Source organism: Halichoerus grypus, chromosome 8 (assembly GCF_964656455.1).
Source record: "Halichoerus grypus chromosome 8, mHalGry1.hap1.1, whole genome shotgun sequence".
Taxonomy (NCBI): Eukaryota; Metazoa; Chordata; class Mammalia; order Carnivora; family Phocidae; genus Halichoerus; species Halichoerus grypus.
Window position 1 is genome coordinate 101,547,808 of NC_135719.1, and position 1,153,433 is coordinate 102,701,240.

General features: G+C 35.4%; 1 protein-coding gene, 2 long non-coding RNA genes and 2 pseudogenes across 5 annotated transcripts; 4 read left to right on the top strand and 1 right to left on the bottom strand.

The window, feature by feature from the left end:
- Positions 1 to 4,168: 4,168 nt before the first annotated feature.
- MDGA2 (MAM domain containing glycosylphosphatidylinositol anchor 2) lies at positions 4,169 to 801,205 on the bottom strand. Of its 3 annotated transcripts, XM_078053640.1 has the most exons (17): positions 799,779 to 801,205; positions 457,856 to 457,995; positions 370,820 to 370,994; positions 309,146 to 309,342; positions 284,922 to 285,054; positions 265,080 to 265,349; positions 223,726 to 224,055; positions 197,561 to 197,854; positions 126,574 to 126,843; positions 95,117 to 95,265; positions 50,407 to 50,584; positions 46,356 to 46,376; positions 37,828 to 37,983; positions 37,197 to 37,355; positions 20,550 to 20,680; positions 8,759 to 8,864; positions 4,169 to 6,111 (listed from the first exon to the last, which is right to left on the bottom strand). In XM_078053640.1, the coding sequence occupies exons 1-17, from the start codon at positions 800,056 to 800,058 to the stop codon at positions 6,023 to 6,025; spliced, it is 3,078 nt and encodes a 1,025-aa protein (XP_077909766.1). In that variant the 5' UTR covers positions 800,059 to 801,205; the 3' UTR covers positions 4,169 to 6,022. The 3 variants fall into 3 exon arrangements, with proteins under 3 accessions (XP_077909766.1, XP_077909767.1, XP_077909768.1); XM_078053641.1 differs by lacking the exon at positions 197,561 to 197,854; XM_078053642.1 differs by lacking the exons at positions 370,820 to 370,994; positions 799,779 to 801,205 and having other exon boundaries at positions 457,856 to 457,971.
- On the top strand, positions 426,341 to 426,811 carry LOC118522209 (large ribosomal subunit protein uL24 pseudogene; annotated as a pseudogene).
- Positions 450,129 to 451,778, top strand: LOC118522208 (elongation factor 1-alpha 1 pseudogene; annotated as a pseudogene).
- Positions 801,206 to 801,253: 48 nt separating the features above from the next.
- On the top strand, positions 801,254 to 833,562 carry LOC144378845 (uncharacterized). The gene is made up of 3 exons (XR_013440672.1): positions 801,254 to 801,602; positions 813,746 to 813,841; positions 833,301 to 833,562. It is a non-coding gene; the product is annotated as an uncharacterized LOC144378845 (long non-coding RNA).
- A 64-nt stretch (positions 833,563 to 833,626) lies between these two features.
- Positions 833,627 to 870,966, top strand: LOC118525744 (uncharacterized). Its single transcript, XR_013440673.1, has 5 exons — positions 833,627 to 834,011; positions 837,759 to 837,838; positions 844,914 to 845,096; positions 869,325 to 869,513; positions 869,631 to 870,966. It is a non-coding gene; the product is annotated as an uncharacterized LOC118525744 (long non-coding RNA).
- The last annotated feature ends 282,467 nt before the right edge of the window (positions 870,967 to 1,153,433 follow it).

The window sequence follows — 1,153,433 nt, forward strand, 5'->3', positions numbered from 1 at the left end:
TTAACGATAATTGTATTCACTTTTCTAAAATTTCACGGATATACTTAGAAATATAATACCAGGGAGAGAGAGAGGAAATTAAGCTATGCAAGTTAATTGTTAGGATTCCATTTATACTTTGGTTCACTCGAATCATTGTCAAGCACTATTATTTGTTTCCCTCAGAAGACCCACATGTAGCCGACAGTGCCCCCATGAAATATGTGACTGAAACTATCTTCCTGGAGAACATTAGTGCTGTAATCTTCAGTTGATATTTCACATATCGTGCAGAAGCCCAGAGTTACTAAATTGAGCCATAATTCTTAAATCACAGTTCATTCAGGAAGATTTTTTAGTGCCTACTTGTTTAACACAATCTTATAAATGATCCCTCACAAAGGATGTAAAAATCAACACGTATCTTTAATGGGCTAATTGTGCTTCACTGCAGTGTTGAGTCTATAAAAGCTTTTTAATAGTGAAAGAAATGATGGCATTTTCATCTTAATTTGCAAATATAATTGCCATTCTAAATAGCTTTTTGTTTCTAACTTAAGTGCTTATTGACAGCAGAAATTTCCCCAAAACACTAATAGAGTATTTAACATAATTGCATTTATTGAAAGAAAATCCAAGGGAAAATAACATACAGCTATCTGAAACTATTTAGCAGAAGTAAAATATCAAAATGAAAAGTAAGTTAAATCTAAACTTTGAGATCTAAAATGTAACTAATATTTAATATAAATTCAACACAATGTATATTTGATTAAACTTATACATTTAAATATACTGATGAGATTCAAGAAATAAAAATGATATCCTGGAAATCCAGGACAACAATTAAGAGCCATATGAAAACAAACTGAAACTAACAAGCTAATCCCTATTTCATAGAATTTCCCATCATTTTTATTGAAAAATAAGAATTTTTAAGCTCAACTCATGGAAAATTAGAACAATTGAAATTAAATTCAATCAGTTGTAAATATTCCCTTGAGAAAACTATTTCATTTCTATCTAGAGTTTAACCCCTATCCTGCTCAGAATTTTGAATACCAATCCCTTAATTTCAATGTACTCAATATGGGTTCAGGGTAGTGAAATCACTACCCATATTTTATTAAGTTTTATTCTAATAATGTCAATAAAGAAGTCCATATGGAAATATATGGAGTAGTTATCTCTCCCTAACTTTCAGTTGTTTCTAAGCAGACATGAACATGTGATGGATTGATTCTGAATTGACATATTGCCCATTAAAATTTCAAATCTTTGAGTCCTACTTTTTCTATGTAATAACATATATTTATAAATACTATGGATACTCAGCAAAGAGCTTTTTAATATCAGATTTGAAAAAAGTTGTTCGTTCGTGGTAGCTTTTCTCCTAAGTCGAAGTAAAAAAATGTCAGACTGCTTTTTAAAAATAAGCACTAAGAAAACTAATTAAACTGGTTAGACACAAAAGGAACGTTGTAGGAAAGAAAATAGCATGGGATTGAACCCTATGATTTTATTGTTTTCACAGAAAATGCAATAACTCCTCATTGATATCAACTACCCAGTTGCAAGAAGAGTATATACCTTCTGCTTTGTTGAGCCACAGGCAAAGCAATTTGTAAGAAGTAGCCATCAACCAAAAAGGAAATGAATTTGAAGTGAAATTTTTTCTGGTTTAAATACTGTTGTGAGGCCCTGATCTTTGAAAGGCACATAAAAAAAAAAAAAAAAAGTTTGTTTGTTTTGTTGTTGTTAAAGAAACGGCATTCAAAAGAATCCTTTGAAAATCACATTAGTCTGTCACCATCTTTCAAATCACTAATCAAAACAAAAAAAATAGGTCATGAAAAATACCACAGCCAGTTTCATACAGTCTTAAGTATAGACCTGAATTAATTAATTGTTCTTCAAATTATGCACTTTGACAGATAAGTTTATTATGAAGTCTTAAAGTAAAAATGCATGTTTGGTGAAAAGTTAGTACAGTTGTCATTCATATTTTGTCATATTTTAAAATATAAAAGAGTGGGATTATTTTTATTATTTGTAGCATGATGTAACTGACTAGCTGCTTTGTAATTCTGATTATTGTAATTATCATAATTCATTGCCATGCCGACGTCAATTCTGTGACATATGTGAAATGAAGTACTGTTAGTTTAGCCCTATCGTATGACATTGTAGTGTATGTCCCATGCATCTTTCAGATCTCTTAAAGAAAATTTAATGGTAGGCCAAACTTCTAACTTACTAAGTACTATGAATCACACAAAACAAGAAAACATTTCAAACCAGGGATACATAGCATATTGTACTTCATGATGGAATGAAAATATAGGTAGCAAGAAGAAAAAAATAGACAGCAGGGCCAGGTATGTATATAATGTCTGTAAGAGAAGATTCAGATTTTTTAAAAGCACAAAATAAAAAGTTATGTTATTTTTAAATAATGCATAGGCAATGAGTATTTAATATAAATCCTACAAATATGATAGGGCATCCTTTTCTCACTTTTGAGATTGTTGAAAAGGAATGATATTGGGCATGATTTGGCTCTTCTGGAGACTTTAGTGAATTTGGTGAATTTCAACATATCTAAGATGCCATCAGTTTTAATATGCACTTTTATTTTATGTATCACTACACAGAAATGCTACCAATTATAATTAAAATAGGCCCAGTTGCAGAGATGTTAAAATGTGGAGGAACAAGCATCTTTGAACTAATGAAACAGAGTAAGCTCCTAATTAATCGGATCAGTTACTGACACTAGGAGATTACATGGTATAATCTTTCTCCCAGAGAATTAAAAGCCTGATGCCTTCCTATAAAGAACAACAACAAAAATGGCATCAATTACACTTAAAATGTTATCAAAAAGGAAAAAGGGAAATATGTTGGTGAGTTCAACTCATAATAAATACAAAAATATTAGGAAAAGAAAAGCAGTTGATAAACAGGTAAGTGCTTTAAAGTCATCATTATTATAACTAATGTTAAACAGATTACTTAGCACAGTTTACATTTCACTTATCCCAACCTTTTAAAATTTCCTGCATTTTGATTCATTTTCTTTCAATTAAAGCAACTGAACATTTGATCTGGAGTGAAAAACATTCTACAATTCTAAGATTGTTGGTTTATATAAATGATCCAGAACCCACTTGAGATATATACTCTAATTTATTACCATATCAATAAATCTGATTGTTTTTGCAATTCTTCTGATTGCCCTTTGTTCTTGGCACTCATTTGCAATTTCTCAAAAATTTAATCAAAATTAATTTTTGAAGTACCAGCCAGTTCTCATGACTTCTGAAGCGTGTGTATTCTTAATGTGTGAAAGGTTATAGAAAGACTTTAGTATTTTATGAGTGGTTTGTAGAAGGATTGAAGCTTTCACTTATAACAATTTCTTTATGCAGCATTAATAAGGAGAAAAGGAGACTTGCTTGTTTTCCTGGAAAGGACAAATGTATATCCAAATATTCTGAGTATAGATTTTTTTTTAGTTCTTTGTGAAAGTCTCACTCAAATTCAAGATAAGGGAAGAAGGTGGCAATGAGCTAAGCCTCTCTTTAGATGAAAACAGTTTTATTAATATTATCAGCAGTGAGTGTGCAGAAAATCAATTAGGAAGGATGATCCACTAATATGGGATAGTGGAGGGAAGTGGTTAGTTGCCACATAAAATGGAAGTCAAGGTGAAGGAGAGTTAGTAAATACTAAGCTAAGTGCCCCCAAGTATTGTTTAATCTCTTTGGTTTGATAAAACAGATGGTTGACTGTAATTCTGAAAATTTTCAACATGCCTAATGTGTTCAAATAAGTTATAAAGCTTATTAGTTAATTTTGTTTAATTTAAAGGAATCGGTTTAGCTCGATTTTATCACTACCTAGATATTCCAGCTGGTCCCCTCTTTAACTATGAAAATATGCATTAAATTCCAAATTCACATTTGTTTCATATTTTACTTTCACAGGTTTGACTTTTTTTTTTTTTACATGTATGAAAAATATGGAAGAGTGCTTCAGGAGTTCCTATTAAATTCTTTCCTGCAGACATTAAGGTGTATGAAGCCCTGAAGGTTTATCCCATGGTAACATAACCAATAAATTGTATAACTAGTCTCATTTTGGTGACAAGTAAACATTGCTCAACAAACACACATACCGCTTTGCATACCTTACCTGGAAAGAGGCTTTATTGAACATAGCTGTAAAATTATCTTTTAAGTTGAATTACTGAATTTGCACAAACATTTCTACAGAATTTTTTTTCTTTTAAAAATCAAGCTTTGTCATTTTCCACTACATTTTGTTGTGCTTTTTATATTAATATTTGCAAATGTTATAATTTAATACTTATATCCCAATTACTTGCATAATCAGTTTTTTTTTAATCCTGGGGTATTGAAAGAACATATAATAATAATAATATTCTTCTTTAGACAAAAGTCTTTTTAAATGAAGTTAAAAGCTGAGATAATTTAAGGAAAAAGATCTTCAAATTTTCATAACCAACAGGTTTAAGTGAAATTTACAATGCATTGGAAAACTGGCTGGTTAAAGGTATGATTTGTCCTCAGGTAGCTCAAAATCATTTTTACAGGTTTTTGTTTTTTTGTAAAAGTGTTTTTAATCTCGGTAAAATAATAAAATAATATTTCACAATTTGCACAGAGTCTGACTAAAGGGCAGAGGCATATTACCCTCAGTGTTTAGAATAAAGCCAGATTTTTCAGGCCCAGTTCCGCTGTAGAGTTTGTATGCACTGCAATCACAAACATTTTCTTGCTCCCTCTAAAGCTAGGGCCAATTTCATTTCAAATGGAGGTTAGAGTAAAAAAAAATCACTCTTGTGTTTTACCACCTTCTGCGCTAAGTATTATCTTAACAACCTTTTGCTCTGGTTGACCCATTTAATAACCTGGAAGAAAAAAGTGTTGCTCCCATGTCTGGTCTCAATGGAAGTTATTTTCTAATGGACAATAAGCCGAAAGGCCATGGCTGTCTAGGAGGTCAAACAACAAATAGCTCGTCTGCATGGGCTTACTCAGCAGCTCCGGTCCTTTCTTCTTCAGAAGCGGCTTTTGTTGTCTTGCCTGTAATTTGCACACTTAGGCTCTGTAGTTTGTTTATAAAATAGTTTTACACAAACCACTCTTAGCAGTGCAAGCTTCTGAGTTGAAAATTATTCAGGCTTGTTTCATTGAAGGCACTTGGTTTCCATGGCAATTTATAAAAGATGGTGGTTTGGTTTCTTCATTGGAACAGATGACTTAGTTTGGGTGTTCAAGTGGCCGCAAGCAAACTCCGATAAGCCTGTGTAATATGTAAGCCCAGGTTTACCATCCTGGATAGTAATGCATGCAAAAAGAGACAGCATACAGTTATCTAGCTTAGCCATGGGAGGAAAAAAAAAATAATAACAATAAAGGTGGGATGGGGACAGGTGGGGAGGAGCATGAATGCTTTAAATAATTCTGAGTTCGGGTTATTTTCAAGGAAGGGTAACAACCAAAGGTAAATGGGCCTACATTTATTTAATTCTCTATGTAAAACCTTCTTGAAAGGAAAATAAATGCCAGCTCTTCACGTACCCTGTTTACAGTGAGGTTTTTGTTGGCAGGCCATTAGGTTTCCATGGTAACAAGCAAACTATTCATTTGAAACAAAACCAGCCATGACTTTGTGCTTTGACAAGGATTTCTATAGCTTTTTTTTTTTTTTTTTTTTTTTCCAGAGTTCAACCAGATGACCAGATGATGCTGAAATCTTTTTAGCCACAAAAGCACCTGAAGGTCTCTTCTCTACTCAGGTCAAGATTATCTTTTATATGTAGTTTGGAATAAGTTATACTTCCATGATGTCTTTTTATCCCCAGTGCTTTAAAAAATTCGTTTTTATTATTTTATTTTTGAGTCAGTAGTCAGTGGAGGAATCTTTGGTAGTTTGTTTTTCAATGTCCATTTACAAAGACTCTTTCTTCATGCCGGTGTCTGGTGAATCTTTTATAGCCTCTGCCAGGATAAGGTCACCTTCGAGGACTTAAGATAGAGATGAGTACGATGACCGGAAAAAGCCATAGATGTACTAAAATTCCAACAGCACCATCAACAGAATCTAAAGACAAGGAAAATAAATGCCAAGAAACAAACAAAAAAAGAGAATAAATATTCCATGTAGCTACCAATACAACTTTGGTGAACTAATAAAACAATAGAGTATATGGAAAACATTTTTTGAAAATACCTTTTTTTTTGGTTTGTTTTAATTATCAGTCTATTTCCAAGACACATGAAAAGGAAAATAACTTAAATGTGTGGTTAGAAAAATAGAAATATTTTAAGTTGATATGATATGCTATGAGAACTTGTCTGGAAGGTATTTGTGTGAGTTTGTGGCTGAGTTCAACCTCAGAGTTCTACTAGCCACATGGAAGTATGTACACACAGAAAATTCTTGTTAATCCTAAGAGGTCAGTTTTTTCCCAAAGCTTCCAGAAATGATTAAGATTAAAGGATGAGAGAAAAACTACTTTTTATGAAAACTAAGAAGGGATTGTAATGGGTAGAAAATCAGCTACCGCAAACAGTGCTTAGATCAGTCCAGTATCTATACACTGAATAAATAATTATCTATTCAGTGTGAGTTTTAGAAGCATTATGAAGTCCATTTTAACTAAAAAATCTGTCCCACTATTCTGCCTTAAGATTCCTACCATAATTGGTGTTTCAAGTAGAGCTTCATGTCCAAGTGATACTAGAATGTATGCCTTGCACAGAAGGGCTAACATGGGCAAGCTGGGAAATTCATTCACCTGGCGTAAGTTACAAAATGGCTCTCACCTAGGAGAGAGCTGGGTTTTGGAGACAACAGACAACCTCAGCTTTTGATAGTATGGGCCATAGTACCATTTACTGCCTGAGAAGGGTTGGGAACCCGAGCAGTTAGGAGGAGGCTTTTGGCTGCCAAGCTAGTTTGTACTTAGAAATTAACATTAATTTAATATTCACCAAACACTGTCAAAATGAGCTTAGTAAATGCTAGTTAAATAGATACAGATGTAACAGAATACTTTCTCATACCAAAGAAAATGTTTTTGTTCAATAGGGCTGTTTCCTCTGATTTACAGAGGCTGAATAAAAATACCTCCAATATGTACAGATATATCTTATTTAAAACAGCCACACATTTCTCTGACTTTAGAAGAGAAGAAACCTGATTTTGAAAGTGTTCTATTATGTAACAATAAAGTCCTTTGGGGTTTTCATCATCATTTCCCTGTTGCTACTCTTTCACCACTTCTGTTTTCTCCATGAGGGAGAATGTTCTCTCTTGCTTTCCTCATTTGGAAAGTTTAAATCAATTTTTTGAATTTAATTTGTAATAGTTTTCAGTGATCAAATTATCTAAATGTAAGATTTCTATGTAAGATGGTAACTACCTTAAGTTACTAGAATGTTACTGTGACTGATTTATGTTAGGAAATTCGAAAGAAATCCCATTCTCCTCCTCTAAGGAGAATGCATGCTTTTCTGCACATTTGACAAATCTACTTCATTTCGATACTGCTACTGGTTTTTTTAAAGCAAAATTAGCCAGACACAGGGAGAAATTTTTACTAAATTTGTCACTTGAAAGTCTAAGTATAATGACAAGAAGGTGAAAACTATGAGCAAAGTGGCTCATTGTTATACACAATCTTAGTTTTTGTCTTTTTACAATGCTTAAAAATGGAGTCAGCTCAGTTTCTATGCGCAATCACCAGGTAGTTGCAGAAATTTAACTTTCAACATCTAGACTAATATAATTTCTCACTAAATATACTCAGTCAACAAAGACTCTCATTTGCTCTAGACTTAACAAAATGGATTTTCATGTTCCTTTTATATGTACTAAATAATTGATGAGTTTTTTGTGTAAATTTAGCTTGATCGATACCCCTTTATATAACCACAAAATTAAAGACTCCAGAAGGGCCCATGAAAATACCTGAAGTGGAGGAATTTTTAAAAGACGTGATTTTAGTTTTCTCAACTTCACATAGATAATATGGAGATGAAGATTTTAAGAAGCAGCTCAACACATAATTCTGATGTTTTTTGCATTATTTATAATTTTTAATTTATATCTCTTATTCAAAACATTTTTGTGGTGACAAAATAAAATTTGAAGATATCATTAAACTATAATACTCAAACCAGAGTAAAAAATGAAACCAAATTACTAAACAAGATTGTGATGCACATAGATGAATTATACTAGAATACAAATGGGCTGATTTATTACTTATTGAACATAGTTAGGCTCTTCACAATAGTGAATCTATTAAAATGGCTTGCAAAAGTTAGACCTAGAAAACATATTCATAAATGGGGGAGAAGGGGATAAAAACAGCTATGGTTATCTAAAAATGTGCTGAGTATATAAGTCAGCCAAATATTTTAATAAAAGTAAAAAAAAAATCCCCTGAAATTAATAATATAAATTAAATACTTTTAAAAATCTTAATTAAAAATCAAAGTGGGCTTGCCTTACATAGAACTAAACCAAAATTACTTTAGTCTTATCTTAGGTCAAATATGCATACCATCAAATTTAATACTTTGTTTTAAAAATATCTTCAAGATTTTAGGGTCTCACATATAAGGAATTTCTAAATTTACAAACTAAAAATAACTGAGTTTAAAAAATTAGACCATTTTGGTTTAATAGTTATTATGTTACTTTAACATCACATCAAATCAATCCAAGAATAGACACTTACTCTTAGTCGTTAGGTCTTGTTTTGCACATTCTCCTTCTGCAATCGATACATCATCAATGGCAATGTCACCTTCTATGCCAGGACCTCGAATACCTTCAAAAATGAGCTACAAATATGAATGAAACAAACCTAAATGTAGACCTTTGATTTGTAGATGGATTCTTTTTTTTTTTTTTTTAAGATTTTATTTATTTGACAGAGAGAGACACAGTGAGAGAGGGAACACAAGCAGGGGCAGAGGGAGAGGGAGAACAGGCTTCCCACGGAGCAGGGAGCCCGATGCGGGGCCCCATCCCAGGACCCTGGGATCATGACCTGAGCCGAAGGCAGACGCTTAACGACTGAGCCACCCAGGCGCCCCTGTAGATGGATTCTTATTGAGAAATTGAGATGCCAAGCCCAAAATTGACAGCAGTTCTGACATCTATCATCAACAGTCTTCAAAATTGTTACTTACAAAAAAACATAAAAGTTCTTAAAACCAGTAACAGGATCTTCCTTGCTTACTATTAGTTTTTCACATCAAAAGCTCTGTGTTGATTTTAATATAAAACTAAACTTAACTGATTAATACGATAAAAACTACTACTACTACAAACCCTTGCACTTTCTATTTTCAGGGGTAAGGAAAAATTTTTATTTAAACAGTACTTCTCTGAAATAGATGCCCTCCAATTTTATCCAAATATGTAACACTGGTTTTCTAGAAATATTTTCTGGAATGAATCAGTTCTGTGTTCTTTATAACTATATTATGTTTATTGAAGCCCAGAATGAGGGATTACCATCTCTATGAAATTTATTTTCTCTCTTGCAAAAATGTGAATAAGTTTCTCATATTCCCATACGTTATGATATACCTCCATGATTTCACTTTTGACATTCTATTTTTAAAAACCAGAAGATATTTATGGGTTTACTTATGTTGAGTGTTTAATGGCAGACCTTTGAATTTCAACAGTGATTAACACTGAGGTTTAATACATGGAAGTTGAAAGAACAGATGAATGAAATCAGTCTCCTTTTATTACTAAATTCTGAGTACAATGACAATATAAGGACAATTAGCAAATTTTTATTATTTCATTTTTACAGAAATAAGGCTGTTTTAAAATTTTCTCTATAACCCCACAATTGTTTCCAACAAAACCTTTTAATCCTTTTAATATGAAAAGGCACCCTATGCCTTTAGTGATTATATTCACAAACATTTCTACATGCCAAAATGAAATATCTAGTTTGGTCTTTCCAAGGAAAAATATGCTTAATGAAGAGGTGTTTCAACATCAAGTTGATGTGTGCATTTTTATACAATTTCTAGCCTTATTTCATTGCAACAAATTAGAGGGAAAGTCTATTTTTATCAATGCCAAAATTTTTGGTTTTGTTTTTTGTCTTTGAAAGTATCTTGATATGGCTCATTTTTAAAGGCAATTTTGCGATGATTTTCAGAAAACTTAGGCTACCTTTGAGAAGTTTATCTGTTGTTATCTGTTTTACTATCATAATTTTATCAATTGGAATCTCTAAGTGATAAGCAGAAGCATTAGTTATAAGCTTTTGTATTGAGTCCCTTTTCTCCACATGAATATAGTTCATACAAGTAAGAATAATTTTCATGATTTGATAGGAGAAAAAGGTTTGGAGAAATTTTTATTATTATATTTAACTTGTGTTGAAAGGGTTTCCTGCTTATCTATGTTGAGATAAATAAGTTAATAAAGATTGTCCAAAGCTATTTCTTTGAAAAAACATCCAAAATGTCATGTATCACTGAAGCCAAAACAAAATGGCAGACCAGAATTAAAATATGGTATAGAATCAAGTTGGTGGTATATGGATTCTCAGTCCTCAGACAGAATCAGCAGTGAAACACTACTTTGGCTGCCTGGAAATAATGACTTGCATTTAACTTAAGGTGGTGTTTTGAAAGTTATCTGGAAAGTGGCTAAAAAATCCTCAGAGGACTTTTTAAATCACAAGGTCCTCAAAGTGAGAATTAAAAAACCTCAAATCAATGGTATAAAAATCCAAGAGCACTGAAATCAGAAAAGCGGAAGTCATTTTAATGACTGAGGAATATTCCACGTTAAGGATATCACATAATTTATTTAACCAGTGCCCTATTGATATTGTTAGACATTAAAATTGTTTTTGGCTATTCTGAACAAGGCTGAGATGAATGCATTTTATTTTTTTATTTTATTATTTTTAAGTAGGCTCCTTGCCCAATGGGGAGTCCAACACGGGGCTTAAACTCACGACCCTGAGATCAAGACCTGAGCTGAGATCAAGTCAGACACTTAACCAACTGAGCCACCCAGGTGTCCCAAGATGAATTCATTTTAAAACATTAATATACACACTTTTTAAGAACACATGGCTCTTTAAGGTCATCATAAATTGCCCCTATCAGCACTATTGCCTTTTTCCTAACCATGGGTTTTTTAAGTCATTGGGTATGTTTTCTTGTTTTGATATGTGCTGCTTACCTGATTGAGAATCAATGTTAGAGTAAATCAATGGTTATTCCCACCCCCTTCTTAGTTTCAGTCATGTGATGCTGAGTCTTCTCTCCTGAAGATAACAACATGAATGGAGTGTTATCTTGGAGAAAGTCAGAACTCACAGATTCATGATGACATGAGTCTTATTCCATAAAATCCAACATGCTCCACTTTGGCCCCATGGCTAATACTTAGTTGAATAAAAGTGGAGTGCTGTCATCTCAGTTCTTTCTTTTTTGTGGGTATTATAAAGCTTCAAATGGAATAAAGTATAGATTTCTGCCTCCCAGTCAGGTTTTAATTCTGGACTGAAGCAGGAATTGGAATGTATTAGGAAAATTTGGTTTCGTAAAGAGAAAACCTCCTCAGTCACCAAGAGTTTTAATTTTAAAAGATGGTGTGGGAAGGGAAAGGTTGTAAGCCTTGCTTGTAGACTGCAGTAAGGGGTGTGCAATGCAGCCACGGCAAAGAAAGGGACTTTGTGTGGAAAGTGAGGTGTTGGTGAGAAGACTGATAAGGGTAGATTAGAATGTTCTGCACCTGCTTACACTTGAAATTCAAACAGATGAAGCTGAAGTCATAATCTTTTCATAGGGAAGGATGCTGGAGAAATAGGTTTAGGAGTACATGGATTTTCCATCTGAGGTATGTAGAGGTGAATAGGTGATAAAATTATCCACCCAAGTATTTTTTTCTTAATTAAAGCACACAATTATTCTCACTTAGCAAGTTCTAGTCACCTGGAGGTAGGTATCAATATAAAAAAGATGGGACTATTTTAAAAAAGAAAACTAAAATGTATAAATCCTCAATGAATCATGGAACACTACATAAAAACTAATGATGTAATGTATGGTGATTAACATAACATAATAAAAAAATAAAATGTATAAATCCTCAAAATCATTTCTTTTTTTAAATTTTATTTTATTATGTTATGTTAAGCACCATATATTACATCATTAGTTTTTGATGTAGTGTTCCATGATTCATTGTTTGCGTGTATCATTTCTGAACTTTTCGAAGCTGCTTGTCCTGGAATGATGCTGTCATTGCTCAAAGCACTTCAGAATTTCTTTCACTGACTTTAAAGTATTAATTACTTCTACTTTTCCCATTAACTTCCTTTATCCTCCCTTCCTTCTGCCTCCCAGTGCAGGTACATAGGCTTGTGCTTAAACCCAAGGTCGGACCTGGGTCGGTGCTAAAGACAGAGTCCTGAAGCAGAGAGGTTGTGAAGGATGCTGCCACACTTCTTTTGTGGTGGGACTGGGAGCCTTCTGTGGTAAGTGTCAGAGTAGACTGATTGATGCAATTTAATGTGAGTGCTGCCTCCCTGCAATATGTTGACTCTAAGTGTGTAGCTGGCGGAACAACAAAAATACAAATCAACGGAAGTCAAATTTTCAGGTGTCCAGAGGACTGCCTAAATCTAGAATGTTCTCTTATATAAATACTTATATAAATATACTTATATAAATACTTCATCCCTTGTGGATCCTGAATGAGTTAAAGCAACTGAATTACTTTCTGTATAAGCATAGCAGGTGTTTTATATATCGTGTGTGGAAATAAATCAGGATTATAGTAGTTACTAGTAGGATAATAAAAATAATTGCTGACAATTAGTCTCTTGGGACAGTTGTGTAATTAGTGTTTTTAATATTTATTTGTAATTTTGTGATGATAGGGAATCCAATCCAATAAGCCAGAGAAATATCGTAGTCCTCCTCAGGGTCCTGTTTGGACAGGAAGAAAAAAGATCCTGTGTAGGATGTTTGTTTCCTTTTAATTTCCATAGCAGTTTTGCTCTTAGGAAGATACAGATTTTTTTTAACTCCTACTGACTCTCACAAAGAGATATTTATTGCATTGTTCTTTTTATGTTCTGAACTCCAACTCCCACTATATCTTTGAATTATTATAACAGCATTTTATAGATTCTAATACTCTCATAAGTGGCTTCTAGACTAAGACCTAGAGGGATACTTTTTCCTTTGTATTTTTTTGATTGTGAAGTAGATAATAGAAATAAAATGCATACATATTCAATTTAAACAGTGTACCTTGGCCAAACTTTCAAGTGTTTATAAAAATAAATTCTTGGTGACAAACATCTTTTTCTCAGTCATCAAAAGGAGAAACTATAACAGTTCATTATGATGTATCTCAACTTGGAAGCTGTAGTCTGTATGCAATGAAAAAAAAATCTGAATTTTATTCACTTAGAAAAGAAATGCTCTCTAGTTTAATAGGTTAAATTTTGTCATATTTTTATGAAATACCATCATGATTCTGATTACTGTTACATTAAGTGATAAAACTATGTTCCTTTCCTCTTTAGTACTTCTGAAATGCATCTGGTTTAATTGCCATGAAGAAGAAATTAATGGCATCTAGATACTTGAGGAGAAAATGTTAAAGTTTAGATTTCCTAAAAGGGGGGGGGCTCAGTTTATGCAAAACCTGTTCTTTACACACGATCACACTGGTATTATTTAAAATGGTTTCCCTTAACTGAAATGACAAATTTAAAATTGTATATGTTTTCACAGCGTGGTCATGCAATTCAGCAAACTTAATATGCAGGAAATACAGCATGATCAGAAAATGAACTCTTCGTGGGTATATTTAAATGGGAAGTTAATAAAATGTATGTGCACTTGTGTTATTACAATGACACTACAGAAAATTAGTTTAATCCATTGATTGACAATTTCTTATATATATGATAGGGCTTTAAAGCTTATAGATATAGATGTCAATTTAGAGATAGAGCTATAGATGATGCTATTAAAGCCTGTGTTCCAATATAATTTCTCAGGAAGGAAGAGCTCCATGCAACACTAATGAGTAAAAGTAGATGGGGGTGTCAAAGAATACAATGCACTTCGATGACGTGACTTCGATGTTAATGAGGCCTTCTGCAAATGTTCACAGCATGTTTTCTTCAAGACAAGAGATATATCGCTTCTGATTATTACTGCTAAGGCAAGCACAAAGTCTAAGGATGCGGTTTGAAAACTGACAGAGTACCTCACTTGGAAAAAACTCAGGATACAAATAAGGTTGAAAATAGCTATTAACATTGGAAAATGTTTCCAATGGCTACTTCAGGAGCCACTGCCATGTCTATATAATGGCCTTGGAATTTGGCTTAGAATGCCAGATATATATCTACATGATCATGTGATATCTAGTAAGGAGGACAATATATTCCAGATTATTATTAGAGAGATAAGCATGAGGGCAGCATGATGTAATAAGAGAATTAAAATCTTTCCAATCCCTATTTAATGTTCAGGATTTATGTGATTTAAGATAAACCATTTCAAAATCATTTTGAAATCTTTAAATGAGGACCTAAGTGTAGAAGATTTCCAGAATTCCTTTCACCTATAACAAAGAAAACACAAAGACTGTATTTTATGTCTCAGAATGCCTCTATATTTTCCCCCGGAAAGCATTTGGAATATACTACAAAAAGAAAGAAAGCGGGGCGCCTGGGTGGTTCAGTCGTTTAAGTGTCTACCTTCGGCTCAGGTCATGGTCCCAGGGTCCTGGGATCAAGCCCCACATCAGGCTCCCTGCTCAAAGGGGAGTCTGCTTCTCCCTCACCCTCTCCCTCTGCCTCTGCCCACAACTCATGCTCTCTCTCAAATAAATAAATAAAATCTTAAAAAAAAAAAAAGAAAAGTTAAAGAGGATGGTTAAATATTTTTCTTGGTGTAAGATATAAATTATAAGTGACATTCTAAGATAACACTATATCAATTTTACTTTTTTGGAAATTTTGCTGTAATCCTTCCAAATCCCGCAAAATATATTTTCATCACAGGCACTGATCATGCTAAATTAATTCTTGACAAAGAGACCCAAAGGGAATTTCAGTAGGATAAAACTTCTATTTACCCTGAGAAGTACTACCCAATTTTATTTTCAGCTAAGCAAACTAATTGGACACACTCAAACAAAGGACTTTGCAAGTGGTTGTGTTTTAAAGGGTTTATAAATCAAAATAATTTAAATGCATGCAACTCCAAACAAATAAAACGACCTAAATGTCCATGCAGCAGAGGCTCAAAATCACTTATATCTCATTTAAAATTCCAAGAGGTAGGAGATATCCTTTCCACTTGAATTAAAGACATTCTATGATGCCACAAAGCTACATTTGAGTAATATTAAAACTTCTCAGAACCTAATTTATATGCTAATATATTCTGTACAGTTTTTACTATGCTTTCCTTGTAGGCATCACATACCAAAGCAAGTATTTTTGAAAAACTCGACAGTTTACAAATGATTTTTGAGTAAAAAATGCTTTGTCAGAAAAAAGTTCAAAACAACAAAAATCTCAAAACCAAAACAAAATAAAAGCAAAATATGGGATAGGCTGATGTAGTTGTGCTTCATGTTTCCTTCAAAAATCAAGACTTAGAGAATAATAGAGTCTTTAGCCAACAGACCTAGAAATATGTCAAAGAATAAAAGAACGTAGAAATCCAAAGTAAAAATATGATTCTATTTATCTTATTTTTGACTGGTAATTTAAATAGCTTAGCAATGCTTCATTAAAAACTGCTACTCTTTAAAAAACCAACACAAAACTGCTACTCTTCGATTTGCTTCCAGCCAAGATAGATTGAACAGTAAGCAGATCTATTCTCCCATCTGAAACAACAAATAACTGGACAAAATATATGAAACAATAAACATCAGGTAATGAAGAACAATGATTAATGAGTGATAAGAATCAGACAAAGTGAATCCTATGACTGTCCTATACAGAACTGATAGACTATGGTGCAAGCAGAAGAAAGATAGAGCCTGGTAGAAAATCTCAGTTGAGGAGATGGAGTGGAGTAGAGTCTAAGGACTCCAAAGCAGCTGGAGTGTGCAGTGTAGAATACAAGCGAGGACAGAGTTGCAGAGATCTGCAGAGAGTCTCCCTAGTGTATTTCGCAATGCACTAATCAGGACATGAATGTACAGTAGTTACTGCACAAGAATTGGGAAAGAACCAGAGAGATGAACTGAAGGTCACAGTACCCAGATCACACAAGACTTGGAAAACCTCATAATTCATGGAGCATTGGATAGAGTACTCAGAAGACTCTTGCCTTGGAAGTGAGAAATAATTAGCCCTATATGAAACACTGCTTCGGTCTCTCCGTTAAGCTTAAAAGCAAGACCAAAAAACGGCTAAACTCTCTCCAAATAACTACATCCCAAACAAGCTCAAGAATATTTATAGAAATATAAAAATATCCAACAAATTTTGTATTTTGTAAAACTCTAAGAATTTTAGCTATCAAAGTAAAATTCCAAATGTCTGACACCCAATCAGATTACCAGACATAGAGAGAAGCAGAAAAATGACGTGTAATGAGGAGAAAAAAATCAGTCAAAACCAACCAAGAACTGACATAGATGTTAGCATTAGCAGACAATGACATTAAAACACCTATTATAAATGGGTTTCATATATTCAAAACATTAACTAGAGATGTGGAAAATATTTTTTCAAAGACTCAAGTTGAACTTACAGAGATGAAAAGTACAATGGTTGAGATACAAATTACACTGAATATGACTGAAGGCAGATTAGACATTGCGGAAGAAATGATTAGTGAATGTGAAGACAGAATAGAAACTATTACAAAATGAAACACAAATAAAAATAAATAAAAAACTCTAAAAAAGCATCAATCAGCTGTGTAACACCTTATATATATGCACATAAATAAGGAGTCTTATATACATACATAAGGTGTTGGACTGGAGTCTTTAAAGGAGAGCAGGAGAAACGAAAATATTTGAAGAAACATTAGCCAGACAATGCTTAAATTTTATAGAAACTATAAACTCACAGATCCAAGATCAATGAACCACAAGCACATGAAAAATGAAGAAAACGACATAAAAGCATGTCACAATTAAATTGCTCAAAACCAGTGACAAAGAGAAAATCTTAAAAGCAACAGTTCACATTACATATAGAAGGATAAATAGGAGTTTCAGCAGATTTATCCTTAGAAACAATGCAAACAAAAGGACAGCAGAACATCTTTAAAGTTCCTAAAGGAAAAACTAGAATACTACACTTGGAAGAAATAGCTTTCAAAAAATGAAGGTGAAATAGACTTTTTCAGAAGTACAAAAGGTGAAAAGAATTCATGTTTAGCAGACCCACACTACAATAAATGTTAAAAGAAGTCCTTCAGGCAAAATAAAATTGATACCAGATGGAAATATGCATCTACAAAAAGGAACAAAAAGCACTAGAAATGATAACTGCTTTGAGCACCAACTATGCAAACCCAGTCTGATTTCTCAGTTGGAATGAGGGGAGGATTATAGTGAAGAGAGTTCTCCAAGGTTTGGACTGTTGTGAAAAAAGCTTTATTCATTTAAACACCATTGAACATCTGCTTTAAACATTCTTATAAATCTCTTTTTTTGTGAATTTAATATGTAAGTCTCTGAGGCTACAGAAAATTTGTTGTCATTTGTAGTTGTAAATATGTTCTACTCTGAATTTACACTGACCACATCCTTCCTGGTAGTAAAAGACTAATTCATGTCCCGAAATCCCTTCTTTAAATCAACAGTTTTGGTAACAAGACACAATGGAGTAAGATGGGCCAAATCACAGAGAAAAGCAATTCCTTTCTATAAGATTGCAATCTCAAACTTGGAGCTGACCCTCTGTGCATCTCATTTCTTTCCTCTATGAAACCCCCTCATTGCTTATATCTAGGGGCACATTCCCTTCTGGATTCTCTCTGCTGTGACATCCTGAATGAAGAAACATTCCCTTGCAAGGACAAAAAACAAACAAAATAAAACAAAATTCATATATTTGCTAATGTGAAAAATTATAGAATAAAAACTATTTGCATAAATATAACAATTTAATATCTGCTTATAGGTCATTCTATTAATTCTGAGTAGTGAATAATTTTTTTAAGATTTTATTATTTATTTGAGAGAGTGCAAGAGAGAGAGAAAGAGCATGAGCAGTGGGAGAGGGGCAGAGGGAGAAGTAGACTCACGGCTGAACAGGGAGCATGAGCTGGGGCTTGATCCCAGGACTCTGGGATCATGACCTGAACTGAAGGCAGATGCTTAACCTACTGAGCCACCCAGGTGCGGTGTAGTGAATAATTTTAGTTCAGATGCTGATTTTCCTAATTTCCTTACTACCTTATGCAAATTTCTCAAGAGTGGACGTTCTCTGTAATGACCAGCCCACTGGACTCAACTTGCTTTCCTATTTGAGTATCACTGTCTTTAAATTCTGTGGGCACCAAACTTTCCTGAATCTCCTTCCTTTTAACTCTAAAACATATTAAAAAATACTACTTAGGATTGAGCTCTTTTCCCACAGTTCATATTATTGGTTAGTGTTCTGCATGATTCCATCATTTAATCACTGTTTACATATGTACACTTTCCCTTGGAAATATCAACCACTCCCACATTTCTAGGTAGGACATACAATCTGATGACTCATGAATGTGCATGTCCCCAAAGTTTCAGACCAACATATACAACAACCTGCACATTTTAAAAAGGATACTCCATAGGCATTTTATTAACATGTCCAAAATAGAAGTAACCATATTCATCCCTGAAGCTTGTCTCTTTTCCTCTTTTTGTTATTTAAGGTAATGTGTAGCACAAGCATTACCCAAGACTCCCTAGTTAGAAACTTGTTAGTCATTTATGGATGCTTCCCAAATTCCCAACATAAAAAAAAATGTTCTGCTAGCTTTCACACCTAAGTATATCTTAAAATCATCCTTTTTTCTTTATACCACTTCCCTAGTTTGTCCCTTCAACATCTTTTATGTGAACTTTACGAGCCCTAACTGGTTTGCCAATCCAGGTTTACCTCTTTGAGCCAGCAACATGACCGCTGTACCGCATCATCCCCAGAGCAAAACCTTCCAGTGACCCCCCTGTTACCCAAGCACCATATGTTCCTTAACCTTAGTTCACACCAGTCTGATTTCTCTTTATGTACCAAATTGTAGATAAAAGTTTTTCTGTTTCTCAGGCAAATCCTATGGTATATGATGTCGATGTCTTTGTTCACTCTAAACTCTGCTTCAATATTAATGTTAGCTCTTTCTCTACTTTGCAATCCCTCTCCTTGGTTCAGGTTTCACCTCATACAATAAGTTTTTCTTGACTTTGTTCCATACTCTTCTAGTTGGTTGGGCGTTATCACAGAACCTTGTGCATACCTCTATTACTGCAATTATTACAGTATGCGATGTGTTTACATGTGTATTTCTACCAAGATGAGGTAGACAATCATTTTTAGATCTTCAACCTAACAATGTTTCTGGCACACAAGAGTAGCTCAAAAATATTTAGTGAACTGTTACTATGATAATAAGTGATTGTCTTGAAAGTGCTCAATTATTAAATTGATGTCTATGGCAATAAAGGAGTATCCTAAAGAAAACAGTAATGTAACTATTCTTTTAAGTACCTAGTGTATATATATTTGATTTAATAATTTTGTGTCGGTGAGGCAGTCACATAGGAAGCAAAAATATATCTTGAAGTACATTGAAGAAATCACCAGTAGAAAAAAAATACCCAACCTGAGTACATAAAATACACATACTTCACTAAAACTACATTATTTTCTCCACTGAAATAGTTTCGTGAAATATTGTCTCAAGCCATAGTAGCCATTTTTATAGTCATTAAAATTTCTGTTATATATTTGCAGCTTTCTTAATTCAATTTAGCCTTACTCTTTTATATCAAAACAAAGAAAAATAGCTTCTTCAAAATTCTCTTTGCTCATCAAAGTGATGTTATTAAAATGACATTACCGCAAAGAGACACATTTTGCTAAAGCACGTAAAATTCCATCAAGTAAAATTTGAACAGATTAATTGAGAATCGACTATCCAGTTTCCATTATTATAAGAACCTATGTTATTTATCTTCAGGAAACAAAATATACACATGTGATTTTATAGAAATAGATTACATTTTCTCCTAGCAAATCATTTGGATTTTGAAAGACTATTACTCAAACATATTATTTGATAAGTATTAATTAATAAAGAAAAGGGACATTTTCTCTTTATAAAACAGCTTTGGAACTAAAGAAAAACAATACTGTCGTTTTTGTGATGCTCATATATATCATAGAATTTCTGAACCTTCATATTCCTATGTTTGCTCAAGGTCTGCCTTTAACTTTATGCTCATGTGCTGCAATCTCTTCACAGAAATGATTGTTCTTTTCTTACCTGGAATGAAGTGATTGGATATATATTAACATGAGCCTCATTCCACCGCTGTCCTTTATTCCCACTTGAAGACCACAGTGGATTCTCTATCGTTGTCTGCCCTTTCAAACGCAGATAAACATTTAGAACACCTAAAAATAACAATGACATTTTATTTTGTATATTTGTTTTTGTTTCACATTTGTTTCTCCTTCACCTAACACTTGTAAACTGTTAAAAATAAAATTTCTCAGGACACTAGTGTCTCCTTCTTTCTTCCCCTCTCATTTCTAATCTTGCTTTTATGACATTTGGCAGGCCTCCAAAGACGATTGTCCTAATCCCTAGAATCTGTGAGTGTTATTTTACATGATAAAAGCGGCTTTGCAGATGTGACCAAATTAAGGATCTTGAGATGGGGGCGGATTATTCTAGATTATTTTGGTGGGTCTTAAACGTAACCTCATGTATCTTTATAAAATGGAGGCAGGAGATTTGATACAGGAGAGAAGGAGGTCATGTGAAAGAAAAGGAAGATACTATGTGGCTGGTTTTGAAGATGGAGAAAGAAGCCACAAGCCAAATATAGGCAGCCTCTAGAAGCTAGGAATGTGTTCTCCCCTAGAGCCTTCAGAAGGAACTAGCTCTGCTGACATCTTGATTTTTAGCCCCATGATACTCCTTTTGGATTTGTCTTCTAGAACTGTAAGATAATGCATTTGTGTTGTTTTAAGCCACACAGCTTGTGGTAACTTACTTGTTACAACACTGACAGGAAACTAATATAGCCTGTGTGTGTATTGAGTGGCTTGTGCAAAGTCTGACTCTAAATGCCTTGTCTTATATTACCAATTAGCATCTCTTTTTCAATTTACTTTTTATCCAAGTCTCATTTCTCTTCTAAAAGAATTATTTGAAGATAAAATGAGAATAAGTTTGTCTCATGATTTGATATATCTCAAAAGTTTCATGTTCTGAACACAGTAAAAATAGTAGTGATGCTGATGATATTAATACAACATAATATATGTTGAACACGTACTCCAGATAAGGAATTAATCTTCTCAGCAATCCTATGAAGTACTATTATAGAGAAAACTTCGAGTGGTTAAGTAATTTGCCCAGTTCATACAGTAAGTAAATATCAGAGGCAAAATTTGAACGCACAGAGTTTCAAAGTCGGCTATATTGATCACTAAGCAATCAGTATTTTGATTCACTTAAAAAAAAACAATTTTATTGAGATATAACTTACATGCAATAAAATTCTCTCATTTTAAACATACAGGTCAATAAACTTTTAATTGATATATACTGCAGTGTAAGCACTATGCAATCAAGATACAGAACATGTCCATCTTCCCAGAAAGCTCCCTCACTTTCCTTTGCAGTTAATCTTCAGAGCACCTGAGCCCTTGTTCCTGTGCCAAGCAACTACTGATAAGACTTTCTTGACTAACTGATGATTTTTGCCTTTTCTAGAATTTCCTATTAATGAGATTATGCAGTAAATATTTTTTGTGTGTCCAGCTACTTTTCCTCAGCATAATTTCTGTTATATTCATCAATGTTACTGTGTTCATCTTTTTAATTTTAGTATTTAGTTCATTTATAGTTACTGTAGTTTTTGATATGTTTGGAATTAAGTATACCATCCTATTTGTTCTCTACTTGTCCCTCTGTTTTTTATTCCTTTGTGGTTCCTTCCCCTCTTTCTTTTCATTTGATTTTTTTTTTTTTTTTAGGTTTCAGTTTATTTCTTGTACTGATTTTTAAATCTCTCTTTTTAATTGTGTTTTAGTGGTTGTTCCAGGACTAACAAGAGGCACTCATAACTTTTCACAGTCTAATTATAGTCAATATTTTATTCTTCATGCTCACAATTCATACAGCATACATGTTTTAGGATGACCTCCCTCTTTTCATTTCAAAGCTGATACTTTACATTCTATATCTTACTTCACACATGTAATAATCTTACAACAGTATAATTAATTTACCTGTCCTCTATCTATTTTTAATAGTAATTGTATCGTTTTACCTTTGCCTAAAATGTAAACCTCACTTTACAGTGAATAGTCAGATGTATTTTATACAAATTATAAGAAGAACATACAGTTTTTAAATTTTCCACTTATGTACCATTTCTGATGGTCTTCATTTCTACCTGTTGGTCTGAGTTATAATCTAGCACCATTTCCCTTTGGCCTTAAGCACATCCTTTAGTACTTTTTGTAGGGGTGATCTGCTGGAGACAAAGTTTCTCAGATTTGTTTATATAAAAATAACTTCATTTCACTCTCATGTTTTTGTAAGATCTAAAATTCTGCCAGTTTTTCCCCCAAGCACTTTAAAGTTGTTCTATTTTCTTCTCTATAGCATGGTTTCTAATGTGAAGTCAGCCATCATTTTATCTTTATTCCCTTGTATATGTTTTTCTTTCTCCCTCAGGCTGCTTTTGAGAATTTTCCCTTATCTTTGGTTTGCAGTAGTTTGATTATAATGTGCCTAAATAATCTTGATGTAGAGTTTGCTGAACTTCTTTTAGCTTTCCCTTTATTTCTGCCTCATCTCTTTCCTCTACTTTTCAGACTCCAATTATATATATGTTATGCAATTTGAAATTCTACCAGTCACTGAAGCTGTGTTCATTTTCCTCAATCTTTCTCCTTCATTTCTCAGGTTGGAAAATTTTGTCTGTTTTCAGCTATATAACTAATATATATAACAGCTAATAAACTTTTTTTTTTTTTTTTTTTTGCCTTCTGCAGTATGTTTTTTAAGCTCCTGCAGTGAATTCTTCATGTCTTGTCTACTACTTTCTGGTACAATTCTTATTTGGCTCTTGTATAATTTCTCTTTCTCTGCTAGACTTCTCCAATCATTAAGACTTTATGTCCTATGATTCTTTTAATATATTTACTCTAATGTCATTGAACATATTTATAATGCCTTTTTAAAAGTTTTTATCTGGGCTGCCTGGGTAGCACAGTGGGTTGAGCATCCATCTCTTGGTTTGGGCTCAGGTCATGATCTCAGGGTTGTGAGATCAAGCCCCATATGGGGCTCTGCCCTCAGCACAGAGTCTGCTTGAGACTCTCTTGTATTCTCTTTCTGCCCCTCCCCCCCACACACTTGTTTTTTTTTTTTTTTTTTTTTTTTAAAGATTTTATTTATTTATTTGAGAGAGAGAATGAGAGACAGAGAGCATGAGAGGGAGGAGGGTCAGAGGGAGAAGCAGACTCCCTGCCGAGCAGGGAGCCCGATGCGGGACTCGATCCCGGGACTCCAGGATCATGACCTGAGCCGAAGGCAGTCGCTTAACCAACTGAGCCACCCAGGCGCCCGCCCCCCACACACTTGTGCGTGTGCTCTCTCTCTCTCTCTCTCTCAAATAAATAAATTAAAAAAAAATAAAAGTTTTTATCTGCTAAGTCTAATGTTTGGTCCTCTTCAGTTTATTTCTATGGGTTGATTTTTACTTTTTCATTGACTGTGGATCACATTTTCTGTTTCTTTGTATATCTAGTGATTTTCATTGAATAATGGGCACTGTGGACATTACACTGTGGAGACAGATTTATAATCATTCTCAGAAAGCAGTTTTGTTTCAGCAGACTATTCAATTGCTGACTCGTCATGTTAAACTTGTACAGATAGGCTTGGTTTTATGGTAGCAGTGCAGATCTGTGAAAAGCCCAAACTGTCATCCTAAACTCCTTAACTTTGTGGGAATCAACCTCCAAATCTGTCTCCACCATGGATCTTAGTGGGGCTTAGATTTAGGCTTTTAAAGGAAAGGTCTAGAGAGGTCAGTTCTTCAGGGCATCATCCTAACTACTAAGGGAGAGCCTGGCTATTTTTTTTTCATGTTGTCAGAGGCTGTTAGGGTATCTCTTCGTTCAAAAATGGCTTAAACTTCAATATTCCCTACGGCTCTTCTCCCAGGACTCTTTGACCTTCCCATCTCTGTTCTGTTGTCAAGTCCAAAAAAGCTGCTATGTTGCCATATTGTAAACCTTGGGTTTTTTGAATCTTATGAGACAGCCTAGTCTTCAGGCGAAGACTCATGTGGAACCCCATAGAAACTTCTAAAGCCAACTCTGCACACCTCCTTTCTTTTACCCCGATTCACAGATTCCAACTAGTTCAGCTGCCCAGTACTCTTCTCTCTGCCTCCTGAACTCAGTGGCACCTCCATGTTCTGCTTGAATTCCAGAGCTCTATGTTAGGGCCAGGAAATTGTTCTCAGGCAGAGAATGACTCCTGTAGAGATTACCTCATTAGTATCCTTTTTTCTCCCCACAGATCTGTCTTGCCTTGCCTCTTTCATTTTCTGAAAACCATTACTTTATTTTACCCATTTCATAGTTGTTTATGGCAGTAGGATTTATCTGGAGGCAGTTACTATATGGCTTCAAGACATTCTCATTTTGATAACTTTTATAGATAATCATGTCACTATTAAAATCTATATCTATCTTCTATATAATATATACATTGGTTTATGTGAATATTGCACATAAACACTGCAAAGCAAGAAAGACAATATAGAAATCATGATTAAACTGATCTCTCAGAGGCAGCCTCCTTAATATTTTGGTGTATGTTGCTTCAGGTTTTTTTTTAATATATATCTATATATGTACAATTATATGGTATAGAGTAGTTTATCCTTCAGATTTTTAGAGCAATTTTGTCTAATTCTCTATACATAAGCACACATGTTCATATTATGCACAAATGCATAAATATGAATACCCGCTTTTTAAACAACAACAAACCCCCCCTGCATTCCTTACATCACAGCTGCCACTAGCTGGCTGACTTTGGCTTAGTCTCTTAATCTCTCTGCTTCAATTTCCTCATCATGTAAGTGATGATGATAATAATAACCAGCATAAGGTTTTAGTGAGAATTAAAATGAGTTAAAGTATGTAAACTGTACATTATGTTTCATACATAGTCTTCACTATGTTTACTATTATTTATCAAGATAGTCAATATTTCTCTCTCTATTGATGCAGTAGATTGTATTAGTATACTTCTTAATGTTCAACTCTGACTATATTACAGGAATCAATTTTATTGGTAATGGACTATTACCCTTTTATTATGGTTGATTCCTTTTGCTAGTATTATATTTAGGAATAATGCATGCATATGTATACATAATGTTCTCCCCCTTTCTTTTTTTTTTTAATGCAACAAGCATGTTCACTTTTGCTTCAGAATCTACTATCTTCTGTTTTTTCCCCTTCAATGTAAGAAAGAATCTCAGGCTTGTCCTCCATAGTACTGATTTTAATTTCCATAGTTTGGATTCTGTTCTTTTGTTTCTAATGTCATCTTCGTTTGGCTATTATATTATTTATGATGTTACATTCCTTTCTGATCTCACAAAGCTCCCACTTATTTCAAGTCTTTTATTCAGTTCCTTTTTTTAAATTCATCCACTGTTGTATCATTCTTATTTTTTATTGTTTAATAAAGTTCATATTCTTATGCATTTATTGAAAGTTATAAAGCATATACAGAATAAATTTTACTTTCACCTGAATTATAAGTCTTTTTCAACAATATGTGTTTCCTTTATTATGTGCGTGTTAGCTTTGTTTTTTTCTGTGGAATCTTCACTGGAGCCTTATTTTCTCAATCTCTATTTCTCTTATTTTAATCCTCTTTATTCATCCTTAAATAATGCTAAGTAATCTTGTGACAATTCCCTCCAAAACAATTTATGGGGCTTCTTTTATATCCACAGGATAGGAGTGGATTTTGTTAGCTTCTCCTGTAAGATCTAAGGCTGCAGAACAGGTTAATGTGAGAGTCACTACTATACCAAGATTCAGCAACCTGAGAATAGTGGGAAAGCATTCATGTCTTTGAGCCATTTAAGAGTTGAATTTTCTGGGACTTTCCTACCGTGCTCAGTGATCCATTGTGGTAAGAAGTAGCTTTCTGAATCCATCTTTCTATTTTCCTTTTTAGATAGTCAATGTGGCTCAACTTTTCTTGCTCCATGACCTAAGTGCAAGCAATCTTGCACATTAGAAAGGCAACCTTGTGCCAAAAGGAAAAGCCACTGCAGGACATATTTCTGTGTGATGTAACTGCATTCTATTTTTGAACATAAATCCACAACAGGGAAGGATTTCGAGGAAATCAAGCCCCAATAAATAATAAATTGTGTTAAACATTAAATAAAGTTATAATACTTTTTGAGTCCCTTAGTTGTCATTGGACTTACAAAGTGGTATGTAGCATGCACCTTTCTGAAATTATTTGAAGAAATGGTCTGTATGTGCATGAGATAGAAAATAGGCTCCTCATCTATTCCATGGCTTGTTTCTGCCACAGCCAATGGCTGTATTAGTGGTAACTGATGGGGTTGAGCTGTGATAGTCTCTACTGGTTTCTTATCTAACTGAACTGCTTTTACAGAAAGGAAAATATCAGTTTTTTTTTTTAATTTCTTAAATGTAAGACCTAGCTTCTTTTTCTAATAGAAGTCCTTCAATATCTTGCTTGAAAAGAATGAATGATGCTTTCTCTAAGCTATTAAGGGAGTTCAAGTTTTTCCATGCTTTAAAAGTTACCAGTAGATGTAAGGTAAATGTAACTGTGAGGTGCTAATGTAAATAGATGGCAGTGAATGAATTACCATTTTATGTGAAAGTCATTTCTCTTGGGTAGCATGACCAATTATTTTAATTGAAGTGACAGGAATCAATCCTATCATTGAATCAATACATGGAAATTTGTGTCAGATGTTAATAAAAATGACACTCTTTTTAGATTTATTAGTTGTAATTAGGCCAAAAAAGTAGTATATACTATGTTTTTCAGAATTTACTTAAAGTAGGAAATATGTACTTTAATAAAATACACATTTATATCTATATCTATCTGTATGACTTGCCATTATTATATTAATAATTATAAGTTATTATATCAGGATCAAATATATTTTTTCTCAGGGAATATGTTTTCCCTGTGATCATGTTGATATTTTTAATTAATGTTTTATTTTTACATATGTAATAAAAATTCAAACTTGAATTATTTCAATTTATGTTTGTTGAATATATACTATGTGAAAAATATTTGTCCTAGACCTAAAGAAGCCAGGTCTGATTATCCCAGATTTGAATTTGTTTTTGAATAGATTATATGAGCTATAGTCAGTTGTGGCCAGATTTTATTTTAAAAGGCAAGCATTACTTATTTAAAAAGATACTAAATGTATAACTGACTGAAATAAATTCTTTAAAATATATTATAATTTAAACATCTTACTCTTATGCATATAGGATTAATTATACTCCATTATCCATGAATCCAAACTATTGATGCACTGGTCTATTTTATGACAAAAGCAATATTAACAGACAAATGATTTTAGAACTTTTTAAAAGCAAGTTTCCAGTTTTTTAAGTTTATAAGAGAGAATTCAATGACAACAGTTATATAAACTTATGTTCAGGTCATTTAGGTCAACAAAATTAGAACTTGTGAAACAGAATAAAGCAATTGAAGAGAAGTTAGATTCAGCAAAGCTGATTCAGCACATTATTATAGTATTATAGTAAGAAAATTCCAAAGTGAGTATGATGGATTGTGTTAATACCTTTAAAAGTTATTTTAAGTCCTTAGAGGCACTGTGTTTATGCTTGAGTAGGCACCAGGTATCAACAGGTAAGAATTTAATCATCCCCAAGGATTTTCAAATACTATATAGTTCCATGATACAAGTTTGAGGTTGCTAAGCAAAACTTAACTGTCTTTTTCTTCTCTTTGGTTTCCTAATTCTCATCTTTTGATCACCACCCCTTCAAGAGTCAGGTGCAAGAGCTCGAAAGAACTGACCTCATGTTAGGGACCATGGTCAGAAAGGCTAACTGACCTAAGTGCTGTATTTATTATCTCATGAGCAGTGACCAAGGTTTTGGAGTTACTTATGGCATTGCAAAATCACATGATTTCATAGAAATTACTGTATAAATATAATTTGCATCAATATTATTTATAATTATTATTACCTAGTTCTCTTCTTTCACTAAGTCATTAATATAATTTTACTTTTAACTAGTTACTATAAATATATATTTTATATAAATAACTGAAATATATGTCCTAAAATATGTATACATATTTCCTACGGATACTTGAAATTACCAAGTTCATAGAAATTAATTTGTAATTTGGTTTACTCTAAGGCCTAGGGATCACTTGCCCATAAATCACATTTTTATTCTAATCAGTAATACAGAGATTTTGTGTTTCACATTTCATGCAAGATGAGGATGTGCCCAAATTATCTAGCTTCAGGCAAGAGCTATGTAGACTGATAGGTAATTGTTAGCATCATTTGTTTTGTACACACACACAAAAATGGGAAATTATAAAATCATTATTTTCTGATTGAATAGAAATGGCTGCATGTATCCACTGTTACTATTTTTTCAATATATAATTGCAATGATATCTTAAATAAAAAATGTCAGTTCATTTTCTCTAGTCATTACCATGCCTTCTTGTATCCAGTTGAATCTCCACATTAGTGTCCAATGAATTTTCCTAAAACATAGCCTTCATCAGGCTTTCTATTTCTCTGATATATGTCAGATCCCTTATGTAGACCCCGACACTCTTTGGCTCTACCACTTCCCTTTCTCTGCTGTAAGAGCACTATTCTCCATTCTAACATGTGGCTCTTTTTCTCACATTCTGTAACCTTTGCTTTCTGCTTAATACTTACTTGTTTGGATGGTTTACATTTTTTCTCTTCCACAGAAACTTTATTTTAACTTTGCTGTTTTCAGGTTCCCTCCCTTGTTCACCCATAGCACAGGCTTGTCATGCATTTTGATGAATATTACTTTCTGATTTTTATTTTATTCAGTGATTTATTATCCCAAGTATGATGACAAACTATTTGATGGATAGGACCTTTTACTACAATTCTTTCTTATTTTCTATAGAACCCTATATACCACTAGGCACATAGCATGTGCATTTCATTCTGTTGAACGAAAATGAGTGAATTCAAGACCTAAGGGTAAAAATACTCATCACAATAAATCTATACTTTCAGTGAAGTTAGCTTAAAAAGTTTGGTACATTGGGTGAGAAACAAAAGCAAGTCAATACATTTGCTTACCATTAATTCAACTGATGAAATATTTTTTATTTATTACACTAAGAATTAGACTTGTATATTTTGAAATACCAGCCTTTCTCAGTCATATCATTAATTTTATTTAAATATCTCAGCTTCTACTATACATTGTTTGAGTAATAAATAAATAGGAGTAGAATAAATTTAGGGATTGTTGGTGGTTCAAAACACAGACTTAAAATGTAAGTGCACTAGGGATGCCGGGGTGGCTCAGTCAGTTAAGCGACTGCCTTCAGCTCAGGTCATGATCCTGGCGTCCGAGGATGAGTTCCGCATCAGGCTCCCTGCTTAGTGGGGAGTCTGCTTCTCCCTCTGACACTCCCCTCTCTCATGCTCTCTCTCTCTCTCACTCTCTCACCCTCAAATAAGTTTCTCAGCAAATGCAAGTGGGCTTTTTTTGTTGTTGTTCAACCCATGCTTTCTAATTACTGATTTGAATGGTTCTGTAGATTAAAAATAAAGTTCTTGAGTAAAAAAAAGTAATAAAAAATAAAATCTAAAAGGTAAGTGCACTAGATATTGCATATGGTCTTATTAGAGGGTCTGTGACAGGTGTTGTAATAACAGATTTCAGTAAGTGGTTATAAATCATGACTAGGTTCTATCCACCCCCCCCTTGAAAAAAAAATACATCTTAATTCAACAAAGCAGGTTCCTCAATGAATGTCTTCCACCTACAGCATTATTTTCACACTGATTGACATTGGCTTTATCAGTATTAAATACAAACAGGACTTTACTGAAAACAAGCTCAAACTGTCTTTCCTATAATGTCTAACTCCAAGGGAAAAAAATGTGAGCAGATTTCCTACTTGAGGAATATACTTGAGATACAAGCAAGAATCTTTAATTTTTTTACTCAAACAGAAGAGAAATACGGTCTTTAACCAAACTGAGAATAAAAATCAGACCATAGAACCATGCAAAATGTTGTCACCATTGCCTTCTCTATATCTTGTATAAAACCACTGAAGTCTCCATTTTAAAAATTTTGAATGCCAGCACTGAGAAAGTTTTAATCCACTCTTGCTAAAAGGTAATGTGAGATACCTTATTAAGAGAAATTTAATTAGAGGTTAATTCCAGATTCGTTAAATTCTATTTCTGTATTCCATTAGTCAATCATAAAGTGACATATCTGGACCATGATACGACAGCTCAAAACATGAACTGCAATATATTATGGTCTCTCAGTATATAAAATTTTTATTTGAACAAGTTTTACATCTTTCTGAAAGTACCAAGTGAAAATATTTCCCATTATACTACTAAGGGTACTTTTATAAACATAAATTTCTCTTTGAATTAGTCCTTAAGAAATATGTGACCCTTTTGCTTTCCTCTATGCTTTAGTTGCCAGAGCACTTAGACTCATATTCAAGTTAAGTCAATGATTAACTTTCCATTTTTTCCCCAACATATTCTATAAAGTCTTGGTGAAATGACCTTCTGTTTCCAATCTACACCAATACTTTTAACTCACTTGCTTTGTTTTCACTCAGAAGCTTAAATATCTAGTTTACATTGTTATTTTTTAAAATCTATTGAGCCTTTGTGGTTTCAGAGGATCAAACAGAAAGCAATCATGATTGCTGCTCTCAAGGAGCTTACAGTCTAGCAGAGGTCAGGGTGACAGATACTATGATAGGGATGTGCACCAGGTGTTATGGGAAAAAAAGGAACAAGAGGATGGGGAAAAATTTCAGCAGATGCCCTTGAGTTAGCTTCTGAAAGTAGAATATGAGTTACTTAGATGATTTAAGAAGGGAAAAAGTACTTATTCTGTCATGTGATTTTAAAAAATATTTATTTGCTTAATAAGTATTTATATAGTGGGCAAATAAATATTTACATTTGCAGGGCAACATGTGATGGGGAGAGACCTTGTTTCATGTAGTTCAGCAGAACAAAGATGGAGCCTCGAAAAAGGCCCCAGATACAAGACAGCTCAATTTGGGGAACTTCATGTGTGGCAGGTATAGACTAGGCAGCTGCCTTAAGGAGAAGCCAGAGAGGCATATGTCCTTGAGGTCCTTATGTTACTGGTTTTAGAGAATGATCTTTACCCCAGAAACTACGGGCCCGAGAGACAGCAAGGAAGTCAGTAAGCAGGGGAATTCAGCAATATACCCAAGAAGTGATTGGCACTGAAACTGAGCATTATATCCTAAAACACATTTCAAGACACTGAGGACTGATATACTGATCTCCACCTGCTTCAACTCCCTCTGCATCACTGATCAGTCTCTGCTTCCATTTACCACTCTCCTGAAACCATCTACTCTTTGAACACGCAAGAGCTGCATTTATTTTACAGAAAAAAAAATAGATACTGTCAAGAAGGCAACTTCCAAGTCTGCTTGCTATTCTTGCATCTAGGAATGTATCAAAAGCCATGTTTCTACTTAATTCTTTTCTTCCCACCTCAGTGGAAGTGACATTAATTCCCCTCTTCAAGGCTAATTCTCCTACTAGAACTCTCAATTTCCATCTCTTCAAGAAACTTGCTTCGCTTTGGCTTTTGTATCTAAAAACTTACCTTTCTATTAATTTTTTCCTCTTAAAATAGGTACATCTATAACCCACGTCTCTCTACTTGATCACTTCTTCCCCACCTTCAAGATTCATGAGAGAACAGATCCTATTAATGGACTCCTTTTCTTTGCTTCCCATTTGTTCCACAGTGAAATTAGCTTTCTAGAGCCACGACTTTACTGAACCATACTTATCAAGTTCAATGAATGTATTCATAAGTGCCTTTTGTATTTTTATCTTTAATTTCCTAGTATGATATGATGATGCTTATATCTCATTCTTTCTAGAAATAAATGAAGTACATTTTTTACTGAATTTAATAAGCTTTTGTCATATCAAATGACCTCAAGTGAAGTTCAATTCCTCTCAAGAACATTAGAAATCCAGCTGATTAATCATGAATCAAAACGCCTACTAGTAGCTATAGGATTGCTGAAATAATCTTATACTATTATCAATAGCTAGACATTATATCATGTACATATAAATCAACAGTTTAAAGGTGACATATTGTAGTTTTCATTTATTTTTTCTTAAATCAATTTTTTAAAAATGTTTTATTTATTTATTCATGAGAGTCAGAGAGAGAGAGAGAAAGAGAGAGGCAGAGGCAGAGGGAGAAGCAGGCTCCCCGCCTAGCAGGGAGCCCGATGTGGGACTCGATCCCAGGACCCTGGGATCATGACCTGAGCCGAAGGCAGACGCTTAACCATCTGAACCACCCAGGCGCCCCTCTTAAATCAATTTTGATGAAACATTTAACTAACAAAAAATGGTACCAATGTGGCAAATAAACGCTAAGATGCCTCCCAACGATTTCCACCTCTTAGCATTAACACTCTTGTGTAATTTCCTCCCATTAAGTGTGGGTTGGAATTATCGGCTCCGTTATAAGAAATAGAATAAGGCAGAAGTTAAAAGCCTTGGGCATTTATCTGCTCTCTCTCATGCATTGCTTGCTTTGGAGGAAGCCTGCTGCCATGCCATGAGACAGTCCCAGAGAGGTGTCCATATGCCAAGGAACTTGAGAGAGCTGAGAGGAATTCAACAGCCAGCAAGAAATCAATGTCCTCAGTCCAACACTATGACGGAGTGAGGCCTGCCAGAAACCAAGTGAGCAGGCTTAAAAGTATATCGTCCCTAAGTCGAGTCTTCAAATTTGAGGGCAGTCATGCTTGACAGCTTGCAACCTCATGGGAGACCTTGAGCTACAGACACTCAGCTAAGCCACACCCATATTCCCGACCCACAGACACTGAGAGGTAAATGTTTGTTGTTTCAAACCACACAATTTTGGGGAAACTTTTTACATAGCAATCTATAAGTAATACAACGTATTTGACTTTATTTCAAAGAGGAATCTCTTTTCTAAGTAATGCATAACCGAATGCCCATTTTTGTATTAAAAAATCAGGACTCTTCTCAATAATATATTGAGCATTAGTCATAGTTTAAACAGCAGAGATTATGTATGGTTACTCAAGAAGGAATAACTGCAATTAGGCTATTAGAAATTCACAACAAATCATTTTTGAATCTGGATTTCCAAGAGAATGAATCAAACTGAGAATGTTATTTGTAAAACTAGTAACTATAAATGCCCCCAGGTTTCCAGATGAATGAGTGTCTTAGAATAACATCTGCGAAGAGGGAAGCTTTCAGCTATAGGCAGCCTCTCCCTAATGAGGTCATTCATCTGGTCCTCATTGATGAGTCAATGTCTGGAACAGTCATTTTTGCCTAGATTTTAGTAAGCAGCATGATCATGCCCTGCCGAGAGGGACTCAAGTGACAGATCTGATACCTGCAAACTTCCACCATCCGATGAAACAGAGAAATGGCACAGGCCAAAGTGGCAAATGTATGAGAACATGGAAGAAGTGGAGAACTGTCTTCTTCCTGAAACAATCCGAATAAAGCTGGCGGAGGTCGGCGGGACATTCATCGACAATAAAGAGGATAAGAATAACGTGTGAAGTTAAAAGTATATTAAAATTGGGGCGCCTGGGTGGCTCAGTCGGTTGGGCATCTGCCTTTGGCTCAGGTCATGATCCCAGGGTCCTGGGATCGAGCCCCGCATCGGGCTCCCTGCTCGGCAGGAAGCCTGCTTCTCCCTCTCCCACTCCCCCTGCTTGTGTTCCCTCTCTCGCTGTGTCTCTCTCTGTCAAATAAATAAATTAAAAAAAAAAAAAGTATATTAAAATTATCTTGGATCTCAACATAAATATGCAGAAGTTTTGAGAAGGGGCTAGCCTCATAAAAACAGAACCTGCATATTTTATTCATTAAAGTAATTCAAAATATTGATCTTGGAATTATTTATTTAAAAGCCAATTTAAAATAAACCTGTTCCAAGGTAAACTGGAAGGAGGGAAAGGAAGTCTAAGAAGTATATTTGAAATAAAGAATAAGTAAAACATACATCATCAGCTAATGGGAAAAATTAGAGTTGAGCCAATCCTACCTTTGTAATAAGATCGTAATCTCACAATATGTAAGATGGTTTGGCATCGGTGTGGAGATTTCTTTTCATAGGTTAGGCCCTAATGAACCTAGACTAGTGTCATAATTTTCTGTCTGCTTTTCCAGTCTATATTCTGATTCTCAGTGATTTTACCCACTCCTAGAAGATTTATTTTCCCAAATCAAAAATCTCATCATGCACGTTATCTGCACAAAATCTGTACTGTCTCCCCCTACCACTAAATGAGCTAAACTTTCAAAACACTCCAGTAAGTCTCCCTGCAGGGTGGAGAAGCAGACAAACCCTGTGTCCGCTTCCCAGATTGTTATTATGACTTCGCAATTTATCAGCTGTGACATTACGGCAAGTAAAGTGAAGTAAAATTCTCTGTATCAGTTTCCTTATCTATGAAACAGGATAATGATTTTAAGGAGCCACAAATGTTTATTGTGAAAATTAAAGGAAATAATCCATGACGTGTTAGGAATAGTGACCTGGTCCATCAATATTAGCTATTACTTTACTGTTGCTATTATTGCTGCTATTTGAGATTCAAAGTAGCCTAAGATTATGAGCGTCTACCATCTGATAGGAGATTTTATATATGTTACCTTATTTCACTTGCACTGCAAATTTCTGAAAGAGGAATGATTAGTCCCATTCTACAGGCGAGGAGGCCACGATACAGACATTTTAAATGAATTCTCTAAATTCCTACAGTGACTGAGGGCTAACAGCCGCGATCCTGCCCAGGTTTCCCGACTTCACGTGAAGGGTACTTTTGACTGCACAAGTTTGTCCTTCCAGATTTGTCACCTAGTGCTCCACTGTGAAAAACACTGGTTAATAGTGCTGGCAATGAGTTTACACCCCAGCATAACCAGTTACTTGCACTTCATACACACTCTCTGAGGTTGTGTTCTCTACTGTAAAAGATGAATGGGGGATGCCATCTTTATGAACTGATTAAGGGGATTACTTCACTTAAATAGTGCGGTAGCTGGAATAGATCATGTGCACAATTTTATTAGTTTATATAATTATATATTTATATTTTTGGTTTTATTCATTTATATCAAAACACTTAATGTCCTCCTAACATCCCACATTTTACTTCCTCATTATCAGTGCCTTAATCTTCCCTGTGTTTATCTCTGTTTATTGAAAATGTACCCTTCTTTCATAGAGAAACATTTTCCATTGTCCCTAAGCATTTCCTTATTCTTCAGCTAGATGCAGATCCACAATCCCTGGTCCAAATTCTGTGAGCATAGATGCTTCACCATTCAGAATTTTGCCTTATTTTAGAAAGGTAAAGGAATATATATCTTGGATATTACGTGACAGTCTCTGGAAGGATCTGGAACAGAATCTCATAATTAAACACAGTAATGTTTTTGCCGCAAATAGTATAAATGCTCACACTTATTTGGATAGATAAAGACTATAAATAAGTTCATATTAGCCCAGGTCATATATTCTAAGGCACGGAGATTAGGCTGGCATGCATCGCCAAATTTAATTAAGTTAAAAAATTTTGTGTTCAGTTTTTTTGATTTTAGAATTGTGCATAAAGAATTGTAGACCCATATGATCTCTCCCCACCTCCTGCAGGAGTTTTAATAGGTTCTTTCTTTTTTAAAAAAAATATTTTATTTATTTGAGAGAGAGAGAGCACACGAGAGAGAAAGAGAGAGAGAGTGAGCGAGAGCATGAGCATGGGGAGGGGCAGAGGCAGAGGGAGCAGCAGACTCCCTGCTGAGCAGGGAGCCCTAGGTGGGGCTGCTTCCAGGACCCTTGGATCACGACCTGAGCTGGAAGCAGATGCTTAATCGGCTGAGCCACCCAGGCACCCCTGCTAGGTTCTTTATAAAGATTGTGCGGTATTCTATCCAGCATGATTATGTATTCACTCATCTTGGCCTCCATTACTGTACATGGGTCTCTAAGGGCAAGGAATGTATCTTCATCTTTGCGTGCTCTTCAGGACCCAGGATGTTCTTAAATCTTACTAAGTGTGTTAGGCATACTTTATAAACAAGAAAATATCATACCAGTATTCCAAATGTGTAGACAGTGCTAAAAGTATTTGTCTTGCAAAGATGGCAACACTCCTTTTCGTGGTCATTAATACACGGTGAGTCATTATTCACACAAATTTCTTTGAAAAGAAGCAGCCTAAGTTATACTGGTATTAATTTCACAATAAGATCATAAAGAATTTAACCCATTGATGATTTGCCTCAATGCGGATTCTAGAAGGGGTAGGTAATGCTCCAAAAGTTCAAATTCTAATATAAAATTTGGAAATTAGGACATGATAGGGGAACATTCTTAGCATCTTATTTTGCAATTTGAAGGTAAGTCATTTAAAAGTCAGTGATGATATTCTTTGACTAAAATTGATTTCATGCTGTGTGTTTGTGAACCTTTTTCTTCTTAGTTATGATTTACTCTAGAATGAACATAATAATTCTTGCCGTCTCACCTATATGTTGTCCATACATGTGATAAAAGAAGCTGAAACAATATGCAGTGTTCGTGGGGCCATAAGGGTTTTTAGGAGCTATGCTGAAAACAGGGCTGAGAAGTCTGGCCTTTTCGCCTTCCAATCTGGGTCGAGATGTCTCAATGTACATATAAAAACCTTTAAAAAGACAATATAAAATGTTTAAGCACATTATTAGGTGACATGAAATTTGAAATCATTAAGAAGTTTGAGTTTTTATATGAAGTAAATTATAGATTCACAGGAGAATTTTGATCTCATTTATGAACAATTTATATATAATATAAAGAATAAATAAATGATCTACATAAAGATAAAATTGCTTAAATGTATAAAAACTTTAGACAAAACTGGAATTTTACACTTGAATTATTAAAAAATTCCAATCTCTCAGCTATATGTATCAGTGAGTTCTGAGAGAAGATTCATGTCTACAGACTTGGAAATTTCTGAATTATTGGTACTGTACATTAAAAATTTAATGTTTTATCCCATAATCTTCAACTCTATAGCTAAACGTTCTGTTGCATGTCATATTAATGGCATTGATTTCTGAAAGTCCAAGGCTGGAGTATGATTGTTATAAACACAACATTTCATACCCTCATACCTTCTTTGGAGCCACTACGATCAGCATTAGGTCCTGTGTTTGGAGTATATTTTGTATTTCTTGTTGCAGTACTTTGCTTTGTCCAGTCAAAATTATCTGTATCATCTTGGGTGAACAAACAAATGTTCCCATCTTCAAATCCACAGTGAAATTCTCCTGTTAATGAATTTTCATTAAAGTAATTAATATTAATTAAATTAATATAAACACTGCAATATTCTTATAAAAATTTTTAAAACATTATACAGCAATAATAATGCAAGACTGTGATAGTGAAACGAGAGCCATGATAGCACACAAGATTATGACTAAACCTAAAACTAGTTCAATTTTAACAAAAAAGAAAAATAATCTTGATATATAAATCAGTCTCTTGGTTTAATAACTTAAACCCGAACCATTTTCTTCTGAAATATCCAAATACTTGAAATTAAAGAATATAATTCACACTTGAATTATGGCTGATGACTTTTCCCAACTTTCATTTTTCAAGTCTAGAAATAATCCAAACAAAACTGTCAATTACAAAATAAGCTTTATTAATTTACGTGACAACACGTTAAGGCCGTATACCTTGAGGATATAATTTTTCACACCATGTCTGGAGATGCTTTCATGCATACCCACGTGCAGAAATGGAAGTTTACTTAGGGGAAGATAATGGCAAAATATTTTAAAAAGTAGTTATCCTTAAATTTTTTTGAATGTGGATTTGGCAGCAGGTTAAAATTCACTAGACATAAAGTAATGAAAAGCCTTTATGAAGACTGTGGAAGGACTGGGATTTCTTGTATGCCTGCCACATGCTGAGTTCAGACCCAGCAAAAAGTTCAGAGAGAACTTTTTCAATGAGGGTAGGAATAATGTTTCTAGGTATCAAAGGGTTTTTTTACTGGGATGTACCCTGCTTGAAATATAGGCGTAAATAAAGAAGATAATGTCAACTAGACACAAAGAAGACATGAACAGACATTTCTCCAGAGACATCCAAATGGCCAACAGACACACAAAAAGATGTTCAACATCACTGATCATCAGGGAAATGCAAATCAAAACCACAATGAGATATCACACAATGAGATGGCATTAAATAAAAAAAAAAGCATTGCCAAGCATGTGGAAAAATTGGAACCCTTATACACTGTCATGGGAATGTAAAATGGTACAGCCAGTAAGGAAAACAGTATGGAGTTCCTAAAAAATTACAAACAGAACTACTGGGGGCACCTGGGTGGTTCAGTTGGTTAAGTGTCCAACTCTCGATCTCAGGGTCGTGAGTTCAAGCCCTGCATTTTTTTTTTACTTAAAAAAAAAATAGAACTGTGTAATCCAGCAATCTTATTTCTGGTATATATCCAAAAAATTGAAACCATTATCTCACAAGGAGAAGGATGCACTCCTATATTCATTGCAGCATCTGTTGTGATAGCCAAAATATGGAATCAACCTAAGTGCCCATCAGTGGATGAATGGATAAAGAAGATATGCATACAATGGAATATTATTCACCTTAGAGAAGAAGAAAATCTTGCCAATATGTGACGACACTGATGAACCTGGAGGACATTCTACTAAGGACATTATATTAAGCCATGTATTTATTCTTAGAAGAATTATGCTGCAAGATTACACTTATGAGGTATCTAAAATATCCAAATACATAGAAGCAGAAAGTAGAATGGTGGTTTTCAGGGGCAGGAGGAAGATGGAAATGGAGAGACATTGGTCGAAAGGTATAAACTTTCAGTTCAGCAAGAGATCTGCTGTAGAACATTATTCTGGGATAACTGCTGTATTGTATACTTAAACGTTATTAAGAAGGTAGATCTCATATTAAATTTTTTAATTTTTAAAATTTTTTTAAAAATTAAAAAATTTAAATAATTTTTAAATTTAAAATTTTTTTTAAATCACAATTTAATTAAAGAAGAGGGAAGGAAGGAAGGAAGGAAGGAAAGTAGGAAGAAAACCATTGACATATACACATAAAAATAAAACAGAAGGCTTTCCCTTTGAATTTAAGTTTTTGTTTTGTTTTGTTTTTGTTTTCAGATTAAAGACTTGCTGTACCTCTTTGTGTTTATTTATATTCTATATTATGAATAGGAATATTTACAGGGAATATAAGCATTTAGTGAATTCTAAATCAGTAAATTTCTGGATAAACAATATTCCATATAAAATATTTTTCAGCATATATTTATGTCATGGATCTTGTACTAAAGAAGACAGGACTGCTTGATACTATCAACTGAGATCTAATGTTGGTGACAGCAGTGTAGCTATATGCATGGATACATTTCTTTAAATATCTTTTAGGCACAATAAGAGATTCCTTTAGCTGCTACTTTGGAGTCAGGATAAAGCAATGCTTGATTTTAAATGTTTTCAGTTGTTTAATTACATATTGTATTCACACAAAGAAAATATCAAAAAACAAATGTAAAAATTTAGGATTTGTTTATAAATCTGCTGCCAAATCCTACTTTTTATGTCATTTAAAAGCATATATGATGAATTTTTATAAGACCACTTAAACATATCTTCTGTGTAATTTAGCCTTGTTTGAAAAAAAATTGCCTACAAAAAATAAGAGTTTTCAAAACCTGAAAATTGAAGTCTTTCATAGTAAAATTAAGCAACAATACAGTTTATGAGAAGACGTGTCCATAATTTTAGATATACCTAAAATTTTTCATAAATTGGTTATTTTACAGAAGACATAAGTTTACAATAAATTTGAAGGAGACTTAAGACTCCAGTAATTCCCATTGCACAAAGATAAATAAGTCATCCCCATAGTTCTTCATTACTTCTGTAGACATCTTTACAGTGAAGAAACCTATTACTGGAAAGATTTTATAAAAAGTAGAAAGATAAAAGTGGGAAAAACTCACTATTTTGGACCATAATAATCTTATGATTATCCTGTCATTATATGTGGGGTAATTATGCAAAAGGCTATTCATTAAAAAGTTTATTGAAATAAGGAATATCTTGATAGTGAAAATGCATCAGTCTGTAAAAACTTATCAAAAGTCTATGTAATATTAAATATTCAAAGATCTCATAAAATAAGAAAGTAATATAGTCCAGGATTTTCACAAAGATACGCAACTGAAGACACTTGATATTGATTTTTTCAGTGGTTTTCTAACTATATTACCATCTTGGTAGTTTCAAGAGCTACTTGGAAATAAAGAAATATATTTGAAATATTTTGTATTACATGGTCTTCAGAATTATGCTTTATTTACCCCAATTCTTCTCACTACAGTGAAGAAAGACTAAAACTTGGGGAAAAGCAGCCTGATGCCCAATAGTCCTCTAGCCCAATGACTCCCTCTTGTACCCACCTATCCTGTTTCTTTATTTTTTACTTTATGTTTTTAGCTTTACTGAAATATAATCAACAAACAAAAGTTATATATATTTAAGTTATATACAATTTGATGTTTTGATATATATTTTGAAATAATCATAATGAAGCAAATTAATACATTCATCACTTCACATATCACATAGTTACCATTATTTTCCTTCCTTCCTTCCTCCCTTCCTTCCTTCCTTCCTTCCTCCCTCCCTCCTTCCCTTCCTCCTTTCCTTCCTTTCTTTTTTTTGGGAAGTGAGAACCCTAAAGATCTACCCTCTTAGCAAATTTCAAATATACAATACAGTAGTGTTAAGCATAGTCACCATACTGCACAATAGATCTCCAGAACTCACTCATCTAACATAACTCAAAGTGTATACCCTTTGACCAACATCTTCCCATTTCCCCCTCCCTCTTGCTCCTGGCAGCCACCATTCTACACTCTGCTTCTGAGTTTGACTATTTTAGATGCCATGGAAATGAGATTATGCAGCCTCTGTCCTTCTGTGTCTGGCTTATTTCACTTAGCATAATAAACCAAATTCACCCATGTTGTCTCAAATGGCAGGACAGCCTTTTTAAAAGCTGACTAATATTCTGCATTTTCTTTATCCATGAATCCACTGATGGATGTTTAGATTATTCCATATCTTGGCTATTGTGAATAATGCTGCAATGAACTTGGCATTGCAGGTATTTCATCAGTTGAGCTTTATTTCTTTTGGATATTTACCCAGAAGTGAGACTGCTGCATCATTTGGTAATTCTCTCTTTAATTTTTGAAGAACCTCCATACTGTTTTCTATAATGGCTGCAGCAATTTACATCCCCACTGACAATGTGCAATGGTTGATTAAAGAGACTGTCCTTTCCCTACTGTGTGTTTTTGGCACTTGCCGAAAATCAGTTGACTGTAAATTCATGGATTTATTTGTGAGCTTCCTATTCCGTTCTATCAGTCTAAATTACAGTTTTTATGCTACTACCACACTCCTTTGATTAACTGTAGATTTGTGATATATTTTAAAATCAGGAAGTGTGATGCCTCCAGCTTTATTTATATATTACATGAGCTATTTGGGCTCTTTCATGGTTCTATATGAATTTTAAGATTGTTTTCTCTATTTATGTAAGGAATGTCACTGGCATTTTGATAGGGATTGCACTGAATTAGATCATTTGGGGAAGTATGGATATTCTAACAATATTAATTCTTCTAATCCATGAACACAGGGTGTCTTTCCATTTACCTGTCTTCTCTAATTTCCTTCAACAATGTGTTACAATTTTTAGTATAGAAGTCTTTCACTTCTTTAGTTAAGTTTATTCCTATGTATTCTATTCTTTTTGTTGTTATTTTGAATGGGACTGTTTTCTTAATTTCCTTTTCAGATAGTTCATTGTGAATGTAGAGAAATGTCACTGTTTTTTGTACTTTGATTTTGTGTCACCTCACTTTAATTTGTTTATTATCTCTAACTTTGGAATGACATTTTAGAGTGTGCTACTATGGTAAACTTTCTTTTCAGTTTTAAGTTGTTTCCTAGAGATAGTGAGACTGTCACACATATATATTATTTATATTATTAAATTATACATATTAATATTTATATTATATATATGTGTATTTCATATATGTATAAACCATCTTGTACTTAATATAGACCATAAGAAGTCCAAAATTTTTTTCCAGAAGTTCTGAATTTTAACAATTTGGACTTCAGAACCTAAAGCAGACCAAATACACTTTTCAAAAATTTTAAAACCTCTTTACAGAAAATTTCAACTCCGTTGCTGAGATACTTGCGAGACCTCAGAATTCATTTCAATCTTATTTCAATATTTTTGTTTTCATTTCAATTAACACAGTCCAATCACAGACTAAACTTCAGGTTTGGTCCAAAGGTACCCTTCCTGAGGAAATCAGCAGTGTAAGAAAGACGCTGCCCATGCTTAATGGAGCCTGTAGGATATGGTTTTCTTGACAACTAATCATCCTTCTTTTCAGTTCAAAATTTCAATCAAAAGAGTCTTTAAAAAGCTATAAACAAAAGGCCTTCCTCTTTTAAATTTAAAAAGTAATTATTTTGAGTCTAATGAAGAATCATACTATGACAAAATTTCATGGACTTACTCTATATAGATATATTGGAAGTAGATACTTAGGATAAGTCAATTCACTTAAAAACTATATAAGTTGTTAAAATGCAAAAGAGGAGTTAAAATTAGTTTTATTTGCTGCCAATATGTGTCTCCTTTCACATGTATTATATTAAATATAATATATATTCCAATATATTCCTACAATCATTTTTTCTATAAAAAGATGTTTCAGATAAACCATAATTTATAATTAAGCCAACATATAGTCAAAAGATTTTTAAACTTTATTATCCAGACAATAATCTCTTATGGAAGAAATATTACTAAATGGTATTATAAGAATTCATTACACATAATTATAAATAACCTAAGAAGTAAGATTTGGTAGCATTTTCTTCATTTTAAGAAATCACTTACAATCCTATCAGAAGTACTTAATGTTTCTAATTTCATTTTTTCCTCATTGACTTTTTTTTCCTGAACTGCTTAATTTTCACTTTCTCTTCAGCTTCATTAATATCATTACCGGGAAAATACATTTTAATGAAATGTGGAGAATAAATAGTAAGCATATTGTAACTAATGGAACAATTATAGCAAAATTATAGAAACAAAAATCAAGTTTGCCTGAGGTTGGGATGCATACAGGTTTAACTACAAGGCAGCAATACAAAAACTTTATAGAGATGATGGAACTTGTGGTGATGGTTACGTAACTGTATGAATTGGGCAGCACTCCTTACAGAAGTATACACACAAAAAAATGTTAATTTTACCATATGTAAATTATGATTGAAAAGCAATGACAAAATTTAAGACATTATACCAATTAAGAAGATCTCAGGTAGAAGTAGTCTAACTGAGGGAAAGAAAAATTAACTTTCCATAGCAAAATATAAAAGAAAACATGACCTTCTACATGTTGGCCTATTTTCCTCTTACTGAATAATGTCTGGCTAATTTATTAGGAGTTTGAATGTATAATGAATGTGTTTGCTTGATAAAACATTTTTCTTTCATGTCTTTGGGACCTGGAGAGTTCTTTAACAGGGTTAAAGAAATCAATTAATAAGGGAGAAATGTATGTGACTGTCAATAACATAAAAATAATTACTTTTGATAACTTAGAAAAATCATTGTGCGATGTTTCCTAAAAAGTCTTTATTCTAAACAATTCTAATCTTTTACCATATTGAACACTTAGTAAAAAATAAAAAAAGTACAGTCAATAGAAATCTTTAGTATAGAGAGTTATAATGGAAATTATTTTAAAAGTAGAAAATCCAATTCATTGTTTGACTAACAACACCAACAACAACAAAAATGCTTGTTGGAGAAGAACTGGGTAGCTATGACCTAAAGGATACGAGCTTTTAAAAGAAGCACTCAAATTCCAATTTAATGTTGTTCATCTCAAGGGCACATTTCTGGCTTCTGTAATGTTTGAATATATACTCTAGACACACTGAGCTTTGCTCAGTTATTATGGGAACATGACCTTCCTTTCCTCACCTTCTTCACCTAAGGAACCTCTACTCAACTTTCAGGACCCAATTCAAATAGCATGTCTTTTATAAAACTTCACCTGCCATAAACTTAATGGTACTTTTTATATTGCATGGAAGTCATCTGTTAGCAAACAATATCTCTACTATTTCTTTACATATGCATTTTTTCCCAGTAAATTGAAGCTACTAAAAAATTTTTCCTTGAATTGAAATATTTATCAACTTTTTCCTGTATCAAGTTTTAATCTTCCCATGATGACTCTTTTTAAACATATCTACTGAAATTATAGTCAGAGAATTTACCTTCAAAAGAATTATAATCAATATAGTAACTAAATAGCAATAGTACCCTGGGGAGAAGCCAGGGAGAACCTGATTTGGGCAATTAATTCATCTTGAAACTGTTGTGTATTTGTTCTTTTAACAAATGATCATTGAACACCTGCTAAGTATAAGATGCTGTGATACACCAAAAGACAGTGAGATATAGAGAGAAATTAGAAACATATTTAGCTCTTAAGTATTTTATGACAAAATAAAAAATAGCTTATAACATAGATGAAGACAAATTGTTTTTGGAAATCAAATGGAGAGAATACTCAATGAAGAAGGAAGCATTTGTGCTAAACTTTATAAATTGAATCTCAAAGGGTTGAGAATATCCACATTAAAGGGTCATTGGTGAGAACAAAATGAACTGTGCATGAAAGCAATATGAAAACAGGAAAGATCCATGAACGTATTCAGTATTATAATCTGGATATGCAGAAATGGAGTAGAGGAGAACCTTGAGCAGAAAATAAGGTAGCAACAGGTTATGTAGTTTGGTCTTGGGTTATATAATCAGTGAAAGGCCATTATAAGGAAGGAAACATAATAAAATGAGAAAAAAGACCTGCACAGTTTCTTCACTGAATATAAGTAATGGAGAATATTGGATGGATGGGAGTAAGAGTGCAAAGGTGGCTCTCCATTCTTTTATTAGCCAAGAACAATATATTCATAGGCACAAAATGTAAGACAAAAATCAATCTTTACTCTAATGTGAACTATTCAAGAGGATGGTAACAGACTATCTTCTTCATGAACAATGGGGATATAGACTAGTGATGTATGAAAAATCTTGATTAAACCATTCAAATGCCAACTTTGTAACTATAGTCTTTCATAACTGGAATATAGAAATTAAAAAAAGAAAATTAAAGAAACACATAATAGTAATATAAATGATATGCATTGCCACAAAAGAAAAACATAATCCTATAGTTAAACAAATAGCAAATGTTAAGTTGGAGGAAATGGGTCCATATTTAGGAAAACTTATAAAAATCAATGACCAATATTAAATAGTTTGTCTTTATAATCATATCCATCAAAATTTAAAATTCACAATTCATATTTAATGGTAGTTTTACTGTTTCTATGCCATTCCATTTTAAACCAAATATGAACAGTTGCTAAATAATCTTTATATGCCTATGAGTTTTCTACATTTTTATTAACTGTGAAATGCTGCACCATTATTAAAATAAACATATACTTACTCAAATGAGGATTAACAGGAGCTACAAGAAAAGCAAAAAAAAATGTTAGCATGGCTTGAATGTCTTTTATAAATAAAAGTCTAATCAGTGTCTCCTAGTTCCTTATCAAAACTTAATGATCTTCCCCACTGTGACCATGGAGAATTATGTCTGCAATCCATTTTGTTCTAGAGGATTGAATAGAATCTACTTTGGAGCTCAGCAATAACAGTCTCAAAGTACCCAAAAGATCAATGCTAAATAGCATGTGGGATTTGTTCATTTTCCAAGGAACAGAGTTGCTGATTTTTTATATCTTAACCAGTGCAAAAACCCCCAGAAATCAAACTCAGCCTGACAGTAGGCCAACCTATAATCTAGATGTTTTAACAATGAAAGCAATTATCCAACAGAGATTACACTTTAGTTTTTTTGCTGTTATCTACTTCTGGTGAAAAGAACATGGTGTATATGAAAATAAAGCAAATCTTATATGTTTTTACATGCACCCCAAAACAAATAGCTACACCAGTGCTGCTTTGTTTGATTACATGAACACACACACACACACAGATGGTTTTCAAATAACAAGCAATACAGTTGTGTTTTTGTGCACTAGAAGACATATTTATCTCAAAAAACTGTGTTTACAATACAAGTGACGATTTCTACATGAAGAGGAAAGAATACTTTACATTTTACTAAAACAACAACAAAAATGTATCTAATCTAACAGACAAAATGGTATCTGTGTATATTGGTTCTTTATTTATCACTTTGAAGGAAAATTTCATTCTGGATGAAGTAAAGCATTGTTGTGGTCTCCCAAGATTACAATAGGCAGTTAATCTAACTTGCAGAAGTTTGTCTGCTCTGTTGTTAATTCCTAGTGTTTTCCATTAACCATTTTTTTTAAACTTGGACTTTACAAATGAAGTATGATAGATAGTAAAAAATGCATACCCGTGCACAAAGCATGTTCATAGTAATTGTTACATTAGTACATTGAGATCGACTTTAACAAAGCGAGTTTCTCAAATATTTTTACTATTTCTTACAGAAGATAGACAATTTCTATTACTTTGTTTTTCTGATTCTGTTTCCCCATTGCCAATTATGAAATAAGTAGAGAGGGGACTGTATATCTACTAGTTCCACTGAAGTGGAGAAAAAAGTACTAACTTTTTCTTGCAAAATATCAATATATTATAATTTGAAAATTAATTAGTAAAAATGAAAATCATTTCATAATTGATATGGAAGTTTAAAATTGTCTATGTATTATCTCACAAAGAAGTAAGCATCTTTGAATTCTAATTTGATTCTAAAATATATGTCACACCTACAGTTAACCTCTGACCACACTGAGTTTTAATTGAGTCTTCTGCTACAATATTACTAGTCATCAAATTCACTGTAAGTAGCTGATTTAACCATGTGAAAACTTCCGTTCTAAATTCTAAATATTTCAGTGAGCTCATTTTTTTTCTTTTTACAGTTGAACTTTCGTGTGTAATTTTTCATAAATGTCTAGATACCATTTAAGTAAACTTTACCCAAGGCTATATTAAAGTAATTTTAATTAAAATGTTTAAGATTTTAATAAGTATGCCTAAGAATGTAAAGATAATTAAAGCCTTTGAAACTACCATAATATCTATTTTCCAGATTTATTTTTCATTTTACTCTGTTGCCTCAGAGTTTTCAGTAAAACTCCTGAGCTTATAAAGATTTTTTTCTCTAGTTCTCTTTAAGAAAAGTCACATAATTTTTAAACATAGCAAAGCAACAAGGGTCTTCTGCCATGAAAGGGTCAACTAGCCCTAGTTCTATTCAGAGTTTGTCATTTCATACTTGTTTAATTCTGCAGGACACTGAAACTTTCAAGGTCCTAATATCTTCTTTTTTTTTAAAGGAATGGATATTAGTGCATTGTTTCTAATGCCCCTTCATATTGAGTTGTCTACAGTTTTATAACTCAAGGGCAGGGAGCATGAAACTTAGATAAGAGGAGATAATAATTCATATTTTATAAAATATAAAATTAAACTTTAGAAAAAATATACTGAGGTGCTATCTAATTGTGTGCCCAGTGGAGGTAATTATAGAATAACAATTGTTATTGTCATTAAATTTTATTTATGGCTATCAAATACTAATATTTATATTATTAACAAAAAAGGTATATTTTAAAGGAACCACATTCAAGAAAAGATGTGCAGTGATTCTAATGCTTTTACAAATGTTTATTTTTAAAGGACCATATTCAAGAAAAAGATAGTTATTCTAATGCTTTTACATCCATGATCTTCTATTAATATCCTACTCTACATTGTATATCATCTTTTTTAATGAAAATTGAATATATCTAATTGATAAGAAGAGAGTGAAAATAAGTGATTTCATGTGAAAAACAACTCTAATGCGATTTTAATAATTTCACTGTATTTTTTACTTTTGATAGTATTCAGTTTACCTCTTAGGTAGGAAAAACATGCTTAATGCTAAGCTGAATGGAGAACTCCAACCGCAAAAAACACATTCTATTATTTTTTAAAATCAAGCCCAGTAATCAATGATAAAGAGAATAATATTTCACTAAAGTAATGAAATAAATATGAAATATTTTGCCAATGATTCATTCAACCTGAAAAACATATTGACAATTCTAGAGGTAGTCACTGAATATCATAAATTTCAACTGAAAAAATTCACATAAATTTCAATTGATAAAATATTAAACTGTTTCACTAACACGCACACAAACACACCCACCTACATTTAGATATTTTTAACATTAGCAATCTAAAAGAAAAGATGACTAAAAAAAAAACCTAGGATGTACTTCAACAAGCTGCAAAACATCTATACAATGGAATATTAAAGAATAAAAAGAAATGCACTATCAAGCCCCAGATATGGAAAAACCTTAAAGGCATATTGCTAAATTAGTTAGTTTGAAAAAACTATATGCTCCATTATTCCAACTATACGACATTCTAGAAAAAGCAAAATGATAGACAATAAAAAATTAGTGGTTGTCAGGTTTGGAGGGGACAGGGATGGATGAGTAAGTGGAGCAGGGGATTTTTAGGGCAGTGAAACGATTCTGTATGATACTGTAATGGTGAATAAATAATATCAACTTATCAATTCATATAACTGTACAACATAATAAACACTAATGTAAACTACTTGCTTTAATAACAATATGTCAATATTCTTTATCTTCTAGTAGTTTAGTAGTTTTATGTTTTACATGTAGATCTGTGATCCATTTTCAGTTAAATGTCATGAAAAATATAAAGTTCTGTATTTAGATTCAATATTTTGTATGAAATTTTGCTAAAGAAATATGTTAATAATATGGGAAACTGTGTTGGGGGAAAGGAAATATACAGAAGCTCTCTCTACACCCTGCTTGATTTTTTGTAAATCTAAAGATGCTTTAAGACATCAAGTCTATCAATTAAAAAACAAGCTTTGATAACATTTGCTAACTTCTTGATGTAAATTTTAAAGACATCAAGAATTTGAAAAAAATGCGAATAATTATATCATAACATGGGATAGAGGATAAAGGGACATTGTTGACATTATCACATTGATTCAATGTTAACTAAAACATTACTCTACATTTCTACATTTTTCTTAAAAGATTTTATTTATATATTTGACAGAGAGAGATATAGCGAGAGGAACACAAGCAGGGGGCATGTGAAAGGGAGAAGCAGGCTTTCCGCCCACCAGGGAGCCCTAGGTGGGGCTCAATTGATCCCAGGACCCTGGGATCAATTAAGGCAGACACTTAACAACTGAGCCACCCAGGTGCCCCTACATTTCTACATTTAAATCAAATATTACAACTTATAATGATTAAGTTTTCTGGGTTTGTTTGTCTGCTGGGGTTTTTTGTTTGTTTGTTTGTTTGTTTTTTGGTCACTTGGCTGATGATCCAGAAGATCAATATGCTAAATTTTAGTTTTTTTCTAAATTTAATAGATAGTTGTAATGTACATATTCCAGACAGTTTAATATGCAAATAAATACTTTTAAATAAAAGACTACTTACCACTATATTTGATGACACGAATTGTTGAATCTCCTTCGCCAAATTTGGTGAGAGGAGTTAGTCGGACTTCATAAGCCTCTGGTTTAATTAGCTCAGTCAAGTTATATGTAATTAGTTCTCCTTTTTGAATATTTCCATTTATTTTAATCTCCTGTTCCCACCAACGCTGCTGTCCAGCCTGAAATCAAAAGAATTATGTAATAATATTCCCAGTATTTTCTTCAGAGATACTGTGTTCTAACAAAATGGGCAAAAAAGCATTCTGAAACTTTATTAAATAAGAAAATACATTATATGATTACATTTTATTAAAGTTCAAGTTTCTATAATAAGCAACAAATTCTGTAGATGTTTCCATGCAGATGTTTGCAGATAATTACCAAATTATCACAGAGTAGTTTGGCTGATTAAACAGGTTTAATATACCATTTTATTAAAAGTCAGAGGATAAAACAATAGTTTTGACTGCAGTCTCAATCCGGAGGTTTGAAGAGATATAAGTTTAACTACTTTTTTTATTCTTTTTTTAAGTTTTTATTTAAATTCCAGTTAACATAAAATGTAATATTAGTTTCAGGTGTACAATACAGTGATTCAGGGCTTCCATACATCACCTGGTGCTCATCATGACAAGTGCACTCCTTAATCCCCATCACCTATTCAAACCATCCTCCCACCCATCTCCCCCATGGTAACCATCAGTTTGTTCTCCATAGTTAAGAGTCTGTTTCCTGGTTTGCCTCTCTCTTTTTCCCCTTTGCTCATTTGTTTTGACTCTTAAATTCCACATATGAGTGAAATCATATGGTATTTGTCTTTCTCTGATTGACTTATTTCACTTAGCATAATGCTCTCTAGCTCCATCCATGTCATTGCAAATGGCAAGATTTCACTCTTTTTTATGGCTGAGTTAATATTTCATTGTATATATACCACATCTTCTTTATAGTCAACTGATCTTTGACAAATGAGCAAAGATAATACAGTGGAGCAAAAACAGTCTTTTCAGCAAACTGCAATGGAACACTGGGCGTCCACATGCAAAATATTGAATCTAAATCCAAACTTTATACTTCTCATGACATTTAACTGGAAATGATCACAGACTGACATGTAAAACATAAAACTACAAAATTCCTAGAAGATAACATAGGAGAAAAACTAGATGACTGTGGGCTTGGCAACAACTTTTTAGATACAATACCAAAAGTACAATCCATGAAAGAAATAGTTGATAAGCTGGACTTCTTTGAATTAAAAATTTCTACCCTACAAAAGATAGTATCAAGACAATTGGAAGAGAAGCACAGACTGGGAGAATATATGTGCAAAAGACACATCCAAAATACATAAACATCTCTCAAAATTCAACAATAAGAAAACAAATATCCCAGTTAAAAAATGGACCATGGATCTTAACAGAAAAGATGCTCCACATTGTATGTCATCATAGAAATACAAATTAAAACAATGAGATGCCACTGCATACCTATTAAAATAGTCAAAATCCAGAACACTGGCAACAACAAATGTTGATGGGGCTGTGGAGCAAAAGTAACTTTCATTCATCGATAATGGGAATGCAAAATGGTATAGTCAATTTGGAGGACAGTTTGGGTTTTGTTTTGTTTTTATTTACAAAACTAAACATACCTTTACCATATAACCAAGCAATTGTGTCCCTTAGTATTACATAAGGGAGCTGAAAACTTATGTCTGCACAAAAATCTGCCCATGAATGGATGTCTATAGCAGCTTTATTCATAATGGGCAAAACCTGGAAGCTACCAAGCTGTCCTTTAGTAGATGAATAGACAAAAAAACAGTGCCACAACCAGACGATGGCCTATTACATGTGCCAAAAAGAAATGAGTTATTAAGACATGAAAAGACAGAGCAAACTTAAATGCGTATACTAAGTGAAAGAAACCAATCTGAAAAGGCTATATAATGTATGATTCCAACTGCATGACATTCTGAAAAAGGTAAAACTATAGAGATAGTAAAAAGATCAGTGGTTGCCAGGACTTGGGGGGAGGGAGGGATATATAAGCTGAACACAGAGAATTTTAGGGACAGTGAAACTACTCTGTATGATGATACCATGGTGGATACATGTAATTATAAACCCACAGAACATACAACACCAAGAATGAACGCTAATGTAAATTATGGACTTTGGCTGATAATAATGGATCAGTGTAGGTTCATCAATTGTAACAAATGTACCACTCTGTTGGGGGATATTGTTACTGGTAGAGGCTATGTATGTGCTGGAGCAGGGGGTGTATGGGAAATCGTTGTACTTTCTGCTCAATATTACTATAAGCCTACAACTACTCTAAAAAAATGAAGTTTTAAAAAAAATCTATTGTGCCACTTCATCATTTTCTTTTATTTGCATACATTTTCAGTTTTCTTTTATTCATATAAGTAGTGTAAGTATAGTTGCCTTATAATATTTTTATATCTGAAGTCTATAGTATCCTTGTTCTTGGCACTTTTCTCTGTTTTATTTTGTTTATTTTTAAATGTGTGTTGATCATGTAACTAAAAATACTATGACTGGGGGTTCTTTGCTGCCTAGGACACAGTTAGAGATATACCTTTGTTTCTGACATCCTCCTAAGTGCATCAACAATATGGTTCACTTGTACTTTCGTTTTAAACCCTTTGGTGTCGGGGCGCCTGGGTGGCTCAGTCCTTTAGCGTCTGCCTTCGGCTCAGGTCATGATCCCAGGGTCCTGGGATCTAGCCCCGCGTTGGGCTCCCTGCTCAGCGGGAAGCCTGCTTCTCCCTCTCCCACTCCCCCTGCTTGTGTTCCCTCTCTCGCGGTGTCTCTCTCTGTCAAATAAATAAATATATATAAAAAAAAAATCTAAACCCTTTGGTGTCACGGATTAAAGTGGAGATGATCCCTTGCTTTAGGCAGACCTTGGGTTTTGATTCCTGTTTGATCACTACTACCAAACTATAAGACTCAAAGTTCAGGTTTGTCTGGGTTGGTGAGCAGCTGAAGGCAAAAGCAATTTGGGAGGGATATTCCAATTAAAATACTTTGTGTTTCCAGGGGCGCCTGGGTGGCTCAGTCGTTAAGCATCTGCCTTCGGCTCAGGTCATGATCCCAGCGTCCTGGGATCGAGCCCCACATCGGGCTCTCTGCTCTGCGGGAAGCCTGCTTCTCCTTCTCCCACTCCCCCTGCTTGTGTTCCCTCTCTCGCTGTGTCTCTCTCTGTCAAATAAATAAATAAAATAAAATAAAAAAAATACTTTGTGTTTCCATTTTTCCTTACATTTTTACCTGGTGATAGATATACACATACCTACTATATAATTAAATGTGCATATATATTTTTTCATATATTTACATATTTGCTTATTTTCTGAGGCTGAGTTAGTCTTAATTATATAGCCTAATCTGTTATATTTCTGGATATGTAAATCTCAAATACATGCAATTAACACAGGATAGAAAAATGACAAATAAAATTATGGAATAAAACAGAAAGCCCATGTCTATATTTGTGGGGTTGTTCACATAGAAGACAGAAAAGATTTATCATCCAACCGGTTATGTATATGGAAAAAACATGAATTTGATGTCTAGCTCACATCTTATACAGAAAAAGTCTCAGGAAGGGGAGCTTGGGTGGCTCAGTCCGTTAAGCATCTGCCTTCAGCTCAGGTCATGATCCCAGGGTCCTGGGATCGAGCCCCACATCGGGCTCCCTGCTCAACTGGGAGTCTGCTTCTCCCTCTCCCTCTGCCCCTTTGCCCCGCTTGTGTGCACATGCTCTCTCTCTCAAATGAATGAATAAAATCTTTTAAAAAAAAAAGAAAAAAGAGAAAAAGTCTCATGAAGGTCAAATGAGACTTAAATTTAAAAAGCAGAAGTTAAACTACTTAGAAAAAATACAGAAGAATGGCATCATGACTTCAAGTAAGATAGTGCTTTCCTAAACAGAATAGAAAAACACAATTAGTAAAGGAAAAGATTGATAAATTAGCCAATTTTAAATTTGAGATAAATATTAAATTTAAAATTTTGCTATAAAAAGTTCTCATCGGTGTTCCCCACTAAACAGCAAAAATAAAGGCAGATGTTTGAAGAAGATATTTAGAACATGTACAGCTAACTAGATTATATTAATACTTTTCTAACTCAGTAAGAAAAATAATTCAAGAGCAAAATCAGACTAATAGGAACAGGTATTTCATAGATGCAGAAACCCAAATAACTAATTAAAGTCTCAGCCTCACCATGTACCAAGAAAATGGAAATTAAAATCATAATACCATTTCCCATCATCAGATAAACAAAAACTTTTAAAATAACAATATTTGGGGCGCCTGGGTGGCTCAGTTGGTTAAGCGACTGCCTTCGGCTCAGGTCATGATCCTGGAGTCCCGGGATCGAGTCCCACATCGGGCTCCCTGCTCAGCAGGGAGTCTGCTTCTCCCTCTGACCCTCCTCCCTCTCATGCTCTCTGTCTCTCATTCTCTCTCTCTCAAATAAATAAATAAAATCTTAAAAAAAAAAAAACAATATTGAAGCTTGATGTAGATATAAAACAATGAGAATTTTTATGTGTCAAGAATAGGGAGGGTAAGTGGGAGGATGGGTAAGGCTTGACTCCACTTAACAAGTAAGGAGTTAGCTTGCAACAGTGTTACAGATAATTGGCAGAAGACTAGAGACAATTAGGTCAAAGGAACGGACTCAGGACACAGCGTACAGCAGAATCTTTACATTCACACTGGTTCCCCTTGTCTCCTAAATCCCACAGGGGGGATGCACAAGTGCCCACATGGATTTTGCTCGTGCCTTGGGTTCGTATCACAGCTGGGGGATGCTGAGCTTAAAAAAGCTTAGTATCTCTTTCTCTTTTTCCCCCTTTGCTCATTCATTTTGTTTCTTAAATTCTACCTATGAGAGATACGAGAAATATCATGGGGTATTTGTCTTTCTCTGACTGACTTATTTCGCTTAGCATAATACTCTCTAGCTTCAAACCAAGAAACAGACTCCTAACACTAGAGAACAAACTGATGGTTACCAGAGGGGAGAAGAGTGGGGGGGACAGGTTAACAAGGTGATGGGGATTAAGGAGGCACTTGCTGTGATGAGCACTGGGGGCTGTATGGAAGTGTTGAATCACTGTATTGTACACCTGAAACTAATATGTCTGTAATGTTAACTAACTAGAATTTAAATAAAAACTTTAAAAAAGAAACCTTAATATTTTATGACTGACAGTAACAAAACCTGCTCAAGCATTACTGAAGAGGGAAACGTTATATTTATTATACTGGACGTTAAACAGACTTTCCTCTGCTCTAAAGGGAGACAATATCTCTGTTTGCTAAGGATGCTTGCTCTACAAAGGACCTTGAAAAGATAGGCTGGAATAAAAAGACAGTTAGTGCTTCTGCATACATGATATGCAAAAAAGCAAGACATCCGTGGGAAATTGTCTTCTAAAAATATAGCCTTGATGACTACGAAAACTGAAGAGCAATTTGGCAATAAAAACAATATTACAATGAGAACAGATAAACTCTTGCATTTGTACACATGCAAACAGAAATAGTCATGGCATAGAAAACACAGAAAATGATCTAAACCTCAATAAGAGATAAAATAATAAAATTGTAGACTCCTCATAAAATGTAATACAAAATTTAGTATGAAAAATGAACCTAAGCTATATGCATCATCATGGACCAATTTCACAAAAGTAATATTGAGCTAAACTTAATTTTGAAACAGGCATATTATAAAAATCAAATTCAGAGTATATATTTTGAAGAGGGATGCATAGATATGTATTGGGTATAAAGAAATGCAAAACCTAGTAAATACTAAGTTCAAAATACTGGTCAGGTGGGTTAGGAGAGCACCAAAAGAAGATGCAATTGTGAGGGGTAAACAAAGGAGTTCACTCTATTTGGTGATTTTTTTGTTTCTTTAGATTGGTAATAGATATACAAATTATGATGATATTATTTTTGTGCATGCTTGAAATATTTCTCTTTGTTTTTCAAAGAAAGGACTGTAAAATAAAAGTTAGAGATAGGCAATAGTGTTGTCCCGTGTTGTTTCCTACATCTGCATCTGTGGCTACTCCTTCTCCCTTTCTTGCTGGGCTGCTTTGCCTTTTCCCGAGTTCTGAATGTTGATGGTCTCTAGAGCTTTCTATGCTGTGTTTTTTGATACTCTCTATCAGTGGTTCTCACATTTAAGCATGCAGGAGAATGATGGGACAATCTTTTTAAACAAGTCTTAAGTACCAGTGTTTCTGTTTTAATAAGGTCTAGTTCAAAATATAATTTTTCAATGAGTTTAGAAATATAATTTTTAAAAACCACCTCTTCCTTTATAAGACAATTTATTATTTAATTAATTTTTTAAGATTTATTTATTTATAATTTTTATTTATTTTTAAAAAGATTTTAGTTATTTATTTGAGAGAGAGAGAGAGCACGAGTGGGGGGAGGGGCAAAGGGAGAGGGAGAAGCACACTCCCCGCTGAGCAGGGAGCCCACTGCGGGGCTCGATCCCAGGACGCTGGGATCATGACCTGAGCCAAAGGCAGATGCTTAACTGACTGAGCCATCCAGGTGCCCCTAAGATTGATTGGTTGATTGATTTTTGGGGGTGGGGGAGAATGTGAGTAGGGGAGGGGCAGAGGGAGAAGGAGAGAGAATCTCCTGCAGACTCCCCTGCTGAGAATGGAGCTTCACGTAGGACTTGATCTCAGAACCCTGGGATCATGGCCTAAGCTGAAACCAAGAGTCAATGCTTAACCCACCAAGCCACCCAGGTGCCCCAGGCAATTTATTTTGTATTTTTACATTTTTTTAGAGAGGGAGAGAGGGATGTGTAGGGACAGAGGTAGAGGGAAAGAGAGAATCTTAAGCAGGTTCCCCTCCTAGCATGGAGCCCCATGCTCCTGAGCCAAAATCAAGAATCAGATTTGATTTATTTATTTATAATTTTTATTTATTTTTAAAAAGATTTTAGTTATTTATTTGAGAGAGAGAGAGAGAGAGAGAGCACGAGTGGGGGGAGGGGCAGAGGGAGAGGGAGAAGCACACTCCCCGCTGAACCAAATCAAGAGCCACCCAGGTGCCCCTACAAGGCAATTTAGATGCCGATGGTCCTGGAGCTACGTTTGGTGAGGCACAGCTCAGTGTTGCCAGACCACCTCTTTGACACCAGTAGCTTCTTCTAACAGCTCTACATTGATTAGTGCCTAACTTGCATCTTTAAGTCCAGTTAAAAACAAAAATAATAAAAACAAAAACCAAAAACCACTATATCTATTAGTCCTCATATGTACCAAGCACTACGTTAACTGTATTATACTTACTATATTTAATCTAGCACAACCCCTAGTAAGTAGAAACTAATACTAGCCTTGTTTTACAAATAAGGAAACTGAGGCAGAGAGAAGTTAATATAACTCTTCTAAGGTCATGTTGCCAGAGAGTAGCAGCTGCAAAATTTGGCTACACCCAAAATGACTCTTTCACTCACCACTTTTTCCTTGCTTCCCCAGAATTTATTGTTCCTTTACTTTTTTTTTTTTTTACCAGAGCCTTTATTTATTTAGGTGCAATACACTTATAGTACTTTTTTTGCAAATAGATTATAAGCCAGAAACAATTTCTTAATAATTTTTATACCTGCAGTATCTGGTCATTAACTTGATAAAGATGTGATCAGATTAAATTCTAGCATGTAGTGTATATTTAACTGGCCTCCAAGAGATGCAGCAGGAAATCCAACTTACCGATAACCACATACAATCACTGAATTTACATACATGGGTAAAAATGGACATAAAACTTAATTGCACAGAAAAGTACTTTACTCATGCATAGTTGATACTAGACACCACAAAGGTCCTATTAGTTCTGGAGGCCAAGTATTCTATAAAATAATAGAATGTAAATGACAATTTCTTTCATTGCTTTTAGATTTTTAACTAAAAGCAAAGTACTATTATATCAGAAGATAGATAAAAGTACTTTAAAAATACAAAAATATATACAGACTGATTTGATATTTAACTATTGTCTAAGGACAAGAAAGTTTAAGCAAGGTGTACTTTTCTGGATGTTAATATAAGTTCAAAACCGCTCAATATTTGTCGTATATCCCAAGGGAGGATTGTAGGTATTCTGTTGTTATAATGAGATGCTCTCCTCAAGTAATTTTAGTTGGCAGATACAATGATGTTGTTACTTATTACAAATTCTAGAGTACATAACTTCATATGTGTATTAAAAAAGCAATAACTTTGATTCCAAGTCTTTAATTTTAAAGCTGTAATGAAAGTATATACTTCAGCAGTTGAGGAATAAGCAATTAAGTATTTCATACTGTATCTCAGTGAGCTGTGCAAAACGTAAAAATGTGAAATTAAATCCAGTGTTTGCCCATACACAAAAGAAAATGCAACATTAGTCCACTGTTTGGAGGTAATACCACAAAACCCTCAGAGAACGTGGCACCCCAACCGTGAGTGTACCCCATACGCATGTTCATATGAAAGCAATGTGTTAAAAAATTCTTACCATTTCAAGTTTTTAAAACAATTTCCATTTAACTTTTACTTTTCCTAAGGGATACACTCCTTTCAAATGATTTAGGGAATGGCCTCAAAACCTAGAAATCCCCTACAATGAAGCATTTTATTAAAGGCTGTGATTTACTGTTTTTACCACAGAAGATAGCTAAAAAGTTATTGTTGAAAAGGTTTCAGAAGGAAAAAAACATATTAATTTTTTTTAAAGATTTTATTTATTTATTTGACAGAGAGACACAGCGAGAGAGGGAACACAAGCAGAGGGAGTGGGAGAGGGAGAAGCAGGCTTCCCGCGGAGCAGGGAGCCCGATGCTGGGCTCGAACCCAGGACCCTGGGATCATGACCTTAGCTGAAGGCAGATGCCTAATGACTGAGCCACCCAGGCCCCTTTTTTTAGTTTTAAAAGGAACAAAATTAGCTCCTTTAAGTAGAAGTCTGCAATGAATTCTGAAATGTGGCTGAGGAGGGGGAAGCTGCTGTCTTGTCCTTTTGGACATAAATCTCTTTCAGCATGATAATGAACTCCAATGAAAGATACTGTGTAAGTGAGAACCTAAAGGAGAAGAGAGAGTACACCAATTGAATATAAGACATATACATGGTTTATACCATTTATTTTGATGTAACCTATAAGAAAGATACTGCTAGGGGCCCCTGGGTGGCTCAGTCCATTAAGTATCTGCCCTTGGCTCAGGTTGTGATCTCAGGGTCCTGGGATGGAGCCAGTCATCGGGGCTCCCTGCTCAGCAGGGAGTCTCCCTCTCCCTCTGCCTCTCCCCCTTTCTCGTGCTCTCTCTCTCAAATAAATAAATTAAAAATCTTAAAAAAAAAAGATACTGATACATCCATTTAATTGGAAACTTCCATTCATGTTTACCAGCTACACTGCTAGTAAAAATAACAGCTGATGTTAAAAACCCAGGTATTACATACCCTAAATCACATACTCTTATGATTATCCCACAGAGTCTAAACTAGCTAAGATAACATTTTGATGAGTTAAAAGCCAGATGCCTTATAGCCTCAAATAAAGGTGACATGGGCTTTAAGATGCACTATTATTTTAGTAACACCTTAGGGAATGAAGGGTTAACAAATAACGTGGCATTAAATGTACCTTATTTCTATTTTCTACTAATTATAGTATATATTTATCCTTTAATTACATACTCTTTCTTCCTTCATTTGTACAAATTTGAGTCTTATTCTTTTCAGACTCAGTATGAAATCTTTTGAATTAGGGACACTTTTTCAACACCCTTGAAATATTTGGTTTTTCAGACTTTGCTCAAGAATATTAATGCCTTTGGAAGTGACAGTACATTCTTTTAGATATACAGATGTTTAATAGTTCTTGTCTGCCATTCCTCTTCGGAAGCTAGCATGATTTTTCTTAATTGAATCATGTTTAGTGAAAGTTACATAGCTTTGTTTGAAAGCTAGGCTGAAGCTTTCAGCAGACTGGTTTGTAACTAGTCCTTCAACAAATTGCATCAGGATCTACTGACTGAAGATACTGTGTTGTCTTCTGAGGTATGTGGGCAGCACCTACTGCTTTTCATTGCATTTCCATTGTTACAAATGGGATAGGTCATTGCCAAGTACATAGTAGTTTTTGTCTCTTGGTATATATCACACTGCAATAGTAAAGGCTTTTTAGAAAGTATGTAGGGATCCGTGTTTAAATCAGAATTCAAAGAATGCCAATAATGCAACTGTGGTAACAATCAGATTGACAGGAATCTATACAGAGCAAAGTCTGTATCTGGATAGACTATACCGTCTTCTAAATTACTTCCTCTATTGCCTAAATGCTGGCAAGTTCATTTTAATAACTACCATATAATGGATTCCAAATATGGAACATTAGGAAGGTGGAGTGGGGAGACAATTGAGGAATTATAGCAGTACTATCTTTCAATACAGATGGCCTTGTATTTCATTGTAATCTTATTTGGTAAAAATTGAGAACAGCCATAATGGCACTAAAATCTTTTGACTTGAAAATATATTCTCATAATTTAACATAAGTAATGCATGTATTTATGTATATTTTAATTTCAGATTTATTCATAAACAAAATAACAGATGCTACTTAATAGTGACCTCAGTTAATAATTGGTTAATAACTTATTTTAGGAACGTGATTTAAGTAATTATTGTTTACCGATATGATGAACGTAATAATTTTGAAGACGATGGAGAAACATGGGAAATGTCTAAGATCATGTAGCAGAGTGCAAAATGTAAACAATATGACTGTGGTTGTATAAAATACATAAACCTAATGAAAGGTTATGCAAAATAAGAACAGCTGTTTTAGGTAGTGAGATTCTGCATGATTAAAAATTCTTTTGATATTATATTAACTGGTAGTAGGGACAACTAACACTATATGATATCTGGGAAATCTGATTCCAAAGGGTGGGGTTCAGAATAATGTAACAGCATATAATTGAGGAGTAGTAGATAGCTACATTCACTAGCAATTAGAGAAAGTGTAGATTTCATAATTTGTTCTAGAAATTGACTATTATTTATATTTCAATTAAAAGAATTTTGCTTTACCTCATTCCGATGATGAAAAACTAATTCTTTTTTTTTCTTGAAAAACGGATTCTTGACATTCAAGTTAAATTCAATATGTTTAAGATTTGAACTTGATAACTCAGATTTTAAGCCCAATCACTTGGAGTACCGAGTACTACCTGGGGGAGGTAATTAAACCCATTCCCTAGTTGAAGTGCTTCTGGCATGAGTAGTGAAGAGGATGCCTCTTGTTTAGATTATCCTGTTTCCTATTGATCTGCTCTCAGACTTAGTCAATTTCACTTGGTCTTCCTTGTCCTCTACTAGCATCTTTTGCTTATATCCCGAAACTGCCTTGGCCTCTGGGTCAGCATTTCTATTCAGCCTGCATCTTTGGCAAAGCACAGGTTCTTTGGGTCTAAGCACTATCTCTGCCCTTTCTCAGAGGTTTGGTAAATCTTGACTGCTTCCCCAGCGCCACAATGAAGCAAAAGACTAGCCAGGCCCTGGGACCTGAAAATCGGACTCAGTCTGGGCTATTGTGCTACTCCAGGGCTCACCCTGCCAGAACCCAGGGCTTCCAGACCATTCTTTTTGGGCTACACACTGGGAGGCGAGCATAGCCTTACTGACCCACGTAGGTTATAGGTGCCTTTCTCAGGGAATGTTTAGGACTTATTCTATTGCTCTTCTCTTACTTATTCTATAATAGTCCTCGTGCCTGGGGATTCTGTGTATTTGCATTGGAATTTCTTCCAGTGTTTTTATTCCCGACATAAAAGCTTTGGAACTCAACACTTTTTTCCCTCAACTACCTCCTGCCCACTTCACTACCACAACTTCCATCTGATTTAAAGCTTAGGCTTTCAAGGCCACTGTTTTTGCTTAGATTTTATAAAATCTATTCAAAGCTCATTTGCCATCTTTTTAATTTTTGGCTAGTGGGTCTGTCTTCACGTTCTTGGAAAGTGTCTTCACATTCATGGACCATAACTTCAGGATTCTCTGTTGTAACTTTAAATAATAATGGAGCAATTGATTAAAAAAAAAGGATTACAAAAATTTTAAAAATTTTAAAATATTTCAAATTCCCAACTGTCCTTTTGCAATCAAAGTTTTTAACTTACATGATAAACTAATGTCAAGGAGTATTAGAAAGACACTGCATTTAGCTTTGAGTGTCTTGAAAGTTATTCCCTACAGGTTTTCTGATTTAAATTCCTTACCATAATAGCTACCTGATTACAAAACAAAGAAAAGACCAAAACAACTCTCAGGTAAAGAAAACATTGAATGGGTCCACAGCTTCAGTGAATTTTAGTCTTTCATGCAGTTTGCTAAGTTTTCTTTCCTTGTCTACCTAATGAGCCACTCACTGCTCTTGTAGGGATGTGAGCTGGAGATTTGGCAGTCTCTGGAAAATATCATTGTTATATAAATGAAAGACCTTGTAAATATATTTCAAGGATGATTAAAAAAATGAGAACTAAACATTAGGCACATAGAACAAAGACTTCAGTGACAACCAAATGAAACATTCTTGCTCAATGACCTTAGAAATGGAAGAAATAGTAGAAGAAAAATAGAGTCCCAAACTTTCTAAATATATTAAGAGTTTTATGACTTAAAGTTAAAAATGTAGTTCCAGAAAAAATAAGACAAATATTAGAATAGAACTTTGAATAAAAGGAGGCCTTTTAGCTCCCTGAAAAAAATGTAGTTTCTGTGATAGCTAAACACTGAGTGAAGGGGTTGAAACAAAGACTAGCATTTTATACAGTCTTAACTATTTAGTGTATATCTTTTATGTGACTTAACTTTACATTCCCAATGTAACCTTTTAAAATATATTAGAAGGGGTGCCTGGGTGGCTCAGTCATTAAGCGTCTGCCTTCAGCTCAGGTCATGATCCCAGGGTCCTGGGATCGAGCCCAGCATCGGGCTCCCTGATCCACAGGAAGCCTGCTTCTCCCTCTCCCACTCCCCCTGCTTGTGTTCCCTCTCTCGCTGTGTCTCCCTCTGTCAAATAAATAAAGTCTTTAGAAAAAATAAATAAAATATATTAGAAGAATTACATGAGAATATTATTAAATAGCTAATATTTATTGAGTGACTACAATCTGTTCTAAACATTGTAGTTATTAATTTAATCCCAAGTAATTCAATGAGGTAGTTAAATAATTACCATTCAATTTTAATTAACTTTAAATCCATGTTACTCTATTTTCACCTATTCTAGTACCATGTGTAGAATTACTGTTTCTAAAAATAAAAGCTCAAAAAGTAAAATAATGAGGGGCGCCTGGGTGGCTCAGATGGTTAAGCGTCTGCCTTCGGCTCAGGTCATGATCCCAGGGTCCTGGGATCGAGTCCCACATCGGGCTCCCGGCTCAGCAGGGAGCCTGCTTCTCCCTCTGACCCTCTCCCCTCTCATGCTGTTTCTCTCTCGCTCGCTATCTAAAAAATAAATAAATAAAATCTTTAAAAAAAAAAAAAAGTAAAATAATGAAAGAGGAGAGAAAAAGAATAAATATGGTATCTCAGAAGACATACAGAACAGACTAAATGTTCAAATGAATCTTGCCCACTTTCTTTTCCCACCACTGGCAGGAACATTTTGGAGCCTTTGTAACATACAAGGCATTTGAAAGGTAATTGCTAACATTTAGCTTAGGGAATGCTCAAGGAAACATTTTTGTTTTTTTAACTTTGCAGAACGCATTTATCTTAGGTTATATGAATAATGTTTTTTCTCTGAACCCCAAACAGAAATAGACCCATATACAGAGAACAAGCTGGTGGTTGCCAGAAGGGAGGGGGCTGGGCAAAATAGGTACAAGGGAGTGGGAGGCAGAGGCATCCAGTTAGGGAATGAATGTCACCGGAAGGAAAGGCACAGCATAGGGAATATAGTCAATGGTGCTATAATAGCACTGAATGGTGACAGATGGGAGCCACAATTGTGGTGAGTATAGCATAATATATAGAGTTTTGCAAACACTATGTTGAACACCTGAAACTAATGTAACATTGTATGTCAACTAGACTTCAATAAGAAAGAAAGAAAAGGGCAGGGGAGGGAAGGGGAGGGGAGAGGGGAGGGGGAAGGGGAGGGGAGAGGGGAGGGGGGAGGGGAGAGGGGAGAGGGAGGGGAGGGGAAGGGGAGAGGGGAGGGAGAGGAAGGGGAGGGGAGGGGAAGGGGAGAGGGGAGGGAGAGGAAGGGGAGGGGAGGGGAAGGGGAGAGGGGAGGGAGAGGAAGGGGAGCGGGAGGGGAGAGGGAAGGGAGAGAAAGGGAAGGGGGAAGGGAGGGAAGGAAAGGGAAGGAAAAGAAAAGAAAGAAAGAAAGTATTATTTTATGTTTTCTGGAGTTACTTAGTAATAACTTTAATGATGAATTATAATCATGATTGTGTAAATATTAATAACACAGTTTAGACTCGTGATTTGGTAGACTTTAAAAGATTTGATGTATAAGGGGCGCCTGGGTGGCTCAGTCATTAAGCGTCAGGTCATGATCCCAGGGTCCCGGGATCGAACCCCGCATCAGGCTCCCTGCTCAGCGGGAAGCCTGCTTCTCCCTCTCCCACTCCCCCTGCTTGTGTTCCTTCTCTCGCTGTGTATCTCTCTGTCAGATAAATAAATAAAATCTTAAAAAAAAAAAAGATTTGATGTACAATGGATAGAGCATATGAGGGTCAAGATTAGATAAATCTTGATGTGATAATTAAATGATCTTTCTTCAGTTTATAAAAAATAAGTTATTTTGGTTTAACTAATAGAACTTATGCATAATTCCAATAACTACCATTTCATCAAAATAGTTGCACCCAAAGCTTTCCCTGATTATTGGACATTTTTTGATAATGAGACTTCTTCTCTTTATAGTATAATTATAATAAAATTTTTAAGGCAAAAATGGAACAAAATTTGAATGTTTGATAAAGTTCTTATGTAGACTTAAACAAGCACATGTGTTATTGTGTAGCAGAACTGAATATAGGTGGTTCTGACTCAAAAAAATTGTCAGTTTGGTCACAGTCAGGCTAACATATCTTTACCTGAGGGAAAATGCCCCATTATTAGAAACATGAATTTTCAAGACACAAGCAGTGACTTCGTTAAAAATGGAGTATAAACTTCATTTAAGGAACATGAAATAATATTCATTTTTAAATATAAAAATGTAGTTACAGTCATTCATATTTCAACAGTATAATTAAATTTCTAGGAAGAAATCTGACAACTACAGTGTTCTTTATGTAGAAATTAAGAAACTAATTGCAAATATAAGGTTATTTAAAGATTCTCATCTGTATTTTTTGTACAAATCATTCTAAAATAGGCTCCCTCCCATTCATTGTGACCCCGGCTAGTGGGGTGCCTACACGGTAACTTCTGTGTAGTATATCCCTTAATTCCACCACCAGACACCAGGAAAGCTGATACTTCCAAAGTACATTTGATTAATCTTCCACAGTTTATGGAATTACAGTTTGGGAGAGCGGTTGAGAATACTCAAAGTATTTTTGTCTACTAAGAAAAGTAAAAAAACAATAGCTACCAAATTTTGAGGACTTTTTGAGGACTCACTATTTCCAGGTATTGCACTGAATATTCTACATGTTATTTTTAATTTGATTTTTATAAAAATCCAATGAGATTAGTATTCTTATCCTTATTTCCTTAGTCAAGGAAACTTAAAGAACTGATAAACTTTCCCAGGACACATAGCTAGTAAGTAAGTAGCAAGAGAGGAAAAAGAAACCCAATATTGTCCAATTTCAAGGCTACTTTCCTAATCTTAATCACTAATCTCCACTTCCTATTATTATATAATTATATTATACATTATATTAAATGTGTTGCTTTCACAAGTTTTTCTGACCAATGTGCATTTTATTCACATTCCCTTAGAACAGGGATAAAGGACTTTTACACTAGGGAGGGCCTAATTACGTTGAACTGAATTACACAGCAATGCCGTGACAGATTTGAGATAACAAATCTATCTTCAGGAGAAGGGTTAGTTATACAAAAAGCTTTTGATTTTGTGAGTCCTGACAGTTTAAGACAATGCAGATTCTGCCTCTGAATTTTATTTCAGGACTCCAGTGAATGTGTGCTCTGGCTGGGCTGAGTTCTGTGATCATAACTGTTATATAAATCATTAAGTGACGGGGTATTTCATATGGCCTTGGGAAAGAATTTGCGTGTATTTCTGGCATATCCCCTCCACCATGAATTTATTACTTTCATGTGTTAAAACAAAACATCAACATTGAGAACCACCCAAAAGACCATGTATAACAGTAAAAATAATCATTCTTTAGCAGGTAATGATAGATTACTATGGAAGAAAAACTGGTTTCCTATCAAGTTTGGAAATAACACAGTCTAATTATTTTCTTGCCATGCTTGGATCAGCAGGTGAAAGGACACCTCAGCCTAAAGATTAATTCATTATAGATTTCAACCTTAATAAATTAGAATTAAGCAGCTTAGCATCTTTCTTCATAAGTTACTGTTTCTAGAATGTACAAATAGATCAGTATTTAGGGTTTTGATTCTGGCATTTCATTTTGGCATTTCTTTGATATAAAGAGATCATAATCACTTCCTTCAGTTACTTTTGTGGATAACCTGGTGTTGCTGCTTTACATCTGTAAGATATTTTACTTCTGCTATGTTCTGGGTTTATTACTAATAGTTTTATATTTTGATCCTATAAATGTTACCTGACTTTCCATATCTCATCAACAATTTCTTCTTTTAACTGAATTCCTTGCTTCTAGTAAATTCTGATTCCTACCCATCCTACCTATTGCCACCAAAGTAATTTAATTTTATTTTCCTGCTTAAATAGGCTGAGTGATTACTCTTTTGTAATATTGTTTAAAATAATAGCTAACATTATTGAGCACACAGTATGTACTTTGACAAATTATTCAATTTAACTTGGTTGAAATCTATAATGTCCCTATGAATATATTCTAAGTTTTCTTAGACTATTTTAGCTTCATACAACTTAAATAGATACCCACTTGGGCGATCAATTTGACACTCCAGGAGAAGCCTCAGGTTAATATGTTTTCATAAACTTTATATAATAGAAAATAATGATATAAAAATTTAAATGTATTGGTGTATTATAGCCTTAATTCAATTATTGACAATGATAAAAAGTCTTAATCATCAAAATGTTCTCAAATTAAAGGCTTAGAAGAAAAAACAGTAAAACAAGCAATGCTTACACAGATGTATAAATAGAGATTAGCATATCTTACTGTATTTTGGATTTAAAAAATGTCAGTAATATTCTCTTTTCACCGGGAAACATTACACAACTTCATTGACTGATACATTTATTTATTCATTCAAACTCACCTAACCAGGTTGGCACAAAAAAAAACAGTAACAATGAGGAACCAAGCGGAGTAATTTCTTTTTATATTGTATCAGTGTTAAATTGAGACTGGAAGGGTGAGTGGACAACAATATCGAAGTGTTATATAAAATATAAATAAATATATAAATATATATTTATAAATATATATATAAATATAAATAAAAAACAGTTTAAATATAATTTCAAACTGTGCAGTTTTTTTCTGAGCCTTAGAAAATTTAGATTTGAAATTTTCTTACATATGAAGTCTTATTTTCTAGTGATTTTATGGCCAATGAGATACAACACTTTTCTTTTTTTTTTTTTTTTTTTTTTTTAATTTTATTTATTTATTTGAGAGAGAGAATGAGATAGAGATAGAGAGAGAGCATGAGACGGGGGAGGGTCAGAGGGAGAAGCAGACTCCCTGCCGAGCAGGGAGCCCGATGCGGGACTCGATCCTGGGACTCCAGGATCATGACCTGAGCCGAAGGCAGTCGCTTAACCAACTGAGCCACCCAGGCGCCCTTTACAACACTTTTCTTAGTGAAAAAAATAGAGCCGTGTCACTGGAACTGCTACTTTCTACCATTTCCAGTCCCCTGGCTCTTTAGCAAGAGAAGCCAGCTTTTAGGACTGCTAAGTTTCTGGCCTCCCTTTAAACAAGATGTGGTCGTGTGACCTAATCCTGGCCAATGAGATCGAGGTAGGAATGCTGGTTGGTGCTTCTGGGAAGGCTAGTGAAGACAGCTTAATCAACTAGGAAGGGCTTTTATTCATTTGTTGTTTTTAAAGGATTTTATTTTATTTTTTTATCTTTGTCTTTACTTGACTATGGTATGTGATTCAGCTGTGATGTCTCAAATTATAGCAGCTACCTTAGATCATTGGGTAGCCTCAAGCGTGAAGGTCATGTCCTCTGATAGTGAAAAAGAAAGCGATAACCTTGGTCTCCAATGATACTGTGGAGCAGGCATCAACACTGGACTGCCCATGTTCGAACTGATTCTTTGTGAGAGGGAAATAAGCATATATCTCATTTAGGCTCCTATTTATTTTGGTCTTTTTAGTTGTATACAGCTAAACATAATCTTAATTACTAGAGATACCAACAATTTGTTTCTTTTTCTATATATCTTAAGGAAAAAAAACCAGACTGTTGAGTTTACTCAATGTAAAACTGTAACATAAAATTTTCTGGACATTTTTTTTAAATTTTATTTTATTATGTTATGTTAATCACCATACATTACATCATTAGTTTTTGATGTAGTGTTCCATGGTTCATTGTTTGTGTATATAATACCCAGTCCTCCATGCAGAACGTGCCCTCCTTAATACCCATCACCAGGCTAACCAATTCCCCCACCCCCCTCCCCTCTAGAACCCTCGGTTTGTTTCTCAGAGTCCATAGTCTCTCATGGTTCGTCTCCCCCTCCGATTCCCCCCCTTCATTTTTCCCTTCCTACTATCTTTTTTTTTTAAACATATAATGTATTATTTGTTTCAGAGGTACAGGTCTGTGGATATTTTTAATAAATTAGAGTATGGCTTTGTTAGCACTACTTTCTATCAAAGATTCACTTTGCAGAATTGCAATTTAAGTTATATCAATATATCAATATCAAGGTAAAAAAAGTAAAAGTATGTTTGTTTCATCTAGTTATTGCACAACAATGCTGTTTAACAAATAACCAGAAATTCTTAATGTCATAAAACAATAAGCATTTATTCCTTGCTTGTACATCTATAGGTTGGTTGGGTTTTAGATTATTTAAGCTTGGCCTAACTGGGCTTGCTTCCAGGCATGGGTTGAATTCAGGTCAGCCCCACATGTCTCTTACCCTTCTTGGATCACCAAACTACCTAAGGCAGGTTTTCTCATTGATGAAGTCAGATGGTTTTGGAGGGTGAGTAGAATTTTGCAAGGTCTTTTAATGACTGTGCTTAGAACTAGTCTCTATCATTTTTTACATATATTCCACCATGACAAAGGTAAATCACATAACCAAGTTCCACATCTGTGAGTATAGGATATACTCTTTCCAAAGACTAGGACTGGGGAGAAATAAACTTTCAATGAACAATAATCTAATATACTACAATGTTGTATTAGAACTTTGAATGTGTCACACAGTTCCAGTGACAAAGTTTTCTTATTAAAGGTAAAGTATCAAAATATGTAAGTTCTTAGAAGTTAAACTAAAGATGTGTCATATTGCCATATAATCACATCTTTATACTTCTTTTTACATATCACACTTAAAAGGAGCATTTTTAGAAGCCAAGATGTACCTCATTCTAAAAGAAATGCCACCAACTATAGATAGTTAGCTAGATATATGTGTTTTCTATAACACAAAAACTGATTCCAATTTTAAAGATTTTTTTTTTTTTTTTAAGATTTCATTTATTTGTCAGAGAAAGAGAGAGAGAGAGCAGCACATCCAGTGGGAGCTTCAGGCAGATGGAGAAGCAGGCTCCCTGTTGAGCAGGGGACCCCATGTGGGTCTTGATCCCAGGACCCTAGGATCATGACCTGAGCCGAAGGCAGACGCTTAACCAATGAGCTACCCAGGCATCCCTGATTCCAATTTTAGAAAAAAGACAATTACTGAAATTATTCTATAGCTGTCCTTAGTAAATATTGACAGTTTATCAGCAATCTTTTGTTTAAAGAAATGCTACTTAAGTGACCCCCAAAATGACACAAAATAAATTGATAATTAAAGCAATCAATGTCTTATTACATAATAAGTATATTTAAATGATTTTCCAGAAAACTCTTAATATCTCTATTTATCCATAGGTGGAATCCATATTTCAATTATTACTCCTTATTAATATATTTTATTTGTATCTATTAAGCATAAAATCTAATATCAATGTCTACTGAAGAATGCCTATTCTTAAATATTATTTACACTTGATATCATCCTCACATCTATGCCCTGCATTCCTGTCAATTTCCAGAAAGATGTCTTAATCATCAAAATGTTCTTAAAATATTACTTTTGAAAACAGTCAAGCAATATGTTATGCAAAGGTGTATACTGAGGCCATCTGACATTTTGAAACTGCATTTTCTTTCTTTTTTTTAAGATTTTCTTTATTTGTCAGAGAGAGATAAAAAGAGAGAGCACAAGCAGGGGGAGCGGCAGGCAGAGGGAGAAGCCAGCTCCCTGCTGAGAAAGGAGCCCCATGCAGGACTGGATCCCAGGACCCCGGGATCATGACCTGACCTGAAGGCAGATGGTTAACCAACTGAAGTCACCCAGGCAACCCAAAACTGCATTTTCAATCACAAATATCAATTATATTTTATTTTAATGGAAAATGTTGCATAATATCATTGATTGATTAATTCTCATTCAAAGCCATCTATCGAGAGCCTATTACTCAAACAAATGAGACAGAATCCTTGTTCTTCAGAGAGCTTAAAATCGAAACTAGTAACTGGCTTATTGAGATGTTGGGGGATTATAAGTGTTAAGTGTTAATAGATGTAAAGCACTCAAAACAATGTTTAACACAAAGTAAACATTACATATGTGTTAGCTAATACAATAATAATTACATCTGCTGGTCCTCCTACGAGTGTTACTGAGAGGCAAGTGGTATGTATGTGGAAAGGATACAGTGAGAGAGAGATTAATTTAATTATCACTGAAAAATGTGTAATTATAAGTTGGGGATGCATAACATGATTAACATCGGGATCTGGCCTATTTTGGAGACTGTAATCATCTTTATCCATTTTCTTTAATAGGAAAATTTACCTACCTAAATTACAGCTAGAGCTTAATTTTATTTATTTTTCTTTTTTGTTTGCTTCAAGTTTTTATTTGAATTCCAGTTAGTTAACAGTGTAGTATTAGTTTCAAGTGTAGAATTTAGTGATTTATCACTTACATCCAACACCCAGTGCTCATCACAAGTGCCCTCCATTTAGCCCATCCTCCCCACCCACGTCCCTCCAGCAACACTCAGTTTGTTCTCTATAGTTAAGAGTCTCTTTTATGGTTTGCCTCTCTCTTTTATTATTTTTCCCCTATATTCATCTGTTTTGTTTCTTAATTTGCAATGATGTGGATGGAACTAGAGAGTATTCTGCTAAGTGAAATAAGTCAGTCAGAGAAAGACAAATACCATATGATTTCACTCATATGTGGAATTTAGATCCTAATTTTAAAGCAAAAAATGAAACCATAAAACTATTAGAGGTAAACATTTTAGATTTTGTTTAGCTCCTTGAGTTGTGCTAGGCTTTTCCAAGAACACTTCAAATTCAGAAACCGTAAGATGGAAAAATTCAGTTGTATAAAAATTTTAAAAATATGCACCATAAAAACAACATTTAAATGAGAAGATAATTACATGGAAGAATATTTCCAAAATATATGACAGAGTTCTTAATATATTTGGAAGACTTTGGATAATCAAAAAGAAAAATATTAGCAATTAAAAATGTATGGTTAATTATGGAAAACAACTTGGAGGAGGCAAGAGTTTATTCAGTAAGAGGCTCTGGTAATTTCTCTGGCAAGAAATTGGACTTGGTGATTATGGAAGAGTTGTATAAAGGTAAAAGGATTTGAGGGATATTCAAGAGATAAAATTGATGGAAACTGGATGACCTGGATAGGGGAAATGAAATATAGGTAAGAGTCAAGAATTATTCCCAGTTTCTCTCTGGCTTGAGCAATGGGATGGATGATGAAACTATTCAGTGTAATGGGGACACTAGAGGAAGACCAGGCTTCAGACAGAAGGTCAGGATTTAGACATGTTATGGTTGAGAGGCAAATGAGGCATGCGAGTGTAGATTTATCAAATGAGTAGGTCTAAAGAGGTAAAACCAAAACTCCAGGAACATTATTCATTGACATGTTCTTTGGTACTTGATAAATAATGTAAAGTAATGGCAATCACATATGGTATAGTGGCTCTTCTAAAGAAAATACATGGAGGTTGGGAAAGAAAGATTAAAAGCAAATATTTTAGAGTAAGATCGTAAGACTGAATGGGGAGATAGAGGTTTGGCAGGAAAAAGAAATGTTACATAAAGGTCACCCAAGTAATTCATACAAAGAATGTCAATCATTTTAATTAGTCAGATAGCATCAACAAAAATATTAGAACATGGTATAAATTTTAGGCCAAATTAAGCAAAGGTAGCATTTAGTAGTCAATAATGCTGTTCTCCATAGAAAGGAAATTTAACAGGATTCTTGCCTCTCTCCAAACCCAACCCTGGAAACACCATGAAAGTAAGAGATTGATTAATGGACCTGAGTGGAAACTACAGACCCTAATGGAAAAAGGGTCATGTCACAAAGAAGAGATAGCTTAGCACATAATTTGTTTTCTCTCCTGTCCCTCATCATTGTTATGGATTGAACGCTATTCAGGCTTTTTCTGCTGAGAAGCCAAAAATTAATCACACCAGGTATAACAGGTTGGGAATGGATAACAACAGTTGCAGGCAGATTGGTAACCTGAGTATTTTCTTTCTTCCCTATTCTTTCTCTAAGATAATAATTATATATGACAAAGCATTTCCAGAATAAGAGTGAAAAAGTTTTCACTGAGAGGCAAATGAGTGGCTGCATAACTGGTGAATTCTCATTAAACTCCATGGACTGTACCAATGTCAATTTCTTGGTTTTGACAATATATTCTATTTGTGTGAGACTATGGCTTGGCGGTGGGCTGGAGGAGTGGTTCACGGAACTTCCCTATATGTTTCTGTGTAACTTCTCATGAATCTATAATTATTTCAAAATAAAAGTTTTTCCTTTTAAATTTTAAATGACTTCATATTGAAAAGACTTTGAAACTACTGAAGGTATACATAAGGGTGTGAAAAAGACACGCACACAAACACACTTTAACTTGTTATAGTAAAACTTAAAAATACCAAAGAAAAAGAAAACGTTGGAAGCCTCTAGCAAGCAGGGGATATTCAACGATAAAAGATGGAAAATCACATTAGCATCATGCTCCTCAATAGCACCAGTGCATACAAAAGACAATGAAGCAATATTTTTAAACTGTAAGGAAAGGAAAAAAAAAAACCCCTAGAATTAATGTCCAGCTAAATTATTGCACAATGAATCAATCCGTGTGCAATAACTTAGTACTGTACCACAACTATGTGCCCTAATTCTAGGCACTGGGGATAACACAATGAATAAAATAGACCAAGATCTCTTATTCCATACTTTACCATTTTAAATGCTATTTCAACAATCTGTAATTGTCTCTAGCTTTCCCAAACACTTCAGAAAGCCATGCTTACACCTTCCCTTTCCTTTAATGACCAGGCTCGCTGCTAGAGCTTAAAAATGGAGAACTGAGCCTGTGGCCAAGGCTGGAGCTTTCCTGGGCCATCTTGGATGGCAATCTTTTTTTTTTTTTTTTTAATTTTATTTTATTATGTTAATCACCATACATTACATCATTAGTTTTTGATGTAGTGTTCCATGATTCATTGTTTGCATATAACACCCAGTGCTCCATGAAATACGTGCCCTCTTTAATACCCATAATTGAAGAACTATGGCTAAGCCTGGAAGTAAACTTAAAGAGAGGTAACTGTGGCTTGTGCAATGATCTTAATCATTCATCACCACGAACAATGTTGCTTGGGATTCTGTAGTTTTCAGCAACAACTTCATAAGGCATACAATTGCTACTGTGGTCCAAATCCAGAGTCATTGATGAGTTTATTCTTTCATTCCCCCTTCTCATGGGATATATAAGGATGACTTAACTATTTTTTTCTCTTTCCCATTGCTTTACAAGAAAGGGTTTTATGTAAACCATATGCAAATGTAGAAGTAGTACAATGTCTTCATATAAAGAGACATTACTATTTTTAAATTAGCTTTAGTTCATTTTTTAAACAGTGTCACCCAGATCTTGATTTTCAAAAAGTTAATATTTGAATTATTAGTTTTTGCTTTTTACTTCTCAATATCCACATAAGTGATAAACAGTGGAATTTTTTTTTTAAAGATTTTATTTATTTATTTGACAGAGAGAGAGACAGCGAGAGAGGAACACAAGCAGGGGGAGGGGAAGAGGGAGAAGCAGGCTGCTGAGCAGGGAGCCCGATGCGGGGCTCGATCCCAGGACCCTGGGATCATGACCTGAGCCTAAGGCAGAGGCTTAAACGACTGAGCCACCCAGGTGCCCCTAAACAGTGGAATTTTTATCATGTGCCATCATTAATTTACTAAAGAAAAATTATTGAATGCATACTATGTGTCAGGAACTTAACTAGACTGAGATATATAGTATCCCTTATTTAGACACCAGGAATGACCAATTAAAAAAATTAACAATAACAACAACAGGAATAAGAATAAAAGAAAAATTCCCAGTTTTCACAAAGCTAACATTTTGGCTGTGGGAAACAATACTAAATGATAATGAAATAATAATATATCGGAAAGTAGTAAGTGTGATAAGACAAATAACTCAGGAAAGTTGAATAATGAACAAGGAATCTCATGAAAATTACAGTAAAAGAAAAATTCTACATTATTTAGAATACAGTTCATTAGCGCATCAGCATTACAACAGTATACCCATGACCCCACATGAACCTCTTAGACTTGGGGGAAACATGAAGTGCTTTTTTATAGTTTTTCTTCTATTTCAAGTAGAACTTTTTGTTGCATTTGTTCTTTTATATAGTTATTTTAAAATGATAGTTTTTGAAGCTCTCTCTAGCTCACACATATTACTAGAATTTTATCATAAAAACCGAAGGGCATTACTTGACAAGATTTGTTCATCAGAAATTTAGGAGAGAAAAGGCATCCAATGGAGTTGAATGTCTTAAACGTGAAAGGCTCCAGGATGGTTACGGATTGAATACTTAAATCTGGTTACTTGGTTTCTGTTTCTATTTTCATAGCTATTAGTTATTTGTATTTGGACACAATGAAGAAATTGAGGGCTGCAGCTTTCTCCGCAGTATTTGAACACTGTGGAATATCTAATTCTGTACATGGGATGCACTATTAACACTATATCATAATCCGCTATTAGCTTTTCCCTTCTATTAATCATTGAGCTGGCTGAACATTTGCTGCAAGTTCATGAAAGTCATTAATTAGACTGTGTGACAACAAAACCAAACATCTGAACCACAGAAGCATTTAAATTTGAAAACAGTTTTAAAGCTATGAAAAATGCTATATTGCCAAAACTACACAGAATATATAAAAAATTACCCACATAATTACTGATAAGATGAACTTAATGTTTTATCATAGTTTGCTCAGATCTCTTTTAAAAGAGATGAAACTTTACAGATTTATGGAACTCGACCTTCTACCTCTTTCCAGATACATTTCCTTCCTCCCTCAATCTACATGGAAAAACTATATACAGGATGTACTTTTTTATCTTATTCCCAAATATGCTTTTACCTTTTTCCAACATATGTTTGAATACATAGAAATTATACTGGTTGGGGGGAAAAACTATCTTCCAAAATACTAGCATTTTTGCTATGCTAAAATGAATTTTTCTACAAGTGAGCCTTGTTTTGTTTTGTTTTCAAAACAACTGCATTGTGTTGATATAGAAAATATATAATAGAAGAGTTACAACAAGGGGCGCCTGGGTGGCTCAGTCTTTAAGCGTCTGCCTTCGGCTCAGGTCATGATCTCAGGGTCCTGGGATCGAGCCCCGCGTCGGGCTCCCTGCTCTGTGGGAGGCCTGCTTCTCCCTCTCCCACTCCCCCTGCTTGTGTTCCCTCTCTCACTGTGTCTCTCTCTGTCAAAAAATAAAATCTTAAAAAAAAAAAAAAAAAAAAGAAGAGTTACAACAAGGGTTTCTTCTCACTCTTTGTCTGTCTTTATTGCTTCATATATGGCCATAATATCCTCATACTATCAACTAATAATGACTAAGTATCTGCTTTATGTTCAAGGTAATGTTATCTTGTCTTTTATAGGAGAGAAAATATGCATTTTCTTAAGATTTACACTACTTTGTACAGTAATACCTCATTTGCTGCAATCTATAAGGCACTGAGAATCCACAGACCTACTTAAATATACAGATTAATCAGTGTTTCTCTTTTTGCTTTTACAACCTTATTTCCCCTTTGTAATAGATTTTACCAGAAAATGAAAATTATAGTTTTTTTTTTTTTAAAGATTTTTATTTATTTATTTGAGAGAGAGAGAATGAGAGAGAGCACATGAGAGCGGGGAGGGTCAGAGAGAGAAGCAGACTCCCTGCCGAGCAGGGAGCCTGATGTGGGACTCGATCTAGGGACTCCAGGATCATGACCTGAGCCGAAGGCAGTCGCTTAACCAACTGAGCCACCCAGGCGCCCGAAAATTATAGTTTTTTAATGTTGAGAAATACGTTCTTAATTTTAGTGTTAGGGCAGAGTTAGCCTAGTGTAGCTTTTATAGATAAAATTGATAGCTGGTTATATTCCTTGACTTGTTACTACTCCAAAACAATAAATTTTATTTGCATACTTCAAAAGTTTTATTTTCTAATCTTGACCAAAATGTCCAGTTTTATACTTGACCTCAGGAATCTTATAATCTTATTTCTGTTTCCAATCAAAGAAAGTACTTCTTTTCTTCACCTCCATTATAGAGCCACTGTGTAAGACAGCCAATATAATTTACTTATTTTCCAACAAAACCTAGTTGAACTTATTGTTAGCCTAATGTGCCTATTACATTACTTGTATTATACGTCATATTGGAGTGCTCTTCTCACTCTACCACAGAGAAATCCTACTCTATCTGGGGTTGTGGCTTTGCTCATTAACTTAACAGTACTTGGTCATTTATTACGATGACCTGGTTTTCAAGCAACGGTTTTTTGAAGTTGAAATTATATTAAATACCTCTGTATATAGCAATCTCTTGACTACTATTTTTTGTGTTCATCTAATTAGAATTGTCAAATATAGACCACATTATAAAATAACTTTATATTAACTTGTAAGGAATTTTATGTTAACTTAAAAAGAAGAATAAGATTTTTAACAATGTTGAGTCAATTAGAATCACTTTATAAACAAGAGTGGTTTCAAAATATACATTTGTTAAAAAACAGGGAAATTTATAAAAACTACAAAATTTTCTTTGAAATATTTTATTTAAAATCTCAGCATTGCTATTATTATTGACACTGGCATTATTACTAAAACTGTTAATTAAAAAACTTGGGTCTAATCTATAAAAGAATTTTATAGACATCCAGAGTGTAAGTGAAGCAGATTAAGTACTTTTCTGAGCCTAATACAATTCTCAGATGAGCAATCCAAAATGGAAGTATTCATGAGTTTTCAAACACATTAAGAATATTTGAGAAAATTAATATTTGAGCCATTTAATTTCATCAAATCTTTTTGATGTCTCTAATACACAAGCTAACATGTTTTAGTGTTCACATCAGCATGTTTTCTTTTAAAGAAATAGGGGCACATGAATAAAGAATAGCATATATAGTTCTTAAAAAATTCTTAAACTCACAACATGAAATGACTAGAAACTTTGGATTCAAGTAAGTTCTCCTTCAATACATCTAACTTCAGAGTCTCCGTATTCTTGCTTCTTAAAAATTTCACACTTGCACCTTTGGAAGACTATGTCCTAGTCTTTGAAGTGGTATTACTAGGGTAATCTATGTGGGACCACTGGAAATAAATGTGGATCTCTGCAGCTATGGGAAGGCATAAAGAGGTTCATGGCTTTGATAAAACAATATTAATGAAACATGCAGGGAAAGCTTTATGCAAAACAATCAGACACATTTTTAATCTCTTAGAAGACTCTACACCTAGATGATTATCCTTCACCTCATTTCATTTTCATAAGACCATTTCCTATTTCATTATTACAAGTTGCTAAGTCTTTAACTTAGATGAAAAGTCCAAAATTTCACCTTCTCTGGAGGACTGACTCACTTTATACAAAAAACTAATAATGACAGAAAAGATTTCAGATATTCAAAGCAATTCCCAGTGGTGCAATCTCAAGATTGAGAAAGTTGTTTTTGAGCAGGTGGGATGTCTAAAATTCCATGTCAAAATACTTAGTACTAATATTTGCATAAACACAAATAAAACCATGTTTTATATTTTTACTTGGCAAATATATTCATGTTTCTAAATTCCATTTTACACTTTTATTTATATTCTTTGTTGATAGTTCCTTTTAACAATATAACTGATCAGCCAGTGACAAAAAAAAAAATGAAACATTCATAAGCATGCAGTTCAATTCATCATGACAACAAGAAAAAAAAACAAAACATGTTTGTTGAATTCTTTGAAAATCAGATAACTAGAACAAAACAAAACAAAGCCCCCTCTTTAGCCAGGAACCATAGTTAAACTTAGTAATTATAGAAATAACTGAAGTAGATGTAAATCCTTGACAGTCAACAGTTAGATAATGGGCACTGAAAGTATGCATAGATACATAAATAAAATTGCTAAAAGGGTAAAAAGCATTATGTTACATTAATATAATTCATGAAACTTTTCTTATTTTTAAACAATGACACATTAAGGCCATTCTATAAAAGGGGCATAAGTCATTGATTAGTATTGGGCATTTAGTACAGGCCACCCTGAGCTAGATATTGCACTACAGAATAGCAGGTGGAAGGAGAAATGTAGTTCAGAAAAGAACATTTTTCTTGCCTTTGAGAAAATCTCATTCATTTTATCTGCAGGACAATTTGTTCCCCCAAAATGAGTGCTTAAATTCAGTTATCTTAAAATGAGATGAATATTTCTTTAAAATAATAAGAACTAATATTTACTGAGTGCTTACTATGTGCCCCTAAATTTATAATCCTCTGGATATTTCAAAAAAGAAGTAATAATTGGGACCAAAGTTACTCTTCCATTTTGTGAGAGATAAAGCAAAAGTTTCATATATGCTAAATCAATCTGGATATTGATAGAAAAGTTGGGCCTTGCTGTTGCTGTTTTGTAAAATAAAACCTATCATGGCCCTTTTTTAGTAAAACAATGAAAAAGATTATTACGTTGTGAATACATGTTCTGTTTAGGATCAGGAAGATTTCACTATTCTAGGTTGATGTGAGTTATAGTATATATTTACTTGCTATTTGTTAGCTAGAACTCATTGCTCTTTGCAACTGTCTGACAATGGGTTAATTTATTCTTTATAATGCAACTCCACGAAGGGAAGGGATTTTCTTTTTTTGAGACACTGTAATATTCTCACAGTCCAGACTAGTATTTATTGAATTCATTATTGATTTGGTTACTCAGTGGGAAGATATGTCTTACTTCCTGGATCAGAAGGAAGGCATTTTGCCCATCCTGACAAAATGTTGTGTCATTACTTAGATTTACTGACAGATAGCTAATAAAAACTCAAGCCCAATACCTAGATTAATTACCAACTGTCTCTCATTGAGCAATCTCAATTACAAACAAAGTTTCGTTCTTTGCTTGTCCTAGTTTCTAGCAAATCCACTGTGGGCTCTGCACTGTCCTGTCCCACATAACCAGTGTCTTATCAGTTCCCTTATTCTTACAATATGAAAACATCTGCTAATCACACTTCTAATTAGCAAAATGCCCAATTCTTTCCTATTGGCCTTTGCATTATTATAATGATCAGATTCACATTAAAAATTTTTAGTTTGGATCTCCACTATTTCTTGTAATGGAGTACTCTATTTGTCAAATAGACATTGGAAGATCTGGTGCCCACAAAACTAAATGTAATATAACTATATATATATATATATATATATATATAATTTCCTTTGATATACTTATGAGGTGCTTTAATCTCTTAGCTTAATTATTTTGTGGCTCCTATCTCTTGACTTCATTTATGTCTGTACTGAAATGCCAACTCCTAAGAAAGGGGTTCCCCGACCACACTATTTCTTACAGCACAAGGATCACTGTTTACTCCATGGTCTCACTGCATTCCACCACTCTTCCTGATTTTTTTCTACCTGAAATCATAATAGCTGTTTATTTGTGTACAGGATTTCTCTCTAAAGAAAAGGAAAGTTTCACAAGGTAAGGAACTTTTCCTGAGTATGTTGTTAGGGCTGTCTCTTGACTTCTCGTTAGCTCAGGGAGGGAAGCACATCCTTTCCTCAGCCATAAGGTATTGAATACCAATATAAAGGGAACAGGAAGAGTTCCAGGCAACATCATGTTACCCTAACGTCTTACAAACAACCCCCGCAATCATCATACCACTCTTAGCAATAAAACAACATATGAAATAAAGCCACATATTACATCTATCCTTTTATTAGCAATAAAGTCAGAATGATCCTTAACATTCCCATTCCTGGTGCTTATTTAAAAATATGGGCTAGAAATTCAGAGTACTAAAAAACATTATCCAGAATTTCAGAAACAAAAGGCTAAAAAAAAAAAAAAAAGGCGTTTTGCAATATAGAGCAGTCTGGAAGGGGCAAAGAGCTAAGGCTTTAGTTCTTGATTTCTTAGTGGTAAGCATGCTGCCCTGGGCAACTCCTTCCTTCCCAGTTTTATTTTTGGTCACCTATCTCTTATCAACTTGACCCTCTAGTCAGCTTTTTGGAGCTACTTAGGAACATTCTATCCCAATTTAAAAATTGTGACTATTGGAATACAAAATTCAAAATATTTTTTTTTTTTTTTTCTTTTAGAGAGAGAGACAGCATGCACGAGAAGGAGGGGCTGTAGGGGAGGGGCAGAGAGAATCTTCAGCAGGCTCCATGCCCAGCACAGAGCCTGACCAGGGCTCCACCTCCTGATCCTGAGATTGTGACCTGAGCTGAAATCAAGAGTCTGATGCTTAACTGACTGAGCCACCCAGGTGTCCCATAAAATACATATTTAAATAAGTAAGCAAATGCAGTTACAATTGAAACATTAGGAGCATCAATGCCTTTGGAAGCAGGATTTCCTGTCCTTACGATCATGCCTCCTAGAACCTCGTATATTCCTCTTAGTTGGCAATTTGTTCTTATGCAAGTGACTTATCTTGCAAATTGTCAACGGGCTTTTACAGACTGACCAGTCACTATATGTCCTCAAAATATATAGATTTAAACTATATTCCAACTCAGATTTATTTCATATCCCTGAATATAATTAAGAGTTATGAATGTAACCACTGAGTTTTTGGGTCATTTACCTTACCTCATTTAGTTTTTAAGAAAAACTTAAATAACAAATGAATGCAGAAATTATTATTGTTTCATTTTAGCTAGTGTACTTGATTATTCAAATTTAGATTCCTTCTTTCCTCCAGGTTGAACTATAAGTCCCCTTCCTATGAACATGATTTGAAAATTGTCTCAAAATGATGTCATGTGGGAAAAGTAAAGACAAGACTTTTGCTCCCTTCTCAGATTTTCATCAGATTCTCTGAATACAGAATGAATTTTAATGATACCAGTTTTTCTTCTATCTCTGCTTTATTTGTTGCATAGCATTAATCACTTTCTGAAATTATTCTATCTATTCATTTATATATATTTTTTGTCTGCTCTCTATCAGAATATGAGCTTCATGAGTTCATGGATATTTTCTGTCTCATTCTCTTCTTATTCCATGTATATATAACAGTATGTAACCTCTAATTACAAAAGAATAATCAAGGAATATTAAGGCCTTGATGAATTATATACAGGAGCATGTTTCAGATTTTAATGTTCTTTTACACAGATCATATGTACACAGGGGCATTTATTTCAACATTTATTTATTGACTCAGTCACTCAAAAGACATTTATTGAGCCCCTTTGAATTCTTTACACTTTCATTATTTTGAACTAAATGGTACAACTTCGTAATAATAAAATCTGTACTCACTCTTTTAATATTTTAGAAGTAAACTTAAGCAGATCTCTCTGAGGTTATAGTTTCATCAGAAAATCAAATGGTATTATTAATATATTCAATCAAATACTGCTGACTAGAAAGGCAAATCTGGGTAGTAATTCATGCTTTTCACAAATATTTTCTTTTATCTTTGCAAGTACATAGGATAGCACTTATTTGCCCTGTTGACTTCAGATCAAGTCATAGGGTTTTCTTTGGTCAAGGAAAAATGAGCAGAAGTGATATATGTCTCTTTCAAGAGTAAGATTTAGGAGCTGGTACATACTTCAACATGCTCCCTTCAAAAAATGATTGATACTATAAAAATCATTTTGTGTTAATATATAGAAGCACTTAACCTAGTACACCAATATCTGTGGGGCACTAAGATACTTTCTAAAGAAAGGATAATATAAAATTATAGAGGAGACAGTATAAAGTAAAAGAAAATATATGTTTTAAGTGTGACTATTCAAATTTTTTTCTTTTTTGAAGACCTATTATTGCAACACCTTATACCATGAGCATAAGCATACGTATGTTCAAAATTAGCTTCCCAAAGCAGAGGAGCTGCTTATTAAATATAAGAAAACTTCCCATGAATTTTTTATTGTGTCATTTTGCTAAGACAGGAGTCTCTGAGAATAAATTTTAGAACATTAAAAAAAAAGAGTTGCAGGGATACATTAAAGTTATTTTACATTATAACATGAAACTTCCTTCAGATTTTGTTTTTAAATTTTACCATTTTACATTTCCTTGAAAACATTACATTAAATATATGCTCAACATTCATCTCAATAGCAGTTCATTTAAGAATATTTTCTTAACATATTGAAATGAGAAACAAATATTCATGTTTTGACATAAGATTTTCAAAAGACAACAAGCACATAAGAAGTGAACATCTTCTTCATCTCTGCCTTTTTGCTTCCTTCTTTCCCCCAACCTACATTTAATCATCAAATCCTCCTGATGTTGCCACATCTATTTCTCTCCAATCACCAAAGCGGCAGCACTGATGTGGGTAGTTATATATCATTTGAAATAAAACAACAGCTTTTATTCTCTGCTGTCCCTTCTGAATTTTGTACCACAGTAGTGATCATTTGACTCCTCTATTTTGGCTCTTTTGGTGTCTCCCCACTTCTCTCAAGGTAAATCTAACTTCTTTGGACCAGTTCATATGGCCCTTCATGTCCTTGGTCCCTCATATGTCCGGCTTGATCTTTTCCTTCTCTTTTGCATTATGGTCCAGATATATTGCTTTATTTTCAGTTCTCTAAATTTACTATGCTGGCTTTTATCCAGGCATGTGTTAATTCCCTCCATATCCCTTGATCTGGGTAACTTCTATTCACCCTTCCCATGTAAGTTTACTGTTATTTCTGCCAGCATTCCTCACCTCCGAAAGTTATCTTAGATTCCCCTCCAGTGTTTTCCCACAATACTTCATATCCACACCTATTATCATACCTATAAAACTGTATTGTAATTGACTGCTTGGTTATCTATCACCTGAGGACAAGAACTATCCTCCCACCTACCCATCCTCACCCCTTTGGCAACTCAAATGCTTGGCAGAGTCCTTCATGTGTAATCTCAGTTTAAGTACACACTTTGTTGATTACATGAAAGAATGCTTCTTCCTTATGAGTGACTATAAATTGACATGAGATATAGACTGTAGATTTAAGCATTCATTTGCAATAAAGCCTAACCCTATTTTGTCTAGTCTCATTATTTAAGGCATAGCAAACATGCTATTCTTGTATTGGTATTTTAATTTATAAATTTATAAATATTGTATTTGTGTGTAGAAGGAGCAGTAAGAGGTGAGCAGACATTGATAGCTTTTCATGATAGAGCTCTGGGCTGCCTATCCAATCTCCTTTCCAACCAAATCCCATCACTTTCCATTCTAATGATTCATAGATGCACACAGAGTTTCACAGCAGAGAAGTATAGAAGTTAAGAAAAGAGTTTTCAGAATTAGACAAACAAGGCTAATATTCCAGTTCCCCAAGGACCTCTCTCTCTGCAGAACATGGGTATATAGCTTAACATGTGTAAGATTATTTCTGCACCTAAACGAGGGATACTAATTTCACAGGAATTTTTGGTATTTAGTATTACATTGGCATATTTTTCTAATTTATATTTTATTTATTCTGAAACCAATTGTTTTATTTCTTCCTCATTTATCATTAAAAAAGCAAAAGCAGGTATTCATATCATGCCATAATTGAATAAATTATAAAATAACAAATCGAGGAAGAGATTTCCAAAGTCAGAAAGGTTTGTATAAAATATAGACACTGTAAGTGGAAAAGCAGATGTATCCTCAAATATGGAAAAGATTAAAGGAATAAAAATATAATATTCAATTATGTAGGCATAGAAATATAAATACAGAAGTATATAATTTAAATTAAAATATGAATAACAACTAAAGTTAATAAAAAAGAGGTATTAAATTTCAATAAGAAATTATTACAAGAGAAGTTAGAAAACAAGGTGAAAGTCTACCATTAAAAAATGAAGAAGAAGGAGAAGGGAGAGGAAAGAAGAAACAGAAGAAAAAGAAAGAAAAAGACACAAGGCTCAGGTAATATTCAGCTGAATTACACTTGTCAGGCTCCAAGCCAGACAGCTTGGGTTCAAATCCCAGTTTCGCCTTTGATTTAACTCTGAGATCTTGGGTGAGTTACTTAACCCCATCCTTTCTTCATCCTTAACATAGAATAACAGTTATATCTACCTCATTGTGGTCGATTAAAGAATTAAATATGGCAGTATATATAGGGCACCTAGAATAGTATCAGGCTGTATGGTATACATACTTTAAGAACAGCTGGTGAGAGTAGGAAATGATCATGCTACTCAAACTATTGTCTGCAGATTCTTACTCAACATCATTCTCTATCTCTTCAAAAATGGTTTCCAGAATTTGGAGTCCCCTAAAGCAACCTAAACACGTTATGATATTTTGCATTTCTTGTTTGAACTTTTTGAAACCGAGGACAGAAACTTGGAAAACCAGGCAATCTATTATCAAGCAATGGTAGAGCAGTAGATATTATGTAATTTTTTTGAAATCTGTCATGTTCAGCATTTATTATTCAAAGGTAAATATTGTTCCAGCCACTTTAGTTAAAATATTTTAACTGTTGAAAAGTAATCAGGTTTTTGTTATGAAAATAGTATAAAAATATGTATGACTCCACATTTTCAGACAACCTAAAACTAAAATAAACTGAAAATGGTGGTAATTTATAATTAAAAATGAAAAGAAGTAATAGAAAATGGTTATCAATTCAAGACAACTCTGACAATCATTCATTCTTGAAATTTGAGGGAATGATCACTTAGGAATTGTAATAGTGTTTCAAAGTGGTCATAATCCTTGGTGAAGCACTGAGTTAGTCACTAGGAAACTACCAAATGTAAATTTTAGTTTACATATACCATAATTAAGTAACTTTTAATACCTCATTGGATAGGTTTCTTGTAAAAAATCCTTGGAAATATACACAAATATAAGCCTAAGAAATGTGTGTATATCTTGCGCAGAAGAAATAAACATTTGCATCTGAGTTCTCTGTATACCAGGTAAAACTACAAGATCAACTGTGGACTGAGAACAATATTTTAATAATCACTGGTCTTAGAAATGCATCAATCCAAGCATAAGAAGAGGATACATCCCTGGTTGGAACTCACTGTACCCATTATAAAATGTAAATTTCAAATTCATTCTGCAAATGGTGTTGAAGAGCATATGCCAAGCACTGTGCCTGAAAGAGCATTTATCCATTCTTTTTATATTGAGATCATATAGGAATGTTAATAAGAAAATGTCAAAAGATGAAAATGGAATCTGATCTTAGTCTCTTCAATATAGAATGACAATATAAAACAGTGGTTCTCAAAGTACAGCCCTGAAACAGCTTTATCAAGATCACACAGGAAGTTGTTAAAAATACAAATATGTGGGCCATACCCCAGATCCACTAAATCAGAAACTGTGGAGGTGAGGCCCAGCAACTGTTTTCCCAAGCACTATAGGTGATTCTGATGCACACTCAAATTTGAAAATAACTGCTATAACACAAAGAAAACAGTGTGTTCAGTTTATTAACAGACATAGTACAGAAAGTACAAATATAGAGTATAAATCCATATATAAATCTGAATTCAAACAAACACCTTGCATAGTGTTGAAGCATGAAAAAAAGAAAATGAAGCCCAAGTGTCTATCGATAGATGAATGGATAAAGAAGAGGTGGTATATGTATATATAGATAGATATAGATATAGATATGCACAATGGAATATTACTCAGCCATAACAAAGAATGAAATCTTGCCTTTGCAATGACATGGATGGAGCTAGACAGTATAATGCTAAGTGAAGTAAGTCAGTCAGAGAAAGACAAATACCCACATGATTTCACTCATATGTGGAATTTAAGAAACAACACAAATGAGCAAAGGAAAAAAAGAGAGAGAGAGAGAGAGAAATAAGAAACAGACTCTTAATTATAGAGAATAAACTAATGGTTACCAGAGGGGTAAAATTGGTGAATGGGGATTAAGGAGTGCACTTGTGATGAGTACTGGGTGTTGTATGGAAGTGTTGAATCACTACATTGTACGCCAGAAACTAACATAACACTGTATATTAACTACACTATAATTAAAATAAAAAGCTTAATTAAAAAAGACTCTTAATCCAAACTCCATTCTCCATTTCAAGTTTTGGTATTTTTTTCCCTTAAAAGTAGGTGAAGGGGTGCCTCAGTGGCTCAGTCAGTTAAGCATCTGACTCTTGATTTCAACTTTGGTCATGATCTCAGGGTCATGAAATAGAGCCCCATATCAGGCTCTACTGCTTGAAATTCTCTCTCCCTCTGCCCCTCCCCTCCCCGTGTTCTTGCTCTAAAATAAATAAATCAATCTTAAAAAAAAAAAGTAGTTGAATGAATGCATGCTTTCCACTGAACTTTATAATCCTAGTCATTTAAGACTCTGAATTTATATAATATATATAATAGCACATACTATATTACATATATACTATACATATATATGTCTATTGGATAGTTTCTTTGATTTGGAGCAAATTCTTGGAATCCATAATAACCATGTATTTACAGACTGTAAGAGATACAATTTAGACATTTAAGAAGTGTTCTTTTATCCAAAGAAATATATCAATCGGTCTTCTCTTATTAATAAAATACTGATTCAAATGGACAGCCTGGATAGGCTCTGGGCAATTTAATTTGACTTGTAATCAGTTGACCTTGGAATAATATTAAACCTATCTACATTTTTTTTCATCACCCTCTTAACTTAATTACCTTAAAAAAGCAACACTGGTTTGTCAGTATTTTTTAACTTCCGGCCTTTTTAAACTTTTAAAATGTGTTTGAAAGTACAAATACCACCCCTCCCACCACACACACATTCACATATTCTTCCCTTAGTTTCCATGACACAGCAGATTTTTCTGCCTCATAGTTATTTCTTTTTCACTGGAACTTCTATCCTTCCTGTGTTCATGCAGTAAATTTATGTCTCGACATTTTTGCTACCTTCAGTTCTTGTGTCTAATGCTTCTGACCTGTGAGCTTACATATTCGAAGGGAAGTATTCACTCAAATTCCTAACCAGGCTCCCTTTATTTGGTTTATGTTCACTATCATTCAAATTTAACAAGTCCAATTTAAAAATCTGAGCATTCTTGCAAACTTTGATTCAATATCTTACTTTTGTCAATAATTTAACACTCTTTCACTCCAAAAGTCTCTTTGAGGTTGCTCATTTTCCACTACATTCAGGGTCAAGAAAAAGGAAAATATTAATTTTCCTGAGCAGTATTACTACACAAAATGAAATCTGTACAAAGGGCCACAGACTCAGAAAAGTCTTCAGAAAGTAGTTGGAATTCTCCAAGAAAGAGTACTCCTATTTCACAAAGCCTTTCAACATCAAAGGCCCATGGCTCATCAGGGTCTCTCAAATTTATTGTATTTATTCCTCCTAGTAAATACATTGTGAAGTTAGTATTTATGGGAATGAATGAAGAGTATATGTGCGGTGTCTTTGATTTGGAAGATGGAGATAACCACTTTTTATGAACTGGCTTATGGCTTATTTCTTTTCCACAGCGAAAGAGACCATTAACAAAATGGCTTCTCTACCTTTCTCTCTCTTGCCTGTTCTCTTCTTCATCTATATATTTGATGATTTCCAGAACATTCACTAAAGAGATTGAAGTAAATGGTAGAGAACAAAGGTCACTGTACTTTCAAAAATCATTTCTCAAAAATTAAATCAATATTTAAGTTCTGCCCATTTCAACATTTTCTTAATTCAATTTTTCTTTCTTTCCCCCTTCATGACTCTAATCTAAATCTTACTCAACCTTCCTTCAAAAGTGCCTAATTTTTTCTCTGCCTCTACTGTAATATCATTTAATATGCTATATATGATATGATCAGATTAATCTACAAAAGATGTCATTTTATTCATGATTTAAGACTATACAATAAATCCAGATTATCCATCAATTCTCCACAGATTTCCCTGGGCTGGCATTAAATGCCCTATGTCAAATGGTTCCTCCAAACATCTCTCTCAACGAAATCTATCCAACCGGCTTCATTCAATCATGTACATTACTCTAATCTCACTTACTTCAGCATCTGCAGACTGCCAGTACTTTCCTTATACAAGTTGCTAAAGCATAAAAAGTCATCCCCCAGGACTAACCAATCATACTGCCTGTTCCTTAAAATTTTCTGCTTCTACAAACACATTAAATTAGTACTTAACAATATTAATAACCACAATGTCACACATATGGTCATTTGTGTATGTAATACATTTCTAAATTTTTAATTATTATCATCTACTATAACATGAAACCTTTACTAAAAAAAATAACAAATTACTTAATAAAATAACAAAAAATGTTTTAAATGGAAGGAAAAATAAACTATGGCTGAGTCACTATAGTCATATGTACGAAGACCAAACCAAAATTGATAACAAAAAGTATATTTGCAATTAGTGATTTCTGATTAGTCATTATTAATGATTACTATTCATGAAAAAAATTGAGTATAAACCTATAAAAACTAACAAACCAGTCTCTACCTTGGTGATCACGTCTCTTAACCCCACTACCCTGCAGTACTAACCACTCCTATACTTGTTTTTGTGGCATTTTGTACATATTCTTATGACAGCACTTGCTTTAACAAGACTCTAAGGGCAATGCTTCCTTCTTGAACTCCTGGTAATTACTGTAGGATTAATTTACTTAAAGTTTTATTGACTGACTGTGTGATCAAATGAATATGATAATTCCAGCATTTTAATATGTCATAACTCAAAAGGACAGGAACATTGGCAATTTTATTTTATTCAATAAAACTTCCTACTTTCTAAAGGGGGCAGTCAAAAAGCCACATTCATTGTGCATCTCTATGGCAGAGTATAAAAAAGAAACTATATAAAACTCAAATTCTTTATTATTAGAAACTATAGTTGTGTATGTTTCAAATGTAGCCAAATAATGTTTATGTTGTTTATGGTATATTCAGATGAGTCAGAAACAGTTTTGCTTGTTTCTTAATTCCTTAGATACCAAGGAAAACACACATTCAAATAACCTTTTCTCTTTCCTGTTAAGCAACAAATGAAGCAAATAATTGGAGGCTAGTAGCTGTCTAAGGAGATTAAACAATTGCTTAGCTGAGCCTAAAAATTATAAATTAAGGACATTAAGATTTTGAGAAAGCTTTTTTCCCACACATTAATATTTTTGATTTCACATGATATATTTGTTCTCTTTTTAAGTCTTTTAAAACAGTGCCTCCAGAATGTCGGTCCTTTTTTTTAAATATACTACAACAACTTCTAAGAACAGTATATAAGCCAATACTCAAATATGAAGAGAACTTTCCTCATCATATTTAAATATAGACCAAATAGCTGAATTGAAGTAATCAACCAACTTTACCAGAAAGCTGGAGAAATGCTGGGTTCGGTCTACCAACTCCATCCAGCTGGGGGTTTAATAACACAGCAGTGATTTTATCACCTTAATTTAAGAATAGATAACAAGGTTTCTAACAGTTTCTGGCTTAAAAACGAAATAGGGCTTTCTAGAACTGAATTTGCCATTAATTTTAAAAAATCAAATTCGTTTTTCAGACTTCATCTAATACAGAAATGTACTGCCTAATTAAATCCATGTTCAATATAAAAGGGAGAGGTGCGCTGCACTAGATAACCTACATATTTTGTGGATAGAAGAAATTATTTAGATATATAGGCTCAAGATAAAAATATAGGCTAAAGTAATAAGTCTTTAAAAATAGGAAATATGTGACATAAATTATTAATAATCCCTTGAAGAAAAGTTGGTCTCATAATCAAAGGCATAAATATTAATTATTAGGGAAGAACATCCATTTTTTAAACTTATTGCTGAGGGTACATTCCTAACACTGTTTATTTAAATATCATCCGAGTTACAGTGATTATATTCAAAAGCTCTTGATTCAAGATTCTGAGATAGCTTGGGAGATGAAAAAAGCCATTTGTATGTAATATAAAATCCTCATTACAGTGATCATCAGATCAGAATTCAAGAGTGATTTTTTTAAATGCTGGTATCTGATTGTATCTTTAAAAATTTGATATCTAAACGTACATGCCTGAGAAAGAAGAAATCTAAATTTTCTAAGATAATATAGAAGAAATAACTTTATTTTACACTAACACTTTTGTTTCCTATTACTAAGCAGGGGGAATACTCTTTTTTTTTTTTTTTTTTTAAGATTTTATTTATTTATTTGACAGAGAGACAGCAAGAGAGTGAGCACAAGCAGGGGGAGTGAGAGAGGGAGAAGCAGGCTTCCCGCTGAGCGGGGAGCCCGATGCGGGGCTCGATCCCAGGACCCTGGGATCATGACCTGAGCCGAAGGCAGACGTTTAACGACTGAGCCACCCAGGTGCCCCAGCAGGGGGAATACTCTTAAAAGAACTCTATCACTTTCATTGTATCTAGGATGCTTTTGCCCTATCATCCTAAGCTTTGGTGTATAAGGAGATTTTTCAAAAGAAATGTTGTCTTTGAGGCTATTTTGCATGTAAAGATTTTTCGTGTAAGGTTTAAGTGTAAAGAACATGGTAGTGGTGCAAAGACAAGTGGATATACACACTCTTTCTGTTCTACAAACGCCGCCTTCCTATTTACATTGGCAGAACCGCACGAGGCCATTATTCTTTATTGAGATCTCCCCAAAGTATATAGCAAATCTTCTCTCCCACGGCAAGACACAGTATCTGAGTAAAATTACCAATTAAAATAGAACATTATAAAAAAGCACCCTAGGAAAAAATAACACTTATTTCTAAATATAAAAGAAAATCCTAAGAATAAAGAAACCCAGAAGGAATGCTTGGCAAGGAATGAGTTAGCTTCAAAAATTGTGTGAGAGACAGGAATTGTTTTCCTGACCATGGCTTATAACAACCAGAAGTATGTTTTCTTCTAGTGGATGGCATGAATCTCACAAACTTGGAAAGAATGGTATTAGCAGCAAACCTTATTGATCTGATCAAGAAGGCTTTAAACTAAGACTCAAGGTGGAACAGAAAAATGTGAATCCGTAAAATGGATATTACGGAGGACAACAGGTTTGAAATGAAAATAAAACACAGGGACAAAAATGTCCGGAAATTATTCTGTGAAAATCATGGCTTGGAATAATACTTAGGCCTAGGATATATGGCTATACCGAATAAAACTAAAGAACAGTAGATGTGTTAAGGTCTCAAAATGCACTTTTTTTTTTTTTTTTTTTTAAGTCCTCACACAACTCTGGTGAATGAGTGTAAGAATTGCCACAGATGTTCATGTAAGGAGTGCCCTGAACGGGGGAAGCTGGCCTGTGGGGCAAGTGTGGAATATATTCCACCCCACATGCAATTGGCCAAGAGGTATCATTATCTTCAATTTACAGGGTAGGAACCTAGGCTTGGGTATGTTCAGAAACCAGCTCAAGGGTATCTAGCTAAAAAAATTATGAGGCTAGACTGGCGAGAATTGGAAGCCAAGTATGTCTGGAATTCATGCTTTTAGAAAAACATAGGGAAAATTATACACACATAGGCACACATATATAATTTATTCTAAAGTAGCAAAGTAGGGGGAAATTATCTAATTTGTTCACAAGGAACAACACAGCGACTGGGAAATGTGTGTCATTGCATATCAGGGAGTTATATACTAGTTTTATGATCCAGAAACATAAAGATAGGAATTTATAGGAGATGCTAATGTAGGAGAGGAAAAATCTAGAAAGAAGAAACTGCCATTGGAAAATAGTGTAGTGATCGTAGCGAAACATAACACAGAAAGTATTAGTAATGAGTACAAGATGTGGATGACAAGGAAGGGCTTCAATTAGCTGGATCCCTCTTAGGAGGAAGTCTAATTCTACTAAAAATGTATTTGGGGGGAAGACTCTACTGGTAACTACTTTTCTGCTAAATTTGCCTTAGAGAGAAGGTGGAGACATTGGGAATGAAAGTTTTGAGGAACGTGAGAGCAAAAAAAGGGAACGATGAGCAGAGGTGGGAAAATTCTGCAGACCAAAAAACAGGCAGCTCTTCAGTTTACAGGGAGCAATGGGCCATTACCCAGATACTCTAAGAAAATATACCAGAAGAAGAAAGTGAGAAACCAAAGATGAAATCCTGACTCTATCATTGCAAATAAAGCTATAACCAGAAAAAAGGAAAAGACACATGATGAAAATAATTTAATTTTATAAATAACAATTTGGTATTCAGTTCTTAGGTATTTCAAAATATAGATAATACAAGATGAATGTGAATGACTAAATCAAGTGGTAAGGACTTAGAAAATGAGTTGATGTGTCTAAAGTCAAGAATGCTCTAAGAAGCTCCAAATATGAAAGATCTAAAAATGTTAGCTGTGTTCAGTTAAAAAAAAAAAAAAAAAAAGATAAGTCCACCAGCTGAGGGAGAAAGAACTGCTAATCTTTCTTGTTTATATTTTCTCTATCAGAGAAAATGATCATCAAATTAGAACAAATAGAACAAACAATTTTGATATGGATTTAGGATTTACTCAGATTTCCTTAGGAACTGAAGTAAAAGAGGGATAAAAAGAAAGTTTCTCAATGACCCACTGCTGTCTGCTGTATCAGCAACCTGTGGATACTTAGATAAGAAAGTAGTGATTATCAAATACCAGGATGTATTCACTAGAAAGGAGTTTTGTTTTGTTTTTTTGTTTTGTTTTGTTTTGTTTTTTTGCTTATTAGGCAAGGACAAGAATATTGGACCAACAATGTATCTTAATTTGAATGATGTATCTTACATAGCCTTTTATTATAACTTCTTGAACATGGTAGAAAAAGACTAGTTTTATGATAATACAACAGAGTGGATTACTGATGGTTGATCAATCTTTCTCCAAGCAAATTTTGTCCTTTTTACTGTGGAAACTCAAAATGCTATTCTGTGATTTCACTAAGGAAGTGGAAAACACACTTTACAAATCTGTGGATAATACGAAGTTTTGAGGGAATCAAATAACTCTTCGAAAATGTTTTGTTATGTAGAAACAGTCACCCCAGATAATATACTATGTATTAGGAAACAATGTAAAGACCTACATTTAAATTTCAAAAATATCATTTGCACCAACAAAGGATAGCAGGGCTTAACGATGGTTCATTTGAAAAGATCTATTTTCACAAAACCCATAATCTTCAGCTACCTTAGGAAAACATTGTTGATTGTTTCTGCTCATTTACTAAAATATTTCTATTCTTCAGATATATTAAATTCACTCTTAAAACATCCTCTCTCTATACTTTGAAACCCTTCGATTAAAAATAAGTAAGACTTCTAGCTCCTTAGGAAACAAGACAAAGAATTATGTAGCACAGGTAAGTGTGAGCACATCTTAAATAAGTTTCTTTCATAACAAGAATACAATGTAATTTCTATGGCACATCTTTTGGTGAAAGATTTCAGAAGACTCAAAGGATAGCACTTTAAAAGGTCTCCTGTCCCAGTAGAAAACGCAAAAGTTAATTCCAAACATTTGTGAATAGTTCGGAACAATTCTATGTAGAGCACAATTATCTTTCACATGGGAAAATATAATCTGGAATTTATGCAAAATGATTAAAAATTTATAGCAACATATCATAATAACAAGGTCTTCACAGGAACCACAAAAATAAAAAAAAAGGCACCAATTAAATTTCTCACCTGCCTAATACCCAACCGGTATGCAACAATCCGATCTACTGCATCAGGATTCATTTGTGTCCACTGTAGACTGTAAGAATAAACACGATGTCTGTTCTGCCACACAGGATTGTAGGTATCGTAATAGAATTCTGGAGCATAGGCTTTTCCTAAAAATAGAAAGAGTGCTTAAATTTGAATGATGACATATGACAGTCAAACATGCTTATTCTTTTTTGGCCCTTTTACCACATTCTACCATGTGTCCCATGAGTAACTCTTCTATTTGAAAAGTCATTATTAAAATCTAATCAATTTTCTGGAGAATTTTGAGAATAGATGTAAGAAGATTTCCTGGTTGATTAGATGAACAGTGTGAGAGGAAGAGAAGAATCAAGCTCGACTACAAGTGTTTTGGTCTAAGGAACTGAAAGAATGGACTTTCCATCAACTGAGATGAAAAACTAGGGGAGGGTCAAATTTTGGGGGAGAACTTCAGAAAGTTATTTTTTAACAGTCTGAATGATCTAAACGGAGACATCAACTGGGATATACTAGCCTAGAATTCCAGAGAGGCCAGAATTAAAGCTATAATCTTGTTAACCATAAGCATATAGATAGATTTTAAGTTTAAAGCCATGAGACTGAAGAGATCACCAAGGGACTGTGAGTAGATAGAGAAGAGTAAGGCCTGTGGCACCTGGGTGGCTCAGTCAGTTAAGCGTCTGCCTTCGGCTCAGGTCATGATCTCAGGGTCCTGGGATCAAGCCCTGAGGTGGGCTCCCTGCCCAGTGGGGAGTCTGCTTCTCCCTCTCCCTCTGACCCTCCTCCTGCTCTTGCTCTCTCTCTCTTATTTGAGAGGGAGAGAATGAGAGAGAGAGCATTAGAAGGGGGAGGGTCAGAGGGAGAAGCAGACTCCCCGATGAGCAGGGAGCCCAATGCAGGACTCGATCCTGGGATTCCAGGATCATGACCTGAGCCGAAGGCAGTTGCTTAACCAACTGAGCCATCCAGGCGCCCAAATAAATAAAATCTTAAAAAAAAAAAAAAATGCTAAAGCTTGACCACTGGGGCAATCCAGGGTTAAGAGAGATGAGAGCAGATAACAACCCCAACAAAGCCTGAGATGAAACAAACCAGTGAATGGGAGGAAAATAAAAATTGTGGCATCCTAGAAGTCAAAAGTAGTGTATCAGCAAGTGAATGATCAACTCTGTCAAAAAACCAAAATCAACGAAAATGAAAATTTGTATTTATATTGTATTTGGCCAATACATTTGAAATTACCCAAACAAAAACTTAACGATGACATGAGAACTTGGGCCAATAACAAAGAAGTCTTTGTTTAGATTTCAAGGATATGTGAAGAACATGTAGTGTATACAACATATACAAACCATCTGGTGTTTTTTTTTTTTTTTTCAGTTACCAAATTGAAAGTGCACAGACCATTTGGAATTATAGATCCAACTTCCTGATATTCTGAAATATAGGTATTTTTACACCTTCCATTTTTTTTACCTATAATGTATTTATTTATTAAATCAACAATATCTAAGGAGAGCCTATTAAATGCCATGTAGTATGCTAGGCAGTGGGGATATAATGAATGAAGTACAGCCTCTGTCCTCATAGAAATTGCTAACATTTCTTAGATTTTTCAAATAGCTTTGCAATTCTTACTGAATGATGAGTTAATAGTTGTACATTTATCATCCCTCATTCAACATCTTTTCTGTTTTTTCTTTTATAAAATTAGGTTAAATATTAAATGTCCTCCTGGGTTTTTCCTCATGGGTTTCTGTTTGCAGGAACATCTCTTACCTGGCTTTTCCTATTTCTTCATTAGTCATCTATCATCTAATGATTGCAGAAGAGCTGGCTCATAAAAATTTCTAACAGACAGTTAAAGCATGGATTTTGCCCACTAAGGATAGAAGTGATAGTCTCTATTATCCCAGAGAAGTTCACCAGGAACAAAATAATATCAGATGAATTGAATTTGAATTTGATTTTTGGTAAGGTTTATTAGTGAAATTAAATACATGGAATTTAATATCTGAATTTTAGTAACATTCGAAAAATTCTCCCATATCAACATTGTATGCATTAAAATAAATGGTCTACGGATATTCATTCAGTTAAATTGAAAATGGATTAAAAGGAGATCTCCCGCATAGAAGAAGATCTCTAGAAAAGAGCCATCACATTCACTTTATTGCTTCTTTTATCTTTTTATGGTATTTTTCCTATTACTAAGTGATAGCACAAATTCATGTTCATAACACTTAAGAGCAAAATCTAGGTAAGAGGAAAATAATATTCTGAATAAAGAAATCAATACCCAAAATGTTACTGACAACTTGTATTTGAGACCAAATGTTATTGAGAATGTGCATTTAGTAGTAGCCTAGATAAAGAGCTGGGGGTTTTGATTAAAAATAAGCATCCAGGGGCACCTAGGTGACTCAGTCGGTTAAGCCTCTGACTCGATTTCAGCTCAGGTCATGATGTCAGGTCCTGAGATTGAGTCCTGCATCGACTCCACCTTCAGCTGGGAGTCTGCTTGGGATTCTCTCTCTCCCTCTGCCTTTGCCCCTCTCCCCACTTGTATGCGTGCATGCACTCGCACGCTGTCTCTCTCTGTCAAAATAAATAAATAAAATCTTAAAAAAAAAAAAAAAAAGCATCCAAAACCCATAAATGAAGTAATGAGCAGCTTATGTGAGTAACGTAAACCTGGGATGTGTTTTCACTAGAGACTAGTGTCTACATTGAATTAAGGGAATAGTGCTTTTGTTTTTTAACCAAGGGGGATATAGAGAGGTATTCAATTTAGTTCTAAGCATCACTTTGTTCATAAAATGAGTGATGCATTCAAATGGAATGAGTAGAGAGAGCAGAGTCACAACCTGCGGCTTGTTTAGCATTCAAAAGAACAAAAAAGTCTCTCAAAAATAGGCAGATGCAGTTTTCTAAGACTTGAAATTCTATCACAAAAAGAAAATCAGACAAATTTTAAACGATCTATGAAAAAGAGGACTACCAGTGGGTGGATATTAAAAGGAAACATTTTGGTGTTGAAATGTTCTACCAGTCCTTTCTGACTATTCATTCAATGACCTACCTCAGGAGACTGTGATTTTCTCTTCACTAGAGGCTTTTTGGCAAATACCTACCGGTCATTTAGCAGGGCTGAGATGGGTGACTTTCCATGAGGTGGCCATTAAAGCACTGCTGAGTCTCAAATCTATAGGGTGCTATGAAACATATGCCTACTGTTTATTGTACTACTTTAATTGTACTAAGCATACTAATTTATAAATTCCATTTTATATTTCTATTACCTGTAGTCTAATCCTATTTTTTTTGTTGACTGCCAGGAGAGTAACTGGCTGCCTGTCATAAATGCAAATTTCCGTAATTCTAGAAGTGATTGTTTATCTAAATAAATACTTTTAAGGTTATTGAAGCAGTTTAACCTTGAAGTTAAAAAATCCTCATGACTCTGTGAATAATATGAATTTGCTTATCAAGATTCTTTTCAAGGTCATCTAACCCTTATTTAAGTATTCCAAATAGATCAAATTTCAGTGTTAAATTCCATCATCTTTACATTTAATTGCAGACTATTATGAAGGCTTTCCAGTATGTTTTTTTCCAGTATATTCTTAAAATATTTTATCTGAATTGGATATATCTGTATTACTGTGAGTAACATAATATGTAATAATCTTTTATGGAATATCAGTATAGAAAATAATTTAGAGATCTGTTCCAAATCTCACATGATAGATAAAGAAATTTAGGAACAAAATAGAAAAGGTGATGATATACAAGAATTGATATTAATAAATAATCAAATAAAACAGGCCCAATTACAAATTTTAACTTTGACTCATTTTTATTTTAGTTGAAGAATTTATTTTATTTTAATTGAATTGCAACACCTTAGAGTTAAAGGTAAAAAGTTTTTAGATGGTGTGTAAGTAATACTGATTAGTAATAAATAATTACTGATAAAATAATTTTGAGGCCCTAGGTGGCTCAGTCAGTTAAGTGTCTAACTCTTGATTTTGGCTCAGGTCATGATTTTAGGGTCATGAGATGAAGCCTGGCATTGGGTTCCACTCTCAGCATGAAGTCTGCTTCTCCCTCTCCCTATGCTCCTCCCCCTGCTTGCTCGAGCATGCTCTCTCTCAAATAAATAAATAAATAAATAAAATCTTAAAATAATAATCTTGACCAGTTACAGTTAAATATAGATATTATTGCTTATATCTCAGAACATATTTTTTACTAAATCTCTCTTGGATTAACTACCAAAGAAAAGTGCTTTCTAATTTTATTTAAGAAATAATTTTTAAAAGTCAAAAAAACCCAAAAAACCCCACACATACACAGATTTTTCTGTGATTTCAGAACCAATCATATTTAATATTTATACAACCATTGTGTAAGAAGCACACCATAATACTAAGGAAACACCCTTACAATAATCTTAGGCTTTGACAACCAAACATGACATCTGCTGGTTGAACACAGAAAGAATTCATAATATATTTTTTTCTTTTTTATCCTCTGGGCACTTTTTTCTCCTTCCAGCAAGCATGCCAAGAAAATTTTTTCTCTTTTATATTCTAGTTTCATTTTTATGCAACATTGTCCCAGTTTAAATCTTTTTAGACTAAATGACCCAGAACTACATTCATTATCTAAACTAGCAGATAATTTTTAGACACATTATGTATATGGATCTTGGATTTTAAAATATTTTAAAAATATACATAGAAAAATTATTTAATTGTCCAAAATTTTAAATAGAATTTATATAAAAATATATTTACTCTATTTTGCAAATAACTTTTGAAAAGTGATTAAATTGAGATTTTAAAATATGATTTTATGCATAAGCTAAAAGTTCAAGATATAGTAAGAAGCTATGACATGTCACTTTCCTAGTCTAAGAATGTTAAAGTGTAACAAATTTTTCTTAGATGCTTCTCTAAGATTGCAAGCAAGAAGGAATTATTCCTTGAGGGTCAAAAAGCACAGAACTGAAAACCCAACACTGAATAAGAGTATAGGGAAGAAAGGAGTGTTGTTGGTCATTGTACCCTTAGGAGTACAATTTTAGGTCCATAGGAGATGAGGTTAATGGGCCAGTGCAAGATGAGAAGGTGGAAATGAGGCCACCACATATGATCAACATCAGTAAAAATAGCTATCTCAGACATAGAGTCTACTAGAAAAAAAAATTTCCCCTTACCAGCCTAAGAAGATGACAAAAATATTTACATTAACAAAAATCATCCTTGGCCAATAACACCACTGGAGCACTTGAGTAAATCCAATATCAAGTTATTTTTGAAAGACATGCTCTCAATTTAGACTACAGAGAATTTCTCTTAATTAAACATCAAAGAGTCTGAATTCAGAATACAACATGACTAACACACAAGTAAATATTCAACTATGAGTGACTAAGAAAGCCAATGAATAGCTGGATTAGCCTATAGCTGACAGAAACATAAAATAGAATTTATAAATAAGTATGCCCAAGGCCATTGAAGAAATACAATAGAGAATGATAAATACTATAGTACCTTCTTTGAAAGAATAATTAATACTCTCTACTGGGATCAAAGGTAGGCTTCACAGGGGACGTATGTGACATCTTTATAGATCTTAAAGAAGAAATTGCTCAGACAGACAAGGATGGCTTATGGAGGGATAAAGAAGAGAAGAAATAAAGCATGGCCTTTGGTGGAGAAAAATGAATATATTATAGATAATATTTTAGAACTCCCACAGGACCTGGTATAACTGTAGCATGCAGTGCCCATCTTTCCTACCAAACTCTGCACTTTCGAAGAACAGGGATGGTCTCAGCAGCTGTTACATAACTGCTAACACGCTCATGTGCTTGAATAAGACAGGAAGAATAGGTCAGTGCTAACTTATGACGTGTCTTGCTATGATAAAATGTTTGCTACTTACCATATAGTTCAATTATTCTCCAATTATCTTAACCAGTACTCACTTAAATAGGAGAAAATATTTTATAGTGTTATCTACAGATTTTCACTTCCCAGAGTGAACTCAGGGAAATCAACAAATTGAATGAGAACTAAATTAATAATCAAAATGTTAATAATCAAGGAATTAAATAAAAACACACTAGCAAAGTATCAAAAATAATAAAACAATTTAAAACTTTTCAAATGTGTATTTATTATCACAAGAAGAGTAGCCACAGAGATCCATGGGAACCTTAAAACACTGATGAAGCACTGATTTAAAAAAAAAAAAAAGACTTTTAAAAATCAAAAGAATCACAGCTCTGCACCTGTATGCATTTTTAGTAGAAGCTAACAAACATAGTCAAGTCACATTGTGTTCAGTCAGACTCATAGGCCAGCTAAGGCAGTAGATTACTCATTATGATCTATGAGACGTAATATACAGCAAAAATCTATGCAGCTCTGTCACTCCTTCATAGGACAGAAGAAAGAACATGCAATCATTGGAACCATAAATATTTTCTCTTCAAATTAATGAATCTTGAGTCATATTAAAAAGAAAAGAAAAGATGGGGTGCTTGGGTGACTCAGTCAGTTAAGCATCCCTCATGATTTTTGACTCAGGTCATGATCTCAGGGTTTTGGGATCAAGCCCGGCTCTGCATTCAGCAGGGAGTCTGCTGGAGATTTTCTCTTTCTCTCCCTCTGCCCCTCCCCCCTCTCTCAAATAAATAAATCTTTAAAAAAGAAAAGAAATGCTTCTATGGAAATGAGGATTTTTCTAAGTTTTTAATCAGGAATATGATATAAATCCATTTTATAGTTTTTAACTCTAACTGGTGGGAAAGAAGAGAGTGGACTGGATGAGTGAGAAGCCCTGGGCAGGAAACCAGTAAGAAAATACTGTTAAAACAAAACAAAACAACAACAACAAAAAGCATGATTTGGGAAACAAAGAAAGGCTGATTAATTCAAAAATCATTGCAGATAAGCATCCAATTAGCACTTGTCCTGAGTGGATACTGTGGGTAAACTCCTAAATTTTCAATCTTCAGACACTCAAATGGACACTAGAGTTTCTAACTGAGATGGAGAATGACTGTATGCATCTCATCCTGGATGAGTGAAGAATTATATTACCTCTTGGTATCCTATTCTTCTGAAAGCTTAGTGTCTTGATTTGAAACTATGTAAAGGCTAGTATCCTGAAAGTGGAGGCATAAGAAGTATTCAGAGGACCAAAAAGGTTTAATTCTGTGAAGTCAAAGGAAACATTTTTAAAAAGAATCAGTACACTCACCTGTGTTTCCTATATTTAAAATTTAATATTAGGCCGTATCTCATTAAAAGGAACTAATAAAGGAATTACTACTGAATTGACGGATTCTGCCTATTCTCATTTGACTAGAAAGGTGGTAAATGAATATAAAGAAGGAATGCAAAAATGGAAAATATCTAAGTAATATTGACAAAAGAAACTATTGTATCTGATAAAGAACAATTTATCTTAGAATTAAAGTGAATGTTACAGCAGCAATAACTGAATGTGAAGAGTTTTTTCAACAGTGATAACTTGTCAATATGTGTGCGGGGGGAAACAAAAACGTAACAACTAAATTATACAGCTGTGAAATCAATGACAACATCTCTCAGTTAATGATTTGTTTAGAGTTTGTAAAAAAAAAAAATGGCAAGACATGTAACAATTTATAACCCAACCAAATCATTTAAGTGAAATGCCTTTATACTTGAGACAGAGAAATGTTTATCCATACTTTGTCTTCCTATTTAGACATAATCAATACATTTTCAAATGATCAGTCATTGTAATGACATTATTTTTTTCAGTAATATTTTTTAGACTTTAATTAATGAGTAGTCTTTTATTGAAGTGCAGTTGACACACAATGTTACATTAGTTTCAAGTGTACAATGTAGCAATCACACGAGTGTATACATTATGCTATTCTCACCAAAGTGCAGCAACCATCCGTCACCATACAACCCTATTACAATACTGTTGACTGTATTCCCTATGCTGTTCCTTGTGTCCTTGTGACTTATTCATTCCATAACTGGAAGCCTGCATCTGACACTCCCTATCGCTTATTTTGCCCATCCCCCACCAGATAGTAGGATTCTCATGATATGCTCAATAAATAACGTCATACAATTCATATCCTTTATTAAAATGTGTTAGCATAAAGTACAATAGTAATTAAGTAATTAAAATTATGTAGATTCCGATGTTCTTTTCTTAATTAAAAAAAGGCAGTGAAAGAAAATACTTCGACTTATGTGCAAACTTTTAACTTAGTTTTTTTTTTTTTAAGATTCTATTTATTTATTTGTCAGAGAGAAAGAGAGAGAGAGAAAGAGAGAGAGCACAAGCAGGGGGAGTGGCAGGCAGAGGGAGAAGCAGGCTCCCTGCTGAGCAAGGAGCCCGATGCGGAACTCGATTCCAGGCCCTGGGATCATGACCTGAGCTGAAGGCAGACACTTAACTGATTGAGCCACCTAGGCATCCCTTAACTTAGTTTTTTAATAGTTTGCTAAAATAATGTAAGTTCATTTGAATATAACATCCTACCATATAATTCAATTTTTCTTTACAGATAGTTTTTAAATGATTACATATCTAGAGGAAGTTTGTTTATAGAAATACCTACTTGGAAAATTATTTAACTATAATGAGTTCAAATTGTCTAAATATTTTTACTTCAATATCTGAAATGTGGAATGAACAAAAGACCCAATTTTATAAATTATTCTAAAATCATCTTCAAGTATTAATAATTTAGCCTTCTTCTTAATCTCTAGGAAGGCAGAGGCCATTAAAATGATGGTCCAAGAAAATGGCTTCCAGGCCTATTAGCTAAATGAAAATGATGATCAGACACAAAGATGACAATTTACCAAGAATCCTGTGATTGGTTGTTAGGAAAGAAATCACTCATACTGTAATAGGCAACCAGGTAGGGTTTTCAGAAGTAATATGGTTGAATAATTACTTCTTGCAAAAAAAAGGATAAGTTTTACCAAACCACTAAATGCTCAAGCCACACATATCCACATCAGTAGGTAATGGGATATGTTTTCCATTGTAAAAATCCTCCCCCAATTTAAGACACTACTCGGAGGAGTTCATAATTTCATTTGAGCAGGGATCTGCCATACAAAGTCAAAATTCTTTATTAATACAATAAAAAATTAATAAACATGGTGTAATCAACAAATATTACTAATAATAGATCCATTTAGTTACTGCCAAGGACTCTTTCAATTAGGTTTTTTGGTTTTTAAAAACAGCAATTATTTTATGAAGTTAGCTGGGTTAGAAAGCTATCTCTGGAGATTCAAGTAGATCTGCATATGCAATTTATTCTATTTATATTTTTTGATATAGTCTGTATAAAATACTTATCATAACACTGGGGAAATAGATTTAAATAAATATTAATTTCTTACTGTATCCCCTCCCACAAGAAAGAAAGGAAAGGAAAAAACTCTCTAGGAAGAGTTCCATACTTGGTTTCATTGTAATGGTAGAAGCACAGGAAATTGACGTAATTTTAAAACTCAACTGGACAAATTTAAATGAATGCCCATTTATTTTCTTTAGACTTTAATGAAGCAATATTTCAACACAATTGAATCACCTCTGACCTAGAAAACAAAATATTTATACAAAGTAGTTATTGGCTTGCACACCAAATATATATATTGTCTTGGGTAATATAAAATAAATATATGTATTTACCAGATAACATTTCAACTTAAATGAATAACACCTTTAACTCTAAAACTCTGAGTGTACTTTGTCAGAAATGATGCAAAATATGAATAATATGATTTCTTTTTTTCCAAGCAGGTTTAGATTAGGATCTGGTCCAAAAATTTTAAAAGATGACTCGGATTTGATGAAACTATTACCTTTCACATTTGGCATGTAAATAGGAAAGAAATTGCTAAGGGTTTAGAGAAAGTTTAGAAATGAAACTTACAAATCCACTGATATTTTACAAGGAAATATCTAAGTAATTGTTATGTGTATAAAAACCACATGTTCAGGCACCTGGGTGGCTCAGCTGGTTAAGAGTCTGCCTTTGGCTCAGGTTGTGATCCCCGGGTGCTGGGATCAAGTCCCGCGTGGGGTTCCCTGCTCAGCGGGGAGCCTGCTTCTCTCTCTCCCTCTGCCCCTCCCCCAGCTCGTGCTCTCTCCCTCTCTCTCTCTCTCTCTCAAATAAATAAAAACAAAACAAAACAAAACAAAACAAACCACATGTTCTAAAGAAAAATAATGTGGAGAGGTCCTCCCAAAATAAAGATGGCTGATTGTTGGTAGAGGAGAGACGTGTATGAACAGAAAGGAGAAAAGGCTCTGTACTTTAATTACTCCCTTTGTATACCATAGAGCTTGCCCACCACCCTGTCCAGTATTTGAGACACATATGAAAATTATACATCTGGGGCTGATGTTTAAAAGTTATTCTACTATAATTTACCACTACAACCAAGGACTCTTGGAGAAAGAAAAATCTTAAGGGACAAAAACTGTATCTCAAATTTATATAGGAATTTGCAGTTTACAAAGTACTTTCACAAATATTAACTTATTTTAGTCTTCACAGAGTTTGAGAAGGGCAAATATGCAAAAGGATATTACTTGGCTTGAGCTGCAAATCTTGAGAGTTAATATGAACATCATAATTACTTAACTAATGCAGACTATTTTCCTTGCCTGGTTTGCAAGATCATCCCTTAAAAAGATCTGAATGAACATTTTGTGAGAAGGAAGAGGGGTTACACCATTCACCTAAATATACAAAGAAAGCTGGTGTTCAAACACAGCATCTGATTGCTACCTTCCTCAATGTATATTATTTCAAGAATGGTAGGATAAAATGAAATTATTAGAAATCTCTCTCTTTAGAAACATTGCAGGAAATACTCCCAAGGCAGAGAGAATATAAAGCTATTTTGCTTTGTTTTATATTTAAAAATTTTCATGTATACATAGTACATGTCAATTGTCAGTGGGTGAGAGAAGCACAAGGTCAAGGTAGCTATCTGGAGCGCTACATTTGGCCCTGCCACAATGATGGATGCAGGGTGATTCTGTGCTTCTCTTTTGTTGGTAGGTGAAGGTCTCTAGGATATCCCTTCAAGACTTATACCACTTCTTTCATATATTACAATGATGCCTATCAATGAGCTAACTCTAGAATAGGTATGTATGTATGGTGGCATAGGGAACAGAGACAAAATTGAGACTGCAGGAGAAATTACATAGATATCATTAAATTTCACAACACAAAAGCAGATTTAGAAATAGAAAATGATTCAGTGTGTATGGTGTCCAGTCCCTGGGATAAACACAAACTTCCTATTTTGTACCTTGTTTGCTGACCAACAAGTGTACCTTGTTTGCTGACCAATTTTATTTCCCTGGTTCATCCTATACATCCTACACCTAAGAAATACTGCTGGAGAATCAAATCAGTGAAATATCTAGCAACCATTTATTTAGGAAGCCAACTGCTAATTCTCATATGGTCCAGAAAGGAAACAGAAATACTATCTACATTCCCCTTCAATATGCAAGGAGAGTATTTATGAGCCAATATATGGAATAACCAAAAATCTCTGTTTATATACTATACCCATATTTTTATAAGCTTCCAGACTTTTCGCTTGCTTTTTCTGGAAACCCCTAAAAGACTTCTCACATGTAACCCAAAAGCCAATCACTTCAGGCCTTCCTGTCCTTCCTTTCTTATTCCAGCTTCCATCAAAGAAACAGTCAGTTCCCTTAAGGTGGTGTACAGTGTGAGGAAATTTTATGCAAATCGGAATTATGTAACTGAAACCGTGTGTGAAACAAATACCAATGTACAAAATTTGCAATGGAGTGTGTCTAAAAGGGAAAAAATCCCACTGATGATGTAATTGTAGAGATTCAATTTATTTTTGTTCAGTCTTGTAATTTCAGACACCGAGGGATTTTTTTATTCTCTTCATATACCACAAATACATCTGGATAAATGACTTCTCATGAAGACCCCACTGGGGTCTTCCTATTCATAATTTTGTAAACCTGCTTCTAGTGTTCTTCTACCTGGTCACAGAAAATATTCCAATCGTGGCTTCTAAAGTGTTAGAAGAAAGCTTAGTTTAGGGAATAAAACCGTTCTTTCTTGGAGTAAGGAAAAATTAATGCTTGATCTCTCCTAGACAAAAGTAAGAGTTTTCAAGGCACTTCTGTTGCTAGGTTTCACTGTTTGTCAGTCACTATGTGAATCAACTTGCACACATTATGTTTTGTTTTGTTTTTTAAAATGCACAATCCCCTGCAGGATGAGAATCTTATCATTTTCTTCTTACAAAAGATAGAGATCTTAAACAGCTTGCCCTGTAGTAAGCAACCATCCAGTAACAGAGCTACATTCTGAATTCATGCGATCCAAAGCCCCTTTTTTGTCCTAACATCCAACATCCCTGGAAATGGTCGCTCACAACCAAGTGTGTCTGGCTGACGGGGTCAGTGGGGCTAATATTCAGGCTCTATTCCTCCTGCAACTGCTTCTGTGGTGACATAGGAGTCACATCTGTTCACGAAAGAGGACTTGTCCCCTAATTCACACACAAATATTGTACAGGCTGGTGGGTTTCCTGATGTCACTTCCACTAATCTAAGAAGTATCCCTGCTTTCCTCCTCCATCCACTGAGTACAGAAACTGAAACCACAATTTACCCCTGGTACTCAACCAGATTTGTCATGCTATATTGCAATCTGAGAATATTATCAACTCAGGACCTCATAAAGATAAGGACTGACAAAATCTCTAGAATGAGAGTTATCTGTATTTTGTGAAATATTTAGCTCTGGAATAATGAATATACAGTAAGCTGCAAATAAATGTGCTCATTTTTTCCTAAAGTTATACATTCCCTAAAAACTTTACAGTGCCAAATATCTTAAAGCCTTGTGTTCGCTTAAAGGACCATTGGCTGGGGCGTGCGCACGGAGGGGGCACAGATGGATGAACTGACCCAGTGGCTCTCAGGCTGAGACAGCTGAATGTTCAATGGTGTACTTATAGACCACATTAACTTCTTGGCAAGTGCTGTTGCTGCACATGTGGGTGGTCCATTGCTGAATATGAATGTGCTGAATATCATTTAGGCAGGGAGCAAGAGGTGTTCAAGTGAGTTGGAGAGGAGCCCGGAAGGTACGCTGTTTATCTTCTAGGAACACTTACTTTCTCCAAAACATATAACTTGAATTAATAAAGTGGATTTAGATGTGAATAAAGGAAACTAGTTATTGAAACTGAATCACCGTGCCTCTCTAAGAATAACTAAAAGATCTGTGAATATGACTCCTAGCACAGGAAAAAGATTAGAGCACAAATAACTGTTCTTATCATATTGCTAAGAAGCACTGGTCTGGATCTGACCGCAAGGCGGGTATCTGCCTGCAGTCAGATCCTGAGGCTTCTAATCATAACTGTCATATTAGAGTTCTTCTGAAATAGACAAAGTTCATTAGAATGATGAAAGAAGGGGATTTTTTAAGTTATGCTTACTTAAGTAATGTAAAATTGTAAGACTTTGGTTTTATCCTCTGGTCTAAAACCTGAAAAGAATTTATAAAAAGAAAACCTCTATTGACTTTTTCGATTTAAGGCTCTGTCACAAAATCTCTCTTGAGAAAAGACGATGGATAAGGTTGTGAGCCATCATCTGTGGAATCTCTCTCCTAACCACTTTGAGTCTGGTTTTTGGCATGCCTTTGCAACAAGTTTTGCACTGTTCTCATCCATTAATCATCCCTTCAGGGTGACAAACAGAGGCAAGGTGCTTAAACAGACACTTGGAAGTTTGGGAGTTGGCTTTGATTCCACTGAACTAAAAAGCCCTTTGATTCTTTCAAAGATTGGTTTTATTACCACCCAATATCTCACGAAAAATCCAACTGTACTAAATACTAAACAGATCCTTTCTTAAGAGCCTATTATTTTCTTAGTGATAGAAATACTAAATATATAACATTCATACACATATGTGTCATTTCTACATTTGGGTTTCTCTGTTTTATTCTTCTCTGGTTGTCATTGAAATATTATGAGAACTCTTTTCTCTCAGGGGAAACTATTTGTGATTTCAGACTGTTTCTTATCCTCTGCAAACTGGATCTAATGCCTGCCCGAAATAACATCAGGAAACTGTGAGAAATAGTTTTGGAATCCGACAGGCTAACCTTGTTAGGTTATCTCTGTCCTCCCTTCACTCTACCCAGCAGTCACAGTCTTGCTTATAAAATGGTAACCCCACAAGAACCTCAAAACCTGATTCATACCTCTTCATTTAACTTGTATGTATGACCTTTGTAACCAACATATTAGGTTGTTCTATATTCTTAATGTAACAGCTGCTATCTCTTAAACTAAGGGACATAATTGAAAAACGATGATAGTGGTTATCATGGGAAGGGGAAATCTGTGAAGATAATCAGTTTAGTGTCTCCATCTAAAGGAGAGTAATTTAGAGGTTAGTGAAGGAAAAAGGAACAAAGAATTTTTGAAGAACAATCAATTTTTAAAATTACCTTAAATATATTAACATGATATGGATTAGGAAAATTATATCCATGATAACATTAAAAAGAACAAGCACCTTCATATTATAAAATACCTCCTTATTCTCAACCCTACCTTAGTTGGCAAATATCATTCATTTATTTGGTAATACTTAACTGAGGTATAATGTACATACAATAAAATGCACACATTTTAAGTGCAGATTTTGATGAGTTTGGAAAAATATGTATTATTAGGTAATCACCATCCTAATCAAGATATAGGAGATTTCCATCACAATGCCCCTTTGTAATCAATCAATTCCACTCAGTCTCAGCCAAACAGAATCTAGTTTCTCTTACTAAAGGTTAGTTTTGCCTATTCAGGAATATTGTATAAATGGAATCATAAGTAATGCACTTTTTATGTCAGGTTCTGATAGAAAACATACTGAGTGAGTTTTTGAAATCCATCCATCCATATATTGTGTTTACCAGTAATTTTTTCCTTTTTTTCCATTTTTATGACTGAGTATAATTCCATTTCATGAGTACATCGTAAGTTGTCTATCCATTCACTTGTAGATGGATATTTGGATTGTTTCTAGTTGGAGGCTATTACAAATAAAGCTGCTATTAAAGTTTGTGCATAGGGGAGCCTGGGTGGCTCAGTTGGTTAAGCGTCTGCCTTCTGCTCAGGTGTGGTCCCAGGGTCGTGGGATCAAGCTCCGGGTCAGGCTCCCTGCTCAGTGGGGAGTCTGTTTCTCCCTCTCCCTCTGCCCATTCCCCCACTCATGCTCTTTCTCTCTCTCTAATAAATAAATAAATGAAATCTTTAAAATAATTAAAAAATAAAGTTTGTGCATAATATTTATATAGGCATCTGCCTTCATTTCTGTTGAGTAATCATCTAGGAATTGAATTGCCACATTGCTTGGTAAATGCATATTTAAATTTGAGAGGCAGATGAGCTATTTTCAAAAAAAGTAATCTCATTTGACATTCCCAGGAGCAGTGTGTGATAATTTCAGTTATTCTACAACCTCACCAACACTTGGTATTGTCAGTCTTTTTTTAACTTTAGCCATTATAATGTGTGTGTAGTGTTATCTCATTGTGGTTTAAATTTCATTTCCCTGGTAACTAATGATAGCAACCAGTTTTTACACAATTATTGGTCAACTATATGCTCTTTTGTGCAGTGTCCATTCAAGTTTTTTGTTAATTTTTTAATTGGACTATTTGTCTTATTATTGGGTTTTAAGAATTACTTATATACCCTGGATACAAACCTCTTGTCACATATTTTCTTCTACCCTTGTCTTGCCTTTTTATGTCTTAATGATGTCTTTTGAAGAGCAGAAAGTTTTAATGACCTCTGATGTATTATTCTTTAATAACTGGTGCTTTTATTTGTTCACTTTCTAAGAAATCTTTGCCTATTCCAAATTTGCATAGATTTTCTTCTATGTTCTATTCTAGAATTTTACAGTTTTAGTTTCCTATATTTACATCTACAGTCTATCTTTAAGTTAATCTTGTGGACAGTGTAAGGTATTGTTTATGACTTATTTTTTCCAATATGGATATCCAGTTCTAGCACAATTTATCCAGAAAACTATCATTTCTGCAATGGATTATGCCAGTGACTTTGAAAAACTCAGTTGACCTTACATGTATCATATATGCAACCATAGAGGTCTATTTCTTCATTCTTTATCTTGTCTGATTGATCCTTCCTTGTGTTTATAAAAAACCCACACTATCTTGATTATTGTGGTTTTACAGTAAGCCTTGAAATCAGGTAGTATGAGACCTCCAACTTTATTCTTTTTCCCCAATAGAGATCTAACTATTGGTGGAACTCAGTTTTCCAAATAAAAAGTAGAGTAAGATTTTCAATTTCCATCAAAAAAAGAAAAAAGAAAAAAAAAACACTGGTAATTTTGTTGAGATTGCATTGAATCTATAGATTAATTTGGAGAATAAGTATCAAAATGATATTGATTCTTCCATTCCATGAATTTGGTATATTTCTCCATTTACTTAGGTCTTGTTTCAGTTCCCTGAGCAATTTTTTTTTATTATTTTTCAAGTGTATATCTTGTGCATATTTTATTAAAATTATTCGTATTTTGATGTCATCAGAAATGGTGTTTTTTACATTTCAATTTCAAACATTTATAGCTATTATAAATTATTGATTTTATGTATTGTATTTTTATACAGAAATGATTGATTTTGTATCCTATGCTATTGCTAAATCATCTTATTAATTCAAGTAAGATTGTCCACAAAAATAACCATATGATTTGAGAATAGAATTATTTTTACTTCTTCCTTTCTGGTCTTTACTTCTCTTGTGTAGTGATAAAGACCTGCAGTATAATATTTGTGGAGGATAAGAATTTTTTAGTTTTTTTTTTAAGATTTTGTTTATTTATTTGAGAGAGAGAAAGAGAGAGAGCAAGCACAAGGTGGGGGGGTAGGAGCAGAGGGAGAGGGAGAAGCAGACTCCCCACTGAGCAGGGAGCCCAACATGGGGCTCAATCCCAGGACCTGGGGATCATGACCTGAGCTGAAGGCAGATGCTTAACCAACTGAGCCACCCAGGCGCCCCAAGAGTGAGTATTTTTGTCTTATTCCTAACCTTATAAGGAAAATGTTTGGTCAGCATATTATATAGCTTAGTGAACATTCCTTGTGCACAAAGTTTACAACTTTGGGTATAATGATCTATAAATGTCAATTAGTTTAATTTGTTTGATAATATAGCTCAGATCTTCTAAAACATCAGTGATTTTCTGGGTACATATTCTATCAATTATTCATAGATAGATGTTAAAATCTTCAGCCATAATTATGGAATAGTCTATTTCTCCTGGCACTTTTGTATTTATGAACTTTGCACAGCTCTATTATTAGAAACACACACATATTTGTAACTATTATGTCTTTCTATAAATTCCTCTTTTATGATTTTTAAATGTCCCTTTTTAATTCACAACTTTTCTATGTCTTTAAGTTTATTTTGTCTGATAATAATACAACCATGTTAGTTTTCCTGTCTGCTGTTTGCATGTTGTGTTCCTCCATTCTTTTCCTTCCCACTTCTTTGTGTCTTTGTATGTAATATGTGTTTCTTATAGACAGCAGGGTGCATCTTGTAAAGAACTTGCTTTTCTTTTTTTTAATCCAGTACCATGATTTCTGATAACTAACTGGAGTGTTAAATTCATTTACATTTAATGTAATTATTGGCATAATTGGGTTAAAGCTTACTATCCTACTCTTTATTTTCTTTGTCCCTTCAATGTTTTTATTGTTCACATATTGCTCTTTTCCTATGATATTTTGAGTAAATTCATGTACATTTTAATTCCTTTGATGTACCACTTTTTAAAAAACTTCTTAGAAGTTTCTGTATGACTAAAACTATGCAAATTTAACTTACTGATTCTGTTTAAAGTCAATATTACATCACTTTATATATCATACTTCACATTTCATGATTTTCTGAGGTCCCTATTCACTTCTCACTGCACAAATGTTATAAATTTATAACTATATAATTCAAATTAATCCCATCATTTATGCTACTGTTGTGATATTTTAGTTCTAAATATGTTATAAACCTTAATAATTTTTTTTGTTTGTTTGTTTTGCTTCAAACCAAGGATTGACAGACTTTTCCTTAGAGGGCTAGAGTGTAAATACTTTAGGCTTATGAGCTATAGGATTGTTGTTACAACCACTCACTCACTTCTCCTGTTGTAGCATGAAAGTAGCCATAGACAATACATAAACAAGTGGGGAAGGCTATGTTCCAATTAATCTTTATTTACAAAAATCAGTTGGCTGGTCTCCAAGCTGTAGTTTGCTGATCACTCTTTGTATGGCTGTTTATTATGGAAATTAGAAGGAAAAAGAAACATAGTCTTTTATCTTTACCTACTTATTTCCTGGATCTGATCCTCTTCATTTCATTTTTCCACAGCTTTATTGAGATATAATTGGTATACAAAAAACTGCACATAATTAATATATACAGTTTGTTAATTTTGGACATACGTATACCTTGTGTTACCAACACCACAACCCAGGTAATACACACCCATCACTTTCAAAAGTTTCTTTGTATGAGTGTGTTTGCATGAGTGTGTGTATGTGTATGTGAGTGTATGTGTTAAGAGTCCAGAAATGAACTCACTCATGTAAGTCATCTGATCTTTGTCAAGGGTGCCAAGAATACATTTTGAGAAGATAGTCTCTTCAATAAATGGTATTGAAAAAACTGGATATCCACATCCCAAAGAATGAAATTGAACCCCTGTCTTTCACCATACATAAAAATGAACTCAAAATGGATTAAAGATTTAAATGTAAGGTCTGAAACTATAAAATTCCTAGAGGAAACATAGGAGGAAAGACTCTATTTATTTTTATAGATTCTGGTTTCCACTGATAACCTTTCCCTTTAGTAGGAAGAGTATCCTTTGGCATATTTTATGGTACAGTTTTGCTGACTACTAATTCTCTAGCTTTCATTGTTCAGAAAAATAGAGTTGATGCTATTTTTTTTAAAGTATGTTTTCACTGGATATATATTTTAAAGAATTTTGAAGATTTAAAGATGTTGTTCCATTGTCTTCCAGCCCACATTGTTTCTAATGAGAAGGTAACTGCTATGTGTATCATCAGAATGTCATTTTTTATTCTGGCTGCTTTTTGAAGAATTTTTTTTTGTCCCATTCTCATTCTCTTCTTTTAGAACTTCAATGACATCCATTTTAGACCATTTTATATTATCCCCCAGGTTCTTAAGTCTCTTTTCTTTAGTCTTCATTTCTTTTTCTACCAGATTGTATCAGCTCTTTCAATTTGTCTTCAATTTCACTGACCCTTCAGCTCTTAAGCCCATCCAGGTAATTTTCCATTTCAGTTATTGTAGAGTTTTAGTTGCAGAATTTGCATTTGGTTCTTTATTAGAGGGTTTTTTTCCCCCCTCTTATCCATTTGCTCACAAATACTTCATTTATCTTTAAATCTTAGAACATATTTTCCTTGAATACTTTGAAATTATTAATAATAGCTAGTTTTTGCTGTACCCAACATTTGGGCTATCTCAGGACTCCTTTTTAATAGACCATTGTTATTCTTAACTAAGAGTAACATTTTCCTATTTTCTTTATGTGTCAATAATTTTTATTGTTTATTGAGCATTATAGTAATAAATTATAATTGTTATTACTACATTATTAGTAATAAATATAACATTACATATGATATAACATTAAATATTACAGATAACTGAACATGCTCTTTTCCTCTGAGGAGTGTTGTGTTTATTCTACTGGGTAATTCAGTTACCTGATGACCACCTGATACTTTTGTATGCTAGCTTTTTACATTTTATGGGTGAGATCAGTGGAGAACATCGGGTGTTTCCCAAGCTCTTCTAACTTGGTGGGATTCGACTTCTAAATTCTGCCTGCCCAGGAATCTTATCAGGGCTTGATGTTAGCCTTTGTCAGGGAGTATCTAGACTAAACCCTTCCTCTCAAACATGACCCTTATTTCCTAAGGCTTAATCATTCTGATATCCCACCAGGATGTCTGGAATTTTAAGGAGGTATATATTATTTTGCTGAAATCCTAGCTTCCTCCAGCACTGCTTGAATTCTACTATCACTTTTCGACTCTGAACCCAAATAGCAGAAAATGCTAAGCCTCATATAGTTTCACCTTGTCTGTGTAGCCCAATCCTCAGGTAAAGACTAATATGGAATCCACACAAACTCCCATTACCTTTCCTCTACATAGCCCTATCTGCTCCCGTGCTCTACCCTGTAGATAGTCCCTTGTGCTGCCCCAAACTTTAATATATATTTCCCCAGGCCTGCCAGAAATCTGTGCTCTGTTTGGACTCCAGCTCAGGATGCTCATATATGGCATACGTCCCTAGACAGAGAGCTAGACTGATAATAGGGCTCACCTCATGAGTTTGCCATCTTACAGGAATTATGTCCCTAGACAGAGAGCTAGACTGATAATAGGGCTCACTTCATGAGTTTCCCATCTTACAGGAATTACCCCTTTTCCTCCTAAAAACTGTCACCTCATAGAATTTGTCTAATTGTATGGTTGTACATAGTATACAGGCTGGTCCTATAGAAGATAGTAAAAAGGCTGGTCCTACTCATTTTTACCAGGTAACTTTCAAGAGTTTAGCAAAGCTAAATTATAATGTTCAATGGTTTTTAAAAGAAGATGTCATATATATATATATATATGACATCAGTATCATTCAGCTATAAAACAGAATAAAATGTCACCTTTGCAACAACATGGATGGACCTAGAGGGCATAGTGCTAAGTGAAATAAGTCAGTCCAAGAAAGACAAATACCATATGATTTCACTCATATGTAGAATTTAAGAAACAAAACAAACAAAAAAAGGGACAAACAAAAAAACGGACTCTTAAATACAGAGAACAAACTGGTGGTTGCCAGAGAAGAGGTGGGCAGGGGGATGAGTGAAATAGGTAAGAGTGCACTTATCATGATGAACAATGAGAAATGTACAGAATTGTTGAAACAATTGTACACCTGAAACTAATATAACACTGTATACTAATTAGCCTTCAATTTAAAAAAGTAGGAATTTTTAAAGACATGGGTTGTATAGTGTGTGTATTTTAAAGACATGGTCAACATATGGTTAAGTATATGATACTGCTTAAATTAGAAATGAAAGAAAATTAGTATAAAGAAAAAAACTGACAAATATTCTGTAACATATAAACAGAGTCAAAAAGTGGCCCCAAATTTTAAAGTATAATTAGTATAATTTAAGCAATGTGTTTAATTTAACCCGGATGAAAATTCACATATGAAATTTAAACTTAAAAATTTTTTCTTCTCTTCTTATGGCTTCATTCACTCATTCATTCATTCATTCATTCAACAAGTGTTCATTAATAGTATTCACTGTGCCAGGAACTCCTCCAGGTCCTGGGGGGAGGACTTCTATTTATACTTTTGCTTCTCTTCTCCCCATCTCTTAAAATTTCACATTATATTCGTATTCTCTATTGCTGCTTTTTGGGAAGGTTTCTAAACCAGATATTCCAGCTAACCTACTCATTCTTTGGCTGTGTCTATTCTGTATATTTACACTAGTCACTTACTTATTTATTTTAGCAATTACATTTTTTTATATCCGTTATCACCAAGTGATTTTTCTTCATTGCTAGTTTTCTTCCTTCTATTTCTTATATCATCCCTGCTTTCTCTGAAGATGTTGTTTTGTGGTAATTATAATAGTATTGTTTCTTATTACTCCCATCTATTGTGAAATGGATTATTTTGTTTTCTTTATTTCATAATAATTTTGTTTTTGATTGTGCATATTTTTTTCCTAAAAGACCCCTAACTACCTTGTCTGATATTGTCTATAAGGGTGAAATAGCCTAGTTGCTTGTTTGTGCTCCTCTGGGAAAGGGGAAGAGTGCTTCAGGTCAGAGAGATTCTGGTTTCAGCATCAGTCCCATGATTCTCTATCTTCCCATCCTGGTCCTCCTCAGGGATTTTCTCCCTCCAGTATCCCCAGTTTCCAATACCTCAATTCCAGGTACTGTCTCTGGGGAGTTGTCTGTTGAAAAGGTCAGGGGAGGGGGACAGGGGAAAGAAAAGAAGAAATGCAGGAGCCGGCCATCTTGGCTGACCTCACCACTCTACACTGTCTACCCTCCGCCAGGCTCTAGTTCTCTTTCTCAATTCTCCCTCTAGTGTTTCAAGTCAGAGTCTGCTTTCTTGCCCTATGGTAATGTCAGGTAATAATCCATCTAAAATAATATACAAAGGAAGAAAAAAAACCACCTCACCTATAATACAAAGTCCTCTCTCAAATTAGCTCCAAAATGTCACTAGCTTCTACTCCAGCTTGATTGTCTCATCACACATCTGTCTCTTGACCAGAGCTCAGGTGTATATTGATTACTGACAATATTTCTGCAATCAGTTATCCTTCCTCCCCCACTTTTTATGGTGGTATTTTCATTGTTATATTACCAGGATAGAAAGCAGAAAGTTTGCTTACCTATGGCTAAATCTGAAAATCCGTCCATCTTAAATTTATATGATTGTACTATTTTGCTGCTGTCACACTGATTAGCTTACTTGGTACTCCTAAAATTACGTTTTATGGGAAGCATGTCTTCCGTTCTACAGATAAAGATGCCATGGCCACAAAGCATTCAATGGCCTACACAAGGCTGAACTGTTAGACATTTTTAACATCTTTCAGTCAATGAAGAACTATCTTTATATTTAGTTACCAAGAAGGAAAGACAGCCACATTCACAATACATTATCCAGAAAGTTCCACGCAGACCATGAGAGTTTGTTTTCTTTGCTCCTTGCTATAATTTGATACTGTGATTTCTGACATGGTATGGCATTTATGATTGTGACAGGCTGTATTAGTCTGCATGCACTGCCATAACAAAATACCATCAGCTAGATAGCTTAAACAACCAGACATTTATTTTCTCACTGTTCTGGAGGGTGGAAGTCCAAGATCAGGGTGCCAGCATAGCCAATTTCTGGGGACTGCTCTCTTCCGAACTTGCAATGGCTGTCTTCTCAATGTGTTTTCACATGACATGAAACAGCAAGGGAGCAAGGTCTCTGGCATCTCTTCTAATGGGGGTACTAATACCATTAGGAGAACTCCACTCTCATGACCTCATCTAAACCTACTGATTGATCTCCCAAAGTCCTCATCTCTAGACAATAGACTCTGAAAAACAAACTGAGGGTTCTAGAGGGGAGGGGGTGAGAGGATGGGTTGGCCTGGTGATGGCTATTAAAGAGGGCATGTTCTGCATGGAGCACTGGGTGTTATACACAAACAATGAATCATGGAACACTACATCAAAAACTAATGATGTAATGTATGGTGATTAACATAACAATAAAAAATTAAGAAAAAAAAAGTCCTCATCTCTAAATATTATCACATTGGGGCACTGTATGTATCTGGGGGAGGGAGAGCTGCAACATATGGATTTTTGAGGGAAGCAACTCAGTCTATAGCACAAGCCATCCCTAGTTTGAGTCTTATATCCTGCTTTTAGTTGCATGTATACGTTTACCTCTTTCTTTTTCTGGTTCCAAGATGTGGTCAACTTACTCTATGTAGGTCAGTCTCTCAGCTATGCTTCCCTCCCTCGACCCAGGGCCAAATTTTCTGACTTTGATGTTTAACTCTTTCAAATCTACTTTAATTTTACTAAATTCAGTTAATTTCCATCCTTATCAAATTCTTTACCCCCTGTGGGGGGACTTAACTTGAACTTTATCTCTGGTCAATTAGACCAGATAGTGTGTTATAGTGAATAACAGTGTGTGTCATTCAGAAATTAGTGTATCAGATGAGAATCATGACTTTCTTAGTTTGTCTACATTTTAAACTACCTGTGAATAATGAAATATAAGTGCATGAAATTATCTGGAATTGCTCTTTTATTTTGCAATGTTTTATTTTGGGTCCAACAATAGGCTTTTGATGACCACACTGCTTTAAATCTTTCATTGGAGGAATTGCATGATTTTATAATGAAGAAAATGAGTAATGAGAGAATTTAAGGAAGAATCAAACTTCTACATCAAACTAAATACAATAAAAATTTTAATTGAAGTTTTTCCTTAGGTATAGTGTGAAATATAGATTATTCATGAAATGTTTACTAGAGGAAAAAAATAAAATTTGTCTAAAATATTGTGTAAATTAGATCCTAGACTAAAGTAAATATTTTGGTATAATTTTTGCTTAGTGATAGTGTTGACTTCCTTTATTAGTATTCACATTTTTATTTCTGCTTTTTCAGATTCAGCTTGGACTCACCTACATTTTATCTAGCTTAATTATTAAAAAATTCCCTTAGCACCACTAATAAAAGAGTCACTGAGGTGTGTCAAAAAGAGCTTGAATTTACAATCGAAGGCACACATTTTATTTTTGGCTTCCTGAGCCTTTGTCAGCCGAATCTGTCAAAGGAGGGTGACACCACCTCTTCCACACAATTCACAGGATTGTTTGAGATGAAAAAGATATAAGTGGAATCAATTTACACACTATAGAATGTTACACATTAAGAGTTGTTAGCACATATGATGCATTTTCTCTTTAAAAAATAGCTATAACTCATAATCTGGCTGAAACATTGGGATCTACTAGTTTATCTATTATAATAAATAAAATTCTAATAAATGTAATAAAATTCTGCCCTGAAAAATATTTGATTTTACATGCAAGTTTCTTACCTTTTAGAGTTATTATAGGAATTAAAAAAATTTATTTATTTATTTAAGAGAGAAAGGGGGGGGAGAGAGAGAGAGAGAGAGAGTGAGCCCACACGGGCGGAGGGGGAGGGGCAGTGGGGGGAAGGAGGAGAGAAATCTCAAGCAGACTAGCACCAAGGAGCCAGAGGTGGGGCTCCATCTCATGACCCTGAGATCATGACCTGAGCCAAAACCAAGAGTCTGACACTTAACCAACAGAGTCCCCCAGGCGCCCCAACTTATCACAGGAAATTGTACTAGATATTTTTCCAATTTCATTTGCTCTTACTTCTGATAGTTGTTCATGATTTATCCATAATCTTATGTTGCTCATTTTTATATATTCATAAGAAATTAAGTATCTGGCTGAATAGAACAAACATATGCATTGCCAGGGAATAAAATATATTTTCTATCTGGACAGTATATAATTCAATCTGACATTAGAAAAAAAGAATAAAATATTTTGATATTTTGATTTGGAGTCAAATCTGATTTGGTTGTTATTTCTTCCTCTTCATTCTTCAAAACTAAGCAATGCTAGAGTCCTCCAACAATATTTTCTCCTGTCTTGGGCAATATTATAGCTCCCAATCAACCTGAATTTCTTTGTATTCACTGAGTGATAACATGTACTCCCTTTCATAAAACTTTCTCATCTTTGCCTTATTTGTTCTCTAGAATCTAATTTTAGTTCTGTGTCTGATCTGCTGTTGCTGAACATGGAGAAAATAGTAGTTCTAATATGTAAATCTGAATATTGTAATATACCAAAAGGAAAACTGTGCACAATCCTAGCACAAATATTTCCAAACTAGAGGTGAAATTAACAATCACAGGCAAATTTTTGCTTGGTAAAACCCTATTTGCCATATTTATTTATTTATTTTTGTTTATTTTATTTTATTTTATTTTATTTTATTTTATTTTATTTAAAGATTTTATTTATTTGACAGAGAGAGACACAGCGAGAGAGGGAACATAAGCAGGGAGAATGGGAGGGGGAGAAGCCGGCTTCCTGCAGAGTGGGGAGCCCGATGTGGGGCTCGATCCCAGGACCCTGGGATCAAGACATGAGCCAAAGGCAGATGCTTAAAGACTGAGCCACCCAGGCGTCCCTATTTACCATGTTTATTGAAAGATATTAAATTGAAGGATTTCTTTAAATATTGCCATAGATAAAGCAGTTAGTTACCTTTATATGTAGGTTGTATTTAAAAAAAGATACTCCTTGTGGCAGAAAATGCTGGTATTTGTGGCAGAGAGACCCTATATTGACTTCCAGTGATTCTTATCTCTGGTTTCATGTTTTTCTGTGTAATTCTTTCCTACTGAAAGAGGGAAGAAACTGATGGATGTCACTTCAGTAATTATGTTATAATATAAAAATTTCATCCTAGCTGACCAGAGCACTAGAGGTTCTTCTTGCTGGCCTGATGAAGTAGACATCCATGTTGGGAAGCCCACATGACAAAGAATTACAGGTGGTCTCTAGGACATGCAGGTATCTTCTAGGACATGAAAGTGGCCTCAGCCAGCAATGAATAAAACACTTGGGTCCTCTACATACAACCATAAGGAAATTAATTCTTTCAATAACCTTAATAAGTTTGGACATGATTCAACTTCCTGTCTGAAGGTGAGCCTCCAGATAAGAACATTCCAGCCAACACTTTGATTGCAGCCTTGTGAGACCCAGAACAGAGGATCTAGCTAAGCCATGCCTGGACTTCTGACACACAGAAGTTGTGAGATTATAAATGCGTGCTCTTTCAAGATGCTCAGTTTTTAGTAATGGGTTAGGCAGCAATAAGTAACACAGTACCCTCAATTCCATTGCTCATCAATAGAATATATTATGAAGTCTCTGATTAAACATATTCTTGTCTTTTCAAATTATTCTAAGACCTCAATTGCCACGGTTCCTGAAAAGTTGCCTGTCAGTAATGGCGTTAAGTATTCCAGGGATAAAACCTAGATTTTCCTTGAAAATCTCCATTTAATTCCATTGCAATATTTTCAATTAAGGCAATTTAAAATATATATGAGCAAGTGTGATATAATCTTAGAATAAAATCTATACTCCATAGCTTTTATTGCAGATACACCAATAGGATTATCTCCAATGAGATGCAAGTAGAAAGGGTATCTAAAACTACTCCTTTTTTTTTTTTTTTAAGATTTTATTTATTTATTTGACAGAGACAGCGAGAGCAGGAACACAAGCAGGGGGAGTGGGAGAGGGAGAAGTAGGCTTCCCGCTGAGCAGGGAGCCTGATGTGGGACTCGATCCCAAGACTCTGGGATCATGACCTGAGCCGAAGGCAGCCGCTTAACGACTGAGCCACCCAGGCGCCAAAAACTACTCCTTTTTAAGGAAGTTTCCTTAAAAAGAGGTAATTCACTGAAATGTAGAAGTAATTAGCTGGGACTTCAGTAGCCATTAGTGCTATAAGAAGTGCCATCTACTGATGATGATTGAACAATACGATGGAAGAGACCCGAATCCCTGAAGACTTTGTGGAAGAGCCATTATGTTAGTTTCTGAAATGATACTTCAAGGCTCAACCTGAGTGTAATAATTTTCTATCTTGTTCAAATCACGGTTACTTGGAGTTTTACTGATACCTTCAGATACTTGAAAAATAATAACATACATAATTAATTTGTGAATTATAAAATAATATAGTATTACAACCTACACATCTCTAGTTGGCTGAGGAGCAAGAACCAAAATGACCCTAGTAAAGGCATACACAAGGGTCACTATAATCTAGTAGTGGAATACACAAAGGGCTAGTATTTAAGAATAAAGTAATATGTGAACAAAGGCAGAGAGTCTTGAAAATGTGTAATGATTTGGTGGCAGGCGGCATGATCTAATTTGACTAGAGTTGGCGTAACTGGTAGGATTGAAGGACAGATGATTTTATATATTCTATTTGGGATATTAATGAGTGATTTGAAAATTCATGACAATTAATTTATATATCACCTACAGGCCATGAAGATCATCAACATTTTCCAGTAAGAGTAAGACACATTTTCTAGGAAAATAAAGTCCCACAGTATAAAAAATGGACTGAAAGGGAAAGAGGCTGAATATTCAGATATCAGATAAAAGTCTACTGTAATATCCCAGATAAGAGAATATAAGGCTATACAAGTGCAATAGGGATAAAAATAAAATGATAGATTCAAAATACCAAACAAATATACAACTGATAAAACTTAGAAACTGACATGATGGTGAAAGATTTCTGGGAGAAAGTATTTATTATTCTATTTCTGGTGTCTACCCTAGTACCCAGCAATTAGTAGTTACACAGTAAATAATTGTTAAATATTTTCCAGATTGCAAAACTTTCATCAGAAAGGAGACAATACATATAGGTTGTTTCATGTGTAATTATACTTTGTAGTTATGCAATAAAAATTCTTATAGAGTATATATTCACTGTTACCCGTTAAAGAAAACACTATTCCTTTAATATGTTTCATTGAAAAGAATCTAAAATTGTCTCCATTGATCAAATTTCTAAATGGTTTATAAGTCTAAATTTTATATAACTGTGTATATATACTTCCTGGAACTTGTAAAAATTCTCCATAGAAAAACATGATAAATGGTGTTTAGGTTCCTACCATTGTTCACAAAGCTTACTTAAACCATAAAACAAACAAATAAAACTATGCTTATCTTTACCATAATGATATTAGTAAATAAAAGAAATGCAAATACACTGTATTTTGTGGTATTATAGTTAATATTTTCTAACATGGACAGTGCGCTACAAGCCAGGCTGTTCACTGTTCCCAAAATATCTTTGCTTACCTTCTTCTTTTCCTTTGCAGGAAAATATTCTCACACCCTGACCTCTCAGTAAACACAACCCCACTCACCTACTCCATATACTCCCACACAACACACACACATGATATAACTGGGAAAAGGAGGTGTGAATTTTTTAACTTTCCTGGGAGCGAAAGTAAATATAAATCTGAGGGCTGCCATTGCCTTTTAGTTCAATTCTGTACATTTTGATGCATAGTGAGATCAAGTTCACTTTTGAGTGACTGTAAAAACTTCATGACTAGTGGAAGAGGGATCTTGAATTTGATAAAATAGCTATAATAATTAAAAAATTAAAATTTTCTTAATTTGGCTGTCAGGAAATAAATAGAATTGTCTTCAAAGATCTGTTTTGTGGGTAAAGAATATATGCATAAAGAATATATGTCTTCTTGTATATATCCTATTCCTTAGTTCCCTCAGTATAGCTTCAAAGGGTTTTGAATTGTGGGAAATTCATAAGGATTACTAACTGTGATGTATTTTAATAGAAGAAATAAATGTCTTTTTGAAGTTTCTTTGAGACCTCTGATCATTGATTTCTTTATACAACTGACCCTTGAACAACAGAGATTTGAACTACATGTGTCTACTTACACATGGAGGTTTCTGGTTTTGTTTTTGTTTTTGTTTGTTTGTTTGTTTTTACAGCACAGTACTATAAATGTATTTTCTCTTTCTCATGATTTTCTTAATAACATTTTCTTTTCTCTAGCTTACTTTATTGTAAAAATAAGGTATATAATACATGTAACATACAAAATATGTGTTACAAGACTATATCATCAGTAAGGCTTCTGGTCAACAGTAGGTTATTAGTAAAGTTTTGGGGGAGTTAAAAACTATATGAAAATTTTTGACTATATGGGGAGTTGGTGCTCCAAACTCCTGTGTTATTCAAGGGTCAAATGTTTATTTTCCCAGATTATACAATACTTGGAACTTAAATATTTCTGTTTTTCTTCAAAAATATATTAGATTGTATGTGGAAATATTGAAACAATGAGGCTGACATGAAGATAGAAAAATGCGCACAGTAGACAAATCAATTCTTGGGTCTATTTCCTCTCCTTTTGTGGGGCAACCCCTAACAGGTTTATTCCTTTCTGGAGCTATCAAAATCTACTTACTACACCCCATGGATCTTGAATGGGAAAATGGTGTCTTCTGGGAAAACTGTTTCTTCTGGTCTTATCTTCTAGTTCAGAAAATAGGATTTGGGTCACATAATAGAGAACAAATGAAAATCTTACAGAGGTAGCATGATCTAAACTAGCCTAAAGTTAGAAAACAATGTCAACAACAACAAAAAAATTAGAATGTATATAAGTCCCAAAAGTTTGAAGAAAGGGATGTAGTTAATTTTATGGAGTGTTTTTGTTTTGTGGGTTAATGAAAAAAAGGTGACCTATTTCTACCAATAAGTAGAAAACAACTACCTTTGAAAGATTCTTATTGTTTTGGGACAATAATAGGTAATTAAACAATGAAGTACATCATGCCATTTAAATTACTCTATAGAATAATACACTACATTTTCTTTCCCTTGTAAATATTCCTAGGATAAAAATTAGCAGTGAGGTCACCATGTAAGTAGTATTGTCCTAGGGACTTCTGGTTTTGTTTGAATAGTTCATTTTAAGAATCAAAGTAGAAATCTTTAATTTCAACTGAATGTTGATAAAAGGGATTGCAAAATCAAGAGGTGGTAAGGATCCAGCAAAGGGGACATCTTCATATTCTTTGGTTAGTCCATTACATTTTACCTATCTAATATCACATTTCAGGAAGCAAAAATATCTCAAGGTGATTCATGTTTAGAAAATTTTCTTATAAGAACTTATGAATAAAAATTTATATTACCCATGAACAAGTTTTAATTAAGTCTGAAACACTTTAATCATAATATTTACAACTGCTTTTCAGATAATACACAATGTCCAGTTTCTTCTTTTACTAGCATGAATACTCCAACTATTAAAACTAACTTTACCAGAACAAAATAATCCTGAAAAGGAATAAAAGGAATATATCCTTTCAATGTATGTCTAAACCCTAGCTCAAAAATCACACAAATTTACCTTAGTATATAGATTATAAAATAATTTACATAATTACCTAAGATTTAATACAGACTTAATATTTCTTTTAATATACTGTAAGATAATGACATCAAAAAGTATTTATTGATACTTCTTTTCTAATTTATTATATGCCAGATACAACTTTATTGCTTTCTGTCTGAATATTTGGTAAGCCAAGGACAAAATTGAGTTTCACCACATAGAGGTAGTAAATAAATAAGAAGAAAAAACACTCTTTCTACTATTAAGAAAACCAAAGCAGGTGTTGGTTAACAAGCAATTTTAGACTTGCAAAAGAAAATATGTATTAATATTTGCAATTTGATAAAAAAAGCTAGTTAAGATTTGTCACTTTATTACTTAAACACTCAAAATAAGCAACCTCTTCACCAAATCTTCTTAAATTCACATAAACTTCTAATTTTATAGGCACATAAACTGCTACTACTACAATAAATTTGCCTTGAAAAGAAATGAGTAACTCTAGCTATAGCAGACAAGCTACTCATAGTATGTTCCATGGATTTGCAAAACACTTTCTTATATTGAAGATCCCTTGATCATATGGTGAAATACTTAGAATCTTACCTGTAACAAGAAAGCTGCATCTCCCAGCTCCAGCTTCATTTATGATGCTGCAATTATAAACCCCATAGTTTTCATTGGAAAGACTCTTCACCGGGTATTCTGTGTACTCTTGAGAGTCAAACTGACCAGTCCGTAATAATTTATTGCCCAAGCGCCACTCATAGGTCAGCACCCGTATTGGATAGGCTCTCAGGACCCGGCAGCTCATAGTAACACTTCGGTCTTGTCCTTGCCGGATCTCCAGAAATGCTGGTTCCACAGCAGGAGGATCTGTAGAAGACATGTTAAAAACAGATGAAACACATGGTTTTCAATAAGCCAAGGGCTATTCTTATTGTGAGAAGCTATTTTTTTTTAAAGATTTTATTTATTTATTTGACAGAGAGACACAGCGAGAGAGGGAACACAAGCAGGGGGAGTGGGAGAGAGAGAAGCAGGCTTCCCACAGAGCAGGGAACCCGATGCGGGGCTCGATCCCAGGACTCTGGGACCATGACCTGAGCCAAAGGCAGATGCTTAACGACTGAGCCACCCAGGTGCCCTGAGAGAAACTATTTTTTTTTTTTTAAGATTTTTAAGATTAAGATTAATTAATTAATTAATTAATTTGACAGAGAGATAGAGAGCGAGCACAAGTAGGCAGAAGGCAGAGGGAGAGGAAGAAGCAGGCTCTCCGCTGAGCAGGGAGTCCAACATGGGGCTCGATACCAGGACCCTGGGATCATGACCTGAGCCGCAGGCAGCCGCTTGATCAACTGAGCCACCCAGGCGCCCTGAGAAGCTATTTTTAAGAACACATCTAGCAACAGGGAAGAGTCAGAGGTGGGTGGAGAACAAACCAGGAATTTCAGCTTGGGATGGGAAATGGGAAACATCATTTACTGACTGTGGGCAGTGAATGAGATTCATTGCTTTAAAAAAGCATTTGCAGGTGAAAGTAGCAGAGTTCATTTTTTTTCTTTCTAGCTACTTCCCAGAACAAAATATCAGGACTATGTTTGGTTTATACTGTCAACAACCAAATGATGTTCTAGGTGGAAAATGCAGAATCTCCAAAGTAGCATAAGACTTTGAAACAGATAAAGCCATTGGTTCATGTCAGTGAATTCTTTTTTTTTTTTTTTTTAAGATTTAATGTATTTATTTGAGAGAGAGAGAATGAGAGAGAGAGAAAGCATGCATGAGAGGGGTGAGGGTCAGAGGGAGAAGCAGACTCCCCATTGAGCAGGGAGCCTGATGCAATGCAGAACTCGATCCCAGGACTCCAGGATCATGACCTGAGCCGAAGGCAGTCGCTTAACCAACTGAGCCACCCGGGCGCCCTCAAGTCAGTCAATTCTAATTATTCCCAGTTTGGCTTCTGAGTATCCCTTATTTAATAGAATAGGTAACTCAAGTATATAATTCATTTTCTAAATTATTTGGTCTGAACTTATTTGACTAAAAGTCATAATATTCATGTGTAAACCGTAAGCAAACTTTACAAATTATACCACAGGTGGACATTCACTGCAATGACTAACTTACCTGTTTTAAATGTTATTTTTTTCTATATTATTAAAATTTGCTATATTAGGTACCTAACCTTTTTGTTCTTGGTGGAAAGATTTCTAAAAAGTGTTACATACTTCTCTCATTATGTAGAATATGCAAAATATAATCCTTTTCTTAATGACTCCTAGTAGTTATATTAAATAACAATTACTTCCTGGGCACTAACGATGGGATTCATTTAATCAAATAAACCATGTGACCACTCAGGACTGCACTGCACAACACTATTGCATCCTTGACTAGATGTGTATGACACCCTCTTGAGTTGTGCAGTATAAAACCCGTACAACTCTACTTGGCATCTCTTCCAACAAGATGCTAAAAGGTTTTAGAAATGCCACACCAAATTTGCCCTCCACTATTCTTTTCATGTTATTCCATCTACGTGTTATACTATCCCTGTCCCTTCTCATTGCCAATCTGTTGACTGACCCTTGCTTCTTTCAACAAATATGTTTAAACTATCTTACTAACTCTAATTTTATTCATAAATTCAATTTTTGAGCTCTTCCTATATAACTGCTAAGAATTTTAAAAAAATGAATGAGAAAAAATTCCTGTCTGCATGTAATTTATGATCTAACACAATAGGCAGATATTTAAATAGCTGATTTACAAAACTGAGGACAAAAACAATTCTCGGGTAGAAAGTAAAGAAGTGAATAACACTATGAAGATTGACCAGGCAAGGCATCTCAAGGAATGTGATACTTGAGCTTTGTCTTCCAGGATATATAGGAAATGGTCAGGTGGGGAAACAATAAGAGAGGATATCCTATGTAGGGAGATTAATATATACAAAGGTAAAGAGAAGATAGAAAGGAGGGGATGTTCAGAGAAGTATAAATGAGTTAGCATAGCTGGTGCACAAAAGGTGCATGAGAACTTGGGAGAAAATAAAGATGGAAAGAAAGACAGGGACTCTATTCAAGGATTCTTGAATGTCATGTTATGGAATTTAGGGTTTATTCTTTTGGTATTGAGGGTCATTAATTTTTTTCTATTGTACCTCATAATCCCCTTCATTTATTTCATCCATCCCCCCCCATGCCCCTATGCCTTTAAATGACATCAAAATGTGGTTGAAAAAGAAGCCCCTACGTCAATTACCAGATTGTTTTCTGCATCTATGAGAAGTCTGTTTCTGTTTTGTTTGTTTCATTTGTCAGATTCCACATGTAAGTGAAATCATATGGTATTCGTCTTTGTTTGACTTACTGCACTTAGCATAATACCCTGTAGGTCCGTCTAAATTTTTTTTAAATGAAGGCTTTATTGACTAAACCGATCTTTTAGAAAGACTATTGTGGCAGATAGGAGGAACATAGACCTCAAAGGGAAGAGTCTGGTTACAGAGAAAATGAGAACATCATTGCTGAAAGCCTGAACTAAGGCAATGTCAGCGAAACCACAAATGATGCTTTAGATAATGAGATGGATAACGGTGTCAGTGACAAAGATGGGGAAAGAAGGAGGGGTAATTTAGGGTACAGTGGACATGTTGGACATGTTGAACTTGTGCACCTGCTAGTCACACAGCAGGGATACCTAGTAGGCAGGTGTTTCTTCATTTCCAAATATATAGGTTATTTTTTTATTGTCTCTTTGTTCTGATTGTTTGCTTAATTGAGTCATGGTTAGAGAAAATAGTCCATATGATTTCAGTTTTCTGAAATTTGTTGAAACCTGATTTATAGCCCAATATATAATTGATTTTTGTTCTATGTATGCTTGCAAAGAAGGAATAGTTTGCAGTTTAGGGATGTGATGTGGTATTGGATCAAGTCTGGCAAATGAGTTGTCCAAATCATCTACATAGTTGTTGGGTTTGTACCGTACTAATTCTACTTGGATTAATTTAGAAGAGTGGTTAAACTCATCCAAAAGGGTAGTAGTTTAAAAACAATTATTATAGTTCTGTCTCCTTTTTGCTTTACATATTTTGAGGTTATGCTACTAGGTACATACAAATTTGAATTGCTTTATTTTATTGATAAATTGAAGCTTTTCTCATTTTGCAATAACCTCCTTCATCTCTATTAAAGTTTTATTATATAAAACTCTATTTTGTCTCAATTAATGAATATAGTTACTCTGACGTTCACTTAGTTAGTAGTTGCATGTTATGACTTTTCCATTCTTTTAAAGTTCCATTATCCTTATATTTTACAAGCATCTCTTTTAAACAGCATGTGGTTATATTCTATTTTTTTAAGAAAGTCTGGAAAACTTTTTATTTTACCCAGAGCACTTAACACTTTATTTACGTTTACTATGACTACTGATATATTTGAGTACAAATGTACCTTCCTGTTTTGTACTTTCTATTAATTTTTGTGATCTTTTTTCTTTGTCTTTTGTCAGATTTAATGGATTACATGATTATTCCAACCCTTCTCCTGCCACTAATTTTAATTCTCTTTTCTTCTCTTAAAACCTTTTGGACATTATTATAATGTTATACCTGCACTATTTTTTAGAATTGTCCAGATATACACTGACTCATTTGCCTTTAATTCCTTCTTTCACTACAGACCTTACAAATCTGTGATCACTTTCCAAATTTTATCTAAAGTACATCATTTAGATTTATCTTTAGTGACCTTTCTGATCTCGATTTTCTGAAAATATATTTTTAACCTATTCTTAAAAGATGTTTTCCTTGTACATAGGATTAGAGATTGGCAGTTATTTTCTTTCAGCATATTAGATACAGTTCTACTGTCTTCAGATGACCATTACTGCTGTAGAGAAGTAAGCTCAAAGTTTCACACTTTGAAGTCACTGTGCTTTTTTTCTACAGCTACTCTTTCAAATGTTTTTACCTTTGATGTTCTACAGGTTCAATATAATGTTTTTAGGTAGAGATTTCTTTGTACTTAACAGTTTGTGATTTGCTGGGCTTTTAAAATCTGTTGATTTAAGTTTGATGTCTTTCATCTAAGAAATTTCTGGAAAATCTCATCATTAGCTCTTAGAATACCTGTGCTTTTTTCTTTCTATCCTCATTTGAGTGTCTTTTGCATTCTGTATTCCATGTCCCGTATACTCTCTTCCAAGTTTTCCATTTCTTGCTTTTCCTGCATTGCATTATGAATAAATTCTTCTGAGCATTAATTCTTTCTTCAGCTCTACTTAATCTGCTAAACCCATCCATTGTGTTTTTAATTACAATAATATAGCTTTCAGTGTTCTGAGTAGTTCTTTTGTATACCTGTTATGCCATTACTTTTATACTTTCTCATTATCCGCCAACATAGTAAGGTTTGTCTCTTATTTCTTTAAACAAAGTAATTGTTTTATACTGTCAGATGTTTCCAGTTATGGTTTTAAGGATGTTTTTCTGTTGATCTTCTCTCAGGGTAACTTGTTTCTGTGTATTCTTGGTTAATTTTGAGTATGTGCTATTCATTGTTCTTTAAAAATATTTATGGGAATTCTTTAATGCCTAAGATGATGTTTCCTTTCTCTAGAGAGATTTGTGTCTACAGACAGCTACTGACCTCAATGTCTAGGATCACATTAATCTAAGTTCATGGATTAAGGTTTTACTTTAATCATCCAGGTGATATGAATTTGAGTTAAAAATCCAGATAAGAGGCAATTTGTGATTGTAACATAAAGTATGTGCTCCCACATCACCCCTACCTTGCTCACTTCAAAGGCAAGTTTCTTAGAAGTAGGAATGTGTAGACTGGGTTTACTTCTACTTTACTGTTACCCTATGGATACAGTCCTTTGAGTTCCAACTTCTGTGGGTAAAATTTTCCCCCAGGATATACTCTGGGTTTGGAGTTCTGCACCCCTTGGCCAGAAATGCCATCAACACTGAAGCTTAAATTTGCCCTTGTCAGCAAATGCCCTCAGGGCAAAATCAGCCTCATTGTCTTGCTTTCTTATAAATTTGACATCGTATTTTTAAAATAAACATTTTAATGCTTTTAATAATATTTTTAGAAACTTCCTAGCATTTTGGTTGTTTGCATTGGAAGGAAGTTGAGGAATATTTTGTCTAATATATACCCAGAATCACACACATGTCTCTGATAACCAAGTGGAAATATGGATCTAAAGCTCAAAATGGAGGCCTGGCTGCAGGGTATGGTTTTGTTTTGTTAAGAGAGCTCAGAGAGGGCGCCTGGGTGGCTCAGTTGGTTGGGCGACTGCCTTCGGCTCAGGTCATGATCCTGGAGTCCCTGGATCGAGTCCCGCATCGGGCTCCCTGCTCGGCGGGGAGCCTGCTTCTCCCTCTGACCCTCCCCCCTCTCATGTGCTCTCTCTCTCTCATTCTGTCTCAAATAAAAAAAAAAAAAAATCTTTAAAAAAAAAAAAAGAGAGCTCAGAGAGAACATAAAGACAAATAAAATGACAAATTTGGATTTACTCCTGAATATAATCACTTATGGGGTTAGAGGAAAATAAAAGCTACTATAGGAGAATAAATATAAATAAGCAGAGAGATAAGTAGATCCAGAGAGCTGTATTACAAAAATTAAAAGATTTTAATGCATTATTTGAAGTAATAAAATGTGCCAAATATTAGCAATATACAACTTTAGATATATATATACATATATATATATAGCCTTATATATATATATATAAAGCAATATACAACTTTAGATATATATAGACAAGTTTAATATCATAAATGATTATAGCAAAAGTATTTTCTGTGGAGTATATGTGTGTTGAAGATTTTTGGCATGTGAAGGGATGGTTAAATAGTAGAGATCAGGAATGACACCTATTTGTTCAATAATATTGTCCACGATTAGAAAATATACTTATCTATTAATTCTACCTTCAAAATATATCAGGAATTTATATATTTCTCTCAATCTCCACTGCCACTATTAACTCTCACATGGACTACTTCAAATGTCCTGCAATAGCCTTCAAACAGGCCAGTGTGCTTCCTTTTTTGACCTTCTATGTCTCGGATATTGGTCAGATATTCTTTTACAAGAGAAATCACCTCTTGTTATTCTCCCATTTAAAACACTTTATTGACTCACCCCTGCTTTTTAACCAGTCCTACAAGGTCCTACAAGTTCTGGCTCTGGCCATGTTCTCAACCATTTTTATCTTAATTATATTTCAGAAACATACGTTTTCTTCCTATTTCTGCATGAGAAGCCCTTTCTGGATTCTTTCTTCCCCAGTTGTTCTTTCCTTCACTTTTTCCATGGCTGTCTGATTCTCATTGTTCATATTTTACCTCTTTAGAAAGCCCACTTGACTAACAATTAGTTAAGTATCTCTCCTACTATTAATAACAAAATGTTAGTAATAATTGTATTTATTTCCTGCATAGCAACACCATTTGTTCATATCTAGTTCATATGAGTTCCATTATAAAGGGACTTGAAACTCCCTGTCATTGCATCATCCTCCGTATCCTCTGTATCCCAGCATTAGAGCTAGTGCCAGATCATTACTGAATGAATGCATAAAAGAAGAATGAATGACTGAATGATATAAGAGGGTAAAGATGTCCGCAAGATCTTCAATATTCCTTCCATCAAGACCTGGGTTCTATGTCTACTCTGTGGATTCTGTGTTCAACCAATAGATCAAAAGTAATGTTCCATCATTTTCTAGGCCCAGGCCTAGACAGGAGACTGGGAGTTTTACTTTCTATCTCTTAAAATACTTATTCTGGGAGCGCTGACCCATGAAATAAGTCCAACTACCCTACTAAAGAAACCATCTCAAGAGGCCCTGAGATTATACTGAGAAGGAAAGGGCAGAGTTAAGGTCAGCCTTCCAGCCATCCCCACCAGGGTTCCAGACATGTGAGGCCATCTTCTACCTTCCAGACCAGACCAGCCATCGGCAAAATACCACCAAGTGACCCAGATAATACCACATGAAACAGAGGAATAGCCCAGGCAGGTTCTCTTCAAATTCTTGACTCGCTAGGGACTAGATAATTAGATAGCATAAAATGCGATTATTTTAAGCCCCTAGGTTTTAGAGTAGTTCACTACACTATAACAGATAACTGACACAAATGCCTCTGAGCCTTCAAAATTCATCAGTTTGATATTATGAGTGGAGACTTGATAGAGTCAAGCAAAAGGACAAACGGACAGGGCCATGGGGAGAACACAGTTTAAGCAACAGACCTTGGATCCAAGTTGGCTCCGGAAGCATATGAATTCAGAAGGAAACTAATGGGGGAAGACACTCAATGGATTGAATTACTAGGACAATTTAAAAACCTGCAAAGCAAGTACACTGAGGTCAACAGTGTTAGGAGGCCAGAAAGTTTTAGTCGATAAACTGAATTTGTTGGAATTTAATATTTCAGAGTGGGGAGGTTTGGAGTGATTATAGGATCAGAGGTATATTCACTGGAATGAAAAGCTGAAGTGGAGTAGAGATTAATGATACTAGAGTCAAATGCAAATATGTTAAGTGAATACACGTTTACTCTCATTATATTTGTTTTTGTCTAAGCGTTTGCAATTACTTATCTTCTTATAAATTTGTTTTTAAATGGCAAAGGTCAAAATATAATTAATTGTACTTACCATGGCAATATCCTAAAATACATATTTACTTTTTATATGAATGTTTTTCTATGGGAATTCTTTGAATGTATCTGACCTATTAGATCATTTCAAATAATGGATTTTTTAGACCCGCACTATATATGAATGTGTCATTCATCCAAACCTAGAAGATTCAGTCCACTAATTTATTAACAGCCTATAAAAACACTGGATAGTGTTGGGTTAAATCTCTTCAAACACAGTGTGTTTTCAAAAAGTTCAACAGAGTCTGGGTTGGAAAGCATCCCTAAATGAAAGTAATCATTACTGTTATTTAATAGAATGCCCAAACTACTTGGATTCCAGGGTGGTTCCTTAACCAAAATAAGCGAGAAAATGTGAAACTGAGCACACTCACTGTAATCCAGTCACATTTGTCTGTGGAAAACTTCCGTGATGTAAGGTGCACTTTAAGCAAACTGGGTATTAATGAGCTCAGCATTTCATTCCTTAGAATACCCAGTGAGAAGAGACCTACACAGTTAGGATTAAATGGTGTAGTGTGAAGACTTTAAATATGATGAAAAAAAGCTTCAAGTGTGAAAAAAGTTAGAGTTCACTATTCTGATAAAATAAGTGTTTCATGGTGTAAGAGTTATTCAGTATGCTTTATTATGAAGCATTTAATTTTAAGAAACTGTAAATAAAAAAATTATTGTGAGGAAAAAATCCACTTAGATAGGAAAGACTCCTTAGGAGAGATAAATAGCTAATTGTGTTCTGTTCAATTGAATAAATGATTCTAAATTTATACCATTATATTCTAAAAATATACCATTATATTATATTAAATCTATTCACTTACATTAGTAATCTCTGGTTCAAAATTTTTCTTGTTAAACCATCTCCCTACATATATACTGAAGGGAGATGGTAATAAAAATAATAATTATATATGTTGATATTGAATGTTTACCGAGTTCTAGGTACTGTGTTAATATATTCACATGATTTATCTTTTTATAATAGTAACTCATTTTATAGAAGACAGTGAGGCACAGAAATGTTAAGCAAAGTCACCAGGCTAAAAAGTAGCAGAAGGATTCAAACAAGTCAATTTGACTCCAGAGTAGGTTCTTAACTATAACCTATGCTTCATTCTTTCCAATTACAAATACTACCAATTTTTCATGATTAAGTGCTTTCCTACAATATTTCCTTTGAAAACATTGGTTATTAAGGTTATTAATTAAAATAGACATTGGTCTATTCACACTGTCATTTAGAATGTATAAACTTGCATAGGTCAAAAATGGAAAGCATAAAAGTATTGCAATAAAACTGCTAGGTTAAATAAAAAGTGTTGTTAATAATGGATTTCAAACCAGATTCAAAATGTAGTGTATATAACAAAGTACTTCATATAAATGAATTTCTGTATTATCCATATATTAATATATATAATGAGTGCATGTAGAAGATTAGCTATTAGGTAAAGGTGTAACATTTTAAAGTTATTAAGGATTTTGATTGGAATAAAATTATTAAGTAGAAAGTGCTCACAATTAATTTGGTTTTTAGTATTTATTATTCTTGTACCTGCTGGTTCCAGATGTCTGGCAAGTGTTCCAAGTAGGGTATGGTTCTAAATCTTTAAATCCATGTACAAATGTCTAACTTATTTGGAAAGAGTAACCCATGAAAACACCCCAACTATAGAGAAATGTGTACTAGTGTTTATTTCTTAATAAGGGGATCAGAGACAAGTTCACGATTTCTTCTAACACTGTATATGAATAAAACTTTACCTCTATTTCTTAAAAACAATTGCCAAGTTCTGATGAGTACCAGAACTGTAAACAAAACAATACTTTTGATTTACACAAATAATAAAAGACCTTTAAATATATAATAAAAAAGCTTTCAAGCTAATTTTTAAAAATGTTAATATAACCCATTTTTAGGTCTTTAAGGGAGTGTAAGACTATGGATGTTACCTATGCATAGGACCCTCTTCAGTTTACTTATAGTTAAAAGAAGAAAATAGTCACCTGTTTGGAGAACTTCAGTGTACGTATCATCCTAGTTATTTAACTCTTAAGAGAGGTCACTGCTAAACATGTACATATTAGGGTCATTTCTTCTCAAACCATTTCTGCTCAAGTCAAATACTTGTCCAATTAAACACTTGTCTGTTCTTTGCTGTTCTTTGTTTACAGAGATCTGGGGAAATTGTGCTCTTAATAATAATAATTTAAAATCCAATACTTAGGTGGGAAAATCCAGGAGTTTGAATGTTAGGTCAATGAATTAAATTCTTCTGTTGTCCAATAAAAATAGTGAAGTTGCTACTTTTAGTGTAGGACAACCTTTCTTTCTGTGTCTGTGTGTGTCTTCTCAAACCTCTTCATGGTCTTGCAATTATATCTATCTTAGTGGTAAGGACACTAAAATTCAGAGATGATTGGGAGTAACCCGTTTATGCACTGAAAAACACCAAGCATATATGAACCCAGGCCAATTTACCTTCAAAATATTAGCCATTTAGACTTTACCATGTGATTTCTCTAAGCATTATGTTACTATAAGGATATGGATTCAAAATATCCTTACTTTATTTGTATCAATCAAGCACATAAATAGAGAATTCTTAGATAATGCTGGGTACAAGATGATATATTAGGGGATTAAATGAAAATGAATAAAAAAATGGCTCCTGTTAACATACAATTTACAATCTTAGTATAAAGGTAATATCTTAGTAAGTGTAAGTAAGCACAATTTAATATGAACAAGCTATATGTGAGTTTTTATAAGGCAATAACTGATTAATTGCTGTAGTATAATGGGAAATATATATTTGATCTTTGTTCTTGATTCCTGGCACAGAGTTCCTAAAACTCTTGGAATTTCCTGAGTGATAAGAGCGCCCTTTGTTATTTATGACAAGCCCCTTTCAAGCACACAGAAACTTCTGCTAATGAGGTGAACCCTAACCAGACCCTAGCTAAGGATGTGGGATGTGGGCTGGTTTCCAAAAAGATCAAGCCATGATTAGAAGATTGGCACTTTCTGTCCCATCCCCTCACCTCCAGGAAGAGAAGAGAGGCTGGAGATTAGAGACTTAGTTCAAGTACTACTGGCCAATGATTTAATCAATTATGCCTACATAATGAAACCTCCATTAAAAATACCTCAACAATGGGGTTAGGGAGCTTCCAGGTTGGTAAACACTGAAGTGCTAGAAGAGTGGTGCCCTTGCAAAGAGCAAGGAATCTTTCCACTACCCCTCCCTGCCACCCTATACCTTACCCTAATGTATCTCTTTCACTTGGCTGTTTCTGAGCTACATCTTTTATAATAAACTGGCACATTTAAGGAAAGTGTTTTCTTGAGTTCTATGAAGTATTTAGCAAATTATCAAACTTGGAAGGGGAGGAGGTCTTGGGAACTCTCAAAATTATAGCTGGTTGATTAGAAGTATGGATGGCAATTGGCAATTGTATCTGGTGTCTGACATGCAGGTAATCTTGCAGGACTCAGCCCGTTAACTCGTGGGATCTACACTAACTCCAGGCAGTTAGTGTTGGCACTGAATTGAATTTTGGACTCCCAGAGGTTTCAAAGAATCAGATAATTGGTGTTGGGAAACACACTACTTATTTGGTGTCAGAAAGAATAAGAGAATTGCTAACCAAGCCTTAAAATAAGCCCAACTTATTCAGCAGAGAAAGATATGAATAAAGATGGACTTAGCCAAACCCTGCAAACTTCTCAATATCTTTTTCTAAGTGTATATTAAAAAATGGGGATTGAAACAACACTTTTAGGATTAATCTACTCTGTATGGCTGTGCAAGCACATTTCACGTACTTATGACCTCATTTAATCCTTACAACAATCTTATTTATTTATTTATTTATTTACTTACTTACTTACTTATAATTTTTTTAGAGAGAGAGTGAGAGCACATGAGCAGGAGGGGCAGAGGAAGAAGGAGAGAGAATCTTAAGCAGGCTCCCCACTGAGCACGGAGCCCGACTCAGGGCTTGATCTCAGGGCCTTGAGATTATGACCTGAGCCAAAATCAAGAGTCCAATACTCAACCGAGTGAGCCACTCAGGTGCACCCTCACGTCAATCTTTTAAAATTATATTATGATCTCCATTTTACATATAAGGAACCTAAATCTGGGAAGTTACATTCTTGAGCATCCCACACATTACAGGTAACAGACTTTAGATCCCAAACTGCTTGACTTCAAAGTCCGTGTTCTTTCCAACACAGCAACTTGAGGAAGCAGTATCAAAAGCAAATTATAAATTAGTCTTTAGTGTAATGTTAGTCTACCTCAGAAGTTGGCAATACAGGGGAATGTAGTTTTAAAAAAAAATTGTCTATAACATTTGTAAACAATTGGCAGGAAAACACCACCAAAGATTTGGCAATACACTTTACAAAATTAGTGTTCCCCTCTCTACACAAATATTTTGAGATTGTTGGTAACTATTACCTCACATCCTTAACAGTTTTCTCTGCAAGATAAAATTCTGGAATTACAGTGCAGAATTATTAAATTGTTATACTATTGAAAATATTTGTATATTTGTATTATCGATATAAGGCACATGATGGATAATATATAGAACCACCACAATTGCTTCCTCATAACAAAAGTGATAGATACTCAGTACTCCTGTTTTATGGAAGCTTTGTTTTATAAGATTAATAAATAGTATTTATTATTTAGCCATATTGTTTCTAGGTCTAAAAGAAAGTGAAGAATAAACCAACTCTGGATAATCCAAGGAGGTTTTTAATGATCCAATTGATTTAATTATTTGGATAGTTTCATTGATGAAATCAGCCCTAAAATCTACTCCGATTTTTCCTTTACAGACTTTTAGAGCTTAACTATGTGTCCATATAACTGAACAAGCTGGTTTCAAAGCTAAAATACTTCCATAAAAGCTGGAAACTTGACTCAGAGCAACAAAGTCAAATAATATTTGAGATGGAGTCCTTTGTGAAGAAGCAGAAGAAATGCAAGAAACTAAGTCCTCAAAACCTCGACCCTTTCTGTCCTTTGTATTCATTAATGCAAGGAATATTTCAAAACATAAGCAATAAGGATCATTTTAATAAAACTAGCCTTTTAATTAATTCTAAGTCAACCAGGAAGGCCAATTAAGCAGAACAACCTTCTCAGAAAATGAAATTGCAATATCCACAATTTGTGCTGATGTCTGATTTACAATGCATAGTATATGAAAAAAATAAGTGACTAGATTTGACAAGTTTTGGATCTGGACTGTAGACTATGATGTCATGTAACTATCCTTGTGTTTTAAAAATTGATATATGTTATAAAAGTTCAGTTTCACAATTAGTTCAGTTTAAAATAAAACTGAACATAAATAGAATCATTTCTTCCACTATCACCTCAGAATAAGTTTTAGGACTGAACAAACTGAGGAACCCATCGAATGTTCACTTTTATATAATAGGAGAAGAATCTGCATTCAGAAGCTGCAGTAGCTTACCAATGACCACAAAGCCAATTCTCAAAACTTTTGGACAAGAGCTTACATTTTATATTTAGTTTTAAGTTCAGGAGGTGAAATTCAGTTCATTCTTTTCCAAGAGGATGTACAGCTTCTGATGGAATTAAAGGGGAATGGAAAGATCTATAAAGCAGTGGTTCTGACATAGAAGATTAAACTTTGAATAAATTAAAATAAAAATCGTTGAATATTGTTGTGGTTCTGGTACGAAAATAAGACACAGGAATAAGAGATGTAGATTTATAGAGATGACTTGGGGACTCCTCTAGCACATGCACTGGGGATGTTTAGAAAAGAGAACATGACATTGGGAATAGGAAAGTAAAGTAAGTAGAAGGCAAGGTAAGAGGGCATGGTTTACGCAAACATATTTTGGCAAAAATAAAGGAAACAAAGGAAAAGTTAAGGTACTCAATACAGTAGAAGTCCTGCATTTTCAAGGAAAGTGCAATGGTTATTTGATAATAGCCCCAATTAAGTAAAGCATGAATGAGTTTGGTCTAACAAAAATATATTTAAAATGTTGCATTTTCTATCTGGAAGTCCATTATACATAGCCATTTCATATGCTGATTGCTCTTGTTAAATCATTGGATTTTACTTAAGAAAATAGATGCCTACTTTGACAAATGAAACATGAATTCATTCACCCTTTACAAATCAGATATATAGATAATATAGATCCTTACTACAATAGTGAACTTAGTATATAAGAAATTTTCAGAAATAACGAGGGGGACTCAACAAAGAATTATCCTTGAAAATCTTGATATGAAATAATGAAGCCTAACCTAGGCCAAAAGTGGATATGTGTTGCTTTAGACTTGGTAAAAAGGAGCTATTAAAAATGGTCTCCAACACCAAAAATGTTAGCGAGTAGAAGCTGCACAGTTTTCAGTTTTTGCTCTTAGCTTATGATATCCTTCGAACAGTGTTTTTATATTTAGTAGATACTTTAGTTATCTTACTTTCTTTGAAGGTTGAAGACAGTCTTCATGTAAATGTATTTATACATAAAATATTTTCAACAAAAACAACAAACAAATAAGAAAACAAGACCAAAATGATTATAATTCCAGTGGCTACAAAACTGTATCATCAAATATAGTTGTAGTTCCAATATGCAAATAAGATACACTGTTTTAATTTACTTGTCTGCCTTATAATAACAAAGATAAACATCCTCATGAAAAAGACTGTTAAGAACAATCGCTCATATCCAGAAAATACTTAAATTAATATATCATTCTAATTTGGGCATCAAAATGGCTTCTTCATTTACTATAATTTGATGAAAACATTTAGTATACAGTATGTCGCTCTTATCTGTGGTTTTCACTGTCCAGTTTCAGTTACCTGCAGTTAACCACCATCCTGAAGGATGTAAGACATAAGGTCAGACAGAAGGACAATAGAAGCCTAAGGCTACATCACAATGCCTGTGTCATCCACCTCACTTCATCTCATCATGGACATTTTATCATTTCACATCATCACAAGAAGAAGGGTGAGTACAGTATAATAAGATTTTTTTTTTGAGAGAGAAACAGAAAGAGAGAGGAACAGAGAAGAGAGAACTCACATTCACATAGCTTTTATTAACAGTTTATTGCTATCATTGTTTTATTTTATTATCAGTTGTTAATTTTTTTTTTTTTTACAATTTCTAAACTGAACTTTATTATAGGTATCTATGTATAGGAAAAAGCATCGTAATATAGGGTTTGGCACCATCCACGGTTTCAGGCATCCACCGGGGATCTTGGAATGTATCCCCTGTGGATAAAGAAAGACTATTGTAGAGGCTAATAGTCAAGAAGTACCTTAAATATCATTTATGTAGAAATAGGAGATATAGGTAGTGATTTAGACAGCCATGTGTTATGCTACTGACATTAATTACAGGGATCTCTAGTGAATGCTTTCAAGATACACTACATACTTCAAAACAGTTAATGACTACCTAAAAAACCCCTGTATTGTTTCACTATATTTCACGCAGTGGTGAAGACAGAAGAAGCAAAGCGCTTTTTAATACGCTGTAAATTCTTGTATATCAAGGTACTGTATATCTGAAGTTTCAGCTACTGGGATTATTGTTGGTAACAGAGGAAGAAATGCTTTCATTGCTTCTGCCAAGTCATAGTTGCTGCATTTGCAAACATTGGGAAATGTTATAGAAGCCCTATTAAGAAGTGCTAAATCTCTCCTAAAGAATGATTCAGAGATGTAAGACAGTATTTATATCTCCATTCACACATTTTTGGGATGTCTTTTGGTAATTGTGCATTTATATTAAATACCGAGTTTGCAAAATAGGTGCTTTCCTAGAGTTTCTGTATATAGATGCATTGACTGAAATGTAAACACATTTGGGTTAGTGTGTGACTTTGTAAAATGCCTATATTTCAGATTCTGAAAAGTTCTGACCATCTCTGATTTTAAAAGCCTTTGTTTTTCCTTGAAAAAAACCCCACATATTTATGTCAATGAATAAATATCTATTGAGAAAAGGAATTATGTGAAGCACCATGGCACCATGTAAGACCTTTTTTCTAACTTTTGAGAAACTTGGAGTCTGAACCAAAGATAAGAAATAGAAAATACAAGGTATGTATACCTTTTAATACTGTTATATGCAAATCAGTGTGTCAGGCACTGTGAGAAATAAAACAAGTCCCTATCCTCACAGAGCTTATGGTCTAGTTGGGGAAGACAAGGTATAAATAAATGAATATTTAAATAGTATAATGGATAAGTTTAATAGAGCTTGAGAAAGGTCAAGTGGTGGGTGTGAAATGAATGGTATAAAGATTTAATGCTTTAAGTTTTTCATGAGAGGAGAGCATCACTGGGGATGGAGTCATTTAAGTTTTCATAAGGTAGTTTTTAAACAACCTGTAGAGTACACAGGGACGAAGAAGCCACAAAAATTGCAGAAAAAGTAACATGGTGGAAAGATGCTGGGATGGTAAATCTGGACATTGTACCATCCTTGAACTTTCACTTAAAATAGCTGGGTCTCAGTTAACTCAAAGATTGGGACTGACCACACAGGTGAATGATTCTGTCAACAAAATCAGGTGGCAAACCAAAAAGCATGTTGACAACAGCGATGCGTAGGAAGGTATGATTTTCAGTGCAGCATGGTGTCAGAAGTTGAGTGATATCTAATAGGTATTGAACAAGATCCATACATTTGATAATTCAATCAAATATTAAATCTTCTTTTGGACACTGTATTCCAGAGGTAGGTCAGACACAAGACGCACTCTCAAGTCCCGCTTGCAGTTTTCCTCAGTAGATAAGACATTCTTATTAGTGACTATAATGGAAGACACAGTGTCATACAAGTGCTAGCAGGAAGACAAGTGGGAGAACCATGTACTCATGCAATTAGTCTCCCAAACCTTGGATAAGAGGTCCCTAAATTATCGAATTTACGTAAGTTTTGAAATATTTAATTATTGGCTTACAAATTTGTTTTAATATATTGATGGAAGAAAAAATTAGTTTCTTTAAAAACTAATAAAAAATATTTTTTAGAAGTATAGCACATATCCATATGCGTTCATGAAGAAATATTTAAAAATTATATTATAGGAATATTAAAATAAGCAGAATAATGATTTTGAGTATATAATGATGTACCTTATTTAATTTCTTCATTGAATATTTATGTCATTAATATTTATCTAATAAATGTATTTCTCCATAAGATCATATTATTTTGAATTTTTCCATAAAGTTTCCTATAATTCACTTCACAGTTGTTATTTTATGATTAATAAATTTGAATTAAGGTAATATTCAATTGACTTTTCTCTGTCAACCAGAATTACTATTAAGAAAATAGTCTCTTTAAATGTGTTTCCAGAGGGGCACCAGCAAAATATTCTTACCAAAAGCTGAGATATCCCAAAGTGCCAATGGAGATTTAAAAATTAAATGTCATACATTCGAGTGCTCATTTAATTTGTTCAATCTCCTCTTGCTCTGTAGGGATGAATTTCAATATTTTCCTGGTTGCAAGCCTTACTTTCACAGTAACATCCTTGTACTGGAAGTTTCAAAAGCTGAAATTTTTGGCACTCCACACATTGAAAAAAATTAGTTTCAGATGCATGGTATTTTTCACTAACATTATATTTGTTATTCATGCCATTCAAAATGGGGAAGAGATGATGCGAGTGTTGATTAATTCTCTTATTCATCCAGCAAAATGCTACCCTCCCAATACCCACTGAAGTGTTCAATAAAACTAGTTTGAATATTGATTTATTATTAATACAGAATTAATAGTATCACTAATATTAATAAGTATAAATATAAGGCTATAAATATATTAGTAACAATAGAAGTATATTATTGTAATAAAGACACATCAAAATATTTTTCATGATTCCACTGAACATCTCAAATCAGATCTCTGACTTCCAACTCTTAGAAGACTTCCTAACTAACCTCTACATCCTCAGCCTAGATTCTTTACTTATTTCTAGATTCTTTACTTATTCAAAAACAACAAACTATACCCAGTATTTAATTTTCCTGGTGTGAAAATAGGTATCTGACATGCATTTCTAATTCCTCAAACATGAATTCCAGTTCCTAGGGAAATAAAAATCAGGAACGATAATCTCTAGGGAAGTGTTAACCAGTCATATTTCCATTTTTAACTTATTTTTATGAATTTTTATAAATAATTTCACATGGTTTCCTCAAGGTTCCTTGCTCACCTTTAACCAACAATGATCCTCCAAAAATAACTTTGGCCCAGGTTTTGGATTACACTATAAGGAAAGGCCTCACTGAGGCTTGTCCATGCAATATGGAATATATCATCTGCTGATTTTGCTCCCTTTTTTTACATATGTGTTCTCTCCTTTAAGAATGTTGAGTGAAAAATGCTATTTGTCATACAAATATACAAAATATAATCAAATCACCCATAATATTTCCACACAGAAAAGAAATGATTCCTGCTCACATGTCCATAACCAACAAATCAATGCTATTATATCCAAATCAAGACAATGGTTTCCAGTGGATACTTGTACCCAATGATCCCCATCACATTCTTCAAGAATCTTTACATAGTCCATCAATTCGCCAGCTAAAATCTTACACAGCTGATTTATAACACTATAGTTTCTCCTTAAGTATTGAACTGGATCTGCTCTGGCAACCATATCAAAATACTGCAATAGATAAAGGGTTGTGATTGCCAACTTGCCAAAGAACTAAGAATTGTTTCTGTGTTCCAGTTTTCTGTGGACAAAAATACAACATTTATACATTAACTGAAGTTTCTATTCTGCTTTTTCATCCCAAATACCGAAGTCACTGGCAAAACTTTATCCGACTTAATAACAGTCATTTTAAATTACAGTTAATACTAAAATCTCTAAGTAGGTATTTGCTGAGCTTCCCTTCAAATTTTATTTTAAGTAGGAATTGTTCTTTAATACTCATTAGCGTATTTTTTTTTCTTTTCTCATTCATTTCCCCTTTGGGGCCTACTGAGGATAATTACAAAGGAATGAGGGAAGAATCGAGTAGAAATTGCTGCAGACAAGGAACTGGAAGTGTCTTCCTGTCGCTGAAGGTGATGGGTTAGGTGACTGGGACGAAGCCACAGACTTTACATCAGATTCGTTTTCCTAGGTTTTACTTTGTGAATTTTAAGGGCAGACCTTTCCTGTCTCTATTAATGAGTTCTCATGAACATTAAATGAATTAAGATGTGAAAGTGATTGAAAAGAAGTAACAAAAAATATAAAATAATACTACGGCAGGAAATAATTTCTCTATCAACATCATTTCTACTGATTGTTTGATTTGTTTGAGAAATCCCCCCAGTACTGTTCCTTGAATACAAGTGTTTCTCCTAGAAATTTGTTGAAAAGAACCGCACTGACCCTAGAGGGGTATATATTTCTATGTAATTATACATTTAAGTTTTAAGTTTTTAGATCCCATGGAATGCTAAATTGATAGATCAGTACCTTGCATTATCCTGTGTAAGTTCCTGCTAATGTTTTACTTTGTTTTAATCTTGGTAAGTATGTTACAGGGATTTATAGTATGGTTAGGCCAGATAATGTTTTGGAGAAAGGGCAGCTTTCTTGAGGGCACACTCATCCCCTCTCTGACTTAACAGGTACCCAAAATAACATGTGCTAGTAGCAAGGATACTATACACTTACAAAAAACAAACAAAAACTCCCCAAGATAGACCACAGTGAGTAAATCTGCTCTCAATGTTAAGCAAAAGAAACACGGCATCTCTCCTGACAACGGAGCAAACCTCTACTTGAATGGTTCACCCTTGAGCTAATAAAGAATTGGGCATCAGTAAATCTGCTTTCAATTTTTTGGGGGGTGGTAGCATATAGAGATCATAAAATAACACAGGATGAACTCAAGGAACACCTCCATGAACCTTACATAATTTCAATAATCAGGTATTCAAGTGAAACAGGAGACAGACGATGTAAGTATCACAGTTCTTATCAACTTATCCTACTGCATTAACACTGCAGTTTCTACCTTATCGAGTAACCATTAGCTATCTGCAACTGGGACATTTTTCTAGGAGAAAATAAAACTTCAAGCTTTCTTGGGTTTCACAGATTGTTCCATAGACAAAATTCGTCAAGAGATAACATTGTGAACACTATCTTTGCCTACTAAAAAGCATCACTATATTGTGATAGCTTTGACAGCCTGAGGAAGCTTGCTGGAATATCAGGTTCCAAGTGAGTATTAGCACACTGCAGCGCTCACAAACTATTGTTTTTACCTTATGGTGTTGACACTTGGCACAGACACAAAATAACAGATGGCACGGAGATATCAATTGTTTTCCATTCAAGAACAGTGTCACATACAGAACTCAATTATGCAAAAATGGATACAGAAGCCCTTGTACAAGAAGTTTTATCAGCTACCTCTACATCTGTGCCTTTATTATTTGTATCAGCAAAACCTCTTTAGGGATTCTCTCTGAGGTTAAGCTACTCCCTTTAATTATAAAGCACTGGGGTGCTTTGCTCAACACTAACGACCACATAAAATGGAAGAACAATGTTGAAGGCTGACAACCTGAGCATCTGCCAACACTGATCCCAGAATCTACCAACCACCTTCCCTGAAAATACTGATGTAAGATTTTCTTTCTGATTCTCATCTACAGGCTGATTAAATTCATGTTTAACTTTGCTAGATACTAGAAAGTCTTAAACAGAGTACTGAGGAAAGAAAATTAGAGTCAATGGACATCATCTACCCAAAGGACACAATGAGATGTTTAGCATGCTATCTTAGAAACACACTGGCAAATTGTTTGTCCTAAATCATCAGCAGTAAACTATAACTGATTGCCTAGGACCAATTTAATTATTGAAGTCAGTAGAACTGAGTAACTTATTTTATACTTCTTAGCATAACCTGTCAAGAATGTCTGATTTTCTATCAGAAAATTATTGGTTAAGAAAGCTTTCTGATTTCCCAGGAGCATTCTGGGAGAAGGACTTTATGACTCTTAAAGGCAGCTGCTCACATTTACTCAAAGTAGCCTTGGTTATTTCAAGCCATTGCAGTGATGCTCACAATTCTGTCCCTGTTTATCTATCTATCTGTAATCGTTCATGATGGTGAAATACTAAAATACCTGGCATAGCATATTCATTGACCTCAACTATTTTAAGAAAGGTATTCAGAGAAAGCTTATCTGAAGTATCATTCTCAAATGACAGTTCTCTCAAGGAATTGATTAAAGTATTACTATGCTCAAGGTGAATTTTTGGGAAAAAGCTGGCAAAGCAAACAAGGCTGGATTTCTCATTGCTAATCTCTAAGTCATGTAATGGGTCTTTCTCATTATTACTGGGGCAACGTCACAAACTATTTTTGTGATCTGTCCTGACAAAATGTAACTGAGAATTTGACATAAAAATGTCTAAGGTAGAGTCTTTTGGGTTTTCCACATAAAGTATCATATCATCTGCAAAGAGTGAGAGTTTGACTTCTTCTTTGCTGATTTGGATGCCTTTTATTTCTTTTTGTTGTTTGATTGCTGTGGCTAGAACTTCTAATACTATGTTGAATAGCAGTGGTGATAGTGGACATCCCTGCCGTGTTCCTGACCTTAGGGGGAAAGCTCTTAGTTTTTCCCCATTGAGAATGATATTCGCTGTGGGTTTTTCATAGATGGCTTTTATGATATTGAGGTATGTACCCTCTATCCCCACACTCTGAAGAGTATAGCAGCAATGTCCACAATAGCCAAACTATGGAAAGAGCCAAGATGTCCATCGACAGATTAATGGATAAAGAAGATGTGGTGTATATATATACAATGGAATATTATGCAGCCATCAAAAGGAATGAAATCTTGCCATTTGCAGCAACGTGGATGGAACTGGAGGGTATTATGCTGAGCAAAATAAGTCAATCAGAGAAAGACAGGTATCATATGACCTCACTGACATGAGGAATTCTTAATCTCAGGAAACAAACTGAGGGTTGCTGGAGTGGTGGGAGGGATGGCGTGGCTGGGTGATAGACATTGGGGAGGGCCTGTGCTGCGGTGAGCGCTGTGAATTGTGTAAGACTGTTGAATCACAGACCTGTACCTCTGAAACAAATAATACATTATATGTTAAAAAAAAAAAAAAAAAAGAGAAGATAGTAGGAAGGGAAAAATGAAGGGGGGGGAATCGGAGGGGGAGACGAACCATGGGAGACTATGGACTCTGAGAAACAAATTGAGGGTTCTAGAGGGGAGGTCGGTGGGGGGATGGGTTAGCTTGATGATGGGTATTAAAGAGGGCATGTTCTTCATGGAGCACTGGGTATTATACGCAAACAATGGGTCATGGAACACTACATCAAAAACTAATGATGTAATGTATGGTGATTAACATAACATAACAAAATTAAAAAAAAAATGTCTAAGGTAAAAAAGGTCATTATCCACCATGGAATCATGATATCTACAAGACCTATTCTTTATCAGGAACCATGGAACAGTTTAAGAGATTCCTCACCCTTGTGCACTGTTGGTGGGAATGAAAATTGGTGCAGCGATTGTGGAAAACAGTATTGAGATTCCTCAAAAAATTAAAAATAAAAATACCATGTGATCCAGTAATTCCACTACCGGCTATTTACCTAAATAAAACAAAAGCACTAATTTGAAAAGATATATGCACCCCTATGTTTATTGCAGTATTATTTACAATAGCCAAGATATGGAAGCAGTCCAAGTGTCAATGGAAAAATGAAAGGATAAAGAAGATGTGGTGTATATATACAACGGAATATTACTTGGCCATAAAAAAAGAATGAGACTTTGCCATTTGCAACAACATGGATGGATGTAGAGGGTATTATACTAAGTGAAATAAACCAGACAGAGAAAGATAAATACCAAATGGTTTCACTTATTTGTGGAATCTAAAAAAACAAAACAAAGAGCAAACAAACAGAAAGCAAAAACAGACCCATAAATCAATCTGATGGTTGCTGTAGGAAGTGGGTGGAGAGAGAGGCAAAATAGGTGAAGAGGAGTGGGAGGCATAGACTTCCAGTTATGAAATGAATAAATCATGGGGCTATAAGGTACAACATAAGGAATATAGTAATGGTATTATAACTGTGTTGTGTATTATAATACACTTGTGGTGAGCATTGCATAACATCTAGACTTGTTGAATCACTATGTTATATACCTGAAACTAATGTAACATTGTGTTTCAACTATACTTCAATAAAAAAGCACTGTGAATCAGTAATTACTGAGGAATTATTGAATTCTGTAAATTAAAGGAATAGAAAATCTTACAAGAAGAGAGAGAGAGATGCTCTCCTCTATGCAGCTGGGCATAAGACCTATTTTCTGAGCTTTCCAGAATAAAAATGCAGCAACATGACACTTGCCATACTGATAAACTGAGAATGAATTTACCAGAGTAGACAGAAACTAGAAAATTTTAACTGTGATATTACGTCGGAGCTGAGGGCAAGTCATGGAGATGGAGATGGATAGAGAAGAAGCCTGAGGGGAAAGACTCCACTTTAAAAGTACAAATCAGACTGAAACTGTTCAATAAGCCAACTACTGGATTTCTTGAAGAATCTCATAACATTCCAACCAACTAACTGGAAAAAAACCCTAAAAGTATACTTCATAGCCCTTTGGAAAAAATGCTGTCAACCCAGCAGTATGGCCAACAAAAAGGTAATTATCAAGAGTTTAAAACAGAGACGTAAAGGAAAAAGAAGTAAAGAATAACCACAAAAACAAGTGATATTTGTCAAAACAAACTTTGAAAAAAACCCAGATTATTAAAAGTTTCAAAATATGATTTCACTAATATGTAGAATCTAAAAAAATGAATAATCAAATTAAGAAAAAGGAGAATCAGACCTATAAATACAGAGAACAAACTGATGGCTGCCAGAGGGAGGGGGTATGGGGTATGGGCAAAATGGGTGAAGGAGAGTGGGAGATACAGGCTTCCAGTTATGAATGAATAAATCATGGGAATAAAAGGCACAGCAGAGGAAAACAGTCTATGGTATTATAGTAGCATCGTATGGAGAGTGATGGTAGCTACGCTTGTGGTGAGCATAACATAATGCATAAACTTATTAAATCATGTCATTGTACACCTGAAACTAATGTAACATTGTGTGTCAACTATACTCAAAAAAATTTTAGAGAAGAATTATAACATAAATTTGCATCAAAGGGATATCAAGCACTCAAGGGATGCAAGCTGAGAATCCCAATACTTCAAATCAATAAGGTCATTCATTTAAATACTCCCTGTCACCTGTCTTTGTCATCCCTTATTCTAAACACTTGTTCTCTCTTTCATCTCCCTTCCTCTGACCATAATCTTGAAAATAGAAGGACAGGGAGGTATATGAAAGAGGACAAACTAAAGAACTCACTCCCCAAAAGGCATTCTGCTCTCTAACCTGGCCACCATACCCTCCCCCATTCATGTCAATCTACACCCCTACATCTGTCCAACACCTTGAATTTCTTCATACCTACTCATCTCACTCTTATTTTCAATTGTTCCATGGATTTTTCTTTCCTTTACTCTTTTTTTTCCCTCACAACCCTCATGTCCCAATTTCTCAATGAAATTTGCAATTTCAGCATAAAGACAGTATTAGCATAAGAGGAAAAAGGAATGTGGAAGCACAGTTCCAAATAAGCATAAAAAGAGTAAATATAATTCTTGAAAATGCAATAAGCAAGTTGTTATTTCATTATAAAGTACATATATTGATTTACTGTAGCTCCAGTAAACTTTCCCTTCAAAAAAAGAGTACATTTCAAATTCTTATGACATAGTCTCACTATTGTCATAGTGGAAGGTGGCTTTTTAAGATGGTATTAGTTAGCAAAACCATCTAGCAGTGTGGGAGAAGGCTTGTCTTTGTCCTCTTTCTGTGGGCTTGATAAATGTGTCCTCACATTCATAGTGGCAGAGTTGTGTTGATTATTCCATAAATTATGAAAAATAGGAATGAGAAACTAAGGTCAAATAAAAAGAAGCAGAATAACTGAGGATTTAATATTTACCTTACAGGATAGGAAGAAGGAGTTGATGGAAAAAAATCAAGTAAAGTAGCATTATTCTAACTCCACAGTTCAGACAGCTGCTGTCATAGTCTAATTTGAACATGAGCACCTTAATGGAAAGTGAGACACGAGGAAGGCAAAGGTTTGATTCTGACGTGGTGGCTGATAGAAAGGCTGCTGAGGCTGTGTGTGGTGACAGCAGCGTTTCACCTTTCAGAAGATGCAGTGTAGAAGTTTGACACAGGATTAGGCATAGTATGGACAGGAAAAAGCTAATGAGTAGCAGAAGGACTCCTAGAAAACTGAACAACAGTGAAGACAATGGGCGGGAACCGCCTTCAGATGTCCTGGCAAGGATGTGACCTATACACTGGAAAGAGGGAAGGATGGAGCTGAGCTTTAAGAAGTCTAGGAGGATCTGATTTACCTATCTCTTCTCGGTTAAAACTGAAATTTGTGTTCCATAATAATTTTGCCAGTAGGAAGAACATCCATTTTAGAACAGATCCTTTTAGAAGAATGATTTCCAATTCCTTCTCCACCATGATACTTGGATAAAACCCTCATGCACAACAAAATCCCCTGTAGTATCAGCTTCAGGGTGAGAACTAGAAAATGCTACATAATATATGCAGTTCCTGGGCTGCTTTTCTTAACTCTACCCCTCAGCCTAAAGAAAGCATATCCAAGGCATAACCTCAAATTTGCTCTAACTTCTTTTAATTTACATTTACAAAGCAAACCCGAGTCATAAATTTCAGTGCCTTTTACTAACAGGAAATTACTCATCACATGCACCTGTAATTCTCCCCCTAGTTTTTACTTTTCTTTGCATCTGTCCATATAGCTCTCTGAATTCCAAGGTCATTACAAACCCTCTCTGTTCTGTGACTACATAGTTTGCCCTAATTCTACTAGCAGCTCTTAATGGCACACTTGTGAAGAAAACAGAATAGACATGCTTGGGGAAAATTATTTCTTACTGGAGAATGAACTAAAGGTAAATAAAAATACAACGTGGAAAGCCTATCTTTTTTAATCTTGGCAGTTGACAGTATGCGGCTAATCTTTTTTTTTCAACATGGCTAGAATTACATAATGTTAGTACTAATGGGAGAGACTAAATATAACATCAGCTTAAATAGTCTGTTGGCAGTAGCTACTCAAAACATATCCAGTTAACTCCCGAGTGGCTGTGCCAATGGGAGAGTGAAAAATGCAGATAATATGAATAAATGGGTTGCTTTTTCTTTCAAAGTAACTTCCACTTAGATACAGACATTTATCTTCCAATTAGATACAGACATTAAGTAGCTTCCACTTAGATACATACAGGCTCTACATGATTAGCTACCTAAGACCAAACAAGGTAGCAAAGACGACAAAATGTGACTCAGCAAGTGGACCATGAATATTTCAAAAACTCACAGAATTCTCAGAGTTGGTAGAAACATTAAAGATCAGCCGTTCAACAACAACTGCTCATCAAATGTCCCATTCCTGCTACTATGTCCTACTATTCAATGCATCCATATTATGAAACTAAAATTACAGCTCCAAATTTCATGTATATGATAAACATTTACCTTGTCATGTCTCAGGGAGGGCAGGCTATTATTAAGGATCAGTCCTTAACATAATACTGTGTAGTTGAAAGCTCCTAGGTTCAAATCCAGACTCTATCACTTGCTAGACATATGACCTTAAAATATGTGAACTTAACTTCTCTTGGGTTTCAGTTTTCATGCCTGTGAAATGAGGATGCTAACTTAACTCACAGGTCTGTCCTAAAAATTAAATGAGATAGCATACGTGTAGCACTTAATGTAGTCCCTTACCCCCTCTTTGCTAGTTATCATACAGGTTCTATAGAGCACTAGTCCTGAGAGACTAGTTTACTAGAACATAAACTCCACCAGAGTAGGACTTATTCAGGTTTATTTACTATGGTGATTCAAGCACTCATTAAATATTTCTTAAATAAATAAAAAGATATAAAAAAGTTTCATAGTAAACTTTGTTTGGAAAGTGCTGTAGTTTCTATTCTCTTGTTGGGAATCTATGATATGCTTTAACAAATAAAAGCTGTTGAGAAGTACTACAAACAGGTACAGATAACAAAACCTGTCTATTTTTGTTAAACACTTTCCAAAAATGTTAACCACTCCTTTTATTTTATTTTATTTTATTTTATTTTTTTGAGTTTCTGCTAATGTCTCGAGTTGCATGCAATGCACGCTGGAAAATGGTGTCTTTGAAATGCTATATACAAAAAAAGTAAGATCAAAGATTTAAAATAATTCTTAGTAAGGATACTAGATACAGATAGATAATTAAATACAAATTTTATTTGTAAAATACATCAAATTTTACTTTGTTATATAAGGTAATATGCTTAACAATTTAAGTGCTAGACAAGGCATAGAAAATCAAGATTCCAGTTATTGACTTGTCTTCATATATGGCCTCAAATATACATAAGAAGAGGCAGAAAATATAGGAGGAAAATGTAAAAGATTATGGGATTATGACTATAAGTATTACAGCGCACACACTGAATTCGGCTTTATGCTCAGTAACTTTTTCTGGCTACCATCTGGTCTTTCAATATGAAATAAGTAGTGTTAATATATTTAAACTTGTCTTATTGGGGTCATATAGCCAGACATTTTTTTTATTATAATGAATATGCTTCCTATTCTATCCTTTAACATGTCTATTTAAAGTTCTGTGGAAATGTAATATACTTCAATAGAAACTTCAGGATACAGAATAATAATAGGGAAGACATCCTCTTCTTTAGAAAGGTCATCTCCTGAGGATTATTTAAACCCTTAATGAAATGTAAAGAAGATCTTACAGTTTTCAGAAAGAAAAGAAGTGGTATTCTCATTTTGATACTTAAAAAACAATTATTTTTGTCAAGTGTTGATTTGTCTAGACTATTTATCAAACAGAACGAGGGGAAGAATGAAGGGGGGGGAAATCGGAGGGGTAGACGAACCATGAGAGACGATGGACTCTGAAAAACAAACTGAGGGTTCTAACCCTCAGTTAAACTGAGGGAGGGGGGGAGGATGGGTTAGCCTGGTGATGGGTATTAAAGAGGGCACGTTCTGCATGAAGCATTGGGTGTTATGCACAAACAATGAATCATGGAACACTACATCTAAAACCTATGGGGATTAACATAACAATAAAAAAATTTAAAAAAAATCAAACAGAACACCTGTTAAATGGCAACACCAGCCATCACTCAATCATTTAACCTTAATAATCCCTAATGCCTCCCTTTTTTTCATTTGTGTCTAAGATTTCAAGCAGCAAAGTTTAATAATTTATGGCTTTAATATTTAAATTATTTGGCAATTTTATATCTACTATATGGTACAAATGAAAACAGCAATAATATTTTTTCATGAAAAAATTTAACGATGTCTGTGAGGGCAATTCCAAACATATAGCTTACAATAATATCTGATCAATTTTTCTCCTCAGGCTTGAATTCTTCTAACAACAACAACAACTAAAGTGAACTTCCTTTATCCACTGAAACTAAAAGGCAGTTATTTTCCCTTATGACTGCAAGAACGAAATGGTTAATGTGACTCTGTTTTAGAATAAACTCTTAAAAGTAAATTTTCAAATATCTTTGTCCATTCAGTACACTAACTTTGCTAGATCACTATCTGTCATAACATAGGTATCAGACTCTCTTAAATCCCATCCAAAGGTTGAAATACAAAAATACCTTGTTATACATTGGCTTTTTGCCATGGACTCAAAAAAATGCATAATTGTATGATCTAAATAGGATAATTGCTTTCAACTCATGATTCCATGATGTGGTGAGAAAAGCTAGCCCTAAATATATTTGTTCTAACAAGTGAAACCAACAGTTGTGATCAGCAGTTGAGGTACACACTATGACAACAAAACTCTCCCAGTGACAATGATCTAAAAATTCTTAGACAGTTCAAATCCCTGGGATGAGCATGAGCAAAGAAAGAAATGGAGAATGATATTCCATGGCAAATTTAACTTAGAATTTCAGATTTGGAGGTGGCTGAAAGTTATTAAAATATCCACTGTGAAATTAAATCTCTATTTTTTATTTAAAAAGTAGATGGAAGACAGGTAAATTCTACCAAAATTGTGGGAACAAATTCATGACAATTTTCTACTTAAATAATTAGCCAAGGTTTTTAAACAAAAATTAAAAATCTCACAATTATTTTCTTCCTAGGAGAAGATAATTATCTATAGCTTCATGTTTGTTACAATAAAGTGCTACAGAAAAATTTACCAATAATTTGTATGCCATAGTAGCTGGTGGTAATAACTTATGCCTTGAATTTATTACACATTTACAGTAGTGCAGTATAGTAATTTTTATTTGTACAATGGTTTTCACTCTTGAAGAGAATATTCTGTCATATCATTCTGATCATTTATTGGTACATTTCTCATAGTAGCTAGATAGAGACTGGAGTTTTCCAGCAACCTTTTTTTTTTTTTTTTTTGAGAGGGAGAAAGGGAGAGAGGGAGGGGCAGAGGGACAGGAAGAGAGAGAGAGAATCTTAAGGAGGCTCCACACCCAGGGTGCAGCACAACGTGGGGCTCAATCTCACAACTCTGAGGTCATGACCTGAGCTGAAATCAAGAGCTGGACACTTAACCGACTCAGCCCCCCCACCTGGGCGCCCACCAGCAGTCTTATACTTATTTGTACTTCATTAAAAGCTACTAGGTAGTGAGCACAGCTGTGTCAATTGTGTCATTTTATAAGTCAGAAAAATTAAATTTTGAGCTCAGCTCTAAGAAATGAATTGCAAGACACAGATAGCTTCTAGAATTGTCCTGATGATTCCTGAGCCATGCATGAAGTTTATTAATGACACGGCAATATGATTTGACTAACCTAATCACTTATATATTTAGTACTGACAAGGGGAAATGAGTGATATGAAAATATTTTCAACCAAATATCCTGAAATTATATACCTCTTTCTCCAATAACTGAATTACTCAACCCCCAGTAATACACACACACACACACACACACACACACATATTTATATATATAAATTTATTCTCATACACTAGGAAAGTCCCCTCTGATGAAAAGGAGTTAACTGGTTATTAGGAAAAGAAAAACACTTTTCTCTGGTCATATGATGATGCAGTGTATTCTTTTAATAAAAGTGCACTGTTTATTAAGCATATTTTTCAATTTTATCCCAGTTATTCATAAATAAATCTAAATTATTCAAAAAACAACTGAAAACAAATTTACCCCCTCTATCAACATTTATTTGCAAAAGTTTCCTTCACTACCTAGTTAGGTTCTTATCCTCAAATACTTCATATTGAATAATCAATTCCAAATCCTGTGCACTTAAATCAATGTTAATGAATAGTATTTATAATGAATTTTATACAATTCTTACTTTTTTTCCTAAGTTGTTCTTATGTTAGGGTCCATGTTGATTATTTCTGATTCATCCAAGCTTTTTATCTTTCTGCTGTAAGAATCTATATAGTAAAAGTGAAGAATCTAGCTGTGCTCACAGAGAGGGCTGGATTCTCAGCCTCTGGAAGGTAAGCAATGCCATACCTGACAGAAATGTCTTTGTTCAGAGTGGGAGGGGGCCACACCAGACAGCACTGGGTTGGTCATACCGGAAAGACCGTGTGATTTAGAGTGAAGTCTTTGAGTCACACAGTATTGGTTGACCTGGAGACCGAGTTCAACCATGTGGCAATCACTCAATCAACCAATCCTGCTTAACCAGTGGAGCCTCAATAAAATCTCTAAACGCTGAAGCTTGGATAAGTTTCCCCGACTGGCAATACTCCACGCATATTGTCACACACCAATGCTGGGAGGGTAAAGCATACCGGTTCCTTGGGGAAGTCAATGGAAGCTTCACATTTGGCGCCCTGTGTGTCTCTTTCTCTGATTTTAATCTCTTTTCCCTTTAACAAACTGTAACGTTGAATACAGTAGCTTTCAATCAGTTCTATGAGTCCTTCTAGCAAATTGTCCAATTTAAGGATGGTTTTGGAGGCCTTTGAACCAACCATTGCAATTGGTGTCAAAAGTGAGGAGAGTCTGGACAGTCTGCAGAGGCCTGTGTCCCCAAATTTTGCAATTTGGCTAAATCCCAGGCAGAAGGGCTTAAATGATACATTAACTAAAAGGCAAACACACACACACACAGCACTCAAATACATAACACAGAAACTCAGTCCAAACATAAAAATGGACATCAACAGACCAAATTATAGATCAACAAATATATTTCAGTAACTTACTGTCCAGTGTCATGTGTGCTTCCTCTCATGTCTCTCGATAAAATAAGTGGATTTTAATAGTTAATTCAAGTGTTGGTACAAAACAACCTTAGACATTAGAGCACCAACGCCCTTAAATATAAAACCTCTAGAACTGAAAGTATTAAAGCATTAATTTCATGTCTTGATACAAAAGAAGTAACCACACGGCATAGTAGCAAAATGCAATTAAATATAACTCCCTGTAACCTTTCCATTCTTCTTTTTAAACACAAAGGGAGGTGAATGGGGGATGGGCTAAATGGGTGATGGGTATTAAGGAGGGCACTTGTTGTGATGAGCACTGGGTGTTACATGAAAGTGATGAATCACTACATTCTACTCCAGAAACCAATATTACACTATATGTTAACTACTAGAATTTAAATAAAAACTTGAAACAAACAAAAAACTTTAAAAAATAATAAAAATAAAATGTTAAAAAAAAACAACACAAGGGTAGTTCTTTTAATCAGTTCTCTTAAGACATCACTTTCAAACCTTGCCTCATTACACTATTATTCTTTTTTTTTTAGAATTGAAAATCATGTGGTTTATTAGATAATGAAATTGTTTTTGGTGAAGGAAATGCAAACGAATCCGTGACCAAGGATGATAACACTAATATCCTTCTCTGGAGGGACGGTGTAAAAATGAATGCTGGCAAACTGACACCCTTCTTTCCTCATTAATTGAACTTCTTCCTACGCTGGGGGCAAATATGTAATTTTCATGCCCAGATGATAATAGGAGGATTAGGTTAAAACCTATTCTGGAATGGAGGGGGGGAAAATGCACAATCTAACTATTTGGCTCAAGGCTGTTGTTTTACAGAAGTAGGAAGCTAATAAAGGAGGAAGGAGGGAAAAGCTTTTCTTTAGTGCACTCTTGGATCACATACGCCCTGAGATCTTGATGAGCCCAATATGTCTTCCCGCATTGTCCTTTCAAGGGCAATCGGTGGTGTGTAGAGTCGTTTCTTACCTCGGATGTGGGCCACCTGGGAAGGGGTGTGGCCTGGGGTGAGGCAACTATTAGGCCAGCTGCAGCTAAAGGCTCTCTGCAAACAGCGCTCGCAGCTCCTGGGGCATCAAGTCCTTCACCGAAGTGGGGTCTGAGCAGCGCATCAGTTCCACACAATCCCTGTGTATATAACCATAGTCCTGACCCGGTGGGCCTCATCCGTCTCAGCGCGGTGGAATTGAGTAGACCAGCACAGGGTGAGTGTTTCTAGTTCTTCCTGGAGGAGAACCTAGCCAAAGGTTCTTCCCTCAGCTTCGTGATCTGCTAAAAGTTTTCCTGGCCCCAGCGATGCTTCCTGGGTGTGCATCCACAGAGGGTACACCCTGGTCTCGGCAGAATGCCAGCTCAGAGTTTCCTCCAGCCCCCACGAGGTACACCCGTTCCTGTTGGTCCATTCAGGCCAAGATTTCCTCCCTAGCCTGCTTGCCAGGTGAGAGTTCTCTGCCTGGACCATGGTGCGCTCTCTGCGCAGGATTTCCTCCCCAGCCATGCCTGCCCTAGCGAAGAATTTCCTCCTGGCTGCAAAGGGTCTCGCCCTTAAGAGTTACAACCCTAGCCCTCTATAGGTCCAGTTAAGAGCCCTTTAAATATTGTAGTGATTGTGGACTTCCTTTGTGTGTGTGGGACGATAGCGATGAAGAATGTTTTGCATGTTTTCATGAGTGCTTATTGGCCCTTGGTACATAATCTTTGGTGGATTTTCTGATTCTTTTGTTCAGTTGCTGGGAATGTTTGTGTTCTTATTGACTCGTGTGGGATTTTTGACTTGACATGGGATATTATTCACTTGTCTGGGACTTTGTATATAATATATATGTATATACGAGGGAGATTTATTCCTGGACAAGCTTACTTTTTGAGTAAGATTACCAGCAGAGAAGCTAATTAGCTTGCTACTGTTTCTAGGCAAAATCTCCTTTTAGGTGACTTAAAGGGCACAGCTATTAATCATTTGACTGCAAACAACTCTGGTCTTTGGATGTGAAGCTTCTGACTAGAACCTACCAACGTAAGCACCACACACCCCACCCCCCCCATAATTTCAAAACCATGTAATTTTTTGAGTTGCTCTGTGCCGTTTGTCTGCATACATAGCTCTTCCCTCAAGTTAAACATTCACCACCAGACTGTTTGATACTCCAAGCTTAAGTGCACGTCTGAGAATTCAATTTAGAAAATGAGACCGCAACTCTAAACCCACACCCAAATGCATTGCCTGAAATCTTGATCTCTAATGAAAATACACTGTCACCGTTCTTGAAACAGCAATCATTCTTGATGAGGAAAGTGCAGGCAGAAGTTATAAATTGGGCGCTGCTTTAACACCAACCGGAGGATAAGCCCAGTTTTCGTGTGGAGAGATTTAAAGGTGCGAGAGGCAAAGAATGATGGGGACCAGTTCAATCGAACTGGAGTTCGTGTTGGTTCATTCAGTTGTTCTTTAACCTGTCCTGTATATGCTATCAAAGCCAAGCCTCTGGTTTTGCCTCTCTGCTACTGGGACCCGGGGAATGGACCGCTGTCCTGCAGGTGCATTCACATCCAGGAAGATGGGCTATGTTGGAGTTAGAGTTGAGTCATGATAGCCAAAGGAGACCAGGCTTGGAAGTTCTGTGATCCTTACCTCTCCCTTCATCAAAGGTGAAACCACATGGAGAGGAAAAGGAAACTTCCAAAAGTCAATTGAATTTGTTTCTGGTTTAGGTTACCAGGGGATTCGTCAGAGATTCTTTCCTCTATACTACTAATTTCAATTGTATCGTTTTGACAGCACAGTTTGGTTTGTGTGAGAAATGAGTTCTGAATCTCATCCCTAGGGCTGGCCTTCTAAAGTGAAGAAGGACATTGATGGTTTCTGATTGCCTTCCAAACCAGTTTCCTATTGCTTCTATTTCCTCTTCTAGTGCTGGTCTCATTTCCTGTTCTCTGGGGCCCGTTCTATTTAAAAAAAAAAAAAATTCTCTCCACTTAAGATTCTGTTGCTAATGCCTAGCACTGGACTATATATCCTTGAAGAGCGTTCCATTGTCACTTCAGAGAAATAAGCCTGCTAATGAAAGGTGTTTTACGGGCGCCTGGGTGGCTCAGTTGTTAAGCGTCTGCCTTCGGCTCAGGTCATGATCCCAGGGTCCTGGGATCGAGTCCCACATCAGGCTCCCTGCTCGGCGGGAAGCCTGCTTCTCCCTCTCCCACTCCCCCTGCTTGTGTTCCCTCTCTCGCTGTGTCTCTCTCCCCAGTGTCTTGTAGCATCTTTCCAGATGATTCAGCTGAATCCTCTGCTCAAGATCGCACAGGACTTCAATTGAGATTATCAGCTAGGGCTAGGGTCTGATCCAAGGCACTGAGTCCTCTTCCAGGCTCACATGGTTGTTGGCAGAATTTATTTCCTTGTAGCTACAGAGCTGCTAGAAACTCACTATCTCAAGGACAGCAAGAGCCTACAGTATTATTCTTGTGGGTGCATCCACATTCGTCAACACCAATATTAAAAGTATTTGGAATTCCTAATTCCAAATTTAGCTTATGTAGTGCAGAGCAAAACAATATTTCTTAAGTTCCATCAGAGTAGAATGATACTTCTCTGGTCAACAGAGATGGCAGACCATTATATAGCAAAGAAAATCATTTTATGAAAAGAATCTTGAGCTACATTAAATGATGAATTATAATTGATGAATTATAATTGAAATTTTAAAGTAAAATATTAAAAAATTCCATTTACTCTGCTTCCATTTATATTCTACTGCTTCATCATCTACTACAGTAACTGGTCAAGTAGTGTGCATTAGAACTAGAGGGAGTTTTTTGGTACCCAGATCCTAACCTAAAATAATCTGAATCCACAGATTGGGTAGGATTCTGGGTTTCTACATTTTAACAAGCTCCCTAAATGATTCTGTTGAATACCAAATTTGAAGAACTATTGATCAACTAAATTAAAAATTTCTTGAAGACTGGACCTATCACACTGCTTTGCAATAAATAAATGTGGAATTTAAATTAGTTGCATTCTAGGAATTAAAATTTTCAACACTATACTATTTGATTAACAAAGATAGTTTAATTAAATTTTGTGATTTTTGCCAGGTAATATATAGGTCTAAATTATTTCTGTGGCAATTGTTTTAACAGCATCTTTTGCTGAATTCATTATCAGACATGACGTCTTGCTAGTGGTTCTGAATGTTTCAATGTTTCATTTGGTAATATTTAAATCACTTTTTTTCAGCAGAAACGTCTTCAACATAATTTTATGAATATGAAAATTTAGTTCTTCACATATCTTAAAGTAAGGAAGCTGTCATAAAACATTTTAATGTAACAATAAACATTTATATTTGTTTCATTAATACAAAACTATCCCTTACATTATTTGTATGATAATGTAATAAGAATCTGGAATAAGAATGTGGGATTAGAGCAAGTTCCTTGAATTCTAACATGATTCTTATAAAAGTAAAACATTTGATTGAGTTGACTGGCAAAATGGGATACCATTTTCATTTTTTCACATTAAAAAAAAAAAAAAAAGGAAAACTGGTCTATGGCCAGCATCTTCTAAACCAGTGGGCAGTGTCTTAACTGTATGTGCCATTGGTCAAGGGGGTGGGAAAATAGCTTGTAAAGTCCTTAAGTGGTATCTTAAGGGTGATGAGACAGTAGTATTATTTTCATAAGTTTCAGTAAAAGCTTTTTATTCTCTAAGTTCTGCCATTACTTTCAAATTAACACCAAATTTCTGCTTATAGAAAAATATATTCCATTCTTGGATTATTGCTTTAAATCTCTGTGAGCTCAACACTACTCCTACTCAAAATGCAGAAGGAATTTAAAATGCTTGTTTTCCCTTCTTCCTCTGCCTTCCGCTCTGCCTGCTTAGGCGCATTCTCTCTCTCTCTGTCAAATAAATAAATTAAAAAAAAAGGGGGGGGGGCGCCTGGGTGGCTCAGTCAGTTAAGTATCTGCCTTCAGCTCAGGTCACGATCCCAGCGTCCTGGGATTGAGCCCTAAATCGGGCTCCCTGCTCAGCGGGGAGCCTGCTTCTCCTTCTCCCTCTGCCGCTCCCCCTGTTTGTGCATATTCTCTCTCTCTGTCTAATAAATAAAATTTAAAAATAAATAAAATGCTTGTTTTCACAAGTATTATTTGTGAAATTCCATGATAATGGAAAGAAAGTAGGGTGGATAACTTCTAGGTGTGACAAATATCAGTATCCTAAAAAATTAACCCTGCTGCGAACACTCCAAATTCAAAGGTCTATGAAAGTAAATATTTTGAGTATATCTCTTTTTTATCAGGAAAATAATGGTTTTGTTATTTGTAGATTGTGAATAATCCCCATTGAATATCGTGATAACAAAAATAAGAACCAAGAGTGAGAAATTTAGACAAAGAGAAATAGATGGCAGAGAAGGAAAAGAGAGTTGTTTTAAAAGAGCCCTCAAGGGGCGGCGGGGAAGGAAATGAAGTGAAATACATAAGGTTTAGAAAATCATTTCTCTGTGTATGAAGAGTAAGGAAAGGAAGCCACTTGTAAGAAGGGTGGAACTCATGAAGCTATCTTGGGAGACCTGGGGTTATATAAACATCCATATTAGAAAAAGGTTTAGAAATAGATTGCCCAACAAGTTTAATAAAGCTGAGTAGCTGAGTAACCTTAAATAAAGGTTACATAAACTCTATTCACTCTTTAAAACTGCAAGATCAAGCTCTTCTGCATTTCTGAACCCAATAAGAGAACCAGAAGGTGGAAACCAATAGCAGTGAATTAAAGTGAGAAAGGCTCGTAGAAGATCCAATTCTTATATAAAATTCCTTGTAGTATTCTCTGCAAAATAAGATAAATTCAAGCAGTCTTTCAAACTTCTAAGAGTCTGAAATTTATTTTATCAATTGTGAGTAGTAAGTGGACACTATCCACTAACCAGCATTACCAATTAAATATGTTTATAGTATTTCCATGATTTTATTTTTATTATTTTTTTATATTTCTATGGTATTAAACTAGGGGGTTGATTTTTATATTATTTTAATTTTTATAAAATGGTCAAGGGCTTAACACCTTCATTTGTAACCTTGATCTCCCTTGTCCTGTTTTTCCCATGCAATTTTAAATTTTTCTACTATAAATTGTTCTACCATGGGACATTCCAGGAACATAACCCTCCCAGTAGGAAATAGTCTACTGTTTACTAAATTACCTATCAATAAAATAATAAAGTGGAATAGAAGTGCATAATGGATGCAATGAATAAAAAAATACTATCTCAGGCATAAGCTAATTATCACTATTTTTATTCCCTAGCTCAAATAAAACTCTTGATTTTTTTTTGCCAAATTTAAAAAACAGCAACTTGAAATATGATTTAAGTATAAATTGCAGATCAGAGGGCCAAAATTCTGTCGTTATCACAGCAAGAAAAAAAAAAACGCTGCAATGCAGTCCACCTATTTTGCCTGATAGTGCTAATAAAGGTAATAGCCGATATCTTTAGTATAAATTTTTTTTTGGCAATTGAAATTATAAGCATTAATGGAACACCAGTACTTATAGGTAGCTACATAACAGGATGTTTGATTTTTTTTTAAAAACAATCATTATAATCAAGTATTTAAAGAGGGTTTTCAAAATTACAGATTTACCATTAATAGCCCAAACAAGCATAAAATTACCTAATTCTAAAGCTGGTGAAACATCTCAAAAAAAAATAGTATGTTTTTTGCAGTATAATTGGACTGTATAAAAACTTTTTTCCGTGCTATTCCACTTTGTAAACGATTGTTACATTTACAAGGATGTAGTCTCATAAAAATGACTTAATGTTATTAAATCCAACATTATTTAAATATTTAAAATATTGGCTATGGGAGAAGGGAGAGGACTTTGAAGGAAATAAAGAAAGTCCTGTCTTCCCTCTTCTGCCAGCCTGGAAACCACAAAAAAATGGCAACCTCCCCGCTCCATCCCACTCAGATTATTGGTGGATATCAAACCCCTCTTTTGAAATTTGAATCACCAGGACAATTTAAATTGATGAAGAGATTGCCTAGAAGGGCACACATATCTGAAGAAGTAGGACATGCTAAATCATCTATCTGCACACGTTTCTAAGTAGTTGGTCTTCATAAGAATGCTATATGCTCATTAGACATAATAAATAGGTTTAACATGAAATACCTGGATTGGAATCCCAGCTGTACAGATTTTACAAGTTATTTATCCTTTGTAACTTGTAGTTTTCCTGCCTAAAAGTAACAGCAATTATATGTATAAGAATAGCAAAATTATTATAGCTAAAATGTTACACTAATATTAATGACTGTCATTTATATGATACTTTATGTCAGACATATTTAGATCTCACAACAACACTGAGTTAGATATTATGACATCTATCTGATACAAAAGAAAGTTGAAGGGTGGAAAGCCTGACTTCAAGCACATAACTGCAATTAAGGATAATAATACTGTTTTTGCCTACACTCCAGACAGTTGTGAATATATAATAAAAAATTGTGCAGGATCTTTGCAAATTAAATTGCTAACTGTGAGATGTTAGCTATTATAGCCTGGAATTTAAATACAAGCTTTTCAAAGGAAGAGCAGTTATTCTAACCCCTAAATTCATGAAGAAATAGTATAGAATAACTACAGAGTTTTAGAGTCAGAAATAATACAAAAGTATTCAAGATCATCTCGGTCTCTGTATTGGATAAGTTCAAAAATAACACACAAAGTAGTTAAATGAATTGCCTGATACCATGCAATACGTAGTGGCAGATCATGAAAGAGAACTGAATTTCTTAGATTCCTAATTCCACATTTTCTTAGCATCCCAAAGTAAGCCAAGCTCTAAATATGTGACTTTTCATGGATAATCTTCTTTCAAGTATCAACAGGTGGAAAAAATAATAACAGTTAAATCCTAAATAATCCTTTGACAAATTAAATGAAGTCTAGTTTGGTTTTAAAATTAAGCACAGCCCATATTATTTCAAGGTGACATCTAAAGAAAATAGGTTAATTTTTCAGAGTATTTTCAGTGAGAACAAAATGCCATCTTATCAGCCCAGCTGTTCACAATGTGGACAGAACATTACTCAGGTTTCAAACACTAGCCTAGGGGAAGAGATTGTGTATATTTAGTCTGGAAGCCAATCACTCTATATCAGAACCAACAAATGGCTTATTCTAAACTACCAAATCAGGAACAAGATGGAAAAACTTTCAAGCCAACTACACAATTACATTAGGAGTACAAAGTACAGGCAAAAATTAAAACAGGAAATAAATGCAATGGGCAAATGTGGACAGGAAACTCAACTGAGTGGAAAAAAAAAAACATACTCTCAGGAACTGAAGAAAAAAATTATATGTGTTCTATAAAATAAGATAACTAACTAAGAAATTGAATTCTGTAAAATAAGTGTTCATAGACCACAAGGGAGGATGAAAAGGGAAATTGAACCCTATAGAAACAAAATAAGGAAGAAAGCAACCAATAATAAAATAAACAAATTAGAAACAAGAAGAAACAAAATACATGTGGTTGAAAGTTGAGTAACTAACATAGAGGAAAGACTTAATGTAACCAGGGTACATGTATACAGAAAAAGAAAGACTACAAATCAGAAAGGAACTAATAAGTGGGGAAGTCAAATACTATCCAATATAAAAAGAAAGCATTCTGGGAGAAGATATTTGCAAGTGACATATCCAATAAAAGTTAGTATCCAAAATATATAAAGAACTCAGACAACTCAACACCAAAAAAACAAATAATCCAATTAAAAAATGGGTAGACAACAACATGAACAGATAACTTCTCCAAAGTAGACATACTGATAGCCAACAGACACATGAAAAGATGCTCAAATCTCTCATCATCAGGGAAATGCAAATCAAAACCACAATGAGATATCACCTCACACCGGTGAGAATGGCTAAAATAAAAAAACTCAAGAAACAAGTTGATGATGATGTGGAGAAACAGGAACACTCATGCACTGTTGGTGGGAATGCAAACTGGTGCAGCCACTGTGGAAGACAGTATGGAGGTTCCTCAAAACATTAAAAGTAGAACTACCCTATGATTCAGTAATCACACTACTGTGTATTTACCCAAAGAATACAAAAATAGTAATTCAAAAGGATATATGAACTCTGTGGAAAACAAACTGAGCGTTTCTGGAGGGGAAGTGGGTGGGGGGATGGGTTAATGGGTGATGGGCATTAAGGAGGGCACTTGTGATGTGCACTGGGTGTTATATGTAGTGATGAATCACTAAATTCTCCTGAAACTAATATTATACTATATATTAACTAACTAGAATTTAAATTAAAAAATTGAAACATAAACAAAAAAATGAAAAGACAAGCCAACTATAACAAAACATTTGAAAATCTTATATTTGATAAAAGATGTATATCCAGAATATGTAAAGAATTTTCAAAACTCAATAATGAGAAAACAATAAAAAATTGGACAAGATATGAATAGGCATTTCACCAAAGAAGATGTATGGATGGTAAATAATCACATGATAAGAACTCAACATTATTACAAATAGCAAATTAATGATACATTTTGTGCTAATTTTTATATAGGGAGCACAGGGTGGATTGGAGTTTATTTTGTAGTGTATGGAAATCCAGTTTTGTAAAATTTGCTGAAAAGATTATCCTTTCTCCACTAAATTGCCTTTACACGTTTGCCAATAAGAAGGTGTCCTATCATATACATGTGGACTTGTCTATCTTCTTTTCCACCGATCTATTAGTCTATTTTTACATGAATACCCACCCTGTCTTTATGATAAACCTTAAGATCAGGTAGTGTTAGTCATCTAACTTGCCTCCTTTTCAAAGTTGTTCTGGTGATTGTGGTTACTTTGTATATCCACATAAATTTTAGAATCAGCTTGTTGATTTTTACCCAAAAAATTCTAGAATTTCAAATGAGCTTGTTTGAATCTATAGATCAAACTGGAAAAGTTAAAATCTCAACAATATTGAATTTCAGATCTATGAATACCATATGTCTTTCCATTTATTTAGGTTTTTAATTTCTCTCAGCAATATTTTATAGTGAAGGCCTTTCACATCTTTTGTCAAATTTTCCTCCGTACAATCATATAGTACCACATTTAAATGTTATTGTAAATAAGATTCATTTCTAATTTTATCTTTTGTTTGTTGATCATGTATAGAAGTACAATTAATTTTGTATATTGGCATTTTACTCTACAACCTTGCTAAACTCACTTGGTAGTTCTAGTATCTTTTGTAGATTCCATCAGATTCTTTACACAGATGATCACATCATCAGTGCAATAAAGACAGTTTGATTTCTTTCTTTCCAAAATAGATACCATTTACTTATTGTCCTAACCTTGCTGCCTTGTACTAGCTAGAATCTCCAGTATGATAATGAATAGACCTAGTAAGAAAGACATCCTTGTCATTTTCCTGTCTTAGAGAGAAATCATTCAGTGTTCTCCTTATAAGCATGATGCTAACTCTAGGTTTTTTGGGTAGGCAGTTTTATCAGGTTTGGGAAGTTCCCTTCCATTGCTAGTTTTCTAAGAGGTTTCTTGTTTGTTTTGGAAAACTGTTGGATTTCAACAAATGCTTTTTCTTTATTTATTGAAAGAAACATATGTTTTCTTCTTTGGTTTGTTAATGTGGTGAATTATATTGATTGATTTTTGACTGTTAAGCAGTGGTTCATTCTCAAGATAAACCACCCATTATCATAATGTATTATCATCTTTATATATTACTGGATTCAATTACTAAAATTTTGCTTATCATTTTTGTGTTCATGTTCATGAGGGCTATTAGTCTGTAGTGGATTTTTTTTTTTTTTTTGTATTGCTATAGCTTGCTTTTTTTGTATCAGAATAATGCTGGGAATGTAAAATGAGTTGGGAGTTATTCCCTCCTCTTAAGCTTTCTGGGAGAATGTGTATATAATATAATAATATAGTGTAACATAATATAACATAATATATAATTTTGAAAAAAATTTTTGTATACATACATTTATCTCTTTTTCATCTCTCAATATATATGCATATATGCCAATCTAATGATATTCATACTAATTGCTGGATATTAAGAATTAGGGTGATTTGTTTATATTTTTATATATTTCTGCATTGATTATATGTTTTATAAACAATATGTAGTATTTTTAAAACCTATAAAATTATATTCTGTAATTAAATAAATGGATGTTGTCGGCACTTAGGCTGATTGCTATAAGACCATGCTTTTCAAAATGTTTTCTGAGAACTGCTGGATTTTACAAAGTCCTATAAATTGTTCATCAGTAAATATGATTGTTTCTGGGAAATAACAGTAAGTCAAAATTTTTCACTTATGTTGATGAATTTGAAATGTAGGATTAATAACTCTTCAAAAAATAGTATTTTATTAATAATAATTACATCTTTAAGGGTTGAGCATGCATTAAGAGGACTATTCTGATCAGTAAATCTCAGGTATATTTCAGCAACCAGGATGCAATTCATTTCAGCCCAAATTATTTTCAGGATATTTGAGTATTAATGTTTACAATAGCTAAATTTGAAGTAAATCCCCAATCTCCATTTCACACACACACACAACCCAAACAGAACGATGGTGTAAAAGTGGCTCATTATGACATATAATAAAGATAAAAAATGATATAAGTGCTTACAAACATAGAATATCATTAATAACATTAAAAGTGAACATCAATCCAATATGAATACAAAATGTGAATTTCTGAGTATTCAGTCAAATGTTCTACCACATCAGAGAATTTAAATGATATAAGTATAGACAAGGAAAATAAAAATGTTTTAATTACTCCACTGTCAGGGAAGCTGATGATGTCTCATATTTAGCTCTTTCCCAGAAATGACCTGTTGGTAATTTTTCCTTTCCTTAAAAAAGGAATATGAAAACTCATCTTTAAGCAGAGTTCCTATGTCTGAAAAGAATCACCTGAGTGGCTCATTTTAGCTACGTAGATGTAAAGGAGGAAAGTATGCAGTATTCTGGGAGAATAGAATCATATACTATTATTTGGAGTGGAGCAGGCTGGAGACTTAGATAAATTTTTTTTGGGGGGGGCAATTTAGGCAATGTTCTTTCTTAATGCAACTACCTGTTTCCACAGATTTATACTGACACCAAGAAGTTTTTAGGAAGCAACATTTCCTTTACACAGTTCACCGTTTTGGATAAGTGATGGACTCAGGTAATATCCATTAAGGAAATGGACTGAAAGACCAGTGAGAACTTCTTACAGGATTTGTATCACAGGGGAGTGATGAATCTGGTCTTGTGAGTTAAATCCAAGTCTTAAATCAAGATTTTTATGGAAAGGATGGACTAATGCACAGAAGTGTCTTATGATAGAGAACAACATATGTTGATCAAGAGGAATTATAAACCTCTAACACAAATGCTTTGAGAAAAAAAGATCCAGTCAAAAATTATTGCTGGCCCTACCATTTTTCAGGTCAATCTTTAATTTATCGAAACTTGAGATTTTCATTATATTGTGTTTTCATTATATTATGATGTATTTGCTACAGGATTTGATAAGTGAAGGTGGCAAGAATGAATCTGGTGGTTGGAAAGTGCTTGCCATACATCTACACATAAAGGTTATTTCAGTCAACATTAAGATTACATGGTATCTTGTAACATGTGAGAACAATATGGATCACTTACTGGAGATACAGTGAACAGCACCTTGCTACTCTGAGAAGTAAAGCATAAAACTACATAGACAGTTCAGAATGTTACATGGATGGTTCAGAATGTTACCATCATGACTGCAGAAAGTCTATTTGTTTCTCCTCTAAGATTAGACAATGAAAGAAGAGAGGGAGAGAAATGGAATACAGAATAAAAGCACTGATACTTTTCAATGATTTCCACATCTTGCCAGTTGCTCCTCAATTATCTTGTTGATTGTGTTTAAACTTTAACTGATATAAATATATACCAGATTGTTTTGTCTATTGTGTAAGTGATGCTGATTTCAACACTGTGAGTTGTTTTCTCTGCTGGAATTATATCAAGTTTAGGTGAATCAAATTCTAAAAATATTCAATTATATTCATTTCCAATTATAATCTAAGGAAATAAAAAAAGCACAGGGTGAATTGTAACATGATGAGAATTATTTTGGAAAGCATCCAATTTTCAAATATGTTTGTTTTATTTGGGACCTTTATTTGTGTCTACAATTCAAATTTCAAGTTTACTTAGCATAAAATGGCAAATGTTAAACAACTGCTATATAATCATGCCTTGAATATCCCATAATGAATAAATGTATTGAGGTCTCATTCTAAACATACCTTATAAAGGACCTATGTTTTAGACACATGTATATTAGAGGAACAAAAACAATTCAGAGGCACTCTGGATATATATGAAGGACAGAATGATTATGAGACCTATTCATATACAAAAACATAGCGTAAATAAAAATTTTAAAGCTAAAGGTGGATCAGAAAACTCCTAACAGGTAGTGTTGGAGAAATTTGCCAATGTCTAATTGTTATTTTTTCTTGTATTTGACTCATGCAAGCAGCTAGATAATGATAACTCTCCTCTATACCCGGCATGTGAAAGTAAGTTTTTGACTTCAAATAGACCCTGCACCACCTTGCTAATCAGTCTCCAATTCCTAGAACTGATCTGAGTGTACTCATCCTATCCTATCCTTTGGGCTCTACAGTTAAAAAGCATGATGACTTTTACATTTATGCCCAGTACAGATTTACATATTTAAATCTTATACAGAATTTGGCAGCATGATGTAAAAAATGATACTGGACTAGAAATTCTGGCCCCAGTTCTGCCACTAATTAGGTGTGTGATTTAGTTTAGTCACTTAACCTCTCAAGCTACAATGTCATTATCTATAAAATATCTTCTCTGGAAGTAAGGATAAAATTAAATAATATACCTGAAGGAGTTTTTAAAAATTAAAACACTCATAACGATAATTGTACATCATTCTATCCGATCTCACAGTGCCCTCAATAAAGTGTCTTGATTCTTTTTTGCAATAATATTTATATTACTTAAAAATATCTAAGATACTAATTAAGTATTAATTCACAGGTTTATTTCTCCCTCAGCACATTTTAGCTCTTTAATCATTAAATCTTATTCAGCAAATTAAACTAGTATCTACATCTATTTTTTTTTAATTTTTTTATTGTTATGTTAATCCCCATACATTACATCATTAGTTTTAGATATAGTGTTCCATGATTCATTGTTTGTGCATAACACCCAGTGCTCCATGCAGAACGTGCCCTCCTCAATACCCATCACCAGGCTAACCCATCCTCCCAACCCCCTCCCCTCTAGAACCCTCAGTTTGTTTTTCAGCATCCATCGTCTCTCATGGTTCTTCTCCCCCTCCGATTTCCCCCCCTTCATTCTTCCCCTCCTGCTACATTCTTCTTCTTCTTTTTTTCTTTCTTAACATATATTGCATTATTTGTTTCAGAGGTACAGATCTGAGATTCAACAGTCTTGCACAATTCACAGCGCTTACCAGAACACATACCCTCCCCAGTGTCCATCACCCAGTCACCCTATCCCTCCCACCCCACCCCCCACTCCAGCAACCCTCAGTTTGTTTCCTGAGATTAAGAATTCCTCATATCAGTGAGGTCATATGATACATGTTTTTCTCTGTTTGACTTATTTCGCTCAGCATAATACCCTCCAGTTCCATCCACGTCGTTGCAAATGGCAAGATCTTATTCCTTTTAGTATCTACATCTATTTTTAATCTAATAACATGGAACTATAAGAAAATATTCCCATTACCCAACTCGTAACTCAAACTTCCTAGCAAATATCACCAGGTTAAGTTTATTTAATCAGGCAACGCAATTTAATGTAACATTCATTTAATAGATAAATAAAATAGAATATTATAGAACACAAATAGCCCTACAGATCAGTTTACATTAACATAAATAAATAGAGTTGCCACTTACAACCATTTTTTAACTTACGTATTAGATTATTCTCTTGAACAAGCATTGGAGCAATAACATATTATGGAAATGTTCAAATAAAATTAGATGTCCTAATAAAGTTGGTTATTTTAATATGCTGTGGTTTTTCTTAAGATCACTATTAGAAAAAACACAAATACAGTTGATCCCAGTTTGACCACTCTTACAACATGTGCCTTTCAGATCACATTACCTGAATCTTTTCTGCCTCCTTTGGTAATTATGGAATCTTTTGACTTGTTAACTGGCCTCCCTGGCCTGTTGCTTCCCAATCTTTAACATCTAATCAATATATACTTTTCTCCAGCTAAGTACATATGAGCAGACATTTTAAGTTCTATCAATATCATCAAGTTAAAGAAAAAAAAGACCTATGGTGACTAGGACTTCAGAATTGTTTTGCTATGATAAATGTGATACAAATGAATAGCATTATTTGTACAACATTAAATTGTGATTCTGTTTTTTCCTGGTAAGCTGTGCACTTAATTTTCCCTGTTGGACATACTTACTGAATTCGATCAGGTGTGGGTGAGCGTTCTGAATTCAGTCTCCCAGGGAGAGGACAGCAGTAGTAAGAGACAGTTAACCTTTTAGCTAAGCCACAAGAGGGAGCATACCATGACTTGATCCCTGCGTATCTCTCTAGCCACTGCTTGTGCCTCTTCTGTCTTCATTTTTCACTCTTGCAATACTGAGTCCGTCTCCTGTCGCTCATATACAACATGCTGTGTCTAGTTTTCTGAGCCTTGCTCATGCTGGTTTCTCTGCCCTTTCCACCCTTCCCAACCAACTAAGTCCTGGACATCCTTCTCAAAACTCACCTTAGACTTCACCTTAAGGAAGATTTCTGATTCCCTCCTTCTACTAGGCAAGACTGAATCTCTAATTAAAGTTCTCCATTAATGATCAAGTCCCTGTAGAATCCTTCCCCTTACAGACCAGCATGCAAATGATCCATGACTGTTTCCGACCACCCAGCCAGACTGGAAATTTTTAAGGACAGGAATTAGACTTTAATAACCTTTGTATTCTCAGCACTTAGTCCAATCGCTAGCATAGCAGATGCTCCAGATATGCTTTTTGAACAGTCTAAAGAAATAGGTTAATCAAATAAGCTTTTGAAATCTTCTTAGGAAGGAAATTAAATTAGATACGAAAAATAATATAAATTTCTAGACATTAAAGCTAACTGTATACAATCTGAGGTGGAATACTGAAGCACCTATTTGGTTAAAATAAGTGCAGAATTCGCCTCTCTGACATATTTCTGTAAACAAATCATTTTTTTTCTTTAAATCTGCAAATTGTGGAACTAATTACCTCAATTCATAACTACATCTTAATAATTTAGTTTTGCTGCCCACAGTACTTTGAAAATTAGGTGAGGATAAGTAGGGGTATATTCCTTATGGCATGAATATAATGCAAAATTTAAATTTTTCTAGTCATTGAATATAAAGAATTGTATAGAATTGTCTTTACTTAACTCACTCAATGCTTAGAATGCTTAACTTCCTTTTTTCCACCACCTAAATATTGTGTTAATTAAGCTTGGTGTTTTGAAATGAAGGTGTTTCATTATAATTAAATGAATATAAGTCATGGACATATGAATCAATTTGATCAGATTTATTTCTTACTAATGTCCATTTACACTAAGAAAGTTGAGTTTTATTTTATTAATTTATAATTTACATTTTGTTTATTTCAAGAGAGTATTTGAAGTTGGTGATTGGAAATTTATTTTGGAAGATAAAGGTAGTAGATAATTTTTTAGCATCATAAGGCAAAAAGGACTTTGGAGCTAGACAAAGGTAATCAGAAAGAAGATAGAAACATGCCAAAAAAAAAAAAAAAAAAAAAAAAAAGAAGAAGAAGAAGAAGAAGAAAAGCTTAAACTACTCCAGAATTGTTGCTCAGGGGAAAAAAAAAAAAAAAAAGCATTTACTTTCCACATAACATAAAGTTAGAACTATGACTTTGAAATAACATTGCCCTTGCTATGATACATGAACATTACATTTATCTGTAGACTGCCTGAAGAATGTCCATACCATTCATCATATTATTTGAGGACATATATTCTGAAATTTAAATATTGCCTTGTAAATGAACTTTTAGAGGGTAACTTAATAAATCCGTGTTCTGTTTTTATGTTGAGAAGGGAGTAGCAAGTTTTATTAGGTGGTTCTATTGAACCTACATATTATATCTGCCCCACAGACTATTCCATCAAAACGTTTCAAAGCAGTGTATTGGGAGATATAGAGAGGAATTTTTCCCAGTATCCACTAGCTACATATGTAGAGTCCATTAGTTCTGCACCAGCATAATTTTTAAAATTTCTTTAATGTCATGTTGACAATAATCATTGGTTTGAAAATGCATGATATTTAAAATACGTTGCCTCTGCTATATGCAAGTATGTTTTAACAGTGTATTTTTTTAAGATTTTTAAAAAATTCTATTTGAGAGAGAGCATGGGTGGGGTGGGGAGGGGTGGTGGTGGGAGGGTATGGGCAGAAGGAGAGGGAGAAGCAGACTCCTAACTGAGCAGGGAGCTAGACGTGGGGCTTGATCCCAAGATCCCAGGATCATGACCTGAGCCAAAGGCAGACACTTAACCGACTGAGCCACCCAGGTGCCCCAACAGTATATTTTTAATACTATATAACAATGATAAAAATCGACATTAGGGTTCTGAAAAAGAGTAAAGAATATCAACATCACATAACTGAATTCTGTTAAGATAATAATAACATTTACTAGTTTTAACAATGACAATTTAATCCTGGGGTAAATTGCAATTAATTATAATTTGATGCTTTTCTAAATGGGATATGTTTTGCAGATCATTTGAAAGTAGAAACAATGAAATAACATACAATTCTTCTCAGTTCCATCTTTGCCAATTTTCTCAGTTGATTATATGCTATTTTCTTTTATACACACACACACACACACACACACACACACACACAAGCACATATATTATTTATTTGTCAGAGAGAGGGAGAGGGTGCACAAGCAGGGGGAGTGGGAGAGGGAGAAGCAGGCTGCCCGCTGAGCAGGGAGCCTGACGCAGGACCTGGTCACAGGACCCTGGGATCATGACCTGAGCTGAAGGCAGACGCTTAACCATCTGAGCCACCCAGGAGTTCCTACTATATGCTATTTTCATCAGCACTTTCTTGAATTTTATTATCATTAGCTTTTTAGTCATTTGCACATTTGTTTGCTTTTAACATTAAAATACTGATGTTTTCTTCAATCTCCGTGTGTACATGACTGACTGTGTTAAATTAATTGTGTAGGATGATAAGGTCAGAGAAAAAAATATAAAAGTAAAGTTGCGAAAAATAAAAAATTCATTAAAAATCTCCTGAAAATCGCTTCTCAATAAGGTGAATATAGCTGTTTGTGAGAACAAGGAACTACATAAAATTAATTGACTTGTCATTAAAATGTTCAATTGAATCAACATTCGTGATGCAAATTATAAATCAGTTCAAACATACACTTCAGAGCCTGAATTCTCAGGGTGGGTATTGTACATTGATTTATTATAAAATTTAATCATTTTATATAATTTTTTCAAATACCAATTTAGTGCCTAACACTGAAATGTCTATAGCAGAAAGAACAAAGATGAATCAATCATGACTTTACCTTTAACAAGCTTTAATATGCTTACAGTTTCTAGGTTAGAAAAGGGACATAATGGGCTCAAACAAACACACAACCAAATATAAAAAATACATGATGTACAGTTGGACAGTGATTTAAAGACTAAGTCAAATAATGCAAAAATGTCATTTACTACAGTGCTTAGCATAAAGTGAGTATTCCACAAACGCTGGTTTCTATTATTACTGATGTTGTTTTCATTGTTAACTTGGGTTTAGAGTCAGGAGACTGTATTTCAGTGGGGAGGATTGGTACAGTATTTTGAAGGAGTTGGCATGTATTTTGTCAGGTATTCTAGTAGGTAAAAGAGCAAAGGAGAGATATAAATCAAACAAGGACTAACAAGAGAAATGGATGGAAGCATGAAAACAAGAGCCAAGAAAATGGAGTTGTCCATGATGAGAAGTATGTGTAGAAAAGTAATAGCTGAGAAGCTTGAGGCAAACAGCATAGGGCCTGAAACCCAGGTTAAAAGGTTTGTAATTAATTTATGAGGCAATGAGGAACGTGGGACCCCAAGATTTTGGAATCCCAGAAATTGAAAGCAGGACTAAAGCAAAGGTAGGCAAGAGGCAAGGAGGGTCTGAACTCAAGACGTGGGAAGTGAAAAAAAGAATATAGCGTATGCTTCAGGGATGAGGAATCTGAGAAGATACTCATAAAACAGGGAAAAGAATGAACTCTCAAAATGCAGAATTACAGAAACCTAAGAAGCCAGGATTTTTTTGAAAATTAAGTAGTGTGGAGATGAAAGATGACAAAGGAGAAAAAGAAGTCTCACAGACTAACCACTAACGTTGCACCGGTAAAACATTAAATGGCCCTGTGTGTTGGTTTGTTTTTTGGAGACACAACATTGCTAGTAGGATGTTGACAGAAATCCATTTAAAACTTTAAAAAATTTTCATAACTTTAATTATATATTTTAAAAGTATCTTGTCAGCATGGGATATAGTGGAAAGAGTCTGAAAAATGTCTTTTGGATTCCATCTCTTTCAATTGCTTACATTTGCCAATTCAGTTACAACATTTACTTTCTCTAGTTCTCAATTCCCTAGTCATTACAAAAAAATAAAAGTGAGGTGTGTGTTCCTCACAGGATTGCTCTGAAGAACAATAGAAAGTCTTTTTATAAACATACAGTCCAAATTATATTATTAATAATATCTCAAATATTTTCTTAAGTAATATAGAATCCATCATTATGTATCATCCTTAAATCTGTCAGATTTTCAGGGTGCACAAAGCACACTACATGAGTTAATTTCTCTATCATTCCAAGTTCATTCTTTACATTTCACTTTGTACAGTCAACATAGATTATCATTTGATTAAAAATTTTCTAAATATGAAATTAAAATGCACTAGAGAAGTTGTGATTGTATGCATTTCAGTGACTCACTCTGAATATCTTTTTTTTTTTAATTTTTTTATTGTTATGTTAATCCCCATACATTACATCATTAGTTTTAGATATAGTGTTCCATGATTCATTGTTTGTGCATAACACCCAGTGCTCCATGCAGAACGTGCCCTCCTCAATACCCATCACCAGGCTAACCCATCCTCCCAACCCCCTCCCCTCTAGAACCCTCAGTTTGTTTTTCAGAGTCCATCGTCTCTCATGGTTCTTCTCCCCCTCCGATTTCCCCCCCTTCATTCTTCCCCTCCTGCTACATTCTTCTTCTTCTTTTTTTCTTTCTTAACATATATTGCATTATTTGTTTCAGAGGTACAGATCTGAGATTCAACAGTCTTGCACAATTCACAGCGCTTACCAGAACACATACCCTCCCCAGTGTCCATCACCCAGTCACCCCATCCCTCCCACCCACCCCCCACTCCAGCAACCCTCAGTTTGTTTCCTGAGATTAAGAATTCCTCATATCAGTGAGGTCATATGATACATGTCTTTCTCTGTTTGACTTATTTCGCTCAGCATAATACCCTCCAGTTCCATCCACGTCGTTGCAAATTTCCATTGGAAAAAGAAGTAGAGCCTGAAACTCTCATTATTACTCTAGTAATTCGGAGTCTGCAATGATGCAACTTGAACTGGGCTTTTGGAGCTCTGAAAAATGTCTTACCACAAAAATTCTTAGAAACTATTGCCAGCATGAGTACTTTTTTTTCTTTTTTTAAAGATTTTATTTATTTATTCTGACAGAGAGAGACAGCGAGAGAGGGAACACAAGCAGGGGGAGTGGGAGAGGGAGAAGCAGGCTTCCCGCTGAGCAGGGAGCCCGATGTGGGACTCGATCCCAGGACCCTGGGATCATGACCTGAGCCAAAGGCAGACGCTTAACGACTGAGCCACCCAGGCGCCCCAGCATGAGTACTTTTTAAATGAAACTTTATCATAATTAATTTTCCTGTAATTATATGCTTCTAATTGAAAAATTAAAGAAACCAAAGTAAGAATCTAAACTTCTGACATCTTTGTTAATAGACCCAGGATAGGTTCAAAATTAAGAGACAATTATTGAAATTTTACATAACTCACAGATAAATGTCTCTGAAACGCTTGCTTAAAATACTGTTATCTTTCCCATTTGTATTAGTTATTATTTTTGTCCACATTCTATCCTTTTTTGTCTCTTTTTTAATGTTTTCATCTTGCAAAACACCTGCATTTTACATCTAACCGCCTTTCTTATTTAGGAGAAGTAGAAGAAACCACATATCTATTTATGTCTCTATTTCTCCTGTTTTCCATTTGTGTTTATCTAGTCTGATTCACTTTTATCAAGGTACTTTATCCTTGAAATTGACTTTTCAAGCTTATCAAAGGAAAACATTTCCTGGCTTCATGCTCTCTTGCTGCCCATAGAGACAGGTTTTATTTTAGATCTAGTTAGGGAAATCTACTTCCATTCAAGAACTCTACCCAAAGGGTCATAAAGAATTAATCTATGCTCACATAAAGAAAAGGAATAAAATTTAGATCCAGTTATATATAATGAAGTTATATGAATATTTTTTGCATTGTTTTTGAGTGAGAAATTTAAAATATTCCACTAATCAGTATTTTAAATCAAGGAGGAAAAATATATAATGGTAGTAAAATATCTTCTATATTCTGTCCAACTATGTATGAAAGAGATACCAACACAAAAAGAGAGAAAGTAAAGAAACCAGAGAAAAACATGACACAGAATTTAACCAGACCCTAAAATCAGAGCTTAAACATTTATATACATACATGCAATCTTCCACATTCAGGGAAAAAAGAAAAGACAAGATTGATGATTTCTTAAGAAAACGGTTTTAAAGTTCCACATAATGTTGAAAAATAAAACTTTAAAAATCTTTTGTTCTCACTTATTAGAGAGACAATCTGTGTCTACTTGTTCTGGAATGTGGGGTAGACGCTCTCAAGTTTAAGGGAAGGATTCTACATAAGTGAATTAGCATTACCATTTTGTGTTCCTTTAGATCTGAATATTGCTCTTAACGACCTTTAAAACATTGTGCGAAATAGGAACTACATGATGTCAAGCTGTTTAAGAGGCCACCCAAGAAAAATGTCGCCTTCGGTTTTGGTATTACCCTTTTTATCACTGTTGAATTTCAGACTCAATACTTGTGGCATTTACTATTCTCTGTTCTTTCCCGAATGTACTCTGCCTACTTTATCTTTGACATGCACTCCTGCAGACACACACACACACACAAATATATGCGGATGAACACACACCAGCACACACAAAAACAAGTATTTACACACCACACAGAGAAGGAAAGTAAAAAAAAAATGTAGTTTTGAAGGCTAGATTGATAGATCCTGGGAAACATCATATATTTTTGCTGGGATAATTGGCTTTCTTTTCCCTTTAAAAGAAACACTTTTACTAGTCTTTCCGATTGTGACAGGGCAGTCTAAATAAGAGATCATTACCATGAAAAGAAGTAAATTACTATACATCGTTAAGTATGACATATATCAGTTGTGTTTTCGTTCAGTGGCTCAGGGTTAGATCATGAAGATCTCACCAAAGGGGAATTAAGGAAAGATCTAAACCTATCAGACAGAAATGCTAATGATAGTTATCTGGAGACACTGACAGTTCATTCTCAGTATCTCCATCTCTAATCTACCCCCTTCCCCAGTTTCTGGAAATATTTAGTTATCTGTTCTGCCTCTCAGCCTCTCAGCCTTAGATTAATACTGGCTGCTTTGGGGAAATTATAAAAAGAGACTGTGTCCACTCAATGAAATTATATGTGGGGAAAATTAAAATTTGCTAAGGGAGGAATGACAGTGGAGTGGATATTGAGCACACAGGAAAAATTCAGAGTGAGAGATTCAAAGGAGAATCAAGGACCCCTCAGAAATATTAGGGAGACAGGCTACAAAGTTCTCATAGTTAATTGTAGGGCTCAAGCCATTTTATAAAGAAGTTTAAGTTGAGAGAATCAAAACGAAGTGAGAAGATTAGGGAAAATCTTTGTACACATTCACATCCATATCTGTCAATATTGCTGAACTCAAATGTAAAACTACGTACCAAACACACATACACTCTCAAGGCAAAGCATAATTAGATACCACCACCCTTTCTTCTATGCTCACGTAGTACGCGCTGGGTCACTCATGTTGAAAGTTTTTGTCTGGTTCCACATCATATCTAGCATACAGACTATTTTTCCTTCTTATTTTTAAAGATTTTATTTATTTATTTGACAGAGAGAGACACAGCGAGAGAGGGAACACAAGCGGGGCGGGGGGGGGGGAGCGTGGGAGAGGGAGAAGCAGGTTTCCCGATGAGCAGGGAGCCCGATGCAGGTCTCGATCCCGGGACCCTGGGATCATGACCTGAGCCAAAGGCAGACACTTAACAACTGAGCCACCCAGGCGTCCCCTATTTTTCTTTCTTATTTGAATTTCCCTTATGCTAGCACAAAAATTGGTAGACTATCAGTAAATATTTATTGACAGAATTAATTAAAGCTTTCCCATTTGAATAATGATTAGAGTGAAAATAAACAAGTAAATGTGGCACCCCACCGAGCAGCAGCAACAACAAAAAGCAATTGTTTAAGAAAAAAAGTTAGTTAACACTGTATCTTAACTAGAATTTAAATTAAAAATTGAAACAAAAAAGAGAAAAAGAAGAAAAAAAGTACTTGCAATGCATAAGCCCAGAAGGTCTTATTCAGTGTAGTTAAATTTCATGAACAGATCAGTATCTCATACATTATAACACTACACCAACTATTCAAGCTTTGTCTATGTCTTTTGGTTCAAAAAAGTATGCTATAATATACACACACATACTTTCAGCAATTTTATAGACTTAGTGATGCTGTACAAACTAAAATATACTGACACTTGAATATAATGCATTTCCAAAAAAAAAAAAAAGAGAGAGAGAGAAAAGAAAGGCTCTCTAGAACAACTGACCCTCAGTGGTAAAAAGTGGGAAGAAAGGACAAAGGCCCATCTAAACCACCATCACAAGGTTGGTAGCACAAATCACAGCAGTGCGAGGAGGTAGGTCAAACTACGGAGATCATTTGGAGCTATAGCTTAACAACCACGATGCTAATGCAGAAACTAGTGTCAAGCAAGGGAATGAAGTAAAGAAAGGAATGCAGAGAAATAAAAGACAGATTATAAACACTGTTTCCAGGTGGTATGGCCAGATTCACATGAGAGAGAGAGAGAGAGAGAGAGAGAGAGAGAGAGAAATAGTTTCATTACCTTGGAAAAGAATGAAGCATTTAGCAATAAATTAAACATAACTATGTCAAGAATCAAAGCAATGCCAATATTTTGAGTTTATAATGCAGGAAAAATAGTCATTATTTTGACCAAATTAGAAAAAAAATAAAGTATACAAAACAATCATGGTGAGGCATAAAAAATACACTACAAGTAGATGTTCTTTTGTAATTTGGCTTTACTTTTTAAGTCTGTTCACCGTATGTTGTTATGTTGTTAATGTTGTTTTAACAATATGGAAAGGCCAGGGCGCCTGGGTGGCTCAATCGTTAAGCGTCTGCCTTCGGCTCAGGTCATGATCCCAGGGTCCTGGGATCGAGCCCCACATCGGGCTCCCCCTCAGCGGGAAGCCTGCTTCTCCCTCTTCCACTCCCCCTGCTTGTGTTCCCTCTCTCGCTGTCTCTCTCTCTGTCAAATAAATAAATGAAATCTTTAAAAAAAAGATGTGGAAAGGCATTTGTAACAATCAACATTTTTATGGAAAAATGAAGTAAAGTTATTATTTACATGGTAAAAGAAATGAACACTTTAGAAAACCTGTATCATATCTAAACTGAATTTATGTAGCATTACTATTGCTAAAAGGGAAATAATATGCATTTCTGTTCCTATTAGTTTTAGTATAAACGAATGTAGAAACTTTATTTGAATTTTATGGACAGATTGAGCCCAAGATTTCAGGCCCCCACTCAACCCGAAACCTGAAATTTTAAGGCACTGTCTTGAGACTGAGTGTAAACAAAAGAATAGACATATACAGATGGCCAATTTTTTTTTCATTTATGGAAACCTCTCTAACAATCACAAAAATAAACACATTATTTGTAAGCAATTCTATAAATGAATTAATGAAATATAAATATATTAGATGAGCCTAGGGTTGGGGGTTAAGGTTAGATATGATTCTTAAGAAACATTTTTATTTAGACATCAATGTAAAAACCCAAGACTTATGGTTAAGCTGTAATTTGAGATCAAGTGTACTCCATAGCATGGGATGGCATGGTGTTCATCTTTAGCACTATGAAAAAGGGAAAAGATCAAGAATTTCTCATGTAGAATTCTAGAGAAAACCAATCTGATTGCTGAAAACAGATGAGTGACAAGGTGTGTTCCATTTTCAAAGAAGGAGTAAGAGACTCAAATTATAACTCCCTAAAATTATGTATGTATATATGTATGTATACAAAGGGAGGGAGAAGGTGAGAGGGAGAGAGGAAGAGAGATCTTCTGAAGGTAAGAATGTTCAAAAGCTGCCTCAGAAAATAATCATGTTTTCCTAAGACTTCTGAACGGAGCCAAAACACATACTGTAGGACTGTCACATCATTTATTAAATGCTACTTTTAATATTGTTCAAGGTCAAAGTGGCCATTTCAATTAAAATATTTTTCAACTCCAGATAAATACTAATGTGTATGCTGAACAAATTGAGTTTTCTAACCCAAATGAGCTGGTCTAATATATTCAAACACTGGAAGAAGAACTTTTTAACAGATTGCTCTGAAGAAAAAAGGCTCAGAAACTTTTTTGAAAAAGCTTCTTGCTAAAGCAAACAGGCGATCTCATTTTTAAATTAGGCATTTGAGATGAAATGGTGTTTGAGAGAAAAGTCTTAATTTCCAAGCTACCATATCTTTCCATTGCTTTGTAAAATTTATTTTCTTTACAGATAAGCTGCAAAGGATATCTACATAGAAACAGATATACAAACAAAAATAAAATAATTTAAGTTGTTTGAGCAAGTATTCTTATGATTTTTTTCCTAAAGAAGGAACCAAACAGCAGTATCCTTAATAAGATAGCAGATCCACAGCCTTTAAAAATAAGTAACTGGAAAATGACACATATCTGTATGCATGATATCTGGACCAGTATATGGATTCAGTATTGTACCTACTGATCATTGCTATTCTAAAGTGAAGTTAATCATAAACCAAGCAAAGGAAAGATTCACGTAAAATTCACAAGGACAATATGTTTAATAAACTTTAAAAATTTTAACTCACGGCACAAAACTCTTGTCATTACCTGTACTAAGAATGCTTTTTCCGTGATTTCAAATGTATTTTCTCTAGATGCAATGGGTGTAAAGCAGATATAATTAATGTGCTACTTGTCTTCAGGTTATCTTTTTTATTTTTTACTCATCTTTCACTTAGAACAGACATTTTAACACTGGGAACTTGTTGCTATGAAATATCATCGTGCATCTTTTTAATTCAAATAAGCAGTTTCTAGGAGATTCCTGAAATGGCTACTATGTGTTCTCTGTGATATATGCATTAATTATGAATTGGACACTTGTTACTTAGAGATCATCGTACTAAATTCTTCATATGCATAAGGAAATTGGTGGTAGAGACAGAGTTAGTCACACATTAAAAAGAGCTAGAATTAGATCCAGTGCAGAATCAGAATCTATCCTATAATTTATAGTCTATTTCTCCTCTAGAAGTGTAGCCATATTCATAGTTAGGGTAAAAACTGTGATGTAGTGTTATATCTTCATTAACAAAACAGCAGCTGAAAACATGACCAAAGCCAGAAGTACATATTTCAAATAATTCATTAGTTTATGCATTTACTGATCTAGGTCCTTTTGGAAGATGCAATTATGACTCATGATATGAAAAACTTACATTCTCTTATGAGGGGGAGAGAAAAAAAGAGAAAAGAAAATATATCTATATCTCTATATTTAGATAGATACAGATATATATAGATATCTCATATATATATAATTTAGGAGTAAATGCTGAAATTGCTAAGTCCAGAAAAAAGGTGTCAATTTAGAGGATAAAAAGATTAGACATAGTTGGAGTTTTCAGAGAGAAATTTTATGAGAGAAATGGCATTTAACTGTTGCCTTAAAAATGGTAAAGAATGGGTTCAGAAGAGGTGACTTTAAGCATATTCATGAGGGAAAAAAATAAAATTACAAAAAGTAGTAAATTCAAAAGTGCATTGGATAATGAAATGTTCACCTTGACTGGAATACGTTATATGATCTCAGAGAAGGGTGGAGGGTCCTGATTGCCAATCTAGGAGTCTGAACTTTGAATCATGGATAATGAGTAGTTATGCAGAATTTCTAAACAAAGAGGAAATAATGAATGCTTGCAGTCATGCCTTTGTTAAAGAGAATGGCTACCTAAGCCAAGTGAATCATATCCCACTGGAGTTAATCCTTGGATGAGAGGCAAAAATGAACACTTTTTTTTTTTTTCCAGGTGTACCTAGAAATAATGAGAACCACTAATATAAAGGAGACAAAGAGAAACTCAAGCTGATGGTTGAGAAGATGTTAATGTTTAAGTTCCTGGAATCTACTACAGTTTCTTGTCCATAATAATCAGATAAGAATTTTCTGTCACTTGCAACTGAAAGTGTTCCTGCTCATAAAGGAATGTTCATCTGACATCAGTGTTCTGAGGAGGAAAGGGAAGATCAGCAGTGGGAAAAATAGTAGGAATTTCTTGCAGGACATGAAAGGATCTGGCTTTGAAAATGACAGTGGGACTGGAGAGGCAGGAGTGGATTCTGAGAAGGTTGTGAAAACTAAGAGCTAATGATTAGGAAGTATTATCTATGTGTCAACACTAGACTAAACACTTTTTGGCATCATTGAATTCAGTTCTCAGAGATATGTGTAATATAATGGATGAAAATAAATCTCAATCATGGGAGATATGGAAAATAAACACTGAGAGAAATTATAGTTAAAGTAGCAAAGCTGGAATTTAAACCAGGTTTCTAATTTCAGAATCCAATATCCTGACTTTCAAATACATATTGGGAAAGAAAGAAGATAGAATGAGGACTCTGATAACAGAGAGGAGAGAGATTTCTTAAGAGGGGCAGGGAACTCAAGAGAAGAAAAAAATAATTAAGGAATCACTACACGTTTAATTTTGGTTACATTAGATTTTAGAATAAATCAGGAAACTAAGTTGAAGTTCACAGAAGCTGGATGAATGCCTCAGATACAAATGCAGGGAAGTCTGCACAGAGTCATAGTTTAAGTCCTTATATTGCCAAGCAATGGGGTGTATAGTAAGAGAACAATGGAACAATAGGAAAAAAACCTGATTCGGAGAAAGGAAGAATAAATAGAAATAAAGATATAAGTGGTGGAGCACCTGTGTGGCTCAGTCGGTTAAGCATTTGACTCTTGATTTGGCTCAGATCATGAACTCAGGGTTGTGAGATAAGAGTTGCGTGTTGGGCTCCATGCTGAGTGTAGAGCCTGCTTAAGATTCTCTCTCTCCCTCTCCTTCTGCTCTCCCCCCTGCTCGCGCACTCTCTCTAAAACAAACAAACAAAAAAGACACGAGTGGAAAGTAAAAACAGAGCTAGCACATATGGCATCATAAAAGGCAAAGAAGAAAAATGCATTAATAAGAATGAGTGTTCACTCAATAAACATGCAGTTTGCATGAAGCCAACACTGAGACAGACAGATGGATTGATGGATGGATGGATAGAAAGGTAGATACATAGGCAGACAGGCATGCATCATACACATTTATATCTCTCTAAATATTTGCATACATTTGTGCCTTATTCCTTAGGGTTTCAAATCAGTACTTACAGTGAAAACTTCACATACTCAGATTACTTAAATCTTTTAACTCAGCAATAAAGTATTATATTTATCATTCTATGTTGTACACAAAGCATTTAGCTTGTGCTTAAGAACCTTTATCTTCAAATACTAGAATCACTGGAAAAAATGTTGACACTGACAGACACAGTGAAACTAAGAATAACTGAAGGAACATCAGAATAATTCAGCTATCTCATTCTTTTTTAGATTTTTTTTTTAAAGATTTTATTTATTTATTTTGACAGAGAGAGACAGCGAGAGAGCGAATACAAGCAGGGGAGCGGGAGAGGGAGAAGCAGGCTTCCCGCTGAGCAGAGAGCCCGATGTGGGGCTCGATCCCAGGACCCTGGGATCATGACCTGAGCCGTAGGCTTAACGACTGAGCCACCCAGGCGCCCCCTCTTTTTTAGATTTATTTATTTGAGAAAGAGAGACAGAGACAGAGAGTGTGCCTGAGTGGTGGGCGGAGGGGCAGAAGAAGAGGGAGAGAAATCCTGACAGATAAGCAGACGCCCTGCTTCATGCAGAGCCCTAAGGGGGGACTCAGTCCCAGGACCCTGAGATCAAGACCTGAGCTGAAATCAAGTCCGCTGGCTGCTTAACAGAAGGAGCCACCCAGGCACCCCGGCCATTTCATGCATTTCAATGCAACTAGTTAAAATGCTAAGAAACTGCATCTCATTTTTCTTAAGTATTTTTCAATTCCTGCTTAATTTTTAATATTTCCACACTTGATTATTTTTTTTAAAGTTAAACTCTTCTTTAATTGAAAAAAAAATTACTCAAGCTACATAACAATCTTTCTCAAGGAAAACATTTTATTCCATTCATTGAAAAACAGTATTAAAGAACAAAATCCACATATTCACTAATTTTCAAGAAAAGTATTTGACTTCTTTCTCTTTGAAAATAGTTTGGAATTAAGAAGAAAGAGTAATTTCCCCATTTAAAACAAGTCTAATAAAGTGTGAAATAGAGAGAATTTCTTCCAATTTCTCAATGCACAGTCAGCTTAAGTCTCAAAGTTTCCTTTTGAACAACTTTTGCTTTTTCCTACTAGAATCTTTAAGGCTTCAAGGAAATCCTCATTTGCCAGAAGAAAGGAATTCATGAGATCAAATGATCTGATGGAACATCATGAAGTATAGCTACTCCTTCCCAAACCCAGATACAAAGCCAGAAACTTACAAAGAAAGAATATAGTCACAGCAGTCCACAGAAGAGGAGTCCAATAAAAAAAATTTTAAAAATATAAATAAATAAATAAATTAATTAATTAATTAAGGTATGTTGGAAATATACTTGCTCAATACACACAACTGTAATTATTATGGTCAAACAAAGAAAAGTACTAAAGCAAAAGAATTACTAAGAAAGTTTAACATGGCAGATGAAGAGGAGATGCATTTCAAAAGATGACAAAACCGTTTTCCCTTCTGCATGAGAATCTGACCTTCTTTTAAAGTTCTGCTGTGCTTCCCTGGTAACTTGACAAAAGAAGGAATGTCAACTATGGTTTTAGGCAACATTTCTGTATTAAATTGCTTCTGGATTGAGAGCAATAGGAACAGAGGAATCCTATCTAATAGGATGCCACAGCTTTGAGCTTAGTGCAGTGACTCTTTGTAACTTTAGGCACTGGAAGTTTTATCTATAGGTTTGTTACAAGAGACATTGGTTCTTGTGGGGCAGAGGATTCTGCCAGAGTTCCCATCCCCAAATTATACAGCTCTTCTCTCCTTATATATATGAACCATTATGTAGGTAGTAGGCCTTAACCTGGGGTAATTTTGCCCATCAGGGGACACTTGGCAATGTTTGAAGACATTTTTTGTTGTTGTTATGACATGAAAAGAGGTGTGCTAGTGGCGTGTCAAGATTAGAGGCCAGGAATGCCTCTAAAAACCCTAAAATTAATAGGATAATGCCCACATACAACAAATTATTACATTTTGGGCAGAATACTTCTCTGTTGGGAGTTTGTCCTATGCCTTGGGACATTTAGAAGCATCCCTGGCTTCCATGCACTAGATGCCAAGAGCATCTCACCTTCTCCAATCATGACAACCAAACATGCTTTCAGAATTTTCAAGTGTCCCCAGGAGCGGGGAGTGAGAGGACATGCTGACAAGCTGTGGTTCCAATCTTATATCTGTAAAGTGAATTCGATGCCATATGTGCCTATGGTAGTCCCGTGAGTTTGAATATAATTGAACCTAAGAAGACCCTCCAGTAGGTTATACAGTAGTTTACTACTAGGTTAAAAGCTATTAACATAATACAATAGAACCCCAAATAATATAATGCATGCCAAGACAAAAAAATCTGGGGTGGAATTAAATATCAAACTCTGATACTGGATCAAACAATTGATAACCACTAAAGATAAAAATTGTTAACAATACATAATCTAAACTTCTATATGAATTCCATTTGTTTGCAGGTGTATTAAATACTGCTTAAATGTGGGTCTTCTGATGAATGACAGGAAGTCACGCCTTTCTCTCATAATACTGGCCTATCCTTTCTCACTTCCTGATTGGTTTTATGTACAATGAATGAAATGCCTTTTGACATTCAACTTCTAACATTGTTATCTAGCTTCTGAAATGCTTATGCATTTTTTTCTTAACCAGAGACCCATGTCTTCTGCCTACTTTATATTTTCCTGTGCACTAAGCATTTTATTGGTGGTATATTATTTAAGATAAATTGATTAAGTCACAGGCATGTTCATGGGGTATATTATTGTAAACTTCTATGCATAATTTATTTTAATGGATTATTATTACCTTTTTGTTTTCATGGGAGAAGAGCATGGTATTTAGAAAATGTCTAAATTCTATATTTGGGAAGAATACACTTATTTTTGGATGAGAAGTAAATCCCCTTTTAACTAAGAAAGATAAAAGAGTCACAGAATTTTTATGGTCACACATATATGCTTATATATGTGTTTATGTTCACCTCTCTTAGATAATATACTTCCATAAAGTGAGAAAGGGAGGAGGTGAGGACAAGCTCCTGGGAAAAGAGACAGCATAAATTTTCTTCATTCAAAATCCATTTAATTTAATCACAGATCTAAAGATTTTTCAAGGAAAAATATCTTTTCAGTGTTATGGAAATGCTGTAATCATTCACTTGAATCTATTTCTACAGGGGTGGGCATAAGTACTTAACTGACAATATCAATTAACACAAGATTTGGCTGGGTTAAATTTGGACTACTTATAATCATTCTACTAAAACTGGCTGGTCCCCATCCCGCTTCTTTGTATAGACACTGAACACAAAACTTTTAATGGATAAATTTTTCTAAATATTAAACTATGTTTGTATCTACATCAAGAGAGAACCAGAGATGCAACAAGGAAAAAAAACCATGAATTTAGTTTCTTTACATGATTTATATACTGGATAAACCTATCCCCTTTCCAGATAATCTGTACTCCATTGCTCAATAAAGACATCACATCTGTGTTCTACACTGAGAAGCTATTTAGAAAGAGAGAATTTCAGTTTTCTCTGACAATTTCCTTAGATGGTTATCTACGCTGCTATCTTCTCTGGAAGAGTGAGAAAACAGGGAGCAAGCTGATTGCCTGGGAGGGCAGGAGCAGTTCAGCTAAAGTAAATTCATTCTAAAAAGGCTTTCTGCAGAATAACATACCCACTTGGGAAGTTCAATTTTCAAATATTCAGGAGTAATATAAAAATAAAATGTTAAAACAAATCCGTTTTCAGGGCAGCTCCATTATAATTCCTCATTAAATCCACTGGGAAATGAGGTAAGATATTTATAGGACATATTGACTTGAAGTAGAAATTCGACAGTTTAAATTGTACACCACCTTATAAAACTATTGTTTCTTCTTTCCAAAGAAGAGATCTTAACTACCTTAGGGAGGGGAAAGGTAGGATGGGAGAAAATAGCATCAATATTAATGTTTTCATAATATTAACATTACCTTAGGTTCAGTTGATTTATATTTCTAATAATTGCTGCAAACAACAAAAAAAGCATAGCCATTTAATTCAAATAAAAGAACACTGTATAATAAATGCCAAGTTTTATTCAATAATCATTAAGGTTAAAATATGAAAAATAAATGCTTAAATATTATATTCTTAGTAAACTTAAAAGCTTTTCCCAACCAGCATTCTAGTGGAGTATATTACAAATTTTTCCAGTGAGAAGATAATAATAAGAGTCAATAATTTCTTACCAAGTAGAGCTTTAGCGTTAAACTTTTCCCAAGTATAGAGACCCTAGAAATGGGTCAGTAATCAAGAATCTATCAATTTGACAAGTGAGTTTTGAGGAAGGCAATGATGAAATAATAACCAATGCTTTTGAAAACAGTATATCATCTAAAGTATATGTTCAAAGCAATGTTTTACTTTGAGTTCTAAATTGTCTTGAGCAGATTAAACACATGTCCAAAAGACTATCAAGGAGGGCCCTTCTCAAGTACCAAGAGACTTTCTAAAGAGGTGGGACATAGCCAGGACTTGAAGAGTGAAAGCAGTTGAGGAACTGGTGGGAACAGAAGAAGGGAGGAGTAGGAGCCTAGCTAAAGACTCACCACCGAATTATCTTGTCTATAAGGCTGAGAAAGGATAGACTGAATAAATATGGAAAATAGGAAATGCATCTGGGTAAGTAGGTTACTGAGCTGGAAGCCCTTTTGTTGTTCTGCTAATAAGTTAAAATTCTTGTCCATTCACTTATAAATTCCTTTGGATAGCCTTTAATATCTTCCCCTGTGAAGGCAAATTGCTCTCTTGTTTCTTTTTTTATCAGTAGTTACTTTGTCTCTTGTATTAGCTTTGATCTCTAGTCACACTTATTTTCAGAGCAATTTTGCTGTTTAAAAAAATCCAAAAAGTAGTTATAGTCACTCAATACAGTCATTCTATATATCTCAACACTACAGAAAATTACTCAGTAAGTTGTCTAACAATAATAAGCATAGATGTTCCAGTACATTCTGATCTATATTTAACTTTCTTTTTCTTTATAAGGTCCATGATCTTGTAGCTGCCAAGGGCAGACCACCCCAAGACGGGCCACTTTAGCATGAAGATTATTTTGAGTTAAAAAACAATCCAAACCTAGCAGATTCAGGAAAAACACTTTACCTCCCCCACAAAGAATTTAGATAGAGAACCTGCTCCAGGAAGAGAGCTATCACCAGAGATAACTACATTATGCTATAAACTAGGCTAGGATAGACAGGGAAGAACCTAGCAAGGCTTGTTTAAACGATCAAAGTCCTCTATGTCCTATTGTTTCCCAGTAACCTAACAAACATTTGCTTACCAAACATTTACTCTTTTTCATCTTCCTGTGATTGCATTCCTTCTCTTTGAAGTCCCAGAGCCCTACCCACTTTTTTTTTTTTTTTTTTTAAGATTTTATTTATTTATTTGACAGAGAGAGACACGGCGAGAGAGGGAACACAAGCAGGGGGAGTGGGAGAGGGAGAAGCAGGCTTCCCACTGAGCAGAGAGCCCGATGCGGGGCTCGATCCCAGGACCCTGGGATCGTGACCTGAGCCGAAGGCAGACGCTTAACGACTGAGCCACCCAGGCGCCCCCTACCCACTTCTTAATTCTGAATGACATAGGTACCTTATTTTGCCCGACTGTCTCTGGAATTTCCATGTCTATATGGATTCCCTGTATATATGAAATTACATTTGATTTTCTCCTATTAATCTGTATTGTAGGTACAACAAGTGTGCATATATATAATGAAGCTTTAATAATAAAAGTGACATTCAGTGCAGCATATATCTTCTCCAACTAATTTTCAAGAAAATGTATTTTAAAATATACTCATTTTACTAAAAGATATTACCAGTGCTTTGAGATGAAACCATTTAAAGGATAGCTTTTATTAAAATAAAATGTTCTAGTTTATGAAATTAATTTCATAGTACATAAAGTATACTTATATAATACAAATATAAGAAATACACCAATAAATCTTGTGTACTTTAAAAAAAAGAAAAACAATAATTTCCTTTAGGAAGACAATAGGCCTATCTTAGTTTCTTCTTTTAATATATATATTTGAATATATTCATCCAATGGCATTTTTATTTGATCAATATTCAAATGATCAGTACTCTAATGAGTAAGTTAAACATTATTTAATTTTTATTATTTTACTACTGTTACTTTGTTAGGAAATTGTTCTAGTTTTGTTCAATAAGCTCTGTACATACTATGATTTTTAAATGATATGGATCAATTGACATATATAATTATTTTATTTTCAAAGAATCCATTGTAATAGAATAAATCTGCTTCAAATAAAAATGAGCTGGAAAGTTAACAAAAGAATTATTACAGTTCCAAAAATATGGAGATGAAATTAAGTAATGGCTGAAAATTTGAAGGTCTGTTATTAAAACTTTACATTGCACTTTGTAGTTTCATCTAACAATTTTTAAAAAATTTTAAATTAATATTAAGTCACTATTTTTCAAACTTTTAGAATTATAGTTGCAACTACCTGTCCTGGCCCATATCATTTGGGATAACTGGCAATTGTCGAAGTTAAAAATATTATAATAAAAAATATATATATTCTTTTTGCTTTCCAGGAATGAGCAATATGCACAAGAACTTAATAATTTAAATTACTTCATTTTGATGATTTAGCTACTCTTAACAGGACATAGAATGGTGTAAAATACCTTGAGGCTTCTGTCACTTGTTAAATCATTCTTTATACCTTTTAAGAAGAAGCGAATTAACAGGATGATAGTAAATAATTCAATACATTTTAATAAAATGATTGCTTTATAATTTTAATTCAGCATTAGGTAACAATAAATCTCATTAGGCAATTTAGAACATTAAATAGAGTATTCCATTATTTATAGACTATGGAGACATATATGCTATTTATATTTAGGCACGTACAATCTCATCAAAGTCCTACATACAATTACTTCTGTGCTCCTTTAGTCTTTTTGACTGGTTATTGTTTAACTGGACACAGTAAAACTAAACGAGGAAAAAAAATGTGCCTTAGAGATACCAGTTTTTTGTTTATTTGCTATAAAGATCTTTTTTTCATTCTTTTACATTTCAAATCATAAAATTATATATAAATATGTGTGTATTATGTGTGCATGTGTGTGTAAAACAGACTGTCCCAGAATTTGCCAATCTAATAAATATTTTAAGAAAGGAAATCATAATAAACTACAGTATAGAGTTCAAGTCCTAAAAAAGGTATTTCATAAGTGTTAGAATAATTTGACATCTTCTTCATATACTTGAACACTTTCAGGTCTCACACTCTGTGCAACAAGTCCTCAGATACTCCTGAAACCTAAATAATAACAACCAGTCATGTAAGAAGCAAGGAGTATGCAATATATATATTCTTTTTTTTTTTTTTTAAAGGTTTTATTTATTTGACAGAGAGAGAGATAGCGAGAGCAGGAACACAAGCAGGGGGAGTGGGAGAGGGAGAAGCAGGCTTCCCGCCGAGCAGGGAGCCCGATGTGGGACTCGATCCCGGGACCCCGGGATCATGACCTGAGCCGAAGGCAGACGCTTAACGACTGAGCCACCCAGGTGCCCTGCAATATATATATTCTTATTCCATTTGTTACCATGACTTACATTTACTCCACAGAGTTAATGAATAGCTCTAATGCAAAACATATTATGCTGAGAATACAAAATAGATATTAAGGCAAAGTTTGTAGCTGCAGTGATGTAACTAATTGCTGAAGACAGTATAAACAGATGCACCTATATGTATGTAGATGTGTGTGCACACATGTATGAAATAACCTAGTATTTTATATTCATATGGATACTTCTCACATGTAGCATGACTGCAAATTAAGCACAAATCCCACATTATTTTCACGCTTTTAAGAAATCACTATAAAAGTTGGAATGCTTATCATTTTAAAAATATCAGAATTCCTGCATTATTAGTTTTGCAGGAACAAGCCTTAGTTAGGCATGCAGGTTGGACTTGGCTAGCAGGGATTACGTGCCTAGAAAATCAACGTTGGATTCACTCAGGAATAATCTGGAGTTGTTACTGGTTATTTGTACCTGGCAAATGCTCAGACACATAATCAGATTCTTCATGAGAATTGGGAATACATCAAAGGGAGCTTCTCGAAAGATGTAATGGCATCCTCACCTGAAACTGGCAAGGCTGCTGGAACCCAGCTGGCTTCCTCATAGGCCAGGGAAGCTTGCCTCTGAGAGGAAGTGCTGTTAGATTATATCCCCTGCTCTGTGAAGTCACCTTGGGATGACGATCTTTTTATTTACATTAAATGAACTAGACTTTGCCTATGTCTATTGGTGTCTTTTAGTTGATTACATCCTGTGACATTAGAGACAACCATGTCAGTATTTATTTTCATCCACTATTACAGGATTGAATTTTTAAATCTTGTGCTGAACTTAATGTTTCCTATGGGACTTATTAAGAAGCAAAAAGGAAGAAGAAAGAAAAAAATTCACGCACTCATAGAATTCTGAAAGTTTGCATATTCTATGCAGTTGGAGATCCTGGTTCTTAAAACTTTAATTCGAAATTCCCTAGAATCAATGGGCTCCCTAACTTTTATTTGTATCAGAGCGTCCCCAGAGAGGTGTGAGCAGAGTGATACTAGTAGCCCTAACAGTTTTAGGAACACCAAAGCTTTGTGCCTAATTCCAGAGGAAGCACAGAACTCTGTGATTACCAACAAGAACAAAGTATTCCAAACTGTATCAGTTTCCTCTACGGTCCCTGGAAAGTTTTTTTTTTTTTTTTTTTTTTTTTTGAGAATTGAGGAGAAGTTTCTCTTTTTTAATTCTTTTCTCTTTTTTCTGTCTGGAACCTGTTTTCACATGAACCTCCTACCCATGAGCTTGTCATGGGCACAAAGACCAGAGAGGAAAAAGCAATACTAAACTGCTGAATAAAACTTGCTATCTAAAAGCTGTGTTATTTGGAAACAACAAACAAACTCATAATCAATTGGAAATCAGCCAAGGTATTTGACAGATTATCAGTTTGCATATATATAGGGCAAATAGCAAACTAGAATCTGAGTTTCTAAAGAATGGGGACAGGGAATGGTTAAGCAGTGCCCAGAACCTTGTTCCTCTCCACGCCCCCCCCCCTCGCATAATTCAGTCACAAATGAACTTGGTATCAGTTCCAAACATAATCCTTCCATATCTCAATTATTCTTTCAAATTTAAAGTCAGTTAATCCAATTTGCCAACATCCTTAAATCTAATATAAAAAGAGACATTTTTGGATTAAATTCTATTTTCCATTTTCTGAGTTAGAGAGCCATAGAAAGGAAACAACATCATTGCTTATCAAAGTGTATAGTTTCATCTAATTCATTCATATTCTTAAAGACTTTGCCACCATGTATTTAACAAATTGTACATCAATTAAAACTTAGAGCAGCACTACTGGAGTTTGAAGAGATTGTGTTTAGTTTGCTGCTTCTCTTTTGGCACTATGTACCACCCACCATCCGAATTACCAGGGCATCCTCTAATAACCTAATGTCAAGCACAGCATTAAACTTTTTTTTTTACATTTAGAAATTTAAGTTCTTTTAATACTAAAAGCAAATTCATAGTACACAATGTCTACAATTTTTTTTTTTTTTTTTTTTGGTCAGAACTGTAACAGTGATTTCAATACAAATAATTGATCATATTTAACTCTCACAGTTAAACCATTTTCTGTTAAGAAAATCAAACAAAAATTCAGTACCTAATATTTGAATTATCTCAATATTACTAGATAATTATGTAATCTACTCTTACAACTTCAGATATGCAAACATAGCTTTTCAATGATTAGGTCTCCACAATTTAAGCAAAGGGATGCTTTGAAATAGGTGGATAATTTGGGCAAAGGGCATGCAAATGCCTAAAGTAGAAACAAGAACTGTGAAAATAAGAGAGTATGGTAATTGCAATTATTTCCCATCTCTACTTTGCCTCAGTGCACATGGCCAGTTTTTAACCATTAGATTTGTTGATTCTTTGGCATTAACCAACCATGTAATACCGTCATCATCATCACACACACACACACACACACACACACACACACTGATACTGTTCTTTTCTATGAGTATCAGCTCAAGCAAGAGGCAGATTTAGGGAAAACTACAGTTTCAATTGGCTAGTGACAAGGTTAGAAACATTTTATCTTAATCCAATTCCAAAATCCACATCATTTTGCTAGCTGAATAACCGTATCCTTTCTTCCCTTGTCCCCCAATGGAACACATGGAAAAAAAAAATATTACTTACACTGCACAATGAGCTGCACCAAAGCTTCTCTTGGTTTCACGTTAAATCCATTGTACTGGCTGGTCTGACATCTGTACGTTCCTGACATTTCTCTCGATACATTCACAATCCTCAGTGTTCCGTCATAACTCTCCATTTGCATTGAGCCATCAGGCATTGCAACTTCTTTATCCGCTCTAGACCAGAGGATGATGGGTTTAGGTTTTCCAGTTACTTGACACTGCAGTTCTATTGTGTCCCCTTCTCTGGTGACCAGAGGTGATTTTTCCTGTGGAACAGTCAGATTGGGTGGAACTTGAAATGGGAAAAAGAAAATTTTTCAAGGTTAGTATAAACTGGTAAAGCATATTCAAACACAGAAAATCATAAGGAAACAATTTCTGCTGGTTGAAGAAGTGTGACAATTCAGATGACAAAAATAATAGAGACCCTGGGAATCAGTGGCACATACTCTCACTTAAAAGAATTCTGAATTGTTTTCCTACAACTCTCACAAATGAGGTCTTCAAACATTAGCAAAATAAATAAAGCATTAAATTGGAACATGAATGGTCAACATAAGAACAATCTACTCAATGACATGTCATTATCAGCCATTAACTGGGTTTTTAATATCTGCATTTCACAGAAGAGTGATCCTGCTTGCTGAAGGTAGGATTCAGCTTTTCAGTCTTGTTTCCTATGCTGTCCTCTCTTACCCAAGGATGCTAAAAGAAAGGGATAAGAGACATTATCAACTTAGCTGGCACGGTATACACAAGTAATAGGAAAAAGAAAAAGAAGAACCTCTGATATAAAATCATAAGTTTTGACTCTGGTACAGAAACTGTTGCCAAACTGCTAAAGGTTAGGGTTTGTTTTCTCCTTAATGGAAATGGAATGGAACAATCGACTTACAATGCCACGCTCTGAGAATCCACTCACCATATTCTTCTCCTTGGACTTTTAATATTTTTTTAACATTTGGATTTCATGCAATTTCCTTTTAAGACCTTTTGAGGTCATTGTAAATAGTTTGTCATAATTTGCCTCTATTTCTGTAGAATTAATTCCAGGTGAACTTTCCAAAACATTTCAACGATGTAAGAATTGTAATTTTTTCAGGTAAAGCTAATTTCTGATTTTACTGAAGATATTTATGAGAGGTTCATTTTAATGGAAATTACTTTACTGAACTGGAGTATATTTATGTTAGGGTTTAGTGAAAAGCATGAACCACTAAGAGGCAAGTACTACCCGAAGTGTTTTATTACAAAGGGTATCACCTGTTCCCATTGAAGACTTTTATTTCTTATACAAATGTACATGAAATCCATTGTATTTGTGCAATAAAACATCTATCAAAAAAGTATGTATGGCTAACTTAGAACGCCAGAATAAGAATAACCAGAAATACTTGAATAATTCTATTCTTCTGATAAATGTCAGGTGCTCCGCTTGGAGGTAGTACTGCATATATGGATAAAAGGCAAAATTTTACTCTTACTTCTAGCATTACTGTGTTCCAGTGCCCAGGAACAAAAGCAAACATAATTTTTAAATTATTTTTCAACTTATGTTGAAATGTTATTGCTCTTATTACTCACAGAGAAAAATAAATTCAAGTCCAAAATGACAGGAGAGTTGATTATCTTGCTATTTAATTATCTTCGTGTCTATTTTTTCATTTAATTCCTTCATTTACTTCTTATTTTAAAAAACTAGTTATATAATGCATACATCTTAGAAATTAGAAATTATGAAACACCACCACCTTCTTGAAGTAGATACATACATTCCAGAATTTGACATTAAAATATATCTTTTAAAATGGTTACATTTCAAAAATCTACATAACTAATCTGATTAAATTATTAGCTTCTGTAAATATAAAAAAATAAATGATTTAGTTAAATAATTTGTTCTTTTTGAAATGAACCACAAGGGAATGATACAATTCTAAGCAGCGGGATGGGGAAGAAGCTGTAATATTGACTCACCCTCCATGAGAAAGCATAAAGAACGACAGCAGTAACCTCTGCATTTAACATTAATTATGCCCCTACTATGTGCCAGGCATAATTAGAGGTTTTACATTTTCATTCCCTTGATAATCCTAAGGATCAAATATTTAATATTAAAATTTAACAAATGAGAACACTGAGAATAAGAGAGGACAAATGCTTTGATTTGAACAAAATTCAAATTGAGGCTAATTTACAGCAGGTGGCCAATATTGCGACATGCTCCCTGCAGCAATCTCCAGTAAACTATGGTGTCTGGAATGAATAACTTGAGTTAGCACTGGACCTCCCTCCTCCTGATCATTACTGCTGTGCTCCCAGGGTCAAATTGGACCGATCTTCCCTGCCTATCTCTTGGTCACTCTATTAGGGACAATAAAAAAGAGCCAAGGTAGAAATGTGAAGGGGTAAATGACACATTCTTTGCAAATTATCTAATCTATTTTATATCTTATGTATCTTTATTTATCTTAAATACCTTTCTATCTATATTAGAATATTTCATATGTATGTTAAAATTGCTTATAAAATACCCCAGCCCAAATATATATCCAAATTCAGATAAATCTTTGTGAAAGAAATGAAAATAAATGATAAATTAAAAGATTATTTATTTAATGGAATGTTATTGTTTGAAATCTTTCTTCCTCATCTCTTCCAAAAACAAGCCACATGACCTTGAGGCCAACCTTAGTCCCTCTGAGCTTTAATTTCTTCATTTTTGAAACTAAGAATTTGTACTTTATGAGGTCCAAGGCTATTAATGTTCTGACTATAAAAACAAATAGTAGAATGTGAAGGACAGACATGGTGCTAAATGAAAGTGTTTATTTCCTGACTTAATAAGATGACTATTCAAAGACCTCAATACTTTAGGCAATTCTAATAAAAAAAAAAAGATGGTGGACTAGCTAAATAAATTTTTTGAGTTTAATCATGCTACGTAGTTTAAACAATTCCCTTTATACGTTTATTTGTGTTATTTATTTAGGTAAACTTTCCTCCCTACATAATCAAAATTACAGAAATATAAGCCTCAGTTTTAATCTAGATTAAAATAAAAATAGATTTTTAAAATTAAATTAGCCCAGTTTTTGCTAAACAGCAAAGCCCAACTAAAATATAGTTTATTTACCATCTCTTCCATGAGGCTTTTAAAATCTTGGAATCAGAGTTAATCTTTCTTTGCATCTTTCTTGGTGAAGAAGACCTTATAACTTCTCAAAGTTTTGGTAGTTTCTCCCTCTCTCTCCACATTAAATTTTTCATTCTCTAGAATTCTGCAGGCAACTCTCTTAAATATTACTATAAATTTCCCTGTTAGGAGCTCTCATTTTTTTTTTTTTCTCACGGATTTCTCTCTCCTATATGTTGGTAATACAAATTCTAACTTTATCCCGAGGCTCTTTCAGTCTATGATTGCAGCTTAATTCTAATCTTTCAAATACCCAAACCTAAGTGCTATTTTTTCTTGACTTAGTTTGGTAGTTAATTATCAACACACCTCATCTGCTAACTGAAACCCATAGAGTTTTCTTTGTTTTACCATCTCCTCTTGCCCACCACTTCCAATCAGCTGCATTGGTTCCTCATTAAAATGTCTCTCATAACTGCCTATTTCTTTTCATGGCTATCGGTAGATTGCTTAGTAGAATTCATCATTTTCTCTTCTTGCAACACTAATAAGTAGTCTCTGTCATCAGTCTAATTATTCCAGCCTTCCTGCTACCCTGTCAGCTGCTTTATCATCTTAAATACAGTTTTGTTCATGTCACTATGAAAACTACAGTCCTCATCGAGAGTGCTCATCATAATACTATTTTAATTAAAAAAAAAACCCTGAAAACAGCCTGACAGATCCATTAAATAAATCATGGTACAGTCACACGATAAAATATGATGCAGCCTTTTAGATGATGATGTTATAGACTTACATCTATTGATAAAGATGCTCATATTGTTAAGAAAAGCACTTAGTGAATAGTATGAATAGCTATAACCACTATGATTAAGTGAGTAAAAGATGTTACTGAGCAATCCAAACAGTAGGATCAAGTTTTTATATAAAAAAGGACATATGATGATGAATGTTAGCAAGGAGCTTCTTTAAGGGAAGAAAACATATACTTTATATTGTTAGTATCCAGCACTCTATTTCACATGTGATAGGAACTCAGTAAAACATGTTACATTGAATGTACAAATGAAGACAGGGAGGCAATTGTGCACCGATTCAGGGAAGAGCAAGAGGCATATATGGGAAAAATATAGAGGAAAGGAAAACCCAGAAGAAACTATACGAAAACACTAACAGTGGTTCTCTCAGAGTGTGGGATTATTGATGAATTTTACTTTCTTTGTATATTTCCCTTTCTCTTTCACTCTTCTACCACATGTGCAATGCATATGAGCACGTTACAGGTTCCAAGAAGCCTGGAGAAACCTAAAATGGTAATGCAATCTATTTTCCAAAGCTCATCTGATAAAAACTCCACTTTTTAATAACACAAATGTATCACCTGGGCATGGTAACCTGGATGACACAGTCTGAGAAATGCTCACTCCCAGAACATTCATTCTCTTGCAGTTTCACTGACTGGTGAATCTCTGTGCTCTCGAACAAGTGCTTCTTTCCTATGTCCAACATATCTGGCCCTTGCTGACTTCTAGGAGCTCCTGCCTGCCTCATGTGCTGAGATTCAGTTCAAATATTACCACTTTTGTGATAACTGCCTAACCCCTAGACTGGGTTTGTTGCTCACTCTTCCTGGCCAAGTATTACACCCTGTACTTGTTTGACCTGTACTTTTGGCTTTGCCCTCTCTTTTCTCCCACATCTATATCCCTGACCAGACAGCTCCTTGAAGGCACAGAGCGCCTTCTCCCTCAGAGTGCAGAGTCACTCTACCTCTAAAGTGCCCTGCTTTCCTGCTTGGCACGAACAAGGAAGTCAGGAAATAATTGAAGAAGGAAGGGAGGGAGAGAGGGTGAGAAGAGTAAGAAGGTGAGGTAAAAAGCTGTGTATATAATAGAAATAAATATAAGAGACATAAATCGTAAAGATTTTAAAACCAAAGCAATAAATAGTGAAATGTAGTCCTTCAATAATTAGTAGCCCACAGAAGTAGCAGAATCTTCTGCAAAATATGTTGTTAGTATAGATTTCAGATGTGGTATATCTTGAGATGTGTGTGGGTGTATGAGAAAGTTGAGTCAAACAGGGACTCTTCCAGTTTTTCTTTTCTTTCGCCTTTCATTTAAAAATCCAAATAGATACAACTGAACATAATAAAAAAATAAATAAAAAAGAAGATATGATTTCTAAGCCCTTCAAAAAAAAAAAAAAAACCCGAATTGATAAGCTGTAAATTAAAGGGAAAAAAAAGAAAGAACTAGCTTGAAGACATGCCATTTATCATTTGTCATGATGTTTTTACATCCTTTTTTTAAATCAATTAAATTATTTTTTCTTGAAATATTGTCTCCAGTGAAAGCATCAAACTAAGTAGAAAATTTTGAAATGTCTGCACCTTGTGAGATCCACATTTATCCATAGTGTACTCAGTAGAAAAAATTTCCTCCTGGTGAAAACACAAAGGTACATTTTATGACATATAGATTATACATACCCCGATTTTGATTTTTCTTATCTGAAATGCTACTTTAGAAGATGCTATAATCAGAGAAACTTGAAGAGCATGATATGACACCAAAGTTTCTCATTCCAAACATAAATACATAGACAAGTAATTTAAACTGGTTTTCTGTCAACATTTCCATTGTATCACAGACTGTGAAACAAAACAAATACAGAAAATTCAAATGTTTTTATTTCTTCATTGGGAAGGAAGCTGAGGAAATTTAATCTTTAGTCATTACTCAGAAAATGACTGGTCTATTTTCCTCACTCAAAAGAATGCAGGGGAAAGTTAGTTCATCTGAACTGTATGAGAAAATATCATGCTGTCTAAAACAAAGACATCACAATATGCTTATTATGGACTTCCTGGCTTGAAACACATAACTATTTATAGTGGACTTTAATAGTAGATGTTGAAACGAACGATATATTTCTTTTAACATAAAAATTATAATAAAGTAAGTAATAAGTAGAATTTTCTCCAGAAGGACAACCAGACTCCCATTTTTAAGGATCCTAAACTAAGTATGGCATTAATTTAATTATACTTGAATTTTAGGGAGAAACAGTTTGTAACACCTATGTATGTTTTAAATTAAAATGTATAATCTCTATTTAAAACATAAATAAAAGACTTCAAAAAAAAGTGTGTTTATAAAAATGACCCCTGGAGGTCAGAATCCAGGAATTCTCAAGCTGACCAGATGTATATAAAGAAATGTAAAAAAGTAAGACTCAAGTAAATACTGAATTTGTAGATATAACTAATTTAAATGAACCAAATCTATTTTTTTTGGTAATCTTCAAAAACAACATGTAAATTTTAAAAACTTTTACAGACTGGATGTGAGTTTCATCCTTGGTGATCCTTGAGACTCCTAGGTTGGTAACATCCTTATTTCAGACCACATATTTTTAAAGAAAAGATATTCTATGACACTCGAGAGCTTTCTCAGTGTCCACATCAACAGTCCTCAATCTCTTTTTTGCTACCTCATTACAGATTAGCTTTGTAAGCATGAGACAGGTGCAAGGATATACTCAAATTTCGAAGTTTTGAAAAATCACAAAATAATTTTACATGGATGTAAAGAACGAAATAGTTTGCAATTGCAACAGTTACTGACTATTGACTTCTCATAATGGATTATGGATAAGGAAAAGACATTAGTTAAGTGAATTTGTCAGCATGCTTACTGTAACTACTCATTTTTCTTCCATTCAAAAAAAGTATATGCAATATAAGTGAGAATAATATCATTACTCTAATCCATATTTTAAAATCTCCATACACTATTTTTGGAAATATTCTAATCTAATCTAAACCTCACAGCAGATACTAACACACAAGTAAGAGTGGGAATACTGCCTTGAGACATGAAACATAAGGATGTGATGTTCTGTGGCCACTGGGGAGTATTCATATGACTAAGGGAAATTCGAGAATTTCCTTCCACTTAAAAATAATTCCAATCCAAGCCAGCAAAACACTTTTAAAACTAATAAGCTTGACCCATCTTCTTAACTAATATGTGTCAATTAAGATATTTAGTAAGGTGTGCTTAAAAGATTTTCCAGTTGACAAAAGAAATCCAGCATGCTAAAGGTTTCTCACTTATGAATGAACCTGCCAATATTTGCTTCCTTTTAGGGACCATGACGGTAACATAAAATGTCTGATGAAAGACAGCAACACTCTATAGCTCATTTCTCATGAAAGGAATAGGAATCCCCAAATGGGTACTTATTGGAAACAATTCCTATTTTGTAAAATCACAGAGATAGATAATATGGTGAATTATGTGATATGTAGCACATAGAATGTTTTCATAGTTGTTTGAAAACATGCCAAACTTCTCTGAGCCAGAGGTTAATATGTAATGTAATATAAATATGCTGAATGCTTCCTTCTGGGTTATTTTTCCTCTTACAAATGAATTACTAAAATGTAATTGATTAATGTCTCCCCTCCTAAAAAGTTCTTCCCCTTTCTGCATTCATCTTTAGTAAAATCCTGTCATTCCACCATTCAGGTATCTTCAGTAGTTTTTGTGTTCTAGGATAGAGGTCTAAATCCCATTGCTTGTTTTCCTTCTTACCTGCCAAACTTTATTAAGCTACAGTGTTTCTGTGAAAAGTTCTCTATTGGATTTAGGCAGGTCTTTGGGTTCTCCTAACATTTTTGGCTCATTCCCTTCCTTCCTCCTTCTCTCCAGAAATTACTCTCATAATACCCTTCCAATCATTCCCCATTGTTTTAAGGCCCAATTTAACTTTCCAGTGTCCTTAAGTCTTCTTGAATTCTGTATCTTTTGATTATTCTCCACGTCTCTGATCACAGCATATCTAATTTATCCTACAGATGCCAGGACAAAATGCCCTCTCCCTTACAAATGTAGCTCAAATGTCCTGAGGTCAGCACCACGTTTTATCTATTTCCTTGGTACCTGCCACACCATGTGACATTTTAAAGTATCTCAGAGGTGCTTGATAAATTCTTGATGGATGGATGGAGCACTAATTCAGAAATGGGAAGAATTTAAGAAAACAAAGTGAGAAAACCATTGATGAAGAATCACCTCTTGATTATCCAAAGCTTAATTATAAAGTATATGAATTTCAGGATCTTTTTTTTTTCACACACGAACTCTATTTTTTAATTAGAAAAGCCACAAAAAAACCAATTGGTTTCTTTAAAGTTAGCAATTCGACTAGATTTTAATTTGGTCACAGTAATGATACAGGGAGTAAAATATCAGAAGCATTTAGTAGTATTGTGGAATTTATCCATACTATCTATGGCTTTCCTCTATTAGCAGTAAAGAAGAGGCTATTTGGCTCTATACAACAGAATGTCCACGGGGACCCATATTCTAAGACTTGCATTACTTATAGTCTTGTGGGTAAATGATATATGAAACAGGCACTTATTTTTAAACATTTCCTTACACCAGATGGTGAGCCTACTGTTTTTGTCCATGATATGAATACGCATAAATAGTTCTATCACACTGTAAATAAAAACTGCCCTTTTTTTTTAGTTTTGCACTAACACGCAATTTTTTCTTTTCCTGACTCACCTATAATAAGTCAGGAGATGCAAATAAAACAGAATTGACAATTATTTCACAAATCTGGCAATAAAACAGGAAGAAAGCACGTATTAAAAACCAGCTTGAGATTGAAATACCACAGCATTTGCATTTGGAAATTCTATGGGGGAATGTACATGCATCCAGACACACATATACACTGCTTATTTTTGAAAGACTTGTAAAAAATCTTATTACAATGGCTTTGTTAGTTATTTGAAACATATGGGGAGAGGCAGGATCTTGGAAGGTAGCAACTCTGGAGGGTTTAGTATTGGAAGATGGGGGACACGCAGTGCCTTTCAATCAGGAAAACAACTCTGGCAGGCAACAGTGTGGCTGTTCCAACTTCCCTCTCCCAGCAGGTGCTGCTATGGCACAAGAATAGTCTCTGAGGGATTCAACAGAACACAAAGTGTAAGATGAAAGAACAAAATAGAAAATCATTCTCTAAGTGGCATTCATATTTTCCCTGCTACATAAGCTACAAGGCCAGTTGCAAAGAAACACAGGTTCCATTCTTGCTGCCTCAGAAATACATAAGTGAATGGGAACTGAAGCGAAGGGCTGCTTATGTAGCATTTGGTTAAATGCAGTATTCAAGTATCTGGCATTGTTAGGATCTTCGTGTAATTTGCTTTTCCGACTTGAGCTTCGAAGAAAATATCTTCTAGAATCATTAAGATAAGTTTGTATCAAGAAGAGAATTTTCTACTTACCTCTTTGGAGAAAGACATGAAAGGATACCTTTTTTTTTTCTGTTTTTAATTTCCCTTCCCTGACTTACTGTATGTGTTTCTCAAGCACTGAAATATAGAAATAACTGGCCACTGATTAAGTATATAAAGTCTCTCATGTAGAAAACCTTTAAAAAAAACTAAATTAAGAAAAAACAGGAGCAAGATAGTTCTGCTTGCTAGTCACTCAAATTATGCTAAAATTTTAGCAAGGTAGGAGTCTGGACTAGCCTGAGAATGTTGGAAGAAATACGGGCTGCAAAAGAAGCACTTACTTTTTTTCTGTAATAAGAAAGGAGGTATTATAAGAGTTAAAACATCAAATAAAGTACTAAGATCTTTACTAAAATATGACTAGGTTATCTGATGAAGAGATAATCAATCTATAACCGTTTCTGGGAAGTAGGGGACTAATTCTTCAACTCAACTTTCTATTATTCAAATTCCCTTTCATTTTTGGTAGGTGTTTTTTTAAATAATGCAGAGTAAAGCTGGAAAACGACAGTTACTTGGGTATAAGCAATCGATTAAGAATTTCAACTTTAGAAGTTGAACACTGCATTCTAAACATTTGTTATAGAAACTAAAAATAACAAGCAGGAGAGAGTGCTATAAAATTAACTCAGAGATCATCAATTTCCTGTAATTCTTATATTCTGTAACATATTTGTGTCCTTGCCTACTTGCTCTTAAAATGGTTTATCCAAATACATTTATATGTGTGCACTATCCCTTAAATCAATAGCAAACATCCTGGGAATAACAAAAGCAGCACTGCATGTCTGAAAACTTATGTGTTATTTTAGAACTAACACCAGTTCATTTTAGCACACCTTTTAGAGCCCCTTCAATAGATAAATATCCTTAAGACTAAGGGCAAGAGAGATAAATTAGGCCATTCACTACCTTCAAAAAGTGCACTATGCATTATGGAAACAGATAAATAGGGAGGATTCTTTGTAACTGGTAATTGCTCATAATTATTTTGAAATCAGAAGCCCCCTTTTAGTGGACATGGAGAGTTTGAAAGAGTTCTAAGTGTACAAGATTAGAAATCTTACTGGGGCTAAACCCAGCTCACTTTCCAGCTGTGCAATTTTGGGTCATCTTAATCTGTTCTCTTAATCTGCATACAAGGCTGATGAAAAGATTTTAATGATAATTTAGGATACAATGGTATAATGCACATTAGAGTATCCCCTGAACTGTGAAGTACTTTGAATTGTGTAATACACTTGTAAAGAACAAGGTTCAGGTGGGCAGCCTAAATTCAGATCCTAGCTACCACCTAGTAGGTGCATGACCTTCAGAAAGCTCTCTAACCTATGTCTCTCAGTTTTCTCTAAATCAAGTGAGCATAATAATAGCAACTTTACATTTTTTAAGAGTAAACAGTATAATATACATAAAATATTGAGCACAAGGTCTAGCATATAGTAAATACTCAATATATGTTAATTATTATGTTTTTTTATCATTGCCTTTTATTGGTGAGATATCAATGATCTCACCAATAAAGGTCTTGCTTTATTTATACCCATAACATCTCAAGTATTGAACATGGGTACATCAGGGCCAAAGAAATATTTTGTTATGTTTATTATATTATATTATATTATATATGTATATATGTACATATACATACACACATATGTATAAATAAACCTTACATTGCCATTGTCAGTTGTGTGGGAGATATATATATATATATATATCTGCATTTCTTTTGTTCTTTTCCTGGAAAAGATCAAGACCATTGGATATATATTCATTTCAGATGAGAATAGTATTTGAAGAAGATAGCATTTTAGAAAGGACAGGAATGAACTTTAAAAAATCTGAATAGAGGTCTCCCCCACTGACATCCAAGGAAAGAAGGTCGCAAATTTCTTTCATCAGACACAATAATTTGATCTGTGTGTTTGGATATTATCCTAAAATGGCACATAATACAGATATCCCAGCTCTCAATCTGCTTCTATGAAGTAAAGAGGTTTAGACATTCCGAAATACATCTATTCCTCCCTTATGAGGATGACAAAATGTCAGTGCTGTCCATTTTCACAAAGGTCAGGGTGTTGCCATGAAAACCATGGACTGGTAAGTAAAAAGGAGCTGTCTGATCATGTTAATTATGTGATTGCTTTCCTGTGGATGAAGGAATTCTAAATTAAAAGGATGATAAGCTATAAATTATATATCAAATGCATTTTATGAAAGCATAGCAAAAGAAAGATGCTTTAAAGCAATCCACAATTTATTTTACTTTCTAGAGCAACTGTTGCTCACAGTGGTAAACTCTTCAATGCAGAATGGCTAGAAAAATCAATTTGCTTCTATAATAAAAAGGCCATTTGTCTACTTGTAGAATCCATGTGACATTGTTAGGCCCCTTATAAATGATCACTCTGGACAATGCTTGTGGTTTACAAATTCCCTAATTACACCACTGATTATGTATCACTGAATATGCCTTATCCTGTGGAAATAGACACTACTGCCATTTTAATAAACATTTTGACATAAAATGAAGCTGGCTCTTTCACGCTTTGTCAAGAGCAAAATGAAACAATCAGTGAACACAATGTTCCATCAACAGATCAAGGCCACATGTTCTTTAGGGCAAATGAGGTTTAATTAACAGATCTGTTAGTAGGTAACTAACTGGTCAATTAAAAAATAGGAAGAGGGTTTTTTTTATAACACATGAATACTTTATTAACAGATACTCTACCAATGCATGATTGCATTTTATGGTCCCTTCTGCCAGTCTGTAGAAGTACAGAATGATACAATAAAAATATGAGCCTAATTTTAAAAACACATAAAAACTCATATAATGCCATTGATTGGAATGATACATAACTCATTCTGAATGAATATGTGAGTGTGAATAGAGTTTAGTAGCATTTTATTAATATGGTTTTACATTGCATTTTATTCCCAAGCAAGGATATTTCTGCTTAAATGTCAACTAAATATATTTTGTTTACAAGTATTATTTAGACAGACTTGGTGAAAGTGGACTTATGTTTCCTTTATAGTGGACTGTAATTCATACTAAATGCATTTTAGATGCAGACATTTGAACTGCCTGTCATTTTATTATTTCTACTTCACGTATTTAAATTACCAGTATATTTCATGTTGTACATAGCACCTTTCTTTAAAGTGCAATGTTAAAAAAATAAAGAAGATAGCAGGAAGGGAAAAATGAAGGGGGGGAAATCGGAGGGGGAGATGAACCATGAGAGACTATGGACTCTGAGAAACAAACTGAGGGTTCTAGAGGGTAGGGGGCGGGAGGATGGGTTAGCCTGGTGATGGGTATTAAAGAGGGCACGTTCTGCGTGGAGCACTGGTGTTATATGCAAACAATGAATCATGGGACACTACATCAAAAACTAATGATGTAATGTATGGTGATTAACATAACAATAAAATAAAATTAAAAAAAATAAAGTGCAATGATATGCTTCACATTTCATGTCTTTTTAATCTAGTCATCACTCAGAGAACATCTCTAAAATTTGGGAAGTCCTGACGTATTTGCCTGTTAGGCACTTGAGGGCAGCCCAGTGTCCTTAGTTCTGTGGTGTCCCTACAAATACTGTCACGTCCCCTTTTTCTAATGCTTTCAGTCCTGATCCTAAGCTGCTGCTTAGGCTGACTTTCACCCATCAGGTCTTCTTAGGCCCTAATTGCTTAGTCAAAGATGTATTTGAAAGGCAGACACAATATGATTTGAGAATTGTGAGATGAATTCACTCATCAAAAATACCTTTCTCGCACTTTATCTCAGGAGCCTGAAATCTCATTATGCATGCTTCATTCCATTGAGAGGCTGTGTGTTTTCTATAAAGGACCTGGGTTCTACAGCCAGAAATGACCTATGTTCAACACCTTACTGCACTTCTTAGAAACTCTGAGGCCTACTACAGTTACTTATGCTTTCTAAAGTTCAAGTTTCTCATCTGTAAAATGAGTATATTCACAGTAGTACCTACTTCAAATGGTGTTCTGAGGATTCAGTGAAGTTCTCACTTTAAAGTGTTTAGCCCAGGGGCGCCTGGTGGCTCAGTCGGTTAAGCGTTTGACTTTGTCTCAGGTTATGATCTCAGGGTCCTGGCGTCGAGCCCAGAGAGGACCCCCACATCAAGCCCTGCATGGAGCTCCCCACTCAGGAGGGAGTCTGTTTGTCCCTCTCCCTCTGCCCCTGCCCCTGCTTGTGCTCTTTCTCTCTCTCTCAAATAAATAAAATCTTAAAAAAAAAAGTGTTTAGCCCAGCAACTGGAATATAAAAAGCACTCCAAACATCTTAGATTATTGTGTTTTTTTTTTTTTTGTAAGTAGGTATTCAATGTTATGTGCTCTATAATTTACTTTGAATCTTCAGCATACGGTAAAGCTTTGTTTCTTAAATTTTGTGTGGTTAGATAATGTGTTGTTACTTTTGAGGCTGCATGCTGACATTCATGCATTTCTCTGTGATTTTGTTATGCTGTAATAAAATTAAAAATAAATGCTTCACCATAAACAATGTGATCTATGTTTGTGTGCCGTAAGTTTTAATGTATATCCTAGGGTTACCATTAATATTTAAACTATGCCACTCAGCCCCCAGATGTGGTTAAGTAGTATTTTAAAGACCCAACCCCTGGGTCCACCCTTCTCAGGAAGATAGGATAAGTATAATTATGTTGAGCAGCATGAGAGGATTTTTAACCTAGCATAACATTGAAAGTGGTTTCTTTGGTGAAATGAATACTCTTCAAGCTATGTGCCTTGGTTGGAATAGGGTAAGGCCTCACTCCGCTTTTGTGCCTGGAATATAAGACTGGTAAATGGGACCTAACATCCTAACACTCTTTGGAGTGGTGTTCTCAGAGTAGGGGAGAATGTTGTGTTCTGTCATCCACAGAGGGCATGGTCACATGATCCAACTAGAATGTTACCTGAATCCCTCTGGAATATTTTAAGACCTGCCTTTAATGATTCTTTCATGCAAAACCCTTGTCAAAGAGTATAACTGAATTCAGAATCACTGAGAAATATCCATTTATGATATATAACATTGTACAGCATGCTGCAAGCTCTTATACTGGATTTTGAATCTGAGATTGTAAGCTTAAATCAGAATGTGCCTCTAGGAAATAAGCAAGTACTTTTGGGGCCCATTTCCCTCTCTATAAAATGAAAGGTATTAGGTAATCAAGAAGTGTCCTCAATATTTAAAAACTATGCCAGTAAATCAGACATTTAGAAATATTTTAAAAATGATTTACAAAGTAGGTGTCTGGGGACCTGCCCCAATAATCTTTTATTTTAAAAATAGATATTCATAATTCATAAATATCCCAAAATTACATCACCAAAATTCCAGTTGTAATGATTTTCTAAATTTATTTAATCTCTTTCCTAACTTCACTGATATGCCACAATGAAGGATGAGAAATTAAGACTATGAAAATTAATGAGGTCCTTTTACTAACAAAATATATTCATTTGTAAGCATATTCTTTAGGGAAAGTTCTTTGCATTAATGGTAATTCTAATTTCTATTTTGGAGCTCTTGAAAGAAATAGCTTTGATGTAAAACATTCTAAACTGTAAAATGAAACCCACATACTACAAACAAAATTAAATCACTAAAATAATTGTTCTAGCTGATGCCAAAAGATCTAGGATTCTAGAGCTTCTGTTCCACAAGAGCAAAATGGTGAGCAAACTATTAAGTCTATGGATCTAGTCTCCATGGCTATTTCTATTCATTTCTCTGTTCCTCAGTTGATAATGGTAAATTGGTAGTGTCATCTACAAACATAAAATTCTGAAGTGTGATCATAATTACATAAATAGTACATATAATGTTACTTCCCACAATTCTCTTCTCCTATAGGCAAAAGATCCAGAGTGAGTTTTGGTAGTATAGCTTTAAATAACATATCCTAATTTATATTCCACCCTTAAATAAAAATTTGATGGGAAACATTTATTGTTCTTCAGTTAATGACTATATTGTCATAAGATTTTCTTTAACTGTAGTAAATTATTGATAGTTATAGTTTTAAATGCAAATTATGAAACTAATTAATGGTGTTCAGTCCTCATTAGATTAGAGAAACTTATATTTAGTAATTTAAAATTCAAATAGTTCCAATGTCCCCATTGCTTGCATTTTAAAAGGATGAAGAGTATAGGAAGCATAAGTTGGGTATTCTTTCGTATTTCTCATTGACCTGTTCTTATCTTAATGTAATCCAGGAATTTCAAAAAGTGTTTAACTTTGCCAAATGAAGAAAATACTCAACACATAGAATAGTAATTATACAATAGCTAGTTGACTACTGTTAAACTATAACCTGTAAGGTAGAAACTTTGTTTTGACTTTTGGGGGAAAGAAGGGCATTTTAAGATGAATAATTGGAGGAAAACTATGAATCCAATGTTATTTCCATAATTACAGAGATTCAATTTTATGTGAGAAAATTCTAATTACAAACATGATTAATGTTTATTGAACTATTATAGAAAATAGGAAATTAATTAAATGCAGCAAATCTTTGCATTTATGTCCTCCCAAAAAAATAAATAGCAAAAACACTGATACAATTCATGCTTCTCAAAACAACTTATAACTTACTAATAAGGCCAACTAAAACCATTTCAAATATTCCTTATCACTCCTTTAAATTATCTTATTGCAAAGAGAATTAGTGTAAATGTTACTTTCTATAAATCTCTCTCTCTCTCTCCCCCTCCATTCCACCCTTCCTCTCTCCCTCCCTCAATCCACAATCCTTTCACTTGAAGGAAAATAAGAGTTGCTTCCATTATCAAAATCCATGCATCATTATTAAAGTATCTGGGACAAATATAATCTTTCACAAGCCTCTTCATGATGATGAAGAGGTATTAAATGCCCTAAAGATGCTGCAAATACATACGTTTTCCCCTGGATATTCCCTTGTTCCACACAAATTGAGGCGCTCTTTTCCCTTGATTTCCATTGACCACTCTTTTTCTCATTTTCTTCATGGTTTTTGCTTTTTTCCAACATTTCCTTGGATATCTTTTATCTTTGCTTTATAATCTCTCCTTGGGTAAGATCATCTACTTCTAATTAATGCAACTGCTTGTGAAATCATGTTTTACTCATGACCTTTCTCCTGGTCATCAAACTTGATTTTTTAATTGGTCACCAGAAACACAAGGATGTCTTACCAACCCCTCAGCTATAAATAGTCCCAAATCAATTTGTCCTCTTAAATCTCTCCCACAACCAAAAATCTTTTACTCAGAACATGGCATTACCATATTCTAAGAACTTGGGTATAACATTTTGGAATCACAGAAGCACAATATACTTTGGAAGGGATAGAAGAACTTATAGAAGCAAATAGTTTTCCACTATGTGTGTTTAATACCATTTGCACATATATGTGTGTGAATTTGGGTCAGAATCTTTGTCCTAATATAATCTTACATAGAAGTCCTAATATAAGAGAGATAAAGGCTTAGCTCTGAATGAAGTTGAAAAAAAAAGAAGTGGGGCGTAAATTCTCTCTGGTTATTTACTGTACCTCTGCAGTGCAGTAGCCCTTGAAAATATTTCTCCCAAATCCCTAGTTGTCATTAGAACACCATTTAAAAACCACTTACCCAGTTGATCCCTTTATTCTACTGATGAAAAATTTTGAGGTGCAGACAGACCTAAGGTCATAAAGCTATTAAGTGGTAAAAATGGGTCTGGCCCTAAGTCCATGGCCCTAAGTCCATGAGCTCTGGACATGCTCATAACATACACTGCCTGAGGTCAGTCAGGCTCTCTTACACTGACTGGAGACCATTGGCCACTGACTAAACTGCCCTTAACGGGAGAGGTTATGAGGGCTCCTCAGTGCCTCATCTGATTCCTATCAATCTCTTCAGCTGAATAAATAGTCCTCCCTTCACCCCTCCAATCTGTACTTTTTTTTTAAATGTTCCTTTTTTCCATTCTATTTCCTCAAACTCTTCCTTAAAAATATTCCAAAGCTATAATGGAGAGATAAGGAATCTAAGATGCAGAGGCTTACTGACTCCTCAGATGACATTCCTGAGTGAAGCTCCTTCTTTTTCTATTACCTAAGTCTTCTGTTATCTTTCCTTATCTCAGGACACATCCACAGAGGATTGCCTATCCCCATCCCCACTGCCTTATCACTTCCTAATAAAATTTTTCTGTGCTCTCACTCTCACATTATCTCTAAATGAAACTGTTTCATTTCTCCACCATTCCTTCTCTGTCTCTTTTTGGAACTCTGAAGATTCATCCAATGACTAGGCCCCCAAACACCAATCTGATCATACTGCCCCCTTGATAAAATCCTTCCATCATTCTTGATTGAGTGAATGAGATCTAATTATATTCATTTTCTTCTAAGATCTAGTGACATATAATCCTTATTTTTAATCTAGCTCAGATGCCACCTGCTCTATGAAACTCTTGCTGACCAGATTTCAATAATTTCATCCTACATGTTTCTATATTCCTCTGATCGTTTGTAAAGTAACACTAGACTTCATCTGTTATTAAAGTTTTTCAAGTGTATTTCCACTAGGATATCAAATCAATTGTGAATGAGATCCTATCCATTTTTATTTCTTCCTATATTTCCTTTCCTATAGTGGTTGTTGAATAAAACTTTTTTGGATTGAATGTGCACTATGTTTCATGAATTAATCCCAGACTTGCAGGTGACAGCTATACTTAATTTCTCTTTGCCCTATTAGGACACTTGGCTTTATTCCTGCTTGCCCTGTAGTTGACCTTGCCTCTCAAATTTAAATTTCCAAGCCTCCATCTTCCTCCACCCAGGGCAGTTTCTTTAGGCTAAGAAACTGTGAAATAAAGGTCAGATATACCAGATGGAAGGAAAAAATACTGATAATGAGCCATAAATACTGTGTACATTTCTTGTGGTGGTGTTCCTATTTCCATTAAGAAAAACTTCAGAAATTTCAGGAGGTTTCTGTAAAGGTCTTTGCCTTAATTTTGTGTAATTTAACAATTTCTCTCTTAGGTCATTCATCACATTTTAATATGGTACTTGGTAAGCCTTATGAAGGTACCTTTAACCTTAAAAATATTCAAGCATGGGTTTTTGACTATTTGAATGGTTGTTATCAAAGACAACACAGAATTAGACATAAATCCAAATGCTACAATCTCTATTAATGCTACCTGAAACTAAATGACAATAATAGTAAGAGGGAATGCAAGTAATAATATTTGATATGGACAACTGATATTTTGTTAAACTTACTAAAGAGTGAGTATAAACATCTTTAGAAAACTTTGCTATTTCTACTAATTTTATTATCTTAAACATACAATCTAAATAAAAGCCATAGTAGTTATATGAACACAGATTCCAGACAAGTTCCCTAGCTACTCCTAACACTTCTAGATTGTTCCATTTACATGTCTCCTTTGCAGAAAACCTGCATCAGCCACTGAACAGTGCAAGATTCACATAAGTGAGCAGAAGAAATAATTCCAAATTATTAAATAATTTTTAAAATGAAAACTTTTAATTTAAAGAGTAAAACTTACTTTCAAGTAAGCAATGTTAAGCATAAAATATTCTTCTTGGTAAAATTTACTATACCTAAATATGAATTCTATAGGCATGCCCACCATACAGGCTACCAGTAATACCATCCTTTACTGAAAGCACAGATGAAAGGAATTAGGTATCTCTATGAGTATGCATAACCCAATATTTCCTAAGGAACGTTCTGTGTATGAGGTGATTAAAAACAGTATGTTGCAGTTCAGTGTCTCTCTCAGAAATTCACAAAGTACAACAGCAATTTAAGGCTCTAAGTACCACAGTAAAGATATATGCTAGCCACATTTAGTTCCAGTCCCAACACTGTAAGAGAAGAGAACAGTCAATGAGAAGAAAGTGGGAAAGGCTGTAGAAGAGATAATTCACTGTTTTTTAAAGCAACAGTCTCCCTACTGACACACTGCTCAGAACGCAATGCTTCTTTCTGGCCCATATCAAGGACAGATATAATACCCCTTCCAATAAGCACCAGAGTCGACTGAGAGAGGAAGCTTCAGCACTGAGAGTAAATTTAGTCTGTAAGAACCAGTCCTGCCTGAGGCCAGTGTGAAAAGTGGCCAATCAGCCATTCAGAAAAAAGCAAACTGACCCCATAATCAGGAGACTCTGAAGTTCAGAGTGTGCCTCATTTTTTTAAAGTTGTGTTTTTTTCACTGTCTCCTCAGCCATTCAAAGAAAATTTTTTTAAAATGTAGACATGGATGGAGCTAGAGGGTATTATGCTGAGCAAAATAAGTCAATCAGAGAAAGACATGTATCATATGATCTCACTGATACGAGGAATTTTTAATCTCAGGAAACAAACTGAGGGTTGCTGGAGTGGTGGAGGGTTGGGAGGGATGGGGTGGCTGGGTGATAGACATTGGGGAGGTTATGTGCTATGGTGAGCACTGTGAATTGTGTAAAACTGTTGAATCACAGATCTGTACCTCTGAAGCAAATAATACATTATATGTTAAAAAAAAAAAAAAAGATAGTAGGAAGGGAAAAATGAAGGGGGGGAAATCGGAGGGGGAGACGAACCATGAGAGACGATGGACTCTAGAAACAAACTGAGGGTTTTAGAGGGGAGGGTCATGGGGGGATGGGTTAGGCTGGTGATGGGCATTAAGGAGGGCACGTATTGAATGGAGCACTGGGTGTTATACGCAAACAATGAATCATGGAACACTACATCAAAAACTAATGATGTAATGTATGGTGATTAACATAACATAAAAAAAAAAAGAACTGTATTGAAAATTAGTCGCCCAGCCCAGAGATGGAGGGGGGTGGGAGGGATGGGGTGGCTGGGTGACAGACATTGGGGAGGGTATATACTATGGTGAGCACTGTGTCTTGTGTAAGACTGATGAATCACAGACCTGTACCCCTGAAACAAATAATACATTATATGTTAATTAAAAAAATTTTTAAGAAATGTAGAAACAGATACAAGATAGGTGGAAGAGGTCACAAGCAGAATAGAATGGCAGCAGAAAATACTGTATGTTAGGAATGAGACTTGAGCAATTTCAAGTAATCTCAGGAGACCCTGATATATAATTCTAGAACTTGGACCACTCTAGCAGACAATGATCAGCTTAACAAGGGACTCAAGATATACAAATGAATGAGGAATAGAGAAAGATTGAGATTCTGCGTCAATCTATAGAAAATATATTAATGGTTGTATACACAAATAACAGTTATTTGTGGGTTTAACTGAGTTTCCTAATATGTCCACAGAGTTCAGTTTTGTTATTATTTTAATTCTTAATAGAGTTCCAAAATCTAGGTTAGAGATTAGCACACCATGGCCTGTAGACAAAATATGGCCCACCACCTAATTTTGTAAATAAAGTTTTATTGGAATACAACCATGCTCATTCATTTTATTGTCAGTGGCAGCTTTCCCACTGTAATAGCAGAGTAGAATAGTAGCAACAGAAACCACATAGCCTACAAAGCCGAAAATATTTACTATCTGGCCCTTTACAGAAAAAGATGGCTGGCCTCTGTTCTTCACCATTAATTTAGAGGTTATGGATTGAACTTCATAATTTTGGAGTCAAGGAAGAAAATGATTTTTTCTGGGTCCAGTAATTTAGGAAGCAATTATATAACTTCTGACTGCATGGAAGCTTCCTCTGATCAAAGCACTGTCAGATCTCACATGTGTGGGTTTTACTTACGGCTTCCTGTTACATAAAAGGATCTATCATTCACCTATAGTCATTCTACAGAACTTAGTTTTAATCAGCAGAATTTCATGAGTTGCTATTCTTCCTTAACTGGAAAAGGGCAAAGAAGCAAATCAGTGAATTGGACTTAATTATATTTTTCTTTTGCCTTCCAGCTCATTAACTATTCTTATTAGTTGTGTACCATCTTCCTACGTTATGAAGAACTTTTATTTCACTGATGTGAATACTTGTACAGACATTTGTTAATCATCACAATTATAGTAACCAGTCAGGTACTCAGCAGCAAAGCTAAAATTTCAAACTGATTTACTCAATTGGTCACCTCTGTGCACCTATGCTTATGTTGTTGCCTCTGCTTTAATTCCCTAAGTGTAGTTCAATTTTCTGCTATACAAAATGCTCCTGTATTCTAACAAGCGAGGAAAAAAATAATCAGATCTGTATTGAGTCTTCTGCTCTATTTGCCCACCAGATGTCTCACCTTGGGAATTCCGCCCAGTCTCACAGTTTATATTTTTGAGCATGATGTAGACGCTTCTGAGTTTCCTATAAACCTATAAGTTTGTCAGGTCATGCAGAGGAGAACATGCAAGCTAACGAGGACCTAAAGACTTTGCCACAAAACAACACTGGAGGAAGCAATGGAATATTTTTCAGCAAACCTTCTGAAAATTAAATATCTATAATAACAATTATATTGGTTCAAATGAATAACAATCAGGTGAAAATAATTTAAGGGTTGATTTTAAGCGTTGCTGAAATTTTAGGCTTAAATTCACATGCATTTTTCGGCGTGGAAGATTTTCATTTAACAAAATTGAATTATAACAATGAGAATTTCAGAAGATTTATTTTTAACTGATAAGTTACTATAAATAAATTAATTAATTCCATTAATATAACTTGCTTATATTAATATCAATTAATATTAATCCTATAGTAAAAGCAGAACATGAAGAATCACCTAATATCCCTGGGACTTTCTTCATCCTGTAGATTTTGCCAGCTGTCCCCTCCCTCCACTGTCTCTATCACAATGCTACTTCCATCAAGATTTAACTCAAATGTCATTTTCCTCTGAAACTTTCCTGGGCCAATATTGAAGAAAACATTCACAATTACTACAGAAGTCTGATCAAATTTAAGTACAGCTTCCTTCCCACTGTATACTGGGCCTAATTTCTATGTCATCTGATAACTTAGATAGTAAAGTCCTTATGAGCAAGGCCCATTTGTCCATCATCATATGACATGGAACCAGAAACAGAGCAATAATGCAGTAGAAGAATCTGCCAGAAACATGGATTTTGAATCAACAAAACAACAAATACTTACAATAAAATAATTTGAACGTTTACAGAGTTAGGACAAAAAAAAAGCTAACGTTGAATTAATGTGGAAATAAGATATAATCTATCATCACATATCATAGTTTGTACTATTCAACCAAATGTATGAGACAAACTCCAAAATACATGTAGCCTTTCTCTTCAGTTTTTCTAAAATCAAATCATTATGTTTTAAAAATATTAGTAATTCTGTAAACTAGGATTTACCTGGATTTACTCAGGATTACCTTCCTGAGATATTTTATATTTTAGTTTTAAAAGTCCTCAAAAGTATATCTAGAGATGTGGCTGTCATTTAAAAAAAAAAAAAGGTTTTCTAACTGTATTAGGCAGAAGTGCCTTATGCGGCCTCACTCTCATCTTAATAAATTTCTTATATGTCTCTTAAACATGGGAGCAACTAGGATTCAATGTAAGATTTTGTATGACAAACAAAAGGTTTAGGGTTTTTTTTTTTTTTAAGTTTAGGATGTCACCCTAAATAGCGTACATTTAACATACAGAAAATGTCTAACACATAACAAAATTACTGACCACTTGGTCAATCCCAAATTCCCTAAAATAGTAATAATAGAACTAGTAAAATCCAGAATCTAAGAGGTCCCCACATATTTACTTATATCTTAACAGTAGTTTCTTTCTCTTCGACTTTACTCGTCCAATCTGTGGGAATTTCCTCTGAATCCTCCTGTGTGGTTCACAGAATTAATGGAGTCCAAGATTTTCCTCCATGTTATAGTCTGTTCATTCTCACTGTTCAAACTCTACCCCCAGGAATATCTCCCGTATTTCATATTAAAGCACTGCTTTAAGTGTAGTCTTCTACTATGTGAAGATGAAAATAATTTTTTCGATACCAGTTGGATCACACAATCTCAGATCTATAAATCTTTATATTATAATCTGGTATTCCATTCTACTGTAATCAAAACAGAACATCAAAGCTAGATTTGGCATAAAGATAAAATATGTGATTGCCTTCAGTGACTCATCCTTTGGGTTAAACATCTTCTCCAGGCCTTTCTATCAGAATACAATCCCCTGCTCAGGCCACCAGCCCCATGACCATGCCACCTATGCAGACTCACTTGGAAGGGCCCTGCGCTTAAATTAATGCTTTGATGTTGCCATCGTGAAATTCTTAGCAAGTTCTGAACAAGAGGTCTGCTTCATATTTTCACTGGATACCACAAATGATGGAACCATTCCTGCCCGTAAGAGTGACAACATCTTAAATCACAGTATAAATTGGTATGCTGAACAACTTTTCTTAAAGTCAGTAGGGAATTACAAGAGCGGGAAGAGAGATGCCAAATGCCTATGTTTCAGAGGAAATAGGAGGAAAGAAAACCTAGAAAGGAAAGCTACGTGAATAAATTAGCTCATTTCTTTATTTAATCATTACCTTTGCATACCTTCAAAGTACCATGTATTGTTCCGATGCAGAAATTACAACAATGAGCAATACTGACAAAGACCCAGGCTTCAGGGAGCTTCCACTCCAAGGAGGAGACAGATAATAACCAGGTTTGTCTAAGATGGGTGGGGGACAGCAAAGGGGAGTGTTTTGAAAGAGGACTTCATATTATCTCTTTTATCTCTAGTGTTGCTACTTTTGGTAATCGGATAGAATAATCATCATTTAAGAAATTTTACTTATTACAAGTAAACTTTTATTACTAAGAGGCATTTCTCGAATATATTCTGCTTTTCTGATCATCTTTTGGCATTTTTCTTTTAAGATTTTTAGAAAGTTCACGAATCAATGCTAATTATCTTCTCTGCCATTTACAGTACAGAGTTTGAAGTGGGTAATGTGAGTCGTATATTAACTAATTTTGTAGATATTATATAATGCTCCTATCTTCTGCCCATTCTATGCTTCCTCTTTCGTCTAAGTTTAATGTTGTATGAACCGTGCTATCATCAGACAAGCCTGTTTCGAAAGCAGCCTGAATTCTTTGGATCTGGGTTTGTGTCACTGGTTCTGAAAACAACAGCAATGACAAGCAAACAAAAACATGCAAACAAGCAAACAAAAAAAGCAATGCTCATAATTCTGGAAAATCGTCCCTCATACATAAGGACAGATAATCCTGGATCTTACAAAATTGTTGTCATCCTGACAGGAAATACCATTGTGGGATATCACCTAGCACACTAACGTAGGCAATCAATGGATATCTGTGACTGAATGAAAAATTCAACGAATGATGACCAAGCACATCAAGAGCTTTCTATTAGATATCCTAAAATGAGTCCATCTCCTGGTGCTAGCACTGATTTGGAAATAAAGGTTAGATAACCGTTATTAGTCAAATAGTTATTATTATTATTAATTATTATTATTTTTCCTAGAAAGGGGTATCTGTCCAAACACAAGTAACTCTCATCACTCTAACCTCCTTTTACATTAATGATAGCTGATAAAAATGGACTCTCTCTTAGAAATAATACAGAATGTGAAAAGTAAGCACATTTGGTCAGCCTGAAGAATGGACCTATATCCCTTAAGGAGTAAAATCAATCCAGCATGCACTGCAACTTAGAATCATGAGAAGATACAAAATCACAGGTCAATCTGTTACTGGATGAAAGTCAAAATGCCATCTGACTGGAAAGGAAAAGCCGCTGAAATGTTCTCAAAACAGTATGTCTGCCGGCTACATGTGTGCTCTATGTTTTCAACACGTTATTATTCACCCTCAAATTATATAGAAATCCTAAATTGAAATTCAGTCTGGTAACAAGCTGGCAAAAGAAATAAAGTGTTGTCTGGATGCACACTGATTGTAGTTCACAGAATCACAGGGCTTTAAAACATCCTAAGAGGTAAGCTAGCATGTCCTCCCATGCCATAATCCTATAATTTACCTCATCTATACATTTAATTGAGAGAAAATGGATAACATTTTTCATTTCTAATTTTAAAAGAAGGAATTTCACTCCAATATATATTTTTTTATTTAATCATTCTCATTGTGAAGAGATTCTATCAAAACATTCTTCAGAAAATTATATCTGATTACAAGTTTAACACCTTTATTGTTGGTTTTCATTGGTGGAAAATACACTTCTTATAAATCTGTATTTTCTTCTTAGGATTAAATATTTTGTTTGCTTAACATTTCCAAAATTTGTCTTAGCTCTTTAGGCATTTGTTGTTTAACTTTATTAATTAATATAATTTTAGAGTCTATAGAGGTTTCCTAGTTAATTAAAAAAAACTGTTATTATTTAATCTGGAAGCCTATACCTGTCATAGCCAATGTTATTACTTTTATTTTCAGTATTTCTATAAAATCTCATGTAAATCTAAATCAAAATAGAAATAACAAAAATAGAAATTTCATGTAAATCTAAATCAAAATAAAAATATCACTTTTAACGTGATATTTATTGGGCATTCAGAATGTTAGATTTTGGTTTTAGGAAACTTAAAGAATAAGGAAACTTAGCATGGCTGAAGACTTTTGTTTGCTAAACATAAAGAAATTATTCTCAATGTGAACATCTTTTGTATCACAGATATGCTTCTTACCTGTGCTGCTGGATATATTAACATCAATACTGATATCAGATATTCCTCCTCCCTTCAGAGATGCTACACATGTGTATGTCCCAAAATCCGTGAATTTTAAATCAATGATGTCCAAGTTTGTCGTTCCCGGGGAGACATCCGGATCAGTCTGTGTAATAACCATCCGCTCAGAACTTCTTAATGGGCGACCATTTTTAAACCAACTAAATGTTAACTCCTCAGAAGGAACAGCTTCTACTTGGCAAGATATTTTCACCTCACGCCCAATCTGGATGTTGTCATCTTTGTGATAAGGATCTGGTGTGATCCAAAATCGTCCTTTTTTTAATGCTAAAACATAAAAATTCCATAAGTAGTTAGTGTTACTTCCACAATGTTAAAGATTCATTCACTTAGGTAATCATCTCTGAGCTGAAACAAAGTAAAACAAAATGAAATAAAATGTATATATGTTTCTTTGTTATTCCCAAGTAGGGTGCATGTCAATAAACCTCATTCAAATAATCTGGAAATATCTGAAGACCTAAGTCACTTAGAGACTCTAAGCAGTGATTTTTATAAATTGGGTAATATCTTCCAGTGACATAAAAGATGCTTTAAGTCTATATGTGATACTTAAACATTGTTGCCATTGAATTTTGAACAAATGATGCAACTTGTTTATATAACATCATTAAGTATTAGAGTTAAAAGTAATAATATGGATCATTAAGCCCAATTCGATATCTATGCCATCCCTTAATGAGGGCACAATTTCCCAGACAACTCAAATATTGCACAAATGTCAGATTAAAGAAAATTCTTCTACGATTTTATCTACATGCTGACCAAAGCTAGTTTGGTAAGAATTGAGTCAGTTCACATTCATAATGCATTTTCATAGATTGAAATAATCTGAATTGAAAAAGAAAACTGTTTTCAAAACATTTGCTGTGACTGTTCTATTCCACCATACATAGATGTTTCCAGTTGAAACTGTTTGCTGGCTCTCTCGCGCAGATGGCCAGAGGAACCTCTCGGCAGATGGTTTGGAAAACATGCTGTGTCTGTATCCTAACAGCAGTGCTTTCTGGGTGCAAGGTCAGTACTGTTCTCACAGCCTGGGTCAGCAGTGATGACTACCAGAGGCTTCTGGAGGAGCATCTACTGGTCTCCTAAGGCGCCAGTTCTGAACTTTGAATGATACTGTGGGATTCAATAAACAATAGGGTTTGTTTCTTTTCCTGGCAGTGATTCTTAGACACACATTCTTCTCTTTACTAACATCCTATCCATTTCCCTTTCCCTTCATATCACTTTATATCCCTATATGACAATATGTAGCATATGTGTGGCAACATAATTATTAGAATAAAATATTAACCATTCACTTTTACCATCAAACCATATATAAATGACACTGGCAAAAATGACGTGAATTTAGAAGACCCACAGATAGTGGAGGCCTTCTAACTGCATTCTGGGTAACCTTTGCTGAGTTTAACCTGATTTTCCTTAGTTCATTCCATTAAGGCCAGGAAATACCATGGAAATCTATAGAACTACGTAAGAATGCACTAGAGCTTAATACAGTTTTAATCTTAAACATTTTTCTTTTAATTTTTTTTACTCGTCAGCCCCAAATATTTTCATCTGCTTTTTTGTTTGCATTTTAGTGAGGAGAGATAAATGAATATCAAAAATGATGTTTATATCTTTCTTTTTATTCAAGAAAAATTTATAGGGCTCCTGTTCATGACTAGGTACTAGATAAGGCCCTTATTACACACGATGAACAAAGTAGACATAACCCTTACCCTCATATATTGGTACAGCAAATTGTGTACTCATCGATTACAGTCCAATTTATCCATCCAACCTTTATGATACTCATGTCTAGAAAAACCACACTCTACATAGTATATATTAGAAGTTTGAAGAAATTTGATTGTCAGAGAATCCTTTAAAATATTGTTTAGAAGGGGTGCCTGGCTGGCTCAGTTGGTGGAGCATGAGACTCTTGATCTCAGAGTTGTGAGTTCTAGCCCCACATTGCATGCAGAGATTACTTAAAAATCTTAAAAAATATATTGTTTAGAAAAGGTGCAAAGCTTCAAACTTAATGAAAACACCAAAAAACAAATATTTAAATCACATTCTCCTATTGTTATTCATTACATTTTTCCACAATAAAATGCAACTTATGAACCTTATTTATTCCTAACCCTATCTTTATCAGTACATGACTGTAAATAAAATTAGGAGAAATTATGTCATTCTATTATCCAGTGCCATACATTTATATTTTTATTGGCATTGAAATAAGACTTTGTATCTAGGAAGATAAATGTGCTGAAAATGCCTATATTTGGCTATTATATTTGGTATATAATATTGTGCACATATAATTCAAATGATTAAATTTCTGTAGCACATTGCGCACATGTAATTCAAATGTAATTCAAATGCAATTTTTTAAGATTTTATTTATTTACTTGAGAGAGAGAGAGCACGTGAGAGAGTGAGGACAAGCTGGGGGAGAGGCAGAGGGAGAGGGAGAATCAGACTCCCTGCTCAGCAGGGAGCCCGATGCGGGGCTCCATCCCAGGACCCTGAGATCATGACCTGAGCCAAAGGCAGATGCTTAACTGACTGAGCCACCCAGGCACCCCTGCAATTAAAATTCTATAACACAAAGTAAACCATATCATATAATATTTTTTCTTTTTTTTTAACAGTCCTAAAAAAATAGTATGTCAAGGAGCATTTACTTTTGTTAGCACCATAATATTCAAATGAGTTTCCTCTTACTTGGTAAGAATTTTCCTTTTTCTATTTCTATAGAAAAATGATATGCCTAAATAAAAATTTTAAACAGACAATTCTTAATTTTCGAAATTTAAATGTATATATTAATTTATTAATAGCTTTATATGGAGATACAGTTAGAATAAATTTCATTCCAAAATTATGTTGGTGGCCATATACAAACAAAAATTCTGATGTTTTAGTGACTACCATTTATTTACTAGGCAGTTACTATTGTCTAGCTCTGTTCCCTGCGTAGTGACATATTAAACTGATACTGCTATTGAGAGAACTGAAAACTCATTAGATTAGATAGACTTAACAAAAACAATCCAAAACCACGGATTTAAAAAAACAACATAAAATCACAATATATATTATGTGTTACAAACTGCTTTATTCATGGAAAATAACTTTTAAAATCCAAAGTAAAAAAAAATTAAAGATTATAAATCTAATGATTAATAAATAAAATTCAATATGATATACAACTATATTTTTTTATAAAAAGCAATATAATCAAGTGGGCTTTTAAAATGAACTCATTGCTACAAATATGTGTTTTTCTCAGTATCAGACCACTCTATAACTTGGCCAGTGTCAATAGCATTAGTCTTCCAAATGACAGATTCTAAAAAGGAAAAGAGGGACAAGTCAGTCTGGCAAGTGAGCTAAAGTTAAGGAACATCAGAATAAGTAGCATGGATCATTTGACTGGAGAGCCATCTCATTGAGTTTGTTTTATGTTACCCTATAACAGAACACCTACTTTCGCATACAGAACAGAAATGTTCTAAGGAAAAAGAAATCCTGCGTGTGTGTGCGTGCGCGCATGCGCGTGCGTGCACGTCACCATCTCTAGTAAGTGCAATTAAATTTATTTGATTTTCTAACTTCAGCTTTTCAGAAAACTAAAAGCATGGCTCTGTAAACTAAGCACAGGTACATTAAGATCATGAAACCTAATTCTAGTTTTTCATTTCTATGTGGTCCAATATAAGCAATTTAATTTTTATGGGTCAAGTGCATCATTTATAAAAATAGGAGGTGATAGTATTAGGCTCCCTCTGAGACCCACTGTGAGAAACAGCTTCTTAGCAATAGTGTAGAGCTTTGAAAATATAAAGTGTTTAATATAGTTAATCAACTGGGAAGCAGGTTTCTTCGTTTATAATTAAACACTCTTTTTCAGCGAATAATTTACAATAGTTCATGCAATGTTAATTTAAAGTCATTTGCTGCTAACCAGTTAAGATTTCAAATGCTTAAAATCAATCTGCGATTAGTACCAGAGTATAACAAGAATCCAATAGACATAACAAGACTCTATAGAACTAAAGAAATTCTACGTAAAAAGAAAGGAGAAATCCCTTTCCCCAAATGCAATTTCTTAGTCTGACTATTGAAAATCCCCTAACACCAGCCTGAGAGAACATTAGATTTAGCTTAATGTATCATAAATTGTGATGGATGAACCTCAAAAGGTACTTGTTTAGTCTGGCAGTTCACGTAAAGAATTGGCATCAAGCTGAGCCTCTGTTTTGGATAATCAGTTTAGAAACACTGCCATATAACCCATAGCCCCGTTTTTTTAATATTGTGAGAACTGAATACAAACTTGGCCCACATTCACTTTTGACAAGTTACTCGTGAGGATATTCTAGCTGCACTTAAAGGTGCTCTGCGAACAGAATGAAACCAGTGTATTAAAGCAAGGCCCCTGCAAAGATCTGGGTGGGGCTTGCTGCTGACCTTTCCCTAGAGGTAAAAGTGTGTTTTTGCAGATGAATGTCTACAGTTCTGAAGAAGACTTCCATTATTTAAAATTAGATTACTTCTTGAGTTTATCTTTGAAAGAGAGACTACTGGCTTTGGAGAAGTCTGTGCCTGTGGCTTCCAGGAATGTAAGCTCAATACAGATGAAGGCAAAGAGGAGGCTATGAGACTGTCTCCTGCCTGGAACTACAGACAAAATTATTAAATGCACTGGTGCTTGTCAAATGTTCTACAAGTATACAGCACACAGTAGTTCCAATAAAATATAATTTGTAGATAGAACAAAAAGTGATATTAAATTAAATGACATTAAACATGTTTTATATTTTTAACGAGGAAGCATCTCTTTGCAGATATGAAATATCAGATGTCAGCTTTTTAACCTCTGCTAAGAATCTCTTTTAGGAGAATGATGAGACACAGAGTGACCACTGTCCACTCTTCTAAGTAGTTAAATTAGTTAAAAATCTCCAAGTATACCAATTCTTATAATATCAGTAGGATTCTGGACAACACGAAAACTGGATCTAGAAATCATTAATCATGTCATCAGACAAATAAAAAAATTGATTTTCTACTTATTTTCTGTTTAAGACAATAAAATATTTAAGTGGAAAACGAGTATTTGCCAGTCCCACATGATGCCAATTGAATAAACAGTTGGAAATAAATTACATCGTCAAAGCAACTTAAGAAATAGCAAATGATAGTATATATAATGTCTTATTATAATTAGATGTCTGTCTTTCTTTTCAAGGAGACTGTGAACACCTAGGGAGTGGGGTCATGCCTTATTCTTCTTTATTGTTCCAAATTTTGAAGCTGGTTCCTTGGTAGAGTTGGTATTCAAGAGCTTTTGTCAAATTTAATTAAAGCTGACATTTCAAAGCATTAACTTTACAAATTCCAATCGTTTCTATTCAGTATGATATGTCCATGTTAACTCTTTGTTTGGTGGTCCTGTGTTCTGAGATGCCTTGGGGCAGGAGGAATAGGATAGAGGAAAGAGAACAGATTTGATGTCCTCTAAGGTTCAGGGCTTTTGTTGTGGGAGCAGAATGATACTTGATGAATAAACAGTATTAATATAGGGATGTATGTAAGGAAGGGGATTCTGTACAGAAAAACTAAGGAGACCTCATTCCATCATGGCCACTGACTAGCTAGTTATGTATCCTAGTCATATAATGTGTCGGGGACGTCAGCTATTGAATGTGATATCTGTTACTCATCCCTCTTTTGTAAGGAGCCTGAATTTCATGCAAAAGGGCTTATTTACATGCTTTAGAGTTCAGTTGATAATCATTTCTAAGGAAAGATGAAAGAATGAAGAAAATTGACATTTAAGTGCAGTTATATTATCTGAAATAGTATTGGCCAAAACATTTCAGAAAATGGTCAAGAGGGATCATGTTAAAAGAAAGCACAACAGATAAAGTTTGGGGGCTGACTGTGTGAATAAAAGTTTGCTTTCCTGCAGAACTTCTCAGAGCTTTGAACATGTTAACAAGCATACTGCAATACTCCTAGACAGGGTCTTAGTATGTATTTTTAAAAACCTTTATTTATGGAACATCTTTCAGGACCAGTATCTCACAGAATAAAGTAAGAGAATCTATAAATTGATGAGAATCACTGAAAAGACTCTAAAATCAGATTCCATTCTTAATGTTTCAGGAATTTCCATTATGAGCATCACAAAATAATTGACAAGATGTGGTTCTTTTGTGAAAATAAAATGACTGGAAAACTAAAGGAAAGGGAAATATCTTTAAGCTCAGATGTATCTAATGGCACAGTGAAGTTATAAAACATATTTCAGAGCCATGTCATAAACCTATCCGCACCAATAGCAGTGTGTCATCTCTTTCCTTTTCCAGCCAACCAGCATTTTAAAAAATTTAATATATCAGTTTGTTCCTATCTTGGAAATGCACATTTTGGAATATGCAAATAACATTAAAAAGGAATTAAGTGTACTAGCTTCTATACAATTTGCAATTATTGATATAAATTAGTAAGGCTTAATCTAGCTCAGTTGCTTGAGGAAATAACAATATTTACTTATTTACACCCTATGTTGTTATAAAAAAAGTACTTAAAATGTTATTATAAGAAGCAGTAAAGCTTCTAGAGGATGGATAGGAGTAGGGAGGCCTTTTCTTTGGTATATATTATTAGGAAAATTCGTATACTCACTTCCCTTTATCTAACAACTCCAATTGCCAATCTGTAGTCTGAATGAAAGTTCATTAATAATGCAAGAACAACAACAACAACAAAATCATTACACCCATTTCCTGAAAGTACTTTAAAATAGCACCCCTGATCATCTGAATGCAGAATTAGATGCAGGAAGTTGGGGTTTTATTTAATTATGAAGTAGCAAGGCTCTATTTATTTTATGAATTTACTCAAAGCTAATTACTATAGTTAATCATTCAAATTGTTTAAGCAAAGTATGGTTGAATTTTAATTGTCTTTTAAATGTCCTTGCTCAATAAAATAACTGCAGGTAAGTATTTTGGGTAGGAATTAAAAGTAAGAAAGGATCTTTTAGATAGGCACAAATTTTGCTTTTTGGTATAAATCCTACTTTGAGAAAAGGGAAAAGAAGTGGACTCAAATAATATCATTATCATTATGATTTTGCCATTCTTATCATTTCAGACCTAAATCATCAATCAATTACCAATGATCAATCAATTACTATACAATGTCCTAAATAAACACAAACATTTTCATACAATAGCTACAACATAAATGGTATTTGACAGCATGTCTTTGCACCAGTTATCTGAATAAGAGAATATTAAGCAGCACAACTTACCTCCCTATGATGTCACAAATTAGCAGGTAGTTCGAGTTCACCTTTCCTATCAAATTTAATAATACCCTTTCACTATGAGAAATAAGAATGTATCCAGGGTGAATTATATTTTTTGTTAGTTTTTAAAGACCCAGGACTACAAACAGTTATCAAATGAAGTACAGCTTTGAAAGGCCTGTGCTAAATATAGTTCTTTTGAAGTCGTTTTGAAAATAGTACATCCTTAATATTTACGGAATCGATCACCTAGCAGTAAAAACTGGATGAAAACAATGAGACTAACTGAAACTAAAAATCTTTCTTTACCTTTCTTGTTTTCCTTATTTTGTGTCTCAAAGCTGGGGCCTTTTCCCTTTCTAAACTCTTTCTGACCATCTGCCAACCTCTCTCACTAAACCCTGGTGCCCAGCATTCTTTTGGTTATCCACTTGCTTTTGAAATTTCAATATTTTCTGTTCCATATGCTATTTACTCTTAGAGTAGAAAATTATTTAGGTCACATCTAAACTTAGAAAAATTTTCTTAACCCTAATAGTCCTTCAAACTCTTTGTGGCATATTTCTTAAAAAAAACAGTGAAACACCAGTTACTCTCGCTGTTTCATCTTGCACTCATTCACCTGGCCAGTTCATACATGGGTTTTACTGGTGCTATTACAGCACTGAAGACTCAAAGGTTAGCAATAACCTCTTAACCAATTAACATAATGATTTTTTCCAGTTCTTTTCCATTTTTATGGATCACTTACATTTTGTACTTCCTATCACTTTACATTATTGACTCTTTCTTCCTTCTTGAAAATCTCTTTTTTACTGGTTTCTGTGACTGGCAAAATATGAGATAATATTTATGAAAATAAATCAGCTGGCTTTGCTCACCTGCATCACAATTGTCATAACATAATATCTAGTTCTTTTTAGCTCATTTGGATTTTATTATTCATTTATAGATGTAAAGCCAGTTTTTGTTGAGAAGGAAAGAATTTTTGTAACTTAGTTTGCCATAATTGGAGGCCACGGATGTTTTCCTTAATCTTCTACCTTCCATTCTGCTGCCCATGTTCGGTGACATGAGATCATTGTTTGTTTTGTTCGTTTTGTTTCTTGATACACAAAATATTATGACCAGATCCATGCACATTTCAATTTAAATTAAAATAATGGTTACATCATTTACATATATTCCTTCATTTTAACATTAAAGAGCAAGAAAAATAACCTGGGTATGTTAAATGACCAAGAAAAAAAATATTTGTATTCCCTAGAAATTTATATAAATTATCTATTTAAAAAAGATTTTATTTATTTATTTAAGAGAGAGAGAGCATGAGGGAGAGCACGAGCAGGGGGGAGGAGCAGAGGGAGAAGAAGAAGCAAGCTCCCCGCCGAGCAGGGAGCTGGACTCAGGGCTCGATCCCAGGACTTGGGATCATGACCCAAGCTGAAGGCAGATGCCCAATCGACTGAGTTACCCAGGCGCTCATAAATTATCTTAACTATCTTCTCTTGTCCTGTGAGAATTTGAAGAGTCAATACCATTGATGAGACCAACTAAATATTCCCCTCAGCATGACCAAATATTAGACAGGTTTCCTCCTAAATCTAGGCCCCTGACCTCCCTTTTCTTACAGCTAAATTTACTTTTAGAAAACATGCAACTGTAAATTCTTTCTCTGCCCCTTTGAGATGTAAATCTCCTACAAGCCAGAAAGAATATCTTAAGAAATGTCCTTCTCAAGCATCTGGGAGCCATCCCTTTAAAAAGTAATCCTTAAAGAAGATAGTGCATCTATCTCCTAGTACTCTACAGGAGGGTAGGAGCCTAACTTTGAAAAGTGAAAGGACCATTTTGACGCACAGATGACTTAATCCCATTGACTGTCCTCCCTCCTAATACCTTCTAGCACTTTTCCATTAGCTCACTCCAGCATTTAAAAATCCTTCCACCTTTCAGTGGAAACAGTAATCCTTCCACTGTTTCGGTGGAGTTGAGTTTAATCTATCTCCTCTATTCCAGTAGTCTTCACCCCTGTTTCAATAGTCTTGAATACAGTCTTCCTTGTTGTTTTATAACATGTCTGGTGCAATTTTTCTTTCACACCAATAGATGTAGTTGCAAGCATTATTGAAACAGATGAAAGTAGGATCATTCTAGAAAATTCACTGTGGCAAAGTTTCAAACACCAAGGAAATAATGCTTATGGTTACAACACACACACACACACACACACACACACACAGTATGTTGTTAAAAGATGAAATGTCACATGAGTACAAGTGCATTTGAGGGTCACAGAGGTTAATTTAATCCCTTTATGAAGGCATGCTTCCTCCAAAGTGGTAAACCCTGTTTAATCTATAATACCCTGGAGGTGTAGAGTTTCTGATACTAGACTCCAGGACAAGTATCTGGATTTGTGGGTTAACTAATAGATGACAGGACTGCTAAAATGGGGTAGAAGAGATGGGCTCTAAAACTAAGTAACTTTAATATATATGTTATAAAGAGAAATGCATAATAGTCACTTTCAAAATGTACCTCCTACTGGGTTTAGAAGTTTTTAAAGCAAATTTTAGAAATACATATTATAGTTTATTCTCTCTTTTTAATGAGAAAATTGTGGCATATTAGCAAGAGGCACACTGTCATTTTGATGGTGGCAGAGAAATGTTTTTACAGCCCATACAGTTGGTAGTTGGGCCATAAATTGGCTCTGATCTTTACAGGAACAAAAGCAAGGAAGGAAATACTAATTTCATATTTCATAGTTTCTGTGAGTTAAACATACTCCAACTTCTTAAACAAACAAAAAATGAAAAAAGAAAAGATTCCTGGTTCAAGATCTGAATGGAATCGATCTTCTGAACTTGTATAAACAAGACACACAATAAGCAACATTTTAAACCATACCTGTGGTGAACAGGACAATGTAATTCATAGGACTAGTTGTCAATCTGTCCCTCAAGGTAACTTAATTACAGCAATTTTACATATAGGAACCTAAAGAGTATGGTCCAGATGCTCAGATTAAAGTCAAAGATAAATCCAAAGATTTGTCTTGGTCACTATTCAGCAGGAGTGAATTTAAGCTTATATTCTATGAGAATGACCAGGGAAGTTGTCACTGATGGTTGTGGTTAGGGTGGTGTTATATGTTCAGGGTTATATGAAAATATATACTTTATGCGTTAAGTGACATAGAAATAAGATTCACATTATCTTAGAAATGAGAAAAGCTAAATGAGGAGCCAGGCTCTGTGAAGGTGGATAGAGGAATACCTGTGGACTAGGACAAGATGGGGAGGGCTATGTGCACTGGCATCCAGTGAAAATACTTTAAAGAAGTGAAACATGCTGACCATTTAAGAAAAAAAAAATGGTTTCACAATATATCCCCATGTTAAATTAACTGTTACATTGCTTACTGAGTTGTTGGATATAAACCAGTTCAGTGTTAGAACATATTTACTAGAAACAATGACTTTTGTGTAGAAAGAGATGATCTGAGCTCACTCTCAAAGGAAATGATGAGATGATAAGGCCAGTAATCCATGAAAGTTATTACTATATTGAGAATTGAAGCTATGACATCTGTAGTTTAGAACAGTAGTTTCCAAGTGTGGACCCTAGACCAGCAACAATAGCGTAACCTGAGAACCTGCTGGAAATGCAAGTTCTTGGGCACTACCTCACACTGAAGCTACACCCCCCGGGGTAGGGCCCACTTCACACTAAATCTACAATTATTGGGGTAGAACACAGCCACCTGCATTTTAACAAGTCCTTTGTGTGATTCTGATGTACGTTCAAGTTTAAGAACTACTGTCTTAGAAAACAGTTATCTTTCCACCTTCCAGAAATGCAGAGCCAGAAAAGAACAGGGCAGGTCATTAGCTCATCCAGAAGGACTGAGTTATTAAAGGACATGCTTAAAAGTGGCCACAGCAGATTTTTTTCTTTTCACTTTACAATACCCTCAAGAGAGTGTTTATCCTGATAATAACACCAGAAATATTATTAAGGAAGAGCTCCTGTAAGTATTAATTTAAAAAATTATCTAAATTGACCTCACACAATTTTGCATGTAACTATTTTTTTTCAACATAGCTAAAGCCTAAGGAAAGTTTCACAAAACCAGTGATTTACAGACGTCTTCACAAACTGATAAAGATATTAAGAGTGATCAATATTAAGTACCTTAAGGTCACCATTCTTTACCTAAGGAATTCTAACTCTCAAAGTATTATGAATCTAACCCTCATTACGGGAAAATCTGAAAGAATTAATATGTTCATAATTTGGGATTTAGAAATTCATAGCCCATCAACTTTCATCTGAGTGTCAATGACTTTTTGGAGAGTCAATAAAGGTAACAGTGGAGGGACGCCTGGGTCGTTCAGTTGGTTAAGAATCTGCCTTTGGCTCAGGTCATGATTCCAGGACCCTGGGATGGAGCCCCGCGTCAGGCTCCCTGCTCAGTGGGGAGCCTGTTCTCTATCTCCTGCTCCCCCTGCTTGTGTGCACACTTTCTCTCTCTCTGTCAAATAAATAAATAAAATCTTAAAAAAAAATAAAGATAACAGTGAAGACTAAGTATTCTGGGGTCAGTCTTCCTGTGGTCTAATATGACTTTATCCCTTATTAAATGTGATCTTGTGCAATTAACTCAGTCTCCCAAATCTGAAAAATGGAGATCATAAAATTGAACCATGAAGCTCTGGATATGTTGATGCCAACAACAGAATCAGCAAACAGTAGATGCTAGCCGCTTTCTATTCAATGTTTTCTGACTCACAATGTATCTATCGCAAGGCTTGCTGCCAAAGGTACAGAGATGAAGAGCCTAGTGGTGGAGAAAAGCATAGAGATAAATTTTATTTACAGTGCAATAAAGACAAGCATTTAGAGTACTAGCTATTACAGAAGGGAATATAAAACAAACACCACTAGTTACCATGGAGAAGGCAGGGAAAGCCTGAGAATTAGGGGAAAAAGAAGACAAGGTTTAAGATGCTGAAAAGTCATTTCAGAGAGTGGATTCCATCATGAGTATGTGGAACAGAGATTTTCACTGTACCAACAATTGTTTCTAATTCAGCTTTCACTAATTCTAGCAAATCGCCTCATGATTCCACAAAATGTACTTCTCCATGATTTCAACCATTCATTTCCATTCCCCTCCAGTCTCTCAGGCTGCAAGTCTGGTCCTCCTTCCAAGGTGAACATCTTAAATTGTGCTCCTGATCTCAGCTCCAGCTCTGCATGGAGTATCACACACCTTCCATTTTCTCCTCTGTTTTTCTCTTAAATTCTCTCTCACAACAAGGTCCTTCCCATGCATCTATGAACATGATCATAATCTCCTCATTAATTAAAACAAAGCAGCAACAACTAAATAATAGAGAGAGCCTTCCCTCAACTTTATATCCTGGAGCTACTTTTTATTTACTTTCTTTCCCTTTCTCCTTGTCAAAACATTAACATATAAACCACTCACCCTTAACCTCTTTCAAATTAGTTTTTTTAAAATTTTATTATGTTATGTTAATCACCATACATTACATCATTAGTTTTTGATGTAGTGTTCCATGATTCATTGTTTGCGTATAACACCCAGTGCTCCATGCAGTACGTGCCCTCCTTAATACCCATCACCAGGCTAACCCATCCCCCCACCCCCCTCCCCTCTAGAACCCTCAGTTTGTCTCTCAGAGTCTATAGTCTCTCATGGTTCGTCTCCCCTTCTGATTTCCCTCCCTTCATTCCTCCCTTCCTACTATCTTCTTCTTTTTTTTTTTTTTTAACATATAATATATTACTTGTTTCAGAGGTACAGGTCTGTGATTCGTCAATCTTACACAGTTCACAGCTCTCACCATAGCACATAACCTCCCCAATGTCTATCACCCAGCCACCCCATCCCTCCCAACCCCCACCACTCCAGCAACCCTCAGTCTGTTTCCTGAGATTAAGAATTCCTCACTGGAGGGTATTATGCTGAGCGAAATAAGTCAATCAGAGAAAGACATGTATCATATGATCTCACTGATATGAGGAATTCTTAATCTCAGGAAACAAATTAGTTTTGATTCCCACCAGTACCAGAATTTTAACAATTGCCGGTGAAGATATGTTCCAAAGAGCTGCAGTTCAGCCCACCCTCCCTGCAGGCCTTTGCTATGTATAACTTGTCCTGATCTTTTGTTTCTAGCTCCCAGACAGACTCTCTTCCTCCTTTCCTCTGTCCTGAAACTGGGCTCCTCTTTTCTCTTCCCCAACTACACTATCACTTCACAACTTGTCCTTACATCCATCGTTTCTGACTCAGAACAGATGTCACCTTTGTAAAACCCTCTGGCCCAACCTCTCTGAGTTACTGTTGTTTATTTCCAATCACCTGCTAGGTTTCTATGTGATGCAAGGCTTCAGAGCCTATGTGCCTTTGAAACTATTTGTATTACTGCCTTAAAGAATATCTGGATTCCACCCCCCTCCACCGCCATTAATGACACCTTCTTCTATAGAAACTATCTTTTCCCCTTTGTCCTTTGCTGCTTACAGGCTCCCACAATTTGCCATTGCTATTGCATTCACCTGGTATGGACATCTTTTCTATACTCTGTGTCGAAGTCCAACCCGTCACCTAAGCCCAGATCCAATGTTATCACTTTCATGATACTTTCCCCAACTCATGCAATCAGATAGAAGAATTGTCATAATTCTTTATCTGTCAGAAAACCCTCTTCCATATATTTGCATACTATTTTGTATTTTCTGGACTTAAAAGCTTCTGGAACACAGAGGTACATGATACCACTGTCTTCCACATGTCTTATACTTAGGTTGATGATAGGGAAGAACAAATCAAATAGACAAAGGTGGAACATTTTTCATTCTTTGGGGATATATCTGGAGCTCTTTCCAAGTAGTTACCATATTGATTGTTATCACCTAATACTGACCTACACAAATGCAGTTAATTTTGTCAATTATTTTTCTTACTTTAAGAAGTTGTTTGATAAATGAATTTAAAAAGCAACTGATTTATTATCATTTATAACCACAAATTTAAAATTGGTAGCCCCAGTGACAATAATGGAGTTTTTGCGTATAACACCCAGTGCTCCATGCAGTACGTGCCCTCTTTAATACCCATCACCAGGCTAACCCATCCCCCCACCCCCCTCCCCTCTAGAACCCTCAGTCTGTCTCTCAGAGTCTACAGTCTCTCATGGTTCGTCTCCCCCTCTGATTCCCCCCCTTAATTCCTCCCTTCCTACTATCTTCTTCTTCTTCTTTTTTTTTTTAACATATAATGTATTATTTGTTTCAGAGTTACAGGTCTGTGATTCATCAGTCTTACACAGTTCACAGCTCTCACCGTAGCACATAACCTCCCCAATGTCTATCACCCAGCCACCCCATCCCTCCCAACCCAATCATCTCTGGATGATTCTTCTCATATTAAACTAAACTGAATTATTATGACCCTTTGAAAATCATCAAAAATAGAAAAATCATTATCAAATATCAATATAAAATACAATAAATAATTAGCTAATAAAACTAGGTGAAGAAACCAACTTTTACTCAATAAAGTATTTGTTTAGCAAATAGATTAATCCTCCTTACACAAGTGAGTGTCAATTAGTAATGGCGCCTAATAACATGTCATTTGTGAACTGCTTCTCAAAATCTGATAGAAACTTGTTGCGGAATTTTGTTCTTAACTGAATTATAACAAATGATCTGTCATTCTGAAAAACAATAGGGGAAAGAAATAAAACTATTAATTCTCTGTATTGGTAATTCTCCAGATATTTTGGAAAAATTAAACAAAAATCTAAAAATGTGGGACCATCTGAAATATAACACATGCAACATTTTTACTGGTATCTGTAAGTCCTTGTGATTTGAAATTAAAATGACATTTTTTTTTCTTACATTTCCCACCCATATGTGGCCAAGTAAAACTCTTGAAATTTCAGGGCAGATGAAGATGTATAAATGGGGCTGCTGGAAATAGAGTGCCATGTTTTATCAAAGTAGAACATATTTCAATGTATGCACATATGTGTGTATGTGTACATATGTGTATGTGTGTATACATATTATAAATGTGCTACCCAATGAGCACTATTTTTAAAAACATCTTTAATTACTCTGATTCCCCCTTTTTCCCTCGTATTTTATCTGTAAATATAATCTAATAAGAGAAATACATATTTAAGAGCATACTATATGGACCAGGCACCTTTATTTGGGGGTCCACATGAAACAAATCAATGAGAATTTTATGAAGCTATTATTCCAAAGACTGTTTCAAAATTAATTCTCCTGAATCCATTCCTTAGACCTGAGTGATAGTGCAATACATGAGTCAAATATGTTTTGTTTCATTACATGGTAATGAATAGATTATTAATTCAAATTTAGCTAATCTGGAAAACATTTCCTTACCAGAACATCCTGTGCAATTCTATTTACTTTTAAAAAAAAAACATAAACATCTTTGCTTGCAGCAAAGTTAAAACTCACTCAGTTGGAAACTCAAGAGAAGACATTTTGGAATTATAAAAAGTTTTTTTTTTTTAATAACTTAAATCATTTCAGGGCCACAACTTTAAAAGATTAAACTATTTGAGTGTTTATTCTAAAATGTATTACATATGTCCCTGCTTTTTACATTTTTTTGAGTAGAGTTGACATGCAATGTTACATCAGTTTCAGGTGTATGCCATAGTTATTCAGTATCTCTATACATTTTGCTATGATCACAAGTGTCATCATCTATCATCATACAATGCTATTACAATATTGGTGACTACATTTATGTCCCTGCTTTTTTATGAAAAGTAATTGGAACATAGTTTTGCATTTTCTTGAAAATTTGAGAACCTATCACCACCAGTTTACTTTATTGAACTACATAGATAGGCAAGAGGTATCTTCTGATCATGACAAGAAGACTTTTTTCTTCATTAAATGGGTATATACAAGCATGTATTCTTAATTTGTGTCAGCTTCTTTTGGGTGTTACTACTTTCTTTGTTGATAATTGTCAGCTCTTATTCTCACTTTAGTCCTAGACTTAATGAAACAAGTTTACTCCTTTCCCAACTCTACCTCTTTTATCAAAGATGTACTACATGGGCTTTATCATTTACAGTAGCATTCTTTCTTTTCATAGTTATAATTTTTTATTTTTAAAATTTATTATTTGAGAGAGACAGAGAGAGAGAAAGAGAAGGAGAAGCAGGCTCCCCATTGAGCAGAGAGCCGTCCATGGGGCTCGATTCCAAGACCCTGATATCATGACCTGAGCTGAAGGCTTAACTGACTGAGCCACCCAGGTGCTCCAGTTTTGTTACTTTCTAACAAAAAAATCTTTTATCAAAAATGTACATGGGCTTTATCATGTATAGTTGTGTTCTCTCTTTTCATAGTTACTTTCTTGTTATTTTTTTCATTTTTTCTGGTTGTTTCTCATTTTTTAGTCATTTTTGGGGGGCTCTGTATGACTGCTATATATGTGTGATATCACTTTGTACTGTTTATGTAGTAGGACTTAACATAAGTCAGAAGCTGCTGCTCATTTATTTATATCCTGCCATATTCTAAGAAGGATGTAAGAACATTTGTTGTTAATATATTGCATCTTTCAGTAAAAACAACAATAACAACAACAACAACATGAACCAAAGAAGCCATGTCACAGTCAAGTTAGGAAAATAAGACAAAGCCAGAAGTGAAGCTGATAGGAAAAATAAGTACAATAAACTTCTATATATTTATTTGATAGAGGCAAGCCAGAGATTATATACTAAACATTTTAGCAGCCAAAAACAATGAGGAAAATTGGCCAGTTGTAAAACTGATAGTATCTGTAGGGTAAAAACAAAACAGCTGTAACAAAGGAAGTATAACCATTCCTCAGAATGGTCATCACAAAAAGGGTACAGGTTAGAGTAATGAACAGTATCTTTGAGCATTTTCTTGAAACAAACAGGGAACAATTTTGGAAGGCTATTTATTAAAAAATTGCTCAGTACAAACTTAAAACATCAGGCCAAGGGGAATTCAGGGAAGGGTTTTTGTTTTTTTTTTGTTTTTTTTTTTTTAAAACAGTCCTGGACTTTTATTTATTTATTTTTACTTTTGTTTTTTAATTTTTTTTATTATGTTATGTTAGTCACCATACATTACATCATTAGTTTTTGATGTAGTGTTCCATGATTCACTGTTTGCGTATAGCACCCAGTGCTCCATGCAGAATGTGCTCTCTTTAATACCCATCACCAGACTAACCCATCCCCCTACCCCTCTCCCCTCTAGAACCCTCAGTTTGTCTCTCAGAGTCCATAGTCTCTCATGGTTCGTCTCCCCCTCCGATTTCCCCCCCTTCATTTTTCCCTTCCTACTATCTTCTTCTTCTTCTTTTTTTTTTTAACATATAATGTATTACTTGTTCCAGAGGTTAATAGGTGAGAGATGAGGCAATATATGATACATCAATTTGGGGACAGATTTGAGTGCATTGAGGCCAGTGGCTCCTAATTGAAAGTAAACATCAGAGTCACAGTGTCTGAGCACATCCACCTGTGATTCCAAGTAAGTTACTTTAGGGTGCAGTTTGGGGATGCCCATTTTTAGGCTACAACAAAGATTCTGATTCATGAGAATCAGATGGATGAGGACTACTGACCTAAAGAAATAGTTGAAAAACATTCCCTACATGAACTCCCCCATATATTTGATATTCTGAATTAAGATTCCGAAAGGCATTGAGCAACAATAAATTTGAGATCATAATCCCTGACAAGTAACCACAAGGCAACTAATCTATACTGACAGAACTAGAGTCCTACGCTTCAACAGTCAGCCAAACCCAGAGAACGTCCCACAAAAACTACGTGGTTTAAAGTTCACTGCTAAGTAAAAGCTTACCCTAAGTTAGCTTAGAGTACTGAAGACACAAACTTCTTATAATGGCAACATATAAAAGAAAACATCCATATTAAATATTTAAAATACAAATTCAATTTAAATGTGAGTACAGTACAATCCACAACCTATATACCCATTAATTCCTTCTCAAATATGAGGGGAAATTATTAAAATAAAACCTTAGTTAACTTCAGTCACATATTTTTTCTGGGGTAATAAAATAATCTCTCAAAAGTAAATTTTTGAAAAAAAATTATGTTGATTACTCAGCAGGGCAGGTATGTGACATTTGCATTCCAACTTCTTAATCTATCTATGGCCATTGTCATACATTAATCCGAACCATCCTTCCTATCCAGTCTGGATAACACCTTCAAATCATTTAGGATATAGTTTTACAGGCAGTCACTAGTATTCGATCACCATTTGACATCCACGAATAGACCTTCCTGATAGTTACTTAATCTTCACTTGACATAAAACTTCCTTAATGAAGGACGCTCCATAATTTGTAGATTGGGAGATTCTTTTTTAGCCATTTAAAGAAGGTACAAATAAAGATAATAAATGATGGAAAAATTATGTTGATAAAGTGTCGTTAATAGGTTGAGAGATGAACAAGCTACTAATTTTCCAAAGAACTAAGTTTCTGTTTGCTAAATTGAGAAGAATCCAAGCATTGATGAAATTTCATTACTTCAACCTTTTAGATAGCAGAATATATCAACATGGAATTCTGTTTTTATTAAGTATATCTTCATTCCAAATATTACTTGAGATAGAAGCTGGCATAAAATAATACTGGAATGCAGGCAAATCATATATGAAAAATACAGAAAATTTCTTATAGCATTACTTTAATAATAAAGTTTCGTGACAAAGACAGCCAAGTTATTTGTCTCTCTGCACTGAGTTTTACTATGGAAAACATTTATTGAATCCAAATGTCCATAATAATGCAGATTGTAAGTAGTTTTAGGTTGTGTTGACAAAAAAAAAATGAATTGTCAAATGCTGTCAAAAATGTATCATTTGAGTCAGTTGTTTTTCTCATAATTTCTACTTGCTGTCCACCTGGAATTCAATAAAACAGAATAAAGGAACTATAGAAAGATGAAGGTTAACATTTTTTTGTCTATCAATTAAACAGATACTTACTGAGTATCATTTACATAATTTAGTTATTAGAGGGACCTGGTCCGTCATCATGTACAGAGACATGAGTTTAAAACAAAACTGAATCTGCTACAGACTAACAGTAGTAAAAATAGCTTGATTTGTACTGCACTTATGTTTAATTCAATGATTTTGGTTGAAGAGATGTCTGTTCTATTTATACAGCCACTAGTTTATTTGGGGACATGGGACCAGATTATTTTTTTTCCACAGAAACTTTAGAAGAGTTTTACTTCAATGAGAAAACCACTTGTGACTATCAATTTAAAAATATTTTTCTATAAAAGAAATCTTGAGGGAGATACAGCTTATTTTCATATTATTATTTATTTCTCCCAAGCCTTACTGAATACATATAATTGCAATTTGACTTGATTTTTTTGAAAGAAATAGGATTGGAACACATTACTTAAAAGATAGAGAGATTGTTCCATTTGGAACTGTGGTCACCAAGCACATCTTGTCATTAAATTGTAAGAATTACAATAATCAATATTTTGGTTAAATTCAATTAATCTAGAAAAACAGGTAGAATTAACAAGCACTGCCATGTTATAATGAATAATTAAGGGTTAGTTTTGAGTGATACTGTGATTGTTATTAATGAGCATTAATTAAGAACATGGCTATTTAAAATGCTACTATCTCTGTTGCTTAGCAATGCTTTATGCTCCCACTCTTTTCCATGCTCTTTTCCATGCTCCAAAATCTGTTATTATCCCCAAACTTCCACCTGAACCCATCTCCCAGTTTCAGCAAAAGCTATGGCCTCTTACTTTAATGAGAAAAAGAAATGCATTAGGTATAAATGCCCGAGATGCATTCCAAACCTAGACAAAACTTATCTAGGGCTCCACCTCTTCTTACCCTTTCCCTTCTGTGTCAGGATGATCCCTTCTAGGTTCTGCCCTTACTGTGCCTGGGTCTCGGCCTGGATCTCTCTTGCTCCAGTACTCCCTCTGTCCATTTTTCTCTTCAGTTTTCAACATCCCCCTTGCCACTGATTATCTTAGTCAACCTTTCACAAATGCTCATCTCTGTCATCTTAAAAAGAATCTTTCACTCATTCCTACTTCTCTTATTCACAAAATGTGTGGGACACAGTTAGTTCTATAGTTCCTTCAAACAGTCCATCTTCACAACCTTTCTTTCTCAGATCCCAGGTACTCCCATAATCTGCTGACATCTGGCTTTTGCTCCACCTCCTATGTGTCACAGTACAGCAGTGGTGTCATTGTCCAGTTTCCATCCTTGTTGACCTTCTAGCATACTGCACTTAGGCTGTTGACCATGCCATCGTTTGTGAGGTCTGTTTGTTGTTATTATTGTTGTTGCTGTTAATGTTGTTTTGCTTTTGGAACAATATTTGTTTCTGGTTCACATTTTACCTCAAAACTCAGTTCTTACAAATTGTTGTATCCCTCAAATGCTTATATTTCCAAGGTTTGTTTCTGGGTTGTGTATACTATATTGCTTTTATCTATAGATAATGAAACAGAAGGACAGAACAATTTACTGAAAAGATGTCTGTAAGCATTAAAATCATAAAAGTAATAATTTCAAGTCAAGTAATATTTTAAATATTATTTTGCAAAAATACTTAGAAAAGAATATATTATTCAAGCACTAATGCAATCTCTAAGCTTAATATCATTTGTGCACTTGGGTTTTTCCTGCAGGGTCAGGAAAATCAGATAGAGAATTTGGACACAAGTGCTTTTAGGAAAAAAAACAAAATAAAACCCAAAACACTAGGGTCTGTTTAGCACGGGACTATCATTATGAGCTCATTTCTGGAAATGAGGTGTTCCTGAAATAAAATGGTTAAATTACACATAATGCTATACCATTATAACTGGTAACTATGACCGGTTCCTAAATTATCACTGGAAAAATACATATCTATTAACATATTATTTTCAGTGCACAGTGTCTGCAATTAAGACATATCCAATTAGGAAAGAAAGAACTGTGAATTTATTGCTCAATTTAAATTTTTCATTATTTGCTGATTGAGCCATTTGTCAATTATTGTTTCTGTGCTGTTGATCATTATATTATAAAATTATGCTACTGTTAGCACCTTACCATGTAAATACATCAGATTGCAAATCTTAGTGTATTCTATTACATTTTTTGCTCCTTAAAAATAAAGAGGTGACAAAAGCTACCCTTAACAGTAGGAACTTAAAGAGCATCAACTTTATGGTGGAAAAATCTAAGCTACTTGGTTATTCTCTATTTTACTTGCCCGTGATGTTTGAGTTTTCTGTGTTCTATCATCATTATTCATCAAATACTCAAATACAAAGTTAGTCTGTATTACTATAAATACGTTACTGTTAAAAGTATATTGAATCAGGTTTCTGTTTCTGACTACTGGGGTCACTGGCAGATGACCACCACTCCCATAGGGAAAAATTAGAAAAGCCGGTAAGATTTCTTAAAAGTCCTTTTTGAAAGCATCAGATATCAGCTCCAGTAACCTGAACATGAAGGGTCAAAATCTCAGAGAAGGGAAAAACAAAAGGTGAGCTAACATACTATAGCCACTTTTCTTTCAAGTCATTTATCTGCAGCAGGAGGCTGAAGATGCAAGCAAAAAGCTCCAGTGAATATCTTAGAGTACTCAGTTGGAAATTCTAAAAATCCATGCCCTAGGAGTGGGGCAAATAGGGGACAGAACATTACCAACCCAGCCTTGAATCAGCTCAGCATCTGATTGAATTGAGGCATTAAAATTAAAAAAAAATTTAAAACAAGAAGAAATATTTCTGAAGAAACATAATCTTAAGCCAATTTTTAATATAGAATAATTGGCAACCAATAAGAAAATACGGCTTGTCAAGAGATAGGACAAAGTTAAAATAAAAAAAACAACAACATATCACAGGTGACTACTAGACAGCAAATCATCAGGGATACTGAAGAACTCCATCAACCAAGAAGATCAAACTGAAATTTATAGAACATTATATCAAATAGCAGAACTGGACATTTTTCTCAAATGCCCATGGAACATATCAAGGAAGACATATCCTACTTATAAAACAAATCTCAATATCTTGAAAAGAACTGAAGTCATCCAGAGTGAGTTCACAAACCACACAGAACCAAACTAGAAATCAATAACAGAGAGATAATAGGAAAATCTCCAAACTCCTGGAAACCGAACAACATACTTCTAAATAACTCATGGGTCAAGGAGGAAGTACCGAGGGAAATAAAAAGCACATTGAACTGAATGAAAATAAAAATAAAACATTTCAAAATGTCTGGGACACAGTTAGAAAAGTGCTGAGAGGTAAATTTATTCCACTGAAAGGCATAAAATAGAAAAGATGAAGTCTCAAGTAAATTATGTAAGCTCCCACCTCAGGAACGCAAAAAAAGAAGAAGAAGAAGAAGAAGAAGAAGAAGCAGCAGCAAAAATAATCCAACATGCTGAGTCATAAAATAAAAATGAAAGTAATTAAGAATATGAACTCTGATCATAATGAAATTAATCTAGAATCAATAATAAAAATATAATTTAAAAATCTCAGGTGTTCGGAATTTGAGCAATATAATTTTAAGTAACCACTGGATCAAAGAAAAAAAATCACACTGGAAATTAGAAAGTATTTCAATCTGAATGATAATAAAAATATTACATATCAAAGCTCATGGGATACAGGTAATACTTTAAAGGAAGATTTATAGCCTAAAACCCTATATCAGGAAAACAGAAAAGTTTAAATCAATAATCCAATCAATACTATAAGAAGTTGGAAACTAGCATTTTAAATCTAAAGATAAAGAAGGAAAGAAATAATCAAGGGCAGAAATTATTATAACAGAAAACGTCTGCACAACAGAGAAAACTAAAAAATAAAAAAGAAATTTAAAAAATTGAAAACTGGGGGGAGCCTGCGTGGCTCAGTCGGTTAAGCATCTGCCTTTGGCTCAGGTCATGATCCCAGTGTCTTGGGATCTAGCCCTGAGCAGGGAGTCTGCTTCTCCCTCTCCCTCTACCACTTCCCCAGCTTGTGTTCTCTCTCTCAAATAAATAAATAGAATCTTAAAAATAAAAATAAAAAAAATAGAAAATTGGTTTTTTAAAATAATTAATGACATTGAATGACCTTAAGCAAAACTTATAATAAGGAAAAACAAATGAAGAAGACATATATTACCAGTATCATGGTTTTATTACAGATTACAACAGTAGTATGTTGGAACTACCTCATACCTGCTCATGACAACAAACTGTGTGCATGTGTTCCCAAGTACACAACTTGAAATTGGCCATGGTCTGATTGTACACAACATGGAAACTGGTAAGTATTATAAATCAAACCATTTTTTCCCCCATAAAACTGGTTTACTAGCATGCCACTGAACCAAAAATAAATTAAAAAATAAAAAGATAATGACATTAATTAGAGCAATTTTATACCAAAAAACTTGACAATTTAAGAAACATACTCAGTTTCTTAGGGGGAAAAAAAAAAAGCTTGAAAAACAGATACTTTAATAGGACTGTATTTATAGAAGAAAATTTAATCTGTAATTGAAAATCTCTGTACAAAGCAATCTATAAGCCCTGAGGGCTTCTCCCGAGAATTCTTTTCTAAATAATGAAGTAGAAAGTAACACTGATTTTACATAAACTTAACATAGCGAAAAATAAAAAATATATTTGCTGACTTGGCTTTTTTTATTACCTTTTTTTGGTACTGAAGTATAATTTACACTTCTCATGTGCTTACTGTCCATTCATATATTAATATCTGTTCAAATCTCCCCCTATTTTTAAATATTAGTTTGTTGTTCTATTATTGAATTGCAGGAGTTATTTATATAATCAGGTTATAAGTTATTTGCATGCTTATGGGATGAGAGTAATTTCTCCCAATTTCTGGCTTACTTTCCTAATGGTGTTTTTTTAATAAATAGAAGTTTTTAAACTTCTTTATTTTATAAAACTCAATTTTTATGGTAAGTTTTGTTTATTATAGATTTATTAAGAATATGTCATCAGAGAATAATGACAGTTTCACTTCATTTATAATCCACTGGGTTTTATTTCTTTTTCTTGTCTTATTTCACTAGTGGAAACTGCAGAAGGTGTAATGTTGAATAGATGTAATGAAAATGGACATCATTCTCTTGTTGCCAGTCTTTGGAAAAGAAGTATTTTACCATTAGGTATTATCTTAGCTATAGGTTTTTGTCGTTCTGTTTAATTAGATTGACTATCCCCTTCTATTTCTAAAATTGATGTTAAATTTTACCAAAAGTTGTTCTGTATTAATTGAAATATTATTTTTCATTTTAATTTGTTAATGTAGTAATTGCATTAATTGCTATTTGATTGTTAAGCCAATATGCATTTCTTGGATACATTCCAAACCAATAGGTCCAGAAATAAAATTCTGTATTATCCTGTTTATATATTGGTGGAATTGATTTGCTAATACTTTGTTCAGATTTTTATGTCTATGATTATGAAGCCTACTAGCATTTAATTTTCATTTCTTGTAATATATTACTGCCTTCTTTTACTACCAGGGTTATGGTGACTTGTGATATGAGTTGGAAATTTTCTCCTTTTTGACTTTATGAATTTTGTTTGTGTGTGTACAGGGTTGGCTTTATTTATTCCTAAATGTTTAAAAGATTTCACTAGTGAAGTCAATAGGCTATGTTTTCTCTTTTAGATATTTTAAATGATAAATATTTAGAATATGAATGAAGAATATGAATTTTAAAAAATGTCTTCTTATGTTAGTTTTGATGAGTTGTGCTTTTCAATAAACCTATATTGGCAAAAAGTTGTTCATAAAATTCCCTCATTGTCTTTTTAAGTTTGTAAATTCTATAGTAATGCTACCTCTTTCATTCCTGATGTTAGTAACTTGTATTTTGTCTATTGTTTTCCTGATCAGTCCTTTTAAGAATTTATCAACTTTGTTAATGTTATCCAGGAACATATTTTTGGCTTTTTTAATTTTGTTTTTTTTTTTTTTAATTTCATTGACATATGCCCTTTTTAAATTCTTTTCTTTCTCCTCCTTTGGGTTTGATTTCTATGTCTCATATATTCTTTGTTTCCCCTATTTCTCTTGTGTTTATCAGCATGATTCAATTATTTGACAGTATTTAGCACTCATTAAAAATTCTTAGCTAATTATGAATAGAATAATATAATTAAAATGCCAGCAGTAAACATTGTATTTAATGGTGTACTACTTAAAACTTTCCCCTGGGGATTGGAAAAAAGAGAAGGATACATGATATTCTACTTCTTTTACACATGTAATTTGGACATCTTTGGCAATAAACCAAGTCAAGAAACAGATATAACATATGTAAGGATTAAAAGAAGAAATACATCCTTCATTATCTGAAGCCAACATGATTCTGTACATAGAAAATTCAAAAGAATCTAAGACAAATCATTATAATCAATAAGTGAATTTAGTAAGGTTGAGTAATACAAGGTCAATATACAAAATCATTTGCATTGCTATATACCAGCATAAAATAAATAGGAAGTGAAATTTTTAAAATGATACTATTTACATTACCAAGAACAAGAACAACAAAAGTATGAAATACTAAAAATAAATCTAACAGATGTTTAAGACCATTCCTCTGAAAATCACAAACTTTTTTGAAAGAAATTAAAGATGACAACCAAATGAAGGGATAGATAATGTTGACAGATTGGAATATTTGCACATTCAATTCAATCCAAATAAAATTTTCAGGGGCTTTTCTTTGGGGGGGGCAAAGTAAAAATTAATAAGCTGCTCAGAAAATGTATGTGGAAACACACAAGGCCAAGAATAGCCAAGGAATCTTGAAAAAGAAGAAAAAAAAAAGCCAGAATACTTGCACTACCAGATTTTAAAATTTAATATAATGTTATAGTAATTAAGATGCAGTAATATTAGTATAAGTATAAACAAAAACTAATAGAAACAAAATAGGTCCAGAAACAGAGCCACATGTATTGATACTTTTATGTATGACAAAGGTGATACTGTAGTGGAATGGGAAGGAATGGTCAATTCTATAGGTGGTGATGAATTAACTAGATATCGAAATTGAAAAAAATTACCTTATGCCTACCTCAAACCACATATAAAAATCAATTTGAAATGAATTAAGGGTTAAATGTTGTAGGTAACACAATGAAACTTTTAGCAGAAAACATATGATTATATCTTTATTACCTGGGGTTAGGAAAAGATTTCTTAAGTAGGATACAAAATGCACTAACTTTAAAATTTTTTTGATAGTTTAGACTGCATCACAATGAACACTTTTGTGCATTATAGGACAACATTAAGATTGTGAGAAGGCAAGCCATAAAGTAGGAGGAAATATTTTTCAATAAATATATTCAATAAATGACATTTCAAAATATACAAAGAACTCTACAAATAAAGAAGAAAAAATACAACTCAAAAGGATGCAGGGGTGCATGGGAAGGGAGATGGGCCAAAGACTTGAAAAAGTGATTGTCAAAAAGATAATCAAATGGTCAAAAACCATTTGAAGAGTTGCTCGACTCATCCATCATAAGACAAATGTAATTTAGAACCACAGTATGATTCCATAGTACCAACAGACTGGTTAAAATAAAAAATACAGACAATATCCAGTGTTGACAAAGATGTGGAACAAAAACAATGCTTGTAGAGATGTACATTGGAAGATTTGGTATTAGATATTAACTTTCTTTTACCCTATAATTCTTAAGTATATGTCCAATAGAAATGCATTCATATGTTCACCAAAAGATTGGTACAAAAATATTCTGAGTGTAACTATTCACATAAAGGTGTCAAACTGGAAATAAAAGTTCATAAGTAGTCAAATAAATTAATTTTATTATATGCATACAGGGGAACACTATATTATAATGAAAATAAAAAGGCTCTTGCTACACACAGCGGCATATGAATCTCACAAATATAGTACTGGGACAGAAATCTAGACACAAATTGCATTGTATAGTTCCTTTTATATAAAATTTAAAAGAACAAAACTAAGAAGTTCGAAGTCAGAATAGAGGTCACATTTCAGGGATGCTATGGAGGAAGGGCAGGAGGAAAGCTTCTTGACAGCTATGAATTCTTTGCTTCTCAATTTGGGTGCTGGTGACACAGATATGCTCACTCTTTGAAAATTTATTAAGCTATATACTTATAACGTCCACAATTTGTTATATTTTAATAATTTAAAATATCTTACACTGCATTTTTAAGATAGTGCTTTAATATACTTAGATTATATCATCAGCAAGCAGGGGGGCATTATATGATAATCAAGTATTAAAACTAGTAACGAAATCCTGGGGACACGGAGTCTAGACTTCTAATACTGTGAGAGGAAAAAATTACTGAACCAGAACCTTGCTATCCAAGTGAATATCATCATTTATGTCTCTGAAAACTCCCACTAAATAAACTTCTATATTAATAGACCAACGGCAATCTGTTACATGCCTCCCTTTTGAGTTTTTCTACTTCTTTAGAAGAAATTAATAGTCACTGTGAAAGGAAATGAAATGTGCTACACTAGAAACAATCCAAAAAACTTTCTGTAAAGAAAGTTAGCATTTAACTTGTACTATAAGAAGGAGCCATAATATGACATTTTACATCATCTTTAGATCAAATACACACACACACACACACACACACACACACACACACACACACCAGGATAATTAGGAGAAAATTTAGGAAGGAAATTGATAAAGGCAACATAAATATCCATTATTTCATTTTCCATTATGGTGGTTTGTCGTCTTGGATAATCTGACAGCATATCTTGTAGTGCTATGGGAAACATGAACATTTTACAGGAATCGGGACGGCCATAAATGACAATATTGTGTTCATTTGACTGTGTTCATTGACTCCATGGGGCTTAATGGATGACGCAAGGGAGGGAGCACATTTTGGAAGCCTAAAAAAGAGCTCTTACTATTAGAGTAAAAATTAGGTTTCAAAAATTAGAAAGCACATTGAAAAACTTTAACAAATGAGGTGAGAAATGTTAGCAAATGGAGTACAGAGCTTCAGAAGAGTTTTTTTTTTTTAAGATTTTATTTATTTGATGGGGGGGCTAGAGAGAGAGAGCACAAGCAGGGAGAGCACCAGGCAGAAGGAGAAGCAGACTCCCTGCTGAGCAAGGAGCCCGATGTGGGACTCGATCCCAGGAACCTGAGATCATGACCTGAGCCGAAGGCAGACGCTTAACCAACTGAGCCACCCAGGTGCCCCCAGAAGAGTCTTAAGACACAGGTTAGGTGAACAATTGAGACCGAGAGAGAGAGAGACATCATTATAACCCAGAAGATAGGAGCTGATGAAGATGGGCCACAGGGAAGAGGCCTGCTCTAAGTTCCCAGTAAGTGCTGTCCACGCAGGCCAGATGACAGCCTTCTCCCAAGATGACTCTCAGAGAGAGATGAGTGTCAGGTCAAGAATTACTGACATCTGAAACTCTAAGGTGTATGTCAAGAAGCATTACAATCTGACATTAATATTGCATCAAAATGTACAGTTTTTTTTGGAATTGTGTTTTTTCTTTGTTTTTATTTTGTTGTGTATGCCTGTGTATAGGATTATGCACCTTTTAAATTGGTTTTAAAGGAAATTTTTAGCTAAGCAGAGTTTGTGAACAGCAGCACGATTTTTGTTTTGTTTTTAGAGAGGGAGGGAGAGGAGAGAGAGAGAGAATCCCAAGCAGGCTCCACACCCACCTTGGAGCCCAACATGGGCCTCGATCCCATGACCCTGAGATCATGACCACAGCCAAAATCAAGAGTCAGACACCTAACCGAATGAGTCACCCAGGTGCCCCTGAAAGGAACACTATTGACATTTTGGATAAGATAATTATTTTTTTGTGGAGGCTGTCAGTGCTCAGCAGCATTCCTGGCTTCTACCTTTTAGATACCCACAGCACACCACCACCTCCAGTCATGACAATCAAGAATGTCTCAATAAACTGCCAAATATCCCTTAAAAGGAAAAATTGCCTCCAGTTGAGAACCACTGACCTAAGCAGATAAATAAAATGACACCTCTCTCTCCTTTTCTTTTTTTTTTTCTCCAATGGGTTCGCCTCATCCACTCTATCGTGGCTGAAACTCAAATGTGGATTGTATTATCTCTATGCATGTTAAGTATAGTAAAGTTATGTGGGGCATAAGTTATAGAAAGCATGGAAAGACTAATCCTAATGTTTATATGATTTAAACCTTCTCTAATTAAAAAATATTAAAAGTTTTTAAAGTATTTTCCCAACTTCATGATTTTGAAAATTAAATAGTTTTGGAACACATTTATTGACCTTCCATGGATAAATTTTCACTTACTAGTCATTAACACTTGAATCTTAACAGATGAATTCTGGTTAAGATGGACTTGAATTTTGGGGTTGATGATTTACATGCATGCATAGTTTTCAGATATTTGTTGAGGCAAAAAAGTAAAAAAAAAAAAAAAGAAGAAGAAGAGATTCTTTGAAAGCTAAAATGAAGATATCTTATGGAGTCTGGAGAGGAATAATTTAAGAACTAGGTTTGATTGATTCTATTTAGAAATTTCCTGAAGCATTTATTTATTTATTTATTTAAAAGATTTATTTATTTATTTGACAGAGAGAGACACAGCGAGAGAGGGAACACAAGCAGGGGGAGTTGGAGAGGGAGAAGCAGGCTTCCCACAGAGCAGGGAGCCTGATGTGGGGCTCAATCCCAGGACCCTAGGATCATGACCTGAGCCGAAGGCAGACACTTAACAACTGAGCCACCCAGGAACCTCTAGAAATTTCCTGAAGTGTTTAAAGAGAGCACTGGTTTTGGAAGTATTTAAGACAGAATTCAAAGGGAAACAAAAACAGAGCAAAGAGAAAATTTGGCAGGTTGACTAATTCAATTGAAAATTGTACATAAAATCTCATGCAAGTCAAGACTGCAAAAATTAAATTTTAAGCATCATTTTAAAATCATAAAATAAAATGTATAAATTAGTTTCTGAAAATGATGGAAGTTAAATATAGATTTTTCTTTAAAAGGTTATCAACAGTTTCTAACATTGCATGTATAAGAAAATAGAGTAAATTCAAAAAGCTAGTTAATGTCACCATTCTGGGCAGCAAAGAAAAGAGACACTTCATTTCTAAATATGTAAAGATTCTCATTTTTCAAAGACCAGTTCATATGTCACCTTCCTCTGTGGAATTTTCCTGTTTCTCCCGAATCAGAATTAATTGTTTCTTCATCTGAGCTCCCAACAATTCATGCCTATGCTTCTATTGTGGTTATGGTCTTCCTTAGGATGTATGCCTGATATTTTTCTCCCTGTAAGTGTAAGAATCCATGGTTTCAGGGACTGCACTCATTCCTCTTCTCATCCCTCATAGCAACTGACGCAGATACAGTCTGGAGTAGAAATTTTCTAAATACCTATTGAAAGCATCATTCACATTTATCTTCTTGGTTTAATATCCTGAGGTAAGTAACTAAAAAAATATAGAAAACAGAATTTTGTTTTAAAGTTTAATGTTCTTTAATACTTTTGTTAATATGTATAAAGCTGTAGAGCCATGTATTTGTACTCATGCATTTCCATGGGTAAGTTTGTAAACAGAAATAAAGAATGATTAAGACCAGAAATGGACATAGGTTAAGGTGCATTTTGACAATACTGAATCATAGGTGGTTAGAGCAAAAGTATCTTAGAGTTTATTTACTGAAATTTCTTAGTTGTAGAGAAAAGTAAGCAGAGGCCTATTTATATACTCATAATCTGATAGCTAATTTAAGGGAAGCCAGAACCATATTACAGATCTCTTTCCTTATACCTTAGTGCCTACAGACGATTTAACCCACACTAACTCAGTGTGGTGAGTCAGTGGGCTTGGAAAATAAGTCTTGTCATAACAATAGGACAAAACAAAAATGAACTATTGGGGTTTCATCAGGATAAAAAGCCTTTGCACAACAAAGGAAACAATCAACAAAACTAAAAGGCAACCTATGGAATGGGAGAAGACATTCACAAATGACATATCAGATAAAGGGCTAGTATCCAAAATCTATAGCGAACTTACCAAACTCAACACCCCAAAACAAAAAAAATCCATTCAAGAAATGGGCAGACGACATGAGAAGACATTTCTTCAGAGAAGACATACAAATGGCCAACAGACACATGAAAAGATGCTCAACATCACTCACATCAGGAAAATACAAATCAAACCACAATGAGATACCACCTCACACTGGTCAGAATGGCTAAAATTAGCAACTCAGGAAACAACAGATGTTGGTGAGGATGGAGAGAAAGGGAAACCCTCTTACAGTGTTGGTGGGAATGTAAACTGGTGCAGCCACTCCGGAAAACAGTATGGAGGTTCCTCAAAAAGTTAAAAATAGAGCTACTCTATGACCCAGCAACTGCACTTCTAGGTATTTATCCAAAGGTATTTATACAAAAATAGTGATTCAAAGGGGCACATGCACCCCAATGTTTATAGCAGCAATGTCCACAATAGCCAAACTATGGAAAGAGTCCAGATGTCCACTGACAGATGAATGGATGAAGAAGATGTGGAATATCACTTAGCCATCAAAAAGAATGAAATCTTCCCATTTGCAATGATGTGGATGGAACTAGAGGGTATTATGCTAAGGAAATAAGTCAGTCAGAGAAAGACAAACACCATATGATTTCACTCATATGTGGAATTTAAGAAACAAAACATGAACATAGGGGAAGGGAAGGAAAAATAAAATAAGATGAAAACAGAGAGGGAGGCAAACCATAAGAGACTCTTAATTATAGGAAACAAACAGAGCTACTGGAGAGGAGAGGGGTGGGGGAATGGGGTAATTGGGTGATGGGCATTAAGGAGGAAACTGTATGTAATGAGCACTGGGTGTTATATTGCAACTGATGAATCACTAAATTCTACCCCTGAAACCAATAATATAGTATATGTTAACTAAATTGAATTTAAATTAAAAATTTAATAAAACAAAAACAATAAGACAAAAAAATCTGAATTAGTAGTTCTCAAATTAATATCATTGTTTTGGCCCCATTTTACAACTATCGGGTATACAAAACAAAACCAAAAACCAAAAACTAAAAAAAAAAAAACAACAAAAAACCCAAAATATATAAAATGCCTTCAAAGAAACTGATTAAATAATTTAAAAAATAATCTTAGTTGAGTAAGATTCTTTTTTTCTGGATATTAGCAGGTATTGACTTTTAAAGCACTACTACCAGTTGGCATGTCTCTTTTTGACTAGAGTAAATTTGACTCCATCTACCAAGGTGGACAATACAAGCTTTAATAAAATAAACATATATAACTAAGCTGTCTGTATATCTTTATGTAAATATAACAATAAGAGTAGGAGGGGTGCCTGGGTGACTCAGTTAATTCATCTGACTTTGGCTCAGGTCATGATCTCAGGGTTTTAGGGATCCAGCCTGAGGCAGGCTCCACACTCAGCGGGGAGTCTGCTTGTCCCTCTGCCCCTCCCCCCACTCATGGAGCATGCTCTCTCTCTCTCAAATAAGTAAAATCTTTAAAAATAATAAGAGTAGGCAATATCTAGACAAATGTTTTTTACTTGAAATTATATATTTTATGATAATTCCTCATATGTTATTTCAATGAACAAAGGTAAGTTAGATACATCCTATTTATGAAAAGAAACTGAGCTATCTATATTCAGATGAGAACTACTGAATTTGATAATTTTCATATTTTGCATAGCCCAGATTAATTTTTAAAAAAATAATAAACCATTTCAGAACTATAAAACATAATATAATAAAATTCTCTCTGGTGTTTTGGGGAGAGGTAATTACTACAGAATATTAAATTGGGAAAACAGAAATAGAGCATTTAATCTACATGAATAATTGGGACACCTGCACACAGCTGACAGCTTTGCTTTTGGAGAATGTTAAAGATTGGTTTTCTACAATTTCAGCTATTATCATTATAGTTTTTATTAATGGCAGATCATGGAAGAAAACTGTTGATAAATTGAAATTTAATTTGACTAATCTAAATGCTTAGGAAGTGCAATGACCTTGTTATTGGAAATTCACAAATAACATACTTTTAGAAACACATTGAAAGCTAAATTTAATCAATTATTTCTGGAAAATTGTCAATTAATTCTGACTGACTTTCTGATCAATGGCTTGAGATAGATACCTTTTGGCAAAAACAATGAACATACTTTTTAAAATATAGGTTACTTGTTTTGTTCCGTGTTTATATATCATGCTTTATTCATGCAGTTATTTTGTATCTTTGTCTTCTGTGATTCAATTGGTCTCTTCTAAGTAATAGACATTCTTAAAATTCTTGTACAGTAATTTGTAAAATAGGCAGTAAAAGTAAAGGAGTCATGCTAAGTCCTTCACAATGCAATATTATTTAGAAAATCATAAACTATAAACACTCTGTTGGTTAGAACTTGAAGTATGCCCACCGTTACCACAGAAGAAAGTGCTGACTAACAAAAACAGAATTTCCTCCAATCAAAAACTATTATATATTTAAGAAAGAATCCCTAGTAAGTCTCTGGCAAGGCAAAAATACAGGAAATACTAAAGGACATTAGTCAGTTCAATTTGGGGGCTGGGGAGTGGATTATATATTTTTTAAAACTTGGCTAAATTTTGTAAGGCACTAGTACCTTGGTTAAGCCAGTGACCCTGGAACCATATTGTGTGGGTTTTGAATCTCAGCTTTGCTGCTTAGATAAGGCTTAACTGTTCCCTCTTCAGTTTTACTTTTCTTTAAAATGGGAATCATAATATTTTTTGCCTCATGAATATTTTGGAATGATTAAAAAGTTAATGTACACAGTGTGCCTGGTAGCTTGGTACATAGTAAGTGTTCAATCAGTATTAACCATTACTATTACCTAGGTGCAACTGACAGACTCAACTGTTCACATTTTTTTCTCATAAAATTTTAGAATTATACATTTTTTTTGTAATAAGCCTAAAGATCATTTAGTAATGTTAGGAGTGCTAATATTTGATATATTTCCATTAAGTGAATTCTGAACATTTAATATCATAATTCAGATTTTTAGAGAGAACTCGGTCATTTCACATGGATACACTAGAGTTAGTTAAATCAACACTTTTCAGTACAGAGGGTTATGATGTTCCTGGAGGTTACAGTATATTTCTGCACAGTTAGGGCAATGTAAATTCATGCCTCACTGAATACATATTGACTTCCACCATAAAGGTTAAATCTATTTCAATATTGACAACATTTTTTTCTCTCTCTTCATATTAGAAATCTGAGATGATAGCCAACAAAAATAGGCTGGAATATTTCTAAAATTAAAAAACTGTTTACAATGTCACTTAGCAGGGGACAGGGGTTCAAGATAGGGGCTGATGAAATTAAGGAGAAAATGGGAACAAAATAAGAGGCATAAGTGAGCTTGAAGCAGCATGGGATTTGACGTGAAGAATACGGTTTGTGGAGTACACCGCATGTTGTCATGCCTTTTTAAAAACATGTCTGTAGGTTAGTTGACACTTCTCCCTTTGATCCCGCCCAGGAAACATGCCAGCCTTTATCACTGCCTGGAATAGAATGCAGATATGACTCTGCATGACTTCAGAGCCCAGGTTAAAAGAACCCACACAGTTCTTGGGATCTTTGCCTGGGATCCAGTAGAAGTCTGGCTACCGTGAACCTGCCATGTGGAGAAAGAATGTAAAGAGACTTCTGAGAGTCACTGACAGAGACAGAGACAGAGACTGACCTGAAGAATTCAGCTGTTTAAACTTTTTAGTTTAACAACAGATATCTAAATGAAAAGCCTTGAACATGATTCTAGCCCTAGCCACTTTCTGAGTGCAATCATATAAGACCCTGAATTTTTTAGCTGAGCCTCTCAACCCCCAGATTTGTGAGCAAAACAAATGACAGCTACTGTTTTAAGCTATTGTTTGGGGGTGGCTTATTACACACCAGTAAATAATCAGAATAATGTGGCCTTTCAAATGAGCTAGTCACATCACACAGATGTTTAGTATGATTTAATATGTATATAAAGTTTCCTAATTTAGCTTAATATTCTTTAGTACATAATTAGGATATCAAAGGGAGATAGATGTCTGGAAGCAATGTTTACTATAAGCCAGTAAACTTATAAAGGAGATCCATTTACTCACCATATATTTATTGAGCATCTACTATATGCTGAGTAATTTTCTAAGTTCTAGGGATACATCACTGAATAAGACAATGGATAAATTCTTCGTCCCCAAAGTCCCCATGAAAGAGACAGACAATAAGTAAATAAATATGTATAAAATAACTCTAAGTAGTTACGTGATAAGAAGAAACAACAAATCATGCAAGGGGATTAGGGGTGGGTTTTTTCAGATAGGGTAGTCAAAGTCATTTCCCAGAAGATGGTATTTGAAAATTAACATTCTAGGCCAAAAGAACAGCAAATGTTTAAGTCCTAAGTTGTGGAAAAGAAAAAGAAGAATAATGAGTTTAAAGTATAGTGGGCAAAAAGGAGAGGGACATGAAATGATGATGAGGAATTTGAATTCCATTTTAGGTGAGATAGAAGCCATGGGAGGAGTTTTCTTCAGGAGGATGAGATAACTCCAATCACTCTGGCTCTTGGATGAATGTAATAGAGACGGCTAGCTGTTGACAAAAATCCATGCCCTCTTATTCCTGAGCACACAGTAAGAATACATTTCCCAGCCTTCACGTCATTGGGTGACTATGTGCCGAAGGTCGCCAATAGGATGTAAGTAGAACCAATGCCTATCTGACCCATAAAAGTTCTCCCATGTGTGCTCATTGAAGCTCTTTCCCACTGCCAGCTGACAGGGATGGAAGTAACACTCAGAGAAACCTTAGAAGCCACAGATTGAAGATGGCAGAGGCATCATCAACCTAGGTGTCTGAATGACTGCATGGAGCAGACTCTCCACCTCTACACACACACCAATCCCACACACAACACCATCACCAGCATTATGGACTAGGAAACACCTGAACTCTTCCATGAGAAAAATCTAAAGTGTTCTTGTTTCATGTAATTACACGTATGGGTCTGTTTGTTAACAGCCTAGTCTACCTTATCTCATACAGTGGATAAAAGAGGGGATTCTAAAAGTGGAGCCAGAGCAGAAAGGTTAATGAAAAGATTATTTTAATCAACTACAGGAGATATATTGATAGTTTACAGAAGGGTGGTAACAGTGCACCTGGCAAGATTTGAGCAGATACAGAGTATAGTTTGAAGAGAGAGCCAACGTGGACGAGGGTGGCAGAAGGGGAGCCTGTCTACTTCATCTCAATCCTACTGAGGAGCTTTTCATGGGACCAGTCGGAGCTCTGAAATATTTTCTCTGAAAAGGTACCTGATCTATCTGAGGAAGCCAAAACCCGTGTGACGACAGGACAGAGGTGGCCACACTGGAATGTGTGTGCTCTCACAGAGTTTCTGGTAAGCATTTCCGCTAAACAAATGAGAGTCACAGGGAAGGAGAGGCTTGTCATAAACTCTGTTTAGCTGGCTGCTTGGAGGAGAGAGAGAAGCCTTCAGCAGAAAGGGGGAAAGGACACTGCACGAGAGCTTGTGCTCAGAGAATGTGGCACTTCAAGGGGCTCTTGGGAGATTCCATCACTAGAACTCAATCCTTGATACACATGGATGTACGCTCTTCTAGAGAGAGGAATCTCCCAAGAGTCCAATAAGGTGTCACATAAGAAAGAAAAATGTTTTATATAGAGAAGACCTCTCTACTCTACCCCAAGCTGGGGTCGTCAGAACCTGGCGATCAGGTCAGGGGTGGAGTGGGTGGTCAGGAGGGTGGAGGATAGACAGACAAAGAGGAAGAAGCCAACCATACCACCAACTCTGCTTTCCCACTGCAGATCTCCAGCCCAGTGTGGACCCAAGCCAGGCAGGAGAGAAATTTTTGCATTAAATCAGGTTTGGAATTTTACTACTATGTTGGATCATGCAACCAAAAACATTGAACTAAATCTGTGCTTGTGATTTGAATGTACTGTCAGACTCTCTATTTCTAATAATGAGCATAAGGGTCATGGGATATGTCTGACTTTTCTTCTTGAAAGAGGGGAAGATTAAGCCACTGAATAAAATTTAGAGACCACAGGAAACTAAAATACAATAATGTCTTGATCATGTTATAAACCATGCTTGTTCAACACAGTGGTTCAATTCATGACAGAGGAGAAATGTGGAAATGACATACTGAACAGGAGTTCGGAAAGCACTGAGCCCAGGCCATGGTGCTTCTCTACTGACTTGGGAGAAACATGGCTCAATCATTACAATTTCTTAAAGAATCATAAGAAAAGGCACTACGGCTATGTTTATAAATATCTAACAAAATATTAAAACATATGAGATTCCTCTTCAGTTTTGAGCTTGCTTTCTACATGAAGTATTGTCTACATTATTTAAAGTTTTAGTTTCCTATTAAAAAATATCAAATGACAAATTCAGAAATGTTTCTAGAGTTTTATTCCTGTCTGCACCCTATATTCTTATTTCTTGTCCATGAATATTCTCAAGTGGTAATGGGAATTCTATGTACAAAATATCCCTGTGTTTGCCCAGAAAACCTGGTCTGTGGATTTCGATTTAATTACAGATAAGAACGGCAGAAAAATAAACCTAGAGCTCTATTTTTACTATACCCATAACACAGTTAATCTGAGACACTGGAGAGGTCTACGAATTCAGAAGACTTGAAAATAATTTCTTTGATATAATAAAAAGGGAACCATTTTCTTTAACTGAATTCCTTGGGCTTTGTGGCAGAAATCAGATGCCTCACATTACTGTAGCAGTTTCTCTCCCCACATGCAATCTAGGACCTATTAACCAAGGCTATTTCTATATTCAGTAACATTTTATACAAACTCGATTTTATGAATGATGTGGATGCCACTGCTGAGAGGTCCCACTGGTAATATAATACGGTGATGCAAATGCACACTTCAGATAAATTAAAGGCATAAAAATAAATTATAAATTGGGGAAATATGTTTTTAAGCTATATATTTTTTTTAGGTCATTCCTGTCAAAGTTGGAAACTATCCTTTCTAAGAACACGATGAAAACTGCTAGATGAAACAGGGGAGAGTAGATCGCTTCCTGAGCATGCATGTGCTGTGGCTTGTTAGTCCCTTATGGAGGGCACCTGAGCAACACAGACATTTTATGCTAGATATTCTCCCAGTTATATAGGAATTCAATGTAGTTGCAGATAATCCTCTGGTCAAACTATATTTAATGCATCATTTTTCTCTAGTGAGTTCCTACCGTTGATAGAATAATGGAATGAAAAGTTCTCCATTGCATCCATGAGTCTTAAAAATTGTTTGGCAATGCTTTAATTAATCTCACAATTTTTGTAGCAAGATTTGGTAGAAGTATTTCTATTTGAGAAAGCATGTGTTTAAAGATAAATAAAAAGCAGAAATAATAAACATGGGTAATTTGTACAGTTTTGTTCTTTCTTTCTTTTTTTTTCTTGAAAATTGGGATGGCCAAAGAACAAAATCTGGTTACTCACTGAGACAAGGCTTAGAGCAGTGTCATTTCACCAATACTGATATCAAAGTTAGGAAGGTTAAGATACTTCCATTCAGGGACCCTGTCTTTTTATTTATCACCATATATTATTCCCTTGTATTCTTTTTTTTTTTTTTTTAAGGATTTTATTTATTTGACAGAGAGAGATACAGTGAGAGACGGAACACAAGCACGGGGAGTGTGAGAGGGAGAAGCAGCCTTCCCACTGAACAGGGAGCCCGATGCAGGGCTCGATCCCAGGACACTGGGATCATGACCTGAGCGGAACACAGATGCTTAACGGCTGAGCCACCCAGGCGTCCTCCTTTGTATTCTTATCTTCCTTATGGATTTGTAAACCCCTTTGGGGGTAGGGATTTAGTCACTGATCTTTGTAGTTACCCCCATGTAGCCCTTACAAATTTGCTGAGTCACTAGAATATGGTAGTTGTCCAGTAGAAATTTCTAAAAATTAAACAACTGAAATAAAGATCACATTTCATTGGTTTTAAAATCCTTATTTATGTTCACATTCAAACATCTCCAAAATCAGAATGAACCTTACATTCAATACCCTTTTACGATTGCTATCAGCAGGGCACAGCAGTGGTGCTCTGGCTTGGAAGAAAATCAGAGACACTATTTCTCTATAATTCTGAATTATAAGTGTTCTTAATGACAAAGAAAGATGTTGGGTAGACAACCATAGTCATCAAGAACTGGGATTAAAAGAGTTGGGTTGGTTCTGAGTGTGAAATTTTAAGAATAATTTAAGCAATTTATTTTTCTTTATTTTCCTTTTTACATCTACTAATGGGTGATACATGGTTTAAAAGAAAACCTAAGTATAAACAGATCTGAAAGACTTCTTTCAGTAACATTCTATCTTGTAAGAAAACACTGTGGTAGCTTAATTGGCATGTTTTACTTTGTAGTGAGACATAAAATAATGGCATATCTTGCAATTACTAAATATTGTATGGCCTACGATTTTATAGCAGATAGTGCATTCTTCAGAGTGTCTTGATTTATATCTAACACCTTGCAATATTTTGAATATAGTATGCTTTTGGTTAAGTAGCATATTTCTAAGAGTTTGGATAATAACAGATAACAAAACCACCATAATTCATGTTCACAAAATCACAAATGTTAATCTCAATACACTCAATTATGTTTTGCTTCCATTATAATCCTCCATCATGAGAAATTTTCATTTGCTTGTGAGAAGAGTGGGGGATCTAAGTATCTATTTTAAATTTAGAGCCATTGGTGTCCAGCCTCCATCCCCAACACAGGACCATGCCAGGTGAAGTGAGACATGAAGAAACACAACCTCCTTGCACCATAACTTACATCCTCCAAACTGGGGGGATAACATCTCCTCTAAGATGTGGTACCAGCTCACCAGGTGGCAGCAGCCATACTAGAACATCAGTGCTACCACTGACCTAGTGACTCACCTTTTATGTCAATTCCTCAAATACACTTTGTCTTTTATGATCTCTGACTTTTCCACGTCTTTCCCTAATCTCAGTCTATTAAAACTCTACCCAGACTATAGAACCTGATGTAAATGTCACTAGATATTTCCTAATAACCTCAGCCAGAAGTTACTGTAATTTTTTATATGTCTATAGCTTTTGCTTATGCCTCCCAAACACTGTATCATAGGGCTATTAATTGAGATATTTTATTTTCACTGATAGTATAATCCATGAGTACAAGGTAATATTTTATAGATCTCTATATAATCCCACAATTTAGAGCTCTGCTTCTAATAGGGATTCAATAAATGTTTATTAAATATTAAATTGATACATTTGCTAAATTCCTAAACTAATACACAATCTGTATAATAATGTTTAATGCTCTATGCCATATTTGCATTTTAATGATTTTTTTTTTACTAAGAACATATAAAAACTATTCAATGGAACAGTTTCATAGTATCATTAAGAATATGTTACGAAAACTATCCAATGCAAATATAAAGCATGATTATTAAGATTCAGAAATCTTAGTTTCCATTTATAATTAGACATCATTCATCAATTATAAATAATTTTCTACGTATGTTAGACATGAATGCAATATTTGAGGAAATGTTTTTATATTCAAAATTGTTTTGCGATAGCCTGGTTAATCCCAGAAATCTATGTGGTAACATTCTCTAGGCCAACTTACCTCTCACAATTATGTTGGTGGACTTCTTTGCAGGGTTTCCCACATTATTATTGGCGATGCAGCTGTAAGTACCAGCATCTTCTGAGGTGATGGCAGGTATGGTCAACGTTCCTCCATTTAAAACAGTCTTTTCAGGCAGAGTCCCAAAGGACCTGACCCAGGTGAGAGTGGGTGCAGGCTCTCCTCCTGTCGTAACACATACTAATGTTATGGCCTCTCCAGGATTTACAACTATAGGGTCATCCACCAAGAGTTTAATTGACGGAGATGCTAAAAGACAAAAACAGAAAAAAAAACATGCACTATTTAGATCTGTTACAAGTGGAATTCCACAGCATGCTTTATATTTATTCAAACAATTAAAATGGCATATTCTTTTCCTTTGCCAAGATCTTATTGTATTAATCAAGTTTAAACCAAATATAATGGTTACATATATTAATTACATGGTATAAACCTGTAGAAGTGTATTAAGAATCTTACACATAGAGAGAGAGGAATCAAAATTTGTGTATTCTGAGATTATTGTTCCAAAATCAGAATGACAAGAAGGATTACAGTTTTTAAACAAAAATCCCTTTCTCTTTGAATGCTGACAATCACCATTTGTTTCTGTCCTTCCAGGTATAAATATTGCAGCTGTTTAGTCCTTGTATTTTCATGGTGGAGATTGTCAATTATTTAATTTTGGATCATTCGGAGGTGAAATGATACATTTTTGTACCTGAACACGACTGAGTAAGAGATAAAGGCATAGATCATTCCAGTCTTTTACCAAGCAGTGGGCCTGGTTTTTTATCTTGAAAGGAATAAAAAAATCATGTAATTCTAATGCAGTCTCCATACTTCATCTCTCACCTCTCCATTCACAAAAGGTCTAGACAGTGAGTTCTCATCACCACTGCTTTAAAACAAACAAACAAACAAATGAGAGCTCAAACATAGTCACCAAACTGTGCCTCCTACCACTCGAATGTTTAGTTTATAATAATCTCCCCAGTGAAAATAAGTCATTTGCAATCTTTCAGGTTAAAAAATACAAAGATAAAATATCCATTCAAAAAAAAATGCTGTGTTAGACTTTTCATCAAACACTCAAAATAGAAACAGCACAAAAATATGTATGTTCACATACAGCACTTCTTTTCTGCTTATATTGCAGTGCTGGCCTACAACAATGCATCCCTAAAGAAAAACAGGGGGGATGCAGTATGCTGGTGTTTGATCTCACATATTCAGAGATATTTTATGCCAAAGTCAAAACTGTATTGTATGAAATCAATCCATATTAGAAACACTTAACGTGTTCAATTGTACTGTGTGATTTTTTCACTATTAACTTCAGCTTAGACTTGGAGAGTGTTTTTCTCAGAATAAAAGGTAAATTCTTGTGTGGTCTAATATTTGTCTTCCTTGTTAAAACAAAACAAAACAAAACAGAGGAGAGCAAGAAAACAATTCCCTGTTATTATCATGGTTCTGTGGGATAGGCACAGTTTGCCTGGATGACATTTTTAAACATAATTTTTGCATGTTGGTTCTTCTAACATCATTTTAAGTAATATGGAAGTTTTCAAAGTATCTTAATAGCCCTTGTGAGGTGTTGACTTTAAATTATAAAGATTTATGACTAAAATTAGAAAATGTACATAGTGAAAAGAATATGCAAAAGGCACTCATTTAGTAGAAAAGAAAATTCTCTGAAGAGTTAAGGTTGTTAAGCTGACAAGAGATATTACTATTTAAACATTTCAAAAATAGATATTATATTTAATTATTGATATATTGCCATGAAGAAGTAAAAGAAATCCCTATAGCCCAACTGAGCCCAATTTATACTATAAATTGTATAATCTTACAAAGGTGTTTAGTTAAAATATAATTCTAGAGATTCCAACTTTTATATCATATTAACAAAGTTCATTTGTTTTACATCATATTGTAGTAAAATTAAAAGTCCCAAGGCTTAGGGGCCATTAATAGCATATGTTTGGACTATGGAAACATACAATGGTGACATTATCTCATGAAATATTTGCCTCTGAAATTGACTTGTACAAAGATGATTTGTTTTTCTATCAGAAAGACAAATTTAAAGAAAAAAAGCTCAAGAAAATTCCAAACTTCAAAAAACAATACATACATAACAAGACCATTGTTTTACCTGTAATGCACTATGCAGAACTGTATTCACAATCGTATTTTAAAAAATCCTCTCTTTTCCAAAACTGAATTGAAAAAAGAATATTGTCCAACCATGTTTTGTTGAAGATGGCATTCATTTTTCTAATTATCCCTGATATTAAAAATACCCCAGGAGCACCTGGGTGGCTTAGTAAGTTAAGTGCCTGACTTGATTTTCGTTCAGACTATGATCTCAGGGTAGTGAAATCGAGCCCTGCACTGGGCTCTGTGCTGGGTGTGGAGACTGCTTGAGATTCTCTCTCTCCCTTGCCTTCTGCCCCTCCCCTGCACCTGTTCTCTCTAATTCAACATTCTCATAGGGCTTTTCAAAGCTCATGAGCAAAAAAGTATTATACCTATTTCATCATCTACCTTGCAAATGTTATTTTTTCACTGTGTCCTTAAACTGTCCAACCATCCTGAATTTGCATTATAAGCTTCATCTTTAGCACTTATATGGGTGTACAGGAAATGAGAAAGAGAAATCTCATTACATTAAATCATGTAGGTAGCTGAATGTTCAGTAAATGCCTATAGCATGTGTTGGTCAGACTACCCCATCACTATATCAGTATAAACATGTAAGACCACACAGCTCATCAGTTTCCTTCTTATTATGAGAAAAACGCAGTGTCCTAAAACATACTGTAAGATCTAGACATCCATACATTCTTCACAGCAACATGTGAGAGAGATTATTATTTTACATTCATTGTTAAGTGATAAAAAAATTAAACATGAAGGTTGAAAAGGGGAATGATATCATTTTGAGGAATTCTGTTTAAAACAATGCTCCAGGATATGGCAGTATTTAAAACAATATTCATAAACAATCTCTAATTCAAGAGAGAGGCTTTGCTACAGATATTGAAACCAACATGCATTTTTCATTATGTTAATATTCACAGACTGGATATTTCTGGAAATGACTGAAAAGACAGAGTAAGTGTGCTTCTTCATGGAAATTTACAGAAAAGTCTCCTAGAAGAGACCTAGTTCATAATACCAGGGTTCAAAACCAGGTTGGCACAACATCTTTTGTTATTATCATTGTTGTTGTTGTTGCTGTTGTTAGGAAGGAATGTTTTTAAGTGTGTTGCTTATTTTCCCTAGCACAACAAATTTCAATACATTCGTTCATTCAGTAAGTATTTATTGACTACCTACTATGTATTTAGTCCCTGTGATAGGCACTTGAGGTCTACTGGTGAAAAAAACAGTCAATGAATCACTGCACTCAGAAGCTCACATCCTAGCAGGAAGAGAACTAGCCCTTTCCCTATGACTCTCATTGTCTTAAGTGACTTCATATATTTACATCACCTGCCTGTTCTCTGAAGTTATGTGCATTTATGATCCCTGATCAAGATGCTTATGCCACATGAGCAAAATTAGTAAGGAAATTTGCCAAAAGATATTCATTACAAAATGAAACTTTACAAAATAGAACAAGTGTCATTTACATTTGAATCTAATCATTGAACAAGATAAATGGAAAAATTAGAAATGGAACTTGTGTTCTAAGGTGAAAAAAGACAATAAAATCAAAAGCTCTATTTCAGTCAATACACTATGTCAATAGTTGGGATACTAATACTTAATGGCCTTAAATGTCTTCATAAACATTGGGAAACATGATGAAAAAAGAACTTTAAAACCACATATATCTCGCTCCTTTGGTTAACAAACCCTAACTATTCTTGCCAAAATGTGAAATCTTGGCAAAATTTGGTCTCATTCAAGTTTACAAGAATCAGAGCATTCATCTGCTGCTGCAGCCGAACCCTAGAGGGTCATCATTCATGGAGAGAAATCCAAGCTAAAAAACACTTCCAACTAAGGAAATTGTTGTCCATAGAATTTTGCTGTTCTTTATAGAAGATACCAGGGGCTTAAGAATAGTGCCAGTTTTAAGAGATGTCCTCTTCACAAGATCAGTGGAGCATGAATTCACTATACCTGCTGCCTGGAATTCTCTTCCAGTGCTTATCTACCTGGTAAACCAGTGGTCAGGTATTTTACCATGCTCAAATGTCAGTATCAATTCCTCACTGGATTCCTAGTTTTTTGCCTAAGCCAAATGAGTTACTTCCCTTTGTATGACCATAGCTGTTTATAGTAACCACCCTTCATGCCCCACTATGACAATTAGAGCTTTTACCCCTACCCTTTCACTGTTAGATATTTTGGAATATCAGGGTGAAAAGGGTGATGTTTTTCATGTTTGTACCAACAGCAACCAGAAAAGGATCTCACAAAGAATTAAGTGCTCAATAATGTCTCATTAAATAAAAGAATGTTGAATTTAATGATTAGAGAACAAGATGCTCAACATCACTAATTGTCAGGGAAATCCAAATCTAAACCACAAGAAAATATCATATCACACCTGTCACGAGGGCCAAAAAAAAGAGAAAAAGACAAGGAATAACAAGTGTTTTCGATGATCTGGAGGAAATGGAACTCTCATATTACTGTTGGTGGGATTAAAAATTGGTACAGCTCCTATGGAAAACAGTATGGATGTTCCTCAAAAAACTAAAAATAGAAATACCATATAATCCAATAATCCCACTATTAGGTATTTATCCAAAAAGAGTGAAAACACTAATTTACATATGCACCCCTATGTTGATTGCACCATTATTTACAACAGCCAAGATATGGAAGCTACCTGTGTCCATAACTAGACAAATGGATAAGGAAGGGGTAATATTAATGGAATATTACACAGTCATAAAAAGGATGAGACTGTGCCATTTGAAACAACATAGATGCATCTAGAGGGTATTATGCAAAGTGAAATAAGTCAGACTGAGAAAGACAAATACCACATGATTTCACTCCTATGTGGAATCTAAAAACAAAACAAAAACCAAATGAATAAAAAAACAAAAAAAGCAGAATCACACCCAAAATACAGAGACTAAACCAATGGTTGCCAGAAGAGAGGTGGGTGGAAGTATGGGCAAAATGGGTGACAGGAAGTAGAAGATATGGGCTTCCAGTTATGGAATGAATAAGTCACAGGAATAAGAGGCACAGAACAAGGAATATAGTCAGTGATATTATAATAGTGGTGTATGATAACAGATGGTAGCTACGTTTGTGGTAACATATAAATTTGTCAAATCATTATGTCGTACACCTGAAACTATGGTAACGTTGTATGTCAACTATAGTCAAATAAAAATAACAATAAAAAATAAAGATTAGAGAACAAAAACTTCACTTAAGCCCCAACTATTCATTATAAACTTAACCAAAAAAAAAAAAAAATATCATGAAAGAATGTGACATATGACTCAGGATTTCATGACTCATTCATTGAAAAATACTAGTTATAAAGACCTGCCTGTTCTTTCATTGTTCAATCCATCTAAACCGAACCGTGCTTTATATTACGAACAAGGTGATGACAAGGAATTTCTCTATCAAAATTTAGTATACCACTAATATAAAATGAATATAGCATATTATTTATACTTTTTTATATTTAACTCTTTGCTCAGTTATGACACATACATTACTATTAATAAACTATATGATTAATCTCAATTATATCCCTAAAACTAAAATAAAGGGAGCATGGCCTTTGTCATAAGAGGACAGTAGGTAGATAATTCAATATGGGCTTAAAAAAATCAGTCGGGATTAAGGCTTTTCTGTAAGAGTGATATAGTGTAGCAGCAGAAAAGATAAAGACATCACCTTCAACACCATCTGGTGTGGATCTCACAGCTATACTACTGAAGCCTCACCAGAGCAGGAAAGCAAACAACACAATAATTCTGTTCTGTCTACCATAGCTGCTGGAATGGGGGCAGCTGGTGTTTCTATAATCAGTAATATAACACAGAGGGATCCATGCAAAAAGGCACTCTCTTATTGGTTATTCTCTCACTGATCTGATAAAGATTAATTTTTTTTTCTTTTTATTACCCAGCCTGAGGACACTGTATTATAGTGCTCTATTTTGAATCCTTTTATGATTCTATAACTTTATTCTCTAGCCATTTTGGCTAAGATTGGCTTATAGCTAAACTTAAAGAATAATGCTGAATAGATTTAACTCTGCTAGGCCTCTGTTTGCCCCTCTAAACATCCAGAGAATTATCTTTTTTTTTTTTTTTTAAAGATTTTATTTATTTATTTATTTGATGGAGAGAGAGACAGCGAGAGAGGGAACACAAGCAGGGGGAGTGGTAGAGGGAGAAGCAGGCTCTCCGCCGAGCAGGGAGCCCGATGCGGGGCTCGATCCCAGGACGCTGGGATCATGACCTGAGCCGAAGGCAGCCGCTTAACGACTGAGCCACCCAGGCGCCTTCCATCCAGAGAATTATCTTAAATAATTCCTAAAGGACTGCCTAAACCAAATTTCTATCTTGATTAGGAAAACACCTGGGCATATAGTCTCCTAACCTTATGATACATCTTATTCGGGTTACTCAAATGACTAAATCGGCTCCAAGATACAGCAAAGATTAGATAGAGACAATTACAATCTTTAATATGTGCCAGACCCTCTTCAAAAACCTTTACATATATTGACTCATTTAATTGTATGAGGTAAGTATGATTATTATCCATTTTAGTTATTACCAATCTGGGAAATAGTTTAGATAACTTGCCCAAGATCACACAGGTAGTGAACGGTGGAGCTGGGATTCTAATTTAGGCAGTCTGGCTTGAGATGAATATAAATCATTGTAGATAAACTCCAGAGTGAAATAAATAAAGTTGATAATTTCTAAGTTCTAACTGAATTCTTGATGGTACTTATTCCAGAAGAAGACTTACTGCTGCCTCTCTAACAGAAAGAAGAGGTGATATTAGTATCATCCATTATTACATTATAAAAACATGGGCAGGGCAAAAACAAATGTGGTTTGCAGTCAAGACTTCCAGAAATTGTCTACCACTCAGGATATAGGGCAAAAAGGACTTGTGAACCACCTAAGTCATAATTAAAAAGCCTGAATTGTGAAATGTCTTTGGAAAAGGCTCTTAGGCCATTGCTCAGGGTGTGTTTACTCCTAACTTACACATAACCTAATGGAATCAGCTATTTAAATTCTCAGACTTCAGGAGGTTAGGAGGAGGAACTTAAACACAGGCTTCTTGAGACAGGAAAATGGAGAAAGACAGTGACAGTTGACAATCTGTCAGTAAGAAAAGAGAAAGAGAAACAAGTGCATTATGACATGGCATAGTAAGTGTGGTCACAAAGAAAAACCAAGCCTCCACTTATTACAACTATTGTTCCCAAAATGCCTGGAAAGGAAGGTATAATTTTAAAAAGCAAGAAAAGAAGTAATACATCCATATATTTAGATGTTAGTAATAAGGTGCAGAGAGAGAGAGAAATATTTTTGCTGATGCTTTTAAAGTTTGCTATGAAATACTACTTTGTGAAAGACAAATGTGGTCATATTTTGCTGAATATAGTAGACCAAAGGTCAATAAAAAAATCAAATCATGCAAATCATACATACATTCATACTTAACACACCTGAGCATTAAAACAGTTACTTACTTTGGATTCTAGAAGTGGTTTTACAAAATAGAATGTCATATCTTGAATGCCTGAATTGGGTCACAACCCAGATTAGTAGTCTCATGAGTTCCTCAGCCCTTTAGCACATATGTTTCCAACCTCACAGCTGGGATTTCTGCTCTAGCCTCCAATGGACACGTGTGCATTCGAAAATGCTGGAATTAGGCATCTAATTCTAGTAGGTGAGGGTGCCTTAATAAATTAAGACCTGCCCTGGGAAACCCTAGAATTGTGTAGATTTTGTTTTATAAAGGGCTAAATATGTTTTTAGGAGATGTTTCCTTTCAAGTGCAGATGTATTAAGTATTTTTCTTACTATTTTCTTACTATTATGTTTATATAAGTTTATATACTTATGTAAATATAAGTAAATATAAGTATTTTTCTTACTATTATGTTTAATTATAGTTAATTAAATAAAAAAGGAAAAAGGAAGGCTTAACAAGAATCAGAGCATAATCTGTTAAAAATAAATGTACTGAAATAGAGAAATTTGATTTCAAGTTTTGTGTGTGATTAGGAGCCATTTTACAGGACTGAATTACAAAGCCATACAACTGTGGTTTACACTGGAGAAAATGACGATTTTAAACTATAGACCTTGTAGGTGTCACTATGGTATCATGTTGACATGCTCTAAATAGTAACTGCTGTTTAACACTGTCATTACAGATCTAATTCCAATGAGAGTCAATTCAAGTCTAACCATTAAACTAGCTATACTTCTTATCTTGGGATTTCAGACACTCAGAATATTTAAATATATTGCTGCCATGTTCTAGGACAATGCTGCTACATGATAAGGGAGGTATTTATTTTTTGAATAAGATAATACTGTAATGTAGCATGTGTAGAAGAACTAAATAAGCTGCACAAAATGGAATGTTGCTTAAGGAAAGATTAAAAGCCAATAAAACCTTTTTAATACTATTTTAATATGAGAGATAAAACATTGACTGAATCACCTCTGAATTCAATTCCTCTCTACGCATAAGAAATGTACATATGAAATGTCCTGCCAATATTTTATTTCTCAAAGCTACTGAGCTTTTACATTTTAGTTCTGATATTTTCATTATAGATTTCAGTAAATCCACATTTTCCCATTTTACATGATTAATATGAGCTGCTGAAATTATCTTTGCAGAGAACACAAATACCATTTGTTTTCAATATCAAATGATTTTTTTGTTTTTCTTCAAGTTCTTAATATTGATATGTATTGATTTGCCTATTTAGTTCTTCAGCAACTTGAAAATTAAATCCATATTACATTGACTTTGGATCTGTATACCTATAATCATGCTTTCTAAACCTATATTCATATTTAACATTTTGCCTAAACACACAAAACAATGTTTAGCATGCAGACCACTGTATATTCAGTGAATTTTCAGGTTCCTTGAAAAATGGAATCATATTTTTGTATGGTCCACAGAGTCATAATACTATATGGATATCACACCAGATTGCTTTTTACTTACAGTTCCAAAATGAAAAAGACATGAATATTACAATTTTTATCTAGATTTGATCTAGAGGTAAAGTTGAAAGACAATATGCAATGAGGCAGGACTAGAGTTATTAAGTATTTCCGATCAACATCAAGAGAATTAGAAAGATATAGAGAATCAAAATTTATCCTCTTTTCCCCCTTTTTGTTCCCTTTGAGTAAGTGTCTTAGTAGATTTAATCCCAGAGAAATTTAACAAGAACCCTTATTACACTGCTCATTTTCCCAGTAGTTTTGTTCATTTATTTCCCGTTGTGCCTATTTTTTTCCTCATTGCTTTGGAAATATATTTTGAAATTTGCATTTAATATGGGACAATAATTTTGAAGGAATTTCTTACCTATTGTTACCTGTTGAGTCAAACTATCTAAAATTGCCTACATTTCACCATGTTAGAACTGAAGACTTCTCAGTAAAACAAAGCAAACTAGGGTTGCTGGATTTTACTAAAGAGACAGAACACTACTTAGTAGTGCTTTCCTTGGCTGACTTAAAATCCTGCCTCTTGCTTGGTTGAGCACCATGTTGCAGTGCCAAGCCAAAGTGAAAACTTAAAGAGTAGCTTCATACAACTGTCACATCTTTTTATGTCAAAAACTTTATATCTGGTTTCTTGATAACATCTATTCTTGCCAAATCAGGATATTAGGTGCCATTAATAAAACAAGAGGCCAAGGCCATCATCAATAAATTCCTATTATACAATGTGTCTATCAGAAATCAATACTGCTGACTCTACTACACATTCACTGGATTAGTGTGTGATTGAAAGATGCAGTCAATAAAATGCTCAAGTGGTACAATACAGCAACTAAAGCAGAGTGACTAAAAGGAGCTTCCAGAAAGAAATACTGTTCAAAACATAAACCAAAGCATATTATTAAACAATTGGACATACCTATTTTCTATGGGAATAGAACAGTAGCAAATAAATCAACAGAAGTATGTCACTATTAGAAAAAATAGTGGATCTTAAAATAGACGAAATTGACGGAACAGCTGAGATCTTTGTGATGCTTTGGAAATAACTGCCACAATAGCAAAAAAAAGTACATGTTATGTCTGGACTTACAATCAAAAGATTGATGTTAATGCATTTCTGATACTCAGCTTGTCTATTATTTCCCATTTACCAGTCTCCTCTCAGCTTGAGTCTCTGTAACAATACACTAGGGACCCTATTCCTGTATAAACTAATAGAGGGTCACTCTCTTTCTCTCTCGCTTTTTCAGGTTTAATTAAAAGTCTTAATAAACCAATGTGAACCTTTTAAATTATGGCTCGTCGTCGTTACTGTGACTCTATGATAGTAAAAGTGACCACAAGGCTACAATTTAGCCACAACACAGAGCCTTAAATCCTATGAGCAGGGGCGCCTGGGTGGCTCAAATGGTTAAAGCGTCTGCCTTCGGCTCAGGTCATGATCCCAGGGTACTGGGATCGAGTCCCACATCGGGCTCCCTGCTCGGCAGGAAGCCTGCTTCTCCCTCTCCCACTCCCCCTGCTTGTGTTCCTGCTCTCGCTATCTCTCTCTCTGTCAAATAAATAAATCTTTAAAAAAAAAAAAGTCCTATGAGTAATGTGGCTAATCTCATTTAAACTTCCCAAAATGTATAGCTAAGTAAAAATGAAATTGATACTTTTAAATGCCTTAGAGTTTGAAGGAGAACAGTAGCCAGGGATGCATCCTCTCTTGAGGGGCATTAAAGCCTCCCTGTCAGTGAATTTTTTAAATTTTGTACAAGCAATATTAAAAGCGCAATATTTGCAAAGATTCCCTCAAATAGGTGCATTAGGTTCAGAGATTATTTATTAGCTTCACTTTTTCCTGAATAGCAATGTAAACCCCATATATAAAAGGACAACAGCACAATGAGGTATTAATATTCTGAAGTTGTGTAAGCCTGAACCTTTCTTGCATGGACTTTGGGGCCCAAGAGTATCTCTGTGTGTAGAGGCTGCATCTACTTCTTTGCAGCTACATTTCATTTAAATTTTTACTGTTGTTGATATTATCTTGCTAAATAAAAATGGAATTTTAGAGTGAATGTTGTCTTCCCGTCAACCTGAAACCCACCTCAGAGCACATTACCAACATGACTGAGCAAAAAAGCAAGTGCAAAGAGTTGAAGGAATTGTTCAGAGTGCTGCAGAGTGGGGAGGGAGAGCCAGGATCCACACCTAGGTCTTCTCACTGAAGTTTCTCTATATAAAGTTGCTTAAAGCTGTATATGCTCCATCATTAACAACTGTCATGAAGACTAGTATCCTATACAGAGGTAGGCTGCATGTTGAATTACATCATTGGTTTTCCTGGGATTAAAGGATTTTTCAGGATTAGGACTTCAACTGAGTCTAGGACAAACAAGGATGGTTGGCAACCTTAAAGATGACTACTTGATATAATCAATTCTAGGATTAAGCTGAATAAATAATGGGATAAGGTACATGCACTAATGGAAATTATTATATCTTCATCATGACAGTCAATGACTTGTAAATTCAAAATTTTCAGTAAATGATCATGGAGGTATTCTGTATCATAAGCTATGAGTGTCAAACTCAAAAACCATGAGACAAGTCTAAAATGCATTTCTAGCAATTTAATTAGTATTTATAATAATGTTAATTTTAGGCAGTTTCACTAGAACAATAGAATCTTAAAAAGTACTAAGACATGGTCTACAAATCCATAATCTAGAAGCAATTTAAAATAAAAAATTAATTATTCTCAGGGATTTAAAAATCCTCTTACTTCATTTTAGCATATCTTCACTCAATTTGCTGAAAGAAATATTATAAAACACATGATTTGAACTTTTGTATTCTTATGAGTAATTTTTAAATTGTTCAAGTTAATTACAGTTTAAAAGCATATGAAGAATAGCAACTACTTAAAGTTAGAAAAATCTTACCAATGAATTATTCTAGATATTTCCTAAAACACAAACTATTTGATATGCTCCAAAGTATTTAAGTTGTGAGATAGCATATCAATAATTTACATGCCTTTCAATGAATATGATAGCATTTCCTTTCATTTGACTAAAAGTGTTTTTTTTATTCTTGTTCTATTTTTAGATATCTACTGTGTCTGGGTTATGATGCCTTCTGGGAGAGTTGCTAGTTTATGAGGAGTATTTTATATAAGAACTCATAGACCCAGGATAACTGGCTATAACTAACCTGAAAAATGCATCGCTAGGACAACAAAATACGCAGGTGTAGGGAGATCTCACCAACATGCAAACTTCCTGTTACTATGGTAATAGGATTTTGGAAAATCTGGGTCACCTTGTTGCTCTGGAAACAGTCTCAGGAAGACCAAAGTTGAAATCCCATAATGACCACTGCTTCTATCCCTGGATTCACTGCTTACTCATCACCTGTATTTTCACATTTCTGAAGATACATTAATGAGAATAGGGCATATATAAGTTTGATTACCTTAGGAAAAGATGAGCGCTCAGATTAAGAATCTGCTGCATATCAACCCTACTGCAAGCTTTTTCAATTTCCCTCACATACCATTATCAATTTCACAAAATAGTATTTTATTTCTGCTAAACATTTTTGCCAATAATAGTTTAGACAGAAATATACCAGAATATGTATTCATTTCTATAGATTTCTCTGAGAAATATTATTTCATTTATCCACCGATAAAAGTAATTTAGAAAAGATTATGAATTTATTTCAAGATTAGTCATCAATGGTTGAAGCTGTATGTAATATCCTAACAAAAAGTCTAAGATTCTTGTCACCATCTCACCATGATTACTGATGGTACCATTTTATTCCTTCTTTCTATTATCTAGGTTAACAATCCAATTCTAGCTACTGTATATTATATTTATTATGTGCCAGATACTTATTTTTAAAAGTTTTTCATTTTATAGCATTTATAGCCTACAAAACCAAATAAGGTTGGACTCTGTGTTATCCCCATTTTAGGGAGGGGAAAAATAAGTTTAGAGAAGCTAAGTAACATCTCCAAGTTCAGAAAACCAGAATTTGAATCTAAGGCTTTTGAATTTTGAAATTCATGCAAAAGAGTTATAGGAAACATCTCATTCTCTAATGATGACACATCAACAATATGTGTGTTCCTTTGGTGCATCTAGTAGTAAATACTATTTAGAAAATCTAAATTATCTAAGATAAAAAAATCTACTAAGGAATTCATGTTCTCAATATACATTTGTGCATGAAATGATGATTCTTGGATTTTTTCTGTTTTCTTCCTTTTGTTTTGTCTTCTGTTGCACATACTAACTTCTCCATCACAAAAATGGAATCAGAAAAAAAATGCATGGGTTCACTGATACATTATTTGTGATCCTATTTCAATATTTTGACCATGCTTTTAAAAATTCATGATAATACTATTACAAAAGTGATTTCTGTCCCTACCTAAAGTTTCACTTACCTTTTATTGTTGCTCCCTTACCATTTCTCCAAAGATAAAAATAATAGGTCCACAAAACACTCTCATTAGAGTTCCCTCTTTGAGATAACACTGAAGAAAGTCTTTTCTCTCTAAATGGTAGATTCATTTTCTTACTTGGATTTAACATATATTATAAACTTATACATGAAATTTTATTTTATTTATTTTTTTTAAAGATTTTACTTATCTATTTTGAGAGAGAGAATGAGCGAGGGGGAGCGGCGGAAGGAGAGGGAGAAGCAGGCTCCCCGCCGAGCAGGGAGCCCGATGTGGGACTCGATCCCAGGACCCCGGGATCAGGACCCGAGCCAAACACAGACACATAACTGACTGAGCCACCCAGGCACCCCAATACCTGAAATGTTAAAAGAAAAGGAATCCGAAATGTAAAGCCCACCTTTCAGTCATTTGAAGGAGGTATTATGGACTGAGATGTGTGCCCCTAAGATTCACATGTTCAAGCCCTAAACCCCAGTGTCACTGTATTTGGAGTTGGGGCCTTTAGGACATAATTAAGGTTAAATGAGGTCAAAGGCGGGACTGTAATCTTATAGGACTTGTGTCCTTATGGGAGGAGGAAGAGACACTAGAGCTCTTGCTCATTCATTCTCTCCCTCTGTGAACCACAGAGGAAAGTCTATAGGGGGAAGATGGCTGTCTACAAGCCAGAAAAGAGAGGCCTCACCAAAACTCTACTCTGACAGCACCCTACTCTTAGACTTCTAGCCTCTAGACTGTGAAAACATAAATTTCTGTTGTTTAAGCCACTCAGTCTGTTATTTTGTTATGGTAGCCCAAGCAAACTAGTCCAGGAAGTCATTGTACTTGCACTATGTATTTCTCACAAACTTAGTCTTTTTTTTTTTAAGTTATTACTTTTAGTGAAATACCATATCTAAGTTGTAATAAATGATGCTATTGATTGGGTAGATGCAGGGAGATCACCTAAAGGCAAGGCACTGCAATATCCATACAGCTAAGAAAAATGCATGAGGTTAGCACCTAGATGTATAGCAAAATGTCTACTGCCCCTTCCTTTGCACTTAGACTATCTATGACAATGGGCATGCCATTTTATAAGAGGAAGTTTTTATGTATTTTTATTTCATAGCTACAGCTATTCCTACAAAATTCCTATAAATGAAATATTATTTTATTTCTCACAACACCTACATACATTAGTTAAATTTCCATAAACATAGGAGGAAATTACCATAAATAGATCACCATTTTGCAAAAATGTTATATTGAGGTTTGTTGCAATTGCTGGGCATTGATATTACACTTTCCCTGTGGGTTATATAAAATAAGAAGAATAGACAACAGTTATCTAACATAAGAAACAGAGATGTCTCCTAATCCCTCTAACTTTTTTCATGATAATTTATTAACATAGATGAAAGGGTGAAAAAAAAGAAAAAGAAAAAGAAAGAGAGATAGAAGGGAGAAAGAGAGGAAGAGGAGAAAGGGGTATAGGTTTCCCCTATTTATTTGGCCAGTAACACTTTTGCAATGACTTGGTTCCTAAATGTGATGTGCATTTAAGGAAGACAACTTAATTAAATAATTTTTATAAATGTTAAGTGTGAACCCACTGAATCAAAGGACCTATATAATTAAGTCAAATTAGCCCCACCTGTCCCATTTCTTTATAGAACACATCATAACCCTCTCAAGCAGTTACAAAATATGTTTTTCATCCTAATATAAGTAACTTACTTAATTCTTATTTGCCTTTGAAATCATGAGACATCAACATATGTAAGTGTTTGAAATATATTAAAATAAATTAAATTTGTTTTATCATAATTTCTGTATGCCCTCACATTAGAAACACACATAATCTGAGAAATTTTAATATTTAATAGTTACCATAATTATGTTAATTTAAAATATATATCTATATTTATCAATATTGTAAATTTACAAATTTTAGCAGGTTTGTTTTAATGAACTAAGAAAAATATAGCTACATTGAGAATTTATCAATCAAGAGCTAACATTCTTTTTCTTCCAAATGGGAGTAAGAAAATAACCAAAACAACTTTGGACCCTGCTACAACCTAATGACAATAAAGAAATAAACCTAAAGCTTCATGTTTTATAAAATTGTTTAAATTGTCACGATAAGTTCTAAGACAGCTATATTAGGGATGATAAATAATGACATTTCTGTGACATGAGATTTTTCATAGCACACCAAGTAATCAACAGGGGCTAACAAATGATTGGACATGGTAGACATACAATTATAAGCTCTACTATAATGCCAACTCACAGTAGGAAAGTTAAGAAAACATGTTGTTCATAAATCTACAGATGATATTGCCTTTTAAAATGACACCTGAACATGGCTTCTTTAAGCAGTTGTAAAAAAATAGGCTTTTGTTTTAAAGATTGTATTTATTTATTTGAGAGAGTGAGAAAGAGAGAGAGCAGAAGTGGAGGGGAGAGGCAGAGGAAGAGGGAGAAGCAGATTTCCCGCTGAGCAGGGAGCCTGACGCAGGGCTGGATCTCCGGACCCTGGAATCATGACCTGAGCCTAAGGCAGTCACTTAACCAACTGAGCCACCCAGGCACCCCAAAGTAGACTTATTTTTAACGAAAGTTCCAATTCACAAAGAATGGGTTCATGGAAAACATTCTGATAATATAGACAGTATCTGTTTTCCAAAGTAATGATTTATGCTTGTTTAAGGTGTATACATTGTAGGTCATTCCCAGAAAGTCTAATTCAGCAGGTGCAGGAAGGGCCCAGAAAACTGTACTCCATGATGCAATTGTTCTGCTGCAAAAAATTTACAAAACTTTATCCACAGCAGACACTGTTTCCATCTTCATATGCTATGTTATTTGGGCACTGTGCAAATCGGGTCAATAAACTGACTGCATTTAAAATTTTTCATTGACTATAGAACTGTTAAAATAAAATTTTGCTTGTACCAAAAATACATCTGATAGTCAATTATCTCATCTCCATTACAAAAATTATTTCCAAAGTTACCCTCAACATATTAATTAACAGAGAAGAGTAATCAAACATATTACAATATTTATAATAGAATATTCTCCCCCTCAATACATTCAACATTTTCCTTGACATTTTCCAACCAAGAGTTAAAAACATGGGAATTTTATGTCCTTTAAAGATTCACAAGAATGAAACCATAAAGAGTACTTGTCCCTGGGGCACCTTGGTGGCTCAGTCGGTTAAGTGTCCACTTTGCGCTCAGGTCATGATCCTGGGGTCCTGGGTTTGAGCCCCATGTTGGGCTCCCTGCTCAGTGGAGAGACTGCTTCTCCCTCTCCCTCTGCCAACCACCCCCCCGCCTCATGTTCTCTCTCTAATAAATAAATAAAATCTTTAAAAAAAATACCTGTCTCTCACACTGATTATGCCAATGGTGACTCCTGATCTTCTTCCAGTGTTAGAAAGCAATGAACTAGCCTGTATGCACTTGTCAGTTTATAAGCCTGTTTGCATGAAGATGCTGAAAGCTTAATTTATTTCTGGTGTAATTTGAGAGCTACCTCAATGATTTCACCTATTTGAAATGCACCAACTCTTCCAATTTTGAGCACAACCAGATGGGAAAAATGCTGAAGCAAACCTGGTTTGAATATGTAAACCACATGACAGGTTTGATTATAGTTATTGAAGAGTCAAACAAGGTACTAGCTTATATTTTTTAACCCAATTATTTGCCATAACTCTAATGTTCATTTTCAGTGAACATCAATCTAAAATCTTTATGTGATAATTTATGAAAGAGAATAATAGGTTATTTTGTTAGTTTGGTCTAGATATACAATACTTTAGCCTGAAAAATAAAGAATGGGACAGAAAGCTGAAGAGTTAAACAAAACATTTATATGACAGAGTTCCTGTGCTCTCTCCATAGGACAGGGAGTCAAGTCTTTGTTTTCTGAGCTGGCAATTGTTAAAAATCACCTCAGAAATAAAGCCACCCAGCTGCTTTATAAGACCTCAGGAATTGGAAAGTCTATCACCTCTCACGGTAATCTCTTCCTTTCAGCTTTAGGTTAAAAAGTCCTTATTTATTCCTAGTAAAACTCTGGCCAAGATTTAGGTTCATTTTCTCTGGCTCCACAAAAATTTTGAATAGCTAGTCAGTCTCCTATTTAAAATAACTCTTCACACATTGGGATAAATTTTGTCCCCACTCATTAGTAGCTGTGGGACATTGGGAAATAATAAAGATACACATTCCTACAGCAGAAAAAATGTTAAATATGATTTCATTGTACCTCTTTGTCTTTAATGAATTTTGGTTTATGTTGATTTAGTTCATTCTCAAAACAATCTAATGTGGATACTTTAATCACCACGGGCTAGTGTGTTATGTATCAAATGATAGAGAAAGACGTGATAGAACAAACAAGAAAAACAAAAAAAATCTACCTGCCTACAGCTCAGTAGTTATAAAGATAAACTGAGATAATAAACATGAAATACTTTTACAAGTAATAAAGCACTGCTCAAGGGCAAGGTTGTAACATATGTAATAATATACCTACTCCTTGGTTGTTATTCTACTGCAATATGTTTATCCATCCTATACGACCTACTTCCATTTTATTTATAATTTTTCTCTCTGGATCATGGGTATTTTAAAAATATATTAAAGAAACTAAGAAAAACAAAATTAATTATAATAATTCACCAAGTATTTCATGCTAAGAATAACAACATAATCACACTCAGCTCTTATATGTTAATCTCTGATATTTATTTCTCAATATCCTATTTCTTCTTTTTTTTTAAGTGAAACGAGATTATTAACTTTTATAAGTCTTAGGTTCACTAAGATTTTATTTTTCTGCAATGTAGTTTCCCTCAAGTATTTCTCATCCTTCTTGATAAAGTTTACTTTCATGTCCCACATTCTCCTTTTACCTTCCACCAATGACTTTTACCCAGTGCTTAATAAAGCATTTCTCTAGTTTAAGGCAATTTACATCTTAGCCAATATTCCTATGCCTATCATTGCAGACCCATAATAGGAACCCAGTAAGTCTCTGGCAAATACATGAATGAATACATTTTAAAAATTATCTTTCAAGATTTTAACAAATCAACGGAACCTGTGTTGATGAATCAACACTTGAGCACCCATTTTTTTTCACCTTCCAATAAAGTCCCAGGTATAATCTTTTCATCAAATGTGCTGGATGCTGACTAGCTCTTTGTTGGAAAACGGACAAAGTGTGTTCCATGTGCTTTATGTATATTAACTCACTAATTCTTCCCTACAACGTTACGAATTTGTGAGGAAATTGAGCTAGAATGTGAAGCAATTTGTTCAACAAGATCCAAGAGCTAATAAGCAGCAGAATCAAAACGTACACCCAGGCACACCAAACCCACACTTTTTAAGGTTTTTGTTAATGAGAAAATTACTTTTAAAACTCTTTATTTTAATAGCGTTATTTGAAAGTAAAAATTTACATTAATTGCCACTGAAAGTTTCTCAAAACCAGTTCAAATTCTAATTTATTAATGTGATTGTTCGCACACAATCATGCAAAAGACAGTCCATTCCCACGCTTTCTCTTTGCTCTTTCATTTAGCAATTCCTCTTTAACATGCTTGCAGTTATTCTGAGGTCTCTATTACTAAACACAGGCTAACTTAAGTCGCAATCTTGCTAATGTTTTGACATTTTCTACAAAAATACTTTCCTAAAAACACCTACCTGAAATTACCAATTAACATTCTTGACTTGAAACAGAGTAAGAGAGAGATTCTTTTACTTAGCTTTGGAATCACAAAACACTTTTAACAATTTAGACCATAAATTTTTATATGAAGAATCTAATATTTCTCAGAATTTCTTTGAACAGGATATGGGCATGATTGTGACATTTATGAATATACTATTTTAAGGAACTATAATTTTGTATGCTATATAAACAAACATTACATGGCAACATATTGAAATTAAACTTTACAGTGTACATTTACCAATAACTTTTCAGATATCATAGACTTCTCTGTGGAAAAAAAAGATGCCTTGTTCCTACATATACTATAGAAATCATTTGGTCTATAAGAAACTTAACCTTTTTAAGCATTAGCTATGGATAACAGACATAACACATAAAACAGCTCCATACCTGTTTTATTGGAAAGTCTAAATGACACCATCTTATCAGGAATATTACATACATTCCTCACTGAAGCAATGCAGCTATAATTAGCATAGTCCTGAGGTCGAAGATTCTTTAGTTTTAAGATCTTGGTTTCACCCTAAAAATGTAGAAAAGGTCATTAGAAAAAGTCAATGGTAACCAAAATGAATGAATGAATGAATGAATGAATCATGGCATTACATTGTATAAATTATATTATTATCAAAATGTGTCAGGATGGGCGCCTGGGTGGCTCAGTTGGTTAAGCGACTGCCTTCGGCTCAGGTCATGATCCTGGAGTGCCTGGATCGAGTCCCGCATCAGGCTCCCTGCTCGGCAGGGAGTCTGCTTCTCCCTCTGACCCTCCCCCCTCTCATGTGCTTGCTCTCTCGCATTCTGTCTCTCTCAAATAAATAAATAAAAAATCTTTAAAAAAAAAAAATGTGTCAGGTTGTCTTTTTTTTTTTTAAGGAAAATGCCCTAAAAAAAACAAAAAAAACAAAAACAAAAAACCATGCATTTAAAAATAACACTGTGATGTACCTGGGGATAAAAGCTGAGACTGAAATGAAAATTCATAACGTTTTCTTTGCAAACTAGCTTCCTAGGGGGAGAAATCTATTTCTGGGGGTAGTTATGCAAATTATTGTGCAAAGATCAGAACAGTGTACTTAATAATGGAGTTTATTCAACAAATACTGCAATCTATGCAGACTTCACCATGAAATATTTTGAAAGGAATGGATTCTGAAGAAAAGCCAATAAATGAAACACTGTTGGTAGAACAAAGTTATTGAAGTCAATCTAATGACAGGCAATTAAATTTATATACATAAATATTTTGTGTATACATATCAATGACAGATGACAGATGTAAAATGCCTTAAAGAAGCATTCATGAATGTTTCTAAAGCATTATTGTGTTTGCAATTTTATTTTTCAGGAGCTCAAGGTCTAGATCTTCCAGGTAAATCTGCAAAACTGTAGATAGACTCAAATCAGGCAAGTAGACAGAAATATCTTACAAATTCTTGATGAGCCAAGAAAGACCACGTAAAACATTGAAATTGTTCAAAGGGTAAAAGAACAAACAAACAAACAAACAACAATAAAAATTAAAGAAAGAAAACCTGCTCAATTTAAAATAGGTTTTTTGAGATTTTGTTACTTTCTAAGGTCATTAATGCACCATCTCAAAATAGTTCCTCTCATAAGTAACTCAATTATGGAAATGGTAAACAGTATCCCAGTGAAATCATATTTGGTATAACAATTTTCAAAATGTTAATTTTTTTCCAAATAACATTTATATGTAACCATGTGTAACATCTCTCAAATCCTAAAAATTGCAGTACTTTCATACACTCTTCAGAAGGATCGGAATACTTAGTAACAAGACATAAAGGCACTGCTTGCTCATTTGCAAAAAAGCTTGCTCACACATAGGCGTGGACACCTAGTTTTTCAAATGTGTCAAATGAATCTCTCCTTCAGGATGCAAGGGCACTGTGGCCATAATTCCATTCATTCACTGTCAAAATTTGGTCTTAAGTCAGTTACTTTCCCCAGTGGACTAAGGAACAATCTCCTACCTTTCAATTTTTCTTTAGGAAAGATACTGTATTTTTTCTACATAAACAAAAGCAAATACATCCCACATGAATATACATAGTCAATGTGTGTGTTTCTAGAACTTATATTTAAAACACGCTCTCAGTGCATTACAGAGTTCTCATTTATATTTACTAAATACAATGCCTAGAAGTGTGTGCTTAGTTAGAAAGCATGGTTGAAAGAAAATATTATACTAGAACGAGTTGACTCAGATAATTTTTGAATGAGATGATATATCATACTCCTTCTACCTCGTGACTATTATTGCTTAGATTTCTTCACTTTTCTTTCTCTTCTCAACACTTAACTGTTGGTATCCCTGGAACTGTCTGTCTCACAATTAATTTTGAGTTATAAAATTTCCCTAGGTGATCTTGTCCTTGCTACCACAAGCCTTATCTTCCTGCCCCCCTCCTCAAGTCTACATCTCTATTCTCCCTTAAGTTTCATATACATAGACCAAATTTTTACCTCAATATGTCCATTTTGATGTCTCACAGACACCTAAAAATCAACTAACATATTCTAAACTGAACTTCAGATCTATTCCTCTAAATTTATTCTTCCTTCTTTAATAACAAGAATCTTAGACTTTCAATTACTTCTTATTCATATATTCAGTATCTCCCTCTCAGATCCTTTTATTAATTTTGAAATATGTTCATTCTTGACCATTCTTTTTATTTATTTTTTAATGTAATGCTCTACACCCTATAGTCTGCTAAGAAATTCCTGATTATGCTTAGTATAGTTTAAGAACACAAGCAAGCAGGGCGCCTGGTTGGCTCAGTTGGTTAAATGTCTGACTCTTTGTTTCAGCTCGGTCATGATCTCAGGGTCTAGAGATCAAGCCCTGCATGGGGTTCCACTGGGCATGGAGCCTACTTAAGATTCTCTCCCGCTCCCTCTGCCCCTCCTCCTCCCCCCCTCAAATAAATAAAATCTTTAAAAAAAAACACATGCAAGCATAATGACCTGCAACCAGAATTTTTTTTTTAATATGAAAATCTGATCATGACATTTCTCTGCTTAAATCACATTGATGACTTAACTATTGTTCTTAAAGTGAACACCATAGCTATTAACATGATGGTCAACCCTATATGGTCCATTCTCCTTTCCTCCCCAGTTTCATCTCATTCTCTTAGTGCCTTACATCCAGCTTCCTTCTATCACAGAAACTTAGCACATGCTTGGCTCTTCACCTCTCTATGCCTTATCAATTTCATCTCATTCTTAGATCCCAATGCTCCTTACTTCCACAGGTAAGCCTTGCCTCACCTTCTGGAAGAGGAGAAATCCCTTTTTGTGAAGTGTGCTTTTATTTCTTCATAATACATTCTCATTTTTCCATTTATTTCTGGAATGGATTTATTTTCTGCCAGACTCATCCCCTTGCCAGTAAGTACCTAGGGGGCAGTGATTACATCTGTCCTGCTCTCAGTGTTATGTTCCAAGCACCTAGCATAGGACTTAGCATAGGAGAGACACTTTGTAAATGAATATTTTTTCAATTAAAACTGCTACAACTACCTATATTTCACCATTCAAGGCTTTGTTTTGCACATATTTATTTCTCCAGGATTATTATCTGCTTGGCGCCCAATATGAATTCAATAGATGTTAATGTATGTATAGTCAATATTCTAAAAGCAATCATACAGTAATAATGATTCTCAAATACATACAAAGGAGAAACAGTGTCATTTAGATGTACATTTAGTGATAAAGTTTCTTATTCACAGAGTTAATTATATTCTGCCAGTACTTGTTTCTGTTTCCACTGACAAATTATTTTTAATCCATATTTTTAAAATATTTCAACACTCCACTGAAACTGTACCTATTAATGTCATTAATGATGCTCTTTTGTTACAATTCAATAAATCTTTCTTTTTTATGCTTCTATACTTCTCTGTTTATTTCTAACACTTTAGATTGCCTTTGCTACTTTGACAGCCCATATGTGTAGGTAATTATTATATCCTAAGTTAGTCACTTCTTGGTTGTTTTCCATTTCATTTTCTATCTATTGTGCAAATTTTAGTCTGCAATCTTCTACTAATATATTCCCAGTGGAATCTGATCCATTACCATAGTTTTAATTAACATCAATGTATAGGTTCCTGACAAATCTCTAAGCAAAACAACAGAAAAAACACACTTGAAAAAAATCACCAATAGTATTATAATTAATAAAATCGAACGTCTCCAATTTTTGCCTGTCCTTTTAACTGCAATATTTGTTAGCAATTATGATCTTGCACTTGTATTTTCCTCCACTCTGGATCTCTTAAGATAATCTATCCTGGTTTTCTAATTCTTTTTGATCGTTCTTTTTTATGTATTTATTTAGATCATTGACTTTTATTTTTCCTGCATTACCCACCCCCCTTCAGAAAGAAACCACCTCATACTATGCCAATGAACAAGTCAGACTTGCCTCTCCTATTTTTTTTTTTAAAGATTTTATTCATTTATTTGACAGACAGAGGGAGAGAGGTAGAAAGCGAGAGAGAGAGAGCACCAGCAGAGGGAGAGGCAGGCAGAGGGAGAGGGAGAAGCTTGCTCCCTGCTGAGCAGAGAGCCCAAAGCAGGGCTCCATCCCAGGACACTGGGACCATGACCTGAACAGAAGGCAGATGCTTAACTGACTGAGCCACCCAGGTGCCCCAACCTCTTCTATTTCTAGATTGTATTTTTTTCCTGTTGGATGTCCCTGGCCTCTCTGCACATGTCCTCTCCTCTCCCTATTACACCTCTGACTTCCTGCCTCATCTCACGTTCTTTGATAACTGCTTGACGGAGATTTTCATCAGTAGGGCATACAATGTCATATTAAACTCCGTGAGTTCACTATTACACTCCATTAGACTAGCTGCACTACCTATTTTCTCTTCTGATGTTCTTTTTAATGCAAACCATCATCATTTTCCCATAATCCAGACTCAGAAGTCATGGCATCATTCATTTTTTACCATTTCTCATTACCCCACATTCAATGACATCAAGAACTTTAGATTATTCTTTAATTTTCTTTTCATGAAATGACCTTTCCTTTCCAATCCTGTAGGCATAATATTTGTCTTAGACCCTTTTCACTGATTTAACAAACATTGCTTGCGTGCTCATTTTGGCTAAGGTGATGTACTGTCTACTACGGAGAACTGCAGCTCTCCTTTATTCTAATCATTCTGTAGCTGCCACCAGACATACCATCATCATGCCAGGTCCATGCTAGAAAACTCTACCCATCTCTCCTCTGAAACACCATTTCAAAAACTTCAGTTTGTCATTTGAGACCCTACGCAGTCTAAGCAAAATTACTTTTTCCTTAGTCCTCAAACTCCTTATTCCCATCCAATTAGTTTCATCACTATTTTGAACTATCTCTTTATAATATCCAATTCTGTCATCTTTAAAGAAAACACTCTGTCATCTTTAAAGAAAACACTCCCATCTTTAAAGAAAACACCCTGGGTGGCTCAGTTTGTTAAGCGTCTGACTCTTGATTTCGGCTCCATCAAGCCCTGTGTTGGGCTCTCTGCTCAGCTGGGAGTCGGCTTGAGATTCTCTCTCTCTCTCCCCCTCTGCCCCTCCCTCGTCTAAAATAAATAAATAAATCTTTAGGGGAAAAAAAAAACTACTCCTTACCCCCTAATATACGTCTTTTTCTGTTCCCAACTTAAGCGAGGTACAGTTCAAAAAAAAATAGTATATATTCTATAGTCTTTTCTGAGCTTATCAATTAGAAGTAAATTTTCACTTTCTTTGGAATTTTTATTGCATTTTTATACTAAGACATCTATTTATTTATTTATTTTTTATTTAAATTCTATTAGCCAACATATCACTAGTTTCAGATAGAGTGTTCAATAATTTATCAGTTGCGTGTAACACCCAGTGCTCATCACATCACATGCCATCTATTTATAAATCACTATTTAGTGTTTGCTTATGAGTTACCATTCAATGGTTGCCTTATGTTCTTTAACTGAATTGTAAGGCCCCTGTGATAGAGGCATCCTGTCTCTCACAATACATAGTAAGAAACTTTTCATATCTATTGCTTAATAAATATTTGTTGATTGACAGAATGCTCTTAAAATTTGGTCTTTTCCACCCATCATATCCTTCAAGAAGAAATGTAGTCATAATATATAATCATAATGACTTCTGAAATAAAAGGCAAAAATATAAAATCTATAAAAATCAAGACTTCATTCTTCTTCACTAAGCACTTGGTCCTTCGCTTATGTTGTTATATTTCTTGTATCATCCTCATTACTTTCTCATTTCTCTACCCTTTCTATAAAACTTGTCACACTAATAATCAGTTAGATACTGATTCTTTCTCTGTAATTTTTCTACATTTGAATATTTTCACATGGACTATTAGAATAGATACATGGCCAACTCTCCTGGTCCTCCCTGTTCTTGGTAAAAAAACAAAAATTATACGAGGAAAAGCCAATTCCTTTAAATGTTATGCTAGTCACAGCACTTCCTATCTGTCAAATATTAAGCAATAGCCAGTTTCTTGACTTAAAATTAACTACAACCGTAGAGGGAATGATGTGCTTGGAAATTCTGTTTCTTGATCTTATGCTGCTAAGAGAGAATGATCTTTGATAAACTCATCCTAAATTGAAAATATTGTAAGTGGAAAATGCACTTAATATACCTAATACACCAAACGTCACAGATTAGCCTAATCTACCTTAAACATGTCCAGAACTCTTAAATTAGCCTACAGTTGGGCAAAATCATCTGACACAAAGCCTATTTTATAATAAATTGTTGAATATCTCAGGTAATTTATTGACTATGATACTGAAAGTAAAAAACAGAATGGCTATACAGGTATCAGGTGTGATCAGTTGGGTATCGCCCTTGTGCTGTGGCTGACTGGGCGCTCTGGTTCACGGATGCTGCCCGGCATCACAAGGACAGTATCTAACTGCACATCACGAGCCCTGAAAAGATCAAAATTCAAAATTTGAAGTATGGTTTCTATTGAATATGTATCACTTTCACACCATTGTAAAGTCAAAAAAGCAGAAATTAAACCATCATAAATCGGGGACTGTCTGTGTATGTTTTCTGTCATTTGCTTTTTATATTTTTTTGCTTTTATTTTGCTGTTTTTTGAATTATATATTTGTATCGATCTGCCTTTTCCATTATATGAGATAACTTCACTTTAAGTTCCACCCTGTCATTTATGCAGTGCATGTTGTCAATTCAGTAAAGATTGCTGACTAGAAAAAAAAATAGAGCCAACTCATTGTCTTGCATATAAGCTTTCAGTAAACATTGTTTAACCATATTGACTCAAATAGTAATAGGAATAAAAAATTCTTAACATTAGGGGAGGCCGAAAGGTAGATTTATAAAGCTGAGTTAGGAGCCATCCACAGAATTATAGTCAGTTATGAATTAGAAAATGTAAATGGGAAGTAAGCCGCAAGGGAAGGAAATATATAAAACAATCGGATACATCTGAACCAACAACAGTGATGCTCTGGCCATTAAAATATAGAGGTCACTACTGTAGTGGATGTATTCCTGAAATGTTTTGCGTACCGGGGCGACTGGATGGCTCAGTTGGTTAAGCGTCTCCCTTCAGCTGGGGTCGTGATCCCAGGGTCCTGGGATCAAGCCCCGCATCGGGCTCCCTGCTCAGCGGGGAGTCTCTCTCTCTCCCTCTGCCCCTGCCTCTGCTCTCTTTGTCTCTCTCTCTCAAATAAATAAAATCTTAAAAAAAAAAAATGTTTTGTGTACCTACGTTTTTGTGTTCAGGAACGTGCCTCGTGTTTATGTTATTCAAAAGTAAGAATACATATTGGGAAGTAATATTGTTAAGGCTTAAAAAGAGAATTCATGTTACTCTTTGAGATGATTCCCACAGCAAGTATGGCCCAATAAATATAATGGTTTGCAGATGGCATATTCTAGTTAATTATTATGCAGAATGGAGCAGCAAAATGGGCACATGAAAAGAAAAGACAAAAAGAAAGAATAACTTTTACTGTGAACTCTAGATCCAGGATATCTGAACAATTCAGCTATCATGGGATTGGAGAATTATTCTGGGTGAGCTAAGATAATTTATATCTAGTAGTCAGAAAACAAGGTACCAAAATATGTGAACCTACTGGACAGCCATCTAGGCGAATATGTAAGATTATGCAGCATGCCAAAGAGTGAGAGGGGCTAATACAGACAAAACCTATTGAAGGAATATAGAAAGTAACATGCAGAGTTATGGGAGAATTTGAACCTTACCTATTTAATTAATTCACTACATTCAGGAAATGATGAAGGCATTCAGGATGACCCTATTCCCTTGAATAAACAGCTCCCAAAGTCCATAATATTAAAATATATATATGTAGCATAATGCATAACAAAACAGAAGATATCAATATATATTATATATGTTATCTATATATCAATTTGATATATATTGATATATAGATTATCAAATGGCATGTATGTATACATTTGAATATATATATTTATAATGATTTAGACTTTACTACTTATAACTGGTTTTATCACATAAAATTTTATTCTTTTGCTCATATACATTTAATATTCTGTGATGATAGAAGGCTTTTTGTATGTGAATTTCCATGATTTGTAAAAAGGAATTTTCAGTTGATTATTGTCTAATTGTATAATTAGTCTAATTAGCCTAATTACAACTAACTATGTAATTGATATAAATATGTTCAGTCTTGTAATTAGATGGTGTAATTACAATACACAAGATGATGTCATGAACATCTTTACGAAAGTTCTAGAAAAATAGCAAAAATGTGTGGTTTGTAAAATTTAAGTACATGTTTCTTTAACAATGACCAAATTATTTGCAACACCTATATTTAAGCTTTTAAAACTGCTTTTTGTAAATAAAATTAAAAAAGGAAGGCATTCTATATATTAGTCAGTGCCCTTACCACTGTTGCCATTGTGTAAAGAAGTATTACAATAGCACTATTTCTAATTTTCTTATAAAAGAAATTAGAACTTTTTAAAATATTTATTTTCAGATATCAGTAAAAAAATTAAAAACTTTAATTCACCATCATTTTTCTATCTCTAATGACTAACTTATTATTAACTTATAAATTGACACTCTATGTTAGCTTACATCTTCAGTACTGAGTGGAAGTATAAATGCATAATTATTCTTCTTAAATTTACTACATTATATTCTTATAAATTCTATCAGACTTAGGAACTCAGGCCAATTTCACCTCATTAACATGAGCTATATAAAAAAGTATAAATAATATTTTCTCACTCAATAGGATGGTGAAGTAAATATTTGATTCAAACTGATATAATTAATATGAATGGGGAAATCCTATTTAATAAAAACAAGACATTGTCATTGAAGAACGAAACATAATATTCTTAAACATTTATTTTCTAATGTTAAAAAATAAGCACACTATGATCTGTAATGTGAATTATTCTAATATAGTCCCAGCATACTGTCCTAGCTTTACAGTCCACTGTTCCCCACCCATACCAATTATTGTTCCAGCCAACCAGAGAGACACCAGCCAATCCTGGAGATACTGTCTTCCTTCTGTATTATTACAGGTACTATTGTTTTCCACCTTGAATGCTCTCTCCCTGGCATTACTGTGTGCCCCTATTTTGACAGTGATTTTTATTTTGTATCATAATCATTATTTACTTTAAGTTCTCCCCATACATATCAACAAAATTAGCAGAGGAGGGGCCATGCCTAGTAACTTCTATTTCTGTGGCAGAGAGTTCTTACACATAATAGATCTCAGTTATTTTAACTGGATCTTATTTACATTATGAAGCCATAAGGCCATAGGATCTGTGGAAATAATTTTAAAATATTACTGAAGTAATCCAATACAAATGATGTTAATATGGAAAGTTTTTCCATCACGAAGTATACATGGTAGTTGATGGGAAACAACCATCCAAGAAATCAATAACACCTAAGAATTTTATATATACATAAATACACACATAAAAACACTAGCACAATAAGCAATAGGAAAATTAAATACCATTCCTATCTCATTACAAATGCCAAAGCCATTATAGGAAGGCAAATATATCTTGGAAAATATTTCAAGGATACAACACAGAATTAATTTTAAATCTAGAGCAAATTTGATATGTATACTAAACAATTAATGCCTTTAATTCAATAACACAATTCTGGATAGTTACTTAGAAATGTGTGGGGTTTTTTTCCAATGTAGAGAAAAACAGCTAGGTATGATAACATTGTAAATTAGAACCTACATAAAAATTACATTTTATCATTGTCAAAATAAAGACCACAAGCTAAGTTCATATTGCTGCTCTCTACTGTTGGTCAACCATAATTCACAGTCCTTCCAAATTTCCAAGGTGGTTAGAAGCTACAAATGAGGATGTTGTTTGCCATCAAAGAGATTCATGGGCAAAAAAATGTGCCCTGCATCATGTTCATCTGTATTATAAAAATTCTAGCCCTAGAATTCTTGATCTATTAATTCTAATTTTGTCATTCAACAGAACTTTTGGAGAAACCCTGCCTATTCTGTAACTCTCTGTATTTGAAGTCATATAAAACTAGTAATATTATCATAAGTACCACTGCATCCCTCCTGAAGAAACTGTGGACATGAGTAGAGTTTCAAAAAGGCAGCCCAGAGGGCCAAACACAGAACTCTGGCAACAATAAGCAATGTATTGTTTTCTAAGATGTGGGCATGCACAGCAAACTTCACCAGTTCTTATTTTCATAATACCAGACAGATTTACATATATATGTTACCAGATTAGTCTCAGTGAACATTTGTATTTGTGCTTCCTGTACAAAAGTAAACTGACTATGCCCATTAAAAAAGAAACCCTGGAATTTCCAGGTGGCTATCTACACCTGTCTGCCTTGCCCCTGAGATGTAATTTCTTTATAAGAAACTCTCCAGAATTTCTTAAGTAAACAGCCAGGTTCCTATGCACTTATGATAAATATACATACACACAAAAAACTCAAAATCTGTATCTCAAAAGCTGATGACTCTAAATAAAATTGGCTGGAAAATTTTACATATGCCCTCAGATTGTTCATAAAGCAATATTACACATGATAAAGCACTAAAATCAAAATGAGGGGGATCAAGTTTTTCCTTGCTTGATTATAATACACCGCCAATATCAGCCATCCTTGGTTCCACAGCAATGTCCTCAAACTGACCTACAGATTCAACACAACTTTATTCAAAATCTTAACAGAATTTTGGTAGAAATTGGCAAAATGATCCTAAAATTTAAGTGGAAATACAAGGCCAAAACATCAAAACAAGTTTTGAAAAAGATGGATACAGTTGGAAGATTTATTTTTTCCGATTTCAAGACTTATTATAAAGCCACAGTAATTAAGACAGTGTGGTATTGGCATAAAGACAGACATATAAAACAATGGAACAGAATAAATAGTTCAGAAATAGACCCTAATGTACAGGGCCAATTGATTTTCAATTTAAGAGCCAAAGAAATTCAGTGGTGAATGATCTTTTTAATAAATGGTGCTACAACACATGTATATCTGTAAAAAATGAACCTCAACCATTCCCTCACACCATAAACAAAAGTTAACTCAAAATGGAAAAAAAAAGTTGCTAAATATAAGTGAATAATGATTGTTCCAAAGCACAAATAATGATATCTTGTTGATTTTAAAATAGAATTAAAATACTAGACAAAAATAACATAAAATACAAAAAGGGTAAATATTGTTAAAGTATTCTAAGTTTCTATCATTATTGAGGAAGTGATAAAGTAATAATCAAGGATGCAAGGTGTAATTTTTAAGGTAACTAATAAAAGATACTAAGATAATTTAAAACTCTTATATAGAGGAGTAAATGGAATAATTAAAAATATTTAATAATTCCAAAAGAAGGCAAGAAAAGAGACAAGTAAAATAAAATAGGTGGGTCATGTAGAAAAAAAAGAGGATCAAATATACTAAAAAAACTAAGATCTGTCCCACCAGATTAAAACAACAATAAAACCTATATACTGATTACAAGTGACATATTATAAAGACACATAAAGTTTGAAAGTGAAAGAAGTGAATATTTACTATTTCCCCTCCACCCCCAAAATAAACCAAATACTAACCAAAAGAGAGGCAAACCAAGAAACAGACTCTTAACTATAGAGAACAAACTGATGGTTACCACAGGGGAGGTGGGTTGGAGGGATGGGTGAAATAGGTGATGGGGATCAAGGACGGCACTTGGGATGAGCACAAGGCATTGTATAGAAGTGTTGGATCACTATATTGAACACCTGAAACTAATATTACATTGTATGTTAACTAACTGGAATTTAAATAAAACTTTAAAAAAACCTTGTGTAGTTAAATTAATGACAGACAAAACGGGCTTTAAGGCAAGAAGCATTTTTAGAGGTACAAACAGACATTCTTAATAATAATCTACCAGGAAGATATAATATCTCAGAAAATCTATCAGGAAGATAATATACTTAGGAAGATAATATACTTAGTTAATCTATCAGGAAGTTATAATAATTCTATATCTGTACATATTAATAATATACCTTCAAAATACATAAAGCAAAAATTGATAAAAATAGATGAGCCAAATCTATAGCCATATTAATAGACATTAACCTCTCTAAATAGTTTTTAAGACAGCAGACACAAAAATCAGAAAATACAAAGGAAATCTGAACAACGCAATTAACAAATGTGACCTATGTGGAACAAAAATGTGAAGTGCACATTCTTGAGGGTGCACATAGATCATTTATGAAAGTAGACCATAGGCTTAGCATAATGAAAGTCTCAACAAATTTCTAAAGATTAAAATTGTTCAGAGTATGCTTTCTGATATAGTGAAATTACACTAGATTCAATTAAAAACTAACTAGAAAATCACTGGCAGTTCGGAAATGAAATACATTAAGATGGATCCAATTATAACATCATTCTCATTCACATTTCACTAAGCCTTTTTTAGTGGGTAAGGAGAGATGGAATTACAGAGAGTGACTCAAGAGTTACTAGTAACTTGGACTCAGTTTTATTTGTACCATGGCTCAAAATCCAGACATCTCCGTGGAAAGGCTGGCTCAACATTTAACACATATTTGTTGAGAATCTTTCAAGTGTCAGGTGCTGTTTGAGGTGTTGAAAAGATAAAGTCTCTATAATTAGTGAGTTTATGTCCAAATACACAAATGAGATAATTTGATGGATTCAGTGCTATGGGAAAAATAAAATAAAACTGGGAATTGGAAAAGTGTAACTGTAGAAGGGAAGGGATATTACTTCAGAGAGATCTGTCAGGGAAGCCTTTCTGAGGTGGTAAGTCTTCAGTGCTAAGAAGGCCCCTGCCATATTACCTAAGCAAATATGAGGAAGAATTAATAACATGGAGACCCTAGGCACAGACAAGATTGGCTTCTAGGAATCATGTGACCAGAACAGTGAGTGAAGTATAGATTAAGAGAGAGCAAGGCAGAGCAAAGTCAAACATAATCTAGGTCGCAATACATTATTTGGATTTATTCTAAATATTTGAAAGCCACTCAAGGGATTAAAGCAGAAAAAAGATTTTGTTAGATTTACATTTTTTAAATTTTTTATTGTTATGTTAATCACCATACATTACATCATTAGTTTTTGATGTAGTGTTCCATGATTCATTGTTTGTGCATAACACCCAATGCTCCATGCAGAACGTGCCCTCTTTAATATCCATCACCAGGCTAAACCATCCTCCCACCCCCCTCCCCTCTAGAACCCCCAGTTTGTTTTTCAGAGTCCATCGTCTCTCATGGTTCGTCTCCCCCTCCGATTTCCCCCCCTTCATTCTTCCCCTCCTGGTATCTTCTTCTTTTTTTCTTTTTTCTTTTTTTTAACATATATTGCATTATTTGTTTCAGAGGTACAGGTCTGTGATTCAACACTCTTACACAATTCACAGCACTCACCATAGCACATACCCTCCCCAGTGTCTATCACCCAACCACCCCAACCCTCCCACCCCCCACCACTCCAGCAACTCTCAGTTTGTTTCCTAAGATTAAGAATTCCTCATATCAGTGAGGTCATATGATACATGTCTTTCTCTGTTTGACTTATTTCGCTCAGCATAATACCCTCCAGTTCCATCCATGTCGTTGCAAATGGCAAGATCTTATTCCTTTTGATGGCTGCATAATATTCCATTGTATATATATACCACCTCTTCTTTATCCATGCATCTGTCGATGGACATCTTGGCTCTTTCCACAGTTTGGCTATTGTGGACATTGCTGCTATAAACATCGGGGTGCACGTAGCCTTTCGGGTCCCTACTTTTGTATCTTTGGGGTAAATACCCAGTAGTGCAATTGCTGGATCATATGGTAGCTCTATTTTCAACTTTTTGAGGAACCTCCATACTGTTTTCCAGAGTGGCTGCACCAGCTTGTATTCCCACCAACAGTGTAGGAGGGTTCCCCTTTCTCCGCATCCCCCAACATCTGTCGTTTCCTGACTAGTTAATTTTAGCCATTCTGACTGGTGTGAGGTGATATCTCATTGAGGTTTTGATTTGGATTTCCCTGATGCCGAGCGATGTTGAGCACTTTTTCATGTGTCTGTTGGCCATTTGGATGTCTTCTTTGGAAAAATGTCTGGTCATGTCTTCTGCCCATTTCTTGATTGGATTATTTGTTCTTTGGGTGTTGAGTTTGATGATTTATAGATTTTGGATACTAGCCCTTTATCTGATATGTCATTTGCAAATATCTTCTCCCATTCTGTCGGTTGTCTTCTGGTTTTGTTGACTATTTCTTTTACTATGCAAAAGCTTTTTATCTTGATGAAGTCCCAATAGTTCATTTTTGCCCTTGCTTCCCTTGCCTTTGGCGATGTTTCTAGGAAGAAGTTGCTGCGGCTGAGGTTGAAGAGGTTGCTGCCTGTGTTCTCCTTTAGGATTTTGATGGACTCCTGTCTCACATTTAGGTCTTTCAAACATTTCGAGTCTATTTTTGTGTGTGGTGTAAGGAAATAGTCCAGTTTCATTCTTCTGCATGTAGCTGTCCAATTTTCCCAACACCATTTGTTGAAGAGACTGTCTTTTTTGCATTGGACATTCTTTCCTGCTTTGTCAAAGATTAGTTGACCATAGAGTTGAGGGTCCATTTCTGGGCTCTCTATTCTGTTCCATTGATCTATGTGTCTGTTTTTGTGCCAGTACCATACTGTCTTGATGATGACAGCTTTGTAATAGAGCTGGAAGTCCGGAATTGTGATGCCACCAGCTCTGCTTTTCTTTTTCAACATTCCTCTGGCTATTCGGGGTCTTTTCTGGTTCCATACAAATTTTAGGATGATTTGTTCCATTTCTTTGAAAAAAGTTGATGGTATTTTGATGGGGATTGCATTGAATGTGTAGATTGCTCTAGGTAGCATTGACATCTTCACAGTATTTGTTCTTCCAATCCATGAGCATGGAACGTTTTTCCATTTCTTTGTGTCTTCCTCAATTTCTTTCATGAGTATTTTATAGTTTTCTGAGTACAGATTCTTTGCCTCTTTGGTTAGATTTATTCCTAGGTATCTTATGGTTTTGGTGCAATTGTAAATGGGATCGACTCCTTAATTTCTCTTTCTTCTGTCTTGTTGTTGGTGTATAGGAATGCCACTGATTTCTGTGTATTGATTTTATATACTGCCACTGTACTGAATTCCTGTATGAGTTCTAGCAGTTTTGGGGTGGAGTCTTTTGGGTTTTCCACATAAAGTATCATATCATCTGCAAAGAGTGAGAGTTTGACTTCTTTGCCTATTTGGATGCCTTTTATTTCTTTTTGTTGTCTGATTGCTGTGGCTAGGACTTCTAATACTGTGTTTAATAGCAGTGGTGATAGTGGACATCCCTGCTGCGTTCCTGACCTTAGGGCGAAAGCTCTCAGTTTTTCCCCATTGAGAATGATATTCACTGTAGGTTTTTCATAGATGGCTTTTATGATATTGAGGTATGTACCCTCGATCCCTATACTCTGAAGAGTTTTGATCAAGAAAAGATGCTGTACTTTGTCAAATGCTTTTTCTGCATCTACTGAGAGGATCATATGATTCTTGTTCTTTCTTTTGTTAATGTATTGTATCACGTTGATTGATTTGCGGATGTTGAACCAACCTTGCAGCCCAGGGATAAATCCCACTTGGTCGTGGTGAATAATCCTTTTAATGTACTGTTGGATCCTATTGGCTAGTATTTTGGTGAGAATTTTTGCATCCACGTTCATCAAGGATATTGGTCTGTAATTCTCCTTTTGGATGGGGTCTTTGTCTGGTTTTGGGATCAAGGTAATGGTGGCCTCATAAAACGAGTTTGGAAGTTTTCCTTCCATTTCTATTTTTTGGAACAGTTTCAGAAGAATAGGTATTAATTCTTCTTTAAATGTTTGGTAGAATTCCCCTGGGAAGCCATCTGGCCCTGGGCTTTTGTTTGTTGGGAGATTTTTGATGACTGCTTCAATTTCCTTAGTGGTTATAGGTCTGTTCAGGTTTTCTATTTCTTCCTGGTTCAGTTTTGGTAGTTCATATGTCTCTAGGAATGCATCCATTTCTTCCAGGTTATCTAATTTGCTAGCATAGAGTTGCTCATAATATGTTCTTATAATTGTTTGTATTTCTTTGGTGTTTGTTGTGATCTCTCCTCTTTCATTCATGATTTTGTTGATTTGGGTCATTTCTCTTTTGTTTTTGATAAGTCTGGCCAGGGGTTTATCAATCTTGTTAATTCTTTCAAAGAACCAGCTCCTAGTTTCGTTGATCTGTTCTACTGTTCTTTTGGTTTCTATTTCATTGATTTCTGCTCTGATCTTTATTATTCCTCTTCTCCTGCTGGGTTTATGCTTTATTTGCTGTTTTTTCTCTAGCTCCTTTAGGTGTAGGGTTAGGTTGTGTACTTGAGACCTTTCTTGTTTCCTGAGAAAGGCTTGTATTGCTATATACTTTCCTCTTAGGACTGCCTTTGCTGTATCCCAAAGATTTTGAACCGTTGTGTTTTCATTTTCACTGGTTTCCCTGAATTTTTAAAATTCTTCTTTAATTTCCGGGTTGACCAATTCATTCTTTAGTAGGATGCTCTTTAGCCTCCATGTATTTGAGTTCTTTCCGACTTTCCTCTTGTGATTGAGTTCTAGTTTCAAAGCATTGTGGTCTGAAAATATGCAGGGAATAATCCTAATCTTTTGGTACCAGTTGAGACCTGATTTGTGACCTAGGATGTGATCTATTCTGGAGAATGTTCCATGGGCACTAGAGAAGCATGTGTACTCCATTGCTTTGGGATGGAATGTTCTGAATATGTCTGTGAAGTCCATTTGGTCCAGTGTGTCATTTAAAGTCTTTATTTCCTTGTTGATATTTTGCTTAGATGCTCTATCCATTTCAGTGAGGGGGGTGTTAAAGTCCCCCACTATTATTGTACTGTTGTCAATGTGTTTCTTTGCTTTTGTTATTAATTGCCTTGTATAACTGGCTGCTCCATGTTAGGGGCATAGATATTTACAATTGTTAGATCTTCTTGTTGGGTAGACCCTTTAAGTAGGATATAGTGTCCTTCCTCATCTCTTTTTACAGTCTTTGGTTTAAAATCTAATTTGTCTGATACAAGGATTGCCACCCCAGCTTTCTTTTGGTGTCCATTAGCATGGTAAATGGTTTTCCACCCCCTCCCTTTCAATCTGGGGGTGTCTTTGGGTCTAAAATGAGTCTCTTGCAGACAGCATATCGATGGGTCTTGTTTTTTAATCCAATCTGATAGCCTGTGTCTTTTGATTGGGGCATTGAGCCCATTTACATTCAGGGTAACTATTGAAAGATAGGAATTTAGTGCCATTGTATAGCCTGTAAGGTGACTGTTACTGTATCTTGTCTGTGTTCCTTTCTGGTCTATTTTGCTTTTAGGCTCTCTCTTTGCTTAGAGGACCACTTTCAATATTTCTTGTAGGGCTGGTTTTGTGTTGGCAAATTCCTTTAGTTTTTGTTTGTCCTGGAAGCTTTTTATCTCTCCTTCTATTTTCAATGACAGCTTAGCTGGATATAGTATTCTTGGCTGCATATTTTTCTCGTTTTGTGCTCTGGATATATCATGCCAGTCCTTTCTGGCCTGCCAGGTCTCTGTAGATAGGTCTGCTGCCAATCTAATGTTTCTACCATTGTAGTTTACATATTTCTTGTCCCAACCTGCTTTCAGGATTTTCTCTTTGTCTCTGAGACTCATAAGTTTTACTATTAGATGTTGGGGTGTTGACCTATTTTTGTTGATTTTGAGAGGGGTTCTCTGTGCCTCCTCGATTTTGATGCCTGTTTCCTTCCCCAAATTAGGGAAGTTCTCTGCTATAATTTGCTCCAATATACCTTCTGCTCCTCTCTCTCTTTCTTCTTCTTCTGGGATCCCAATTATTCTAATGTTGTTTCGTCGTATGGTATCGCTAATCTCTTGAATTCTGCGCTCGTGATCCAGTAGTTGTTTATCTCTCTTTTTCTCAACTTCTTTATATTCCATCATTTGGTCTTCTATATCACTGATTCTTTCTTCTGCCTCATTTATCCTAGCAGTTATCACCCCCATTTTTGATTGCACCTCATAAATACCCTTTTTTATTTAGACTTGGTTAGATTTTAGTTCTTTTATTTCTCCAGAAAGCGTTTCTCTAATAACTTCCATGCTTTTTTCAAGCCCAGCTAGTATCTTTAAAATCATGATTCTGAACTCTAGGTCCAACATCGTACTAATGTCTGTATTAGTAGGTCCCTGGCAGTTGGTACTACCTCTTGTTCTTTTTGTTGAGGTGATTTTTTCTGTCTTGTCATTTTGTCCAGAGGAGAACAGATGAATGAGAGAACAAAATGCTAACAGGGTAACAACGTCCCCAGAAAATATACTCTAAACAAATCAGAAAAGACCTGATACTGGGGGAAAAGAAAGGGAATGAAAGAAAAAAGAAAAAGAAAGAAAAAGAAAAAGATAAAAACAAACAAAAACAGAACAAAACAAAAAAACAGAATATGATCAAATATGATCAGGCTGGTGCATAGATCAGTGCCACACACTAGATTTTGGGTGTATTTTGGTCTGTTAGAAGAAAGTGCCTCCCAAAATTTTAAAGAAAGAAAGAAAAACTTATATATGTACGAAAATAAGGGTTGACATGATGAAGGGATGGAATATGACTGTAAAGATGAAAATTATAAACAATTTTATAAAAGGAATTGATAAGTTGTTTGAAAAAAGAAAGAAGAGGATTTAAAAAAAAGAAAGGAAAAAAAAAGGAAGAGAATGTGATCAGGCAGGAGACTAGAACAAAGCCATACACTAGAGATTTAGGGTATATTTTGATCTGTTAGAAGAAACTGTATCTCAAAATTTTAAAGAGAGAATAACTTATATATATATGCCAAAAATAAGGGTAACTACTATGAAGGGATAGAATATGACTCTAAAAATGAAAAATAATTTTTTTTTTAAAGGGATTGATAAGATGTTGGTTGAAAAAGGTAAAAAGAAAAATTCAAAAAAAAAAGACAGTTAAAAAAAAATTAACTTTGAAAGACTAAAGAATCATGGTAAAAAAGCAATGCATTCTATGTGCAGTATTCCCCTAGCTCTGGAGTTCTGCCGTTCTCATTGTTCGGTAAACTTGGTCTTGGTGGCTGTTCTTGCTGATCTTCTGGGGGAGGGGCCTGTTGCCGTGGTTCCCAAATGTCTTTGCCGGAGGTGGAATTGCCCCGCCCTTGCCTGGTCCGGGCTAAGTAATCTGCTCGGGTTTGCTCTTGGGAGCTTTTGTTCCCTGCAAGCTTTTGGTACAGCTTTGGAGGATGAGAGTGGAAATGGCGGCCTCCCAATCTCCACCCCAGAGGAGCCAAGAACTCAGGGCCCTGCTCCTCAGTGTGCCCCCAGAAAAAAGCAGTCAGTCACTCCCGTCTCCCCGGTCTCCGGCCGCACTCCGTGCTCACCCGGCCTGTGACCGAGCGTTTCTATCTCTGGCACACGATCCCGTGGGGAGTCTCCAAACCCAGCAGATGCCTGTGGTGTGCTCCTGCGCCGCTCCTCCCTGGGGAGGAAGGGGAGTCTCCCCGGATCTGCCGCTTGTTGAGTCCCTGCTGGAGGAGCAGGGGCCCGACTGTGCCGCGGATCATGGTTTATGGCAACCCCGAGCTGAGAGCCCGCGCCTCGGTTCCGTCTCTGCAGCCGGCTTCCCTGCTCTGATACCTGGGAGCTCTGCCACACTCAGGCATCCCTGGTCTTTCTGTGACCCTGAGGGTCCTCAGACCACACTGTCCCGCGAGGGTTCCACCCCCAGCTTAGCCACTGGAGTGACGTCCCTCAGCGGAGCTGACTTCTAAAAGTTCCGGTTTTGTGCTCCACGGCTCTATCACTTGCCAGAAGCGCCCCATGGAGGCCCCTCCCCCGCCGTCTATCCTCCCAAATATCGCCTGGGATTCACTTCTCCGCACGTCCTACCTTCCAGAAAGTGGTCGCTTTTCTGTTCAGAGAGTTGTTGCTATTCTTTTCTTCGATCTCCTGTTGAGTCCGTAGGTGTTCAGAATGGTTTGATCCCTATCCAGCTGAATTCCTGGGACCAGAGGAAATCCAGGTCTCCTACTCCTCCGCCATCTTGCTCCACCCCCTTCTTCTTCTTTTTTTTTTAATCCAAGTATTTGTCAATGGGTGAACTGAAGCGTCCATGGCCTTTTCGGTCTGGTCACTCTCCTCACCTCCCGGCAGAGACTAGATTTACATTTTTATTTATTTATTTATTTATTTTTTGAGAGAGAAAGAGAGAGAGCACACATGCGCGCTTATGTGAGGGTATGGGGGAGAGGCCAGAGGGAGAGGAGAGAGGGAGAGAGAGAATCCCAAGCAGGCTCCATGCCCAGTGGGGAGCCCAATGCAGGGCTTGACCTCATGACCCTGAGATCATGACCTGAGCTGAAATCAAGAATCAGAAGCTTAACCGACTGAGCCACCCAGGTGCCCCAGATTTTCATTTTTAAATGATCAGGCAGATGTTTGGGGTAATAAAGCATGGCAGACTGTTATTCCAATATTACAATATTCCATGGAGAGAGAATGAAAGTTTTGTGATCTAGTTGGACTTGTGTATATCAGGCCTGTGTGCAGTATATCACCTGTGGTATGACATAAAACCACTGATAAGATTTTATCTATGAAAAACCAACATTCTCTATGGCTGTAAGAACTAAATTGTCCATGTGCTGCTATTTGAGAGTTTCTATCAGTTTGGCCTACAAAATACATTTGATATTAACAAATTAAGTACGTTCATAATGTAGAATTACTGAAGCATTCCTTGTTGCAACATGAATTTTTAGGACAGATATAAATACAAAATAGCTATTTTAGGGGGAGAAATAAGCAACACAGTCAAGTAACCAAAGGCAGGAAGGAGATCTTTAAAAAGGAGCTAAACTGCATGTTATTTGGTCATTATCAACTACATCAGGTGAATCCAGAATACAGGATTTGCAAGAAAGTCTGTTTGTTTCTTAAATACTTTTTAAGAGAACTGATTCAGATGGTCTAAGCAGCAGAGTTATGAGCACAGCCACCACAGAGAAAGCCTGTCTTATATAGCACAGTAAAGGCTAATATTCATATACAAGGAAGTATCAGTACTGAAATGTTCAAATTAAAAAGTTGTTTCCTCATAAAAGAATGGAGGAAGAAAAAGAAGGAAGAGAAAATAAAAGTTACTTTTACAAAGCAGAATGTGATTAGCTATTAGTTTGAGAGCTCTCATAAGATGGTTTTTTAGAGAAGCTAACATAGAAACTAGAAACAGATTCAAAAGAATGAATGAAATGTTTCATTGTGCTTGTTTAATAAACAAATTCCTAATTATTTTTACAGTATAATTTTCCCCCCAAATTTGGACAGGTCCAATGTGTACATGTCTAAGAGATCAGACCCACCTATAGGTAAGAAATGGCTATACAGTGCTACCTCAGTATCTGTAGAAGTTATCATGTTTCACAAGATTCTAGAGAAAAAGATGTTTTCTAAATTTTAACAACATACACATTCTAGGCAACCTATGAAATAGGAGAAGATATTTGCAAATGACATACCTGATAAAGGGTTAGTATCCAAAATATATAAAGAATTTATAAAACTCAACACCCAAAAAACAAATAATCCAATTCAAAAATGGGCAGAAAACAGACATTTTTCCAAATAAGACATATAGATGGCCAACAGACACATGAAAAGATGCTCATCATCATTTATTATCAGGGAAATGTAAATCAAAACCACAATGTGATATCATCTCATATCCATCAGAATGCCTAAATTCAAAAACACAAGAAACAACAAGTGTTGGCGAGGATGTGGAGAAAAAGGAATACTCATGCACTGTTGGTGGGAATGCAAACTGGTACAGCCACGGTGTGAAACAATATGGAGGTTCCTTGGAAAGTTAAAAATAGAACTACTTTATGACCCAGCAATCAAACTACTGGCAATTTACCCAAAAATAAGAACACTAATACAAAATGATACCTGCACCCCTATGTTTATAGCAGCATTATTTATGATAACCAAGATATAGAAGCAGTCCAAGTATCCATCAACTGATGAATGGATGAAGAAGATGTGGTATATATACACAATGGAATACTACTCAGCTATAAAAAAGGATGAAATCTTGCCATTTACCAGGACATGAATAGAGCTACAGAGTATGCTAAGTGAAATGTCAGTCAGAAAAAGACAAATACTGTATGATTTCACTCATATGTGGAATTTAAGAAACAAAACAAATAATAGGAAAAAAACTAAGAGAAATCAACAGACTTTTCATTATAGAGAACAAACAGATGGTTACCAGAGGGAGGTAAGTGGGGGGATGGGTTAAAAAGGTAACGGTCATTAAGGAGGGCACTTGTTGTGATGAGCAACAGGTGATATATGGAAGTGTTGAATTACTATATTGTACACCTAAAACTAATATTATACTATATGTTAACTAACTGGAAGTAAAATAAAAACCTAAAAAAACAACATAACATATTCTAAAAAAACATTGACAATAGAAAAAAAATGGTAGCTGATCATTTATCTGATTTCTAAACCTTAGAGGCACCCAAGCAACTAAATACCGCTAACAAATATTTTGTTAATTTTCTAAATAAGAAAATAAATAATATTAGTAAAAACTGAAGGATGAATTATAGTATTGCAGAATGTATGGGAAAACTATGATCCTCTCTGTTAACAGAAAGCAGTTGATGCTGTAATGTTCTGAGTCAGGAGAGGGTCAGATCAAAACAGGCTGTCATGATAGTCTCAGTATGCAAGAATGATTTTCAGAGATTTATATCTTGGTAAGTCCCAGCTGTTCTATACCTTCAAATAGCAATATAAGTATATATGATGTGTTCAGATGTTTTTGTAAAATCATGCATTCTTCCATAGTTAATATCTAAACATTGGCAATTATATTAATAGAAAGAGGTGAGGACTCAGACATTACAAGTAAATGGTTTACTATAATATAAGGAAATATATTTAATGGTGAAAAATGAGATGCTGGGAAATTTACAGATTCAGGATGACCTTCTGGTATTACAGAGTTGAGATGTGAAACATACATTTATCTTTAATATTTTGAAGTAGAATATTCATAATATATAAAATTTAGTTGTAAATTGTCCTATTACAGTCACATGATATCTCAAAGGTACAGATAACATGGTCAAATCTCTATCTTATTATCTATATCTTTTTAAAATTGTTATTCATGGTCACAATTATTTTGAATATTTTCCATAGACATTTTTTTAATTAAAATTTTTTTCTTTGTTAATTAGGTTTGTATTCCTTTCTAGTCACCAGCAAAGCTTTATAGTATTGGCACACAAATATTCTTACAAATTTCAGTGTCTTCCTCAAGAATTACTAATTCTCCACTCTTGATATATATTATAGACGAATATTTCAGATCACATTCAACTCCATGTAAAATGACTCATTAGATATTTTAGTTTTTACATAATTAAGGCTCTATTATTAAGTCAAAACCCAAAATGAACAAAAGACATCAGAGACTTTTTCCTAAAACCAAAGCTAAATGGATTTCAAGTAGATTTCTTCATTCCTTTAAAATGTATTTGCCATTGCAAATAGGAAACTCAAAATCTCTCCCTTAAAGAAATATTTTCCACAAAAAACAAAGCAGTCAGCAAATGTAAAATTATGTACTTTATAGTGAATCCTAGGTAAACCTATGTATAAAGAAATACAAGTTAGGATACATTGATTTATTTTTTTTCAAATGCTAACATTTTAAATTTAACTACCACATAAAAAATTAACAAATTACCTTTTTCTATTTGAGTTATCTCATCTTTCAGTCAAGAACATACTGTTTTTTAAAAGGTCAGAGTTGGAGAGACTCTTTTCAAATAGACATAATATTGCATGCTACCTGAATTAGGAACATATTCTAGCAGAATGGGGTATAAATACTTTAATTCCTACCTGGGTAAAGAAGGGTTCATAAATCTCAACTCCTTTATCAGATCCTTGTAGTAATACCTCCTGACCACGTCTCCAGCTATACCGAACAGGTGGATTGGAATTGGCCACACACCGGAGGAACACTGTTCTCTCATAGTAAAATTGTTCTTTAGCTTCACCTATACTTTGATGAACAGTTACTACTGGGTCATCCAAATCTAAAAAATAAAAAATAAAAACAACCAAATGACACTGTTATGCATTACATGGCTTTTACAGGTATTACACATATAAAACCTAACCAAAGGTGCATTTTCATAATTGATTTTATTGCATATCACTAGATTCATTTTTTTAATTTAGTTTATTGAACTTGTTTAGAGAAAGTTCCAATGATAGGCAGTAAAGACAAATAACAGATGCTTCTTAAGATCTCTGCTAGTTGAGATAGTACAAATGACTGCATATTTCCAACAGAGCTCCATGAGAGAGATCAGAATCCAAGACCCTCCAATTCAAGAGATTAGCCGAAACAATGAAACATAGTGACAGGGAAATAAATACCAAGCAGCTCAACTGACTCCCTTAACATACTTCTTTTCCAAACATTTATAACTGATATAGTTAAAGCAATCAAAGGATTATGTTTACAAATTATTATCTTTATAGTAAGAAAATATGATCTTATACTGGGTTAAGTTTTTCCTTCATCTCAGATTTTATTTCCCAGATTATATTTGCTAATTTGAAATGTGCTAATAGAGGGTAGTGTTAAAAGGCATTAACGTTTCTACTACTGGATATGGGAACCATATTTTTGCCATCTTACATGCATTCTAAAGAAGGGATATATACCATAGTGTTTACTAAACATTTTCTGGAAAAAAAAATACATAAATATCTTGGGCTTTGTATGAACATGAGTTCATAGAGTCTTTCTCTCAACTACCTGATCCTACCACTGCAGTGTGAAAGCAGTCAAAGACAGTAAGTAAACGAATGGATGATGGATGTTGCTGAGTCCCAGTAAAACTATTCACAGATGCAGGAGCCTCAGCCAGACTTGCCTCATGGGCCATAGCCCGCCATAGATTGCCAATCCCTGATTTACCATATTCCAGGTTCTTTCATTAAGAGAAAAAGAAATTAAGAAGTGAACTTGCCTTAAAACAACTGTATTGTATATTTGAAAGTTGCTAAGAGAGTAGATCTTAAAAGTTGTCATCATGGGGAAAAAAAACAAACCATCGGTACCCATGCATGGTGATAGATGTTAACTGAACCTACTGTGGTGATCATTTTGCAATATGTACAAATATCGAATGATCATGTTGTACACCTGAAACTAATGTCAATTATAGCTCAACAAAAAAAAAATGGGAGAAAATAAAACAAAAACAACAAGCTCTTGGTTCCATGTGCTAATATAAACTTAGTATATAGTTATTAAGTGTGATTTAACATTTGCTGTATTTAAATATTAATTTCACCCAGCTTTGCCTCTTTTGGCTTTGTAACTGAAAGATTACTTAACCTTTGTGGTCTTTAATTTCCTTATCGATAAAATGGGAATAATAATGGTACCATACTATTAGGGCTGTTGGAGAATTAAATGAGCTAGTCCTTAAAGCCTTAGGCACATAGTAAATGCTCAATAAAAGTTAGCTATTATTATTATTACTATTATCATTACTGGGGTTTCATTTAGAATTCCATTAATTCTACATTGTTTTCTTACCTTTATCCTACCAATTCATAATGCACTCAGCTCTCATTTTAAGTAGATAAAAGTGTCATTTTGTCATTTGTTCAGGCTAGCTATTTTTTCTACATGACCAATATTTTCATGTGAACACTGAAGAGAAGCTACAATATTATATAAACATAAGAATAGTGGGATGTGTGAGCATATGCTATGCTAAATATTTAAAAGGCACTGTTCTTTAGAAAAGATTCTTTGTGATGCATTAAAATAATAAAATAATAGTGAAATAATAAATAAAATAAATAAAATAGTAAAAAGTGAAGTAATAGCTGCCCTAAGGAATCAAAGAACAGAATCCTAAATGTCCCCAGGTTTAAAAAAGGTTTTTTCCAAATGTGACAGCCCTACTTAAATTTCTAGTTTTGCAACATTGAGTTTTTTCTCCCAACATCAGAATCTTTTCACAGCTACCTCAAAGGCCTCTAATTATAGTAGTATAAATTTACAGAACAACTACCGCTTTGTTGGTAAAGTTTAAGGAAATTTCAGTTTCAATTCATTCTAGTAGCTGTGCAAGGATATGTGCTATCTGGTTTTAATCGTCAGTGTATTTAGGGATACCAGCATCATTATCATGAAACATTTAAAGGTCTTTAAAATCTATCAAATATTCGCTTACTTGATTAGTCCTTCACATACAAATCAAATCCTAAAGAAGATTGATCAGCTGAATTCAACCTTAGAGACTTGAAAAAACAGGTATTGCGAGTTGATGGTAAACTTTTTTTTTCTTATTCAAAACATAATTTCTTTTAGTCATAGTCTCATTTTTAGAAGATATGAGCTGTGTTCTGTTGTAAAAACAAAATTCTGAAGCCAGAAAGTTTAGAAACAAAACAGAATTGGATGGTGATCAGTGTAACAATGATGACTGTACTTGGATTCCAAATAGTTAATATTATTGTACTTTAAAACATCCATTTACTGATGTATACCTAGCTCTTTCCTTGTCGGGTGGTGGTGTCAATAGATTCAGTCAGGAATAGACCAAACCTGAACAAACATTTAAACATGCTCTTCTCTGATCTATGCAAGTTTTGGGTCACTGGCCTTCTGAGAATCCAATCCTGTGACAATGGCTTACTGAACATTGTATTGGCAGAATTATCTGTTGGATTCACCCATGTTTAGGAATTTCTACTTCACAAAGCTCCTAAATGATACCTTTTTTTGGATTTAAAAACAAACATGACAAAGACAAGATATCTTCTCGAAAAGTCAAATAATGGCATGCATAAAAAATATATTTTATGTGTGTGTGGATGTGTACACACACACATATACACTTATATAGTTTAATATACATACATATACATCACTTAAAACAGTATATATGTTTAATATAAATTCTATATAGTATTACTGAATATGTGTATTTACCATAGGTCAGTTTTCTTGGAAAAGAGACTCTAAGACAGAGTTATGTGTGCAGGAAGTGTATTGGGAAGTACCTTCTAGATCAACACTCCAAGTGAAAGACTGAGGATTGTTGAGGAGGATAGTTGAGCTACAGCGCAGTTGCAACAAAGGTCTCGGTAGCTTTAGAGAAGTCATGGAGCTGTAATATTTCCACAGAACTGTCCTGCCCTAAGGCAAGGGAACTAAGCCTTAGACACCACCCCCTCCCCCATCAACTGGTCCTTGCCTGTGTGCTATTCCTCCCTAGGGGGCATGACCTTGGGAGGGACAGCTCTGTTGGTTTAGGGTAATTTCTAAAGAAGGATTTAGCTGATAAGCCATTAGTTGCTCAGTAGCTAAAGGAATGAGTCCTGCAGTACCAAAGAAGGGATCTGGCTGGTGCTCTATAGCATCTGCTTAAATCCGCTTTCTAGGTAAGATAATTCACTCTATCTGGGAAAAGCTACTCCAGGATAGTTAATCACCTTTCCTGGGAAAACTGTCAAAAGAAACTGTGGTGAGATGATATTCATCATCTCTTTCTACTATTACCATTCTAAATTGCTCCCATCCTGGGCTAGTACATCTTTTGACATAAGTAGGTCACCTAGTGAAGTTACCAGACCTTTGTCACTGAGGATTTTGAGCCCCAGGTCACCAGGTTCTTCTTAAGCCATGACTGATGCACTTATCTGTTTACCACCAAAATTGGTCAGGAGACCACCAAGAAATGATACAGTGGATCATCATCACCATATTATATACTGTCTCACTCTGTAACAGTAGTCCTACCTCCAGCCGATCATATGGGCCAGTTAACTCCCTCCAGGCTGGTGATTCCTCTTATCTCCTATTTCCTAACACAGGAAGCCTCACATAAATGAGTAGCAGCCATGGCTTAAAGATTAATGGGGCTCTTGCTGTATCACTTAATAGAAGCTTTTTCCTCTTCTGAGAACTAGGACTTCTAAACTGGCAGAGCCCAGAGTTGCAGGAAGGGAACACAGATTCCCCAAGTGGGTCACTGAATGTGATGGTGGTAAGTAGGGTCACTCCTTGGTTTTGAACCTATGTATTCTACAGGAAAAAAAAAAAAAAAAAAAGCATTATATAATAATGTTCATTGATTTAGAATGCACACTGTATCTCGGAGCATAGCACTCCTTCCTTACCAGCTATTGTCCCACTGAAACTCAGTTGCCCCTTCCAAAGGCCATTCAATCACTCTAGTAAGTTGGCATTTTTTGGTGATAAAGAATATATGACCAGAGAATCCTCTGGCAATGTTCCCAATACTCTATCTTCACTGCTGCAAAGCGTGCTTCTCATTCCATGAGTGGTTAAGATGGGATCATGTGTTAAGAATAAACCATTCTCAAAGCCCTTGGATAGTGCTGCTGCTGACTCAGGTCAGCATAAACATCCATACCCAGAATATATGTCATATTCAGTTAAACTGATGCACTATCATTTTCAGGGGAAAAAAGGTCTAACTAATATAACCAACTTGCTACCAAGGGACTGGTTGGAATTTTGAAGGATAGTACTTTTACGGTGTCAAGTGTTGGTCTCTGTTGCTGCCAGGTTAGATAGTCAATGGTGGTGGTAGATACATCAACCTTCATGGGAGAGGACCCATGGTTCATGTTTATGCATAACCTCCATCCCTACCATTATGACAATTCTATTCATGAGCCTGTTGTGCTATTTATGATTAGCTAGCGACGAAGCTGGTTGTTATCAACTGCTTGCGCTACTCTGTCTACTTCATTGTTTTGTGCTTCTGTGGTGGGTATTTTTTGGTCCTCAATAATATGTACTCCCATAGGTCCATCAATATACTCGAACAGATCTCTTTTCACACGAAGTGGTTGACCAGGGACACCACCCAAACCAAAGTTCTGCCCTCTGGAAAGGTGTTCCCTCATTCCTCTCAGGGACATCCCAGAATGGGGCTCTAGTGAAGTAGCAGTCCAGTTTTTGGCTTGCATACATATACTGAGCTGAACCATCATAAAAGAAGCTTAGCCTTTTTTCTTCACCATCAACTTATAAGTGATCCACTCTGTGGCCGGAGATGACCTGAGAAAAAGGAACTGGTAAAACATTGATAGATGCCATGAGGATCTGGGCACCTCCTTGTACAGCTTTCTGAAGGGTGGGAATTGTGAGATAAAATAATTTGTGCTTTACTTTGGAGGGGATATCCGGGTAAGATACATACAACAGGATCTCTAAAATTTTACTAATACTGTGGACCCCGAATCTTCATAAGCTTATTCCAATCCTATGGATTATGCATGTCTTACCAAGATATCTAATGTACTTGCCAATTCCTGTTTATTTGGATGGATGAACATGATCTCATTGATACAGTGGACCAATAACAAGTTCAATAGAATGTTCAGATGGTCCATATGTCTTTGGACTATGCTATGAAAAGATGTGTGAGAGTTCATTTAGCTTTAGAGCAAGACTGCAAATATATACTATTGTCTGTCTCAAGTGAATGCAAATGATTTATGATCTTCTTTCCTATCAGAAATGAAAACAAACACATTAAGTATGTTACTGGGCACATAGTATGTATCTGAGGCCATGTTATTCTACTCTAGCAAAAATAGCTGATCTGGTATAAGCTGCAATGATGGCACTGCTTGGATGAGTTTGTGGTAGTCCATTATCTTCCTCTAGGATCTCTCTGGTTTCATCAGGAGACAACGTTGTCAATAAATGGAATACACGATATGGACTGCCACCAGAACATCTTTTAAGATTTTAAGGGTGACATTAATTTCTACTATTTCCCCTGGGATATAATACTGTATTCAATAAATCTCAGCTGAAAGTGGGGAAGTTCCAGAGGCTTCAACTTGGCCTTCTCACTAGGATAGCTCTTACCCCAAAAGCCAAGGAATCAATATGGAGGCTCTGACAACTAACAAATATGTCCATTCCAATTACACAATTGGAGACAAGCTAAATGACAACAGGGTGGATCTGTGGATTGGTAGACCCAATGTGAGCCAGCCATAGGCCACAATTCCATTTATTACCTGGCACCTATATGCCCAACTCTAATAATATAAGGGGGCATGATAATTTTGTAGAATCTTAGGTATCAAAGACAATTTAGATCCTTTGTACCACAGTCCTCAAAGTGTTTCACAAGTTTGCTTTTCCTAGAAAATGGTTATTTAAGTGGATATAGGTTCTTTAAACAAAGAATTTGGAGAATCATTACCATATACACTTGCTATGGTATTGCAGGGTTCTTTCTAGTGACTCAGTCTCCCCTTCAGTCAGAGTTCAAGGTATGAAAATTACCTTAAGTGCAGCAATTGGGAAAGGAATAATAATTTTTTTAAAAATTATGTGACGATATTCAGCTTCCTGATCATCCATCTGATTTCTTTAATAGTGTAGACTGGATAATACCCTTGTTGACTGTCCACTTATTTTGCCCTGTGGGATGCTATGTTTTATTGTCTATCTCCAGAGCTCTCTGTGAGTCTAGAGCCCTTGATGTATTTTAACTAGCTACTCATTAAGATAACTGTGCTCAACCTTGCTTGTGACAACTAAGCAATGCCACCTAGATTCTATTATGTTGAGATCTTGGCATTCCCATTCCTATCAGAGACCTCAATTCTGTATTAGCATCTCCTACCATCAACATTTGCCTACAGAGAACAGTCACCTCTGAGCTTCTCAATGATGCTTGATCTCAGTCATCAGCACATTCTTATTGCTTTAGAGGGTCCTCAAAACCTTTACACAGAAGAAAGTGAGTGACTTTTCTGGACTCTAACTGGTATATTCACTCTAGCATGTTCGCATATCTGAGTCTTTTGACACTCTTTCTACTGTAAGCACAGCAGCTCTGGAATTAATACTTCTTTTAGTGAAAATGCTTGCTTTCCTCAAGCTTCCAACAGCTATCTAGCAGCAGCAACTCTCTCCTGCTCTCCTTCCCAAGGTGTTAAATAACTTGGGAGAATACTATCATATCAATAAACTCTTATTCTCCATCCCAACTTGATATTATTCTCCATCCCCAATCTTATTCAATCTTATTCTCCATCCCACTTGATTCAGCAGCCTCAGGATCCAATTTCATACATACTCTCCCAACTCCTGCCAGTAGATATTGGCTAGGGTCTGCCGCTCATTTGAAGCATAGTCCCTTTCCAACCTTAGAGACACAGCATTTCTGTGGCTGTGTGATGTCATCTATTGACCCTATATATTGAGCTGGAGGCCAGGAATGGAAGTGAGAGTATATACTCAGAGGGGTATTACCATAAAAGGAAGAAGTTTCTGAATCATCTTTAAGCAAGATGGACATGATAGCCCTTAACTGGGAGGAAAAGACCACTTCTGCAGGCCCAGAAGGTTTATGGAGAACTAGGTTTCAAGGTATCTAAGATCACTAACCCAAATGTACTCTACCCCCCAAGTCAGAGTTCCATTTGTTCTCAACCAAGGTTCAGAAAGTGGCTTAGCTGATTTGTCAGGGCTAAAGATTCAAATTTCTGTAAAGCTCTGCTATGCTTTTAAATAAATCCTTATTATCAGCTTTTACGACCTCCGGCTAAAGAAGATGAGAGTCTCTTTATATCCTGTGAAAGAGACCTTCTTATTCTCACACATAACCTTCAACTCATGATTATTCACACTCAGCCTTTCATTCTTTTTCTCCATTGCATGAATAGAACCCAGCAGAAACTGATTCGATTGTCCTTATAATTATTGTTTTCCCCTGAATTCTTCAAAAGCCAAAGATACTGAACTCATAGTGCATTACTTTCTACTAGTACCTATCTTTGTTCACCATCAGTGAAGATTTTAACAATTTCACCACTACAGCATTCAAGAGATATCAGTGGTCCACCTACTACTAGAAATGTGGTCCTGTTTGTCAGCCAGTTAGTGGACTGATGGGTGATCTATTTGTAACATTCTGTCTTAGAGTCTACTTCTGAGACCATATAGAATGATTCCTTGAAAATGTGATTCTTTGGTGAAGACATGCATTCAGGAAACTTACTGAAGAGTGCCCTCAGGACCAATTCTTGTGGTGGTTTGAAAAAAAAAAAGTAGGAAAGATTAGGCAGTGAGAGGAGTTAAACTGTGATGCATCACTACAAAGTCTCCAGATGATCCAGAAGGAGCTCTAAGAGTTGGGATGGACTTCCAGAGTTGTTTTGCAGAGTTGTTCTATAAAGGACACTGATCAGTCACTAGGTTAGGGCTTCCCTGGTGAGAAGGCTTGACCTTGGGTAGCTCTTTCAAGCTGAGGATAATTTCATGAGAGGGATTCACTTGAAAGTCAACATCTTTCAACATGCCCAGGATTTAGACAGAGTACTTGCTATACAGTTTTATCCAAGGACCTTGAGGTTATCATTTCTAATTTTCTTCAGTCTTTATATATAGTTCAAGTAATATAAGATCTCTACATTTATTTAATATTCAGTTTTCACACTAAATAGCTTTGATAATATTACTGTACTACTTTCTGTTATTGTTGATATTTCATCTGCAATGATTTCTTCTCTTTAAAATAAATTTTTTTTAATTTTATAAGCTGAGTATGTGAACTTCAAACACATAGAGATGGTATTCATTGACAAATACAAAATATTCTTTTATGTTAAAAAGAATATGATTTTTATTATTTAAGAGAGGCCCAAACTCTTCACATTTAGTGGTTTATATAAACCACTGATATGATTTGATATATGAATATTTGCTTTGAATACATTTTAGTAACATAACATAGTTTTCCATAACATATATCTATGTGCACATAAGATCCATATCTTAATCATGTTTGTATTCCTACAACCTGACATAATGGACATAAGTACTCAATAATGATCTAATGTATTAATGTAAAGAAGATTGATCTGTAGCTAACATGATCAATGTCAATTTTCAGCAAGGCTACCCACACATACAATAAAGTTATCTAAGGAAAATTAGTTTCTTCCCATATATAGAATCACGACCCCTGTCTAACTGAAATAATTTTCTAGAAACTTTCTTTTTGGCTGATTAAACATGTCAGAAACTGCCAAATTAAAGTCATATATATATTTATGATGATATAAGCTACCTTTCTTAACCCTAGAAACTTACATGAACTGAATTGGGTGACTGATTAAATACAGGGCTGAGTGAAAGGAGGGAGTTTAGGAAGGACTTGGCTTGGGCAGGTGAGTAGACAGTGCATTAACAGAAATATGAAATGTAAAGTAAACCTGTTCCTGGCCAGAGGAGGCAGGGGAGATTATGAAAGTTGAAGAAGTTGTTTTTGCTTAAATCATACTAAATTTAAATCATGCTGAAGCACATATTGCTCTCCTAGTTACAAAGTACATAAGCTGTGTGCAGAATACGAAGTCTGGGCTACAGATACGGATTTCTGAGTCATCAATATGCTGTGTGAGGGATGAGACCTTTCACGGAGTGTGCAGAATGAAGAGACGGAAGGTCCAAGGAAAGAGCTCTGGGTAACACTAAGTGGAGGAAAAAAGAAGAGAAACGTTAGGGAAAAAACTGAAGAAAAAATGATGAGAAAAGTATAGACAAAACAAATCAATGGGAAACAAAATAAATGAAAAAGTAATTCCACTGCCATAGAGGAGTTGGAAACCAGAATAAATGGTGAAAAGAGATCAAGGTAAGAATAGAACTGAAAAGTGACTTTAAGTTTGGCAAGAAATAGGTCACTGGTGGCAATCACCATAGTTCTGTCAGAGGAGTAAAAGACTCAATAGTCATTTTCCTGTGCCCTAAGCAATGAAAGCCAGTGAAAATATGGAGAGATTCATAGATATAATCCTTTCAAGAAACTTGGCTTTGGCAAGAAAGAGTTAGAGAGGAGCTAGAGGATAGCATGTGATCATAAGAGTCCTGCTCTGTTTTCATTGTTTTGTTTTCCTCTAAGCTAAGAGATATATATTTAAGTCCAAATAAGGAAGAGCCAATAATTTATAAGGAGAAAAAAAATAAGACAATAGGGAACTTTATGAAAATGGTCAATATTTGAACCAGCTATTTTATATGTATAATTACATGGATTTTTAAAAAAGATTTTATTTATTTATTTGACAGGGAGAGAGAGAGAGAGAGAGAGCAAGCACGAGGTGGGGAAGGGGCAGAGGGAGAGGGAGAAGCAGACTCCCTACTGAGGAGGGAGCCCAATGCGGGTCTCGATCCCAGGACCCTGGGATCATGACCTAAGCTGAAGGCAGACACTTAACCAACTGAGCCACCCAGGCACCCCTAGTTACATGAATTCTTATAACTCAAATCATTTAAGACTTATCAGTAGTATATCTCTGTTTTTAGGAGGTGTTCACCCAAGCTTCCAATCTTTTAAATTAGAAAACTTGGAATTATTTTTGACCCCTCCTTATTTTTTTTATAAAGGCATAGATTTTCTACTTTAAAAAAATCCAAAAGTAGTGCTTAAATATTCGATAGTCCTGTTTGAGATAAGGTTCACTAAATCATGGGAGCATTTGTTTAGTTTACTCTCAAATTGGGATACTGTAGTGACATAAAAGAGTTAACTCATCTCCCAGCATGCATGGGCACAATTAATCTACGTGCTTATGGTTAATCAGTTATTAACTGCAACTGAAGTCATGGGGTGTACTTACAAGTTAAAGAATCAATTAATCTCAAAAATAATCACAGCAGAGGCATGTTTTCCACAGGGCTTTAGTCTACCATTTGGTCCAATTTTTCTGTCTTTAATCTTTGAATTAAACCGAATGAATCTGAAAACCCAGATGGCAAAGACACACTAAATACTGTACTGGATGTCATCTTCCCCTCTGGGAAGTTCTAGAAATCTTAAGAATCCTATACAAAAAAAAAAAAAAAAAAAAAAATCTCACTATGTTTTCTCAAGGAATATAACCACTCAATACTCTTGGAGGCACTAAAGCTAGTCAAGTATATTATTTCTCACTTTCTGGGTAAGAATTTATGTTACTATTATAACTATAGGATGAATGTACAGAACAATAAATAATGTTAACTAACCTGAATAAAATTAAGTTGCCTTGAAGCTATACAAAAAATAAACTTATTAAATAATATTATTTAATAATTAGACATATCAATAATCAAGCACAATGTACTTCATTATAAACAAAGTATTAATGTCAATGATTTGCAGCACTCTCTGCAGATATCAATACAAAGGCACTGTTTTCTTAGATAAATCTATAAGAAATTTTGTGCAAGTATTGATGACAAGAAAAGTTTCATATCTTTTCCTACATAGTGCTTTCTGTACAATGACTAATTTTATCTGATAACCCATAAAAGAAAACAGACAAAAAATGAGTACTTGACACCAAATTCTCAAAATGGGACATTTATAAGAGTGAAGCTATCTATAATATTTAGCCTCATTCTTGTCTGAAATTTTGTTCTTACAGATCTACTTACACAGATTATATTGCATCTTCTATAATTTTTAAATTTTATTAATTTTTTAATTTTAATTTCAGTATAGTTAACATACAGTGCTATATTAGTTTCAGGTATGCAATATAATGACTCAATAATTCTAGACATTGTTCAATGCTCATCATGATTAAGTGTACTCTTTAATTCCCTTAACCTATTTCATCCATATCCCCACTCACCTTCCCTTCAGTAATCACCAGTTTGTTCCCTACAGTTAAAAATCTGTCTCTTGGTTTGTCTCTTTCTCTTTTTTTCTTTGTTAATTTGTTTTGTTTCTTAAATTCCACGTATGAGTGAGATCATATGATATTTGTCTTTCTTTGACTGACTTATTTCGCTTAGCATTATATTCTCTAGCTCCATCCATGTTGTTGCAAATAGCACAATTTTATTCTTTTTTATGGCTAATATTCCTGTGTGTGTGTGTGTGTGTGTGTGTGTGTGTGTGTGTAAAACCTCTTCTTTATCCATTAATCTATTGATGGACACACGGGCTGCTTCCATAATTTGGCTATTGTAAATAATGCTGTAATAAACATAGGGGTGCATGTATCCTTTTGAATTAGTGTTTTTGTTTTCCTCTAAGCTAAGAGATATATATTTAAGTCCAAATAAGGAAGGGCCAAGAATTTATAAGGAGAAAAAGATAAGACAATAGGGAACTTTATGAAAATGATCAATATTTGAACTAGCTATTTTAATGGTATAATTACATGGATTTTAAAAAAAGAATTACTGTATTATGGATCACTTCCTTTATGTTTGTTATTAATTACTTGAAGTGTTTGGTTGCTCCCATGTTAGGTGCATAAATATTTATAATTGTTATATCTTCTTGTTCAATTGTGCCTTCATGATTATATAGCGCCTTCTTTGCCTCTTGTTACAGTCTTTCTTTTAAAGTCTACTTTGTCCCATATAAATATTGCTATCCTGGCTTTCTTTTCACATCCATTTGCATGATAAATGCTTTTCCAACCCTTCATTTTCAATCTGCATGTGTCTTTAAGTCTGAAATGTGTCTCTCGTAGGGAGTACATAGATGGGTCCTGTTATCTATTTTGTCATCCTATGTCTTTTGATTGGAGTGTTTAGTCCATTTACATTCAAAGTAATTATTGATAGGTATGGATTTATTGTCATTTTCTTACTTGTTTTATAGTTGTTTTTGGTTTCTCTATTCCCTTCTCCTCTTGCTCTCTTCTCTCACAACTAGTTGTCTTTCTTTAGTGATATATTGGATTCCTTTCTCATTATTTTCTGCATATCTATTACTGGTTTTTGGTTTGGAATTACCATGTGGTTTCTATGTAACATCTTCTGTATACAAGTCTATATGAAATTGATGGTCGCTTAAGTTTGAACCCATTTGTTACTCCTCTCCCCCCTACATTTTAGATATATGCTGTCATACTTTATATCCTTTTATTTTGTGAGTCTTTTCACTGATTTTAACAGATATACTTAGTTTTACTGCTTTTCTGCTTCCTACTTTCCCTACTCTTGCTTATGGTCTTTCCTTTCCACTCAGAGTCCTGTTTAACATTTCTTGCAGGGTTGGTTTAGTGGTTACGAATTCCTTTAATCTTATCTGGGAAACTATCTATCCTTCTATTCTGAATAACAGCCTTGCTGGACAGAATATTCTTAGTCACAGATTGTTTCATTTCAGCACTTTGCATTTATCATGCCACTTTCTTCTGGCCTGAAAAGTTTCTGATGAAAAATTAACTGATAGCCTTATGGGGTTTTCCTTGTATGTAAATGCTTTTTTTCTCTTGCTGCTTTTAAAATTCTCTAACACTACTTTTTGCCATCTTTTTTTTTTTTTTTTAAATATTTTATTTATTTATTTGAGAGAGACAGAGATAGTGAGAGAGAGCTCGAGCAGGAAGGAGGGGGAGAAGCAGGCTTCCCGTGGAGCAGGGAGCCCGATGCGGGGCTCGATCCCAGGACCCCGGGATCATGACCTGAGCCGAAGGCAGAGGCTTAACCATCTGAGCCACCCAGGCGCCCCTACTTTTTGCCATCTTAATTACTACTTAGACCTACTTGGATTAATTTTATTGGAGGATCTCTGTGCCCCCTGGATCTGGATTTGTTTCTTTCCCTGGATTGAGCAAGTTTTAAGCTGTTATTTCTTCAAATAAATTTTCCACCCCCTTGTCTTTCCAAATATTCTAGAACTTTTTTCCTAGTCCATATATATATATATATTTTAATATTTTATATTTTATAATTTATCTGCAAAATTATTTTTTTGTAAACTTAAAGTTTACATCAATAATTTTATTTTATTTTCTTAGACCATTTCCTAGAAATTGAAGACAATCTAAAGAAAATAGTTCAAACAAGCATCTATATCTAGATCCTAATTTTAGTTGAAATTATTTTAATTTTCTCTTTGTCATTTAGGCAAAATTTAAATTGAATATTCTTGATTTGAGCAGTTTCTTTTCTACTTCTGATTTAGAGATTTGTTTTAAAATTAGGAAGGGCTGTAAAAATGTATTAAATGTTTTTAAACATCTATTGGTAATGTGTTTATACATTTTTAGATAATGAGACACCTTTGTATTCCTTTAATAGATTTTTTTTGGGTAATATTTGTTGCACTTTTATTATACTGGTTAATTTATTTGTTAAATTTTATCTAAAATTTTTGCATTCACTGCCATAAAAATGTATCTATAATTCTCTCTTTCTTTTGTTCACTGGAACAAAAGAAATCTAGATTGGATAACTAATTTAATTTCACGATTATAAGAAAATATCTCTACTTAATGAATATGGTTTTGTATTCTCAGTACATTTTTCAATAAATTGTACTATCTATGCTAACAAAATCATTAATGCTAATATAAACCTAATGTCTATGGAAAACAAAATCCTAATATATAGTGTCATATAATTCTTTTGTTTTTCTCCATTATTTAGCTTTTCAAGAACTGAGTGTGAAAATGTACACTTTAATAATAAATTAAACTTTTAATTATAATTTAGTGAATTGTGCGGAAAATTTCATAAATATATTTTCCATATGACAATATATTTTGCATAAATTAACAAGATAAATAGGCCAGATAGCATTCTTGTCCCCAAAGATAGATATTTAGATATTTATAAACAATATTAATGAAGAAGTACCTCAATTCACCAAGCCTACATAAAGGGGACAGGTGTGTCCAAGTCAAAATTTTATACTCTTTTGGTAAAAAATATTTGCAAGTAATAATGAATATTGATGAAATATTATGAACTCTTCCCTTAAACACATTTTCCCCCTTAACAGCTATCTATCATACATAATAAAAACATAAGGAAAAGTACAAGAAATGAAGTAAAAATAAATCCATAAATAAATCCAGTCTTAGTTAATCTGGATATATTTCCTTCCAGTCCAAAAATCATATTGCATATAACTTATATCATGAGCATTTTCTTATGATATCATATATTTTTCATTCACTCTATCTCTCCCTCATTCATTCATTCAACTGCAATTTAATCAGCATCTAATATGTTCCAGGCACTACTCTAGGCACTGAGTTTTCAATAGAAGGAAAGAAAGGAAGGAAAGAGGGATGGAAGGAAGGAGAGAGAATAGAAAGGAGGGAAGGAGGTAAGGAAGAATTATATTCTAGTGAAATAAACAAACATTGGCCTAATATAGTTTGACTTTATTCTTTGTAATGAAAACAGAGGCTCTATAATGACAAATATGCAAATCCTAACAGGAAGACTGAGTTGGGGCTAACTAGGAAAGAAGAGGGCACAATTTTGAGGAGTCAAAGACCTCAGAAATTGGGTTTCTTTTTTTTTTTTTTTTTTTTAGAAATTGTGTTTCTTATATTATGGTTCTCAGATTTGGGATCTTTAAGTATCTGTAAAAACAGGTAAATTGTTAGGTCTCATCAATTATGGGGGCTAAAATTTAAACTTATATTTGGGGTATTTCCCACCTCCCACCAAAAAAAAAAAAAAAATTCAATCCTAGATACTTTCTCTCCCAACCTCTTTGTAGCCAGAGGGTAGGCATATGACACAGGCTCATCCAACTAGATGCATTCATCATAACCTCTGAATTGGGAGTTATTAATGCAAAGATTAGGAACCATGGAAGGTCCATTCCTGGGGCATGTGGTAGAGGTAGCAGCAACAATATTGAGTTTCCTGGACAGGAGTAAGTGTGCTAGTGACAGCATTCCGTGTTGAATGAGCAACAGCAGGACATGTTATGAAATTCAGTGTACACAGAAATGGCAGCCCTGGTTCATGGAGGGTTTGGGGGCTGGGCTCCTCCATGTTGTTTAGCCTTATTTGTCCCTGAGTGCTTTTTAAACTTCATTTTGGAGACTGAAAACAAACCTACAAAATTTAATTTTATTCATTCATTTAGTTAGTTAAAGTCAGCCAAAGTTGAACTCTTCTGCTTGTATGCAATGGTTTGTTGAAATAGCAGTGTGTAACAGGAAGCAGCTATAAATCAACTTTGTTCTTTCTTTCACTGGCCTACTTTGTTCTTTGCCTCCTCCCTTCTATGCTCATAGCCACAGGGGCTCATCTTTTCAGGGTTATAGACATGATGATGATTGAAGGAGAAGTGGTAAGAGAAAATGAAGCCCTGTCTTTTGTAGATGGAAAAAGTCTGTAGATCTTAGGGTAAAACTATTGAAGTCCTTCACTTGGCTGGAGGAAAGAAAGATGCCTAACCTTCTTATCCATCTGTAGGAACAACGAAGCACTAGCAATTAAAAAAAAAAAAATCCCTGACTTCCATCCCTAAGTTCCAATCTCAACTGCTTATACAACTGAGGTGGGGAGTGGTCTCCACTATCAGCATAGATGGTCTACCAATTCACTTTGCCAGAGGTACCTGGCAACTTCTAAGTTGATATCAGCCTTTAGGTCTCTGCCAAAACTGAATGCAAAGTAGCATTCTGTTACTTTTGCAACTATGAGCTCTCACACAGTGCTTTTTGACCTTCTAATAAACTTTTTTCCTAAACTGAGCCCCTTATTTACTAATAGGCACAATAAAAACACACATTTTTTTTTTAAAGATTTTATTTATTTATTTGACAGAGAGAGACACAGCGAGAGAGGGAACACAAGCAGGGGGAGTGGGAGAGGAGAAGCAGGCTTCCCGCGGAGCAGGGAGCCTGATGCAGGGCTCAATCCCAGAACCCTGGGATCATGACCTGAGCTGAAGGCAGCCGCTTAACGACTGAGCCACCCAGCTGCCCCCAAAACACACATTTTTATCCTATTTGATTTCATATCTAAGAACAGGGTTGGTGGCTAAATATCAAGACAGCTCCATTTTTATAAGTCAGTATACACCTTCTGATTTAAGTTTTGATTCCTTCAGTTTTATAAGCAGCCCTGTTTACTATTTTAATCTTTATCCTTAGAAACTTTTTAGAAAGATGTAATCCCAGTGATAACTAACACATATATAGTATACTTAGCTCATCATTCTAAAAATATGTATTTCTAGATATCTAATTATTCATTTATTTATCTTCTAATAGGAAATGCAATGTGCATTTTCATTTTTTTAACAACATTGGTTATTTCATCTGTAATACAAGCATTAGCATCTTCTGGTATTGGGCAAGATAGCCTTAGTAGCACATTGTAAAAAAAATGGGTCATTAGAATAGAAGAAAGATGCCTCAAAATGAGAAACAACTGAAAGGAACCTGTCCCTGTTCTAGATGACAAAGCCTGAAGGAACAACACTTGAAACAAATCATTATTTAAAAAAAAAAAAAAAGCAAAATTATGAACCAGCTTGAGAAAAACCTCACCTGAGATAAAGAATGTTTTAAACACAAGGCCACTTCTGACCTTATGGTTCTAAATAAATAAATAAATAAACAAACAAACAAAAAAAAACAGCTTTGTACCTCCCACTGATACCAAATGCTCCTCATTCTAATTGTTAATTTAAAAACTAATCAGCAGGGACTCCACACAGGCAGACAAGACAATTTGTGTCTAGAATATTATCAGCCAATCAAGCAAGTATCCAGCATATTGGATTTTGCTGATAGTTGTCCAATCATAACGGTCGGGACTTAGCTTTCCGAAAATTGGGAGAAATTAGCCATAGTCTCAAATATAGTCCCTGACCAGTCACTACTGGCATGCTCTACTTGTGAGAAGCCACCCACTATTATTTCTGAAGTTGATACCTACTTAAAAATAACTGGATGAAACCAATTCTAATTAAAGTTGAATAAGAATCAATTTAACTTGCTCGTTACAAAGAGAACTGGGTAATCACCCAGATCTCTGCTCTTGTCTTTACTAATAATATTATAATTTAAGGCAAGTTACTTAACCTTTCTCTGCACCCAAGTCTTCTTTTTATATGAGCTCTGCTGTGGGAAGCACCTTTCAGCCAGTTGATTGTGAAAAGCAGGAAGGACTTTTTGGCTGAGAAGAGAGGGAGCACTGGAGGTTTACCAGGAGGAGAAAATCCATAGCAGTGGACATTCTTCTCACAAGAGACAAAGTAGTAGAAACCCAAAAGGGGCAAGAATAGCAGCACTGAAGGATTTACAAGATATAGGCGGTGCTGTGATTAAGTCACACATCTCTGGAACATCAGATTAGAGGTGCTAAAACATTTTCTAACCACACATGTAAGCATCTCAGGGAGTTATTGGAAATATTTAGGAAGATGCATCCTAGAAAGAGATTTAGATTTCTTGCTTAACAAATGAGCGGTATATATGGACAAAATGGGAGTTTAGTCTAGATGCAATTGTTTTATTTATATTCAAAATCCAGTAAAACCTTATAATCTTGGTAGACCGGTTTTGGAACAATGGGTGACTGCTGCCTTTGTAATGTCCCAAGGGAAAAATTTAATTGTATTTCCAGTATGGTTGTATCTATTTTTATTGTGTATTTCAATTAGACGAAATGTACAACTCCAGTGCATTTAGCCACATGTGTTGTTTACAAATAAGTATCTCTATTTCTCTATTCTCAGCTGGCCATCCCAATATATTAGACATTTGTAAGACCTGTGCATCTGTAACTTGCCTAGATGCTATGGGATTAGCTATATGTTTCTTTAATTGACCATTTCTTCGCCATTTTGGTTTGCTTTTCCTTTTATGGGATTTCTAAGATAATTTTTTTTAAAGCCTAATAGCAACCCCTTGCCACTTAAATAAGAGAGATACAGTAATGTCCATCAAAATAATGGAAATTTCAGCAAGAATATCACAAATATCAGAGATGTAACCAGATTGAGTGTGACTTCACAATATCCATGTCCTGCTTCATGCCATCCCCCTTCTTTTATCTGCTGTGTAGTTGTCTATGGATCCACCATTCACATTTCCTAAAACATACAAGAAAAGGAAGGTATGTTCTCCTGTTGGAAATGATAAAAGAATCTAAGTTTGGTGATCATGAGGACTTGAATAATTAATTCTGGTCATATTGTTTGTGCCAAACCAGAGGCTGTCAATCAAAATGATTGATGGTCACTTATTTATGAATTAGTGAGAAGTAGTGGGATATCTCCATACTAGTTTACAAATAATTCCTAGCAAGGAAGTAACAAAGTTGGCTATTGGCAGGACTTAAGGCCACCGGAAAAAATCTGAAAATTAAAATTTTCACTTTCAACACTGAGTGGTATCATCAGATATAAAAGGGACAGTGTGAAGTTACCAAAAAATAGAGGGTTTTCGTCTTCATTTGTTTATCTACGGAAAACAATCACATTTCTTTTTTCCTCTTTTAAAGATATTTCACAATATTGCTTTGGACTAGAAATCAGGGCCATGATTTTGTTTTCAAAGGCAAGGGTCTGAGAATCAAACTGTCAGGCTTCTGTATGCATCCATGTGTGTGGGGGATGTTCCAGGTATGTGAAGAAAGTCTTATAGTCTATCCATTATTTATGTTAGAGAAAAATGCCATCATAAAAGCTTAACATCTTGACCATAATTAGGTTTCCATTTAATTTGCAATAACTTCTCTACTCCATATGATTTTTCATCCTTTCCTTATCATAATTGGGGTAAAATGCTACCAAATTAATACACAACTTTTTAGATCCTTTTAAGTTGAGTATGCCACTCAACTGGTATAAACTATGTTTTTCTTTTGCTTGACCTCCTTTCCCAAAACTACATGTATTCTCATTTGGTAATTAATAAAAAATTATTAATTAAAATTACTACTAAAAAGAATATTTAAAATAACATTATTTAATATAGTTCAGAATATATTGCAACTAAGTAGCATATACCGAATTCTAGAAAAGAATATAAGTTTAATAAATGTATGTGCTAAATTTTATAGTCTAATATTAAGCTATCAACCAAGTTCAATTTTAAGGAACTGCCTCAAACTCAAATTAATTCACCTTAAATTATATTTATACATTAAATTTAAGAGCTGGAATTTCACAGTGAAGTAATAAAATGCTAATAAAGCTAACGGAAGAAATTCTGCCTTCAAGACACTAATTCAATGAAAGTTACATGTACCTAAGAACAGTTTCCCTTTGACTGAGAACTGATTCGCCTAAAGTATTTCAGTCTATTAAACCTCAACAACATTAAGACCTAACTGATGTTTATGAGATAACATCTCATAATATATAATAACATGAGATTTAACATTAGTCTTTAACTGTCCTTTTAGTTATAAAATTAATTGGTCTGATTTTTGGCTTTAGAGGCATACAAAGGAGAGTTAAATAATTAATTTTATTTATTTATTTAGTCTGTCTATCCTGGGTATTAAAATTCTCCTTCCTAATGGGCATAGGATGACAGGAAACAACTTAAAAGCTAGTTTGCAAAATAAATAAATAAATAAATACATAAATAAATACATAAATAAATAAAAAAGCTAGTTTGCTTTATTTACATATTTCAAAATAGCCGTGTGGAGTATAATGAAACTCAGCTTACAAGTTCAACAATATGACCAAGAATAACTCATAACAACTTAAATTTAATGACTAGTTTCCTTTCAGAACATTTTCTTCCATTCTTTGCTCCTAAAACACCCACAGATATTTATATAGTTATAATCAAAGTGCATCTACAATTTTTAAAATTTATTCTGTTGCCTTCATTTGCCTATAAATATTAATAAAAAGATTCACATTCATTGATAACCAACAGTTTTTGCTAGGGATTTCCAAAGATTACCAATGTTGAGATAAACTATTACTTAGATACATGAACAAAAAGTTTATTACTAAGATGTGAACCTACAGATTTAATTAAGAAAAAAAATAAAAATAATATAATTTTAAGAACTAATATACCTTATATTTACTAACAAAACGAGTCTTTCTACTTAACAGGATGAAATGACAATAATTATAATAGATAAGATTTTCTAGTTACTGAATTGAAACATTTCTACAGCTTTGCCCCTCAACTTAAGTAGATTCTTTCTTGATTAAAGGACTTTTAAATGATGATTTTTCTATGAAATATTAATAATTATAAATCAAATATATTAAGTGATAAAGTCATCTAGAAATTAAAAGAAATAAATTATGTATATTACAGAACCACTCTCTCTTTTTCACAATGTTCCTGTCAGTCCAAGGCAATGCAGTGTATTATTAAATAAATATCAAAAGGTAGAGAAATATAATAATACTTCAATTATGCTGAGTTAATTTGTCTATACTGCTAACCATCAGAACAAACCCTAGTGTGCACGCATAAAGAGAAAGGGCATGTGACCAAACAGAAAGAAATGCATACTCTTTACTCCTAGGGTGCAACACCTTTACTTTGTCCTCCAACTCAACTCCAAGCTTTTAGATACAATCATAATTCTTTCTTGGCTTATTTGCTAAGTCCTCAGTTAACCAGAAGTAAATTAGAAGAGGAAAAATGCACAGCAATGGCAGTAAAAATGGTATTTAAAAAGACTAACAGTGAAGAAAGAAATCATAAACCGTAACAAATAATACTAAAATATTTGCTATCACTTATCAGAACCTACTACGTGCCAGGCACTGTACAGGCATTTGGCATTTCATCCAATTTTACAAGAGTACTTCAAGGGAGGCATAACCACCATTGCCAGTTTACAGTTGGGAAACTACCCACTTATAGTTTCTTAGAGATGTTGAGTGACTTGATCAGAACAATGACTCAAGAGCAAGTCTACTGAACTTAAAAGCTCTTTTTGCAAGAATGAAAAACTGGAGCACTATGGATACTTTATTTTTTTATTTTTTAAAAGATTTTATTTATTTATTTGACACAGAGAGAGACAGCAAGAGAGGGAACACAAGTGGGGGGAGTGGGAAAGGGAGAAGTAGGCTTCCCGCCGAGCAGGGAGCCCGATGCGGAGCTCAATCCCAGGACCCTGAGATCATGACCTGAGCCGAAGGCAGTCGCTCAACCAACTGGAGCCACCCAGGTGCCCCTGGATACTTTATTTGGAGGGAAAAACTCTAGATACTTTATACTTCATTAGGATTTCAATGCATTATTATGAATTTGTACAATATAACTGGATACAGTTATCACATTTGTTTAAGGTGGCAAATGGATAAAACAGTCTATTCAGTTTCTTATAAAAAATTCTGACAAGTCTATATAAGATACATATTTCTACAGATTAATTTCAAAATAAATTTTTGTTCTGTTGATTTTTATCCTTCTAGAAGAAAGGGGAATAAAAGGATGTGATTTTTAAACTGTAATGACTTTATAAGTGTTTTGCTTTGAGATTCTTCATGTATCTTTAAATTAAAATATCAAAAGATGTGATGGTTTGACACATCATATATTGGCTTAATATATGTAGCTTAATTTAAATCTTCATATAAGAATCTAAAGTCATATACTTTTCATCAGCCATTGGCTCACAACCCCTGCATAATTAAAGCAATTTCTTAGGAGATCATAACTTTTTATAAAAAATATGGCTTTCATAATCTTAAAAGTCATAATCTCTTAAGAGATTGTGAAAAAGTACTAGAGGCTTAAATATGAAATGTGCAATAAAAGAACTCTTAAGAATACAAAAATATTTTTTTCTTTACTTCAATAATACTATGGCCCAAAGCATAATGATGCTATAAGTCCTTTTAATTTCATACACTAGAGAAAATAAATGAAAATAATAAATTATATCAAATAACATCACATTGCTTTCATTGAAATAATTGAGGAAATTTTGGGTTTGACTGGAAAAAAAATTAAGTAGTTATCTTCTATTCTCGGCCTAAGGCAAAGGTCAGTTTACATGAAAAGTATTATTACTTCTCTAGAATTTTCTTCCAGGGTTCATTATTGACAAATGATACAGAACAAAGTAGGTGATTTCCTACCGTTCAAACGGATATAATTTCTTCAGTGACAATATTTATTGCAGATAGGTGCTGTAATTATTTCAGAATCTATTTTCCTTCAGAAATGTTATATCAACTTATGATATATGAATATATTTTTAAGACCCGCTTTACTAATTTTCTGTTTGGGAACTGTTTAGGAAGAAGAGTTAATAGAAATGCTTAGCAGATTGACTACAAAAGTACATACGAAAATTTTATCAGAACCAATTCTGCTCCATGGCTAACCGTGTCACGAAGACTCCCCTTGGAACGCATCTCAGAGATACATTGCTTAAGAAGCAGATTGAGGGGAGTGGGTGTTATAGACTCTGTAATCTAAAAACAGCCCTATGAATGGCTCCATTTTGACTGAAAGAAGCTTTAAAAAAAGATATTAAATAGTATTAAAATTCATTACAAAACCACTACAGTATTTTAAAGTAACTAACAGGCCAGTGTCATTTTCTGCTCTAACATAGGAAATGCACATTTGGCACCCATCAAATTTCGAGGCCTTCTTTAGAGCTATTATTTCCTTTCATAAATAAAGACCATTCAAAAGCATCTCTACTTGAGCGGGAGCCACCAGACTGACACCAAACTTTTTTCACTATTCATAGTGAATATTTAAGCCTGGGATGATGCCAATAAAGCTTTGACTATATTGTCTTCTATTTCTAACTTTGGGATCTTGGACAATATCTTCTCCCTATTCTCAAAGAAATTTTACAAAATGCATTGTTCAGTTAATTCATTTACTCTATAAAAGTGTTTCATGTCTATCATTTGTGTACCAGATATTGAGCTCGGTACAGAAATATAAAATAAGAAAACTTCTATCTTGGAAGGGCTCACAATTCAGTGAGGCAGAAAATATAGAAAAATAAACACTTCCATATGGCAAGTGTTATGGGAACTATCAGGAACAGTTATATTATAAATCTGTAATTACACAACCTATCCAAATTTATGCAGGGACCCAGGGAGAAATAACAACAAATCCTGCCTGAAGAGGGAATACAGAGAAGGAGCTTGAGCTGAGGTTAGAAAAGTGAATAGAAGCTAACCTGTTCCAGGCAGAGTAAACAGCCAGCACTTGGAGGTATAAGAGAACATGGTACATTCAGGAAAACTACAAGGATTTCAAAGTTGTTAAAATAACACATATGAGTGTTCGTCTTACAAGCAATGAAGATCCACCAAGGCCTTTGGTAAATGATGAATACATGTCTATATGTTATAATGTTAACTTGCTTTATAAGCAGTTTTAATTGAGCATCTACTGTGCCTGGCCTTTTGCGAGCCCATGGAGAAACAATTATGACCAAGCACAGTGACTATTCTCATGAGGAAGATGAATGTTAAACAAATAATTATAAGTAATTAATAATTACAGGTGTACAATGTTATGGGGGGTAGCCAAATCAACAGGAGGCATAAGGTTTTCATATCTAATTTAAAACATCAGTATTTTCACTTAGGGTTCATTTCATGGATTGCCATCACTTGAAATTTTTACTATTTTTCCTCTGTTTACATCTGCACTGTAGCTTAACAATATCTGAGGCCAACTATTTTCATTTTGTTTTCATAAAACTTTGTTTTTTTTTTTTAAATCTGCTTATTATTCCAAATAAACTATTGTCTATTTGTGAAGAGTGGACATCTCCATACTACTTAGATATCCACACCATGTTAATAATACATATTTATATTAATTCAAGTCCCATTTACATAACATTAAAGGTTTGGAGTTTTCTTTATAAAATCACATGTGTTTTTTATTTTATATTCTATCAGGCTACTACGGATATATAGCATCTTTAATTTAAAAAACAAAGTACAGCACTGTAAGTTCTATGGGAACACAAAGACAGGTGAAGAATTTTAAACTAACTGTTAAGAAAAAAAGTTTAATTGTCCAAAAATATTTTAAATATTTATTTAAATAAAAAACAAACTAGTCATCTCTCTTTATTTATGATATGATTATCTTATTCTATTCTTCATTCCTAAGACCTACTTCAACTTGGCTTTTTATTTAATCATAAATATATAAAGATCATCCTGACTTGTGGTTTTCATAAAAGGTAGCTTACTACTTCTCATTTCAGATTCATAAATAAAAATCCGTTTTAGTTGAAACTCAATTTAAATTTTTTTTCAACTATTTAATTTTCTTTCTTATTTATTAAGTGAATGTCACTTTCCTTTATCTTTTTTCTCTTTTCTCCCATTTTCTATTTTCATACTTTGCTTTGTAAATCATTATATATATTCTCATCATATATCATGAATAGGTGTGGGTGAAATAAAATTAGGATGACTAAGTTCCAGACCCATTTTTTTCTCTATTAAATAACTATGACATTGTAAAAGGCATCTAGCCTGTCTGAATTTTAATTTCAGCATATTTATAATAAAAATCTGCAACTATCTGATTTCTTAGTCTTATTATGTAAACCTCTCATTGTCTACATTCCTACATTTATTTTGGGGGGAACTGATCAATGTCCCACTTTTTCATTAAACATTCATTCAAAACAATAATTTAATACCTTAATCTATGCCAGGAATTATACCAAGTATATGTCATGGGGGAGAGGCACTTCTCATAACATTTTGATTCTTTTGTTTATCTGTGACATCAGCATAGTTCTTAAGTCTTTAGAGTTCTCTTAAAGGATAGATTATTTTCTTATGATTATTTTTTTTTGACTGAAGCCATGTTCATCATACAGCTTAGTCAAGTTTTCAAGTTATTTTGATACTGTAACTATTATGAACTGAATTGTGTTCCCCCAAAATTCATATGTTGAAGCCCTAATCTTCAATGTGACTGTAGTTGGATATAGGGCCTTTAAGGAAGTTAAATGAGGTCATAAGAGTGGGGCCCTAATCCAATAGGACTGTTGTCTTTGTAAGTAGAGGAAAGACTATTTGAGGACACAATGAGAAAGCAGTCATCTGCAGGCCAGGAAGAGAGACCCCACCAGAAACCAACCTTGCCAGCACCTTGAATCTTAGAATTCCAGCCTCCAAAACTCTGAGATAATAAAATTCTATTGTTTAAGTCACCTAGTCTGGTATTCTGTTATGACAACCCAGGTAGACTAAGATAGTTAACAAAAGATGTACACCTTAATGTAAAATTAAGAGAATGTTTTTAATCATAGAAGGTGTTTCCAATTAGTTTGAAAATGACACCAACACATTACAAGAACTAGAACTCATACAGGTTATATATTCCTCTTACTTAATTAAATTCAAAGAAAAGTCTGCACTTCTCAAAGAAGTTAGACTGCTTTTTTTGGACATTTTTGTGAGCTCTCTATTTCATCTGACATTTAAATGTGGGTGAATGTTCCTCAGGTATGTGCTCACCCTTTACAGTATTTCAATTCAATTTAACTCATTCCATGACTTTAATTTTAATCTAAATGCTGATAATTTCTAATTCTTTATCTTCAGCTGATGTATCTCCAGAACTGAAATCCAGTTCAGCAAAACACTTGCTAGATGTATACCTTTTGCTGTTCTCTGAGCATCTGTACCTATATATGTGCAAAATTGGACTCATCTTCCCCCTTCACATGAGCTAATCCTTCTGTGTTTATCATTCCTGGGAATAGAATCATTATATATCTAATTTATCACATTCAAGATATCTTCATCATCCTTGATTCACCTCTCTTCAACTGCTGAATTTAATAAATTTCTAAGCCCAGTAAGGCCTAAATGTATCTCAGTTTTTATCTTATCAATCTCTACTGCACCTACCATATTTAGGCCAACATTATCTCTAACTTATGTCACAAATATCTCTCCCTCCAGTTTCACTCCTCATGTCCCCACCTCCATTCATCGTATAGCAAGGGAGAGCTTTCTATATTCCAAATTGGACACTTACTTACAATAGTTCCCTTTTGCCCCAAAATAATGCTTAAATGTTTTTTTTTAAGATTTATTTATTTGAGAGAGAGAGAGAACAAGAGAGCACAAGCAGGGGTAGGGGCAGAGGGAGAGGCAGAAGCAGGCTCCCCGCTGAGCAGGGAGCCCTTTGAGGCTAGATCCCAGGACCCTGGGATCATGACCTGAGCCGAAAGCAGACGCTTAACTGACTGAGCCACTCAGGCGCCCCAATGTTTAAGTGTTTTGATGAGGTTTATAAAATGGGTCATAATCTGCCCCAGATTACCTCTTTCTCTTCTCCCAATTCTTACTGCTCTTTTTAGGCATGCTCAAGTTTGTTTAAATAATTCTATTGTCTTAATAATAATTCTAGTGTCTTAAATGGGCAACAGTAATTACTACAGAAAACTTTGTAATAATAATAACTCATAGCATACTTATTGATCACTTACTTTGGGCTAGTAATGCAACAAAAGCATACGTACACAAGCATATCAAATCTCCAAAACATAGTTTTGATATAGACAATATTATCATTGGAATTTACCAGAGTCTTCAAACTTAAATGAACTCTCCAAAGCAATTCAGCATTAGAATTCTAAGTCTACCAGACACTGAAGTATGAGGCAATACTGACTCCCATGCATTCCCCTGCCTCTATGCCTTGTATGGTTCCCTCTACTCACAAATCTCCACCCCCTTTTTGCATCCCTATCACTTGATTTTTTAAGGTCTCAGGCATCAATTCCATGAACAAACCTTCCAAGATAATGCCCCTCCCCAACAAATAATGATTTAAATCCCCTTTTTGATTTAGGGCAAAGACACTATATTTATTGTACATTCATTATACATACCCTATAGAAATAAATTTTTAATTATATGCATATATATACAGGCATGTATATATATAGACATGCATATATATTTATAAATGTGAAACCGAAACATTTATTAGTAGATTTTAGAATTGCTTACTGTTGAAATTTCACCCTGTTTTAACATTGTTTATTTTGTTATTTTAAATTCTTCTGCTTCAATATTCCTTAATTAAAATGTATTAGTGGTCAATATTTCCTTGAAAGCTAGTCAAGAAGTCTTTATTCATGCATAATTGCTTTGCAGATAATAGTAGGGAAAAACAATCAAACAGCTGCAAATTAGACCTCTATTGGGATATTTTAGAACATTTTTTGTCCATGTAGTTAATTAGAAATCAGCCCATATAATGGTATAAATTTGGGTTACTTTATTAAATAGTCGTGTGGTGCAGATGCAACTCTTTATTCATTCCCTCTCTCTTTCTCTCTTTCCCTCTGCCTCTGCTTCCTCCTGTTCCTCTCCTTCTGTCCCTTCTTCTTTCTCCTTCCCTCCCTCCCTCCTTCACAAGTTCCTGCAATTTTTCTACTATATAAGACTAGCAAAATTTGCATTTGCAAAGGAAGTTTAGTTAATTAATATCAATACGAGCTTTGCAGAACAAAGATCATTCTATGACAGTATCCTCCTACTTCTTTAAAAATACCATTAATTAGACCAGACTCAAGGTAAAAGACGTTTTATGAAAACTAGAGCATGACGTTCTCTGTTTAATTCTCAGTATTAACAACACTGTATAAAATTTAAAATTATATCAATGGACCTGTAGGACGTAGAAGATTGAACTGCAGAGTTCGAGATATCTAAAACCCATGCATTATGAAAAGAACAGAGATACGGATTAATGTTTAATGTAGAAGGTTAAATATGTAGTCCAAAAGTTAGGTTTAGCCATTAAAATATAAAAATAGAACTGTTTTTAAAATACATTAGAACAATCAAATATAAGATAGGAAAAAATAAAATGAAGCAAAGAAACTATAAAACAGAAATTAATGAATGATATGTTAGAAATATGTCAAATATAAGTTAATCATACTAATGTAACTTGACAATAAAAGACAAGTATATACCTTTCAAAATTACCTAATGATACACTCTTTACAGAAGAAATACATAAACATGTTAACATAATGTTACAAAGTATTTGAGTAAAAACGGTGAATGAGAAAAGATAAATATTAACCAGATTATGGCAGCACTATTAATATCAGTAAAATAAGGCAAAAACATTAACAAAGTGTGTCATTAGTTTACAATACAGAATAATTTTTTCAGGAAAACAATGAAGATTTATATGCTAGTTAGTGTTCTTAAGCACATTACATTTATAATCATAATCCACTAAAACATTCTATGATATGGGTATTATTAATATTCCCATTTTGCAGATAATGAAGCTGAAGGAGAGAAAAGTTAAACTATGATTACATACCACTGAGTGATGGAGATTCTCTCTCTCTCAATATTTACCCAAAAACATTGAAATCAGGATTTCAAAAAGATGTTAGCACTTCAATGTTTGGTGCAACATTATTCATAATAGCCAAGATATGGATACAACTTAAATTCCATCAACAGATGAATAGATAAAGAAAATATGGTACATACATATAATTGAATATCATTCAGCCTTAAAAAAAGAAGAAAATCTTGCCATATGGGACAACATGGATGAACAGTGAAGACATATGCTAATTGAAACAAGCCAGTCACAGAAGGACAAATACTGAAGAATTTCACTTATGTGGGGTTTGTAAGATAATCAAATCATAGTATCAGAGAGTAGAATGGCAGTTGCCGCGGCCTAAGGGTAGGGGTAAGAGGAAATCGTAGTTGCCAATCAAAGGGTATAAAGTCTCAGGGCGCCTGGGTGGCTCAGTCACTTAAGGATCTGACTTTTTTTTTTTTTTTTAAGATTTTATGTATTTATTTGAGAGAGAGAGACAGAGAGACAGAGAGAGCACAAGCAGAGGGAGCTGCAGGCAGACGGAGAAGCAGGCTCCCCGCTGAGCAAGGAGCCCAATGCTGGACTCAATCCCAGGACCCTGGGATCATGACCTGAGCCGGAGGCAGACACTTAACAGACTGAGTCACCCAGGTGTCCCAAGCATCCAACTCTTGATCTCAGCTCAAGTCTTGATCTCAGGGTTGAGAGAGTTCAAGCCCCGCATTAAAAAAAAGGGGGGGGGCTGCATAAAGTCTCAGAGATATGCTATACAACATTGTCCTTACAGTTAACAATACTGTATTATACACTTAAAAATTAAGAGGCTAGATCTCATGTGAAGTGCTCTTACCACAATAAACTAAAATAAAAATAAAGCCTGTAATTCTCCTTGAAGCACTATGTATGAGCTTGTTCATGTTGTTCAGGATTATGTAAAGTGATGATTTTCATCTGGTTTAACTGATCACACAACTTGACTAAGATACCATGCACATATCTTGGTTGGTTCATAATCTGAAGAAAAGTACATCTTACGCAACCAAGGAACTACCTTGGGGGGATGCACTTGAATGTTTTTCATCTCTTTATGGTAGGCTGTGCATGCTTTATCCTATTGTGTCATATTTTCTACAATTATTAAAACATTGTAGAAACTTGTGAGTCGCTTTAATTATGTGACCCTAAACAATCACTACAAAATTTCACCTGACATCATACAAAATATATTTAATACTAAAGCCCTAAAAATAAAAACCAAAATTTTAAAACTTTCAGAAAATATACAGAATAATATTTTATGAGGTCAGGGTAGAGAAAAATATCTTTTAAGTGAGTATAAAATTCACAAACTCTAAAAAAAGATTGGTCAAGTTAACTTTATGAAAAATATTTTAAATCTATAAATCTAAAGACAAAAAAGTAAAGGTCACAGACTGAGAAAAGATACTTGTATGGTATATAAAAATGAGTAATGTCAAGAGAATATTAGGTGCTTCTTGAACAACACAAACAGACTAAAAAAATAATTGGGAAATTGTAGGGAAGGCAGATTTACAGAAAAAGGAGGCCTGAATGTTAATAAATATGAAAAATACGTGTCCTTATAGTAATTAAAAATATCAAAAATTATAAGATGCCATTTTGGGTTCTTTGATCTTTTGATTGGCAAAAAGAAGAAAATTGGCAAAAAAAAATTAGATCTTTCTGACCGGCAAAAATACCAACTGTTGATAAAGACATGGGAAACAAAAACTCTAATAGACTTCTCATCAGAGTAAAATTCGACACAACCACTTTGAAGAGCATTTTGGCAGTATTGAATAAAGCTGAAGAAGGAATTCAAGAGTGAATCCAAGTAATTCTGCTCCCAAATGAAGACACTAAGAAAAATATTACAGATGTACACACAGACATGTACATATAGATTCCATTATTTCCTGGTAGAAAATTAGGTAAAAAGTTTTAGCATCATTATTCATTTGCTAGACTATTAGATTGCTGTTCAATGAATGAGCTAAATCTTCATGTATTAATTTGGACAACTCCAAAAAGTTTATGTGGAATAAAAAAAATAAATAAAGTTGCAAAAGGATATATATAGTTTCATAATATTTCTCTAACTATTAAAATACAAAAATACCATATATGATTGTGCACACAAAAACATGTAACACATCCATCAAAACACGGATAACAAAAACAAAAATATAGTCTCACTGATAGTCTGTCAAATGCCATTTGACCAATGCAATAATTTTTAATAAAATTGTTTAATTATAATTATTAATTAGAAATTTAATTCTAATATCACTAGGTATTATAGATACATAGGTATTGATATCCAAGAGGGGTGGAGAATGGATTTTTACAGAAGTATAACTATTTGCTTTAAAACCAATAAATAAACTACTTTCAAATAATTGGAAAATCACACATTCTTGACTTCTAACTAATAATAAAAGCTAACATTTATAGGATGCTTACTATAGGCTAATTACTTTTCTACAAGCTTTATAAATACTAACTCACTTAATACTGAGACAAATACTATGAGGCACATGAGGATTATAAGTGAGGGAACAGACCTGGCACATTTAGGAAATTTCTCCAGGTTGCATAACTATTAAGTGACTGAGCTGATTTTCAAATCCAGACAGTCTAGCTCATGCTATTAACCATATACTCTACTGAATCTCAATGTGCCTTAAACACAAGCTGACTTTTAATTGTCATTGGGACCTCTAGTCACTCAATAACTCAGAATTCGTAATTCGACAAATGGATATCAATCTTCTCAAAAAGCAATGTATCTACTGGATAGCTTTGATTTTCTCAGATTATTATGTGTTGTTGATTATCATTATTACTGCCTTCTTTGGTTAATTTGTTCTCTTGTTTTGCTATGAGTTTATAATCATTTGTTTTATCTCACTCTGGATGTGGCTCTGTTTCTCTGATGAGGCAGGGCCAATATCCCCACTTATTTCTGCTGCCAATAACGAAGAGTTAGAAAGATCCTATTTACGCGTGTTATTATTTTCAATGTAAATAGTTAGCCACAGCTGCTGCAATTTTCCCAATTGTAAGACAGAAAAATGAGGCAGGGAGAGGAGGGTACGAATACATCTACCAACTCTCTAGGCATTCAAAATAAAATACAAAAAAAAAAAGACCAAGTAAGAATAATTTGCTTCTAGGGCACCAAACTTCAAATTGAATGGACCTATATAAATCCCATCAATACCTAACATATACAATAAGCATAATCATAAGACAGGCTTGTAATTAGTAATTTTTAAAAGCTTACCCTTGCAGGCGATTTTTTAGAAATGTTCTGTTTAATCACCCCACATAACCAGTTGGTAGACTAAAGAACAATAAGGTATCAGATAACATAATTTCTTCAGTCAACTAATAAAAAACTTCTTTATACACATTTTAAACAAGTAACTTAGAATAATCCTGCATGACTTAAATATCAGTTGAGTGAAAATATGTATGATTAAAAATGCTGTTCTCCAACTTAAGACTTGTGAGATGAATGCATGGTAATGTATGACTTTTGTTCATCCATTTTCACTGTGTATAATATTTAATTTTATGAATATATCACAATTTCTATGTCCTTTCTATTATTAATGGGTACATAGGTGCTTCCTTTTTTTTCTCATTTTGCTGTTATGAATAATGCTCTTTCCAACAACTTTTAACATATATTCTTAGGGGGAGCATATGAATATGCAGAATAGAGGTGCCATTCATATGAGGTTTTAAATCAAGCAAAATGATAATATATTATTAAAAATGCATATCGATATATAGTAAAAATATAAATAAGTATATTGAAAATTAAAACACCAAAGTCAAAATAAAATAAAATAATAAAACACCAAAGTCAGGGCAGCAATTATCCCTAGGGAAGAAAGGGTTCAGAGGGGGATTTGAACTATGCTGGTCTTGTTTTGTTAGTAAAGCAGGATATAGATAAGTGTGTGCTTGTTCTCCTATATCTCTGCATTTTTTATATTCCCAAATACTCCATCAAATTACAAAAAGTTGATCCTTAGGTGAAAATTTAAAGGTAAAAATAATCTGAAGGACAAAATTGTTTTCCCACTTGAGATTTTATAAAAATGACTTAGTAAACTGTCAGTTCTTTTTTCACTAAAGCTGTTGGTTATATGTCACCCTTTGTGGTAAATAGCTTCTAAAAATGACCCCCAGGGTTCCCTCCTTCTGGTATGCATGTCTTCATGTAAACTTCTCCCTTTGAGTTTGGGCTAGACCTAATGACTCACTTCTAACAAACTTATAGCATAAGTAATAGGATTTCACCTCCAAAATTATGTTACAAGGATTCTGTGGTTTTCTTCTTGGGTGCTCACTCTCGTTCTCTTGCTTGCTTGCTCTAAGGGAAGCTGGTTATCATGTTGTGAGCTGTCATGTGGCAAGGGACTTTTGTCTCTAGGGACTAGCCAGTGCGGATGTGAAGCTTGCCAGTAATCATGACTCAGCCTCGAAGAGAATCTTCCCCCAGTCACACCTGGAGATGACTGCAGTCCTGGCTGACTACTTGGTGATAGCCAGAGACCCTGAGCATGATGACCTAGCTGAGCCATGATGGGATTCCTGACAAGCATAAACTGTGAAACAATAAATGTTATTTTAAGCCTCTAGGTTTGGGGGTAATTTATTATTCAGTAATAAACAACATCTTATTCTTAGGAAAAGAACATAAACTGGACTATGAAATTTAAAAATATTTCTATCAGTACAGTTAAAAAGAATAAAAATGAAATATTCTTGATATATTAAAAAAGATGATTAGCAGAGATAATTTCTAGCATGATGGAGCAAGGAGATCAACAAGTCCTCAAATCCTCTCCCCAGAAGGCAACCAACATTCCAAAACTCCAATTCCATAACGGATCTAGGCTATACCACAAACTGAGAAACATTTATTCACAAAAATTACTGAAGTTCAGATAAGAATAGCATAAATCTGTGGTGTTGATATTTGTGGGAACTCCCCTACCCCAACCAGGCTCTATCTTCACGGAAGTCTAAGTAAGCCTCAGAAACACATTGTGCAGCTGTTGCTAAAGACAGCGCACTTGACTGACATGTTTTCACTTAAAGGCAAGTACACGGGAGGGCCCGCAGCTCTGAGTTTGCACCCCTGATCTTACTCTGTCCTCCTGTGGCACACATTCTCTGTCTCTCTGTCTCCTTCTCCCTCTGTCTCTGTCTCTGTCTCTCTCTCACACACACACGCACATACACAAACACACACTCACAAGTACACATTAAAATTTATCAACAGTTGATTATCAGTTGCTGCTACTGATAACCCCTCAAGGAACAGGGGCAATTTAAAGCCATCATACTGCTCCTTTGCAAAAATATCCTCCCCCCCCCCCACACACACTGAGAATAACTGACAAGAAAGTATTAGGCAATACCGCCCCCAGAGTCATGGAATATAACTGGCTCAACTACCTCTCCTATGGCTGTCCAGAATCACAAGAATAGGCAAAAATATTATTTCTGGCAACCACAGCTGCCGACATTGAGCCAGCTGTCATTTCTATTCTTCCTAGTATAACATAAAGAGAGTCTGAATCCATCCACTTTTCCTCCTCCCAATCACCTCTTTAACAAAAATGCCATCACTGATTTGCAGGTTTAATCATGACTGAAAACATGCCTGTGCCATTGGGCAAACAAGCATCATTTAATGTTAAGCCTAGAATGATTTCCTAAATCATAAAAACAGCTACTGCATTTCAATTTATATTTAAACCCTTAATGTGAGAGGCAGAGCTCTGACACATGGTTCTTGAAGAGTTACAGACTTAAGCTTTTCATCACCATGTCAGGTAGGAGATGGACTTAGTATGTCCGGAATAATTTCTGGTGGTCGTTCTCACTGATAGGGTGATAATTAACACCTACAACCCACCTCAGTGTAGCAAAGCAAAGAAATGATAAGGCTGTTCTCTAATACCCTAGTAAAATGTCACTCTTTTGATTACTTCTCCAGGATTTCACTTGTCTGCCAGCTCCCATTGTTCCTCTCATTTATCTGTTGCTTTTGCTGTAGGGTAGTGGCGACATCTCACAGTACTGCTCGGGTTTCTGGCTTCCGTATTTACTAGGGCCCTGATAAAGTCAAATCAGTTTGACCTATCACAACATCCAAAATGAGGCTAGAGGTGATTCAGTGCAAATTGAAATGCACAGCATCTTCTTTTTGTTTCCATGTAATGTCTGGAAATGACCACTTTGCTGATCTAGGAGTCAGAACCTAATGACTCTTTGCAACGCTGCTGTGGCAAAATAGCATGAATGTGTAATGAGTCTCACTGACAGCAATATACATAGCCTCCCAGGACAACGAGCCAGGTCCAAATCAATTACATGGGTGGGAAGGCCTGCCTGTCCCTCTGGGCTGAAATATTAGGCAGTCGAGACATGTCGTACTGTATTAACACATCTGTTTTCAAGGCGTGTGTTCTTTGGAATTTTTCTCATACTCTCCAGTGGAAAAACATAAATATCAGCAAATTCAATAAATTGCTTTACAGATCAACTTGAATGTAAGGTCAAAGTTCTCAGAAATGACACAATCCTTAAAATATTATCTTTGGTTATATAAAAAAAATGAATGCATCTCTACGCGATAACCATATCTGTGTGACATTATGTAACATTTAGTCTTGTAATGTTCAGAAGATCATGATGGCATATAAACTGTTCAGGATTCTTCTTTCCTCCCGCCCCTTAACGAAAAGAATTTTATCAACAGAAATCTTTCTAGTGGCGGGGGGGTGTGGCTGAGTACAGAACTCTCTAAACCAATTTTCTCTCCACAGTCACAGTACAAATACAGCTATGACTCGCTGGAGTAATATACTGGAAAGTCTGATGTAGGAGACTTGTATGTATACTGGAGTTTTAAATCTTATTAGACTACCTTGTTTGAAACAATATAGTTAGGGGGTCAGTGAGTATAGTAGTTTTTTCCCCTTTACAACTTCAGCTTTTCAGGAGGTCCTCATTCACATAACTGTTTTAAAATGCATCAGGTTGACACTTGTCCTAAAAGCTGTAGTATTAGATTTAGGGAAGGTGGATCGTTTTCCACTGAAATGTTAAAAAAAATTTTTTTAAGTTTAAAATTATTTATAGTATCTGCACCTGAATTATTTGTAGAATCTGGATTTAGCTAATGTATTTAGCTAATTTAACTATCTATTTGTGCATATGTGTGTGTGTGTGTACATGTTTCCCCCCAGGACTTGAATTTTACGTATATTTGCACTTCATAAATTTGAAAATAATATGAAGACCCTAAAAACCTACCATAATGTTCCTTCTTATATTTCTTTTATGAAAGTATTTTAATTAATTTATTTTTTAACATTTTTAAAAATATTTTATTTATTTGAGAGAGCGCATGCTCTAGCACAAGTGCGGTGTTTGGGGTGTGTGTGTGTGGAGGGGGAAGGATGTGCCGGGGTAAGGGGCAGAGGGAGAGGGAGAAGCAGACCCCCCTGCTGAGAAGGGAGCCCACCGCATGGGTCTTGATCCCAGGACTCTGAGATCATGACCTGAGCCAAAGGCAGACACTTAACCAAGTCACCCAGGTGCCCCTTTTATGAAAGTATTTTAAAGTATCCTTTACAGATCTCTCAAAAGATAAACTAGGACCATTTATTTCATTTCAAGAGAACAAGAAATGCTTTCTATATACATAAAATCATTAGTTTCTGAATCTTAAAAAAATTTTTTTTGAGAAAATGCTAGAAACTTTATCCACTAATTCTAATTACAGTATCCATTATTAGAAAAGGCTATCTTTGGGCCATCTTTATCTTTTCAGAAGTTTTGGGTGTCATATCTGTAATTTAGCATCTTCATTTGATTAAGGTGTCTACTAACTGCTTCTATTTCATCCAAAACTCTCACTAGATGATGACTCTATGCCCACAAAAACAAGAGATTACCAAACTAAGAATAATCATGTTTTCTGAATTTTCTCACTAATGAGGAGTTGCTACTTCTCTACTTGTTTTCTCATCTTCTGGTCAACTTTTGTAATTAATGAATACACCTTGGGTAAATGGTAAATCTGACGTACCGCCAGAAATATTTAGGAATGTCACACATGCAGTTAGCTTTTCTTCTCAAAGCCAGAACATAGTAGAAAACCTACCTGCAGTGCACATGGTGAGTGAACAGGAGAGCAGGAAAACCTAGATTCTAATCAAAGGTGCAGAATACTAGAGTTCAGGGAAATGAAAATGTACACTCTAGATAATGAGTAACTGACTGCCTGCATCTTACTGAGCAGCTCAGAGAAAGCAACCGCTGTAGCTCTGCAATAAATGAGGGGTCTTCATCTAAAATTTAAACTGCACAAATGCAGATATTGAGAACTTTTTAAAAATAGTAGTTAATAATAATAAGGCAAGGCAATGGCAATGCCAGCACAGATAAGTATAAGATGGACGAAGAGAAATTTGGGTCAGAACAGAAGAGAAACACTTACTTGGCTAATTCTTTGGGAAAAGGTATAAAAATTAATATTAGTAGATCTCCAGTATATATTGTTCAGAGTTCACTGTATAAAACTATGCTTATCCTAGCTTTTACAACCACGTGTATACTAATTATTTCAAAAGATATATTCAATTATTTTCAGTTAGCTATTAACCGTTTCAGTTAAAGAATCCAACTATGTATTATTGACTTTAAGCAATGGTGTCCTCCAACTAGCCACCTACAAAAACAGATTGATAATCACTGCTGCAGACAAACACTTTCCCCTGGACTCACCAGCAGGCCTGTGGGTTCAAACATAGGTGCCATCAATATTTATTTACACTTAAATCTCCTGTTAGGTCTATCTGAAGCCTATCATCACGTTGCTTAAAAATCCCAACTTTAAGGGGGCACCTGGGTAGCTCAGTCGGTTAAATGTCTGACTCTTGGTTTCGGCTCAGGACATAATCTCAGGCTCACGGGATCAAGCCCTGCATCGGGCTCCGCACTCGGCTTGGAATCTGCTTGGGATTTTCTCTCCCGTTCTCCTTCAGCTCTTCCCCCTGTCCTCTGGTGCTCTTTCTCTCTCTTTCTCTCTCTTAAATAAATAAATAAAATCTTTAAAAAAATCCCAACTTCAGGGACTGTTATGATTCTTAAATTATTTGGTGACATTCTTAATCATACTTCAAGCCTTAGCTCAAGCATTATCCTTCTTAGAAAGGTCCCCAGGCATCTCTGACAGAGTTAAATTTCAGCACTAATGTACCCTTGCTTATATTCTGTTATAACCAGAATGATAGCAGTAGCCATTAGAGTAGCAACAGCTAAAACAGATAATATTATTGGACACTTAATATAACTTCTTATATTATCATACTGATTCTAACTTGTAACCACTCTGTTGGTAAGTACCATACCACTAACAACTATTTTAATAACTGGAATTTTAATTATTGTCCTATAGCTGGTGAGGGTGAAATTAAAACTTGGACCCATCTGTCTAGAGTCAGAGATCTTACCCATGTGATTGCATATACTTCCTCATTATTCTGAACCTTTTTCAGCATCCCATCAGCTTTTTGAGAGTGGAGAATATGTCTCCCTGCTCATCTTTGATCTCTCAATGTGTAAGGTAAAACGAAAAAGTGGTAGTTATCATGGTACCTTCTTCATAGGGAACTGTATTAAATGAGATGATGCACGTGAAGGGCTTACTTAGGATATTAGATCTCCAATATAAGCATATGGAAAGCTACTGGTAAGTGCCATGAAACAATGAATAAGAGAATGATTTAATGCGTCCAGTGTTCACAGCATATCTAGAGCTCAGGGAATGATAAAACTGCATACCTTTCTTTTGGTGCATCTTGGTGGCTCCTTCAGAGAGCCCCTGAAAATGACATTTTAATACTGTGTCACATTTTTTTTATAAAATTACTTTAAATATACTATAAAAATAGGAGACTACAGTAAGGAGATAGTCTAAATAGTAGACTTCCATTAATTTAGTCTTGGGGTGTCTTTATCTTGGGGTGTATTTATCAAATGGTCATTTTAGGTGCAATACTTTGCTCATTAGCCACTGACATAAAGATCAGAAAAACTTAAGTTTCTTGAGAATAAGTAACTCAACAATTGCTTGCCCAGCACTGTACCTCACTGGAATGTACACGAAATTTTTCTAGATAATTATCATATTTGTGTTTGCATTTTACTACATGGTATCCTGGAAAACAAAATTATATTTTGGTAATAGAGCCAAAATTTAACTGAAAGAGAATCTCTAGACACAATGCTTTTAAATATTTTGAGGTGTAAATAAACACCGATTTAATAAAATAACAGATTCAGAAGGTCCAGCTTCAGGTTCATTCAGGAGAATGTGGATTATTAATTTTCCATTTTTCTTTGGCTGAATAACCAGAAATAAAGGATCTTACAAAAAGTGTTTTCAAATTAGCTTTCCTTTATATGTATATATTGCATATATAAAATGTATTCAGTTGTTTTTTGATGAGGAATTTCAGTTAATTTATCTGATTTGTTTTTGTTTTTGTTTTTGTTTTGCCTTTTTACAGTATTCAGGCATGAAAGTTTCTGTGCCTTTTAAAAATACTTATCTTGGGATCACCCCTTTTGTCTAAGAGGGAGTACTAAAGAGTTCTCATTGGACTAGGTTAACTAGCCCCTTAAAGCCTTCTCTGGGAAGCAGTTTCAAAATAAGCAGTTGGGTATGATGAAATAAAGCAATTAGCTCATAGTAAAACCAAGAAACCACACACACACACACACACACACACACACACACACACACCCTATGGTATTGAACTGAAGATTCAGATAAAGGGACAACACATAGATAAAGATGGTTTTAAGTTGCACTTGGATTGCAATTAGGTAATTAGATGGATCTCTGTCTCTCTTTGTCTCTCTTTGCAACAACTGTGCAAGGTTATAACCATTATTCTTTTTTTAGCAATAAAAAAGCCAAGTTTAAAGACACTTTCCCATAGCCATTTAGCTATTAAACATTGAGACAGGACCATTGAATGCATTGCTTGTGTTTTCTGTTATAACATATCACATTCTTACTTATTTTATGTATTCTGGAATGATTGTTATATGAATGTGTTCGATAGAAGACACCAGCTCTCACTTTTTCTCTCCTGTGCATTAAAGTACAATTCCTACATTTCAGCACAGACTTCAGTATATTGGTTAAACAAAGATAGTACGCATTCTATTTAAAACCAGTAGGGTGAAAATTTTCATTCTTTCAACTTCAAAGTGCACTCTTTTCATGCACACATTACTTATAATTTGAGTTTCAATGATTGTATTTAATTCTTCAAATTTCCATCAATGTTGGCAGTAGTTTTTACATTTATTGAACTACCTTGAAAAGCATCCTCTTTCAACAAAATTATGGCCTAAGAGTCCAAAGATAATAACATTACCATTTAACTAGGGAATAGAGGAAATATTCTTATGTCCCCCTAGGAACGTATTTAAAAGTTTTTAATTAATTTAAAATTTCAGTCTTTGCAAATACCTAGTACCGAAATGTGAAGACATTAAGGCCCAGAATCTATATTACATCTCACTGCAGGGTGTGTTTGATAAGCTGTTTATCATGCCACGTGAAAATGATTAACAGGAACTTATATCTACAAAGTTTAACTATCCTCATATTAAGGCATCATTTAATATTCAGATGAGGAAAAAACTGATGATTTAAAAAATTAAAAATATTTAAGAATGAGAAGTTCTAACAGTTCATTGACTTTGGTTATATATCTCAGGAATTTAAAATGCTATTGCAACAAGGATTCAAAGCTTGATTTAGTCTGTAACTGACAACTGGGAGTAAAGAAGACAGCTAAGGAACTTTTAAATAAATTGTATATTCTCTTCAATCTGTGGATGACATCTTAAATGCATGAGACCTACAGAAAATAGCTATAGGTAGTCATCTAAAAATCATGCCTACCAAAGGAAAATAATAAATTAAAAACTGCATTTAAAATAAAGTTAAAACCTATACAAACAGAAAAATCAGCAAATTATGGATTATTGAGCATTCTATATCAAGACTAATATTAATTTAATGACAGTTTCTTCTTATATATCATATTTGGGGGACAGTCCAGACATTCAGACTTTATAACTATAACTAGTTTATATATCATTTTATATTTATAGTTATATAATGATACATGTGACACAAGTTAAATATTATGCTTATAAAGAAGAATTTTAAAAATAAGATCTTTATATAATGATTTTGTGAACCATTTAATTTCTAAGACTATTGTATTCATAAAAAGAAAATACGTTTTCTGCTTTTCATTAATCCTTTTCAGGGAAGGATTACTAAACTAATTTTCCCTTGAGTTTAGAAATTTATGTAAAACACTAAGCGCGTCATGTGAAACATTCACTGTTCATTAAGTATATTACAAGAAACATGTAATAAGTAGTTGTAGCAGTAATAGTATAATAGTAGTATAAGCAGAAACAGCAATAAGAGCTTTTTTTTTTTTAATCTACTCAACCCAGAGAGAGATAACCCTATCTTAATACTATAGCATAGCATTAACTGATCACCTACTATATCTTAACACATCAGGTCAAGATTTGATTTGCATTTTGTTATTTAATCCTCACAAGAAACTTGAGATACAGAATTCATTATTTCCATTTATTATGTAAGAGAACTGGTGTTCAGAGGGCTATATAAGAACAGTTTCTCCCCTCACTGCATTCTCAACTTGCTGATAATGTTTCGGATCCATTTGCTAAGAATAGAGAGATGAATTTGTTATTCAGAAGCTTTAGAAGACCAAAATGTATAACAAATTAATTTGTCATTGCAAAATCTGGATTATCAATAATAAAAAGCGTTCTTCAATAAATGTAAAATATAAAACCATACCATGGACCTCAGTAGTATAAAAATGCAAATAATATTTATAATATTAAAACTAGCTCTAATATGTAGACCAAGAAAAGTGAAGGGTAAAGGAGAGAGGAAATTAGGAAATTAAAAAAATAAACAAAAAAAGAATGAGAGCAGATACTATGAAAAGTGGAGAAATAAAACAGAGAACAGATGTTTAGTATATCTCTATAATATAATATATAACATGATATATTATATTATTAATATATTTACTTAATTATAAAATATAAAAATTATTAAAATATTTCCTTATATGTTACATATGTGTGTAGATATATATACATATTTCTATATAGAATATGTATAGAATATGTACAGGCAAGGAATGAAAAGGAAGAAGAAAGAATATGAATGGTAGAGAGTCCCTTAGCCCAAAAATATCACCAATTGTCACCACATAGGTATTTTAAATTTATTTTTTTCTAAAGTAAAAAAAAATCAATTACAAAAATTAATACAGCAAAACATAATTAGAAATACTTGTTGAAGATATAAAAGCACACCTAATTAAACAATTGAAAAGGATATTGTATTTCTATAACTTATAGATTTGGTTTATTGGAAGTACTAAAGTAATAATTTAATAGCATAATTCATGTACCAGATTGGTTTTTAATTTCTCATATATGCAGTCTCTCCTCTCTTCCTATTCTTGCTACATCATCTGCTAACCTGTCCACTCCATCAACTTCTCCAGGAACTTTTTTGCACCTAGTTTACAGCCTCACCTTACACCATGACTCCTGCCATCCAGGTCAATGCTTTCAATATCCACATCAATACTGTATCCATCTTCACTAGCTCGATATTCCCCAAGTACCCTTACTGAAAGCACGATAACTTTCACTCCAGCTCAGCCACCCTCTCACCAGATTATTACCTAGATCGTCAAATCCCACAGAGGCATTCAACTCTCATTGTAAACGCGGATGTTTCCTTTATACATGGGCTTCCTATTCTTTTCTCTCCCCATTGCCTGTGCACCTGCAGGTTAAACTAACTCAGCCTTTCGTGCTGCTTCACAAGCCTCTCCTCCAGATAAATGAAATTTCCCGTTCCTCACAACTGCTCCGAATATGCAGAATTTTCTTCAGACCTCTAACCCAGCCTCTGCCCACATTCTCAGCAAATGTTACCTTACATTTTAGTCGACCCAAATGGTCAACAGATACGCACTCCTTCAGCTTCCCAGCCTCTGCCAGCCTACTTTATCTGTATCTTTTTCTATCTCCTTCTTGCCTGTCTTGGGACTACAAAGCAAGAAAGTTAGTTTTTCCTCAAATTATCTGAGCTTTTGATTTTATCCCCTCAGAATCTCAATTCCAACAAATACCCCTGCTGTTTTGCATCATTTGTCTTTCCTTGTATTCAGTTTCCGTGTCTGTGAGATGGAACATGTACACAGGTAATGAATGTGAAGTACTTGACATAGTGTACGGTATATACAAAGTGCTATGAAATGTTATATTTTATTATTGTTAGTTAAGTAGTTGTATTAATAGTAATACAATTATTTTTATATGCCTGGTGCAGTCTTTTTACCTACACATAAATAAAAGCAATAGGATACATCCCACCACCTCTTCTTCTCCTTCCCACATCTCTCTTCTAGACATCCTTTATTGAGTTCTTAACATGTTAATCACCATTCTAAACCTTTATAGCTGTAAGAATTAAGTAACAAATCCTTACCATGGCTTAACACTGTGCCAAGTGAATAGTAGACAGTTGATTAATGTTAAGAAATGTAGTTATGATCATTAGATAATGACAGCACCTATAAGGATTAGATATTTGTTAGATATCACCATTAGTCCTTTAGAAAGGAGCTAAGCAATTTGCCCAGGGCCATAAAGCTAGTAATGGTGGAGATGGACCCTTGTGATTAGATTAACTCATTGACTCTATTTCACTTAATTCCTACCCTTGGAGGAAGTATGCTAACTTCCTGATTTTTTTTTTTTTAATTATCTCATTTCAGGCTTCCAACCCTATAAAATTTACAATTCTGACAATGATGACCATCATTTTTGAAACTACTCCATATTCTCCCATATCCCTAGCATACCACCTGTCAGTAGCAGTCAGGAGATGACCTTCCTGAACTCTGACTTGTGTCAGCCATTGACCCAGAAACTTTACGTGCTTCAACTAATCTTATCCTTACAATTTCAACTAATCTTATCACTGTGTAATTCCGGTATTATTATCATCTCCATTTTTTTAAATGAGCAAAATTAGTTGTGTGAGGTTCAGAGAGTAAAAATGTATGGATTATATGGTTACAGAAATTATAGAATTGACCAGGTGTGGATCCAGGATTGGAACCCAGTAGCTTGGCTCACTGTGTGTACGCATAAGGATGACACCTTGTTGACCTTACTGTCCAGATTAGTGGCACATAACTGATGCCCAATACATGGTGGTTGAACAAATGCTTGTGCCAAAATTACTATAACAACAAATAACTAAAAACAGAGGGGGGGGGTGCGCCTGAGTTGTTCAATCGGTTAAGTGTCTGCTTTTGGCTCATGTCATGATCTTAGGGTCCTGGGATTGAGTCCTAAATTGGGTTCCCTGCTCAGCAGGGAGTCTGCTTGTCTCTTTCCCTCTGCCTCTCCCCTTCGCTCGTTCTCGCACTGTCTCAAATAAATAAATAAAATCTTAAAAAAAAGTTAAATCTTTGAAATACTGGAAAACAACTTTTCTTTCTAGTTCTGGTATGTTAAATACCTGAAAAGAGTTCTCAGTTGTCATGTGTGATCTAAAGCTGAAGCTTTGCCTTTATAGTCTTAATATATACCTATACCTATTTAAAAAAGGTGTAAGCAAACAGACTCAATCATGGATCCTGCCTAGGCACTGTGTAGTTCCAGAGATCCACATATTTGTTATGTAACTTTAAAGAGGTAGAGATATTTTATTAATCTAATATCTGAGAACAGTTCCCCCAAGAAGACTGAACACATTTGTAAGTGTTCAAGGGAAGGTGAAACTGGAAGGGCCAGAGGGGGTTCCTATTAAGCTTCAGAGGATGGTGATGTTATTTTTCATGATAGAGGACTTGGTGGCACATGGGAGAGACACTGTTGTACTGTTCCTGAAAGGAAGAAGGAGAGGGAGGAATGTAGAGAAGGCACCAGAAAGATACAGAACGTCTGGGTGCCCCGAGGGGGCACAAGAAACTAAGATCAGTAATTCCACTGGGTCCAGGTAAGGCTGTTTGTATTGCTGGATCAAATCAGCCTTCGTCACATCTGGACAAGTTTCAATAAGGTCTACTGTGCTCATGGAGTGTTGGTGATTGCAGAGTTTTGCATGAAATCAATGGACCACTATTCCTAATTAGGCAAAACAGGATTGCACAGTGACAGAGACAGAAAAGGAGAAGCCCAGGGAGCAGAGAGCTTTATAAACCAAAGCAATTTTCAAAAATTCTGAGGGAGAGCTTTGGATGTTAAGGGAGTATGAAAATGGCATGATCCGTTGAGGCATATGCCTCATTTTCAATCAGGAGCAATGTCTTAGACTTGGACCAAGGACCTGTAATTTTTTAAGTGTCCACAAGAGATGACAATATATAACCACAGATAAGAACCGCGCTGTGGCTTTAGGGCTGCGAGAAAGAAGGGTCTGCAACACTTTCTGAGGACACAATCTGGTTGCAAAGGAGCAGATAAATATATTGGGGGCTTTTAAGCAAGGTTACAGAGAGGATGAGTCCTGAGAGGTGTCAACAGGAAAAATTAGAGTTGGCACAGTCCATCATATAGAAAAGAAAAGTATGGGGATATTTTAAAAAAAGAGAGAACTAAAAATGAGTAAATACATGGTAAACATCTTCAAAGGACTATACAATCTTTATTGAAAAGCTTACTAATTAATAACTTTTTATGCATATTGAGTGTGGTCATTCTGCCTCACTTTTTCTAGCAATTGTAGTCAGAATTACCAATTACAGTGATTCATTCCTGTTTTAGCACAACACCTCATGCTTACCTTGCAAGAAGAAAGTGTATAGAAGACAAAGCTAAATGGTTATGAGTGAGGAATGAGAAAATTCAGCAGCAACAATGGATTAAAATTGACCTTCATTAAAAAGTTATACAAAGGATGTGTGGTGTGTGTCCACATGGTCTTCAAATAAAAGTTGGAAAGGAAATCATGAAACAGAAAAAGAAAACAACTAAACTAGATCTTCTCATGTACTCATTGACATACCATGTAATAATGTTACTTCATTTCACGTAGGTTTAGCATTCTCTTCCAAACTGCACTGAACACTATATTTGTGTTCTTTCAAATATACTCTCTTGTTCTTCTTTCCAATTCCTGTTAGTTGCAACACCCTCTCCATATTTCGTATTGTTCTATAAGGAGTAGAACAAGCTTATTGACAATAGTTCAAACAGCTCAGGCCCACTGTGTTTTGCTGAGTTTGTGAAAAATAACATGCTAATGAAGAAAACTTCCCATTTTCTTTACTACCAACATTATTTGACTCCAAGACAATTTCATTGTGATACCATGGGCACATAGTTAAAAGATCTCATTTCTAATTCCTACTATGCCACCAATATACTGTGAAGATAAATAAGTTATTTAAAATAGGAGTGACCCAAGTCACAAGGATTAAAAAAAAAAAAAAGAAGCTTCTGTCTTAATGCTTTCTCTCTTCATTGTTCACATTTCTACCAGACTTTTTTTTTCACATAATAAAGTGCATATATATATATATATATATATATATCCTTGTTTAGCAATTCTACCACACTCCTCATTTTCCACACAATGATATACAAACTATTTACCTTGGCATTCCAGGACACTGCCTAAATATTCAGAGAACATTTGCCCTGTAACCCTTACCAAAATTAGTCTCTCCTGGCAACGAACTAGAATCACGCTCCCCTAAGAATATCATACATAATTCCGTACCCACACCTAACCCGTCCCACTCTCCCAAACAGAAATATTCTCCCTCTCTCATCTTGACTGGTCTGAGTCTACTCTTTCTTTATAGCTTCAAGCCATTCTTCCAATCATGCCAATCTTTAGAGATTCTTTATTCCCCTTAACTTCTATAATACACTTTGGTATTTATGGTTTTACATCTATTCTTACTTCCAAAAAGAGGCTATAACTTATTAATGGGCGGATAATATGCTTTATATATTTTAAATATTCCCAAGCCAACGAGGTGCTCAGAAAATGTTTACTGATAGATCATATAATTTTTCAGACCAGTTCTTAGAAAAAGAAAGTAAATATTTGTGTATTAGAGGTTTTAATTTTTTCTCTTCCAGGCCCCAGCACACACTCAAAATCTTCACTCTAGATGTGATTTTGTTTAAAGCATCCTTTCAATAAAAAAGAAATTCAGAATCAAAGAACCTAAAAATTTTTATAAAGCATGCTTTAGTTCAATCTATTCATTTAGAAAGAGAAAAGAAAAAAAAAAAAACGTTGAGACACAGAAATGTCTCTTTACTGAAGTCATAATTTAGCAAGTCTCAGGGCTAGCATAAGAAGAAATAGAACCACGATTCCTCAATCTTAGCTCAGAATTTCAGCTACTACAGCAAGTATCTTAACTCTGCTTCTCTGGATCACGCTCTCTCTGATGATATGAACTGTGTTGGTTTTGTTTTAACACTCTGTTCTCAACACTGAGTCACACAGAATCTGCCACACAGAAGTCATTTGAGAATTGTTTGTTGAATGAATACTGAATGGTTCACTATATACAACATCATATGAAGTAGAATTTCACTCCCACAGAGGGCACTATTCAAAAGGCTTGTTTTCCAGATGTCAGCTTCTCATTGCAAACATTGCTCCATGCTCACAGAGAGAAAAAAAGGAAAGAAATAGTAAATTTCTAACTCAGAGTTTTCCAACTACAGTATTCTGCGCTCTCAGTGAATTGCTGTTAAGAAACTAGTCATTTCTCTTTTTCTCAGTAGAAATATGGCCACATGCCATCATTTCTTTGCCTGGAACTTTGCTTTGAGGAAATGTAAAGGCTATTTCTAAGAATGCAGAAGTCATAAAAGAGAGACCACAAGTGTAGGAAGGATGAATTCAGATACACTTTCTGAAAGAATTAAGATCAAGTGGTTTGATTCTACCTCCAGGTGCCCTTAAGTAATTAATCTATCCCTCTACAAACACCTGTTTCCTATCCCCTACCATAAGTTTGGCACAGAGCTGGTCATTTGGACAGGACTATATTAAATAATGACATAAAGTGAGCCCTGCTTTCCAGGAGTTTACAAGACCTTGAGAAAAACAAAATTTACAGGCATGAATCATTATATAATACCTGTCAACATACACAAGAACTATTAATAAAGGTATACAGTGCCTTATATGCAATTCCACAATTTCATCTACATCATTCTGAAGTCCATAAAGCTTTCAATAAGGGAAGTTTTTCTGTAAGCCATTTGAAAGCAAAAGCTGACATGACCTGAGCTCTTTGGATGACAAACGCTGCCTTCAAATGATTTGAGGCTATTTATAAAGTTCATTTATCCCACCTCATGATTGGCATGACTCAGGATATAGAAAGAACTACAGAATATTAATGTTTTCATCATGAAGTGCCCCATATCTCACTGGTGATGTTACAAAAAAATACTGTATGTTCACAATAAACGTTCTAAAATCTGAAAAACTCTGGGTCTTAAAGTGGCCCCGAGGCTTCACAAAATATGTTGTGGACATGTGAAATAAAGAGGCAAGTAATCATACTACATTTTTGAGGCATAAAATTAAAAAAAAAGTTATAATTCCCAGGAGAGGAGATGAAGAAAGAGCTTAAGCAGTCCGCAAGGAACCTTGAAGGAGAGGCAAGATAGGGTTATTGGACACAACAGAGAAGTTGAGGATGTGGTAGAAGACGCGAAAGGACAGGGTGGAGGCAGAAGGAAGCCAGGCTCTTAAGAAAGCGGGAGAGTGCTAAGGCAGCTAAAGTATGGGGGGCAGGAGGAGGAGGGGAGAAGGCGTAAAGAAAACATTGGTTTGGGAGGTCAGGGATTCAGTTTCAACAAAATAGGAAAAACAAGCACAGGGAATTGGATTTTAATTAGTAAAAAAGTACACAACAAATGTGGAATTTTCAGTGACAAGTACTAAGATGAGCCCTGAATTTAAGAGACTGACCTGGTAATGATATGCAGAATAAATTCCAGGAGAGTACTATTACTGTAGGAGAGGTCGGCTGGGAGGTTCTTTGCAGGAACCAGGTGTGAGGTGACGAGGGACTGGAATAACAGAGTGGAAGGTGGGCTTACAAAATGGCATCTGTTATTTTCTCTAATTTAGCTCATTCTGAAAGTTAGAAAGGATTTCTAAAAGCCTCTCTTTACATGTTCATTCCACATTTTGAATATAACTCTTAGGGATGGACACCTGAAAATGTTTGAAAATGAACAAACCCTTCATTTACTTTATTCACAGCCATCTGGATGTCCTGAATGCATGTCATAGTTATGTCATGACACATGGATTTTTATATTCCAAGCCTAAAGACAGACTCAAGTGGCCATGAACAAAAAAACTTTGAAAATAAATAAACAAAAACAACAACAAAAACATTGCACTGTTCTCTACTGGAGTTTAGATGTTTTCACTTCACTTTCAACCCAAGAACTTGAAAGTTGGCTACTTTTAGATAATTCAATATTTGGTATTTGGTCATATAAATACAGTTCAGATGCTAAAAAATGTTAATTAAATTTTTCTCTCTCTATTAAAAGAACAGAACTAAGATTTTGAAAATATAAAGTACCAAGACAAGGCCAGATGTCTTCTCTAATATCCTTGGCCACACTGACAAGAACCATTTCCTTCAGTTGTCAAGGGGAAAAAATAATAAACTATTGCTGAAAGTTGGAGGTAGAAATCATTATAAATTTGAAGAGCTTCTTATCTTGTATAAATCTAATGGCTTTCTTTACTCTCTGTGAGAATCTTTCCACACTGTCCTTATAAAGCTAGTCAAGAATTGATATTTCAAATTATTTCATCTGACTCATGGTATAGACAGAACTGCAGAAACAAAGTTTACTAGGTTTTCTTGGACCTGTTATAAATTTAAATTAGATAGTATAATATATTCTGAATACATTCAGAGAAAGTATGAGTCACATAATGGCCTCAAGTGCTAAATATATGTGAGCAATAATTTACTATTCAAACTTTTACTTTATCCTTTCAGTGAGACTCAGAATTTGCTAGATTTAACAACATGTGAAATCAATCTAATTAAACATCTTCTTACATATTTTTCAGATCCAAATCATTTTATTAACTCACTGTATTTGTAAAAATTTTATCAGTTCTCCTAACTTTTTCTTTCTTTTTTTTTTAATGAAATATGTATGTAATACAGAGTTGACAGTAGCAGACTTTGCCCTCAGGGAAAAACCTAGATTGAGACACTTCATGAACTGACTAGAAATCACAACACTGAATGCCAACACCAATTCTCTGGCTGACTCAGCAGGAGCATCTGCCTGCCATTAAACTTTGACTCAAGAATCTCACATAGCCAATGGTCTGTTTCTTTAAGGGCTTTTTGCTTGGTTTAATCAATGGATTTACCACTTTAATATGACAGATAAAAGTTATAAGTAATTTTATTTTTTTAAGATTTTATTTATTGGGGCGCCTGGGTGGCTCAGTTGGTTAAGCGACTGCCTTCAGCTCAGGTCATAATCTCAGGGTCCTGGGATCGAGTCCTGCATTGGGCTCCCTGCTCGGCGGGAAGCCTGCTTCTCCCTTTCCCACTCCCCCCTGCTTGTGTTCCCTCTCTTGCTGTCTCTCTCTCTCTCTGTCAAATAAATAAATAAAATCTTTAAAAAAAAAGATTTTATTTATTTACTTATTTGAGAGAGAGAGAGCATGCATGAGCAGGGGGGAGGGGCAGTGGGAGAGGGAGAAGCAGGCTTCCTGTGGAGGAGGGAGCCCAATGCGGGGCTCGATCCCAGGGCCCTGGGACCATGACCTGAGCTGAAGGCAGACGCTTAATGACTGAGTCACCCAGGGGCCCCTATGTCTATTTTTTAAAATCTCCAACTAATTATAAGCTCCTTTAGGGCAAAGGCATTGTAATTTTATTTCTCAGCATAGTTTCTAGTAGAATGTTTTGCAATAGTGAGTCCTCAATTAACATTGCAAACTGACAGACTCTAATTGGAAATGGCCTTCTGGGACCTCCAATCCAGAAGGCTAAGAGAACATTTGGGATTTTCAGAATCAGGTTGAATAAGCACAACAACCTAAAGGCAGTAGGAACAGGTGCAGAGCCACTGAGAGAAAGCTGCTGGAAGCTCTTCTGATTGTGTGCCCATGGAATGAGGGAAGGATTCCAGTAGGTCCTCCATGAATATTTCTTAAAAGGATATGTTCGATCAGTAGTGAATAGATAATAAGCAGCTTGATAAAGATAGGACTACATTGATTTAAAAGCAACTCTTCCATTATGTTCTCTGAATAAGAATCAGTGACCAGGTATGAAATAGGTAATGTTTATGGGGAACTAAGAAAAGCTAAGTCTTCTACAGAACCAAGGACATGCTACAGAATCTGTTCCACTAAATTTGATGACTGTACATGAAACTCACTGTTAGAAGAGAATAAAAAATGAATTCAAGACTTGCTCTTCTCCAGAGATGAAATTAAAAAAATTACCTTGAAATTTCTGTTGAAATTGTTTAAAAGATGTTTAATGATTATATAGAAAATTATATTGCAAATTAGATAAGTCAAAATATGTGGTAATCAATATTTTAATACTTACTCTGTGCAAAGTAACTTCTGATAAAGGTTATAAAAATACAAATAAAGTCAGATGTGGTCCTTGCTCTTAAAGCTAAAATCCACCTGTTAACATTCTGGAATAAGGTATCATTATTACAAGTTAAACACCCTTTCTTTATTGATGTGCCTTCTGAGTTTCCCCAAAGGCAAACTCTGAGACAAACACTCAAGCGCAAGCAGTGCATTTGAAAGTGTTCCCAGAAACACCAGTAGGTTATTGGAAAAGTGAGGGAAATAAACATAAAGAGTGCATTATTAAGCTAGTGACAACCGTGAGGAATTAGAATTTAATTTTCCTGAGGAATTCTGGGACAGTGAAACAGCCTCTCTGTTTTCTTTTTTTCTTTTAAAGAGAGAGAGTGTGCAACCATGCGAGCGCGGGGTGGGGGTTGGGGGGGGAGGAGGCGGGAAGCAGAAAGAAAGGGAGAGAGAGAATCCCCAGCAGACTTCCTGCTAAAAAATGCAGAGCCCCTTGCGGGGCTCAATCTCACGACCCTGAGATCATGACCTGAGCCGAAACCAAGGGCTGGACTCAACTGACTGATCCACTCAGGCACCCCTAAACTGGCTTTCTTAAGTAAACAATAACTACTTCTTTAGACTTCAGTTGTAGCAACTTTAGACAAATAAAAATTGGATACCTTTTTTTAGGACAGAATTTGAGCAAGATATTATAAACACTGAGAATTCATCACAGAATGAAATTGGCATACTGGTGTTATATTCTTCCACTGAGACTACGCCTTGTTTCACAAAAGAAGGGGAGAACTGAGAAACTAGAAAATGGATCAGCTTCAGAATTCATTAACATAGAGTTCTGAGGGGGAGAGGTCTCAGACCAGGAGTATCTCCTAGACTGGGGGTACAGATAGTAAAATTAAAATCTGAGAAATCAGTAATTTTCCTATTCCTAAATTTCCATATTTCCAATATGCTCATTTTGTGCATATATTCAATAAATGGATTTCTTCTTTCTTACAAGTTTGTTTTTGTTAAAGTGTACTTACTTCTAAACCACTCGATGTGCTGAGAAAAACAAATTGACCCATACATTTTTCAAGATACTCTGTAATTTTATGAATACATTGTAGAAATGGAGAATAGATAGAAATAGTAACAAAGAAGACAACAATTAGGACAAGTATAACAGATACCCTTAAAACCTCAGTGGTTTAACACAAAACAAAACAATTTCCTCTCATGAAAATTCCAATTCAATTGTTCCTATACTAACTGGTCTCCTGGGTAGCTGTCCTCTAAATGGTGACCCTGAGATTCAACATTCTTCCATCATGTGCCTACAAAAAAACCACAGGATCTTCAGACACTTTACTGGAGCTTCTGTATGCAAAGATACATAAATCAAGACAATGTGTGAAGAATTACATGAGATGTTTCAGGCACTCAGCCGGAATGTGGCATACATCACTTCTTCTCTTACGCCACTGACCAAAATTAGTGTCATGACCACAACTAGATGAACCAAGACTGAGAAATAGAATTTATCTGTGTATTAAGGAAATAAACATTGGAAGAAAGAGTCTACTACAGGTCATGATTAATAGCCTGAAATTTAAGGATGTATTTGTAGCATATTAAAGTGGTCTGAGCTTGGTGTTGCCCCCAGGGAATATGTTTAGCAATGAATTAGATGAAATATAAGAAGCAATAATATTTTTAAGTAAAACAGAAAAATACCAAAAAAATGAAATGAATAATAGGAAATGAAATTCTATAATAAATATATTTTAAAATCTTAAAATATTTATGCATGGGTAAAAGTAAAATGAAATTAAATAGGAATAAATATATGATTCTGCCTTTAGTTTTACAATATGATCAGTTGTACAAATAATGTTAACAGAATGTCAATTTTCAAATATCTGTTTAAAAAAGATTTGACCACAAGATATAGTCAAAAGAGTAAAATATTATTGTTTTAAATTTTTTAAGAAACCAAAGCAAACAATTTTATTAGTAAGAATTCACATTTGGGATGTGATTGGTCATGTGCTCCATGAACAAATAACTCTGATAAGCAAGTATTCTTCATCTGCATCATATATAATATTGCAAAATTCTGTCTTGAAATTTATTAATAGGGTAATTTTCATGACAGTAACCCGTTTTTAATAAGCATTGTAATTACCACATCAAACACTATTAAGACCTTCCAAACCCAAGGCTGAGGTTTGGGGAGGAGGGGTGGTGAATAAGAAAATCATGCTTAATGAGATTGACTTCAGGCATTAGTTTTCTTGCAGGGCTTGCTTTCATACCAGAATTCCCATTTGTCATTCTAGCCCTTTTTCTAAACTTTGTTATCCAGAAGTCATGTTGATGGGTCCAATAAAAGTAAACCGAAACAACTCATTGTCAATAATTTTTAACTCTATAGTTTATAATTCTTCTTTCTAACACAGGTAAATTGTATTTGGGGAATAAATCGGTAACATGTCATCCTAATTTCCCACTAATTTATCAGGTAAAAATGTAATAAATAAATCTAACAGACAAGGATAAAAAAAATCACTGCTTGGTCTGAATGTAATGAAATGCAGCAATCTACCTAAGTGAAATTAAAGTGGGGAATATGTTTCAGAAATAAGAAGGCTTATAAAATGTTTAATGGATATTGAAAAAGATTTGTCTCATGTGTGAACAGTGTTTGCACACATGAAAACTTATTAAGCTAATGCCTCTGAATCTAATTTCTTTTTGAATTAAAAATCATCTTTAATCAAACCCTAACCTTTAAAGTTGTATGACCTCTATTACCCTGTGAGCAATATAGTCATGGCTAAGAATAAGTAAAAGAATTAGGGGAGCACATTCTCAGAAAATTGTTTAAATGCCCTCAAGAATCTCAAGGTAACAAAGATATTTCAGTATGAAAACTTCGAACTTCCGTGAGCCTGCTTTATATATATTTATATATATAAATTTATATATTTATATTCGTATATGTCAAATAATTTATATAATTTCTGGAGGAGGAGTGTAATAATTTATATAAGTTGTGTATATTGTATATACATTATTATATATATTATATATAGTGTATATATATTTATATATACATATAAAATTCTATAAAAATAAATTATTATACTCCTTCTCCAAAAATGAATCTTGGGGCTCTCAACGAGTGGTCGTTGCTTCTTAGGACAAATGAAGCAGTGTTGGTATTAGGAGAATGCTGACTCTCATCAGTAATTCTGAAGTCCTAAAATTATAATTTCTTTAAATCTTAGCATACATGGCAGAGAATCATTCATTTGGTCTGAAAACACTGGCAGTAAGATTTCAACACAATCTGGTAGCCCATCCTTTAAATTAAGCTCTTATTCCTCCTCTAATCCCCCTATTTTAGTCAGTATCCTCCCCCCCCCCCGCCCCGTTCTAAATACAGTTCACTTAATCCTCTTCTATGCCTTTAATCAAAATGCTCACTCACTATGGATTATCTCTGGCCTTCCCCTCTACTTGTTTAAACTCTGTGTCAAGACTCTTAAGAATCTGGTACTTTCCCTATTTTGCTGGCTAACATGTTAGCCTGTCACCGTTTCATGGATGCTCACCAAAGAAATGAGACTTCTGAGTCAGAGACAAAGGACTTTATTACTCATGCCTCCAATGGATATATGAGCCTCATGTTTTCATAGGTTCTCTCCCTCTCTCAATTTCCAGGGGGGCGATCTGGGGGCAGCCCAGATGAATGCTGCACATGCAGTTTGTGACACAGCTAAGGAATCCTGAGCCTAGGAAACTTCCAATCTTGAAAGCTCCTGCTAGCAAACCTGCCCAATCTTTGCTCCTGAGATAGACATTACCTTTATTATCCTGGTGAGGAAACAAATTGCCATCTGCCCTGGAGACAGACACCATCTCTAATATCAGAGGCTGTTCGCTACATAAACATCCTTGAAAAGAGAGTTCAGAACAAAAACTGCCAAAAGACACGTAGAAATGTCATGAGGAATTTTCTCTAAAATCTCATCCTTCAAACTACAATGTAAACCCTACTTCTTTTACGGTAAGAGTCCACAGGACCCTCTCACTCCCAGCACTACATTTTCTGTGCCATTTGACACACCATTCATGTTGTGTAGTATAATTTATGTTATTTATCCTATTGCTTAACATTTGTATTCCATTTAAATGAATTATATATTTCATGTTGTCTCCTTAAGCAGTTTAAACTCAATGAAGGTACAAATTATGTGATAATTCCTTTGTAGCCTCACAAAATTTAAGGGAATCATATTTTGAATAGCCACTTAAATATTTGTTGAATGACTGAAGAGTCAAAACTTACTAAGTTTCATCCTAAACAACGTGCAAATAAATGGTAGGGGAGATTAACCTGAGTTTAATCCTATCAAGTTCTGGGGTAAAATTAGTTAGAATGTGGCACTAATGTCCCTTGTTACTGCCTATCTTTTACTTGTAAGAGATATCTTTTCAGCCAATTTTATTTGATGTCAAATATCAAGGAATATCAATTTTTATGAAGAATTCAAGAAAAATGTGAATATAAATCTAATCTTAAGTTTTAGAAGACAATAATCTTCTGATACAATTTGGAATGAAATCAGTTTTGACTTGTAAGGGCTTAATAACAAGGACCTCCAAGGCAAAATCTTCAAATCTATATTTTATGAATTAAAAAATAAATTATACATGCACATAGTTTAGAAAGCCAAATAATTATATAAAACACAACCTCAAGTATTTCTAATACCCAGAGGCAACCTTTTCTAATTCAGGTCTTAACCTGTCTTGGTTTTGCCTTCATATTTCTAAATGTTTAATGGCAACTTACAGACTGTTTTTCTTTTAATTTTCATATTGTCTTATTGATTTTTTCCTGTTCAAGATAAGCCTTTACAAACTATACTAACCTTTCTATACTAACCCTCTCCCATCTTCCTTATATCATACTTTTGGTTAAGTCAAGTGCTGTTGCTATTGATGACTATGCAAGTATTCTTTACAGTTGAACCTTGTAATATATTTCAATTACATTTCATTTCATACAACTTTTTCTTTGTCTTGTGTTAATAACGCCTGTATTTTGTTTTCTCAATTGTGTATGCATCTATCATCACCACATTATTAAGCTTTCCATGAAAAGCATAAAGTTCTTCTCTAAAACCAGGCAACCCACCAGCTGCATCTGCTTCATGAAAACATCCTTCACGGAGCCTCTTCCAGCTTCAGTCTGTCTTGGTTGACCTTGAGACACAATGCACAGCTATCATCACGGTATCTTGCTTCATCATCATCCTGGGATTCCCTTCTATATTCTCCTATACAAATCTCCTTTTTTATTGTTGTTATTATTACATCTCTTCCTCTTTTTTGATTTAATTTCTAGTTTTGGTGCAACATATATAAAAGTAGTGTCCTGAGAGAGGGAACAAGGCAAAAAAAAATTGGAAATTTTATAGGTCTAAAAATGTCTTCTTCTAAAAAGGATCTTCTTTGATATTTGAAAAAAAGAAAAACACAATAACTGGCTGTGTGAAAAATTCTAGTTTGGAAATAACTTTCCTTCCAAATTTCAAAAGCTTTACTCAGTTGTTTTCTAGTTTCCTGATTCCTATTGAGAAGACCTGTGCCAAAATTAATTCCTAATTCATTACATGTGACCATTGTGGAAAAAAAGAAAAACTCTTTGGAAACTTTTAAGATCACTTTTCTCCTAGTGTTCTGAGTTGCGTATTGATGTGTTTTGGTGTGGATCTTGTTTATTGCATTGTACTAGACACATAGTAATTGAAAACACATGTCCAACTATGATGGCAAATTTTCTTAATTTTTTAAAAAATAATTTCTTCACCTCTATTTTCTCTGTTTGGAATTTTTATTCAAATGTTAGATCAGCTGGACTAATTCTTTCATTTTCTTATCTTCTCTTTCTTGTTCTACCCATTTGATTATTAAATTTTGTTTTACTCTCTGTAAGATTTCAAAGTTATCTTTCATACCTTCTGTTGATTTTTATGCTATCATTTTTAATATTCCAAGAGTTCTTTGATTTTTTCTAAAAATTCTTTGTTTTTAGTTTTCCTGTTCTTGTTACATACACGCAATATTTTCTTTTTTTTTTCTGAGAATACCAATTAAAATAATCAATGAATTGTATTTTATTTTGTATTTTGGCCCCCTGAATTATCCTTGTTTCCTGAATTCTTTTTCCTATTTCTTTTTCTTGGTTTATTTCTTTTTGTTAGAAGAGTGTCTCAAATTTGGGGGTATATGGTATAGTCCTGTTAAAGAGTCAATTATGAAAGAGCATATTGGTAGTTCTGTTGATCAATAGTAGGCTTTATTTTAAGTGTATTAGCTGGACTATTGTCACCAAGTCCCATACTTGTCAGGATCTGTAGCCTTTCCTTTAGAGTTTATCGGTTTTCCTGGACACGAATTCTCCAGTATTCTTCCAGGAAGGCATTTTCAGAACCAAATGTGAGAAGGGACCATGTTTAATATGTAAACTTGAATACGTTAAACCTGATTTAACTACAGTATATTGCCTCTCATTTTTGATGATTCCAAGTTTCTTAGTTCAACGTCTTTCCAGTTCAACATCTCATATTAAAAAAAAAAAAAATTCTAGTCTTCTATAGGGATTGACTGGGAAGCTGGCAGGGAAAAGGAGGTGGTTAGGCATAGAATTGTGTGAAATCTGGGTCCTGGCTGCTTGGAAGGTGACCTGAGTCTTAAAAGACTAACAGGGCTTTGGAGCACTGAAGGGAGTTGTGCTATCATTTCTACCAAAGCGTGCACTGTAACTAAAACAGTGAGGCGCAACTGAGTCTGGACAGCAAGAGACATGAACAGATAGAAAAGGGTGGGTATAATGCAGAATAGTACTGAAATGGCTTTGTAGGAAGAGGAGGAGAAAAAAAGTATTGCTTTAAGTCCTTAAAAAATGTAATTTCCTCCTTTGTATTTGATTTTTAACCCAGTAATATGTTTAATTATTATTAAATTATGTATATAAATTATTATCAAACCTCTTGTGGTGGCAGTGGAAATCACAATCTCTTATTCAAAACTTTGGGGAGTGTTTTTCAGAATACTTCGATTTTCAGAAGATAATACAGTAGATATACCACGTGTTACCCAACATACTCAGCAGGCTCTGTGGCAACGCTGTATAATAGATACGTTATTTCCTGAGCAAAACATGATTATTCAAACAAAGTAAAGAAAGAGCATAAAGTCTTTTCTATTTTTTTTTTAAAGATTTTATTTATTTATTTTGACAGAGAGAGAGACAGCGAGAGAGGGAACACAAGCAGGGGGAGTGGGAGAGGGAGAAGCAGGCTCCCCGCCGAGCAGGGAGCCCGATGTGGGGCTCGATCCCAGGACCCTGGGATCATGACCTGAGCCGAAGGCAGACGCTTAATGACTGAGCCACCCAGGCGCCCCTTTTCTATTTTTCTATTTGAGTAATTTTAAATCAGATGTTGCCACCAAACTAGTTCACATCCGGTTCTGCTGAAAAAATTTACCAATAAAACCCAACAAAGCAAGCAGCAAATACACTCATTCAATTTTCAGAACGTTTTAGATTTTAAAATTCATGACCAAGGAGCGCCTGGGTGGCTCAGTCGGTGAAGCATCTGCCTTCGGCTCAGATCATGATCCTGGGGTCCTGGGATTGAGTCCCACAATCAGTGGGGAGTCTGCTTCTCATTCTCCCTCTGACCCTCCCCACTGTTTGTGTGCTCTCTCTCAAATGAATTAATTAAAAAAATCTTTAAAACTTCATGACCAAATCTATAATAACAACAAAAAAAAAGCACAGGTATGTTTTCTAGAAAGTTATATCATAGAAGTGTGTAATTCATTTAAATTAAATTTACTTTAGTTAAAAATTATATATGAACAGCCATACTGTTTCCCAGAGTGGCTGTTCATATATAATTTTTAATGAAATCTTGCCATTTGCAATGACATGGATAGAACTAGAGAGTATTATGCTAGCGAAATAAGTCAGAGAAAGACAAATACCGTATGTAGAATTTAAGAAACAAAACAAATGAGCAAAGGGAAAAAGAGAGAGAGAGGCAAACCAAGAAACAGGCTCTCAACTATAGAGAACAAACTGATAGTTACAGTTTGGGAGGCACGTGGGGATTAAATCGGCGATGGGGATTAAGGAGGGCACTTGTGATGAGCACCGGGTGTTATATGGAAGTATTGAATCACTATGTCGTACACCTGAAACTAATATAACACTGTATGTTAACTGGAATTTAAATAAAAACCTTAAAAAATTATATATGAACAAAACTAGTAAAAATAGTGTTGTTGTTGTTGTTAAGTATACATAACTGGAACTATTTGATCAGGACAAGGGCCAGAGGCTATACTGTGGTAGGGCAGTGTATGGGTAAGGCCAACCTGTGTGCCCTGAGAGTAGCATGTGGGATGCAGGTGCCTGAGTTATAATACCAAGGGATGCCTAAGGGGCTAGAAGATGCTACAATGATTGGGACAGGCCTTCTCTCTCATCCTTTCCAGGAAGGGAACAAGCATCCGAGTGCAAGATAAATCATAAATGTAGCCCTGCCACCCACTTCCCAGTCACCTGAATAACTGAATGAGATTCAACAAACAGTGCAATAAATAGATGTTTAATTCCAGTCACCTTCCTAACTATGCAACACTTGTCCCACATTGCAAAACAAAGGAAAGGGACACAATAAGAGATAGGTAGAAAAACAGGAACTCCTCACTTGTTACTTATGTCTGAATTACTTTGAGGAGAGCAAAAAAAAAAAAAAATCTTTTTATTCTAACAGTAGAGAGTTAAAAAAATGAAAGTTCTCATAAAAAGATAGTGGAATGATGGGTTAAACCTGTGCAAAAGAACAAACTGAATGTAGGTCCTTGATTTGCTTTGGTGGGGAAGAAGGTAAGGAGACCAAGAAAATTTTAAGTATATTTGCTAACAGCAAAAAGTGGAAAAACAAGACTAAGAACCAAAATAAATCAACAAACACTTCCCAGGTGGCACAGCATTGCCCAAGATACTGATTACTTTTCAACACAGGTGGATCAAAACCAGGCTCTACCTAGAGATTTTCGTCATTCACAAGCCAATTCAAATAGTACCGCGTACATGGTGTTCCTTTACAAAAACAAGAACAGCTGAATTCACCCAGAGGTAAAGTTAACAAAGCAAGTTACAGTATGTATCGCATAATATTTTCCTTATGCTGTTATAAAAATGCATTTATATACTTCTATATAAAGATAGGAAGTATATACATTCAAACCCTAACGATCATTGGTGGGATTATCAGTAATATTTATTGCCTTTTTGTTACTCTGGTTCTTTAATGTTCTATGATGAAAATGTATTACTTTCTCATAAAAATTATGAAAATTCCTAATGGAGACTCTTTCTTCAGTAAGTATAGTAAATGAGCTATAGTTATCTTACATACTTTTTATCCTCAACTAAACAGAATGCTATGTTTTGGAACAAATCATAGTTTTTCTCAATGGACAAAAAAATAGATCTCAAGCTGTAGGACAGAAAGCCATAGGAGACTTAACCATAGTTTTCTGGGACAGTTACTTACAGTACACATCCACTCTGATTGACTTTATCGCTGGGGACCCCAAGCCATTCTCTGCTTTACAGTAATACCGGCCTCCTTGGTGTCGCTGAATGTTTGTAATCCTCAAAGTCTCATTGAAGACACTTGAGTCTTGGAATCTGTCAGAGGCACTTCCTGCTGTTTTGGTCCACCTGATCTGAGCAAGCATCAACAAAGATGGTTACTTTAGGTTGGTTTTCTCAAAGAAAAATCAAATAGCCATTACTCATTTGAAGAGTTTGCTTTTGGAGATGCTATATGCCATTCCTAGCAAGTTATCAGAAAAAAAATTAAATTTATATGCACAATTGAATTATAAAAATTTGAATGCAATGTCATTATTAGATAGTGTATGTAATTCTAATTCAATTGTATATAATTCATGAAGAGCTTAATCAGTGTGGGGGGGCAATATAAAGACAAAATAAAGGGAATTAGAGTTAAATATATGTAATATGTTGGAAATATGGATTAGTTTCTCTTTTTGTTGAGAATTTAAATTTTTCTTTCATATTTTTCAAACCCTCCTAAGGTACTCTTTATTTATTTAGTACAGGTAGACTCTTAATGTCTTTTCAGACATGTTTTCGTTATTTTAAATTTCCTATTTGATTTGGATAATTTAAGCAGGTTAGTCTAATGGCTTATTGAGATTATGTGTGATTATATATACCTGGCTGTTACAAGCGTTTTCTTTTTTTTATGGCTTTACTCTAATAAGTCTACAAATGGCTTGTCTGTTTTGATAATTAGAATTCACTTTATATCAATAATTATTTTCAAAAAATGTGCAAACTTTTCCAAAGAGAGCATTTCTATTTAACTGCCAAAACACTTTGAATAACTAAAACATTTCATTATAAACAATAACATTCTCTTAAACACAGCTGTGTACAACAGACTTAGTTTTGGCTAGCAATAAAGACTGGCATTCAACTCCAATTTTGTGTATCTTAGTTTATAAAACCTGAACAAAAGCTAAATAATGGTACTGTAAAGTGATACAAAGTAGGAAATCAAGAGGATTTGGTTTTACTTCTCTCCTTGTCCCTGCTGGATAGAATATTTATTTTTGTTTGTTTTTATTTTTAGGTTGAGAAATGGTTGATAGAAATCCTTGGTCAAACATAGAAGAAGAAATATGGAAAAATGCAACCAAAGACTGAGTCTTCAAAGCTGAAATCCTATAATACTGCCATTATCTATGCTATTTTCATATAATGTTAATTAAAATTTATAATCTAATGACATTAAAAGAATCTTTTAAAAGTCCTCCAATCATTAAACTATCGGTATGAATATAATCATGTCTGTCCTTAATTATGAATGAAATGAAAATGTTACTTAGAGATTTATAAAAACTGAGTAATTCACAAAATAAATATCAAATATTTATTCAACATCTTCTATGTGTATGGAATACACACAAAAGTAAATGGCAAGACTCATGACTTCAAGCAGTTTACAAGCTGGTTCCTAATATGCTCATAAAAAGACAATGTATAACAAGGGCACTGATTTTCTGTTCTTGTATAGACAGATGATAATTCTATGATAATCATTATTGCTAGGATATAATCTGAGATAAATAAGACACAATTCCAATTAAGATACCAAGGTTTTTTTTTTATTATCATAATATAAAATTATATGGTATAAAATTGATTTTGTTTTTTTTTTAAGATTTTATTTATTTATTTGACAGAGAGAGAGACAGCACAAGTAGGCAGAGCGGCAGGCAGAGGGGGAGGGAGAAACAGACTCCCCGCTGAGCAGGGAACCTGACGTGGGGCTCGATCCCAGGACCCTGGGATCATGACCTGAGCTGAAGGCAGCCGCTTAACCGACTGAGCCACCCAGGTGCCCCTACTTTTTAAAGATTTTATTTATTTATTTGACAGAGAGAGACACAGCGAGAGAGGGAACACAAGCACGGGGAGCGGGAGAGGGAGAAGCAGGCTTCCCATAGAGCAGGGAGCCTGATGTGGGGCTCGATCCCAGGACCCTGGGATCATGACCTGAGCCGAAGGCAGCCGCTTAACCAACTGAGCCACCTAGGCACCCACTATAATATAAAATTGTTTTGAATAATATATATTTCAGATAATAAAAAGGAAGTTCAAGATAAAAACAATTTTGGAAATGACCTAACCCTTTCAGATATTAAAAATGTTATTAAGGTACAATGATTAATTTGGGCTATACTGGTACAGTATTAGAAATCATTCAGGAATAGGGGATAGAGAAAGCAAGAGTGTGTGAGAGAGAAACAGAGTGTGTGTGTGTGAGTGTGTGTGTGTGTGTGAGTGTGTGACAGAAGCACAGAGAGGAAGACAAAGGCAGAAACAGAAAAGAGAGAAAAACAGGGAGTGGAAAAACTACGATGCAAACCAGCAGTTATCAACCTTTTGGTTTTAAAATGCCTTTATACTCTTAAAAGTTACAAGGGACCCCAAATAACTTTTATTTAGATTGATTGTATCTATTCATAATTATTGTATTAGAAATTAAAACTGAGGCAATGTTAAACTATGTATTATTAACTCATTTAAAATTATATTAATAAATTGATAACACAAAGAACATTTTTAGTCAGTTTAGTCAGAAAACTATTTTCCAAAACAAAATATAATTGAGTAAAAAAATGTTATGCAGATCTTCCAAATATTCACACATTTCATTACGTAATACCAAAAAAAGAGCAAATTTATGAATCTCACTGCTAATCTCTTCAGAAGAGTCTTTACGTGTTGGGAAACCATCACGCTTATGTGGGAAGATTTTCCAAAATTCTCATTTTTCTCTTAAAACTGAATTATATCATTAGTAACAAATATGGGTAAGGCGTTTTCTTTGGAAATGCAGGTTCACTTCACTGATTTTTAAGAAAATGTTTGCCAAATACCCAAGTCTGAATAACCATAGTTTGTAGACCAGTCATCCTTTTATGTTCTATGAAAAAAAGTGGCAAGTTCAGTACAAAACTCAATCACACAAGTCCTTTACCTTGAGACAAACTCTACACTTTAGGAAGTAAGCAGCAATGCTTTACAGGACTTCTTTATCTTGTCCCACAGAGTATTAAAAATAGAGCACTCAAGTTTGAAGATGTTCAAATGTGATCATTTGTACTGATTTACTGAAGATATTCTTAGTGACATTGTTTTTGTTTGTTTTTCACTGTGAGTGCATGTGAGTGAAGAAAGTGACGAAGAATACAGGCTGATAGTATAATCCGGTGCCACAGCGTTGTTTTGTGCTAAGCTGCTGCCTGTTTTATCCACCAGTGCTTTGCACCATCACCACAAATACAACAGTGAAAAAAATAACATTGTCTTCGTAAGCTTCCTGTAAAGATCACAAGGTCCCCATAGATACTAGCAGCCACACTTCCAGAAACACTGATTAAGAATACAGAAACAGCCCTATCTATGTCTGTATCTATCTCTAGCCATTCATTGTTTAATCAAGGGTGTTGGGACCACTGACTGTATCCATAATAGTAATAAAAAAATAGCTGACTCTCCAACCCACCCTTCACACCGAAATAAAGTCTTGATTCAACAGGCACAAATACTGATAATATCTTTATATTGTTAAGGTTTCATAGGCAGGACTGGAAGGATAAATTGGTAGAAGCTTCCTTTCTGAAAGAAAACTTTGTCAAAAAAATGGAAGCACATTCACACTTTGACTTAGCAATTATCTGGTTAAAGTTTACCTTACTATCATTTGCATAAGAATGCAGAAAATGTATGTGTAATAGTGCAACACCGAGAACAATATAAATATCAAATGATAGGGAAGTGGTTGTAAATTCACTGATTTTAAAATTAAATCGAATGTAGTAATTAAAAGAACTAAAATACAAAGTATATTATTAAATGAAAAAAGGAACAGAAGAAAATATTCTCATCTGTGTAAAAAGTATGTGTGTGTATATGTGCGTGCATGTATATACTATGTTAGAATTACACAAAGAAACACAAAATTTAACATCGATTAACTATGAGTAGGACTGTAAAAAAGAAGATAGTGAAAATGTATGCTTTTACAAAATTTTTATTTAAAATTCTTACTTACACAATTTATTTTACCATGAACAAATACTGTGTTTATTATAAGTTTTAAAAAGAGAAATATAATTCTATAGTGAAATATAGGAAATAAGATAAACTAAAAAACAGAGAAAAATGAAAACAATCACTTAGGAAAAAAATTTCCTTTTTCTCTCCTTTGGAAAACTAAATACTAACTAAAAGGAAATATTACTAAGCCACAGAAAGACATGTCTACTTCTTGAGAGGGCTTACCAAGTTACATGCCTCACTGATGAGAAAAGAAAACTTCAGATACACTATCATTAAAGTTGTGACTTCAAAGTCTACAAAGAAAATTGTATAGGCTTCCAGGTAGAAGGAACAAACTGTTATAATTTGTCAGAGCCTGCTCACTTCCTAATGCTGACTCTCTCCTTCTTCCATAGTAATTGAACCCCAAATTATTAATCAGGCACTTGGCTGCCCAGGACAAAGACATTTCCCACCTATCTATTCATTTATATTCTTCCCAGTGTGTTTTGAGCAGAAATATCCTCCTAGGGAAGTGGCACTCAACATTTTGCTCATTTCTGCACATTCCACTGGCTCCTATCTTGGACTATGAGCTGATTTGGAATGAAAGTGCAGCACAGAGAAGCAATAAAATGGAAGAAATCTGAATCTCTAACATCATGGAGTTGCACCTACCCGCCCTAAACTATTTATAGCCCTGGGCTTCTACATGGGAGAGAAATAAAATTCTAACTTGTTTACATCATTCTTTTGGGGGGATTTTCTGGAACTAACAGCCAAAATTAGCTCTGATAAGCCTGGGGTGGTACAGAAGGTCAGCTTGTCCTCAGGAATCTCATTTCCAAAGCTGATGGTTTGAAAACAGTGGAATAGCGTCAGAATTTACGGAAAAAAGGTGGTGGGAGGGTTTCTATCTCCATATCAAACAATCAAGATCTCATTCATCTACTGTGAATGAAAAATATTCAGTGATAGGAAAACATGCAGTAACCTCAGGGTTCTAATAATCCCACCTGACAAAAATACTTGAGACAATACTCTAATCACCCAATGAATAAACTGAATCTGAGGGTTTGGTTTTGGGGAAGATAGAGAAAAGCATCTGGTGGTGAGTGGTTAATACATGTCCATTTAATAGGTAAGTATAGTTTTTCTGGGTAATAAACAATTTAAGTATTAAATAAAGTTTCTCAAAACTTAAAAAACATAGAATAAGGGGATTTGTAATATCTTAGCAAAATCTTGGAGTTTGAGGTGGGTATAGGACACAAAGGGGAGAGGTAAAACTTAATGACTTGTGGAGATGGAAGGAAAGGGGAGGAGAAAAGTAAATTATACTAAAGTCTTAAACTTTAGGAGAGCTGGAAGGGTAAAGAGCCTGCCTTTATGGAAGAAACCATAGGTATTTTGTTTACAAATAATAATAGAATCATAAGTGTCTGATTAAAATAACAGAAAAATATATAACTCCATTAATGGTAGGGCAAATGAAAAAAAGGGGAATGAGTGGGAGAATAGAAATTTGATAACACGAGCAAAAAGAGAGCAAAAGGAAAAGAGAAATATATAATTCTAAATAAATAAAAAACAGAGAGTAAGATGGAAACAATTGCATCAGTCATAGACTAAATATGAACAGATTGAATTTACCCATTAAAAGAGTCTGTTAGACTGGATTTAAAGGTAACAAGTTTATATGCTATATAAAAATACATATTTTGATATATAGCATAATTAATATATATTTTATATATATATATATATATGATGTGTGTGTGTGTGTGTGTGTGTGTATACACACAGATAAAGTGACCCTAAAAGATTGGTAACCGAAACCAGGACTGGAAAAGAAGGACATGGTCATGAACAAAGTGGTAACAAGAATATGTAAAATCAATTAATCAATCAGTCAAGAGTGATAATATATACAGTAAGATTAAATTAATAAGAACAAATTAACACTTTAAAACACTAACTGGAAAAGAAAGTCATTACTTTCTATAATATAAAAGTTGTAACTGAGAGCAAAAATATATTGTCATGGGGCACCTGGGTGGATCCATTGGTTAAATGTCTGCCTTCAGCTCAGGCCATGATCCTGGGGTCCTGGGATCAAGCACCACATCAGGCTCCTTGCTTGGTGGGGAGTCTGCTTCTCCCTCTCCTGCTGCCCATTCCACCCCCCCCATCATTTCGGTTGTCTTTCTCACTCTCTCTCTCAAATGAATAAATAAAATCTTTAGGGCGCCTGGGTGCCTCAGTTGGTTGTGTCTGCCTTTGGCTCAGGTCATGATCCCAGTGTGCTGGGATTGAGTCCTGCATCAGGCTCCCTGCTCAGCGGGGAGCCTGCTTCTCCCTCTCCATCTGCCCTTTCCCCCCGTTCATACGCTCTCTCTCTCTCTCAAATAAATAAATATTTTTTTAAAAAAACCCCTAAAATATTTAAAAAATATATTTGTCATTAGCTGGTATTGCAGTAAAGTACAGAGCAGCTAAAGACATAACACAAACAAAATTAGAAATGGAATTTGAGAAACATGCAGTTGCAGTGGGAAATTCCAATACATCTCTCTGAAAACTAGGCAATTCTAGATAATACAATTTTTTCTATTAACTAAAAAATAACAAAGACAAGGAGGAACTGAAAAATATAATCAACATGTATGATATGACTAATAAATCTTTCATACATAGAATGAATTTTTTTCTTATGTCCATTACACATTTACAAAAATTGATCATGTAGTTGGAAGCAGAAAAAAAATCTTAATTAAAAAAGCAGACACAGTACAGGTGATGTTATCTAGTCTTAATTAAATACAGTTATAAATAAGTTATCAAAAGATGACTTCTACATGGAAATTTACTTATTGTCAAGAGAAAATTAAAAGGAAAATTGCTAGTGATCTAGAAGGCAATGAATAGAAATCATCTCACACTAAAATCTGTGAATGCAGTGAATGGAGTACATAGAGGAAAATATAAACTGTATATTTTCTTCTATATTAAGGAATGAATGAATAAATGAATAAATAAATAATAAATATAATAAGTACTCATCTAATTTATTTTAATTTAATGTAGGTTCCTGGGCTCTACTCTAATTTACTGCTTGTTAAGCCATACAAGTAGAACCAATTCATCTTCATTTTTAGCTTCTTCTCCCAGAGATTCTTGTGAGCTAGCCTGGCTCAGATGTACAGAAAGTCATTGGGGAAACAATAAAATAGGAGTACCACAGGAAGACTTTCTGGATCATTCAACTCTGCATCCCCAGCAATTAGTTCAGTAGAAATCTATATAGATTAGTACTAGTTTTACTAGTACTACTACTAATACACATATGTTGAATGAAAATACGGGACTTGAGTTGGGACTTGAGAGGTTGATGGATATAATGGTGAGGATTAGGTTCAGCCATAAGATAGACAAATTAACAGTGATTTATACATGATGGAAGTTAAATTTTCTCATGTAAAAGAAATCTGGAGTGAGGCAGGCCAGTGCAGATTTAATGGCTCTATCAGGGACTCAGACTCTTTAGAAGCCCTCCCTACCATGTGTTGCTTGAGCTCAAGGTCCAAAATAGTAGCTACAGATCTAGTTTTCACATCCCATTTCCAGCAGAAGGAAGGAGGAAAGGACAAAAAGCGCCTGCTAGTTGTCTTTTACAAAAGTTTCTAGGATGCTGCCTCATGACACTTCTGCTAACATCGTATTCCATCCCTGGCTACAGGAAAGGCTGGGAAATGTATACTCTACCCCATATAGCATCTCCCTCCCATCCCTCTGCTAAAATCTGATGGCTCAATAATTCTGGAAAAGAGGAGGGAGAATATTTGAGACCACTGCTTCTCCCATAGTGGGAATAAAACATGTCCAATTTTCAGATATGCTGCATTATTAAATATGACTATGTTTAAATCCTGTTACAATGACATTAAACAATCATTTCCATAAAATAACATGAACAGAAAAAGAAAGATACTACAATTTAGGAAATACTTTCTTTGTAACTCTCTACCTAATCTGAACAAACAACATGGAGATCCTCTTAGGTTGCAGAACATAACACATAGCTTAGGGTTATCTAACTCCCAACAAAGAACTGTCTACTTTGTTTTTCCATAGAATGATATTTCTGAAACATCCTTGCTTTTATGTAGCCTTAAATAAAATCAGTGTGAACTGAGATAACTCAAGAAAATGTTAAGAACCTGAAGCACAGGTTGAAGATAGACCTGGATAAACCTAAAAAAGTATATTACATACATGTTATGAACCCAATAAGGGCTTAGATCTTGACAATGCTAAGATTTGTAGGTTCCTCCCCCCTTTAATTAATGTCTAGTGAATGAGGATTTGTGAATTGAAGCTACTGTCTATCATTGTCAAGGAGTTAGGGCATATATATACTCAGGTCAATCTGTAAGAGAGAAATCTGAGCTTTGTCCCAGCCTTATTTGTACTCTGAAAGATGATCCCTCATCAATAAAAGAAAGCCAGAGAAAAAGTAAGATAAAGATCATCTGGGGGCACCTGGGTGGCTCAGTTTGTTAAGCGTCTGCTGTCAGCTCAGATCATGATCTCAGGCTTGTCCTGGGATCAAGCCCCATGTTGGGCTCTCTGCTTAGCGGGGAGTCTGTTTCTCCCTCTGCCTCTCTCTCAAATAAATAAATAAATCACACCTCTAAAAAAAAGATCATCTGATCTGCTATAATTATTGGTGACTTGCCACCAAGGCTTTGGGAGCTAAACAAAGCTAGTTACAGGGTATCAACCTGAAAAAGCATAAAGGGATATCTATGGTAGGTGAGTATGAGCAGACAGTGTTCATTACAGTTTTGAAAATAAAGGTTATCCTCTTATCATGCATTAATATCAGGGGAAATTACAGAGGAAATAGTTCTCTTTGAATTACTAAATACAATAAATAGAATTCTGAGGCACAGACTCCAGATCATACAGGTTCAATTTTTAGTAAGTCATATCCATCTACCATAAATTATAGCAAAATGTCACACTTGCTTCTAAATTCGATTTTATAGAAAGAACCACAATTGTCTGACAAAGCAACAAAAATATAACCTGAAAACTTCCATACTCTATGCATAAAACATTGTACTTTTCTAGTATGCTCAGAATATTGGAGATCACTACTACTACCAACATTACTACTACTACTATTACTAATAACAACATAATAGACACCTTTACAAGATTTCTATATGTTAGATTACTGATATCTGTCCAGAGTGAGATAAGAAAGAATTTCTCAGTGTACGTACTGCAAATATGCTCAGAGAAGCAATAAGGAAAGGTGAGTCTGAACATCAATGATGAATCTTCTCACCCACCAGAGACTAGGAGGGCGGGGAGGGGATCATCATGGTAAATGCATTGGGAATGGAAGGAAAATCGTGGGATGAAGACATGGGTATTTCTGAACACTAGATATGCCTTAAAGCAGAGAAGACTTAGATATTCTGATACTCTTTTTGGCTGTGGCTTTTCTTTGGACTTACACTTTCAAAAACTTACTCTTATATGACTAAACTGTGACTTATGTGACTAAAACTGAATAAATGCAGTGCTTACCCTTGACAATGCCAGGTTTCCTAAACGTATATAGAATGCCACAATAAGGCCAGTAAGCATCATTTCAAGCCAAAGGTGATAGGGTCTTGGTGCAAATAAATACATGCTCATAAATACAAATAGTTGGGGATTAATGTAGACTGCTTCATGGAAGGGTTTTATTTTGTAGCATAACCAAGACATTAACCATGGACTCCAAACAACCAAGTAAAATTTTGTTACTGCAGAGGAACTCTGGAGGGCAAAATATGCTTCTGAATCTATCCTAACTGGAGGTGGGTATGCTGGGCTTTCATATCAAAATTTTACTTCTTTAAAATTTACAGGGGCGCCTACCTGGCTCAGTTGGTAGAGCAGGCGACTCTTGATCTTGGGGTCATGAGTTTGAGCCCTATGCTGGGTGTAGACATTACTTAAAAAATAAAAATTACAAAAATTACAAAATGTTTTTATATCCTGTCATCTGATTTTAATCCCATGACAGATTCTAAAAGGCAGGGAAATGTTTTCTCCCTGTTTCGCAGCTCTAGCTCTTCTAGGGACCATGTGACTCTGTGCCTTTGTACCTGGGCTCCTTTTGACCTGAGAGTTATCTCATTAACTCCCTCTGATCACCCAGAAATTATTTTATTAGAAAGCCTTCCCTGTCCCATAAAGCTCTATTATATCTGTCCTCTCTGTGGCCATAGCACCTTGCAATCCCCTCTACGAGAGTACCCATCACATGCTACAGAAATTAGATATTTATATGTGGTCACACATAACTGGTTCTGCCTGATTCTCTCAGAGCCCCTTTATGCTCCCATCTGTGCCTCCCTAGGATTCTCTGTTTTTTAATGCAATAAGGTCCTTGGGCTATGGAGCCACTCTGGTCTCAGAGGCAGAGTCTTGGGGAAATGCTTCAGAGTTTACCTTCACCCTGTGGCTCTAAGCAATGAAACATTAGAGTGGATATGAAAGCCCAGCATACCCACCTCCAGTTAGGATAGATTCAGAAGCATATTTTGCCCTCCAGAGTTCCTCTGCAGGATCCAGCTGAGCCTAATCTAAAATCACACCCCTGCCCTCCTTCTTCCTTTTACCCTTTGGCTTTCTTGCCCCATTAGCAGTTTCTCCTACAAGCATTTCCTTAATAAATCACTTGCACGTGAATGCTTATCTCAAGCTCTACTTTCAAAGAACCAGACCTAAGACACAATTCTTTTGCCTTTAACAAACTGTAAACCATTGTTCTTGAACTTGATATCTCCCGACTAAAGCACAGAGCCTGGGACATAATAGTCATTAACAAAATCGCTGTTGCTTAAATGAATTCCTAAGCACTCTAATTCTGCTGACAAGGCAAACTTAAATTAGACAAAATCCCACTCCACAAAACACATGCAACATAGTAAGTTTCAGGTGTTGATCTTTTACTATATACTTCAAATCTAAGTTGAGTCTACTCATCCACTTTCATTTTGAAATATCCACAAAAGGAATTTTATTTAAATTTTATAATTTTAATGAATTTATATCAATTCATCTAAATATTTTTGCTCATTACTCTTTGTAAGCATAGGAATTTCTTTTGAACATAGGTGGTTGAAGTTAGAGGAAAATATTAAATACCTCTTTAGTGTCAAATTAGTGTTTGAACTGTTATTGAATTAGCAATTAGTGATATTAAACAGGACAAAAATCAACTATGAGACATGAAAAAAAGAATTTATAAAGATAAATTCATTCAAGAGAACCAGCAATATTGGAGGAAAAACAATATAAAAATTAAACAAAAAATAGATGACATGAATCATGAAATAGTTTATCATAAAACCACCCCCAAGTTTTAGAATAGACACAAACTACTAAGTGAACCAGCAATACAATACAGCTGGTATAATATTAAACACTTTGCTAAATATATTCAAATATGATTGAAATGTAAAGTTTTGACTTCATTTTTTACCGTCATCCAAATGTTTAAAGATTATGACATTTCATACAAGCTGTAGAAAAATAGGAAAGAATGTGTAAGATATTCTCCAAGTTCTCCACAAGGTGGATGGAAAGAGATTTGTTTAGCTGCTTCTTCCCTGGCCACTCCTTAGGCTTTTTAAGCAGTTCCTACTCATGTTCCTGACCTCTGAATTGTTGAGTGCCTTAAAACATGGTCTTTTCTATTTATAGTCACTTCTGGGCCATCTCCTCCAATACTTTAAATATCATTTACATGATGCTAACTCCTTAGTTGGTGTGGGTAGTTCAGGCCAGTCTCCTGGCACCACCATCTGCCCACCATCTCCACTGTAATATATTGAAAATGAGCTCTTGCTCTACCCTCCAAACCAGCTCCCCCAGTCTTTTCCACCTCAGTTAATAGCGACTTCCTTCTTCCAGTCATTCAAACCCAAACTTTGTAGTTACCTTGACGAAAAGAGAATGTGAATAAAAATGCAAAATCATATTATTAATTTTAGTTCAAAAAATCATACCAAATCTGTGATAGACTTCAAAATTTCGTTTATACCTGGAGAAATTGTAAAACAATCATTTACTGAATTTTCCCATTTTGTCTGGGGTCCCCAAGACCACACTGAGCCGTGATGATTCACAGGGGACTTATAAGACTCGTTTCATAGCCATAGTCATGACTATGATATATTGCAGTAAAAGGATACATAACAAAATGAACAAAAGGGAAGGGCGGATGGGGAGAAGTTTAGAGAAAAACAGGCACAAACTTCTAAGAGTCCTCTCTCCATGGAGTCACACAGGAGGCACTTAATCCCCCCCCAGGATTAAATTATGACAACACATGTGAAATGTCTACCACAGAAGTTCATTAGAGCCTCAGTTTTTACTGAAGTTCACACAGGCACCTCTGCCTAGCATATACCAAAATGTAGACTCTCAAAAGTAAAGCAGGTGTTGAGCATTCATCATACTGTTTGGATAACAAGTTAGGCACAGTAAGTCACTCTAATCAAAGAACGTGCACCCTTCCTGAAATCCTAGTTCCCAGATGCCAAGCAAGGGCCAGCCTTGCAAGCAGGCCTTTCTGAGGATGGTTTCCTCAGGCCTGCTAGGTTAAGTACTTCCGTACACATATATACCTTGTGGCTGAAGTGTTGTGTGGCCTTCTGAAGAAGCTCCTTAAAAGAGAAGGGCATGGGGGCGCCTGGGTGGCTCAGTTGGTTAAGCGACTGCCTTCGGCTCAGGTCATGATCCTGGAGTCCCGGGATCGAGTCCCACATCGGGCTCCCTGCTCAGCAGGGAGTCTGCTTCTCCCTCTGACCCTCCTCCCTCTCATTCTCTCTCTCGCAAATAAATAAAAATCTTAAAAAAAAAAAAAAAAAAAGAGAAGGGCATGGGCCAATTATCTTTTTTCCTTTTCTTCCATGTTTCCCCAGGCTCAAATGTGGTAGCTGGGGCCCCAGGATCCATCTTAGATTGTGGGCCACCTCCCAGGTAGAAGTCATGGATGAAGGATGGGTCCCTATGACACCATGATGCCATCATACCATCTCAGTATTCTCGATGTCCAGATTTATTTTCTAGACAGAATTGATGCTTATCTTGTTTAAGCTATTATTTCTGCATTCAGAAATTAGCAGCTAAAGACATTCTATCATGAAAAAATTAAATTAAGCAAAATATAAGAAATCCATTTGTAACATCTGCAGACTCTATAAATAAAAGATCTCTGTCTTTCAAATGTGAAATAATGAAAGTAATACCCTTCAAGAAACAACTAGAAGTACTCAAAGAAATAAACTGCATGCATTGGAAATGCCATATTTAAAGCATCTAAAAGACTTGAGTGCCAACTCATGAGAGAAAAAGTAGACTATTGGTTAAAAAATAAGAAAATCATTAAACTGGGCCTTTACAACTTAATCATCCACACATCATTTTTATGAAGGGGGAGATGCTGTAATGACATACAGTATATTCCAAATACATTTGCTTTTTGTAATCTGAGTGAATAAATAGAGGAGGGTAGTTAAGTTTCTTTATGTTTCTTCTAGGACTTTAAAAGAGCTCCCTGATTTAAATTTAGCACATTTGTACTTAATAATCAATATTTATTTTACCACAAATTTTACTATTGAGGATTATTTTAAATTGTTGCCACTGAATAGCTTCCCATCTTCTTCCTTATGGGTTTCTTATGGGAATTTTTTTCACCATCATCCTCAGTCTTGTTGAAAGTGAAGCAATAATTTCCTTAATGATTTTTTATAATAAAATATAATCTAAATTAACAGTATTGCAGACACTGCAGAGTATTAGAAATGCAATAAAAAAATAAATTGCTCTGTTCTACTCATGCCAAGATAGTGCTCTACTGAAGCTGTAGCTAAATTTATTCATAAGATAACCAAGTGAACTTTGCCATTTAAGGCATTAAAAAAACACCCACACACTTACAGAAAAATTAAAATGCCTTTTGGCATATAGACTTGACAGGATGTTTGTAATTACAGTATTCTAGATTCTCCTAACAGATAAATTCAGCCAGATGTGCCAAATAAATAATTCAGTGCAATTCTATCTCATGTTTTCTAATAATTCATCTAAAATACCCAATAAAAGTTATATTTAATTGGCCCAAGAAAATATTTTAGAGTGAATTATCTGTCCCTCTGCATTTTTCTAGGCACCTGGAACTGGAAAGAGAAATTGACACCTCCAATTCCTACGAGTACATTTTCAATTTTATGGAAAAATTTTATCTCACACTTTTTCCCCAAAATATTTGAGTAACTTTTAGAAAACACAAGAACAAGAACAATAACACTTTTTACGGACACCTTGCAACATTCAGAGGTACAAATGACCTTTACTCATAGTGGCAAATTTGGAACTTAAACTCAATCAACAGCCAGGTAGTTGAAAGTTATCAACAAAAAGGCATGCAAAACTAAACTGAGGCATCAAAAATAATACCTATGAGAAAGGACTATTGTAAATGTTCATGCAAGGGCCCAATTTCAGGACCCACAAGTCAGTTAATCTTGTACACATCTGAAACATTTCAGCCCACTAGATTAGTGCTGGGGTTAAATATTGCAAGAATTTAAATTTAACTTGTTTCAATTTTGAATAAAGATTAGAAGGTAAAAAATGGAAAGTAATATTGCCTAGGATTCCGTAAGTAGGCACTTCTGCATTATTGTCTTTCTAACAACCTTACAAGTAAATATAGTTATCCTCAATTTGCAGATAACTAAACTGAGATTCAAAAAGGTTAACTAACTTTCCTAAGACTATACAATTAGTAAACAGTAGTCCCAGGATTTTAGCAAGCATCTGTATGATTCTTTATTTCCACTAAAAATAGCCAATATCTGTTGAGGGCTTACTCTGCCAAATGCTTTATTAAGGTATCTCATTTAATCCTCCCAACTATCATATCAATTAGGTACTATGTCTCCATTTTACAGATGAGAAAACTTATGCTGAACACAGTAAAATGATCTGCCCAAGATCCCACAGCCAATTTATGGGAGGAGCTATGATAGGGGTCCCCCTCTTTCTGAAGTCAGTCTGTTTTTGGTCTCACTCTGATGTATTAATAGAAAACAACTCTGGTAGCTTTAATTCAAGTCAGATTGAGAACCTTTCTCCAAGAGCAAGTGAAACTAGACAGTTGCTCTAATTCTTAGCAAAGAGAGCACACATTATTTGATTTTACCGACCCACTGTAACATTTCCTGCACAAATTTATATTTCTACCAGAATATGTTTCCTAATTGAAATGGAGATGAAGAACAAAGCAGAAAATCACCCTGCATAATATTACCTGGGATTTTTGGGACTGAATGTTCCTGGGACAGGAAAAGAGATAAGAAAGGGAACTTGAATTCATATGCTGGGCAAAGAAGGGGAAAGATTAAGAATTTTAAAGTTAAAAGAGAAAGTTCTACAGAGAAATTTGTCTAAAAGAGAGTGGTTTCCACAAATAACAGGGAATTGATAGGATATAATCTTCAACATTTTAATAGCTTCAAGATAGGTCTTCAATAGTAAGTTAGATATTTTTACTTCTGTCCAAATATAGTAAAAATCAAATGGGTTATGGGAATAGGTGGGTGTGAAACTGCCACATATGACTGTCCCATATGACCATGGGATAGAGTTCATTGGTCACCTACCACCTCTTCCAACTTTTGACTTGGATGTCTTCTTACAATTCAGAGGCCAGAAAGCTAAACACATTTACCAGATTCTCTGCACTTGTGGACAGAATTTGGATTTTATCAATAAAAATTCTGAAAACCAAATTAAGTGGGAAGAGAGGTATTTTGTAAGAATTTTTGTAGGTGTGAGTCAAAGTAGACATCGTTATGAAAACAGTCAACAGTTCTGGAGTAGATGTCTCAATCCCTTGATCATAACTAAGGTATGTGTCTCTTGAAGCTAATGGCTGGGAGAGCTACCCTGTGATTCCCACAGAGGAAGCAGGCTGTTGGTGAGCAGGCGCTATAACGTTATTCTAGGAATGATTCCTACAGGTCCAGCTTAATGGCCTTCACCTGCAGCCCTTATAATTAGTTTTATAAGGAATTAATTGTCTAGATTAATTCATTTATGCTTAAACTAGCTAGAACAGATTCTGTTATTTGCAAGTGAACCCTGGCTGATGCACCCCTTTTCTCCTCACTGTCACCTGCCCTCAATCAGGTTCACCTTCAAAGTCAGGCCTAGCAGAGTAAAAATATAATGGCAGCACTACGTCTTCTCAGGGGCCTTGATCCTCCAGACAATGCTCTTCTCCTTAGAATTACCTGGGTAACATCTGCTAGAGACTCCAACATTTCACAGATATAATAAGCACCATAAAATCTAACTACCCAGTGGAATTAATATTATCATTTTATACAATATACAACATAATATTATCATTTAATACAATTAAGTATTATCATTTTGCAAGTTTAAATGATGTCTTCCAATCCTCTAGTTTTAATGAGTGAAAGGGGAATGAAGGAGAATAGGTGGGCATTGGTAACTGAAAAGGAAAGTGGCATCTGCAACAGAGTATAAGCAGTCAGAAGTCATATTCTGCTAAATAGAAACAGTCCTGGGGGCTGCATGAAATATACAAAAGCTACTCTGCATGATTCATAAAGACTTTGGTGTGTCTTCAACGGAAATTAAACACTATTATAAAAGAGCTCCATAATCATTATTTATTTACATTTCCATAAATTATTTTATGAAGTTTAAAAATAAGTGTTTGCTGTTTGATAGTAAATCATGTTACAAGTTCATCTACCCATATAAAGTTAACACCAGTATCTACACAAAAACCCAGGAATATTTAGTTTCATCCTGACACAAGTGAAGATTTATTTCTCAATATTTGGAATCAACTGCACATGAAAAACTAAACTATATTTCAGGTAAAATGGAAATAAAATACTTATGACAAAGTTAATATAGCACCATGTAGGTCAAAAACACAATGCCTACAATGAAGATTTGTTCATCCCTCCTCCCAACAAACTTAGTTTTCAAGCCAGCAAATGGGAGGAAATATATTTAATTCCCATCAGTGTATTGTCCTTAATTTTAAAGAAATAAAGGCAGCCTTTGCACTTTCAGGCCTCACTCGCCACTCCGTTAAGTCTATGTTAGAGTTTGAGTATTATCCACGTGATATGTGATAGGAGCACATGTGGATGTAGGGTGTGAGGGGAGACATTACAGAATCATGGCAGGTGAAGAAAACACACGAAGGATCGAAGGATCGCTGGTCATAGAAACAAGAAGCTGCTCTAGAAAATGTGATACAAAGTACAGGAAAACTCTATTTCTTTAAAGCTTATTAAGGAAAGAATGTTCCTAAACTAAAAGACAGAATACTAACCTAACAGCATACATGACTTTTAATTCTGGCTCAACATTGAGAAATTTCTGAGAACATTTCACATCCACCCTCAGGGTTGGAGAGAACTTGAACCTTCCTGAAATCATGAAGTAGAGCCCCTGCTTCCACAGAATGTCACCTGTAGCCCATACTTTGAATTCAGGTCCTTCAGGAAAATAGGTAACACAGATGAGACTAGTTCAGCCTATTGCCTCCTGAGCTATTAAGGGTAACCCCTAAAATGTTTTCTTTTTTCCTACCTTGCTAGTTTAAATTAAAACCAGCACATATGGCACTATAACATATCTTACTTAAATATATTTTTCTTTTTATTAACTTCATTTTATACATTTGTTTTTTTATTCATTTTATACATTTAGATAACAAAACTAAAGTCACAAAGTAAGTGAAAGATAAAATAACCAGCCTCCCCATAATTAATGAATATTGCTGCAATAATATGTGTATAAACATGTATTCAATATAAAAATATACATTTATATTTTTATATAAATACACACATGTGTAGGCATACCTACGTGCATACATATAAAATTACAATCATAGATCCTCTAGTATAATAGTGAAAACATACAAAATAAGAGATCAATTACAGACACTATTTCTCAACTATCAATTAAGGTTTGAATACATCTGAAACTTTAATTTTATCATCAGTGGTTTTCATATATTGTATTAAGTAAAGAAAATTAGAAATACCTAAGATCTCGTTATTGAAAGGTACAAATGTACATCTACCAATGTTACTTTTCTGCCTGATGCCATGATGTCAATAGGAATAGAATATTGCTATTCTGGCAATAAGACATGTTGAGGATACAAAACCAAAAGGAGATAAATGTATGCTGAACTTATCCAGTAACAGAAAATGTCATACATTCCAAGACGCTACCATGACATCTCATGAAAAAGATTTTTGTTCTAATAAATTTACACATTCACAATTTCAGTTATGGTGCAATCTCGTTACAAGTCTAACTGCAAAATGAATATAATTCACATCAAACTTCTAATAAGTAGAAAGAGTCCACTGAAAGGTATTTTCAATAACTACATATTTTTATTTTTCCTTAACATTCTTTTGATGGAAATATTTATTTGATTTTATCACTTTACTCAATTACTGTATATTTACATAGTTAGCTTAATTGTCTTTAATTAAGAAATCAGTGTTCGTATGTGCAATCATTCAAACATGTAACTATAATATCTAATTATATAATTATAGTGTATATTGAAATGATCAAAATCTTCATCTTACTGATTTTAAGGGTGCATGCTTTTTATTAAATACCTGAAAGAGAAAAGGTTCAAGAATCACTTACAATACTGTCTTTCAAACTGCTTACTTTCCAAAGTTAACTTAAGATTTAAGAGGGAAATAAAAAAAGGTAATGATATAAATCTTATGTATGTATAATAGCCATAAAATAAGTTTTGCGTTATTACATACTATGACATGCCAAAATGCCTATTAGTGAAATCTCACCATTACTTGATTTTACTCACTCAGTGCATTCACTTATGATACATTTATTATTTGTATTATAAGTTTGCCTAGGGAAAAATTTAAAAAAATTCCCACAATCGGGGGTGGGGGGAAGGTTTCTATGCCTTCTGAAAGAGAAATTTTTGTTGTTTGTATTACGAACTGATTACAGAAAGAATAGTGTGAACAACTGACAGCAACTCAGAGTATAAGCAGAAGGGGATTTTATAATCCTTTCTCTTCTCCACAATCTTTGCTAAATGTAGATGAATAATACCATCTATCTTAGCCTGGAATTTCAAAGATCAGAGCCTTAGGCACGGATTTCAGTGTTGACAGTTTCTTTGGGAGGTTCAAGTCCAGTGAAATGAAGATGAGGGGGAAAAGAGGGAGAGGGGTAACTGAGGCAAGGAGAGATAGGAAGTAATGCAAAGGATATGCTGCCCATGATGTGCCATTTTTCTGCACGTAGGATGATCTGGAAGATTTGCAAAGAGGAAACGTACTTTCACTGCAGTTCTCTAAGGGGAGAAACGAAGAGAAATTTAATCTATTTTATTAGCTCCTGTGTTGTGCTTCCTATTTGTCTAGATTCATGCCAAGAAGAACTAATGAGTCTGAGCTTCATCACTTGGCCCCAGTGGCTCTCAGGAAGCCAGATCTAAAGACCTAGAAATGGCCTTGGGAATCAAGGACTTGGTCACTGCCAATGCCTGGGCCCAAGAGTCAAGAAAAAACAGTGGAGAATCAATGGTGTAGCCAGAGAAAATAGGGTTACAAGAGAAGACTCCATTGTGGGGAGGCAATGGTTTTATTATGAGAAAGGTGGTTCAAAGAACAAAGCTGAAGGATACAATTAACTTTAGTAGGAAACCTTTAGAAGCAGTTAGTGTTTGAGGAAAATCATCCAAGTGGATAATACTGATGGAGATTGAGAGTGGCATGCTATTTCTGGGATAGAAGAATGCTAAGTAGTCAGGATGCTTTTTCCCACAGATTTGTAAAAACACAGTGAATACTGACTTTGGTAATGATGTCTTCCCAAATACCTCCCTAGTTGTTCGGTAAGGATTGATGATGCAATGACTGCTGGCATCTTATAGCACCCTTCAGTGATGATAAAACTGAATGAATGGCCTCTTCAATGACTTCATGGAGGGGATAAAAGGATATGGTGACTTTTTCCACATTAGTGGAATCTATTTGTTTAAAAAATAGTTAATACAAGTTAACATGTAATACTGAAAGGAAGGAAGGAGGGATGGGAGGGAGGGAGGGAAGAGGGAGGAAGGAAGGAGGTAGGAAGGGAGAGAGAGAGGGAGGGAGGGAGGAAAAGCTAGTATTTCAAGAAACTTTTTCCTGAGCCAGGCCATAAAATATAAATGAGAGACTCCATGAAAATGTACTCTTTAACTTTGCTTGCAAAATAAGCCAAGCTGTTAGAAAAACTTACATGGCACCAATTTAATATTTCTCTCTGACCCAGTTCTTAGAAATTTGTTATCAACTTACCTATTAATATAACTTACTAGTGCAAACACCCTAAATATGCAGTACTTAACAATATTCAGGTTCTAGCTATTGCCTGCCCTAGAGTAAGGCAAGCTTTTCCTTACCCACAACCTAAGTCTAATTTAGACATGCTTATTATTAATTCAGAATGCCAGACAGTCTGGCGCATAAAAAGGAGAGCTTTGCAAAGAAAGAAGTCACTTACTCCGTGGGTCTGATCCAATAAAGTAAGATCCTGATACCTAAAACACCTTAGTTCCCTGATAAAAAATTAAAGTCACATTAAGCAAATTTAAGAAACCTAATTTCTGACATAATCAACGGATTTGCAACACCTACTATGTACATTTCACAGCCAGGTCTCCCAGGCTTTACTTTTAATGCAAGCTGTTCTTTATACCTCTAAACTCACCTGAGACAACATAGTAGAAATGATTCTGAATGAAGAGTAGGTCTCGTAAACCTGATTTTATAGGTAAAAATTATCTATTTCTCCTTAGTCATTAAACTTGAGGTGAAATGGGGGGGCGCATGGGGGCCGCAGTTGGTTAAGCTTCTGACTCTTGGTTTCGGCTCAGGTCCTGACCTCAGGGTCCTGAGATGGAGCCCTGTATTGGGCTCTGAGCTCAGGGGGAGTCTGCTTGTCCCTCTCACTCTGCCTCTCCTCCTGCTTGTGGTCGCTCCTGTGCACTTGCTCTCTCTCTCTCTCTAAAATAAATAACAAAGTCTTAAAAAAAAAAAAAAAAACTTGGGGTGAAATGGAAACAAAAGACAAAATAATCTTTCTGGAACGATTATTACGTTACAGTGCAGATTATTACTTTATAGCACAGAAGTATTAGAAAACAAAAATTTGTTATGCAAGTATCTCTGTTGATAATGGATGTAGATGCCCTTGAAGTTTACTGTCAACAAATTAGTAAATCAAAACTCCTTATCTTTATGTCTGGCACTTACAATTCAGACTAAAATTCTTGAATCATCCTTGACTACTCTCCTCTCACTCTCATATCCAATTCTCCACAAAACCTCTCAAAATATATTTGATCTACTACTCTCTGTCACCACCTCCAACATGAACCCCATTGCTAATGTCACCATCATTTCTCTCTGAACAGAGCACCCAGCTTCCACTCTCAATCCCTCTAATCTATTCCCCAAGTTGCTGCCAAATTGACCCTGTTAAAACATAAGTCACAAGGTATTAGCTTCTGCTTAAACCCTTCTTCGGCTTCCCAAATTGGGTGCAAGTAGGATGGCACCCAATTCTTTTTCATCAGGCCCTATATCCTTCTTCATCTCTAATGACCCCACAGTCACTGCTGGACAGTCATTCTGAACTCCCTCCTCAGACACATCAATATTGCTCTTGTTTAAGGGCTTTTGCGTTTGTTACCCTCTTTCCTCTTTACTCAATACTGCTTAAACGCCATTTCTTCACTGTAGCCTTCCCTGACCACCCTATATAAAATAGTGGCTTGTTATTCTCAGTCATCTTATCTAGTTTAATCTTCTTCGGGATATTAATCAGTACCAGAGATCAGAATATATGTATATCTGTTTATTGCCCATTTCCCCCTAGAAACTATAACCTCCATGAAGGCTAGGATTGGTAGGTTTTGTTCATTGCTATATCCCCAAACTAAAATAATACCTCACACTTAGTAGATGCTCAATGCTCATCTCCTTCCATATGGCATCCAGCTGCCTTTCTTTACAACTCCCTGGGTAAGCATTAAAAAGTATAAATGACCTCATTAATGCCTCATGTAATTCTGAGAGGATTGTGCACTCTATTTAAGAAACTCAACTTTGTAAAGGCTCGCAAGAAAAAGGGGTTACCCATTCAGCAATAATAAAAGCATCACCATTATTAATTAAAATGTTTGTGGTTCAAGTTACCCTACAGACCTCTCCAAATAAATGTAGAAACACCGAGTTCCCAGAGGGCATTTTATTCACAGAAGAAGTTTTATGAAAAGACTTTAAAGCTCAGCAGTTTTAGGAAGAAAATAAAGTGAAAGTTCAGGAACAAAAAAGAAATGTATTCCAGTAACTTCTCCACAACTAATGAGGTAAAAACAAAATAAAACTGAACAAAACCAAAACAGCAACAACAAGTTTTTTAGCCAATATGACCAATCCAGCGGACCCTAAATAATACAGAATAATTTAAAGGAATAGTTTTATATTAATTAAAAGATGAGCTAAGTGGTAGAAAGTCCAAAATTGGTAAGAATATCTATGATTTTTTATGTAAATTAATTTGACCAGCTCTGCAATTAACTGTTTATTCTTTACCAAACATTCCATTATGAGCATTTATGCAGCAGAGTTGGGCTATTCTCAGAATGCTACCAAAGAATTAGCTGCCACAAATTTGAGTGTTATTAACTACTGCCATCCCTCAAAGTTTTACTGAAGACCTAATATGAGCGTCACACTGGCTTGGGGAAACAAGCATCCTCTGTGATCCTAAAGACCATAAACAATAAGAAAGCCCAAATTTATGAGGAAATGGCTCTGAAAAGTGCTCAATTAAATTATGGACAAGCTGTGTCATACAGCATTAATTTCTTGGACTAGTAATCTTGAGTTAAGGAAAAGTATCATTATTTTAATCATAAATATTTCAGAATAGACTTCTACCTTAACTTGTCTAATGTGAATCACTTTCATTATATAAAAGGATTTATAAACTGTAGTATAGATGAGAAAATCAGCCTTCTCAAAAAGATGTGTTTGCTTAGAAAAAGGCAGGCAATATGCTTTGATCAATTTGATGTGAAACATAAAAGGCTTCTTTCATATTAAACAGGTACCAGGCATACAAATTTAATTGAGGACAATTTTTGTTAATTTTTAACATTTCAAGGGAATGCGTACCAAAAAGCTGTAATAAGTCAAATGGTTATTTTATTACTGCCTTTGCAATAAATTGAAAAATGTATCTTCCTCAGGGAAAATAGGCTTCAATTCTTGACAAATCAGATCACTCTAAATTAAATTATCTGCCTAAAAAGTCACTATTTTAATAAACATTCTTTAGGGTTTTTTTTTTCTCCACATACACAATTGCTACTGCATCCTCACTTTTTGAAACAGTGGACTTTATATCAAAATTTTATATCACCTTTTTTTTTTTTGGTGTACATTTTATTTTCTGAAGTATAGCAGCAATCTTTTTCTCTAAGTATTTCAGTCCTTGAAACATTTTGGGCACATTCAGATGTTCTAACCTTGTCATTCAAATATCAGATAAAACACAAAGTGATCTCACCAAAAATAATGAAAGCATGGACACTATTCTGTTTTTTATTTTATTTTATTTTATTTTATTTTATTTTATTTTATTTTATTTTATTATGTTATGTTAATCACCATACATTACATCATTAGTTTTTGATGTAGTGTTCCATGATTCATTGTTTGCGTATAACACCCAGTGCTCCATTCAGTACATGCCCTCCTTAATACCCATCACCAGGCTGACCCATCCTCCCACCCCCCTCCCCTCTAGAACCCTCAGTTTGTTTCTCAGAGTCCACAGTCTCTCATGGTTGGTTCTCCTTCCGATTCCCCTCCTTCATTTTTCCCTTCCTTCTCCTAATAGCATGGACACTATTCTTAATAAGAAACGTTTTTCAAGAGGAATAATGTGCTGACAATGTTCCGTTTCTCAAATCAGGTGGTTGGAGTGCGTTCAGTTAGTGGACATTCAATAAAATAATCATCACAATAATAAAGAGTCACTAGATAATTAGAAGAATTTAAGAAGCATAGTGCATTGACAATTTTAGGAAAGAAACATCAAATGTGCCTGCCTCTGTGGATATCCCATGTGGAAGAACGTACAAATTGAAAACGAGAAGGAGCACAGTATGGTAATGGAGAAAAAAGGAAATATTTGAAAAGAAATCATGGAAATCGCAGACAGAAATGAATGAACTATTACTGTTATGGAGGTAGTACATGTTTCAGATGATGTACAGCTGAGCTGTTTTAGAGAAAAGCACACCTACCTGGAAAGGACGGTGTAGAGCAGAAGTAGCCAGCTAAATTACGGTTGCTCTCTCCTGATTCACCAATTAGTGAACACTTAGCCAAACCTCTTGAAAGCAAATGCCGCTAAGGAGGTTGGTGTCAGTTAATTATTCAGACTTCACTGGCAATTGCTTTAATGAGATATTTTCTTCAGAACAGTCACTCAATCAGCTGACTTTAGGTAATTTTATACATACAGAGAGTGTGAAAAGGTGTGTGTGTGTGTATGTGTGTGTGTGATTTTGGAAAATGGATTATTTGGAGGAAGCTTGACCTAGCTACATTTGTCGAAATCATTGAGGGTTTTCAAATTCTACTCACCTAAGGCTTATGACTGGATGCCCAATCCAGGAGATGGCATTCAGAGTCATCCGATGTTACAAGATTAAGCATTTAAAATGCTACTTTAGTGGCGCCTGGGTGGCTCAGTCATTAAGCGTCTGCCTTCAGCTCAGGTCATGATCCCAGGGTCCTGGGATCAAGCCCTCCATCGGGCTCCCTGCTCCGCGGGAAGCCTGCTTCTCCCTCTCCCACTCCCCCTGCTTGTATTCCCTCTCTCGCCGTGTCTCTGTCAAATAAATAAATAAAATCTTTAAAAATAAAATAATACTACTTTAACACATCCTTAAAAACAGGTGTAACTCGACTGTTAGGACCCTTACTGTGTCTTGGTGGTAGTACATTAACTATAACAAAAACCAAGTGTGTTGGGCTTACTTACAACAGGCAAAATAGTAAAGATACTGCCCACATTCAGCCTCCTATCTCTTTTTTTGATACACACCAAACATCTTCATACTGTCTCAGGCTTTCTTCTCAGGGGCATTCCCCCTAGCTTCAGAAAAATCTTATCTTCTCCATTAAAATGTCAATTTCTTCTGAGGTCAAAAGGAAAAAATGATTTTTTTCAAGTATTAATTTTTGTTAATGATGGAGAAGGTTTTAGTTGCTTGTCTTTAGCAAGGGTGTTTCCTTTCATTGAAGATCAGTTCTTGATCAGTCCTTGAACTGAAACTAGGTCTCCTGTGAATTATTTGTGGCCCAAGGTATTTGTATGAATTCCTACAGGGAGGGAATATAAATATTTCTCCAAACCTTACATCCTCCAACCTCCTTTTCTCTAATTGTCCTGCTTTCCAGAATATTTCATTGTATCATAACACCCTAGAGCATGCATCCTAAGACTTTTCCACTGGGGTCACAATGGGTAGTATCCAAATCAACAAAGTTATGTTTACCTACAAATGTTTTTTAGGCAGGGGAACAAGCAAAACAAAATAAAACATTGCTAATATTGTAACATGCTACATTGAAATCCCTTGTCTATCATGAAATTGCTTGTGATCCTGGGAAAGTTACTCTTTTTTTCAGAATTTCACATTCCACACCAGTAAAATGGAGACAATTATATCTGACTCATAGGGCTACTGTGAAGAAAAAAGTGAAATAGGGTATGGGAAATGAGAATAAGGAATATTTTTATTCACTTTATTATCTTCACTGCTTCCCTGGCACTTAGTAAAACCCATGCTTTCTTCTAATCATCTATTACTGCTAACATTTCATTTAGAATAATTATTCATTCCAACTGTAACCCCTTGCCACACATACTTGCCATTGTTTCAATAATTATGTAATTATCAAATGGCTTGATAAAATATTGCCTTGCATAGAGGATATTAAACTCTTGTGGAGCCAAACATTCCAACCGTTCCAAGTGGTGACTAGAGACCACATCACAGTGGTATCAAACATGCATGTGATGTTTTGCTTCTGTCTGTAGCTATACTTTCTTTGGGTTTCATTTTACTGGTCTGTAAAAAACTAGATGACCACAGCAGCTCTTTATAATTCTATAATTCTATAGACTAATTCTATAATCTTTATAATTCTAAAATTTAAGGTCCATAAAGAATCCATTCCCATCCTGATGACTTTCCCTTAATGGCATTTACCACAGTCTGATAATTGCTTCTTTATTTGTGTCTTCCTTGTGATTCTGCCTTTGCAGGAAGAAACTTAACCTTCTCCTTAATTATATTTTATCCTTAGCAGCTAGCAGACTGTCTGACACATAGTAGTCTCTTAAAAACTACCTATGGAAACATAATGAAATAGTTTAATAAATGAACAAACATCCAACATATTAAAGAAGACAATACAAGTCTACTAATTTCAATGTTGCTATTTCTTCTACTTGCCCTAATGCAATGTATTTTCAGTAGAAGTCATGTACCTCCTGGAATAAAATAAATAAGACTATGTATGTGATTTTATACTCCTGTAATTTATATATCAATCTTTTCTACTAGACTTTCTTAGCTCTTTGAAGGCCCGTCTCTGGCCTCCAGTGTCTACCATAATTTTTGGCCACATATAATAATAAATGTTCAACAAAAAATCTTACTTACATCTTTACAAATATAATAGTTCCTTAAAATCATTTTCCTTCTTTGGATTTGATTCTTGTATCTATGTCAACGCTGATTTTCAAAGCTGCTATAAAACAGGGTCAAGTCTTTGTGGCAAAAGTGTCGTCTAGTTTGCAGCACACAGACCAACCCGCATTCTTCAATGACATGACATCTTTATTAAAGGTGTAGAAGATGCTATCTTGTGAAAAAGCAATTGAAAATGTGGGCTCTGTGTCTGTATATTTTGATATACACTTCCCAAACCGTCTTTGGTTCCCTTGGTCTCTTAAAAATAATACTGTAGAATAATAAAAACAGACTAAGCACAAATGGTTTCTTCATCATCAAGTTGAAAAATGGGGGAACAGAGGACAAATGACTATAGGACGTGAATCACTATTTTGTAAGTAAATTTTATAGAGACTTACCATTGGCAGTCTCAGATTTAAACATATGTTGGCAGGTAAACTAGTACCACAATTGATGCCAGGCTTCTCCTATGCATTATAAAAATATATTTGAGTTTCTCACCATCACTTCCTAAAGAAATTAGTTCTGGGACCAAGAGTGGTAAAGATGATGATACAGAATTCTTCTAAACTTTTCTTGTGGTATTTTCCTCAAATTCCTGAATAGGACAGCATAAAATGAAGGCCCTTTTTTAGAAGTGAAAACAATTTTTGAAGGATCCCCCCCAATACTTTATTCTTACAATCTAGTTATGAGAAATCTGCAAGTATTATAATGTTGAAGAAAGCCAACCACTATCTCCCTATAATTTTGTTTTTCAAAATTATATATATAATTTAACATCAAATGATTTTTACAATATTTGTTTTTAAAATTGAAATGCCATCCAAAACCCTGTAAACTCATTTCCTGCTTACCAGAGGGAGTAACTTCGAATTCTTTTAGCATATTTTTATGATATTTACTTCCATAAATCTAAATAACCTATTCATATTGCTTCTTCTATGTTTTTCTGTTTGGAACATTCTGTGTTGGCTTTCCATTATGGACTATGGGGACTTAGTTAGCTCTCCTGCCCAGCCTCACCCACCTCTACCACAAAGACATACAGATGCACAAACACATAACACACTTCTTATCCCCCTATGTTCCCAAATGTAGTTATACCATAGTTTTAATCACTACTCAGAATATGTAGTATTATGACTGGGTGATGCTATTCACTGCTGAGCCATATACTATACTATGAAATATTTCCTTTCTTGTACCACTTCTGGTTTTCCTTGAAGTAAATGTGATTTTGTTTGTCTGATCCCTTTTTTAAATAGTTATCATTAATTCACTCTCAACTCTCATCAGAGCATTTATCTGTCTCAGTATATACAAATACATTAAGTATTTCATTCATTTCTTTTTGTGAAATAATTTCCTGTCAAGAGATTCTATGTCTCTGATCTGGACAGGTTGCTTTCTGAAACTTCTTAGCAACTGTAATCTCAGATATTCCTTCACCATTATCATTTTCAACTTGCTTCTCTCCTATGTTCTCTCCTTATGTTCTGGGAAGGTCTCTTGCCTTTTTTTTATATTAACTTCTTCTCCATTTTTGCTCTTTACTTCTTTTTCTGAGACTCATGTTATTCAAATGATATGGACCTCTTAGAAAAATTTTGTTGGTTTTTTTGTCTCCTAATTTCCATTTCATTATCTGCTCTACTTTCTGAGAGATTTCTTTAATTTCCAGACCTCCTGGTGAGACTTCCCTCACAACTATTTGATCTTTAATTGCCAAGAATTCTTTTATGTTTGATAACTATTTTTAATAGCAAACTATTCTTGTTTTCATGGATACGATAGTATATTTTAACACTCTAAGATTACTAATGAAAAAGTTTTGAGGATATCTTCACTCCTTGTTTAGCATCTTTTTTTCCCACATGATTTTCCAGGTTTTGGGTGGGGGTTGTGGATTTTGGCTTCCACTTCTCATCTCAGATGTCTTCCATAAATATGTAGTGATCCATAGTTTTCTGCTCATATTAAGAGCAGAACACCAAAAAGCTGATTGGATATTTCTGCCCATGAGTGAGACTTATTAACTATGGTCTTCATTATATGATGATCTCCTGGGCCACTTGCTTGGAGATCTCTGACATCAGTCAGTATATTTAGGATTCTCTCCCCACCCACCCCAGACTCCCTGTAAAAGTATCTTCCACTTTCATACCTGGAGGATGTATACGATGTTTCCAGCATCCTGGGTGTGAAGTGGCAGAAGATCAGGACAGGGTAATGGGTATCTCAACTTCATCACCTCAATGATCACTTACTCTCCCTGTTTTAATTTAGTGTCCCCTCGCATTTACCTAGAAAGAGATCTTCTCTTTTACCCTTTCCAGAATAGAAGACCTTCATCTTCTGTCAGAGCATGAGAGGAGTAATCATTCAAATATGCAGAGTCAAGAGTCCAACTGCTTTTCAAAGACATTTTTGGCCAGTTCTCCCAGTTTTGTAGCCTTGCCATCTCCTCCACATCCACAAGTACCTGGTGCTGCAAGTTCATAAGCTTTTGATTGTATGAAGGAGGGATGTTGTGATGTAAGTCACATTTCTTCTCTATTCTAACATTCCTGGCTCAGAATTCAGCTCTATTTTCCCCCTTCCTGCTGACAAGTTGCTGCTTATATTCCAATGGTTTGTTTGCTGAAATCTCCCTCTCCATCCTGATTGTCATTTTTACAACCTTATAATGCAAGTCTTAATGCACGTGTTCAATCCATTATTTTTAACTGGGTTTTAAAAGATTATATTGCTCCACATTAACTTTTGCCACTGCTCTGTGTGCAATATTTCAGGTGATTACACAGGCTTTGGCTTGATCTGCTACAAAGAACTCAGGGTATTATTAATAACAACAGCTATTTTCTCTTCTTTGGGAGGGGCTGGGGAGTCACTCTAAACAACAACAAAGAACCAAATGCTGACTGTGGCTCATTGAATAGAATTGCCAACTGCATATTGCAGTACAAAATCTGAGAAATTGTAATTCCTTCAAGAAGTACAATCAATCGGGATACAGGGAGAGAAGGGTAAAATAAATTATCTCAAAGTTCCTTCCTAACTCTAAACTACTATGAAAGCAGAGACAATTTTATATGTCCTGACATGGAAAAATGTCAAAGATATATTTTAAGTGAAAAAAAAAAACAAGTTGTAAAACTGTAGGTACAGAGGGGTCATATTTTTGGTAAATGTATAGGATTTTAAGTTTATCCTTACTTCCCATATAAAAGATAATGCTTCTGTGAAACATTAAAATAGCTCATCACCTAGTCAACAGTTCCATCAAATATTATAATGCCCTGCCCTTATTTGCAACCATTTCCTTAAAGAGAGTAATAATGGCAATCACTTATAAAGCTTTAACTCCATGACAGTGTTTTTTAAGGAGCCTTATAATATTAACTCATTTAATACTCGGAAAAACACTGTGGAGTAGTTGTCATTATGACCTCTATTTTGCAGGTGACGAAACTGAGGTAAGGGGACATGAAGTATCTTGTTCAAGGTCACATGGATCTCCACTGAGTGGAGATGGGCTTTAACCAGAGGCAATTTGGCTCTGAGGCCAGGGTTCTCCAAGCTCACCCACTGCACTATATTGCTATACAGTCTCTACTCTACAGCCCATTCAGAACATGAACTTGATGCTTAGGCTGACTGGCAATTTGATTTTATGTTAACGTTATGCCCATTTATTTTACAAATATACACTGAGCACTTTCCATGAGAACACATTATTATGTACAAAGCATTGCCTGACAGTCTCTGCTTCCAGTAATGATGAGCCCAGTTTTTCAGCTTGCTCACCTTAAGAGCTGGAGAAGTGATTACAAAAAAGAAAAAAAAAAAAAAAAAGGCCAAAAAGAACATTACATTTAAAAAGATATATGACAAATCCCTAATGTCTTGTGGAAGTTATATAGTTTTATAGTAACAAAATGAGTCTAGTGGCTGGAAAACAAAATAGTTTGCTTAAGAGCAACACAATATCAGACTTATCAAAAAAAATCTTGTTTTTATTTCTCAAATAGCTAGTAAATAATTTTAACTACCACTGTTAGAATGACCACAATTAACACTACTACAAGAACTTAGAAAAATTAGAAAAAAAAATAGTATATTTGATGTTAATACCATTGTCTGAAACTCAAGTTAAATTTATGTTTCAATTAATCTTTTCTACCAGAATTCTTATGGTCACTCTACTTTCTTCAGAGTTTGTTGTTAAGACAAGAAAGGGATAAATCATAGGCTATTTTTATTCGTTTATTTTTTAAGAGAAACAGATTCAGATATTCCTGTAAAAAGTAGCACAGGAATGAGCTCAAGGGCTGAGGAGTAAGACATTCACTTATTGAAAAAATTTTTTTTAAAAAACTGATCTTTATATTTCCCTTTGTGTAGCAGATCCTGTTCCTGGAGAATTGCTAAGTAGACAAGGTACTGCAAGACACTCACCTATAACCTGGCACTTCTCTAGCAGGGAAACAGACTTTCACACGGTGACAGCTGGTAAGAGAACACTCACAGTCTTTATGGTCATATCAGAAGGGCCTAAGAAATGTCTTTAAACTCCTCAGGAAGATGTGTCAGAGATACAGGGCTATGAAGGGAGATTCTGAGGAGAGGGGAGTGTTTCAGTTACTGTGAACTGTATCTGCATCCGTAACATCCCAATGTTTTATATTATATTAGACAGCTACCTAGAACGTAGCAAGGAATGCAAAACTTGTATGGACTTTTCCAAGAGAACACATTATTGCTGAAGCTTGAACAAGTCTCCAGACTTTTAGGGAGCAGAATACTAAACATCTGTCGCAGATAACATGGGGCAGGCCATGCAGGATTCAGGGAGCAGGACTTCTATTGGTGAATTCTGGATGGCACTGTATTATTTATCATTTATTTACCTACTTATCTACTTTTAATGAATTAACATACCCTCCCAAACACATATATGTATATTATAAAAAAATAGGATTTAAGATGTTGTGACAATTGTATAACATTGTCACAAATTCCTGGGCCTTCCTCCCATTGAAAGATGCGGGCTACATCCTCACCATTTGAATGTGGGCAGACTCGTGATTGCTTTGAATAACAGCAGAAGGGCAAAAGTGATGCCAAGATACATCCAAAGGTAGGCTATAAAAGATGATTTAACTTCCACCTTGTCCTCTGAAATACACAGTCTTAGAGCCCTGGGCCACCTTGCAAGGTGTACAACTACCCCGTGGTCATCATGCTATAGAGTCCACGTCATAAGGATTGGGGCTATCTTTCCCAGCGTGCTCAGCCTTTCAGCCGTTTCTGACAAGGCAACACACAAGTGAATGAAGCCTTACTGGACCACCTAGAACAGCCTAACTGCTAATAAGTACCACCAAGAGACTTCCATCACAAGCACAGAAACAAGAGAAGCACTCAACTAAGCCCTAACAAAATTCCTGACCCACCAAATCATGAGCTACAACAAAATGATACCTTTTTTATTTTTTTAAAGATCTTATTTATCTTTTTGACAGGGAGAGACACAGAGAGAGAGGGAACACAAGCAGGGGGAGTGGGAGAGGGAGAAGCAGGCTTCCCGCGGAGCAGGGAGCCCGATGCGGGGCTCGATCCCAGGACCCTGGGATCATGACCTGAGCCGAAGGCAGATGCTTAACGACTGAGCCACCCAGGCGCCCCAAAATGATTACTTTAACCCACTAAGTTTGGGGCTGGTTTGTTATACCATGATAAACAATAGGAATACATAAAAGATACATAAAATATGGATACATAAAATATTGTAGGATAAAATAATATAAATTAGAAGCAAGACAGAAAAGAAAAGTAAATGGTACGGGATAGGTCATGCTAAACCTCTTATGTTCCTCTTTTATATCATGCCTTCTCTCTACTCTACATTGTTCCACAAGCTCTTCCTTCTGTCTTGAACCACTACTCTCACCAAGACCCTTTCATTCTTAGGCTCCCCATCCTTGATGTCTCAGCTTTAATATCATCTCCCAAGAGTGTCTTTCCTGAACCTAGGTCTCCCCTACTCTATTTACTCTCTTTTGTAGCGCAAACTCTTCAGTATTATTAACGGATATTAAGATCCATGTAGGGGCTACGATTTTACCCTACTTGCAAGCTGACAAGCTAAACTAGGCTGCCCCATTTTAAAAAATGCTGGCAGAAGACAAGGCCTCCTGGATAAGAGACAAAAGACTTTATTACTCTTGGGTGAGAGACAAAGACTTTCGTTACCCAATATTGCTATTATGGCATTAGCTGTCATCAGGGCGTGTGCATTTGCTCTGGTTCCCTGAGTCTCTATCCCCACAGGGCAACAGCACGAGGAGGTCCAGATTAGGGAACCCAGACTTTTTGGGGGTTTTTTGTTCTTTTTTTTTCCTCCCAGTTCAGAACACAATGCTTTTTATTTTCTGTGCTGAGACAGTTATCCAACTGGCACAGTGAGACAAACTACTGGTTTATCCATCAGTTTATCCAGTGCTTCAGGGGCCTGTTAGGAGTCCCATAGAGAGGACAGTTGGTGGAGTGGCCGCTGGTGAAGAGGATGCCTCTCTGAGCACTTGTGGACTGGACACACATAAATGTTCTCATGCAGAAACATCACATTTTCCCCAGGTTTCACCCAAATGGTGAGCAACAGGCCACCGAGAATTTGGGGGAGAGATTCCCTGATTTGCATCATTTTCCTGTCCCAGGGATCCCAGATTTTTTATACTAGATAGTAAGCATGCCTGCCTTGTTGTTTCAGACAGACACTATGTCTAATTTTCAAGGATATTTGATATATAAAAACCTTTGAAAAGATAGTCTGGAACAAAGGGGATCAGTGCCTCTGCTTTTTTGTTTTTAAGATTTATTTATTTATTTGGGAGAGATTGAGAGAATGACAGCACATAGCAGGGGATAGGGAGCAGGGCAGAGAGAGAGAATTCTTAACCAGACTCCCTGCTGAGCACAGAGCCTGACTCAGGGCTGGATCCTAGGACCCTGAGATCATGACCTGAGCCGACATCAAGAGTTGGCTACTTAACCGACTGAGCCACCCAGGCATCCCCCTCTGTTTTTAATACATGCAGGAACATGAGAGACCCATGTAGAAATATCTCCAAACAATGGTCTTATTCTTATATTCCTTGATCGACTCCAAGCTCCTTGAGAGTCCTAGTCATGTCCAACTTATTTGCTACTATATCCTCAACATTCAGTACAATGTCTCCACATAATACCTATTTAATATATACTTTTTGACAGAATGAATGTATTGGCCGAAGACAAGTAAGTCCTTAAAAATGGCTTTAAAAAGTTTTCTTGGGGCGCCTGGGTGACTCAGTCACTTAAGTGTCCGACTCTTGATTTTGGCTCAAGTCATGATCTCAGGTCATGAGATGGAGCCCTGTGTGGGACCCCATGCTTAGCATGGAGTCTGCATGAGTTTCTCCCTCTCCCTCTGCTTCTGCCCCTAACCCCGCTCACATGCTCTCTCTCCCCTCTCAAAAATAAATAAATAAAATCTTTTCTTTTAAAGATTTTTTTTTTATTTTTGAAAGGGAGAGAGAGAGAGAGAGAGAGAGTGCACAGGAGTGGTGGGAAGCAGGAGAGGGAGAAGCAGGGAGCCAGGTGTGGGACTTGCTCCCAGGACCCTGGGATCATGACCTGAGCCAAAGGCAGACGCTCAACCAACTGAGCCACCCAGGTGCCCATAAATAAATAAAATCTTTTTAAAAAAAGTTTTCTCATGCAGCTTTCGATAAATATATTGGATGGTGACAATGAGCAGTGACCTCAATTTTATTCCCTGCCAAAGGTCCAGTATACACCTATTTAACATTGCAAACTAAATATGATCCTATATGGTTTAATGTATATCCTTCAACATCTAACAGAAGCCAACAGATTGTTTGACATTCTTTAAGGAAAATTATGGAGTATAGCAAGGTCTCAAGAAAGAGCGAACCACCTCTACCAGAAAGTGAACAAGAGAAATCTATGGACAGGGGCAAGATTCACCTTCTGAATTTACTTTAATGCCCAAATGAATGAGTGATTAAAACCCCAAAGTTCTACTCCACTGATAAGATGATAAATTATTTTGAGGATCACTGGTATGATATTCATGCATGACCATCAGGATCAAAAAGGATTTATATCTCAACAAGAGTTCTCTGATTGGCCTTAGTTGGATATAATTCTGTTTTCTGATTGGGCTCTGGATCCAAAAGAATGCACAGAAAGTAAATTAGTTCATGTTATAATTCTCAAATATTCTGACCATTTTTATTATTTTCTTTCAAAGTCTATGTGGATTAAAAATGATAATGAATTTTGATTAAGATGCTTATTGACTGCCCACTGTGCAGTTTATCACTGCATTGCTCTACCATGCAAGATCATACCAGTAACAATAATGATAATATTAACGACAATACAATTCTTAACATTTAATGTGTGGCATATGGAGAGGGCTGCATGTACATGAAAAATGTATTGAGCACCAAATATATACTGTGAACTGTATATATTTTCACATATATTAGTTCATTTCATCATTATTACAATTCTGTGTAAAATTAGTTCCCTCACTTTGTACTTGGGGAAACTAATATTAAAAAATAGTTAAATGAGGGGTAGCTGGCTGGCTCAGTAGGTAGAGCACACGACTCTTGAGTTCAAGCCCCACATGGGGTGAAGGGAGTTAAATGACTTTTTCAGGGTCACAATAACCTAAGTAGTAATGGCTAGGTTGAAAACTAAGCTCTTCCAAAAAGTGCCCAGCCTTGCTGGCTATTTTATTTAATGGGTCAAATATCCACTTAAGTACAAAATCATGGGACTCATTTTGGCGCTCTTCTTGAATCTCTCAGCAATCCCTGTTCATTCAGCCTCCAAAACATATCCCAATCTCACCATTTTGCAACATCTCAGTTGATATCACCACAATCTAAGCCATTATTATCATCTTATCTGAAATTTTCAACTGCCTGTCAGCAGGCTGCATTGCTTTAATTCTTTGGTCCTGTGTTCCATTTTTCACACAACAAGAAAGAAAAATAACAATGTTTAAACACACATCAAGATGTATTGATCACACTCTTCATTACTCCTACCTGTTATGGAGCTTTAAAGTGCTTAGAGCACCCTTTGTTTTCATACATATTTGCTTTTCTGTTCCTAGAATTCTTCATGCTGGTCCCTGCTCCAGGGCCTTTCTGCCTACTAGCTCATCTACCTGGGAAGTCTCCCTTCAACCTCTTGCCTTATATACCCCACCAAGATCTTCACATGGCTCAGCAATTTCTCATCATTTAGATCTCAGCAAGGTATCACTATCTCTGAAAGCCTTCTCTGGCCATCCTATCTGGAGTAGTACCACTGTCTGCTACCCAGTCTCTCTCTCTACCTCATTTCCCTGCTTTTTCACTCCGTTCCACTTAGCACCATTACAGGTTATCATTTATTCTATTTGTTCACTATCCATGGTCTCCTCCACTAAAACGTAAGCTTCTGTCTTGTGCACTATTATATTCCCAAAGGTTAGAATAGCCGCATTACATTGTAGGCACTCAATAATATTGATTACATGAATGAAAGGAATATAGGGTTGCGTCTACTATGACTCACTAGCCTTGAAGCATATATGCCATACCTTGGGCACTGCCATTCTGAAGATGAATAAACTATCATATAAATCTCTGTCAGTAAAAACATGGTGACCATAAGTAAACATCACTTGTTCATTGTTTTCACACAAAGCACCCCAAGATGTTTAGGTTACCCATGAACCATTAAGACTTTCATATTTGCATAGAAACCAGTTCAGAGACGTTTGGAAATAAAGTAATATCACTCAAGACAAAAGAACATTTACTTATAAAACAAAACAAAACAAAACAAAACACAACTTGAGGCTAACACACAAAATGAACATAAAGAAATGGCTAGCTGGGTCATCTCCATTTGTTAGTACAGGGCCCCAAACAAGTACTTTAAGTGTACTCTCTTTGAGTTAGTTCCACCTAAAAAACGAAAAATAATAATACCTGACTCACAGAACAGGGTGGTCTCTCTTGTTGCTGTTGTTGATGATGATGATGATAATTATTTTAGTTTGTGGTGGTTGGGAGGGAAGGGGCTATTGGAAATAAGGGAAGTGACGATAGCCTCCCAGAGCCACCCCATAGCACTGTTACTGCCTTTCCCGCACCTCAGCTATTGTATCTACTTCCTCCATCACCATGACCCACATGACTTCATTCTCAATCCAGATTTGTAAAATGGTAAGAAGGTTATCAGTTTCTACTCGATCAGGCCCTTTTACACACAGAGAGGAGGAGAGGGGAGCATGTGTTGATGAAAAGTAAAGATAAAGATTAGAAAATCTAGAATCCTAAATACAAAAATCTCATGAAGTACAGAAACACTGTTAAAAATAAGATGGTCTCATAAAAAATAACAAATTTTCAAACTTATTCAGGCAGACCACTTTCAGAACAGAAAATGTTGGGATATATTTAAATGTGGAAGGCATCCATATTTCACATAAAATACAATGACAGCATGCATACACAAGTCCTGTCTCAAAAGCGACAAGGAAAATATTTAATATAGGTTTGCACATTTCTATTATTATGGGATAGTTATTTATGTTTCCATAATCTAGTAAGCTAGTGATAGCACTAAAGGTTTAAAATTATTTATGGAAAAAAATATATAGAATTAAGAAAATTTAATCTGTTAACATTCTATGTTTTTTGCTACATATTGAGACACAACAGCATTATTCCATTTTGGTGATAAAACAAGAGTGTTAACAGGAGCACAGTTTGAGAGTGACAACCTCAATCAAAAGCTTGATGCATACCAACAGGCTAAACACATCTGTCTGTTAGAATACAGAAAAAATTACCAAAAGGGTGACCAGAAGGACAAGGTGAGGGTGATGTCTTAATAAAAGAAGAAAATAATATTTATGTGTGACATGTTACATATTTTAATTTTGCAAGAAAACAACAAAAAAAAAAAATAAAGCCACTTTCTAACAGGAATATCTTACGAAAAATAGAAATGACTGAAACAGGAAAAATCTAACATATGGACAATATGCCAGTTAATACTTCTTTGGCAGCTCTTCTTTACTTTATGAAATTGAGAAAATAACTTGCTATTGAAGCTCAGCCACTTCTGAGTAATACCCACGAAAATCAACATTCAAGTCTCTCCCATTTACAAGCCAATTAATGGAAAGTAAACTCATACTGGCACTGCAGGGCCTGCTGTCCAAGGAACATGATGTCTGAGTACTTTGAAGTGGTTTCATTGTGTTGTGTCATGTTCCCCATTTACCTCTTTTTTTTGTTAAAGCTGGGTTGAGCGGTGCCTGGGTGGCTCAGTCAGTTAAGCATCTGACTCTTGATTTTGGATCAGGTCATGATCTCAGAGGCCTGGGCTCTGTGCTCAGTGGGCAGTCTGCATGAGATTCTCTCCCTCCCCCTTTTCCCTTCCCCCTGCTCCAGAGCTTGCCCTCTCTCTTTCTCAAATAAATAAACCTTAAAAAAAAATCTGGGTTGAAATTGATGGCTGATAGGGCAAATGGTTGATGATTTTATTCTTTACGCATTCACTGACTCATCAAGATATGTTATGCATGTGTTATGGGTCATTCATTTTCAAGCTATGGAGATGTAAGGGGAAATTGGACTTGGATTTACGGAGCATACATTCTTGTGAGAAATACATTCTTGTGAGAAATACAACAGGTGAAGAGGTAATTATTATTATTATACATTCTTCATGGAGCATACATTCTTGTGAGAAATACAACAGGTGAAGAGGTAATTATTATTATTATACATCGGGACAAGTGCTAATAATGATTGGGAGGAATTCTCAAAGGGATTAGGAAAAGGACAAGGTAAGAGTGAAATCTCAGTAAGAGAAAAAAAACACAATTTTTTTTTCAGTGACTTATTTTTTTTAAACCATTTTAACCATTCTTAATTGTACAGCTCAATGCTGTTAAACATAATCAACATTGTTGTGCAACAGATCTCCAGAACCTTTTCACCTTGCAAAACTGAAGCTCCATACCCGTTAGACAACAACTCCCCATTCCTCACTGCTCCTAGCCTCTGACAACCACTGTTGTATGTTCTATTTTGTGGTTCTAGGATTTTGATTACTCATAGAAGTAGAATCATATGGTATTCATCTTTTTGTGACTGGCTTATTTCACTTAACAAAATGTCTTGAAGTTTCATTCATATTGTAGCATGTGGCAAGCTTTCCTGCCTTTTATAGGACTGAATAATATTCCACTGTATATACTACATTTTGTTTATCCATTCATCTGTTGCTGGACACTTGGTTCTTCCATTTCTTGGCTATTATGAATAATGCTGCTATGAACATGGATGTGCAAATACTTCTTTGAGATCTTGCTTTCATTATTATGGATATATACTCAGAAGTGGGATTATTGGATCAGATAGTATTTAATTTTTTGAGCAATCTCCATACTGTTTTCCATACGGGCTGCATCATTTTACATTCCTATCAACAGTGCACAAGGGTTCCAATTTCTCCACAGCCACATTAATGGCTGTTATTTTCTGTTTTTTAGATAGTAGCCATTCAAATGGGTGTGATGTGTATTTTTTTGTTTTTATTTTTGTTTTCTTAGTTTCAAGGTTTTATTTAAATTCCAGTTAGTTAACATACAGTATAATATTAGTATCAGGTGTAGAATTTAGTAATTCATCACTTGTATACAACACCCAGTGCTCATCCCAACAAATGCCCTCCTTAATACCCATCACCCATTTAACCCATCCCCCACCTACCTCCCTCCATCAATCCTTAGTTTGTTCTCTATAGCTAAGAATCTGTTTTATGGTTTGCATCTCTGTTTTTCTTCCCCTTTCTCTCTTGTTTCTTAAATTCCACGTATGAGTGAAACCATATGGTATTTGTCTTTCTCTGACTGACTTATTTTGCCTAGCATAATACTCTAGCCCCACCCATGTCATTGCAAATGGCAAGATTTCATTTTTTTTAATAAATGAGCAATAATGTGTTGGGGGGGTATACCTCCTCCTCTTCATCCATTCATCAGTCAATGGACATTTGGGCTCTTTCCATAATTTGGCTATTGTTAATAATGCTGCTATAAACATCGGGATGCATGTGTTCCTTCGAATCAGTATTTTTGTATCCTTTGGGTAAACACCTAGTCATGCAATTGCTGGATCATAGGGTAGTTCTATTTTAACATTTTAGGAACCTCCATAATGTTTTCCAAAATGGCTGCCCCAGTCTACACTCCCATCAACAGTGTAAGAGGGTTCCCCTTTCTCCATGTCCTTGCCAACATCTGTTGTTTCCTGAATTATTAATTTTCACCATTCTGACCGGTGTGATGTGATGGTTTTGATTTGACTTTCTCTAATGATTGGAGGTATAAGGCATTTTTTCATATATTTGTTGGTCATTTATATATCATCTTTGAAAAATGGCGATTCAGGGGTGCCTGGGTGGCTCAGTCATTAAGCGTCTGCCTTTGGCTCTAGTCATGATCCCAGGGTCCTGGGATCGAGCCCTGCATCGGGCTCCCTGCTCCACAGGAAGCCTGCTTCTCCCTCTCCCACTCCCCCTGTCTGTGTTCCCTCTCTCGCTGTCTCTCTGTCAAAAAATTAAAAAAAAAAAAAAAAGAAAAGAAAAATGGCGATTCAGTAAGTTTAAGAAAACAAACATTTATTTAGTAGGCACTATTTTCTCAGTACTGTTCTAGCTGATCCTCAAATGTATTACCTCATTTAGTTATCTCAACATTATATAAAACTGAATTAGCCACTGAGGAGGGGGGTTGTGATTAGGTAAACTGAGGGATTTATAGAGGTTGAGTAACTTGATGTAGGTCTTCAGCTAGTAAGTGGTTGAGGAAAAGTTTAACTCAAATACTGTGACCCTTCCAAATTATTAAATTATTGAAGCTATTGAAGTTTCCAAATTATTAAAACATACAAAGATTTCAAAATGTTGAAATACCTAAAGTATTAAAGATATTATAGATTGCCAAAGAAGACTATGTTCCAAATCTTAGCCAAAATATGGCAGTGTGAAGGAAAACTGTATGTCAGAGGAAGAGCCTGGCAATGGGTTTGATTGGAACACAGAGTACCACAGATTCATGAGGGATGGAGGAAAAGTTGTCAGCAAAGGCCAGAACATATTTCCCTAGGTGCTGTTAAGCAAGGGGATAACATGAGCAGATTTGTGTTTATTGAGTGTATATATGTGTCCAGGTCCAGGTTGTCAGCACTTAGCTTTGTCCATCTGGCCTATATCTGCATCATCTACAGGAACTTTTCAAAATGTATTTGCAGTACCTTCTCTTCAAGGAATTTTTCCAGACTCTACCCCCTTTCTCCTCTTTTTAATGTTCACTTTTTGTTGACTTCTCCAATTTTCACAAGATGAGATGTCACTGAAACTGGATTTTTCTTTCCCTTGTTACTTAAAAATGGCAATTTAGTTTCACAGTTGCATGGCTTTCATTTTGGCATCTGCTAGTTATACCTTCTCTTATCACATTTCTTGGTTTCATTCAATGCAATTCTAAAGTTCCCAGGACACTATTCTTGTGTCTGAGCATTACACTCATGTTAATCCTGCTTGTCTGGTAAATGAGATTGGAGAATAGGTGTTACTGGAAGCAAGTACTATATTGTATGTATAGCCCAGATGATAGCTGAGGTCATTCTGCCCATTGAGAGTTTTACGTAAAATTAAATTGACCCTTACCCTGCCTCCTCCCTCCCCCATCTATGTTTAATGGGAAGTTTGATGCTCACTTCCAGATTTCCACAAATTCAAGGCTTGGGTTATCTTAACTTTCTGGTTTTTTAAATTCAAATTTCTAGGTTTTTCTGAACCTCTGATCTCGCAAATATCGCACTCCCCTGGCTATTTTTCTTCTCCGTGCTCCACACCAACCTATAATACATTCCCTTTAACTTGATGTTAAAATGATTCATCTAGAGCATGTGTAGGAGACTACTGAATTTTGGAATAACTGGAAGGAGAGGCAGGGATTACATTGTAGGATTATCAAGCAAACAGCTGAAAATAAAATATTAAAACTTGCACCTCCAAAAATCTTTCATCTACTTTCCCTCCATTCCAATCAGGAGTTTATCAATAGCTGACACTTAACCAACAGTGCCCTCCCCTCCCATGATGCTCAGTGACGCTTCTCTCTCTAATTGCTTTCTCCTTCTACCTCACCACCTGACTCTCCTCCTCCCTTTCTCTGGTTTCCCTTACTAGCAAATTTCAGCGCATTTCTCTAGTAGAACAATTTATATCTATTTGCTTTTTCCTTTCCAACCAAACCAGGCATTCAAGTGCTCATTTTACACACTTAAAGAAGATAATATGCTGCACAAAGATCATTTCTCTAGAAGGAAATTCTGACACTCCATTAAGGGAAGAAGTGATTCTACTTAATTGTGATTTTAAATAGAATATTTTCTTTCTCTATTATATTTGATTAGGTTCAAGGTCATTGGCTGTTTAATTTGGGAGAAAATGACACAAAATTTTTATTAAGTGTAATAAAATTTAAAAATTATTTAGTTACATATTGACAGATGTGTGAAAAAGGGAAAGAGAAAGAAAGGGTGGAGGAACAGAAAAATAAAGGAGATAGGAGTGGGATAGAAAGGTATAGATAGGGAGAGAAAAGGATATATGTGTGGATAGTGGTAGGTTAAGAAAGCCCAGGTTTAAAATAAATTTAGTTATAACTTACACTGTGGCTGGCAGCATGTACACTCCTCTGCTCAAAATAAGCCAAATAACTTCCTAGCTGAGAATAAAAAGCAGCGTCCTTTCAACAGCCAACAAGACCCTGTGCTCCTGCCCTCCTTGTCTCTCAGATCTCCTCTCTTACACTCTTGTAGCTCACACCAGTCCAGCCACTTTGACCTTTTCCTCATTAACAATTGGTGTGATCTCATCTCAGGGATGCTGTCCTTGCTATGTCCTCTTCCAAAAATGTTTTGCCATGACCCAATACCTCCTTCAAGTATTTGCTCAAATATCAGCTTTTCACTGAGGCTTTCCCTAAACATTTTATTGCCACTTGAAATAGACCTCTTCCAGCTCTCCACAACTCCTACCCTTATATTTTACTTATATATTTGTGCATTGTCTGTGTCCCCCTATCAATATATTCTTAAGAACAGGGATTTGTGTCATTTCATTCACTTCTGGTTTGTCCAGCGCCTAGAACTGTGCCTCATATATAGGGTTGCTCAATAAAATTGAGCATTACGCTTGAACCCTAAATCTATTACCTATGATCTAAACTGCATAATCAATCCATTTTGTAGTTCTTCAGGAGCTCTACCAAGAAACAGCCACTTTGCCTGAAAAGAGGGGAAGGACATGGGAAAATAAGAACCAGAACAAGAACCTGGAGTCTCAGATCAATGCTTCCCAAAGAATCTTAAGTAGAATTGTGTCCTTCAAACATTTTTGCCCACATATCTCCTAAAAGACATGTCTCCTAAAATCCAGGTACCCCTCACATATTTTCAGGTTAGCTTCTAACATTATTCTCATAACTTTAGTTGCAAAGATGTATTGTAACTATTGAGATTTGAAAATAAAATGATTATATCATTCACTTAATGGGATCCATGGATTGTGAAGCTATTAAAACCACTGAATTGTTACATGTTAAAAGGGTAAATTTTATGGTATGTGGATTATATATTAATTTCAAATTGTTTAACATAAAAAAGAGAACTTTGGCCTGCCTCCAAAGTTAAAATCTGCCAAAGTTCTGACTTTGATATTAAATAAATTCACCCATAACTAAAAGAGAACATTTATGTTTTCATTATTTTCCCTTTTTTAGCAACCACTTTTAACAATAACATCTTTGATATTGTACATTTAGCAAGACCTATCCTTCCAGATGGGATGAAAAAAGTTTTGTCACTTTTTGCTCAATAAATGTCTGTGACTTATTGAAAATAAAAGGGGGGGATTCATGGAATACACAAGCATTTGATGCTCAATATCATCTATTAAAATATGAAAACATGGTCTTCATAATAGCCAGACATTTTAGATCATTTCTTTTTCTCCAGGAATTATGTTTCATTCCACTTTTCTCCAGAGAATTTTATCTTGAGGTAATATGTTTATATGCTTGAAAGTCATTTACTGATTAATGTTTCATATTACCTGTGGGAGAAATGGAGTGTATTTTTTGAGGTTGAGATTAAAGTACTTTGAGTCATCACTAAAATTATATTAGTACATAATTGATCTAAAAATATAAATATGTTACTTTTTGAAAAGTATTTACTAGAAATGCATCTCTTAATCCAATGAGTAAAGCTACTTTTTTTTTCAAATTAATTCATGTATACTAAATAATCATCGCTATGGCTAGAATGAAACTAAGGGTTCAACATCATTTTTTTCTATGTTTCATTCTCCTAATTAAAATCTGTGAAATGTGCTCATATAAATAAGAATATAAGAAATTTAATTCTTTGAAATTCTAGCTTTGGGAAGAATAACATACAGTGCCATGTTACATCATTGAAAATTATTTCCAATAACCTGTTTACTGACAACTTCATTAAGAAGTCATTTTCATTAAGAACTTCATCTCTAATTTTGTTGAAAGCAAAAAGAATTGGAAACTATCTTAGCTGAGAAAGAATCTTTAACTAAACATAAGTCACCCACCTTTTCAACTCCAAAACTAATTTCCATTTGTTTGGTGCCTTGGTTTTGTTTTTTTTCACCCTGAGATGATGCACCAATAATAAGATTAAGACTGTTAACTCTAAGTGTTGGTGTTGTTTTGTTGTTTTATTTCTTGTGTAAAAGGATAAAAGTGATTATCATGGATGGTGGGGTGACAATTTAAATCCCCCCAATCTTGGGCGCCTGGGTGGCTCAGTTGGTTAAGCGACTGCCTTCGGCTCAGGTCATGATCCTGGAGTTCCGGGATCGAGTCCCACATCGGGCTCCCTGCTCAGCAGGGAGTCTGCTTCTCCCTCTGACCCTCCCCCCTCTCATGTGCTCTCTCTCTCTCCTCTCATCCTCTCTCAAATAAATAAAATCTTTAAAAAAAATAAAAATAAAAATAAATCCCCCCAATCCTCTCTCAAGTATAGCAATTTTAGGGAAATTGAAAATACTAAGGTTGATTTCCTTAAAACTATCTCTCTACTCACAGACCCTTGTTTGAAGATTGCTGCTAAGGAAAAAAAGAGAGAGAGAGAAGAAAAGAAAAGAAATAAATTAAAAAAAGAAAAGAAAAGAAATGAAATCTCACAAATGAGGGTTCTAAAATGTTTATGAGGTAGACATGTTTCAGAAATGCTTTTTTTGTTCTTTCCCCCTTAAGACATTCATAATATTCATGGTGAGGAAACCTGTTTGCCTTGTTTAACTCAGCCTTTCTAAATCATTTTTGAACACAGAACCCTTTTCCCTTGTAACATTATTTGACAACCCACAGAATTAATAGTCCATTGGTACATGTTTAACACTATGCTAGATGTTGCTACTGAAAGACATGGATGTATGTGTGTGTGTGTGTGTGTGTGTGTGTGTGTGTGTGTGTGTGTGTATAAAGTAGGAACTTGGAGGAAAAAAACTGCGGTTTTAGAAAAATAAGGGTTTGCTGTCACTGGAAAGTGAATTCTGGCAACTAAGGAACCTGAGAGAGTAGATAGGGACCCAGGAGCAGAACAGGATATTGCATATTCGGAACAGAAAAGGGGCTAGTTCAAGAAAAATGGGGGAAGGGAGAAGACTCAATGTCACTACCAAATTATTATATAAGAGACTGACAAGACTGTCCAACATCTAGGATGCTTCATACATATTCAACAGATAAGCTGCTGCTGATAACAGAGTGTTCTTTCTTCTGGAAGCTGGGGGTGGGAACTTAGACAGAAAATAACTCTGCATCTCCAGAGATCAAGGGAGAAAATTCATTCAGCCTCAGACTGGTGCTAGGTGGAAAAAAAATGCTAATTTCAGGGGGTAAAAAAAGGATAGCACAGACTAAAACATAATGCTATGTGTGAACTACCTGGAAAGAAAGATTACACAGTCAGGATGAGAATAATGAGTTATTTAAATTAATGCAACATAAATTAATATCTAGTCAGCTTTCTCTCAGAGATTGCTTAGAACTAAAGTGACACAGAGAAGTGAAAGAGGACAGTTAGGCTTTAAGCCAGAGGTGAAATCTTTACGAAGCCCCTAGATAGGAGGAACAGAAGTTACCTAAGACAAGCGTAGGTTGTATCTAGTGGTCATCTCTAAAAGGCTTCCTTGAATGTGACTTCTCTTTTCTCAGTGCTCAGGCTGTAATGTTATTTTATTATTTTATTTTTTTAAAGATTTATTTTTATTTATTTGAGAGAGAGAGAATATGGGGGGGGCAGAGGGAGAGAGAGTCTCAAGCAGATTCGTGCTGAATGCCGAGCCCTATGTGGGGCTTGATCTCATGACCCTGAGATCATGACCTGAGCTGAAACCAAGAGTCAGATGCTTAACCGACTGTGCCAACCAGGTGCCCCTTCTCAGAGTATAATTTTAAAAACAATTCAGGAACATTATAAAAATCATCACACTGGTAAGTAAAAGAAAACCAGCATGGAAAATACCCCAGTGAATAGCAACAATTTAGGAAAGTAAAACTTTTGTCTATATAACCCCTATAATATTTAGATAAGCATCCTTCTTAGGGTTCTGTGAACATATATCTGATGGAACTGGACTGTCTGAACAAATCATAAACTGAGGGCTGAAAACAGATGTCACTGAATCAACTCCTAATTCAAACCTAAATTTTCAAGGCCCCCTTTGTACAAAGTCTTATCATCAGTCCATCAATTCCTAAAGAATGCAAATCCCAGCAATGGTTTAAATGTGAAATCCAAGAGACAGACTTATATTTAGCTTTAATATCAGTTACTATGACAACCAATGGGCTATTTAAAGTTATTAGCATTCTAGCCCACTGAGTTAATAATACAGACAAGAATGGCATAAAAGTTAAGCAAAAGCAAATTACTTCAATGTCATATCACATAGAAATGACAGTGAAAGCCATGTAGGCTTAAGAGGGTTTGGAGAAACATAGTTAAAAGGACAAATCAATCATCAGCTCTCGAAACCTGTAGCATATTATTGATGCCTTCTACTTACCATATTCTTCAAGTTCATTAAAATTCTAAGTTCATGATTTAAACAAAACAAAGTGAAATAGTCAAATTGGAATGGACAAAATGATATTTAGCTAAGATATTTTACAACTATATGGTCTCCACCTTACTAACTATCCCTTGTTTTAATCTCAACACACATGGTCAAGCGTGGAATACAGAGGGGCGCCTGGGTGGCTCAGTCAGTCAAGCGTCTGCCTTCAGCTCAGGTCACAATCCCACGGTCCTGGGATCAAGCCCCGCATCAGGCTCCCTGCTCAGCGGGGAACCTGCTTCTCCCTCTCCCTCTGCTGTTCCCCCTGCTGTGCCCTCTCTCTCTCTGTCAAATAAATAAATAAAATCTTAAAAAAAAAAAAAAAAAAAGAGTGGAATATAGAGTTAGCTCGGGGATATCCAGAAGATTTTAACAAAGAAAAAGGTGATGCAATAAGGAAGAAAGGATTAAGTTTCATGAACTGCTGTTTGGAAGATTCATCTGCTAAAAGTGGCAAAGAATGATATAAGATGTTAAAAACAGATGGCCTAAGTCACAGTGCTACATCACGTAAGTATGGAGACGAGAACTAAAATAGCCCAAGTAATATTTTTATTAACAAGATGCCAAGTACAGCAGCAAAAATACCTTTAGGAAGAATCTCACTTCAGAAAAAGGTTTTCCCCCCTTACACTTGATGTTATTTTCTGAATTACTCTTGGTCTGTTGCATATGTTCAAGCATCTGGGTACTTGCCATGCTCAGATGAAAGAAACTAACCTCTCTCCTCGAATGAGGCCTCCTTGTCTTATGAGTTTACCTGTGTGACGGAGATAAATGAGAGTAAACTAAACACACAACTTATGAGGATAGTGCCATCCTTCAAACTCCTGCAGAGAAATTTTTTTCCACATTAAACAAGCTGACGGGAGAATTTTCTGGTCTTTGAATTAGTTATAAAGAAGAATCATTCATTAAATCTGGTGACAGTAAATGTTGCTGGAGTGACCTTAGGATTATTAAAGATGATGCCAGAAAATCACTTCAAGAACATGGACACACATGGGGATGGGTGTGAGCAGTGAGCTGTGATTACCCACAGGCATTTCGATTATAAGACCAGCACACAACAAGCAGATCAGAGCATGGTAGAGTCAAAGGCATGTGAGAAAAATCTCCCAAATCAGAAAGAAGAGTCTGAGATTTATAGAATGGTTCACTTGTATGGCCCTATCAATAAATCGTATTCACTAACATATATGGATTTATTCATCTATAAATTATACCTAGGGATTACCTTGGAAAAGTGGCATGGTGTAATGATTAAGAGCATAGGATATGGAGCCAGACAACCTGGATTTGAATCTCAGCTCCTCTATTCTGGACAAATCAGGTGACTAATCTGGACTTCATCTGTATGTCTCCTCACAAAGCTATTCTAAAGATCAAATGAGCTAATGAATTTAAAGCCCTTAGAACAGTGACCAATATACACTTTTCACTATATACCATTTTTATTATCATTATATATTATGTAAATAATGAAGATAAGCACAAATGGAAATTCTAATATTTTCCTTGCTTGCCCTGTGAATTTGCTTGCACAACCCCACCTCTGACCAACAATCTGAGGGACAGACGTTGAACAGGGGAACAAAGTAGAGTCAAAAGATGAAAACGGCCATCCCTGTTCAAGCAATGACCAGGAAAGATAGGATGAAAAGGTGCTAATATCTGTCCTGACAGTACCTGGTATCTTGAGACTTCACTCACACACATGAACAGAATAGATTTTTGAAACCTAATGCCATTTTAGGTTGAATTTGGCTGGATTAAAATTTAGCTTTCCTTACAACTTTCTAACAAGGGAAGAATATTCTAGTCAAAGAATGAAACTACCTCCTTAGCAGCTGCATTTCTCATAATAAACAAATAAACAAGCAAACAAATAATCATTCTGCTTATAAACTTAAAATTATTGTGGTTTTTGTTGTCATGAGTCAACCTCCCAAGTTTACTGGAAAGTTCAAGTTTTAGGGCCTACCAGGAAGTCTGTGGGGCAGACCCTGGATAGAGGCAAATTCGCCAGGGTATTCCCTCCCTGTGTGGCACCTGCCTGCCCACCAGCCAGGCTGCATCCTCCTGGTGACATCCCAGCTACTCAGATACCTTCAACTGCCTTAAATCCCAGTAAGTGGAATTGTAGAGAATTGACACTCCGTAGCCTCAAATCTTAGAACTTAAAGCACCGAGATTTATTGAGGTATGTAGATTCAAATTACAAAGTTTACTTTTTCACCTTCAGTGTTATAATCTCATTGTGGTAAGCGCTAAAGAAAAATATTCTGGCAGGCACGGTTAAATAGTGGTATGGAACAGTATTTTTCAAGCCCCTCTCAAAACATAATTGATTTATAATTTCTTATGAGAGGTCTTCCTTTGTATTAGAAAGATCTCTGATTTACTACTAGTTTTTAGTGTTTCAGTGAGGTACTCATTAAAAAAACTCCTACAGTAGAATGACTGACGGTGCTCTATATTTAGGACTATCACTATGATTGTCATCATGGGCAAAGGAGCTAGAAAGCTCCAACAAATTCACTGAAACTGTATCAGACCCTCTTAGTCCAACTCCCAGACCTCATGTCATTGCAGTGATCACAACACAGCAAAAACATTCACATTTGCCTTGTAATTATCTGGATATCCACTCACAGCCTATGTTTTAAGCCATCCTTACATTACATCTGACAATGATTTACCTTATCCTAAGTTTTATGCTTTGTCATTGGTCATGGTGTCTCTTTTTCTCTTTCACAAGGAAAAATAACAATACGACCCTGAGTTCAAAAACCCTAAGAAGCACTAACTTGTGACTAAGCCAGCCTGCCTCTGTGGCATTACATAGCTCTCAAAGTCATGTTCCATTTTGTCACAGATTTATCTAAAGTGGTGATACTCAAAGTACTTATTTCACAGAATTTACCATTTTTACCATTCCTTGAACCTAAGAAGAAAATTAAGAAACAAGCTCTTTAAGTCAAGATGTCCTTGGAGAATAATTTAATAACCAAAACTATTTCCAAGGAGTAGAGAGGTCCTATTTCTGAGCACCTCCCCTATATTTGTACTTCTGAGCCTCATCTCTATAGCGCTCACTAAAAACTCATGTCTTGCTGAAAATTACTTCACCAAGAAATCTTCACTTCTCTGTTTTCAAATCATTGCAAATTATCATGTCTTCATAATTCTTTCTTCCAAGTAAGTAAAAATAAATGGCTTAACTGTAGTTTTCAACATTTTTTAAAGCTTTTTGAACATAATAAAATTTGCTTCTGCTGGCAATGCTGAAAGAGGGCACCTTTTGAAAAATGTTCGATGTCCAATATATTCTCCATCTTATCTACAGCACAGGACTTAACTAAGTTTTCTACATCCCAAGTTTTACTTTCTAAGGGAGCTCCAAGAATTTTTCAATTTTTTCTTCCTGATTAGTGCTTTTCCTTGTCTTGCCCCTAGTCAATATCTTTCAGATTATATCTGCAAGTAGTTATCTTTGTTCAGTGGTGTGCTAGCAAATGTTTAACAACCAGTTCTCCAAACAAAAACAAACAAAATAAAACAAAAAGCCAATTTCTGTGGTGTAAATACTTCCAACAGAGTTGATTACCAATTAATTACCAAATTACCAATATAATGATGCTGAATGCAGAGTTAGGAAGAAATATCTCTACCACATAGATATACCAGAAATAAATAATGTCAAGAATGTTGATAATAAGACATAGTAAAATAATAAAGAAGTGATTAATTTTGAATATTTATTACCTTTGGTTTTAATATAACTTATTTAATCATAAGATCATATTTAATTTTTAATAACGTGTGTGTTTAACAATCATCTTTCACAAGCCATTAAGTGCTGGCTCAAGCATCTATTATGACAGCTAATCAAGATTTAAGCTTATACCTATCTTCATGATAGTAAAATCCATATTTTAAACATCCATCTAAATAACTGTACACTTTTTTTTATTGGTTGCTGTATTTCTACTCATGGTAGTTGGTATGTTATTATCTTCTTTCAAGTTCATGGAGGAAAGACTAAATGCAGGGCATGAACTTGATATTACTGTGGAAGCCAGTGTTTGATTTTGTTTGGGGAATTACATCCTCTTTAAACTGGCTGATTTATGATATGATAAGTCGTTCAAAAAAAAAAAAAAACTGGCTGGGCAAATCTCTGGAAAGTCCTAGAAAAATCGCAATGCTACTGTGAGGATCAGTGATGTCAGTATAATCTTTTCTCACTTCAGAAGCTTTCCATGTTAATACAGAGTAAACTAATGAGCCCGAGTTCCCAACAGCACAGAAGTTCAGTATTTTCTAATCGGGTACTTTCCAAGCCTTTAAAAAGAAAGCCACAAATCACAATACCTTCCACATAAAGTATACAGAAATCATAATCCTCAGCCTCCAAAAATCTTTACTAATATTATTGCAACTAATGTTATTAGTAGCAAACACTATTGCTAAGCACTGATGTGGTTATTATATATATTACCTCATTTAATCCTCACAACCACATGGGGGGAGGTACTCCTGTTATTCTTTTATTTTATTTATTTATTTATTTGAGAGAGAGAGTGAGTGGGGGAGGGACAGAGGGAGAGAGAGAGAATCTTAAGCAGACTGCACATTGAGTGCAGAGCCCAGTGCAGGCCTGATACAGAGCCTGACTCAGGCCGATCTCACGACGCTGACATCATGACCTGAGCCAAAATCAAGAGTCGGATGCTCAACTGACTGAGCCCCTATTATCCTCATTTTAAACGTGAGCAAACAAGAGAGGTTTACACAGACTAAATAACTAGCCCAAATAATGCTGGGGATAAAGCTGAAACCCAAACCCACGCCTACCGAACTCCCAAGCCCTTTCTTAAATCCACTATGTTTATTACACCTGTGATCTCTATCTCACTTGTACTCCATCCACCCAGTGTTCAAACCTGAAACCCTAAACTTATTTAATGTTGTTCAGCTTTTCACCCCTTATACTTACTTAATCACTAAAATCAATAGGTTATACTTCCAAATAGGTCTCAAATGTATTCATCTCTACTGCCACTACCTTATTCCAGGCTACCATCATCTCTGGCCTAGGAAACCGCCACAATCCCCTGCGTCCCCATGCTTAATCATTCTTCAGCATGAAGCTAGAATAATCTTTCTAAAATTAAAGTCAGATTCTGTCAATAGCTTCATTAAAATATTTCAGTGAGGGCTAGAGTGAAGACCAAAGTCCTTAAAAAGGATTTCCCCAAGCTCTTCACAATTTGCTCTTCAGGCTCTGACATTGCAATGTCCCCTTCTATAGTGACCAAATTCTGGTTCTCAGAAGGTGCCAAACTCTTACCAACTGGCTTTTGAACAAGACTTTCTTCTGCCTGAGGGGCTAATCTTCTGCTCTTACCCTTTCCCGATACTTCCATTGTGATCCGGTTAATTATTCAAATCTCAACCTAAAATTTCTAGTGCCTAGAACTACATATAGTAGGATTTCATGACTCTTACAGGAACATTTTCTCCAGCTAGGTTATATCATATATTTGTTCTTGTAGGAGAGAAGCTATAGGCCATTTGAGGTGATCCATTATCATCATTAACCATATTCATTAGTATCATTCTGCAAGTAAAGAACACAGAGATTGTTAGTTAACTTCCCAGGGGCCAGTTTCCTTATCCAAAAAATGAAAAGAATGGACCAGATAGTTTTTACAGAATGACTGTATAAAGAACATTTCTAAAAAAAAAAAAAAAAAAAGAAGAAGAAGAACATTTCTAATTAGAGGACTTTGTACCTTCATTGAGATAATTTTGGGGACCAGAATATAAGAAGCAGTAGTAATAGCTCTTTCTAAGCAGCAAATAGCATTTTTTATGAATATTGAAGCACTTTTTGGAAGAAGTCGGATAATTGCAAGATACAGAATATAAATATTTTATTGATGCTTGTTTCATTAAAATATCAGTTAAATATACGAGGGACTTGAGAATTAGGAATGCTCTGGCTCTTGCTCAGAGCACGCTTTTCAGATTTCAACATAAAATTCCCAAGTGTGTGACTCTTTGTGAGTACACAAATGGGAAAAAAAAAATCACTAGGATTATGCATGTGATAGAGCCTTATCTGTGTAGGCACTTTTGAGGGGCTGTTTTCACCTATAAGCCTAGATACTTTCAACACACAACAAAAAGACAGATAGAATAAGGTCTGGAAAAACACTAATATTTTTTCGCCTTGCAACTTATTACATCAGCTAACATTTCCCTGTAGTTGTGATTATTACATTATGACTTGATTACTAACTATTACCGCCACAGTTGGAAAAGTAAAAGCCCGGCATGTGGCCATCTCCATTAAAGGAATATGAAATTCCATAACAAGCTCTGAGGCTGCGTGGCTGCTGTGGGGTTGAACTCAGAAGTGCATAAGTATCTACTTAAGATGCTGTTTGAAGGAGCACCCTAAGTTACATCATTATTTCATTTAGTTTGAACTGTACCATGGATTTTTCCATTAAGCAATATTAGACACTTAAACACTATACTGAGGTTATTCGTGCTCTAAAAAAAGGCAGTGTAATTTTTTTTCTACTCTCTTTCCAGAGGACGAGAATTTTCTATCACATGTATATGCAATCCTGGTTTTTTCCTGATAGAACAGACTAAGTGGTTACATAAACTAGAGAACACCAGTCATGTTAAAGAGGCATAACTGAGCAGAAAAGCATTAATATTCATGTTGGTAATATGAGCATATGCCATTTAGAAAAGCAGAGAGAAAAGAGCTTTAGTTGCTATAATTTAACAGGTCGAGGAAGTACAAAATTAAAAAAAAAAGTCAAATAATATTCAAAGCATATAGATTAATGTTAATGGGGAAAGGGAATTATGATACTATTTTACATCTATTCTTCTTTTATGTGTCACTCAAATGACAAGATGGCCCAGGATGAGAAGTGAGACCTGATGAAGTTTTTTTGACAGTGTTTTTAGGACAAAATCTAGTGATGGAAAAACACCAAACTACTTAAATATTTTAGAGGGGGATGATCATCAAGGCAAGAAAACTACAAATTATATACATATTTAAAACTACAAATTAGTAAATTAGTATATATTTAATTACGTGTGGGACAGATTGCACATATGTGTGTATGTGATAGTTTGTGTGTGAATATACACTCAAAATAATAGAGATATCTAGGGAAGATACGTTACTTGATTTGATTTTTAAAACCACGGAGGTTTGTTTACTCAAGTGACTTCTGCTACCATAATAGTGTGGAGAAAATCTATACTTAGCAGGATTAGAGCCTTTTTGAGATAAGGAGGTGACTCCTCCTCTTCTGTCATACTTGGCCATTTTCTTTCCTGTGTGGGATTCCTCACTTTAGAAGTGAAGGCATATCTCTGACAGAAGCCAGTCCAAGCTTGGATATCCTCACTATCCGAGAGAGGAACTTAAAATGGTTCCAAATCTCAATATCTACACCACTCACCTTCTCCTTCTCCCAAAGGCTTGGCTCAACCCCCCTTTCAATCCTCACTCCACTGATATTAGCAACGGCGTCACCTCTGAATTCCTTCCTTCCTTTTATTTTTAATCTTTTAAATGCACTTAGAAATAGCCAATGTAATTCTGTCCTCCCCTGCCCCCTCCCCACCAATTTTGAAAAGAAAAGACCTACAAAAGCACAGGAAATTGTGTGAGGAAGTCTGTGGGCTCACTATCTAAAAGCTTGTGTCGTTAAAAAAGAAAATAATGGATGAAATTTAATAAGTCTAAAATGTGGTTCTAGGCCTTTTGACAAAGAGTCCATCTATAGAACAGGATGAGAAATGAGTACAAGGAGAACCTGGAAAAATGCAGTACCTGCAATTTGAAAAGACCCTGGGAGCACCACCCTGTAAAGAGGCACCAGGTGGCAACAGGAATGATAAAGTCGGAATTCCCACCCCAGCCCCGTGGCCGGCTCCACAACCTTCTGATTCTGGACAAATCACAGAGGCTGAAGAGGCCGTTACTTTCTCCCTCTAGAAAGAGCAACACCACTAATGTTAGAAGATAATTCTTTAAAACTTATTAAAATTGCTCTTCCTTTTGCCACCATCGCTGAAGTGCCAGTATCCAAAATGAAGTTCAGTCCCTTTGTGACTTCTGATGGGAACAAGAACTATAAAAGGCATTTCAATGTACCTTCCCACATTCGCAGTAAGATTATGTCTCCCCCTCTTTACAAAGAGTGGAGAGAGGAAACATTTGATCCAAGCCCATCCAAAAGGAGGATGTAGTAAAGATTGTGTGAGGATACTACAAATGTCAGCAAATTGGCAAGGTCATCCAGGTTCACAGGAAGAAAATGTCCTCTACATTGAACGAGGAGAGATAGAGAGCAGACGGATGGCACCATTGACCGTGTGGGCATTCACTCTAGCAAGGTGGGTATCCCTAGACTAAAACTGGACAAAGACCACGAAAAGATCCTTGAACGTAAAGCCAAATCTCCTCAAGAAGGAAAGGAAAAGGACAATTATAAGGAAGAAACAATTGAGAAGACGCAGGAAAAAAGTAATCTTATATATGCTTTAAATAAAAACTGTTAAAATGAAAAAATTATTGAAATTATAAATAACTATTAATAAAATTTTGCTTATAAATAACTCCCCCCCAAGCAAATATTTGTTCATTATTTTCCCCTGGATTTCTGAAATAATTTTATTTCTCCATTAAGAGTAACAGACTCCTACAAACACTGTTTAATCTAGAACCTCACACTTAGTGAGTCACAGCATACTAAAAATCACTGTCCGTTAATTTGTGTTGATATTTTGCGATTTTGTGCTCTCCCAGTTTTTATAATCTAGACATTCATGAGTAATGATGCTTTGTTCTTCTCTTATAAATTATGCACATAATTGTGTGTTTTTCTCTTTACAAATTAAAACCCAAACCAAAACTTTGAAAAGCCAAACAAAAATGCCTAGCATTTTTTTTCTTCAGTAAGTATGAAGTATATAAGAAATATAAGAACTGTTAAAGTGAAATTTAAGGAAGTAAGGGAGGAAAAAGGGAAAGGAAATGGCTAAGTAGAAGATGAATCATTATTATTCAATGAATCCTAACAAGCTATACACTATGCTAGGTGCTTTCCAAGGACTGTATGATATAGTTCTCACACAGCCCCAGGAGGAAGGTGACACGATTATAAATTGCTTAGACAAGAAACCTGAAATGAAAGCTAAAAGTCTTGTTGAAGATTCCATTGTGGGTGAATGGCAGACCTACATAGATAACCAAGTATGTGATCCAGAAGAGAAAGGAGAGAGAGAGAGACAGAGAGACTGGGATGAAGAGGAAGATAAGAAGTGGATGTTTCAGAGGTACAGGTCTGTGATTCAACAGTCTTACACAATTCACAGTGCTCACCATAGCACATACCCTCCCCAATGTCTATCATTATATGTTAAAAAAAAGAAGATAGTACGAAGGGAAAAATGAAGGGGGGAAAATCGGAGGGGGAGACGAACCATGAGAGACTATGGACTCTGAGAAACAAACTGAGGGTTTTAGAGGGGAGGTCGGTGGGGGGATGGGTTAGCCTGGTGATGGGTATTAAAGAGGGCACGTACTGCATGGAGCACTGGGTGTTATACGCAAACAATGAATCATGGAACACTACATCAAAAGCTAATGATATAATGAATGGTGACTAACATAACATAATAAAATTAAAAATATATACATTTAAAGAAAAAAAATGAGAATTTGGATAAAACAAAAAAACAAAACAAACAAAAAACAAAAAACAAAACCCAAAAAAACAAAAATAAAAGAAGAGGATGGACAATGTTCCCTCCTTCCCCCACTCTCAAAGTCATATTCAGCTTATAAGCAATTCCCATGCTAGCGTTTACTCTGCTTCTTTCTCTGTTCTCCAATTATGGCTTTCAATGAAGGAAAGCAAAAGGAATAAAAATAATTTTAACAGAAATAACCTTGAATTTTCTTTTTTTTTCAAGTGAACCATTTGCAAAAATTGGCACTTTAAATACTGCTAGTAACAAATCATATGCAACCCATTTCACAGCTGTTTCCATCACTCCAGTGTGTTATCATAGAGTTACCTATTAACACCTTTCTATTAAAAAGTCTATATAAAACAATATGCATATGAGTAGGTTCCAGTGTTTGCTAATCAGTTAGCAAAATGCCATTAACTTGGCTTAGTTCAAGGTAATTAGTTACTATAAAAAATATAATTCCCCAGGTGCAAGGAGATGCACAGACCTACTTTCCACCGAACTAAGGCACTGATTTTTACTCTAAGGAGCCGTAAGCAATCTTTGGAGGTGCCCTAGGGGACAACTGTGGCTAGAGGTTGGGTCTCTTGACCCTCTTTTTCAACCCCTAATTAGCAGAGCAACTCTGTTCTTACATGATTTATATACTGGATTTTGAATAAGATTTTGGCTAAGAAACAGTTCATGTCAAAAAATCTTGAAAATCACTGAGGTAAGGGACCTTTATATTCTCCAAACATAATTTTGAATATAAAACCAATTAATAATTGTTACTTAAAGCTGTCTTCAAATCTCCCATCAAATTATATTCTGGTGTTATTAATGAAACTAGGATGACAATGAAGTCTTTTAGTAAAATCATATAATAATATCTGAGTAGCAGGGTTTTAGTGGCTCAATCTGCTTCTTTTGCTGAAGTACACTGAGACGAGGAAAAGTCAGAGCAAATTAACAATGTTTGAAAAGCTTAATGGTCCTTTAACAAAAGATAAAATAATCATAAGGTTTTTTAAATTTATAAGGTGTATATTATGAGAAGAAAGAAAAATGAGTCTGATCTGATTTGTCCTTCATAAAGTCATATTAATGGCCCAGTACACGCTGTGCTTTTTGTATGCAAATATTGATTATATGCTCTTGCAATTTGTCTTTATCATACACAACTTCAAGGCAAAACGTTCCCCCATTAAAAAAAAGAAAGAAAGAAAAAAGAGTATTGCACATAGCGTTTTCTAACGTTTAGGAAGGGATTCTTCCTGTCTACAAGCATTTTAAACTTGGTGTTAGTATTATGAAATAGCTTCAAAAGACTATATGAATGTAAGAAATAATACAGTTAAACTCAGTTGTTTGCTTCCTATACCTGAGAAACTACACTAGGGCGCTGGCAACATAGCAATAGTAGACGGAGGAGAAGGAAGAAAAGGAAGAGGAGGGGAACCCATTTCTGAGGAATTTGGTTTAGTGATAAAGCCAGCCATATGGGGATTTTTAATGCGATATGGCTGTTAACACAAATATATGCACCAGCAACCGAAAAAGGGTAATGAGCTCGAATTGAGGTTTCAGAAAATCTTTTTTTCTTTCTTTTTTTTAAGATTTTATTTTTAAGTAATCTCTACACCCAACGTGGGGCTCGAGCCCACAACCCCGAGATCAGGAGTCCCATGCTCAATGGACTGAGATAGCCAGGCGCCTCTCAGGAAATCTTTTTCTAGAAGATACCGTTAGGTTCAGGGCTTTGTTTTTAAGAGCTCTATTAAGATATTTTTGAGGAATAATTCACATACTCTACAATCCACTCATTTAAAACTTGCAATTCAATGTTTAATATATTCACATGGCTGTGTAACCATCACCAAAATCAAATTTTAGAACATTTTCGTCCCTCTAAAAGAAACCCAGTAGCCACTAGCTGTCACTCATCATCTTCCCCCGCACCACTGCCTTCCACTCCGACCCCACCAGCCCTGAGCACCCCTCTAATCAGCTTTCTGTCTCTATGGATTTGCTATTGCATATAAATGGAAGTATACACTATGTGGTCTTTTGTGACTGAGTTCTTTACTTAACATAGAATTTTTAAAGTTCATGCTGTTGAGGCATGTAGTATTTTATTACTATTTTATTGCTGAATAACTTTCCATTGTATGGATATACTATATTTTAACCATTCCTCTGTTAAGGAAATTTTGGTTGTTTCCATTTGGGGGATGTTATAAGTAATGCTTCAAGAACATCTGTGTCAGGGGCCCTAGGTGGCACAGTTGGTTTAGCGATGGACTTTTGATCTCAGGGTCCTGAGATCGAGCCCCGCACGGGATCATGACCCGAGCCAAAACCAAGAGTCAGAAGCTTAACTGACTGAGCCACCCCTTGAAGAGCTACTTATATACTCTGTATACAAGTTCCTTATCATATATACGATTTGTAAAAATTTTCTCCCACTCTGTGGGTTGTCATTTCACTTTCTTGATCTTATTTGCAACACAAATGTTTCTAATTTTGATGTAGTCCCATTTATCTATTTTGTTGTTGCTGTTGTTCTTGCTTGTGCTTTTGGTGTCACATCTAAGAAAACATATGAGATTAGGCCTTGCATGATGAGTGAGAAAGAACCAAATTAAGAATAGTAGAAGCTCATTCCAGGCAGAGGTAATAGGACAAGCAATGGCACGGAAGCATGATACACTGTGAAATCCTCTTCCATTTGTTTAGAACAGAGAAGAGGCCCGCAGAGCCATACCTAGCAACTTAGGCACAGCATCATAGCAGTTTTAGGATGTACAATGTAGTCCCCAGAAGGGTATTATTGACATTATCCTATTGCTAGCTGCAGGTTAAGCTCATTTAAAGGAGTACATGTGCTGAAAGAAGGTCCACATAATGTAAACATTTAAAAAATATCTCTATTCCTTCAAATAATTAGAAGATTTGTGCCCTCTAATTTGGAGGCCCTGAGGCAAAGTCCAGTTTACATATCCTAGTTTTCATTCTGGATTCTACACTGTATCTCGGAGACTGACAAGTATACCTTAAGAGCTTTTTAAAAATATTATCGTTATATGAAAAAAAAAATGGTAAGATACCTGTTCTTCCTCAGAACCCAGTATTTATTTGTACCCCTCTTACAGCTTTGACCACACTCCTCCTTATCTTAACCTCTGATTAGAGTCTAAGCTCCTTGATATTCCCTAGCATGTCTATTTTCCATTCATTTATCTAACAAATAAATATTTACCAGGTTTAGATCACTGTGTGCAGGGTACATAGCCAGACCAAAAGCCACAAGGGCCAGGAAGACGGAGTTGTAACTTACATGCAGAGCTCCCCTTCAGGGTCAGGGTGAAGCTACTCACAAAGGGTCTATGCCTGATGTCACAGGGCTGATGTTGCTTTCTCTTCTTCCCCACCCTGCTTCCCCACTCCTTTGTTTACCATTCTCCCCTATCAGCACTTCCTTAACAAATCACTTATACACCACACCTCACCTCAGGAATTGCTTTTAGGGAACTTGAACTAAGACCCTAGGATAGAAGAAAAACAGTGAAAATGATATGCAATGAGGATACACAATGAACAAGATGGATTTACATTTTTCAAGGAAGCTAGACTTAGATACCTATTTACACAGTGAGACCATCTTTACAACCTTGCTCTGACTAGCTAGTAGAGATGCTCCATAAATACGTGTGGGGTGAACAATTGTGAGCAATTATAAAACACATTATACCCAATGACTAATTCCTATTCCTTTGATTGGGCAATACTAAGCAGAGAGGGGTTTCAGAGAAGAAATCTACTTAACTGCAGAAAACAGGATTAATATTAATTAGTGGAAATTAAGTGTTATCAATTATGGCAAAGTATATAGATTACTTGGACCTAATCTGCCAGAACTATGAAATGTTTCTCCAACAGAAATGAGAGGAGCAAGAAACACAGCAGGAATTGGACGAAGATGAATTCAAAGCTCAAGAAGGCTAAATTGTTCATGCACCATTCTTGAATGTTTGGGCACCAAGAATTAGATAGCCCTGAGCATGCTGACAATCCTATCACCCCAGTTTTCTTGGAAATGCTGATAACTATGAACCTCAACCTAAGTAACCTAAGTAAGTAATTTCTCTGTATTTGTGCCGCTGTGTGATAAAGTGAGAAGCCCAGAGATGAAGTGAAGAGGAAGAAAAAGAGGCAGGAGAATTGCAGGCAGTAGCTAGCAAAGGGGGACAAGCAGAGTTAGAGAAGGAACACTCAAAGCTATAGAAGGCAGTAAAGGATAGAGAAGGGAAAGAAAACCAGCTCATGCTTAAAATCTACATAGCTAGAAGAATGAACGTGGAAAACCAGAGAAGTAGCTGCGATAACAGGGAGTGAATTTAATATGCAAAATAATAGTAGTAATAATGAAAATATGACTCTTGGAAGATATTTTGTTTGATCAAGCCAGAACGGATACTGTAAGCCTGGCAGTGGTGTTAGGAAACACTGCCCCCTAGAGGTCCTCTGTGTACTCACAGAGACCAGTTTCCCTCACAAATTGACCAGGAGCCTAGCGACAGACTCAAGACTTGCCAAGCATCCGAGATCGCCAGTGAAGTCTCAGACTGGGCCCCAAATTTTGGTCCAATCATCTAAAGACCTGCACTAGGCAGTGAGCTTACTGAAGGAGGCCATATTAGAATAAGGTTTTTTTTTTTTTCTTTTTCTAATCCCCAGCAAACCCTTAGGAGTACTACCCGCTTAAGTTATAGTAAATACGTGCATATGTACACAATTCAAAAGAAACAAGAAATATATACAGTTAAAAATAAATTCTCTTCCCCGTATTCTCTGCCTCCCACCTCTCCTGCTTAAGATAGCACACATTGTTCTCGTTTTTGTATGTTCTTTCAGGGCTATTTCATGAATTTTTCAAACAAATGCTAGCACTCTGTTTTTCCACTTGTCTGATCATCCTCCTCCCCACAACCCATTTAACAATGTATCTTGAGACAGTTTGAAATCAAAACATACGGGAGGACCTTATTCTTTTTAATAACTGCATAATATTCCATTGTACCCTTGTTAGGTTTTGTTGTTGTTGTTATGGATTTATTTTTCTAGTTCTCTACATCGCACACTAAAGTTGTTTCCATGTTTTTGTTACTACAAAAATGTTGCAATGTAAATTCTTGATAGACATATGTATGTAATATGTAATATTAGAAACACATGTGAGTTTGCCTTTATGATGAATACACCAAAATGAGGTAACTGTCAAAATCTAGGTGTATTATTTTTAATTGTACTTCCAAATTGACCACAAATTTAACAATTTATGCTCCTACTAGCAGTATAGGAAACTGTTCATTCCCTCACATATTTCAGATACTGCATTATCAATTGCATTTTATCTTTGTCAACAGATTTTTTAAGTGTATTTTCAACTTTCATCAACCTTTTTATATAAATGTCAGACTAAGCTAATTTTGGTCTAAATGACATTTGTCTTTTTTTTTTTTGCACATTCACATTATTTGACCATACTTGTCTTCAGTTGTAGTACTTTTTCTTATATATGCTGTGATTTCTTTTGTTGAAATATTACTTTGTTTTGGATATAAATTATAAATACTGTAATATTCTTTTCTAGTTTGATATTTGCCTTTAATTTAATTTAGGATTTTCCCCCAAACTTACTTTGTATTATTATTACCATCATCATCTTCATTATTTAGTGTACTCAAAAATAACACTCTTTTATTTGTGGCTTCAGGGTTTAATATTATCAATGTTTAACCTATTCTGAGATTTTTTTTAAAAAATCCATTTCCTCTGGTATTTTTGTTGCATTTTTTAATTTTTAGATACCTCCAGAATATACACACAGACATAGACAGACAGACAGACACACACACACACACATTCTTTTTTTTAATTCAGATGAAATGGTTTATCTTGACCCTAGATATGGCTTACCAGAAAGCTCTTCCTGTTATTTAATTATTAGTAATAAAAAGGACTAGAGAATAACTATTTCTAAGTCCAAAGTCCTAATTCCTTTTTATTTTATTTTATTTTTTTAAAGATTTTATTTATATGTCAGAGAATGAGAGAGAGAGAGAGAGAGGGAGCGAGGAGTATAAGTCAGGGAGCAACAGGCAGAGGGAGAAGCAGGCTCCTCACTGAGCAAGGAGCCCCATGCGGGACTTGGTCCCAGGACCCTGGGATCACGACCTGAGCCGAAGGCAGACACTTAACCGACTGAGCTACCCAGGTGTCCCTTTATTTATTTATTTATTTATTTATTTATTTACTTCCATAAAACGTTTAGTTTAATTAATTCATATAAGGTAGGCAAAAAATAACCTTTGTCAGGCACCCTAGAAAGCTTTCCACATACCCCTTCCCCATCCCAATCTCCTTCTCCCTAAAAGTAACTACCAACCTTTATGACAATGAATCACAGAACTGTACCCCTGAAACAATTAATACATTATATGTTAATTAAAAAAATAATAAATAAATAAAACAATGAAGTCATTGTCCTAATTCCTTTTTAAAAGATATTTTCAGACACTCACCTATCTAGTTACCAAAACAAACAAAAAATGTCAATTCTTGTGTATAATTTATTAAATATTGTATAATTCATTTTATGATAAATATAACAGGAAGTTATTATGTTTAAGGTTAAAATTTTTACTGAGATTAAAAATAACATTTTCTAAACAGATATCAAAACAATTATCTGCACTCCCATGTTTACTGCAGCATTACTTACCAAAGCCAAGATAGGGAAACAACCCAAGTGTTTATCAACAGAAGGGCACGTGTGTGTGTGTACACGTGTGTGTGTGTGTATGTGTGTTATTCAGCCATGAGAAAGAAGGAAATGTTGCCATTTGCTACATCACAGATGAACCTTGAGGGCATTAAGCTAAGTGAAACAGACCAAGCAAAGACAGAAAGACAAAAAACTATATGATATCACTAACATGAGGAATCTGAAGAAATCGAACTCATGGAAACAGAACAGTGGTTACCAGATATTGCAGGTAGAGGAATTGGGAAGATAATAGTAAAGGGCACAAACTTGCAACTAGAAGATAAATAAGTTCTGGATATCTAATACACAGCATAGTGATTGTAGTCAACAATACTGTATTGTATACTTTAAAGTTGCTAAGAAACTAGATCTTAAGTGTTCTCACCAAAAAAAATGATAATCATGTGATGTGATAAATGTGTTGGCTCACACTGTGGATGAAATCGTATTACAATATATACATGTGTGAAATCAACATGCTGTACGTCTTAAATGTTAACAATATTTTATGTCAACTACATCATGTTCTAGATATTTGGCATTATCTGCTTTAAAATGTCTTCCAGGCTAAACCTCTGACTGCCAAGCTCTGAGTTACAGGACCTTGAAGGCTCAGTCTCTGGTCACCTGTGTGCTAGAGCCAATCCAATATTACTTTTTATGTTTATCCTCATATCCTGGAAAATTTTAAACCTTCACTATAGTAAAGAGAATGGTTTAATGAGTGTGTACATACCCATCACACAGCTTCAACAAGCAATAGTTTGCCATTCAGTTTCTTCTATCCTTCCTCTCATTTAAAAAAAATATTACGTATCTTTCTTTTCCTAAAGTGTCTGAGCAAATTCCAGACATTGTATCATATCTTTTGTAAATACATCATATTATCTCTATCAGATAGCACATTAAAAATAAAACCATAATACCATTTATTACACCTTGTAATATTAACAAAAACTCCTTAATAGAATATAAAATAACCAGGTTGTATTCAGTATTCCTTGACCGCCTCATATTAAATATATACTTTTTCAGTCAGAGTCTGGAAAAAGTCTATCCATTGCATAAGAATGATATGACCCTTAGGTGTCTCAATCTGTAACATTTCCTCCTCTCCCTCCACCCATTATTGTCTACTAGAAGATTTGTCCTGTACATTTTCCTACATTCTGTATTTAGGTGATTGCATCCTGGTGATAGCATTGTTCTCTAACCCTATGTTTTCTGGAAATTGCTAGTTAGTTCTATAAGCTTTCTGATATATAGGTTCATTTGTAATTTATTTGGAAACAGAGCAAGAATAATTCATGCATGGCACTGTGTACTTCCCATCAAGAGGCATACAATATCTGGTTGTCCAATTTTTGGTTAGGTTAAGACTGATCAGAGGGTCCAGGTGATGTCATACTGAGCCATCCACTTTAAATTTCCTCAACATATTTCACCTAATGATTTCAGTCATCATAAATGATCCCTGCCTACTCCATTATTTTTTGAGGGGGTAGCAAAATGGTAGTATTTAAACTCTATAACTTTTTCAGCATATATTAGCTGAAATTCATCTCTAAAGAAGACATTTTCTTCAGCAAGTATTTGCTTACTTTGAAATACAGTTTGTATAGAAAAGCAAGAAAAATTCTCAACTATTGTCAATTTTCAAAAAAAATGCATGTGTGTCTTAGCAAATTCTAAATGTGACCATTAAGTTTTTGTTGGTTTAGTTGTTTCATTTTGTTGTTGCTTTGTTTTAGCAATGTTGGTATCATTATATACGCAAAGATTTTTTTCCTTTGACATTAATACAGCCACTCTAAGATTCCTATTATTTCTTATTTAACCAGGGGAAGCCCTTTCCAGTTGACTTTTGCGTTCTTTGGAAGTGATCTTGTCACTTTGATCTGAAGTTATCTTTGACTGTTTCATTTTTTTTTTTTTAAAGATTTTATTTATTTGACAGAGAGAGACACAGTGAGAGAGGGAACACAAGCAGGGGGAGTGGGAGAGGGAGAAGCAGGCTTCCCGCGGAGCAGGGAGCCCGATATGGGGCTCGATCCCAGGACCCTGGGATCATGACCTGAGCCGAAGGCAGACGCTTAACGACTGAGCCACCCAGGCACCCCTGTTTCTTTTTTTATGGCTGGAATAAAAGCCTAAGGCTCACTTTACATATTCCCTGCCGCAGGACAGAAACCAACCACTTTTCTAAGGAGACCTGGTCCCACTTACTGGAAAATTGTATTTAGAGAGAAAAATCCAGGTGCTATGAGCATTCTCTGCTACATTATTTCTAGAACTTTTCATTAGATTGAGCCAGGAAATGCATATATTTTAAAAATGAAAAATAAATTATGAGTTCATATTGACATTGCCAACTAAAAATAAAATCACGAAGTTTTCATTTAGATTGTCTGAGTGTGTATTTACATATCTCTTCTATTATGTTCTTTGGCCCACTGTATTAGTTTCCTATAGCTGCTATAACAAAATGGCATGAAGTTGGAGGCTAAAAAACACACAAATTTATTATCTTACACCTTTGGAGGGAAAAAAAAAATGAGTTCCCAAAGCTGAATTTTTTTGAAGTTTCCAGAGGAGAATCTGGTGTTTTTGTTTTTGTTTTGTCTGCTTGTTGCTTTTTCCAGTTCCTGAAACTGCCTATGTCATTTAGGTAGAGGCTACCTTCCTCCATCTTCAAAGCCAGCAGGATATATTTTCTCTTTTTTACTGACTTCCTGCTTCCCTCTTTTAAGGACTCTTATGATTATGTGGAGCCCATCCAGATAATCCAAGGTAATCTCCCATCTCAAGACCCTTAACTTAATGACATCTGCAAAGTTCCCTTTGCCATATAAAGTAACATTCACAGGTTCCAGAAATTAGAACGTGGATATCCTTAGGAGCTATTATTCAGCATACCATATGCTGAATATATATATATATATTGAATATATATATATATTAAATAGCTTCAAAGCAAAAATAACAAAAACAATATTATAACTAAAAGAACAACTACCAAATGCAGCTTAGTTTGTTTTGCAGATCTCCCTCACTGCCTCCATTTAGGATATATCCCACTGGGATATAACAGAAAGACCATGTTTTAATATCACTTGAGATAATTCTTGTGTGATGATTCTATCAGCTTGATATGGATTTTGCTTAATTTGCTTCCATTTGCATTCAAATTTTAGGAATTTAAAAATAATTTATTTTGTTTGGAACTATTTAAATATACATGGTTTTAATATCAAAAATATAAAATAACTCAGAAAATATACATAAAATAACTCATTGTGGTTTTGATTTGCATTTCCTTGATGATTAGTGATGTTGAGCTTCTTTTCATGTGTCTGTTGGCCATCTGTATGTCTTCTTTGGAAAAATGTCTATTCATGTCTTCTGCCCATTTTAATTATTGTTTTTTTGGTGTTGAGTTGTATAAGTTCTTTATATATTTTGGATATTAACCCCTTACCTGCTATATCATTTGCAAATAAATCTCCCATTCAGTGGTTTGTCGTTTTGTTTTGTTGATGGTTTCCTTCACTGTCAGCATCACTCGTCAGCAGGGAAATGCAAACCAAAACCGCAATGAGATATCACCTCACACCTGTCAGAATGGTTAAAATAAAAAAAAAAAGCAATAACAAGTGTTGGCAAGAATGTGGAGAAAAAGCAACCTCATGTCCTGTTGGTAAAAATGCAAGCTGGTATGGCCACTGTGGAAAACAGAAGCGCAGTTCCTCAAAAAATTGAAAATAGAATTACCATATAATCCAGTAATTCCACTCCTGGGTATTTACCCAAAGAAAATGAAAACACTAATTTGAAAAAATATGTGCACCCCTTTATTTATTGCAGCATTGTTTACAATAGCCAAAACATGGAAGCAACACAAGCTGGCCCTTCCATAGATGAATGAATAAAGAAGAGGTGATATACATATACATATGTATGTATTAGAATATGTATTAGAATATATATTCGAATATTACTCAGTCCTAAAAAAGAATGAGATCTTGCCATTTGCAACAACATGGATGGATCTAGAGGGTAGAATACTAAGTGAAATAAGTCAGTCAGAGAAAGACAAATACCATATGATTTCACGCATATGTGGAATGTAAGAAACAAAACATATGAACAAAGGAAAAAAGAGACAAATAAACAGACTCTTGACTATAGAGAACAAACTAGTGTTTACCAGAGGGGAGGTGGGTGGGGTGTTGAGTGAAATAGGTGAAGGGGATTAAGAGCACACTTGTCATGATGAGCACTGAGTAATGTATAGAATTGTTGAATCACTATATTGTACACCTGAAATTAATATAACACTATGTGTTAATTATAGGTGAATTAAATAAATAATTAAAAATAAAATAAAATAAGATACATTCAAAGATATCGAGCTTAATCTCTATCCTTTCATCCCTGTTCCCTTCCATTTCCTAAAGGTAACAATCTTCATTAGTTTTCTTATGTTATTTTTTTCTAAAAATATCAAAAAGCTTGTATAGACATAAATAAATACAGAGAGATGATAGATTGATTGATAGATAGCTCTCAACCACGGAGATGATTCTGTTGTAATATATGGAGATCCTCCTCATTTCTTTCACAGATGCCTAGAGTTCCACTGAATGGATGGACCATATTTTATCCAATAGTATGAAATTTGAGGGAAAGATTCAAATGTATTTTGTTTTAAAAAGATAGCATTTTGTGTCAAAACTACTTAATAAATAATATAACTTTCCTCTAATGACTTGAAATACTGCCTTTATTTTACTTTGTTAGTATATATGGTTCTTTCCCCAGCATTTTATAATCTGCTTATTGGTCTGTCTATTTATGCAACAATACCATGCTATTTTATTTATTATTTTTACATGGTATTTATATGGTATTTAATCATTATTATTTATATGGTTTTAAAAAGTGGCAGGGTAAATCCTCCCAAGTTTACTTTCTTTTTCAGAAATGTTTAGCTATTTTTGCTTTCTTATTTATTTCCACATATATTTTAGAATAAACCTGCCTAATTTAAAAAAAAATCCTGTTGATGTTTTTATTGAGATCATAATAAATGTACCAGAGAATAGGTTCTTGAGGCAACATCACTGGGGGCCATGAGAAAAAAAAAAAAAAATCTCTGTTTTCAGCTGAAAAAGAAGGCACAGGTGTCAAAGACAGCAGTAACTTCAGGCAGCGATATGCACTCTGTGGAGCATCAGTAATAAAGGCAGTAATGACATTAGCTTCTACATCAGTGCCTAACATTTGCTAGGCATTATGCTGAAATTTCCTACACACATTATGTAATGTAATCCTCATATAAAACTTGTAAGAGGCAAAGTAAAAACTAGAACCTAAATCTATCTTTCCTTACAGCCTCTAAGGAACCACTACATTCTGCTATGTCCGAGGAAGTAAGTCTGAAACAATCTATTAAGTGTCATCCTGCATTAACAGTGTTCTGGAAGAGAACTGCCTCCAAAAGACCAATGAGTGTGCTCAGTAGGAGGACCTCTGTGAAAGTGCTGGTCTCCAACAGCAGAAGGACTGTCCCTAACTGCTGGAGAATGGCATGTCTAGGAAAATGAAACAATGCAGGCAGTGACCACCCTGTGACTCTTCTAAGGTAAGCAAAGATCTAGGACCCGCATACACCTGGAGTCTAAAGGATAGTCCAGTAACACATATGAACATCTCTGGGGATATTCTGGAATGCATCACTATATAATCCATTAAATGAATGATCCTCAAACTTTAAAATGCATCAAAATCATTTGAAGACTAACTAAAATATATATTGCTGTGTCCCACTGCTAGAGTTTGGGATTCAGGAAATCGGGTTTGGGGCCCAAGAGTTTGTGTTTCTTTCAAGTTCCCAGGTGAGGCTGATGCTATTGTTTCAGGGACCACAATTCAAGTTGGATGGGCCATGCCTCTAATAAGTACCAATAATAAAATCTGATCAAAGTAATGATCAAGTAAGATCATTTTCAGGCTACCAGGCTGAAAAGTGTGCAATTCCTAAAAAGGGGAGAGAATGGGTGTAAAAGTTTTAAAAACACAGACAGGTAGAAAGGAGGAGTATAAAGTCAGCGGTTTGGCAGCCACCTAGTAATCTAGTCTCTGTCCCCAACAATCCCGGGGGCCTGGGCTTAGTCCCTCAACTTCTCCAGCCTCAGTCTGCACATGTGTGAATTATAGAAGAACGGATAAGCTATATTCAAGGTTTCATCAGAGTTTTAGGGTTCTAATAAAATATAATAAGGTGCACCCATGCTAAAGAAATTAGAGGTATAGGAATTAAGACTGTCCTCAGAGAACGCAGTTATAATTAATTAACCACAGCAATTCAGAATAGAGATATGCAAAGTCAGCATACTGAAGGCAAATTGTTAACACACCTCTGGGAACTGACTATAATGTGATTGAATGTATTAATATTAATATACCTAAAGAAAGAATGTGCCAATCAAAACAGGAATTGGTCAGCCTTGGGAATGGAAAAATAAGCTTTCAGGAGAACAAATTGGCAAGTAGTATCTATTCGGGCACTGTCCAAAAAGGGAAATCCTTACTATTGGACTCAATCCTTACAGGTTTCTACTCCATAATAGATTAGGTGGCCTTCAGCTACCTCAGTTGAATGTCCTCACTCACCAACATGATTTTTATTTGGCTTCTTCATTGGCTTGCCTACCAGCAGAGTGAACCTGTTAGACAAGAGCAAGGTCCAATCAATTTGCCATTGCGAGTTTAAAAATGGGCACTTTGATCATAATTTAGCTTTATCTGTAGCTTACCTACACTGATTTATAAGTGGAACAATCTACTAGGATCTGCAATTGCATTTCTCATTACAAATGTCTAACCTGATTTGTGCATTGTTTGTACATGTATGAGTCTTTATGGGTTTAGAAAATGCAAAGTTATCCCTCATCTGCTTTCATTATACTAACAAAACCAGGCTTATGAACCTGCAAAATAAGTATTAGAACCTGAATGGCCTTATTTATGAAGGTAAAAATATCTCTTTGTGGATAACTACCTATAAAGCAAGCCAGAATTCCCCAGGTGGTATTCTCTGCACTGCTATGAGGGCTGGTTGTGGCCATTTGCCCATAAATTCATGTTTTAAACTTTTAAATCTTCCTCTGTTCTGCTCTGTATCATTCGGAGGGACTAAAACTTGCAGAATATGTTTCCCAGACTCTCACTGGTTTTAGCCAATGGATTGGGAGTGGCATGAAACCAGATGACAGAAGAAAAAGGAAAACCAAGTATGTCTCCCTCTTCTCAGCCTCTTATATCCCCAACGTAACACATTACTTACATTAAATTTCTTCAGTTCTCAACTCAGAGTTTTAAATAATCAGAATGGTTTCTGTTTTCCTTGTCCAAACCTTAGTGATTACCATGTGAGAAAAGAACCCACTAATAACTATAACGATCTTTTCAAGAAGTAATAGGTATGTGTTCATGGACATACACACACACACACACACACACACACACACACATTCATTTATAAAATCATATAAATCAATAAAAATTCTGGCTTGTAATTTTTGGTAAATTATACCAGACAACCACATTAAGTAGTCACAAGCCAAGTGTGTGACTCATGGTGACTGTCAATGAACAGTCAGAGGGAATCAAAATCTCAAGTAGACAAATGGTTGTGAGGGTAGACTTAGATAATGTGTGTGTCTAATAACAAACTAAATGTAGTTTTTAGTTTAATCTGTAAACATATCATATCACTAGGGAGCATTCACTAGAATGCTTAGCAATATTCAGACTGATAAACATGATGTTAGATAGGTTGTGATCACAATATTTACCACTCTGTTTAACTAACATATTGGCCAAGGAAGTTAACTGGTTTCCAGGCAGGGGAATCCAAAGATATGTGAGAAAAAACATCTCTAGATCACCCATCTTATTTCATGCATCCAAATTCCCTATGCTTATGAAGTACCTAAGTCTACCCTTGGGCTTTCTGTTTAAACCCCTATGAACAACAGAGGTTATATTCCTTCAAAAGCTTGGCACCTGGGTGGCTCAGTTGGTTAAGTGTCGGACTCTGGATTTCAGCTCAGGTCATGATCTCAGGGTCATGGGATGGAGCCCCACATTGGGCTCCATGCTGGGTATGGAGCCTGCTTGTTTATTTTCTCCCTCCCTCTCTCCCTCTGTATCCCCCCAAATAAAAAACTTCTAGCAAAATTAACTATGACTAGTTGGAAAAGTGAAGTTGAGTATGTCTTAATATACATCTTTTCAAACTCTGTTCTACTTTCTATTGATATTTTTCCCTTTTCTGATAAAAACCAGGATCCATCATCTCTATTTTATTTAAACATAGGGTTACAACCAAGCAACAAATTCCAAGGAATAAATTACCAGGTTTTTGTCTGATACTTTGTGAATATGCTCCAGTCAGGTGAGATCCCAATGCTGCTCTGTAACATCTGTAATTAAACATGTATACTATTGTCAAAAGTGGCATGGAGAGTTTAAACTTAGAATCTTCTCTGACTGAAGGGGTTTAATAGCTTCATATTATTGAGTCCCATTTCCCAAGTTTCTTTAAATCCTTGCTGGATAGTAAAATAAGAATACACATTAAGTCTTCGAGACCACCAAGGGAGTGTTTAATGCATTCCTGCAGGCATTGAGGTATGTGGCTCCCAACGGTGCCTACACAAGTGAATCTGAAGGTTTCCTTAAATGACTAATTCTAAGAGGTAAATGGCATAGGCACAGGCAAACACAACTTAGTATTTTTTAAAGAGAACAGAATTAATTAAAATATCAAACAATTAACCTAAAGTGATAATGCCTGCCACCATTCACTCATTCGATAAATAATTGAGATCCTCTATCCGTAAAGCTTTTATGTTTATTGTCCCATACATTTTATTCTCCACAACAGGATATTTTTAGGGGTTGAAAGAGGATGACACTAATAAGTGTATCAGCACAATAGCCATAAAGTAGCACCATCCCAGGCGAATCGTAACATATGTTCACTCTAAGGTGACAGAAAATGGGAATGCAAGACCCAGTCCTTCATTTCTAGGAGTCCACTAAGTGATACAGGAAATAGAAAAACAATATGGTTATTCTATTTTCTTTTTATTTCTATCATCCTTATCATTATTCAAGATTTTTTTAAGTCTTTCCTTCTGTGATTTTATTTGAAATAGTAAGAAGCTTACTATATCATTACTACTACTATCGTCATTTTATACATGACGAAAATAAATGAAAGGGGGATTAAATTTTACTTCCATTCACAGGGCTAGGAAGTGGAGAAAGTGGCATTCAAAATCATGCAGTTTGAGTTAAGAGCCTAAAATCTCACTAACTCCCTGAAGCAGCATCCTATGTTGCATTCATTATGATAAGAAATGGCCGGGTATTCTGGGACCACATAGAAATGGCATTTAAGCAAGCCTCTTTGACCAAGTGAGGCTTTCAGGAAGAAGTGACAAATATGCCATTTATTCAATTAGTCAAGGGGTAGGGGTGCAGACAAGTGGAAGGGACAAAAAATATAAAATCTTAGGCAAAGCACTACAAATTTCTTCAAGATTAGTGGTACACTGCAGTCATCATATAGATAATGTGCCCTTAAAAGGCAGCCACAGAACATGCCCAGTGAAGGTAGGAACTATCTAATTTAAAAGAACAGATAATATATGTTGTGAATTGAATCATTTGCCCCAAAAAGATAGGTTGAAATCTTAACACCTGGTAACTCAGAATGTGACCTTATTTGTAAACAGGGTTGTTGAAGATATAATTAGTTAGGGTGAGGTCATACTGGAGTGGGTGGGCCTGTAATCCACTATGACTAGTGTCTTTATTCAAAGACACATACACACACATACATGCACACACACACACGTTGACAAAGGCACGGAATGGAAGGATGCAGGTGAAAGCCAAGAACACCAAGGATTGATGGCCACCACCCAAAGCTAGAAGAGGCAAGGAAGAATTCTATGCAGAATCACAGAGGGAGTATGGCCTGGCTGACACTTTGATTTTAGAATTCTAGCCTTCAAAACTGTGAGAGAATAAATTTTGTGGTCTTAAGCTACCCAGTTTATGGTACTTTGTTTGGCAGCCCTAGAAAACTAGTAAGATACACAATCATGCAATTTAGGCACCTGTACAATTTTTGGAATTAGGGACCCTTTAGGCTAATATTAGACATTAGCTAATGTAGAATTTATATATCTCATAAAATGTGTTTACAATGCATTTTATATAATAACACACGTAATGCTCCTATGCTATTTGAGAAAACTCCTTCCAAAATGATTGGCTATAATCCATCTTCTTGATGGCACTGTGAAAATTTATTCAAAATTGTCAGTTGTTCTAATTATATATGGTATCAATGCAAATGATCACTTAGATTTGACACTATGCTGCAGACCTAGATGACTAAAAGTTAATCTTAAAAAACACAGACACCCAACAGAAAAGGCACTAATTAACTAAGGATTTTGCTCTGCTCAAGCTTATCCAACATCATTTAATGATTTCTGCCAAAGGCAAGTAAGAAAACAAGAAGGTGCCAGGTTGTACGGGATGTTTCCTCATGTACCATGAGAAGCAGAAAAAGGAAGAAATCAATGTTTGCTGATGGAAAAAGATAAAACTGTCAAGAAAATAAATGTTATTTTAGGTTTTTGTTAAGACTTTGGCATTCAGAGAAAATCAAAATAAAAGATTAATAATTCCTAAAAAAAGAATTGAGTCATTCCTAATAACTGTTTTCTCATTTTTCAGTCCTGGAAATACTCACATTTTACAAGCACTTTCCCTGTGTAGTTTAAGTTAAATTTTTCAGATCACAGAAAGGTTTTTATTCTTTATTGGTTTTTTTGAAGCATCTCTGAGCATTTCAGGGAAAGGCAGTGACAAGCCTAATTCAGAATGAATATGTCATACTTACAACCAGCACTGATATAGATTATTAACTACCACTGACAGGATATTCTTTAGCATAGAAATAGATGGGGGGGGATCTTTCTATTATTGTACTGAAATTATTAAACTTAAATTTGAAACCTCAATGTATTAAAGTCAATTTAAGGAATGCTCTATTAGATTGGAGTTTGAAAATTTAGGTAAATCCAATTCTCTTAATTGGTATCTTTATGTCCTAGCCATAAGTGCAGAGAATATATTTCATTCAATAGGATCACAAGAAGACAACTACTGTATTTGTTTACATGCTACCTTTTGAAAGTAGTAGGGGTGGATATAACTATAAATGACCATTTACAATATGTTGAACATGCCCAAATGACTCATACTTTGTAAATTTTTCTTTATCTGTACATATATGTAAGTACATATACATAATAAGTGTGTGTGTGTATATATATACATATATATGCAAACTGACAGCATGTATGTAATATGGACTCAAAAATAGATCAATTAATTTGATTGTCATTCCACCATGAAAAAAAAATTCACTTCAAAAAAAAAATTCACTTCAGATTATGTTAAGGTTTGTGAATTTAGATTTGTTGACAGCTCAATAACTACTAGGAAAAAAGATTTTAAAATCTGAGGGGAAAAAAAAACTATTGTGGGATATCTACCATTTGGAGATCACCTCAGTTAAATAAGACATAACTGAAAACATGCCAATAGGAGTGTTATGCTAATAATAAAAATACAAAATCCAATTCATCAATGTGCATTTAATTATTCAGAACTTCTACAGTAAGAAACTGCAACTGTTCAACTTAAAATGATACATTTCAACTTTGAACAACACAACCAACAGATTCTCAAATATATGTTAATAGGCAGTATTGATTTCCTTCTATCTCCTGGAAATGCCCTGATAATTTTAAAGTACTTATTTTATGTTAACTACTGTAATAAAATAACGGCTATGATCTTAGCACTCCTACTTATGATACTTTTCATTAAAATATGTAGATTTCAAAAGAAGATATCTAATTTCAAACTTCCACATGATTTGTATAAATACAATTTTGACTGTGTTTTGAGATCCATTTTTTGATCTCTCTGAGGATCAAATTTTGACCATGAGAGGTAAAGCTGTCATAACCAAACAAACCCTCAGTCTGTATTTATAGTCAGTCACCATCACATGAAATTCCTTGTGCATGGACTTGCAAACTTTCACTGCTTAGATTTAATTCAAGTAAAAGACGTATTTTTTTTTAAAGATTAGGAGAATAAATTATGAAAATATGGTCTATACCCATGCTAATTATGTTAATAAATGTCCTAAGAAATAAAAGTAAAATTTGATTGAACATCATACCTTTACTAATGACTTATGGCTTTCTTTTATAAGTATTCAGGAAAAGTAGAAGTATAATAATTCTGATTCACAATTAAGCAACATAAGGTCAGCAGCAAGGATGAAGAATCTAGGGTTAGATGTGTAAATGTAGGCCTCATTAGGTTTGAGTCCAGGAAATGGGTACTGTCTTAAAGAACTGCCCTGGGGAAAGAAAGCCTGAGATAAAAGATTACAAGTAGATAGTTTATTTTTGCAATTAATCCTGCGGAAACAGAGTAGAGAATTGTGAATAGCGTCATAGAGAAGGAGGAGAAATCATACAACAAGCTGTTGTTGTGCTAGTCTTTGCAGAAAGTGACTGTGGCTCCATTCTACTGGGGCCCTCTGAGGAACCATGTAGAATGTGTCACAGAATGGCCTGACCAAGCTGCCACATATCAATTGGACCCTACTCCCTACTGACAGAAGAGCCACTTTTCAAATAACAATTAGTACTCTGCTGTAGAAAGTTTAGTCTTGTTCCAGAATCTAAAGTTGTGTGCTGTGACCCTCTTCTTAGGACTTAAGGAATCCACACAGCATCCTCATCCAACACCAAGTCTGCTAGATTGTAGGATTGCGTGAGCAGCAAAGCAGTTTACACTAGATCCTGGACTTGCTGCAGAGCCCTCTCTTGTTCTGACACTGATAACTTTTAAAGTTATCCAATAAAGTGACTTGGAACAATGTTCCCAAATGTAATATATTCAGCCTCTAAAATCCAAAAAAGCCTCCACCATATGTTGGGCCTCTTTCTTACAGGAATGGCTGTGAGAAGCAATAACTTTTTTATAACCTTAAATGGAATGATCCTAGCATGCCTCATTGGACTCCAAAAATCTCTACCAACTTGACAGTTCAGTAAAATTTGGAATACTTTATTTCTCACCCTCAGGCACGTTTCTATCTTACTATGGCATCCAAAGTACTTGTTACTTCCTTTTCAGAAAGTCAAAATGACATGATGTAATCAATATAATGTTCTGTAGATGACTGAGACGATCAAGTTCCCTGTGCACTATTATGTTAGATTAGAGAGTGAGAGAGTTAATCTTGACCTGGGGCAGAGTAGTACATGTAAATTGCTGTCCATCCCATGTAAAAGCAAACTTTAAAATCTTCTTTTTTTTTTTTTTTTTAAAGATTTTATTTATTTATTTGAGAGAGAGAGAACGAGAGACAGAGAGCATGAGAGGGAGGAGGGTCAGAGGGAGAAGCAGACTCCCCGCCAAGCAGGGAGCCCGATGTGGGACTCGATCCCGGGACTCCAGGACCATGACCTGAGCCGAAGGCAGTCGCTTAACCAACTGAGCCACCCAGGCGCCCAAACTTTAAAATCTTCTTGATGAGAACAGAAAAGCATCCATTTGTCAGATGACGAGCTACATACCAGATAATTTTCTCCAATGAAGACACAGCAGCAGTGTTGATTTGATTGTTTACCATGGTCTTGCATCACCTGCCATAATCCACCTGGCTTTTTAGGTTTCTCACATGTGAAAGAAATTGGAATGTGATAGAGACTACCACTCCTTCCTTGTCAAAGCTTGCATGGTCATACCTAACCTCTGAAATTTCTTCTGGGATGCAGTACTACTTCTGATTTAATATTTTGGTTTGGGAGGGACAATTTTACAGGATTCCACTGAGTCCTTCCTACCATATTGACTCTGACTTACTCCACAGATCAGGTAACCAAGGTGGGGATCCTGCCCACTATTAAAGATGTCCCTCCCAATTATGCATTTGGGAGTCTGGAGAAATAACCATCAACCCACTTCTCTGGGCCAGGACTCCATTTATCATCTGGCTTCTTAAGCCTCCACTCCATGTTAGTATTACAGATCTGTTGATTTCAGTGCCGACTCAATCCCTGTTCTTTGAAAAGCCCTCAAAAAGTCTTGGTATTTTTCTTTCTTCAATGTAAATTACTATGACAAATGGCCACAAATCCCTTTGGGGAAAGATACTATTTTTAGTGTAAGATTGTAGTGATATTGGTAGACCTTTCCTCAAAGAAACCTAGCTTCCCTTCCAAACAATGAGTGTTGGCTCTGTGAATTAGCTTAGATTAGGAAACCAAATGAGTGATTGCGACTTTTTATTATAGTGGAAAATGTCAACCTCCCCCTTACCTCCTTTTTGTCTATTAATATGAGTCAAGTACCACTCTAGTCAGCTACCTCTGTTTAGCCCCTAAAGCCACCATAATCTGTCATCCATTACAAAGCCCTGTAGATAAAGGCAACCTGGTTGCTACTCCAACCTTGCTGTTCATTACACTATTTATATCTACACTGAGTCTGTTGGTGAAGTGTTACCACCCAACCTCTGCCATTTTAGAATCCTATCATCTTGCTGATTTTAGAGATCCTACTTCTATAGCAGCATCCCCTACTGGTCTCCCAAGGACAGTCACCCTTGAGCTTCTCAAAGATGCCAGTGCCCATCTGACCAGTGCATTTCTCATAGTAACAGGAGTATCCCTTGGGAACTCTCTAAAAACAAGTCTCATATAATAAATCTATGCTAACATTCCCATCTCCCCAAGCTTTCATTAAGTACATTAACATTTTTTGAGTAATTATCTGTAATGTATGATAAATGTTTCTTATATGCAGAAAGACTATCCATGGAATTAAACAAAAGATGAACTCTGAAATAATTGTAAACAGATTCAGATCTCGTAAGGAGCAAAAAAATGACTATTTGTAATGTAATCCTCATGTAATGAGGATTTTCATTGAATTTTTTCATTAAAATTTTTAAAAAATTCTTTGGTTAATGCTGATATACTGGGAATAAAAAAGTTTCAGCAGTTTTGGAAAGTGTTGAACCAAAAAAGACTTTCCACGTTTTGTATAAAAATCAATGGAAACGCTTTTTTGCAACGGGTTTGCCACCAGAACACAGGTGTCATGAAAACCACCGCTCAACCTAAACGAAAATGGGAAAGGAAAAGTCTCACATCAACATCGTCATCATTGGACACGTAGATTCGGGCAAGTCTACGACTACTGGTCATCTGATCTACAGATGTGGTGGGATCAACAAAAGAACTATCGAAAAATTTGAGAAGGAGGCTGCTGAGATAAGAAAGGGCTGAAAAGCTGAACATGAACGTGGTATCACCATTGATATCTCCCTGTGGAAATTCGAGACCAGCAAGTATTATGTGACCATCATTGATGCCCCAGGACACAGAGACTTTATCAAAAACATGATTACAGGCACATCTCAGGCTGACTGTGCTGTCTTGATTGTTGCTGCTGGTGTTGGTGAATTTGAAGCCAGTATCTCCAAGAATGAGCAGACCCGTGAGCATGCCCTTCTGGCTTACACACTGGGTGTAAAACAACTAATTGTTGGTGTTAACAAGATGGATTCCACTGAGCCAGAAGAGATACAAGGAAATTGTTAAGGAAGTCAGCACCTACATTAAGAAAATTGGCTACAACCCCAACACAGTAGCGTTTGTGCCAATTTCTGGTTGGAATGGTGACAACATGTTGGAGCCAAGTGCTAACATGCCTTGGTTCAAGGGATGGAAAGTCACCCATAAAAATGGGAATGCCAGTGGAACCACACTGCTTGAAGCCCTGTATTGCATTCTGCCACCAATTCGTCCAACTGTCAAGCCCTTGCGTCTGCCTCTCCAGGACGTCTACGAAATTGGTGGTATTGGCACTGTCCCTTGGGCCGAGTAGAGACTGGTGTTCTTAAACCTGGCATGGTGGTCACCTTTGCTCCAGTCAATGTTACATCTGAAGTAAGGTCTGTGGAAAAGCACCATGAAGCTTTGAGCAAGGCTCTTGCTGGGGACAATGTGGGCTTCAATGTCAAGAACATATCTGTCAAAGATGTTCATCGTGGCAATATGGCTGGTGATAGCAAAAATGACCCACCAATGGAAGCAGCTGGATTCATGGCTCAGGTGATTATCCTGAACCAGCCAGGCCAAGTCAGTGCAGGATATGCACCTGTGCTGGATTGTCATACAGCTCACGTTGCTTGCAAGTTTGCTGAGCTGAAGGAGAAAATAGTTCGTTATTCCGGAAAAAAAGCTGGAAGATGGTCCCAAGTTTTTGAAATCTGGTGATGCTGCCATTGTTGATATGGTTCCTGGCAAGCCTATGTGTGTTGAGAGCTTCTCTGACTATCCTCCTCTGGGCCATTTTGCTGTTCGTGACATGAGACAGACGGTTGCCATGGGTGTCATCAAAGCAGTGGGCAAGAAGGCAGCTGGAGCTGGCAAGGTCACCAAGGCTGCCCAGAAAGCTCAGAAGGCTAAACGAATATTATCCCCAATACCTGCCACCCCAGTCTTAATCAGTGGTGGAAGAACGGTCTCAGAACTCTTTGTGTCAATTGGCCACTTAAGTTTAATAGTAAAAGACTGGTTAATGATAACAATGCATCGTAAAACCTTCAGAAGGAAAGGAGAATGTTTTGTGGACCATTTGTTTTTTGTGTGTGTGTGTGGAAGTTTTAAGTTATTAGTTTTTAAAATCAGTACTTTTTCATGGAAACAACTTGACCAAAAATCTGTCACAGAATTTTGAGACCAACTAAAACAAAAGTTTAATGAGAAAAAAAGAAAAATCAATGGAAACAAAACTACTCGAAGGTATAACTTCAACCATCAGAAAGACTGTAAGCACTTCCTCCTAAATGAGCTGTGGTGAGTATATTTATTTACCCATGTAGCCATGAACTTAAAGAAGATGTAGATCTCCAGGAGAAAAGACTAGGTGTGTGTATAAGTCTGTGGGAGGACAGACTATGAAGGTAGTTATTGACATGAAATTTGTGATTAATATATTTTTGAATACAATAAATCCTAAAGCTTTTCCTATAACCTATCCAAAGAGTCATTGCAAAAATATTAGTTGTTTTAGTTGGAGAGTCTCTTACATGATGCAGCAGACAGATCTAGCCTAGATAGATTTATCATAGATGAAAAAAGTACACTGTATTGAATTCCATAAACCATGAGAAGGAAGAGATGTAATATTTGATGATCTCTGTTTAGATAACAGATTCCAATTCTGCCTGTTAATTGGACATAAATCCAAAAATCGAATACATTTATTTTTCATGTACATGCATTAATATTATTGTAAGAAATTTAACTGACTCAGAAAAAATATATGGAAATATGAACCAAGATGTACAAAATATTTGCAAAGGACAACACACAGATAGTAGTAATGGTTTCAAACTGAAAAACCTGTTATGAAGGTTTGCTAAGATTTTCATTATGGTAAGTTTATCACTTTAAAATCTACATATGAAATTAACAAGGATAAAAACATCAATAACTCAGCAACTGTCTTGACAGTTAAGAATACATTTGTATAGCAATCAAATGACTGATATGATCTCATTTTAAAATTGAGAAATAGTCTTACCCTAATTTTTTTTTAATTTAAAAAACAAACAATCTCTAAGGATGAGCTCTAATAAACTAGTAGACAATTTTAATGCTTCTTAGGGTAGTATTTTGGATATACATAATTTTTTCAAAGAATGATTTTCAAAAATATTTTAGTGATGAGAATATTCAAAAGAAATCTTACCCAAAAAGCCAGCATATAAAACACATAAATGTAGAGCTATTTTGGCTTGATGTACATTTTCGTATTTGTTTTGTTGTCTTTGAAAAGAGAAAGAAAGCCTCCCAAATATGCATACCCATGTTTGTTACTGAAACAAATTCAAAGACCTTTACATTATACTTATTACAATAGAACTGTCTTCCTGTTTGAGAAGTTTGAAATATTCAAAGTGTCCTACTGAGAAGTTCTTTGTAGAAGTTTTCCATACTTTCTACCACATGGTTTCATGGCAAGAAAAATGCAATGTAATTAAAATTTCAGCATTTATTTGGGTGGGAGGTGTGAAAAGCTCATTTTCAACGTCAAAGAAAAGAGAAAAATGCTTGAGGCCAATCAAGGAAATACTGAAAAACAACAACAAAGGAGTGACTTGCTTTCCTATATAGCAAAGCATAAAATAAAGCTATAGAAATTAAAATAGCATGGCACCATATAAGAAGGGATAACTAGAATGATAAACTAATGCAATTTTTGTTCATGATAAAGATAGAATTTTAAGAACTTTTAAAAATTCTTTAATGTTTAACATTAAACATTATATAATGTTAGAATGTTTTTAAAAGTTCTCATCACAAGATAAATTTTTTTTTTTTTTAAAGATTTTATTTATTTATTTGACAGAGAGAGACACAGTGAGAGAGGGAACACAAGCAAGGGGGAGTGGGAGAGGGAGAAGCAGGCTTCCCGCGGAGCAGAGAGCCCGATATGGGACTCGATCCCAGGACCCTGGGACCATGACCTGAGCCGAAGGCAGTTGCTTAACAACTGAGCCACCCAGGCGCCCCACAAGATAAATTTTTTATAACCACGTATGGGGACAGATGTTAATTAGACTTAACTGTGGTGATCATTTCTCAATGTTTACAAATACCAAATCTTTACATTATACACCTGAAACTAATATAATGTTCTATGTCAATTGTACCTCAATTTTTTTAAAAAAGAGAAAAAAATAGCATTTTAAAGATAGCATTTTTATTGTTAGAGTTATACTTAGAGTCTAAGTATAAATTACTTAGAAACAATAAAAATCCAGCATATGTTTTATTATGTAGGGTGGAATGTTAACTATCCTGTCTGGATTAGGGCAGAGGGAAGAAGAAAGAGAGAGAACACTAGACTAATATTCACACTATGGACAACAAGTTTCCTAATGATTAAATCATCAAGTATATAAGCAACTATATAAGCTGTTACTTAAAAAGAAAGCATACGATGTAAGATACACTGATATGAAAGAGATCTACTAAACTAGGGACAAAATTCGTAAACCAAAGTTGAAAAGATTAAAATGATTCATCTTTTAAAAAACAAAAATCTCTGGGTAAAAGTAACATAAACAATATTAAAAGACAAATATTGTCTGGTAGATAAAATTTGCAACATATTTTGCAGACACTGAATTTATTTTTATAGTACATAAAAAGTCCCCGCAGGTCCACAAGAAGACAAGCAGCTAACCAATAAGAGAAGTAGATAAAAATAATCAATAGATGAAGAAGATGAACAAATGATTGATACATGTGTGGGAATATGTTCAAATTGACTAGTAATTAAGAAAATGAAAATTTAAACTTCACTGGAATGTAATTCCCCTCTCACATCAAATTGGCAAAAATATTAAAGATTCACTTATACTAAGGAAGCAAGTAAAAGTCACTTTCAACTTTGGCTAAATTCCGTTTTGAAGAAGGAAACTATCCTACAATGATGCTGGCATACATGTAATAAAGATGTGCATAAACACATACACATTCCAGAAGTGTTCACTAAATTATTATTTGTAATAGTAAAAATCCATAAGTAATTCAATTTTGAACAAAATAGCAGCAATTACATATATCTAGTGCATGCATACAGAGTACAATTCAGCCTTTGTGAGGATAATGCTCTAAGTCAGTGCTTCTCAAATTTTAGTGTACATCAGAACTACCCAGAGGGCTTGTGACAACACAGATTGCTGGTCCTAACACAGGAGCTTCTGACATGATGGGCACAAGAACTTTCATTTCTAACCAGTTCTCTCCAGGGATCACCCATTGAGAACCACTAGGCTGGATCTATACTTGCTGATTTGGACACATGGCCAAGTGAAAAATTCTAGTCACAGAATAATATTTTTCATTATCTAATTTAAAAATGAAAATAAAACATTAACATATATAATCATATTTATGGAAATGCACTAAACAAGGACTGCAAGATAATACATACAACTATTTAATGTTAACTTCTGGGAGGTGGGTGGGAGAGTGATGGGGAATATTCAAGTTAAATACTTCATTGTTTAAGTCATTTACAAGAGAACTATATTCACAATTCATTTGGTATTAATGTGATAATATTGAAAGAGTAGAGAGGAAGGAAAGAAGGAAGAAAAGAAGGGAGAAAGGGAGGGAGGGAGGGAAAAAGAAAACAAGGAAGAGAAAGAGAGTGGGTAGCTGAATCCTGAAATTGTGGGTATCTAGAGGTAATATTAGGTTGGTAGGTTTACCAACAAATCTTTACCTCCCTTCTTTCTTATCTCTCCATCTATCTTTATTATAAACTCTCATTAAATGAAGTGGTTTGAACATAGTTCTAGTCCTTGCAAGCTAAAAAAAAAAAAAGGTAATTAGCAGAGATGTAAAGGCTCTGCAGAGTATTAAAACACAGAAATATTGAAATTTATTTAAATGCATCTAATTTAAAGTAGACTGTAAGCTAAGAACCATTTTTTTCAATCTACTTATTTTGATACTTACATATTCAATTCTAGACATTAGAGTCTAAGTATAAATTGCTTAGAAACAATAAAAATCAAGCATATGTTTTATTACGTGTCTATATAATGCTTATTACATGCCAAGTACATATACATGTATATGTATATATACATAATACATATACCTATATATTTACAATCTACATTTAACTCTCGAAAGGAGTCTATGATCTAGGCATGATGGTTACCATCATCCCTTTTATATAGATAAGAAACCTGAGGCAGACAGAGCCGAGAGGTTGAGGAACTTTCCCAAGGTCACACCAGCAGGCCCCGTGGATCCAGGGTTACATCCAGGCAGTCTGGTTCCAGGGCCATGCTACGAACCACGGCATTGTACCTTCCTCTCCTTCATTTATTTCCCTTGGATACAGTAGTACCCTCAGGCCATTACATATTGCCAGATGATATATTTTTGAAGAAAATTTCTTAAAATCTAGAAAAAAATGCTGCCTTTGAATACTTCTAGAAATGGAGACTTTATGATTCTCGTTGCCACAAGAATAGGCAACAGAGAAGTCTCCTGAAGAGTGCAGTGAGGAGCTTCTCTCTCCCACAGCATTCCCAACTATTATCATATTCACGTTAGACAAAGTGGCAAGAAAGACATTCCAGCTTCATGATACCAGCCAAGAAAACCCACCCTCAGGACCAGCTGCCACCAGCATGCCCTTTAGTGTTTGGCCGGGATGCCAGAGCACAGCTGTTCTGTCAGCTTTCCTTATACAGTTTATTGACAAAGAAGAGGCCCAGTTAATTTTTCAAACAGGCAATAGAAACTGAAACTGACTCACCTGCAAATACCTGAATTAACTTCTAGGAATGAAGAAATAACACTACTGAAATAAATTTTTCTTAGGGTCAGAACACATTGAAATTGTTCCAGCAATGGAATTGCTTAGAAAAAATAAAATAAGGTAATAATCTACTCCTTGTTCCAGAACTTATTTTGGATTGGCCAGACATCAGAGATTACACTCCAGATTGTGAATCGTTACAGAGAAAAATGTATGGAGAAAATAAGAAATTCCTAGCATTAAGGGAAGATAATTTTATTCATTAATTTTCAGTTAAAAGCAAATGTTATAATTTGCAATTTAAGCCACTGTGAATTTTAATTTTTAATATTTTTTAATAATAACTATTTTAATAACTATTTTTTCTAGATTACTTTTTACTAACAGTGTAGCATTAAGTTTTATTAAACATATTTTACCATTTTAGTTCTAGTCATGGTCTTATCTATCAATCTCTTGCTACATTCTGTGAAGTTCATATGCTTATTTTTATTTGTCGCTCGAGTCAAAATGGTAAGGTTGAACATCTTTTAGTAGTAAGAGTTAAGGATGGTAGGAGCAAAAGACAAGATTAAAATGATGAGTTCATAAAATCTCCACATTGCTCTTTACTTTCTTCTATGCAGTGGTGTTAGCTGGATTTTTTTTTTTTTCTTCCTGCAACACTAATACTTAAAATATGTAACTTTGCTACCAAATGAGACCTCTTTTCCATCGTAGTGTTTGTGTTGATTACCGGTGTATATTTTGAACTAGACAGGTTAAATATATGACAGTAAGAATTGGCAATTAATGACTAAGACATCCTGAATATTCTGTATTATATTGGAATTGAATTTTTACATCATAAATACACACTATATTACCTTCTGCCTAACCCTTTCTTTCACTCCTACAAACTTTTTCTCTGCTCGTTATTTATAATTTTAGTGCCCTTTGAAAAGTCTCAATTTCTGTTCCTGCTATTAAAGTAGCTTGTGAAAGCTGTAGCAGATGACTCTGAAAGTGAATGCATACACCTGCAAACATTTGTTTTTAAAGTTTTCTATGAATATAATGACTAGGAGGAAGGAAAGTACATGTGACCTCGTGCACCATATTCTTCAGAACAAATGCTTCTTCGGCTGCAATTATGTCATCATGAAATCATGCTCCACATTCTAAAATAAACTCATTGCCATATGAATTGTTATCTGACTGAGATATTTTTGTAGTTGTCTTTTAACAGCTTCGTTAGAAGTGTCTTCCAAATTTCTCACAATACCAAAACAAAAATTTCTTTCTTCATCTTATCCAAGTGAGTATGACAAGCATGAATGTTCAGCAATCACCACCCTTATCCTGCATTGCACACACACAATTACTTGAATTTCTCACACACAAACACACACACACACACGATTTTTTAGCTAAATCTTCTAAAATATACATTTTTGACTTCCAAGAAAGATCAAAGAGAGTTTTCCTCAATGTCACAGTTCGGGACTCACCTGTGGACGTGGATGTCCTGTGACCAGACAGGTCAGTTCTAGTGTTTCTCCTTCCCGTATAGTATAGACCCTTTCTGAGTAGCGCTCCTCTTCAATGTTACAGGCCAAGCCTGAATGCACAATACGAACCGTTGGGGGAGCTGTCAAGTCAGGAAGAAGAGAGACAAGATACATAAAAAAATAAGTCAACTGTCCTCCCATGAATCATCCTGGTTGTAAGAGCAATTCTTATTAGACTTTACCACAGTTAGATCCATCAGGCTTAACGTTTGAGCAACCCCAAGGGATTAAAGGTATTGCTGGACAGAAAGCTTCAAACTTATCTAACAGTCACCAAGACACTCTGAAAATGGCAAAGGGAAACAGGATGGTGGGAGAACAATGGTGACATAGGAAATCATCATTACAAGACTATATGATAAAATCTGAATGCTAAAAAGTGAGAGGTCCCTTTCTTTCGGAAACCCAAAATTTAATATAGTAAAGGATGCTGTTCAAATTCCAGGTAGTGCAAACTCAAAAGACCATTAGGGAAAAAAAAATTGTATGAAATACATTGGCATTTTTCTGTTAATAAGCCTTGTGGTGCAAATAGGGAGCTAACTCAAATAGGAATGAGAAGATTTGGTTATGAGGAACTGAAACCAACTTGGTTTTCAACATTTATAGATTCCTGTGTTGATATGAGCAAAAGATGATCACTGAATTAAGCTACTGAAGAAGGCAAGAAATCATTAATGCCCAAGTATAACTTATGGGAAAATTCCTTCTGGAAAAATGTGTGTTCTGAAAGTAACACAAAAGAAAGTTTCCAATATCTAATACTTCGTTTTATATAACCAAATGTATAGAACACTCACAGTATTTAACAACTGAAAAGAACATATTTTATTAACCTCAAGTTCAAGCAGAAACTGAAGGATAGAAAAGCCTATTTATGGATAATAAAACAACTGGGTATTTCAAGATTTTTCTGGATATCCAAGCAGATCCTGTTCAACATTCAAATTCAAGATTCCATTCTTCAATACACCGCATCAAATGAAAAGCAAAAATTTCCAAAAGAAGGATAAGAAGAGGAGGATTTAGTAGTTCTTACATTCACTACGCACAAAAAGCTCCCCAGAAACTTTCTTAAAATACAGATTTCAGAGGTATAGCCAGAAATCTGTTATGTATGCAGAAAAACCTAGGAATCTGCATTTTTGCCGAACCCCCAAATGATGACAATGCTAGTGCTACTTAGACCAGATTACTAGGAATAATTTTCTAAAACTTACAGGTGTTTGTTGACTAAAGGAAAATACTCCAAGGGATAAAATATCCTTTTCCTTTTAATATTTTCAAGTAAATAACTTCATGCTGTGCATTATTTCACTGGTTTGGAAAATAAAGTGATGCTCAAACAAATCAAATGTTTTGTTTGGTCTATAAAACCAATTTATCAAAAAAATTATTTTACCATGTCTTTGGACACTGTCTAGACACTATAATAATTTGTTTAGTTTTATGACATTAGAAATTTTTATCTGCAGTGTTCTTCTGGGTGTTCTGATATATTTCACACAATGTTTCCTACAAATCATTTCCTACAGTGATCAGATTTAAACTTCAATTTAGATAAGTAATACTAGAGAGCTACTTATTTTTAAACATCTGTCATATAAACTATACATATTATAGAGGTTAACAAACTGATGACGATAAATAAAAATTTGCAAAATATAAATAGAAAATATAGATTCATTACTTTGAAATTTATTTCTATGCCAAATTTAGCTTAATAAGTGATAGCACACGTTTACTAATACATCTAATTATAGAGTAACATGACATTTTTCCAGATTAATTTACATGTTATTTTTGTTTTAATTTCAAATCAATGAATAGCATTGTTATTTTTAAGCTATATCTTTCCAAAGCATCATTATGCAAATAAGTAGCTTTATTTAAAACATTTAAATTATACAGGAAGCACATTGTGTTCATTTACAAGGGTTAATTTTCTGCTATTTTCTTCTATATTTTAACACATTCTTGGAAAAGGTAATTGCCTATATATTGTAATCATTATGAACCTACCATCTCTCTTATGGGAGGGTGGAATATTCTGCCAAATTTTAGGAGTGGAAGGTGTATTTTTCCTAATATGCATTAAAATATATGCTGAGTACTTTTGCTGGTCAACGATAAGGTGAATATTTTGGAAGCTTCCAAGAACTCTTTTGGTCTGCAGAAAGCTCAACTGAAAAGGTCTTAGCTCATCCAGGTCATCGCTCTTATTTCCAAATTGAGGACATCAAGTGACCTGCTCACAGGCCTGTAGGTAGTTGTGGCCTAAATGAGAGCAGAACCAGCGGTCCTTTGTTCTTTTCTCTACTTCATGCTATTAAAACTATGTCTGACATAGTTAAATTAGGGTTCTAAGTAACTCCTAAACTAGATGTACCCTAGACTAGGGGAATAAAAAAAGACTGAGAAACTGTTCATGAAGTCGTTAGAGCACCATAAGTAGGTGAGCAATATAAATAGTATAATTGCTGCAAAAAATGAAATGTAACATTCTTTCAATTCACCATCCTGCCTCCAGTCTCTGCCAAACCCAGGAAATCTCACAACTGTCAAAATAATATTTTGTAATTCCTATTTTCATCATGTCCTTTTCCTGCCTAAGGATTCATGATGTCTCTCTACGACACTTCACAGAGTTTAATGTCTCTAGGTGCTCTGTAAATGTCCTCATACTGACTATACAACCCGAAATCGTACTTTTCTGTAACATCAGCCCAACATCAGTGGGAAGGTAAAGAGCACTGAGATTTTAAGACTTTGATCTCATACACGGACTTTCAAGCATATATTTATTCAGCAACTGCTATACATCTCATACGAGAACGTTTGCTCACAATATTCTCCCATCTAGAATTTCCAGACTGATATTTAGATCAATGTTCCTGACAACTTCTTAGATTATTTAGCAATGATTCTCTTTTCTTGTCTTCAGGAGATAGGCACTGCCCAGTGATTCTCCTTTTTCTTAACACATTAACTTTATATTAAGCACATCATTGCCAGGATGGAGCATCATTTTAGGCATCTGTTCCATACCACATGATTCAGAGCACAGAGTAGGTTTATATTTAATAATTTATTTTAACTTAATAATTAATCTATAATTTATGTTTTAGCAAATATCACTATAATGACACCAACATCCTGTTTTAGCAAAAATATCAACTATTATGGCACTGAATTTACTTACTGTAAATATAAATGCAATTTGCAGTACTATAACTGAAGCAAGTCATCTTTTATCCTCTGCCTTGTTGAAAAAAGCCTCAATTCATCATCCTGAAATTGGACTAAGGGTTATGATCCCCTTTGCCCTGTAGAGTCAGCAATGAATTAAAATGTTAAAATATTGCATGAGACTCATATTCATCCAAATTTGTTTGAAGTAAACCAAATCCCATTACATAAAATCTTTCCTAACACTAATCACATCAACTCCCTTAATTTGAGTAAATTGGCTTTGGGTTCAAAAGGTCAGCCTAAAAGGGCAAAAGAGAGACATTCTTTTATCTTGTTAGAGTATACTTTTGAAAGTTAAACCAAATTCTCTCTGTATTCTGTTGGAGAAAGAACGCAAATAAATTATTCTCCAATGGCAACAACCAGGAGCATTTGTAGGCTTTCATTCTCATATACAGACGTTCAAGCATGTATTTACTGAACAACGGCTTTAGATCAGGCATGAGGCTATGTTCTGGGGATATAAAACTTAATACTATGAGCTGTAACTTTTAGCAGCTTACAGCCTATTGGATCTGTCCAATTTAGAAGGAAGGAAGTTAGGAAGGAAGGTAGGAAGGAAGGAAGGAAGGGAGGGAGGAAGGGAGGGAGGAATGGGGAGAAGGAAGGGAGGAAGGGGGGAAGGAAGGAAGGAAGGAAGGAAGGGAGGGAGTAAGGAAGGGAGGGAGGGAAGAGGGAAGGGAGGGAGGGAAGGAGGGCGGAGGGAAGGAAGGAAGAGAGGGAGGGAGGAAGGAGGGAAGGGAGGGGGAGGGAAGGAAAGGAGGGAGGGAGAGAGGAGGGAAGGAAGGAAGGAAGGGAGGGAGGAGGGAAGGAAGGAAATAAGGAAAGAACAATTACAGTTGAACAGGATACATACTCTAACAGAAGAAAGTGAAGAGTAGTATAAGAGGACAAAGCAGAAGATGCCTCAATCTGCCTGGAGGGTTCCAACATGTTTCACAGGGTCAGTGACACGTAACCTAGGTCTGGAAAGATGCATGTGGAGGGAACAAAGGGGAAGGACATTCCAGAGAGAGGAAGCAGTGTGTTCAAAGGCATGTCTGTAAGAGACTGCCGGCCGTGTTAGGGAAGTAACTACATTAAAATGTGGTCCATGTCGTTTGTAACTTACTCTGAATTTTGACACTGGTGCCACTCTCTCAAGGTGCCATTATGTGTCCAGACACAGCAGAGACATTGTATGGTTCTGGGAATGGAAATGAGGACAGAGACCTACTTTAGAGGTTTTGCTAGACAGGAGTTGAAGATTAACTGAGTGTGGGATGAAGGAGGAGGAGTTAAGATGACACTGAAGTTTACACCTTGGTTAACTAGGTAAAAGATGAGTTTTTATTTTATTTTTTTTAAGATTTTATTTATTTGACAGAGAGAGATAGCGAGAGCAGGAACACAAGCAGGGGGAGTGGGGGAGGGAGAAGCAGGCTTCCCACGGAGCAGGGAACCCCATGCGGGGCTCGATCCCAGGACCCTGGGATCATGACCTGAGCCAAAGGAAGACACTTAACGACTGAGCCACCCAGGTGCCCCAAAGATGATTTTTTTAAAAGATTTATTTATTTGTTTGAGAGAGAGAGAGCAGGGGAGAGGAGCAGAGGGAGAGGGAGAAAGAGTCAAAAGCAGACTCTGCACTGAGCCCTTGGAGCCCGAGGAGGGGCTCAATCTCACAACTCTGAGATCAGGACTCTGAGATCACGACCTGAGCTGAAACCAAAAGTGAGATGCTTAAGTGATTGAGCCACCCTAGTGCCCTAAAACATCATGTTTTTAATAGAAAATGCTCTCTTGAGCAACTGGCTGGCTCAGTTGGTAGAGCATGCAACTCTTGATCTCAGGGCCATGAGTTTGAGCCCCCTGTTGGGCCCAGACCCTATTTAAAAAAAAAAAAAAAAAAAAGAAAGAAAGATAATGCTCTCTTGATCACTATGGACTCCACATTATTCATGCGTGGGAAAGATTTGAGATGAGGAGTTCTGAGCCAAAATCATGGAGGGCTTTGTTAGAGTAAGGACTTAGCTGCAAAGCGTTTTTGAACGAGACACCTTTCTCCAATAGCAGTCCGGTACCAGGCACTGTTTCTGAAGGACACATTGTTTTTAGCCAGTAAATAGGTTTGGTATTAGGAGTTTTCTCGCATCTAAGAACCCCAAGTAAGAGCTCTGTACTTTGGTAAATCCCTCAAATCCCTGATGCAAATACTCTCTGAGAATTCAAGTTGCCAATATAATCTTGACACTCTTCAACACGAGTCAAGAACACAGCTTATTCTTGATGTAGATCACAGATCTCCTGGGATAGGCAGTGTGGAGAGAGGGATGCTCAGTGGCCCCCCCTTAGAAGCCTTGGGGAAGACATCAGTGAGCCACCCTGCACCAGCATCCCTCACACACTCTGTCAAGAGACAGAGGCCCAGAGACACAGAGACAGGCAGAGAGAGAGAATGTCTCACACCTTACTGCTCTCATGCATCAAAGATAATACAGTTGACACTTAACACCATTCTTAGCAAGCATTCCGTTTTGCTTTTAAAGCAAACATAACAATAATCAAATTTCTTTCCATTTTTCTATTGATTTAAGTGATTACATGCTTTCATAAAACACTTCTTAGTCTTCTTTTTTTTTTTTTTTTAAAGATTTTATTTATTTATTTGAGACAGAATGAGAGAGAGAGAGAGCACATGAGAGGGGGGAGGGTCAGAGGGAGAAGCAGGCTCCCTGCCGAGCAGGGAGCCCGATGCGGGACTCGATCCAGGGACTCCAGGATCATGACCTGAGCCGAAGGCAGTCGCTTAACCAACTGAGCCACCCAGGCGCCTAACACTTCTTAGTCTTCTACATCTTACATTTAGCTAATTGAAATTGCCAATAATTGGCCTCTTCTGCTTATTTCACAGTCTCCAATATAGCACATGTGAGTAGTAATTCTAAAAATTAAAAAAAATGGTGTCTTCCTTTCTTATTTTCTGTCTTTCCTACCCAAGTTACTAGTTTAAGATAGTAGGTGAGTCTTCTCCTCCTTCCTTTTGTCACGATGATCTCCCAATTCAACTTTGAAATTAAGTATTGTGTCTATAGGCATAGTCCATAATTATCCCTCTTGTTGTTTACAACCCGTTGCCTAATATTTTTCTCCATAGGCTCACTATATTACATATTCTGATATCACAGACACAAATAGGGAAGAAGAGAATAGGAAGATCCGGGGGAGGAGATGAAGATCTCAGTTTCAGATGCTGATGGTGAGCTGACCAACAGCTGAAAAGTCATTGCTGGACACAAAAATTTAGAGCGTCTAAATAGTTGTGGTTGACACAAGAATAGGTGCAATCTCTAAAAGAGAGAATGTAGAGTGAGAAATTAGGAGGATAACAATAAAAAACATGAGTAGTATGAATTCTTAATACAGAGAGGCCAAGGAAAAAGACTTAATATGTTTTTAAAGTCAGAGAAATAGAAGGAAAACAAAAAAATGTGGTGCTTTAAAAGTTACATAAAGAGATGCTGAAGCATGGGGAACTGTCCAAAACTGTCACTTGCAAGAGTTGTAAATTAGGAGGATCACAGACAAAAGGTCATTGCTTATGACAGCTAGGATGGCATTGGTGAATTTTGAGTGAGATATGGTGGTAGAGTAGTGGGGTCAAAAGATGAATGAGATAAGGTTTGATTGAGAAGGAGAGAAGTCTTAGTAGGCCAAACTGAGCTTAGGGCAAAAAGTAAAACTGCGGTTGAGGTTTACCCATGTTGTAAAAAGGAATGGTAAGTATAAAATGGAATACTTTAACAATATTATACCACCATTTCAGGATTGCAAAGACTAATTATTTACATTATAAGAAACAAACCATAATGTTTGTATTTCCAATATAACTGATTTTTTTGCAATACCATACTATTTTCTACTATCATTCATCATTTTTTTTTTCATCAAACCTTTCAGTCAAGAGCCTTTATTAACATGCAAGTATCATTTGCCCCAAGATATACAGTTTTTCCTAAACTTTGTTCTATTTCAATATTTTAAACTTAAGGTTACTTCTGGATCTAACACATAGAGTAACCTACTAAAACTGGTCAAAGTTGAACTTTATTCTAGTTGTCACTTTGACCTTTAAGATCATCATTTAGGTTTTAGATACTATTTGTCAGCAAGTAGCAGAATATAATTGTTGTACTTGATAATCTTCTATACTAAAATATGTACCAGTATGTCTTGAGAAGTTACTAAAATATATGCAATTAACATATTTAATTGTTTTCAGTAAGCTGGAAAGTACAATGCTAGGTCTTCTTTGAGGAAAAATTACTTTTATAGATCTTGGTTGCTCATCATTCTTTTAAAATTAACTTCCCTAAAATCCCATCTTTTTTTTTCTTCCTTTTTTACTTTGTTTACTCTTTTCTTAAAAAAGATTTTATTTATTTATTTGACAGAGAGCACAAACAGGGGGAGTGGAAGGCAGAGGGAGAAGTAGACTCCCCACTGAGCAGGGAGCCTGATACGGGGCTTGATCCCAGGCTCCTGGGATCATGACCTGAGCCGAAGGCAGACGCTTAACTGACTGAGCCACCCAGGCACCCCTCTTGTTTACTCTTTTACAAGTTTAACTTTGCCAATTTTTGTACCACATATACAGAAATCTCTCAAAACTACCTACTCTCTTCTGTAAAAATGCAATCAAGGTTAATCCCCACAGCACATAATATGCTTACATGAACCCACATTTTAAAAATGGAGATAAAACAACAGCATTTATTCTCCCAACAAGACCTCCTCTCATCTTTCCTTGGCAGTTTAGTGATTAGAAATAATGGGACACCTTCTAAGCCATCCTTCTGCACCTGCTTTGCTGTCCTCAGACCACAAAGGCCTGGCTTCTGCCTATTGCTTGTATCTGTAAAAGAATAAGGCAGGAAAACAGAGGGTGGTAAGCTACTAATTTTTTGTCATTATTTTGATTTTCTACTTCTCCTTCAGTCTTAGTTTATCTGCCTTTGCTCCCATGAAACTATGAGGATCTTATGAAATTATACCTTACTGTACATTTCAAAACAATACAGATTTATTACATCTCACTAATATACTTCCCAAACTCATGAATATAAACACATATCCAAACATGTACATAAACAGAATGTTCAATTTGTATGTCTATTCTAATAATTTCCTCAAAAAATAGTTAAAATCCTTCTGTCGTCATTTAAGTAATCCCAAATTTAGCAATACTCTGATACAAAAACAACATACAGATTATTTTAAATCAGCTTTGAGCTCAATCAATCAATCAATCAATAAATGTTTAGCTTATTTGAGTTGTCTGATTCATTGGTTACTTTTAATTAGCTACTATTTCCGCATCAATGTGAACTTATTTTCCCTACACCTTTCCCCTCAACCCTTATATTTGGTCAACACAATATTCCCATCCAGTAGAGAGAAATACTTTTTCATCTTTAATTCAATGAGCTATAAAATAAAAGTACTAATCAAACTCAACACCCAAAGAACAAATGATCCAATCAAGAAATGGGCAGAAGACATGAACAGACATTTTTCCAGAGAAGACATCCAAATGGCCAGCAGACACATGAAAAAGTGCTCAACATCGCTCGGCATCAGGGAAATCCAAATCAAAACCTCAGTGAGATACCACCTCACACCAGTCAGAATGGCTAAAATTAACAAGTCAGGAAATGACAGATGTTGGCGGGGATGCGGAGAAAGGGGAACCCTCCTACAATGTTGGTGGGAATGCAAGCTGGTGCAGCCACTCTGGAAAACAGTATGGAGGTTCCTCAAAAGGTTGAAAATAGAGCTACCCTACGACCTAGCAATTGCACTACTGGGTATTTACCCCAAAGATACAAATGTAGGGATCCGAAGGGGTACGTGCACCCCGATGTTTATAGCAGCAATGTCCACAATAGCCAAACTGTGGAAAGAGCCAAGATGTCCATCAACAGATGAATGGATAAAGAAGATGTGGTATATATATACAATGGAATATTATGCAGCCATCAAAAGGAATGAGATCTTGCCATTTGCAACGACGTGGATGGAACTGGAGGGTATTATGCTGAGCGAAATAAGTCAATCAGAGAAAGACATGTATCATATGATCTCACTGATATGAGGGATTGTTAATCTCAGGAAACAAACTGAGGGTTGGGGGGTGGGAGGGATGGGGTGGCTGGGTGATAGACACTGGGGAGAGTTTGTGCTATGGTGAGTGCTGTGAATTGTGTAAGACTGTTGAATCACAGACCTGTACCTCTGAAACAAATAATACATTATATGTTAAAAAAAAAAAAAAGAAGATAGTAGGAAGGGAAAAATGAAGGGGGGAATTCGGAGGGGGGGGTGAACCATGAGTGACTATGGTCTCTGAGAAACAAACTGAGGGTTCTAGAGGGGAGAGGGGTGGGGGGATGTGTTAGCCTGGTGATGGGTATTAAAGAGGGCACATAATGAATGGAGCACTGGGTGTTATATGCAAATAATGAATCATGGAACACTACATCAAAAACTAATGATGTAATGTATGGTGATTACATAATAAAATAAAAAATAAAATGTTTATCTTATATTTGTAGAAATTCCTTTTATTAGACAAAAAAAAATAAAAGTACTAAGATCCTATTGATTATTCTGGATTTAATCAAAAGAAGGTCATATCTAGGGGCGCCTGGGTGGCTCAGTTGGTTGAGCGGCTGACTTCAGGTCAGGCCATGGTCTCAGGGTTCTGGAATCAGCCTCACATCAGGCCCCATGCTCAGTGGGGAGTCTGCTGGATATTCTCTTTTACCCTCTCCCTCTGCCCCTCCCCCCGCTCATGTGTGCACGCACTCTCTCTTTCTCAAATAAATAAATAACATCTTTAAAAAGATCATATCTACCTCATGTGACTTTGGTGATGGACTTTTAATATGAAAGGTTTTGAACATTTTGCATATTATGTATCTTCAGTACATGTTGAGCAGCACTGTTATAAATTAATTGAACTTCCCTGAAAGACTCTCCAGAGCCCAAGGTAAGGTAAAAAAAATTAAACCTTGAAGCCTTTAGTTTTAGAAAGAAGCTATTAATGTTTTCTAAATAATAGATGTTGATATGATTTTTTAGATTAATGTTAGCCAAGAATTTAAAGCAGAGTTTAAATTAAAATTTTAAACTTAACTGTTTATATGCAATAGATACTATTTAAGACAGAAGAAAGTTTGTCATCAAAAGAAAATAACCTTCAATAACAATGTAATTATGTGCATGAAATTTCTCTGATGAACATTGATGCAAACCTCCTCAACAAAATATTAACAAACCAAATCCAACGATATATTAAAAAAAAAAAAATTCAACATGATCAAGTGGGATTTATTCCAGGGATGCAAGCATGGTTCAATATTCACAAATCAATCAGTGTGATCTATCACATCAACAAGAGAAAGGATAAACAAAGGATTATCTCAATATATGCAAAAAAAGGTTTTGACAAAGTACAATATCCATTCATGATAAAGTCCCTCAACAAAGTATGTTTAGCGGGAACACACCTCAACATAATAAAGGCTATCTATGAAAAACCATAGCTAAAATCAGTGAAAAACTCAGAGCTTTTCTTCTAAGATCAGCAACAAGACAAGGATGTTCACTCTCACCACTTTTATTCAAAATAGTACTGGAAGTCCTAGCCACAGCAAATGGACAAGGAAAAAAAAGACATCTATATTAGTAAGGAAGAAGTAAAACTTTCACTATTTGCAGAGGACATGATACTCTATAGAAAACCCTAAAGACTACACCAAAAAACTACTAGAACTGATAAATGAATTCAGTAAAGTTGCAGAATATAAAATTAATATATAGAAATCTGTTGCATTTCTATTCATTAATAATGAAGTAGCAGAAAGAGAAATTAACAAAACAATCCCATTTACAAATATACCAAAAATAATAAAATAACTAGGAATAAACTTAACCAAGGAGGTGAAAGACCTATATTCTGAACATTTTAAAACACTGATGAAAGAAATTGAAGATGACACAAACAAATGGAAAGATATTCTATGTTCATGGATTGGAAAAGCCTATATTGATAAGCTATCCACACTACCCAAAGTAATCTACAGATTTAATGCAATCCCTATAAATACCAACAAAAATTTTCATAGAACTAAAACAAATACTACTAAAATTAAACCACAAAAGACTCTGCATAGCCAAAGTAATCTTGTGAAAGAATAATAAAGTTAGGGGTGCCTGGGTGGGTCAGTTGGTTAAGTGTCCAACTCTTGATTTCAGCTCAGGTCATGATCATAGGGTTGTGGGATCAAGCCTCGTGTCCAGCTCTGTGCTGAGCGGGAGTCTACCTGAGATTCACTCTCTCCTTCTCCCTCTGTCCCTTACCCCCCACCTCTAAAAATCAATCAATCAATCAATCAATCTTTTAAAAAAAAGAAAAAAAGAAGAAAGTTGGAGTTATCACAATTTCAGATTTCAAGGATATACTTCAAAGTTAATCTAAATAGTATCTTAGCACAAAAATAATCACATAGATAAATGGAACAGAACAAAGAGCACAGAAATGAACTCATGTCTATATGGTTAATTAATCTATGACAAAGGAGGCAAGAATATATAATGGGGAAAAGACAGTCTCTTCAACAAATTGTACTGGGAAAACTGGGCAGCTACATGTAAAAGAATGAAACAGGGCCACTTTTTTACACCAAATACAAAAAGACAATAGACACATGAAAAGATGCTCAATATCACCAATCATCAGGGAAATGCAAATCAAAATCACAATGAGATATCACCTTACACCTGTCAGAATGGCTAAAATAAAAAACTCAAGAAACAACATGTGTTGGCGAGGGTGTGGAGAAAAAGCAACCCCTCGTGCTCTGTTGACAGGAATGCAAATAGGTGCAGCCACTATGGAAGACAATATGGTGGTTCCTCAAAAATTTAAAATAAAATTACCATATGTCCATCAGATATTTCATTAATCTCATATTTTGCTCACAGAAAATTTGTGTGAACTAAGCTGGGTACCCCAACTTGAAGGTAAATATTAAGAGGAACCGCACTTTCCCCCTCCTGGGTAGGAATGTCATTCACTATATCCAAGTTCTTGGTTTTCTATTGGACCCTATGGTGCATTCTAAATTGTTTCCAACTAAGGGTTGAATCATGTCTCTAATTAGTAAATTTTAGAAAAATAAAAAATAACTATTCCAGAAACATTGGGGGCTAGGCCATAGACTATCAACAACAACAAAAAGCTGAGATGAACACTTTTGCTTTGATGGCACTGTTCTTTTTCTTTTCTAATTTAAATTCAACTAGCCAACTTATAGTACATCATTAGTTTCAGATGTAGATGGCACTGTTCTTTATGGGCGTTGAGTCAGTGTGGGGGCACAGTGAAGGAGACAGAGAAACTATTATAACACTTCAAGAGAAGACTGCATTTAATCCTTAAAACCTTTGATTAGGCCTTCTCCTTCTAAATCAAACTTGTGAAATGGCTTCCTCCCAATAATGTCAGAAGCCATGTATCATGCGCTCAGTGAACCCTCCAAGGTTCTTTGAACCACATCTTCCTTGCCTCTTATGAATTATCATCGTATCTTATGAGATCAGGACTCCTAAAGCCACAGGTACTGATTACATCATTTTTTTTTTACCCCTCCAACTGAAATGTATACCTAAATACACTCATCCTTCTCTGAAATTAAGAGCTTTTCAGCTTTCTTGGAAAGAACTTACAAAGCTACAGCAAATACTAACTAAAATGAAATTAGTCTCATCATTGTGCTGCAACCTTAATCACAAATTGGGTATATAGAGACAGGCATTATTTCTTCCAGTCTAGCTCATCAAGAAAACAAATGAGATTTACTACAGAATATGCCAAAAATGAAAACTTCAATTTGCTTCTCCAAGAGTGGCAATGGCAGGCAGAGAATTTTTAGGATCTGGCCTGCCAATTTCCCCATTGTTTCTCTCCACTGAGAAATCACTGCTGCTGCTTGTGACTAATCCCAAGAAGGACAAGGTCCTCAGCATGTCAGAAAAAATGCCTTTCAGACCCCAGAATGCAGGAATCAGTTTGACAGTGACCCACACCCAAAGTCCCTTTCTGAACAGAGCAGAAGAGTGATTATCACTAAGCAAGAATGAGTCAGACTTCACTAGGACAATACTCTCATGGATTGAGAATTTAGCAAACACCAGAACCTGTGTAACACATGTGATTTTGACAATCTCTAGTTCTCTCTAAAACCCGAAAATGTATATTTTTAATTTCCATTTAAGAAAATGAGATACCTTCAGTGAAACTTAGTAAATTTCAAAGTTTAGTTTTAACTACATTTCTACCTTTACCCTAAAAAACAAATTTTGTTGTGTTTCATTTTGCCATGTTGCATCTTCATTTTTAAAAGGCCAGACATTCCTTTATATCTTTGGAATTTAGGGGGAGAAAACAGAATACAGAAAGAAAATTATAATTTATATACCGATAGGCAAAAAGTATTTTTATTAAATTACTTGGTGCCATAAGAGCCAAAGTAAAAACATCTGTCTAAATCATACAATGTGAAACATAAGCAATTATTAGTAAATATTATCATCCACCTTATATTTTTTTAAATCTTAAGCTTTCAAAAATTTCAAAAATATACATACTTTGTTTCCATTCCACAACTGCACTAATTCTCTTAATCTCAGTGGATAATGGTGACACATGTCTGTCTGGACACACGAGGTTTGTTCCTATGAACTTAGAGCCATTTTATAAAATTGATTTAGAGTCTTCTGACTTTTATTAAATTATATTTCAGGACTTCAAATATCCCACCCTCTTCTTGCCTTGCCAAGTTTGTCTGATACACAAAAATCCAATGAATGACCAATCTCATTATGATTCAGGTCACCAGCTCTGTCTACCTTTCCAGGTCCCCTAAAATGAACCATCACTCATGTATCATCTTACACCCCTTTTACTGGCCCACTCTCCTAGGGACCTACTTCACCAACGTCAACATTACAGTTTTACATTATCAACATAACTTAAACCAATAACTAAAAAAGTCAAAAGTTTAAGCAAAGAAAAATGGTATTTATTCTTTCAAGAGGAACTTTTTGCCACAAATAATTTTCTCCCACACCTGCTTTATGTTATTGGTGAATAATGAACAATGAGTATATATGTATTCCTCTAATTAAAAAAGTTTCTAGGGCGCCTGGGTGGCTCAGTTGGTTAAGAGACTGCCTTTGGCTCAGGCCATGATCTCGGGGTCCTGGGATGGAGATCCATGTCGGGCTCCCTGCTCAGTGGGGATTCTGCTTCTCCCTCTCTCTCTGCCCCTTCCCCCCACTTGTGCTCACTCTCTCTCTCTCTTTCTCTATCACTCTCTCAAATAAATAAATAAAATCCTTATAAAAACAGTTTCTAGTGATAAAAGAATTGAATCTTTCTAATGATGCTAATTTAAAATACTGGGTTTGGGATCACCTGGGGTGGCTTAGTCAGTTGAGTGTCTGACTATTGATTTCGGCTGAGGGCATGATCTCAGGGTTGTGAGATCGAGCCCTGCATTGGGCTCGGGGCTGTACCTGGAGTCTGCTTGAGATTCTCTCTCTCCCTCTCCCTCCCCCATACGTAAGGGTGTGCATGCTCTCTCATTCTCTCTCTCTCTCTAAATAAATTAATAAATAAAATCTTTTAAGTAAATAAATAAAGTACTGGGTTTGAAGTTGGGTTTCCTGGGTTGGAAATACTAGCATAAAATCTTGGATAGTCTCACCTTCCTCATGTATAAAATGGGGATGATAAAACTTTTTACTTCATGCTGCTGCAGCAATCATATCAGATAATGTATATCTGAGGCAAACATCAGTGCCTGGCTCATAGCACTAAGCATTCAAAGTTTTAGTCCTTCACAGCCTCAAATCTCCATGTATGGAACAAACATTGAAGGAATAATATTATTGCTGATTAGTAAAATCATTACATTTTCTTCCCAATAATTTACATGAAATAAAATGAAAAAATCTGTAAAAATGACACTAGCTCTATATAAATTGTCCACATGATGAAATGATCAAATTTGTGAACAAATCTAAACTTCTCTTTTTGAGGTCCATTGATCAAGTTAATAAATGAAAATTATTGCTGAAAATTTCAACTGAAACTGGTGCTTTTCAAGGATAAATTACTTAGTATCATAAACCATTTTTAAGTAAATAAGAAAACACTTAGTGAATAACAAGTAGGTACATCTACAGAGAAGTATTTCAGATAGGCTTTTATCTAATTAATCACATAATCAGCATTCTTAGAAATATATTTTAATACTCAGAGTGCAAAGCATGTATTTGCTTCCCTACCATAATCTCAAAAAAAGAAACCCCAAACATTTGTAAAAATTTCAAAGACATATCCAAACAATTATAAAATGACATTTTCAATACTGAAGTTTCAATAACTAAAATGAATAATGGAGGAATGACACAAGCCAAAAATGTTATTATGCAGATGATGCCTCCATTTTAATTAAGGGCTGAGAACGAGACCTGAGGGTCTAAATCCAGAGCTATTTTGACATATATCAAATGTTTCTTAATTTCCAATTAAAGGCCTTTTTGACAGGTTCTCATGTCAATATATTCCTATTAGCTACCAGCACCTTTAAGTGCCGTTTTGTCACTGACCTACATTAATATATCAAATATGACAGCAAACTGATGGCTTCACACAATAATAATTCAGATTACAGTCTCTAACCAAACATTTAGAAGAGCACCTCAATAGCAATGAAACATGAATACTTCTGTTTCAACTTTATTTGATGAGACACTAAAGAAAAATTGAATATAATGATAAATAGCTTTAGTGATGTTCAAAATTTTTTTTTTTTTTTTTTTTTTTTTTTTACTTAGGATTTAGTACAGAGGCTACATAATTTAATTCTGGAAATAAACTTCCTCTTTAAATAAATAAAACAAAAAATAATTGATTCTGAGAAATCTATTTGATTTCTGACTGAGAAGTCTTTGATATATGTATGTATCTGCCCATGAGAACCTCAAATAAAAAACACATAACTCATGTTGACATGATATTTGTCCCTATTTTTTCTTCCTCATATAAGGTAACAGGTTAAAATATGTGACTTTTTATCAATCTTGAAGTGGAGACTGCTAAACGGCGTGCTGTGGAGCTAAGGGCTTTTATACTTTCTGAAAGAGTTTGTCTAAAGCTTCCAATTATATTTTCTCAAGAAAAGCTTCCTGTAGTGCTTATCAGCACTGAAGAAGTCTTCCCTTAGAACAATCTCATTTTCCATAAGCCATTTACATGGGGGAGGGGTCTCAATTTGGTTATCTAGGAAAAAGTGTCAAACACTGGAAGGTTGTTCCCTGTGCTATTCTGGCCTCTTCTCCTCCATTCTTATCCTAGAGTACACAAGCTTAATTAAGCTATGGTTTGGCCCAGGTAGCATCTATATGATGGTTCACAAATTCATACTGCCAACACAGACCTTGGTCCTGCCCTCCAGGTCCCTATAGCCTACTCTCTACTTGACAGTTTCTCTTGAATGTCTTAATATATTCTAATATATCTAAAATACATAATACGTGTAATATATTATATACCCATAATTCAACACCTCCACAATATGTTGCATATGTAATATATCCATAATTCAACACCTCTCTTTCCTCAAAAAATATGTCTTCTTTCAGCCTTTGCTGTGTCATTGAATGGCAAGACCATCAGAAAAATTGCCTGTACCAGATACCTAGACCTCATCCTTGACACCATTACCAAGAGCTGTTGACTTTACCCCCTTAATTGGCTCATTCTCTCCATCTTCAACACAAGCATGCCATCCCAAGCCACTATTATCTCTCACTCAAGACTACTACAAAATCATTCTGATGACCTCTTTCCAAATGCATCTCCAGACAGCACAGTAATATTTTGAAATGACCATATCAATACCTTACTTAAGAACCTAATACTTTTAAAATAAAACTGCTATTATTAGGATTTTGGAAACCCTAAACAGTTCTGCCCCTGCTTCCACATGGCATTCAAACTCTCTTCATTCTCCCTTCCAGTCCCTATAACTGGCTGGATTTCATGCTGGCCCAAGGCCTTTGCACATGTTGTTCTCTCTGGGTCCAAAGTCCTTTCCTCTCACCTTATCCTAGTTATTGCTTACTCACAACTCCTTCCAGTGTTTTTACCAGAGGAACATGTTCCCTGGCTCCTCTGAAGAAATCAAATCCCTCACTTATGGGCACTCAGCAACATGGGCCTCTTACTCATACTGCTTAGCATAGATACAATTTCACATACACTTCCGTGGCTATGGAAGTCAGTCTCCTCCAGTTAGAAGTAAACTCCAGAAAAGCAGGAACTGTGCCTTGTTTTATTCAGCATTATATCCCAAGCGCCTACCACTGTGTCCAGCATGTAATGTATTTCATTAAATAGTTCCTGAAAAAAATGTATGGATACAGTAAAAAACAACAGCCTATATAGGCATATAGTACAAAAGAGGGAGGAAGGGAAGGAAGGAAAGAAGGCCATAGGAAAGAAAGTACACCTAATTCCTGAATAGACACACACACTAGAAGTGTAATTATACAGCCTATGTACATGTCTATTTTCAAAAGTTCTACCTTTTCCTAACTGATTGTCATTCCCGCAAATGGGACTAATCTAGGTCCATATCTCTTCTGGTAAAATAATTTACATCATAACTTTCCTTAGCCTGAGGATACAGCCTTTTGTTGTCTTTCCCATAGTCTGTTCATTACATGGCAATTTCTACATATAAAATATCTTAGAATGTGCTGCTTAAAATGCATATTGTGATTTATAATATAATATTTTCACTAGGTGTCATATTACAGTATCCTTCTTACTGGTTGGCGGATCTTCAGTCATCTGTTATTCTGGACTGGAACGAAAGACGATCTACTTTATGCAGGCAAAGCCCAGATACTGACATTTATAAATAATATCCTTGGGGTTGACAAAATTCAAACAAACCATCTCTTCCCAACCAGTCTTTGAGATTGTACATTTCTGACTTGCAGACAAACTGCAAAACATCTATTATAATCTGCAAAATTCTATTTGTTTTTCAGATAATGAAATGGTTTCTACCTATAGTTAGACATTTATTGGTCTGTTAAACTTATGTCGCTCCTTCTAGTACACCAGTACCTTATAAACTAAAGGATTGAAAGCACACTCCATTTTCAATCAGCACATGCTACTGAACTCCAATTTTCAGAAAAAAAAAGTGTCAGAGGCATTTCATCTCTTCAGGTTCATCTCCACATTTTCTGTAGACCTGCTAAAAATTAGCAGAGGTTTATTTGCAATGATAGAGATACCCACTGATAGAGAGATGTCTTAACTACTAATTATGGAGGGAGGGATAGGGCAACGTTATACCCTACTACCTTGAATTATGTTGGTTTATGACAGCAGTAAGAGAACCATACTTCAAATGCTTTAAAAGTTTTTGTACTATAACAAAAAAGATATACTGTTATATACTGAAGATACTGAAAGATATTTGTTATATACTGAATGTGAACCCCGCAAAACCTGACCCCCAATACCTCAGCATGTGATCTTAGAGATAGAAAATAACAGAGGTAATCAAGTTGAAATGAGTGTGAGTGAAATTAGAGTGAGCCCTAATTCATGTGACTGATGTCCTTATAAAAGGGGAAATTTGAGGGGCACCTGGATGGTTCAGTTGGTTGAGCCTTTGGCTCAGGTCATGATCCCAGGGTCCTGGGATCAAGTCCTGCATCAGGCTCCCTGCTCAGTGTGTGTGGGGTTCTGCTTCTCCCTCTCCCTCTGCTGTTCCCCCTGCTTGTGCTCACTCTCATTCTCTCTCTTTCTCTCTCTCTCTCAAATAAATAAATAAAATTTAAAAAAAGGGGGAAATTTGGACACAGGCATGCACACCAGGAAAGCACCATGTGACTATGACGGCAGAGATTTGGGTGATGCACCCAGCAAAGCCAAGAAACACCAAAGATTGCCAGCAAACCACCAGAAATTAGGGGAGAAGCATGGAACAGATTCTTCACAGCCCTCAGAAGGAACCAATTCTGCCAATACCTTTATCTCAAACTTCTAGCCTTCAGACCTGCAACACAATATATTTCTTATTGTTTAAGGTACTTTGTTATGGCAGCCCTAGGAAATGAATCCACTACTGAACAACTAGTGAAAAAGATGAGGGGTTCACAGCTTGGCATCTCCCCTGATGATGTGATGATACAGTCACCAAAATGGATAGGTGATAACAACACAACCACCCATCTTTCCTTCCTTCCTATCCCCTTTTTTCCTCTCTTTTCCACTCTCCTTTCCCTCCTTTGCTATTTTTTCTTTCTGCCCTCCCTCCTTCTTTCCTTCCTTTCTTTGGATAGCATGATGAATGTCACAGTCTCAATCTCCAAGAACATTATTAAAAAGAAATTTGAGTATTCTGAGTGGAGAAGTCCATTATTTTGTACTTAAATACAATAAGAACAAAGGAGAGATGGTTATAAAATCTAAAATTTTTATCAAAAACATAAATTCCTCTGTATTTTTCCTGGAGGGGAATAGCCTGGATTTAAGAGATTTAAGACTGTCTTGAGTATTGGTACTAAAGTTAGGAGAAAGCCATCTCTCTCTGCCATTTACCCATCAAACACTATAAACCATATAAAACTAAACCAAAACTTATAAAAGTTAATGGCCAAAGGGGACATAAGAACGGATTTCATTGGCTGAAGAGTTCCAAGAACACCCTGTTGAATACTATGGAAAGGATGAGACCTTTCCAGGAAAAATACAAACCATATGTATGCCTGAAAATTTTATATTTGAAGGGGAAAGAAGGCAGACAGAGTAGATTGTGGTTCTGAGTGACTAGCTGGCTGTTCTTTCTTAGCTTGAGAGTGGAAGCACACACACACACACACACACACACACACACACACCCCAAAGTGACTTTTCAATCAGTTCTGGGTAATCCTTATACATTGGCTGTTGAGGTTCCCTCTTGTGTGGGGGCAGGCCTCGCCAAGGTCACGACAATAAGGAAATAGTCTGTTGGTATTTTTACTTTCTTTCAATTAATTGCTTTTGGCACAGCTTGTATTCAATAGAGCATTAAGATCACATGTAATAATAACTGCAAATTTTATTTATCAAAGGAAATGTCTTGAACAAAAGATGCATCCCACTGCTAGCTGCCATAGGCCAGTTGCCTTAAAGATTGTTGACTGAAACCCGACATCCAGCTGCCAGGCTTGCCAGTGTTCAATGCCTGTTGTCCTCAATCTGGGAATGAGGCTACCTTTTCCTGTGCTGTGGTTTCTTCTGTACTACAAACAGATCTTGCAAGATCTACTAAAGCTAACTAACCGTCATGTAGGACCCTGTGGTACTCAACTTACTACAGTTTTATCTGAGCCAGAGAAAAAAGAAAAATTAGCATACCATTGTAATAAGTAGCAGTTTAGCTACACAAGTTAAAGATGCTTCAGAATAGCACACAATGATCTTTATAAGGATGTAGTCACACTGCATTACTAAAATAAGCTTCCACAATTGCTTTGTCTAGAAAATTGATATGTCTTTCATTCATCTTCTTTACCATTAATAACTATCGATCACATATATTCAGAAAGAGAATAGCAATTATTTAATAATTTGTTTTGTAATGATTTAACAAGGCCCCTTTCAGTTCTGGAAGTTATGATTTTATAACTGCATGCTGCATTCTATTTGGACAGAAATAGCTTGGTTGTTTTTTATTAAATGCTAAAAATGACTTTTTTTCAAAATACTGAACTTCACATGTAATAGTAAACTGAGTGAAGAAAGAGAGAGAGAGATTCCAAGATATTTTATATAAAGAAAAGAATTTCTATTCACAGTATTCTATTTGGATTGATTCCCTATCACCAGAGACACAGACTGACCAGACAGGGGCCCATATGTCACAGAGCATAGGTTTTTAAAAACTTAGGGAGCAGAAATTGCCATAAATGGCAGAGTAACTAGTTGTAAGGGGGGAGGGGACCAAAGGGTCCTACATGTAAAATAATGTTTTCTCTTCCTTAATAGGTATTCTGCTGACAAGTTTGAAGTGTCAAAATTAGGTCACCCTCTGATACCCATCTTGAGAAATAGGTTTGCAAAGTAATTTGTTTACTGCTTTATTATTATTATTATTATTATTTTAGTATTAGTGATCTCTAGAAAGAAAACAACAAACTGAAAAATAAAGCTTACTGCTAAAATTTAATGAAGTCAAGCAACCTGATAAGGAGACACAGATCCTGGAGAAAGAGAATTCAATCTGATTTTATCCTTCAGGAACAGGCCTAGAATAGAGGAGGCAGGACTTTTAATGCAACACTACCCAAAAACATGACTTGCATATAAAAAAAGTAATTTCAATGTCATATCCCCATCTCAGATTGTATTCATCATCTGTGGGTATTCAGATTCTCCATTTGGATTGACAGAGTACAATACTTCTAGATTTTATGAAGAGTAGACTAGTATTATTTTTTTTTAATTCTGCTTATTTACCTAAAATCTGAATTTTTTTCCAGCACCATGAGCCATGATGCAAGTACACAAAATACTTCACCAACATTAGATTATGTCAGCTAACATATAACCGCCCCACCCTCCTCGCCACCATGAGTTCTAACACCACCACCACCTGCTCTCCAAACACATACATGTCTCTCCCCCAGGAAACCACTTAGTATTAATAGGAAGCTTGCAGTTGCCTCAAATAATAAATGGGAGAAGGTCTTAAGACTGTCAGAGAAGCAGAGGCACAAATTCTGGGGTGGTAGAAGATTCCTCCCCCCATTTAAAGACTAACCACTGTCTTGGAATGAACTTTGTTAAGTCATGTATGTAGCAGCATACAGTATATACTTCCAAATGACACTTTTGAGTGGCTTTATGCAAAGATTCAAAAAAAAAAAAAAAGGGCTCAACCACAGTTATTCTTGAAATGACTTGTGGCTAGATTCGATTAATAGATGTGATAACCAGTTCATTCCCTAAATAGGAGAAAAAGAAAAAAAGACAAAGAAAATAAAGTTGCCCATAACTACAAAAGAGTTACTAAACATTTTCAACTAGAATGGCGTCCTCAATTAGAATTAGTTTGCAATGCAACTTCGAAAGTGGAGGTTGGCATAAGCAGTGTGGGAGTGGGAGGAACGTAAAATTAACTAGAAAGGAACATAGTAAGAATAAAAGCATGAAATAGCATGAAAGAAATAGGCATAAGAAAAACTCAGTGTTAAATAATACCATTCAATTCAATATAGGAAATATTTGAGTAGATGCCTTATACAAAATGTATTTGTATTAAGATCTGTAAGACAAAAGTGTAAAAAACGTTCTTTCTTGCAGAAGGTCAAAGTATAATTAGAAGAGTCAAATGTATTAGTGTTGTCCATGGGCCTGCTGTACCATAATCACTGGGAATGCATGTTAAAAATGACATTCCATTAATCACTCAGAAAATGTCAAAATTACCTTTCATCTAGAGAAAGTCAGAATATTTTCTTTCTTCAGTGCAAATTAGTCCAGATTCTGGAATTCTCTGTGGACTTTTCTGGCCAAGAGCCATCGAACCAAATCATTGTTTTATCAAAATTATCATAAGACAATTTTTTCATGATTTTTTCCTTCCTGGTTCGCTTGAAAAATATGATGAACATGCAAAGGAAACAAATTTATTCATATTTACTTTTTGACCATGAACCTCCATATTTTAGATTCAGATGTAAGTTGTTTAAATTGTCATCTTTTATAGGTTGTTTGAAATTTTTAAAATGTGAAGGGTTTTGTCTTGATTTCTGCTCAATGGTTATCTTACCTTGGTGAGAAAGGAAAGGATGCTAAGTGCTATAAATGTTGTTCAGCATTGTATGAAGGAGTGAAGAAGAGAGAGCAGGAGGAGGAGAGGGAAATTAGGCAGCCTTCAGAGTAATTAAATCAAAAAGATGCAGGCTCCTTATATGACGTGGCAAACTTGGGGAAGACAGAGCAAGGACAAATAGGCACATGCATCTTAATAAAAAGCAGAATAGTTCTATTACAAAAGCAAATAACAGGGCATGACTACTCGGTCACAGCACAATTTTAGAAGTGGAGGCCAGCCTAAGCAGCAGAGGGAAATAGAACGAGAAGTAGAATGTGCTAAGAATGAGATCAGGAAATCACATGGAAGATACAGGTATAACCGGTCACAGATTCTGATTTGGGGGTTGGACGTTCAGGATCTGAACTGATTTCTCAAATTAACCTTAACTAAGAAACTGAAACGGAGAATTCAGCAATGCTCAGTCATGAATCAACGGTCACTGGGATGACTGCACCCATCCGCTCACCAGGGGGGGAAGATATCTCAATCATGAGAATCATGGCTTCACGCCAAGAGAAGGAGCTGTGGGGCTGGGTGACAGGCAGGGTCAATCCTTTTTCTCTTTGACCATTTATCATCCTAAGATAAGCATCTGCATTAAAACCTGCAGGCCTAAAGAATCTGAATCTTTTGGATCGGGTGATCCAAGAAGCTGTATTAATGACTGACACAATAAAATCTGAGAACCTATTTTGTAATACAAGAATACTTTGAAAAGTACTATAATAGATCTTCATTTAGCATAGCAAAGGGAAATGAGGGAGGGAGAGACACAACAAAAACAGGAGGAGGAATTCTGAAGGTTATCTCTCTGAGAAACTGGGACTTAGCTGACCTTTGCAGGATGAGTAGAACTTCATTGGGCACATGTAGGAAAGAAGGATATATGTCAATTTTAGGGATTCGCTATAACAAAGACTCAGAGGCAAAATAAATTAAAGCTCTTAAGGATATGTAAATATCTGATAATGGAAGAGAATGAGAAAATCGAACAATATGATTGTAGTAGGCCAAACTAGTGAGGGCTGTGAATTCTAGAGTCAGGAGTTAAGACCATATACTCTGGAAAAACAGGGAGTCACAGAAAGTTTCTGAGGATACAAAAGACTAAATTAGATTAAGTTAAAAGGAGGCCAATTTAGGTGAGATGAACTGCAAGAAAGATGTCCTTGGCCACTGTGGGGGACTCTACTGGGAATAAAGGGATCAATTAAGACACAGGTCGAGTGGAAGATCCCTCAAATGCATTTGGAATTCTACATGAAGGAATGTGCGTTTTATTTAGCTATATTTTGAGCATGAAGATGACAGCAACAGACAGTAATCTAAGATGACAACAATGTAAATTTGAAAAAAAACACAAATTTATGTGGAATTAACAGAAAAACTTAAAGATCTGAAATTTCTGCTAAATTACCTATCAGTGAATGACACCAAAAATCACATACTCCACCAAATTCTATTATCTGCAAGTCATCCCAGAAATGTTCTCTCCACCCCTATCCTGCATCCATAAAGATACTACTAGTAATATTTAAAGTGGATGTTATAGGCTTGCCACATGCCAGGAACTGTTCTATGTACATTACACATATCAATTTAATCCTTATAACAATTCTCTGATATAGGTACTCTTCTCCTCAATTTGCAGATAAAGAAAAAAATAGAGACTCAGGTAGAAGAACTTGCTCGGGGTCACAGAGCTGGTAAGAAGCTAACCATTGTGCTATCCTACCCCCTATGTAACTTCTAAATTATTCCTTTCCGGTACATTTTCCTCCCACTGACCTAGTCGAAGTTACTCTCATCTCTTACCTAAACTACACAACAGTCTCTGAATAACTGTTTCTGCCTTCAGTTTCACCCCCTCTCCGGCCACTCTCCACTATGCTGTTACACCTGCTGTTCTGAAATGCAAGCCACAGCATTCCTCTGCCCTTAGACGAATGCAATAGTACACAGATGCACACACTTGTAAGCATTTTTATAAACTCTTAATCACAGAGAGAGAGAAATTCAAGCAAATTGGTTACGGCTTGTCTTGGCTTTAGAAATAGAGATATTAAGTATTATTGATCCCTGGAGTAGAATAATATATTATTCCTTTCTCTCTACAGAGAAATCATTAATTTTGTTTCACTGATGACATTTTTATCAGTCAAGGTCCTGTCAGGAATCATATGCCACTTTCAAAAGGCGTGATTAAAGAGTTATTAATGAAGGGACTGTTTACCAAGGAAAGGGCAGAGGTAAGGAAAAAGCAAGGAAGTGAAAGACTCTGGAACTAGAGAGTGGGAAGCCACTTCACAACCAGGGTCTGAAGGGACAGGAAGTGTGGACCTGGCCAGACCAGTGGCCAGACAGGGCCACCAGACAAGAGCCACTGCTAAGCCAGAGGAATGGAGCCACTAACCAGCTGTGGTCTCCTCAGAGAGTAAGCGAGGAGAAGAAATTCTCAACCTCTTCTTCTACAAACCCATCTCACCCTTTGGTCTCACTGGTCTCACAGAATTAGAAGCTGGAAGACAAGGGAGCCCACTGGTGTCAGCCCACACAGGTCAGCCTGTCGAGGAACGGAGCAAGGGTGGAGAATGAAAACAGAAGCATAAATGGGGAATATCTAGCCATTTGTTTCCTGATATATACCTTGTCTTGTTCTTGACATGAAATTATGTAAATGCAGGTCTATGTGAATATAAGAAACAAGCATATCATCTGACACTCATCAACAGAAAGGCCTGCTGGGCTTCCGTTTCCCATTGCCTTACTGCTAGATTCGTCTTGCCTCTCACCTACCACAAAAATCAAGGATTTTTGGCAGGCAGAGACATGTATAAATGCTTATTGCCAACAAATAAATCCTAATGCAGAGCAAGACCAGATTAGTGTATCCTCTTCCAGAAATATCAGTTTCTTTACTCCTCATGGTTCTTAGGATTGCTTACCATAATAATTTATTCACAATGTATAATGTAAACTACTACACATAATGTAAATATAACTACACACATATACACATATATATACACACATATATGTGTATGAATGTTTCCAAGTTTTTAAATATACCTGGCTCTCTATTACATATTTCACATTAAATTACTCATTGACAGTTCATATAACCCTGGGTAATGTGTATCATCTACAGTTAGCATAGAAGAATCCTGAAGCTTGAAGAAGGGAAGTAAATAACAAAAGTTCACATGTTCAGGAAAAGATGGAAGCTAGAGTTCAAACCACAGGAATCTAATTCTAAGTTACACTCTTAGTCACAACGTTTTCCCACCTACAACTGCTGAATCACAAAGAGTAATGTACTATTATACATTTCTTTATGAGACAACAAACAAAGATACCTCTTACCCTATGATAACACAAACAAATTCAGTCTCAAAGCTCTTTCATGATCAAAGGATTGAGGTAATTATTTAAACATCACTTTACATGTATATAATTTTTTGGTCTGAGCCCTCCATGGTAGCAAAAGAAGATAAACCAAATCACCATCTGGAAGACAATGTGCATTTAGACACAAATTCCTGAGGAAATATAAAGGGAAAGATTTTCTCCACACAGTGTTTGTCACCCACTGTGAAATCCTATATTTCCACCAACCAGGGGAAACTGAAACGATCAGCTGAGGCAGTACAAAAAAGTATGAAGAGAGGAAAACTACATATTAGAGGATCTATTGTTTTTCTTCTAGAGCATACAACCAAAATATATGCTAACATCATGCTGCATTTTAAAGATTTTAAAAGATTTTGTATTAACAAGCTTATTTTTACAATGTGCACATTTTATGCGCTACTGGAAGAGTCTTTGTTCACACTTTGTTCACACTGTACATTCTCACTGCCTATCCTCCTGGAACAAATTGGCAAGTGTGAATTCATTGGTCTGTCTGAAAGAACCTTGTCCCTGATGTGTATGTATCCAGCTGGTTTTGATTTTTTTTAATTTATTTTGTTTTTATTCTTCCAGGTATCAGATGTGATAGATAGCAAGCAATCATCAAAGAAAAAGCTTTGCACAAAATATGTTACTAGAGTCATTTCCCATTATAAATGTAAGACAAAAAATAATACAGGCAAACAACCCCAGTGTTTTGGAAATAGAAGGATCTGCTGCCTCATTAATCAACTAGGATTGTGAAAAATGGAAATGTTTTGGAGGGTACTGTGTCCCCCCCAAAAAAGAAGATAAGAATTATGGCAACATTTGGTAACTCTCATATTTTGGATAAAGTGAACAGAGGAGGTGTTAACAAAATTCTTAATTTATTTTTGGTTTTGATCTTAATTGCTTACTTGATAAATACCACATATGTGATAGCCTATTAAACTAATCCATATTTTTTAAATTGTGTATATGATTTAAACTAGGGGAAAAATTCACAAGCCCAAGGGGACAGATCAGGTTTCATCTGCAAGAGATCAGGAGTTGGAAACAATAGGAAGAGAGAGATGGGTTCTGTTGAGAACCACAAAGGATAGGACCCGTGAAGCATGGAATGCAGGGCACAAGGGTGGGCCCTTATTCCATTCCAGCTGGTAGTTGCCATTGTTAATACATCTTTTTTTTTTTTTTTTTAAGAAAAGTGGAAGATGTATACGTATTTTTTTTGGGAAACCTCCCATATTAATGTTGGCAACTGATGGAAAAATGTTTGAGACACTGTATCCACAAGTATTCTGTGCTCTAAGTCAAACCCATATGCAGGTGGGCAATAGCCCACAGGCCCCCAACGGTGCCCTCAATTATACATAAAAGCCATCATTCTTATGTCTGCAACTGTCTTCTCTATCATTTGGTTGTTCTGATTTTGTTTGCTTTGCTGATTCTTAAGGTAACTTTCTAGGTTTCAGATATCATGCAGCAACAAACTCCCACAATCTGTTGTGGGTTGGTTGGTTGGTTTCCTCTCTGAATTAACAAATTATGTAACTGGATCAAATCATTTTTCACATTATTTACAGCCTAAGCAAGCAAAATTTTGCTGCTGTTATTGGATTCAAAGAGACTCAGTTATCATTATTTCTTGTACTCTTTATTCTATTTTAGACCTTCCTAAAGCCAACCTGCGTAGCATAGTTTGTTAGACTAACACTTGCATGCCAGGGGGGTTTGTTTTCTTAAATAGGCTTATTTTGAAAGAAAGGGCAGAAGAAAGGAGAGAGAGAGGGGAGGGATAGAAGGTGGAAGAAATGAAAGAGGAAAAAGGAGAAGAAAAGAGAACAAGAATATAGAAGAGGATGTCTGTCACCTAGAGGAGGATTCGAGTGAACCTCCTATACATAGTTCTTGGCATAGAAAAATAGGTGCTTCTGCCTGAGCTGCTCAAGGTGGGTGGTCTTCGAAAGTTTCTCACTTCCCAGTAATGAACATAGTACTTGTCCTGTAAGATTCAAGGGTGGTTTCTTTTCTTCCAGATTCAAAAGTAGAGGCGTTTGTAATCACTTAATAGGCTCCTTTTTCCTTTATCTTGTGACCTCTAAGAAATTTTAAAAACTATATAAGTCATGAATACTGGGTTGTAAATTCTCAAACTGTCATAGTAAAAATGATAGGTGTTGACAATTATGAACTAAGTGTTGCTAGTGAATATGTACAATCTGATATCAAAAAAGAGCCAGAAACAAACATAAAATCAAGAATCACAGAAATCTACTTAGCAATCATTGCATAATGAGAAAACTGAAGCAAAGAAAAATTAAGTGATTTGCCCAAAGTAACTCCTTTGGACTTGACAGTATAGACTATAAAAGTTAGTTCAAAATACCAAATAGGAGGTGAAAGAATTCCTCTATACTTACAATGAGAGAAAGAAAGCAAATATTTTAATGCCCAAATCAAATGTTTCAATACTATTCAAACTGCCATTTTTCTTTTTTCTTGAAATAGCTGCCAGGAAACCACTCAGGCTAGAAATACTAAAGCATAGCAATTTAAAAGGAAGAATAGTAAAATCAATGCATCCACATCTACGTGTATATTTCATTAATAGCAATTTTAAATGGGTTCAATTTCTCTCATTTTTATGAGTGAGTTACAGGTTACCTAATAAAAATTTTAATTTAGATCAGGTATCTTATATGTCAATTTAATTTATTTCAACAAACCTAAATCTAGAATTTATATACACTTTGGGAATTACTATTAGTCCTCTATCATTTGTGATACATTAGTCTACAATACAATTTCTACTAGAGGCATTAACTGTCATAGTTTGGGGTCTGTGACTATGCTTTAAATAACTGGAATATACAATGAAATACAGAGAAAAAAGGATATATCTCTCAAACAGTATTTACATGACATGTCTCATAACTCAACACAACATCAAAGGGAATAATCCACAAACATTTGGTAAATTTTAAATTGGAAAAGCAAAACTCTGATAGTGAAAAGAAGTCATGCCTCTGAAAAGAGAGGCTTAAAAGTACTATGTGTATTTCTTCCTCTAAGACAAGGTATAATCAGAATAACTTGTATTTCCAGGTCAATTTTAGTCATGGCATTAGGTAGAGAACCACATCATAATGATTCATACTCCTCTGCGGCTACCAGCAAAAAAAAAGAAAAAAAATCAAAGATAGGAGATACTTAGATCCAAAAACCTATGAAAATGAGTTCTCAAATAATTCCATAGAGGATATTTCCTTTGTGACCCTTAATATATATATTAGTGAAATGTGGAAACAATTCAAACAGTTCTACTGGACATAATTTTTCAGATTTTTTTCCTACCTAAATTCTCATCTTTCAAAAAGCAAAAGAAGAGGGCGCCTGGGTGGCTCAGTTGGTTAAGCGACTGCCTTCGGCTCAGGTCATGATCCTGGAGTCCCTGGATCGAGTCCCACATCGGGCTCCCTGCTCGGCAGGGAGTCTGCTTCTCCCTCTGACCCTCCCCCCTCTCATGTGCTCTCTCTCTCTCTCTCTCTCATTCTCTCTGTCTCAAATAAATAAATAAAATCTTAAAAAAAAAAAAAAAAGCAAAAGAAGATGGAAAGGCAGGTTTTATGAAAGAATTATATATTTCTGGACTATGTAATCTCTGTGCATGATTTTGTGAGATTTAGAGCTATAGCATTTACCCATTAGTACTGAACTTCAGACTGGGCTAACTTTAGAGGATTTTTTTTAAACAACTTTATTGAGGTATAGCTGATATACAAAGAACTGCACATATTTAATGTTTACAATTTGATGAATTTGGATATATGCAAATATCCATGATATCATCACTATGATTCAGGGAATAGACATACCCAACACCTCCCAGAGTTTCCTTGTGTTCCTTTGTTTTTGTGTGCGCATGTGGTAAGACCACTTAACATCTGATGTCCTATAATAACATCTTATGAAGTGTACAATACTGTATCATTAACTGCAGTGCAGCAGAACTAGAACTTATTTATATAGCAGAACTGACACTTTATACACACTGAACAATGACTCTCCATTTCTCCTAGCTACCCTATGATCCAGCATTCCCACTTCTGGATATACATCCAAAGGAACTGAAATCCACATCTCAAAGAGATATCCGCATTCCCATGTTCACTGCAGCAAAATTCACAATAGCCAAGATATGGAAACAACCAAAGCGTCCATCAACAAATGAATGAATAAATAAAATGTGGTATATGCACACAATGAAATACAATTCAGCCTTTAAAAAAAACACATGGATATACCTGGAGGACATTATGCTGAGTGAAATAAGCCAGTCACAGAAGGACAAATACAGTGTGATTTCACTTACATGGGATATCTAAAACAGTCAAATTCACAGAAGCAGAAAATACAACGGTGGTTGCCAGGGGCAGGTGGTGGGGGAGGAGGGAGGAAGGGAATATCAAAAATTCACCAACCTTGTTTTTATCAGGGTTTAAAAATCCAATTATTCTTAATGCAAGGTAAGTTTACTAATCAGAAGGTTTTTTTACGATGAAAGTTTTGTGAATTGCAGTACCAGTCCATGAAGTATTTCATTAAAGATCAATGAAAAAATGTTATGTTATTTTGAAGATAAATATGTATGGCAGCATAACATATATAAATTCTTTAAAAAATTAAAAAGCAACTGTTTTCAACATTAGAGCAAAACATATTCTATGAAAAAACACTCTTCTTATAAGATGACATAATTCTTCACTCAAATGCTCAGATTAGAAAGAAAATGTAATTTTCTGTATTTAGCCCTGAGCAGTTTGGTGTGAAGCATGAAAGAAAAATCAACAGAAAAATTACTATATATGTCATTATGCCAAGAAATAAAAAGGTGCTAAAATAAAATTTATACTGTAGCAACTAGAATTTAATCTACCCATACACAGTTTATTTTATAAACAGAGACATCTAAAAAAGTTCTCTTTCACAAAAATGCTCCTCTTGATAAAAAACACCTTATAAACTCTCTCACTTTCTCATATCATATCTCATGCAAACATATGTCCTTGCTTTTTCTGAAATCACTTGATATTATTCTGGGTTATTTTAATACTTTTCTGGAAATCTACTTAACACTGCTTGATTTTTGCTAAGAAATTAGTCTCTTGGAATTATAGAAGGGAGATGTTTAATAGATTATTTGATAATAGGATTAATAAAGACCATTAATAAATGCCTTATTTTGTATGTGCTTAGTAACCTAACTAGATCAGTGACACCTTTTCCATTAATGATAAGACTATTAGTGAACTTTAATTTCCAACTCTCATTTAGTACCTAGAGATATTTTGGCATAAAGAAGTCAAACAATTTAACTAAGGAGACACGGATAATGGAATAAGAGGAAATAAAATCCAGTTGTTCTCATGTCTAGTCATAAAATTTTCTACATGCCTATACACATAATAACAATATTAAGTTTGACTCCAGGCCCATTTAGTTCATCCCATAAATCCTAGAGTTAAGTCAAAACTCCTCCGTTAACTCTATGTGTGATTCTCTACAAGCTGGTTATATTCATTAAGCCTCAGTTTTCTCATTGGGAAAGCTGAAGCATAGACAATTCTGAAGTCTCCTGTAAACTCTCAAATTCAGTTAATCAGTGTTTGGTTTGCATTCAGAAATTGGCCAAGTAACCACACAGGCCTTACTGCAGTAATTTTGGCAACTGCATATAAGCACATGTTAGCAAAATTCAGACATGCTGCTGAATCCAAACAATATCAAAACAATGATAACAAAAATAATGTAAATAGTCAATTTGAGTTAATACAAAAAACTATAACCCTGTCAAGAAAAAGAACAGAACATGTCTTCCAATGTAGAGGAGAGGGAAGTTTGGTCCTCACCAAGTCTTATGCAAAGAAAAAGGTGGAAAGTACTTTAAAAGAATTCAAGACTGAGTACAAAGCCAGTTCAATACTAGTGTAAAATTTACTTCAAAAAACTTTGCTGGGGCACCTGGCTGGCTCAGTTGGTAGAGCATGTGACTCTTGATCTTGGGGTTGTAAGTCCAAACCCCACAATGGGTGTGGAGATTATTTAAAAACTTTAAAAAAAGAAAATCGTTGCTAGTCTTAAATTTAAAAATCAAAATTAGATGAAAAACCAATTTAAGAAGATAAAGTTCTAAAATCTATAAAGAACTTAACAGACTCAACATCCAAAAAACAAATAATCTAATTAAGAAATGGACAGAAGACATGAATAGACATTTTTCCAAAGAAGACATATAGATTGCTAACAGACACATGAAAAGATGTCCAACATCACTTGTCATCAGGAAAATACTAATCAAAACTACAATGAGGTACCACCTCATACCTATCAGAATGACTGAAATTAACAACACAGGAAACAACAGATGTTGGCAAGGATGTAGAGAAAGGGGAACCCTCCTACACTGTTGATGGGAATGCAAACTGGTGCAGTCACTCTGGAAAACAGTATGGAGGTTCCTCAAAAGTTAAAAATAGAGCTACCCTATGACCCAGCAATTGCTCTACTGGTATTTGCCCAAAAGATACAAAAATACTGATATGAAGGGACACATGAACCCTGATGTTTACAGCAGCATTATCAACAATAGCCAAATCATGGAAAGAGCCTGAAAGTCTACCAACTGATGAATGGATAATGAAGGGGTGGTATATGTGTGTACATACACACACACACACACACACAGACACACACACACACACACAGGAATGTTACTCAGCCATCAAAATGAATGAAATCTTGCCATTTGCAACCACGTGGTTGGAGCTAGAGTGTAAGTGAAATAAGTCAGTCAGAGAAAGACAAATACCATATATCACTCATATGTGGAATTTAAGAAACAACGCAGATGAACATAGGGGGATGGGGGGAAAGAAAAGAGAGGAAGGCAGGGGTGCCTGGGTGGCTCTGTCAGTTAAGTGTCTGACTCTTGATTTCGACTCAGGTCATGATCTCAGGGTCTTGAGATCAAGCTCTACGTCAGGCTCATGCTCAGCATGGAGCCTGCTTAAGATTCTTTCTCTCCCTCTTCCTCTGCCCCATCTACACCCCCACCCCAAAAAAGAGACAGAGACAGAGAGGCAAAACAGGAAACATACTCCTAGTAATAGAGAACAAACTGAGGGTTTGATGGAGGGGAGGTGGGTGGGGATGGGCTAAATGAGTAATGGGTATTAAGGAGGTCACTTGTGTTGAGCACATGTTAAGTGACAAATCACTAAATCCTACTCCTGAAACCAATAATACACTCTATGTTAACTAACCAAAATTTAAATAAAAACTTGAAACAAACAAAAAAAGAAGATAAAGTTTCACAAAGTATCACAACAGTAAAGAATTCATTTTTTCCAATAATTTAAACTTAGTCACATTCTAATATATAGTCATAGCAGATAACTTGAACAGAATATGATTTATGCTTTATCTCCAAGTTATAGCAAATATCAAAAAGCCTCTGTTTTGGCTATGATGTCATGATCACTATAATCCAATGATCTAACAATTTTTATTTATTTCAACAATATAAATTTTTGTCTTAGTAACATAACACTTATAGTATTAATTTTTAAGAGTTACTGAAATTAATTGTAGTTTTTCTATCAATGATAGACCAAATGACAAAAATAAGTCTTCCTCCCTCATTTCTCCCAATCTCTACCCTCAACTTTGATGTTCACACATACACAAATGCAATAATTCATTATTTTACAAAATAAGAAAATGATTTCACAGATATAATTATTCTAAATCTATTTTAAGAAGTAAAATATGTTAATATTCAAATTTGTTTTGATCTAACAAATGAATGAGAAGAGTATCCTAAACCCATATTTAAAAATATTCATTATATTAGTTGTAGTGTTTTGTATTTGAAAGGACCTCTCAGTTCCAGGTGACAAATGATTAAGATTTCTAGATCCCTATGTATTTTAAGTTATGGTTAAGATATTCTCTCTAGCATTATGCTGGTGTTCAGAATTTGAGGGAATCACAGCTCTCAACTGGGATGATAATAAGAAACTAAAAATAAGTCCATAATGGAGTTATGACTCATCACACTCAAAAGGTGATAGCTAGAACTGTTTGAAATCTTCAAGTGACATATAAAAACAAAGCAAAAATCTTCCTGGTTTTTTGAGGGAGAGCTCTATAGTACAGACTCACTGGAGAAAAAGTAAAAATATAAAAATCATCTAGATTTGAGATATAGCAAACCTGTTTTCATCTTTAGGTCACATGAATTTGGCTCACTCATGATGAAACACAAATTATACATATATGCATTTAAAAAATCCTCTTATAGGAGATTTGCATCTTAAAGCGTATGGAATCTATGTTATTTAGTGTCATTTTTAAAACATGGTTATAAAAGTTCAAATTTTATTTACTACTTAAATGATCACAGGAAAGCAACTGAACCTGCCTAAGTATGACTTTCCTGCCTTTAGTGGGGTGATAATGATACCTTATAGAATCCGTAAGAGGATTAATGAGATAATCCCTTCAAACTGCATACCATGAATAGTGGTTATATTTAAAATTTTACTTAAATATATTACTCAATATTTTTCATCATTTTAATGTTAAAAACAAATGAAATTAGGTTATCTGAATTGTTTATATTTTGCTGACAATCCTGTAAGCAAAGTAAATATCTTACTAGTGTCTTTCACGCCACATTTTGAGTGTCAGAAAAACTCAGGCTATGGCAGGATTGATAATTCAAGTAGAATCAAATGCAAGGGACTGGGAGTGCTCAGAAAGGTGTCAGATGTGGTGAAAGGGTCCCTATGGGGAGATGTCAAGCACAGATCTGTCTGCACTGACTGAGCAATATCTGTTAAATAAGCACTTCAAATCTTTAACACTTGGTTTTCCCACATAGAGGAATGTTAGGGATGTTGGACTCCAATTGCCAAAACAGATCTCATTTAGCTTTAAAACTGGATTTTTTAAAGAAAGTATTAAATTATTACACATTATAATATTTCCTATAAACAAAAAAGCATGCCCTTTATGTATATTGCCTCATTTAAAGTCATTGATTCAAAGCTATTACTGAACACCTACGATGTGCTAACTCCTTACTCTACAATGCTTAGGTTCAGCAGTGAAAAAGCAGACAATATCCTTGCCCTCATAACTCCTACATTGTAGTAGCTGAAACAGACATTTTAAATAAATAAATAAATAAATAAATAAATAAATAAATAAATAAATAAATATAAATAAATAAATCTATGCTATATTATTTGGTGATCAATACCGTTAAAGGCAAAAAAAAAAAAAAAAAAGAAAAAGAAGAAGAAGGTATGGGGTGAAAAAGGATTTCCGGAGGTTCAGGGATTGCAATTTTAAATAGAGTGATCATGGGACGCCTGGGTGGCTCAGTTGGTTAAGCGACTGCCTTCGGCTCAGGTCATGATCCTGGAGTCCCGGGATCGAGTCCCGCATCAGGCTCCCTGCTCGGCAGGGAGTCTGCTTCTCCCTCTGACCCTCCTCCCTCTCATGCTCTCTGTCTCTCATTCTCTCTCTCTCAAATAAATAAATAAAATCTTTAAAATAAATAAATAAATAAATAAATAAATAAATAAATACATAGAGTGATCATGTTAGACTTTCCTGAACAGAAGATATTTGAGCTAAGTCTTGATGTAGATGACAGAGTACACCATATGGGTATTGTATGCAGGGGAAGAGCCTTCCAGGTTGCAGAAATAGCATTGCAAAAACCCTTAGGTGGAGAGTGTTTATAGGATGGGGCAGACTGAAGGGAGAATAATGGCAAATGAAGTTAACAGTTATGGAAGATTAGGTCATGTAGGACTTTTTGCTAACTGCATTACTCTGAGCACAATGGGAAACCATCAGTCATTAAATGGTTTTAAACAGTGGAATAACATAATACACACATGTAATATAAACACAATATACATACATCATAACATATAATCCATATAATACACACACCCAAGATCACTCTGGTTGCTGTGTTGAAAACAGACGAAAAGGGGACAAAACTTGAGGCAGGAAGACCAGTTAGGATGCTGTCAGTTTAACTCAGGCAAGAGATGAGAGTGGATATATAGGTTGAATATAGAGTATAAGCAAGAGGAGCAGGACAGCTATCTGTGGGGCTCTGTGAAAAATGAAAATGTAAGGTCTTTGTTAGAAAAAAAAAAAAACATTTTTATACAGTGATAATAGAACACTAAACCAAGCACAGAGCCTTTCTGAGTGTGGAGCCCAGCATGACGGCACAGGTTGTAGTCTTGGGAAGATGGTCCTGGAGAGAATTCAAAGATGATTTCAAGGTTTCTTCCTGAGCAATGAAGCGATGGAGCTTCCATTAATACTGATAAGAAGTGTAGGAGAGGAAGGTGCAGGGCCAGGGAAAAGTCAGTCTTTGTACACATCAGCATTCACATGATGTCTTTTAGAGTTCACAAAGAGATGCCAAGGAATTAGCTAGATCTATGGTTTGGGTGTTCAAAGAGCAGTCTGGACTGAAAGATATGTGTTTAGGTGTTTGTTATTCATGTATCAGGTGTCTTTAGGACTGGAGTGCATGCAGACAGAAGAGGGAAGAGATCAGAGGACTGAGTCTTGGGTAAACGAGGGAGCACTACTAAAGAAGGCCTATATTGGAAGAAGGAAGGAAAGAAGGAAAAGAGCGAGGGAGGAGGGAAGAAAGTAAAAGTAAAGAAGACATAAATGAAAAAATAATAATACAGAGCAGTACCGAGGAAACACAGACTCATGGGGTCTGGAGGTCAAGTGGACCAGAACCAGAGAAAAGCAAATGATTGACTTGATGATGTTAAGTGCTTCTCACAGATTAATAAAATGATGACTAAAACTTACCTTTACATTTAACATGGAAGTCATAACTGACCTCAACAAGACACAATGTTAGTGGAGAGGGATGAAGCCTGGCCGTAGTAGTTTTGAGAAAGAACGGAATGAGAGAAATTAGCATTAGCAACTACAGAGCTGCTCAAGAATTTAGCTGAGTAGAGAAACGGAGAATGGAGAGCAAGGAGAATATGGTAAAAGGGTATCTTTGAGAGGAAGAAATAATTGCATCCTCATAAAAATCCTTTGAAGTTGGCATTATTTTTCCTATTTAACAAAGTTTAAGTAACTTAGCCTAAATCACAAAACCAGCAGGTTGCAATTATATGTAACCACAAAATTATTTAAATTAAAATGCCACTTTGAGTGGCACCTGGGTGGCTCAGTCAGTTAAACGTGGACTCTTGGTTTCAGCTCAGGTCATGATCTCAGGATCGTGAGATCGAGCCCCATGTCGGGCACCACACTCATCATGGAGACTGCTTGAGATTCTCTCTCTCCCTCTGCCCTTCCCCCCTCCAAAAATAAAGAAATATAATCTTTAAAAAATAAAAATAAAAAAGTAAAGTGCCACTTTGAATCACTGCCTTAGATCAATTAATTAGGGTCTTAGCATGTCAGGGTATGAGGAGAAAGATTTAATGTTAATGCAGTAGCTTAAAAATGGTAGGTACTTAGGATCTCAGCTTAAACATCACCCCCTCAAAGAAGAGTTGGCCCCCTCAAAACTCTGCCACATCATAGAGTATGCTTCTATAGCAGCACTGGGCAAAATGTAAGCTATTTCACTTACCTCTTTATTTTTTGCTTACTTATTTAGTTACTTAGTTTCCCAAATATAAATGAATTCAAGAATCTTTTCAGACCTGCTCGTATTTTTTTTTTCACAGTACAGAGCACAGTGCTCATGCTAGTATATGCTCAATAAACATTCACCGAATGAATAACTACCTTCCCTTTATTCACCCAGTCACAGTCATGCCAATATAGAAAAAAGAAATACATATCTATCTTCTTGATATTCTTCTCTTTAGCAGAAGCAAAATACAAATTTTCCTTAGTTCTTTTCTAAAATCTGATTTCATTTATATTTAAAACACTAATACTAGTTGTGAATGTGATATTACACTAAATTATGGTGAGAATGTGTTTACATAAATTATATTATTCACTCAGCTTCTCATAAAAAATAACCAGTGAAATATAGTAAGAAAACTAAAGAAATGAAATATGTGTGAAATGTCAATAGAGTATGTTAAATTAGGAAATGTAGACATTGAAATTAGTTCATTTTTCTAGAACTTCAGTAATGGTAACACTTTAAGCTGTATTACAGATACAGCCACAATAAGTATTATTAACAGGTATTACTCTTGAGGCATCTGCTCAAAGAATCATATTAGCTCCAAACAATTCATTTTGTTGTTCAGCATTCTCTTGCCCACATTCTTTATCTACAGTATTTGCAACATAGAGAGCCTTCGGTTAGAACATGGTTGGTTCCACTGACCCACCAAAACCTTAGGCTCACTTCATGAGAAAAAGAAGAAAAGTAGGTACCAGTTTGCCTTATTTGCCATGTTTCCTTCTGATCAATATTGACATAAATCTGCTTATAAACTGAAATTCCCATCTAAGTTGACAAGTATAACAAACTCTCATGCCAATTAAATTAAGTGAGAAAAAAGGAAAAAAAAGATGTAAGGAAAAGAATGAGAAAGAAGAGAGGTACTTTTAAATTTCTCCATATATGAATACTAGCAACTGATAATACAATACTGTTTATTGGGGAAGGAGCTGCAAAAATAAATTGAGAGAAATCAAAAAGAGCTTTGATGAGGTAGGAGGAAATGATGATAAAAAGGAAAGGGGGCAAGAAACAGGTTTTGGTGAGGATGTGGCGAAAAGGAACCTTCGTGAACTGTTGGTGGGAATGCAAACTGGTGTGGCCACTGTGGAAAACAGTATGGAGATCCCTCAAAAAATTAAAAATAGAACTATCCTATGATCCAGTAATTGCACTACTTCCAAGAATATGAAAACACTAATTCAAAAGGATACATGCACCCTTATGTTTATAGCAGCATTATTTACAATTGCAAAGAAATGGAGGCAGCCCAAATGTCCATCGACTGATGAATGGATAAGAAGATGTGATATACATATATGATGGAATATTATTTGGTCATGAAAAAGAATGAAATCCTGCCATTTGCAACAAGATAGATGGCGCTAGAGAGCATAATGTTGAGCGAAATGAGTCAAAGAAAGGCAAATACCATATGATTTCACTCATATGTGGAATTTAAGAAACAAAACAAACGAACGAGGGGAAAAAAAAGAGACAAACCAAAAAACTGACTCTTCATTATAAAGAACAAATATATGGTTACTAGAGGGGAGGTGGTTGGGGGGACGGATTAAAAAGGTAATGGGCATTAAGAAGTGCACTTGTGATGAGTGCCAGGGTGATGTATGGAATTGCTGAATCACTATACGGTACACCTGAAACTAACATAACACTGTATGTTAACTATACTGGAATTAAAATTTAAAAATAAATAATAAAAAAGAAGCATTAAGAAATAGTAAAAAAAAAAAAAAAAAGAGAGGGGGAAATAAATTGTTCATATGGTAGCCACTGCCAAGGTACCATAGATAATTTTTCCCCCTAATGTCATAATCTATCATATTAAACACTGTAGATTTAGGATTGCACAGTTTCAATATCACATGATCAAATTTCACATATTATTGTATGATTATATTGTGGGAGATATCAAGAAATATGTCACTATATTCCCCACTTTATTTGGAATAAGCTGATCTATAAATACTCATTTTTAAAATGTATCAGACACCATGATACAATTTTTAAAAATTATATACACACCCAGAACACTACAGTGTAGTTTCTATTACATAGTCTGGTTTTTCCTTCGAGATTTGCTTAAATAATTGTATGGTACAACAGACAATTTTGTATTCAAAGTATCTTAAAATAATCTGTATATTTATTTTACTCTTTCAAATAATCTAGGAGAGACAAGCCAGTTTTCAATAGCTGTTATACCCTAATGGTGTATTTGTTCTTTTTTAATTAGCATGTCATCAAACTAGATCATGAGGATTAGAGTAAATGAGATTTTATTGTATTTCATATGGTCTGCTTTAAACAGACAGTTTGTGTAAGTATATGGAAATCATTTTATTGTTTAGGTAGAATATATCAAATACGCAGTCTCTGAAGAACTCTATTAAGAGCTAGATGGCATCAGAGGAAGGAACACATTGCTAAAAAGACAAAAGGTATATCTGAATAGACTCACTAGTAATATATATGTAAGTGGACTGCAGTATCTTCGTGTGTGTGTTCCTGATAATCAATCCTAAGCAAAAAAGAATGATCACATCCTCACTGATTTATGCAAATTTATAATGCAATTAAATAAGAATAAAATTTGTTAAGTGCTTCAGAGCTTGTAAAGCTTTCAAGCACTGCAAGAGAGATGGATTTGACATATTTATTAGATTTTGGTTTTAAAAGACAATAGTAAAAATCTTGACTACATCCTAAAAAGCTTATGCAAATCTACAGGCTCTGATACTAGGGGTGTTAGCTATTATTCTGAAGTCCATTGACTCATGCTCAAAGCTGAGAATGAAAAGATGTCCTCTTAGTGTTACTAGATTGGCTTTGCTCCACATAGTACATGATACACCAAAGCCCCCGTTCTTTCTTTTCTGAGAGTCATACATATTTGTCTCTGTCTTTAAAAAGGCACATTATTAACCCAGTTAGTTGTATGTTGGAATTACAACATAAGGCAGTGGTCACATAACACCTAAACAAAGAACCTCTTCTAAGAAAATGTTGTTCAAACCAGTTGGTGAACAGGGGTGGCCATTTTAGTCAATCTGTTGAATCAAGTGTCCTGTGGAGGTGTAGTTGTAGGTTCATTCATACCTCAAAATTCTACCTATAACAGGACAGTTTCTTTGTGCAGAAACAAAAGGTATCTATTGACTCAAATAAGGGCATTTCATAGAAGCACTGTAATTATTTGAAAGACATAGATTTTTTGATCTATGGTACACTATGATTTATTTCCCCAACTCTGAAACATTTACAAATATATGAAGCCCAAAAGTAAGCATTTTTATTCCTGAAACTTGGTGTTAGGCAATATTAAGGGCATGTACTGTTGTTCATATGATGTACAGTCCTTTCTAACCGGTTCACAAAATTCTAATTTAATTAACACAGTGCAATTAGCCATCACCTTCACTAGCAGTTGCACATTTTGAAAATTTCTATAAGCCTATTAGGCATTTCAGAAGGAAAAAAATCATGATCATGTGTACCTTATTCTGGTTGAAATTAATCACTGTTAATAAACTTATCTTTTATAGGGACAGTCCATTTAAAGTGGTCTATAATGTCTTCATTCATCATCATCCAGTCTTCAGAGTTCACGGGTATGTATGGCATCTTTAGTAGTTGTAACAGAATGAGGGAATGGCATGAGTAGTAAGAAAATGAACACTATTTGGGGGATAGTTTTATTTAATTTTAGTAGTTTTTTACTAGATATTAAATAAGTTAATATTATTAAAGGAGATTTCATGTTTCTCATAAAGAGGGGACAGAAGTTAATAAAAGTTTGGAAACAGTATACCTTAAAACTTTTATAACTGAGAAAGCAAGATTATGAAACTAATTTACATAGTCATTTGTACATGTACATATATAATAATGAGTTTGTATACACATAGATGTTTTCCCTACTGATGCCTACTATGTAAGTCAAATACCATGACTTACATAGTAATACCAGAATTTTTGGAACATGTGCCTTCTAAATATGGCTATACAGTTAATGAATTGCTTTTGATTTTAGAATTTTATTAGGAGAAAATAAGATATTATTGCAGTGACACTGGCTGGACACTTGGGGAGGCCTTGCAGAGATGATCTGGACTGGATACTCAGAGTTCAGCGTCCTCAGTTTCATAGACCATCATAATTTTGTCACACAACCAGAGATCACAGCAAGGTATACTCAGTTGGAAGGATTCGGGCTAACCAAACCCTCAAGACACTAATGCATAAACCAATGTATAAACTGATTCCCAAACTTTTCATGTATTATGAGAAATATGAGTGCCAAACAAACGAAATACTTACATATGCTTCATCTGTATGGTCTTTCCCATTGAGTAAAACAATTCAGGGAATAAAAAATATCCAGAGTACTGACTTTAATCAGGATTTCAGGATCCAAGGTAATTAGAGAGATGACATCAGTAGTTAGTACCATCTAATTATGCTATTTTGTGGAATCCATCTCAATCACAGGCATATACCTTCCAGCGGAGTTTCTGATAGTAATAGCACTCTCATTTTTTAGCACTAGAATCAAATCAACAATTCATTTCAAAATTGCCTCAAAAAATCTTACTGATCTCCGAGTTTGTGAACATAACCTTTATCACACGGAGTACCCAGAGGCTAAGCAAAGGGTTTGCTGCCACTCCTTGATGCTATAGCATAGCAGATGTTAATTACAGCCTTCTTTTCTGATAAATCTGGACTTAGTCTTAGAGTCTGTCACAGTAGCAAGCAGACCAGGCAGTCACTATCATTTGATTATAATTGTCATTTTTGATGACATTTATTTGTCATCCCCGAGTTAGAATTAAGTTTCAGATGCATTCTGTATCCAAACATTCAAGATTCAATGCCACGGAATTCTCCCAGCTTGTAGTATGCTATTTCTGTGATTTCAGACCCATCATTCACAGAATATTGATTCAGGTGGGTTTCTTATACAGATAGTTGATCTCACCCTCTATATTTAATACTCTGTAACTTCGTTTTCAATGAATGTCTTATCTTCAAATTTGAGGGGCAGCTGACTCTTGCTTTCTATGTACTTAGTCCCATCTGCTATCACATAATCTTGCACTTCCTCCCACGTTGATCTTTTTCTAAATTTTCCTTGTAAGGAACATTGCAATTTAATGATCTGCAAAGGAACAGTTGAATTCTGCATAATAGGTTGGATTGGGAAACTATTTTTTTAGGAACTACAAGTGAAATTAATAGTATCTACCATAATAAAAATCCAAGGCTTCTGGGCTTTTTGATACAATGGTATATGGCCATCTAAACCTTTCTGATAGATGTCATGGAGTGAAGTGACTAAGGCTATATTTGTTTTTTCAACACTGATGATCATGAAATGGAAAATAAATCATATTAAAGGTATAAGAAATATCTAATCCTTGGTATGCGATTTTCTACTTTGGGGTAAATTGTAAGTCAAGTTTTTGTTTTGTTGTTTTTGGGGGGGTTTAGTTTTGCTTTGTTTTGTTTGTTTTTTGGTAACACAAAGATACAGCAACTATACGCAATTCTCCAAGAAAGTATGAAAACAGGGAAGTTACCTCAATGTAAATAAGGTTAGTTTTGATAATACATATTTCATTACCTAAGGATATATCTGACAAATCAGCCTTACCTTAAGAGTTTTTAAAAATTTATCTCAGCAAGCTTTGATGTTTCCTTGGGGAAAAGTGTCAACTTGTTTCTCTTTCCCCAGAAGTAACTGACTGTTGTGTAGTTATTCTTTGGGTAGCTATTTGCAAAAGATGGAGAGCTGAAGTGGACAGAACAGCAGCGAGACCCTGCGGGAGAAGCTGTGACTAGGATCAGGACCTGGTTTATTTAGAGATTCATAAGCTGTTCTGCGAGTCCCAACCTAGTGATTTTATTTATTTAAATTTGCTAACAGTTCATGAGAATGTATGTCTAGCTGAGACAGAATGTTTTCTATGTATATTCCGGTATGGAATGAACAATAATTAATACCATTCTACAGATGAGGAAACAGGCTCATAGCTAGTGAGTAGTGAAACTGAATACAAACCTTTGTATTTCTTACTTAACAGCTCAAGTTCTTACATTCTCTGCTGCCTCTTCCTGAGTAACTCAGAAGTAGAGAGATGTACTCCTTTCAGACTACTGTTTTTGTTTTATCTGAAGATGAAGTCGGTGATGGTTTTCCTCTCAAGAGAGCAGTCACATATTTTACTAGGAGGAACTTTATCAAAGGACAGAACATGTGGAGTCTTGTGAAGGTGTGGACGTGGGGAAAGGGAGAAATGTCTTTCAGGAGGGCCTGCAGTTTGGAGAATGGTCACTTGACTGACGGTATTCTCCTTAGAGGAGGTAAATGTTCCTAAACTTGGGCATGAAGTAGCTTACGAGCAGAGCAAAAGACAGCCTGTCTAAGAGACATGGTGAAAGGGCTTTGGATTCAGGTGGCCAGAAAGGAGCCACTCATAATAGTACTAGTAAGGTCTTTTCCATATTGTACTTCTATTATTCCTAAAAATCTTCCTTGAAAGATTTAAAGGCTAGGTTCTGCTGTGGGGGGGGGGCGGGGAAGAAGAGGGGCTTATTTCATAATTGATATAGACTAGTGAAAACCACATCCTTTCCTCTGAAGTCAGAGTAGTGGGAGCAAGAAAAGCTTTGTTTGGCCGAACACTACCTCAGGGGAGCCTGCCACAGAGTGGGAAAAGCAGACAGCTTGGCTAGGAGGCCAGGGCCAGATCTGAAGAGATTCTTACCTGAACAGAAAGGCCACATCTTGGGGAACAGGTGCTCAAGATATTGTTGATGGATCAATGAAAATGCTGAGGTTACTCAGACAAGAAGTAATTTCTGATAATCCTTCTGGTAATGTTTTAATCTATTAAAAGGAGATATGGTCTAATTTTTAAGGGACAGACTATTGAATCCTGGGCCCTGCATCAGGAAGGCAATGTCACCTAAATTCTGAGTAGTAATGAGAAGTGGTGAACTTGTGATGAAATGAATGCGCTGCCCCAGTTCAAAGGAGGGCATAATCTAGAGCGAAAAAGCCTAACTCTGAACCTCAAATAAATACATCCATTCTATCAACATCACTGAATTTCACTTATCAGTGTCATCCAGATACCACCATTCCTATTCTTTCCTCCTTTGTGTCATTTTGCCCCTAATGTTTTCAAGATGATTTCTTTTTAGTTTTATCTTGAATCGATAAGGCATAATTAACTGCCACAGAATGAAAATACCTTCTCTAACAAAGAAGAAAGACCCTAAGGAACAAAAATGCCATTTTCACTCATTATCTAAATTATAATGACACAACAGGAAAGTTGTTTCTGTTCTTAAAAAAAAAAAAAAAAAGTTTTTGCTTTTAGGTTATGATAATTTCACATTGTTTTGCTAATTGATTTGTTAAAGCTTTCTCTAATGCTCTGAGTCTTTATTTTTGTTTTTTTTTCCCCCTGTGTATTCAAGCATTGCACAATTATATGGCTTGTATGCATTTTAAAATACATTAAAAATGGTTATGGTAATATGCAATAATTTAGAATAAAATAGCCATATGTATCTAAAAACTCAAAAAACTTTTTCAGTATTCAATTCAACAATGGAATCCACCACTTTACAGCCTATTCATTTACCCGGACTCTTGGAGAAATCAGAAGAGTGTATACCTCTGCACTTCTAGAATTAACTAAACGGCCACTGCCAGCCTCCCTGAGTGCCAACAGCTGATCATTGTTTACCACACAATCATGCTCAACTACAATTGTTTCCCTCATTTTCTTCCCAATTTCCTTCTGCCTTCTTTATCCTTGGCATTTATCAAAAACATTTCTTCTGAGGAGTAAGAGATTTCTTTATTTCATAAAGAGGAAAGCATTTTTAGTTTTGGCACGAGCATAAGCCAAGTATTTTTCACAATGCCATGCTGTCACGACAAATGTTTTGTGTCTCATCCTATTGTTAAAGATTAGCCAGGGTGGAGCCTATGACATTCTTTTGTGTAAAGAACCACCCCACGATAATACAAGAACAAACAGTCTTGATGCAATGTTTTGCCAGGCAAAACCAGAGCCAATTATGAAATAGTTTATTCTTCCTTTGAACAGTAGTTTGCTATCCTAGAAAGATGATTGAGGAGTAAGCCACTCTCTCTTTTAATTCTGTTTTTCAAAGCCCTAGTCAATATCTAGAACTATTTTACAACGTATATGATGGCTAATAACAATTAATTATATGTAGTCTGGTATTTGATTCTAAAAAGGGAAAATACAAATATTTTGTAGTTCTCTACCACTTTTTTTTTTTAAACAAATAATCTCCTTGGCTCCTAGAGAGCAGATAACTTCTATGAAACTTCTTAATTTTTCTGTATCATATAAAATTATTATTCTGTACAGAAGTTTAATATCTACTAACCTATATAAAAATGTGTTAATTCAGTTTTTCTCTTATTTTTGTATGTAACTTCATATCTGGTGGGATACTTTTATTAATAAAGCACTATTTAATGTCTGAAGGGGTCTGTGTAAGCTAGATGATAGTTAAGACACTGAACTAATGGTCATGAGTTAAATATGAAAAATGCTTTCCCCAGAGCCAGCAAAATAGCATAATTTGAAATTTTTATTACATTACCATAGAATTGCAACTTAATATAGGACTATGGAAAAGATGTGTGTGTTTGGGTGGGAGGGGAATTGTGCGATATACACAATATCAATGAATTGGTAATCATTATTTCATAACAATGTACAAAAAAACTCATAGGAGAAATAGAGAAACAGAAGTAGAAATGTCTTGACATATTTGATCTTAAAATTCAACCTAATGTTTTGTAAACAAAATGAAAATTAAATGTTTACATTTCTTTCCCTTGGGAATTTACAACCTCTTCTAAAAGAGTTCAAAACCAATGAAAAAAAGGAAGCAAGTTCTATTTAATATTTATTTTTAGCTAGGACTTGGCAAAACCAGATGCCAGGAGTAGTTTTACCGTTCTGAATACTAAATATTCAACAGATGGCTCTCCTTCGATTTCATCCAATCTGGAAATGCCCCAACAGGAAACAAAGATGGTTTTCAGACTGTCCCTTTTCTATTAAAATATACTTCCTACATGTGCAATGAATAGGAAGGTAAGAATTACAACCTCAGTCTGTAAAACAATAAGTTTAAGGACTGTATCAATAGTCACTATGCAAATAAGTATCTCCCAAACAACAGTTTACATTATCCCTTTGCAAGTGAAGTATCACAAGAATGAAAGATGAAAAAAATCTCAAAGATGTTTTGCATTCTCACTTCTAGTAATTTCTGGGTGACAACTCTCAACTACATAGTACCTTTACAACTTGAAAATATAAATCCATCCCACCCATCCACCACTACCTCCCAACTCTCAAATAGAGTTACTTGGTTAAACTATAAAACCATAGAGAGCTGGCAATTTCCACAGCATGAGAATTCTTCCACTGTAATACTACAGATGAATTACAATGAGGCTCAAAGAATAGTCATAAATTAGCTAACCCAAATACTAGATGTTTTATATTCTGCCGAAGTGAAGTGTGTGTTGTCTGTTTTCTTTTCATTATAAACAAACACATTTGCATATGGTATCTTACTGAGTTGAAAAAGTCATTTTGTTCAAATAGTTAAACTGACATCTATTAGAGGACAACTGGCAAGTAACATAGCGAACATTCAATAAATGGTAACTATTACTCTTGTTTTAATGTTACTAGTCATTAGTTGGCCATACTAGTTTTGTACATCATATAAACCTGTCTAATGGAAAAATGTATGCAATTTTGTACTTTCAGAATGTCAGCAAAAGTAACACTGAACCAGAAGTCAGGAATTCTAATTCTTCTTTTTTTTTAATCCCTTTCTCTTGGACCTTAGGCAAGTCTCTCTCATTCAGAGAGCTGTTTTTAAGAATGCATGATATAATGTATATAAAAACACTTTACATATTATATATTAATCCTCCAACTGGATTAAATGTTCCTTTTAATTATAATTTTATTATGACACATAGCTTATTTTTATTAATTCATTCAAGAAGTATTTATTAAGCATTTATTGTGTCTGGTACTGTTCTAAGTGCTGGGAATTTAATGGGGAATGAAATTGACATACTTTCCACCTTTACAAGGCTTACAATCCATAAAGAATATAATTCAAATAAGATCAAAACAAAAAACAGGCAAATTATAAAGCAGCACTGCTATGTCTTTGAGCAGTTTTCTGTATCTTAGAACCCAAGGGACGCTGAGGAAAAATTAGTGTCCAATCTGAAAATGGAAAGATGAGCCTGGTGGAGGGAGAACCGGGTTGGGGGAGTGCACACAGGCAGAGAGAACAGTCCATGTAAAAGGCCCAGAGTCAGCACAAGGCTGTATACTTGGGGAACTGAAACCTCTGCATGGCAGGTTCCGAAGCATACAGAGAAGAAATGAGGAATGATCAGACATAAGCAGGGAACCACTGAAGACAGAGCACAGTGGCCATAATAAAAAGTTTGGGCTTTGTTTTAAAAGCAATGAATTTTAAGGTTCAAAGTGACATAGTCAGGTTTTCAGGCTTAAGACTCATTCTGAGAGCAATTGTGGGTAATAAGTTAAGCAAGTAAGAGTGAAGGTCGGGACACTGTTTAGGAGACTCTGGCAATAGGGGCACCTGGCTGGCTCAGTCAGTAGAGCATGTGACTCCTGATTTCGGGGTTGTAAATTTGACCCCAAACTGGATGTAGAGATTATATAAAAATAAAATTAAAAAAAAAAGAAGAGACCATGGCAATAATTCCATAAGAAATGAAGGTGGTAGATATTAGAGAAAAAAGTAGAAAAAGTAGCAGTGAAAATTCATAAAAGTGATAAATATTAACAGATGTTTAAATGGTGATGGAATTAAAGAAGTTACATTATTATTTATTATGAGTGGGAACAGACATAAGGGGATGGGAAGAATTGGTTATGAGTCAAATGGACAAATGACCCCAGGGTGTCTGGCTTAGAGTCTTATGTGGATGGTGTTGTCATTCATTCACTGAGCTAGAGAACAAAAGAGGAAATACAGGTTGGGTGAAGACTGTGTGTTCAAGTTTCAACATCTTGCATTTAAGACTAGAGATCTGGACTGAAGATAAAGATTGAAAATCATCAACATACAGTAGGAATTAGTCATGGGAGTTTAATGGATGGTTCATATGCAGCAGAGGAGAAAAGTGTTAAGAACGTCATTATGAATAGCATCGACAAGAATGGGCAGAGGAAAGAGTCCACAAAATGAGGAAAGTGTGATGTTATGGAATCCAAGATACAAGAAAATGTTCAACAGAATGAAATGCTAGGAAGAGATCAAGTAAAATCAAGAGTGGAGATTTAGGTGAAGAGATAAACTGATGAGAGTTGTGTAGAGACTCAGGGGTAAGGAAATAAAGTTAGACTGTAACCATCTTCTCAATAAGCCTGGCTATGAAAGGAGAAAAAAAAAAAAAAACTACCACTGTAATAGTTGTAGGAATTTTGGGGCTTAAAGGAAGTCATTTTATTGCTATGTGTGTGTTTGTGTGTTTTAAGACAGGACAATCTTTAGCATGTTTAAATGATAATTTGAGAAGTAAGGAGAATGAAAGGTCAAAGACAATTATTTGAGAGAGTTCCCTGGAGAAGTCAAGAAAGGATAAAATCCATAGTACAGTGGAGGGACTTGATTTAGAAAGTAACAGAACACTTCCTCAGCTCTAACAGAGCAAGAGGGAGGCAGGGAGAGAGGGAGGAAATATTAGTGCAGAAACAAAAACCTTTGTAGATATGGTGGCAAGAACTTAAGAAACTTCTAATTCAATGGCTGCTATTGATCTGAAAATTGGAGCCAAAGTTATCTGCTGAACATATTGATAGAGGAGGAAGCTAGTTTGCAAGCAGAGAAAAGTTGAGGAAGTTTGAAATGTCTCCTAAAAAGAAAGAAAGAGAACCACTGATAAATATAGAAGAATTCCTATGTCTTGAGAATCTGGTTGAGATTGAAAGGGTGGAGAAAATAAACTCATAGTGAAATCGATTGTTTTGTTTATTAGACTTGGAGTGGTTGTGTACAGAATTCATGGTGTAGGAGTGAAGAAAGTAAGTTCTTGAATTGATCTGGGGTTCAGGTATTGACAAGCAGCTGTGACAGTAGAATCCTTAACATGTTTGAATGTTTCCAATGGGAAATGGAGCTGAAAGTATTTCCAAGAGCCTACCTGAAGTGACAGACATCTAAACATGACAGGGAGAGAAGTAATAACAGGAGAGGGCCACAAGAGCACAGTACTGGGTTGACCTAGACATGAGTTCAAAGCTGCCTTGTCGCTTTTTAATTGTTTGACCCACAAGAGTGGGTTAACACCTCTGTAAATTCTCTGGTGTGAAAAATGGGATGAATAATTCTTATCTAATAAGGTGGTTATGAGATTAAGTGAGATAACATACGTAATTTATGGGAAAAGTGCCCCTTCAGTTTTGCAACACAGGGGCTAGGTTAAGAGTTATGTGCTTGACATATAATAAACACTCAACAAAGATTACCATCATTATTGCTACTGACAAAGTCAATAACATCATAAATTTTGCAATGAAACAGAAGTGTTTAATAGAAACCATGTAATAAATATCTTACAATGCTAACTAGTTAAGTGAACAAAAGCTTCCCTCCTTAGAAAAATATATGTAACCATTCAGTGTAAGTATGCTATCTCCTCAAAATAATAGACTTTTCTTGCTTTGGCTTCAACATTATTTTAGAAGACTGTCATGACTTTGTTGTTGTTATTGTGGTTGTTTTTTTAAATAACATGAATTGCCGAATAAAATGTACTGACTTTAGTCAGTTGAGAGTGGTGAGAGCATAATGATAAAATTGCAATGTCTTCACTCTGAGAGAAAGGAAAAAGCACTAATATTAAACCACATTCTTCTCACTGGCCATGCCAGAGGGGAGGGAGCAAGGGAAGAATTTCAGCATGAGCATGTTCTTACAGACTGAATTGTAATCTAACACTTACAAAAGCAATCCCATTTGGAGGACAAGGACAATTGGCATTTTTCATTGCATTTGTGAAAATACAGCTATAGAAGGCCAAGCCAATTAGTCAGGATTACAGTGGCTGGGTTGGAGACCAGATGTTGCAAAGGTTGGAGGATAGCCCTCTTTTGAAAATAGCGGTATCAGAGAAGAATATTAGATTTTTCTCAAAACACAGCAGAGTTCTCTCAACAACCATCTTCTAATAGTTGCAAAGAGATGCCTTCCAGACCTAGGAAACCTTAAGGTAAAGAAGTCTTCTTTTACTTTCAGTAATTACAGAAAGTAACTAAGCATGTTCAGCTTTGTTCACATCAATAGCCAGTTCAGGATTTATGGTACCAAAGGGTTACAAAATACAAGAGCCCTATTACGGAAAATATATAAAAAATACAAATCACATCTGGTACATGGTATTTATTTACTTATTTTTTCATTTTTGGGGGGGCAGGGGCAGAAGGAGAGAGAGAATCTTTTTTTTTTTTTTTAAGATTTTATTTATTTATTTGAGAGAGAGAGCAGGAGCAGAGGCAGAGAGAGAGCGAGAAGCAGACTCCCTGCAGAGCAGGGAGTCAGACATGGGGCTCGATCCCAGGACCCTGAGATCATGACCTGAGCTGAAGGCAGACGCTTAACCGACTGAGCCACCCAGGCACCCCTGGTACATCGTATTTAAAAAGACTCAAGCAGGTGAGCAGATTTGTATTAAATCTCATCAGCATCAAAGTAAGACACTCTCTGTCACCTTATCTGCTAATTATGAAGATCAGCTGATCCATACGAAAGCATTTTGGCAAAAGAAATATTTCTATACAAAGGCATGAGTTTAACTCAGGAAAATGTACAAATCTGGCCTTTGACATGTTATCCACCTAGTCAGAAGTAATTTTTAACAAACATTTTAATAGCCCAGTTCTGAGGAAGAACTCATGCAAAAAAAAAAAAAAAAAAACTGTGCAAGTAACCTAATGTGGCATAATTTGAGATCAGAGAATGTCACCATCTCTAGACATTTCCCATTTCCAAGAGGGCTGGTGTATGAAATCTTACCATTAAAGGCTAAGCCTTAATCAGATGTCATCTCACTGCTGATGTGATGGAGAATCACTGCTTCACAACATTCCCGATCGAGTATTCTCAGCAAATTATAAACCTAAATCTGTTCATGGCTATAGATCTAACTTATCTGTTTACAGGAAATACAGGGGAGAGAGGAACATGCTAAATTTTGCACACATGCAATATACAAAATCTAGAATAGGGGAAGACTAGAGGGTAACTTACCCAAGTCCTCCAACAAATAACTTTTTTTTTTTTTTAAAGAGAGAGAAGGGGCATTTATAGATCATAAGAGACTTAAATGAAATGTCAATTGCATGTAACATGTGGGCTTTTTTTGCATCCTGATTCTTATAAACCAACTGCAATCCAGGAAACAATTCAGGAGATTTGATCATTAATTTTGATGATATTAAGAAATTATTAAATTTTAGGTGACTAATGGGATTGGGGGAAAATGTCTTATCGTTTAAAGATAAATTACAATGATAAATTACAAAAAATGGATAAATTTCCATTAGAGATGGAAAATAACCAGTAATAGAATCAGTTGTGTTTTTCCCTGAGCTATAAATTAACTATTGACCTCTCCACGTCCATTCTTTCCCCTTCTCATGCTGTGCTGTATTCCCAGAAGCCTGATCTTTCAGGTCATGCATCAACCTGGCTCTCCCTTGTCCTCTGCCTTCTAGCTCTGCTCAGCCAGTGGGAGGTACCAGCAGGAAATGAGAGGCCAGGAGAAGATGCAAGCCTGGGTACTGATTCCCCTGGCTTCCTCTGACCTGGTTGTGGTTTCTCTACCAAAAACCAGAGCTTCTGTTAGATGGCACTCCCCTCCAGCTACGGCACTCACAGAGTTGCAGGAACCACTTCTTTCTCTTATCCTATCAAGGCCAGCTGTCTTTCACCCTCTTAATTTTGACTCTTTTTATTAAAAGTATTTTTTTTTAATTGCCCTGTTTGCTCCATCTGTTTCTTGCTGGGACTCTAATCAATACATACTCCTTCTGTTCTTTAGACGTAGTAAATAATCAACAAAATAGGTAACACAGTTAATTTATTATGGGATAACTGAGTTATAAGCTATGATCTGAGAAGTCTACACTGTTAGAACATTGTAAAAGCACTGAAAGATGGGGCAAGCACTAGAGAATAAACTCTGCTGGGACCCTATACTGCATAAGGGTGGCTTTATCCATTTAGATTTAGGGAACTCATTAGGTCACATCTGAAAGTATGTGAAATATGCTGACCTTTTAACTAGACTTTATTAAACATTAACCATTTTCTGGCAGAAAGCCTATCCTTGCTATTTTGGTGAATAAAAAGTAGAATTTAATGAGAAATTCTATTCAACAGATGTGGCTAGAACACATAATTCATTAAGATTTATTTACCAAAGATGTCAATTTGTAGGGCTCTTAAGTATCCCTCTTCCAAGAACTTTTCCTATTTCTGTTCATCCCACTCCCAGCAGAAGATCTTAGAAGTGAGTTATTTGGTTTCCTGCTTCCATAAAACTCTACTGTCCAGTTATATATATTTGATCTCTGATTACAAATTCTGTATGTTTCAAGCTCTGAGACTAGCCCTTTCCTACCTGGGAAAATTTTAAAAACCTAGATCAGTAAGACAAATGATTCAGCCTTAGGTTACCCTCATCTTTGTTCTAGAAGGGTGATTTCTATTTCATTCATGTGACGAACTCTCAATTAATCTCAATATTTCTTATCTTTTTTTTCTTCAGTTTTTATATTTATTTTTTAACTTGCCACAGAAATGCTGGACTAGATATTACAAAAGATTCCATCTCCCTATCTCCCTTCCAACTAACTGTAGTCATGTAACAGTTACAAATAGAGCTTCTGGGGCGCCTGGGTGGCTCAGTCGGTTAAGCGGCTGCCTTCGGCTCGGGTCATGATCCTGGGATCCTGGGATTGAGCCCCACGTCCGGCTCCCGCTCAGCAGAGAGCCTGCTTCTCCCTCTCCCTCTGCCTGCCACTCTGCCTACTTGTGCTCTCTATCTCTCTGTCAAATAAATAAATAAAATCCTTAAAAAAAAAAACAAAAAAAAACAAACATAGCTTCCAAGAATGTCTTTAAAGGGAGGAAACAAGCCCTTCTTCATGATTTCCTCCACCCTGATGACTGAAAAACAGGTAATAATGATGAATATTCCCACAGCTACCTTGGATCATAAGTGGCTTTGAGAATAGAAGAAATAATTCTTGGTCTCTGACATCATGGAGAACTATGTTAATCCTCAAAGGACTTTTAGCTTCTTCACCACAAGAGACATTTCTTGTTGAGACCACTGTTACTTTCTTTGGCCATAGTTGTTTAAGCAATTCCTATGGTTTTCTTGTTGCTTTGACATCATGTTAGATATATCAATGTCTCAAAGACAAGACCTGCCCTGATTTCAGCTTCTTTTTAGAAAAGGGGACTTAGACCTTACTATCCTAAAGTGAGCATAGAGATGACTGTGTGTTCATTTGAACCCCTGAATATGTGCTTGAATTTATTCTATTTCTGCTCTGATACTATTCTGGAAATCTTTTTTTGTTAACTTTATTACTTCCCTAAGACAGACACTGCCTTCTTTTAAACAGTCATTTGTCACTGCCCCTCCAACCCATGATTTGCAACCCTGTTTATATGGAGATCCACTCAAGGGCACTAGTGCATTTTCTGGTCCAGTAAAAAAAGAAAGAATTCTATCTGCTGGCCCTCTTTTTCTCACAGTAGTAAAGTCAAAGAAGGCAGGACATTTTCTAGATAGTAGAGCTGTCCAGTTAGGCTGAAGGATAGGCAGGGATTTGGAAATAACAGGTAGAAAGATTAGGACTCTAAGTAGGAGCCAGAATATTGATGGAATATTTGAATTATGCAAAGTTACATATTTAAACATAATGTCATATATCAAATTCCAAATATACAAAATACAGCATGTTTTCAAAATGCATTGGTCATATATCAAATTCCAAATATACAAAATACAGCATGTTTTCAAAATGCATTGGTCATATATCAAATTCCAAATATACAAAATACAGCATGTTTTCAAAATGCATTGGTCACTTTTGTAAGGGACATTCCTCTGCATATATAGTTATGTATATAAAGTTATGCATATATATATAATAGTTATGTATATAAAGTTATGTATATAAAGCCTTCATTCAGAAAACTTTTCAAAGAATTTCTGAATTCTCTCATCCCACTGAGAGAATATGTCTTTGAGACAGAGACACATAACCCTATCATTTTAATGAATTTCCATTTCAATAGCTCTCAAATTCTTAAGTGGTTTCCCTTAGTCACTGGGTCTGGGGAGCAGAAAGAAATTTCAATGAAAGGATTCAATAGAAGATAAGGGAATTCTCAAGAGTGTAGTGGGAAAATGAGAGTCAGAGAAAGAAGAGTGGTGTCCTGTGCATGTAGATTTCTATTATATGATCAGGTATTCCTGAATTTCATAATCTGTACCAACTTGACAGGTGCCAAAAAACAGTCTAGAATTATGACTGGATTTTTGTTCTTTCTCCCTTAGTGAACTGTAAACTTCCCAAGGGCAAGGAGTCAATATCTTTAAGATTATAACCTTGCTTGGTTAGTTCTCAAAAACAGTTTTAGCGGCGCCTGGGTGGCTTAGTCAGTTAAGCGTCTGCCTTTGGCTCAGGTCATGATCCCAGGGTCCTGGGATCGAGCCTTGCATCGGGTTCTCTGCTCCACGGGGAGCCTGCTTCTCCCTCTCCCACTCCCCCTGCTTGTGTTCCCTCTCTCACTGTGTCTCTCTCTGTCAAATAAATAAAATCTTAAAAAAAAATAGTTTTAAATGAGATACAAGGGTCTGAATATCATCTTTCTAGATTCTTAGACAATCTTTAAATTGATGAATTTCTTGTATAACCATCACCCCATCTTATTTCTGAAAAGATCTGCATTGATTATGTCATTTCATCACAGGTCTCATATTAAGAATAAGTTGAGCGGGGCACCTGGGTGGCTCAGTTGGTTAAGCAACTGCCTTCGGCTCAGGTCATGATCCTGGAGTCCCGGGATCGAGCCCCGCATCGGGCTCCCTGCTCGGCAGGGAGTCTGCTTCTCCCTCTGACCCTCCTCCCTCTCATGCTCTCTGTCTCTCATTCTCTATCAAATAAATAAATAAAATCTTTAAAAAAAAAAAAAAAAGAATAAGTTGAGCATTCTTTTAATTATGATGGATTGCCAACTAACTTAGAAAAGAAATAACTTCATAGTTGATTTTAGGGAAATTAGAAGACATTTCCAAAACACTTAAAGCTACAAATGACAACAGTAACTAGTAAGCCTCACCATGTCCACACTAAACATCTTATTATAGGACTTAGCAATATTATATGCCCTTAAAATGAATAAGTAATTCCATAGGACTTACAATTCAAAGTATGACATTTTAGGAAAGCAATTTGTTTCCTATCCTCTCTGAGTCTTGGTTTCTTCTTCTTCTTCTTCTTCTTCTTTTAAGTTTATTTATTTATTTAAGTAATCTCCACACCCAACATGGGTCTCAAACTCAGGACCCACAGATCAAGAGTCACATGCTTTTCTAAGTGAGCCAGCCAGGTGGTTTATTATTATGTGGGGTGGAAATAAGGAGTTAAAAGGATTAGTTGAGATAACATTTATAAAATGCCCAGCATAATGCCCGACACATGGTGGTTTCAAAAAACAAATGTCATATGTTCTTATATATATTGTAACTTAGCTTACGTATCCTACAGGATTATTGTGAGGAATAGATGAGATTGTGTATGTAAAAGCTCTTTGTAGATTATAAATTACTAAATAGGTATTAATGAGCATTTTTAGTAAGGTAACTATATTGTTCCCTACATTTTAATATCATCCATTTTGTCATTAAACTTTAATACTGAGTGGTGAACATTTCAAAGCCCTTTTCGAGAAATGATTTTACAATGCTTAATGTTTTAGCAAATAATCATATAAACCACATATTATGGGCTGCATTATTTCCCTTCCAAATTCATATGTTAAAGTTCTAGCCCCAAGTCATCATATTTGGAGATAAGAGGTGACTAAGTTAAAATGAGGCCATTACGGTAGGTCCTCATCCAATCCTCAGGTACCCTTGGTAAGAAAGGAAATTAGGACACACAAAGAGATATCAGGGACTAATAAGAGGCAGCGAGAAGGTGGCCATCTGTAAGCCAAGAAGAGAAGCCTCAGAAGAAACCAACTCTGCCAGCACTTTCATCTTGGGACTTCCAGCCTTCAGAACTATGAGAAATAAATTTTTGTCAGGTCCCTCAGTGTGTGGTATTTTGTTATTGCAGCCTTAGCAAACTAATACACCATGTCCAAATGACATGAAAGCTGTAAGGTCATTTAAAACTCTTTGTTATTTATGATTTCAGGTTAAAAAAAAGAAAAAGGAGTGTTGACCTTATTCAAAAATAACTACTTCTGTTGTCCCCCCGTATCTGTGACTCATCACATTCGGATTTAAAGCATAATCCAATGCCTTCTAAATGAGCTTCAGAATATGGGTTTCCTCACTCTTAAAATTAGAGATTGGACCAGTTGAGTCTCAGACTGTTTACACAAGCTCCCATTCTTGAATCCTTTGATTTTGAACCAGATAATTAAGAGTTTGGCTGAATCACTAATCTGTACACCTGGTCAAATCTATGGGAAGATTGTCTTTCTTTTTTTTTAAAAGATTTATTTATTTATTTTAGAGAGAGAGACAGAGAGAGAGAGCACACGAGCTGGGGGAAGGGCAGACGGCTAGAGAGGGGAAGCCCACTCCCCGCTGAGCAGGGAGGCTGACTAGGGACTCAATCTTCGGACCCGGAGATCATGACTTAAGCCAAAACCAAGAGTAGGTCACTCAACTGACTGAGCCACACAGATGCCCCTCTATGGTAAGATTTTCACCAGATACAGGAAAATTAGACAAAAATAAGAATATTGCAAGGTGTTTTATAAAAAGCTAGTTATATAGTTTGAAGCACTTTTCTTTATTCTGAGATATTATACTTCCATTTATTTAAAAAAAATTTTTTGATGAAATGTGTCCTTTCTTTGAAAGGACATCTTAATAGGGTTTGTTTTTGTTTTTAACATCATACTTAGCAAAATAAAAAGTCTGAAACCTCAGATTAGACAGAATATGCATCTGCATATATATATATCACTCTACCATTAAATTCAGTAGTCCTTAAAACCTGAACCAGAAGCCTGATTTGGCCTTCCCTCACAAGTGGCCTTGGATTTAATGCATGCTCATTCAAATACATACACCAAATGTCTGAACCTGCGGTTGCATCACTAATTTGAATCTCATAAAGGGAGTACTAACATCTCCTTGAATTTTGAAGTATCCTTAGTTTATTTCCCCTTTCCTTCAAGCAAGACTCCTTTCCATATATGTGTTAGAGTGAAACTATAAATAAGCAGACTTTTAAAATAATAAAAATCAAATAATTTTGAAGATGTTTGGTGAGTACATACACAATGACACATTAACTCATTCCTTTTTCAATAAATCTGATTATTGATTATATCGTGTTTATTATCTTTACAGTGCATGGATTAGCTATGTACTAAGTATACTATAAGAAATGACAATTTGAGTATTGATATTCTTAATATGCTTAATACAACCTAGCTATTGCCTGAATTAGGTATATTTACTTTTCACTTTTTTTTTTTTTTTAAAGATTTTATTTATTTATTTGAGAGAGAGAGAATGAGAGACAGAGAGCATGAGAGGGAGGAGAGTCAGAGGGAGAAGCAGACTCCCCGCTGAGCAGGGAGCCCGAACTGGGACTCGATCCCGGGACTCCAGGATCATGACCTGAGCCGAAGGCAGTCGCTTAACCAACTGAGCCACCCAGGCGCCCCTACTTTTCACTTTTGTGTCTTGTTCTGCCTACATAGATTTTCCTTCCCTTGTATTTTTCTTCTAAAAAGATTTATCTGACTCTGTAAGATTATAAAAGTGTTGGGTAACGTTAAAAGTCATCAGCTGCTAGGTCTTCCCAAAACTTCATCATATTTAGTAAAACTATTTTTCATATTTGCTATCTCCTATCAATACAACATTTTGTTTGTTATTATAATATTCAAGGTGGAAGCTTTCTCAGAAGTTTTTTTTCAAGTTTTGAGAATAGGTATTATTTTATTTTACTTATTCTGAATTACTTCAAAGTAAATGCATCAAAGACTATAGTACTAATGGATACTGTTAAACAGTATTCTTACATTCTGTAAGAATGTAAGACTAAAATTGTCTGATAGTTTTTATTTTGAATTGAATATATGTATCTGATATGAAAGCAGTTAGTAAAGCTTTCAAAAATAGTTAAAAATTTGGGGCACCTGGGTGGCTCAGTCGTTAAGCGTCTGCCTTCAGCTCAGGTCATGATCCCAGAGCCCTGGGATCAAGCCCCGCATCGGGCTCCCTGCTCAGCAGGGAGCCTGCTTCTTCCTCTCTCACTCCCCCTGCTTGTGTTCCTGCTCTCGCAATCTCTGTCAAATAAATAAAATCTTTAAAAAAAATAGTTAAAAATTTGATCAGAGTAGCACAACTTTATATGCTCACAAAACCAGCCTCCTTTTCTTTCCCTTAGGAAAAACTCTGTGGGAGCTAAAGATATTAGAGTCTTTGTTTATCATCTTGGTGATGGGATAAGCTGTGCAAGAATGTCTTCTTCTACTTGTATATGACCTTATTTTCATATCTTTTATTTTTTTATTTTTATTTTTTATTTTTTGATAGAGACACAGCGAGAGAGGGAACACAAGCAGGGGGAGTGGGAGAGAGAGAAGCAGGCTTCCCGCTGAGCAGGGAGCCCGATGCGGGGCTCGATCCCAGGACCCTGGGATCAGGACCTGAGCCGAAGGCAGATGCCTAACGACTGAGCCACCCAGGCGCCACTCATATCTTTTTATATACATTTCAGATTTTCACTTTTATTAAAAATGCTTCAGTATCTGGGTTTTATCGAATTTGTATGCTCACCAAATACTGACTACAGATCCAAGTGTCAAAATTCCTGCTTATTAAATTACAACAGAAACTCACATAGCATGATAAATGAATTGGTAAACATTTAAATTATTTTATAAACAGAGGTTAGAAGAAGAAAGAGACAAAGGAAGAGAAGCAAGAGGACCAGGAGGGGAAGGAAGAAAGGAAAAAAGGAAAGAAGGAAGGACCTAAATGTACTCACATATTTCAAAACAGTAGCTGCCTGAACAAAAATGAATTTCTTGGAAATTCTGAGTTAAAGGGGGAAAAAAAAAAGAAGAAAGGTCACCTAACCAAATCACCTGATTAAAAATGAAGCTCAAATAGAATCTGGGTATTCCCAAGTATTTGACTTTGTCATCTTTATTTCACATAATCATTGTGTGGTGATTCTCTCTGAGTTTTATCAGTTCTATTTCAACAATATGTATGCATCATCTCTAAGGAGTAGGTATATAGGTAATTCTGAATCCACTAATACTGAATCCACTAATCTGCTATTCCTGAATTATATTAGAAGAGTACAATTCTCTTATTGATTGACAACCAAATGAGGTCCTCCCTTAAAGCAAATGGGATTGATGTTAATCTGTGTTGCACAAATCTTCACTGAGCGGATTGGTCCTCCAGAGAAATGTCCTCCTTGAATTCTAAGTTGGATCTTGAGTTCATTTTCTTATATAAACAGTGTGAGAAGAGTTGCCTAATGAAGTCACAATGGAATTATTAGTAGTTTGTAGGTAAATAGGATTTCATGGTCTCACCTAAAATTGAATTTGCAAGTATAACACAGCTTTCATGACATAATATGCATGAATTCTAAGAAACAACTAAGAAAATCTGAACAAAACCCATCTGTAAACACAATAAAGTTCCTTTGGGGAAATCTGTAGTTTGTTTTCTACACTATTCAGTGGAATGTCTCAACTAAACAGGTGCTCAAGTATATTATCATAGAAATCAAATGAAATTCAATTCCTTCAGCTCCATCCATTCCTCAGTAGTATATGATTTCTGAAAGCCTGAAGATGGAGCTCATTTTTTTTTTTTTCCCCTTTTGGATTAGAAGGAAGACATGCCTTCCTGAGCACAGCTGGAAAATGTGCCTCTTGGTGTCCCACTCCTGCCTTTCCCGTCTGTTCAGGTTTACCCCTGGAAGCTGTAGTGAGCAGTATGCACAGCTGCTGAGGGAGAGATAGCTTTGCCCATAATGAGTGAGTGAAGCTCTTCACCCCATGAAACACAAAGAGCTGACTGTGCTAGAATGGGCAGCATCACCACAGCGATGCTGCTGACAGCATGACCCCTTGCCACTGCTAAGCTGCTTAGTGCCATGACCAGCAAGGGTAGACAGAAACTTGGGAAAGGTCAAGAAGGCTCAGACACACTGCACAGCATTTCTACTCAAATAATAATTTCTTCAATTCTGTTCTTTTTCTCTCACATTAGGCAACAGAAGGCAGGTCTTCTAGATAGCAAATGGTCACTTACTCTGTTTCCAAGTATGTAGAGAGGAGACCCAGAATGAAGGGCATTAAACATTGTTTTAACCTTCTCTTTCTTGCATAACATATTGCTTCACCTGTCCACTGTAAAGAAGTTTCCCTCCTTCTTCTGTTTACAAATATTTATAGCTATAGTATGCCACCACATCCTAATTTGATGCTAAGCCAAAACATATTCATTCTTTTAATCTTTCCTTATAAATCAATACTTCCAACTCTTTCATCATTTTTGTGGCTGTTCTAGGAAGCTCTTTTAATTTATCTAAATCTTTTTTAGAGCTGAGGTGCCAAAAACTCAATCACAAAGGCAATCTCAATAACCATGTACGCAGGAGAAAAGAAAAAGGGAGGAAAAAAAAAAAAAAACCCTAGCTCCAAACCACACTTATAAGTCATACTTCCAATAGCTGCAATCCTTGCAACACGACCTATTCTTCCTACAGCAGGAGGAGCATTCAAGCGTCCCTTCACTTAGCGGAGAACTTCCCCCACTGAAGGCTTTGGGCTTTAGGAGGGAGGTCAGGAGAACTACTGGAAGAATACTGGATTGGAGAGTCCCAAGTACCAATTCCTCCTAGGTAAGAGTGTCTTTCTGCATAAAGGGTAGAGAGAATTGTTAAACGTCAATGCCCCAAGGAATCTGGGTCTGATTTATTAGTCTACAAAATAGTCAAGACAAAAGGGATCTGTTCTAGAATCTCCCTAGAGAGAGTGGTTCCTTCTAATCCTGGGATTAGCCAGGATGAACCTGTTCTCCATGGTCTCTCTTAGTAAAGTCTAAAGTAACAGTCAAACAGATATTCCTTCCTAATTCTCTTCATCTTTTACCTGGTTACTTATATAACAAAAGTTATATTGTAGTAAGTGGTCTATTTATGACCAATAAAATGGTCAATATAACATGTTCAACTGTTACAAATAATATGTAATATATTTTTAAAGTATATATAATTACTTAAATTTACCTTCCGGCTAATTTATCATTAATCAGTACAGACTGAGTTCTTCACTTTGTTATTATTATTGCTATTTACCTTTGCACAAGTGGACATATTATTTCATAAGAGCTTTAAAAAATGTCATATATACTTCAATCCACATAACAATACTTCTATCTAAGCAGATTTGAACTCCTTAAAGATTATGTGTGATGCCATGTTTTACCAAAATTTAGACATATTGCAATCATTTTCAGTTTGACTTTGGCCCACCAGTTTTGTTTCTAACAGAAGAAAAAAAAAAGAAAGAAAGAAAACAAATTTGTGTGTAAAAGTAAGAACTGATGAACAGAAACTTTAATCAATATGGTTAGAACTGTGACAAATAGATGAGTTCTATAGTCTGATCATCTGTCATCAAATGAAAGACTGACAGTTGTAAATAAGAACTCAGTTGGAGTTTATTAGCTAATTACTTTTAACATGCATGGAGGAATACAAACATAACGGAGCTATCTTCGTTGTTCTTCACTTTATAGTACAGAGATAAAACAAAGTGGGATTAATTCGCCCGTCAACTCCCATGAGTAATTTCACAGAAACTTGTATTTTGTGTCTGTAATAACACCCATCCATCTTTATTTCAGCGTATGATAAAGCCTAGAGTTTTCAAAATCATTTAAATCTTTCCTACAGATGTATGTCTCTTAAAATGTCTTCAAGCCAGTAATATTTTATTCAGTATTACTCCATTTGCAACCTACCTAATCTGAATCATAAATCATCTGCTTTTGACCTTTTGACTCCCATTTAATTTAGGTACACAGATGTCAATTGTTGAAGCAATTTTTATCTCACTTTTTTGACTAGGAGTAGTTACTACCCAATATAAAGTCCTAAAATATCTTTCACCTTAAATAACATTCAGAAAGGGGGGGAGAAGTGTTTTAAGTTTTTCATCCTGGAAAAACCGACTGGCTTTTGAATTAAGTTTAAGAGATGAAACAAAACCAAACAAAAATCTTCATGAAATCTACCATTTTCCAGTAAATAATAGAAGACAAATACTAAAATGCTCGTAAAGGACTAATGTGTAGTAAACTCTTCACTAGTCAGGAAAACCTTTACACTAAAGTTATAATTAGTTTCTATTTTCATATAGAATTAATCTGATAGGACTACCAAAAACACCCTTTCCCAGGTAACTAAATGTTTATTTTCTAGTTGTGAGTAACACCTTCACAAAGTAAAACTACAGAATGATAGCTCATTAACTAACTACCAGACTACTATGGGGGAACCATTCTAAAAATTATGTTACTCTATTTCTTCCACAGTCGGTTAACACCAAAACAAATCTAATTTAAACGAGCAACAATTACAAGCATGCACATCTTGACCTCTTAATCCCCTTCTGAAATTCAGTTTTCTTTGTTTTAGTCAACTCCCTTACTTGGCCAGTGTTCCTTTTTGGCATTTCTCCAAACCTGACTTCAGAGTAAGTGACTCTAAATAAGACTGTCAATTACTAATGTGATATTCTTATTATCTGGGAAAGTAAAAATATATCTTTGCAAAGGTAAAGTGTTCCTGAAATACAAGATTTATTATTTTTCCCCTGAGTTTCAGAGTAAATTACACTATGTTAGCCACACTCTTTAAAAAAAAGGAAGATATGCCACAATAATCTGGAGCTGAAATGAATGAATGATGCTACAGACATAGCAAACACTGACTTTAACAAAATGCATTCACAAATTAAATAGTTCCTCCATCTAGATTAGATCACTGATCTCTATTTGAGTGAATATTTTGTAGGTCTCTTTATTATTTGTGTACGTATAAATGTAAGATTTTGTGTACAGGTATTTATAAAGAAATCTATATATAAGTTACCATATTCTGTATTAAATATTCTCCTCAAATTTAAATAATGTAATATTCACCAAAATAGTTTTTATTTATATTGTATTCTTCAAACTAATTCAAGTCATCGAAATATTCACTGTTGCTAAATTTATAAAAGTCCATCAGCAATTTTGCAAACTATTAGTCTCAAATATCCTACCTACCCCAACTTCTAAGCATAGGAGCTAATCGTTTCTGCTTTTCTCCTTTTGCTCTGGCAATACCCACTGCGTAAGCCACCCCTTGTGTAAACACTAATGAAAATCATACACTTGCTTTAAGTTTCCAATGAAACTTAAACCTCAAATGGTAGATCCTTTTCTGTATTTCCATTTTACTAAGTTGATTTTATCCTACCTAAACACTTATAAAATCTTGTCTCCTGTTTTTCTGGCCAATACCTTCCTGAAGGTACATTTTATATCTCCAACCTTATAACAAATTCATCAAGAGTTAGGGATATAACCTACATCTAGCAGACAGCAAAAAAGGAATTTAAAAATACCTCTTGACTTGAAATAGTCCTTAAAAGACACCAGAATAAAATAGGAGGCAAAAAAGGAGTCACGTAAAATAAAAATAGTTTTACAATTTGAAATAAACTTGGGAAGTAGGAGATACTTTTACTCTTCTCTCAAACAAAATTGTAAGCCAAAAGTCAGTGGTATGACACTGGATTTTTCCTACAGGAAGTCTAGTTTAAGGTATCATATAATTAGAGTAACAATTATGACTCTTTAAAAATTATGCATGAGCCATTTTCAAAAACTGATCTTTCTAATTCAATGAAAGAATTTTAGTATAAAATTATAATTTTAGTATAAAATTATAAAATCTAAAGTTAGTACATAAAGTCTCAAATACATATGCAAGTTCTTTATTTGGAAGTATCAATCTCTCTTAGTCATCTAAATTAATGTACTGACTCTCTCCAACCATGAACTGTATTCAAGACAGGATTTAATATATTTTCTCATAAAATATTAACATTATAGTAATTAATCATTTTGGCCCCAGGCACATTTTTATATTCTGAATAGAACCAAGAGAAGCACAGAACCAGAAAAGTAGCCTGAGGATAATAATGCAAAAAGTGTTTCCTAGATGGTAATATTCCTGCAATTCCCTCATCCCAAAAATGTACTAATCAAGAGGTCTCATATGAATTTTAAAATTTCCCATAGCCTTAATGGTTTTCCAACTGTAAGAACAATGGATTATCATTTTCATTGCAAGGGCACCAGAAAATAATATATACTAAGGTAATTTCTAGGTTGATAACTTTATATTTTATATTACAGCATCATAGAATCAGGACTTCTCCTTTTTGGATAAAATATCTTTTTTTTTTCCATTTTATGTTTGATAACATTAAGTAGCCTGTATTTTTGAATTAAACATTTATAATATATGTTGCAAACTTCCATTATTCATTTTGAATCATAATATACATAAAACATATAATTTCATTTTACAAAATCTTCTAAGATTTTATAAAGCATTCAATATTTAGAAAAAGAATTGTGAAGGAATGGTGAATATTGCATTAACTCTAGTTAGTGAATACCTTAGAAACATTATGTCCTTTGCTTAAACATAATATTAGCTGAAATACATTTAAGAAAAAAAAAGTATGAAAATGTTCTATCATTAATGGGTAGAAGAAACCTTCCTGATCAAACTACAATGGCTGAGAGGAAAAATAAAATAGATATATTTGAGTACATTAAGAAGATTTATATGTCAAAAGACAACAAAAACAAAGTCAAAAAGCAAATGATAAAATATTTGCAACACAAATGATAAACAAATGTTAATATCCCTAATATATAAAGAGCTCCAATAAGTTGTAAGAAGCAAACAAACTTGATAGAAAAAGGGCAAAGGAAAAGAATTAGCAATTCACAAAAAAGACATTTAAATTGCTAATCAACATATGAAAAAAACAGAGGAAAAGATGTTCCCTCTCATTTGTAGTCAGAGAAATGTAAATTAAGTCAACAATGAAATACATATAAAATTGGCAAACTTAAAAAAATTTACTATATCCAGTGTTGGTAGAGACGCTGTGAAACAGTTACTTTCATGAACTATTGGTTGGGAGTATGAATTGCTTCATTCTTTTGTGAAAATCAATTTAACAACATATATTACAATTAAGGATGACTACTGATTAAGTAACCCTACTCTAAGGAATCTAGCCTATAGAAATTAATATATTCCCTTTTTTTTTTAAGATTTTATTTATTTATTTGAGAGAGAGAGAGAGGGCACAGAGGGAGAGTGAGAGGGAGAAGCAGACTCCCAGCTGAGCTAAGAGCCCGACATGGGGCCAGATTCCAGGACTCTAAGATCATGACCTGAGCTGTAGGCAGACACTTAACCAACTGAGCCACCCAGCACCCCAAAATTAATATATTCTTATAAAGAACATATGTACAAGGATGATTGTTGTAGCATTGCTTACAGTTGCAAAAAATTAAAAGGTGAAATAACTACATCTGATTATCAAATGTTTATGTAAATTTTGTTATACCAATTTTATGGAATATTGTGTCATTATTAGGAAGAATGAGTTACGACATTTTTGGCTTAGAGAAATATTCATGGTATGTTTTTAAACAAGAAACACAATTTTCATTCCTGAGCAATTCAAACACCAATATTATCCCATTCTAAAACTGTTATACAATAACCCCTCATATGTCTGCATATGTTAATTTGTATTTTTATAAGTTTGTATATATGTTTTATATGTTTGTAAGCATGTGAGAACAGCAGAGGATAGACATGCAATAGGCAATTACCTTTGCTTATTTGGAGGGTCTGATGAAAAGAGTGAAGAGGATTATTGTTTTTTCTTTATATATATCAACAGTAATTTATTTAATTAATTTGGAAAATATTTTGACACCTTTTAAAATTAAGACTGGCAAAAGGTTAAGTATATAAATCCCAGGATATCAGTTCAAAAATGTCTATGATCCTAGGTAAATATCCAAGAGAAATGAAAGTATACATCCATATGAAAATTTGTAAACATTCATAACATCATTATCTATAGCAGCCAAAAGGTAGAAACAACCAAATTCCCATCAACTTGACAAATGAATAAATAAACTATGGCATATACATAAGTGGAATATTATTTAGTAATAATAAGCAATAAAGTATGATACATGTTTCAACATGGATGAACCTTGAAAACATTATGCTAAGTGAAATAAGCCCATCACAAAAATTCACATAGTATATCATTTATGTGAATTGTCCAGAAAGACATGTCTATAGAGATAGGAAGTAGATTTATTGTTGAGCTAGGGCTGAGGAGGCTGGCAAGAGGAGGATGGTGAGTGTCTGTTAATAGGTGGAGGGTTTCGGGGAGGGTATGTGCTATGGTGGGCGCTGTGAAGTGTGCAAGACTGTTGAATCATAGATCTGTACCTCTGAAGCAAATAATACATTATATGTTAAAAAAAAAAAGAAGAAGAAGAAGAAGATAGCAGGAGGGGAAGAATGAAGGGGGGGGGAATCGGAGGGGGAGATGAACCATGAGAGACTATGGACTCTGAAAAACAAACTGAGGGTTGTAGAGGGGAGGGGGGTGGGAGGATGGGTTAGCCTGGTGATGGGTATTAAAGAGGGCACGTTCTGCATGGAGCACTGGGTGTTATATGCAAACAATGAATCATGGAACACTACATCAAAAACTAATGATGTAATGTATGGTGATTAACATAACATAATAAAAAAAAGAAAAAAATAGGTAGAGGGTTTCTTTTGATGAGGATAAAAATGTTCTAAAATTAGATTGTGGTGGGACGCCTGGGTGGCTCAGTCGTTAAGCGTCTGCCTTCGGCTCAGGTCATGATCCCAGGGTTCTGGGATCGAGCCCCACATCGGGCTCCCTGCTCTGCGGGAAGCCTGCTTCTCTCTCTCCCACTCCCCCTGCTTGTGTTCCCTCTCTCGCTGTGTCTCTCTCTGTCAAATAAATAAATAAAATCTTTAAAAAATAAAAAATAAAAAAAAAAATAAAATTAGATTGTGGTGATGGTTGCACAACTTTGTTAATATATAAAAAACATTCAAATGTATACTTTAATGGGTGAACTGTATGATATACAAAAGATAGCTCAAGGAAGCTAAAAAAACAATGAACATTTTTTGAACATGTAAAATGTCTCCTAAGAAATTAAGTTTTAAATGTAAATGCTCATTAAACCACATACCCTATAATCTGACATTAAACAAGAATAAAGTACTCCATAGAAGTAAAATTTCCTGTTGATTGAAAATTTCCACTTGAAATATCAATATTTTCTCTTCAGTTTTAGGTATTTTAGTTAGGAAAATTTCAAAACTTTGTTATAAACCTACTTGACTTCTGAAACAGTGTCTAATAAAGATATATCATACTTTTCTTGAAAGTTGTACTCAACAATACAAATGTCATCTTTAACATTATGATATAATTTAAATGAAATATTAATGTAAATAAAGGTTACAACAGAAGTTCTCCTAAGATTTCCCACTAATTTTCTTTGATAGTAGAACTCATTAAATATACATCTAAATAACAGTAAAAGAAGAAATCTCATTTAAAAGAAAGTCTAGTTTCCACAAATAATGTACCTGACAGTAAATGCAAAATACATTGTGAAATCAGTTTGGATTATTCAGATGTCATTTTCCTCAAATTTTGGCTCTTCTCTGCTCTGTGTAGGTAAGATTGTCAGACGATAAGACAAATGGGACATAATATCCTAATTTTCAATCCGGGCAGGGCTCCTGATATTCTCTGGTATTCAAATTACTAAAATACTCATATCTAATTTACTTCATGGGGGATTAAAATTACTGCATGGATATCTACTTTCAGACTGCAGTTTTCCAAACATGGTTTTCAGCAATGAATTCAGCCACTAACATTTCCAAACTAAACATCAAAATGGTTTCAAAGTCTGTGACAGATCAATTTAGGGGTGTTATACACGAGCAAGAAAAAGTCACAGGTGCTGGGAAAAACACACACTGGATTTGCTTCTGTGGTTTTCTGCACATTTCTTCCTCAAACTGGTGAAAGTCATTATTTAGAATTTGATGTATGTGATCTTTTCTGTTCCAATTTTGCATTTGCAATGGTATGTCTTCCAAAATTTATACACATACCTATATATTTATTAGATGCTGGATGTATTATATATAAAAACTTTTAATTGTCCAAGTGTGCCCCCTCCCGGGAACAGTCATCTTCAATTCAATTTTCTTTTAACCTGACCTTATCCCATAACTAATCATTTATCAACATTTCCAAAGATTTCTTTTTCCAGTGTGTTCTAGGGGTAAGAACTTGAATTTTGAAGTCCAAAAGAGTTTATCTTGAATTCTAGCTCAGCTGTTCTCTAAGTATTTAGAGAATGCTTGGTCGCTCACTTATGTTCCCAAATGTATTTCCTCACTTATAAAAATGGGGAAGATACTACAGCAGTCCTTCCTTACCCACAGTTTGACGTTCCTCAGTTTCAGCTACCTGGGGTCAACCGCAGTCCAGAAGCAGGTGATTCTCCTTTTGACATACTGTCAGGTCAAGTAGAAACCTAACGCTATGTAACAGTGCCTACATCATTCACCTCGCTTCATCTCACCACTTAAGCACTTTATCATCTCTAAATCATCACAAGTGGAAGGATGAGTACTTTATAGTAAGATTTCAGAGAGAGACCACATTCACATAACTTTTATTACAATATATTGTTATAACTCTTCTATTCTAGTATTAGTTATTGTTGTTAATTTCTTACCGTGCTTACTTTAGAAATTAAACTTTATCACAGGTATGCATGTGTAGGAATAACCACAGTATACATAGAGTTCAATACTATCATTGGTTTTAGGCATCTGCTGGGGATCTTGGAATATATCCCCTGTGTATAAGCGGGGACTACTGCATCTACTCTGTAGTTTTGCAAAAGGGTTAAATTAGTCATCATTAATAAAAAAAGTCTAATACAGTGCCTCTTCCCCAGAAAAATCACTCAAAAGTAGTTCATTCTCTTTTTAACTTCTTAGCCCACAATTTCCATCTTAATCAAAGCTCTTACACCTGACTTAATCTTCACTCTATACCATATACGACTGCAAGTTTTTTCTTTCTAAAATATACTTCATATCTTCACTGCTCAAAAATCTTCAATGCCAGGTTATGGGGTTATCTTGCCAAATAAACTCAAAATGCTTTAGCTTGACCTTTAAGATCCTTTTTAATCTAGCTTCATCTTCCTTCCATTTCAGTAAAACTGATATATATTTGAAATAATCTGTTCTCCCTAAATCTGCCATTTTCTTGATGTCAGTCTTTTTAAAAAAAGATTCTGTGATTATATGCATTTTATAATTTCTTTTTCCCTTAAACAATATGACATTTTGCTTGTCCCAATCATCACAATTATCCAGATCTCAATTTTTACCTGCTTTGTGAAACTCTTCCTAATTATTCTAACTAGAAGCCATATCTCCCATCTCTAACCTCTAAAATGACAGTTTTTAGAGTACATAAGGTAATTAATTTTGTATTTTTATTAAGTGTTTGGAAGTTATTTCCCAAAGTTTCTCTTCACTTTTGTGTGTCTTATGTGTGCTTTTCACATACACACAAAAAGCACAACACACACAGAAAAAGTACCTTGTGCTCAGTGTGTAGTCCATGGCCATTTGGAAAACTTGATTTACTTTTCCTTTGTCTTTTTCTTTTCAGTTCATTCAGCCAGATGAGTTCTATCTATGTTTACAAGACTGTTCAAGGTAATGCATGTTTCTGATCAGCAAGAAAATAAAATTCCATTGTATTCATTTTGTAAGACAGAAAAGATTCTGTTAAATATCTTCAAAATGATGAAAAGGCATTTTGCAGCATTTCACTTAAACAGCAAATGCAATTTATTCCAATGCCTCAATCTCAAAGCATGTTCATCAATTTTATTTTATGTTAATTACATTTTAGTTAGTTTTGGGGTTTTGATCATTTGTTTTTGAATACCTATGCGCATAGTACCAACAGTAAAACTGCAAAAAAAAAAAAAAAAAAAAGATGCTGGTGCTCACCTCCTGTAAAGAGGCCAAATATTTTACGCATGCTCATTCCACACTTGTTTTCCTAGCAAATAGCATTATCGTCTATATTTACATGTCCATTGTATATAAAGGACAATATATCTAACAAAAAGAAAAAATAAAGGTACAGCTGTGTAACCCAACTATTATTGGTCAAACTCAGACCTAGGTTTGTTCTCTTTTCCAAGTTGAAAATAAATTATAAACACAAATTTCTTACAAGCACAAACTTATTTTCTAGAACAATTTTTATTTAATGCTAACTTTCAAAATCCTATCTTTTTTTTACTTTAATTTTTTTTCCCTCAAATGGGAATATTAAAATTTGGGAAATGGGGCGCCTGGGTGGCTCAGTTGGTTAAGCGACTGCCTTCGGCTCAGGTCATGATCCTGGAGTCCCGGGATCGAGTCCCACATCAGGCTCCCTGCTCAGCAGGGAGTCTACTTCTCCCTCTGACCCTCCTCCCTCTCATGCTCTCTGTCTCTCATTCTCTCTCTCGCAAATAAATAAAATCTTAAAAAAAAAAAAATTTAAAAAAAAATTTGGGAAATAATTGCTGATTTCCTTTCGCCCCTTTGTTTTTGAGAAACTGCTCTTGCACTAGATTTCCATGTCGCCATGCCATGTATACATATCATGCTGTTCCAGCAAAACATGTAATTAGTTCCAGAGCAAGAGTATTGAGCAATCACTCTGTACAGGGAACTGACTTAGGCACTGTAGAAGAATGAAGAAAAAATAAAAATGCATAGTCTTAAAGAACTTTCAAATTCAGTTGGAGTGAAAAAATAAACAAATGTGAACTTTCCTAAAGATTAATTATAAGCAACTGAAAAAACCAACATGTTACAAACTAGAGTAGCAATAAGAATTGACAGTCTCTCCCTGATCAAATTAGCCAGGCTCCTCTGAATTCTCTTTTCCACTAGGCCCCGACTTTTAGCTTCCATATTTGGCTCTGCATTGTCCAATTTTAGCAAGAATCCTGCTGAGTCAGTTCAACCAGAATCCCCCACCTGTAATATCTGATCATCCTTGATATCTGACCAAGTTCCTCACTCCTTACTATCTCCTAGGTGATGTCTGATCTTCCTGGCCTGCTTTTAGCAAGAATTCTGTTAGGTTATTTAGCCAGAATCCACCCCACCTTTTGCCCTTAATATTTCGTCTTAGTGATTTTCCATCCACTGACTCCCACCTTGCTTTCTGGCTATAAATTCCCACTTATTCTTGTTGTATTTGGAGTTGAGCCCAATCTCTGTCCTCCAACACAAAACTCCATGTAGTAGGCCCCTTGGATAAAGTCTGTCTTACTGTCTTTAACAAGTGTCATGAATAATTTTTCTTTAAGAGCATTGGTGAAATATGACATAAAGACATGGATACAGAAAAGGTTAGTATTTTTGGATTTAAAGAGGCAAATTTTAGAGTAGTGAGCCTTGAATGGAATAACAAAAAAGTTGTGGGTTTTTTTGTGGAAGGAAGAGAGAGATGGCTATTCAGAGGGAGAAGGGCTATAAAAAGCAGAGAGGAGAAATATGGAAACTGAAATTTAAGGCATAACACGGTGAGATAGTGGAAGCAGAAAGTTCAGAAGATCAAAGACGATAAAGTTGAAGACGAATATACTAGGTTATTACTGGTACATGCTTATCTAATAAGGTCCATGAATTAACTCACCACTGTGTGCAATTTGTGCTTACTTAAGGAAACAATTAATAAAATTCTATGTGAAAAGTGGTTGACAAACAGCACATCCTTCTTCTGAACACAGATTCCTAAGAACCTCCTATGCACAAGTCACTCTAATTGGGTAGATGACCAGTTGATTGTGATCATGCCTCAGACAAAATCTTGCCATCTATGGACTGCCCAGTGCTTAAAGGCAGCCTAGAGCATCAAGCCTCTATATATGGTATTCCATAGACTGACAGATACAACATGACGGTGTGCTCTCTTGGTTAGTGACTAGTTCATCAAACAGTCTCTCAGGTATTTTGATAGGAGAAACATACCCAGAGGCTTACAAAGTACTATAAAACAGAAACTGATAATCATATAGATATAACAGCAAAGTTCAGGAGGCAGTGAAGAAAGTAGAGATCTCAGACTTGGTATCACTGACAGAGGCAGAGGGACTGAGTCAAGAGGATGGAATATTACGAGAGTTGCTGCCAAGCTAGGAGAGGGGTTCTAGTATCCAGACAACTCTGAAGTTGTGCTAAAGCTAGGTTGTACCAAGGTTAAGTAAGTTCCCTATACTTTCCTAATTAATTTACTGCAAACTCACAGTGATCTTAAACTCCATAATCTTAAAACCTAGAAAAAGTCGAATGTATAAATTCTATTTTATTTTTCTTCAAAATTAACTTTCTAAGATCATTTCTCATAGAACTGTTACACTGTATTACTCTTCCTCTCCTCCCCTGCTCCTTCTGTTTTCTCCCTGGTCTGGGAGTGATGACACTTGGAACTACTAATCAGGTTTACCATTATTTGCATCCCCTCCTCTCCAATCTAGAATATTTCATATTTTTATGTTCTGCAGTTTGACTGAGAGAGCAACTTTACCACCTACTGCCATCAAAATCACTGCTCTTGATTGCTGGGGTGGGTGCCACCGTACTTCCACACAGCTCCCAGTGGCTCCATCCCACCTGATATACCCACTTAGAGACTCCCCAGTACAGAAGAAAATATTGCAAAACAAATTGAAAGTCACTGAACAAATGGGGGTGTTAAGCCCAGTGGGGTGACCCTATGAACAGAATACTGCAGAGCTAATCAGGAAACTATGCAACCTGGGTACACAAAGATAGCTGAGCCTTTAACAATGGAGAAGCCGTACAATGAACACTTCTGATGCCTTCAGCTATTTCAAATCTGTCTCGCCAGGGTTTCTTAAAAGGGAGCAAATGTTGTTCTTATTGTGAACAGACATGATTTAAAGTCCTAGCTATATTATTAGCTGTTTGTATAACCTTGGGCAAAGCAACTGAACAATTGCAGAGTCCCAGGGGGTGATAATACAGATCCATCTCACATACTCAATGCACATGCAATAGTATGTATGAACCAATTAGAAGTATAAAATAATACTTTTTTTATTTCTAGGAGTTTTTATACATATTGTTAATAAACAAGATTTTAACTATATAGATATAACTTTCTATAGTGTTCCTGGTAGTTTCTAGATCCAAACAAAATGCACTGAGAATGGTCATGTACACCAAGATTAGGAATTGACATTTGTTCCCACAGAGTAAAATGTTTTTAGTAAAAATTGACAAGGAGGGGCGCCTGGGTGGCTCGGTCCGTTAAGCGGCTGCCTTTGGCTCAGGTCATGATCCCAGAGTCCTGGGATCAAGCCCCGCATCGGGCTCCTTGCTCAGTGGGCAGCCTGCTTCTCCCTCTGCCTCTGCCTGCTGCTCCCCCTGCTTGTGCTCTCTCTCTCACTGTCTCTCTCTCTGTGTCAAATAAAAATAAATAAAATCTTAAAAAAAAAATTGACAAGGAATTTCTAAATAAGTGATAAGTATAATTTATTTTGAGTAACTTTAGACTGCATACATTTTGCATGTGAAAATACTTATCAGATGAAAAATTCAAACAAATCAGAGACATTTTCAAGAGGGGTGCCTGGCAAGCTCTATTGGTGAAGCGTGTGACTCTTGGTCACAGAGTTGTGGATTCAAGCCCCACATTGAGTGTAGAGATAAGAAATAAATAAAATAATGGATAATTAAAAAGCTATTTTTTTTCTTTCCAGTGTTTTAGATAATTCAAAAGAAAGGCAAGTGACCATCAATGACTCCTTCAGGTTCCCTCCTCACTCACCCATTAGCAATGCCTTCCCTGTCTCTCTGTAAATCCTAGGAGCAGAGAAATTATATACTTGCCTTCTTTTGAAGAAAGAAGGAATGGAGTGATGGTGAGCTTTTGTGTGACCACAATGAACAAATTATCCCTAAGATGTTCTAAAGAAAGTCAGTGATGATTACAACAGAGGCAGCTGCCTCATCTTTATAATGTCAATAAATCCCAGGGCTGTATCCATCCATTCACATGCATGACAGAAGGAAAAATAATAAATGTAGATTACCATTCAGAACACTATAATGAAATAAGGGTACCCATATTATATTCATCAGTCATTTTTTTTTAATTTAAAAAAGATAGATTTCATTTATAATCTTTTCAATGATTCTGATTTCATAGGAACTGATATAGTGGATTCTATCAAAGGAAAAAACACAACCATTGATTGATAACATGTAGTTAATGAAGAGATAATCATTACCATTAGTTTCACAATAGAATGGCCACCACTCCTCAAAGATGTGAACGTGGTAATCATTTCAGAAAAAAATAGTAACAAAAGTAACAATTACAAGGTGAGAGTCCTTAGGAAATGACAATATAAAATGTGAACCTTGCTGAAAGGTACTGATTAGCTACAGAAGCAGACTGAAAACACATAAAGAGAAAAGAGGCAAATGAATAGTCAAGTACCAACACTATCAATACCTGTGGTTATCCACAACTATGGCCTCTGGATCATTCAGAGATTATACATGAGACATGGAATGGCTCAGTATAAAGGAGTGGTGCTAAGGATGAACTCACAAGGAAGTCTGCCTGGCTTCAAATCCTGCTCCATCATTCACTAGCTGTGTGATCTTGGAAAGTGTCTTACTTTCCTCATCTGCAAAATAAGGGCATTAATACCTACTTCACTGGGCTTTAAATGAGGATTAAATGACAGAAAGTATATATGATGCATGAAAAGCACTCAATAAATAACATCTCTTAATATATAATTAATTCAAAAACAATAACAAAACAAATATGACCAGACTATACAACCCCATAAGTTCTATTTTTCAAAGTCATCTTCCAAGGACATGACTATCATTTTTGATGCTATTTTTAGAATTTCTTTTTAGGAGCTCATTTCTCTACAACCTCAGGAAACATTAAGAATTTCTATAACAGGTATTTCAAAATTTTGTAGGTCAAATTGATTCTGTAGTTGGCTTCCTTTCTTTAATTCATGAACAGATACTTTGAGACCAAGACAGAGTAAAGTGGGTTGCTTTGGCCCCGTCGCCATTTTCCTCACACCATGCCACCATTTGGGGGGAAAGGTCAGAGGTTGGAGGTGGGAACTAAGGATGTTTTGACTCTATTGTTCATTTGTAATCAATACCAGAATAGCTCACTCTTTCTCCCTGTCTCGCATCACCATCTACCAGTTACATCTTATATCACCCAACCTTTCTCTGTATTACTCTCTTTTATATTTTCTTGATGTAGTTTCAGCCAGATAAAATTTTAAAAAGAAAATATTAAAAGTTGTTCTAAATTGTGTTTAGTAAACCCATCCAGGTGTCCATTTGTTTTAAAAAGTTTTGCAACAGAAACCATGTCTTTGTTCAAAAGTCATCATGTGGGCTTAATTTTGATAAACATATTTGTACATTAAATATCTTTGAGTCAGGGTAAACACATCCTGTACTCTTATGTAGAATACTCCAGGCCTTCTATAGAATGGATATGACATTTCTGAAAGTCACTGATGTTACCATCTTTCTGGATTGAGGGTATATTTATATATAAGAAGATCCCTTGTCTATTTCCAAACCAGTCTGCATTTAGGGTTGGCTCAGACACAGTATTGCCTCTACTACCAGGGAAAATGATAGATAACATGTGGATGGGACATGCCTTTTGGTCAATAAGCCACGCTTTTGAACATTCGCCAAATCTACTCTCCTTGTGTCCCCTATTCTCAATATCTGGTTATTGACAGATCACAAACTAGAGTAAGTAATAGCATATTTTCCTTTCTCATCCTGAGAATTCATCACTAGATACTTTGAGAGTCTGTTGTTGTCATTTGTTTTTTGCTACCTTTCTTCCATTAGGTATTCCCAGAATGCTAGTTGAAATTGTACTGGATGTGGAGATACGTGCAATAAGTAGTGGTACAAATGATTCCTTAGTTAGAATTTCTTCTCTAAATCTAGTTTGAAATTAAATACTGCCCAGTATTTTCCATGATAAAAGTAGTAAATTAAATTGAATCCAGAGGTAATTCCTTAGTAGCAGTAAATCAACTATTTCAAACTTTCTTCCAACTCCTCCTAAAAATGTATAGGTTTGTGATTTGACTTTGAAGTTGTATCAGTAATGGAAAAATGGAGGTTATACAAACCAGTAGACAAATAAGCAGTTATTTTAACCCCTTGAAACCTGGTTTCTGAATAATCTCCTGATTTTACTCTTCCAAAGGTCACTATTAGCCTCCTTATTGCCAAATGCAATGGCTTTTACTCTAATCTCATTTTCTTCATCTTTTTGCTGCATTGGATATATATTCTCCCCCTCTTTGAATTGCTTCCTCCCACCTTTTTCTGCAATGTTTCAAATCCTGATTCTCCATTGACATTTTGACAAATCCTTTTTTTGTTATAAGATTTGTGTCCTTTTTTCTCTATAACTATGCATATTCCTCAAGGCTGATCCTAGATTTTTTACTCCTCTTGCTCTGCATGCACTTACTCATACTGTATATTTTATTTCTCTTCATGATTTCAACCCTCTTCTCTATGCTGCTGACTCTCATCTCTATTGAATGATCAGGCTCCATCAACTGACAGGACGTATCCTGCTTTTCATCCCTTTACTTTTCCTTCTCCAGCCAAGAAAACCATGAGCCAATGATTCATTCATGTCATAACGATTGTCTCTTTCACTTGGCATAGACCACTTAAAAGGCTGCTCAATCCTGACCTGGATTCTCTCCCTTATGGACCAAACTTCTCATATGGGTTACTGATCTTAGTAACTTGAAGTCCATTATTTTCACACATTGACTGGCCTGATTTATTTAGTCCAATTCTATCTTTCAAGTCTTTTTAATCTGCTTGGAACCATGACTTAGACCCTGTTTTGTTTTCATACTCAGGAGGACCCAATTCCTTCCCAGAGCCTGATCTCTAGACTCAGGCTCAACACAATCGAGTATCTTCTGCTATTAAATGGGGCAAAAGGTCAGTGTTAAGAGGCCCTCAAGAGAGGCAATAAAGGAGAGGATTTGTGCCACGTTGTTCCTTAATGGCCTTTGTTATTTGTCTCTCAACTTGGAACACTGCCAGATTCCACAGCTTTTCAAAAAGATATTCTTCTGTAAAAGACATGCACCCTTCACAGAAAGGCATACTGGATTTTACAATGCTATTCTCCCTCTCACATACCACTCAATGCTCCTCCTGCTTGCGTGCGCTCCCACAACTTCCATCTCCACCGGAATTCCCTGTCACCTGCCTACCTCACTCCTTTTCTAGGAGATGCTTTAGTGGCATCTGATGTGGGAAACAAAGGTGGGAGAAAAATTATTGAATTTCCTTACTCCCTACAGCCCACTGACAAGTCCTTGAAACAGGCAAAGTGACATTCCTCTAGGGACTCAACTGCCTCAATGTTAATACTTTGCTAAGGGCGAAAGGCAATCCTATCCCAACTCCCAGGACCCTGTAAGTCTACTTTAACATATAAAATTCCTTTGGAAACTTCCTTTATCTCTACCCCCTAAGACAGATGTTGGCAAACATCCCCCAAGCATATGACCCACCGATATACATCTGAAGGGTCTCATGACCGAGTTTTTACTAAACAGTAATATATGACCTTTCCTAACAATAGCTAGCCCCCTCAGGATCCTAGAAACTTTGTTTCCAAAATATCTGGGCGGCTTCCACTATCCCTAATCCCCTCCCAACTTGACAGTATATGAGCCACTCCTCATGACACTGGTGCGGCTCTTTCTGCCCACGGGTCCTGTCCCTGTGCTATAATAAACCACCTTTTTGCACCAAAGACGTCTCAAGAATTCTTTCTTGGCAGTTGGCTTCTAACCCTAACGTCTTTTCTGCATCAGCATCTGGCTGCCCTTTTGACCTTGCTGGTCAAGTCACACCCACTTTTTCTTAGGATATTTAAATTAGGAGTGTAAGATGCCAGTCAGCATTTGCTAGGCACTTAAACTGAGGATACAAAAACTCAGGATGGGGTGTGAGTTGTAATCTACCATCATGTGCAGAAAAGTAAACAAAACTGATTCCAGAAAAAAGAGAACGTGAAAGAGGTGTCCACAGAAAAGTCCAGGTAGAGGAACAGGTGGCCCCAGAGCAAAAGAGGACAGAGCAGAGCTGTTTTGGTTCCTAGCGCTTGATGCCTAATCATCACTCGTGATCACACAATGACGACCTAGTCGGCCTCCTCTCAGTACTGGCTGCTTTCTGCCCAAGCCGGCGGAGTGAATTTGTTAGTTATAACCATGGGCCCAACATAGGCACTGACTATCATTCAAACTCAAGGCCATAGTTTACCATCTGGGTCAGGTTTCCTGGATTGTTGCTTATTGATTCGTCAGTCTTGGGAATTCCACTGCAAAAGAGGCTCTGAGTCACAAAAGTCTGTACTATGCACCGTCTATGTCCATTAGGCACATTTCACCGCCAAGACTGTAAGCTCTTGTGACCAACATCAAGTCTTTACTTTTCCCTATTTCCCAACATACACAGCATGGTACTAGCAAATAGTTGGTGTTTCGTAATAGCTTTTAATAAGCACTGTGTGCATTTTGACTGATGAGATGGAAACATAAATGTTACATGAGTTTTGCATAGAAAAACATATGTGTAAACACATAAATATATTGACCCCTAAAAGAGAGGAGGTATCATCCAAATATTTTTTTAAAGTCTCCAAACTGACGTATAATGACTAGAAAAGTAACTAATAATACATTGCTTATGTTTCTTCAGCTGACCTTACCAATTTTTGTGATTTTAAAAGGCATACAAAATACTTATTTCAACCAATATAGATTCTTTTGTTGTTGTTAATGCTATAATGTGGGCTTTAAAAAACTGCTGTCTAGGAATGTGTTCGGACAACAGAATAAATGAAAAATAAAATGCTGTGTGAACAATTACAAAGGACTTGATGATTTCTCTTTTGGGGTAAAAAAAAAAAAAAAAACGTCCTCAGACAGGAAAGCAGCCTTACTCACCCCCCGCAGCTGTGGAAATGAGAAGGCAGAACTCTGCCCTACTTTGCAGTCCCTGGGCCTCAGGGTAAAAAAAAAAAAAAAAAAAAAAAAAAAGGTGGGGGGATATTTTCCCAGAGAGCTGTGAATAAAAATTGTTGACACAGTCAAGTACTTCAAAATGCCTAAGGGGAGAGGATTCCAACATAATTCCCTCAAATACAAACAATATTTTAAGAATTAATCCAAATGACTTTAAAAAGATAGTAAAGAAAGAGGCCATTTAATTATTTATTAGTAAGTTTCTTGACTCTTACAGAGAAAACAATGCAGTCTGGCTCCTTCAGTATGCTCTTAAAAAACTTAGGGAAGCAGACTGGCCCCTTTTGAACTGGAAACCGGACTTTCTCTGGGTGTCTCTATTGCCCTTCTCCATTTTTTTAAAATCCTGTACATGAGCCAAAGGTAGCTGATCAACTAAATACCCTCGCCTGTCCTTCAGGGCAAATATAAGTTAAGGGCTTAATTCTCCCTATTGAATACAAGGGAAGAGACTGCTTCCCACTCCTTATTCTTAAGTATTTTCTTTAGAAAACTTGTATTTTAAGTTCCGTCTCTTTGAAATGTATGTAACTCTTTTTTAAAGCTAGATAAGCCTCTTGCCAGCTTTACAACCCAGTAATGTCTTCCTCAAGGACCTGGGAATCAGCTCTTTGAAATGTAATCATCAGGGAAATAGCAGCCCTATCTCCTAGTCTCTGGGTGGATAGAAGCCTAACCTTGGCAGGTGCCTAGCACCAAAAATCCCTTCTGTCATAAAGATATATTTATTTTTCCTTTGGATAAAGCCAAGTAGTTAAACATATGGTCACCCAATTACCTAGTGAATTTAGGATGAACTGTGTGTGCCAGGTGGGGTTGTCAAGTTTTCTTACTTACGGACTAGTTATTGTTTATCCTGACAGAGTGTATGCAAGGGTCATCTAAAAGTATGTGACTTCTTTCTGTCTTTGCAATCTCTTAGCAGACTGCCTGTGATGTACATCACATTCTGGTTTCATGCTTATTCAATATTAAAACTGTTTTCTTCCCCTCGTACCTTTATGATGTTAAAGTAATTAAACAAGGAGGTTATTAGACTGAAGTGGCTCTCATGCCTTGATAGCAACCAAAACCCAAGCCAGAGTCGATGCTCTGGAATCCGAGACAATGACATTTAAGAACAACCATTCACAGTCAACGGGGCTTTCCCAAGTAAAGCAACCCCTTTAAGCTATAGCCAATCAAATAATTCCCATGCTTTGCTTCCCTAGCTTCTCTATAAAAAGCTCTCCCCTAGCTCCTGTTGGTGTAGAGCTTCTAACCGCTTTCGGTTTGCTCTGCGGACTCAAATGGATGTGTGCGCAAATAAACTCTTGAAAATTTTAATGTGCCTCAGTTTATCTTTTAAGAGTTCAGAGGTTTTCTGGGTTAGGAGAAGACTTTGTTTTTACTTATATTTCCCTAAAACCAGCTCTTGGCTTCTGGAACACCAACTTCTGGATTTTCTCTTACCTCTCGCCTATTCATTCTCTGTCTCCTTAGTTGAATTCTCTTTCTTGCTATAGAATGGACCAAATTTTTTAAGGTCTGATTCCTTTCTACCGTTCCAAACCCAGTGCTTGCCATTTCTAGCCCTCTCAACTCCCACCCAGCCAGCCCTTGAAGACTTTACGATCTAAGGTATGACTAGTAGAATCTAGTTGTGATTCTAGCCTTTAAGATACTGTTCTTTCTGGTTGGAGTCATTTCATCCTCTGGTACAATTTCCTCTGTTAAGCTTTTCCTAACCAGACTCTGGAAACACTTAATTCATTGCAAACTCCACTCTGATTTCACTACCCAAGCAATTTTCTGATTGTAACTGCATGTAGCGTAGATTTGCTGAAGGGAGAAAATGCACCAGTCGGCTCCCGAAATCCTGCTCACGTGACCGTGATCTCACATTATAAAATTGGCTGGCATTGTTTTTCCATAATTTTTATGAATCAGTGTCTTTGAGTAGGTGAGTGTGAAACTGCTTCTAAGAAGAAGAATGATCTATTCAGAGTATTTCTGAATTCAGAAGGCAGTGAAGGTCAGACCCAAGATAATGGCAGCCTTTGGGACTCTGTGGATGCCATCTAGTAGGGTTTGCCTGGTTATAAGCCAACCTCACTGCACTTTGAATATCTATTTAAATTGCACTTGTTCTAGCCACAGGTATGCATATAAATATAGCACACTTAATCTAATGAATAAGACAAATCATTTTTCTGATCTTGGTTTTGCCTATTATAAAATGTTAGATGTGACCTTGATTATCCCTAAAAGTCATTCCCACAGTAAACTACATGAATCTGAAAATGTTCTCCTAATTTGCAGTGTCAATATCAGTAAATACTAGAAACCCTCAGGCATATATGATTAGTGTCAGACATTAAATTTTTTCCTTGGTGGGCTGCTGTGACTCTAAGTCCCCTTCAACATAGGTATCTCAATGATCTGATATAAGCAACTGAGGAGCATTAAGTAAAGGTTATTTTTCCATTCAATTTTTTTTTTCCAAGCAAAGTGTCTGGGGTCATTCTCATTATTAAAAAAATTAAAGATTATTTACTTACTTACTTTCTATTAATATTCTTTCCTTTTTTGATACTTATTTTTATATGCATCTCCCAAAAGCCTAGAAGGTTAACAAGATTGCTCATGGCATGTTTGTGAGCCCAAGCTGTGCAAATCACCTGTAAGAGAGTGACTTTAAACTAAGTTCTCCTGGATCTTATCAAACTTCCAGAATGTCAGTCTTTTAACCCTGAGATCTCCCAAGGAGAGCATCAAACAGGTGTATGTAAATGAGTGAGTGAATGAATGGATAAATAAGTAAATAAATGAATAAGTAAATACATAATTAGTATAGGGTGAGGTTAAGGAGAGGAAAAAAGACAGTTTATTACAGTTTATGCAAGTCAAAGGTGAAGAAGTGGTGAAGCTTAGAAATGATTAAATTTTATCATTTCATGAAGCAAGTGATCCAACCTTAAAGTAATGGGAAATTCTAGCCATATACATTATAATGCAACACCTATTTTTACTGATACTTCATGCTGGCACAAGAGAATGTTCATTATAAGACAGATTCATGCAACTGGGCCTTTGAATACTGACCACTTTCAAAAAAAGCTTTGTCCTTTCAATAAACATCTTTGAGTGGAAGACCTAATGATGAACAAAATGATATACACCCTGCCTTCAAGAAGCAGATGGATTTTCAGGGCAAAAAGTCCAGAGAGGCCTTCTGAGCTGCACATACCCTGCAATTCGAAGTTCTGTGAGCATCTCATGGGAAGAAAAGAAGAGCAGCCATGCATGGTGATCTGGCTCAGCTTATATTTCCACTTAAACTTGCTGTCAAGAGGTACGCATATTTTTTGACAAACAAAAAACATTTAAGAAAAAATACCTGATGAATGAGATTTCTGAATTTAAGCAAAAAGCACACAAGTCCATTCCTGTGTGAATGAAATTAGAGAAATGAAGTCTCAGGAGTGTGGGGATAATGTGAGTTTGGGGTCTCACTACTCATTTCTTCATCAACCAAAAAAATTCTGGAGAGAAACATCAGATTAGCCCAGTGTTTCCTGAGAAGCCTTTGTGGCAAATGAGAACTTGGTCTTCCAAAGTCTTAAAAACTAAAGTGTTTGTTAGATAAACCTTAAGTTGTTACCAGCTAAATAGACCAGACAATAAAAATAGTATGGAGGTTCTTCAAAAAGTTGAAAACAGAGCTACCATATGACCCAGAAATTGCACTACTGGGTATTTACCCCAAAGATACAAATGTAGGGATCTGAAGGGGTACGTGCACCCCAATGTTTATAGCAGCAATGTCCACAATAGCCAAACTGTGGAAAGAGCCAAGATGTCCATCAACAAATGAATGGATAAAGAAGATGTGGTATATATATACAATGGAATATTATGCAGCCATCAAAAGGAATGAAATCTTGCCATTTGCAACGACGTGGATGGAACTGGAGGGTATTATGCTGAGCGAAGTAAGTTAATCAGAGAAAGACATGTATCATATGACCTCACTGATATGAGGAATTCTTAATCTCAGGAAACAAACTGAGGGTTGCTGGAGTGGTGGGGGCTGGGAGGGATGGGGTGGCTGGGTGATAGACATTGGGGAGGGTATGTGCTATGGTGAGTGCTGTGAATTGTGTGAGATTGTTGAATCACAGATCTGTACCTCTGAAGCAAATAATACATTATATGTTAAAAAAAAAAAAGAAGAAGAAAATAGCAAAAAAAAAAAAAAAATTGCAACAAGTGATATAAATAGCTAGCTGTATCAAAAATCTTTGTTTTCTAAGACTGACAGGCTTAGGGGAAAAAGCAACTTTAGAGTTGCCTCAAAGCAAAATATAAAGCATTCATTCCTTTCACATCCTTAAGAATCTGTGTATGTGTTGCAGCAATGTAATCTACTTCTAAATAATACTGCTGTAACCTCTAGACCAGAAACTCTATTTAATTTATTGTTTCAGAAGTTTCTTTTTTTTAATTTTTAAAAAGTTTTTAAATTGTGGTTCTTTGATTTTTTAAATAAAATATAATTACATATTTCATGTATGAATATGTTTCCCATTTAAAAATTTAAAAACCACAAATAATAGCTATTTCCTTTAAATTCTGGGTGTATGGAGGGAGGAAAAAGGTAGATTTATCAACAGAAGCAAACTTCCCATGAAGCTTAAGATCGCTCATTTGTATAGGTCCTTATGCTATTTCTGTAGAAGCATTTCCTTTTCAACCTCAAAATGGTGCAAGCTTCAAGGAACAATAAAATCTGAAAGTGATACTTATAATGAATTAACATTCTACTTATATGATCCTCAGCTACTTGTCCGTCTTCCAATAGTGACAACATCCTGTAATTTATGCCTGAACAGGAAGTGAACAAATGTGTCCACAGCCTAACTAATCCTACTCATTTCCCAAGGACTGAGAGTCTTCTCAGGAAAAGAGACATCCAGTGCTAAAACTAGGCCAGCTGGTCACTGGACCTTTGGGTTAGGCAGAGGCTTAGGAAAAAGAAGGAGGAAAACTAAATCTTTCTGTAAAATTGCCTTTCTCTGGCCCTCTATTTTCCCTTGTGAAAATGAAAATGTAAGCTCACAACTTCTTCCATTGCAAAGATAACATCATAAGAAAAAGAAAACTTTATATGTAATAAACATGTTGTATATTTGTTAGCATCTGACACTATTTTTTTCTAATTGCTTTTGCATCTGTTCATTAATTTGAGCTTTGAAACAATCTATCAAGGTAGGAACAATATATTGTACTTGTTTTTAGTATTAATGCAACTATGTTACTGAGGCTTTGAATGACCAACTGAAGGATGATAGTTCATCCTGGACCAGAATCAAAGCTTCTTGAACACAAGAGATTAGCAAAAAGGCATGTGATACATCCTGGAAAATGTCCCAAACTCCAAATATTTAGCAGTCAAAAATCATTGTGAAATTAATCTCAACTGTGCTAGCAATTTACCCATACCAGAAAGTATCTCACATAGAATGGTTATTTCATTACAACTGAAAACATAAATTAATCCCAAACCAGAGAAGCTCTATGTTGCCATTTGAGCGGATACATCTGACATAGATGCAAAGAATATATATTATTTCCCTTCATATATTCTAATAACCCTGCTTTTCTGTTTGTATTCAGTGGTTCTCTTTAAAATTATAACAGTTTAATTTGAGAATTTAATAACCACATAACTATTAAAATGTGTGGATTTATTCACATGATTAAAATATAAAGTGACCAATTAGAACAAAAATATATTACGATCATAAATTATGCTGAAAACCACAATTGATCAAAAGTTTAATAAAACATTACTGATTACAAATAGAAATTTCTGTATTAATGACTTGAAAATAACTTCTGATATACCTAGATATTAGTATATTGCAACATAAATCTCAGACTTACACAAGTAAGGCCCCTAATAAAATTAGTTTGGTGCAGAATAAAAAGATTGTTTTTAGTTATTTATACCAGTTTTAAAAATACGTTCCCAAAGTAGAGTTAACCCAAAGTAGAGATGTACATGTATTTCTCTGAAGTGTTCTGCATAGAACCAAAAAACATTATGAGTCACATGACAATATGTATTTACATATAACATTTTGTCTGTAATACATTCAAATTTCTTATTTTATGGCCCTTACCAAACATAACATTAAATGTGTTGGTAAGCAATAATTCTTAATGCCTTACCCTAAAGTAAATAGCAAGTTATTGGAAAATGGTGTTATTCCATATGAATATGATTCCTGGGAGCTATGAAGAAAACTGTAGGACAATTTTAAAAAGTACGGAATGACAGCACAATAAATGTGACGAAATCATGAACAATGTAACTGTTAATAATTCACTTTTATAAATTATGGGGTGAGCAATATCCATTGAGTAGATTTTTCTTGATAAAGCATGAGAGTTAAAAATTAGTTCACATACAATCATAACTTCTAAATCACGTTCATGTATAAAAACAGTATAGTCAGCCATTTTAGTTTTAATTTCATTATAATAATCAGAATGTTTAATTGTATAGTACTTAGAAAATAAATAAAAGACTTTTTCTCCTAACTGGAAGGTAACTAGCAATTTCTGCCACCAGTTGCCATATTTACTTTTGTGTATAATAAGCAGGGAGGGAAGAAACTAAACCCAAGGTTTGAATATCTTTTGACTAATATAGTAACTTACATATTTCCTAAGTGTTAGGTTGGATAAAATTGAGGTGAGATAGTAAACTATGCGTTAATATTCGTAAGAGGAGTGCACAAATCAATTTCCAGTAGCAAACACAGCCTATAAATTGAAATGAATACAAAAAATTTTCTTAATAAGCATAATTTCAAAGTTAAGAAATTTTTTTAAATGTTATATCTTGTCATTTATTTAGGCCTCTTTAAACACTTTAAAAATTTTTCTGGTAATCAAAGTTAAGGTACTTTTAAAGGTTTTTTTTTTTTTCTATTAGTATTTTATGTATTTCAGAAGGCTTTTATTTTGTAGTCCAATTTGTACTCACAGACTTTTATATGTATTCTTAAATGAAACTAAGACCTAACATTGAATTACAATGGGAACAATACCTAGAAAGTTCTCAAAAGCCAAAACAAAATAGAGTGTAGGCAAATCAAGAGTTTCTTTTCTCTATAGATCAATAGATAAATATCTCTATAGATATAAATGTTTTATATATGTATATGCAAATATATGGACAAATATTTTTATATAAATACAAACACATACATGCATATTTTTAAAAACCTATGCTCTATAATTTTGTTCTAGAAGCAACGAGGTAGCATTCGGAGCTGGTTGAAGAGACCCAGGTTAAGAAGGTATAATACAAAGAAGGTAGAATTCTTATTATCACAAGTGTGTATCTGTCTCAATTATTTAGATGCCTCAACAATTAGCAGTATCCAGTAGCTAACACTCAACTATCTACCAAGCACTGTTCTAAGCACTTTTATATATTCTCATGTTATCTTAAGCACCCTTGTGAAAACAGTAGCTCTAATATCCTAATTTTACAGAAGAAGACCTGTGATACCATAAATTTAAACATGACTGAGGTCCCTGGTAAGGAATCAAACCCGTAAGTGGTTTGGCTTCAGAGTCCATGCTCTCTACCATTATGCTATATTGCCCCTCAATTAACCGTCTGGGCCCAAATTTTTCATGATATAGACCTAGCATTTAAATATAGTCTATCCAGTTTACTTATAACTCAGAAACTACTGAAGTATAGAAATTGAAGTTATTCTGAGAGGTGCAGTTTCATCCGTGTTAATTTCTCCCGACAGTCTTATAAGAGGGAGAATCAAACCAGGCAGATGTGGGTATCCAACTAAGTGTATTAACCTTCTTTAGCCTCTTTTACTATTTTATACTATATGAGAAAAATACATTCTGAGAAGGGTTGTTATAGAGATTAGAGAAATTATATATACATTTTTCTGGCACATAACGAAGTACTTTATAAACAATAGCTATTATTAAACTATTATTATTATTCCATTTACAGATGAGAAAATCGAGGATCAGGGAGTATAAGGGATTTCCCTAAGAGCACACAGCCCTTAAGTAGTAGTGGTGGGTCTGGAATCCAGGATCTCTGATCTATTTGTAGGGCTCCACATTGCTTTAAAAATTCCTTCAGTGCAAAGCATAAACTTCATCTTTTCCATTCTCTCTCCTAGTTATTTAATTTCCTATCACTTTTTCTTGATTTTGAATATGTATGTAATACACAGTTTATAAGTTACAATTTAGGACTTAAGTATTTCTAGCTTTGTATGGTGTTGCTTCTGCAATAAAATGGCAAATTTCCTGAGAGAAAAATCACTGCTATCTATACATAACAGTGCCCATGTACTCAACAAGTAACTTTACTATATTTCATTATAGAACAAAGTTTACCCTTTCAACAAATAGTGTGGGTCTACTTGAATTGATCTGACTAGCCCTCTGCATCTCCAGCCATTTTTTCCTCTCCAGCCAAGAAGGAATACCTGGCTATACCAGGAATCCTGTTATTGAAAATAATTTCAGATGTCATGGGCGACACAGAAGGGAAGTTTTCAGTCAGACATGCTAAAGAAGAAGGTCAAAAATAAGACAAAAGAGAGAAAGAAGCATCCATCTTAAAGAGCAGCATAAGGGGGGCGCCTGGGTGGCTCAGATGGTTAAGCCTCTGCCTTCGGCTCAGGTCATGATCCCGGGGTCCTGGGATCGAGCCCCGCATCGGGCTCCCTGCTCCGCGGGAAGCCTGCTTCTCCCCCTCCTTCCTGCTCGAGCTCTCTCTCACTATCTCTGTCTCTCTCAAATAAATAAATAAAATATTAAAAAAAAAAAAAAAAAAGAGCAGCATAAGGAAGGACCACAACGAAGAAGCAAGAAGGAGGAAACAGAGGAACAGGAGGAGGAACGGGTATTACTTGGAATTTCATCGTACACAACCATGTGGGGATAAGAAGATAAAAGAACAACAGAGATTACACAATGCGGAAACGCAGGTAAAGAAACTTGGGATTGGGAATGTCTATCTGCCTAACAAGAAAAGGGAGAATGGGGAATAATAAAGAGTCTGATATCTGCCTTTTTGTTCTCAAACTAAGCAACCACTTCTCCATTATCTTAGAAATAGATCTATTTCCATCTGTTTTGAGACCTCAGAAAACTGTTACTATGATTGGCTCTGCTTCTAAAACACTTCGAACACCACAGCTGACACCAACACAGTGTCCAGCTCTAGGGGAAATGCCTTTCCCTCCCCTATGGCACACAGAGCACATTAATGAGGTGCTAGAGGAGACTGACGAAGCATGTAATACTGAGAAGTGCCCAGCAAAGCCCAGATATTCAATAAATGTCTCTTTACTTCCACAAAGAGTTTATATAAACTTCAGGAAACAAATTATGTCTGATTTAGAAGAAAAACAATGCTGTATAACAATATATAGCAAGTATCCAATTAGGGATGTAAAAATAGCAAGCTTTAGGGTTTCAGAGGAAAGGAAAATCACCATGGGTCTACTGATGTGGTCAAAGAAGGCATCCATAAGGAGGTGGGTCTGGTTATCATCCAAGTCTCTTAGTGTGGTACCGAGAATATATAATTAAGCCGTGACACCTAAAAGCCTGACCCATGGCGCAAGAATAGCATGTATCTCCAATTTACTTCCTTTTTTCACTGACAGTGTTCTGCCAGTTTGAATGCATAATGTTCTGGTAAAAATAATCTTGTTGACAGAACAATCATATACAGGGGGAAAAAAGTCAAGGTCTAGAGCATTTAAAAATGCATGTTTATCATGAAAGAAATCTATTGAAATATTCATATTCTTATACTATGCTTTTTTTCTGTTTCTTTCACAATTTAATGTTAAAAATCTTACTTCCCAGCATATATACTCCTGGCCCCAGGCTACCAGAGTTACCATTTAATCTGAATTCTCCCCCAAACTCATCCAACTTTATACTCAATGTTTAATTCTCTGCTTTTTATGACTATCTTTTTAAAATAACTTTCTGCGACTCCTCTTTTCATCACTTGCCATTTATGCAGAATAGACTTTTAGACTGCTTGTCTACTCTCCTACATTTCTACCTTTATATTTGGCTCTGGCTGGAAATCTACCAGTGATATTTGTTTAGCCAGCAATAAAATACACTTCATAGAGTTTATATTAGTGACTACCAACAATGGGCAGAACATTGGAAAGAAAACAAAAATCAGTTTTAAAATCCTGGATAGCAAGGCAAATATTTTTCCCTCTAAGTTCCCAGTAACTGTTCTGTTCTAGGTGCTTTCTTTGCCTAACTAATAGTAGAACCTCAATAAAAACATGCCAGGTAAATGAATTAATTACCAAATACAATAACAAAATAATTGCTCATTTTTTGTTTCATCTATTCAGGTAATCATTAATTCTTACATCTCTTTATTCCAACAGGACGATCAGGATAAAAGACAGAATGGAATCCCAGCCTCTGAAGCAGTGAAAGTCTATTATGAAAGATGACAGGAATATGTATAATTAAAACAGACATTGAAAGCTTAGGGTACCATAATATTAAGAGCCGTAAGATAAATGGGAGTTGAGGGGAGAGAGAGAGCAAACCAAGTTTTGTTCTGTTTGCCAGAGGAAGGCATTAGGCAGCCTAATTATCTACAACCAGCATGATTAATCTTAGTGTTAGGTACTCACTAACTAAAATGCTTGGATTTTTACCAATAAATTCCTATAGTTTGGCTATGTTTACATGTCAACATTAAGTGGTTAAATGGAATCAGACTGTGAATTTGGGGCATGATCATGTCATGTATCAGGCTACCCGGCAGCAAATGACCATAGCCCACAGGCCATAACCCACAATTGTTGAGTGGCCCTCTCCATGTACTCAATCAGATCAATTCACTCAGAAACCTGAGGTCCCTCTTCCTAAGCTGCATCTCCAGCACAGTCACCTGAGAGATCTTTTTCTGGAAACCCACGACAGCCAATGTCAGGTCTGGCTGGGCCACTGATTGCAAATTTTTCTCTGATTTAATTAAGCGATAAATTATGATGTCTGCTGTGAGGTAAGATTCCTTCACTGTGAAGCAGATTTAATGCAATGAATCTCTGAGGAGTGACAGGTGAGAGACAGTAAATAAACACTACTCAAATGCCTCACAACCAGTGACAGTCTGACTTTAGGACATGGCCATCACATTCCATTTTGTGGTCAAAGTTATCACAACATGTATTTTATCAATGCCTGTCTTACAGGGCCCAGGAGAAGTACTTAAGCCTTTTCCGTGGTTTGTTTCTCATTCAGCAAATTAAACTTTGTTTCTATACCCAGATTCACAGATCTGCCCCAGGTAGCATCCGCGTATCTTTAAAAGTCATGAAAGACAAGAGTTTCAGATCTCAAGGAGCCTCCGTCCGGTATAGTTGCAAGGAGAGGAGAAAGTTAAATCACAAACTAAGTGGTATTGTTGCCATTATGTTTCCACAAACCTGATTTAGAATTCTACAAACCCCAAAATAAACGACTGGCTTGTGCTAGGACATAAGCCCTACAGACAAAAGAAGAAGAAGGGGGAAAAAAGGCATGTTACCCTAACAGACCCTTTTTATTTGCTACAAGCAGAGTTGTAAACTTGTCCTCAGGTGCCATATTTCCATCTCACCAAGGAGTACATTATCCCTTCAATGCAATTCCGTAAATGATACAGAAGCTCTCTTTTTGGCTATAAAGCATGTTTATTCCATAATACTTCTGGAACAACATGGAAGTGGCAGGGGAGACTGTAAAAAATGAAAGAACAAATAGGATGAGAAGAAAGAGTATGAACTGTTTTCCTTTAAAAAAAGGTATTTTGCATTCTTATAGCATTATATAACTTATAAAATATTATTATACACACATTCCATTTTGACTTAAAAACTGAATGCAATACGGAAATTACAAATGAGGAGACTGAAACGCAAGGATCATTAAAAAGTTGTCCATTAAGAATGACAGCTAAAGATTTATGCGATCTGGAGAGAAACCAGTGTAGACAGCTAATTTCAAAACGTAGTATCTTCTGTTCTATTAAAAAAGAGTTCCTAATCCTGTGGGTTAATATTCTTCACCTTTTCATCTTTTTAGATATTGAGCACCATCATTTAATTTTCTTCCACATGTATTTTTTCCCTCTTGAGTTGCTTTTTTTCTCCTCAACACAAAATCATCCTCGAGCTTTTTCTAAAGCTTCCTAAAAAACAACAGCCATTCTCTCAACTCTCTCTCTGGCTACCATGCTCTGTGCACCCTTCTTGCCTTCGTAACTGTTTGCAATTCACCTCCAGTCACCATCCTTGACTCTGGCAACTCCGTTTCATCCTTCCTAAATCTATGAAAGCACTCTTGTTAAATCCAAAGCTTCCCTAACTGCTCATTCCATTTTGCATTTTCATTTCATATCCAAGTTGATTGCTCTGCTTCATTTAACACTGTCCTCCTCCTCTAACTCTTGTTCATTTGCAGTCCTGGAATCTGGAAACCACCTCTTCACCTTTCCCCCATGGATACTCCTTATCAGTCTTTTTGCAAACTCCCGTATCTCTGCTTTCTAGAGGAACGGTAGTTAATCACATTCAAGGTCACATTCCCTCTCCCTTTGACCACTGCAATCAACAGATCACCAGGGACTATCCATCCTACCAGTAATCACTTCAAATTCCAACTTGCCCTATTTCCATTACCACTGCCATATCTCAACTGATCACCCTTTATCACTTGGACTACCATATGGTTTGCTAACAGTTCTTTCTGCTTTTTCTCAACCATCTCTACCACCAGGAACACCACCAACAACCATCAACTGCACTTATTAGTTCTCTGTGCAGATCCAAATAATATTACTAGTTTCCAAATTTACATGGCAATTAAGATGTTAACTCTTCAAAATAGCAAGAGCATTTTCTAAGGTCTTATTCCTTTCTCTCTCTCTCTCTCTCTCTCTTTTTTTTTTTAGTTTCCCCCATCATTAATCTTCAACATGGGTTCTTTTTTTTTTTTTTTTTTTTAGATTTTATGTATTTATTCATGAGAGACAGAGAGAGAGAGAGAGAGGCAGAGGGAGAAGCAGGCTCCCAAGGAGCAGAGAGCCCGATATGGGACCCAATCCCAGGACCCTGGGATCACGACCCGAGCCGAAGGCAGACGCTTAACCATCTGAGCCACCCAGGCGCCCCTCAACATGGGTTCTTAATCTAGCTCACCCAAATGTCTTGCTCCCCTGTGAGGTCCTGCTCCTCTCTCATGCCTTCAATCCTAGAAATGCCCTCTCCATTACTTGTGTTCAGAGGCCATATCCTTATCAAAGCTTTCCCAAGATTCCCTAAATTGAATTTGAATTTGGGTCCTTTAGCTTTCCAACCCACCATTTTTAAGCTATTATGGAATTGTTGGTTTATTTAACTTCCCCATAGATTTTGACAAAAGCAATTATGATACGTATCTTTTAAGGATTTTAAGCAAACTTCTTATCTTACCCCAAAATTAATCTTAGGTCATCTGTCTGTGTAATAAAGCCTTGAACCAAGACAAAAATAATAGAAAAAAACAAAAAACAAAAAACTTCAGCTCAGTTTCTGTACACGTTAAAAATAATTTCTAAGTTTCGGAATCTGAAGCAATGAATGATGTTTACAGCAATCATTAATTAAATAGTGTTTTCTAAGCAACATCTCAAAAAACATTTTATTTTATATATTTCTTCTCTGATGTATACATGTATTGTGTTTATGTAAAAATGATTAATAACAAGTGTGTTTTGATGCAGCTTTGTCAAGGGTACAAAGTAATTAATTAAACTGCCTTTTAAATTAAGGAACTGTAACACATCCTTCATCTTACAGTTCTTAACTGAATTCCTAAATAAAATTTAAGTCATATCCTCATCTTGTGTTTTCCACTTGGCTCTCTCCTGATGAATATGAACTCTGATGCATCACTGCTAGAGTGTAATATTCTGTCATATCTATAAATTCCACAAAGTCTTAAGCCATGTAAAAGATGGTTACATGCTGTTTTTTAAAAAAGCTTGAGAATTAATCATTTATTTCCCTTTCCTGACATGTCTTTTATGCTTTGCATGTTTTTCAAAGATAAGGAGAGTAGTAATGTTAAGCAATATTGCTATCCTCACCAGTGGAAGAAAATGGAACTATCAATCCCCAAACAAAGCTACACACTTGACTTTGAAGGTGCAATAGTTTGTCCAATTTCAGAGTCTCTTCCAAGCACCTTTCCTGAATTATGAACTGCAAAATCATTTTGACAGTTACGGATTCTATTTTTAGAATCTATGCCTTTTGTCACATCATTTTGCATAATCTTCCAAGCACTTGGAGCATGAAGACAATGAGAGGGAGATTTAAAATGCTTGAATTGCGAGAGTATAAATGACACATGAAGCAATCACATAAATTCAGTCAAAAGATTTACGTTCATAAAGAATCTTTCTAAAAAAGTTACCAATGAACATGCATGACTCAACTTTAACAGCATGTATACAGTCAATATTTGAATAAAGGAAAAATAATTAAGAACTTCAAACTGGGGTATAGCTTTTCAAAAGTTTTCAGTACAACTAACAGTTTCCTATAAAAAGTATAAATTTCCAAACCTGGGTTATGTGGTCCACAGAAACTGAAATTCATTGATCTCTTTATGAGGAACTTCTATACAAGTAGTTTAACACAAGACAAGGCTAAGAGCAAGAAAGGAATTGATTGTAATTGTAAGAATTAACACAAATATAAAAAAGTGACATTCTCATACTGCTGGAGGAGTGCAAATTAGTATTTCATTTTGGAGAAATTTGGAAATAATTTTCAGTAAACCTAATAAATTTTACCCAGTTAAGTATGAAATCTGTCTTAACGAAATAATCAAAAACTCATATATAAATTAAATAATTCATCACTGCATCCTTTGACATGACTGACAATATGGTATCCATTTAATTAATTGTGGCACAAATCTAGAATGCCTTCTTAAGTGATCACTAAAATGGCAGTAAGTATGGAAACAGAAAATGAAAGTCTGAGGAATAGAATTTACCTAAGAAAGGCTGGACCAAAGAGAAAACATGACATTTTCTAGTCTTCGCATCTTGTTACATTTCTATTTTCTCTTCTTCCACACATTCATTAAGAAGAAGATATAGAAATAGCTACAAAATATTTCAAGTAATAATTGGGTTGTTTCCTTTTCATTTCTTCTTTTTTTTTTTTAAAGATTTATTTATTTGACACAGAGAGAGAGACAGCTAGAGAGGGAACACAAGCAGGGGGAGTGGAAGAGGGAGAAGCAGGCTCCTGGCTGAGCAGGGAGCTGACGCGGGGCTCAATCCCAGGACCCCGGGATCATGACCTGAGCCGAAGGCAGCCGCTTAACGACTGAGCCACCCAGGCGCCCCATTTCTGTCTATTCTTTGCACTTAGCTGATGAAACAGGTGTGGTTAAATTAATAAACCTTCCATTCTATGTTGAAGATAATATGTATTCTCCTTCAATATTTTAAATAATTTCTCCCGAATATTAAACTAATACAGTCTGAATGAAGAGAATTACAAAGTTTCATAATAGTATAAAGAACATAAATATCATTCTCAATCTTTCTCCCTGCAGATGATCACACACTGACATTTTGATGTTTTTCCTTTGTTATGTATGATATACAAATATAGGAACATATACTATACTATATACACACTTTTAATTCTATATTTTTTCATTTAACATCATATTGTGAATATTTTCTCTAGCCACTTAAAATTATTGTATTATTTGTAATATGCCATTCATTCACTTATCAGAACATGATACAGGTTGATTCTAATTTCTTGGAACACTGCAATCAATATATCTGCATACTAATTTTGGTTCAAATTTCTGTTCCATTAGGTATGTTTCCTCCACTGTGCATTACAGGCTATACTTAGGAGCAATTTGAAGATTCATGGCATATTCTTTTTTTTTTTTTGCTTTGTACAATGTAGCAAGTTATACTCCTACTTGTTATATATTCATTGCACTTTAACTAGCACTTAGTATAATCATTTACAAGTTGGTTACTACTTTTGATACTTGAACTCTTTTGTTTTTTTAATCCTTTAATTAATAATGCATTTAATCATTTATTTTTTATTAGGTATCTTTTTATTCTATGATTGCTTATTCATATGTTGCCTTTTTCAACTGTAATTTTTGTAAGTTCTTTATGGATTACAGTGATATCTTCAAATGTTACCAAAAAATAAGTTTTTACCCATAAAAACAAGGTTTCTGGTAGGTGTTTTGGTTTTTAGTAGATTTCCTAATATTAATCTTTCTTAGAGAAAAGTATGAGAATGCATTTATGTAATCAGATTCTAACCAAGGACATATATTCAAAGTAAGGGTAAATGTTCTATACACTAATTAAAATTTTCACATTAATCTGATTCACCATTAAGCAACTGCATAATAACTTAGTATTATAGTGAAAATGATAGTTATTGTTCATTCATGCATGCGTACAATGATATTTATTGAGCAGCTACTAGGTTGAAAGGCCTCCTTTGAGGCACTTTGAGTGCATCAATAAACAAAATAGATGGAGATTCTTGTCTGCATGAGTTTTTGCTCCATTCTAGTAGGAAGAGATAGGCAACAACCAACATGGTGGTAGGCAGAATAACAGCTTCTCAGAGACGTCCATGCCCTAATCCCCAGAACCCATGAATATGTTACCTTACATGGCAAAATGGACATTGCAGATACAATTAAGGTCGTGAACCTTAAAACAGGGAATTTATCTTGATTTATCTGGGAGACCCAGATGAGCCCTTAAAAAAGAACTGTTTCTGGTCGGGAGTGGAAGAGAGATGAGGCAGAAGGAAAGTCAGAGATATTCAATACCTTAGAAGTATTTGATAAGCAACTGATGGCTCTGAGATGAAAGGGACCACATATGAGAAATGGAGAAAGAACTCTAGGAGTTAAGGGTGGCCCCAATTTGGCAGCCAGCAAGGTCAATGAGACCTCAGTTCCACCAAACACATGGTACTGGATTCTGCCAAGACCCTGAATGAGCTTGGAAGTCTATTCTGCCCCGAGCCATCTGAGAAAAGCCCAGGTGATGAACAATTTGATTTCGGCCTTGTGAAATCCAGAGCAGAGAAACCAGCATGCCAATCTGGACCTCTGACCTCCAAAATGGCAAGATAATAAATTTGTATCATTTGAAGCCACCGCTACATCTGTGGTAATTTTCCTAGCAATAGGAAACTAAAACAAAATGCATAATAAGTAAATTAGGTAATATATTAGAAGGCATTAAATGTTCTAAGAATAATTAAAATTAATGCAAGGTCAGAGGGATCAGGAATGTTTGTGTGAGGAGCCTGGGCAGATGGAGCATTAAATAAGTGGCCAGGTTGGGCCTCACAAAAGATAAGATTTGAGAAAAGGAGGTAAGGATGTTGGCCAAGTGGACATATGAGAGAAGCCTTCCCAGGAACCTGCTCAAGGAAAGACCTTAACACAGACCTGGTGTCTCTCAAAAACAGCTAGGGGCCTTGTGTGGCAGAAGTAGGGTTAGGGCTTGACAGTGTACGTGGAAGGGAGGCCATAAGTATGGGAACTGGTATCGTGTGCCATCTCAGTTCTGGGAAACGTTCGGCTTTCACTCTGAGTGAAACAGGAAACCACTGAAAGGTTTTGAGTGGATGAGTGCTATGATCTAATTTAAATGTTTCCAGAACAATTGGGCTGTTGAACAGGGGATAGGCTATTAGAGGAGCAGGAACAGAAGCCAGGAGATCTGTTCAGAGGTTACTTCACTAATCTACACAAAGGATGATAATGGCTGAAACTAAGGTAGTAAAAATGGGGATGAGAAGAGATCCCATTCAGGAAATAATAATTTTTAAAATTTATATATAATATTTAAAGGGTTCTTTTTCCAGGAAGCTTCCACAATACCTCCACACAGCTTTACTTATCGTTAACACATCACAATATTATTAGCACATATCACACTGGTCTAAAATTACCTGTGTACCCTTTCTCTGGACCCTTAAAAAGTCGACTGTGTATTCTCACCTAATAAAAAGCTGCATCAGCCATCTCTACTTCTTTTTTTTTTTTTAAAGATTTTATTTATTTATTTGAGAGAGAGAGAATGAGAGAGAGAGCACATGAGAGGGGGGAGTATCAGAGGGAGAAGCAGACTCCCTGCCGAGCAGGGAGCCCGACGTGGGACTTGATCCAGGGACTCCAGGATCATGACCTGAGCCGAAGGTAGTCGCTTAACCAACTGAGCCACCCAGGTGCCCCATCTCTACTTCTAATCGGTACTGTAGGTACAGCCCAGGCCTCTGAGAAGAGTGATCTTTCATGACGCCAGAGGTCCTCCAGGCCTCTTCTCTCACAAGCTCTATCATGTCCAACAACTTAGATGGCACCTCGATATCAAAACCAGGTTCATATTATTTTGACTTGTTTTTTGAAGGAAGAAAACCTCAAGATGAGTATAATCATCAATAGAGAGTCCAAACGGAATACTGCTTCTTTGATTTTAATTCACCATTTTCCCCTCCTTGGATTGGAGCATTCTGAAGAAAAAGCTCAGAACAATCCAATAAAAAAAAAAAAAAAAAAAAAGTAGGTAGTCTTTGTAAACAATGTTTACATATCTCTGAGGAGTCAAGGGCAAAAAATGTCCAAAGTCTGTGAAGTATATGTAACTGATCTCCACTCAATCATAAGCAACACAGTCTATGAGTTTCATTCTGCTTAACAAATTTTTTTTTTCTGCCAATAATCTAACAATAACAAAAGCCAACTAATTTATATTATCTTCAAACAGGAAGCTTGTCAGGATGTGAATACGGACCATTTTGCATTCTACTCACTGGTTAGAAGACATACCTATAAATTAATGTCTGTCACTAACAGCTTTAACCATTTATTACCCAGAGAAGCATTAATCCAGAGTGAGCCTTTGTTTTTTATAGCCTGCTTAAGAGGAAGATGAAATATGAAAAGAAAGAAAGAAGGGGGGGAGGGAGGAAACGGGGGAGAGAAAGAGAGAGGAAAAAGGAAAGAAAGATGAGAAAATTATCACTACTTTGAAAATTTTACAAACAAGAATGTTAAAAGCCATTCAAAGAGACCAAGAGATCATCTATATCCTTTCCTTTCATTTTCGTTGTACTAATTTGACACTGGAATTTACTAGTTTTCCTTTTGTTTTTATATGTTGGTTGTTCACCTTCTTCCTTCCAAACTTTTAAGAAGTGATTTCAGACAACAAATGACATACCAACTATAATCATTTGCATAAAAGATATCTGATCTATACATATATTTTAGAACATGTATGTAATGAATGTTTGCATGGATGAAGAGAGAAACTATTGCATTTCAGGGAGCAAGAACTTTCAAAAGCACATTATTCTAAAATATTTGTGAAGTGTCTCTATTCCTGATTTTTCTATGTAATAAACAACAGTTTTACCAGAAGTTCTCCCTAATGTAAAATTGATAGTATTTTATGCTAGATAAAATTGGTCTAATATTGAACTTACTTATTTTTTCATTGAACTAACAAGTATTTACACAATGGTTACTATTCACCAATGCTAATCATTACAAATAAAATATGTTTAAGATATAGGCCTTGCCTTTGATGATCTCATAGTTTTATAGTTCAACATTAGTCTGTAAATAAGCTTTCAACTCTGAGTGAAATCCATGTCTTTTGGGGCTTGAATGTTGACCATAATGTATTTGGCAGATCATTGACTAACTTGGGGTAGGGCTCCTTCGTATGTGGGGTATCAATTTGTTCCCTGTAGACAGAGATATATCAGTTTATGAGGGAGAAAAGGTAAATCTCTTTCAGGAGTAGGAATAATCAGAAAAGGGACATTTGTCCTTGCCAATTTGGATGCCTTTTATTTCTTTTTGTCTGATTGCTGAGGCTAAGACTTCCAGTACTATGTTAAACAGTAATGGTGAGGGTGGACATCCCTGTCCTGTTCCTGACCATAGAGGAAAAGCTCTCAGTTTTTCTCCATTGAGAATGACATTAGCTGTGAGTCTTTCATATATGGCCTTTATGATGTTGACGTATGTTCCCACTAACCTTACTTTGTTGAGGGTTTTTATCAAGAATGGATATTGTACTTTGTCAAATGCTCTTTCTGTATCTATTGAGAGGATCATATGTTTCTTATCCTTTCTTTTATTAATGTGGTATATCACAGTGATTGATTTCCAAATACTGAACCACCCCTGCGGTCCAGGAATAAATGCCATTTGATCATGGTAAATAATTCTTTTAATGTACTATTGGATTCGATTTGCTAGTATCTTGTTGAGAATTTTTGCATCCATGTTCATCAGAGATATTGGCCTGTAATTCTCCTTTTTAGTGGGGTCTTTTTCTGGTTTTGGAATCAAGATAATGCTGGCTTTGGAGAAGGAGTCTGGAAGTTTTCCTTCCATTTCTATTTTTTGGAAGAATTAGAGAAGAATAGGTATTAACTCTTTAAATGTCTGGTAGAATCCCCCTGGGAATCCATCTGGCCCTGGACTTTTGTTTGTTGGGAGATTTTTGATTACTGATTCAATTTCTTTGCTGGTTATGGATCTGTTCAAATTTTCTATTTCTTCCTGTTTCAGCTTTTGTAGTTTGTATATTTCTAGGAATTTGTCCATTTCTTCCAGATTGCCCACTTTATTGGCATATAATTTTTCATAAAATTCTCATAATTGTGTGTATTTCTGTCGTACTGGTTGTGATCTCTCCTGTTTCATTTGTGATTTTATTTATTTGGGTCCTTTCTCTTTTCCTTTTGATAGGTTTAGCTAGGGTTTTATCAATTTTATTAATTCTTTCAAAGAACCAGCTCTTGGGACACCTGGGTGGTTCAGTCAGTTAAGCATCTGCCTTCGGCTTAGGTCATGATCTTAGGGTCCTGGGATTGAGTCCCGCATCGGGCTCCTTGCTCTGTGGGGAGCCTGCTTCTCTGTCTGCCTGCTGCTCCCCCTGCTTGTGCTGTCTCTCTGTCTCTCTCACTCTCTGACAAATAAATAAATAAATCTTTTTTTTTTTTTTAAAGAACTATCTCTTAATATTGTTGATCTGTTCTATTGGGGTTTTTTTTTGTTTGTTTGTTTCTGTATCATTTATTTCTGCTCTAATCTTTATTATTTCCCTTCTGCTGGCTTTTGGCTTTATTTGCTGTTCCTTTTCTAGCTCCTTTAGATGTAAGGTTAGGTAGTATATTTGAGTTTTTGTTTTTGTTTTTGTTTTTGTTTGCTGAGACACGGCTGGCTATGTGTACAAAATTTATAAAGAACTTACCAAACTCAACATCCAAAAAACAAATAATCCCCGTTAAGAAATGGGCAGAAGACATAAATAGACATTTTTCCAAAGAAGACATCCAGATGACTAATAGACACATGAAAAGATGCTCAACATGACTCATCATCAGGGAAATACAAATCAAAACCATAATGAGATACCACCTCACACCTGTCAGAATGGCTAAAATTAACAACACAAGAAACAACAGGTGTTGGCAAGGATGCAGAGAAAGGGGAACCCTCTTGTCAGATATGGTGAAAAAGTACTCCTAAGCCTTGAAAGTACACTATAGAATACAATGCTATTAGGAAAAAGAAAACAAAGTTATGTGTAAAAGGGGCATGTGCGATTGGATTGTAACATTCTAAAATGCCCTGGAACTCTGTATAAAATAATCATGGAGAGAATTAGGGCCATTTACTTCTAAGTTTGGGTAGGAGACTGTGGCCAAATCTTGCATGCCCTAAAATGATTAAGTATAAGTTTATCCAAACTTTCGATTGCCATCATTTAAATTTCATTACATTTGTGGGATCATAAGAGTTGGTCTTAGGAAATAAGAAACAACATCTGAAAAAGCAAAATTCATAGAAGACCAGAAGACAGGGGAAAAAAAGCATGTGAAAATGCAAAATATTAACTGGCAGTAGGCTCATGAAGGAGCAGATAAGAAAAATGTCAGCAGTAATCTATGTGGAAAGTAGGACGATCACAGCCATCTGTTCTATTGTTCCTTTGAATTCATACATTCTGCTTATCAATGCATATTCTAGGATGTATCCTCAGACATAGGCTCTTATCTTTGAACCAGAGCCCTGACCATGTCAGGGCATTTGATAAAATCCCAAAGGTCTGGCATGTTGCCTATGGAATATGGCTACATGCCAGGCACTGTTGCACCTACTAAATCACACTAAGACGTAGGTACCCTCATTAGAAGTACTCTTATTAGCGGTATTACCATTTTACATATTGGGAAACTGAAACTCAAAGCTAAATTAAGAAGCTTCCCTAAAGTCCCACAGCTAGTAGCCCAATGCAATCTAGCTCCCATTAGTTTGCTAATATTTTCTGTAAGGAAGAAGGAAAATGCAACCATCAAAGCACTCACAACAGTCTTCTGTTTGTCTAATATAACGTGTCTGTCAATCTTCATGGAAAAGGAGTAGGATGAATAATGTGAGGCAGGGAAAGCCTGAGACAGGAAGCTCTACAATTATTTAGAAGAAAAACAAAATAGAAATGGAAACATTTCAAGGTGCAAAAATACTTTTGAAATGTTGTAGATTGCTGATAATGTATAAATTATGCAGTAAAATAAATTATTTTGACAGGAGATTTGCTTAAGGAGAGACAGGCTGGAATGAAAGTAGTGCTCTAGGCTGTCATCAACACCAGATTCCTTAACTTCCCTGGGAAAGAGGCCCCAAGGTTTTCAGATGCTGCTGATGTGTACACAGAAACTAAACCACATGTGGCTCATGCAATTTCAAGGTGAGTTTTGCAAAAAAAGCTTCTTGAGCTAAGCAGTTTTGCATTCATCCTTAATCACAAGTCAAAGATTTTCATCCATGTGTTCTTTCAAAGCTGAATGTATTAAAAATAAGGGAAACTGATCTCTCAGAGATTCATTAATGTGCTTTTGAAGACTATCAACATCTCATCAAAATTTCATTTGATTTTCTTCAGAACTATTTTTGTGTTAGTCCAGAAAACTGTATAGTGTCAAAACCTTTTTGCTCCATGTGAGTAATATCATTCCATCAGACTGATTATACATTTGAACTATATTTCAGGGTTTTAAAGTGCTATTAAAACTGGCCTGTCAATGTTAAACGTATATCAAACAACAAAAGTTTTCACGAGACTGCAAAATATTTGACTGGAAGTAAACTCTTATTTGTTGACATCAAGGAGAGCACATTCTTAAACTCTTGGTACATAGGCTAGAACCTGTATTTGCCAAATTTCTAAGGCTGTGAACATGTCCTTTAAGAAAGTTAAGCTCAGAAAAGTATTACAAAGCCCCTACTGTGTTTTATGCATTGCATTAGGTATTAGAGTTTCTAAATATGGAAAGATGTCATCTCTGCTTTTAAGGGGAAGGGTAGTGGTAACAAGAGAAGTTACACGGAAAGAAGGAATCAAAAAAAAAAAAAATCACTAAAGCCATTGCCTATATCCTCAGTGATTCTGTGAGATAAAGATCACAAAATGCCTACAAATAATTGGAAGAATTCAAACACAAGAAAACTGCAAATACTTACACAACCATCAGCCTGATCGATGGTCTATTCATTACAAGCAATAGTCAATAAAAAATAAAAATTGAAAGAAATAAAAATGAAAATTGAAAAAGCACAACATCTTATTAATTCATTGGGACTGAACTAAAACCAAAACTACCTGCTCAAAGAAACCTATGTTGCAAAAGGACATTAAGCAAACAAGGGAACAGAGTGGGGAGCAAGTGAATCAGTTGTAACAGCAAGTGTTAGAATTTGGGGAACAAAGAGAAGGTAGGCTTCAGTTCTGTCATCAGTGTCACTAACAATACCCAGGGCCTATGTCCCAGACTCTTTTAAGTTCCGAGGAGAGAAGAGGAAATGATGCAGACTCTCTAGAAGTTGGAAGTATTCAGGAAATGGCATTTATAAAACGATAAGTAACATTTCTTAAGGGCCAAAAGGTGAAAATGATAGGCAGTCTTATAGGAATTAAGAGTGAAATCCCAGTGGATAAGGTATTGTGGACTTGTGCTGTGAAATGAAGTTATGGTGCTGGGATAATACTCAGCTGCTTACCCTGAATCAAATTTCTTCATCTCCATAAGCTTTATGAACATGGCAGTTAAGACCACTCACAAACAACAAACAACATTCAAGATCCATCCCTTCCTACTATCTTCTTCTTTTTTTAACATATAATGTATGATTTGTTTCATAGGTACAGGTCTGTGATTCAACAGTCTTACACAATTCATAGTGCTCATGAAGGGAGGGAAATCGGAGGGGGAGATGAACCATGAGAGACTATGGACTCTGAGAAACAAACTGAGGGTTCTGGGGGGGGGGGGGTTGGGAGGATGGGTTAGCCTGGTGATGGGTATTAAAGAGGGCACGTATTGAATGAAGCACTGGGTATAATATGCAAACAATGAATCATGGAACACACCAAAAACTAATGATGTAATGTATGGTGATTAACATAACATAACAAAACTAAAAAAATGAGGATGAAATAAAGACATTTTTGGATTTAAAAAAAAAAAAGATCCATCCCTTATGAGTTCTGTGTCCTTAGGCATATAACTTAACCTTTCTAAGATTAATTATCTTCAACATAGTATGAGAATAATCAAACATATACTCCATAGGTTAATTTTTAGAATTAAATCATATAATTCATAAAAATAATCCCTATATATGCCAATGTATTTAATAAATGTTAGCTACTAATAGCAACGATAATGTTCTTTGCCAAATTACAAATCAGTACCTAGAAATAAATTTCTTGATATATATACAGAGACAGAAGAAAATGGACATAAATAGAACCAGATTAAATACTTGCTGATTCATTAATTCAAGTGAAAACTGAAAAAAATAGCATTAAGTTGCTAGAGCTCTACAAAAATGCTAATGCACATTGTACTTATGGATATAAACCTTGCCGAGCTTTGGGTTTTCAAAATTACTTTCTCAGATTCATATTTCATTGTGTGCATCACTATGTTGAACATTTGACCATTATTAAGATTTATGAAGTTCTGTCCTGATTTAAATTCATACCATGTAACCAAGGACCCAACAAAATTTTAGATGCAAAAAAACAGATATTGAAAAAGAGATAAAAGCAAGTCAAAAGAATAATCATTAAGATTATTAAGATTATTATTAAGATTAATGCAATAATTATTTTTACTAAGGTTGTAAGGATTCAAATTTAATTCTATGGCAAATAAAAAAACATAAAAGAAGAACTCATTTTTCTTCAAAGAATCTTTGGTTAAAATGTAAATGTTTGTATATAGTTACATATAATATTGGGTATTTTTTTTAGTACGACTTGTTCACACATTCCCTTTAAAACTAATGAACTAATGTCACAATTCTGATTTGATGAAACCTATTTTGGAAAATCTTAATTGGATAAACCCAAGTGGATCCAAGTGCAGAGCATTCTACACACCAATAACGTTTTTAGGGTGTATATGATTTTGTTTTTTAGCATATAAAGAAGAAATCTGGATTAATCAGTAGAGTTATCTTCTGAGTGACAAACTCAGTAATTTATTTTTGCCTCATAGTCACAGACAGTAAACACATTCATATATCCTATAATTTAGTCAATTTTAGTCATCCTACCTAGTTTAAAATGTGTTGTGTATATATATATATATATAATATAAAATTTAGATAACTACATATATACGTATATTCATACTCAAACAGTAAATTAAAATATTTCCTTCTTCAGGATTTGTTTTCAACTTTTCTTCTAAACCCACAAGACCCTTCTCTCATTGCAGACGCGCCAGTCCTGCTAACCCTGTAAGAACTGCTGCATAAGGCTCGACAGCACACACTCAAGGCATCGTGCAAAATGAACTTCCTTCATAAATTGCAAAGTCGCCAAAGTACCATGCACAGATGAAGTAAGTAGTCACCAACATGGTTGAATCTGAGGAAAAATGGGGAATTTACAGGTTGAAAAATTCGTTTAATCAAACTATCTTCATGGACAGTTTATCAGACTATCTGACATTTCACCAGTAGAGATTTACCCCTTGTAATTATACAGCCCAGCTTCTATCTGACTCATTAAAAGTAAACATAATTTTAACAAGAAAAACATATTCAGACATCATTTATTAACATCTTATTGCAATTTATTTTCTTATCTCACTTTCCAAGCATTATATTTAGCTGACATTAGAGGAATAGAAACTAGGTCTAAGAGAACAGGAAGAATATTATTAGGTCAGAAAAGTTGTCAAGGAAATCAGTTCGTTGGGGAGGGTTCATTTGTCCAATAAACATTATGCTACTATACTCTAAGCACCCTATGAATTCTGGTGACAAAAAGTAGTGCAATATTCATTTTCTGCTCTATAGAGAGATTGTAGATTTAAAAAGGATTAAAGAGATATTAAAGGGAAATTAAATTAAAGAGGGATTCGGGCATATAACTAATTCCAATTTATTTTTAAGAAGCATAGCTTTAAGCAAGTCATTCACTTTATTTAGGTATATCAGTTATCCATCTGCCCGTGTTGGAATTGGTTTTTATGTTGATATTCATGTGTTATGAAAGACTACTGGAATTGGCAAAGGTATATCAGTAAGGGAAAGAGGATTCCAGGCTGAAGTGGTATTAAATGCAAAGGCACAGGACCATAAATAAATACCACTCTCCCTATGTTATCAATACTGCTCACTTGAGAGAGGAATTTAGCAAAATGGAGCTCTCTCTTAGTCCTATTAAGGATTTAGATATTGAAATACCAACACAATGCAAAGAAAGTAAGATGGTTATGTTTCCGGTAATCATAAGAAAAATGTATAAAATATCTCTTTACAGTAGCCTTTTCTAAATAACACACCTGAGTAGGAAGAATAAATTTGATTAATTGGATTTAGTGCTCTTATATTCTCATACCCAGTAGTCATGGTCCTTCCTTACACACTCCTTACAGCGGTTCACTACTTGTTTACATATGCTTAGTATGATTCTCGCATCAAGTGAATTTGTTTAATTAGATTTTTTTTAAATCATGTAAAGAAAATATACCATATCACTCAATATGCTCAGGAAAGATCAAGTCTATTATTCAGCAAAATATACCAAATATTCAAATTTAAATTTTAAATTGATAGGTCTAGAATTGATTTAATAATTCAATAAGGCACAAGAATTATTTTTCCAAAAGGGCCATTTCTTTGGGATGCAGGGGCCTTCCTATTGGGCTAGGCATACTTACTAAAGCCTGAAATCTCTGTAAAGGAACACTTGGAACATTCAAATATGAAGAAGGATAATCTAAAAATTACACAAAGGTAATAAGAAATAAGCCTTCTAAGTGTGAATAAAAGCTAGTAATAAGGAATGATCCAAGTATTAAAAGGATGACAAGCTCTGATTATAAGGAAGATAATGGGGTAGATTATGCAAATGTGGGGTTTGGACAGAAAGAAGAAGAACAAAGTAGGTACCAGATATGTAATCAGAGAATCCAAAGGTTGCCCATACGTATGTGTACAGCACTGACGTACAACATGTATGGTAACAATATTTATAACCAATTTTTAAAAATTACTTCCAGAATAACTATTTTAAATTGAAAGTCACATACACAATTCAAGTTTGATAACAAACAAGTCATCCATTCACATAAATCATTTCAAAAAACAAATCTTGTCCATGTAACAAGATAAAGATGGGTGATAAAAAGTTCAAATATAAAGAGAAAGAAAGATACTAGGTCTAAGATAGCTCCTATTCTTTTTTTTATAAAGATTTTATTTATTTATTTGACAGAGAGAGAGATAGCGAGGGCAGGAACACAAGCAGGGGGAGTGGGAGAGGGAGAAGCAGGCTTCCCGCTGAGCAGGGAGCCCGATGCGGGACTCGATCCCAGGACCCTGGGATCATGACCTGAGCCAAAGGCAGACGCTTAACGACTGAGCCACCCAGGCGCCCCAAGCTCCTACTATTCTATGTTATTTTAAGCATGACAAAATCTATTGTGATTCCAAAAAATTCTACATTTTGGAAAAAAATCACGTAATGGTTTAGTATGATAAGTGCCTTAGGTCTTTTAATGAACTTTAGGATAGCAGAAAAGAGAAAAAATGAGATGACATGGGAGGGATAGGGAGGGGAGGGAAGGAAGAGGAATCATCCAAATATGTAACAGTATTTTCTTCTTGGTGCCATAAAACACAAGACACTAACATTTACAGCAGGTGAAAAGGTAAACTTTGTGGCCAGAAGGGCTCGAAGCCTATGAACATTTAAGAATTCTTTTTCACTGTAATTCTTTTCTCATGAAGTCACAGGGATTATAGGCTTTGAGAGGTGAAAAAGGTCCCTACTTTTAATATCAGGCACTAATTTTATAAGGACTCCCATTTTCCTTAGATGTAAAAGCAAGGTCTATAAACAAACAAACAAGTAAATAAAAATTTTTAAAACCACAATAGCACAAACTCTATTTCTTCTATCAGGAAGAAGAAATATGCATGGAGCATCTTCTCTGAAGACCATTTTGATTACTTCCATTGCAAATGCCACATTATTCAGAAACATCCTTAATTTTTTCAAATATTTCAGAGTGTGTGTTTCATTCTGTGTTTGCTTTGGTGTTAAATTGTCTGCAAATTGTGTTGACTTTGTAATTCATCTTTCTGAGTTAAAAGAGATCATGTACCAGACAATTTTGGAGGTGTGATGACTGTAAAAAAGCATTTTACAACTTTTACATTATCCTTTGAAGTTGCAGTGTCACTAAACAGAATATTCATCTCCTTATAAAACCTAAGAGTAGCTCTCCATGTGCTATGGCATAGATATTCACCTTCTCTCTTCTGTTTACTAAATTTTGAGACCTGCATTTTTCTGATTTTTAGCTCTAACCTCAAATTTTCCACTCTCTCTTTCAACAAGCACTCTCAACACTTTGTGATAGCAATGAATTAAGTAGTTGAGTTTACTTGTGAGCAAAGTCTCTGTTAACTAAAAAGGAAATATGAGTGCTGATGTTGACCTTCCAATTACTTTTCTTACTAGTGAAGTCTGGGTTTTCTATAGGTTTTGATTAGCAAGGCAAATGGGGAAGACCTTTCTGGTCTCCCAGTCACCCCCACTTCCCTACTCCAGATTCCAGGTTAACAAAGGTAAAATGAGTTAGTCAAACATGTCCCCCCAAAAATGAGAAAACTGCCAGGATATTTCTGAAGTGCATTTTAAAGACTGAAAAGTAAGGCTCAAATGAAAAAAAGTAGCTTAAAGGCATATTTACACTGAATGGAGTTTTGTTTCCCTCATTCAAATATTAGGTTTAAAGTTTTCTAACTTTTTATATTATAACTTCTATGATGTATACTTTTTGTATCTCTCTCTCTCTACTCCTTTCATATTCCTAGGTATCCATTCAGCAGGCTACACCACACATAAAGTTTAAAAGCATTTAGCTAAAATTTTGCATGAAAAATAAGTTTGATCCTTTCTTTCAAATGCCACCGCCATGAAAGCCACAATCCATGCCTCTTCTGTATGCCAGGCCACTTATAAGGGCTGAATTACAATGGACAGAGGAAAGGGTCTAGGAGGTAGAAACAACATCAACCCAATCAACACAAGTTGACTATATTTCCACTCCCCACATATCTCTATGGTGTGCTCAGTGAACATCCCTGGTACCCTTAGGGGACCCTAACATTACCTGTGAAAAATATAGTTTAGGCAATAAATATAAAAATCCAGATTTGCACACTTAGGATATATGCTGCCTTCTCTTTGACCTACATGAAATAGTCTAAAATTAGTAAAAGGAACATTTGATAAAAGCATAAACCATATGCTAAAATTCCAACTGAAAAATCAACTGGAAAGCTGTGAACTCAAAAGACAGAGTTTCATAAAGCTTCACAAAGAATCCCAGATCTATAAGATGTAGTGTTTGTAGTCTGTTTTTGAGGCAAATTAAAGGATAACAATGAAATTCCCAGTAGCATAAGACATCTACAACTGGCAAATTACTGGAAGGTGTTTAAGTAACAATTTCAAGACAGTCTGTATCTGAATATTATTGTGACAGTTGAACTTTTGTCGAAATTGAAAATATCAGAGAAAGATGGAGCCATTTGGCAGGAAAAACAGACATCATCTATTCAATAACTGATAGGTTGTTCTTTTTGTGGGGAGGGAGGGGCAGAGGGAGAGAGAAAATCTTAAGCAGGCTCCACATCCAGCACGGAGCCTGGGACTGGGCTTGATCTCAGAGATCATGACCCGAGCTGAAATCTCAGGACTCTCAACTGACTGAGCCACCCAGGTGCCCCATGGATAAGGTTGTTCTTAAATGATTATTTCCTAAAATAGAGGAACTTAACAGTAATCTCACAGCTAAAGGTCTCATTTTTTGCCAGCAAAGTGACTTATGTATATCAGGATTCCTCTTCAGATGCCAAAGGCCTTTTATTTATCTTTTAAGAAATATGTTTACTTTATTTTGTATTTAGCAGTGGTACAAAATTACCTTGAAAATAATAATCATGAATACTGATGCTAATTTTAGATCTGTCCACCATAACTCTCAGACATATGCAAAGCTTCAGCAATGCCTGATAATTGTTTCATTGACCATATCTTAGGCTATGCTCTGTGAAACTTCAACACATTCCTGAATTAGCACATGCATTTGTTTTCTGCACAACTAGATGAGATACTTAAATAGCAGAGAATGCCTTGTCTGCTTTGAATAACAAAATGATTTCATTTTTCTCAGTGTGCTTACAATTCAAGTCTATAACTTTATGCCATTTTCATGGAATAACAATGTAAATGGCAGCATCGGCCCCACAACACTTCAATTCCCTGATGTCCTAGATCCAGAATTTCTAATTTCCCTTAGTGAATAGCTTTCCAAATGTCTCTTCAATCCTGAGTTAGGTTTTATAAAGCTTTAGGGAATATCTCCATTAAGATATCAGGCTACTTACTTCAAAACTGGTAATAGTCATGTTGATTATTTTGTAGGTTATAAATATTTTTCAAAGTGATTCTAAATTATTTCAGTTCTCTTGTCTTCACAATTTTCTTATGCATTTAGTTTGGGGGGAATCAAACTCTCTAAAAAATTCAATCAGGTGGAATGCTGCTTGCTTTCCCAGTCAGTACCTAGTGTTTCCAGAAGACAGTCCTGGCTAAGAAACCAAGTGGTTTACAGAGGTACCTCCTTTTCTCAGAAGGGCATCTCTGCTGGTTTTAAGCTTTCTATGTCTAATATTATCAAAGCGCTTTTTAATGAAAAGCTGTTGTCACTGTGTCCACTTTTTAATTACCCAAATTAATATCTTTCCTCAAACACTTTTGCTCTACAAGTTCCTATGCCCTGTTTATACCCTGCCCTTTCCCTTTTGAAAAAGCAATTATATCTGTAATCACTGGCTTAGTACATGCCTTCCTCAAATAACCATGAGGACAGTTCCCTGAGAGCATGGAAAATGGGCCATTCCTCTTCATCTCTGTATCCCAGTATCTGGCCCTACTCCTGGCACATGGTATGTACTCAAAAAATATAGAAGAAATAAATGAATGAATGAAATTCTATTAATAATTGGCTTCTGATATGCAAACAACCTCCACAATAATCATTAATCTTCAAAATTCCTATCTGCATTTACCTAGGTCATCTGACAAAATAAAGTAAGAGTAATAGTTTAAAACTAAAGCTTCCAAAATGTCTTCCTTCAAGAATTCATTATTTGGAATATGATTTATTTAAACTGTTACATATATTAGCGATATCGAGACTGAGAGGGCAATTTTCAAAGTACTCACATTAAGAATTTTCTTTCTCTTCAAGTTTCTTAGTTGAGACAGCATTCATTTTTTTCAGAAAGACACAGAGAGTATCAGGTAGTTCATAAGGCCTTTGTTCAAATAAGTGAAAATGGAAATATATTGGTGGACTGAGATCCTCTCATTCTTTTGGCATGTGTTTTCAGCCAAATACACTGTGGAGAAATCCCTTCCTCCTGGAGATACAGCGGGAGCCAGAAAGTGCACATAAAATCACTTGAATATAAAGTTTCGGATTCCAAGACCTTATAAATCTAATTTGGCAGAAATATATGAGACAACATAATAGGAGACATTTCAACTGCTGGACAAATTTAAGCAGAACTGAGACCTAACATATAGGGGTGAGATTTCCTCAATCATCACAAATGGAAGTTAATTCAAGTATATGTTTAACTTTAAAGGTTAGACTTTTATTTTGTGTCATTGATTTTTAATAATTTTCTTTTACTACAAAATCATGAGGTAAAAATCTCCATATGAAACCCCATTATTCCACAAAATCTTTTTTAAAAAGTCAGAGATAGAAATCTGCACAGACACCCACAGACTGGCCAAGCTATTTAGAGTATTTAGACCTAATGGACATTCTCTTTCAAGAGCTGGTCGCTTATGTTAATCCTTGTTGGATAAAAATGTTGATATAAATAACGTACTAGCTACATTCGTATTTCCCTTACTTTGCTCCCTGAAGTAGTAATGCCTCAGGAGGTTTACAAGGTTATTTGAAATAGAGGAATTTAGTCAAATATGTTGTGGAAAGCTGCATTAGGCAAATTTAAGGAGAATACTTTACTGCAGGGACTTTTCAGATTTAATTGCCATTAAAAAAACAATGTAAATGAATCCCAAATTTTCAGTTACTAATTCTCTACGTCTTTTTAACCTTCTTAGTTTATTTTTTACTATTAAGTTTCAAAAATTTATATAGTAAAATATAACTTATTTTGTAATAATATGATATTACTCCAGAAATCCTCACTTGTGCAGAGTAAAAACAGCACCTCAGGAAAGGTTTGAAACATGATCAGATTTTTTTTTAAGATTTTCTTTATTTGAGAGTGAAAGAGAGAGCATAAGCTGGGGAAGAGACAGAGGCAGAGGAGAGGGAGAATCAGACTCCCTGCTGAGCAGGGTGCCCCACACAGCTGGATCCCAGGACCCGAGATCATGACCTGAGCCAAAGGCAGACACTCAAATAACTGAGCCACCCAGGTGCCCCCAAGATTAGATTTCTTTAAGAGATAATTAGTACTTGGTGCCTGGGTGGCTCAGTCGGTTGAGCGTCTGCCTTTGGCTCGGGTCATGGTCCCAGAGTCCTGGGATCGGGTCCCGCATTGGACTCCCTGCTCAGCAGGGAACCTGCTTCTCCCTCTCATCTCCGCTTGTGCTCTCGCTATCTCTCTGTCAAATAAATAAATAAAATCTTTAAAAAAGAGAGAGATAATTAGTACTAAAGCCAGGACTTGGACTTACCTCTAGTGTTATGCTTTTTCCATTATAACAACAATAAAAACAGTATTTAATGAATTCTGTGTGCTGGACACCAGGATCAACACTTCATGTATTACCACATAAAATTCTCATAATACTCATACGATATGGGTACCATAACTCTATGTTTATGTTGACTGAGAAGATAAATACACATAAATGTCTTTTAAGCAGTGTTATTACTAAATTTAGAAAATTTTGCATGATAACTTTATTTTCCCTCCTTAAACCAGGTGATTAAAACTTATATTACACCACTTCTGCTCAACTTTGCTGCGAACCTGAAATTGCTCTAAAAAAATAAAATCTATTAAAAACAACAGCTTTCACTGGGGCGCCTGGGTGGCTCAGTCGTTAAGCGTCTGCCTTCGGCTCAGGTCATGATCCCAGGGTCCTGGGATCGAGCCCCGCACTGGGCTCCCTGCTCCGCAGGAAGCCTGCTTCTCCCTCTCCCACTCCCCCTGCTTGTGTTCCCTCTCTCGCTGTGTCTCTCTCTGTCAAATAAAGAAATAAAATCCTTAAAAAAATAAAAAATAAAAATAAAAAAATAAAAAAATAAAAACAACAGCTTTCACTGTGAAGCAGTACCCAAGACTAAGTGAGTTGCCACTGTCCTACGGTGGCGTTTGTAATCACTGTTTAACTGTTTCATGATCATCTATTCACACTAGAGATCGTGTGTGTGTGTGTGTGTGTATGTGTGTGTGTGTGTGTGTGTACACAGTTCCAAATCAAAACAGATAATAATAGAAAAACAATAAAAGCAGTAGCAAATGTTTGATGAGTTCCTATTCCATGAATAATTATAAGCCCTTCACATGTGTGCACTGATTCAGTCTTCAAATCAACCCTATGAGAGAGATAACACTTCACACTTGACGAAAGTGAAACAGAACAAAATGATGTGTCCAGGGCTGAACAGCTAGAATGGTGGTACCAGGTTCTGAATTTAGATAATCTCACACTTGCTCACCTTGTGCACTGCCACCATTTGAATGGACAGGATACCATCATTTGAATAAGACTTTAAACTTCAATAAAGAATATCACTCACAGTGTTTATTTGATATAGGATCTTATATGTTTAAACAGAAACGAGTTTTGAGTAGCTCTATTATGGGTAGTTTGGAACAGGATTTTGAATCACGAGTCCCTTATATAATGATACTCCTTTTACTTTCTTCCCCATAGAGAAAAAATTTTCTTTATTTAGATATTTAAAATTTCTAACGTCACTAAAGATGTTTCTTCCCACTCAAATTAACTAAATGTGCACTTTCTTCAGTCTAGCATAAGGAACACAGATCATGGCAAAGAGATCATATGCCAGATAAGACAAATCTGGTCATAGAATGCTACTTGGCTAAGAACAGGGATGGAAACTTGTTTCGGGCTTCATCATCTCAATAAAGGGCACTGCCATCTACTCATTTGCTCAAGTGAAAAAGAAATAAATAAATTTGATTTCTTTCTTAGTTTATGAATGCTGATCAATTAATCGGCATGTTTTAATGGCTCTACTTCCAAATATATTCTGAATCACTCTATATCTCTGAATTATCTCCTAAACTACTGCCACAAGCTCCTAAGTGCTTCTCCCTGTATAAGTCTTTTACAAATATATCACAGATCATGCAATTACTTTGCTTAAAAAACTATGCTCAATACTTTTAGAATCAAATCCAAACTCTTTAGTAGAGCCAACAAAGGGCAAAGGACTTGTCCCCTGCTTATGGCTCTGACTTCTACTCCATTCTCCCACTTACTCATTACATTCTAGATATACTATCCTTATTGCTTTCCCACCTCAGGGACATTGTCCTTGCTTTTCCTTCTAGAATGCTCTTACTTGTCATTAACATCCAGGTCACCTTTTCAATCAATCTTCAGGCCTCAGACTACATTATACTGTGGTATACCTGCCCTTCATTTCCCACTTAGCTACTCAGTCTATCACATTATTTTATATTCTTCTTAGGATTCATTGCTACGTGAAATTATTTGCTAATGCTCCCCATCTTTCCCACTGGATATAAATATTGTTTCTCTTGTTCACTGATTTATCCTCAGTATGAAGAATGGTGCCAAGGACATTGAGAAACCCAATAAAAATTCTTACAATGAACGAATACACCATTTTGTGGGTAATAAATGAAACTGGCATTAATAATTTTGCCTGGAAAATCAAGTCTGCACAAATTAATTTATAAAGATTGTACCTAAAGTGAATTTTGAGCATTTGATAACCCATAACGCATAGACACAGATGATGATGCATGCTTTATAACAAGAGTAAGACCATTCCAGAACACAATACTATGAGATGAGAATGTCATAGAAAAGATTGCTTCACATGAATAAAGGAGAAATCCAGAAGATGCAAGACCATTACTTGACATACAATTGCAAAGAATGCTTATAATTTCCTTAGTGAGAAAGAATTAAAACTGAATATCAAAGACTTCTGTATTATCTTTTTATATTCTCTCATACCATTATCTGAGACTGATAGATAATAGAGAGAAAGATTTGTGTGTATGTATAGGTGTATATATAAAAATATATGCATTACATATACATCCATCCTTGTATCTTATATGAAATTCAAAAAGCCTATATTATTTTGTATAAATCATTATTTCATGTAGCATTTTACAAAAATGTTATTAAGGTTAATAACTTGGTTGTGTGTGTGTGTGTGTGTGTGTGTGTGTGTGGAGAGAGAGAGAGAGAGAGAGGGAGAGAAGAATAGGAAAAGCTCCATATATATAAAGATCTCTATATAGAGAAGAATAACAGGGAAAAACACCACTTAGAGAAGGCTGTCCCAGCAGGATCTATTATTTGGGTTTGAATGATGATAAGATATCAAACTATAAAGCACGTATGTATGAAAGTTCTGGATGCAGATTTTTAAGATTTTATTTATTTATTTTGACAGAGAGAGAGAGAGACAGCAAGACAGGGAACACAAGCAGGGGGACTGGGAGAGGGAGAAGCAGGCTTCCCGCGGAGCAGAGAGCCTGACATGGGGCTCGATCCCTGGACCCCAGGATCATGACCCCAGCCAAAGGCAGATGCTTAACGACTGAGCCACCCAGGCGCCCCCTGGATGCAGATTATTGAAAACTGTATTTTTTAAGGTGATATTTTTCATTTTGAAATAAACACATTCCAAATATTAACAATCAAATATAAACTTGATTCTGAAAATTAGTCTTTATACAGGCTGACCAGAATGTCTTTATTTTGTGGTGAGAATGCATGATAACTCATAATGAAAATTTCTGTACTTCTCTAATGTAAGGAGAAAATACCTCATTGAAACCTTAAAACAATCCATAACAACAATTTCTGGGAAACACAATTAAACTTTAGAACTGCACATTAATCTTTTCAACTTTGAGAATGACATGATAATACTGATATGGTATTCTCCTGAATAATTATCCTAACTCATAAGTAATAAAAAAACAACAAAGTGAAAAAAAAAAAGCTCTTTAGATTTTTCTCTTCAATTTCCAATTAAGTATTCAGTTTGAAGTGGCACACAAAATAAAATGATATGTTTTCAATGCAACACATCCCTAGAAAAGCTTCTCTGTGAACTGATCATCAAATTAAAGTAGCAATTCAAAAAAAGGAAAGAAAAATCTGGCAAGATCAATATATGTGCTTTAGTGAAATCAAGGAATAATTCATCTTTCTTAGGAGTTTAGCACCAGTTTATTTCTTTCTTAGATGCAGCTAATCCATAGATCTAGACTAACTGCATGATAAATTTTAATCTTGGCATGTTCCAACGATAGATCTCTCAATAATGAGAAGAATATCTCTCACACAATCTGCACTGAATCAAATGTTTAGCAGAACAGTGTGAAGGTCCTCCTAACTCACTGCTCATTGGCACTTTCTAAGGAAAAGAATTGCTAGACAATTGAAACAAATTCACCACTTGGGAAGTATCTGGCATCACATTAAGTCCCAGGAAAGAGAAAAATGGTTCTGCTTTTCTGATCTGTCTCTTGACTCCCACCACCTACTTTAGAGAATTACTCAGTTGCAATTAAGCCTTGCTTCAAATGAGAACACTGCAAAAAAAAAAAAAAAAAAAAGGAGAGGACTTCAGAGAATGAGGAGATTGTGTGTTTGTAATTTATGTTTGGATGGATAATAACAAAGTGGCATGGAGAACCTGGTCCAAAGACTTCTTTTTTCCTTATTAACTAATCAAACTGGTGAGTGCTAGGAGTATTTAGAATAGTGGTGCAAACAGTATCTGCAAACCCTAGCCCTCAGAAATCACAGTAATCCCTCACATACCTTTACCTACCACCCCTCAGCTCTCTCTTGCTATTCCAAAACCAAAAATGTCATTTTCTTTAAATCTTTCTCTGTATTCCAATCAGTTTCAGCCTTTACTGGGAGAAATATTAGGTATTATTTTCTTTTTTGCCTTCAGAGAACACATCTGAGACATTCTGTAAAAGTACAAAAAAAGTAATGGCTTTTCATAACATTTTACTATATGGACAATGGTGGCATGATAGCAGTTTATGGTAAGTTTGTTAAGAGCAGATTTATTTAAATACTGCCAATCTAAAAACAATCAAATTCAGTAACATTTTTATTTAAATTATCACACAGTTTTAAGAGCACCTGACATTCACCAGCCATGGTCTACTATTATTACTTTGGTGTATTTACTTCCAGTCATTTTTCTCTAAGATAACTCATGATGACTTGAAATATGTAAAGAATTCCAGAGCTAGCTATTCTTCCCCAAGCAATATATAAATGAATGTCCTTCCTCCTCTATAAATATGGATCTTTATCATATGTTAAAGGCTACATGTATCAAATACTATAAATCAGTTAATCTTCTATTGGACATTTAGATTGTTCACAGCATTTACATGGAAAAAGAGAGAGAGATAATTTTTCAAAGAATTATTTTTCCAAAACATTAACCTACTGCCTTTATAGACAATAATTTTAGGTTCTATTTTTTAACTCTAGAAACTTTCATTTTTTAAGCAATTTCAGTTTAAAGGGTCACTGTAAATCTACTAAAAGGACTTCAAATTTCTATCATTTTGTGATGCCAAAAAGTAACAAAGTGGTCAAAAAAAGTACGGAAAAGGTAAAGTGGGGCATATCAAAAAGGCACAGAAGCCAACCTGAAACATATCCCACTGACCAAATTTGGAACAACTTGATCAAGAAAATAAATAATGATGGTTTTAGATTACAACCCAAAGAATAATAACAAATATCCATGATTCTCTACTTATGTCAATAAAAAGCTGAATACATAAATGGAGAGAAATGACAATTATTTCTTAAATAAAATTTCAATCAGTAAAACATAGAAGAAATGGGAGAATTTTAAAATCATCATTATATCACCACTGTCTAAGTGTCATAGGCCTGATCCTTTGAAGGAAGTTAAATTAGTGAGCAAAAACTTAGTGAGCAGGACATCTCCTAAAATATACTGTGTGCAGTAAGCAGAATAGTGTTCCCTCAAAGATGTCCACATCCTAATCACAAAACCTGTGAATGTTATTCTTCATGACAAAAAGGAATTAAGGCTGCAGATGAAATTGAAGTTGCTAATCAGCTGACTTTAAACTAAGGAGGTTATGTTGAATTATCTGGGTGTGTCCCAATGGAATCACGAGTGTTCTTAAAAATGGAAGAGGTCAGAGTGTTGCAGTGTGAAAGGGTCTTGATCCACCCTTACTGGCTCTGAAGATGGAGGATAGGGGGCCACAAACCAGGGAATATGGGTGGCTTCTTCTAGGGCCTGCAAAAAGGTACACAGTCCTATAAACACCTTGATTTTATTCAAGTGAGACCTGTGTCTAATAATAAAAAACTGTAAGACAATAAATGTATGTTGTTTTAAGTTGTTTGTGGTAATATGTTATGGCAGTGATTAAAAAAAGATACACTTAGTAATTACAAAAAGTTTATAGTGGAGAACCTGGCAAATTAGCTCACTGATCAAGATTAACAGTCATTAATGCACACCACCACCACATACCCCCAGATACGATGTGATGAAAATCTCTCTGGTATTCTTAGAATAATGCGTAGCCTTAAATCTAACCATGAGAAAACATCAGCCACACCCAAATTGATAGATACGTACAAGATAAATGACAATACTCTGAAAGCGTCAAGGCTATGAAAGATACGGAACCATCATCACAGATGGGAGGAGACAAAGGAGACATGACAACTAAATTCAATGTGGGATGCTAGATTGTATCCTGGGACACAAACAGGGCATTAATTTAAAAAAAAAAGTGAAATATTTAAAAGTTCTATAATCTTGTTAATTTAGTATTGGTATTGTGTAACAGTTAATTTCTTACTTTTAGTAAATGTTCTGTGGCTACGTACAACATCAGCATAAGGAGAAGCTGGGTGGAGGGCATAAGGGAACGCTGCACCATTTCTCAACTTTTCTAGAAGTCTAACATGTCAAAATTTATGTATATATACACACACATATATCCACACACATATGCATATAGATTGGCTCAGAATAGTATGTCATAATTGCACTAAAATGAACTTTTTTTTCTTAAATTCTCTGAAGAAAGTGGGCTTTTAAGTTACACTTTAGTGAAAAATATCTTAACACCCTTCAATATCCCTATACAGAAAACAATTTTACTTCCTGTTCCTGGAAGTTTCTAGCCTCTGTGATATTTCTGTGTGTATTTAATATTTCTTTTACTCCTAGGCATTTTATCGACATGATATTGACTAGTTCTCAATACTTTCCATTAGAAAGTGTTCTCAGGATTTGATAATGATAGACACTATCATTTTGTCCTTTTAGGAGACTTTTTCTACATTTATTTCCTACTGATATTAAGTGAAGGTTTATTTACCTAGTCTTATTTTATTGTCTAGATGGATGTGTGCACTATTATTTGCGACCAGTTTTGTCAGGTAGTATGAAAAATGCTATCTCAAAGCTGAAGTTTGTGATGTGAATGTCCGTGTTGGTGCAGCCTCTCCCAATAAGACATTAACACTGAACCATATTTTTCAAGGACAAGGATTTTGCAAATTTACAGAAATACACAAGGGATTAAGAGACTTATCAGATAAGCTAAATCTAAATCGTGTGATAACTTTAAATGAGAATTTCTGTTTGAAGATCTACCTTGGGAGCTGCTGTAATTCCCATTACACTTGGGCTACTTCTTTTCCCTAACGCTTTATATTCTTATACCCTCCACCTCTTTCTCCACATGGCAGGTTGCCTTCTCCTGCAACTTACCAACACATGATGCCTTTTCATCATCTGTTTCCTTTAGTTACAAAAACTAAAACTATGAGATTACTGGTCGTTTGGTCTGGATTATAGATAGCTGGGCAATAAACACACAGGTGGAGGATGTAAGCTCTCATGTTAGCCTGTGAAATCATGAAATTAATTAAATAATTTATGAAAACAGAAACAAAAAGAGATCAGTTACCCAAACTACATAAATATGTATTGCTTCTGCGCAAGAATCTGTAGGTTCACACTGCACTGACTATACACCGTATAGTCCACTGTAGAGTCCACTTAGCATGTAGAATTTCACCAATTGCTTAAGTAATAATTGAATCACCATGATCACAATTTTAAGGCTTAGGAGTGACATAATTCCAATTTCTAATGTACATCATCATGTTGTTTAAGTGATAAGAAAGTCCTGATGCCCATGGGAAGATGGGTAGAAAGAGTACTTAAGTCAAGAGCCTTTGGTTCAAAAGTCCACCTATGTCCTTAACTTACTCAGTGATCTCTGGAACAGTGGATAATCTTTCTGGACTTCAATTATATTCTCTTTTAAAATTAAATAAGGATTAAATTGATGAAAGGAGATAAACTGAGTGTACTCAGAACACCGTGTGTGTGCGTGTGTGTGTGTGTATATATATATACACATATACATGAATATCTTTTGGCTTTAACAATTTGTCACTGAAAAAATTCAGTAGAAAATAATATATTGAGTTCTACCATATGACTCTTTAAAAACTACATAAGAAAATAAAGCATCTTACTATACAAAGAATAGATCCTTAATTTTCGGCTTCCATGTAATCTCCATATTGGAGTTGAACAGTACAGAGAGACAAAAAAGCATATATACATGTATGGGGTGAGGAGGGAAAGAGAGGGAGAGAGACAGAGGAAGAGGGAAAGGGAAGGGGAGGGAGAGAAGGAGGAAGAGAGAGGGAGAGAGATGAGTTCAAATCAGGGCTCTGACAATTAGTAACTATGTTATCTTGGGCAAATCACTTAACAATTCTTTTTTTTTTTTTTTTAAAGATTTTATTTATTTATTTGAGAGAGAGAGAATGAGAGACAGAGAGCACGAGAGGGAAGAGGGCAGAGGGAGAAGCAGACCCCCTGCTGAGCAGGGAGCCCGATGTGGGACTCGATCCCGGGACTCCAGGATCATGACCTGAGCCGAAGGCAGTCGCTTAACCAACTGAGCCACCCAGGCGCCCCTCACTTAACAATTCTGAGTTTCACTTTCCTCACCTTTCAAATTAGTTACTCTGATTATTAAATGATACAAACAATCCATGTAAAGGGCCTAGCAAATTATCTGGTACACGAGGAAAAATGATTAATTTCAAATTAAGTTCATAGTTCTGTCAATGGGGATAAAATTTATTTAATATATATAGACCAATATATGTGTTATATATGTGGGAGTCATTTGGAAGAAAAAAAAAACTAGAGAAAAAGGGATCTACATATCTTAGTACTGGAAAAGAAATTACCTAATCATAAAAGTATACTCTCCATACATAAAAGAGAGTACTAGCTACTTAATTGTGGGTGGTAAAGAGAAGACAAGGTAATCACCTGGTATAATTAGAGGTAAAATCTATCTATCTATCTATCTATCTATCTATCTATCTATCTATCTATCTACCTACCTATTATCTATCTATCTATCTATCTATCTATCTATCTATCTATGACACACAAACAGGTAAGTATTTGAAGAGCAACATTTTAGTGTGGGATATATGAATTTTGGTATGGTTACTCTGGGTCCCAATACTTCAACACCCCGTAAGAAAAGGAATGCAATGCTTTAATGAAAACCAATCCTGCAATATAAAATTATACTTTATGACAGCAATGCTCTCAGTTACTATACTTTGCTTTAGTGGGAGTGTCATGCACAAAGACGAGTGGCTGCACCTTCCTAAAAATATCAGATTCCCTTAATTTTTAGCTAAGCCAAGATTTCCTTTGTGTATCGCCAGACATTTTCTTGAATGCATTTCTGAAATGCAAGTATTGGCTGCTGTACGTTTTCCCCCAGATCTTCCATCATTTCTTAAATGGGGAATTGGGCACATTTTCACCTCATTAGATGCACACATTAATGAGAGTTTGGGTTCTGAAGTGTAGACCAGCATGTCTTAGCACGCCTGGAAATCGGCTTTCTTGAGCATCAAGCTATTTTCACTCACAGAACCCTTTACCCACAGTTTAACCGCCTGGCTTAGCATTTTCTGTGACCTATGAAGTACAGCTACCATTGCCCTCATAATGTTTAGCTTGTTCTGTAAAAACTGTCTAGGGTCACCGTAACTTGCCATTTGCATTCACGGTAACAAGTGGCAAATATTAAAGGCTTATTTAAGCCTCCCAAATCTTTCCTCTACTGGGGAGGACATGACTTTATGTTTCTGCCACCAATGCCGTGATAAAGGACCACATTCCCTCCTGACAAGGTTACTGAAATAGCCTCTCTGGGCTTTATGCTTTTGGACTCAACCCTCTCAAATTCATTCCTTATGAACTTGACAGAACGTGGCCCATAAAACAGTATTTGTATCATTCAGTGTGTTCCAGAAAATCTACACTGTTCCCCACTGTCTTAGCAAAAACCTTCAGTCTTTTTCTAGGACTTTTACTTCTTTCTCTCTCCCTAAAGCTGGTCCCTCTCTGTCAAACAGCCCATCCTTGTCAGGAAAGGCCTCCTCAAGCTCGACTCTGCATTCTGTGCACCCAATACTTCAACCGTTAAGATCATAGCTTATGGTTTTCATTAAACTTGGCCATCTCACAGAAAAGGTGTCCATGAATACATCTCTAATATCCAAAGCCTTCTCTTTTCTCCACTTGAGAGGTTGCTCCTCTCACACAGATAAATGGAAGATAAGAGATTCTGGTTTTAAAAAATGGCTGGAGGTTTTAGTCCTGGATGAATACTTCAGGCATTCTAGTTGAATGGGGTTAGAAAGAGGTCTAATGTTGTTATACACGTTTCATGCTTATGTATGAACTGTAACCGATTTCTAGTAGTCCAGACAAACAGAGCAGATGACATTTTCTTTTTATACATAGTATACACAATATTACTTATAAGATGCAATATATTACTACATATAATATATACTGTATGTAATAGTACCCAATGTAACCATGTAAATGTATAACTGTATATATAGATAAATAGATATCTAATTCTATATATAAATTTATATATAATACCTATAAAGAAGGAACCCCAAGTGGAGTTCGTAGGTAGAGTAGAAAGGGGAAAGTCAGGAAAATGGACACACTCATCTGCTACAGTATACTACACTTTATGGGTAAACCCACCACATTTCCTTGTAATACCTCAGGTTTCCAGGGAAACCACAGAAAGTATCCCGCAGACAGATCATTTCTTAAATAAAGCACTGGCTCTGATCTAAATTCTCCATCCAAGCTCACTGATCTACACCTGCCAGAAGGAGAACAGAACCTACTCTGAGTTTTGCATGGTCCTCTGTGTGTTCATCAGAGTCACACACACATACCCAGACCATGACATTTCTCATTCTGTAATGTTGACTACAGAGTGTAATGTTGGTTGATTGGTCTGTCTTTATCACCATGTGGAAAGCTGATGAAAGATTTGGCACATTAATCATTTTTCTATCTTTAGTGCCTAGAATTGTGCCTTCTTCCAATTTCTTTAAGCTCACCTCTCTGAGAAGTAACCCTCTCCATTCCAAAGTAGTTAAATAGGGGCACAAACATTGAATAATGGAAAAATATAAGGGCCACCTGTATTGGAATCTTTTTTTACAGATTTTATTTATTAGAGAGAGTGAGAACAAGCAGGGAGGAGGGGCAGAGGGAGAGGGAGAAGCAGACTCCCCACCTGAGATCATGACCCTGAGATCATGACCTGAGCTGAAGGCAGATGCTTAACCGACTGAGCCACCCAGGTGTCCCTGGAATCTTAAAGCAAGATATTTTACCTCTTTGTGCCTCAGATATCTCACCTCTCTGTGCCTCAGATATCTCAACCGACTGAGAGAATTAAATGTGATAATGCACCCAACTGTAGCCTCGTCTGGAGGATAGATTTCAGTAAATATTACCTATTATTTGTATTCTATTTTATACCTTTGTATTCTATATCTTTGATATGCTTCCAATTATTCAAACCATATTATATATATTTTCCTTTTTATATGAAATATATAAAAAATATATATAAAATGCTGCCACTCTAGAAATATTGCAAGTTGCTAGAAGACAATAACTATGTTTGCATTTCTTTAGTGGCCCTAGTATTTCCTCATGCTTTGTACTCAAATCCACCCACAGTTTGTACATAGAATGGGTTCACCAAATTTCAAATGGAGTACAAAGCAGAGTGAAGGCAACAAATGACAGGAAGGTACTGAGTGAAACAAGTCAGCCTTTCAATGTGATCAGGGAACTGGGACCATTCTCATAATTTAAGAATATGATCAGAATTTCTTTTGCAGCTGATCTTTTAAATTAAACAAACAAGCACAGCTGGAAAAACACATGCAAATTTTGGTATTTCGGTCCAGCAATATGCAAGCATATCCACAGTAGGAGTAATTTACTGAAGAAGCCTCATTAATGAGCTCTAGCACTGGTTTATTCTGAGCAGTCATGCTATGCTCTAATAAAGGCAACATTTTCCTGAGTACTACATAAGGTCATATCTTATGTACAGTGTCTCTCCCCACAAAATCCCAGTCTTTTTAGTCAAGAATCTTTTCCCATTATAGCTTGTCGGATGCACATGGGGCCATGTCTCAGCACCTCTTCCTTAAGTACCTCTAGACTGAATTGCCACATTCTAGTCCACGTTTGGACATGATTCAGACATACCAATGGATGGATACATCCAACCTATCCATTTACTAATTGTACTCTGTTACTAGCTGTTTGTGCATTGATTCAACTTCCTACTACATTTGCAAACCTAAAGCCTAAAAGAATAATCTAAATGGAAAATATTTTTGCTCACCTCCAAGATAAGAAGGTCAGTGTTTGCAGTGCTGCAAAGGTATCTTGGCTATCCTTCTTTGCGGCATACCAAGAGCAAACGTCCCGCTCCAGAAAAAAGAGTTGGCACCTATGTCCATGAAGCTTCAGATGGACCCCATAACCCTGAAAAAAATACCACTGGATAGAACCCAGTAGGAGGACATGGTGTCCTGACCTTACAGCCCAGCACACTACATTTTTATGAAGGATTTTAAGTATTCCTTATCAGGCTCTAAACAGCCTCCACTCCTGAGATATGTAAGCCAGTGCAGCTACTTCACTCCTCTAGCTCCATGATGCCATTTTCGAGAGACAGGAGTCGAGAATATGCTGCATCTCTATCCCTGCAGCTGCGATTCGCAAGCTGGAAGAAGGAAATGTCAGCAATGCAAAAAGCAAAAGAAGAACCAGACCAATTGGTACTGCTAGTGCCTGATTCATTAGCATGGGCCAGGGGTTATTTTCCAGGATAGAAAAAAGCTGGCACAAATGCTTGGCAATGTGCTCCAAGCTCTCTCAGGGAAAGGAATTGATCATTTGGATAAGTTAAAAAAAAGTCTCTCGCTGCCTCACTGTCTCTTATGTGTGGTGCTACTGTACCGCTTTAGGAACAAGCATAGTGTGTCTATTTTTAGGGCAAATGTGCCTACTCTATCTTCGCCAACTAAATCTTTCTACATGACTAATTTGCAAGTTGAATTATCTTGGTAAATAGGCTGACTCACTAGCAAATAATCTGCAGAATTTAACTATGCATTAGGTTTCTGTAGTGAATTAGGTTCTTTTGTCTTGCTCAGGATGCTGAAATGAACTGCAGGAGTGCTCTGGTTAATAAAAAAAGTGGGGGGGGGAGAGGGGAGAAAAGTTATTCCAAAGGCAAGAAGAGTCTTTCTTTAGAAGAGTTTGGTATGATGGAGATAAATATAGCAGGCTATATTGAGAGATACGGCACTGAGTTAAGTCAAATAAGGAAATGAACCACAGTTCAGAGAGAAATGTGCATAATTGGTGCACATATATATGTTGTGTGTTTGTTTCCTATACATATTTATACTTACATAGTCATTTAACACACAATGTGCATAGCCATCACCTGGCAGTTGTTCTAGAAACATTTGTGAAATGGATGAATTGAAATGCGAGGTTAACAGCCCCACATAGTCCATAGGTCCTCCCTCTCCACTGCCCCTACCCCCTCTATGCCTGGGATGATTAAGTAGTGGGAAGACACATTTTACTTCATAGATACAGAAGAATATTTTCCTTTTCATCATGTGGCTTAAAAGAATACCAAATAATTTGTAACTATAGGGATAATGACTGACATTTTTAAAAAGATACATTTTTATCCAAATATTTTTTAATGGATTCAAATTTGATAAACTTGAGTACCTAACAGTGGGGGATGTGCAGGGGATGGGGAGAGGGAGGTTGGAAGCAGTTTTTCAGCATAAGTATTAGGAACTGTTGGTACATGGTGATAATAAAAAGCAGACTGACTTTTAGCCAGTTTTATTTTATTTTCGTTCGTGAATTCTTGACAGACATTGCACCTCCTTATTGCCTGCACTGTCTTATTAGAGTGCACTGCTCCTATCAGCTCTTCCCCCGGGGCCAGGATTCTCTGCACAAACCTACGACAGGAATGCAGGCTGGGTGTTTCAGATGATGCCACTGCTCTATCTACAATGTTTCTGATTTTTTACCACCCTGTGCACTAGTTCCAACGTGCTTTCACCCCCAGTAGCAAGCACCTGTGGTTCCCTAGAGAAGAGACGCCCTCAAGCTCTGGACTTGGCTTTGCCCGCACACGGAAGAGATGAACCCTTGGGGGCAGATCTCAGTGAGAACATATAGATAACCATGCCCTGAAAGGACAGCTCTAAAGTATGATCCCCACTATCTCCAGAGCCCTCTGAGGGACTGAGTCCAAGGTACTTTCCATGGGACTTTGTTTTATCTCACATCCCTACTTGTTGACCTTCCTTTCCCTGTGGCATTTCTCACTCCTGGGAATACTTTCTAATAAACCACTTTTTCATGAAACCTTGTCTTAGGATTTGCCTCTGGGGAAAGTTAGGGCAACCTGAGACACACTTGAGTGTTATATCTAGACCTGGCAGAACTGAGAATCACTTGACAATTTTATCCTCTTCCAGAGGAGAGTGAAAAAGAATAGACTATTCTAGTTTGTATCTTGGTAGCTCCAAGTTCATAAAAGAAAAGCTAATATAAACCCCATGGTTTTACTTGGCACAACTGTACCCTTGCTGTAGGCTTCCAGAGATTCCTGGGAAGAGAAGTGTCAAAAAAACAGAAAACAAAAAGACCTTCTTCTCACTCTAAGGGTGCCCTTTTCCTCCACAGTTATCCATAGATAAGGGAAAGATACGACTGTTTTCCCTGGAATCCAAGGCATTATTTTATAGAAATTTATCACTTCTCCTATCTCAGACCCTTCTCTCTTCCAAAGGTAGAATTAAATTCAAGGTCACAGCTAATAACTGAATATATATGGCAAGCCCTGATTCCATTTGGGGACTGCATATTCACATTCTACAGCATTCCCTACCTTCAGTATTACAGTATAATAGGAAAGACAGATTCTGCACAGTGACTATAAAGCAAGGAAGAAAATACACACCTCACAGAGAAACACAAATAAAGGCTTATGGGAGCTGAAAGGTGAGATGGATGAACTCCAAACTGGGTAATCAGGCAAAGCATCGTGGCCAAGGTGGCTCTTGAGGTCCTCTAATACAGGAGATTTGGTCAAGTTGAGTCAAGGAGGAGGGCTTCCAAGGTGAGAACAACATGACAAGATATGCTGCGTGGAGACTAGGCAGCAGGTGGGGGAAGGCAAATATGGAAAGCAGAGACAGAATGGGCCATGTGGGTAGCATTAGCTTAAAATGTTTAAGCAAGACTGAAGTCGGGGCAGGGTATGTAGTAAGTTTTCAGGAATGCCCTGAAGACCTCACTGAATGAATTCACTGTGACTGAAATCCACTGACCTTAGGTCATTACAAATGCAAATTTGCAAAGAAGGGTAATTTTAGCACAGTTACGATATTTTAAGGTGAATGATTTCTGAAATATTCTGAGTCACAGCTGGCTTTGATAGAGAAAGGGAAGGTAAGATGAAATTACTACCTCCCTAGGCCAGAATGAGGCAGTAAACAAAGAGTAAGGGGGAATCTAAAACACACTTTGCACACTTAAACCTTTGAAAGTTGCATCCAGGCATTTGCAATAGCCATAAACTGTAACTGAATAACAAAGCAAAACATACACATAAAATACTCTTCCTCACGATGAAGGAAAGTGGAATAGTAAACATTAGCAATGCATATTAACAATTTTTTTCATACTGAAAAACTCTTGGATCTAATACAAGAGTATTAATTTATCTGATAAATTAATTTATCAGTAATAAATTATGGCAATTTTAAATAATTAAAATTTGATGAGAAATTATAACTAGAGACAATACCACAGTCGTTTGGTAGCTAATCCAAACGTGAGGAAAATAAAGTTGCATAAACCTCATAAAATCATTTGACAATATAAATTTCTTAAAAAGTCAGATAAGCAAGGGAAGCAAGGCATTTTTTTGTTTGTTTGTTTGTTTTGGCTACATTGAAGGACTTGTTAGAAAGATTAAGGGATAATCTAATTTTAACTACCACAATAAGCATATAAGTAAATACTTTGTCAACAAACATACATTAAACACCTATAACATAAGCAAAAGGGTCACACTGTTGAAGTAGACATACTCCTTTTCCTCATAGAATTTACAGTTTCGTGAAAATTAGGTTAATGATAGGTACAAGATATGACAACTAGCAGAGTAGCAAAATCAATAATTGGTGGATAAACCATATCTGTGCACACAGGTTATTATGCCAATAGGCAGAATAGCCTTAACAGAAATATAAACCAGTACCTGAAATTTAAATGAAACTCACCACGGAGACACGATACCACAGGGCAAAGCTAAGAATGATGGAAAATAGCCGCCACAGTCTATCCGGGATAGACTCACAATGTCAGATGCACATATTCTGGGCAGCAGAATAAATATTTTTCTATTTGATTTCAGAAAATAGATAAACCAGTCAAATATACTGATTCCAGTTCTCACTTAGGAAAAAAAAACATGTAGTAGAGAAAAGATAAACAGGACTGTGTACAAAAATTGAGAATCAAACACAGTATTCATCCTACGATTTATCACAGGTTGGCATCAATTTGTAATAATCATACTGGTAATAAAGGCAATGGTAACATAATTTGAGTTCTTATTATATGACAAGCAGTCAGCTCAGGGATACATAAACACTTATTCATTTGTGCCTTTATTCACTGAAATGATGCTCACTGAATGTCTATTTAGTGCCAGGCACTCTCACAGTTGCTTCAGATCCAATGATGCATAAACAGCAAAAGTCCCTGTCCTTTTGGAGCTTACTTTCTAGTGGTGGAGAGATAGTGATAAAAACTTAAAAGAGAAAGAATGTAATCTAATTCCAATGACAAGTGCACTTAAAGTAAAATCAAGCAGGATAAGAGAATAATGAGCCAATAGTTAGCCTAGGTGGCCAAGAAAGGCCTCTCTGATGATTTGAAGAGAGACCTAAATGAGAGTGTAAGGAAGGTGGTTGTCTGCGGGCTCAGCATTCCTGACAGAGGTAATAGAAAGGGGACAGCCAGGAATAAGGGACACATTTAACCTGGTCAGAGACCAACCTGGAGGCCTGTGCCCAGGGGTGCTGTGAGCAAAAGGAGTGGCCCATGAACCCATAGAGAAGGCAGGAACTGCGCATTAACATATTTATCCTCGCGATGATTCTATACAGGTGGTGTTATTATAATGCATATTTCCATTTGGACAAACAAAAGCTTAAAGACATTAAATAAGTGGGCACACTGAATGGCATGCGGAATGCGTGCCCTAACTCCCACAACCACTACCTCCTCGCAGATACCACATCTGTGTATAAAGCATTAAGAGATTTCTAGCTTCAAAATAGACTGGGAAATGAAAATAGTGTTAATAGGCTCATAAAATGTAAAGAATTATATTTCTCTCTCTATCTCTGTCTCTCTCTATTTCACTATTTTTCACTATTTTATGGTTTGGCAATTCTATAGAAACTATCAACATTGTACAACAATGTTTCAATGAAGAATAAATCCAGGGTTAAAACTGAGATGCCAGTAAATTATCCCCAACAAGGGAAAAGACCTTTCACCTGCAACTGACTAGGGGGTGCCCTGATGAGGACATCTCCAGAGCAGGAAGGAGACCCTGAGTGTTGGAATTCAGATATCTATATGGTGAGCAAGAAGGTCCAAGACCCTCTGCTGTGGACACACCTAGGGACACTCTTCAATCCCAGACCTTCCCTGGCAGTCTTACTTTTCTATCCTACATAGGTTCTAGGGTTACCCGTATATCTACTGGATCATAACCTCACTGAGGGCAGTTTTTTTTTTCACCCCATAGCACAGGCTCTAGCACATTAAAGACACTAAAGAAGTACTTGTTTAAATGAGAAATCACCTTAACTTTTTTCTTTTTTTAAGATTTATTTATTTGAGGGGTGCAGAAGGGAGAGCGAGAATCTCAAGCAGATTCCACACTAAGCATGGAGCACAACATGGGGCTCAATCTCATGACCCTGAGATCATGACCTGAGCCAAAATCAAGAGTTGGACGCTTAACCAACTGAGCCACCCAGGTGCTCCAAGAAATCATCTTACTTTTGGTGGTGGTTTCCCTTCCTGGAATCTCCTTGTTAGAGAGGAAAACTTCTTGGCTTATTGCCTGTAAAGCATGTATGTGAGTTTTCCAAAGAGTCACGTTGTATTGGAGCTTTGGTTATTTACCAGACTTGTTAGACAAAAGGAAGGGCAAACTCGGTGACAGCAGATTTTAAATACGTTGAGCACTTAGCTTCATAGTCTTAACTTGTAACAGTAGTGCAATCATGCACTGAAGGAGGGGTCAATCACTTTTCTCAGATTTAAAGTAGCAGTTATACATTGAAATCACTATATATCACAATTTCATTGAGTATTATCATAATACCTAATTTGCCTACCAGAAGATGAATATTTCAAAGAGTAAAACAGTCTTCACAGTATCTGCTCTACAGTGAGTATCTACTCTAGAGGATAGGCATAGAAAAAGAAGGTGGGAAAGACAGTAAGTGCTGAATCTGGAGTTTGGATGGACAAAATTGAAGGAAGGAAGCATAGCTCCGTTTGCCTCTTCAATCAACTGCTATGCTTTTTCCCTTTTTGAGGACAATTGAAGTTCAGGGTTGGGGCATTTGGTACTCACAGTCAAGCTCCATATTGACGATGAGGAGGATGAGAAAAGAAAGATGGAAGAAATAAGACACTGGAAACAGCAGCAAGGTCATGAAAGAGTATCTGCCCTTGGCCACCTCCGTCACTTGACTGTAGCTATCTTGGCTATGTATGCATGTCATTCAGGGAATAAGAGTCTGTGTGTTCTAAAAGCAAAGGTTTTCCCTTCATATATCCCCCCAAATTTGAAAGAATAACAAGTACAATGATTAGGGTTGCAAGTCCCACCTAGTGTATTTCTAATTCTATTTACAGTGTAACCAGAGTGTTTTCTCTTTTTAATGAGTTGAGTTCATTTTCACCAACTTCATTTTTTATATTATTATTATTATTATTAGATGGCAAGGAAAGACTTCATGGAAAAGTATTATTAAAAAACAGAACTTTAATTTCTCAGTTTGCATTCTTACCCATTCTTTCTCAACCTTTGAGATCATGAAACATAATAAGACAAAATTAAAAAAAATTCCAGAGGGAGATGGCAATAAGAAATAGAGAAACTAAGAAAATGAAGAAGCTATTGGGGGATGAGAGGGAGGAGGGGAGGAGAAAGAGCAAAATTGCTGCATACCAGCTTCAGTGGAAGCCATGTGGTCCCTTTGTAAATGATCTGGGACAATGATAAGCACAAATAGGAAAAGCAAAGCAATGAGTCAGAATGGAATTCAATTTCTTGATACCACAATAGTAGAGGGTATGATGGCTGACAAATAGAAAAGAAAGGAACACAAATAGAAAAGAAAGGAACACAATGGAACAAAATATAATTTATTTCCATAAATCTCGTAAGGACACAGAAAGCAATGTGGGTCAATACTTTGTTCATGTGATAAGTGCATAGCTTTGTGGATTTAGACTGAAATATCACTTAGTTATTTTTCTTAAGAAACTCTCACAAGGCTACCACTTCCCAGAGTTGATCTCTATGTGCCAACAGAAGGGGAAGTAATTACTTATGACTTTTTAAAAAAACCTTGCTGGTAGTAATAATATATAAAAATCACTGGCCACAGTTTTATACTTATTCCCTTGAAAGGAAGGAAGGAAGGAAGGAAGGAAGGAAGGAAGGAAGGAAGGAAGGAAGGAAGAAAGAAAGAGAAAGAAAGAAAGAAAGAAAGAAAGAAAGAAAGAAAGAAAGAAAGAAAGAAAGAAAGAAAGAGAAAGAAAAGGAAGGAAGGAAGGAAGGAAGGAAGGAAGGAAGGAAGGAAGGAAGGAAGGAAGGAAACAAACCAACGTGCACCACAGAGTCAGCCCACTGTGCAACTTTGAAGAGAAATGGTTTGCCAACACAGAAGCTTTCTGTGAAGGTGTGAATGAGCACTTGGTTTGCTGTAACAAAGCAAAAACTTCTTGTGATTATGGGTGAGCAGATTATACAGGAAATCTTAGTGGGAAATTATGTAGTCAGTGGGCTACTGATAAAATAATAACGTGTTTGTGATCCGTAATTTATACTGGTTCCATAAAACTTGCAACATGGAAAGAAAGCTGCTGCTTAAGCAGACATACTGTGAACTTCCCCTCCCTTTGGGGTGTGGCTCATTGTGAAAGAAGTGGAAAGAGAAACATTTTGATTGGAGTTTCTCTTAAATGATAATTCTTTGTAAAAAGGAAAGTAGAGAGTGTGGTTAGGGGCTAGGAAGAAAAGGGAAAGAGAACATTCTCCCTTCATGAAGACTTGAAAGACTGTAGTGAAATGCATATAACCTTTAAAAAGATAGTTTCTCACCACTTGTCAATGAGATCATCCACTCTCTTCTTTGGCATCTCCTTAGCTTTGTCCCAGTATTAAGTTAAATTAAAAAGCCTGAACCAGGATATGTGGTATACAAAATAGAGAAGTAAAAACAAAGGGGGGGGGGGTGTCAGATTGAAGGAGAGCCACTTTCCAAAGTCAAATTTAAGTACATGATGTTAGTTTTCTGTCACATTTATGTCATCCCCCTCTATTACAGACCTAAGTGTGACAGACAAGAACTCTATTTACATACTGTGAATGAATTTCATGCATCTTTGTAGTGTCTTCAGTCATTACAGTGAATGAGCGGAACTCCATGGAATATAATCGGAAAACAATTTACTTTTTTACTCACACTGTTCTCTTAAACCTGAACCATGGACTCATGCTTCTCTAACCCTTACATGAAATATTTTCCTTTTACTTCCAGATACTACAATATTTTCATGTTACTCTCACATGCTAAATATCACCATTTTAGTAACAAAAATGTCCAGTCCAGGGAACTCCCTAGTTTCCCCCAACCGAACTTAAGGCTTTTCCCCAATCTCCACCTTGGCTCAGCTTGTTACTGCTTAGCCTTTTTCATTGAGGACAAAGGAAAGGTTAGAATCTTCTCTCATCCCTACCCCCAATACCTCCCTCTGTTCCCTGAATCCATTTAGGGAGTTACATCAAGGGATGGAAAAGGCTAAGGGAAGGGAGGGGAGAGGTCTTCTTTGCCTCAGATACCATGTGGCTCCCTTCCATGGTACTTGCAAGATAAAGATAATACTTTATCTTGTTGGATGTTTATGTGGGTCACATGGAAATCCTCCACTCTGACTGGAGATACGGCAATGCACCTCTCCAGCTGGCCATTTCTGATGTTAATCCTCAATACTTGAACCAGGTACACTCCACAGAAACTGCACCTCCAGGCAGCACTGCTAGCAAAATCCCCTTTAGATTCACCTTGGGCTGACTCCCGTCCCAGTTTTCCACTATGGTTCATAGAAAATGAGGAGTTTTGCTCCCACCATTAGTAGGAAGTGATTTCATTCTTATGCAATAAGGAATATCTTTGGTAGACAGGCAAGCCAGCACCTACACTCAGAGCCTATGCCTACAAATGGCTCAGGCAGAAAGAGAAAACCCCAGGTGACCTCCTGCAAGATCGATGAAGGATATCTTAAAAACCCTCTCATTTGACTTGGGGTGAGAAGGAAACATCTCCCCAGTTCTTTCCAGAGGGATCTTAACTCTCTTTGATTCTTCATCTGCTTATATACCTCAGAAGAAGGTGAGCAGCGAAGACTCACAAAACTGGTATTTTGCCACCACCTTCGCCTGTCCTGAAACAGCAGTCCAGCACGGTTCTTAACAACCTGCAGGTACTTGAAACTGGTTTTGTTCTTCATATTTGGAACCTCACTCCTATTTATATCCAGAAGAGTCTACCTATTACACCAAAGAAAGAGTGTTTCATATTTTAAATTTATATTTTAAATTACATGGTCTTAAGCAGGAATGCATGAGACCTTTGCTACAGAAATACAGTTAAATTCATCCCTATTACAAATTAGTTTATGACAAGCTCTTAACTAATTTTGTGCCTAGCAAAGGTTTTTTTCATGGAGTAGGGACAAATGAGGAGGGACCCATCGTGGGTGTATTGTTTCAAAGGAGCATAATTTTTGGTTTAGAAATAGAAGTGAACTTAGAAATCAGTTCGTTTACCTTTGCTAATAATTTAGATTTAGCTAAGAAAGTTAAAACACTTGAAGGATCACTAACATTATTTAGTCATTAACAATCACACAGCCAAAAGATAATAAGAAGGATGGAAAAAAGTTTTTTTTTAAGCTTCAGAATTTCTAAATAGACATAACAGCAGAGCAGAAGCAGAGCTCCTGGCTGATACTGAGACCAACCCCTTTCATCTTTGTGAAAAAGATCCCAGTCAGAACTTCCTATAAATGTGTTATTTTTTCTTTTTTTAAATTCAAGTATAATTAACATGTGTTATAGTAGTTTCGGATGTACAATATAGTGATTCAACAATTCTATACATTTGTCAGGGCTCATCACCATAAGTGTACTCTTAATCCCTTCACCTGTTTCACCCACCCACCTCCCTCTGGGAACAACCAGGTTGTTCTCTGTTAAATGTGTTTTTCTTATGTAATAATAATAGTAATAATAATAATAATAATAATGGTTTAAAAACAATTACTATCTAAAAATGTGAAGAACTATTTACTCAGGCTAAACAGGACTTCATAATTCAAATCACCTCACACTGCTTTTGCAGTCCTCATGGACAGGAAGACAACCAATATACTCTTAATTCATATCTTCTTGTTAAGATCTGAAAATAAATAGCTCTTCATTTTTTTTTTTTTTGAGGTTTACTCCCACCTTACTTAAGTATGAGCTTCTTAATATTTGGTAGTGATCATTAGATTCTCAATGTATTTAAACACAGCTTTGTGGTTCTGTCACTTTTCTCATTTTACTTTCTCTGAGCAAAGTCCTTTGAAACACACACTAACTGCCTCCAAGCCAAGGCAAGTAGAGAAAAGGTTTATCTCACAGATCAGACTTAAGGGAACATCATATATTTCCAGCCTTAAGTAAGCTGCACAGGGGAGCTGCTGGGTCAGAAATTGGGAAATAACTTCCCAGCAGTGTTACATTTACACTGACATCATTTGTCACCATTAAAGCCATTGAAGAAAATCTCCAGAATAAATGTAAGGGTAAAATTTAAAAATACCAATGTCAAATAATGCAATCTGGTTTTTACTGCCTGTCATTTAGGATTTTTCTTATTTCATCTACCAGTACTTATTAAGACATTTTTGAGAATAGACTCCAGTGTGATGCATTAGAATATTCAGAGCAGTTACATATAGCTTTTATGACAATGGAAGAAATGTGGCATTAGTGAATATGAATAAAGACTGCTTATTTTCAAGCTGAAGGGAAGCGCAACTGTTGCACAAAATTGTGAATAGTATAATTTTTTTCAAGTGATTGCTACTGGAATTTATAATAAAGGTTAATGGAATAGAGAACCTAAGGACTTGCTTTTCAAATAACCTTAAGAATTCAAATTCAAAATTCATAGTTAGCTGGGGCAGTACTGAATTAACATTTGTATAGGGCAGGTGTTCTCAACTTCTTTTACTTCCTTACTCATCAGAGGAACATGAGAGAGACACACATCTGTCAGTAACCATGGCTTACCACAGAGGGATCTAAAATGGTAGCCACTCTAGGAAGTACCTCAGGAGATTCTTCACCACATCTTTCCACTATAACACCCCTCCAAACCCCAAAATCCCCTTCCATAAATACTGCCATAATGCTTATTATCTGCAGATTCGAAAGACTAGCTAGAACAGCACACTTCAGATCTTTTTTTTAATTTAAATTCAACTAGCCAACATATAGTACATCTTTAGTTTTTGATATAATGTTCAATGATTCATTAGTTGCGTATAACACCCAGTACTCATCACATCACGTGTGCCCCCATTAATGCCCATCACCCAGTTACCCCATCCCTCCACACACCTCCCCTTTCAAAATCCTCAGTTTGTTTCTGGGATTCAAGAGTCTCATATGGTTTGTCTCCCTCTCTGATTTCTTCCCATTCAGTTTTCTCTCCCTATCGCTATTATTCTCTGCACTATTCCTTATGTTCCACGTATGAATGAAACTATATGATAATTATCTTTCTCTGGTTGACTTATTTCACTTAGCATAATTCCCTCCAGTTCCATCCATGTCTATGTAAAAGGTAGATATTCATCCTTTCTGATGGCTGAGTAATATTCCATTGTATATATGAACACTTTAAAATCTGAAGTTCAAACTCTCTTACCCAGGAAGGGAGTTCCCTGATTTGGACCAAGCCCATCAAGAATTCTTTAAGAACACCCAAAGGGGACCACTGTGATAAAGGGAGAAACTGCAGTGGTTTTGTATGTGTGTGTGCGTGTGTGTGTGTGTGTGTGTGTGTGTTTTGGTTTGGCTTGGTTTGGTTTCTGCTCTTTTTTCCTGATCACTCTGCTAATTTCCATTATATGTACCTGGTGTTACAATGTAGACTGAGAATATGTCCACCTGTATTTCCCTGCCCTGGAAGTCACAGAAATAGCAAGGTATGGTTCTGGGAAAAGGCAACATGGAACTTCCCACTGAAACCTCCTTCTAATCTTAACCTAAAGGAACCTGTGAAGCTAACATGTATGTCAACCAGGCTACCAAGATGGGAAAATGGATGCAGATAATGGGTCAAAAATCTAGAGTAATAAAGAGTTTAGTCACAGATTTCTCTGTGCATCTATTCTTTGTTAACTACATAGAGGTGACAGTTGATACATTAGGCAGGTCACTGCTCAATGTAATGAGACTGTGGTCCTGGCCAGTAGATTTTATTTATCCTTTCATATGTAAATGAAGGCTGAATAACATAAGAAAATGTTTGCCATTTTCACCCTGACATAAAACTAAACAAATGGAGATATACAGCAATAGTAGAAGATATTGGAAAGACTGGCCAAGGTTCAGAGGAGAATGATGAAGATAGTCCAAGGATATATCATGTATAAGGTTGAAGGAGCACAGAGATAGAATTTCTTTGGGAATATCTGAAGAATGCCAAAGTGGAGAAGTAGTAGATTTGCTCAATATGGTGTACATTTAGGGACCAAAGACTTCAAGAAGGCAGGTCTTCTGGTCACTAAAAAAAAACAAAAAACAAAAAACAAAAAAAACTTTCTAGTAAGATTCTTTAAAGATGGAAAAAAACAGGGATGCCTGGGTGGCTCAGTCAGTTAAGCATCTGACTCTTGATTTTAGCTCAGGTTATGATCTCGGGGTCCTAAAATTGAGCCCCACATCAGGCTCTGCGCTCAGCAGGGAGTCTGCTTGGGATTCTCTCTCTCCCTCTCCCTCTGCCCCTCCACCACCCCTTCAAATAAATGAATAAATCTTAAAAAAAAAAAAAAGATGGAAAAAACAGTCATGAGTGTTAATAAGTATTCTACCATGTGTGGTATTCACCCATAGATAGATTAAAAGTTTCTCAGCATTTCCCCTCACCACACACACATATATGGATGATATTTGCAAAATGTTCACAAGCTTCCCCAGACTTTGATGAAGGGAACGAATGTACAGATTAGACAGCCTATAAATTATGTAGACTCTCCACCATCTGACTTGAACAAAGAACACAAATACGAGTGAAGGTAACCATAAATCCACCCATCCATTTTATAACAGAAGTAAATCTATGAAAACTTCAGTACTTTACTATTTTTTACTTACCACACTGATTTCAACTTATCTCCTAACTGGTAGATGTACACCAGTATGTTCTGCGACACTGAGAACTTCTAAGCTAGGTGACCACTTTATTGAATTTCATAGAAAGAACTCATGTCTCAGACGTACAGTTAAATTAGATGAGCTTTAGGATCCTCCTAAAACTGATTTTACATACAGCAACCAGTGACGACCAGTGATCTTTCAAAGATTTGTCCTTTCCTTCCAAAAACCATAACCAGCCCAACCAAGGGTGTACTTCCCAGCCCCACTGCATCTACATGGGATCATATAAACCAATTGTGTCTAATGGAATGTTAACAGAAGTGACATATGCCAATTCTAAAATGAAAGGGTAAGAAATTGGAATGCCTTCTCCATGCTCTCATTTCTTGTCCTCCGGCTAGAAGGCAAAAACTCCAACATCATGAGGGATGGTAGAGACATAAGATTGAAGGCATTTAAGTCCGTGAATCACACTGTGGAAGGACACCAACTTTACAAGCATATTATAGTAACTGCTACATTAATGAGAAATATAGGGGACACCTGGGTGGCTCAGTTGGTTAAGCATCTGCCTCTGGCTCCAGTCATGATCCCAGGGTCCTGGGATGGAGCCCCACATCGGGGGGGGGGGGGTCCTTGCTCAGCAGGGAGCCTGCTTCTCCCTCTGTCGGCCGCTCCCCCTGCTTTGCTCTCTCTCTCTCTCTGACAAATAAATAAGTAAAATCTTTAAAGAAAAGAAATGTATTTCTGTTATGTTATGTCATTCATATTTTGGGGTTAATTTGTTATAACAGTCCACCTTGAGTAACAGAAATCAAGAAAATTTTCCTTTATTTAGTAAAATTTAAAGTATTTCACACAGTCTTGCTCTATAATGATATTGCAATGTACTGGGTGCTCTATTACTGTGCACAATAATGGCAACGGAAGAAATGTCGAAACCGTAATAATAATTTTAAGTAAAAGTTACCTATCCTCTTCAAGTATGGTCAACTGTTGACCAGGTCAGGGTTTATCTTTTGGTTATTCTAGTTTTCTTATATCTTAACTTTCCTTGTCTTTGCCTTCTTATTTTTAAATATAAAATTTTTCCTTACAAAGGAATTATGTAGAGTTTCAATACATATTAGGGTCCTTTGTTTTTACCAAATTCAGGATTTGACTTGCAGATTTCTAGAAAATAACAAATTTGTGTTACTGTAAATTGCTAAATTTGGGGTAATTTGTTACTCAGTAAAAGATAAGAAACAAGTTTCACAGCATCTCCCTCATGTAGTAAATACTGAGTATTTAAATCTTAACTGTTCTAGAAGTTTTCTGGTTGTTTTTGTTTGTTTGTTTTGTTTGTATGTGTGTGTGTGTGTGTGTGTGTGTGTGTGTGTGTGTGTTTAACTCGGATTTCTCACTGTACTTACTTACTACTCTCTTCCCTCCCTACTGGAGATCCATCTAACTCTCACCCTCACCTATGGGCCAAATTGAAAAAGGCAAGCTTTGAAATCCCATACACTTTCAAGTCAAAAGAGGAAAGATCTCTGGAATATTAGTTAACTAAATTTTAGAAGAGTCATTCTGATAAGAGTTGTTTTATAGTCATGGAATTACAGTATGTTTGAAACACTTCTGTAACCACTAAATAATTGTCTAACCCATAGCCAATTTATAAAAGGAGCTGAAGAGCTAGAAAGAGCTGGAAATGTCTGACAAGGTCTGACTGTGGGTGAGAACTGACACCCAACAGGTGCAGTCAGCTCCATAAACAGGTGTTATTAGCTGATGGCAGAGGAAGGGCTATCTCTGCTTCTGCCAGCCTTTTAATCCCATGGAAAATTCAAGCCCCATAGATGAACATTTAAAAAGATGAGCTAACAGATGCTAAATGTCATGCTGAAATTATAGTATACAGTATTTGAAAATCTTTGATTTGTCATATTATAGGCTAGGCACTCCCTCTGCTACTAGAATTGTGAAATAGGCCCCAATAGGGAGGTTTAGCTTAATAAATGTGGCTGCTTTGTTCCTCAGGTTGCTGATCCATGTGATTGATTGAAGCTTCTATTTCATCTGGGGAGGTGGGAGAGTGTTGTAGGCAGCAGTCTCTGTAATTTTTGATTGTCTGACAGAGCAAATGAAATTCATGTGACAGACTTTATTTTCCCCTCCAAACTGCATCAACATTTATTTATGATGAAGGGGAAATTTGGTAAAAAAAAGCAGTACTGTTTATCATAAATCATGAAGTTGTACGTTCTGCTTTTTAGAAAGAGGAATGACTGGTCTGTGGTATATTTATAACCTCAGTATTTCTTTAATACTTTAAATACACAAAATGTAGTATCAAAACTATCCAAAAGCTAACTCTATGATACTTAATGTCCTTAAGGGATCAATGAAAATTATTATTCATTCTCCCAGTTTTTTAACTGTGTATATAGTTTTCATGCCCAGGAAGAATAAGATTTTACATATATGCCTGATTTTCTGAGCTAAATAATCATTTCTCGTTTCAGTAGTGGTGTCTAGATAAAAAGATTCTGAGAAGGTGGTTACTGGGCACCTATTATGATGGCTGGAATTAAGGGGCTTGAAAGGGTGTTGCTGAATGACTGCCTGAAGTAATGAATGAGAAAAAAATGGTATCTTTCAGGGTCTCTTCAGATGTGGAATTCATTCTTCTAAGTAAGATAATTTTGCACTCCTCCAAGCAAGACGATTTCAAGGGAAGATAAAATGTGAAGAATCAGGAGACATTAACACCTGGAAATGGGGAATGTTGGGAGGTAGAGCTAACAAATGAACACTAAGAACGACATTGGAGAACTGAACAAAATAATATGATTGAAGACGCATACATACATTTCATTCAGCTTTATTCAACAGTCTAAAAAGATGAAGAAACAATATCATGTAACACCATTCAAAACTATGAACATTAGTCTATATAAAGCATGGGCATTATGTAAAAACAAAAATGACAGAGCGAGATGTAACATTTCTGTAGTGTAAAATAATGAACTGAAATGAATATGAAGGTATTTATGGATACATATTCTCTAGATTTTAGAATTCATAGCAGTAGAAATATGTTAAAGAGGCACGCAGTGTACTCAAAATGTGGGAGGAAATACTATAAATATAAATAATATAAAATGACATCTGAAGAATTCTGATGTACAAAGTCAGGATCTGGAATATGAGCCACAGAAACACAGTATTTTTTTTGTTTTGTATTTTATTTTTGTGGTTAAATATTAAGATATGAGTGAGAATGGGGTGTGGTAAATAAAATGTGAAGTTGCTTGCATGGGTTTGTATCAAGTAACTGAAAGGAAGGTGAGGAGGGAAGGAGAAACCTTCAAGCTCTAATGTCTTTTATAAGGTTTTAGAGGGCATGACATTTTAGAATATTAACAGATCATGGAAAAGTTTTCAAGAACAGATTATAACACTTGTACTAAAATAGACAATTGAGTCAGTGTTAGCAAGTAAGTTGTATACATTTTTAAAGAGTTAGAAAGATGTGAAACCATAGGGTGAGGGATGAATCAGAAGACAAACAGCAAGTTAGAATGTCCCTATGTGAGAGATAAATAAATGCAAATGATTAAAAGGAGTAACCTCTTTTAGGAAAGAAATACGATGTCTGAAATTTTTCAAGGACATTCTATCGCTAATGTTTTATACAGGAGCAGTAGAAATATGATGACTCTCAGCTTGTGAATGTGTTCTGGTTAAAAACAGCACTAGGGTCTTACTGAATAAGTTTACTTAAGAGAAGCTTAAAACATACTAAAAAATGTCATGCTATACGTAGACTCTGGATAAAAATATGTCGGCACTACAGATGTTCTAGATTAGCCAGCATCATGAGATATTCAGAACCAAAGCTGACATACTGCAACAACTGGCTGAATCCGATTGCTGGAGGGATGAGCGAGGGAATATTCTGATGAAGCACCTATGAATTAACAAAGGGGTGTGTAGTCAAAAGGATGAAGTTAGAAATATCGTACTAACTGTAAACGTTTTAACATATATTTTACCAGTTCAGACTGAAAAGATTTAGTATTCCTTGTTGGTATGTGGTTTTCCAGAAGAGAAAGTATTTTTTTTTTTTAAGATTTTATTTATTTATTTGACAGAGACAGAGATAGCGAGAGCAGGAACACAAGCAGGGGGAGTGGGAGAGGGAGAAGCAGGCTTCCCGCTGAGCAGGGAGCCCGATGTGGGACTTGATCCTAGGACTCTGGGATCATGACCTGAGCCGAAGGCAGCCGCTTAACGACTGAGCCACCCAAGCGCCCCAGAAGAGAAAGTATTAACCATATATTAGCAAACGACATGCATTTCAGAAGACAAGCTTTCTGCAACCATCTGATAAATGCAGTGAGGACTACACCAGTGCAAACTCATGACCTTCCATAAATTAATTAATACATGAAATGAATTAACACATGAAAACAAGCAATTCCCCATTCAAGCTGCCATGGGATAAGTGGTTTGGGAATGCTATAAACAGTAACTTAGGAAAAAAAAATTGGACAGGGAGAAGATAATGTTTGCTCTGAAGAAGACTGAGAAGCTTTTAACAATATTCCTCTACATTATTTATTTGATTTTCTACTCTGTTAACTCTGCTGTTCATTGCCCCATATTTGGAGTTAGTTATGCTATTTTATTTTAATTTTGCTGCTATTTAAAAAATTTAGCTTCTTTCCTTTTTTTTTAAATCTGAGTTTAAAAAATCTTTTTAAAATCTTTTATTATGGCTACCTATTCTTAGGTCACATGATCATTTTGTTGTTTTATTTTGTTTTTTTATTTGAATTTTGTTGTTTTTTTTAAATGACACTAGCAGATATTTTCTAAAATCATCCACTGTTACTATAGAAATTTACTACATTATTATTTTCAAACGTGCATTCTTCTTCCAAGTGGTTAAGAAGATATTACCCATTTTTATGCAGTTAATTTTTAAAATTTTCTATCTTTTCCATAAGACCCTACCACTCCACTTTTGTAATCCTGCTGATATCCTGGGTTAATAATATTCAGAAAGTCTTCTAACAGAAGGAGAGGATGGATGAATCAATCTTTGCACATCCATTGTCTTCTGGGACTGCAAGAATATTCCACCTTTTGGCAGGGTTGATATACAGAGCTTCCAGTTCAATTTCCAGTAATGGCCAGAAATTCAACCAGTATGGTTTTTGTGGAATGAAGGTATATTTTCTTCTGCCCTCCAATGGTTTTTTAACTAGGAGGAGATATATTTATGTCCCAGTGAATTTGAGGCAGTCTATATTCTTTGGCCAAAAAAAAAATCTCTAAACCATCATGGCCCAGCCTATCTCTACTGTTCTGAAGAACATTATGTGCTGGAGACATACCTCCAAAAGGCAAGGTGATGCCATCAATCCCCCCTCTATTAGTCTCTGAATATCTCTGAATCGTTCACTTATTGATAGTGAGTAAAGGGGAAACTTCTCTTACTTGCCTAGGCTGGCAGCACTAGGCTGTACCATTTTATTTTATTTTACTTTATTTTATTTTATTTTTAAAGATGTTATTTATTTATTTGAGAGAGACAGAGCGTGCACAAGGTGGGGGGGGGTGGCAGAGGGGGAGGGAGAAGAAGACTCCCTGCTGAGCAGAGAGCCCGACACGGGGCTCAATCCCAGGACCCCAAGATCATGACCTGAGCCAAAGGCAGAAGCTTAACTAACTGAGCCACCCAGGAGCCCCTAGGCGGTACCATTTTAAAGGGTGAAGAACTCCCCTTCGATTATTGAACTGTGCATTATGGCAATGGTTAGTTTCATTTGTCTTCCAGAATTATGACATAGATCTATCTTTCAATCTCCTTCCTTCCTTTCTTTATCTTTCCTTTCCTTTCTTTCCTGTTTTCTTTCCTTTTCTTGTGTATGTGTGTGTGTTTCTCAATAGGAGAAACTTGTAGAAAGGGTATATCAAACTCTTAAACTTAAATAATACCTTGAAAGGAAAATGCCAAGTAATCTAAATGTATTTTATTTCATAATTTTGTAAGTCTCAAACTCTACTGATCTTATAAAAAATTTTATGAGAGTTAATTAATACCAAAATGAACTAATTTCAGTCTTATGGTAGCTACTTTTGCCAAGTTTTGTTAAAGATGCTAAGAAAGAGAATTATTCTCAGAGTAGTGGGAAAAGATTTATTATTGTATGATCCAGAGTAGATTTTTCAATATAGTAGAAGCTGTGTACATTAATTTGAATCTCTTATTTTGAACTTCAAAATTATAAAATGAAATATTTTCACCTGATCTGATTCTCTTTTATTAAAAAAAGGTAATACCATTTTCTTCATTCTCACCCATAGTCAGTATTAAATTTGACTCCTAAGAGATTTAATATTCCTCTTTAGCTATGCCTAATACAGAACATGTTCGAAGGGATCTCATTCCTGTTTTGGGGTATTATAACCTCTGATTCTTTAAGTGATCTTGAATCATATGCAAGAATACTTTTACTGCTCTGCCTGCAAATATGAATACAGAAGGAAAAGAAAAAGTAATTTGGGGCTTTGAAATGATTTTGAAATAGTTTGAAAATAAAAGAGGAACAAAGTAAAATGTGTTAAAATTGAAAGGAAATACGTAAAAAAAACAAGCACTGTATTGCAATGTTTAATATCTCATCCCTTGAGAAGATGAGATACTAGACAATGTCATGCCATGGTGCACTGAAGGCAGAAGCCAGGAAGCCCCTGGTTCTATGTGAGGGCTGTCAAATGGACTAGAACAAAGGATAACATGAGTATTCTTGATCCATATCTGCTCACCTAGGAACACCTCCCAAGCTAACTATAGTAGTCCACAAGTCCCATCAGTAGAAATTCAGGCAGCCTAAGAAAGTGATTTTTATTCACTTATTTGCCTGAGAGCGTATATTCACTATATGCCGTTGTCTAAACATTAATTATAAACATTTAAATAAGAAGGGTGCATACAATGTTATTCATTTCACATGGCTTCACATTCTACCAAGGAACTGCCTCAAATCTGACTTAAAAAACAAACAAAAAGAGGACAACTTTCCAAATCTGAGGGAATATGACTTTGGTCATGCAAGCATAAAACTGCTTATCAGTTACACCTCAGTTTGAAGAGCTCTCCCCACACAGGTTTGCTGATGCTTTGCTACACCGATTTCCAGCTAAGGGGGTAGAGGGAGCAGTCTAAACACGAAGTTCAATCACAAAAACCCCAGATTTTCTTAATTATTTCATGAAAGAGTCAAAATTAAGTACTTTCAGAGTTCCTTGCCCCTTAAGTTAAAAAATATCTACACTGTGAGATGGAAACAGAAAGCCAGCAGCGTCTAGGCAGCTACGCCAGGAAGAACATTTGGTCAAACTTCTTATTCAAAATAGAAATAAGAAAGAGAATTGTAATCTTAGAACAGAGGGAATTCAGACCTGGAAATAACAACGGAGAGCATGTCTTAGTTTTATAAACAGAATAGCACTGTAAAAAAAAAGAAGCAATTTAAATTTTCTGTGGTACATTTATTTCTCAGGAAAGTGGCTTCCCACTGTGAGCATTCGTTCCTTCACAGACTGTGTCAGAGGCTCAAACATATTCAAGCCCCACAAATACCTGTAATGATTGCAGACTACAGACTGAACCACAATAAGGCATCAAAAAAGAAAAAAGGAAAAAAGACCAAAGGTAGATACTTAATGAAAAAGATTTGAATACCGTATGATCCTGGTTTTCTTATTTTCATGTGAAGTGAATGATACTACTGAAGTTCAAAGCCATTCACTTTTCCTGAAACCCCAATTTCAAGTTATTTCAAAGAAGAACACTTTGAAAGGACAGAAACAACAAGAATAAAATAAGTTCATAGATGAGTAATGTGCTTTCAGGAACAGTCCCTAAATTCAAATCTGTGGGGTCCCTATACTGTTTGATGGAGGACAGTAAATTTTTCTAATTAGAAGTATCTTACAAGTGATGAGACAATTCACCAGCTAACAGCACACTTAGGTTGCCATAAAAAGAAGTTTAATAAACTCTAATCACTTTGCCACCTTTAAATCCAGCTCACGAGAGATGTTCCCAATAAAACCAGTGATTGTGGTAGGTAACGTCTACAAGGATTTGTAAGTAGGAATGAAGGGAACAGACAAGAAGGATAACTGCTTCATACAGATGTTTTCTAAACTTCCTGGATGATAAGAATTGCCTGAGGTAATTTTTAAAAATATAAAATCCTGCCAGAATAGAAATTATAGTTAAAAATATAAATTCTTGTTAAAATTGCAACTTCTACCTAAGAGAGACACTGACTCAGAATCCCCCTAGAAAGGACAGGAAGCTGCATGCTCAGTGCCCCAAGCAATTATCATCAACATGGGAGTTTTGGAAATATTTACTTGATACCAGTAATGGAGTGTTTTAAAAATGGAAATAATTAACTAATGTAAGTTACAATTTGGCCTAGAAGATTTCTATACTAAACAATGATTTTGGGTTCTTCCCTTCCCACCTCTCACACTAAAATGAATGAACACATTAGCAACGTTTCACCAGATGCTCAGAGCACATAAAGTTTCAAGACTGGACTTTACTAGCAAAATTGAAGCATTTATGTACAGCTGCAGTTTGCTACAAAAAATTCTAGATAAGTTAATGATAGTTTTAGAAAAGAAATCTCTAATATATATAGAGATATATATGTGTGTGTGTGTGTATGTTGAAGAAATAAACTCTAAGACATCGAAAAGAACAGGAATAATTCAGTAAAGCTTATAATTCCTGAAAAGCTTAGTACAGAACTGATAAAAATAAACACTATGTCATAGACAACAGTTTTCAACAAATTTGAATCTTAAACTAAATTTCTATTAAAATTACTTTCATACTTCCTGTCCCATTTTACTGAATTTCTGAGAATTATTTACGTGCAATTCCTGAAAGAAATCACATGAATGCTTGCTCCAAGCAAGTGGTACAATGGTAGATACTGTGTGGAGTATAAGTTTTAGTTCTTGTTTTCAGGGTGTTCATAATTTAGGTGGAGAAAGAGGAGGCACAGATATCCAAACACTAAAATAACAGTAACAGTCAATAATATGCAAGAGTCCAAATAATTATATGTGATACAATGTATAAACATTGTGTATCATCCAAATGAGGCACCTAATGAAAAATGAAATAAAACAGGGTTTCATGTATGTGAGCCTTATCAATCAGCTAAATTTTCACATAGGAAATAGTGACTGAGGTAAACTTGGAAAACTGGGGAAATTCATATACATAAAGAGATGAATAAGGGGTGTTCTGGAATTAAGAATTCTTTCTTAAAAAACATTTATTTATTAGAGAGAGAGAAAGAGAGTTGGGGGAGGGACAGAGGGAGAGAGAGAGAATCCTCAAGCAGAATCCCCCCTGAGCAGAGCCAGACGTGGGGCTCAATCCCAGGACCCTGAGATCATGACCTGAGCCAAAATCAAGAGTCAGATGCTGACTGAGCCACCCAGCTGCCCCTGGAATTAAGAGTTGAGAGAGTATGGGCACTGAGAAACAAACTGAGGGTTCTAGAGGGGAGGGAGTGGGGGGATGGGATAGCCTGGTGATGGGTATTAAAGAGGGCACGTTCTGCATGGAGCACTGGGTGTTATATGCAATGAATCATGGAACACTACATCAAAAACTAATGATGTAATGTATGGTGATTAACATAACATAATAAATAAATAAATAAATAAATAAATAAATAAATAAATAAATAAAAAGAGTTCTTAATGTCTAAGCAAACTTCTAGGGAGAGGAATATATACATATAGTATTGTTAAAATAATAGCTATACTTTTTGGATCACCAGTTATATGTCATGCATTGTGCCAAGTAATTTTCATTTCATTTAACACTCATATTACTATTTTGACTCCTTTCCTGCAATAGCATGGAAACTACTGTTCTTCTGATTACTCCTTATTTAATGATATTCCTTTAGTCTATAATGGGTATGACTTAAAGTATAATATTGTACCTAATAGCTCAATTTAATGGCCAAATGCTTGAAGAAAGAATTGCACTTAGGACAGATCACCAATGTGCCTAATCTAAGAATTCTGTAACAATACTTACAAATTCTCTCTAGAACAATTACTGCAAGATAAGCTGGGTAGTTTAGTTTTAAAACTCATTTCTAACTTACTATGCATATGCACCCACAAGGTTTATGTTGCTTTGCTGTTGACAGCAGACACGAACCCCAGTTGATTGGACCACTAATGGATCAGAGGTGGACACGACATCCAAGAGGAAACAACCCACAGGTTAGGAAAAATCAATCCAATGCCCTATCTCTTGCAAGTATGTTAATTAACTGATACTCACATACTTAGATTACTCAGACTGGGATTCACATAGTCATTTGGGACTATGTGAAAACAGAGACTGAAGGATGGAGAGAGATGAGACAGACAGGCAGATGACAGAGGGAGAAAGAGTGAGTGCTGGTGTTATCCTTGACAGGTAGAGGAGGGAGTCAGCTTCCCTGATTTTCCAATTTCGGTTTCAGTCTTTCTGTAAGAAGGCTGTGCCTCACTTATGGGACTTAGATGTCCATGAGATAACTTGCTGTCATCTTTCAACTTATGTTAGAAAGAGAGGGTTCCTGTTCCTTGAATAACAGAGATAACTTTCAGGAGGAATGTTTTTTCAAAGTGAAGTCCTCAAAATCCTCCTCTGAAATACGGTAGTTTATACCCATAAATGTGATATATTGATATATTAGATATATTAATAATATATTACTAATGTATATTAATAACATAATATTATATAATATTATATAACTTTATATGTATCACATAAATGTGATATATTGAATTAGATATATTAATAACATATTACTAATGTATATTAATAACATAATATTATATAACTTTATGCGTGTGTGTGTGTGTATATACATTCCTTCATTCTATAGGTCTCTTCAATTTCACTTTCTAAATCTTGTGTTTGTACTGTACACAGTGTAAGTAATAGAGGGATTTGCAGAGAAGGAGGAAGGGAAATTGAATCACGTCTAGAAGGAACAAAGCCAAGGGTTTGAGACACACCAGCAACTCAGAGTATGTGAACTGGAGCAATTAATACTAAAGACAGATAGTGAAGGTGTCACTAAGGAAGTAATCCTACTCTTTAAAATGGCACCATGATCATAAATTCCTACTTTCTCAACAAAAACCACAAAGATTTATGATAAATACTTGCCAAAACAGTAAAAAGGAGAAGCCAAAATAAGGCTGGCAGTTGGAAAGGGGGAAAAAAACAAAGCCTCTTAGTATGTGAGAAAGGTTTCCTTTACCCTCCTCAAAGACTAAGCATTAGTATATATCAATGGCTGACTGTTGGTAGCTGAGTGATCAAAATAATGACATACAAAGTACATGTGTTATAGGAATGTGAAAGTAACACAATCAAGTTTCAAGCAATAGGGAATCTGGGAGTGGAGAGACATGAATCTTGTAGCATGACATGCAGTAAAGGTTCTGGATAAGGGCTCTAGGGAAGGAGACTGTCCCCTTCTATCCTCCTCCCTCCATCAATGTGCCCTACAATGGCTTGAATGAGGGCATCACTTAAAGGTTTTGATAGCCTGGCATAGTTTTGAATATTCAGAAGTAGCTAAAGAAGTAGCATAATGCAGCGGGTGAATGGATAGTGTCTTAGAGCCATACTGCTGGTATGAACCCTCACTCTCCCACTTACCAGCTATCTGGCCTCGGGCAAGGCATTTGGCCCTCTGTGCCTCAGTTTTCTTATCTGCAAAATGAGGAATAAATGAGGTTGTTCTAATGATTAAATGAGTGTGTGTGTGTGTGTGTGTGTGTATTTAGAACAGAGCCTAATACATAATAAACACCATATATATCACTTAATATTATTTAGCATTTTAACCTTAACTCATCTTATTCATAATCCATATAAAATAAACTTTGGCTCCATACTTAAAAGATGATTAAAGTGAAAACTCTAACACACTGTCTCTCACATAATGAAATGTTTGCATAAAGATGGAGCAGAACAGGCTGAGGAATTGGGTAAAAGGCTAAGGAAACCTGACCTGATCCCACAATAATGGCTATCCATGAGGGGCAGAAGCTTCCGGCAGAGGCACGGTGAAAGCAGTGTTGATTCTGCACTGATAGCAGAGGAGTTCAGGAGAGCAAAGAGGTGAGAAGAGAGAGCCATCAGGAGAATGTTGCAGAAGCCCCAAATCCAAGCATTTCTAGGTGGGTGAACGTGATAAAAGCAGTCTTGGGATGGCCTCAAACTAGCCTCATGAGACCTGGTCCAATTTTTTAAGGCCTTGTCTTTCTGTGATCTTCAAAAGGTGTCTCAAGGAAGACGACACAGAGATGAGTAGATTTGTTCGTTATGGAAATTACAAACTGAATACAATCATGGTAGCTTCAAAGCAGATGGACACTCCTATTGGTTTTGTTGCCCTTCAATCTTATCTCTAACCTGAAAAGCTTGACACCAATGATTTGTCCCTAAATGCTAGAAAACTCTTGATCACAGCTGAGTGGAATAAGCAGTTTTTCTTTCTGAAGCCTCTTCAAGGAAAGACTTATGTGGATAGCCACTCTAATTGTGATGAGGGTTGGCAGCTGAGGTCAAAATTAATCCAATTCTAAATGATACTTAATAAATCAGGCAAAACAAAGGTAGACTGGAGTCCTTAGCCATGCCCAGCAGAGGCTCTCCTGACCTCAAAAATTGAATTTCTCGGGGTTAATTTTCCCTTTAACTAAGGAGTTTAAATATCATAATCTAACTTAAACCAATGGGGAAATTTTTAAAAGTATATTTTAGTTAAACCTGGCACCTCTTTTGGATATAAATGCCAGGTGCATTGCTTTTCAAATGACTTCAACTCATTGCAAAGTGTCTGAGCATACAGGGCATCTTGAGAATTTACTATGCAAATAATAATCACTTAAAATTGCCTTTGAAATGTCAAATCTGTTTCACACTGAGGACTGGAAATTTGCAAAAATAATTTTTTTCAGGTTTTACATCCATAGGAGAGCTCTGGAAATAAATACGATTCTATTCTATTTGATTGCTATATATATATATATATATATATATATATATATATATAATACCCCAGAGAAATATGAAAATCACATACAATGACCTACATGAGAGCATGATACAAATACTCAAAAACTGCTATCTCAACAGGCTTATTTAACATTAGTTTGAATTAGATTTGGGAAGAAATTAGCAACCTTTTGTTATATTCGAAGGGCAACCTAAAAGTTAATGTCTTATATAAAGAAAGTTCAGGTATCTCCTCCTACTCCCCTAGCCTCTCCTCTGTATGACATTAAAATAGCCAGTGACACCACAGCCAGGCTCATTGTGAAGGTTCAGCTCCGGATTTTATGAGGCTTCCCAGGGGACTGGTTTCTCCAGTTTACTGGGACGTCCACTAAAGGATTACCCACCATGTGTGTCAAGAGTAAGAATGAAAAATTCTCCCAGGAGTAGCTATTTCCAGTGGCCATATTGGCATCAATTAATGAAGCTGATTTTATATTCAGCTAAGAGAAAACATTTTTTCCAAAAGTTTGTAATAGAAATTTTCATGGAGTGAATTCCTATGTTATGATTTACCAGCAATAGTGGATTTGTTTACAGTAGGCCTCATCTCAAAGTTGGTGGGAGAGAGTAAGGGAAGATTACTGTCCTTCTCTACTTGGGATGGTGTTAAGGGAGGTAGTTCTAGATCACCCTTACCACTGTTTCAGTATCCCAAAATATTATGGGTGGATAGTGCAAGAAACAAGTGAGTGTTTTTGGGTTTTTTTGTTTGTTTGTTTTTTATATTGCCAGGTAAAAGCCAGATGACTCTCAGAATAGAATATACAGGGGAAGGAGAGGTGTTCTTTTCTTTTCTTTCTTTTTAAGATTTATTTATTTGAGAGAGAGAGAGCTCGAGTGCATGCATGCTAGCAGGGGGCGGGGCAGAGGGAGAAGGAGAGAGAGAATCCCAAGCAGGCTCTATCCCAGCACAGAGCTCAATGCAGGGCTCAATCTCATAACCACGAGATCATGACCTGAGCCAAAATCAAAATCAGTGGCTTAACCAACTGAGCCACCCAGGCACCCCAAGGAGAGAGACATTCTTGAGCATTCTTTTATTTCCTGTGATGAATAGCATTAATGGAAGGGCTTTTGTTTGTTTGTTTGTATTTTTGTTTTTTTAAGTAACAGACTCTGGATGATGTCACATTACCATTTTAACACAGTCTGTGCTAATGCAGAAAGTTGTAGAACTGTCTTGATATTTAAAAATGTATCAACTTAATTCTACTCTAGATTAAACTAAACATATTTTAAAATCAACTAAAGCAAAATGAGGAAGAAAAATTATCATGTGAACAAGCCTAAGAAATATAATTTAACAAAATACTTATTCAAAAAACAGTTATATAATGGCAGCTTTTCTCCCTTTTTAGAATAATCTCTGGCAAAATGTTTTCTACTTTTCATTTAGAAACACCTAATCTTGGTTAAATTGATTGATTAAAATCGAAATAAAATAACTAATATTTGATAATTTTGTTCAGCTAATGTTCATGTAATTCCAAATTTTAAAACTACCTTAATCTTTTTAGTGGCATATTTACTCTTTGGGAACTAACCTAGTAATAAACTCTGTGAATGCAGAAAACCTTAAAGGCTTGGCAAATACAATAATTCTTGTGTTTCATGAGTTCCAATTTTGTATCAGAAAATAATTTACTTAATTGGAAGATGAGAGCTGAAAAATCATTTATATCTCTCTTCAAATAACTTAAAGCCTGTCACAGGCCAGACTTCTACAAATAAAATGTCTATGGTGTTATTATATTTTCTTCAAGGTTATTCATTTTACTCAAGGTAATGTAGGAAGCTATATTGGGGAACAGGGAATAAATAAAAAAGAACAATGTGATTTTTTTCCCTTAAATTGTAAAAGTAACATATCAAAACTAATGATAATCCAGAAAAAGGGGGAAACAATCCCATTATACCAGCACAATGATTTTATTATTGCTTATTAGGTTTACAGCTATGCCTATATGTATATTTTAGCTGCAAAATATGTAGCCACAGTAATAGTCTATATACAACTTTAGAGTTTGTATTTTTTTTCACTTAACATTTATTTCATATGCTTTTCCATGTTCCAATGCCATTAGTAACAACTACATGCTACTCTATGAAATAAATGGTCTATAACTTTTCAACCAAAATATCTGAGGTTGTTTAAAAGTGGAATGATAATTTAGTAAAGTATTTATGCAATTGTAGTTCCTTGATATGTTCCATAATACGTTATCATTCACATTTTTGTGGCTGCCAGAGTTGCTCAGGTTTTTATTCTTTTTTCCTGGTGTATATACTATGCTTGCTTAACTTTAGGGACACTAAAGTCACAGAGTTTAAACAATGTCTTATGTCTACCAGGAAATAAAGGTAGAGTTAAATTTTAGAACATAGAATGCTTAATTCTTATCATTGTATATTTGTCATTTCTGTAGTAAGTTATGAAGTGCTTACTTTTTTTTTTTTTTTAAGTAAGCTCTACAACCAACATGGGACTTGAACTCATGACCCTGAGATCAAGAGTCCCATGCTCCACCGACTGAGCCAGCCAGGAGCGGAGAAGAGCTTTCTTTGTATGACTTACTGTGCTATTCAGGGGAAGATAAAATAATTTGTAAGACAAAATTCTTCAATACACATACATAATTGAGTCCACAAAAGTGAGGGAGGAGACCATTAGTTCTGCAGCCCTAACAGGTAGGCTACCTTCAGTTAATGTCAGTGTGGTTAAGGATGGGATGGCTAAAGTGGATTTAGTATGTTAACCAGGCATGGCCTAGAAACAGTGGCAGTAAAGGATAAGGCAAGGTTTGGGTAACTGATCTTCATGCAGGATAAGTATACGGAGAAGGGGTGGAGATGTTCAGGCCAAGAAGCTGGGGAAAGACTCTTCTCTCACCAGCTAGGCAACTTTAAAAGCCCTAAGCCTCCATTTCCTCAGCTGTGGAATGGAAATAATTTTAAAATACCCACTTCATTGAATGGTTGTGGGACTGAACAAATTTATTCACGAAGGATGCTTACTGGAGTCTCTAGCACATTTCAAATAAAAACCAAAAAATAAAAATAAAAATGTTCATCGTTGTTGTTGGTAGTATTCTTCAGTCAACTTAAGGGCCAAGTCTAGGGCTTTATGACTGAGATGAGAAACCAGGAGGTTCATTTCAGGAAATGTGAGCAGAAGCAAATGCATGCCCCCAGGGAGAAAAAGCCACTCATAATAGAGGACACCTGGAAGTAAGGTGTACCTTGAGTTTAGCAGAATAAATGGAAGGATATGACAAAGCTTTTACAAACAGGGGGGGCACTGATCAGAGCAAGGACCAGTCACAGCAGGTAAAGGCCCATCAGCTCTGCCAGTTGGTAGCCCTGCTGGGCACTCCCAATTCTGTTCATTTGAGTTAAGACATCAGAATCTCTCCCCAAGTCATGGAGTGGAATAGTTCTAACAATAAACCATGGATGTAACAACTCTCTCGTTTTGTAGACATTTTTTAAAAGTTGGATTTAGGGGCACCTGGGTGGCTCAGATGGTTAAGCATCTGCCTTCAGCTCAGGTCATGATCTCCAGGTCCTGGGATCAAGTCCCACATCGGACTCCCAGATCAGCGGGGAGTCTGCTTCTCCCTCTCTCCCTCTGCCTCTCCTCCTGCTTGTGCTGTCTTTGTCTCTCTCCCTCTCAAATGAATAAACAAAATCTTAAAAAAATAAAAAATAAAGGTTGGATGTATAATAGTCTTACCAGTACCTAATAAAATACACATATACTTCGGAACAATTTTTGAGAGAACAAGTCTTTTTCATATTTTAAAATAAAACTCTCTGAAACCAAAGGCAGACATTTCAAGGAAAACCTCAACAGATTTGACTATATTAATACTGACCTCCTTTAAATCTGAAAAAAGCATCATGAGGAAAATTAAAAGGCATAAGGACAAACTGGGGGGACTGGAACATAAAATGTCAAAGGGTTAATATTATTACATGTAAAAAAATTTACAAAGCAAATTCTGAAATGAATACTCCAATAGAAAACTGGACAAGCTGCAGAGAAAAGGGGAACCCTCTTATACTGTTGGTGGGAATGCAAATTGGTGCAGACACTCTGGAAAACAGTATGGAGATTCCTCAGAAAGTTAAAAATAAGCTACCCTATGACCCAGCAATTGCACTACTAAGTATTTACCCAAAGGATATAAAAATACTGATTTGAAAGGATACATGCACCCCAATGTTTATAGCAACAGCCAAATTATGTAAAGAGCCCAAATGTCCATCAACTGATGAATGGATAAAGAAGAGGTGGTTTGTATGTACGTATATATATATGTACTATACATACCATAGAATATTACTCAGCCATCAAAAAGAATGAAATCTTGCCATTTGTAACAATGTAGATGGAGCTAGAGAGTATTATGCTAAGCAAAATAAATCAGAGAAAGACAAATACCATATTTTACTCATATGTGGAATTTAAAAAACAAAACAAACGAACATAAGGGAAAAAAAAAGAGAGGCAAACCATAAAAGAGACTCTTAACCATAGAGAACAAACTGAGGGCTGCTGGAGAGGAGGTGGGTGGGGGGATGGGCTAAATGGGTGATGGGTATTAAGGAGGGCACTTGTGATGAGCACTGGGTGTTAATGTGTAAGTGATGAATCACTAAATCCTACATGTGAAACTAATACTACACTGTATGTTAACTAACTGAAATTTAAATAAAAAATTGGAAGAAAGGGGTGCCTGGGTGGCTCAGTCGTTAGGCTCAGTCTGCCTTCAGCTCAGGTCATGATCCCAGGGTCCTGGGATCAAGCCCCGCATTGGGCTCCCTGCTCCGCAGGAAGCCTGCTTCTCCCTCTCCCACTCCCCCTGCTTGTGTTCACTCTCTTGCTATGTCTCTCTCTGTCAAATAAACAAATAAAATAAAAAAAAAATTGGAAGAAAAAAAGAAAAATGAAGGAAAAAAAGAAAAATGGACAAGCTTCAAGGACAAAATTAATTTAAAAAAAAAATTTGACTAACTAAAGCATTGACAAAAATGTTCAACCTGAGTAACAATCAAAGGTCCATGAATATAAAAACTTGCATATTATCAAGAATATATAAATACGCACATGTATAAAATTCTCATGTTGGGCAAAAGGAAAGAGGCAGTCATACTTAGCACAATTTGACAAAATGTAACAAAGCTTTGAGAAGTATCCATACAACTTTATCTAGAATATCCTAAACAGTAAAATAAGGATGTTCCTGAAGGTTTAAATACAAAGGTAATATACTTAGAACTTTATATACTAGAAAAGCTTAAAGATATTAAAAATGCTTACCGTTAAGGGATTAATTAATAACACAGCAAATAAAAGAAAAAATAACACAGCAAATACATTCGTTGAATTTGAATTTATAAATTCTTATTGACATATAAAAATAGATATTTTCAAGTGAAGAAAAGAAGTAAAAAAAACACACACAATAGCATTTGTTTTTTTATGGGTAAATATATATAAATGTGTGCCTAGAACAGATATGAAAGACATCATCGGCATGAGAGTATATATTTTTCAATTAGCTTTTCCTTCCCTAATTCATGTTTTGTATATTCTCAATAACAAATATGGACATATGTACATAGATTTATAACAGACAAAATATTATTGAAGGTGTAATAGCATGATCTTTGGACACAGTCAAATCAGGCACTGAGAGCCAGTTCTACCATCAGCAATCTTCCTACTCTATTTAAAGATCAGTTTTTAAAAATATACCAATAGCATCCATATTATAGAGTCATATATATATTAGATGAGATGATACAGGTAAAGTGTTTAAGATAATTACTGGCACATGGTGAATATTCAGTAAATATTTGTCCAGTTTTTAGACATTTGATTTCTAAGAGCTTTAAGCGTTAGATGTTAGGAAACATGTTAATTTTAAAATTCCTGGAACCTAAAGTAATATCAAATACAAAGTAATTCATTGTTAAATGGAAGAAAAAAATGAATATGTGATATGGAAAGTATGCTCCTGGTACATATAACGTATTAACCGAGTCCATACCCTGATTCTTTTGACTTTGCAGATCCTTACCCAAATTTTCATTTATGACTCTCTGGGTTTTTTGTACCACAAGGCTTTTGTCTTTACTTGACTTAAGTAATTACTGGCTCTCAACTTTGATTTCCACCTTGGAGTTGGTTTTTGTTTGCTGAATTATATGTGATATTTGTCCCTCCATCCTAATAATGTCCCTCCATCATAGCAACTTTTGTTTTTCTGTGCTAATCCTCTGAGATATAAGAATGATATTCACTCATTTCTAAGTAAAGAGAGAGAAATCCTAATAGACTCTATGTGTTAGAAGGATCTTGCCTAGCTCTAGTCAAGAAAAAAATCCTTGATATTTCGATCCGAAACACACATGTAGGGCTAAGAATCCTGACAGACCATCCAGCACAACCTGTTTCTTTCACAGAAAAGGGAACTTTGCCACCAAAGTTTAGGCATCCTATCCATGGTTAAACAGCTAATTAGTAAGAGAACTGAGTTCAGCCCTTCTTATTCCCAGGCCATTGCTCTTCCCCCAATATCTTGCTGCTTTTTTTTTTTTCTTGATGCTTTTAAGCTACTTAAGAATAACTCAGTGCAGCTCAAACTCATTGCTTTTGTTTTTAAAAAGGACAAGACTTCTGGTATTCTAGCTCACAATGCCTAAGGCAAAACCCTACATATTTTTTTTTGAAGAAAATAAAACTTAGTTCAACTATAAAAAGTTGCAGTTTACTTGGTAGAAATTTCATCCTCCATATGCTAATTCAACCAAAATCCACTGCTGAACTTTCTTGTGGGAAGCATATCTTTCAAGACACAGATATAGTGCATTTATTCTAGATGGACACATTGTTGGCCAAAGCAAAGACAGTTATGCAATATAGAAAGCTGTATTTAGTGATACTTTTACTGAAAGCTCATTGTATTTACAAATATTATTTTATATGTCTTCATATCCAAGAGCAGTACCTCTCTAGCAACAATCAACTCAAATGACACTTTTCTGATAGAGAATACATTGAGAAAAATCTCTCATGAATTAGAAATTCAGTGGAGAATATTTCACCAGTGGATGACAGATCATGCTTAATAGATGAAGAAAAGACATGGCTTTGAAGTGTTGGAGATCTTTTGACATCCTGAAGCTTTTGAAATGGCAGCTAACTTCTAGAGAGCCTCACCTTTGGCTCTTTATAGGCAAGTCAGATTTGGCAGTAGTTCCCTGTACTCTGCTTCATCTAAAGGAAATATCCCGCACTGCTCACCTTAAAACAATTATTTTTTGAGAGTAATACTAGTAGTCTCTTTATAGTAGCAAACCTATAAACATGATCATTTTTTAATCAATTAAACTGAATTGCAAGGTGTTCTGCACATAGGAACAGTCATTCTCTACCTTGATTATAAATCAAATAGATGAATACTAGATCTTTTTTTAGATCTTGATATAAACTAAAAAATAGCTTAAAATTAATAACACCTTCCCCTTTGAGATACAGAATGTAATGATGATAATTTAAACAATAATTTGTAACGCTCATAAATGTAAAAGTTTCAAACGAAGCTCTAATCAACTCAAAAGCTAGGTCTAGCTTTTTCTAGGTAAGAAAACACCTTGACAACACTTTTCATGCTATAATCTGTAAACCCAAAGCTGCAAACTTTCCAATCTAATGAAAGACCTCTGCCTCTTCTTGTTATCTAATTTTAATTATAGGCATATTTCCTAGAAGCAATTATTGTCCAAAACATACAACATAAAAATGTACTGATATGAACATTATCTTTGGTGAACTCTTTTTCTAAATAACCACTAGTAAACATTCACTATCTCACAAGTATGGAAAAAATCTCACATAACTTAAGAAAAAAGTTATTCTAGATAGTAATTGTTTATAACATGTCCTCTATTCCTTCCCCCAGTGACGGTATCATGCCCCCAGCTAAACCACAAAACCTCAGAGTTGTCCTTACACTACCAGTTTATACCCTCCAGTTCCTACAATATCTCTCAAATCAAATCACGTCTGCTCCATTTCTATTGCCCTTGCCATTGTTCAGGTTCACATTTCATCCTTTAAAGGTTATGCAGTAACATTCTTTCTGTTCTCTCTCTGTCCAGGTTCATCCCTTTCAAATTGCCTATGTTCAACTAGGCATAAAAAAATTGTAAATAATGCAGTCCCATTACGGAAGAAAAAGCTCAAATGTTTTCATTATTTAGAAATTCCACCATATATAGTGCATTTCCCTTCTTAATATTTATTTAAAAACTTCTAATGGACAGCTTTTCAAAAATTAGCCAAACTTTAGCATATGTAAAATCAATTCATAAACACACACATAAAGCCAAACATTTCCAGGAAAAACAACCTAAATTAGGGTTTAGACTTGAGCTAAGAAATGCATGAGTTCAGGTAAAATAGCCTCTAATAGTATTTAAACTAAGTATTGGATGACTGTTTTAATATATAAAATAATTAATGTTCCTGGCATACATCTTTTAAGCCTAAGTAGCAATAGTTCTAAGAAAGTAATACCTATTATGTATCTACAATAAATGATTTTTGCCAACAGCATTAACATTTAGTCCCCAGTTTCTGTTACCAGTTAGTAAAATGGTAAGAATTAACTTTTCAAGCAACAAGTACTAATAATCCAATTTTTAAATAAAAAATACAGTTTGGATTGTTTACTATGATATTTATATTATGAGAAAGGAAAAAAATACTGTTTTCTCACTTTTTTTTTCAAAAGTGATGAAGATGCAGTTCATTTTTTAACTATCACAAAACAGGAAGAAATAGATAAACTTAGTCCACCAAACTGGTCCCCAAACATTCATTGTGCCTTCTGAAAAGTAGTTTTAAGACAAACTAGGAAAGATATTTTTTCTTGCTCTAATAGGAATCTTTAAGAAGAATGAGATATTGTAAATTCTACTATAGTAATTAGGGCAACTTGTTATTATAAAAATTCTCAAACTATAGGATGATTATATGATTCACTTTTACTCTGATAGGCAGAAACACCCCAGGGAATTGTTCCAATAGCAATAATTATCTCGCTATTATAATGGTAATCTCATATTGTATGAGAGTAGCACTGGATAAAGAAGGGGGGGAACCCATGATATTAGAAGTCTTTATATAAGAACACCTTAACACTTGAGAACTAGTAATATCCCTAAAAGGCACATAAGTAATGACACTACCATTGCAAATGTGAGTTAAGTAAGTCTAAAACCTTCCCTAAATTAATGTGATGCTAAGAAAAGATACCAGCCTTATTCCTCCTACTCTTTTACTCCCTTTGCCACATATAAAGTGATAAGCGTAGGAGGAAATCTGACTTGGCAAAGAACCAGTACTATTTCCAGGGTGCAGAAAACAGTTTCAACTTAGAAATTTTAAAAACAACATCTAACTGAGCAGACTATCAGAGTTCTGTTTGACAGTGTTTACATGATGCACTAGTTTACAGGAAATGAAATTTGCAAATGATATGGCTGACCATAATGTAAAATAAGGTTTACAGATCCAAGGTATCTGCCCAACATATTAATAGCCAAGAGGAATTAGTTCAAATAGATACTAATATACTGACCTGTTAGTATGTTTCCTTTGTGCCTTGACACAGTGCAAAATAGTTCTGCTTTAAAACTACCAGTCTTGGGGCGCCTGGGTGGCTCAGTCGTTAAGTGTCTGCCTTCAGCTCAGGTCATGATCCCAGGGTCCTGGGATCGAGCCCCACATCGGACTCTCTGCTCGGCTGGGAGCCTGCTTCTCCCTCTCCCACTCCCCTTGCTTGTGTTCCCTCTCTCGCTGTGTCTCTCTCTGTCAAATAAATAAAATCTTTAAAAAAAATTAATAAAAAAATAAATAAAAATACCAGTCTTTACCTACAGACAAAAGTAACTAAATTATCCTCAAGTTATATAATCACCAGGCCAAATGGCTTAAGTCCTTTTTATTATCAGATAAATTAAATTTTGCTTATTTTGTCCATTTTAAGCAGATGGTCTTCAAAGACAGAGGAACATTTATGGTTCACAAGTGATTCGTATTTGACTGGGAAGTTTTGTAATAAAAATATTGCATCACACTTATTTTTCATTGATGAAAATTAAAACATCAAAGAAAATACAGAATTTTTACTAGAAGTACCACAGATTATTTCTGAAAAATAGAAAGAGAGGGGCGCCTGGGTGGCTCAGTCGTTAAGCGTCTGCCTTCGGCTCAAGTCATGATCCCAGGGTCCTGGGATCGAGGCCTGCGTCGGGCTCCCTGCTCCGCAGAAGGCTTGCTTCTCCCTCTCCCACTGCCCCTGCTTGTGTTCCCTCTCTCGCTGTGTGTCTCTCTCTGTCAAATAAATAAATAAAATCTTAAAAAAAAAAAAAGAAAAAGAAAAATAGAGAAAATGCCCAACATGTATTGTATATGAAGGACTACATAAATTGTCAGAAATAAGCAGTTAAAAACTTATAGTGATAATATTGTTACCCCACATCACAATGTTATAGATATACATGAACTGTAATACAGAAGTAGCCTTATATGACATAATTAGCAAAATATTCTAATTAATGAACAGATTCTGTAGGGTGAACCTAGATTTTCCAGCTAGACTTCATCACGGGTTTGTAATAGTAAGTTAAGTGTAGTTCCACAGCTGGTTCTTAAAGGCATTATCATTTCTAGGTGAAAAGCAAAAAAGGAGCCTTTGGCTCTGGAAGCTTTGACTCCCAAAGTATGGAGAAAAATTATATGGTCTCATATAATGACAGACATTTAGGAATGACAGACATTAGGAAGAGAAGAATATACCAAAGTTTCCCTAAGATTTAAAAAAAAAAAAAAGGCTACATAAAGGATTACAAATTCCTACAATAGGACCATTTACATGTATCTATTAGACATGTGTATGTCTTCTTTGGAGAAGTGTCTGTACATGTCTTCTGCCCATTTCTTGACTGGATTATTTGTTTTTTGGGTGTTGACTTTGATAAGCTCTTTATAGATCTTGGATACCAGCCCTTTATGAGGGGGGTGGGAGGGATGGGGTAGCTGGGTGAAGGGTATTAAGGAGGGCACATGTTGTGATGAGCACTGGATGTTATACACAACTAATGAATTGTTGAACACTTCATCAAAAACTAATGATGTACTATATGTTGGCTAATTGAACATAATAAAAAATAGGACCATTTACAAAACAGTATTTTGCATGACACAGGACACCAATCAATTTCTTACCAACCATTTTTATTTTCACATTGGAAGTGGTATTATATATTGGAAGGAACACTGGACTGGAAATTAGTTCCAGGTGTAAATAAAATTATGGCATAGAACATATTGCCTATACCTCTTTCACTGGGCCTCAGCTTCCTCATTTAGCACAGAGAGCATAGGACTAGAGTTCATCCTAACCCCGAAAAATCCAGATATCTCTAATTTTTAAATGTGAAGGAACACTAATTTGTTTGACAAAACTTAATTTGAAACTAAATTTTACATTGTGAAACAAAAGAAAGATAAAGATATCACATCATGATGCCATTCTCTTCATTTTCCTTTCATTCACTCATTCAATACTATTGACCACCTGCTACTGATCATTCTAACTTTTATGTTGATAGACTATAAGAAGCACGATGGGGGGATGGGGGCACCTGGGTGGCCTAGTCGGTTAAGAGTCTGCCTTCGACTCAGGTCATGATCCCAGGGTCCTGGGATCGAGTCCCATGTCAGGCTCCTTGCTCAGTGGGGAGCCTGCTTCTCCCTCTGCCTGGTGCTCTCCCTGCTTGTGTTTTCTCTCTCTCTCTCTCTGACAAATAGATAAATAAAATCTTAAAAAAAAAAAAAGCACGATGGGATCAGGGAGACCTATTAGAGGCCATATACAGTGCAACCCTGGGCTTGTACCAAGATGTTAGTAGTAGAGGTGGTGAGAAATTGGTCAGCTTCTCCATATATTCTAAAGATACATACAACCAAGAAGATTTGCTGAAGGATTGAATGTGGGGGAAAGAAGAAAAGAAAAGAAAAGAAAAGAAAAGAAAAGAAAAGAAAAGAAAAGAAAAGAAAAGAAAAGAAAAGAAAAGAAAAGAAAAGAAAAAGAAAAGAGGATATTACTGCAATGTCCCTTTCTACAATCCCAACCCTTCCTCTTCTATAAATACATTTTTCCTTTTCAAGTTTACAAATCGATGACAGTATTTTTTTGCAATACTGAATTGATGTTCATGGCATACTTTCAAGTCTTAAAAAAAATTTAACATTTCAAAAAGCTTTTCACTTACATTTTTTAGATCATGGCAATCATAAGGATGAGAACATCATTTTCAGAGTCCAGAGTGCTCACCATTACATGATGGAATCCCAGAGAACGTCATTTTAGGGCCTTTACTGACCCCATCTTTCCCTCTCCACAATTCTAAAACACATCTCAATTTTTTAAAACGTACTTGTATTACTGATATTCCATATTGCATTTACTTTCAATGACCACATATGTACTCTCTACGTTCCATGGTGTTCTCCCTCTTCCCTTTACACCAACTGGCCTGCCTTTGTCAAACACTCAATCAGAAACACTGATGAGCAATAGCCTGCCTCCAACCGACACACACATCATCATAATCATGACCACTGCAGCTGCTTTGTTCATCTCTTTTAACTCTTCCTGCCCCATCATTCTCAAGTCCAAAGCCGACCGTCAATTCTGAGAGGCTTCAATTTTAAGAATTATTCTAATTATCTGAGACACCACATTTCCAACATTTGCAACACAGAGCTGCTCTAAAATTCATCTCACAGAGCACTGAGGTCTACCATGTATGTACCGAGAAGTACAGATGGCGACAGACAAAGCTGAAAGCTCGTGAGTACATCATGGAAGTCAAAATAACACTGGCTCTCCATCTGCTAACATATTCATATTTACCTCATTTTCCCACAAGTACTCCTCCTTACTTTCCACTCACACTGGCAGATCTCAGCAGGCAGCGAGTGGTTGGCATCTATTTTCATCATGTAGTAGTTCCTGAGTCTCCACTTTCTAAACAGCATGGTATTATAAAAACAAGTGCCAAGGACATATTCTAGCCCCCAAGAAGGATTCGAGTATTACCGCTCCTCAGCAATTTTTTTGGTTAACTGCTCAGAATTGGTGACAAGTGTACGTGTCTGTTGGTGTCAAAACCCTTCAGTACAAATTCTCTCTAACCAGCAGCTGTCTCATCTGCATTTCATAGTTTTAAAAATAAATGTTGTCTCATTATTTTAATAAAATAAGTTCAAGGGCAAATGAGTGGGAGAAACCTCAAGATGAAGAGTGAGTATATGGCTACATACATTTATCACCTTATAATATTTTTTGAGTTAGCTATTGTTTTTAACAGTTTTGGCTTTATCATACCAAGCCATATCATAAGTATGATACAAAAATTATGAGTCAGGTATTTATATATTTCCAAAGAATCTCCTTCCAAAGATACAATGAGATGTGAAACAATGCATGCTGGTTTTCAGTTTTCATTAATTTATAAGGGTATACTGTATATGGCTGCAAAATAAAGTATAATATTCAAGTCCATTCAGTAGAGCAGCTTTTGATGGAAACTGGTTAACAAAAAGGAATGATTCATAAATCAATGATTGATAAGAAGAGGACGATTTGTCAAAAGCCTGCAGAGATGTTTGTTTATTTTAAGGAGGGTTTAATAACAAAGTTTTCTTCAAATTGCCAATGGATGCAGTACTATCTGTTAATTTTGCTTTGCTGTTTGGTGTTAAATTCATGGAGATTTCTACAGTCCAAGACAGCTCTTCAAAACTGACACAAAAATACCAAATTAACACTACAGGTTTGTTGTTTTCTTTTTCCTTTATCACTCTTATGTGTAAATGTGTTTGAGAAAGTTATGCATTCATCATCAATTCACAAATTAGAAACACAAAAATCTCTGTGTTTACAATATGCTATGAAAAATAACTGCTCAGTTTGAATGATTGCTAATTTCATCTCAATCATGTCTTCCTAAGGCAAACCTTGAGAAAACAAATAGTATCACAGAGTCTGTTCAAAACAAGAGACATAAGCACCTTATGCAACACTGCTTTACTCAAATCCTCCTGATAGATGTTCAGACATAGCAACATTACTCTGGATGATCACAAGAGAGATACAGTACATCACATTCAATCAGACACAAGGCTAGAACCATTTAGGTCTGACTTTCAAGAGATTTAGCATTTTTTTTTTCATAAAAAGGAACGTGGGCAATACATTATCAAAACTTACAACTAGGGTGGTTTACTAAATATTTCTCAGCCTTAGTTTCCTCATCTATGAAACAAAAATTATAAAAATAATCAACATAATTGTATGGGTTGAATGAAATAAGCTAAGTAGAACATGTGGCACAGAAAAGACTCACAGTAAATGAAAACTTTTATTATCACTCTTACTTAAATATTCACAGTTCTTAATATTCAGATTCATAGCACTTTGGCTCCATTATTATGTCATCTAAATGTCCTCTTAACAGAATGGAAGAATGGAAAAGAACATCACACAATTATTTGATCCTAATATTGCTTAATGTTACTTTTAAAATGTGTTGGTGGCTTATTTCTAAATTTAGAAGCAGTACCATAAATAGAAAATGTTTAACCCTTCACTAGCTGTTTCATAAATCTGGACTGTCAACTAACCATTCTACCTAGCTTTACCAAGAATTCTTCTTTAACTTAGTATTGGCAATACCTCAAAAATGTCCATTATAAAAGTCTAATTTGCACTGCTTTTTGGAGAATGAATGAGATTTTAAATTACCACTTATTTTCATATATCATGCAAGGATTTTCTTCCCCTGGAGCATTGACTGCTACAGTAAGAAAATAAAATTATTGGTAGGTTAGGACCGTCTGTTTGAATACAGGCTGTCTATATCACCTTGTAGGAATTATTTAATGCTATAGAGCCCTGGGAGCTCTCCAGGCTGTCTCCATGTTCCAGGCCACTTACTCTCCACCCTAGTTAGACCCTTGTGTATTCTAAGTATAAATGCATATTTTATTGAATCCAGTAGGTCACCCTATGGGCTGTCTTGTCAGTCAGTTGCATGAGTTGACATGTGAGATTTCAAGCCAAGACAGAGTATACTTAGGCCAGAGAAGAAATAGAACCCCTTGAATTTCAAAACTACAGTAAGTAAAATCTCTTTGCAAAGCCAACTTTTGCAAAGCATGAGACATAAACTGACTAGCTCTTTCTCCCAATGAAGCATCTGGCCAGTGTCTTTTGTTCATAGATCAAATTCAAAGAAATTATGATCTTGACATCCCACCTCCTATAATTCTACTACTTTTACACGTGTGCTTTGCAACCAGTTTGAAAACTTCTTATGACTAATGTACCATAAAAAGGCATACTACTCCTTTTATAAAGTTAAAAACAATTAACATAAATAGATTTTTAATGTATATATATTAATGAATTTAAAACTATATGAAAAAGAACAAGAGAAAAATATACTGAAGGAATGGGATGATGAGGACCACATAACTACAAGTAGGTCATGGTCAAGGTCCTAGTTTTCATTTGAAGTATGATTAGTGAGCACTTATTAAAGATTTATAAGCAAATAAGAAAGTTAATAAACAATAAATAGATACAAGTTATGCATGGAATAATACTGAAAATATGTAATGAACCAAGGATGATAATTAATCCACTTCTGCACAACACAGGTTGACTAGGAAAAATAAAAAATGTGCTGCCATGAAAAACATATATCATAATCAGCTGAAAGAGAAGTGATTGCAGTATTTCTTGTTACCTATTAAAAGGTGTCCCTCATATAGAGGACAGGGCAAAGTTATGATCTGATAATTGACAAAACAATATAATTAGGAAATGTGGTTCTTCTTGTGCACTATTCTGAGTAGTTTCTGTTATGCTTACCAGTCCTGGTATTTATTCTGATGTAGGTTTAGCTAAAATTATATCTAGAGATATGGACCACTGAAGTTCCTTGTTATGCTAAAACAATTTCAAGGACTGATGAGATTTAACGATATAAATATTTAAAGAGAAACTAGCACTTATGTGACACTAGAAGAATTTAAGATGATGACTTTAACAAGAGCTAGCATTTAGAAAACCAAAACAAATCTTAAATGTTTTATTCTCCAGATTTACAAATGGTGTTCATTAAATTACGTTATATGAATTCATGATCATTTTTTCTTGGTGTTAAGGATTCACCTATTTGCAAAGTGAACAAGCCTTTCACTTTTTGGTTCATCCCTGAGCATCTTACCCAAAAAACTAACAGCTAAGTAAATTAATTGACAAAAATAGACATTTCACTAATGCTACTTTTCGGTTACCATTTTCACTCTCTGCCCCCTATCTATTTGGCAGAGGTCGCACTGGTTGGTGAAATGCCTAGACCATCAGAAGAAGAGAGGCAAATGAGACTGATAATCCACACAGTATTTTGCATATGTAATATTTGCATAATATAATTTTAGAATTTTCTAGTTTTTTTGTGTTGTTTATCCACTAAAAAGTCTGTAAGCATTCAGGACAGTTATCATTTCCATCTTCTAAACAGAAAACTGAGACAGCAGATGGTATGCTGCCTAAGTCAGACTAGCACTCAATGAAAGAGCTGGGTAGCACTTGGTTCTCTGCACATCTTAGCAAGTTTCAGTAAGTTTTTAGCTTTCTTTTAATCGTTGGGATGGGTTTTACATAGCTCAAGCTAATCATCAGTATTCTTTTACAACTTAATGGGTTACTATCTGAAAACTACACAACTTTCAAGATTGGAAATTACTCAGCAGTCTTCACATTCTTATAAACTTTTGCAGAAGGTTGCTTTCTACAGGGATTCTAACAAAGAATGACTATGTGCACCTACTTTTAATCTGGAAGATGAAAATGAGACAGTAATAGCTGCTTTAATGAGAAATAGTACTCAACAGCAGGATAAAACCTATTCCCTTAACAAATGCCTACAACAATGAGAGTAGAGAGCCTTTTTTGCCCATAAACTGTGTATAAATTGTAACTCGTGGGGTTAACAATATGAAATGTTTTTTAATTTTAGTTTTTTGTGCTCACTACTGTTATTTATACAAAATCACCTATTTGCAGAGAAGTTGAATTCTAACTGACTATCCTAACAATAGTGTACTGTAGATAGGAATTATCTTCTGTAATTTGAAAACATTTTATTTTAAGAAAACACTATCAAGAAAACTAAAGAAATCAAGGAGCTGCAAAAAAGAATCTTATTCTGAATACATTTCAAAAAAATAAGCTGCTGTTCAATAACTGGTGACTGACAGCATCATATAATACCTCTTTGAGGACTAAATGAAGATTCATTTTGAAACCAAATCAGATGGTGTAGTCTGTCTCTTCTATGCAGATCCCATTATTAACTCAACAATTGCCAAATCTCATGTTCACAATGTGAGGTGTACTTGTGGGAATAAGAAAGAGGCGCTCAAAAGTGATAATAGAAACAACACAGGAGGTGTTAGATTGTAGAATTTTAAGCAAAAGGAAATATAGAATAAGAGTTTACAAAAGAAAAAAAGACTTTGAAAATCTAAAAACATGAGTTAAGTGGCAATGAAGAAAGTCAGATTAGATGTAATAAGCAAAATATCACCTTGTCACAGGAGACTCTGGAGAAAATTCTCTACTACTGATAAAATGTTTCCCCTTCTTCCAGGAATCAGATGGTTAGGTCTAGTGCAGGTGCCACTTGCAGAGATAAACTGCATATATGCAATAAGAGAGAAGAACATTTCACAGGATCTGTGAAAAGATTCCTGTTGAAAGCCCTCTTTCTTTAGAAACTAATTAATTACATGTTTTTTGTTCGTCTGTTAAAAAACTGGGAGAACTGGCCCTTGATATTTTGACAGTAGTTTAATCTACAAATGGATGGGGAGCTAGATAAGTCAAATCGCTTTCTAAAGAAAGGTTGATTTTAGGAAATAATTGTAGCAGGATACTGACAAAATTTTTTTATGTTATCCGAGGATTATGACTGAAAATGAAATTTTAGCTAAAAATGAAATTCATTAATTAGCCTACATTCTAAAGAGATGTGTAAGAACTCAAACAGTCAGGACCAAATGCCATACAGAGTTTACTGAGGAGGGCACAGTTGGCCCTACAACCACTAAACACCAATGCACCAACTTTTCCCCATAGTTTCTATGAAGGTCTTGTGAGGAATACAGATTTCACAATGAGAAAGATTCTCTTTTCACTCTGGGAAGAAAGGGAGATAGGAACTTTCACCTACATAAAGCTAAGTGAGAAAGGGCACCAATATATCAACCATGAAGATTAAGGGTGCTTACAGAAAGGAGAGACTAACTCTTCATCTTCCAGAATCTCTACTTAAGCAAGAGACTTGCTTCTTAACTTAATTAAGCAGACTTCATGATGGCAAACATGGAGATCAATTCAAAATAAGGGCCTAAGAAGATGTAGTTGTTTTTGTGGGGTTTTTAAAAGATGAACTGGTGACCTGGATGTATAGCCATGATAAGGAAACAATATCTAATTTTCTCCCCAGGAATATGACCAAGATGATAAATATCTGTTGTCAATAAATAGTAACTTTGGACAATTATTATATGTGTATCATAGTTGCTATATAACACATCTAATTTAAAGACAGAGATCTTAAAGCTATTATTAATTTTCAAAATATACAGTAGTCTCTCTTCAAAAAATCTAATAAAAAGTTATGACATTGGACCACAGAATGATGATAGTATTTTCACATATTCCTGGTAATATCCATTTTTCATTCAATAAATAAATAAGTTGTTCTATTTATGGCAATGACACTGCTTGGAAGCTACATTAAACCAGCAAGTGGAATTGTCTGCAGAGTCTCCTGCAATCTGTGACCATTCAAGAACATTTAACCTCTTTGAACCAGGTACTACAAAAATACACATTCCTCTTTCCTTCCATTGCTTCTTCATGCCAAGAACACCCAAATGAGTCTGCGTAATTTCACACTTGTCTCCAACTTTCATTTAATCTTTAGTTTTTCAGTATTAATATATTAATAATGTTGATTTTATTATAATAAACCAAAGATGCTGATCAAATGTGCTGTTGTTTCTCATCTCAAAGCTAGCAGAGTAGAGATGAACCGAAGATAGAAATAATTTATTCATTCCTTCACCTATTTTAAAAATTTTATTAATTCTCTATCTCTGAAATATTATGGTTTATAAGAAATATACATTTGGTCTTCATCCACAGTTTTTGGCTCACAGATCCCAAATACCCTCGGAATTTCCTGACTGATGAGAGCAATAGGAACATCTTTTATTAGAATATTTGATCTCTTGTCCTTAGTTCCTAAAATTGCCCCAGAACCATAGAGATGAAATGACTGTCTTGTTATTGATAACAAGACTCTTTCCACCACAACTGGGTTTATGTTAATGAGGTAACTTTAGGAAAGCATCTAAGGATAGGGGCTTGTTTCCAGGAGAGCCAACTATGAGTAGAGAGATGGAATCTTCAGTCCCACCCCCTGATTTCTGGGAAAAGGAGAGGGGCTATAGTCGAATCAATGAGTTAATCAATCATGCCTATATAATAAAGTTCCATAAAGACCTAACAGGATGGAGTTTGGAGAGCTTCCCAGTCAGTGAACACACAGAGATTTAAGGGAGAATGGCATACTCAGAGAGAGTATGCTCAGAGAGAGCTCATAATTGCCCTATGTATGTCTTCCCTCTCGCTGTTCCTGAGTTACATCCTTTTATAATAAACTAGTTATCTAGTAGGTAAAATATTTCTCTGGGTTCTATTAGCTACTCTAGCAAATTAACCAAACCCAAGGCAGGGATCATGGGAATCTCTGATTTATAGCCAGTTGGTATAGGTAAAAACCAGGACTTCCGACTGGCATCTGAAACCCAAAGAGCAGCTCACAGGAACCTGCAATTTATAGCCAGTTGATCCTATAGTGCAATCATCATTTAATGTAGGGGGCAGTCTTGTAGGACTCCTTATGCTGTGGGATCTAACACCATCTCCAGTTATATAGTGTCAGAATTGAGTTAAATTGTAGGACACCCAGCTGATGTTGAAGAATTTCCTGCTTCGTTGCATGGAAACCTTCACCCATTTCTACACTTTGGAATAGGGTACCCCCTTAATCACATTTAAACACAACATTCAAGCTCAGTCCTTCATACAACATAAGCATTAATCAGACAAGAGATCATGTCCTCAACAAGCTTACAATATGAGTGGTCATGATATATATGTACAAAGCTATGATTCAGGACAGAAAATGGAAAAGTAACAAAGGAGATTCAGAGAAAATGTCTAGTACTTCAATGCAAGGCAAGATCATTTATGGCTAGTTGGCTTTATTCATTCGTTTCAGTAAAGGTTAGCTTTTAAGTGATTTTTCATCACTACAGATAAGTTAAAATATGGTCAATTTGTAATAAGCATTGAATACAAGTCCTTCTATAAGTAGTACTATCAAAAACATATGGGAAACTTAAAAAAAAATGTTCTGAACCCATGTAAAACCCTACTGAATTATATCAGTAAAAACAAGTATTATTTCCATGATACTAGGCTTATGTAATATATATATAGTCTTTTAGTTTGTAATTCAAGGTAAGTCAGCTATATTTGAAAATAATCAAACTGAAAACTTGTATATTGCTTACTTTACATGATCTAGAGAGTTGTGTTTCACTTTATTATTTTCTCCAAAACTGCAGACATTTACCATTTGTTTTTTACACTCTTGAAACAAATATTGAAAACACTATACCTCTTCTAATAATATTTTACCAACAGAATCATGATAACACAATGATAGCTCTCATGAATATGGCTTCCTAACATTCGTTAATTCTGTATTTTAAACCATCTATGAAACATTTAATATAATTACCTCAATATTTTCAAGTAAGACTTCTAATAGGAAGCCAAATATAGAGTACTTACAGCTTATCCAATTATTTCTCCATCTCAGAAAGATTTCAATAGATGTGTACAATATTTTAATATTAAAATGTGTCTGGAACACTGATATATTAAAATCATCTAAAATGATTCCAAGTATCTGTTTGTTTAAAATTATATCTCAAAAAGTAACTCAAATATTTTTAAAATTCTACCTTGGAATATTTTCCTACCCCATTGATAGTTAATAACACTTAAATTACTGTTCTTTTGTTATTACCAATGCATATGATATATCCAATAGAACTTCTGATTTAAACATTTTAAATATAAACTGCAAGGCTTTGGAAAGAAGGTATCAAGCTGCCATTCAAGAGAAAGACAGAGATATGGTTCACTGTGAAATGTGTAATTAAGTTTTATAGAAATCCGTGTAAGGGGTGTTATATAAACTGAGTTTCCTTAAAATTCATTACATAATGACCATAGTTGGGTAACTATCCTACTATTTTGAAACTATTGCTAATGGCCAATGCTACATCATTTCAGAGGGTCATGAACAAAATTTTAAGAAAGACATTTGATAATATTGCTATGGTAAATTAGGTACCATGCTTTTTGATTTTATCTATAAGTGCTCCACAGATAATTGCCTAGTAAGCCATATCAACATTTAGAATCAGACAACACTATTCTCAAATCATGTATGCCCTACTTATCATCTTCATGGTTTTGAACAATTTTACTCACTCCTCATGGCCTCAGTTTTCTATCCCCCAAAATGGAATAGAACTACTATCCTTATTATCATGGAATGGCATTTGTGATGATTAAATGTTATTTTATGTCTAATGTAGTAGAATAACTAGTCAAGTAGTTTTACAGAACACGTGATGAGGATGGTGATCATTCAATAGAAGGACAAAGAAATTATCATTACTTCACATCCATATTTCCAGGTTGTTTTTCAAGAGGAAACAAATTTGCATTCTCAGTAATGGTGTATACAAATGTCCATTTCGTTGTTCTTTCAAAATCACTGAGTTACATCATTTTTTAAAAAGATTTATTTGTTTGAGAGAGAGAGCGTGTGCTAGCATGCATGCATGTGCTTGCACAAGCAGGGAGGGAGAGAGGGGGAGGGAGAGGAGAAGCAGACTCCTCCCTCAGCACAGAGCCCCACACAGGGCTGAAGGCAGGGCTCCACATGGGCTCCCCATGGTGCTCGATCTAAGTACCCTGAGATCATGACCCTGAGATCATGACCAGAGCACAAACCAAGAGTCCCCTGCTCAACAGACTGAGCCACTGAGTTACATCATTCTTAAAACATTTGTTAATTTGGTGGTTGAAAAATTACTTAAAATTTTAATCTTAACCTCTTTGAAAAATTAGTGAGATGTCATATTTTTTCAAAGGATTATTCGATATTTGTATTTTGGGGTAAATTATTTCTTCATATACTTGGTACGTTTACTACTTGGGATATATTTTCAGTATTTATATACTAAATATATTAATAATTTGTGTCATTTTTCTTTCTTGAATCAAAACTTTTTGATTCAAATAAATGAATGAACACCTGTAAGGAATTTTTAGGATCACGAGCAGGTGAAACAAAAAATATCCTTATTACTTATTTATTTTTTACAAAATTCTAACTTTCAGCTTTGAAAAAGTAAAGATAGAAAATTTATGTAAGGCATTTTAAAAGGAAGACATTTGATTTGCATTCTAATTAGATATTAAATACACTGACACATCCTCTTTAATTAAGTATAATAATCTCAGTAACATGAAAAGCTTGAAGTTTGCATCAATTATTTTTCCACAGGTCATTTTTGTTTCATAAATTTAGCAATCCTAAAAACTGTTCATTGAGAATGAGATTTGACTAATCTTGAAATTTTAAATATCAAGTATCTCAATACAGAAATACAGTAAAAAACAAGCCATTCATTACCACTCATTGGCTTGGAGAGGGATTTTGGATAATTCATTGACTCTGTGCTTCAATTTAATAGAGGGCTTAAAATTTGACTTTATATTCTATGAATAGGATATGCTCCAATTAAAACAACAGAATAATAAAATTCAAATTTAGAAATAAAGGTATTAGTGTAAAATTACTAGTTTTTTAGAATATTTTTTTCTTTTATGATTACCTTATCAGAACATTCTCTTTAAATTGATTATCTATTATCTAACACCTATCTGTTACCACTAATTTCTAATGTTTGCAAATTTGGGGAAGCTATAAAAATACAGAGTTAGAACCTCTTGAAACAGAATAAATTACAAATACTAACAAATAGGTCTGAACTATTAGTGGAGATCAATAGAAAAATACAAGGTAATTCACAGTAATGCATTTTGTATATTATTTTCCTGGTAAAAATTCCCTTAAGTAAGAATCAGTTATAATATTCTCTTTGGGATGCTCTTTTCAAAAGTTAAGTAATTATCCAATAGGCTCTATTAAGAGAAAAGAGCAAACGGCAGAAGGAGCACAGGTGAAACAGGGCAAGGACCAGGATAACTGATACAGTAATTGTAAATCTCTGACTTTCCTAGCAAAATCTGGATACCAGCATCTCCTACATGTACCTTCTTTTGCTGCAATTCCATGGAGTATTTGGCGATAGTTATCCCTCTTATCAATTCTATGTGTTGCTAACCTGTTAACTTGCTAATATTCCTACCACAAAATGCTGAGCAAAGGGCAAACAAACGCTTTTTATCATGAAGCTGTTACTGGAACAATACAGATATAGAAGATCCTGAGTTCTTTAGTCACATTTGTACTATTAGGAAGGAATTCTCATCCATACAGTCTAGCCTTAGTAAATACATATGTTCACAATGCCTTTCCCACCATGGTAGGTACAAGTGAAACAGTGTTTCATAAAGGGAACAGAAGACGACTTCCCTTCAGGAATTCACCAACAAAGTATCTGTTTAAGATACAGTCTTAAGTCAGAAAAAAATAATGGCATTATTTAAATTATTATTAAATGCACTGTAACTAGTATTTCACAGTAGCAAATAAAATATGAAATAAAGGTACCTAATGCTTAGCAAAATAAAAATATTAAAAAATAAACATGTCAAAACTTGCATTGAAAGATGGAAAAATGATGGGGTGCCTCGGTGGTTCAGTCGGTTAAGCGTCTGCCTTTGGCTAAGATCATGATCTCAGGATCCTGGGATTGAACCCCATCTCAGGCTCCCTGCTCAGTGGCGAGTCTGTTTCTCCCACTCCCTCAGCCCCTCCACCTGCTTGTGCTTGCTTGCTCTCTCAAATAAATAAATAAAATCTTAAAAAAAAAAAAAAGAAAGATGGAAAAATGTCATAAAGAGAACGATTCCAACATAGCAGTTTTTGGCATACAAACATCCTGTGTATCATTACATATTTTGGTCTGAAAATGTAAAAAGAAAAAAGTTTTCTTATTCATTGTCATGACATCACCATTCAGAGTTTATGAAACCACAGTTTATGAATCATGGAACAGGGAAGGAGTCGTCCAGGATTTTAATACTTAACAATTTGGCACTTTTTCTCTTGGGTAGGATTTCTGTTCATTGTATCATGTGCTAATATGTTCATATTTCTCCAGGATAACTAATCTTAGTCCATTTTTAAAACTAAAGGTCTATGTTCATTATTTAGGCATATTTCTTCCTAATCATTCCAGCTGGAGCTGGTCCATAATATAATGGAATAAAGTTGCATAAAAGGGCCTGGCTCTCTTCCCACTGGTTGGTGTTTGCTAGATTGAGATATCTTAGGCCCATAGCAAATCCTAGAGTACTGGAGATAGCGAGGGGAGCTTTGTCGTTTATATGTAGCTCTTGCATATCTTTATTTACTGTTGGAAAATTATTGACAAATTATTTTATATATCTGGTCTAATATACAAAGATAGTTTTGCCTTCTCCTATTCATGCAGAATTCTAACCAATCAGATTAATGCCCTTCTACCTATAGCCGCAGTATACATAAACCATATTCCTTTCTATTCTTCTAGACCAAGAAAGTGTTTTACAAATTGTGAGCAGATAATTAATTAATTTTAATGTGCATTGCTAGAATCATAACAGTGCAGTTGTACCACAGCTACCTACCACCTTCAGCCTATGTTCCTATAGCTTCCAGCAACAAAGATGAGCATAGATTGGCTATTCCAAAGATAATGAGAAGAATAAAAGCCAGAATGGGAGCAGAACCTACACTTATCTTTTGATGAGTTTCTGTACTTACTAAATCAGGACAGCCAGGAACTGCCTTCTAAGAAAAGAGTTCATAGGCACCGCAATTCCAGGCTTCAGAATTTACAAATAGATTTTCTTTTTCAATCAGATCTAATTTAGTCTATGAAAACTGTGCATTATCTGGTTTTGTGTTCTGGCATTTATCTTTGCCCAGATAACCACAGGGAAATATGCACCTATATTTAACTCAAAGATGAAAGAAAATGTGAAATTTATGGTAGACAGTGTTGGAAAATATACCAATACTAAAAGTGTTTAAAGTTGAGGAGGAGCAAGATGGCGGAGGAGTAGGAGACCTAAATTTTGTCTGGTCCCAGGAATTCAGCTACATAGCTGCCAAACCATTCTTAACACCTACAAACTCAACAGAAGATCGAAGAAAAGAATAGCAGCAATTCTATGAACAGAAAGTCGACCACATGGGGTGCCTGGGTGGCTCAGTCATTAAGCGTCTGCCTTTGGCTCAGGTCAGGATCTCAGGGTCCTGGGATTGAGCCCTGCATTGGGCTCCCTGCTCAGTGGGAAGCCTGCTTCTCCCTCTCCTACTCCCCCTGCTTGTGTTCCCTCTCTCTCTGTGTTTCTCCTGTCAAATAAATAAAATCTTTAAAAAAAAAAAAAAAAGAAAGTCAACCACTTTCAGGAAGGTAGGACATGCGGAGAAGTGAATCAAGGTGATATATGGGAAGATAGACCATGGTGGGGAGGGAGCCTCCATCAGCCCTCTACCGGCAAGTGATAGAGCAGGGGAGCACAAAATCGAAACTTTTAGAAGTAGACTCTGCTGAGGGACGTCGCTCTGGTGGCTAAGCAGGGGGTGGAACGCTCGCTGGGACAGGGGTGGTCTCAGGACCCTGGGGGTCACAGAAAGACCAGGGGTGCCTGAGTGCAGCAGAGCTCCCAGGTATCGGAGTGGGGAAACCGGCTGCAAAGATGGAGCTGAGGAGTGGGCTCTCAGCTCGGGGTTGCCATAAACCATGATCCACAGCACAGTCAGGCCACTGCTCTTCGAGCAGGGACCCAACAAAGAGCAGATCCGGGGAGACTCCCCTTCCTCCCCTAGGAGGAGCTGAGGGAGCACACTGCAGGGATCTCCTGGGTTTGGAGACTCCAAATGGGGTCATGTGCCAGAGATAGAAACACATGCTCAGAGGCCGGGTGAGCACGGAGTGCTGCCGGAAACCAGGGAGACAGGAGTGATTGACTGCTTTTATCTGAGGGCTCACTGAGGAGTGAGGCCTGGAGTTCTCGACCCCTCCGGAGCCAGAGATTGGGAGGTTGCCATTTTCATTCTCGTCCTCCAAAGCTGTATGGAAATCTTTCAGGGAACAAAAGCTACTGAGAGCAAACGCGAGCAGATTACTTAGCTGGGCACCTGGCAAGGGCGGGGCAATTCCGCCTCCAGCAAAGACATTGAGAATCACTGCAACAGGCCCCTCCCCCAGAAGATCAGCAAGAATATCCACCCAAGACCAAGTTTACCAGTAAATGAAAACTGTAAAACTCCAGCGCTAGGGGAATACAGCACAAAGAATTCATGACGTTTTTCCCATGATTCTTAAGTCTTTCAAAATTAATTTTTTTAATTTACTTTATTTTTCCTTTTCTATTTTTTTAAAATTTTTTCTTCTTTCCTTTTTCAACCAACTTCTTATCTAACCAATTCCTTTTTTAAAATCTTTTTTTAATTTTCATTTTTAGAGTCATATTCTATTCCTTCATTGTATTTAACCTTATTTTTGAATATATATATATATATATATATATATATATATATATATATATATATATAAGTTTTTCTTCTTTAAAATTTTGGGATAAACTTTCTTCTAACAAACCAAAATATACCCTTAGTCTACTATATGGCTTTGTTCTAGTCTCCCGCCTGATCTTTTTTTTTTCCCTTCTTCATGACCCCCGCCCCCGCCAGTTTCAGGTCTCTTCTGATTTCTTTAGTGTATATTTTTCTGGGGTCATTGTTACCCTTTTAGCATTTTGTTCTCTCATTCATCTATCCTCCTCTGGACAAAATGACACGATGGAAAAACTCACCTCAAAAAAAGGAACAAGAGGCAGTACCGACTACCAGGGACCTAATCAATACAGACATTAGTAAGATGTCAGAACTAGAGTTCAGAATGACAATTATAAAAATACCAGCTGGGCTTGAAAAAAGCATAGAAGTTACTATAGAATCCCTTTCTGGAGAAATAAAAGAACTAAAACCTAACCAAGTCAAAATCAAAAAGGCTATAATTGAGGTCCAATAAAAAATGGAGGCTCTAACTGCTAGGATAAATGAGGCAGAAGAGAGAATTCGTGATAGAGAAGAACAAATGATGGAGAATAAAGAAGCTGAGAAAAAGAGAGATAAACTACCACTGGATCATGAGGGGAGAATTCGAGAGATAAGTGATACCATAAAGCAAAACAACATTAGGATAATTGGTACCCCAGAAGAAGAAAAAAGAGAGAAGGGGGCAGAAGGTATACTTGAGCAAATTATAGCAGAGAACTTCCCTAATTTGGGGAAGGAAATGGGTATCAAAATCCAGGAGGCAGAGAGAAACCCCCTCAAACTCAATAAAAATAGATCAACAGCCCGAAACCTAATAGTAAAACTCACAAGTCTCAGAGACTAAGAAAATCCTGAAAGCAGCTTGGGACAAGAGGTCTGTAAACTACAATGACAGAAACATTAGATTGGCAGCAGACCTATCCACAGAGACCTGGCAGGCCAGAAAGGACTGGCATGATATATTCAGAGCACTAAACGAGAAAAATATGCAGCCAAGAATACTATATCCAGCTAGGCTGTCATTGAAAATAGAAGGAGAGATAAAAAGCTTCCAGGACCAACAAAAACTAAAAGAATTTGCAAACACCAAATCAGCCCTACAAAAAATATTGAAAGGGGTCCTCTAAGCAAAGAAAGAGCCTAAAAGTAACATAGACCAGAAAGGAACAGAGACAATATACAATAACAATCACTTTACAGGCAATCCAATGGCATTAAATTCATATCTTTCAATAGTTACCCTGAATGTAAATGGCCTAATGCCCCAATCAAAAGACACAGGCTATCAGATTGGATAATAAAACAATACCAATCGATATGCCGTCTGCAAGAGACTCATTTTAGACCCAAGGACGCTCCCAGATTGAAAGTGAGGGGGTGGAAAACCATTTACCATGCTAATGGACATCAAAAGAAAGCTGAGGTGGCAATCCTTATATCAGACAAATTAGATTTTAAACCAAAGACTAGAATAAGAGATGAGGAAGGACATTATATCATACTTAAAGGGTCTATGCAACAAGAAGGTCTAAAATTGTAAGTATCTATGCCCCTAACATGGGAGCAGCCAATTATAGAACCCAATTAATAACAAAATCAAAGAAACACATTGACAATAATATAATAATAATAGGGGACTTTAAAACCGCCTTCACTGAAATGGACAGATCATCTAAGCAAAAGATTAACAAGGAAGTAAAGGCTTTAAATGACACACTGGACCAGATGGACTTCACAGATATATTCAGAACACTCCATCCCAAAGCAACAGAATACACATTCTTCTCTAGTGCACATGGAACATTCTACAGAATAGATCACATCCTGGGTCACAAATCAGGTCTCAACCAGTACCAAAAGATTGGGATCATTCCCTGCGTATTTTCAGACTACAGTGCTTTGAAACTAGAACTCAATGATAAGAGGAAAGCTGGAAAGAACTCAAATACATGGAAGCTAAAGAGCATCCTACTAAAGAAAGAATGGGTCAACCAAGAAATTAAAGAAGAATTTTTAAAAAATCATGGAAACAAATGAAAATGAAAACACAACTGTTCAAAATCTTTGGGATGCAGCAAAGGCAATCCTAAGAGGAAAGTATATAGCAATACAAGCCTTTCTCAAGAAACAAGAAAGGTGGGGCGCCTGGGTGGCTCAGTCGATAAGCGTCTGCCTTCGGCTCAGGTCATGATTCCAGGGTCCTGGGATCGAGCCCCGCATCGGGCTCCCTGCTCGGCCGGGAGCCTGCTTCTCCCTCTCCCACTCCTCCTGCTTGTGTTCCCTCTCTCGCTGTGTCTCTCCCTGTCAAATAAATAAAATCTTTAAAAAAAAAAAAAAAAGAAACAAGAAAGTTCTCAAATATACAACCTAAACTTACACCTAAAGGAGCTGAAGAAAGAACAGCAAATAAAGCCTAAACCCAGCAGAAGAAGAGAAATAATAAAGACCAAAGCAGAAATCAATGAAATAGAAACCAAAAGAACAATAGAGCAGATCAACGAAACTAGGAGCTGATTCTTTGAAAGAATTAATAAGATTGATAAATCCCTGGCCAGACTTACCAAAAATAAAAGAGAAAGGACCCAAATAAATAAAATTATGAATGAAAGAGGAGAGATCACAACAAACACCAAAGAAATACAAACAATTAAAAGAAAATATTATGAGCAACCATATGCCAGCAAATTATAGACAATCTGGTAGAAATGGATGCTCTCTTAGAGATGTATAAACTACTAACACTGAACCAGGAAGAAATAGAAAACCTGAACAGACCCATAACCACTAAGGAAATTGAAGCAGTAATCAAAAATCTTCCAACAAACAGGAGCCCATGGCCAGATGGCTTCCCAGGGGAATTCTACCAAACATTTAAAGAAGAATTAATACCTATTCTTCTGAAGCTATTTCAAAGAATAGAAATGGAAGGAAAACTTCCAAACTCATTTTATGAGGCCAGCATTACCTTGATCACAAAACCAGACAAAGACGTCATCAAAAAGGAGAATTACAGACCAATATCCCTGAGAACATGGATGCAAAAATTCTCACCAAAATACTAGCCAATAGGATCCAACAGTACATTAAAAGGATTATTCACCATGACTAAGTGGGATTTATTCCTGGGTTGCTCGTTGGATCAACATCCACAAATCAATGTGATTGATACAATACATTAACTAAAGAAAGAACAAGAAACATATGATCCTCTCAATAGATGCAGAAAAAGCATTTGACAAAGTACAGCATCTTTTCTTGATTAAAACTCTTCATAGTGTAGGGATAGAGGGTAGATACCTCAATATCATAAAAGCCATCTATGAAAAACCACAGAGAATATCATTCTCAATGGGTAAAAACTGAGAGCTTTTCCCCTAAGTTTAGGAACACAGCAGGGATGTCCACTATCACCACTGCTATTCAACATAGTACTAGAAATCCTAGCCTCAGCAATCAGGCAACAGAAAGAAATAAAAGGCATCCAAATCAGCAAAGAAGAAGTCAAACTCTCACTCTTTGCAGATGATATGATACTTTATGTGGAAAACCCAAAAGACTCCACCCCAAAACTGCTAGAATCATAGAGGAATTCAGTAAAGTGGCAGGATATAAAATCAATGCACAGAAGTCAGTGGCATTCCTATACACCAACAACAAGACAGAAGAAAGAGAAATTAAGGAGTCAATCCCATTTACAACTGTACCCAAAACCATAAGATACCTAGGAATAAATCTAACCAAAAAGGCAAAGAATCTCTACTCAGAAAACTATACAGTACTCATGAAAGAAACTGAGGAAGACACAAAGAAATGGAAAAACATTCCATGCTCATGGATTGGAAGAACAAATATTGTGAAAATGTCTATGCTACCTAGAACAATCTACACATTTAATGCAATCCCTATCAAAATGCCATCAACTTTTTTCAAAGAAATGGAACAAATAATCCTAAAATTTGTATGGAACTGGAAAAGACCCCAAATAGCCAAAGGAACGTTAAAAAAGAAAACCAAAGCTGGTGGCATCACAATCCCAGATTTCAAGCTCTACTACAAAGCTGTAATCATCAAGACAGTACAGTACTGGCACAAAAACAGACACATAGATCAATGGAACAGAATATAAAAACCAGAAATGGACCCTCAACTCTATGGTCAACTAATCTTCAACAAAGCAGGAAAGAATGTCCAATGGAAAAAAGACAGTCTCTTCAAAAAATGGTGCTGGGAAAATTGGACAGCAACAAGCAGAAGAATGAAACTGGACCATTTCCTTACACCACACACAAAAGTATACCCAAAATGGATGAAAGACCTCAATGTGAGATAGGAATCCATCAAAATCCTTGAGGAGAACACAGGCAGCAACCTCTTCGACCTCAGCCGCAGCAACTTCTTCCTAGAAACATCGCCAAAGGCAAGGGAAGCAAGGGCAAAAATGAACTATTGGGACTTCATCAAGATAAAAAGCTTTTGCACAGCAAAGGAAACAGTCAACAAAACCAAAAGATAACCGACAGAATGGGAGAAGATATTTGCAAATGACATATCAGATAAAGGGCTAGTATCCAAAATCTATAAAGAACTTATCAAACTCAATACCCAAAGAACAAATAATCCAATCAAGAAATGGGAAAAAGACATGAACAGACATTTTTGCAAAGAAGACATCCAAATGGCCAACAGACACATGAAAAAGTGCTCAACATCGCTCGGCATCAGGGAAATCCAAATCAAAACCTCAATGAGATACCACCTCACATCAGTCAGAATGGCTAAAATTAACAAGTCAGGAAACGACAGATGTTGGCGGGGATGCGGAGAAAGGGGAACCCTCCTACACTGTTGGTGGGAATGCAAGCTGTTGCAGTCACTCTGGAAAACAGTATGGAGGTTCCTCAAAAAGTTGAAAACAGAGCTACCCTACAACCCAGCAATTGCACTACTGGGTATTTACCCCAAAGATACAAATGTAGTGATGCGAAAGGGCACGTGCACCCTAATGTTTATAGCGGCAATTTCCACAATAGCCATACTATGGAAAGAGCCTAGATGTCCATGAACAGATGAATGGATAAGGAAGAAGTGGTATATATACACAATGGAATATTATGCAGTCATCAAAAAAAAAAAATGAAATCTTGCCATTTGCAATGACGTAGATGGAACTAGAGGGTATTATGCTAAGCGAAATAAGTCAATCAGAGAAAGACAAGTATCATATGATCTCACTGATATGAGGAATTCTTAATCTCAGGAAACAAACTGAGGGTTGCTGGAGTGGTGGGGGGGTGGGGGTGATGGGGTGGCTGAGTGATAGACATTGGGGAGGGTATGTGCTATGGTTAGAGCTAATGAAGGGGGTAATCGGAGGGGGAGACAAACCATGAGAGACTATGGACTCTGAGAAACAAACTGAGGGTTTTAGAGGGGACAGGGGTGGGGGGATGGGTTAGCCCAGTGATGGGTATTAAGGACTGCACATATTGCATGGAGCACTGGGTGCTATACGCAAACAATGTATCATGGAACACTACATAAAAAAATAATTAATTTTTAAAAAATAAATTTAGGGCAAAACCCATGTGATACAAATTTCCCCATATCCTCTCAGTGACTGAACTTCTTGGTTATTCTACAAGTTCTCTCAAAAGTTAAATTAATCCTGTGACTAAAGGACCATTTAAAGGCCTAATCCAGTAATACGAATACCCTCCCAATTTAGATTATTTTGGATGTTACAATTGTGACTAGGAGTCTATTTGTTTTTTTGTTGTTTTTTTTTTTTAAAGATTTTATTTATTTGACAGAGAGAGAGATAGCGAGAGCAGGAACACAAGCAGGGGGAGTGGGAGAGGGAGAAGCAGGCTTCCCGCCGAGCAGGGAGCCCAATGCGGGGCTCGATCCCAGGACCCTGGGATCATGACCTGAGCCGAAGGCAGACGCTTAACGACTGAGCCACCCAGGCGCCCCTAGGAGTCTATTTGTTGAGGTAAAAAAAATTAAAAACACAATAGAAGATAGATCAAAACTGGTAGTTAAGAATATATACTCTTTTAGATATTTAGATTAGATATGTGAGCCAGAAAGTCTGAAATGGGACTTCATTAAAAATCAAAATTCAATCCCTAGTACCAAGGTTGTGTTAATGAAATACTAATTCCATTAAAGAAATTAGAGTTTCTTGGAGAAATAACTGATTTCTGGACTAGAGCCGGATACATAAAACATGAACCTAAGACATGTGTTGGCAAATATGGAAGTTGCCAGAACCAAGCAGAAAGGGCTGCAACTGATTCAAGATGGCATAATTTTAGCATCAAAAGGAATCATGACTACAATTGATCAAACACATCAAATATTTAAAAATTCGTATATTCACAATGATACTAACAAAAGTTAGAACCAACTCATTATAATTCAAGTTAGTTACAACCAACTTACTATCCTGAAAGCTGGTAAATAAAGGGAATATACCATAATAATAATAATCTGGATAATGAGAGAGAGTTCTTACTCATTAAACATTCCATATAAATTATAAAAAGTAATATAATTAGAAGAATGCTGTTCTGTAACTCTAATGAAATAATAGATCTAGGTAATAATCATCAGTGAATTTTATTAGATTAAATAGTGATGGTGAATTTATAATGCAGAAATAAGTGTATCAACCTCAGAAACTACTGATAAATTTTAGTATCACCAAAAGTGGGCTTTTTGATAGGATGCAATATCAAAAAATCTGAACTTGAATATGACCAGTCTTCTGGATATAACTACAAGTTTATAGGTAATTGGTGAGAGCAGAATAAGTTCCATGATGCCATGAGAAATTACTCAGTCAAATCCAAAATGTGGAACATTCTATAAGACAAATGAATCACTTTGCTAAGTCAATGGCATTTACAAAAAAGAGATGGATACAGTCCACTACAGAATAAAAAAGAAATCACAAATTAGTGTAATGTGTGAACATTCGATTGGCTCCTGATTTGAACAAGCTAATTCTACAAAGTTACTTTAGAGTTAAACAAGGAAACTTGAATAGGAACTAGGATATTAGACATTAAAGATTTTATTAGTGTAATAATCATGTTAAATGGATTACTCCTTATTATGGTTGAACTGTGCCCCTCCCAAATTTGAAGTTGGAGTTCTAATCTCCAATCAGTATCTCAGACTGTGATTTTATTTGGAGAGAGTCTTCACAAAGGTAACCAAGTTAAAATGAAGTCATTAAGGTGGGCCCTGATCCAATAAGAATGATGTCATAAAGGGGAAAACTGGAACACAGAGACTGACACACATAGAGAGAAGATGATGTAAAAAGACACAGGGAGAAGATGGACATCTACAAGCCAGGAGGGAGGCCTGGAACAGTCCCTTCCCTGGTGCCTTCAGAAGGAACATAGCCTGGTAACATCTTGATTTCAGACTTCCAGCCTCCAGAGCTGTGAGAAAATAAGTTTCTATTGTTTAAGTCTCCAGTTTTTTGTATTTTTGTTATGGCAGCCCTACTAAATTAATATAACACTTAAATTTCCTTATTAGTTGGAAATACATTATGAAGTATTTACACATGAAATGATGTGATATATGAGATTTTCATTAAAAACCTGGCAAACGTGGGGGCACCCGGGTGGCTCAGTCGGTTAAGCATCCAACTCTTGATTTAGGCTCAGGTCATGATGCCAGGGTCCTGAGATGGAGCCCTGAGTTGGGCTCTGCACTCAGCAGGGAATCGGCTTGGGATTCTCTCCTCCTCTCCCTCAGCCTCCACTATTCTTTCTCTCTAAAATAACTGAACCTTTAAAAAAAATCTGACAAATGTGTGCTGAGAAGAAATGAAATGAGAGTAGAAAACTCCTCTTAATTATTGAAACTGAGTTATGGGTACATAGGGTTAATTATATTATTTTGTATTTTATTTTATTATTTTTTTTTGATCTACAGTTTTATTTCTTTCAAAAAAAGATTGAATTCAAATACAAAAAGACAGTTAATGTGTTCATTTTGGTTAGTAGGAGTTTGTATATTTCTTTTTTTAATGTTATATTAATCACCATACATTACATCATTAGTTTTTGATGTAGTGTTCCATGATTCATTGTTTGCGTATAACACCCAGTGCTCCATGCAGTACGTGCCCTCTTTAATACCCATCACCAGGCTAACCCATCCCCACACCCCCCCTCCCCTCTAGAACCCTCAGTTTCTCAGAGTCCATAGTCTCTCATGGTTCCTTTCTCCCTCCGATTCCCCCCCTTCATTTTTCCCTTCCTGCTATCTTCTTCTTCTTTTTTTTTTTTTTTTTTAACATATAATGTATTATTTGTTTCAGAGGTACAGGTCTGTGATTCAACAGTCTTAATACAATTCACAGCGCTCACCATAGCATATACCCTCCCCAATGTCTATCATAGGGTTAATTATATTATATTGCTTTATTTGGTGTGATTTAAAAGGCCCATAAGAAAGACTTAAAAAGGGAAAAAAAGGAAAGGAAAGAAGAGAAAAGAGAAGAGAAGAGAAGAAGAGAAGAGAAGAGAAGAGAAGAGAAGAGAAGAGAAGAGAAGAGAAGAGAAGAGAAGAGAAGAGAAGAGGAAAATCAGTGCTTAGGACATGAATACATAGCTGAAATTAAGGCTGCCTTCCCAAATTCCATTGGATTCATGTATATAGAATCAAAGCATGAAACCAAAGAATCTAGCCAGAAAAATGCCATTCATTAAGTTCTATGAGGACAATTTATATATCAAATCCATTCCTTTTATAATATTGATAAGCTGACTCTAGCAACTCACATTCTGAAAAAGGTTTTACAAATATTATGAAAAAATTTAGATATTTTATGAATCCATCACAAAATATTAAATATGAAAGACATTTTTATTAAAAGTTATTTTATGAAGAACGTTCCTAGGTGCTTCAGAGAAATTAAAAACATTTTTAAAATATAGAGAGTTCAAGCTTCAAAGCAATACTGAACTATCTGACAATTCTCCACTGTGGTTATGGGCTACACTGAAAAGAGGTAGACCATTCCCTCTTTTTTATATATGAATTATAAAGCTGTTTTAAAGTTTTATTGATAATCAGTATAGTGGATAGGTGATTTCCATGTTCAGAATTAGTTTCAGGAACAACCAAAGGGTCAAAGAGAAAAAAATGCCTTAGATACCATTTTTTTAAAATCCACATTTAAGTAACTTAGTAAAAACAGTCTTATATAAGGAATATGATTAACAAAATTAATTGATTCATCACTTTCCCACTACACTACTCTCTACTATCTCAAACCCATCCCAGGTTCTTAGCCTTTTTTTTTTTTTCCCCTCTCTGGCTGCCAATACCAATACATGTTCTCTGGAATATGTCTGAGTAGTACTGACATTGAATGCCCTATTTACCACCTTCTTTTGCATTACTTACCTGTGACTCTCTTTTAGAATGTGGTTAGCCTGTGTCCAGTGTGTGAATACTTAGTTCTAGATTTGTTTCGAAATAAGGGTTCCCATGCTTTATAGGGCCTGGTGCTAAGAAGAGATGCATAAAACGTGTAAGCCTAAGATGTTCTTAATAATGTAGTATACATGACAACTTTATGATGCTCTTTAATGTTTATTCTATAATAAAACCAATATATCTGAGGTTAAGGGAGGCTTAACTCATTCTAAAAAAAAATCTGAACCAACTCTTTCAAGATTTTGGTGCTTTAACTGGTTTAGTGATTTCATTTTCTCACTATTTCATTCTGAAAATTGTCTTTTTAGTAGATAGTCCCAAAATTATTCTTTGGACATGGAAATCAGTTTTTGAGTACTAGATTATGAAATAAGAAACTGCTGCACTCACTGGTTCTGATAATATTCATAACAGATGGGGAAAATACATATATATGTATCTCCAATGCCCATCTTCTCTATCCTCCCTCATATTATATCATATCATACTATAATCTGAGAAGAAGAATGTGAGGATGGCATCTGTCTTATTCATGCTACATCTCCACACCTAAAAAAGTGCCTATTGTATCAACAAGCACTCAATAACTATTTGTTGAATGATTAAATAATCTTCAAGTGAATAATCTAGGTTATTATAATCCATTCTAGTAAAAAAAATGCTAGTGATTTTTTATTCCATTATTTGCAAAGTGCAGACTAATCTGCCCTTATTTCAATTAAACTCCAAATTTCAACTTATAGTACAGTTTTTTGTGACATTAATTCAAAATCATTGTTGGAATATAATTGGAACTGGAATGCAGAGTCATTTATTTACAGAATAATTCCCAACCTCTAGAAAGGCCTTCATTTACTCTGTATATAGTCTTGTTTACTACTTTTTCTTTACTCATGTATTCACTGAATGAATATTAAGCAGAAATGATACACAAAGCACATTCTTCTCAGTGGAGTGGTAGAAAATTATTACTACAACAAAGGTTACATTATCTTTGAACAAATAGCTTATAGGAAAAGTAAGACATGCACATAAATAACTAATAAAATGTAGAAGGTTTTAGTGATGAGAAAGTACAGATAAAGAACCAGAGCAGTTCAATAGATTACTGTTGGCTGGAATGGTCAGCATATTCTTTGTGGGGAAAGTAGCATTCAGTTTGAAGTGCTTGGACAAATGGAGTTTCGATGTTACAGACTACATTCAAGTAGACTGACCACAATGACCAAAGGCATAGAACTGGGGCTGATGCATAAGATAAACAATAAAAGAAATATGGAAAATAGAACTGATGAAGGACATAGCACACAGCCAACTCTCTCCTCAAAAATCCATTTTTCCCTTGGCCACTCTTCTAGAAACTGTATCTCCCGACGTGCAGCTAGATGTGGCCATGTGACCAATTTCTTGTCATGGCACAAATGTTGTGTGCAAATCCCTTTTAGTTGCTTTAATCTTGCCCTAAATTTTGTTTCTCTCAATTTCTCTTTCTCATGGGCTGGAAGTTTCTGGCATTTGAACAGGCTTCAAGAACACATGAGAGAAAACTGCTCTAAAATATGGAGCCATGGGAAGAATGGAACCAAGATCCCTAGATGATTTCCTGGAGCAGAGCCAGGCTAGACCTCTAACATCCAGACTTTATGTTGTGGTCTTTGATGCCAGGCTATTCAGACCTTCTTTCTGTTTTTAGAGTCTGTAGTAAGGAAAGGAAGAAGCAATAACAAAGAGGTTAATTATTAACAAAGCAGTTAATGCATCTACCATGTGCCATCACATGTGCTTCCAAGTATTCCATTATAATTTGGTAAACATTTGTTGGCAGTTGTGCATTTAATGAAGTGAAGTAAAGATAGATTACAAGATCAAATCAGTTAATATCACAAAGAAGAATGTAAAAGAGGGAAGAGAGTGCGAAACTAGAGAATTCAGAACTGTGGTTACAACAGATGATTATCTAGCTCTGATTTTAGACTAGGAGATAACAGGCACTGGGCTACTTTCAAATTAGGTAACACAGAATACAAAAAAGGACTTAAAAGAGGGAATTATTAATATAATTCATGAAAAAAAATTCAATAGTGAGTTAAAAAATCAGAAGAGGAACTAGCAAGAAAGTAGCACTGAAAAGTCAGTTTAGAAACCCTTTGCATAGAAATAAGTTGAGAAAATAAGCTCACTATAAAACCAAATGTAAAGAGCACATAAGCCAGGCCAGATCTGAATAAGGAAGAGGACAGGATTTCACTTATCCATGTCTGATCCTAAATAAAAAGGAGCTGATAAACCTCTCACTTTAAGTTCCTTTCAAGTAGCTGTAACATGTTAGCTATAGATTATCAGACAGCAGAGGAAAGGTGCTGAATAGTGATTTCAACTTTTCCCTAGTGATAAAGGTAATGCATTATTCTCTCAGTGTTCTTTATACCTAAAGGATTCTTTCCAGATAATACTCACATGGGTCTTATCTTCATTGTCAGAACTGCCTACATAATTCATACAAAAATTTTGTGGCTGCCAAGATTACGTCGGTGACCGATGAAATTAAATTTTAGCTTAAAGTTTACTTCCTAGGTTGCTCTTTACTCCATCCCAACACAGAATCAGAACTGAAGCAGTGACTGAAACAGTGATTGTAAATCTAATGTTGTCCAATTTATCCTCATGCTTGAATCCTTCTTCACCTCTCTTGATAAGTCTTGCCTCTGTCTAAACATCACTAGGTACTTCCTGACATCAGTGAAAGAGAATCCTAGATTGAATGGCTCTATTTGTTAGGAAGTCTTTCTGATAGAGTAGTGTAATCATTTCAATCCTTTATAGAAGGTCCCCAATATAAAGATCATTCTTTTTCAACATGACTACAATTCAAATATTCAAAGACAGTTATGTCTCCGACAAGTCTACTTTTCAGACTAAACATGTCCATCCTTAAGCCATCTCTTGTACAGGTGTTTGCCCTACTTTTACCATTGATAATTGATCACTCATTTTGGAGGATGGATCTGTATGCCCATATTCTGCAGACCTCTAGAAGGGGCTACAAAATTAAAAGAGAGTTTGATCAGTCCAGAATAGTTAGGAACCATTATTTTATCTATTATGATGAAAGTATTATGCTAAAACCAGTTCAATATTTTACTACCCTTAAAACTTACGAGGGGCCCTTCCTGTATAACAACAAATAACAACGTAAGAAAATTACTCATTTTAAATTATCAGGTCTTTTAAAAATATGCTGCTGTTTGTATGTGTGAAATTAAATTTTTAGCTAAGGAAAACACTTTATATTAATTCTTATTCAATTTCACCGTGGTTGACTCATTCCAGTGACTCCAAAGTATTGAGAAAATAGGTGCATCCCAATCTTGTACCCAGATTATTCATTATTGCTTTATCTGCAGATTTTACCATGATGCTAGCAATCTCCCTTTCAAAATAACAAACGAAAATTTTTTAAACAACAAAATTTAAAATAAAACCCAGTAGAGTGGTACCAAAGACCTCCCTCTGGGATGATGTACATTCATTCATACGATCTCATGTACAGCCATTCAAGCTACTTATGAAATTAACCTAATGTATTTTGTCATCCACATATTATTTCTCCATATTAGTCATTTTTTTAAAAAAATCATTTTGCTATATAATGTGCTTAAATAGAAATGTACCACAGAGAAGAGAATGCTAGAAGAGGCTTTGCGGGACAGGGTGGGTTGAGTGTGGATATATCCAATAAAACCCCTAGAATACTTTCTCTAGAACTAAGGAGAACAAGTTAAAGATATCACTTTGGGGATTATAAACATAGTGGTGATCTATTAGAGTAGATCAGATCATTCAAGGGAAGCAGTGTTTTGCACAGAAGAGGGAGGTTTGGGGAGTCCCTGTATTTCAAAAGTGGGGAGGCAACGAAATATGGAAGAGAGACATGGTGAAAAAGAAGAGGCAGAGTTCTCCTTGTCTAACTTGTTGCTCTAAATAAGACTCAAAACAAGCCCCCTTTGGGGACACCTGGGTGGCTCAGGCAGTTAAGTGTCTGCCTTCGGCTCAGGTCATGATCCTGGAGTCCTGGGATCGAGTCCTGCATCGGGCTCCCTGCTCCACGGGGAGCCTGCTTCTCCCTCTGCCTGCCACTCCCCCTGCTTGTGTGCAGTCTCTCTCTCTCTCTCTAATAAATAAATAAAATCTTTAAGAAAAAAAAAGAAGCCTTTTTGTCAAGAATTTTATAAACTTCATCTTATTTTGTTCTTCAGAAGCCTTTCTGATATTAGCTTGAGTGTTCTGTGCAATCTTATTTATTTTCTACCTCACTGTCTCTTTTAAAAATCTGACATAATCAGCACCACCTCAAATAATTTCGTTTCCTTTAGTTACTCCTCCTCCCCCTTTTCTTTTTGGAACTGAAGACTGATGTCATCCAAGTGATGTAAGGACAAACGGGAAGCCCTCCAATGACACTGTTATTGCAATAAAATCCAAACTCCTTGTGGTTGTCCGTAAGTCCTTACATTATCTGGCTCCTGCCTTTCTGACCTCATCACATTTTACCTTCCATCAAATATGCCTTCCTTCTGTCCCTGCCATGCTCCAACATATTCCTGCCTGAGGGATGCTGCACTTGTCATTCATCCAGTCTGGAATGTGAGTGCCTTGTTCCTATAGTTTGGATCTCAGCTCAGATGTTACTTTTTTGGCACAAACAATCTTAGCTAAAGCTGACTCCCCATACAAGTTGTCACTCTCTACTCCATTGCCCCATCTTAATATCTTTATAGCAGATATCACCATCATCTTACAGTTTTCTTATTTTTATTGGTTTGATTTGTGTCTACCAATCCACCTACACATGTTAACTCCATGAAATCAAGGACTCTGTTTTATTAGTTAGTATATTTCCAGACCTTGTACTGAACAGGCAGAAAGTCATCTGTAAACAAATCACACTAAAATGCGTTAAAACAAATGAAGCCAACTTATAACTGTGGCCCAATGGAAACCTCATTACTGGTGAAAAAGAAGAGTATCAAACATGTCTACAGAAAAATATAAAGAGAGTATCAAACATGTCTACAGAAAAATATAACAATTTACAATACAGAGATCATCTATTAAATATTTAAATATTTTAAAAATTTATTTGATGTGCAAATAGTTAACATGTAGGAGAGTTTTGGTTTTGTTTTCATTTGCCCTTTCTTGACTGTTTCAATCTTTGTACAACTAATCATGACATAGACTTTGCTGAAAATAAAAATGTTTCCACCAATTTTTTTTAATTTATAACTGTTGGATATTGCACACAGGGAAGAGAGAGGGCAATGGAAAGAAATGCAGACTATACATAGGCACATAGACACACTTTTAAATGAGAAATATCAGTGCAAGAGAGGAAACAGCCAGTTCAAGCAGGAAGACTATCTTCCTTGTACTGAGTATGCAGGAAAAGCATGAAGATCAGGAAACAGAAACAATGACCAAGTCTACAACTAAACAAGTTATGGCTGCACATAATTACATTTACTTCTCAATGAAACAGGGTTTTTTTTGTTTGTTGTTTGTTTGTTTGTTTTTTATGATGAATACCTGCAAGCCTACAGACCCCAAACTGTTCTAGTCATCTTGAATACATGAGGACAATAACCCACAAACAATAAAACTTGGGCTTAGTAAAATCCTGGCCAAGGACAGAGTTGGTATGCATTACTGTTTCATGGGACACCATGGGAACTACTAAAAACTGCCCAGTGAACACAGCGTATCAACTGATTTAATATTTTCTTTTTAAGTTCAGGTAACATACTTAGACACATAAAAGTATTAAAGTGTAAAATATTTACTGTTTATATCTGACTTTGACCTCCAACAATGAATCAAAATGGAATTATGTGTCAGATTGGGAAAAAAAGCAGATTTGTAGATTTTCTTGTAAATTTTTTCTCCTGATTTTTTACATTAGAAACATCACTAAAAATGTTGGTATAATAGTAATTCACTGGATATAAACATTTAATAAGATCTCAATCCAGCTATAGTTCAAAATTGCTCATAAAGATTCAAAGAGATCCCAAAATTAGAGGACTACAAAATCATAAATCAAATTATCCACTTTACTTACTGAAATGGTATCAACCTTTCAAGTGCCAAAGATTTGAATGACTTATGAAGAGATGCCTTGTTCTATCGACATCATAAATCTATCATAGTGTATGCCAAGGTCCATAGTTAACAGTACTTCAACTGTGAAATGCTAATTCAAATCCACAGTTCAATGATTTTCTCGAGATGACAGCATAATGTTGAAATTATTGATGTCAGTCTCTTTCACAGCAGATTCCCTGTACAGCCACTCAAAATCTATGGCTTTCTCTCAGTGTGAGAGTGTCCCCCACCTTTGTTTTTTTTTTATTATTATGTTATGTTAATCACCATACATTACATCATTAGTTTTTGATGTAGTGTTCCATGATTCATTGTTCGCGTATAACACCCAGTGCTCCATGCAGAACGTGCCCTCTTTAATACCCATCACCAGGCTAACCCATCCCCCCACCCCCCTCCCCTCTAGAACCCTCAGTTTGTTTCTCAGAGTCCATAGTCTCTCATGGTTCGTCTGTCCCCCATCTTTGAGTTGGATGAAAGAATGGAGAGAAAACATGGTCCATGTTATGATACTGACTTAACATACCTTCTTTTCTAAAGCTCAACACAATTCAGAGCTGACCTTTGAAACGCTGCTTTGTTTCTATACAATGGCATAAAAAATTTGACTAAATGTCATCACAAAGAAAATTTTAAATACTATGTATTCCAAAACTTAATTGTTACATAATTTATGTCATGTACATTTCGGTTAGAACTGTATTTTCTTGTCCTGTTGTATACATTCATTCAATGTTTGTAGTATACATATTTCTTTCAAACAAACCTAATACACTGCAAGAATTGTACAAAAACAGTGTATCTTAAATAGCTGTGTTACTGAAGTAAAACCTGTGATGAGATAATGTGCTAGCTAATTGAAGTAGGAAATTCAACAAATTATATAAGAGAACTAGTGTCCCAAATTCTTCAGATATTTTTTGAGAACTTTCTATATGCCCAATACAGCAGTGAACAAAACAGTAATAGTATAGTTTGTGTCCTAACGGAGCTTATAAGGAAGGAAATATTCTAAAACAACTATTATAATAACCTCATGGGATAATTTAATATTTTTGTTCTATGGCTCCTTATATAAAAAATGTTGAATTATTAAGTTCTTTCCTTCTTAGTATTTTTAGTGATCCCTTTTCTACCCACAAAGAGAAATAGAGTGATAATTTGGGGGTCTAAAAAGAACTAATGGGTAAATTAGCATTTCATCAGTAATAGAGAGCAGAATCAATCAATGTAAACATTTCCTAGCATGTACGCTCTAATACATATTGTCCCTAAGGCTAATCACCATACATAAGTGATAGCTGCAGAATGTTTTCAATTCAAAGACTGAAAAGTACATTAAAAGTTAGCATTTCCTATGTCCTCAGTGATGAATTAATTGACCTTTGTTTCTAATGTTGTAAAAATTAATATTATATGGTTTTCCAAATTAAGACAGAAACTCATAAATCAATTCAACATACATTTATTATGTATTTCCCTCTTTAAGTACCCAGATGCTCTTGGGATATATTGAGATAATGTGTAATATCTGAAATACAGCAAATGTTCAACAAATCTTCTTGGTTTTATAGAAATAGCCTATTTGGCTAAACCACCATGTAGAATGTAGTGACACTAAAGTAGGGAGGTGTACCTCCGAAACTAATAACAAAGCAACCAACGTCAAACTTAATAAGGAGTTCTGACTTTAGCCAGGGCACCTTAATAGACTTTTATGAAGTTTTCACTTTGTTTTGTTTTTCAAAAACAAAGTGGAAGGGCACTTATTATTGCTAGCTGCAGGGTAAGAAAAAACTCCACTTGACACATTTTTCCCCCTTTTAACAACATGCCTCTTCCTTCAAAGTCTAAAAGAGAGATGGGGAATGTCCCCAAGTTCCTGAGGAAGGTGATATGTACATGCCAGCCTTCACTTGTGAGGTTCTAGTAGGTTTAGAAAGCAAGCACAATTAGATCAAAAAGTCTTTCCAAGCTAAAATTAAAGTCTGGAATTCTGTTTTTATTCTGAGTTTCCCAGGATGAATGGAGAAGGAGGAACCTATGGATGCCTCTGATCTTTGTTTTACAAAGAGAACAGTGGAAACTCATGAGATGTTCCCAAAAAATCACAAACCTATTAACATCAGTACTGGGTCTTAAACAATACCTTGTAATTCTATCATCAGTATCTTCCATTTTACCCCCTGCCTTGCAGCATATTTTATACAGTTGGTACTTAATTTCTACCTACATAAGGTAAATTCTCCCTTAGGACTGAATGACCACCTGTGAATAACAGTCCCAATGAAGGGTTCTTAGTCTCCTTCTCCCTATTTCATCTCTCCTCTCCATTTATTTCTCTGCAACTCTCAGACAAACCTTTTATCAGGCCAAGCTCGGGATTACAAGGACTCAAAACAGTGTGAAAAATTTTCCCCAAGTTCCTTTCTTCTCACCTCTTTAGTTATGCTGATGGCCCAAGAAACCAGTGGCCTCATTCCCTCTCCTGTGATGAAATGCTCTAGATAACCTAAGTATGGTGATCTCTGAGATACGGACTGACTATACTTTCTCTCTTCATATATGCAAAGTTCTGCCCTTGTAAATGTGCTCATTTTGTATTTACTTCTAGATGTTTCTTGAATGAACAGGTTAGTTGAAGAACAGGGAGTACAAAACATGGTTCTGCCAGTCATAGTTAGAAAGTAATGATGAAGAGCTTAGGCAGAAAAGGAATTTAGGATTTAGGGTGGCTCACAGACTTGCATAGAAAATTAAAGAATTAGACCTGGATGAGGGGGCTCAGTAGTTGATTTTACAGAAAGGTGATGCCACAGGAATGGCTCTTTAGGAGGTCTCCACCAGCATCATCTCAGTAACTTCCAGCAGTGCTGCTGGATTCTCCAGTTGGTTACCACTATCAGGGATCACCTGTGAACAGCCTGCACACATCAAGATATAAAATTCACATTGGATGGGCAAGGGTGCCTTCACATGAGGGCCCTTCATTAGACAGAAAGCAGGGAAATGAAATATCTGCTGTCTTCGTCTGTACCGAGGTCAGCGGGGCATGGCTTCCTGACTCTCTTGGAATCCACACAGACATACCAGAAATAGAATGGATATTCAGTAATTAGGTGCCAGATATCAACAAATACTTAAGATAGACAGGAGAGACTCCCGTTTTGGGGGGTTAATTTCATGTCTTAAAATAGCATGCTTCAGCACAATGAAGAGATAAATAAGCCATCGCAGGCAAGTCTGGAAATAGGAGTCATCGAGTACCACGTATTTTTTTAGGAGAAAAGTGCACCAAGTTTGAAGGACAGTGTATGCAGCTGATTCAGAGTACAGACTGCATAGGCATAAATACTGTTTCTGCCACTGACTAGCTCTGTGACCCTGGGCAAATTCACTAAGTTTTCTGAACTTCAGTCTTCTCATCTGAAAATAGTACAGAATAAATAACAGCATGCTCATTTGAAGGTGTGAACCTCTAAATATATTTTGTTATCACAACCAATTACTAAGTGGAGGACTGCATGATTTCCACTGTTAGGAACTTAAAGAGAATTCTCTGAAATGCAGATAGAGACCCCTTATTGCTAGAGTCAATGGAAAAGAAGCATAGTTCAATCATCAACCTCAATTCAAAAGACTCAGGACATTTTCCTATGCACTGAATGCATTTATGCATAGTTTACTGGAAATGAGACTTATCCTGTAGAGGATACTTATATCTGTAGTAGGCCTCCATTCACATATTCACTAATTCTTAATAATACGTGTACTGGAACCCTATCCTCCCTCTGCATTACACTTTACCAAGTAAAACCATTAGTGCATCAATGATCGTTTTTCACAAGGAGTGTTGTACACAGACCTGTAGCGGACAACTGTGTTGGTTGCCTCCTCAATATCTAACCCCCATTTCTCTCACCAACAACCCCCAACTTTCCATTGGCAAATCCCCTTGACCTTATCCCCAGTCTTTTGAGTCACAGATTCAGGAAGCCACGCTGCTTAAATCAGGTAGCAAATTCTATACTCTGACCTGCAAACTTTGGTTCAGGAATGATTATTAAGCCAATGAACCATAAAGGAGGCATCTGCTGAGGCTCCCAAGAGAGAAATGTCCCTCTTTTTTTTATGGAAGACTTCTCTTCTCTGGACTTCATAGTGTGAAGTTATGAAGTCTGACCCCTCTGTGCCACCATGTGGGAAGCTGACCTGGGTATTATGCCTACATTAGGATGTGCGCAGCTAGCGAATTGCAAAAGCCAAAGTCTGGATGACACTGAGAATATCTAAATCAAATTGTGCACCAATGTCAGTGAAATCACTTATTTTGTAGGTACATAAGTCAAATTATTATTTTTTTTTTTAATTTTTTTTTATTGTTATGTTAATCCCCATACATTACATCATTAGTTTTAGATATAGTGTTCCATGATTCATTGTTTGTGCATAACACCCAGTGCTCCATGCAGAACGTGCCCTCCTCAATACCCATCACCAGGCTAACCCATCCTCCCAACCCCCTCCCCTCTAGAACCCTCAGTTTGTTTTTCAGAGTCCATCGTCTCTCATAGTTTTTCTCCCCCTCCGATTTCCCCCCCTTCATTCTTCCCCTCCTGCTACATTCTTCTTCTTCTTTTTTTCTTTCTTAACATATATTGCATTATTTGTTTCAGAGGTACAGATCTGAGATTCAACAGTCCTGCACAATTCACAGCGCTTACCAGAACACATACCCTCCCCAGTGTCCATCACCCAGTCACCCCATCCCTCCCACCCCACCCCCCACTCCAGTAACCTTCAGTTTGTTTCCTGAGATTAAGAATTCCTCATATCAGTGAGGTCATATGATACATGTCTTTCTCTGTTCATAAGTCAAATTATTTTTATTGTTTAAGCCAATTTGCATTGTTGCATTGCATTCCACATGCAACCAAAATGTTCCTAAATCAAGAGCAAACTAGACAATTATTAGGAAACATATTCTTACATAGAACAAAAATTGAACATTTTATTTACTAAAATAATTGCCTAATGCAATGCATTCATCAGAGAAACAATCAGAAGCTGAATCAGAGGAATCGCAGATTGAGACTCAGAGTAGTTGTGATATTAACAAATAGTTTACAAACATCAACAAATGTTTTCACATATGACTATCCTCCTTTTAGACTGAAAATGTCAGTCAGATAAAAGGCATTTTAAATTGATTTTTTTTCACAAATACATGGGGGAAAAAATCATGCCTGCCAAAAATGCTTACACCTGACTTTTACAGTTTAACTCTGACTGCAAGTGGGAGTCTTTCAATGACTAAAATTGAGACAAGTCAAGCTTAAAACACCCTAGAACTCTGAAGGGAAATTATGATGTCAAAATATATCCTTCAGCAAAAGTTAATGCACAGATGTTAGTGGGCCATTATGTGTACACTTATCCCAAGAGTACAAAAAGGGAGAAGAAAGCAGAATATTTACAGCAAAATATTTAGAAACTAGGCTATAACTTCCAAAAATATTAACTTTCCTTAATTTCATTTTTAAAAAAGCTATGTGCAAGTCAGAGAGAAAATCAAAAAATCACATATATGTTAAATTGATATTATATGCAAAACATTATGTTAGATGATTCAGTATAAAATTAGACCATTACAGGCAGACAGAGATAATGAATTTTAATTTAGATTCTGCCGTGCAATCAGCTCAATGAACTCAAGTAGTACATAGACACCTGACCTTCAGTTACCTCACACATTTGTGCATAAGACCACTGAATAGCATCATATTACTCAAACATCATGAAGAATAACTTAAACTTGGGTGCATAAAAATTACAAAATGCCTAATAACCTAATTCTATGAGTTCATCAATCCCTATTTACTAACCAATTACTTCCTAACCAGAAAACTGGAAAATTTTGGTATAAAGAAAATACATCCCAGGGCGCCTGGGTGGCAGAGTCACTAAAGTGTCTGACTCTTGGTTTGGGTTCAGGTTGTGATCTCTGGGTCATGAGAATGAGCCCAGCATCAGGCTCTGCGTTCAGGGCAGAGTCAGCTTGAGATTTTCTCTCTCCCTCTATCCCTCTCCCTCCCCACTCCACCCCATGCTGTCTCTCTCTCTCTTTCTCTCTCAAAATAAATAAGTAAATCTTTAAAAAAAGACATCCTCAATGTAATGTGTGTCTTAAATTTCCTTATTTGTTTTGTTTTTCTTTCTTTTTTCTTATTATCTTTGAAATCCAACAGCATGGAAAATTAAGGTAAATAAATATGCCGTATAGCGTATGACTTGAAAATACTTCTCATTTCCTTATGATGAGAAGGAATATGTGTATGCACACTTGTGTATGTAAGAAGGATGGTTATGTGTGTTGGGGGTAAAGGGGAATTACATAGATGAACTAAGGAGAATATGACTTTGCAGGTGGCTGGACCAGTAGTGAGGAAATACTGTTGTGCTGATATAAGTGAGCATATGTATATATATTATCAAGAAATAATTTTTGATCAAAGAAATAATTCCTAACCCAGCAACCGACTGTTGGTACTCCAACAATTCTAGAAGCAGAATATTCTACCAACAAAAACATACTAAATCTGTGGGGGTGGGGGATGGGCAAGTGGTGGTAAGGTCAACAATCTTCGCAAATACTAAGGTAAAAAAGATTTGGTAAATTTCCTTTGAACAAGAAGAAAATAACAATTTGTAACATATCTACATAACAATTTCTGGAGAAAAGACCTGCTGAAATTATATATATGCATAAATGTATGTTTATATAGGTATAAGAATTGGTATAAATTGTTACATGACACTAATTAATTGTTTAGTACAAAACTATTTAGACTTTCTATTATTGATCTACACATCACACACTAAAACGGATAGGAATGTGTACATAATTTGCAACAGTGTATTTGCCAAGAAAACATAATTGTTATTTTACAACTGCCTATATGCTTTTTCTATCTGATATTCTGTAACATTAGATATCCCTATAGAGAAGGTTTCTTAAGAAAGAAAAGAAAGAAAGAAACAGAACACGTTAAAAACACTTAAAGGAATTTGACAAATAGTTACTTAAAACCACTGAGCCACCTACAGCAGTAATCTGCTTTATATAAGGTCTGGTGACATGGGAAGTTGTCAAACACACATTCAGGAGACATACAAAACTAAGTGCTAAGCCATCATCATTTTTACTGTTTTCACTTTCTGTTGTTTATTTTGGGGGCCACATGTCCTTTTTTTATGTAAAACTTGCTATTAGACCCAAATGTTTTAGTGCTATTTTGCTTCATATTTTAGCAAGTACTGATGAGTATCTTTATGGAATAGTCATTTTTATTTTATGGAGAATGTTCAAAAACATAGAACATAATTACTGTAGTAGTTTTAAAATTCCTTCAAGTTAAAAATATTTTATTCAATTTTATTTTTAGTTCTTAACCTATTTTGCATTTCACGCATGGCTACATTCTAATTTAAGGAGCTGATTTAGTTTTTTGACTCAGTCTTCTCCACAGGTTTTCACAGAATGGGAGATGGACATGCCTTAGGCCACCTGTTTTGTTTTGTTTTCTCGTGTAATTCTTTTAAATTGCAACTTTACGTACGGCATATGACTTAAAAATACTCCTCATTTTGAACAATTAAATTCCAACTCCATTTTAAGAGAATTTGAATTTACATGTAATGCTTAATTGAAATAGTTGTTTTCTTTGAAAAAACGGGTTGTAAAAGTACAGAAATGGCAACGGTTAAGTTCTCCTCCCAAGATTTCATTTGACTTTTTTTATTTTCTTTTTTGTCAGAAGAGCAGAGGAGGTATTCTATCCCTCATTACTCTTTCTGATTACCCTCCAAGTCCCTTTGTCTGGGCCTTCTAGAGTCAGCCCATCAGCTAGAAACAAATCATGAATTTATACCATATATAGGCATTCTTACATTCGGGTATCTAATCAGCTATAAAGTTTGTGAGAAAATGATTTCCAACTCAGTAAAAATGATCTTTTCCTCTTTTCTGGAATTAAACCAATACAGAAGTCCAACAATTTTCCCCCCATCTCTCTAATATATTTCAGGTAAATCACTGCACTGAGTTGGAAGGTCATTACTCTTGTTGATAATAAACTCCCTCTCTCCATGAAGCCAGATACTAAACCAATTGAGCTCACTGCTTGAGAACAAAGAGAACTATACCAGAACTAATAATTTTTAAAAATTCATTTCTGATTTGACAAAAGGTATGTCCATGTTATGCACTTGGCTTGGTAGACAGGCTGATTCCAGACCTATGAAGGTCCGACAGGTAAACTATCCTCCTTGCTCCCAAGGAGGAGCACCACTCCGATAAATCACCCTATTTCACTTATTCTCAGTACTAAGAATTCTTTAAGGATTTGTATTCGCTGAGGACTAGTCTCTCTCTAATGAGGTTTTCCTTTCTTTTTTTAAGTTACATATGTTTTGGACTCAGTAAGTTTGCCCTTCCAGAAACCTGCTAAACACATGCACTCAAGGTATCTGAAAATAAATAAATAAATAAATAAATATGTCTAAAATCTTAAAACACTGAAAATAATTGTCCAAAACCATACTGGCTATTAGCACACTACAGGCAACTTCCCGGAAGAAGCTGATGTCAGTGATAAGTAAAACTGCATATTATGAACCCATGTGAACTTTCTAATGTAAAAATCTATAAGATGGACATTAAAGTGCAAGTAGTTTGCAAGCCCCGAGAAACTGTATTAATCATTTTTTTCTATGACAGATCACAAGTAAGTATAGTCAGAAAATAGATACAGAACACAGAACAGGAGAAAGTTGACATATTATTAACAACTCCATTAAAATAAATGAGCTCACAGCCAAGCAAAAAGCAAGAATCAATAAGTGTTTTAAATTAAGCACTTGACACATTGGAAATGAATGTATACTTCAGAACATAGAAGGAATCAGTGACCATTCCTTCAAATATGATTCCAAACTATTGGATTCATTACATGAAAGGCAGAAATAAATTTCCCTCAAATTAAAGATGAGTCCAAATTAAAGTATAAACCACTCCTGAAGTATAGGAATTGTGTCATCCAGAAGTAAGGAAAAATAATTTGTGAAACAATTTTAATGCAGAATTAATTTTAATTCGCATCAGAATTTTATTTCTTTTCTAATGCTTATTGAAAAGCATTGATACTTTGTCATTGACTTAAATTCAAGGATAGCAAAACCTGCCATGGATATAATAATTAATAAAAATAACTTCCACTCTGCAGGCACACACATACACAGAAACTAAAATTGATTTCCCACTTCCCTCAAATCTAGTCCTAATCTTCTCATGAAAAGACTTACTTCCTCCTTCCAGAGCATCTTAATGATTGGTTCAATGACTGTTATTCTTAATATTCAATTATTGAATGAGACAATAGAAACTGGATTTGGAGAATTATTTCTTGGATGCTCGTACACATTGTCTTTTCCGCCTTACTCACTGTACTTAGCAAAGTTCCCTGACTCATCATTCATGCATTAAAGGCACTTATAGAAGAACATCTACCAGGTAGAGAGCTAAGTTCTTTACATATACTGTATTAAATCCTGATCTTACCACTACCCTCTCTCTTGCGAAAAAGGAAAAGAAAAACCACACACACGCACACACTTTCTCTCTCAAACTATACAGCACTGTATTTAGTCTTTATAGGTGAGAAAAATGAGGCTTAGAGATTCTGATAATTTGACCAAAAAGACAGTAAAAAGTGGAGTTCAAGATTAAAATGGGATCTTATGAACTCCAAAATGCTACAACCATTCTTCAGAATACCTTCATATTTAAGAAAATCAAGGGGCAGGCGCCTCGCTGGCTCAGTCAGAGGAACATGTGTCTATTGATCTTGTGGTTGTTGGTTTGAGCCCCACATTGGGTGATTACTTAAAAATAAAATCTTAAAAAAGTATCAATAAACCTCTCCTTCCACTTCTTAATATCGTAGACCCTGAATAAATCTTCAGTGGGAACACACTCTTCCTTTCCATTCCCTTCTTATCTTAAATACTCTTCTGAACAAAAATAAACTCATGGTCAGAAGCCTTTGCATTTCCATTTCTTTCTATAGACAAGTAAATGATTTTCTTTTATGGTATCAATGTTTGTATTTAACATGTTAAATAGATTAATAAGAAGCATAATGCTGTCTTCCCATATTTGAATACCCAAAATATGTTATATGTGTATATACATGTGTGTGTGTGTGTGTGTGTGCACTAGAAATGTATTAAGTGTAACTAGAAATGCTATATTCAGTTGGATATGTTCACTAAAGAAATTGTCTTCTCTGCTTTAATTTTAAATGTGCAATTTTGAGCAATGTCACTCACATTTGATCAGGGAGAATATTTAAAATTGTAAAGTTTAAACAGTCCAGAAGAAGTGAATGAGGTAACAAATAACTAGTGATATGGTAATTCTAAATTTTGTATTTTATCAATTAGAAGGAGTAAGATCTACAATAATGCCGCAGGTATTTCCTCCAAATGGAATGAAATCCATACTTATTGTAACTTTTATGTTCAGAAATTTATCCCTGGCTTATAGTATTTCCAAAACCCATTATTCTTATACAGTACTTCCATAACTAGGTTGTATTCATTAAGATGCCAGAATTTCAATTTCCCAAAGAGATTGACACTTTCGGGCAATCTTCACAATTTCAGAGGCAATTCAATCTATTTTGATTTAAAATTGATTAGCATCTTTGGAAATAATATGTAGCGAATTGCTGAGCTAATCAAGGTAAATGGAGCCATGCATTAAACATTCAAGAATGTTATTCAATCACAAAATAACCCACATTTTCAAGCTCCAAATCAACAAATTAAAGCTGCCCTTTGAAAAGCTTAATTTCATTGGCTCATCAGTATTGTTGTGTACATTTATATAGTTATCAAACACTAACAACATGCTCCTGAAATAGGAAACAGCCCATCCTCCCTATCTGGGCATGCCAATTAAGCAAAGGCCAAGGAGGACAAAAAAAAAAAAGAAAGAAAGAAGATGAAAATACAATCAAGTCCATTTATCTTGCTCATTGAGTTTTGAAATGACAAAGCACTCCTTAAGTACACAATTTTATTAATGTAAAACCCACATTAATCAGAATCAACAAAATAGTTTTGGATATATAGTAGGGATTTAACACAAACAGTGAGGGCTGAATATAATTTAATTGATACTGAGCTTAAATTATTAGCTATTATTTTAATTTTTTAAATATTTTAAGTATTAGAGAAGGCCCTCAGGTTAGTACACTTTTAGCATCATCTATTTGCAGCAGAAAACAGAGATGATAGAGATTAAATGGGAACACACAGAGGTTACATCTGTAATCAGTCCACAGAATTGTCAGATTCTCTAGAGCTAAGTTCACATGAACTATAGGAAAGGCCCATTCAGAGAGATGGGAAAGACAAGGGCCCTTTGCTCTGATCTCCAGACACGCCGTCCCATAGGAATTCCTGGCTCAGGAGCCTCCTGCACACAGGCACTTGGTGGACCACACATAGGTTCATTAAGCCTTCAGCACATGATCCCAGCAAAGGGACATCTCCATTTTTATTTTGCTATCCATCATATTAGAGGCTGCTTTTGCCTTAGTTTGTGACTGAAACAAAATATCCCTATTTCTTTCTTCAGCAGCTTACAGGTTGAAAGGTGTATCAAATGGGAACACAATGTCACAGTTGAAACATTTATTTTCCCCAGAAAACAATCTTCAGGCAGTGGAACTGACAATATTTTTCAGTAATGCTTGAGGGCAAATCAAGGACAGATAAAAAAGACCTGAATCAGCAAGTGGAATTTCCAAACTTCCCCCCCCACCCCAGTTAAAAAAGTGCTTTTAAAATGTAAAATATATTGTCTACTATGAAGATAGTTTTAAAAATAGAACTTGGTATAAAAAGTACGTTTTTGAAGATATGTGTTGTTCTCCTTTCAGACTACGGTATAAGCCAACCCCTCAGCCTGGGTTATTAAAATGATAGGATCAAAGATCCTCAATCCCATTAGACTTATGAGAAAATACTTGGGGTAGAAAATAATTGCAGTGTCTTGATTTAATGGCACAGAAAATGCATTTAAAAATTACTATTAATAATGTCTTTCTTCTGCCATTACATAAGGACACATTTGATCACTCCATGACAGAGAACTGGAACCATTACATTAACAGCCGACACAGAACCTAAGGATTGCTGAAGAAACACCGATGGTTCAACAATGCTGAGGCTCCAAGCATGCCTTCTAGAGCATTGAAGCAATAGCATGCTAAGATCATCTGGTTGCCCTGAAAAGGGTTATATTTATAGCAGTTGTGTTCAATTTGACAAACAGCAAGTAATCTCCTCTGTAAAAAGGAATAAAATACCCATTTAGTGGAGATGAATTATACTTTTACACTATTCAGCTCCATTTTAATAATATATGTCCTGTCTTCCCTTGTACTAAGTTATATTATAGTGACCTGAATAAGTTATAAACTCTCCAGAATTGGCTTTTCTCATGTGCATGATCTAGACAATGCCAGGGACTATGTCTTATGTCTCTTGGTAGCTCCCCTGTCTGTGATGGGGCCTTAAACGAAGTGGCTACTAAATAATATTTGCTGAGTTAATGATTAAATGAACAGCTTCTTAAATCAGTTGCAGTCATGAAAATACAACCATCATTCACTGGAATGCACATTATAGAATTATTTAACCTTGGAGTTACCAAGAGTCTTACAGGAGAGCTCATTAAACTCACACTAAATTTAAGAAAACCTTCTTCTTCTCTGAAGCTTGGTCATCTAAATCTCAGTTTAAAAATCTCAATGATTGGGAGTTCACTGTTCCATTTTCATTCAGGTCTATTTATTACTCTCCTCTGTTGAGTCACAGACTGCTTCATTTCTTTTTTTTTTTTTTTTTAAGGTTTTATTTATTTATTTGAGAGACAGAGAGACAGTGAGAGAGAGCATGAGTGGAGGGGAGGGGAGGGGAGGGGCAGAGGGAGAGGGAGAAGCAGACTCCCCCACTGAGTGGGGAGCCCAACTCTGGTGATCCTAGTAGCCTGAGATCACGACCTGAGCCCAAGGCAGAGGCTTAACCAACTGAGACCCCAGGCACCCCACAAACCCCTTCATTTCAATTTGCATCCTAGTCCTGTCCCCTGGATAACAAAGAACAAGTAAATTGCCTTTTCATCCTGACAACACCTCAAATTTTTTAAGACTACCAAAATTGTCTGTCTTACTCCTTTCTAGTTTAACATTCCTACCTCTCTCACCTTCTTATTATTTTCTGGTCTCCAGGCCGTCTCTAGTCTTTTATGATTTCTGGACACTTACCATATCCACTTGGCCCTGGATACACTCTAGTTTTTCAATCACTTTCTATAAATGTGGGACTCAAAAATGAACACAATTAAAACGTAGTTTCACTGCTTTTAAGAAGTTCTCTTCTTCATTTGCAGTTTTATAATAATGCACTTAGGTGTGGTTTATTGTATTTACCTCCTTGGAGTCTGAGGATTTTTGGATCTGTGTCTTAATTGCCAGTTTGTGAAGATTTTCATTGATTCTGTCCCTTTCTCTTGCTCCTCACTTTCTAGAATCCTCAATTACATATATGCTAGGCACACACTGATGAGGGAAACAAAGGCAAGAGAAATGTAGCTTAAATTAAATCTCCTTACAGCTTCAGCCCACTGATAGATACCTGAAACATGCAGAGCATGACCTTCCTCAAGGAACTCACTGGTGGCCTTAATGCCTTAATGTTTATGTTTTATTAAAGACTAAAAGTAACCTTATCTTAACAGCAGCGGGCCCCTCAAGGTCCTGAAAACCTTGCCTCCAAATTCCTTAGAGACTTAAACTATCTCTAACCCCCACTAATTAAAAAGTATATAATCAATCTTCACAATCCCTGTGCAGCTCTTTCTGCCCATGCATCCTGTCCTCGTGCTATAATAAAATCACCTTTTTGCACCAAAAACGTCTCAAGAATTCTTTCTCGACCATTCACTCACGAACCCAAAAAACTTCCAAATTTCATCACATATCACATTTTTTTTTTTAATATTCTTCCTCATTTCCCCTCTGGGATTTTATCTAGATATGTTTAGTCATTTATTTTCCCGTTCACTAATCCCCTCTCCTGACATGTCAAATCTGCTATTAACCCAACCACCAAATCTTTAATTCTCACTCACTACATCTTTTGGATTCTGGGACTCTGGGAAATGTCACATTTTTTCCCTTTATTTTCTTGAAAAATATTGATCATAGTTACTTACAGGCTCCTATATGGTAACTCCAATATCTAAATTATCCTTTGGGTCTCTGTCTATAGAACTTTGTTTTCACTTTCAGTCATTTGGACTTGTTTTTGCACATGCTAGGTAATTGTAAATGACTATTAGATATCATATATAAAATACTGTAAAGGCTCTGGTTGATGTGATTTCCAAAGAGAATTTTATTTTATTCTGAAAGGCAGGTGGAGTACTGGCATGTTCATTTAAGTGTGGGTTTGGGGTTTTGTTAGGGTTGACCTTTTTTCCAGTTTGTCCTCATTCTTAGGTCATAGTACTTCTGGGATCAAGACTGCAAGCCTGTGGAATTTACAAGGGCCACTCCACTTTCATGGGCCCTAACCTCTAACTGTTCTCTCCCTAAGACCACCAGGTTGTTGATATCTCTACTAAGCAGTCTGGTCTCCTGGGAACAGATTTCTCCTTGATTTCTAGGAGCTTCACTCTACACATATATAACTTAAAAACTGGCAAATGCTTTCAGAGGAAACCACATTCATCATTTGCAGTTCGGGTCTCAGAGATCTCTTCCTTGCATCAAGTCCTGATCTACCAGGTAGCCCCAAATGCTAAATTCTCTCTCTAGTCCAGCAAATCTGTTACAAGCCTCTGGCTGGGGCTTGCTCCTAGGTCTCTCTTCCCCTTGCTGAAAATTGACAGGTTCTGTGAGGGAAAAGCAGAACAATTGTTGGGATCACCATGGTGGTCTCTCTTCTCCACAATGTTGACCCAAGTCCTGTCTGCTTTGGGTTTTTACCCATGTCTTCAGGATTTTAAAGTTATTTAAATTGTGCAGCATGCAATGATGTTATCATAGTTCAAAAATGTTTCCTGAATATTTACTAAATCCTAAGCATTGCACTGAACAATCTACAATGATGATTACAATATGGAGCCCACCCACTCTTCATTTTGTTTAACACAGAGAGCAAGGTTAAGTGTGTGAGGCTAGCTGGTGAGTCGCGGAAAGCATTTATTCTTTAGCAGATTCCCTTTTTTGTTTGTTTCTAATTAGAAATAATTTTAGTTTTTCCTTCTGATTAAAATGGTGATTCATATTCACTGTGAAAAATATCAGAAAATGAATAAAACTAGGAAGGAGAAAGTAGAAACTACCTCTTGATTCCCACCAGGAGACAGGCACTGTTTTATAGTCTATATACCAAGATTTTATAGATAGATGCATGGAAAGAACAAAAGAAGGAGGGATGGAAGGAAGAGAGAAAGAAAGGATAGGAGGTATGAAAGAAAGGAAAAGGCATAGGATGTGTTGAAAATACTAACAGTGGAAAGGATTATCTATGAAGCACAAGTGCATGAGAAATGCAGAGGGCTGAAAACTCAGGGAAGAAGCTTGGGGAAAGCTGGGGAGAAGTGAGGATGGAGTAGATAGAAAAGAGGAAACTATGAGGGTGCTCGGTGAGCAGGAGAACAGTATTTCAGGAAAGAGGATGTGGGCAGGAGACTTCCGTGTATCAACAACTGCTGACAAATACCCTCTGTATTTGACCCTCATAATGCCAACATTGCTGGCTTAAATGGAAATATTTTGAGCAGGGCAGTGGTGGCAAAGCTAGACTGCAGAAGGTAAGAGGAAATGAGACAGGAGAAATGAAAGACATCAACCATCAATGATTCTCCTTCATAATTTGGAAATGAGAAAAAGGAAAGCAATCAAAGCAGTGGGTAAAAGCTCAAACAGTTCTTTACTCCTAACTCTGGAGAGACTTGAGCATGTTTAAAGACTGAAAACAAGGAACAATCAGAAGGCAGAAACTGAAAATGAATGAGAGAACACAAAGAGCACAAAGTAAGATCCTTTCTTGGGATGTTATAACAGAGAACACAATTATCCCTGACTTTTTGTTTTGTTTTGTTTGTAGACACATTTCAGAGCAGGTGCACATCAAACTTAACACCACATCTTTTTCAGAAGAACTGCTACTAAGTGAGGCCTTTCCCCATCTGTCTGTGCCCAAGTGGGTTCATATGTTTTTCTCTTGTACCTAGACACAGCACTGCTAAATTCCATGTCTACCATCTAGTACTTTCATTCAAGAAATATTTAATCAGTGCTTCCTCCAAGCAGGGCATGATGCTTAGCATGCAGAATATAGTACTGAACAAAACAGACACTATTTCTGCCCTCCTAATGCTTATACTCTAGTTGCCTACAGAACCGTATATGCTCCCATCAGACCACCATATTGATGAAGGTCCAAAATATGGAAGCTCTTCAGTCATTGGCTGTGGAAACCTGTGGCAACTTTCCATCTTCCAATTAAAGAAAGAAGTTATGGTCTCTTCTGTTGTTGCCTGAAAACAGGTTTCCAGCAGACTTTTAGGTAATAAGACTAGAAAAATAAATACTCGCTAAAATGATAGTTATATTACGCCAACAAAATTCAGTGAAACAAATGCCTAAAAAGTTACATTTACAGATTTCTAAAATGATCTTTGTAATAGAAATGATCAATTAGGTTAATATTTATTTTCTCTCAAATACATTAGTTTTTAGACTGAACTGGCCAAATCAAATAATGCTCTTATAATTTTACCTACCTAAAATAAAATGCTCTTTTTGCATCTGATGGAAAAGCTCACGAAGAAGGATTACCAAGAGATTGTATTTTGTAAAACAACCTCTCTACTATGCCGAGAAAATAATCAATCTAAACATCCATTTTTGGGGACAAACTGTATGTGTTCCATGAAAAAGTTTTAGAAAGGATTCTGGGCAAGGGCAGGTAGCATTATCTCCTATTGTATCAGTCATACAAGCTACATCTGAAACACTGTTATTACTGTACAGCCTTGTGGATAACCATTCCAGAAAAACTACAAATCAGACACACATATTAACTCCATCCTTTCTTAGAAAATCTACCATGAATATTTATTATTTTCATTTTTTACAGAGATTTCATTAATAACAAAAAGTATTTTTATAAAGGTAAAATGGAAAATGCTACGCCCCTTTTTCATTATTTCCACACTCAGTGACCTTCAACAGAGAGCTCTATTTCAGCATTCTGAACTCCTAACCTGAATTTCTGAACTCTTTTCTTTCATGAAAAATAGTGCGAATGGTCAACAAAAGCTACACTTAGAAGGATAGTCTTTTTTGGTGGGTAGGAATAAGTTTATATATTTAACTAAATGTCGCAGCTGGAGACTTCTCTAATTTGGGAATCTTGTCGTTAAAAACAATTGTATAGTTGCTCAGAAGTTGCAGGGTGTGTATGGCTATAGCAGTTATACAATTCCAAGCATTTTCCATACATGTCATGTGAATCATATTTTCCTTAGTTTGAATTTTTGCTGCTTGCAAACATGACAGAGTGGCAGTCAGAATGATAGGTAAAATAAAACAGAGAATAACTTTCTTACAGCATTCACCTTGAAGTTTTCCTTATCCAAATTATGTTAATTAAGCCCATGTAATCCATATTCTATTAAGTTTCCAGGCTAAAATTAATTTTGCAAAAGAGGTTAAAAAATGCCCAGGAAATTAACACTGAATTCCAGGGTAGAAGATGCCATTCTTTGGAGTTTGGTACCTCTCTTTCAGCAAAACTTCAAATATGATCATTTTCAAAATGAAGATACAAGATGTATAATCACAAAATGCGCACGTGGTACGTTGTCCTTCAAAAGCCAGTACTAACAAAAACCCCTATTAGAAGGGAAAGGGAAGTATCTGAACTATTTTAGGCCACCACTGGATAAATACAATATTATGAGGTATATGACTTAACCTATCTGAGCTTCAATCCCTTGCTTATAAAAAGGGGATTTATAATACACCCCACAGAATTGTTATGAGGATCAAATGAATTAATGCATAGAAAGCATTTACAACAGTGCCGGGGACACAGTGTATCTACTGCTGTTATTCTAAAGCATTAAACTAAGCAGCATTGCTTCATCTTATTGGGTCACTGGGGAGCTCCTCCTTACACATAAGACATGTTGGTAAAGATCTGTCAAATGTTGATGGCAACACTGAACATATTTTGCCTTTGAAATTAAGGAAATAATGGTTTCCTCTCTGTGGTACTTGTCTCCATCTAGGTAAAAGCCATCTAAGTTTGAAGTTAAATACGCTAGGTGGCTCAGGGAATTGTGTGCATATATATTCAGAAGTCTGAAAAATCAAGGGAGATACATCCTGAAAACGATTTGATGAAGACAAGGCCAACACATATATTTCTATGATCAAAATAAATGTTGTAGAAAATCAAACACCTTAAGGGTCATTCAATACAAATCACCACTTCTGGAGTCTGAAGCACCTGGGGCTTGGGGATGAGAGCGGTTTCGAGGCTGCAAAGCCTTTCCCATAATTTGAGGCTAGCAGGGCACAGTGAGTGGGCAAAAACTATAGAAGCCTAGAGCTGTGCCTCAAACTCAGCCTCTGACCCCTACACACTTACGACTGATTACAAGCCCCTCTGCACTGATTTAAAGGCAGAGAAGATCTTCCAGTTTTTATCCTACAAGTCAATTACTGTTACAGTTGTAGTTGTGAAGAAATGCATTGGGTCTATTCCTTTTAACTGGCATTATGAATATTCAGTTTTACCAGGAAATGAAAACTTCCTCAGATTTTATAACCTTGACAGTTCCTGACCTTGTCTTCTTTCCCTCTTTCTTATGGCCTCCATGGTCTTCTCACCCTCCAGGTTTGCCTTAGCACTGAAGTTTCTTCTCTAAGTCCACTGCATTTTACTGTGTTTATTTTCTGTGAGCTCATCTCTAATGAATTTAAGCATCATCCTAATTGTTGCCCACAAATCCTTATCTTTAGCCCTGCCATCATCCCTATTCCTGTCCTATAATTCCAGGGACTGACAGAGCAAATCCACTTTAGAAAGCTTCTACTACATCGTACTCATATCCATGCACCTCCCCATTAAAATTAACTTGTGCTTGCCAGGGGTGCTTTCTTCTTCTACTTTCCTGATATTGAGCTCTTCCCCACTATTTATACCTCTGAATATATTTTCTTTGTGTCAGTTAAGACTTTTTATGCTGCAAGTAACAGTAGAACCAATCCAAACTCGTTTTACTAAGGGAATTCACTGCCTCAGGCAAATTAAAGTCCAGACTTGGTTTTGATTTGATTTGGTTTGAGGTTTTATCCAGTGGCTCAGGCAATGTTACCAAGGATCTGACTTCACTGTACTTCCTTGTTCTATTTTCCAAAGAATGAGTTGCATCTGAGCCTTCATACTGTGGCTGCTTAAAGAATATCATGCCCTTCCTCATGGTAGCAATGTGGTTGCATTAGCTCCAGGCCCCCAATTCCCACATCACACTCCCCACAGCAGAATTTTGCATCTTTTTTTGACAGCCTCCACACAAATCCTGGGATTATTTCTCTCTTGGTCTGATTTAGGTCACATGTATGCCCTAAATCAGTCACTGAGATCAGAAATGGGTCTACTAAGTCAGAGGTAGCTTCAAGCTTTCCCATAACACAAGGCTTAGAATGGAAGCAGATGAATCCTTCAAGGGAAAATCAGGGTACTGTGTTGAAAGAAAGGGAAATAGGCCCTGGGAAGAGAGGCAACACATGCCCAAGACATGTACCAATCAGATTACAAACTCGGAGCACAGGTCATGGATAAATCCTGATCTTCCCTCCTACAAACTTCTCCTCCATTCCCACAATATTCAACACTGCAGAAGCTCCATTTGTTGATTCTTAATACATATGCTGGGATTATTGAATTGATCAATATCCAACCTACAGACATATTTGGAGCAAACGGTTTATGTAAATCCATCTAGGACTCGGTTAGATAGAGTAACAAGGGAACAGAAGAGTGTGTGTCTGTCCATCCATCTCTTCCACCTCCACAAACATAGGAAGGATGCTCAAAACACAACTGGGCATCTAGCATATAATTTGGAAACAGTAATATACAATCATGCCTGTGTTCTAATTTGGAACTTTGAGAATTATGACCTCATTATACTGCCTATGCTCTGATTCCACCCTATCACCTCCATATATTTTAAATAAATACATGTGTCCTTAGTACATGTGTCCTTACTAGACAGTACACATATTTAGAAGAATAAATCATGTGTTATCGATTATTTTATTAGTTCCAGAGTTCAGCAAAAGACATGGTGCATAATCAATTCCAAATATCTATTTGTTAAATAACAATAATTATTATTCTATTCTTTAATTAGTAAAGACAGAAAGCAAAGTGTACCATTTGACATTGCATTAATCATAGTAAATACAGCTGAAGTGGTCAAATATCTCGATCACTGGGAGATGTTCTTTGTATTTCACAGGAGGTCCTAGTTTAAGCAGAGTAAATCTTATACCATAATAATCAAATGGGTGTGAATATGCCCAGGGAGCTTCATGGAAGTGAGAAAATTGGGAAAATATATCTTATGGGTGAGATGTGAGGCTCAAAAGAGGTTCAAGGGCAGTGAGATAGTGCTGAAGAGTTCAGAGTGCTTTAAACTGGGGAAAACATTCCATTGCTGTGATTGATCTATAGTCCACTCTTCATGAATTCACACATAAATTCCAAAGTGCAGGTGAGGGTGACTGGGAAGCTGGCAGCTTCAATTAAAAAGCAAGTAACAATGAAGAGGGCTGGCTTTGGGTTCGACAGCTTCAGCAAGAACAAATACAGCAGCTCCCTGGGCCCAGGTTGTCTTGGTGGGAACACTGGCTCTCTGAACCAGGTCTGTGGACTTTTAGAGAATGTACTGGGCACCAACAGCAGGAAAGGCAGAAAATGTCAGACAACATATGATAGATTAGAGGACTGCACTGAAGCACATAACGTAGAATCTCCCCAGGGACTCCCAAACTATCTGGAGAGAAACTGAAGGTACTGGATGTCTCCCAGATGACTTTGGAGAGAGCTCAAGGAAACAATATTGCTGCTCTTATTGTAGCCCTTTGTGAATGCCACTCAGGTAAGGCCTAGGGAAACACAGATTGTGTCTCCAAATTAGAAACTTGAGTTGTGCAAAATTATGTGCCAGAAAACCATATTAATATGACAACATGTTTTTCAGTTTTGTTTCTTCAGAATCTATTTTTCATCATCAGAATTGCCAGGTGTTGACTGTTGATTCAGGCTACATTTTAGGTTCTGTCTAGCAAAATGAAAAAAATTAAAAAGCAGTCATATAAATTCCATTTATATCACTTATACAATTTCTTTCATGTAATAGGATGTGCTAAAACTAGACCTTCTTATTCCTGAAGATTTGACAACTAGTGTATCATGTGTGTGTGTTCTTTTTTCTGTCTATATATTACGGTATTTTCACATCTTTAAAAAATTCTTTCTGGCTTGGGAGAGAATGACCCTCCCTGGACTGGCCATTTCTTAGAGACAGCAAAGGCTCAGCCAGGAGCATGTCTTTCATATGCAAACTAATTCAGAGCCATATCTCCTCTATCTGGCCACCACACCCCACGAGACAGTATTTCTCCGCCTTAATCATTCCAGGGCCAGGAACCAGACAACACAGGACAAGGTGAAGAATTAGGGCCTATAATTTAATCTACCACAAAAACACAAACAAATGAAAATTACCAAGTGAAAGATACCAAATGCATTATGAAAAACAAACTTAAATGTTGCTATAGACTAAATGTGTTTCCCCCATCCCCCCAAATTCTTATGTTGAAACCTAATCCCCAATGTATAGTATTTGGAGGTGGGGCCTTTGGGAGGTGATCAGGTCACAAGGGGGTAGGTCTCATAAATGAGTTTAGTGTTCTGATAAAAGACACCCAAAGAGCTCCCTTGTCCCTTTTGCCATGAGAGGACTCAGCCAAAGACAGCCATCTATAAACCAGGAAGTGGGCCCTCACCAGACACCAAAATCTCCAGGCACCTTGACCTTTACTTCCCAGTCGCCAGAATTGTGAAAATAAATTTCTGTTGTTTAAAATTCACCCAATCTTTCATATTTTGTCACAGTAGCCCCAAAAGAGCTAAGATATATGCCTCCCCTCCAGCAGGTGGTCCAATATTTTTAGAGCACCCCTGTAACCTTGGGTGTTAGGTACACAAATGTAATGTAAACATTAGCCACACAAAGTAATAATTGTCTTACATATGTCTACTGTAAAGTATGAAGGTTCTTGTGAGTCTTAACGTTGCTAGAGCAGGTGAGAGTTTCCAAGCGTTCTATTACTTAGAGTGAGAGTTCACAAGTACTCCACTGATTAATCACACTAGTCAATAATCACACCAGTTCAAACAGTGGAGTAGAATAAATAGCAGAATACATTTATACCATTGTGAGACATAATTGAAAGTTTGTAAAAAGTGAAAATTTTCCAGTAGACAAACCAGAACTACTAATAACTTCTTTATAAGAAGTAAAAGGCTTTTCTTTAAATCACCAACAATACTGACAGCTCAGTATGATATTCCCTATAGCTTGGCCATCATGGAGTTTCAGTAGTCTAATTTCCTTAAATATCTTGCCCCAAAGTTAGTCACTGAGCAAAATAAGACACCTTCTTGCTCTTGCTATTTATTCGTAAGTTAAATATGGCACTAAACCTAAGCATGTAATTAAAAGCTTATCGACCACTTCATGAAAGAATGGCAGACTTAGTTGGTTAATCCACAAAGAAAAAAAGACTGAAAAGAAGTCAAGTGACTGAAATAATTTAAGGACTGCAGAATCTAAAAATGGAAGTTTCTTCAAACATGTAACCGTAACAAATCGCACCAGCTGTTGATATGGAAAAGGGATGACACAATGCAATTCAAGAATTAATCTGAAGAAGAAACCTAGGGCTTATTATCCACTGATACCTTCTCTTTATAAAAAAAAAAAATTAAAAATAAGCAAAAGCTTGTTACAGTACTGAAATATGTCACATCACTGTTTAAATTCATCAAGAGACAGATGGCTGATTTGACTAAACCAACCTTTGTTTGCAATGGAACAGATCCTTTGATCCTGTGCCAAAGAATTGTGGTTTAAACTTCCCCCTATTTTGGCTACCACATTAATTCTAGGGTTCTCTGAGGCTCAAAAGAACAGGATTAAGATTTCAACATATTCCTTAAGGATTAAAACAACTTGATGAGTTCATACCAATAAATATTTAGGAACCAGACTTCCCAAGGACAACATAATGAATAATAACCATGTACAGCACAGGTGGGCAGTTTTATATCCTAATGTATTATTTATATGATAGGAAAAAACATTGTGAAATGAAAAGCACTGTTACCAGCACTGATGTTTAAGACAATACAGATTGAGATAAACAGGTCCTCTGTGTTTTTCTATTTGCAATTTAAATTACAATGTTAGACTCTTTTTTATGTCCTAATTATTTAAAAGAGGCAGTAGTTAAATAAAGATATGATATTTTGAATCTGTGGTAGCACATTTTAACCATATGCAAATGTATGACTTGGATATACATGGCTTATTGATGAAAAAATTATTGGGAGCTTCTCCTGCACTTATGTTTCATTCAAGTTTGACTGACTGCCATGGTATTTCAAATTTGTGAATCAATTTTTTTCTCCAACTAGCAGAATCTGGACAGTAAATTATTCTATGCTTGTTGAGTAGCATCTAAGAAGTTGACTTCTTATTCAACTACCAGGTGATTCAGTAAATTATTGTTCTAGAACAGGGAGTGGTAAATCAATGGGTCCAAGTCTTGTAAGTGGTCTCAGAAATTACCTTTCTCATTGAGGTTTAGTGTTACACCATGTAAAGATAACAATGCAGTATCTCTAGACTAGGGTCCTTAATGGAAGGGTTGCTTGCACTCAAAACATCTCTAAGTCTCAGTGATAGGAATACTTGACATTTCTGTTACATTTTCTACTCTGTCATCTCCATCATCATCTTATCACATCATGATGTGATTGTGTGTTTGTGTGTGTGTATGTGTGTGTGTATTTCTTTCTCTCTCTCTCTCTCTCCGCCCCGCCCCGTAGGACTCTGTGTTATTTGAAAGGTAAAAATTCCCTATCTACTCTGTGTGATTATCACAGCAGTTACCCAGCATTTATCCAGTGCCAGCATTTATTTGACGCTCAATGAATATATACAGTTGATCTTGAATGATACCAAGGGTTAGGGATCCTGGCACCTCCATGCAGTCAAAAATCCACATATAACTTGGACTCCCCAAAACTTTACCAATAGCCTACTGTTGACCAGAAGCCTTACTAATACTATACACAATTGATTAATACATACTTTAGATGTTATATGTATTACATACTGTACTCTGACAATAGAGAAAATGTTATTAAGAAAACATAAGGAATAGAAAACACATAAAAAAAACATGTATAAGTGGATCCACACAGTTCAAGTGTCAACTGCATACTGAATAAATGTATCATTGTAAGTTTCAAAGCAAGTGGCACAGTTGCTTTGCATGTAAAAAATTGCTCAATAAATGTTCATGGTCATGAATTAAACCACCTCTGTTTATCCCTTATTAAGTGCACAACACTTTGCTAGTCAAGAGTGCTTTGCATTTATGTCAGTTGCCTCTCTTACTCCACCTGTCATGCTAGTCTCACTCTTGACTTCTCTGATAACTGCAACTCACACAACACTTTGGCTGGGTTTTTCAACTTGATGCATCCTTGAGAATACTGAAAAAAATAAACATGTGTTTGTAAGTTCCAGAATTTTTTGCTCTTACCGCCTGTATCATTCAGGGTCTAATCAGGAGTTAGAAACCACATGATTTGAACAGACAAAGTGTGAAAGAATTACTAAGTAGAGCTAAGAAACATTAAATAATTTTTAAATTATCAAATAACAAAAAATTATTAAATATAAGTTAGCTATAAAGGTGTCATGAGAACTCTAGAGAAAACTCTAGAGCTGAGGAAGGATACCCAAGGAAGGCACAACTTGTACAGATGGGGAGAACTCCCCATGTCTGGAATTCGTATCTCAGTGGAGAAGGTATGGCTGCAGTCCACTGGATAGTGAAGTTGGCTGAGGTGTCCAGACCAGAGCTGGTCTACAGTTGATAGGGAAGCAGGAAACATCCCTCGGGGTGTAGGCAGGTGGGCATACACATGCAGTCAGAGCACCAGAAGCCTGCTTACCAGCAGATCAGCAGGAGACCTACTGTATATGGTATCCACAGGGAGAGACACAGCAAAGTAGTACATCAGACTGCATGCTCTGGGTAGGTGGATGAAGCAGAGAACCACTGCACTGGCATTCTTGCAACAGAAGAAGCAGCAAAACAGATTCGCACCAGACCCAAAAGGGAAACACTCTTCCTTCTGCAATTTTGCTTTAGTGTCCTCTACTGACAAAGCTTAATTTTGAGATCACTGCAAAGGAAAAAAAATGCTTATAGGGTCTAACTCCACTATAGCGGAGCAGGAAATTAAGGGTGGATTTGCAACTCAGAGGCAATGAATCAATAACTGGAACATCACTCAACAAAAGAGGAATTTATCCTCAACAAAAACCTCATATTAGCACCCGATCATTCTGATTCTTTTCTCTTTTGGACCTACCCATATTCTCTCCTCCAACCAATCTATTGCAATGGCATATCTAGGTAGTTGAAATGGCACAAGTTACCTTCAATTGTATTTTAGAGAACTGGGGGTATTTAGATAAGGTAAATCATGTCCAGCTTCATGGTGTAGCTTCGACCAGGTCTGGCATAAACTCACTTCCTTTAGGGCCTAATATTTATGGTCATACACTTCACACTCAGAATGAAAGCTGGGATACTAAGAATCATCTATACAGCATTCCAGATCCAAACCCTTGTTACTCTCCCACTGGTTCATTGCATGCCCCTCCCTGCCCAGTGGCCCCTTAAATGTTCTTTTAACACACTAAGAAATCCATTCAGGGCAACTGCACTTGCTTTTTCCCTCTGCCTGAAACACTCATCTCTCAAAGAGCCACAGGAATTGTTCACTCACTTTCTTCAGGTTCTTAGCAATGTCACCTTCTCAATAAGACTTTCTTTAACTACCCTACTTAAAATAGCAACCCACTGATACCTCCTGTCCCTTGTTCTGCTTTATTTTTCTCCTTGGCATTTATCACCAACACACTGTATAGTTTAGTTGACTATTTTGGTAATTGCCTGCCACCCACATTAGAATATAACCTCCAAGAAGGAACTTTTCTGGTGATTTCACTACACTGTATTTTAGGTACCAGATTAGTATCTAACACATGCTTGGCGATCAATAAATATATGTGGAATGACTTTCATTCTACAATCTAAGCACAGATTATTATTGTTCACTCCTTACTTTAGAGGTTAAAAAATCCAAATGGGTACATATGTCAAGCAGGTAATATAAATGACTGAGCTGGCTGAGGTGAATAGCTGGGTAAAGTGAAGACGGCACACCCTGTCTGAAGGGAGCAGCTATTCATCACCTCTCTCTCAGGAACTGTAGCCACACAAGAATTAGAACCAAGCCTTGGGATGTTCAGACTTTTCAAAAGGGGCAGGAAACAAGAACTTTCAGGCATAATCTCTTAGTTTGTTATTATAGGTGCTAATTCATTTTAAGAACAGGGCACCTGATTGGCTCAGTCAGTTAAGTGTCTGCCTTCAGCTGAGGTCATGATCTCAGGGTCTGGTGTTGGAGCCCCAAGTCTGACTCCTTGCTGGGTGGGGAGTCTGCTTCTCAGGCTCTCTCTGCCCCTCCCCCTCCCCCTGCTCCTGCTCTCTCTCTCTCTCAAATAAATCAAAGTAAAATCTTTTTTAAAAAATTCATTTTAAGAACAAAAGAAACCAAAAATAAAACCTAAACACTTTGAAAATAAGCAAAATATACCTGGAGGCAAAACACAGCCACAGCAGCCAGGAGACCACATGATTCTCCCTCGCTGATATATTACGGAAATTTGTTGATTTCAAAATTAATTCTTTCTGCACTTATGCTCAAACTCGTAATGTTTCCACCCTCTCTCTTAACAAATAAGTTTTGCCCCCATAAAGGCATCATGGTTTCTCCCTCTGCCCTCTTTGTATCCTTGATTTTTTTAGTATTGTCTGCCAGTAGCAACACTCGGTGAATTTTCAGAAGGAACATCGATTTGGAATTAAAAAAAAAAAAACAAAAACTAAATGACAGCTCTACCTCTTGATTGTTATGAGAAATTGGATAAATTTCTACATGCCCAATCTTTAATTTTCTCACAGGACTTATATTCCCCTGGAAACCTCGCCATTTCTATCACTCAAGCCTTTCTATCACTTCCCAATATAATCCTTTAGTTGTTCACCCCAAGCCACTGGTTGCTCTTCCCATGAGGACCCTAAGTCCATCTCTCCTTAATAAGGAGAATCAGAGAAGGCTTGTCCTCTTATAAAAGTCAAACACCTGGGACTATAACTCCATTCCACCACCTAACATGGAGGGTTATTGAACTAGTCTCTCAATTCATTATCATCTGCTTTCCTCAGCACCTAACACAAGAGAACTACACAGAGAGAGAGAGAGAGAGAGAGAGAGAGAGAGACAGAAAAGAGAGAGAAGGGGCGGAGGGAAAAGAAATAGGTAATATTTTGTTACAAAGTAGCTCCTTTTAAAGGCAAAAGAAAGGACTCCATGGTCTTAAAGCACTACTTGTGTTCCATGGGTCTGTGAATACACAGTCATAATAACTAATTGAGAGGAAAGAGTATTTTATAGAGCCAAAATATTTATTTTCAACAAAGTAGTTGTTTCTCCTTCAGAGTCCATGAAAAGGGTATTCTACTCACAATATATTTTATTATGCCTTTTACAGACATTAAAAAACTCGTGTTTATTTCTGAAAAGATGTGTAAGTAGCAAAGTCTTCACAGGTTTTGTAAAAACCTCTGGGAAGCAAATTTGATTAGAACGCTAGCACACAAGGGAAGTCAGAGGTTGATTACAACAGGTCTAGCTGATGTTCTTTCAGCTTTCCTTTCACCTTGGAGATATTTCATGTTATTGCTGCTAAATTCAGAATCAACACTTATTACAGCCTTTGACTGTAGTACAGCTTAAAGAGGGACATGATTTAAAATCATGCCTAGGCTGAAGACATAATGACATCATTTAAGGTTTGTTTAACAACAGCAAATATGTGTTGATAAAAAAAAAGTTTAAGAAAAATTGTCATCTATCTATAAGTCAACTTAGATTAAAATATTTTTGAGACAGAATTTCCAAAATGTTGCTATAAAAAATATTATATTGTATATTATCAACTTCTGGATATTGACAACTCATAATGCAAAGATGTGGCATGCTTGTGTTGAGTTAGAAAACAGATTTATAACAGCATTTTGTTTTTCAGGTTCTAAAAGTGATGCATCACACTTTTTAAAAACACGGGAAGTAGAAAAACATTGAAAAGATGCAGAAAATAATATAGTTAATAATTTCAATTACAAAAGTGTAACAAATCCCCTCAGTTACAAAGCTATGTCATGAATGATATATAATTAACACTTTACTGCCCTAAGGTGGTCAAGCAGAGAATAGGCACTAACCCTGAAATAAGGAGAAAGTTGGTGAAGGTGTTAATACTCTGATTTAAGACAGTTAAGGACAGGGGCGCCTGAGTGGGTCAGTCATTAAGAGTCTGCCTTCGGCTCAGGTCATGATCCCAGTGTCCTGGGACTGAGGCCCACATGGGGCTCCCTGCTCAGCAGGAGGCCTGCTTCTCCCTCTCCCACTCCCCCTGCTTGTGTTCGCTCTCTTGCTGTGTCTCTCTCTGTCAAATAAATAAATAAAATCTTAAAAAAAAAAAAGACAGTCAAGGACATAGGCATGGTCCAAAACAGTGAATGGAATATAATTTCTGAGCAGGTGACACCATTAATTTTTCAGTTTTTCCCCATGGTTAATAAGTTAATGACCCTTATTCTGGCTACTTCCAATGAATTTACTCAGATAATTCAAAAGTATCTTGAGTTCTCTCAACCAGTCTGTTAGAGTTATAGTCATAAATCATCTAATTTAGCTATCAGACTCCATAAAAATCTATAAATCATCAAGAGAGATGTGTTTGAAAGATGCTATGTAAGATATTAGGCACTAAAATATCATTCAGCAAAGTGAATACTGCAGAATAGTTCAGTGAGATTTTCTAAGAAAAAAAAAAAAAAAGGTAGGGAGTCAGGGGCAGCTTATCAACCCTGCAAGAGTCTCAGAGTACATTAACATAAAAAGGCTCTGAGAAAATGTAATAAACTTCATTTAATCCAGTATATTTTCCATTATGTTTACCATGAAACATTTAGCCAAACTCTTTCACTACTCCTCAGGAATATGCTGAAGGTTTGAAATTGGCTCATATAAAGTTCTAATAGTAAATATATTCAAATGAACTAAAGATAATGTCCAAATATTTAAAATATAAAGATTATAGAAAATATGTCATAGACTAAATGCTAGGGTTAATATCACCGGTGAGAAAATAACAGTAATCAAAAATCTAATTGTGTTCAGGCTTAACCAGTTATAAGACTGTTTAGGCACCTCTGATTTTTACAAAAGAATTAGAAGTTTAGAATGGCCTTTATTGGGGTCCCTGGGTGGCTCAGTCGGTTAAGCATCTGCCTTTGGCTCAGGTCATGATCCCAGGGCCCTGAAATCGAGCCTTGCGTTGCACTCCCTACTCAGTGAGGGGTCTGCTTCTCCCTCTGCCCCTGCCCCCACTCATGTGCTCTCTCTCTCTCTCTCTCTCTCACATGTTCTCTCTCTCAAATAAATAAACAAAATGTTTAAAAATAGATAAATAGAGTGCCTGGGTGGCTCAGTTGGTTAAGCGTCTGCCTTCAGCTCAGGTCATGATCCCAGGGTCCTGGGATCGAGCCCCGCATCGGGCTCCCTGCTCAGCGGGAAGCCTGCTTCTCCCTCTCCCACTCCCCTTGCTTGTGTTCCCTCTCTCGCTGTGTCTCTCTCTGTCAAATAAATAAATAAAATCTTTAAAAATAAACAAACAAAATAAAATAAAATAGAATGGTCTTTATTCATTAACCTGCTTTTCAGATGTAAAATGCATGATTTGCATATTTCAAACATGTAGTCATGGGCCAACAACTGTAATATGTGCTTCCTGAACTTCCCATGTTTTTTCATTGCCAAAAAATTAATGTGAAATAATCACAGCCGCTTCAAATCCAATTCCGAATGAATGGGTACACTGGATATGTCAATCATAAGTCGGCCAACCCTAATATCTCCCACCAGCTAAGCTGCCTCCTAGTACATCTACTGCTGAGCTTTTTGTTTCTTTGTGTTTGCTTTGTTGTTAATTTGTTGGTTGGTTTGTTCTACAGAGGGATGGTCACTATCCCTCCAGAGGCGTGTGCTAAATCCCAAATCAGCAGGCTAATAACTTCTAAGTATTAGACTGTAAGGACTCTTTCTTCCCACCAGAGGAAAGAAGCTAATCAGCAAAACTAATCAGACCTGTTCTTCCAGCCAATCTGTATTGGAGAATACAAAGATTATCTAATGGAATCAAACCTGTACAGAGAAATAAAGATGACATGGGAGTCATATCTCAGGACCAGAATGAAAGAAGTGATTCCTGTAACTACTTTAGATCACCAGAGATCTGCAGGTACAGGCTGGGTTTATTTTTAAAGGTAAACCAACTTTTTTCTAAATTTAAATTAATTCACAAAATGGTATTAAGAGAGGTACATATAAAATAATGATCTGTATGATCTGTGCCAACTAAAATTGATTTTTTTCCAGAAAAGGATCATTTCCGTTATTCAACTATGTAACACTAAGTTCAATATTTAAATGAAAAATTCTGGCCTTGTGTTGGCATTGTGAAAATCTGTCAAATTCTGTGACAAATGGGTTTCATATCCATGAATTAATTCTAAGTCACTGTTGGATGTGTTTAATAATATTTGTGCAAATAAAAGAACAAAATAGAAGTCTGATACCACTGAAAGCTGATGGCTAAGCTCTAAATGTATTTAAGTGTCCATTTTTAATGGCTGGGAAGCAGTTTAAACTGCACACTATAAAATCCATCAACACACACTTTTATTGAAAGAGGAAATCTCCATTTTGTGGTCAGCTAAACTCAATATTTGGTTTGAAAACATCTCATGTTTTTATAGATTAGAAAAGATTAGAGAGGGGGCAGAGATCCTGTGCTAGATGACACTTTATTTTTCAAAAAGGAATAGGTTCATGATTTGGTATACACTGTAAACAAGAATGAAAGCCATAGATTAAAGTTCTGTACACACCAAAAGCCAATGAAAACTATGCAGGGTGCTACTTAGATATATTATTTACACAGGTGACTTTCTGCCAACAAGGCTTTCTTCTTTAAAATACATTTCAAATCCATGGTGTCGACCAATGACATTTAACAACTCTGTAATGGTCAAAGGGGGGGGGAAACCTGCTTAGATCCTTACAATGTATCTTTAAAACTGAGAATAAGAAAAAACAGCAGCAGGCTCAGATACAACACTATGCTACAAACAGAAATAAAGGGGACAGTCTGGGGTGAGGGAAAGAGACTTGAAAGCCATGTCCTTCAAGTGCACTGTGAATGATTTCAGAATAATGTGAGTTTACTGAGATGTTTTTTCTAGGTTAACGTAGCCCAGTTTATGAAAAGGCTGTGTTTCAAGTGTTCACCTAAATATGCAATGAATGCTGTGCTAGGCACTTTGAGGGAATTTTAGATGTTTAAAACACAATCCCTGCCTTTTAAATGACCGGTAGGATAATGAAATGGAGAAGAATGTACTGAGTCTAGGAGAACAACAAAACTATTAATCAATTGGAATACGAGCATCACTGTGAAACAAATACAAACAGAATTGTAAAAAAAATCTTCAGAAGAAAAGAGGTTACAGATGGTGGAGGGAAATACTTTATGTAGAAGGTTCCTTTCAACATGAACTTGGAAAACACAGTTCATGCAAAATGACATAGTTTAATTAACAGGGAAGACAATCTAGCAAAGGCAAGAAATGGAAACTAACAAGGCACAGTCTGAGAGCAGCATGTAATCATGAATGCTGGGAAGAGTCCTAGTAGAGAGCACCAAAGAGCATCAGGTGGCCGCAATGGGGAAGGCATAGAACATGCAGTTATTCATCAACCAATAGTATGGACTGATTTTATGGGCTATTTTCTTCTGAATATATGATCCTAAGAATATATAAGTAAATATACATACATACACACACACTCACTTGAGGTTGTGTCTTTGTGTGTGTGTGTGTGTTTAGATACATACACTTATACCCACACACATAGCTCTTTATTCACAGAATCTACTGAAAAGTTATAGCATTGTTGAAGTGGGCTGCAATATTCACTGAACATTGAATATGAAGACACCATCACATTTCTATGGGAAAACAAATTCAAGGCCCTTATTTGGACCATCAAGCATTTATTCCATACAAGTCTTCATTTCGTACAAGTTTTCCTCTGCCTCCAAATCTACCTGAAAGACATCAGAAACGGAAACTCTCTAAAGTAAGGCACATAGAAAATGTCTCTGGTTTTGACAGGGGACCTGAACATCCCAGAGGAGGGGTGGAGGAGAGCTCTAAGATTGGGGCTAAGTGTCTGAGGCTTCTATTACTTCAAAACCTCAAGTGTTTCTTGGTCCTTCCGGTTCCTGGATTATTCTCTCTTTTCCTCATTGGACCCCCAAAAGTCAGAGACTTTAATTTGTTCACTTTAAGGACTAGAACTTAGTCCTTCAAATGAGATAATAATATAGTGCCAATGTTATGCCCTCATTTCCTTGAATAACAATGTCTTGAGTTTCAAAGGAGCAAGATAATTGTTCTGTACTTTAAAAATGTGTCAAATATAATTCTTTAAAGAAGTTAAATGTAAAGATACTTCTATAATCAGTGGTGTCCTTTAAAATCAACTATTGCTACAACCATGCTAATAATGAGATTTTCACGTGCAGAATGAGAAATGAGTCTTATTACATTTGAGCTGCACTGTCATATAGTATTTCTAAAAAAATGTCTGAACTTGCTCATCTATCTGAATAATTTAAGCATTAAATGTGTGTGTGTTATACTGGACAAGAAATAAAATGTGAATAACATGTGAATAACAACAATTTTAGTGCCATAAAATCTAGACATACTTTTCCTAAAAGAAGAAAAAGAACACATAATTACAACTTTTTAAAGATTTTTTTAGGGGCACCTGGGTGGCTCAGACGTTAAGCGTCTGCCTTTGGCTCAGGTCATGATCCCAGGGTCCTGGGATCGAGCCCCACATCGGGCTCCCTGCTCGGTGGGAAGCCTGCTTCTCCCTCTCCCACTCCCCCTGCTTGTGTTCCCTCTCTCACTGTGTCTCTCTCTGTCAAATAAATAAATAAAATCTTTAAAAAAAAAAAAAAAGATTTTTTTAAATCTATTTAGTTGAGGGAGAGAGAGGGAGAAGACAGAGGGAGAAGCAGGCTCCCCGATGAGCAGGGAGCCCAATGCATGGGCCTCTGAATGCTCCTTTACCTCTCTGGTCTTCCGTGTCTCATTTGATAATGGGGTAACTATAATGATTTTCTGAGTTAACAAGGAAATGCTTGAATGTTGTCTGGCATGTATAAATTAACTCCTATTGCTTCTAATGCTTTCCTTTTAAATTTATATCATCTCTCTAGATTTGGGGGGAACAATTTTTCTTAATTATTATCATTAAACATAGGCAAAACAGAAAATACACCACACTAGAAATCTTCACAAGCAAACCAAAAATACTGGTTGAGATGTATTATTTATAAATTTGCCATGGACACTCCAGAAACATTTAACAAACTCATTATGTCAAAAATTATTAATTTTTAAAGTAGATGCAAATCATTCCTTTAAAAATAAAATTTGATTCACCTATCGATATATTTGTTTAACTTTTCCCCATTTTAAAGAGGTAGGCACTACAATATCTGAAGCTTTTCATTTATGACTTCGATATTGCCTTTTGTTTTTGAGAGAGAGAGAGCGCGCAATCGAGCACGAACAGGGAGCGGCAGAGGGAGAGAATCTTTAAGTAGACTCCCTGCTGAGCATGGAGCCCAATGCTAAGCAGGGGCTTAATGCAGGGCTCCATCTCAGGACCTGAGCCAAAACCAAGAGTCTGACACTTAACCAACCAAGCCACCCAGGCACCCCATATGACTTCTATATTGCCTTTTTAAAAGAGATTTTTTAAAGGGATTTTTTTTAACCAACTTACTTGGTTTTGAAATAACATTAACTTTTCATTTTTAATATATAGATAGAAAGACAGCTAGACATACAATCAGGGCATCTATCCTGCAGGATGTAACCACAGGATTGCATTTGCACATTGCATGGATATATTTCCAGTTTAAACAAATGATCTTGATTCCTTAGGTAGTCTTTGTAGCCTTATGATAGGTAAATGTAGGCTTCCATTAGTCCTTTTGATATACTGAAAATACAGCTAGCTATGAACCTCTAAATAATATTTTCTTGGATTTTAAGGAATTTTAGGTTTGTAGATAACAGGGAATAGAATATATAAAAGTCATATGCTCTAATAAGATAATAAATATTTAACATAATTTTTTTGCCTAGAATTGACAAAAAAATAACAGCCTTGGGATAAGAGTTTTAAAGCCAACAATCAAACTGTTGAAGCAGATGAATGAAATTCACATATTCCTATTTTCAACATTTTGATAACTGTTAAACATTCAACAAAGGCTGAAGAACTAGCATGTGCTGATAAATGAGAACACCATGAAGACATTAATGGCCACCTCTCATGACTCAGAGGGTCAAGGTTGAAAATATTGTTTTGAAATTTCCTATTCACAGCATCAACATAGACCTAACTCATCGATCTGGCTTGGGTTAGATGTCATGCAAACTTTGGGGGAAGAAAAGCACTGATGTATATAAATTAGATAATTAGATCATTTTAATCTGATAACAACAGCAATCAATCATAATTAGAAGCAATGTATTGGTATTAAAGAAAGCTGCAATTTTTTCACATGATCAAACTATGCACCCTCACTTACATTTTCCACTGCTCTCTTAGTTTCTTCCCTTCTGTCTGCAAACATTTCAGTCTCCACAGAACTTATCAAGGATTCTTTTTCTCCATTAAACTTCACTGTCCTCTTTCTCCTTTTTTTACAGAGAAAGCTCTTAAAAGGGTAATAGTATATTTTATTCTGGTTCAATCTCAACCTCTCTGCAATTTTCCTTTTCTCCTTACCACCCTTTTAGCAAAATGTGTAATGATGACATTTTTAACTAAAAGCCTTTAAGATACAATTTACATATCATAAAATTCACCCTTTTATATTGTACAACTAAATTTTTAGTACTTTTACAGAATCGTGCAAACATCATCAAAATCTGTTTTTAGATATTTCATGAGCCCCCAAAACAAACCCCATACCCCATTCACAGTCACTCCCCATTCCCTCCTTCCCATAACTCCTGACAATCACTAATATAATTTCTTTCTCTATGGATTTGTATATTCAGGACATTTCACATAAATGGAATCATAAAACATGTGGTTTTCTGTGACTGCCTTCATTCACTCAGGATATTATTTACAAGATTCATCTATGGTATAGCAGGTATCAGTACTTCCTTTTTTGCTAAATATATTCCATTGTATGGATATACTATATATTATTTACCAGTTCATCAGGATATCGCTATTTAGACTGTTCCCAATTCCTGGCTGTTATGAACACTAGTGCTATGAACATCTGTGTACAAGTTTTTATGGGGACATACATTTTAACTTTTCTGAGGTATATCCCTAGGAGTGGAATTTGTAGGTCATGTGGTCAATAAATGATTAATATTTTGAGGAATTTCCAAAATTTTTCCATAGTGGCTACAACATTTTACACTCCCACTCACAATTTATGAGGATCTGAGTTTCTCCACATTCTCAATAATACTGTTTATTTTCTATGTATTTTGCTTTGTTTTTAATTTTTAAGCCATTCTAGCAGTTGTGAAATGGTATCTCATTATGATTTTCATTTGAATTTCCCTGAAAACCTAACTATTCAGCATATTTTCATATATTTATTAATCATTTATATATTTTCTTGGAGAAATATCTATTCAAATCCTTTGCCCATTTAAAAATTATTTCTCTTTTTACTGTCGAATTGTAAGGAATGTGTTTTTTTTTCTAGATAAAGTCCCTTATAAGATACATGATTTGCAAATATGTTCTCCCATCCTGTGGGTTTTTTTTCTTTTTGGTGGTTTCCTTAGAACACACAAAAAAATTCAATTTAATTAAACATCAAATGTACCTACTAATAAAGTTGGTTATGCTTTTGGTGTCATATACAAGAAACTAATGTCTAACTCAAAGTCGAGAATATTTACTTCTTTAAGAGCTTTATGGTTTTAGCTTTTAAGTCTATGTTCCACTTTGAAATCATTTTTTTATATGGTGTCAAGTAAGGGTCCAACTTCATTCTTTAGCATGTGGATATCTAGATGTCCCAGCATCATTTTTTAAAAAGATTTTTCTTTCCCCCATGGAATTGTCTTGGCATCTTTGTTGAAAAGCAACTAACCATAAAGGTAGGAATTAATTTCTGAACTCTCAATACTATTCCACTGATCTATAGTCCATTGATCTTGTACCCTACAATCTTGTTAAACTCACTTACTAGCTCTAAATTTTTGAGGATTCCTGAGAATTTTCCATAAATGAGATAAAGTTCTCTGCAAACAGAGATAGATTGACTTCCTCCTTTCCAATATGAATGTATTTTATTTCTTTTTCATGCTTAACTGCCCTGCCTAGAACCTGTAGTACAATGTTGAATAGAGGTGGTGAAAGCAGACGTTCTTGTTTCTGATCATAGAGGAAAAGTGTTCAGTCCTTGATGACTAAGTATAATGTTAGCTCTGGGTTTCTTTTTTTGTAGATCCTCTTTATCAGGTTGAAGAAGTTCATGTCTATTCCTGGATTGTTCAATGTAGCTATTGAAATGATCATGTAATTTTTGTTTACTAATACTGATTGACTTTCAAAAATTGAATCAACCCTGAGCTCCTGTGATGAATCCCACTTGGTCATGCTGAATAACCCAACGTTTCTAGATTTGGTTTGCTAGCATTTTGTTGGTGTTTTTTTCATCTATATTCTTAAAGGATATTGGCCTCAGTTCTCTTGTGATATCTACATGGTTTTAGTAACCAGTATTATTGACCTCATAGAATGAGTTGGGAAGTATTTCCTACTCTTTTGGGGGGGGGGATGAGGAAATTTGTGAAGGAATATAATTAATCCTCAATTAAAAGTCTGGTAGATCACCAGTGAAGCTATGTGTACCCAGGTTTTTCTTTGTGGGAATTTTTTAAATTCTTCCCACAAGTAAAAATCTCTTTATTTGTTATATAACTATTCAGGTTTTTCTATTTCTTCTAAAGTCAGTTTCAGTAGTTTCTGTATTTCTAGGGATTTGTCAATTTCATCTAGGTTATCTAATTTGTTGGCATACAGTTGTTTATAAAATTGGTAGGCAGAATAATGGTCCTCTAAAGATGTTCATGTCCTAATCCCTGGAACCTGTGAATATTTTACCTTTCATGGCAAAGGGGGTTAAGGTAACAGATGGAATTAAGGTTGTTAATCAGCTGACCTTAAAATTAGGGAAGGTATCCTGGATTACCTGGGTGAGTCCACATTCTTTAAATGTGGAAGAGGAAGGTAGCAGTAGTCAGACTGATGTGATATGAGAATTCCACCTGCTTTTGCTGCCTTTCAAGATGGAAGAAGAGGGCCACAAGCAAAGAAATGTGGGTATCCTATAGAAGCTAGAAAGAGCAAGGAAACTAATTCTCCCTAAGACCTCCAGAAAGAAATGCAGCCTGGCAGATACCTCGATTTTAACCAAGTGATACTCATTGTAGACTTCTGAACTACAAAACTGTAAGATAGTAAGTTTGTGTTATTTTCTGGCCACTAAATTTGTGAAAATTTGATACAGCGACCAAAGATATCCAATGCAATAGTATTCCCTTATAATCCTTTTAATGTCTATAAAGTTGATAATGATATCTTTTTCTTCATTTCCTGCTTTAATAATTTCAGATTCCTTTTTTTGTTGTTTTTGTTCCCTTGGTCAGTCTAGCTAAAGGTTTGCCAATTTTGTTGATCTTTCAAAGAAACCACTTTTGGTTTTGTTGATGTCCTCTAGTGTTTTTCCATTCTCTGTTTCATTTATTTCCATTTTAATCTTTTTTTTTTTCTCCTTCATTCTGCTTGCTCTCCATTTAGTCTGCTCTTCTTTACCTGATTTTTTAAGGTGAAAGTTTACTGACTTAAGAATATTTTCTTTTTTTAATAGAGGTATTCACAACTAAAAATCTATAGTTTCTCTGTAAGTTCTACTGTAGCAGCATCCAGTGCAGTTTGGCATTTTCCATCTTCATTTCATTCATCTCATGGTATTTTCTAATTTCCTTGTGGTATATTTTTTTATTTTTAATTTTGGTTGGAATCTTTAATCATTTTACATTCAATGTAATTACCAATAAGATCAAAGTTGCATCTGTCATCATGCTATTTATTTTTACACCTCTTATATCTTTATTTCTTCCTCAATTCTTTCATTATCCTCTTCTTCTGCATTAAATGGATATTAGCAAGGGCACTATTGTAATTTCCTTGACGTTCTTTATATTTTTTGAATAATTTTCTCAATGGTTGCCTTGGGGTTTACAATTAATGTCTTAAAACCATCTAGTCAGGATTAATACCAACTGAATTTTACAGTATACAAAACTCTCCTCCAATATAGCTGTTTCCTTCCTGGCTTTGTGCTATTATTGTCATACAAATTACAACTTAATATATTATAAACCCACCAAAACAGTTTTAAAATTATTGTTTTATACATTTGTCTTTTAAGTCAAATAGAAGAGTTAAAAACAAAAATATAATCATACTGTCTTTTATATGCATGTATGTAATTACCTTTATTTTGTGCTCTTTATTTTTTCATATGAATCTGGGTTACTGTCTAGTGTTCTTTCATTTTAGCCTAAAGGACTTTATTCTGTATTTCTTGTAGGAGATGTCTACTCTTGATAAATTCTCTCAATTTATTTCTCTGTAAATTTCTTAATTTCACCTTATTTTTTAAAGGATAGTTTGGCTGGATATAGAATTCTTGATTCTTTTTTTTTTTTTTTTTAGTACTTTGAATATGTCATTCCACTCTCTTTTGGGCTCTATGGTTCCTGATTAAGGCACATGAAAGTCATATTGAGCATCCCCTGTATGAGATGCTTTCTCTTGGAGTATTTAAGATTTTCTCTTTGTCTCTGGCTTTTGACAGTTTAATTATGATGTGCATAGGTATGATCTTTGAGTTTATGCTACTTGGAGTTGGTGTGTAGATTATTTTTTTTTAATCAAATTTGGGGAGTTTGGGGCCATCATTTCCTCAAATATTTATTCTGCCCCTTTCCCTTCTCCTTATAGGACTCCCATTATGTGTATCTTGCAATACTTGATAGTGTCTCACAGGTTTCTGAGGCTCTGTTCAATTCACCTATCTTCTGAGTTTACACATTATTTCTTCTGCCAACACAAATCCGCTGTTGAGCCAACCACTACCACCCCCTACCCAATGAATTTTTCATTTTAGTTGATTATACTTTCAACTCCAGAATTTCTAATTGGCTTTTTTTTTTTTAAGTTTGCTCTCTTTGTTGATATTCTCTATTCAGGGAAACATCACTCTCATACTTCAGTTTACTAGACACAATTTCCTTTAGTTTGGTAAACATATTTATAATAGCTGGTTTAAAGTCTCTTTTTAGTGAGCCTATCATCTGAGATTCCTCAGTGACTGTTTCTTTTGCTTTTTTTTCTATAGTAATCTTTAGCCCAACATGAAGCTCGAACTCATGACCCTGAGATCAAGGGCCCATGCTCTACCAACTGTGCCAGCTAGGCGCCCCAGGGGCTGTTTCTTTCAATTTTTTTTTTTTAAACTTGTATATGGGTCACACTTTCTTACTACCTTCTATATGCCTTTTTTTTTTTTTTTTTTCTGTTGAAACTCTACAACTTAAGAAATCAGATCCCTCATGTCCATAGTTTATTGTTGCTATTTGTTTAATGAATCTCCTGGACTAATTCTGGAAGTCTGTATTCTTTGTCATGTGTAGCCATTGAAGTTTCAACTTACTTAGTGGACAGAGATTTCTTTAAATGCCTTGAACCAATAAAGTTTCTAAACCTTAGAAGAGGAGCTCTGTATGTAAATTGGAGGCATGCTTTTAAAACTGCAACAGTTTTTGGGGTGCCTGGGTGGCTCAGTCTATTAAGTGTCTGCCTTTGGCTCAGATCATGATCCTAGGGTCCTGGGATCGAGCCCTGCATGGGGCTCCCTCCTCAGCAGGGAGTCTACTTCTCCTTCTCCCTCTCTGTCTGCCCCACCCTGCTCTGCCCCTCCCCCTGCTCATGCTCTCTTTCTCTCTGAAATATATAAATAAAATCTTAAAAAAAAAAAAAAAACTATAGCCGTTTTAAACTCTGTCTTAGACTTTATTTATTTGTTTAAAGCCTAAAGGTCAGCCAGAGGTAAGAAATTAACGTCTTCTGAATTACTTCCTCAGCATGCATACAGCCATACATATGGCTGCGAGCTTCTAGTTCCCCAGAAGTATGTAAGAGAGTTTCATATCCCCTGTGGACTTCTTATTCCTCAGATTTTCTTTTTAGATTTTGGTCAGTCCCTTATTTTGCCCAACTGGTGTCACCATCTCAATTGTTAACAATGGCAGTTGAATTTTTTTTTTCAACTGACTCCTTGGTGATAGGGTTTTTGTCACCGAGGAACCTCTGAATGAGGTCAAATAAAGACAGGCCCTATTGGGGCACCTGGGTGGCTCAGTTGGCTAAGTGTCAGACTTTTGGTTTGGGCTCAGTTCATGATCTCATGGGTTCTGAGATCCAGCCCCACGTCAAGCCCCACATTGGGCCCTTTGCTCAGCAGGAAGCCTGCTTAAAGATCCTCTCCCTCTGTCCCTCCCCCTACTCGTGAACACACACACACACTCTCTCTCTCTCAAGTAAATAAATAATTCTTTAAGAAAAAAAAAAAGACAAGCCCTATTAATGGACTTTTTCCAGGAATCTACCAGACAGGTCAGATAGTGGCAATTCAGTGGTAACGAAGCTTTATAAAAAAAAAAAAAAAATGTCATTTTGTTAGAGCAGTTTTGGGTTCACAGTAAAATTGAGAGGAAGGTACAGAGATTTCACATATACCCCTTGCTCCCACACATGCATTCCCTCCCCTATTATTAACATTCCCCACAAAAGTGGTATATTTGTTACAACTGATGGTTCAACATTAACACACATAATCACCCAAAATCCACAGTTTATCTTAAGATTCACTCCTGGTGTTATACATTCTATAGGTCTGGACAAATGTATAATGACACATAACCAGCATTATAGTATCATGAAGAATAATTTCACTGCCCTAAAAATCCTCTGGGCTCCATCTATTCATCCTTCTCTCCCCATTCCTCCCCAACTCCTGGCAACCACTGATATTTTTACTGTCACCATAGTTTTGCCTTTTCCAGAATGTCATATATTTGGAATCATATGGTAAATAGCTTTTTCAGATTGGCTTTTTTAAATCTAGTAATATACTTTAAAGGTTCTTTCATGTCTTTTCATGGCTTGATAGCTCATTTCTTTTTAGTACTGAATAACATTCTGTTGTCTGGATGTACCAATGTTTATTTATCTGTTCATCTACTGAAGGACATGTTAGTGCTTCCAAATGTTGGCAGTTATGAATGAAGCTGCTATAAACACTGATGTAAAGGTTTGTGTGTAGACATAAGTTTTCAACTCCTTTGGATAAATACCAAGGAGCATGATTGCTGGATCATATGTTAAGAGTATGTTTAATTTTGTAGGAAACAACCAAAATGTTTTCCAAACTAGCTGCACCATTTTGCATTCCCACCAGCAATGTATGAGAGCTCCCACTGCACCAGATCCTCACCAGGATTTGGTGTTTTCAGTGTTCTGGATTTTGGCCATCCTAACAGGTGTATAGTAGTATCTCAATGTTGTTTTAAGGGATGGAGATATTTGAGGGGCTCCAAAATGGTCTTCCCCCTCCAGTGGATAATAGGCTGTTAGTTCTCATTGCTACTGCATTTGGGAGGCCGATGGCTTTCATACTTACTGTTGGAGCTACAGAGAGGTAGATGAATACAGAGAAGGTAAAAAAAATGCCACAAAACTCTGTTCTTAGAGAGATTCAATGATCACTCTTGAATAAATATACCTTAGGTTACTGCAACTTTTTAATTTGCATTGTTCTGAAAAAGTTCAGGTTGACAGTTTTTGCCAGTATTCATTCTCTCTCTCTCTGTCTCTTGCTCTCTTTCTTTTCTCTCTCTCTCCCTTAATAGAATAGCAGGGGGTTTGGGGTGGGGGAGGGTAGTCCGTATTTGCCATTCCAGAAGTGCTTCTTTCGTGATGACAGTTTAATATCTAGAGTCAATGGCTTTCTTTAGTCCTCATTATGCTTGACTACCAGAATTTTCCTTTGGATCTTCTTTATACATAAAACATGAGTGATTCTACCTACTCCCTGGCTTTGGCTACTGTTACAGATTGAAGTGAGCTCCCTCCAGATTCCTATGTTGAAGCCCTAACTCCCATTGCAACTGCATTAGGAGACAGGGCCCCTAAGGACGTACCCAAGGTTAAATGAAGACAGAAGGGTAGGACTCTGATCTAACAGGACTAGTGTCCTGATAAGAACACCAGAGAGAGCTCTCCACACACACACACACACACACACACACACACACACACAGACGCAGGCGTGAAAAAAGGCCATGTGAGCACAACAGTGAGAAGTCAGTCATCTACAAGCTAGGCAGAGAATGCTCACCAGAAACTGACCATGTTAGCACCCTGATGTCAGACTTCCAGCCTCCAGAACTGTGAGAAAATAAGCCACCTAGTCTGTGGTAGTTTTTTATGGCAGCCCAACCTGATGAATATAACTATCTCCCAAATCTATTTCTCATCTCGTAAACTCACTTATAAATTATCAGTATGTATTTTTAACTTCTTGCTGGGTATCACTTCTTCAATGTCCTCCTGGCCACATACTCTCAGCATGTTCCAACCAGAACTCATAACTGTAAATCAGCAATCTTCTTGCCTTTCCTAAGTTTACTAATGATTCCCAGTCCCAGCTAACCGGACTCACACCCTAGCAGAGGTGATTTTATAAAAATGTTTTCCAGAGCTATTTAGTGACAATTTCTAAACAAGGGATTAAAGGCTACATAGCATTTTTTTTTCTTCTTGTGACTTCTTAGTAAAAAAAAAAATGATCACACTCTCCCCCATGTCGGTGGCTATGGCTATAAGATACCTCTGAAACAAGTAATACATTATATGTTAAAAAAAGAAGAAGAAGAAGAAGAAGAAGAAGAAGAAGAAGAAGAAGAAGATAGCAGGAGGGGAAGAATGAAGGGGGGGAAATCGGAGGGGGAGACGAACCATGAGAGACTATGGACTCTGAGAAACAAACTGAGGGTTCTAGAGGGGAGGGGGGTGGGGGGATGGGTTAGCCTGGTGATGGGTATTAAAGAGGGCACGTTCTGCATGGAGCACTGGGTGTTATATGCAAACAATGAATCATGGAACACTACATCAAAAACTAATGATGTAATGTATGGTGATTAACATAACATAATAATAAAAAAAAATTTTTAAAAAGATACAGTATGGTATGTTTAGCAAGGCAGCTCAACCTGTGAGTAACTTCCACCACTCTTCAAAATCAGTATCATCAAGCATACAAAAACAACAACTGCTGTCACTGCCACTGATAAAGCGTATGTGGACTTAATTGTAAATGTGTATCTATTCACCTCCAAACAACCTACCAGTAAAACTGACAATCTGGTGAAGAAGAAAAAAACCACAACAATCCTTAGTTACTATGTAAGTCAATACATGATTCATTCACTGATTCTCTTTTTCACCTTTCAACTCACTGTTCTGAAAACACATAAATATGACCAAATTCCTGACTCACCATAGTCTTAAGGCCTTTTTTTTGTAAATAGACCCCTGCCCTGCATTTAGCAGCAAAGCAGAATTCCTGGAATTATGTGAGCATCTCCAGAAGGCACAGTGGTTTTTCTCTGCTGCAAGTTACATCCAATTCTGCCTAGATTATCTCATTTTCGATAACCAGTAACATATCAAGAAACATTCCTTCATTAAATTTAAAGCTCAGATACTGGCTCAAGGTACACATTGAAAGAGTGGTAGAGTCTCTCTCTGAGGATCCTTTCCCTTTCCAAGCCAAGTCCTGGCCACCCAAGAGGTCCCTATGAAGCATCAAGGAGAAAAGCCAACCTAGTCCTTTTAAAGCAGAGTCTCATTCATTTTCACTTTTGGAGCACTTTCATAATCTGAAGTATTTTTTTTATTTATTTAAATTCAATTAGCCAAGGTATAGCACATCATTAGTTTTTGATATAGTATTCAATGAAGTATTTTTTAATGAAAGATACATTTTATTAAATTATGCATTATTAAAAATATATTTAATAAAATATATTTTTATTTATTAAATATATTTTTAAATTTTCAGTAAAGATACAAATCAAAACAAGTTTATAAAGAAATTAAGCACAATAGGACATCTTCTAAGTAATAATTACTTAATATAATTCAGAGGAGACTATTTGTGTTTGATTCAAAAAATATTTCAAACTACACATACCTCTAAATTCTGCCTCGAGATAGTAGATGGTTTTCATTTTGCTTTTTATCACAGACTAGCCTTTAATCTAGTAGAGTGATTTCTGATTACCAGCTCAGAAATCACTAAGCCTGCTCTTTGCCTGGGGATACACATTTTTGCTTTCTATGCTTTTCTGTTCTATTAAAACATTTCTACCGCATGCAGCTACAGTTCAGGCTGAATACTATAATGTTCTCACTTCTTCACATTCTAGCTAAGTACATACATATTGCTCCTCTGAGTCTCCATGAAATCCCTTGATGGCATTTTATTTAAATAAAGGGTATCCTTGGCACCCTTTTGTAAAAATTCCAACCATTCCCCCAATCTGATTTTTACTAATCTCCAATGAGGCGGTCTCTGCATTATCAGATATCTAGTGTCTCAAGAATTAAGACACAAAAATAGAAAGTAATAGAAACAGACTCAACATCAAGTCTCCCAAGACCTTTATGTTACAACATGTTCACGTCTCTTCCTTGACATAGTGGAAAACAAAACTTCAAAAGGAGTTGTAAGCATATTTTTAAAAATTTCTATGTTTTTATGGAATGCTTATTAGGTAAAAAAATTAACTCTCATCTGCCCTTTTTCAATATAGTCTATCTTTATTATTACTGGAGCAATAAAAGGAAATTATTATATGTGTAGGAAGAAAGGGAGAAGCAGCAGTAGAAATAACATCCACTATAGTAATTACAAAAGGACTCAAGTTATTTTTCTGTTTTCCATTAAAAAAGTATACTTCATTACTAAAAGATTTACGGTCATTTGGAGTTTATTTTTAAATTAGTTTAAAAATAATATTTCAAGATTTCAATTCTCATTTTCTTCCTTCCTCCCTAGCCATCCCATCTTAGTCTCCTTTGCTTTTGTCTCATTTCAGTGACCCTATATATTATAGTGCTTCCATAATTAGCCCTTGACCTTCTTTCCTATTGGATAAGCAATCACTCTACCAGAGATCTTATCTAGATTCAAAGCCTTCAATACCATCGCTGACTGACCACTCCCAAATGTATTTCTCCAGCCTGGACCTCTCCCCTGAATTCCAAACTTGATTATCCAAATGTCTACTCACTCATACCACCTGGATGTTATATAGGCATTTCCAAATCAATATGTCTAAAACTGAGTTCCTGATTTATCCCAATGACATAGAAGGAGGAGGAGGAGGAGCAGGAGGAGAGGGAGGGAGGGAGGGAGGGACAGAAGGTAAAAGAAGGGAAGGGAAGGAAAGAGAAGGGAAGGGAAGGGAGGGAGGGAGGGAAGGGAAGGGAAAGGAAGGGAAGGGAAGAGGAGGGAAGAGGAGGGAGGGAGGGAGGGAGGGAAGGAAGGGGAAAGAGCTCTCCAACAGTCTCACTGGCCTCTGTAAATTACAACTACATCCTCTCTCTTGTTCTGACCATATATTAGGGCAATCCCTGATTCCTTTCTTTCTCTCATACCAAAGTATCCAATTCTTCAGCAAATCCTATATGTTACACCAAAACACATTCAGAATCTGATCACATCTGATAATTCCCATTCTTTCCACACTGGTCTAAGCCCTAAAATCACCACCCCATTCCCCACCATATTATTGCAATAGCCTCCTAACTGGTCTTTATCTTTCTATCCTTTAAAGAATAAGAAAAAGAAAGGAAGGAAAAAAGGCATATCATGTCACTCCTCTGCTCAAAGTCCACCAACGGCTTATTATACTCAGAGTAACCGTCAAATCCTTTACAGTGGTTTATGAAACACTATACAATCTTACCACTCTCACCCTAGTCTTTTTCACTCTGCATTTGGCTCCTTTCCATACCTCAAACACACTAAGCAAGCTCTTGCCTCAGGATCTTTGCACTTTCCTTCCTTGTGGATTTCTTCTCCCTCAGCTATCCGCTGGCTGGCTGGATCCCTCAAACAATTCATATCTTTGCTCAAATATGACCCTCTCAGTGAGACCTTCCCTTATCACATTATTTTAAAATGCAGTCCTGACCTCTTCCATGGCACTCTCTGTGCCACTTTATCATTTTATTTTGTCTATATATTTATTATCTGATGTGTCTTTTTTTGTACATGTTCTTAATTATCATTACCTAACTTTCCCCATTAGAATGTGAAGATTTTGATGGCAAAGGATTTTGTCTGTTTTGTTAGTTATATTGTTGCTTCCCAGAAAAAAAGAACAGCAGTTGACACAGAGGAGATGCCCAATAAATATCTTTAAATTATGGCGATGAGGCATGGAGATGTCTGGAAGTCAACACATATATTATGCTCAGCCACTTGGAACCACTGCTAGATAGTCAATAATTTGTATCACTATGTGATAGAAATAAATAATTAATACGTGAAATGTATAAAACCTTTATGATTTGTTTAATTTTTAAATAGACACTTTTGAGAGGGCATGTGGGTGGCTGAGTCCATCGAACGTGGGCTCTTAGTTTCACTTGGGTCATGATCTCAGAGTTGTGAAGTTGAGCCCCAAGTTGGGCTCTGCACTGGTTGGGGAGTCTGCTTGGGATTCTTTCCCTCTCCCTTTGCCCCTCCCCCTGCTCACAGGCACTCATGCATGAGAGCTCCGTCTCTCTCTCGAAATAAATAAAATCTTTAAAAAAATTATAAATAGCTCCTTTTTTCAAACAATCATGTGATCATTAGAAAGTTTTTAGAAAATACCAAAAGGTAAAAAGATAATGTCACCTCTTAATGTTATTGGTATTTTGAAATATTTGTTATTTCTCATATATATATATATATATATATATATATATACACACATATACACCCATATAAAAGTGGATATATGTCAATACTGTAAGATATAATTCATAACATAATAAGAAAATATACTGAATTTTAAACACTTTATCAGGTCATTAACTATTTGTCAAAAACATTTTAATAAGGGTGCCTGGGTGGTTCAGTGGGTTAAGCGGCTGACTCTTGATTTCAGCTCAGGTCATGATCTCAGGGTCTTGGGATTGAGCCCCATGTCAGTCTCCACACTCAGCAGGGAGTCCGCTTGAGGATTCTCTCGCTCCCTCTCCCTCTGCCCCTCCCCACACTCTCTCTCTTTAAAATAAATAAATAAATCTTTTTTAAAAAAGCTTTTTAATAGTGCCACTGTAGGCCACTGAATGTACATAATTTATTTAGACAATCCCACATTACTGAAATTTAGGTTATCTAAAAGACGATTTCTGAAAGACCAGTTCAAGTCCAGTTATCTTCCACATAATTTTGCTAACTGTACCATTCCACATTGGTCTGTACTCACTTAGAATCATTCATCAAAGATTTCCCAGAACTGTAATTTACCTGTTTATAGCATATGAATATACAGGCTTTCTTATACTTTATTACATCTCTAGAATTTTCCAATGTTTTCTACAAATTAGGTGTTCAATAAATATTTATCAGTAATAAATATAACATGCAAATACCCTATACTTTCCTCATATCAAAGTCACAGATAAAATGAAGCCAAGCATTCTGTTGATTTTCATGTGGGGATATGGCAGTTCTATACACTTTAGTTTGGGTCTTGCTGTTTTAACACTTCTTCCTATTTTTTTCTTTTTTTCTGTTATCATTTAAAAAATCCATTTACTTTCAATGAGTGTTCGGTTGCTGAAATCATTCTCCATTATGGAAGAGCATTTGATTCCCTGGCTGCCTGTGTCCTGGGTTCCAGCGTGGGAGTTCCATTACAGGTGTTACTGATTGGGGCTGAGTTCCTTTCTCTGAGCCAGACTCTACATTTGCCTTCTGACTGACTGATGAGTATATCGCACACCTAGCAGTTTGTCTGTATTTTATTTCACAGGAAAACAGAGATATGGATGGAAATTTTGCTGCTAGGAAAAAATAACTTTGAAGACTCCTTATTTTTGAAATGTATGTTTGTTTTTGACTGTGTTTCTACATAAGGACAGAAAAATAAGCTCAAAAGAAGGGAGGAAAAAACTTGAAAAATCATCTTGTCTTCACAGACCACCCCAGCAACATCAGAACTAAACTCTCCCAGATGGATGAAGACGTGCACATACAGGTACACTGGATGGCTGAGAAGTTAATAACGATTCTTTGGAAAGTTATTTTTATCACTGGTACTTTCAATAAATTCGTGTTTCCCTAAGTGTATTCACAATAAAGAATTTTTTAAATGGTAGGTGTTTTAATAATGAGCTCATCCAATCTTCTAATTTTTAAAAATAAATTCATTTTTCATTTTACCTGAGTCAGTGACTGAACTTGGACTCTTTCTATCCTAAACCACTACCTTCAGGACACTTCGGTTATAATAAAATACAGAATCTTAGAAGTTTACACTTGGGAGTGGCCTTGAGCAATCACCTCCTTTAGTTCCTTTCTTTTATCGATGTGAAAACTGAGGCCAAAGGTTATTTCCACAAGCTTCCATGGCACTCTTTTGCCTCTATTTTCCTTATGCTCATATTTCTCTTTCTTAATTTTCCCCAGAATTACAGAATAAAACCAAATATACATAAATAAATTGTTCAACTCAGCCAAAGCAATATTCTGAATGCTGAGTTATGTCCTATAGATGTTATGGGAAGAAGATTATTGGAGCAGGCCTGTTGGCCTTGTCCAAGTACAGGATGACAAGAAACAGGCTTAATACTTGGTGTGTTCTCACTGACTGGGGGGTGGGTGGGGAAGGATTGCCAATGCTTTCTCTGGCTTAAATTGGCAAACCGAAGGCAAGTATTTTTAGCCAAGGCCATACAGCTAGCCAGCGCTAGCACTAGAATTAGAATCCAGAAACCTTGACTTTCCATTGCTTTTCATTCATCAATACTGCAACATTCTCAGTCACTGGGGTCTCATACCCATGAAAACTGGGGGTGTGGGATTGTAGAGAATTTGTGAGTTATATTTAAGAGAGACTGATGAAATCAGGCATGAAATGGAGCTAAGAATATCCTAACTCTGGGAAAGACAGCATTTTTATTCTGACCAATATGCGTGCTAGGGACACTTGACTCCATCTTCAGGAAGAAGACTCAGAGTAGGAGAATAAGTAATAGTCCATTATAGTGATGTTTTAAGAAGTTTTTAAAATGATTATTTCTACGTTGCAAGGCACATTTTTTTCTCAAAAAGAAAACAGAGCAATAGGGAGTCAACAAAAATGAGAGTCACTATTTCTTCTCCACCTCCCGCAATGAAATAACTCAGTTGGCCAAAACTTTGCTAGATTCCTTTTAAAATTGCCCCTTTTAACTTCAATGTCTTCTATCCATCTCATAACCTATGGTTCCATTAATTTTTCCACAAACACAACTCTATCATTTATCCTCCTTTCCATGTCTGCCCCATTTCTAAACCCCAGAAGCCCATTCCCCCACCCATCACTGAGAGCAAGCCATGGTTCTCCCAACAGGCTGCAACGTAATAAAATTGCTGCTTGAGCATGAAGATTTCCTTTGCTTTGCATCTTCACATTTCTGCATTTAAAGCCTCTCTTGGGCTCAGGTTCTTGCAATTACTCTTGTTGAGTGACTTCCATCCACATACCTGCTCTCTGACTCTAGGGTCTACTTTCACCATGGCTGCCTTTAAATTGGTAGGCTCTCTTGTGTTTCCCAGTATTGGTTGCTAGGTTGTGCCCTATCTTTGGCTCTAAACTTGGTTCTGTCATTGCAAGTGCCACAAAGCACAGCATATGGGACCATGTTGCCCATTAAATCAAACACAAATTCCATTCCCTGACATTTAATACTCTACAATCTGCCCTAACCCAACTATCAAAACCTATAACTCATTTCCTCCCCACTTCTCACCAGACAATTGCATCAGTGATTCCAAACCCTGCCCAAGGCTTTCCCACTCTGAAGCTTCCCTTGTACAATTCCCCGAGTTGAGAAAACCCTTGTCAGAATTCCATCTCCCCTGTTAGAATTCTATACATTCTTGAAGGCTGGATGGCAAAAAGCCACTTTTCCAGCATGCAGCCAGAAGTAAACTCTCATTTTCCAAAATCTCGCCACCTTGAGCAAAACAGCAGTGAACTACACTACCTGTGTTTGAATCCCTACTTCTCCACTAGAAAACCAGCTGGAACACACTGGTCAAGTTATTTAAGTTGTTTTAGCCTCTATATTCCAATCTGCAGAGTAGAGAGAGCAACAGTCCCAACTTCATAGAGTTTTGGGAATGATAATCGGAGTTTAAAATAAAAATGCCTGGCATATAATACCTGCCCAATAAATACTTGCTACTGTTAACATTAAATCTCTAAGATACTTTTATTACAAGAAAAGTAAAACATTTTATGGTTATACAATACTTCTCTCCTTTTCCAAGCTTTTTCTAGGACATTTAATACCTTTAGGTGGTATGTTATAGTTTGTTAAAATTTCCACATTTAAAAAAAGTTTTATCCACACAATAACTGTGATCTGCGAGTTATCCCATTTCACCAGTAAGGAAAACTAAGATCCCGAGAGATCAAGTGGCTGATGCAAAGACACACATACCTAAGTAAATGCTACGTGCCCTGACACCAGCCTCCACAAACTCTCCCCCCGGCACAGCTTCCTTGGAAGGAAAAGTCCACATTTTCTAAATTTTTCTATTCCCTAGAGCACATAGCTCATTGTTTTGTCCAAAGTAAGTATACAATACACATTTCATGAATTACTTATTATTCAGTGATAAAATAGGAACAAAAAAGGCATCATGATGGAGGTAAGATTTACAAATCAAAATGGAGGTAAAATTCACAAAAAAATGAGGATGGACACAACTTAGTATGTAATCGATTATAAACATGTAAAATAGGGGTGCCTGAGTGGCTCAGTCGTTAAGCGTCTGCCTTCAGCTCAGGTCATGATCCCAGGTCCTGGGATAGAGCCCCACATCCAGCTCCCTGCTCAGCGGGGAGCCTGTTTCTCCCTCTCCCTCTGCTGCTCCCCCTGCTGTGCTCGCTCTCTCTCTGTCAAATAAATAAAATCTTCTTAAAAAATTTCAAATCAGAGACGATTCTTCATAAATGTCACATTGTGTCCAACTAAATCCACTTGTTAATTTATTCATTCATTCAACAAACTTTCACTAAGTACCTATCATGTGCCATGTTCTAAATCAGACACTATGGCTATAATGGTGAACAAAAGATCTGTTTGTTAGGAAGCAGTATGCTTTACCCTGAGTCTACAACTGGTGTGTGTGTGTGTGTGTGTGTGTATGTGTGTGTGTGAGATTGGTGAGTGATCTTTAACCCATTTTGATTTGGCTTCACTTCTTAGCCTGTACATGCAAAACCCATATCTCCACGCTGTCAAAAGAATTACAAACAGATCTGTAAGCTAAGTAAATTGATTTTTGGATTGTCCACAATTTTCATTAAAAATTTTTCACTTATAGGGCGCCTGGGTGGCTCAGTTGGTTAAGCGACTGCCTTCGGCTCAGGTCATGATCCTGGAGTCCCTGGATCGAGTCCCGCATCGGGCTCCCTGCTCGGCAGGGAGCCTGCTTCTCCCTCTGACCCTCCCCCATCTCATGTGCTCTCTCTCTCTCTGTCTCAAATAAATAAATAAAATCTTTAAAAAAAAAAAAAAAAAAAAAAATTTTTCACTTATATAATTAAGATACCAATCAGGATGGTCTAATTGCTAAAAAAGAGGAACCATCATGAATTTTTAAAAAAGGAATCCTATGGCATAGCTAACAGTGAAAAAGAAGAAAAGTGGGGAGCATTGTCAGAAAGAACAGATGAATAAATGAGACCATGATTCCAGAACCCCTAGAAAGCAAGATTTATAATTGGGTGAAGATTCTGACTACTGTCATTTATGCCTGTGGATAAAAGTATAATGCTTTCTAAAAATAACATTATTCTTGAAACAACTTTCAATCCTGGTTTAAAAAGATCTGCAGTATGGGTGGCCAGGGGTAGGAAAAAAATAAGTCCACTCTGATATCCTCAAATTTTAGGTCTAGTCTGGTATAATGCCAGTTTTGATTTTAACCCAGCATCTGAAGGAAGTTATATTTTCAATAGAAAAGTAATGTTTACTGAAAATGACTGACTCACCATGCAGTTTTCTGGGGGAGTGCATTATTTGTACCTAAACAAAATGAAGAACAATTGTCAAGATTCCAAAAATAATGAGTAAACATCTCTGGATTTCAAGAATAAATGATGTGAACTGACAAAAGGAAACAGGCCCTTAAGTAATAAATTTTGTAATTAGCCTCTGTCTTCAGGGACAACATATATATGCACATCTTTGTCCATTTCGATGAGTTTTCTGCTCCTGTTACAGTACGTGTTGCCTGCCAATCAATGGTAATATGCTTGCATTTTTGTAAGTGCATATAAATTTACTCTTTCCCTTAGGGCAGACTGGGAATATACACTACATAATGACAGTTATAATAAAACCTAGCAGAGAATTTATGCTGATAAATGATTATTTTTAATAATAGAACTTTTCATGGGACCTGATTAGACAATTTCCTGCTTGGAGATATTAACTTTTTAAGGGAGTAAAATAGGCAGCTATAATCTGTAAATTTTACTTCATTTTCTTAAAATTTATATATACATACATAAAAGTATATATATATGGTTTTGCAAAAAAAGCTTTATATGAAATTGTTCAAGTTTTATGCACAAGTCTCAAATAATTAAGCATTTTTAAATGTAAAAGAATAAGGTAATAGATTAAAGGTTAAAATAAAGCACTATTTAAAAATCTTTAAAAAGAGGGACGCCTGGGTGGCTCAGTCGGTTAAACGGCTGCCTTCGGCCCGGGTCATGATCCCAGGGTCCTGCGATCGAGTCCCACATCAGGCTCCTTGCTCAGCAGGGAGCCTGCTTCTCCCTCTCTCTCCTTCTGCTTGTGCTCTCTCTGTCAAATAAATAAAATCTTAAAAAAAAAAAAAATATTTAAAAAGATAGTTCAGACATCCATCATATATAAGCATTTGTAATGTATTCTTATGTTAGAATCTGTCCCAAACCAGTGTCTGCAGTAGAATGAGATGGTAAGCTTTACCTATGACTAGCTAAAATGAGGTACACATCAACTGAGGGACAAACATCTATCATACATTTCACAGAGAGAGCAAATGGTGAAACTCTAGCAGCCGCTCAACATTTGCTTACCCAAGCAGCAGTACTCCTCATTGAGAAGTGAAATTTCAACCACTTTCTAAGCCCATGCTAACCACTACAGAGAATGCCTTTATGGTCAATACTCACGGGTAAGGTGAAATTAGGAGTCTTGCTCTATGCTATGCATCACTCACAGCATTAGCATTGGTGGGAGAGTTGAGTGTCACACACCCCCTTGAGGCAGCTGCTACCATCTTCATTTGCTAGATCCAAAGAATGCCTAGGCTTCTGACTTCATCTTCCCTAACACCTGTTTCTAGCTAGGCCAGGAGGCCTGATCGTAGAGCAGCCCACTTACCTTGACACTGTACCTTTGTTTTTGTTTTTGGGGTGTGTGTGTGTGTGTGTGTGTGTGTACTTAGATTTTAAATATTATATATAATATATAACAATTATATAAATGTAATGTTTAGTATTTACACATTTTTTTATAAACAAATGAAATCATGTCCCTTTTGTTGATGAGATATATTTTATTTGCTGCACTCCCACGTCTGGCTGGAATTCTGCTGTAAATTGTCAGATTCACTAAAACCTTCCGTCCCTCTGCTTGCTGGCATGCATCAAACACGTGGCTACTATGGACTTTCCGGGCTGCTCCCATATGGAGCCAGCCCTATAGTTTTCCTGGGCTCATTCCCACGTTTCCAAAGGATCCCGGTTCCCTTGCTTTCTTCACTAGCCAGTACTGCTGGGGCCCTAACAGTATGGATTATGTTCCGCCCTGCCTGAGTTATGACACAAGTAAGGTCATTAAAGTTAAAAGTTTTAAAATGACATGTGGATTTTATGGACCTCATGCTGTCTATATAGACTAAAGTCATCAACCAACTGCTGTTCTGGGGAATTTTACTCCAGTACTACAAGTCAGAGTATGAAAGTTGGTCAGCTTACTTATTCCTACCCACTTAAAGCAATCACCATCAGTCATTATTTTAAATTTTAAAATAAAATCTAAAACTGAATGAATCATTCCAATGTAACAAATGCAATTATTTGTGAATTCTTTTTTTGTGACAACTTCATCTAAATAATAAATATGACAGTATGAGACTAACAATTTCTAGCAGGAAAAAAAAAAGTCACCACAAAAAAAAATAAAATAACATTCTCTTCATGGTAAAGGAAAACTCTAAAATATGTCTTTGGAGAAGGTACATAGGTGATTCAGACCACTGGAAGTCTATGTATATGGTCATTTATTCCAATTTCCATATCATAAAACTACCCCAAAAACTATTCAACTTATTTTCTTCGGGGAGAATAAAGATGAAGAACATTTAGATATTGCTGTTAAGAAATCACTGTAGACTGGTAAAATTGTCTTTCTGTCAATGGGTATAGTATGTAATAAGAAAAGCCTGGCATATTTGAAATTGTTGCTGGAGTCAAAATAATGCAGAATTTTTATATGATCAATTTTAGATGGCACTTGCTTTGTTGGTTATAAAACATACACCTTTTAAGATAGCACTGATGCTCATGAACTAAGCCCGTATTTGGAGATTATTACTTTTTTTTGCTACATAAGTTTCTTCTCTTACATTTAGCTAAAACATAAAACTACTGCCATTCCTGATATAAACTTGGCTGATTATTGAAATAAATAATAAAACCTAACCTTGTGTTCCTTGTGTTGTTAATTCCTATATTTGCCTTTCAAAATAACTCTCTCTCATGATCAAAGATCCTACATCAGAGTAACTTTGATAATAGATTTTTTAAAAAAGCATATATGTAGTGTTCGGGGCCAAAATCTAATAATTGTTTTCCTCTTTTCAATCCACATTTTGTTCAGATATCCTCCCCATCACTGCCTCCAGGAAATAGATCTTGATTACTCTGAGCTATCCAATGTACGGCATTAACACGACAAATGCTTTTTAATCTGTCCCAGTCATATAAAAGAGAGGATTTACATTTCATAGTTGGGGAATAGGTTCTCTATCTCTCACAGAACAAAAAAATAAATGAACAAAAAATGCACACAGTACTAGTTCACACTCTCAGTCCACTTGCAACCACAATGAGAAACAGCCTGGGGAAAAAGTTAATATACCAAAGATGGCAGAGCAAAGAAGCTGAAAGGCCCACTGATATGGTTCAGACAAAATCAATTCTTGAGCACTGACAAATTCTGGAGATAAGAAATACCCCTATTTCTTAGGCCATTTTTGCCAGATTTCCATTACTTACAGTTCACAGCATCATAACTAATTCAATATACTTCAATAATAATCCAGTTGAGAACTCAAACTTAAGTTTACTCCAATACTGATCTTTCTTTTGTGGTCTCATATTCCACAGAAGGAAAAGTAATACTTTCTAATGTCTTAATTTCAAAAAGATAAATTTTGAGAAAAGATTCATTTTAAGCATAGGAAACTCAAGGTGCTTTTGAAGATTCATTTACAAAGCAAGAATTTTAATGAAGTGTTAAATGAAATGTTTAGGCAAAACAAATCACATTGTTGATGAAGATGCAAAAATCTCTAAATGGAATTAAAAGTTTAACTCTGTATGCTAACCAAATTTAATGAAAACAGGAGGTGTGTTTTATTTATATGTATTATTTGAAAGTATCCAGTTAAGGGGTGCCAGGGTGGGTCAGTTGGTTGAGGTTCTAACTCTCAATTTCAGCTCAGGTCATGATCTCAGGGTCCTGGGATCCTGCCCTGCTTCAGGCTCCATGCTCAGCAGGAAGTCTGCTTGGGATTCTCTCTCTCCCTCTCCCTCTCTGTCTGCCCCTCCCGCGTACGTGTGCTCTCTCTCTCTCAACTAAATAAAATCTTTAAAAAAAAGTACCAGTTAAGTTTCTTTAAATTAATAACCTTAAAATTTTTGCCTTCTTTATGCCCTAGAATTAATGGAAAACTTAAAAGAGGAATTCTTTTCTATGTTAAGGAAACAAAAGATACTAGTGCATACTTAGTCTTCTGAATATACTATCTCCAAGTGTAAACTTTACCTAATGTAAGGTAAATGAAATTCAAGTAAACACAGATTCTGGAGTTAGACATATATGTTCACCTTAGGAAAGTTCTTTCACCCACAAACTCAGCATACTCATATGTAAAACAAGGATTATGCCATCTCTTCTACGGAGTTTTGTTAGAAGATTAAATGATATCACACTTTATGGGACAAAATGTATTTTTCCACATTTCTATTTCAAACTTTCAACTCAAAACACATTTTCTCTTAAAAATGTACAGCACAGGGGTACCTGGGTGGCTCAGTCGGTTAAGCGTCTGCCTTCGGCTCAGGTTGTGATCCCAGGGTCCTGGGATCGAGCCCCGCATCAGGCTCCCTGCTCAGCAGGGAGCCTGCTTCTCCCTCTCCCTCTACCTGCCGCTCTGCCTACTTGTGCTCTTTCTCTATCTCTCTGTCAAATAAATAAATAAAATCTTAGAAAAAAAAAAGGACTGGTACAACTTTAAAAAAAAAAATGTACAGCATACATCAACACCCACACACCAGCACAGTACATTCTTGTGCACACATATACACACTTTCCTCACATGTCCAATCTAAAAAGTAACGTAGTAATAGTACAGAATCTGGTTTGGGGGCTCCACGATTTACTTTCATTATTCCGTCTGCATAGCACATCTTTCACTTTTGTTCTACTTTAGAAAGTTTCAAACAGAATCATATATAGAACTATATAAGTGATTTTTGTAAAGTAATGACTGGCATATAAAGTCAGAATTATTGCTCATGGCTCACTGTCCATACACATACCTTGTATTTTTCCACATTTCTATTTCAAACTTTCAACTCAAAACACATTTTCTCTTAAAAATGTACAGCACAGGGGTACCTGGGTGGCTCAGTCGGTTAAGCGTCTGCCTTCGGTTCAGGTTGTGATCCCAGGGTCCTGGGATCGAGCCCCGCATCAGGCTCCCTGCTCAGCAGGGAGCCTGCTTCTCCCTCTCCCTTGTATTTTGTAGAGAAGGAAATTAGCAAAGCAATGAATCATAAATATTAGATGCAGTGCAGGAATTTGGGAGGAGTAAGGGATGGGATTGGCTAGATTATTAATTATAATAATCACTTGAATATGATTCAAGCTTTAGTTGGACAATTTTATAAAATTCTGACCTGATTAAAACATTAGACTCATTCACTAAGTTGTTCACCTGATGAACTGGTAGTATTCCCTAGTTAATACTCAGCTTTTTCCTGAGGTGGCTTACAAAAGACCAAATAACACATCCTTCAGGTAGAAATTCCACCAAAACCTGTAACAGTCAGTATTTCACTTCTTTAAGTCTCTTGGTAGGGAGATCTCATCACTTCCATGCTCAGAACAGCCAACCTACCTCCTGGGAAGATGACTAGCTGGAGTTGGGGATACAGGCTACAGAAACAGAAAATATTTCCTTTTTTCTCAGTGAAAATTAACCTGTCCATATAAAAACATGGAACTGGAAATTCTGGCCTCAGCAGCACTACTCAACTGTGTAAACCAACCAGATCAACAGGCTCATTTAAATTTCATATAACAAATAAATTTAGTTAAAAAAAGAAAAGAAACAAATTTACTCAACTTTGATTAGCATTTTGATACAAATGCTCTATATCTTCTGATATTTTCATATTGTCTCCAGTGCAAAAGCTGTAATTAAAGGCAGAAATAGTGCTACGAGTCAAAAATTTAATTTATTTACCATAATCTTATATTTCCTTGAAAAGGTCCCTTGAAACAATGGCCAATGACCAATCCCTCTACAACTGATTATTTCTCTCATTTAACACATAATTCTGTAACTGAATATATTCATCAAGGAATATGCTTCTCTGCCTATTTTATACCTCTGGCAACATTAACAGACATCAATTCCATCAAATTATCAATGAAAATATGAAATACTATGAGACTTAATTAAGATAACAACATTGAAGAAATGAGCATTATTCTTTTGGGGAGTGTTTTCCAAGCAGGTATGCATGAACTGCTGGGTAGAGAATCCAGAATAATGGACATAGACTATTTCTAGCCCTAGAAAAGTAGCATGTTATTAATCACATTACAATCCTTGGATAATGCAGGAGACATGTTATTATACTTCTCATTGCCTGAGCCCCAAGAACTTGCCATCTCAGTAGACAACACATTTTTTCACAAACCCAATGTTCGGCTTACATGCATCTTCATTTAACTATTAGAATCTAGTAGGAAACAAATCTTTCTCATGCTCAGTTTCCTTATCTGTGAAATGGGGGGAAAGTAATAATTACCTAATGTGCCCGGGTGTTCTGTGGTTTAACTAATTAGAGGTTGTAAAGCCTGATAAAGCACTAAGTGGTATTAAATATCTATATAGCATGCATTTACTGGCCAACTTGTGCTCCAGCTGCTTAAACACAGCTGCTCCTAATAAGCAGTAGGAAATCAGCTAAAAGCATGTGAAGAGCTGATTGGAGGAAATGACATGGAAGCAGTGTTTACAACTCCTCAATTTGTTAACATTGTTTTAAAAATTAAGAAGTGTTTTCATTGTAGGATGTTGCTATCTTTAAAATTCCCTGAAAGGTGAAACTTTACCACACCTTGTAGGGGATAAAATTTTAACACTGATAGGAAGAAAATATTTGGAAATCCATGGACTATACCAAAAGTGCTTTTGAACCCAAACTGACATGGTTTGCCTTTTTTCACTATTCTCTTTTCTCTTTGCTCTGCTAATAAAATTCAGATGATATATACAGGTACAAGCAAAGACACTAGGTAAATTCTTATGGAGGAGAAGATGGGTTCTGTGCACTGTGGCTTTTTAGCAAACTAGAGGCAGACCAAGAAGACAGTGGATTATACACAAGCATATATTAGGAACTCAGGATGCTAACGACGGGTATCTGTGGCCGTACCCATATCATGAGCCTAAGTTGTGATACTTCCCTACTCCTTCATACTCCCTTGCTAAGATAAGATCCCCATGCCCAAATCCTGTGCATAAGCCTCTCTGTTCCCCGGGGTTCTTGCCCTTGGTTGGGCAACAGGACTTTCAATGTTTTCCCCTGACCTCTCAGCCTACTTCATCCACCCCTATAACCCAGCTCTGTATTTATGACTCCAGTTTGATGGCCTGATTACAATTTATAATTATTCTTTTTATTAAACAATTTACTTTGATTTTCTTAATCATGAACTGTAACCCAATTCTAGTTAATCTAGCCATGACAGCTCAACTATATGGTCTAAACTCTTCCCTTAAAATAAGGAATATTCCTTGCCTTCATTTCTAGTACTACTACTAACATAAACAACTGCTAGCATTTACTGAGTGCTTACTGTGGATCGAATGCTTTTAAACAGTTTACATATATGCGTTAAATACTGAATCTGGACATCAATTCTCTAAGGTAGCTGCTATGGGCAATTCCTTTTACAGATGAGGAAACTAAGGCAGAGTACATAACCTGCTTGAAGTCATGCAGATGGCATGAAGAGCTGAATTTGAACCCAGGATGTCTGGCCCCAGAGTGTGTGCTCTTCACCATTCCACTCCAGCGGCTGTGTGGCACCGGGCTACCCACGCCCTCTGTCCTCGTACTGCAGCCGGGACCGAGGCTATGCCATGTCACTGTGGGACAGAGGTGAGTGAGTATATGAGAGAGAGAGAGTGTGTGTGTAGGGCTAGCAGTCTTCTCTTCTTAGAACACCCCTAGCTATTGCTTTCAGGAAGAGTGGCTTCTGACTTTTCCATTCCAAGTTATTTTTCTGAGTAAGTAGATTAAGATAATTTCTAATCTCCATGCCCATTTTACAAAAGGCCATCAATATATTAACTTTGCAGAGGACACCACTGCAGTATATGAAAGGACATAGAAACACGTCATTAGATAGCTTAAAAAAAACTGTAAAAATTACCACAGTGAAGAGTAATACCCTTTTGAATACTGCTATGCTTTTTATTCTCAAAATGGTTATCTTTCAAATAAAGTAGCAAAAAACAAGAACCTGATCCTAATATCTAAATACTCTAAGAAATAATAGCTCAACATGAATTCATCAAAAGCAAAAAGCATTATTCTCAGCAAATATCTAAAATCATATGGTCTCTGTTAATCACCACATAGACTCACAGAGAAAAGTGCACCAGGCCACTTGGAACCACTAATCAACTGGCTGAACATGGTGACTGTTAATATAAACTTTCAAGTTTTTCCAGGCAAAAATTATTTCTGTCATGCCAGCATCATAGGTTATCATCAGAAAATAAAACCTTGGATGTTCTGCCATCCGTTAACCTTCAAGGATGAGAAGTGATGTTTAAGAAAAAGATGTATAAGTCATCTGTTCCTCAGTACTTTACATTTTATTAGAGATCAAAATCAGCTCCTATAAGGAAATGTATTTGACTTACATCAGTTATGCCCCTCACAAAATCAACTTTCCTAAAAGACATTTTAATACTGTGCCCCTTCATAAAAAAAAAAAAAAAAATACTGTGCCCCTAACAGTTTTTGAGTGGCATATAAAAAACATATGAAATTTAATATTGAATGTTATGTAAAAATATAATTTAGGACTCTATTATATAAATTCATATCCAAGCACACTAAAAACCCACACGTTACATTTTGGAATTCAGTGCTAAAGAAATCTGTGTTTCCTCTGAAGAACTGGTATATATATTCCTGTTCAGTATCATAAACTACATAATTATACCATGTTTGCTTTTTCTAAACCCCTACGCCAGCTTTCTGGAAGCTAAAAACCAAATCTGAGTGTCACTCACAGAGAGTATCTGTATGCTTCTAATTTGGCATTTTTATATTTGAAACAGATTTTTTAATTCAACTTCTCTTTTACTATTTCATTACAGATTCCTGTTTTTTTAAACCAGCCTCAGAGCTTTAATGAAACAGTATGCCCTAAACATAAATAAACAAATACCAAAATAAGTTTACCCTAAAAATAATCTATCTTTCTAGAGTACAGATCAATATTTTAAAAACTACTGTTATAATGTACTCTTAATGTGAATAATTGGTATGATCTCAAGAACAACTAAAAATAGAGGGATTTTTCTTCTTTGCAACTTTGGCTCTTCATCTCCCTATTTATAGTTATCACAGAATCAAATTATGCTTGATGGTACAAATATCATTTCAATCAATATAAAAATCAAAGAGCCATAGTTTCAGTGTGTTACACCTCAAAGTAAACCTGGCAATATGAAAGACTGCAAGCCAAAAGGAGCCAGTGAGGAGCAAACATGAGAACAGAGCCTTGCATAAATATACTGGTTGGATACTGTGGGGAGAAAATAAAATATTAGTACTGATAATAATAGCAATAGCACTAATCGCTTACTGTGGGCCAAATACTCATTTAACTGATAACCTCTTATCAGCCCACTCCAAAGAATGCAAGATTATGTTTGCTAACTCTTGTCTCTCCATCAGTACATTTCATCTTTCCTCTTTTCAGCTTTGTAGTCTTAAAAAAAACAAAAAACAAAAAAAAACCCTACTTATCTCATAGAGATTCTGCCCTACCCACAAGCTCTATCTAGGCAAACGAAGATTGGGAAACAGTATTAAATCCAGTGGGAAAGGGAGATAAAATTTAATAAGGTAAGGAAGAAACCTCAGCACACTAATTTAACTTGGAAATATTGGGCGCCTGGGTGGCTCAGTCGTTAAGCGTCTGCCTTTGGCCCAGGTCACGATCCCAGGGTCCTGGGATCAAGTCCCACATCGGGCTCCCTGCTCCACGGGAAGCCTGCTTCTCCCTCTCCCACTCCCCCTGCTTGTGTTCCCTCTCTAGCTGTGTCTTCCTCTGTCAAATAAATAAATAAAATCTTGAAAAAAAAAAAAAAAACTTGGAAATATTTCCCAATCTTCCCTCGTTTCAAATCATCACATTTATACTTTTTCCTTTCCTTATAAAATGAAATTCTACAAATGCACTCCCAACTCCACTGCAATATCAGTGCTTTTGTAAACTTGTGACTGGTTTCTCTGGAGTGCAGACTATAAAAATGCTCACACAAACCCGTGACCTGCTATACCTTTTCCAAATAAAAATAGAAGGGGAAAAAAAGCCCCAAAACATTTGTCATACTAACCTAGTTATCACCTATTTTCATCCCCACTTATTTGAACTTTATCACAGACGACGTATGTCCACAGAGCTGCTACATCCAACTTGACAGCTTCAAGTAATAACAAGATGGCTCGTTGTAAAGTTATCACACTGGCGTGTGTGTGTGTGTGTGTGTGTGTGTGTGTGTGTACATGTGTGCCCGTGTGTGTGTGTGTAAGTATAATAAGGCCAAACAGACTAGTATGTTATAGGACACAAAACTGTGAATTAAAACCCCATCAAAGTTCATTCCTCTTTACCTAGTGGCCCATTCTACAACCTTGGACCAGTCAAAGTCATTGCACATTTTCTAGGTTTTGTCATTATTGTAAAAGATGGCAGCCAACTTAACATTTAATTGTATAAGTGTCCTCAATCTTAGAGAACAGCTTATGCAGGAAGCAATTTCTTCTGTTTCTCTGCTTTTTCACAGTATGGAGTTGACCATGTGTGGACATGTAGACTAGTATTAGAATTTTGGCCCAGAAACTTAACAGCAGTGTGATATTGAACATATAACATTTTGGGCCCTAAACTTTATCATCTATTAAAAATATGGGTGAAAATATGTATTTTACAAAATTCAGTGAAAATCAGTGGAAGAATAGACATATTTTCATCCTCATGACTGGCACATTTCAGGTTTTCAAGAAATCTGTTTTCTTCAGTCACACCCCTTTGTCTCAAGATGTATTGTTCTCATCACACCAGGTTTATTCTCAGAAGCATTTACATTTATTCAATCTGAGAAATATTTGTGTGGGTTTTTACCACATCTCATATATGAACTGGGAAACCAGCTCTGCCTTTAAAAAACTTACAACCTAACTAGGAAGGGGAAAAAATAGGCAAGAATACACAATTGAGCATCAAATGAAATTCTTTAGTTTCTCAAATTTAGAACAAATGTGCTGGCCTTCTTTGAAAGTTGATACACTTTCCTGCTTACCCAGAGTATTCTTGAGGAAAGTCTGCAAAATAACTCAAGCTATGGTGCATATCTCTCAGAAGAAGGAAGTTAAATGAGACAGGAGACAGAAGTAGAGGGTAGAAATAACCTATTTAACCAAAATGACTTCATAATGTCCCATAAACATGATGAAGTTCTACTTTGTGGAAATTTTCAAAATCTGAGTTCAGCTCTACAACCAAGCAATGAGAGTAAGACATGATTAAGAGCAGAATTAAGCTTAGCTAATTTTGATAATTCGCTTTCTTTTTCATAATTGAAGGACAACATGGTTAATGTTTTTCTTTTTTAGTCCATCTATAATCATTATGTATACATTAACATACTGTTGTTTTTATTTAGCATCATAAATATTTTTCTAAATTTCCATGGTCTTCATAATTATCATTATTAGAGGCTACATGATGTACTATCCTGTTGGTAAACCATAATTTATTAAAGCATTTTATATGTTATACATTTACTTGTTTCCATTTGGTACTACAGTGAATTTCTTCTTGCTTGGGTTGAAATATTTTCTCAGGACAAATTTCTGGGGTTACAATATTAGGTCAAAGCATATGAGTATCTTTTCTTGGGGGGGGGAGGGGCTGAGGGAGAGGGAGAGAAAATATCTTAAGCAGGCTCCCAACACAGGGCTCAATCTCGCAACCCTGAGATAATGACCTGAGCTGAAATCAAGAGTCGGGACTCTTAAACAACTGAGCCACCCAGGCGCCCCAAAGTATATGAATATCTTACCCTTATAATGCCAGGAAAATTAGTCATCACCATTTACCATCTGCCTCCAACATATATATATATATATATATATTTTTTTTTTTTTTTTTTTTCCAAGATTCTACCTATTTATTTGACAGAGAGAGACACAGCAAGAGAAGGAACACAATCAGGGGGAGTGGGAGAAGGAAAAGCAGGCTTCCCACCGAGCAGAGAGCCGAGGCAGGGCTCGATCCCAGGACCCTGGGATCATGACCTGAGCCGAAGGCAGACTTTGAACTACTGGGCCACCCAGGCACCCCTTTTAATATATATTTAAGTTTTATGAATAATTTACAGAAGTGTAAGAAAATAGTGAAAAACTTTATTATAATTTATAACAAGAATTTAAACATAGCAACCTTTTTCTTAAGTGAATTTTGAGATATGAATATTGTAAAAGATAAACTTTTATCAAAATGGGATGGATTGGGTTTTTGTAGTAAAGTATTATATGATTAAGTTCTTCCAGTTGAATGACTAATGAGGTGAAAATGCCATATATATTTGTGTCCTTAAAAATGCATTATTCATACACTTATTCTTGATTTGGAGAAAATTTATCTAGAATATAATAATCTGAAGATTCATGCTCTGAGACTTCACTTACATAAAAAATTTCAGCAACATGATTAAAGTCTATAGTGCTGTCTCTTTTCATTCATCTTCTGATTCATTTAATTGTGAAGCATCTTCCCTTTTAATTTTATATTTTTAAGTCTTCTTTGGAATTGTTGAGAATACAAGATGAATATTGAAATAACTCCTAGGATGATGAAATAGCAAAATGTTTCAAGGTACGGGAAAAATAATATCACTAAAATCCCATAATATATCTTAGAGGGCTCAATAGATTCATATGATAATTACAAGATAGGATGAGTTTTATTCTAATTAAAAAAATGTAAATTTCTCTTTTTTTCCTTTGGAAGACCTCTAAGAAACTATAAAAGTCATGATATATCAATTCTTATAAAGAGTTAGAATTGCTCTCAGAAGACACTAAAAGCTAAAATGGGATCCAATGGACCCTAACGGTATACAGGGGGTAGACAGGTGTTTCTGTATGGCCATTTTCTAGTTAAAACAGTTTTTTTTTAAAAGAGACAAAAATTAGACACCTATTACTATATATAAGGCATTATGCTATTATTTAATTTATAAGGTAGGTCCAAGAGGGAGAAATTATAATTCTCATATTATGGATGGGGAAGCAGATCCAAGGAAATTGCTTTTCTCTATTAAATTTACATCACAATTAATGATAGAACAATTATTTGAACACATTTTTATTTTATTTGCATTTATATTTATTTTATCCTATTTTATTTGTTTATTTTACTCAATTTTATATTTATATTTATTTTATTTTACTCTAATTTATTTTTATTTTTTTCATATTTCTTTTACTCTTCAAAATTCAAGTTTTACATATGAATTAGTTTTCACAAAATGTAACCATATAAATAGGATTCTACTCGACACACTGTTATAAACCATATCAAGAAACAATATGAAATTGTGGAAAAGGACTAGAAAGAGAAAATATTCACCTGCCAGTAATCTCTGAAAAGAGTAGAATATATGGGTTTTCTACATATTTAAAAGCACAAAGGAAAAAAATGCCAGTGTGTCCCTTGGAAGCCATTCTTTTTTCTTTGAAACAATAGGGATTTATACTTTCCTGAGGTTTTAAGTCAGAACAAGGCACTGGTTTTCCTGCCCCATGGTTTGCAATTATGAGGAATAATGCTTCTGCTACATAACAGGTTGCCTGTTGCCTCTCAGCCAACCCTCTTAGCCAACCCTCTCCCCAGGGCCCACATCAAAGAGGCACATCAGCAGTTGCCTGGCCTAGCCGACTTCTCTAACTCATATTGTTTTAGAAAAGAAAAATGACTGCTAATAAATTTAAAGCCACGATGGCTAATAACTGAGTAAAGCAAGATTTTAATCATCTGAAATCAGGAAGTACTTTCAAGTTATCATAACGCCTCATATTTTTTCAGCGATTTGCTTTTTACAAGATTTTGTCCCTTAATTCAGCTTTCGAACTAATGAAAGTCCTAACCGTGTATCTCCATGGACATATAAGAAAGAAAACTCGGTCTCCAAATTACCCTATGTTACTTTCGTCAAGGGGACCTACTTCCTAAATAGAGGAAAGCAGTATTTTTAGGAAAGCAGTTCTCAACAAGATTTGAGGGTAGGAGTAGGATGAGGAGGCAGCATTTCTACTAACTTTACCCAATCTTTAAGTTTCCAGTAACCCAGCCCTTGGTTGAGGATCACCACTATTTTGATTACTTGAGGAGATGAGAATTGAGGATTGTGAACACTCAAGGTTTTATGAGAATATGTTCAAATAGAGTCTTTTAAAAGGAATGAGAAGGTTGATGGGATCCACAGAGATGAGAAACATGGGGAGAACAAAGAAGGTTCTGCCATATGAAAATACATACGGGACTTCGTCCCACTCACAATTCTCACTCTGTGGGAGAAGTACACTTTCTTGCTTCATTGATGTTGGGCTTGACTTCCCAAGCCCACACATGACTTGTGTTGATCATTGGACTCTGAACAGAAGTGGCAGTTTCCCTATTTAGAGCACAGGCTATACTTAGCACAAAATTCTTCTGCTCTTTTGCTCCTCCATTGGAAGAGCATGCCCCATTAGCTATCAGTTCCAAAATTAAAATATGTGGAGTGACTTGAACCAAAGGGGAAAATGAATGTTTTTTTTTTTTATAAGTCTCTGAAATTTTCAAATTGTGAGTTAGGGCCCATTATTATATAAACCTGACTAATACACACTGTATTTCAAGAATTATTCTCCATATTCATTCCCCTCATTCTGACTTGAACTACGTTCACTACAGTAAGCAAAACAACAGCAGTTAAAAATGCAAGCTCTGAAATAAGATGGACCTTCAGTAAGCTAATTTCCACAAACCTAGTTATTCAATTGTAAAATTGGCATAACAATGGTACCTATTTCATTACTATTATTATCGTGAAGACTATGTAAGATAATAGACTTACAATCCTTAATATAATTCTTGGTATACAGTAAGCATCCAGCAAATGTTAGGTATGATATTATTATTGTTTTCATTACCTGTGTCTTAATTACTGACAATATTAACATGACAGCCTGTATATGGGCCTGGGTGGGAAATGGGAAGTGCAAGTAGGAGGAAGGAAGGGCTGGGGCATCCTTCCAATGGCCAGTCTTCCATGAATGCAATAAAAATGGACCTCAACACTTCATTCAAGATCTTCCATAAACAATGCAACAGCAAAAAGGGAGTCCAAACAAATTGGCATTTTTAGGATGTGATATTGAGAACAAATGACTTTTACATGTGAACAAGTATGAATTGTTTCACACTGAAAGTTTTAATGCTTTTGATAGAAATGTTTCTAAATTATATGCTAAACTCCTTTCCGCTGTATATGGATTTCGTTTTTAACCATTTTTCATGACTCTATGTCTTGGTTTCTTATCTATTTTTAACAATTATAATAATTTATATTTTTAATATAAATTTGAGATAACAATGATTATAGAGCAAATAGTGTAACTTACATGCACTCTAAATGCAATCTATGTAACACCTTTTCCTTTGTTTACTTTAAATAAAGGTTGAGTGCAGCATGTATAGTTGCTAGACTTGTGCTCCATGACCATCTTTCAACCCAAACAAATTAGTAAATCAACAGATAAATCAGTATTCTTTGAAGTTCTTTTATATTATTAATAAAATTATATTTTATCAGTACCCTTTATATTATAGCATTATTCAAAATATTTCTCTTAATTCAGAATTAGTCACTACTTCAACTGGTTTGTCATATTTAATTCAGTTTCCTATAAACTTCTAACTATGGCAACTGAGCATCTTATTGTGCACCTTATTGTGCTTGCCACAGCACTCTCTTTGGTGGGTAAATAACACCATCTTGTGAAAACTTAAGATATTTATTCTAAAGACAATAGATCCAAATTGTGATTTTTTTATTCCTATCTCATTAACTCAATAAACTTTTACCAAGAACCCACAATGCACTGTTTTGGGCAACGGAGAGAGAGAGGTAAAGCAAGACAGACAAGGTCTCCAGTCTCACAGAGCTTGAGGGGAAACAGATAATGTGCAAGTAAATAAATGAATAAATGCAGTGTGGTGTAGAGACTTAAGACAGAATGCTGTGAGAGAGAGCAGCTAGATTAGATTAGATGGCTGAGGAAAACATCTCTCTCAGGAGGTGAGATTTACACTGAGCTCTGAATGACAAGCAGCAGCTACCCAGTGGCAAGAGAGAGCTTTACAACCCCTGGTTTAAATGTGAACTGGAGCCTTTGATTCACCTTGACAATTCTCATTAAAACTATGTAATTGATCTCTAATTTATTTTTGGAGACTTTAGTGTACCAGACTTTGGGGTGTTGAATGATCAAGATTTTATTGAAACATATTTGTATTCCAAATACATATGCTGAATCCTCTCTACCTTGAAAAACTGATGAAAATTTTATGTCCCCAGAACAAAATCATCTGCATTTAACTCCCAGAAGGATGGAGAAAATGGTAGATTTTAAATATATGTTTATTAATGACTACCTACTCCTTATTTAAATCCCTATGTTTGGATCTTGGATTAAAATAATATAAAACTGCATCTGTTTTCAAGCCAAAATATGATCCCCAGATAACATGTGATTCCTTTCTAAGACAAATTCTTTATTAGCCAACTTTAGAAGTTGAAATGATTACCTTGTGTGTAAACAGCATTTTCTCTGAAGAGCTTAGTCATCCATTCAGACTTATTTTTAATTACTTTAAACCCAAATAATCCTCAACACATCTTAGTAATGTAGAGGGAAAACAATCTTATCCCAACTATTCTAATGAGTAAACTGAGGCACCGGGCAATTAAATTACTTATTCTTGATTAGCCTGTAGTCTGTATTTTCATAGTTTCAAAGTATCTGGATAAAAAGTAACCACCTTAGCTAGTTGCCTTCCTGATGACAAGAGGCTGGATATTTGAGAAACATATAGGTGTTTATTTAAATAATGAAATAATCCATTGTTTATAAAACTTTTCATTTTTTTAATCCAGCAATTCTGTGAAATTTGTGCATCTCTCCTTCATTGAACAAGCATATACTGTGCACCTTCTATTATCTAGAAATAGTATTAAGCAGTGATAACACAAATGTGAACCAAATGTGGTCTCTCCTGGCAATCACTGTTGTTGTTTTTTTAATGTAATGTTACACAGTGTAAAACATGATCACACCTGTGAATAACCATCTAATTGTTTGTTACAGATTAACCTTCAACCTGGCACATGATGGTTGTTCAATCAGTACTTGCTTACTGATAATATTTTGCTATGTAGAGATAATCTTAGGATTGGAACCATAAATAAGATATAACTTTACTTATAAACATTATATGGAGGAAAGCATTGTTCTATTGCAGTACAAATAACCAAATTCCACATTTCAGAAATAAAAACTCATATTTAAATTCCTCAACATCTCCATCCATCCCCTCTTCTCTTTCCCTCTCCTGCAATGTTGATTCAGAAACTTAGAGTCTCCTGTCTGGACTATCACAGAGTCTAAGTGGCTTCTTCATCTCCCATCTTGCATATGTCAAAATCACCTTCCATTTTTAAGTCTATCTTTGCATGTCATCTTTGTGAATACAAACTTTTAATGGTTCCTTCTTTTCTACTGGAGGGAGTTCAAACTTCTTAGAATTACATAGAAGTTCTTCCATGAATTAATCATTGCCTACGTCCCATCAATACCCCACAACTCAGCCAAGCTGACTCCTTACAGTTCCCATAATGTGAATTCTGTTTTATGGCTTCATGCTTTTGCCACTTACTTTCTCTCCTTGGAATGTCTTCCTCTTCACCCTCAATAGCACAGATTTATTCACATCCAGATTCCATTCTATAAAGCTTTTTCTGAATCCTATTTCCCTACTCGAGTAAAAACTTATTTCCTCCTGAATTCTCCTTATAACCATGAATATGGACTTAAATCACAATGCCCAGACTTGAACACACTTTTAAAAATGTGTATGTATACAGGTATATCCCTTCCTGGCTGAATAAAATCTGTTGAAGTTAGGATCTTTTTTCTACATGGGTAATTTGGCATTCAATGACAATATGTTGAAGAATAAATGACTATTTGAAAGACAGCGTACAGGTATCCTAGAGAACAAAAATATGTATGAACTGTGATGGCTGCCTTTTCTCCAAATCTCCAGATGTAGGTTTGCCAACATTCTCTCGAGGCATTAGCACAGCTTAGCTCCCAGAACAGTGCTGGGTTATGAAAGAACTTGTACTTTATGTTTAAGATCCTGCTTCCACCACTAACAACTATCTAAGCTTGAGCAAACTACTTATCTCTAAACCTCAGTCTTTTTATCAATAAAATGGAGAATATAACAATACATATCTTATAAAGCTGCTATAAGGATTAAATGAGAATATATACACAGTACTGAGAAGACAGTCTGACACACAGTTAAGTCCTTAGGAAAGATAGCTATTTAATAGTTAGGACACTCAGTTGCAATTCATTGACCCAACGTAAACTGACGAAAGCCAAAAAGAAGTGATTGGTTGGTTCCCATGACGAGGAAGTAGAGTGTCTAACAGACTGCCATAATTCATTAATTCCCTTTCATTTTCAGAATCAGTTTCCCTCTCCCTACCTCTCTCTTTCTGTCTTCATTATATCCCTTTGTACATTGTTCCAATTCTTTTCCATTGTATATGGCTTTCATCAGTCCCACAACTCCAGGCTTAAATCATTAAATTTTGGCAAACCATTTAGCAAAATAAGAGGCAAGAAACATGCACTTTCTTAGCCTCAGTTTATATTTCTGTGAGGTTTTTAATTGATCAGTGCTATAGGCTGGTGTTTGGGGGTAGGGCCTTTGGAAGGCAATTCGCTTATGAAAGCAGGGCCCTCATAATGAGATAAGCATCATTAATAAAAGAGACCCCAGAGAGCTCCTTTGCCCTTTCTGCAGTATGAGGACACAGTGAAAACACAGCCATTGATGAACCAGGAAGTGGACCTTCATCGTACACCAAATCTGCCAGCACCATATCCTGGACTTCCCATCCTCCAGAACTGTGAGAAATAAACTTGTTGTTTATAAGCCATCTCAGTTTATGGTATTTTGTTATAGCAGCCTGAATGGACCAAGACAGGGGCAGCTTGGAGCCAATCACTACAGATGGGAGGGGAAGCTACTAGAACTGGTCCAACCTAGGTCACACGTTCACTCTTGAGTTCTAGAGGGTGAGTGAGGTCTGTCACTAGAATGGGGAAGGAGGGAGACTGGACAGATAGAAACCACAGCTATTATATTATCCTTCTTAATAATATTCCCATTTTCTAATTGATCTTAGCTAAAGTAAGCTTGTTTCTTCTTTCAAGTGACTATTCCCTAAAGAAGTGGTGCCCGGCATTAACCAATGGCATCAGACTGTCCTTAGTACTACTTTTGCCACAACCCTAAGAACACATCTTCATGCTCTACCCTACCCACTTATGTTAGTCAGTGAGATTTAGTTTATCACTCTTATTGCTCCCTTATGTCCTAACTCATAGTCCTTGCTTTTTGGTGGTATCTGAAATGATTTTTCCAGATGCTGACCCATATGTAAGGATATGAGTATAACTGAGTTTTTTGTAAGATGATCCTAGGAAGAATCAGTATGGAAATAGAAAAACAAGACAAGAAACAGAAGCAAACCAATATGGTATGCATTAAAGAATAGGTTATTTCTGCAGGAATCAGGGACTTCTCAGAGTTGTCCCTTCCAAGGAATGAGGAATTTGGAAAATTTATCATTCAATATCCATTTGTTACTGGCTGAGGGCAGCTCCAGGGTATGTCCATCCTCAAGCATTTCCTGTTATTCTATGAGGACTGAAAGAACAGTCTTCAAGCAAAACATCATAGAAGCTTATGGAGGATATCAGTATGAGGAGAGCAAGTGCCAAGGGGACCTGGGCTGGCCATTGCAGAGTCTTCTTTAAGTGGCCTCCCACGTACATTTTAGGACTGAGATCTCCTTTGCTCTATGCAATAACACTTTCTTAACAAACATCCTGTCCCTGACCACCAGTCATGTTCAAACTTTCTTGATAGCCACTGGCTATACTACATTGTCTTACTCTTGGAACTCAGTACCTTAATCCTGACTATAGATAGCTATAATTCTTGGATTCCTTACTTCTAGCCATATAGCTGAATCTACTCCTATAATATAAAACACATTTAGCTAGTACAGGCTTGACTACGTGTCCTATTGTCCTATTCCCTTCAACTGCTATCTTATCTGATACTGCATCTCACAGAAATACAGTCTTTGTCATAAGGGAGTTCACAGATTTCAGGAGAATATAATATGAACAAGCAAATCACTTTATATTCCAACTTAGGTATCTCTCTAATAAAAAGCCTACCATAACACGCCAAGTCATGTCGGGGTGGTCTTCACACTTTTCCTGTCAGACTTATTGCCCTTAAACTTATTTAATTTTTCATATCTTTAATAACAGTTTTATTGAGATATAATTCACATACCATAAATTTTACCTTTTATTGTGTACAATTCAGTAGTTTTCACAATATTCACAAAGTTTGGCACCCATCATCACTAATTCTAGAATATTTTCATCCCTTCCAAAAGAAACCCCATACTCAGTAGTAGTCACTCCCTATTTCCACCACATACTCCCCATCTCTGGCACCACTAATCTCCTTTCTATGAATTTGTCTATTTGGCACATTTCTTATAAATGGAAACATAAAATATGTAGCCTTTTGTGCCTGGCTTCTTTCACTTAGCATGTTTGCAAAGTTCATCCATGTTGCAGCTTAGAACATTACTTTATTACTGAATAATTTTCCATTGTATGGATATTCCACATTTTATTTATCCATTCACAAGTTGATAGATATTTTGGGTTGCTTCTACTTTTGGAATATTAAAATGAAGCCGTTGTGAACATTCATGTACAAGTTTTTGTGTAAAAATATGTTTTAAATTCTTGGGTATATAACAAAGAACAGAACTGGTGGATCACAAGTAATTCTGTATTTACCATTTTGAGGATCAAACAACCATTTTCCAAAACAGCTGACTCATTTTACATTTCCACCAACAACGTATGAGGGTTCCAATTTCTTACATCTTTTTTTTTTTTTTTGAGATTTTATTTATTTATTTGACAGAGAGAGAGCACAAGTAGGCAGAGCAGCAGGCTGAGGGAGAAGCAGGCTCCCCGCTGAGCAGGGAGCCTGACGTGGGGCTCGATCTCAGGACCCTGGGATCATGACCTGAGCCAAAGGCAGCCACTTAACTGACTGAGCCACCCAGGCACCCCCAATTTCTTACATCTTTGCCAACACTTGTTATTGTCCATCTTTTTTATTATAGCCATCATAGTGGTTATGACATGGTATCTCATTGTGGTTTTCCTTTGCATTTCCTTAATGACTAATGATGTTGAGAATTTTTTTCACGTGCTTATTGACCATTTTTTATCTTCCTTAAAGAAATGTGTGTTCGGATCCTTTGCTCACTTTGTAATTGGGTTATTTGTCTTTTTTGGTTAAATGTAAGAGTCCTTCATATTTTCTGGATACAACTCATCAGATATATGATCTGCAAATATTTTCTCCATTTTGGAAGCTGTCTTTCACTTACTTGATATTATCCTTTGAAGCACAAAAATTTAACTTTAATGAAGTCCAATTTATCAATGTATTAGGTTTCTACTGCTGCTATAACAAATTACCACAAACTTAATGGTTTAAACCAACACAAAATTATTGTATTACAATTGTAGACATCAAAGTCTAAAATGGGTCTCAATAGGTAAAAATCAAAGTGTTGGCAGGGCTGCATTACTTCTGAAGGCTCCTAGGAGAATCTGTTTCCTTGCCTCTTCCTACTTCTAGATATTGCACGCATTTATTGGCTTATGGTCCCACATCACTCGAAATTCTGCTTCTGTCTTCACAATTCTTCCTCTGACTCTGATGCTCCTGCATCCTTTTTTTCCCAAGGATCCTTGTGTTTACACTTGGCCCACCCAGATAATCTAAAATACTCTCCCCATGCTGAGATCCTTAATTTAATCACATCTGCAGTGTCCCTTTTATCATGTGAGGTAACCACAGGTTTTGGGTTTTGAATATGGACATCTTTATGCAGATATCCTACCACAATTTATTTTTTCTTTTGTCACTTGTGCTTTTCATATCATTTGTAAGAAATCATTGCCTAACTCAAGATCTCAAAGATTTTGGCCTATGTTTTCCTCTAAGAGTTTTACAATTTTAGCTCTTACATTTAGCTCTTACAAGTCTATAATTCAGTGGCATTAATTATTGTATATGGACTGAGGGAAAAGTTCAACATCATTCTTTTCCATGTATATATCCAGTTGTTCGAAACTGTTTGTTCAAAACACTATTCTTTCCCCAAAGAATTTTTGTAGCACCTTTGTCAAAAATGAATTTGCCAAAAATATAAGGGTTTATTACCAGACTGTATTCCATTGGTCTATATTAATAGATCATACCACATTGTATTGTTTACTGTAGCTTCGTAGTGTGTTCTGATATCAGGTAGTTTGAGTCGTCCAGTTTTGTTCTCTTTTTTCAAGATTGTTTAACTACTCTGGTTCCTTTGAATTTCCATGTGGGTTTCTGAATCAGCTTGTCAATTTCTGCAAAAAGGCAGTGTAAGTTTTGAGATGGATTGTATTGAATCAGTAGGTCGACTTGGAGATTATCATCATATTAACCACAGTAAATCTTCTAATCTATGAACGTGAAACATTTTCCCAACTATTTAGGTTTTCTTTAATTTATTCAATAATGTTTCATAATTTTCAGTGGTTAAGTGTACATTTCTTTTGTTAGATTTATTACTAAATAGTTCATTCTTTTTATGGTATCATAAATGAAATTGCTTTCTTAATTTCATTTTCAGATTGTTCATTGCCAGTTTATAGAAATGCAATTAATTTTTGTATGTTGACCTTGTATCTTGCAACTTTGCTGAATTCATTTCTAAGTTCTAATAGTTTTTATGCATCTATTGCTTAGGGTTTTCTATAAGCAAACTCAAGACATTTGCAAATAGAGAGAGTTTCACTTCTTCATTTCCAATTTGGATGCTTTTTATTTATTTTTCTTGCCTAATTGTTCCAGTTAGACCCTATGTTGAAAAGAAATTGTAACAGCAGATATCATCCTTTATTTTAATAGTATGTTAAATTATCTGCCTTTCCCATCACAATATAAACTCATCAGTGGCCTAGTTCATGGTATGGTTAAAAGTTGATGTTCAATACAAATAAATGAAAAGCAGAATATGATAAATGTGAAAAGAAAATGCAAATAACAAAGTTTCAGGACATGTAGTTACCACTTGTTAGTAGGAATAAAAGAATATGAATGGATCTTAAAAGATGAGTTGGATTTTGACAAGATAAAATACATTCTAGGCAGAGGGAAAAATGTAAGCAAAGATATTTAGGGAGAAAGGTATGGGGCATGACTATGAACAACACTAGGTATATCTGAATTTTTTATAGAACAGAGAAAAGGAAGGTCTGTCCTCATTACTGTAAATTCAGTTATTAAAATACCAAGCAGATAATACAAATTAGTTAAACCAAGAAATTTTCATATGAAGTATCTTGGGACAACTATACTAATACTGCACTGAGCAATATTTACAATATACTCACTGACCACCCACAGTTAGGACAAGGAAATTTTTCCATTGACTCCACAAAGTAATATTTTTGAAATATGATGATTAACCAACAAATAATGATGAACTATTGGAGAAAATTTAACCATATTACAGACTAATTTTGGAGCAGGACAGGACATTTCATCTTTATACTTAGAATGAATAGAACTCTCATATGTCATAAGAAATTACTCTTTTCTATGGAATCTTATAAAATTTTAGTACCAGTTTTACAAAAGAAAATTTCTTTCTCTGCTCATCCTTATGGCAAAGAAAACTGATAATCTCTGATGTGAAAATTCCTAGGTTTTACTGCTGAGATTGGACATCTTCCATTCATGCTTTCAGACTTACTTGCTAAAGTTTGACACCAATTCAAACAATTTGAAAAACTCAGTCCCATGTAAAGGCAGCAGTTTATTTAAGACCCTGCACTAAATTCTGAAGCCAGTATTACACTATATGTTAACTAACTAGAATTTAAATTAAAAATTTGAAAAACAAAAAGACCTTGCTTGATTATTTGTGTTTAGTAACTCCAGATAATTTCATGAGGAGAGAGATTTATCAGTAACATGCACGTTCTAAATGACATTTAAAATATAATTAAACTAAAAGCAGTAGCAAAATTATAGAAGTGCCAGGAGATTTTTAGAATTAAACTTACAAATTTTTCAAAATAAATTAATCAGTGCACTTTTTCTCTCTCAGTAAGAATTCAGATTCAGTGTGGATCGGAAACAATAGTCCTTGTACAAAGAATAATTAACTCCCAAATTAAGGCTTGCTTCCTTTCAAGGAATTTACGGTTTTGTCTAGGATAAACATTAAATTAAATGGTCATACTTTTTAAAGAGCCAGTTTGTTGAGACATGGTAAGGGCACGGATATGGATATTCTTCTCTATTTTACCTTATTCTCTCTCATACCTCTGTAATAACTTATTGTTTCTGATGACTAATCTTATTGTGATTTTTTTCCCTTAAAGTATTAGAAAGTAAGATGTCTTGAGAGGGGCACCTAGGTGGCTCAGTTAACCAAGAGCATCTGACTCTTGATCTCAGCTCAGGTCTTGATCTCAGGGTCCTGGGTTCAAGCTCCATGTTGGGCTCCATGCTGGGTGTGGAGTCCCCTTAAAAAAGAAAAAGTCTTGGGGTGGGGGGATGGGTTAGCCTGGTGATGGCTATTAAAGAGGGCACGTACTAAATGGAGCACTGGGTGTTATACACAAACAATGAATCATGGAACACTACATCAAAAACTAATGATGTAATGTATGGTGATTAACATAACATAATAAAAAAGAAGAAAAAGAAAAAGTCTTGAGAGCTTGTAAATAAACCCAACTTTCCCATAAAAGGATAGATTCTTCTACAGATTCCTCTGAAAGACCCATAAAGTTATTTCAATTTTAAAGTATATATTAACAGAAACATTAAGTTTCAGGTTGAACAAATTGGGTCTCTGTCATTTTTTTGAAATAGAGTTTTTAGGTTTAGTGTTCCTCAGAGCTTAGAGGGGGCAGTGCTGCCTCCTACATGGTCTTCATTTTTTCAGGAGTCAAATGCAATTCTGCTCATTACTTAAACAAGGACTTGGTCTTGGTTCTTAACTGTGTAGGCACAGTAGAGACAGAGCTACTCCCCACTACGCCCAGTGCTTGACATGAAATTCCATGCACCCCTTCATTTCTTCAGCCAATATTTACTGAGTACCTACTATGTACCTAGCACTGTGCTAAATGCTGCAAATAGAGTGGAGGAAGGCAGCATCTCTGTTCTCAAGTTACTTCCAGTGCAATGGATCAAACAGATTATATGATATACATCACACATTAACCTGTCTTGCCAATTTCCCCCATATCCTTCCAACTTTTTAGCCTTTATCAAAACTTTTCCCCCTCATCTTAGAATGCCTTGTCACTCCTCACAATTAAAACACTACCAATTTTCAAGGTCTAGGTAAACACCTAACTTTTTTTCACAAATCCCACTCCAATGTATATACATGCTTTTCTAGAGCAAGTCTTGTACCTTAAGTTTCTTTCATACCCCATAGTGCCTAACAAAAAATTATGCATACTTTAGGGTGTTATTTTGGACACAACCAAACACGATAACTGGGAATTTCAAAAGATGATCCATTAGACATTTTCTTTGCTTATCCCCAGCACTAAAGGAAAATACAAAACTGATATACTCTAAGAAATAAAGAGAAGCAACCCACAAAAACTCATCCTACCATGTCTCCAGTTGAATCCAAGTGAAGAATTCACTCAAAGACATGACAGCATAATGGAGTGAGAGGCATTAATTATACTCTCTGAAGGAGCCACCCTCAGCCATGCATCTTAAATGTTCATCACCTGGAATGAGTCACCAAGGCCATGCCCACGCTACACAGAACCATGTAGGCATATAGTAATCTCTGTCCCTTAACTCAATTTTCCTACACAATTTGGTAGTTTTCAAAGCCCTAACTAAAAAAAGGAGTTTGTATAAGTGACAATGCCTTTTCTATAGGAACAAATCTCACTTTAATTGGACCCCCATGCTGAATGAAATAAGCCAAATATAAGAACAACAATAACAAACCAAACCTAGTTTATAATTCCAAAAAGTAGGCCAGGTATTGCCTGAGGCTATGGTGGGGGGACTAACTACAAAGGAAAACCAGATAATTTGGGGGAGTAATGGAAGTATTCTTCTATATCTTGATTGTAGAAGTGGCTACACAGGTATATACATTTGTCAGTACTCACTCACCTGTACATGTAAGAGAGCTGCATTTAAGATTTATTTATTTATTTGAGAGAGAAAGACAGTATGGGGGGAGGAGCAGAAGGAGAGGGTGAGAGAGAATCTGAAGCAGATTCCCCACTGAGCATGAGGTTTGATCTCACAACCATGAGATCATGACCTGAGCCGAAATCGAGTCAGATGCTTAACTGACTGAGCCACCCATGTGCCTCATAAGAGGGCTGCATTTAATTGTACATTAATTATACTTCAATATTTGTTTTAAAGTTGAAAAAAAAAAAAAGGCCTCCAGTTTTGTCCAAGTAATTCTATGGTCAAGAAGCAGGACTTGATGGGGCGCCTGGGTGGCTCAGTCATTAAGCGTCTGCCTTTGGCTCAGGTCATGATCTCAGGGTCCTGGGATCGAGTCCCACATCAGGTTCCCTGCTCCACAGGGAGCGTGCTTCTCCCTCTCCCTTTGCCTCTCTTCCTGCTTGTGCTCTCTCTCGCTATCTCTGTCACTATCTGTCTCTATCAAATAAATAAATAAAATCTTAAAAAAAAAAGAAGCAGGACTTGATGAGAATTAAAGAAATTCATGCAATTGATTCATTCTAAGAAATGAAACCTAAAAACATGTGGACTCTTTCTTCATCATCTTCAGAAAGCATCTAACTCACTCTGGAAAGTCATTTTCTGTGGTGTTTTTCCTTATTTATGGTTTTCAATGTTTCATATGTTTAGGTCCATGGTGAAATTATGAAACAGGTGAAGTTTGCCTTTGCCCACCATGCAGCTCCATCTCCAACATCACTTTCCACACTGTCTCCTCCAAGGAAATCCATTCTGTCTTCCGTCTTGTCTGTAAGGCTCCATCTGGAATTAAGGAATAGCAAGTGCCTAGAAATGGCACTTGTCTCTTTATACCCCTACCAAAAATTATTACTAATATCATTAGCATCTAATATTTCCTTAATGCATATTTCCCAGGCATTCTGCTACTTGGATTCATCTATTTAATCTTCAAAATGTCCCTCCAAAGTCAGTATTTTGTTATGCCCATTTTTAAAAGATGAAGAAACTAGTTATGTAGTGATTAGGCAACTTTCCTAATTTCTAAAAATTAGTAAGTTAGGGAATCTTGATTCAAGTCCAAATCAAGAACCTCTGTCCATGACCAAAATGTTCTGGTACCTAAGCCCACTCTATAAGATCTCAGCTCTGCATTAAGCGGTAGCTACACCAAATAAGGCAATCATGCCAATGTGTTAGTGCCTCATTGTGTTACTACACTGAGGCCATACATTTAAAATCCCACAAGGTCTTCTTCTAAAGAAAATGAAAATGTTTTGTGAGAGATAGGTGTGCTCAAGTAGTCAGGAGACCCTTTCACTATGAAACTGAGGTCATGAAAACTTTCCCTATATAGGTTAAATTTTCTAGGTAGTCAGTTAAGAAAAATCTAAAGTAACCATCAAAGTCACTAAGACTATTTCTTACAGATTTTTCAAGATTGTTTGTTTCCATTATCAAGAAATGATATCTATGTAGTTGTCTGCCCATTTTTTAAACCAAATTAATATTTAATTAAATATTTTATTCCTTCAGTAAAACTCAAATCAATAGGGAAAAATACCCTAGATGAGACTCTCCCACATTCTTTTTCTCTTCTAACAAATTCACCAACAGTTTTTTCCAACATAAACTAAAAATAAAAATGTTGGTAAAATATTCCAACTATTATATGACTAGCCTTCACCTTGTATTTTTGTATCTCAGAAATTGAAAACTTGGAAAAATAATTTTATAATGTTTCCCTTTCAAAGAGATATTTTATAAACATAAATGTGACAGGTTAATTGTCATTTGACTCAAAATGACCTTTGCTCAACACCCTTCTTGATAACCATCATTAATATAAAAATTTTAAAATGCTTTCATGTATCTTTGGCTGGGTTTAACAGCTGGTACAATATCTTCTTTAAGAAAATATATCGGAGGGGGAGAGGAGCCATGAGAGACGATGGACTCTGAAAAACAAACTGAGGGTTCTAGAGGGGAGGGGATGGGAGGATGGGTTAGCCTGGTGGTGGGTATTAAAGAGGGCATGTTCTGCATGGAGCACTGGGTGTTATACGCAAACAATGAATCATGGAACACTACATCAAAAACTAATGATGTAATGTATGGTGATTAACATAACAAAAAAAAAGAGGGAAAAAAATATATATATATAGTAAGGGTGCCTGGGTGGCTCAGTTGGTTAAGCACCTGCCTTCAGCTCAGGTCCTGGGCCAAGCCCCATGTTGGGCTCCAATACAGTAGATTAGAGTCAACAAGAAAGTTAAATATATGGAAGATTTCTTTAAAAAAAAAAAATCACAAGAGTCTGGACTTATGAGATAGAACTGTCCAAGCCCAAGGAAAGGACAGATACTGATTCAATAAGACATCAAGAGTGTGTATAAAGTTTATCAAGTAATGTATCTATAAGATATAAACCTAAAGTATGCTTTATTATACATGCTACAAAAGAAAGCTTTTATAAGCACATGAAAAGGCACTCAGTATCATTAGTCATTAGGGAAATATATATCAAAGCCACAATGAGATACCACTTCACATTGACTAGGAAGGCTATTAAAATAAAAAACAGAAAATATCAAGTGTTGGCAAGGATGCTGAGAAACTGCAAATCTCATATAGTGCTGATAGAAATGTAAAATGGTATTACCCTTGTGGAAAACAGTTTGGTAGTTTTTCAAAAGGTTGAACACAAAACTACTATATATCCTAGAAATTCAACTCCTAGGTATATCTACAAAATAATTGAAAGCAGGAACTCAGATATTTGTATACTGATGTGCATAGCAGCATTATTTACTATAGCCAAAAGGTGTAAACAACCCAAGTGTCAGTCCACAGATGAATGGATAAATAAAATGTGGTGTATATATATGTACACACACACACACACACAGTGGAGTATTTTTCAGCCACAAAAAGGAATGAAATTTTGATACATGCTATAACATGGATGGATCTTAAAAACATGTTTAGTGAAATAAGCCAGACACAAAAGGGAAAATATTGTAGGATTCCACTTATATTAAGCACCTAAACAGACAAATTCATAGAGACAGAAAGTGAAGAGGTTTCCAGAGGCTGGGGGAAGAGTGGGGAGGAGTTAATGTTTAATGGGTATAGAGTTTATGCTGGGGACAATAAAGATTTTAGTATACATAGTGGTGATGGTTATACAGCCCTGAGAATGTATTTAATGCCACTGAATTTGCACACGTATGAATGGTTAAAATGATAACTAGTATGTTATGTATATTTTCCCAAAATAATAACAATTTTAAAAAAGAAAGCTGCAGTCAGCTCCAGACTCTTCCCCACCCAAATGTGGTTCAGGGCCTTTCTCCACAGACACGATCGACTCAGAATGAGCTGTCGTTATACATAAGAATGCAGTTTAGTAGAAGGAATCTCAGTTCAAATCACAGAACTGAGGTGCTACACCAGTCGTATATCAGCCTCTGCTTCCCTCCCATCTGTTTAATCTGCTAAACTAGAAACTACGATCATTTGGGGAAGACATCATGTCTGTCCTCCGCTAGGATGCTTCACAACATCATTATGCACAAGAAGGATACTCCATAATTGAGTCAATGATTTTAACATAAAAGGAATCTGTCAAGTCATTCCATCTGAAACATAACTAGACAGAAAATCTGCTAGAAGGAAAGAATGAAGTCAGTTGGAAACTAAGACAAGTGCTGGTTTCTTCCATTTTATTCAAATGCCAGCAAATCAAATTAAGATAATTACTGATGTATACTTAGGCACAAAAAGAAAAGGCAATACACGGAACTCAAAGCACTTAACACACAGCTGAGGCTGAGTATTTCACTGCATTCAGTATTTCTTCCAAGAAGTAGTAGAAAGTGGCATGTGCTTGGAATAAGGAGTCATGAGTTTTTCATTTAACTTCATCAATGAGTTTTACTCCATACCAAAAAAAAAAAGAAAGGCTTTTAAATAAATAACTGATTTTGTTTGCCTTGATTTCCCCCATCTGGAAAATATAATACCTCCTCCATGCACTTTGCAAGCTTGTGTTTTAAAATTATATTAATTTGTAATTGGAATGGATTTTTAGAGATAAGCTTGCTCCCACCCCATCCTTTCACAATAAATCAAGCCGGGAGAGGTTTAATTACATACTCAAAATCACCCAACTAGATAAGGAGAGAGCCAGACAAGGCATCAAGTCTACCAAGGAATTATTTTGTGTCACTATAAACTCACCTCATTGTGTTTTGAAATGAAGAATAAATCTGTTTGAAATGTACAAAATATATTCAAATAAAAGTAAAAATTTAATATAGATTTAGGTGGATAACCTATTGTATGTTCTGAATATCCTAAGTAATATTACTAGCACAGAGGGAAAATAATAACTGATTTAGTTTTTAGTTTATACCACACAGAATAAAGAACTATAATTCAAATTTACAAAGAAATGAGATATATTTGATTTGTGGCCATATTGGCTACATGGCTATGGTGGGTTTCCTCTTCTTTAATATTGGATATAGTTGTCCCAGGAGGATAGTTTAATCCTTTACCTAACTCTTACTGAATTAATGATGTCATGGCTGCTTTTGGATGTAACAAGAGTTGTCCCCACACCTTCTCTAGGGCTCTCAGTAGTGTTGACTCATTAAAGTCTCAGACTGTTGGGACAAAAGAAATGCATCAAAACCCATCAGTGGGGATGCGAAGCCTCCGTCATTCTCCTCCTTGTAAACCACATTAACTATGTATGTCTGTTTGTCAGTTCACAGAAAAAAACAGGAAAGACTGCACTTAAATTGGTATAAATCCATCACTGCTGCTAAAAATATCTTTAAATTAAGGGTCTTTCTGATAGCTGAATCAAAGCCATTTAACATTGAAAAAAAAAAATCACATTAGCCAGTAAGTCTTCCATGCTTTAATGGACAACCTTAACAAGAAATTTTAATTTAGTGATAGCAAAATTACATGCTGTTATTACTAGCATCTTCTTAAAACATACGGAGATATGTTCTATGAAATGCCTACCATCCATGAGACTGCATAGCTATAGAGAGTAATAGTATAAGCCTGCCCTCACAAGATTTTCAAAGAGAGTCCAGGCTGACACATACTTCACATCAAGTCAAACAGGCACACTAAGCACATAATTTAACATCTATTTTTGAGCACCAAATATGCTGTATACTGAGGATGTCTTTTTACTCCACAGGGTAAATACTAGTTGATGCCATCAGCTAGATATGAAGATCAGACAGAAGGCACAAAGAAAATACCGAAGGTGTCTTATAGTTGCAGAGTGTAACTAGGTGCCACTGTTTGGAACAGCTTTGGTTTGGTTACAGAGCAAGATCAAGGACTCAAGGAGGCCATGTGTCTACTGTGCTAGAAATCAATGCTTGCGACTCTCCCAACAAGACTCTGCATCCTGGACACAGAAGAAAAAATAAATGTATTGATCCAGGGTAGTTGTTTTCCAGGAAGATTATAAAAGGTTAGTGAGCAAGAGTTTAAGGTATGGCCCTAAACTATAAATGGTCCTTACATATAAACCTATTTTCTATTACTAGTCTACTCATCTAGAATAAAATAGCTATATTCATTTCCTTGTCTATTATCTAACATTGAAACTAAATGGTTTTATGAAAAAAATCTTTCTTTTAAATAAGAAAGGCAGTACTCCATCAGAATTACATGCATAGCTGAGATGAAGCTCAAATTTTGTTCTTAAAAAGTGTGGGTAAAAGTAAAAGATTTTTTTGTTCCAGTTTTAGCGGCATCTGAGACAAGGTCAAAGGTCATGATCCAGAGACATTAATGAATAGTGCTTGGATGTGTTAGCCCAGTGTATATGTAGTTCTGGAAATAAAAGGAAGCTTGTGTATGGCTGAACCCATACTAATAGATAGTCTTCAATAAAACTTGAACTTGAAATCTCTTCAATTCATGCAAGTATAAAAATTATATACTCTCCTGTGGCTTTGGAGTTTTGGTTTATGATTATTTTCCTGGAGTCATCATGTACTGTTTTAGGTCTGACCACTATAGGAAATTCACTCATTTAGAAAGAACAGGAATGCCACAAGCTATGTTAACATTTATTTGATCTAAGAAAGCTCCTTCCAGGACTGTGGAAACCTATGACTAGTTTAAATCTAAATAGAAAATATTTTTTTAAATAAGTGACACATGTTTTGCTTCTATCTTGTACCAGCAACTTAATGTTTTTATGAAATGACCATGTTAAACAACTAGCCAACAAACTGACAGGCCCAATCACCAAGGTGTCTTGTGAGTACCAGCTATTCCAGATCCAAAAGGCTAGTGCAAACCAAGAGGCCTCGTGCAGAATGAGTGCCTTGGAAGCATGAATTATTGCCTGCTTTTAGATCAGACAGTGCCAAGAGGGATGAGCATTCATTTTGATCTGATGAACCACTCATTAAAACAGTAGAATGATTCCACTTTATTTTTTGAGGGTGTTTATAGAAGTCAAAAGCACTATAAAATACAAACAATTATAATTCCTCTAAAAGCTGGAGGAAAAGGACACCACCTATATTTCCTCTCTTACTAGGTTGAAATTGTGTATGTTTAGTTTCCTACCATGTCTCTATGGAAAACTATTTCCAGTAAAGAAGACTTTAAATGGGAATTTCTTTTTATCCCCTTGGGGGATAAAAGTGACAGAGAAAGTTCTTGGACTTTTGCCTTGAGGCTTCCCATGGTTGAAAAACTTCCCAACAGTTTGTCTGTGGTATGCAAAACTGATGAAAGATAGACCTTGGGGAATAAAACGAACCCCAACAACCATGCTTCCCTGGTGCAGGGCTCAGGGACTGTGAGGTATGTTATGCTGGAGAGAAGAAGCCCTAGAGTGCAGAAAGTGAGGTTGAATGCTGCATAACACTTTCGAACTTGGTTCTCTGGAGTCCAAGTAAAGTACTTGGTAAGTCTGAAAGCTTAAAGAAAAAGAAAGGCAAGAGAAAAAACGTAAGTCATATGTAAAATAGAATCTACATATGACTTCCATCCAATTATTGCCCACACAAAACCACAGGAGCCTGTTTATCTTCTCAAGTTCAGCTTCAATTTCAGGGTTAGGATTAATGAGTCTACTATATAATCTACCCTAATGAGAATGAGGACCAATGCTCTTTAAGCAACAATACAGTCTGTTTGCCAAGATGCAAAGAGAGACCTGCAATATTTTTTACTCTTCCACCTTCAATGATTTAAATAAAAGGATCCTAATTTTTCCTGTCTCACTACTAATTGATTTTGCTTTTATAGTCCTTTCCCAGGCATTAATGAAACTATCAGATTTCATTTGAATGCTTTATTAAACTAATACATCAGTCTGCACCAGTTCCATGTAGTGATGCATTAGTCCAAAGCATCAGAGTACATCCTCAAATTATGTACAGCAGACATAAAATCATCACTGCTCAAAGAAGAGCTACTTCAAAAAGGGGTACTATTTGATGTCACATTGGAAAGTGTTCCTGTGCCCGGTTGCTCCTCTGAACAAGAGATTTGTATTCTGTAATATGCTGCCTAGCAAATGCTTTGATTTTGTCCAATGACTGAGCTAAAATTAGATGTGGGTTCATTTCTAGTTCCCCTACTCATCTCTTAGTAACTCTGTCCCTCTGTCTCTCTCTCTGCCCACTCCCCCACTTTCTCATTTCCTTTTTCTGTTCCAGGTCCACTGTCTCCAGACATGTAATTGAGCCAAATCAGGATAGAACATGGAAGGAATACCTGGAGCTTTCGCTTTGGTATTTCAAATGTCACTTTTCTCACTTCCTTCCCATCCCCTTCTTCCCTCTTTTCTCCCTACCCCACACCACTCACCCCCTGTTCCTTTTTCTTTAGTCACGATCTTACTCTAGCTCTCTCAGATTAAAAAGTTTGCTGATTCTTCCATCAGGAAGGGGAGTCTGTTTCCCACACTTTGAATCTGGACCAGCCCTGTGATTTTCATGGAAATGATATCCTGCAATTTCCAAGAAGGCCTCATTCTCATCCTCTTGCAGCCCTGAGATCATTATGCTTTGAAAAAGTTGGTCGGGGCTTCCTTGAGGCTGAAAGACCACATGCAGAGAGGCCCCCCCATCCCAGTGGACCCCCCTGCTGAAGCATGTGCATAACAGAATGCAGCAAGAGCAGCAGAAGAACCACCACACCATCCACAAAGTCACCAGTGATAATAAATTGTTTTCAGACCACTGCACTGGGGAGTAGTTTGTTACAGAGGAACATACAACTATTACACTCTGGTTTCTGTCTTGTTTTCTTTCACTCTTCCTCTCTTTTTCTTCCTCTATGATTTAAAATGTCTTGTGCTAGCAATGCTATTGACATGTGTCTGTCACAAGAGCATCCTTGGGTTTATTTCTTTGTATTTGGTAAATAAGTTTTTTAATGAGTAGCACAATACTTAACCATAAACCCATCAATTCATTTAACTTCAATGAGACAGAATGAAGGCAATCACTACTTTTGCACTTAACAGAGAAGATGTAAAATAGTTAAGTGGCAAACGTGTGTTTGAGTCTATGTGTACATGCGCGCGCGCGCGCACGCACACACACACACTTATAATCATAGCTATAAGGAATTTATGTAAAATACAGGAAGTCCTAACTATAGGAGGGGCCTATGGACATTACAGGGTTATATGAGCCACCTGACAGACAGAAAAGATATTAGATACTGTTATATCCTTCTTATTTTTCTATAAGACAATACAGATAGAACATTGTTTACAAGAATGGGGAAAATCACATCAAATCAACCCAGCAAATATTCAAGGAAACAAAATTAAGATAATACGCAACAACAAAAAAAAGATAATATGCAACATCCCCAGAGTCCTATAGGTAAGCTTTATAATGGTTACAATGAAATAAATTAATTTCAGAATTCCCAAAAATAACTTTAACATGAGTTCTGAGGGAAGTCTGTGAAATTCCTTCTCACAAACTGAAGACTAAGTATCCCCCGCAAAAAAGAAAAACGGATTTTACAGTAGGTGCCCACAATCTCCATTGCTATTTGATTATATGGTACATGTGTATTCCATAATGTCACGCCTTAAGGAAGCTAGCTCCTTCCCCATCTCTCCTCCTGTCCTTCAACTCTCCCCTTCTTTTTCGTGGCCTTGGTCTTTCTCAGATTTGCTCAGCCCACTCGCACTGCTGTCTCCTGATGACTCTCCAAGTCTCCTTCATGCCGCTGTCTCAGGGAGGCCGGCTCCCACTGCTCTAAATAATGGTGCCCCACCCAGTTAGTGTTTTATATATTAATCTGGTTATAAGAGTTTACATTTCACAAATGACTAACTGAAATTATCTTATATTTTTCGTTATTTTCTTTTTTTCACTTTTTTTAAATTTTATTATGTTATGTTAATCACTATACATTACATCATTAGCTTTAGATGTAGTGTTCCATGATTCATTGTTTGCGTATAACACCCAGGGCTCCATGCAGTACGTGCCCTCCTTAATACCCATCACCAGGCTAACCCATCCCCCCACCCCCCTCCCCTCTAGAACCCTCAGTTTGTTTCTCAGAGTCTATAGTCTCTCATGGTTTGTCTCCCCCACCGATTTCCCCCCCTTCATTTCTCCCTTCCTACTATCTTTTTTTTTTTTTTTTTTTAACATATAATGTATTATTTGTTTCAGAGGTACAGGTCTGTGATTCAACAGTCTTACACAATTCACAGTGCTCACCATAGCACATACCCTCCCCAATGTCTATCACCCAGCCACCCCACCCCTCCCACCCCCACCCCTATTACTTTCTTTTCTTTTTTTTTTTTTTTTAAGATTTATTTATTTGACCGAGAGAGACACAGCGAGAGAGGGAACACAAGCAGGTGGAGTGGGAGAGGGAGAAGCAGGCTTCCCGCTGAGCAGGGAGCCCGATGCGGGGCTCGATCCCAGGACTCTGGGATCATGACCTGAGCCAAAGGCAGACGCTGAATGACTGAGCCACCCAGGCGCCCCCTATTACTTTATTTTCAACTAAATGATACCGTTTATGAAATCAGGGACCTTCCTTTTCTTGCTCCCTACTATGTTCTTACCACCCAGAATACATGAATTTATTGAATGAATGGGTAAATGAACTAGATAGGAAGGACAGAGTCGGCTGCGTAACCAGGCTAAAATCAATCCCATGTAGTTTCTACCACAGAACACCATTTGGAATAACTTCCCTTTTCTATCAAACCACTACTTGGAAAAAAAAGCGAAATTCTGATATGGCCATGAAACAATTTTTAAATGTTTTCTACTGAAAAAGACATAATTTAATCCAAAAGCTAAATATACATCTTGTATATTTGAAATGTATTTTAGTAATCACTGTGTCAGGGCATGAGACACCTGCCCCTCTCCATTAGCAGAGGTAATTGAGACCTAACTGCACACAGTAAGGCCAGAATCATGGCCTCCAGCTCAAACCTTACATCTGAGGCTAAATACTAAAGGTACTGTTTGCCTTGTGTCAATAGATCCACCCACATCACTGTGAATAGACACCACCTTTCCCTACAGCACATAGTACACTTACAAAGATGTATGATATGATTTGTTTCCCACTGGGAAGAAATGGTTTGTAGGACAAAAGGAGCTGCCGTGAATGAGTCAGAAAGCACACATCTTGTGCAAATCTAAAATGTCTCACTCCATGAACCACAAAGAATTAGTTTTTGTTTTTGTTTTTTTAAATAATTCACCAGTTTTGCCTACTGCTTAAACTTTAGCATTTTATTAGCAGTTTAATGAATATGGAGAATGTCATGTATTGGGAAAGGTTATAACACAAGGAAGCTTGAGTAAAGAAAACAAAACACATGCACCAGTATAAACAAATCTTCCTAAATTTTAATTGGCAAAGGGATAGTAGAACAATTTAATTTCAAGTTGTTTGGCCAACAACCTGCAAAAGAAGATTCCAAAGTGAAGTAAGCATTGCAAAGAGATTCATTCAAAATAGGGCTGGGAGGATACTGAGGAAGATCCACGCACATCTCCTATTTCAATTTTTATAACGTCCTGGACTTTTGACTTTCACCAACTGCATCTCTGACCACCTTCTGGAATACATCTTTGTACTCTGGACTGAAATAGAGATAACGTAACACCTATTAGCTAAATAGCCAATCATGTGTTAGTCAGTTTAACTCTGTAGGCACCAATCATAATTCCTGCAAAGCGAGTTATATAACCTAGTGGTTTTTGCCTCTCTAAGCCTGCACTCTCCACTTGCCATTTGAGCACATTTTCAATTTTCATCCACTCTGTATCTCCCAGATTGCAATCCCTAAAACCCTAGATAAACACATTTGGTTGTTTTACAGCCTATTCTTCTTGGTCAACAAACCCAACATAGCACATGAAAAAGGCTAGCTCTCAGCAATCCTGGAGAGCAAGCAGTGTCTCACCTGTGTGAAATAGTACTTTTTCAGTAAGGAGAGATGCACCATAGCCAATTACTTCCTGAGAGTGGAAGCATGTGTTTCACAATACAATGGTAGCATAGAACGAACAATATAAAAAATTATTTGGGTATCTTCACAGCATTTAGTGGGAAAAACTCTGGCTATCTTATTTGGAAATATTTCCCAAGCTTCCAAATGAATACTTAATCCAAGGAATAATGGTTCCTCTAATCTGCACCCTAATACTATTTTTGCACTGCACTCACCACATTCTATTTTATATTTTTTTATTTTTTAAAGATTTCATTTATTTATTTGAGATAGAGCGAGCACGAGCAGGGGGCAGAGGGAGAGGGAAAAGCAAAGCAGGCTCCCCACTGAGCAGGGAGCCCAACTCAGGGGGCTTAATTAAAGGACCCCAAGATCATGAGCTGAGCCAAAGTCAGACGCTTAGCTGACTGAGCCACCCAGGCACTCCTCTATTTTATATTTTAAATATATGTTTATGTACCTGTTTTATGTGTTTTATTAATTGTCGGTCTCTGGGATGCAATGTAACATCTAGTAAGCACAAGATAAAGACTTACTGCACAGAATTCATATAAGTAATTTAGAAAGTTACACACCCTGGGCGCCTGGGTGGCTCAGTTGGTTAAGCGACTGCCTTCGGCTCAGGTCATGATCCTGGAGTCCCGGGATCGAGTCCCGCATCGGGCTCCCTGCTCGGCAGGGAGTCTGCTTCTCCCTCTGACCCTCCCTCCTCTCATGTGCTTGCTCTCTCATTCTCTCTCTCTCAAATAAATAAATAAATAAATCTTTAAAAAAAAGAAAGTTACACACCCTTATAGAAAGACCAAAGGTGTATAAGAAAAATTTATGTTAGAAATACTTTAAAATGGAAACTTTCATCAAATATAAGTTTTAACAACAACAACAGCAAAACAACAAGTTTAACAACAACAAAAAATTAGGTTCTGTAACTTTTGTAAGCTGTTCAAAGTTCCAGATGCCCAAGGTTATAACTGTGCATGTGAATTTTAAATTTTATTAGCACCGAAGAGTGAATTGTCTTTAAGCTTCTTAAACTGCATTTACTATTTAATTTTTTTCACTATTGGCTATGCAAAACTATTTGAGTGTGCTTCTATTTGTGAAGCACTGAATCTTCTCCAAGTAATTGCCCACTTTTTATGTTCTTTAAGTACTATCTGTATTGCATTTTTTTCTGTGAAAATTAATAAAGGGAAACCTCACTATAGTAGAGTCCCAAGGCTAGAAGGGCCGTACCACTCAATGTCAATTACAAAAGAACTGTCAGTTACAGAACACAACATAAGAATGGTCAATTGGAGAGGATCATCAATTACAAGTCACAACACGAAAAGATATACATTGCATCTCCTACAAGAAATCGATGACCCCTGCCACTCTCCATCATTACCCTGAAAGCTTGATTTTCACTAATGGACTTTCCTTCAAAGCAACCCCTCCCAGCTTTCTCCTCTTTCTCCATAAACTAACATTCCTGTCCTTTGTTGGGACTTGCCTAGGGTTTTGCCATAACTTTCTTGTCCAGAATTACCATTCTCTATTCCCATATAAACCCATTTTTGCAGGTAACATAATGGAGAGTTTCATTTTTAAGGTTAACATATCCAAACAAAGTGCTGAAATAACATTTCTGGCTCAGAAAATATGTTATATACAGAAAGTAAAGTGTAGTTTAAACATACTCTATTTCCACAGGTAAAAAAAACACAAAGATTCACATCTAGTTTAAAATATGGGGCTGGTATATGACTTGTTAGGCAAATGTGTTCTTGGAAATCTGTCTGACCATACTTTAGGTAGACCAAATTTGACTATAGGATTTCCTTCTGAGCCCCCTCTGGAAACCTACTGATACCATGTTTTCTTTCCCTTATTACCTAGTTTTGAAACCAAGTCAGGGAAGAATTTCAGACAGCCGTTCACAGTGAGTTTTAAGCACCATCCATATGCCAGCTACGGTGATAATTGCTATAGTTTTCTCATTTCTTTTTCACACCAATTCTGAGTGACTACTGTTACCTTATTTCCCTAAAGGGAAAATTAAAGGCCTTATAGAAAAAATAACTAACCTACGGACATTCAGCCAGCCACTGGCAAGGGTCATTCCCAGCTCTGTCTGACCCTAATGGCCTTGTTTTCATTAGACAGAAAACTGCCTAAAGCATCTACTAACAAATGAGTTTTGCAATATTAATCAATTAGCAAAGTCTTAAAGAAATAAAGCAAGCTGTGTGGTGGAATTTCAAACAATCACCAAGAGATGAGAATACGTATTTTGGGAGAGAGGTTCTGATCTCACACTTCGCTGGCAACTTTATTTAATTTATTACACATCCATGCATGCGTGCACATACATAAAACATATACATACACCGAAAAGCAAATCCTGAACTTGCTACAGTATTATTTATCATGAAAGAGAGATTCATTTCATACTGTTAGGGCCAATATCATCCAAGCATTCTAGAACACGGATTTACAGTTGACCCTTGAACAACACGGGTTTGAACTATGCAGGTCCACTTATACATATATTTTTTTTTTCAATAAACACAGTACAGTCCTTTAAATGTATTTCCTCTTCCTTATGACTTTCTTAATAACATTTTCTTTTCTCTAGTTTACTTGATTGTAAGAATATAATATATAATACATATAACTTACAAGATACATGTTAATTAGTTGTTTATGTTATCAGTAAGGTTTCTGGTCAACAGTAGACTGTTAGTAGTTAAGTTTTAGGGGAGTCAAAAGTTATATGCCAATTTTCCACTGCGCAGGGAGATTGGTACCCTAACCCCCACGTTGTTCATGAGTCAACTGTATATGTTTTATGCACATACATTTATATATAGCTTTCCTAATTTCCTTTGTGAATAATACACATCTGCCATGCCAATATTCTTCACACAAGTTGACAATATCATTTTCTTTACTAGTAAAAGATCTCAATCTCCTATGGTTAACTTCTCACATCACACTAAAAATAAACCTTCATGCACTTACTAGGATTATTTTACTTATACTTTCATATGAAATATTTTAAATTTCTTTCATGAGATATGGATACATTTGAAGCATCTTTGCTATATTTGGAGTTGTGTTAAATGTAGCTTCTATAACTTTATTGGAGCAATTGAGAACGTAATTTGTGCCATTCTAGAGGAAAAAAAAAATATATATATATACATATATATGTTATTTAGAAGTATACAAACTTGTTAATATAGTATAAAATATATAAACAAAGTTTATTTGACCCACAAAAAAACTCTTTTTCCCCATAATAAAATATTGGTTAAGTTTGGCCAGAAACTGGTTATTCGATTTTTAAATCAATATTTTCCCTCAGAGGCATTCCACTCAGTTTTACAGAGCAGAAAGCATATTTAAGGCAAATACTGACTTTGATTATGCATATTCATGTTATTTATGTTCATATTCATTGTGCTAACCAATGGAGCAATTGCAGATTAATTCTAATATAATATTCTTTCATGAGTCCATATTAATTAGAAGGGTCCACCATTAAGCGATCCTCAGAAATGGCTGCAAGTGAAAAAATGTCAGGCTTCCTGATTTAGAACCTTCCAGTAAAGCAAGTATCTAAAACACAACCTAGTCAGATCAACTCTACTGGCTCATAACTCTAACTAGGTAAATGAAGAAGGAAAGGGTACATAAAAAGGGTAGCAGTTTTTTTTTAATGTATCTCAAATATCAATTAATCCATTCAGAACACTTGGAAGTTAGGTTTAGTAGTCTAAGCCTCGTAGTGATAAAGTTCCTCTGTGTCTCTCTTCCATAAAACTGTGCCAATAACAGTACTCAATGCAAGCGGGGTTTGGATTTTTAAAAGATTATATCTGTAAGGTTTAGCTCAACATCTGGTACATAGTAGGTATTCCATTGGAATATTCCAATAATATTCCAATAATATTATTATTACCATCATCATCATTTGGTAGTTACAAAGTAGATTCTCCAATTGGTTGGTTGATTAAGAACTCATTTACTAAAAAGTCATTTAGAAAAAAAAAATTACACACATTAAAAAATAGCCTATAGCAAGGTTGATCCATCTTCCTGGTGTGTTAGTTCTTGTTTTGTTTTATTTTTTAGATTCTCTTTTATGTATCTATGGCCATCAAAAATGACAAGTGCATTTATTTTATTCTTCTTGACCTCCTCAGGAATAGATCCTGAATTAATATGAAATGATATTATTAAGAATATAAAAAAAACAACATTTGACTTAATAGTGCTTTTAATTCCTACCAAAATAATGATTTTAGCCATTCTATAATAATGTATAGTTATTTAAAATAAATGTAGCATTTGAAATTTGTGAACATTTTAAGAATAATTCCAGTTACCTAGATCAATGGCTACATCAAGTACTGAGGGGCTGCCCAGGTAAACCTAACATGTTTGACTAGCCCAAGCCAATAAGACAGGATGTTTCACGGTAGAATAGGCTGGTGTTGTATGAATTGTGGGGTGTGCAAATCTACTCTAAGCAAAATTGTAACTCGGTCTTTCCAATATCTAGGCCAGCTCTCAATGGGGGCAGGTACAGGGGCTGAGGTGGAGTGAGGTTAGTTGTGAGAGAAGAGAAGGAAGAGAACAAATGCACATTGAAAAAGCAACTCCAGTGATTTTAATGGACAATCTCCAACCCTCAACTGCATTCCTCCCCAGCACAGGTGAGAACTATTGGATTTCAAAGGAGTCTAATAAATACCCTCTCTTCCTCACCTGACTTATGAATTGGGAAATAAGACCAAACTTCATCTTTACTATTGATAAAATTGAAATTGAAAAATGTATCTGAGATCTGCCAGCAACTGGGCTTCCGGAGGCTGACTCCAGAACTGAATGGATTAACCATCTCCACACTGACAGCAATGGAACAGTCTGAGCCTCCACCCTTTGAGCTGGGTTTTGACCTTAGAGTGGAGGACCTGAGAACATTAAAGAGTAAACCTTGTTTCTCCTTCAAATCTCACCAAGAAGAGAAGTCACTCCACCTTCCCTGGGAGGAGTGAGAGGGAAGGAGTGATCAGGACACTAAGACCTCAGCCTATGACCAATAAGCACCATGCATTTAAATGTTATCACTAAAATACATTTGATTCTGCTTAAAATACATTTGATTTTGACTTTTGAAGCAGACAATAAAATATGATGGGGCATTACTGTCAAATTTGACAGAAGAATCAAAGTGAATGTCTGTGCATTGTCTGCTCCTCATCTGATGTACTGCTAAAACTCCCAGATTACTTTGTCCCTGGCAGTAAACTCTGAATTAGCTACTTAGAAGTTTTATTTTAATAATATCTGCTTATCCATTTATGTTACTTTAAAAAATTTCTGAGGCGGGTGATTTATTACTTATCTAGACATTGGACTAACATGACCAAAAAAAATCTAATATTATAATGCTGTTAAACTCTTATTCCTTCTTCCTCACCTGCCAGTGTAGTTTTGAGGCTAGTACCATTTTAACTCAGGAATCTTTTTGCTTGAGGCACGTTCGAATTTTCAAACACTCTTCTCTATGTTTCTCCTGCTAATTACTGGGTCTGCTTTAAGCACAATATAATGGGCCAAGCAGCGACTTCTGTTATTTTGAAGGTTGTCACACAAATGGGTAACTGAAACCCCACTGGTATTCTAAAATTTGCATCTAAGTAACCATAACATAAAAACAGAGAAATTTTAAGAGAATGGACTACAAGTTTCCTTATTTGTACACACGTTTGTCCAAAAGCCTTATAAATATGACCTTATCTATCATTTAAAGCTACACTGTCCATAATTACACATGACTTCTTAAATTTAAATTAATTAAATTAAACAAAGTTTGGGGCGCCTGGGTGGCTCAGTCATTAAGCGTCTGCCTTCGGCTCAGATCATGATCCCAGGGTCCTGGGATCAAGCCCTGCATCGGGCTCTCTGCTCAGCGGGAAGCCTGCTTCTCCCTCTACCACTCCCCCTGCTGTGTTCCCTCTCTCGCTGTCTCTCTGTCAAATAAATAAATAAAATATTTAAAAATAAATAAATTAAACCAATTTAAAAGTCACTTCCTCAGTTGCACTAGTCTCATTTAAAGTGTTCAAAAGTCAAATGTGGTTAGCAACTATCCTATGGGACAGTAAATATATAGAATATATTCATCATTAAAGTAAGTTCTAGTCCACAGCACTGATTTTAAAGCATCATTTTTGAAATAATCTAGTTGTTAAATGACAAACTTGAAGGAGTTCAACTCTTATGCCTCCAAATGATCTAACATTCTTATATATAGGGAAGAGTGGATATAATCTGACAAGCTAGGTGAATAATAAAGCATTTCTAATTTAAATTTTATTAGTCTATTTTAAAGGAGGAAATGGTACACTTGCATGCTGCTATCAGCCGTCAACACAGGCACGATACATATAGAGAGAGAGACAGACAGACAGAGAGGGAAAGAGGGAGAGAGAGATTGAGTCTTTGTTGACTCCTAAGACAATTTCGTTATGGGTGAAACTGTAAAAATATACATGTTACTGGATTGCTTGGTGCAAAATAACTTAGAGTCATTGTCTGTTTCTTAGGTCAGATGCCTACTATTCACATATTTGCATACAGCATGTGTGTGCACACCAAATACTATACATAGACAGAAATGGAGCTAGAAACAACTGGAAGAACAATGTAACTGGAAGGTGGCAGGTCATTTCATATTCATTGTACACAAATGACTGGATTAATGCAAATTTTACATCAGAACAATGCCACCGTTGGGGAAGAGCCCAAAGAACATTAAATGTAAAAAATTTCTAATATAAGCTGATATGCATGTATGTGTATGATATCAATCAGGATGTTTCCACCAATCAATCCCTTCCTTGAAAGTGATGCATCCTTTCTCAATACTCTAAAACTCTCCCTTTATACATTTCTTGGCACAACATATGCTATATCAAAGACTCACCATCTGTTGTAAGTAGGCACTCTAGCTTGCTCATCTTTGCAATCTTTCTGAATGCCTATACATGTTCTAGCTACTTTGCATTTCTTCTTTTCATTGCATTGGTACAAGAGCTGGTCCTGTACTTTTAACCAGCCATAAAAATAAAGAGTCCTAAACTCAGAGCATAAACAAAGTTAGGGTTTCAAAACAAAACAAAACAACAAAATCAGCCATGATAAGTCAAAAGAATGCAGCTCTGAACTTAGTCAGGCTGAAGCTGAAATTCCAGTACCACAACTTCTATGGGTTTTGAAGCTTCCAAACTTCCCATTGATGACATTCATAGAGAAGGACCACATCTGTAAAGCACACTGAAAGGAATTAAAGGGCCTTTCCTGGTGGTCACATGAGACCCATCCAGGGACTCTAGCTTCCCTAGGCCTCTCTATGCATGTCCAAAGGCTCAAAGAATCAAGATCTTGGCACAAAGGCAGGAATGGAAATCTCCGGGTTAGACTGCTTTTTCTGAGCCTCAGTGTCTGAATTTTAAATATAGATAACAATACTTTCTCTGTGAACCTACTGAGATGGCTGAAAAAAAATGTATGTAAAACACCTAGCATTACATTAGACTCTAAGTAGACACTCATAAATAGTACCTAATACTTCTAGTGCCTAATAATAATATTTAAAATATAAGTCACATGAACAAAAACTGTACTCTTCAGGGAATAGTGATCACAAGCATCATCATCACTATGAAGTAGGCTGCTAACAGAGGGCAGGCTGACTGATTTTTTTTGAATGAGTAAGCAAAGAGCTTGAAGTACATTAAAGCTAATACTAATAATTTCAAGGTAAATCAAAGACTTCTGTAAAACCACATATCAAGTGAAGGGCAGAAGTAGCCATGAATCTGGGCTGTGCATTCAGTCAGAATGTGTAAAGGAGGTCGGTAAAGAACACAGTGAAACACTACTCAAGCTTTATGTTGGCAGAGATAGAATCTCAGAATGACTGGAAAGGCTCTCAACAGACCACACAGCACAACTCAGAGATGAGGAGGTACTTCCTTGTATTCAGGTCGAGCATAAGGAACCACATTGCCCTTTTCAAGCTTGGTACTGACATTTAAAAAGGCTGTCAATTTTATGTTTTGTCTCCTTTGACAAATTCAGCCATCTGATTGGACACTTTTCCCTACACAGTCAATATCTGAACAGGCTTTCAACACTGATACTAAATGTGATTGCAGTTTCACTTATTACTTTGTTAGCCACAGATGCTCTACTCTCCACAGTGGAACATGATTGATCCACAGATTGATCTGTTGCTGTCCCCATCACAGCATACAGCCATCTACTTGATTCTGCTGGCCCAAACCTTTCTTCGTATCTTGGCCATGAAAGAGGCCCCTACAAAATGTTCTCAGGAAACTCTGAGATGGATGTACATACAATTTTGACTTAATGCTGATGGCTGAGATCTAGAGTTAAATACTGGAGAATGGAATGAATTAGGATCTTACAGTGCCTATATCATGACAACCGAGGCACCAAATAAATGCCAACTTTTAGAAATAAGTGAATTATCAAGAAGCTAATATCAATGTTTTATCAAATTATTAATCACTGTTCGGACTGAAGAGACAAATATTAATTGCTCTGAGTTTCTGAGTTAGAACAACAGCAGTTAAGATACTGTGGCCTATTCAAGGACAGGTGGAACAATATGATACATAGTGTACTATATACAATGATGTCGTTAACACATACAAAGGCAAATGCAAATTAAATTATTCCACGAAGTTAAAGTCTCTAAATTTTAAAGGTAACACATTTAGTCCTCCTTTTCCCAGTGTATCATACAAAATCAATACAGTATATACTCCTTTCTCAAAAGAAATGGAAAGGATTACTGATTCTAAATGAATAATAACAATTTTTTAAAATTTCTTAAATTTGCCTTCTAAGTTTGTAAATCATAAAGATCCGCTTATATGTAAGTACATTTCAGGTACCACTTTTCCTCCTTCTCCAAGTAACAATGAGAGAGAAGAACCTAAATGCTTTCTGCCTAATGTGCCGTAAACTTTGTCTCAAAATTTTTGTATATACTTATTTAAAATTGATAAGATTAGCAAATACACTTGGCTCTTAAGTGTCAAAAACAATTTTAACAAAAATAAGAATCAAATCACCACCTTATGGCTTGCATGTAGGATAAAGCTTTGAGGAGAGAATGAAACAATTAAAGGCAGTGGCTTTCAAGTCTTTTGGAACAGCAAACCTGAATCCCCCCCGCAGTTCATGGTTGGATATTTGTGTTCACTCTGTCTGGGTCAGGCTGGCTGAGGTGCATCATCATTCCAATCAAGACAATGTAAAGTATATGTAGGCAAAGCTGCCCACTATTTGCCTAAAGTTTAAATATAACCATAATCACTTAACATCCCCAATGCTGAAAATTAGGTTCAGTCACTTATTTCCAGCATACTTTAATATAACAAATATTTGAAGATTAGTTAAATGGAGCAAATCATTTGGAATTCTGGTCACCCTCCTACTACCAAATTCAATGATCTTGATGTCTGAATCCATACATTTAGCATGACTTACCACTCTCATTAACTCCCAACCCCCTTTCCTATGACTCAGACCTTCATATTCATTATTTGAACTTTATTTCACTGTCCTTAATCCCTTCACAGATCCCTAAACTCTTTGTTAAATACTTGTAAGATCTAGTCCTTAGCAATTATGCTTCTCCATTCTGCCATCTTACTTTTCTCAATACTCAGACACTGAAAGGATCCCGCCCACCCCCTATTAATCACAAATTCTTTCCTCTTTTCATGTAATTTTCTTGACCTTCTCCCCTTAGCAAACAGCATTTATTTATATGTACAACACATCAAAACATAGGTATCAGACTCGGCCATGTGACTTGCCTTAGCCAATGAACTGTGAGCATAAGAAAGGCATGTCCCAAATAGGGGCTGCTCCTTCTGATTAGTTCCCAAAGTGAAAAGAACATAGGGCAGAGTCACAGCCAAACCACAGCCATCATGGACTGTGAGAAATAAGCTTTGATTGTAAGCCACTGAAATTTGGGGATTATCTGTTAGTAAAGCATAATTTAGAAAAAACTAGTACATTATTGCATAGGTTTATGGTGATAACTAAATGAGATAATGTAAACCACGATAAGCATAGGAGATATTCAATACTTGTAAGCTACTGTCAAGTTGGCAACCTTCCAGAGATATGTTTCATTTTTCCACATTTTTCAAAGAGAACTGTGTTGCCTAAATAGTAATTCCTGATATGCTTAGAAGATTGACAGGTACTTAATAAATACGTATTAAATAAAGTCTAAGGAGAAAGTAACAAAACGGTAACCTGAAGAGAGCCACAGTAGGAAGAATAATAGCATTTAGAGGCAGGAGGGAAGAAAGAATGAGGACGTCACTTTTTTATTCAATAAATATTTGTTGAACACTTAACTACGAGTCAAACACAGTGTTGTGCATTGAGGAGATAACTGTGAATGAAGCAAATGTGTCTTCATTGAGATGGGGAAATAATAAAAAGTAAGCAGCAATTATATGTGTCCTTTCATGTGGAAAAGCAGTGACTTAGAAACCCACAGGAGGGGTCAAGGAAGTTTCCTTCAGGTTGTGGCCTCAAGAATAAATGGGAGACAGGTATATGAAGGAGAGAAAATGTGGATACGGAAAGAATGTTTCAGGCAGAGCCTAGAGCTGATGGTTATTATTTCCAGAGAAAACAGGTAACACCATCTGGCATCATTAAAAGGGGTGGGGGAAATAAAGCTGATCCTCAGGAAGTCACGTAAGTCCTGATGTCGCCATTACAGACAGCAAGTGAGGAAGCTGACTGGGGACTGAGAAAGTTTTCTAGGCACTGTTGCTGGTTTATTGGAAAGCATAGCATGAGAGTGGCATTGATCTACAGAGTGGTATGATTTTCCAAAGTGGCACTCAAACTGGCTTTAGTCACAGGGAAGCAGGCAGGTGGCTTGTGCCAGACTCGCTTCTGATGCCAGATGGTTGCACTGAAGCCAACAAGGAACAGGAATTGTTGAGACTGGCACGGACGTGACTGCCGCTGTGGACCATGATGTTTAAGTCAGGAAACTGAAGAAGGTGCTTCTACTCCTAGAAAGGGCAAAGTAGAGGTTTCAAGGGACTGGAGGTCTCAGTGAAGCTGGAGCATGGATTTTCTTTTTTAGTTTTAGGTTTCATACCCTATCTGACTAGCTGTCTACCAGTGTCATCAGGTTATATCACACACTGCTCTCTGTAAGCCACTAAACACAGGCATGACTTAAGTGAGCTAAGAGACGATCATTACTTTACTTGCATAGCACTTCCCTTTATTTCAAGTGCTTTCACATTCATTGCAAATACCGCATTTGACTGTCATTACAATGTTGTGAGTAACAGACAAGCAGTATAAATATCTCCATTTTGTAACTGGAAAAAACCGAGGTTTAGGCAAATTTTAAAACTTGCCTAAAGTCCCAAGGTGATTTTGTGATAGATTATAGGTAGAACCCAGCTTATTAGTCTTTGATATGTGCTTCCTAAGCAGAAATCTATGCAGAATACTCAGGTGCAGAAGAATATTCAGACAACAAAACCCTAGTATAAACTGAAATTGCCCATCACCTCAAACACGTCCCAAACCACAGGCCAATGGCTGGCTTCTGGTCACTCCTGGGAGAAATGAGTTCACGCACATTGTATCTTCAGGAACTGATTAATCTATGCCAGTTTTAACACCCTTTCTGAGGCACTGATTTTGCCTTAACGTCTAACCCTAATGAGACAAATATTAATTTAATCATTGTAAACTTTTTTTTTAAAGCTTTTATTTATTTATTTGAGAGAGACAAAGAGCACGCGAGAGAGTGAGCATGAGCAGTGGGGAAGGGAAGGGGGAGAAGCAGGCTCCCTGCTGAGCAGGGACCCTGATGCTGGGGACTCAATCCCAGGACCCCAGGATCATGACCCAAGCCAAACGCAGATGCTTAACTGACTGAGTTACCCAGGCGTCCCTAATCATTGTAAACTTTAAAAAATGTGTCTACAACCTGTAAAGTTAAGAATTTGTTCCTTTTGTTTGAGAGATCTTTTTATTCACCCTTAAGAAAAAAAAAAAACTACAAATTTTATCATATTAGAAGGATATAAATAGAACCAAGGGGTTGGTACCAAGACCTGAAAATAAATGAATATTCTTACAACCAATCAGTTGAAAAAAGTTTCAGGCTATGAAATAGATGGTAAACAATTTTCCTATGTGCTTCTAATTTTAAATTAAAATTGAGGTCACACTGAACTGGTGGAAGTCAAAACCCAATTTAGTTCCTTTGATCTCAAACTGGGAAATATACACTTCAGCTTACTTCTTTACACCTAATAAATGCTTTTCAGATAAAACAAAGACTATACCACAGAGAAGTAAGTAGACAATATGGCAGGCATCATGTAAAACTGTTTTCAAATGCAGGGTAAGTTGGTTTTATACAGATTGATTTTACCTTTGCCCATATAGACATTTCTATTACAGTCATAATTAAATGGAACCCTCATTTAGGCCTGTTTCAACCATTACTTTGGCATGTGAAATTAAACAAATCATTCAAACTCCAATTTTTTTGGTTTCCTTGCCTGTGCAGTTGAGTATAATTTACTTGCTCTGACCAACTCATAAGTCCCCCAAATTAGATAATTTCCCCAAGATTTTGTTCCTAGTTACACCTAAAAGCTTGAAGCTATGTCTCTTGAAATTTATGGTTCCTTTCTCAACAACAGGTTACAGTATAATTGTTCCTGAGATCAGTTTTTGTTCATCTTGGAATGATTAATTTTAAAGCACTATAGTAGTCGCTTAAAATTTGGTCAAACTTCTTATATTTGCAGCAGGAGTAGGGACAAAGACCACAGATGACTAAACAATGTATAAGTTAAAAAATTTAATTTAACTTCTGGATGCAAGATTCTTTGCTGCACTAAAAGATTTGTATAACAATGTTTCACTTAGTCTCCTATTAAAACTTATATTGGACTGTACCTCCCAATAACATACCAGTGGTGATACTCATAATATCCCCAGGAGCAATGAGCAATGTTACACAATATTTAATATTGTATTTTCAGGTCTTAAATAGAGTAACTGTGGTTTCCAACTACCAAAATTGTTCAATGACTTTTGACTATTAAATAAAATTGATAATTGAAAAGAGATGAATATATATGAGAGGAGACATATATATATTTATACTTAATATTTCTAAGTTCCATTCCTTCTTCTTTAGTTTCAATGCCTAAAGCCTCCTTCACTTATTATCTGGATTACTTAAATGTCTAACTATTTCCCTTTCTCTAATCTTACCATTCTCCAATCTTACTCCACATACTATCGGAGTTATCTGTCTAATACGCTCATTAGACTGTGATTTTTCTGCTTTACAACCTTCACTACTGCTTGATAATTTTCAGAATAAAGGAAAAATCCCTCAACCTCTACTTCTAAGTCCCTAGGACTTAGCCTCTGTCCTTTCTTCAACCGCAGGCTCCTCTGCTAGCCTTATAAAGCTAATCACAGGAACCCAGGACTTGAGACAGAGCTTCAAGTCTAGGTAAATTCCAATACACTGCTCCAATTCCTCACTCTAGGATCCTTTCTTGCCCCTCATTGGTACAACAGAGTTCACTCATACTTAAAGCTTTGCTCAAATGTACTTGTCCTCTCAGTCTGAGGGCTGAGTCTGCACGGCAGCTAGGATGTTGTTATAAAAAAATGTAAACCTAATCACATTATTCTTATTTTTTTAAGTAGGCTCCACACCTAAGGTGGGGCTTGAACTCATGGCCCAGAGATCAAAAGTCACATTCTCTACCAACTGAGCCAGCCAGACGTGTCCCCCCACCCCGCCCACCCAGTCATATTATTAAAAACAATCCAGAGTCACCCTCTGAATTCCAGACAGCTTCCACAGGCCCTATCTGAGCTTGCCCAGCCCAGGTCTCCACCCTTACCTACCTGGCAACATTGTTCTTGCCCACTATGCCACCTGCCATTGCTGGGGAAAGGGGAAGGAAACCTGAACTCTTTCTCAGCTTTAACATATTCTCTTCCCCCTGTCTCAAGTGCTCTTCTCCCCACCTGTGCCTTTGTTCATCCCCAGGTCTTCTATGATACTTCCTCAGAAAGTCATTCACCTCACCCATTTTTAAGAAAATTCACCTCCCGTCTCCTCTCATAACATATTTTGCTTTTCTTTCATTGTACTTGTCAAAATTTATAATTTACTTATTTACATGACTATCTGTTTAATGTCTGTCTCTACATCCTCCATAAGTTCCATGAGGTCCAAGACTATGTTGGTTTTGTTCATCACTCTAGACTTAGTGATGTACAGCGTGGGCACAGAGATATTTGCTGAATGAGCTGAAAGACTCTTACTAGGCATCACTGTGCTGGAGGATTCATGATTTTATTTGACTTTCTAACAACAAAGAATTATACAGTGCAGAATTGCCTATAGTGCGTTCTCACTAAATATTACATAAATGAATGGGCAATTTTCAAAGATGAATCAAAAATCCTAATATTTAAACCATGCAGAACAGCATTAACCTTTCTTTGATTCTTTAGAGATACTGAAGGACCTCATATTGCTTTAGACTTACATCTTAAAGAGAAATACAACCATGAGGTGATATACCACCCACATCCCCCCTCTTAAGGAATGAAGACTTATTCCCCAACCTGGTAGGAGGGTTGCAAGAACACCCTCCCTTGTGAGCTCACATTAGGGGGCTCGTCTCAGCTGAAGAAAGCCACTGTTTCAGGTCTGACCTCTTTCCTGGAACATTCTGCATTTGGGTGTCTAAAAGCCCAACCCCTTCACCTCACCTAGAGACAATGCTGAAGAGCCATCCTACCTCCAGAGCTCTCCATGGGGTCCACAGAGGCTGGTGCAGGAACAGGATCATCATTCAGCTTCTCCCACTACCCACTCATGCTTTTTATCCCTTCACTTCTTAAGGCATTGATCCTAAGAGCCCGTCCTAAAATACATCCTGCATGCTGAACTCCATCTCAGGGTCTGCTTCACAGCAAACTCATCTGTGACAAGAAAAAACATTAGTGTTCTATGTGGATAAAAATGGTAGATAAAGAACATGTGGCGTATCAGCGTTGTGAAAATGTATAGATTATTATTAAAGAACTTTTAAAGCTCTTAGCAGGGTACCAGAAGAATCTTTCAAAAGCATTCTATCAATAGCAATTTTGATTAATTTGAGCTGAGTGGATGTTTACAGATATGTTGATAATATTGTCCAGGTTTCTTTAGTATTGGCATTGTGGTCTGTATTTGCCTGAAGAGAACAAATACATTGTTGAAGATGGTTTTATGTCAAGGGAGGAAATAATAGAGAGTAAATATGCCATATTTGTACCACACCACAGTGATTTGTTTACCTTTCCAGAAAATGAAAGGTCACCCTTATAAGGCATAAATGTGGGATAAAGATGTAACTAGTTTCAGAATAAGAAGGGATATCTTATACAAAAGAAAAAAAGTATAAATGTTTATTACTATAATAAAAGAATTATCCAACTGACTTTGGCAGTTGTTTTTCAGCAAGCTAGCTAAGCTAAAATTTAACTCTTATTACTTTGTTTTGTACCTTAATTATGCATATTTTGTAGTTAAGCAATTAAAATTAGACACATACTCTTCTAAAGGAATATACACTCTTCTTCCTCTGCAGCTCATTAGAAAATGTCTACCTGGGAAGAACAGGTTTCCCTTGAGGCATTTGGGCTGCTCAAACTTTATTGTGCACACAAATCACCCAAAGGATCTCATTAAAATACAGATTCGAAGTTAGGGGGTCTGTGGTGAAACCTGAGAGCCTGCATTTCTAACAAGCACCCTGATCCTACTGGTCTCTGGACCATAATCTGAGAAGCCACGGTAAAAAAAAATACAAGAACATGTGACTTGGAATCACAGAATGTTATCTAGATAGAAGGCAATATTTCTGATATACTGCTCAGTGGGGAAAAAAGGATATACGCCATTTTTTGAAGGAAAAAATTACACATGTACACAACAAGCATGTGTAAAAAAAAGTCACTTACCCACTTAACTGTAATTTATAAAATGCATATGCCAGAGACCTAGTCAACCTTAATGAGTAGTGGGAAGAAAAGGAAAATCATTTCTCTAATGTAAACCCCCAAATTTTATGTTTTTAGAAGTATGAATTTTGTGGGGCAATGAATAGCTTCAGTAGTTTATTTTCATACTGCAGAAACTATTTTCAGGATGAAATGTAGATATATATGTATGGGGTGTGTGTGTGTGTGTGTGTGTGTGTGTGTGTGTGTGTGTGTGTGTGTGTCAAATTTTGTATACCAAATGTTATGGGATACAGTGACAGATAATGCAAGTTGCTTACTCACAAACTATTCTTGTTTCATGAGTCTTTAGTAAAAATCTCATTTTTTCTGTGCTTATGAAATTATCTATACAACACAAAGACTTTCTAAGAAGAAAGCTATACTTTCAGGTGTCTGAATATTAAAAACAAAGCCAGACATCAAAACAAGCCATACACACATGTGCGTTGTAGAAGTCTGAAATGGATTATTATGATAATACTAAAGAAAACAGGAATATCCAGAATTTGTTCTCTTCATTCCAACAAAGTCAGTATAGCCGTCCTGAGCCGTCCATGTTCTGAGAGCATGAAACAGCCAGACACTAGAAATGAAACACATTTCTAAGATTCTTTTCTACGTGGATACAAAGAAGAACAAAAACAATATTTACGAGAATTTACCATGCTGCTTTATCCCTTTGTTCACCCATTCCTTAAGGCAACCATGCCAAATAGGTCCCATTATGCCCATTCAACAAATGAAACAGAAACGTTAAGTAACGGCTCTTGGTCACAGAGCAAGACCACTCTGTTGTCCTTTGTAAAGAAATGGAAAAATCCTCTTAATAGTTCTCAACCCTCCTTACACAATGGAATCCCCTGAAGAGCTTTTAAAAATACTATTTCTTGGAGGCAGCTGGGCGGTTCAATTGTGTAAGCCTTGGACTCTTGATCTCAGGATCAGTCCTGAGTTCAAGCCCTGCGTTGGGTTCCACGCTAGGTGTGGAGCCTACTTAAAAAAATAATCATCATCCTTGGATCCAGCCTTATAGGGATTCCAACATCAACCCTGGTGTCTGATGTTCACATACAGAATGTAGAAGTTCCTCAGGTGATTCTAATGTGTGCCAAAGCTGGGAACCACTGTTCTGCAGTCAAATGCTCTACCACTGAGCTATACCCCCAGAACCACTGTTCTGGAGCATCTGAATAACTCGGTTCTCATCTACTTATTTCTCAGTATAAGCATTTCTCATTCATTTCTCATTTCACTAGGAAAGTAGAAGCCATCAAATAGGCACTTCCTCAATGTGTCACCACTTTAACCTAGATTTTTAACTCTATCCATTTCCTCTCCACTTTTTCCATGACTTACACCAGAGATTACTTGTTTTTATTCTCTCCCTCCCTCTCTCTCCTTCCCTTCCTCTCCTTCCCTCTCTCCCTCTCTCCCTCTCTTTCTCTCCCCTCACCCCCCTTCTCTTTTTTCCGCTTCCCCAAACTCCCTCCCCTTCTGGATAACAATGCACTGAGATTTCAGATGTTAGTTCAACAGGAGGTGCTTATACTTTGGACTCTCTCATTTCTTACCATGTGAACCTCTCTAATTCAGTCACCTTATCTTTAAAATGAGGATAACAGAAATATTGATCTTATAGAACTGTGTAAATATGAAATGAAAGCAAGCTTGTAAAGTGATTGGCACACTGCCTGGCACATACTGTCAATAAATCTTATTGTTCCACGTGCTCCTGGGAAGCTGTCAATGACCCTAGAAATGTTTCTGGTCAGTATCCTAAGTGCTCTCACCATGGCCTCTTCTGCTCCTGTCACTGTCCCCATTACACAGAATGACAAAGTCTTTTATCTTTTTGGTCATCTCCCACTTGTATGGAAGCTCTTTGAGGGTCAGGACCATGTCCATTTTATTTAATATTGAATTCCTGACATCCAGCACATAGATGAGCCTATAATAGCACCCATTAAACAATAGTTCAGTAAAAGAGCAGGGGCTATAGAATTAAAAAGAAATCTTTCCAAATGCAAGTGCTGTGTACTTTTCAAAGCAACATGCTGCTTACCAAAGGAATGATAACCATAGTGTGTGTGTGTGTGTGTGTGTGTGTGTGTGTAAATTAAACCATTCTGGAATAATCTTAAATTTTATTTTGGGATGCTACTTTATGTTGTACACATTTTAGCAAGTGTAAAATCTAAATAATTTCATTGATAAACCTTTGCCAAAACACTCAATAGGCATATATAAGAAACAATGAAATTTTAATTTGAAGAATTAAGATAGCATATTTTAAATTCTGATATGTTTTGAAATATTGGTGTCATATCAGTAATTTCCACAGTGAACTGTACTGCACACTGAGTGAAAGTTGCAGAATTCTATTAATGTTGCTGCCATAAAGACACTACAATTTCTAGTTTGTAATTCACCTTAAACATAAAGCAGATCCTTTTCCCTGGATTATTTCTTACCCAAATCACCTTCAAGAATGCATCCTACAGGTTAGGGAAAAGATCCCTGAGCTTTTGTAATTTGAGGGATAGTGCCAACTATATTAACTGGGTAAGAGTTTCAGATGAGAAACTCTGTATCTTGAAATACATACTGTGAAGGTGAAGGGGTTGAAAAACAGTTTATTTTTCCTTTTCTAAGATGAAATACAGAGCAATGTGTACCTAACCAGCAAATGGATCCTTTAAGAAAGAAAACAAGGTGCATGTCTTTTGGGAAACGTTTGTATAGTTTGACCCAGTCCTCCTCCCTCCGTAAATTCACATTAAGAAATACTGTAAAACAACAAAAAAGCCAAATGCATCAAGAAGTTTACTGTGTTATTTCTTAAAAGAGAGGAAAAAGTTGAAATGATACTCAAAATGAGGAAACAGTTTAGTATTATGACAGATCATATGCAGCTCTTGAAATTAAAATTATGTCTATATCATAAGCATTATGTTGTTATACAGTACCAAATAGATGGCATATTTTATTTTATTTTATTTTTTTTTAAGATTTTATTTATTTGACAGAGAGAGACACAGCGAGAGAGGGAACACAAGCAGGGGGAGTGGGAGAGGGAGAAGCAGGCTCCCCGCGGAGCAGGGAGCCCGATGCGGGGCTCAATCCCAGGACCCTGGGATCATGACCTGAGCCGAAGGCAGACGCTTAACCATCTGAGCCACCCAGGCGCCCCAGATGGCATATTTTAAATATACCGATCTCAATTATGTGAAAATGATATATTCATATTGAGGAATAGATGAGAATATGGATAGCAGTAATTTATTAGAGTTGTACAACTATGAATAGTCATTTGTAATAAATTCTGTAAAATATGCATATTTGTTATAATAATCTATTTTTAAAGTTCCCCAAATATAAAAATCAGTCCCAGATGATTATTTTGAAAAAAACTGTTTGTAAGTCTGGTCTCCAGCAAAAAAAAAAAAAAAAAAAAAAAAAGGTTATTTTACCTTTTATAAACCATATTTTGTAAAATAAAACGATCACCTCTGTATTTCATGTCTAGACCACAGACTTCAGCTAGAAAGGCTCATTTCAATATCAGTTCATTTAACTTTGTGAGTTATTCAGCCACAGTTTACAAAGCATGAAAACTTTGTTTTTTGATTTTGTGAAAATGAACAATATGTAGGATGCTAGATAAAAGGCATACCATTGTTCACAGATTCTTTTATCAAAATCATTATTATGCACTGGTCCTTTAATTGAATCATTTTCAAAAGAAGTCATTAATGTGAAGGAAAACTGAATTTCAAAAACTGGTGATATATTGTATGGTGACTAACATACCATAATAAAATAAAATTTAAAAAGAAAAAAGAAAACTGAATTTAAGAACAGGCTCTGAGGGGCGCCTGGGTGGCTCAGTCGGTTAAGTGGCTGACTTCAGCTTAGGTCATGATCTTGGGGTCCTGGGATGGAGCCCCTGCTTTGGGTTCTGCACTCAGCAGGGTGTCTGCTTCTCCCTCTCTTCCCTCTGCCAGTCTTCCTCCCTCCCCCCTTGCATCCCCCACTCAGGCATTCTCTCTCTCTCTCAAATAAATAAACAAAATCTTAAAAAAAAAAAAAAAAGGACAGGCTCTGAAACTACATCACAGCTACTTACTTATTAAACTGTGTGACCTTAGGCAAGTTACTTAATATCTCTGTGCTTCAAATTGCTCATTTAGATTATTATTATGGGTAATAATAATGCCTACCCAATAGTTTATAGATGGGAAGCACTTTGAACAGTAACAGGCACATAGTAAGTAACATAAATGTTCTTAGTACAATCATCACTTCATTTTAATCAGAGCTAGGTTTTATACACTTTTTTCTTGTTTAAAGTACTCTACAGGGGAACCTGGGTGGCTCAGTCAGTTAAGCGTCTGCCTTTGGCTCAGGTCATGATCTCGGGGTCCTGGGATCTTGCCCCCTGTGGAGCTCCCTGCTCAGCAGGGAATCTGTTTCTCCCTCCCCCTCTGCCCCTACCCCACCTCCACTCATGTACTTGCTCTCTCTCTCTAATAAATAAAATCGTAAAAAAAAATTTTAAATTTTAAAAGTAAAGTACTCTACAAAGTCCATGGCAAAAAAAAAATAAATTTTATGCTGTTTTCTTAAGAGAAAGCCCTAGAATTCTACTTATCTCAAAGTTGACCTTAGGCAGGTCACTTCTCTAAGAAATCAGGTTCCTCATTAATCAAATGGGATAAATACCTACCTCATAAGTTTCAGACAGGATTAAGTAAGACATATAAAACAGAAATCAATGCAATGTAATCAATCTATTCTTTCTTAAATTTTATATGGCCTGGCATAGTATCTAATGAAGAACAGATGGCTTGCAAATAATAATTTTTAAAAGGAGGTAAAATTGTACAAAAACATAGTTTATCAAGGGGACGTGAATTTATTTTTTCAAAAACCTCAACAAGTCAAATGTATTAAGTTGTCACTATCCCTTACATATTAAATGTACTCTGATGCCAGAGTGCGAACACCTTCCTATAAGAATATAAAAAATATCAACGCAGTGATAGAGAGGACTGTGGTCATTATCTGATTTAAATCTATCTTCACAGAAGACAATTAACCCTCAAAATTCAATGGTCCTTGAAATCACTAGGGTTAATTTTTGTAATCTGGCAACTCAAACTTTCAGGAACAATAGGGGCCTTAAGTGCTGATTTTCTGTCATGAAAAATATCCATGCCTTGTTGTTACCTTCCAGAGAGTAGAGTTTCATCTGAAGCAGTGTATATGACATCCAAGAAAACTGTAGAAACGTATCATTTTAGAGAAAGTAAAAACAGACACACCTCATGAAATACACAATCTCAAGGAATGGAAGTCAGAGATTAAACCCTATTGAAAAAAACATAGACGCTAGCAAATCTTCATTAATAAAGTTGCCTACTTTAAAACTCTTCATGAGCAACTAAGAGGAAGCATGATAAATAGCAACAGTTTTCAAAAAGTTGCTTCCCAGTACAGGACAATAATATCTTATAACATGGATATCTTATTACTACATCCGATCTTTTCATGGTAATATAGTACTTTCAAGTACTTTGTTTCTCCCAGACTCAAAAACTCCTAAAACAATGATATCCTCCTGAAGGTATAACTTGAACTTAAACAAAAAGATAACACAGAATATTAATCTTACTATTAAAAGCAACAACTTCTAAGTATTACTGCAAAGAAAATATATGAAACACAATGTAGCCTAATCTGATTTCACTGAACACAAATGAAGGAGAGAGCTTTTGCTGGTTTCTAGATATGAATCAATCATCAGAGCAAAATCTACTAAAATTATTGTAAGGCTAGAGACAGCTACATAATTTGAAGATATTAGTGTCACAAACCAGCTTTAATAAATGAATGTGTAGATCTGTATACCCAACAACTTCAAGCAACTGAGGAAATTCCTAAGTACTTCCAAATGGGCTAAGCATCATGGTATGTACTGTATATGGAATTTCTCATTTCAGTCTACAAGGCTACGTTATAAAATTTAGTATTCTATTCACATTTTATACATAAGGGAACAGAGTCTCATAAAACATACACATACCCACAGATGAGAATAGAGAGTTGAGTGACTAGCCCAAGATCACCAAGCTGGCTAATGGTACAAAGAGGATTCAAATCCAAGTAAGATAACCCAGAACTTCTAATTCTATCCACTATGCAAAGCTGGTTTTGTCTGCGGCTAAGATGCCCATAGTTAAAAATTCAGTATAAACAATTTTAATTTAGGGATAAGATATTTAACTTTGGACACTAAATTATTTAAGATAACTGATTGGCATGAATGTCAATAAAGAAAATGAATATGAGAGACATATTAAAATACCTTGAGAGAAAATGACCTCTCTTCTATGGCTTAGTCCCCTCTGGAATAACATAGCCAGAGGGTCACTTAAAATAACTAGCATAAATCATAATTTTACATACTTTTCTAAGAATAATATCCCTGTAAAGACTTTAAGGAAACAACTTTTGAAAGTTAAAAAAATGCCCAAGAAAGGTCACACCACTCCTACCTCTAAGAAATCAAAATACTGTTATTTTAAATGTGCAGCTCTGCATAAAAATGCCCTCATGTAGTGTATCATATGAAATATAAACCAGTATAAAGTCACCATAAGAAATGTTATTCAAATTTTGACTGCAAGATAGTTTTAGATAGGGCAAATGTCAGATTTCAGATGTGATATATATAATCCTAAATGCTAGCTGGTGTCCTTTCATTGTTCTTCTTGAATGAACTATCATGCTAATTGCATAGTTCTGTTCCCACACTGCCTTTGGCGAAGCAAACAGCAACATGCTCAGATTAAATGTCTATGCGGTTACCCAAGGAGATGAAATGACACAACTCTGATTCTTTTGCTTACTGTCTCCTTTGTCATCATCATTCTCAATCAAATCCTGCCAGGCTTTGAACATGTGATTATGGTCTTCAAAGCTACAACAGAGTCAAAGAAGCTGGCCTAATGATGCCTAACACAAAGAATTTAGATGAAGCCCCTGACATCCAGAGACAGAAATACTCAGTAGTCAAGAAATTAGTGCCAATAACTCTGTGCACATCCACAAAATACGCCTGTGCATACAGATGTGCGTGCAGACCTAATTTTTAGATATCAATGTAAAATCCATTTTGCGGTTGAAATCATTCAAAATAAATTTAATTTGAGCAATAGGAGCGAGGGGCAGAGAGGATTCATAGGAAGATGATAGTTTAGGACTCCAGTCCTGCTATAAGAGATTTTAAGCAACAAACAGTACATAGAGTGATTCTTAGCACCTTAAACAGAACTTTTTCTGTGCTTCCTTGAAGATGGAATTAAGTCTAAGGCAAACATTCATCAAATGCCTACCATGTGTGAGGCTCTCTGGTTCCTGCAATCCCCAGTCCTCCATAAAGGAGTAGGAATCACAGATCTCCCAAACTATTTCACCCTCAGATTTATTCAGCTTGATTCTACATAACTTGAAGCCAGACTTCTCCGTAAATTTTCAGAGCCATAGTTCCTACTGGCTGGGTCTGGACTTCACCTTGAGTGTCTTTGAACATTTAAGACACAACATGTTCAAAAATAAGTCATATATTTCCCCATCTCTTCTTTCTTCATCCTTAGGATTAACCCCAAATGGCCCCTTGTTCTACGTACTAAATCTTGAGAAATGAAATCCACAAACACCAAGCACTGGAGAATCACTTTTCCTCTCTCACCAGGCATATCCAGTTTCCAACTTCCATAGGCTCTTTCTTCTGACTGCCTCTTCAGTGAGTCCTCCCTCATTTAATATTGACACAAATATGTCCATTCATGGCCTTATTACTTCTTACCAGGTTTACTGCAATGACTAAGTGTCCTCCTTGACTCCTATTATACTCTAATCGCCTTCCACATGGCTGCCCTTTATGTGTGGTTGCTACTGCTTTTTAAGGTAAAACTAAGTCATATTACTTGCTAAAAATCTGTGGAGAGTTTCCTACTTCCTTCTAGAATGCTTATAGTTCAATTTTTAGCATATGATCTAAAGCCCCACATCATAAGGGCCCTACCTCTTCTTTAGCCATCTTCCATGCCTCTTTCCTGCTCTCTCGACCACCAACAACCAACCACTCTCCAGTAGTTTTCCCATTTACCATCCTCCAAAGGCACATGCTGGTTCTTCTGCCTAAAATACACTCTCCCCACTCAATACTACTGATGCTTTTATAAACACTCACTCAAACATCATTTCTTCTAAAAAGTCCTCCGGTCTTGGAGCACTTGGGCGCTCAGTCAGTTAAGTGTCTGACTCTTGGTTTCCGCTTGGGTCATGATCTCAGGGTTGTGAGATGGAGCTCCATGCTCAGTGCAGTCTACTGGAGATATTCTCTCTCTCTCTTTCCCCCTGCCCCTACCCCACTTGTGCACGTGCCCTCTCTTTCTCTCTCTCTCAAATAAATAAACAAATAAAATCTTTTTAAAAACCCAAAGCCTTCCTGTCTTATGCTTTCATCAATCCCTTTGTGCATTTTTTTTATTGTACATATCACATAAAATCACAGTATGGGGCGCCTGGGTGGCTCAGTTGGTTAAGCGACTGCCTTCGGCTCGGGTCATGATCCTGGAGTCCTGGGATCGAGTCCCACATCAGGCTCCCTGCTCAGCAGGGAGTCCGCTCCTCCCTCTCATGCTCTCTGTTTCTCATTCTCTCTCTCGCAAATAAATACAATCTTAAAAAAAAAAAAAAAAAAAAATTTAAAAAATTTAAAAAAAAATAAAATCACAGTATATGTGCAATAGAGGCAGGAGCACCACTTCTCTGGTTTACAACTACTTATACAGAGCTTAGTAGGACTTGCACCTCTAAAGTATATTAGCAAACATTTCTTGAGTAAACAAATTTGCAATTTTTTTTTTAACTTTTCTGTCTCTCTTACTGTAGCTCTTCAAGGCAAGATATTCATTTCATTATTCCCAGTGAATGATATAAGCAGGCATTCAATTTTTTTTGTTTTATCCATTCAACTAAGAAATTGCAAAAGTAGATGAATGCACCTATACATATGTATGCATCAAATGCAAATTAAGTATGTCTAATCTTGATATACTTGAAGTCAAGCCAAGAAGTCCACAGTATAATCACGGATACAGAGCACTGCCTTGATGCCTGTATTACTATGCCTGGTGCACAGAATAAAACAGGTCCCTTTGTCAAGTATATGTAAGTCTGATTCCAAAGCATGATCGATTGCTTCCTCACCTACATTATCAATTCTGCCCACCCTAGGAGTGTAATCCCTGAGTCAGTGAATGCTTCTAAAGATGTCTCACCATTTCTACTTACTTAATTCTAAGGACGAATAAGACTGTAAAAGGTAAATTAATGAAAATACTATAATGAGGGGTCAAGGATTAGAGAAAAAGGGAAGTGAGAGAGAAACTCTAAAGGAGGAAAGTGATACCAAAAGAAGTAGTATTTGAATAGAGAGCTGAACGATGACTAAGAGTTCAAAAGTCCAGATCACACTTAATAAGAGATCAATGGAAAGACCTATGAGCAGCCTGCTGTTTCTTTGCAAGAAATTGCAAAGGTAGATGAATGCACCTATACATATGTATGCATCAAATGCAAATTAAATATGTCTAATCTTGATATACTTGAAGTCAAGCCAAGAAGTCCACAGTATAATCATGGATACAGAGCACTGCCTGTCCTCTAACTAGTTATTTGTGATCATAAGAATTTAATCCTCCAGCATATCAATTTAGGTTGGTATTATGATAACCCCACAAACCTGATATGAAATAATTAGAAAGTTTTACTGTAATACTTCATTCCCATGTAACAACTTTAGCTAAGCTTCTCAGGTACCTTTCATAAAATGCCACTTTAGAACTACTGTATACAAATTCGTTTACCTCTTAGTCTAACTTTTCTGAAAGAGAAAAGGAGAGGCAAAGGTAGGAGAAAAGGGAGAAGAGGAGAGAAAAGGATCAGTAACATTTGTACATGAGAATAAAAGCTAGAAGCCAAGGAAGGGGTGAAGAGTCGGGGAAGAGTGCCATAGTGTTTAATTATCTCATTCCAGTTGTGACAAGGAAGTAGGAAAAAAGGTGAACTGGGCTAAAATCAGAAGGGGAAAGTCTCCTCTCCCAAGAGGAACTTGTTCTCACAGATTTGGACTACTTTGTTTATAAAGAGAGGATGGACTCTAGAGGCAGACTGCCTAGATTCAAACCAATTTTTATTAAAAATAAAAATTTTTACTATCTTGACAACCTTGGGCAGTTTTTTAATTTCTCCCTACTCAGTCTTCTTGCCAGTAAAATGGGGATTATTGTGGTACTTACCTCATTGGATTGTTATGAGAATTAAATAAATCAATATTCTCAAGACAATGAGAACAGCCCTGGTACTTAATGAGCACTATACAACTATGTGTGTTAAATAAACATGTATGCATTTTAAGATAACAAAATGAGCTCAAAAACATGACTTTCCAACAGACTAAAAATAGTCAAGAACCTACATCCAGCAGCCATTCCACAGAAGGACTTGGAGATTCAGTTCCCACTCATTATCCATCAGATATATCTGAATCAAAAATCAACATCTTCTCTACCTCACACACATAGCTAGGCAAAATGAACTCCGTATCCTTCCTTCCAGTGTTCCTACACCCCTATCCTGTAGAAGTCTTAGAGCCCTCACTGCTCCTCATAACTCCTGAATATCTACATTATACCATAAACATTGTAAATTCCATACTCTAACCTCTGCTAACTAAAAAAAAAAAAGTTAACTTTGTAAATCTAACAATCAGAAGATTTGTGTAGAGGGAATTGCTTGCATATTCATTGGAATTACTATTTAACAATATTTTTTAAAATACAATAACGATTTCTTTTTTAAAGATTTTATTTTTATTTATTCATGAGAGACAGAGAGAGACACAGAGGGAGAAGCAGGCTCCCCAAGAAGCAGGGAGCCTGATGCGGGACTCGATTCCAGGACCCCGGGATCATGACCTGAGTCCAAGGCAGATACTTAACCATCTGAGCCACCCAGGCATCCACAATAACAATTTCTTTTGTGATGAGTTCAGACTCTTGAGAGAGATTGGGTTCAAACCCTAGCAGTTATTCACTAGTTATGGAACTTGGACTTAACCTGTCTTTGCCTCATTTTCTCATATATAAAATGGGGATATCAACAACGTACGTGTATGCATATAAAGCACTTGGAATATTACGTAGATATAGCACTTGGAATACTACCTGGCAAATAGCAAGTGCTAAGTGAGCTTTTGTTATTAACATGATTGTTATTCTGGATAAAGCACAATGACTATACTCCTTCCCTTTGTTGATGAGAAATCATATTCTACTTGTAAAAAAACAGCCAAATATATAATGGATTCTGTGCATGTTCATTTATTTTAAATTCTGTTCATGAAGCAAAAGAAAAAAAAAGGAAAATATTTTAAAGTACTACATTATACCATTTTAATAAAATGTCTATCGAGTTGAAAGATATTTAATGAGCAGACTATTTCAGCATCTCTGGTACTTCTTGTCAATCATTAAAAATGATGCAGAAATCACTAACATTCACCATTTTTGTACATGCATATGCAAATCACTGATTTCTCTAAGCCCGTCAGGTTTACTGTAGGGAGGCTAATGATGTAAATATGAAATGGCAATTTCTTCCCAATAATTCCTCAATACTCATCTCTCAAAAGTAGTTTAATATGCAAGGGACTAGCATCCTAGTTATTGGAATATAACCTTGCATCTTTTTATCAACAGCCATTCAAAATATGGGAAGTAAGCAGGTACCAACTGTTAACATACTTGATGGAAACTCAATCTCTCCTCAAAAGCTCTGCTGTATAGATAAAAATATCAAGAAGTCACAATTTGGCAGTTTCTTTATATAATAATGATATCTTACTAGAATAACAAAAATGTTTTTACTTTTTTGTTTTACTCGAAAAGAAAATCCTATGCTAAAATAAAAATGGAATGGTTGATTCTCCATTCTTTATTTAAACAGAAAAAAAAATGTGAGGGAAACTGATTAAATGGGTCTTTTTTTAAATGCAGTAATCACTAAAAGCTCATTACCTAGCACTCTCCATGTTGGATATAATTTACATAGTGAAAAGGAGGAAATGAGCCATTAAAAGGTCATTCAGTAGATCAGAGTGTAGAGTAGGTGAGTTTTCTCAAGGCTAATTTTAAATTACTTTATTAGAGCATCTATACACAGGCAATAAGAATTATAAATATATGTTTTTACATGAAAACAATCATTTAGTCTATATTTTGGTATCTGGCTATGGTAGACAGAACAAAGTCCCCCAAAGATGTCTACATCCCAATACCTGAAACCTATGAATATGTTAGTTTATATAGCTAAAGGGACTTTGCCAATGTGATTAATGCAAAGATTATCCTGGATTATCTTCCAATGGAAGGATCCCATAGAGTCACAATGGTTCCTATAAGAGCTAGGCAAGAGTGTCAGAGTAGGAGAAAGATTTTAAGATGCTACTATTCTCCCTTTGAAGAGGGAGGAAGGAGCCTTAACACAAAAAAATGAGGGCAGCCTCAGGAACCTGGGGTGAGGAGGGGGAAGCAAGGGGGCAGATTCTCCCCTAGAGGCCTCAGAAAGAACACAGCCCCACAGATACACCGATTTTAACCCTGTAAAATCCATTTCACTTTCTGACCTTCAGAACTGTAAGATAACAAATCTGGGCTGCTTTAAGCCACTAAGTTTATAGTCATTTGTTCTAGCAGTAATAGGAAAGCAATGCACTGTTTTTACAAAAATAACACAGCCTGCATCTTTACATGATCCTTATAGCTATCCTTATAGTTATATTTCTTAGAACTGTTTCACTCTTGAAAAACTATTTTTGCCTCTTTCCTATCTGCAAGAGTTTCTGTATCATCATCTTCATTTTTCTCCCACAAGTGAAAATTTTAAACAGAAAAAAATTGCTTTCAAGAACTTAATTTAAGGTAGACATGTCTGTTTTATTATTACACAATTTTTTAAGTTCTCATAAATCTAGTACCAATACTAACAAAGACGTCTTCTCTGATCTAAACAAGATTCAGTCAAAATGTAACTGTCAGTTGTTTCAAAAAAGATTAACATACAACACAAAAGGAGAAAATTTTCCTGTTTTATCTTTTTTTTTTAAGATTTTGTTTTTATTTATTTGAGAGGGAAAGAGAGAGAAGGAATCTGGAGGGGGGCAGAGGGAGAGGGAGAAGCAAACTCCCTGCTGAGAACCCTGAGATCATGACCTGAGCCAAGGGCAGATGCTTAACCAACTAAGCCCCACAGGTGCCCCCAGTTTTATCATCTTGAATGCAAAAACTTTCATTTCTGAAAGAGTCAATGTTAAATATCAAGACATAAATACACACAATATACCAATATTTTTTACTTACTAAAGATGTATCGAGGACAGATTATCAAACTATTTTCATAAAACATACTTCAGGAATCTATATATTCAGTTTTTTAGGCTTTTTATGTATGTAAAATCAGCTTTAAGCTTTATATACATGTACGTGTGTATATATATTTATATATGTATATATATGTATATATGTATATTTCTATATCTATATATTTATATCTACAGATATAGATTTATTTATTTATTTATTTATTTATTTTACTCTAAGACTGGAAGGAACAGCAAAGTGGTTGACCCTGCATTCTTTGGAGTCATTCTGCTTGGGTTTGAATCCCTTGTCTGCCACTTGCTAGTTTGGTGCACTTGGGAAGTTTATCCTCCCTATTATATTTATTGTAATATTTATCCTCCCTAAGTTTGGTATCATAGTGAGTAAAATGGGGATAACAATAGTGTACTGTTCATCACAGTGTGCAACATACATGTATTCATATAAAGTACCTGTCCTACCACAAAAGCAATTTCAATTATTTTAAGTTATTATTATACATGGTTTTCTGTTTTACAACCCTTACCACAAAGTCTGGCACATGTTCAGCAAGTATTAGGTGATAGTTTGATTTTAGGAGAGAACTGCATCACAGAGAAGTTTTATATAAAATGAAATTGTTCACGGGCACCTGGGTGGTTCAGTCAGTTAAACATTTGAATTCAGCTCACATCATTATCTCAGGGTTCTCGGATGGAGCCCCACATCGGGCTCCCCGCTCAGTGGGGAGTGTGCTTCTCCCTCTCCCTCAGCCCCTCCTCCTGCTCTCTCTCAGCCTTTCTCAAATAAATAAATTAGAAAAATAAAATAAAATGAAATTGCTCATGAATCTGAAATTTGAAGCTCGAATCCACTAGTTCTTTACGTCCTATTACATATGGTGTTCCAATATCTCAAATGGAACATATAAATGTTTCATCCATTTGCCAAAATGCATGCTACTCATAAGCCAGGAAGATTAAAAAGTCTATTTTTAATTGTGTTTGTGTATTTTGAGTCTGCACATATATTTTAAAGCCTCATCTTACAAAATCTGTCTCAAAGGTTTCTTATTAATTTCAGTGCATTATATTAGATGATCAATAGTAACATGTGACCTTTTTCATGGAATTATTTGATTTACTGCACTGCATGCATCTTTGTAATGTCATCTTTGGGATGGCTTTTCCCTATAATAATACATAATAACATCAGATACAAGCTAATAAGGTTAAAAAAAATCACAATTTCTTTCAATTCCATTTCACCATTTGACTTAGAGACTGGATATCATAAGATATCTTGAATAAGTAAAACTGAACTGGAGAAACAAACCTTAGCCTTTTATAAACACTGCAGACAATATGATCTCCTTTTGTGGACAAAAGTAGTCATATTACCCATTTTGACAATTATACTATTCCATGCAGAGAATAATATTGGCATGATAGGGTGGCTTGCCTCTTTTCTACTACCATAAAATAACATAGAAATTTAATATCCACGTGTCCCAAATATATCTTTTATAGCTGTTTTAAAAGTTTCTGGAACATAATGAATGGAACATTATGGAATGTTCCATGGAATATAATGAAACAGAGAATCAGCTGTATGCATTGTAGCATCTTTGTCATCCTTTTATTTTCTCTTCAACTCTTTAAAGTAATCATGATTAATACAGACCCATTTTTAAAAGCCTAGAAAACAATACACTATGACTACCATGTCAGATTGTGTCCTCAAATACCCACACACATACACACAACTTCAAACTATGTTTCATGTGCATCCTCTGATTCTCTGCCTGTTCATGATGTACTATTTCACACTGTTAAGAGACATGAATACAGATTGTAGAGTTAGACATTTCAGCTTCTAATCTTGGCTTTGGCACTAATTAGCTACATAACTTTTCACAAATTATACAATCTGTCTGAGACTCAGTTTCTTCCTCTGAATTCTGGAATACTATTAAAGAAGTATTTTGAGAAATTATGAAATAAAGTTTCTACCACATAGTTCATTTTGCAATAAATGGTATTATTATGGGCATGATTATAAACTTCTTTGTTTCTTCAATATTAGTATATGTTCTTTGAGGACAAAGATCATTCTCATAATTCTTAGAATGTTTTCCTGAATGTCTAGAAAGTAACACACTATATCTAATAATGATTTGCTCAATGAACAATTGTAACCAAAAAAAAGAGAACAATTAAGTACTAAACCATAATGCACTGAAAAACAAGTACAAGAAAAGCTCAAAGGATGGGATCTGAGTGGGCTAGTGTAGTCAGGGAAAGGTCAATGGCAGACAGGACCAGAGTTGGAAAGTGGATGCTTTTCCAGATTGAATAAGACTGATAAATAAAATTACACAATAGTCTCCACAGAACACATTTCAGAAGTATATTTCAATCTAAATGAAGTTTTCATATAATAGGCTACCTAATTTTCTGCTTTTTTCATGTGTGCTCAATACTTCTTTATTAAACCACCTTTAGACAAATTTTCTTTGGAATGCAAACAGAAATGGAGGAAAGATAACGTATTTTAACTTAAAATTATACCAATAACAATTGTCGTATCTAGAGCCACCATGTTAACAATGATGGTTTATCTATGTCTTCCAACCTCATGTGTTCTACCTAGAACACTTAATCCTTTAGAAATATCAATACATTAGAAAATTTCTAAAATCAATTCTACAAAGTATTTGCATACTCGTTGGATGACTTAATCATTATTTCTATAGTCCTAGTGATTCAGAGTAACTTTGGATTTTCACCAAAAGACCTATGTGGTAATTTGTTCTTCTTAAGGAATGAGGGGGAACATGCTTAACACAGGAAAAACTTTCCTACTGTTTGTTATCCTGAGACTTTACTGACCGCATCTATGACAAATTTCGAGTTCATTCATAAATCTATCCATTCATTCTCCAACCCCAATAAAATAACTGTTGTGTCAGGAAAACTACAAAGTGCTCTATGTAGCATAAATGGTGAACAAGTCAGAGCAGTCCTCGTCCTTCTGGGTCACCCAATTTAGTGGGGAAGATACATATCAAACAAATTATTTCACAGCTAAATACAGAAATACATGAAATACATGAAAACCACTCAGATAAAATATACAAAGCTATGAGAGGCTTGACAGTGGGCTTAAATTTAAATCAAGTAGATGGTCATGGAGGGCTGCTCTCTTTTTAATCTGAGCATTGAAAAATCAGAATAAATTAAGCAGAGAGGACTGGGAGAAAGAAGGGAAATGTGATGGTTAATTTTATGTGTAAACGTGACTGGGTGGCCAGTTATTTGGTAAAACATTTTTGGGTGTTTCTGTGAAATTGACATTTAAATTGATAAAATGAGTAAAGCAGATGGTTCTCTCTAATATTGGTGGGCCGTATCCAATTGGTTGAAGGCTTAACTAAAACAAAAGTCTACCCCCCCAAAAAAATAAGAGGGAACTCCTCCTGTCTGACTGCCTTTGTGGTGGGACATCAGTTTTTTCTGGCCTTCAGATACGAAATGGAACACTGGTTGTTTCTGCCTCTCAAGGCCCCGGGCCTTTGGGCTGGAAGTATACCATCTGCTAAGTAAGTCTCCAGCTTACCAACTGCAGATCTTAGGACTTGTCATCCTCCATAATCACATGAGCCAAATTCTTATAATAAATCTCTTACCCTATAGATATAGATATAGATATAGATATAGATATAGATATAGATATAGATACAGATATAGATACAGACATCCTACTGGTACTCCTTCTCTAAAGAACCCTGACTAATACAGGGGAGAAAATGTAAGAGCAAGAGATAAGCCTGTGCAATGACTGTGAAGCAGGAAAGAGTTAATGCTTTAACAGGATGAAATAAAAACAATTATGTCTCCACCACAACGCATAGAGAAAGAAGCAATTCAAGATGAGGCTAGAGGCAGGCACAACTTAATATGTAAGGATGAGAGTAGAGTTTCAAATTTATCTTCATAATGAAAAACTACAGAATGGTTTTTAAAGTAAAGAAGTGATATCATCTGATTTATGTTTTCAGAAGTCATGCAGGCTTTATGTACGGATGTGTGTATGAAGGTATGGAGGTGTATGAAGTAGGTAGGAGCTTGTTCACAGAAGTTCGGGGAGACCAGCTCAGAAACCAGTGCATCTACAGAGACAAAGTATTACAATGGCGTGGATCGGGGTGGTGGCAGTAGTAGAGCCAAAACCTGTTTTGCACGCCTGATCTCCAAAAAAGGCGAGAGACTGGTTACAGGGGCATAAAGGAGAGGCCAGGTCAAAAGTAGGACTTCCAGGTGGATGACATGAACAAGTGTATAGACACAGGTGACCTTTAATGAGAAGGGGAAGGCTGAGGAAAAAGATTTAGGCAAAGATCAAGAGTCCAACTTTTGACATATTAATTTTGATGCCTTTAAGCAACCTAAGTGGAAATGTGAATGCAGCAATTACCTATATTGGTCTGGAGCCCAGAACAAAGATCTGATATGGAGTACAAGTTTGAAAGTCATTAGACAGAGATGGTATTTAAAATGCCTAAGGCAACAGGGTACAGAGTGAGAAAAAAAAGAGGGACAAGGACAGAACTCTGAGAATCTGCAATATCTTGCAATTAAGAAGAACTAGCTAAGGATACAGAGAAGCATTACCTATTAAAGGGGTTTTTTTTTGTTATAGAGTATTATTATTTTCCTTTCCTATAAAGTACTATTAGGACATCTCAAATGCTTTTGGAATAAGGAAAGTTATTTACAGAAAACTTAAATATGGCCGATATTCTTCTCATCTATTATTCCTGAGAACAAAAGTTTTATTAGACATAATAAATTATTCACAGAGAAACCTGAACTTTCATTATATATACATAACAACCAATAAAAGTATCAGATGACATATAAATGTTTTTAAATTATATATAAAGAAGACTAACTCCAATGGTAGGAAATTTACTGAGTAATTTTCCTTTACCTTCAAATATTAATTTATTCAACATTTATAATATTTATATGTTCTTAAATAAAATTAGACTTTGATTTATAAGTGTAAAGCTTATAAAGATGGCATTAAAATTATTTCAAATTCATGTAATTATTTCTTGAGGGAAAACAAGTCCTGTCAAATACCAGCAAACCAGGAAAATGGAGGTTGTGTAAGAAAATAATATAAGTTTTTAATAACTTTAAAAATTGCAAATATCTTTCTGACATCATACACACACACACTTCTCTAGAAATTGACAAGTGATAGTGGAAAGAAAATATATCACTTTTAATTTTTCCAAAAATTTAAATGAATAAGGACTATGACTCAAACTCAGAAATAAGGATCTCAAAAATCCCTAAAGAGGTGGCAGGTGTGGCCAACAAATTACCACACCACAAAGTCTGAGCCAGATTCAGGCTGAGAAGAAAGAGGTATTGTCTGACAGACCATCTTCTCTCCATTTTCATGTCCCTAACTTCTAACAACCAATTCATGGAGCTACAGGTGGTAACGAGTGCTATCCTGGCAGATTCTTACTATCCAGTAAGAATCGTAGATGGATCAAAAAAAAAAAAAAATTCTTACCATAAGAACTGAAATTGCCACAGTTAAGGTCTTTTAGAATAAAAAATCCATTTTCTATAGAACACAAAAAACATAAACAAGAGAGCAGTTAACGAATTTCCCAGGAGAATAAAATTCGTTTATCAAGATGAACACTGGAGAAGCAATAGCTTTTTGCTGGGATTTGCTGAGATCGACGATGGAGATTGCCTGAGCTCCATGTAATTTTATCTATGTCTTACCTAGCTGAACTGAAATGATATACCAGAGGAAGGTGTACAATGTCTCAGGTACTTGAGAGTTTAGGGTACGTAGTTAATTACCAGGAGTACAGAATTAGATGGTTATTTCTGGGAACTACCCATGCATTTGAGAAAGACAATGGGAAGCTGACATTAATTTTTTTTTACTTTGGCAGAAAACTGCCCTCCCCAAAGATGTCCACTTACTAATTCCCAGAAACTGTGACTATATTAGGTTGCATGTCAATAAGAAATTAAGGTTGCAGATGTAATTAAGGTTGCTAATTAGCTGACCTTAAAACAGAATATCCTGGATTATCAGGGTCAGACCAATGCAATCAGAGGGAGATGTGATTATGGAAGAAAGGAACAGAGAGATTCAACAGTACTAGCTTTAGAAATGAAAAAAATAGGCTAGGAGCCAAAATATAAGGACAGCCTCCAGAAAGTGGGAAGGGCAAGGAAGTGGATTCTCCCTTAGAGCCTCTAGAAATCAACACAGCTCTGCCTTGATTTTAGCCCAGTGAGACCCATATCAGACTTCTGACCTACAGATCTATAAAAAAAAAAAACTGTATTTTTTTGAAGTACTAAGTTTCTGGTTATTTGTTACAACAGCAATAGAAAACTAATACAATCATCATGTTTAGAGTGAAATATGAACGCCAGAGAACCTCCTTGTCAGTAAATGAAAACAATCTCATTTCCTAAGAGGGTAAAAGAATCCTGAAGATCATGTCCAGAACTTAATTATAAGGTTAAGAGCTCTGGATACAGTTGAATTCATCTGAAAAGTGTGCAACATCAAAATAAAGGGCTTAATTGGGAAGATGTGGAGGCCTGGAAATTCAGGAAATGAACATCGTGTTTGATACACTCAACAATCTCAATCATCAGGCTCCCTGGACTCTATGTGCCTACAGAAGTTGTACACACCCTCCTGACCAAGGCTAGTGCTTCCTGCTTCCTCCTTGAAGACAATTCAGATGACAATTCTCTGCAAAGGACACAAGCCCCACTCAGGATTTACCACCATGTCCTCTCCTGCCTAACAGGCCAATAACTAGGAGTAAAGTCACAACTGGCTGGGGACATGCTGAGCCTACAAAGGGAGGAAAGCGACAATGGCTGACAAGAGCGACAGGACCTAGGGAACACTGCCCACAAAGTCAGTAGAGTAACTTTGGGACTGAGTCTGTGGATGCTGGGTCAACAGGGAATGGAACATAAAGTTGGATAACCAGAATGAGTACAGAGCAAACAGCAGTAAACTACCAAGCTGACTCAAACTATAAGTTTTTCATCCTCTGCCATAATATATTCTGAAAGTATCTGAACTTACTGAACATTGTGTAAAATATTACATTAATCCCTTATATCAGTAACATTCTATTAAGTGGGCCAAATAAGCAAAATGTGGCAAGTTCTTTATAGGCCTTGGTAAGACACATGTGATCAGAGGATAGAAAACAAACACCTTATCAGTGAAAGTGAAAGGCCTCAGTAATGCAAGGACAACGCTTCCAAAGAACGACTTATTGCATCTCACGTTGCTCATCAATAAGAAGGAAGCAAAATCCCTACCAGGACTCTTGATTCAGGAGGGATAGATCCCTGCCAGAAATACTACTCTCACCCACTTACCATATGCCACAGAAGGATACTGGTTTGGAATACAGGCTAGGCAAATCAAAGACTTTACAGAAGGAACAGATTGCACTGAAGAAATCCTGAAGCTTGTGCCATATGACCCCACAAACTCCACAATATTACAAGTATTTTTGGTGGGAGAAGTCACCATGTAGAGTTCATGGCGAGCCCCAGAAAGAGAATCACAACATAGACACCTAAGGTTTTTGAGCAAGCCCATGCCATTTGCAACAGAGAATTAGAAATCATTTGAAAATTAGTTTATGATGTACTACTGGGCCTTGTTTAGGCAGAATGCCTGACCACAGGCTGTTATTATAAGCTAGATTTTGTCAGTTAAGTCATACAAGATCAAGCAGGTCCACTAGCAATCCATTTATTAGGTGAAAATGGTCCATCTGAGACTCAGCACCTGAGTATACAGAGAATGCACAAGTAAGTTAGACCCCTGCATCTACTGCATTGACCCTGGGTAAAAAGCACTGGCTCATTACCCTCCACTCATACCCATGACTTCATGAAAAGTCCCATATAACCACCAAGTCCAATAATGTTCCACGGATGGGTTGGCTTGGTATGTGGCACAAACTAAAAAGGTACTGCAACTGCCCTGAAGCTCCACTAAGGGATGTCTTCAAAGCCAGCAGAAAAGGGAAATTCACTCAATAGGCAGAGCTTCAGGAATCATACACTTTGTGTGGAAAGAAAGGTGGCTGGAGAATACACACACACACTCGCACGCACTTTGACAGTAGTGCATAAGTTGGCTGGCTGGTTGGATGGAGGACTGGAAAGAGAAATAACAGAATATCAGCAACAATAACTAAGGGGAAGAGACATGCAAATGTACCTATGCAAATGGGCATAAAGTCCACAGATCTTTGTCTTGCATGTTATTGCCCCCAACAGTGTATCCACCCTGAAAGAGGCATGTGGCATACTGCATTTTCTAAAGAAGCCTGTAACAGTTCTTCTTCTAATTTGAACATGACACTACTCCTATCAAGTGGTAGGATCTATATTCCCTTCCTTTCAAGCTAGGTGGGCCTTTGTCTCTGCCTCAAACAACAGAGTTCCATAGAATTGATCTATGTGACCTCCCAGACAAGACCAAGAAACCCCTTCTACCTTCTGGGATACATGCTTTTAAAATTCAGCCCCCATGCTTGTGATGAAGCCCAAACTATGAGAGAGCTCATATGGAGAGGTCACTTACAGGTATTCCATCTGCCAACCCAGCTGAGGTCTCAGCTGCCAACCAGAATCAACTACCTCGCATATGAGTGATGTGTCCAGATGGTTCCAGTCTCCAGATGTCAAGTAATCCTCTGCTTTCAAGTCTTCCCAGGTAAGGGGCCAGAAACTATGGGGCAAAGATAAGTCATTCTGGCTGTCCCTTGTATGAATTCCTGGCCCACACAATCCATGAACATAACAAAAAGGCTATTTCATACCACTAAGTTGGGATGGTTTTTTACAGAGCAATAGTAATTACAGTAAGGCAATAAACAGCCTAATAGACAGAATGACTTGACCAGTTGACATCAGTCAGCTTGCCATCAGTCACCACAGTATTGGTTCAATAGGTGCCAAGAAGGAAGCAGCCATAGAGAAACATATGGCAATATGCATATACCAAGCAACAGAGGCTCCCTTTCATCAAGGCTTATCTAGCTACTGCCACTGCTAAGTGTCCAACTGACCAGTAAGATGGACCTTGACATACACCATTCCTGAAGGAGAATAACCAGTCTTTTGGTGGTAATTGACTACATTGCATCCCGTTCATACATGAAGGAACAGAGTCATCCTGATTAGAACTGACATATATTCTGGGTATGGGTTTATCTCGACTGCCTAAAGGGTGTCTGCAAGCACCTCAATCCAAGATCTCTCAATATATGCAATCCACCCAAACAGGAGCCCTCATAAAATTGCACTAAACAAAGGGACCCACTGAAGAGAATAAAAAGGTATAACAATGAGTATATGATCATAAAATCCACTGGTTCTATTACATCATGTGCCACTCAAAAGCTATTGGCCTGACAGAATAATAGAACAGCCTTTTGAAAGAGCAGCTGATACAGCAGTTTGAAGACAACGCCCTCAGTGAACTGGGCACCACATGCTCAGGATCTGGTATAAACCTAAATAATGACCATTATGTGGAGCTGCATCCCTAGTAAGTAGAAAACACAAGTCCAAGAGCCCCATTTAACTTCATTCCTAGTAACCTACATGGGATAACTGTGCTTTCAGTCTCCATAATTCTAAATTCTGTGCGGCTAAGATGTCCTGGTCCCCAGAGGGGGAACACTTCCCCCAGGGACAACAGCAAGAGCTTTGAACTCCTATGACTATTGCCAGCTAGCCACTGTGGGCTAAAGACAAATAAGCCAAGAAAAGGAGACACCTCTCACACAGAGATAATTAACCCTGATTGTTAAGAAAAGGCAAGACTGCTGTAACACAATGTGAGGAGGGAAGATGACATCTGGTACCCAGAGACCCACTTAAATATCTGTTTACGCTCCCCTACTGATTCTGAAAGCCAAATGACTAATGCAGTATCTGTAGAAGCAGCCTGAGATGGGCATCGTGACCAGGATCCCAGGCCTTTCCTGGTCACTTCAGAGCTGCTAGCTGGGGGGCGGCTCTAAAAGGGGTGGTAGAAAAGAGGGTGATGAATGTCAGGAGTGGTTCTGAGATCCGGCACAGCAGCAGGGGCTGAAGTTGATTCCACTAACTTATTTCTTATGTTTCCTTAAGAAAAGAAACTTGCTTCTAGAGGACCGTTCCCCAATGGGATGAACTCTCATAAGCAACCAAATACAAACACCATAAAGAGTGACATCTAGAAAATGTGATGCATCATTCAGAATCCCTTCTACATGAAGACACCCATTCTCCCAGCTTCTGAGAGTATTACCTGCTGATTGCTTCCAGTTGATTCCTCCCAGGATTTGCCTTCAACCAAAGGGAGCCACCTCACCCAGAGGCAGCATACATCCAACGACTAGTAGAAAACTGGGTACAAAGGACGCTTCCTCTATCTGGCACATCTCTGAAGGCCCATCCCAACTTCAGAGTACCCATCAGCTCAGCTTAGGACTCTGTTGCAACTGAATGATAGTTCAACTTCTCCCTCTATTCAATCTAGGCTCCCTCCCTCCCTTATAGGTGTTGTTCCCAAGAGCACTCCCTAATGAACCATCTGCATGTAAGTTTTCCTCTCTGTTCATTTCCTAGGGAAGCCAACCTCTGACATGTAGACACCTCATTCTGCCTTGATCCATCCTACTAGTTCCCATGACCTCAGCCCAATCTCCTATATATCTCCTGTAATAACAATGAATCTATTCCAGTGCATTCTGCCTATTTCTAGGCCAATACTATGACCAGGCTATATCAGCTCCTCCCCATGCTATCTGAAATCTAAGCTCCCAGAGCAGCACACAGTAGTATGTCAGAAGTTTGCTTTAACGGTTTTCATGTATTTGCTTTATCAATAACTTCCCATCTATAGAAATGCTGAATCTTTCATTAATAATGAGCAACCCTCTGCAATGCCATGATAATTGTTGGGAGGATGACAGCTATGTACAATGAATGAGAAGCAGTCAACAGTTAAGCCACCAGAAAATATTCTTAGAGCAATCTTAGAATAATCTTTGAAAATATCTAGACGTTAACTTTTCTCACAACTAAAGATATTTAAATGGCATTTTCAGATTCACAAGATATCTCAGCCTTTATTTTAAGAATCTTTATCCCAGCTTTTTTAGACTTTCATCTGAATGATTATTAATTGTTAATATTATATAGTATTAAAATAAATGATAAACTGTAACATATAGAAGCACTTAAATCTTAGGTATATAATTTTATACCTAATTCATTAAGACACTATCCACCTTCATCCAAAATAAAGTATGTATCTAAGGGATCACAAAATACAAAAATTTGAAGTGGAGAAAGACAAAAACAGGGTGTACTATCTCCTGTTAAGTACTCCCAAATATAGTGTTAAATGTGTGAGGTAGTAAAAACATAAAATCTATGATTAAACTCTTTTGAACTTTGATTTGACTCATCTTTGACTCTATACCTTTACAGAGGCTTACAGTTTAATTTGAGATTCTTAGATCACAAAACACATGGGGTGTGTTAGAGCATGTGACTTTGATTTCAGAGCTGTGAGTTCAAGCCCCATGTTGTGGGTAGAGTTTACTTAAAAACAAACAAACAAAACAAAACAAAGAAACTTAAAAAAAAAAAGATTACAAAACACATGATGGCCTACTCCATTTGACAATACTATCATAATTTTCAGTGTGCAAAAAGTCATATAATCTCAAGAGTTTCAAGTATCTGGCTCAGGTATGAAGAAGTCACTGTTTAGAGAAAAATTCACTAAATTAATGTTTCTCCATGTTCTTAAAGAGGTTTGACTTGAAAATACAACAAAAACAACACAGTCATACTCCAGAAAGAATTAATGAATTAATGAAATGTGAATGTATAATAAACTTCAGGGCATTGCTCTTTGCAGCCAGACTGAATTAAGAGTTAAAGTTCTAAAGGCTCCATTGCCTCTGAAAATTTAGGGGGTGATTATCAGTTAAAGAAAACATCAGCTGCTTAGAAATGCATGGCACTACAGCGGAATATAATACCTTTCCTGTTCTCTCTTGAAATGGTTTCCTATCGAAGCAGTTTCTGTATCAATCACACAATAGCCAGAATGGTACAGGGTTATACTATATGACACAATCACTGCATTCAAAAAGCATAGGAAAAAAAATGGCTTTTATGGCAGCAAATACTGTAGCTAAAAGCCTAAAACAAATCACGAAACTGCACTAATTTGTAAGCTTTGAGGTTTGAGGAACTCACTGGCAGCTAAGAGAAGGACAGAGCTTGCAATCAACTGTCCTCTTGAGCACAACAAGATTTTTAAGAAAAGGAACCCGCTGATATAGTCCCCTCAATTAACTCAGCGCAAAAAATGCCCAAGCAATACCCGGAGGGAACTCAAGGCAAAATCAGGCCAAATATGACATTTAACTATCAATCTTACCAAGGCCAGTGATTGTTAATCAGCCTGGGGATAAAATAAAGTAGTACACTTGACAGTGGTTATTTTTTATAAGCACATGCCTACTATTTTACATGGAACAAAAGAACTACTTCTGCAGAATATCTAGTAGAGTCATGTCTTCATTTTTACAGGTCACTAATTATGAATAAGCTTAAAATATCCTATCAGTCCAAAAATAAATTATACCAGAGAGAGCCCTCAATATGGGCATTTCAGTTCTAAAAAGAAAGGGGGAAAAAAAATCCAAATTATAAATCCTAACCTTCTTTACTAAGAAAGAAAACTGTATGATATAAAATGCTGACATTAGCTACCTATATATTTTTCTCAGGCAAAAAGCTAGAATTTATCATCCAATTTGCATTTCAAATATATACTGTTTGAGATAAGTTTCATGCATGGAACAAAATGAGCTAACTAACTTGCATGTTTTAATCATAGTAAGTTATAAACACATACATACGTGAATGTAACTTAGTAATACACACAAGTATACAAACGTTTATTTTTACATATACTTCATATCTAATTCCAGATTTAGCCACCAGTAACTATCTGATGCTTATTTAATTTCTCATCCATTTCATTCAAAGACTGGAGTATAGCACAACATATATAAAACTAGTACAAGGTGTGGCAACAGTAGGCACTTAATAAATGACAATTATTCTATGAAAAAATTACTATATCCTATTTTTTATTATTTTTCAATAATAGAAGGAAAAAGAAGGCAGATAATCCAAGTTACTTAAATTTAGCTTATGGACAAATTTTACTATCCTCATTTGAATACAGGTATGTCTGATGCTCTAAAAGCTCCCTAGAAAAGGGGAAAAGACCTACTATAAACAACTGGCTAACAGACAAGAGGGATGGTCTTCTCAGTATACCAGAAACACTGGGCTTGAAGTGTATTCATCACTCTATTGGAAATAAAATAAACTGCATGTGTAGTGCTGTTATGCAGCTAAGAAACACTGCTCTTCTATCAATTGCAAAAAATAGAAGGAAAGAGAAGTAATGTGAGCTTCTAGAGGTAATACTGTAAACTGGTGAACAATAAGAACATGAAAATATCACAAAAGGATATTTAAAAACAAAATGAAAGTTAGGTAAGAGATTGCATGCCCTGTTGTCAACACTGAATCAGTGTCACCTTTGCAAGGGAAGCTGGAAAGCCACCCAATTCCTCCCACTTAATCTAAAGTGTAGCTACTAACCCAGGACATCCACTCTATGAATATACAAACACACTCACACATACACACATACTTAAATACAGTTAATATATGTGAATATATTTTTAGAGCATATATATATATACCCTGCATATAAATATATATTTGTAGTGTGTGTATATTTATATCTAGATAAGACATAGATTGATAGATAAGATTCTTTAACCATTCTCTGAAACTGGAGAGGTGGTTAAGCATAAAGTTTTCCAAGTACTTCTTTGCATAAGTAAGCTTATAGATCTGAGGCATTAACCAGTGAGTTTTTAATGATGACAGAAAACTAAAAACTTATATGCTTTTGGAAATGGTAACCCAGATCACATATAATTAGAATAGAGTTCAACGGTAAAATTACAAAATCACAGTGAGCAGAACGAAGGCCACTTCCAACCCCAGCTGCTGCAACTGGAGGGATGTTTGCAGTGAAGCACAGGAAATAATCAGAGAATAAGTAGCCTCTGAATAAAAAGGCTGCAGCCCATTGGGAGATATTCTTGTCTGAGGTAAAGAATGGGAAATTTCTAAACCCCAGTCCTCGCAGTGATGATGTCATCATGTAGCTTACAATATTGCAGAGAATGGTCATAATGGAAGAGAGTTGTATCTCCTATGCAATTATACATAGATCAATCTATGCATGATAAAGTGAGAACAAAATTAGCCAAAGATTGAGCTTTGATTAATTGTGAAGTAAGACTGAAAACTTTAAAATTCATATAGCAGCTCTGTACAGGGAAAGGGGACAGGTGGAATAGTCCAGTATGAACAATGAACCACATGATAAATATAAGTGAATAAAAGAATAAGGGGAGAATCACAATAACAGTGTAGAATAACCATGAAAAACAAGGAGCAAGTTCAAAACCAGGATAAAAATATTAACTATACCGTCTGTTGATAAGAACTTCACTAATTCTGAAATACTGAAGTAAGACTGACAACTCCAAAACTACACAAAACTACACATCAGTTAAATCTGTGCACACTACAGAATCTACTGTATGTATACGCTTATAGTGACTTCCCTCACAAAGCCAGTATTGTTCATTCCACATAAGAGGGAAAATTATTCTCAACTAATAATTTTGTTGTCTATTTAAAGTCCTGAGAAAATATGCCTTTTGGTTTCATTACAGAGATACCTGACCAATATTCCCAAAAAATATCTAACCAATATCCTGGCACTCAAATGACTAGCTTAATTAATTTTCCCGTCTAATTAGTTATATGAATAGGGATTACTGACGTGAACTACCTATCACCCTCAAAAACACAAGGTTTGCCAAGTATAATTAAAATGCATTATGTAGAAAAATGTTTTCTTATATATGTAGCTGTCACAGTTTAATGTTGAAAAGATCCTAGCCTTTTCAGTTAATTCTAAAGATTTTTTTTTTTTTTAAATGATTAGTTGAGTAGGTGAGAAACAGCAATTTTGGTCACTTTTGGATCAAAATTAGATGCTACACAATAAATACGTGATAGCCTCATTTTATAATTTACTCTCATTTTCCCTGTTTTTATTTATACACTATCAAATATTTATATTTCTACAAATAATTCCTACTTTTTTCCTAGTTTACATTTATAGACTGCTAATTTTCAATTAGTCTCAAAATGACAGGACATTAGGAATATTCTTGCTCCTTGATACAAAAGCAAGATTTATATATACATTTGAATACACATATGTAAGTAAAGTCATAAAGCTTAAGTTACACTAATATTGAGTGGAGTTCTTAAATGAGGGGGGATAGGAGCTTCCCACTGCCACCCCCACCAGTAAGGAGCAAAAGGAGAAATTCCAGGTTTATGCAGATTGAGAGAAGGAGGTTAGCCTGAGGAGCAATATCAGCTACATGTGCATACAAGATGCAATATCAAGTAGCATTTGCATGCACAGGTTAATATTAGATATACTGTTTTAAAATATACTACTTATTTTCTGCTAGGCTGACACACTGGAATATTTTTTCCAGAAAAAATTACTTGCTCTCTGTTACTTTCTAGCCCCTTACGCTGTTCTAAGAACCAAATGGCCGTCCTGTTATGAGGTCCAATTCCTAGAGCACCTGAGAATACTTTCTTAAGAAGATGGGGAACACTTTCCATGTACTTTCCCTCTATCCCAGGTATAAAAAAGCAATCATACATTTTTATTCTTGCCTTCCTTTATGTAACAGCTCTCTTTCTAAGAGTTTACTAGATGTGGAAACTAATGGATAGAAAATTAAGATTTTTGTCTATGGTCACCCAGTAAAGCAACAGCTGAACAAGAAGCAAGCCCAAGTTGACACAGTTTTCTACCACATTTGTGCTGCTTTGCACAAGGATAAAAAATAATAATGAAAGCACATGCCTCTCTTTTCATACAGGCAATGCATCCATCTCCCAGGCTATACATTTGTAAAAATCAACATATTTCAAGTCATTCTGGACCCATAGTCCACTGCTCCTAAGTAGCAGGCACTCTAAAAAGGCTTTGAAAAGTCTTTTAACTCCAAGAAGAGCTGCTGTGTAGGTTCAAAGCTTCCTATGGTTGCCTAGAATTGGGAAGGGCTCAGTATTCCCCAGGAACTTTAAACACAACTGTCTTATCTTCTAATGAGCAGGCGATCGGCTTCAAACTGAATAAACCCCAAATCCTGGTGGACCTAAATGTCTGAGCAAGTTCTAGAGTATCACACAATGAAATTTATTTTCCAGACTTACAGACTTTTCTGGGGGATGGGAGAGGTTAAATGACAGATAACATCTTTCTAGTTGGGGCATACTTTGGAGAAATAGCTTAGACTTTCTTAGATATGCATTCTAGAGTTATTTTTCTTTCTGCACCACTATTCCTCCAGCTGGGATCCATGCTGTAGCAGTGTCCTTTCCTTCTTTGTTACCTATATTATGCCAACCCACTTTCAAGGCTCAACTTATGATGTATCGGCTTTTTCAATTTTCCTCCAACCATGACACCAACTGTAATTGCTCTCTCTTGTTTAGGCACAAACATATATATTTCTCATAGTCTTACTTTGTTTTCCATTTAACTTTATCTCTACACAGCTACATGTGTTATCCACAGCAGTTATACATTAATTTGTTGACTGAATTTCCAGAACTTACCCAACATCTGCCCAGAATCCGTGCAGAATTCCCACTGGCCATACTGTCTGAGAAGTTGCATATCTTCCTCAGATTTTTCTATCCTTTTCGGGATACACACAGGAAACTCCTCCTCTTCAGGAGGAAATCTACCTGAGGCAAGTTATGGACTCAGTATCCAGGTCTACTCAGAATAACAGATAGAATGCCCTGATGCTTAATCTGTGCCTCTCTCTCCTTATGTACCTGAGTCATACAATTAATTAGCAGGCAGGATAATCTGGTCCACAGGGACCGCAGGCTCTATTTAGGAGTCCCTTATCTTTCCCTTTCAGATCAGAAAAATCTCTCTAAAGAGATTCTTCTGTCAAATGGCAAGCATTTTACTTCTTCTGTTTGACACACATGAACAAAGTTCTGATTGCTTTAGAAAAAAATGATTTTGCTTTCACCATACTTAAAGAGCAGATACAGTTTTCTAACAGCATTTTCTGGCTGACATCCTATTTTCTACTTACCTCTTTGAGCTCTCAGCTGGCTTTTGTGCTGTCCTTTAGGACTCTGGGAGGCCTGGCTATGAACCAACCTTTCCTCTTTCAGAAAGACATGTTTCCCTTTCCAAAGAATCACTCAATTATTTTTATCCCTCCAATTCTCATTACAAAAAATAAGACAAAAAATATGCTGCTTGTAGATATGGTAACATGTCACATGCTTGACCCCATCTGTCAAGCACACAGCAATCTTTAGTATAGCTTTGAGTGGGAACGGTAAGAAACTGATGTCTCTTATTTTTATGAAAAGTTATGGAGGTAGCACAGTGAAAGACAAAAAGAATAAGTTACATCATAATTTCCAGTACCCTTGCTCCTACCTAATAATATGTATTTAATTAATGTATTTATAGTAAATATGTAATAGACCAAAGACACGTTCCTAATATTTGAAATCCTTTTCTGTGATTATAAACCTGCAGGGAATGCACGATTTGGATTATGAAGTGAAAATCATCTTCTTATTGAATTCAACCAATGATATCAACAGAAAAGGAAATAAAGTGTTTTAAAACCAAGATTAGAAAAGGCATAGTATCTTGGAAAAGAAGTAAGAAACTAATAATACAAAGAGCTTAACTGGGATCAGTACAAGGTGGTACAGTTAAGAAAGAAATGGAACTGTACTAGTATAAAATGGAAAATAAGTGCATGCCCCAATAATGGAGCATGAGGGACTCTAAAGAAATCTCACAGCAACATACGACCACCATTTGACTGTCATATTGTGTCTTAAATTAGTGGGAAGATTCAATGACATCTTAAAGTCTCTTCTCACTTAGAACTTTATGATTGTATAGGCCGAAAAGTTTATTAATTGGATTTGAAAATAAAAACAGGATACAGTTTTCTATGAATGCAATCATTTCTTCAGTCTGCTGTAAGTAGTATATTTACACTGACACTCACCGAGACAAAGAAATGAAATTTCATTTGTGGGACTGTTCAGTGAACAGCAATTACAACGAAGCTGAAAATGTTCACCCTATTCATACTTGAAATGCACTCAATATAATACTTTTCTTGTCTTTCCAAAATAGCCAAAAAGGAGCGTAAGACATGCTCCATTTTAGCTCAGACCTGATAGCACATACCCTTAGTTTACTGCAGCTGCTAAAGAGCACCAGCCTCAATACCAGGACCAGGTGGGTATATTTGCTATTTGCCTTTGCCTTTGTAGGTTACAAGGCTTAAAATCAACTCTTTCAAGACTCTTCCCAAAGCACGAGCACCAGGCCAAATAACGTGAATGACGAATCACCTCTACAGCTGGAAAGCAACCCAGGACCACAGTTCCTAACACTGTCTTAAAAAGACATAAACCGAACTCATAAGTCTCATGCTGGTAAGTCCCATCTCCATGAGTCCTACACCACAATCACATCAAAACAGTAAGTTTTAAAAGAATACAGAGCATGTTCTTTCAGAAAAGTTTGCTTGTACCCTGCTTCTCAAAGAAGATTTAAGATGGTTCACCTTATAAAACAAAAACCAAAATAATTCTACAGTATCAATAGGAAGAGTCAGAACTAGAGATAATAAAATTAAGCCAAGAAATCAAGATCATGAAAAATGCCTTCCTTGGATTTCTTTTGTGATATCTATTCACCAGTACTTCATCTCTAAACGTTTACCTCTGATTCTTAATTATCTGAACCCTGGAATCCTTTCTGACTTATTCTCTAGAAAATGATTCCTTAGGCTTGATGTACAACCTGCCCAATCTAAAATACTTAATACCCACTTAAGGACTTCTCTAGGGATTTATAAGACATGAGCAAGTAATACTATATAAAATAATCTGCCCATTTTGCATGCGAATTCTCAGTAACATGGCCACAAGGATGACTCTGAATGGACAAAAATAATCCCGATACAAAGGACAGCTCACTTTTCCTTGTGATGGTGGCCAAGGTGCTGACGTGACAATATTAGTCTGTGAATGTGTATGAGCATGTAGAGACAGCGGGGTGAGGAGTGGGAAGACAAAAAGAGCTGACTATACGTGGTAGAGCTTTAGATTGATTTTTTTTTCAGCAACACTTATTAAAGTAATATCCCCCTCTCTTCCCACAGGCTGACACCCTAAATATGTGTTCAGTCAAAAGCATTATATGATATAACAGGGTCTCTCCACACTCAAACTGGACAAAAATTACAATTCAGTGCACTTGGGATAACTTTGCCATGAGGATGGCAATATCCTGGGACTGGATGTAATGGTCAACAGACATTCCAGAGCAACCTTATCCTTTTGGGTCAATCTGTCCATTCAGATTCAACCCACTGTCTGAAATAACTTCCAGATCCTTCCTTTCCACCTTATTCCTTGATTCTCAATTCCACCAACTCTTTTCTATACAGCTACTGCCTGGGATGTCATTCCTAAATTATGTGATATTAATTGATATTACTGGAATTGAGTGAATATAGCTTGCTATAATTGATATTACTGGAATTGAGTGAATATAGTATGTTTGATAAACTTATCTATTTATTGCTTCCAGCACATCCTAGGAGCTATTTATAGAGGGTGCATTAACCATTTCAGGATACCTAGTCATTGGCTGATTTAGCTCCCATTAAAAACTACTCAGACTTAGACTTTTATTTTGTTTTTCATTTGTAGATTTGTCTTGTGCTAATGCATTTATAATCTTTTATGAGCCTCCTTGGAAATTAAGGGCATGATGGGTCAGAAGTAAAAATACAGTATGTAGCAATAGAGCTGTTTTTTTCTTTTTTAGCAAAACAACTGAGAAGTTTATGGGAGATATGATTCTCAGTATGATGCCTTATCAACAGGATCTCTAGAAACACAGTTCGGGAGTGCCTGGGTGGCTCAGTAGGTTAAGCATCTGATTCTTGATTTCGACTCAGGTCAAGATCTCAGGGTCATGAGATGGAGCCTCATGTCCCGCTCCGAGCTCAGCACAAAGTCTACCTCAGATTCTCTCTGTCACCTCTCTCCCTCAGCTCCTCTCCCCACTCTGCTAAATAAATATATAAAATCTTTAAAACAAAAAGAAAAGAAAACATAGTTAAACAGCCCAGACAGTTTATGATGCAGAATAACTTACAAAGAACACTTTTAAAACTAGGAAAATGCTTTGGATCACTTGGCTCTAGGTACTTCAGTTAAGTATACACATAGCTGAGGTTTATTATGACCCTTGATGCTATGATTAATCAGTTATCCTAAACCTAATACAAGGCAAGTCCAACAAAATAATGCCAAAAATGGATACCATTTCATTGTTCATTTAATGACTTTGGTTTTCAGTGTAAGTAAAATTAAAATCAAAACAAAACACTAAAATCCCAACAGTATTCTGAGGAAAAATTCTGAATGCAAATAACTTTCTAAAATTCAAGAAAGTAAAATCTATAACTCAAGAAAAATGGACTTCAAAAACTACACAAATACAGATATCTCCAAATGACTATTATCCATCAAAATAATTAACAGTTGTTTTAGGAAGTCCGCATCAAATTTTCTGATGCTGCTCTATTATAAAGAATTCTTTTTCTGCAATCTTCCTTTCAGAAGTGTTTTCAAACAACTTATATCACTGTAATGCCATTTCTGATACGGAGTATTTAAGAAATAAACAGGAAAAATGTCAATTTTTAAGTGTCTTTTTTAAATGACATCAGAATTATTGGTGGAGGGTAGGGTAGACAGACATATAAATTGGAGGATAATCTCCGTTACCCAAATGTCACACATGCAAATCTCAGCCATTGTGCAGGTAGTTTGCTAAGCAATGTCCCTAGATAAATGACAATAAATTCGTAGGTCTATAGCATAAACTTTTACACATAAGTACTGCACATGGTGCCAAGATGATTGAGCACAAGAGAAAGAAGATTACAGTAACTCAAGACAATATCATCTGTGCCTTAAAACAAATACTCTGTTACCAAAAAAAGAAAAAAAAAGAAAGAAACTGAATTACTAAATCATGAAGTTAATTTGAGGCTACAATGAAATAATTTTGCTTGAATTACATATAATTTTTACTTCTTCTTTAACCTGGCTACTAGAAGACAATATTAAGAAATAATACTTTGTGTGTAACATGAATGGTTTTACATTAGCAAATACAGACAAAGGGATAAAGGGATACAGATTTTTATGGTAGCAAAGTTCCTATGTAGGTCTTTAAAGTCTCTGTTTATAATTGCCCTGCTTTTTCATTTATTCATCTTCAAGGCTCTTCATGTAAAATGTTCAAAACACATCTATAACCTTACACTAACTCTTCTATGTCCTTTTCACAATTGATCAATATTTTATACCTAAATAAAAATAAACTGTTCTCTTCACTATAAACACTTTCACAAATAAAATTCAAACTACTTTAGATTAAGAAAGGTCATGATTTACACAGTCAAAGCAATGGAATGTGAAGTCCATATTGGTGGTTCTCAGACTTCAGCAAGCATCACAGTCATTGCTGGGTCCCACATTGAGAATTTCTTATTTAGAAAGTCTGGTGGGGGGGGGGAGGGTTCAAAATTTGCATTTCTAACAAGTTTCCAGGTGACGCTGATGTTGAAGGTTAGAGGTTCCCACTATGAGAACCTAACTTGTGCTAAGACATATTTAAAAAGTAACACATAAATATATTTGTTCACCCACCTAATAGCTGTGGCATTTATAAAGACCAGGGATGCTGATTAATTTTCACACAAAACCCATTCTATTCCAATGCCTAATACCCACATCAATATTAAAAGAAAACAAAACAAAAAAAAAAAAAAAAAAACCACCACTTTCCTCACAATGATCAATCAGTTCAGTAGCAGAACTGCCTCCCCCTTTGTTGTTAAGCAACATGGACATTATCTCAATGCAAATGTTTCCTACTTATCTCCACTCCTAGATCTTACCCTTTTCCCCTGCCCAACATGAAACTTGCCAGGACAATAATCTGAATGACAAAAAGTGACAGGAAACTGGTACCATGCCTTTCTAATCCAAACATTTCTAGCATGTTCTGTCCCCCCAATCTTTTTAACTTCTCATTATCTCCTACACACACACACAAACACACACACACACACACATACACACCGTTCGTGTTTTTTTTAATCCTTTTAGCTGGGATGGTCAGAACAAATGGAAGAAAAAAGACTTAGACATGGGATAAAAGGAATCCAGACTCCCCCACGCTAAGGAACAGCTCCTTGAAAAGGCTCAATCTCCAGCATTCCTCCATCCCTAGAATCTTAGCCACTCTCAGATGCTCAGGGACATCAGAGTCCAGCAGAAGTCAAAAGAGCAGTAAATGAATTCCTGCCTTCCTCAATGCCCCACCTCCTGCTGTCAGCCAAGCAAAAAGATCTGCCTGGAGTCTCAACATCTCTCTTATACACACCACCACCACCACCACGACCACCATCAAGCAAGTTCTCTTTCATTTGGGAAAGAGAGGGTGGATAGGGAAAGGAAATTAAAATGTGTATAAGTGGGAGAAAGTGAAATTTTCCTGGCCCATGCCAAAAAGGGAACTAGGAAGACAGGAAAGGGGAGTGGCAGATGGAGCTCCCCACTCCAGACCCCCTCCGGACCACCCCCACCCACTGCTCAGCCCAGGAAGAACACAGTGGAGACAGAAAAGGCTCCCTTCAGATCTCCCACATCCTTTTCCAAGCAGCTGCCCAGGGCACACTCCACATTCCCAGAGTTTGAGTATTCAAGGTCCTGCTGCACCCACACCCTCTCTGCAGTAAGTTCTAGGGTCTGCAGGGAGAGCTCTGACATTTCCACAAACACTCATGCCCTTTGCCCCGGGGACAGCCATTGACCTAGCACTGCAGTGCTGGGGTCCAAACCCCCCAGCGATAGATACCAAGGGCAGCAGGTTGATTTTCAGCACACATGGACCCTAGGGGAGTTGTGGGAGAGTCTTGGCCTGCTGTACTCTCAAGAGCTGTTCTCCTAACCTCCCCTACCATACCTTTGAGATCACAAAAGTTATGTTCCCTTTGTGGCACTGCCTGCTTGTCCCAGGAAAAGACGCACATTTCACACAGGGCCTGGGTGTGTGTGTGAGTGTATCTTTCAGTCCCGAAAGCCAAGGGTGCCAACTGCTGACAAGCAAAGGAACCTGGGTGTGCTCTTGAGGACTTAAAAATCTCCAAATTAACAAGCTCGCCCTTCTCTCGGTCCTAACCCGCCCAGACCTGGGTTTTCCAGAGAACTGAGGTTGTGTTCCTGTTGCAGCGAGCTGGTGTCCTGCCCCGGAGCCCAGACGCGCGGACTTGGCCATCCGTTCATTCATGCATTTGCTCATCCATTCACATAAACATGTCCCTTAATTGTGTCTGGCACCGAGAATCTTGCCTGCTATTTTCCCCTCCCCAAGTCAGTATTCATGGCAACGCTGGTGCAGGACGCAACTCAACTGTCACCCCACTCCCTGAGCCGGAAAATCAAGTCACAGAGGCATTCACCAAAAAAAAAAAAAACAAAAACAAAAACACGAAAAGGTGGAGAGGAGGAAGAGGCGGGAGACGGAGACGGATGGGAAGCTCACTGGGGTCACATTCGAAGCTTCCCTTCAGGGGAAACCGCGGCACCGACACCGCGGCAATGCAAGGAGCCAAATCATTATTAAATCAAAGACTGCTAGAGCTCCGGTCCCCAGGGGGGATAAATCAAGTGCAAAGCCACTCGTTCGCAAGAGTGCAATGTTGCCGACTCGACCCAACTCCCAGCCCCAGCCGAGGCGCTGGGGGAGCGGCTCGCAGCCCAATCCGCAGCGCGCTCGCTGCCTCCTTACCGCTCCCAATAACGTGATGAAGTGTAAATCAAATACCACGCCGGGAGGGGCCCCGGAACGGTGCGAGTCGTGCATTTTCGCTCGCCAGCCTATCTTAACTAAGAATCACAAGGTCACGATAGCGTCGCGATTCCACTCACCATATACTCCTTGGCCAGAGATCCCCTCCAGGAGGACTGTCAGCAGCCACACGAGACCGTACACTAAATCCATCTTCACGTGAACATGAACATATCCAGCCCAGGGGGGACGCAGCGGGACCTTCCGGAGGCCGGCGGCTAGCCGAGCGCGCTCCACTCGCGCCCGGGCCGAGCCGAGGTACCCGGGAACCGCTCGCCGAAGAAGAAAGCGCCGTCCGTCTGTCCTTCCCCGGCGGCGGCCGTCAGCGGAGCGCAGGAGCCCCGCACACCCCACACTCATACACACACACACACACACACACACTCCCACAACACAATACCCTGACACACACTCACACGCACGCCGCACTCACACCGGGCGCCTGGGAAAATCGCAGATGCCGGGGAGGAGCAGGGGGCGTGATGGGAAGGGGGCCGTGAGGCGAAGTGTTCTTCAGGGTAGCGGGCTCGAGTCTCCGCAGCGACGGCGGCGGCGGCGCGCTGGGCTGGCAGCGGGCGCGGGCCAGGGGCCGGGGGTGCCGATCGGTGCGAGCCTGACGCGGGCAGCCACGGAGCAGGAAGTGGCCTCTGACTCGGGGCACCGAGCAGGGGCTTCCTCGCCTGGGTTCGCCTTTACAAAGTAACTCGCGAAGGTCCCCGGAGCAGTGTCAAGCGGCGGCAGCGGCCCGCCCGCCCGCAGTCCGGAGCCCCCAGCCCTGCTGTCTTGCCTTCCCCCATTCCATCAGTTGCCATTGCAACGCCAATCCTGTTACACGATACAGGCTCGCATCGCCGAGCGGGGAGAGGAGGAAGAGGAGGAGGAAGAGGAGGAGTGGGGCTAAGGGGACGGGGGTGGGGAGGAAGGGATGGGAGGAGGGGGGAGAAGGAGAGGGACCGACGAGGAGCAGAGTGTGCGTCTGGAGCTCTCTCGGGCACCAGCCTCAGCCACCGCCGCCGCCGCCACCACCACCACCGTTCTCCAAAATAGCCTTTAGCGCCCTGCCAGCGAAGAGGGGGCTCCGGGCGGCCGCACCAATTCCGGGAGCCGAAACCAGAGTCCAGGCACCGCCACTTGCGAAAGAGGGAGAATGCCAAGCAGAGACCGGATCCGCACACACGTCTACGCGTGCCCACCGGCACCGCGCGCGTCCTCTTCGCTTCCGCGCCGCCCCCGCCAGGTGGAGGGGTGGGGGCGGTCGGGACAGGCGGGAGTTTAGAGGAGGGAGCCGCTGAAGGGGTTCCCCGCCTGGGCTAACGTAGTGCTGGCATCCAGAGGTGAACGCGGGAGCGGCCGCCTGAGGAGGACACCCGGCTGCGTGGCCGCCGGTCGGGACCCAGCTGCGGCAGAGGTGCCGGGCCGGGCGGCGGAGCGCCCAGGGCTCGACGCCGGCCGGAATCCCTGGGTGTGCGCGGGGGTGCGCGCCGCGGAGGCGAGAGGAGGAGGTGGAGGAGGAGGGCGAAGCCGAGAGCTGGCGGACGGGCTGCCGGGCTGCCAGAGAGGGAGGCTGTGTGTGGTCACGTTGTGCGCTACGTGCTGAGAGCGCGAGCTGCTAGCCGCAGCTGGGCGACGTCAAAGCCGGGTGCGCGGCTCAGCCGCCTGCCTCCGCGCCTCCTCTGCCTCCCCTGCTCCGCCTTCGCTCTGCCTGCTTGTGTCAGCCGAGGAGCTCATCAGTATGGACAGCGCCGAGAGGCTCCGCGAGGCCGGCGGCATCCGGCCTCCAGCTTTCCCCGCCGAGGCCCTCCCCGGACTCTCTGGGAGCTCCGCGGCGGCAGACCACCGTTATTATACCTGATGCCGCCGTTTGCGCTTGCACGCCGAAGGGCCGGCTACCACCCTAGACCAGGGTAATTACAGCACACTATCTCCTCCCCGTCGCCCAAGGTCTTCCGGGACCCGTTCTGCTTGACTAGAGGGCAGAACAGGCCACAGCACTTGCAAGTGGCTTCGTTTCTTCCCCCATTTCCGTCCTTTTAAATGGAAATATGGTCATCGTGGCAATGAGGTGTCTCTCCTCTCTAGGAGAGAAACACTAGGAGTTCAGAGCTTAGTTTATTTAATATGCAACGTCTCAAACTAAAGTTAGCTGCTTTGAAAATCTTTTCTCTTTTGTGAAAGACAGACTCTCATTGGGGCAGAGCTAGCTAGCTCTGATATTGGGATTAAGAAATTCATAGTTACAAAAGGATTAGAAAATTCGAGGCATCTTTAATTTACATTGGAGCGAGAGTAGAAATACTTAACCAAATTTTGATAGGGAAAAACTGGGAATATAGTTGTGGTTTGTGATTTGTTTTTATAACCACAATAATTAGTGCTTCCTGCATGCAATTCACTTTCTTGAATATATTCTTCACTATTCAAACAGCATATGGATAGGGAAGTGATTAAAATAGCTAAAACGTGCATTTATACATGTGTAACAAAAGTAATTGCTATGGAGAATCTGAAGCATAGTATTCATTTATCTGCTCCCATAACAGATTAGCATAACATACTGCATTTCCCTCTCTCCCTGCTACTTCTGCTGTGGGGAGGGAACTCCAAGCACTAGAAAATGAATAGTCCCCATTGTTTCCACCAAGGTCCTTTAACTCAACTAAGTGAATTATGTATATTATCTTTATAGGGTGTGACCTAGTGCTTACCCTCTGGGTTTCCAAGATAGGAGGAACCAAGAATGTTGAGAGGGTCCCGATGGATGCCTCACATAGTGTTGAGGACCCCTTCTTTATGAAATGCCACTTTCCTGGATGGAATTAAGTATCATTTTATGAGTAAAACTCAGTGTGTAGCATTTCTGAAGAGAATGACGTTCACTAGTCATTTATGTAGGGAGGGCGGGGGGTAGAAATTGTCTTAAGTTTCTGAAGATCTGTCTTTTAAAAGTAAATAATTCCTGCATAGTATAGCACAGCAGCTTCAAGGGACAGTAAACTGCAACTCTCCGATGGCAGCTCACGATATGTATTGTCTATGAGGCACTTCCAGATTTTAGCTGCTCATGTTCTGCAAATAGCACTTCACCTGCGTATTGGCACTGTCCTTTTTTTGGGGGGGGACACTCTTATTTATGGAATCCTAGGCTCTTTGAGTGTTTGCAGGACTCTAGATTGAAATATCTTATTATCCCAGAATCTCAGTGTATTTCATTTACTACAGAATCCAGACTAAGTGACAATCCCTAATAGAGAATGTTTTCCTTAACCTTCAACATTAGGACATAAGCTTCAGGAACTCAGGGCCTTTACTTTCCTTGTAGTGCCCATCTCTGCCTAGGGAAGTACCATATACCCATGAACTATTTGGAGCTTGGAGAGAAGTTAGAGAACCTGGACATTGTAGAATTTATTTCAGTTGAGGAAACAGCCAGGTGTATCTACTCTGGGCCAGGCCTAATTCTGGATATGGACATTCAAAAATATATGAAACAGAATCCCTTCCTTTAAGAAACACACATAGTGCACAGGGTGTATTGGTCAACACATGCACCACTACTTCTGTTGACACTATGAGTATTATATAAATAAACAAAGTCCCAGGGCTCTAGGTGGCAAATTTTACATGCAGCCATTAATTGGCTAACATGACAGTGAGAATAAAAATTGCACTGGATTTAATTTTTTTTTTTAGTTCCGATGAAAATACTGGATGGATAAGTTATGGAAACAAATGGCCAGTTCAACCAATCAAGTTTTTTTTTCTGCTTGAAATTCAACATTCTTTTTATCTGCCCTGACCAACCCAGCATGATGTATTCAGCCACACCTAGCATTAGCTACTAAAGGCCTCCAGGTGGTGAGCCTGAGCTGAGGCTTAAGGACTGGCAGGGAGATGGTTTATCAGAGAGGAAAGGAGTTCTAGAAGACCTGTCCAAAGGCTACAGTGAAATCAGACCCAGGACACTCTGTAGCCCAATTAGAGAAGTTTCCTATAGGAGCAGTGTAAATAACTTTATGGAGTACCAGCTTCTTGGATTTTGCATTATGAATATGGATGTGGCATAGAGCCCAAAGGAATCCCACATTGCATTATTGCCAGGCCGCACTTAAGAGTATTCTTTTGTCTACCAGGAGCAGCAATGAACACTTAATCATTTGTGATTACAGGGTCATGAAAATTTAGGGACTTTCCTCTGACAACCCTAATTGCCTGAATAACATGTTATAGTTTTATTTACTATGGTTTCTTTTTCATTTCTATCTCCATCTTCCAGTATGACCGTGACATTCCAACCTAGGTAACATGAGAGAGGCAATGTCATGGAGGGAATCAGGGCTTGGTACAAGATACACCCAAGATAGTGGGACAGAGAGAAGAAAAAGTAGTAACTCAGGAAATACAGCTGAGCAGGGCAAAGTCAGAAGATCAGTGGTAAATCTGTCCTTTCTTTCTAACCTAGCTTCTTCCCACAAGGCAAATAGCAGGTCTTGTGTATTTTTATAGTTACTCCCTGTTTTCCCCACTAGTCCTTTAAATCATATATACACTATTCCCTGCCTGTTTATAAAACCAAACAAGATTGTAGAAATCATCAGGGGTATATAGGTAATCTTTCAGAAATTTTACACACTAACCTGTTGCCCCATACTTCCTTGTGCTTGCTTTATTCTTTTTGATCACTGATTCCTGGTTTATATCACAGCTTATTGGGACCATATAACCCACTCTGAATCATACCTCGGTTGTCTGTGTTTATGGACCCCTGGCTTAATCCTTTTATCCTGAGGCTAAATCTACTTCTGATATTTCCAAAATCTGTTAAGGCAAACTCCATTTTTCTGTGGCTCAGACATGAATGTGAGACCCCAAACTATCACTTCCTCAATGGACTTCCCAATGGTCCAGTTCTCTTTAAAGCTAACCCAGATTATAATAAAGTCCGATTAAACCCTAAAATGGAACATTCCTCTAGGGTACAGAATCTTCTGTTCTGATAAGTTTTCTCTAGCCAAATGCCTGTCCACCTAGTTTCATTTTCTCCTACTTAGTAATAGCTTCACAGCATGCAGGCTTAGAAAAAAACCTAAGCAGCATCACCTAGAAGTGACTGTTTCGTATGACAGTGAGACATGATTTACTATCAGGGAGACAAAGCATAGCATCGGGGGTCTGGTCATCTCCAGGAGGCAGGCAAGGGGCACTTGTTCATAAACAGCAGAACTCAGACACTGGTGTTAAGCATGAGACAAGGATTTCATTTTGGGAAACAGGATTGTCCCTCAACAGGGCTTTAGTGAGAACAAAAAGGGGAAGGAGAAAGGCACCTACTAAATTAGAAATAAATAAGCACATCAAATCCCCATTGTATGGACTGAGAGAAGTCAAGGAGAGATATATGGCTTGTGGAAGTAACAAAATACCCAAAGGATAATCCCCAGAGGTAGCAAATCCAGGGTCTAAATGAAAAAAGGAGGTACCTAGGAAAGGCTGATTATATGGATACTGTTTTGAGAGGATGCCAAGGTAATTTGTTACCAGATGATGGGGCTAAGGTCTCAGATATATTGTGGCTCCCCGTGAAGAGTACCTCACAAACACAGGAAAGTAGAGGCAGAGGCAGAAAACATGAGGCAAGGGTCTTTATAGTCTTGATATTCTATCTTCAGCTTAAAAATAACAAATCCCTGAAATTTGGTAAAGAATTATATTCTCTCTCATATGCACTCCTTCTTTAAGACAGACATGCTAGTCTATAGTTCTAGACCTCCAGGATTTTGGGAACCACTCATGTTTTCTATAGTTTGCATCTTGAACCCATAATTATTTTTTTAAAAGCCTACCTTCATATACCATAGCCTTGACAATTTTAGTAGCCCTGCCCTAGATCTATTCTTATTCTGGCACGTCTCCCTTGATTCTGACACTATTTCAGGAACAGAAAAGATGCAGATTTGTTCCAGAGTAGAAGATGTTCAGTTCAGGGCAGTGTAACATAGTAGGTAAATGTCTGAGCTTTGACATCAGACTGTCTTGGGCTTGAATCTCTGACATCAGTTTGACCTTGACGTTTCCCTTATTTCATAAAACAAAAAGAGCAAGAGGTTATTAAGAGTTTTAAATAAAGTAGTACACATAACATACATAGCTCAGCACCTGACACATAGTGCTCAAATAATATATTATTACTCTTAATATTCTTATTGATAATATTTGTTAGTTGTTAGCATTAGTATATGGGGCCAATACCTTGAATCACTTATATTTTGAGGTTAGCTAACAGCTCAGAACCTTTAGTTTTGTAAGTATGATGAAGTGTTTTTCTCTAAAAGGCATGACTTCACTTCCTTTCATTCAAAGTTCATCTGTCCCATTTCTGTCCAGTCACATTGAATTCTGAAGTCTTTCTACAGTTTATCTGTAATGGTTTGGCATTTCAGTACTTAGGAATAGCTTAATATCTTCTGAAAACTTGAAAATTTGAGAGTATAATTCTACTTCAAGATTATTTTTGAAAGTGCCACGTCTCTGGTTGTATCCTTGGAAAACTCCACAGCTTAAATATTAACACAGAGAAGTTTCTGCTTATCATTTTGCTTGGTTTACTATCTTTTAAAAACAGATTGGTATGAAGTAATGCTTACACTTCTAGGTCACCAGTAGACTAGATTAAAGATCAACACCAAATTTGGATTAGCAATTTTGTGGTGGAAATATAAAGAAGCCCACTGTTTCTGACAAGGAAGTGATTTGATTAAGCCGCAGATAAGATAAAAAGGACTAGAAGGGAGTTGAACTAAAACTGTCCCCTTGATTGTATATTTGGAGCAATTTATAGATGTACATGTAATAGGAAATAAAGGAAAAGAAATTTGGGCTGTATCAGATAGTGGGTTCAAAATTTGGCATCACAACACCAATACAATTGATATAATATGCCATAACATAACATAAACTTTAAACATAATTAAACTTGATCTGTTAACAAGCTACTCATATCAGCTAGTGGTTGGAAAAACTCAAGGAAGCACAGCCTCTTCTTGGTTTAAAAATTAGCATCTTTTGGGGCACCTGGATGGCTCAGTCAGTTGAGAGTCCAACTCTTGATTTCAGCTCAGATCATGATCTCAGAGTTGAGGGATCAAGCCCCACACTGGGCTCTGTGCTGGGTGTGGAGCCTGCTTGGGATTCCTTCTCCCCCTCTGCCCCACCCCTCCCCCACTCGTGCTCGCATACGCGTGCTCTCTCTCTCTCTAAAAAAATTTTTTTTTAATTTAGCACCTTTTATCTAATTACCTAATTTTTCAGGGTTTCTCTCACACGCTCTTCTCTTTGTCCTCACCCCATGAATGGTTGGTTCATGTTTTGTTCTTATATTAGAGAGAAGTATCTTCTTTCATCCAACATTGTTAGACTTCCATTTGATCTTTGAGAATCTGCCACTTACCCTACTGCACCCATTGCTCACATCTTCACCCAATGGCTTTCAGTGATAAGGACACAGCTCCTGCCTCATTCCAACCTCAGGCTTCTCGCAGACTTCTTGTCATTGAAGAACTTTCTCATTCTTCTTTGGGGTCACCAGAAAAGTCTAGATATCCTCTACACCATACACATTGGGAAACTATATGGTATTATTCTTCATTCTTTCTTTACCTGAATATACCATGTTGAGCTTTATACTCCTTTATAGATTCCCTGATTTGCACTCTGAGGCATTTTCATCCAAGAGTTAAGGCAAGATTCAAAAAATAAGCTTTCTATACCATGGAATTCCTAAAGTATATGAAGGTCACTACTCCCTTTCATTCACAAGAGAGGACAGGGAAGTCCCCCTCAGCAGCATGCATATCCTTATCTTCCAATTTACCATCTCTCTTTCCTTCCTCTCTCTAGGCTCTTCTATTCTCCCTGGCCATAAGCCCCCCATCAAGCCAGAGGGAAGTTGACCATCCTAGCAAAGGGAAAAATGAAAGTCATTTGAATCTTGCATTCTTCTTACTTTCTGCTTTATAGAAAAACTACTGTGGTCTGAATTCTCCAAGCTAGAGCTTAATAATTTAAAGCCTAGGTCTTCCCGAAAAAACATCTTTTTTCTTTCAAATGCCTGACACTTCTTTTTTCCCTGGTTTCTGCCCTTTCCCTGAAGGTATGCTCAGCTTCGATAAATGTAGAACCTTAGAGCAGCAAGAATTACAGGAAATCAGAAACAACTTGAATATAAGATAATATTTCAAAATACTAGTTATAGCTATACAGCCCAATTCTCTATAAATAAGTCAGTAAGGGGGTAGGACTAGGTCCTGTCTATTATGGGTGGCGCAAGGAAGCAAAACATTATCCAAGTTCCAAGTTTGGGAGTAGATCCAAAGAAGTGGAAGGTTGGGGGTTCCCAGGGGTAATTCATGACAGGTGCCTTGAAGGAGGGAGAAAAAAAAAACCTGTGGGTAGGAATGTGGTAATTAGGAGATTGAATAGGCAAGTATCCCAGCGTGCCACCAAACTGGCAAAGAAAATAAGGCCAGCCAAACATGTGACTAAGTAGTCTGAGGGTTAACCAGGAAGAATACAAGATAGAGGAGGGAAGAGGGGAAGGGCACAGGGAGCTGTACCAGGTTAGATAGTGTCCCCCCAAATTCTTGTCTTCTCAGAATCCCAGACCTTGACCTCATTTGAAAGTAGGGTTGTAACAGATGTTATTAATTAAGATGAGGTTATCCTGAAGTAGGGTGGACCCTTAATCTAATATGACTGATGAACTTAGAAGAGGAGAAGGCACAGAAACACACACACACACAGAATACCATGCAACAACAGAGGCAGAGACCAGAGTGAGGCATCTACAAGTTGAGGAAGGTGGAGGATTGCTGACAATATCAAGGGCTAAGAGAAAGGCAAGGAGCAGATTCTCTCCTGGCACCTTCAGAGAGAGCATGGCCCTGCTGACACCTTGATTTTGGACTTCTAGCTTCAAGAAGTGTTAAGAGAATAAATTTCTGTTGTTATAAGCCACGCAGTTTGTGGTACTTTGTTACAGCAGCCATAAGAAACAAATACAGGAGCTCACACTTGTCTCTTGGGCAAGAGTCTACACAAAAACTATTTGGCCAAGCCCTCTGGAGCTGCTATCCAGATCCTTTCCTTTAGGAAGTTTTCTTCTAAATCTTTATGGAATCACACTTTCCTAGCTTGGACAAATCAACCTACCTCAGTAGTGCATGTGTTACTCAGGAGAGTAATCATGAGAGCTAAATGGAATAGTTCTTGTAAAACGTAGGTGATCATGCCCTTTTCAGGAAACCAGAGAGAACCAGGAAAACTAGATGTGAAGTTCTCCTCTTCCAAGTTCACTTTGATGCAGCCTCCCAGATACCGGTGGGAAGCCTGGGATCTCCGGGAACAGAATAGAAGCAGAGGTAGCTCTGTCCTCCGTGCTCCATGTATCTGACAATACCCCTCTACTTAGCAAAAGCCCGGGATAGAGGAAACCTCTCGTATTTCTCTTCCCCTCTCTTTTTCTTACTCTCCTATAACCAGAAGAGGGGAATTTTCTTCTTTTTCCCATCTACCACACCCTTAAGTAAAACTCACTTACAGCAGCAGTTTTCAAACTTTCTTTTCTTGCCATTTATTTACCTCAACCCACCACAATAAATATATTTTTATCCTGACTCAGTACACATACACACATCCAAAACACATTTTTATTCATAATACAATTACCCTTTGCACCAAAGTTTTTGAGATGTTCTATTCTATTCTATTCCTTTCTCTTCCATATTATTTTATTTTTAAAAAGTGTGGTTTGACCTTACCAAACTTAATTCTATAACTCCTTAATGTGTAATGCAGCATATTTAGTGCAAATGCCCATTTTTTGACATGCTGAAATGTTGCTTAAAAATGTTGCTAAAAATGTTAATAAAAAAATTATCTTCCTAATGAAAAATTCCGAAAAGAGCATATACCCTAACTATCATGCCCTGAAACAATAAATTTCTTGGTTAGGCTTTGGAAAAGGGATAATTGTTACAGATACATACTTTGAATGATACATGTATTTACCTGTTTCGTATCCTTTCTTTTTCATTCAACATAGAGTGACATCTTTCCTTGGCAATAAGTGATCATTTTTAGAAGCACTTTTTTAAAGATTTTATTTATTTATTTATTTGTTATTTTATTTATTTAAGAGAGAGGGAGAAAGAGAGCTGGAGCGCAAATGAGGGGAGGGGCAGAAGGGGAAGGAGAAGGAGAGAGAGAAGCTCACACGGACTCTGCATTGAGCGCAGAGCCCCACGTGGGGCTCAATCCCAGGACCCTGAGATCATGACCTGAGCTGAAATCAAGAGTTGGACACTTAACCTACCGAACCACCTAGGCGCCCCTTATCAGCATTCTTAATGACTGAACAATGCCAATCTGTGGATGCAATGGAATCATCTAACCAAGCTCCTTTTGTTGGGCATTTGGTTTGTTTCAAAAGCTTACATTCTAATGGGATGAGACAGATAATAACCAATAATCAGACAAACCATAAGGATAATTGCAGATTGCAATAAGTACTTAAAAAAAGGTGATCTAATAGAGTATGAAAATATTGGGGATTATGTTAGATAATATCATCAGGAAATGGATTTTGAGATAAACGTGAAAGACAAAAGGCTCACCACAGAAAGATGTGAAGGGAGATCTACAGACACAGGGGAAAACAAGGGTTCTTGGAGTCTAATGCATTGAAGGAACAGGAAGATAGCTTTCTGGAAAGTAGTTAGGGACCAACTCATGAAGAACTCCATAGGCCAGGGTAAAAAGAAGGTTTTATTCTCCATGCAAGGGGAAGCCTCTAGACAACTCAGAGAGATACAAAGAGAAATAGAGAGAAAGAAAGAAAGAGACTATCCCAAGACGGAAAAGGGTCTATAGTCAACAAGTATACTGGGCATGGTTATGGATGAATGAATCAATTTGGGTACTGGTCGTATAAAATTTACAGTCAACTTCAGAGTTTATTTCTTTATTTAGTTTCTTTTGTGTTTCAAGTTTTTATTTAAATTCTAATTACTTAACATATAGTGTAATATTAGTTTCAGTAGTAGAATTTTGTGATTCATCACTTGTACATACAACACCCAGTGCTCATCACAAGTTCCCTCCTTAATCCCCATCACCCATTTAGCCCATCTCCCACCCATCTCCCCTCCAGCATCCCTGTCTATTCTCTATAGTTAAGAGTCTCTTATGGTTTACCTCCCTCTTTCTTTTTTTTCTTTCCCCTATATTCATCTGTTTGTTTCTTAAATTCCACATATGAGTGAAATCATATGGTATTTGTTTTTCTTTGACTGACTTATTTCACTTAGCATAATGCACTCTAGCTCCAGCCATGTTGTCACAAATGACAAGATTTCATTCTTTTTAATGGCTGAATAATATTCCATTGTGATGGATTATATATATAAATACACACACACACACACACACACACACACACATACCACCTATTCTTTATCCATTCATCAGTCGATGGACATTTGGGCTCTTTCCATAATTAGGCTGTTGTTGATAATGCTACTATAAACATCAGGGTGCAAGGGCCCCTTTGAATTGTTTTTTTTGTGTCCTTTGGGTAAATACCTAGTAGTGCAATTGCTGGGTCATAAGGTAGTTCTATTTGTAACTTTTTGGGGAAGCTCTATACTGTTTTCCAGAGTGGCTGCACCAGTTTGCCTTCCCCCAACACTGTAAGAGGTTCCCCTTTCTCTGTAGCCTCACCAACATCTTGTTTATTCTAGCCATTCTGACAGGTATGAGGTGGGATCTCATTGTAGTTTTGATTTGAACAATTTTCATACACCTAGGAACATGGATTGTTTCTGAATTCATTTAGGCTTTTTAAAGATTGTGATACTATTTTGTAGTTTTGTTTATGTATGCCTTATATATTTTGGAAATTTATACCTTATTGTTATTAATGAGAAATTTTTAAAATCATATTCTCTAAGTGGTTATTGTTGGTAGGTAGGAGAGTTATTTAATTTTTGTATATTCATTTGATAACCAGCTGAAATAGCTTCTTAGGTCTATTTTTCTTTTTCTTCAATTGTCTTGAGTTTATCAGTTAGTGAAACAATCATATAATCTGCCAGTAGTGATCATTTTTATTGATTTTTCATCAGGAGTCATGAGTCCCACTCCTCCTTTTTTGTGAGATTTCATTGGCAGTAACTTCTATCATAAAACTGAAAAATGTTAGTGATAACATATTTCAGATTTTAATTGGAATGCTTCCAATGTTTCACAGTTCAGGATGCCATTGAGTGTTGGTTTCAAATGGATATACAATTCCTAGTTTAATAAAAAGTTTTGTGCTATTGTTTCTGGTTGTAGGTTTGGTTTTTCCTGGCCATCCCTCCACCTAAGTCACCCAGTGTGCATGACCAATGAATTTAACCAAATGCCTTCATGGTATAAGTTATAAATTATTTTACGATAATTTTAAACTTAGGTTTCTTGAGATGATCTATTAGTGAGGGTTCTCCTGAGAAATACAACCGATAGGATATATATAAATAAAATATCTAAGCCATTTAAACTTAATACATTCAATCTTTGAAATCACAGTATAAGGTAGGAACTTCTCATAATTCAGTTCATAGATGAGGAAACTGAGGCCCAGAGGGCTTATTATGTTGAAATATCTTTGTGTATCAGAAAAAGCCCCACACTTGTAATACTGTATTAAGACTTCAATAGGGCACCTGGTGGCTCAGTTAAGTGTCTGCTTTTGACTCAGGTCATGATCCCAGGGTCCTGGGATCAAGCCCTCCATCTGACTCCCCGCTCAGTGGGGAGCCTGCTTCTCCCTCTCCCACTCCCCCTGCTTGTGTGCTCTCTCTCTCTCACTCTCTCTGTCAAATAAATAAAATCTTTTAAAAAAAGACTTTAATAAAGTACTAGAGTTACTAATAATTATGGTTACAATTTTCTCTAATTTATATTCTTATTTGAAACTGGGAAGTTTATAATTTTTATGAGCTCCAGAGAATCATAGAAATTATTATATAAAGGTTCAAAAGAGCTCACCTGCTAGTCATCTGGACCTGCATATTTTTGAAGGGTCTTCCCTGTTAGTCTATTCAATTTGTGGCATCATAGTAAGTCATGTATTTCTGAATGTTTACTAAAATATATCATGAATAGCACAGTCTTAAAATTTAATAAATGTCTCCTCTAAATCTGTGCTTACATCTCTTTTTTCATTCTCAAAACTTATACTTTTATTTTCTTTCTGTGTATGTGTATTAGTGTATATGTTTTGTGAGTTCTCTTTTTTTGTCCCTTCAATCTACTAGCTTTCAAATTTGTCAATTATACCGTTGTATGCTTTGTAATTAATTAAGTCTTGTGTTAGTTTTCATCTCTCCTTATTCCTATCTCTTAGATTAATTGGGGTAACTTTGGCATATTAGTTTTAGCTTCTTAGACTGAATAATTAGTTTATTATGTTTATTCTTACCTATTTACTGATGAAAGTATTTAGATTTATACTTTCTGTCCTGAGTATAGAATTTGCTGTTTCATTCTATTTTTGACATAGCCTGTTGTCTCTTTTGTTAGTTTCAATGTAGATTGCAATAATTATAGTCTCGAATTATTGGTTAACTAAGGAGCTGCCAAGGAAAACTTTTTAAATATTTGCCTGTGATTAAGTATCTGCCATGCTAATTATTGCATAATAAGAAAATGTAGACTATAAAATTTCTACTTTTTTATGTTTGTTAAAATTTTCCTTGTGGCCATTTAGATCTTTTCTAGGTAAATATTTTATGGACTCTGAAAATAACTGTGAATCTTAAAAGTAAGACACAAAGTTTTATATATAAATATATAAAACCAACCTTCTTAATTAGATTATTTACATGTTCTATATTTTAATAATATTTTGATGCCTGTTGCACCAATGTATTTTGTCATTCACTATCGCAGAGGAGAGGTCGTGGCAAGCTTGATTTTTTATTCACTATAGACATTTGCTCTTCCTTTCTAGGTGGTTTCAGTATTTTTACTTCATGTTGGTGATTCACAGATTTCATCTGGATGTGTCTGGATAAGGATTTTTCCCAGGAATTATACCTTATATATGGTAAGTCCTCTCTCACCCCTGAAATGTTTTCTCTTATTTATATCTTCTCTGTTTAGACTGGTTATACTCTTTGGGGAATAACTACTCTTGGCTTTATCTTTACTCTTTTTTTTCCTCTCCGCATACATTCATTTTGATATATATAAGATGTGAGTATTCACTTTCTTTCATCAAATCTGTCATTTTTCTCGGTGTTCTGGGAAAACTTCCCATTCTTCTGGTCCACATCGCTGCTTTGATTTTCCACAGCAGTGGATATCCACGCCAGAGTCAAATGGAAATTTTATCTTTATCACTAATTTATAATTGTCCTTAAAGCCATTGGATAACTCATTTATTGCTTTCTTTTCTTCGAGCCATTTTCCTATGTCTTTGCCTGACACTGACAAGACCCTAAGCCTTTTCAAATAAGTAATTGTAATTTTCTTCTGGATCTTGCAATAAATTATTGTCAGAGATGTACTCGTCTTTGTGCTAGTCCTTTTCTCTTCTGCTGCAGTAATTTTTTATTAGCCCAATGCTGATTATTTTTCTTAAAGAGAGTTTAGATCTATCAGGATGTAATTTTCTTAACAGAAAATATGGATTGTCTTAGGTCCCGCTCCCTTTCTACTTGAGTAATGAGGAAATGTTCTTCTGAGAGTCATAGTAAGGGACAGACTGCTGGAGCCTTAATAAGGAGTAGATCATGCAATTCTCTATGACTTCAGGGGATTTTTCTACTACTTGCATAATCTGCTTTTCTGATTCTAAACTAAGAAAATAGGTAAAGTTTTTAAGTCGCAGCATGCAGCAACAGGATTCCTTTTCTTTCCTTTTTTTTTTTTAATGTCTGTCACCTCTCCAGTGCTCATTTATAGTGAGCTATACTTTCCAGAATGCATGTATTGTGGTTCTTCCTCTGCAAATAGCTCCTGACATGTGCCATTTAGTTGGGGAACAGATAAAGCATCTTTCTTAGTTCTTTTTTTGTTCTTTCAGTCAATCTCCTGACTTTAGTCAAGAATCAAATCTACAGTAGGTTTCTTCCTTCCTTTCTTTTTTCCCCCTCAACTACTGTTTATAAGTATGCCAGTTTCTCCCAGATTCTAGCCTAAGGTTAAGTGTCTGTTTTACGTACTTATTAACTTTTTCTGCATGTTTTCCCATAGGAAGGAGGCTGCATTAGTGCCTATTAGCCACATGTTATTTAAATGGGGATTATCACATTTAATTTTCTAAACTTATTTCACTTTAAGTTATTTTCTGTACTTCCAATATGTAGACAACCCTAGAATGAGTGGTATCCCTCTTTGTAATGTTACTTGGCAGTCATAACGGATTTTCCTTGGTCTGTATTCCTTAGGTTATTTTGAATTCTGTTAATTAAACTGTCCTTATTGCTTACAAGAGACCTATAAAGAGAATGATGGAATCACAAGTGAAATCTTTTAGAGTACAAATCTCACTCTAGAGCGACAGAGATGAAATGGAGGTGGATTCAGCACATGTCATCAGCTTTGAAAGTGGGAGAATTCTTATTTCAAAATCTTGGAGAAAACACTCAGAACCAGGAAGGCATACAAAATCCCTGTACTCAATATGTTCTAAATTTCTATTTTATTTTTTATCAACTTTGTATTAAAGAAAAGGAATCAAAACCATACAGCATGAATTAAAAATTATTAGATGGGTAGTGATATTAATTCATTCCAAACATTTGTTAAACCTATACATAAGAAAGTGTAGTATTTGTCTAAGGCTCTGGCCTTAGTCTCTTGGTCCACCCTGCAGGTCACCTGCAGTTTTAATGAAGAATTCATTGAATGAATGAATGGCTTCTTATCTCAAGCACCTCAGCCTGAAGGCTCTCTGTTGCTGTAGAAACACATTAATTCTGCCAAGGAGCAGGTCAGAGATGTGGGGAGTTAATGTCCACAGAAGCAACCTTCCAACAATAAGGGACATTTGTTGGTAGATAAATACCTCAGTTTCTTCACTCTCTGATGGGAAAATTCTCTCAGGGAATAGTTAGTGAGTCTGAGCTCCAGTTGTCCACAGCAGTCCCCATTCATGAATGCATCTTTTATTGACTTTCTTCCCTTCCTGATTTCACTTTCCTAATAGTGCTTCCTAGGACCTGGTACTGCTTTTAGGGGAACCCCACCTAAAAAAAGGAGGAAAGTCCCAGAGGTATATGTGATAGCAAATAAATACTAGGGGGAGGCATCAATCAAGGCATATGGTGTTTCACCAAATGTTTGTCCCAAGCCATTGTTTTTTTTAAAGTGTTTTCTTTTTTTTTTTCCCCAAGCCATTGCTTTACACAATTATAATAGTGTTAATTTTCCAAGTAAAAGCTTCATGCCAGGAAGTCAACTACAGTTGCTGAATCAGCTCTCTGCCTGGTGTCATTTAAAAAATTTTATTTTGGAGCCCCTGGGAGGCTCAATCAGTTAAGCCTCGAACTCTTTTTTTTTTTTTTAATTTTAAATTTCTTTTAATTTAATTTAATTTTATTATGTTATGTTAGTCACCACACAGTACATCATTAGTTTTTGATGTAGTGTTCCATGATTCATTGTCTTCATATAGCACCCAGTGCTTCATGCAATACGTGCCCTCCTTAATACCCATCACAGACTGGGCTAACCCATCCCCCTACACCGCCTCCCCTCTAAAACCCTCAGTTTGTTTCTCAGAGTCCATAGTGTCTCATGGTTCATCTCCCCCACTGATTTCCCCCCTTCATTTTTCCCTTCCTTCTCCTAATGTCCTCCATTCTATTCCTTATGTTCCACAAATAAGTGAAACCATATGATAATTGACTTTCTCTGCTTGACTTATTTCACTTAACATAATCTCCTCCAGTCCCATCCATGTTGATGTAAAAGTTGGGTATTCATCCTTTCTGATGGCTGAGTAATATTCTCCTTGTATATATGGACTACATCTTCTTTATCCATTCATCTGTTGAAGGGCATCTCAGCTCTTTCCACAGTTTGGCTATTGCAGACATTGCTGCTATGAACATTGGGGTGCATATGGCCCTTCTTTTCACTACATCTGTGTCTTTGGGGTAAATACCCAGTAGTGCAATTGCTGGGTCATAGGGTAGCTCTATTTTTAATTTTTTGAGGAACCTCCACACTGTTTTCCAAAGTTAAGCCTCCAACTCTTGATTTCAGCTCAGGTCTTGATCTCAGCTCAGGGCTTGATCTCAGGGTCAGAAGTTCCAGCCCCACGTTGGGCTCCATGCTGGGTGTGCAGCCTACTTAAAGTTTAAATAAATAAATAAATAAATAAATAAATAAATAAATAAATATTTTTAGAATTCTACAATACTTTAAAATTCTAAATGTAGAGTATAAATACATATTCTGTCATCCAATTCCTTTTTGTCTTTATCTTATTTTTAATAATACATATATTTAAGGTGTACAACGTGATGATTTCATATACATGCACATAATGAAATGATTACTACATTCAAACTAATATATCATATCCTTACAGTTATCATTATTTTTGGTGATGAGAGCACCTAAAACTACTCTTTTAGCAAATTTACAGTATTCAGTACAGTTTTATTAACTATAGTCATCATGCTGTACATTAGATCTCTAGACTTATTCATCCTACATAATAACTAAAACTCTATACCCTTTAACAAACATCTCCCCATTTTTCCTCCCCACCCCCAACCCCTACTAACCACTGTTCTTTCTATTCTCTGCTTTCATAGATTCAACTTTTTTAGATTACACATATAAATGAGGTCATGCAGTTTTTTTTCTTTTGGTATCTGGCTTATTTCACTTCACATAGTGTCCTCCAGATTCATCCATGTTGTTGCAAAAGGTGGCATCTCCTTTTTGTTAAGACTGAATAATATCTCATTTTATATATATATATATATATAATAAAAAATACATAATATTTTTATCCATTCATCTGTTGATAAACACTTAGGTTGTGACATTTGTTGGCTATTGTGAATAATGCTGCAACTGTCACCCAATTTCAATAAATACCAGTATTTACCATGCTTGATTTACATATCTTGTTTCTTAAAATGTTCATGGAATTGCAGTATACATACAAAAAACTGCACATATTGTAAACATATAGCAAAATGAGTTTTCTCGAACTAAACACACTTATGGAACCAGCATCCAGATAAAACAAATAGAACTAGCACTCCCCAATATCCCCCCTCAACATACACACTCCTTTTCAGTTACTACTCAGACGAACAAAGATAAACACTATTCTAGTTTGCATGAGTCTTTTAAGCAAATAGCACACATCCTCTCATTTTACCTTCATATCATCCCTGCTTTATTGTATATTATTAAGCCTAATCTAAAGATGAACCTGCTCCCTAATATGCTCCCACCATATTTTACATATAAGCATAATAAAATTTTTCCAAAATATTTTGTTGGAAAATGCTTTCCTCAATTAGAAATAACTAAAACCTGGATTTAATGAATTGAAGAGAGATATATAATAAGTGAGTAAAAAAATGTATTTTCACTATACGAGTTTGAACTGAGTGGGGAAGTAGTATCTTATATTCAAAGATCATACAAGAAATACACTGATTTTTTTAAGTCTCTACCTCTTCCCACCTTGAACTGGATTATTTTGCTACGAAACCCTGTAATTCCATTAATAATTTCTAATATTGAAGTATTACATTCTAACTTTAATCTAGGTTTGCAAGTGATTGTTTTATTTAGATTTAACTCATAATCTATGTTGACAGTTTTATTTTAGGATGACTAAAGGCATTTCAGAATGATAATTTCCTTTTTATTAGGATACATCTGTTGATTAAAAAACTAGTTTTGAATTTATAAAGTGCTCAAAGTAATTAATTTTGAAAGTGAAATAATGCAGTGTATTTCTGGAGCAGTCATTCTCTGCAGTACAAAGTATTTCCATATTCACCAGATACTTCCTTATGGAGAAATGTCAAAGGAGACAAGTATTGCAGCATCTGACTCAGTGCACTATCTTTTCAGGTAAAATGTAGCCTTCTTGTTAATACAGATATGAAGAACTGATAGTAAACTTTATCAAGCTACTTATTGGCATTTCAGAATAATGTCTGGCTTTTATGTTCCTTTTATATCTTGAATTAGTAATTTTTTAAAAGAAAAATTAAATTGTAAATAGGAAATTGATAAAACATATCTGACTTATCATTACCCTTTGAGAAATTCTAGGCCCATAATAAAATTTTCATCTTTTTCTTCCTTTAATTGTATGGAGCAAATATATCTCCTGACTATTCAAATAATACCATTATCATTTTTATTTAATGAAACATTCAAGTAAACACAAAATATTGATTTCTTACCCATTGTTAAAAATTAATAAGTACAAAATAAATTACACACAAGATTCTTAGTTATTGAAAATAATTTATAGTGACTATTACTTTGACCTTAATTTTCAAACTATCTAAAGACCTCATTCTCAGAAACAGACTTCCAGCATGCAGAATTGAAAATTCTCTCATTTACCTTGTTTATTCTGCAGATATACTTGTCATTTATTTTTTTAGTTTATCAAATATCTAAACTATCACTCAAAAACATGGAAGAAAATTATGTAATTTGGCAAAATTACATATGCAGTTTTCCTTTATCAAGAAATTCTTCTTCTAGAAATCCATCTGAAATACTACTGACAAAATATATAAAAAGATGTATGTACAAGAAACTCTATTCCAGTAATATTTGTCATAGTAGAAAAATAGAATAAAACCTAAATATCCATTAACAGTGACTGATTGTATAAACTATTGTATGGTATTTAGCTGAGGAGATTTTCACGCTAAGTGCTGAAAATGTAGCCTAGTTTATTCTAGCTGCTTATAGTAAAATTTGAGAGAAAAGACATAAGTTGAGAAAATTGTAAACAAATAAAACCCAGAAGTGATAATTTGGAAAACTACTGGTCCTCCCAGATAACAAAGGAAGTCAAAATTAAGAAATTCATTATCAGGAAATACTCTAGAGAAAATACTGAGGATGTGACCCTAAAGTCCTCCCTTGAAACATCAGAGGGATCAAAAGATCAGAATATTAGTCACACAATGTGACTCTGAGAGATAAGGGGTATGACTCAAAATCGCCTCGATTACCTGTGGCCTCTAGGAAACTTGAGGGCAATGTCCCTCAGCTATATCGGGAGAAGTAAAAATTGAGAAGGGATTATTTAGGTAAGATCTCTGGGAGGAATCCTTACACAGTTTATACATGAATCAAGTCATCACATCGTGCACTTTAAAAACCATACAATTTTGTCAGTTATACCTCAATAAAGCTGAAAAAATTCTCTTGATTAGCTTCTTGTCTAATGGAGTTAATTCCTCTGACATATACAGGAGACAGAAAGTTCTTAAAATTTTTATAACAGCAGAAACACTGTCGGTCTAATCAGGAGAAAAGCAGCAAATTCTAACAGAGGGGCATCCTACAAAATAACTGACTAGTACTCCTCAAAACTGTCAAGGTCATCAAAAGTAAGGAAAGACTGAAAATGTTACAGCCAAGAGATGCCTAAAGAAGTGTGACAAATAAATGTAGCATGGTATCCTGAATGGGATGATGGAATAGAAAAGGTACGTTAGGCAAAAACTAAGGAAATCTGAATAAAGTATGGACTTAATAATAATGGATCAGTATCGTTTATTAATTATAACAAATGTATTATAGTAATGCAGGATGTTAATAATAGGAGAAACCAGGTGTGGGGTAAACAGGAACCCTGTGTAGTATCTTCTTTTTTTCTATTAATGTAAAAATGCTTTTAAAAAGTCTATTTAAGGGGCACCTGGGTGGCTCAGTTGTTAAGCATCTGCCTTCGGCTCAGGTCATGGTCCCAGGGTCCTGGGATCGAGTCCCACATCGGGCTCCCTGCTCCGCGGGAAGCCTGCTTCTCCCTCTACCACTCCCCCCGCTTGTGTTCCTGCTCTCACTATGTCTCTCTCTGTCCAATAAATAAAAATAAAATCTTAAAAAAAAAAAAAAAGAAAAGAAAACTTTTAAAAAATAAATAAATAAATAAATAAAATAAAAAGTCTATTTAAAATTATATAAGGATATGTAAAGAAGAAATAACACTATCTTGATTAAGTTGATATAATTGTATATATAGCAAAAACTGTCTTCATCAATTTGTTTCACTTTTTTATTGAGATAAAATTCGCATAGCATTTATAATATTAAAGTGTACAATGCACTGGTTTTAGTATGTTCACAATGTTCTGCAACAATCATCATTACCTAATTCCATAATGTTTTCATCACCCCGAGAAGAAATCCCATACACATTGAGCAGTCATTCCCTATTTCTTCCTCTCCCCAGTCTCTGGAAATCACTAATACTTTTTGTCTCTACAGATTTGCCTATTCTGGACATTTCATATAAATTGTATCATACAATATGTGCCTTTTGTGTCTCACTTTAAGATAGCATAATGTTTTTAAGGCTTATTCATGTTGTAGTGTGCAACAGTACTTAATTTCTTTTTTTTTTAAAGATGTATTTATTTATTTATTTGAAAGAAACAGAGAGAGTGGGAAGAGGGAGAGGGAGACAAGGAGACTCCCCACTGAGTGGGGGGCCCAATGCGGGGCTCGATTCCAGGACCCTGAGATCATGACCTGAGCTAAAATCAAGAGTCGAATGCTTAACCGACTGAGCCACCCAGGCGCCCCATTACTTCATTTCTTTTTAATGACTGAATGGTCATTCCACTGTGTAGCTATACCGCATTTGTAATATAAATTTATCAGTTGATGGATGTCTTGGTAGTTTTCACTTTTGGACTATTATGAAAGATGCTTTATGGACATCCATGTACATGTCTCTGTGTAGATGTATGTTTCTAGTTCTCTTAGGAGTGGAATTGCCGTGTCCTATGGTAACTATGTTTAACTCATTGAAGAGCTATCAAAGTTCTTCCAAATGTTCTCCACAGAACCTGAAACATTTTACATTCCAATCACCAATGTTTGAGCGTCCAATTTCTCCATATCCTGACCAATATTTGTTATTTCCTTAAAAAATATATAATAAACACGTATGTGATTCACAAATATTTTCTCTCACTCTGTGGATTGTCTTTTCACTTTCTTGATAGTGTCTTCCAATGCACAAAGTTTTAATTTTAATGAAGGCTAGTTTATTTATTTTTTCTCCTGCTGCTTGTGCTTTTGGCCTCATATTTAAGTAACTGTTGACTAATCCAAGGTCATGAGGATTTCACCTATCTTTCCTTCTAAGATTTTTAGTTTGACCTCTTACATTTAATTATGTATGTTGAATTAATTTTTTGTATGTGGTGTTAGATAAGGATCCATATTAATTCTTTTTTTTTTTTTTTTAAAGATTTTATTTATTTATTTGAGAGAGAGAGAATGAGAGACAGAGAGCATGAGAGGGGGGAGGGTCAGAGGGAGAAGCAGACACCCTGCCGAGCAGGGAGCCCGATGCGGGACTCGATCCCGGGACTCCAGGATCACGACCGGAGCCGAAGGCAGTCGCCCAACCAACCGAGCCACCCAGGCGCCCCAGGATCCATATTAATTCTTTTGCATGTAGATATCCAGTTGTTTCTTCATCATTTGCTGAAGAGCATTCTTTCCAGATTGAGTGGTCTTAGCATCCTTCTTGAAAACCAATTAACCAAATAAGTATAGGTTTATTTCTATACTCTCAATTCAATTCTAGTACCTCTATATATTTATCTTTGTACCAGAATCCCCACCTTTTTGTTATTGTAGCTTTGTAAATTTTGAAATTATAAGTGTGAATCTTTGTTCTTTTTTCAAGTGTGTTTTAGCTGCCCAGTGCCCCTTTAAATTTCACATGCATTTTAGGATCAGTGTGTTCACTTCTCCAAAAAAAAACAATTGGGATTTTGGTAGGTGTTGCATTGAATCTGGAGATCAATTTGGGGGAATACTCTCAACTTACAGTATTAGCTTTCAACCCAGGAATGTGTGTTATCTTTCCACTTAAACTTTTTTCTTTAATTTCTTCCAATATTGTTTTATAGTTTTTGGTGTATAAGTCTTGCACTTCCTTGGTCAATTATTTTCTCAAGCATTTTATTCTTTTGATGCTATTATAAATGAAACTGTTTTCTTAATTTCATTTTCAGATTTTCCAATGAAATTGTGTAGATATACAACTGACTTTTGTATTTTGATCCTGTGTCCTGCCAGTTGGCTGAACTCATTTGTTAGCTCTAATTTGTGTGTGTGTGTGTGTGTGTGTGTGTGTCTGAATTCTTAAGGGTTTTCAATGTATAAGATCGTGTTTAGTGCAAGTCAGGATGGTTTTTCCTTCCTTTTTCATCTGGGTGTCTTTTATTTCATTTACTTGCCTAATTTCTCTAGCTAGAACTTTTAGGACAATGCTACTGGAAGTGGCAATAGCAGACATCCGTGTTTTGTCCTCATCTTAGGAGGAAAGCTTTCAATTTTTCACTGTTAAGTGTGATGTTAGTAATATGTTCTTGGATGCCTTTTGTTCAATTAAAGCAGTATCCTACTATCCCTAGTTTGTTTGATAGGATTTTGTAAAACACTTTTTCTCCATCTATTGAGATGATCGTGTGAATTTGCCCTTCTTTCTATTAATATTTTTTTTTACATTGATTGATTTTCATATATGTGAATGACCCTTGCATTCCTGGGATAAATCCTGCTTGGTCATGATGTATAGTCCTTTTAATATATTGCTGTATTTAGTTTGCTGGTATTTTATTGATTATTTTTGGATTATCATCATAAGGCATATTGGTCTGTGGTTTTTCCTTGTGTTGTCTTCATCTGGCTTTAGTATTAGGGTAATGACAGCTTGATAGAATGAATTAGAAAGTGTTCTCTTATTTTTTGGAAGAGTTTGAGAAATTTTGGTATAAATTCATTAATCTTTATTATTTCTCCCCTTCTGCATGTTTTGAGTTTAGTTTGCCTTTCATTTTTCTAGTTTCTCAAAGTAGAAGATTAGGTTATTAATCTGAGATCTTCTTTTTCAATACACGTATTCACCTCTATAAATTTCCCTCTGAGTACTGGTTTTAAAGAATCCCACATGTTTTGGTTTCTTGTGCTTTGTTTTCTTTCATATAAAAGTATTTTCTAATTTTCCTTTTGATTTTTTTGACCCATTGGTTTTTAGGAGTATGTTGTTTAATTTCCACATATTTGTGAAATTTAAAAAATTCCTTTGTTATTAATGTTTATTGTAATCCTCAGTTCAATTGCTAAACAAAATAACTAAAAATAGTAAGAAGAATGACAAGGAAATTAAAATGGTACACCAGAAGGTATTTAGCCAAAAGAAAGCAGTAAAAGAAGAATTGAAAAAATAAAAAAATATAAAGCTTATAGAAAACAAATAGCAAAATGGCAGAAATAAGATTTGTTTATCAGTAATTAGGTTATATGTCTAGTAAACTCTCCAAATTAAAAGGAAATATGGATTTTTTAAAAGCCACCCAACTATAGGCTGTCTACAAGTGACTCACTTTAGATACAAAGATACAAAATGGGTTGAACATTAAAAGATTGAAAAAGATATTTCATGTGTGTGTGTTATACAAAAAGAACTTAAAATTTCATAAAATACCATGTTGGCAGGGGAGAGAGGTCAAATGATATCCACACAGATGCTTACTTTCTGTACTTGATAGTTACAGCAATGGGAGTCTTTGGGTTATTACTTACCTGGGATGTAACTATTCTTTCCTTCTAAAATCTATTATGAGAGGGGCACCTGGGTGGCTCAGTTGGTTAAGTGTCTGCCTTCAGCTCAGGTCATGATCCCAGGGTCCTGGGATCAAGTCCTGCATCAGGCTTCCTGCTCAGCGGGGAGCCTGCTTCTTCCTTTCCCCCACCTCGTGCTCCTTCTCACTCTCTCTCTCTCTCTCTCAAATAAATAAATTCTTTAAAAAAATAAAATAAAATCTATTATGAGAGATCTATTCACACACTTTTCAGTCAATTAACCTTGTCATTTGTGCTAGTTATTTACTTATTACTTCTCAGCTTCATATTCACCTTTCTTTGCCTTGCTTTGTGATCCTGGAGCTGGACCTTCTGGGCATTTCTCCTTTGCCAGTTGACTTGATGTTAGACTTTGCCAATAGAGGGCACTGGAAGGCCATTGCAAGATCAGAGCAGGAGGAAGGGACCTCTTCTCCTTTACCAGTGTGCTATGTTCAACATGGCAGCCACTGAATTCACATGCAGGGTCCTGGGACTATTCACTACAGCACCAGCTCTCATGGATTAGAAGTCCATGCCTTCTGGGAAGTTTTTCCATCCCATAGCAGCAACCCGCATTGCTTTTTTGAAGCCAGAACTCTCCAGGAAATTTCTCCACCCTAAATAACACTGTGGCTCACCAGTCAAACCAGAAGCTAATGGTAGTTAGGGGAAACCTGAAGTCTTAGCCCAAGTTTAACTCACAGCAGGCACCTAGATGGTTAGCATATGGATCCCATAGCAATTTTTCCAGTTCTTGAATATGTAATTGGAATAGATACACTTGGCAACTGGCAGAATCTCTACATTAGCTTTGTGACCCATGAGTAAAAGCCATAATGATAGTAAGTCCCTGTGCCTTTCCCTTCCTATTCAGATATTAAACCAGAAACAGTACTACATCACTGAAAGAATTGCAAAGATCTGTACTGTCATCAAAGATTGTAAAGATATAAAGTAGTGATACTTATCACATTCCCATTAGCTTGACTATTTGGCCTGTCCAAAAGTTGGATAGATCTTGGAGAATGAATTTGGTGGCTCTGTTTGTAGCCAATAATACAGCTACAGTACTTTGGCTGGCAGAAATTGACACAGCTTTTGGGACTTGGTTTGCAGATATTGACCTGGCCAATCCATTTTTCTCCATATAAAAAATTACAAGGACCACTAGACAGTTTCTTTTTTTTTTGTCAGGACCAACAGTACATTCTTATGGTCATACTTCAGAGTTATGTCTACTCTCTTGTTCTTTGCCATAACATAGTCTGCAAAGATCTTAATCATGTTGGCATTCCACAAAACATAACATTGTTTCTGTGAATTGATATTATTCTGATTGGCTTAGATGAGCTGGAAGTAGTAGATAATTTAGATGCCTTAATAAGACAAATCTGAGCCAAAGAGTCATAGATAAATGTCACAGAATTTCAGGAGCTTATCACCTCAATGAAGTTTCTGGAAGTCCAATGGTCTGGAGCACAAGATAGATCCTTCAAGGTGAAACACAGTTTACTTTTGTTCATACAGCCTACCACACACACACACACACACACACACACACACACACACACACGAGGCATGATGTTTGGAATTTGAAAACAACATATACTACATTTGTGTGTTCTACTTTAACCTATATACAAATTACCTGCAAATTTGCTCTTTCAGCACAAAAGAAGGCTTTGAAACAAGTCCAGGTTTCAGTGCAATCTGCTTCTCCCCTTGGACCTTATAATCCAGGAGATCCAAAGATACTCACATTATCTGTGACAAATAAGAATGCTGTATGGAGAATCTGGCAAGAACTCAAAGGATAATTGCAACACAAGCCTTAAGGATTTGGGACATAACTATGCCTTTAAGAGATAACTATTCTCCTTATGAGAAACAGCTTCTGACTCGCTACTTGGCTTTGGTAAAGACTTAATGCTAATCATGGGATATCAGGTGACCGTGAAGTCTGAGTTTTCAGTCATGAACTAGTTGTTTCCTAATCCATCAAACTAAAGGTTGGGCATGAACAAAAAAAAATACATTATCAAGTGGAAAGAGTATATAAGAGACCAGAGTCAGGTAGATCTCAAAGTTAGAAATGAGTTGTATGAGTCGGTGGTTCAGACTTATTTGAAACCAACTCCTACTGCAATCCACTCTCTCAATCCACGTTTCTGGCCTAATGCGGAGTTCTTTATGATTCATAGACTGAGAGGAAAAAAGGAAACTTTATGCTGTTTTGTAGATGATTCTGGACAGTATGCTCATGTTACCTGGAAATGAACACTTCATATTTACGGTCCCCACAATAATGGTCCTGGAAGACAATAGTGAAGTGCAACATCCCACTAGGTAGAATTCCAAACAGTATCTTTTACTTTGGATAGACTGAGAGATAAGCAGAAGGATGGATTACACTGTTGATATAATAGGTGTTAATGGTTGTTGATGGGTTGTCTGGATGAATACAAACTTGGAAGAAACAAGACAAGGAAGATCGATGAGAAGGAGCTCTTGGGTCAAGAGGTATGTGAATGGACCTCTCAGAATGAGCATAGCCTGTAAAGATATTTTATTTGACTTGTGGATGTCTACCCAAAGGCAGACATTTGGGGGGACACTTAAAATAATAAGGTAGACAAATGACTCACTCTATGGATGTCAGTAACCTCTTCCTCAGCCAACCAAATGCTTACTCAGTAGGCCCATGAAGAAAGAGGTCATGGCAGTAGGGATGAAATATGGACTTTAACAATACAGGCTTCCTTTTACCAAGGTTAACATTGATAGTGCTACTGCTGAGTGCCCAATCTGCCAGTTACTTGGTCAACATTGAGTTTTCTATATGGCACCATTCACGTAGGGAATCCACCACTTAGAAGCAGATTGATTACATTGCACCTTCACCATGAGAAAGCAGGTAAAGATTTAACTTTACTGGAATAGAAATATATTCTGAATATCAATTTGCCTTCAATGCCCATGATGCTTCTAGCACCACCATCTGCAGACTCACAGAGTACTTTAATCACTGTCATGAGATTTTACACAGCATTGATTCTGATCAAGAAACTAATTTCTCAACATGAGCTACAAAGGTCTTGTGGAATTAATTGGTCTTACTACTTATTCTCTCACCCAGACAGAGCTGACCTAATACAAAGTATGAAATGGCTTACTGAGGAGTCATTTACAGTGGCAGTTGTAAGACACCAGCTTAAAGTGATGTAGTTTCATAGGATGTAGTATATACTTTGAATTAGACACAATATTATATGGTTGTGTTGCCCCCACAGCCAGAATACATGACTCCAAGAATCAAAGGTAAGAAGGGACTCCTCTTACTATTTTACCTACTAACCTAGTCACAGAACGTTTGTTTCCTATCCTGAAAACCCTGAAGTGTTCTGGACTAGAGATCTTAGTTCCCAGGGAAAGGATATTTCCACCAAGGAACATAATAATACTTCCATTCACTTTGAAGAGAAAACTGCACATTTTAAGTTTTCTCATATCACTGGATGGAGTGATTGGATTGATCCTAATTATTAAAGAGAAATTGGTTTGCTGCCACACAGTAGGGGAGTCTCTGAGGTGCCTTTCAATGCTTCCACACCCACTGGTAAATGCAAATAGAAAATGACAGCAATGACTACAAAACAAAAGTCAAAACCATTAAGGACTCAGATCCTTCAGAAATGATGGTTTGATGTACCTTACTAGGTAAAGCACCAAAGCCGCCTAAGGTTGGAAAGGAAATTTAAAATATAATATTGGGAGAAGGAAGTCACAGATACTTCTTCATGACCAATTACAGAAATAATATGGTATATAATATATATTTTAAAAAATTATAAAGTTAACCTTCAACAAACTTGTATAAAATGATAAAGAGAAGAAGGAGAAAGTATATAGGTAGGTGGATAAATATGTAAATAGATATTCAGATATCTATCTTTACAAATCCTTAAGATAAGTCCAACAGGCCTTGAATGAATTTGAGAATTAATTAATATAATCAACAATAGATACTTCTGGTCAAGACTCAGAGAATTCTCAAAAAAATAGGAAGAGGACTCAGATACTAAGCAGCTCCCCAAATACTGAAATGTCTGCTATGCACACAATATGTTTATTTTGGAAAAATTTTATAGAAATATTGAACAAATTCTATTTAGATCTCTAAGGTAAGGGCTTATTAGTCAAATAACAAAGTATGAAAAAATCTTTAGCCACACTTGTTATTAACATGAGTGTAGACTAATTACTGCATAATATGGTTCCAGGATACCTGTTTTGATTACCACAGAGAGTAATTAGATAAACAGTCAATGGAGTAATATAATCCTGAGTGATTTAAGGTAATATATTTTAATACATTTTGTTTTTAGTGATACTGTGTGAATCAATATAATTTTTTTGTAGAGAGTATAAAATGGTGACTTGTACACCTCTTACTTTTGACATATGTGACTATTTACCTGCTGTTGCCAATATGAAATGTATTAGTATTAGAAATAATCAGAAAAGGTAATATGGTATCAGATAAAATATCACAATAGTAATAAGAGATTCTACTATTCATTTATTGCAATGAGAATGTTTCCTATGAAACATGTTTTCTAACTTAAATTCTACTCTTCTCAATTTAAAATTTAGGAATTAAGGGAAAAAACAGAAGAAACAGCTACTTCGTGAAACCTGAAGAAAATACTGACTTGCTGGGGGAAGCTTAAAAGCACTAACTGAAATACATCCACTGTGCACAGCTTTAGCGGGGCCTGGAGGGAGAGAAAGTCATCTCTACTGACCACAAGATAATAGGTTCATACACTACATATATCTGTCTACAAATAACAACTGTTACTATATGATGAGTACAGAAACAGGGTTTCCAATAGATAAGACACTGAAATAGCAATTAGTTATTAGGGACTCAGGTCAAAATCAGGAATCAAATATTCTTTGAACAGTAATAGCGAATTTATAATATTCATGCGACCTCCATCCACTCACCACTTTATTATTTCATTCATTAACTAATCACTTATTGAACATGTCCTATTTGACAGATAGTGAAAAAAAACATTGAAGGAACAAAATGTTACTTTTCTCACATATATTATAGTCAAGCAGAGAAGAAAAAAAACCAAATTGAATAAACAACCATAGCAGTAAAAATCATACACATGGAAGTAACCAAGGATTGCTCAAAAGTTACTATGTGGTTGTAATAGTTGCTTGTTTATTTTAATGCTGCTTACAAGATGGATCATTTTGTGATAATCCACTGACCTAAACATTTATGACTGGTGTACTTTTCAAGAAAAACTTGAAGATAAATAATAAGTAATAATGATAATAAAAATAATAATATTTTGTCTTTTGAAGGGAAAGGATTAGTACTCAGCTTTCCAGAAATTTCTACTAATTTAATAATTAATTTCCTGAATATCTAAATAAAGAAAGGTTTTCATGATTGTTTTTAAGTTTATGTGACATGGCAAAGGTTAGCTTCTTTTTAAAATCTTATTGCTGATCACTAGTTCATAATAGCTGTTGAGGTCTTTTCATCTAAGGACACTTTAAAAGAAAATCATTGAGATTTATATAAAAAAAAAAATTTCACCACAGTTTAGCAATGGTTCTACTGGTACAATAGAGTGCCTGTTAGAGAACATATTAATAATATTTGGAGAACAATGTATTGCTATTAAAGGAAACATCTTGGATATACTCTGGTTTTCTATTAATACATAAAATTGGGTTAAACTGTGATTAAGCGTGTGTATTAGTTAGGCTTTTTGGTTGCAAGCTAAGAAAACTTATCCTTAGAAACCCAAGCAGAAAATCAGTTGGAAGATTATTGGGTTGTTCAGAAAAACTGAAAAAGAACTTAGGACATTCAGAAATTAGGTTTAGACCAGTGGAGACAAGTAGCAGTGGTCACACTTAAGGCCTTGTCACAGAAATCATTTGGTTAGGACATTGCTACTGCAATATACCATTAAACTCTTCATGCTGCCCCTTGAATTGTCACCAAAATGTCTACCACTTGAGACTTTATCTTTACCATCCTGAGACGTTGGTTCACAATTTCAAGATTCAAACTCCCAGGTGGAAACATCTGATTGGTCAGAGTCCCTGCTTCTAATGAACACTCACATAAAATAGGAAAAGTGTCTAGATGTTGCTTAACTTAAAAAAAAAAAAAAATCAACAAACTCACATTATAGGAAAAAGGAAAAGCAACTACTCAGATATATTTATTATTTATTTTTTTTTAGTAGGCTTTACCCCCAATGTGGGGCTTGAACTCACAACCCCTAGATCAAGAGTTGCATATTCTACTGAGCCAGCAAGGTGCCCCTCAGGTTTATTTTCAATACCTGTGGACTGTGTTCTCTAGGACCCTAGTTAAATAAAAGGTACTAGTGGGCAGCAATTAAAGTCATTGTCATTAAGTGGTAATGTAAAACAGAGAGCATGACCACAAATATGACTTTTTCTAAAACTCAGTGGATTGAATTTGGGGGTTAGTTCTCTTTACAGTTTTGTTTATACACCATATATATTTCTCTTAAATAAAGTCTAAGCAAATTAGAAGCTATGGGAACTAAAGAATCATATATACTACTTCCCTTCCCCTTGAATCTAAGCTGTCCTTTGACTTGGTTGAGGAATCAAATGAGATGGAAGTGACACTGTGTCAGTTCTGGACCTAGCTTTTAAAAATATTGGCTGCTTCAATTTCTGCAATCTTGGAAGTCAACTACCATGTGAGAAGTCTGATATCACCATACTGTCAGGAAGCCTAAGCTAGCCATGTGAATAGTCCAAGTGGGGAGAGAAAAATGACTGGTCAATTGCAAACTGTATGATCCTTTGAGTTGAGTCACCAGGCTTGAGAATTAAGAAGCCATCTTTTGTGAGCCAACCTCATGAGGTACCATGTAGAACAGACTGGCTACACAGCCAAACTTAGATTGAAGAATCATGAGAAATAATAAATTGTGCTTTTTAAAAATGAACTAAATTTTGGGTTTGTTCATCCAGTAGTAGATAACTGGGATGGAATGGTACCTAAAAGTAGGATAATTTCATGACAAAAACCTAAAACATATAGTATTAGTTTTGGTCTAAAAGGCAGCAAAGAGACTGTGGGGATTGGAAGGGAAGGCATTACTGGAATGCAGGGAACCTATGTTAGGTATTATTGAAACACCTGGTGAGACTGTCATCTCCAATGATATGAAAAATAAAAATTGGGCTTGGTGAAGTTGTAGATCTGGATGCATATATTTCCAGGCAGAATTTTGCAACTAAATTTGGCCACATTTAACTGCCTATGATTGTATATTACAGGAGGAAAATTGACAGAAAGAAGGAATACTTCAGTAGTCAAGGAGACTGCCTTACATTACTATCTCCTCCAGACAGCAAAAGACTTCCAAAGCAAAAATGACCTCAGAACAAAGACCCAGTACAAGGTGCTGCTAGTAAATCATGGACTCAGAGTCAATTCCAAATTGAGAGTTAAGATCTCAGAAAAGTTTAAGGCAGTGCCTAGAATTAAAGCCTCTTATCTAGAGAAAGATATTTCTAACCATCTTAAGGTCATGAATCTTAAGAACATAGTCCACAGCACCATATCTCACAAAATAAAGTACAAGAGGTCCTGCCTCAAAAAGATCTGTAGTTTTGATCAAATGAAATAAAACCCACTAAGACTCATAGAAAATCCACAATGTTTTCAAGAGAATTTTATTGGTAAAATTGCCACAAATGGGACTAAAAGAGATAGAGGCAGAAAAAAGGGAAAAAAATCTTTGGGCCTGAAAACTTCTATGGGCAGGAAGAGAATATAACTGAGCAAGTTCTATGTCGAAAGCACAAAGTATTTCATATGGAAAAAGAAAAAATTATCTCAGAGGGTAGGGCCAAAAGCATGCAGGAAGAACTCTAGAGCCATACAAAACCATTCCCAGAGAGCACACATAGATCCCAGTCAAGGAGCATACCTTGTACCCTGCCTCTGGAGCAGGAAGACTTGGGAAATATTCCCTCCAGAGATTGCAGAATTGCTATGGGCTAGTGACTGATATAGGTCATCTCCTTTCCCCTTCTTGAATGGGAGTTCTCCTATTCAACATATGGCATCTTATGTTCCCTTACATGGCAAAAGGGAATTAGCAGATATGATTAAGGATCATAAAATGTGAAGATTATCCTGGATTAACCAGGGGTGGGGGGCAACTCTAAAAGGGAGGCAAAAAGGTCTGAGTCAGAGTAAAGAGAAGTAAACGGAAGCAGGGGTTTCTGTGGAGAGATGAGAGAGAAAAGGGGGTGGAGGGAGAGAGAGATTTGAATATGTCCATTGCTGGCTTGAAGATGCAGGAAAAAGCCACTAGCCTCAATGCAAGTAGCTCTCAAAGCTGGAAAAGGCAAGGGGACAAGATTCTCTCCTACAGCTTCCAGAAAGAAGGCAGGCCACCCAACACCTTGATTTTATGATACTGATGAAACTGATTTTGGACTTCTGATCTCCGAATGGTGAGATAATATATTTATGTTGTTTTAAACTGCTAAGTTTCTGGTACTTTGTTACAGAAGATATTGGAAACTAATATACTGCTTTACTAATATATGTTGGGTAGGGAGGAAAGCTAACTTGTCTTACTTCACAGGTCTTTGATCCCGAGGAATCACATTCATGGATCTCTGCATCTGACATGGATAATGAGACACTGGATTGAATATATCTGATCCTGATGCCATAATGGGCTGAGGTTTGAGAGATCTTAGAATGTACTCTGTATGGGGGCGCATGGGTGGCTCAGTCGTTAAGCGTCTGCCTTCAGCTCAGGTCATGATCCCAGGGTCCTGGGATCGAGCCCCGCATCAGGCTCCCTGCTCGGCGGGAAGCCTGCTTCTCCCTCTCCAGCCTCTCTCGCTGTGTCTCTCTCTGACATATAAATAAATAAAAACTTTAAAAAAAAAAAAAAAAAGAATGTACTCTGTATGTACATACAAAGAATGCATTATGCATCTGGAGGATCATGAATCGTGTGGCCAGATGGACTGCAGTAGATATCCCCTGAAGACAGTTACCATTGATTCCTTCCCTCCCTGCATGTCCATGTTGCTCCTCACATCAGGAGGTAGAGTTTGTTATTCTTCTCCTTGATTCTGGCCTGGCCTTGTAGCTTTCTTTGACCAGTAGAATTCAGCAAAAAAGAACCTGTCAGTTTCACATCTAGCCTTGAAGAGGATTGACAGCTTCTGCTTCCTCTCTCTTGGAAGTCAGCCCTTATGTGAAAAATCTTGTGTGAAAACCATCAGTGTGTGAAGAAAGTCTACCCTTTTTTGAAAGTGGTAAATTATGAAGATTCTCATGGGTGTGTGATGTATATTAACTGCTTACTTTAAAAAAAAACTGTTTTGCTTGTGGGTGATGTACACTTCCAATCTGTAATGCATTGCTGCTCTTATGTATTTGCATACAGTTAAAGGCTGTATGATGAAAGAGAGAAGTCTTGTCGATTTGTAGCTGTTGCGCCCATCCTAAATGGTAAAGCCATCTTGGATGAAGTCAGACACTATGACTATATGGACCAAAACAAACAAACAAACAAACAAAATTAAAAAAACCCAGATATACCCAGCCTTAGTTGTAGAATCATGAGAAATAATATACACATTGCTAGTATTTTAAACTGCTAAGTTTTGTGTTGGTTTGCCATCCTGTAATACACAACTGAGAGTTAATGTTAGCAGTAAAAAAGAAAATAATAATAATAATTTCAGGGTTTTGTTGTCTGTGTTTTTAACATTAATGAACCTAAAATTATCATTTTATATTACCTACACCTGGAAAGTTTTAATAAAATATGATTTGGTTAAAGTGAAACCTTCTATGTTAGCAAAAATCCCATAGTATACCTGCCTCAGTAAGATTGATTAGATGTATTGGCCATGTTTTTATTGTTACTTAGATTTTAATCTTCAACTGTTCTTTTTTTTTTTTAATTTTCTTTGCCCAAGATTGTATACTATGATTTTACCACTTAACACCATAAAGTAGCATTACATAATGAATAGCACATTAAGAATTTTAACTCTTGAAGATAGAATCAGTAATGCAGAAAGATTTTTCCCTCTCTAGACCCAATAATCTTGACTAATATTCAGGTAGGGTTCACTTGGCCTAAATATCTAGATAGAAAAATAGATCAGTTGATGGATAGATAGATGGGTAGAAAGAAAAATAGATAGATGATAGATAGATAGATAGATAGATAGGCAGAAAACCAATTAGATGGATAAGCAGACATATAAGGCCTTGTTAACTTGGGACTTTGTTGTACAAAGGCAAAAGAATATGTTGACCTTTATCAAACCTAAACTCTAAAGTAAGCACTTTTTACTAATACCCATTCACCATGAACTGTGAATGCTATAATGTGATTTTCAGTCTTCAAGTCCTTTTTTATTTATTCTTAAATAGTATGGGAATAGTTCTTGTTTGGTCTGTAGAAGTTATTTATTGCTGTGTAACAAATTCCTCAAAACTTAGCAGCTTAATATATTTATTATCCGATACAGATTCTGAAGTTCCAGTTTCCTAGAGCATCTTAGCTGAGACATTCTGGCTTGGGGTCTTTTATGAGGTTAGAGTCAAGCTGTCAACTAGATCTACATTCATCTCCAGACTTGACTAGGGTTGAAGGATCAGCTTTCAAGCTCATTCACATGGTTATTGGCAGGCCTCAATTCACTCAAACTGACAGCTAGTATTGCCGTCATTAACATAAAGGAAATTATGTTTGAATATGGAATAGGAAAAATATAATCATAGAATAAAGGAAAATCTCTCCTGATAAAGAGTTGTCAAATTTGAAGAGCTATAAAAGAATATATCCTAAACATCTAAAACCTCTGTTGCAGATAGGTTAACACATAACATTTTATTTTGTATTACAGCACATTACCTATCTTCAGGGATATTATAGTATACCATGGATATGGTTTGTGAAGTCTTTTGAGGGAAAAAGAAAGTCTACCCTTTTTTGAAAGTGGTAAATTATGAAGATTGTCATGGGTGTGTGATGTATATTAACTGCTTACTTTAAAAAAAAAAAAACTATTTTGCTTGTGGGTGATGTACACTTCCAATCTGTGATGCATTGCTGCTCTTATGTATTTGCATGTGCCCAGTTCTGCTTGAAAATCTGTGATAGTTTTAAACCTCTTAAGGGAAAAAGAGTGTCTTATTGGCTTCTGAATGTTTTCTCTTGTTCTTTCTATTGCCCTTAGAAGAAATTTCAATGATGGTGCAGAGGCCATGGTGTCAAGTCATTCTGTGATGATAGCTTGAAAACTTTGCAAAGTGTTTCCGGGATAATAAGTGCCAGGGAGAGTACCAGCAGCAGCATTACACATGGTCCATAGGCAACCAAGCCTTCAGATTCTGAAGAGTTGACACTGAGAATATACTGTGTGATAGTTTTTGCAGAAAGATAGAGTGAATTCTTATATTACTGATGATGAAAGAGTATACATAAAACTAAATGAATTTCTTGCTAGCAAAACTATCTAAAATTATGGCAAGAGGCATTCTTTGCTTTTCATTTTTTGGCATGATATTGATCTGAAAATGGAAAATGACAATTGTTTTGTGGGCAATATACTCATAATTAGAGCTGCATGGAAAATTTTCATATGTGAAATTATTTTTGCTGAAATTTTTCATTTTTTGCCCAGGGCCTTTTTTTGTTAATTTAATCATATATAAAAATAGTTTTTGTGTAAGAACAATTTTCCATATTCTCTATTCTAAAATTATAATCTTCTTTTCCCCAGGAAGGAATATAGAAAGCTTATATGTGAACTGGAGAGAAAAATCAATCAATATGAGGAGTTATCACAGTTAATTCACGTTCGATTAGTGAAGATATTTGCACAGAGAAGCAAACTTGGGTCATTCAGGGAAGTTTTTAGCTCTCTTTAAGAGAAAGCTCAATTAAACATGGCTTAAAAGGGAGGGGGTCTGGGTGCCTCAGTCAGTTAAGCTCCTGCCTTCAGCTCAGGTCATGATCTCAGGGTCCTGGGATCAAGGCCCACGTCAGGCTCCCAACTCAGAGGGGAGTCTGCTTCTCCCTCTTCCTCTCCATCTGCCTGTAACCCTGCTCATCCTCTTTCTCTCTCCCTCTCTCAAATAAATAAATAAATAAAACCTTTAAAAAAATAAACATGGCTTAAAAAATAAGGACAATTAATTTAAGAATTATAACAAGAACCGCTAATACTTGTTGTTTGGGAGTTGTTGAATTCAGCACCTCTGAGAAGCCCTTGGCTTTACTGTTACAGTGACAAGTAAAAGAGCTCAGTGAAGTTCAAGTGAAAGAGCCTGAGATTAGTTACTTTCTTAAGTATATGTCCAAAGTCAACTCCTCTACCTGACAGTTTGTAAAATAGGACACAAGAGGAAACATTTGACTTTTTTGCCTATTCAGATTTCCAATGAAAGATAATTTTAATATATTTTAACCCTGGACATTTTTAATAATCTGATTACCATAATTTGCAGTTGGCTTCTCTGGTTTCAGTCTGAATATTATTGCAGTAACTATGCTGGGCCAAAGTTCAGGGTCTGGAATCATAAAGACTTAAGCTACGGGTAAAGTGTATGACATTGGGAAAATCACTTTCCTTCATTTATAATATGTGGATAATGGTGGTGACTACCTCGTAAGGTGTATGTGTGTGTGTGTGTGTGTGTGTGTGTGTGTGTAGAGAGAGAGAGAAGGCTGCATTAAATTAGATCATGCGTATAAAACTTCAAGAATATTATGTCACAGAGTAAATCTTCAATACATGTAAGTCCCATAAAGGTTGTTGCTGCTGCTGAAGATGATGATGATTCAATCTGGTGTACCTCGGGCTCTGTACCAGGGCTACATATGTCCCAAATGAACCACATGTCCATAATCATATGTTGGCACGAGATAGTGCAATATTTAGCATTCCATTTAATTTATATCCTTCTTTTTCAGGGTCATTCATTGAATATTCATAGTTTTCTAGCCATTGCACAAGCCCTTTCCTTAACTTCTTTCCTTAATTTCCAATCATTTATTTTACAGAAGAGGAAATGGCTTCAGAAAGATTAACTAACTCGTCCAAATCATTGCCAGGATGTGGTGGGACAGTGATTCAGGCACAGGTCAGTTTTGTTCCCAGTGGCTTCTTTTAACCACTACAGGATTTTGCTTCTCTTTCCCAATGCTTTCAGGAAATTTTTTTACAAAACCCATCTATATAATTAAGTTCTGAACTATAAATGATTTTAGACCCCCCCAGAGTTTTGTTTTCACTTTCCCCTTTTGTCTAGTATTCTTCATTCTTCACAATTTCTCTCAGGATTACTCACTTAATATACTTGTAAAGGGTTCTTATGAGGACTGCTACAAACCGTTAACTGGTTTCCTTGCACACACATTGGCGTTTGAACTAAGTTTTTGACTTTTTCTCATTAAAATTCATTATATTTACTGAATTTCTTCTCTGTTGAATTAGTTTACATTTCTTGTAGAATATACCTGTATACTGACCAAATAGGTAGTAATGAAATTATATGCATAAGGAAGTTAGCATTTGCTTCTCATATTATAATCATAAATTTTGAGTGGATGGTATAAACATTGATAGTTCATGTTATGGGCTGAATTGTGTCCTCCTAAAACTCGTTATGTTGCAACCCTAACCCTCAGGATCTCAGAATGTGAGTGCAATTGGAGATAGGGCCTGTAACTGTAAAGAAGTGATTAAGTTAAAATGAGGCTAGTAGGGTAGGCCCTAATCCAATCTGACTGGTGGTATAAGAAGAAATTTTGATACCCAAAGGAACACCAGTGATATGTGCACAGAGAACAGACCACGTGAGGACACAGCAAGAAGGCTGCCATCTACAAGCCAAGGAGAGAGATCTCCAGGAGAAACTAAACCTGCCAACATCTTGATCTGGGACTTCTAGCCTCTAGAACTGTGAGAAAATAAATTTCTGTTGCTTAGTCTGTGGTATTTTATTATGGTGTGCCTAGCAAACTGACAGGGTTTATTTATTTATTCCAAAAATATTTACTGCAAATGTCCACTCTACTCCAGATATGTTCCTAGCACCATAAGATGGTATGTTGCAACAAGCAGAGCATCCTAAAATATATGTGAAATGTTGGTACCATGGGGGAAAGAACAGTACAAGCCTGAAAGCCTGTTTTTCTCATTGATGTCGTTGTTGAAGATGATCAAAATCATGATTATGGCATTGTACCATGAAAATAATTTCCAGGTGAATTTTTGAGAAAGATAAATATTTTCTTTCCTAAGAGATTATGAAACTGTATATATAACAACACAGGCCTTGTTAACTTGATAATACTCATTTGTTAATAATTTTCTGTACGTCGTAGCAACTAAGTTCTTTTGTGCTGGGGTAGTTGAATGTTAAGCATGGCTTATAGAAGTAGGTAATGACTTGCTCTCACCTATCCTCCTGACACCTAGAGTATGTTTACTCCTGATTTACATGGAAGTTGAAATCCCTCATAGGAAAGTGGTATGACTTAACAGGTGAATAGATTGAGACATAAGAATGGAGGTAGGTGATAGGATTGTGAGTTTTTAGAGAGAATTCTACCTTGGAACACGTGAGGTGCTGCATGATGAGGCAAGTTTAACAACACAGGCTGAGGCAGTCTTCACCTAAACTTTCTGGAAGCAGGCATATGCCATGGGGATAAGCTGCTATGTGAAATTCTGGAAGAGCCACGTCCCTAAAGTCTGTATTAATTTGAGGCTCTCCTGTACAGAAGGACAATAAAATAAGGAAGGCATTTCCACTGTCCTTTTCAGACAACAGAGATGATGCCATTGTCTGGGGCAATTCAGTAACAGCCTGAACATTAGCCTGAATGGTGCTCTGAATAGTTACCTAAGTGGGAAACAGAAGAAGACAGGGGAGTGGGCTCTGCAGAGCATGAAGGGCAACTCAGTGGAGCTAGCCTTGGTCTTGATGATTCTATGATTCATCGGGTCTATAATCCAATGCTCTACAGATTTTAGAAGGGGAAAGTCTCCTGGAAAGGAGGTGAAGTTCTGTAGTTATGAAGGTACAAAATGTGGGACCAATGGCAAGCCTGATTTACTTTATATTCAAAGGAGGATGAGATCTTGGGATCAAAATTGATGGCACTGAAATATATCCTCCAAACTTAGAGTGAGTTGATCAGATTGGCTACGGAGAATCTTTATTGGAAATCTTCATGATCAAAAAAAAAAAAAAAAAAAAAAAAAAAAAAAAAAGAAATCTTCATGATCTGTGGGGCTTGAAGCCAAAACATAATTCTCATGTTGGACGTATTTTTTTTTTATTTTTTGCTATATTTTAGAGCTTCTCGGGCACCTGGGTAGCTCAGTCAGTTAACTCATCGGGTCATGATCTCAGGGTTGTGAGATTGAGCCCCACGCTTACAGAGCCTGTTTAAGATTCTCTCTTTCCCTCTCCCTCTGCCCCTCACCTCCATTCACATGTGTACTCTCTCTCTCTGTTTCTAAAAAAAAAAAATTTAGAGTTTCTCAAAAATTGCTTTAGCACATGAATTTGTGGGAATCCATGCATCACAGCTAATCTTTGTTATAATTAATATTTTATAATTCAGAGCAAAAAGTTCAATTTTTATAATTAAATACAATTTTCAAAATTTGACTTCTCTTAGGGACTAGTAAAAAAAAAACCTAGGTTAAAACTATTCTATTCTTATTAGTTCCTTTACTGAATTTCTAAATGACTTAATTTTGCTCAATCATCTTACCCAGTTTTACAAAGAGAAAACAAAAACAAGCAAGGACCAATGGTGAATATACTAAGATGACAATTCTTTTATAGCTCATGTTCAGCAACATGAAATGTATATAATCAATTAGCATTACACAAATATAAAATACATTATATAAATATATAAAATATAAAAAGCATTATTTGATTCACCACAATTTATAAGAATTATTATCTAGCTCTTTTTTTTTTTTTTTGAGGGTTACCCAGTTTGCTTTGAGGCAGACAGTTTCTGAATGCAAATTCTTGCTGTCTTTCTATACAATGCGTGTTTTTCATTTCTTAATCTTTTATATACTCTAAATTTAAAAGTTAAAAAGAGTTTGTTTTTACAGTGCCATTTGCTTTTTTAAAACAGAGCTCAAGTCACCCTATGTTTATGAGCCTCTTCTGGCTGCCAAGTATTACTTCAACTATAGCATGTTATTATTCTATTTCAGAAAGGAGGTTAAACAGGTCAGTTAACTTTCACCTCTCCTGCCAATTAACATACGCATAAAAGTCACCTTTTTAATTTTTTAATCTGCCCTATTTATCTAAATCATGTCAAATCAAGTGAATTTAAAACCATTTCCCCAATCGCTCTGTTTTATGAAACCTTGAATATCTGCTAGCAGCTCTTTCTATATTCACTCAGGACATATGTAGTCATAAATAGAATGAACTTTGTGATGGTAAAATTTTTAAAAGGATATTTTAAGGTTGCTCATTTAGGAGTACTGCATTGATGCTGGATGGTGGATAGACAAAAGGATGGGATCACATTTAAATGTGCAAAATAAAACATTGACTACACTTACCAGTTGTTAGATGTTAGTAGGTAAAACAGACATAAACATTCACATTTCTGATTACTTAAAGAACCATGATTAAACATCTTATTATTTTGGGAAAACTTTCATAAAGTCAATATATGTAGTACTGTCATTAAGATTATATAATAAATTTGGTTCTGTCATAGCTTAAATTGTTGTAGTTTTCACTGATTATATAAATTTTAGAATATTCTCAGAGCTTAACTAGGGAAGTAAGATAATGCCTTCATTCTGTGTCTGGTGGTAAATAAACCTTTGAGAATCATTAAGATTCTTAAAATACATGGGCTGATAGCCTATTGTCTATTAAAAGCTTGCAGCCGTGGATTTTCAAATTTTTATTTCCTTAATAAAATATCAGATTCCTTCAGCTGAACCTATTAAAATTCTGATTCATGGACCCTGAGATGGGCCACAAAATAATGGTGTGTGTGTGTGTGTGTGTGCGTGTGTGTGTGTGTGTGTGTTGGGGGGAGGTAGTGGTGATGGAGGGGGAGAGGAGAAGAATACATGTTAATACATAAATAATGGTATTAAATACTCCTTTGATTTAAAAGAAAGTACCTGTGAATTCCACCAGTATATCATCTAAACACTCCACCAGCTAACCCCAGCTGTTGTGAGAGCGGGTAGAAGTGTATCTGTTGTTTCTTCAGAGAACTTTGCCAGTGTGGATGTGTTTGATTGTACTCTGCTGGCTGAGAAGCTGAGAAGTGAAATAACCCCCAGAATATGGCCATCCCTCTTTTCCACAGTTTTGCTTTCTGCCATTTCACTTACTGCCAGGCAGTTGAGAGTCTGGAGGCAGATGATCCTCCTTCCAACATATTGTCAGAAGGTAGATAACAGACTAACACTACATCACAATGACTAGGTCATTTACCTCATTCCAACTCATCCTGTAGGCATTTTATCATCTCCCATCATAACAACAAGAAGGGTGAGTACAGTACAACAAGATATTTGAAGAGAGACCACATTCACATAACTTTCCTTACAGTATATTGTTACAATTGTTCTATTTTATTATTAGCTATTGTTGTTAATCTCTTACTGTGCCTAATTTATAAGTTAAATTTATCATAGGAATGTATGTGTAGGAGAAAGCATAGTGTATATGGGGTTCAGTACTATCCATAGTTTCAGGCATCCACTGGGGGATCTCGCAATATAGCCCCCACGGATAAGGGGGGGGACTATACAAGAAATGAAGTACTGTGGTGGTTTGACTCTGCCTCACTTTCAGGGAAAAGAGTGGGGTTTAGACTTCACAGAGAAGACCTTTGTCCAGTTATTGCCCTCTGCCCCTTCAGATGCCACTCCTAACAGTTGTAAATATTCAGTCAATCACAACATTTTATTGTGGCATAGAAATGAATTCATGATACATGCTTTAGAAACACTATGAAATTCTTCCCCCACCTGGACCATATTATCAATTGATTTAAGGTCTTTTTTTTTATGTTCAGTTAGCTACTGTGTAATACATCATTAGTTTTTGATGCAGTGTTCTATGATTCATTAGTTGTGTATAAAACCCAGTGCTCATAACAAAACATGCCCTCCTTAATACCCATCACCCTGTTACCACCTCCCCCCAACCACCTCCCTCTCTAACCCTCAGTTTCTTTCCCGGAGTCCAGAGTCTCTCATGGTTCGTCTCCTTCTCTGATCTCTTCCCATTCAGATTTCCCTCCCTTCCCCTACACTTAATGTCTTTTAAATGTAATAATCAATGATATAAAAAAACTGGGAATAATATCCAATAAAAACCACTTTCTTGCTTAATATTTTTGGGAAATTATATTTTTCTTAAAAAGTAGTTAGAAGGTTATTATTCATTACATGGAATTAAAAGTTTATATTTTATTATAAAAGGCCAGAAAGTAAGTGCAACAAGAAAATAGATCATGAGCCCCAATTCAGGTTACTGTTCCTATAGATATTTGGACAGACAATAAAATGTGGAGTATCTGTAAGGAAGGGTGACGTGGCTGGCTTACTGCTTCAATAACTCATTTTCTTGTCTCCAGTAAAACTGCCTTATGATATTTTGTCCCTGACAAAAGACATTTAGACATTTAGGTCCAATTTTCTCTTTGTAGGCACTGTGTTAGAACTGTAGGATATACTTCAGGTTGTGTTCCTTAGGAAGTGCTCAGCCATCCTGTAAAGATTTCTGTCAATGAACTTAATCTTGACAAGTGAAATCAATGATGTATAAATAATAGAAGTAAATAAAAATAAATTACCTTTCAGAATTAGAATATTCTAATAAGGTCATAGAACATCAAAGTGCATAGTCATAACATTTTTATGCCCTGATGTCTTCTTTTTAGCTTATGGAAAGCAGATTCTAATTTTATGGCTCATAGAAGCACAGATAAAAAAATGAGTAAATATCCTTTGTTAATGGAAGATTTCTAACAATTAAAAGCTATTAGGATTATTATCTTCTTTAAGATGTTCTCAATTTTATCTTATTTTAGTTTGGTAGGTCAAATTTTACTCTTTTGTTATTATTAGTCACTTGCTATATCACTTTTCCTTAGTGTTTAAAAGTTTCTTTCTTGATTACTTGTTGTTTTTGAATCACACTTAAGGACTTGTGAATTTTTATGAGACAATGAGATTTTTAAATACATAGTTCTATGTAGCTTATTTAGGCACCAGCTCGTACAAGATGCTCATACAAAGAACTTAAGATCTGCAATGCAAAAAGAACTTCTTTGAATAAGGAAGGCTTTGAGAGACACATTTATTTTTCTTTCATCTGATGAATCTGGGAGATACTAAGCAAAGAGGGTTGAAGAGAAACCAAGCCTGGTTTAAGGCCAAATCAAAGTCTATGTACAAGTATTGTGCTTTCAAACCTGAGCTCTACTGCTAACCTGTTATGAAATTCTAGTAATATACCACACTTACATGGTATATACATGGTATCCTAAAAAGAGATTAAAAATAACCAGGGCGCCTGAGTGGCTCAGTCGTTAAACATCTGCCTTCGGCTCAGGTCATGATCCCAGGGTCCTGGGATCGAGCCCCACATTGGGCTCTCTGCTCTGCAGGAAGCCTGCTTCTCCCTCTCCCACTTCCCCTGCTTGTGTTCCCTCTCTCTCTGTGTCTCTCTCTGTCAAATAAATAAATAAAATCTTAAAAAAATAAATAAATAAAAATGACCAAAAGTCTTATAACTTTATCTTCTGCTTCTTTAGATATTAAAACTTGATAAAGTTTCAGGGAACCTATCACTATTTTTCATTATAGTAATGATGAAATGTACATAATATTAAGTAAACTATACAACCAGAATGCCATTTATATCAGACGTAATAAAACAGTAGATCACTTTCATCTGGGACCATTAAATCAGTCTTCAAAATTTATCAGAATACTACTAAATTAGAGGCATGAAAGAAAGCCAACATGGCCATGTTTCAGATAGAGATTTTCATTGCATAGGCAATAAACAAGTAAATGCAAAAAGAAGTAATTACAAAATGAGATACCTAGTAATATGGGGATTCTTTAGGTTGCCATGATGGAGAATAATATAAGGGAGATGTTGTCACTTAAATACGTCTTTGCAGGGGTGATATATAAGCTGTGGTGAAGGATGCGATTGACTCATTCATGGCAGAACTATGTGGGCAAAAAGCGTGAAGTGTCAGAAGATCTGCACAAAGGCCTGAGCCAACTCAATAACAGCGAACAGCTAAAGGATGCTAAAAATGTGAGAAGCTGGTAAACAATGCAGAGCATTATAAGTCATGGTAAGGTGCTTGTATACTATACTCTAAACAGTTTGATTTCCCAGAAGATGCCATGTTTGCCATTGTCATGCTTTTTTACAAATGTGCTGTTCCTTCCTAGCAACACCCTACCACCCTTTTTCCTTTCTTTTTTTTTTTTGCCTCAGTTGTGACATTTGTCATACTATCTTGTAAATCACATACTTGTCTGCATCCATATGCTATGTTTTTTTTGGGGGGGCAGGGGTATTTTATTTTAACCTTTCTATCTCCAGCACCTAGAACAATGGATAGCGCATAGCAAATGCCTGGCAAATATTTGTAGAAAAAAATGTGTTCATTTCCTAGTGTCAGCTCTGCCTCAATGCATTTCATTCAATGTTAAGCTTGTTCAGCTCTTGAGATGTCAATCATCCCCAAAGCCAGGCGGCAGTGTTAGACATGGTGATTGCTCTCCTAAGTGCCTTCACTTCCAGCTGGGATTCTGGACCTGGCACTGCAGCCAAGCTACAAATGACCTAATTAGTCTTTTGGTTATTTCCAAAAATTTTGAGAATAATCACGAACTGGGATGGCCAAAAAACTGGGACATGCGGAGTCTGATGAAAGCTGAAATGTTTAGGGTGCCAGATGCAAGTCTTTTAGACAGCATCAATAGTTTCCAAAACAAAGTAGTTTGCATTTTAATTGTTTTCTGGAACTTTTATCAACAAAATATGTTCATTGACTAATCAGATCTTTGTACCAGCTTAGAAATTAACAGTGTGTTGGCCACAGAAATAAGATACAGAATCTTTCTTTCTGGCCCTGCTCTAAAAGAATTTCTGACAGAATTCAGCCAGATGCTGTGTATCTCTTTCCAGAGTGCAATTTTGGGGCTAACTAACAGTGAGCTGCCCTTGGATACCATGCTTCTAATCAATGTCAGAGAGTAGATGCTAAGAAGGCAGGCCTCCCAGAGGAATCAGTACTTAATGGAATTTTGACAGGCTTTTAATGCTCTTTTCTAAAGGCCCATCTCTTGCTTCAGAGTCACAGTTTGTTGGTGAGTTTGATGGCTGATGTCACAAATAAATGTACTAATACCCTATTGGTATCTTATTTACTCAGGGGAAAAGCCAGGAACAAGACATTCTTTGAACAAGACAACATTCATGGAGTGGCTGATGAATTTAAAGTTTAGCACCATGTATTTAGGATAATGAATGACTGTTCCTTAGAAAGTATACTCAAATCTTTTGAACACTCCCGCAGGTGGCTAAGACATAATATCGTGTAAGAGTATCTTCTGGGGGCTCCCATGTTATTCTGAAGCATTGAAGAGGCTATTGAAACTCAAAGTATTCATTCACTTGGGCAGAACACAGAAGTCTGTGTACAAATATATAATTGAATAAAATCTGTTATTTGTCTACTTTTATGAATTCTATAATATGTGATTCTGTCAATGACTAATAAATGCTGCCTAGTTTTTAGGAAAATAGCACCAAGACATAGCTCGAGAATCCAAATGGACAAAAAATTACTGAACAATACTAGCAGTACAATGGTTAAAGAACATGTGTGCTGATTTTTAAAAAGTAGCTGACAATAGAAGAAAGCCAGATCTTCTTTTGATTACTTGTATAAAAGAGGAAAGTGAATAGTTGTACCCACTGATGAAAACTTTTCGTTTCTTAAACATTGGGTATCTAAACCTCTGCCAGGGGCCTGTGTGTATAGATGTTTACATTGTCATTACTGAATTGGCTAATACTAGATGAACAGGAAGAAAAGGAAGCCTAGAAAATTAAATGCAAATATCTAGAGTAATCCTGCTTTAAAGTTGTGCATTTTTAACTTCTGCAGTCCTTAAATTAGTTCTTTTTTTTTTTAATTAGTTCTTTTCTGTCACAGTTTAAACACTCCAGTTGAGACCTAATGATTCATTCTGCTTAAGTGAAAATGCCATTCTGTAAAACTACTCTCTAATAATATAGGTAAGTAATTCTTTACTGTATCTAGAAGTTCTCTGTACACATTAACTGATCATTTAAATATTGTGCATTGATCCTCAAGATTAGAGGTCAATTGTATCCATCTAAAGGTCTGGAATTACTTCAGCCAGAAGATGAACACATGTTTTGGATGAACACCCCTATTTCTTTTCTTTACTACACTACATGACTATCTATAAAAATGTTCCCTCTTTTCCTTTATTATATTCTTTTATTCCTCTTCTAGGAGAAGATTAAGGCTTTGGAGGGCTTGAAGCTCAGACATTTTTAGGGGCCCCATAGAAGAAAAAGAATATAGCATTACAAAATAAAATGTATGAAAGAATATTTATTTCAAAATAAAAAGAAATCATAACAAATGACAAATTTTAAAAAGTTGAAAAATACTACCAGGATCATATAATCTAGGAAAATTCCTGTATCATTATTTAACTTTCATATAACCCTCTGATACCATTAGCTATCATGTCTCCTTCGTCTTCATTAATCTGGAACCATTCATCTGTCTTTTGTCTTTTATAACCTTAGCATTTTTAAAGATTCTAGGTCAGTTGTTTGTAAACCCTCAACCTGGTTTGTCTGATAATTTCTTTAAAATGATAAAAACACTTTCTGATTGGTGACATACCCAACATCTAGTTTATAAATGTCTTTGTTTTTTTCCACCCCCTTAGTATCGCTACAGGATTCGAGGCATGAATGAGAAAGCACAGAACTTGGCACAAGAATGTTACTCAGTGAATAGTACTTCTCCCCGTTTCTATCTTCCTTCTCTGTGTTGCTAAATTTCTTTCACAGTTACAAATTTTGTTCCGTTTGGCTACTTCCAGGGAAATTGTTTTTGCTGAAGTCAGCTTTGCTGCCCTCTGGAAGTCTAGGTTCAAAAATATTGTTCTCATTCTTGAACTCTTTGCAAACTGAAAGACTTCACTGTATTCTCAGGCCTTTGATCCTTTGGAAAATACATGCCATCAGTATCCTACAACATGTTACTTAGTTTTGGCATTTCTCCCATGCTCTTTTCTGTGAATGTCTCAAGGGTTCTCACGTTGATTGCATTATCTTCCCCTCATTTTCTTGCAAAATGCTCTGTTATGAACTGAAGGCTTGTGCCCCTAATCATTTGTTGAAACCCTAATCCTTAGTGTAATTGCATTAGGAAGTGAGGCCTTTGGAAGGTAATTAGATTTAGATGAGATCCTGTAGGTGGAGCCCCCATCATGGGATTAGTGCCCTTATAAGAAGAGAAAGAGACACCAGAGCTTCCTCCCTCTGCCATGTGAGGATACATGAGAAGGCAGCCTTCTACAAGCAGGAAGAGGGTCCCTACCAAGAACTGAATTTGTTAGCACCTTGATTTTGGACTTTCCAGCCTCCAGAACTGTGAGAAATGAATGTCTGTCATTTAAGTCACCCAGTCTATAGTATTTTGTTAGAGCAGTCTAAGCTGAGACATGTTTAAATATTTTCAATTATTATTCATTTTCCTTTTTTAACCCTGTGCTGTATCTCCCACCATTTAATCCAATATATAGAAATAGAGCTTTTATTCTTCTCTCTACCTGTTTTTTCTGTACTTTTTCTGATGGTGTACATCTTCCTGACCAGCAGTCTGGAATCTCTTTTTGTTATTCCTCTATATGCTCACATTGATGTCTCTCTCCTTGATGATCTGATATCAGTATTTCTTTCACTTTCTCCATGACCTAAACTCCTATCCAAATATTATATTCATGACTGCAATGCTTTCCAGGTTCCCAATTCAGAGACATCTTCTCAACTTATTTCATATGTTTCAGCCCATGTGAATTTGTCCACATCTGCTTTTAATGCATACTGAGAACTACTTTTTTAAAAGATTTATTTATTTGAGAGAGAGACACACGCACACAAAGCTTGAGTGGGGGATGGGCAGAAGGAGAGACTCTCAAGCAGACTCCCCACTGAGAGGAGAGCCCGACAGGGGGCTCAATCTCACTACCCTGAGATCAGGACCCGAGCCAAAATCAAGAATTGGATGCTTAACCAATTGAGCCACCCAGGCGCCCCATGCATACTGAGAACTTTCAGCTGAGAATGTACTTTATAAGGATAAAAAGACCCTCCAGGGACAATAATTACTTGGGTAAGATATACCAAAGGTTTGTTGGATTACACTTGCTGCTGATCCGCTTCTCCACTCTTAACATGCATGTGTATATTTTTAACTTTTTCTGAAAAGACCTATTTATGCATCAAAGGCCTACTTATTTATATACTCTCTTGTTCCAAAAATATATAAAGGAAATCTATAATTTACAATAATACAGAAAATACACAACATAACATAAATATATAACATATACAACATAATTTAGAAATAGGTGAGACAGGAAAAAATATGAAAAAACAAAGACAGGAACATAAAATGAAACCTAAAATGAAGCTAATACAAAAAAAATCATAAAGCATGACACCTCATAATCTAAATATAATGTTCTTGATGATTATAGTTCTTCCTGTTTATGGTAACTTAAATGATCTTTAGATTTCTCTTTGGAGGAATATTCGTTTAACATGCTCCATTTATTCATGCTGTAGTGTGACACATGTGGCAAAGGCAGGCTGGCTGCTTTCACTTTTCAAGTGATTTACACAAATATTTCCTTGTTGACCATATGAGTGAAGGAGAACAAACTCATTGAGAGGGAATTCCTGAGATTCATGTCCCATTCCCTGGTATAGAGTGGGTGCTTAATGAACATGTGTAGTGAGATGGTATACTATAATACTTCTGAATGCAGTCAAAGACATATCATCTGTAGAAGAATAAAATTGTTATGGCAAGAATGTGAAGAGAAGGATCCAGTCAATACTTGTTTTAGAATTCCAAAGTAAGCTCTAAAAGCCACATCAGTACAATCATTCTGAAAGTCAAAACTCTCCATTTAAAAAAAATCAAATATTTGGGGGCTTCTGGGTGGCTCAGTCAGTTAAGTGTCTAACCTTTGGTTTCAGCTCAGGTCATGATCTCAGGGTCATGAGATCAAGCCTCGGGTCAGGAGCCGTGCTGGGCGTGGAGCCTGCTTAAGATTTTCTGCCTCCCTCTCCCTTTGCCCCTCCTCTCTCCCTACTCGCGCATGTGAGCTCTTTCTCTCTCTCAAAAACAAAACAAAACCACAAGTATTTGAATAAGAGAAAAAAATGCCCTTGAAAATAAAAAAGTCAAATTATCTGATAGATTTTAAATTAGTATAGAATAAGATGAATACGACATTGACCCCACGGAGAGTAGGTAAGCATCATCTAGCCTGGAAGGGGGCAAAAAGAATTGTATGGTCAGCGGGGCTGGCATTAAAGGGACTGAGTCTGATTGACCAGGTAGGCAGACAAAGTCAGCAATGAGAAGTTTCTCTACATTCTTTTGCTCAGTATCAGTAAGTCGAGCAAAATTATCTGTAAGACATCTGTAGATCGTCCAATGTCATGAAAGCTAATACTCTATTTTGCTTGTTCTGAGGAGCCGTGATAGCTGTGCCAGTTGCGCCGAGTGACAGCCATCATCAGGAGCTGCCTGAAGGTTGCTTATGGATTTTTCATCAGAAGTAGTGCCTGCCTGAATTTTAAGAATTGCTGAGAACCATTCGAATCACCCTATGTGCGTATCTCATTTAGAATGGCTCAAGAGATATATAAATCTACAAAACAGAGAACTATGAATTTGGTTCATAGAGAATAAAGGAAAGCCACCAGTTTCTATGGGAATGAATTGTGCTGAAAGCTTTACTATGTGTACAGCTCTGTTTCAAAGAGAGAAAGAGAAGATCTATTTCGTATTAGTACACTATTTTAGAGGATGTGAGGACTAATACAAAGTAGTATCTAAGATATCTGTCTATGACTTATATAAAAAATGGTTTTAGGCAATGTTGGGAATTTGCTGCTCAGATAAACACCAGAGGACGTCTCTGCCTTTGTGGAGCTTATGGTCTCAGGGGAAGGCACACATTAAACCAATAGTCACATTGTTAAATGTATAATTCACACTTGCACAAGTGTTTGAGAGGACAGTTATATTGTCTTCTGAAAGTGTGTGTTAAAGTATTTAGCTTAGAATGGGGGAGGGTTAAGGAATATTTTCTTATGCCAAGAGCTTACAGAGGAGTGAGAGTGAATTGGGAGTAGAAGCATGGATGGGACAAGGGTGGGCTTGGAGAAGGGGAGAGTGTTCTGAGCAGAAGAGGAAACCTGAGCAAGGGTCTTGCAGTAGAGAGCAAAGTGTTGAATCTAAGGCTCTGGAAGAAAGCCAGAGTGTCTGGAGCCAGCAGATAATGAGGAAGTGTTGGTAAGTCTTGAAAACTTGTCAGAGGCCAGATAATGCAAGGCCATGGCATGCCAGGTTAAGAATTTTGGTCTTTATCCAAAAAATGGTATGAAGCTGCTGATGGGTTTTATTTTTTTTTAATTTTTTAAATTTTATTATGTTATGTTAATCACCATACATTACATCATTAGTTTTTGATGTAGTGTTCCACGATTCATTGTTTGCGTATAACACCCAGTGCTCCATTCAATACATGCCCTCCTTAATACCCATCACCAGGCTAACCCATTCCCCCACCCCCCTCCCCTCTAGAACCCTCAGTTTGTTTTTCAGAGTCCATAGTCTCTCATGGTTCATCTCCTCCTCTGATTCCCCGCCCCCTTCATTTTTCCCTTCCTACCATCTTCTTCTTTTTTTTAACATATAATGTATTATTTGTTTCAGAGGTACAGGTCTGTGATTCAACAGTCTTACACAATTCACAGCACTCACCATAGCACATACCCTCCCCAATGCTGATGGGTTTTAAATATCAGGGTGATATGATTATACCTGCATTTTGAAAATATCATTCTATATCTTGCAATTTGTGAACAACAAATTGGTGGGAGGGGCCAAAATGGAGGGGCGAGCAGATGAATTAGGAGGCTGGAGAAAGATTCTGTTAGCTTAAACTAAAGAGATAGTCATGAAGACAGACTGAAAGGCACCAAGGAAGTTTGCAATGGATGAAAATAATAGAGGCACCAAAAGTGACTTGTAGGTTTATAGCATAAAACACAGAAAATATGGTGCCATCAGTAACTGAAGGAAGAAACATTGGAAAATGGCTATCTTCAAGGTATGGGAGGGATCTTAATTATTCCACATATCATCTTATGATACTTTTTAGGTATCTGAAATAGATATTCAGCTTTATGGGTCTGGAGCCCAGAGGAGAGTTCTGGAATGAATATATGCATTTTAAAGTCATAGGACAGATGGAAAATGAGGCAGGGATATGGAGGCATTTCCCTATGGAAAGAGTAAAGAGGAAAAAAGGGGCCGCCAGACCCTTAGGAACTCTAACATTAAGTGAAAATCTTGTCTGTTTTGGAGAAATATATCAGATATACATGAAATGGCACCACTCATTGATGCTTTATTTCTTAGAAGTTTTCTAGCAAATTCTTTCCTATGCACTGTCAACTAATATTTCTTTTACATTATTATCCAAACACTTCATTTTTAACATTGTTTTCTATTATATTACTAGTCTTCCCCTGATTTTCATTTATTTATGTGAAATGAGGGAATATATCTATATCTATATATCTTTAATCCTCTCCATGGAATGGTGCTTAAGACTTTAAATCTTCCAGATGTGAACTTTTAATTTCCCTTTAGCACCTACCATTTTATTCCTCTCTTGTGTCAATATTCTGTAGTGATACGTTTTGTTTCCAGTGATGCAACCAAGCAACTATTCTTGCCAGAGCCCATCAAAGGTGCTGTCATCACTGATTCTGCCCCCCTCCTGCTGCCTGTCTATAACTGAGGCTTGTTGTTGGCTTTTTTGGACACAGTTCTTTTAAAGCAAGTTCTATCAGTATCACCACTTCTTGCACAGAAGCTGCTTTCACCCATTTTTTTGTTGTATACTTTGCTTTCTCAATATCAGAGTAAAAAGGTTTTACCTGTGGTTTTTTGTTTGCTTGTTTTTAAAGAGAGAGAGTGTGCATGCATGCACAGGGGCGGGGGTAGGGGGTGGGGGTGTGAGGGGGCAGAGGGAGAGAGAGAGAAAATCTCTAGCAGGCTGCACACCCAGCCCAGCGCAGAGCCCAATGTGGGGCTTGATCCCAGGACCCCTGAGATCATGACCTGGGCTAAAATCAGGAATTGGACCCTTAACTGACTGAGCCACCCAGGTGCCCCTACCTGTGTTTTTATTGTAGACTTTTTGTCCTAAGACTCAAGCAAGAACACCCCAGTACTGGCCAGCTACTTACCTTGTAGGATGTTGTACAAATTGAATTCATGTTCTCATAGAATGACTCCTTTTCAGGGAAGTTTCTCAGACTCTTATGTAAATGGACTCCAGGAAAGCTTTCTTTACAAGTTTTCTTTAAAAATGACTGAATCTGAGGATTATTCAGGTTATGATCCAGCTAAGTCAGCAGTTAACTCACTTGAGATAAATTTTCTTTTTCTTTACTTTTCCAGTGTTTAACAATTCAGCAGATTGTAGTTTCTCCCAAAAACTGCACATGATGAGTAAATGCTAACTTACATATCCCTTACAACCAAAGGCAATCGTTTTTTCTATAGATGTTATATTATAGAATTTATAACTTTTATTATATCTAAAGTTATTCCCTCTCTACCCCAGGCCCAGTATATGAGGTGAGTGTGTATCCTTGTGTACCCTTGTTAATTTTCAAATGGAAAACTTAATACATGGTGAGGGTAAGCAACTCCAATGTGGCTCTCAAGACCAGAATTTTCATGTAAACAAGTCTCGATCTCATTGGAGATTGCCCAGTGTTATACATGGTAGCATGTCCAGTGAGTGACTGCTAACTGCAAACACAGAGGTCTGCTATGATACCGAAGTTATTTCTGTGCTGTAAAGAGTGCAAAAATTCTGAGATGTACCACAGGGGCTATGATAGAAGCAGGTAAAGAATCTGGGGATCTAGATCCCTCCTAGCTTCAATAAGAGTGGTGTTGCTCTCTCCTGTTTTGCATGGAGTTCCATATAAGATCCTTTTCCCTCTTCTCCTTTCTCTCCCTCCCTTTCACAGTGTCTCCTTCCATTGCTCTGTACGTTTCTTCTGCTCTCCCTCTCTTCTTTAATTCCTTCTGTCCTCCCTTTCTCACCTCCCTCTTCTCTCTCTTCTTCTCTTACTTATTCCTTCTCTTCCTGAGTTTGGAGAAAAAACTGTAGAACCATAGAATGTTAAATGCCAATCACTCCTATTCTCATCATTTAGAATAATCGATCTTTAACATGCTTTTCAATTTGTTTTTGAAAGGAATGTGTCATTTGGCTAACGTAGACCCCTTTGCTATTACACTCTTGACTCACGTCAACACACTCTTACAGAAAAGAAACTGCTGTTTATGAGTTGGCATAAACTTTGGGTGTTCTTTTAGTTGTTGTAAAACAAAAATATATAGTCTGTTAAAAAATATTTAACAGGTCAAAAATCATCCAGTGGAAATGAGTCTTCCTTCTATCCCTGACTTACAGCCCTTTTCCCTCAATAACTTCTGTGTCTTCTCAGAAGTATTCTGTGTACTTATATATACCTGTATGCTCATATTTTCAGTTGAATAGAGTTGCGATACACAAATTCTTAGGCATTCTGCTTTCTCACTTATTGTGAGGTCTTTCTATGTCACTGTATATAGATCTGTAACATTGTTTCAAGAAACTTCTTAGTTTCTTTTGTAATGATGTTACATAATTTATTTACTAATTCCCCAGTGATAAATATTTAGGTTACTTCTACTCTTTTGCTATTATAAGGAATGCATAATCAATAACTTTTATTTTTTATTGTTTTCTATGAAATAAGGTTCTAATAATGGACTTTCTAGTTAATGTGTTTATGCATGTTTACTACTGATAAGTGTTGTGGATAGGCCCTCCAAAATGTCACACTAGTTTACACATTGCACACACACACACAAATATATACACGTAAGAGCTATGTTTTCCTCTCCAACATTATATATTGCCAAACTGTTAAAATAAGATTTAAGTTAAAAAAAAAAAGAGTATTTATTCTAAAACACACTAGAAAACACACAATAAGAGAAATATCAATAAGAGATGGCACAATAAGAGAAATATCAATAAACTAGAAATAGCAGACCTAGGACCCAGGCCAGACATTGCCATGTTTTAGCAGTATGATCCTGGGCAAATTACCCTTAATCTATCAGAGTTTCATTTTTTTCATTTATGAAGGACTTTTGTTTGTTTTTGTTTGTGTTAACATATAGAAAAATGCACAGACCTTAAGTATATATTTTATTAAGTTTTGACAAGTGTGAAGATCATGCAACTACCATGTTGATCAATATTAGAATATTTTCATCACTCCAGAAACTTTTCTGACGACACTTTTTTTGTGAATCCCACCCACCTGCTACCCTCTATCACATAGACTAGTTGCTTTTTTTTTTTTTTAAGCTTTATTTATTTGAGAGAAAGAGAGAGAAAGAGCATGAGCAGGGGGAGGGGCAGAGGGAGAAGGAGAGTGAATCTCAAGCAGACTCCGCATTGAGCTCGGAGTCCTATGTGGGCTTTATCCCATGACACTGAGATCATGACCTGAGCTGAGATCAAGAGTTGAATGCTCAACTGACTGAGCCGCTCAGGTGCCCTACTTTGCTTTTTTTTTTTTTTTTAAAGAAATTTATATAAATGAAATAATACAATATTTACATAGTTTATATATGGCTTCTTTCACTCAAGGTGTTTGAAATTCATATATGTTGTGTGATTAGTAATTTCTTTGTGTTTCATTGTATAAATATATCATAATTTGTTAATTCATTTTCCTGCAATGATGGACATTTTCAGTTTGGGTATATTATGAACAAAACTGGTGCAAGCATTCTTTCACCAGCCTTTTTATTTTGGAAGGCATTTGCACTCATTTCTCTTGGATATATATCTAGGAACAGAATTGCTGGATCACAGGCTAGGTGTAGGAAATAGCTAAGGAATTGCCAGACACTTTGTAAAAGTGGTTATACCATTATACTTTCTCATGAACAATGTATGAGAATTTAAGGTGACCTACATTCCCAGAAATATTTGGTATTTTCAATATTAAAAAGTTAGCCAACGTAGTCTGTGTAAAATGGTATCTAATGTTTTTTTAATTTACATTTTCTTGACTATTGATGATGCTGACTATCTTTTCATGTGCTTGTTAGTCATTTGTTCATCTTTTATTGTGAAGTTTCTGTTAAAAGCTTTTGCCCACTTTTAAATGGGGGTTGTTTTTATTTGGGGGGTATAAGTTATATTGGTTATGTTATAGATATAAGTCCTTTGACATACCTGTGTGTTGTATTTTCCTCTCAGTTTGTGGCTCCATTATTTATTTTCTTAGTGGTATCTCTTGATTAGCAGAAGATTTCATGTTGGATTTTTTTCTAATACATGGAAAAATAGACAATATATGGTGATCTAGTTATTATTTCAAAAATTTTAAATGGAATAGTTATTTCTTATACTGGAATAAATGCTTTGCATGAACAGAATGCATTGTGGCCCAGTATTATATGTTTCAACAAGCATGCAAACAAGCAAGTATCCATCTAATGGTAGTATGTTCTGGCTCAGTTTTACAGATAAGGGGTTTGTGATTCATGGTAAGACTGAAATAAACAGAAATTTTGATTGCAAAATGGCTGCACTGAGTTTGTAATTTAAGGGTATATTCCCAGAATATGGGAACGTGATGTTAAATATACATATAACATAGCTGTATTTGTTCATTGCAGTAGGGAGGGTGAGGGTGTTTCTTGACAGTAACAGCCAGAATTCATAAGAGTAAAATCATATCTATTTGATAAGTCATTCACTCAAAATTAGGCTACTATTTTTAAAAAAAATTTTATTAACATATAATGTATTATTTGTTTCAGGGATACAGATCTGTGATTCATCAGTCTTACACAATTCACAGTGCTCACCATAGTACATACCCTCCCCAATGTCCATCACCCAGACACCCTATCCCTCCGACCCCCCTCCACTATTTAAAATAGACCAAGGATACATTATTACACAAAAGAAAAAACAGTGCCCCTGACTTTATGGCAGATATATTGTATTTGGAAGAGAGAGTCAATGAATAAATAAGTAAAAAGGCAAACAAAATTGTAAGTAGAAGCTGATTGGTATTGTTGAAAAACAATAGAGCGTTGATGGAGGTATATGGACTCCTGAGGATGAAGAATAAAGTTACAATTTTATACCAGGTAATCAGGGAAGCATTATTGTGGTGATGAAGAGCCTTGAATCAAGTGAGAGAGTGAGCCTGTGCATAGCTTTTAGCTGCAAGGAATAGCCAGTTCAAAGGCCCTGGGCTGGCAGCTTGCCAGGTGGGTTCAAGGAAAACTATAGAACAGAAAAAGCAAAATAGGAAATAGTTGGGACTTGAAATCAGAGCCAAAGAGATAGATGGGGTTTAGAATATGTGCAGCCCTGAAAAATAGTGTAAGGACTTTGACAAGAATGTATTCACATGGCCACTAACCTTCCTGGGAGAGAGACAGATAAATGTAATCTTCCTTTGCAAACTGGGGTGGAATTTGTTTCTGCCACATGTGGAAAAGTACATTTGGGGATGGGATCAGGGCGTGAATATGTGGGGGGATGGAGCTAGGGTAAATTATCTGGCAAGGCTAGACCACAGGATAAGGTATTCCAAGTTTATTCTTTAACCACATGAGCTTCCACTATTAGTGTCTGAGAAATATAATTTCTCTACAACTGCATTTGAGTGTCTTAGATTTCTGGAATATTTATTTTTCATTAATTTTCTATGCTTTATAGTAAGCCAGTATGTTAACTATATACATTTATATGTATATATAAATATGTACATAAATATGTATATGTTAGTTGTATATATAACTATAACATTTACTTAATTATTTTCCTTTCAATAAACACTTTGATGGTTTCCAGGTTTTGCTAAGACAAACTAGACCTCCATGAACATCTGTATGATGTCTCTTTATGTATATGTGCAAGATTTTCTCAAGGCTTTATTTCTACAAGTTGAATATTGGTGTCATGGGATATGCACATCTTTGATTTCTACCAGATAATGTCAAATCATTTTCCAAAGTTATTTTATCAAATTAAAGTTTACCAACATTTGTTCCGCATCCTCACAAACACTTAGTATTGTCAGACTTTTAAATATTTTCTGTCTGGTGGGTGTAAAATTGTATTACATTGTGTCTGTAAGAGGCATTTTTACAAAGACTAATTAGGTTGAGTATCTTTTCATGTGTTTATTGGAACAGATGTATTTTCTCTTTCAAGAAATGCTTTTTTTCATTTTCTATTGAATTAATAATTTGTATTTAATATGTAAAAATTATCTGTAGTCTCAGGGTACCAATATTTGTTCAGCCATTATTTTTAAAATATTTGTTTTTTTCAATTTATATTTTGTCTAATAGTGACTTTTGATTAACAGACATCATTAATTCCTACCTCATGTTTCCTTTTAAAAGTTTTAATTTTGTTATATATTTGGTCTTCATGGAAATGATTTTGTATAGGATGTGAGATAGGAATACCAATTAGTTTTTTAAAATAATGTCAACTAATTTTGCTAGCATATTTTTAATAGTCTGTAATTTTCCTATTTATTGGTAGTGGTAGTTCTATAATATATCAATTTGGCATATATGTGTAAGTTTGGGTACTGTAGTCTGTTCCACTTATTATAACTTGGTCTTAATTTATATATATATATATATATATAAACTCAAGTCTCAACATATGGCAGAGCAACTTTGCAATTCTATTCTAGGTGTGACTTGGACCTAGGTCTTCCATATAAATTTTAGAGTTGTTAAAACAAACAAACGAAAAGACAAAATAGCTGATATAGTGATGATTGAAGTTGCATTGATTCTATATGTCAATTTGGAGAAATTTGACATATTGGTAATATTGAGTCTAATCTTGCCATAATTTGAAATTCATTTAGATAGTCTTTAATGTCTTATAATAAAGTTTTATAATTGTAGTTTTAGTCCTATTATTTTAAATATTTTAGCATCTATAGCTAAACGATAGCTATCCTATTTTTATTAATATTATAAATGCTATTTTAGTGCTTAATTTCTGATTGGTGATTTATATTAAAATTTATTTTTATATAGTCACTTTAAATCTAGCTCCATATCTAGCAAACTTCCTCATCTGTCCTCTCAGTTCCACCTGTCATTTCCTGCTGGTTCTAGGCCCACACTCACCTTTCTATACTATCTCTCCACTGCTAGAGCTAGATGCTTGAAAAATGCATTTCCCAGAATGCCGTGAGAACTGGTTTATGATTAGCTTCTGCCAAAGGCAACACTCTCAAAAAAAGAGAGAGAAGGATGCCGGAGTAAAGTAGAAGCCACAGGCTGCCACAGGCAACTCTGGGCAACAGCCAAAGGAGCAATGACTTTAGGAAACAGGATTCTAGCAAAGGTGGTGGTGGTAACTGGAAGCACATTCTGGTTCTGTGGTGACTAGGTAGTAATTTGGGGCAGAGGCACTTGGGCTCAGAAGAATGTAGGCTTTGGCAAGGCTAGAGTCTCCTATAGGAATGCCCAGCACTGGGGTAGATCATCAGATCTCCTTCTGGAGTAGTAGTTGCTTCCTATGGTCCCTGATCCCTTCCCTGGCCTCCCTGGTCTCTCTATGATACCATGTAACCTCCATTGCTTCTGTACTCCACCCAACAATTTAGTAACTTAATTGCTGGCATTAAACCCCTCTCTGTCATTTTTGCTCTCCTGACAGTACCTTGAATTGTATATTAATTATAATTATTTATCTATAGATTTTTGGTTTCTTATTGAAAGTATCATAAGGTACCCATTTTGAAATATTTGTTTCTTCTTTTTAAATTCTTGCATACTATCTTCTCCTTTTACTCTGACTAGAACCTTCTGTAAAAGATGGGATACAGTTGTTCACAGTGGATATACATAGTCTGGATTTATAATGTCTTGAATAAATTATTTTAATATATTTTATGGGTAAGTTTAGGGTAAGTATTCTTTATCATATTTTGAAAATTTCCTTTTTTTCCTTATGTTAAGGGACTTAGCATGAAAGAATATAGATTTGTATTTTACATTTTTCCCTCTGCATTTATCAAAATGATTATTTAGATTTTTTTTCCCTTTAGTTTCTTAATGTGGTGAATTACATTAACTCTTTGTGTTTAATCAACCCTGAAATTCTGGGTTAACCTCAAATTCTTCATAATGCTATTCTATTGTTTGCTGATTTTGCTTTTGGATTTTTGTATCTATATTCAAGAATGAGATTTATCTGAAAATTTTCTCTCTCATACTGTCCCGATCTGGTTTGGTATTAATGTTATACTAATCCCATAAATGAGTTGTGACATATTTCTCCTCTTCTTTTTTGTGGCAAAGCTCATCATCTGTTTTTTCATATTTAGTAGGACTCACCAATAAAGCCAGGTAAGTCTGGTGTATTTTTGTGGGAAGACTTAATTTGATGCATTAATTTTGTTAGTAGTTATAGGCTATGCAGATTATCTATTCGTTTTTGAAGGGATTTGTTAACTGAACTTTTTCTAGGAGTTTCTTAATTGCACCTAACTTTTAAAATGTTTGGCATAATGTTTTTCAGCTTTCTTAGATTCTTTGCCATAAATCTACCTCACTAGAAGCTGTTGATGGCTGTTAGCTGCTACATATGTTCATTCCTATTTTGTCTAAAGTCTGCTTTGGTAACATTGACAGCCACTCCAAGAATGTTGTCTACTATGTCTTGCAAAATTTAAAAGCCTACGACACTGTAAAGAATATTCAAATACTGAGAGTTCTCAATCTGCCAAGGACACATTGTATTTTTTTTCTTTTTGCATACACATGGACAACTCCTTTCTGTTTTTCTCTCACACACGTTTTCACCACAATACTGAAGCACTGATTCCTAACCCTGTATTTCAGAGTCCCTCGAGGCTATACTGGTCTCAGACGCAGTGTTCAGGTTCTCTCTCCTTAAGGTTTCTGCAGAGGTGAGGAATGGCTGGGGAACTGTCTTCAAAACAGACCTAGCTCTTCTCCAGTCTCTACTTTTTCTTCCCAGGCTTAGATATTACAAACATCCCTTCAACTAGTGGATCTACAAATCCACTTTTAGAGGCTGCATCAACCAGTTACGTGATGAGATGTATCTAGACATACTGATCAATGACTATAACAGATTTTTATTACAAGCCTATTTTGGATTGGCCCCTGTTCTAGGTTTGGAGATGCAGGAGAAGAAGGACTGTGTGTTGCCTGCTTTCTTAGAACTTATACTCTCATTGGAGGAAGGGCAAAAATAGTATTCATGAAACAATAGTAAACCAGAAAATGACTTTAGAATCAGAATAATTGGTAGATATTGATAATTACTATGAAAACTTAAGAATGGTAGCAATTTGGGGTAAGGGGGACATTTGGAGTTTCTAGGTTAAACTGGATTGTCAAAAAAGCCACGGGAGGTAACAATGAGGCTAGATCCAATTTCCAAGATGAAGCTACTAATGGTGATAGGAACGAAGTGGCCCAGTTAGAGAAAAGAACACATCCCCATGGTGAGTATGAGTTAGAGGTATCCCAGGAATAGAGTGGTCCTATGAGACAAGCAACATCTCTACCTATTAAACCTATTGCATGATCTTCATTTATATTTTTCATATTAACTTTAAATTTTTCTTCGTAGAGATCTTGCCCAGTTTTTTAAGTTTATTCTCAAGTACTTATAATTTTATTTTCTATTATAAATGCATTTTTAATTTTTCCTATAGAGCTTCAGGAGCTCTATTTCCTTTTTTTTTTAATTTTTTTTAAAGATTTTATTTATTTATTTGACAGAGAGAGACACAGCAAGAGAGGGAACACAAGCAGGGGGAGTGGGAGAGGGAGAAGCTTCCCGGAGAGCAGGGAGCCCAATGTAGGGCTCGATCTCAGGACCCTGGGATCATGACCTGAGCCGAAGGCAGATGCTTAACAACTGAGCCACCCAGGTTCCCCTCTATTTCCTTTTAATTTTAATGAAAATGTCTTAAAATTTTTGCCATTAAATAGAATCTTAATTACTTGTCTTAAATGTTATTCCTTAACATATTATGGAAGTACCTTCCACATCAAGTCAGTCAAGAGTTTTATGAGGAATAGATGATAAATTTAATCAAACTTAATTTTTAGGATTTAAAAATATATAATTATTCTACTTTCACTGTAGATATGATCAATACTATTAATAAGTTTGACTTCAATAATGAACTCTAATTGATAATGTTATCTTAATGTTTTAAGTTATTGTTGAGTTAAATTTGTTAGTATTTAATTTGTAACTATTATTAATGGCTTTGGTTTTCTAACCATGATTTAAATATTGTTTGGGGAATATTTAAAACTTTCTACGTAACAGAATCTTGTTATTAATTTTCACATAGAATTTCTGTTTTTGTTGTTGTAGTTACAGATTTTTACCAGAACACTTTCTACATTTGAAATTTTATAAAGGCATTGCAAATTCTTGAAAAAAAAATCTAGTCTCTTTTGATTACAATATTTGACAAATCTATATTTGTGTACTAATTAATGCATTCTGATGTTTGGTAATTGTATTGATCATTTATTAGAATAGCCTATCACAGACCGAGGGATATGTTAAAGGTTATTTTTACTGCTATGCTTTTAATATGTGTATATATTTCTATCAATATTTGCATTTTACATAGGATATGTTGTTAGGTACTCAGGTTCTCTTAAATTTACGATTTATCAGTTAAGGTTACCCTATTTCCTCACACAATGCTTTTGCCTTGAACTTTATTTTGGAGTACATAGGGGAATATGATCAGAAAGCAGTTAAAATAATGATCTGGAATTAAAAAGCATGGGTTAGAGCAGAGATTAGAATTGGACATCACATACATAAAGATGTTAGATGAAGCCTTGGGAGTAAATGGAAATGTTTGGGGCAAGAGTATAAAGGGGCCAAGGTCCCAAGGGACATAATTTTAGAACCACCAAAATTCAAAGTACTGAAAGAAGGACTTAGCAAAGGAGACTAAGATCAAGCAGGTAGAAAAGAAGAACCATGAATGGGACTTGGCAAAGAAGTAAAGCCAAGAGAGACTATCAAGAAGGTGGAGTTGTCAACAGCATCAAAACATTTATTGTGTACAAGGAAGGTTACATCCACTTCCTGCCCATTTATTCAAACATACACACTAGAATGTAAGACTCAGGACAGGAATGTTTTCAAATGTTTCCTTCACTGAGGTATCTCCAGATCCCAAAATGTTGACTAAAATGTAGCAGATAATGCTAAGATTTGTTGAATGATTTTAAAATATAATCTCCTTGATTATTAAAATAAAACAACACAACAATATATGATCTTAAGACAAGAGAACTCTGCAATTCAAATGTTTTCCTATGTCCCATTATATTATGTAGTAACTTAGAGGGTTAAAAAATACAGACCACCAAGAATAGCAGTTTAAAACATGTTGGTTATAAAATAGGGGTGCCTGGGTGGCTCAGTCGTTAAGCGTCTGCCTTCGGCTCAGGTCATGATCCCAGGGTCCTGGGATCAAGCCCCGCATCGGGCTCCCTGCTCAGCGGGAAGCCTGCTTCTCCCTCTCCCACTCCCCCTGCTTGTGTTCCCTCTCTAGCTGTCTCTCTCTCTGTCAAATAAATAAATAAAATCTTTAAAAAAATAAAAAAATAAAAAAATAAAATAAAATAGTTTGCTTGGACCTACTGCATAAAAATGTCAAATATTCATGTCATAACATTTTTTTCCTTAATACACCATATTTTCATGGAGATATACACATTTATTAATAACACTCAATTTATCTGCCCTAATGTTAATAACCCATCAGAATAAAATAGCCAGTTCTTATAAAATGGAATATATAATGAAATGCCACATGAGTAATTACTATGTTGAAACTTTGTCTGTTTTGTGGATTATTAAAAAATAAAATTGAAATTAAATCTTTTCAGTTATGGTTAAAAATAGATTATTAAAAACTAATTTTACAGAAGTCCATTAATATAGTTAATTCCATTTCAGGAATTATTTAAATAAAGGAAGATAAACAGTTTTTGAAGTCACATAATTTTTAAATGGCATAAACTCTTTTTTTAATTTCTTAATAATATAAGAGCAAGTAAATTACTGACAATATAGATTAATGCATATAATAAGAAAAGAAAGAAATCCATATTAATTCAACCATAAAAATTGTCTTTATGGTGTTTACTATTTCTAAATTGTATTTAAAGAAATTAATATACTTTCATGAAATAATAATGCCAATGATTTTTAAAAATAAACTTTCCAGAAGCTGGTATCATTAAAAACTGTTTTTCAGTGTATCAGCCACTTTGAGAGACTACTCACATCTTCAAAATATGCTGCTCCTGCATTTAAAGATTTTTGGAAAAGGAAAGAAGAAAAAATTAAATATATGTATTTATACATAAATACATTTAAGGAATATTGTTGCTCTAACCATTTTAAATATTTTTTTTGAAATTATATTCAGAACCTGTGACACATTTTTTTAAAAAAAACAGACTCAAAGATGGTAAAGTTTTATCATTCTGAATTTTAGAAATAATAGTTTCTACATACTAAGCTTGATTGACATTTTGATCTTTTGAAAAGAATTATGCATAAAGATCATCATTAATGCAGAGGAAATAAACTCCATTGGCTTCACTTGTGATTTTAAAGCATATATCCTTTTGGGCATCAGACATCTTCAATTTTTCTTCTCAGATTTTGACATACATTTCTGCATAAGCTCAGACACCTATATTTCCATCCTGACAACTATTTTCTTTAAAAATGCTGTGCTTTACTTCCCTTAGAAGAAGAAAATGAATGTTTATCACTCAAAATGTGAAGCATGCTGTTCTGTAGAAATATTTTACATGTTCATGATGTTTTCAGAACTAGTCTATTTATCTAAATTCAAATGATTGACCAGTCCCCTCACAGCCTATTATCTTACTCAGGAATTGAGATCCAATATTTCCAGTATTTTCATCAGCATTAGACTTAACTTGAAGGTTGTTTTGTACACCTATTGACCATCCTCTATAATTTTTAATTCTGTAGCGATGGTAAAAACTTTTATTCTTGAAATTATTTTATAGACATCTTTTTAACAAAGCAATTGACTCACTTGAAGCTTTTATTATAGATATACAAACTGCAAAATTATTCCCTTATATGATAAGTACATCCCTTTCTCATTGTAACTATTAATATAAGAATAAATGGTTGAGCTTGAATGTTGTGCTATAATATGAAATATGCATTTGTACCATCATCGACGGTGATCATGCCTCAGATTCTATATATGTCAAAAGTTGGCATCCTTGCTTTATACTCATATAATAAATGTACTGACTCTGTGGGAGTCTAAGATACGAATATTTAACAAATGGTTAGTAGATTTTTACTTGGGCTGACCTTTTGCTTTTGTCATCATCAATGATCAGTACAAGTAGATGAAGGCACAACAAATTTAATACATGAACATTTTTTTAATCAACTTGTGAACACGTCTCTTTTTGTCTTTTATGCATAAGATGAAGAAATAAAAGCTAAATGCTTAAAGTAGCTTTGGATGGCTGAAATAACCATGTTCAATGACATTCAACAACCATTCATTGTCACCCTGGACAGAGGTTGCCAGAGCTTTACATCTATCTTTACATTTTTAATCAATAATTAGGATTAATAGTTTGTCATATTTATTATCCTTGTTACAGATTTTTAAAAAGAAAATCAAGTAGATTTGGGTCAAAAGAAAAAAATAACCTGCCTATTCAGGATGAGACAGCTGAATTTTAGGAACAGTATGTAAAAAAAGTCTTAGGACTTTTAGTTGGCAGAAACCTCAAAATTACTCAATAATGGTATGTGGTTACTAAAAAGAATAAACATTTACATTATATTTTGAGAATAAAAGAGGACATAGGCTTATTACACTTTGTCATATAATGACCTGGGTGTTATAGTGACAACAATAAGATAAATAAAACAAAATAAAAGGATGTTGATAGGTTTAGGGACCTTTACAAATGTGTATGAAGTATGTTCCTTAAGATTGGGGAATTTTATCTTTGAAAGATAGACTTGTGGGAAAACTAACTTTTGTTTACAAACATTTGAGAATGCTCACCGGAGGGACATGTAGGCTTGTCCTGTTTGTTTGGCCCCAAATTATTGAGCCACCATCATGAAGAGGAAGAGCCTGAGAGGCAGATTTTTTTTTTTTTTCATGACATGAAAAAGCCTTCTAATACTGGGAGCTATTCAAATAAGGAAAGGACTAGCTGAAAAAAATAGTGAGTATTATACTGCTGTGAAAACGTATTAATAGTCAGTGATTTTCAAGTTTAGAAGATATTACAGAACCAAGGAGGCAAATTAGTAGGACAAGAGACCTCCATCCCTAATTCAGTAAAAACAATTCCACATTTATATATTTTATGTATCCAGCCTTTGTAAGATTAAAAAGGAAAAAAAATCTATGGTTTAAAATTTTACAACTACTGAATTACATAACCATCTGGCGGTAATGCTATAAAGAAAATTTAAGCACTTAAGGGAGTATTTGAATTAGGTGGCCCTTAAACATCTTCAAACATCATTTTAATAACAATTATAATGAAATTATAATGTTGCCTACAAATAAAGTATCTGAGAAGTTTACAAACTCTTTCGTCCTTACCATAGCCCTGAAAGAAAGCATTATTTTTGCACATGAGAGTGTAGAAGATCAGGAAAACTTAGCAGATTGAGCAAGGGACTATGGCATGTGGAAAAAGCTGGGTTTATAAACTTGGTTACACTTTTACCATTCCACAATATTATATAATCATCAAATTCAGAATTATCTTAGAGATCATATCCTATTCTAGCTCTAATATTTTAAGACTCACATATAGCATTACCATTTAGTAATTGGCTACTCTATATTTTAATATCTCCAAGTTCACCCACTTGTTCTTGAATTATCTTATTCCATTTGGAGTAGCTCTAGCCATTAAAAAGTGCCTTCTTATGTGGTCTGGAATCTGCATTTCCACAGGACTCAAACCAAAACATATGTGTTTTTTCATATTCATCTACTATGGTCTCTTTCTTAAAGTGTTTGTATTTAAATTGGGGAAGTACAATGTGGACACAAAACACTGCAATATAGAAAGGGTTTCTGCAATGGGATTATACTTCTAAAAAATCTCCTTTTCCATAATAAATTATCTTTAAAACAAAAGGGCTAACATAAACATTTGTTATCATTTGTCTGTTTTGGCAAACATCTTTGTAAGATAAAAGACTGTAATGACAAGTGTGGTCATAGTTAAACAGAATTTAGCCTCAGTCAGCAACTAAATAAGAGCTATAGAATAGAAATCTCCAAAAACTTGTCTAGACAGAATTTTTACCATCTCCAGGGTAGTTAATTAATGAAGGTAATATGAATATCACACAGAAGTCTGGAGCTTTTCTCTAGGGGAAGAGAACCATTAGCTCTGGGTAGAATCTCAGCTGTTAGAGTTCATCAAATCAATCAGTAGGCAATAAACATGTCTCTAAAATGGACATAGAAAAGCACAGCAGGACCTGACAACAGAAACACATATGTTAAAGCAAGAGAGATTTGCAGCGGGCACTGGGATACTCATTCATGGAAATTTGTACTTTCAAGACAGTATGTAGTTCCTGGAGTCAAGGCAAGATCTCACTCTAAGGGTACCACTCAGAAACAAAGCAGACATGGGCAGGTAAGAGGTATCTGATCAGTGGATTGCATTTCATCTCAATATATTGGTCAATTACTTAAGCCTGGGTAGAAAGTTATAAAGTAATTGTAGAGTGACCAAGTTAAGAGACTAAATTAGAAACATATATAGATTCTATCTATCATCTTTCTATCTATCTATCTATCTATCTATCTATCTATCATTATCTATGTATCTATGTATCTGTATCAAACTCATTTATCTACTTTATTAATCTTAAGGGGTGTTTTAATTGTTCTCCTTTGTTTTATTTTTTTATTTTTATTTTTTTAAAATATTTTATTTATTTATTTGACAGAGAGAGACAAAACAAGATAGGGAAAACAAGCAGGGGGAGTGGGAGCGGGAGAAGCAGGCTCCTGGCTGAGCAGGGAGCCCGATGCAGGGCTTGATCCCAGGACCCTGGGATCATGACCTGAGCCAAAGGCAGACGCTTAATGACTGAGCCACCCAGGCGCCACATGTTCTCCTTTATTTTATAGTAGTTAGTTGCTATCATTCAGGAGACAAATTTTAGTTATTTTTAGATAGATAGAAATGTCTAAAATGGCAATTAATCCGGTTACCCATGTATAAAAATCTTCACAACATTTATGTGTTGCCCTATATACAAAAAGGTGTACTGTAATCTGAAATACAATAATAATTGCTGAGCTATACTTCATGTCCAGATATACCTAGTATTTTTTATACTATCATTAGGGCATCAGTAAACCCAGAGATATGCTTTCCATTTTGCTATAGAACATCACTAGAGACAATAAGAGTTGAATACAAGTAAAGTAACATTTTAGGTCAAATTATAGTATTTATTTACTCAAAAGAACATAATGAATCTTTAGCAAACACAACTATGATTGCCAGTGCTGAGATACAGTACACATACAGGACTTCAAAAGATTGAAATGAGAACTGCTGTTTCATCACTGGTATTATGTGATGCTGTTATAGGCAATAAAGAGGAGCTAAATGTGGTTCTCCTCATTTCTTTTTCAGTTCTTCTAGTCTCTAATTTTATGAGTTCCTAGCAAACTATAGAGTCTTCTGGGAAAATATTGCTTCATTTTAATGGAAATATGGAAATGAAAAGAAAGCAAAGTTATAAACAATTTTATACATCACACACACAGAGACAGAGAGAGAGGGAGAGAGAGAGACAAAAAGGGAGAGAAATATAGATATCTCATAATTTACCATTATCCAGCAGTTTTAAACTGCTTTTTTTTGTCCTAAGATTTCAGGTCCAGATCCTCAAAGAAAATGTTTCTCAACTTTTACATATATTATTTGCTTAAAACAATGATAAGACAACTTTATCATTGCATTTTTATATCTTAGGGGAAAAGTAAAGAATGGTGTATACTCAACCCTCTGTCCCATAATAAAGAAACACACTAAGTAACAATAACACTGGAAGGAACTGCTGGGAGTGTTGGAGAGCTCAGACGAAGTTGGTAAAGGGAGCCATGGAAAATACTGGAAAGCTGTCATTCACTAACACATTCTGCAATGATGGCTTAAAAGCAAGTAAGTTTTTTCTCTTTAAATCACATTTCCGTGTCATTCCTGATATATCATTTTACCTACCCTCTGTCGTTGTGCTTATTCTATTATGATTGAATCACATTTGCTTTCATTTTATAGACATATGACAGCACTGGGAAAAAAAAATACTGAGAATTCTAACAGAGCACCAATAATGCAAGAACAAGAAGAAAGAAATGAGTATTTCAACTCCATTTTGTCCCGACTCTCATATTTTGGAAATAGTTTCCTGCTACTTGCAAGCAGTTATGCTGCAGGGCAGAATCAACTCACTTACAAAACTATATTTAGTTATTAGCCTTCCCTCTTAGTTTGGGAGGGCGATGCATGATGTTGGCAAGAGCTCTCTTTTTGAACTTAAATTTTCCAGAGGAAAAAAACGCCACATAATCTGCTTTCCCATCCTCTGTGATTAATTTCTAGAATATGATATGTGAGTGAATCTGAGTGGTACTGTGCTTACGAAGCTGTGGTGGACATCTGCTTCAAAAGAGTTAGTGACATTGCAACCAGCTCTCTGTAGGTGTCACCTGTTTGCAATGGTGCAGAAGGAAGATATGGGGAAGATGAAAAGGAAACGATTAATGCAGTTTGTGTTTCAGATTCCATGCCAATTTAGTAATGTGTATTAATGATGCATTTTGGCAATAAAGCTATGTAATAATCATTAAACAGAATTGCCATTCCCCATTAACAGCAGACTGTATTATAATACATTGGCTAATTCCTCGTTAAATTCAACATAAATTAAATAACAGATTTTATGTGTATAGCCAAAAAGAAAGACCCTTTAATTTTATTTTCCTAAGAAAATAAACATCCTTAGGGAAAAATTGGCCAAATCTTCACGTTATGATTAGAGAACAAAACAGAAAGTTTCTTTCTTTCTTTTTTTTTTTTTTGATTTTGAAATAATCATTCAAATATAGTTAAAGAAAATGAAGATTGTTTCACTGTGGTGTCTTTCAGGAAAATGCTTGCTAACTATAAGCTTCAAATTTGCAGCCTACAAATGTATTTGCTCTCAAAGTCATTAAAGATGCTCCAAGAGACTGAAATTTAGAGATAGGCAGGAGTAGAGGGAGATGAGCAGTGGAGATGAGGACACTGATTCTATTGCCTGGTCCTCCCCACCATTGCCCCGGCATGGTTTAGACATGTTTTCTGTAGGTAGAGTTTGTAAAGTACAGAGGCACTCCTCTTCTGTCTCTGCATCTGTGAAGGTCAAAAGACTTCTGGACTAGAAAATAGACACTCCCTTGCATCCCAGTAGAGGTTCAAATATACTAAATTATATTTGATATTTAGAATTGTAATGACATTTAAAGGAAAATTCAAAAGACCTATAAGAAGAAAATTACTGTAAAGAAGACATGACATTTTTAGCTAGACTTCGTACTAAGGTCAAGTTATTTGAAAGTAGTTTGGCTCTGGACAGAGTTTATATATATTCATATATATAGAAAAATCATTAAAAACTTTGCTTTTGTCTTGTGAAATTTTGGGTGGTTTTAACATTATTCCTTGTATTTATGTATTGAATGTTCTTCCCTATATTTTTAAATATTGTTTGGATTTCCATATGGCTATTTTTTTAAAGATTTATTTATTTATTTTAAAGAGAGAGAGAAGGGGGGGCAAAGAGAGGAGAGAGAGAGACTCATAAGCAGACTCCCCACTGAGTACAGAGCCTTACCTGGGGCTTGACCTCAAGACCCTGAGATCATGACCTGAGCTGAAACCAAGAGTTGGACACTGAGCCGACTGAACCATCCAGGCACCCATCCATATGGCTATTTGTTAATGAGAAAAATATGTTGGGGAAAAGGAATACAGCTGAAATGATTTCATGGAATATAAAGAAAAATGAAAGATAATAAATTTAATGGCATGAAATATGTTGAATATTTGCTACATGAAAAGTTTAGTTAGAATGGATCAATCACATTATAGAGCCTTCTTAAGATTTAATAGGGAATAATTGTAGTGATTATCAAATAATTAAGCAGAGGAAGGGATTTTTTTTTCCCCTTATGAACCAATCAGCGCAGTTTGTTTGAATGAAAATAACATTTTATTTCTAAAGTGTGTCTAGGTAAGATTGAAACATAATATCAATGGTTATGTGAACCTATAATTAATGCCATATTTTTAATTTTGAATATTCCTAGCTCAAAATAATCTTATGATGCCAACATGGGAAGTAAGGAAATGTTACAATACTTTGTAAATTATAATACTTTGTAAATTACAACAAGACGTAAGGAAATGTTACAATACTGTGTAATTACTAAATTACTTTGTAAATTGAACTACTCTGCAATTTTGTAAATAACATAGTTTATATAACCAAATGGTGAGGAACTTCTGAGAATTACCCATTTTTTTTCCCTTTAGCCCTTTACTAGGAAAGGAGAAAAGCTTACTGACCATTTTAAAATTCTATGTTTTTCTAAATCTTCTAAAATCCAATTTTTTTCAGCCCTTCCACATTTACCTGCATTGCTTTCCCCCAAATTTTCTCATAGCAACCCAACATGGATGTTCTTAAATTTCTATAGTTATTAAATTAATACTCTGAGGCATTAATAGTGCTAATATATTGGCCTTTTCTCTACTGTCCCCCTTCCAAACTTATTAAGGCACATGTTTAAGTGAGATTTCCTGGTTTAGAGTGGTCTAATCCACATTTACTAGAGCTTCCATTAGGGAATCATATTTCAGTATAAATGTATCAAATCAGTATGTTATATACCTTAAACTTACATAATGTATGCCAAATATATCTCAATTTTTAAAAAGATCAAATTTTACTATATATAGAAAACCCTAAAGACTCCACCAAAAAACTACTAGAATACAAAATCAAGACACCTATGCAACAGATTTCAACCATTCCTATGCAACAGATTTCACTAATAATTTCACTAATAATGAAGCAGCAGAAAGTGAAATTAAGAGAGCAATCCCATTTACAATTGCACCAAAAACAATAAAATATCTAGGGATAAACTTAACCTAAGAGGTGAAAGACCTGTGAGGTGTAAGACTCTAAAAACTATAAAACATTGATGAAAGAAATTGAAGACAACACAAAGAAATGGAAAGACATTCCATGCTTGTGGATTGAAAGAACAAATATTGTTAAAATGTCTATAGTACCCAAAGCAATCTACACATTTGATGCAATCCTTATCAAGATACCAACAGCATTTTTCACAGAGCTAAAAGAAACAGCCCTACAATTTGTATGGAACCACAAAAGACCCTGAATAGTCAAAGCAATCTTGAAAAAGGAAAATAAACCAGGAGGGATCACAATTCCAGATTTCAAGTTATATTACAAAGCTGTAGTAATCAAAACAGTCTGGCACTGGCATAAAAATAGACATATAGAACAATGGTACAGAATAGAAAACCCAGAAATAAACCCACAATTATACGGTCAATTAATCTTTAACAAGAAAGTAAAGATGATACAATGGGAAAAAGACAGTCTCTTCAACAAATGGTGTTGGGAAATCTAAACAGCTACATGCAAAAGAATGAAACCAGACTACTTTATTACACCCTACATAAAAATAAACGCAAAATGGATGAAAGACCTAAATGTGAGACCTGAAACCATAAAACCTTAGAAGAGAGCACAGACAGTAATTTTTCTGACATCAGCCATAGCAACATTTTTCTAGGTATGTCTCCTGAGGCAAGGGAAACAAAACCAAAAATAAACTACTGGGACCACATCAAAATAAAAAGCTTCTGCACAGTGAAGGAAACAATCAACAAAACTAAAAGGCAACCCATGGAATGAGAGAAAATATTTGCAAATGATATATCCAATAAAGTGTTAGTATCCAAAATATATGTAGAACTTACAGAACTCAACACCCAAAAAACAAATAAGCCAATTAAAAAATGGGCAGAAGACATGAATAGAAATTTCTTCAAAGACGCAGAGATGGCCAACAGACATATGAAAAGATGCTCAACATCACTCATCATCAGGGAAATGCAAATCACAACTACAATGAGATATCACCTCACACCTATCAGAATGGCCAAAATCAACATGAGAAACACCAGGTGTTGGCAAGAATGTGCAGAAAAAGGAACCCTTGTGCACTGTTGGTGAGAATGCAAACTGGTATAGCCACTGTGGAAAACAGTATGGAGGATCCTCAAAAAGTTAAAAATAGAACTATACCTATGATCCAGTAATTACACTACAGGGTATTTACCCCCCAAATACAAAAACACTAATTCAAAGGGATACATGTATGCTTATAGTTATTGCAGCATTATTTACAATAGCCAAATTATGGAAACAGCCCAAGTGTCCACTGATAGATGAATGGATAAAGAAGAAGTGATACATATACTCACTGGAATATTATTCAGCCGTAAAAAAGAATGAAACCTTGCCATTTGCAACAACGTGGATGAGCTAGAGAGTATAATGCTAAGCAAAATAAGTCAGTCAGAGAAAGACAAATACTATATGATTTCACTCATATGTAGAATTTAAGAAACAAGCCAACAGGGGTGCCTGGGTGGCTCAGTCATTAAGCGTCTGCCTTCGGCTCAGGTCATGATCCCAGGGTCCTGGGATGGAGCCCCACATCGGGCTCCCTGCTCGGCAGGAAGCCTGCTTCTCCCTCTCCCACTACCCCCTGCTTGTATTCCCTCTCTCGCTGTCTCTCTCTCTCTCTGTCAAATAAATAAATAAAAAATCTTAAAAAATAAAAGAAACAAGCCAACAAAGAAAAAAAGAAACAAACCAAAAAAATAGACTCTTACCTATAAAGAACAAACTGATGGTTACCAGAGGAGAGGTGGGTGGGGGGATTGGTGAAATAGGTGATGGGGATTAAAGAGTATACCTATTGTGATGATCACTGAGCAATGAGCAATGTATAGAATTGTTGAGTCATTACATTGTATACCTGAAACTAATACCGCACTGTATGTTAACTATTCTGGAATTAAAATTAAAAACATAATTAAAAAATAAATTTTAACTATAAATATGTATAGTTGATGTATATTGATTATACCTCAATTAAAACTGAAGGAAAAAAAATGAAACCTGTTAATTCTAAAAATGCATATGTTGTGTTCACATATAAATCCAGTTTGATCATATAAAAATGACCAGAAATATAAAAATGACCTGAATTTTTTGCTCAGGGCAGGGGGTATTTCCTTATGTTTTTATATAATTAAAATGATTATCTTAAAGTCTCACCACTATAGAGATAAACAAAGCAGCCAATTAACTATTCTGTCTAAAAATGGCCATAATCGTTTTCTTCTAAACAATTTTCTTTAGTGGTTGGACTCTTTTTTGACAATAATTTTGATTCCTTTCCTCTATGCTACGGTTCCCTTGCTCATTCAAGAATACTTTATACCAGGACATTTTAAGTCCATAGAAAACCTCTAATTTTAGAATACCTACCTGATTTAGTCTAAATCCTTGAGGGACAATAGGTTACCTGCTCTAATTCAGTAATTCTCACTGCTAATCTGAGGATTAGGACTAACCAGAAATTAGATGTATCACCTGGAAAGGTTGTTAAAATTATCAGTACTTGATCTTCTTCCTTGTAAATGCTAATTCCTGTCAGGGGAGGGGATTCTTTTCATTTTTTAAAAGCTTTCCTGGGCTGATAATGCGTGGCCAGTTTTGGGAACCACTGGTCATTTTTGAACTTTAGGACTTCTTTAGAAGCAGGAAGAACTAGAAAAATCTTGAAAAGTGGATTTGCATCAATTTATAGGGTCAAAGGTATGCATTTCTTCAAAGGATAGCCCCAACTGTGATTAACAATTTAGATAAGATAACCTCTCAAGGGGCACCTGGGTGGCTCAGTCGTTAAGCGTCTGCCTTCGGCTCAGGTCATGATCCCAGAGTCCTGGGATCGAGCCCCACATCAGGCTCCCTGCTCCGCAGGAAGCCTGCTTCTCCCTCTCCCACTCCCCCTGCTTGTGTTCCCTCTCTGGCTGTCTTTCGCTCTGTCAAATAAATAAAACCTTTAAAAAAAAAAAAAAAAAAAAGATAATCTCTCAAACCTAGTAAAGAGATCTAAGCTTCCTTAGCTACAGAAGGAAAAGGAGAAGATAGAAACTTGGCTAAAAACCCTGGGCAAGTATAAAATGAAGTGGAGAAAAGTAAGTGCTTCTTTTTTTTTTTTTTTTTTAAGATTTTATTTATTTATTTGAGAGAGAGAGAATGAGAGAGAGTGAGTACATGACAGGGGGGAGGGTCAGAGGGAGAAGCAGACTCCCTGCCGAGCAGGGAGCCTGATGCGGGACTCGATCCAGGGACTCCAGGATCATGACCTGAGCTGAAGGCAGTCGCTTAACCAACTGAGCCACCCAGGCGCCCCAAGTAAGTGCTTCTTTAACTTATATCCTGATAGAAGGAAATAAAATATAACTATAGACTGTGATTATATTGACTATAACTTTATAACTAGAGACTATAACTATAAAAATATGACTATAGAATAAATTGTAGAAATTTAGGGTGATGAAACAATTTTTTTCCCTGTGCCATTACTTCCTAAAAATAGGTAATATTCTGAAATAGATACATAATATATATAAAACATACTTCGGTCTTATTTTGATATGAATTATTTAGATGATCACTGCAATGCTCTACTTCATTTAGCTTGAAATTAAGTATGGTTTCAATTTTAGGCTAAACATTAGGGAAATACTTTGCAGCCAAAACAGCTTTTGTCCATCCCCTCTCAACTTTCCCCTGAACCAAAATTTTATTTCATAGGTAGTATTAGGATTTTTGTATCCAAAATGCCTTCCCCATCACTGAAGAGTGATTAGAATTTAATGACAGACTGGTATGTCTTTCCTCAGACAATTTCCATACTACCATCAAGCAAGAAGACCAGGGTTTTCCATTTTGCTAATGTGTTGGACTAGATGTATTGAATATCTTCGTATTATAAAACACCTAAAATACTGGATAAAAATACTGTGAAACAAATCTTGTATATGTATAGCTGAACTTTCAGTAAAGAAAACCTCTATGGTTCAGATTGATGATGGGATGAAATATTAGAGTGGTAAATTTATAGGCCAACGTTGCAGCTTTACTGTCAGGGAACAAAGGAACTTTATTTAGTAGCTTGGTTCCAGTGTCCACATCAGAACAGATGAAGTAGGGATGATGGTAGTGGAAATGCAGCTAGGTCTGCCATGTAAAGCTGGGATCCACAAAGTGCTAAACCTTCAATGAAATGAAGAAATTGAAAAACAATCTTCCGAATGGCACAATAAGATAATGCAAAAACTTTTAAAGTTATGACTTGGTCTCTGGGTGGAGAGTAAAAAATAGTCCCCTTAGAATTTGAAATCACTTATGTAGCAGATGCTATTGAGGCTCTATATCTCATGCTCTGGGCCTGTCTTCAATTTCAGCTTCAGCTGTGTTATTCAGTTTCCATTCATTTAGCAGATTTCCCATCTCAAATTACTGCCCCCCATCCCTAGCTTTTCTCTGAAGTCCGTAACTCATGTTGGGTCATCCTCAATCAGTGGAAGATGGAGAGCCAGGAAAAACATTTCTCCACTCCTTCTCTCCTAAGGGAGGATTCTGAGGAACATCCCACATTATTTCTTAGAAGACCCCCCAGGAAGACTGAGCCCCATTTGCCTCCATGGAGGAGGGGCTCCAGGACCACACACAGGTTCCCCTTGAGTATGTTGCTAAATACTAAGTTGCACTTCTGTGGGGGAAACTCAATACGCTGGGAGCTTTAAGGTGAACAATCCTAGAGCTCAAACAGGGTGTAGAAGTTCTGACTGATAAAGATAAAATGCATTGACCCCAGGACCCTACAAAAATGCTAAGGAACTTAGGCTATGGCTTCTTCTCAGGCAGTTTTTTTCTTCAAGGGGCCAGATGAGAATTCCCATACTGATAAGGCTAATTGATCTGAACATCAGGAAAAGGTAGAGCTCCATACATCAGCCATGGCCTGAGAGAAGATACTGTAACCAGGGCTACAGAACCGTCATGGATGAAGGTTTGAGTCATCCAGAGTTTGGCCATCTGGACCAACAGAGGCACTATTTAAGACTGAAGGGAATGCAAATGGGGAGTTGAGGAGTATCTGTCAGTTTAGGCTGTTATAATAAAATACCCTAGACCGGGTGGATTAAACAACAGATATTACACCAGTGTGGTGTATTTTGGGGTGGCATATTCTGCTACCCTCCAAACCCAAGAGTTTCATTTATAAAAAATGATGTTATCTGGAGTGGACATTAAGAAGACTACTTCTAAGAAAATTACATTTTTGAAATTTTAATTAAAGCTGAAATAGGCAATGTGTGCTAATATTACAAAAGACCTCAAAAAATCCCGGGGCGCCTGGGTGGCTCAGTTGTTAAGGGTCTGCCTTTGGCTTAGGTCATGATCCCAGGGTCCTGGGATCGAGCCCTGCATCAGGTTCCCTGCTTGGCGGGAAGCCTGCTTCTCCCTCTCCCACTCCCCGTGCTTGTGTTCCCTCTCTCACTGTGTCTCTCTCTGTCAAATAAATAAATAAAACTTAAAAAAAAAAATCTCTTCATATGCCAAATGTTTCCCAATTTGAACACAAAATTTATTCTCTCATGAACATCATGTTATACTCCCTGAAACCTGAATGATTGTCATTGAAAACTTGAAGTAACATAGAATTCTAGGTGTTATACCCAAATTTTATGAACAGCATAACAAAAAAGACTTTAGTGAACAAAATGAACATTTTCCAGTGACTAAATCCCAAGAATTAGAATGACTGGATTTATAATTTAGCTAAATCAGTTTCTTATTTGGTGACTTGGGGAAGGGAATTTGGATGGAGGTAATAATAGCTAGAATTTTTTAAGCATTCCCCATGTCTCAGGTATGATTCTAGACTGTTAACGTGGGTTATCTCATTTACTCCTCACGAAAGTCCTGTTTAATCTCTTTTTGCTTCTTTTTCATATGAGGAAACTGGGAGATAACATAAAGATTATGGAACTTGCCCAAGTTCACAGAGCTAGTGTGTGGAGGGAAGCCAGTGAGATATGTACACTCAGCTGGGGAAAGGCTTGACACACCAGTCCTAACATACTAAAAAACCCTTTACTCACAATCACCAGCTCATAGTTAACAATTATTCTCTATCTCAATTCATCAATATTTCATGACCTAGAAAGCAGAATTTTTATATCACACATAGCAATCTGTATCCCTTTAAAAAACATTCAGTATATTTATATGTCACAAACATCAGTAAAATGAGTACCTAAAATAATTATACAGACCCACTGCTCAGTCCCAGGGGATTCTATATTCCCTCCCTCTTCCAGCTTGGATGCTTTATCAGGCTACTTAAGTGTGAAGAAGAAAAACCACCTGCTCCTCTTTTCATCAGACAGAACAAATAATAGGCAAAAAGCAAAGACAAAAACAAAACAGCTCATTAAAGCAACAATAACAACTGAACAAATAATAATATGCAATTTAAAACCAAAATTCTTTTTCAGTTCTTCTGTTTACTTGTACAAAAATGTTCACTCGAACATCACGCTTCCCCACACAGGGGCCAATAGTTTAAACTGCATTAAATAATGTGAGCATTGTCCATCATAATGAAATGAAACAAGCATCAAAGGCACAATATTCATAAAACACTGGGAATCTCTAACCCACTGAAATTCCGGCTACCAGCCAAACACCACAACAGCCTCACACATCAGGCAACTTAAGGTGTATGATTTGAAACTGATACAATGCATAATTTCCAAAGAGCTCTAGGTAGGTAAACAGTGATGATGCAATGAGTTATTTGTGCCGAGTATTTATTGCTTTGCTGTCTGATTGTTCCACCTCCCCAGAGGTTAGAAGTCTATCACCTGCTGCTCCTCAGCTGCTAAGATCAGAGTCTATAACACAGACAGAGTGCCTATGTTCTCAGGGTTGCTGCTTCAGAGAGATAAGGCAGCATTGAGAAGTGCTCAGATTTGCCTCCCTCGGAAAGAGCCTGAATGACCATCAATAACAAACGGTTACTTCTCAACTGTTATGTGAGACAACACTGCTTTGCATACACAGGTGAAATTTGATAAAAGGGAGTTATTTAAAATCACTTAAAATGCCTATAGCTCATTATTTCTGGTCTTTGTATTATTGTTCTTTTTTCTGCGTCCTTCTTTCCCTCTCTCCCCAATCTCTGCCGAAATGCAATGATTTAAGAGCCCAGGGGAAATATTGGATCACATTTCTTCACTAGCTGATTGCCTTGAAGGTTTTTGGTGAGCTATTCCTTAGCCACCTTTGTCATTCTGCTGTCATTCATGGCCTTATATCTCTAAGTATGAGAACATTGCAAAAATCTACTATGCCCATTCAGAAACATGTATTATGCCCGGTTATGACCTTGCAATTAAAACGTCAACTTCCAGAAGTCCAAGAAAGATAGCTGTAATCCCTCGTATCATAGGAATTTATACAGTTCTTGATTTTATCAAAAGACAAAGATCATTTCCCCTGAAAGCTCCCAAAATTGCAAATGCAAATTCCTCAGCCTTCTTCCTGCCACTGGAGAGTGGTAGAGTCAGATTGTGCCACAAAATAGTACTTCATATAATTTACCAGTTTGATCAAGTCATTATGAACAGCATGTGTGTGTGTGTGTGTGTGTGTGTGTGTGTGTGTGAAGCCTATGGAATGCACTTGCAATCAGAGATCAATTATTGCTATGCATTTATGCTATTGCAATGTATTGTATTTTCAGTTCTTTCTCTCCTAATGGTTCTTTGAGTACCACATTCAGTGCCTAATTTTTTCCCCCTCAGCCTTGGTACTGGGGATTCTTCGGTAATAAGTTGATAGATGACTTTCATCTGTATGCTTCCGCATTTTTGCAGTTTGTTAGGAACAAAAATACTTTACTATATAGAAACAATACTCAGAAATACACTGTCATGGGATTTTTTTTTTTTTTAAGATTTTATTTATTTGACAGAGACAGAGACAGCGAGAGCTGGAACACAAGCAGGGGGAGTGCGAGAGGGAGAAGCAGGCTTCCCGCTGAGCAGGGAGCCCCATGTGGGGCTCGATCCCAGGGCCCTGGGATCATGACCTGAGCCAAAGGCAGACACTTAATGACTGAGCCACCCAGGCGCCCCTGTCATGGGATTTTTAAACAATGAATTGGTTAGGGGCGCCTGGGTGGCTCAGTCAGTTAAGCGTCTTTCGGCTCCGGTCATGATCCCAGGGTCCTGGGATGGAGCCCCGCATCGGCCTACCTGCTCAGTGGGAAGCCTGCTTCTCCCTCTCTCTCTGCTGTTCCCCCTTCTTGTGCTCTCTCTCTCTCTCTCATTCTCTCTCAAATAAATAAATAAACTCTTAAAAAACAAAACATAAACAATGAACTGGTTAAATATGCATTGCCTGAGTTAATATTACATATTTAAAATTAGCATATTTTAATAAATGTTTCTCCCATTATTTCCTTAACTTCTCTTACAGTGGTAAAGCCCTATCTCTTATTGTTGACATAGCATTTGATTCCCCCATTAAGCCCAAAGTAAATTGCTTCTTACTAAAAACCAGTCATTGAAGAAACAGTTAAACAGGATCCACCAAAGACCGCACTACATGTTTACAATCTGTCACACAAGTGAGTGAGGTAATTCAAAGGAACTTAGTTCACTTTTTTTTAGTTAAGCCTTATATTGATTTACCTAGACTTTTAAGCCACTCTGCCAAATGTAAATTACAGCTCATATTGTTACTTAAATATTATTACTAATTATTAGAATTATTTTTAAACATTTGTATATTCATATATGTGTATATATATATATATAAATTTTAAACTTCAGCTTAATTATAAGGTGTTAAGTACTTTGTAATTCTTAGGAGGAAATTATTTTCCAGATGAATGCATTTTTAATTTTATATGAAATCCAATTACAAAATAGAACTACAGGGCTCTTTTAGTAGACCACGTCTTCTATTAAAAACCTAATGTTAGGCAATAACCTCGTGTCTGTGAGTGTGTTTCTAGACACTGTCTGTGAGTTTCTAGAATTCTTCCAAGCCCAGGCTTGCTAGAGGGTCAAGCTTTCACCCGTGAAGCAATATTTCGTAGCCCAGAAATCTTTAGCCTTTTCCCCAGATGTTCATTGTTTTACCCGTTGGAGTGATGGACATCAACAGGCTCCTCCAGCCTATCATGTCTCTCCAGCTTGTTGTCCCCCGCCGGGGGGATGCCCCAGTCAATAAATACCAGCACACAAATGACAGTAGCAGGTGCCAGAAGGATCCTCTCTGACCCAGTGTTTCCTCTTTCCTCCAGGAACTGGTACCTTTGGGAACAACACTCAGAGAATCTTTTTTACCTCCTATGATCTCTTGGTAGCTGGACAGCTCAAGATTACTTTTTTTTTTTTTTTTTTAAAGAGAAGGAGAGGGGCTAGGGGAGGGGCAGGGAGAGAGAGAATCTTAAGCAGGCTTCACAGCCAGCATGGAACCCAACATGGGGCTCTATCTCACAACCCTGAGATTAGGACCTGAGCTGAAATCAAGAGTTGGACACTTAACTGACTGAGCCACCAGGCGCCCCTCATTATTACTTTCTTAACATCATGTTAAGGATCTATGTTAGGCATGAATTTCCATGCATTGAATGTCCTATAGCACAATGTCATTAAAGGGAGTACTTGTAAGGAGGGATATGTGTGATATTTTCTGTGAAGCTAGGAAGCATAGTCCATAAGACTGTCCTTACTTCTAATACCAATCACAAGTTTGGGGTTTCCCAAGATCACCTTTAGGTTTACTAAACTGCTAGAAGGACCCACAGAACTTACTGAAAACTATACACACAGTATGATTTATTCCAGGAAAGAATATAGATTAAAATCAGCCAAGATGGGGCACCTGGGTGCCTCAGTCGGTTAAGCATCTGCCTTTGGTTCGCGTCATGATCTCAGGGTCCTGAAATCGAGCCCTGCATTGGGCTCCCTGCTCAGCAGGGAGCCTGCTTCTCCCTCGGCCACTCCCCCTGCTTGTGCTCTCTCTCGGTCAAATAAATAAATAAAATCTTTTAAAAAATAAAATAAAATAAAATCAGCCAAGAGAAGAGATAGATAGGGCAGAGTCAGGGAGGGTTCCAAACACAAAGCTTTCATTTTCTTTAGGATACATTACCCTCCTGGCATCAACATGCAATAGTATAAGCAGAATGTTGCCAACCAGGTTAGCTCATCTAAACTGTAGTGTCCAATTTTTACTGAAGCTCCATGTTTGACTTCCCACATGGCTAACCTTTAATCTCAAGCTCCTTGGAGTCAGAGTGGATACCGTATGGCCCAAAGTCCTCATCATAATTCACATTGTTAGATGTCTAGTCCCATAGATCTCCAAGTAAATAAAGATACTTCTATCAGGGAGGACATTCTAAGGGTCTGGAGATGAACTTCTACTGACTAATAGCTGAAGGTGGAGGCCGGACCTCTCTTTGGTTAGGGTTAAATCCTTTATTACACACATTTCAAATGTAATATGTCAAGACAGTTTTAATAAAATGAACTTTTAGATCTTTGAGTTTACATAACCATAAAAATCTATTGTTTGACAGTCTTTAGGACATCAAACAAAAGGGACTACTTTTAGGAAAACCATAAGAGACTCTTAGCTATAGAGAACAAACTGAGGGTTGATAGAGGGAGGTGAGTGGGGAATGGGCTAGATGGGTGATCAGTATTAAGGAGGGCACTTGTTGTGATGAGCACCAGGTGTTATATGTAAGTGACGAATCACTAAATCCTACCGAAACCAATATCGCACTGTATGTCAACTAACTAGAATTTAAATAAAAACTTGATACAAAAAATTGACCACTTTTAATGATTTAATTAATGCGCCCCAAACCCATAGGGCTTACTGTCTACTTCTATCATAAATATGTCTTTTAAGAGTGAAGTATGTGAAGCATACAAAACATGTTCATTGCAGGGGAACATTTGACCTCTTATACAATGTAATGAATCTAATATATGGTAGAATGGGGTGGTCTGTATGACAAATTTCCTTTAATAACCTCACCTCTTCCAACCCCTGGCTACTAGTAAGGAATTCATCATACTTAAGGGAGAGTTCTGTGAGCACAAGAAAAAGCATAAAAAAAATTACTGAATGCTACCAACATCTTCGATCCTCTCTGACCCTAGGTATTTAAACATAAGCAATTTTTATAAGCTATTCTCAGTACTCTTCCTCATAATGAAAGCACTTTTAAACTATAGAATCAATGTAAATGCATCTGGGATGTTGTACCACAAATTTCTCAAGGTAAAAGTTCTTAATATAAAATGTGTGTGTGTGTGTGTGAGAGAGAGAGAGAGAGAGAGAGATTTCTGATTTGTAGTTTCTGTTTAATAAGGAAATTAAAACCTATTTTATTAAATCATATCAAAAGCTATATCTCCAGTCATAGCCAACTGTTATCTTATTCACAATAATAAAAGATTTAATTTCTTTTACCTCTAATTTGCAAAAATTAAATTGTATTCTGGCTATCGGATCTATTAGCTTTAGCAATAGATCATTGTTTCTTTCATTAAATAATGAGAAAATTTGATTATGATTGTAACAAACTAAATGGATTTGTTCCTGATTTTTTATTCTTGATTCTTATTTAGTCATTCTAAAAGCCAAAAATATATGTACCCATACAAGTTTATCAAAGGAATATTATATATTTTATCATGTTCCTTGCTTCGTAAATGACTAATTTTGGCTACATACATTGCATAGCCTTATTTCAAATTAAATAATGTATGTTGTATATATCATATATGATAGTATATTGGTATATTATTTAATTTTTATAATTTATAATGAAATGAATAAACTCATTTTATCAGATGTATAACATTTCAATCTTGAATGCACAGGATTTGCCAACCTATCTTTCAAGATGTGTGTCACTATTAGTTTCTTAGTATTTTTAATAATATATCTTGAAACATATAACACATTTCTGCAAATTGATAAATGAAATCAGATTTTATGTGACCAAGACTTGGATATTTGGCTTTAAAATGAGAATTAGCTTTGCTAATTCGGTTGTATTGTGGATATTCTTCATAAATTAAATGAGTTTAATCTGCAGTTCTAATATATCTTGACAAAAATATCTTTAAAGTTCAAGAACATTTTAAAATATTAAGTTAATAAAATTGTAACATAATTAAAATGTCTTCATTACTCCAACTCTGTATCATTCAAGATCTCAACAGATGACACAGAATTTAGGGTTTTTGATTTACAAAGGGACTAATTAAAGGGGAGCGGTAGAGTAATAGAGGAACCATGGGAGTAAACTGGGAACTAGGGCCAGGCAGCAGTGAAGCTGTTGTCAGCACTTAGCCAAAGGGACAAAAGAAGAGAGAGCTTATTGGAACCTAGAAGGAGAGTTAATCTTGTAGACAAGGCCTTTGGAAATGAGCATTGACCTTTGTTTAGGGACACAGTCTGGGGCAGCCTTGAAGGGGAAGGATCCTGGAGAATAAACACCCTGACTTCACTCACTTTTCTCTTTTAGATAATTTGCTAGGGCTTCCTATTAGCTGAAGCAGAGGAAATCAGCAGGCATGAAAGCCCACTGACTACCTGATACAACAGAGCAGAGAGCAGAGCAAAGAGGAGGGAATACATTTGGAGGGGCACACAGAAGTTACCCAATATAAGGAAGGCCTTTCTTAGTATGTCAAGTTAAACAAGATGCATCTAAGGGAAAGAATAACAAGTACAATAAATTGCCTTTGGGATAAAGCATCTTTGGGTTTCCCTCCTATATTAGTGAGGGTTCCTCAGAGAAACAACCAATAGGATATCTATATGTTCAGAAATATATAGATACAGAGAAATATAAATGATACAGAGTTTTATTATGAGGAATTGACTCACATGACTGTGGAGTCTGAGAAGTCTCAGATTCTCGTCGGCAAGATGGAGGCCCACCACAGCTGGTGGGGAGTTCCAGTCTAAACTTTAAAGTCTGAGAATCAGGGGAGCCAATGATATAAGTCCCAGACCAAGACTGACGCCTAAGACCCAGGGTACCCAATATGAGGGCAAGAGAGAGGGAGTAGATGGCAAATTTACCCTTTCTCTGACTTTTTTGTTCTATTCAGGTCCTCAATGGATTGGATGATGCCCACCTGCATTGATGAGAGTAATCTTCTTTACTCAGTCTATTGATTCAAGTGCTAATCACTTTATTTGATAGCCAGCTGAAATTGGTTATTAGGTCTATTTTTCTTTTTCTTTTCTTTTTTTTTTTTGATTGTCTTAAGTTTATCAGCAAGTGAGGAATCATATAGCTTGCATTAATAATTTTGATTGCTTCTTTCCATTAGTAATGTGTCTCCACTTTTCTCCTTTTGTGAGATTCCACTGGCAGGAACTTCTGTTATAAAACTGAGAAATGTTAGTGATACTATGTTTCAGATTCTAACTGGAATGCTTCTAGTGTTTCATAGTTCAAAATGCCATTGAGTGTTGGTTTCAAATGGATGTACAATTCCTAATTTAATAAAAGGTTTGTTTATGTTATTGTTTCTGGTTGTCAATGTTGTTTTTCCTCATCATTCTCCCACCTAACTCACCCAGTGTGCACGGCTAATGAATTTAACCAAGTGCATAAATTATAATCATTTTATGATGATTTTTTAAAAAAAGATTTATTTATTTATTAGAGAGAGAGAGATAGAGGGTTGTGAGGTGGCGGGGAGGGAGAGAGAATCTTAAGCAGACCCTGTGCTGAGCATGAAGCCCAATGCAGGTCTTGACCTCATGACCCTGAGATCACAACCTGAGCTGAAACCAAGAATCAGATTCCCAAACAACTAAGCCACCCACGTGCCTGTCATTTTATGATGATTTTAAACCTAGGTTTGTTGTAATGATGTATTAGTCAGGGTTCTCTAGAGAAACATAGTCAATAATTTATTACATAGATATATGTAAAAGGAGATTAATCATAGACATTCGCTCACATGATTATGGAGGCCGAGAAGTCCCACAATCTGCTATCCACAAGCTGGAGACCCAGGAAAATCTGTGGTGTAATTCAGTCAGAGTTTGAAGGCCTGAGAACCAGGGGAACTGTTAGTGTAGTCCAAGTCTTATGGCCCCAGAACCTGAAGAGCTGTATCTGAGGGCAGGAGATGTTATGTTTCAGCTCAAGCAAAGAGAGCAAATTTGCTCTTCCTCTGCCTTTTTGTTCTGTTTATGAAGGTCCTCAGTGAATTGGGTGGTGCCCACCTGCGATGTTGAGGGCAATCTTTACTGTGTCTACCAATTCAAATGCTAATCTCTTCTAAAAACATCTCAGAGACACCCAGAAATGTTTTATCAGCTATTTGGGCATCCCTTAACTCAGTCAAGCTGATACCTAAAATTAAGCATCAAACCTCCCTCAGATCAAGACAAGGAGTGATACTAATAACTGGGTAAAAAAAAAAAAAAAGGTTGTTTTGTGTTCTTTGTTTTCCACAAATCAGAAGCATTACCTAATCCATTTGCCAACTGATTTATAATTAATAATAATTTTCATCATAGACTATTATTTTATTTTGGCATGTAATTCTGAAGAGTTCAGAGAATCAGGTGACATTGTTAAAAACTTTTTCATTTTTATCCACATACATATCAATATTTCTTTACTACAAGTAATAAAATGAGAAGTATCAGTAGGATTGATTGTAAACTGTCATATTCTAGCAGTAATTCAGAAGTATCCATGGTTAAGTTCAGTAATGAAAAAATAGCTTTATTAAGCTCATTAAAATATGCATTCTAAAAGTATTTAATTTCATGTGAAAATTACTTTTAAATTTGTAATATGTTTTTACTAAGATCACTTATGTACTAATAACAATTGTAATGCAACTTAATCCAGAAGATACACAGTTTAGCAAAGGTTTCTATAATAAAATGTAAAATTTTAGGGCATATACAGATTTTGTGACAGAATTAAGAAGGGGGTGCAATAAAAAAATCTTTAATCATAAGATGATATCATATTAGCTTGCAATTTAGTGGTGGAAGTAAAATGGAAATATGAGTTCAAGATGAAAAAAGAAAAATGGTTTCTAAGTGTTAGAGAAGAGCTTATTGATATGTTCATTCTTTCCTTCTCTCTCTCTCCTTCTTCCTTCTTTCCTTCCTTCCTCCTTCCCTCCCTCCCTCCTTCCTTCCTTCCTTCCTTCCTTCCTTCCTTCCTTCCTCTCTCTCTCTCCCTGTCACTATTCTCCCACCATGGGCAAACCATTATCCTGGCTTCTAACACCAAATATTTGTTTTGCCAGATAATTTGATATGTATTTTAGAGGGCTGATGAAAATTTCAAATTACCATGTTCTTGTAAAGAAAAAAGTTGTGAGATGTCTCCTGTAGGGATTTTTCCTAGCTTTCTTACAGAGTGCTGAGGGTCTGGTAATTTATCTTTTACTGTATTCCCTTTGCTGTCTCTGATCATCTATGCTTAGAAAAAACTTCCATCAGAATATTTGGCACACCTTCCTCTAAAAATTTACCTGTGTTTTGTTTGTGTTTCTGAAATGTGTAGTGTTTATTACTTTAATACATTTTTTGGTTATGGTATGAGGAACAGATATAAAAGATTTTATTCCCCGAATTTGTAGTTGCCTATTCCAACACTATTTTATGAACAAATATCATTACCATCAATGCTTCATCAAATCCTATATTTCCTTCTGAATTTGTTTCTGTACTTTTTGTTTTGTTCCACTGTCTGGTATTGTGATTGAACCTTTTATTTACAATATATTTACAGAGTACTTTTAAATTTAACAGGTAAGGCAAATAGCCCATTATGATTTTTCTTCAAAATGTATATTTTTACTCTTTCCAGATTAATTTTAGAATCATTTTTCAACTTAAAAAATCACCTTGGGATTGCCATTGGCATTATGTTAAACTTACTGAGTTGGCTTGGCTCAGTGGAACTACAACCCGCTATTGAAAATAGGTTCTATGGCTTCTCAACAAAGAGTGAACAGCAGCTATATCTCAAATTATTACATGGAATATGAACCAGTTGGATTTGTGCTTTTCAGGGTTCTGTGTGTATGGGGGATGGTGATGATAATAGTAAAGATTTATTATTTCTTCATAAAAGTGTCGCATCTCAATGTTGAGTTTGTTTTATGTATTTGTATTGTGAGTAAAATACTTCTACATTACCTTTATAAAAACTGGTTATTTCTCATAATATTATCGACCTATGTTATAGAGCAAGGCTACAGTATAGAGTGTGGTGTATTTTGTCTTGCATCTTTCTGACTTCTCTCGTAAATTTGAATACTCTGTGCTAATCGAACTCTTTGGTTGTTGCAGTGTTTAGAATTTTATTTCAAGCTTCAGAATGGTGTATAAAATAAAGCTGGAGACTGAGAGATATTCAAATTTAATATCAGGCTTATAACCAGGTGCTGGCTGACAGTTCAGGTTCTTGAGGTAGAACTCGATACCAGATTAGCTGAATGTTCTCGGCTGCTTCTTGTGCTCCCAAGGATCTCTGGAAGCATGAGTATGTGGTGCACAAGTTTATACCTTTAGAAATTGTAAGAAAGGGACCCAGAAAAACAAACATCATCCCCAAGATGATATTATAACCTATAATGTACCTCTATTTTCTATTTATTATTAATGATAATAACAATTATCATTTTTATTAACTTTCCATTATTTAGATGACTAAATTCTCTAATTTTCATACTATATCAGAAGAATAATGTGAATAATAATTGATGATTTGAGGCATTATTTGTTCACTCTTAAGGGTTTCCTATTGATTCATAATACTCTTAAAGGTATGTTTCTCTTATTCTTAGTTTGTCATAGTATTGCTTTTTAAAAATCAAGAATGCATACTGATGGTTTCAAATTCTCTTGTAGCATCTAAAGATACTTTTAATATTTTTATCTTTTGACCTAATAATATATTAAATTAGGCTAATAGTTGTTTAGTTCTAAAACATTTTTGGCTTTTATCCCCTAAATAATTAATTTTCACTTTCATCTTTGTGTATCTTTTCTTAAAATTTTATTTGATACATTGTTATTATTACTTCCAAAATGAAATCTTTTTTTCATTCTTTCTTATTTTCTCATAACATTTAAGACTTTTAATTTTCTTCTGAAAAATTTCAGCCTCATCATGTAGTAATTTTATATGTTGTATTCCCAGTTTCGTTCAATTCTAATAGTTTACAATACGGTTTGATTTCCTATTTAACCCAAGCAATATTTAGGAACTTTAAAAAAAAATTAGTTTTCTTTCTTTCTTTTTTTTCCCTTTCCATTTTCTAATACCACTTTCCAAAACTGAAAATGTGTGCTGAGTATTTTTATTCTTGGCTTTATTAGGCCGTTGGATTTTTAAAAGCAGCTGAAGAACATTCACCTTATCTGGTATTAAGTTCCATCTTAATTTTGTATTTTTATTTTTTTTAAATTAACATATAATGTATTATTTGTTTCAGGGGTATAGGTCTGTGATTCATCAGTCTTATACAATTCACAGTGCTCCCCATACTACATACCCTCCCCAATGTCCATCACCCAGCCACCCCATCCCTCCCACCCCCCCTCCACTCCAGCAACCCTCAGTTTGTTTCCTGAGATTAAGAGTCTCTTATGGTTTGTCTCCCTCTCTGGTTTTATCTTGTTTCATTTTTTCCTCTCTTCCCCTGTGATCCTCTTAATTTATATGTATTTATTTATATATAAATATAGATATATTTGAGAGAAAGAGAGAGAGAACACAAGCAGGAGGCAGGGAGAGGGAGAAGCAGGCTCCCCGCTGAGCTGGGAGCCCGATACGGGGCTCAATCCCAGGACCCTGGGTTCATGACCTGAGCCGAAGGCAGATGCTTAACTGACTGAGCCACCCAGGTGTCCCAAGTTCCACCTTAATTTTTAACAGCACACACAAAACACCGGATTATAATGGTGAACTCTGGTTTACTTAGCCAATGCTATTTTCCAGTCTTGCTTACTAACAAAGCTCTAATTTTGTTTTGACTCCATTGTTTTGACTGCAGCGTCTAAGAGGATGAACTCTCACTGGTCTTGCTCAAACAAGCCCCTCTCATTCTCCGAGACCTACCCTTGCTCTGCCGCTCTCCTTGCAGTTACAGATGAGCATGTGACCTCGTTCTGTCCAAATGAGTTGCAGCTGGAGGTCTGCTGAGGGACACTGGGGAAGGATAATAGAGATTAGGGGGATAGGTGTGTGCAGATAGCTCCCCCCTCCAGCCCCTGCCATTGAGTGATGGCAGCGCACAAGTGAAATCTCGTGTGTATGTGGCTGCTGGCACAATCATTTAATCTCTCAGGAAAAACATGAAAAATGCAGGAATATTGTAGTAGGGACTGCTATTCCACCCTTTTCCTTATAACAGACTTTCTGAATTTTAGCTGTGCTCGTGGCTGCTTAGAATAAAGCCTGTATCTACCAACTTTTCCTGATGCTTGTCGCTGTCATGCCATTGATCTCTGAGTAAAGATCGGCAACTTTTGATTGTTTTCTTTCTCCCTCTTTTCTCCTCTTGTTGTCTAGCATGCAGATTATATGGCTCCAGCCAAAACAAGCCGTCTATAAGGTGAATTGGGAATGAAAGTCATATAAAAAAGGTACAACAAGACAGGAGGAGGCTAGATTTCCCAATACCATAAGCACTTTTCTGGCCAGAGACCATGTGCCTGAGCTTTTATGTCATAAAGATGTACCGTATTTTTACCCTCATTTTAATTTTGGGTTTCCTGTCCTTTGAATCCAAAAGAATCTTAGCTAATACTGATGCCGACTCAGATTTCTGATTTTTTTGTCACATCATGGAAAGAGTAACTGCTTAACGGCAGTTTTTCACCAAATGAAATATTTTCTTGCCTCTTGGTTTTTCTGTTACTTGCAGGCAAATCATTTACCATGGTTAAAAATAAAAGATCTTCACAGATATGCCCATAGGCTTTGATACTTAGTATTATTTGTATTAACAAATTTGTGAGAAAAAGAACTGTGACAATAACTTAGTAGGTTTGATTCTGCGGGGATACATTCTGAAATAACACCATACTTGAAAACAAACTTATTGACTTATATTGCTGATTTTCCTAGACAAAGCTTATAAAGAGCGAAATAAGTCAATCAGAGAAAGACATGTATCATATGACCTCACTGATATGAGGAATTCTTAATCTCAGGAATCAAACTGAGGGTTGCTGGAGTGGTGGGGGGTGGGAGGGATGGAGTGGCTGGGTGATAGACACTGGGGAGGGTATGTGCTATGGTGAGCGCTGTGGAGTATGCAAGACTGATGAATCACAGACCTGTACCTCTGAAGCAAAATAATACATTATATGTTTAAAAAAAGAAAAGAAGAAGAAGAAGATAGCAGGAGGGGAAGAATGAAGGGGAGGAAATCGAAGGGGGAGACGAACCATGAGAGACTACGGACTCTGAAAAACAAACAGGGTTCTAGAGGGGAAGGGGGTGGGAGGAAGGGTTAGCCTGGTGATGGGTATTAAAGAGGGCACGTTCTGCATGGAGCACTGGGTGTTATATGCAAACAATGAATCATGGAACACTACATCAAAAACTAATGATGTAATGTATGGTGATTAACATAACATAAAAAATAAATTAACAAAAAAAAGAATAATCCTTACGAGATCATATTTAAACTCCCATATTTCATAGCTTCTTGGGGAACATGACCAAAAACATCATGACCATTGATTGGCTTACGAGCTAGACCTGGGCACTTGGAGGCTTCTCACCCACTTGCCTTTCCTGGAATGCGGGTTCCACTTGCCTTTCCTGATCCCAGAAGCTGCTCGAAGGATGCAGCCTTGCGATGGTGATGTGGTATTGGAAACACCTGTGCAGTACACGTGACTGAGCCCAGTCAGGGCCTCCTTATAAGCTGTTAAGATTTGGAGGACAGGTGTGGGAATCCAGCCATCTTGCTGCAGCCCAGGACAAGCTTCGTGTGTAAGTCCCTTTTGCTGTTGTTAAAACGGCCACCTACCAACATGGAGTGGCTTGCCTCTTTCTTCAGGCTCTCCTTGCCTTCAGCCTGTGGGGGCTAGTTTCAGATTACATCAGGAAAGTTCCAGAGAGGGTTGTAAACCTACATAGCTATATTATACATTTTTCTGCATCATAGGAAAATTTCCTTTTAATTTGGTCCTTGATTTTATATATGCATGTATTTATGTGCTTGAATTCTGATACTCAAAATTCTATTTCCAGTCATTTATGCCTTTTGTCCTATGATACAGGCCAGATAAAAAGCTCTTAATTTTTTCTTTTTTTTTTTTTTTTTTAAAGATTTTATTTATTTATTTGACAGACAGAGACACAGCGAGAGAGGGAACACAAGCAGGAGGAGTGGGAGAGGGAGAAGCAGGCTTCCCGCGGAGCAGGGAGCCCGATGCGGGGCTCGATCCCAGGACGCTGGGATCGTGACCTGAGCCGAAGGCAGACGCTTAACGACTGAGCCACCCAGGCGCCCCATCTTAATTTTTTCAAACATCCACATTTTAATGGCATAAATAAAATCTGTGATCCAAATGTAGAGCATTCTTTTGAGCCTTTCTATATCATGGAGATAATGTCTAGTGAACTGAGTTTAGAAAGTTAATATGCATAAAGTTAATTTTTAATTTCATAAAGACTGTTCAGGGGGCAATAAGTAGCAGGAGGAAGATAATTATTCAGCAAAGTAAAAAGGTCTTTCTTTTCCAGCTGATTTGTATTTCAGGGTCATTCTGTGTCTTTAAATTGCTAGCCTTACTACTACTCTGATATCTTGGAGCTGCGTACATGAACATAGTCAACTCTTTCATTGCCTTGAGCATTGTTGGAGGATATTTAAGCTATTTGCTGATTTCTAGCTATGTTTTAACCAAACTTTATTTTATAACGAGTCCCTAGACTCAACGAGGAGGCATCTTTATGCCTCCTTTTGATGGATGCTTCTGGCCGTAACCCTCAGTGATTTGGTGATATTTTAAATCCTGCCTAAGTTGTTTCACTGTTAGATAACCAGTGTGTAGAGCTGCCAGAATATTCGTATTCTTTTCTCTGTGGCCAAAAATTGATTTAATGGTTCCTGAGAGATTTTTATTGTTTGTTGACTCTCCCCATTCTGATGTCTGCTTTCCGTGGTTTCACAGAAACTTTCTATCTTTGAAGTTAGGTCTTCTCTACTGATCCTTCTGATACTATCACCTCCACTTTCTTTTTGTCAGGACATGAAATTAAAAGTGGATAACACTTGATTTTGAAACTAAGCCCTGTTTGTATTTAATTTGACCCAGGATACTGACCTCTGAGCCACAAGTTCCATAAAATGCACAATAGGATTAGTATATTAAACTGTGATGTAACAGTGCCAGGCACATCATACATGCCTTAAGTAAAGTTCAGTATGTTTTTTTAAGATTTCATTTATTTATTTGAGAGCGAGGGGGAGAGTATTAGCAGGGGGAGGGGCAGAGGGAGAGGGAAGGCAGGCTCCCGGCTGGGCAGGGAGCCCCCTGTGGGGCTCAATCCCAGGACCCTGAGATCATGACTGAGCTGAAAGCAGATGCTTAACCGCCTGAGCCATCCCAGCACACCAAGTTCAGTATTTTTACTTTCCTTTTACTCATATTGCAGTTATAATTAGTCCTTTTGTAATGAAGGACTCATTCATCAGGGATTTTTAATAACAAATGTAATTTTCAGTTAACATTTATTGTATATTTATACTCCTTTTTAATCAAGTATTTGTTCTCTTTGTTTATGAATTACCTGCTCGTTAATTTGTAACCCAGAAATTTCCTGATTGGACAGTTATGCATCTTTAAAACTAGAAATACATTGTTGAAATATAGCAATATCAATTTGTTATTATATTGGGATGATTACATGCATTTTGGAATTTTTTAAATATTTGAGTATCAAACCATTTATTAGTACTTTTTTTTTTAACAACTTGAAGCTTTCAAGCTTGTATTCAAGGTGACTGTATCTGAAAATGCAGACAATATTTTCAGGTTATGTCAAGCATATTGTTTTGCTTCTCTTAAGCTTTACACATCGCTTTATATAAGGTCTAAGAAATGGGCCCTTTATTATTTCAATGAATTGCAGTAGTTTTCTATTATCCTAGGATTAGACTTAAGCAATAAATCTTTGTATTCAACAAGACTTTTAATGTCTCCACAATTATCTTAATCTCACCTGAACTTTTGTACTTACACTTCAGAATTCATAATCTTCTCTTAGTTCCATAACAATATTGCTCTAGTTTTACGTATAGGGAAATCTCATAAAGATTCTCTTAGCAGTTAGCCATGTATGCTGCTCAGCTGTTGTATATTGGATTTATGATTTAAGGCTTCATAAACCCAGGACCTAGAAATTGTATATCTTTCTGAGAAATCCCAATGGTGGGCATCTCAATAATTTTGTTAGAGAAATTAAAAGTAATAAACTTCTAGCAGTAAGATAAATTAATTGCAAATATTTAAAAAAAATTAAAACATCTTTTATGTATCCTTGTTCAAAGATATTATTGAAGAAACTAATCCATTAAAAATAACAAATGAGGGGGGCACCTGGGTGGCTCAGTTGGTTAAGGATCTGCCTTCGGCTCAGGTCATGATCTCAGGGTCCTGGGATTGAGCCCAGCATCAGGCTCCTTGCTCAGCAGGGAATCTGCTTCTCCCTCTCCCTCTGCCCTTCCCCCTGCTCATGCTCTCTGTGCCGCGCCCCCAAATAAATAAGATCTTCAAAACAAAACAAAACAAAAAACCTAAAGAACAAATGAGGATTTGGGCTTCCAGCTGGGATACACAGAGTTGCAATGTCCCTCCACCCTAGCAATAAGAAACTTAAAGTCCTAGTTTCTTAAACTCATCAGAGAGATGAATTATAACCCATTAAGTGGTTAGCCTGCCCTAGAAGAGAAGTGATCCATGGCTGCTTTTACATCTTGTGAAACAAAAGGAGGAGGAAGAAGCCATCATAGCTGTGACTAAAGGGAAAACAGTTATACTTATAATAAGTTGTTAAAGACTGATAATGGGCTGGTATGACAGTTTAGAATCCCAGGGAGGCAGAGACAAAGAAAATCTGCAACCACCTGCCAACTCTTTGGCACAAGCTTCACCGAGCACTCCTGGGAAACCCTGTGAACAGCACAGGAGAGCTGAGACAGATTTCATGGGAGATTCAGGTGTGTAGAGGCTGCTGAAGTCTGAGCGGAGGATGATGGAACTGCGAGAAAACCCCAGGCACTTCGGGTACTCATCGAGCTGTGGTGTGAAGGTCCTGCTAACATGCGAAGGCTGGGAAAGCATAACTGAGAGAAAGCCCCCAGCCCCTCCATGCCTCCTACTGAGCCAGGGGCAGCATCTGTCTCTGCCTGGAGGAGAGCAGGGAAATATCTTTCAAGGTGCAGGTGCACAGAGATTTCTAAAGTCTGAGGACCGTGCAGAAGAATGGAGGGAATTTCTACAGACCTTCTGAGTCTTACAATGAGCATGAGGCAGGGGTCCTGTGGCTGGGTGTGGGAAAGAGAGAGGAGATAAAACACCCCAGGGTGCATGAGCATGGGGCCTGCTGAAGTCTGAGGACAGGAAAACAGAAATAGGGCGGACACTTTGATACCAAGTCTATTAAAGGAAAGGTTCTGGACTTAGCCTCGAATAATTTGAAACCTCAGCGAACTAAATCTAAAGTAACAGATTCTAGATCAAGCTCAACTATAGAGAAGATTGACTCAGAAGGAGGGAAGTGCTCTTCTGTAGGCATAAATATTATTTGTCTATATTTTTTTCAAAACTTGTCTGGCATTTAAGAAATATTTATTAGACATGGGGTGCCTGGGTGGCTCAGTTGGTTAAGCATCTGACTCTTGATCTCAGCTCTAGTCTTGATCTCAGGGTCGTGAATTCAAGCCCAGTGTGGGGCTCCATTCTGGGTGTGGAGACTGCTTAAGAAACAAAACAAAACTTTCTCTTTAGGCAGCTCTTTCTGCCCACAGGTCCTGTCCTTGTGCTATAATAAAAACACCTTCAAAAAAAAATCCAAAAAAGAACAAAATATTTATTAGACAATTGCTGAAGAATGAAAATGAGGCCAATAACCAACAAAGAAGCAGTCAAGAGCTGTTGAGATTATCAATAAGAAATATAAAAGTGACTTAATAAAAATGTTAAAGGTCTCGGGCGCCTGGGTGGCTCAGTTGGTTAAGCAACTGCCTTCGGCTCAGGTCATGATCCTGGAGTCCCGGGATCGAGTCCCGCATCGGGCTCCCTGCTCAGCAGGGAGTCTGCTTCTCCCTCTGACCCTCCTCCCTCTCATGCTCTCTGTCTCTCATTGTCTCTCTCGCAAATAAATAAAATCTTAAAAAAAAAAAAAATGTTAAAGGTCTCATGGAAAAGGCCAGCTATACTAAAGTAACTATGATAAATATATTAAAAGATCTAGACCAAAGGCAGATGACAAGCATGAACATATGGGGTATATCATCAGAGGGATAGATATTATAAATCAAAAATAAAAATTAGAAATGAAAAATATGGTAACAGAAACAATTCATGTAATGAGCTTATCAGCAGACTGAGCACTGCAGAAAAAAGAATCATTGAATCAGGGTCCTTATCCTTAAATATAGGTCAGTAGAAAGTGTCCAAATTGAAATACCAAAAGTAAAAAGAGTTAAAGAGAACAGAGCTTGCAAGTTTTATGGGAATATAAAGTGGTCAAACACCTCTATTTGGAGTCTAAGCAGGAGAAAAGAATGTAGTAAAAAAAAAAAAAAGATTTAAAGAGATAATAGCAAAAATTTTTGCAAAATCGACATGGCCTCAATTCAGAAGTTGAGCATAATATATATATATATATATATATATATATATATGATGAAACTACACTTAGGCATATCATAGGCAAACTGCTGAAAACCAAAGGAAAAGAAAAAAAAAACTGGTAAAAACACCTAGAGAAAAAAAGGCATTACAGGGGAACAACATAAGAGTATTGCTGATTTCTTACCAGAAATGATTAAAAGCAGATGTTGGAATGGCATCCTTTCAGGGTCAGGAAATAAATATTATGCACAGAGATTTCCACATTCAAAGATAATATCCTTTTGAAATAGAGGTAAAATAAAGACTTGTTCAGATAAGCAAAAGCTCAGAGAGTTTATCACCTGCATATCTGCACTACAAGAAATGCTAAAAAGAAGGTCTTCAGGCTGTAGAAAACGAAGCAATAAAGAACACCAGAAAAAGAAAATATATAAGTAAATATAAAAAACATATTTAAAGCTATTTCTAAATATCTACACTCCCTCCATGTCTTTGTATTAATATCTATATCTATCCCTTTCAATATCTTTAAGACACCACTTTATAAAGTAAAAGAACAATAGATTGTGAGATGTATAGCATATATAGAGTTAAATGTATGATGAAGGCGCAAAGACCAGGAGGGTGGTGATTTGAAGTATACTTTTGTAAGATTCTTGCTTTCTTTATGAAGTATTAGATTATATATATATTTTTAAAGATTTTATTTATTTGAGAGAGAGAGAGAGACAGAGCACAGTAGCGGGAGAGGGAGAGGGAGAAGCAGACTCCCCTCTGAGCTGGGAGCCTGACATGGGGCTCAATCCCAGGGCCCTGGGATCATGACCTGAGCCGAAGGCAGATGCTTAACCATCTGAGCCACTCAGGCGCCCCAGTAGTAGATTATATTTGAAGGTGGACTTGATAAATTAAAAATGCATAAGAGAAACTACAAAATAAATAACACAAGACGTGACTAAAAAGTCAACCGAGGAGACAAATTGGAATACTAAAAATATCAATTCACTCTAGAGATGGCAGGAAAAGATGAACAGAGTAAGAAAGAGCAGACAGGCAAATAGAAAACAAATACCATTTGGTAGATTTAAACACAAACATATCAATTATTACATTAGAAGTAAATGTCATTTGGTTCCTCCAGGAAATTTACTCAAGACAGAGTTAGAAGCTCAAAATACTTACTCATGGTAATAATACCTGTGAATAATGAAAGGGAGAGTCATTAGGAATAAGTAAGAAAAGCCTTCATGTTGCCGGTGTATGTTTAATAGCAGTAAAACTAGAGATAAAAGGAAAATGAATTGAGTAAAAAGAGCTGCTGATTGTGCAGTATCATTTACTTCACATCATAACAAGGGCACACGCGACATGACTTAGTGTTGATGATATCTACCTTCATTAAAGTAGTGTTTGGCAGGTTTTTCCACTATGAAGATATTCCCTCTTCTTCCATACCCTGCTTTTTTGAAAGCAAGTCACTGTTTGGTACAACCCACATTCAAGGGGTGCGTGGGGAAGTTAAGCTCCACATCCTCGAGGGAGGAATATCTATAGAAATTATTTAGAATTCTTAGGTCGAGTAGATTTGTCTAGATTTGTCTCATCCTCCATTCATTAAATTACTTATTTATATCAATATGGACTCATGGATATTTATTTTATGCTTTGTGTTATGATCACAGATCTAACTGAAGTACTATGCTGTTGTTTTGTTGCTCAGATGATTCCAGCTCTGGCCACTGGGAGCTCTCTCAGGTTGCTCCTGTATCCCTTTGGCAGTTACCAGTCCTTTTGGTTTTCTGATCATTTCCTCACTTCCTAGCACCATGAGATGCTCCAGGTTCATTTTGTGTATTTCCTGCCCCATCCCTGGGAGAGAGACAGGCTCAATTTTCTGGGGTGTTGTTGCTTCTGACAGAACTAGAAAACATATGTATGTACTCAAACTCATGTATACACAAATATATACAATTATTTCTCTGTACTTCTGTATCTATATTAAGCTAAGCATGGGTTCATATTAGTTTCTGGCTCGTCAATTACCACACGGTTCATTCTAGTCACCCGTCCCCTTGCTTATATGTATCTTCCCTCTCTAATTAAACTATTAAAAGATGGCATCCAGCATCTGTTATTTGTTCAAAACTACTCTACAGATATAGCTTTTTCAGAATAGTTAACCCCTGCCCCTGAGAGAAACAACTGGAGTACAGCATTTATGTACAGCTCCTTTTATCTTAAGTCCTATAGTTTCCAATCAAACACCATTTTCCAAGGTTACTTAGATCAGCTCATTTTCTGCCTATCCATTTTAGTGAGGATATGCATAAATTTGTAATATAGTTAGAATATTTTGTCAGGGTATTTATTGCATTTGATATAGTCTGGCCAATTTTTAAAAAATTTGTGCTGTAATGTTCTATGGGTTTTGACGAATGCATATCATCATGTATTTTGATATGAAAAAGAAATACCATTTACAAAAGTACAAATAATGAGGTGCTCAGATGTAAATCTAACAAAATATGTTAACGTAAGTTATAAACAACAGAAATAAACACAATATATTCTCTGACCACATGGGAATTAAGATAGAAGTCTGTAACAGAAAGATATTTTGAAAAACTACAAATTTTTGGGAATTAGATGGAACCCTCTAAATGACCCATGTGTTATATAAAAGAAAAATCACAAGGGAATTTAGAAAATATTTAGATATGAATAGCAGTAAAAACATAAATATCAAAATTTGTGGAAATCAGCTAAAATATTCATTACAGGGTAATTTAAAGCTTTAAATAATTTTGTTTAAAAATTAAAAATATGTAAAATTTATGAACTATGCTTATGAGCTGGAAATCTATGAGCTGGAAAAAACTTATGAGCTGGAAAAAAGATAAGAGTAGAAGTCGTTGAAACTAAAAATGAATAAACAGAATATTCAAGTGAAAAGCTGATTCTAAAAAATATTAATAAAATTTGGAATCCTCTAGACAGCAAGAAGCCATAAGTTACCAAGGAATGAAACTATGGAAACCAACACAGATTCTACATATACTAACAGGATAATAAGATAATGTAATAAACAAGTTTGTGTGAATAAATTGAACAATTTGGATGATAGGGAATAATTCTTGAAAGACATAATCACCATAACAAAAACTGAAAATCTCAATAGCATTACATATATTAAAGAAATTGAATTTTTAATTATGAAAGTTCCCTAATGGGCTAAGATAACTCTAGGCCCATTAGGCTTCATTAATGAATTTCAAATATTTAAGGAAACAATAATAACATATTATTGTTTAGGAAATAGAGAAGGAAGTGTATTGTGAATTTATTATCAGGCAAATATATCTTTGCTTTTAAAACCAGACAAGGATATTCAACAAAGAAAATTACAAATATCCCTCCTGAATGTGGAGCATTCTTTTTTTTTTTAAATCAAACATTATTTTAAAAAATTAGCAAATTGAATGAAATAAGATACATTATACATTAGAAGATAAATTACTAGAAAATATGGTTTAGCCCAAGAATGTAAGATTCATCTAATGAACAAAAGTATTCAAACATAATTGAATGTAAACAACACATTAATTTAAAAAAGGAAGAATAGTAACTTCAACTGATTAAAAAATATGGCAAAATTCAATATCTGCTTATGGGAAAATGTCTCAGCAAACTAAATATGAGGAAATATCCTTAAATGAAGTGATTAAAAACTTCTATAGCTAATATCATACTTGATGTAAAATAGTAAATGCTTTTCTGAAATTGGAAACAGCAAAGAATTTTTCTTTCAATTTTAAATTCAACACTGTAAGGAGATACTGGCTAGTATAAAGCAAGAAAAAGAAATGGGACGTAGAGATTAGAAAGAATAAAAATTGCCTTTCTTGTATATATATATATATATATACCTTAATAGGTATGACCTATTATTATATATGTAGGAAATCCTGACAAATCTAACAAGAATAACAAAAATACTTAGAAGAATTAAAAGTGAATTTACCAGTGTTTCAGGGTACAGTGTGAATACATAAAAGTTAATTCTATTTCTTAATGCAATCAATTAATTGGAAAAAAAAAAAGAAATCTGCAAAATACCCACTAGAAGTAGTAAATGAATTCAGCAGCAATTCGGGTCACTAAGTCAATATCCATAAATCGATTAAATTTCTATGTATTAGTAATGATTAATTAAAAATCAAAAATTTAAAAATTATCCTTTACAGTATCATTCAAAAACATAAAATACTTCATTGCAAGTTTAGTGAAAGATATGCAAGACCTATTCCCTAAAAACTCATTGTTTACACTCTAATAAGAGCATTTTAAGGATGAAAGAGAAATGAAAAAAGACTTAATAAAATAAAAAGATATACCATGTATATGGATGAAAGGATTTATATTTTAACATTTTGATTTTCCCCAAATTGCTATATAGATTTAATATCATTTCAATCAATATATTAGCAAGCGCATTTGAAGATACTGTTTCCAAAATTTATATAGAAAAGAGGCAAAATAGTTTTGAGAAAAGACAGATTTAAGAACTTACTTTAATTGATTTCAGGATTAACTATAAAACTAGACTAATCATGATAGTGTGATAATGGTGAAGGAATAAATTAATAAAACAGATGAAAAAGTAAAAGAAAAAAGGCCTAGGCATACCTTCAAATAAAACAGTATCTAAAACAAGTCAGTGTAGAAACAAAAACTCGTTTCAACAAATTGTGCCAGAACAACTATGAATCCATATATATTTTTAAAATAGAACCTTGACTTCTACCTCACTGCACACTCACAAATTAATAGAATTTGAATAACAAACCTAACACAAGAGCTGAAAGTAAAAGCCTGCTGAGGAAAAAAAAAAAAAAATTTATAACACTCTTTGTGGAAGCTCAAAAGTATCACTGGATATTTTGCTGCCCTAAATCAAATATCTCATTGTTTTATAAAATAGAAACAGGATAACAGAAGAGAGGTCCTCCAGGGCAATAGATGCCAAAAGATATAAATTGTTCAAAACTATATCTAAAATACAATTGTAGGAAATGGTCTATAAATAAACATGGAGCCATTTAGTGAAAGAAAATATGAATACTGATTTGAAAATGTGTAGGTACGATATACAAAAGTATGCACTAAAATATAATTTTAGAAGTTAATAGTGACTTGTTTAATTAAAATCGAATCTCTGAAGATATGTATACAATTTTGGTATATTAACAGAATCCATTTCTGACAGTTACATGAATCAAGTCCTGGTGAAGCAAAAGGATGGTAAATTGAAGTTTTATTATCAAAATTAACAAAATTAGGAATAAAAACACTGAAATTGGGGTGCCTGGGTGGCTCAGTCATTAAGCGTCTGCCTTCGGCTCAGGTCATGATCCCAGGGTCCTGGGATCGAGCCCCGCATCGGGCTCCCTGCTCAGCGGGAGGCCTGCTTCTCCCTCTCCCACTCCCCCTGCTTGTGTTCCCTCTCTCACTGTGTCTTTCTCTGTCAAATAAATAAATAAAATCTTTAAAAAAAAAAAATACTGAAATTTTCAGATGGAGAGAATTATCATTGGAAAAAATAAGCAATATGATTTAAACAATTTTATCTGGATATACATGATAAAATAACAGTGTTTCTAAACTATTGATATATTTTCAAATGTTAAGTCAAACCCAATAAATCAAATAATCAAAAATTAAATGAGGAAATATTTCAAAATCTGTGTAAAGGTTCTGTGTTGGTTTACTGTGAATGGCAAAGGGCATGAAATACTGCTCTGATATAAAAAAGCTGTTCTAACTGAGGAGGTGAAAGACACATTAGAAGAAAGGTTTTATAAGTGGCACATGATCAGGACTCTGATTTGTGTGCACAAGTGCTGCTAGAGAGAAATATTTTTGAACCATGATGTCTCGGAGGTTACTAGTTAGAAATAAGCAGAATAATAAAGGTAAAAATTCACAGACTTCTTCTTTCTTTCTCTTCACTAAGCTTAGGAGCAAAGCTTACCAGAATGGCTTTAATTTGTTCCCATTCCCAGCTAGGCCTTGGACTGCTAAATTGTGTCCCTGAAACAATTCCAGGGAGCAGCATATGTGTCCAGATATTTACTCTAAACCATGGCAATAAACTGAGTTCTTAAGATCCATTCCAACCAAATAATCCAGGAAGCCAGCGAGCCAAAAATTGTCTCATTACACAAAGATATTTTTCTTAGAGATTATAGTGGAAATAAAGGCTTTGTTTATTATAGATGATGCAGTTTTGGAATATAGGTGAGGTTCAGTGGGGGGATTCCGGAGCTGACTACCAAGAAAGAATTCTTGAGGCGTCTTTGGTACAAAATGGTGGTTTATTAAAGCACGGGGACAGGACCCGTGGGCAGAAAGAGCTGCTGTCCTGTGGTCTTGAGGAGTGGCTGATTATATACTCACTAGTTGGGGAGGTGAGGACAAAGGGGGTGTCCAGAAGGACTGTCATATGCTAAAGACTCAGGATACTGGAGGCCTGGTTATTGTCAAGCCAAGGCTGTTTCCCCTCTAATGAGGCCCTAACATGAAGACAACTGGGAGTTTCCTGGAGGGACATTCCTCCAATCACACGTCCTTGTCATTGGGTTTTAGGTGCAAAAGAAATTCAACTTTATTTACATTTCCTTCCGCCTCAGCCTCCCTTAATTTTATGGAGGGGAGGGTGATGTTAGGGCTTCAGGAGACTGAGTTATGGGTCTCTTGGAAGTTAGGCTATTGAAAGCTTCCTCCTTGTAAATCACTAGGACATTTGTAAACTGAGGGAGACTCCTGTCCTGCAGGACTGTGATCTCTATCAGTTAACTATTTGTTTTTCCTTTAGGGCAGCCCGGAGTGCCTGAGGAATGTCACATATATCCCAAAAGTGGGGGGGGCGGGTGTAGGGTGCCAGCTTCCGCTTTGTCCTCAGCTTGCCTTCTGCTCCCTCATCAACAGACATAGTTGATATATTCTTATTGTGGATTGATTTTTACTCTCTTCAGTTTGCAATAGACTCATGGAAACTGTGCTGCAAAAGAAGACAGGAGAACAGATGATAATGTTCGCTTTTTTAGTGACTAGTTGTTTGAATTTCTGAATGTCAGTTAACCTCAGCGAGACTTAGTTAATTTTTCTAAAAAACAAAGTATCTCGGGGTCTAAAATTTAAATAAGATAAACACATGAAAACAAGCATGTGTTCGGAATGCCTGGTTTATCTCAAAAATGTTTCATGACTACAATTGAATTGAGGCAACTTTGAGGTTAACCTCAAGTATGTGTTATCTTGTTTGTTGTATCTGTAATACAAGCAAAACTGATATGTGTTTGCTTGGCAGTGTCTATTCATCTGTATAAATATATACATATGCAGTGTTGCTTTATTGAAATAATTTTTAATATATTTTTATATCAATAATATCTATTTGTAACAGCTATTGATATCGGTAACATGGTTACCATTTAAAAGTAAAACTATAATGCTCCTGTATTTAGTACCAAGTTATTAGGGACAGATAATATTTTAATTTATTCTAATATTTACTGTATCTAGGTAAAAGTTTGATTTTATGGAGATAATGTCTTTAATCAAAAACAGTGTTTCTATTTGTGATAACCTTAGCCAGACCAATATCAGGAACTGATATTTCCTAGAGAGAGATGCATTTCTATAAATCATATGAGGAATGTATGTAGAATGGAGAATCAACATTACGGTGATCTTAGCTCTATCACGAGCAGCGTTATCTTCAAATATACAGAATTTTTAAAAAATTTAACATAGATCTTTCATATAAAATCTCACATAAAAATCTGAAGCAAACTTCACATAAAATAGAAAACAATAAAATGGGTAATGGATTTCATTTTGCTGTGCAGGCCAGTGCTATCCATGCATGTAAAATTAGGGTTGAATTTTCCTGGTTTGAAACACCCCATCACCGATTTTCATACATTACACTAAGCCACCGTAAGTCAAAACCTGCATTTGCAAGTCCAATGACTAGGATTCTGCCAGAAGAGAACACTGCTGATTAAGGAGCCATTATGTCATTTAGCGATTATTTCATGACACAATGATCCTTTCAATGTTGTTAATGCAACAAAAGAAGGATTTTCATAAGAATACACTTTTAAATACTGTTTTATTCTCCAGAGGAATGCCCATTTAGCGTCCCCCCCCCCCACCTCCCAAATCCCATGGAATAAGTCAATATGTAAATAAGTCATTAGCCGAAGGGAAAGGGAAATAAAAAATCCCCATACTTGGCACTAATAAGATTTCAGATGGGCTCCTAGTAATAAGCATATGAAACTGATAGATAATGTTTTCTACTTCCTCCAGGGAGTTTCCAGCTGACCTACTTGCTACATTGTTGAGTATGTTTTCTACATACCAGTCTTAAAAAAATGTTAAAGGAGATTTGGGAAGCTTTGTGATTTCTAAATGCATTAAAAGAGAAGTGAAATAACTCAAGTTGAAGAGGGTCAGTCAAAATAAAAGATTGGTTTTATGAGATTGGAAAAAAAACAAGTAAAACTTTTTTTTGGTGATCGTATAAACATATGATAATTTAACTTCCTATCAGCAACATACCATGTAAATATGTATATTCATTCTTTCCCAGGAATTCAAAGCATACAGAAAAACTGGAAGATAGAAAAAATAGACTAGAAACAGAAAAATATTTATCTCCAGAGCTATCCTGCAGTGAAGGCCACTTGCAATCAAGGCCCTTCTTGAAATGACAGCCAGCAGGTGAGAGATGTGAGCTAGAGGAACAAGAGGGGTAGATTCCTCTGGCCAGACAATGCAGAAGTGATTGCTTTCCTGGAATGTTTCAGAACTGTATTTCACTACAAACATGCAACACAGCCCAGGGCAGTGCTGGATTCCCTTGACAAAATCATTTGACATTAAACTCCTCCAATACGCAGCAGATTTTCAAGAAATACACTGCTATCTAGAACCTGCACACTCTTACAGTTAAAAAAAAAAAAAGTGACGTGCGAGCTTTTGCCTCTCAGTGATCCCATTTGAAATATGAGATGTGTTTTGTGGAAGTGAAATAAGACTGTAGAATAATGTGAGAATTTAAATAGCTCTGGAGGTGAAGGGTGCTAGTTTGTCGCATAGAGAGTATGTGACATGGATGGATCACTGAAAATTGTCATAAATGGGAAAAAGTGGTAAAGACACAGGTGACTTAGGCACATCCAGTTTGCTGTAGAGCAGGTCTCAGAAGAGGAGTGGGACTCAGCTCGATGGCCATGAGAGAAGTTTGTTGGACAAAACAGGAAAATGATTCAGGAGTACAGATGGGCTAATTAGGATTTTTTTCAGTTACCTTTCATTTCTCAAAAAGCACTCCTGCTTAGCTCAAACCTCTCCCTGGCTTGAAGTCCAGAGGGTTATTGTTTTGCTTGACTGAGATCTTGAGGTTATGCTGAATAACAAAAGCCAGAGGATTTCATGTCCATTTATCCAGTGAATGTGTTGAAATTGCATGCCAAGTAAAATACTGATTGATTTGTTTATAAAGCTACCCGTTTTGAATCCTGCTATGGGTCAGGCACTGTATTAAACTCATAACTCAAATAGTGATTAATTTTTGTAAGCCCTTTGGCCACATTAAATATTTAATCACCAATATGTAATAATCTGATTATAAAAGTCTGAAATCTTTAAAGTAGTGATTAGAATGACATGAAAAAGATTAATATTCTCTCAAATTTTTCAGGAAAAGAGAATAGAAAAGGCAGAAGTAAAACAATGATTATTTATAACACATAAATTATGAGTTATAGAATAATATCTTTGTGGTAGAATCAAGGTATGTTAATACTTCCTATTTATTGAGTACTTAGTAAGCATATGATAACTGCCCATTCTTATTATACACCGGGTACTGTGCCAAGTGCTTTCCTAGTGTACTTCACTCAATCCAAAGAACAGCTGTATGGGAATAGACTTGATATCCCTGTTTTCCATATGAGCAAAGTGAGGTTGCAGACATTTCAAAACTGGTTCATATTCATGCGGCCAAGGCCAATACATGGTGACACAAGTATTTAAATGCAGATTTCCTTGACTCCCAAACTTACTCTTCTATCTACTCAGCTATATTTCTCTTCAATATTCTAAGTCCTCTTCAGACTCAGAGAAGCATGTACCTCTTAGGCTGTTGTTCCCTTAGGGCCTATTAAGTAGTGAGACTCTTAAACTAAGATTTAATTTAAACCCTAAATTTATGTCTAATCCTAACTTTAACTCTTTGGAAATACCAATGATCTCAATAAAGCCCTGCTCTTTCCTTTTGAGAGGAGAGGACAGGATCTTCTGGTTGGAGAGGCTCAGGAAGTAGTGCATATCCACATATGCATTCAGACGCTCATTTTAGGAGTCTGAGTCCTAATCGGAAATAACCCCACAATTTCAGTGTGTGGATCCCACGTTGAATTTTTTCCGAGGATACGTGTTCCTAATGGATCATCAGGGGTCTGGGCTCCACAGCCACTGAGACCATCTAGAACTCATGGTCTCTTTGGTTATGCATTTATTTTTATTGGCATCAATTTTGTAGGTTCACACAAATTTTTTTTTTACTCTGATAATATAGACAGTTTAAATTGTTACGTTTATGGCAATATTGTGCTATAATACTTTACAAACATTATTTAGAATTATATATAAAATAATTCATTTAAATCTAAATTATATCTTTAATTTTGTTAGTTTTATAGGGTATATTATCTCATTGTTTTAATGTGCATGTATTTATTTGTGATATTGAACATTTAGATCTTTGTTATTTTATTGATATTGAATCTTTTTCTGTTATTTTTAATGAAGTTAAACATTTTGAGTATATTGCATATGTTTGGTTGTTCAAGCACATTTCTTTCCAGAAGTCACTGTAATGAGGTATTCCTTAACAGACAGATGTATGTTTTCTCTGTTTCACAGAAATCAATGAAAACTGCAGGGGGCCCAAATGCAAGGATTGGAAATGATTTAGTAAAAGGTATATTTGTAGAGGATCTGTTCTGGAATGTTTATTTTCCTACAGTCCTCTTGTTATGAACAGCCCTTTGTTTGCAGTATAAAATGTTTTAAAATTTCTTTCAGTTATTATTATTATTATTATTAAAGATTTTATTTATTTATTTGACAGAGAGACAGTGAGAGAGGGAACACAAGCAGGGGGAGTGGGAGTGGGAGAAGCAGGCTTCCTGCAGAGCAGGGAGCCCAATGCAGGGCTCCATCCTGGGACCCTGGGATCATGACCTGAGCTGAAGGCAGACGCTAAAGGACTGAGTCACCCAGGCGCCCCTCAGTTATTATTTTTAATTATGCAAAAGCAAGTATCCCAATGTGAATTGCAAACAAAGTGAATTGACATTTAAGGTCCTTTTTCTTTTGGATTTTTTACCCTTGTACAATGTATATAACTTGTTTTTTTTCTTGATTCTTACTTTTAGTTTCCTTACATTAGATCTTAATTACAAATATGAGTTTAATTTTAGGAACTTTATACCTACTTTCTGCTATATATCTTAAATGAGACTCTTTGATCCTATTAAAGAATTTAATATTATACCTAATTTATAAGGTCAGTAATCTGATTTTCTTCTTCTCCTTTTCTCCTTTTTTAACCAAGCTAATTGCTTTCTGTTGTGGCCAAAATAGGCTGTATTAATTCCCTCCCTATTAGTTTTTTCTCTTATCTTTAAAAATCATAGGTATTGCCTTTTCCCCTATACTTTCTACCTGTCACATCCCTTCTTTCATCAATGTCACATAAACCAAAATATACACACAGCATCTAACTTATAAGTATTTATTTTTATGGTGGAAAATAATAGAAGCTGTTTTGAAATTTTACCAGTATTCTACAAATTAATTTCTTAATAAAAATCAGACACTTATGGACTATCCAGAGTGAAAGAACTTTATAGATATAAAGAATCAACAAAAAGCAGTCATCTAGCCTCATGATGTTCACATGCACAAATAGAATCTTAAAGCATATCAGTACTAAGATTGAGGAAAAGAGATAATTTTATGCAGCTTTCCCCCCTTAATATTAAGAACCTTTTTTTCTCCCCCACAATGGGTTTGAGAGACTGATGAAATGTTGAGTTTGTGGAGGAGAGGAAAATGAGAAACCAGAGAACGTGATAATGAAGATAATCTGTTATCTTGAAGACAGTCTTTTTAAGATTTTATTTTTTCTTAAGTCATCTCTACACTCAACATGCAGCTGGATCTCACAGTCCCAAGATCAAGGACCATGGGCTCCGCCGACAGCCAGCCAGGCGCCCTTTGAAGACAATCTTAAGCTCAGACAGCAGATATTGACCCCAGCACACCCAGGCCAAGAATATTTTATCTTCCCCCCCCACCCCCGAAATGGATCTAGCTCTACCTTTCTAAAAGATAAGAATTTTGAATGGGAATAGAATGTGGAGTATTTTAGGTCCTAGAGAACCCACAGCAGAATCAGAGGGAGGATTTGCTAATTGTTCTGTAACATTAGAAAATTACTCTGTGGTGGGAAATTTAAGGGAAGATGACTGGGAAAGAAGCTGTGGGAAGGAACACTGACTGGACCAATTAGCAAAGTAAAACAGCAAAAGAAATTGGATAAATCTTCACAGAAGCCAGTACTTAAAAACGTTAGTTTATACAGGGACTAATGAATAGCCTAGTGGGGCAGAGACTGTCTCTGTAAAGGCAAGAAGAAATGTGGCCACAAGTAAGAGAGGGATGAAAGCCTGAGTGAGCACAAGAAGATGAAAAAGAGCCTTCCAAATTATCCCATCATAAATGTGCTTGTCAATGAGACTAATGCAAATGGAATAGACGATTTATGGGTATTCCAAAGTAACCGTGATTATAGACAGGATCTCAGGAGAATAAAATACTATAGACAGGATCTCAGGAGAAAAAAATACTGAGAAGCAAGAGTCTAAAAAGATGTAAACAGGTTTAGTTAACATTGATAGCTGTGATGAGCCTTCAGAAAGGGAATTTTCCCACAGTTCTAATTATGAAATCATCAAGATCTTTAAAATCCTTCCATCGTGGTACAACTTCTAAATTTACTTGTTAAAGGAAAATCAGTATTTACATGTAAATACAAAACATGCTAACCTTAGCTTTGTCTTCAAAATCTACATGGTTAATCCATAGACTATACTAAACATATTTTAGGGGGCATATGCATATATCACTTATTCCATAATCTCAGTGTTCATTGTATTGAAGAGGACATAATTAAGGATAGCAGGATGCTTCAACAGGGAACACCTTGAATAGAATGACAGTAAGTCAACGGGGCAGAACGTTAAAATCATCATCATCACCATCATCACCAAATGCACTAAAAAAAATTGTTTTGATATTTTGGGAAAAAAGAATTCTGGTATTTATTATAAGTATAAGGTGACCTTTTAAAAGGAAAAGTTGGGAGCACTTCATGAGCATTCAAGGTGGAAGACAGGGTGGTAGAATAGAAAGGCTGAACTAAACTTGATTTTCACTATACCTTCATCACGCTAATTTAATTCCCTGAGACTTGTTTCTCCATTTAAAAAAAAAAAGTCAACCTGAGTTTATTGTAAGAATTAAATAAGTATTTTAATATTTTACCAATGTGAAGTACACATTAAATGTTAGTTTTCCTTCCACTGTTCAAAGCAAAGACATAAATATTGCCTGCAGAAGTAAGTCTGTGATTCCTCTTTATATGTGTATCCTGGAGGAAGGCTATGTTGATTTTTCTCATGTTAAAATGCATAGTGGTCACTGCAAAGTTTGCTAAAAATATTTGTCTTTGTCTAAAAGATATATAAAGATGAACCTATATATTATGCATTATAGTACAAAAATATGAAGCTGACACTACAGATTTCATGTAAGACATGTAAAAAAAAATTTATTTTCATGAACTTGTTAAAAGTATCCCAATAACAGGGGCACCTGGGTGGCTCAGTTTAGTAAGCACCTGCCTTTGGCTCAGGTCATGATCCCAGGGTCCTAGGATGGAGCCCCACATTGAGCCCTGCATGGAGCCCCTGCATTGGGCTCAGCAGGGAGTCTGCTTCTCCCTCTCTCTCTACTGCTCCTCTTACTTGACTTATGCTCTCTCTCAAATAAATAAAATCTTTAAAAAAAGTTCCCCAATATCATCTTTTTGAGACAAACCCAAAAGTCTCTTTCAAAGGCTAAATTTTTAATAACACCTGCTTTTATGAAAGGGATTGAGATTTAGCAAAGATTACTCATTAAATATAAAAGGACACTGGGGTGCCTGGGTGGTTCAGTTGGTTAAACATTCCAGGGTCCTAGGATCAAGCCCCGCATCCGGCTCCCTGCCTCATTGGGAGCCTGCATCTCCTCTCCTTCTGCCTGCCACTCCCTCTGCTTGTGTTCTCTCTCTTTTTCTTTCTTTGTCTGGCAAAAAAATATATAAATAAGTCTTTAAATAAATGAATAAACAAGGACACTGAATAGCAGGGACACTGATGGAATACATGGTTTGCAATAGTTTGCTTGTGGGTAGCAGATTTCACTGTTTTATTTCTTAGTGCTCTCTTTGGAAGCAGAAGCACACCCCTTGTGGTCATTTTGGAAACTTATTGGAGGCATTTCTTTTTCTTTTTTTTTTTTAAGATTTTATCTATTTATTTGACACAGAGAGAGAGAGAGATCACAAGCAGCGGGAGAGGGAGAAGCAGGCTGCCCGCTGAGCAGGGAGCCCGATGCGGGGTTCGATCCCAGGACCCTGAGATCATTACCTGAGCCCAAGGCAGATGCTTAACCAACTGAGCGTCCCAGGGACACCAGAGGCAATTCTTTGATCGTTAAATTATTAGAAGGTGCTACTGTATTAGTAGGTAGAGACCAAGAATGCTATACATGCTATAAAGCATGGAGAAGTCTTGCATAATAAAAAAAAAAATTCAATTTGAATACAAATTTTGAATGACTCTCATTGCCTAAAATTTAATTCCATTATATGTATATACAAATTATTTTCCATGGTTTCATATATATCAAATTTTTCTGGAATTCATCTATAAATTAAAGGGGCATTATCCATTGTTCTGATCAAATTTTGTCAGAAGTCACTCTCCATTTTGGAAAATTAGGTTACAATGACAATGTTGCTTGTGATACTTGAGTCACCAATATAAAATACTTGTGTTAATTTGTATTTAGAATTATTACATTTATGGAAATTATATAAGTATAAATGTACTTTCTAAAATCCTTATTTTAAAATATCAATATAAAGGGGGGTGCCCAGGTGGCTCAGTCGTTAAGTGGCTGCCTTCGGCTCAGGTCATGATCCCAGGGTCCTGGAATGGAGCCCCGCATCAGGCTCCCTGCTCGGCAGGAAGCCTGCTTCTCCCTCTCCCACTCCCCCTGCTTGTGTTCCTGCTCTCACTAGCTCTCTCTCTGTCAAATAAATAAATAAAATCTTTTAAAATATATCAATATAAAGGAAATACATCAATGGTATTCAGTTGATTATTTAACATTGGGTTTTATAGTCTGATAACTGAACAATTTCTCATCTTTCTAATCTAACAACATATTTTTTATTTATTAAAAGATTTTATTTGAGAGAGAGAGTGAGAGCGAGCATGAGTTGGGGGGGGAGGGAGAGGGAGAAGGAGAAGCAGACTCCCTGCTGAGCAGGGAGCCTGATGTCGGGCTCCATCCCAAGACCCTGAGATCATGACTTGAGCCAAAGGCAGACACTTAACCAACTGAGCCCCCCCAGGCAGCTCAATAACTTTAATATTAAGAACACATTTTTTAAAGAAAGCCTTTAAACTACTGAAATTTAGTGCAAATTTCATGAACACATTGATTAAATTAGCAAGGATATATCATACTACTGAAATTTATAGGAAAAGTGTGAAAACTGTATTACTGTAACCAGACTTTTAAATATATCTTAATCAGAGAAATAAATGTCTCATTATTTCTTAACAGAATAGTACAATGTATTACAAGATATGTAAAATAAAAAAATATTAAAGAAAATTAATCTTTACAGCTGATTGAGAAATTATTTTTATTTATAGAAAGCTCAAATGAGAAAAACTTGTGTTTCACTGAGCAGTGACATTTTATCAAGAAGACTTGATGAGATTGTAAAAGTGTTGAAAATCAGCTGTGTAATGAATGGCAGTTGAACAAATTTTCATACAATGGGTAAAAGTATCTTATGTGAAAATGAATCATTACAGCTCATATATATGTAGGGTTTGTAAAGAGTAAAAAAATCATGAAGAGAATGTACCTTTCAAAATTACTGAGAATGGATACACAGAGATTGTCAACTAACCAAGCCCTTAAAAAATCTCATGTGAAAACATCAGCTTTCCAAATATCACTGCTTCAATAGCAGCTATAATGGGTCCATAATGGGAGTTTAAAGCTGACATTAATGCCTGTAGGTGCTTTCGTAATTCATTCTGTTTTTTACTGACCTCAGGGATGCTAAAGAAATACTTCAAAGTCAATAAATGTATTCAGTGTTACTAATAAAATTAAGAGTAAACTGCAACTGGTAATAAAGAGAGTTTGTACTAGGAAGTAAGGTGACTTTTCAGTGTACAGTTTTAATTTTTTTTCTTATTTAAAATAAAAAATTTTTGATTCATTAAGCAAAAAAATTGAGCATCACAATTCAAATATCTCAAAATGATAGGACTTTTCTTGCAGATGTATTTATATATTTGCCAAGTTAAATGGGATCTTTCATAGGATGCTAGAAATTAAGATCAGTCTCAGAGTGCACAGAATTATCATAGGATTTGTCAACAAACATGTATTATTTAAGATTATTTTTTGCATCAAACATTTTTACAGCTTTTATCTTTACAGAAGTTAGATAAATACAAATAAGTTGCTTTCATTTGAATGGCTACTAAAGAGAGGATGATTAGATTTTTTAAGAATTTGGTTTAATTTACAAAACTGGATTGAGTAATTAATCCATTTGAAGCAGATGAAGAACATGTCGGCCAAAATTTTCAGAAAATTTTAACTGAACTGAAATCCAATGTTGGGGCCAAAGCACATTTTAATCAATCTAATTATGAAAGACTTTGGATGCTGCTAAAACTTATATACACTTCTTTGGAAGCAAATTACTCTAGATTTCTAATACCATATTGGGTTGAAGTAGCTACAGCCCTGCAGTATAATTCTGGCAAAAGTGTTACCGCCAATATCTATAGAATAGAAGAAACGTGAGATTCCTTTTAACATACTTTGAACAACTTCAGTAGTATAGATAAAATTCAGGGTTTCACTGAATTTCATTAATAAAGATTGTTTTAAAATTGTATATATGTAATTTAATTTTTGTAATGCAGAAATAAATTTAGGTTGTAGAAATTAATTATTGAAATGCTGTATCTTGGCTGTAGAGATTACATATTGAAACAAATTAAGAATATTCCTAACTGTTCATTTTATCCTGCTACTACCCTCAAAGGTTTACCAGTTTATGTAGCAACACTGTGCCACAGAAATATAATGCAAGCCACAAATGTGAGCAATTTATATATTTAAAAAGTTTTAGTAGCCATATTATAAGAAGTAAAGACCCTGGGGAATCTAATTTTAATTATATATTTAACATACTACACCTGCCAATTATTATTTCAACCTATAATCAGTGTAAACGTTATGGAGATACTTTATGCTGATTTAGTTTTTAATATAAGCCTAATTTAAATAAATAACATTAAAATTAAGTTCTTCAGTAGCACTGACCCATATTTCAAGGGCTCTGTAGCCACTCAGGGCTATTGGTTACCATATTGGACATCACTGGTGTATAGTTTTAGTTATTATTAATTTTCTTACCAACAATGAACAACTATTAGCCTAACATAAGTTCTTATTTTAGTGTCCACACAAATCCCTGTTCTTCTATTTCCCTGCACTTATATTAAACTCTTTAAGTCCAAACTTGCTGTAAGGAGGTACAAGAATGTAAGTACTTAATTAGGTACTTATATCGCAGCCAATTATTTTACTGTACATCATGTTTTCTTTCCTTTATAGTTAAAGCATTATATTGATTCAGGAGAATCAACATAACATATGATTTTGCATCAATAACGTGTGACTTTGAATTATGCTAATGAGTGGTTTTAGGTTCTGTTTTCTATAAATGTCTTTTGGCAATAAAGGAACTTTAGAAAATACTTATTATATGGTTTAGAACCACTGATCTACACGAAGACAATAAAGGTGGTTTTCTTCTGTATGTGGCAGGAAGAACAAGACAAGTTTTATTGGGTTTTAATGAGAGAATTGTACTGATTGATTTCCAGACTTGTTAAACTACTACATCAGTGCAAATCTGAGCGCAGCTATTACACTGACGTTCTTTATTCGATTCTTCTCTCTCTCTCTCTCTCTCTCCTCTTGAAATCATTTCTGTCCATCTCACATTTTTTCTGAGCACATCAGAAATGTGTCTTCTAATTAAGTGGTCTAAAACATGAAGTGAGAAAAACTTCAAATACTGAGAAAAAAACATAAGAAAATGGATTAATGATAGTATTGAAAATGAAAAGAGAAGAAAAACTATATTCAAGGACTTACCATGTCTGAGTTACTGTGCTGAGGACTTAACATATATCGACATATATCAAAGCACTCTTTGAGGAAAGTACAATTGTTTCTCTCCTTTTACGTTTGAGGAAGTTGATATTTGTCTTAGGTCAGATCGGTAGTAAATAGCTAAGTTGAGAATCGCACTCAGATCTTCAGTGCCTCAATTCTTTGATCCTAAGCACTGATACACGACCTCACAAAGAAATAGAAATGGGCTTTTAACAGATGGATGGATGCTGCACACTACCACATCTGTGTGGGGTTGGAAGGGAAGATTACAATTGCACGTTGTGTAGTTTCTACTCTAGCCCTTTATTTTTAATCTAATAAACCATTGCTGGCAGCACTCAAATGAACAACGCAGATGCTTTTATCTAACAGTGCCCCATGACCAAAAGATTATGTGTTGTTTCACTATCTATCTGGTTGTACAATATTAGGTTTATGTTAGTCATACAGCTGTTGCTAAATAGAGACTCCCCAGAACTGTCCAAGTTAATATTGGCTCCAATCATTCTACCGCCTTGTGGAGTGTTAGAGCATGACAGGGCTGTAGTTACATCTCAAAGGCAAAGGACCTCACTATTTTCAGATCACACACACCAATTACACTGGTCCTACAGAACTTGCCATTCTTGTGTCCCTTTGCTCTTACTTTGCTCTTACTACATGGAGCCATTTACCTGTTAGGCTTTATGACTTGCTCATAAATTTCTAAGTTAAATATTTTTTCTCTTTATTTTTTATTTATTTATTTATTTATTTTTTAAGGTTTTATTTATTTGACAGAGAGGGAACACAAGCAGGGGGAGTGGGAGAGGGAGAAGCAGGCTTCCCGCAGAGCGGGGAGCCCGATGCGGGGCTCGATCCCAGGACCCTGGGACCATGACCTGAGCCGAAGGCAGACGCTTAAGGACTGAGCCACCCAGGCGCCCCAATATTTTTTCTCTTTAGATCGCCTGGGTCAGTTTCATTGACAGAAGCAAAGATGTTAGCAGTATTAATTTCCTTAAAATGTTTTCTTTACAGTAGAGAACACTCATGTTCTTGAGAGGACAAATTTTTCTAGGCTATTTTTTGTTGTTTTTTATTTTAAAAGATAGGCATTGTATTCTTACTTGGAAGGATTTTTCTAAGACTTCTTCGATAGAAATTTTAGGGTATATTTTACCCATCATCACCTTGACACATGTAGAGTACTGATGTTTAGGAAGTGGCTGAAATAGTTGGTTTTAAAATGCTGAGGGGAAAATAATATTAACAGTTCTAAAATCTTTAAATGTTTTCAATTACATCTATTAAACATATTAACATATTTTATTCAACTAGTGAACAGATAAACCTAACTAACATTTTTAGCAAACAATTTAACCTCAGTCTTTGTATCTGTGAAAAAGGAATGATTATTAAAATAAGAGTTTCTCAGCATTGTACTAAAAGATCAAAAGAAATATAAGAAATTTAGTTTACACATGAAATTTGCATATATTTTTATTTCATAAATATTTTTGATGATCGGCATAATTAATTTGAGTTCTGGTTAAAGACTGTTTTTGATAATATTCACACCAGCAGACAACAAATCCCCCCTATAAATTTACTGCTATTCAGATTTTTTTTTTCTATCTGTGAAGACATTTTCACCTGGTCTTCAAACTAACAAAAAAGAGATACTCTGCACGAGCAAGAAAGATTTGTGCAAGGTTAGAAAATATATTGTCAGTTGTGCTAAAATCTTACTCTCATTTTTACTTATGAAAAGTTTTTATTTTCTAATTATTTCTCTCACAGTGGTTTTAACATCAGCTTCTTACCCAAATACATTATGTTAATTCTATAAACTAGATGAGTCATAACAATGTATTATGGTAAGGAATAAAATTATTTAATTGAAATTCTGTTGTGTATCAGTCAGCTATTACTGTAATAGTGCTGTATAACAAACCACTCTGTGGTTTAAAGATAAAAAAATAATTATCATACTCATGAGTCAAGGATTGACAACATTATTGCTGGTTTAGGTGTACTCCAGAAGTGAGGGTTCAGGATCCCAAATTTAGACTATAGACTAGGTTCAGGTCTTTTCCTCATGATGCTCAATATTCTGGCTCTGGCAATTACCCAGTGCATGTGGCTATCTCCGTGTATCCTGTTCTGTGATCCAGCTTGAAAGAAAATGGCTTGCTAAAGGCATTTTTTTCATGGTTCATCACCAGGGTTACGGAAGGCAAGCCAAACTCCACAACCACATTTCAAGCCTCTACTTATATATCTTCCACTAACATCCCATTAGCCAAAGGAGTTCCATGCTCAAGTCAAATGTCAAGATGAGGCAAATAGACTTTACCCATATGGAAGCTATATCATAGCATAATTATATCATAGAAATGTGAAGAATTGAAAACACTCTGTCATTGAAGATAAATATCATCTTAGGTAAGGTAAGAGATTTATTGAATGAGATGTACACATTAGGGCATAAGCAAAAGACGATTTTTTCCCCCCTTTAGGTCTTGTGATTTCCATATGTAGAAACCTTTTTCCTGGCTCTGGTGAAATATCAGATATATCTCACACTTTTTTGGTCAACATGAGATACTAAAACAGGAAACTTAACCCTTTATATAATTCAAATCTTTCTCCCTCCTTAATAGGGAAACCCTATCTAGAACTTAGTCTGCCATATAAGGAGGAGGTGTTGTTTGACATCTCTCTTTCTTGCCCAGTTTCTCTTACTTGCTGGCTGCCCTTTTTTTTTTTTTTTTTGGTGGAGTTGGGGACTCTTTCAGGATTGAAGGAAGTTGTTAAGAAGTAAGAAGCCAGAAAACATCTTAAAATAACTAATACAGTAGTATTTTGGCATCAGATTCTTTTGTGAGGCAAATGCAGATTTTCCTGCTCTTTTTATTGAGAGATTTTAGTGTATTTTTTTTTTGAGAGTTCTTTTCTTACGACTTTCTGTATTTCTTTGGTTTCAGCCAGCAACAGCCCCCTCTTTGATAGATATTTTAGGTTGGTTGGTTCAACAACCGTTCCCCTGCTTTCTAGTATGCAAAAACTTAAAAAAAAAAAAAAAGCTAAAATGACTTTACCTCAGCTGTCTTGCTTCTCATGCTCTGAATATGATTCAGGTTCCAGCAATCAGAAGTGTCATACAAAAAATGAATAGAATGACAGGTCTAATGACATTCATTTTAATAATGTGGCTTCTCACAGAGGCTGTTGAACAGCGTTTTCTGATATAAAGTGATTATGTGTTCCTCAAATTCTTTGTGTTATGCTATGTTATTGAAGTAAGGGCAACATACACAGAGACAGGAGAAAATTACACATGAAGGCCTTCCAAGAATACCTGACAAACTGAGAGGCCAGGAGAAAGAAGGTGGGGTGAAGGTCTGTTCCGGGAGAGAGTGCCACCTATCGGTGGTTGCTGCACTAGGACTGTGTCAGTGTATGTGGCCTTCAGATGTTATTTGGTATGAAAGATTAATAAACGGGAAAATTCTTATAAGCCAATGCAATTTTTATACTAGACTTTTCTTATCACCTAATTTAACACTCACATATAAGCTAATTCGTATAATGGAAACGCACATGTTAGCAGAGGGTACATTATGGCCACTTCCTGGTTTGACAGGCAGCCTCCTGATCTTGGCCAGAGTAGCAGTTGGAGGTCTAATTCTTTGAGGTGGCTTTTGGCTCGCTCCTACCAGCTCAGATTCAGTTCTCATCAGCGCTTCCAAAAATTCTTCTAAGCCACTTAACACGCTGCAATAAATCCCTTTTTGTTTAAATAGCTTAGAATGGATTCTTCTTTCTTGTACTAAATGCAGATGGAGAGAGTAAACATTACCTGGAGATGTTGGGGTCAGAGATTCTCACGAAAATAGGAGGCTGAGATGGCTAAAACTGATCTGGTAGGGTTTTACAATAGTAAATATCCTTCTAGATTCAAGAATTTAAGGTCAGAGAGTGATGCAGTGGTTGTTTATGGTACATAGCTGTGAATGATTTCCTTATATTCTCGGCTGGAATCATCTAGAATGAAGTGCTCGTTAAGTAATATGAAGACTGTGTGTTGGATTGGGTGGATATTTTTAGCTCCTGTAGAGGACTTAGAAAAAAAAAAAAATGACGAGCTTAAAGCTTTAAAAATTTCTGCTCATTGAATTATCAGAAGATGAGAGATCTTCTATCCCAGTGCTAGAATCTTACCCTTGAAGGCTTATGTTAACATGAAATACCAGAAACAGAGTCTAATCCTCTGGGTTGCTGAATTCCAAAGGGAGTTGAATTCATAGCCTCCCTAAATGTCTTATTTAGATTTAGGGTGTCTGTGGAAAAAGAGTAGGACTGTAAGAATTGAAATGATGAACTTTGGTAGATGCAGATATTTCTTAGTACCGGCAGTCAAAAGTCCAGTGAGCCTTTCTTGACAGCAGAGGCAACCACTCCCTGGCTGATGAAGTTGCTTCTGTCTTATCTGGAATTGTTACTTGAGGCTGTTGACACACAAAGAGATATCACACAGTTTGTTCTTTAATGTATCTGTCTTGTTACTCAACGTAATATTGTTGAGAATCATCTATATTGTTGCATGAAGTAGTAATTTGTCCCTTTTTTGTCTGTTAAATGAATATACTACACTTTGCTTATCCATTCTCCTGTTGACATTTGGGCTGTTTTCAGCTTGTAGAAATATGAATAAAACTGCTGTGAACATCCTTTTGAGGTCTTCTTCTGGTTCATGCTTTCTTTTCTCTTGTATAAGTATCTAGGAGTGAAACTGCTTGGTCAAATAATAGATGTTTAACTGCTAGAGTTTTACAAAGCGGTTGTATGGATTATAGTGGTTTAAAAGTCTGGTTGCTCCAAATCCTTGCCAACAGTTGATGTTGTCAGTCTTTTTAATTTTAGCCATTTTACTAGATCTGAAGTAGCATCTCTTTGTGGTTTTAATTGATTGCCCTGATTTCTAATGATATTGAGCATGTTTCATATGCTTACTAGCTATTTTTATATATTCTTTTCTGAAATGTCCATTCAAAGTTTTGCCCCATGTATTTTTTTTTTGTGGATTTTTAAAAATTTTATTATGTTATGTTAATCACCATACAGTACATCACTAGTTTTTGATGTAGTGATCCACGATTCATTGTTTACGTATAACACCCAGTGCTCCATGCAGTACGTGCCCTCCTTAATACCCATCACCAGGCTAACCCATCCCCCCACCCCCCTCCCCTCTAGAACCCTCAGTTTGTTTCTCAGCATCCATAGTCTCTCATGGTTCGTCTCCCCCACCAATTCCGCCCACCTTCATTTCTCCCTTCCTACTATCTTCTTTTTTCTTTAACATATAATGTATTATTTGTTTCAGAGGTACAGGTCTGTGATTCAACAGTTTTTTTTTTTTTAATTTTATTATGTTATGTTAGTCACCATACAATACATCATTAGTTTTTGATGTGGTGATCCACGATCCATTGTTTTCGTATAACACCCAGCGCTCCATGCAGTACGTGCCCTCCTTAATACCCATCACTGGGCTAACCAATCCCCCCTTCCCCCTCCCCTCTAAAACCCTGTTTGTTTCTCAGAGTCCATAGTCTCTCACGGTTCATCTCTCCCTCCGATTGCCCCCCACCCCTTCATTTTTCCCTTCCTTCTCCTAATGTTCTCCATGCTATTCCTTATGTTCCACAAATAAGTGAAACCATATGATAATTGACTTTCTCTGCTTGACTTATTTCACTTAGCATAATCTCCTCCAGTCCCACCCATGTTGATGTAAAAGTTGGGTATTAATCCTTTCTGATGGCTGAGTAATATTCCATTGTATATATGGACCACATCTTTATCCATTCATCTGTTGAAGGGCATTTTGGCTCTTTCCACAGTTTGGCTATTGCAGACATTGCTGCTATGAACATTGGGGTGCATATGGCCCTTCTTTTCACTACATCTGTGTCTTTGGGGTAAATACCCAGGAGTGCAATTGCTGGGTCATAGGGTAGCTCTATTTTTAAATTTTTGAGGAACTTCCACACTGTTTTCCAAAGTGGCTGTACCAACTTGCATTCCTACCAACAGCGTAAGAGGGTTCCCCTTTCTCCACAACCTCTCCAACATTTGTTGTTTCTTTCCCTGTCCATTTTTGCCATTCTAACTGGTGTAAGGTGGTATCTCAGTGTGGGTTTGATTTGAATTTCCCTGATGGCTAATGATGATTAACATTTTTCCATGTGTCTGTTAGCCATTTGTATGTCTTCTTCAGAGAAGTGTCTTTTCATATCTTCTGCCCATTTTTTGACTTGATTATTTGTTTTTTTGGGTGTTGAGTTTGAGAAGTTCTTTATAGATCTTGGATACCAGCCCTTTATCTATAGTGTCATTTGCAAATATCTTCTCCCATTCTGTAGGTTGCCTCTTTGTTTTGTTGACTGTTTCCTTTGCTGTGCAGAAGCTTTTTATCTTGATGAAGTCCCAAAAGTTCATTTTTGCTTTTGTTTCACTAGCTTTTAGAGATGTATCTTGAAAGAAGTTGCTGTGGCCGATGTCAAAGAGGTTACTGCCTATGTTCTCCTCTAGGATTTTGATGGATTCCTGTCTCACATTGAGGTCTTTCATCCATTTTGAGTTTATCTTTGTGTATGGTGTTAGAGAATGGTCGAGTTTCATTCTTCTGCATGTGGCTGTCCAATTTTCCCAGCACCGTTTATTGAAGAGACTGTCTTTTTTCCATTGCATGTTTTTTCCTGCTTTGTCAAAGATTATTTGACCATAGAGTTGAGGGTCCATATCTGGGTTCTCTATTCTGTTCCATTGGTCTATATGTCTGTTTTTGTGCCAGTACCATGCTGTCTTGGTGATCACAGCTTTGTAATATAGCTTGAAATTGGGCAACGTGATGCCCTCAGCTTTGTTTTTCCTTTTCAACATTTCCTTGGTGATTTGAGGTCTTTCCTGATTCCATACAAATTTTAGGATTGTTTGTTCCAGCACTTTGAAAAATGTCATTGGAATTTTGATCGAGATGGCACTGAAAGTATAGATTGCTCTGGGTAGCATAGGCATTTTAACAATGTTTATTCTTCAGATCCATGAGCATTGAATATTTTTCCATCTTTTTGTGTCTTCTTCAATTTCCTTCATGAGTGTTCTGTAGTTCCTAGAGTATAGATCCTTTACCTCTTTGGTTAGGTTTATTCCAAGGTAGCTTATGGTTTTTGGTGCTATTGTAAATGGAATCGTTTCTCTAATTTCTCTCTCTACAGTTGTGTTGTTAGTGTATAAGAAAGCAACTGATTTCTGTGCATTGATTTTTATCCTGCCACATTACTGAATTGCTGTATGAGTTCTAGTAATTTGGGGATGGAGTCTTTTGGGTTTTCCACATAAAGTATTATGTCGTCTGCGAACAGAGAGAGTTTGACTTCTTCTTTGCCATTTGAATACCTTTTATTTCTTTTTGTTGTCTGATTGCTGTTGCTAGGGCTTCTAGTACTATGTTGAACAATAGTGGCAAGAGTGGGCATCCTTGACGTGTTCCTGATCTTAAGGGAAAGGCTCTCAGCTTTTCCCCATTGAGGATGATATTTGCTGTGGGTTTTTCATAGATGGATATTATGAACTTGAGGGATGTTCCCTCTATTCCTATACTCTGAAGGGTTTTAATCAGGAAAGGATGTTGTATTTTGTCAAATGCTTTTTCTGCATCAATTGAGAGGACCATATTGTTCTTCTCCCTCCTCTTATTAATGTGTTCTATCACATTGATTGATTTGCAAATGTTGAACCACCCTTGCATCCTGGGGATAAATCCCACTTGGTCGTGGTGGATGATCCTTTTAATGTATTGTTGGATCCTATTGGCTAGGATTTTGTTCAGGATTTTGGAATCCATATTCATCAGGGATATTGGTCTGAAATTCTCCTTTTTGATGGGGTCTTTGCCTGGTTTGGGGATTAAGGTAATGGTGGCCTCATAGAATGAGTCTGGAAGCTTTCCTTCTGTTTCTATTTTTTATTTTCCTTCAGGAGAATAGGTATTATTTCTTCTTTGAATGTTTAGTAGAATTCCCCTGGGAATCCATCAGGCCCTGGACTCTTGTTTTTTGGGAGGTCTTTGATCACTGCTTCAATCTCTTTACTGGTTATTGGCCTATTCAGGTTGTCAATTTCTTCCTGTTTCAGTCTTGGCAGCTTATAGGTTTCCAGGAAGGCATCCATTTCATCCAGATTGCTCAGTTTATTGGCATATAGTTGTTGATAATAAATTCTAATAATTGTTCCTATTTCCTTGGTGTTAGTCGTGATCTCTCCCCTTTCATTCATAATTTTATTAATTTGGGTCCTTTCTCTTTTCTTTTGGGTAAGTCTGGCCAGTGGTTTATTGATCTTATTAATTCTTTCAAAGAACCAACTTCTAGTTTCGTTGATCTGATCTACTGTGTTTCTGGTTTCTAATTCATTGATCTCTGCTCTAATTTTAATCATTTATCTTCTAATGCGTGGCTTAGGCATCTTTTGTTGCTTTTTCTCTAGTTCTTTAAGGTGTAGAGTTAGTTGGTGAATTCGGGATTTTTCTGTTTTTTTGAGCGAGGCTTGGATGGTTATGTATTTCCCCCTTAGGACCGCCTTTGCAGTATCCCAAGGTTTTGGACCGATGTGTTTTCATTCTCATTGATTTCCATGAATTGTTTAAGTTCTGCTTTGATTTCCTGGTTGACCCAAACATTCTTGAGCAGAGTGGTCTTTAGCTTCCAAGTGTTTGAATTTCTTCCAAATTTTTTCTTATGATTGAGTTCCAGTTTTAAAGCATTATGGTCTGACAATACGCAAGGAATAATCTCAGTCTTTTGCTATTGGTTGAGACCTGCTTTGTGACCCAGTATGTGGTCTATTCTGGAGAAAGTTCCATGTGTGTTCGAGAAGAATGAGTAATCTGTTGTTTGAGGGTGGAAAGTTCTGTATATATCTATGAGGTCCATCTGGTCCACTGTGTCATTCAAAGCTCTTGTTTCTTTGTTGATTTTCTGCTTAGATGATCTGTCTGTTGCTGAGAGTGGAGTGTTGAGGTCTCCTACAATTAATGTATTATTATCAAGATGTCTCTTTATTTGGGTTAACAGTTGGCTTATGTAGTTGGCTGTTCCCATGTTGGGGGCATAGATATTTACAATTGTTAGATCTTCTTGTTGGATAGACCCTTTAAGAATGATAGAGTGTCCTTCTGTGTCTCTAACTACAGTCTTTAGCTTAAAATCTAATTTGTGTGATGTAGAATTGCTACCCCAGCTTTCTTTTGAGGTCCATCGGCATGAAAGATGGTTCTCCATCCCTTCATTTTCAGTCTGGATGTATCTTTAGGTTCAAAATGAGTCTCTTGTGGACAGCATATGGATGGGTCCTGTCTTTTTATCTAATCTGCAACCCTGTGCCATTTTATGGGAGCATTTAGGCCATTCACGTTGAGAGCGATTATTGAAAGAAATGATTTTATTGTCATCATGTTGCCTGTGAAGTCCTTGTTTCTATAGATTGTGTCTGTAAATTTCTGTTGTATGTCACTCCTGGGGTCTTTCTCCTTAATATTTCTCCTTAATATTAATATCTCCTTTCGCCTTTCTCCTTAATATTTCTTAATATTTCTCCTAAATACATAACCCCCCTTAATATTTCTTGCAGAGCCAGCTTAGTGGTCATATATTCTTTCAGTTTCTGTCAGTCTTGGAAGCTCTGCATCTCTCCATTCTAAATGACAGCCTTGCTGGATAAAGTATTCTTGGCTGCATGTTCTTCTCATTTAGTACCCTGAATATGTCTTGCCAGGCCTTTCTGGCTTGCCAGGTCTCTGTGGATAGGTCTGATGTTATTCTGATGTTCCTCCCTCTGTACGTAAGGAATCTCTTCCCCATAACTGCCCTTAAGATGGTTTCCTTGGTTCTAAGATTTGCGAGTTTTACTATTACATGCCGGGGTATTGGCCTGTTTTCCTTGATCTTGGGAGGGGTCCTCTCTGCCTCTAGGATGTGAATGTTTGTTTCATTCCCCAGATTAGGGAAGTTCTCAGCTACGATTTGCTCAAATACATCTTCTAGTCCTCTCTCTCTCTCTACTCCCTCTGGGATTCCAATTATTCTGACATTGGAACGCTTCATGGTGTCACTTATTTCTCTGATTCTATTTTCATGGATTCTGAGTTGTTTTTCCCTGGCCTCCTCTTTTCCCTTTTTATCTATTATATTGTCTTCCAGGTCGCTTATTTGTTCTTCTGCCTCACTTACCCTAGCTGTTAGATTATCTAGATTGGATTGGATCTCACTGATAGCATTTTTAAGTTCTGCCAATTCAGCTTTCATTTCTGCCCTTAGAGACCTTATGTTGCCTTAATTGATTTCTCCATTCTAGTTATTGTCTTCACAGTTGCTAGCCTGAATTCCATCTCCGACATCTTGGTTATATCTGCATCCATTTGTAAATCTGTGGCATAAGTCATAATCTCTGAGTCTTTTCTATCTTGGGGGTTCCTCCTCCTAGTCATTCTGTTGATGGGTGTTTGAGGGAATGTATAGAGTCCAAATTATTGACCACAACCGAAGCAAGATGCACCTGTTTTCTAGGGAACTTAGGGTTGCTGGCCTCTTGTTTTCCCAGCCTGTCTTCTGCGGGAGGGGCCTTCCGTGCTGTTACTCAGGCAACCCTGTTTGGGCAGAGTTGCCCTGACCCCCTGTGTCAGGGGATGGGCTCAGGGGGAATCAGTTTTTTGGGGCTTTTGCTCTCTGGCGGCTTTCCACGTCTCTTCCACGAGTCAGAGCAGAAGAGACCATTTCCAACCCTCTGCCTCAGAGCAGAGAGACCGCAGTCTGTTCTTCAGTGAGCTCTCCATGCCACACCGTCTCCGTTTCTGTCCGTGCTGCTATAAATTGCAGCGTCCTGGATTGTGCGCCCCTCCGCAGCACTGCCAGTCCTGTCTCCAGGTCAGGGCACGTCTCTGCCCTTTGTGCTTCTAAAACTGCCAGCCGCTCCCAGTTCGCTTGCATGCAACCCCACTGCTCCAGGTTTCTGTCCTGGGGGCTGCAGTTCACAGGCGCGACCCCGCTGCTCCGGGTTTCGGCTCTGGGGGCTGCCCTAAAGTCCTTTCCCTGCCACTACCAGTCTGCGAGTCTGTGCCTGTCCGCAGCGCACAAGGCTGTCGCTCACCCGCGGTGTAGGATCCCCACGGCCAGGCACCCTCCCGCTGCCATTTATCCTCCGATATCTGCCCGGGGTATCACGGCTTCCCACTTTGCACCTCGAAATCAACTGCCCGTGATATTCTGTTTGTAGAGATCCAGGTCTTCTTACATCTCAGGCTGATTTCATGGGTGCTCAGAGTGGTCTGGTAGATATCCAGCTCAATTCCAGGGACCAGTTGAAATAGGGTCCCCTACTCCTCCACCATCTTTTCTTCCCTCCTGTGATTCAACAGTCTTAACACAATTCACAGCGCTCACCATAGCACATGTATTTTAATTGGATTTGTCTTTTTATTAGTGAATTGCAAGAATTCTTCATATACCCTGGATTTTTACTTTAACAATTCATGATCTTTGTGGCCTATAAGAAAGTTACAGTTTACAAAAGTGAAGGTCCCAGAAGTTTCTCCACTGTTTATTTACAGAAGCTTTATATTTCAGGATTACTTATAGTATTTTTTTTTTATGATGGTTTAATATTAAAATTTCTACTCTTGCCTCCCTTTGGTTCATTTCTCCTTGCATGTCTTCCTTCATTTCCTTTACTCTCAAGCTTTTTTTTAATTTTAAAAAGATTTATTTATTTAGAGAGAGAGAGAGGGAGAGGGAAAGAGACAGAGTAGGGGGAGGGGCAGAGGGAGAAAATCCCAAGCAGACTCCCTGAGGAGTGTGGAGCCCAAAGTAGGGCTTGATCTCTTGACCCATGAGATCATGACCTGAGCTTAAACCAAGACTCAGAGGCTTGACTGAGCCCCCCAGCTGCTCCTACTATCAAGCTTTTTAAACCATCACACTCCTCTCATTCTGTATAAGTGAATAGATATAATCTTCTTTTGCAGGTGTGCAGAATTTATAAATTCCCCTTTTTTTGTGTTTCACTTGGTGTCTAATTGATCAAGGTCATTTAAAAATTTGCTATCACTTTCTTGACATCATAAAATTTTCTTTCTTTATACCTGGCATGAATTTATTTTCTAAATGCTCATTCTCTATCCCAACATCCAAAACCATAATTTTGGTACTGTTTTGAGTTTAGGTATGTGTTCTTTTGAATATTTTTTGTTTACTGCATATAGATAGTAGTCAGTTCAGTAAGTTAATTACTCATCCGTACATACCATTTATGTATTAGTATCCTCTTGGATTTATTTCTGCCCTTCATGACTATTTCCTCCATGTAGAATTTCAAGTAGGTTCTTCATTTTAAAACCTTTGAGACTTTGTGTTAGAAAACATTTTTATTTTGTGGGTTTCTTTAAATGAGAATTTGCTAGTATAAAGTTATGGCATTAATTTATTTGAGTTATTTGTCTACAGTAATTTGAAAATAATGTAACACTGTTTTCTTACCTACAGTGTCAATAATTTGCTATGTACATCTGATGCTTGCTTTAAGGCACATCCACTCTCTCTGGAAACCTGGAGAATTGTCATTTTACTTTAGGTATTTTTGAAATTTCACTATAATTTATCTAGATTTGTGTATGTGGATGAGAGTCTTTTTGAAGTTTTTTTTTTTTTTTTTCTGATATGTGAACATTTTATGAAACCCAAATTTCAGTGTCCACAAACAAAGTTTTACTGAAACATCGCTACGGTTCTTTATTTACCTATTGTGCTAAGTGTCACAAGATGCTAAGTGGCAGAGATGAGTAGTTGAGACAGAGAGCGAACGTGCCACAAAGTCTAATGTTTCCTGTCTGACCCTGTGCACTCCTGTGACATTCAGGTTGGCAAGGGAACCTCTCACCTTAGACGCTGTCTTTCTCCCCTTTGCCCTTGACCCCTCGGTCACTTTAGCACTTTCTTCCCCACCTCTTCACATCTTTTTTTTTTTTTTTAAGATTTCTTTTTATTGTTATGGTAATCCCCATACATTACATCATTAGTTTTAGATGTAGTGTTCCATGATTCATTGTTTGTGCATAACACCCAGGGCTCCATGCAGAACGTGCCCTCCTCAATACCCATCACCAGGCTAACCCATCCTCCCACCCCCCTCCCCTCTAGAACCCTCAGTTTGTTTTTCAGAGTCCATCATCTCTCATAGTTCGTCTACCCCTCTGATTTCCCCCCCTTCATTCTTCCCCTCCTGCTATCTTCTTCTTCTTCTTTTTTTTTTTTCTTAACATATATTTCATTATTTGTTTCAGAGGTACAGATCTGAGATTCAACAGTCTTGCACAATTCACAGCGCTTACCAGAGCACATACCCTCCCCAGTGTCTAACACCCAGTCACCCCATCCCTCCCATCCCACCCCCCACTCCAGCAACCCTCAGTTTGTTTCCTAAGATTAAGAATTCCTCATATCAGTGAGGTCATATGATACATGTCTTTCTCTGTTTGACTTATTTCGCTCAGCATAATACCCTCCAGTTCCATCCACGTCGTTGCAAATGGCAAGATCTCATTCCTTTTGATGGCTGCGTAATATTCCATGTGTATATATACCACCTCTTCTTTATCCATTCATCTGTCGATGGACATCTTGGCTCTTTCCACAGTTTGGCTATTGTGGACATTGCTGCTATAAACATCGGGGTGCACGTACCCTTTTGTATCTTTGGGGTAAATACCCAGCAGCGCAATTGCTGGATCATATGGTAGCTCTATTTTCAACTTTTTGAGGAACCTCCGTACTGTTTTCCAGAGTGGCTGCACCAGCTTGCATTCCCACCAACAGTGTAGGAGGGTTCCCCTTTCTCCGCATCCCCGCCAACATCTGTCATTTCCTGACTTGTTAATTTTAGCCATTCTGACTGGTGTGAGGTGGTATCTCATTGAGGTTTTGATTTGGATTTCCCTGATGCCGAGCGATATTGAGCTCTTTTTCACGTGTCTGTTGGCCATTTGGATGTCTTCTTTGGAAAAATGTCTGTTCATGTCTTCTGCCCATTTCTTGATTGGATTCTTTGTTCTTTGGGTGTTGAGTTTGATAAGTTCTTTATAGATTTTGGATACTAGCCCTTTATCTGATACGTCATTTGCAAATATCTTCTCCCATTCTGTTGGTTGTCTTTTGGTTTTGTTGACTATTTGCTTTGCAAAAGCTTTTTATCTTGATGAAGTCCCAATAGTTCATTTTTACCCTTGCTTCCCTTGCCTTTGGCGATGGTTCTAGGAAGAAGTTGCTGTGGCTGAGGTTGAAGAGGTTGCTGCCTGTGTTCTCCTTTAGGATTCTGATGGACTCCTGTCTCACATTGAGGTCTTTCAACCATTTGGAGTCTATTTTTGTGTGTGGTGTAAGGAAATGGTCCAGTTTCATTCTTCTGCATGTGGCTATCCAATTTCCCAACACCATTTGTTGAAGAGACTGTCTTTTTTCCATTGGACATTCTTTCCTGCTTTGTCAAAGATTAGTTGACCATAGAGTTGAGGGTCCATTTCTGGGCTCTGTTCCATTGATCTATGTGTCTGTTTTTGTGCCAGTACCATACTGTCTTGATGATGACAGCTTTGTAATAGAGCTGGAAGTCCGGAATTGTGATGCCACCAGCTTTGCTTTTCTTTTTCAACATTCCTCTGGCTATTCGGGGTCTTTTCTGGTTCCATACAAATTTTAGGATGATTTGTTCCATTTCTTTGAAAAAAGTGGATGGTATTTTGATGGGGATTGCATTAAATGTGTAGATTGCTCTAGGTAGGATTGCCATCTTCACATTATTTGCTCTTCCAATCCATGAGCATGGAACGTTTTTCCATTTCTTTGTGTCTTCCTCAATTTCTTTCATGAGTATTTTATAGTTTTCTGAGTACAGATCCTTTGCCTCTTTGGTTAGATTTATTCCTAGGTATCTTATGGTTTTGGGTGCAATTGTAAATGGGATCGACTCCTTAATTTCTCTTTCTTCTGTCTTGTTGTTGGTGTATAGGCATTCCTATACACCAACAGAAGGCCACTGACTTCTGTGCATTGATTTTATATCCTGCCACTTTACTGAATACATGTATGAATTCTAGCAGTTTTGGGGTGGAGTCTTTGGGGTTTTCCACATAAAGTATCATATCATCTGCAAAGAGTGAGAGTTTGACTTCTTCTTTGCCAATTTGGATGCCTTTGATTTCTTTTTGTTGTCTGATTGCTGTGGCTAGGACTTCTAATACTATGTTGAATAGCAGTGGTGATAATGGACATCCCTGCCGCGTTCCTGACCTTAGGGGGAAAGCTCTCAGTTTTTCCACATTTAGAATGATATTTGCTGTAGGTTTTTCATAGATGGCTTTTACCATATTGAGGTATGTACCCTCTATGCCTATACTCTGAAGAGTTTTGATCAAGAAAGATGCTGTACCTTGTCAAATGCTTTTTCTGCATCTATTGAGAGGATCATATGATTCTTGTTCTTTCTTTTGTTAATGTATTGTATCACGTTGATTGATTTGTGGATGTTGAACCAACCTTGCAGCCCAGGGATAAATCCCACTTGGTTGTGGTGAATAATCCTTTTAATGTACTGTTGGATCCTATTGGCTAGTATTTTGGTGAGAATTTTTGCATCCATGTTCATCAGGCATATTGGTCTGTAGTTCTCCTTTTTGATGGGGTCTTTGTCTGGTTTGGGGATCAAGGTAATGGTGGCCTCATAAAATGAGTTTGGAAGTTTTCTTTCCATTTCTATTTTTTGGAACAGTTTTAGAAGAATAGGTATTAATTCTTCTTGAAATGTTTGGTAGAATTCCCCTGGGAAGCCATCTGGCCCTGGGCTTTTGTTTTTTGGGAGATTTTTGATGACTGCTTCAATTTCCTTAGTGGTTATAGGTCTGTTCAGGTTTTCTATTTCTTCCTGGTTCAGTTTTGGTAGTTGATACATCTCTAGGAATGCATCCATTTCTTCCAGGTTATCTAATTTGCTGGCATAGAGTTGCTCATAATATGTTCTTATAATTGTTTGTATTTCTTTGGTGTTGGTTGTGATCTCTCCGCTTTCATTCATGATTTTGTTGATTTGGGTCATTTCTCTTCTCTTTTTGATAAGTCAGGCCAGGGGTTTATCAATCTTGTTCATTCTTTCAAAGAACCAGCTCCTAGTTTCGTTGATCTGTTCTACTGTTCTTTTGGTTTCTATTTCATTGATTTCTGCTCTGATCTTTATAATTTCTCTTCTCCTGCTGGGTTTAGGCTTTATTTGCTGTTCTTTCTCCAGCTCCTTTAGGTGTAGGGTTAGATTGTGTACTTGAGACCTTTCTTGTTTCTTGAGAAAGGCTTGTATTGCTATATACTTTCCTCTTAGGACTGCCTTTGCTGCCTCCCAAAGATTTTGAATAGTTGTGTTTTCATTTTCATTGGTTTCCATGAATTTTTTTAATTCTTCCTTAATTTCCTGGTTGACCCATTCATTCTTTAGTAGGATGCTCTTTAGCCTCCATGTATTTGAGTTCTTTCCGACTTTCCTCTTGTGATTGAGTTCTAGTTTCAAAGCATTGTGGTCTGAAAATAGGCAGGGAATGATCCCAATCTTTTGGTACCGGTTGAGACCTGATTTATGACCTAGGATATGATCGATTCTGGAGAATGTTCCATGGGCACTAGAGAAGAATGTGTATTCTGTTGCTTTGGGATGGAATGTTCTGAATATGTCTGTGAAGTCCATTTGGTCCAGTGTGTCATTTAAAGTCTTTATTTCCTTGTTGATCTTTTGCTTAGACAATCTGTCCATTTCAGTGAGGGGGGTGTTAAAGTCCCCCACTATTATTGTATTGTTGTCAATGTGTTTCTTTGCTTTTGTTATTAATTGCCTTATATAATTGGCTGCTCCCATGTTAGGGGCATAGATATTTACAATTGTTAGATCTTCTTGTTGGATGGGCCCTTTAAGTATGATATAGTGTCCTTCCTCATATCTTATTACAGTCTTTGGTTTAAAATCTAATTTGTCTGATATAAGGATTGCCACGCCCACTTTCTTTTGGTGTCCATTTGCATGGTAAATGGTGTTCCACCCCCTCACTTTCAATCTGGGGGTGTCTTTGGGTCTAAAATGAGTCTCTTGCAGACAGTAGATCGATGGGTCTTGTTTTTTAATCCAATCTGATAGGCTGTGTCTTTTGATTGGGGCATTGAGCCCATTTACATTCAGGGTAACTATTGAAAGATAGGAATTTAGTGCCATTGTATTGCCTGTAAAGTGACTGTTACTATATCTTGTCTGTGTTCCTTTCTGGTCTGTGTTGCTTTCAGGCTCTCTCTTTGCTTAGAGGACCCCTTTCAAGATTTCTTGTAGGGCTGGTTTCGTGTTTGCAAATTCCTTTAGTTTTTGTTTGTCCTGAAAGCTTTTTATCTCTCCTTCTATTTTCAATGACAGCCTAGCTGGATATAGTATTCTTGGCTGCATATTTTTCTCATTTAGTGCTCTGAATATATCCTGCCAGTCCTTTCTGGCCTGCCAGGTCTCTGTGGATAGGTCTCTTGCCAATCTAATGTTTCTACCATTGTAGGTTACAGATCTCTTCTCCCGAGCTGCTTTCAGGATTTTCTCTTTGTCTCTGAGACTCGTAAGTTTTTCTATTAGATGTCGGGGTGTTGACCTATTTTTATTGATTTTGAGAAGGGTTCTCTGTGCTTCCTGGATTTTGATGCCTGTTTCCTTCCCCAAATTAGGGAAGTTCTCTGCTATAATTTGCTCCATTATACCTTCTGCCCCTCTCTCTCTTTCTTCTTCTTCTGGGATCCCAATTATTCTAATGTTGTTTCGTCTTATGGTATCGCTTATCTCTTGAATTCTGCCCTCGTCATCCAGTAGTTGTTTATCTCTCTTTTTCTCAGCTTCTTTATTTTCCATCATTTGGTCTTCTATATCACTGATTCTTTCTTCTGCCTCATTTATCCTAGCAGTTAGCACCCCCATATTTGATTGCACCTCATTAATAGCCTTTTTGATTTCGACTTGGTTAGATTTTAGTTCTTTTACTTCTCCAGAAAGGGTTTCTCTAATAACTTCCATGCTTTTTTCAAGCCCAGCTAATATCTTTAAAGTGATGATTCTGAACTCTAGATCTGACATCGTACTAATGTCCGTATTGAGTAGGTCCCTGGCAGTCGGTACTACCTCTTGTTCTTTTTCTTGAGGTGATTTTTTCCATCTTGTCATTTTGTCCAGAGGAGAATAGATTAATGAGAGAACAAAATGCTAACAGGGTAACAATGTTCCCAGAAAATATACTCTAAACAAATCAGAAAAGACCTGAAGCAGTGGAAAAAGAAAGGGAAAGAGAGAAAAAAAGAAAAAGAAAAAAAAAAAAGGAAAAGAAAAAGATAAAGATAAAAACAAACAAAAACAGAAAAAAACCACAAAAAAAAACCAGAATGTGATCAAATATGATCAGGCTGGTTTATAGATCAGTGCCACACACTAGATTTTGGGTGTATTTTGGTCTGTTAGATGAAAGTGCCTCCCAAAATTTTAAAGAAAGAAAAACTTATATATGTACAAAAATAAGGGTTGATATGATGAAGGGATGGAATATGACTGTAAAGATGGAAATTATAAAAAATTTTATAAAAGGAATTGATAAGAAGTTGTTTGAAAAAAGAAAGAAGAGGATTTAAAAAAAAAAAGGTGAAAAAAAAAGGGAGAGAATGTGATCAGGCAGGGGAGTAGAAAAAAACCATACAATAGAGATTTAGGGTATATTTTGATCTGTTAGAAGAAAGTATCTCAAAATTTAAAAGGAGAACAACTTATATATATATGCCAAAAATACGGGTAACTACTATGAAGGGATAGAATATGACTCTAAAAATGAAAACTAAAAATGTTTTTTTAAAAAAGGGATTGATAAGATGTTGGTTGAAAAAGGGAAAAAGAAAAATTCAAAAAAAAAAAGACAGTTTAAAAAAAAAATGAACTTTGAATGACTAAAGAATCATGGTAAAAAAGCCATGAATTCTATGTGCATTATTCCCCTAGCGCTGGAGTTCTGCCGTTCTCATTGATCGGTAAACTTGGTCTTGGCTGGCTGTTTTCGCTGATCTTCTGGGGGAGGGGCCTGTTGCCGTGGTTTCCAAAAGTCTTTGCCAGAGGCGGAATTGCCCCGCCCTTGCCCGGTCCGGGCTAAGTAATCTGCTCGGGTTTGCTCTCCGGAGCTTTTGTTCCCTTCAAGCTTTCTGTACAGCTTTGGAGGCAGAGAGTGAAAATGGCGGCCTCCCAATCTCCGTCCCGGAGGAGCCGAGAACTCAGGCCCCGCTCCTCAGCGAGCCCCCAGAGAAAAGCCACCAGTCACTCCTGTCTCCCTGGTCTCCAGCCACACTCCGTGCTCACCCGGCCTGTGACCGCGCGTTTCTATGTCTGGCACCCGACCCCGTGTGGAGTCTCCAAACCTAGCAGATCCCTGCGGTGTGCTCCTGCACCTCTCCTCCCGGGGGAAGAAGGTGAGTCTCCCCGGATCTGCCGCTTGTTTGGTCCCTGCTGGAGGAGCAGTGGCCCGACTGTGCCGCGGATCACGGTTTATGGCAACCCCGAGCTGAGAGCCCGTGCCTCGGCTCCGTCTCTGCAGCTGGCTTCCCCGCTCCGATACCTGGGAGCTCTGCCGCACTCAGGCACCCCCGGTCTTTCTGTGACCCCGAGGGTCCTGAGACCACACTGTCCCACGAGGGTTCCACCCCCTATTAGCCACCGGAGTGACGTCCCTCAGCAGAGCAGACTTCTAAAAGTTCCGATTTTGTGCTCCGCAGTTCTATCACTTGCCAGAAGCGGCCAACGGAGGTCCCTCCCCCGCCGTCTATCCTCCCGAATATCGCCTCGGATTCACTTTTCCGCACGTCCTACCTTCCAGAAAGTGGTCGCTTTTGTGTTCAGAGAGTTGTTGCTATTCTTTTCTTCGATCTCCTGTTGAGTTCGTAGGTGTTCAGATTGGTTTGATCCCTATCCAGCTGAATTCCTGAGACCAGACAAAATCCAGGTCTCCTACTCCTCCGCCATCTTGCTCCGCCCCCCCCAGTCTTTTTGAAATTTTAATTTTTCTTTAATTCTTAGAAATTATCAGTTTTTATTATTTAAAAGATTTTCTCTTTTATGTTTTCTCTTTATACTTCTACCATTTATATCCTTAACTTTTTAAAAATATTACTTATCTTTGTCCATTTCTGATAGTTTCTAGGAAATTATCTTGACCCTGTCTTTTAACTTAGTAACTTTCTTTTTCTGCTATTAAATTCATATTTGATATTTACATTTCAGCTATTATGTGTTTTATATTAATACTTTATCCCTTTTTATAAAGATCTGACCTTCATGTTACTATAACTTTTCTGATCTCTTTGAGGATATTTATTTTGCTTATTTTAAATTCTTATTCTTACTGGTTCATCGATTTTGTTCACCTTTTATTTTTGCTCAGTTTGTTGTCTTTCTTCTATAGAGGTTTTATTCTTCAGAGGTCTCAGTTTTTCTGGTTGGATTATATTCCTTTGAGTAAAAGAGCAAAGATGAGTTAAAGTTTGATCTCTAGTTGGTGCATTTCTGCATAAGTTTGGAGTTGAAGATGGTGAATGAGGAAGGCATATTAGGTGGTCAGAGTCTGGAAGAGAATGGTATACTTCCATTTTTGACAATCCAGGTGACACTGTCTCTAATGGAATTTCCTCATCTATCTTCTCTGAAACTTCTTTCCTCTAAGACTTTTTTTCACAGGGTTTTAGTCTCTCAGGTTGTAGAGTCCAGTGGAGGCTGTGGAGGACGTATCAAATGCAACTGGGTCTGCCTGCACCATTTTATCCATTTTCCATCCCAACCAATCTTGATTGCAATCTTGATATTAGGCCACTGCCTCAAGTCAGAGCTCTCCAGAGAAACAGAATGAATAGGGTATTATCCCTATAACTCTCCCTCTGCCTCTATCTAATCAGTGCTCTCTTTACCACTGGAAACAGTCATTAGTACCTTTAAGCTTAATCAGAATGAGAACCAGTTCCAGAATTCACAGAACCAATTAAGAAAAACTCATCTTTCAGATTCTGTTCTTCTAGAAACACCATTCTTGGTACCAAATTCTATTATCAGTCAGGGTTCTCCAGAGATACAGAATCACCAGGACTTACACACACATGCACAGAGACACAGACACAGACACACAAACACACACAGAGGGAGAGAGAGAATTGGCTACATAATTGTGGGGTTGTGAGGGGTGGAGGCTGGCTGGTCCAATGTGTAGGGGCGTGCCAGCAGGCTGGAAACTCAGACAGGAGCTGATACTACAATATTGAGGAAGAATCTCTTCTTCTTAAGGAAACCTCAATTTTCCCTCTTAAGACTTGAAATTGATTGGGTGAAACTTTTCTACATTATCGAGGATAATCTCCTCTACTAATGTTGACTGATTGTAGATGTTAACCACATCTACCAAATGCCTTCACAGCAACACCTAGATTAGTGTTTGATTAAATGATTTGGTACTGTTAGCCTAGCCAAGTTGACACATAAAATTAACCATCATTTACCTGCCCATTTTTAAAGAAAGCAGTGACCTACTTAGCAAATATAGGGAAAAGACAACTGAAAGATTCACCCAAGTATTTTTTATCTGGGATAAATAGCCAACTTTTCTGTGCTGCCCATTTTTATGCACACTGAAAAACATTTTATTCTTTGGTCTATCAATGCCTTCTTATTTACATTGTTGTATATTTAGGACTGATATGGGGGAAGGAGCCAAAAGCCTACATCAGTTTTCTGTAATCTCTAAAAATAGAAGACTCAGAAGGAATTTAGAGGCAAAAGCTGTGTTGTGATTCCTCCCAACTTATCTGGAGTAGACAGCCATGTGACCTATCTTCTTGCAATGGTGCTATTCTCAAGGAGACTTTACTTTTGGTAGATAATAGAGAGCTGGTGAACTATCAGAAGGGTCTCTTGTTACCAGACTTTGTCATAAAATGTCTTCATTTGCAGTGATTGTTCTGGTACAGATGTAAGTAGGCACAGAGAACTTTTTATTTTTTGGGTAAACTTCCATAGTTAAAAATTCAGGATCACTGATATGCTGATTGGTACTCTGAATCCTAGAAGAGCTTTCAAAATAACACCAAAACACCACTGAAAGGACTGATATTGCAGTAAAATAAATATACACAAGCTATTGTGATCCTATATTTTTTCATGAGGTTCATCTCCAAATCTATTTAGCGGTCCTGTTAGGTGTTCTGAAGCCTTCTAAAATGATTTTAGGACAAATGCATAAAATTGGAGCTCCTTGGCATGCCTAGAGAGAGGCTTAGACCTTTGGAAACTCTAAAGTAATGGTTCTCAAACATTAATGTTTATGTATGACAGTTACCTGCACTCTAGGCAATTCTGAAGGAGATGGTCTCTATTAAAATACACTTTGGATATGATACTCTATTATTACCAGACTTTCTTTGTGATCTTTCAGATGGAAGCCCTGTCTGGAATCAGAAGGTATCTTCATGGCAAATTCAGTCCGCTAAATCAAGATTTGAACCCTAGCATGGTTGTAAGATTTCTAGAGACCTTGAAGCCCTTACACGCTTCAGTAAATGACACGGATCACTGCCTCTCAAATCCTTCTTCCACAATCTTTTATGTATAAGAAACCCTTTCCACTTATCACTCTATCGTTAACTCAGCACACCACAACAAAAAATTATTCAGTCCAAAATGTCAATAGTGTCAGTATTGAGAAACTATGATTTAAAGTAATATTTATGAATGGAAATAACGCTAATGATTTTCAAACTAGAGGTTCAATCTAAACTATAATACATTACAAAATTATCCTTTAATAAATATATGATATTTTAACAAACTGTCATAGTTAAATTTGATCTTTTTAGGCTGAAATACTATGTTTTTCCACAAGAAAAATCTTAAGTGTTATAAGTAGTAAATTTGAAACAAAGACTCTATCAGTTATCTGTATAGATGTGGACTAGTAATGGTAGAAATATGTTATGACCTATCTAAGCTTACAAATAGAAAATGCAGCTTATATTATGGAATCTAACATTCCTGAATATTAACAAATAAAAATTGGGGGCAAAATAACATGTAATTTCTTTCTTTCTAATTGTTTTAAGCATTAGCTAATTTTTCTTTAAGATTTTATTTATTTATTTGATAGAGAAAACATGAACGGGGGGGAGGGGCAGAGGGAGAAGCAGGCTCCCCACTGAACAGGAAGCCCGACAAAACTGTTGCAATCCCAGGACCCTGGGATCATGACCTGAGCCAAAGGCAGTTGCTTAACTGACTGAGCCACCCAAGCGCCCCTAGCTAATGTTTTTCTACAAAACAAAGTGGTGTCACTAAATTTTGAGTCCAAGAGATAACTGTATATTTCTTTTTTAATGATTAGTGTTTTTTTTTTTTTCCTTTTTAAAGAAGAAACAAAGAAAACTTGTGTTGTACTTTCCTCACCCTTTGGTCTGTTATAAAAACAAAATTTGGTGAGAAGCATAATTTGGAAACTATCAAAACTTTGAGGAAGACTACTACCAAATTATTCAGATATGATGACCATTAATATTTTGGTGTGTATCTTTATTGTTTTCCTTATTATATAAATATAAAATATTTATATTCATATCTCTGTACATATTGAGCTATCTACAGTATCTAGATATATGTTGATATATATTATAGTTAAACTCTATATAATATAATGGATATTTTTTTTACTCATCATATTTTGGACATTTTTGTATAAACTTACATCTACTTCAATGACATGATTTTAATGAGTATATCTTATGGCAATATCATAATTCAATGGATTCCTTTTTATTAGATATTAGATATTTTATCAGATTTTCATTTCCATCATAGTGATATAATTCTGTATTGGGGCACCGGGGTGGCTCAGTCAGTTAAGTGTCTGACTTCAGCTCAGGTCATGATCTCAGGGTCCTTTGATGGAGCCCCACGTGGCACCCTGCCTTGTGATCCCTGCTCAGCAGGGAGTCTGCTTCTGGCCTTCTCCCTCTCCCTCTGCCCCTCTCCCCTGCTTGTGCTTGCTCTCTCTCTCTCTCTCTCAAATAAATAAATAAAATCTTTAAAAAAAAACCCTCTGTAGCGGTAAGGTCTGCCTCTTAAATAATGTGTACAACTTTAGTATTTAGATCAGAGAACTTTTCTTTTTAAAAAGGACATATTTACATTCATTGCTATAACTGTTCTTGGCCTTCTGTCATTTTGTTTCATGTATTTGACTTTTTGATTTTCTTGCATTTCCTCTCTGACTGTAAGTATTAACTTTCTTTTCTATTTTATCCTCACATAATTTGTAAGATATGCTATTAGTGGCCACATTATGCTATTTTTAAACATTATTATTTAACCTTTTTTCTAATTTTTCTCTTAAAAATAAAATCATATATTACTTTTTCATTCCTAGCTATTTCTAGAAAGTGACATCACATAAATCTCATACATTAGACAAACTCATATAAGGGCATTTTGAAAAAAATTGAATAATAGATGGATTTTCCAAGAATACTTATATTAGAATGTGGGAAATAAACTCTTTCCCCTGAAAATGCCATACTGAAGATTTCTCCTTTATGTAATAATATGATCCCTTTAAATGTTCAAAGAATTTTAGTGAGCTATATTATATATGTTTATAAAATTCTTTTATATACAGCCCAGTGTCTTAAAATATATCGCTGGAGAATGAGAAATACAAAATATGAAGTTTTTTTGTTTTTGTATACTGGTCTTGAGGAATCACTTTATTTTTAGGTTTTTAATTAGGTATGGATGTTTGTATGATGTATAAGATTCTGAAGAAAATTGTAGGTTCTACTGTAAGGTATATAAATCTTTTTTAGGAAACATTTTATTCTTTTTTCTTATGTCTATATTGTTTACATACAATTTCTATTTTCCATTTTCCACTCTCAAATTCCTATAAATTTGAGAACGATGAATGAAAATCAATGTAAAAATTGTTGTTCTTTCATTTCTATCATTTTAGCAGACATACCCCTTTAGTGGGTAGAAACATTGATCTTTCTTGATCTTTCTTTTCAAATGAGGGACTACTTTTTGACTCAAGTGATCTTTTGAGACATGTTATTTTCATCTGTCTTAATATATGCAATTGAATTTGATAATGGTGATAATAGTAACATATTACAACTATTTTTAAGAAATAAGTGTTTGAATTCTAAACTGTATTTGAACAATAACTCACTTGGAAATAGTCAGACTTTTACTTAAGAATAAGAAGTTAAGGGACTAGGGGGATGGGCAAAATAGATAAAGGGGATTAAGAGGTACAAACTTACTATTATAAAATAAATAAATCATGGAGATAAAAAGTACAGCACCTGGGTGGCTCAGTCATTAAGCGTCTGCCTTCGGCTCAGGTCATGATCTCAGGGTCCTGGGATCGAGCCCCGCATCGGGCTCCCTGCTCAGCGGGGAGTCTGCTTCTCTCTCCTTCTGCCTCTCCCCCTGCTTATGCTCTCTCTCACTCTTTTTCTCAAATAAATAAATAAAATCTTAAAAAAAAAGTACAGTATAGGGACTATAATCAATAATATTGTAATAACATTGTATGGTGACAGATGGTGACTACACTTGTGCTGAACACTGAGTAATGGATAGAATTTTGGAATCACTATGTTGTGCACCTGAAACTAATATAACATTGTATGTAAAAATTAATCCATGGATTAAAAATAAATAAAAAAATAAAGTAATAACTGGAAAGAAAAAAATAAGTATTTACAAAATTATGGAAAATATTCTCTTTATTTCTATAATAAAGGGAAGTTAAATACTCTTGGTACTATGAACAACTAATTAAAATAAGTTACTTAAAAAAGAAACCATAGTATGCATTTATCATAAATTTAATTTTTATGTTATATTCTTTTTTTGTTATTGTTGTTAAAAGTATGGTTTTTCACGTTTATTTCCAAACTGATCATAAACCAACTGTCTCTAATGAATAAACAGCTGCCTATATCATATTACTATGAATATAAAGAAATTAGAACAAATTTTCCATAAACATTAAAATGCTGGGTGATTTTAAAAATTTGCTTAGGAAAATACACAACAGCACTACAGCTTTTGGTGGTTTTTTTTCTTAAAGTAGGTTTTTAAACTCCCGAAGCATACTCCCCTCCTAAGAAATAAAAACTTGTCTGAATGCCAATAATGCACTTGCTCTTTAACCGTACTAAAGACTATGTTTATCTGCTCTCTGTGTTTTAAGGGTTGTGGGTTTGCTCTGCTCCGAGTATCTTAGTAAGACCTGCCCAGAGCAAGACTTTCAACTTCCTATCTGCTGGTGTCATGAGAACCCCACCTCCTTCAGTACTGGAAGATGATGGATGTCCAGAAAAATAACTTTAGATAGGTGTTGAGAGCAGGCTTACAGTACTGTAACCCGCCAGTGGGGCTCACGCAGGGCATGTGGGCTCAGGATCAGGTTGGTTGTCAAGAAGTGAGGGGCTGGTCCTGCAGAAATGCAGAGGGTCTGAGAGGCAACATCCAAGCTGCTGTGTTCTCGTGCCCGAGGGCGAGTTAGTATTCATAAATGCACAGGCCCTCCTATAGCATCATCTTTGCCTCGCTTCAGGGAGCTCTTCAGTTCTTGGGTGAAGTCCATTACAGTTATTCTTTGTAATACCTGCCCCTTTACTTAAAACTGTTTTATTCCCAGAACTCGGTTCTCTACTTCTTATTCAGTTTTTCTTCATTCTTGCCTTAGTGAATACAAACTAATTACTCATCAGGGTTCTCGAATGAAAAGTAGAAAGTCATCTAGTCAAACAATCAACTTCTTTATTGAGAGGGAATTTGCTAGTCTATTCCATACAGTCCTTAGGGGCTCTTTGAACAGGACATATCAATGTTTCTTACACATTTCCCCTACTTTACATTCACAAAGACATTATAAGAATTCAAGAGCTTATTACAGCCTTCTTACTGGTCTCTCTGTCACTATTTTCTCCTGCCCTCAATTTATTCCACACACTGATGAGGTTACACATTTTCTAAAGCTGAAACACTCAGTTTTTCAACAAGGAAACCTAAACTCCTTGGCTAGCATTCAAGAATCTGGATGGTTTGTCACCACGCTACTGTTCATGGCTTCCTTTCCATTGTTCTACTTAGTATACCATAAACTCCAGAAAAAGGGGAGTTTGATCAGGCTGAATGTGCCCTTAATTTCCTTGACAATTCCCTTGTACTTAAGCTGTTCTCTTTACTATACTGCTTCTCTCTTCATCCCCATGCTCTCCCCTTTTGAAATCTTTTAAAACTTTAAAACACAGCTCAAATGACCACCACCTGGGTGGCTCAGTCCGTTAAGTGTCCGACTCTTGATTTCGGCTCAGGTCATGATCCCAGGGTCCATGCTCAGCAGGGAGTCTGCTTGAGGATTCTCTCTTTTTCTCTCTCCCCCTGCTCACACCCTCTCTCCCTAAAATAAACAAAATCTTTAAAACAAAACAAGACAAAACAACACAGCTCAAATGATTAATTCTCCTTTAACCTTTCCAGGATAATTTTCAGTCACTATTCAGGTCTCTCATTTTGGGGCTTCCCACAGGGAATTTCATTCTTTTATTAGTGAAATGTTTTATTATTATATTTAATCTCCCCTACTGGATGTTAAGCTTTGTGGAGCAGATCCTGAACCTTATTTTTAATTCTTATGACACTAACTAGCAAAATACCTGGCACATAGTAGGCCTTTAATAGACATTTATTTTCATTAAAGATTATAATGATATAAATCTTTGTGTATTAAATATTTAATTAAAAGTAAATAAACTTAATTATATTTTAAGGAAAGTGTTATTTCCTAAGAGCAAGTATTCCTTCATGTCTAAAATGTCAAGTTGTTTCCACTTGAGAAAAACATAAAAAGCAACACTATTAAGACAAATATAGTAGAAATCAACCTAGGAAATAAAATAATTATACTTTTGAATCAATAACATTTTGAATATGTACTATAAATATATGCTATTATTTGATAATTATATCTTGTTTAAACTAAATCCAATAAAAATTAAATGATACTCCTTATTTCAAAGCAATAAGATATTAGAATTGAATTTTGGAGTTATGTCTAAAATCATGTTATGGTGTTTAATATTTTGAAATGGCAAGAAGTGCTCTGCATTTGGAGATTTCTTTCCAATATTTTTCTCTAAGATGCTTGAATTAACCCAATAACTATCTCTCTTTTTCTGTACTAACACCATTTAAGGTTATATGATTTTTGTTTTGTTCATGTTCAAGCTCCATCACTAAAACATGAGCTTACAATTCTTAATCTTTCTTCTATTCTTTGGTGTACTGTGCATGTATGAATATATTCATATCAACTGATTTTTTTAGAAGGCATGATAATCTAGAATTTGGTCAAGAAATTTTATATCAGATAAATATACCAAATATCAACTCTGAGGATGCATGGAAACAAAAAAGGTATTTTTGTTTATTTTTGTGTGGAGATAAATGAAGAGAGAAACAGAGTGATACTAAAGACACTCAGAGTGAAAATAGACTTCAGAATGACTGTCTCAGAAGGCAGTGATATCATCAACATGGTGGGAGACATTGTTCTTTCCTGAATTGGCTCCCCTTTAGGTGGAGAACAAGGAACAACTATTCATGGATACCACTGAGAGAATCCTAGAACATGGGGGTGAGGCTGAAACACCCTCCTGTTACACAGAGACCAAGACAGACTACATTAGAAAGGTAAGCGGGGGGCGGGGGAGGGGAGGGGAGCGCTGGGTGGCTCAGTCGGTTAAGTGTCTGACTTGGCTCAGGTCATGATCTCAGGGTCATGGGATTGAGCCCCATGTTGCCCCCAGTCCCTCTGGGTTGCCCTGTGTTGCCCCATATCAGGCTCCCCACTCAGCAGGGAGTCTGCTTGTCCCTCTCCCTCTGCCCCTACTCCTGCTTATGCTGTCTCTCTCAAATAAATAAAATCTTTAAAAAAAAAAAAGAAAGGTAAGAGGAGTAGTTACACCTGACCACATTGCCCCTTGCCCAGGCTGAGTTCTTCTCTGAGCTTACAGGTACTTCAGTGGGTAAAGAGAGCCAAGGGTAAATATCTAGCTTCCCCAGTGTTGTGGGTTACTTGTTGGGAGCTCTGACTCCACTCTCATCCCACAGGAATCCCAGGGCAATCTCTGGGGCTTGACCACTAGTGGGGCATTTCCCACTTGTGACTGGGAAATGGGGAGGGGGTTGCTATAACCAGCACTCTGATCTTGGCAGAATTACTGGCTCCATAGAGGATATAGATGGAACAAAATAGACAGCGTTAAGAGAAATTACTTTGAAGCCTGACTCACAAGCTAAATTCTGGTTTGCCCATGTACTAGGGGTATGTTCTTTGGCAAGTGACTTAGTATCTCTGTTCCTTGGTTTCCCTGTTGATAAAGTATAATAATAAAAGCCACCTCATTGGGTTATAGTATTAAAATACTTATTTTATGTTAAACATTGAGAAACTTACCCATTCTATATAAATGACAATTGTAATTATGTCAGAAGCACTTTAGATACCCGGGAATACTAATAATACCTAACACTTTGTGTAGAACTTACTCTGTGCCAGGCACTTGACATATATTACCTCATTTAATCCATTCAATTACTTTCTGGGTGCCAACAGGAATGTAATAGCATACTCAAAACAGGTAATGTAAGGATAATTGAATCTACTTCATGAAGGGCTTGCATAGCAAGCAAGATTTATCCTCTCTAGGTCTGAAGGGGCAAATGGAGTTTGTTGGACCTAATATATGTAACTATATGAAGAGTGTTGCCAACCAGGAGCTGTGGTCTTTGATATGTGACTGTAGCCAATCTACAGTAACCTGGAAAAAAGAGAGGAAGATAAATGTGCCTACATCACACCCCACCATCTCCATCTCTGGTCTAAGGTAGAAGGCAAGAGACCTCAATGATTTGGTTCATATGAGTAAGCCTCTTTAAGCACAGAGTAGATTAGGGATAAGTAAAGAGGGGTATCTGGTGGGCAAACATAAGATATACAGCACAAAACTTTACGGAATGAGTTATTGCTATACTCAGGTAGAGAAGAAAAAACTGAGACTCTGGAAGGTTGCATAATTTCTAGTACCAACTTGCTAAGCAAAGGATGGAATCAAAGTTTGAACCCAGACAATCTAGCTCCCAAGGCGATGGTCTTAAATAATATCCCCTATGGCACGGTAGGTATCTACTGGAGTTTACACTTAGCAAAAGCAGAAATCAAAGGACTCATCTTTCAGAGAAAAGTTATCTTAGAAAATAGGGGAAGTCACAAGAATGATATTGCTGCTATAATTTATTTTAACTAATAAAGGGTAATTGAGGAAGTAGAAGTGTTAGAAACTTGGGAAAATTGGCCCTTTTGGAGTTCATAAAAATCACTAATGGAATATACAGTAGAGTTGGGTTTTTTATATTTGGAGACATTTGAAAATGCCAAACAGGAAAAGAACATCATATTTATATTTTGGATGTAGTACAAGAAGAAAACAGAAGGGAAAGTTCTGTGGTTTAGGGCCATCCACACATTACACTGAGAATAAGTTCCCATTTTTCTTTCAACTTCTCCGTTAAGAACTGGTAGTCTGAAACTAATCATGATAACAGGGAAATTAATCCCAAGACATTTGAGAAGATTGTTCAAGAGCATTGAGTCAGATCAAAGAAGCTTAAGTCACTAACTAGCTCTAGATAAATTAACTTTGTAAGGACATTTCTGTAATCTTAACCTTTTCCCCACTTCCAGTGCTAGACACTTTTGTTCAATGTCTTGGTGCCTCAAATTCAACCTGTAAAAATAGTTCATTCTCCATACCCAAACTTGCTCCTACTTTTCCATTTTTTCTTAAATTTAGTCTCTTCATTCACTTGATTCTCCTAGTTATATGTTCCTGAAGCTTCATAATCAAATGTCTTATCATTTGATGAGCCAATTGTTTTTTCAGATGCTGCTTGGCAAGCAATCTACCATTTCTTAAATCTCAGATTCTTTGCAATCCCACTCAAGTAGTTCTAGTTCAGTCTTTAATTACATTAATGCAAGAACTGTTATATTGATTGTGTACAAGGAAATACAAGGCTGAGTAATATGCCGCTCATGCTATGAATTATCTCATGATTTAGTCTGTCTCCCTCCTGCACTATTGTGTCATCTCTTTTCTGGCCCCCTTTTACCCATCTTCACACCAGTGTAATATATCCTGAGGACTGCCAATAGTGATGGCCCCAAAATATAGATCTGATCATATCACAACCCAATAATTTTCACATGTGCCTTTCCTGAATTACCAAAATTCCATTATGGATGAATAAACAGTATAGAAGTTGTTCTAAAGTTTCTTATTTTCTCAGCCGGAAGGGCTGTGGAGTGGGTGGTGAGTAAAGAAAAACAAAAGTAACTTCTCTTGTAGGAAAATCTCTGAGCTTGATTATCCAATGTTGATGACTCAAAGGAAAACCAAAACCCTAAGAAACTCTTCATTAGGTTAACATTTGGTTTATGAATTTGGAAAAACATGTCTTTTTCTAATTATTTTAAGGCACTATATTCTAAAAGTTTTACAGTAGAAAGTGGGATATAAGCTTCAAAATTAATTATGCAACTATTTAATAGGATTTTAATGCTCACTTGTCTTTTAAGAATACTGCATAAAACAGAGAGAAAATAAAAGAGCAAATTGCTGTATTATAGGCTAAACTATAAAAGGAATAAAGACTTAAGTAGTTTCTTGCCTAGCATTCCTAAAAATCTATTTTAAATTCTGTAATAAAATTATTTTACAAATTTAAATACTCTAATGATAATGATATTAGATTCAGTCCCTTCCATCATTTTTATTTAAACTTTCCTAATTTTAAGAAACAAGAGGGAAGATGAAATCTACAGTGATGGACAACACAGTACTGATTTGAAGGAATATTGTATTTCCTCAAGAATAAGTATTTCTCCTCCAAGCAGTGCCCAGATAGGGCATCTCTAATTATTTCAATTTACTAGACTTAATAATTTTACTCACAACAGCATGAGACAGTTAAAATGTCATTTCACAGATAAGGAAATTGAGGTGCATAAAGTTGAAATAATTTGCCCAGGGTCACATTGTTATTAGGAGCTGGAGCTGGAATTTAAGCCCCAGTTTTTTGGGTCATATTGTACATTCCTAGGGCTTTCCATTTTGCACCATTCTTCCAATCAATATTTTTAGTAGACTATTTATCACTGCAAATATTCCAAACCCAATTACAGAAGTACTCAGGGGTGAGTTAAATTTTGGCCTCCCAATGCTGCTCACTGGGACTGTGGTAATGGTCCCTCAAGAACTGTCTTGATTTATCTGTAGTCTTTCCTCTTGGCTTGTTTCAGAGGGCTTAAATGCTGCTTCCACAAATATCTTACTGTCCTATTATCGCCACTGTTTCTAAGGTTTCCTTACACCTGCAACATAGTCCTCCAGATTCATTTTTTCCTGATTTCCACCTCTTCTGCACTCTCTCTCTTATAGGTTACTCTCTTATTCTTCTATACAACTTATGATTCACTTTCATTCCTTGCTTTTCTATTCCACAGTCATCTGCTCCCACTATAACTTTGCTTCTTATAGTGGTATTTTATTCTTTGTTTCCAGTCGTCTTGTAAAGGATCCTTTCTTTTCCTTTAAAAACCTTGATATTTAGAAGGAAACATTTTATTCCTGAGTAAGCCCGGCGAGGAAAACAAATTCTCTCAAAAACAGTGCAACTGTCTTCATGTGGCTTTTTTCCTCCTCAAATTTAAACCACCTTCTGTTCCAAGAACATTTACATAAGTAGTTGAAAGGTCGTTAGACAGAAATGCCAACGTGGTGAATTGGTGAATTTTCTTTTTAATCCTCTGCTATCCACCTGCATTTACATCCGTTCACCTTTCTTACATAAGACCATGTGACTATTCATGATATAAATGATTTGTCCTACCTTGGTAATGATGTTTGAAAAATAACACAAAGTTTGCAACAAAATTTTTTTTCAATGACTAACACCCATGTAAGACCTTACTATTGATAACCAGGAATAATTTGTAAATCACTGGATTTCTTAACCTGAGTGTTTCAATGATTTGAATTGCTAGCTCTTTCTTTTCCCAGTTGTCTCTGCTAAGACACAAAAAATAGGTATTATTTGATAAAAATTTCCTAAATATTAAAAAAATTCCCTCATCAATACAAATTACACTTGGAAAAATCTGACCCAGATGCTTTTCTATAAATTTTGAAAATACATACCAGATGAAATAAGGGTAATTAAAAAATTAGGAATTCTAAACACTTTTCACCAAGTCCAACTTTTTGGATAAGCAAGTCTTGCTATATAAGCACTCAAAGTAAAAACTGTAGTGTAATTTAGGTAGTATCAGAGCTGATTGGAGTTAGAGTCATATGATTCTTCTAGTTTCTTTTGCAAGAACCAGGTGATTAGGCACATATTATTTGGAGTTTGCATGTTATCAGCTTTCTATCAATTTTGGAAGGCAGATACAGGTGCCCTGGAAAAATTCTGAATCATAAATAATTGAAAGGTGGGTTCTTTAGATTATAGAAGATTTTAACTGATTCCTACCATGGTCACAAGATACACAATGTTAGGATAGGAATTAGAGTGTCTGGCGGATTTTTTTTTTTTTTCTAGAGTGTCTGGTGGATTTTTATTGCTGTTTAGAGTCAATCTTTTGTATAGTCAGTCCTATTCATCTACAATACATACAACAGATATCAGTAGAGTGGCAAGGTCAGCCACCCCGAGTACCACAGTCACTGGAATCCTCCCACCGTGCACATGATACACAGTTCATCCGGTGGGAGTGGACAGGGCACTTCACCAAAGGGAAGCTAGCCGGTAAAATAGGTTATCTAAGCTAGAGGTCAGGTCTACATGACAGGAAGATGTGGTCAGGCACTCAGGCACATAGAGATGAAGTGTGAAACTCGGCAAGCTGTAATGCAGAAATCAGATGTCCATGGGAAACATGGGTGAACCAACATTCCCTGTTAGTCAAAAGCTCATGTCACAGTCTGAGCATTCAGCCATTCACAGCCAGGCATGAAGTGTGTTATTGCGTAGTAAAAATAGCTGATATTCAGATATCTATATATCACGTCATATACAATGAAATGTGTTCAAAGGCACCACACATTGCCATAATTTTATCATCCATTATTTAAAACCATCCAAGGAAAATGTTATTCTTACCCTGAGGAGAGAAGCAAGAATTCAGAACAAGAATGGAGCTTGACATTTGACTGTGTGTTCTGAGGCAAAAGCTTACGTGTCTTATGCTCATCACTAGAATTAAGTTAAAGCCCAAACTCACACGGGAGGCTCAGGAACCTTTTCGGAACAGGAAACCACACAATTCCAACCCTGTAATTTATTTCCATTCCCAAGCAGAATAGATGTGCTCTTCTTATATCTGGCCACTCTAGGTCTGATGAGGCAGAAAACTATATGTGGATCCTGGGGATGGCCATGTTGTGATAAGAACTTTTGTTCAAACACTAGGCAAACTGGACTCCATAGGATTGGATTTTAAGAGGAAAAATGATGCTTTTGACCAGTAATTACTAAACACTGGTGCTGGGACTAGTCTTAGTTTTGTGTGTGTGTGTGTGTGTATACATATATACATATGTATCTATAAATATGTCCTTAATATTTTGTGTGAAATGAGATAAGGAAATATACTCAGTTTTCACATTTATTAAATATAAAGAATTATTCTTTTAGATAATGAATTTCTTGTATTTAAAGAAAAATAAATTGCTCTTTTATAAAACGGTAGTAAAAAATTTAGTGGAAATAGCTGTGTTTTTTTGTTTTGTTTTTTGTTTTTTGTTTTTTTTAATAGTAGAGACTATGTGCCAGTTCTTAGCTACTGTTCTTAGCTTTTTATAAACACTAGCCCAGAGGTGGATACCTTAAAAAATGGCCACATATTATTTGTTGCTTCTCTCTTTAAGATGTGGAGTTTACTCTCTTTCCTTCCAATCCCTGTGATTTCCTATGAGCAATAGAAAGTAGCAGAAATAACATTTTTGTTACTTCTCAGCCTCAGCCTCAAGGTGCTTTTATAGATTCCACTCTCGTTTGAAATGCTGCTTACCTTAATGTAAGAAACTCCAGTGGTCCACCAGAGATGTGAGTAGGGCCATCTTGAACTATCCAACTTTGCAACCCCTGGATGAATACATTATGAACTTCATGAACGATCCCAGGAGAGAGCAGCAGAAGAAAGGTTTTGCTGAATCCAGCCCAGATTGCAGAATCCTGAGCAAATTGAATGGTTACTATTTTAAGCCACTCAGTGTGGGATTGGTTTTTATGCATCAAGGGCTGTATAATGCACTTCATTATTTACTACGCCACTACCGCAGTTCTCTCCTTCACCTTCTGCAGTTTCATTTACCCATGGTCAACAGCAATCTGGAAGCAGGTGATCCTCCTCTGACATATCATCAGAAGGTCACTGGGAGCCTAACTCTGTCATGACACCTAAATCATTCACCTCATTTCATCTCGTCACGTGGGCATTTTATCACCTCACATCGTCACAAGAAGGGTGAGTACAGTACAAGAAGATATTTTGAGAGACAGATCACATTCACATAACTGTTATTACAGTATATTATTATAATTGTTCTTTTTTATTATTTATTATTGTTAATCTCTTACTGTGCCTAATTCACAAATTAAACTTTATCATAGGTATCAATGTATAGAAAAAAACATATATAGGATTCAGTACTATCTGCAGTTTCAGACGTCCACTGGAGGTTTTGGAACATACGCCCTGTGGATAAGGGGGGACTACTGTCGTATAACTTTCTAGTATGCTATTACTATCCCCATTTTACAAATGAGGAAACAGAGGCTCAGAGACATTAACAACTTGCCGAAGTCATACTTCTAGCAAATGGCATTTCTTAGATTCACAGGTAGGCAAAATTTTAGAACTTAGGATGCTAAGAAGATATTTATTTTAAATATTCATCCCTGTTAAAAAATCTTGACGATGCTATATTAGCCTTTTACTTGAAAAAATTACCATTCAGTGAAATAAAAAAAAAACAAAACAGAACTTAGAAACGACTTTCAGAATATCTGTCAGACAATAAAGTACAAGATAATTATATTTAATAAAATCTCTCCATATGTCCATTACTCTACGTCTTGTCTGCAATTCCTGAAAGCTATGACCAAGGGAAAGTTTAGCATGTAAGCAGTTTATTTGGAAAATGATCCCTGGAAGCAGAAGTTAAGGAAACAACAAAACAAAACAGGGGAATGAGAAAACCATCCAAGGATGCAATATTAAGTTGGCATTTGATACGGGCCATGTGAGCTCTATCCAGGTGGACCTCCTGAGGAGTCTTACGATATGAGCTCAGGACTCCCTGCAGCTGGAAGGAAAGGAGAATAATTTATCCTCATTAAGTAGAGTGGTTTCGTGGATGTTAACTCCTCATGGTTCTAGGTAACCCATGCATCCTAGAGGAGTACAGAAGAAATACAGGGCAATAGTATGAGGCAAGGGGCTTTCCAGTTTATCTTCACAAAGCTGGTCAGAGCCTGTGAAGAAGTGGTAAGCAGGAATAGGCTGGAAGAAGGGCTGGGACCTGGAGGATTTGAAGGGCCATGAGATGTATTTTATATATGTGTGTATATATATATATATATATATATATATATATATATATATATACACATTAAAATACATTTCTTTAGAAGGCACAGCAATAATACTGCTTTGTCTAAATTCTCAGTAAGGTTAAATAACCTTAGGTTGAATGCACTGAGACCAAAATTAGAAAGATTAGTACAGGGAAGAAAGCATAAGCACTTTCCTTTATGACATCTGACTTCTGGAGTTGCTTCCTGCCCAATGTCAAGAGCAAACTAAGAGAGACATTAAACTGCATGTGGTATTTGACCTTGTCTGAACTTTCACTATTTTGCCCCCCTGCCCCCACTTTCCTTTTTGCCTTTGAAAGCCAAGCATTAGTAATATATCCATGCAAGTAGAATGCTAAAATTCCCTTAATGAGCTACCCTTGCATTCAGTTATATAAGGTCAAAAACGAAAGTGCACTTTATATTTGAGCCAAGCCAACTACTCATAGCAATGTCAGTGTAAGAGAACCAATTTGAACTTAACATTAATTAGCTTTTTAGTGGGCTGTAAAACTTGCTCAATGTATGAAATACTTCATAATTATGGGAGATTATGGTCATATTCTGAAGAACTGAGGCAGAAAGACCCCGAATAAAGCAAATTGCATTTAGGTCTGAATTATAAGAAAGTTCAATGCATTTCATATCTTTGAGAATGTTTTGAGATGATTTTAATATTATGAGCTTTACAAAGTTTGAAGAAATGCTAAATAACTATGTTAGGCATGCAATGGCAAAGGTGCAAATTAATATTTACAATGCCTAATAAGTTACATGAAGTAAGATTTCTTATCACCTGGCACTAAGTTTTTCAAAGAAATCAGTCTATTCACGACAGCTATAGTATGGTACTCTGAACACATATCAAGGGCAAGCTGTCACATCTATGATCAAGTATAATAATCTATGTTTCCTTATTTGGAAGGGGCTGATGCTTTGCTCTCATGACACAACAAACTTAGCTCTGCTGTAGATGAGACCTTTAAACATCCATATATATATATTAAGTGTTACTTCCAGGCAATGTCAGTTTCCTTCCTTTTAAAAACATTTTGCATTGTTGCTTTCCTTTTTTTACTACTTATTTCAAATTCATTTCAAAGTTACAGAAAAAAATTAAAGAACAGTAAAATATATATAATTTACATTTAATTCAGATAAAATTCAAATTCTAAAAATTTTCCCAATAATATACTTTACTTATTGAACTATGCATCTTGTTTACAATTATATCTGTAATGTATACTTCATCGCAAATTATAGCTTTTTATTAATCTAGAAAGAAAAGGTACATCAGGAGAAATCATGAAATTAAAACCTCAAAGTGAACAAATAGTTCATAAAGATAAAGGACAGATGCCAAATAAAAGGTGAAAAGATACCTAATTTTATGCATGCTTAAAATGTCTGTTAACATTTACTGGATTGACAGAAATTTTAAAATTTGAGACTATTCAATAATGTGAGGACTTAAACACATATTCTCATATGATATTGGTGAGTATAAAATGAAATAATAGAATTGAAAGCCAATTTGGAAATAGCAATGGCCAGTTGCTATTAGATTTATGAGAATTTTTTGCTTTGCAGTTTTTTCCTCCTAGTTTTCATTCTGATTATGGTGTCCTTTCTAATAAAGATATCTTTACTTCAGTGTAATCAAAACCATCAGACTTTTTCTTATGCTTTGATTTATTGGTGAATTATATAAAATATTTTCTTGTATTCAGTATTTTTTAATTATAAAAATATATTTAAAATTAAATAAAAACATTGTGCATTGTTATTCAGTGCACCAGAGGCTAATTTAATTGGGGAGGCTGATGAGGACTTTAGTGGAATTTAAAGATTAAGGTATATGAAAATAGATACACAACCACTGCCTAAACCATTATTGAAAATTTAAAGAACTTTTGTGAAATACTTTTGAAATTAAATATTTTTAATTCTACTGAAGGATATAACATAGATGTTCAAAGGTCATTCACAAGTCTATTTTACTAATGTTAATTTAATTTATATTCTCCGACTAATATGAAGAAAAGGGTGGAGCCCAATATTTCCTTTGTTTTTTAAGAAATTGTACATGGTGTGATGTGAATGAATGTAGTTTATAGAGAGGAATTTCCCCCTAATTACTGACTGACATTATGTGGGGTTATGTAACAAAAAAACCCTCAGTTTGCAAATTAACATTGGTAGCTTCATTGACTGTTTATGAGGTAGGTACTAAAGCCTCAATCCGGGAAACTTCCAAATCCCCAAATCTGCTAAATAATTCTTTAGTGATTAAGCAGAGTTTTAAGCAGCATGCACCTTAAGTCTGCAGAGGAAAAAAGTAGTAAACTGGACATGAAATGTGAAGGCCAAATGTCAAGAATTCACATGTGATATTTACTTAAAATCTAAATAGGATACCCATATGACAGAATTTTCATTGGGTTATTGGCCTTTCAGCTTGAGGTACAAACTGATGCCAAATGTTTTAGAGTCAAAAGCTATGTTACCTTTCTTGAATCCTTTATTACTATTGTTAGTGCATCTCTAGTAGTAGTAGTAGAATCCGGTGTCACGGTTACGTCCTTATCAGTAACCCAGCACCATAGCCTCAAGAAAAAATAATTAGCATGGTCTCAATGTTATCTTTGGCTTCTAAATGAGACCCTTTTCCCCTATGACCTTTACTTACTTGTAAGTACAAAAGGCCTCTTCTACACACATATAGGTATATAAATAAATGTCTTTTGTGAAAATATACAGTAATTTCTTTTGAGAGAAAAAAATACATATTGAATTTACAAATAAATATAAAGAGAACATGTTTAAAAATATAAATCACTAAAAGTTTAGGTCTATTTAGTTTCATAAACAGGAAACAAGCAGTGGATACTGAAGACAAATGTTAGTATTACAAAATTTAAAAATTAGAAGACCCCAAAGTTTATGGATTCATAAGTTTTTATGTAATATCCTCAGTAAATTGTCACACAGTACCTATGAACTTACTAATGAAGGTATGCCACCTTTCCAAATATTTTGGGGTAGCCTAATTATTAGAAATGTTCTCCCTAAAAACATAACTCTGATGACGCTAAAAAGCTAGCTTTTACAATAGTTATGAAAAAAATAGTTATGGAAGCCATGGAGATTGTAGCAAATGCTACGTATCAGCCTCTCCTCACCCCATCTCAGAGAGCAATCAAACGTTTACCAACATACTACTTTGTTTTCCATTCATACATGTTATGTTTATAATAGTATACTCCTTTTTATTGCTGAGTAATAGTCCAGTGGGTGACTGTGCTATCTTTGTTTATTTTAGAGGTTCTCAAATGAGGTAATTTCCCCTGCTCAGGGTATGTGTGGCAATGTCTGAAGATATTTTTGATTGTCACTAATGGTGGGGTTACTAATGACACCTAATGGGTAAAAGGCCAAGGGTACTGCTAAACATCCTACAATACACAAGATAGTTTCCACAACATAGAATTATTTGGTCTGAAATGTCAATATTGCCTCTCTTGAGAAATTCCAGTCCTCTTGGGGTGGATAATTGGCTTGTCTCATGTTTATGTCAATTATAAAGAAAGTAGTTTGAACATTTTTTAGATCTCTTTTGGGAGGGGCACCTGGGTGGCTCAGTTGGTTAAGCAGCTGCCTTCGGCTCAGGTCATGACCCCAGGGTCCTGGGATCGAGCCTCACATCAGGCTCCCTCCCTGCTCAGCTGCAAGCCTGCTTCTTCCTCTCCTCCCCGCTTGTGATCTCTCTCGCTATCTCTGTCTCTCTTTCTCCCAAATAAACAAATAAAAAATATTAAAAAAAAAAAAATCTCTTTTGGGAGACATGTGCATTCATATTTCTTGGATAACTAGGTGTGGGAATGCTAGGTTATAGGGTCTGTGTATGTTCAGGTTCAGTAGATATTGGCAAGGAGTGCATCAGAGTGGTTGTTCAGTTTACACTCCCACCAGCAATGTATAGAAGTACAGTTTTTTGCCTTCTTCACCAACACATGAACTTTTCGTATGTTTTTTTCTTTTTGAGGGAAAGTTTATGTGTTAGCTTTGAGTGATAACACATATTTAATTGTATAATTTGATGGTATTTGAGAAATATTACAATATAGAATATTTCTCTCATCCCAGGAAGTTTCCTTTTGTCTCTACAAATTAATCTCAACTTCTATGAGCAATCACACTTCTGATTCTATTAAAATACATGAATTTTGCCAATTCTCAAAATTTGTATAATGCAATCATGCTGTATGTACTTTCTTGTATCAAACTTCTATGCTCAACATAATACAAACCTAATGTTGAGATTCACACCTGCTGCATGATTCAGCAGATCATTTTGTTTTCTGAATATTTCATTCTCTGAACATATCGGGATTTGTTTATTCATTCTCTTGTTGATTGACATTTTTTGGCAATTAATAATAAAGCTAGTAAAATGTTTTATCTGCAATTATTTTACTTGTATATGTTTTATTTTTTGGGGGGGTGGGTGGATAAACACAACAAGTGGAATTGCTGAGTCATAAGGTAAATACATGTTTAGCTTGATTCAAAAACCACCAGTTTTCCAAAGTGATTTTACAATTTTACGTTTCCCCAGCAATGTATGAATGCTGCAATTGCTCCACATATTTTGCCAGTATGGGTGTTGACATTCAATTTTAACTCTTCTAGTAGGTGTGAAGTTGTATGTCATTGTATTTTTAATGTCCTTTCACTGATGACTGAAGATGTAGAACTCCTTTTCATATACCTATTTCCCATTTAAATATCTTTCTTTGTGAAATATCTTTTCAGTTATTTTGCCCAAATTTATGTGGAGTTTTTAAATGATTTGTTGAAGTTCTTTACATATGTTGGAGGAAAGTATTTTGTTATTTATAGGCATTGTAAATATTTCTCTCAGTCTGTGACTTAGTTTTTGTCATTTCCTTAATACTGACTTTTGCTGAGCAGTTTATGACCTGGCATTTATGCAGATGGTCCAGCAACATTTGTTGAAAAGAATTTCTTTCCCCACTGCATCGCTTTGGAATCTGTCAAAATCTACTTACCTTATATACGTAGGTCCATTTAGGGGCTCTCTGTTCTGTTCAGTTGATCTCTTTATCTATCCTTGCATCAATACCACACTGTCTTGAATATTGTAGCTTTAATTAAATTTTAAAATGAGATGGTTTAGGGGTGCATGAGTGGCTCAGTCAGTTAAGCATCTGCCTTTGGCTCAGGTCATGATCCGGGAGTCCCGGGATCAAGTCCCCTGTCTGGCTCCCTGCTCAGCAGGGAGTCTGCTTCTCCCTCTAACCCTCCCCTCTCTTGTGTTTTCTCTCTCTCTCTCACTCTCTCTCTCTCAAATAAATAAAAATCTTAAAAAAATGAGATTGTGTAAGTCTTTCAACATTTTTTATTTTGTAAGATTATTTTGGTTATTCTAGGTCCTTCTCACTGCCATATACATTTTAGAATTGGTTTGTCTGTAGATGTGCCTATTGATATTTTAATCAAGATTGTGCTGAAACTATAGAACAATTGGCAGAAAATTTACATATTAATGACTGAGTCTTCCAATTTATGAACAAAGTAAAACTTTCCATTCATTTAAATGTTCTTTAAGTTCCATTAGCGAACTTGTTTTTTTCAGTTTGGGGGCTCACATGCCTGTTGTTAAATTCATTCCAATATAACTTTCTGATGTTACTGTAAGTGCCATTTTTTTCTTAAATATCATATTTCAGTTTTTCAACTAGTATAAAAACAAACACAGTCATCATGTATATTGTGACCTTCCTAAATTCATACCTTAGTGCTAGAGGCTTTTTTTTTTTTTTTTTGGTAGATGCCTTGGGATTATATAGTCAATCATGTGATCTGTGAATAAGATACTTTAACTATTTCTTTCTCATTCTGCATGTCTTTTGTTTCCTCTATTATTTCTGCTTTTGTTTCCTCTATTATTTCAGTACAGAGTAGAATAGAAATATAGAAATAAGGCTTGTGAGAAAGTTTTTGATTATGAATCCAAAATTTTTGAATGATATGAGCTATTCAGATTTTTGGATTTTTCTTGAACCATCATAGTGAATTTGTGTCTTCCAAGAAATTTGTCCAGGTCATCACAGATTTGGAATTTATCAGCATAAAGTTGTCTATAATATTAACAAATTATTACTTGATGTCTATGGAAACTATAGGAAGGTATCTACTCTCCATCTTGAAAATTATTTAAAGAAAAGTCTTTCTCTATTTTTCATTTTATTTAAGGTAAGTTTAAATCTTTTTTTAAAAAGATTTTATTTTTTTATGAAAGAAAGAGAGTGAGAGCACACAAGCAGGGGCAGCCACAGGCAGAGGGAGAGGGAGAAGCAGGCTCCCTGCTGAGCAGGGAGCCTGATGCGGGGCTCATCCCAGGACCCTGGGAATCACGACCTGAGCCGAAGGCAGACGCTTAACTGATGAGCCACCCAGGCGCCCCAAGTTTGAATCTTTTTACCATTTCATTTCACCTATGTTTAGGAAATTGAGTGTTTTCCAACATGCATCCATGTTAATATTCAAATTCAATAAACATCAATAATTTCCGATCTGCTATAACAGTCTCTTGAGAAGCACAAACTTGACTGTGACTCCAGAATATAAGAAGGGGAGTAAGTGTGGGCTGCATGTCCTGTTCTACAGAAAGGACAGTTCACGTTTGTCTTAGAACTGGCACTCCATCCTCAACAAAATTGGTACCACCGAATTCTTTTTTCCTTTTTTTAGGAAAGCTCAAAACATTGTATATTGAGAAGTATATACAGTGGAAAGTAACAGAATGATTGCATTTTTAGGGGAAACTGTGTGGGGAAGTAGTAGTTAAGCTGGTTAGAAGAGAAATGATTTAGTGAAATGGAGCGTTGTCCCGAAGAGTTCCCTACACAAGGATCATGCTGAGAAAACTGCAGGCTCCCAACTTGGCTTGTGACTGTTCCTATGAATCAAGGCCTACTCTCTGAACTGTGGAGCTAACAAAGTTGGCATTGTTACTGGCTTCTAACATTCTAAAGAAAACAGTCTTTCCTTAAAAAAAGAAGGGGGGGGGGAGCAAAACTACATAGAAAAATTGAGTATACATTAAAATGAATTTTTATTTCATTCACTCCATATACTTTAAAATAACAGTCTTATTAGTTATTAAAACAGTAGTTTTTTTTTTCTTTTTTCTTTTTTTTGTTCATGTGTGTAGAGGTTTATCTAAAGATGTATATTTTGTCATCATTTCTTTTTTGGACTTTTGACATTTTTAATGTATTACCAATTCTAAGGTGGCTATGTGAGCTCTTGCTCTAAGGGGAAATAAAAGGAGGAAATTAACCCTTAATGAAGCTGACAGTTGGGCTGTTTAATAAATTAGGTATCTTCCAAACTTATCTTTAATTTTTCAATCCTCAAAACCACCCCAAACTTAATGATATAAAACCACAACCATCATATTATGCTCACAAATTCCCTGGAACAAGAATTCAGACAGGGCATGGATGTGGGCTTGTGTCTGTTCTATGATGTCTGAGGCCTCAGTGGTTTCCTACTTGAATGGCAGGAATGAGTTTAACTGCTGGGGCAAATCACCTGGGACTTCACTCAGATGTCTGGCTCCTGGGCTGGGGTGAGTCAAAGTCTAGGCCAGTTGGGACTATCTCCTGGAGATCCCAAGTATGGCCTCTTCATGACAAAAGGGACCCAGACAGAAGCTGTAAACCCCTCTCTGACCCAGTCTCAAGAGTCTTATAGCATCACTTCTGTTGCACGATATTGGTTACCAGCAAGTCACGAGGGCCAGCTGATATTTAAGGGGAGAAGGACAAATCTCCACCTACCTCCTGAAGGTGGAGTTGGCAAAGTCACCCTGCAAAAGAGCACGAGCCATACGAGGTTCTCTTGTAACCACATTTGGAAAGTAAAGTTGACTAAATAAAATATCATGATTTTAATTGTTCAAATGAATGAAAAGAGCTACTGAGCAAAGGACTTGGGACTGCCAGCCCTGCTTCTTTCATTCCAAAGCCATGTGCTTTTACTTTATTAGAAACTTAATTTGTGTTATGCAGGCAGACTTATTTCCATATGATTTTCAGTGTTACGACTTGGGTCACAAGTTTTGTGGAAGATTAATATTTCTTCACTTGGCATTAATTGTTTTATTGTGTGGTGTATACTTAGGTTCAAAAATAAAAAAAATTGCCTTATTTTCTCAATAAAGATAAAACTAGAGTGCTGTAAGTTCAGTTTAATTGACAGAATACCTTATTTTCAAAAATTGCTAGCCTCTGGGATCCTTAATGGTAGCTGGGTCCAGAGAATATTAGATCTGCGTTGAAAAAGGAAGTTATGGTAGTGTAAGGAAGATTTCCACTTTATTCTATATCATCTTTCATCCCCTGTGCCCCCATTTCAACAGGAGCCTAACCATTCATATAATGTACCTCTGTCTTATAATTTATCTGACACGGCTACTTTCATGTTCCACTGTAGCACATAACACTAGAGGTTTGCCGGCCAGCTCTTTAATCCTTTGTCTCCCCTGACCCCTTTATAGCACCACTGTTACCATAGATTTTCACTTGTCCTATTCCACTCCCCTCTTAGTCCATTGCTTTGAGGATAATAAGGAATATCATTAATCCATTGAATGTGATATTTCTTCTCCCATGTTGCACTGAGTAGGCAGTGAAGTGAGTGCCTGGATCTGATGAAAGGTACCCAAGAGTTTCAAATTGGTACAATATTTTTGGTTCCGGTCCTTTATAGCATATGGAGCATTGGCTTCAGTCACTAGGTATACTCAGTGCTAAACCCAGAATATGCATAAATACATTTAAGTCCACCTGGAACCTGGTAAAGGGCCAATGGTACCTACTTGCCAGTTATGTGCTTGACGTTTACCCCTGGGAACGCGTTCTATGGTGAGCTGCAGATTCTTTGTTGTTAGAAAACAGGGCAAGTTTTATTAAACATTTGAGCTTCAGAGGAGCCAGCAATATATATCACTTTTACTTTTTACATAATTGTGTATTTGATGTTTGTTTTTTTTTCCCTTGGCAGCATATAGATGGGCCGTACTTTTTTATCTGATCTGATCATATCTGCTTTTTAAATGTGATGGGTCGATAATTTTTCCTTTTAAGTAACTAAATAAAGTAAATGTATAATCTTACTGCTTGTTTTCTATTCATCTTATAGATTCTTTGTTTCTTTTTTTTTCTGGATCAATTGAATATATTTTATGATTCCATTTACCTCCTTTGTTGGCTTATAAACTATAACTCTTGTTTTGTTATTTTTGTGGTTGCTTTAAGGTATACCCTCTGTATCTTTAACTTATTGCAGTCAACCTTCAAATTATATTATCCAACTTTATGAGAAGATCTTAAAACAGTATACTTCTCTTCCTTCTCTCCCAGCTTTTTGCATTTGTTGTCATGCATTTTAGTTCTTTACATATTTATCTCCCATGATATATTGTTACTATTTTTGTTAAATAATCATCTTAAAATTAAAATATATGTATATATTATTAAAAAATCCTTCCATCTCTGTCTACATAGTTACCATTTTCAGCGCTCTCCATTCCTGTGTGTTGATCTATATTTTTATCTGGTATAACTTTCTTTCTGCTTAGAGAAAGAAAGTTTTAAGAAAAGGACATTTTGAGAGAATTTCTCTGGTATCTTATAAAACTAGAAACATGAAAAGAATAATTCTTTTATTCTTTTTTTAAAAGAATTTTCTTAAGTAATCTCTACACTCAGTGTGGGGCTCAAACTCACAATACTGAGATCAAGAGTTGCATGCTCCACCAACTGAGCCAGCCAGACACCCCAAAATAATTTTTCATCAATGTAGAATTAAATCAGAAAATGTATTAATACAATGGGATTATATAAAAAATATAGTTCATTCTCATATATAAGCAAAATTGCATAGTTAATAATAGTGGTTTAGAAATATGTCATTATGTTTAGAACTGTATCATCAATTTCTGGATCATGTAGCTTTGCAAACTTAGGTTGTTTGAAAAGTATATCACAATTTTCATTGAAAGTTAAAGTACCACATACCTGGCAAACTAAAAATGTCCTATTATTAACTCATGTCATTTTGTAAGTTTTTTTTCCTGGATACTTGCTTATTCTATTTGACAGTTTTGAAATTAGATGTATTGTCTCTGTAAATGCACATAGTTAGCTAACGATTTTAATTATTCAGAATGAAAGTTAATTTTTTTTCCCCTATAGTTAAGTAGTCATAATTTGGAAGTGGAACAAACCTAATCATTAGATTGAAAGTGATTTGACAATATTGTTAAGTCTAACATATTCAGGTTTATTACAGTCTGTGCCTCCTTTAGGCCCAGGGAAGACAGGCACCCAGCTGCCCTGGGGCCAGTGCTTTAGAAGGTCTAGATCTAGCATTCCTTCACCCATGACTATTACCATGCCCCTTCTCTACAGTATAAGGAATTTTAAGTGTCAAGGAGATGATACTCCCACCTGAAATCCTGGCTGGCCCTCTTTTAAATCCACTCTATGGATGTCCAGAAACCTGGAATTTCCTGTCCCAAGGACTGTTGCCAGCACACTCTGACTACTACAAAGGGGTGCATACCTCTAAACCTGAGAGGGGCTAGGTGGCACCCATTGGTGGGCATAGGGAAATTGAGAGTAGGGAGTAAAGTCCTGGGAGTATAAAAATAGTGGGGACATAGTAGAAGGTCAGAGGAATTTGGAAGCAGTTTTTTCTTAGCATAGGAAGACTTTGGCATAGAACTCTGAAGAGTTCTAAGCAGTATAAATTCAAGTCAGAATGTCCAGGTTTTTATGAAGTTATTTATCAAAGTAGAAGGATAGAATATATTTTATATTATAAATTGTTGCTTTAATTTGTAACTTTCAAATATTTATAAATATAGTATGTGAACCTCTATGTGCACTCTGGCCCTAGGCACCCCAATATTGGACATGAACCTGATAATGATGACAGTCAGTCTGCACAGCAAATAAAGGAAGAAAAACATTGAGAATAAACCATCCTGACAACCAATTTGAATAATTTAGTTTCCAAATATTTATTTTTGGCTTGTTTTCGTCCTTTTAGGTGAGCTGAATTGACAGTCCACATGGTCTAATAAAATGACAAAAATGGATACTTTGTCCAATCTCTCATTCTATTTGAGAATGGATGACAATTAAATGAATAATACAAAATTATTCCTTATTCTTTTTAATTTTTATAGTCATATATATATATACATGTATGTGATGATAATACATTTGAGAATCAGTATATTTTAGAATGAATTTTTTGTAAATTTTGTAGTTTAAAATTCTGAATAAAATTATCTTGATCCAAATGGTAAATGACACTGAGGAAAAAATCACAATTTACATGAAGTCTTATATAAGAAAATAGATGAGTCATAAAAGAAGATATTACTAATATATGTCCCAGTAGATATTGAGTTACTCTTCAGAAAATAGGATTTTCAAAAATATTTTCTGAGAAATTATTCATGAGGTAATATTTTATTAATATAAGAATTCTGAATGATATAAACACTTCTAGTCTCAAAGTGAGACTAGATATAAATATATCTATATATATATATATATATATACTTTTAAATTTCTACTTTTAAATTACCAAAGAGAAGAAACACTGGTTATATTTGATTTAACGGTATTTGAATAACAATGCATATAATCTTATGATAATACTGACTCACAATTATACAATTGCTGGATATATATGATATATATAATTTATATAATATTATATAATGTATATATATTTTAATTTAATTACATATATTTTAATTTAATTATATATAATATAATTATATATATAATTAACATATAATAATAGGATTTTGTTGATCATGAATCATATATGATTATATTTTCATGGATATTGTCAGAGCACCAATTTCATGTATGATTGATTTTCAGAATGTGTTGAATGGAATATATTTTCAAGGTCCATTTATTCAAGATGAGGTTCAGTTCACATAAAACATAATTTCTTATGAATTATAAAAACAAAAGACTCCCCTAAAATACCAGAGTTCATATAGATTCCTAGTAGTAGAGTTCCTTTATTAAATGATACAATATTTTTATTTTTTTTATTTATTTTATTTTATTTTATTTTTTAAGATTTTATTTATTTATTTGACAGAGAGAGACATGAGAGAGGGAACACAAGCAGTGGGAGTGGGAGAGGGAGAAGCAGGCTTCCCGCGAAGCAGGGAGCCCGATGTGGGGCTCGATCCCAGGGCCCTGGGATCATGACCTGAGCCGAAGGCAGCCGCTTAATGACTGAGCCACCCAGGCGCCCCGATACAATATTTTTAATCAGTTCTTTTTACAGAGGTTACTACATATTTTTTTAAAGTATACTCTATAATCTGATTATTCAACTTAGTTTCCTCAACCAGCATCCAAGAAAGGATTTTTTTTCCCCTGAACTTTTCTGCAGTCAATGTACCAAGCCCTCTCCATCTTATTCATTCATCTAGTCATGTATATATTCACTTACTGAACAAATTGTTAATTGAGACCCACTACCTGACACTATGCTAGTGCTGGGATATAAACACATGTATACACACATATATACACACACACATACCAGATTATTACATAAGTTAAGAATATAGAAAAATAGATTAATATAGATTGCTAAACCTTGTAAAAGAAGAAAGTTCCCCCCAGAATGTCTCTATCTGCTAAAAGGAACCAAGGCAACCTCATCCTCTCTTCAACATGGACAATATGATGCCTTTCAGTATATTAAATTTACTTCATGGTTGTATATATTCTGTATTTACATTCTGAACTTGCATTCACACACCACAACCCCAAAACAAATGAATCAACTGAAACTAACTGACTCAGATTTGACAAACATGTTAAAAATTAACAAAGGACATTAAAACAGTTATAATAACTCTTTTCCATATTTTCAGAAATTTAGCAGAAACATGGAAGTTTTTTTTTAAAGATTTATTTGTTTATTTTAGAGACACAGAGACAGAGCATGAGCAAGGGGAGGGGCAGAGAGAGAGAGAAAGCAGACTCCCGAGCCAGCTGGGAGCCTGACTCAGGGCTCCATCTCACAACCATGAGATCATGACCTGAGCCGAAACCGAGTCGGACACAACTGGCTGAGCCCCCCAGGTGCTCCCATGGAAGATATTTTTAAAAACCAAGCTTATAAAGATGAAAATTTCAGTCTATTATAAAAAAAATATTAAATGGGATTAATAGATTAGACATTGCAGAAGAAAAGAATTAACTTGAAGACATAATAATCCAAAATGTAACACAGATAGAAAAAATACTGAAGAAAAAAAAACAGCATTTGTGAGTTCTGGGACAAATTGGCCTAAAAAGTGGCCTAAAAATTATGTAATTGGAGTTCCTAAGGGAGAATGTCCTTTTCTTATGTACTTTATTTCTTTATTTGGATTTGCTTAAGTATTAGCTTAAGATTTTCGAGTACAGCTACTTGAAAAATGAGGAAAATAAATTTTGTTCAAAAAGCACCCTAGAATAACAGTTTATTCCAATGATGTATGAAACCTATTATCATGTCGAACACATTAAATTCAGTTGAAAAATAAGTATAACACAAAAATGATTCATATGTCCTATGTGTAAGCTACAATATAGAATTAATTACAAATAGGCTTTATGAAACAAGATTTTCAGATCCATTAGAAAAGTACTTTTGGCATATCACAGCTAGCAGAGTAGAATCTTCCTGGAGAGCAACTCTGTATCTACAGAATACTTCCAGAACAAGAGTGTGTGTGTGTGTGTGTGTGTGTGTGTGTGTGTGTGTGTGTGTGTGCGCGCGCGCGTTTAACCACTATTCCACTAACACTTGGCATATGCCATTTGCCTCTGAATGTGAATTAGAGATACATTTGCCTCTGAATGTGTATGTCTAACCCACACATCTCCATGCCCACTTTCCCAAGAAACAAAGTTGATTTTCCTACCATATAATTTTCTCTGGAGGTGCCTTAGGGTTTGTGAGGTAAATCATGGAGGTCTGGAGATACAGTTGGAAAAAGACTCCCAGACCCCCATTCTCTTAAGTCTGTTTCACACAGAGATGTTCTACTTTTATCTGTTAAATATTTTGAGGTATTCCTATGATTTCATTTGAAAATGTGTTCTATGTCTTAAAAATATTTGGCAACCTCTGGATGAACCTCATTAACTTGGATTTCAGCAATTGTATAATTGTGAATCAATATTATCATAAGATTGTATGCATTGTTTTCAAATACAGTTAAATCAAATATAACCAGTGTTTCTTCTCTTTGGTAATTTAAAAGTAGAAACATCTACCTGGAAAAAACAAATAGAAATTCATATAAATCTTATTTCTAAAGGAGGAAAATAGAGACCTACTCTTATAGTTAATTAAACATATCTTTGAGAAGACAGATGGCTAAGGAGATAATAGGAAATGTATAAATTAAACAAAATTGTTTGACTGATAAACCTAATCAACATTGATTGAGGGTTACCTGAAGTTTTCAGAGGAAACTGACAATGCATTAATCATTAAATACATCCCCTTCTCTAAACCTCGATGAGAGTCCTCTCCTATGTTTAGACTTCTCTATTTGTGAGTCTTTCTATGAAATGAGCTGTAGAATTTTTTATACACAATTAGCAAATTGACAAATATTTTGGATCAGCTGAACAATCATATTGAACTATTTGGTGCTGATTCATAAATGGAGCTCAAAAAAGGAGTCAGCTTCACATTCAGAAATAAGTACAAATGAATAAGAGTAAAGACTTTTCATAAAATGGTTTAAATGGCTTACCATAATTTATAATCATATTCTGACTTATTCAGTATCTGTTAGAGAAGAAAACATTAACATATATTAGATTAATAATATTGATTATAATTTCTTCTAATATTAATGATTACTTCTATAAATAACTTTTACAAGCAATGGTGGAGTTCTGCTTTAGGAGAATCCATTATCACATAATACTCAAGGTTTTTTCATATTTTTATATTATCTTGCTTGAAAAATTAATTCCTAATACCTACTCTATGAGAATTGTCATCAGGATTGACAGTATGCTGAGGAACAGAAAACAAAGAATAATAAAAAATAGCAGACTGTCAAGTTGAAGGAAGATTATATAGGGATCAATCTTTTTTTTTTTTTTTTAAAGATTTTATTTATTTATTTATTTGAAAGAGAGAGAATGAGAGAGAGAGAGAGAGAGAGAGCACATGAGAGGGGGGAGGGTCAGAGGGAGAAGCAGACTTCCTGCCGAGCAGGGAGCCCGATGCGGGACTCGATCCCGGGACTCCAGGATCATGACCTGAGCCGAAGGCAGTTGCTTAACCAACTGAGCCACCCAGGCGCCCTATATAGGGATCAATCTTAACATTAGCTTTATTAATGGTCTGGAAAGTGATGCAAATGGAAACTAATGAAATCTTCAAGTAATAACTGATTAGTTTAATGATATAAAATAGGGAAAAACATATACCTTGAAAGTAACAAAGAAAGAAAGAATTACCAAAGAATGGAATATCAATTATTCTTCATATTGAAAAAATTAGAATATACTTCTACAGTGTTTAAAATAAAATATAGATAGGCAGTGGGATAAAGTAAGAAAAGATGGAGATAAACTCTAGATGACGTGTCAGATTTCATTTGGTACTACAGATTGGTTATTGGGTATATACTCAGATAATACTTTCCTGAATGATATATAGGAAGTAATATTATTTCTAGAAGGAAAATTCCTTCTTAATAACATGATATTCTTTTTAAACAATGAGAAATACTATTCCAAATAGAGAATAATTGTTGTCACATAATGAAATATTTATATACATTTCAAATATATTCTATTTTCTTAAAATATCATATAAGATATGTACTAAAAATGTGGAAATATGCAACTCACTACCATTTCTTTCTATGATTATCACTTTTAAAATTTCATATCTGTATTAATGAGAAATCAGAAAATTTTTTACAATGGAAGAATACATGGATTTTTATCAGAAATTCCACATACAGAAGCAAGCCTGTCACTACTTAATTATTGAATAATTTACATTTTTAATAAGCTTAGAGTTTTTTTCCTATTTATTGTGAGAACATAATATAAGTGTTACTGTGAAGCTTAAAGTTTTTTCCTATTTATTGTGAGAACATAATATAAGTGTTACTGTGAAGCTTATTTAAAATAAAATGTTCAGGGATGCCTGGGTGGCTCAGTCGGTTAAGCATCTGACTCTTAAAGTTTTTTCCTATTTATTGTGAGAACATAATATAAGTGTTACTGTGAAGCTTATTTAAAATAAAATGTTCAGGGATGCCTGGGTGGCTCAGTCGGTTAAGCATCCGACTCTTGATTTTGGCCCAGGTCATGATCTCGGGGTTGTGATCTCAGGGTCCTGAGATTGAGCCCTGTAATGGGCTCTGTGCTCAGCGGGGAGTCTGCCTGAGATTCTCTCTCTCCCTCTCCCTCTGCCCCTCCCCCCAGTGCTCTCTCCCCAAAAAAATAAGTCTTAAAAAAATAAAATGTTCATTTTATTGCCTACCTACTTATATTGATGGATAAATTTAATCATATACTCATTAAGCAGGTCAAAAATAAGAATATATTGTCCTTTATAATGTGTAAGATTATTGTTCAGTAATTTTAAAATATATTTTGTTCTGATAAATGGGTTTTTTTTTTTTTAAGTTCTCAGGGCAACAAACAGCCATTGTTATGCCCAAGAATAAAAAACAAAACAAACAAAAACTTTAGTATCTTTTTTCTAGCCTCAGCTCTCATCTAGAAGGTATATTACATTAAAATGTGTAAAACTTATTTTATTATATAAGTTGTTTTGATTAGGGTGTTATCTCAAATCACTGTGAAAATATAAGCAATTTAATGAATGATAGTTTGACAATTAACTTTCATATATATACAAAATTATATGTTCTTTTATACCATGGAAATAAAGAGATTTCAAATCAAGGCCAATTTAATATATAAGGAATCTTGAAAGTGTTTAGGTTATATTAGAGAAGAAAATTTTTATGAATTTCTGCTAAGAATCAATAAGAAAAAAAGTGTACTAGAAACATGATCCAAGGACTCCCCTGTGCTCCTCTACTCCTTCTGATTTGGCTTCACCTTTAGCTTTTTGTTCTGAAGGCCATTTCTCTTTTTTTCTTTTCTTGTGGAAAACATGGCTACTATATCTCCCAAGACATATCACTTAAAATTTTAGACACCATTAACTGTGTGTCAAATTCAAAAATCCCAGTGAAGCTTTCTGATTAATTTGGCTTGAGACTAGGAAGTCCTTCAAATACCTTTTATTGCTTCTCTCCTCAAAAGACCTTAATGAGCAGACTGATTTCAGTACAGATATTCTAAGAGAATAGCTCTCTGTGATAAAATGTATTAAAAGAAATATATGGGTACTGCATCGCTGTCTTAAAATCTCCCTCTGTATACTAGCTCAGGTTTTCCTCAGCTGGTAAGGACTGATTAAATCCTCCCTATCAGAAGTGTGAAGTGAGGTTTGGAGAGATAGTATAGTCTAATGGTAAAAAAAAAAAAAAAAAAAAGGGACTATGAGTTATATTATTTTGAGTATTACTCCTGGCTTCAGTACTTATTTTCTGGTGAACCTAACTAAACCATTTTCTTTGTTTTCCACATCTGTAAAATGTATACTACAAAATTAATGCTTATTTTCAAGTATTGCTAAGGGTTTCTTTTAATTGAACAAATATGGTTGGGTGCCAAAATATTCCTGGCTCTATTACCATGGTGTGGATATACTAGTTGCAGGAAGATATATGTCAAATAACTGCCTACATGGGACTTAGGTTTCATTTGGGAAAAATAATAACAAAACAAGTAGAATACTTAGATTCTCAGATGGTGGTAAGTGCTGTGGTATAAATACGACAAGGAAGAAAGGGAGTGCTGGGTATGATTGCTGTTAAAAATGGGTGGTCAGGATGCCTGCCCAGTAAGAAGATATCTGAGAACAGATTTGAAGGAGATGAAAGGGGAGAAGACGTTAGTTAGCTGTGCATATACCTGTAGGAGGAGCATTCGAGGCAGAGGAAGTAGCAGTTGCAAAGGCTCTGAATCAGGCACTGTTTTGGAGTTCTGAGGAAAAACGGGGAAATATTGTGGCTAGAGGACATTGTGAATGGAGCAGAGTTACGAGAGAGGGCCAGATAGGTAACATGATAATAAGTATATTTAGGAGAATTTTGTATACCACTGAAAAAAAGTTTACTTCTGCTCCTACTGAAATGGATACTTAACTGGAGGGTTTTAAGCAGGGTTGAGATCTGATGTAGGTTTGGAAAAGAATGTCTCCAGCTGTTTTCTTGAGAATAGACTGTGCAAGAAAGGGAGAGGGAGAAAAACCACTTAGGTTGCTATTGGTATCTGCAAAAGATGGATTGGAATCGGGTAAAAGTGGAACTGGTGTCATCTGATTCTGACAATAGGATGAAGATAGAATTTGTGGAAAGTTTGGACATATATGTGAAAGTAAAATTACAGGAGTAAAAGTTGACTCCAAGGTATTTTACCTGAATAATTGGAAAGATGGAGTTTTCATTTACCAAGATATTGGCAACTATGGAGGAAGCCATAATTTTGGAGAGAAGACCATGATTTCAGTTATGTGTAAATTAAGTTTGAGATGTATATTAGAGTTAAAACAAGAGATGTTGAGACAAAAGTTTGATATATGGGCACTCATATTGGAGGAGTGGTCCTATGTATATACACTATATGCCCAATACACGCCTATTGATTTTTTTACACTTATTTGACATTATTTATGCTCTTCGTTCCTTCTTTCATTCCCCCCCTTTTTTTTCCTTCTTGTCCATTTCTTCCTTCCTGCAGAATTCACATAAGTGGATTTTTGTCTGTTAGTTTTTAGGGCAAGTTTTCTGGCAAAAAAATTTTTTTACCTTTATTTAGTTTGTCATAAATGTATTAATTCACCTCTAGTTTTAAAGACTATTTCATTCATCATGCCCTTTTTAGATTGGCAATTATTTTTTTCTGCATTATTAAGTGTCATTCCATTATCTTTTGGCAGTCATACTTTCTTTTTCTTTTTGTGGCTGTCATAATTCCTTTAAGAAATTTCTATGAAGTATTTTATATTTCTATATTCTTGTTGTTTCTTTGAAGATAATACAGTCATACTTCATTCTTTGTGCTTCACTTTATTCCACTTTACAGGTATTGTAGTTTTTACAAATTGTAGGTTTGTAGCAATCCTGTGTTGATTAGCAAGTCTGTAAGAATCACTTTTCCAGGGGCACTTGGATGGTTCAGTCAGTTGAGCGTCCAACTCTTGGTTTCAACTCAAGTCATAATCTGGGGTCATGGGATCGAGCCCCAAGTTGGGCTCCACACTCAGTGGGGAGTCTGCTGGAGATTCTCTCCCTCCCCCTACACCCCTCCTCCCACTAGCTCTCTCTCTCTCAACTCTCTCTCAAATAAATAAATAAGTCTTAAAAAAAGGATTCACTTTTCCAACAGCATTTGCTCACTGCATGTCTCTGTAACATTTTGGTAATTCTCACAATTTTCAAACTTTTTCATTATTATTCTGTTTCTTATGGTGACCTATGATTGGTGATCACTGAAGTTACTATTGTAATTGTTGTGGGCACCACAAACTGCACCCATATAAGATGGTGAACTTAATCAATAGACGTGTGTGTTCTGACAGCTCCTCTGACCAGCTGTTTCCCCTTCTCTCTTCCCCTCCTCAGGCCTTCTTATTGTCTGAGTAACAACAATATTGAAATGAGGCCAATTAATAACCCTACAGTAGCCTCTAAGTGCTCAAGTGAAAGGAAGAGTTGTAAGTCTTTCACTTTCAATCAAAAGCTAGAAATGATTAAACTTAGTGAAGAAGGCATGTCAAAAGCCAAAATAGGCCAACAGCTAACCCTCTTGTGCCCAACAGTTAGCCAAGTTGTGAAAGCAAAGGAAAATTTCTTGAGGAGAATTAAAAGTTCCAGTGAATATCCAAATGATAAGAAAGTGAAACAACCTTGTTGCTGCTATAGAGAAAGTTATAGTGCCCTGAATAGAAGATCAAGCCAGCCACAATATTCCCTTAAGCCAAAGCTTAATCCAGAGCAAGGCCCCAACTCTCTTGAATTATATGAAGACTGAAAGATGTGAAGAATTTACAGAAGGAAAAAATTGAAGCTAGTAGAGGTTGGCTCATGGCATTTAAGGAGCTGTCTTTATAATATAACAGTGAAGGGTGAAGCAGCACATGCTGATGTAGAAGCTGTAGCAAATTATTTAAAAGATCTAGCTAAGATAATTAGGGAAAGTGGTTACACTAAACAAATTTTCAGTCTAATTTTGCTGAATATTTTAAGCCCACTATTGAGACCTAAGGCTCAGAAAAAAGATTCCTTTCAAAATATAAATGTTCATCGATAAAGCACCTGGTCACCCAAGAGCTCTGTTGAAGATGTACAATGACATTAATGTTGTTTTCATATGTACTAATACAATATCCATTTTGCGGCCCATGGATCAAGGAGTCATTTTGATTTCAAGTCTTATTACTTATGAAATATATATCACAAGTCTATAGATGTTATATATAATGATTTCTCTGATGGATGTAGGCAAAGTAAATTGAAAACCTTCTGGAAAGGATTCACCATTCTAGATGCTATTATTCATTGGAAGAGGTCAAAATGTGAACATTACAGGAATTTGGAAGAAGTGGACCCCAGCCCTTATGGATGACTGTGAAGAGTTCAAGTCTTTAGAGGAGGAAGGAATTGCAGGTGTAGTGGAAACAGCAAGAGAACTAGAATTAGAAGTGGAGCCTGAAGATGGGACGGAGTTGCGGCAATCTCAAGATAAAAGTTGAACAGATGAGGAGTTGCTTCAAATGGATGAACAAAGACAGTGATTTCTTGAAGTGGAATCTACTCTTGGTGAAGATGCCTTGAAGATTGTGGAAATGACAACAGAGGATTTAGAACATGACATAAACTTAGTTGATAAAGCAGCAGGAGGGTTTGAGAGGATTGACTTCAATTTTGGAAAAAGTTCTGTGAGTAAAATGCTGTCAAACAGTATCACATGCTACAGAGAGATCATTTATGAAAGGAAGAGCCAATGGATGTGGCAAACTTTATTGTTGTTTTAGTTTAAGAAATTGTGACAATCACCACAGCCTTCAGCAACTAACACCCTGATCAGTCAACAGCCGTGAGCATTGAAGCAAGATCCTCCACCACCAAAAGGATTACAACTTGCTGAAAGTTCAGATGATGATAGCATCTTTTAACAATAAAGTATTTTTATTTTTTTAATCTTTTAAATTTTTTTTAAGATTTTATTTATTTATTCAACAGAGAGACAGCGAGAGCAAGAACATAAGCAGGGGCAGAGGGAGAGGGAGAAGCAGGCTCCCCACTGAACAGAGAGCCCGATGCAGGGCTCGATCCCAGGACGCTGGGATCATGACCTGAGCTGAAGGCGGCCACTTAACCGACTGAGCCACCCAGGCACCCCGATAAAGTATTTTTAAATTAAGTTATGTACATTGGTTTTTCAGACATATTGTTATAGGACACTTAATAAACTAAAGTATAGTATAAACATAACTTTTGTATTAACTGGGAAACCAAAAAAAAGCAAGTGACTAGCTTTATTGTGATATTCACTTTATTGCAGTGGTCTGGAACTGAGTCAGTGATACCTCGGAGGTATGCTTGGATATACATTTTTCTTGGTGCTTTAATATTTTGTTCGTCTTTGGTTTTAGCAGTTTTATTAATGCATATTACAGTGGTTTTCTTTTTATTTATCCTTCTTGGGACTTTCAGAGCTTCTTAATCTCTGTCTTGATGTCTTTCATGATTTCTGGAACAATTTTCAAACATTTTCTCTTCATAAATTTCTACTGATCCACTTTCTTTTATTTCTCCTTCTATACATATAAATAGAACTTTTACTATATCCTACAAGTTTTTATAACTTTTCTATTAATTCCATTATTTTTTCTCTTTTTACTGCTGTTTCAATATTTTCTGTTGTTCTGATTTCTAGTTTTTAAATGTGCTACAGTTAACCCTTGAACAAAAGGGTGGGTTAGGGGCATTGACCTCTATGCAGTCAAAAATTCCCATGTAGATTTTGACACCTACTTAACTAATACCTGCTATTAGACTGTTGACCAAAAGCCATGCTGACAACATAAATAGTTGATTAACACATATTTTATATGTTATATTTATTGTAGTCTGTATTCTTATAATAAATTAAGCTCAAGAAAAGGAAATGTATTAAGAAAATCATAAGGAACAGAAAATACATTTGCAGTATACAACATTTACAGTACAAATACACTCCAGTACAGAACTGTATTTATTGAAAAAAATCCACATATAAGAAGACCCATGCAATTCAAACTTATGTCGTTCAAGGGTCAACTGTCCTTTGCTCTATTTAATTTGCTGTTAGTTCTATCTGCTGACTTCCTAATTCAAAACATATTGTCTTTAGTTCTAACACATTCATTTGACTACAGTTTGTTAATTGCAATTCTTAGTAAAATTGGATGCTTAATGAGACCAGTTTTATGTCTCAAGGCAGTATTTCGATGCCAATAATGAGAGATAAAAACAAGCATAAGGATCTGGGCAGGGGCCGAGGGCACACAAAAGTCTCAAGACCTCTCTCACTACTGCTTATGGTGGTTTAGAGGTCCAAGGAGTTTGTCTCATTCTGAGTAGAAGTTTGTGATTTCTCTATAGATTTTTGAAGAGAGACAAATGGTATAATGAAAGCAAAACACTTAGCACTGTGCTTAACACATGATTCAAAACTTGATGAACGTTACTAGTGTTACTATTACTGAACTTTGCTGATACAAGATTCACGCTTTCCCTTCCATGTTCTCTGTATCGCTATAGCTGCTGTATTTTGTGTCTTGAGCATGTGATTAGAATTACTTAACTGTGACTTCTGCTTTCAGCCAAGATAGAGTAACAGGGACAAGGTTTGTCTACCTGCCTGTATGAGTCTGCTTGTGCTGCTACAGCAAAATATCACAATCTGTGTGGTTTAAGCAACAGAGACTTATTTTTTCACAATTCTGAAGGCCAGAAGTCTAAGATCAATCTGCCACAAGATTTGGTTTCTGGTGAGGCCTCTCTTTCTGACTTGTAGACAGCCACCTCTTCACTGTGTCCTCACGTGGCTTTTCCTCTCTATACATGTGAAAGGAGAAAGAGAGAGAGAGAGAAAGAGAGAGAGAGCGTGCTCTGGTGTTTCTTCTTTTTAAAAAAATTTTTAAAGATTTTATTTATTTGAGTGAGAGAGAGAGAGAGAGAGAGCCAGGGGAGGAGCCGAGGGAGAAGGACAAGCCGACTCCCCACTGAGGGTGGAGCCACAGGGCTCGATCTCACGACCCTGAGATCATGACCTGAGCCAAAACCAAGAGTCGGGCGCTTAACCTACTGTGCCACCCAGGCGCCCCTGATATTTCTTCTTATAAGGACATGAATCCTGTCAGACAGGACTCCACTCTTAGGACCTCATTTAACCTTAATTACTTCCTTAGAGGCCCGATATAGCCACACTGAGGTTTAGGACTTCAATATATGAATTTTAGGGGCACATTCAGCCTCTAGAACTGTCTAAAACAATTTAAAAAACAATAAAAATATATGAAACAATGGTTCTCAAGACACTGTACATAGGCAACAAAACCACGATCTCTTAGAGACGGAAAACAAATGAGGTGAGCTTTTTAGGATTAGCCCTTTGGCCATTTTAATTGCTCTTATTTACTGCCTAAGGAGAGATAGCAGATGTTGGCCCAGCAAAAGTAAGTAAGATGGGGCCTGCTAGTCTTCTTGGGTATGAGAGACAGAAGTGGGAGTTTGGGCAGGCCAAGATGGCTGGAGTTTGCAGGCCAAATTACTAGAAAGAACAGCTGTACAGAGAGAGAAATGCAGAGACGCCAGTACCCCATGAGTATTCGACTGAGCACTGATCAAGGCATGCATGTGAGGAAACTACCCAAAGTTGAGAAATAATTGTCTAAAACAATTCAAAGAAACCATCTCCACAGTTCACACATGGCCAGAAATAGTGCCTTTTTCCACAAGTCAGGGTGGGAAACTTTATAATTCATGGGGCGTACTCTAGAGTACTTAGTAGTAGGAAAAAAATGAGATCTCAAATATATGCTGCTAAGGTCCCATCCAAAAAAAGTTTAAAAACAAGACTCCAAAATATTATATTGTTTCCAAGTAAGAAGCTTAACTATATCCCAGAATAAATCTCAAAAATATTCAAAGGAATACAAAAATATTCAGTACTTAACAAAGCCAGATTTACAGTGTCTATCATCTGATGAAAAGTTACAGGAATGCAAAAAACAAAGCAAAAAAAAATTATATTAAAGAGGGCACGTACAGAATGGAGCACTGGGTGTTATACACAAACAATGAATCATGGAACATTACATCAAAAACTAATGATGTAATGTATGGTGATTAACATAACATAATAAAAAAATTATAATCCTCACATGGAGAAATATCTGCCAAAATTGATAACAATGAAAGCATTAGTAGAAAAGGTCTTTAAAACAGTATGACTATATTTTATATGTTCAGGAAAGTTGAGGAGTAATTGAATATGTTAAGTAGAGAAATGGAAGATTAAATTGAATTTTTAAAGATAAAAATTGGGCACCTGGGTGGCTCAGTTGATTAAGCGTCTGACTTTGGCTCAGGTCATGATCTCAGGGTCCTGGGATGGAGCCCTGCACTGGGCTCTGTACTCAGCGGGGAGTCTGCATCTCCCTCACCCTCTGTCCCACTCCCCACCCCCCGCTGCTCCTGCTCTCTCTCTCTCATATAAATAAATAAAATCTTTAAAAAAAAATAAAAACTACAATGGTTGAGATGAAATATATACTGCATGCAATTAATGGGAAATTAGACATTGTAGAAGAAAAGGCTAGTGAAATTGGAAACAGCGGTAGACCTATCTAAAATGTAACACACAGAGAAATAAGACTTAAAAAAGAGCAGAACATCAGTGAGCTGTGGGACAAACTGAAAGAAGTCTTCTAAGATGAAGTTCTGTGACATGGTGCTTCAAGGAAAGGAGGTGGTTTGGACAAGTCAAAAAAAAATCCAAAAGGTTTGTAGTATAGAAGTCTGGCATAGATTTGTTGATGACGCAATTGAGTTAGAAGCAAGAATCACAAGTTGACATTCATTCTGTTTTCTGTTATTTTCTGTGGCTACCCTATGTATGTTCCTATTTCTGGTGTGCTGACAACTGCCAATTTCTCATACCCTCTGCATTTCAAGTTCCGCAAATCACTATTTCTTTCCTTTTTTTTTTTTTTTAAGATTTTATTTATTTGACAGAGAGAGACAGTGAGAGAGGGAATACAAGCATGGGGAGTGGGAGAGGAAGAAGCAGGCTTCCCGCTGAGCAGGGAGCCTGATGCAGGGCTCGATCCCAGAGCCCTGGGATCATAACCTGAGCTGACGGCAGATGCCCAACGACTGAGCCACCCAGGCACTCAGCAAATCACCATTTCATTTGGCGATTTTCATAAAATTTCAGAATTTTCATATATTTTTCATAATATTGTGAAGCCATTAGCACAGTGTTTATCATATGTTTAAATATTTGATGAATGCTATTTTATATTTTTAGTACAATTCTCCTGAAAATCATCAAGTTGTTAGATATATTGTATTCCAATACAATAATTTACAACAAATGATTTGAACTAGTGTTTTATTAATGCCAGGGTAAACATGTGTTTGGCAGACTTCTTGAGTTAAACCAAAGGGTGTCATAACCAATGAAACTGTTACAGTTGAACAAGGGCATTTGAATTCCACCTGCAATGGGACATTGGATGAGACCATAGCCTATTTTTGATATAGAGGTAGATAAAATAAGCATGTAAAAGCCCTATTTTCTTTTGTTTCTAGAGGTAGCTACTTCAATTTATATCTGGGGCAGGGTGCTCCCTCATTTTGGGCAAATTACTTGAATAGCCTTTGGATTTAATCACTTGTTAGGGGATACAGTTACCCAGAAGTTACTACGTATACCAGAGAAAGGTGTAGATGGAGTGGAGTTACATGTCTCAGAAAGTTTGCATTATTTGTATGTGGAGTGGAGTGGGAAAGTAGGAGAAATACATCTTTGTGTATGCTTGAATGGAGAGATTTTATTTCTGTAGTAAATGGGTGGTTTTTGTTGATTTTTATTCATGAGTGGTTTTTGTTGTCGATTTTTACTTTGAGAGTTACTTGCAAAAGATGAGAAGCTGAGAAAAGAGGCAGAAAAACCCACTTCCAGGAGAAATTTCTTGAGATTTTGGGCCCAAATATTGTGGTTTGAGACATATGCAAACAATTTTAGTTCAGAGTTGAGAAGGTAGCCATTTTCTCTGCCTCTACTCAGAACCTGGCCCTGCTCTTGTATCACAGAGAGTGGGAAGTTTTGGGGCATCGGGAGAAACATCTCTGGCAAGGTCATTACTTATTTCTGGATTCAGAATCCAGAATGTTCACCTTAATACCATGGGCCCGCCAATGATTTCTTAAGAAACTCCACTGGCAGTTGGAACAAGGCTATTGCTTCGAGTGATTTAAGGGGCAATAGGCAATGGGAAGGAGAGGCTAGATCAACAGTAAGGAAGACCCTGAGCTGCAACTACTGGGGACCCATTACATTATAAGAACAAGAGACACTCTCCTTTGTAGACTTCCAGTAATAATGAAAGAGTATTCTGTTTTGCTGAAGACATTTGAGATGCCACAATTATGAGAGGAAAACAAGCTCTTATAATATGGAAACATGACTTTATATTTATTCACAAGTTCGTGAGGCTGAACATTTGGGCTTCTCATGATCTGCGTTTCATCATAGGAAAAGAACTAGGATCAACCAGGGCGCCTGGGTGGCTCAGTTGGTTAAGTGACTGCCTTCGGCTCAGGTTATGATCCCGGAGTCCCTGGATCGAGTCCCACATCGGGCTCCCTGCTCGGCAGGGAGTCTGCTTCTCCCTCTGACCCTCCCCCCTCTCATGTGCTCTCTCTCATTCTCTCTCTCACAAATAAATAAATAAAATCTTTAAAAAAAAAAGAAAAAAAAGAACTAGGATCAACCAACATTTCCACATTCTTGATGTGTTTGATCAATAGATAACTTTTATTAAATAAGGGTTATTCTTGAGAGTCCAAACACAAACAATTACAACTCAGTTATTTGCCAATTGTCTTTTGCTAAAGGCATTTATGTTGTGATGAAACCTGGTTAATATCAATATTAATAAACAACTAGCTAAAGAGCAGAATAATATTGAAAATCTATCTGATAGTTGATGTCATCCTAAACATAGCCCATTGGCATGTTGCATACATAAATGTCCAAAAAGAGGAAAAAAGGGCAAAACTGGCTGCAGTTTGGATTTCAGCTTTAAAATTACATCACTCTATTGTACACCTGAAACTAATATTACACTGTATGTTAACTGGAATTTAAATAACAAAATTTTAAAAAAAACCTAAAAAATGTTACATCACTCTTACTAAATGCTAAAAGCTTTTTGAAACAGTATGGAATTAGGGCACCTGGGTGGCTCAGTCAGTTAAGCATCTGCCTTTTGCTCAGGTCAAGATCCTGGGATCCTGGGATGGAGCCCCACATCGGACTCCCTGCTCAGTGGGGAGTCTGCTTCTCCCTCTCCCTCTGCCTACCACTCTGCCTACTCGTACTCTCTCTCTGTCAATAAATAGATATAATCTTAAAAAAAAAGAAACATTATATTATTTTAGATCTTAAGGAAAGAAAAATCTATGAAAACAAAATAATGATGGGTTTGAAAAATGAGGACTATCCAAACCATAGATTAACCAGTTAATATGAGTGAACATGAGTTTTAAATTTAATTTTTTTAACTGAGAAATAATCTAGTAAGCAAAATCTTGAGAATTAATGGACGCTTAACTGAATATCGGCAGTAATAAGAAAATGGAGTTTTCCAATAATTCTACACTTCTCACTGATAGAAATGTTGCACTGGGCTTTTTGTTTTTTTTAATTTAAATTCAATTAGCCAACATACAGTACATCTTCAGTTTTGGATGTAGTGTTCAATGATTCATCAGCTGCGTACAACACCCAGTGCTCATCACATCACATTACATGCCCCCACCCAGTGATGCACTGGGCATTTTAAGCATTTTCAAAATGTTACATCCTGTCAAGGTAGAAGATACAGGTTGAAATGCCAGTTTCCTTTTACACCTGGAGTTAGTTGGCATTACAGTTCACCACTGTGCCTCTGACAGAAGCTCTCACATTTTGCATTTGACACGTCACTTAACTTAGGCGGCAATCTAACAGGCTTTTCTAACAAGAGAGTTTTAAAAACATAAGATAGTAAACACATTTCCTTGACAGAATTTGACCTCTCATTATTTGGAGTTAGTCCCTATTACTTTCCCAAGTGGCTCATTTACAGGAGTCAATTGGTACTTTGCACTGCCTTTCAGATAAATACACAAGGGCTAGAAGTACATTTAAGAATCTGGATTTTTTGTGATGCTTTTAAAAAAAATACCATAAGATAAAATATGGCTGTCACAGAGAGCCGTAATAGGCCCTGGTAATCTAAAAATATATGATTTAACATGACTGGTTTTAGCCAGAATTTCCTGAAGAGAGGTAGCTTATAAAATTACTTGCTGCATTTCAATTTAAATTGGGAAACTATCTCAGTATTAATTATGGCCCACAGTACTTATTACACATAAAGAGGTAGTATAGTTTTCTTTTTAGTGCAAATTAGTAATAATTGATAAAACATATCTTAAGGAGTATAGAATGTGTGTGTCTTATCCTGGAAACAAATATGTCACCCAAATATATTCAAAATATGAACTAAAATATTTAGAATGTAATACTCTTAAATATGCAGACCCAGTTCATCAACATTACTTATATATCTATAAAAAGCCAATTTCATTAAGAAACTGAATAAACCCTTGTTTTTTTCTCTGATAGAAATAATCTTAAAATGAAATCATTGAAAATATATTCAGTTTCCAAAACACTTTTTTTCCTTAAAATGTTATGTCCGTGTTAAAGTCCAGTTTGGATCATGAGCACCAAGTTTTCAGTGTTAAAGTAAATGAAGATGTACCTATTAAACAACAATCAATGAAGAAGGAGTCCTGAATTTTCAGACTGTCTTTACTTCTGAGTTATTTTTCAACTCTTCAAAAAATGATTCAAAAGAATGCTGGGTAGTCGGGTATATTTATGTGCTTAGATGTAAATGTATTCTCAATATTGTTTTTTTTTTTAAAGTGTATTATTTATTTATCCTTTTCTTTTTATTTCCATCTAAGAATGTTTTCTGAGATCCTCAGAGCACTTTATCATCATATCAATCTCTCAGTATATCTGCAGAATCCCCAGGGATACAATCCTCAGGTGGCAAGCAGACATTTTAGGAACTTGAGCTGAATTTAAATCTGATTTACTAGACTGAAAAAGCTTTGACAGAAACACAAAAATACAGTATTATTCTTGTTTCATACCTTTTTGTTCAAAGAAATTAATGTGTATAAAAATATTAATCAGCCAAAAAGATAATAACAATGCTCCTTATATGTATTATTTTTATTTTTCATTTTTTTATTAACATATAATGTATTATTTGTTTCAGGGGTACAGGTCTGTGATTCATCAGTCTTACACAATTTACAGCACTCACCATAGCACATACCCTTCCCAGTGTCCATCACCCTATATGTATTTTAAGGTATTTGGCACAGTCTTTGAATAATGAACAAAAATGAGTTTGGTGTAGATTACATGAAAAATTAAAAAAAAATATTTTACTCTAATCAGATGTATAAAAATGTTGATGAACTACTGATTTGAAAATTAAGGAATAGGAGACAGTCCAAGATGGCAGCATAGGAAGATTCTGAACTCACCTCCTAGCATGGACACACCAAATTTATGGCTAGATATGGAACGATTCCCTTTGAAAAAGACTGAAAATTAGCTGACCAGCTCCTTCACCACAAATAGTGAAAGGGCCACGTTGAGATGAGTAGGAGAGGCGGAGACATGTCTTCCCCAAAACTGTAGTCCTGGCCTGGGAGCCCACAATTGGGAAGAATCCCACAGATCCAGAGCTTCTCCCTGAGGAGCTAGGGGTTGAAGTGCTCCACAGCAGACAGCCCAGCTCTTGGGATCTGCAACAGAGAGATGAGCCTCCAAAGCATTGGCTTTGAAAACCACTGGGGCTCATATCTAGAAGACCTGAACAGCGGTAGGGAACTGAGAAACTTCTCTTAAAGAGCTTGAGGCGGACTCACTTGCCCTGAGGACCAGTGCAAAAGCAGCAGTTTGAAATGTACCAAGACTATATATGAAGGAGATTCATTTGCTAATCTTAAAGCATCTGCCTGAGAGGTAGGGCCTTTTGGTACTCTGTCTGTGGGTGAGGGCACTGGCATGTGCCATTTTTGTACTGTTCCTCTATCTTGAAAGTAACTTCCTCTATCTTTTTTTTTTAAGATTTTTTATTTATTTATTTGAGAGAGAGAGCAGAGCGGGGGTTGGGGGGAGGAAGGGGAGGAGCAGAAGGGGAAGGAGAAGCAGATTCCCTGCTGAGCAGGGAGCCTGATGTTGGGCTCGATCCTGGGACCTTGAAATCATGACCGAAGTCAGACTCTTAACGGACTGAGCCACCCAGGTGCCCTGTAACTTCCTCTATCTTGATAGCTTTGTGCTTGCCCACTGTCCTGCAAAAGCCTTTGGGCATGCCATGACCAGTTCTCTCACTGCCATGCTAAAGCTAGCAGTGGACGACACACAGGGGACACTCCTTGATCACCTGGTGCTGGTGGCCAGGGGAGCTTATGTTCTTGGGTCCCATGGAACTGTAACAATTGGAGAGACAGTTCTTGGTGGGCTACCAACCCCGGAGCTCTACACAGACAGAAAGGCATCACCAGTCTTTCTGTGAAAAAGGCCTATTTACTTGTCCTGGGGCTTTACCCTGAGGGACAGACTTCAGGTTTGCCACACATTTAGAAGCTTTGGAGGTGCTCGCAGGGAACATACTCTAGGGAACAGCAAATCAATAAAGAAACTTCAGCCTTAAATGACACATTAAAACAGATGGATTTAATAGGTACATATAAAGCTTCCCATCCCAAAGCAGCAGAATATGCATTCTTCTCAAGTGCAACATGGCACATTCTCCAGGATAGATCATATGTTAGGCCACAAAAAAGTCTCAGTAAATTTAAGAAACTGAAATCATATCGGGCATCTTTTCCAACAAAATGGTATAAAGCTAGAAATCAATTACAAGAAGGGAATTGGCAAAAATCACAAATATGTGGAGATTAAATAACATAATACTAAACAACCAATGAGTCAATGAAGAAATCAAAGGTGAAATAAAAAAATATCTTGGAAATGAAATACCTCAGAAAATTAAAAATAGAAATATCATATGATCCAGTAATTCCACAACAGGGTATTTACCCAAAGAATATTAAAACATTAATTTGAGAAGACATATGCACCCCCACATTTATTGCAACACTATTTATAGTAGCCGAGATATGGAAGTAACCCAAGCGTCTATCCATAGATGAATGGATAGAGAAGAGATGTTATAAATATACAATGACTTCCATATTCTTGAATTCCTATTATAGTGGATGTGAGTTTAGATCTTTGGTAGAGCTATTCTTTTTGCTTTTTTCCCCCATCATCCTACTGTGATTATATTGTTTTTGTTAAATCAATACTGAATGCTTATGTTATTATGCCTATTCAAATATTATTCATAGCTAAACATTTTAGCTGTGATATAATTCTTGATTACTTTTTGTTGGTTTAGCTAGTAATTGCCTTATTTCATAATTTATTCAATTTTCTTTGTATTCATTGCTAACTTTTTTATAACTTTCAATATCTTCCTAAAATATTTTTTCTAGGGCACCTGGGTGGCTCAGTTGGTTAAGCGACTGCCTTCAGCTCAGGTCATGATCCTGGAGTCCCGGGATCGAGTCCCGCATCGGGCTCCCTGCTCAGCGGGGAGTCTGCTTCTCCGAGCTCTGACCCTCCCCCCTCTCATGCTCTCTCTCTCTATCTCATTCTCTCTCTCAAATAAATAAATAAAATCTTTAAAAAAAAAAAAAATATTTTTTCTACATAGTCTATTCCAATTATGTAATTGATGGATGTATTAGTTTCCCGAAGCTGCCATACCAACTTATCACAAACTGAGTGGCTTAAAACATAAATTTCTTGTCTTACAGTTCTGGTGTCTAGAAGTCCAAAATCAAGGTGTCAGCAGGGCCAATGCCCCCTCTGAAACCTGTAGGGGAGAATCTTCCTTGCTTCTTCCCAGCTCTAGGTAGTTTGCTGGAAATCTTTGGCTTCTTGCTTTGCCTCTGCAGCACTTCAGTCTCTACCTCCTTCCTCACATGACTTTCTCTTCCCACCCTCTCCTGCCCCTCTTCCCCCACCTCCTCTGGTGTGTCTATGTCTCTGTGTTTCTATTCCTCTTATAATGGCATCTGCCATATTGGATTAAGAGCACATCATACTTCTGTATGACTTCATCTTAACTAAGTACAACTGCAACAACTCTCTTTCCAAATAAGGTCATATTCTGAGTTATGGGAGTTAGGATTTTAACATTATTTTTTGGAGAGGGAGGTTTCACAATTCAACCCCTATAACAATAGATCTTCTTCTTCTTTTTTTCCCCCTTGGAAACACTCCCTCTTGAAATCTTGATTTTTTTCTGTCTGAATTACTTTCTTTCAGCTTTATTGCACATTTATCATCCTGGGAATTTTTTTCTGCTGTTATCCTGAGGAATTCTCTTTCTCCTGGGTTAGATTATAGGGATCTCATGACTTCTTCCAGTGGCTTCATCAGGTCTGCCTTATAATTCTCATTTACTTAAATAGCAACAACAACAGTAACATAGCTCAGTAACACAACTGGCACAGATGAAGAGAAAATTAATCAACAGTAATGTCAATAGGAAAAACTCTTCCTGAGTCAACAATGGGAGAGTAAAATAGAAAGCTTGGAAGAAACGTTAAGGATGGGGGAGATGGTTTCTGAAATGACAGACTAGGAAATGAAGATAAGGTTAAAACTCAAGAACACATGGAGGGAAAGTGCCTAAAACTGAGTAAGACACATACTTGAATTATAAGAACCCTACTAAGTATTAAATAATATTTAAAAATTAATACATTCTCCGGTGAGGTATCAGAACACCAAGTAGTAATGAGAACACTGAAAATGCTTATATAATAGATATGATATATATGCATGTATACATATGACAGTGTATATTTCCTATTTGAGAATAAGAATTCTCCAAAGAAGAAGAAAAACATAGAATAAGAATTCTCCTATAAGAATTTTTTTTTTTTTAAAGATTTTATTTATTTATCTGACAGAGAGAGAGAGAGAGACAGGAGAGAGGGAACACAAGTAGGGGGAGTGGGAGAGGGAGAAGCAGGCTTCCCGCCGAGCAGGGAGCCCGATGCGGGGCTCGATCCCAGGACCCTGGGATCATGACCTGAGCCGAAGGCAGCCGCTTAACCGACTGAGCCACCCAGGCGCCCCTCCTATAAGAATTTTTTAAAAATCATACTAAAAGACTTCAATATTTGTCAGAAATTGCAAAAAAATGATAAAAATGACAAAAAATTAATATATGGGGGAAATGAGTAGCCCATTAATAAAACTGATCTGAGACTAGATATAGAATTCTGTGCCCCAAAGTAGAGAATGTACATCCTTTTTCAAAAGCACATGTGATAGTTTCAAAAAGTGGCTACATATTAGATCACAAAGTTAACATCAATAAATATCAAGCAAGCTTGAGTAATATAGGTCATATAATTTTAGAATTCAAGTTTTAATATTTTAGATCTATTGTTCTATTAGAGTAACAAAAATGAGATTGCTGGTTTAAATTTATGAATATTTTAGTTGTCTTTAAATATTATATCTTTTGTTCTCAAAAGGAATATTCTGATCATATTTCTGTAAGTACCAATTAATGTACTAATTTTACTGTTAGTTTTGAAAAATTTGGCTCTATCATTTTTTGTTTGCTATGCAATAGTCTGTATTGTTCATTGTTATTTTAATTCACATATTACAAAGCTAGTACAGTTCACCATTTTCTAAGTTTATTATTTATTGTCTTTTAAAGTATTTTTATATTATTTTGTATAGACATTTTTAAACATTTACTTGGCAAATATAAACTGTTAATATATCTTTATTTTCCTAGTACATATTATTTTTTGCTGTAAAATTTATCATATTTTAGCTTTATAATTTATCTTATTTCTCCTAAATTTATAACTTAATCCTTCCTATTTAATGACTATTTAACCCAAATGCCTTTAATTTTTTTCTGTGGCTTAATGCATAAAAACTATTATAAAATATCCAATATATGGGTGTCTACATTGATAATTTTAAAAATGTTAGTTAATACAAAGATATTAATGAAAATATCTGCCAATTTAAAATGGATTATTCCTTTAAAAATTCTCTTATACTAATGTCTATTTCTTGTTCATATGTTTTGTTCAATTAATCTCTTTTTTGTTAAATTACTACACTAATTCTTTTATTGTGGCTTTATGACAATTTTAGTTTTGTAAGTAAGGAATGTGGTTTGACAGATTCTTGAATTGCACTGCTTGGATTTGTTGAGTTTTCGATATTCATCTTTATTAATTTTATCCTGAATATGCACGTGAGGTGTTCTGGATAAGAGACATATTAGTTATTACAATTACATACACAATAATAATTCTGTTGATTCCCCTTGTTCTGGTCATTACCTCTAGGGTGACATGATGAAAGCCAGATGGAATAATTCCCTACATGAGTGAGTTACTCCATAGGTGAAAGATGGAGAAACATGGATTTTCTCTATTTGCATGTAATATACAGGGGGGAGAGGCAGCTGCCTCCTCCTCCCCTTTTGTCTTTGGAGATAGGTTGGGAAGGATCCCAGGTTTCCACTTTAACCTTCTGGAATATAAACGCATCCTTCCAAGGTCCTGATAAGCTCCAGTGTCTCTGACTTTCATGACCTAGAGATGTTTCCAAGGTCTTGGACCTGATTCTTCCTTGAAATGTAAGTACTTAAGGAAATAGAGCACCCATGTTTGTGGCCCCTTAAGAGATTAGTTTAAGGGTCGAGCCTAGGCTATAACCATTTGGCCTTCTTGGGGAGATAACAGAAATTTTACTACATTTTTTTAAAGATTTATTTATTTATTTTAAAGAGAGAGAGAGTGCGAACAGGGGGAGGCGCAGAGGGAAAGGGACAGAGAGGATGTCAAACAGACTTCCTGCTGAGCATAGAACCTGATGCTGGGCTCCATCTCACAACCCTGAGATCATGACCTGAGCTGAAATCAAGAATCAGATGCTTAACCGACTGAGCCACCTAGGTGCCCCATTTTTTACTACATTTTTGATCAGCATAATTAACTAAACAAATGGCTACAGATCTAATCCTCATAGTATGTAAAAAATAAAATACTTCTAGAGGAAGTGTAGGCAAACGTTTTCTATTCATATATATCTCAGTGTCTCAATAGGCTAGGGCTTTTTATAGGAGCACTGAGAAACCCAGGGAAAATTTGCTTCAACACAGGTTTGAAGCCTCACTTTACCTTTTCTTTGGATATTGGGTAAGTTTTCTCTAAGCCTCAGTTACTTCTAATAAAAAAGGAGAATGATTATAGTAGTACCTATCTATAAAGATTAAATATTGATTGTGATATAGTTTATTATCTAAGCTGTGACAGTTTGACAGTGTCTGGGGGTACTATTATTCTTATGCTGAAGCAATACGCATAAGCCAGGAGTGTCCCTGGCACACTAGACATAAGGCCATACTAATCGAAATAAGCTATCTCATTACAGTGTCTGATACCTAGTAATTACTCAAGGATTTTTAACTTTTATGGTTTACTTGCTTTTTAAAAAATTTTATTAGTACTTTGTTACATTGGTTGTTTATTTGAGGTCATTTTGTCTAGTTCAAGTAAAATATTTTAAGCTCTTTATTGGAATTTAACACCAATTTGAAGTCCTGCTTTTAAAATATCTATGAAATATTGTAGAAATAACTGAATCCCTTGTGTTTACAGCAACACATCCTATTATTATATGAATGCAAGGATGCTTATATTTATCGAGTACTGGAAATTAGTATTATGCAAACTATGTCCAAATCTTTCAAAAATAATTTTTAAAAACTTATTTCCAAATTTGAGTTATGACTTGCAGAACCGATACTAAGCTATGTATGGCAGCCCCATCTATTCTGTAAACACTAGTCAGAACATCTTTCTTGCACTTGCTCTATGGATAATCACAAGTCAATGCTAATGCATAATAAATTTGGGCTTAACTTAACTTGGGCTTAGCTTCTGCTTCTCATTCTTTTTTTTTTTTTTTAAAGATTTTATTTATTTATTTGACAGAAAGAGAGAGAGATCACAAGTCGGCAGACAGGCAGACAGAGGGAGAGGGAGAAGCAGGCTCCCCGCTGAGCACAGAGCCCGATGTGGGGCTCGATCCCAGGACCCCGGGACCATGACCTGAGCCGAAAGCAGACGCTTAACGACTGAGCCACCCAGGAGCCCCTCATTCTTTTTTATATATGTGGTTGAGAAGTGATGAATGTTCCCCCTTCCCATTGGGCATAGACATAACATTTTTAGAAAAAAGTTTATGGGTTGTAATTATTATTGCACTCTTTCAACTACTTGTGAAATTCCAGTTTGATCAATAAGAAATGAAATTGTAATATGCTAATTAGGTAAATAAAAAGAACATTTTAAACATTGCTTTCTAAACACATAATTTAAATAGCTTCCTCCATGGGACTCATCCACACATTATCTCTTTCTTTATTTTTCATTATTCTTTGCTTCTTGGCATTTGACATACTTGTAAGTATTTTGTTTATTGCATATTGCTTACTTATAGTGTCCCATTGATCATTTTTATTGGTACTTGCCTAAATAATCTGTTCCATTGATCTCTCAATTCTTGCCCAACACTCATAGCCTCTTTATCATTGCAGATTTATAGCATTTTTATAGACCTGAAGGATTTATGAGTGTAAGCGATTTAGGAAAGTAGACTGAGTATAACCGCATACCTCATTCCCTTCAAGCCTATGTACATATTAAAACATTTAAGTTTTTAAGGGTAGTAAGGGTATCTAGCTTGTTACTTTAGTAGTATATTTGCTTTTGTCCAGAACAGTGCTCACACACATACACTAGATGCTCAATAAATATTTGTTGAGTGAATGATTGAATCTTCTTATAAACAGAAGTTCATACAGAAATGGAAATACTTCACTTTGAGATAATGCAGCTCAATATTTTCACATTTGTCATGTAAGAATTTCAATTATAATCTCTATATATCAATCTATCCCTAAAAGTACTATTGGAAGATGACATTTGTGTAATAGCCTACATAGAGTCCTTATTAGAAAAAGTAGAAATGTCTTTTTTAAAAAGCTTTAAAACAAAAACTTTCTTGATTTTTTTTATCCTCATACACTTAAGGTTACCTTTAGAGCAAAAGACATTTTAGAGTTATGCACAAATGCCTTCTTAGGAGCTTCAATCTCCATGACCACTTCAACACATTCTACTCTCTATTAAAGCTTCTTTTTTCTTTCATTGAGGAATACAAAGTCAAAAACATCTCCATGTTACCAACTCCACTGGCTCTTTTGATCTTGTCTTCCTCGATGCTGAAGGAATATTTGACACATCTGTTCATTCCTTTTGTGCTTGAACTATTTTCTTCTCTTAGTTTCTGGAACACCTGTCATTCTAATTTTCCTTCTAGCTCACTGACTGCTTCTTAATCTCTTTTTTAATCCCCTGTAGTCTCTGAATGGAGTATATCAAGTCTTGCTTGTGGATCCTATTTTCTACTTTAACTCTCCTTCTGTAGGCACTATCATCCATTCCCAAGTGTTTAAGTGCTAGTTATATGTGAAGTAGTTCAACTTAATATCTTGAGCCTTGACATCTCCTTCAACTGCAGACTTGACGCACACTTGCCTACTTGAACTCCGATCTCTCATCTCACAAATAAATTTATTTTAAACTTAATATACCCAGATTGAAACCCTTGAGATTCCTCTTCCTCACTTCCAAACCTAGACTTTCCTCAAGATTCGATAGCTCAATTAATGGAACCATCTCCTATCTAGTATTAAAGTGGAAAACAAATGAGTTTCCTCACATGCATTTACAAATTCTTACCATTCTTTTTGGTCACCAGGGACACATTCAACTTCAAGCAACCATCATCTCTCAACCAAGAGTTTTTGGTCTCCTCGCCTCTATTCTTCTCTCTACCTCCCCATTTTCATCATTCTTCATTCATTTGTCAGTCTATGAATAAGAAAATGCCATACTTTTGCTTAAACTCATTCCTTCTTTATTATTCAGAATAAATTCTGAACTCCTTGCTGTGCCCTACACTGCTTGCATGGTCTGAAGTTCCTGTACTTTTCCGATCTCATCTCCTATCACTCTCCTCTTTGCTTTGACGTTTTTTGTTCCCAGAAGGGTATTAAGCTCTTTAATATGTTACATTATTTGTCTCAATGACAGGTTTGTTCTCATTCTTCAAATTTCTGTTTAAAATTCACTTCTGTGGAGAAGCCTCAAACAATCACATATCCCTATCATTCTCAGTTTATGGCCCAATATTTACTTCTTTCCATCAGGTCATCACCAACCTATATTTATGTTGCAGATATAGTTTTAGTATCTATGGACTCACAAAATATCTCAAATATTTTTCTATTTTTAAAGTTTATTTCCACAATTTATTTATGTGCATTAAAAAGAGTTCAAACATTAAACATATAAAATTCAGTGCAATGCTTAACACAAAAAACACTTGGTCCTTTAAAAAGATAAGATACATTGTCTTTAGCCCTAGAAAAGAACATATTTTTTCTGTAGAATTGGTAAGTTTTTGCCTTTCTAATAATATAAAATATGTAACCAGTTTTGGTTTCCATTTTACATTAGCTAACAGAATTCTGAGCCAAAACTCTTTTTATATCTAAATTATGTAACCATGTAATTATTTTATCTTGCTACTTTAAAACATTTCTATGTAATTAAATAAGATCTAGTAGAATGATAACATATCATTTTAATCTATATTGGCTTCCTAATATATATTTTGTACTGTACATAATTCTTCCCTTCTGAAAGTGAAAAAGAAATTTTTCCTTAGGGTTTTGTGTGATTTTTCTGTGTAGTCTTTATCATTAGGAATATTTTATAAAATGAAAGACGTATGTAGGTGAACTCTTATCTCTTATTTAAGAGTACTTAGACTATACTTTAATTGCTTATTTCCTTTTTATGTATTTTTCAACCAGGACTATAAAAAGTGATAGAAGAGGTTATATTGGTTTTGACAAGTGCTAAGTCCTTTATGTATATTGCATGGTACTTACTAGATGATCAATATTTATTAAATGAAAGAACAAGTGGTAAGGTTTTTACCACAAAGCAATTATTGGGAAAAATATGAAACCCATGAAGCCTATTTTTGCATATACATCTTTCATAGGACCCCTTGTTAAACTGCTCTTAAGGTTTAAATCTTGAATAATCTTTATTTTCACAGTATCTTGTATTGCTGATTAGCTGAGGCAATGACAGACAAAAAAATAGTCCTTAACTCAGCAGTCTCTTGCATTTGGCTCATTAAAACTTAGAATAAAATGTTCGGTTGGATTTATCTAAGGTCATTCCTTCATTTTGTGAATTGTGGATATGTGTTGGAGACATGGAAATGATCTATTCCACAATATGAAATCTAACCCTCCTTTGAGCAACCTTTTAATCTAGGTTATAGGTCACATGAGAAGACATACTCCTGGAAGACTCACTGTGCTCATGGCATCTAGTGAAAATACCCTAGTTATTTGTTTATATTTTTTCAATTCTGGTTCAAAATAACCCCTGTAAAGAACTGGTGATTGGGGTGCACCTGGGTCACTCAGATGGTTAAGTGTCTGCCTTCAGCCTAGGTTGTGATCTGGTGGGATCGAAACCCACATCAGACTCCCAGCTCAGTGGAGAGTCTGCTTCTCCCTCTGCCTCTGCCTCTCTCCCCTGCTCATGCTCTCTTTCTGTCTGTCTCTCTCTTTCTCAAATAAATAAATTTTAAAAAATCTAAAAAAAAAAAAGAACTGGTAATTCGGAAGTGTTGATGGTCAGATTATCACCAGTGGAAAGTAAATACTGTCATTAATCTAGTAAAGAATTCTCAAACAGCTAGTGAAGTCTGGAATCAGATATTCACATGGGAATGCTATGATTATAAATATTAAAAGATCTCTAAAGGCAATGGTAAAGGAAAAGAGTGATAATCAGAAGCAAGTTTGTGCGGTCATACTTCAAAATGTATATAGATTAGTTTACAAGAATTTTGCATTCTGCTCAGTACTTCTGTATTTTCCATTGTGTGTTGCTTGGATATGCAATAACTTTGACCCAAGTTATGCAATAGCTTTTTATACCTTGGGAAAAAAATAATTAAAAAGAAAAAAATCTATGCATAAAACTGACTAACATTTTAATTGGGCAATGATGTATTAAATGGTAGAAACAATTTCTGAAGATACATGGACATAGTCTTTTACCAAAAAGTAGAGAGAAATTAAGGTGTAAAATCCATTATTTTTATATGAGATAATAAAAATTTAAAACATCCTGCCTTTAAAAGGCATACTATTATTTTTTATGTGTTAATTTGCTCCAAATACACTTTCCCAGAGATACTTCCATATCAAATTATTTTGATAAAGTTAGAATATTTGTCCCATTATTGTCAATGCTTTTAGATGCACAGTGAAGAAGGTTAGGAATGTATTAAAACATGTAAATAACCAAGTATAAAAATCCATAAATTCTACCACTAAAGAACTACTTAATATTTTGACAAATATGATTTAATTTTAAAAATTTACAAATATTGCTTTCAATTCTGACATGTAAAGAGCTTGAAAGTCATCATTCCCATTCTTACAAGAAAAAGCTGGATAAATTAAAAGCAATATGTATTTTGTAAAGAGCTTGAAAGTCATCATTCCCATTCTTACAAGAAAAAGCTGGATAACTTAAAAGCAATATGTATTTTTGGGGCGCCTGGGTGGCTCAGTTGTTAAGCGTCTGCCTTCAGCTCAGGTCATGATCCCAGGGTCCTGGGATCGAGTCCCACATCGGGCTCCATGCTCCGCAGGAAGCCTGCTTCTCCCTCTCTCACTCCCACTGCTTGTGTTCCCTCTCTCACTGTGTCTGTCTCTGTCAAATAAATAAATAAAATCTTTAAAAAAAAAAAAAAAGCAATATGTATTTTTTTGAGCCAGAAGAGAGCTTGGTTTGCAGATAAAACTGCCACCCCAGAATCTGGAAAGACAGGCACATCTAGAAAATCACAGTCAAAATCTGCTTATATTGAACAAAACCACTGGTGCCATAAACTTATATTAGCACTTACCTGGTAATAATGATTTTCTGGAGGCTGCATGTAGATGAGAATGAGGATGAGAAATTCCTGTGGACTTCAGTTTTGGGGAGGCCCCTACCCTGTTGTAGACTTTTTCTCAAAGAACTTCACCAGATCCTCATGAGGAAGATTCAAGAAAGATCCTCTCATGAAGGGAAAGAGAAATCACTATTAAATACCCTTGAGCCTTGTCCTTAACAAAAGACTACTGTCCAGCAGAAAAGACTTTGTGAGAACCTTATTTCACCTGGTGTAAGAGAATTCCTCCCACTTCAGCCTCCTGTAGCCTTTTTATCTCATTTAGTAAGTGGCAGGGGGAAGATAGTCAAGAGATAGCAGGGATGCTATGGTCAGGGAAGAATGTGGACAGAGAGGAGAAGTCTACATCACTGGGGAAACATTTGTGAACATCAGCAAATGAGCTCTACACCATATTCAAGAAAAACAGGTAATGTGAGCAGAGATATAAGGACTCTAAGAAATAATTAAAATGAAATGTTAGAAATTAAAAACACTGCAAGAGAAATGAAAAATGCCTTCAACAGGCTCATCAGTAGACTTAAAATGGATAAGAAAAGAATTTGTGAACTTGAAGATAAGCCAATAGAAACTTTTTAACTGGAATATAAGAGAAAAAAGAATGAAAGAAAGGGAACACATAAGAATTGTATGGCTATTTCAAAATGTGTAATAGACATATAATCAGAATGTCAGAAAAAAAAAAGAACAGAGTAGAAGAAATATTCACAGTAATAATGGTAAAGAGTTCTCAAAATTAATGAAAGACATAAAACCACAGATTTAGGAAGACCATAGAAGATCAAGCAGGCTAAATACCCAAGACCCCACACCCAGGCTCATGTTTAAACAGAAAAATCTTGGAAGAGTCCAGAAAGGAAAGTGAAGGGGAATATTACCAATAGAAGAACAAGAAAAAGACTTACATCAGGCTTCTCATGAGAATGCAAGCAGGAAGAACATGGAATAACATATTTAACATTTTTTTAAGAACCAATTTAGAATTCCATAGCTAGAAAAATTATCTTCAAATGAAACAGATAAATAGATATTTTCTCTGCTAAACAAAAACAGGAAATTAATGACCAGCAGACTTTCCCTGAAAGGAATGTTAAGAGAACTTTTTAGGTAGAAGGAAAATGATATAGGTCAGAAATCTGGATCTATAATGAGAGGAAATACATTGGAGAAGGCATAAATAAAAGCAAAATAAAACCTTGAATTTTCTTTATTCTTGATCTACAAGATAACTGTTTAATATAATGATAGTAACAATGTATTGGGTGATTATAGCATATAGATAAGTGAAATGAATGTAAACAATGTTACAAGTGATGAGTGACAAAAACTGTGAGAGCTCTGTTATAAGACGCCTATATCACACTGAAGTGATACAATGTTAATTGAAAGTGGACTTATATTAGATTAAAATGTGTGTTGTAAACTGTATGGAAGCCACTAACTGTTTACAAAAGGCAGTATAATATGATCAAATAGGAGAAAAATAGAATCATTTAAATACTCTTAAAACTAGAAACAGCAGAAAAAGAGGGAGAAAGAAAGAAAGAAAGAAACAAAAAACCCAAATGGAACAAATAGAAAACAGTAACAAATATGGTACATAGTAATTAAAAAATACATATCATCAATCATTTTAAATGAGAATAGTATAAATACACAAATTGAAAGAGAGATTATCAAAGTAGACAAAAAAGACCCAATTATATGTTGCCTATAAGATACCCAATTTAAATAATAAAACAGAGATAAATTAAAAGTAAAGGGATGAAGAAAGATATAGTATGCTAACACTAATCAAAAGAAAGCTGGATTAGCTATATTAATTTCAAACAAAGTAGACTTAACACAGAACATTATCAAGAATAGTCATAAAGCGATCAATTCTCAAAAAAGAAATAACAACCCTTAATGTGCATGAGTATAATAACTATGCATAAAAATATATGAAGCAAAATTGATAGAACTGAAAGGAGAAATAGGCAAATAAATTGTAGTTGGAGATTCCAACATTCTTGTCAGTAACTGATAGATCAAGCAGGAAGAAAATTAGTAAGGATACAGATGGCATTAACAGCACTATTAATTCATATGACCTAAATGACATTTATAGAATACTTCATCAAATAAGAGCATAGTACACTTTATTCTTAGCTCACTTGAAAGATTCATCATGATAGACTATATTCTGGGCTATAACACCATTATACATTTAAAATAATAAAAGTTGTAGAATGGCTGGGTGGCTCAGTCGGTTAAGCATCCTACTCTTGATTTCAGCTCAGGTTGTGATCTCAGGATCATGAGGTTGAGCCCTGCTTGAGACTCTCTCCCAATGCCCCTCCCCCAACTCGAGCTCTTTCTCTCTCTCTCTCTCTAAAGTAAAAAAATAAAAAAATAAATAAAATCTTAAAACAAATAAAATACTAAAAGTTGTGCAAAATATGTCCTTAGACCACAATGGAATTAAACTAAAAATCAATAACAATAAGCTGGAAAATCCTCAAATATGTGGAAATTAATAACACTTCTAAACCACCTATGGATCAAAGAAGGGGTCTCAAGGGAAATTTAAAAAAAGATTTTGAACTGTATCAATATGAAAATACAACTTATTAAAGTTCTCTGGAATGCAACAAAGCAGTATTTAGAGGGAAATTTATAGCACCAAATGAATATATTAGAAAGAGAAGGATATAAAATAAATAACCTAACCTTTCTTCTTAGGAAACTAGAAAAATAAGAGAAATTAAAGAGTAAATCAAGCAGAAGTAGGAAATAATACAAATTTGAAAAAAATTAATGAAATTTACAACAGAGACATGAGAACATCAACAAACCCAATACCAATAGCTAGTGTTTGAAAAGATCAATAAACTTGATAGACATATAGATAGACTAAGACAAAAAAGAAAGGAGACACAAACTGCCAATATCATAAATTAAAGAGAAGTCATCACTAGTGATCCCATGGACATTAAAAGGATAATAAAGGAATAGAATGGACACCTCTATGCCCACAAATTTGATAACTTAGATTTAATAGGCCAATTCCTTGAAAGAAATAAAGAAACTAACAAAGAAGAAATAGATAACTTAAATTGCCTTATTATTACTAAACAAATTGAATTAATAATTAATAAACTTCCACAAAAGAAAGTTCTAGGTCCAGATGCTTTCACTTATGTATCTTTCCAAACATTTAAAGAAAAAAATATACCAGTTCTCCACTATCTCTTTCAGAAAATAGAAGGTAGGGGAGTACTATGAGGTCAGCATTATAATATCAAAACCAGATAAAGACATTGCAAGAAAGGACAACTATAAATCAGTATCCCTCGTGACCATAGATGCAACAATCCTCAGCAAAATACTACCAAATTGAACCCAATAATGATTTAAAAAAATTATACAGCACAAATAAGTGGATATAATTAAGGGATAATTCCATGTATGCAAATCTGGAGTTTTAACATTTAAAAATTTAATCAATGTAATTTGCCATATACACAGACTAAAGAAGAAAATCATATTGTTATATCAAATGACAGTGAAAAATAATTTGAGGGGTGCCTCGGTGGCTCAGTTGGTTAAGCACCGGCTCTAGATAATCAGCTCAGATCATGATCTCAGGGTCCTGGAATCAAGCTCTGCAATGGGCTCTGTGCTCAGAAGGGGGTTTGCTTGAGGATTCTCTCTCCCTCTGTCCCTCCTCCCACTCATGAGCGCATGTACTCTCTCTCTCTCTCAAATAAATATATCTTTAAAAAAATAATTTGATAAATGTCACACCTATTCATGATTTAAGAAAACCTCTCAGCCTACTAAGAAAAAGAAGAAATTCCTCATCTTGAAAAAGAACAAGTTAAAAAAAAACAAAAACTACAAATAATACCAAATTTAACAGTGAGAGGTTGGCTGCTTTCCCCAAAGATCAAGAACAAGGCCAGCATGACCTCTCCGACCACTCCTATTAAACACCCTGCTGAAAGTCCTAGCTAGCGCACAAAGATAAGACAGATAAATAAAAGGTGTGCAGATTGGAACAGGAGAAATAAAACTATTCATTGTCTATCTAGAAATATCAAAGTATGTATAAAAAACTCTTGGAACTAATAAGGATAGCCAGATTGAAAGATACAAAGATAATATACATATTGTTATATCAAATGAAGTTAGTTGCTTTCCTGTATACCAACACTGGTGATTACACTTCGAAATTACATTTAAAAAAGCAATACCACTTATAATAGTACCCATAAAGAAAAAAAAGGGAAATACTAAGGTGTAAATCTAACAAAATATGTGCAGGACTTGAATAGCTGAATATGGACAACTACAACATATTGATGAAAGAAATCAAAGAATATTCAAATAAATAATTCTGATGGTTGAGAAGATTCAGTATCGTTAATATTGTTAATATTCTCCCCAATTCCATCTATAGATTCAATATAATTCCAATTAAAATCCTAACAAACTATTTTGCAGACAATAACAAACTGATTTTAAAGTGCTTATGGAGGGAAACCTGGGTGGCTCAGTTGGTTAAGCGTCTGCCTATAGAGACATAAAAGGGGATTGCCAGGGGTTCAGAGTGTATGTGTATGATGGGGGGTGGAGGGGAAAGGTGGTATGAATATGTTAAGCAAAGCACAGTAAAATCTGATGATGAAGGGAAATGGCAGAAATATTAGCGATTAAATTTCTTAGCATTTTGGAAATCTCTTTAGAATTAGAAATTAATTTGATGTAAGAAGCAGATAAAATTAATATAGCATAAAACTTGAGTTTTTTTGCTACACATATATCCAGTGGTTTACTAACTATTTATTTCTGGATGTCTCAAGAATACCCCCAAAGCAAAATTTTCAAAATTGGGCTTGTAACCTTTCTTCTAGTTTTATTCTCCTTTAATGTTCCATATTTCGGGAATATTTCCACAACCCATCCAATTATTGAAGCCATAAATACAGTAGTCTGTTTTAACACCTTCTGACACCATACTTTTCCAAAGTTGGGTAAGTTTTGCCTCAAGATATATGTACTTCAAGATACATATATCTTGAATTGATCCTTTCCTTCCACTTCCATCAACACCCTTCTATTATTTCCTGTATGATCTGCTTAAAGTACTTTTAAAATGCCAATCTGCATTTTATCCATTTTAATCTCTACACTGGCCAAAGTGATCTTTGCAAATTCAAGTCTGTTTATATTACCTCTCTGCATTAAAAATGTTGAATGATTTCCTGTTACTCTTAGTATCAAGGGTTAGGGCCTGTACATGATATGTGAGTGAGTTGACAACATGCTACATTGCCCAATACAGTTCCAGGGTCTATCTGTTATTCTGGTAGCATAATTGTTTTATTCACACCACTTTTCATTCAGAGAGGTACATAGTTTGGACGATAAATTATATGCTTACCCTGATTGTAAGTAAGGCTCTTTATTATCTTGGCCTCTGTCTTAAGCCTCATCCTGAAACTTGCTCCTTCCCACCCTCACAGCCCCGGTTTTTGTTCGTTCCTTGGTACTTGCCACACTCTCTCCTCCCATGATGTACTTGCCTATATACTGTTTGCTATGCTGAGACTCCATTACCCTGATCTCCCCATCCTTCCTTTTTTTTTTTTTTTTTTGCCTAACCAATTTCTATTTATTCTTCGGACCACAAAGTGATTGTCAAGAGTTCCCTGGACTTCCAAAATGTTTAAATCCCCCTATTATATGATTTCATAGGAACATGCACATTTCCTTTGTAGACTTATCACCATAGTAACTTTACATTTTGTGTTTGATTATTTTATTAATATCTGTTTCTCCTATTAGAAACTTACTAGTGTATAAATATCATGACAGTGCCTAAATAAGTAAAATTTGTTAAGCTTAACCTTTGATATAAAAGCTGAGCAAAAATAAATTGTCTCCATCATCACATACAACTTAGGTCCCATGGTTCATCATAATAACCACTTCCTTGCACAATCAATCATTGGAATTCCTTGCCCTTTTCTTCCTGTTTTGCATGTACATGGCAGAAGAGAAAACCAAATACCAATCACCAGTGAGCCTTTAGTGGCACCAGATAATATTACTCCCTTATTCCCTTGTCCTTTTAGAAAACTATCTTATATCATATCCTCTCTCTTTGAGTCTTTAACACATCCTCCCCCATTGTTACCCTCAGTTAATCATTTTTCTTTCTGTTCCACTGAGAACTTGCAAACCCCCAAGTATATTAACACATATTAGACATCTGCAGATTCTCATGCTCTTATACTCTGCCTTTCCTCCTATTAATATGGATGCTTCTGTGTTCCTAATTAATGCAATATTCTACTAGTTCACCAGCCTCTAGCCCCATCTCACCTCTGAAAGGTAATCTTTCTCTCTGATCTCCACATCATCAATTTGTCCTCTCTACAAAAGCATTTTTATTAGCAACTAAACATGGTTCAGTTTTTTATGGGAAAATCCCTTTCTTAATACCTCACACTTCCCTTCAGTTATTGACTCATTATTATCTACCACTTTATAGCAAAAACTCCTCCAAAGGGTTGCCTGTACTTTCTTTCTCATAAATTATTTCAATCAGGCTTTTAAATCCACCATTCTATGGAACATATGCTTCTCAAAATCACTAATGATTACCATGTTGTTAAGTCTAATGGTGATTATTTTTTTTTAAGATTTTATTTATTTATTTGAGAAAAAGTGGGGAGGAGGGGCAGAAGGGGAGGGAGAGAGATAAGCAGACTCCTTGGTGAGTGCTGAGCCCAAAGCAGGGCTCAACCTCTTGATCCTGAGAAACTGACCTGACCCTAAATCAAGAGATAGACATCCAACTGACTGAGCTACCCAGTGCCCCTGTAATGGTGATTCTAATCTTTATTTTACTTGACCTATCAGGAGGAATTAAAAGAGTTAGTCACTTTTTCCTTTTTGAAACAGGATCTTCACTTGTATTCTGAGACTCCACGTTTTCCACATTTTCCTCTTACCTCTTTGGCTGTCTCTTCTCAGTCTCCTTTGCTGGTTTTCCCCATCCCCCAACCTCCTAATATTTGAGTGACCCAGCGCTCAATCCTCTTACCTCTTAAATCTCTGTTCTAACCCTCAGCAATTTCAGTTGGTCTCATGGCCTCTGATACCATCTGTACTCTGATTACTCTTCAATTTTTATCTCCATATAGGCGCTCTCATCTGAATTTTAGATTCTCATATCCAAAAGCACACATAACAACTCTCCTGGAGATTTAATAGTTGTCTCAAAATTAACATGTTCAAAATAAAACTCTCTACTTTTTCCCTAAATCTGTCCCTCCCACAATCTTTCTATTCTTAGGTATTGTTAAATCTATCTTTCCAATTTGTTCATGCCAGCAACATCTTTGATTTCTCTTTATTTTGTACTTAACATCTATTCTAGTTGCATGTCCTATTGACCCAACTTTCAAGATTTATCCAGACTTTAAATACTTTACCTCATTTCTACCATTGCATGATATACACCACTGTCATTTCTAAACAGAAGTTTTGGAATAACTTTTTAACAGAGCAAAAATGAATTGTCTCCATCATCACACACAACTTAGGTCCCATGGTTCATCTTAATAATCACTTCCTTGCACAATCATTGGAATTCCTTGCCCTTTTCTTCCTGTTTTGTATGTACATCTTATCTTTCTATAGACTCTTCTCTACATAGAATCTAGAGTGGTCCTTTAAAAAGCATATCATATTAAAAATATTCTGTTTTAAATCCCCATAACTTCTCATCTCACTCAAAAGAAAAACCAATGGCCCCATAATGCCCTACAGGATCCTGCATAATCTATCTTCCCTGTTTCCCTCTAATGGTGTCTTTTATTACTCTCTCCCTTGTTCAAACTTCTCTAGACTCACTAGTCTTCATGATATACCTGAACACACTCAAGTACCCACAGCCTATGTTTTATTGACCAAGATATTTTTTCCCAATTTAATAACATCACTTGTCCCATTCATCTATCATTTAAGAGTAAGCACTCCTTACCCCTTCCTTCCTGTTTTATGTTTTTCCCAAAACAATTATTACAACTTGCATGCTGTATGATTGACTTATGCATGTATATATCATCTGTTTCCTTCCACCATAAAATTAGGGATTTCCCCCCCCCCTTTATTTTGTTTTCTTGCTCTATTTCTCAAACTTAGAAAAGTGATTGGCACAAAATAGAACTCAGCATACTTACCAAATGAGTGAATGAATAATTAATTAACTAATTAAGCTTATATAGAGGCTTAGGTCCACTATTGATATGGTAGGCTTAATTGGTCTCAACCCATTTCTTGTAGCTGCTATAAATTTTCCAAACATCAGGCGTGTGTTTTAACTCAGGCAATTCGAAAGGCAGGTGACTTGATTCCTGGAGGCATAGGAATAGGCTCATGCCATTTAAATAGTGTAGCATTTGTCTCTAGGGGACTGGTGAGACCTAAGATAAATTTGGAAGCAAAGACAGAAGGGAGATAGTGTTGGGTGGTGCTACATAGTGGGTCACAAAGGATAAGTGTTTAAACTCATTATATAACTGACAAAATGCTTATTTTGCATTGTAGACACAGAATGAAATGTTATTTCATGCCATTATTGGAGATACTTACCCAGATTTCAGTGTGTGATTTAGAACCTGCCATTTTCTGAAAATGATGTGGGAGTTGAGGAACGGGCTGACACAGATGAAGTTATATGCCAGGATCCAGGGAAATGAGGGGGTGGCTGGTTTGACAAGTTCCAGATTTAATGTGCTTAAAACTCTGGCCTGAAACTGTGGACAGAATGCTGGGCAGGGGGTGTTTAAGTCCTTTACCTTCATGTCTGATTTGTAATAGCTTATTGCAAATAAACAAGTCTGAAAGAGTAGGATTGTTAAGGGTAATCCAGAAAGGTTTAATTTGGGGAATTTATAATGCCTGCTAGAATAGTTTGAAGTGGTATTTTGGCTTTCTAAATAAAGCATTCTACCATGAATGGGATGTAAGCTATATGCAGAACTTACCACTCAATATGTAGCTGTATATCACTAGAGCATTTAGGTAGTGGTTTAAAAGGTGTATTATTAGTGTGCAATTATTTTAGATATTACCTAAGTATCTGAGTCCTATAAGCCATATAGTCTCCATAGTAGAAGCAAAAAGAAAAAAATCAAATTGGCATACCATAAATATGTTAACTATAATCGCAGCTTACAGTGTGCAATTAACGCTTAGGTTTACATTTTGAAAAAAATATCTCTTTGTTCTATATAGAGGAGATAGAATAGTAGAAATATCGGTGGATGCAGGGACACAGGAATTAGGAGGTTATTGCAATAGTCCAGGTGAGAGATTGGGGTGCTTATATGGAGATAGAGTTATGGGTACAATTAGATAGCTTTGAGAGATATTAAATAGTAGAACTGATTAGACTTTGTACTGGTTGCCTTAGGCATGGTGAAGACAGCGGGAGGTGTTGTGAATGGCAGTCTTCTGATTTAAGCAATTGAATCAATGGTGGTACCATTCACTAAGAAAGGAAACTGATGAGGTCAGCTTTGTGTGTGTGTGTGTGTGTGTGTGTGTGTGTGTGTGTGTGATTATAAATTCAGTTTTGAACCTGAGTTTGAGACATTCCATTAGAACTAACGAATATGTAGCTAGATACAAAAGTGTGAAATTCTGAGGTGTTTTCTAGACCAAAGATATAAATTTGAAAGTCATCCTGTTTATAGATACAAATTGGAGGCAGGGGAGTCAATGTGCTGTCTTATAAAAATGATTAGAAATTGACATGGATGGAACTGGAGGGTATTATTCTAAGTGAAATAAGTCAATCAGAGAAGCACAATTATCACATGGTTTCACTCATGTGGAACATAAGGAATAGTGCAGAGGACAATAGGGGTAGGGGAAGAAAACTGAATGGGAAGAAATCAGAGAGGGAGACAAACCATATGAGATGAGACTCTTGACTCTGGAAAACAAACTGAGGGCTGTGAAAAGGGAGGTGGGTGGGGGAATGGGGTAACTGGTGATGGGCGTTAAAGAGGGCACGTGATATGATGAGCACTGGGTGATATACTCAACTAATGAATCTTTGAACATTATATCAAAAACTAATGATGTACTATACCTTGGCTAATTGAATTTAAATTAAAAAAATGATTAGAAAAATACCAGAAAATAATCTAAGGTCCAATACCTAGGACTGGGGTAAACTTTTTTTTTTTTTTTTTTTTTTTGTGAAGGGTTGTGTATATAGTAAATATTTTAGGCTTTGAAGGCTATGTGGTCTCTGCCACAATTATACATCCTGCCACTGTTGTGTCTAATTGACCATAGGCAATATATACATGAATGAACCTGGCTTTGTCCCAATAAAACTTTATTTACAGGGGCACCTGGGTGGCTCAGTCGGTTAAGCATCTGCCTTCAGCTCAGATCATGATCCCAGGGTCCTGGAATTGAGCCCTGTGTTGGGCTTCCTGCTCAGCGGGGAGCTTGCTTCTCCTTCTCCTCCCCACTCATGTACTCTCTCGCTATCTCTATCTCTCTCTCAAATAAATAAAATTTCAAAAAAAACTTTATTTACAAAATCAGAAAGTAAGTTGGATTTGACTCATGAGCCATAGTTTGCTGACCCATGAACTAGGATCCTGAATTTAAATACTGTATCAGGTAAATGAAAATGAATTGGCAAGGCAGAAATAGAAGTGAGAGGTGGTAGAAAAAAAATTAATTGAGGGTTGTGTCAGAAAAGTAGATGGAAAAGAGAATTCTAAAAAAAGAAAAAACTTACGAGTTAAAAAAATCTCATTGAATTTAGCCACATGGTAATCATTGATCACCTTATTAAAATATATTTTAAAGGTATAATGGGGAGGAAAAAAATTGCAGTGGGTTGAAGAAAAGAGGGAAATGGACACTGTAAATACAGATAGCCCTTGTATGAAATTAGATGTGGAGGATAGAATAAAATATACCTGGAAAGGGAAGCTTTCTGAAAGTGGATATAAAGTGGATATAGAATAGCCAACCAGACATCTCGTTTCTATCATGATCTATACATTCAAATGTTTGGACCCTCCAGTTCTGCTCCCAACTTCATTTGGTGCTCACTAGTTTAAGCTAGAGGCTTTGGCACTTAGTGGTGTAGCATTGGCAGATATCGAGGTTCAACAAAGCTCTGATTTCCAAGCTCTCCCTGTTTTCAGGGAGGTAAGGCCATTTTAGGAATACACTTCTTTAGGACATGTGTAAATGGGGGAGCATTGCATTCAGTGACTCTATACACTACCAGGGGCAGTGCTGCATAACAAAACAACAGATAAGTGAACTTTACTAAATCTAAAAGGATTATGTTAATTTGTTAATAAAATAGTTGTAAGCTGGCACCCCCTTGTGATCCAGAAATCTAGGTAAATATGGTTTGTAATGTTGGAGAATCTTGAGGTTTCCCTGTAATTTCTGGAAAATTGCCTGTAGTTAACATGTCTATGTAGTCCTCTGTCACCACTCTGCTCTCTACCAGAATGTGGGAAATAAGCAGATGCTTCACTATTTTCCATAAAAGATTCCTTGCACCAATAAGTTTTGTGATTATAGTAATATTCTGGGAATAATGGCCTTCTACTTTCTCTCTTTATTCAGCCTTAGTATATTTCCTTTTTTTATTCACAGACTTCCTGACTCTCTGGGCGTAACAAGCCCACTTTTCCAACAGTCTCAAAATAAGAATGCTTTTATTTTTTTCTGGTTTTAATTTATTTTTATTTTAATTTTTAAAAAGTTTTAATTTTAATCATCCAATGCTCATCATGACAAGTGAACTCCTTATTCCCCATCACCTATTTCATCCATCCCCCTTCCCCTCTGGTAACCATCAGTTTGTTCTCTATAATTAAGAGTCTGTTTCTTGTTTTGTCTCTCTCTCTCTTATTTTTTCCCTTTGCTTTTTTTTTTTTTTTTAATTTTTTTTATTAACATGTAATGTGTTATTTGTTTCAGGGGTACAGGTCTGTGATTCAACAGTCTTACACAATTCACAGCACTCACCATAGCACATACCCTCCCCAATGTCCATCATCCAGCACCCCATCCCTTCCACCCCCCTCCACTCCAGCAACCCTCAGTTTGTTTCCTGAGATTAAGAGTCTTATGGTTTGTCTCCCTCTCTGGTTTCATCTTGTTTCATTTTCCCCTCCCTTACCCTATGATCCTCTGTCTTGTTTCTCAAATTCCTCATACCAGTGAGATAATATGATACTTGTCTTTCTCTGATTGATTTCGCTTAGCATAATACCCTCTAGTTCCATCCACGTTGTTGCAAATGGCAAGATTTCATTTTTTTGATGGCTGCATAATATTCCAGTGTGTGTGTGTATCTCACATCTTCTTTATCCATTCAGCTATTAATGGATGTCTAGGCTCTTTCCATAGTTTGGCTATGGTAGATATTGCTGCTATAAACCTTGGGGTGCATGTGCCCCTTTGGATCACTACATTTGTATCTTTGGGGTAAATACCCAGTAGTGCAATTGCTGGGTCATAGGGTAGCTCTTTTTTAACTTTTTGAGGAACCTCCATACTGTTTTCCAGAGTGGCTATACCAGCTTGCATTCCCACCAACAGTGTAGGAGGGTTCCCCTTTCTCCACATCCTCGCCAACATCTGTCGTTTCCTGAGTTGTTAATTTTAGCCATTCTGACTGGTGTGAGGTGGTATCTCATTGAGGTTTTGATTTGGATTTCCCTGACGCTGAGTGATGTTGAGCACTTTTTCATGTGTCTGTTGGCCATTTGGATGTCTTCTTTGGAAAAATGTCTGTTTATGTCTTCTGCCCATTTCTTGATTGGATTCTTTGTTCTTTGGGTGTTTGATAAGTTCTTTAGAGATTTTGAATACTAGCCCTTTGTCTGATGGCATTTTCAAATACCTTCTCCCATTCTGTCAGTTGTCTTCCGGTTTTGTTGACTGCTTCCTTTGCTGTGCAAAAGTTTTTTATCTCGATGAGGTCCCAATAGTTCATTTTTGCCCTTGCTTCCCTTGCCTTTGGCGATGTTTCTGGAAAGAAGTTGCTGCGGCTGAGGTTGAAGAGGTTGCTGCCTTGTTTTCCTCAAGGATTTTGATAGATTCCTGTCTCACATTGAGGTCTTTCATCCATTTTGGGTCTATTTTTGTGTGTGGTGTAAGGAAATGGTCCAGTTTATTTATTCTGCATGTGGCTGTCCAATTTTCCCAACACCATTTGTTGAAGAGACTGTCTTCTTTCCATTGGACATTCTTTCCTGCTTTGTTGAAGATTAGTTGACCATGGAGTTGAAGGTCCATTTCTGGGCTCTATTCTGTTCCATTGATCTATGGGTCTGTTTTTGTGCCAGTACCATACTGTCTTGATGATGACAGCTTTGTAATAGAGCTTGAAGTCCAGAACTGTGATGCCACCAACTTTGTTTTTCTTTTTCAACATTCCTCTGGCTATTCGGGGTCTTTTCTGGTTCCATACAAAATTTTAGGATTATTTGTTCCATTTCTTTGAAAAAAGTTGATGGTATTTTGATAAGGATTGCATTAAATGTGTAGATTGCTCTAGGTAGCATAGACGTTTTCACAATATTTGTTCTTCCAATCCATGAGCATGGGATGTTTTTCCATTTCTTTGTGTCTTCCTCAATTTCTTTCATGAGTATTCTAGAGTTTTCTGAGTACAGATCCTTTGCCTCTTTGGTTAGGTTTATTCCTAGGTATCTTATGGTTTTGGGTGCAATTGTAAATGGGATCAACTCCTTAATTTATCTTTCTTCTGTCTTGTTGCTGGTGTATAGGAATGCTACTGATTTCTGTGCATTGATTTTATATCCTGCCACTTTACTGAATTCATGTATTAGTTCTAGCATTTTTGGGATGGGGTCTTCTGGGTTTTCCACATAAAGTATCATATCATCTGCAAAGAGTGAGAGTTTGACTTCTTCTTTGTTGATTCAGATGCATTTTATTTCTTTTTGTTGTCTGATTGCTGAAGCTAGGACTTCTAGTACTATGTTGAATAGCAGTGGTGATAGTGGTCATCCCTGCCGTGTTCCTGACCTTTGGGGAAAAGCTCTCAGTTTTTCCCCATTGAGTATGATATTCGCTGTGGGTTTTTTTTTTTTTTTATAAAAGATTTTATTTATTTGACAGAGAGAGACACAGTGAAAGAGGGAACACAAGCAAGGGGCTTCCTGCCAAGCTGGGAGCCCAATGCGGGGCTCGATCCCAGGACCCTGGGATCATGACCCAAGCTGAAGGCAGATGCTTAATGACTGAGCCACCCAGGCGCCCCTCGTTGTGGGTTTTTCATAGATGGCTTTTATGATATTGAGGTAAGTACCCTCTATCCCTACCCCGTGAAGAGTTTTATTCAAGAAAGGATGTTGTACTTTGTCAAATGCTTTTTCTGCATCTATTGAGAGGATCATATAGTTCTTGTTCTTTCTTTTATTAATGTATTGTATCACATTGATTGATTTGTGGATGTTGAACCAACCTTGCAGCCCAGGATAAATCCCACTTGGTCGTGGTGAATAATCCTTTTAATGTACTGTTGGATCCTATTGGCTAGAATTTTTGCATCCATGTTCATCAGAGATATTTGTCTGTAATTCTCCTTTTTGATGGGGTCTTTGTCTGGTTTTGGGATCAAGGTAATGCTGGTCTTATAAAATGAGTTTGGAAGTTTTCCTTCCATTTCTATTCTTTGAAACAGCTTCAGAAGAATAATTCTTCTTTAAATGTTTGGTAGAATTCCCCTGGGAAGCCATCTGGCCCTGGGCTCTTGTTTTTTGGGAGATTTTTTTATTACAGCTTCAATTTCCTTAGTGGTTATGGGTCTATTCAGGTTGTTTATTTCTTCCTGGTTCAGTTTTGGTAGTTTATACGTCTCTAGGAATTCATTCATTTCTTCCAGATTATCTAATTTGCTGGCATTTAGCTGCTCATAATATGTTCTTATAATTGTTTGTATTTCTTTGGTGTTGGTTGTGATCTCTCCTCTTTCATTCATGATTTTGTTGATTTGGGTCATTTCTCTTTTCTTTTTGATAAGTCTGGCCAGGGGTTTATCAATTTTATTAATTCTTTCAAAGAACCAGCTCCAAGTTTCATCAGTCTGTTCTACTGTTCTTTTGGTTTCTATTTCATTGATTGCTGCTCTGATCTTTATTATTTCTCTTCTATTGGGAAGACAAGAGTGCTTTTAGAGAACTTTTCCCACAAATGTGGGTTTGTTATCTCTAAGAGAGAGGGTGTACAAACTACGAAGTATAACAATTTCTGTATCTCATGTGTGTACACTCATCTCTAGAAAAGATTGGGCACAGGATTTATGATAAGGGCCTTTCTCAAGCCAGATTTTGACTTTATTAAAAGGCAGTCCAAATTTCTACTTAAATTTATCTCTTCCAATTAAAAATGTACATAAGTAAAGACTTAAATACAAACTGGCAAACCTGAGTTTTCTTCTCTCTTATACAATCTAAGTTAAAGAATGAATGCAGAATTTAACATTTCTGTGATATCTCCAAGTTGTAGATTTAGATAAGCTTTATTTTTCACATTATGTGCATTGCATTTTATTATTATTTAGTGACAACATGTACTAAAAATGTACCCAGTTGTTTAGTTAATAAACTGTAACTTTATTCTAGTGTTAGAGACTGATGACTATTTAGAGTTCTATTTTATTCTAAAATATTAAATCCATATTTTAGACAAATTCATACTGATGAGCCCAAACTCAGAAAGCTTCTTTGTTTATATGTGATATAAAGCCATTTTACTTCCCATTGATAAATGCATTCAGGAATTTAACTGTATAATAATTATTTTAGAATTTCATTTTTATATGATGATGTTGTATTTGTTTTCAATCCTTTGTACAGAATGGCTGCAAATTGGATATGTCATGCAAGTCAGGACTAACAAAAATCTATTTCAGTTCCAGAATCAGAACTAGGAAAGTAAAATAACTATATGTTATTAGTAAAAGCAACAGATACAGGGGAAAAAAAGTTGTAGTACCTTTTTAATTTTCTCAACTACATTTGAGAAAAAAGTCAAGGACTCAAGAATCCTTTGACTAGCAATATTTTGGAAAACAACAGACTTCTAATGATTGATGATAAAAGAATAGCAGACTGCTTTAACGGTATTCTTTCCCCTTATTACTGAGACAACCAGCAATATCAAAACCATAAATATCCTCCAGTCAGTTTTACTGTATTTTTAGAGATTGTACAGTCTATCAGTATTTCCAGGATAGAGATTACCGTAAATGAAGGTGAGGCATAGGGGGTGCCCATGAACCTGGGAAAACAGATTAACAGCAACCAGTGTTTTGACCCAAAGTCTAAGTGGAAAGGAGTTTAAGAGCACATTAGCCTTATCTGGGAAGCTCTCAAAAATCCTGATACCCACCCTGCTCTCAAATGAATTAAATCAGAATCTCTGGGAGCAGGACCCAAGAATGGATATATTCTTAAAGTCCTCAGATATTTCTGATATGAGACTCAGGTTATGAATTGCAAATTTAGAGACTGCGGCAGAGAAATGTTATAAGCATCAGTGACAATGGAATTTGCTGTTGTGCCTATTGTTTGCTTATTTGAGCAGTCTTTATGTGTTTTATTTTATAGATAGATTCAATCTTTAAAGACCCATTATGTGCAGATAAGATCAGTGAAATGTATTAGAATTATTTGATTGGAGCAAGAGATGATATGTCATAATGACTAGCCAAATTCAAAATTGGGCCAGAGGAGATAACTTTTAGAATAGAGTTAGCCAATATATGAGTTAGACACCATTGTATCTACTTGTACCTAGCTATTTATATTCCTTTAAATTTTGCTCTAATTTTGAATATCAAATACATAAATCTAAAATAATAATGTTTTTGTTTAACTACTATATTAAAAAATTAAATAATGGAAAAACATGCAAATAACTTTTTTGTTAATTAACATCATCAAGGCTTGTTCTTGCAATCAAAATATTATAGCCAAGATCTTGAATCAAATTTGCCTATTCCAGAGTTTTTTAGTGTGGTTTATAGTTCACATGAATTGGAATAACACTGGCTATTAAAGGTGAACATTCATGACCACTACCTCAGATATACAGAATTGTAATCTCTGGGTGATAGGCTTTGTAACTTAAATTTTATTCACAAGCTTCTTAGGAGATTTTGTTAGACACTAAATTTTTAGAGTAATTGTTTTACTTCCTTCTAATGTAAAACTCAGATTTATAAATGTCCATATGCCATAGTAGGCCAGTAGAGGGCAGCAGAAAGCTGGAATTTATGGGAAAGAAGTGAAGACTTGAGGGATCTGGGAAGTCACCCAGGATTTGGGAAAACATACATCTAGGTAATTGGATGAGAGTTTGTAACTCAACTAAGAAGCAAATCTGTTGGTCTATTCTGTTAGGTACTTAAAAAAAGCTTGTGGAGGTTGGAGGAGTTAATTCAAAACCATATGTCAAAATGGAGAGCAAGTCAACTGGAACGCATTCATTCCCCAGAAACAGATTTTTAGACTGTCCCAAAGCCCAAAATAAAGAAGAGAGACACCAAAAAAGAAGAGAAACAATAACACCTATAATGCTTTGTAACATCTCTTTATAGAATATGTTTATGAAGGCTGTCAGTACTGAAATATTTTCCCAATAATAACAATTCAGTTGAAGTTGGTGGTGTTTCAGTTGACTTTGATTAGAAGGAAATGAAGATCCTACCCCACTCACCCCAAGCCTTTTACCAGTAATTAAATGTTTCAGATGCTTGTTCTTGCCAAAAGAGAATGACTAGCAAAGTTTGCTGTAGTACATTGTCTGTTATAATTTATGCTGTCATATTTTTTAAAAAGATTTTATTTATTTATTTGACAGAGATGCAGCAAGAGAGGGAACACAAGCAGAGGGAGTGGGAGAGGGAGAAGCAGGCTCCCCACTGAGCAGGGAGCGTGTTGTGGGGCTCGATCCCCGGACCCTGGGATCATGACCTGAGCTGAAGGCAGACGCTTAACGACTGAGCCACCCAGGCGCCGATGCTGTCATATTTTTTATTCACATACTTAATATTAGATATCCTGTAGATACATTAGACGCATATTACTTGTTATTCCATTTAATATACTTAATTCCTTTAAACTAGTGAAAAGTAGTTTAGCCTAGTATATTGCCAAATACAAAAAATGCAAGAGTAAATAGTTATATGCATTTAGAGAACTGAACCATCTATAAATGGTTACCTTTAAATTATAAATACAACAAAGGAAAATAGCATTTCAGTGTATGACCAGTATTTGTTATACAGTGATAATGTATGATCAAGAGATAACATCTACTTTTGGAAACAGTTTAAGAAGAGAAGAATATTGTTTCTGAAGAAAAGATAGACTACTTTTTATAGAACAACTGACACCAAACACTTAATTTTAAAATTGTTAGAAATATTCTGCTCTTAGGGTACTTAGAAAGAAACCCAAATTAATTATAATTTTTATCAGAAGGCATTTACAGCCAGTTGATGATAGGTTGGAGGAAAAGTTACTTGAGTGAAATATTTATGTATGATCTCAGAAAAATGATATACAAGAAAAAAGTAAGTACTGAATTAGCATAGTATATAATGCGAATACAAGATAGTCTAGAGATACAAAAGACTATTCTGTGAAAGTGAAATACTTCTACTAAGAGGAAAAAAAAGAGGGTGGGGGTATACCTCAAAAGAAAAAAGGAAAATGAACTTTTAATTGAGAAAGATGAATAATTTAGAAGAATGTAGGATGGTGTAAATAAACTGTATCAAGTGAATAGTCAGAATACCTGCCAAAAACATTCTCATATGCATAATTGCAGTGTGCATACACAGAACCAAGAATACAGGGTAAGGAGAGAAGGATTGATGGACTAGTGCTCACTATCTTTTCAATGCGTCTTCAATACACTAAAAGCTTAGGGAACCAAACAGAAAAGCAGAGAGAGAGAGTTAAACAGGATTGGCCATATTCAGTTCTTCAAAAAATTGTTAAAAATAGTTATTCTTAAATGTAACAGTAATACTACATCAAAAGATGATATCTGTAATTTTATGCGCCTCATTGTCATAAGCACTAAGTTTTTAACAAACAAATTCATTAATATAACTTCATAATTAAGAAGCTGACACACATGTGAGATATTTGAAAGGGGAAAGATATTATAAAGCACTAAAGGAACAAAAGGCAGTAACAAAAAAATAGAATGTATCACAATCTTAATTTATCCATCAATCTATTGATTAGTTGATTCATCTATCCATCCATCCATCTATCCATCCATCCATCCATCCATCCATCCATAATCTACTATGGCATATCCACTAGAGATGAGGCACTGGGCAAGGTAAAAAGCAGGGATGGCTCTTTGGAGCTTTTTATATAGGGAAGGCAGTGGGGTGTGAGTGATGGATCATAGGCTACAAGACAGAGAAAACCACTTACTATATAGTACTCATTTGAATTTTCGACTCTAAAATATCCAATCTCAGTTCACTTTGGAAGCCATATTACTTAAACAACAAAATAACGATAAAAACAGCACCAAAAATATTTTCAGTATTTTCAGATGGGCATGCTGACAAAATAAAGATTTATGAAGAAATAAACAAGTAGAGTAAAATAATTTTTACAAGGCATTTGCTCAGTTGCTATTTAAATTTTACTGGTTTATTTTAATGACTAAAGCAGACACAAAATAATATCAACTATAGTAAGAAACTTTGGGTGAAAATAGGAAAATTTACTTTCACTACTTCCATTTAAGGTGCTCTGTAAATCATTTTGGATTTCTAATGACTGTTCATTTGCACTACTTTGTGTAATTCTAGTGTGTCGTATAAGGGATAGTTGGTCAGGCTAGGCAGGAGCATGATGTTCATGTTTGTTTTTTTTTTTCTTTCTTTTTCCCTCTATACTCATATGGTTAGCAGGTCTGTGTATGGATGCTGAGGGAATGAGGGCATGCACTGGGCTGGATTGTCTTTTGCCTATTTGGTACAATTACCATGTGCAAGGTTGGAAATATTTCATTAGCATTTTCTTCCTTATATGGATCCAAGTTAGAGTTTACCAATAAAAGGAACTTTCTCATGATTTGGAAAGCAGAAGTAAAGCAGAGGCCATCATTCTAAAGAGATCATGGTTGTCAGACACAGAAACTTTGACAGATGCAATGTCTTCATCTAGACATGGTGGTGACCTCACAGCCTGTTCAGTGAGTTACATATCACACGAATGGGGGCTATATAGAAGTCTGCTAGCTCTGACTTCATGATGTCAATTTGGTGGCTAAACATATTTTTTCCACAACCTGTGGTAGCTTTTTGAAAAATTTTAATTTTTTAAGACTTAAAATTTTTTTAAAAAATTAAAAATAAATTTAAAAAAAATTTAAAAATTTAAAAAAAAATTTTATTTTTTAAAGCAGTTTTAGGTTCACGGTAACATTGAGCAGAAGGTACAGTTTTTTTCATATACCTTCTGCCCCCACGCATGCCTAGCTTCCCCCATTGTGAACATCCCCACCAGAGTAGTAATTTGTTACAATTGATAAACCTACATTAACACATCATTATCATCTGGAGTCCATAGTTTACATCAGGATTCACTCTTGGTATTGTATATTCAATGAATTTGGACAAATGTATAACGACATGTATTCACCATTATAGTATCAGAGTATTTTCACTGCCCCTAAAATCCTCTGTACTTCGCCTATTCATCTCCTGCCACCCCCACCCCCAACCTCTAGCAACCACTGATCATTTTGCCATCTCCATAGTCTTGCCTTTTCCAGAATGATATATAGTTAGAATCATACAGTACGTAGCCTATTCAGATTGGTTTCTTTCATGTATTAATATACATTTAAAATTCTTCTGTCTTTTCGTGGCTTGATAGCTCATTTCTTTTAGTGTTGAATACTGTTCCATTGCCTGGATGTACTACAGTTTATTTATCCATTCACCTACTGAAGGATATTTTAGTTGCTTCCAAGATTTGGTAATTATAAATAAAGTCAGTATAAATATCCATATACCGATTTTTGTGGGGACATGCTTCAAACTCCTTTGAGTAACTGACAAAGAGTATGATTGCTGGATCATATAAGAGTATGTATATTTTGAAAACCACACTAAACTGTCTTTCAAAGTGGGTGAACCAGTTTGCATTCTCATAGCAATGAAAGAGATTTGCTCTTGCTCTCCATCTCTTGCCAGCATTGGTTGTCAGTGTTGGGGATTTTGGCAATCCTAATAGATGTGTAATGGTATTTCATTGTTTTAAATTACATTTCCCTGATGATGTATGATGTGGCGTATCTTTTCATATGCTTATTTGCCATCTGTATATCTTCTTTGTTGAGGTGTCTGTTAAGGTCTTTGGCCCATTTTTTAATCTGGTTGTTTGATTTCTCATTATTGAGTTCTAAGAGTTCTCTGTGCATTTTGGGTAACAGTTCTTTATCAGAAATATCTTTTGCAAGTATTTTCTGTCTGAGGCTTGTCTTCTCTTTCACTTGAGAGTCTTTTGCAGAGCAGAAAATTTTACTTTATTTTATTTTTTAGAAAATTTAAATTTCAATAAAGTCTAGCTTATCAGTTCTTTCTTTCATGGATCATGCTTTTGGTGTTGTATCTAAAAAGTCATTGCCAAACCCAAGGTTATTTAGATTTTTCGTATGTTATTTTCTAGGAATTTCATAGTTTTACATTCTACATTTATGTTTGTGATCCATTTTGGGTTAATTTTTATGAAGGATATAAGGTGTTTATTTAATTCCATTTTTTTTTTTTTTTTTTTGCATATGAACATCCAATTGTTCCAGCACCTTTTGTTGAAGAGACTGTCTTTGCTCTGTTGTATTACCTTTGCTTCTTTGTCAATGATCAGTTGCCTATATTAATATGGTTCTATTTCCGGGCTCTTTATTTTGTTGCTTTGATCTATTTATTGATTTTTTTCACCAATACCACACTTTCTTCACCACAGCTTCTTACTGTAGCTTTATAGTAAGTCTTGAAGTCAGGTGGTGTCAGTTCTCTGACTTTGTTCTCCTTCAATATTGTGTTACTGTTCAGGATATTTTATCTGTTCATATAAACTATTTACAGGGAGAAGCAGTAATAGTGGGTTTCCCCTAGCAAATCTTATCATAATAGCTCTTACTTCATAGGTCATGGAGCCAATAAGGGGATTCTTCTAGTTATGAATATGTATATTGCCTTCTAGAAGTGAGGAAATAATCACAGATGCATTTAGAAACTCACTGACCCTATCATGAGATGGACGTAAGCCAAAACTTCATTAATAAACAGAATCCACTGGCTCCTACTTGGAATGGCAAACCAAAATGGCATTTTGGGTTCCAAAGGATTCATGTCAGTTCCCAAGTCCAGTAATTTCTGAAAAGTCCAGGAATTTTCCTTTCCCTAATGCATAGTCATCCTCCTTTGACTCCCTCTTGTGGCGATTCAAGTCCTCAGTTTGTAAAAACAAAACAAAACAAAACAAATGCCCCTATAAAGGTTTTTTGTCATTTACAATTTAAGTAAAATGTTAGTATCTGTCTCCACCCTAGGGTTATCAACCATTGAATACTGCTCTTATCCTTCTGCTCATTATAATGCCCACAACTATCTTTTCTGATTTGTCTTCATGTATGAGCCAAACCTGGCAGAATTTCCATCTAATTTCACCAGGACCTCTTCACATGGAAGGTTCTAGACTCTAATCCTTATCTTAACTTGATGAGACTACTAAATTCTCTGCTTTGCTTTCCAGAGGCTATTTAGTTATTTATTTTTACACTCCATGTACCTCTCCTTTTCAGCAAATATTGAGGGGAAAACAGGCTTAGCGATGGCTCAACTCTTATTACTTCCTTCACATTAGGCTAAATTCTCATTCAACTCTTTGTCACCTCTCAAGACTTTTTAGCCTTCTGAGTGACAAAACACTCTATTCCATTTCTGCTTCCGAACAGTGAGCCCTGCCCAGGCAAAATCCAGATTTTCGAAGAGTTGCCTGGTGTCCAGAGCCAGAAAATACCCCAAGGGAAAAAGGTTACAGAATCTCAGTTCATCTTTCATAAATCTTCTCTGTGGGAGATTTTGTCTCCTCTATTCCAGGTTGATTCATTAGGTCTCCAGTGCCTATTAAGATATGCACTTGAATATTTTCCCATTATAGTTGCTCTCAAAAGGAGCACTGGATGCACAAATTGCTCCAGTATACCTGAAAGCAAATGTTACACTTACTATTTGAAAACAAATAAAATAATTGTTATTAGTTGATTAAATCTTAACTGGAGTGTTTTTTAAAGAGAGAGAGAGAGATTGAGAGGGTGTGCGTGGAAGGGGGGGAAGGGGCAGAGGGAGAGAGAGAGAGAGAGAGAGAGAGAGAATCTTAAGCAGCCTCCACACACAGCGTGAGCTTGACTCAGGGCTCAATTTCATGACCCTGAGTCCATGACCTGAGCCAAAATTAGGAGTTGGACACTCAACCAACTGAGGCACCCCATGGAGTGTTTTAGATTAGCAACTGCTGTCTACGACCATACCACCCTGAACACGCCCGATCTCGTCAGATTAGCAACTGCTATTCCCAAATTTCTTTCCCTATGGCTTTTTTTTTTTTAGATTTTTTTAATTTATTTATTTGACAGAGAGAGAGACACAGTGAGAGAGGGAACACAAGCAGGGGTAGTAGGAGAGGAAGAAGCAGGCTCCCCGTGGAGCAGGGAGCCTGATGTGGGGCTCGATCCCAGCACCCTGGGATCATGACCCGAGCTGAAGGCAGACGCTTAACGACTGAGCCACCCAGGTGTCCCTCCCTATGGCTTTATAAAAAGTAATTTTACGCATAAAAATAAGAGTATCCTGATTTATTTTCTAGTTAGATGCTTGCAGATTTTGTTTTCATCTTTGTAATTCACAAATTTTTAGTTTTTATTTCTTAACGGTCTTCAGCAATCACTAACCCTCTTAATACAACACATTCAGGTCTCTAGTGTCAGATGTTTTAGAAGCTTTTACTTTTGCTTTTCTATCACTTTTTTTCCTGGCTTCTTATTTTTAGACAGAATTGTTTAATATTTATTTTCCCTTATTTGTCTCCTGTATATATCTTCTACTTTTTAAAAAATCATTCCCATTTCTCTGTTCCTTCACTTTGAATTTTGAAAAAAATTTCTCAATTTTTCTTCCCTGCCAGTAACATACTTTATAAAAGGTGAATTCTGCAGTTGGGATTTAATTTTCTTAAAACATTTTTCAATTTGAAATACTTATTTGCCATACATATGCATATTTAATCCTTAGCTCACTTTTTGCTATGATCCTGATTATCCTTCATGAACCTCATGTTGTCTCCATGTTAAGAATTTAAAAAGAGTTTTTGAAAAGTTCTTTTTTTAAGTCACTGTTTTTTCTCAGTTAAGATCTTCCTTTGAGACATTAGGGGGCCATTCCATTTTTCATGCCCTTTAGCAAGTTTTCAACAATGAAATAATTTTTTTTGCTCTTCTACTTAATTATTCTCTATTGAAAATAGATTTATTCAGACCAGGGGTTTGCCTATAGACAGGTGATTTGCCTTGTTTATTTTCCATTTTTAATTTAGATAAAAATCCTTATCACAGCTCGAATTAGAGTGTAGAGTGGTATTTCAATGTTCTATCCAATGTCCCATGCCTAGCAGGCATTCGGCTGGTATAGCTTACCAGAGCTGAAGTGGGCTATTCCTTAACCTTCATTTTAGATTCTAGGACACTAACCTGGAAGGACGTACAAAAGTGACAGTTGTTAGCATGAATGCTGCCAAGGCTCTTCCTGTTTTTGTCCTATATTGAGTGCTTAATTTATGTGAACTAAAAATGCCTCATATAATAAGCTAGTAATAGTAATTCCCCTTCTCCCCAGTTCCCCCCACCCACCTACACACATACTTAGCATACAGTTCAGTTATTTTCCAGGAATATTAGTTTAAAAATGTCTATAGAAGGGGTCATATTGATGACTCACCTCAAAAACCATTCTTACATAAAATGCACATGCTTCGGTTTACTGTCTAGCTTTTTGGTTGTTATATAAATGGTTCTCTGAACAAAGGTGCAAACAGCAGAGAAAGGAAGAAAAATGTCTTCCATTTCTTTTATCTGGCAGATAACATTTTAGATTGAAGAGTATGTCAGCAATTAGATTGTAATTTTTCATTCTATTCCATTGTTCTTGCTGTTATGATTTCCTCCAGCTATGATTCTCAGTATATTTTTAAATTTCTTCTATATCTTGACAACTATGTTATTTGGAACTTGATACAAGAAATGCTAGATATGATTTTAAATGAGAAGATATTTCTACAATTTTAAGTTATAAAAATTGTGCACACATTTTTATTCTTAATATTATACTCGTAGAAAGCCTATTTCAGAATTTTATATAGCCAGAATAACCATTTGAGAAGTAAATGTCTTATTTTTCGTAGCTCTAGACTCATTACAGGGGAAGGAAAAACACTGCCAACCCCCATGTTACCCATTTATTTACTTATTGATTACATATCTTCCTTTACTAGAATAAACTCATTGAGTAAACACTTTTTTGGTTCAACATTATATTTACAATGTCTAAAACAGTTCTTGACACCTGTCAACACACAAAAAGAAATTTGTTGAATGAATTATAATCTTTCTTTCCTCATTCAAGTCCATAATCTGAGACCATGGGATGGAGAGTTGCCATTTAAGAATAAAGCTATAAATTCCATTAGTATAGTTGGGCATCAAGGAGACTTCTTTTATGTGTCTAAAATCACTGAGGAGACTAAATCTATTTTTTCCTAGGGAGAATGGGAATAGCCAAGTGCTTTGAGATTTAGAAGGAGGGAGAGTGTCCTGTTTACTCACAGGTTCCTTGAATTCCAATACTATCTGTGAGAGAGGTAATAGTAATATGGACAAGATAAGAATTGTAGATTCCATCTTTAGTTAATTAATACAGATTCTCATTCCTCTTGGAAGCTTTACTCAAGGTCCTGAGAATCAAGTTTTATAAAGAGGCAAAGTGGAACTAATGGAGAGGATAACAACCACTTGAGAACCTATGGGCATAGGGAAGGAACAACAGCAGCTTCACTCACTAAGGATTAAGGGTTAGAGTCTCTCTTTTGTTCCTGGTTGACATGAGCTTTGTGGTTCTTATGTTGTCAAAAAGAAGAAAACACTTCTATTCCTTTAGCAATTCCCCAGCTGTTTGACAATTAGGGCTTTATGCTTTTTAATTATTCACTTTTATGAATTGAGCATCTCTGTGCATTAAATTTTGAAGGGATGATTATATTTATTTTCTTAGGCTAGTAGTTCCTACAGGATAAAAGGAACAAATGGTATTAAGGCTCTTCATTCACAGTTCCAAATAGCTTCCTCCAAAATTGTTCAATTTTCACTACCATAAACTATATCTAACAAATATTTAAACATGACATTTATGTTTCGTCATTGAAGTGTCAAAATAGGTCATTTATGAATATTAATTTTGTTATTTGCTTAAAGGTCAGGTTGACAAATTTAATATATAAACCAGCTTTAAAACTAATTGATTTCATCTTTTGTGTCATGTTTCTTTATCTCATTTGCACATGTGTGTATATTGGGAAATTAGCACTTCTTAATGATTTATGGGAGAATTTTATTTATGGACTATTTTATCCCTTTGCCTTAGACAGTTCTTGTAAATATTACTTTTTTAAGAAAAAATTATTATTGGTTAGCCTTTGAATGCATATTTATTGCTCCCTATTTTGCTTGTTTGTTTAGAGTATTAGTTACCCTTAATTTTTTCTTCATAATATTGAAAATGTTGGACATTTTCCTGTTAAATTTGATCCTAGTTTTTAATAGAAGAGAAAAATACATTAATATGTTAAGCAAATATTCAGAAAATTTGAAGCTTATAATAAGCTTGTTTTGGCTATTGAGTGTTGTATTCAAGTAAAGAATAGCCATTTTAACTTATTACAGGAAAAAAAAACTATTCATCCTTATTTCACATTAAGGAGAATGATTATAAAATATCTGGGAATTTTTAGATAATGTATGACTTAAAAACTGTGTGACCACATTTAGCTTTAAATATTGCAAGATATATCTTCTAAATTAAAATATGCTAACTCAAAGGAATAGCAGATAAAGTTTTTTCTACTTGTAGTTTCAGATGATTTCTATGTTAAATTTATTTATGAAACGGAAAATAAAATGATGCAACAGATATGTGTATACATCTATGCATGTGTGTGTATAAAATTAAATATGTAACATGAGACACATGATTAAAAGGATCATGAGAAAGGCAACATTTCTAGATTTTGTAGCTGATTTAGCAATTTTTTTCTATTTTGCCATGGTACAATAAATTTATAAAGCTTTCTAAAAATAAGTATTTCTAATATATGATTTATTTGACTCTCCATATCTCCACTAAATATTTAAAAGAACTTTTTTTGGTTGTTTTAACTCTATGGACAGGATGCTGTGTCAAATTGTAGTTGATTCTATAATAAGTGAACATAATGTTTTGTTTCTCCCTTGCCTGCTCAAATGAATGTTTGTGGCATAAATTAGTCCACATGTAGTTACGTATCATTATTCCACAGTACCTCCATATAACATATACTTTAAAAAAATCACTTTGAAACAAAAGCTAAGCCATGAGATACCAGATGGGAACTAAATTTTTAAATATATTCTGCTATTTCTTTATAGAAATTTGGTTAATGGTTTTATTTCAAAAAAACTTTATAAAAATGCTCAGACATTTAATTCTTTTTTTTTTTTTTTTTTTAGATTGAGAGAGAGAGAGAGTGTATGCTAGTGGGGGGTAGGGGTAGAGGGAGAGAGTGAATCTTAAGCAGGTCCCAGGCCCAGCATGGAGCCCAACCCTGGGCTCAATCTCAAAACCCTGAGTTTATGACCTGAGCTGAAAATAAGAGACGCTTAACCAACTGAGCCACCCAGGCGCCCCTACATTTAATTTTTTTTTAATTGAAGTATAGTTGGTGCACCCCTGATACATAAATTTTAGGTGTACAACATAGTGATTCAAATTCTCAGTACATTGTGCTACATTCACCATGAGAGTAGCTTCCATCTGTCACCATTCAATACTGTATATGATCATTGACCATATTCCCTATGCTATACCTTTTATCCCCATGACTTACTCACTCCATAACTGGAAGCCTATAGCTCCCACTCTCCTTCATTCATTTTGCCCGTCCCCCCACCCTCCTTCCCTCTGACAGCCATCAGTTTGTTCTCTGTATTTATGGGTCACAAATTTAAATTTTGAAAAGACAGAGACATAAATAGCTAACAATTTTAAGTGCTCTTTTTTCAACTTGCAACACAAATTCCTAATTAAATGATTTCTATTTAACATTGGCATTAAAGGCTTATTTGGATATACTGCAGGTTCAGTTCCACACCAGTGCAATAAAGTGAATATCACAATAAAATACATCAAATATTTTAGTTTCCCAGTGTATATAAAACTTATGTTTACATTATAATGCAGTCTATTAAGTGTACAAGATCATTAACTCTAAAAAATAACGTACATACCTTAATTTAAAAATACTTTATTGCTGGGGCACCTGAGTGGCTGAGTTCGTTAAGTGTCCGACTCTTGGTTTTGGCTCAGGTCATGATCTCAGGTCGTGAGATTAAGCCCAGTGTAGTGCTCTGCACTCAGTGGGGAGTCTGCTTGAGATTCTCTTTCTCTTCCTCTTCCTCTGCCCCTCCCCAACTCATGTGCATGCTCTCTCTCTCTCTCAAATAAATAAATAAATCTTAAAAAAATACTGTATTGCTAAAATTTGCTATCATATGAGCTTTCAATGAGTTTTAACCTTTTGGATGGCAGAGGGTCTTGCCTCAATGTTGGTGTCTGCTGACTAATTAGGGTGGTAGTTGCTGAAGGTTGGGGTGACTGTGGCATTTTTTGTTCTAGAGAGAGCTTGAGTGGGGCAGGGCAGAGGGAGAGGGAGAGAGAGAATCTTAAACAGGCTCCACGCTCAGCACAGAGCCCAATGCAGGGCTTGGTCTCACGACCTGAGCCAAAATCAAGAGTTGGACACTTAACTGACTGAGCTACCCAGTCACCCCTGGCTGTGGCATTTTTAAAAAACAAGACAAAAACAACATTTGCCCCCATCCATGGGCTCTTCTTTTCACAAATGGTTTCTCAGTAGTACGCAATGCTGTTTAATCATTTTTTACCTTCAGTAGAACTTCTTTCAAAATTGGAGTTAATTCAGTCAAACCCTGCCACTGCTTTATTAACTAGTTTATGGAATATTCTACTTCCTTTTATGTCATTTCCACCATCTTCACAGCATCTTCATCAGGAAGAGATTCCATCTCAAGAAATCACTTTCTTTGTTCACCCATAAAAATTATCTCCTCATCCATTCAAGGTTTACCATGAGATTGTAGCAATTTAGTTATATCTTCATGCTCCACTTCTAATTCTATTTCTATTTCTACCACATCTGCAGTTCTTTCACTGAAGCCTTGAATCCTCAAAGTCATCCATGAGGGCTGAAATGAACTTCTTCCAAACTCTTTTAATGTTGATATTTTGACCTATCTCTATTAAATACAAATATTCTTAATGGCATTGGTGAATCTTTTCCAGAAATTTTTCAACTTACTTTGCCCAGATCCATCAGAGGAATCACAATGGCAGCTATAGCCTTACAAGATGTATTTCTTAAATAATAAGACTTAAAAGTCAAAATGACTCCTTGACCCATGGACTGCAGAATTTGTTAGCAGGCATGAAAATAACACTAGTCTCATTGTACATTTCCAACAGAGCACTTGAGTGACAGGGTGCATTGTCAATTAGCAGTAATATTTTGAAAGGAATCTTTTTTTTCAGAGGAGTAGGTCTCAACATTGGGCTTAAAATATTCAATAAACCATGTTGTGAACAGATGTGCTGTCATCCAGGCTTTGTTATTCCATTTATAGAGCATAGGCAGAGTAGATTTACTATAATTTTTAAGGATTTTAGAATGATTTATAGAATGATCAATGAGCATTGGCTTCAAATTAAAGTCACCAGCTGCATTAACCTCTAATAAGACAGTCAGCCTGTCCTTTGAAGCTTTGAAGCCAAGTATCGACTTTTCAGCTATGAAAGTCCTAGATGACATCTTCCAATAGAAGGCTGTTTGTCTATGTTGGAAGTCTGTTGTTTTATGCAACCACCTTCATTAATATTCTTTGCTAGATCTTCTAGAAAATTTGTTGTAGCTTCTGCATCAGCACTTACTGTGTCACCTTGCAGTTTTATATGATGGAGATGGCTTCCTTCCTTAAACCTCATGAACCAACCTCTGCTAGCTTCAAACTTTTCTTCTGCACCTTCCTCACCTCTTTCAGGGCCTTGCTCTGGATCAGCCTTTGGCTTAAGGGAATGTTGTAACTGGTTTGATCTGTCCAGACCACTAAAACTTTCTCCATATCAGCAACAAGGCTATTTCACTTATCACTCATGTGTTCACTGGAGTAGCACTTTTAATTTCCTTCAAGAACCTTTCCTTTGGATTCACAACTTGGCTAAATGTTTGGCTCAAGAGACCTAGCTTTCAGCCTGTCTTGGCTTTGAACATACCTTCTTCACTGAGCTTAATCATTTCTAGCTTTTGATTTAAAATGAGAGACGTGTGACTGTTCTTCATTTGCCCACTTAGAGGCCATTGTAGGGTTATTAACTGGCCTCAGTTCAATTCTGTTATTTTTCAGGCATAGAAAGGCCCAAGAGGAGGGAGAAAGATGGGGGAACAGCCAGCCAATGGAGTTGTCAGAACATATACAACATTTATGGATTAGGTTCACCATCTTATATGGGTGAGATTTGTGGCACCCCAAAACAATTACAATAGTAACAACAAAGATTACTGATCAGCACAACAAATATAATAATGATGACGAAAAAGTTTGAAATATTGCACAAATTGCCAAAATGTGACAAAGAAACACAAAGTCAGCAAATGCTGATGGAAAGATGGTACTATTAGAATTGCTCCATGCAAGGTTGCCACAAACCTTCAATTAAAGCAAAGTGCAATAAAACATGGTATGCCTGTATATAGAATTAATTTTCTCCTCCAGTTTTTTATTGGTTACCTTATTTAGTAGTGCTGTAGACTATTGAATAGTCTCATATTTATTATTTTAAATGTTTTTTGATCCTCCTATTCTCTCACTACCAAAACTTATAATGCATTATAGCATGATGATCTTTATTATCTTAGAAATTTGGTTAATTTTGAAATTAAGTGTATCTTTACTTGATCTTCTGTGTAATGCCATATAGTTGAGTTAGCCATTTTATCACATAAACTGTGAACTAAAACCATTCCATTTGCATATTTAAAATCATAGAATATAATATCTGAGATTGGAACCTTGTTTATGAGTCTTAGTGAGAGGTAAATGCTATAGATCATATTCACCCACGGCCTTGCTGACCAAGTTAATGGAAGTGAAGTCATGTCTCAAAGAATTGATCATATTTTGACCATATTAGCATCATTCCATTTCACAAAGGGAAATACTGTACCTCTTCCCTAACCTGTTTCATGCATCAACTCTAAAAAACCAAATCATTTTATTCTCAATGCAGCCATAGTTATAACAACAGTTGAAAGAAATAATGTAATTTTAACAGCTTCTTCTTTAACCCAATCTATTCATGAGAGATAATCCTCTTATAAGCATCAAAGTCTTTGGGATATGAAAAGCAGATGATTAAAATGATCTGAAAGTATCTCTTAGCCATCTGTGAGTGTGCAGATTGGTAAAGCCTCCACTGACTTAATGATGAAAGAAACTCCTTAAAGATACTTTGATTTGACAGAAAGGGCAGGGGGTAGTTCCAGATGCATTAGGTAAAGAAGAGGGGGGAGAATGGCAGGAAGAAGATGGGGGAGAATACCGACCAATGACAGGGACCAGGAACCAAGCGAGGACCTAAGACTAAGAATGATATAGAAAGAAAAGTTAAAATTTTAAAAATTTTGAATTAAAAAAATTTAAAAATTAAAAAAAATTTTGAATGTCACAGAAAATACAGGAAGCTGTTCTTGGTACAAAGAACCTATAATTTTTAATCATGGCATTGAGCTTATACCTTAGGTTCATTAAATTTATTCCCCAGAAATAGTAGCTAGGCTAAGAGAAGTCACTTTATTTTTTTTAATTTTAAATTTTTTTTTAATTTTTAAAAAGATTTCATTTATTTATTTGAGAGAGAGAGAGGGAGAGAGAGCATGAGCAGTGGAGGGCAAAGGGAGAGAGAGAAGCAGACTCCCCACTGAGTGAGAACCCTAAGTAGGGCTGGATCCCAGGACCCTGAGATCTTGACCTGAGCCGAAGTCAGACGCTTAACCGACTAAGCCACTGAGGTGCCCTGAGAAGTCAGTTTAAAACAATCAAGATAATGATTTTGGTCCTGCTATTTCATTGACACCTGTTGGTCATCAGAATTGAAAAAAGCCAAGTGTAACTCTAATTGACGAATAAGACATTTGATACACAACATACTGTCAGAACCAAGATTGTGAAGTGTTGAGTCAGGATTAATGGCTAGGGATTTAAAAAAAAAAAATCACTTGTGGTGAAAATCCAAGCAGGAAAATATTTAAGGGTGATTAGGATGATTGAGATTTGAAGTTCAAAACAACCGGATTCAAATCATGTTTTCCAGCCTTATTAGCTGTATGACCTTAGTTAAATTACTTATTCTCTGAAACTTGGCTCCCTCATATAAAATGAGCATAATATATACATCATAGGTTTATAAGGGTTAAATGAGATAAAGCATCCAAAGTACTTGGCATGGTTACTGCCACATAGAGGACACAGTATATTTTATATATTTTATATATTTTGTATATATATATATACTTTTAGTTATTATTGTCATAATTATTATCAACATAATAATTATGATGATATCAGTTATAGGTGACAGCTTCCAGATCTTGGAAATAAAGGGACTGTAGTTTCAGAGTCAAGCGAAAAGCAATACACAGAAACCCAATACATCAATCAGCCTATATCAGGAAATGTGGCTGTAGCTAAAAGTAAACAATAGTGGAGATTGAAGTTTGAGACTAAGTAAAACATGACAAAACCATGGTCTTTAATAAGATGTGACATCAGGTATTCTCAGCTTGACTTGGGTATTTTGAGGATAGAGAAGGGGAGGTAAAGTAAAATCTAGACAAAGGCTTTTTTGAATGCAGTATAACTCAGGGGTGTTAAAAAAAAAAAGCAAGCTGTTATAATGAAGGTAAAGTAGGATCAGAAATATTCTAATGTAGTTGCCCAAGTGTCATCTAGGGCTTCTTAAGTGTCTCTTGACTGGAGATATGATTGACTAAAACCTTGATGCCTGTGATTCACAATCACTAACTGTTGACAGATTTTCAAATTGCAGGCCTGTTATCAGAGGAAGCTATGCAGATTACCATATTGTGGGGCAGAATTTTGGAAGAGTTTTATAATAGGTTTCCTTATCTCTCCTGAAAATGCTGGTATTGGCTTTAGCCTCCTCCAAAAAGTGATCATGTCTTTTGAAGTGGCTTACCTACCACCTTACTGACAGTGGTGTTTTTTTGGTTTTTTTTTTCCATTTAAATTTTTGCTAGTACAGGCAAGGTCCATGTAGATTGGTTTATCTTTCAACCTTCCTATGAACTTTTGAAGAAGTGTCAAGAGACAATAATACCTAATATGTGATAAAATTTAGATTCAGTTTTGAAATTCCGAAAGTGGTAAGAAATTATACAACCGAGACAAGGCATAAGCTGCTGTTTTAAATAAATTTAAATGCTGGGGCTGTAGGTCTGGAAGAGGGAACCTCATACACTGCATGAGGATAGGGAGATGTTAGTGCCACATATGTAAAATGAATGTAGAAGTGAGATTATGGAAGGAGTGACAAAATAAAGTTCCAAGACCATGACTGTAAGAACATTTTGGGTATATTAACTTTTGTCAAGTTCTCCTGTTCATTGTGTTGCCCTTCCTGTTTGTTTCCTTGTAGTAGTAACTGGCAAAGTTATTAAAATGCAAAGGATTCATATGTTTATATTCAGTTTTACCAAAGAAAAGAGGAGGTTAGAAAGCATGTGTCCCATTTTGTGTCCAGTCTTTAAAAAACATCTGTAAGGAATGGAATAGGCAGTGCTAGCTACATAGTGGGCAAGCTGCCCAAATCATCCATGCATACGATAGAAAAAAGAGAATAATGAAAAGAAATGATTTGATTTCAAGAAAATTCCCAAGATCTCATCCTTTAATCTTTTCTTTTTCCGAACAAGAGCAGAAGATAAATTGAAAATTTATGATATAGTAGAATAAGAATGTGACTGCCTGGCAAGACAGTATCCTGGGCCAACATGAAATGCTTAATGATATCTCACATAAAAAAGGAACATAATGGGTCATGGTTTCGGATTTAAGTAAGAGACAAAACCCAGAAGTCTGGTCCATTAGCCTTTATAAGAAAATGTGGCTATAGCTACAAAGCGAACAAAAGGAAAAAAACCAGATAAATCCTTATATGCATAAAAATGGAGGGATTTTTATATGAGTGCTTTATGCACAAATAAATACCGTGCTGGTTAAGGATGGTGTGAGGAGAAGATTAGTATATAATATCTTACAGCAGGGAACTAGTAACGTAAGATATGACTGAACAATCAAATAAGATATGATTTTGAATCTATTCAAAGTGGGGCTAGAATAGAAGTTTTCATAAATCAAGAACCTTGAAAAACTATTGAACTTATGAAAAGAAGTTGAAAATCCTTGCCCACTTGTTCAGGTATATCATAAAGTTGGCTGTCTTCTTCCTTGAAATTTGGGTGGAAAGAAAAATAAAAATCACTTGTAAAAAATAAAAAAAATGTAAGCCCCTGTCATCTACATGTATACAGTTCCTATTTATATTGTTCATGTGCCATAGGAATATTAAACTGAGAAAGTAAAGAGCAACTGGTCTAAGACCTTGTAGTCTGCTGGAACCCTGGAAAAATCGATTGTAACGCTTTCCAAGAGAGAGATTTTCACAGCTAAGAGCACATGGGTTTCCTTAAGAAAATATGTATATATTTATCCCATGCTGAAGATAAGCTCAAAAAGAGAATTATAACGTATAAAAAGAAATAAATCACTAAGAAAAAAGTCCCTTGTCACAACAAACAAAATAATTAGGAATACAGATAACAAAACCACCTAAAAGACACTTTAGAGAGCCCATAAAAAAAGAACATGTATTTGGAATCCAATTTCAGTTTCACAAGTTCAAAGTAACTCTCTGCTTTAAAGTCATTTTTTCTTGAGAAAGAAGGATTAGACTTAATGATGACATCTAATGTGCGTCTAAGAATTTAAAAATGATGGACATTTTAGATATGGATAGTCTATGTGATGACCTTATAGATGTAAAAGGACCTGATTGGTAAACACCTGGCCCACCAAGATGAGTCTTGTAGATCCAAAGTGTGTGGACATTTTTGAAGAGCTAGAAACTAATTTCTACAAATCTAAAAATTTGCTGTTGCTAGAAAGTAAAATCCTAAATGCCCTATGCCCAAACCTTTATTGAGAAGATATTGAGTTCAATGTCATTACATTGACTGACATCAAGAATCAGTATGGAATGGGCTTGATTAAAGGCAGAATTGCAAGTAAATTTTACATTTGGCTGCGGCAGTTTTACAACTATATAAAAGAAATGAAGGATTTCCTAAAGGTTGCAAGCAGAGAACTATGACTGAATTAGGAAACAGAAATACTAAAATATGCTATTGTGTCATGGAACAGAAAGAAATCTGCCATTTCTATTTTTTATAATAGTGATAAATGCTTATAAAGAGTAGTTCATAAACAGTTTATAAATAATTTATAATAGTAATTTATATATTTTGAAAAGAACAATATGTTAAGAAAAAACAGTTAAATGAGAAAAATGGCAGAATTTCTGGAGAAAATAAACATTTAAATGAATGTTCAGAATACTAGACATTGTTTAAGAGAAAATTAGTTATTTAAAATATCTGAAACAGAGACAAAGGGATGAGATATCCTCAAGAAAGATTAAGGCGTATGGAAGATACAATGAGTATCAACATATGTCTGATTGGAAGGGCTTGACTGCACTTTCTCTAAGAAATTAAACACAGAGAAACACAGAGAGAGGGGACAAAACTAAGCACAAAAGCATTATGTATTTAAGTTAAAACAAGATAGATGGGATAAGTATTCTTTATTAGTACTTATAAATTACCATAAATATTTTCAGAAGCACAAAGGAACTTTATAGATCTACAGTAATTAAATTGTACCATTGGTAAAGAAATGAACCCTCCAAAATGCTTACAGATAAAAAATACCAAAATCCTAGAGAACACAAAACCTCTTTCATATAGATATTATTCCAGAGAGTAGAAGAAAACATGAAAGCCCAGGATGGATCATCTCATCCATGTGAGCAAAATTATAGTACTTGAGTGTTATATTTGAGATTTTTCAGGCCAGATATGTTTTAGGATCTACCATTTGCTTTATTTTTAGAGAGGTAAGGAATATATATTTGCATATTATAAAATATTATCAATAATGTCTAAACACCACTCTATTAATAAAAAACCTGTTTATATGAATAAACATTAGTATTTCCCCAACAAAATGTGTGACTATTAATATTAAGTTAAAAAGACTATTATATGTGTTATATTCATTCATGTTTTATATTTTGCTAAATTGATAAATAATGGGATAAATGTAAACCTCAAATACTAGAACACTTTTAAGAAATATCTTCAGGGGCGCCTGGGTGGCTCAGTTGGTTAAGCGACTGCCTTCGGCTCAGGTCATGATCCTGGAGTCCCTGGATCGAGTTCCGCATTGGGCTCCCTGCTCGGCAGGGAGTCTGCTTCTCCCTCTGACCCTCCCCCCTCTCATGTGCTCTCTCTCATTCTCTCTCCCTCAAATAAATAAATAAAATCTTTAGAAAAAAAAAAAGAAATATCTTCAGTACAATTTTTAATATACATAGATCCAAATCACATTATATCTGTACATATTAATGCAGTATGCATTTACTACAATTGTTTAAAGATATTGGAGATGAAGCATTATTATTATTGTCATCAAACTGGATTTGGACATCTCATGATAATGATGGAACAGGATTCTTAGGGATAAAATAGCATACAATAATGGTTTAAAAAACATTGTCTTTTGGCCTAGTAACATAGTTTTCCAAGTAATCTCTCTCTAGCTGAATAAATAGCAATGAATCTCTTACTGATAAATTCAGGCTGTTCAAAAAGAGCTGCTAATAGAATACACATTTTCCCTATATCTCCAATAATGATCTCATCCCCTTCATTTACAGTACCATCATTACCATCTTCACTAGGACCTGATGCTTATGTGCATTTCACCACAGTAGAATTATTTCCCCATCATACAAAGAAAACACAATAGACATGTCATTATGAATGTTTATCATTTTTTTCTGTCAACTTCTGACTTATTTATACTTTTGTCTGACAAACGTTTGGAATCTGTAATGTGGTTTAATATTCATTCTCATTAATGAGTTTCCATTTCAGTTTCCATTTCAGACATCATTATAGGATAAATTTTTCACTAAGCATGTGTTCATATTGGTTTATTACCATTAGCATTTATTTATTATAAGTTTATTATACATGAGTATCTTTATACTAAATGATTTCAGGAAATAATGATTCCTCATGTTTATTAACTTCAGGGAATATGTGGGGTAAAAGAGTATTAATAATACTTTTTCATAGGGATTTTTGGCATTGCTACTGTCTTATATTTTACTTAGACATATGTTATAAACTCCATTAGGTGTTAATATTTCTGTTTAGCAATTTTATTTTTAAAAGACTTAATTAATAACAAAGTTATCCTATAAATTTACTCATATAGTTATCCTTTTTTGTGCTTTTATTTCATTGTGGAGATCTCATACTTCAATCTGCTCTCACTTACTTCATTCTGCCTGAAAGACTAGCATTTTCTGTAATGTCGGTTGGTAGATGATGAACTCTTTCAACTTTCGTATGTCTGAAAGAGTCTACTTTGCCTCAATTTTTGAAAGTTATTTTCTCTGGATACGGAATCCCAAATTTCTTTTTTTTTTTTTTTTTTAAGATTTTATTTATTTATTTGAAAGAGAGAGAGAAAGAGCATGAGTGGGGTGGCAGGGCAGAGGGTGGGGGAGAAGCAGACTCTCCGCTGAGCAGGGAGTTTGATATGGGGATGCGGGGATGAGGGGCTCATTCCCAGGACCCTGAGATCATGACCTGAGCCGAAGGCAGACGCTTAATGACTGAGCCACCCAGGCATCCCCCATTGTTTCCAATAAGAAATCTGCTGTCATCCATATCTTTATTCCTTTGTAAATAATGTGTCTGTCTCTTGCTGCTTTATAACTTTTCTTGCTGTAAATGGCTTGAGCAATTTGACTATGATTCATGTGTCTCATGATTGATTTTTGTTTAGCTTGGGTATACACTTTTCATCAAATTTGGACACCTTTCAGCCTTTATTTCTCTAAATATTTTGCTCCCTATTTCATGTATTAGGATACTTAAAATTGATCCACAATTCACTAATGCTTATTTCACTTTTTAATTCTCTTGGCATTTAGTTTTTGCTAGTTTGTATTCCCGATTTTAAGGCTACTAATCTTTTATTCAGTAATGTCTAATTGTAATTAATCCCATCCAGTATATTCTTTATTTCAGACATTGTATTTTCAACTCTAGAAGGTTGATTTGAGTCTTTTGTATATGTCTTTACCTAACTTTTTGTACATATGGAATTTAGTTCTAATAACCTTTTAAATGTCCTTGTTTTATAAATTTAGTATTTGTGTCAATTCTCATCAATGTCATCAATTGATTTGCTCCTCACTTTGGGATATATTGTTCAAATCTTTGATTTGATCCAGACATTGTGAATTTTACATTGTTGTAGGCTAGTTGCTTTTGCATTTCTATAAGCATTCTTGGGCTTTATTCTGGGACACAATTTAGTATTTGTAAACAGTGTGATAGTTTTATTTAGTTATTTGTAAACAGCTGTAATGTTCTTAAAATTTGTCAGGCAGTACCAGAGGAGCATTTAGTCTAAGGTTAAACATTCATCACCACTGACCCTTCTCAGTACTCTATACAACACTGTAAATTTTTAGATTTCCTACACTGGCTGGGGGTAATAGATATTATTCTTGTCCCTGTTTGATCTCTGAGTTCTGTTTTCACTGATCCTTTTGGATAATTCTCTCCCTGGCTTCAAGTAATTTCTTCACATTCATGTACTGATCAATGCTGAGTCATCAAGAGATCCCCTCTGCAGATATCAGATTCTGTGTGCAGTTCTCTCATCTCCAATGCTCTATCTTATCATTCTGGCTACCTTTGTCTATGAAGACTCTAACGTCCATCTCCTCAACTTAAAGAGTGAGCTGGGCTCCACCTTGGTTTCCTTTCTCTGTGCCAGGACCTGTAAACTTTTCAAGTTAGGAAGCTGGGCCATTCTTAGGGCTAACCCATTTGTTCTTTGTCTCAATGATCACTGTCCTTTGTTGCCTGCTATCCAATGTCTTGAAAACCATTGTGTGATATACTTAGTTTTTTGTTTGTTTGTTTGTTTCAGATACATGTCTAATATTCTCCTTCAATAAAAAATATATTTTTACTAAATAAAAGATAATTGAGTTTAATAGGATGCTGCATTAAGAACAAAATATTGAGATTATAAATTGATTTCAAGCAATTAGATGCTCAGAATTAACCAAACAGCTGCAACAAATCTATGTTATAGAGAGACAAAATGAAATATGCAATATGAGAAAGTTTGTGAGTTACTAATATAAGATGACAACACTTAAATTGTCAGCTCCAGAAACTATTAAAATTATCCCATCAACCCCACTGTGATCAAAATTACCTATTTTTACACTTAGATTATATCACTGTATTTCACATTACTGTAGGTTCATTTTTCAAACTAAGCCAGAAATTCCAAAGAATTTACTTAGGCACTGAGAAATGGAATTGCCCAAGAACTGAAATAACACAATAATTTCTTTTCTATTATGGAGATCAGTTCAAATTCAGAGAGAGAGAGAGGGATAGGAGGAGAGAGAGAGAGTCCTAGAAAAATTTGCCCTTTATATTATCTTCATTTTTAGGTATTTTAGATTTTATATATTTTTAGTTTAAGTGGGTGGCTCAGTCGTTAAGTGTCTGCCTTCGGCTCAGGTCATGATCCTAGGGTCCTGGGATCGAGCCCTGCGTGGGGCTCCCTGCTTTGCAGGAAGCCTGCTTCTCCCTCTCCCACTCCCCCTGCTTGTGTTCCCTCTCTCACTGTGTCTCTCTCTGTCAAATAAATGGATAAAATCTTAAAAAAAAAATTAAAAAAATAAAAATACCATTTTAATAGCATCCAATATACAAAGTACCTAGGAATTAATTTAAAGAAAATGTGTAAGAAAAAAGTAAATTGAGGGAGATAAAGAAGACCAAAATAAATAGATACAGCATGTTGATATAGTAGAATTTTTAATCTCCCAAAATTCCATTTTTCCATAATTTAATTCCAGATTTATAAGAGCACTGTTCACAATCCCAACACATTTTTGTGGAATTGTCTAGCCGATTCTAAAATTCATATGGAAATGCAATGGACAAAAAATGTCAAGTCAGCCATAAAGAAGAACAGAGTACTTCCATTATCAGATATAGACACTAAAGATATAGCTACGGTAATGAAGCCACCATAGTTTTGTTTGAGGGTAGACACAGATGAGAGCTTATAATAGCTCAGAAACAGATCCACACATACATGGACAATGGAAATATGATGAGGTGCTACTGTAAACCAGTGGGGCCAAGATAGCATTTTAATTAAAAAAATGGATCTAAGTGGATATCCATACAGAAAAAAAATGAAATTGCACCCCTACCTCATGCAAAGTAAGTTTCTTCTAGCTAGATCAAAGACTTGAATATAATATCCAAAACTGTACATATTTCTAGCACGTACTATAGAAAGTCATCTCCAATATTTTATGACAAAGAAAGACTTGTGAAAGAAGGCGTAAAAAGCACTAAATGCAAATTAAAATAATAATAAGATGTAATAAAAATGTGAAATGCCAAAAGATACTTACGAAAAGAAAAGACAAGATTCCAAGTGGAAAAAATATTTATTACATACACAATAGACAATGAACTAGTCCCTAGAATGGATAAGAAATGCTTCCATCAATGAGAAAAAGAGAGGTAAACAGCATTAGAATCAGTACTTCACATGTGAGGAAATGCAAACATGATAAACACATGAAAAGATTTTTAATACTTGATAATGAAGAAAATGCAAGTTAAAAAGACAACATGTTACCACTACTCACCAATCATAAAAGTGTGATGATAACTATTGGCTTGGTTGTAGGTATAGGATCTTCATATTCTATTACTAAGAATGTATATTGTTCCAACAACTTAGAATGGTTAGGCATTAATTAACAAATTTTAAGATGCACATGTTCTGTCACTTAGCAATTTTGCTCCTAAGCATATAGGCAAATTTTCTGTACATGCTTCTCAAGATATATGAAGAAGAATTTTCTTTGCATATTTGTTTTTAATCAAATTTGATAATAACTCACATATATTTCATCATTAAAATGGATAAATACAATATGGTATATTCATTCAATGCAAAGTAAGCACAAAAAGTTAATAAGCAATGCAGGCTGAAGTATAGTTGAATTTCAGAAACTTAACAATTCTTGAAGAAAAAAGACACAAAAGAATTCATATGATTATATTCATCTAAACTTACAAGTAGGATAGAATAAATGCATAAGATAAAAGAATGTGCATAATCTGATGTGCTTCTTGATTTCCTATTACTACATCAATCTCTCTTCACATTAACAGCTAGGACAGACAGGAATCCAAGTTCATGGAAGGTTTGAGAAACCAGGCTATAGAAAACTCTAGAAAACATTCAGCCTGGTTAACCTGTTAGAAGCAAAATATTGATTATAGAAGCAAAGTCAGAATTAATAAGAATAATTTGTGCTATTCATCATTAACTGTTACCAGTCAAAATAAATAGGCAAGGTATTTATTTTAAAATTTCAATTAGAGGGGCGCCTGGGTGGCTCAGTCGTTAAGCGTCTGCCTTCAGCTCAGGTCATGATTCCAGAGTCCTGGGATCGAGCCGGGCATCGGGCTCCCTGCTCGGTGGGAAACCTGCTTCTCTCTCTCCCACTCCCCCTGCTTGTGTTCCCTCTCTTGCTGTGTCTCTCTCTGTCAAATAAATAAATAAAATCTTTAAAAAAATAAAAAAAATAAAAATAAGAAAAATAAAATTTCAGTTAGAGAGAAACAAGTAAAATTGTTTATTTAAATCTATGGGAAATAATTCTACTTAATAGTCCCTTGATTTAATCCAAATAATGAGAATATAAATATAATTTATCTTATAACCAAACTTAAAATTTTTAGAAAAAATTCAAAATAGAAATTCCAACAAACTTCTGGTATCATGCATTGTACTTAACTTTAGTAAAGCATATTCCATGCACATTTAAAAAGATTGAACAGTTGTAATTGTTTTTTTATTTTTTTCTTTGCTTTATTATTCTTTCCTCTCTATATTATTTTTTTCACACTGCTATACTATTTTCTATCCTTGGAATAAAGCCAACAATAAATAACCTGTCAGGATCAATTCCAAGTTGTATAATATATGGGCTATTAACAAAGAGAGCACAGCTGGTTTGTGTGTATCTTTAGTTTTATTTCATGGAAACGATAGATAATTATGGGAAAATAGAGAAATTCATGATTTTAATATTAATTATTGGCAGTCGGGTTAGATTGAGAAAGTAGGATACACATATTTTAAAATATCAGGTATCTATTTTTAAGAATGTTATAAGATTTATTTCCTTGTACCTATTTCTTTTTTTAAACATACAGAAGAGGGATAAAAGGTAAGATCTGGTTGAGCAAATTCAAAATTCAAGGTCTCTTTTTTTCCTTTAATTATCTTGTAAAGCCTAAAGCCATTGTTTTCTTTCCCTGATACATGTTTTTCTTTCTTATTCATATGTATACTTAGGAGATAACCTTCATTTTTTTTTTTTTTTTTAGATTTTATTTATTTATTTGACAGAGAGAAAGAGCACAAGCAGGGGGGAGTGGCAGAGGGAGTGAGAGAAGCAGGCTCCCACTGAGCAGGGACCCCAATGTGGGGCTCCATCTCAGGACCCTGGAATCATGCATGACCTGAACCAAAGGCAGATGCTTGACTGACTGAGCCACCCAGGCTCTGTTAACCCTCATTTTTTTTATTTTCTTCTTTCCTTCCCCTTCCCTCCCACTAAATTATCTCCTCATATAACATATAATATTTTACATATATCTCCTCGAATAACATATAACATGTAAACTTGGGATGCAGTTTAAATATGAACAAAAATTCATTACTAGATCTTGATTATTTTAAAACTTGAATATAAAAACATATTTAAAAAATATATCTTAGTGCAATATACTAAATTATAACTTTGTCCCCTTCGGTGAATGTCTTCTTGTGGCTAAATGTTGTTTTCTCTTTCTTTCTTTTTTTTTTTTTTTTTGATTTATGAAAACTATTACAATATATTGCCAATAGGTTGGGAAAATTCTCATATGTCTGTCTTTCAGGCAATTATTCTTTCAGATGATGTTTAAATGAATGATGGTTGTGAAAATTAAGACCTGTATATATTCAGAAATTTTTTGTATAACACTTGGCCTATCCAGGTTTTAATTTTTGTTGCAATTAATTTGAACACTTAAAAAATATTTTTAAAACAAATTAAGAATTCTAACATTTGCTTTTATGACAACTTTCATGATGTCATGTCTACTTCAGTGGTTTTTCTTACACATGTACACTGAAAAGCTTTGAAACCTTTGGTCTTAGGCATTACTAACAGTAGGATGGAAAATTCCTAGAGTCTACTTGATTGTGCATTCACTGAGGTAGATGAGAGAAATTAAGAAAAAACGCACCAAAACAATTGCCCTAAGTCACTACAGAATTGTGTGTATTTGTGTATTCTCATATATCTCATTTTCTAGCATGGCTTACTTCTGCATTAGAACAAGATATGGAGAACTGTATTTAAGTTAGTCAAGAAGTTAGAACATTCTGGTTGTAAGAAAATCCCCTATAAAGCAGAATGTGACATTTCATCTCAAATAGAAAATCTCTGCTAACAATCCTCAGTTCCTGTCTCTCAGACTATTGACAACTCTGAAAAATCTGCTGATTAATTGCTATAAAATCTCCCTGAAAAAGGAAAAACAAATTTAACATATATAATTCAAACTTATTTTTCTAGTATTCTCTTCCCATGAATTTCCTTAGGATTCCAAGAAGAAAATATTCTACATTTCCTTGGTGACAAGGCTCAAAAAAAATCACAACTAATTCTGCTACAAATGGCCCAAATTTTAGATTGAATTGTTTCTTAATACCCATTACAGTTTTGAATATTAACGACTTCTCTTACTGAGAACTGCCTATTTCCATCTGCCCTGAGCTCCAAGAGCTCCGACTGCAGCTCTCAGTTCCTGACAAATATGACAAAGAGGTTGCTCTGAGCTGTTCATATGTTCATTTTCAATATGTGATTTTTTTTTTTTATATTAGCCATCAAAATGGCTGTTTTTTCTAAAAGAAGTGTCAGTATAAGTTACTGAAATGGGTAAGACTGTCTCTAGCACAATGTGGTTATGATGCTATTATGGAAAATATGTTACATACATGAACAAATGAGAACTAGAGGAAGTACATTTAAAATCTTATTTAAGAAGACAAGAATACACAGATGGTTGCAACATTTGTTATTTTTTATAGGATCTCTTTTCATATATTGGTGACCGCCATTTGAAGCAAGGTAGGGCGAGCTGAAGATGGGCTAGTCACTGCCACACCTTCTCTAGAATTAGATAAATGAAGTGTGGAAGAATCTGTACTTAGATGTCTTTTGTTAATAATGCTGATAGCATCAGTCTTTAATTTATTAAATAATAGCCTTTTTAATATTACTTGCACTTAGCATTTTACATCTCCCATCATACTTGGACACTTCAATTTGCATAGATTTGAGTGATTGTTTAATTTTGAGAAATTAAGCTATCGCTTTTAACTTTCAGCTCACATAAATCACTTTTATGGCTAAATTTTGAAAAGGACAAATGTAATAAATGCTTGAAGAAGGCAGGAGTATCTTCTGTTCTTACAAGTTGCTGTTTGACAAAATATCAGTAATGGAGGCAGGTGTTTTAAGAATAAAGAAATCACTGTTTCAGTAATTTCTAAAATACATACATATATAATAAAGAATTTTAGAGCCCATATTTAAAAAGAAAGGCTTCCATATGGTTCAGATTGGTAGCTGAAATTAGGTGAATTAATATCATTCTAAAGGGATAGGAATTACAATAATGTTAGCTACAATTTATTGAACATTTACTAGTGGCAAGGTCTGTGCTAGGCACTTGATATGAATTATTCCTAATACTAACAGGAATCATGCAAGATGATGGATTTAGCTTCATTTAAATTGTGGGAATTTAAACTTGGAATTTAAGTAAATTACCCAAGGGACACAGCAAAGCTGAATTTAAACTCAAGTCATCATTCTTAAAAGCCCATGTTTTACCATTGCATAATCTCAGATGACCTTAAAACTTAATTACACAGAATTGTCACTCCTTTATCTTCCTTTCTCCCCTGTTTTCCTCATCTTGATCAACTTAGGAAAATGAGTGCTGAGGCTAAGATGAATCAAGTCTTTTCCAGTATGAGTATTTGGGTTTTAGCCAGAAACGGGGACAGAGTTCTCAGGGCAACATTTCAATATCCAGATGTTCCAAACTCCCTAGGTTATACTGATTTATGACTTCTATCCTTGATGAGATGTCTTTCAAGGGAAATTAAAGGTGTTAGTTACAGGGTGGGGAGTAGAAGGTGATTGTGGTGGTAGTGATGAGGCTCCCAGAAGGATCTACCTGGACTTCAATGGTCTGATCTTATATGGGACCTAAGTATTAAGTATTGGTTGCTATTTTAATTCAACCAAAAACCAAGACAAGAAAAGTTAATCTTTTATCTAACTCATCAGATTATGTGTTAGTTTCAGGAAACAAATCATGATTCTAAGGGCTGTAAGATGCTAAGATAAGTAGCAAATGGAAATAATGGGTGTGCCTTAATTTGCTTTTTAATTTTCAGAACAAAAGTGGGCAGCTATCTTTTCCTTCAATAACTTTTAAGTGCAGTCCTCTTTCAAAACAAAGGTGCATATTAGCAACCCCTTTTAGCCTTATTCTTAACATTTTCTACTGTGTTTTTCCTTTTATTTCTTGATGAATAAAACATGATGAAGAAAACATGGAAAGGTGAGTAGACGATGTGCATAGTGATACGGATTTGCAAATATGGAAGCTCCTACTTTAATTTCCCATCAAGTTATTTAATTTACTCATTTAATTTCTGTAGAATTTTAGAGATATAAAATGCTGTGAATATGTGTTTTACATATGGAGTTTAACACATGAGAATATATTCTGATTAAGCCTGTACAAATTACAATCTCACTTTATTATCACAGAGTGATATGATTAGAGTGTGAACCAGTGTGGAAACGCTCACCAACAAATCAGACACCCTTGTTGAACAAATAGCAAATGGAGCCCAGTCGACACAAACACCTATTTCTTGTTTTAGTTCTATGAGTAAGACAGAAAAGCAGTCTAAGCCTATATTAGTCATGAACATGACTCCTTTGATTCAAACATTTCTGTTCACTTGGTTTCAGCTGACAGTGTGGTTGCTGACAACCTTCCTGTCATTCCTGTCACCAATTTCATAACCCAGCCAGTTGAAAAGATCAGTGTGGATCCCTGAGAAGTCCCCAGTTGTGCTTCTCAATAAAACTTTAGAGCTAAAAGCTTGTGGAACCCATGAGGGGAAATAAGGAAACTCGAGGCTGTAGCACTGGACAAATGAAAAAAAAAAAAAAAAAAAAAATCCTTTCAAAAAATAATCCTGTGGCTTCCATGAATTCTCAGCTCCTCACTCCTTTGGGGTGTTGGTGAGGCCCAGTTATCTGGTTACTTTCATTATTTATTGAAAAGCACCATGGGGAGCAATGTGTTGCTCCCCACAGTGTTATTCAATGGATAATGAATTAATGAACAGAGGAGCAAAGAGATTTGAGCTTTAAAAAGAAAGAAAAAGATATTTGTGTGCACCAAAGAGGTTGGGAGAAAAAATAGAAAAAGTTTCTATTGAATATAAAAAGGGGTGCTCTTGTCCCAATACCTTGCTTCCTTCTTTTACAAAACTGAAATAATAAGAAAACAAAACAAAATTTATTAATCCTAATATCAAAGACGCCAAATATGTAAGGATAAATTGTCACTTTTGGGTTTGAACGCTGATCTAATAAACATATGTCAAAAAATTTTTAAAAACCCACAACAATCTACACAATAGTTTTAGTTAAAAAAAGAAAAGAAATGACTCAGAAACATGTCTAGTCATTAATGTGAAAACCAATATTGTTGCTCCATGATAAGCAGAGAGGTCAATCCAGAGACTTAATGGCATTCAAAAACTCCAAATTTTCATTTGTTCAGCTCTGGACTCCCTAGCTCTGGACTCCCTATGAGGTTTTATTGTTCTCGTGTGAACCTCTGGTTCCCTAGATTTCTTTTCTTCTAGGAGAAGATGTATGAGATGTTAAGATTGCTGGATACTCTCTTTCTCAGAACTTTCTTGTGGTTTCCTTGGACATAGACCTACAGACCTGTTAATAAATAATCATATTTTTTGATATTTCCACTGTGGGCTAATAGATAAAACTTCTTCACTTGGGGTCTAAAACAAATCCATCTCTAATGAAAAGTGCCATGTCATATTTCTAATGTGTGGTCACTGTTATAATTAATATAATAAGTCTCTTTATAATTTTTTTAATAAATGTTTCCTAAATGGAATTCCATTCTAAATATTTCTTATAATGAAGCCAAATAAGAATAGTACTCCCATATGCTACATTTTTCTTCCTCAGAATAGGAAGAGTTGTTTCTCCTCACCAACTAATTTGAAATGGTTTTAGAAATACAGGAGCAGGTGGTTGCCCTATGCATGTGCATAAACCTGAATAGGGGCCCTCTGTCTCTTAAGTATATTAAACATGGGGCACCTGGGTGGCTCAGTCAGTTAAGCGTCCACCTTTGGCTCAGGGCATGATTCCAGGATCCTGGGATTGAGTCCTGCATTGGACTCCTTGCCCAGCAGGGAATCTGCTTCTCCCTCTGCCTGCCATTCCCCCCTTCTTGTGTGCTCTCTCTCTCTCACAAATAAATAACATCTTCAAAAAAAAAAATAAATAAAATACAAAATATCAAAATTCTCACTAACTATTTTGGATTAAAACTTAATTCTTTTTTTTTTTTTTTAAAGATTTTATTTATTTATTTGAGAGAGAGAATGAGAGAGAGAGCATGAGAGGGGGGAGGGTCAGAGGGAGAAGCAGACTCCCTGCAGAGCAGGGAGCTCGATGCGGGACTCGATCCTGGGACTCCAGGATCATGACCTGAGCCGAAGGCAGTCGCCTAACCAACTGAGCCACCCAGGCGCCCTTAAAACTTAATTCTTAATTCTTCCTTTGGGTACGGTTGTGTATATATTTTTAATTCTTTCAGCTTTTAATTTTTGTCCATTGATTTTGTTTTTGTTTGTATTTTATTTTACAGTATTTTTCACTATAAATGCTTTTGAACTTAATGTTTCTTATTAAAATTTACACAAATCTTGTCAGCAGAGATTTAGGAGCAACAGGTTTAGGGATCGTTAATTTTAAAGGCCTACCTGCCCCATCCCATCTAATTTATGCAGCTCAATGTCTAGGGCTCTGCAATAAACCTCTTGTGTAAGCCAGCAAACAAAAAAATAAAGAAATATGTCCCTGGATTGCATAGAAAATTTGCTAGTTACTTCAAGATCTTTTCTGGAGATTCATGATACACGCATGGATAATTTACTTGAATGGCTCCAGTGTTTTGACATCATCTACCATCCAGTATCTTTATGGGTAGCTCTGTGCCTTGAAATCCATCTAATATAAAAAGCCTGTGGATTTTGAGCATGTTATAAACAGTGTCTTCCCTCCTTCTAAAGCATATTTGGAATCTGGAGGAGAAAAAGTGGGAAAAAAAGTGCTTTTCCAGATGATTCCCATAATTACCAGACTCCACTGGAATTCCACAACTAACGGAGAAGTGGTCTCCACTTTACCCTTTGACCACAGGTCCATAACTATGAGAGGGCTCTCAAAATGTAGCTAACAGCAGAACCCAGCCTTTGTTTCTTGCCCTACAAGGAAATAGCTTAACATCTGTCTTATTATTTTATAATCATACCAATATCTTCCTCCTATATCTTAATTGTGAAATTTCCCATAGCTCGGCTATAGCTGAGGGTCTGGTTCTTTAGACATTTTCTAAACAATCTTTCTTACCATTTTTACTGTGGTCTCTGGTGGCCTGAGAGAAAGTTCTGATAAATTGTCTTCCATATACCCTGACTTTAATTCAGTTCCCTTTTATGCTGAATGTTAAGTTCTGACTTAGTATTTATGAAATGTCTTCTGCGATACCACATAACTTTTAGTTTACATAATTCACTCTGTTTAAAATAAAAAAAAAATTTCTCCCAGATTCCCAAAAGGTTTGCTTTTTGTGTAAGTATTTAGTTTCAGTTTGGAAGCACTTGATAGACAGGATTTTAGACATTTCTCTCTCTCTTTTAAAACATACACAATCAGAATAAAAATGGAAAAAAATAAGCAAGTTAAGAGTTTAAAAATATTTGAAATAACGCTAGAAAAAATAATAAATACAGATAAGAGAAATAATTGAATGTATACACCAAACACTACATGTAGAGATTGTGAATGATCGGTGTTTATCATTTCAGATTAATTTTCATGTAAGGCAAAACATTACTTAATGACATTAGTTCATTAATATAACAGTTTCATGTATTATACGGAAAGCTAAGGTTCTTATATTGGAGTCTTTTACCTTTTGCCTTTGTCCTGAGTTTTCTGTTGGTCATGTTGCATTATTTGCTTTTAGTATTTAAGTGCTTAAATTCTAACTACTGGATGTTTACATTCTCTTGAAGAAATGTCTACTATTCTCTCTATTTTCAAAAATATATTCTACATGTCAACCAGGGATACAATTAATATTTCAGTTTATACCTCCTGTTGCACAAATTTTTACAAGGAGGAAAATCAGAGGTGACTCTGTGCATTATTATTTACTTCAAGCTTATATATGATATACAAGCCTTGGCTAATGTGTCTGTAGATATTTGTGGAATTTTGAAAGGAAACTGGCCATGTTTTATACTTTTTGATGCCCTTAAAACATTCTGGTATAAAGATCATTAATGTCATGCTTGGTCTCTATTTTTCTAAAAGAAATTGAATCTACTTCCAACATTCAAAAATCGGTAGACTTAACAGAAGTATGGCCTTCTGGGTTTTCCCACAAAATTTAGAGTTTTTACAATACTAGCAACATTTTCTCATGAGCTGTGACTGCCACATTAAGGAGGGCATGAGCTCCTCAGCTCACCACAGCCTCCACTACTACCTATTGTAGACCTAAAGCAACTGGCTTTGATCTTTTATGATTGATAACCACTTGGCCTCTGTATGTATTTAAAGTGGTAACCCCAGGTTTGTTGCTCTTTCCTATCTTTTACCGGAAACATCCTCCCTGTGAGGCTGTGGATTATCTGGATCATATTAATCATAATCATATTAACTCCCTAAGGCTTACCATATTTTGTCACACCTAGTTAAACAGGTTGCTTAACTGTAATATGTTCAATGTATCAGGGTTACAAATGCATTGGTAACAAATCTGATTTTCTTTGTAAAGATGCAGGAGTGTCTTTATTTCCTAATTAGAAGCAATGATGAACTATGATTGTGAGTATCATGGTGTAGATACCTGAAATATATTAGTTTATTGGTTGCATTAAATTATGCTCCTCCTTCTTCTATGGTTTAGAATAGTAAGATAATAGTGAGTGTCTAGCTTTGGTCTATGTTCCTAATGTTCCATCAAATGCAAAAAGCAAGGACAAGCCTTAGCGATCACTGTGTACACTGCTTAACCTTGAAGCTGGCTTTGTGACAGCAGGGGTTAATGAGAAATGGCAGCTTTCCACTTACATGAGGATCACCCTGGCCATCAGAACCCAACAATGCCGAAAATAAAGCCAAACAGTGACAAGGGTTGAACTGATGCCAGCAAAAGTCTGGGGAAATTAATAATTCAGGAAAAGCTAGAATGAGAAAAATATAATATGTAGGAAGGAGCAATTTTTGTAAAATACTGTAAGAAGTAAAATGCTAGGTAAAATATTAAATATAGACGTACTAGTGACTCTGGGGCAGTAAAATGTGGGTTTAAAACCTGGCACTTTTGATATTTAGCTGTTTAATGGGTCGCTATTGGCCTAGGGAAACTGTTAACCTCTCTGACAGTTTCCTTATCTTTACAGTGGCGGCTATATATGCTTCAAGAAAAATGTTTGAGATACACATATATTTATGTTTGTGTGTGTGTTTATATATTTACGCAGACAGACACACAGTAGTCACACAATAAATAATGTCAGGAGGTGTTCCTGCTGCAGCTGAAGCTATTATTTCCATCCTACCCCTACTGATCCCCTCGCTGTGTACTGTGGTCTCATACCTGTCAGTTTCTATCACACTTCACAAGGGTTGTGAAGGGGACTGTCTCCTCCATGTGCCATAAGGAGACTACCTTCCGCATTCTAGAATTTATGATCCACTAATGACCTGTTATATTTAATTACAACTACTTGAAGAGTCTGTACTCAATAAACAAACAAACAAGAATGCTGTCTCCTAACTCCTGCTAAGATCTTAAGAAAGAGGCCCCAGACTTTTATTAGATTTATACTCCATCACTCACCACTTGACCATGTGGACTAATTTTTTTTTTTCAGTATATCAACGTGGACAAAAATAATTCCAATCGCTTCTCCAGCAAGGCATTTGCTGAAAAAGGAATGCTATGTATGACAAAAAAGAAACAAAACCTCTGTTTCTATAGACTTCAGTCTCAAACACCTCTCTTCATAGCTTCCCTAACATCGAAGGTTCTACCTCCTGGCTCTTAAGTTCAGGAAAGAAATGGAATTTAGGAGCTGGTGTTTGGCTAGTGAATTACAATCCAGATCTGCAACCCCTGACCAGGGGCTTTCTGTCCTTTCTTTTTTCAATTGGATTCAGAAATTTATCTTTTAAGATGGCCCTTGTCACTTATTCATTGGTCATTTTAAGGAATAATCAGTAAGGAAATGACATATTGGCCATATTCCACCCTGAGAAAAATTATTTAGGTGTTCTTTTTGTACTATAGGGGATGTTAAAAGTAGGAATAAGGTTGGTTATAATGTGGATCAAAGTAGTATTCGTCATTATAAGCAGTATATATTTACTTTACTTTTTAGAAATCATCTCTGTAATAACATAATTGTGGGGACTGAAAATTATCTTTTCTCTAATTACACGTACCAACTTAATAGCAAGTGGACAGACATTCAAGAAAAATTCTCATGCTAAAGATTTATGTTTATATGGGTAAATTTATGATAACAAATAAATATCTTTGTGATTTATTACAACTAAATGTCATTTATGTCAAAATTAATATAACTTCTATTGAAAATTATAGTTTTATACATATATATATTTTTCCTACTTCTTTTAGAACTGACAGGCAAACTTTGTGCAGAAAAACCTTCCTATCAGTGCCATCATGAAAAATCTCAACCAGAAAATAGTTTTAAGACACCAGAGAATTTCTAAGGCAATGAGATATTGTAAGGCCATGATCCTTTAGAGAAGGGAAAGTAAATGTCTCTCTTGAGAGATATGAGCTAAATAGAGTTTTTCCCCCTTTGAGGTATTTGTTGATTTGAAAAGTGGAAGGAGAGGCAGAGAAGAATTGGAGGCTAAACAGCAGAATAGACCTGCTGGCAATTTTATGGGACCAGGAGAAAATAGTATGGAATTCTCGGGATCTACTGAAGAGTAGGATCTGTGTGGCTAATACCCCAGGGTTTTATTAGGGACCTCCGAAAAAGGTATAGGCCTATATCCTAGGCACAAGAGAAACAGAAAATGAGCTTCTAGAGGACTGAAGCAGAGCTAATTTCTCTGAGTTCTTTGACAAAATTAAGGTCTGTCTGTTTGTTTTTGTTTGTGTTTTTGTTTTGTGAGCAAAAGTAAAAGAAAATCTTCTTTGGAGGAATATAATATCAAATAGAGGCACAAATTGTCTCTATGACTTTTCATTCAATATGTATTGCAATCAATCAAAATTTCCAGAACTGCCAAGAGACAAAATGTCATGACATAAGCCATAATAAAAATGGATAATAAAACAGACACTCAGGATATACAGGTTCGAATTTACCAAACAACAATTTATACATGACTGAGAGTAATAAGTTCAAGAAATCAGATAACACCAGAGACAATTGCAGTTGGAAAATATAAAAAAAATATCCAGTGGAAATCCTAGCATTGAAACATACCATGAATGAAATTAAGAATTGAAACTTTATTTTGTAACAGTGTAGAAAAATCTAAAGAAAAAGAAATTAACTAGAACAGAAAACAGAAGAAAATCCCACTTATAGTACTGAGAGAGAAAAGAGTGCAAAGTACAGATAGAGTGTAAGAAATATATAAAATACAGTGAAAGTTTCTGACATAGATATGTTGGAAATCCAGAGAAGAAAGAGAATTTGACAGAAGTAATATTTGAAGAGATAATTGATGAAAAATTTTCAAAATTATATTAAGCCACAGCTTCAGAATAAATGCAAAATATATAAAACTATATCAAACATATATCTTGCAAAAACCAAAAGCAATAAAAACATTAAAGGCAGACAGAGAAAAAAACATGTTCACAGAGCAACTCTAAAGCTGACTTTGGCCTTCTCACTAGACAAGAAGGCAGAGGGAAATGAAATGTCTCGTCAAAGGTGGGAAACAAAATAACCACAGATCTAGAATTCTATATCCAGCAAAATTCTTCTATACAAATTGGTGTTAAATCAGGAAATTTTGATATAAAAATGCGATAATCAATTAAAAAAAATTTTAAAAATGAGATAATCAGCAACATAAAAGTAATAAGAAAATACTAAACACTTTTGTTATCAAAAGGAAAATAATTCCAGATTGAAGCAAGAACATGAAGAAAGGAATGAAAGGGGTAAATATGATAAATAAAGAATAATTATGACATGCTACAGGGTATGATTATGTATTCTTATGCATAAATGGAGAGAGAATTACTACATGGTAAAATTGCATAAAATTTGGGAGACTGTGTAGGAATTAAAAAATTTTAAAGTCCTTATATTGACTGGGATTAGTAAAGTAAAATTTTCATTATGCTTTAAGAAATCAATAATATATGTTGTAATAGATATGGAACTAGTTGTGTATTTATTTATATATATTCAAGTTTAGTACAAATACAGAAAAGTATAAAAATCAGAAACATACAGTTTAATTATCAAAAATGGACACAACTGTGTTACCAACTTACAGACAGTTTCATATATATATATGTAATTGTATATATATGTATGTGGTTTTCTTGGTGGACACAACTATGTTACCAACTTATAGACAATTTCATATATGTAATTATATATGTATATGGTTTTCTTTGTGGACACAATTGTGTTACCAACTTATAGACAATTTCATATATATATGTAGTTATATATATATGGTTTTCTTTTCTTTTCTTTTCTTTTCTTTTCTTTTCTTTTCTTTTCTTTTCTTTTCTTTTCTTTTCCTTTTCTTCTTTTCTTTTGACTCCACACCCAATGTGGGGCTTGACTCACAACCTTGAGATCAAGAGTTGCATGCTCTACTGACTGAGCCAGTCAGAAATCCCTATACATGTATATGTTTATTATATACGTGCTGTTTTTCTCTAAAATGATGTTTTCTGTTTACTGTGTTTAGACTGGGCATGTTATATAAAAATATAATAGGATATATCTCAAAAAAAATTCATTTATGTTCTCCCACTTTTTATGCAATTTTACCATGCAGTAATTTCATTTTATACATAAAACTAATTATTATACCTGTAGTGTATCATAAATAATTATTTTTATTTTACCTTTTCATTCCTTTTCATTTCATCCTTCATATTTTGTGCTTCTATCTGGGATTATTTTCCTTCTGATGGCAAAACTGTTTAGTACTCTATATATGTATATATATGTTCAAGAGAAACACTAAAACCGACTTTGGCCTTCTCAGTAGACAATAAAAGACAAAAGGAAATGAATGTATGCATTATATCCATGTATGGATGTTCTCCAAAAGCATGGGGAAGATATTCAAGTTATTCATAGTAGTGATAGTCACAACAGCCCCAAACTTTAAACAGTTCAAATATCTTTTAATAGTAGAATGAAAAAAAATTGTGGTAGATGTAGATATATAAAATAGGATATTGTACATAAGTTAAAATCAGAAAATATAGCTCCATGCATGGATTAACCTCACCAACACGGTGCTGGTACATGAAGTTTTGTTTTTTTTTGTAAAGAAAATATTCCATTTAAATAAAGTTCAAAATCAGGTCAAAAATAATCTATAGTGTTACAAGTTAGAGTGTTTTCCTGTGAGGAACAGATTAGGGGTAATACATGAAGTGATTTGAAAGGGGCTACTGGTATGCTGGTAATATTCTATATCTTGATCTATGGTAGTAACACAGTGGTGTACCTTTTCTGATCATATAAGCCACATGCTTATGAAGTTTATACTTTATGTGTATTAAAGTTGCATAAGAGTTAAACTTAAAAAGTATACATGCTGGGGGCACCTGGGTGGCTCAGTCGGTTAAGCGTCTGCCTTTGGCTCAGGTCATGATCCTAGGGTCCTGGGATTGAGCCCCGCATCGGGCTCCCTGCTCAGCAGGGAGCCTGCTTCTCCCTCTCCCACTCCCCCTGCTTGTGTTCCTGCTCTCGCTGTCTCTCTCTCTGTCAAATAAATAAAATCTTTAAAAAAAAAAAAGTATACATGCTGTTTTCCTGGGCACCTTACATAAAAAATAAAATGGGATATCTCAATAAAAATTCATAGCGTGGGCGGCACAGATAAAATCAGCAACAGGATGGTACATCGGAGAGGTTTCTAAATTGAAAAGGTAATATTTTGTTTCATAATCTTTGCTCTATCACTAATTAACAGGAAGACTTGGCATGTCACAGATTCATGAATTAGCAAGTTCTATGTGCCTAAAGTGAAGTGGGTTGGAGGTTGGAGGGAAGTGGAAGGAAAAGTAGAAAGTTCTGATTTATGAGGCTGGGCACTGGATCATGTCACACTTAATGAGAAATGTTTAGGAACTTGTAATTTATCCAAAAAGTCATAAGAAGCAGTAAAGATACATACTTTTTGTTTTTTTTATTTGAGTATAACAATTAAAATATTTTTTTAAATCTGATGTTATCAGTAACATAATTTAAAAGATTTTCCTACCAGACTGTCAAAGATAGTTAAGATTCTATGTGATGACAAAATACTCAATATGCTAAGGCAGAAAGCCAAGCAAGAAATAGACTAAGTCAGTAGTAGTAGAAACAATGCAGGAAATGGTAGATATCTGAGGAATATTAAGAGATTTAAACTACTGGATTCAATGGTTAAATGGAGGAAGATAAGCAATAGAGAAAATGAGATCAGATTCATAGATTTTTTATTTTTGTGGGCTGAATGATTTTGTAATTCACTGAGTTGGAAAATACAAGAGGAAAGCAATGACTCGGAAACAGAGCTTTTCCCTTAATTACTTAACAAACTAGGAATTCCAGTTTGAGGTCTTATTTTTTTTTTTTCTGAAATGTTCTGATATTTATTACATTGGTCCAATAGAGCCAATCAATTCAGATCTGTAAGGGACTTGTGATGTATTAATGCTTTACAGAAATCTCCATGAATGGAGGAGAGAGCTTCTTAGGAGAATTGAGTGGTTTAAACTAAATACACTAATTTCACAGCTGATGACTTGAATAATCTAACCAGGTTCTGTATGACAGCCTCTTGTTTAACATTTCAAGGGGATCCTATAACTAAAATAAATTTTCTAGAGGCAAGCCATCAATCTTTCAGTTTTTCTTGGCTCTAATCTGTAGAGGGAATCTGATAACCAGAAACACAGGATTGAAAATGATGCATGAAATAAAATGTTCAAAATATATTGAAAAGTGAAAGGGATGATGAGATTGGATGTGCTTCCTAGTTACCAATTTGTTTCCCTTTCTAAAGAATTGCATTCTGTTAGAGGTCTTTCAGTTTCTTCTACTGTACCTATACTGTCCACCCTAATACATGCACCCAAAACAAAAGCAATTTTGATTGTTCCAACTCTATTTATGAAAAAAGTTCCATCTTAACTAATTTTTAGCTTTCTTTGTGTCTCTTGCTCTGCACATTTCATGTATACCTGGATGAGGGGACTCTAATGTAGTAAATGTCTGTAAAGAAAGTGTGAGCTTAATTGAGGGAGGCAATTCATCATGATGGAAAGAGTATGGAATTCGGCATTAGACACATCTGGGTTCAGATCTACACTTTGGATCTTTGTGGCTGTGTGATGATAATCCTATATTGACCTTAGTTTCCTCATGTGTAAAATGGAACTAACATTAAATAACTGTCAGAATTAGTGGGTTGTTAAAATTAAACATATACCCTAAATTTAATGATATTAAAATGAAAATAATCTAATTAGAACATTATTAAATGATTGGTCTAACACAAATGCTAAGTCAATGTTTTGAAAATTGTATTGTTTATCAAAATGTTAATACCATTAAGCACTTTTACTTAATTCATACTTTTTTTTAATATAGCATAACTTTATTAGTTTAAAATCTTACCTTAAATGACATAGAATAATTACAGAGTAAAAAAGTTAAAGGGAAGTTGTTAAAGAAAGTATCAATAATTTAGAACAAAAATCATTCTAAATCTTAAAAGGCAAACAATTAAAATTACTTTTAACTTTCTTTTTAAGAATAACTATCTAGGTTTAATACATAAGTAAGTTTTGATGTGTATTTTATTTAGAAGTATTGAATAAAAAGTAGAAAATTTCTTAAAAATTGGAGTTATACTCAAGTTTCTTTTGCTTTCTTTCAAATAGCATGCCATCTATACAATATACCTTCTATAGAAAACTGATTTGAATTTGTGTGTATTCATCTATGTGTGTTCATGTCTATATATATGGGAAAGAATTCTCTTTTCCCCCAAAATATATATGCATTTTCCATTTCCACTTGAAAAATACAAAGATTTGAAAACATATTAGTAATATATCTTAAGTTTGGAGTGTTTCATGCTGCTGTCAAACATTGTTTTTGAAAATTATTATTTTGATGCCATCATCATCTATTTTTTTAGTACTGCTGCCCATTAAATAGATACTAAAGAAAATATGACAGGAGAAAAAATAGTTAAAAAGGAATACAATCACAATTTGACAGGAATTAAAAGATTCATATATCTAGATGTCAAAATGTCAGTAGTGATGCTTCACAGTAAACCATGTTTTTTTGCCTTATCTATATTTTAAACATTAACAGGAAAATAGATTACAAGTAGTAAAAATTCCACATATTAAATAATTTTAAAAATATTGGTGGTTAGATTTTCCATTAAGGTCATAAAAGTCATTGTCAAATGAATTTACCCCCACCCCCCACAGTACAGATTAGTAGAACTAAAAGCTCACACTGAAATAAGTACTTATTAGCTAAACAAGATGATAGGAAGTAGCAGGCTTAATACTATCAGTATCCAAAGTGCTACTGAAGGCTAAAATATAAACTGGAAAACACTGAAGTTAATTCACAAGTTAGTTTTTACACAAAGCTGAGGATGCTTGAAAATTATTAAACCATGTGAATTTCCTGGGTAAAATTAATCATTGATTGAAAACAGGATACCCTTAATTGATGTATTTATATGGTCGGACAGATACATTTTTCTAATAGTTAATTTTATCACCTCATCACAAATACAAGCATAACTCAGAGATCCAGGAGATTTGGTTCCAGACCACTGCAATAAAGCAAATACTGCAATAAAGCAAATCAAATGAATTTTTTGACTTTCTAATGCATATAAAAGTTATGTTAACACTCTAGTATCTATTAAGTGTGTAATAACATTATATCTAAAAAATGTAAATATCTTAATTAAAAGTACTTTATTGTTAAAAAATGCTCATCATCATCTGAGCTTTCACTGAGTCATTTTTTTTTTTTTTTTTTTTTGGTGGAGGGTCTTACCTCAATGTTGATGGCTGCTGACTGATTAGGGCAGTGGTTGCTGAAGGTTGGGGTGTCTGTGGCAATGTCTTAAAATAAGGCAACAATGATGTTTGCCTCATCTGTTGATTCTCTTCCTTTCGCAGACAATTTCTCTGTGGCATGCCATACCATTTGATAGTGTTTTACCCACAGTATAACTTCTTTCAAAATTGGAGTCAGTCCTCTCAAACCCTGTTCCTGTTTTATCAACTAAGTCTATGTCATCTTCTAAATCATTCGTTGTCAGTTTCCACAATCTTCACAGCATCTTTAACAGGAGGTTTCATCAAGCAAAAAGACCACTTTCTTTGCTCATCTGTAAGAAGCAACTTCGCACCTGTTCAATTTTCATCATGTGTTTGTTTGCTGTAATTTAGCTATATCTTCAGACTCCACTTCTAGTTCTCTTGCTATTTCCACCACATCTGCAGTTACATCCTCCACTGAAGTTTTGAACCCCTCAAAGTCAACCATGAGGGCTGGAAAAACTTCTTCTAAACTCTTGTTAATGTTGATATTCTGACCTTTTCTCATGAATCACAAATGTTTTTACTGTGCATCTAGAATGGTGACTCCTAGACGGTTTTCAGTTTACTTTGTCCAGACCCATCAGAGGAATCACTATCTATGGCAGCTACAGTCTTACAAAATGTATTTATTGAATGATAAGGCTTGAAAGTGAAAATGACTTCTTGATCCATGGACTGCAAAATGAATGTTGTGTCAGCAGGCATGAAAACAGCAGTGTCTTCATTGTCCATCTCCATCAGAGCTCTTGAGTGACACGGTGCATTGCCAATGAGCAGTCGTATTTCAATGGAATCTTTCTTTCTGAATAGTAGATATTAGCAGTGGGCTTAAAATATTTAGTAAACCATGTTGTAAACACATGTGCTGTCATCCAGGCTTTGTTGTTTTATTTATAGAGCACGGCCAGAGTAGCTATGTTCTTCAGAGCCCTAGAATTTTCAGAATGGTCAGTGTATATTGGCTTTGGCTTAAGGTAACATTGTGGCTGGCTTGATCTTCTGTCCAGACCACTAAAACTTTTCCGTATCATAAATAAGTCTGTTTCACTTTCTTATCATTTGCATGTTCACCGGAGTAGCACTTTTAATTTCCTTCAAGAACTTTTCCTTTGCATTCACAACTTGGCTAACTGTTTGGCAGGAGAGGTCCAGCTTTTGGCTTATCTTGGATTTTGGCATGCCTTCCTCACAATCTTAATAATTTCTAGCTTTTGATTTAAAGTGAGACATGTGACCCTTCCTATCACTTGAACACTTAGAGGCTATAGCAGAGTTATTAATTGGCCTAATTTCAATATTGTGTCTCATGGAATAGGGAGGCCCAAGGAGAAGGAGAGAGATGGCAAAGGGGTTGGTCAGTGCAGCAGTCAGGATACACACATTTATCAATTGATAAACCAACCTATATGGGTACAATTTGTGGTCCCCCAAAACAATTACAATAACGACATCAAAGATCACTGATAACAGATCACCCGAACAAATATAACAATAATGAAAAAGTTTGAAGTATTCCGGAGAATTACCAAAATGTGCCATATAGATACAAAGTGAACAAGTTCTGTTGGAAAAGTGGTGCCAACAGACTTGTTTGATTCAGGGTTGTCACAAACCTTCAATTTGTAACAAATGCAGTATCTGTGAAGTGCAATAAAACAAGGCATCCCTGTATTGTGGAAAGGGAAATCAACCTTAAGGTTTGCCATAATATTGAATATTTAAATAATAGTGTGTTTAATAATAGTTTAGTGTGTTAGTCACTAAAGATAAAAAAGAAAGAAACAGCCCTGTTTCTCAAGGGTCACATATTCAGACATTATAATGGGGACAGATGTGCAAGTATATATTACTTCTTTCCTTTTATTCATGGCTTCACTAATAACATGGGTCTACAGATACTAAAATGTGAATGAAAGCCCCAAATTACCTTTTACCTAGTGTCATCTGGAAGGGAAGAATAATCTGAGTCACTAGCAATTTGGATCCACTGAAGGGAGAGTCTTGGGCTGGATTTTATCTAAGACTCATCCAATTCTTGATCCTAAACCTTGATTTATCTTTAGTCTTAAAGGAAAAGGCAAGCAAAGAGGGTATAAATAAATTTTGCTGATATAAATGATAAGAGAATGGTATGTTAAGAGCTGTCCTCTCTTCTGAACAGAATTTTCTCATAGAATCAAGTAAGGAAACATATTTCAGGGAAATGGGAGAATTCACATACAGAATGAATTTTGGTTAAACCTGAGATGGGTACATGTAGTGAAATGTAGCCAGACTGGAAAAAAAAAAATGGCTTTGCCAGGAGATATGATGGAAAATGATAAGAAAAAAAAAAAAGAAAAGTGAAGCAGATTCATTTCTCTGATATTTTTTGAGAGACGTTAAATTTCAGCAAGTTGTTTTGTTTTCAAAACATCTGCCTGATTTTGTTCTCCTGTGATTCTTACAATCATTTTTGTAGTTAGCAATGCTTCTGGGTTTGCGTATATGCAACTGATTATTTGTCACAGTAGGAGTGGGTACATTTAAATTTCTTCCTGGCTGTGGAGAAAAAAATGTGCTGCTTTATGACAGTACAAAGGGGGGTCAAAGAGATCCAGATATTAGAGAGAATCATTTCCAAACACATAGGGCTAGCTATTTCTTAAATAGCAGGGTGACATTTATTTTAATGCTATTTAAATGCATCTAGATTCTATTACACTATTCTGCATGCATGTATTTATGAGAAAGTCTACATTTTGTGCATAATGCATGGAATTTTGAGCTATTCATGTTCCATTTTTACATAGTTCTTAAATAGAAAAATATGTTTTCATTAATCATCTGGCATTTAATTAATGTAAAATATCCATTTGATTAAATCTCAATTAGATGTCTATTCAAAACAGTGACATTTCATGTGTTATTGGACAACCTTACTGCCCACACAGATGGCATGCAATAAAAACATTAGCCAAATATTTTACCATGACTGGTTGAACAAACTAAAGCACATCCATCTTAATAAAATACATTATAGACCAGGCCTCTGCAATACAGCCAACAATGAAATTATTACCATAACAGATTGGTGTTCACTCTAACATATGCTGCCAGTCGAACACATTTTGCAATTGTGAGTGTAAACAAGCAGATGCAGATATGTAATGTTCTGACTTTGATCTTGAGCACATTTTACTTAGTGTTAAGTAAACAGATGGGTTATGGTGTTATGAATTTGAGCATATCTGATGACCACTTGGGTCATCAGAGTAGCATCTAATAGCATCAGAAGTATTTTATCAGAATTATTTAAATGAATTTTAATCATATGGCTATTAATCAATAGAAGGATTATATCTTTACTTTTTTATTAATAGTTAGACATTTGGACAAAAATATATCCAAAAGAGACCACAATAATTCTTATTAATAGTTAAAGTAAACATTATTTATTAGACTACACAGGTATTATTCTAAGAGTTTTACCTAGATTATGTGATTAAATACTTCAGACAAGCTGAAGAAATATTAATGTTACACCCATATTTTACTAATAGAGAAAAATAAGTGTAAAGATATGAATTAATCTCCCCCAATATTCAACTAAATTTAGGTGATTATGCTGGTGGGACTCAGATCTAGTAGTTTGGCTTTAAAACCCATAAATTTAAACAATCTGCTGTATTTTCTCCTCAAATACATTCATTCAGAGTCATAACATCAGTATTGTTCACTGAACTTTGGTGCCACAGGGAACTACTTTATAGAATAGAATGTGAGATAATCAAGTAAAGGGATAATTCTTGTTGATTTCTGTAGTCTAGAGATCTAACCTAGTGCTTAAAATAAGAGTGGACATTCAATATGCTTAAATGGTTAAATGATTAAACCAATGATCTATTGATTGTTGAGTAGCTGATATGTATGATGATATATATGATGATGTATGTATCCTGAGAAACACTAGCATTTTTTTCTATTTAATTTTTTAAATTAAGACTTTTTTAGAGCAGTTTAAGGTTTATAGCAAAATTGAAAAGAAGGTACAGAGATTTCCCATATACCCTCTGACCCCACACATGTGTAGCCTTTCTCATTATCACTGTGCTCCACTAGAGCACATTTGTTACGTTGATGAACCTACACTGACATATCATAATTACCCAAAGTCCAGAGTTCACATCAATGATTCACTCTTGGTGTTGTAAACATTGACTTTTTAAGACGTATTTGTTAATCAGATCCTCATGCAAATGTGTTGTTTAGATGGGTTGAGACATGATTAGAAGACTTCTCAGAATCACACATATAAAAATGTATGCACCTACACAAATATTCATGTACATGTATACATATATGTATATGTACATATAGATGAAAATATATTTGCTTAGAGGCATTTTACACAGTGTTGCAATGATCAAAAAGCTAGATTATACTGTCTACTTTTTGCAAAGTACTCCTGTTTCCTTGGTGAAAGGAAAAACTCTGCTTTAGAATATAAGTTGAACCTGGGTGCACTTTGGGGAATGAGTGAGGGCAGTAATAGCTGACTCATCCACCTTCTTTGTGACAGGAATCTCTTTCATCCATTAGCTGGCATGACAGTATTTGTTTTTCATTTTTCCTTTAATGATGCAGCCCGATTTTCCTATTTTAGATACTAAGGGTGAGCTGGTTAACATTCATGTAATCATATCATTGTTTTGGCAATGAAAAATTACACAGTACAGTGGGAGATCATATACTAACACTCCATGCATTGTTTTTTAAACACTCAAAATTATCATAAACCTTAAAATTAATTTCCATTTAATTTCCACTTTTTTTTTTTAATTAGTGGAAAATATCAGGCACAATGTGTCTGTTTTCAAGGCAATGGGCTAGGATGTCCACCAAAGCACATTATTCACTGTAGCATTTCTCTAAAATATGATTTGGAAAAATTATAATTTTCTTAATTCTTTGTCATTCAGTGAGTTGTTAGGTCAAACAGTTCCTTCATAAACAGAAGCATTTATTTGGTAGGTATTATTAGTCTTTCTGATTCCATTTTCCTCCAGCCCTCTCTTCTAATTCATTTTCCATATCACCTCTAGATTGACTTGGTTTATTAAATATCTCATTAAGGAACTCTTCATCTTTCAAAACTCTCATTATTTCATTGCTATCAGAATTAAGTTATTTCTCAAGGAAAGAAACATTCGACAAAGTTGGATTCCCTTTCCCACCATTCTACTTCCTATCCATTTCTTACGTTTGTTCACTCTGACTGCAATGTTCTTCCCTATCAAAGATTGGTGTCTGAGACAAAAAGACCAGTTTAAGGGGCTTCACCTTCATTTGTGACTTGGAAGTTCACAGGAGATAAATTCAGATATGGAGTAGCTTCCCAAAGTAAAATCAAGAGTGTATTTCTGAAACAAAGACATAAGGCTATATTCAAGAGATCTGTGTTCAGAATCAGAAGACAGTTAAGTACAGAGGTTGGAAGGAGGGCAAACAGCAGAATAAGCAGTGAGTTCAGTGCTTTGGAAATATAAGAGCATAGGAACAAGGGCAAGGTATGAATCCTATTGAGCAATTTGAGTCATTCATCCAGTAGAGATATATCATAGGATAGCTTTTTATATCATGTCCATGCACTGGATTTCAATATAGATAGGTCAGTACAATATTTAAACACTGAGTTGGAGTGAGCCATGGAAGGCTGTAGCACATTCCAAAATCCTTTAAGAATGCAACGTGAGCTCTCCATGATGATGACATCTGTAGTAACACGAGGCAAAAACCACCTATATGGAGCACTAGTTCTTTCTTATTTTTTATCTTTATTATCAAGACAAGACTGTCAAAACAGAGAATTAGAAAATCTGGGTTCAGAAGAGATTAGTGAAATAAAAATGAATGTACTTGAAGGTAACTATGAGTTCTGAAATTGGAATTGCTGGTATAAGATACTTGGAATGGACTAAAGTGGCATGGTCCAATACTGGGATGGGCTCCTTAGCAAATGATTATTTCACAGAAAGTTCTGGTAGCAGGTTTGGCCCCCTGGAAAGGGACTTTAGAGTTTTATAAACCTAGAGTTGCTGGCTGTCAGAAACTTTTACCATCATTTAACATTTTAGGACTGTTGGGATAATAATTTCCATAGAGGTGATTTGCAATTTATGAGGGGATTTTCACAGGCAGACTTGATCATGGGGAGAGGGTTACATGATTATTTTGTTGGGAGAAGACATCAATTAAGGACCTTGCTCAAAATCTTAATAGCATCTTTTATCTGGATTTTGATTTGGAAGTTTTAGAGAGACTTGAAGAGGACTATTGGTTGAGAAAAATGTCTAAGAATACAAGAATACTACAAAAGATCCATTTATATTTTAAATATTATATTTTTAATTATTCTTGAAGATGTCTTATGTATTTTAAGTTATATTTTTTCTAGAAATTTATTCTTATGTTTTAAAATGTACTGGCACAAAGATTTTTGTACTATTGTCCCAACTTGGCTTATCTGTGCCTTCAACCATTCAGCAATAACACCAGATACTGGATTAGTCTTTAAGAAAACAACCTGTATATATTTTGATCATCTCTATTGTAACATTATCGTTTGTTCATTACTTTCTGTTCCATTATTTTTTTCTACTCAAAGTCATACTTAACATTTCTTTAAGCACATAATAGTTCAATTGTTTCCTTATATCTTTGTATACTCAGCTATTTGATTATTAGGATTTTTCTTTTCTAATATAAGGATATAATTTCTCTCAAAATATCTCTTACTCGGAATTTGTACTTCTAATGTATAATATTTTAATTTTTATTCAGCTCAAAATATTTAGCCTGTTAGCTATTTAATAATTATTAAGTTTCCAAAACTATGGTTAACAATTTTTTGCCGTTCAATCATTGATATTAAATTTGGTGTCATTGTAGTCACAGAACAGTGTGTGACTCATTTAAAAATTTTGTTGAGATTTTTCTTACGATTCTTTTTGGTTTTTTTGTTGTGTTTTTTCTTATAGATTCAAGTTTTTATTTAAATTCCAGTTACTTAAAATATAGTGTAATATTAATTTCAGGAGTAGATTTAGTGACTCATCACTTACATACAACACCCAGTGCTCATCACACGTGCCCTCCTTAATACCCATCACCCATTTAGCCCATCCCCCAACCCACCTGTTTCATGTGGTTTGGACAAAGTTATATTATCTAATTTTTGAATGCAAGGCTTTATAAATGCTCATTAAATGAGATTGCTAAGGCCATCCATTTCATGAATTCAATTTTATAGTTGTATTGACCCGATGAATCATGCTTTTTAATCATTTTGTACATATGATATTATTCATACTAAATTCAAAGAAAAGAAGAGAAAATGTACACATATGATTCAATGGTTATATGTTTTTGAAAAATGCATGCATATTCAAAGACTTTAACACTTAGAGTGGATGTAAATGGGAAGAGTAGAAATTAACAGTGAAAAACATTTAACTAAAAAAAAGTAAATAAAGTGGGAATGGTACCTCACCCAAACTGATAAATTACCATAAACTGAGAGGTAAGATTGTCTTTCAGAACTATGTGGCTCAAGAGATAAAAAGAGAGAGAGAAAGGATTATTCTCAGAGAGAATGGTTAAAGCCTGTGACCCCTTAGCAAAGTTACATTCTTGCGGAAATTCTTGAACATTCTGAGCATTTGTTTAGAAATTTGAAAAGGATATTGAAGTGCCAAACCAAACACAAATAATAATGCCATAAAATATTTTATTTTGAAATTAGAAAAAGCAATTAGCCAAAAATAAAAAGAAAGTAGGAAATCCCTTTGTTAATTTTGGAAAGCAAAGCACACACTATTCCTCTCCACCCAAAGGAAAGATAACATAGAGAATTCCTTTATGTTAAGCATACTTTCCACGCTTGTAAATAATTACCTATGCATTCAATTACCAATTTATTGATAAATATTTTCTTCAACATAAACAAAACAATGAAACTATACAAAATTTTGCATACATCTAAGAGGAAGATAGTGGTCTTTATTACCAACAGATATTATAAATTATTTTTGGAATAGCTTTCTCATTATGAAAATAATACATGTTCATTTTATAAAAAATTAAAAGATACTCATAGATAATTTGAAACAGTGAAAAACATCTTTAATTCCCAGGGCAGAGATAATCACAGTTGGTATATATAGTTACAGATTATCCTTGTGTGTGTGAAGAGACAGGTCATGTCTTTCCATGTCAATGAATATTAATGACCAAAATAATTTTTATTAGGTAAAAAGTATCCCACAGTCAAGTGATTTATTTAATCTGGGCATTTCTGTTGTTTTTTATTCATTACATGATTACCATTACCATCCTACATTATTTTGGGGGGATTCATTTTCAGAAATGGTATTACTGGAGTGAAGGAAATGAATATTGTTAAGGATTTTTAAAACGATTTGCTAAGGTTGGACTAAATCACACTTCCAAAAGCAGTTTAAGAAAACTGTTTCTCTGTGCTCTTATCAACATTGAGTTTTTTTTCTTGAAATTGAAATTCTAAGAATTACATGTAAATAGATGGATAGATAAATAGATTTCTTTTTTATTATTGCACAATTACCTACTTGAATGAAGGTTTTTGTTGTTGAATAAAATATCTTTTTATTGCAATTTAAGAAATTATTAGTCATAGATGGCAGAATGCTACTGTCATCCCTCTAAAGTATGTTTTTCCCTCTGAAATATCTTTTACATATTTGATTCACAAGTAGGTTTTTCGGTCATAAATCTATGAAAGAGTTCTTTGATTTTTTTTTGTTAAGTAATTTTTATTTTAACTTTATGAATCTAAGAATTATTGGTTTCGCAGCAATGAATAAATCAGAGTTTACTGAATGATGGTTAAAATAAAGAAATATACTGTAAGCAAGAAGATTGAAAATGTTTCTTATTTTTCAGGATTTGAATTAAGGCAAATCAAATAACATTTCATTTAATTTAAGAAAAAATCTGTTTTTTTTTCTAGGAATATTATAATAAGATGGAGTAAACTTTAGAACTGTATCAAAATTTTAAAGTATTTTCCCTTATTAAAATATTATTACAGTTCAAACATAAAGATCACTAAAAATTAGCTTTTATTTATTTATTTATTTTTTTTTTTAAAGATTTTATTTATTTATTTAAGACAGAAAGAATGAGAGAGAGAGAGCACATGAGAGGGGGGAGGGTCAGAGGGTGAAGCAGGCTCCCTGCCGAGCAGGGAGCCCGATGCGGGACTTGATCCAGGGACTCCAGGATCATGACCTGAGCCGAAGGCAGTCGCTTAACCAACTGAGCCACCCAGGCGCCCTAAAAATTAGCTTTTAGATATCAAATTTGACATTGTTATTAATCATATTGTTTGTAATACTACATTCATTTGAGATTCATAGAAAATATCCCATTTAATATGGAAATTAGTAATTTTATATTTCATATTTCTGATTTCAAACCCTTTAATTTTCTAAGGATAGAGATTAAGGGGCTTGTTGGAACTGCAGTCTGGTGCTTGCTGTAGTTAATCTTGGCACAACAGTTTTATCTTCATGATATTGCTAAGTAATTTTATTAGGCTTGATATTCTCTACTCCTGGGGACAATCATCTCTTCCGAACTACCCCAGCTAAATGAAGTCAACTAACCCTTCTCCCACTTGTTTTTTGCTTGTTCATCTTTTATAGGAATTATCACTATTGTAACCACTGATTTATCTTTTACCCGTGAATAACTCACTAAACTCTCCGAGGCCAAAGGCATATCTATTTTGTTCACTCTAGAATTTAGTGCGAACAACATACTCTTGTTGTTTAGACTGAGGAACCACTAGCACCATGCTTACCTTTATTTAAAATCATTTCAAACTTCTGCAAAAATGAGACCGGAAGTCAAGCTTTCTTTCAAAAACAGTACTGGAAATCATTCTGTCATTTTGATAACTTAAGTGGGACAAAGAACCTAGCGTTTTTGTAGGGAAAAACAAACACATTATTGAAAGTTTATTTTAATTACATCTAAAGTCATCAGCTATATAGGTGATTGCCCAGGAAGGAATCAGCCAATGAGTCTTGACTGAACATTTTTGAAGTCATTATTTTAAATTGTGGGAGTAGAAGAAAAGGTGGGAAGGCAAATTTCTTTTCATATCTGCTAGCGTGGGCACTGCTGAAAGTAGTTGGAGAAGGTGTAGCCCACTTTCAAAACACTAGAATATACTACTCACATTAAGAGGTATAAATGTGGCAATAAAATGGATCTTTAAGATCTCTGACTGCTTTCATGCTTTTATCTTTACAGCTCTTTTGCCCTTGCAATATTTTCTTTTTAATGCTTATGTTGGGGTTATTGTTTAAAGATTTTCTGCTTTGAAATCCATACTTATAATACACCTTGAAAAAATGTAGATACTATCTTGCATATTCATTAATTTAGATATTATGTATCATCAGTATCATGAATACCTACTGAGGTCCTAGTTTTTTCAGTGATGTGATTTGATTAATATTTTTCTTAGTAAAACTTTAGTTATTCATGTTAGTTTTCTTTAGTAATTACAGAACACAGATGGACTGTAATACTTCATTTAGGATTACTGTTTTCTGTAATTTATTTAATACTAGTATATACACAATTAATATCTTTAAATATATGAAAGCCTAAGATAGATATGAGGTAATTTTGTTAAAAGCAGTCTTTTTTCTTTTTCCTTTCTCTCTCCTCTCCTTCTATTTTCCCTTCACCCACATCAAATTACCTATGTTAATCATCTAGTATGTACCCTAATGTATTTTTCTGCTTGCTCATATAATCTTATTAAGCATTTTATAAACGCAGTGGATTTGGGGGTCAGTGCTTAACAAAAATGAGTTAATTATATGAGTTGTTCTACATTTTGTTTCTCTCATTCAGAACATATCAAGCCTTGTAAAACTCAATTATTTTTCGTGTAGTGTCTCACTGTCTTCCAGAGATTGTTTTATTATTTTTGTACATCATGTGAGTGATGGACCCAACTTTTCCCCAAGATGAGTTGTCAATTATACCAACACTACTTATTGAGTCAGGTGTGGCTGATGACTTGAAATGACGGGAACCCATTGGCAGGCTACTATTCCTCCATGGAGGCATCTGGAGGAAGTCCTACTGCCGCTCAGTCTTCTAGGACTTTCCCAGCCTTCCTGGGGTTCTTGGTGGCCCATGTGACCAGACTTATTCATGTTGAGCAGTGCCAACTTTACCCACAAAGGGTGATGGTCTTATAGGCCAAACCCTTTCCCAAATCCCCAGCATTCCAATCTTTACATCAGGCTTCCTTAATAATGGAATGTTTTCTTTTTCTTTTAAAGATTTTATTTATTTGTCAGAGAGAGAGCACAAGCAGGGGGAGTGGCAGGCAGAGGAAGAAGCAGGCTCCCTGCTGAGCAAGGAGCCCAAACTGGGATTTGATCCCAGGATCCTGGGATCATAACCTGAGCCGAAGGCAGATGCGTAACCGACTGAGCCACCCAGGCGTCCCAATGGAATGTTTTCTAAGCAATTATTTGCTAACCCAGAGGGAAGAAAGTGCTATGTATTTTTTCCCACTGGGATTTCTGTAGAGTCCTAGACCTTATTATCGAACAATAGCCAGCAGTCAGGCCCAATAATTTATTTGCTCTGGAGAGGAATACAAATTAAGGAGGGAGGGGAATGAGAAAAACTCAAGCTTGCCATTGTTGCAAGGATTCTCACCCATGATTCCACTAATTAGAAAGAAAAATATGAGACAGGAAAAAACTATGTGTTATAATCAAATAATATTTAAAAAAATAATAACATTTTACTTAAAGTTGGGAAATGTGCCTTTTTCCTTTTTGGGGACTGTATAAATAAGGTGGTGTTATTTCAAAGTATGCATATGTATACACACAGACATAATCCATATTTACATACTACATAAGTATGTGTACCAGTATATATGTATATATATATACTGGTACACATCTTATTTTGGTTGTAATGGTTACCATGCCTCTTATAGCCATCAGTCCCAGTGTACTAATGGAATGTAACAAAAAAACCTGTACTTGTGTTTGAAATTATTGCCCCATAAACACAGTTGTATGTTCTCTAGAAATAAACCTTTTTTTTATTGATTCTTTCAGATGTTTTCTACTGCAAGTTATCAGAAACATTTTTACTAGGCATCTGCATCAAAATTCATGTGCAACCAGTCTGCCTAGTCAAGCATTGTATTCTTTACTTTGTATTCAAGACAGTTGAATGATTCTACTTAGTTTGAGTGGCACTCTGCCACACGTATATTACAGCACGAGGAGAAGTCGGAAGAATCACTGAAGCTAACCATACATTACATGCATGGTGCACACCAGATGTCTCTTCTTACATTGTCATGGCTTCATAAGCTACACTGACATTGTCATTAAGTTCAGAAATTTGATTCTGCTTACTTTGCCATCCTTAAAATAGATGACTCTGAAGGTTGTTGCTTTAACAATAGAATTTGTACACAAAGAGAGTTCTTTCACCAACATGTAAATAATTATGTTATTCCCTTTATTCATAGGAAGTGATGAAACAGTCACTTCAGAACTAAGAAATCATACCAACCAAGAACATGACGAAATCCTAAAAATTCTATCACTGAGTTTTCTCCCCTACAGTATTCTAATATAAAATAAAACTTCCCTATCTCTTACTCACTTTTGGAGCCATTTGTTTTTTATGGTGTGTACTAACATATATGACAGTCTGTAAAGAGCCACAGATTGGATAAGAATGAAACATTCTCGTCATTAAAGTTTATGTAGCTTGGTTATATAGCTGAATTTGGCTTTGTGGTAAAAGCTAAAAATGCTGATCTTCCCTTAATTATGCCATTGATGGCTTTCAGACATGTGGACGTAATGTCTGAGCCTGCCCATATAATGTCTGCAGCATAGGGAAATGCTCCTGTGCTTAGAGCATTGCTTTTCTATCAGGCTATAAATGCTGCGGATATTTCAACTAGTGGCATTTTACAGTAATAAAAAATTCACTTTAGATGAAAACTTTGCTGTTTTTAGAAAGAAGCATTGTATAGAAAGGTTGTGTGTTGGGATAATTAAAGGGTTCATATATATTTTTTTCATTTATGTGTTTCTGAATAAATTCAGTTTTGGCTTAAATTACTTAATAGTTTCTATATTTATTCCCAATGCTCTGATAACTTTTTTCAAGTAAATTGTGATTTAAAACATACAAATATTACTTAAATGTGTTTCACTCTAATTGAGTTACTGCTAGTGTCGCTTATTTAATTTTGCTCTCCTGTACATATTTTTAGAGATAAGCATCCCAGAGAGTGGTTCTTTATTACTAGCCACTAACAATTCTCTTTTTCCCTTCAATATATATTTCTCTGGCATTGGGAGGCATTTGAATGATGATTTTTCTTCATGACCAGATTAATGATTGAGTCCCATAGAGAACGGATAAGTTTGTTTGTTTCTATTACTATGCTTTGGTAAATTGCCAATCCTAATTTTTATAGAGAATAATTTTATGTGATCTAATATTGGTCTCAATCACTTCTATTTTTTTAAAAGATTTATTTATTTACTTGAGATAGAGAGAGCACATGAGTGGGGATGAGGGGCAGAGGGAGAGGGAGACTCCCCACTGAGTGCAGAGCCTGACAATGTGGGGCTGGACCACAGGACCCTGAGATCATGACCTGAGCTGAAATCAAGAGTCTGACACTTAACCAACTGAGCCACCCAGGTGCCCCTCAATGACTTCTATTTCTTTTTTGTATTAACTTGCTTCAGTTTGCTTTTCCTGCTCCTTCCTAACCTTTAGAAGTCACAAATATTTAAAATGTTTAGGTTAGGTTGACTAACACATTTTCCACTTATTTTAATTATCTTTTGAAAATGCTAAAGAAAACCTCTTATTCTTTATCATGATCAATTATTGTATTTCAACTGTACTCACTATTATCAAATAATAGTATCATATGTAAAAAAGGATACCTAAAACTTTTGATAAGAATTTCAAATCCTCTATAGATGGCCAAATTGATATTATATTCATATGATGAGGTATAAATTTTTAAGATTTTTTTCTACTACTATCCAATTTTAATATTTTTCTCATATAGATAACATGCAAGATGAAATAATGTAGTCGTCTTATTTTTTTGTCTCTGACTTCCCTTTTATTTTATTTTGAGTAAACAGTTCTTTCTCTGCCCAAAGTCCATGATGCCTTAAGAATCACTGTTCAGTAATAAAGAGTTGCACTTCATTTTGACTCAGAAAAAAAAAGTTCAGTTCAATAATTAAAATGTCTACTCATATATATTAATCAAAAGTTCCTTTTTGGGGCACCTGGGGGGCTCAGTCGGTTAAGTGTCTGACTCTTGGTTTTGGCTCAGGTTGTGATCTCAGGGTGGTGAGATCAAGCCTGCGCATCTGCTCTGTGCTCAGTGGGGAGTCTCTTGAAGATTAGCTCCCTCTACCCTTCCCCTGCAATGTACACATGCGAGCTCTCTCTCTTTTTCTCTCTCTCTGGATCTGTAAAATAAATAAATAAATCTTTAGGTTTTTTTTTTTTTTTTAAGATTTTATTTATTTATTTGACAGAGAGAGGCACAGCGAGAGAGGGAACACAAGTAGTAGGAGTGGGAGAGGGAGAAGCAGGCTTCCCTCTGAGCAGGGAGCCCGATATGGGGCTCGATCCCAGGACCCTGAGATCATGACCTGAGCCAAAGGCAGACGCTTAACGACTGAGCCACCCAGGCGCCCCAATAAATAAATCTTTAGAAAAAACAAAAATCAAAGTAAAATAAAACAAAAAAAACCAAAAATTCCTTCTCGATTTAAAATGGTTTAAAATGGAGGCCTCTCTCATCCCTCAGCGTAGAATGTTGCAGGTCAGAAGACTGTAGCTAGAGCGAAATAAGTCAATCAGAGAAAGATGTATCATATGACCTCACTGATATGAGGAATTCTTAATCTCAGGAAACAAACTGAGAGTTGCTGGAGTGGGAGGGGGTGGGAGGGATGGGGTGGCTGGGTGATAGACATTGGGGAGGGTATGTGCTGTGGTGAGCGCTGTGAATTGCGCAAGACTGTTGAATCACAGATCTGTGCCTCTGAAACAAATAATGCAGTATACGTTAAGAAAAAAAAAAAAAGAAGAAGATAGCAGGAGGGGAAGAATGAAGGGGGGGAAATCGGAGGGGGAGACGAACCATGAGAGACAATGGACTCTGAAAAACAAACTGAGGGTTCTAGAGGGGAGAGGGTGGGGGGATGGGTTAGCCTGGTGATGGGTATTAAAGAGGGCACGTTCTGCATGGAGCACTGGGTGTTATATGCAAACAATGAATCATGGAACACTACATCAAAAACTAATGATGTAATGTATGGTGATTAACATAACAATAAAAAATTAAAAGAAAAAAAGAAGGCTAGCTAAAGGCAGGACATGGTTGAATTTTGCTTCTCTAGTGTTTAGACTTACGTTACTTGATGAAGGAAGGATTGGGGGGAGGAGGGATGGGAGAAGAACAGTTCTTTCCTGACGAATGTCAAGGTGAGCTGGTATTAGTGCCCTCTGAACTTAGCAGATGCTTAAAGATGACATTTTAGGTACTACCTGTTGTCTTCTGATTGCCAAACACTCACTTTTCATCCCTTCTAAACCAGTTTTTGGGTGGAAGTAGGAGGTCATCTAAAGATTAACAACCTTTTTTCTACTACCTTCTTTTTGAATATATATATGGAGGGATCTGATATCCCTGTTTGTAACCTGGTATCTATTATGTTAATGACTCAGCAGGAACTGGAGCAGAAAGCATCCACTTTTGACATCCTGTTCCATAAATATTTGACTACACCTCTAACTTGTTAGTGTTGTTGCATTTGTTTTATTTCTCCCCTTGAGGGTAGACTTAGAAAGCGTCACTGCCTTAGACAACAATGGATATTTTAAAACTCACAAGATAAATTAGAAGATAATTTTTCAGAAAGTTGAGCCAATTTATAATCCACTAACCATGCTCGAAAGTGCACCTATTAGTAAATCCTAGCCTCCAACAATTCATTATTATTCTTTTGATGATTCCATGAGTGAAAAAAAATGGATTGTCTGGATGTTTTAATTTACATGAGTTTAATTATTGGCAAGCTTGATCCTCTGTGCGTATGTTTACCAGATGTCTGTCTTCTCTCAGATTTTATCTACCCATGTCACTTGTCCATTTGCTGAAATAGCAATTTCACTCAATGCTTTAAATACATACGTGCAATATAATGTATAGTACAGTATAACTAAGAATCATAATGTCAAATATAATTAGTAACTAATCTAGCCATGACTTAACATTAAGAACTAAAGCGTGATCTACACATTTGGAGCCCATCTGGTGTGAACCTTCTGCTCTAACAAGACAATTTTTATTACAATATTTTTATAAGTATTCTAAGTTGTTGCTTTTATTAAGTATTTTTATGTATACTTTTTTAATTATTAAGTTGAAAAAATTAATATATATTGAGCATGTTGTGTGCAAATGAGTCGGAAATATAATTTATATTAATAATAATTTATATCTTTGTAACTTCAATCTTACCATCCAGAGCATCTTTACATTTATTTAAATGTTCTGTAATATCTTTCTGTAGTTTTTCTTTGTTCATTCAGGTCCTCGATTTTTACTTAAGTTTGTATATAAAGAATGTATCATTTATTGTTATAATAACTAAGAGTTTTATTATATTTTTTAGCTGTTTTGTTCTGGTGTATTTGAAAGCAATTGATCTTTCCAACTATATTTAGTGATTGTCCAGCTAATTAAAATTTGTTTCACTTCTCAGTGATATGACTTTGTCTTATATTTTACAATAGCTATTCATTTTATTATTGTGTCTTGTCATATTATAATGGGTATGCTTTCTTTTGATAATATAATCTTATGCCCATAATTTGAATGAAATAGTTTGTATTCCCTATTAATATTGTTTGTATTATTTAAGGTGTATTATTTTCAAAAAGCATCTTTCTTCTTTTATTATTGAGAATTTTATTATTTTGGTTTTTATCAGAAATGGATGTTTATTTTTTAATGAATATATTTTCCATCTTTCTGCCAATCATTTATCTGCCATTCATGTAAAATGGTGCTGCTATTTAAACACTGTTACTTACTTTCTCGATAGATTGACTTCCTAAGGAATTACAAAAAACCTTTGACAAGTCTTATTTTGTTTCCAGATTCTGGCTCACACAAAGGTGGATCCAGGATAGAGGACCACTCATCCATCTTCTGGAAGATAGACATTCAATATCTAATCTGACAGACACTGTAGAAGGTAGGAAGAGATTTTCTTTTTATTTTCAAGCATGTTTTTTTCTGTTTTATAGCACATAGGGATCTATAATTCTATTTTTTCTTCCACTATTATTGGCTTTGGAATTAATAAAAATTCCCTTAGATTATGGAAAAGGACTAATGTTATTCTGAATATACAAATGGACTTTTCCCAACGGGACTTGAGTACTCTCACAGAATAATTTTGATTATTGTTTTCTTTTGGAATTAATTTTCCCATTATCAAATTATATTTTTTCTTTTTTTATTATGTTAATCGCCATACATTACATCATTAGTTTTTGATGTGGTGTTCCATGATTCATTGTTTGCGTATAACACCCCATGCTCCATGCAGAACGTACCCTCTTTAATACCCATCACCAGGCTAACCCATGCCCCCACCCCCCTCCCCTCTAGAACCCTCAGTTTGTTTCTCAGAGTCCATCGTCTCTCATGGTTCATCTCCCCTTCCGATTTCCCCCCCTTCATTTTTCCCTTCCTGCTATCTTCTTCTTTTTTTTTTTTTAACATATAATGTATTATTTGTTTCAGAGGTACAGGTCTGTTATTCAACAGTCTTACACAATTCACAGCGCTCACCATAGCACATACCCTCCCCAATGTCTATCACCGAGCCACCCCATTCCTCCCACCCCCCACCACTCCAGCAACCCTCAGTTTGCTTCCTGAGATTAAGAATTCCTCATATCAGTGAGGTCATATGATACATGTCTTTCTCTGATTGACTTATTTTGCTCAGCATAATACCTCAAATTATATTTTTGAGTAGAGTAGGAACAATGAGGGTATTTCATTCTAAGTGTTTTATGAATTCACGCTATCTCTCAATAAGTAAATTTATAGGAAAATGAATTATTGTAATCACTATATAATACTCAAGAGGGACAAAAATAACTCTACAATATGATGCCAGAAATGAACTAATGATTTTTACCCATTAGGATGTTTGTGATTGTGAATAAAAGAAAACCCAAAGTTTCTTAAATAATAATATGATGTAGTGTTTCATATAAAATGTAGAACGGGCTTCTTGATTGATTGATCTAGTGACTCAAAAATAGTATTAAGGGCTCAGATTCTGTCAGTCTCTCTGTCTGTTGTCCATATTGTAAATTTCCTTAGCTTATTTCAATATCTATTTATAGAAAGATTGTCACTTGCCAGGGATTACAGGTTGCCTAGTTCACCTCTGACAGAAGAGAAATCGAGAACTCTTCATTCCCATTCCTTTCCTTTGGTCTAATTATGCCAGCCAGTCTCACATGCCCTACCAGAACAATAACCAGTACTCGGAGAAATCTTTGCACTGATTCTGTGTACTGTGCTAGCCCTGGATTCCTGGACTAGCAGTGAATTTGGGATTGCTCGTGATTTTCACTAAGCAAGACCCACATCAAGCCCCACTGCTGCCAGAATAAAGGGAGAAACACAGAGTATGTCGGGATGTTGCATGTTGTGTGCTTCCCTAAACCTTATCATTCAGTATCTTTTATTGAAAGTATCTTTGTGTGTATGCCTGTCTTCTCTTCCAGTGGAAACAAAGCTTTTTAAAAGTAGGAACCATTTCTTATCTATTAGTGTCCTTTTAGGACTTAAAGTGTTTTAGAATAGCTATTTCATGAACATTTGCTAAATGAAGGGCATAGTTTACTACTTCCCATTTTAATTTATTTTTTTAGTATTTGGGAAATAGACCAAACATTGCTCCTGGCTTTTTTGGGGGGTCATAATCATAGTTTCATTGTTTTTTGCTTTGAAATCTGCTTATTCATGGACCACATTTTTCCATATGATTTTCCTAAACATGGTTCTATAGGTAAGTGCCCTACTTATATTCATTTCTGTAGTAATAATAGGCAAATATAGTGTCTTTAATTTTATAAAACTTGCCCTGATATGCTCTGTTACTTTCAAATGCCTTGCTACCACTGGAAATATAATGTTTCTATATTTCTAAAATATTTGGTGTTTATGAGAGTCTGTACTGCTCATATAAAATCCTTAAAACAGAGTTTGTGTTTTCTTTGGACTTGAAGTCATTTTCTCATGATGAAAATAAAAAATACGATTTTTAAAATTTCCATGTGATGCAGGGTGCCTAGGTGACTCAGTCAGTTAAGCATCCAAATCTTGATTTCAGCTCAGGTCATGATCTCAGGGTCATGAGATCAAGCCCTAAGTCAGGTTCTGTGCTGGGTGTGGAGCCTACATAAGATCTCCCCCCACAAAAAAAATATTCTCTCTTTCCCTCTCCCTCTGTCCCTCTACCCTGCTTTTTCAAATAATAAATAAATAATAAATAAATAAATAAATAAATAAATAAATAAATAAATAAAAATTTATATGTGATGTTAAACTGATTTGTAATAACTTAGGTACTTCATAAAATTATATTTGTGAAGAAATATCCATTTTGTTTTCTATCTATTATGGAAATTGATGATCTACTTGTCTAAGGCTAGGGTTTATAGGATTCAATTAGAAATGGCTTATACTTATCAGCATGTTGGTACCTATATATCCTGTGAGGTAGAGCATGGCAGAATTAATTAGGCATATACATTGCTATAGAATTTGTAAGTCATCATGTTTAACTTTATTATTATAAAATAAATGAACATCATCTAATAAATTCTCTTCAGTTTAATTCTTATTAATTTAATTTGTAACAGAGATATGTGAACTATAAGAAATTTTTTATCAGATATCAATTTACTCAATACTTCTTAAGCATCAGCAACAAATGCCCCACATACCAAGCACCATGTCAAGCACTGGGGATAAAAGATGAATGAAACAGTCTACATATTGAAGGAGATCAAAGTCTACTAATGCAAATGAAAATAATGAGATAATCTCATATACTAGAGTCATTGCAAAGCTCTAATGATGTGGAAAACCTTACTGAAACACTGAGAAATCTTTGTACAATTCTGGGGGAGTTAGGAAAGCTTTCCAGATGATAAAACCTAAGTTGAAACTTAAATATGTCTGTTTTTTCTTTATACTTTATATTCACTTCTTAAACTAAACAGAGTTTGAAACCACATGGCTATTCTGCAGGAGAAATAGTATAAAGTATGCTGGTGAAATCTTGTCACAATTAGACTACAGAGCAGGAGATGGGTTAATAGATTTTCATTTTGTGCAAGAACTCAGAAGCAAAATTATTTCCTCATTTTCAAATTTGTTTGATATTTAGATAAAAAGTCAGACTACTTAATAAATATATATGAAATGTTAGAATCAGCCAGAAACAGAAACAACATGAAAGTTCACAAATTGAAGGTGAAAAAACAAAGTGTTATAAAAAAAAAGACTTTGAGTGGAAGAAAATTTCCTTTGAGGAGGAAAGGACCCCTAAAATGAAGACAGAGCTGAACAAGAAAAGGCCAATAAATATAAAATAAGTAATTTTAAAATACCATTGGTTCAAGAAATAAAATATCTAAATTGCTACAAAAATCATTCATATGTTACAAACACTGCATGCCAACTTTGTTTCCCTGGTCTCATTAACTATTCCATGCTTGATCCGGAAAAGTTATTTCTATCTTTTGAGGTCAGTTCCCCTATGCTATATTACTATTCATCTAAATGTTATTTTGCATCTGTTTTCCTCAAGTCTGCTCAACTTTATTTATTTTTTTTTTTATTTTTATTTTTTTTAAAGATTTTATTTATTTATTTGAGAGAGTGAGAATGAGAGAGAGAGAGAGCATATGAGAGGGAGGAGGGTCAGAGGGAGGAGCAGACTCCCTGCTGAGCAGGAAGCCCGATGCGGGACTCGATCCCGGGACTCCAGGATCATGACCTGAGCCGAAGGCAGTCGCTTAACCAACTGAGCCACCCAGGCGCCCTGCTCAACTTTATTTTTAAAAATCTTTTTAAAAACATGTATTTATTTTGGAGAGAGAGAGAAAGAGAGAGCGCGTGTGCACGAGTGGGGGGAGAGGCAGAGGAAGAGGGAGACAACCTCAAGCAGATTCCCTGACCAGCTCAGAGCCTGACCTGGAGCTCCAGGGGGAGTTGGAGGTGGAGCTCGATTCCATGACCCTGGGATTGTGACCTGAGCCAAAATCAAGAGTCAGCCACTTAGCCAACTGAGCCACCCAGGTGCCCCAGGTCTGCTCAACTTTAAAGGCAGCAGGTTTGTTGACGTCCTGTAAAATATTTCATGTAGTGATATCACAGCTCTCAATACGTTCTACATTTAAGTACTTGCTTATTATTGCTGTTATCTTTGATAATCACTGTCTTTTATATTTTGCAGAGTACTTTGACTTATCTTTTCTAATTTTACCCCTAAAACATATTCAGAAATTATTAGAACAGTTTCAAATAAATGTAGTGATCAGTTCACTACATTACACTGCCTCTTATATAGATGATACAAGCAACTTTTCACTTCTGGAACTTTAATTATATTATTATTTATAACCATGTTATCAAGTAACCACACTTATCACATAACTACCATATGTTTATTAACTTTCTTCAGGCATGTAGTTCATATAACTCCACAATATAACTTCTTTTGGGGCTGAGTCTGGAAAGACCTAAGAAAATGGGATGGGTGGGATCAAGCTGAACTAAATACTGGTAGGAAAGGAGTAAAAGAAAAGAACAGTGAAAATTATATTCTTAGTTTAAAGTAGAAGATTCATTTATGTTTAACTAAAATTAATTTGAAAGCTCTGGTGATAATTCCAAAAGAGCACTTCTGAATGTTTTAAAATTTGGCAACATGGTTTGAATACAGGATTTCTACTTTTTCGAGTAATTCTCAACACTCAGTTAGATGGGTACAATTTGATATTATTATTAAAAGAGAAACTCTAATATTTAAATTTCTTATTACAAAGAAAAAATTGTGTCATAGAAATGATTGAGATACTTTATTAAAAATATCCACATATAAGTATTCTTAATATATTTTAAATATACCTCTGGTTGAGATGGAAACATCTGATTTATTTTTTGTCAAAATGGCAGTTTATAATTTTAAATTATTTAGCCAGCATTAGAAACAAATATGAGATGTTTCAACAATAAAATAAGCAACTTTACACAGGATCAGATAAACAGACCTTTAGGGGAAGTAAAGATTTTCAAGGATTTTAACAACAGGTGAACTCTTATCCTTTACCATTGTAAAATCCCAAGAAGGAGAAACACGTTCTATTCTGTGCCAGTCATTACAGTGGTCAATAAATTAAACTCTATTGCCTGTACTATCATAGGAGAAATTCACAAAATAAAAAAAGAGATCAACAGAAATCTATGAAACTGTTTCTTTCTCTTTTTTTTTTTGACATCTTTATTTTATTTTTCAAGTTTTTATTTAAATTCTAGTTAGTTAACATATAGTGTAATATTGGTTTCAGGAGTAGAATTTAGTGATTTATCACTTACATGTAATACCCAGTGCTCAACACAAGTATGCTCCTTAATACCCATTCATGACACTGTTTCTAAGTAGCTAACCATTAACCCACCTTGTTTTTTCAAATATCCTGGAAGAGAACAGTTAATGTAAAGAGTTAGTTCCTTTAAATACAGGACAAATTATAGCACCTATAGCATGCAGTTTTGTGAAGATTAAATGGGATAACCCTCTATATCTCAAAGAGCTTAGCATATTTCCTGGCAAATAACTAGGTGTTACTATTATTATTCCAAAATATTTACCATATGTGTGTGTGCATGTATGAGTATGTGTATTTATAAACATAGAAATGCTGGGGTGCCTGGGTGGCTAAGTTGGTTAAGCGTCTGCCTTCAGCTCAGGTCATGATCCCAATGTCCTGGGATTGAGCCCCACAGGGAGCCTGCTCATCAGGGAGTCTGCTTCTCCTTCCCTCTCCTCTTGTGCTCTTTCTCTCCCTCTCAAATAAATAAATAAAATCTTAAAAAAAAAAAAAACACATAGAAATGCTACTGCCTTGTTTCGACATGTATATTTATAGACATATTTAAATAGAAAAAAACTTAAATTTGGGGTGCATAGGCTGGGTGTAAAACTGTTCAGCTTGATTAAACCAAAGGCTCACTTAGTGCCATCAGGGTATATTGAAAGAATCATGGGCTAAGGCTTCTGAAATAGCAGCATTGTTTACAAAGCTAATCGGGATCAATGCATACAATAGGTTGTTTTGCAATGAACAGCGATAGGTAAATTTTAATTTTGTAATGAAAAACAGTTATTGATAACATAGTGGTTTTACAACACTTAGGTGATAGTAATCTCAAAATAATTAGATTTAAAATCAAAAGATGGAGATGAAAAATGTTAGTAAGATAAAAATGCAAATGGTAGAAAGTTCAATGTTTTTGTATTAAAGAAACTATAAAGGTTAATTGGGAGCAAGAACTGAAGAAAAACTATTAATGAGAATTTGGAAATATTCAGAACATTGCTGGAAAACATAGAATTTGAGTCAAGTACCTAAGTCTACTAAAATTCACATGTGGATCTCTTCCCTAATAATAAACTTTGTGAATATTTCAGAGGCATTTATAATATGCATGTTTTATGGAGAAAGTTAAGAATTTAATAACAGACAATTGAAAATTTAAAGCACAAAAAAGCATTTTGAATGAGTAAGCGTTTGATGAGAGTTGACCATAGATACCTATCTTTGGTAAGATTAGATTACATTCCCAATATATATTTATCCAAAACTATACAAAGAATTAGAATTTCTTGCTTTTTATTTTATAGAAATGTTTATAAACATTGGGCTCTCACACATCTATATGAGAGGAGAAAGCCCTGTCAGGCCTTAGCCCTTCCAGAACAATGTATCTGATATTAGCTTTCTAGCTCTCCAGACAAAATGAGATAAAGAGTAAGGACTAAAATATGCCTTTTACTTATTTTTCTCAGATTCTTAAATACACTCTTGTTTGAAAAACTAAAAAATTGTTTTAGTGAAATAGTATACTCTGATAAGAAAAGATCTGTATTTCATTGATTCACTTACCTGAAGTGTGACTCTATGCATCTTATTATTTATCAAATCAGTCACAAGTAAAATATTCTTATTTTTTCCCTGTAATTTTATAAGCTTTGTGGTTTTCAATAGAAGATGTCAAAAATGAACCAGCTGTTATAATCCTCTATTAGCCTTATTTTTTCTTTAGTGGTAAATAAGTGATAGGAATTTTTTCCTACACTATAAAATTCATTATTTTGTTGTTCTAATACGCTACCAACAGGATATATGACTATGAAGATAAAGGAACTTATTTGATGGTTGAATTCTAATTTTCTGAAACAATGTACATCCATATTTAGGTTAAAAAAACTTGATTTAAATGAATTATAACTGGCTAAGTAGCCACTCTGAATTTTTAGATAAATTTTAATTTTCCTTGTGTCATCATGATGTTTTCATTCATTTGAATAATTTATTGATTAAAGAGGAATTGAACTAAATTTTGCTATTGGATTTCTATTAAAAGCCCCAAGCCCTATCTTTGACAGTTGCTAGTCAGGTGACTTAGAAAGCCACTTTCTAAATCATCATTAAAATTTCCAACATACTGACACCCTGACATAAATTTCTGGCTCAGTTTTGAAATTATAAAAGATTATTTTTCTTTAATTTTCCTTTTAAAAATTTTTAATTGTGATATTTTACACCAAGTTAAAAATATGAATACCCTAAGACCCACTGATTTTATTCTTAGGTAATATTGTACAGCAGGATACAAGTACAAGAGTGTTGGTAACAGTGCTACTTGTAAGTGACCCATATTGGATACTATTCATATGCAATCAATAGTAGAACAGATAAAGGTATTGATGCATGCTTCTTCAATTCTAGACAACAATAAGAATCACCAAAGTGGAGATAAGTAGGATAACATGTATAAATCTCTAACAATATTTTAATGCAGTTTTTCATCTATAAAATAAATAATAATATTGCACAAATACAATAATATGACACTTTTACAAAATCACAGAGCACTTGATTACAAGAAAACAAAGTGATTTCCAATGAGATTAATATGTGTATTTAGAAAGACTGTATACCTAAGATGTGTCCATTGAATGTCCTTTTATAAAGATTTTAGAACTATTAGAAATAGTTGAAAATCCTATGGTTATACAAAAGGAAATAGAAACTTAGTCTTCTTAGATGCAGTTGGAAAAATTGGAACTGTTGATTTTACAAACATGCTTTCCTTTCTGGTCTTTGAACAGGTATTGCCTGTACCTGGTATGCTCTGACATTCTCTTCAAATGCTTTTTCATGGGATTCTTTATTTATTAAAAGTCAGTTGCACATCACAATTATACTTTGTTAAAATAAGGCTTACCACTGGTCTGTTAGATAAACCTGCATCCATAGGACTTAACGTACTGTCTATTTTGAAATTTCTTCATTGAATCTCATCACATTTCTAGTAGCAGAACCACAGTTCTTTTAAGATGCTGAATTTGAATTGATCATCAGATTAATAGGAGAGAAAAGAATTCTTAAAATATGAAATTCCTAATTGTTATACATTTCTAGCATGTGAAAGATAGGACTAAAAAATCCTAGTTTTATTTAGTTCCAGAATTTTCCAGGTGAGTATAAAGACGTATTTCCAAAATCAGGGATTTGTTTTGCAGAAGGCAATTTTTCTCCCCCCAAAATAATTTATGGAGAGGTACACTGTAGTTTCCCAGAATTTACAAGTATCCTGAGGTTTAACTAGTAGATCTTTCCTGTAGAAGTTGAAGCAACTCATGAGATGACCAAATAGTCAGCAGTCTAAGTCTTAAATCACAGACAGGGTCAAATCACATTTACATGTGCATTATCTGCCCTCATACATTATTTTAGAGCCTGGAGGCTACAGGCAGAAGACCTTGAATCTTGGATGGCAATTCATAATATTCCCCACTAATCTTGACATTTCTCAGGCCATATGCAAGCTTTTCTTCTGTCTTCATGATGGAGCAATGTGTTAGAATAATTCTAAACTGGACACTCCTTCATCCTAGTCCCTCTTCAGGGTACTCATCTCTTCCTTTTAAGCCTATTCCTCTAATGATCTGTCACAATAAACTGGAAAGTCCATCAAGAGCTTTAGAAAATACAAAAGTACAACCTATTCAGGCTGTGAAAAGGGACTCAGTCATCATAAACTCAGGGACAGACTGTCCCTCCCTGCAAATATGCAGAAATCACTATATAACTTCTTTTTGATTCAATCCTCCATCACCCACCTTCCATTGCCTACTTATCACACCTCTCTTCCAGATTAGTTGTTGACAATGTCAGCAAGAGGAGAGAAAAATTCTCATTCCCCCAGCTGCTAATTAAGCTTTGGAGGGGCAACCGCCTATAAACTCTCTCAGTGTTATTAAGTGATTCTTTGTAATATCATTTAAAAATTATTTACTTTTGCATGACTACTCCATAATTCAAACAAACTACATCATAAAGTTGGTTCTATAAGGTTGAGATTATTAAAAATATAAATAATGAAATAGATAATAAAAACCAAAAGGACATCTTTTAACAATATTAATTTTTTATTTTTTTAAATGTTAAACCCTAGAATTGTGGATAATAGATAAACTACAAAAAACAGATAAATATGAAACAAATATCTATGTATCCAAACAGAATTAACAAACAGTAATAGTTTTACAGTTTTCCTTATAATTATTTCTTTGATTTATTTTATGTGATAGAAATAAAACATCACAGATAAAGTCAAAGACCTAATTTTTACCTTCCCTCCCTCCCCAAGGCATTCACTTCCCTTTTTCTATAGAGGAAACCACTATCATATATTTGCTATATATTTTTCAGTCCTTTCTATAAATTTTACTTTATATAAATGGGTCCGTGAAAAATATAGTAGTTCTGTGTGTTTAATTTACCTAAATGCCACTATACTGTGAATTGTGTGAGTTTTCTTTTTTTATATTTGTCATTTAACAGGATATTTTCAAGATCTATCCAAGTTGGCAAATATAAATCTAACTTCTATATATTATTTTATTGTTTGACTAAATCATAATTTATTAATCTATTTTCCTAATATAGACCTTTGGATTATTCTCATTTTGCCCTATTATAAACAATTCTGCATTGATCTCAGTTGTATTTGTGTCCTCATGAGGACACATCTTAGAGGACCCCAGGCTCCTTTAAGATTTATACCTAAGAGCAGTTATTACCCAGTCCTCCACCATGTCAAGGCTATTAGATGACGTCAAATTATTTTTCAAAGTGGAAATTCCAATTTACTTTCCACAAGTTGATTAAGAAAGTTTTTGTCTCCCATATTCTAGCAGATGTTTTCTGTTAAGAAAATTTTGACTTTTGCCTGCAAATGTGGTTTCTTTGATGATTATCTTCATAGCAACCTATTTCTTTCAAAGTATATTTGCACTGATTTAATATTTTCTAAAAATAGCTCATTAAAACTGTCCAGTGTTGTTGACATAAAATTTGCTACTCTTTCAACAGATATGTATGAAGTGCCTGTCCCATACTGGGCAGTATACAGAAAGGATAAGCAACTGTTCATAGCCCTGTTTGCAAATATTTCCTCAGGGTTTTTGTTTTTTTGTTTTGTTTTGTTTTGTTTTGTTTTTGATGGCTCTTTTCTTGGCCTCAGGTATTTTCTTCACATGCATGTACTGATCACAGTATTCAACAAAGTAGTTTATTATCAGAAAATTAATAAACTGCAGCTACACATAATAAAATAGATTAATTTCACAAACATTAAGTGAAATAAACAATAAAGAAAATAATATATGTTACAAGACACAAATTTATTAATTTCAGAATCAGATCTAAGTAATATTTGTGGTTAAAAATTGTAATATTATTTACATAAGAAGAGTTAATGATGGGATGGGGGTACAATCAAGACTTCTGAGTTGGGAGATATATTCTGGTTATTGGCCAGCATCATAGTTCCCAGGTGTATTTATTTTGTGAAAATCCATTTACATATACCCTTATGATTTATGAATTATTTCTTATTTGTGATACATTTTACACTGTGATTATATTTTATATTGGTTAATAAACCAACAGAAACATTGCAACATGAAGTTGAGAAATAAGTTTTAAAAAATGGATGAAGTAGAAAAGAAGAAAACAAAGAGATTCAAGGAATCAATCCAGGAGGTAAAAAATCAGATTAATTGAAATTCTAAAAAAAGTACAAAAAAACTTGAGAAAATAAAATTTTCAAAGATATTAGAAAAAGGGAAATTTCCAGAGCTGAAGGAAATAAGTCTTCGAATTAAGAGTCAAACCAGAGCCTTGTGTAATGAGTGTGCATTTTGTGAGGTTAAAATTTAAAAAGTTAAAGAGACCACATGAAAGGGTCTGAAATGAAACTTAAAATACTAAAAATAAGTAAACTAAAACATAAACAAAATAAAAATATTTAAATACAAATGAACTAGAATAAGAATAATATCAGATATCTCATCAACAGCACTGGATATTAGAGAACAATGGATTGATGCTTTTAATTTTCAGCAAGAAAACAATGTTCTGCCTAGATTCTGTCCAAAATGAAACAATTAATTGTAAAGGAAGAATAAAAGCATTTTTAGTCATGTAATATTCACTAAGCTTACCTTCCCTGCACCTTTACTTAGGATTTGATTGGAAGATTTATTCACAACAAAATAAGACACTAAACCAAGAAAGAAGATATGAGAACAAACTTTGGATCCAACCTAGAAAAAAAATAAAGAAATGCTCTAAAACCTCATATATAAACAGCAGCTTTTGAAAAGGAATGGTAGGATGAGAATTTAGAAAAACCTAAACTTACGATAAAGACAATTAATAGATGATGAAAATGGAAATTTACTTGAACTTGATGCAATGCATACTCTCTGTTGAATAATATGGGAGTTCAGAATTAGGGTCACAGTAAAACACAATATGATTATATTTTGGAACTATGTTGGAACTACCTTGGAACTTATCTTGGAACTACCTTCAAAAATCTTATTTTTGTGGTGAAAATTATCTATATAATATTATTAGTTTTAAGCTTTTATAAGCAGTCTCAGAAAACTATGTTTACAAAAAGAAGATATGAAAGTAAAGGTATTGGTGACAACTTAGGAGATGAAAAAATGTGAGAAGTAGAGGAAATGAAGAAGGTGCTAATGTTCTCATCTAATAATGTAGAGAGTCAAAAGATAGTGTTTGTGGTTTATAGAACAAGAGATGTTTGAAGTTACTTGAAGTGGTAGAGGTAATTAGAAGAGGGACTATGGATACCAGTATAACTATTAGGGGAGGTAGGAGTAGAGAGAGTTTAAATCCTGTCTTTTGTCATCAACATCTACATCACAACTCATATGCACAGAAAAATATGTATCTTTATGACTTCTTAAAATATTACTTTTGCTATAGTTTTACAATTTTTTTTTTTTTTTTTTTACAAAAACCATTGTTTTTACTCCTGAGCCTCCACCTAGCTTCTGATGGTTGTTCTGCCCTTGGCAGGATTCAACAGCCATTGAAATGTAGAGTCTGCTTTTTCCATCTCAGCTTGTTCAGAGTCTGGTACTTCTTCCTGGTTGATATAACTTCAGTTTGGGTCCCTCTGGCTGAAACCTCTGAGACACATCTTCATTATGTATGTTTCCAGCTAACTTGGCATACTCTGCCTAGACTGTGATGTGGATTAGCTAATTTTGGAGTCCTTATGGCAGCAGGTCCATTACATCTCTATTTATCAGTGGGCTTGGAAAGCCTAACTTCAGACTCCCATCTGCCTGAACAAGATGGTGCAATGTTAAGATAATATGGTGAGGGGGTGGCCTATAGTCACTTGGGAGGGTTCTGGAGAGATCTGTGTTGGTATCCTATTGCTGCTATAACAAATTGCTGCATACTTAGTGGTTTAAAACAACATAGTTATGATCTTAAAATTCTCAAGGTCAGATGTCTGAAATATGTTTCACTTTATTAAAATCAGGGTGTCAGTATGTATACATTTGTTCTGGAGGCTTGCAGAAGAATCTATTTTGTTACCTTTTCTACATTTTCTGGATTATTTAGCTCTTGGATCCTTCCTCTGTCTTCAAAACCAACAGAATAACATTTCACATCTCTTGCTTTCTTCTCTCTGCCTCCACTTATAAGGACCCTTGTCATTACATTGGGTTCACAAAGATCATCCAGGATAATCTCCCATCTCAAAATTTAGCCATGTCTGCAAAGTCCCTTTTACCATGTAGGGTAACATCTTCACAGATTCGAGGGATTAGGGTATGGACATCTTTGGGAGACCATTTTCCCTGCTAAGGAGCCAAGGCTAAAAGTCCAATCTGTACTAATTGTCTCTACATTTTTCCCTGCTAAGGAGTCAAGGCTAAAAGTCTATTCTGTACTAATTGTCTGTACATTTCTAATGTAACTCCTTCCCAGGAAGCATAGTTATCAGACAGCCTTGCTTTCCTGCCACCTCCTCAATGTCCCTCTTCTTTAATTCCCAGAATCTAAAAGGGAGATTTCCCAAATGTCCTTTGCTCCTTCTTCCTGTCTTCGCCATTACTGTTGAATGATTATGATGAATAGGCATTCTTTCTTTATGCATTTGGAGAACTCTATATAGTCATGTTAAAGAATGCAAAGGTAAGACAAGAAAGATGTTAAATTTAGAATGTTTTTAGAGACAATGGCATGGATCTCAAGATGATAGTCTTTTTAGATAATCCTATTTGGCAGATAGGGAGCTGATTTTTACCTTAGTCTTTGCTATTTTTTTCTGCAAGAAATCCTCAACTTCTCTATGTTGGATAGATGTCTCTCACTTAATAGGGAGAAGGTTAGATACTCACGAGGCAGCAAAAAAATGTACAAAAATATCCAAATAATAATGTTAAAAAGTCATTTTCATCTATTATATAATGAGTAGTGGCAAATGTGAAAAAAATATTATTGATATGATGTTACTTATTAGAAGTGTCAAAAAAAACCACAAAAAAACAAAAAACACAAAACCACACAGTGATTTAAATTCTCCAGAATTGTAGGGATAGGGAAGAGAACTTCTGTATTGTTTGATTCTTTATCTATGTATGTATATGATTTAAATAGGAAACAAAAAGTTGAAAAAAATCTTAATAAAGTACTGGGTGAATTTTTAAGAAAACTGATTTGGAGAAAAGTGGAAGTTAAACTCTCTTAGTTACAAATACTCAATTAAGGGAATATTTGTACAAAGCAGAAAATGGTACTCCCTCTGTGTAAATGCAGCACTATGGGATATACCTTAAGAAAACAGATATCTTTATGCTAATTCATAAAATGTGCTACTTTTAGGACACCTGGGTGGCTCAGTCCCTTGAGCATTGGAGCGTCCTTAGCTTGGTTTCAGCTCAGGTCATGATCTCAGGGTCCTGGGGTCAAGCCCTGTGTCTGGCTCTGCCCTCAGTGGGGAGTCTACTGGAGATTCTCTTCCTCTCCCTCTGCCCCTCCCCCCCCACTTTCTCTCTTTCTCTAAAATAGATAAATCTTTTAAAAAAATGTGCTATTTTCTCTGGGCAGATGCAGTCATATGCATGAGCTCATAGCTCACCAAGCAAAATGTCGGCTAGATTTTATCCTTCACAGGCCATCAGCTGGATACCCTCCTAAAGTCTATAGTCAGCAAAACCATATGAGGCATTCCTGCATGGATAATTCAATTGTCCAATATTCCTAGTTATATTACTGCAAATTGGAGGAAAAATGCAATATATGGAGCCTCAGAATGCAAATTGTTGGTGCTTATATTTGCTGTAGTTGAGTTTTGATATTAAAAACATCTATAATTTCAATGGCATTTTTGCTGTTTTCAAAAGTTTCCCTGTTGTATAGCCAATAGCAGTATTGCATTTTTTTTTCTTACTTCATATAAGTTTTGCGCCAACAGCAAGGCAGTCAGAGTAGCATATCTTGATGCAAAGAGATGGTCCCTTGTCTGTGGAGAATTTGAGAATAGTCAAATCAACTATAAGTCACTTTGCTTTTTATTATGACCATAAACTGGAATTTTTTTTTTTTTTAGGAACTGGAAGTTCTAAATAACATCCATGAGAAAATACTGCTCCCTGAAAAAAATAATTTTTTAGTTCAAATTATAAAGACAATTGCTAGTTACTATTGAATTTTAGTGGTATATATACAATATCAAAGTACTTTGTTAAATTCTTAAAACAATTTTATTATCAATTTATTATTGTTTTATATTTCATTTATTTTTTTATAATTACTTTCACATGTTACCTACTAAGAAACACTGTATCCTATGTGAAAGGTAATATGGAGAATTCGTAGTTATACATATATTCAGTCCCTGACATGCACAGATTCAGCTACTTGCATTCATTTCCAGAGCATGTTTGGAATTATTCCAGCTTGATTCTAATATACTTTATATCTTCAATTGCTGTAGTACTACATTTCACTGAATTTAATTAGTAGTTTTGGAATTAAAAAAAAAATGACCTTCAAGACAGAAAGAAACTGATACGGCAATTCTATCACTCAGTACCATCACTCAGAGATTTTATGTGTTTAAAATTTAAAACAATGAAACAGAATAAAAGCTGTAAGATGTAATATTTTGTTTCATATAAACAAATTTTAGGTTATATGAAAACTTTTACTGAATTTGTGCCTAAACTGTGGTCATTAAAGCAAGAGGGAAGCCTGATACATCAGGCAGGCTAAGAGTGTAGGTTTATACAGTTCTATGTGTAGGAAGGAATTAGTGCCTTTCTGGAAAAGAACTAATTAAAAGGGAAGAACGAGTTGAGGTGTATAACTTGGGATCAAGGTGAGCTGGCAGGAAATAGTAATTTGGATCCAACATTATTAGTGCCTATCATTTAAGTTATTGGTTTGTTTTATTCCAGAAGCCCACAGTTGTGTGCTGTAGCAAGGATTTCACAATTGGAATGTATGGACAAACTGAAACATTTATGGGATGAGCTAAAGTACTTATCTACAATTGCACATGATGTTTAAAAAAAAGGTAGTATGCGGGATGTGTAGTAGTGTTGTCAGTTGCACTGATTATAATGGCAGTGGAAAGCTTGATCTTGGCACTGAACACTGGTACCCTTGGCCTGTGTCTCTGGCCCTGGGGATCGATCTCCTCAGCCTATAGCTCTACAGCCATTATCTCAAATAGTATCTCAAATAGTACTGCTTTGTTACTAACAGAAACTGTAGATTTCATGTGAGTGAACCAGAGTGGGAAGAAAGAAGTGAAAGTCAGATGCTATGGTGTCAACTAGTTTCCTTTACTCAGGTAAGGTTCTTCCAGGTAACTATTTACGTAGAAGTTGAGAAGGGAGGAGAATACCCAGGTGAAGATAGGGATGGAGAAAATCAGATATTTGAATCCTTATTTTTCTCTTTTGTGCATTTATAGTGATAGGAAACATGTTTTCAGAAAGTTTTATCTCTTTTGATTATTTTAATCATGGGGTAGTTTCCTCTATGTAATAACTACTATATTCTTTAAGGCAATTAAGAGATGTGAATTAATGCTTTAGCACTGTCTGCTTTGTGAGATCCATTACAACAAAGAGTTCTATTTACCCATACCACATTTTTTTCTACTGATTAATGGTTAATTTTATAATTAATGAATCTGAAAGAGAACTTTGAATATTATTTAAACATTATAAAAATGTAACTAGTCTAAGGTACTTTTAATCAAAGTGAGCTCATTAAGATTCCAGTGTTCGACCCATTTTTTTTTCTTAAAGAGAAATGAAAACAGACAAGGTTAGTATCCTGTGATACTACAGGTTAAGAAAAAGCAAATAAACATAGCACTGTACCCCTGTTTTTTTAGGACAGCTGGGGCTGGAAGCCTCACAATACTTGCAAGAAGAAAATGGTCATGAATTGTTTAGAAGGTCAGCTTAAGTGAATTACAACAGAAGCAATATTTAATCTAAGAAATGTATGCACATTAAAGTTTCAGCAAAATCAAGTTTATTCCAAAATTCATCATAAAAATGGACCTTCCAGGGGTGCCTGGGTGGCTCAGTCAGTTGGGCATCAGACTCTTGATTTAAGCTCAGGTCTCAGGCTCACGGTTGTGGGTTCAGGCTCTGCATTGGGCTAGTGCTGGGCACTGAGCCTAGTTAAAAAAAAATGGGCCTTCCTTTTTCTTTTTAACCATACATTCTCCAAATATATGTTTTGATTTTTTAATTTAAATATAGTTGACATACAATGTTATATTAATTTCACGTGTACAACATAGTGATTTGATAATTCTATACATCATGCAATGCACCACAACATCTAGTTACCATTTGTCACCATACAACATTATTATAATCTTATTGACTATATTCCCTATACTGTACATATATTCTGATTATTAATATATTATTGATATTATAGTGCAATATGAAAACTCAATTTTTATAATATATTCCTACCCTCACATTTAGGTCCCTTGGACCTTAATTTAATATTTTGATTAAAATAATATCAAGTATAGACAGGAAATATACACAAAGCTTGCATCTAGAATTCTGGGATGCAATATTAAGTTCAATCCTGACCTAATACACAAGTTTTGTTAGCTTTATCATTATCTTTTTTTCCAATGCGTACTTCTTGCTAGTCATCTGTTTGGCACCCTCTGTCTCTCTAAGTTTGGGGTCTCTGTTAGTCAGTATAGACTAATTTATGCTGTGGAAAAAAAAAAACAAATAAAAAATATCAATGGCTCAACACTATGGAAGTTCGCTCTACCATGCTACAGGTTCCACATGGGTGAGGTGGTGCTTAGGTCAACAGAACACTCAGATCCCCAAGAAGTTAGCAGCACCACCACCTTATAGACAGGTGATTATGGAATAAGCAGCTTTCTCTGGCATGCAGACATAGAAAAATAAACCTGGAAAACCATGCACAGAGTTTTCAATGCCTTACTTAGCTAGGAAGTGTCAAATCACTTTTCCTCATGTGTCATTGGCCAGAACTGTCTACATGACCCCAATCTAATTGCCAGAAAGGCTAAGAGAAGTGAGGGAGGAAATGAGACGTTTGGTGAACACCATTGTCACAGTGCTCTTCCTTATTCTTGTCGGCAACTGAATTTTTGTCTTTCAATATGAGCGCAGTGTCTTAGAAGCTGCTCTCTCATTTCTCTCCATTCTTGTTTGGATTTCCAAACATTGTCTGCATCTGTATTCTCTAACTCAAAGTTTTGAATGCTCTCTTGATAACCATGAATGGATGTAGGAATTCCTTATTGCCTGTTTTTACAAAATGGCTATATTCATTGAGCATCCCTAGGCTTTTTGAAATGAGGACAAATCTCAGAATAGGCATTAAAATCAATTTTTAAAATGTGACTCCATTCTAAAATTTTGTCAACTCCCTATTACCAACTACTGCCTCTTGTCTCTATGCCCCAAAGGCTCGGAAGATTTTGAAGTCCTCTACTAATAGACACTAGAGAAATGAATGGTTAGAAAAAGACTGAGTTATCTCCCTTTCCCTACTTTTTTCCCACCCAATTTTCCTATTCACAGACCTTCCTACCTGCCCAGAACATTGCTTCTCTATTTATACAAAATTTTAAAGTGCATTGAGGAAAAGACGAATGAAATAAGGCAACATACAGGTAGAGGAATGTAGAAAATTTGGTTTGTTGGTTGGTTGGTTGTCCTTAAGGAGATTTGATCCTGGGATTTGTGTAATACATCATGTAATGAAAACTCAGGAAAAATATAAGACAGAGAGATATCCTTTTAAACCTTACATCATGGAGGATTTAGGAATATGGGTATGCTCCAAAGATAAGCTATTAGGAAAAGAATAAGAAAAAAGAGGTTTGAGTCCCAGCACCTAAACTTATCAATGAAATAATGACCCCTCAAGCATTGAGGAAAAGACTGAGCTGGAGAGAATGGCAAGGAATTCTATCCTGATGGAGAACCCTCCATATGAAAAATATGAAAGTAGAAATAATATTCCTTACTTTTTCTATTTTTAGTCGTTTACAGTTAGCCATTAAGTCTGTGATTAACTGCGGATATAGTTTATACCTCCTAAGATCTTCCTTCCTTCAAGAAGCCAATCTCCTTCAACAGCCATAGCCTCTTGTATGTATTATGTAAGAAAAATAGCAGAAGGCTTAGAATTTTACCTCAGGATATGCTGAATGACCTAAATAGTAAGAGATTAAATTAAATTCAAGAATACCCTGCCCATAGGCAAAATGGATTCCTTCTTTTGTTTCCTGTCTCAAGTATGACCAGAAAACTTTTTTCACCAAGATGGGGTGAGAAGAACTGGATTTACCTTGCCTGAAACAACAACAGCAACAACAACAAAATAGCAAAAGAATAGAAAAAAAAAGAAATAATTATTTTTAAAATATTGGACATTAAACAATGAAGAAAAGGGAAATGTGAAACAAATAAGGTAAACCCTATCATTGCCCAACTCACTGTACTGAAAGAGTTTCCAGATCACAGTGCAGGGAGTGGAAACTGAGGTTGAGCCCAGCATATTCCTAAGGTTGAAGAGACAGAGCTGAGGGTCTGGAGAGATCAAGGATACTAGAATTCACAGGACAGAGCAACAGAGAGGAGAGACAATCATGGAGGGAGAATCCAAGAGACTTGCAGGGAGTTCTCCTAAAGTATTAAGGAAGCATTTAGTCAGCACATGCATGTGAGGAAAATCCCTACAGGAAAATAACGATCTAATGATAACGAAATAGGAGAACAGTGCCTGATGTTCAAACAAGGCTATGAATAGTGTCCTTTCCTACCAACTAAACTGGAAAAAAATCATTAAATGATGGAATATCAAACAGAGTATGAGGGAAGGTCTTGATTCAGATGTGGGTAATAAGCCCTAGACTGACCACTGCTCCAGACTCACATAACAAATCATAAAAGCAAAACACAAAAGAACAAACCATTTCCAAGTAAATTAACTACATCTCAGAACAGAGCTTAAGAAGAATTTTAGGAATAAAAAATTATCCAGTATGAAACAAAATAAAATTCACAATGTCAGGAATCCTTCAGAGATTACCAGGAATGCAAAGAGGTAGGAAAAGACAACCCAAAATGAGGAGAAAAATCAATCAATCAAGACTCAGAAGTGATACAGATGTCTGAATTATCAGAAAAAGTCATTAAAAATAATTTTCAAATTAGCTTATAAAGTAGAGATATGGAAGATATTTTTAAAAGATCAAAATCAAACTACCAAAGATGAAAACAGTATCTGAGAATAAAAAACTCTGAATAGGGTAAATGCCATATCAGATATTACAGGTGAATATATTAATGATTGTGAGGATATATCAATAGAAACTACTCAAAACAAAGTGCAGATGGAAAAAAATGTAAAGTTACTTGTAGGATAACTTCAAACAGATTGCTATATATGCAATTGTAGACTTTCAGTAGGAGGGATAGGAAGGACGAAAAAAAATTGAATAAATAATGGCCAGTGAATTCACAAACATGATGGAAATTATAAATGTATATATCCAAGAACCTCAATAAACCCCAAGCACGAGAAATATGAAGAAAACTATACCATCTCATGTCATAATCAAAAGCAGCAATGAAAAAATCTTAAAGCATACAGAAAAAAGATGCTGTATACAGAGAAACTAAGATGCAGATGAGGGAATATTTCTCATGAGAAATAATACAAGCTAAATGACAGTGATGAAATGTCTTTAAAACACTGAAAAAATTTAGGAATGGGGAATAAAGTTGTTTATAAAGACACAGCCTTTATGATGGGATCATTGTTAAAGTGAATATGGTGGTGATAAGGGATTCTATCCATTTGTCAAAACCCATAGAACTATTCACCACAGAGTAATTTTTAGTATATGCAAACAGCAACAAACACAATAAAAATAAATCAGGCTGTGACAAATGTATCTAACTGCATCACAAATGAATCACATAACAACACTGAAGTGTATGAGGAAGAAAGTAGGTATCTAAGTAACTTTAGAAAACATTATTTTGACTGCACACTATAAAAAAATACTAAAAACAAAACAAAAAAAATACTGTCTACTTCTGAACTTAATATACAAAGCTTGGCTTAAGTACTCAATAAATGATCACTAATTATCTCTGTTTATGCTTTTTTGATTCTGGGTTTCATAAAAATGGCTTTAAAATCTTCCCAGATTTAAAGGGTATCTGGGGCTTGGTCGAACCAAATAGACTATGAGATAAGTTGTACCCAAAATTATTTCGAAGAATCCTAGGAAGTTCCTTAACCGAGATGGAGGTGATACAGTTGGGATACAATCTACTGAATGGTAGTTAAGATGGAGTAGAGATGAAATCATTGGTAGTGAGGAGGCCCAGTAATTGAGAGGTTGAGCTATTGGAGGGATGGCTTTAATCACAGTACTATGACATGATTATGACAACAAAAATAAGCAAATGTAAAAACATGTGTAAGTATTAGTTGAATAGCTTCAATATATCTTGTTAGTCTTGAGATTTACTTCTTGACCTCTGTTGAGAAAGAGGGGTCCAGTGTTAATATGGTTGTAGTGAAAAGAGGGACCTGAGAGTTAGTGAAGGCTAGGGAAGGAATAAAAAGAACAAGCAACTTGGAAAGATGGAAAAGAGTTGAAGTTATCCAAACTGGCTTTATTCATATAGAAAAATTTATAAAATGTTATTTATTTAAAGATAATCAGAATATTACTTTGAACAGTCCTTCTGTTGTCAGAATTGGATGATTCTATAGGACATAATTCTTAAGAATTTCTTAGCAAAGCAAAATCTTTAAATCCTGTTGATAAAAGACTCTCTAAAGGAGACATAATATTTACTTAAAGAGCATAAAATCTGGCTCCAAGGAACACAGTTAACATCCTTGGATATGGGGTTTACCTGAACAGATGCTCTGGTACTTTTATTTGAAGTAGCAAATGAGGCCACATGTATTTGCAGAATTAGCACATATAACAGATGAAAATTGGACGTTGTACCCATTTTCACTGTTATGGGGATTGTGCTATGAGACACCCCAGATGTTACTCTTCGGCAAACAGTTGTTTTTTTGTTTGGGGCTCAGAAGATTATCTTATGATTCTGGATATGTACCAAACTCACTCTCTAAGCATCTGGCCTAATTTAGTCAAGCAGGTAATATAAATGGACTTCCTTACTAACAAGGTAATGTGTAAAATGACAGTTCACTTGGTTTGGGAATTCTTCATGAATAACACGACCTTTCCCATTCAGTGTGATGCACTTCACTATTTAATGAATGATAGTTGTTGGCTGAACAGAAGGCTCCATGTTCAACATGGAGACAAGTTTCTTAATTTATACTGTGTGTTACAACTTCCTTTGGGCTCTACTTGCTTTCATTATAGTATGAAATTTTAATAGATGCTGAAAAGCAGACTGCTACAAACCCAGTAAAAATTGTTGGTTAGTTTTATTTTTCTTTATATATTGACAATGTTTCCTCCCTTTTCATAACTTCACTTTGTATTTTTTGACATTACTTATATTTTCATTTATTCATTTAGAATCCAAACTGGTCCTGAATCTTGGCAATGAATCAGATAGGTGATGTCAATATATATGTGTTCCATTATTTTTCTATCTTGGTGAGATGTCCAAAGTTGGTTTAATCTAGTTAAAATATGTCAGATGTGGAAACTTTTCTTTTTGCTTCCATTAGTGTCCTAGGTAGGTGAGGACCCACTCTTTTGTTGCTTTGCAAACGTGGGAGGCTCCTGTGTGTAATCCGAACCAATATCTTTATGCAGAAGGCAAGGAGAGACTAAAAAAAGAGTCAGACCACTCCAGATTGGGTAGGTGGCAGTTTTCATAAGCAAAGGAACTTACATATCAGGCTTGTCTGGGGCAGTCACAAGACAAGTACATCTCAGGCATGCCCGCCAAATCTTAAAAATTTATATAGAGGCCTTAACTGGATTCAGTCACATATACTTTCTAGAGGGCCTCCACCTCACATCATCATCCAAAGGCTATGCCTTTAGGGCAGCTTCTGGGAGCTGAAAAGGAAAGTGGAACACCTTCGAAGGACAGGGGAGGGAATAAAGAGCCTCTAGTTGCGTGGGTCGGATTCATGGATCAACCATTTATCACCTCCTCTTGATGGTCTGCCCCCACATCTTCATTCCAAGGACTTAATAATTTCTCTGGGCTATTGGATGGATGTTTCTTCACTTGGGTCAGATGGGGGGTATTTTCTCCAATCAATAGTCACATTAAAAGAGCCAGAGGGAAATCACAACCGGTGAAATATTCATCATTAAGCCTGCCACTCAACATCATACTAGTCCTTCTTAGTCTATTATGATCTATCTATTTTTGCAGAGACCATGCAGGTAAAATGAACAGGGATATTCTGGGAATCATCACTCTGTATCCAAGCTGTTGAATGTGGCTCTAATCTCTGCAGTGCCACCCCACATGTAGTGTAGCTTCTCTTGGCTGAGGAGAAACAAGTTTCAGGCATTTCCACCTAATTCTTAATGTTCTTAATGTTTCTTTTTCTATAGGTCAGGGAACCAAAGTGAGGGTTCTGTTAGCTGCAAAGTATACCTATTCCAATTCCATATTCAGAACACAGATAAATAACCACAGAATGGAGCTACAGGGGATCCTGAGTGGCTCAGTTAGTTAAGCATCTGCCTTCGGCTCAAGTCATGATCCCAGGGTCCTGGGATTGAGTCCTACATCGAGCTCCCTGCTCAGTGTGGAGTCTGCTTCTCCCTCTCCCCCTGACCCCTGCTTGTGATCTCTCTCTCACACACTCTTTCTCTCGAATAAATAAATTAAATCTTTAAAAAAAAGAAAGAGAATGGAGCTACAGATTGATTGGATTCCCTATCAGACAAATTTTGGCAACATACTTTTATTATTCATACTTCACCAGTCTAATTTGGTGGTCACCATAGTGTTTCATATGGTGGAGTGGAGTCATTTTGTACATTGTATGCAAAGACTTTCAAAAGATGTGAGTACTCTCTCTGCCCTAGTATATACAGTTAGTCTGATAAATAACAGCAAGTACCTTTGGAGAAGGATTGGGAGAATACTAACTTGTAGTGGTATTATAAAGTTCTTTTTTAAGGGAAGTCAAATTCCCTTTTAATTCATGTGCTCTGACTCAGAACTGACCAAAACTTGGAAATAGATGGAACTTCTATTCACTAGTTTTTGTTTTTTGTTTTTTTCCTGGTTCTACAATTAAGCTTACCCTTGTTGACTATCCACTCATCTTGTACCATGCTTATTAATGGATCTTTGGTTTTCATTTCACCGTTGGTCCAATGATAGCAATTATATTCACCTTGCCTCTGCAATATTAAGTAATTTAAGTGCTTTCATTTATTCACAATTCTATGATTCACATTGAACTAATGAGATCTATTACAAGGTATCATCTCATTCTGGGTTACAGGATGCAACCACCACAAGGCTTCGCAAATATGCTGTCACATTAATTCGTTCATTATTGATTTAATAAAGGGAGTGTTCTCTGAGACCTTCTAGTATCTGGTGGATTCTTTGGTCTCAAATAAAAAAACAATTCTAACATGTTCACTACCATGAAGCTTTAGATTCCCCCCCCCCATTTTTATTGAAGTGTAACTAACATACAGTGTTAATTAGTTTCAGGTGTACAATATAATGATTCAACAATTCTATACATTACTCAGAGCTCATCACAATAATTATACTCTTAATCCCCTCATCTATTTCACCCATACACCCACCCACCTTTCCACTGGCAACCACCAGTTAGTTCTCTGTATTTAAGAGTCTGTTTTTCTCATTTGTCTTTTTTTTTTGTTTGTCAATTTATTTCTTAAATTCCACATGTGAGTGAAATCATATGGTATTTGTCTTTCTCTTTTTGACTTATTTCACTTAGCATATAGCTCATAGGTCCATCCATATTGCAAATGGCAGGATTTAATTCCTTTTCATGGTTGAGCAATATTCCATTATATATATATACTACTTCTTTACCCATTCATCTATGGATGGACACTTGGGTTGCTGCCATATTTTGGCTATTGTAAATAATGCTGCAATAAACATAGGGGTGCATATATTTTTTTCAAATTAGTGTTTTAGTTTTCTTTGGGTAAATACACAGTAGTGAAATTACTGGATCATATGGTAATTTTATTTTTAAGTTTTTGAGAAACTTCCATACTGTTTTCCACAGTAGCTGTATGAATTTGATTTGCATTTTCCTGATGATTACTGATGCTGAGCATCTTTTCATGTGTCTGTTGACCATCTGTATGTCTTCTTTAGAAAAATATCTATTCATGTCCTGCCCAATTTTGAATTGGATAATTTGTTTTTGTTTTTTTTTAGTTTTTTTTTTTTTTTTTTGGTATTGAGTTGTGTAAGTTCTTTATATATTTTGGATATTAACCCCTTATTTGATATATCATTTACAAATATCTTCTCCCAATCAGTAGGTTGTCTTTTTGTTTTGTTGATAGCATCCTTCCATGTGCAAAAATTCTTTATTTTGATGTAGTCCCAATAGTTTATTTTTGCTTTTGTTTCAGTAGCTTTAGAAGACATCTTTAAAAAATGCTACTTCTGATGACAGAGAAATTACTGTCTGTGCTCTCTTCTAGAATTTTTATGGTTTCAGTTCTCAAATTTAGGTCTTTAATCCATTTTGAGTTGATTTTTGAGTATGGTGTAAGAAAATGGTCCAGTTTCATTCTTTTGCATGTAGCTCTCCAGGTTTCCCAATACCATTTGTTGAAGAGACAGCTTCATTGCTTATTCTTGACTCCTCTGTCATAGGTTAATTAATCGTATAAGTGTGGGTTCATTTCTGGGTTTTCTATTCTATTCCATTGATCTATGTGTCTATTTTTGTGATAGTACTAGACTGTTTTAATTGCTACAGCTTTGTAGTATGTCTTGAAATATGGGATTGTGTTACCTCCAGTTTGTTCCCCTTTTTCAAGATTGCTTTGGCATCTTTTGTCCATACACATTTTAGTATTATTTGTTCTAGGTCTGTGATAAATGCTGATGGTATTTTGGTAGGGATTGCATTAAATCTGTAGATTGCTTTGGGTAATGTAGATATTTTAACAATATTGGTTCTTCCAATCCATGAACATGGAATATCTTCCATTTGTGTCATCTTCAGTTTCTTTTACCAATGTTTTATAGTTTTCAGAGTATAGGTCTTTCGCATCTTTTCACCTTTAATAATACACTAGTGGTTAGCACCACAAACAAGGCAGTACTTATTGTCATAATGATGAGTGATACATTTCTAGAACCCCATCACAGATACTTTCTAAAATAATTTCTTGTACCAACTCTCTTATTTTGAGTTTTCCTCAAAACAGAAGCAAGATAAGCACTTAAGTGCAGTTTAAATTATTTGGGAAGTGATTCTGAAAGTTAGAGGGAAGGAGTAGGAAGAATAATTAGGGAAGTAGTTAAAGCCTAAGGGCATTATTGAGATAATTCCATTAGCAGTGAGGTCCTAATTCACCACACTTCCCTGAGGGGTGTTCAGCATCCCTCTCAGAGATGTCTGTCTGAAGCAAAGGAGTCTAAAATATTTTCCTCTGCTCCCATTGCCCTTTGATTGAGCTTTAACTGGAGGCAGTGTTATTTTTTTTGCCTTCTGGTCTGTACTTGTATGTTGACTGCAACATCAGGGAATTTCTGGGGGAGAAAAGAAAATACATGCACAGTCTGTACTTAGGGACCAAATTCTCAGAATAGGGTGGGTCTGAGCTTGTGTGAATGCTCCATGTATATGAATTGCTCTCATGTCTATTGTATATGTGGGTAAAATTAAGAGCATGTCAATTTATGTGAGGCTGGGCTTTTACCTAAGATTAAAGAAAAAAAAATTACCAAAAGACAACCTACAGAATGGGAGAAAATATTTGCAAATATCTTATCAGATAAAGAGCTAGTATCCAACATCTATAAAGAACCTATCAAACTCAACACCCAAAAATCAAATAATCCAGTCAAGAAATGGGCAGAAGACATGAACAGACATTTCTCCAAATAAGACAACCAAATAGCAAACAGACACATGAAAAAATGTTCAACATCACTCAGCATCAGGGAAGTACAGATCAAAACCACAATGAGATACCACCTCACACCAGTCAGAATGGTTAAAATTAACAAATCAGGAAACAACAGATGTGGGTGAGGATACAAGAAAGAGGAACCTTCTTACGCTGTCCATTGACGATGAATGGCTAAAGATGTGGTGTGTGTGTGTGTGTGTGTATATATATATATATATATATATATATATAATATATATATATATTCAATATATGTATATAGATACCAGTGTGTATATACTGGTATGTACACACACACACACACACACACACACACACACAGGGAATATTTACTCATCCATCAAAAAGGATCAAATCTTACCATTTACATTAATATGGATGGAACTGGAGGGTATTATGCTGAGCAAAATAAGTCAATCAGAGAAAGACAATTATCATGTGGTTTCACTTATATGTGGAATTTGAGAAACAAGACACAGGATCATAGGGGAAGGGAGGGAAAATTAAAATAAGATGAAATCAGAGAGGGAGACAAACCATAAAAGACTCTTAACTATAGGAAACAAACTGAGGGTTGCTGAAGGGGAGGTGGGTGGGAGGATGGGGTAACTGGGTGATGGGCATTAAGGAGGGCACATGATGTAATGAACACTGGGTGTTACATGCAACTGATGATTTACTGGACTCTACATCTGAAACTAATGATGCATTATATGTTAACTAATTGAATTTAAATAAAATTATAAAAAAATTTAATATATGACAACTCAGAGAATACTGTATTCTTGAAGTCTTTTTGAAGAATATTTTATAGGTTGAGCTTTATCCAACCAAGATAGGACTGGGGAAATTTCAGCAAAGGCACTCTTACTGAGTATTAAATATATTCAGTTGGAGGGCCAAGACTAACACTAAGGTGGGAGCAAGGGCAGAAAAATAGTATGTAAATATTATATATCCTTAAAAATATAAAATAGCATAACTAGGAAATAAGTGGGAACCAAAGGATATCATTTAAATGTGGCAACCCAAATTGTAAAAGCCAAAGTAAGGAAAGGGGAAACTGAGAGCATTGAAAAAGCATAAAAATATAAAGGTAACAAGTAGAAATTTTAAATATATCTTCTCTCCCTATATATAACCCTGGTCTTTCTGAACCATTTTATTAGACATGTCTAATGTATATACATCTAATCATATTGTATGTATGTATCTGTATATATACACATACATATCCTAGCTTGCTTCCCCAAAAGAACCTCCCAATTCAAAGGCAAATTTACCAGAACAGCAACAGTCATAACTAGTACCCATGTCTTCTTAAATACAATTTCCCACTAAAAGGAACCAGGACTCCCTGGAAAAATGGCTTAAGCCAGGTCTTAAATAGGGAGAGAACAAGTTGAATCTCTAATATCTTGTGGGAGAAAGCAAGAAAGTGCTTAAAAACTGGCAAGGGCATGTCAAAAGTTCCGGGGATTAAAGGGCTCCTACTGGCCAAATACATACAAGTAAAGTATCCAAAAGAATAAACGATAGTAATGGGCTTTTAGCATTTAAAATAATTCAGAATCCATTGCAATTCTCAAGGGGAATCCTCTTTTCAGAATAATACCAATAAATACACAGGGAGTGAAGAAATTAGAAAATCACCATTTCATATTTACCAGTGTATAACTGATACTCTTAAGGCTACAGGTAAGAATCATCAATAGATTCTTAAGCCATTAGATGAAAGCTGTAAGGACCAAGTATGTTCACATGCTCTCAGCTACCACCTATGGGTCAAAAATGAACCAAAAATTAACCTTACCTTTTTGGTGCACACTACCTAAACCAAGTAATCCAATTTAGCATCACCAAAATGGAACGGATTGACATTGTGTATCTCTTGGTGGAATGTAATATGAAGTTCAAGACATCACCTATATGGCATTCTTGCTGAAATATTTAATCTGAAACAAATTATTAGGAATCAATTAAATTCAGACTGTAGGACATTATACAATTACCTGAATTGAACTCTTTAAAAATGTCAATGTCATTATTGTCTTAGATATAAAAAAATGTTTTGGACCCTTATAAATCAAAATAAACAACTGAGACATTAAAATTGAATGTCATGCATGAATCTTGATTAATTCTGGAGGCAATAAAAGATATAAAGGATGTATTTGGGAGAATCTGAGAAATCTGATATGAGAATTTTCTATTAGATAATGTTATATCAATGTTAAATTTCTGGTTTATAATTTCATTATATAGAATATGTATTGGAATCAAGTAGGATGGTGTCCTTGTTCTTAGGAAGTACATGTTGAACTATCAAGGGATGAAGTGCCAATGGTGTTTGTACATTTAAATGATTTAGATAAAAAGTACATGCATATATTTACGATATGTGTGTGTATGTATGTATGTATAGAGATTGAGAAAGAGGAAAGAAAATGCCACAAAATGTTTACAATTATTGAGGCTAGGTAACAATTACACAGTTGTTAATTATACTATTCTACAAATTTTCTATATGTATGTATATGGAGAGGTAGATGGACTATATAGTTGATCCTTGAAAATGCAGGAATTAAGGGGCTGATGCCTATGCAGTCAAAAATCTGTGAATAACTTTTGACTTCCCCAAAACTGAGCTATGAATAGCCTACTGTTGACTGAAAGGCTTACCAATAACATAAACAGTCAATTAGCACATATTTTGTATATGTATTATATGCTGCATTCTTACAATAAAGTAAGCTAGAAAAAAGAAAATATTATTAAGAGAATCATAAAATAAAATGTTTACTGTACCATATTGGATTTATCAGAAAATAATCCACGTAAAAGTGGACCTGTGCAGCTTAAACTCGTGTTGTTCAAGGGTCAACTGTACATACCATACACACACACACACACACAAATATATGTGTATATATATATATATATATATATATATCTATAAATAGTAGGAAAATGTTAATGTTAAGAAATGCATCAAAAGGTAATTTGATTCATTTTCTCACCATAAACATGATAAATATAGCAATGTTACTATCCTTAGCTCTTGGTCTACTCATTTTATGTAGTGGAAAATATTCTTTTTGAAAAAAAATTGTAGACAGAAAAGATTTTGAGCTATCAATCATAAGGCTTTAAACATTTATCAAATGTCTTTTTAATCAAAGGATTGTGAACTCCCTAAGAAATCAATATTATGGGCAATATTCAAAGTAAGGTAAATAAGTGTTATCTTTTAAAATCTATTTAGTATTATTCCTCAATTTCTGACATTACTTTTACCTTCAGTGATTAAAACATGATTTTCCTGTATGATTTGTGCAATACATTAAGGTTTTAGTATTTTCTATTTATTTTTTGTGAATTTACTACATACATTACTATGAGTCTATTAACTCATAAAGCCATTAAATACATGAACTTGGTATTTGATGTAACTCCTTTGGGACCAGTCTCTGCCATTTATAACCTTGTTTATTTTCCTCTTAAAGTCTCATTTTTCTCATCTGTAAAATGACGAAAATAATATTACCTTTATCATAGCTGGTTAGTATTAAGTGAACATTTTCATGTGAGACACATAGTATAGTATTTAGCACATGTACACACTCAGTAATTGTAAGATATATATAATTATCAGCAGTTACAAGGACATTATTTACAATGCTTATAGTTATAATTTAACCAGTTTACAAATATCCTCATTCTTAGTTCCTTTAAGGTATCAGAATATTTGATAATTCTCACCTGTTACCTGCAACAGATGTCCATATCTAAACAGATAGCTGATGTAAAAGGTGTGCAAGACAATTTAATTAAAGATTAATTTTAAGTCATTCAATTTTTCCCTTGCTGCCTTTTCTAGTTATTGACCACTTGAGTCTCAGATTACACCAAAATTTCTGATCACATATTGGGCACTAGAAAGAAGGCTATTCCTAACTGTTGGACTGTAGTTAATTAAGGCAAAACATACTCTTAGAGTTGGAAGTAACTTCTGTTAGTTGGAACAGGAACTCTTGTTACTCAGAGTACACTTCTACTTCCTTCCTTGTCTTCAGGTGAAGCCTACTTTCTCCTGTTCCTACCTGGACCTATTACTTGGAACCAAATTTCTTATTTTCTATACTTTTTATCACTCCAACCATTTATCCTGGCTAATCCATTCATGCCTACCATCTCAGTTTGGAGTTTCCTTGCCTGTCCTCCAAAAAATAAAAACTTGAAGTGGCCTAGGCTAACCTAGAATTTATATATACACATATAATGCTCTGTGTGTGTGTGTGTGTGTGTTAAAATAAGCCTCACAATACCAAAGAAACTGGCCTAAGCTCATAGAATGTTGATGGAGGAAAAACTAAGGACCTAAGGCTAGTGTTCAGGTCTACTTCTTTGTGGTCTAACACTGCATTTCTCTGTGTGATGCTCCATGATGTATTCATTTCCCACATAACTTTTAGCCCATTGGGCTTATAATAATAGATTTTGAATTATGATAATTTAATTTGAATAGAAATTATAATCACAGAATTTGATGGGGGGGGATTTCCAGAGATTATTTGATCCATCTTTTCTGTCATTGCAGGAACTCTATCTAACATGAGATAATTTAAACTTTTGTTTATAGTCCTTAAAAAAGAAGCCCCTCCCCCACCCAAACCTCATAAGTCAGCACATATACTGGGAAAAAATTCTATTCTTAGAGAAAAGTACTTCCCTAGTTTTAATTGTTCTCATTTTTTTCTCAGTATATCTGTTATGGGTCTAACTTTTATTTATATATGGGTAATTTGCTAGTACATACGACAGTGAAAGAATATTAAATTATATATCTATTTATCATCTACCTGTATGATCAAATTAGGTAAGAAAGATGGAAGAGACTGAAAACTCGTATCAATATTAAGCAGACAAGATTCCAAGAACATTAGAAGAAAATGCAAGAATTCAAAATTTAACCACATTTAAATCAAAAGCCTCATAAACTAGTTTTGTGTCACAGCCTAAATTTGACATACCTAAACAGCTATTTCCCACCTGAAAAATACCAACAAAGCACCTTTTATATTCTTAATTCTTTCTCCTACATGAGCTTTGAGGTGTTCTCAGCTGTAACAAATAACATTTTGGCTTCTGCCTTGTAATATTTGGAGACATGCTTTCTATCAAGGTTGTGCTATTTCCCTTAATTGCTGAAAAATAATAAGCTATGGTGTGTGTATGTATTTTCCCCACAGTTTGTAAGACATATGCCTGTCTTTATTATTCCCAAACACAATCTGTTACAGTGTTTATGTTTATCATTATTATGGCTGTCAATCCTTCTTGTTATTATTACATATTTACCTCAAAAATTTTGAGGCATCACAGACACCACATTCCTAATAGGCCAGCATCAGATTACAAGTATGAAAAGAGAATAATAAAATAAAAGATGTGTGTTTTGTTAATGATTTTAAATCAAACCGGAGAATGTCATATGGCCTACTATTTTAGAAGTTAAAGAATCCAAAATATATTTTATAAAATGGGCTTACATTTTGCCGTTAGGATTCTGAAATTATAGGAATCACTAAGTGAATGCTAGCTTCTCTATCCAAAGAGCACACCAGTTTTTCTGTTCAGATGGTATATTCAGTATAATCTACTCTTTCCTCAGCATATCTAAGGTTTTAAACTTAAAACAGCTGCCATAAAGAGGTCAGGAGACAGGGGAAGAATTGGATATTTTGCCCACACCATGCTAGGGAAGGCAGATAAGAATATAATAGACTTCCTTGCTACAATTGCATCTCCTCTAAATAATGGAAAAGAAGATCTGATATATTTTAGTTATAAGCATTTTACTTACTTCTTTATTTAAAAATCTCAGCAGGATCATACTAGTCCAGAATAAAACATTCCCATCAATACTTATAACACTGAATAGAGTGAAGATGTAATGTAATACAATAAATAGTAAGTTAAAGAAAAGATTGCCTTTGTCACTATTCCTTCCTTCAAAATAATTTTGGTTCTTCTCCAATTGTGTCATCTGCTGAACATATTTCATATGCATAAATAGAAGCTGTTGACCTCCCTTACCCTAAGAATGTTCATTCACTATCTAATCAAAACTCCCTTGATGCAATTTATTTTATTTGCTTCTTACTATTTACAGTTGTACTTACTATACGGTGGCTCAAATAAGATTCTTGTAAAAATGCATATACTATTGAAACTCTATTTGCAAAACAGGCAATATTAATTTGTGGAAACATTCATTTCATTTATATGGTTCAACGAATCATAGGGACTGAATGCCATGAAACTTTTAAATTTCAAATTATTTATAGTTAAAATTGTTTAATTATAAAGTTAACATATTATTGTCATAAAAATAAAACACACAGTTTGACCAATGATAGGACTTAATTTATGTCCTTTCATGCCTTTCTCTTCACTCATACAAACACACTCAAGCCATATATACTTATATGGGACTTTTGTTTGTGGATTTTTCTCAAAATTGAATTATACTACAAACATTACCTGAATACTACTTTTTTTTTGAAAAAAAAAATATCTATTCGAGAGAGAGAGAGCATGAACAGGAGGGGTAGAGAGAGAGGGAGAGAGAATCTCAAGCAGATTCTGCACTGAGCGTGGAGCTTGACTCAGGGCTCGATCTCACAACTCCAAGATCATGACCCGAGCAGAAACAAAGAGCTGGACCGTTATCCAGCTGCACCACCCCAGCGCCCTTGAATACTGTTTTTTTAATCTTATTATGTTTTTTATGAATCCCCTTACAAGTTAGTAGATACAGATGTAATTTAGTGTTTTCTTTCTTTTCTTTTCTTTTCTTTTCTTTTTTTTTTTGATTTTATTTATTTGTCAGAGAGGGAGAGAGAGAAAGAGAACACAAGCAGGGGAAGCAACTGGCAGAGGGAGAAGCAGGCTCCCCGCTGAGCAGGGATACCAATGTGGGGCTCAATCCCAGGACCCTGGGATCATGACCTGAGCTGAAGGCAGACGCTCAACCTACTGAGCCACCCAGGCACCCCAGTAACTTAGTTTTCTAATTCCTCATGCATGTAATAGGTATATAGAGTATTGAATACATTGATGATTTTTTAAACTTTTTGAAATGGCTCCCCGCTTCTCTCTTTCTTGGTCCTCCTTTAAGCCAATTAACTTGAGTTAACAATTCAGTGTAGGGGTGCCTGGGTGGCTCAGTCAGTTAAGTGACTGCCTTCAGCTCAGGTCATGATCTCAGGGACCTGGGATCAAGTCCTGCATCAGGTTCCCTTCTCAGTGGGGAGCCTGCGTCTTCCTGTCCCTCTGCTGCTCCCCCTGCTTGTGCTCTCTCACTCTCTGTCAGATAAATAAATAAAATCTTAAAAAAAAATTCAGTGTCTATTCTTTGGTGCATTTCAACACACTCATATATCTACACACATAGATACAAACACGCATATTTCTATTCTTCACTGTATAATACCTTATATAAAACAATCTAAGCCCCTATTAATGGGTATATTTTATATTGGTTCTATAATAAGGCTAATATATTTCAAGCATAACTTCTTTTTTTAAGATTTTATTTATTTATTTGAGAGAGAGCGAGAGAACACAAGGTGGGGAGGGGCAGAGGGAGAAGCAGACTCCCCGATGAGCTGGGAGCCTGATGTGGGAATTGATCCTGGGACTCTGGAATCATGACCTGAGCTGAAGGTAGTGGCTTAACCAACTGAACCACCCAGGCGCCCCAAGCATAACTTCTTATAATGAAGAGGTTAAAGAGCTAACATTGCATTTTCCTGAATCCTCTGTAGCCAGTTTTCTGAAATGGGAGAGAATGGATTTACATGGGAATGTTACACTGGATTTATCATGAGTACCTCTATCCACACTGAACTCTATTCTCTGGAAAACTCAGAGAAAACTTTTCTGTACTAAACCTTTAAAAAATACACTGGAGAAGGAAGTACGAGCATCCTTGAAAGGATCCTCAATGACATGGAAAAGTGCATTCATCCTCTATCGTCTGGAAATAAAGATGGGAGATGATGCCATTGCGATCAATTTACTGATTCTAACTTGGACGAAGGATGCAGTGTAGGAAACCATCAGCTCTTAAGATACAAAGATCCCTTTGAGCAAAGGAGAGGCCAGTTACACTTGAGATATAGCCTTAATAACAACATATCTGCATTCTTTAAATGTTCTTCTTACTCATCTTCAAAGGGAGCTGTGATCTTTTTCAGAGTAACTACACAATGATGTAAGAGAAATAAACAAAATTTAGGGGATAGTTAGAGAGGTTATGAATGCCATGGTGATGTATTTAACTGAGAGGGGGCTTATGGAATTTAAGTAAGTGTGGTTTTAATCCAAGCTTGTCTCACATTGGTTTCATGGTATAGATGAGACTATGAATGCATCCTGTTCATCCTGTTACTGAGTTTTTTCCTCAGTAACAAGCATAATGCATATAGATTTACAATAAATGGCAGAGTACTCACCCTGTCTCCCTGAACCATGGAGTAACGGCCATCAGGATAGGAAGACTCAAGTGGAAATCCGTGGATCATTTCTTTCCTATCATAATAATCATTCAGCAGATATATCATGTTCTGTTAGAGAATCAAAGATTGGGATCACCACTAAAGCAATGGAACATGCAAGTGTAGTGATTCTTATCATATCTATATTTAAGTACCATATTTATACTTAAAGGAGACAGATGTTTCTTAGAAAGTAATACTTCTGAAAACTTAATCATGTAATAAATCCAATTTCATCTGTATCCCAGATGTGTTATCCTTATTGGAGCAAAACAACACAACCAGGCTGTCAGTTTCCTACCCAGGCACCAAAAGGAAGCCTCTCTGCTTCCAGTCTCCTCTGGGCTGAAGTAGACTCAACCAGCTTGTTTGGTTCTTCCTCGGCTAGTTGGGGAAAGAAAAAGTGGACTTGGTCACTGGAAATAGTCTTTATTGTCCCCGAAAATTTCCCAGGGCTGAGTTCTTCATAGAATCCACCATGTTCTGCTCCTAGTCATTGCCTCCCTGACGTACACCCCACAATCCCTTTATAACACCTCCTGGGGTCTTATCTGCCCAACAGGAGGAAAGATCTTGTAATTGTTCTCTACCTATACCAAGTGGCATATGCTACTTTACAGGCACAAAAGCTCTTTTAACAGAATGGGTGAATATGTTGGGTTGGATTTGTGATTGGAAGGAAGGAGTTTTGTTTTGCTCCCATACTGCCAAAGTTCATGTGGTACAGTAAAGAATCTTTCCAGTCTTTATCCTGAGTTCCTGGGGAGAAACCTCAAACCCTTGGACTTTCCTGAGTGATAGGAGTACCTCTGCCATTCTTAGGCCCTAGGAGTTTATTCTTAGGCTATGAGATGACTCTTGGTTGGCTTTTTGATAGTTATGCCAAACAGATAAGTCAGGAGTGTCAAGTCATGCCACAAAGACCAACCATGTGATTAGAAGATTGAGACTTTGAACGATGTGATATCGGTCTGACCTCCCCACCTCTGGAGAGGGAGAGTGTGGGCTAGAATTTGAGTTCAAATACCAGGTCAGTGATTCAAGTCAATCTTACCTGAGTAATGAAACGTTAATACAAATTCTGGACACTGAAGCTTGGTGGAACTTCCTGAGGGTAAATACAACAATGTACCAAGAGGGTACTATTCCCTGATTGCACAGGGAAAGAACATGGAAGCTCTGTGTTCAGGACCCTCCTAGATATACTTTTTGTGTCTCTTCATTTGGCTACTCCTGATTTGTATCTTTTATGATAAAATTGTAATCATAACTGAAGCACTTTTCTGCATTCTGGAGTTGTTCTAATGAATTATAGAAACTGAGAGGTTGTGGGAACTTCTGGGATTTGGTATCAGTTGGTCAGATGTGCATGTGCCTTGCATTTAGAATCTGGTGTGAAGGAAGTCTCATTGGAAATTTTACTCTTTAACCTGTGGAGTCTAATATTAATTCTTGGTGATTAGTGTATGAATTGAATTGCCTTGCAGTATTTTATCCTCCCATACAATGTTTTAACCAAATAAAAAATAGTTTTCCCTGCTCAATGCAGAAAATATTTGTGTTGTGATTGTCAAATATCAATATAAAAATTATCTCTGTACTATTTAATTTAGTTGGTTCTACTGCCATTCAATGAGACCAAGAGTTTAATTTGCATGCAACTTTAGGTTTATGATATTCTAATGGTCACATATTATAAATAAGCTAGAAAAACACCTTATGGATGCATCACTATCATGATTTTGTTTACCATTTTAATTCCAGTGACTAGCATAGGGCCTAGTATATAGCATGTAAAGACTCAAATACTTATTTAATGTTAAAAATTGGTAGAATAAGAATGCTTTCTAAGACTATTCTGTTCAAATTGACAAAAAACAAAAAACAAAAAAAACCAGTTCAGAATGCAGATGATCTATTGATAAAGTGTAACTGGAATCATTATTTATTTCCTATAGGTTATCTTCTCTTCCATGATTGACTTGCAATGGACAAAGATAAATATCTATAGAGGTAGATAAATATTATACTGTGAATCAGAGCTTCCCCATTAAGATGCCACAAATATGTTACAGGGTTGCCTCTCTTCAAGAGTAACCATAGACCTCAGCAAATTTCTTCTAGCTTTATCAGGAACTTCACAGAGGGAGGCTCAAGCAGAATTTACCACACACATTACCTATAGGTAGAAAATACCTGTAGGCAGCAAGGAGCAACAAACCAGTGCCCACCACTTTGTTGCATGGCCAAGGAGATTCTATGAATTGAACACCTACCCCATCAACGAGCTGTAGATGGTCTCTTGCTTCTCATGGGCAAGGAGTCTACACTACTACCAGAGAGGATATTCCAGGTCCTAAAAATGTGAAAAACATGGTGCACTAACCAACTAACTGCCAATGGGATTGAGAGGAGACTAGGGGTAGGAGAACAGACAGGTCCTTAGAGGTACTACTCTACAAATATATGCTGATTCCTTAAGTTAGGTCACCATTATTACTTTTAAAAACTTGATATAAAATACTTTTATTGAATTCAAAGTCTAATCATATTACCAGTATTTAATATTTCTAACTGAATAATAAAAATAAATGATGTATTTTTATGTACCATTTTTCGTTATATTTTCAGATGGTGGCAAAAATTGGATGATAATTTTTTTACCATCTACTTATGCAGAGTTTCTTGAAGGTAGTTACTAGTAAGCATCACTTAAAAATCTGGGTAGGCATTGAACATAACCACTTCAAGCATAAAACTAGATGTAAAAGGTTTATGTTTGCATTGATGGCCATTCTAATATGTTTGTATTTTATTTAAAAAATTATTTAAGGGGCGCCTGGGTGGCTCAGTTGGTTAAGCGACTGCCTTCGGCTCAGGTCATGGTCCTGGAGTCCCGGGATCGAGTCCCACATCAGGCTCCCTGCTCAGCAGGGAGTCTGCTTCTCCCTCTGACCCTCCTTCCTCTCATGCTCTCTGTCTCTCGTTCTCTCTCTCTCAAATAAATAAATAAAATCTTTTAAAAAAATAAAAATAAAAATAAAATAAAATAAAAAAAAATTATTTAATATATCCAAAATGAAACGAATTTTAATGCCAACCACATGTAGACAACTCTTATGGTTCAAGCCAGAGTTAGATACTCTTAGTCATTTTCTCTGTGTGCCATAATGTTTAAAAGTTTGGGAAGCACTGCTGTAGGGAAACTGAAAAACTGGTTTACCATATAAGAGATAGTATAAATTTATGCGTAATTAATTTGTTTCATCATGGTATGGAGTGGTAATTTATTATTAAAAGGTGTGTATCAAAAATTCCTTGACAACTATTAGATAAGATTTAGCAGTGATGAACACATAAAATTATAGGTATATATGTGTATGAAAATTATATGTAAAATTACATGTGTATATATGTGCATGAATATATATATATATATTTACTTACTAATTTTTAATAAATGAATACCTAAGATACTTCACAGGAAAGTAAAAATATTGTCACGATTATGTTTAAAAAAAAAAAACATTAAAAAATCAACCAGAGGCATAGCTTAAGGGCAATAGCACTCAACTTACTGACAATTGAAAATGAATGCTTAATTATTGTATACAAAGAGTAAATGAAAACTAATTTATTAATGGTTGCTAGTACATAGCCTGGAGAGAAGGAATCCAAAATAATACTAGGAAAATATTAATCTACTTCACCTCAATTGATTATGTAAGATTTGGGCCAGCATAAGGCATGCCTCAGGACTTGCTTAACATGTAAGTTATAAAAGTAAGGTGTTCTGTCTGACAAATGCATTAATAAACTCTGTATTTCCTTTCATTTCACAACTTACTATAATAGTATGGCATTTATTAGTGTGATAAAAAAGAAAAGTGATAATTGAAATAGTTATCTACATGATTCTGGAAAATACATGTATGTGGATATGTGTGTATATTTTGTTTTAGTTTTTTAAATGATTATATTAAAATCCTGAATAATAAATTAGTAATTTACCTGTGGATAAAAACTTAGTGATGGAATAATGGAATCTGAGAACTGAGAGAAATCATCTATCTCAATTCTTTATATGGCTAAAGAAAGCAAGCTGAAAATAGGCTACATAACTTTCCAGAATCTTTAGTCTAATTTTTATATAGCTTCCCTCCACATAGCTGAGAATATCAATGAGAACAAATTTAAACCTTTTCCAGTATAAGAACAACAAAAACAAGAGCTAATATTTATTGAACACCAACATATGCAAGACGCTGCTCAAGATGCTTTTATCTCATTTATCTCTTTGATATATTTTATCTCATTTAGTCCTAGCAACAATACTACATGTTGAAAATACCATCACTGTTTTATAAAAGAGGAAACTCAGTCATTGAAAGGTTGTGTACAGTCACCGATTATGTAGCTATTAAGTAGTGGAGACAAAATTTGAACCTAGGTAGTCTAGTTCTCTAGATCTTATAGACTCTCTCACAACAATTAAACCCCTTTCCATAAGTACAATAGAGTATTAGTGGTATTAATATACATATATATATATATATATATATGACCCTTTCTATTCCACTGAAGGATGCATATCTGAGTATGCATGAGCAGAAGTAAAGTTGTAAGAGTGTATGCATGCCCACCTGTGTGTGTGTGTGTGCTTGTGCATGTGTGTATGTGTGAAAGAGAGAAGGAGAGAGAGAGAGAGATCCATGATTTGACTTAAAATCTGGGTCTGTTTATCAAAATTGTTCCAGGTATCTGTTTAAAAGTGAGGAATGTATTTAATTAGAGATCACTGGTTATGCCTGAGTATTTAAAGAATAGGATTTTAAAGACAGTGGTCCTTCTCAAGAGGTGATCTGGAACCTGAATTTTTATGAAAGCTGGGAACTTCTCCCATTTTCACTGAATAACAACTTTTACCTTAGAGATTTAAAAGTCTGGTTCCTTACATTTCTGTTCACTTTTGCTATAATTAGAAGCCCAAGTTTCCCAGATCGTTCCTATCAGAAGGACACTTATTACCATATTGTTTTATATATTATCTAATCTGGTTCTATTAAACTTCATTTTCCATTAGCCTAAATCTTTTCACTCTAATCTCTGAAGTGCATGGTCTCTCATCATTAAAGGCACCATGTGCCCTCAATTTCTTTTCTGAAAGTTTCCTTCACTGTTGGGTCAATTGAACCCTGGCTGTATGCTGGGTCTCTTTTTCACTGCAGCCCTCTGCAGAGGAGGATGCATTTTCCTACATTCTAGTCACCTTAGAACCTAGTGGTGGAAGATGTGTCCTCATTTACCCTGTTGCTATTTGCAAATCATCAGGTATTTTGGCACTGTAGTTGAGAAGTGCTTCCACAAAGGAGAATTTCAGATGTTTGATGAATGTGACTACATGATAATTAAATGGAATCTCTTTGTTATGAGGCAAAGATTTCCAACCACATAGCATGAATTTACTCATGAAATGTAACTCATACTTTTTCATATTGATGTCTTTATACACAAAATATTCTTCCAGTTTCCTCTTTTGTTATGGTGATAGCTCACATCATAACACAATAGGATGGATACAATGACAATTAGTTATAGGATAATACTATTCCATGCAGACTTACCAACTCACACTTTTTTTTTTTTTTTAAGATTTTATTTGTTTATTTGACAGAGAGACAGCAAGAGAGGGAACACAAGCAGGGTTAATGGGAGAAGGAGAAGCAGGCTTCCCGTGGAGCAGAGAGTCTGATGCAGGGCTCAATCCCAGGACTCTGGGATCATGACTTGAGCCAAAGGCAGATGCTTAAGGACTGAGCCACCCAGGCGCCCCCTCTTGATGAGTCCTAGAGAAATATGTCACTGTAGAGGAAGAGCATTGCAACATAAAAGTAGGATTCTCAATTGTAAATTCCCTAACCCCAAAATGATGCTTTTTTGTTTTATAATGGTAAAAGAGAAATTTCTAGAGTTTTTCTTTCCATATACAATGAAAACTTTGGCAATTATAGAAGAAAACATTGTCCTAACTAAAATACGAAGTTCTAATGCCCCCAAATAGTCAAATTGGTCAATCCAAAATTTTATTTTAAGGATTGGCACTTTTTCATGTTCTAACTCTGTCCCATTTTGTGTACACATACACATTCTATTATTTATAGTCGATATATATTTTATATATTACATTTAATATCATTTTATGTATATCATAAATGAATTATATATATATATATATATATATATATATATATGTATTTTAGCTATTTGACCATTTAATTTTACTTCCCTCTAGCCTACACAACTGGTAGAATAATAGATCCTGTTATCATCCCAAATTGTTTCATCCCTAAAATCTGTTTCTAAAACTATTCTTCTTTCCATTTAATTTTATCTATCAGTCTCATCCTCATTCCAGTTATACCTGTATACTATCCCTATACTCTATGAATGGAATATTTTTCTTCCATATCTACAAAAGGCCCAGTGTACCATCAATTTAATGGCTATTTTGATAATAACCTATTCTCCTTCCATTATCTTGCCAAGGAAAACTTTATCCCTGATTGACTCAAGTTTTATCACTTCTACTTTTACACATAAATATAAAATGCAGTCAGAGACAATTACACATTATCTTTACTTGGTATTATAAAAAATATGATTTCTAATGCCAAAGGGGAAATAATAAAGAAGAGATGTAAAAACAAATAATCTTGCCTTTGGAAACAGGAAACCACGTTAATGTTCTCAATTGCCCATTCATTTCTATATAAAATAGGAGCCAAATTATCTGCTGCAAAAGTGGAAAGAGTGTGAGAAATGTCATAAACAGAAAATGAATATGGGAGAAATAAACATTATATTTTTATTTTTATAGAAAATAGAAATTATCTTTGACTATTTTTATCTCTATTTCAACATACATGTATGTATGTGTATGTGTGTTTTACTATGTACCATATACTGCTATTTTCTGAGAACACAACAGAACAAGAAAGACTGATGGCATTTACCCTCAAGAAGCTTAGAATTTATGAGGAGAGATATTGTAATGATAGGAATTATACAAATAATTATTCACTTATAGTTGTGACAAGTGTCTCAAAGGAAAGGCAGAATGTATAGTGAAAGCATGAAATATAGATACTTGTCATTTCCTGAAAACTGAAAAGGTTGGCAGTTATTAAAAATAAAATATCATGGAGTAGGAGAAAATAATATTTCAGCAATAAAGGCTAGCATGTAAGAAGGCAATGAAATAAAGGAATTTGTCTGCAGATAACTTAAACAGAAAAGTCTCATGAGGATAGTAAGCAAGAGGAAGATTGTTTCATGATGAGACTGAGGTATTTGGTAGGAGGCATGATTTAAAAATATTTTAGACCTTTTAAGAATTTGGAAGGTGTGATGAGAAGGCATTTAAGGACTGCAAACAAGTGAGTGAGATGGAAATATCTGCATGTGAGCAATTTAATCTAGTTGTTCTATGGAGAAGACAGCATCATATAGGTAAGCACTAGTTAGTAGGTTATTGAAATACTCCAAATAAAAAAGTGTTGATGGATTCCTTAGAGATAGTGCAGGTAAAGGTGGTCTTTCTTTTTCCCCGGTTGTGTCAGGATGTAATGCCTGAAATAGCTGCAGTTATCTTGCAACCAGCCTGAGGGGGAAGCCACACCACAGATGGCAGAGGAAGAGTTGGAAAGAACCACAGTCTTTGATAACACATCACTGAATCCTTGAAACAAATAAGCCTGAAGCCAAACCAGGATTTCCTGTTATGAGAACTGAGGCCCAGAGAAAAGACTTCTATGGTAGAGAAGGGACTGTAGTAAAAGGTAATTTTTCAGAGAACAAGATTTCTTCAGGACTTAGGATTCTTTTTTTTCTTTTTTTTTGAGTGAGAAAAAGGCCTTGAACAGTTTAAGCAATGCCTTTAAAGTTTAAAGAATAAGAGATAGTTTCCAGAGAGTGGGATGTTTTGATTAGCCATTTTGTGGGCGACAAGTTTTGAATACGCATAGAGTAAAAAAGGGTAACTTCACTGAGGACAAAGTGGTCAAAGGGATGAGAGATTTGAATTGAATAGATTATCAGTGTGAAATTTGAACAGACCTAAGATGATAGCAAAAAAAAAAAAAAAAAGATGTGGTGGGAAGGAAGCGAATGTGAGTTCAGGATGGAAGTTTTTAAATAATGAGGAAAAGTGACAGAAACTAAATGACAGAAATAAGGAGCATGTAATTGTATAACCACAAGTCTCTATGGAGGGACATTAATATAATTGGAACGGCATTAAAGTCAAGACCTTGATGTATATGAGATGTGAAAATGCACTGCTTACACTTGAAATAGCACAAAGTAAATGATGTTAGTGAAAACCAGTTGACATTTGAGGCTCAGAGATAGAAATAAAATTCAGAGGTAGAGCAGAAAGGGAAGTTTTTAAAGTTTTTTGCAGCAGAAAATCTGCAAGACACAAGAGAAGATTTAGCTAGGATGGGGAAGATACAAAAATTGGATACAGCAAGAAAGACCAAATCTCTCTAAGGATTACAGTAGACTAGGATATAAAAAATAGGAAGGGGTGTTACTACATTAGTCATTGACTCACGATAGATGCGTTAGAATTGTGGTAGATTTCTTCTTGATGATGTCTTGGAGGGTTTGATTTATGATAAATTGTCTGCATTCTGAGAAAAAAGTCCTGCTGTTTGTTATGGAGCAAGGTATCATTTTCTTCTGCAGGAGTTGGCATCTGCCAGTAACAGTGAGTGGCTGGGAAAATATGTGTTTGGTTGGTCACTGGAGGAAATGAGATGTTTCTAAGAATATTAGCCTTAGATAGCAAAATAAATTAAAATGAGATTGTTAGCACTTTACTGTTAGAGGTCTATATACTAAATATTATTGATATGATTAACAAATCATTATATTTCAATGTAGAATTTATTAATCCTGTCTTGGTGTCCGCTTGTCAGAAGATGCAGATAACAAAGGCGCCAATTTCCAATAACATGAGTAGACAAAAAAAATCATAGATTCTAAAACTAATGCCATGGACAACATGCCATAAATTTTAAAATTTAAGTAAAGTTGATAAATTCACTGAAAAAAAAATATCTTACATAAATTGAATTCATGCTTAAAAACTTTCCCATAAATTTAATTCCAAGTCCTCACATCTTCACAGCTTGATCCCAAAAATGTAAAGAAAACCTAATATCAATTTCAAACAGTTTTTTTTTCCAGAAAGTGAAAAAGAAAAAAAAAGTCCTTGCGATTGATTTTATGTGGATTGAATAAACTTGGTACCAATACTTGAAAAAGATTTTTACGTGAAAACAAAATGTACGCCAGTCTCTCTGATAAATTTTAATGCAAAAATCCAAGCAAAATATTAGCAATAAAAGCCACTGATAATAAAATACAATTATTTTGGAAATACATGGTTTGTGTTCATTATGTTAACAGAATATAAGAAAAATTGAATGGTAGCCACAATAAATGCAGAATACCCATTCATGATAAAAATTCAGCAAACTAGGAACAGAAACATTTTTAACCCCATTACAAATATCTACAAACATCTATAGCAAACATCACACTTAATGAATTATTGTAAACTTTCCGCTGGAGAGTACTGGAGTGATATGTCATATTTATGTTGGCACAATCAATATTAAAATGTAATTATCCACCTAATTATATTAATCTATAAAATTTATGCATTTCTAGTTTAAAACATACAGGGTTATTTTTTTGGTGGTAAAATTTTTAAAAATTCAAAATTTATATAGAAATTCAAACTGGCCTAGAATATCCAAGATAATCTTGAATACAAAAAAATAAAACTGTAGAATAAAATACATTAAAAAGCTAAAATAATTAAGATTATGTCATGAGTGAAGGATAGATAACAGACAAATTGTATAGAATAATCCAGAAACAACACACTCACTTGATATATCACTTCTAACAAAGAGAACACTGTAGTACAGTAGGAAATACATAATTTCTCAGTAATTTTGCTGAATAACTTGCATATTTACTTGTGTCATTACCTCACACCATATGCAAAAATCAATTCCACATAGCTTGTAGATCCAAATGTGAAAGACAGTACAGTAACTAAAGAAGATAGAAAAGGCATTACAAGCCAACTTCAGGACTTTTAAAATTCTGAATCTAAATGAAACTAAACTACAGTGTCAGAAGAGTATTTGCAACATGCATATATTTGCATATATTGCCTATGAAATTGGTATTTATCTGCAATAAATTAAATTTAACTGGAATATATAAAGACCTACTAGGCACTACACAAGAGGGGATATCCAAAAGGCCAAAAAAGAAAAGAAAAAGAAAAAATAAATAAATGGTGTTCAACATTAACATTTTTGGGAAAAAAATCAAATTAAACTCTCTGTACAACTACCAAAATGGCCAAAATTGGAATAAATTAAAGATACCAAGTTTTGGTAAGACATGGAGAATGATAAGGATATGTGAAAATAGAAAACTTATTCATGTATGTTTTGTAGAACATGTTGAATAGTATTGTTTGCTACTTTATTCATAATAGCCAAAGTCCCATCGACAATGGACTGGATATATTAATTGTGGTATGTTAACAGAATAAAATACAACTATGGGAATGGAAAAAAAAAAAGCCAACAATACAAACCAAAACCCAAAACTATTGTTCAACAACATGCATAAATCTCACAATGTTAATCAAAAGAAGACAAATACAAAAGAAATTTATTGTATAAACCCACTTATATAAAGTTTAAGCATAATCAAGACTAATGTATAGTGTTAAAAGTTTAGTTTCTATGTGGTAATAATTGGAATGCGGCAGAGAAATGACTTCTAGAATACTAGTAATGTTCTAATTTTTGATATGGATGGTAAAGCTGGGTTTGTTCTCTTTATGAAAATTCAATCTACTATACTCATGAATTGTGAACATTTTGTATGTATGTATTAATTCAATTTTTATTTAAATTAAAATGAATTATTACAGCAAAAAATTCCAGAGCTACTTTTAGAGTGAGAGAAATTTATTAGAAGATTCTAACAGAATTACTGTCATCTATAATTGGCCAACATGGTTTTCTATAAGCATTACTAGCCTTGTGAAGGGAATGGATTTATCAGATTAGCTTGGGCTAATCAAAATTCATTCCCTGGGGAATATGGCTAGATGATACAAAAATAATATTAAGGTTCTGTTAACAAGGAAAAATTACTTTAATGGGTTTTCATATATCAAATTTAAAAAAGTTCTTTAATCTCTCATGGACAATTTTATAATAAGACACTTTTAGCTTCACTCTGGAGACAGAGATCATAAGGTATATCTTAGAGCGATGATCTGATTTATGAGCACTCACCCTTTACTATTCTCTTTTATAAAATAGCACCCTCTTTATATGATCCCTTCTGTCTTTGTCTCAATAATCCTTCTTGGAAGGTTGTTTAAAAATGTATTAATATATATATTTGAATGGAAAAGTGTGTTTGTATTTCTGAAATGAAATTATATTGCCCTGGCTGTACCACAGTTTATTTGTAATACTTTTATAGCTATAGAGATTAATGCCTTACCTATCAGTTAACTTGGTTCCATTTGACTATTTTTCATGTTATGCGTATTTGCTACTTTATTCAGTCAGAACAGACTCTGCTATACACAGGACCAGTTTTGACTCAGTTGAGTGGTTACTGAGTGGTTTATTACAGGTAACTAGTTCATTACACACTCAGAATAATTCCAGTATGTTTGCATGGAGATGTATTAACAAAATATAATTTAAAGAAATGTATATTTGTATCTGCAATTCTGATCCAGAACTGAGGATATAATTACTTTTAAAATTTTCTATATTTCATTTATTCAGCAAATACATTGAAATACATTTTGCAAATACATTAAGCAGCTAACATCCCGATACTCAATTAGGTCTCTACGATAGAATAGTGGACAAAAAACAAAAATATCACTGTCTATGTAGAGTTTACCTTTCGATGGAAAAAGGCAGAAAATAAAAATACAAGAATAATACAAAATAGAAATTACTTAGGTAAACATATTACATCAATAAATGCTGTAGGAAAAGGAAAAGGTAGAGTAGGGTAGAGAGCATTTGAGAACACTGGAGAGGGAGTAGACTGCAATTTTCAAAAGGGTGATCAGGAGGAGCTTTATCAGAAATATGGCATTTGAACTAAGAATTAAAGAGTGTTAGAAAAGTAGACACCAAAGTGAATGAGTGAAGAAAAATCCAGTCAAAGGAAACAATCAGTGTAGACTCCTCTAAGGCTGGACTATTTCTGATGTGTTAAAGGGAGGGACAACAACAATGCCATTTTATATGAAGTGGAGTGATCAAGAAGGAAAGTAGTAAAATATGAGTTTAGAGAGTAATTGGGGCCATCACAGGCCATTATTAGAAATTTGACTTTTTTAAAATTGTTTTCATTGTTATGTTAATCACCATACATTACATCATTAGTTTTTGATGTAGTGTTCCATGATTCATTGTTTGTGCATAACTCCCAGTGCTCCATGCAGAATGTGCCCTCTTTAATACCCATCACCAGGCTAACCCATCCTCCCACCCCCCTCCCCTCTAGAACCCTCAGTTTGTTTTTCAGAGTCCATCATCTCTCATGGTTTGTCTCCCCCTCCAATTTCACCCCCCCTTCATTCTTCCCCTCCTGCTATCTTCTTTTCTTTTTTTTTTTCTTAACATATATTGCATTATTTGTTTCAGAGGTACAGATCTGTGATTCAACACTCTTGCACAATTTACAGCACTCACCATAGCACATATCCTCCCCAGTGTCTATCACTCAGCCACCCCATCCCTCCCACCCCACCCCCCACTCCAGCAACCCTCAGTTTGTTTCCTGAGATTAAGAATTCCTCATATCAGTGAGGTCATATGATACATGTCTTTCTCTGATTGACTTATTCCGCTCAGCATAACACCCTCCAGTTCCATCCACATCGTTGCAAATGGCAAGATCTCATTCCTTTTGATGGCTGCATAATATTCCATTGTATATATATACCACCTCTTCTTTATCCATTCATCTGTCGATGGACATCTTGGCTCTTTTCACAGTTTGGCTATTGTGGACGTTGCTGCTATAAACATCAGGGTGCACGTACCCCTTTGGATCCCTACATTTGTATCTTTGGGGTAAATACCCAGTAGTGTAATTGCTGGGTCGTATGGTAGCTCTATTTTCAACTTTTTGAGTAACCTCCATACCGTTTTCCAGAGTGGTTGCACCAGCTTGCATTCCCACCAACAGGGTAGGAGGGTTCCCCTTTCTCCGCATCCCCACCAACATCTGTCATTTCCTGACTTGTTAATTTTAGCCATTCTGACTGGTGTGAGGTGGTATCTCATTGAGGTTTTGATTTGGATTTCCCTGATGCCGAGCAATGTTGAGCACTTTTTCATGTGTCTGTTGGCCATTTGGATGTCTTCTTTGGAAAAATGTCCGTTCATGTCTTCTGCCCATTTCTTGATTGGATTCTTTGTTCTTTGGGTGTTGAGTTTGATAAGTTCTTTATAGATTTTGGATACTAGCCCTTTATCTGATATGTCATTTGCAAATATCTTCTCCCATTCTGTCGGTTGTCTTTTGGTTTTGTTGACTGTTTCTTTTGCTGTGCAAAAGCTTTTTATCTTGATAAAGTCCCAATAGTTCATTTTTGCCCTTGCTTCCCTTGCCTTTGGCGATGTTTCTGGGAAGAAGTTGCTGCAGCTGAGGTCGAAGAGGTTGCTGCCTGTGTTCTCCTTCAGGATTTTGATGGACTCCTGTCTCACATTGAGGTCTTTCAACCATTTGGAGTCTATTTTTGTGTGTGGTGTAAGGAAATGGTCCAGTTTCATTCTTCTGCATGTGGCTGTCCAATTTTCCCAACACCATTTGTTGAAGAGACTGTCTTTTTTCCATTGGGCATTCTTTCCTGCTTTGTCGAAGATTAGTTACCCATAGAGTTGAGGGTCCATTTCTGGGCTCTCTATTCTGTTCCATTGATCTATGTGTCTGTTTTTGTGCCAGTACCATACTGTCTTGATGATGACAGCTTTGTAATAGAGCTGGAAGTCCGGAATTGCGATGCCGCCAGCTTTGCTTTTCTTTTTCAACATTCCTCTGGCTATTCGGGGTCTTTTCTGGTTCCATACAAATTTTAGGATGATTTGTTCCATTTCTTTGAAAAAAGTGGATGGTATTTTGATGGGGATTGCATTGAATGTGTAGATTGCTCTAGGTAGCATTGCCATCTTCACAATATTTGTTCTTCCAATCCATGAGCATGGAACGTTTTTCCATTTCTTTGTGTCTTCCTCAATTTCTTTCCTGAGTATTTTATAGTTTTCTGAGTACAGATCCTTTGCCTCTTTGGTTAGATTTATTCCTAGGTATCTTATGGTTTTGGGTGCAATTGTAAATGGGATCGACTCCTTAATTTCTTAATTTCTCTTTCTTCTGTCTTGTTGTTGGTGTATAGGAATGCCACTGACTTCTGTGCATTGATTTTATATCCTGCCACTTTACTGAATTCCTGTATGAGTTCTAGCAGTTTTGTGGTGGAGTCTTTGGGGTTTTCCACATAAAGTATCATATCATCTGCAAAGAGTGAGAGTTTGACTTCTTCTTTGCCAATTTGGATGCCTTTGATTTCTTTTTGTTGTCTGATTGCTGTGGCTAGGACTTCCAATACTATGTTGAATAGCAGTGGTGATAGTGGACATCTCTGCCGCGTTCCTGACCTTAGGGGGAAAGCTCTCAGTTTTTCCCCATTGAGAATGATATTCGCTGTAGGTTTTTCATAGATGGCTTTTATGATATTGAGGTAGGTACCCTCTATCCTTATACTCTGAAGAGTTTTGATCAAGAAAGGATGCCGTACTTTGTCAAATGCTTTTTCTGCATCTATTGAGAGGATCATATGATTCTTGTTCTTTCTTTTGTTAATGTATTGTATCACATTGATTGATTTGTAGATGTTGAACCAACCTTGCAGCCCAAGAAATATGACTTTTATGCTGAGTGAAAGTAATACAGTATTTTGAGCAGAAGAATGAGATAAATTGAATTCCACTTAAAAATGATCAGTTCACCTGCTGTGTTTCATAGAAAGCATGAAGGGAAAGGCAAACATAGGAGGAGCTGTAAGATTATTTCAGTAATCCAGACAAGTAAGGATAATGGCTTGGAGAAGGATAGGTAGTACTAGGATAAGGAATTGATATATTCTACATGGAGAATTGTAAAGACAGAGCCAGCAGAATTTCCTAATGGATTGGATATGAGGTGTGAGAGGAAAAGGATGAATAAGAAATTTGGGGCAGGAGGCTATAAGCTGGAAAAATGAAAATATTGTCAAATGAAGTATGAAGTATTGGCAGTAAAGTATGAGCTGGAAAAAAAATGGGTGTAGTCATTGGCCTATAGATGGCATTTTACAAAATGATAATGAATTAGTTCATCGAGAAAGTGAATGGAGCTTGAGGATAGATTGGCACCAAGGACTAAACTGTAGAGCACTTTAATTTGAAGTTGAGAACAATAGGAAGAATTCACAAAAATACTCAAAGTTGAGTAGTGAAAAGTCCGGAAGAACATGATGTCATTGAATTTTAACGTTGGGTATAATTTTCATGGCACATTATGCTTACACTTTTGATCATATTTAATTCCTCACTTTGTCACTTTTATGCCTTATACTGCCATATTTATTTTATTTATTTATTTATTTTAAAGATTTTATTTATTTGACAGAGAGACACACAGCAAGAGAGGGAACACAAGCAGGGGGAGTGGGAGAGGGAGAAGCAGGCTTCCGCTGAGCAGGGAGCCTGATGCGGGGGCTCGATCCCGGGACCCTGGGATCATGACTTGAGCCGAAGGCAGATGCTTAATGACTGAGCCACCCAGGCGCCCCTAAACTGCCATATTTAAATACAGCTTTTAAGAAGTAGTGAGGTAGTGAAATTTTTGTTTTATCCTCAAAACCTTAACTAAACTTGCCGCAATGACCTTCAATAGGTGTGTATGTAAATTCTGCCTTGAAAGTCAAATGATGCCTACAATACTATTTGCTAAATCATGTATTAGAATACTAGTTTAAAGTATTTGTTATGGTAAAAACACATTTCATATAAGAATGTCACAGAAATGATAGCAAATACCAAGTTAATATTTAATACATTCTCGAAGGTATATTTTTATGTGATTTTTTTCATGTAAAAAGATCTCTTTGAAAGTGTAGATTAAAAAAATCATCACGGTCACAAATGAAACAGATATGACAAAATATACTTCATGAAACAAAGTAAATTGCTAGATAGATATTTACAAAAGACATATCTGATAAAGGACTATTTACCAAAATACACAAAGAACTCTTAAAACTCAACAATAAGGGGTGCCTGGTTGGCTCATTCAGTAGAGCTCTTGACCTAGGGGTTGTGAGTTGGAGCCTTATACTGGGTGTAGAGTCTACTTAAAACAAAGAAACAAAAAACAAAAAACCCTCCACAATAAGAAAACAACCTGATTAAAAAATGGGCAAATGAGGGGCGCCTGGGTGGCTCAGTCGTTAAGTGTCTGCCTTCAGCTCAGGTCATGATCTCAGGGTCCTGGGATTGAGCCCCGCATCAGGCTCCCTTCTCAGCAGGAAGCCTGCTTCTCCCTCTCCCACTGCCCCTGCTTGTGTTCCCTCTCTCACTGTCTCTCTCTCTGTCAAATAAATAAATAAAATCTTAAAAAAAAATGGGCATATGACTGAAGAGGCACCTCACCGAAGATATACAGATGGCATATAAGCAAATGAAAAGATGTCCAACATCATGCATCAGGGAATTGCAAACTAAAACAACAATGAAATACTACTACACACTTATTAGAATGGATAAAATCCAGATCACCAGCAACACTAAATGCTGGCCAGGAGCAATAGGAAGTCTCATTCATTGCTGGTAGGAATGCAAAATAGTACAGCCACTTTGGAAGATAGTGTGATGGTTTCTTACAAAACTGAGCATACTTACCATATGATGTAGCAATTGCTGTCCTTGGTATTTATACAAAAGATTTGAAAATTTGGTCCACACAAGAAGCTGCACATGTATGTTTATAGCAGTGTTATTAATAATTGTCAAATCTTGGGGTACCTATGTGGCTCAGTTGGTTAAGAGTCTGCCTTCAGGTCATATTCTCGGGATCCTGGGATCGAGCCCCACATCAGGCTCCCTGTTCAGCAGGGTCTGCTTCTCTCTCTCCCTCTGCTCCCCCCCTCTCTGCTCATGCTCACTCTCACTCTCTCTCAAATAAATAAATAAAATCTTAAAAAATAATAACTGTCAAATCTTGGAAGCTACTAAAATGTCCTTCAGTAGGTGAAATGGATAAATAAGCTGTGGTACATCAATTGGACATCATTAGTGCTAAAAAGAAATGAACTAGCAAGACATGAAAAGACATGGAGGAAACTTAAGTGCACATTACTAAGTGAATTAAGCCAATCCTTAAAGTCTTCATACTGTAGAATTCTAATTACATGACATCCTGGAAAAAGCAAAACTCTGATGCCATTAAAAAGATCAGTAGTTGCCAGGGTTTGGGAGAAGGGAAGGATGAATAGGCAGAACACAGAGAAGTTTAGGGCATACCCATACTAATGGGTATGCCACTATAATGGTGGATACATACATATCATTATACATTTGTTTGAACCCATAGAATGTACCATGCTAAGAGTGAACCCTGATGTAAATTATGGACTTTGAGTGATAACAATGTGTCACTGTAGGTCCATCAACTGTAACAAATGTACCACTCTGGTGTGGGATGTTGACAATGGGGGAAGCTGTGCCTATGTGAGAAAAGGAGGTATTTGGGAATTTTCTGTACTATTAACTACATTTTGCTGTGAAATCAAAACTGCAAAAAAATTAAAGTCCATTTTAGAAAATCAATCAATAAAGATAATCCTCTGATAAAGATTTAAATATACAAATCACAGTTAGAGTGATTTAAGCCATTTTATATAAAACACTCCTAAAACAAATGGGCTATTCATAAAAAGGCTCATAGTGAATTAGCTGAAGGGATTTTCAAGGGTCATGGCTTTAAAAAAATTGCCTAAGAAATCCATTTTTCTACCTATTTAAAAATCTAATGGGGAGAAATGGTATTTAAAACTGTTCTATTCTCTCTGAGATATGAAGAAAGGAACATTAGCTGTACCATTGGAACATTTGTTTTCTTACTTCCAACTATCTGCTTTGCAAATATGTCAACGTATAAGTGCTTCATTCAATTACTAAATTAAAAATATAAAAGAAATGCTATTCAACAAACATCAGTAGTCAGACTCCAATAAAGTTATCCAAGATTTGAGCTGCTTTAAATGTATATGTTCATCTAATAACTTATTTTTTCCTTTCCGCTCTATGATTAATGCACTTGTATGATATTATGCTTATTCGCACAATCTTAGAGAAGGCATAGAGGCTAATTGCAGAGGTGAATTCCAATCACCCATAATATCAGGTCTTATTTCCTCTGATATGACAATTTGCTTCATGGAGTCATGGAGATCTTTTAGCTAAGTACTTCTGATTGTTTTTTCATCGTGTTCCAGATGCCATTAGAGATTTGATTTATGATTTGAATGATGTATCATCCTCTTCAGTATCTCTCAGATAGCACTCTCCTCATTAATGTCTTAGACAAATATAGTACAGGCATACCTCAGAGATATTAGGGGTTCAGTTCCAGACCAGTGCAAAAAAAGTGAGTATCTTAATAAAGCAAATCAAATAAAAATTTTGGTTTCCCAGTAAATATAAAAGTTATGTTTACACTATATTGTAGTAAGTGTGCAATAGCATTTATATCTTAAAAATCAATGTACATATGTTAATTAAAAATATTGCTAAAAATGCTAATTATTATTGGAGCTTTCAGCCAGTTGTAATCTTTTTGCTGGTGGAGGGTTTTGCTTCAATGTTGATGGCTGCCAACTGATCAGCGTGGTGGTTGCTGAAGGTTGAGATGACTGTGGCAATTTCTTCAAATAAGGCAACAGCAAAGTTTGCTGCATCCATTGACTCTTCCTTTAGTGAACAATTTTTCTGTAGCATGCAATGCTCTTTGATAGTCTTTTACCCACAGTAAAACTTTTTTTCGAATTTGGAGTCAATCCTTTGAAACCCTGACACTGCTTTATCACTAGTTTTATGTCATATTCTAAATCCTTTGTTTTAATTTCAACAATCTTCATAGGACCTCCACCAGGAGTAGAGTCCATCACAAGAAACCCTTTTCTTTGCTCATCTATAAGAAGCAACTCCTCATCTGCTCGATTTTTATCATGAAATTACAGCAATTCAGTCACATCTTCAGGCCCCTCTTCTATTTCTCTTGCTATTACCACCACATCAGCAATTACTTCCTCCACTGAAGTCTTGAACCCTATGAACCTTAACTATGAATGTTGGAATAAACTTCTTCCAAATTTCTTTTAATATTGATATTTTGACCTCTTCCCAGAATCACAAATGTTCTTAATGGCATGTAGAATGATGAAGCCTTTCCAGAAAGTTTTTGATTCTCTTTGCCCAGATCATCAGAAGAATCACTATCTATGGCAGCTATACCTTACAAATGTATTTCTTAAATAATAAGACTTGAAAATTGAAATTACTTCTTGATCCATGGGCTGCAGAATGAATGTTATGTTAGGCATGAAAACAACATTAATCTCATTGTACATTTCCAGCAGAGCTTTTGGGTGACATTGTCAATGAGCATTAGTATTTTGAAAGAAATCTTTTTTCTAATCATATCTGATTTCTGTCATCCAACACATCTAACTTAGCATAATTCTTAAGGGCCCTAAGATTTTCAGAAAGGTAAATGAACATTGGCTTCAACTTCAAATCACCAGCTTCATTACCCCCTAACAGGAAAATCAGCCTGACCTTTGAGGCTTTGAAACCAGGCATTGACTTTTCCTCTCTAGGTATGAAAGTTTTAGATGACATCTTCCTCCAATAGAAGGCTATTTCATCTACGTTAAATATCTGTTGTTGAATGTAGCCACCTTCATTGATTATTTTAGCTAGATCTTCTGGAAAATTTGCTGCAGCTTCTACATCAGCACTTGCTTCTTCACCTTTCACTTTTATGTTATGGAGAAAGTTTCTTTCCTTAAAACTCATGAACAAACCTCTGCTAGCTTCAAACTTTTCTTCTGAAGCTTCCTCAGCTCTCTCAGCCATCATAGAATTGAAGAGATTCAAGGCGATATTCTGGATTAGGTTTTGGCTTAAGGGAATGTTGTGGCTGGTTTGATCTTCTGTCCAGATCACTAAAACTTTCCCGATATCAAAAATTAGGCTGTTTTGCTTTCTTATCATTCAGTGTTCACAGGAGTAGCACTTTTAACTTTCTTCAAGAACTTTTCTTTTGCATTTACATCTTGACTAACTGGCACAAGAGTCTTCAGCCTATCTTAGCTTTTAAAATTCCTTCCTCACTAAGCTTAATCAGCTCTAGCCTTTGACTTAAAGTGAGAGGTGTGTGACCTCTCCTTTTACTTAGAGTTCATAGTAATGTTATTAACTGGCCTAATTTCAACATTAGGCCAATGTGTCTCATGGAATAGGGAGGCCTGAGGAGAGGGAGAGAAATGGGAGAACAGCTGGTCAGTGGAACACTCAGAACACACACATAATTAGCTAAATGTGCTGTCTTATATAGGTGTGGTTTGTGATGCAATTACAATAGTAAATCAAAGATCACTAATCACAGATCACCATAGTAAATATAATAACAATGGAAAAAAAGTTGAAATATTGCAAGAATTACCAGAATGTGACTCAGAGACACAAAATGAGCAAATGGTGCTTGGAAAAATGACACTGATAGACTTGTTCGGTGCAGGGTTGCTACAAACCTTCAATTTGTAAAAAAACCCCTCAGTATCTGCAAAGCAAAATAAAATGAGGTATGCCTGTAACTTCCCAGTATGGAGTTGCATAAGTAAATAGGCACATGTATAAATATCTGTGTTCAACATCTACACTTCTTCGAACAGATGTGTTTAGAATTGATATGTTTGGCTTTTTATTACTTTCAGATCATTGAGGGTTAACCCATTTATGAAGATAAATAATTTTCAATGTGAGTCTATAAAAAGAAATAAAAAGCAATGTAAATAAAATTTACTGTAGAGATATTTTCAATAAGGAGGAATTAATCATTTATATTTGGATATAAACAAGTTAAATCCATTTTGAAAAGAAAGGTGTGGAAGGTCTCCTTGAGATTGTTTTATGCATGGTCAGTTCAGTTACAATAACATATGTATTATACTTTAAGAAGCCTTAACTATATTTGATATTATTTTATTAGAGAGTGTTGTAGATTAAATACTAGGAACCTAGATCATTTTTTAGCTCTGCCTTTTCTTCATGCACCAGATAGAATGAGACCACCACAGTGGTGCCATTGTTCTTGATTTCTTCTTTTACTTGTACTAGTTTAGTATTTAAACACTCTTCTATTCCTGAGACACACAGGATTAATTATAGGGATTGTATTTTCTTTTCTATAGTCAGACACATAGATTAGAAAGTCCTCTTAAATTGATATACACCTACTATCTCAATGCCGGATTCTAGTAAAGCTAGTTATCCAATCTTGGCATCTGTGAAGAGAGATGTATGTCCTGAAAGCAATCTGCATAAAAGTGATCTTTGCTGCTACTAAGCTACTAAGAATTGTGTATTCTGGGAGTTTCAAGATCTCAGAACTTGCAGGACAATGTGTATTAGTCATAAATTGTTGACTCCAGTTCCAGTTCCTTTCCCATATTGGTGTGTAGGACTTGGAAATATTTACAGCATTCTGCAGGTGCTGAGATGGCCCTGAGGGATGTTCTTATAGATTGCTACAGTACTTAAGGATGAACTGGAAGATGCTTTTAAAGTTTGCATAAATTGGTTGTTGTTTTGTTTTTTTTTTTAGGCCATTCCTTAAGACTCTACATTGCCACCAAATAAATATCATATCAGCTCCAATTCCAGTGATTTTCCTGACATGCAATAGATGCTTTGAGGTTTTTTTTTGGTCTCACCTGAATGGCAGAGAGTAGAGGGATTTTTTTTTTTTTTTTTGGTAGAGAACATTTATTTCAATATTATAAAAGAAGTCTGTTCTTCCAATGGAAAAAAATGAGCCAAAGAATGAATAAAATATGCCCTTTATTTGTTACATGCAGGAACAAGTAATAGTTTTAGCAGAAGAAGGTGACATATTGAATTGATTTTCTTTTTCTAAAAATACTTCAGATCAATTTTGAAACAGAAAATAATCTGATGAATTTTACTATCAGTTTGCACCCAAAATCACCACAGTTTTCTTATCCCTTGAGTTACCACAGAGGTTTTAAAAACTACCATAGAGGTTTCAAGGGCCAGTGATTTGGAAAGTATTCTGCCATACTGCATGTGCAGATCATGGATATGCTGCTACTCATGACAGAAAATTAATAGACCATCCTAATGACCCTCTGATTTTCCCTGTTGTTCAAGCAGCTGATTCAATCCCCAACAGCTATAATTAAATACAGCAATCTGTCAAGGAAGATAGAAGCTCTTGTTAATTCCATAAACCACCATGTTGGCTGTTCCTATTGTGCTCTGTGGCTGACACACAATCTTGAAAGATTTTGCCAAAGCAAACTGCCAGGGGATAAAACTCTAAACAAGCATTCTATGGAATGAAGCTGAAGATTCTGGTGACAGATACTTTAGCATTTTTTTCTTGAAAATTATTATCAGGTACATCAAATTCTGTTGCTAAATGAAGACTTCCTATTCTTATGTGCTCTCTTGGCGTCCCTTCTTACTGGATTGCAGCCCTCACTTATAGTCCATTTTAGTCAGGCAGCTTCCCCATATCTCCTCCATGAGAACCAATTTATATGAAATACAGAAATAGTTCAATCCGGTAATAGGACCAACTTTATGTGCATATTTCTTAATATATAGCAAAACACTATAAAACACAGTTACTATGAAATGTTTGTGTTTGGTTCAGGATGGGTAAATAGCACTGGAGATCAGAAAGAAGCTAAATCTCTCCAAGTAGGATAACTTCTAAGAATTCACACACTGTATATATAAATAAATTGTTGAGTTGAGTTTGCAGTTTATGATATCCCTATGTTTCTGACTGAGGGCATCACAAATAAAATGAGAATTATAAAACCTGCCTCTTTCTGAGTTCACATAGTTTTAAGAATATGAAATTACTGTGGTGCCTGGGTGGCTCAGTTGGTTAAGTGTCTGCCTTCAGCTCAGGTCATGATCCTAGAGTCCCAGGATCAAGCCACCAGGATTGAGCCCTGCATTGGGCCCCCTGCTCAGCAGGGAGTCTACTTCTCCCTTTGTCCCTCACCCTGCTCATGTTCTCCTCTTTCACTCTCTCTCACTCTCAAATAAATAAATAAGTAAAATCTTTAAAAAATAAAATTATTATTCATATTAATTTACATAGGTTGAGTTAATTTCCATTGTCATTTTCTTGCCCTTCCTTCTCCATGATACTTCAGCTTCCAGGTGATGACAAGTAGAGTGTCATTTAGTCACCCTATTTCCTTCTACTACCATTGTTTGTCCCTGACTACCTTTACTTTTGGCTATCTTTAAAATAAAGAGAAACAGGCAATTATTGGATATAAAAAGATATTCCACATCTCTTGAAAGATTAGAACTCACAAGCAGAAATTCCATACATTTCTCTTTATCTGTGCAAAGATTTTTGTTCAATTTCTGTGAAAAATCAGAACTTTTTGCCTTGTCCCATTTTAGAGATATTGTCTTATTAAAAAACATATTATTAAGGGCATTCCATTATAGGAAAAGAAAACTGGCCCTCTAAATAAAATATATGTGTTTCGTACATTTTCACTAACAATGTAACTGGACAGAAAAATCAATTTTAACGAACATTTTCAGGGCATTTTTGGGTCATTTTGACTGGACTTTGGTTGTTAAAGCTGGAAAGAAATGTTCGCAGATACAAAGTGACACATGAACTCATTTTTCATAAATAATTTTAGAAATGCTGTGTAAACTTTCATCTTTAGTAAGATAAATCCCCTATAAAACAATTTTATACTATCTGATACCCTGACTGTCCATGCAATAGATTTGTATGAGTGGTTAGTGGCTTATTAGTTATGTCAGTGTGCACTTTAATGTTTCTTAAGTCTTCCAGATGAAAAGAAATTTTTTAGATAAATTTCTCCGGGGGGGGGGGGGGGAATATCTAGGAAACACTTGAAGATTGTGTGTATACAGCATCTATTTAAAATCCAAACTTGAGAATCTTACATTGCTTTCTATGACCTTTTGAACAAACTCCAAAAGTGAGGATACTGCAGCATTCAAAACCATAATCAATCCAAGTGGTTTACTTGTTTTTCTATATCTTCAATTATGTTTCAATTTGTTTTCATCATTTTTAGACAATCTTTTCTTTCATTGCTCCAATTTATGGTCATTGTTATGTTATTAATCACTTAAAACTACTCTTTTCACTTCATGATAACCACAAAGCAAACTTGCAGTAGATACACAGAAGAGAAAGAGAAGGGAATCAAAAAATAACTGCTATGGAAAAATCATCATTTCACAAAGGAAGGCAGAAAGAGAGGAAGAAAGGAATAAGGGAACTACAAAACAGCCAGAAAACAATTAATAAGATGGCACTAATAAGTCCTTACCTATCAGTAATTGCTCTAAATGTAAATGGTTAAATTATCCAATCAAAAGACATAGAATGACTGTATGGATTTAAAAAAAAAAAAAAAAGGACCCAACTATATGCTGCCTGCAGGAGACTCCCTTCAACTAAGGACACACATAGGCTCAATGTGAAGGGATGGAAAAAGACATTCCATGCAAGTGAAAACCAAAAGAGAGCAGGGATAGCTATATTTATATCAGACAAAATAACCTTTAACTTAAAAGCTGTCACAAGAGATAAACAAGGTCATTATATAATAATAAAGAGGTCAATTTATTAAGATGACGTAACAATCATAAACATATATATGCACCCAACATTGGAGCACCTAATTATATTACAGAAATACTCAGAGACCTGCAGGGAAAAATAGACAATGCAATAATAGTAGGGGGTTTCAGTACTCCACTTTTAACAATGGATAGATCATCCAGGCAGAACACCAATAACGAAATAGGACTTGAATTATACTTTATTATTTTTTTTAGTAAGCTGTACGCCCAACATGGGGCTTGAACTCACAACTCCAAGATCAAGAGTCACATGCTCTACTGACTGAGCCAGCCAGGCACCCCTATGAACTATACTTTAGACCAAAATAGACCTAACAGACATATATAAGATATTACATCCCACAGCAACAGAACACATATTTTTCTCAAGCACACATGGAACTTCTCCAGAATATATCATATGTTAGGTCACAAATCATGTCTTAGTAAATTTAAGAAGATTGAAATCATACCCAGTCTCTTTTCTGACCACAATGATATGAAACTAGAAATCAAATAACAGGAGGAAACATGAAAAATTCATAAATATGTGGAAGTTAAATACACTCCTGAACAACCAAGGGGTCTAAAAAGAAATAAAAAAGGAAATCAGAACATATCTTGAAACAAATGAGTGGAAACACAACACACCAAAATTTATGGAATTCACAAAAGTATTCTAATAGGGAAGTTTACAGCAATAAACATCTACATTAAGGGGAAAAAAAATCTCAAGGAAGTAGAAAAGTAGGAAGTAGTTCCTCAAGGAACTAGAGAAAAGGGCAAACTAATCTGAAATTTAGCAGAAGGAAGGAAATAACAAAGATCAGAAGAGAAATAAATGAAATAGAGACCAGAAAAAAAAAAAATAGAAAAGATAGATGAAGCTTAGAGCTGTTTTTTGGAAAGGTTAACAAAATTGACAGACCTTTAGCCAGCTAACAAAGAAAAAGGGAAGACTCAGAACAAAAATCAGAAATAAAAGAAGAGATATTATAACTAACAGAAATACAAAGGATCATGAGAGACTACTCTGAACAAATATTTGCCAATAAGTTGGATAACCTACAAGAAATGGACAAATTTCTAGAAACCTACAACCTACCAAGACTGGCTCATAAAGAAATAGAAAATGTGAACAGACCAAAATGAAGAAGGACATTAAATTAGAATAAAAAATCCTTCAAACAAAGTAAAGCTCAGGACCAGATGTTTTTCATTGGTGAATTCTACCAAAAATGTAAAGAATTAACATATTTCTTTATAAATTCTTCTAAAAAGTTGAGGATGAGAAAACACTTCAAAATTCATTTTACAAATCAGCATTATCCTAACACTAAAGACAGATAAGGACACTATAAGAAAAGTAAACTACAGGGCAATAGTCCTGATGAATATAGATGCAAAAATTTTCAGCAAAATATTGGCAAACTGAATTCAACAGCACATTAAAAGGATCATACAGCAGGTCAAGTGGGATTTATCCTTGGAAAGCCAAGATGGTTCAACATATGCAAATGTGATATTCTACATCTAGAATAAAAGATAAAAAACATACAATTATCTCAATAGATGAAGGAAAAGCGTTCGACAAAATATAACATCTTTTTATGCAAAAACCCCTCAACAAATTGGATATAGGAAGAAACATGCTTTAACATAATAAAGGTTGTATACAACAAACCCACGGCTAATATCATGCTCATCAGTGAAAGGTTAAAAGCTTTTCCTTTAGATCAGGAACAAGAAAAGGGTACCCACTCAACACTCTTATTCAGCATAGTACTGAGGAACTAGCTAAAGTAATCAGGCAAGATAAAAAAATAAAGCCACCCAAATCAGAAAGAAAGAAAGAAAGAAGTAAAATTATCATTATTTGTAGGTGATATGATCTTATACATAAAAAATCCTACAGGCTCAACCAAAAACTGTTGGAACTAATCAACAATTCAGTGAAATTGCAAGATATAAAATCAACAAACACACAGTGTCTCTATACACTAGCAATGAAACATCTGAAAAAGAAATGAAGAAAATGATCTCATTCACAATAGCATCAAAAATAACAAAATACTTCAGAATAAATTTTATCAAAGAAGTGAAAGATTTGTATGATGAAAACTACAAGACTTTGGTGAAAGAAATTGAAGAAGACACAAACAAATGGAAAAGTATCCCATGTTAACGGATTGGAAGAACTAATATTGCTAAAATGTGTTTACTACCCAAAACTATATATAGATTCAGTGTAATCCTTATCAAAATTGCAATTGCATTTTTCAGAGAAATAGAAAAAAAAATTCTAAAATTTGCATGAAACAAAAGACCTTGGACAGTCAGAAGAAGTTTGAGAAAGAAGAAATTAGCTGGATGTGTAACACTTCCTGATTTCAAAATATAATATAAAGCTATAGTAATCACAACAGTATGGCACTGGCATACAAACAAACACATAGACCAAGAGAATAGAATCAAGAGCCTAGAAATAAACCCTCCAGATATGTTCAATTAATATTTGACAAGGGAGTCAAGAACACACAATGGGGAAAAGAAAAGAATGAAAAAGGACTACTATCTCACCATATTCATAAAATTTAACTTGAGAGAGATTAAAGACTTAAATGTAAGACCTGAAATTTTAAAATTCCTAGAAGAATCATAGAAGAAAAAACTATTTGACATGGTCTTGGCAATGATTTTGTTTTTAAAGATTTTATTTATTTATTTGACAGAGAGAGACACAGCGAGAGAGGGAACACAAGCAGGGGGAGTGGGAGAGGGAGAAGCAGGCCTCCCGCTGAGCAGGGAGCCTGATGCTGGGCTCAATCCCAGGACCCTGAGATCATGACCTGAGCTGAAGGCAGACGCTTAACAACTGAGCCATCCAGGCGCCCCTTGGCAATGATTTTTTAGATGTGACACCAAATGCACAAGTCACAACAGCAAAAGTAAATAAATGCATCTAATAAAAATATTCTACACAGCAAAAGAAACAATCAACAAAATGAAAAAACAACTTATGTAATGGGAGAAAATATTTTCAAGCCATCTATCTGATGGGGGTAATATTCACCAGAGGTCTGTTAGTGATTTATATATTGCATGACATTTTCTATTTGAGTTTGACATGTAGAATCATTTTTAATTTTGTGGCAATTGACAGTCCTAATAGTCCAGCTAATTTGAAACTAACAATATTGCTGTGTAAAAGGAAAAAAAAATGGTGTTTGTGTTCAGTAAATATTTGAAAAATATATATATATAAGGAACTCATACAATTCAATAGCAGAAAATCAAGCAATCTGATTAAAAAATGGGCAGATTACTTGAATAGACATTTTTTTTTCCACAGAAGATATATAAATGGTCTACAGGTGCATGAAAAGATACTCAATATCACTAATCATCAGGGAAGTGCAAATCAAAGCCACAATAAGCTATCTCTTCACACTTGTTAGAAGGTCTATCATCAAAAAGACACAAGATAAGGGCGCCTGGGTGGCTCAGTTGGTTAAGCGACTGCCTTCGGCTCAGATCATGGTCCCGGAGTCCTGGGATCGAGTCCCACATCAGGCTCCTGGCTCGGCGGGGAGCCTGCTTCTCCCTCTGACCCTCTCCCCTCTCATGCTGTTTCTCTCTCTCTCTCTCTTTCTCAAATAAATAAATAAATAAAATCTTTAAAAAAAAAAAAAAGACACAAGATAAGTTTGATGAGGATGTGAGAAAAAGGGAATATTGTGCACTGTTGGTGGGGATATAAATTGTTCAGCCACTATGGAAAACAATGTAGAGGTTCCTCAAAACCTAAAAATAGAACTATTACCTGATCCTTTAATTCCACTTCTGGGTATATATCCAAAGGAAATGACAGCAGAATTTTGAAGAGATGTTTGCCCTCCATGTTAATTGCAGCATAATTCAGGATAGTCAAGGCACAGAAACAACCTGTGTCTTCCATGGATGAACAGATAAGACGTAGTATACATATACAAAGGAATATTAGCCATAAAAAAGAAGGAAAACCTACCATTTGCAACACTATGAATGGAAATTAAAGGCATTTTGCTAAGTGAAATAAGTCAGACAGAAAACAGAGAAATACTGGATCATCTCACTTATATGTGTTTTTTTTTTTTTTTCTAACAGAAACAGAGTAGAATAATGGTTCCCAGAGGCTGGTGGTGGCAGAAATGGGATGATGTTGGTCAAAATGTACACATTTCCAGTTATAAGATGAATAAATTATGGGGATCCAATGTATGGCCTGGTGATTGTAGTATTGTTAACTACTTTCAAATACTTGAAAGTTGCTAAGAGTGTAAATTTTAAATGTACACATAAATTTAATTGTAATTATGTGAGGTGATGAAGGTATTAACTAGTCTTATTGTGGTATAATTTCACAATTGATGCATATATCAAATTGTCAAGTTACAGACCTTCACAATATATGTCAATTTTATCTCAATACAGTGAAAAGAAAAAAATTTCAATTATAAAATAAATAAAATTACCAGCTAAAGTAATCTTTGATATGTTAACTTAAAAAAAAAAACAATATTTTTTAAACTTAAGTTATCAGGGTGAAACTTCAGAGAATGGACAAAAAGGCTATGGGACCAACTGGGGCAGATTTGGCACAGGAACACAGGTATCTTGAGGAATTTAGACAACTGTTAATTTCCCAACTGCTTCCTCCAATCCTTGCATTATATCATTCTATAAAAGCAATATTAGGAAAAACAGTCTATTTCACTAGTTTATGTCATGTGCCTCCCCCTGGGCTTGGGATGGAAAGGTATCTCAAATATGAAGTTACCATATTTTGACAAAATGAAATTAGAAAAGAGGTGTGATGTAAGGCGTCTCAAGGGAATGCTGTATGACCAAATTACCAATAGCAGTGTCCATCAGCAAATATTCACAATATCCTGTTTTTGAGGTGTTGAGCTTACAAATGTCAGATTAAAACACTTAAGAAAAACCACTTTTTGTTTGTAAGGGTGAGAAATCTTTTTCTATTCATTTCTCCATTGGTAGAGCATTAAGCCTAGAGAAGACAAACATCCTTTCCCATTACCCTCAACAAGAATCAGCAAAATACTCTTCAAAATGCATTGGTTGTATGTAGAATGTTTTACTATTTACAAAACATTAGCATCTATTGTTTATGTAAGTTTCATTGCAACCGTAAGTTTAGGAGTAAAGGCATTGTTGTTGTTGTTGTTGTTTTAATTTTATAGATGAAGATGACTTGAAAATCAGCAAAATACATGAAGTGTGGAAAGGAAAACTAAAAAGCAGGAAAAATACCATCTCCTTTCCACAGCAGTAGGAAAAAAAAATAGCATAGCAGTCGCATCACTGGGCACTCCATATGCAGCCAACATACTATGTACATTTGTTAAACTGTTCACGCAAAGACAAATCACAGTTGAATAGAAACTTTTAGGGTGGTTTAGCAAAAAATCAGGACTTTAAATAAAAAAAATATCATGTATTTACCCATTAAATCTCCTAGATACATGGCACTGTGATCCTTTTTCTTAGTCCATGAAGTTCTTGGCCAGGGTTCATTTAATTAACTCTCTGTGTGCTTGATATATTGTGTAGTCTTTCAGCAACTTTACATTTTGTATATTATTCAGTGTCATGACACAAACCTTATTTATTTTAAATTTTTTAAATATTCAGTTAAAGTATGTTCCTGGAGAATATTTTCCATGTGTTAACACATGAGTCAGTACTCATTATGCTGTTGTGAAAATGTAAATCAAGTTTACTCTTGAACAATTTGGGGGTTAGAGGTGTCAACCCCTGCACAGTTGAAAATTCACATATAACTTTTGACTCCCAAAAGATTTAAAGTAACTACTAATAGCACACTATTGACTGGAAGCCTTACTGATAACAGAGCCAATTAACATATTTTGAATGTTATCTGTATCATACGCTGTATTCTTACAATAAAATAAGCTAATAAAAAGAGAAAACAAAAAAAAACAAAAAAGGGATCATAAGGAAGAGAAAATACATTTACAGTAGTGTACTGTATTTATAAAAAAAAATCTGCATATAAGTGGACCCATGCAGCTCAAACCCATGTTGTTCAAGAGTCAACTGTAATTCCAGATGTCAAGCCCAAACTCAGATGCAATTATTTACCTTTCACTTATTAGTAAATGAGAAAAATCTTCCTGTAACGTAGAACTGACATCAAAACATTTGCCAACATTCATAGAAAACTCATTTTTCATTGATCCTACATAATATAGAACTAAATATATAACTTTTAAGCATATATGGAACAGATTTTGTGTAGAGAAACTATCTTTCTGATTATAGTTTTACTTTTAAAAGTTTTCTAATTTCAGTATTACGTCAACACAAAATATTATTTATAAAATTTGTATAATTTAAAAATAATAATGAACAATATACTTGCCATCCAAAGTTAAAAGATTATCTTCATCTTTGAAGATACTTTATGCCCTATTCCAATCCACTTCCCTCTTTCCTCAGAAGTAGCCATCATCCTAAATTTCACATATTTTATTCTTTCATTTATCCTTATAGTATTATTATATTACTATATACGGTAATATTTAGTACTATCACATTAGTATTCCTAAACACTTTTTTATTTGCATGTTTTTCACCTCATAAAAAGAGTCATAATGCATTTATTCTTTAAAATACTTTTTTTCTCTGAACATTTTGAGATTTTTACTTCATGGTATTTACATTTATAATCTGTTAATTTTTACTGGTAGGTAGTATTACATTGTATGAAGGTACTAATTCATTATCCTTCCTTTGTCTGCAGTTATTTGCTAATACAAAGAGGGGTTCTATGGACAGTTTTGTATAGATGTCTCCTGTTGCACGTATGCAGTAGCTCTTCTAAGGCAGATTCCTAGGGGTGCAGTTGCTGATTCACAGATATACACATCTTCACATTTATTTGAAAAAGCCTATATAATTTGTGTTCCTAAAAAGCAGACTGTGAGACAAGGAATCAATTACAAGTAGTTTATCTGGGAAGTGATCTCAGAAAGAATTGAAATAAAAAGAAGGCAGACATAAAGGATGAATTTTTAAGCAAGTTTACCATTGATTGGCAACTAGGACTTAATTCTGCTGAGAAGCTATGATAACTGGTGTAGGATGTGGTTGGATCTCAGAGCTATCCAGCCTAAAGTGTGAGGGAGCTGGTTGAGGGCTGCTCCTAGAGCCATTAATTCTCTAGCACTTCTGGCCTGCCCTGCATGCATGCTATGCATGCCTGGGGGAAGTGTGAGCAGAGAAAAGACTCTCAAATAAAAACATGGAGATGTTGGCAGCTGAGAGCCAGGCTTACTTATACTGTAATGGTGAAGCCAAGGAAAATAGTACATCTGCTAAATGCTACTCTTCACTTTCTCCAAAGCATTGTATGGATTTACATAGCTACCGACATGTTAAAAATATTCAAGTTATGCCATGTTGTCACCAACATTTGATATTATCAGACTTTTTGTTTTCTATGTTCAGCCTGTAGAAATGAAATGGAATCTAATTCCTTGATTTCCATTATCACATAAAGTTCTATGGTACAGCACTGGTACAGATGTTTTCAAGGAGGTTTTCGGTGAAGGGAAGGAACGCTGTGGGCAATCAGGAGAAAAGGATGTGAAGATTTTTATTTAAAGTAGAGACAAACAGGGGCTCCTGGGTGGCTCAGTGGGTTAAGCATCCGACTCTTGATTTCAGCTCAGATCATCTCAGGGTCCTGGGATGGAGCCCCCATCAGGCTCTGCCCCCGGTGGGGTGTCTGCTTGGGATTCTCTGTCTTCATCTACCCCTCCCCTCCAAAATAAATAAATAAATCTTTAAAAAAATAGAGATAAACAATAGTATGTTTGTGTGCTATGAAGAATGACCTAGTAAAATGGGAATGTTTATGATGCATAAAACAGAGGAGTCTTAGTGACAAGTTTCCCTTGATGTATTGAAAAGGGGGTATCTAGTGCACCAGCAGAGATTTTTTGTCCTTAGCTAGGAGCACAGACAATTCACCCTTAACAACGGGAGGAAATTCCCCAGTGAAGTTATCTGTGCCTTGATTTTTCATTTTGGGAAAGATTTTAACTACAAAATCAATTTTAACAAATTTAGGGTTATTCAAGCTACCTATCTTTTCTTGAGTGAGCTTTGTGGCTTGTCTCTTTTAAGGAATTTTCTACCAATATGGACATACTGTAGTACTATTCAGCTGCAGCTGAATCTTACAAATTTTGCTATGTTGTTTTCATTTTCATTCAGTACAAAGTTCTTTTTAATTTTAATTGCTTTTTGACCCATGTCTATTTAGAAATGTGTTGTTTCCAAATACTTGAGTAGTTCCAGAGATCTTTCCATTATCAATTTTATTATTAGTTCTGGTTTTGCTTAGAGAATTAATTTGTATGATTTGAATGCTTTGAAATTATTAAGTCTTTGCTAGTGGCCTAACATATGGTCTGTCTTGATAAATGTCCTGTGCCTGCTTAAAAAGATTGTGTATTCTGTTTCAGGGAAAGTTTACGCAAAGACAGATTAAGTTACGGTCATTGACAGCATGGTTCAAACCTTCTATATCTTAATTTTCTGTTTATTTTTCTATCAATCATTGAGATGGTGTTGAAATCTCTGACTATAATGAGAATTTCATCCATTTCTCCCTCCAGTTCTATCAGTTTTGCTTTGTGCATTTTGAGGATATTCTGTTATATGTTTAAATGTTTAGGATTATGATGTCTTCTAGATGAAATGATCCCTCTATACTTAGGAAATGACTCTCTATATTACTATACAATTTTTTGCTCTGAAATTATGTTGTATAATGCTAAAATAGGTACTCCAGCTATTTTGATCACTGATTACTGTTAACACAGTATATATATATATTTTTTTCCTTGCATTTTTCAGTATTCTTAAGCCATGGAAAGTCATATACTATAATAGAGCATGTTTTCTTTCTTTTCCCCAGAAAAATTTGCTTTTCACAGGGCATTTGTATTAAACCTGTAGCCATTTGCTTTCTTCATGGTGGAGACGTTTGCTCCCATTCAGAAGATCAAAAAACAAAGAAACTCACCCACCCTCAAAACACACAGACACACACAGACACACACACATACACCCCTTCCCTTATCTCCCTTGTAACCAGAAGTTTACATTCCAGGTTCCTGGGTTAAGGGACAAGTTTTGAAAATAACTTCCATAGGTATGTAGGGACATTATTTCCCTCTGTGCTTATATTTCAAAGGGACAAAACTGTGTTGTAAACTTAGAAGATCTTATCTTCCCCTTAAAGGCATTTATTTAAATTACAAAGGGTAAGAAGCCAGGATCCTCCCCTTTCTCTTCCTGAAGAGAATTTATTTATATTAGGGAGCAAATGCTTCTTTGGTTTTATCAGGAGGGGGAGGTGTGAACAGTTGCCCTTCTATCCAAGAGTCATATTTACATTATCTATTATTTCCTATAGTTAAATTCCACCATACAGGTAATTTTATTCCCTGGCTCTCATCATATCACCTTCCTGGTACTAGGCATGGAGGATCAGTTTAATAAAGCTCTGTTCTCTGACTTAGATACCTACAGTTTCTGCCAGTATCTGTCTATCACCTGTCTATCATCTATCTAGCTAGCTAGCTAGCTAGCTAGCATCATCTATCTATCTATCATCTATCTATCTATCTATCATCTATCATCTATCTATATCTATCATCTATCATCTATCTCTATCATCTATCTATCTCTATCATCTATCTTTCTATCATCTATCTATATCTATCATCTATCATCTATCATCTATCTGTCTATCATCTATCATCTATCATCTATCATCTATCTATCTATATCTATCATCTATCTATCATCTATCTCTATCATCTATCTCTATCATCTATCTTTCTATCTATCATCTATCTATCATCTATCTATCTATCATCTATCTATCTATCTATCTATCTATCTATCTATCTATCTATCATCTATCAATCTATCATTTCATCTACCTGGTATATAATTTTGCAAATATAGTAACATCTCAGTCCCTTCACAACTTTTGATTTAAAAGTAACCTATTTGTTTCTCTCTATTTAATGGGACATTCTAACATGCAGCATATAGTTGGGTTTTGCTTTTTCATCTAATCTGATAATCACTGTTTATACCATCAACATGATATCATATTTTTGCAGCCTAAAGCTCTTTGATAAACATTTTTTTAATAATGCAGGTTTACTAGTGTTAAATTTCTTCAGCATTTGTATGTGTGAGAAGTATTTATTTTATCTTCATTTTGAAAAGTATTTCCTGATGTATGAATTGACAGATTTCTTACAGTTCTTTAAAGATGCTGCTCCAAAATCTTCTATTTACCTTTTTGTTTTCCTGACAAAACACTGCCTATCACCCTTATCTGTGTTCTCTGAATGTAATATATTTTTTTCTTCAACTTCTATTAACATGACATCTTTTTCTCTCATTTTAAGCATTTTGCTTGTGATGTACCTTATGTAGTTTCCTTCTTGTTTCTTGTACTTGGGGTTTGTGAGCTTCCTTATTTGTGGCTTTATAGTTTTTTATCAAATTTTGGGGAAACTATCTGCCATAAGTTTTTCACATTTTTTATCATTCCACTTTTGTTTAGACTTGCTCCCCTTTTAAGGGAGTCCTATTACATATACATTAGACTGCTTGATATTGCCACACAGCTCACTGATACTCTATTCACTTTTTTTCACACTCTGTTTTTTTCTCTATGTTTTGTCTCGGATAGTGTCTATTCATATGTGCTCAGGTTCACTAAAGTTTTCGTTTTTTTCTGCAATATCTTATCTGCTGTCAGTACATCTAAAAATTTTTTTTTCTCTCAGATATTATATTTTTCATCACTGGAAGTTGGACGGGTCCTTTTTTAAATATCTCCTTTTTTTCTCTTTAGTTTTTAAATTTTTCCTCTAGCTTCTTAAGCATATAGTATGCATTTATAATAACTCTTTGTATGTCTTTGTCTACTAATCACATCATTTGCATCATTTCTGGGTCTGTTCCAATTGATTGGTTCTTCTCCTCACTATGGTTTGCATTTTCTTGCTTATTTGAGTTCCCAATAATTTTTTTGATGATAATAAAGTAATAATTTATTTTGTGCATAATATGTAACAGGTGCAGTGTCTTTTCATCTTAACAAATCAATGGGGTAAATATTTAGCTCTAATTTTGCATGCAGAGACTGCAACACAAGTTATTCAATCTTTCATAAAGATCATAAACATTATAACAAGTAATTTTGGGGATTTGAACAAGTAATTTGGAGGGATTTTCCCATGCTTCTTCTATTAGGCCACTTTGTCTCTTTAAATGAAAAAATAACAAATGTAAATGAAGAAAATAGTAGAGGTAATGCTAGTTACCTGCCTAAAGCAAATTGTTTTTAGAACACTAAAAATGGTTACTTTTTCTAATTTTACTTTATTTAAATTCAGGTTAGTTAACATATAGTATATGATTAGTTTCAGGGGTAGAATTTAGTGATTCATTAGTTGCACCTAACACCCTCTTACACAGTTGGTGGGAATGCAAACTGGTGCAGCCAGTTTGGAAAGCAGAATGGAGGTGCCGCAAGAAGTTAAAAATAGAACTATGCTACAACCAAGCAATCTCACTACTAGGTGTTTACCCAAAGGTACAAAAATACTGATTTGAAGGGGCACATGCACCCCAATGTTTATAACAGCAATGTCCACAAATAGCCAAAATATGAAAAGAGCCCAGATGTCCATCGACAGATGAATGGATAAAGAAGAGTGGTATATAGATACAATGGAATACTACTCAGCCATCAAAAAAGAATGAAATCTTGCTATTTGCAAGGATGTGGAAGGAACTAGAGGGTATTATGCTAAGTGAAATAAGTCAGCCAGAGAAAGACAAAGACCATATGATTTAACTCATATGTGGATTTTAAGAACCAAAACAGATGAACATAGGAGACGGGAAGGAAAAATAAAATAAGATAAAAACGGAGAGGGAGGCAAACCATAAGAGACTCTTAACTATAGGGAACAAACTGAGGGTTACTGGAGGGGAGGTAGGTGGGGGGATGAAGTAATTGGGGGATAAGCATTAAGGAGGGCACTTGATGGAATGAGCACTGGGTGCATTCCCGATAATTTTTTATTGAATGTTGGGTAATAGAAAACTTGTTGATACTGGATTATTTTTACTCTAATAAATGCTCCTAAACTTTATTCTAGCATGCAGTTAAGTTACTTGGAAACAGTTTGATCCTTTCATGTCTTGTTTTTAAGCATTGCGAGGTGAAATTAGAGCAGCATGTAGTTGAGTACTAATTTTCCTTATTACTAAGGCACTACCCTTCTGAGTACTCTACCCAATGCTCTGTAAGTCTTTCCAATTTGACTTGTGGGAAGTGGTATTATTTCTAGCTCTCTGTTGGTTCTGCAGACTTTTCCCTTTAATGATTGTGAGTGGTTCTTCCCTTGGATGGTAGTTTCCTCAAATCCATAGATGTATTAGTACTCAGCCAAAGACTCCAGGGGGCTGCTCTGCAGATTCCCAGAGTCCTCTATCTGTGCAGCTCACTCTTTATACTCTGTCCTGTGAACTTCAGCCGTTTTGGATTCTCAGGACCCTCAGCTTTAGCTCCTCAACACATATCTCTTCTTAAGTTCCCCTGCCTTTGCCCCAGGTGGAAATTTTCTTTAGGCAGTAAGCTAGTGCAATCATAGGACTCACTTCCTACTTCCTGTCTCTTAAGTATCACTATCTTTAATTCCCTGATGTGCATAGGCTTAAAAACTACACTTCTATATATTTTGTGGGTTTGTTTGTTTGTTTGTTTCAGTTAGGAAGGTAAAGTCAGCCCCTGTTACTCTAGCTTGGCTGGGAGTAAAAATCAATGCTCAATTTTTAATAAATATTTCATTTAAATTAAGAAATTTCATACAATCTATATAACATGTGGAAATACAATAGAGAGGTTTCTGTTAATATAACTTTCTCTAAAAATTAGCAGAACCTGACTTTAGGTAATCAGGTCCTTCTGTTCCTATTCTGTTGTAATGTTCTTATTGGTCATTTTGAACCATCACCATGTTTGAATATGAGACCAAGACTGTTTAGGCAGAATGAATTGATGACTTGTAGGACTATTGACAACACTGACTCCATCTTGGGCCTCCATCTCGTTCATAACCACACAATGACCTCCCTTGGGGCTACGTGTTCCAGGTCTCATGGAAGTTAATGTTAACCCTGACAAAATGCAGAAAGGCTTATTCTGACCTTCCCTACAGTGGCACACAGAAGGTGCCACATTAGATAACTACCCTTAGACCTCACCACAGTACCCCTCGCTGGTAATACCAATACCAAATACTAATCCCCCCACTGGTAAATTACCCTGGATAAATGTCTACATAAATGGTATGCAGGTGACTTACTTTGTTTTTCAGTCTCAAAGTGCCTTCTCAGTTGGGAAGATATTTTCCTGTCCCTCCTCCAACTTCTAACACGACTAAAGAGTCAATTTTTTGGAAAACTCTTCTCTTTTGGCTTATCAAACAATCACAATTTTGTAACACTGTGGGATATTTATGTACACAATAAAGAAAAAAGAGGTGATGAGAATTTTCAGACATGAAATTATATTTCCAATGAAAGGAAAGGTTGGCTTTAAACAGAAATATCATATTGCTTAAGTTGCTTCATAACACATTTAAAGAGGTCTTTAAAATGTTAGCCCAAGAGTAATAAAGTATAACTGGTCCTTCTACCAGGCACTGCTTGAAATTTTCTTTGCAGAAAAGAACTGAATAATAAAAAATATGCTGATGTGATATATTTTCATTTTAGAAAAGAACATAAATTAAACACCTTCATTCTGAAATTTTAAAAGTAAGGGTTAAATAATTATTTATTTAATTATATTTTCCTCATAGATCTAATAACAATGCTCTATCTTCTCTCTAAATGTATAATCAAGTGCCACAATGTGGGATTAGTTGGCATGATGATATGATTTAAGGAAATGACTGATTTACAAAATATGTTCAAAAAAACCTTCTAAGTATATGTACTAGATGGAATTAGATCCTTCATTAACATACCCAATATTTATTTTGAAAGCCCTAAAAACTAGGATAATATATTACATAGTTTAACTATTTGGATAAATCTTTTATATTCAGAAAAAAAAAAATAAGCCTCAGGAAAACCCAAATTCTAAATTAGAAGAATCTATTTCATTTGAGAGTCAACTACAGATAATTGAGCCTTGGGCCACTTGTAATTTTATTAATTTGGAAAAATATTTATCCAGCCATCAGTGAATTAATTATAACTATCTAGGACAAACAGTCCAACAGAACACTTATAAATTAATATGAAAAATATTCTAGCTGTAAATAATTTTACACATTATCCATTAATATTATGCTTATAAAATGGAAAATTTAAATCTGGATATTCAAGAACACATTTCTTGAAAAAAGAAATCAAGAAAAAACCAAACTCACATAAAAGTCATATCCCCAGGAATCATTGCACATCCCAGCAGAGTCCAGGGAGTCTTATCTCCAGGAACACAGGGCAATGAATTTGTTAATCTCTGGAGGCAATATTATTTGATAAATGCTACTATTAATTGATTCCACAAATTAACTACTAATCCAGAGCTTTTGATTATGAGTACAGCTAATCAATTTATTTGATAGCAAGCTTTCAGCAGTTTGTAAATTAAAAATTGCCTACATTTTACTGGGTTGGCTTAATTAACAGATTTATCCTAGTTGTGAGAAAGCAGGATCTTCACTTTTAATTTCCTCTTGACCCGCTTTCTCTCTCCACAGGGCCTCCTTCAGAGGTTCTTCAGAAAGAGAAAATTAAAATGCTGTCAACAGATTAAAACACTATTTAGCCCAGAGGAATTTTTTTCATGGTCTGCATATTATGTGGAGCCATTTTAAGACTGCTTTCATGAGGAAAATCTTCTTTCAGATAGCCAGGTTGTGTCAGGCCAACGCATGTGGATTAAAATTGTCTTTTGTGCCAGGTTAAAATGCTGACATCATTACTGCTGACTGCATTATCTGTTAGAGAACCAAAGAGCCTCTGACAAACACGCTGACTCTCTGGTTGTTTATTCTTGTGGTTAACACACATTTATCTGCATGGAGGGCAGCCCAAGAACAAAATGTTAGCCTAAATTTTTATTAAATTGTTGAGAGTCATTTGTCTTCAGGAGAAATAAGATTTTAGACACCAATAATTGTACATCTGTATCTATCATTTATATCCATCACAGAGCTATTTTTGCCTGATTCTTTTGCCATTTAAATCAACGGAACCTAAGTGTTTCTTATTTGTTGAGTGCAAATGACATTTAGAACTTATAACTAGTCAGCATACACTCAAAATTTTATGTGCAGTATAGTGCATGCATACTCACTTTTATCATAAATATTAAAATTTTACATAATTTTAGATGGATGATACTTGAGGCCCTTGCACCAAACATGAACACCCCTTGCTATAGGCTTCTCTCTGAAATCTGAAACATAAATAGAAGAGAAATTACTATGAGCGGAACTAAAACATTTTTAAAAATTTACCTTTCTACACTTTTCAGTGTACACAGAATTCTAAAATGATCCAAGATTCCTGTCCCCTGTAGTACATATACCTTCTCTCAGTTATTCAATGACACACTGATCTAGGTGTTTCTATGAAGGAATTTGAGATAAAAATAAGTTCCCAATTTAAGTGACTTTAAATGGAGATTTCCTCAGTGGGCCTAACCTGATCAGCTGAGACCTTAAAAGGTGCTAGGGCTCTTCCTAGTGGAAGAGACTGAGTGACAGAGACTCAATGAAAAAGAATTCCATTTCTGGATTTGAAGATGGAAGGGGCCCTATGGCAGAGAAGGATGGGTGAACTCTAGCAACTGAGAGCAACACCTGGTTGAAATCCCGCAAAAAGATAAGGACCTCAGCTCTACAAGCTGCAAGGAACTGGATTCTGCTAACAATCTGAATGAGCGTAGAAACGGATTCTTCTTTAATCAAGCCTCTAACTGTTAACACTGCCCAGCCAACATCTTGACTTCAGTCCCCAAAATCCTGCACAGGGAAGCTAACCACATCTGTCCCAAACTTCTGACCTACAGAATGTGACCTAATGAATGGATGTTGCTTTAAACCACTAAATTTGTAGTAACATGTTATGCATCCATAAAAATTCAACACTAAATATATAATATCTATCATCCTGGAATATTATGAAGGATCTTAGGATCTGAAGGATCTGAAATAGACATAAAAAAATTGTACAAGGTTGTATTGGAATTATCTGATATTGTCAGTGTAATAGTTTTTCTATTGCTACTGTAACATTTTGCCACCAATTTTGTGCCTTAAAACAAGAATGTATTAGATCAGAATTTTATATGGGTCTTACCAGGCAAAAACCAAGGTGCTGACAAAGCTGCATTTTTTTTTTTCTACAAACTCTAAGGGTTTCCCATTTCCTTGCTCATTCGGGTTTTTGGCATAATTAAATTTTTTTGCAATTGTAGGACTGAAACCCCATTTCCTTTCTGCCTGTGATTTGAGGTCCAATTCCAGTTTCCAGAAGCCACCTGCATTCCTTAGCTATGGCATTAACTTCAACTTCAAAGCCAATAATAGCATGTTGAGTCCCTTTCACCCTTAGAATGTCTCCTTTTCCTTCTTCTGTCTTATCTCTCTCACTCAGTCAGGAAAATTTCTCCACTTTTGAAGACTTGTGTTATTAGATTAGGCCCACTTGGATAATCTAAGATAATCTCCCATCTCAAGGTTTATATCGTTAATCACATCTGCACAGTTCATTTTTTGCATGTAATGTAACATATTCATGGGTTCCACAGATTAGTATGTAGACATCTCTGGGGGGCATTATTCTTCCTACATAGTCCTCCCTTGGGTCCCCAAAGATTTGTGTCTAACCCAAATGCAAAATATATCCACCCTATTCCCAGGTCTCTAAAAATCTCAATCCATTAAAAGATCAACTCAAAGTCCAAAATCACATCTAAATATCTTCAACACAAAAGTACCAATTTTCATTATCTAAATAATTTAGATCAGATATTGGTGAGACCCTGGGTGTAATCTACATTGGTACACAAATCCTTTCCATTTGTGAACATGTGAAACTAAAAAAACTAGTTCTGTGTTCCCTAGATACAATGATGGGGCATAATATACCATTTGCAGATATATCAGGTTCAAAAGGGGAGAACATTAGAAGGAAAAAGGAGTCATTAGTCCTAAGCAATTTTGAAATCCTGACAGGCAAACACCATTAGTTTTCAAAGTTGAGAATCATACTGTTTGGTTCCTTGTTCTGTCCTTTCAGCTAATAGCTCTGCTCTACTTTCTGGGCTTTGTTCTCAGAGTTATTGTTCCTTTTTCCTAAAAGGTAGCACATGTTTGCTGCTGAGTATTTTTATCAGCCTGTTTGCTGCCTGTAAAATTTTCAGGGTTTGAAATTTATCTTTCCCTTTTGATCCAAGCTGGCAGTGTCTCTGCTGGTATAAAATTCTCAAGAGTCCTTTGGATCTCCTGTGTATGTCAGAGTGTCCACTAATTAGACAAGAAACTCCTTAACAAATCTTTCCTATTTTTGTCTTTTGCTGAGATAACTGAAGGACAATGATTTTAAGTTTCTGAGATGCTTTCTGCTTTAATTGAGGAGATTTATGTGTCATACCCTTAACATCTTCAAAGAACATCTTATGAGATTGGATACCTTGACAATACAAATTTGTTATTTTATAATTCTATAGGTCAGGAATCTGACAGAGGTCTCGTGGGGCAAAATTCAAGGTGTCGGAAGGACTGTGTTCCCATTTTGGAGGATCTCAGGGAAACCCGGTGTCCTTGTCTTATTCAACTTCTAGAGTCCATCACGTTCCTTGGCACATGGCCCCTGTTTTCATTTTACGATCAGTATTGAATATAGTTCAGGATACAGTAAATTCCACTGTGGTTGGAGAAACAGTACATCCAGAAAGAGATTTTTAGTTAACAATATAAATAAGATTTGGGATAAGAAAATCAAGTCAGAAAATCTCAGGAAGAGGCAATTGTTATGATACTTTGGAACAGGATTCTATAGGACTTAGTGACTGATTTAATATAATGTGAAGGAGAAGAATGAATAAAACTGCAATTTAGGAAATTTATGTTGCTATTAACCATAAACAAGATCATAAAAGATAACAGATTTGGAATGAGATGAGTGCATTTTTTCATTTTAAGGTGACAGCAAACCACCCACCAGGCATTTGGATAAATAGTACATTTTGACATTTGAGAGAGATACACCACAAAATGATAATCCCCACATTTGTGAATACCATGATGACACAAATGTCATCTATTTGACTATATTAACCAACACTAGAATATTACAATGTATTTAAATTGTAAATTGCAAGACGGCTATGCAGGAGCAAGTCATATTTCTTCAGAATGAATCAGATTATACACATTAAATCTTGAATTGCCAAAGGAATACTGTAGTGAATGAAAGTATCAGTAGGTTCACAGACTTACACATAAAGCTGCTTGAAGCGAACTATGATAAACACATAGTTAAAAAAATGTTTTGAATTAAACCTCAACAAACCTATTCTTGATATAAAGGTTAAAATTTTATTAATTTAGAAATACAAAACCTAACAGAATTTTCCCTAAATGTTTAATATAAAACTATAGACATAAAAACAAGATAATTATATTACTTTGTCTACCAAAATATTAATATTGAAATACTATTGTGTGAATAAATGTATATGCCCCCAAATCCAGTCATGTATGACAGAGAAAGTTAGATTCCTATTTTATAAAATTCTAATGCTTTAGAAGATTTGAAGGCCTGTTTACCATTTTACTATACTAAATTGTATTTTTCCTATTAGCATAAAATTGGGAAAGTGGGAAAAATCTTTTGGATACTTTTATTTCTGCATAAATCACCTGAAGGGAATCCTCAGAAATATTACTAATATAAAGATCAGAGTTTATTTTTTTTAAGAGTCCTCAAAACATTCATGAAGAGCAGGTCAATTGTTCAATATCCTTCTTAAATTCCTTTCATATACTCTCATCAAATTTTTATTTTTATTTTTTAATTTTTATTTTATTTTTTTTTATGTTATGTTAGTCACCACACAGTACATCATTAGTTTTTGATGTACTTTTCCATGATTCATTGTTTTTTATATCACCCAGTCCTCCATGCAATACATGCCCTCCTTAATACCTATCACCAGGTTAACACATCCCCCTACCCCCCACCCCTCTAAAACCCCCAGTTTGTTTTTCAGAGTCCATAGTCTCTCATGGTTCATCTCCCCCTCCAATTTCCCCTGCTTCATTTTTCCCTTCCTTCTTCCTTCTCCTAATGTCCTCCATGCTATTCCTTATGTTCCACAAATAAGTGAAACCATATGATAATTGACTTTCTCTGCTTGCCTTATTTCACTTTGCAGAATCTCCTCCAGTCCCATCCATGTTGATGTAAAAGTTGGGTATTCATCCTTTCTGATGGCTGAGTAATATTCCATTGTATATATGGACCACATCTTCTTTATCCATTTGTCTGTTGAATGGCATCTTGGCCCTTTCCACAGTTTGGCTATTGCGGACATTGCTGCTATGAACATTGGGGTGCCTATGGCCCTTCTTTTCATTACATCTGTGTCTTTGGTGTAAATTGTTGGGTAGTGTAATTGCTGGGTCATAGGGTAACTCTATTTTTAATTTTTTGAGGCACCTCCACACTGTTTTCCAAAGTGGCTGTACCAACTTGCATTCCCACCAACAGTGTAAGAGAGTTCCCTTTTCTCCACAACCTCTCCAACATTTGTTGTTTCTTGCCTTGTCAATTTTTGCCATTCTAACTGGTGGAAGGTGGTATCTCAAAGTGGTATTAATTTGAATTTCCATGATGGCTAATGATGAACATTTTTTCATATGTCTGTTAGCCATTTGTATGTCTTCTTTAGAGAAGTGTCTGTTCATGTCTTCTGCCCATTTTTTGACTTATTTGTTTTTTGGGTGTTGAGTTTGACAAGTTCATTATAGATCTTGGAAATCAACGCATTGTCTGTAGTGTCATTTGCAAATATCTTCTCCTATTCCGTGGGTTGCCTCTTTGTTTTGTTGACTGTTTCCTTTGCTGTGCACAAGCTTTTTTTTTTTTTTAAAGATGTTATTTATTTATTTGACAGAGAGAGAGAAAGAGAGAGAGCACAAGCAGGGGGGCAGCAGGCAGAGGGAGAAGCAGGCTCCCTG

Coding starts and splice junctions, on each gene's coding strand:
- MDGA2 (XM_078053640.1), bottom strand. CDS start 800,058: ATGAGTGTGGGGTGTGCGGGGCTCCTGCGCTCCGCTGACGGCCGCCGC. Junction 37,984..46,355: donor TCCTGTTAATCCTCATTTGA/GTAAGTATATGT, acceptor ATTCATTAACAG/GAGAATTTCACTGTGGATTT. Junction 37,356..37,827: donor TCGTAGTGGCTCCAAAGAAG/GTATGAGGGTAT, acceptor GTCTTTTTAAAG/GTTTTTATATGTACATTGAG.